Source organism: Homo sapiens, chromosome 1 (genome assembly GCF_000001405.40).
Source record: "Homo sapiens chromosome 1, GRCh38.p14 Primary Assembly".
NCBI lineage: Eukaryota > Metazoa > Chordata > Mammalia > Primates > Hominidae > Homo > Homo sapiens.
In genome coordinates this window covers 73,666,488-74,819,920 of record NC_000001.11, presented here as the reverse complement: position 1 = coordinate 74,819,920, position 1,153,433 = coordinate 73,666,488, and the positions used below count along the sequence as shown (strand labels likewise).

At 36.1% G+C, this 1,153,433-nt stretch overlaps 8 protein-coding genes, 2 long non-coding RNA genes and 2 pseudogenes across 46 annotated transcripts, besides 13 other annotated features; 5 read left to right on the top strand and 7 right to left on the bottom strand.

The window, feature by feature from the left end:
• Window positions 1–53,243: 53,243 nt before the first annotated feature.
• On the bottom strand, window positions 53,244–86,769 carry TYW3 (tRNA-yW synthesizing protein 3 homolog). Of its 4 annotated transcripts, XM_006710347.3 has the most exons (7): window positions 86,503–86,769; window positions 83,299–83,379; window positions 81,133–81,231; window positions 71,099–71,170; window positions 67,496–67,629; window positions 55,771–56,027; window positions 53,244–53,637 (listed from the first exon to the last, which is right to left on the bottom strand). In XM_006710347.3, exons 1-6 carry the CDS (start codon window positions 86,674–86,676, stop codon window positions 55,808–55,810), a joined length of 780 nt encoding a protein of 259 aa, XP_006710410.1. In that variant the 5' UTR covers window positions 86,677–86,769; the 3' UTR covers window positions 53,244–53,637; window positions 55,771–55,807. The 4 variants fall into 4 exon arrangements, 3 of the variants coding, with proteins under 3 accessions (XP_006710410.1, NP_612476.1, NP_001156388.1); NR_027962.2 differs by having other exon boundaries at window positions 53,244–56,027; window positions 86,390–86,769; NM_138467.3 differs by having other exon boundaries at window positions 53,244–56,027.
• Window positions 86,155–86,254: an enhancer, noted in NCBI's record as "active region_1201". NCBI's record gives its function as "activates an Ori minimal core promoter by ATAC-STARR-seq in GM12878 lymphoblastoid cells {active_cell/tissue: GM12878}" and the evidence as "EXISTENCE:reporter gene assay evidence [ECO:0000049][PMID:35858748]".
• Window positions 86,479–87,189: an enhancer, noted in NCBI's record as "H3K27ac hESC enhancer chr1:75198416-75199126 (GRCh37/hg19 assembly coordinates)". NCBI's record gives its function as "activates a minimal SCP1, AML or CMV promoter by ChIP-STARR-seq in primed H9 embryonic stem cells {active_cell/tissue: H9 hESC(primed)}" and the evidence as "EXISTENCE:reporter gene assay evidence [ECO:0000049][PMID:30033119]".
• Window positions 86,635–86,924: an enhancer, noted in NCBI's record as "active region_1200". NCBI's record gives its function as "activates an Ori minimal core promoter by ATAC-STARR-seq in GM12878 lymphoblastoid cells {active_cell/tissue: GM12878}" and the evidence as "EXISTENCE:reporter gene assay evidence [ECO:0000049][PMID:35858748]".
• Window positions 86,871–114,435, top strand: CRYZ (crystallin zeta). 7 transcript variants are annotated; one of them, NM_001130042.2, is made up of 10 exons: window positions 86,871–86,965; window positions 89,501–89,539; window positions 95,087–95,210; window positions 96,651–96,803; window positions 100,549–100,712; window positions 105,291–105,342; window positions 109,674–109,823; window positions 112,717–112,818; window positions 112,927–113,022; window positions 113,464–114,435. In NM_001130042.2, exons 3-10 carry the CDS (start codon window positions 95,100–95,102, stop codon window positions 113,623–113,625), a joined length of 990 nt encoding a protein of 329 aa, NP_001123514.1. In that variant the 5' UTR covers window positions 86,871–86,965; window positions 89,501–89,539; window positions 95,087–95,099; the 3' UTR covers window positions 113,626–114,435. The 7 variants fall into 7 exon arrangements, with proteins under 7 accessions (NP_001123514.1, NP_001880.2, XP_016855856.1 ...); NM_001889.4 differs by lacking the exon at window positions 89,501–89,539; XM_017000367.3 differs by lacking the exon at window positions 112,717–112,818.
• Window positions 87,785–88,074: an enhancer, noted in NCBI's record as "active region_1199". NCBI's record gives its function as "activates an Ori minimal core promoter by ATAC-STARR-seq in GM12878 lymphoblastoid cells {active_cell/tissue: GM12878}" and the evidence as "EXISTENCE:reporter gene assay evidence [ECO:0000049][PMID:35858748]".
• Window positions 97,319–97,876: an enhancer, noted in NCBI's record as "OCT4-NANOG hESC enhancer chr1:75187729-75188286 (GRCh37/hg19 assembly coordinates)". NCBI's record gives its function as "activates a minimal SCP1, AML or CMV promoter by ChIP-STARR-seq in naive H9 embryonic stem cells {active_cell/tissue: H9 hESC(naive)}" and the evidence as "EXISTENCE:reporter gene assay evidence [ECO:0000049][PMID:30033119]".
• ERICH3 (glutamate rich 3) lies at window positions 145,578–251,798 on the top strand. Of its 11 annotated transcripts, NM_001002912.5 has the most exons (15): window positions 146,129–146,424; window positions 170,606–170,699; window positions 173,129–173,254; window positions 176,823–176,894; window positions 178,462–178,590; window positions 183,483–183,641; window positions 187,993–188,208; window positions 199,007–199,187; window positions 207,112–207,298; window positions 213,019–213,320; window positions 219,990–220,226; window positions 229,841–230,290; window positions 242,985–243,026; window positions 246,430–248,822; window positions 249,482–251,798. In NM_001002912.5, the coding sequence occupies exons 1-14, from the start codon at window positions 146,402–146,404 to the stop codon at window positions 248,802–248,804; spliced, it is 4,593 nt and encodes a 1,530-aa protein (NP_001002912.4). In that variant the 5' UTR covers window positions 146,129–146,401; the 3' UTR covers window positions 248,805–248,822; window positions 249,482–251,798. The 11 variants fall into 11 exon arrangements, with proteins under 11 accessions (XP_016855764.1, NP_001002912.4, XP_016855765.1 ...); XM_017000275.2 differs by lacking the exons at window positions 146,129–146,424; window positions 249,482–251,798 and adding an exon at window positions 145,578–145,609; XM_017000276.2 differs by lacking the exons at window positions 146,129–146,424; window positions 170,606–170,699; window positions 173,129–173,254; ... (8 more) ...; window positions 229,841–230,290; window positions 249,482–251,798 and adding exons at window positions 233,485–233,537; window positions 240,407–240,517.
• On the bottom strand, window positions 193,823–242,491 carry ERICH3-AS1 (ERICH3 antisense RNA 1). Of its 2 annotated transcripts, none has more exons than NR_121671.1 (3): window positions 242,412–242,491; window positions 204,625–204,715; window positions 193,823–198,525 (listed from the first exon to the last, which is right to left on the bottom strand). It is a non-coding gene; the product is annotated as an ERICH3 antisense RNA 1 (long non-coding RNA). The 2 variants fall into 2 exon arrangements; NR_121670.1 differs by lacking the exon at window positions 242,412–242,491 and adding an exon at window positions 230,014–230,186.
• Window positions 275,493–584,534, bottom strand: TNNI3K (TNNI3 interacting kinase). The gene is made up of 25 exons (NM_015978.3): window positions 584,430–584,534; window positions 583,711–583,819; window positions 570,377–570,462; window positions 569,152–569,249; window positions 548,213–548,323; window positions 488,373–488,471; window positions 483,772–483,910; window positions 476,935–477,079; window positions 476,742–476,846; window positions 466,561–466,655; window positions 465,792–465,941; window positions 452,579–452,665; window positions 451,957–452,013; window positions 450,807–450,899; window positions 450,657–450,714; window positions 450,336–450,530; window positions 449,529–449,633; window positions 383,789–383,841; window positions 383,395–383,447; window positions 380,299–380,431; window positions 356,371–356,480; window positions 330,673–330,732; window positions 327,655–327,824; window positions 279,608–279,687; window positions 275,493–276,015 (listed from the first exon to the last, which is right to left on the bottom strand). The coding sequence occupies exons 1-25, from the start codon at window positions 584,467–584,469 to the stop codon at window positions 275,939–275,941; spliced, it is 2,508 nt and encodes an 835-aa protein (NP_057062.1). The 5' UTR covers window positions 584,470–584,534; the 3' UTR covers window positions 275,493–275,938.
• Window positions 275,493–621,679, bottom strand: FPGT-TNNI3K (FPGT-TNNI3K readthrough). 2 transcript variants are annotated; one of them, NM_001112808.3, is made up of 27 exons: window positions 621,561–621,679; window positions 620,090–620,257; window positions 618,511–618,603; window positions 583,711–583,819; window positions 570,377–570,462; window positions 569,152–569,249; window positions 548,213–548,323; window positions 488,373–488,471; window positions 483,772–483,910; window positions 476,935–477,079; window positions 476,742–476,846; window positions 466,561–466,655; window positions 465,792–465,941; window positions 452,579–452,665; window positions 451,957–452,013; window positions 450,807–450,899; window positions 450,657–450,714; window positions 450,336–450,530; window positions 449,529–449,633; window positions 383,789–383,841; window positions 383,395–383,447; window positions 380,299–380,431; window positions 356,371–356,480; window positions 330,673–330,732; window positions 327,655–327,824; window positions 279,608–279,687; window positions 275,493–276,015 (listed from the first exon to the last, which is right to left on the bottom strand). In NM_001112808.3, the coding sequence occupies exons 1-27, from the start codon at window positions 621,640–621,642 to the stop codon at window positions 275,939–275,941; spliced, it is 2,811 nt and encodes a 936-aa protein (NP_001106279.3). In that variant the 5' UTR covers window positions 621,643–621,679; the 3' UTR covers window positions 275,493–275,938. The 2 variants fall into 2 exon arrangements, with proteins under 2 accessions (NP_001106279.3, NP_001186256.3); NM_001199327.2 differs by lacking the exons at window positions 275,493–276,015; window positions 279,608–279,687; window positions 327,655–327,824; window positions 330,673–330,732 and adding an exon at window positions 354,999–355,286.
• LRRC53 (leucine rich repeat containing 53) lies at window positions 282,842–350,545 on the top strand. Of its 4 annotated transcripts, NM_001382280.1 has the most exons (5): window positions 307,310–307,395; window positions 336,546–336,659; window positions 338,953–339,768; window positions 344,111–344,626; window positions 347,720–350,545. In NM_001382280.1, the coding sequence occupies exons 2-5, from the start codon at window positions 336,572–336,574 to the stop codon at window positions 350,041–350,043; spliced, it is 3,744 nt and encodes a 1,247-aa protein (NP_001369209.1). In that variant the 5' UTR covers window positions 307,310–307,395; window positions 336,546–336,571; the 3' UTR covers window positions 350,044–350,545. The 4 variants fall into 4 exon arrangements, with proteins under 4 accessions (XP_016858570.1, XP_011540814.2, NP_001369209.1 ...); XM_017003081.2 differs by lacking the exons at window positions 307,310–307,395; window positions 336,546–336,659 and adding an exon at window positions 282,842–283,117; NM_001364666.2 differs by lacking the exon at window positions 336,546–336,659.
• Window positions 290,658–291,392: an enhancer, noted in NCBI's record as "NANOG-H3K27ac hESC enhancer chr1:74994213-74994947 (GRCh37/hg19 assembly coordinates)". NCBI's record gives its function as "activates a minimal SCP1, AML or CMV promoter by ChIP-STARR-seq in naive H9 embryonic stem cells {active_cell/tissue: H9 hESC(naive)}" and the evidence as "EXISTENCE:reporter gene assay evidence [ECO:0000049][PMID:30033119]".
• Window positions 407,362–407,656: a silencer, noted in NCBI's record as "tiled region #9784; HepG2 Repressive non-DNase unmatched - State 24:Quies". NCBI's record gives its function as "represses a minimal TATA promoter and a strong SV40 promoter by Sharpr-MPRA in HepG2 cells {active_cell/tissue: HepG2}" and the evidence as "EXISTENCE:reporter gene assay evidence [ECO:0000049][PMID:27701403]".
• Window positions 466,698–467,198: an enhancer, noted in NCBI's record as "H3K4me1 hESC enhancer chr1:74818407-74818907 (GRCh37/hg19 assembly coordinates)". NCBI's record gives its function as "activates a minimal SCP1, AML or CMV promoter by ChIP-STARR-seq in primed H9 embryonic stem cells {active_cell/tissue: H9 hESC(primed)}" and the evidence as "EXISTENCE:reporter gene assay evidence [ECO:0000049][PMID:30033119]".
• Window positions 467,199–467,699: an enhancer, noted in NCBI's record as "H3K4me1 hESC enhancer chr1:74817906-74818406 (GRCh37/hg19 assembly coordinates)". NCBI's record gives its function as "activates a minimal SCP1, AML or CMV promoter by ChIP-STARR-seq in primed H9 embryonic stem cells {active_cell/tissue: H9 hESC(primed)}" and the evidence as "EXISTENCE:reporter gene assay evidence [ECO:0000049][PMID:30033119]".
• Window positions 574,056–574,707: an enhancer, noted in NCBI's record as "OCT4-NANOG hESC enhancer chr1:74710898-74711549 (GRCh37/hg19 assembly coordinates)". NCBI's record gives its function as "activates a minimal SCP1, AML or CMV promoter by ChIP-STARR-seq in naive H9 embryonic stem cells {active_cell/tissue: H9 hESC(naive)}" and the evidence as "EXISTENCE:reporter gene assay evidence [ECO:0000049][PMID:30033119]".
• FPGT (fucose-1-phosphate guanylyltransferase) lies at window positions 611,219–621,679 on the bottom strand. Of its 3 annotated transcripts, NM_001199328.3 has the most exons (5): window positions 621,561–621,679; window positions 620,090–620,257; window positions 618,511–618,603; window positions 615,465–615,530; window positions 611,219–614,702 (listed from the first exon to the last, which is right to left on the bottom strand). In NM_001199328.3, exons 1-5 carry the CDS (start codon window positions 621,640–621,642, stop codon window positions 614,089–614,091), a joined length of 1,023 nt encoding a protein of 340 aa, NP_001186257.3. In that variant the 5' UTR covers window positions 621,643–621,679; the 3' UTR covers window positions 611,219–614,088. The 3 variants fall into 3 exon arrangements, with proteins under 3 accessions (NP_001186257.3, NP_003829.4, NP_001186258.3); NM_003838.5 differs by having other exon boundaries at window positions 611,219–615,530; NM_001199329.3 differs by lacking the exon at window positions 615,465–615,530 and having other exon boundaries at window positions 611,219–614,713.
• Window positions 621,742–621,841: a silencer, noted in NCBI's record as "silent region_994". NCBI's record gives its function as "represses an Ori minimal core promoter by ATAC-STARR-seq in GM12878 lymphoblastoid cells {active_cell/tissue: GM12878}" and the evidence as "EXISTENCE:reporter gene assay evidence [ECO:0000049][PMID:35858748]".
• On the top strand, window positions 621,745–793,906 carry LRRIQ3 (leucine rich repeats and IQ motif containing 3). 11 transcript variants are annotated; one of them, NM_001322315.2, is made up of 8 exons: window positions 621,745–621,925; window positions 636,237–636,485; window positions 637,060–637,383; window positions 664,055–664,188; window positions 710,368–710,527; window positions 745,131–745,260; window positions 777,988–778,230; window positions 792,952–793,906. In NM_001322315.2, exons 2-8 carry the CDS (start codon window positions 636,237–636,239, stop codon window positions 793,002–793,004), a joined length of 1,293 nt encoding a protein of 430 aa, NP_001309244.1. In that variant the 5' UTR covers window positions 621,745–621,925; the 3' UTR covers window positions 793,005–793,906. The 11 variants fall into 11 exon arrangements, 10 of the variants coding, with proteins under 10 accessions (NP_001309244.1, NP_001099129.1, XP_047301336.1 ...); NM_001105659.2 differs by having other exon boundaries at window positions 777,988–778,708; XR_007079570.1 differs by lacking the exon at window positions 745,131–745,260 and having other exon boundaries at window positions 792,952–793,039.
• Window positions 664,969–665,169: a silencer, noted in NCBI's record as "peak287 fragment used in MPRA reporter construct". NCBI's record gives its function as "represses an SCP1 promoter by STARR-seq MPRAs in K562 erythroleukemia cells {active_cell/tissue: K562}" and the evidence as "EXISTENCE:reporter gene assay evidence [ECO:0000049][PMID:32103011]".
• Window positions 817,165–817,666: an enhancer, noted in NCBI's record as "NANOG hESC enhancer chr1:74467939-74468440 (GRCh37/hg19 assembly coordinates)". NCBI's record gives its function as "activates a minimal SCP1, AML or CMV promoter by ChIP-STARR-seq in naive H9 embryonic stem cells {active_cell/tissue: H9 hESC(naive)}" and the evidence as "EXISTENCE:reporter gene assay evidence [ECO:0000049][PMID:30033119]".
• RNU4ATAC8P (RNA, U4atac small nuclear 8, pseudogene) lies at window positions 936,099–936,207 on the bottom strand (annotated as a pseudogene).
• On the top strand, window positions 1,070,295–1,070,385 carry RNA5SP50 (RNA, 5S ribosomal pseudogene 50; annotated as a pseudogene).
• Window positions 1,081,279–1,145,242, bottom strand: LINC02238 (long intergenic non-protein coding RNA 2238). The gene is made up of 4 exons (NR_146300.1): window positions 1,145,145–1,145,242; window positions 1,120,078–1,120,170; window positions 1,110,496–1,110,777; window positions 1,081,279–1,084,160 (listed from the first exon to the last, which is right to left on the bottom strand). It is a non-coding gene; the product is annotated as a long intergenic non-protein coding RNA 2238 (long non-coding RNA).
• Between the last annotated feature and the right edge of the window lie 8,191 nt (window positions 1,145,243–1,153,433).

Here is a 1,153,433-nt window from a genome sequence, read left to right as displayed (position 1 = left end):
TGGCTCCACTAAGCAATAGATTTTCATACATGAAACAGCCTCATACTGGAAAAAGATGCCCTCGATGCCTGAACCCAAAGTTTCAAAGGATAGGTCAACTCTCTTGTTAGTGGCTAATGCAACTGGTGAATTTAAGCTGATGCCAATGCTTATTTACCATTCTAAAAATTCTAGGGCCCTTAAGAATTTGTGCTAAATCTATTCTGCCTTTGCTCTATAAATAGAACAATTAGGTCTGGATGACAGAGCATTTATCCTGGTCTGTTGAATATGTGGCGCTCAGTGCTGAGAACTACTGCTCAGAGAAAAAGATGTCTTTTAAAATATTATTGCACATTGACATTCAGCTAGTCACCCAAAAGTTGTGATGGACACGTACAAGGAGATGAATCTTGTTTTCCTACCTGCTAATATAACATCCATTCTGCAGCCCATGGATCAAGGAGTAATTTGAAAACCTTCCGGAAAAGGATGACTTTGAGGTATTCAAGACTTCAGTGGCGGAAGTAACTGCAGATGTGGTAGAAATAGCAAAAGAACTAGAATTACAAGTGGAACCTGGAGATGTGACTGAATTACTGCAGTCTCATAAAACTTGAACTGAAAATTAGTTGCTTCTTATAGATGAGCAAAAAAAGTGGTTTTCTGAGTCATCCATGAAGGTTGGAATCAAATTCTTCCAAACTCCTGTTAATGTTTATATTTTGACTTCCTTTCATGAACCATGAATGTTCTTAATGGCATCTAGAATGATGAATCTTTCCAGAAGATTTTCAATTTACTTTGCCCAAACCCATCATCATAGGAATCACTATTTATGGCTGCTATGGTTTTATGAAACGTAGTTTTTAAGTAATAAGATTTGAAGCTCAAAATTATTCCTTGATCTATGGGCTGCAGAATGGATGTAGTGTATGCAGGCAGTCTGTTCCTGGCGAAGATGCTGTAAACATTGCTGAAATGACAACAACAAAAAAATCAGAATGTTTACATAAAATTGGTTGATAAAGCGGTGGCAGAGTTTGACTCCAATTATGAAAGTTCTATTGTGTCTAAAATGCCATCAAACAGTATCTCGTGCTACAGAGAAATCTTTCACGAAAGGGTCAACCATTGCAATAAACTTTAATGTTGTGTTATTTTAAGAAATTGGCACAGCCACACTAACCTTCAGTAGCCATCACCCTGATCAGTTAGCAGCCATCAACATTAAGACAAGACCCTCTGCCAGCAAAAGGATTGTAACTCACTGATGACTCAGATGATTGTTTGCATTTTTTTATCAATAAAGTATTTTTAAATTAAGATATGTACATTGTTTTTATATATAATGACATCACACTTAATAGACTATAGTGTAGTATAAACATAATTTTTATATGTACTATAAAACAGAAAAAGTTGTGTGACTCGCTTTATTGCAATATTTGCTTTATTTTGGTGCACTAGAATGGAAGTTGCAATATCTCCAAGGTATGCCTGTACATCCTTTCAGTTCTCTCTCAGTTTCTGTGGATCAAGAGTCCAGACACAGATGGAAACTTGGACCTCTGCTCAGCTTTTCAAAGGGTTGAAATCAGGTTGTCAGCCAGCCTGCATTGCTTCCTGAAGCCTCTGGGAAATAATATGCTTCCAAGGTTATTCAGTATATTGGTGACTTCCATTCTTTGTAGTTGTAGGATTTAGGATCCCATTCTGTTGGTGACTGTTGGCTTTGGTCTACACTCTCAGCTCCTAGAAGCTGCCCAGTTTCTTGCCATGTAGCCTCCTTCAACTACCCTCACACTTTGAGTCTCTCTGGCTTCCCTGTCTCTGATCCCTAAGCCCAGATCTAAAGGTCTCATATGATAATCTCCTTAAGACCAGTTGATTTGGGGACATCAATACATCAGCCAAATCCCTTCACAACAGCACCCCGATTAATGTTTGATTGAATAACTAGTAGAAGGTATGTTTACAATAGCTACAGGTAAGCATCATGGGTGCCATTTTAGGATTCTGCCTACCACATAAAGTGTTAAAATTTTTTTAAATAGAGAAACTATAAAGAGTAAACTCTCTCAGCATTTTCTTGTCTTAAAATTGTTGTATGGCTACACTCTTTTAAATGGTTGTTAAGTTTGACTGAGGATTCTATATTGACAGTACAGTAGTCCCCCCTTATTTGTGGGGGCAACATTCCAGGTCCTCCAGTGGATGCTTGAAACAGTGGATAGTACCAAATCCTGTACATACCATGTTTTTTCCTATACATACATACCTGTGGTAAACTTTCATTTATAAATTAGGCACACTAAGGGATTAACAACAATAACCAATAATAAAATAGAACAATTATAACAATATGCCGGCATCACTACTCTTGTGATTTGGAGCCATAAGTGAAATGAGGGTTACTTGCACACAAGCACTGAGATGCTGCAACAGTCAATCTCACAACCAATATGGCTAATCAGTGACAGGTGGATTGTGTATGTAGTGTGGATATGCTAAACAAAGGGAAGATTCACATCTCATCTGGGCAAGGCTACTCAGAAAGGTGCCCAATTTCAAATTTAACATTTTTTTTCTAAAATTTTCCATTTAGTATGTTTGAACTGCAGTTGACTGCAGGTAACAAAATGTGGAAAGCAAAACCACAGATAAGGGGGAACTACAGTAAACTCTCAGCTTTAAAATACTCCATTGTCTTCTGGCTTCTCTTGTTGTTGTCCATAAATCTGCTGTATGTTGGATTCTCATTCTTCGTATGTAGCAAATCTGTCCTTTTTACTTTGTTTTTGTTCTTTAATTTTTCTTTATTTTTGATGTCCTGCAATTTCACTAAGGTATATCTAGTGTGGATTTAGTTTTATTTATTCTGCTTGTTATACATCCTGAATCCAAGGATTTGTGTCTTAATAATTTTGCAAAATTCTCAGCCACTATTTGAAAATTACTTCTTTCCTGTTTTTCTTTTTTTTTTTTGGAAACATCTATTAAACCTATGTTGTACCTTCTCATTAGATCTTTCATGCCTTTTAATTTTGCTTTAAAAATTTCCATTTCTTTATATTGCTAGGTTAGATTCTGAATAATTTTCCAGACACATTTTCTAGTATATTAATTCTCTGTTCAGCTGCATTTAATGTATTTTTAATTCATCCATTAACTTCTGAATTTCAATGACATTGTCTATCATTTCTGGATGTTCTCTTTAGTTCTTTTACAAATCTGCCTAGTTTTGTTGTTGTTTTTTTCCTTTTATGTTGTCATTTCTTTATTTTATATTTTAATTTATTTAAAATACTAATTTAACATAATTTGGCAACTAACATAGTAATAATTGTTTCAGGTAAGAGTCATCAAGAGATCCTAAAATGAATGGGTAGAAGTTTGATAGGAAATAGAATATTTACATAGTCTCAAAGTATCTCTCCACATGAAATCTATTAATTACAAAGGAGAAATAGTAAGTTTGTGCTGAAGAAACCTGACATACATTTCTTAACCAAGTGCTCAAAGTTAATCTCCCACAGTAAAAGGGCAAATATACATAATTTGCCTTTGATATGATGCACTAAGAAGAACACAATATTATTCCTGCCAAAAATACCTAACTTGAATCTACTCATGAGGAAATTTGAGAAAACGAAATTAGGAGATACAGTACAAAATAACTTGCCTCTAATCTTCAAAAATATCAAGGTCATAAATGACAAAGACTGAAGAAGGATTTTAGATTGAAGGAGACAAAAGAGACATAGCAACTAAAAGCAATGTACGGTCCTGAATTGGACCTTAAACTAGACAAACATTTTTTTCTTTTACTTTAAAGTATGTTCAATGGACAATTGACAAAATTTAAATAAGATCTGTAGATTAGATAATAGAACTATATCATTGTTTATTTTCTGATATTATAATTATATACAGTGATTATATGAGAATAGCCTTATTTTATGAGATACATACTGAAGTATTTAGTAGTTAATAGGCATTACATCTGTAACTTACTCTCAAAAGGTTCAGAAAAATATCTGTATATCTATAATAGAATGCTTATGTTAAACATTGGGAAAATCCAGATTAAAGGTATCTAGGACTTCTTTTCATTATTTTTGCAACTTTTCTGTAAGTCTGAAAAATTTTTGAAACATTAAAAATAATCAGTCTTATAGGTTCTATCATATTATATTATCTAATCAGCTGTTTGTAGCACTCATAATGAATTGTGTACTCTTTGATTGTAGCATTTGGAACTGTGAACTGATCTTTAGTGGGGCTTTAACTATGAGACTCAGTACACCTGAACTGACAGCATTTTGTGTTGGTTTCTTCCAGGAAATCTAGGGATAATATTGGCCTGAGAACAAATTTGGAGTCATTTGTTTCAGCTTACGGTTTCCCACAATACAAAGATGGTAAAAATTTGAGACCAAAGTACACATGACTTTCAGTTCTGTGGTTATAAAGTCTTAAGGGAGACTTTGTCCACCTATAGACAAGTTCTCTGTTATCTTCTTGCCAGCGAGCAGATTTTCTTTCTTTCTTTTTTTCACCCTGTCATTCACTGATGCTGTAGCTCTTTGACTTGTATTACATTTCCCACTCCCTCCCACATGTAGGCCTAATATCTCAAATTTGTGTGTGAATGTCAAAAACACTTTCTGAAATTGTCAATATGCTGGCTCCTCCCTCCTAACCTCATCCCAGTGAGAGTTATCACAGATTGGGTTTATATTCTTACCACTCTATCTTTTAGTTACCATCTCACATCTGATCCTTGAGGATTTTGCTTACTTTCTTGAGAACTCAGGTACACATTTATTTATTATATTTTAATCAAACAGTTCTTGGCATTTCCAGAATAACTTTTAGGTAACATTTCCAGAACTGAAGCTAACACATAAAGAGATAAAAAAATATGTGTAAGCAGTTAAGAGATTTGGAGGATAGAATAAGAAAGGCCAATGTATGCCTATAGAACTTCCAGAAGGATATAATAAAAAGAATGGTGAGAGGTACTATTTGAAGAATTTTGTAGAGATTGAATAGCACATGCTAATCTAATGTATTTATTCCTTTTCATTTGAAGCTTTGTTCATTATCAATTGCTATTTCACTTTTGAGGGCAAAGTGCTATCAATCAATCATAATGTAATATATATTACCTACTGCTATGGTTTGGATGTTTGTCCTCACCAAGTCTCATAATGAAATTAAATTCCTATATGAACAGACACTTCTCAAAAGAAGATGTTTATGCAGCCAACAGACACATGAAAAAAAGCTCATCATCACTGGTCATCAGAGAAATGCAAATCAAAACCACAATGAGATACCATCTCACACCAGTTAGAATGGCAATCATTAAAAAGTTGGGAAACAACAGGTCCTGGAGAGGATGTGGAGAAATATGAAAGCTTTTACACTGTTGGTGGGAGTGTAAATAAGTTCAACCATTGTGGAAGACAGTGTGGCAATTCCTCAAGGATCTAGAACTAGAAATACCATTTGACCCAGCAATCCCATTACTGGGTATATAACCAAAGGATTATAAATCATGCTATGATAAAGACACATGCACATGTATGTTTATTGTGGCACGATTCACAATAGCAAAGACTTGGAACCAACCCACATGTCCATCAATGATAGACTGGATTAAGAAAATGTGGCACATATACACCATGGAATACTATGCAGCCATAAAAAAGGATGAGTTCACGTCCTTTGCAGGGACATGGATGAAGCTGGAAACCATCATTCTGAGCAAACTATCACAAGGACAGAAAAACAAACACCGCATGTTCTCACTTATAGATGGGAATTGAACAATGAGAACACTTGGACACAGGAAAGGGAACATCACACACCAGGGTCTGTCGTGGGTTGAGGGCATGGGGGAGGGATAGCATTAGGAGAAATACCTAATGTAAATGACGAGTTATGGGTGCAGCACACCAACATGGCACATGTATACATATGTAACAAACCTGCACGTTATGCACATGTACCCTAGAACTTAAAGTATAATAATAAAAACAACAACAAAAAAAGAAATTAAATTCCTAGTGTGGTGGTATTGGGAGGTGGGGCTTAGTGGGAGGTGTTTGGGTCATGGGAGCAGATCCTTCATGAATAGATTAATGCCCTCCCTCATGGGTAAGTGAGGACTCACTCTGTTAAGTTCCCAAAAGAGCTGATTATTTTAAAAAAGAACCTGGACCTCACCCATCCCTTGCTTTCTCTCTCACCCTGTGATCTCTGCACATATCAGCTCCTCTTTGCCTTTTATTGTAAGTGAAAGCAGCTTGAGGCCCCTACCAGATACAAGAGTGGGTTCTATGCTTCTTGCATAGTCTGCAAAACCGCAAGCCAAATAAACTTATTTTCTTTATAAATTACCCAGCCATAGGTATTTCCTTAGAGCAACACAAAACAGACCAAGACACCTACTGATTCAGAGCACAGGATTTAGAGTTACATGGACTTGATTTTGAGATCTTGAGCCATCATCCACCTTGAAAGTATAAAATGCTGAAGCTGAAATAGCTGGGAGAGAGGATTACAATGGAGAAGGCGTTTCTACTCCTGCGAGATAAAAGGGGTGCTTGTTTCCCTCCTTGAGCTAAGAAAGTAAGCTTCGAAGGAATTATTTGCAGGACTTGTCCTGTAATCCTGGATCCCTGAAGCAAGGGAAGGCAAAAGAAACTAGAGACAAATTGTCCCAAGACAATAGAGCAAGAGAAAGAGGGTTAACTTAGGAATGAAAACCTTATCCATCAATAGCATGGTGAGACAAGGATGCAATAGTTTTTTTCATAGGCTAGATAAGAGCCACGTGAGAGAGAGGTTATTGGAACTACTTTAAATTCCACCCCCCACCACCACTTCAAGAAACAGCCTGAATATGAGGTGTGACCCCAGTTAGGTAGTTGACTGCCACATGATCAGAGGCTGAGGGAAGAATTGAAAGCAGCTAGCAAGCAACAAGTAAGCATCAAAGGAGTTGTGATTAGAGGAATCCAGTTGGGATATCATTAAGAAACTCACCAAAGCATCCCACGAGAGGAAGAATCATCTTTGGAACACTGCCATACTCAGGGGCTTCCAGCATAGATTTTATCCATGCCACTCAAGTAACACTCAAGTGTTGCATACCTCTCTTCCTCACTCTCCATCTCCAAGCCTGATAGAACTCAGATAAGTCCTAAAAACAGGAACAGGAGGATGAGGAAAAATAGACGGAGAAAAGAGAGAAGTGAAATGTGCTTTTCCCTCATTCTGTATTTCCAGGCTTAAAGCAATATCAAGGTGAGAGGTGGTGGCAGTGGTAAGAATAAGGAGCAGGGATTATTACATTCTTAGCCCTGTAATAAGACTGTGGGTACACATAAAAGTGACTGGAGCACTTCTATTACCTGAGCATAATAAAAAGATTTTGAAACCTGCCAAGATTTCATTGTAACAGTGAGGAAGAAACAGGTCAAGAGTACATTTGAAGAGACATAGTGAAAAAGAATAGTTTTTGGTTTTGGTTTTTCTGCTTGTATTTGTTTCAGTTCAGATCACTCAGTGTCCAGGTTTCATCTGCAACTTGTGCAAGGTCGTGTGGTGGTTAATTGGCAGAACTGAAATTGAAATTCAGAGACTGTTTACACTATATGATAATTGCTTTCTTTTAAAAGGAGTATATTTGGTACTTATTTGCATAATTAGAAACTGAGTTTCATCTCTGGATAATTTTTGGCCCAAAAGATAAACACATGCTAAGTTCTGGATCCACAAAATGTTCTCTCCAAGGACACCCAAGTCTTGGCTGACTTGGGTATGGAGTTTCCTCGGACATGAGGCTGAGACCGAGATGTCAGGATTTCCCTGGTGAGCCAATACTCACCGAGAGAGCAGATGGTTTTCAAAGTAAAACCTAGGGAGAGAGTTCCCAAGAGACACTGGATCTGAGGTTTTTTGGCAGAGAAGAGGTTGTTTCACCAGTAGACTGGAAACAAACCACACTCCCCCGCCCCCCAATTCCCAGTCTGATTCCCTTCATACACATACTTGAAGGATATATTCTCCACAATGACAACACACAGCACAGTGTTCACCACTAAAGGATAATCATATCTTCCTGCTGAACGCAGTGGGCTTTTCAAACAGATTATGGGGAGCCTGCATTTTGTCTATAAGCCTCTAGTAAGACTCAGAAGAAAACCAGAACACAGAGTTGGGATTTGAAACCATAGCCTGGCTAGTGACAGGAACCAGGCCTGGAGCGTCACTGTGGAGGGCAAGGAAGGCGGAGTGGGAACCAGGTGCAGTACAGGAAGGGGATTTCATGCAGAATCTGCTTTCAGTTCTGCATCACTTGGAAACGTCACTGTTACTGGAAACCATGCTAATGAATGGCAATCAAAGCATATGTGGTGTACTCCTATAATACCGGAGTTGCTTTCCAGAGCCATTGGCCTAACTATTTGCATGATATTTGGGTTTTAATGTAGTATGGCTTCAGTGTGTTATGAGGGGTAGGATACCAGGCTTAAATTGGATGTGTTTCCTACAGGAAATTTGCCATCTGAGCAGTGCTCACTCTAAAGCTCTGAAAACCAGTACTTCAGCTCCCTTCAAACAACCTTTCTGAAGTAGAATAGAAAACAATATTGACAGGAGGCTTTGAAGTTGGATTTATTGTTCCTGTCTCCTTTATAATAAAAGTTACCTTTCTGCCTCATTTTTACAAAAAAGAAAACTTTGAGGAAATTTCAATTTACTTAATATTTGAGAAGGAAGAATGTAAAACTGATCATATTAGCCAGAGTTCTTAATGTTTGAAATTTTAAAATATTCTTTGAGAACACATTATAATTCTTCATTAATGGTAGCCTGTATTTCTTGAACATAAATAGGGATTCAATGGATAACTTAAAAATGAATAAAAATGTAAATATAAATTAAATTTAATAGTAATTATTAAATATGTAATTAAATATAAACACAATTACATTAATTATTATATTATATTATACAGATAATATAATATAGATATCTATGATATAATATTAATTATCTTATGCAATGTTAATTATAATATTAACTATTTATATATTAATTATTATATATTAATAATTAATGTATTACATTAGTTATTAATTTTATAATATTAATAATCATTACATATGATATGTAATAGATATAACTATATAACAATGTATAATTATTATACAATATTATTAATACAATTATATAAACATAATTATACTAAATTATATTTAATATAATTTTATATAATATATATTTTTTATATTTAATATAATTACATATAATTATTATATTATAATAATTATATATGAAATAATATATAATTTATAATATAATACTTATGTAAGTATAACAAATATAACTTATATAATTATACTATTTTATAATTACATAAAATGTATTATATAACAATATATACAATTATATATTTATTATATGTGATTATATTAAATATATTATTATATAACAATATATAATTATATTTAACATATAATTACTAATTATTATATATAACAATATATGATTATATTGAATTATCTTTAATATAAAATTATTAAATAAGTATATAATTATTAAATAATTTCATAGCATAGAGAGTATTATAGTATAATTATAAATATTTCTGTCTTTGAATAATGACCCAAAATATATAACCTTCTTAAATTCTTTATATTCTTTTATTTTCTGCATATAATATTAAGGAATCACATATAAGAAATATTGATCATATGTTCATTGCTTTTTGCATCTGTGGTTCTGACTCCATTATTAATGTTAACAGTAAATTATTTTTCAGTTTATGTAGTTTTGATGTGTTTAAAATGGGAGGCATGATGAGGAGGTAGATTAAGGAAAATTTCACTGAAGTATCTTTCCCCTTAGATCTGAATGTGGTGTAAATAGCACATAAAAATGATCATTTATGTATATAGGGTCACGAAATAATAAATGTAAAATCTGTTACTTGTCTTCCTCTCTCAGTAATTCTCTGAGGGTGTCTATTAGCCGACTGGCCTCCCGTCAAATCTAAAGAAACAATTAAGTTGCATGCTGGTCTAAGAACATAACTGATGAAAATATAAATTATTCTACTATATTGGGAGATACAAAAATGCAGTGTTTTATGGTTGGAACAATATTTTTCATTCATATATTTATATAGGATATGTTTCATTATACTAGTGTTTATCTAGTAAAAACAATACCACACTATCAAATACTTCAGGAGTAAATAATACCAGTCCCACACAAATGCTTTCAGAAAATAAAAAGGAGGGAACTGATATGAGATCCTCATTCCCCTTATTCCAAATGCAGGAATAAAAATAAAAGTACAGTAGTTCCCCCCTTATCCACAGTTTTACTTTCATGGTTTCAGTCACTCATAATCAAACATAGTCAACCGTGGTCTGAAAATAGGTGAGTGTAGTACAATAAAATATTTCATATTTGAGAGGGAAAGTGCACACATACACGTAACTTTTATTTTAATATATTGTTATAATTGTGCTATTTTATTATTGTTGATAATCTCCTACTGTGCCTAATTTATAACAAACTTTGTAATAGGTATGTATGTGTAGAAAAAAATAGTATATATAGGATTCAGTACCATCTGCAGTTTCAGGCATACACTGGGTGTACTGGAATATATTCCTTGTGGATAAGGGGGTACTACTGTATAAAGAAATATCTCTTATCAATAGAGACTCAAAAATCTGTAAGAAAATTAGCAAATTAAATATAGCAATACATAAAAATATACTATATCATGATCAAGTGGGATATACCTCAATTAGCAAAATTTAACATTTGAAATTTTATCCATGTAATTCATCATAGTAACTGAATTTAAAAAGAAAAGACATATTATCATTCTAGTAGATATAGAAAAAGCATTTGAACAAATCTAATTTCTGTGACTGATTTAAAAATTGCTCTCATCAAACTAGGAACAGAAAGGAACTTCCACAACTTGATAAAGTACCTACAGGTAATATTATACTGAAGGTTGAAAGACTGAATGCTTTCCTCAAGATTCTATTTAACATAGTACTAGAGTTCTTAGTCAGTACAATAGGCAAGTAAAAGAAAAGAAAGGCATGCAGATTTAAAAGAAGGAAATAAAACTGTCTTTATTAGTGGACACCGTGATTGAGTACATTGAAAATCCCAAGAAACCTAAAGGAAAGCTGCTAGAACATGTGAGATTTACAAGATCACGGGATTCAAAGTCAGAAATCGGTTGTATTCCCATATATTAATATAAGCAGAAAACAATCAGAAATTAAAATACTGATGCAATTGATGAAAACCTAAACTAATGAAAAAATATGCCACGTGTTTTATGAAATTTTTAAAATATGCCATGTCTTTTATGAATATGAATTCTACATTATTGTCACTTCTCCCTACATTGATCTATAAGTCAGTGCAATCCCAGTCAAAATTCTAGTAACTTTGTTGTTAAAATTGGCTGCTATAGTTTGGATATTTGACCCCTCCAAATCTCATGTTGAAATTTGATCTTCAGTGTTGGAGGTAGGGCTTAATGGGAGGTGTTTGGGTCATGGAGATGGATCCTTGATGAACAGAATAATGCCCTCCCTGGTGGTGGAGACAGGCAGTGAGTTCTCACTCTATTAGTTCCTACACAAGCTGATTGTTAAAAAAGAGCCTGGCACCTCTCTCCTTTCTCTCTTGCGTCCTCTCTCTTCATGTGATCTCTACGTACATATCACCAGCTCCCTTTCCCCTTCTGCCATGAGTGGAAGCAGCCTGAAGCCATCACTAGATGCAGATGCTGGTGCCATGCTTTTTGTACAGCCTGCAGAAACATGAGTCAAATAAACCTCTTTTCTGTATAACTTACCCAGTCTCAGATGATCCTTTATAGCAAACAAATGGATTAAGACATTGGCTATCTTATTCCAAAATTCATACAAAACTACAAAGAACCTAGGATAACCAAAGCAATTCTTAAAAAAAGAACAAACTTCTATCTAATCTCAAGACTTGCTACAGCACTGTTAAAGATAATTTTACGTGATAATAAACATGTTCTATAACTGTGTGTTGACCTATATTGTATGAGATAAAGTGGGGAATCCAGAAGTATGTCTTCATTTTTCATCTAACGAACTAGGTTTATGGTGGTACTTTTTCCCATGAAGAAGACAGGGAAAAGAATTGGTTGAGGTGGACAGCCTCTTTTTAATATGCTTGCTAGACTTCCAAGTAGAAATTTAAATATTTATATTTCAGTAGTCAGGAAGATTATGGTAGCTTGGACTGGGATGGTGTGGTGATGGCAGTAGTGAACTTGTGAGACATAAACTAACTGGAGGTGTTTTTAGATGTTCTCAAACCTTGTGATATATTAGATGGGAGTGTAAGAAATATTCAGGTATCAGAGATTACACCAGTTTCTTCTGCTTGGACTGGAATGGTGTGGTGATGGCAGTACTGAACTTGTGAGACATAAACTAACTGAAGGTGTTTTTAGATGTTCTCAAACCTTGTGATAGATGGGAGTGTAAGAAATATTCAGGTGTCAGAGATTACACCAGTTTCTTCTGGCTTGCAGAGCTAGAAGGGTGGTGGCACTTTTGAATGGAAATGGACAAGATTTGGAGGAAGATCATGAATTTCATACTGGATATTTAAAGTTTAAAATGATTTTTAGACAGCCATAATGTGCTGTCAAGCTGACAGTTGTATACGTGTCTCTGGAGATATAGATTTCAGTATCACTGGAATGTAATAGGTAACTGAATCATGGTCAAGAAAAGTAATCATCTAGGCAGTGAATATAGAGTTATATGATAAAGCAGCATAGGACTGAGTCTGGAGGGATTCCAGTGCTGAAGGACTGGGTGAAGTATGTTGAGCTTGTAAAAGAGGATGCTGAGAGTCCCAGTAAGATAATTTATGTGGAAGGTATTTTACAATTTGTAGAAGTTCAGGCAAATGATAATTTTGATAATTAAATTAAGCCCATGCTTCTCAAATAGGGATTTGAGTGCCCCCAGATGTAAGCTGATTGAATCAAGGGGCACTTAAAGCCCTGGGATAAATAATGATACATTTTCTTTGAACATGAATTTTACTCAAGAGTAAGTAATTTTAAATATTCTTTTTATATGGAAACAAACAGATATATTATGGATAAAATGGAAAAATCAAGTCAACTTAAAGGCTATTATATAAGACTTCAAGGAAATCATCTGATTATACCCCCAGAAATTCCTCCCATAGCATACTTTTTCCCTTATCTCTTGTAGTCTTCATAGGAATGTTTAGTGGGGACATTTGAGTGCACTGATCAGAGTCTTTAAGGTGATGAAAAACTCTTCCCTCACTTTCAACTCAACATGGTAGCAAACAAGGTGCTTTTGGAAAGACACTGCTTTTTCATTTATAATTTTTAAAAGTAACTTTATAAAAACATTCAAGGTAGAAAAGTGCGAAAAGCAAAAAATTCTTATCACTCAGAAATCACCAAAGTTAACATTGTACAAATATCATTTCTCACAAATCCCTTTGTAAGTATACAAATGGTAGGATAAATATTTAAAGCCAATTATTTTAAGATGATGCTATGGACTGAATTGTATCTCCCCAAAATTCATATGTTGAAATTAAATCCCCAATGTATCTGGACATAGGGTCTTCAGCAGGTAATAAGGCTGGTGCCTTAATCAGATAGGATTGTGGCCTTATAAGAAGAGGAAGATCCTGCTCTCTTTCTCTCTCTCTCTGTGTCATGTGAGGACACAAAGAGATGGTGGCCAACTGGAAGCCAGAAAGAAAGAGTCCTCACCAGAACTCATCCACACTGGCTCCTTAATATTGAACTTTCCAGACTGCAGAACTGTGAGAAAATAAATTTCTGTTGTTTAAGCATCTAGTCTATGGTATTTGGTATGGCAGTGCAAGCTAAGGCAGATGAGATGATACTAAGAAAACTTTTAATTCAAAGTATAATTTAATTCTATCTTTAAGAAGAAAAAGAGAAAGTAAAATGAGACAAAAAGGAATTACCGAAGATTCCTAGAGGAGGAATTGTTTGTTTCTTGGAAAACAAAGAGTAAATTTTTTAATGCAAACTTACGCTCTCTTCACAAGGAAATAAAAATTCACATTTTCACTACATCCTTGCCAAAACTGAGTATGTTATTTTCAAAAACAGTAATTTTTTTCCAATGAAATATGTATTGTCTTAATTTGTGTCAATTTGATTCCTGGAGAGGTAATGTTTTTCATTTGAGGATAATTTATATTTTTTTTCAAATATTACCTGTCACTACATTTTCTCTGTTTTGTTATTTTGGGGTCTTAGAGATACATAAACTAAAGTAATAAAGGAATTAGAGAATTGCTATTGAGCAGCCACAATAATAATAATTATTTTAGATAAGAATAATCAGTGGATGTGAAAATTGTCCTTTCATGAAGGGAGCTGGCTTGCCCAAGGCTATCCTCTGCTAGGTGATAGCACCAATCCACAAGCCAGGAGAGTTTATGTGGGACTGGATTCTGATGGTGCTGAATCAAAGGGATAGAATATAAAATTGGGGAAAAGAGAGTTTATCAATATAAGAGTGTTTTCCCAGGACACAGGATTTAATGCCCTGGCAGGGACCCTAGGAGACAACACTAGTATGTTCTAGAATGGCTGTTGAAAGCTTGGAAAAACTGATAGCCCACACTAAATGAAATAGAAATGCAGATTTGCCATGGGATTAAAAGACCCAAGTGGTGAGCATGCTAGATTGCCAATCAGCTATGTTCAGCTGGGGAACACTGTCAAAACAATAAAGAATGTGCTGGAGAAGGCGGCATTAGCATCATTAAGATCAATGGCTGTTCTCTGTAATCCAGGACTGTTTCAGAACTAGGCTTTCTAGTAGCAAAGGGATAAAAAGATTCTGAAATAATAGAGACAAAGTGACAACATGTAACCACCAGAAGCAAAATAGGCAGAATTATTTTAATGAGTACCAAGTTCAGAGTGGCATCCAAAAACTCTGACCTACATAGAACTATAGAGTTTGTCCATGGAACTCAGCATTCCTATGGGCAAGATGGATGGGCAGTCAACAAGCATATGCTTAACTTATTTAACCAAAAGAAATTGAGCATGGATGATCAGGAAGCTGAGGGTTCCTGCCCTAGTTTAAAAGTCATGATTCAGATCTGAACCAGGCAATTTTCAGACCTAAACCCAGTGCCTAAAAAGAGAGGCTATGTCTCCATGAGGAAGAATCTTAGAATAGCATGGCAAGTTTTATCATAATGATTCTCTGTATCTTTATCCAAAGGGACATATGGCCTTTCACTTAGGTGACCATACATTGGAGTAAGAATACCCAGACATTTCAAGGACTACTGGAAACAATTGTACAAGTTGACACTGAAGGAAGTGTCACAATGGATTCTTCTCTATTAGTGCAGCAGTCAGTGGGATCCAGGTAGTAAATGGAGTCCTAACCTTGATCTCCCGCAGTGGGTCAGTTGTGTTCACAAACCCAGTAGCCATTTTCCCAGGCCTCAAGTGTATAATTGAAATGTCCACGCTTAGTAATTGGCAGAGCCCTCCCATGGGTTCCTTGATCTGTGGGATAAGGACTAGCACAGAGGCAAACACCACACAGAAGCCTCTGAAACTGCCCCCTCCATTGGCCATGATAGAAAATCAAAAGTATTATCATATTCTGGGTTGGGTTTCTTTTATTTTTATTTTATTTTTTTTCTCTGGAGCATAGATTCAAGTTGCCCTGAATATACACACCTTGAGTTTCTTAGTGGCTTGCAAAAGTATAAGTAATGTTGGAAGAATTCTTTACAAAGAATTGACATTTTTATAGTTTTTAGCCTTCGGCTCCCAGAAGAATAAATATGACTTTCCATTTATTCAAGGTTCCTTGCATATCCCAATCAGTGTGGTTTCCTACATATAAATATTGCATGTTTCTTGAGAAAGTTGTTCCTAAATATTTTAGTTTTAATTGCCATTCTGGACGGGAAAATTCACTACATTTTCTGATTGTTCCTGCCTCTGACCAGCTCTCCAGCTACTAGTGTAATTCCTTAATTCAACATAGGAATCATCATCTCTATGATTCAAAAAAAAGATTCCTTTGAGAAACACACCTAAGGACAAAGCAACCCATTCAGTTTTGTTTTGTTTTAGGGAGAAGACTATTAATCACTTATTCAACAAATATTTATTGGAGGCTCATTGTGAATACACGTTTGAACTAGATGCTTTGTAGGTAGGTATACAAAAAGGAATATGTAGGCCCTGTCCTCAAGAAGGTTATCAGTTCATAGGAGAAATAAATCTTTGTGTCATTAATAATAAGAATGACAATAACAAGAAAGGTAAAGGATTATTAAGGTGGGGAAGGTGGGAAAGGGAAGGAGAGAAGGAATGAGGAAGAATGATGGCAGTTAGAGGAGAGAGAGTTGTCTTCTGAATAATGGGATTGCAGATAGTCTCAAGATACCGGGCAAAATGTCAGCCTTGGATAGGAAGTTCTCTTCCCTCTGTCATAAAGAGAAGAGTTGCAAGGATGGATTCAGAAAAAAAGAGAGAGACACTTAAAGAATGGAAACTGAAGAAATGTACTTTAGTTACCTTGTTATCTGTTAAGTAACAGGCAAGGTCATCTGTAGATAGTGAATACTGGGGTTTAACCCATTTATGCCTGAGGTTGCAATTTTTTGAATTTTTGCAATCAGACGTTGGTGATGACCTTGAGCAGTAGGATATAAATAACTCCCACATGCTTAGCATTCCAATAATGAAACACTAGTTAAGGAAAAGAAGAGACCCGGCATGGTGGTTCAGGTCTGCACTTTGGGAGGCTGAGGCAGGGAGGAGTTCAATACCAACCTGGTCAACATAGTGAAACATGTGTGGTGGCATATTCCTGTAATCCCAGCTACTTGGGAGGCTGAGACAGGAGAATTGCTTGGACCTGGGAGGTGAAGTCTGCAGTGAGACAAGATCCTGCACAATGTATTCTGCACTCCAGCCTGGCCACAGAGCAAGACTTCATCTCAAAAAAAAAAAAAAAAACAAACAAAAATAGAAGAAGAGATTTTAAAATTGGTAACATGGGAGAGAGTGTAGAGAACAATTAAAGATAAGAAAATGCAAAGTTTCACTAAGTGTGATCTTGGAGAGCACCCATATCTGAATCACCTATGGATATTTGGTAAAAATGAGAAGTCCCCAGTTCCACTCTAAACCTACATAATCAGAAAGGAGAGGGCAGACAAGTGCATTTTAATGTCTTCTTTAGGAGATTTTTATGTTCACATTCAAAAAAAAAAAAGAATAGAAGGAATTCTGAAGCACACCAAGTGTTCAGATGAGGTTAGGTTACTTAAATTTGTATATGAAACATTCAATTAATTTTAACTTTTATATTAAGACTGAGGAATTTTTAAAGACTGTCTTTAACACTAATGATCAGTACTAAAAATATGTTTGGTATCGTGATAAAGGCCAGTTAATGACTTTTGGGAAGGGGACAAAACAGTTGGGGGATAAGAAGATAAAGAAGTTAAAGATGGAGTGGGAGGAGAAAAAAGTGGACAAGATGGAAATATTGGAGAAAGAAGGAGAAAGGCACATGAAGGAAAATATTAGAAGCAGAAAGGGAAAAGAGATACAGTTACACAGGGAAAGATATTAAGGGATTTAATAAAACGTGAAAAGGGGCTAAGTAGATTTTGGGGTTAATATTAGCATAGCCTGCTTTTTAATTTAGGCTTCATAATAAATTATCACATTGTTTTCACCTTATCTGCAATTCTGATTAGCTAATTTGCTACTCTCTTCCACAGTTAGGAATTTCAGCCAGCAATGTTTTGGCTAACCACAGCGGTCCTGGGAAGGAAGATGTAGTATTTCTTCTACGGCGCTTTTTGCCACAGGGTGACAAAATTACACCCAGAGCTCATTCTTCTGGGGACTTCCTAGTATAACTAACCCCTAGGGCTCAAACATCAGGGAAAACTGGAAAATCTGAGATGTAGGCTGCAGACAGTTATGGTTGGTAACCTGACGTTTGGTCACATACACACCATCAGGTCATTACTTTTCCTTTTGGAAATCACTTGTTACCTAAGTAACCAATCAACTAACTCTCTCTAATCTGGATGCTAGATCCCTAAATACATCGTCACTTCTTATTTATATTCCTTTATAGAATAAGTGGAGCTTATTATAAGTCCAGCACTCCTGTGTTAGACATGAAACATAATAGTGGTTGATGCCCATCACAGAGAAGTTAGTTGCTAGTTGACCAATGGTATGGAGACTTTCCTGGAAATTCCTAAGCAAAGGTTTGAAGTGCAGAAATGAAGGCAATGTGGGAAAATTTTCTTCCAGGTAGTAAAATTTGTGTAAATTAAACTGTGTATTTACAAAATGACCTTTGATGAAGTTGAGAGGCATCACAAAGATTCGAAGAGGCACCTGTTGAAGGAGAAAGAGAAATTTCTTTCAGCAAGAGGTAGAGCAGACCTGTGGCCTTTGCATACTTCATAGCCTCACCACATTCTCACTTTTACCATCTTCATGATCAGCAAGTCACCCCCACTTCCTCTCTTCCCTCCCTCATGGGTTTGGGTGTTCTTTCATGAATTTTCTTCCTGTCATTCTTTTTGTTACCCTGATTTAATGAAGATAAAGATATTTCCTGTGGAATGGGGTGCATCTGTAGTTGTTTTTTCCCCCCAGAGATGACCTACTTAACAGCCCTGGAATGATGTAGTCTGTTGGGAATCAGTTTTTAGATAGAAGAAATTTAGACTGTTACTATAACTTCATAGAGGATACCAGCCTTGGACAGAGCTTGATTAATTTTTAAATAAGTCTTAATTGCTTATTGTTACTATTGTTGAAGACAATTGGAAATTGTACCAATATTCCCATATGACATTGTATGCAAAAATAAAGTATAAAAATAACATGGACTCTTTAAAAGTGCATATGCTTTGGCTCAGAAATTCGGATTCTAAAAAGCTATCTAAAGAAAACTGGGATACCACAAATGACTGCTATGTATTTACCAATCCTTCCTCTCTTTCTTCATGGGTACCTAGCCTATATCTCTCAGTCTCCTTTGCAGTTTGGTAGAATCAGGTGACTCTGAGATCTAGTTAATACAATGAGGGAAAAGTGATTTACATCACTTCAACACCTGGGCCATAACGAAATCTTCCATACAACTCTCCAGGCTCTCTCTTTCTCTATCCATGTGACTTTATGCTGAGGAGGAGAAAGTCCTAGAAGATGGCCGAGTCACATAAAGGAAGATGCTTAAGTCTGGGACTGATATGGTTTGAATGTGTCCTCTCCACATCTCATGCTGAAATGTTGTCTCCAGTGTTGGAGGTGGGGCCTGGTGGGAGGTGCTTAAATCATAGGGGCAGATCCCTCATGAATGGCTTAGCACCATCCTCTTGATGATAAATGAGCTCTTGCTTTGAGTTCACATGAGATCTAGTTGTCGAAAAGTGTATGACACTTCTCTTCTTCCTGCTTTTGCTAAACGACATGAAATCTCCTGCTTCACCTTCTGCCAAGAGTAAAAGCTCACAGAGGCCTCCCCAAAAGCCAAGCAGATGATGACACTGTGCTTGTACAACCTGCAGAACCGTAAGCCAATTAAACCTCTTTTCTTTACAAATTACTCAGTCTCAGAAATTTCTTTATAGCAATGCAAGAATTGCCTAATACAGAAAATTGGTACTGAGGAGTGGGGTACTGCTATAAACATACCTGAAAATGTGGAAGTAACTTTGGAACCAGGTAACAGGCAGAGGCTAGAATTGTTTGGAGGGCTCAGAAGAAGACAGGACAATGAGGGAAAGTTTGGAATATCTTAGATACTCGTTAAATACTTGTGACCAAAATACTGATAGTGATATTGACAGTAAAGTCCAGGCTGCTGAGGTCTCAGATGAAAATGAGGAAATTATTGAGAACTAGAGCAACGGTCACCCATGTTATGCCTTAGCAAGGAGCTTGGCTGCATTGTATTCATGTCCTAGGGATCTGTGGAAGTTTTAACTTCAGAGTGATGATTTAGGGTATCTGGCAGAAGAAATTTCTAAGCAGCAGAGCATTCAAGAAATTGCCTGGCTGCATCTAACAGCCTGTGTTCAGATGTAGGAGCAAATAAATGACTTAAAGTTGGAACTTATATTTAAAAGAGAAGCAGAGAGTGAAAGTTGGGAAAATTTGCAGCCTGGCCATGTGGCAGAGAAAGGAAAAGCTTTTTGATGAGAGAAATTCAAGCAATCTGTGAAACAACCACTTGCTGGAGAGATTTGCATAACTAAAAAGAGCCAGGTGCAGATAGTCAAGACAATAGGAAAAGACCTCCAAAGCATTTCAGAGATCTGTAAGGCAGCCCCTCCTTTAGACCTAGGAGGAAATAATGGTTTCCTGGGCCTGGCCTAGGGCCTTGCTGCCCTGCACAGCTTCAGAACAGCCCTCCACACACCCAGGCCCACTCTGGCTCCAGCCTCAGCTCAAAGAGGCCCAGATACAGCTCAAGCCACCACTTCAGAAAGTGCAAGCCATAAGCCTTGGTGGCTTTCATGTGGTGTTAAGCCTGCAAGTGCACAGAATGCAAGAGTGAAAGAGGTGTGGCAGCCTCTGCCTAGATTTCAGAGGATGTATGAAAAAGCCTGAGTGTCCAGGCAGAAGCCTACTGCAAGTGTGGGGCCCTTGCACAGAACCTCTACTAGGGCAGTGCCAAGAGGAAATGTGGGGTTGGAGACCCCACACAAAGTCCCTACTGGTGCACTGCCTAGTAGAGCTCTGAGAAGGGAGCCACTGTCCTCCAGACCCCAGAATGGTAGACCACTGGTAGCTTTCACCCTGCACCTGGAAAAGCCACAGGAACTCAACAACCTGTGAGAGCAGCCTCAAGGGCTGAACCCTGCAAAGACATGGAGATGCAGCTGCCCAAGGCCTTGGGAGCCCACCCCTTCATTGTGCCCCCTGGATGTGGGACATGGAGTCAAAGGAGATTATTTTGGAACTTTAAGATTTAGTGATTGTCGTGATATGTTTAGAACTTGCATGCGGCCTGCAGCCTCTTTCTTTTGTTTCACTTCTCCCTTTGGTAACAGAAAAGTTTACCCAATTCCTGTACCCCCATTGTATCTTGGAAGTAAATAACTTGTTTTTGATTTTATAGGCTCATAGGTAGAAGGGACTTGCTTTGTCTCAGATGAGACTTTTGACTTTTGAGTGATGCTGAAATCACTTGTGACTTTTGAGGGACCATTGGCAGGGGATGATTGTGTTTTGCAATGTGTGAAGAACATGAGATTCTGGGGGCCAAGGGTGGAATGATATGGTGTGAATTTGTGTCCCCTCCACATCTCATGGTGAAATGTGGTCTTCAGTGTTGGAGATGGGGCCTGGTGGGAGGTATTCAGATCATGGAGGCAGAGCCCTCATGAATGGCTTGGTGCCATCCCCTTGGTGATAAGTGAGCTCTTGCTTTGAGTTCACATGATATCTGGTTATTTAAAAAAGTGTGTGGCACCTCCCCCTGTCTCTTGCTCCAGCTTTTGCCATGTGACATGAAGCTTCTACTTTGCTGTTGCCATGAGTAAAAGCTCCCTGAGGCCTCCCCAGAGACTTCAGGGAGCTTTTGAGTAGATGCTGGTGCCATCCTTGTACAGCTGCAGAACCATGAGCCAGTTATACCTCTTGTCTTTATAAATTACCCACTCTCAGGCATTTCTTTATAGCAATGTAAGAACAGCCTAATACAGGGACTAACTGCTGAAGCAGAGTTCTCCTGCCAATATATGTTGAACTACATAATTGATAATTCAGTTTTACTAAGCCACTGAAAGCTTTCATCTATTTTTTATAGCATTTAGCTTACTTTCACAAATACACACGCTATAACACAATATACATGTTATAACACTTTAGTAGATTGAGAAGGGAGTACATAAAGATTAGAAAGTAGAAACAAAATGGTTAATATCAGCTAATATGGTCATCTAGATAGACTGTCCAAGAGAACATAAAGCATTAGAAACTATATCAGAGTTCAGTTACATTTCTGAAAATAAATATTCAAAATTTATTTATGTGGAATCTATACTCAAGCATCAAACTATAAATTAAAATTATAAAATAGGTACTGTTTATAATACCAATAAAACCTATAAATCTGTTAAAATATATGAAAAACTTATATGCAGAAAAATTAGAAAAGATGACCTGAAAATGTAATATATAAAGACATTTATCATAAGGAATCAGTTCATGTGATTATTAAGGTGGGCAAGTCATAAGATCTGCAGGGTGAATCAGCTGACTGGGGATGTAGGAGAGCCAATGGTTTAGTTCCAGACTAAAGGCTAGAAGGTTTGAGACCCAGGAAGAGCCAGTATTTAAGTTAGTGTCTGAAGGCAAGAAAAAAGCCAATGTCCCAGTTCAAAGGCAGTCAGTAAGGAAAAAATTCTGTCTTATTGGAGGGAGGGGTCAGCCTTTTCGTTCTATTCAGGCCTTCAGTTGATTGGCTCAGGCCCACCCACGTTAGGGACGACAATCTGTTTTACTCAGTCTACCACATTAAATGTTAATCTCATCCAAAAACACTCTCAGAGAAACATCCAGAATAATATTTAGCTAAATATCTAAGCACTCTATTGCCAAGTCAACTTGACATATAAAATTCGCCATCACAAGCTGGAAGCCACCATCCTCAGCAAACTAACACAGGAACAGAGAACCAAACACTGCATGTTCTCACTCATAAGTGGGAGTTGAACAATGTGAACACATGGACACAGGGAGAGGAACAACACACACTAGGGCCTGTGGAGGGTGGGGGAAAGGGAAGGGAGAGCATCAGGACAAATAGCTAATGCATGCAGGGCTTAAAACCTAGGTGATGGGTTGATAGGTGCAGCAAACCACCATGGCACACGTTTACCTACGTAACAAACCTGCACATTCTGCACATGTATCCCAGAACTTAAAATATAAATAAATAAATAAATTTGAATGAATTGTTAAAAAAATTCACCATCACACCAACTTTATGGAAAGGAAGAGTTGCTACTATAAAAACAGCCACTTCTACCAAACTGATTGGAATTTAATACAATTCTAATCAAAATTCCATTTTTTATATGATTTGATAAATTCATTCTAAAGTTCAAATAAAAGAATAAAGGTCCAGAAATAACCAGGAAGGTTAGAAAAGAAAAACAGTAGGAGATAATTCTTATTATTTATATTCATTTTCTATGGATGGTATAACAAATTGCTACAAAATTAATGGCTTACAACAATGCAAATATATTATGTTAGCATTTTGTAGATTATAATTTCAATACAATTCTTACTGGGCTAAAATCAAGGTGTCAGAAGGGCTATATTCATTTCTAGAGTCTCTTGGGGAGCTATTTCCTTTCCTTTTCCAGCTTCTAGAAGCAGCCAGCATTCCTGGCTCATGCTTCCTTCCTCCATTTTCAAAGCCAACCACCTTGCATGGTTTTCACCATTCTGCTGTAATTATATATCCCTCTAATTCTGACCTCAGCTTGGAAAAGTTCTATCCTTTTATGGACTCCTGGATGAGGTTGGGCCCACCTGAATAATCCAGGATATCCCCATCTCAAGGTCCTTAATTGAATCAAATATGCAAAGTTCCTTCTGCCATGCATGGTAACATATTCACAGAGTCCAGAGATTAGGACGTGGACATCTTTGGGGAGCCAAAGTGTGATATTGGTATAAGACTATAAAAATAGAGACCTAGGAAAATCATATATATTGGGAAGTTTAGTCTACAAAAAAAGAGAGTTGTGAATAATAGGGTGAGGGATAAATTATTCAATTCTTGACACGGGGACAAGATTAAAACAGACCCCTACATTTTATGCAAAAGTAAATTTAAAAAATAGTGGCTCACTCCTGTAATCCTAGCACTTTGGGAGGCCAAGGTGGGCAGATTGCCTGAGCTCAGGAGTTTGAGACCAGTCTGGGCAACACGATGAAACCCCATCTCTACTAAAATACAAAAGAAATTAGCTGGGTGTGGCGGCATGTGCCTGTAGTCTCAGCTACTCGGTAGGCTGAGGGAGGAGAATTGCTTGAACCTGGGAGGCTGAGGTTGCAGTGAGCCGAGATCGCACCACTTCACTGCAGCCTGAGTGACAGAGTGAGACTCCATCTCTACATAATAATAATAATGATATAAAAATAAAAGTTGTAAATCTTTTAAAAGAAAATATTAGAGAAAACTTTTATGGCATTATGTGAAGAAGCATTTCTTTAACAGAATACAAAACGCAAAAATCATAAAGGAAAATATCAATAAATTTAAGCCCATTAAAATAAAAGCAGTTTCATGAAAAAGACATTGTAAGATGAAAAGACTGACATAGAAAGATATTTTGCAACCTTTGTCTTGAAAACCAACAAGAATAAGAAGACATAAAGTCATAAAGTCAGAAGGGAAATTAGCAAAGGATATGAACAAGCAATTCATAGGAGTGTAAATAGTCAATAAAATATAAAAATATATGCTCAATAGTATTAGTAGTCAGACAAAATTAAAATATCAATGAGATATAACTTCACAACCATTAAACTGACAAAAATTAATCAGTGGGTTTACATCAAGTGTTGGTGGTGATGTGAGGAAACAGCAATTCTTATTTATTGCTGATGGTAGTATAAATTGTTACCATTTTAGAGAGGAATTTGGCAATGCATGAGAATGAAGATGATCATTCCATAGCTTCTAGCAATTTGACTCCTAGAAAAACTCTCTTACATGCATTCAAGAATATATATACAAAAATGTCATTTTCAACCTTGTTTGTAACAGTAAAAAACAAAACAAAAAATCCCACCATCCTATTTATTGGGATCAATCTAGCAGTTACTGAGAACTTGGACTGGCCCCTCAGGAAGAGAATAGGTTATGCACATAAAGGGATAAAGAAATGTTATCCTGCTGTTAAATCACATACATAAATATGAATAAATCTTATGTGTTAGAAAGTTGCAAACGGATATATAAAGCATAATACCACGTATGAAAAGTGTGAAATGAAATGATAGTGTATGGAACACATACTAATGTAGTGAAAAGTACAAACATATGTACAAAAATGATTTTAAAAAACTGCAGATAAGTTTTCACCTTTGAGGAGAACTGAGGGGAAAAGGATGATGAAGTGAGGCTATAGCTATATGACACTTATGTCTATAAAAGAGGGAGATATCAAGCATATATTTAAAAAACATTAAAGTCTGTTTAATCTTGGTGGTGGAAAACAGAGGTCTGTTATATTACATCCTGTGCTTTGCTGCATGTTTTATATTTCAAATGAAATGTTTTATTGTTTTTTAAATAAAAAAAGAAAAGCAGAGATGGGCAAGAGATGAGAGGAAAGCCAAGCAGTGAAAACATTTTCCTTGAACTGAAAATCATTCAATATTTTTTTCAACAGGCATTGATTATGGATTTGCTATGTGACTTATCTTTGTGTTAAGAATTTGAACAAAGTCCTGTTTTTTTAAAGCTGTGCCAGTAGTAATTATATTGGTGTTATTTAACAGTAGAACACTATGGCTTATGACTTCAGCCAGCTGAAGTCAAACTCAGTAGGGATGCTTTATTTTGTATAATACAGACTAGTCCAAGTCCTTAGTTTCCACTAGATTGTTCCTGTGTATTTGGATGGCTGCTGAATCTTTTAAGGACATACCCCTGTTCATTCACTCAGCTGCTTCCTCTTCAGTGAAAACTAAACCATCTGTTGTAATGAATATAAGGCTTCCTGCTCTCAATTCTGTCTTCTGATTCCCCTACTAAATGCTGGTTGTCACTTTTAATTTAGAAAAACATCACTATACTCTCCACTTCCTTCTTTAGAATTTGCCTGTGAGTATCTCAAAGCTCTTCATCCACGTGAGGGAGGTATTGCAGTTTTTCCGGGGTATTCAGTTGTGGTGTTAGCCCCATTTTATAGACTGAACAAATGGAGATTTCTAAAAGTCTCAAGGCTTTCTAGCTACTGCTTTGAAAGGTAGTTCCAGTCAAGAAGCAAAGTATTAGTTGCTACTTTGAAACCTAAAATGTCAACACCAGGCAGTGCTCTGTGGAAAAATATCAGCAAAATGTTCACAGCATTAAAATCTACCCTGACGGACTCTCTGTCAGCTGTGGCTGACAGGTTTTCAGCACTTTTCCACTTGTAGGATGTGGGTGGTCTCCAGGACCAGCCCTGGTAGAGCTGGTTGGTGAATTGGATGGGACTTGAGGAGGAGAGAGGTACTTGGAAAAGAGAGGGCGAGCTGGAGGTAGGGGAGGCTTTTACCAATGAAAGCAGACACAGCAGAATACCTGGACCCTACAAGGGAACCATTGAACAAGCTATTCATTAATCAAGGGAGCTGGGATTTAGAGTTGTAATAGAAAAGGCAGAAAAATCCTCATTTGTAAATAGGAAATGGGAAATTTCACCATAGTAACCATAAACAAGGAGTTTAAAGTGAGTTAAAGGGTTTTCCTAATATACTTCTTACCCTTCCTTTGCTTTCTTCTCCTCTTCCTTTTTTTTTTCTAGAAGTCTCTCTAATATCCATCCGTCAAAGGTGGTCCATGAGATATTGTCAAGAGACAGCTTAGCAGTTTGACCCTTTCAGATCCTGAACCATGAGATGCTCATTGATTGGATTCTGTGCCCTCAAGTAACATGATTCATTCCACTCAACTAAGAAATTTAACTTTTCACCTTCCACTCAGTTAAAAAGAAAATAAACCTCTTAGCAATGTGGGACATACCTGTATCTTGAGCACTGAAACTAACCCAGTGTTTTCAAGGAAATATAGTCTTTATATAATGTTTAGGTATTAGCCTAACAAAAATCATCTAGGAGTCATTAAGGAAGTGGCTGAACTGTGCAAGTACAAATTTCTGATTTGTTAATAAAATGAACTTTTCGTTCTAAAAGACCAAATGCCAGTTTCCTGTGTGAACACTATATTGATCTGGCTTATATTCTAAACATGGCCACTCAAAAGAAATCTTGCAAGATTCTGGCTTGCCCTTTGTATTGACAGATTCAGATCTCAACTATATCAGACCTAACTCTTAAGTCTCTTTGTTAGGGACCAGCAATAAATTACTTGAGGTCAAGTTCTGTTTATACAGTGGACTGTTCTAAGAGAATTACCTTCTTGACTTAATAGCTTCCTTTTGGGTGACATTTCTCCCTGAAAGAAGACAAATTGTCTAAGGTCAGTCTGCAGATCAGTTCCGAGTGTAGGGGGAAATTGTAGTGGATCAACAAAATTGCACCAGTTCTACCAACCAGCATTAGGCAGCATGCCGCCAGTCAGAGGCAGACCCTGAGGGACTACAGCCAGAGCTCCTTGAAAGAGCAGAGTTTTCAATTCTTTCTTTTTGGGCTGCTCTTGACTTTTATTTTCTCAGGCTCCACCAAAAAACAAAAACAAACAAACAAACAAAAACAAAAAACAACAACAAAAAGCCCAAAACAAAAAAACTCCTGCATTAACAATGAAATAAGGTCTATTAAACTCTTCATTCAGTGCTGAGTTGCTTTAAAAGTTTGTTTCCCTCCATCTACCAAGGCTAATTTGAAAGTTGAACAAAAAGAGAGGGTGAATTTCAGACTCAACTTGAGCTTGAATCTGTTCTGTTTCATCTATCGGAATGACTAAGTGAACCCCAAATTTCCATTTTAAAAAGGGAAACTTTAGAAATTAGAAGTGGACTTAAAGCAATTAACAAGCTTCAGGATACTAAAAATTGAGTAATTTATTCTTAAAGTTATATGTATTCTACATGAAGAAATTTAAAAACACAACTACCTCATTACATATTCACCTACAATGGAATTGGTAGATTTGCCTTTTTACTCCTCCTTTAGAGGAAAAACAGAGAAAGAGAGAAAAAATAGAAGCACAAGTCTCTTTTTAATTAAGCATTTTATCCTTTGAAGTTATTCTGATTTTTTTTCACATTGATGATGTAATTTATGTAAATAATCATCTATCTATGAAAGGAGTGTGTCTGTCAAAAGCTGAAATAAAAAACATCCGTCATTTTGAAGTGATTAACATTCTCCAGATGTTTAAATCATCAGATTTCAGGAGTTTCTCTTTGTTGTGATAATGATATAGTATCCAGAACAAGAATGTTTACTTTTTTCTGTGGGTCAAACGCAGATTTTTCACAATCCTATTAAGGCATGCAGCTCATTATAATTGTATGTACAGATGAAAGCATATTCAGTTATTATTATTCCCCTTAATTGTAAACTGCTGCTGGTAATTTTACTGTAAAGCTCAAACAAAAGGAGAATACTTGAAAGGACCACCACTGCCCACTTATGTAATCAATTTATATATGTCAAGTTTGTACTGGGATGGTTATCCCCTTCTGTTACCAGACATGTGACATGCTACCACCCTGCAGCTTGGGGCCATGCATGCATGTCTCTGGCTCCTTTTGCAGGCTGCTTGGAAATACAGTACATGTCGGTAATAATGTTAAATGACAGCTTCAAACTATTTCCCTTAGGCCTGTTTGACCCGTGGGTTCAAGGTAAAACAGGAATGGTTCCGCTTACCTTCAAGACCTGAGCATCCTCACCACTGGCAAATTTAACTTGGAAGCTTGGTGAGGTTCCCTGGAGATCCAATTACCCTTGTTAGGGGACCTATTGAAACATTAATGACATGTAACCACTTCATTCATAAAGTTGGGCTCAGCTCATGCCTAGCATTACCTCCCACACACCCGCTTCACATCTGAAGTGCTTGTAGGGTTTTATTAAAACCGTTTGACTAGGGCACAAGCTGACTACACGCTTATTATATGCTACCTCAACGCAGATAAGGCTGAGAGGGGGTTCTCAATCTCCATGTGCCAGTGCAGTCTTATAGAATTGCATTAATTAAGAACAAGAGATATACAGAATAATGTCTCCAGAGCTGTTCATTATTCATGCTTCTGGTGGTTTTTTTTTTTTTTTTGTCTGTTGTGCTGCTGACATATATGTTCAGGAATTTAATGTGGTACTATTCCATACATTGCCATACAATTTTTCTCTCTCAAACATACCAACAGAAGGAGGAAATGTCTTCTTTTTGTGTTCTTGTGAGAAATCAAAGCACTGAAATTGTTAGATGATGATGAGTCAGACATAGAATACCTTCTTTCTTACTGGACTGAAGCCTTGGTAATAGGCTAATAATTAATAGTTACCATCTGCTATTCCTTGTGCCCTACCTTCAGATCATTCTTCATTTGTATTTGAACACACACATTCCTTTTAATCATTCCATGGCCATTACAGTACTTTGATAAACCTTCAGTCCCTAAAATGTTTCCAAATCACCCCCATCTGACATGGACCCTTGAATTAGAACTTTATTAAAGAGGAAATGTGTCTAGTAAGTGACAAAGGGCTGGAGCATTGGGCTGGGAATCAGGTAACTGGGGCTGTCTTCATTGTTATGTCCAAGCATCAAAGCAGGCACCTCAGCCAGTCCATTGGTTCAGTGCATTAGCATTTTGTTCTTACCTTTCCTGAACAAATGTAGTGGCCTCTTCTTTCACGTAAGAATGGGTTTCAACCCTCCTGTCTATGTACCCCTCATTTTTCCTCTATCTAGAAGAATGTTGACTCTGGGATTATCATGAGACCTGAACATCATTCTTTCTCTAAATTAGAGAAACACATTTGCTTCCATGGTTTTATACATTTCAATTATGTTTCCACCGGATATTGAAAGGATCCAAAATGTCTTGGGTAAAAGAAAAAAAAAATGTGCAGGGGAATCTGGGGACATAGCAACTCTATTTTTTATTTATCACCATCATCATCACAGCTACTCTTCACTTAACATTGATAGAGCACATTTTAAATCTTCATATCAAATTAAAATGAGAATATTATTTCAAAATTTTAAAATGGTTCCAGATAGGGTAAATGACTTAACCAAGGTCTTAGATTTGTTTATTCATTGATTGAATATCTAGTTTGCTGAGCACTGTACTTTATGTTTATCATAGAGCAGGAATAAAATAACGATTTCCTGTACTAGGAAAGAAGCAGAGCCAACACTAGAAACTTAGGGTCAGACTGCTTCTGCTTCTATTTCCCATTTTTTCCCCTGACATCTGGACCCATTGTTTTTAAGCATAAAAATAATTTTCTGTTGTGATTTGTTTTTATTTGACAATTAACCTCACGAAACAAATGGTGGCCACACTTCTCCAGGGAGGATAGGCAATGGCTATAGAGGAGAAGAAAGAGCACGCAATTTATTTTCTCAAATTATTAACCCTTCACATTATGATACTTCTTTTTTCCTGAGATCCCAAACTAATGTCTTTACTGATAAACCAAATCATATCATTGGCAGAACAGAGTTCTTTTTGATAGGATAAAATTTCCTAGACCAATTTTAGACTCATTGGGAAATTTGTAGTAATCTTCAAAATGGCTAAAAATGTTAATGGTGAACCTTTCATCTTGAGCAACCTCTCACCCATGAGCTACTATCATAGATCAATGATGTTCAAGAGCATAAATATGTAAAGTTGAACAAACAATGGGGAAGGTATCAGTAGGACATTCTTAAGATTGACCAGTCCTCCCAGATCTCTAGCAAGTAATTTAGCAGGAGATGGAGAGAAGCTTTCTTATTTTTGTATTAATACCATATTAAATAGACTCCTTAATGAAGTCTGTAGATGTTCCCTTCTTTAGCTTTTAAGACTTTTGAATTAATGTACTTAAGTCTCAGGCAATTTTCTTCTGTTTCATTTCCTTGATACAAAAAAATGTGACATGCAGTTTAAGTCTGAGTATTTTTAAAATTTCAGTATGAATGGCTATAGTCTGTTGGCAGAATCAGAATAATGTGTTTTGGTAATTTGTTATGCAAATGAATCTTAAAAAAATTCTTTATCCCATTTCTCTCTCTTCGCCTTCCTCGTCTCCCTCTCCTTTCTCCTTTCCCCTTCCTACCATTTGCTTTTCTTGATATATTGGTTATAAAGACTCACTGTCTCTACCTTCTTAGTCTATATTGGATCAAATTGTTTCAACAGATATTGTATCTAGGCCCTAGCAAACATTTCTTAGCTCTTCACTTTAAGGCCATGTTTTTCATCCCCTCACTCACTGCTAGGTTAATCTTCCTCATATTTCATTTTCATGTTAGTAAATAACCACTAGCTAATATAAAATCCAAACTCCTTTGGATTTTTTAAATTTTATTTTATTATTATTATACTTTAAGTTTTAGGGTACATGTACACAATGTGCAGGTTAGTTACATATGTATACATGTGCCATGCTGGTGTGCTGCACCCATTAACTCGTCATTTAGCATTAGGGATATCTCCTAAAGCTATCCCTCCCCCCTCCCCCCACCCCACAACAGTCCCCAGACTGTGATGTTCCCCTTCCTGTGACCATGTGTTCTCATTGTTCAATTCCCACCATACTGAGAATGATGATTTCCAATTTCATCCATGTCCCTACAAAGGACATGAACTCATCATTTTTTATGGCTGCATAGTATTCCATGGTGTATATGTGCCACATTTTCTTAATCCAGTCTATCATTGTTGGACATTTGGGTTGGTTCCAAGTCTTTGCTATTGTGAATAGTGCCGCAATAAACATACGTGTGCATGTGTCTTTATAGCAGCATGATTTATAGTCCTTTGAGTATATACCCAGTAATGGGATGGCTGGGTCAAATGGTATTTCTAGTTCTAGATCCCTGAGGAATCGCCACACTGACTTCCACAATGGTTGAACTAGTTTACAGTCCCACCAACAGTGTAAAGGTGTTCCTATTTCTCCACATCCTCTCCAGCACCTGTTGTTTCCTGACTTTTTAATGATCGCCATTCTAACTGGTGTGAGATGGTATCTCATTGTGGTTTTGATTTGCATTTCTCTGATGGCCAGTGATGGTGAGCATTTTTTCATGTGTTTTTTGGCTGCATAAATGTCTTCTTTTGAGAAGTGTCTGTTCATGTCCTTCGCCCACTTTTTGATGGGGTTGTTTTTTTTTTTTTTTTGATCATTTATATGTTCTTTTTAATCATCTCACCCTCTCATAACTCATTTCTGGGTTAGCATCTTTAGTAAGTATATTATGTAACAGTTTACCATTTACAATGTAGCTACACAACTGATAGTCCATGAGAGACTCCCAAAAATCTTAGATGAAGCTTGGAGATAATAAACTACTTGTCTAACATCTCACTGGTATTCAAAGAGCATGCTTAGGCTTGAACTTTGGCTTATTGCACCCAAACCCTAGGGACAGGGATTGGCAACCTATGACTTGAGGGCCGAATATGATCTGCTGCCCATTTTTGTAAATAAACTGTTATTGAAATATAGCTAAGACCATCTGCTTTTCCTAATGGCAGAGTTGAGCAGTTGTGACAGTCATTGTATAGAGTGCAAAGCCAAAAATATTTACTATTTGGCCCTTTACAGAAAGATTGCTAACCTTTGGTCTAATGTATCAAAATCTGATCTTTAAAATTAACAAAAAACTCTTAAAAATTATAAAACTAATACACGTTTATTGTAAGAACTTTGCAAAATATCAAAAAGTCTCAATATTCATCCTATTTGTCCTTCGTTTTCCCTCCCTAAACAATTAGATCTCAGAGCCTGTAGGTGGAGCTGAGCCTTGCAGTGGGGTAACGGTTTAGGAGTTGCAATGGCCCAGAACAAGGGCACACCTTACCCATTTCCCTTAGTGATTAAGAGAAAATAGGACGGCATATTCATAGGAAGACTGCCTTGCATGGGGAGTTAGAGCCCAAGCAAGGTAAGGAGGGCATTTCTCTGTGTGGACAGCCCAACATGTCTTACACAGCTCCAATGGGATAAGAAGGGATTGGAGGGAGGGGGTCGCTGTGGGGAGTCAGATCCTGAGTAGGATAGGAGATTGCTACATACACAGGCATTAGTCAAATAAGAAATACTAAGAATCATGAGAGCTAGGTTTCTCATTGTCAAGGAAAGGATTTGCAAATATGAAAAGGATGAAAATGGGAAAGAATACTGTGAGATTTGCTTGGAATTGAAGGCATTGGTATTAATTTATAGATTTCAATAACTATAGGAATATATAAAAATAAATATAGATGTAAACATAGGTGTAAATGCATATGTTTTACAGCTCTGTATACTGAGGGCCCAAGAACAGTGACAAGCAAATAATTAGCACATTTGGCTCTAAAATGTTATCTTTTAAATGCCGTTCTGCACTAAAAGAAATCAAGACTCCTTAGAGAAATGACTTGGTCCAGGACTGGAAGAAGGAAAATACAAGATGAGCTCAGAATACTTTGCTGTGACAGAAAGCAAAAAAGTACTCAACAAATGATGAGGCATGTAAGCTTCCACTGCTCAAACAGAGGAAAAACTAAGCATCAAAATAGTGTTATTAATAGATTACAATAAAACAAAATAAGAAACCAGTTAATAAATTGAAGTTGGATGAGAAAGAATATTAGCATAGTGCCAAAGCATCTCTCTACAAAAACACTTCTTAATTACAAGTAAGAAGAGTAACTTTACATGGAGAAGCCTAGAGGACACAACTTTAATAAAATGATCAAAGTGAACATGATTTATAATGCTGACAAATCAAAACTGTGAACTACCTGATAGGATACAATGAGAATACATCATTGCTTCCTGTGATATTCATGCCTCAGATGCATAACTAGAATCTAATCACTAGGGAATTCCAGACAAACACCAATTGGGGGACACTCTAAAATTACTTGCTTGTAAACTTCAAAAATATCAAAGTTATGAAAGTCAAAGAAAGCTTGAGGAACTATAGGAACTATTCCTAGTTCTCACGTCCCTTTAATATACCATGAGACGTGAGAACTAAATACAATATGTGATCCTGAACTGGTTTTATTTTGCTACAGTGTACATTTGGGGGGACATTTAATGGAAATTTAATGGGATTGAAGATAGATAGTAGTAATGTATCAATGTTATTTTCATGATTTTGATATTTTTCATGTGGTTGGGTATCCATATGAATGTCTTCGTTTTTAGGAAATACACACTGAAGTATTCAGAGATATTGGAGGTAATATGTTGGCAACTGACTCTCAAATGGTTTATGTTATGACCATTTAAGAGCTGCAAATTAAATTTATTTGTATTATACTTACAACCTTTCTGTTAATTTGAGACTGTTTCAAAATTTAGAAAAAAATATTTCTTTTAAATTAAGAGAACAAAAGTCACTTGTCAGTTTTCTATCCAAAGATAGGTAGCCATTTTTTAAATTAACTTTGATTTATAGCTTTCCAGCTTTTGTTTCTGTGTATGTATTCTAAAATATTATTTATTATTTCTAGTGTTAGTAAATTTGATCATACCACTTTTAATATTTCATTGTTTTCTTTTTTATTGAAGATAGCATTTTCTCAATGTATTAAATGTTAAGTAATCAAATATTAGTCCTCATTTTTCAACAAGTTCACCAATAATGGCTATTATAAATCATTTTATTTTTAGCAAAGAGTCAAAACAAAATATCATTTTAACTTTAATTTTTGATTATTAAATAGTTTGTATCTTTTAGATATATTATTGGCCATTTGTGCTTATTCCTCTGTAAATTACTTTTCTCTTTTTTGCTAATTGTCTACAATGATATCCCTTTTTATTGATTTATACATTCTCTTTATATAGAATGACTTTAACTCTTTTTTTCTGCACACATATATAGTAGGTATCTTCTTTTACACTTATATTGACATTGTTTCTATTTTCATTATTTTTAGGAAACAAAAAACTTCTCAATTGTCACTGTCTTAATTTTTTTGTATTGCCAAATATATTTGTTTTCTTTAGAGTGAGGTTTAGAAAAGCATTTACCACCTGAAGTTCAGATAAATATTTATCTATTTGTGTATATTACTTTTTAAAAGTGATTTAAGTTTTTCCCAGAAGTAGCAAGTGAAGATCCATTGTGAGTCACAAAAGACCACACTACAAACCATATACTCTGCTCAGTTAGGTCTGCTCCTGGACTCCGAGGCTTTCTCCAGTCCCAGAATAATCCTTGCTTATAGGCTTGGCTTCTTGGAGCAATTGTCCACCTCCAGAAATAGAGTATGACTCTACAATTTGGGGAGCCCAATCTGATGCAATGGAGCTTTCCACATGATCATCTTTGTAGTTTTTAATGTTGTTTGTGGTTTCTATCTTGATAAAATAAAAATCTGCTTTTATGGTATATCAAAACAAATAGAATTGTAGTAAGTTACATTCTAAAAATAATACAACTATTCAATAAAATATCTGTAGTATTAAGAGGCAAACATGTCTGGGTGTAACTGACATATATTGAAACACCAGTGATTTGTTTTCTAATAATTTACATCCAAATGAGGTTTAGGATAGTCCAAGTTTAGCCTCAAACAACTTAAGACAAGAATAACTAAGATTAACCCTTTTGAGTGTGGCTGGCACCTTGTTTTCTTTCTCAAATTTAGTTTTTATTTTTATCAAAATTTGTTCATAGGTTAAAGAGTAGAACACTAACACTGATAGTAGCAAGTGTGGTAGTCTTTAGTGCTTTTTGCCAAAATTTCTGCCTCTCTATTTACTTCTGAATACATGGTAGAATTGTATGTTTTTGGTTCCCTTATATTTGTGTAGAGCCAATGTGTTGCAGGTAGAAGTGAGGTATGAGGTGTGTCACTTCCAGGCTGGAGCATTTAATTACTAATGTGAGACTCTCCAGTACTTTTTTTTTACTCTGGTGCAGTGGCTGGCAACATTCAAGACAGTATCAGCCTGGGTCTATGGGAATACAATGAATAGAGACTGTTCCTGTCAGCGGTGGACATTTAATATGAGCAAGAATAAATATTGATGCCAAAAGTCATTGAGATTTTGCAATTTTTGTTACTGCAGTATCACCTAATCTACTCTGATATGTATAATAATGGTGATATTATAATATATTGTTATTTATATTGTTTATCATAAGTATTTTATGTTTACTATTATTTTATCATTTTAAAAAGCTTAGTATTGTTTTATTAATAGGTTATATTACTTGCTACTTTATCATTATTATAATAGCAAACACTTAGTTCTTACTATGTGCTAGGCACTATTCTAATGCTTTACCTATATTAACTAATTTAGTGTTCACAATTATTCATAGAAATGCCATTATTATTCTCATTTTATATATGACAAAACTGAGGGACAAGGTGATTAAGTAACTTTTCAGGGTAGTGGAACTGAATTGTGAACCCAGGCAGTTGTTCCCAGATTCCAGCATCTTAACCACTAACGCAGTTTTAGAAAGCTTCATTAGTTTTCTATTGTATAACACATTACTCAAACTTAGTTACTCAAAACAACACTCATTTGTTATCTCACCGTTTCTGTGGATCAAGTGTCTGAGCCTAGGTTCTCTGCCTCAGGATCTAAGCAGGTAGCAATAAAGGTATTGGGTTGGAGGCTTGAATGGGGAAGAATTTACTTCCAACCTCTTTCAGATTGCTGGAAAGATTATATTTCTTGCAACTGTATTACCGAGGAATCTGCTTTTTGCTAGCTTTTGGCTAGTGTCTACTCTCAGGACTGAGAGGGCACCTGCAGTTCTTTGTCGTGTCACCCTTTCCATAGGCAGCTTATGACACGGAAGTTTGTAATGGAAAAGGTGGAAAACATTCATGAAGACATGAGAAATTTAAGCAAAGATGTGGAAACTATAAAATAGAGCTAACCTGGGATACAGGAGCAAGTCTGAGTACTGTATGGTGCTTGACACTTAGATCAACATCCAGATAATCGTCATGGAGAGAGTGCTATAAATTGAAGGAGGAGAAGAAGAAGCGGGAGGAGAAGGGGAAGGATAAATGAAAGGACAAGGAGAGAGGGAAGCGGAGGGGGAGAAGTAATGGAGGAGGTGAAGAAAGAAAGCACTGTTTTATTAAAAGTTCTGTAACACATTAGGGCAAGGGCAGATCTGAAGATGCATCAAATAGAATGTAATGCAAACAGTCGGAGACATATGTCCCTTTACCATGCTTATTTGGCGCACTGAGGAATTCAGTACGTTGGGTGTAGCCAGCACCTGGCAGAGCAGTGATAGGGCATGGAGGGAACTTCAGGTTCCTGAAAGGAGGCAGTGTTAGTTTCTGACAGGAACAGTGGTGTCTGGTATACACTTCAGTATCTAACGGAAGCACAAGTGAAGGTTAGTAAATGTGTTAGCATCCCAGTGGAAACAGTAGTAAGCACATATCTCAAAACAGTTTACTTAGTTTATACATGGTATCTTCTGGAGACTCCCGGAAAATGTACTGGGGACTTTTCAGGGACTTGATGTCTTGCATGGTATGTGGGGGCCAAAAAAAAATGACACCTGGATTAATATTCTGTTAATATTCTGTTAATAATATACTGTTAATATTCTGGCTATAAAATGGGCTGATAAGCCCTGCTTCTACTGAGATTTTGATGAATTAGAACTATTTCCCTTGTTGCAGAACTTTCATGATGAGGGAAAAGTGGTTTATTTCCTTGCTGTGTATAAAGTTGCTCAGTTGATATAACAGTCAGTTAAGAAATCAAAGAATATTCACCTTATTTTAGAATAAGTCTTGTTGATCCAAACCACAGGTGTTATTCTGTTAATGGTTTCATTTGTTCTTGAAAGACATCAACAGTCTTTTCCCCTTTCTATTTGGCATTCTTTTCTTTCCAGAGCATAGCTTATTGTGTGGGGGCTATGCCTTTTCCATTTTCGTTTATAAAAACTACTAGGCACTGCTTTAGTTACTTTACATTTATTGAGACAATTTCTTACTCTCAACTAACCTAATTTTATTTCTGGTGAAACTTGACTATCCTTAATAGGCCTTTCTGTTTTAATTCCTTGCATATTAGCACTGCTTTTCAACATCACTAGGTTGATTACAATCAAGAGCTTTAACTGCACCGTCCTTCAGTTTAGGTTTCAGTGTATGGATTTGAACAACTTATGCAACTCTGTCAAAAAAGGATTAACTCTGTCCTTAAGATTGAATTATATTCTTAGCAGAGTCTCCATTGAAAGTCACTTTTAAAAAAAGTAATCCAGGTGGCTCATAGTACCAAGTCAAGTATAAAAATAATAGAAATAATGACTTCTTTCTACTGTGTACAATGAAATTTGATGGAAATATTCAGGCCATGCAGCACTTGCCATTTTTAACATTATATTTGCAACAACATTTGCAGCTATAAGATAAAATATAATAATGATAATTACTGAATTATTAGTTATATCCACAGTTTTTGTAAAAAAAGAAACACTTTTAAGTTCACTAAGTCAAATAAGAGTACTTAATGTTTTGTGCAATTGTATGTTGTGTTTATTGGGTATTGGTGGCTAAATTCTTCCTGGTAAAAGGGTGGGAGAGAAATGAGAGGCCTCTAGAGCAACCAAACTGTGTTATAGTTATATCTTGCTTGTGATATACAACAGATACCGGATGGAAATCTGGACCTACAAAGTAATTCATTAAAAGTTGATAATTTGATTTCTAAAAGGATTCACTGCAAGGGGTTTTAAATTGTGGTCTCTAGAAAATAATGAAATGCTTATCAATTTTATTGCTAAAAGCAAGGTACATGTACCTCTGCTACTTTAGAGCTGAGCTGTGGAGATTACAAAAAAGTTCTGGGTTTTCCTTACAGGTAAGCTCCCCCCATCTGCCCTCTGACCCCCTACCAACGAACTTCAAAAACAAATGCATTAATTACCAATAGTTTTGTCCACATTTCTACCAGATTTGCCTGGTGAGCATGATTTTCAGCAATGGCTGTAAAGGTGCTGCTGCTGGTAATCACTTTTGTGAGTATAGCTGAGAAGAAAGCATTTTACAAATAACATCCTGCGGTAGGCCTGGGAGGGCAAAGCTCAGGGTCTCTTGCCTGAGAATAAGCTTTTTTACATCCTGATTTTTCCTGTCATTTACTGTTACTCAGAGGGAGAAGCACAGAGAGTGGGGTTTTGTGGCTTCAGGTTCATTTACATATGCATTGTTCAAAACCACTTGGACCTGGGCAAGGCTCAATTTTGAGATTCTGCTGACCTAGCAAGGAAAAGATTTAATGATGAACACGAAATTAGAAATGAAGATTTTAAAAAACAATAAAAACAAACTTGTTTTAGTGAAAACTTTCATGTTACTTTAAAGGAAATGTAATGCAAAACAATTTCTTTCTTCTCAAACTGACACAAATTGACTGTTGTTTTGTTTTTAACCTTTTACTTTTCTATCTTGCTCTGATTTTCTTTAAACAATTATGTTAGGAACTGATGGGATATCGTTCTCCATTAAGAGTTCAAAAGAGATTTGCTCAAAGTTAAAAACTTTTGTGCTTTAGAGACACCATCAAGAAAGTGAAGAGTCAACCCACAGACTGTGATAAAATATTTGCAAATCATATATTCAATAAGGGACTTATGTCCAGAATATATAAAGAATCCTTAAAACTCATTAATAATAATTTTAAAAAACTAAAAAATGGGCAGAGGACTTGAATAGACATTCTTCCAAAGAAATATACAAATGGCTTATAAGCACATGGAAAGGTTGTCATCATTAGTCATTAGGGAAATACAAATCAAAATCACTAGATCAAATTTTCACACACTAAAATGGCTATAACTAATAAGACAGACAATAACAAGTGTTGATAAGGTTGTGGTAAAATAGGAACTTTATACATTGTGTTGGGAATGTATAATAATGCAAACATCTGCAAAACAGGCTAGCAGTTTTTAAAAAGTTAAACAGGTTTATCTTATGACTCAGCAGTTCTGTTCCTATGTATCTACCCATGAAAATATATGTCCACACACAGATCTATACAGGAATGTCTGTAACAGTAATAATACAAACATCCCAAAAGCACAAACAATTCACATCCAAATGTCTGTCACTGGATGAATAGATAAAATGTGATGCATTCATACAATGGAATACTATTCATCACTAAAAAGGAAAAATAGGACTGTACATGCTACAGTGTGGAGGAACCTCCAAACTTTAAAAATATCTCAATGAAAGGGCCTGACAGAAAAGAACACATATCATATTATTCCATTTATATGAAATATCCCAGAAAGGCAAACATATAGAAATAGAAAATAGAATCATGGTTGCATAGGGCTGGGGGTGAGAATGGAGAGTGATTGTAAATGGGTGTAAGATTTCTTTTTAGTATGATAGAAATGATCTAGAATTAGGTTGTGATCATAGTTGTGCAATTCTAGAACTCTACAAAAGTTTATTAAATCATACATTAAATGAATGAATTTTATGGTTGGCAAATTATAACTCAAGAAAACTGGGGAAAAATTCACTATGAGTTTTGACTCAGATTTTGAGGGAATTACTACCTACCAGAATGGTATTAATCTTTGTGAACTTCCTTTTATTACACAGGTTTATTATGACCCAGACTCAAGGGTGTTTTTAAGAAAATTCATTTCATGGAAATTATTAGGACATTTTAATTTGGGGGAACAGGAGCAGAAGAGGGGTGTAGGGCACAGATTCTTACATGTGTATAGTTATTTGAAGATGATCAGCTCATTCCAACGTTGAAACTCCAGTTTCTTTGGTGATTTTCTAATAAGTTTTAAGGTGTAAAATGTGCTGAGTTTAACTCCTAATAAAAATATCCCTTACTGTTGACAAGAACAAATCTTTTTAACTTAGAGGAAGTATTAAGTAATTTTTGAACCTGATAACGTAAGTTTCTATTTTCGAGAGTTTTTAAATGCCTTCTTTCCATAGGCTTTAAATATGGTGGAAAACTTATAAAATGCCCTCCAAAATAAAGCAAACAAGAAAGCTCTTGTTTCTGTAATATTTTCTAGAGAACAAAGACTATGCTAGTGTCAAAGTTGAATGTGCCCTCTGATGTCTCAGCCCCAGCTTTTTACCACTACACCTGTTTTTTTTTTTTGAAGGGTTAGAGAAATGGGAAATATGCTCTAACAGGCTTCAAGTCGCTTTCCAAACTTATTTATTGAGTGTAGAAGTTCAAGTTCCAACATGACTGTTATTTAGAGTGAAAAACTTCTCTCTGAAAATATAAAATAGGCACATTAATGAGCCAAATGTACATTGGTTACCTGCTCCCATCCCCCACCCCCTTTTTTTAAAGAGATATGTTCTGCGTGATGGAGGCTAAAAGGTGGCTGCTGTGCCAAAGTAGTGGACCCTAAATCGCTGCGCAAAAAAGAGAGGGGGAGCCTCTGATTGCTCACAGTACAGGAGTGAATATGCGCTCTCAACCACAAATCAAGCAAGCTGAAGAAAAAAAAGGCCCAATCAAGGCAGTAATGGCCTCCACTTCACAATCAGACAAGTGCTTCTTACTTGAAAAATCCTACCATTTATAGCTGATTGCTAACCCGAGCCTCATTTCTAATCTAAAGGGCGAGTAATAATTTGGAAAAGGAATTATAACAACTTCCCAACAATTTAGCAAATTGTTATTATTTCAGGGGGAGGGAAGGGTGGAAAGGAGTTGCTTTTGTAATGTGTTTCTCTTGTGGGCTACCATTTTCATGACATCAAATCCCATTGCCACTATGATAGAATAGCAACTAATATATATTGAAAATATGCTTTTAAAAAAAAAGAAGAAAGAGAGAAAGTTGATATTGTATGCCATGTCACATGTTTCAATGTGGTCAAAATTAAGGGTCTCCAAAGAAGAAAGGAGGAAGAGGAGCTGTGAATTCTTTTGCACAATTTACCTATAATACACCCAAATAAGTTTGGGTGATTCTCTCTGAGTACCACTGTTTGGAAAGGATTTTGACCTTTCAGAGAATTGGACTTCACAAAAAATAATACCTTTAAATGCTTCACTGAGTTTGTTTTTCTTTCAGTGTTGATGAATTTGGCTCAGATAATGCTTTTGTTACTGAAAATATTGTAATATACAGTCATTATCTACAACCTTACTTTTTAGCTTCTAACTTAGAATGCGTATGTGCATATGTACATATATTTGAAAGATATATATAGCCAAGCATTTCATTAATATTTTAAAATGAGGCTCCTTTTACATAGATGCTATTTTGGGGATTCAGCCTCTTTATTATTGTACAAATGAGAAAACAGAGGCTACAGTAAGGTAGTAATTTCCTAAAAGTCACACAGCTAGCCAATGACAGAGATTAAAATAGAACTTGGTTGACCTTATCTGACTACCATACCTTTTGTATTATATGTTACTTTTTCAAAATCATTCTTTCAAATGGCTTTAAATTATGCATTTTTAGGAACGTGGCATATTAGCCTCATGTAGTAAAGGCATCAGTGATTTTTGGTAATAGAATATGCTTGACATCAACATGCAACTTTAAGCCTGAAGTGTGAGCAGTAATATTGTTCCTCGTGTTTTGCCACTTTCCGTTATCTTTATAATAAAACCTATCTGTAATTTAGAACCGTTTTGTCCTCAGATCTGAGAATGTTAAATGTCACCTATTGAAAATATGCCTCATTCTCTTTTATTTCCAAAATTAAAACAAGCTAATTAAAACTGAATAGACAATTAGCAGAACCAAAACACAGTATTGGTCATTCATTTCCCTTTTATAGGTAGGTAACCAATGACAGAATTTGGTAAGCAGAATGCAGGCCTCTGCTGCAGCTGTAGCTATACACGGGCCAATTGTCATGTCTGCAAAATCAGGCTGTAATTCTGATTCTAAGTTAGAAAAAGGGCAATTCTCTATCATTTGCATCAATGTAAGCTTAATAAACATTTTTATCACTTATTCATTTTTAGTAGAAAAAATAACTTTCTTTGGTATTTTCCATATGTTAGGATATGCTAGATATGGAAAACATATCTAGTTTTTGAATCAAAGAAAATATTTTGATTTTAGATTGAAAAGGTTAAACATAATATACCACACTTTCTGAAGCACAGCCGATTTTAAGCAGATCTAAAAAAATAGATTTAAAGAAACAAATAAAACTCTCTTTATTTATGTGTGCAACTCGAATAACAAGGCTAAATTTTTCAGATATGCAGAAATGATTTATAGCTTGCAATTACCCACTCCATTCAATATAAACAGGATCATAATTCATATTACATAATCTAGAGCTCATTTGAAAATACATAATGCTATTCTGTAAAAAATAGTTTCTTATGTCATCTTGCATGTCTAGCGCCATGCCCTTAAAGTGATTTTTTAAAAAGAAATAAGTAATTTATATTATTAAGTCCCAGAGAGGAAAATCAAAGAACTTTTAAGAAACGGCTTGAAATTTTAAAAACGTTTAAGGGTAGAAAATCTGAGCTATAATAGAATGTGTTTATTTTGTTATGGAAAGAACAAAGTTCTACTCTAACAGATGCGTGTGCTATACTTCACAGCAGTTTGAAAATTAGAGAAAAATAAGTAAGACTTCCATTGTAACTCAAGACAATCAGAATGTAAAGGCTTGAAGAAAAGGGCCAAGCAAACCCCAAAAGATGACAAAATAGTAAGTAGCAACCAGAGGCAAAATGTGAGATGAAACATGATGCCTTCAGGAGTGGAACCTGAACATTTTAGTAGAATTAACAAAAATGAGCTCAAGAAAAGAAACCCAAAGCACTTCTTGGTTTTACTTTTGAAAAGTAGACACTGTAACAGAATCTGTTCACACTTTAACTAGGGGAAAAATTAGGAATCCTAGCCCAGGAAAATGTTTCTCCAGGATAATATTTTTCTAGGAAATGTCATATTCCTACTCTCTTCTTTTATTAAAACTAAATATCATACACTGTTGCCACAAGCTGAAATGACCCCTAGTGTTAGGAAATAGATTCCTTACAGTGAATCACAGGCACCAAATATCATCGATAGATACAATAATGTTAGCACACATTTTGTCTGTGCCTGTAATATAATAGGCTGCTTTAGTCAATACAAAAAGACACAATCAAAGCGTATGACAAAGGAAATCACTGTCCTTTTGCCCATTAAATAAAAGAATATCTAATCCTCAGAGCCACTCAAGCAATTTGAGATTCTTGTCATCCAGAAAGGACTTTGTTTTCATTATACAATATATATTTATAGCCATGAGTTATAGCAGATGTAGCTACAAGAAGGAAAAAGGAAAGATTTTTTAATAAAAATTCTGATAGCATCATCAAGGATAATGTGTGGAAGAATTTCAAAACAAGTTTCTTGAGTAATAAAGTTACTTATATATGGGAAATCCTAGCTTTTATGGTTAAATGGAAAAGTACTCAAGCTGTTTTAGCTGTGCAAATCATTAGCTACATCATAAGGAGACTCTAAAACTTAAGTATTTAAAAGTACTGTCTCATTAAACCTATACAAATGAATTCTATGGTAGCCACTTAATTTTTATATCTTAAAGAGCAAACTTTGAGATAGAAATATAATATTAAGGAATACAATTCCCACAGGGTATCAAAGAAGTACAACATGTACATTGTATACAGATCTCTTTACTAAGAAAAATATTGCTGAAAGAGGATTGCATTACAATTCAATAATTAATAAATAAACTCTACTATGATTCTTTTTGTATTTGTGTCATATAACCAAAGCTAGTAAATACCAATCAGTGTGGTTTATAGAAGCAAGGAGGGATTAAGACAAAAATTAACAAAAAACCTTCACTGATTATAATTAATGCAAAATGAAACATTAAAATACAAAATACAGGCATATACTTAAGCTTTTTAGAAAGTATCAGTCATAAATGAGACATATACTTATGTTAAAAATAAGAGGTTTTCTTTGCACTGCATTATTTATAAATGAAAAATAGAAAGAAATGAGAGTAAGAACTAATAATTTATAGATTTATGATACAGGTTAAAAAATAAAAATTACTTACCTAACATCCAAGAACAATGTAATTACATTCAGAAAATAAATAATACTACATACATATGCATATTAGAAATACAGAAAGCCACTTTCAAATACATGTTTTGAACTCTGCTCTGAGATTAATTTGAAAGCTTTCCTGGAAAAAAAAAAAATACCAACCTTCTTATGTGCTTATTGCTACCGGAGTAATTATCTAAGAAGAATATGCCATGATGATAAACTTCATTACTCAATAACATTAGTAAACATTAAAATATTTAAAGAATACTGTACTGCATTATGGTTTATTCTATTTAAATCTCACAATTATAGCAGTCTTTTCTAACTTGTATTGCTCTATGGAATGAATTGCTGGGATTTGATAATCTCCTGCTAATGCAAGCTGATATTACAGTCATATGACCTAATTAAACATTAGGATTCATATTTTAAATATATAATTACCAGAGTGTCATTTTTTTAAAATGTAATTACTGGTTTCTACTTTAATCGCAAAAATTGGTGTTCGTGTCAACAGACTAAGGAAAGTTTTCTGAAAAATGTCTTTTTTCTCTGATTGTAAAGAAACAATGAAAAATCTCAGTGTCAAAAACCATTATTAATATTATTTTCATGAAATAAATTCCCTTGTTTTTTATCATTGTGGAAATTTCTACTTCCAGGATTATATTACATGTCATTTCTTATTGTCACTTAAAATTCATTCATCTTTTCTTGTGGAAGTATATTTTCATTTTTGGCATTTAAGAAATTCACCTAACAATGCTAGCATGATATATAAGTGAAGAAACAAATTTCCATTATTTTAAAACAAAACAGACTCAAAGATTTGGGGCTTTGGGGAAGAATTTTTCATTTCTGAATTGCACAAAATCATTCATAATTATATCTTAGTGATTTCAATATCACAAATCCCTTCTGATTAGCCCTCTTAAAAAAAGAGACAAACCCGCTTCAGAATTGTTTAGCCCTGTTGGAAGCCCTGTCTTAGAGAATGACAGATTATGTAATTAAATTGAATCATGTATTTTCCATAGAAAGAAGGCATGATACTGGAACTGATGCAAGCTATATGCTCATTTCTATATTTAGACGCTCAACATCAACAGGTCAGCCCACTGACCAACCAACCAAGTTAAGGGATCATATGTAGCTTTTCCATTTAAAAAATATGGAAAGGCAGAAAAAGAAAGTGACTATAGAAATAGCTGATGAAATGTAACCCTTTTAAATAACCATTCTTCATCCCTTGAGTGAAAGAATGTCCCCACAAATAATATTTTCCCATTTAGGAGATTGATTTACTAACAGTGCAATATAGAAGTCTGGGGAAGCAGTTAAGTTTAGCATCAAAAATGGAGATCCAGGCAAGAAAGCAAAAACGCTAAGTTCACGGAGGAACACATGCCAAATACCTCCAAAAGTTTGTAAGTGAAAATACAAATGCGATATTTAAGAAAAATCCTGCTTTGTTTTTCAAATAAAAAGTGCAAACTAGAGATTACAAGGATAAACCAGATGTTACTGGGACTAAATCTAACACACACTAGCAGTAGCAAGGCAACAAATCACTAAAGGTTTCTCAGCATTTGGTTATTTTTATCTTTGCATGCAGGACAAGATTTCTTATCAGACTTTACTTCCAGAGTCTCTTAATTTATTTCTACTTTTCTGCCACCAACCACAATTGTAGTCCTAAGTACTCAGCTGTGCTGTATTTCGAAATCCTCAGCAGTGTCCTCTAAACTGAAAGTGTATATTCCATTTTACTTACACAATCACAAAGAGAAATCAGTGTCACAAAATCCCTTAAAATTAAGGGATCAAAAATAATTTATCAATAGTTGTACAAAATCCAGAATAAGTTGTCATTAGGCATGAATTACTACCAATCTTAGAATGATTGTTTTAAACTGGAAGCAATGGATTATTTAGAGACTTGGTGGCTAAATGTAGGTAGTTAAATATTGTAACTATTTGTTGTTCAAGTATTGAACATTACAGTTAACATAAAGAATAAACGGGACTGCATGAGGAATGGAAATATTAAAAGTATAAATGCAAACAGTTTGACACAAAAATCTATAATCCTAATAAATTTAACTGTAATTGTTTACTTTTTTCAGACCATGGGTAGATTTAATACAGATACACTGAGAGAACAATTTCCTTAGAGACCTATACACAAATAAATAAGCCCTGTCTAGTGTGTATAGGCGTCTAAGGAAATTGGCTAGAATAGGATAAATAGGATTTATCCCTTGAATTTGTACAAAATGATGTTGATTATGAATTCCTTACATATATACATGATGTGTGAATAATGTAATTAAAGATACGAAGTTTTTTTTAATGATTTCACAATTTTAACTAAATGCAGGTTTTAGACTGAAACAGCCTAAAGATTCGAAGTAAATTCTTGTTCCCAATATTTCTTTCATTTTACTCTTTAGAAATAACATAATTTTAATGGCATACTTTAATAACAAAGGTGAAAACTTCTGGATAGCTTTTGCTATTAAAATACCGTATGACCGAATTATCCTTTGATATTAGATAATTTAATTTATTAGAAGGATAAGCAGAAATTATGTTTTCCTAATGTTATTATTTCTCAAAAATAAAACTATCAAAATATTATAGAATTGTTTTTATAAAAAAAACAACAACAAACGAAAACCTACTCTGTCTTATACGAAGCTCAAACTACTGTTTCCACTGCGTGTAGTACTCTGCCACCTGGTGGATAATTGTGAAAAATCAGACAATGTGAGCATTTGGTTTCTCCTTTTTCCTTCTTTACCCACCGTTTCATAGAACCTATGAATTAAACTTCAATTTGACAATATGCCTATTGCTGTGGGAGACAGTGGCTGTAGGAGAGACTGGTTAGTCTACATGACTTATACATTTGCTTTTGCCTCATTTCAAAGCATCATTAAAAATTAGCCACAAAGATAAACAGGTTTGAATAATTTATTGGCAATTGTTAAGTATAATGAAATTAGCCAATATTTCTTGATCTCTGCAAAGTTATTTTCTCCAAAGAGTTAAGGACAGTTTATTTAAGTCTTATGATGTCACAGAAAATAGGTGGGAGTTGATATGAAAAGCTGAGGAATAAAAAAATTCATTAAATGAATATAATGAGACAGTATTTCAGTATATTAATATGAACATTCCCGCTGCTATATCACAGAGAAATGAACTTAGTAGACAGTTTTATATGTCATTTCTGTCAACACATCTCATGGACGATGTAAACTATAAGATCTAACCTTTGAATAATGATTATTTACTGATTATTATAGACTGATGAATAATTCTGTAATTTAAAAAGAGAAAATGCTGTCATGAACACACTTATTGCTTAGGAACTTTGTTTCTAAATGCCAGTCCCCACCGAAACGAATTGGGGTTCTTTGGCTGATTCTATGACTGGGGGAGATGAATGTACAAGATGAGCCTGGAAGGCCTCCTTGTGCAAGATAATGAGGAGATGCTCAAACACTGAAAGAGATACGTTAAAAGTAGACAGGGGTCAACTTGAATGGACTCCCACTGGTCAAATCTGGAATAATATGAACATTAAAATAAATAATGATAGCAATGGATTATAACCTTTTGAATCAAACAAGAATCCATGAGTTCATATGTGGGGAGAGTGTGTGAAAGCAAAGCTGTCTTTTAAAGTTGAATGCCAATTAATAAATGTAGAAGGAATAATGGAGGTAACAAATCATTATTTTGCAATCATAGTAATAACTTATTTGGAGAGGAATAATCAACAGATGCTGAAATTAGTGGGTAAAAGTTGGATAAAAATAGGTTATTTACATATTCTCAAAGTAGAGCATCCTTAAAATTTCTTATTAATTACAAAAGGGAAAATTACCATTAAACCTAGCAGACACCACATTAGCCAAGAGATCAAAGTTAACATAACCAATAATGGGACAAACTGAAATCCTGTACCCACTGAAGTCATGCTTTGACAAGAACACATCACTTATATAATATTCTTGCTCCAAATGCATAGTTTGAACCTAGTTAAAAATGAATATTAAAAATATAAATCGATGGCTATTAAATTTTCCTGTATTCTTCAAGCCTGTCAATGTTATCAAAGGCAGAGGCTTATAACCAATTATGTACTATTAAACAAGATTAAAGAAATATGAAACAAAATGCAATTCAGTTTATCCTACAAAGAATATCATTGGGACAAATGATGACATTTGGATAAGTTTTGCAGATTATATAATTATGTTGTATAACTGTTAGATTTCCTGATTTTATAATTTTTCTGAGATTATATGAGACTTTCCTGGTTCTAAAGAAATATACATTGAAATATTTAAGAGTGAAGAGTAAAATATATTTAACTTACTCTCAAAAGTTTGTATATTTATATGAGATTATTCATATGTACTGTATGTCTGTATATGAGAGAGAGAGAGAGAATGGTCACTCTGGGTAAAGTATATTCAGGAATTCTTAGTGCTATTATAACTTATTTGTAGATCTGAAGTTATTTCAAAATAAAAAGGCTTTCAAAAGGCTTGGTGTGAAAAAAGAAAGACAAGACCTATCATGTTTAGTCACAAGGTATATCTTGGAATACTAACATCTGGAAATTTGGATATTTTGTGAGATATAAAGAATAGTATTATGCATGTGTTTAGTGGCTTCTAAGCATCTTTTTTTTAACTTCAGTCATTTAACTTTATCAATTTCAAGATTCCTTCAAGAATTGAATAGTAATATAATTTGGTTAGGGATTTTGTCATTTGCTTATAAAATAATGAATTACATAATACTCATGAACTCTCCCAGCTACAATGCATTTATAAACCAGAATAGAAAGTAGTTGTTAAAAAAACAACAACGTCCAAGATGCTGGGGATATAAAAATATTGGAAAAACAGCTTTGTCCCTCAGTTAGTCAAAGTTTAATATGATGGTGGTGATGGATAGATATATATGTATGCAATTAATAGCTACCAAGAGATTTCTTGGTTTGTGTGGTTATGTAAGTATAAACAAAATGCTATGTATATATAGTACTGGGAAAGTGCTATGGAAAAACAGGAATGTAAGAAGTTAATTATGAAATGAGCTTTTAGGAAAGCTTCTCAAAAGAGTTAACATTTGAGCTGAGCCCTGATTGATGAGTAAAATTTAAAGAGCACTAAAGATCCTAGGCAAGTGCCAATACAAACAAAATCTTTAATAATGTTACTAGAAGGAAAGCTCTATGAAGGCAGAGTCCTTGTCCTGTTGCATGTGACTGACATATAGTGGGTGCTCAAAAAATATTTGTCATGTAAATGAATAAATAATAAAAATGGCATGTAAACAATCTGGTTATTGAGAAATAGTTCACTTTCTTCTTGCATGGTTTAGATTTGGTGGTGGTGAGGACATTCTTTTCAATTATCCTTGGAATAGCTAAAGAACATAGATCATTTCTATAATATACAAGTGTATGAAAGGTTTGTGTAAATATAATTTATTGAAATATCTGGGAAAAGGTATATAGAAAGAAATAATTATTAGAACCTTTAAATAATCTGCCTCTGATTTGAAAATGAACCAAAAAGAACTAGAAATAATTAAATATAATCTTTGAAATGTAAAACTCAATGGACTATCTAGGCAGTAGATTAGACACAGTTGAAGAGGGTATGAGTTAACTAAACAATAACCCGAGTGAATGACACAGAATGACACACATAGAGATGAAGAGAAGCTGGTGAAGGGGGATGAAAAGATTAGACAATATGGAGAATAGGCCCATAAGTAGGTATAATATAGGACTAATAGACTAATAGTTACAGGAGAGAACAGAATTGAAGAGAGATGAAGAGAGGCATGAAATATGGATTTTAGTCAAGAAACATCAATCTTGGCTTATCAATTGTAACAAAAAGTCCCACACTAATGTAAGATGTAGGATATATAAGATAAAGGATATCATGTGTGGGCAGATGAAGTGGGTACATGGGAACTATCTGAACTTTTTCTCTCAATTTTTCTGTAAACCTAAAACTGTTCCAAAAAATGTTATTAAAATAGATGAATAAATAAATAAAATTTGCAATGAGTTAAAGTTATAGTTTAAATTCAACCACATTAAAGGCAAAACCAAAAAGGGCTCATAAATTCTTGCTTGGCAAGAATAGAATGCATAAAAACCCAGGACATTAAAGGACTGTTAAGTTTAAAAACATTAGCATTTGTGAATATTAAAATCCTATTGCATTAGAGAAGCGTGAATGTTGACAGAAGCCCAGTAGAGTATGGAAAGAAGAGGCTTGAAGGTCAAAGCCCATTTTTAAAAGCCAAAAATCATAACTAAAAAATAGTCACTATTATACACCTTATATGGGAGTGTAATATTTACTCCCCGCAACTCCAGTCAAATTAAAGCCTGCTCAAGGAGCCATCTATAAGAATAAAGATGGTGATCATTTTTCATGGCTCTTCAACACTTAACCCAGCAAATCATATAACTCATCTCAAAATGGAGAAAGCCCTTGTTTTCAAAACGTGGTGCTCATCACTGCCTTTGCTCACATTTGAAATCAAGTGGCTCTGAAAAGGACTACGGTTTACTCCATCTAAGGGTAGCCACTGAGATCTTTGCCCTAGCTTCCAAAACATCCACCCTTGCAGGCTTCCAAACAGCTACCCATTGTCCTGGAACCCAAGGGCGCCACATGTGAGCAGGAGTCAAGTCCTGGCACATCACAGAATCTGCAGCACTCTGCCTCTTTCTCAATGTGGGGAGGAGGGTTAAACACCCAGTTGAGTGGGAAGGCACCCATTTCCCTTAAAGCACCAAGCCTCACGTATGTGCAACCTGTGCAGCTTGCATAGGGCCCCGTGCTTAGATGTACCTGTACGTGATTTAGTGCTCCGCTGTTGCCATCTTGTAATTCTTAAACCTTTTTTAAGGGTCCCACATTTTCATTTTGCACTGTCCTTTGAAAATTATATAGCTGATCCTGCTCCCATCTCTTATTTATTATATAATATACTAACATAATAATAGACTTTAATTCTCCCCAAAGATCTAACCAAAGTTTGCCAATGCTGGTGCCCACAGGGACCAAACAATGTGTAAATGATTGAAGCAGTTGTGTCAGGGAACCAGTAGGGGGTGCTGGGTCTGGGGTGAATAGGAAAACAAGTCTTATCCAAAAGGAGGAGCTAGTACTTGAACGGCTAAGTGTTGTCCTGTGGGAATGTGAGACGGCTCCAGCCAGATCTTCCAATTAAAAAAACACACACAAAACAAACTAGAGATGCGCTTTATAGTTTTAAATATTAAATCATCATATTTTAAAATGTTGATTCAATTAGAAAAAATATACTCCATGTGGGCCAAACAAAACATATCTGCTTGGCCATAACTTGGACAAGTTACAGCTTATGACTTCTGGCCTAGAACCTCAAAAGCAAAAGCATGTTCCTTAGTTTCCCTCCTTGTTTTTCAATAAGGTTGACTTCATTTTTCCTCTCTCTTTTAGAACACAAAAGCAGTTAACTTGTAGGTGATATGAGGAATCCAGACCGTAGGAATAAATGCTTGCCTTCATCCTGAAGGAAGGAAAAAAATCATTTTATTTTGGATGGAGCCACTACAATGAAAACAAATATAATGCCATTCTCAATAGGCAGGTTATGGTGTGTATTAAATTATTACTAAACTGCTGTGTTTCAGTTATTGATATTGGTGATCAGGCATAAATAAAACACATAAATAAAATAGTTGTGTGTTGTTTAACAATAGAAACATGTTCTGAGAAATGGGTTGTAAGGTGATTTAGTCACGCAAACATCACTACTGGGCCTACATGGTGGAGCCTATTGCTTCTAGGGTACAAACCCGTACAGCATGTTAGTGTGCTGACTACTGTAGGCAATTGTAACACAATGATAAGTATTTATGTATTTAAACATATCTAAACATAGAAAAGGTACAATTAAGATATAGTATAACAGGTGAAAAATAGCACATCTGTGCAGGGCACATACCATGAATGGAGCTTGCAGTACTGGAAGTTGCTCTGGGTGAGTCACTGAGTGGTGAGTGAATGTGAAGGCCTAGGATGTTCTGTATAAACGTATTACTGTATAAACTTTATAAACACTGGACACTAAGACTACACAAAATTTCATTAAAAATGTTTTATTTCTTCAATAAATTAACCTTGGCTCACAATGAACATTTGGTTTATAAACTTTAATTTCTTAAAACTTTTTGACTCTTTGGTAATAATGCTTAGCTTATTGTACAGCTGTACAAAATATTTCTTTATATCCTTATTCTATAAGCTTTTTTATATATTTTTTTTAACATTGGAAAAACCTTTTTGTGAAAAACTAAGATATAAACACACACATTAGCCTAAGCCTACACAGGGTCAGAATCCTCAGTATCACTGTCTTCCTCCTCCACATCTTGTACCACTGGAAGGTCTTCAGGGGCAATAACACACATGAAGCTGTCACCTTCTATGATAACAATGCCTTCTTCTGGAGTACTTCCTGAAGGACCTGTCAGAAGCTGTTTTACAGTTAACATTTTAAGTAGTATACCCTAAAATAATGATAAAAAGCATAGCAAAGACACAAACCAGTAACATATTATCAAGTATTATGTATGCACTGTACATAATTATATGTACCATACTTTTATATGACTGTCACCACAAACGTGGGTAATGTGTTGTGCTACAGCTTTACAATGACCACATCACTAGCAATAGGAATTTTTCAGGTCCATTATAATCTTATGGGGCCACCATATCGTATATGGTATATGGTCCATCATTGATGATTAAAATGTTATGTAGCTCATGAATGTATATTAAGGAATGTTAAGGAGTGAATGGGATTCAATGTCTTCTTAGGTTTATGGCCAGCACCTGGTGTCTCCTCTCTACTAACCTTATATAAACAGATTATACTATACTATACCTTATATAAACAGATTAGGAAGCAGCCCCTCTCTTCTTAATTCTCATTCATATATTCAGTTTATGGAATCTTTAAAATACATAGTTTTCTTGGAGATCAATTTAAATGAATGAAGAAAAGTCAATGAGCCTCTTAGATTTTAAAACTGCAGAATGTGTTGTCATTTCACCACAGGATAGGCTCGTTCCACCTGCACTCTCTCTTTCCTACTGTTATTTATAACTTTTTTTTTTATTCATTTATCTTCTCTTTTCATTTACTGCACTGCCAGGCAGATACTTTCATATTCTGTCCACCAGACTAGAAGAAATGCTCCAGGCATTCCGACACTGTGAGTTCCCTTTCCTGCCCAAATTTCCTTCCCAGAAGGACTGCTGTATATGTTGGTAGATAAGAATGTGCACTGCACAACTTCGAGTGCCACTGACATTGTCATCTAGGGGAATGTTCCCTCCCAAGTGGTACAGAGTTCAACTTACATAGCTGAACGAGTTGCCATGCTTTCCTGGAAACTGCCTTAGACCCAATGGTAAGGACTATAACTTACCTAAGCTCTTGCTTATTCTCCTATAAAGTGTACACATGAAATCCCTGGCACAGGTACACTGCAACATCTGTTCATGTGACCCTTTTTCTTTTCATTAGAAAAATCTTCAATTCCTCCTCAAATGCTGTCTCCAGGAATAAGTCTGTTATCAGTGGGTTCTAAAAGTGCTGGACTGATTTTATCAGAACCACTTGGATGAGTTGTGTGAAAAATAAAGATTCCTAGACTCCAGGATTAAGATTCTGGTTTGGAAGATCTGCGGCAGGGCCTATTAAAGTAGCATCTCCATGCCTCGTCCTGACCTAGGTAATTCTGATATGCAGCCATATTAAGGAAACACTGTCTACCTCCATGCTAGATTAGAACGGCCCTTCACAGTTGGGCATCAACTACCTTGACTCGCATCACATGCTGTGTTTCAGCCTTTCTGGACTATTCCCCATCACTGACTATACCATGCTTTTTGATGCCTCATATCCATTATATACCCTTTGTCTGCGAGAGGTTTTCTGATTTTTCCCATCATGTGAACTTGTATCTTGTCCTTTTAGTCCTAAATGAAATGGTATCTCCTTGAACTGGAATTCCAGTACTTCCTCACCTGTAATCAATTATTCCCAAATCTTTGTTCCTATAATAATACGTATTATTGAAGTGATACTTAAAAGTTACATGTCCCTAAAAGAATGTTTAAAACTATGTATTTACATCATTAATTTAGTTTATAGCATAAGTTTAAATCACAACCAAAGATATAATTTCTGGCATATCAACTATAATGCTAATTTCCAGCATTAAAATATCCACTATTATTTAAAATAAAGGTCTTTTTACTTAAAATATTTATGCTATCCCTTTTCAAAATGTATCCAAAATAATCTAAATACCTGTCTTAGGTCAGGTTATTTCAGAATAAGACACCATTCAAACATCTTTGATTTATTAAGCAGGTGCTTCTGGGAGAAACTGGTAAAAAAGTAGGGATAACTATAGCATTTCAGGTGAAGTCGTAGGATAAGCCGGGTACTGCTGAGAGCTTAGATGACAACTGCACATCCTCTGGGCAACAAAGTTATAGTTTGAAGCTCTGCACTTGTCATTACTGGCTTATGAATGGCTGATACACTCAACAAACTAAAATACTCTTATGAAGAGCAGCTTTATAAAACCTACTAGAAACATTACGGCCAAGACACATCAGAACCAAAGCTTAGTAATCTTCAGGGAAGATGGTAACATTGATTCCTAGATCATCATCATCATCATTTTCAAGTTCTTCATCACTTTCTTTAGTAATACACTGGGCACGTGTTTTTTCTGGGTTTCTTTTTTTCTTATGAATATATGATGAGTTATTTTTCTCTTTGATCTTGGGATGTAAGTTAGTCATCGTTTCCCTTTCCAAAGCATGCTGTAGGCAGTTGTAAAACCTGTGAAGAAATAAGTACTACTATTATATCTGTGTGTACTGAAACGAAATGACTGAAATACACCAAGAGCTTATAAGTTATGTAAATTTGACTATGTCCCATATTAGCTTTATAAATATAAATCAAATAAATAATATGTTTTATTAGGGAAATAAATGCATTTCAGTTCTTTAAGAACAGCCCTGAAAACTGGATTGGAATCACCTCTTGACAACCTCTGTCCTACCTCACTTTCCAACCCAAATGTAGGGGTCAAAGAAGAGGGTAAAAAAGAATGCAATTATTATTACATAAATGTAATGGCTCATTTTAGGTAATTTGTATAATGTGTGAGGTTACAAATACAGATCACCTCTACATAACTAGAAATAACTCCTCTCAATATTTTTCTTTTCAGTTTATTAATGTAGTCTGAATTAATGTATTTATTAATTAATCCATATACCTATTTGTCACAATTAGAATATTACATATAAAGTTTTACATTGTTTTTTCAAAGTTATTATTTATTGAGAGTGGCAGTACAACATTATGTCATCTAGATTGGCCTTTATTTACATTCAAATTTTCCCTGATACAAACAAAAATGTGGTAAGCATTTTTGAAAATGATGTGATGTGAGTTTTTAGCCATTTCTTTATATAGACACCTAGAAATATCATTACATCGTTAAAAGGCATAAACATTACAAGGCTCTTGATAAATACTGCTTGTTTTCACAATAGATATTCAAAGAAATACGCTTCTAATAGCTGCACTTGAGAGAGATCACTACACCTATACACTGAATATTCCCATCAAAAAACACATTCTACCTGGATGGGTGAAAATGATATCGCATTATTTTAACTTTCATTTCTTTGTAAGTAAAATACAATGTTTCTCATTTATTAGCTATTTGAATTTTTTAGTGTAAATTATTGTTTCCCTTTATTCATTTTTCTATTGGAGTTTTAGTGTTAGTTTTGTGATACAATAAACTGTAGGCTCTCTGAAAACCAGGCCTCATTTCTTTTCTACCCTCATGTTAACACCTAACACAAAACTCTGCTTGACACAGTAGCCTGCAGCAGGCAGCATAGCATGGTGTGTTGCATGCATTTGACACCAACATTCTTTTAGGAAAGGTGATGTCAGCTAATTCCAATTAATTTCCCACAGTCTTGATTTTTCACATTTATAAAGCTGGATATTATTATCCTGTAGCTATCAGGGTTGTCACAGGATTACAGATGATATATGTAAGTACCCAGAGAGTTAGTTATCAAAAATGACTACTTTTATGGAATATAGACTTCATGAGAGCAAGGATCCTATCTACCTGTCTCCTGTTATATTCTGAGCATGTAGTAGAGTGCTGGCATACTCAGTAAGACTATATTGAATAAATGAATGAATAACCCCAGAATAAAAATGTAACTATAAATGTGTTATCCTAGGTCTCAAATCAGAATGATCTGAAAGTTAGGAAACCCCCCTGCCACTGCAGAGATCTCATCTTACTTTTATGTCCTATTATAATGGGAGACTATGGCAAGAAATTTTTGATATCTACAGAATAGATCTCTATTTGGACCAATTTTCATCTTTGTTTGATTCAATAAACAGGCTAAGTTCTACTTACGAAGCCTATAAAACTCCAAAACTCCAAATATCCACATATTCCTAAATATGTCACCTAACTCTAATACATATACAACATGATGAGTACACATCCTGTCCATTTTCAAGAACTTATGCACTCATCACTGTACACCTTGATATCTAGTGCTGTGCTTGGCAAACAACAGATGCTCAATAAATATTTTTATCAATGAATGAATTAATCTCAAAAACAGACACAGAGTTAAATTTAAAAAGACTGAGATGCGTGACATACATAACTTTTTGGGCCTTGTTCCATGGTAACATCCTTTCACTTAATGCACCCTTTACATCCTTCCGTTACTGAAACCTGGCTCCCCTGTAGACACCATCTTCCATCATTCCTCCCAAGCGGAGACTGCTTATGTTTTCCATATCCTGCTACCACAGAGCTGAGAGATGAGGTCAGAATAAAACCGGCTCATCAACATTTTCCCAAATTCCTCCATCTGCCCCTCATGTCATCTACCAATAATGTTTGGTTCCTTACATTGATGAAAACTTCTATGCTTGACTTGATCTTTCTTTCTAGGTCTTGTCACCATCTTAGGTGATGTCAATGACTGGTATCCTTCTCATGTTCCACACAGCCTGTTCAGAATGACTTACATTAACGTTATCTAAAACATAAATCTGAGCATGCCACAAGATGGTGTGGCTCATCCTGATCATAAGACGCCATCCCTGTTATACAACCTCATCTTCTACCATTCTTTATCAACCCTGCACTTTAGGCTTAGGTAACTGAGTGTTTTTTTCTGGATTATACTTTCTTCCTAGAAAATGAAAGATAAGATTAAATTGCTCCTTTATGATCACCGAGAATTAACAGCTTGTGAAAAATGCCTCATCCATCACATTAAAAAAAAGTAATTAAAAAGGAATGTATGCCTTACTTTAATCAACCATTAAAGAACCTAAGAATTCAAAGCTATGTCCTTAGGGTACCAAAACAACTGGTAAAATGGAACAAAGATCCTTTCCTGAATAAAAACTTCAAATACTAGTTTTCCTTTCCCTTTTCTAAGAGAACTTTAAAAGTCCTTTGAGAAACAGTACTCAGTAAGTCAAAAGTTATGTTCTCCCCTTATACAGTAACACTTAAGCCTGATTTTCAAAAGTGCAATTTTCTGAACTCTCACAGGCAACAAAATGAGCTCTGAGATTTAAGGAAAAAAAAAAAAAAGTATGTTCAGGCAACTGTATTTTTTCTCTCCTTGAAAGAAAAGCAAATAGCCTTCAGTTTTTCTGCCTCTGCAGTCAAGATTATCATAGCATAGGACAACTTGTACTTAGTTCTCTTCATAAGTTTTCAGGCCAAGCCTGAGAAAATGAATTCTTGTTTTTCAACGTCAGTTAGAAAACCACTTTCAACAGAAAGCTGGAATTTCTCTAACTTCTCAAACAAAAACACAGAATTGAGGAAACTGAGGCACAATTTTATTTCCTTTAGGCTTCCATCATTCACAAATATCAAAGAAGGCTATTCTAATATGTATTTAGATTTTAACTAGCATTTTCTTTAAAAAACAACATGTATGTGACAGGCCAAGTGCCCAGTACTAGAAGCCCAGAGAAGTGGTCTGTGGTCTGTGCCCTCAAGGAGCTCATGGTTTAACAGGAGCTACAGAACTGTAAAGCCACATTTAACACACCATGAAAAAGATGGGACACAGTGCTCTAACTGAAATCACAAAATGCTCTCCGTTATAAGATCCAATGCCTGGGCTGAACTGCAAGGATGAATGGAAGCTGACAATGTGCTAAGAGAGGAATTAGGAGGAAAAAAGATGGGGGCATGGGGGATGTCCCAGGAAACACTACTAGAAAATAAAATATATGTTTTCGCTTTATATTATTTACTTATTTGGTCTTAAGTATACAGTTGACCCTTGAACAATATGGTTTTGAACTACACAGGTCCACTTACATGCAGATTTTTTTTGAATAAAAGCTACACCAAATATTCCTGCTTCTCCTTCTACCTTCTCTACCTCTTCTGCCTCTGCCACCCCTGAGATAGCAGGACCAACCACTCCTCTTCCTCAGCCTACTCAAGGTGAAGACGATGAAGACAAAGGCTTTTGTGATGATCCATTTCCACTTAATGAATAATAAATATATTTTCTCTTCCTTATGATTTTCTTAATAACATTTTTCTCTAGCTTACTTTATTGTAAGAATACAGTACACAATATATATAACATACAATACATGTGCTAATCAACTGCTTATGTTATGAATAATGCTTCCAGTCAAAGGTAGGATATCAGTACCTAAGTTTCTTGGGAGTCAAGTCATATGTCAGCCAGGTGCGGTGGCTTATGCATGTAATCCCAACACTTTGGGAGGCCAAGGCGGGCAATCACTTGAGTCCAGGAGTTTGAGACCAGCCTAGGCAACATGGCAAAACCCCATCTCTACAAAAAAATACAAAAAATTATCTGGGCTTGGTGGTACATGCCTGTAGTAACAGCTACTCGGGAAGCTGAGGTGGAGGATCACTTGAGCCTGGAAGGCGAAGGTTGCAGTGAGCCAAGATCATGCCACTGTACTCCAGCCTGGGTGACAGTGAGATCCTGTCTCAAAAACAACAACAACAAAAGCCATGTGGATTTTCAACTACATAGGGGGGTGGTAACCCTAACTCCATGTTGTTCAAGGGTCAACTATACAGGGAAATGTGTGTTATTTATTTAGCTGTTTTAGACCCATTTTTAGAAATGGTAAGACTTGACCATGTGCAGTGGCTCATGCTTATAATCCCAAAACTTTGGGAGGCTAAGGTGTGACAATCACTTCTGGCCAGGCCAGGAGTTTGAAACCAACCTGGGCAACATAGAAAGACCTCATCTCTACCAAAAAAAAAAAAAAAGAAAAGAAAAGAAAGAAAGAAAAATGATAAAGACTAGCAACTATGAGGAATCTAAGACAGCTCTTATTCTTTAGTCCTCCTTCTCTGTGTTACCCCTATTTCCAACCTGCTGCCATGTCTGATGGATATTCTGCAGTCTCATTCTCATTCATCTTGTTACTCAGGGACCTATTACTTCTTCCTTAGGCTATAGAAAGAGCCTACTTGTACTCACCCCATCTCTAAACCATCTGACAGGTCTTCCAGAATAAGCATCCTAATGCTTTGAAGCCTTAAAAAAAGTAGCACTATTTATGAAAAAGTCTAGTCAACTAAATTTGTGAACATTTATTAACCACTATTCTCATTCCAGACACTCAGAATATAATGAACAAGAAACTGTTTTTGCCTTTGGAGAACTCAATATAATGTGTTAACTTTCAAGCTCCTTTATCTTTTATCATTAATTCAATAAACATTTCTTGGGCTTCTACTGTGAGCCAGATACATGTTACATTGTAGGATAAGATATCTCAAGTGTGTTTGTGTATGTGTGTAAGGTTGGGGGCTGGTGGGGGGAGTCCTATCTTCAACGTGACCATGTTGCAGTGGAAAAAAAAGATGTGCAATTAAGTAATTGTAATTCAATGTAATAGAAATACCTGTTTTGCACTGGTAAATGATGATAAGAATCAGAACCATGAAAATGGCTGGTAAATGACGATAAGAATCAGAACCATGAAAATGGCTGGTAAATGACGATAAGAATCAGAACCATGAAAATGGCTGGTAAATGACGATAAGAATCAGAACCATGAAAATGGCTGGTAAATGACGATAAGAATCAGAACCATGAAAATGGCTGGTAAATGACGATAAGAATCAGAACCATGAAAATGGCTGGTAAATGACGATAAGAATCAGAACCATGAAAATGGCTGGTAAATGATGATAAGAATCAGAACCATGAAAATGGCTGGTAAATGATGATAAGAATTGGAACCAAGAAAACGGCTGGGGGATTTAGAATAAGGTAAGAAACATATTAAGGAAAAGCTGGTGAGAGATTTTAATTAGATATGTTCAAATGGTTATTGGATATGTTGGCCCAAGACTCTAGAAAGATTTAGAAGACCTGCCAGTACATGGAAAAGTAGCAGAACTAGTTGAAGCCATGGGCCAAGGACAGAAGCTTGGAGAACAGTATTTAATGAAGAGGAAGAAGAGAAACCTACAATGAAACTAAGAAGAAACATCACAAGCAGGAAGAAAAGCAGCAAAGTGATACAACAGAAATTCTTACTCTCTCATCTTCTAGGTAAACCGAACCATTCACTGATCCCTATTTATGGCTTACATATTGCCATCTGTATTAGTCCATTTTCGTGCTGCTGATAAAGACATACCTGAGACTGGGCAATTTACAAAAGAAAGAGATTTAATGGACTTATGGTTCCATGTGGCTGGGGAGGCCTCATGGTCATGGTGGAAGGTCTCACATGGCAGCAGACAAGAAAAGTGAGCTTGTGCAGGAAGACTCCCGTTTTTAAAACCATCAGATCTCATGAGACTTACAATCATGAGAACACCACAGGAAAGACCTTGTCCCCAGGATTCAATTACCTCCCACCAGGTTGCCCCACTGGCCCCTCCCAAATCTCATGTCCTCACATTTCAAAACCAATCATCCCTTTCCAACAGTCCCCCAAAGTCTTAACTCATTTCAGCATGAACTCAAAAGTCCATAGTCCAAAGTCTCATCTGAGACAAGGCAAGTCCCTTCTGCCTATCAGCCTGTAAAATCAAAAGCAAGTTAGTTATTTCCTAGATACAATGGTGGTGTGGGCATTGGGTAAATATAGCCATTTCAAATAGGATAAATTGGCCAAAATAAAAGGGCTACAGGCCCCATGGAAGTCTAAAATCCAGCAGGGCAGTCAAACATTAAAGCTCCAAAATGATCTCCTTTGACTCCATGTCTCACATCCAGATCATGCTGATGCAAGAGGTGGGTTCCCATAGTCTTGGGCAGCTCTGCCTCTGTGGCTTTGCAGGATACAGCTTCCCTTCTGGCTACCTTCACAAGCTGGCACTGAGTGTCTGTGGCTTTTCCAGGTACACAGTACAAGCTGTCGGTGGATCTATCATTCTGGGGTCTGGAGGATGGTAGCCCGCTTCTCACAGCTCCACTAGGCATTGCCCGAGTAGGGACTCTGTGTGGGGGCTCTGACCCCACACTTCCCTTTGGCACTGCCCTAGCAGAGGTTCTCCATGAGGGCCCCGCCTCTGCACTAAACTTCCATCTGGGCATCCAGGTGTTGCCATATATCTTCTGAAATCTAGATGGAGGTCCCCAGATGCCAATTCTTGACTTTTGTCCACTCGTAGGCTCAACACCACATGGAAGCTGCCAAGGTTTGGGGCTTGCACCCTCTGAAGCCACAGCCCCAAGCTCTACATTGGTCCCTTTCAGCCATGGCTTGAGTGGCTGGGACACAGGGCACCAAGTTCCTAGGCTGCACACAGCACAGGGACCTTGGGCCCAGCCCACAAAACCACTTTTTCCTCCTAGGCCTCTGGGCCTGTGATGGGAGGGACTGCTGTGAAGACCGCTGACATGCCCTAGAGACATTTTCCCCATTGCCTTGGGGATTAACATTCAGCTCCTCATTACTTATGCAAATTTCTAGGGCTGACTTGAATTTCTCCTCAGAAAATGGAATTTTCTTTTCTATCACATTGTCATGCTGCAAGTTTTCAAAACTTTTATGCTCTGCTTCCCTTATAAAACTGAATGTGTTTAACAGCACCCAAGTCACCTCTTGAATGCTTTGCTGCTTAGAAATTCTGCCGGATACCCTAAATCATCTCTCTCAACATCAAAGTTCCACAAGTCTCGAGGGCAGGGGTAAAATGCTGCCAGTCTCTTTGCTAAAACATAACAAGAGTCACCTTTGCTCCAGTTCCCAACAAGTTCCTCATCTCCATCTGAGACTACATCAGCCTGGATTTCCTTGTCCATATCATTATCAGCATTTTGGTCAAAGCCATTAGACAAGTCTCTAGGAAGTTCCAAACTTTCCCACATTTTCCTGTCTTCTTCTGAATCCTCCAAACTGTTCCAACCTCTACCTGTTACCCAGTTCCAAAGTCGCTTCCACATTTTTGGGTATCTTTTCCGCAGTGCCCCACTATAGTGGTACCAATTTACTGTATTAGTCCATTTTCACACTGCTGATAAAGACATACCCGAGACCGGGCAATTTACAAAAGAAAGAGATTTAATGAACTTACAGTTCCATGTGGCTGGGAAGGCCTCACAATCATGGTGGAAGGTGAAAGGCATGTCTCACATGGCAGCAGGCAAGTGAAGAGAACTTGTGCAGGGCGACTCCCGTTTTTAAAACCGTCAGATCTTGTGAGACTTATGCACCATCACAAGAACAGCACAGGAAAGACCTGCCCCCATAATTCAATTACCTCCCTCCAGCTCCCTCTCACAACACATGGAAATTCAAGATGAGATTTGGGTGAGGACAAAGCCAAACCATATCACTATCTCTTTTTCCTTTGTTCATGCTCTTCTTTTTTATCTATCATGCTATTTCCCCCTCCCACAGAGCTCTTCATATAAAAACCCTGCCTGCATTTTAGGCCCTGCTCAGTGACTTCTTCCAATATGCTTTCTTTGATTACACTATACCACTTCTGAGTATATATCCAACAGAACTGAAAGCAGTGACTCAGATACTTGTACAATGATGTTCAGAGCAGCATTTATAATAGCTAAAAGGGAAAGACACCTTAAATGTCCATTGACACATCAATGAATAAACAAAATTCAGTCTATAAATACAATGGAATATTATTCACTCTTAAAGAAACTGAAATTCTGATACATGTTATAGCATGGATGAATCCTACATTAACGAAGTAAAATAGGCCAGATACTGGAGGATGCATATTGTATGATCCCACTTAGATGAATTACCTATAATAGTGGAATTCATAGAGAAAATAGAATAGTGATTACCAGGGGAATGGAGTACGAGGAATCGAGAGTTAGTGTTTAATGGGTAGAGAAGTTTAGTTTGTGATGATGAAAACGTTCTGGAGATGGACAGTGGCGACAGTTGCATAACAATGTGAATGCACTTAATGCCACTGGTTAAAATGGTAAATTTCCTATTGCGTACATTTTATCAGAAAATAGAGTTAAAAAAAAAACTATTGAAAGTGGATTCAATTACTTTTCTTCCAGATTTGCTTTATCAACAATATTAGATGACAATATATTCTGCCCCTTTATTGTACATTTTATGTAATATTTTCTCATTACACAGTTGGTGAAAAGCACATGGCTAATTTTATGCTACTCATAGCCAGATGATGGTTTCATCTGACCCATGTGCTGACTGCTTATTAATAGATTCAAAGATAGCCTTCCTCTTGTAGTCAGTCAATAGCTATCCAAATTTCTCTAGATCGTTATGTATGAATTGTCTTCCTACATCTGGTGTCAGTCCCTGTCTCTTCCAGTCTCCAAATTAGCTGTTTATAAAGCAGTCTGCTGCTTGAAGGTCTTGTCTTGCCCAGCTCCAGAAACAACAGGAACCCAATGGATAAGTCTCTTCCCATAAGAAGTGGGCTTAGGAATTGTTTCTCATGAACAAGGCCTTTTTTTTTATTAAAAATATTCTACCTCTTTAATTTTCACATTTATAGAATATTTCTTATTGCTGAAATGTTTTTCAGGATTTTTTGTTTTTGAAATTCTCTGAATTGTGAAACTTTGGTCCTATGGCAAACCAATCTTAGTACTTAATGAATGTCTGATTGCATAACTCATCACCTCAAGGATTTTTTTCTCTTTTCAACATCAGAAGAGTAACTCTTTCACTGCATTTGGTTGAACATACAGCTGTTCCCAAAGGAGCTCCTTAATTTGTTCTCACTTTCTAAATTCACATGTAATCTTCTAATCAGTATCTTAAGACATTTTTACCCTTCTTTAATTTTTCCCTGATTTTATATGATAAGCGTGGCTCTTAATGGCAGCATGCACATTATAATCTCAAAACATATTTTTGAGTCAATGGATTTAAGCATAATTTGATTTTATAGTTGGTGAACGTGGCTCAATTAACTTCACCAGGTGTACAGTTAGTTGATCTTGGGCTCTATTTATAAGCTTGTTAAAATTCAAGAAAGGAAACAGAGAAAACTGATTTGCTACCTCCTATGTTTTAGCAAACAGTCTCACTGGATTACAATTTAATAAGTGGTAAACTTATGGAATGGTACCAGTAAATACTTACATATAGTAGTCTGTAGTCTGGTGGAATGGGTTTTGCTTATTTAAAAGTATTACTTTAGTTAGAATACCTGCTCAAAGTATTTTGTGGCCAGGTTTTTGTGGTCAGTTTTTCTCAACCAGGGTGTGGCTGGAAAATTAAGCTCTAGTACCCTAAGACATCCATTGTAAGTAATGAATTGACTTTTCTCCAATGTATCTAAAATAGTACATGTTACATAAAATCCTTGGGAGAATTCAGAAAATAGTCACTCAAATAACTTTGTGAATTGTGTGGTTCAAATGAGGAACCCTAGTTGAGAAAGCCTGAATGGTGATATTTTTATGATTATAGGTTTATTCTCCATGAATCAATGAAGGAGAATGGCTATCCTGTCCTGAGAGTCCAAAACATAACAGGGTCAGGGCAGTCATTATAAATACACTATCTAATGAATATAATAATTATTCTTTAAGATAGGTATTTCCCAGAAGTTAGAGATAAGAAAATTGAAGTCTGGAAAGTTGAGCAATTTGGTGGAACCAGACTGAGTAACTCAGAACCACGATTTGAACCCAGTTCTGCCTTGGTGGCATACTTCTACCTCACTTCACCCTTTTACACTGCCACCACTAGCACTTGTTGGCCTTCAATGCTTCAAAAAAAGTTCTAAGTATTAAAGAATCTTAAGCAGGCAAGTTAAGCAACAGGAATCCTTTGCACTTTACAAACATGATTTGATAAAGAATGGCTTAGCAGAGAGGCATACCAGAAGCATCCTGAATGAGGCTATTGTGATGGTCATGAATGAGGAAAGAAGCAGTATGGATGGAGACAGAATGACTGAAGAGATATTCAGACAGCGATTGACTGAATGGAAGTAGCCAAAAGAGTGGAGAGAAGAAAAAAGAAAATTATAAACGACATCAAATTGGCTATTACTCCTTGGATAACTCAAAACTGTGCATCTAGCTGATGGTAGGTCAGTGGCATTACTTTCATATATGAAAGACAGCATAATATTTACTACTTTATATATAAACTTTATTCTTGGGAAAAAGTTGTTAAAGAAAATAATATAGAAGTTTCCTTTGCCAGGAGGTAACGATGAAGAACAAAAGAAGTATGGAGATGTGAAATGAAAGCCATACCTTCCTATTTAGAAAGTTATGGCAATTCTAGATCTAATCCATGACAAGAGTTTGGTATTAAACTAGCCTAAGCCAGAGAAGTGAAATATTTATCAGACAAAAAAAGTCAACCAGGCTGTTCCCCTCAACAGGAAAGACTAGGTAATCTCTGATAGGTCCCATCTAGGGGCAGTGTGCATCTCTTCCCTGGCTGCCTTCAAATTGATCAGTTACAGTTCCTGTGGCTGCTGGGCTGTCCTTCCAGAATAATTATGTTTCTCCCCTTTATGCCAGCTTCTGGTGGTCACGTGCCTACCATCCCCCAGAGAGCCTCTCCCGTATGCTCCATTTAGTGCCCATGGCAGCCAGACCTACTCTCATCTATTACTTTGATCATCTTTTTATTATTAATGATAATAAAAGTATTTTTAAATTATCTACAAATAGATAAGCAGTTGGCATTATAAACTGAAGATAGTAAGTATTAATGTTTTCAAGGATGATCTAGGCATATAAGAATAACATGGAAATACCCAATTAATATACCTCTCAATTCTTTTCTTGTTTTCCTCCATTTTTTGATTTGCCACATTTAACAGGAAGTCAATATATTCCTCTGTCACCATCAGTTTTCCCTTATGGCTTAATGGAACTTCTAAGCCATGTGTACTCCGGACAGCCTACAAGGAAAAAACAATTTAGATATGAAGACTTAGATACCACAGAAACTGAAAATAACTCAAGAAAAGTCCCGTCAGGGCTGTGTTTGAACATACTTTAGTTCCATTACAACAGTTAAGTTAGCGCTTTGATAGAATTTAGCTGAGCACAGTTAAAGCAAAGGAGATTAAATAAAATTTTTTCCATCATCTACAGTCATTTCTAAAGAAAGATATTCTGTACGTTACCTTTCAGAGAAACAGATGATATCAAAGAATCAAATAACTTTTAACAATTTCAATCTCACTATAGCTTAGAAAGCCATAATACACGACTTAAAGAAAGAAAGAAAACCTCAACAGAAATCTCAAGGGAAAATAAAAAAGAACTGGATGCCAAAGGGTCTCAGTGCTCTTGGAGCAGAGCACAGTTACAAGAGTAAACTATGCCTCCTCTATCATACACAGGAGCTGCTTCTCAATGCTTTAGGGTTCACAATCTTAATAGCCCTGTTGATGAAATAGTCAACATGTTCCAAGTAGAGGCAAACACTGGATAGAGGTTAAGAACAACCATACAAGGTCTATAAAAATTATTATGAGAATAAAAATTCACTCCATACATTTTCTTTTTTTTTTTTTCAGACAGAGTTTCACTCTTGTTGCCCCGGCTGGAGTGCAATGGTGCAATCTCGGCTCACAGCAACCTCCGCCTCCCAGGTTCAAGCGATTCTCCTGCCTCAGCCTCCAGAGTAGCTGGGATTACAGGCATGCGCCACGCCTGGCTAATTTTGTATTTTTCATAGAGACGGGGTTTCTCCATGTTGGTCAGGCTGGTCTTGAACTCCCAGTCTTAGGTGATCCACCCACCTCGGCCTCCCAAAGTGCTGGGATTACAGGCATAAGCCACCACGCCTGGCCATTCCATAAACTTTTGCTGAGCATCTGCAATGTTCTAGGCTCCCTATAAGGCATGAAGATACAGGGTGACTATAACATGACCTCTGGCTTTAAGACTTATGACAGAAGAAACACACATGCATGCATGTGCATGTACATACACACACATACACACACACTGGCAAGAAAATGTTGAAGAGAAGCAACTGAGTCTAAGAACTCAGCTTTATGGGAAAGGCAGCAATTGAGTTGGGATTTTAAAGGATGAGTGCAATTTCACCAGACATAAAAATTAAGAAGGGGCCGGGCATGGTGGCTCACGCCTGTAATCCCAACACTTTGGGAGGCCAAGGAAGATGGATCACCTGAGGTCAGGAGTTCGAGACCAGCCTGGCCAACATGGTGAAACCCCGTCTCTACTAAAAATAAAAAAATTAACCAGGCATAGTGGCAAGGGCCTGTGTGTAATTCCAGCTACTTGGGAGGCTGAGGCAGGAAAATCACTTGAACCTGGGAGGTGGCGGTTGCAGTGAGCTGAGACTGAGACATTGCACTACAGTCTGGGCAATAAGAGTGAAACTCTATCTCAAAAAAAAAAAAAAAAAAAAAAAAGGAGCGGGGGAGAGAAAGGGAGAGGAAGAACTCCAGCCAGAGGCACCACTTATCTGTGGGCATAGAGACATAAAAGAGCATGATACCCTTGGAAAACAACCAATAGTTCTATATAGCTGGAGCATAAGTATGTAATTGGAAGACGAACATAAACAGGTAGATGCAAAATAGTCTGGGTAAGACCCTGAATACCAAGAAAATGTTTGGAGGCCCTGAGGTTTTTTTTATTTTATTTTTGAGACAGAGTCTTGCTCTGTTGCCCAGGCTGGAGTGCAGTGGCATGATCTTGGCTCACTGCAACCTCCACCTCCCAGGTTCAAGCAATTCTCCTGCCTCAGCCTCCCAAGTAGCTGTAATTACAGGCACATGCCACCATGCCTGGCTAATTTTGGTATTTTTAGTAGAGATGGGGTTTCACCATGTTGGTCAGGCTGGTCTCGAACTCCTGACCTCAGGTGATCCACCCACCTCAGCCTCCCAAAGTGCTGGGATTACAGGCATGAGCCACCGCGCCCAGCTGAGGCCCTGAGTTTTTTAAAGGGGGATTCTGAGAGCACTGGTTGGAGGGACTCAAGGAGAAGACCTAAAGTAAGAAGACTAGTCGGGAGACAATGGTAAAGACTGAGGTTAGGGATCTTGAGGGCTGGGCAGTGCCAGAAGACCTAGGGTGGGGTCAAGTATTAGAAACGAGGGGCAGCATGGATAGGACCTATAACGAATTGAATATGGAAACAAAGAAGAAGGTGAAAGAATGGCTCTGCTTTCATCTGGGATACCAGATGGAGTAAAGAGTGAGATGGGGACATAAACCAGTACTACGGGCTTTAATTTTCTTTTCTTTGTTTTTTTGAGACAGAGTCTTGCTCTGTCCAGCCAGAGCGCAGTGGCGTGATCTCTGCTAACTGCAACTTCCACCTCCTGGGTTCAAGTGATTCTCCTGCCTCAGCCTCCTGAGTAGCTGGGACCACAGCTACGCACCACCACGCCCAGCTAATTTTTGTATTTTTAGTAGAGATGGGGTTTCACCAGGATGGTCTCGATCTCTTGACCTCGTGATTCGCCTGCCTTGGCCTCCCAAAGTGCTGGGATTACAAGCATGAGCCACCACGCCTGGCCAGGCTTTGATTTTCTATTCAGCCATGCTTTAAGGGTGTCCTCTTTTGTCATCCACCCCTATTTGGGAAATAGGTTATTGTTAAAAATAGAAAATAGGAGAATATAGGAAGGTAGAAGGAGGGTAATCTCAAATAGTTCAAAAACATGCCATGCCAAACAGTAAATATCACAGGAGATCAGAATAGGGAGAAATATCTAAGGGCTAGCTTGGCTAGAGAAGGACTCAAAAAGAAAGCAAGTCTTAAAGATCATCTAGTCGAAAGGTCAGCAAATCTTTTCTCTAAAAGGATAGATAGTAAACATTTTTGACTTTGCAAGGCATATAGTATCTGTCACAACTACTAAAGTTTGCCATTGTCTCACAAAAGCAACCTCAGACAATAAGTAATCAAATGAGTATAGTGGGATCCTGCCCCATGTGGGCTGAATGTGGCCCTACGACAGTAGTTAGCTGGACCACTGATACTGCTGAGAAAATTCAAACCCTGAGGGACTGAGGAGCTTGCCCAAATTCACACAGCTGTGATCCAGCAGGTATCAGTAAAGGGGACTTTGAACTCTCTCTGTGACTCTTTCCATGATGTCATAGTGCTTTGGGGCCTTGCCTACTTAGGATGAGGAGGGCAGAGTTAAGAATCAGGTTAAAAGTAAGTGGAGAAGAATATTATTAAATAAGACCTCAACTGTAAATCCAAACTCTGGACTTTGCCCTGTAGGAAGGAGTAAGTCACTGAGGGTTTATGAGTAAGAGAATGGCAAGAAGATTTGAGAAAGGAGACATTAAAGGCAGGAGTCTAATTAGGTTATTCAATTTCTGGATCACTTTACACTAAAAAAATTACTCTTTGACAAAATATCTTACCAACATAGTTTTTCCTCTCTTTCCCACCGTTATGCCAGAGTTCCTGAAACCAGAATCTATTGCCATGGAATGCTGTAAGAAAATAAAACTTGTTACATTTTGATACTGTGGGTAACCAGATCATCTGTTTGGCTCCACAAACTACAGAAACATATATAACCCTAAAAGCTATTAAGGTTTTTAAAAAAATTTTTCGTCTAGCCAATACGGACTATGCTTAAAAATGACTTTGATCAAACTCCTAACATCAGGAAAAATATTGAAATATGAACTATGGATGTGTCATTGAGAAAGAGTAAAAGTAGAATTCAATCACAAACAGTGACATTTGGCTAGTGATTGCTTCCAGAAAGCAGAATGTAACCAAAAAACAATCATTCTTCTAATTGTGTTGTATAAAAATAAACAAAACAAAATCTTTTAAAATGAGTACAATGTTTCTCAATATCCCTTCTATTGCTTAAAAAACTTTGTTGAAATGATATAAGAAAGCATAGCAAGCACACAAATTCTGATCTGACTGAGGTGACTTTGTAAGTTATTTTGTCAGTCTCTAAATGTCAGAGAGCCCTGGGGAGCAGACATGGGTCCCTTATTTTCTCCAGCTCAGTAGTTCTTAAGCAAGAATAATTTTGAACCCCAGGGGCCATCTGGCAATATCTGAAGCCATTTTTGGTTGTCACAACTCAAGGGAAGAGGAAGGGAGATCTCTAGCAAATAGTGGGTAGAGGCCAGGGATGCAGCTTAAACATTCTCCATTATACAGGACAGCCCCCACACAAATAATTATTTGACCTGAAATGCCAGCTGTGCCATGGTTGAAAAACCTTGCTCTAAGTACATGCTCTCCTTTTGAGATTCCCTGGTTTAAATACCATATATACACACATATATGTATATATGTATATACGTGTGTATATATGTGTGTATATGTGTATATGTGTGTGTATGTGTATGTATACATACATATGTGTATACACATATATACGCACCCATATATATACATATGTGTGTACACATATATATGTACACATGTGTATACATATACACACATATACACATACATATATACATATATGTGTGTGTATATATGTGTATACATATATATACACACACACATATGTATACATACTCACATCCAGTCTTTCTTTTCTTTTCTTTTTTTCTTTTTCTTTTTTTTTTTTTTGAGACGGAGTCTCGCTCTGTCGCCCAGGCTGGAGTGCAGTGGCGGGATCTCGGCTCACAGCAAGCTCCGCCTCCCGGGTTCACGCCATTCTCCTGCCTCAGCCTCCCAAGTAGCTGGGACTACAGGCGCCCGCCACTACGCCCAGCTAATTTTTTGTATTTTTAGTAGAGACGGGGTTTCACTGTTTTAGCCGGGATGGTCTCGATCTCCTGACCTCGTGATCCGCCCGCCTCGGCCTCCCAAAGTGCTGGGATTACAGGCGTGAGCCACCGCGCCTGGCCCGGTCTTTCTAATTACAGTAAAATGACACCATCATCTATCTAGCTGCTCAAGCTCCAAACCTAGATAGCCCCGATGCTTTCTACTTCTTCATCCCCTATACCCAATTCCCATTGATTCTACCTCTACGATTACCTCAAATTAATCCAGCTCTTGCCACATCCACTGCCCACTCTTTTTCAAGTCTCCATCACCTCTCTCCTTAACTTCTGGAGGAGTCTCCCAATTAGTCTCTTCTTTCACTCTTGCCCCTTCAAACCATTCTTACAGACTAGCTAGTGACAGAATCCAAGCTCTAAACCATGACTAATGATGTTCTATTTGCTCCAGCCCTTGCTATTTTCTCTAACCTTGAGTGGCTTCCCTTCTGTTCTTTGAATACTCCAAACCCTTTCCTGCATCAACTTCTTTATTTTTGCTGTTCCTCTGTCAGGACTACTCTTTTCCTGGCTGGTTTCTTGTCATTCATCCTGTTTCCATTCAATGCTACTACCTAAAAAGGTCCTCTTCTTTTTTGAGATGGAGTTCCACTCTTGTCACCCAGGCTGGAGTGCAATGGTGCAATCTCGGCTCACTGCAACCTTCGAATAAAGGCCTTCTTTAACCACCTCTTTAAATGCAGCTCTCCCCTGACTCTCTAGTGGAGTGCCCTTCTTATCTCCTTCACAGCACATCTCACAGTGAGAAATTCTGTTTTATTACATACTTATTGTCTGCCTCTGTCCCCTAGAATACAAATATAAGCTCCTTAGGTAAGGACCCCCCTCAAAAAGGGGCTGTGAATGAGTGAATTTCTCAGTTCCTCTAAGTCCACTTCAATTAGCTCCCTGAAATGTTAGCTTTCCAATGAGGCTTAGGCCCAAAGAAGAGCATGGCTGGGCTCAGTCAGGATTAGCACAGAGAACAGAACATGGATATAGAAACAGGAGAGTTAAAGTCTGGAGACACATCAGTGATGTGATGTGGTATAATGAGACTAAAATAAGGTTAGATAAAAGTTCAGGGTTAGAGCAGAGACTGAAGCCATGAGCCACTAAATGATTAAACACCATGTTTTGGAGACTGTCTCTAAATGCTCGTGTTCCTCAAGCCCTCTTCTCTTTTTCTTCTGTACTTTCTCCACAGGTGATTTCAACTAGGCTCATGGCTTAAAATAATAATTGTGTATTGGCATCTTCTCAATGTCTGTCCTCAGTCCACATGGCTCCCCTGAGTTCCAGACTTCTACCCAAATGTCTATTTGAAATTTTCACTTAGGTGGTGTTTTTACGGACTGAATTGTGTCTACAGGGCTTCAAAATTCATATGTTGATGCCCTAACCTCCAATGTGACTATATTTGGAGATGAGGCCTTTAAGGTGTTAATTAGGTTAAATGAAATCATAAGGATGGAGCCCTGATCCAACAGGACTGGTGTCCTTACAAGAAGTAGAAGAAACAAGTGACATGCATACACAGAGAAAGGGCCATGAGAGGACACAGGGAGAAGGCAGCTGCCTGCAAGCCAAGGACAAGGGCCTCAGAAGGAACTACCCCTGCCAGTACCTTCATCCTGGACTTTCAGCCTCCTAACTGTGAGAAAAATAAATTTCTGTTGTTTATACTACCCAGTCTGTGTTATATTGTTATGTCAACGCTAGCAGACAAAAACAGGTGTCTTAACAGACATTTCACACTTAACATATGAATCACATTCTTGATTTCCATTCCTTCTGAGAGGTGAGGCCAGCTGGACTTCCTGGGTCGAGTGGGGATTTGGAGAACTTTTCTGCCTAGCTAGAGGATTGTAAATGCACCAATCAGCACTCTGTAATAACGCACCAATCAGCGCTCTGTGTCTAGCTAAAGGATTGTAAACGCACCAATCAGCACTCTGTAAAAACGCACCAATCAGTGCTCTGTGTCTAGCTAAAGGATTGTAGATGCACCAATCAGCACTCTGTAAAATGGGCCAATCAGCACTCTGTAAAATGGACCAATCAGCTCTCTGTAAAATGGACCAATCAGCAGGATGTGGGTGGGGCCAAATAAGGGAATAAAAGCTGGCCACTCGAGCCAGCAGTGGCAACCTGCTCAGGTCCCCTTCCAAGCTGTGGAAGCTTTGTTCTTTTGCTCTTCACAATAAATCTTGCTGCTGCTCACTCTTTGGGCCCACACTACCCTTATGAGCTGTAACACTCACTGCGGAGGTCTGAGGCTTCATTCCTTTAGTCAGTGAGACCACTCGCCCACCGGGAGGAACAAACAACTCCAGATGGGCCACCTTTAAGAGCTGTAACACACTGCGAAGGCCTGTGGCTTCACTCCTAAAGTCAGTGAGACCACGAACCCACCAGGAGGAACAAACAACTCTGGACGCGCCACCTTTAAGAGCTGTAACACTCACTGTGAATGTCTGCAGTTTCACTCCTGAAGTCAGCGAGACCATGAACCCACCGGGATGAACAAACAACTCTGGACACACCACCTTTAAGAGCTGTAACACTCACTGCGAAGGTCTGTGGCTTCACTCCGGAAGTCAGCAAGACCATGAACCCACAAGAAGGAAGAAACTCCAGACACATCTGAACATCTGCAGGAACAAACTCCGGACACACCATCTTTAAGAACTGTAACACTCACCATGAGTGTCTGCAACTTCATTCTTGAAGTCAGTGAGACCAAGAACCCATCGGAAGGAACCAATTCTAGACACATTTTGGCAACCCAGATGGGACACATTTGGCGACCCAGATGGGACACATTTTGGCGACCCAGATGGGACAATCGCCTATTGCCAAGTGGTGAGTACCATTGGACCGCTTTCGCTTGCTATTCTGTCCTATTTTTCCTTAGAATTTGGGGGCTAAATACCAGACACCTGTCAGCCAAACACTCACGCATCAACAGGTTCACCCTTGAAATGCATCCTAAGCCATTGGGACCAATTTGACCCGCAAACCGTGAAAAAGAGGCGGCTCATTTTTTTTTTTCTGCATCACAGCTTGGCCCCAATATTCTCTCTCTGATGGGGAAAAATGGCCACCTGAGGGCAGTATAAATTACAATACTATCCTGCAGCTTGATCTTTTCTGTAACAGGGAAGGTAAATGGAGTGAAATATCTTATGTCCAAGCTTTCTTTTCATTGAAGGAGAATACACAACTATGCAAACTTGCAATTTACATCCTACAAGAGGACCTCTCAGCTTACCCCCACATCCTAGCATCCCTATAGCTCCCCTTCCTATTAATGATAAGCCTCCTCTAATCTCCCCCTCCCAGAAGGAAACAAGCAAAGAAATCTCCAAAGGACCACAAAAACGCCTGGGCTATCAGTTATGTCCCCTTCAAGCTGTAGCGGGAGGGGAATTTGGCCCAACTTGGGTACATGTCTCCTTCTCCCTCTCTGATTTAAAGCAGATCAAGGTACATCTGGGGAAGTTTTCAGATGATCCTGATAGGTATACAGATGTCCTACAGGCTCCAGGGCAAACCTGTGATCTCTCTTGGAGAGATGTCATGCTACTGTTAGATCAAACCCTGGCCTTTAATGAAAAGAATGTGGCTTTAGCTGCAGCCCGAGAGTTTGGAGATACCTGATATCTCAGTCAAGTAAATGATAGAATGACAGCCGAAGAAAGGGACAAATTCCCCACCAGTCAGCAAGCCATCCCCAGTATGGCTCCCCACTGGGACCTCGACTCAGATCATGGGGACTGGAGTCATAAACATCTGTTGACATGTGTTCTAGAAGGACTAAGGAGAATTAGGAAAAAGCCCATGAATTACTCAACGATGTCCACCATAACTCAGGGAAAGGAAGAAAATCATTTTGCCTTCCTCGAGCGGCTATGGGAGGCCTTAAGAAAATATACTCCCCTGTCACCCGACTCACTCGAGGGTCAACTGATCCTTAAAGATGAGTTTATTATCTAATCAGCTGCAGGTATCAGAAGAAAGCTCCAAAAGCAAGCCCTGGGCCCTGAAAAAATCTGGAGGCATTATTAAACCTGGCAACGTTGGTGTTCTATAATAGAGACCAAGAGGAACAGGCCCAAAAGGAAAAGCGAGATCCGAGAAAGGCTGCAGACTTAGTCATGGCCATCAGACAAACAAACCTTGATGGTTCAGAGAGGACATAAAATGGAGCAGGCCAATCACCCGGTGGGGCTTGTTACCAGTGTGGTTTGCAAGGACACCTTAAAAAAGATTGTCCAACGAGAAACAAGCTGCCCGCTTGTCCATGTCTGCTATGCCAGGGCAATCACTGGAAGGTGCACTGCCCCAGAGAACAAACGTTCTCTGAGCCAGAAGCCCCCAACCAGCTGACCCAACAACAGGACTCAGGGTGCCGGGGGCAAGTGCCAGCTCATGTCATCACCCTCACTGAGCCCTGGGCATGTTTAACCATTGAGGGCCAGGAAATTGACTTCCTCCTGGACACTGGTGTGGCTTTCTCAGTGTTAATCTCCTGTCTCAGGGAGTTGTCCTCAAGGTCCGTTACCATCCAAGGAATCCTGGGACAGCCTGTAACCAGGTATTTCTCCTACCTCCTCAGTTGTGATTGGGAGACTTTGTTACAGATAGTAAGTATGCTTATCTAATCCTACATGCCCATGCTGCAATATGGAAAGAAAGGGAGTTCCTAACCTCTGGGGGAACTCCCGTTAAATACCACAAGGAAATTATGGAGTTACTACACACAGTGTAAAAACCCAAGGAGGTGGCAGTCTTACATTGCCAAAGCCATCGGAAAGGTGAAGGAGAAAAGGCAGAAGGAAACCGTTGGGCAGATGCTGAGGCTAAAATTGCTGCCAGGCAGAACATCCCATTAGAAATACCTACGGAAGGACCCTTGGTATGGAACAACCCCCTCCAAGAGGTTAAGCTCCAGTATTCCCCAACCGAAACAGAGTGGGGACTTTCACGGGGGCATAGTTTTCTCCCCTCGGCGTGGTTAACGACAGAAGAAGGAAAGGTACTTATACCCAAAGCCAGCCAGTGGAAAATACTTAAAACCCTCCACGAAACTGTTCACATGGGTATTGAAAACACGCATCAAATGGCCAAATCCCTATTTACAGGGCCAAATCTCCTCCAGGCCATCCGACAGGTAGTCAAAGCCTGTGAGGGGTGTGCCAAAGGAATAATCCCTTAGTTCATCCTAAGGCCTCTTTTGGGGAACAAAGAGTAGGTCACTATCCCAGAGAGGACTGGCAATTAGACTTCACCCATATGCCTAAGTCAAAGGGATTTCAATACTTGTCGGTCTGTGTTGATACCTTTACAAATTGGATAGAAGCTTTCCCCTGCAAGACAGAGAAGGCTCAGGCAGTGATTAAAGTCCTAATTTATGAAATAATTCCTAGATTTGGGCTTCCCCAAAGCTTACAGAGCAACAATGATCTGGCTTTTAAAGCCATGATAACTCAGGGACATTTCCAGGGAGCTAGGGATACAATATCACCTTCACTGTGCCTGGAGGCCACAATCCTGAGGGAAGGTCGAGAAGGCAAATGAAACACTCAAGAGGCACTTAAGAAAACTAACACAAGAAACTCATCTCCCATGGCCTACTCTTTTGCCCATGGCCTTGTTGAGAATCCAAAATTGTCCTCACAAAATGGGGCTCAGTCCCTATGAAATGCTGTATGGAAGAACTTTTCTCACAAATGAACTCCTACTTGATCAGGAAATGGCCAACTTGGTCAAAAATATAACTTCTTTGGCAAAATATCAACGAAACCTTAAAAACCTACCTGAAGGATGTCACAGAGAAAAGGGAACAGAGTTGTTTCAACCAGGAGATCCAGTGTTAGTCAAATCTCTCCCCTCTACCTCCCCATCTATAGATTCTTTGTGGGAAGGACCATACTCGGTAATCCTCTCTACCCCCACTGCAGTTAAGATGGCAGGAGTGGAATCTTGGATTCACCACACCCCAGTTAAATTTTGGACACCCCCGGAGGAACCTGCGGGACCATCAGCTCAGGAGTCCCAAGATCAGCCAGACCAGCCTCGATACACCTGCGAACCATTGGAGGACTTGCATCTCCTATTTTGGAAGGAAACATCCCAGACTAAAAAGGCTCTTACCTCTGATCCTGAGGAAAAACCCATTCCTCCTTAAAAAATATAAGTGAAAACCTACATAATCTTTAACACCTCTCTTTACCCCTTTAATGGAATCCTTTTACTATTTCATCATATTTTCTAGCAGCATACTAACCATACTCTTTGTGATAGGACTATATACTGTAGCCAAACGAGCTCAACTAACAACTTCTACCGAGGACCCCTGGACGGACCCACTGGCCCTTTCACTGGTCTAAAGAGTTCCCCTCTGGAGGACACTACAACTGCAGGGCCCCTTCTTCACCCCTATCCAGCAGGAAGTAGCTAGAGCCGTCATCGCCAAATTCCCAGCAGCAGTTGAGGTGTCCTGTTTAGAGGGTGGATTGAGAGATGAAGCCAGCTGGACTTTCTGGGTCAAGTGGGGACTTGGAGAACTTTTCTGTCTAGCTAGAGGACTGCAAATGCACCAATCAGCACTCTGTAAAAACGCACCAATTAGCGCTCTGTGTGTAGCTAAAGGACTGTAAATGCACCAATCAGCACTCTGTAAAAATGCACCAATCAGCGCTCTGTGTCTAGCTAAAGGATTGTAAACGCACCAATCAGCACTCTGTAAAAATGCACCAATCAGCGCTCTGTGTCTAGCTAAAGGATTGTAAACGCACCAATCAGCACTCTGTAAAAACGCACCAATCAGCGCTCTATGTCTAGCTAAAGGATTGTAAATGCACCAATCTGCACTCTGTAAAATGGACCAATCAGCTGTCTGTAAAAGCGACCAATCAGCAGGATGTGGGTGGGGCCAAATAAGGGAATAAAAACTGTCCACCCGAGCCAGCAGCAGCAACCCACTTGAGTCCCCTTCCAAGCTGCAGAAGCTTTATTCTTTCACTCTTAATAAATCTTGCTGCTGCTCAGTCTTTGGGTCTGCATTACCATTATGAGCTGTTAACACTCACTGTGGAAGTCTGCGGCTTCATTTCTGAAATCAGCAAGACCACGAACCCACTGGGAGGAACAAACAACTCTGGACATGCCACCTTTAAGAGCTGTAACACTCACTGCGAAGGTCTGCAGCTTCACTCCTGAAGTCAGCAAGACCACGAACCCACTGGAAGGAAGAAACTCCGGACACATCTGAACATCTGAAGGAACAAACTCCGGACATACCATCTTTAAGAACTGTCACACTCACTGCGAGGGTCCACGGCTTCATTCTTGAAGTCAGCGAGACCAATAACCCACTGGAAGGAACCAATTCTGGACACACTTCAACTTCAGCACACCCCATCTGGATAAAGGCGACTACCATACAGCTAGGGGCTCCAGCCAGACCTAAGTAGTTATCCTTGATTCCTCTTTCTCCTCCTCCCTCTGGCTGTCCTTCCCCAGACAACCTTACAATTCTGTTGATTCAAATGCTGAAATACATATTGAATCTATTCCTTTCTCACCTGCTTTGGTGCTATCACCTTACACCAACCTATCACCACAAACTACTCCTAACTCGTATCTTTTCACTTACTGCACTCCTTTCTCTATGCTGAAGCAGAACTGAGTTTTTCAGAACAAAAACCTAGAAAGCCACTCTTTGCTTAAAACTGTCCCTTCAATAACTTTTCCCTGAACTCAGAAAGAAATTCAAACTCTTTAATCTGGTCTACAAAGCCTTAAATGACCTGGCCCCAGCCTCCTTCTGGCACCTTCTTTCCACTCTCTAGACCCACTGAAACTTTGTATATACTTTTCCATCTTCATGGAATGTTCATTTCCCAGCTACATGCCTAGCTCTTTCTGTTCCTTTAAGTCTTAGCTTAAAGAAAGCTTTTCAGAGAAGCCTATCTTCAAGTGAGCTGCTTTTTGCACTGTTCTCTATTACCAGGTTGTTTTTTCCTTCGGTAGAACATTTTGCAACTTGCAGTTTGTTTTTTGTTTTTTTGCCAGTTCACTTGTTTGTTTTTGCTGTCTCCTAACTTTGGAAGAGGAACCAAGACAGTCTTTAATCTTGTTCATCACTGTGCCCCTAGTACTTGACACACTGAGACTCAATACATTATTGTTGCTTAAAATGCAATTCAGTTTTATATATAAATATATAAAAGGTATAAAAAGGAGAATCAAGACTAAACAGATGTTTACCTCATGCATGCTCATTTAAATGGGAAAAATGAAATATTCTTTAAAACTCTTAATTTTACATGTAGTTCCACAGTATTTTTTCTTAAAGCTTGGCAAACAAAAACAAACTATAGAATGCTGAAGTAAAATTTATAAATAAAAACGTTAAGAAAGAAAACAGGAAGCATAACCTGGGACTTATATTTTCCTAGCAATGATTAGCTACTCTTTTTTTCTAATATTAAAAATTAATAGATTGAGCAGACCAATAAATAATATATACATAACTAGTTGAATAAGGTAATATCTCATTGATATTTATAGCAGGTTAAAAGCTTAAAATTACATCTACCCACATATCTATAAATTCAAGTACAATTACAACAAAATTTTACCAGAATCTGTGCATCCTGCAATTGTCGACACTGCACATGAAGAACAAATGGTTCAAATTTCAAAGTGGCATCACCATTTGCTTTCTTCAGAGCTACAATCTAAATAAATGAACAGTGGTATCAGATGCAAGTATATGGCCTGTCCTTTGGCGACCCTTTACCCCATACATAACTTCAATTTCTCTTAGAAATTTTCAGAATCACTCAGCATATTTTTTCTGCAGTAACTTTTCCCTCTGCTTTCTTGGTCCTTTTTCACCAAAAATTTATTTGCTTATTTTCTTAAAATTTCTAGTTCTCCCGTAAATCTTCTATACCATTCTTTCCACCTATTAGTGTGCTTTGAAGAAGTAAACTACTACTTTATTTAATTCCATAACGGATTTTTCATTAGGAAATGTAGTATACAAAAACTGTATTAGGATTGTTTAAATTTTTTGTTAGATTGAGATAGAGACAAATGTAATGTGAGAGAAGGGTCCAAACAAAGCCTAACTGCCACCCATGTTCCCAAGAAGCATCCTGTACCAAGCACCAGTGCTTACCAGCAGCACTAGTAAGCTCACAAATAGCAGTGCATGCAAAGAGCTCAGAGCACAGCCAGTGAGTTCCTGTTCCCTCTGTAACAGGCACAGTTGTTGTAACAATTGCAACTTGCAGTTTTTTTGTTTGTTTTTTTTTCCCTGTTCACTTGTTTGTTTTTGCTATCTCCTAACTTTGGGAGAGGAACCTTGGAACTGCTCAGCTACATGAGAACCAATGGCCCCTGAGCACGTTCCTAGCTTTCTGTATTTCAGACCCTATGGGGCAGTGTTCAGGGTCTGGGAGCTACTGCAGCACAAAGTGGGGTACATGCCATCACTCTGCCCTGATCAGCTGTGGAACCAATCTGCTAGCCATGGGGACTGACACATTGCAAAGGGCTAGATCTTGTGTAGTCTCTTCCCTCCTGCTATAAGCAAATGTTACAACACTTGAGCCTAGTATGCGTGTTTTTTGTTAGTGACCTTGAGTCAGGTACTAGTCTCTTCCCTAGGTAGCACTTGCCTGCCTTTTAACCTTGGCTGCACCCATGTTACAGTGTATCCTGCGGCGTAGTCTGACCACCTAGTGAAACATGTAATATTGTGTCTGAGCTAGAATTTATACAAGACAGTTATTATTTCTGTCTGCCCAGCATCCCCGGGCAACATCGTCCTGCCTTCACACCATTTGATTTCTGGTGGGGCTGTCAATCATTACCCTGTCACACATCACTCTCCCTATCACAATATCAGAGGTGCCAAGTGCTTGCTTATGTCTGATCAAGGATATCATCACATTCCACTAGCAAAAATAATTAACCTAAGAGGGAGAGCACCTAATCTAAGCAGGACAATTCCAAGTCCTTCTCTAAGATGGACACATGAATTGCAGGAAAAGGAGTTCTTTTTCTACTGGTGTTGCTGACAGCTACCATTTCTGCAACAAAGATTATCTGCAGCAGAAGAGAATAAAGGCACACTGCAAAGAGAACCAGTGCCTAAAGATGAAGATGAAGTGGGTACTCTGAAGACAAGATTTGAACATCTGAACCAGCAATACTTGATTCTAGCTCCATTCGCCCTTTCCAGTTAAATAAATTATCTTTTTTGCTAAAAACAGAATTGGATTTGTAAATTCACTGGGAATGAAAAGTGCCTGGCTGATAAAAACTTATGAATTCATCTAAACTCTTTACCTTAGGAAACTAAATAACCCAGCAGAGATATGAAGATTTTCAAAAAGCAATGCAGGTAAGTAATGTATTATTTATTTATATCAGTAAAGCTGGTAACACAGAGATAGTGCTAATCCCCTTCTCTTTCCATAATTTGTTCTAGGTTACAGGGTTTTCAAATAGCAGAATTAAAATTCAAAATTTGGATCCAATAGGTGTCCAATATCCATGAACTTTCTGCTGTGTCCAAGAGGATGTGTTTTGTTGAGTAGCAGTAAGTAATGCTTCCATACTTTTTATCTCCTACAACCCAAAAAGAGCCATTGTAATGAAAGCTCTCTAGGTTTTATAATCTTCAGCCATTATAACTCTGCATATAAATTACCTTGAATTTTCTATTCTTGTCATATGTATTTAAAGTAACTGAATTTAAAAGTTTATTTCCAAATTTATTTTTTAAAACTTACCACATCATCTTTTACACAAAGTTTGTGTGTAACCAGTAGCCAGCAACAGTTTTGTTTCTGAACCTCAAAACCATTTATACCCTAAAATAAAAAATAACATAATTTAAGTTTCATATAATATTTTACAAAAATAATAAGCATAATGCATAGTATATTGTAGGCTTTCTTAAATTAATAATCCCAAGTCAGGATTTTAAGTATTAATAAAAACAATTCGGTATGTTTTTGGGTAATGTTAACCCAGAATAAGAATGAGCCCAAATAACTTGAGGTAGAAAATTATGTGAAAGGTAAAACTACTTGATAAACATCTTCTGAAATATGGTCATGATTTTGCAAGAAAAAAAGGGATTAGTATAAGGGATAATACTAGCAGCACCTGAGTTGTACTCTAGCTATTTGGCTAGCACAGTATTTAAAAATGAAAAAAAAATAATTTTAATTTCTTTTGTAGGACAGCACTGTCCCAATTCCACACAAGACCTACTACCCTTTATTGTCACCTATGCCGTTTACACATTTATAATACTTCCTTGGTCTCTAGAGGCATAAATTTGTGACCTCTGAATTAGACTTTAGATGTAGTCCTGAAGGATGGAGCTAAGACTGAAAGGTCAAAGTTTCATGAAGGCAAACATTTTAATATTAACTTAAATTGAACAAATGTTTATTTGCAAAGTTCTATTAGGTACTTTGGGTATACACAGAACCTACCCCTCAAGGACACTGGAAAGGGGATGCAGGAAACCACATGAACAGAAATCACTATACTCAAAGTAACTATAATTTATACGATGGATCCACAAGAGACTCTGCTGTCTGCCCTTGGAACCGGGAATTGCTATGCATGTCCTAAATAAATATTTTGACTTCATTGTATGACTTCGGTGATGGTGACTTACGTATCTGACATTGTGCTGGCTACTCTGAATCTTAGAGCCAAATGTATGGCCCACTTCTAGCAACTTTACAGGATCTAGTGGTGGGATTGGCAACTAATGCCATCGCTGGCTTCATCTTATCTATATTTTCTTTATCCAGATTTTCCCACTTTTTATTTTTTCTTGTGTTGCCTGTTTGTAAGTTGCCCCAAATCCTTACTGAAATAAGGCAGATTTTAAAATAAACCATAATACGAGGTGTAAGATAAGAAATAAAAGTCTAACCAGTACAGAAGCAGTCATTACTTCCAAGTAGGTAGTATGTGTTTGTGGGTTCAGGTGGGAGAGGGGAGTTTTGGGAATCATGTCTCAGATATGCAGAGATAGGAAAACATTTCAGGAAAAAAACCGCCAAAAAACATGAGCAAAAGCAAGTAAATACAAGATGAAAAGAACAGTTTAGTTTCAGTAACTAGCTAAAGATGAAGAAAAGCAATGAAAAAAAGGTTGAAAGGTATACTAGAGTAAGCATTTGGATTTTCTGATGTAGAAAAATGTGTAATAAAACATAGCATAGGTGAGAGATAAGCAGAGTTGCAATTTGTCAAACATGGTTTGGAGAAGAATAGTTAAGTGGCTTGTTAGAGAACCATTGCAAAAATCAAGGCGAGACAGAGTTATGGAAATGGGGCAAGAGAGAGTTTGTGGGCAAGAATGCCATTGCTCTGAAGGTGATGGAAGTGATTTAAAAATGAACAGGCCCTGCTAACTTGAGAGATCAGCAAATAAATGATCAGTCAATAATGGACCTAAAGAATGAGCCTAACAATGTGCTGTCTTCCATGCTCTTAAGCCAATACTACGAATAAAATCAGTACACAGCCAACTTTTACAGTGCATGGGCCAGGCACAAAGCCAAATATTTCAAAAAAAATTATCCTATTTTCTCCACACAAAATCCCTATAAAGCAGATACTTTTTATTATCCTCAGTTCATAGAACAGGAAGGGGCAGAGTTGAGATAGCTTTCCTAAGGTCACATAGCCCGTGGTTTTTAATCTAAGCAGTATCACTCCCAAGCAGCCTTATCCTCAGGGGATATGTCCCAAGACCCCCTAGTGGATGCCTGAAACCTCAGATCAATTTCTTTTTCCTTCTTCACTTCACAATTTCACTGACAAGATTCATTCTTTCCGTAGATCTTAGCAACCTCAGCATATGCTGTTTTTTCTTTCCTTAAGTCTTTCCTTAAGAACTTTCACCTTTTCACTTCAAAAAAGCACTTTAAAACTTACTGTTGGCAGATCCAAATCGCCAGCATCATTACTCCCGTACTTTGGGGCCATTATTAAGTAAAATAAGAGTTACTTGAACACAAGCACTGTGATACCACCACAGTCGATCTGATAACCCAGAAGGCTACCAAGCAGCTAAAGGGCAGCAAGAATATATAGTGGAATATTCTGGACAAAGGGATGATTCACCTTCCATTCTGGAAGGAGCTGGTTGGCTCAAGATTTTATCACGCTACTCAGAACAGCATGCAATTTAAAACTTACTAATTGTTTATTTCTGGAATTTTCATTTAATATTTTCAGACTGCTGTTGACTGGGGTAACTGAACCTGCAAATAAGGAGGTATGGCTTGTACAGCTGCTTCTTGATTTATGATGGGGTTACATCCCAATAAATCCGTCATAAGTGGAAAATGTAAGTCAAAATGCATTTACTACCCCTGTAAACCCATCATAAAGTTAAAAAAAAAAGTCTAACCATCCTAAATTATATACGATCGTACTTTTCTCTGCGTAAAACTACTAGAGTTGTAATAATGGAGGGGCTCACTAGGAGGCAGTAAACTCCTTAACACTGGTGATGTTCAAGCATGCAGTAACAATGATTTGCCAGAGCTGTTGATGAGCGGATTCCGGCATTCAATACCTTAGCAAGCTACAAAGTCTTTAGATTCCCTTAGTATTCATATAATAAAATCAAATTTTCTAAACTTTGCCACACAAGATAGTTCCCAGGTCAGCAGTTTCAACATCATTTGGGCACTTGTTAGAAATGCACAGTATCAGGCCCTACCCTACACTTAAAGAATCGGGATCTGTATTTTAAAAGATGCTCAGCTGATTAATAGCCACGTTAAACTTTTAGAAGCACTGATCTAATCCCCTAAATTTCACATATAAAGAAACAGAGACCACCCCTCAGAGGAGCAAACACAGACATGCTGGATCCGGTCGTCACTGGATGGGAACAGGGCTCCTGAAGTTTCGCACTAGAAGGCAGGCGATGGACAGGCGCAAAGGGGCCTCACCCGGTCAAGGAGTAGGATGCGGCCAGCGCAGGAGCTGGTGGTGAAAAACTGATCTCGCATGTTCAGAAACTGCACAAGCTCTACCACATCCTCGTCAACACTGCCCTTCCGGCTGAGGTCCGCTTTGCTCAAACATTGCGCCTTCCATTTCCTGAACTCCGCGCTGCGATCCATGGGTGACGGACTCAGGGTCTGCGCTCGGCTCCTTCATGGTAGCCTCGTCTCTCCCTGGGGGCAGCCATATTGAAGCGAGCGGTGGCCGAAAAGGTCCAAACTTCCTCTTCGTTCTTAATTTGGGAAATTCTAGTGCCTTCGCCTAGGGGTGGAGAGAGGCGCACATCCTGGGTGGAGCGAGGCGCACATCCTGGGTGGAGCCTGCAAAAGTTGGAGAAGGTGTGGCAGTCCTCATTTCTGTGGAATCTGAAGAAGCCCACGCAGATTTTAATTCCCACTCTAGATTCTGGTAAGTGGTTTTAAAAACTCTCCTTAGTTGTTTAGACAGCGAATCTCCCCACTGCTCGTCCAAGTGGAACCGAGTTTGATTTTGGCTGCACCCCTTTCCTGCCCTCTGTCCTCCCAGAGAACTAGTGCGTAGAGCTCCAGACCGAAGCCATTCCCCTCCAGGGGCTGCAAGTTCCCATCCATAAATCAGGTAGGAAGTTTTGCCTTCTGGTCCTGGGCTCCTAGCCCTGGTCCTGCGTTTAGGCTCTGAGTTTAGGCTACCACACCATGAGGTGTCCGTTGGCACTACCCCTGCCCAGCCTCCGCCCCCCGCACTCCCTGTCCCCCAGCCCCACGCTGCACCCCCCCCCCCCCCCCCCGCCAGTCACCCGCTTGATTTTTCCCTGCAGCCAGTGCCTGGGTTTGGGGATTCCTGCAGCAGCGCCCAGCGGTCTGTCCAGGGCCCCTTCCCACAGCCCAGCTCTCAGCTGTAGAGGATTTGTCCTAGGTAGGGCCCCTTCCCACAGCCCAGCTGTAGGGGATTTCTTCTCCTAGGTAGGGCCCCTTCGCACAGCCCAGCTGTAGGGATTTGATTTCTTCTCCTAGGTAGGGCCCCTTCCCACAGCCCACCTGTCAGCTGTAGGGGATTTCTCCTAGGTAGGGCTCCTTCCCACAGCCCAGCTGTGGGGGATTTCTTCTCCTAGGTAGTGCCCCTTCGCACAGCCCAGCTGTAGGGGATTTGATTTCTTCTCCTAGGTAGGGCCCCTTCCCACAGCCCACCTGTCAGCTGTAGGGGATTTCTCCTAGGTAGGGCTCCTTCCCACAGCCCAGCTGTAGGGGATTTCTTCTCCTAGGTAGTGCCCCTTCGCACAGCCCAGCTGTAGGGGATTTGATTTCTTCTCCTAGGTAGGGCCCCTTCCCACAGCCCAGCTGTGGGGGATTTTTTGTCTTGGATTCCCACAATTACAGGTTTCCCGGAGCTTCCTCCAGCTTTGCCATCAGGATTGCAGTCTTTGAGAGAAATGTATAGTTTTATTGACCCTGTGACGCCCACCACCTAGAATAATCTTCAAAAGAAAATTACAAAACACCCTGTTAACACATCGTTGGATGTTTATACTGAGTTTCTAGAGGAGACTCAGTGACCAGGGAAGGTGTGTCAATGATTAAACCTAAAGGCTAAAGTTTGGAATGCTTGTCCGTAGCTAATGGAAATTGTTGTGCGAGTCCCTCTGAAGCCACTGTGATTACGTGTCTGGTTAGCGCAGCGAGTTCAGCAGCAAATCTCTCCAAGCTCTACTCCTCCAGCATTAGGGAACAGACTGCCCTGTTCCATACGATCATGGAACCTGGAGGAGTCCGAAATTATTAAACTCCTCCCCTCTTCTTACCCCGTCCTATCTCAAGTGAACAGAAGTGACCTGATAAGATCACACAGCCAGGAAGAGACTTTCTCTGACCACTTGTAATTCTTGCCTTTTTTACATTTCTGGGTTAATAATAAACCATATGCTTACATGAGTCATTGTGTATTAGCAGCAGAACAATTTGTAATGATTGATTTTTTTTCTAAGTTTTCAGTTTTTAAAATTCTTGCCAGAATTCTTATTTAATTTTACTTTTGCTCTTGTCTCATAATGTTCCTTTGCTCTGGCTTTGTGACTTGATCTGTTCATCCTATGTTAAAATATACTCCTAACATTTTCCCAATTCCTTTAATTTTCGTTTAAATCAAATGGATACAAGCATAGCCAGGAAAAAGATCACTGTTGGAAGAGGGATTTTAGATTTTCTATTTCCTAGATTTGTAAGGCATATTGGCAACCTTTCAGAGGTAAAATTAAACCAAAAATTAAACCAAGGGACTCTTAATTTTTAAAAGTTTATATTTGATAAACAGGAAGGCCTATTTGAAGTATAGTTTAATTAAAAAGCACAAGCAATGGAAAGGCCTGTCCTGTTCACAAGGATCCGATGCTAGGGAGTAATTTTTTTTTATACATTTTTAAAAATAGAATCATGTCCTTTGTATTTCTGCTGCATTCCCTGACTTAGTGGGCATTTGAGAAATTTCAAACTCTAAGCAGATGCCTTAGTCATAAAATATGCGATTCTACCTGCAGGTTAGTTTGATTTCACATTTTCTAGCTCAATCTGTCTCACTATCACTATTGTAAAGTTTATTTCTACGAAGTAAAGGGTCTTATATGCCAGCATCTCAAAGGGTGAGATGAAAAGGATGGTAAAGAAAAAAATCAGCTAACACCATTTAATTACAGGACTTGGGTTCTAGCTTTGCTTCTGTGTGACCCTGACCAAGTCTCTTAACCTCTTGTGATGTTTTCTCATCCATAAAATGGATGGCGATTTTATTTTTACTTCTGCATAAAATAATAGTTTAAATAACTTCTCTACCTGTTCTGAAAACAGTTAAGTCAATGGAGGTGGAAGACTTATGCTTTTTAGAAGAAATCCGGTATTACAGGATTTTAAGTATTATCCTATTTGCCATCAGTATGCCACGTTATTTTATTCTTTGTGTAATCTCCTTTGACAGGCTTCATCGTTATGAAGCATATGATGATCCCGTGGATAGGTGAGTTCAAAGGCAATGAGTGCAGGTTGGAGCCTGATGAATCAGAATGCTAAAGGCTCAGTGGGAGATAAGATCAACAGAAGCAAAGTAGGAGATAGTGTGGTCAGGCCATGCCCCATCACTTTCAAGCCTGATAGGATAATGTAGTCAGATAGTACTGGGCAAAGCAGATGAGTCTTCCAAATCCAGTAGGATGAGTCATCTTCCTTTATTCCTTTCTCCCAACTTAGCCAATGCCAAAATGTGGGGGGGGAAAGATACAGATCCTATTTCAGAGTAATTTTACTTTTATTATTACAACAGTTTTTTTATGGTAATCATGAGATGTGAGTGAAAGAAATATGTAGGAAGTAGGTAGATATCGAAAATGGAAAAAGCAAGCATCTCATAGGCTATGTGTGTAGGTGTGAGAGAGAGAGAGAGAGCACCCAGCTTACAGAAGCTAGGGGCAGGGTGGGGCATTTTCTTCTTGCTCTTTGTGTTCTCTGAGTTTAACACACCACTTCATGTACAGTTAAGGTTCAGAAAAATACGCATTGCATAACAACCAATATTTAGTATTAATGTTTTGTTTAAGTCATCTTCTAGACCGAATTCTTTGAGAATAAGAGCTTGTTTTGATAACCAGAGTTCTGTAAATATCGTTATATTAAAGATGATTATAGAACTATAGAGTATATTTTTTTCATAACATTTTAATGACTTCTCTAGTCTGCTGCTTTTTTTTTTTTTTTTGAGACAGGGTCTCACTCTGTCACCCAGGCTGGAGTGGTGCAGTGGCAGGATCATGGCTCACTGCATCCTGATCTCCTGGGCTCAAGCAATCCTCCCACCTCAGCCTTCTGAGTAGCTGGGACCACTGGTGCTTGCCACCACACCTAGATAATTTTTTTTTTTTTTTTTGTAGAGATGGCATTTCGCCATGTTGCCAAGGCTGGCCTTGATCTCCTAGGCTCAGGCAATCCTTATGATTCAGAAATTGAAAAGAAGAATAGAGGGGAAAACAATAATGATGTCTACTATATACAAGATCATGTGTTTGCTAAGTTCTGTGCTTGGTGCTTGCCACGTCTCTAGCACGTAACTCTGAGTGGGATCCCAGATTTCAGATGAGGAAACAGCATCAAGAGGTTGACTGCCTTGCCCAAGGCCATGTGGCTCCCACATGATAGAGCTGGGACTCACACCTCGAGCTGCATATTCCAAAACCTGCTCTTTCCGTAACGTCATGTTGAAAAAAAAAAAAACAAAACAAAAACAACCTCTATGTTCTTATATCCACCATGGAAAATTCTCATCTGGGCTACCTTTTTCTTTTTTATTTTCTTGATACTTTCACTTTCTTGTCTAAGGAATTCTGAGCTAGAGTGAAGACCTGAATGGAAGTAGAGTGGTGAGATTGCTGAGTAGGACTGGACTGTTTTTTTCCCAGCCCTGCCCTCTGACAGATCATCTCCCCGTCAGAGACTGCCAAGCTGTTCTAAAGTGCAGTGTTTATGCCGTAGGCCTGCTTCTGCCTCTGTTTTTCCCCGAGGACCACCCTTGAGGATATGTCATTGCTAAACAACCTTTGGAAATGTCACTTTCTCCTTTGTGCTAGACATTGTTAAATCCTTTTAAGGGTTTTAAAATGGCACAAACTTTTGATTAATTATATCAAGAACTTCCCATCAATAACACTACCAAAATACTTATGATTCCACCCCTTGCCCCAGCTGCTGTATGTGGAAATGTGGAATGACATTTTATAGCCTGTATGGGCTCTGTTCTGAGTAGTCCTGTGTGGAGTTTTGATACAGTAAAAGTCTGAATTCTTTCATATCAGGTCCTGGTTTCTGCAGCTCTTCTTAATGTTTAAGCTTCTTGTGGTTGAGGCAGATGTTTTAGGTGATGGCAGAATCTAACACTATTTGGTTGATTTCAAGAAATTATAACCCACAGATAAAATTATGGGGATATAGTCAAAACCTTTCATTACATCTTTACAGGTACAAAAATTTTTCTAAGATTATATAACTTTCTGTACAAATGTTCTTTGCTTTTTTCTAGGTTATTTGAACTCTGAGTTTTCATTTCCTTTGGTATTAACAGTGATAGGACAGAAAGGTTAGCTGTGACCTTGTAATTTATAAAAGATTGCATATGGTGCACTGTTTTTAGTTTTTTGATGTTTTTCCCCTTTTGTTAAAATGAATGAACTACATAAAGCCAAGTGTTTTGACATTGATAAATCTCAAAAACTTAATGCTGAAAGGAAATAGCGAATTGTAGAATTCTTTTTCAAATCAGAATTTTCTTTTTCCTTTCAGCACTAAGTTTCTGAGATTTTTATATTCCCTAAACTGTGTAAATAAAGTTTGAAAACATGCAAAACAATAACACATATTGTTTAATATTACATACTCATGTAGAAGTGGTATTAAATGCTTGAGAATGATGAGTACTAAATTTATGGTTATAGTCACCTCTTGAAAGGGTGGGACAGAAGCAGGTTTGGCTTCAATTATATCTATAATGGTTTAGGTTTTTTAAATGTTAAGATTTGTTAAAGCTGGGTAATATCATTTGGCTCTGTCGCCACCCAAATCTCATCTTCAATTGTAGCTCCCATAATTCCCACGTGTCATGGGAGGGACCTGGGGGAGGAATTCAATCATGGGTCAGGTCTTTTGCATGCTATTCCCATGATAGTAAGTCTCATGAGATCTGTTGGGTTTTTTTTTTTTTTTTTTTTTTTGAGACAGAGTCTCGCTGTGTTGCCCAGGCTGCAGTGCAGTGGCTGGAGTGTAGTGGCATCTCTCAGCTCACTGGAAGCTCCACCTGCCGGGTTGACGCCATTCTCCTGCCTCAGCCTCCTGAGTAGCTGGGACTACAGGCGCCTGCCACCATGCCCGGCTAATTTTTTTTTTTTTTTTTTTTTTTTGTATTTTTTAGTAGAGATGGGGTTTCACTGTTAGCCAGGATGGTCTCGGAGATCTGATGGCTTTATAAAGTGGAGTTCCTCTGCACATGCTCTCTTGTCTGCCACCATGCAAGTTGTGCCTTTGTTCTCCTTTGCCATAATTGTGAGGTCTCCCCAGCCACGTGAAACTGTGATCCCTTAAACCTCTTTCCTTTATAAATTGTACCCAGTCTCAGGTGTTTCTTCATAGCCATATGAAAATGAACTAATACGGTAAATAGGTACCATTAGAGTGGGGTACTGCTGTAAAGATACCTGCAAATGTGGAAGCGACTTTGAAACTGGGTAACAATTGGAACAGTTTGGAGGGCTCAGAAGACAGGAAGATTTGGGAAAGTTTGGAACTTCCTAGAGACTTGTTGAATGGCTTTGACCAAAATGCTGATAGTGATATGGACAATAAAGTCCAGGCTGAGGTGGTCTCAGATGGAAATGAGGAACCTGTTGGGAACTGAGCAAAGGTGACTTTTGTTGTGTTTTAGCAAAGAGACTGGTGGCATTTTGCCCCTGCCCTAGACATCTGTGGAGCATTGAACCTAAGATGATTTAGGGTATCTGGCTGAAGAAATTTCTAAGCAGTAAAGCATTCAAGAGGTGACTTGCGCATTATTAAAATCATTTAGTTTTATGTATTCACAAAGATATGGTTTGGAATTGGAACTTATGTTTAAAAGGAAAGCAGAGCATAAAATTTCAGAAAATTTGCAGCCTGAAGATGCAATAGAAAAGAAAAACCCATTTTCTGAGGAGAAATTCAAGCCAGCCGCAGAAACTTGCCTAAGTAAGGAGGAGCCAAATGTTAATCATCAAGATAATGGAATGGGGAAAATGTCTCCAGGGCATGTCAGAGGCCTTTGCGGCAGTCGCTCTCATCACAGGCCAGAGGCCTAGGAGTTAAAAAATGGTTTCCTGGGCCGGGCCCAGGGCCTCCATGCCGTGTGCAGCCTAGGGACTTGGTGCTCTGCATCCCAGCCATAGCTTAAAGGTGCCAACATACAGATCAGGCCATTTCTTCAGAGGTGCAAGCCCCAAGCCTCTGAGGCATTCATGTTGTGTTGGGCCTGCCAGTGCACAAGAGTCAAGAATTGAGGTTTGGGAACTTCCACCTAGATTTCAGAGGTTGTGTGGAAATTCCTGAATGTCCAGGCAGAGGTATGCTGCAGGGATGGAGCCCTCATGGAGAACCTACCTCTGCTAGGGCAGTGCAGAAGGGAAATGTGGGCTGGGAGCCCCCACGCAGAGTCCCTACTGGGACACTGCCTGGTGGAGCTGTGAGAAGAAGGCCACTGTCCTCCAGACCCCAGAATGGTAGATCCACTGATAGCTTACACTGTGTGCCTGGAAAGGCTGCAGACACTCAATGCCAGCCCATGAAAACAGCCAGCAGGGAGGCTTACCCTGCAAAGCCACAGGGGCAGAGCTGCCCAAGGCCATGGGAACCCACCTCTTTTATCAAAGTGACCTGGATGTGAGACATGGAGTCAAAAGAGTTCATTTTGGAGCTTTAAGATTTGACTGTCTCGCTGGATTTTGGACTTGCATGGGACCTGTAGCCCCTTTGTTTTGGCCAATTTCTCCCATTTGGAATGGCTGTATTTACCCATTTCCTGTACCTTCTTTGTATCTAGGAAGTAACTAACTTGCTTTTGATTTTACAGGCTGATAGGCAGAAGAGAGTTGCCTTGTCTCCAATTAGACTTTGGACTGTGAACCTTTGAGTTTATGCTGAAATGAGTTAAGATTTTGGGAGACTGTTGGGAAGGCATGATTGGTTTTGAAATGTGAGGACATGAGATTTGTGAGGGTCCTGGGGTAGAATGATATGATTTGGCTATGTCCCCACCCAAATCTCATCTTGAATTGTAGCTCCCATAATTCCCATGTGTCATGGGAGGGACCTGGTGGGAGGTAATTGAGTCATGGGGGAAGGGAGTTCCCATGCTGTTCTAGTGACAGTGAATAAGTCTCACAATATCTGATGGTTTTATAAAAGGGAATTCCCCTGCACAAGCTCTCTTGTTTGCCACCATGTAAGACATGCCATTGCTTCTCCTTTGCCTTCCACCATGATTGTGAGACCTCCCTAGCCATGTGGAACTGCAAGTCCATTAAACCTGTTTCCTTTATAAATTATCCAGTCACCAGTATTTCTTCATAGCAGTATGAAAATGAACCAATACACTGGGTGTCAGGTAAATGTTTGGAATGTTTCATAATCTAACAAAAGGAGGTCAGTTTACCTAATGTTAATAAAACTCAACTCATAAAATTTCTAAGGTATTGCAACTCAAGCAAGAAAACCTAAATATGGTATCATGCTATGTCTATCCAGATGTTTTTGTTTGCATGTTTGATTCCTTTGTTGAAGGCACTGAATCCCTGCAGGAAGTAGCATGAAGGATTCTGCTTTATAGCTGAGGGATTTGTAAGATGAAAGGTCCTTAAACATGAAATGAGATCAGTGGTAAGCTCATGATTTAAATTGTTATTTGAAAAAATTGTTTGATCTGCTCCCTCCAGGGGGGAAAAACATGGTGATATCCTAGATACAATGTGACAATACATTAATTTTTTTTCTTCCTTAGTATCTAGATCACCATGGCGACTGGACAGAAGTTGATGAGAGCTGTTAGAGTTTTTGAATTTGGTGGGCCAGAAGTCCTGAAATTGCGATCAGATATTGCAGTACCGATTCCAAAAGACCATCAGGTAGAAATAAAATTACTTTATTGAGGCTATAATTATACTGAGTGTGAGTCTCTTGCACATTGTATTAAAAAGAAGCAGACTCACAATTATTTTTAAAAACATTGAATTAGGATGCAGTTTACACTATGTATACATATGGACATTGATAAAGTTAACATAAACCTGATAATTAGTGAAGTAGATGTATGAAAAAGAATAACCTCTGGTTATAAGAAAATTTTTGATGTAGGGAATGATCTATGTAGTGCAATAATTGGATTTTTCTGAATGGACACATAAGGAGTTTTGAATAAGTTATTCTATTACAAACATTCATGATTTTTATTTTTTGCATGCTGGGAAAACAATTTTCTTTTGCATTCATGCTTTTTCATGTGTGATTCATGAGAATTTAAGTATATAGTTTAATCATCTCCAGTGACTTTAACAATACACTTTTGATTTTAAATTATGTATTTTTATTACTGCACCCTCCATGGCTCCCAAGTCTAATTTTCTTAGCAAGCCTATGAGAGTCTTTACAGTTTGGATATAACCTATCTTTACAAATTTATTTCTCATCACTTCCTCTCCATGTAGAGATACAGTGCTGTAACAACATCAGCTTTTGTCCAATTTCCTTAATACTTCCTTTCATTTCTCTGTCTTTGCACATGCTATTTTTTTTTACCCAACCTATCCTTTCTCTCATTCCTAAAGAATTTCTACTTATCTTTTAAACCCTAACTAAATACCACTTCCTTTATAAAGCCTTCCCTTACTTTTATACCAGAGGTAATCATTCTGTGTTAATTAAGGTAAAATTAGCTCCCACAATTGCTGTAACCTAAAAATTGCAATAGTCCAGCCATGGACAATTATTTCTTATACACTAAATTTAAAAGTTCTCAAATGTGGGTGGGTAGCTGTTCTCCAACAGTGACTTAGGGACTCAGCTTCTTCTTTCATGTGGCTCTGCCACCCAACCCGTCTTCAGGGTCTCCATGGAAGAAGAAAAGCACGATGTGGCTTGGCTGGGAAGTTTTAATGGGTCAGGTCTGCAAGTGTCTACTGTCACTTTTGCTAACATTCCATTGGCTAGAACTCAGTTACTTGGCTACTCATAACCATGAGGGAGGCGAAGAAGTACCACTCTTTCTGTGTACCCAGGAAAAGGAGAAAACGGGTTTGATGAACACGCAGAGGTCTCTGCCACATATCCCCTTAGATATTTCTTTCACTATTTTCCCCAAAATGTTTTTAATGCAGTACATAAGCCATTCTGTCATACTTATTTATGTTAGCTTGTAAAACTTGGAATGTGAGCTTGTTGAAGGCAAGCACTTATTTGTTTTGCTTTTGTCTCCCATTTTGATAGCTCCCATAATCAGCACAGTCCTAGCATAAAGTTAAATGAATGCCTAAATTCTTTCTGTGAACTAAAATACATTGTCATTGCAGGTTCTAATCAAGGTCCATGCATGTGGTGTCAACCCCGTGGAGACATACATTCGCTCTGGTACTTATAGTAGAAAACCACTCTTACCCTATACTCCTGGCTCAGATGTGGCTGGGGTGATAGAAGCTGTTGGAGATAATGCATCTGCTTTCAAGGTATTGCATTTTTAATTATTTCTATTTTGGCTGAATTTATTTCATAAAAATATTTGAACATAGCTTTCAACTGCATCTTATTTAAGGTTTTAAAAGGCCCCATTACACAATTTCTGCCACTCGGGGGACTCCTCTAGTCAAAAAAGGAATTAAGAAATTAGATTTTATCCAGAGGCCTTATTTGTTTACTACATTGTAGTGAATAGGTGCTGGGTAATTTCTGTATCTTCATGTCCCCACAGAATGAACTGTGATTTTTTTTATTTAATAGAAATATGTAAGGAAAGAAAACACACAAGGAAGTTAGACTATTTCCTAACTCTTGATGATACATAAGCTAACATAATTTTTAATTTCTCTTATAAATTTTGCTTCATAATATAAAGAGAAAGTTAATTCTTTTGAAAAATAAGTAAAACATGAAAAAATGCAAGGTCACTATACAGTTTTGGAGCCCTGACTCAGTGAAAATGTTATGCTCAGGATATATATATATACACACACACACATATATATATATATATGCCCAAAGACATATTCATAGTAAGCTCATGTCCTAGCATCTTTCCTCATAATTCCTTGACCTGCTCAACTTTGGCAGCACCTTACCAAAATTAGGTTGAGACAGAGAAGATTACTGTGCCCCTGTACAGGAAGACTGGCAAATTCATACAGCTTTCCACCCCTCAGCTTGTGGCAACCTGGCTTCTGCCCCCATCGCTCCACTGAAAGGATTCTTGCTAATGTCACTAATGGCCTCTGTATTGCTGAAGTTAATGGGCCCTTTTATGTCATTATCTTTCTTGATTTCTCTGTGACATTTGACACTCTTAGCCACTTAACTTTTTCTTTAAACTTTTTCTGCAGCTTCTGTGACATCATTTTCTTCTGTTCTCCTCTCCCCCTCCTTTCTGGGCCTCCGTTTTCAGGCCTCTCTTTTTCTCTGGATATTCCTTAAATCTTGGTGTTGTCTGGGGCTCTCAGTCTCTATTTAGACCTCTGCTTTCTGTATTCTTTACCTTTTTCATAATCTCATACACTCTTTTTGTTGCCATTATCACATGTTACATCTTTAGCATAGAATTTTCTGCTAAGCTCTGGATCTGTGCTATCCAAAACAGTAGCCACTAGCTACATGTGGCAATTTAAAATTCAACTTAAATTCATATTGAAAATTCAGTTCCTGAGTCACTCTAGCAACATTTCAAATGCTTAATAGCCTCCCGTGTCCAGTGGCTATCCTGCTGGACAGTGCAGATGTGACCATTTCCATCATTACAGAGAGTTCTGTTGGAGACACTAGACTCACATGATCAACCTCCAGAAATCTCTTACAAAACATGTCTAAAACTAGCTTATCTTTTCTCACTGCAGATAGCGCCTCTCTTGTGTGACTGTCTTGGTGACTTCTGGGATTTGAGGATTACTCCTCGCTTTCCCTTACTAGAACTGTTTTCTCTCTCCTTTCCATTTCCACTGCCAGTAGTTTAGTTCAGGCTATCTTACCTACTTAACTATACCCCTGACCTGAATTTCTATAATAGACACTTTCTCTTTTCCCTGGAATTCATCCTTACTCTAGAATGAATCACTTTATAGAATTTAATTCTGATTGTTTTACACCTCTGTTTTCATTCTTGCATCCATGTCTTGTAGACTTCAGGGAGACTCTTAAAATTCCTTATTGCTATGAAATAAGACTGTTTCATGCTCTCTCCCATCTGTCTTTCCAGTCTTAACTCCCACTCCTCCTCACAGTGTAGTTTATTCTTCAGTAATGAAGTGTTTGTCCTTCCCTGCACATCCCATGCTCTCTCATCTCTGTGTTTTTGTTCATATTGGTTCTTCTAATTGACAGAATTAAATTGAAACTTACAAACATGGATTCAAAGGATTTTACACTTTAGCTTCAATTTCTTTTCATTTTATCTCCTGAAACAGTTACATACCACACATTAGTCTGCTTACTCATTGGTAATAAATGCTGCTAATTTCATGGCATTTATTCCTGTCCCTATCGTTTGGCCAACTTTGTTTCCTTCACCCGTAATGACTCTTCCCCATTCTAGTTTTCAAAATCTTGTCCTGTTCTTCAAGATTTACCTCAATTGTTAGCTTCTCGATAAAGCTAGTCCTAATTTCCTCTACTTAGAAGTAATTTCTTTCTTTTTCTTGTACCTATCTTCAGTGGCTCATCATGTTTGCCTTGCTTTTTGTAATTATTTCTATCCTTTGCTTTTCTCTCCTCCGAGAGTCTAGGATGCTTGAGGTTAGGGACAGTGGTATTGATGTGCCTCACATAACTTGAAATAATGCTTTCTATGTAGTATATTCGCAGTAAATGTTTGAATTATATTGAAATCAATTCAACATGTTTTTTAGCTGTTAAAACTGGATTAATCTTCATCATATTTGACATTTCTGGGCAACCATATTAAGCGGTGATACTTGTCTTTGACTCTTGGATGGCTTTTGAATCTTTTTTGTCTTTATCCTATCAGATAACATTTCTACATTTTCAGATTTCAGTTAAAGTATACTGAGCAATCATTACCTTAATAATTTGCCTATTCTAAGGAATATCTACTTTTTTCTAAAAAGGAGGAGTTAAGGTAGGTGGTTACGGTGGGCAGTCTAATTTTCCCTAATGTGCAAATTACATACTGGCCCAATAATGCCTGGCCTAGGGCATTGTTTCACCCTGAGTCCTGCATCTACTTTTTAATAGTGAGGTCCAGCAGACATTTGTTGAGGCTTTACTGTGTTTCTGGTGCCGTGACAAGAAGAAGGCTGTCCTGGGTCATCCTGCTGTCAGGGTCCTAGTATGGTTTTCTGCCTTTGGGTGTTTGCATGAGAAATAACGGCAATGCAGGGGTGAGGAAACTCATGGATGGGATTTAGAGTAGGTGTTTGGTGTGCGGAAGAAACTTCATATCTTATTTGTTTCTTCTCCCTAGCATTTTGGACAAAAATAACAGTTTATATTGACTGCTATTTACTAGCTGCTTGATCTGAGGAAATTATTGAACTTCTTTGTTCCTCAGTTTACTCATCTGTGTAGTGGGGATTGCTCTAAAGTAGAGATAATACATGCCCACCTCACTAGCTGTTGTGAAGATGAAATTAGATAACACTCCAGAGACACTTAATGCAGTGCCTGGTATAGCAAGCTCTTCATGGACTGAGCCATCAACATCATTATGATGCCATTCAAGGAAGTTTATCCTTCTTTTTCTTATATGTTTTCTGTTTTCCTTAGATTTTCTTCCCATTGGTTCCCATTAATAAATATTTTTAAATGTGAAGTATTTTAAAATGATTTATGGCTGGGCATGGTGGCTCACACCTGTAATCCCAGCACTTTGGGAGGCCGAGGTGGGCACATTATGAGGTCAGGAGTTCAAGACCAGCCTGACCAACATGGTGAAACCCCGTCTCTACTAAAAATACAAAAATCAGCCGGGTGTGGTGGTGCGCGCCTGTAATCCTAGCTACTCAGGAGGCTGAGGCAGGAGAATTGCTTGAACCCAGGAGGCGGAGGTTGCAATGAGCTGAGATCATGCCATTGCACTCCAGCCTGGGTGACAGTGCAAGACTCTGTCTCAAAAAAAAAAAAATTATTTATATGAGACCCTATAGAGGACAATATATGAGTACTCACTTATTTCTTGTTATAAAGGATTATACCTATTTTGACATAATATGTTTAGTCTTCCTGCATTTATTCATTTATCTCTTCCCCTAGAAAGGTGACAGAGTTTTCACTAGCAGCACGATCTCTGGGGGTTATGCAGAGTATGCTCTTGCAGCAGACCACACTGTTTACAAACTACCTGAAAAACTGGACTTTAAACAAGGAGCTGCCATCGGCATTCCATATTTTACTGCTTATCGAGCTCTGATCCACAGGTAATAACACATTCTGTCAATTTTATGGCCAATGCCAAAAGAGGGTAGTGTTAACTGCCTGCCTTCTAGCTGTCTGTCCATCCATCTGTTCATCATATTTGGTTACCAGTTACTTACCATTAAACATTTATATAATGGAAACTGTGAATTTGGGGAATTGTGCTAATCACTAGGGATACAAAGAAGAGCAAACACTGTCTTCAAGATGCTCACAGTCTAGTAAGGGAAATGACATAAGAGTGATCATATTTATATATAATGTGGAAAGTACAGTGGTAGAGATGTGCATAGGGATATATAGACTCAGAAGGCATGTGCCTGTGGTGATGAGGTAGGGCTTCCTGGCAAGGTGTAAGACTTAGATTATTTTAAAGCCATGGTTCAAAAATCTTGTTATCCATTAGAATCATCTAGGCAGCAATTTAATAGTACACTATTGGGCCCTACCCCAGACCCTCTGGTCAGTTTCCATAGCTGGTGCCTGAGAGTCTATAGTTTAATCCCATCTACTAAGTATTTGAAAAGCATCAGAGGGAATTCACCTCAGGAAGGGTAACTAGAAGGAGAGAGGACATTCTGGACAATGGGAATAGTATGGGGAAAAACAGTATGGTGTGTGGGAACAGCTATAGAAACTTGATTTTGTTAGAGAAGAGATTTCAAGAGAAAGAGTAGCGAAGAATAAAGTTGGAACAGAGTAATCTCTCAATAAATGTTAGCTGTCATCAAATATATAGAATTCAGGTTGTAAAAGACAGATTATAGAGCTTATCCATTGCTCTGTAAAGGACTGGAAGTAATGAAATGCTTTATTCAGGAGACTGCTATTGTCATATTTATGTTTTATTGAGATGACTTATCTGCTGTGTGTAGGATGGATTTGAGGATAGGAATGAAGAGATAAGAGCGTCTTATAGGAGTCTCCACTAGACAAAATCCTTATGGGCCAGAGCAAGGGTTCTGGTAGAAGAAGTAAGTAGAGAGGAAAGAATAACTATTTAGTGGGGGTAAAATCAGGGGTATTTGGTGATTATTTTCAGGTAGAGAATGAGGAAGAACTTAAGAGTAGTCCAGCTTTCTAGCTTGGGTCATGTTTAACTGTGACAAAGAAAAGAGGGAAAAAGTTTCAAAGGGAAGCTGTATTCAGTTTTGGATTTGAAGTTGTGAGAGACACATCCTAATGGAGAAGTTCAGTAGCCTATTGGATAAAAAAGTGGGAAGCTTGAAGACTGGAGATACAAATTTGGGGATAGCAGCATGTAGGTAAGAATTGACAAGGTGAAAAGTGGTTGAAATTCCTCAGAGAGTGAGAACACTGGAGTGAGAATAGAGCCCTTGTGAACATCACCATTTAAGAATGTAGTCAGAGAAAAAGGATAGAGTTGTAAGAGACCGAAAGGATTCCATGACCGGCAGAATCTAGAGGTCATGGTATTCCTTAAGCATCCAGTGAATGCATGGACTTTGAAGACAGAACAGCCTGGGTCAATGTCTTCACATAGTACTAGTTGTGTGACCTTGGTTAAGTTACTTAAACATCTCAAGGGCAGTTTACTGATTTGAGAAACATAGATAATGACAGCACCTACCTGCTAGGGTGTGGTAAGAATTACTTGGAGGTAATGTGTATAAAGTTCTTAGTACGGGGCTGGCACAGGGTAAGTGCGCAATCACTGCTGGCAGCCTTAGGAGTGGCAATTGATATTGATACTAAGGAGGGAGGCCAGCTGTCAAATGCAACAGAGGTCTGTTCAGAAAAAAATGACAGTTGGGCCCAGCAATTAAGAGGTCATTGGTGACATTAGTCAGTTCCTTTTCAATAGAATGGTGGGAAGAGCTTGACTGAGTGGATTGAGGAAGGAAGAGGAAATCAATTCCTTGAATGGAAACTATTCTTTTAAAAATGGGGGAGACAAGGAAGAGAGAGTAGAAGGTTACTTGAGGAGAGTATGTGGAAAAAAGGGATTTTTTTTTTTAAGGATAGACAAGACTTGAACATATTTACAGATGGAATAAGATCTGCATAAGGCAAGATGGAAAGGACTTAGGACATAGGTAGAGAGATTGGCTTCCAGTATGGAAAGCACAGCTCATCTGTAAAACCTAGAAAGGGTAAAGATGATATAATTATGGAAACATTTATGGATAGGGAGATGGAGTGTTGAAGGTACTTGTGTGTGATTGCGTCACTTTTCACAATTAAGTAGGAGGCAAAAAGTGATATTTTAAGAATCAGAGCTGAAGTGGCACCAAAATGCATGGTCATGTGATTTTTTTCTGTAATACTTAGCCATTTGGATGGAGTATCAAGGAAGCTAGATTTGAACATTAATCCAGGGCTAGAATGCTGGTGGCAAAATTGAATGGTGCAAAAGAAATGAGAGCACAGGGGCTGCGGGGAGAGGAGGCTGGGCAATCTATGGAGTCCAGGCTGAGTAGGGACGGAAGGAAGGCCTGGAGCAGCAAGTGGGCAGAAATGGAGCTATTGAGAGTCAGTAATCTCTGCATAGTTGAAGAAAGATTTTGAGAGAATATGGGTTTTCAGAATTAGGATAAATTACTGTCATAATATTGGTTATTGGCATCTGATATTTCTCAGGGAGAATGGTTGCTGGTAGTTAAGCCCTGGGAGAGAGTGGCTATAAGTGGAGGAAAATTCAGGAACTGTGATGCTTGATTTTCTTTCTGGGGAATGCAGTGTCTCCTTGATTGGAGCTGGATTTGGGGTGGGAGAGAAAGCCTATGTGCCAGGTCTTAGTCTTCAGTGACTAGAAGATGGTAAAGGACAGCAGCATGGAAGGCCAGGCTGAGTGTTATGAGCACCAGGGAAGATGACTGTATTAGTCAGGGTTCTCCAGAGAAACAAACAACGGGATGTGTGTCTGTCTGTCTATCTATCAGTCAATCATCTATCTATTTGATCTTCTATTTGATCTGATCTATCATTTATCTCTATATAAATTCCTTAAGAATCAGTCACTCTGTACACATACACACACACACACACACACGCGCACACAGATTGATTGATTTTAAAGAGTTGACCCATGAAATTGTGGAGGACTGGTGAGTCTAAAATCTGTTGCGGTGGGCCAGCAGATGGGAGACACAAGGAAGAGGTGCAGTTTAAGTCCATAGAAAGTTTGCTGGCTGAATTTACTCTTGCTCATCGGAGGTCAGTCTTTGAAAACAAAAGCCTTCAACTGATTGGATGAGGCCCACCCACATTCTAGAGGGTCATCTGCTTTACTCAAAATCCAGCTATTCCATTGTTAATCTCATTCGAAAAAAAAAAAAAAACACTGTTTCTGTAACAGAGTAATGTTGGAACAAATATTGGGTTCCTTGGCCCAGTCAAGTTGACACATAAAATTAACTGTCACAGCGACTCTGTGCAAGGATTCAGGAGGGGATTTGCCTGCTTTTTCTCCCCTCACCCCAGGCCCCAGGGATTTATGAGAATGTGTCTTTAGTGTTTGAGGGGCATCTTATAAGAATTTTTGAAAAATTTCTTTGGGAGGTATTTCATATCCCATAGTTTAACACTAGTCATCCTATCCCCTTATGTTTATGTTTTACTTTAACATATTGTCCTCAGTCCCTTCAGCTCTAAGCAAGAGTGTGGGAGAAAGCTTCACTTATTGCTCATTGTTGCCACTTCTCAGCTGTTGGTGCATAGCTGGGAGCAGGACTCTGGTTACTGTTCTCTTTCCCAGGTGGAGCATAATGTTCTATAATGTCTCTGCAGTGTGGCCACCCCACATTGTTTGAGGAAGTAAGAGAGCCTTCCTGAGAGTCAGATCTGGATCTCACAGCATCTGCTGGCTTTTGACATTGGCACCGTCCATCTGGAATAGTGAGGCATCCCCTCATGCCTTGCTGCATGTCCCTTCTTTTCAGTACATACTAGAAAAGTAGTCATGTGAACTGGAAGTAAAAAGAAAATGCCATTTCACCAGAGAATCTGGACATTTCAGGGGGATGACATGGGAATCTTTGTGATAGAATTTATTGCATTTCCTACTCTCTGACCTTTGCTAACTCAGCATTCCTCCCTGAAAGAGTACAAGGCTGGTGCAACCTGATGTTCAGAGACATGGAGAAGAAAAATTTCTTTCTTTCCTTGGGCAAAAAAAATAGCTACTGTGTTTACTTGGACATTACTCTAGACCACAGAATAAAGACTGAGCTATATAATAAACCTGCTTTGAGGCCCTTTCTGTGGGGGATATATGGGAATGAGAGATTCCAGATCCTCCAGGCTCAGCAATTTTACTTCACAACCCACAAGGACTGTAGCCACTCAGAAGTAGCACCACATAGTCATCCCAGTGTCCAGCAGCATAGTGCCTGGAACATAAAGACTCCCAATAAATATTTGTTCAAGGAATAAATGAATTGAAGGCTTTGTTTATTCTGTGGAGCTTAGGGAATATTTGGGGCTGTATGTCAGGTTGCATTTGCTGTTTGTGTAAGTGTTAGCCAGACTAGGGGTAGAAATTCCTTAAGATGATGAAAACACCCGAGATTAATTAGCTTCAAAAAATAAGGTGATGTAACTTATGCTTTCCTTTGCAGTGCCTGTGTGAAAGCTGGAGAGAGTGTTCTGGTTCATGGGGCAAGTGGAGGAGTAAGTATTTTTTTTAATGTATTTTGAAACAAGCTTGGGTTTATGGGTTTCACATTATAGTTCCTTTGGTCATTTTTAAAAGTCAGATTTATAAATAGAGTCAAAGGTGCTTTTTTTCTTTATGTAGTAAAACTTTTGATTTTGGTCTTCTGAAGGTGATGTTTTGTCATTAGTTTAGCATTTCTTGGTTAATAAACTCAACAGAGCACCCCTTCAAAAATATGTTAGATTTTCCACCTGTATTGGGTGTAGACTAAGATAAACTGGCCTTGTTTTTGCCTTCAAGTAGCATATGTTATAAAAATATTTATTTAGAATTTTAAACAGTTCTTTAAGGTTGATATTAATTCCATATTCCCTTAGATAAGGAAACTAAGGCTCATTAAAGCTTACCTATGTTGCCCCAGACAGCACGGTAAAGCCACACTGTGAATTCTTAGTCCTTCTATCTCCCTTCTGCTGCTTGCCTGCTGCACTTTGATGACATCCATGGAGTGCACGTATACAGCCCTGTCCTTAACACCACAACCCATGGCTGAAAATGCTAATGTGGGGGAATGGGGGAGGAGGACTCAGAACTTAAAATAAGCCCTTCAATGAAATCACCCAATGCAGGGCTGTCAGAAACCTCTTCGAGAAACTAGCTGCCAATCTGCCTCTCAGGAGCTTAGAGGGAAAAGTTAGAGCTCTGCAGTTAGAATTTAACAAGAAATCCACATGAACTCTGTCACTGGATGCTTTGGAAATTTTGGAGATAAGATTTTGCATTTTAAAAATAAAAGGCCTGGGGCTAGATGCTTACTTTGAGGAGGCTGTTAACCATTTCAGAGCACTGTGTATTCTGGAGAGTGGATTGAAAGAAGTAACCTATTAAATGGCACATAGTCCCCTGAATAATGAGTGGTATCCTGAAAATGTGAATTTACCTTTAAAAGTGCCCAGGTAATTTCAGTCCTTTTTGTCTCTCTGTTTCTTTAGGTAGATGAATCACGAGGTTTCACACCTAGCTTCCTACACTTCAAATAGATCAATTCTAAAGGATTTCACAGATCAAACAATTTATGAAAAAACACTAGGATTGTCTTTATGGGGCTTGAGACAATATGACAGATATACCTTGTCCAAAACTCCCACTGTTTAACTTCACTGAAGAGGCTATTTTTGGGTTAAATTAAATTTAACCCTAAGTAACTAAAGGGTCTGTCAAACACATACATTTATTTAAATTACCCTGGCTTTCAGAGAGCTAACTTAGTGCTCTGTGCAGAAGGGAAAGATTTCAGTAGGAAGGGGAGAGAAGAGTTTAAAGAAAATCTCTTTATATTCCCTTTACCCTCTTGTAAAAAGCCCAGTTGCTTCACCATGATTTTTTTTTAAGGTAAAATCCACACTGTTCTCTGAGCTGGCTGAGTTTGTTAAATCCTCAGCTGGCAGGGATAGGCTGGTGACCTGGTGTGTGAAGTGCTTCTGATCCTCCCTGTCCTATCAGAGGGAAACAGTACTGGGTTTTGCCTTGCTTCTGTTTGTACTTTCTGTCCTCATTTAATTCGAATTCCTTTGGGATTATGTTGTGTGTTTAAAATGGTGTGGAATTTATGAACACAGCTATTATCCAGATATGTTGGTGAGGAGTGCCCTATTTTAGTGTTAGCAAAATAAGTAGAAGAAAAATAGTTGACACATAATGGTGCATAATCTGTTGAAGGATCATTGCTGGTATAATTGTTGACAAGAATAGAATAAACAGTGCCTTTTTAAAAGAGCTATTGAGTGCCCTTTTAAAGCAGTTAGAACACAAGGAGATGTAGTTACGTTAGCTTTTTAAAGTGTGGTTTTATTAGAGGTCTTTTATTTAAATTTGAAAATTAAAATAGAAAATTAATTGTGCCCACCCCATAGTGGGTTGTGTTTTATCTAATTGGATGTCTCTCTCCTCCATCAGACAGTGAGTTTCATGTATTTGTTTGTTTCAGTTAAACAAATTCCTGCCATAACCTGGCTGAGTCCAGCCTCGTTATTCCCATGTGCCATACAATCTTTAAGGTCCACTTCAGGCCTGGAAGTCTGTTACAGCTTTAATCTGTTTCTATCATTATTTTTCATCTTAATTCTTTTCTTGCCGAACCCGGTCCTCCCTGTAAATCACTGGTTATGAGTAGCGGGTGATTTTGCATCATTTCTCCTTCCGCTCTGGGACATTTGGCAATGTCTGAAGACATATTTGGTTGTCACAACTTGGGGAAGGGGTTCTGGCATCTAGAGAGTAGATATCCTTCAATACATGGGATAGTCTCCCACAGCAAATAATTATCTGGCCCAAAATGTTGATAGTGCCAAGTTTGGGAAACTCTGCTCTAAATGTATGTGACACTTATTTGTACCATCATTTGTCATCTAATCAGATATATTTCCTAGTATTGTTATTTAAGTAATTGCTCTTTTGTCTATATTCTTAAATTACTTTGATTTCTCTTTTATACTAAGCACATTTATCTGGTATTCTAGTGATTTCTTACAATCCCAGCATTTTGGGAGGCTGGGATTTTGCCAGGTTGCCCAGGCTGGTATCGAATTCCTGACCCCAGGTGATCCACTCACCTCAGCCTCCCAAAGTGCTGGGATTACAGGCATGAGCCACCATGTTCCACCTAATCCTTTGGCTTTAAATACCATCCGTAAGATAATGAATCTCTAATATATATCTCCAGTTGAACCCTTTTGAGTCCATACTCATATTCAACTGATTGCTGAACATCTTCGCCCGTAAGTAGATGAGCACTGTGCAGCTCAGCATGTTACAAGTGATTCTTTTATTTTTATTTTTTAGAGACAGGGTCTTGCTCCGTTGCCCAGACTGGAGTGCAGTGGCATGATCACTGCAATCCCAAACTCCTCAAATTCCTGGGCCCAAGCGATCCTCCTGCCTCAGCCTCCCACATAGCTGGGATTACAGGCATGCGCCACCACACTTGGCAAAGTGAAATCTGGAGATTTTCACAAACTTAGTGTTCTCCAGTCTTCTCACTCTACCCAGTTAATCTGGCCAAAGACATAGGAGACAGCCTGTATTTTTCTCTTTTCCTCATCTCCCGCATTCAATCTGTGAGGAAGTCCCATTAGCTTACCTCTAAACTATATCTGAATTTGTTTATTTTTTCCAGTGCCACCACCTTTGTTCAAGCCAGCTTCATCTCTTATCTAGACTGTTCTAACAGCTACAAACTGATCTTCCTCCTCCCATTTTCCTCACCGCTTTCTTTGTGCCTCACATGTAATTGGAGCAACCTTTTTAAAGCCTGAGTCAACCAGATCATTTCCTGGCTTAAGCTCTCCCGTGGTTCTGCACAGGTTTTAATATACTCGGAAGCCTCTACCCTCACCCCTCAGATTCTGTGTGACTTGGCCTTTCTGGCCTCATCTTCGACCCTTTCGTACACGCCCCTCCCTGAGACACACTGCCCCTCTTTCTGTTCTTTGACCCCAACTGCATTCCCACCTCGCCAGGTTAGCCATGGCCATTCACTATGCCCACAGCATCCTCCACGTGGCTGACCGGATGTTCTCGTGGCTTGTTCCTCACTTTTTTCAGGTCTCATTTTTTCAGAGTGGCTCTTCCTGATGACCTAAATAGCCCCTATTCCTGTCTCTTTAACCCAACAGCCAGTCTTATTTTTTCTTAGCACTTTTATTTCCTGAATTTATTTTATTCATTCATATGACTATTATCTTCCTCCACCCTTAGAATATAAGTTTATTTCTTACATTAAGTACCATGTCTAGCACATCGTAAACACTCTATAAACATTCACCATATGGATGAATTAGTTAATTTGCCCATATACCTATCTCTTCTACTTAAATGGTGGAGGCCTTACATTTGTTATTTAGAATTTCATATGCACAAAGAAGTCAGAGAGCATGTTCTGATCATCTTTAAACCCTGCAAACATCTTGATGCAGTGGTTAAAAACTCAAGTTCTGCAGTCAGACTGGTCTAACTCCTGTTTCCATCTCCGCATATGACTTGGCCAAATTACTTATAATTTGAAGCTTCAACTTTCTTATCTGTACAATAGGGACAATAATAGTATCTACTTTATAGGGTCATTGTGAGGATAGAATAAAACAATATGTAGAAATTATTTAGTATGGTTCCTGGAATATTTTAAATGCTCAATTAAAGTTAGCTGTTTTTCTTATTTCTTCATTTACACTCTTAAGTTCCTTAAAGTTAGGGTGGGTCCTATAGGAATCTTAAGTTCATTGTATGTATTTAAGTGTTTACAGGAGTGTAGAGAATATATAACTCTTGGGTTATATTTGTTTTTCAGGTTGGATTAGCAGCATGCCAAATTGCTAGAGCTTATGGCTTAAAGATTTTGGGCACTGCTGGTACTGAGGAAGGACAAAAGATTGTTTTGCAAAATGGAGCCCATGAAGTGTTCAATCACAGAGAAGTGAATTACATTGATAAAATTAAGGTAAAATTTTCCACTGTTTTACAAAAGTCAAACTTTGTTCCTTGGAGACTTGCGTGGTTTTTTAATATGTTTTTAACCAACTACTCCTTTAAAGCTGTTTGCTTCCTTTTTTCAGTGCGATGAATTTTTATGCGTGTTTTAAAACTTTATTTAAAAAACAGATGTCTAAGTTTTAAACTTTTACTATCATTTTTGTATTGTTTATGTGTATTAAATAGAATATAGCTTCTCTAGAATCTTATAGCTATAAAAATTGATTTTTTAATGCAAATAACATTCTAAGTAAAGCTGCAGCTTTGTATTTGCAGCTGTGAGGTATTCTTAATATAATTTCTACTGATGTGAATTCTCCATGGAAGGTGAGATATCTGTAAATTACAAACTGGATCTGTGTGGCCCAGGGAATAAAGTTCATTTGTTAGCTGGATGCTTTGGAGGAATAATCACTACTGCATCCAAAATGGTGAGGTGGCATTTATTTAGTTGCTGCATTTAACAGAATTCAAGCAGATTCTGAAGTTCTTCACTTGTACTATATTAGCAATTTGCTAAACACTTATTGCTTTGCTAATCCTCAACCACTTCCTCACGTTAGGGAGATTAGAATTTCCCAAATATTGAGTACTGTGTAAATTAGATCATTACAAATGAAGGAAAAAATAAGAGTGAGAGTTTATTACCTTTTTTGCAATCATCTTGCCAAAAAGCCGAACAAAAGCACTCCTTTGTTATACGTCTGGGGAACCTAAGATCTAGCACTGCTGATACCATTATCCAAGAATATTCACAAAGATGAAAAATGGCCCGTTATTTTAAGAGTATGGTTTTTGTTCAGCAATAATCTAATTTTAAGACCATGAGGTCTTGGGAGCTTCCACTGACTCCTTCTGCTTAAGTCTCTCCCATTCTCAAAAACATTCTCTTAACCTTTATCTTACTCCCCTTTCTCTTCTCCTCTTTCCCACAAAACTTCTTGAAAAAGTAGTATTTATTGCTTTTACTTCCTTACCTTCCACCACTTCTCACTGCAGTTTTGCTTATAGCCCAAGTATTTATACTGCTTCCCAGAGGTCACTGAGAAGCTCCTAATTAACAGTCTGCTGGTCTTCTTTCAGTCTTCATCTTGTTTGATTTTTCAGGAGCATATGACCCTGACCACATTTCTTTGAAACAGGTTCTCTTCTTACTTTCCTGACTTTTCACTTTCAATCTCCGCCCTCTTCATATTATTTAATATTAATATTCCTTAGGTTGTTTTTGCTTGGTCTCTCATCTTCCCTGGTGCTAGACTTTCATCCTGATCAGTCTCATATACTCTTGTGGCTCCCTTACTACCCATATACTGTTGATTTCCAAAACTGTCTTTGGCCTGAGTTCACTTCCTTCATGCCATCAACCCGCTAGACATTGCTACTCATCTGGTCGCCCAAGACAGAAACCCTCATTTTGTTTGTTTTTCCTGTCTTTTAATTATCATTCTCCCTCCCACCCAGCAAGTTGGTTACCTCATTTTATCAGTTTCATCTCTGACATGCCTTTCAAATGTATTTCCTTATCTCTATTCCACTGACCACCATAACTTAGTTTAGGCCTCAGTTTCTCCAGCCTTGACTGTTATTCATAACTGAGCTAATACACCCTTTTATCTATGCTGTCATCTCCCTCTTAAAAAAGATCTCCAGAAATAAATAAAATGGAAGCTTTATGAGGAGAGGAGTTTTGTCTCTCTGTTCCCTACTGCACTTGCACATGCAGTAATAAACCCCTGTAATAAAAAAACAAAACAAAACAACTACAAAAAAAACCCCACACAATCCAAATCCTTTAATATGGCATTCACTGTGTTTTCACTATCTGTCCCAACTTACAGTCTCCTCTCTCCTACCTCTTCCTCTCCTTGCCACTCCCCCTTACCTGATTATGTACTTCAGTTCCTCTTGTATTTCAATCCTTGTGTTCTCAGTCCCCTCCATCTTTGCTTTTCTGTTTCTTTGGTCCAGACTGACTCAGCCTCAGGTCTAGCTTCCCCTTACTCATTTTCCTTTCTTTTGGCTTGGGAAACTCCTATTCATCCCTGAGGGCCCAGTTCATCGTCTCTGTGGAACTTTATCTGACCATGGCAGGCAATCAAACCTTAACCTTTTTTCTCTGTATTCTATGATTTATTTCTGCTAATGTGTTACTTAGCCCATTACTTTATAGCTATGACTGTAGTATTTCCCATCTTTCTCACTAGTTTTGTTTTGAGCTCCCTATGTTTGTATTTGTATTCCTGGTACCTAGTGCAATCCCGGGCACAGGGATTCATTTGTGTGTGTGTGTTAAAATAAAATGAATATAATGTAGATGTGTGTAGCTTTTTGTAAGAGCCAGCGTCCAACATCCAAGAGCCCAAAAGAGTTAGTGCATCAAACAGATGATAAACCATTTAGAACAAAACCAAATGCACTAAAACAACAAAAATCATGCAAAACCGAACAGCTAATGATATCTTCTTTTGCTTTTTGTTTATTAATAAAAATGGGAGCCCCCTGGGGGTTTGGGGCTTTTGATTTATTGTTTCTTTATGAAAGTTTATTTTACAGATAGAAAATTTTCAGCTAAGTATTTTATACTCAAGTTGAGTCTAGCACCTGAAAATTCCAGACAAACTTTATTTCACTACAGCAATGTATTTAGTACAAATTTTTATCAGTTTAGATGTTCTGGCTGGTACCTTGGAATTACATCGTGATTATATAATTAGATTATTTAAAATTTTGCATTATTAGTCTCAAAGATGTAGCATTTATATATCATTTGAAACATATTTCTATAATATCTTGTACAGATAGTAGCTATTTTACAGTTTTTCACTTGCTATCTTACTCTACATTTCTCTTTTATTATATAGAAGTATGTTGGTGAGAAAGGAATTGATATAATTATTGAAATGTTAGCTAATGTAAATCTTAGTAAAGACTTGAGTCTTCTGTCACATGGAGGACGAGTGATAGTAAGTATTCCTTTTCTTTTTTTTTTTTTTACCACTTTAATGTTTTACCACAATTTAACACTATTTTACAGTAATCTTTAACTGTAGAATTGCTGTTTTTCATGTTAGGTTGTTGGCAGCAGAGGTACTATTGAAATAAACCCACGAGACACCATGGCAAAGGAGTCGAGTATAATTGGAGTTACTCTCTTTTCCTCAACCAAGGTAGGAAAAGAAGTACTTCTGATTTTGGTAACTTAAACATTGGTACAGTTTGCCTACTCAGGCAAGCTGAAAGTTTGAATAGATGTTAAACTTAGTTATATGACTAGTGGGAGTTGGTAAGGATTAGTCACCAGAAGGACAACTAGGGTGACAGTATAATTTATATCCAGGTAAGCATACCTTTTGAGATAGAAATGTGATACTAGTAATAATTTCAGGACAACAGGTATTTTGTACACTAACACTGTCTCAGGCAGATGGGATTTATGGTTACCCTGTAGATAACTACTTTTTCTATAGTTCTGGACAAGTTGACAAAAGTCACACATTTGTAAGAGACTCTTCATGGTATAACACTTAGATTCTGAAGTGTTTTTAATGCTTCTGAAAATTAAATCATACGGTTCACTACAAAAAGAAATTTGTTTTTCCTTTTCTTAGGAGGAATTTCAGCAATATGCAGCAGCCCTTCAAGCTGGAATGGAAATTGGCTGGTTGAAACCTGTGATAGGTTCTCAATATCCATTGGAGAAGGTGGCCGAGGCTCATGAAAATATCATTCATGGTAGTGGGGCTACTGGAAAAATGATTCTTCTCTTATGATGATTAATTCTTTCATGGATTTCCTATGTAATTAGAGGTACTGTCTTTCCCCCAGTTGTACTTACCCTATCTTTTCTTTAATTAACATTCGATTCCATGAGCTTCTTATGTGAAAAAATAAGATTTTTCTTTAGAGAGCAGAAGCAGAAGAGTAAAATTTATTGTATAGCTAGCAATATTTTTTTATGCCATCTGTCTCAAATCAAAGAGTCATCATAGTAGGAAATAACATGTTAGTTGTCATTTGGCATGAGTGTGCATTCCAGTAATTCTTAATTGATATTTGATTAATTCCATACCTTTGATTAAAACATGCTAGTTCAAAATAAGACTGCTCAGTTTCCAAGGGTTTTCAAGCCTACTTACCTTTATAAAGGTTCTCTAGTCTCTGATTAGCCATGACTGTATTGGACTTTGAACATTTTCTGAACTAAAAACCTCTATTCTAAACTAATCTCATTTGGATGTGTAAGTCTTTTGTAAAGGCAAGAATAAATAATATCCAGGACAATTTATTAGTTTTCTCAGTATTTTCCCAAATATTAGAATATTTACTTCATTATTGGTTGGCTGCCAATGACCCCATATGTTCTGTGAGAATAGTAGCTTTATCTTTGATATAATACATAGTCTCCAAATAGGTAATACTTCGCAATTGATTAGATTTTCAGAGTAGATTTAGAGTTATCTGTTTTTCTGGTGAGGGTCAAATATTTTTGTTAATTAAGCTCACAAATTTGATAAATTAAGAATTATCTGCATTTGTCTCGTAACATAATAATGTGTAATAAAGTCTATAGAAAATTAAAACCTGCTTTTCTAGTTTTTATATTATTTGCCTCTCATCACTTCTGCATAGCTCCTGACAGTTACTTCTTAACAGTGTTCTATGCTGGAAGCCTTTATCTAAACTAAATACAGGGATGACCTCTTAGCAATCTTGCCATCAATATTATATTCAAGAAAATAAAAGTTCGGTTATTTGTTGTTTTTGTTTTTCTTCACATAAGCACATACTTTTGTCTTGCTACATTATGTGATTGATTGTTTTGACCTGATTTTTTCTGTTGAATGACAATTTCTGGCTTGAATATGGAATCCTGCTTCAGGAATAAACAGAAAACACCGCTAATTTCTATAGTTGAAGGATATCATTGGCTTCTGGTTGTATGTGCCATGGCTGAAGTGTTTTTTGCTATTAGCATTTTCAAGTTTATCCACTGTTTCTTTTACAGGTTAACTACCCTGTAAAATTACTTAAAAAAAAAGTGTTAAGGCAATGTCATCAACATAGGCTGGCATTTTATGTGCATCCTAAAATGGAGGATTCCTTTCCATGTAAACAAGGTAAAAGAATAATTATTCTGTAAAAGTCAGTTTAATCTGTTTGTATATTTGCCTCATCTATAGAAGGAGCTAAAGCATACAGATGACTTAACACTTCAAAATACATTGATACAGTTTAATTAATTTTGAAGCCAAAACTAGCCAAACTGTGTGCATTAACTACCATATTTATGATGTAGCACTGGGTATGTTCTCTGCATAAATCTCTGTGGTTTTAGTCTTGTCCCAACTTTCAGCCAACTGCATTCACTACTTGGTTGGTGCCTGTGGCCTTAGGGCTACTACATAGTCTTCAGTGCCCATTCTTGATGAAAAGTAGAGAATAACCTGTATAATAAACAAACATTGTTTAACTCAGTCTTTTGGATTTCTGTTCCTGGTTGCTTTGACTTGTGTGACCTAGTCATGTAATGTATTAGAGACCAAATTGGTCAGCACCCTGAGCCCAAAAAGGTGAATCAACATACCAAAGGTCACATGACTAGGAGATTCAAATTCAGCTGACTTTTTTGTGGGCTGTCGATATAAAACCATAAATTTAACTTTCCAGGCCTCTGGCTTTCCTTGCTCACTGTACCTCTGGCTTCTCTAACAGATTATTCTGTGCATCCATTAGTTCAACAAGTATTTATTGAGTACCTAGAGTCTGAGAAAGCACCCTGTTGGATTTTGAAAATACAGAGATATATAAGACAGAGTGCATATCCTTGAGCTTACAGTTGAGTAAGGATGAGACCCAAGTAAAACATTTTAGAATATAAGGGAGTGTCATACAGGGTTCTCCAGACAAACAAGCAATAAAATATATTAAGAGATGCATTTGAAAGAATTTGCTCATGCAATTATGGGGACTGGCAAGTTAAAATCTGTAGGGCAGGCCAGCAGGCTAGAAATACAACTAGTTTCTATTGTTGCAGTCTTGCAGAATTCTTTCTCTGTGAAACCTTAGTTTTTGTTCTTAAGGCTTTCAACTGATTGGATGAGGCCCACCTGCATTATTGAGGGACATCTCCTTAAAGTCAACTGATAATTTTGTATAAACATGTAAGTGGCACATGTTGACTATGTTGACACAAAACTAACCATCACAAGGGTGACAGACACAGAGGAAGGGCACTTAGTGTAGCTTGGGATTTGCAGTCACACATTTCATACATTTGATGCATTTGTTAGCTGTCTCCATCCATAGTAGCTTTAACCATAGAGGTAAAAAATAGGATGCTTCTGAAAGGGGGAAAAAAAAAACTAGCATTTTTTTAATGTCCGTAACTCGCCTGTTGAGACAAGAAATTGTATGTGTGCCAAGGGGCTTCCCCAATTTGTGGTATAAAGAGCTTTCTTTTTCTGCACGATTTCCAAGAACAGCAAAACCTGTCAGGTCACTTTGACCTACCTCTTTGCGCCTCCTTGACCGTATCTCGCAAACAGAAAAACACCTCAGCTCAATGCTCAATCATTTCTAATGCTTTCATTTTTTTAGTACAGTGCTTTAAAAAGTCATTTAAAAATTGTCATATGACAATTTTGCTAATCCATAGGGCTTATACTGTGGGAACTTCCTACATCCCAGGACAAGGCCTAGGAAATGTTATAGAAAGAAACGTAAGTTCACTTTGGTCTATGTCGACCCCTAAGTCATACATGGAGACACTCCATGTGTGTCGTTAAAAGTGAGTCTAATACTGATCCCAAAATTATGTGATATGGATGTTCATTAAATGTGCTAAATATAACTACAGATCGCAGTCCCTGATTTATTCATTCCCAACTTCATGTAAAAATACCCACAAAACTCCAGTAGTACAAGACAGTGAAGAGAAAACCATGTGACAAAATCCACTGGGAATTTCTAACATAAGTGTCAATCATTTGATTCGTTGAACCAAATTATCTACAGAGTAGGCAGGAAAAAGCCACAACTCAATCACTGCCTCTAACTTGGGACACAGGAGGTACACTGCCTGGAAAACCAAGTCCCCCGCCGCACACACACACACACACACACACACACACACACACTTTTTTTTTTTTTTTAACCAGAAATCATCTGAACTAGCTAGAATTGAGGTCTAGGTCCACCCCACAGTATCCTTCAGCTCCTTGCTTTCACATGCATTTTAGAGACTACAGGTTTCAGTTTTCAGTACAGCTATAGATTAAGGAGGAAGTGGAACTTTGCACCCTCAGATGTCACCACAGAGAAAATCTTGCAAATGGATTGAGAGTGGAATTGCTGGAGAAATACAAGACTTGTGCAAACAACATTTGTCTGACTCTAGCAAAGCCAGATAATGTAAAAATTGGAGCAGAAGATGCCCGTACCTTAGTCCAGCAGGCACTGGAATTGACGCAAAATATTGAAGAGGCTATCTCACTCCAGATATTGATCTGGAAGAAACTGACCTCTCTTATGGGCAGGGAGGAAGGCCACAAGTACATCTCTGGTATAGTTGTCAAGAGCATGGGTTCTGAAGGCAAAGAAACTGGATTTAAAGCCTAGCACTGTTATTGACAAGCTATGGAATCCTAGGCAAATTAATTATTTGGAGCTTAGGGAGCTCAGAATTGTAAGAATTAAATGAGATAATGGTTGTGTAGTACTTAGCACTCTGTCTTGCACAAACACGTGTTTAAATGATTAATAATCTTTTATTTTCATTAGCCAAAAAAGAGTAAATTGAGACAGAGGAGGAATGAAGAGAGAGCATCCTGAAATATGCAAAAAGGAATCCCAAATGCAAATCCCCAGAGGAGGTGCAAATGAGCATGACTGACATTACAGAAAACTTGGTCACGTGAACAAATTTCATAACTCTCCAAAAGTATAGAGAAAAAGATGAAGAAAATAATATGATAGAACAAACAAAAAGCAAAAACAACCTTTAAATTATAGGCATGCCCCCTAACTTTCACAGAATAATGAAAGAAGTAATAATTAAAGAAAATTCCTGGCCTAAACCAAAGAGCTAAGTTTATTCACTGATAATATTAATTATGTCTGTGTAAAATTAATGAAGACCTGGTAATAAGATACATCTTTTAAATGTTTAAATTTCACATAGATTTGGAAGGGAGCATGCTGAAGGATCATTATTTACAATTATGTTATTCAAAACCTAGAATATGCAGGAGAACAAACAGAAAAACTATTGATGAGTTAAGAAAACTGGTTAATTATATAATATATAGAAATTAATATGAATCAGTAATGATTCATATTAGAAAATTATAAAATAATGAAAAAAGATCTCTTTCACAATTGCAATGCCACTACTACCACTAATTTTAAAAGCGGTGAGAAATAACTTATGTGTGTAATTGGATTGTTTGTAATTCAAGGATAAATGCTTGAGGGGATGGATACCCCATTCTCCATGATGTGCTTATTTCACATTGCATGCCTGTATCGAGACATCTCATGTACCCCATAAATACGTACATCTGCTATGTGCCCACAAAAATTTTTAAGAAAAAACAATTTTTAAGTAGTAAAATACAAGCTACCAAATTTACAAGAACACACAGGACCTTTAAAAAGAAAACTACAAAACTCTCATGGAGGACATAAAGGATTACTCAAAGAAATGATTCTTGGTCAGATTCATGTAAAGATTCTCCCTTCATATGCTAGAAATTCAAAGTTATTTATGTCAAAATAATAGGAATTTTTAGAAACTTGACAACATATTTCTAAAGGTGTTTGTTTTTTTTGGTGGGGGAGGGGGAGGGAGGGGGAGAAAAAGGAAGCCAGAAAAATTAAGAAAAGAAAATGAGCTGGAACCAGTCCCAGCAGATGTGAACATTTTTTCCCAAGTTAGAGTTACTAAGGTGGACTCGTATTAGCTCAATGATAACTAGATTAGTGGAACAAATCTAGTTGAGTCCAGGTATGCTGCTTCCCTTTGCGGATGGTAAAAATGGCTTTTGAGTGGGGTGAGAGGTTATTCAATAAGAGAACTGGCTCCCCATTTGGGAAAAAAAATAAAGCTAATATTTGACTTCACTTCTAACATCAAAAACTTTTAGATGAGCCGGGTGCAAGTGGCTCACATCTGTAATTGCAGCACTTTGTGAGACTGAGGCGGGCGGATCACCTGAGGTCAGGAGTTCGAGACCAGCCTGACCAACATGGCGAAACCCCATCTCTACTAAAAATACAAAAAAATTAGCTGGGCTTGGTGGTACATGCCTGTAATCCCAGCTACTCGGGAGGCTGAGGCACAAGAATTGCTTGACTCCGGGAGGCAGAGGTTTCGGTGAGCCGAGATTGTGCCACTGCACTCCAGTCTGGGTGACAGAGCCAAGACATGGTAGAATATTTTTATAATCATGAGGGATGAAAAGCCTTACACCATTACTCCAAATCCCAAACTATAAAAGAATAAGCAAAATAGGAAAAGTAGAAAAAGATCTCCAATAACAAATAAAAATATTAACCTTAAAAAATTATCCAAACTAATTAGTAAATGCAAAACATCCCACAAAAGAAATGGCATGAATGGATACAAGACTGAATACATATAACCAGTGAATTTATGGAAGGAGTTGTTCAACCTCACTAGTAATAGAGGAAATGGCACTCATGTACTATGGGTAGGAGTATAAAATTGTTTCTGTTCTGGAGAGCAGAAAGGAAATGTCGTTAAATTTTAAAATGTGGATTTCCTTTGATCCATTAATTCACTACAGAAATTTATCCTAAAGAGATAGACATATCTGGAAAGATGTGCCAAAATCGTTTTCATTGCAGCATTGCTTATTATAGTACAATATTGGAAATGACTTAAATTTCCATCAATTGAATGCTTAAAATGCCAATACATCCATACAGTGCAATGCAATGTAACTATTATAATGACAAAGTAGACCCATAGTTCTAGACATGCGAAAATGTTTAAGGCATAGTATTAAGAGGATTATTAATAAGTTTAAATAGCAGATATGGGATGTATGTAGTATAATTCTACTTCTATATAATTCTTTTTGTGTATGCATTTCAAGAGATGCCTAGTAGATAGTTATCAAAATGATTTGTCTTAGTGCTGGGATTATAAATATTTTCCCCAACACTTTTCAAACATTTTCAAATTTATTATTTTTAATAAAAAGTTATTTCTGACAAATCAGTAGCTAAAGTCTATTTAGGAAGGATAATTTATTAAATAATATTAACAAAATCTAAAAACTTAACATCAAAAATAAAAATAACCTACTTTGAATTTCCAAATATGTATATATTTATATTATCTTGAATCTTCTGTAATTGTATGTCTGTGCATTCAGATTAACAGTTGTCCCTCAGTATACATGAGGGATTGAATCCAGAACCCTCTGAGTACACCAAAATCCTCACATACTCAAGTCCCCCAGTCATCCCTGGGGAACTTGGGTATATAAAAAGTCAGTTCTCCATATTTGTGGGTTTCACATCCTGCAAATACACCTGCCTTTGGTTGAACAAAATCTGCATATAAGTGGACCCACACATTTGTTCAGTGGTCAACTGTATTTCTTACTTGTGCTAATAACTTAAGATTTATTCTTAAAACATGCTGAGTAAAAAATTATAGTGTGTTTGTACTGAATTTGAACTAAGTGGATCAAAATGATTTACTTATTTTTATTTTTTTTGAAATAATAAATTGTCCTTTGAAAATATTCCATTTTATTTTCAAAAGATAAAGTATCCTTCAGGTGATGAGAACTATTCTTGGGGAAAACTTTGTGTTTGCATTTCTAGAAATGAACTCTCAGACTTAACTCATAGTTAATACAAAACCCAAAATGAACTTGGGCTTATTGATTTGCTTTGGATGTTTATTTTGATTGTAGCATCACATTTGAAATCCAATTGTAAGCATCACCTCTAATCAAAGCTCTTTTAGTATGTGTGACAAATGCATTTTAACAAAATTGTACCCATGTTTTATTTGGTGAAATATTATTTTGCTTAGGAATTAACACTGTAATTCTGTTTCACAGTTTATCCATGTAATTTCAGTTTTTACATGTCTTGCAGTTTCTTTCATCCTAGAGTAGCTTTTGAGTTTATTAGCTGGTTTCACTTAGTCTTGTTTATAGGCCTATCACTATAGCTTCTAAGTGCTTCTCAGATTATGTTCCCTTTTATGTCTATCAAACTGTGTTTCCACATAAATAAAAACTCTTCAATTGCTGGAATTCTTTGCTTCTTTATTGTCAGCCTACTAGCTAACCAAATGAGGAACACTACTTTCTAGAGTTTTGTTCTACCCAATGGTAGGCAATTTATCTGGATTTTTTTTTTACAATGAAGGAAATAATCCTATTCACACTTAAAAATTTATTTGCATTCTTTTATCCCATTCTCCTGCTTCACTGAAAGTGATGGCCCTCCTTCTTACTAAGCACAGTTTCTCTAAATCTCATTGCTCTGGCCTCTGCATGAACTTTGCTTAATCAGCCCCTGGATCTTGTATCTTCATCTTCTTCCTAAAAATATAAACATCTCAATGTCTTTCCCATCCTGACTTCCAAAATATCATTCTCCTGCTACTTCTGGACCTTCTCAGCTTTATTTGCAAGCGTCACTTCTTCCACTTGCTTTTTAAATGTTGCTGTGCTTTACTTTCTGTTTTTTATTTTTCCTCTATGCATTCCCTCTGACTGGCATCTGAACCAGGCCTCAGTATCACTGGGTATTGGTGACCCTCAAGCCTTTATCTCTAGCCTGTTCTAGGCCCTAAGGTCCATATATTAGACTGACAACTGGTTATCACTCAGATGTTTTAAAAACTTCTCAAAATCGACATGTTCCAAATCAAATTATCCCCAATAACAAACCTGTTCTACTTCCTGTATTTCGTATCTCAGTGTATAAAGACACTGTGTACCTAGTTAGCCAAGCCTGGCAGTCATTCTTAATTCATCCCTCTGCCAAGAACCCCTTCCAGACTGAATGCACAGTGGAAAAGTAGCAGCACTTAGGTGCTGCTACTTGGAGAAGCAGAGGAGCAAGACTTAGCAGCTGCAAGACCAGGAAAAGTAAACTGGGTCTAGAGAGCCCTGGACCCCCAGAAATACTTGGAGAAGATTTTTCAGGGAACTCTATACCCTGAACCAGGCACTGGGGTCACTGAATAATAGAATTTGCATTATTACTATTTCTGTGGCCTCATTTGCCCTACCCGTTAACCCCCAGGTGGTGAGGACTAGAAATTAGGTTGCACACCTTTCTAAACTCATTAGAGAGGGAGGAAATCAGGTTCTAGGGCAGAGCTTCCAGAGCTTCCAGATGGTGTTTAAATTAACCTCTGAAATACATTTGTGGGTGGGGCACAGTGGCTCACACCTGTAATCCCAGCACTTCAGGAGGCTGAGGCGAGCGGATCACGGGGTCAGGAGATTGAGAACATCCTGGCTAACACAGTGAAACCCTGTCTCTACTAAAAATACAAAAAAAAAAAAAAAATTAGCCAGGCATGGTGGCATGTGCCTGTAGTCCCAGCTACTCAGGAGGCTGAGGCAGGAGAATCACTTGAACCTGGGAGAAGGAGGTTGCAGTGAGCTGAGATCATGCCACTGCACTCCAGCCTGGGTGACAGAGCGAGACTCCATCTCAAAAAAAAAAAAAAAATGTTGTGGATATTAAAATCATGTTCTTAGTCCATTTGGGCTGTTATAACAAAGTCCCTTAGACTGGGTGGCTTCTAAACAACAGAGATTTATTCCTAACAGTTCTGGAAGCTGGGAAATACGAGATCAAGGGTCCGACAGATTCAGTGTCTGGCAAGGATGTGCTTTCTGGTTCATGGATGGTGCCTTCTCATTGTGTCCTCACATGGTGGAAGGGCAGAGCTAGCTCTCTGGGTACTCATGACCTAATCACCTCCCAAAGACCCCACCTCCTAGTACCATCACCTTGGCGCTAGGTGCTTGTACCTGTAAATTTGGGGGGCATGCAAACATTCAGACTGTATCAATCATTTTCCCTCATTTCAATTTTCCCTGCTCTTTGACCTCATTCAGTCCCTCTCTTCATTTGATCTTTCATTGCCAATCTCAGTCCAAAGGCCCTAAGCAGCTCTCACATCCCACCAAGCTTAAGTTGGTCACTAAAGTACCCTCAATTATCTTGAATCACCATCCTTCTTCAAAAGTCACTCATTGAAACCTAGCCCTGGATGGAACTTGTAATCTACCTTCAACTTCCAGCTTTTTCACTACTTCGTATATTGTAGATGTAGCCAATCATAAGGAGCAGGTGCTGTTCTGCCTCCCCCTCCAATTTGCCCTTCAAACCCAGCACTCTCCTGCCTCTAGTTCTGCTCATGCCATTTATTTCCATTTATTACCTTTTCTCTGAGTAAATTTGAAAATTAATCATTTGATTAGTTTTAGGATGATCTGTGTATGTCTTTGTGTGCAGTATTTAGAAGATGAGATAGGCATCTTTCCCCTTGGAAGGTTAGTGAAATGTGGGAGCAGCTATTCATCAGATGTCACTCCAGTCATGATGGAAAGGGAATTGCTATAAACCTCACAATAGACAAAAAGATGGACTAGGTAAAACTCGTGCAGTTGCTTATCAGGAGGAATGAATATTTTCATTTTAATTTTAACTTTTTTTGCCCTAGAATTTAAGCAACTTGAGATGATGGATAAGACCTAGCATACCCCAGGCACTCAAGTTTGATGAGTGAAAGATTATAACAGGCCAGGTTTTCCTACCTGTACAATTTTCTCTCTCAGGATTAATATGTCACTGATCATTAGAGAAATCCAAAGCAAAACCACAATGAGATACCATCTCACACCAGTCAGAGGCTGACACGGGTGGATAACATGAGATCAGGAGTTCAAGACCAGCCTGGTCAACATGGTGAAACCCCGTCTCCACTAAAAATACAAAAAATTTGCTGGGCGTGGTGGCGGATGCCTGTAATCCCAGCTACTCAGGAGGCTGAGGCAGGAGAATCGCATGAACCCGAGAGGTGGAGGTTGCAGTGAGTCAAGATCACACCACTGCACTCTAGTCTGGCAACAGAGCAAGACTCCTTCCCCCACCCCCCCCCCCAAAAAAAAAGTCAAAAGATAACAGATGCTGGTGAGGTTGTGGAGAAAGGGAATGCTTATACAGTGTTGGTGGGAGTGTAGATCAGTTCAACCTTTGTGGAAGACAGTATGGTGATTCCTCAAAGACCTAAAGATAGAAATATCATTTGACCCAGCAATCCCATTACTGGGTATATACCTAAAGGAATATAAATCATTCCATTATAGACACATGCACACATATGTTTACTGCAGCACTATTCACAATAAGCAAAGATGTGGAATCAACCTAAATGCTCATCAATGATAGAATGGATAAAGAAAATGTGGTACATATACACCACAGAATACTGTGCATCTATAAAAAAGAATGAGATCATGTCCTTTGCAGGGACATGGATGGAGCTGGAGGCCATTATCCTTAGCAAACTAACATAAGATCAGAAAACCAAATACCACACGTTCTCCCTTATAAGTGGGAGTTAATAATAAGAACACATGGACACAGAGGGGAACAACACACACTGGGGCTTGTCAGAGTATGGAGGGTGGGAGGAGGGAGAGGGTCAGAAAAAATAATGGGAACTAGGCTCAATACCTGGGCAATGAAATAATCTGTACAACAAACCTGTAGGACATAAGTTTACCTATGTAACAAACCTGCACATATACCCCTGAACTTTAAATAAAAGTTAATATATTTGTGTATGTATGTGTGTGTATATATATACATACATATGTATGTATACACATTTAATCTGAAATTTAAATTGTATCACAGAAGAACACACAGAGGTGTATATATACATGTTTGTACATTAACTGTAAAGTAGAAATTTGACATTTGACATTTGGATCAAGTATGAAAAAGCTGGTTTTATGTGCAATCAAAGCTTAGCTCTGGGCACCTGCCATCTTACTTCAAAGTAAAGCTTATTTTTGATTATTCAGAGAAAAAAAGGAATTAAAAAATAAGTAAAACCAATCTATTAAAAATTATTTTTGTTTATTATTTTATTTAGGTGAAACAAGAATCTACTTCTTTTACCCTTTTTCAATTTTTTACCTTTAAAACTTTTAACAGCCTAACTCACATTCTAAATACTGAAAGTGCATAACATAGGTCAGTGTTAATTTTTTAAATGTCAATTCAACTTAGTAGAAAAAAGCAATTGATGTGTTTCAGTAATAACTTCCACTTGTTTTAACTTGTTATGTTAGCACTTGCAATTCTGTTTAATTGGCATGTAATTTAATTGCCACATAAGTTATTTAATTATATACTACAAATGGGAAAAGTTGTTTATAGGCAATCATATCTCTTTTGTTAAAATCTGGAATACTAGATGTTCGTCAGTCTTGTGCTTATAGGTAATTCCTTCATGCTGATTATTTGCATTGCCTGATTGAGTTATATCACATATTAACTCATTCTGTCATTGTTTCTAGAGGGGTGTATATTTATATTTTAGTAACAAATTCAGACAGTTAAATTTCAATCTACTTTATTATTAAAGACAAAGGCACTAAGACCTGTGTTTCTCTCTTCATGGAAATTACAATATCACAATAATTCACAGATGTTATTTCTTCAGGCCAGGATGCCTTACTCTCTCTCCTTTCTTTGCCTAATTTCAGTATATTACTTTTGAAGGTTTACCGTAGGTGTTACTTTTACTTAGAAGGCTTTTCTGACCTCACTAATGATCAGGTGGCTTTTCTCTGTGTTCCTTTCAGTACCGTAACAATATAGGATGAGACAGAACTAGGGTATAGTCTTTATTTTTCAGTAGTGTGGCAACCTTGGACTCTAGCAGGATATCCTTGGAAAGCCTCAGGTTTTTTTGGTTGTAAATCAGGGATAATAGTTACTTATTTGATTGTTATGAAAGATATATTAAACAAACCTTATTATGTTTTTGCCTGATGCCTGGCACATAGAAAAGATTTGAAAAATCTAGCCGCCTTCTACTTAATGTTCAATAAATAAAGATTGAATGAATTAATGGATTACAATTATTTATTGACATTTGACTCCCACTGTTCTGTTCATTTATTCAGGAATGGGTCTGTGATCTTTTGCCTCACATAAGATAGAAAATAGTACTTTCCTCATAGTAAGTGGTTGACAAGTTGTAAAAACCTTTTGCTTTTCCATCTGACTAAATCTTCCATAAATGTTTCAAGTAAATATTACTCATTTAACAAGTATTTGTTAAACCCTTACTCTGAGCCAGACATTGTTCTGCAGGTAGGTTATACTTCAGTGACAAATACTCTGGTTTCATGGAATTTGCATTTCAATGGAGAAAGACTGACAATAAGCAGATAGACAGGCAAGTACACTGTCCAGCGACGAGAAGAGCTACAAAGAAACATGAAATAGAGCAAGGGGTCAAGAGAATATCAGGAGCAGTTGCTATTTTTATGCAGCATAGTCAGGAAAGATGATATTTGAACAGGAGACCTAAAGGAAATGAGGAAGTCAGTCCTGTGGACAGATATCCGGATACAGAGCTTTCCAGGCAGAAGGAATAACAAGTATAAGAAATCTGCTTTGGGAGGCCGAGGCGGGCGGAACACAAGGTCAGGAGATCGAGACCATCCTGGCTAAGACGGTGAAACCCCGTCTCTACTAAAAACATAAAAAATTAGCCGGGCATGGTGGTGGGCACCTGTAGTCCCAGCTACTCGGGAGGCTGAGGCGGGAGAATGGCGTGAACCCAGGAGGCGGAGCTTGCAGTGAGCCGAGATCGCGCCACTGCACTCCAGCCTAGGCGAGAGAGTGAGACTCCATCTCAAAAAAAAAAAAAAAAGAAATCTGCACTTGTGTCTCTTAAATATATAACAATTTTTAAAAACTTTAAAAGAAACTTTGGCATTCTAGCATTCGCTATACAGGGTGGCAGGCTAAGATGCTCCAGTAGATGCTGAGACCCAGTAAGTGGCAATCCACTCAAACCACTCACTATTCATCACTGGCAGTCATAGGAGGGTATTCAGGAAATACACAATCTAAGCTGGGTTTTAACAAGACCACTCTGGCTGCTGTGTAGGGAACAGACAATGGAAGACCACTTAGAGGCCACTGCAATAATCCAGTGAAAGATGATGGGGCTTTGGTGTAATCTTGTGTTTGAAAGAAATATCATAATCTAGCCCAACTCAGTCATTAAGCTGATGACATTAATTCATTCATTCAACAGTTTATGTATCTTGTAATATAACACATTGTATCTGTAATTCTTAAGGAGATATACCTGTGTGGTCTTATTCAAAACGGAGTAAACATTTCTGTAAAACCAATAGTGAAATTTGTATGGCTATATGAAATAAAGTTTAATTTTAAACCATCTTTCCAATGATGATTACCTACATTGAAAAATTCAAATATACTTAAAATAGTTTTCTTTCATTTTTTAACATCACAAGATAAACTAGTTTATCTCATATTTTCATCCACTTGGCTACATGTAAAGCATGTCCAAACTTGTAGGAGGCTGAATTATAGACAATTACCCCTTGCAGGTTTGATATAGGACACTTGTACATTGGCAATACTGCTTATTTACATGACCCTCATGGAAGCTCATTATTTTGTAGATCAGGATGTGGTAATCATTCCAATGAAGAAATCAATATTACGTAGCCAAATCTGGTTCTTATAAGAAATTTTATTTTTATCATTTTATTTTTTCAATTCTTAAAATTTATTCAGATTGATATAAAATTCCAAAATATGAATAAATGCCACCAGATGGCATTTAAATTAGCCTCTGAAATACATGTTGCAGATTTTAAGCAGATGATTAAAAAATAGACTTTATAATAAACATAATTTTTATTTTCTGATCAAATATTTTTGTAGATAGAAATAATTCAGCTTCCTTGCTTATTGTAGGATATGTTTTCCCAGGTGATAGTTCTAATTACATTAGCTGGCAACATTAATTCACTCTATGTTTGAATTTTTATTCCTTTGTACCTCTTTTTAATATATTCAACACACACTTTGTTTTTTAAAAGAACACTGTAATAATTATTCCTGTGGAACCATGTAATGTATTGAGTGAAATGATTTTAAAATATATATGTCTTTGTACATAGTACCCATACAAGTGAATATATATGTAATATTTATAATTATTATATTATAACTTTGGTTAATTCAAGTTTCTTCTTTATTTTTATTTATTTTTTTCTTTGTTTCTGTAAATTATATTTTAACATACTTGACTAAGTGGTATTATAATTAAATACTCTGTTCTCACTATTCAGCTGTCACAGGTAAAATATGTCTAATACATAAGAAAATTTTCATTGTTTGTTTCTAGAATACTTCCTCGCACTTCATGGGTTAAAACAGATGTATACACACACTCATACACATGTGCACACACATACACACAGGAGTATGTATATATTGTATACATATATGTGATATATATACTTTAAATATATACACTTTAATGAATGGGACTATCTGTTCCTGGAAGCTGAGGGATTTATATTATTTTTAATACTTTTATCTTAGTTCATACATACAAACACTCAGTAAATATTTGTTAAATAAATGAATATAAGTGCATGCCCTTGTCTGATTCTCAATGGGAAAATGTATTCTTTTGAGTTACTTTGACAGAGAGGGAAATCATGGCCTATTTTTCACTATATTTAATTTCTCAATTTATAACTATAGCTATTGGTTTAAGAATTTTAGGATGGGTACAGTGGCTCATGCCTGTAATCATAGCACTTTGGGCGGCTGAAGCAGAAGGATCGCTTGAGCTCAGGTGTTCAAGGCTGCCAAGAGCCACGATAGCACCCCTGTACTCCAGTCTGGGTGACAGAGCAAGACTCTGTCTCTAAGTAAGTAAGTAAATAAATAAATATTTTAAACCTTCCTTTGAAAAAACATTTATTACGGTCATCCAGATTTCTCAAGGACCTTGAGTGTGTTTTTCATTGGAGCACTTAAGCACTGTTGACACAAATTGGTGTCTCTGAGTCCTTGTCTCCAAATTGCACTTATTAAGCACTGCCTTCAGGTGAGATCAATATTTTTTGAAAGTCTCCAAATTTACTTTATAAAATTATGTGCTTGTATTTGCTGAGCAATTATGCGCTCATAAGATGTGAAATATTTTAACTCTTTCCTAAGACCACACACAAAGAAAGCTATCTACACTAAAAGGCCAGACTCTCTTTTTTTTTATTTTTAAGAAAAATAAATGCTCCTTTTGTTTGTAACCATATAGACATAAAGGATCTTTTCAAAATCCTTCTTCTTTCTCAGAGTCCACACCCAAAACATGCTTTAATTTTGGCTGATGTTCTTTCCTAAGAAAATTTTCTACTTGCTACATCTCCACATTCCCTGCCCTGACTGAGGCTCTGACCTCTCCCGAGCTTTCTCAGCAGCTTCCTGTTTACCTTCCTGACCCTAACTAGTCTCTCTCCCTTCTTTCATATTGCTGTCAGGGTGATTTTTCTAAGGTGAAAATCTGATCCCTTCACTGTTACGCTTACATTCTCCAGTGGGTCCCTGGAGCCTCCTCCTTCAATATTTCAGCATTCCCTTCTCTGTGACACTGTCCCTGATTCGTGAAAGGTCATCTCTGTGGGCCCTGTGTTATCTTAGGTGTACCCAACCCAACCTGACAACCTTGACTATAAAAAATAATCTCTCTATATTTAGGTGTGTAGATAGAGATATTTCTTCCCAGAAGTCTGTGAGATTCTTGAGTGTAAGGATCAGACCTCCCCCTATCAGTCCCAGTGCCTGTCACAGCACCTGAAACATACCAGGTATTCACAAAAGATAGATTTGTAGGAATAAAATCTATCCAAGCGATCCATTGTTTCCATTTGCTTTTGCTGTTGTTGACACAATGCACTTTATTTCTTACCAGCAGGTGTCGCAATAGCTCCATGTTTTCAGCATGATTTTTGGCTTTTCTGCTTTGCTGTAACATATTAATTGGGCTGTTATGGGAAGGAGATGATAATTTAGGCACTGTTTACAGAATAAAGCTGATTTAACCTTCAGTTTCTCTGTGAACATTTTTTTTTCCAAACATAGTGTTCCAACTGAAATTGCCAAAGTAAAAGGAAGACTTCAAATTTAAAAAACGATTAGAGTGAAATAAAAATTCAAGCTAGGGCATCAAGTTAAAAACACAGGAAAAATGTGAAGCACAAAATCAACACCTCAGAATGGTAATGGCAAAATGACAGCTATAGCCACACAACTGTTTCTTTCCATCTCACAAGCGAAAAGCAAATTGTGTTTGGTATTTTAGCAGGAGAGCTCAAAGGAAAAACATGGTCCAGAGTGAAATGTGCCTTGTTTTTAGGGTTCTTTCGCTTTGAAGAGCTCGAGATACTGACAAAAAACTTTAAATCATGGACCCATGAACATTAGAAATGTAACAGTTTTACAAGCTGAGAACCAGGGAAAATGAAGAAACAAACAGAAAAAGAAACACCAGGAGATGATAAATCATCTCTAAAAGTATGAAAACATATAGTGAAGAAAATTATTTAAATAAGATATGCAGTGGTCAGGTACACATTACTGAATACTTGCAGCTGAGGGTAGTAAAGGGACAAGAAAGTCTTGGAATCAGACGATCCAGGTGATGGATTCTAAAATTACTAGTCGTGTAACCTAGGACTATATAGACCCTGGCATCTCAAATCATCTGTAATTCCAAACATAAAATAAAGCCCATTTACAAAGGGTATTGTGAGGGTCAAATATGATAAATCATGTAAACATGCTTCATGTTCTTTAAAATGCTATATTTGCATAAAGCAGTATTAGAGAAGGATGAAGGCAACACTTATTGAACATCTGTGATGTGGAGTGCTGGATACTTTACATAAAATCACATGCAATTATTTTCCAGTAGAGAAGATTCTCTCCAAAGTTTCCTAGTCCACAAGCTGCAATCACAGCTCCCTCCTCCTCACATCTCCTTTCTGTCATGGCCCTGTCACCATATTCCAATGAATACCTCTGAAATATGTAAATGATAGATATTACTGCCAGCCTAAACATTGAAGGAACTCAATGAGGGGTGAGCTTTACTAGAACTAGTAATTTTCAGCTTCCAGAGGCCTTGTGGTAGGGTTGAGTTAGAATTAGTGCTTCTAAAGAAGCTCTGGATATATTTGCCAACAAATTCTGAGTGGAAACTTTCTTTTGAAGATGTAAAGGAATTTATCATCAGACCAAGATCACATGTACCTTTTTAGACCTTTTTATGTGGATAGAAGAGACTTTTTAAAAAAAATTCAAAGGTTTCTTCTATTGCAGGTTAAAACTAGTTTTGGAAGATGACACTTTGAGACAATAGGAATAGCCTTACCCCAGATGATCTCTCAATGAATTTTTCTTAATAAATTAAGATTAAGCCATATACCAAGCAATACAGCAATCTATATTTCTAAGGTTATTAATTTCATTATATGCACACAAGTGTAAATTGTTTAGTGATTTGTAATTTCCATTCCAGAAATAATCAGACTTGGAGAGGCAAAACATATCATCTTATATGTATATACTTTTGGGTGCATTCGAGTCAATAGTGTTATTCTAGTGAACATCACATGGGCTGGGTAAGAAAAAAAGAAGCAAAAAAAAAGTGAAAGAGAGAAAGGAAACTCTAAGATTTTGTTCAGTTTAAGGTACAGAAAGTGAATCTTACAGCAGTGAATGCGCTTAATTCCATGCTAACTTTCTCTCCTTTTATTCACCTTTGATTTTAGATAAATTATGCTTCAGATATTTGCTGTTAAAAGAACCCAAATAGTGCCAGAAATTAAACTGTTCATCCTAAAATATTTGCAGAGGTTTGAATCATTATCACACAAATACTGTTAGGACATTAGCAATCTATGCAATAGATTATAATATCCATAGATTTTCTTGTGCAGTTCTGCAAAACTTCATTATTTCCATGACTGTTGAACTGGAACTATTTCCAGTTACTAAGAAGGCAGGTCGAATATTATGTCAATTGCTGATTAGTAGTTCTATTTCTTGACAATGTTACCAGTGCTGCCATTTGATGTTTTGCACTGAGTGGAATTAATGTTATTCAGGGAGGTAATGATAATGAACCAAATTTCATATCTACAAAGAAGCCTGGACAGCGGGGCAGTCTTGCACTTTGGTCTTTATCTGAAATCAGATGCCTTATCACCACAAATCCTGTCTGTCAAGCTCCCCCAAATAAGGTGGATTTATTAATACGAGTTGTTACTCTTTGTTCCAATAATGAGCTCCACTACTGGTGGTTGCTCAAAGAACCACAGAAAAGCAAAGCAGAGGACCTGTCATTAGATAGCAGACTACATAGGCAGCAGGAATTGGATATGGCTTTTAACTCCATGCCATTGATGGTAATTTTTGGTTGCTTGCCTGATTTGCCTGGGGCAACTAAAAACATCACCTTAGTTTTATTCAGACTAATTGTCAGCCTGTGCAGTGGTGCCAAATTTGAGAAATGATTGACAACTAGATATATATCCTCAGATGTATGACCCTCCAGTTCATAGTCATTAGCACTCCATTACAGGGGTGCTGTGACCCAAAGACATTAGTAGAGGCCAGTGATCTGCTAAGTCCAAAGAGCTCTGGGGAGGAGAAGCAGCACATTCCCACCCAGGTGTTCACAATATTTGTTGCATTATTGACCATCTTGCATAGGAGAAGCCGGATGGTGTAGGGCCTGTTGATGACTTTGTTTGACACCCATTTGTGTGCAGAGGCAGCTCAGGCTAGACGCCATCTGTCCTGACTTGCTGGCCATATCGTCATGTAGCTGTCTCTTTGTGTTGATGGATTTCTTTGAATAGCTGAGTGAGTCGAGCATTAGCTAAGTCCATAAAAAATCAATGTATAAACCCTGATGTTCCTTACCACATTTTTTCTCACTCTAGAAAAATCCTAAAGACTGTGTCTCTGAGACTTGTCTATAATTTAAAGAAATGCACATGATAACAAGGAGAAAGAAAGATATATAGAGATATTATATCCATCACCTTTAAAATCTAAACATATCTCAAACTCAATTCTTTTCCCCTTTGTTCTTTTTAAACACATTACCCACACAGTGAAAGAGGATTATCCTGTGCCTGTCACTTTTTTGGTGCTTCTAGTGCTTGGTTGTGTAACCAAACATATTAAAATTAAAATCCATATGAACAAGCTGTTGAAGATTACATCTAAAAACAGGGCTGATGGCAAATGTGCTATGTACTGAGGGTTGTCTTTGTCAGGGAAAGACACTTGAAATGGTGTAGTAAACATGACTTTTTCCCCAATCTGAGTAAAAAAATTCATGCAAAGAATTAAAGCTTTCACGGGTGTCTTCTGGTGGTCATCCCCACTTTCTAATCTTGCTATACTTCCTTAGGTCCCTGCTCCTTCCTAATAATGACTTTCTCTTCAAACTAGGCCTTGAGGGTCATTTACCCTTTGGGAAAAATCCACTCCCCACCTACAGGGGCTGATGTTGCCAGAGGATCCAGTGGCCTTCCCAAGTCTGAGCTATTTCTTCCAGAGAGAAATACCCAGGAGCTTCAGCAAGACAGTGAAGAGGGGCCTCTGGCCCTTCAAGTCCTGCAAAGCAATCTCATGTGGGAGGAGTCACTCTAATTGAGCCTTCTTCAGATCTTCCCACCAGTGTAGTTGTTCCTACTTTTCTTTGTCTTCATTTGCCTGATAGATACCTGCTGGTTCATATGGAGACATATATGTGTGCATGGGCTTCCCACTCGCTGTTTTCTGAAGGTCAGGCCTTCCTTTCCTGAGTAGGAAGCCTATATTCCTACTCTGTTGTCATAAACTGGAAGCCAGTGGGCAGAATTCTAACCATAAATATTATTTATTTGGCTTCCATAATGTTCTAAAACATTTTTAAAAATTCACTCAATCTATCTAGCTTTTCAGTGTCTTTGGAAAAATCAGAATCTGTGGCAACCCTAGAAGGCATTTCTAGAAGGTGACATAGCTTCTGAGTTCAGAAGCAGCCAACTATTAGGCAGACCGTGCTATAGGACTGCCTGCCATTCCCCAGTGTCTTAATATTTTTCTTCCTCCTTTGGTTTTCGATTCCTGGTTTAAGACCATAAGGAAGAAGAAAAACTTTTCAGATCAGACACCTCTCTCACAGTGGATTTGGCAGAACTTATTAATATACAGAGCAGTATTAGGTTCTTTATTTCTACTCTCACTCCTCTCTCAAATTGTGATTCTTAGGTCTTCCAGGAATAAAAAATAAAACCAGCCCTTTAATAAAACATAGAATTTCTGTGGCTGTGCTTGCTTAGCTACATGAGACCTGACAGAAACTTTGAAATGCATACACATAAGGGCTGGATCAAGCACCTTCTATAAAGCCTCAACCTCCTTCCAGGAGGAAGGTAATGGGAGTTCCTTCTTCCAGGACTGGTCAAGGTTAGTAGGTTTTGATACCATCATATAAACACAGAGTTAGTTTCCTAGAAGATGCCTTATAATTCATTAAGTTCAATAATACTCCATGGAAGGATATCCTATAGAGTATTTGATTCCTCTTCTTGATCACTTCTAGAGATAAAGTGTTTCTCTATTATAAATATTATCCATTTTTGGACTTGTCCCCTATAAAATGGGTCTAAAGTATTAAACTATGCCCTTTCTCATAGGGTTTTTGTGACAAGATTTATATTTGTTGTTTGGTTCTGGAAAGTTGTGTCTTTTCCTGAGCCAAAACTCATCTCATACCTTCTCCTAATTATCTCCCATAGATCTTCTCAGTCTCTTCCCTCTTCTGCATAGAATCCTTTCTAATATTTTATGACATTGCTACTTTCCATGGTCCCAATCATGTTTACTTTAGACATCACCAGTTATTTCAATGCTTTCTCCTATGGAATAGTTTCTAGAGTGATCATCATTTTAATAAATTTATATTTTATATTGTGTTTTAAAAGGAAGTTCTTTTGTTTTGGAACGTTGAATGTCATACCTAGCAGTAAACTAAACATGCTTTTTTCTATTTAATTTCAGGAGAGCTTGCACAGACAGAGAAAGTAATATGTGCCAGTAGGTCTGCTGAATTGCACAATCAACCATGGGGGGCATCATTCCCATCATGGTCCATGTAAACAGTATACTCTGTAGTTGTGCATGCGGTGTGCAGCCTGAGTGACCCTACATAGAAGTCCCTGACACATCCCAGAGAGAAGTACCAGACACATATGCAGAATAAGCATTAGCATATTACCAATTTCCAGGGTGTAAGAAAGAAGGCAAGCAGTTCATTGCAAGAAGGAAGAAGTTGGTGGTATGGATTTCATTGGGGTGAGCTATAAATGTTTTGAGTTCTCCCTGTTCCTACACCTACCTGCCATGCATGGGAGGGAATGCTTCCCTGCTTCCCCCTCGCATTAAACCAAATGAAGAGGGTTTTCAGAGCATAACTCAGAGAAAATGGTCCTTGCCTCTGAATTTGGAGAATGCAGTGAAAAATATGTACTTTGAGATATAAGTCTGTCATATAAGCACAGTATTCCAAACATTATCGGTTTGATGCAAAACACAAAGGAACTTTTATATCTGAGAGCATAAACCAGTACCACATTGATAGTTTTAGTTACCATGTCACAAAATTGCCTTATATTCCGTTTCCAAGCAACTAAAATATCCAGGTATTTCCAGATGAACTGAAATTTGGTCACATATATTGATACTTTATATGGGCAAATAATTTTTTGAAAATGAATCTGAAGCAACTTGCTACGGAAGCAGCATCCCTGAATGTGAGGATTTACAATGCCTTGGTTTGCATCTTACCTCGTTTACTTTGTTGGCCAATCATTGATCTCTCTGAGCTTCAATATCCTCATCTGTACCTTGAGAATAATGCCTCCCCCAAGGAATTGTGGAAGTTAAATGAGATGATTTGTGTAGGTTGTTAGCACATTGGAAGCACTAGATAAGTACAAGTTCCCTTCTGCCTTCTTTGATGACACCCACAATTTGTGATTTTGCTCATCTCCAACCACCCTCCATGGGACAATGTGACACAGGGATTGAGAATGGTTGCTAAGGAGGAGGAACTACTTATAAGCATGTGACTTCAGGAAAGTTTCAATTCCCTGCTTCTCAGAACCTTTCTTTGTAAAAAGGGGGAAACAATAGCTTTTAAGCATAAGATGAGACATGGCACTTGAAGCATTTGGGCACAGAGCCTGGCACACATCATATGTTCAGTACTTTTTAAATTGTCATTACTCCTCCCCCAGCGACCATGACTATAGTGGGGTTTATTTGCTTTGATGGCAGGGCCCAAAACTGTCCTTCAGAAATCTGACTAAAGGGTGTCTTTGAAACACTATCTTTGTTTTGTTACAACTGAAGAGCCTTTAAATTAGTTAGTCTGGAAATCAATAGCCGATTTCTAGCAGGGGAGGTAGAAGGAAGGATGGCCACAGCACTCCATTTTGAAAGTCTGATTCATTTTGACCCACATCGTCTACAAAGTCTTCTGCCAATTTCTCTGAGAGACATCCTCCCCCAAATTCTAGGTGATCTGTTCTGTTCCTCATAAATAACAAGGTAACTTTGAGTCTGTCACTTTCATTTCACCTGTCAGCTCTTCCTTTTATGGAATTGACCTGAAGAGAAGTGGCTTTCCTCTTCTTTTACCTGAATTCACTCTCTGGCTGGTTCCTCTACTAACACTACATTTTTTGCCATCCTCCCTTGGTCATCACCTACAATGTTTCCTGCTATGTTACTTCCCTGTACCTCTCAGGACTACAGGGGACAACCTGGGTTATTAGGAGCTAAGCTGCAAAGAGATGGAGAAATGAAAATTTACACTTGTACTGGCCAAAATTTAAGATTTGGGATATAGTAGTGTTTAACAACCTTTTTATAACTAATGGGCCCTTGTATAATTTTTTTGAACTACTATGAATGTAGTGTTTCGATAAAGATTACTTTTATGCAGGAAAAACAACAAATAATGTCTTCCTATGAGAAAGCCAAATGTACCACAATGAGATGACCCACTATAATTATTATAAAAAAGAAAAAAGCAATTTTTATTTGGCTTGGGCCATCTTGCCCTATGTAATTCTCATTTCTTTTAGGCTTGTGGAAATCCTGAGAATAGGTTGCAAACCCATATTATTACCTTAATAAACCCTTAGGTGTTGGTCACCCTAGGTTGGGAATGACTGAGCATGGCTTTAGCTGGAATTATGAAAGCAAAATCATTTAGTGATAAAGGTGCTTTGTCTGAAGAATATAATAATTTAAAATTCTAATTTATTTTCTTTTTATTTGTTTTTTAATGTTATGATGTTTGTCTTAATATCATAAATTCTCACTTATTTAATGACAGATTAGCTGCATTCTCTTAACAGAGGTAGCATGGGGAATAAAGCAAGAGCTTTGAATCAGAAGGATCTGATTCTTCCACCTACAAGCTGATACCTTCATCAATCTGTAAACCTCTCTGAGGCGTAGTTTCATCATCTATAAAAAAGATCAAGAACACCTACTTTATAAGATTGGTGTGAGGATGAGAGGTGATGTATGTACAGGGAAGATAGTGACTGGCACAGTGTAGGTGTCTAATAAAGTGTAGTTATCATCATGAAGATGGATAAATTACCATTTTTGAATGCTTGCTATATACTAGGCCCTCCTCATTTTCTGATTAGAAAATAGAGGCTTTGGGAAACTAGCTTTCTCGAAATCACATAGCTAATTTATGGCTGTATTCATCACCACAGGCCAGCTTTGCTGTGATAACCAGCAGCCCCCAGAACTGAATAGTTTTAATCAGCAAAGATTCATTTCTCATACATGTCATGTCCATCATGGGTTTGTGTGTGGCTCTGTGCCACATCATCCTCAGTGAGGAGGATAGGCTGAGGAAAGCACCAGCATCTGGAATGTTGCTGGTTACTGGGGCCAATAAAAGAAAGATGAAGAATTCTGCGGGATCTCTTAAAAGATTCTACCCAGAAGTGACATGCATCACTTTTCATATTTCATTGGCCAGAACAAGTCACATAGCCATCCATGCCTAACATCAAAGAGGTGGAAACATACAAGCCTTCCCTATAACCCAAAGTGATAACATCTTTAAAGTGATTGAATTCTAATTCAAACCTAGATCGCTGGTTTGCATATGGACAAAATAGGGGAACTGGAACCTCTTACTTCTTCTTAAATCCATTTTTCATAACATGGCCTTTTTGGTACATCCGAAAAAAATTCTCAGAATTTACAATATCACAAGCATAACTACTCAACTCTTAAGTGCGAAGGTATAATGCCAAGAAAACTAGATGAGATTTGTGGGTTTTCTACTTCTTGTGATTATGCATAATGAAACTATGCACCTTCCTTGTCGACTTTGCCTCTTTCTTTTTCATTTATTTGCCTTTTAAGTGAGTAAAGTTGTATATTCCCCTCTCGACTTCCTTTCCCTACTTACAAAATATTTCTCCACATCATAGCACACTCCAGTGTTAACCACTTTGCTTTTTCCCCTTTGGCTTACAGCTTAAGAAATAGCCTTGTTTGCTTTGTATGAATATGGAACACATTGGAACAATGAGCACCATAACATTTTGTGCTTCTGATTCCAATGTTGCAGAACCTTGGCTCATCAGAGCATTTTTCTCACGTCCTGTCTGACTGACCGTTTAGCTCAGGGATAAAAGCTCCCTAGGGTGACAGACTTGCACAGGTGCAGAGAATAAACCCTGTTGTCATGATTCTTCCTCCTCAACCAAAAGGTGGATTTTGATGTGGCCTTTAACTGAGAGAAAAACTTATTGAAAAAGTAGCCCAGAGGAACGAAGAAACCCCACAATTCTGATCTTGGGTCAGCTATGGGGATCATATTACAAACTGTCAATTTATCAAGGAATCCCCAGATTTTTCTTTTCAAGTGAATCTGCGGAGACTTAGGAGCATGGTTGTGCTATTTTAATATGCCTATTTATTAATTTATTTTTACTGCTTTGGGTTTTCCTGCAATTCACCAATGAATAATCCCTCTCTCCAAACTCCCACTCCAGAAATGTGTTTTTCTCTTTGTATTTTCTTTGATGTTTATTCCACAACTTCCATTGAGTTATTGTCTTTTATCATAACAAGAAATTCTCATTAGTTCTGAATTTGTTATCACTCCAACAGCAACAAAACTTTTTTTAACCTATGTGCCCTTAGGGAGGAAGTGTTGGCTAAGCAATTTACTAGTGAAAGCATGCTTGTCTGGAGAGTATTTAAGTCCTATGAGAAAAATCTATGAACTCCTTTAAGGGTGCTTATTTCCATGAAACTAATATGGTCATTACCAAAAAGAATCTTTACCTATCAATATCTATGTCTTAAAGTCCCATCAGGTGGCATTTCCTTAATCAAGTCTGAGTTACAACATGAATGCGTAAGTAATAAAGTTATGTTTATTCTTTTTTTAAAGGTAATATAGGTCACATGGTTTTTTCTATGAGCTTGAGTATCATCTACCTCTCAAATGAACAATCCTAGTCTTCTGTTCGAGACCATGAATCTACTTATAACCTAAGTTTAAGAATCATAATTTTCTTGTCTATACAATTTAATTCAAAGGTTGTGGAGAGGAACAGAATAAGGCAATTCAGCCAGCAGTTTATGATGCAGGAATACTTGAAGACCAGTGCTGCTATGCTTCCATGGAAGAGCCAACTCAAAGTCATTTAAACCAAATGAAGCTATAAAAATGTTTTGGAGATGGTGGCTCTTAAGGGTGAGAGGGCATGGAGTATACTATTTACTCTGTCAGAAAACAGATGTGTGGTAATGAATGAAATTCCTGCTCTTCAGTTTTGTTTTTCACCAGCCACATTATTGAGTCACTGTGAGTGATGAGGGTTGGGAGAAGAACAGTTGGCACAATTGAGAACAGCTTTTATTTGAGATCAGTGACCCTGCATTTATTACCTTCTCTTTGTGAGGTTATGTCTTCTTACCTCTTGGATGTGGGAAGCAATACAGCAAAGTGTTTAAGAGTGCGGGTTCTAGAAACATAGACAACGGGATTTGAATCTCAGCTGTGCCACTTAGTAGCTGGTATTTAATCTATCTGAACCTCAGCTTCCTCATTTGTAAAACAGTGATAAAAATAAAACCTACCTTACAGGTGCAAAGATTCAATGAGTACCTGATATTTAGTAAATGGTCAATGGATATTTTCTGATCTTGGGCCAGGTGGAGCCTTAGTTCTGTGAATGCCAAGTATAATGTCTATTTCTAATGGCAAACAGTAGTGTCAGCCATCTGTAGCTGTTTCAGAAACACTGGATCAAGTAAGCTAACCTATTCTTCTATTGGATCAGGCCATTGTGATGGCTCTACTAAGTTCCTCTCCCAAAATTCAATGCCTGTTGTTTAGAATGCATTTTTGGCTAATGGTGGACAATCACAGACATGCTGAGCTCCTTAATATCTCTCAAGTTCACTCATACATGGGTGGCACCAGAGCCAAAGAAATATCCTTTTATTACTCTTTTTATGTCACATTTTTCATGTCCTCTCCTCCAATTGGAGTGTCAAGGAAAACATGGATTACACTCTTTCTATCATTGTTCAAGAAATACTTGTTAAATACTTTCTAAATCATGGTAATTTCATTGATACTGAAGGAAAGAGCAGAAATTTATGCTAGGGTTGGAGAAGAGTAGACGTGAACACCAACAACACAGTGTGTGGTTAGGGGGCAAGAGTGACACAGACAATCCACAGTAGAAGAGGAGGCGACCTTGAAGCAGCAGCTTGACACACCTAAGCCCTGCTTGAATCCCATTTCCTTGATGAAGTTTTCTCCGCCTACCACTTCTCTTTCTTCTCTCCTTTCCTCAGTTCCAAATCACAGCCTCCATTCATGTTCAGATTACAGAAGCAAGGGCAGGGTCTACAGAGACTAGTTGAGTCCACCCTCATCTGGAGAGGCTTTGATGGGGAGTCTTGGCTTGGGGAAGACTTGCCTCTTTTCCCCAACTTCCATCTCCCCAGCCAACTCTTACGTATCTTTTTAGGGTCATCTTAAGCCCTGACTCTTCTGTGAGTTCTTCCTGAATTCTCTAGAGAAACATTTTGGGGTGGGGTGGGGAATGTATTTATCAGAAATATAATTATTGGAAAAAATGTAAAAATAAATGTCCCTTATTCTCCTTGGAGGTCTCTTAGTAGTTATTTCTCTCCAATGATCTTTATGTTTCTCTCTTCTTCTTTTCATCTTGTCCAGTCTCTTCCCTCTCCTCGTATAGCATCTCTGGGACAGAATGGTGAGAAATAATCAGGGTCTCAAGGATGGAAGAAATAATAATGTGGTAATTGTGGAGTGATGTTTAGCATCAGAGACAGTGGGTACATAGCTGGACCTGTTGTGGGGTGAGGGGGCAGGAACATTAGTTAGAAGACACCTTACACACATTTGCATCACAGCATTAGGCTTTTTGCTTTGTCATTCTTTGCATGTCATTTTACCCAATAGACTTCACATTTGAGGGAAGATAGGAGTTCTGTTCATCTCTGAGACCACAGGCTTAGAAAATGTCATTGATTTCCCATGGCCACTAAATAAGTCAGTTGACTGTCCCTATTCCAACTGATCAGTTTGCAGATTTGATGCAACTGAAACATAGGGATAGAAAGATCTGGAGACAGCTTGCCTATCCATGTTGTTCAGAACTCTAAATTAGGGATGCACATTTGAGTTAGTCACTCTATTCATTGAATATGCCTGCTTAGCCTTTCCTAGGTCTAATGCCATGCCTCACTAAGTGGATCACTGGAATTAAGCTTATTGTCTTAGTCTGCATGTGCTGCTATAACAGAATATTAGAGACTGGATAATTTATAAAAAATACAAATTCATTTCTCACTGTTCTAGAGGCTGGGAGTCCAAGATCAAAGTACAGGAAGGTTTGGTGTCTGGTGAGGGCTGCTCTGTGCTTCCAAGATGGCACTGGGTTGTTGTGTCCTCTGGAGAGGGGGAAAACTGGGTCTCACAAGCTAAAATGGACAGAAGGCAGTGAACCCACTCTCTCAAGCCCTTTTATAAGGGCCTTATTCCCATCCATGAGGTTTTACTCTCAGGTCTTAATCATGTCCTAAAGACTCACCTGTTAATACTATCTCATTGGTGATTAAATATCAACACATGAATTTTGGGGGACATTCAGACAATGGAAAACAACTTCAGAGCAGTGCACCCCTTATTATCAAAGGTTGGAAGTTAAATTTTGTACATTGGCACTTCATTCTTCAGCCTCTCAATGCGATAGTTTTGAGCAACCCAAGCTAACATTGGGGGATGTAAGGTATTAGGAAACTCGCTTGTAAATTTAACCTCTGCACAATGGAGCATGTCCTGAGGAAATGCTTACCTTATTCGCCTCCTACTGAGGTTTTATATAATGCTGATAAAGAAAGTAGCCCTGGATCACATCAAATCATCATGCTTTAAGGTCCTGACACTCATGGACTGAGATGGGAGTGGTAGCCTTGAAGATCTCCAAAAAGCCTTTGGGATTACATCTGGGGAGAAAGTCTTGGTAACCTGAACTCTGTCTTTCAGGAGAATAATAAACACATGGAAAACTTATTTCTTCAATCTATTCATTAATTTCTTCATTTGCCTATTTATTCAGCACCCCTCTGTGAGAGGCACAGAGCATTTGGTACTGGGAATACAAAGGTGTGGTCCTTGTTCTCAAAGTCCGTGAGGGTAAGTTACGTCTCCAATTGTGGTGATAAGTTAGGCCAGAGGTCAGCAAACTTCTTCTGTAACGGGAAAGATAGCAAGCATTTTAGGTTTCATGGGCCATAAAATCACTCTTGCAACTACTCAACTCTGCCATTGTTACATGAAAGCATAGGTCATTTGAAAAAAAAAAAAATGGGTGTGAGCATATTCTAATAAATCTTTATTTGTGGACATCAAAATGTGAATTTCATATAATTTTCGTGTATCATATAATATTATTCTTCTTTTGATTTTTTCCCAAGCATTTAAAACTGTAGCAGCCATTCTTAGTTTATAGGCTGTACAAAAACAGGCAGTGAATCAGATGTAGTTGGCAAACCATACATTGCCTACCTCTGATCTAAGACATGGTCACTGCTATGGTTTGAATTCGTCCTCCAAACTTCCTTTGTTAGAAACTTAATCTCCAAATTCATATGTTGATAGTATTTGGAAGTGGTGCCTTTGGGAGGTAATTAGGACTAGATAAAGTTATTAAAGTGGAGTCCCCAGTGATGACTCTGGTGGCTTTATAAGAAGAGGAGAGACCTGAGCTGACATGTTCTTGCCCTCTCATCGTGTGATGCTCTCCGCAATGTTATCATGCAGCAAGAAAGCCCCCACCAGATGTGGCCTCTTAACATCAGACTTCACAGCCTCCAGAACTGTAAGAAATAAATTTCTTTGTAAATCACCTTATCTGTGGTATTCTGTTATAGCAACAGAAAACAAATAAGACTGTCACTGATAGTTTAGATCTGTGATTCCTAAGTCCAGCTGCTGTTCACCCTGAATGAAGATCCAATCAACACTGTAGGTGTAATCCTTATCTCCCCGCTGCCCTTCTACTTCTCTCAATCTCCTGACCCTGACTCTCACTCCACAGGTCTTTCTATAAAACTGAAATCTTTTTATAAATTTATGATACTTCTGGGGACATCTGGGGACTTTTTTTTTCCTATGAGAAAGTGAAAAGGACTCCAGTGACTATTTGGTCTTGAAACAGTTTAATTTAGTTTTTTTCTTTATTCCCTTTCCCTATCTCCATTCTAGAAATTAACATAGAAACTCATTCTGGCTAAATTCCCAATACATTTTCACAGTGAGCATTTTCTGAAGTGAAAATTAGTAGCTTCCTTGCAGTTTTCATCAGGAATGTGAAATTGTGGAGCTCACAGGGGTGGAGAACTCAAACCCCATTTATGAATTAATACATGCTGTTGAGGGTACCTCACTGTCTGCAGAGTGCTGGCGAATCTTTTCTACAGAATCCTGAGTATCTAAATAGTATATTTTAATTTCCCTTCTCATTGAACCAGTGAGAAAATACCATTTTCTATTTGCAAAAATGAATTTTGTAACAACTAGTATCTATATAAGATTACATTATTTACACCATCCTTAGGGATTGGCAGCACCTGGGGCAAGTTACAGTGTATCTTTCTAGTTCCTCCTCCTCCTTCCCCAGTCCCGATTTTTATCCAGGTGAAATCTAGTTACAGTGAGCATTAAGGGCAACCTCAAATGGAAACCAATGTTAGTGGGGATAGACATACGGTAGGGGACACGGGGAGATGACCTCTGCCTTAGTCTAGCTCTGGCCAGTTGGGCTCTGAAGCAGCCTTGAATCCTTCAGTCTCAGGACCTAAGCTATTGGGCTAGCATCATATTTTTTTTTTTTTCTTGGAATGGCTCTGGTCACTCAGGTCCAAAACCTGTAATGGTATAGAATATCTGGCTTCTCTGGCAATTTATAGGGGCCACGGAAAAGTAAATCAACTTGTAATTGTTAAAGGCATTTGTAGGCTGAAATCAGATAGATCTGGATTTGAATCCTAGTTTTTCCCATTGGAAGCCACTGTAGATGTCAGAAAAAATAACTAATTTCTTTATGTATTAGTTTTGATAGCTATGAAATGGAGAAAAAAACCTGTCTCATAAAATGAAGATGAGGATTAAATGAGATAGTAAATGCTCAATAAAAGGCTGAGGAGAGCATTTAGTAACAACTCGTTACAAATGCCACCACTCAAGAGTTTCCTTTTTTCCCTTCACTCATGCTGCAAACATTTATTAAACTGTTGCTTCCTTCTGAGAATATAGAAAAATGGAATAGATGTACAAAATGAAATGGAGGAGCTTGCATTTGAGTAGAAAAGGCAGCATCTACTTCAGCAAGTGTTATACAGGGGGTAAGCACAAAACAGGCATATCCCAGCCGAGTGGCCCCCTGAGGCCAGAGTCATTAGCACACCTGAGGATGTCAAAGAGGAAGTGTTTAAGCTAAGTGTTACAGGATGAATAGAAGTTTTCCAAGTAGTCAAGGGTGAAAGTATGTTTCCACTAGAGGGATAGCGCAAGAGTTTGGTTTTGCTAGAGTTTAAGGTAGTGGAGAAAGTGGTCACACAGGCTCGGGAAAGACACTGGGGCCAGGTGATGAGGGCCCCTGAATGTCACACTAAGGAGTTTGAACTCTGTCATACTCAGTGGGTCTTTACCACGTGAGGAAAAGCAGAATGACGTTAATGAGGTGATGCTCTTCCCACCTCTAAATGTGGCTGACCCAGAATAGAGACCCTAGAAAGCTCAGTCACCACTGATGCGTCCAACCCTTCACTTATACATGAGGAACCTGAGGCCAGAGATCAAGTCATTCTGCAAAACACCTGACCAAGCATGAACAAAACAAGAATAGGTTATCTAAGTCTAGTGCTTAAACTTCCTCCACATTCAGATCCTCCTTTAAATCCAGGCTGCTTCATCTAAGCCCTGCATTCCATGTACTGGATTCCAATGTAAGTACTGTTTCTGGGTGCTTTACTGAATAACTGCGTCTCCCCCATCTTCTGAAAGCCAGCTCTGTCAGCCCTGCCCACTGGAAGTGGGGACCTCAGCTAGGAAGAAGGATAGGGGTTTTCCAAGGAGAAAATGAGTCGATTGTAATGCCTTACAGATGCAGAAACAAATTCAAAACCCAAAACAGATTGAGAGACGTCCTTCTTTCCCTCAAATTTGCAATCGCTGTTTTAGCACTGGAAACCACCGCATCACGCAGTAGCTGCTCCCTGCTCTTATTACCCTCAGCCGCTACCCAGTCCTTCCTTCCCCAGGGCCTAGCAGGAAGCACGCCAGCCAAAATGTGTGGGTGTGCCTGTGTGTGTGCACGAGTGTGTTTGTGTTTTCATGTTACAGATACCTGGGGAACTCGCGCCCTAGAGCAACAGAGCAGGGGCTTGCTTGGGTCTCCTCCCTATCAGGGCCCAGAAAAAGGGGTAGAAGCTGGCTTCACTTCCAGCTTCCGCAGGCTCGGTTCCAGTAGCGCCTCCGCTTCTCCAGACCCTGGGCGCTTGCCTCTCTCCTCCCTTAGCAACAGGGAAGCTGTGGATACCAACGGAGGGTGGGAGCCCGGGAGGCTGCGGGTAGCCCGGGCGCCCAGGGGCGGCGGCGGCCCAGCCCAGGTGCCCGCGCACAGGGGACCTCGGTGCGGAGCCACCCCTCGAGCGCGACTGTCGCAGCGCCAGCGCGCACGGGGCCCCACGCACCCACCCTCCGCACCTGCCGCGGGGTCCAAAAGGGATCCTGCAAAAATGAGCCATTCTCACCCCGCTGGGTAAGTGACAACTGGAGCTTTTCCACGCTGTGGCAGGTGGCGGCTTCAGCCAGCTGCCCCTCCTCCTCCCTCCTGCTGCGGAGGGAAGGGGCGAGAGGGGAGCGAGGGGGAGGGCTGGGGAGAGGAAAATATATACGAATTCTGGGTTGCAGCGAGGATGGCAGAAATCCCAGGCATCATGTCTCCTCCCTCCCCTTCTTCGTTTCTTTCACCCACGTTCGCCCCTTTTGAAATTTTCACCCTGGAAGGATTAAAAAATGGAAGTGAAAAACGCATACATTAAGCAAGGACCTTCGCTGGGATCAAGAAGATCCTGTGGTGTGGAACATGTGTGTTTAGATGCAAAAGAAGAGGTTACCAAAATAAGAATTCGTTTGGAGATTTGAGAATGAGAGATGCATTCTCACCTTAGCTTACATATAAGCGAGGTGTGAGTTCATTCAGTATTGAAAGATGTTTCATTGGGAAAAGGGGGTATTATTTCAGGGATTTTTTTCTGCCCAATCTCAAAAGGACCATAAGGGTCTTTAAAAAGTATTTTAATAAAGGAAGGTTATATGGCACAGGAAAAGAGAGGGAGGAGTTGTGTGCCTGTGTATTTACTCATGATCTTCAGTTGCTTTAGGTAGGTGAACCCCTTAGATAACCTATTTTGGCAATTTTCAATGTATTCTAGAAAGAACACCGTCATTATTGGCTGTTGCAAAAAAAAAAAGTTTCTTTTTTTATTGGAAGGGAGAATATCCAATTTCCTCCTGAATTAAACAATGTAATGCATATTAGACGATTTTTTATTATGATACATCTAGTAAGAAGATAAATATCCTAGTCAATCTTGCAATTAAATTGAAGGCACTTTCCTTTTTAATTGCATTTATTGCACATTTTTAGGAGCAGCAAATTAGCAGAGGACAACATATTTGAGATCATTTGGAGTTTGTGATGTTTGAAGTACCACATTAGTCGTTGTGTTGGAACTTATACCCAAACTTCAAGATTTTACTTTTTAATGAATTCTCTGAGTGTAATGGCGTAAATGAAAATGTTTGAAAAAACTAAAGCCATATAAGGTGCCACGTTGGAAATCAGTTTCAGAACTTTTAGAAAAGTGATATAGCTATGATTACATAAACTTTTTGTTTTATCTCAAGTTGAATTTAATTTAGGTACTTTTTAACATTTTGATGCTGAACTCCTGTGCAATTTTTAGTTATCTGTGGGTCATGTAAGATGCTACGTAAGATGCAAATAGCACTATTTTTCAGCAGCTGATGTTTGCAGTATGTTTGCATTTGGGAAAATAAATATGTCAGTCATGGTTGTCTTCCTATGTTTTTCAAGTTTTTGGCTAGTTAGAATCTGATTAGACCATTTAATAATCTATTTTAAAATGTGAGAAAAATGTAGCTATTGATTAAACTGTGCATGATTAAGATTTCAGAAACTGAAGTCAAATTTTTCTGAAGTTCCATTAGTTCCAAGCCTATGGGGAAAAGGGAAATTTGTGATTTAATGCAAGAGTATGTTTCATGGTACTCTTCAGGAAAGGTGTTAAGATGGCAACAAATACTTTGCACTTAAATGGTAAGCTCCTGAAAAGTAGGCACCATATTGTATTAATTTCTCTGATCCCTTCACTTAGGACAGTGTTCAGAACAAAATAAAACTCAACAAATGTGTGCTGAATAAATGGTATTGCCGGATGGTGCATCCAATCTAGAGATGCATGTATTCGGAAATGAAAATTGTGTTAGAACTAAATATTTATTATGTGCATACGATGTGCCAGGCTCCATTCTAGTGTTTTATATGAACTACCTTATTAAATCTTCCCACTCATGCTGGTTTTTAGTTACCCTCATTTTTACAGATAAGGAATTTGAGGACTTATTGGGGGAACCCGCCCCCAATATTTCAACATAGATTCTTTATATTTTCCATGAGTGTCGGCCAGCTGAGAAATAAAGAGAGACAGTATAAAGAGAGGAATTTTACAGCTGGGCCACCAGGGTGACATCACATATTGGTAGGACTGTGATGCCCACCTGAGTCTCAAACCAGCAAGTTTTTTATTAAGGGTTTCAAAAGGGAAGGGGGTGTAATAACAGACAGTAGGTACAAAGATCATATGCTTCAAAGGGCAAAAAGCAGAACAAAGATCAAATGCTTCTGAGGGAACAGGACAAAGGGCAAAAGCAGAACTACTGATAAGGGTCCAACAAAGATCACAAGGCAAAGGGCAAAAGCAGAACTACTGATAAAGGTCCAACAAAGATCACAAGGTAAAGGACAAAAACAGAGCTAATGATAAGGGTCCAACAAAGATCACAAGGCAAAGGGCAAAAGCAGAACTACTGATAAGGGTCTATGTTCAGTGGTGCACATATTGTCTTGATAAACGTCTTAAACAACAGAAAACAGGGTTTGAGAGCAGAGAAATGGTCTGACCACAAATTTACCAGGGCGGAGATTTTCCCCCACCCTAGTAAGCCTGAGGGTACTGCAGGAGACCAGGGCTTATATCAGTCCTTATCTCAACCGCATAAGACAGACACTCCCAGAGCAGCTGTTTATAGACCTCCTCCCAGGAATGCATTCCTTTCCCAGGGTATTAATATTAATATTCCTTGCTAGGAAAAGAATTTAGCAATCTCTCTCCTACTTGCATGTCCATTTGTAGGCTCTCTACAAGAAGAAAAATATGGCTTTTTGCCCAACCCCACAGGCAGTCAGACCTTATGGTTGTCTTCCCTTGTTCCCTAAAAATCGCTGTTATTCTGTTCTTTTTCAAGGTGCACTGATTTCATATTGTTCAAACACACATGTTTTACATCAATTTGTATAGTTAACAAAATTATCACAGTGGTCCTGACGTGATGTACATCCTCAGCTTACGAAGATAACAGGATTAAGAGATTAAAGTAAAGACAGGCATAAGAAATTATAAAAGTATTATTTGGGAACTGATAAATGTTCATGAAATCGTCACAATTTATGTTCCTCTGCTGTGGCTCCACCTAGTCTGTCTGTTCGGGGTCCCTGACTTCCTGCAACAAGGACTGAGAAGTTTCTAGAGGTAGCATTGCTAGGAAGGGTAAGGGCTGGAATACAAAGCCAGACAATATAGGATCAGAGTCATTTCTCTTCACCATCACACTATGTTGCCTCACATGGTCAACAACTGAGATGTGCAGGAGCCTAAATATATAAAAATTTGTGTTGGATCAGACCAACATCTGATAGAGGATGGCTGCATGTAAGTATCTAGTATTTTGATAGATGATTAGAGGCTAATTTCGTAATAGTGTGTGTGTATACATTTTTTGGTTGTAATTTATCAAAAGTAAATGAAAACAATAAGCACAAATACAACAAATCTAAATGTCTTAAAATTCACCCAAGAACAAAATTATTTGAATTGCTAAAGTTTTTCCTCAAATAAAAGTAGTGACTTTTTCTTGCTTATGTTACCATTTGGAAATAATAAAAGTTTCAGTAGCAAATAAAAGGTTTCATTAAAGCTGAGAAGGCTTTTCTATCATTACTGAAGCAGTTTGTACTTGTTACATTTTAAGGGTAAAATGGTAACAAAGTGCAGTTATACACTAAAACAAAAATTTTAAATCCCTCAAATGCCACCAATCAATAAATGATGTCCTGATTCCTTCTCTTAGTGCTTCCTTTGATTTCCATTGCTTACTTAATTACAGCATGAAGCACTTGATGTAAAAATTGCAAAGGGCCTGTGCCGGCTTTGTTCAGATAGAGTTAGGAGTAAATAAAAATGGTTTTTAAAACTTCTGCCAAAGATAATAGAGATTTTGAATCTGAGCTGCATCATAATTTCGTAGAAGTCAACTATAAAATACCATTTCCAGCATTGCTATCTTGAATGAAATTGTTTTAGAGTGGAAAATTACAATTGATTGTCCTTCTAGTTTGCTAAATCTCACTCATGTTGCTATTTATGTGTGTGTTTGTGGGTTGTGCATGAGTTCTAGAGGTGGAATGGTGGTTTTATATCCCTCAGTCATGCATGAGGATAAAATGATATGTCTCTTCTGGCTCAAGTTGGCTTTCTGTGTAAAAGATACACTTGGCTGTAAATAGAGATAGTTGCACTCATCTGTAAATTTTCTTTGAGGAAGGAAGAATGAGAAGCATTATAGCTCATGACAAGAAAAAAAATGCAGAAGACATATGTTTTGAAAGACTGTTCAAAGGTTTAGAAGCATTTTTTGTTAGTTTAGGCTTATTAGTTTATACCTTTTTAATGTAAAGAAGTGTTTCTGTAATGACAGAGTACACTGAAGCATGGTAAAGAAAGAATTAATACATCCTTAGTACTCCCTGATAATGCAGTCGTTTTTCATCGAAGGCAGATTAAAAACTACCGTTAGGTCAAGCTGTCAATTTTACAGAGTATGTGTATCCAGGAGAGACAGCAATGATAAACCCACCACATTATTTCCTAAAGAAAGGTCCATTGCATTCTTAAGTAGCATACGTTTCTTGCCTCCCGAGTTAGCAAACTGGGATGTACTTTGGATAGCTACAGTAACATTCTAGTCTGTTTGTTACCCACTTGCACCACCAAAATTATCTCTTTCACACAGAATTTCAGACTTTAAGTCATTAAATATTTAAATTAAACTTTGGTAGTTTCTATTCACCCTCCTGTTAAATATTAACAAATTAAGGAGTAAATTGATTGTGCTTAAATGAGTTGAATTGCACAGGCTTATTTGTTGTGGCTTCCACTGTAAAGCATTTCATGTTATAGATTCTGCTCTTTTAAATATATATATGTATATGTCTTTTCTTCTCTTACTCCTTTAACAAACATGTTCATGTAAGTAGATGGGAATGGAAAGGGGTTTGTTATGGCAATGTCATTTAATTCTTTGAATTCCTTCAGAGTTATAAGCCAAAAATCACATAGTGATCAGACACAAAAAATGTTTTTGATGATCTTTCAAATGACAGCTCAATTAGGTCCTTCTTCAACTATATTGAAATCTAAGCATTGGAAACTACAGTGTTTGACTTGCAATTAGATTTGTTGCCCAGTCATGAAAGTCATTTGTTGTATCAATACCTGTGCAATACTTCAAATTGTCTGTTTCTCAGATGTTTTTCTAAGCTCAAAGCACTACCTAATAAGACCACCAGATGAAGAGAGATGTGTCCTTCTGCTGGAAAATTCAAAGATAATTATAAAAAAGTAGGTGGAAATCAACATGACTGGAAGTGCATTTTTCAGGAAGATCAATTTTAAGGGAGTACAAAGCAAACTTGAGCAATAGAAATTGATTCCCTTAAAACAATTCTATTGGCCCATTCTTACACTGCTATAAAGATACTTCCTGACACTGGGTAATTTATAAAGAAAAAAGGTTTAATTGACTTATAGTTCTGCATGGCTGGAGAGGTCTCAAGAAACTTACAATCATGGTGGAAGGTGAAGGGGAAGCAAGGAACGTCTTACATCGCAGCAGGAGAGAAAGCAAGTGAAAGGGAAGTGCCACACTTTTAAACCATCAGATCTCATGAGAATTCCCTCACTGTCACAAGAACAGCGTGGGGGAAAGTGCTTCCATAATCCAATCACCTCCTACCAGGTCCCTCCCTCAACATGTGGGGATTAAAATTGAAGATGAGATTTGGGTGGGGACACAGAGCCAAACGATATCAACTATCCTTATCCAAGGTCCCCCAGGAAAGTCTTTGGGTTTCTCTCAGTCTCTGCTGAGAAAAAGCATCTCTAACTAGGAGGATAGGTGGAGATGTGCCTAACTTATTTTGATTATTAATAAATCCATGCTAGGTTTTTAGGGAGATGGGAAAATAAAACTTCTGATTCAATTCTGAATTTAAAAATCAGCCCCAAATATTCAGAACCTGAGGTAAAGTTTAATTATTTTTGAGATTTTTAATTTCTAGAGCTATCACTTTCAATTAAAACTTTAGCCATTGAAGGTAGTACTGAAATAATCTTCTAACCTTTAGTTATTCATTTTGGTACAGACCAAGAGAAGTGGTGTGCAGACTGAATTATTGGAATTTCCCCTGCTATGGCTTACTCGCTTCCCCACACAAATAGTTGAGAATAGTGTATGTTATGGAATGACTCCATACATGTCAGTCAGTTTAAATAAATCTGTCAAATTAGATGAGGATAAAATTTGCGAAAACAAAAAATCTAAGATTAAACATTCATATTGGTTTGTAAGTGTGTTTGTCACCTTTTTCTAAACTGGAAATCCTAAATGATATATTATGTGTATGATTCATATAAAAAAAGATAGAGGAAAATCAGCTGAGTCATAGACGAAATAAAGACCTTGGCATCACAAAAAAATAGTGAACAGATATATATTTATGCTTTTAATTAAAAAAAATTTAAGGTAAACATATTCATATACAGTTATTTCATTAATTTTACTTTTTGTTTAACTGACCAGCTACTAATCCTGATTATATTGAATAGGAAGACTTGTGCAGTGCCCTACTTGTACAATGTCTACATACTCAAGGGAGAATTATTTGAATCTGTAGGCACTGCATTTTGATGTTTCCTTTGTTTATTTCTTTGGCTTAGATCCATGGTTCTAAAACTTCAGCATACAAAAATTGCTGAATAGTACATTGAACACACAATCATGTGTTTTGCACTTCATGGGTTAAATAAGTGATTTTCAAGGATAGATTTTTTTTTAACCAGGTAGTATATTTGCATGTTGTGCTAACTAAAAAGTCGACCCAAACATAAGATAGGATTTACTATACCTCTGGGTTCCAGCACAGCAGAAGTCATTTGGTTCTTTCACTGGCCAGAAGCTCTAAAATCACTCTCTTCTTACACAAGTCCCAGTAAAGAAACACATCCTTCATTGACAACATCATTGCTGCAAATTGTCATATCAGGAAATATACTCGGATTAAAGTAATTCACCTGAGAGCTTGCCTTTTTGGATTAATGTTTTTCTGGAGGAAAGAGAAAAAGATGTGACAAGTTGAATAGTGCAGCTTGAAAAATCATACCTTACTGAGACTCTTTCAGTATTAGGATTAAAAATTTTTTTGACAATTGTAAAATCATTGCTTTCACAGTGAGCCACAAGAAGCATACTTTAAAAGTGAAGAACATTGAAGAGTGTAGATATATAGATTTCATATAGATCTGGATTCTTTAATAATTTCTTATTCTCTTATGGGTCTACTCGATCTTGCTGTCTTTATCCCCTTGTCTCTTTTGTATGGTTAACTTTTTTGGTCGATGAGCAGGTTACTGTGAAGTGCAGTTTTTTCTGACAGTAAAAGCATGGTTTCCCCATGCTCTGGGGACTTTCTTAGAGATCCTCATTATCCTCTTCTCTTTCTTCTGAGCTATCTACATGAATGTTCTGGGATGTAGAAGGTATCTATGCCCTTTTTTGATGGTCATCAATGATCTTTTTCTGTTTGCCAGCACAGATAATTCAGAATCAAGTTATGGTATTTTGGGTTTTTATGTACTCAGAAAAGATGTCCCTTATTTCTTCTGTCTAAATCCATGATATATACTTAGGTTGGTCACCTTTCTGGTTATTTCTGTGTCATGGACTTAATTGTGCCACCCTCCCTTCTGTCTGCCTCCCCCTCCCACTGTAATTTATATGTTGAAGTCCTAACCCTCAGTTCCTCAGAATGTGACTGTATTGGAGACAGGGTCTTTAAAGAGGTAATTAAGGTTAAATCAGGCCAATATCTGGACCCTAATCCAATGTGACTGGTGTCTTCATAAGAAGAGATTAGGACAAAGACATGCTCACAAACATGGCCATCTGCAAACCAAAAAGAGAGACCTGAAACAGACTCTTCTCTCATGGCCCTCAGAAGAAACCAACCCTGCTGACACCTTGATGTCAGATTTCTAGAACCATGAGAAAATAAATTTTTGTTGTTTGAGCTACCTGATGCCTTGTTATCGCAGCCCTACCAAACTAACGCAACCTGTTTGTAGCTGTTGATGCTCTTCATTACTTGGCTCTGCAAAGGCTGAAAGTGGTTTTTATGAGAAATGCAGAATCATTTAAAATAAATGATTGATTGATTGATAACATATGGGGGTCATGGGGGTCTTAGTCAATTTGGTCTGTTAAAATAGAATACCATAGACTGGGTGGCTTAGAAACAACAGAATTTTATTTCTCACGGCTCTGGAGGTTGGGGAGCCCAAGAGACATTTGCAGGGTCTGGTGAGGGCCTGCTCTCTGGTTCACAGATGGCTGTTTTTTTTTTTGAGACGGAGTCTTGCTCTGTCGCCCAGGCTGCAGATGGCCATCTTCTTGCTGGGCCCTCACATGGCAGAAGGGGTGAGAGAGCTTTCTGAGGTCTCTTTTTTAAGACACTAATTCCATTCATGAGGGTTTTTACCTTCACCTAATCAACTCCTAAAGAACCCATCTCCTAATACAATAACATTGTGGGTTAAGATTTCAACATATGAATTTTGGGGTGATACAGACGTTAAGTCTATAACATGGAGAATGGAGATTTGAAGCCAAAAGTTCAAAAGGGAGATAAAAGTCAAAGCTAACAAAAAATATAAGTAAAGACTTAGTGGGGAGAAATAATTAAGATAATAAATCAATGATCTCTACAGGTAAGTGTTGAACTGTTAAGTCTGATTAGTAATCTAATTACTTCCTACCTCTCAGTGCCTGATGCTGGTTGGAACAGAAAATTCAACATTTTAAGCTGGTGATCCATTTTTATGCGACTGTTATTATTTTTCTATAATAGTCATAAACATTTACAAATTAATGAAAATTCTCAGGGCAAAATATTGAAGCAAGGAAAGAAACAGCAGGGAACTAAACAGACAATATAAATTGCACATAGTAGTTATGAAACAGCATTAAAAACTAAGGATTTTAAATTGAATTGAATCATAGTGTTTTATAGTAGCAGTTAATTTGGCATTCTCTATATGCCATGGATTGTAATATTTTATATTTGTGAATATTATTTGGCTCTCATACAAAGAAGCTGTTTCTCTTCATTGCTTGCTCCAAGATATTTGCCATAATATTGTTTCTGTTGTTTAGATTGAAATAAAATAATCTGCTGTAAATTAGAATAATAGAGTTAGAAGGAACTTCAACTTTCTGGGTACTAGGGATACAAGTTTTTTTTTTTTTTAATCTTCCTTTTTGTATTTATCTGTATTTTGAAAATTTTTTACTTTGAGCAGAAAAATACCATGAGGAAAATCAAAATCATTTGAACTTCTACATCCATAAATAATTATAGTTTCCATTTTTATTATATTCCTATTTATTGTTCAAGTTGATTATTCTGTTTTTAAAACTATACTGATAAAGCTATACTACTTAAAGAGCTGCTTCTAAGACTATTTTGTCTTTAAAGTTATACCAACAAGTACCATACAGATACTTTCCTTGTAGCATTTGAATAGTTTTTATATCTCCCATGTAAATTGCAAACTCCATAGGGTGGAGACCATACCTGTCTACATCTTTGGGTTCTCATTGTATCCCAGGACTATGCCCCAAACTTAGCTCAATAATTCCTACCATATGTCTCTGACTTTAGTGACCTTAGGAATACATTCAGCTGAAAGTAACAGAAAGCCAAACTCCTAGTGGCTTAAATAATAATAAAAATTATTATTTATTTTATGAGTAGTCCTACAGGTAGGTGATTATATTTTTTAGTAATATCAGGACTTGGGGCAACATTTTTTTATTTTTTTCTGTGTTAGCAAGATGACTGCCCTAGATTCAGGCATTATATTCTTATCAAACCACTCCAAACCAAAAGGAAACAGATGGGTAAAAAGAAGACTTCTTTTTTTTTTTTTTTTTTTAACAAAAATCAGGAAGGACACCATTTTTAGAACCCTTCCATTAGACTTTCCTTTATTTCTCATGGACCATAACTGCAGCAATGGACATGCCTTGCTATAGGAGAGAGTAGGAAAGGGTGTATTTGACTTTCTAACTTCTTCTATGAGAGATAGGCAAGGAAGACAAGTTTGGGAATGGCTTCTAGTAGCCAGTCAACCATGTCCACTACAGAGCTTTAGTGACTGGCTGCTACTGGACTTCAGCTGAGTTTTAGATTGTCATATTTGCCAGATAGTTGTTGTGTGACCCTAAGCAAATTTTGTAATTTCTCTGATTCTTGTTTTTTCCCATCCTTGTGGGATTTATATCTGCTTTGTAGTTGTTGTTATGGTTAAATTAGATGCTGTAGTACATGTAGCACAGGGCCTGACACATAGTATATGTCAATATGTTCGCTTGGTGTCTGGTAGCTTATAATATTGATGGTACATAAGTAGGCACAGATTTCTACAGGACAACTTCCATACCTAAGTCCTGAGCTAGATGCAGAGTTGGGTTAATTGGAGAAGGCATCCTGGAGAGAGTAATTTGGGGAAAGAATGTTGAAGAAGGGGAAAGACATACAATGATATATCTGGAAACATTTTTAATTTTTTTAGAGATGTGATCTCACCATGTTGCCTAGGCTGGTCTCAAACTCCTAAGCTCAAGCAATTATCCCACCTTAGCCTCCCAAATAGCTGGGATTACAGGCGTGAGCCACCATGCCTGGTTGGGAAACATTTTTAAATAGTAAAAAGCACTCTTTAAAAACATGGTATAATTTCAGTCATCACTGCAGTAGTCTATTGTGACTTCAAATAAGTGAGAGGAGACAGCAGCATTACCTATTTAGGTGACATGTTCTTAGAAGCAGGCAAGCATGCTATAAAACCATGTGAAAGCTGGCCTGTAAGGAGAAGTTAATGCCTCTAATTAACTTTTGTTTTTAAGTTCTACTTACTGTGTCTTACTTAGTTTTTGGAACCTTGAGTAGAACACTAACTGTACATACCAAATTAGGATTTTTCCTTTTTTTTAACAAAATGATATTTGCCTTCAATTTTAAGTCATAAATTAATTTCAGATTTATTTCTGATCATCTCCTAAGCCTTTATAAAAATGAGTTTGAACATTTTTTTTTCTGTTGAAGTCAATAGTTGGGAATCTCTCTGCAACTGCAACAAATGAATATTTCACCACAACTCATAGGGATTTATGTAAGATTATGACTTTTAAAATCTTCTTTCCCATAGTTCTTCTTTCCTTTCAGTCAAGCTGGAGACATGGAACTTCAATTCATGCTGGAATCTTCCAGAATAAAACCTTAGGGAGTGAGTGAGGCTGGCCTCAGGCTGCAGTGTGTGAAGACGAATATTGAGATTCCAATCCTTGGTGAGGAGACTGGCTCAGAAAAATTAATGGAAAGTCTGATGTTTCAGGGCCACATGCAAGAGCATGGAGCAAAAATCAAACTTGAGAATGCTGTGACAGGGAGAAGGAGAACTCAGGCAGGGTGATTAAAAGACAGAGATATTCAGAAACTGTAGTCAGGAGTGTGGGCAAAAAATGGGAACACTTCAAAGAACGAATGAATAAATTCCAACTGTCTGAAACGCATCTTTCCCACTTTTTTCTCTTCCTCTAAATTAAAAGGACTGATATTCCAAAGAGAAAAAAATCAATGTCCAGTGCAAAAAACTATGAGATAAACATGCTATTTCCGAAGAGGATTTATTTTTGGAGTCAGAAGGATGTAGCTTTAAATTCCAGTTATGCTTTATGTAAACTCAGGGGAGTTAATTTCTGCTTCTTATTTTCTTCCTTCAAAAATACGGGGCTAATAAATATCGACATATAATAGGTACTCAGTGAATGGCACCTATTGTGTATTTATTTTGATCTTTGTGTAAAGTATATGTTGCTTAAGTCTTTAGGATTTAATTCTTAAGGGACATAAACCCCAAATAAATAAAATATACAGTTCTAAATAAGCAGACATGTCCCAAGCTAATTGGAAGGGAGCATAGAGAAGGTGTTTCCAGTCAATAAATCACTTTCTTGTTCAATTAAACTAATTTCTTTTAAATGGACAACCTCTTCTTAGATTCATGAATCTTTAGAAAGAAAATTAACATTGACCTACCAATTCATGACCCCTCAAAATGAGGTTGCTCCTTTAAGGAAATCATTCTCTGAACAACTGAGAATTTGAATAAAAATGGAAGCAATGACCCAGAACATTTGTACCTCTCTAGCACACTTGCTCTTTTTATCAAATTTGAGAATTCAAGACAAACTCATGAAACTGCATCATTGCTTTGACATTGACAAATGGTAGAAAGACTGGTGAAAATCTTATGGGTATTATTTTTAAATGGCTGAGCATTTAAAATTTAGTCAACCTCTTTAACCTTTGCCCAGATGTCATTACCATTTTAAATCTTACTACTGCTCATAAGAATTACATTTTAGGGCACTTAGGAGGTTTTTAACATGGTTGATTATATTTTCCTTCTCAACACACATAGTAAGTTTATTGATTTGTTCTCTTTGGTGTCTGGCTTTTCTGTTTTGGTTTTTCTTCCCTTTTTCCTTTCCTTCTTCTTTTTTTCTTTCTCATAATACCTCGCTCTGTGGGATCATTTCTGAACATTTTCCCATCGTACATTAAAATAGTACTATTCACATTGAAAAGAATATGTGAGAGTTTTTTAAAAATTTGCCAAGTTTGATTCAGATAAGCTGACCCTATGACTTGCATCACAGAAAACTAGTGGAAATCACTGACAGCCATTAGGTACCATTCATAAGCATTTGTGGAAATACCCAAAGACTAGAAAGTAACTGAAAATTATATATACATGAGTAAAAGTATTTATGTGTATATGTATATATACACACATAATATATATATTATATATATACACATATACACTTGTATACACATATATACACATATATACACATGTGTATATATATACACACTATATATATATATATATATACACTTGTGTGTCTGAATGTGTGCACACATGTATATTGAGCCTTCTTATAATCAATGGATGGTAGTTTAAAGAGTTTAAGTAGGCTATTTGTATCTATAAAAGACTGTGTTCCAAGATCAAATATAAATAAAGAGTGATCAGATTTCCAAGCCAACATAGCCCTCTAAAGTATATTTGACACACAATGGTAACTGCCTTTATCAACAATTTACAGTTTAATAATACTGTAAACTCAATTCCCTTTTATTATATTAATTTTATGTTAAATTGTATTAGTCTGTTCTCACACTACTATAAAGAACTACCTTAGACTGGGTAATTTACAAAGGAAAGAAGTTTAAAGAGGTTCCTGGTAAGGTCTCAGGAAACTTGCAATGATGGTGGAAGGGGAACCAAACATGTCCTTCCTCACATGGTGGCAGGAAGGAGAAGTGCCAAGCAAAAGGGGAAGCCCCTTATAAAGCCATCAGATCTCATGAGAATTCACTCACTATCACAAGAATAGCATGAGTAGCATGAGGGTAACCCCATGATTAAATTATCTCCCATTGGGTCCCTCCCTTGACACATGGGGTTTAAGGGAATTACAATTCAAGATGAGATTTGGGTGGGGACACAGCCAAGCCATAGCATAAATAATCAACAAATTCCTATTTGGGTGACAGAAACTTGTGATCTCTCTCTCTGGGACTTTGTGTATGATTTCCCTGCTTCTTAGAATGAATCCAGATAGTACTTCTGTCCCCACAATTACCCACCCAAGTTTTACTTCTTCCCTCAACACTTGACTTGTCATTTAGGACCCAGTTCAGATTTCAGTTCTTCTTGGATACCCTTCTTGTATGAGTATAATTTACTTATTTGTGAAATGGGATAATAATCTGATACATAGGATGTTTTGCAGATTAACAGAGATTGTGCATGCCGCACACAATAAACAGTTGCTGTTGTGATTGTAGCACACTATACTTCACTACCATTCTTTCATTGGTTGGATTGTACCTTCAGGGCAGGGACTGTGCTTATGCAGCTGTGTAGCTTTGTAACCTTGGGATAGTACGAGGCCAGGCACATAAGCACTTTGGGTTTATTGCACAAAATAAGTACTCTAATCTCCTTTGTGTCTGGCAGCAGGCATGCTGACTGACTACCCTTCTCTCAGTTTTACCCTCTGGCCTTTAAAAGACAGTGGGTGTCATCTGTTTTTCCAACGGGGGGTTTTGGAACTGTGCATGTGTGTGCACAGGCACACACACACACACACACACACATGCGCCTGTGCAACAGGGGTGGAGACAGTAGCAGGAGGTGCTTCTAGCAGGAGGACAGTGTAAAGATAGGCACCATGGTACTCTCTTATCCCTGGACCTTTGCATGTGGTAATCCCTCTTCCTGGAGCAATCCTCTTGTAAGTTCCCGCGCCTGCCCCTCAAATGGCCAGGCACTTATTCAGTTCTCTTCTACTGGCTCAGACTTCATTTTCTTCCTGATTGTTTAAATCATCCCCCTGCTCCCAAGTCTCCTTACTGCACTTCTTCTATGATTCTAAACCATGTTATATTTTCCTTTCAGAGCACAGGCAAATGTATATGTGGTTCATTTAAGAAGAAAGCACTGCTAATAACACAATAGCAACTAAGAGTGTCATGCACTGCGCTAAGCTCTTTACTTGCATTATCATACTAATGCTTAACAGAAATTCTGTGATATAAGGCACAATTATTTTCCCCTTTTACAGATGAGGAAATTGAGCTTAATAGTGAGTAAACAACTTGTTGGAACTCATAGAGTACAAGTGTCAATAGAAGATTTAAAACTGGGTATTTCAGAGGGTGGGGGTAAGTGAACAACACACTGGTAAGATGATCTCAAAAATGGTTAGAAACAGCATGACTTTTTAAAAGAACCAGCCCTTAGGAAATTAACCTAACCTTTAGTGGAAAAAAATGACAGACATTTGGATGAAGCTCTTTAGTACAATTTTATTTTTTTTCTTTGTATAATATGCTCAATAATATATTTAGAAAATATAGCCTACACAGCAGCATTTTTTTTTCCAAATGCACAATTGCTGGCAGAACCCACCTACTAGGTGTTTGTTGATTGTTCATTGACAGAGAAGCACTACTTACTACAGAGTTCTCTGATAGGTTGGCCAAGGGTTTGTTTGGTCTGTGTACGATTTGACTTCTCCCTCTGCTCAATGCTGCTTCCTCTCTTTTCCTTTCACAGGTGTTGATCACTAATAAACATCTTGTACCCAAAGCTGCATTTCAGCATGTGTTTTGAACAAATCTTGAGAATTGCTTTCCTCAAATTAGCTAAGATGGGAAAGGAGGACAAGGAATTGGGAAGTGGAGGGGAAAAGGAAGAGCAGAAGGAGGAGGAATACCTCATAGAGAACATTCAGTTTTATGGTTAAAGCAGAACAATCCTGGTTTGAATCCTGGATCTGCTTTTAACTAGTTATGGACTAGTTATCTAACCACTCTACATCTGTTAACTCATCTTTGAAGAGGGAAGATAATACTAATTCACAAGATTGTGTATATTATACAGAGTGTTTACTCTATGCACTACAAAAATTTAAGAAAGTACGCAATAAATGCTAGTGATAAAAATTCTTAGTTTCCAGAAGTTTCCATTCTGGTCACCTTTCCTCTGAACAGCCTCATTATCTCCCTTAGTTTTAATTTTTCTATTAATGCATATTTGTCAAGCTGCTACAATTTTTTTCTGTTCAAAGATGTAACATTATAAAGAGAAGAATTCATGGTATATGAAAGCATATACCATGTCTCATATGCAACTGGTCAAACTTAGTGTGTCTCCGGCCTACTGACTCCCATTCACTTCTTCCCCATTGCCTCATCTGTGAACACTGCAAAACTGTCTTGCCAGCAGTCAGCACAGTTGGAGACCAGTCTTGTTTTTACTAGTCACTTCAAACCATCATATTAAGGCTATAAATAAAATAATATTATGGTTCTCATCTGGCTTCATTGTTAGAATAAGCTGAGAAAAATTGTAAATCAATATTTAGCATAATTACTGAGATCTGGCAGGTTTGGATGCAAATAAAAAAGAATGAAGAATGTAATATAAAATCATTTATATGATATCAGTTTAATCACCCCCTATAAAGTGACAGGCTGTAGAGACTCTTGGTGTAATTGTAGTTGGCAAAGAGTTTTCTTATATAGGAATATAAAATAATTGGCCCTGATGTCAGTTGTTCTATATTTGTCTTTCATCAAGTTTCTTCAAAAGGATATACTTTTCTGCCTCCCTGGGAACTATATTTTTTTCTAATGCAATATGTAGCATGCCACAAAGGCACCATTTTTTCAAACACAAGAAAAAACAAAAACAAATAACAAAAAGAAAATTGTTAGTACGATCACTCATGTGGAGAATGCTGCATTTAAAAAAGCCAAAATACATAAAATATGCTTCTGCCATAGACTACTTCTATTTATTGTCCAGAAGCAGAAAAGAAAGGTGATTATCCTCACATGTGGATTTTAAAAAAGGATATATGTCAAGGAATTGGACCAATATGCTTTGTTTCCATTAACTGATTTGTACACTTACTCAACAAATCCTGGCTGGGTTTGTGACAGTTTACTGTGTGCATAGCTCCATACAACACCTTATAGGAGGGTGTACAAGAAGAGAATTTTACATGAGTCTGAAGACAGTGATTAAACATGGGTGAAAGAAATTCTGGTGGAAGGTGGTGAGACAAGGACCCTAGGAAAGAGATAGGTACAATTTTATGGGAACTCCTGTGACATTTTGGCATGTTCTTTATTGATTTATTGATGAACCCTCCCTACTTTTAGAACCTCAGCTTCCTGAATGTAAAATGAGGGAGTTTGCCAGATTCTATGTGGGTATTTTCACATGTGAATTTCTATATTCCAAAAATGATGAAGCTTTAAGCAAATATATTTCCAGACCAGTAAACTGAGATGTTCACTTCAGGGAGTAGTCCTAGCATTTTACTTGATGGATAATGGCTAGGTAAAGAAGATTGAATTATTGAGGGTCATGTATCTTATAAGGGGTAGAATTAGATTTGGAACTCAAGTCGAGGGCAAGGGCTCATGGGAATGGGTGTGCTTTCTTGCTCTTCCACCTTCCGCCATGCGATGACTATTTTGTGATGGAGTTGTTTCAAAAGTGATGGTAGAGGAATTCCCACAAGGGAGGGCCTCAAAATATCTTGTGATGGGGCCAGTTGGGATTCCAAAGAAAGAAACACTAAATGCCAAGGTCATCAGTCCAAAGCATTTATTAAGGCAACCTAGATGGAGAGTGCTGCAGCATATTCTCACAATGAACAGTGAGAGAAAAGGGATGTGCTATCTAGGTTGTCCATGGTGAGGGGGCCTGGGTATATGGAGATTATATGAAATTTTAGGAAATTTGGTTCACAGCCCGGGCCAGTTTCTTTCTAGGAAACCCAGATAACTTTTTCAGTGCCTGGGAATGTTCAAGTCCTCAGTTTGGGTTCAGGCCTGCTGGGCAAAACCCACAGCTGGTTGGGTCATAAAGCAGTGAAGGCATTCTGATTTTTAGTCATGATACAGAAAAAAAGTGAAGGAACTGGGAAAGCTTTCAGTGATGCAGTGAGAAGGGAGAAGGCCCTCACCAGATGATGGCATCTTGATCTTGAACTTCTCAGCCTCCAGTATTGTGAGAAATAAATTTCTATTTTTTAATAAATTACCCATTCTGTGGTATTCTGTTACAGCAGCATTAAATGGGCTAAGACACAGTCCAATCACCATCACATTCAGTGTCCAATGTTTCTGCTCCTGGCATCAGGCTTATGGGAGAGACCTTGCAGAACATAGAAGAATGGCCCTCAAAGATGTCCATATTCTAGCCTTCAGAGCATGTGGATCTGTTACTTTACATGAAAAGGAGGAATAAAAGTTGCAGATGGAATTAATATTGTAAATCATCTGACCTAAAATAAGGAAATTATTCTGGATTAATGTGGGTGGGCCCCATGTAATCACAAAGGTCCCTAAATGGGGAAGAGGGAGGCAGAAGAGCCAGAACCAGAGAGATATCATTGTGAGAAATAGTTGACCAGCCATGGCTGCATTTGGCAATGGAAAGGGCCCAGGACCCAAGGCATGTAGGCAGCCTCCAGAATATTGAAGGGAAAAATAACTGGATTCTCCTTTAGATCCTGCAGAAGGAATGCCACCTTAATTTGAGTCGTTTCTGTCTTCTGACCTCCAGAGCTGTAAGAGAATAGATTTGTATTGTTTTAAGCTACTAGTATGTGGTAATTTGTTATAGCAGCAATGGGAAACTAATGAACACTTTATTAATTTATATGGAATAAGTCACAATTTGGGTTAAATAAAACTAACCTGGTTGAACCAAAATTATTTTTAATATCTCTTCAAACAAGTATGCTTTTGAGGAAATTTTTAGTGCAAAGCAGGATGCAGGAATATATATTTAAGAGATTAGCTGAATTTAAGACTTCAGCACATTGCTTTTATGCTAAAATTATGAAGGAAAGTTATGTATTTGTTAATATAAGTCTGTAAGAATTTTTATTTAAAAGGTTTCTATCTCTGTAGTGGAGAATTGGGTGGATTATATTTCTCTGTGAATATTTCACCATTCACATTTTTCCATCATTATACTTAGCATACTGTATCCCTCACATTAGCAAGACCTGATGAGTGCTCTTCACTATGATTCGTTACATATTAGCAGGAATAAGCCTTAGGTTATATGGTCTTTGGCAAGTGATTTAAACTAAGGCTTGTTTTTCTCATCTACAAAATGGGGATGATCATATCTTCTATTATGGACTGCATGTCTGTGTCTCCCCAAAATTCATATGTTGAAACCCTAATCCCCAATGTGATAGTATTTGGAGATGAGGCCTTTGGGAGGTAATCAGATCATGAGGGATTGGTGCCCTTATAAGAAGAGACACAAGAGAGCTTGCTTCTCTCTCTGTTCTCTCCCATATGAGGACACGATGAGAAGACTGTCATCTGTAAACAAGGGAGAGGGTCTTCTTCAAGAACCTAAACATGTTGGTACCCTGATCTTAGACTTCCAGCCTCCAAAAATAGTGTTTGTTTAAGCTACCTAGGCTATGGTATTCTGTTAGAGCAGCCCCAAAGAAACTAAGAGAAACAGTAGGATATACATATCCTACTGTAGGATATACATATATACATACATATATATATATACACATATCCTACAGTAGGATATACATATATACTGTTGGTACTAACAGTAGGATATACATATCTAAAAATGTGGAAGTGGCTTTGGAACTAAATAATAGGTGGAGGCTGGAAGAGCTCTGAGGTGCATGCTAGAAAAAGCCTAGATTGCCATGAGGCAATTTTTAAAGGTGATTCTTGTGAGGACTCAGAAACGAGAGAAAACCTCCATCTTCTTAGAGACTACATAAACAATAATAAACAGAATATTGGTGGAAATACAGATGGTAAAGGTCATTTTAATGAGGTTTCAAATGGAAATGAGGAACATGTTATTTGAAATGGGAGAAAAGGCAATCTTATAATAAATTGACAAAGAATTGGCTGAACTGTGTTCGTATACTAGTGTTTTTGAAAGGCAGAAAAATTGAGGCAGAGGGTCACTTGTTCACAGTTATGGAGCCAGTAATGGTGGAGCCAGAATTGAACTGAAGCTAGAGTTGGCATTTCTCTATCTCTTTTCATCCCCAAAGGTAATGTAGACAGTGTGGGGATGGGTAGTACAGGGAGAGATGAGGGTAGAGTTACAGGGTGCTTCAGGCCAGAAGAAATAACATTATCAATGTGATCCATAAAGAAATATTGCCTTAGGTTTTCCTAAAACTGACTCACATTAAGCAATAATCTTGTTTTGGAGCTTTTCCACTTTAGTAAGATAAAAGAGCTGTAATAGTTAGATATTGTTCATATTACATGGGTCTAAAACAACTAGATGAGACTATGTATGTGAGAGTGCTTTGTAATCTGCAAAATGGAATATGGATATTACACTCCTTCCCCAGCTCAGGATTCAGTGCCTGACATGGAGATACTTGGTAATTAATTAGCTTATGATACGGGAAGAACTCTCTCTCTCTCTTTCTCCTCTCTCTCTCTTTCTCCTCTCTCTCTCTCTCTCTCGTTCTCTCTCTCTCTCACATACATACCCAGACACAGACACACACACACGTGCACACACAGTGTGTATCTAGTGTGTGCATCTCCCCACTAGATTGGGAGCTCCATGAGTGCAGTGTCTGTGCCATCTCTGTGTCCCTAATGCCTTACAGAATAACCTAAAATTAGTCATTAAACAATAAGCTTTTGTGATTTAAAAAAACTATTATAGTGCCTTTCCTTTTAGCTGGGATTTTTATATGGTAGACTATCTCTCTTTGGGATCAGGAGAAGGGATTGTTATGAATCACTGACTTTACTACAGAGCCACATTTATATATTACATGGTGGGAGGCAGGGTTAGAGGGTTAAGTGCTGAAAGGCCGCAGCTGGGAAGGTAGCACCCCGGTGACTCAGCTTTGGCTCCTCTAAACTTCAGGCCCTGAAGGATGTGGTGTGTGCACTGAAGTGAGGGAAACAGGAACCAGCATGGAGACAAGGTTGCTCTGTTTCCTCGGAGACTGTTTTCCCCAGTGCATTGAGCCAGGAAGTGGGTTTTTCCCCCACCTAGTGACCAGGGGATGGGTAGATAGTCTTGTTCATCACATAAAGAAACAAACGTGTTAGACTGGTCTGGCCAGTGACTTGTGGGTCTTGGCATGACAACATAGCCTGCGAGTAATATGGTCACAATGCCCTGGTGCTTGCTGTGACCAACGGAATCGATGAAAAGGGTGCAGTGGAGGATCACAGGCCTGAAGCAGCACGACCAGGAAGTCTAGTGTTGACACTGGATGCAGAGTGTAACATACAAGCTGCAACACAATCACCAAGCCCAGAGCAAGGTGACCTTAGTCAGCCCAGGGTTATGCCATGAGCAAGAAAGAAAAAAAAAAAAGAAAAGAAAAGTGAAGGGAGTAAGTAGCACTGAACGCAGAGGAAAAGGGTGGAATTTCAGAAAAGCTCTGCTAACCTGAGTTTGTGTTGGTCAGTGAGCTCTTGTAACTGGGTAAATGTGAAAATGGGCTACAAGCGCATATCAAGTACAGGTGAAAAGGACCAGAACAGAGAGGATCAGCCAGACCACAGTGTAGCTGACACTGGCCCACGCAGCATTTGACCATCTCCCTGGAAAGGAGTCTTGATGGTCAGAAAGATGGTCACATGTATATGCATGCAGTGGAAATGCTTGAATTGACCATTTTACCAAATCTGTATATAATTTACTTTAGAGCAATTTCTTGATATCAAACAATTTAGTAATGTAAAGTTTCAGTTAAAAAAATTCCAGCATTGTCTAAAAATGAAATAACTGAGCCGGTTATTATTCAGCTGTCCTACCAAGCTAGTCATATGGTGATAGTTGTGGAAGGAGTTGCTTACAAGTGGTATCCCAAGCAAGAACCCACATTTATTCCTAAATAGGAAAAGATGATGTGTAAAAAGGTTTCAACCCAACTGGACCTGCTTGACGATTTGTAAGCCTGGACAGGCATCGTGCACACATTTGTTAGTAGAAGCCCGAGAGAGCAGAATTAAAATCAGGTGCTACCAAAGCTGGCTAAGCAATTGTTATTAGGATCTAAATATTAAAGAAGTTACAGAGCCTGAATTAAGGAAGGGGATAATTTATCAGTCAATAGGGAAGTTGAGGTTTATGTGATCCCAACTTTTTGACCCCCACTTCATTTAATCGGGTTTTAGCACTCCCAGCTATTCCAAAATTATTGATTTTTTTAAGAAAAAACTTGAGCCTGAAAAACAGACAAAAGACTATATATGATATCACTCTAATGATTTATCTTAAGAATCTGTGAACTGTGGAATCATGATTGTTAGGACTGAGAGACACCTGCTCACCTTTCTGAAATGAGGAGCTGAAAAGATATTCTGAGATTTAGAAAGGGTAAGGTATACAATGTTGACCTTTTGGAGACAGGAAACCTTTGATGAACTATAGGACACCAAGGCAGTTCATTTAAAAGATGGTTTCAAAGCATTATCCGGAGCTGGTTTTCTATGTGCCTTACTGAAGCTCTTGGGTTGTCTTTTTACATAAACCTAGGGAAATAATGGCTTTTGCAGTTGTTCATATGTCTGCAACCCTCATGTGGCACCTTGGTTTCTAAGCTTTGTAACTGCTTTTCAGTCTCTTTTGAGGATGAAATTAAACTTTTCTTACTGTTTGGCAGCATGGAACTTTCCTGCGATGGGCTGTTAAGGAGAAAAGAGGCATGAAGGAGTCACTTATATCATCTCCATGTAATTAAGGAGTACAAACTGTTAAATAAAATTGTTGCTAATGATATTTACTTGACTCTATAATATGAGTCCCTGCTCTGATCTTTGAATAAATTAAGGATTAGTGGTTCATAAAATGTATAGATTATAAAACTTTGTTGCCAGTAATAGAGTATGCATTTTTTTAAAGACAGCTTTGCGTTTGGACTATCTTTAAGCTTTCTTGTTCTCTTTCTTTCTCTGCCTCTCCCTGACTCTGCCTCTGTCTATCTCTGTCTGTCTTCCTCTTTGTCTTTCTCTCTCTCTCTCTCTCTTTCTATGTGTATATAAGTATACACACACACACACACACACACACACACACACACAGTAGTCCCCTCTTATCCGTGATTTCACTTCCGGTGGTTTCAATTACCTGTGGTCAGCCACAGTCCAAAAATATTAAATGGAAAAATTCCAGAAATAAACAACGTATAAGTTTTAAATTGCATGCTGTTCTGAGTAGTGTTGTCAGATCCTATGCTGTCCTGCTCTGTCCTGCACAGGATGTGAATCATCCCTTTTTCCTGGGTATCCATGCAGTATATGCCACCCACCCTTCAGTCACTTACCAGCCGTATTGGATATCAGATTGAAAAAACCTAGTATACATAGGATTTGGTACTATCCACGGTTTCAGGCATCCACTGGGGGTCTTGGAATGTGGATAAGGGAGGACTACTGTATATACTAACATCTATGTATATGTCTATGTATGAATGTATATGTGCATGCACCATGTATACATACATATGTGCGTGCATGTTTTTGTAAGTTACTGAATAATTAATGAAGGATAGATTGAAACAGAAAATAGTGCTCAACTTTGACATACAGACTTAGATTGACAATTTACTAAGGTATAGCATATAATCAACAAACCAATTTATCCTCTTTTAACTCTTAAAATAAAAGACACTAAAAATCAAAAGTGATCTATGAATTATTGTTTTGGTGCTGGATGTGAAATTAATGCAAATGTCTAGATATATATAAGGAGGTTAACACTTCAAAATACTGAGCTTAAATTTAGTTAGGAACTTATAACAATAAAAATAAGTCCCAAACAAAATCATATCTTTATTTCCTGAGCACATTATTATTTCGATACATGACAAATATCATCAGTAGGGATACCAAGAATAATGATCTATCCTGGCCTGGCCTTCAAATCTAGCAGAGGACACCAAGAAATAAACAATTACATATTATGTGATGAGATAGTAACTCAGGGTCTTATGGGGTAGGAGGTGGGGAGCGGGAGTGGAAGGCAACACAGCACGCCAGGACATATCAGAGAATGTTTCCTAAGAGAAGAGAGGCTTATACACCACAGATATTATCTGCTGGCTGGCAGGTGAAGGAAGGGCCTTCACAGTTGGGAGACTACGTTGTATTCTGAAGATGAGAGACAGCAGGTAAGTTTGAGTTACCAGAGTTTAGGGTATGACATGAGACGCTGGAAGAATCTGCTGAAGGAGCCCTTGCTTTCCCATCAGGCCTCCAATGTGAAGCCCTTTTTGACAAATGGAGCTGGTGGCCTCCTTCTCTGTGCTGCCATGACTTTTTGCATATTTCTATTGTTGTACTTTCCCCATCCACTTTACTTGTTGATGTGTGATTTCCATACTTGTCTGTGGAATAATTAAAATCAGGACGATTTTCTAGATCTTATCATAAGGCTTAGAAAAGAATAGGGACTCAATACATGTTTATTAAACACATATATGAATGACTGGCAGGCTGCATGAGTGAATGATTATGCACTATTTGGGGAAACAGTAAAGAATTGCCTTGGTTATCAAACAACCCCTTGTAAAAGCTTATTGGTTTTATTTTTGTATTTTAGGTTACTTGCTGCATATAATAGCCTTATGGATAAACACCTGGCTGGGTATTTTAACAATACAAGGATAAGGCGTCATCTCTTAAGATCAGGACTGGTAAGTTTTGGTTTACTTTCCACTGACCTTCTTGTTTCATTAAGTCCAATAATTCCCTACCTTTTCAGGCTTTCTCTTTGAGTGACATCTTCCACTTGCCCTCATTTTAGAAAAATTACTTTCTTTCCAAAGTTTTGATTTATGTATTTGAGGTTGTTTGAAAAGATAGGAAGGCAGGTCACTATGACTGCTAAGAAAACTTATAAATTATTGAGGAAAAGGTCCTGAGACTTTCCAACAGCATATTTCAATGGTTTGTTTATTCATTCATTCAACACATATTTATTGAACACATTGTATGAGGTAGAAACTGTTAGGAATTGAAGATAGAGAAGATTTTACTGTCATCTTCGGAAAAAATATTGCTTTTGATATTCACAGAATATGGTGTGGAAGACATGTACATTTCAACATTTCCCCCAAATTTAAAAACAATTACTTCCTGTGATGGTTTATTGATAATATTAGTGTATTTCATTAGCTTCACAACTGTTCTTTCCACAAAATTTCTATTCTTCTAAATGTATACAATGTGAAACCTTTTCAAAATGTTATAGTATTCCATGGAAAGAAAGAGATGTGGTTATAGAAAGTGTTAGCTGTTTACCTTCTTAAAACACAATGGGTTTCCTTAACTATTGTTGCCATGGTGTTGAAAGAGCACGTATTGCATTTCTAATTGTTGTTTCTGTGCTTGGCACTCTAGCTGACAGATCTCAGAGAGCTTGCTTTTCTCCTCCTGAGGATTCGTTATCAGACAGACCTGGCTGAAACCGAGCTTGCCATTTATAAGCCATAGAATCTTGAATAAATCACTTTCTTAACTTTTTCAGCCCCAACTTCCTCAATTGTAAAATGAGAATGATGGCATGCACCTCTCAGAATTGTCGTGGCAGTTAGAGATGTGCAATAAACGGGTGTTGTAATTATTGTTACTATTAACATCACTTCTTTGGATAACAGTCTGTGAACTTTGCCTACAAATGGGAAGGACTTTGTATTTACTTATCAGCATCATTAACAAGCACTTACTGAACACTGGTTGTATGCATGGCAATTCAAATAAGAAAGATGCAGGCCTTTCTCTAGAGGTTCAAATATAGCCTCTCAGCTAGCAGTGTTCAGGGTCACCCAGAAACCCTACAGAAAATGCGAATGTGAGACCTAACTGAATCAGAAGCTCTGCTAAGGGACCTATCAGTTTTTCAACAAGCCCTGCAGGTGGTTCTGATGCATGGTCAAGTTTAAGCACCTTTGCCCTATAGGAGCTTCCACTCTAGTTGGGGAGATCAGACATAGTCACACAAAGACTGTAAGTGGGTTATTTGTAATTCCAAGCACACTTTCTATAGGTATACCTCTTTCTTCCATTGGAAAATGTATTTACAAAAAAAGATTATCAATAAGCCATCACTTGTAGCACAACTCTGGTTGATCTTAATACTCCAGTGTGTTGCAACAGTAGTGTTAAAAACTACAGTTAGCAGAATTAAGAAAAATATGTGGCTTGCATGAAAGAGGGGAGCAAAGCTTAAATAAGTGGAAAAGAAGAAGGTGAACAATCCGTATGGGTAACACTCTTCGTTTACAGGGGATAGAAAACAATACAACAAATCAACAAATATGCCCACAGGAAGAATTAAAGAAAAGAAAAATAAGTAAATCCACAACAAAAATGGCCGTTCCTAGGACTTGCAATGATGCCAGTTGAGACCAATATTGACTATCTTCTATGTATGCTAATGCATAATCTGTAAAATTCTGAATCAAAACAACAAATTAAATTACATTTTGGGCTGGAGAGTGGAAGAAAAAAAAAGCAGTAGGAAAACAAAGTAATGAAACCAAGTATTTTTAAAGCAAACTGATGAGATCCTTTGTAGCTCGCATGTTTGCCCTTCAAAGTACTTCCTACAAGATCATCAGTCCTGTGATCACTGCTCCTGGTCATTTTTTCAAAGTAGTACCCCGCCCCCTTCCTTCAGGAAAGTGTTCAAAAAAGAAATGAAAAGAACACCTGGGTTCCATCAAGGGAAAATTGTTACTGTGATGAAAATCTTGTTTTAAACGTCAAGTGTGCCACCTGTGTGTGTTTTCACAATGAAGGGTATATGAGACTGCCTTTCTCCTTTTTGCCTCATGAAATATTCATTAAAAGTGAAAGTTGATCAACCATAGTGATATATTCCTTTAGGCTTAAAAGCTACTGATGCTTTCTCTCCCTCTTTCTCCCCTCTCGTTTTTTTTTTTTTTCTCTCTCTCCCTCCCTGCCTCCCCAATGCCTCTCTCTCTCTCTTTCTCTCTCTGTGTGTGTGTGTGTGTGTGTGTGTGTCTGTCTGTCTTCTCCACCCTCCAGCCTCCCTTTTTTGGAAACTAACACCACATTTTCTATTTTATATTTCTATGTATATTTTATTTATTCATGACAGATCACAAGAAGTGGAAGAATACTTTCTGAAAAAGAATATAAACTAAATATGATGAAGCGGGATCATCAAAAATATATCCGGGAATGCTTAGCCCAGGCAATTTTTCATAAAGTTCTTGATATGGAGGTAAAAATATATACTTATTTTTTATTTTATTTTATTTTTTTCTACTTCCACATCACTGAAGATGGAGGTATAAATCTTTACTATTTTCTTTGTAATTGATTTTGTCTAATATGATAATTAATAATGCTTTTGTACCTAGAAAAAGAGAGATTCTTTCTGCATTTCATTAAAAAAGAAAATGAAAGAAATACTCAATATCTCTCTGGGTAGCCAGGAGCCAGAAGTCTAGCGTAAGCTTTTCTTCATTTCAGTTGGAGAAAAATATGGACATCATTATATATTTTGTGATATTTAATTTTCCAAATGTACATTTTTCATTTACAATGGCTACTCTAAAACATACCAGCCCTCACCATCTGTACCTCAATTTCCATTTGCTAAAAAAGGTGACATCTGTTTAAATATCAGTAATTCCATTGCCATGAATTATTTCAGATCTGTTATTCTTTTAAGGCTCTGAAGCTCAGCCGTATGTTACATTTCAAGGAATAGGCATTTTAACATCTGCTGTCCCTCCTACCGTAGGCCACTCTGGTCAACATAGATGCACAAACCAAGCATCAACAACATATTTTTTTAATCTGACAGGGTATCTTAATGGGATATCTAGCTAATTTGATAAATTATTTCAGCCTTGCTCCATGGAACTTGTAGTTTCAAGCATCAACACCATTTTAGTCTCTGAAAAAGCATGTCACTTCTTGGCTTGACCATACAAGCAGTAAATCAGAAAACTGGGCTCATAAAACCATTGACCTGTGAGTGCAGTAAACATTTATGAACAACTGTAGAATCATCAGTAAACCAATATGAAGTCTAGTGCCACTGAAAATATTTATTATTATGCTACATTAGGTAGATGAAGTGTTCACTTAAGATGTGTATGATCTGTTAATTTAGGAATTCACTTTTTGCTTCATATCATGTCCATGAATTACATAGAATTGTTGTTTTTGGCCCTAAATTCTTGCTTATAAAAGTATTAGCTGTAATTTTTCTGTGAAAAAATAAATAAAATTAATAAAACATAAAATTAATACCTTGTTTCAAATTTACTCAATAGGCACTGAGTTCTCTGTTAGCCTTAATCCTTGAAGCCTAGTTTTCCAAAATCTCACTTAACACCCTGTGACACATCATAACTGTTGAATATGCTATTATTTAAATCTTTGTGGATTCCTAGTTTTGAATAAATATTTTAGATAAATGTTAATATGTAATATATTAAATAACATAATTGTTACATAATAGAATAAATAATATATAAACATAATAGAAAAAAACAATATTTATCTTTAAATTGTCACATTTATCTCACATTTAGTTTATGCTGATGCTCCTTGCTAATACTGCTGTATTCACATTCATGCATTCACTCATGCAACAAGCCATAATTGCAGGTTTACCATGTGCCAGTATGAGGCTGTGTGTTGAAGCTGCAAGGTAGGATTAAAAAAAAATACTGTAGAATGTGACTAAGTGCTAGAAGAGAGGAACGAATAGAGTGAGTTCAGAAAAGAAGAGGAGGATGACTTTTCTCTGTGGGAGTCAGAGGAAACTGAACGGAGGTCTTGCTGTTTCAAGACGAGTGAGGGATCCTGTGAAAATGTGGGAAAGGTGTTCCAGACCTCAGAAGTTGCAGAGGTGTGAAAGGACATAGTAGATGGAAAGGAACCCTCACTGAGGCCAGACTGCACAGTGGGTTAGTTGGCAAGAGTGGCAGGAAGTGACACTCTCCAACAAGTTGGTACCCAGTCTCTGGAGAGCCTTAAATTCTCAACTAAGTTTGGGGTGTAGGTGATGAGGCGATGAAATGTTTTTCAGCAGGGGAGTAAAAGAAATGAGCAGAGCTGTTTTAGAAAGATGATGTTGCTAAAAATGTGGAAGATGGATTAATGAGCTGGAAAAGATTGGAGGTGGGAGGTCAATTAGGAAGCTATTGCCAAAGGGTGTAGGCTAATAGCAGTAGTGGTAATGCTGGGAGACGCAGCTGTCTACAGAGAAGCTGAAGTGGGAGAAAGATTTAAGCTGACTGAATGTGAAGGAGTGAGGGAGAAGAAAGAGCTCAGAAGAAAGATTTTCTCACCTGGTTGGAGGTATGTGCACTGTAGGAGATCAAGAACAACAGCATGGGCTGAAAAGGAACCTTCAAGAGGTCAAAAACATGCCTGTTAGCATGGTGTCCTGGAAGCTGGAAGGTTCTCACAAGCTGCAGAATGGTCAAATAAGATGAGCACTGGGGGAACAAAAGGAAATTAGGTTTGACCCAGAAGACAAAAACATTGGTGGACTTGGCAAAAGTAGTTTCAGCAGTAGGGAAGTGGCAAGTCAGTAGATGTGGATGACTACAGTGAGTTGGGAATAAATGGAAGGTGGAAAAAGGTTGATAGTGAATTGAACAGTTTGATGATAAGTGGGTAGGAGATCAGAGGAAGAGAGAGAGGAAAGGGAAGTGTTAAGAAGAGGATTGATGATAGGGAATTATTGAGTCTGCAGGGTTCCTAAGGCAGCAGGAGGGAACCAAGAACAGAGGGGAAACATTTTTTCAAAGGGCCAATGAATAAAACACTCTCAAATATGTCTAATTAATTTCAATTTGCCTTTTAAGCAGATTATTTTTACATGGGGCTTATTTTTAAATTATAGAATAATATATTACAAAAACTTGGGGGGAAAAGCATAAAAAAGGAAAATAATTACATACAATTCCTCCTTTCAGAGACAACGGCTGTTAACATGCATTTCTTTCTAGTCTCTTTTCTATTCATATTTTTACCTTAGTAAACTCATACTATGTTGTGACAGGGACAACAAGGTTTTGTGAAAAAACAAGCGAAAAACAGGAAGCTAGTGTCAGATAGGCCAAGGTTGAAATTACAGCTCCTCCCCTGGCTGGGTATATGACCTGGCGCAAGTTCATTATCCTCTGCTTCAGTGCCTTTGTTTGTAAAATAGGGTGGCTTGGCAATTAGAGTTGTTCAAGAAGAAATAATGTATGTGAAGCACCTTCCTAGCACAGGGACAGATACACAATATGAGCTTGATAAATTAAATTGTATTTCTGTGAAATTCTGTATCCTGCTTTTATCCTGCATTATGTGCATTGTCCATTTTTTAAACAAAATCTGTATGAACCTTATTTAAATGATCAATTATATTTTATTCCATCATATGGATGTGCCAGAAATATAGCCATTCTCTTTATAGTTCATATTGTTTCTGCATTTTTTTTTGCCTTGAAGAAAAAGGAAAAAAAATCTTTCAGATAGCATCTTTGTGCATAAGACATTTTTTAAAATTACTTAGATTTCCCACAGGTTTAGAAGTGAAATTTAAGGGTTAAAGGTTATGAACACTTTTAACTGCTTAATATATGTTCAAAATTGAATTTCCAAATAGTTGCACCAATTTACATTCCCACTTGTGCACTGATGCAGATGATTCTTCTCCATCTCAATGACAAGAGGACTAATTGAGAATATAGTTATCTGTTGGAATTATTTTCCTCTAAACTGGTCTTTGCTATAACTGATATGATTCTCTCCTTTATTCTTTCCTGTATGCTTAGCGTTACCATCAGCTTGAAATAAAAAAGAAATTGGAGACCTTAGCTAGGAAGGAGCGAATCCAGAGGTTTAAGGTAAGGAGTTATATAACTCTCTTTTACTTCATAGTATTATTTTATGATTTTAAAAAAAACAGTGAAACTATGATTCCAGTTCCCTGGGACACTTTACTTTTGGTTAAAACATAGTTGAAGTCAATGATGGTTCACCAAGCCTAAATCTTAGCCATCATCATTACAGAAGATTGTGACAAATATAGGAGCTGTTTGTACAAAATAAATTTTAATGAGGCACAAACCTTTCAAAGACAAACTTGAAAATGTTCTTGAAATTTTGCTTTTATATATTCTTGTGATAGAGGCCAAGGGATTTTTGTTTGTGTCTTAAGAAGGTAAAAATGGATGGTAGTGTTTCCAACCTGATGGAAAACAGGGCTTTTTAGGAATGATACAATGACACATTTTCATTTGAATGTGACCCTTGGAAATATACGGTGGAAAGGATCCTCTTTAGCAAAAGAAAGCATGATAAAGTGTAGATTTTGTAAAATGCATTTTAAAATTCTTTGTTTGTTTTCTATTTTTTAAATATATCTTCTTTGCAGTGAACTCAGGAAATATAAACTTGAATCAAGAGATGAGATATTCAGTTAAATTCAAGATTTCCATTTAGGTTGGCAGTTTTACTCAGTTTCTTAAGTCATTTGTAATCACATGTTGTTCTTAATTTTCTGTGTACTGTAGTATTACAAATGTGTGGCCTAAGATACGTTTCACAAACTGATGAATATTTGTAAAGCTTCTGTAGAATAATTTGCCATAAAAGACAGTAATTTTTCACCCTTGCCTGATGGACTCAGGTCTATTTTATCAGGGTGAGAAGATAATTTTGTTACAAAAATGTTTTCAAATGACAGAAGATGGGTCCAAGATCAAAGAGTTGGTGTGTAGAGATTTGTGGTTAATCCAACTTTGCCAATATTGCCCTACATCAAGGACTGAGTCATAGATTCTGTAATTTATCTGCTGAAATGTTGATGGAGAAAATGTGGTTACTGGAAAAAAAGAGTCACTCACACTGCATGAAGCAGGAAAAGTTGCTGTGTGTTATTCACCCTTGCCCAGGTAGCCAGACCCACTAAAGGAAGTACATGGGCATATTGTAGCATTGTCAGAGATTTGCTACCCTTGTGCCTCTTCATATGATTTTTATTTGAACAATTTTCACTTTATTACTGAATTTGGCACAAGATATATTTTAGCTCTCATTTTTTTAAAACATGGAACACTTTTTGCCTAATGGAATTATTTATTTTCTAAGATAGAAAAGTACTATTTCTGGTAGTCTACTGATCGCAGTAGTAAAGCTCATTATGCCTTTTGTAGTGATCTGCTTGAAGCAAATTAACAAATATTATTGCTAAAATGGAGGATACACTGCTTTTGCAGTTATTTCTTTGAGCACAACTAAAGCCGACTCAATTTCTTGCCTTACCACCACACCTAACTCCTTAACAAAAGTAACTCTTGGAAGAAATGAGAAAGAATTTCTTTAGTCATATAGTATTTCGCACATGTCATGCATAATCTAACCTAGATTACTAACTATGCATCTATTTGCTAAATTGCTTTCTTATTCTAGGGAGAGCACACAAGAAGGTCTGTTGAAAATAACATGCCAATCCTGTCTCCCCACCCACCAGTTGGCCCAAAGAGTAATCGTGGCCATAGTGTTCTGGTTGATGAAGGACATTCCAGTCCGTTAGCACTGGTGAGTAATATTAAACACTTCGTCATGCAGTATCCCAGCTAATTAATTTATTATTTCTTATTCTCAGAAGGGATACTCTCTGGGAGCATGACTCCGTAATGCTGCCAGTCCTACTGAATGAAAATATAGTCTTATATCTGTTCAACTCTGTCTCTTCTGAATATCTCACTTCTAGTCAATATCACTACTGCCAAATCAATTTTGCTTGTTAATGCTAGATTAGTTTTCTGGAAGTCCAGATTACTTATGTTATTTATACACCCAAATACTTTCCCTGGCCTGTATTCCCTACAGAAAAGCTCAGACTCTCAGGTGACATTTAAGACCCTAAACCATATGACCTCAAATTAGCTATTCCAAATTTTTTCTGCATGATTACTCTTTAGCACCCTTCAATGTAGCAAAATGGGACCACTATACATATTCTATATTTTCTGACCTCTGGATTTTTTCTTGCTGTTCCTTCTACTTCCACCTTATCTCTACATATTCAATGGTACCATGTAGCATATTGGGCTAAATACTAACATTTGAGCTTCTTTTATTAAAAGTCTGTGCACATACTCTAAAATAAAAATAATTAAATGTACAGAAATTCTATCTGAAGAAACTAAACACTGATATTTTATTCCAGGTTGATTCATTTCTAATCTAAAAGTGGTGTTTGCTTGAGGGAAGGTAAAGTACCTTGAAATAATATAGATACAGGAAAAGATTTATAAAACATTTGCTGGAGGTTGATGGTTTAAGTTGTAAATAAATTGCTTGATTATGTCTTTATTCTTGCTTTATGTAGCCTAATATATTTCCTTGTTAACATGTACTTTTTCTGATTTGCAAAATATTTATGGAGAAATTGCAATGCTTTCACAGATTGTTGAAGTAGGTTCATCACATATAGTGTTAAGCTTTGACATTTTTCAAAGGGTAAATATGTTTTGACATTTCTTGATGAACAGCTCAAATGATGAAAAGCAACCATCTTTCCTTTGTTGTCACCCTATTTCCAGGTTTGATTTGAATATATATGTATACAAATTCTTTTATTGGATGGCAAATTCACTAGACTCTCAAAAGCTTAACCTGAGTGAAACAAAAGAAACAATCAAGTGCTGTTTTCAGTCTTCCCACCTGTTTCAGAGAGGAAAAATCCTTGAAAGGCTTTCTTTTCAATTTTCCAGCTGAACACCCTCAATAAATAGTTTATGATACATCCAGCAGATCTTAATGTGGTAGGAGTGAAAAAGTAATTTTAAAATTACAGGAAACACTGAAACCAGCTTCAAAAACCTTTCTCTCTGGTAAGCCAGGATTCTTCATGTGGCCCGCCCTGATGGTGCTTTTGCACCGTAAGGGATACCTATTGTGATCTTGGAATTAAATAGGTCCCATTTTACAGAAATCCAAATCCCCCTCCCTTTTTTTTCCATCTGGATACATATTCTTTAAATTTGACTCATGATCTCCAAGTGTCCCTGAGATGAAGATAATAATCCTTTTGAGATCTTGCCATTGATTTTTTTCTTTTTTAACTTTTTTAAGTGAATAAGGAAAGCATCCAATACAATGTTAGTGCCCTTGGTAACCTAAACTTTCAAAATAGTATACAGATTTTTAGCTGTACCACTCCCATTAAAACGATGGAAAATCATTTCAGCTAATTCTGCATATGCTTGGAACATTCACCCACACTGATCTTCTACTAAGAATTAGAAATGCTCAGCTAAGCTAAGTAATCACCAGGTAGTTAATTTCAATTCATATTCTGGTATGGTTTTCAGAATGTTAAGCTACAATGCCATATTTATTCCAAGAAAATATATTACACACAATTTAAAATATAGTGAATTTAAGGTGGCTTCTGATGTGAACTACAACAATTTGTAGCTCACAGCTGTTAGTTAATGGTGCAGATTTGCTTTTAGAGATAAATGTAATCAGTTAAACATTTGACTACCACATTCATCTAACTGAATGATATCTATATGCAAATGTAGGGAAGTAAAATTTAGAGCACAACAGCCAATAGATCATGTTCTAGTTTGCAGTAAACTGTTCTCTTAAATTTCGACAACAGATTTTTCAAGTTTTTGTGTTCAGTTGGATTATTTGACAGGAGAGATCCTTGAGGCATGTTTGTTTTACAAAGTTCAAAAGAATTCTTTTGGGTGATCTGATTCCTTTTTTCAGAAACCTCAGTTCTAATTTCTCTTTGTGGGTTATAAGACCTTTTACCTTTTGGACCATATAGGCTTATTTTTTGTTTCTTTAAACCAAATCCTGCTTTAGTCAATCCACTTGGCTTCTCATATTGGTTGTGACATAGGTTTGTGTATGAAAACTGTAAATATAATAACATTGGCATAAACAAAAGGGTCTCCTCCCCATCTCAGCATATCCATGAGTCTCAGCTGGCATGCTATCTTAACTCTGTGAAGTCATCAAAAGCCCAGACTCCCTTTGTGTTGCTGATCTGCCAAACTTAGGGTGTTGCATTTATCCATAAAAGCCAAGATGGTATATCGCCGTTTGGATATTTCACCAGAGGGAAGAGGTAAAGTGAGAGCACATATCTTCTCTCTAAGCACATGACCTGGAAGTCTCATGTGTCACTTCTGCTCTCATCTTATTGGCCAAAACTGAGACATACATCTACACAGAATTACAAGGGATGCTGGGAAATGTCATCTTTATTCATAATAACCATGTTCCCAGTGAAGAAAAGAAAACAGATATTGGGGAATATTATCTTTGCTACTCTTCCCATGTCTTGCTCACAACCAGCTTTCTTCCCAGTCGGATATTCAAATTTATCCTTCTTCTCTGCTTATCCACTTTCTTCTCTTGTTTACCATTGGGATAAAATCTAACTGCTTCTGTGGAACTTTAAGTTGTATTAGCCTCTTTGGCTTACCCTAAAGATTCTAAGAACTTTTACTTCTAAGTTCTGGTCTCAGGTATTTTATTGTCTGTTTGGCAGTATTTGTGTGGTTCATTTGACACTAGTTGTTTTGTGTTGCCATTAGATGTTAAAAATTACTTTTTATGTTCTCACGGTTTCTATGGTGGGAATTCAATAAATGTTGACTTAACAAAATCAGAGATTTAGCAACATATGACATGCTTCTCAAGCCTAACTTCTAAGGCTGGTTTTTGGTAGTAGGAGCTGCCTTATCATCATTTTTTAAAGTATTTACACACACTTTTCCAGAGCTGAATATTTGTTGTTCACCATTCTTTAAAGTGTATGTATTAAACCCTTTTCATTAGTCACTTATATACCATCCTTCTCATCCTCCTTCCTAAATATATATGTACAATTCTTGATAGACTTTCTACTATTTTATTGCATTAGAACAATTGGGTCAAAAGTCTGATGTATTCTACTTTTGACACATTGCTAATCTTTTTTTTTTTTCTGAGACAGCATCCCACTCTGTGGCCCAGGCTGAAGTGCAGTGGCACAGTCCCAGTTCACTGCAGACTCGACCTGCCTGGGCTCAGGTGACCTCCCACCTCAGACTCCTGAGTAGCTGGCACACATCATCATACCCAGCTAATTTTTGCATTTTTTGTAGAGACAAGGTTTCACCATGTTGCCCAGGTCGATCTCCAACTCCTGGGCTCAAGTGTTCTACCCACCATGGCCTCCCAAAGTGTTGGGATTATAGGTGTGAGCCGCTGCACTCAGCCACATTGCTAATCTTTATACTAAACTAACAATATTCTTTCAATGCCCCAAAAGCACTTCTAATGCACTATACAAGCACTTTTGGCATTTGCTGCAGTATAGTCTTGATTAGAAAATGAATCAGTCAGTGGCTCAGCAGGAGGTAGACAGATGGCTCAAACAGTGTAATTAGAAAGTGTTTAAAAAGCTATTTGCAAAGAAGTAGGCAGGGCTAAGGAAAACCAACTAGGGATGCTAAGCATGCTAGGGTCAGCATATCAGGAGCCACAGCACCCAGGCCTAATGGGGGAACAGAGGAATTGGACACCAGAACCAGCTGCTAGTACCTGTAGCTGGGAGAGGGCTTCCCAGTAGAAGCTGTGGACTTTGGTAGAGGGACCCAGCTGGCCCATTATGACCCTGCAGGGTGAGTCAAGGAGAAGAAAGACCCTAATTTCATCTCTTGCTAGTGCCTGTCACTAGTGGACTCCAGCTGCAGTCCTGAGGTTAGTGGGTGTAGTCCCGAAAGGAGTGACCCCCAGAGTCTAGGTCAGGCCAGAAAAGGTGAATGGTAGATCTAGAGGGACAAATGGAAAATATCTAGCATAGAAAACATATCCAATTTTATATACATTTTCCAAAGTTGCCAGTTACAATTTTTTTATTTTTGTTTTCCTAGTATTTCAAGGATGCCATTGAATAAATTGTAATGAATTTCCTTTCCTCTTTTGTTTGAATTATACTGTCTGCTTTTACTTCAGCACCAGTCTTAAGGCTTAAAAGATTCAGAGTAGAGTTTATATTGAAGACATTTAGACAGAAATGAGTCCATTCCAATAATATCCTTTTAGACCCCTAAAATAGGAACATTATTCAACGTAACATTAAATTGAGCAAAGCCATTGCATGAAGAGCATAAATTAGTTATTGTCAGCAAGTTTGCAGTATGAATGAAAATACAGGAATGTAATGGAGGACATCTCCTTTGTCTAGAATACTCTATAATTGTGGCATTTAGTTATGTAGAGGACTTCAACACCATATGTTTTAACAAATACTTTGGGTCATAAGGGTATGTATAATGGAAGGACATAATTAAAGTTTAATCTGTTCAGTAAAAAGGCACCATTAATTACTCTAGGCAATTTATTGGGTTATTAATTGGTTCTGGAAACATGTCAAGATACTAATTTAAATGGAATTTTTTCCCCTAATTGTCTAGACAGCCCCTCGACCATATACTGCTCCAGGAAATATGCAGCCTCCAATTCGATTACAGCCTCTTCCCAGTAATCCTGCAGTAGAAACTGTTCCAAAGGTAACTTCAAGGTCCAGATCAAAAACCTCATTGCTGGAAAATGAAGCTCTGTTTCCCATTGGGGTAAATGTTATTTTTATCAATAAATATATTTTAATTTTTGAGTAGATTATTATAGGTTATTACAGTGGTCAAGGTATTATATTCGATTAAAATCTACACAGTGAAAATTATATTGTATATGTATGAAACACTTACTACATACTTGTGATTAATTATGTCTTACTCAAATGGGAAGGCCTGTAATTTGTGTCACTGAGCAAAAAAGTAAAGAATAGATTGGTAATAATGCATGGTGATTTCTCCTTAGTTTACAAGGCTGATTGAAAAACAAAGGGGAAAACTTTTCTGAACCAGATACAACTTCTATCAGAAAAGACCTAGTGTTGACTTCTTCCAAATTTTAAACGCATGAAACCTAGAAAATGAAACTTTCCAAGAATAGGTTTGCATTTGCATGCCGACTTACTTTCCCATCAATGTATGAAATTGCTTCAAGTTTGACTTTTAAAAGGTTGAATATAGAAAGAATAGAATGTCCATCTTTAAAAAATGCTGAGTTTATCACACATAGGAGCTTGATTCTGCTACCCTCTCAAGGTTATATCTCAGATAATTTTCCCTTATTTTAATAGAGCACAGGAAGGAGGTATGGTAACCATGAAACATGAGTTACTTAAATAGGGAGGAGGAATTAGTACATTCACTAATTAGGGAAAGTATTGTTAGTTTTTCTAAAATGAAGAAAATTTTGCCAGCTTAAGAAAAAACCTGCGACATGAGTACAATTGTCATTATGTTCAAAGGAATGATTATGTTTCATTTAAGAAACGCAAGATATATGAAATTAAGATATTTTTATTTTTAATTGACAGATAACCTTGACACTAAGAAATTAATTCAGACAAGTGATTGTGTTTCACAGTAAAAGTATAAATACAACTCTAAAAATAATAATATATTAATCTGCTTAATATGCTTTTCAGTTTCTGAAGCACTTTTCATAAATCTTATTTCAGTTAATTTAATAATAGTTTTCTAGAAACCAAGAGAAATTAATCCAAAAGTGGTGGTGCTTCATCCAGGGAAGACTGCTTACAGTTAGGCAGGAACTTCTTGAGTCTTATGTCAATTAGTTTGACACTTTCTAGGCTCTGGTCTCCACTTTGAAGACCCAGAGATTTCCTGTTTTAGCCAGGGTCCAGGAATAGTCACATCTTGTGAGACTGTCCAGGCTAACTAAACGAACTCAAAACAAGCTCATTTTTCTCTAGATAATAAACGAAAATGGGCAACTCAATGATATTCAGGGGCTATTTATTCACCAAGAGATGTCATAGTCAAGGCTTATAGAAGAAGTGCATTATCCCCTAGTAGGCAGACATATATGAGAAGCCAAATCACAATGAGAAAGTTGCCTAGTGAGCATGGAATCAGAATGAGGGGAGATAGTGTAATAGAATGTTAATCGTATAAGGCCTATATGGCCTGATACACCCATCTCATCTTGGGAATGGGCTAGCCAAAGGTACCAGAAAACTCAAAGGTCTTTGGCTAAAATCCTCTGTATCCTCCAGCAGTAACTTTGCCATTAGGACTAGAAATACTCAAAGTCCAATGAGTAGGATTTCCTCTCCCCTAGATAGTACTTGGATGGGTGCTTTCCATGCTTGCCAAGGTGATTATATTATTTTTTAAGTTCCATAATTATTAATGCTACTTTGATCAATACTTTGTTTCATTAGACATGTGAACACCATCAATCAGGTATTATTTAAGCTCTGCTGGCTGGGGAGCAATTTTTTTTTCCTTTAATGTGACTCTTCAAATCTGTTCTGAGCCACTGGATAGATTTACTAATTGAATCTTTACAGGGCCTTTTCCTGTTTCAAGTTTTTGGGGTATGTATTATTGAAAGACAGGCAGCTAATGGTAGCTGTCATGTGCTGACAAGATTGAGATAAATTCCACAATAATGTCAACTAGCTAAACTCACTTTTCATTTAGTAAATATTTATTGAGCATTTATGATGGCCTTGGTACTGCTTTAGGCATCAAGACAGACAAAAGTAACTTATTGGAGCTTATAGTGTAATGTTCACAGACAAAGTATACTGTGATTATGTCTTATCTGTAATTTTTTTCAATGGCATTGATGATGAAAATGATTTAATATAAAATCAGACAAGAAGCTCTTAAAGAAGAATAATATTCTGTACATTGCTGAGTATGTAGTGAGCACTCAAAAAACTCTTATTGCTTTTTTAAAGAGTAAAGTATATACATGTTGAAAGTACTTGAAGGTACAACAGATAGAAGTAGGTTGAACTTTGCTAAGTAGCAGGAGTGAGAGTCTTTAATTTAGGCAAAAGTGATTTGGCCAAAAACAGACGGGATGAGATGCAAATGAGGAAAAATAATGACTTGATTGAAAATGAATGATGTTAGAATGAGAGTTTCTCATATATTATTGGTAGAAGTAGAAATTAGTACAAGTATTTGTGAAGGCAATATGGAAATATCTATCACCATTTTAAATGAACATGCTCAAGCATTTTAACATGTAGGAATTTATCCTAGGAATACACAATATGTGTAAAGAAACAGATTCAAGAATATTTTGTACTGTTGTATTTGCAATAGTGAACAATTGGAAGATACCTAAGTAATAGGGTATTGTTTTAACTTGTTATGTTATATTAAAGTACATTTAAAAAGTATTATTACTTGCACTGGCATGAAAAGATGTCCAAAATGCTGTCGAACTAAAAGAAGCAAGGTAAAGAACAACATGTTAATTTTTTTGAAAAACTGGTAAACCATTTCCAAAGAAGGCATGTAATTGATTGATGCCTACTCAGAAATAATTTTGTTTTAAATCCTTAAACACAAAAAGTTCTAGATTCATTGATTTTCTTGTCATTATTTTTTACTTATTTTTATTTTTTATTACAATATAAACGTACTCCTTTACAGAAAAAATGGAAAATATAAGAAAAGAAAAATTAGAGCTTGACAAAATGCAATATCAACCATTCTAACAATTATAAACTCCTTGGTGAATATCCACTTAAATCTCTTTCGGTTCATATGCCTTTTTAAATCAAAATATGGGCTATCCATGCCCTTCATTTATAAGTTCCTTTTGCTCATTTAGCAATGAGAGATATTTGGAGAGTACTTTCCTTTCTACAAAACAATTTTTCACCAATAAGCATATTAAAATACAAACTAAGTTGATCAAAAATTAATTAGAAATTTAAAAATAAACATAAGTACAATATAAATTTATATTGTAGAAATAGAAATAAATTGGTGCAAAATAGATAAACCTACTTAAATATTCCTTAAAATTTGGGAAACTACCTCAGATACCCAAAAATTACCAATTTGTGAAAATTCAGTGACTCACTTATACCTGACAAATGTAATTATTGACTATACCTTTGGTGTTTTTTAATGATTAAAATAGTACATGCTGATTAAACTCTAAAACAATATGAAGGTATATCCCTAAAGGTAGCCACACATTCAAGTTTTTTCAGTCATTCTTATTTTTAATCAGAATTCACACGTAAATTATTTAAAAGAAATTTATGGTCATACCATATGAACCTTTTTATTTCAGGATAAATATATTCATGTTATTTTTGTTTAAGCCCGGTGAGATCTCTCATAGGAACAAAGCAAGTTTTAGTTAAACATCTTCCTATTGATGGACTTATATGATGTTACATTTTGTGCAATTAACTTCTTCATATATATGTGTGTGTGTGTGCATGTGTGTATATGTATCCTTATACACATTTATATTAGTGAACTTGTATAGTTATCTGTGTAGGATTTATTCCTACCACTAGAATTTCTAGGTCAAAGGATATATACCTTAAAATTTTGATAAATATTTTAATTTTTCCTCTGTAAATGTAATAATTTACTCTAAATAGTACATGAGTTATTTATGCTAAACAGTACATGCCAGTTTGTTTACAGCTTTGCAAACCCTGCATATTCTAATACCTAGATGCCTGAAATAAGAATATGAAAAAAGTCCTAATTTCCTATTGCTAACTGGACTAAAGCTCTGCTTTAAAGCACACTTCAAACTTCTTGATTTTAAATTGTTTAGTTGTATTGGGTTTAATGGATTGTTGAAGAAAAACCCCAAAAGTACTATAAAAGTGTCATCACTTTATGTTAGTTAAAAAATATACCACACAAGGTTAGAATTTTTAATTTGCCGCAGATACTACAAAGTGTCATTTTTCAGCAGACTGGAGTGTTTTGAGTTTGTCTATTGATATCAGTTGTGTTTGCATGCAATGTCAATCATTTAGGCTTGTCTTTAAATTTGGGTTACATTGAGTCACTGATTCTGTTTCACTGGTTCTTATGCGATGAAATATGATTACAGGGCAAGAAGGCAGTGATGAAGTTCAGGAACTCCATAGGCAATTCACAGAGAATGAATTCATATCAACTTCCAAACATTAACAGTTACATGATGCCTATTCCTCCTCCACTTCCCCCAACTGGGAAAATCACAAGAGAAAATAGATCTGAAACATGGAGAAGGAGAAGATTTCGTCCAACCACTGCTCCAAATGGCTTAGAACCTCTTTTGACAAAGGTGATTATGGAACAAATTTTTCTTTTATTAATTTATCTCAGATTACATTGCACTATTAGATTTCTAGGTTTGCAGTAAAAGAATTTGGAGGAAATTGCATGCAAAACGTTGTGTGTAAAGAAATACAATTTTATAAGTAAGCTTGAATGTATCTGAAACCACAGGCTTGAGTAATTCAGTTGCATAATGAGTTTAGCATAATTAATAATAAAAGATTTAACAATTCTTGTGGTCAAATTTAATTTGACCAATACCTATTTCCAAATCATTTATTTCCTTAAATGCACCTGTTCAGTCACATGTTGTTAGAAACATCTTTACATCTAAGTTGTAAAAATTCAGAAACCTTGATATACCTAAAAAACACAATATAGTTTATTTTGAACAATTTATGGCAAATTACTGTATCATACATAGATAAATTATTTCAGTAATTTTTTAAGAGATTACAGTTTGTTGTACTGATTTCCTCAAAATACTAATAGAAGAAACAATTTTAAGGCCTGTTGGACTTTATACACATACAAGCTAGTAAGAAGGCAAAATATCTCTTCATTTTTATTATGTTAAATATACAACCAATAGCAATTAAATGAAAGTTTTGTGATTGGCAAATAAGCTGGGTCAACATTTCACTGACTGACCATCAGGAAGTGAAGTGCCAGCATGCACATAGATTCTTAAAAACCAACTTCACTTTCAGGAACCTTATTCACCCCATGTCCACATCTCACTCCCAGCAGCTGTCCTTACCTCTAACCTTCTCAGAAGATGGGGACCATCTTCTTCCTGCTTGCTTGAATTTCCTTTTTTCAACTCTACTTTTACCAATTCTCTCCCTTGGTTGCTGTCTTTGACAGGATGTTTTCTCTCTCATCCCCAAGGCCCACCCTTGCCCTGCGTCTTTGATCAGATACTCTTTCACTGTCGGTGGTAGCTCATACTATCTGTCATTCTCTCTAATTTGGATTTGCTGGCTTCCTCTAATACTCATCTCTGTCTCTCAACATATCCAGGCCTTAGATAAAGGAGCAAATTATTTCCTCACATGCTGCAACCTTAGACTTCTGTTTTATCTTTTCTTCATTAGTAAGTTCTCTATAGAGCAGTTTACTGGAGCTTAGTCTAACAACCCCAGGCAACTCAACTTACAACAATATTCTTGCTCACAATTTTATGGTCAGCTGTAATTCTAGGACCCAGAGTGGAGGAACAGCTCAGAATGAAGGAGTCTGGAATATGTTGGCCTCATTCATGGGCAACAGAACCACAGAATGCTTTTAAGGTTCCACTCAGGAGTGGCACATGTCACTTACACTTGAATGCCATTTGGCAAGCCCTTGACCAAGACTGACCTCAATGGAGTAGGAAGTATCAGTCTCTCACAGAAAAGGGCAGCGAATATTTGGAACAATAATAGAATCTACCATATCCACTAACTTAATTTTTCACTCTGCATGCTGGCATTGGTTTCTACCTGGCCAATGAACATGCTCTCAAAAGATGTGGCTCATACTTAGCAAAAACAATGACTTACTCATCATTCTGAAACACTTGGGGGGCAGGATTTGATTTTCGGATGTTAAAATGTATTACTGGGATACATTCTACCTGTTCATGCTCTTTTAAAACACAAGTTTAAATGTCTCACAAGCCATAAGAATATATAAAGTCTTATCTATATGTACAAGTTCAACAACAATAACCAAGCAAGCACCATGCACTCACTACACCTTCACGATGAACTCTATCATATTATGCAAGAGCCCCCTTTTTCCTGCCCCATCATTCTTTAATTTTTCCAGAGCAAGCACCATGCTGACTTCCCTGTGAACTATGTCCCTGCTTTTCTTTAGAGTTCTATCGCTTATATGCATAAAACTTCAGAAATAAGCTCAAACCTAGCATTGTAATGAAAGGACGCTATTTCCGGAAGAAAATAAGCTGAATAGAATCTTTGGGTCACAGCCTGGGTTTGGTTTTTAAACAGTTTTAAAAGCCCCTTCTGGGGAAGTCAGAGTGGTCAGGTCATGAGTGTGTCAAGGTATCTGGCGAGGTCCTAGTGTGAGCCAGACACTGGATGTCCAGCAGGAAAATGACCAGGAGAATGGGCTTCTGTAGCTGGGCATGGAGGAGGGAGCAGCAGCCTCTTCATCCCAGGGTCGTGACAAGTGAAGCACAAATAAGCATCTGAGCCAGGTTCCCCTGGGATTCTGCATTCAGGTTAGAAGCACAGCATGGTGTCATCAGGCATGCTGGCTTTGACAGACCTTATCATGTCTGTCTCCTGAGTCACAGGGCTTCAGTCTGACTTACTCTTCTTTTTTTCCAAGAAAAAAAAAACCTTTTTCTCTCTTTTTGGAATCTCTATTTTGGGAATGTTAGAACTACTAGACTGATGCTCTAAGATTCTTAGCTTTTCTCTCCTACTTTCTACCTCTTTGTCTTTTTGTTCTACTTGCTGAGAGGTTTTTTTTTTCAATTTTATCTTCCACACATTCTACTGAGTTTTTTCTCCTGCCATGTTTCAATTCTAAGAACTCCTTTTGTGCTCACTGAATGCTACTTTTAAAAATGCATCTTATTCTTGATCTGTATGATTTTAACTCCGTCGTATTTGTGGAGACTTGCTTTGTGAGCTAATATATGTTCAGTTTTGGGAAAGAATAATATCCTTTAAATGTTGAAATTAAGGTTCTATAAATGTCCAATAGATAAATGTTAATTATGTTACTCATATTTTTACATTTGTAGACTTTTTATGTGTTTAGTCTCTTAATTCTTGAGTTATAATGAAAATCCATTCTCTATAATTATGGATTTGTCAATTTGTCTTTGTAATTATGCCAAGTTCTGTTTTTAAATGTTTAGAAAGTCTTATATGCTCTCAGACTTAAGATTATTTTAATCTTACTGGTGAGGAGATCCTTTTTGTCATATTACTTTTTGTCTTAAAATCTATTTTGTCTAATAATACTTCTTATTTTCTTTAGTGTGTCTGTGTGTGTGTGTGTGTGTACTGTATATGGAGAGTTGACACTTGAATAACATGGGGGGAAGGGGTGTCATTTCTCTGCACAGTCGAAAATTTGTATATAAACTTTGACTCCCCCCAAACTTAACTACTTGTAACCTACTGTTGACTGGAAGCCTTACCAATAACATAAATATTCGATTAACACATATTTTGTATGCTATTTGTATTATATACTGTATTCTTACAAAGTTAGAGAAAAGAAAATGTTATTAGGAAAACTGTAAATAAGAGAAAATACATTTATACTACTGTACTGTATTTATCAATACCATAAGTTATGTCTTCTCTTTACGAAATGAATCGTCCACCCGTGAGCAACCTCAGCTAGAGAATTCAATTCAACCTTTTCTTGTAATGTCATGACTTTGCTTCCTGGAGTGTTTCTCCAAGTGAAACTTTGTTGAGTCCCATGATGTTATTCAGTGTTTACAGTATTACGCTAAACACGATGGAAAATATGTAAGAACTTTGAGAGATTACTTTTTACTCTGATAGATGATTTACTAAAGAGATGAATTGCTCGTGTGGACATGACTAGTGTCACATGGCATTTTAAGTGGATACTCACAACACTTGAGCTCACTACAATAGCAACAGAAGGTGGCTATGAAATTATTACAGCAGTACAGTATGTACTACAGTTAATTTTATGCAGTTATGATTTAATATTGCATCTTTATATTTGTTTACATTTCTCTTGATTGTAAATGGCACCATGCATGGTCTGTTAAGAGTATGTGTAAGTTTTCATAAATCTTAACTTTTTATAACAGATTTGTGTGTATTTTATGGTAGTAAATGATAAAACAGACTAGCATCTACATATATTTTATGCATTCATAACATACATTTTTCTTATTTTTCAAAATATTTCTAGGCTATACAGTTTGTCTTCAAGTTTTTCAAATTGTTGTAAATCTCCAAAGAATTTTCCAACATACTTATTGAAAAAAATCTGCATATGTGTGGACCCATGTTGTTCAAGGGTCAACCGTATATATACACATATGTATGTGTGTATATGCATATGTGTATATATATTCCTTTCACTTTTAGTCTTTTGGTGTCTTTAGTTTTAAACTTTAGGCTTTAAATATGTTTATGTAACATAGGGGTGGATTGTGTTTGATTCAATCTGAGAATCTCTGTTCTATTAATAAATGAGTTTAGTCCAAGTATATTTACTTTGTTTAGTGATATATTTAGACTTATTTCTACCATCTTAGTTTTTTTTTAACTTACCATGACATTTCTTTGTAGAATTTTATGCTATTAATTGCCTCTTCCTTAAACCTCTCCTCTCTTGCCTTCCATGGCATTCTGTTTTCATGCTTCCTCGGGGTCTCCTTTCACCTCTTGTCCTACTCCTTTGTGATTCTTTTTCATCTTCACCCATAAATCTACCCATCCCTATAGGCTTCAGCCTTTACACTTGTTTTTCTATTCAAGATGTAGTCATCTTCACACATGATTTCATGCTAGATGTCTGTTGGAGTTGACTCTAGCCCTGATCCTTAGGCATCGAGTAAAATTGTCTCAGTGGGGAGAGTCACACATTTTACATTAATACTTGAGTTTCGTTTATTTAGATATAGAAAAGATTCATTTAAGGGGAGATGGCTCTTGTGACTAATTTACACATAAATTCATCTTTCATTTTATGACTACCATCCAGCAAAGCATCTTTTAAAGGCTCTTAAAAAAAAGGAAAGAAAGAGTAAAAAGCAATGAAATGTGGCTTGCTGGTATCCACCACCTGCTCCTCTATGAATGTGTAGAACAACATGGTCTCTGGCTTCTGTGATTCATGTCTCTGGGGATGATCAGTAGAGCCAAATGGCAAGGTGTGGTACGACTCACAGTCCAGCAAGTTGTCTCTGGACTCTGTTGCTTTGTCCTGTTTTGTTCTAGCACCTTCAGAGCTTTATACTGCATTTACAGAATCCATGAGGCTAGTTACATTTTGCACTAAGGTTTAACTCACTCACCTCCAGACTTTTGTGTTCCCACTCAGGATCGAGGTAGTCTAACCTTACCAGTCACCTACTCTATACAGCAGCCTGCTGAAAATGTGGAAAGTTTCATATATAGCTTTTATAAAAGGGAAAGTACAGGCTTCCAAATAAGAACCTACTTAATGGTTATGTTTATCTATTTTAGAAACCAATAACAAAGTTTGCTTTTATTTTTTATACATTTTTTGAAAGAGAGGGCAAAAAGTTTATGACACTAGTTTGAGACTTTTCCATGAAAGCCCCCTATCTACCTCCTAGGTACCAAATAAGCCCTGTGCAATTACAGATGCCCAATTGATAGGTCCTACTGCTCCTCAAATTCAACATGGTTACAACTTAAGCCAGTTTCTCCATTCAGTTGCCTTATTTATTTTAAAGCACAAACTTTTGTCCTGTAATTTGGCCTCAAAATCTATAATTTCTTCTTCCTTGTGCATTGCACATCCAGCTAGTTGCTAAGTTCTCTAGATCAGAGATGTCCAATAGAAATAGAAGGCAAGCCACATATGCAATTCTAAAATTTTCTAATAGTCAATTTAAAAAGATAAAGAGAAACATGAAATAAATTTTAAGACTTTAATATATTTTATTTAATCAAGTATATCTAAAATATCATTTCCACCTGTAATCAATATGAAAAATTTTAATTAAGTATGATGTATTTTCTTATACTATGTCTTTGATATTCAATGAATATTTTATACTTACAGCAAATGAGCTACCTTTCAAATGCCCAGCATCCAAATGGGAGAAGTGGCTGCTGTCCTGGATGGCACAGCTCTAGATGCCACCTGAACAGTGGCTCATGTACCTGATAATCCTTTTTCATCCTTACTGCTACATCTCTAGTTCAGGGGCTTGATAACTAATCTTTTAATGGAACTATTGCAATCATCTATATACTTGTCCTGCCTCTAAATGAGAATATAGCTCAGTCCAGTTTTTGTTGATAATGGCAAATGATATGCTAGGTCCTGAGGTTACCAAGATGGGTAAGACTAAACTGTTTCTCTCAGAAAGACTGCAGTCTAGCAAGAGAGACAGATATATATATATACAATTAACCATGATATATTGTGATGAGTACTATAATTGTGATATAAATAAAGCACAATAGAAACATAGAGGAAAGAAATATTAGTTTTGACCGAGGAGATTAGAGAATGCCTCCTAGAGAAGGTGGCATTTGAAATGGGCTTTGAATGATCAGTAGGAAGTTAGCAGATAGAACCAGGGAACTGAGATTGAAAAGCAGAAAGGGGAAAAAGGAATAAGCAAAATTCATCTCGGTTTTATTAGATTCTACATAATGGTGCTAAATTAAACTTTATGGAAAAACTCTCAACATGCTCCTCTACTGCTTGAAACCTTCACTAGTTGGCCCTTTCTTAATGAAAGTAGGTATATTGTTCTGCATGGCTATTTTAAAATGTGGGTTTTTAAAAATTATTCAGGTATGGTGAAACTTACAGATTAAGAGACAATTGCCATCAAAAAGATAGATTGTTACTCACAGTTCCCAAGAGGAGGGGACACACCACATGCATTGGTCAGGGATCCATCCAGAATAATGTTTACCAATCTGGGCATTGGAGTCCGGCTAAATTAATAGGTAAAATTAACCATCACAAGATCAGGTGCAGTGGCTCACATCTGTAATCCTAGTGACTTGAAAGGCTGAGGCAAGAGGATCACTTGAGGTCAGGAGTTTGATACCAGACTGGCCAACATACAAGACCCAATCTCTAACACCTGTAATCCCAGCTATCAAGGAGGCTGAGGCAGGAGGTTGGCTTGGGCCCAGGAGTTTAAGGCTGTAGTGATTGCACCACTATGATTGCACCACTGCACTCCAGCCTAGGCAACACAGCAAGACCCCATCTTCAATAATGTTAATAACTCTTACACCACACCATGCAGAGCTACACAAGGAAGCACCAGAGTAGGTTAGGAAGCAGAGGGAGTGGGGGAGGAAATGTGAGCAGGAACCCTTATTATCATTTCTGTGGGAAGGAACAGGTGAGAGAGATCCTGAAAATCTAGAGCTCTGATGCCTCTGTAAGGATTGAGGTGTTTCTGGGCACATTAGGAATAAGCATGAGGTAAAGTTTACACAGTAGTAAGAAAAATGGCCCAAAAGAAAATGAAAAGAGTAACTATACTAAAAGCAAACTGGGAGGCAAAACCAGAGAGAAAGAGAAGAGAAAGGGAAGAACATGTGTAATGTAGTGCTGTGAGGTTTTCATACAACCAGCTGCTTCCTAAGTCTTTGGGATATGAACACTCTTCCTCTGGCTTGTGTCAGACTTTCTCTCTCTAGGGCCACCAGCATCAACATGGGGATTGCCACTTTTTATGGTCAGGCTGGTTTTGTATCAATCTTTATCAAGGAATAGTAACCAAAATTGGTGTTTGGTTTAACAAGACACTGTGAATCAGTTTTCCTGTTCTGGTAACTATTGAGTTTCTATAAATGTAGCAAGCTTCCTATATAGGGTAGAACCAACCTACTGTAGCTTTATCAGAATATGGAAAGGACAGAATATGGAATGCCTAATTGTTCCATGTCTGTGTCCAGTTGGATCAATGTTAATTAGGTCCTTACTAAGCATCAGCACTGGCAAGTTACTGGGGGCATGAAGATCACTAGGACGTCATCCTTATCTACTGAGAGAGAGATAATACAAGGGAATAGTTCCAATATCATGTGACTCATACAGTTGTAGAGGCCTGGAGATTAAAAGTAGTTGATAGTGTTTGGGCCACTACAATCAGTTCCGTTGCCAGACATTTAAATGTAGCATGAGAAATTGCAATCACTGGGAGATAGTAGGTATTAGAAAATATAACACATTTTATGTTGCCTGGGGAATGTTGGAACTTATCCCATGGATAATGGGAATCACTGGAGGGCTTTAAGCAGGAGAGTCACATGATCTGTTTAATAACAATAGATCACTCTGATTTCCAACAGGAGGGAGATTTTGAGGGATATCAGACTAGAAGTGGGGAGACTAATTCGTAGGGCGACCATACTTCTCAGTTTTCCTGGAATAGTTCAAAATTCTGCCCCTTTCCCCCCCATTTCCTAATTTTTAGTAACACTTCTTTCACTATGTGTCCAAGTTTGGATGATAAATTTCATGGTCACCCTACTTGATGTCCAGAATTCACCAGGGCTTCGTGAAGAAGATGGAGAGGAGTTATTACCCAACACTATCAACAAGAACAGGCCCTTTGACACTATACTGTTTGTGTGGGCATGGATAAAAGAGATTTCAGTGAAAACTTAGTATATCAATTCAATGCTAAATGTTGCAAATATATAATGACTGATGGGTTAACCACTCAATGGGCTTGCTGTTTCTTTATCAGCTCAGTTGTACTTGCCTGAGAAATCTGAAAAGAAATGAGAAGGAAAGTCATAAGCAACTGGTGAAGGAAATCAGAAAGAAGAGCTTTAGTTATGCAGGGGCATGAGGCCTTGTTCCTGTTCTTCAAATGGAACTGAATTTTCATGGAAGGTTTTGATACTTACTTGAGGATAGCAGAAAGGGCCGAGAAACCTTATTAAAGTTTCATTTGTCTCTGGTCATTATATCTTTGCAAGATGGTAAGTATAGAGGCAGTTCAGTCAATTGAAAGAAACTACTGTTTGTTTCCTAGTGTGTATATTTAATCACGAGCTGTCACTTGGGCCTTCTGTTTGTTAGAAAAAATTTACTTGGTTGCAATAATTAGGGAATATTTTTTAAAAAGAGAATGAAATAATGAGACCCAAGAGAAAAGAGATTTTACCATCAGAAATAAGCTTTAGCAGAAAGAAATATGAATAAGAGGAAATGAAAAGGATAAAGGGCTGCCTTTTCCTGTATTTTTCTCTTTAAAAGTTTCTCCTTCCAGTTTCTCATTTCATACACAGGACACAGGTCTTTCCCTGACTCTAATCCCACTATTACCTAGTATTTATATAGTGCTTATCGCCTACAAACTCACAGGGCTGCCTCTAAATCCATGCTGCTTCAGAAAGTATTGCTTAACAAAAGGGGGATGCTTTTATTTAATCAGTCACTTCATTAAAGGTGCTAGGTGCAGCTTGGAGCTGGATTTGCCTGAGGTCTGCTGATTGTGCAGTGGGCTGCACACAGGCATGTCACAGCTCCACAGTTGCCCAGGCAAGAGGAAACATGGGATTATGATTTTCCAAGTAGGAGTCAGACCTGGCATCATCCCCTTTGCTTCAACTGTGATTCAGGGAGATGTTTCTAATCTGCAAGAAATTATCCAGTTTGCTGATTTACTTTCATGGCTCTTGATGCCCTGTAATATGTCTCTTGATTATCTCTTTATTTGAGAGCTCTTCCTTCCAACAGGCAAGAAAATTTGCTTGAATTTTTAAATCTTGGACTTTCTCCCTCATTTATACTTTCAGATGGTTGCTAGCAGAATTTCATTCCATCAGATTTCTTTCCTCTGGTTTTTGCTTCAGAGAATAGAATGAAATGGAAAAGAAATCATCTGAAGTGGAAGAGGATGAGTTTAGAGATGGAAATATTTTAGTAGTTCCTTCAAAAATGTTTGTTGCAGCGTTGTTATTCTTTAGAAAATGCATGCTTCTCATGCATCTATAATTTGATGGAATCAGCTCAAATTACTGCCTTGGATCCACTTAAAGTTGGTCTCTGCACATTTTTTGTCTAGCTTAAAATTGATTTTTAGGAAAGTGAAGTAGATGAGAAGGAAAGGCTGGCCTGTGTACAATTCTAGAGGCCTACAATTTTCTTACTAGCCCCCCTTAAAGTCTTTCAACCCTCTCAGCCTTTCTTATTTCTCTTCCTCTTCCTCCTTTCCTTTGTTCTGCTTCTACTTCCTCCTCTTCCTCGTAGAGGTCAGGCAAACACTGTGCTCATTCACTATTATGAAAATATTTCAAACAATTAATTAGGAGTCAATGCCTAGGACATTGATTTTCTGGCATACACATTTACTGCATATTTTATAAATAATTTAAATTGGGCAATGCCATAGGATATCAAATAGGTTTTTGTAGTAATTTTAGAGACTTTGATCGGTAGATTGTTTTGATACTATAAACAATATTGATATTGGATTTTCAATCAACTGAATGCCCCTGTGAAACTGGATAGTCCCAAGCCCAAATTATTGATGACACCGATCTTCAGAATGACCGTAGAAGAAATCATACATGTGCATCTCCCTCTCAGATGGAATAAGCCCAGGGAAGGATGTGTTGTCAGTGCTCAGCTGTAAAGATAAAGCAGCCAATTACAAAAACTATTGCTAAATCTCTAAGTCAGTTCAAACTGAAACAAAATGATGTTACTAATATTTATTTAGTTCATTTGTTTGGATTTTTATTGGAGAACCAGCTAACAGAGGCAAAAGTTTCTTCTTGGTGTCATTGAAATTTTTGCTATATATAACAAACACACTCCCACACACCTCCCCACACACTTGCACTTAAAGTAAAAAATGACAAACTCTATCCAAATCCCCATTATTTACATTAAAAGTAGAAAGCCAAAACATATATGTTATAGTTATTTAGGAGGATTTATTTTGCAATGAGTTTGACTTTTTGTGCATTTGTAAATTGACACTTTATTTAGATTTTGTTGGTAGGTACTTAAAAATAACCTTCTTTATTCTTCATATTACAATGTCAGGTAAGAACTCTCATTAGAAAGTAATTCGTTAATAAGCCTCATTTTTCTGTTTATTTCAGGATTCAAGAAGGATTCATAAAACATCCTTACATAGTAATGCAGCTATTACAATGATCTATTTGGGGAAAAATGTGCACCTATCTTCTGATAATCCTGACTTCCGGGATGAAATTAAAGTTTATCAGCAGCACTGTGGTGGGGAAAACCTTTGTGTCTACAAAGGCAAACTACTTGAAAAAGGTACACATAAAATGTGAATGTTTTTTAATTGCTTGGAGTTGATGTTATAGATAAGCTGCTGTTGATATAATATCAAAATGACTTCAATCACTTTATGAAATTATGCATATCCAGGGACTTATAAACCAGCTGCCTAAAAGTAAATCTAGATTTACTGCTCTATGATTGAAACTGAAGCAGCAATTACTCTCGCAGATTGTGGAAGAAAGGATTTGGAGTGATTTAACCTGGTAACAGATTAATTTTGGGATGGAGATATATGATCATTAAAATGTTGCACGAATAAGCTGTCCCCGAAATTCCAAGTTAACTATTTGGCTTGCCATAGTGAATTATGCCATACATTATTCTAAGAGAAAAATACCAGATTGGAAATTTGTTCTTTAGAGGTATGTTGAGATAAAATCACAAATCCAATAAACTGCAGGGTGAATCACACCTAAATAACTTGGTGGAGAATTTGGCTAAATAGCTTTTTAGTACATTTTTGCTTTCATTTGATCATAAATCCACGTTTGTCAGCATAGGATAATGTTTATATGCAATGTAGGTTTTTGCAAATTATACTGTAATGTTTTTCTTCAATATTTAGTTCAAGGGAGCAGCAGTGAAAAGAAATAGTGTTTACAGGGTTATATTGTTACTTCCTTGCTTAAGAAACTGGGTCCAAAAAGTAATAGCATTTTTACTAATTAAAAGAAATATACGTATTTGGATAATCTTGGTAGGAGTTACGGGGAGAATTGGGGACAAACATGGAATTTTTACTTTTAGTCTTTCTGATTTCCCTCATTAATTGAAGACAGTGACTATTACTTAAAATAAAATTCATGTCCTTAAAGAGAGACTATAAATTCATATTGAGGAATTACATATGTAAAACTTTCCATCACAAAAATGGTAAACACTTAAATGATAGTTTCAACTTAAAGTGAAACACAATATGATGCTCAATGATGTCAGAAACTGTTTTTTTCCATTTCCATTTTATGTATTTGGTAGGAATGCAATTTACCTTGTTTATTTTGCTGTAGCATTCCAGAGTTCATTCCTTTTGTTTTGTAGTTGAGGAAAATGAGATGATTCCAGAGGTGGAGTGGCTCCCCAAGGTAACACTCTGACCAGAGTCGAGAGCAAATCCCGAGCCCCTGGCTAGGTGCAAGGCCCTTGATCAGTTCCAGGCAGCCCCAGTGAGCTATTCTGAGTAGCATGGAGTTTCCTACATTTTCATGATATAAGTGGGATGAAACCCCTAATGATAGTGGCATAGATACATACACTTATTTTTTTAAAGTATAACTTTCAGCTATTGATTTAGGAGAATGCTGAAATTAGCTGTAAAGTCGGAATTAATGTGATGAAAACTGTCCTGGACTTTAGATCACACTTTATTCAACAAAATGCATATAAAACATCTATTTGCTGGAAAATGTGATAGATACAAATGAAAAAAGAATGAGGCTTAGCTAAATGATTCTCTGGTAGATGATGTACACTCTGTGATGAGAGTGAAAAACCAAAGGTTATGGGAAAAAGGGTGTCACTTGAGTCAGTGTTATTTTGCATACATATTGATGCTGGGATGTTTTGTTACGGCATTGGACAGTCTTGAATAATAGCATGGAATGGGGACTTAAATAATTGAATCCTGTCGATGCAATAATTTTGTCTCAGCTTGCCCTTGATTGCCAGGAAAGTAATTGTTCAAAATTGAAAAGTTGGGTGGCTCAGAGTTGACTTGTGGTTCAGCAATCTTAGCAATTTAGCTGGACTGAAAAGAATCTGCCCTTTCTACAAATCAAAGCTGTGCATGATTCAGTAAAATGTGAATAGGGTTTTAAAAGATTTCTGTTAACAAAAGTTGGAGGGGGAGCATTTAACATTGTGCTTGGAGCAGTAAACTCATTAAGATTTGGCTTTCGTTAATTCGTCTTGCCTTTTTATTAGAAGTAACAATAAAATTAATTATTTAGAAAGGTGGCAAGTGCATCCTTTATTCCCAGGTAATTCATGATGTCTTGCAATTTGATTTTAGACTTCAAGCCACAAGCTGATTGTTTATTATATACACCTATGAAGTTACTGAGTATTTCCTGCTACTTGTAGAGTACAATTTCTTCACAGGCATTTTTATTTGCCATGTTTATCTTTTCAGACAACACAAACCATGGCTTCCTGGGTTCATTTTAAGTGCAAAATAAAGTAACAATTTTTTTCTGGCTTTCTTAGAATCCCTTCCTTTTCTGCCCCATTTTCCTGTATTTCCATAACCGGATCCTGTTGCATCTATCTGTGCATTCCTCATTATGCTGTGGCAAATACAGCTGCTTCACTTGTCCCATACGCACTATTATTTTTCCTTTGCTTGTGCTATTTCCTTTGTCTATAATACTTTCTCTTTTCTCCTTTTCAAATTCAAATCTTACCCATCTTTTAGGACTCAGATTAAGGCTGTGCAGCTTTCTCACTGACTTCTACTCTGTTTTATCCCAATAGCTTTCAGTCAGCACTCAAAACTGAAGCAGTTCATTGTGCTTTGACTTATATTAACGGTTTTTAATTTTTTTCTTTTTTAAGAGACAGTCTCTCTCTCACCCAGACTAGAGTGCAGTGCCACAATCATAGTCACTATAGCCTTGAACTCCTAGGGTAAAGTGATCTTCCTATCTCAGCCATGCCCAGCTAATTTTTAAATATTTTTTATAGAGATAGGGTCTTGCTATGTTGCCCAGTCTGGTCTCAAACTCCTGGACTCCAGCAATCTCCCTGCCTTGGCCTCACAAAGCATTGGGATTACAGGCTTTAGCCACCACACTCAGCCCTGTTTCTTATTTTTCTTTTATCATTGACTTTTTTTTCAGTTTTAAAAAATAGCTTTATTGAGGTGTGAATTAAATGCCATAAAATTTATTCATTGTAAGCATATAATTCAATTTCTTTTTAGAATTGTACAGAGTTGTGCAGTCATTATCACAGACTAGGTGTAGGACATCTCCAGCACTTCAGGAAGTTCCCTTGTTCTCTTTGACAGTTGGTCCTTGTCTCATAGACAGCCCCAGGAAGACACTGATCTGCTTTCTGACTGTACAGATTTTCTTTTCTGGACATTTCCTATAAACACAATCATACCATGGGTAGTCTTTTGTCTTTTTACACTCACTTAGCGTAATGTTTTTGAGAGTCATGCATATTTGTAGTATTAGTAGTGGCTCTCTCTTTATATTGCTGAGTATATTCCATTACATGGATATACCATATTTTTAAAAATTTATTCCCCAGTTAGAGGACATTTGTATTGATACTAGTTTGGGACTATGAACATAAAAACACGTTTTTGGGTAGATACATGTTGCTCTTGATTAGATTCCTAGGTGTGGTTTTAATTGCTTTTATTTCTAGGTATATGTCATATTTTCCCTTTTTCTAACATGTCTTTTGATTGTTTGTTGAAAACTACATATTTAGGTGCTATTTTAAAGTTCCTGTGAATTCTGGATTCTGACTTTTCCCTATCAAAGGTTATTGTTGTTTCTGGTTTTTCCTTCCTTTTTTTTTTTTTGTTTGTTTTTTGTTGTTTTTTTTAGTAACTTACCAAAATTAAATCTGTGAAATTTAGCCTTCATCATCCTGGTGCAGAGCCAGCCATGTTTTGCTCAGATTAAAAAATATTATATTGCTATTTTTTAGTCTGGACTCTTGGGGTAGTCTCTGTGTTTTTATAGCTCATTGCTAACGTCCCCAAAAGTATATCTGAAAACATCAAGAATTTATTCTCTTGTGGGTTTCCAGGCCAAAAGTCAAAAATGAAGGTATTGGCAGGGACACACTCCCTGAAAAGCCCCAAGAAGCATTCTTCTTAACTCTGTCAACTGGCCTTCCTTGGCCTGTGGTTCCGTCACTTCAATATCTGCCTCTGTGTTCACATGCTATTCTTGTGTGTCTGTGTGTGTCCTCACCTCTTTTTATAAGGACATCAGCCATTGGATTGAGGGCCAAACTTAAATCCAGGATGATCTCATCTTGATCCTTCACTAATTATATCTTTGAAGACCCTATGTCCAAACAAGGTCACATTCTGAGGTTCTGGGTGGTCATGAATTATTGGAGGACACAATTCAGCCGACTACAGTGGGTTCAGGGGTACATTCAAACTGTGGGCAATTTTCAAGTATGCTCCAACTTTTATTTTCCACCAGGTTCTCTTGTGTTTCTTCTGTGCCTAAGGGAAAGCTACTGGTAGGCTGGAGATGTATGAAAAGGTTGAGCCCTCTCTGATCCATGCCACTTCCAGTTAGCCAGGGATATATAGGGAGCTTATCAAATGCTTCTATGACTGGTTTATTGCTTCTATGTTCCTTTTAAATTTTTAGTTGTCCGCTGGCCTGTTGCTTGCCCTTATTAGAACTACAGTCATGGCTGGTTGTGGTGGCTCATGCCTGTAACCCCAGCACTTTGGGAGGCCAAGACGGGCAGACTGCCTAAGGTCAGGAGTTCAAGACCAGCCTGGCCAGCAAGGCGAAACCCCGTCTCTACTAAAAATACAATATATATATGTGTATATATATATAGCTGGCCATGGTGGTGTGTGCCTGTAATCCCAGCTACTCGGGAGGCTGAGGCACGAGAATAGCTTGAACCCAGGAGGCAGAGGTTGCAGTGAGCCGAGATTGCATCACTGTACTCCAGCCTGGGCGACAGAACAAGAATCCTTCTCAAAAAAACAAAACCAAAACCAAAACAAACAAATAAAAAAACCCAAACTACAGTCACAGGCCCATAGAACCTCTGACCTTCCCTGTTAGCTTGCCTTTGAGATTCCTACTTATTACTGGTCATACCACAGGCGAAAGGTTTTTCTCCTTGCACTCTAAATCAAGTCAACCCCCACAGACAGCAAAGCGGCTGGTTATTTGTGGCCTGGCCTACCCTATTAGAACTGCTGTGATAAGGCGGTAGCAGATGTTGGGGATAAGAGTAGCCCCGGAAAAAATGCATGGATTCCCATTACCTAAAGTTCAGTAATTTTTCATGAATATATGCTTCTCAGTTTGTTTTAAGCCTTTAATTCTTCTCCAGAGATAAAATTTTAAGAAAGAGAGGATTTGGTGACCGCAATCCAGAAGACTGATATATTAATTTTGCCCCTCCTGTTTAATGATATCTTTTTGAGTCAGGAGAACACATTTGATATTTTTCAGTATTTTTGTTTATCTTTAGTGCCTAAAACAGTGCTACCAACTGTCAGTGAACAATAAATAATTAACTGTACAAATACTATAATTATAATCATATATAATGCTTTCTAATATTTTACATTCTAAAATATTTAAGACTGTGTTGTGGATAGACTAGCACATTCTACACACCCCCATCTCTGTTTTATGGGTGAAAATTCTGAAAGGCAACAAAGTTAAATGACTCACCAAGATACACTCACCTGTGCCATGGACCAAAACCTTCTAATTTCTGGACTACGTTCTTTCCACTGCTCCATGAAGAAATCATCAAGTCAGGATGGGGAGGTGTCACTGTATTTAAAATACAAAAATAAGTAACAAAGGAGTAAAGGCAAAGGGTGGCAGTTCTTGTTCTAGAACTCTGAAAAACAATGAAAAAACAAAATGGAGTAATATCTGGGCATACTCTCCAGCTACATGAGCATCCGATGGAAGGGCAGTCACTTCTAGGGGTTGATTTCCTGAGCCCTTTCTCAACATTTCCTTAAGTGCACTCTCTTCCTGAACTGGGAACTTAGGAAGTTATGGAGCATGATACTGCAGCAGAATGGTTTATATTACAGGAATGTAGACTCAAGCTTCTATAACAAAAACAATCAAACTTGCTTTCACCACCTGAGGAGTCCATTTATCATTAAGACAAAAGGATTTTTAAAAATATTGTATCCTAGTTTTCCCAGACTCTAACCTTTTTCAGCTCTCTCTTTCCTAGTTTAATTTTACATCAGAAATACTAAGGTATAAATGACTGAATTACCTTTTTAATAAGTCTGTTCTTTAGAATGAGTTGCATCTAGTGTAGAGTTTTTTTTTTTTTTTTTAGACGGAGTCTCACTCTCACTCCCAGGCTGGAGTTCAGTGGCGTGATCTCGGCTCGCTGCAAGCTCCGCCTCCCGGGTTCACGCCATTCTCCTGCCTCAGCCTCCCGAGTAGCTGGGAATACAGGTGCCCGCTACCACGCCCGGCTAATTTTTTTGTATTTTTAGTAGAGACGGGGTTTCACCGTGTTAGCCAGGATGGTCTCTATCTCCTGACCCCGTGATCCACCCGCCTCGGCCTCCCAAAGTGCTCTGGAATTACAGGCGTGAGCCACCGTGCCCGGCCGAGTTTTTTTTTTTTTTTTTTTTTTAGGGAAAAAATGTGGTACACACAGTGTTTCTAAATAACTGAAAAAATAGATTAAAATAATAATTCACTCATTATTTTGGGGGAGCCTTCTATGCCATTGTCCAGGGATTTGGAGAAAAAAGATGCATCAACTTCAGCTCTTATGGATTTCACAAACATGTAAAGCAGCTAATGTCTAGATTAGAGTTCTTAGAAGGCAGTCCCTAGACCAATAGCATCAGCATCACCTGAAACTTGTTAGAAATGCAAATTCTTGGTTCTTACCACAGACGTACTGAATCAGAAACAGAGGTAAAACCCAGCAATCTGTATTTTAACAAGCCCTCTAGGTGATGCTGATACACCATTAAAATTTGAAAACCACTGGTATAGCTACATCTTAGTCTATTGTAGTAAATGCAACAATAGGAAATGCGTACATAGTAGAGAGGTGAAAATTGTTAACTTTATTATTGGCAGATGTGGAAGGGTCCAGAGAGGCTCTATTTCTTTTCTTTTCTTTTTTCTTTTTAGGAAGTGACGTAAGAAATATTCATGAGACACAGGATTTTGAGTCACTCTGCAGAGAATAAGGTTTCCCAGACTTAGGGTTTAGGACGTCTGTGGGGATAGGGTGGCAGGCTTTGCAAATAACATTATAAAGACTTGGAATGATTAAAAACTATTAATTGTAAGCAGTGGTTCTAAATTTATTGGTGGGACTTTTGGGTGGATGGGGAAAACAAAGTGTTCTCAAATCCAAACAGAATTGAGTATAGCTTGGAGATGAAATAACTGCTTCATTCATGTATGTTTTAGAATATTTAAAGTCACAACTAAAAATAAAAGCATTTTAAAATGTATTAATGAGCTCACAGTAGCCTTTTATTATTAACTGCTTTATCAATAGATAGCATAGCAAGATAGAGGCATGGAATCTACAGAGATGTTTGGATTCAAACTCTAACTCCCCAACTCACTGTATGATCTTGAGTAAATTACTGAACTCTTCTAAGTCTTAATTTCTTGACCTAGAATCTAGTAATAGAAAAATTCCCACTTCACATGATTGAAAAATAACAAGATAATAAGGCATAATGCCTGCCACAGTAAGTGCTCATGTAACCTTAGGTATTATTATTTTATTACAAATCAAAGAATTTTTATAAAAACTTGGAGTATTTATTACAAATAAAAGTAATCAAATGCAATTTTATCACTAAAAATTGTCCTCAAATTAAAAGATGATCTAGATCTAGCTTGTCCAATCTGTGAGCCACAGGCTGCATGCAACTTTGAATGTGGCCCTACACAAATTTGAAAACTTTCTTCAAACATTATGAGATTTATACAAGAACTTTTTTTTTTGTTTTTAGCTCATCAGTTATTGTTTGTGTTAGTGTATTTTATATGTGACCCAAGACAATTCTTCTTCTTCCAGTGTGGACCAGGGAAGCCAAAAGATTGGACACCCCTGATCTAGATCATAATATTGTGTTTATCTAATAGAAAAACATGATTTAACAGATGTTAGTCCGAAGTCAGTTGCTTTCACTAATGTATTTCTATTTTAATTCCAGAGACCTTTCAGTTTATTTCCAAAAGGCATCATGGTTTCCCCTTCAGTCTCACCTTTTTCCTGAATGGGATGCAGGTGAACAGGTTAAGCTCCTGTTGTGAATACAAGCATCGGAAAGGTTCCAGGCTTGGAGGCAAACGAGGCTACTTTGGGTTTGTGTGTGTTGAGAGATCATCTCCTTGCTACAAGTATGGAAACAAATGTCCTTTGGTAGAGGGCAAGTTTTGCTACATTTTTCTTTGAATGCCTTTACTAATGCATTTCTCTTCACAATTATTAAGGAAATTCAGTATAGATGGGCCTACAATATCTAGGTTCAGGGTTGTTTATTGTAACATGGCGTGCTGAATTTGAAATTATAAGATATAAATCAGACTTACAGAGGTGTTATATAACGAAGATAAAAGCTAGTGCATTTTAAATTATTTCACTTTCTATCTCTCCTGTCTTCTCACTTTAAGAACTGTTTCTGAAGGGAAGGAGAGAGATATTTTTGTTTGCTTGTTGTTTTTGTTTGTGTGTCTGTTTTTCCTCATTCATCTTAGTAACTGGTTTTAGACTGAGCCTTAAAGTGTGTGCCAAGCATCTGATTTACATGACTGGACATTTTCGGTTATGCCTTTTAGAGGTTAGGTTTGCCTGCATTACTGTCTGACCCAATTTTCATTATCTCCCTTAGTTTCAATCTTGGGCATAACAAAATGCATGATAAAAGGTCAGTTTTGACTGTTATCAGCTTTCATACTGAACATTCTGTTTGAAATCAGGAGTCTTGCTTGTGGGCTTTCATATTTTCTAAAAGTATTGGCTAGATGCCAAGCTAGAACACAAGAGTGAATCAACTAAAGTATTTGTCTCTGTGGAACTTATTCTAATGGAGGAAAAGCTAATAACGTACCTACAAAGCAATTAATATATGTGAGATGGTCAGTATGATGAACACAAAACAGGGTAAGGGAGATACATGGAGTGAAGGGAGACAAGAGTCATGGGGAGTGTGTTATTTTATGCAGGATAGTTAGGAAGGGCCTCTCTGATAAGATGTCTTTTGAACAGAAACCAGAAAAAAAATTTCTTTCTTGAAATAGCTTTTGAGATAGAGGAAAAGCATATACAGAAGGCATGAAGCAGGCACGTGTTTGTTGTGTCTAAGGTAGCTTGGCCAGCACAAAAGGAATAGAACCATGAAATTGGAGATGGGGTCGCAGAGACCATGAGGCTAAGCCATGTAGAGTCCTATGGTCATTGCAAGGACTTTAACTTTTATCTGAGAAGGATGGGAAGCTTCTAAAGCGGGTTTTGAGCAATGACTTGTCATGATTTAATAGTAACTCTTATGGGAAAAATAAACAAGGGTGTGTGGGGAAAATATCAGAAACTGCTTTAATCCAGAGAAGAGATAATGGTGGAATGAGTTAGAAGTAATTTTAAAGGTAGAGCTTACAGAATTTACTGATGAATTGGATGCAGGGAATGAGATAAAGAGCAGAGCCAAAGACGATTCAAAATTTTTGTCTTGAATAACTGGAAAGATGTCCAGTTAACTTATTGAGACTGTGGAAGAAGCAGGTTTTTGGGGTGGAATGAAGTGGTTTTGGTCGAGGACACATTGAGTCTGAGACATGTATGAGATAAGCAAGTAGAAATGCTGAGTAGGCAGTTGGATATATGAATCTGGGGTGAGGTGAGAGGTCCAGGCTGGAGATGCAAATCTGAGAATGGTTTGCATATAGATGACATGTATAAGTTTGCTTAAGAATTGAACATAGAGAAGATGTCTGAGTGATGAGTGTCACTCCATTTAAAAGGTGAGGGAGGTAAACAGGAACTAGCCTAAGAAGGAAAGGCAGTGAATAGAAAGAGAACCTAGAGAGAGTAGTATCTTGGAAATAAAGAAAATGGTTAAGGAATAAGGGCATGATTAAGGGAGTTGAATGTGTGGATATGTGAAGTAAAATGAAGACTGAGGATTGGACATTGATTTGGTACTGTGTTGGTTACTGGTGATCATGGCACGAGTTATAGTGCAGCAGTTGGGGTGTAAGCTTTCTTGGAGTGGGTTTAAAAAATAGTTGGAGAAAAACAAAGGCTGGAGACTATAGAGAAGTTTTTAAAAGAGTTTTGCTATAAAGAATGGTAATTAGGTGGTAGCCAGGAGGAAGAATGTAGTGGTTCAAGGAAGCCTCTTTATTTTTTAAGATGGGAGATACTATAATATGTTTATATGCTAATACAAACGATTGAATACTTTAGAGAATAAGAAACATGAAGTATGACATAAAGGGTGGAAATTTCTGGAGCTAAATGATTGGGTAGACTGGAGAAGATGAGATGTAGGACTCAATTGGGGGTATAAGCCTTAAGAAGAGGAGGAACATTCTTGTATGGTAACGGGAGGAAAGAAAGAAGGCATACAAGATAGAGATGTGAGTTGCTATTAATAGATGTGCTGGGAACAACTGGAAGCTCTCTGCTGATTGTTTCTATTTTCTTAAACAATACATAAATTTATCAACTGAGGATAAGGCTGAGAGAAGAGGCATTGGGTGTTTTCAGAGAGATAAGAGTGTAAAAGAATCATCCAGAGAATGGAAGACTGAATGGCCTAGGGCAAGATAGTATCAATGCCCAGCTGTACTTAGGGGCCACCTGAACTGCCTTCCTATTCCAACTCAAATATGCTGTCTCCTGATTTGAGAGCAGGTCATTTAACACAATTCTATTTAATTCCCAGAAAAGCTAATAAACATCTACAATCAGCCATGTGCAAATATATTGCATTCTTTGGGAGTTGTGGTATAAATCCAAGCTGTAAATTATTAGCCCTGAGCACTTTCTGTGGAAGTTTAATAATCAGTACCAAAATCTGACTGATGGCATTTACTCTCCTATTCAACACCCACTAGCCTCTGTACAATTATTTCTATGATTTCAACACTTGGTACCCTCTAGATTCTTTCTTCAACCTTTTCAAATAATAATATCAAAATGGTTACAATATTAAAGAATAAGGCCTATGACTCTCAACTAAAATGCACAGTTCTTATAGAAGAATGGTTTTCAATTTTTTTTTGTTAACTTCATAACCATTTTTCCAATGAAATCTGTGAATGCCCAGAATAGAACAGTGCATTGTCATTGGATGTCTCCCTGTTGCAGGTCAGGTAAAAGTTGAGTCAGACTGGTTTAAATGGTACAGGGTTAGGTGAGTAAGTGCTAGAGCCTTGTTTGTTTGTCCTCTTCCTCACTTGAGACTTTTCTGGTTATTCTAGAGACCATAACACTGCAGAACTCCATGGAGAGTTGAGAACTACCCCAAAGGTTATTACCTTCTGTAACCTTGGCTTTGTTGTCACTCCCATAATGATACTTTTAGTTATGTTAAACAATGTACACTAATTCCTCCAATACATTCAAAATGAAATTAATTTTAATTTATTTAAAAAATACCAGTCCCAGAAACATTTGTGATGAGAAAAAGGAGGGCATGGTACAATAAAACAACAGAGAATTATATTTCTAAATGATTAGGAATTACCTGTTTAAGGTCCTCAGAAAACAAGAAAAGCTGAGCAGTGGTCACTTCCAAAGTGTAAGGTTCCACAACTGTACTCATCTCTCAATTATAGGAACTGTTTGAAGAGGCGTAGTAATTTTCAATTGCTAGCATGAAACTTGGGAAGAATTGCCTAACCATGTAGAATGCAGACTGCTTTGAGCTTTAGTAATCATAATCAACACCTCAAATTATATTCAGAAGTCAAATAGGTAGTCAGTGACGAGGAGAGCACAGATGTTACTCACTTTGTTTGTCCAATTCCCTTCAGCAGATGGGCAATAAAAAGTCTGTGCATGCAGTAGGGAGGCATCAAAGCCTTTACGCAGCCACAACATAAACTAAAAGTAACAACATATCAGAGGCTCCAAATCAATGGATTTGGTGTTGCAATTGATAAGGGAAGAACAGCTTGAACAGAAGGCAATGCTAGTAATCACATTTTGTGAAGATTCATGACACCTTTACTCCAAGGAAAGCAATGTGCTAAGCACATCATCATTATAGTCAAGAAATATTTATCATGCTTAATATGGGTGAGATAAGTATAATCTCATTATCTCATTTTTTACAGCCTGATAGTTACTTTGAGTGCAAATCCTTCTAGCTTTATTTTGTGGGGAGATATTGAAAAGTTAAGTGATATAACTCAGTTCTCATATTTGCTTGTTGGGAAAATTTATTAAGATCAATTCCTTTGCTATTTCTACGCTGCAGATGGCTGAAATTTAGTGAAATCTTCAGTTTAAGTAATTGCCATTGGATTTGTTCAGGTTGAGGCATTTTTGAGATTTTACATATTATTTCTATTCTTCTGGGACTAGCAAGTCTTGACTGCTTTCTGATCCCTTTCACCTGCCCACTATAAATTCAGTTCTCTGGTAGTTGTATCACATGCAGAGAGGGGAACGTGAGTAGTTCTAGAGAAAGAAGACTGAAGAGACTGATAACTACCAGAAACATTTTTCAGATCATGGATTTTATCCAGGTCTTGCCAGAAACTTCTCCAGATTGTATTAGTGTCTGCTGAGAGAGTGTGAGTCCTTTCTTTGGTGATAAGCTCAAAGTGTAACATTTATGTAACTAGTCATCTCTACTAGTTAAATCATAACTAGGAACTGGAGGCCTACACCTGTAATAGACTAATATGGTTGTGCTTCAGTATGATGTGATGGAGCCTAGCAGTCTTGAGCTAGAATCCAGCTCCATCACCCACGTACTGGGTGACTTTGAGCTGCTAGAACCTTTTAAGCCTCGATTTTCTCATTTGTAAAGTGGTGATGATAGTTCTTAATTTATTGGTCTATGAGGTAATGAATTCCTTAAGATAATGGATACAGAGTACCCAGAAAAGAGCTTGGCACAGAGAGAGTGCTCAATAATCTTATCATTATCATAATCATCATTTTTATTAATGTATATATTATTATCATTGGAATTCTTATTTTAATATCAACTTAAGAAATAGAAAGCTATAGAAGACAATTTATTCATATTACTTTTGTTATAATTGATTTAAAAAGTTTTAATGTCATAATGCATTCAGATTATCTGCATGGTTCACCAGATTTGACTTGGAATGACTTCATAACCTCTATAAATTACTGCCATTTTTGAGGAATAAGAACTTATTACCAGCAAAAATCACCAGAAGACTGTAGTGCAGACTTCAAAAGGCCATTCTAAAAGCAATAATGACAGTTCTATGAAAATAAGTGAACAAACTCCTGAGTTATTCACTTAAAAGATGCAGCAACATTTGACTGTATATATTTCTTTAAAAAATCAATCATATTTATTTAGAGCCAATCTTGTAAGTCTTTTGTTACTGTTGTTGTGTTGTTAAAATATAACTTATCAGACTGAATGGCATCTTGCTTCTTCTGACCATTTTTATATCAGCTTCTCTATGTTTGTAAATCTGCATGTTCTATTATCACAAAATTCTCATTTAAGGACTTGAGATATGTCTTTATGTATGAAAAATTATATACCCACCTATATTTCTGTATCTATGATATGTGTTACTGTTCAGGACCAAAAATATACTTGAAGACACAGATTTTAGTTTGAAACTATAGTTCTTGGTTGACGAGTTATTTTATTTTGTTTATTATTGTGGATAACGTTATTAAGAATTTGTTGTTTGTTTACAAGATTTTAGTATCAAAAAAGAATAGTTTATTTTTAATTAGCTTTTTTAATTGTTTATTTTTATTAGTGTGTACTGTAATCAAAACATTTTTGTGTCTTTTTTTACTGGAATAAGAGATAAGTGCTTTCAAAAGCTTTGAGGTTCCATTGTGCTGTCTACAAGGGTTAACAAACACTTCCTGCTAATATTTTTCATAGGTGCATTATTGCAATGGGCCTTGACAAAAAACCGTCTTTGCCGAAATCTAGGAAAGAAAAGAGCACTGAGAAAGGAGAGGAACTGAAGAAGGCTGAGGGGAAAGTGAGGAAAGAGAGAGAGTATGTGATACCAAAAAGAAATGAGATCAAGGAGAACAAAACCTCTGTTTCAGCCAAATTTTCAGCTCAAGAAATAAAAACAGGGCTCAAAGAAGTGGTAACTGCTGTGGAGGAAATGACAAGTAAAGGAAAACCAGGACAAGAAGTCTTGGAAGACGACCAGGAAAATACTTTAAAATATGGTAATCAACAACACAAGTTTCTTTTGTTGTAGCTGTGGCTGTTTCGTTTGTCTTTGAAATGTGATGATCAAAATTTTCAAAAATACCCATTAAATGTTACCCAGCTGTGTTACATGTGGGGTGCCCCTGACCTCCTTCCTTTGCTGTTTTGTATGGAGTCCTGTGTCACCTACCTTAGAGGAAGGCAGACCTAGCCCCAGAAAGGTTAAAGGTTCTGGCTGCAGAGATGAGGAGAGAGAATGAGTACATGTCAATGTGAGTTAGAGACTCTATTGACTTCTGCAGAGACCATTTTCACCAAATAGAATTTTACCTATTTTAAAAGTTTTTGAATGTACTGTTTTTCATGAAATTGATGAATTGCTTTGACATCAGGTAGGTACAACCTATATGATTATATGGTGATAGAGTATGCCATAACTAAAGGCAGTTGACTATAGGCTTAGGGTTGTGGAACCTATCTGTCTGCTTTTTTTCTTTTGCTTTCTTCTTTTTTCTCTGTTCTCTCCTTCCTCTCTCCTGCCTTCCACTGCTTCTCTGTCTCCCTCTCTCCATACACATACACCCACCCACCCACCCACACACACACACAGACACACGCGCATTCATATATATACATACACACATATATATGCAGGCACATCTCATTTTATTGTGCTCACTTTATTGTGCAAGCTTTGCAAATATAGCACTTTTTATAAATTAAAAGTTTGTGGCAACCCTGCACCAAAGTCTATCAGCATCATTTTTCCAACAGCATGTGCTCACTTCATCTCTGTTTCAAATTTTCTCAATATTTCTAACTTTTTCATTATTATGATATCTGTCATGGTGATCTGTGATCAGTGATCTGTGTTGTTACTATTGCAATTGTTTTGGGGTGCCATGAGCTGTACCATGTAAGAAAGTGAAGTTAATCAATTTTCTGACTGCTCCACTGACCAGCTGTTCTCCAGTCTCTCTCCCTCTGCTTGGTCTTCTCTGTTCCCTAACCCACAACAGTATTGAAATTAGGTTAATTAATAACCCTACATAATACACTCTAAATGTTCAAGTGAAAGGAAGAGTCTCATGTTTTTCACTTTAAATAAAAAAAAAACGATTAGGCTTAGTGAGGAAGGCATATCAAAAGCCAAGACAGGCTAAAAGCTAGGCCACTTGTGCCAAGCAGTTAGCCAAGTTGTGAATGCAAAAGAAAAGTTCCTGAAGGAAGTTAAGAGTGCTACTTCAAGTGAACATGTGCATGATAAAAAAGAAATCGTTATTGCTGATATATAGAGTATTTTAGCGGTCTCAATAGAAGATCTAACTAGCCACAACATTCTCATAAGCCAAAGCTTAAGTCAGAGCAAGGCCCTAATTCTCTTCAATTCTATGAAGGCTGAGAGAGGTGAAGAAGGTGCAGGAGAAAAGTATGAAGCTAGCAGAGGTTGGTTCGTGAGGGTTAAAGAAAGAAGTCATTTCCATAGCATGAAATTGCAAGGTGAAGTAGCAAGTGCTTATGTAGGAGCTGCTGCAATTTTATCCAGAAGACCTAGCGAAGATCATTTATAAATGTAGCTACATTAAACAGCAGGTCTTCAGTGTAGATGAAAAAGCCTTACATTGGAAAAAGATGCCATCTAGGACATTCATAGCTAGAAAGGAGAAGTCAACACCTGACTTCAAAGCTTCAAAGGATAGGCTGACTCTTCTTTTATGGGTTAATGCAGCTGGTGAGTTCATGATGAAGCCAATGCTCATTTAGCATTCAAAAAATCCTAGGGCCCTTAAGCCTTATGCTAAATTTTATCTGCTTCTGCTCTATAAATGAAACAAACAAAGCCTGGATGACAGCACATCTATTTACAGCATGGTTTGCAGAGTATTTTCAGCCCACTGTTGAGACCTACTGCTCAGGGAAAAAGATTTCTTTCAACATCTTACCACTCATTGACAATGTACCTGGTCACTCAAGAACTTTGATGAAGATGTGCAGTGCGATAATGTTGTTTTCACGCCTGCTAACACAACATCCATTCTGTTGTTATCCTTATGGATCAAGGAGTAATTTTAGATCTTATTCTTTAAGGAATATATTTTGTAAGGCTATAGCTGCCATATATAGTGATTCCTCTGATGGATCAGGGCAAATTCAATTGGGAACTTTCTGGAAAGGATTCACAATTCTAGATGCCATTAAGAACATTCATGATTCATGGAAGGAGGTAAAAATATCAACATGAACAGGAGTTTGAAAGAAGGTGATTTTATTCCTCACAGGTGGCTTTGAGGAGTTCAAGCCTTTGGTGGAGGAAGTAATTGCAGATGTGGTAGAAATAGCAAGAGAATTAGAAGTGGGGCCTAAGATGAGATTGAATTTTTGCAATCTCATTATAAAACTTGAATAGATAAGGAGTTGCTTCTTAGGGATGAACAGAGAAAGAAGTTTCCTGAGATGAAATCTACTCTTGCTGAAGATGCCATGAACATTGTTGAAATGACAACAAAGAATTTAGAATATGTATAAAATGTATTAGTTGATAAAGGAGTGGCAGGATTTGAGAGGATTGAGCCCAATTTTAAAAGAGGTTTTACTGTGTGTAAATGCTGTTAAACAGCATTGCATGCTACAGATAAATCTTCGTGAAAGGAAGAGTCAATAGATGTGGCAAACTTTATTGTTGTCTTATTTTAAGAAATTTCCATAGCCACCCCAGCCATCAGCAACCACCACCCCGATCAGTCAGGAGCCACTAACATCAAGGGAATATCCTCCACCAGCAAAAAGACGATGACCAGTTAAGGCTCAGATGATTGTTAGCATCTTTTATCAATAAAGTGATTTTAGTTAAGGTGTATACATTGGGTTTTTAGATATAATGCTATTGTATATTCAACAGACAGCAGCATAGTAGAAACATAATTTTGGATGCACTGGGAAACCAAAAAATTTATATCACTATCTTTATTGCAATGGCCTGGAACTGAACCTGCAATATCCCTGAGGTATACCTGTATATCGAATATATATATAGGTATACATTCACAGATCTAGGTATGCTTGTATATACTTACATGTGTATATAGGTATGCCTGTATATGCTTATACCTAAAGCAGCAATAACAACAATAATGAAAGTGCCAAGCACTGAGCACCAAACTAGGCACTGTGCACACACTGTCTCATTTTATCCTCACCATTCAACATGATAGGTATTATTACTACTTCAATTTTACAGGCTGGGAAATTGAGGCTTAGATACACAAAAAGAAAGTAGCAGAATAAGAATTTGCACCCAGGTTTGTCTAATTCCAAAGCTCAATCTTTCAAACACTATACAACCTTCTATTCTGTACAAGTTAGCCTACCCACTAAATGGTTGTGGATAGTGTGTCCAAAGTATCAGAAAGGGAGAGCTGCTTTGTGTCCCTCATACTCAAGAGACAAAGCTTGGATAGGGGGCACAATAACCATGGGTTGGGGTACCTGTGGAAGGGCTGGCTTCGGGAAAGGGACAACTTCTAGGTATCTTCTTCCCCACCTCATATTTTTGCTGCCCAAGTGTTTCAGAAATCCAAGAGAATAATTACAGGGCTGTTATAGCACTAGACTTCATGTTTGATTATTACTGACTAAAGTGAATCTTTTACAAAAGATTTCACTTAGAGCACTTTTACCAGCTCACCATTCTTCACAATCTCTTCTAGTCTTTGTCTTATCTTGGGATGAGAATTTTAATATATCTGCAGCAATAGTAATCACAGAGGTATGAACAAATAGGATGTGTTTTCATGTGTTTTAACTTTGAAGCATGGTGGTTTATGAAAGTCATGTTCAATGAAAGCTTTTCATTTTCTTTTTTTTTCTTAAACCAACATAACTAGTGCTATGAGTGATGTACTTTATACTCATGATACCTATGATAAAGCTTTTCCTGAATTCTTTCTTCTGTGTTGGCTAGTTAATGGACTTTAAATGTCCATTTCCTTTTTTAAAAATGCAGCCACAGCCGCAAGGGTTTAGCTCTCTGCATAATAGTCGCTGATGTAAGGACAGCAAGAAGTTTGAATCAAGGTCAGCAAGAGAAGGTTGTGGCTAGATTGATGTTGACCCCGTGTTGACTCACGTCCTCATTAGTGGGGATGGTAAACAACAAGCTAATTAAATTCTCTAGAAGAAGGCAAATGGGATGGGAGAACAGAAGAAATTATGTAAAAGATTTTAGAAAGCATGTCGCTGGCTTATTCGTATCAAAAACATGAGTAGATGACACAAAGGTGGTGTGCTTTGAGCTATAATGACAGTTTGGAAGGTTTGTGGTTAACAGAAAGCTAATACTTAAATGTGATGATAGCAGGGATAGAATAAAGCCAGGGCAGCCTTGACTTTCATATTTGAGAGAAAACACAAAATACGATGCTGGGACTGTTCTTGTGGTTCACTTCGTGTTCCTTCACTTTTGTGCTGTGCCTCAATTATATAACTGTAATTGTGTCCTAATTGTGGACACTTGTACTGCTCTGATTTTAATCAGGTGCCTCCACTAAAGTGTGTTGCTGTCAAAGGAGTACATATCGTGTGTGATTTCTCCTGTTCTATAATCTACTCCCTTCACTACCCAATCACAAGGACGATTACTACTAATCCATAATATTTATTATGCCCCTGATATTCATGGCACTGTGCTAAGCATGTTCCAGGGATTATTGTTCTCAATACTCACCATAGCGTTGTATTACCCATGTTACAGATGGAGAAACTGAAGCTTAAAGACAAATTGCCCACGGTCACATAGTCAGTAAGTGTTTTAACTGGGTCTTGGGCACATGAATGCCTGATTCCCAAACCTTGACATTTCACTACTATGTAACACTATGGATGGAATTGCAGCAATCCACTCATATTCTCTCTGGCCCTCTGCTTATCTTATGGTCAGTAGCAAACTCCTGTAGTGTGATATATGTATGTGTATTCTGTAGCTAACCTTACCTTCCTCTTTTGGGAAGTCTTCCATGAGTCCCTAAAATGACTTTCCATCCTCCTTTCATTACATTCTGCTTACTTGACACTACTTCACATAATTAATTATATGTCCTATCTAAAAATCTATAGCAACCCAGCCCCATTGTGTTGAAAAACATTACTGAGGATCACATATTAAAAACTACTACAAAGTGAGTACAGTATTTCTTGTGTACCTACATCTTCTTTCCTCAATAAAAATTGGAGAGTCTTTCATGGCCGGGATTGTCTTATTGTAATGTCTTCTGTCTTGCAATTTTATCCTCTTAATCATAGAAGATTCTCAAAAAATAGGCTTATTGATTGATAGTTAACAGGGTCAGGTGAGGAATTATCCTATAACTTGGCCGGCAATACTTGGATCAAAATATTTACTCGTTTTTATTAGTAGTTTCTGTTTGTGTCTAGCAACATAAAGCAAATTCTTCATCTTCTTGCTTATTTTACAATTTTGGTTTACTGATATTCATATTTTATATTTAAATGTATTAAATTTCTTTTGTGGAAACATTTTTGTGATTATCTAATTTTCTTTGTTATAGGTTTTGATTTCACTTTTCCCCTTACATCTCCCTCATCCTCTGTATTTACAGAGCTTTCTGCATATGCACAGGGTATACATTTCTAGATTAAGTTTCTTTCACTGGGTGGACAGCTCTCAAGTAAATTACCCGAGAGGCCCCCCTCCCCCACAGAGAAGCCAGAATAGCTAATAACTAAAACACACAAAATTGAGAAACATTTATTCTCTCGGTAATTTTTACTTTAAGGATAATTGTTTATTTGCTTAATTGGTTCTGCATGAGATCCTTTTGCTCTCTATCCTTGGCATGTTGTCACTTCAAGATTTTTAGTTTTTGGTGGAAGAAAAAGGGGAACAGTTAAATATGAAAGGTGAAAAATTATAACCACGAGGGACAGCTGGAGTTTATCTGATGTGACAATTTCCTTTTCCTGCTACAGATTTATAGCACCTCTGCAGGGAATAAAGCAAATATGTGGCTGTGACAGGAATATTCTATTTTGTGTAAATTTTTATCATTGAAATGTAATTATTTCATTTATTGTAGGAATGAATAATGCATATGATTTCATTTCTGGCCTACATATAGAATCCTTCATAATGCCTTTTCTTGATGTCCATTTGTTTCTTAAATAATGTGCTATTCACAGTGTTACTTCTCAGGGCTCTTGGACTTGATTAATTGAATTTTTCCACTTCACTATTCATTAAGTTGATATCCAAATATTTTGAACATTTTTCATATGAAATATGACCTCACTGGATCTCCAAATTAACTTTCATTATTATAATCCTGTTCTCTTCATTTTTAATTTATTTCTAATTTATTGTTTTATATCAAGTTCTTCTCTTTCCATTTTGGTTATTTTAGATGATGATGTTCATTTGTAAATGAACTTTTATTAGGTTTCAGCCTTGTCATTTGGAGCTTCATTTCTTTTGTGCTCTTGTGTATGTAACTGATTGGAATCTTTGATCATTTGCTGTTAGTTTTCCATGTTCACTAATTGAACGAAAAAGAAGAAGCAAAGAAAGGCTCAGAGAAGAGAGGATAATGGAGTCAAAGTTCTCATTAGAGAGAAATAGGTTAAGTATAAGGGGTTCTATTTTCATTCTTATAGTGGAGATTTTCCTATTTCAGAGTATGAAGAAGACTTTGAAGTAGATGAGGAGAAACAAGGTGAAAAATCTAATGAAGAAGGACAGGCTGATGTTCAAATGAATGGAATACCGCAGTCACCTTTGGATGATAAAAAAGATAATTTAGACCCTGAAAAAGAGAGTGAAACCTCATCACAGAAGGCACCAGATGCCCGTGACAATGTGAAAGATGAGAATGATGGATGCTCTGAGAGTGAACTGGAAGAGGATAAACAAGGCGAGTTGTTCAGCTTATCATGTAACATAGGCTGTTTACTGAGTGTGTTTACTACTTTTCTTTGTTTTCTATTTAATGAGATAATCCTCTTTTTTTTCTCTTGAATGTATGTTTTCTAACTTTTAAATAAGGGGTACATGTGAAGGTTTGTTACACAGATAAACTTATGTCATGGGGGTTCGTCGTACACGTTATTTCATCACCCAGGTATTAAACCTAGCACATTATTTATTTTTCCTGATCCTCTTTCTCCTCCCATGCTCCACCCTTCAATAGGCCCCAGTGTTTGTTGTTCCCCACTATGTGTCCATGTGTTCTCATCATTTAGCTCCCACTCATGACAGTATGAGGTAATTTGTTACCTTCACACTTTATTAATGCAGCTTCAAAAACCTAATGAAAGAGGAACATAAAACAAATGTCTCTGTAACTATTTTAGAATGTAAAGGAATCTTAAAAAGGACATTTACGACTATAGCCATATCCTATCAGTGTTCCAATTACATTGAAAATGTAACAAATTGTTTGGAAGGAAAAAGTTAAAAATTCTCCATTTCCACAGTTCAGTGTATCTTTCCATTACATAAACTTACATACAAATATTTATGTAATTTTTTACAAATATGTAAGCATATAATTCATGTTACTCTTGAAATTATTTTTTTCAGTTTAACTGTGCACATATTAAGTATCCTAAAAAGTCAATACGTGTATGAATAACTTATTATTGCTAATAGCAATATGAAAGTTTATGGTATGCCAATTTATTGTTTTGTGTACTGATATTTCTGTATCTTTAGGCTAGATTTCCTTAAGTATTTGCTTATGTTTGATTTTAGTAAATCCTGGCAGATTGCTTTCTGAAAGGGTCATATAATTCACATTCCTAACAAGGATATAAGAGAAAGCCTGTTTTGTGATACACCCACTCACCTGGATTTTATTAATCTTATTTATGTTAATCTTATGGACAAAAAAATACTAGCTTCTTGTTTTAGTTTTTATTACCCTAACTCCTGGTGGGTTGAGCATCTTTCCTTATATTCATTGTCCATTTATATTTCCTTTTCTGTGAATATTTTGCTTGCTTTACTCATTTCTCTATTGGATATTATGGCTATTGAGGGGCTCTTTATTAGGCATAGTTTATCACATGCTGTCATGCTTTCATTCAATTTTTTTTTACTTCATTAATATTTGGTCATTCAGAACTTTTTAATTTTTATTACTCTAATCTATTTATCTTGTTTGTTATTGCTTAACAGTTTCTTTTCTAATTAAAAAGCCTTCTCCTAATCCAAAGGTTAGGGACATATCCCCAAATTTTCATCTATTTTCATTATTTAATTTTAATTCAGATACTTAATCCCTATGAAATTTATGAGTTTTTTTAAACAACTTGGGGTAAAGATTCTTTTCAATGCGAGACCATAAAATCCATGTAATAAATAGTACTAAATTTCACTTTTAGCATAAGTTGAATCAATGATTTTTCACACATACCTTAGCATTTCAGAAATATAAGAAAGTATAATTTTAATAATAGGTAAGATGGGAGAAAGAGAGAAAGCTACATATAAGAAAATGTATGGAAAACAGCAGTAGGTAGACTTTCATGGTAAAAGAAAGAGAAATAAAAAAGTCCTAAGTTAGAAAAGAAAATGCAAGAGGAGTAGAGAATATTGGAGAGGATCGAAACACCAGTGGCAGACTACAGCATAAGTAAGTAATGTTCTCACTAGATGTTAGGAGTTTGGAAACTCAACAGATGTTCAGAGGATAGATACAGGAGATGAGACAAAATGTCTGATCCACATGGTTTTGGTGGATCAGACATTTTGGTTCCACGTGAATTTTAAAATAGGTTTTTCTAGTTCTGTGAACAATCTCAATGTTAGATTTAGGTTTACTTTTAAGTCTTTAATACATCTTGAGTTGATTTTTTTATATGGTGTAAGGAATCCTCTGCATATTGACATAGCTGATTTCTCAAAAGATATTTTTTAAATATTAAGCAACTACTTGAATGCTAACACCAATAATACGAAGATGTTTCGGTTAGTGCCATGATATCTAGCTACATTTATACTTTACAGTTATTGGAATTTTCAATGGGAAAAATCTATAATTAGCAACGTTGTATAGATACATAATATATAATATTTTAAATAGATATGCAATGAAAACTATAAGAACATATAGCTGGTTCACAAATATTGGGAAATTTAAGAGCCAAAATTAAATTGGCTAGCTATTTTCTTTTGTTGTTTCATTAATGATGTTATTAAGCTATGCTTTTAAAGGGCTCTTTTGCATGCTTGGTGTTTTGAAACAGTGTCATTCTGAAATCAAATCTCATTGCTGATTATGGTTTTTTTTTACTCCATCGTCAGACTTTCTTATTTTCCATTCCTTTATTTTGATAACTTGCCTTTGTGTTATTCAAGGCATAAACATGTCTTTTAGTATGTGGAGTGTCAGCATTAGAGATTTTATCCAGCGAACAAGTAGCATGTATTAAAAATGATAATGACATGATGGATTCCTTGGAATACTCTGTTGAAAAGCCAGACAGCATTTCATTTCCAAAAGTGTGAGAGGCATATGTGACCACTGAATCCCAGACACCAGTACATCCTTTTTATTGACATGATTAAGAATCTTGCTGTTAGTATTTGGATGTGTTTCATTTGAACCTGCCTACACCTGTTCCCAGAGGGCAAACAATTGCCCAGGCTGTCACTCTTGTGACAAGTCAGCCTCATTTGAACTGCCAGCTAACAATTGTGTCGGCCTGCCTTGATGAATACACTGTGCTGAGCAGCCCATGAGTGATAGAGTGCTACTGGCTGCAAGCTGACTAAGAGAGGACCCTGGTTTAGGAATGATGTGTGAGACTTCCTATCATTTAAAAAGAACGACAGCTTCCTTTTCTCTGCATTTGTGTTGGCAACCCCAGGCACTAATTCACCAGTTGAAAATATATTGTCATAGATGAATGTTATAAGGTTGAGGGGAAAAGTATCATGTCACTGAGAATATACTTTTATGGACAGTTTGGATGATAGTGTCCATGAGTAAGAGGTCAACGGGTACAAAGTTACAGTTAGACAGGAAGAATAAGTTCTAGTATTTTACTACACAGTAGGGTGACTATAGCGAATAACAGTGTAATATATATTTCAAAATAGCTAGAAGAGAAGATTTTGAATATTGTCGCCACAAAGAAATGATGAATGCTTAAAGTGATGCATATGTAATTACCCCAATTTGATCATTATACTATGTGTACATGCACTGAAACATCACATTGTGTCTCATAAATATATACAATAATTATTTGTCAATTACAAATTTAAAAATTAGTAATGAAAAAAAAGACTAACTAGCTCCTTTTGAGAAAGATTAGACAGATTGAGATTGAAGTAGAGATAAAGAGACAGAGAAGAGACTTCTCCCAGAATATGAAAAAAAGAAAGTAAGACTTGAAGTCATTTTTTTCTAGTAAGAAAGATGATTTCATTCATGCTATTTTTCAATCTGTTGAAGAAGTAAATCTTATAAACTTTTAAAGTCCCAGAATCACAGTAATATTCTACTTAATTGATTTATGATTTTAAGAATCTCACCCTTAATCTTTTGGCTTCAATATGGGTTTGAAAAGAAGTATAGGGGTGTAGGCTTCTCCTGTGTTGAAATTCTTTGTGCTGTGAGACGCACCGTTGGACTTCAGTGTAATGTATCTGCTTCTTGGATCAGAGAAGATTATGGGAATGTTATAGATGGCTTCTGACCAAAGACTATATAATATGTGTGATTTTTTGCGTGGTCAATCAAACTTAAATGTTTCTTAATGGTAATAATTCCCCAATCCATAGTCACTTTTCAATTGTCGAAGTAGGAAGGCATAACTTCAGGTGAATACTTAAATGTAGAACTATCCTTTAATTCACACAAAAATACTTTTCTATGAAGTGTTTCTCTACAGTTTGAATCTGCCTTGTAGAAAACAAAGGCATTACATAGACACTCAGTGAACTCTTGTGAATGAAGGGCTGATTGAATAGATCAACAGATGAATGAAAATAATGTATACAGCACAATGTGACACATGATTTGATTGTATTATAAATATTTTAACAGTTTATTTTAATGTTTAGAAAGTGAAATTAAAGGTAAATATGGAGAACATTTTATTTTATTCTCCTCCTGCTATATCTGCATTTACCTGTGAATATGTATTCTTACATATACTTGTCTCCCTGATGATTTGAGACATTTCATCTGATAATAATAACTATCAGTATGTGGGCATATGTTCCCTCTTAAGACTAAAAACCAGTTACTGTTCATAGTTGGAATTTGATAATTTATATTTTTATTTTCATTAAGCACAGATTCATCCTACAACATTTATTGAGTATAAAGCACTTGTCTAATTAGCTATTACTGTACATGAAGATATTGATTGAACTGACATATAATATAAACAGTTTTTCTTGAACTTGTAAGTTTCATTAAGACAGAACTATTTATACAACTAATAGTAGGATATATAAATTCATGTGTCATGGCTAATTTGAAGAAATTAAGAGCAGCATATATGCAGATTTTGCTGTGAACTCTTGGACTAAGGAATAGGAAGGAGAGAATTGGATGGTATTAGAATTGAAAAGCATATTGGATCCACTGGGTTGGGATCCACGGTTATGTCACTGAGATCATTTAAATTTTTAACTTAATTTACTCATTTTAGTTTGTGAACTTAAACTGCAATTTCTGTAGGTGCTTCCAGCTAATAAACCAAAAACAAAGTAGTTAAAATCAGGACACTAATTAAGGAAATGGTGAATTTAAACTGTGGTAAAATTATGCTCCTTGCTAGCAGGTGAGAAAATGATTGAAAACTAAGGTCAGGTCTGGTCATTGGTTTAAAACAGACAATTTGGCTACTGATTGCAATAAGAGTATGGCAATAGTTTCTGAGAGAGTTATCAGCAGTCACTGTTAGAGTGAACCAATACCTTTATGAACATGTACAGTGGATCTATTTCCCTCATGCGAACGGAGGTGGATAATTAGTCAATCTCTGTTTTGAGTGTGTATTATAGGTAGAAGCAAGGACCAAGGTTTCTGTTTTCTTGTAGAACATTGCCTGGCACATAGGAAGTTCTCGATATGTATTTAGTGGACAAATGAATCTATGTAAGTTGGAAGGAAAGTGAGGACAACTCAGAACCTCAGTTATGAGGAGGGAGAGCAGACTTTATCCTGGATTTGCTGGACTGGTGTTGACTTTGGATGTGTGTGTGGCTGGTGCCCTTGGTCAGGCGTATCAAGCTAGCAATCAGGCAGTATAAACAGTGAAGACTGCTGGCATACAAAGCATACACACACACACACACACACACACACACACACGCCCCATTTTTGTGAGTGTCCCCACAGTGTTCTGTAGTTATTTGGTAAATAACTGAATAACATGTATATTTTCATAAAATAGCATCATGATAAATGTTATAAATAAACTAGGGAAGACTTTGATCGCTACCTTTTGCTTTTGCTTTGTATTCATATTCTGTGCCTCAGAATATTTTAAGTGGACTCTGAGCTTTGGAGTGGTGGACAAAGTTAAGAATGACCAGTAGAGATAAAAAAACAAGGACAGACTACACATTTCATGAGTTCTGATTTTTGAAAGAGAACAATTTCCTGTCTGTCAGTCTCAAGTGGTAACAGTGAAAAGTCAGCTAAGAGGAGCAATGGTGGGTCCATGGCTGTGGGTACTTCCTGTCTGAAGGCCTTTTAGCAAATAGAAGGGTCTTGGTTTTATTGCAGTCTATCATTACAAAAGAAGCATTTACAAAAACTTGCTACTTACTAGGTAATGGACATTGGGTACTGTTGAACCTCTTTGGACCTCTCTTTCTGGATCTCAAAATAGAAGATAATTATTATTTCATAGGATTAAATGAGATGTTTGTAAAGTGCTATGTCATGGTTTGGTTTATAGTAGGTGCATAATCATGATTGGTTTTATCTTTATCATGGTAGCTGTGATATCACTCAATATCACAAGAAAGAAATTACAAGAGAGAAATTTATTAGAATATGCTACATGTATGATGTCATAGAGGAAAAAAGACTATAAAGAAATAGTTATTTCATTTGATTAGGTTAAATATTTTTCTCATGTAATTTCTACAATTATGTAAGGAGAACAAGTAGAATTATCCCCATTTTACAGTTAAGAAAACAGAGCCTTAAAGAAATTAAATAGCATAACCAAAGTCGAAACTATTAAGTAGCTGAGCTGTGATTGGGACACCAGGGTTTGTCGTACAGGAGAATATGTTATTTTTTCTCAATCTCATGCTGTGTCAAACAAGATTTTAATTATAGTGATGCCAAAAAAGAAAGAAAGAAGCAGTTGTCAATGACATGAAAAGGGAAGAAGGGCCTGGAGAGCTCCTGACTGTGGAAAGAGAAAAGTCAAAGACCTTGCTTAGGACATGGAACAATGGCACCAAACTTGCTGGCTTCGGCCAAGACCTCACGCAATGAGTGCAGATCTTTTCTTTGCCAAAACAAGCAAAAGCAGGTTCTTATAGCATCACTACCAGAAGGGAATACATGAACAAATGGAATTGGGTAGGAGGCATAGCTGTTTATCAACATGCTTCCAAGATAATTTTTCCCTCCTAATGACAAAGCAAATTTACATACGTGCTCTCAAAGTTTTTTTTAATATAAGCATTTGCTTTATTTCTAAGAGAATAAATAAAATTAGTTTTGAAAATCCTATTTCATAACCCTGAAGCTTTTTTAGCTTTTTTATAGGCAAAGTCTTACCCCCGTGTCTGTGTATGTAAATGAGAGAAAGAAATGAGAGTGAAACTAAATTATAGCATGAGGTTAGGGAGAAATTTGAAAACTGAAATGAGTTTGTATGGGAGGTCAGGTGCCCTGGCCACTTCGAGGCCATTCATTCTCCTGATCTTTCTCCTCTGAAGGACTGACTCAAACTTGAACCAGAGTATATTTCAGCCCTTTGAAATAAAATAATACAATTAATGGAAGCTGCTAAAGAAAGGCAGAGGAGCACTCATTTTTAAAAATTATATGACCAACTCTCAGAGCTAAAAGTAGGAGTCATTTCCATATTCAGATGGTAGATATATTTTTGGAGTTCAGAAGGAGTATAACATTGAGTCCTAGCTAACTATGTAATTAATGAAAGCCATTGATTAAACTGCTAATAAATCAGAGCTGATGTTCTTTTTTTAAAGAAGAAACATAAGACTCTGAAGGGAAAGGGGAGTTCATAGACCCTAAAGTTTCTGAACGGATACAAATAAGATGGAGAAGAACTCTCCTTGATTTGCTACATTTTCTACCAGAGAGATGGCATATCCAGATTTTATAAAATGGAGAATAAAGAATGAGTAGCTAGAGTATGTGATTTATTTGAAAAATAGTGGTCATCTGGTGTTTGTCAAGGTATCAGGAGATAAAAGCAAATGGAATTAGACTTCAGGGGCTCTGTTGCTGAAAGGCTTTTTGAGTTTGTTTTTTACTGCTGTGTAGCATCTCTCAAATCTTTGTGGAAACTCTGATATGTCTCTGAGACTATATTTAAAATGCTAAGACCTGTCATGGAGAGCCGGCAGGGCTGGAGGCATGGAGAGAAGAGGATAAGCGCAAAGACAGGTATTTTTTATCTTAAACTCTGCATTAGCTGCTACAGCCATCGGTACAGCTGCCAAATGGAACTGAAAGAAATAAAGAAACAAAAAAAAGAGTAAGGAGTACAGAGAAAACAAAAAAATAGGCAGCATTTAAATGTAGGATGTTTTATTTGGAAGTATAAAAAAAACAATTACAGACCTAGACCTATTGGTTAGAAAAGCTAGATTGTATTTCTCTGGCCTGTAGCAATGTATGCAGTGATTTTTTATGCTGTCCAGCTTCCTTATTGAGATTCAGTGTGTATGGTACTTTACTGGAAATTGTTAAAACCTTTCTAGGTATTACATAAACCAGCTGTGGCTACCGTAAGTTTCTAGACTGCGAATCTGTAGCACCCTGTCGTCACACTGCCTAGATCTCCCAGAATCTCTTGCCAACTTTGTTCACCCATTTCCCATCTTCTGCTCCCTTCACCTTTTTCAGAGGACTGCCCTGGACTACTGGTGGTGCTTCACCCTCAGACTCAAAGAGCCTGGAAATGCCAGAGAGTTTACATTCCCCCTAGGGTGGCCCATAGCTAATGTCTGACTTTTCCGAAGTATGAAAGCCCAGCTCCTGCCTAATATAAATTACATCCTAATATAGCTTACATGTCAGAAGTGCCCATGGGATCAGGTTGAGATTGAGATGGGGCTTGAAATATCTCCCTTGATTGATTTCTGCCCTTCCTTCCCTTGCTTCTGCTACTCCCTTAAGAGTTCTCCTGGAGCACATCTTAAATACTTTTCTCACACATGAATCTTCATCTCAGCTTCTGCTTCTGCAGAGCTCAAAATAAGATAAAATCTCCATCTATGTACACACACACATGCAAGTGTCACCTAAAAATATTTGTCTATGTACTGGCCAAATACACAGATCTTACTGTGTCCATATACCAAGATATACTAGGATGGTGGATAGTACAGTAGACAAAAATTTAAGTTTCATGCACACAGAATACTGTGGTGATAGAATGAAATAAATTTTTTTAAAAAAAGCTTTTGTTGAAGAGACAAAGGATTATTCATTTTTTTCTATAACAAAGTGAATATTTATAAAGCGTTTTCAATAAAAAATGGCTTTCAAAAAACAACAAAAAAACAGGGATGGTTGATAGTTAAATGTGATCTCTTGAAAATTTCTATATACTCATATATTCCATTGATTTGATAGGTTTTCCTTATCCTAACAATGATTTAGACCAGGGATCTAATCCCCGGGCCACGGACTGGTACAGGGTCCATGGCCTATTAGGAACCAGGCTGCACAGCAGGAGGTGAGTGGTGGGGAAGCCAGCGAAGTTTTATCTGTATTTACAGCCACTTCCCATCCCCTATCGCTGGCATTACTGCCTGAGGTCCATCTCCTGTTAGATCAGTGGAAACATTAGATCCTCATAGGAGCAGAAACCCTATTGTGAGCTGCACATGCCAGGGTTCTAGGTTGTGAGCTCCTTATGAGAATCTAATGCCTGATGGTCTGCCACTGTCTCGCATTATCTCCAAATCTGACCGTCCAGATGCAGGAAAACAAGCTCAGGGCTCCCACTGATTCTATATTATTGTCAGTTGTATAATTACTTCATTATATATTACAATGTAATAATAATGGAAATAACGTGCACAATAAATGTAATGCACTTGAATCATCCCAAAACCATCCCCACTCAACCCCAGTCCATGGAAAAGTTGTCTTCCATGAAACCACTCCCTGGTATAAAAAAGATTGGGGACCACTGAGTAGACTATATGGGAAAAGGATATCAGGTCTATATTAAACTATGTTTTAAAATTTTTAGTATTATTAATTGCTAACATAATTTTTACAATTAAACCAATTGCTTTACAGAACAACAACAATGTCATCACTTTTATTTTTTGTAGATATGAAAACTGCTTCATCAACCTCATCCAGAAGTCACCCTTATTCTAGTGACAGTGAGGATGAATCTGCAGTGGGGGACAGGGAAGCCCACACTGACAGCAGCACAGATGAAAGTGCCAGAAGGTCATCTTCTCAGGAACTGAGTGAAAATGATAAGCCAAGAAAGTCTCACCTTCCAATTGAGGAATCCTTAGAAATTGAAATTGAAGACCAAGAAATAACAAAAGCAGATGTGGAGACCAAGCCGATGCCAATAGACGAAAGCTTTGAGAATGTTCTTAAAGAAGGAACGGAGAAAGGAACCCAAGAGATTGCAGAGGGTTTATCTGAGAAGTCCGGGAAACATGTTTCTGCAGAAGAAAAGGAAAAGGATAAGAGTAAGCTTTGGGAAGAAAGCACTGCTCAGGTGAAGGACAAAAAGGCAGGTCTCCCTGGGTTGGAGGAAGGTGGTAAGTATGGCCGTTGAGTTGAGCTGCCATCATCCTCATGCATGGAAGCTGATTTTGGTCATTGCACTATGCCAAAGCTTGGGAAATACTACTGTGACAATGCTTTAGGGATTCAAGATTTTTTGCTGTGTCTCTCTTTGTCACATAATCATACATGTATTTTCAGTTTGCTGTTTGCCTTCTCTTGCACTTAAAAAATTACTCGATAATTTCTATCCAGCCTGTTTCCTATTTTCGGTAAATTCCCTCCTATGGGAATTCCATCTCAGGAATGAAATAAAGCACAGTATGTGTCTGAAGGCAAGGATGTGTGTGGCTTTTAGAGATTATTTAATACTAGAAATACTATTTGTTTTTAGCTATATATGGAGTTTCAGATATATAGCTAATGTTAATAGGTGCTTACTACGTTCCAGGCATGGTTCTAAACACTTAGATATATTAACTCATCACGTCCTCACAAAAATCCAGTCTCCCTCTAAGTTACATTCTATTATCATCATCTCTTTTTTACAGATGAAAAATGAAATGTAGCTTCCAAAGGTTAAATAAGTTACCAAAGATTACACAGCTAAAAGAGGCATTCCTAGGATATGAATTCAGGCAGAGTTGTTCCAGAACTTATAAATATTGCCTATTGCGTCTGTGTAATATGAATTTAGATTTAGATAATAGTGTAAAATTTTCTTACAAGATTCCAAACTTCCCTTTGAGTTCTCTGAAACTGAGTTACTTTCTGATCCCTGGGGCTCCTGGGTGTGTAAGATTGTTCATTTGACATGGAAACAGTAAGGAGTGTCAGGATAATCAGGCCCCAGACCTTAGACACATGGAAGGTCTGATGCTTTTCTCAAGTTGAGGAGCACAGTGGAAGGGCTGAGGGGTGTCCTGTGGAGAGCTGGATTGCACCTGCCCGATGCTTGCCTCTCACCTAGCCTCCTGTGCCCTGGAACTGGTTCACAGTCCTTTGGTTGCTCTCTCTCATCTGTCTCCCCTGTCAATGCAGGAGCCATTCTTGATTTTAAGATAAAATTTATTTTCACATTTTAATATTACTAAAATTCAGCTGCGTTTTAAAAGCATATGAATGCTTTTAGCGTCTATGTTACTTTTAGACCCTTAAAAACTACTGTTAAACCACTGGGGTCTACTAGGAATTGAAGATGTCGAATAGTTATCTATTACTTCAACCAATATTATTAATCTTCTACTATGCACAAGGCACCATAGTCAATAAAAAATGTGTAAGACAGAGTTTCTCTCATAACTTGCTGAGTGGAAGCCTTGGCACACCACCAGACAAAGGTTAGTAGTCCCATGTAAAATAGAGAAGGTAAAAAATGCTATGTGGCTTCAAAGGAGAGAAGTCCTGTTTGTTAAAAGACACCTTGAAAGTTTTCACGAAGAACGTATTTGAGAAACTTTAAAGGTTAAATACAATTTTGAAGGTGGGATACAGGAGGATAAAGGTGTTTTAGATAGTGGAGTATAGCAATGCATATGACCTTTGAATAAGTTACCAAAAATAACTCTAGAACAGAGTTTGACAAACTTTGGCCCAGGGGCCAAACCACTACTATTTTGTCTTGTTTTCTAAATAGCCTGCAAGCCAAGAATGATTTTTGTATTTTTAAATAGCCCACAAAATCCTAAGAATTTACAAACTGGGACTTTAGAGATAAAGTTCATAAACCTCTGCCCTAGAATAAAAATGCAAAGACCCTGAACATCTTCAAAAGGATTTTTGTCATATATAAATCAAGATTCTAGCTCAAATATATTTGAAACCCTTTTATAAAATAATTCAAATCTTTGATCTTGAATTTCATTATGAAATTTTCATACATATAAGGTATCATCTAGAAAATGTATACAAGCTGACAAGCTGCTAATCAAAAAGGTAGAGGTGTTAAAGGTCAATAGAAACACTAACATTATTTTCATTTTTTAAATTTTCACTTCAGAGAACCAGATTGTTTACCTGAATTTGTGTAAGTAGACATCTTTTTGTAAAGTAGGATATACATAATGAGGGTCATAATTAGGCTGTAGAATATCAGAGATGTAGCACTATGATCATGTCACCTGGAAGACAGTAGTTTTTTTTTCTCTGGGTTTGTAAAATGAAAAGTGTATTGGCTTATTAATTTTCTCAAATATATTGGGAAACCTATGGTCTTGACTTGATAACATCTATAATTTTAAAACATTTTGTTATCTTTTTATTAAGGTGGATTCAACACAAGATGGCAAGGTTTGGGACTGTTTATCTTTGATTTTAATTTTTTTTTTTTTTTTTTTTTTTTGAGATGGAGTCTCATTCTGTCACCCAGGCTGGAGTGCAGTGGCACAATCTCAGCTCACTGCAACCTCTGCCTCCCGGGTTCAAGCAATTCTCCTGCCTTAACCTCCCGAGTAGCTGAGACTACAGGTGCTCGCCACCACGCCTGGCTAATTTTTTGTATTTTTAGTAAAGACGGGGTTTCACCGTGTTAGCCAGGATGGTCTCGATCTCTTGACCACGTGATCCACCCGCCTCGGTCTCCCAAAGTGTTGGGATTACAGGCATGAGCCACCATGCCCAGCCTGTTTATCTTTGTTAAGCCGTAATATATGTGCGATTATTAATTTTTTATTAACAAATAATACACATGGAATAATATTTAGACAATAGAGAAAAGTAATTTTGAAAAATTACTCATAGGTTTATCACACACAAAAAGATCACTTTTAACATTTGGTCGGGCTCTTTATTTGTCAACTTAGGATTTACAAAGTTTTGTTTTCATATTTTGTAAAATATATGCTGCTTTATATCTTAACATTATAACGTGATCATTTTTCACATCTTTAATCTTTATGAACATATTTAATCTCTGTGTGTTATGCCATTCTGTGGTTTTCTCATAATTTAGCCATTTCCTTATTGTTGGACATTTATATTTTTTCTTACTTTCACTATTGTTATTAGTACTTTAGTGTCTTATTACTAAGATTATTTCAAATTTATAAACATTTTCTTAAGATAAATTTCAATAAGTATAATTTTTGTTCAAAAGTTATAGATATTTTAAGGTTTTTGATAAACTTTTTTCTCACAAAAATTTGGTTTAAATGTTTAAACATTACAGAACAGAGAAGAATAAAGTGAAAGTGAAAGTCTTTCTCGCCCAACCTTTACTCTTTTTCTCCAGGGATAACGGTGGATAGCAATTTTTTGGTGTGTGCATGATTACAGAAATTATAGGTAGGTAGATAGGTATAGATATATTAATATATATTGCTATATTACAAAGATACATATACATATGTTATTTTTATGTATAGATGGAAACATACTATACATTTTGTTCTGAGACTTGCTTTTTTCACTTAACACTGTATCTTGAATGTCTTGTCACATAAGCACACTTCTCTTTTCTTCTTATTCACCTTATCTGTTATTCTTATATTGCCACAGTATTGTATAACTGCACGTTTTCTTTAAAATATGTTGCCTTCTGTGTAAGAACTCATAGTTTTGTTCTATTGTTCATCTTCCACAAAAGAACAAAATTTGAGGGTTGTGAAAGCCAGGAAATATAGAATCAGGGAATATAAAGCATAAGACATTAACAGGTAAAACAGAACAAAGACCATGTATAATATTCAGAATGATGTGGAAGGATTAATGCTATCAAAAACCTGAGGCTGAGTAAATTATAACAGTTGGGGGGCTAATGTTTTCTAAATACAAATACTCAGGGAAATGATTCAATAAATTTGTTAATATTTTAAATAATAGATTTAAAAGTCAAAAATATTCTTGAAATTTTTTGTATGAATAACAATTTCTAAGAAAATTCCACATAAAATCACAAAATATGCACACATATATATTGTACTTAGATCCCTGACTGGAACTGTAGGTAGAAATGAAAGAGGGCTGAGAGAATGTGTAAATGACCATGTCCCACATTTGTATGGTATTTAATTATTTTTCAGTTAGAATAAAAGCTGTTATTATGTTAAAGAATAATCTATGTTACAAATAAATCTGTGGGCTAAAAATCATATACAATTAATGATGTTTTATAGACTCTAAGCTAACATGATTTAATTTGAATTGTTTTTACTTGAGATCATAGCAGTGGATAAATGAGTAAAGTACAGCCATTGCCTTCATACCTTTTAGGTTGATTGCATAAAATGATATTTTCCTTCTCACTATTTTATAGTATGTCATATTTAATTGGACTTTGTCCAGTCCATCAACAAATCAGATGAATTGAATAAAAGATGTACTGTACACAGTGAAGCAGATAAAGTAAAAGATTATAATTGCTAGCTGCAATCAGACAGTGTTCTTGGGTGTTAATCCAGTATTACAGGGCATAGTGTTATTTTAATGTTTATTTTTCTGTTATTTTCAGCTTAAGCTGTCATGCATTGTGACACAATCTTGGCAATATGTTCTAATAGTGGAATAACTCAAGTGCATTAATTTGTAAACTTAATTTAATTTATACATCATAAATATAAATGAAATAAAGAGTAGTGTATTTAATGTAAATTATAATGTCAAATGCATATGGGAATAAGCATTTTCTATTTTTGTATGTGAATCAGGAAAAGTCATAGTGCTTGACCAGGCAATTTGAACTTAAATAATAGTATAACTAAAATGAAATGCAATTTTGTCATCAGGCAGGCAGGATAAAATGGTCCTGATGAAAGAACAAGAAAGTCAAGTGTTATGAGTTGAGGTCTAAATACAATTTCTGAATGACCTGTGGAAGCATGTGGTTGTTCTAATAGACCTCTTCAGTCCCTAAATATTTGCTGAGGATCTGCTTTATGCCACACACTGTTCTCAATGTGAACATAAGAGTCCCTTTCCACATGAATTTTATATTCTAGGAGAGAGATATGCCTGCCAAGTGAAAAATAAGCATGTGATGGGGTATCTGGGCTAAGTAATAGAAGGAAAATAAAGCAGGGTAAAGGGATAATAGAGTGATGGTTTGAGGAAGGGGTAGTATTTTTGGGATGGCCTCTCTAATAATCGGACATCTGAACAGAGATGAATGAAGTGCAGGGGGAGGCCACTCTGTCATCTGCAGAAAGACCACAGGGAGCAGGGGTCCAGCAAGTGCAATGGCCCCAAATTGGGAGCATAGCTGCTGAATGAAGGAATTGGAAATGAGGCCAGTGTGACAGAGTCTAGTAAACAAGTAGAGTAGTACAAGATGAGGTCAGAGGAGGAAGCTCATAGGTCATGGGGAGGAATTTATTCTGAGTTAGGAAATCTTTCCTCTAGGAAGATGTGAGACCACAATGGCATGATCTGAATGTTTCGAAAAGATTATTCTGGCTACTATATGGAGGCTAAACTTTAGCATTCTCTGCAACTGTCTTTGAACAGCTGTGGTCTTCGGTTTGTAATTAATCCTGGTATTTTGTGGGCCATGCATCAATGTCAAAGATGACAGAAGAACATCTTCACTGTGTAGGTAGATGATGTTAATCATGAATTTTGTCATGGTGAGTTGTTGGGAAGGTAATCGACTGGCTACACAAAGAATGATGAAAGCACAGGGATACTTTTCAAGGTCACCAGGAACTTGGAATAAGTTGGGCATATCTTTATGGTGTTTTTATGGCATTCTTTCATTCTTAAAATACAGATGAAAATTCTTGACAAAACCCTCTTCTGATATTCAGTTGCTCAGGATTCTTAACATGTTTTAAGATGGGATCAATTTGGTTTGTTTAAAACAGTATAGGAGAGAGAATGAATTAGATGTCATTGAGAATACACGATAGGAAATGTAAAAGATGTAACGTATACCAAATTAGAGCATTTGTATTTTGACATTTGAGAACCTGGAAGAAAGAACCGATAATGAAGATTCAAGTAAGCATGAAATAGAATAACCAGTATTTTTGTTTCAGGGCGTAAACCATTTATTAAAGTTTTATGTATTAGTGGTTCTACTTCTCCTTACCTTTCTACTGCCCAAACCCCTCAGACACTATTGGCTAGAAAATACGTAGCACAGTTGACCTGCTTATCTGAAGTTTCAGTTACTCATGGTTAACCTCAGTCTGAAAATAGGTGAGTACAGTATAATAAGACAGACAGAGAGAGAGAGAAGGAGAGAGAGAGAGAAAGAGACCACATCAACATACCTTTTATTGTAGTATATTGTTATAATTTTCTATTTTATTATTAGTTATTGTTGTTAATCTCTTATGTACTTAATTTATAAATTAAACTTTATTATAAGGAGGCATGTATAGGAAAAAGCATAGTATATATAGAGTTTGATACTATCTACTGTTTTAAGCATCTGCTAGGGTTGTGGAATGTATATACCCTGCAGATAAGGGGAGACTCCTATACTGTAAAAACAAACAAACAAACAAAACCCCTGAAGCCCCCAAGATATACAGTACATTGAAGCTCTTGGATGATTTCTTGAACTTTCCTTCTTATGCCTCTGCATATTTTCCTCTTCATCTGCTCTGGCCGACAATGACATCTAAAGCTTTACCATGGAGAACTGGCAACTACAGGACAGAAATACTGTGGCTTTGTTCTGCCCCCGTTTACATTGTTTTAAAGGAGAAAAATGGCCTAGAGGATGTGTAAAATTGTGGGAGGGTCAGGGGAGAAAAGAGAAAGAAAGAAACAAAATAAGCACAGAATTACAAAAAAATCAGAAAAGAGAAAATGCTACCCTGCAACTATGTTTGGCCTGAAAAATTACAACTTTCATCGTCATCATTCTAAATATTTTTTTGTTAAATCAAAGTTTATGGTAAAAAATACCTGAAAAATTCCAAAATATTCATTTAAACCACATAAATAATGCTTCAAAATGATCATAAGAATGTTTTTTGTTTAGTAAATATTTAATATTTCAATTTGCATCTTGACTAGTAGATATTAAAGTATCAACTTTTACATCCCACTTGTGATGGCCTGAATTTTCATATGTTATTTGATTTGTTTCCACAAAAGCAGTTGAATTATTGCAGTGAGTTTCTAAGTTTCTACATTAACATAGCAGCAAGTGATATGAAGGCTATAAATCGACTTTTAGGGAGAATGTTAATTAGAAACACTGTGAAATTTATGTCATTTGGTAATATGAATTCAGGTACCTGATTTTTTTTCCCTGTTGTATTTTAAATGAGGAAGAAAGTATAAAAATAGCAGTTTAAATGTTTTACAAAGTTTAAAAAGTGTGTTTTTATATCTAAAGAAGGTACCATCCAGATGTCACAAAATCCAAGGAATTTGCTACATGAGGGCAAATTAGAGAAAGACATCAGGAGCTATCTTGTGTTTGTTTCCCATGAGAAAGAGGAGCATCCTCATAGAAGTTAAAAAAGAAATCATCCTAGACTTAAAGGATTAGAAGAGGCTGGAAGCAGGGGTGAGCCGTGAGGAAGTAAAAAGCCGGTGTGCTGGCCTCTAATTGTTCAGTGTTCTCCACTGTTGCCACCATCCCAGGAAAGCTTGTGAGGCAACACCAACAAAAAGTCAGCTACACTGGTGGGTAGAGAGTCTTCTCCCCTGAATTCATAGAGGCACTTCCATAACAAAGAAGATGGCAATGTCAAGACTAGAGTAGCTGTCTAACCAAGCCTGGAAGCTCTTGCAACCACAGAAAAGTAACGCAGTGAATTACATTTCTGCTAAGAGGGTTCAAAGCCCCACTTTCCTTTCCTTTCTCCTCTAGCTCTTTGGTCACTGAATTGGAATTGGAAACTATTTCAGCTTAACGTTTTTGAGGAAAATCTGCATCCCAATGGGATTTAAGAGCATTCAAGAAGCTATCCACTCTCTTAGTGGAAAATACAAAATGAATAACGCTCATTTGTATATAAATATAAACATCAGTCCTTTTCATAATACATAAGGACATAGAAAAAATGATTAATATAATTTAGAAGGTTGGTTTATCATGTAACTATTATTCTCCATGTGCCTTTTTTATAGCAGCACAGAGCAGAATTTGTTGAATCCACAGTAAATGATAACAGTGCAATAAAGCTATAAATTATTTACAAAATATAATTAACTCTCACCAGAAAAATTGAAAATTTAAAAGCAGTACTCTAAATAATTCTTGGATCTAAGAGAAAAAAATTCACTGGATAATTAATTAATTGCAATTATTAGTGCCAACAGGTGGTATTTGTAAGGTGACCAATTTCTCACTATAGCCTCAAAGAACCACCCCACTCACACTATAACAACAACAACAAAAGTAATAAACCGCAATGGAGAAATACTCATAATCAGACTTTAAGAAATGTATAAGAAGGAAAAACCTAACACATGGGCTTAATAAGAAAAATATGCTATTCCACACAAAGCAGATGAAAAAGAAATATGATAAATGGGAAATCACTCCAACTATTTGAATAGAAGACTAAAGATGATGATAATTTTTGCCAGATTAAATCCAAAATTTGTTGTAGAACATCTGCAAATCCTAACAATAATAGTTTGGGATTTGAAAAAAATTCATTAATTTGGAAGAAATAGTACTGAGTAATGTGAAATTCTTTGCAATAACAGAAATAACATACGACTATACAGGAAAACAAACTCTGGAAGAAATATTTGCCAGATGGATATGACAAAACATTTATGTTTGTATGGACATAAAGATGGCAACAATAGCCATTGGAGACTACCAGGCGGGGAAAGTGAAAGGGGGCCGTGGATTGAAAAACTACTTATTGGGTATTATGTTCACTGCATGGGTGATGGGATCATTTGCACACCAAATCTCAGTGACATGTAATTTACTCATGTAGGAAACCTGCATATGTACCCCCTGAATCTAAAATAAAGGCTGGAAAAAATGATTGATGTCTGTAATACATAAAGAGTTCTTACAAATCAATGAAAAAGCAAACATCATAACAGAAGAATGTACATTGTATAGCAGGAAATTCACAAAAGGAAAGCTTGCTACTAATATTGACAGCTCTATCCTTGCCACCACTTTTCAATTACTAAATTATCAAATAAAGAAAGAATTGGTGGAAATTGTGAAAATAGTGCAGGCACATAGGACTTTCAGTCATTATTGATGACATTGTTCATCATACCTCCTTTTTAAAAGAACATTTAGAAATATGTATAAAAAGCTTCTAAAAATTCATAGCAATTCATATTCCAGGAATGTGTCCTAAGGGAATAGTCAGAAATATGTGCAAAAATGATTATAAGTAGTGTTTAAAATAGCTTTATAATCACAATTGAAATAGCTCAATATTTAACAATAGACATTGATGAACCGAAATTTAGTAAGACTTTATTATAATGTTTTATGTGTTATTGAAGAGTCTTTTAAATTTAATGATATGGGAAAATAGTCACAATATATTGCTAAATTAATAAAGTGGGATATTAAGGGCTACCTTTAGTAAGAATCGAGTAAAAAATACTTGGAAATCTATTAAGATGTTAACTAGTAGTCTTCTCTGAGTAGTGAAACTATGATAATTATTTTCTTCTTTGTATCCTTTAGTTTTTTCAAGCTTTGGATAATCTATCTAAATACTGTCTCCATATTTAGGGAAAATACAATACATATTATTTAAAATATATTTGTTTTTATACTAAAAAGCTGACATTGTAAAATAAGAATATTTTGATATTTAAAAAAATACCTTAAAGTATCATTATATCATTTGAGTGAAAAAAAAAAAGCTGACTTTCTAAGAAATTTTCTGTGTGTGACAATTCCATTTGGCAACTAATGCTGTGAGAACTGACAATCACCTTTGCCTCCAGTGGTCACCTTTATTGATAGGTAAAAGACAGGAGCCTTAGGGGATGAAGGGCTAAATACAGAGAGGCAACAAAGTGATATGTCACATTGCTGAAATGGGAGTCTCAGCATGCACAGTCCTCTTTTACTATGGGTGGAAAACAGTTGAGGTTAGACACCAGCCAAGTTCTTGCTTTTAAGTTTCAGTTTCAGAAGAACATCTGAGAAAAAACGACCAAGTGAAGCCTTTTCTGGTTTCACACCTAGTAAGTCCTTGATACTTAGGCCAGCATCCCATTCTTGCTGAATCTGAAATAGGCAACACCTAACTATACAGGCTCTCATCTACTTCCGAAGGCTAATCCTCCAGGGGCAAGCCAGCAGACGTGGGCAAGTGGTGATAACATCCCTGAGACAGAGGGACTACAAGCTTCACTATCATTTCTGAGTGAGTTTTAATTTTCAGATGATGTTAGTATTGTTTGGCTTCTTATAGTAGTCTTTTGGTTCAGTACCTGCTAATTGCTTATTGTTTATTATTAATATTATAGACTATATTTTTATACCCTGTGGACTACTTGGAAAAAGCTTTGATGTCTTAGCACTGATGGAATGAAGCTTCATGTAATTGCCAAATAAATTTATATGCAAAACCTAAAACATTGCTTATTTGAACTGTCTAGATATACAGTATTCACATTATTATAGTAAAATGATATTTAACTCATGTATTATGTTTGTCAAGTTTCTAAAATGAAAACTTGATAGTAAATCCAACTATTACATCATTGTCTTGAGTCGATATAATCTCTAAACTCTTATTGTAAAAAACTTTTGTTATATTGGATGAATGAAGAAAACTGAGTTCAAATATTTTTAAAAGAGAATATATTTGAACTATATTATTCCCCTTTTTCATTTCTGTTTGTCGTCCTAATATTGTTAAGTCACAATTTTCCCTCCAAAACCGATTTAAGGCAGGTATTTCACTATTCGTTTCCAAATACAGAGGGGTCAGTAAGTAATTACCCCTTAGCAGTTCACTTTAAACTAAGCAAGAAACTGCATTCCAGTTCTGTTTTCTCAAAGTAAATCCGTTATATCCGTTGTAACAGAATATCGGGGGAGGAGGAAGGAAGGAAGGAAGGAAGGAAGTAAAGAAAGAAGGAAGGAAAAGGAAGGGAAGGGAAGGGAAAAAGAAGGGAAAGGAAAGGAAGGAAGGAAGGAAAAAAGGACAGAAAGGGGGGAAAAAGGAAAGAAAGGAAGAAAGGGAAGGAAAGAAGTTAGTTTCAGAAATACTATGTTCTTACCCCAGAAGACAGATCTAAGTCTAGTTTTATTTGAAATAACTTTTGTTAACAAGGAGGTGATATAATGGTAATGTCAGGTATTTATGGAATTCACGATATGGGTAATCAGATGATAAGCAAGGGATGTAGAAAGGGAATTGTCAGAAACTAAAGACAAATTTAATTGGCTTTACACTTTGGCCTAGAATCATACCACACTGGGTGATGACACTTAGAAATGCCCATCACCATCATCATCATCATCATCATCATCATCATCATTGCTGTTATTATTAAGTGCCTAGATACTTGCTAATAAGTGGAAGATGAAGATGCTCTCTCTATATTATTTCATTTAATCCTCTCAAGAACCATTGGATAGATAACTCTTTTTGACAGACAGATAAACCAAGGCGTTGGCTTAGGCCAAAGCATTTACTCAATGTGATATGGTTAGTATGTAATATGAGACTTGAATTTAGGTCTCTGTGATCCTGAAGTCTATGCTAGTAACCAACTACAGATAACAGGAATTCAGGAATTTCTACAATAGCTTTTACTGTCAAATTTATAGGAATCGTGTAATAGCTTTTTTGCTTCTGTCCCCATGGAGTGAATATTGGGGTCAAATCACTAAAATCTACTAATGGATGAAATGCTCATAGTTTAGTCAGCTCTAGTAGTTTTAGCAATTTAGAAAAGCAGTGATGATTGGTGTCATAAAAGCCATAGCACACGTTCCTAGAAGGGAAAATGCAACTAAACTGTTTTTTTCAATTATTTCATTGCATGTGCATTTGGCAAATCTGTCACTGCTCCTGGCTGCTCTCTCTCTCTTTTTTTAATGCAAGTATTTCTCTGCATGGATTTCTTTACTTCATGATCTTCTGTTGTGTATTGTGTTTTCTTTTTGAAATCATAGCTTGGGAGTTGTTTATGCTTCAGAGATTTTTAAACCAAGGCTACCTTTTAATGTAAATGCACTTAAATTGACCCCACTTATTTAAATGATGTGAAATAGCTCAGCAATGTTCCCATGACCTGTTTTTATACCTTTTGATATTTTATGTGACCTCCAATAAGCTGGACAGATAATAACAGAACCCTTGGCATTGGGCTACCACTGCCACTGTGATGCTGAGTCTGGTGTCAGCAGTGAAGATGAGGGTGGGAAGCCACCGAGGAAGCTGGAGGTTGACACAAGTGGCAGTAAGGGCACATCATTACCTAGGAAGAACCTTCAGAAATCCTCTGCAAAAGACGGCCTGTTTCCACCCTTCCTATTCTTGTTTCTTCCTTCTGCCACTTTTTTTTTTTCTTTCAACTAAGGAATAGAATGGCCAGAAGTAGTTGACAGGCCCTAAGGAGAGCTTCACAGCTAACATCAGGTATAAATTTATTATTATTTTTTGAATATATTGATGTCTAGGATTAAATAAAAGAACATTAGATTATACAATACTGGTAGGAATTTTCAGATCAGTCTTCTTTCAATAGCCTGCCTCCCAGATAGTTGAACAGCTAGGTGAATTTGCCTTAACTGACCCAACTGGAGAGATGGAGAACCATGGTACATTTCACAGTGATTCATTTGACCTTTTTTTTCTTTTTTTTTTTTTTAACTAGGAAAGGATTCATTGCCATTAGCCTATGTCCTGGCTCTTGGTGGTAAGTATTCCATCTGCAAGAGGTCCAATTAGAGTGATCCAACAGACCATGACTCATAAATCTGGTCAAACTTCCCATGTTCTTGAAATCACTAGGCTTTCTAGTATTTATTGAATGACTTTTAAGAAGTGTGCTTATTTGAATATATTTATGTGTATGGTGGCAGGAAAAGGTATTCATTTATTCATCATATGGTCACATTATCCCACCTTCAATTTTAGTAATTGTCATCAAGCACTGTGAGGCATTTGAGATTTTACCCTTCTTTCAAGCAACAACTTAGCCAGCCACAGTTTTATGGATCATGGCAGAAGACATAAGACACCTGAGTCAGAGAAAAAGGACTTTATTGTTCATAGCAAATAGCAGTAGCCAGAGTACCTGTATTTATGCTGGTTCCCTGAGCTCCATTTCTCACTTGGCAACATGAAGAGGGCCAGGTAACACTTGATTGTGCAGCGGGCTGACTTACAGGAGAGGCACCATGATCTTAGAGAACCCATATCTTTTATAATGGGCATTCAACTAGAGGAACTCAGGTGCACCTTCCCAAATATTTATTCTGCAATGCAGAGATACTGGTTGTTATTGATCAAATTGTATTCAAGCAAGAAAATCTAATTATTTGTAAGCAATGAAAGGTGTGCACAAGGAAGATTATTAGGGCTTTCTTTATGCCAGGCACTATGCTAAGCATTTTACATAAATTATCTCATTTACTGTCAAAGGATTCTGTGAGTACAGCATTGCTATTCCCATTTCATGAATAAGAAAATGAAAGATTAGAGAGGTGTTATTTCCCAGTTTATACAATTAGTAAATGGCAGAGCTGGCGTTTTTTACCCAGGTTAGTCTGACTTCCAAGTACACACTCATTCCACTTCATCAAATTGCCATTGTTTGTGAATATTGTTTGCTCTCTTATATTAAATATTTTTTCAAAAGCCCATGGGGTTACCATAAAAAAAAGTCATGTTTTTATACTAATATTTCTTAGAAAAGCTTCAATTACTCTTTCTCCCTTGCTTGAGGAACGTCATGTCTGACACCCTTATAGTGTTGTGTTCATATAACATCTCAGCTGGATGCCATTAGCACTTTCTCTCCTAGAATTTAGGCATAATATATTACTACATGGTGGCTAGGCAATTTTATTTCCCTGTTTCCCTGAATGTTCTTTAATTAATCCATAAATTTAGAAACCAGATTAGAAAAACAGAAGACTTTCTTTAAATGTTTTTATAACTGACTTTTTAGTATACTTTCATGCAGGAATTTGAATAGCAACAGATACACTATTAAAGAGACTTGACACACGTTATTGTTTCCTATTGTTTCAATTTAATTTTGTTTCAAATACGGTAATAATCTGTAATGAAATAAAATGGACCATATTCTCTCAGGTGAATTGGCTATATGTTCTGTGAACAAATATTTGATTCTACATTTTGCTTTGGAAGCTTTTAGGTAAAAGTTAGGAAATAACTGCTGTGATAAGCAGAGGATGACCTGTAAAGTCAACCTCAGCCCTATTGATAGACCTGAAATTTTTATTTTACTCCTTTGAAAGGAGACATCACAAATTACCTTCCAAACACATTTTAAGGGAAATGTAATATCAGCTATTATTGCTTTACCTCAAAATGCTTTATCATAATAGCTGGCAAGAGACTGAGGAAATGCAACAAACGATAACCGTGTTTTGTGTTAGAAGCGGTAATGAAATGGTAAGACAGTCTTGGATGGGGTATAAAGTAGAGAAGAAGTGAGTAAGATCAGGACTTCAGGCTTCTGGTAGGTTGTTGGTGATGATGTTGGGGGTAAGATGGCTAGCCAAGAAGGCAAGCAAGTAAAAAACAAATGAGGAGCATCATACTTGCCTACTTTATAAGTTTTTTTTTTTTTAAGTTAGAGTTTGACATCTTGGTATGATAACTTATTTTATAAAATCTAGTCCAGTGATTTTTTAATTAATAAAAAAGATTAAATTGATATAAATTATTAAGATGAACCTTTTCAAAGCTTCTAGCTCCCTAACCTCTATTCTGCAGTTGGGAAATTGAAATGCTTTAGGTGTTTGGCATGACATGCCTTTCTTTACTTATTTTACTTGCAACATATATATAACTTTATTTAATAGTAAAAAAATCCACTTTGTTCCATTAAAAACATATCAAACCTATATTTATTGAACTATGAACTATGATAGCTTGTGCACCCAGGTTTACCAGGAAATTATGGGTGAACACTTGTACTCTAAGAAGATTATTTATGCTGAAAACTGTCCCGGTCTGCAAAGTCCTATCTTGCTTTGTGATCCTGTCTTGCCAAAGGCAAGTTAGCTTCTGAACACAGGTGAGAGGTAATGCAAATTGGTGTCTTTGTAGCTTTGTAGCTCAAGGTAAGACTTACCTATGTAGCTCAAGGTAAGACTTTTTACTAAAGACTCAATTTGTGATGACTAAATCTAGATATAGTAGCTTATCATCTGGGAGTGAGAATCATCAGTTCACACTGTATAATGATTGTGTTGCTAAAGGCCCATGTGAGTACCAGAAACACATGCAGAAGACAGACATATTATGCTGCTACAGAAAATAATGAGTTCAGGGCCAGGTGCAGTGGCCCACACCTGTAATCCCAACACTTTGGGAGTTTGAGATCCAAGAGTTGAAACCAGCCAGGGCAACATGGAAAGACCCTGTCTCTACTAACAAAACAAAACAAAACAAAAAAATTAGCCTGGCATAGTGGCATGCATCTATGGTCCCAGCTACCCAAGAGGCTGAGGCAGGAAGATTGCTTGAGACCAGGAAATCAAGGCTGAAGTGGGCCACGTTCACACTGCTGCCCTCCAGCCTGGGTGACACAGCGAGACCCTGCCTGAAAAAAAAAAAAAAAGAGAGAAAAAGAGACAAATAAAATAATAATTTATATGAAGATTAAATGCTATTTTTCTTATTGCATAATTTTTTCCACTTATTATTATTTCTAAGAAAGGAAGCTTGTATGTATGTGAAAGAGAGAGAGAGAGAAAGAGGAAGCCAAGAGAAAGAGTGAGGTGGAGATTTTGCTGATTCCAAGACATGGGGACATGAGATTTTTTTTGCTTATTGCTGCTTATTTTAAACATCTCTGATGATCAGCTTTTCTTTAATATCAATGTGTTCCTTAAATTTGAAGACATTTCTTTTCATAATGAAAAACCATTATTAAGTCATGGTGCATGTTATAGTCAGCATCCTAGAAACAATGGAGAAAGTGTTTTATATATAATACAATGGCCTCTTGATATCACATATAAATATCTCACACTGTAAATAAGTGTGATATAAGATTATAGTGTCCCCTCCCTTGTTCGCTTGGATTAAAGTAATCTTGATTTCTAACCTTATTTTTATAGCACCAACAATGAATTTCATGGTGGATGAAACAGCAGCAATCAACTCAAACAAGGAATCCCAGCAATTGGTGCAAAAAACGTATACACTGGAGAAGAAAGAAGCAATGGAGGAAGATGAAGCGCCCCAGCACAGAGATGCTGACATAGTACAGGGAAAAGGGGAGGCAGCACTGTGGGGAGAAGCAGGAGCTGTTCATGAGGCTCCCTTGAGGGCGTGGAAGCCAACAGCAGAGCAGCCAGAATTGGCAGAAGAGTTTACAGAAAAAAGGGAGATCCCTCCAGGCATAGAAAGGGGGGCAGAGGGAGCAGCAGAAGCAGAAGGGGTCAGAAGGCTGGGTGAAGGGGGGTCAGACCCCATAGGACAAGCAGCAGCAAAAGATGCTGTGGGTCTGAGTAAAGATGAGGCTCCTGAAAAGCAAGCCTTGATGCTCACAGTGCTTGAGACAGACAAAGCAGCTTCTGAAGGGGAACAGGGTTTAGAGAAGGCAGTGCTTGCAAATGAAGCAGCAGCCCTGAACTTGGAGCATCTTCATGAAGTAGCAGCCCTGAGAGAGGCAGCGACATCGGAGGAGGGAGAGGCTGAGGGTGGGGTGGCTGTGAGTGATGTCGGAGAAAGTGAAGAGGAAGCATCCATAGACCTAGAGGACACAGGACCCATGGAGGACACAGCATCAAAGAGAGAGGACGGTTCTGAAGAGGCAATTCTTGGGGGAGAGGAACCAGCCAAAGAGAGAAAAGAGGTTATGAGAACAGAAACACGCTTGAGCCCCTTCACAGGAGAGGCAGAGGCAAGCCGGATGCAGGTTTCGGAGGGCAGCCCTGAGGAAGGAAGCCTTGCAAAGGAAGCCTTCCTTTGCAAGGAAGATGTGGAAGGGGAAGAGATGGTGACTGAGGCAGAAGCTAATAGGGAAGATGATAGGAAAGAAATTTTACCCAAGGAATTAGATTTAGCAAGAGAGCGAAGGAAAGCTGAGAGGCCAAAAACATCTCTGAGGAAAACTGACTCTGAGAGAGAAGAGGTGACAAGGGCAAATGCACTCAAGGATGAAGATGCTTTTAAAGAAGAGCAAAAACTTAAAGCGGAAGAAGGGGAAACAGAGACAGAAGTAAGAGCTGAGGAAGAGACAAAAGCTCCCCCAAATGAAATGGGATCTGATGCTGAGAACGAAGCACCTGTGGAGGCTTCTGAGTTGTCTGACAATCCAGGGCTTCTAGGAGAAGATTCACTAAAAGAGACAGTGGTTCCCATATTTGAAGCAACGCCTGGATTTGAAAAGTCGCTGGAAAACATAACAGCTCTGAGGAAAGAAGGAGGAGGGGAAAGACTGAGTGAAGCCAGAGACACAGAGCACAAAGACAGAGAAGAGCTGTCCAGCAGGGAGAATAGGGCCCTGAAGGAAGGGCACCGCCAAGATGGAGAGGGGGCCTTAGCAGCTCCTGAAGCTGAGCCAGCAGGAAAGGTGCAGGCCCCTGAGGGGCTGATCCCAGCCACAGGCCAGGCAGAGGAGCTAGCAGCCAAAGATCACGACTCCTGCGCAGGACTGGAGGGGAGAGCTGAAGGGCAAGGAGGAGTGGATGTCGTGCTAAGGACCCAGGAAGCTGTTGCTGAGGAAGATCCCATAATGGCAGAAAAGTTCAGGGAGGAAGCGGTGGATGAGGACCCAGAGGAGGAAGAGGACAAAGAGTGCACTCTGGAGACAGAAGCGATGCAGGACAGGAACTCGGAAGGGGACGGGGACATGGAAGGAGAAGGAAACACACAAAAGAATGAGGGCATGGGAGGAGGAAGGGTTGTGGCTGTGGAAGTTCTACACGGAGGTGGTGAAACGGCAGAAACAGCCGCAGAGGAGAGGGAGGTGTTGGCAGGTTCGGAGACAGCCGAGGAGAAAACAATAGCAAATAAAGCCTCCTCCTTTTCAGATGTTGCTGAGGAAGAAACCTGGCACCAACAGGATGAGTTAGTAGGAAAAACAGCAGCTGCAGGGAAGGTGGTGGTAGAGGAATTAGCACGGAGTGGGGAGGAAGTGCCAGCAGCAGAGGAGATGACAGTGACATATACAACAGAGGCTGGGGTGGGCACTCCAGGAGCCCTGGAGCGGAAGACCTCAGGGCTAGGACAGGAGCAAGAGGAAGGGTCAGAGGGCCAGGAGGCAGCCACTGGGAGTGGCGATGGGAGGCAGGAGACAGGAGCAGCTGAAAAATTCCGATTAGGATTATCACGGGAGGGAGAGAGGGAATTGAGTCCGGAGAGTCTACAGGCGATGGCAACACTTCCAGTGAAGCCTGATTTCACTGAAACCCGAGAGAAGCAACAGCATATGGTGCAAGGAGAAAGCGAGACTGCAGATGTTTCCCCCAACAACGTGCAGGTCTAGGAGACTTGCTGGCAGACAGTGAGTTTAAGCGTAATGTCTTTGTAGGACTAAATAGCAGCCCTGCGGTGGGTCTCCTCCCCTTGGGGCTGGCTTGTCCCTTTATTGGTGTCTGTGCACATATAAACACACAGGCTTCAATTCTGTGTCACTTAGCCCTAAGCCTGTCAGGAAAGGGGCTGGGAAAGACGGAGGAGGGGCCAAAGCATGCACAGGGACACACTGCTCTTCCCGGTGTGGCAAGTCATATTCAGTCTTTGCAAGGCAGCTCCCTGAAGTAGTGAGATCTGTGTCTCCCAGATAGGACCCCCAAAGAGAAAATACAGAGGAGAATGTGCCACAGAGGACAGGCCACAGAAGTAAAGAATTAAACTATATTTCACAATTCATTTCCACCTTAGTGTTTTAAAGGATGAGATGAAGGTTGTTTGTTATCATTTGCCTTTAAGTGGGCCCTATGCTTTCATTTCTGCAGTTTCGCAAAGTTTTTACATATATAAAATGTTTTACATTCTATACGTAAAATATTTAAGTATATAAATCTTGAAGAGTCGAACTAAAAACTAAAATTATTTTTTGCATATTCTGCTATTTCCTTTAGGCCCTCACATTCTTAGTCCTGTTTCTACTGTTGTGAGTGATTTTATCCTGGTACTACTATCCTTTTTATTGTTTTTCAGGATAATTTAAAGATGTCTTCTGAAGATGTAAAGAGTGGAGAAAGATTCACGCAAGCATCTCACCAGGATTCTTGATTTTCTCTCTCTCCTCTTTAGTTGCTGGTTGCGCTTGTCTGAGATGATTCCCAATCTGTCAGCCCTGGTCAGTAGCTCAGTAAGCACCTTGAGAATAGCTCAAGTAGATCTGTAGGACCCTTCTTAGAAGCAGTGGTTCCTCATGGAGAAACTTGTGAGGCTGTTACACATTCTACACACCTAACATTATTTTCAAACAAAAATGATAATTTTCAGATGCTTGACTTTTACCAAAGATCACTGGAAGGCCCAGTCCTAATGTTAGGGGTTTGTTTAAAGTCCTTTTTATTTTACAATACAGAGCCCCAGTCAATTCCACAATCTCAATTTCATACATGGGAATTTTATTTAAAAATCTGTGGTTTGGGGCTTTAATGAATTGGCCTGTGAAAATGAGCTCTAAATTTCCTCCCACGTACACTCAAAACTCAAGATTGCTCCAAATCTCTAAGTTCTTCCAGCAAAAGATTTCTTGGCATGTATATTCACTTATACTTAGAAATATTCATTCTTTTAATTTATGCCAGAATAACAAAGTGGAAATCTTATTTCAAAATGCTCTTTGTTTTTTTGTGTGTGTTTCTGTAGTTCTGCTTTCTGGGGTAGACTAGTAAAATGGTAGCTTCCAGCATTTTGTCCCTGGGGCCTTCTTTATAGGGCCACTCAAATTTAAATAAAAGTAGTAAATAATTTAGCTAAGTGGAATAAGTATAATAATTATAGTGGTAAGCATAGCACATCAGCATTATGCCAACATTCTAGACTCTTTAGTTGATGTCATTAAATGGAAAAGAAACTTGGATTAAATGAGTGTGCTGCTCACCTTCCCAAGTTCTGTTATTTCAAACCTGTGAACTAACCTTGCAGTTCATTATAAATCAACAGTAACAACTGCATTCTAAATTACTCCCTGATATTATTTTCTAGTTGTGTATCAGCCTGTCTCCTAGGGGTTTTCATTTCCCTGAAGACATACAAGTGCCCCAGAGCGCATGTATATGTCTACCATTTCTCTATATGAGAAGGTAAAAAAAATTTCCTTAAGCAGTGATTTTCCAGCCAGAATATACATTAGATTTTCATGGGACGCTTTTATAAATGACTCAACCCTTTTCCCCACCCCAGAGATTCAGACTTAATTCGTTTTAGATGGATCTACACATCAGTATATATATATTTTTAACTTTTCACTTGATTCTTCTCTGTAGCCAAGGTTGAGAACCGCTGTTCTAAATCATCATATAATCCATGCTGGCCACATTACACTCAAGGTCCCTAGGGACCAGGCATATTATCATAGTAGGTATTTTCCATTTTAATGTGTAATGGAGCCATTCAATGATCAAAAATACACTGGACCAGATAGTAGACTGGTCCCTTGATCAGAAGCATCAGCACATCAGCATCACCTGGAAATTGTTCCCAGCCTTTGTCTCCTACCTACTAAATTAGAAACTCTTGGTGGGTTCCAGTAATCCATAGCTTAACAAGCCCTGCAGTTAATACTGATGTACACTGATGTCCAAAAACTGCTGTCATGGACTATTGATTGTATTGAGGATTAGTCTCAGTTGGAAAGCCAACTACAGAGGCATTTTGAACTTTCTTTCTTTGCCTCTCTATGTCTCTCTGTCTTTTCCTGTCTTCTGATTTATCTGTCTTTCTTTCTCTAGTAAATGGCACTCAATATAAAAGTGGTGGAGTCAATCTTAAACTTATTTTTATTATGATTGTATTGATACATGCACGAAGTCCCTCTGCCCTACTCCCTATTCAAGGATATTACTCACTGCACATCATAAATCTCCATCATCTGTCTTAAAGTTTTATGAGTAGATTTCATCTACATTATATTCAAGTTCATTTATTACTGAGCTGTATTACTGTGGAGCTCTAACAGTATTTGTTTCCTGATTTCAAACTCAATGCTACAGAGCACTTTGAATACATCACACCTTATAGGAAAGATAGTAAATGTATTAATCCCATTGAAAAATTAGTTTTGTACAATGTGCTAAATAGTATTGCATTGGATTACTTTTATATTTAACACACTCCATCAAAACATCCCATAACATAATTTTACAATCTGCATGTGAATTTAACTGTGAAATTCAGTATTGTGATATTTTGAATAAGTGAATTCTTTCTCTGCAAATACTATGTTGATAAAATTACTTGTATGTTCCCCTGAAATGGTTTGTTTCCTGTTTCTTCATTATTAAAACATAAATCAATCATATGTTTACAGATACATGTGAATGGTTCTTTGTAAATAAGACTCAACTTTTAAAATCTCTGTGTTCTTCCCTTACAATATTTGAACTCCACAGAGCAGAGAAGTTTCACTGGGCTGTATTTTTGAGTACAGTATATGATGTATTTATACTGACCGTCTACACTCATATGTGTCTTTCACACACATAAGATAATTTCAGGGAGAAAAATTATTATCACCTATCACCATTTTATAGGTAACTGAACAAAAGCTCAATAAAGTTAAGTGGCTTGTCTAAAAATCAGTCAATCTCAGGTCATGTGACACAAAATTTAGAATTTTTCTTATCATATCCACTACTTCTAAGAAGAGGTATCTTAAATAGATACTAAGATATTATATGTGAACATCTACTTGTTTTTGTTTACTTGTAGAAGGGAAAAAAATTAAACTTCCTCAGTATGTCCTCTATCAGTGAGAAGGGAGTTATATTTCCAGCTAATGTCAATCAAAGAACAAAGGAGATTATTAAAATAGTTCAAAAGAAAAATAGGCAATCAAAGGAAATGTAGGTAGAATTAGGTTTTCTGCTTGTACTTCTTGAGTTAAGCCTTTTCTAAGAGTGTTGTAAATTTAAAGTACAGTTGAGTTCCTTAATCCTTCTAAGATTAATAATTTTGCCAAAATTCTTGCCTTTGGAAAAATTATTGTTTGAGAAAAGAAAAGAAAGCCTTAAGGAAGATTCATCTATTAAGTGAAATATTCCAACAGTCTCAAGGACAGCCCGGAAGAGGCCGCTCCTGACCTTGGGTAATATTTCCTCTCTGTTTTCTGTACCATTTGATTATGTCATTTAAAAAATAATTCCCTGACACCATGGGCAGCAGCAAGAGGTACAAGAGAACAGGGAATAAATACAGCTGGAATTCTTTAAAAGTTGCTCTTAAACTCACCCCTTTTTTTTTTTTCCTTTGCTTTTTTGTTCTTTATTCTAATAGCATGCCCTGTGACAGGGAAACTAAGCTCTTCAAAATAACTGAAACTAAATCTGTAAGATAAAATGCTGGAATTTGAGAAGGCACATGCCTTTTGTAGTTTTCTCCAGAAGGCTCAAGGTGTTCAATAATCTGTGGGACTCAACAATATTTTGGAAGGTTGAAATACCCTCATTTTTAATTAGGGAAAATGCAGTACACAGAAGATTCTTGGGACAGAGAAGCCGGTGTCTAAATCTTGCCGCTTTCTCATATGTTTCCTGGTCTTTATTAAATATCTACTTATAATTAAATATTATATTAGGGACCCATAAATTATGTGAGAAATCTCACAGTTGTTCAGGAGATTGGTACTAATGAGACACAGAGACTTTCAAACTGGTGTAAATGTACCTCCCAAGGAAGATGAAGCTTTTCATGGGATTCACTGGGAAGGCTAGTTTGCAGATGCTTAACCTCCGTATGCACTTTATCTTAAAATGGACTTGAGAACTAGCCTGCAGTCAATGTTTTTTGTCAGTCCCCCACTTTTCACAATAGAGGCCAACTCTTCATTCACTTACCAAGTTTACTGTGATACAATGACCCCTAGAAATACACAAATCAAAGGAACAAGGTGAAATATGGCATAGGGGAGGACTTTCCTTCCTGGAAATGACTGGGTAACAAATCTCTCTGCAAATCAGGTGGTTTTCAATTCTTTGTTTACAACAAAATTAAATGAAGACGTGATTGAATTGCCAACTGATAAGTCATTGAAATATTTTTGGTATATTATCAGCCTGTAAATTTTGGCAAATCGGAAGGAGTTCAAATAGGAGCATTGTTGTACAATATAACAAAATGACTTCCATTCCCATCCACTTATTTATGTGACATGCATAATTACTATATTTTTATATCTATGAAAATAAAACAGAAAGTGGAATAGAACTGATGTTGAACACTGTTATTCCAGCGGTAAATAATATTCGTTCGCAGACATACAAACAAATTAAAAATAGAAATCACTATCTTAGATGCATTTTTGCTTTTACTTTTTATGTGTAATATTTGCCAAAATTTATAGTATAAATGTTGTTTTGATTAAATGTGTATTACTAATAATTGCAATGATAGCCCAGTCCAGGAGAGATTTAACACATAGAGTCCTATGGTCACAAGAAATTTTTTAAATTAAAATTTAATTTACATAATAATTTAATGGCAGATAATTATGACAGATCGAGAAGTAAAAGACTTTTAAGTATAAAAATATACCGAAGTAGCATAAAAATCTGTGGGCAAAGTGGAACGGAAATGTAAGTTTAAGAAAATAAAAAACGTGAGATTTTTCTAACACCAAAGTAGAGCTTAGCAACATACTTTTGAAAATGGATGTCTTAGGTCAGGTTCACCCAGAAACACTCTGGATTAGAGGTTTGTGTGCAGAAGGTTTATTGGGGCATGCCCTGGGAACAACACTGTAGAGAACTGAAAAAGCAGAAATGGGCCAAGAAACAAGATTGATAGAGTTGTAGTTGCCACAGAGGTGCACCTCATCAAAGGGGAGCTCTCGAGGTGGGATTGCCAAATGCAGTTGAAGGACCAGGCCTCTAAGTGCCCACAACAGGACAGTCGCTTGATGTTGGCTTCCTACTCAGGAGCAAGCATAATCTTGGACTGGGTGGTCCCTTCAGTCAAAAGCAATTCCTGTGGAGAAACTTAGGTAGCATACCCCACCCCAGGCTGCTGGAGGCCGATCATATCCACTGTGAAGAGACTATCAGGGTGGCACCCCACTGCGTCCACGACATGGATAAAGGTGATATGGAATTGCTATAGCATTTTCATTTCTTTGGATACATGTAGAAAAAAGATACAACAACTTCATATTAAAGCGTCTTGTTTTATAAAATAATAGAAGTTACATCTGTAACTACTTAAATATATAAAAATGTTTACATGTCAATATAAAAATATATGAGGGCATATCGTTTTTCAAAACCCTTTCAGAGGTATGTGAACAGAAATATTGGGAGTCCACTAGTGTAAAGGACAAGATGAATAGCTGAGGGCCATGTTTCTTGTGGCCTGGCAGTCATTCTGAATCAGTAGCCAAAATTTTGATTAATGTACAAAATTTGTTTTGTCTACATACTGCTAAAGTGATGTCTGCCAGTAAAATAAATGAGTGGGTCATCCAGCTTGGTGTTGCTATAAGGAAGAAGAGTCCTAGCATAATGTCTAGCTGTTTCTAGGAAAGGAAGTATGCCCCTCTAGTGTGTCTGAGTACACCATCAGGGCATGATATGGTTTGGTTCTATGTCCCCACCCAAATCTCCTCTCTAATTGTAATCCCCACATGTTGAAGGTGGGGCCCGGTGGGAGGTTATTGGATCATGGGAGTGGTTTCTAATAGTTTAGCACCATTCCCCTAATGCTGTCTCGTAATGAGTTCTCATGAAATCTGATAGTTTAAAAGTGTGTGGCAGCTTCTCCCTTGCTCTCTCTCTCTCTCCTGCCACCATGTAATATGTGCCTTGCTTCCTCTTCACCTTCTGCCATGATTGTACGTTTCCTGAGGCTTCCCCAGTCAAGCGGAACTGTGAGTCAATTAAACCTCTTTTCCTTATAAATTACCCAGTCTCAGGTAGTTCTTTATAGCAGTGTGTAAACTTACTAATACAGGGCAGTTAACGGTTGTATTCAAACAAAATCTCACTGCTAATGAGTAGGGATTAGCTAATTTTTCCTGTAAAGAACCAGGTTGTAAATATTAAATGTTTTAGGCTTTGTGGGATATAAAGTTGCAAATATTCAACCCTGCCATTTTAGGATGAAAGTTGCCATAGACAATACTTACAAGAATTGGAATTGGTATGGGTGTGTTCCAATAAAACTTTATTTACAAAGAAAGGCAAAGTGTCAGATTTGGCCTGAGGACTGTGCTCTGCAGACCTCTTCTAAAGTGCTTTCAACTTAATAAATAGTTCTGTAACTATGAAGAATAATCCTCACTCTGCCACAGAAATTTTAATTTTCAAAAATGTGCCTTAAACACAAAGATTTGGAAATAACTGGAGTAAGGAACAAATGACCTTTAATCTTTCAGTGGAATGGATGATTTATTAGAATTTGCTTCTCCTTTTAAGACTATTATTTTAAAAGCTTCATTTTAGTCAGGTTTTCAATCCTTCCTTTCCATTCCCATCTTCTCTGTCACATCTGTTAGAATGCAAATGTGAGATGTCGTGATGAAGGGAAAAATAACTTTAGAATTCTGACAATTACATTTCATGTTAACACAGGCTGATTTGTTCTTCAATAGAACAGTATTAGCCCCACGAGAGAAGAGATGTGATCTGTTCTGGTCCACATGCAGTCCCCTGTGCCAAGAGCAGTGTCTGGCACACAGTACATGCTCAATAAATATATGGAAATGAATGAATACCTGAATTGACATACAGACTGGGGGAGCATTGTTATATGCTGTTCTAAACATTTTTAAGCCCAGATTTGAATGATGCTGATAGCATGCATGGAGTATCCGACTTTGTTGACTGAAGAGAAAAACTAATAATTTTCATAATACGTTAGAGTTGGTAGGGACATTAGATATCACACATTCTACCTGTTCCCCTTTATGTATCAGACTGAGAAAGCAGAGAACAAGGGGGTCTGAGGAGTGGGTTACACATTGATTAGGGACAAAAACAGAACTGGAACTTCTATCTTTAGTCTAGAGCTTGTTTCGCTTCAAAATGCTGTTTCTCATTAGTCAGATTTTCTTTTCAGAGACACAGAATCCTAATTTCTAATCAAACATACTCTCTAAAACTCAGTGTTTTTTTTTCTGTTTGTTTTTTTTTAGAACAGCTAATTTAGTTCTTGCTTTGCAAACATGGAAATACAAGTTTTCAAATGCAGTATAAGGTGAAACATTTTGGTTGTCTGGATCTTAGAGGTCACTGAAATTGGTCATTGACCTTTTATAATCCCCACTGAGACTTTCAAGGTCAGTTAGAGAGAGACAGTGGTTATTTTGCACACATACATACACACACCCGTGCATGCACACATACACACCTGTGTCATTAACTTAAAGAAAAGAAAATCTCTGAGAATGAATGGAAACTCTTCCCACTGAACTAATCATAATGTTAATGGCTCCCTACTTAGCACTGAACTCTCCAGTAAAATTCAACAAATTACAAACCTATCTAAGCATACACAAATTGGCTTAACAAACTCAAATCTAAATTCCTGCATATTAACGGTATTGGTTGTACATTAGAATTTTCCTGAAGAGATTTTTTTTAAATCTCTGGGGGTAGAAGTTGGGCATAAGAACAATAAAAAAAAAATCTTCCCAGGTGATTGATACGTGCAGCTAAACTTTCCCACCACTGACCTCAAGTTTGAATAGCTACTGTGATTAAAAAGTAGACCTAAATGTTATTTCACAAGCCAATGTAAATCAGTATAACACATCTTGACCCATTATGCTTTTACTCTTTTACTCTTTACTTTTCCTCTTTTTCTCCTTTCCTCTTTAAACCTCAGAATGCCATGAGGAAGGCACTATTAGCCCATTTTATAGATGATAAAATTGAAGCACAGAAAAGTGAAGTGACATATTCAAGACACAGGGCAAGGAAGTATCACAGCTGATATTCAGATCAGGCAAAGTGGCTCCATCTGGAACAGGAGTTCTCAAAGTTTGGTCTGTGTAAGACTGAAGGGCTTAGTAGGATAGAATTTTCTGGGCCTTATCCCTAGAATTTCTGATTCAATAGGGCTGCAAGCCACCTGTAATTCTGTATTTCTAACAAGTTTCCACGTGATGTTGATGTCGCTACAACAGGGACCAGATTTTGAGAACCTAGAATTCAAATTGTGTTGGTAATATGGATGTAAGCTAGAGTTTGAGAATGACTAGTCAGTGGTTCTCAGCCTAGGCTACACATGGAGTCCTGTGGGAAGCTTTAAAAATCCTGATCCTCATTCACCCCAGACAATTTGAATCTCTGGGGTAAGACCAGGACATCAATACTTTTTAAAGCAATCTGTGCAGCCCTAATAAAGAACCACTGCTTTAAAGTACACTGTATTAGCCACAACATTCTATCCCGCCCTCCACACCGCTGAAATTCATCTCTAATACATAATACTGCTACAATTACAATGTTTCCAATGCACAGTACTACTACAATTACAAGAGTCATGGTGGGATCATTGTTCTGTCATCCAAGACACAGTATTTGAGTTACACACTATTACTCTGAAAGATGCCAATAAATATCCTTCCATTCACCGCTGAGGCCTCTTCTGGAGTAGAATGTTTCTCCCATAATGGTTAGATTCTATTGGTTTTCAGATTTTCATCACCTTTTGCAAACCATAAGATCTGTGAAGCTGAGTCCTGGTGGATGCGGGGCTGATGTTGCCTCTGGACAGCCACTGCGTGTTACCTGCTGTGTCTAAGTAGAGAGCCCATATTCGTGGCAATCCCTAGCTCATGTGACCCCTGACGCTTAATGTAAGATGGTTGTGCACCCCAATCCACCCAAGTCAAGGGGACTTCTCTAAACTGAGCGCCTCTAACCTCTGTGCTTGTCCAGTCCACCCCTGAAAAACATCTGCCTCAGCTGATCCTAAGGAGGTTGGGAAGGGTCAAATCACAGTGTGTATTTATCTTGTCTCCCAAAATTCATCTCCAAGAGAAATCAGGGTATAAGAAACAAGAATGGTTTTGAGAAAAATAAGTTAGACAAGAGTAGCCCGAGGAGAAGAGTTGGAAAGAAACCACGGCAGTCTCATGGATTATACCTGTTGATATGTAATAGTGGCTTCCATTTACAGGTTATTATCACACATACCTTGCATTATTCTCATGAAGTAGAATCTAGTGGCCAAGGAAAGAAGATAGGGCAGGTATTTTAGTTCCTCACAGGTGAGGCAAAAAAGCTCTGAGATTTTTTCCTACCCTTTTGTTCTCAAACGTTGCATTCTATGTAATTTTTTCAGAGCAATCTGCCAATTTGTTTTTTTATTTATCTGTTTCTAATTTTCTGTTTAATGCATCCACTGAGCTTGTGCTTTCAACAATTTTATTTTTTGTATTTTTCCTTTTTTTCTCTCTCTTTTTTTTTTTTTTTTTTTTTTTTTTTTAAGATAGAGTCCCACGCTGTTGCCCAGGCTGGAGTGCAGTGGCACAACCTCAGCTCACTGCAACCTCCGATTCCTGGGTTCTAGCGATTCTCTTGCCTCAGCCTCCGGAGCAGCTGGGATTACAGGTGTCAGCCACCACGCCTGGTTAATTTTTTTATATTTTTAATAGAGATAGGGTTTCGCCATGTTGCCAAGGCTGGTCTCAAACTCCTGACCTCAGGTGATCCGCCTGCCTCAGCCTCCCAAAATGCTGGGATTACAGGTGTGAGCCACCATGCCTGGTCTATTTTTTTGTTTCTTTCTTAAGGTTTTATGCAGTCACTAATCCAAATCTACCTGATCATTTTTGATGGTCACAGGCTGCTTGTTACGTTTTCATACTTCATGTCATTTCATTTAAAAAATGTCTTTAAATATTTTACACTTAGCTATTTTCTGTTCTGAAATGGATTCTTCCACTATCTGGAATTCTTAGTGATCTGTTTCTGCAGTTTGTTATTTCCACTGACTTTTATTCATGATGGCTTGTTTCTTAATTTTCATGTGTATTCAGTTAATCTTAATTTGTGAATAATTTTTTGGAGTCCAGTTTAATGTGCCAGTCTTTAATAAATCTTCTTCTTCTTGTCTGAAGGCTTAATCTCCAACTTTAGTACTAATATTTCATTGTCCTCAGGGAAACCTTGATTTTCCTTTGTGCTTACCAAGATCACTGCTGGAAGCTCACTTTTTTAAGAATGAGTTTCTTTATTTCCTGCAAGTTCAGCAATAAAAAAAAAATGTTTTATGTGGGCTCTACTAGTGTTATAATGGAAAGGCCCTTCAAAGTATAGAGTCCCTATATTATAAAAGGCAGACTTTTGACACAATCTTTAAAATAACTGTATCATTTAATTGAAAAGTAAGAGAATACATATATGTTTTCCAAATATTCATAGGTACCAATATATAAATAGTTATGAGGTCCCAAGAATAAGGTTTGAATTTGATTATAAAGATACTAGCAATTGAGACAGTTTTTTTCACAACCGAAGCTTTTTACATGATGTTTTAACAGAATTGTCTTTAAATGGTTGTGAAGAGATTTTAAAATTGCAATGCTCTTGTTATTGGCATTTAACATTGTAATATTCTTTTTAGTGGCTTTCAAAATTGCAATGCTCTTGTTAGTAGTATTTCTTCTCTTATTTCGACTCCAAGGCAGGGTTCATATATGGGTCAAGGAAACAGCTAAATTGTATGAAAGTTTAGAGAAGCAAAGGACTTAAGTATTTTGAGAATCCTATTTTTTTATTTTTATTTTTTTACTCTTTTGTAACTTGTCTGCTGTAGCTGGTAAAATAAGATGGACTCAGAGCCTCTACTTAGCAGTAAGCAATAGGACCCTTTACTAGGGGAAGTGGGTTGTCTTAGTCTGTTTATGCTGCTATAACAAAACATTCTCACACATTGCTTAATGACAGGGATACATTCTGAGAAACATGTCAAGCAATTTTGTTATGTGATCATCGAAGTGTACTAACACAAACTTAAACCTTATAGCCTGGGCTAGATATATGGTGTAGCCTATTGCTCCTAGGCTACAAACCTGGGCAGCATGTTACTGTACTGAATACTGTAGTCAATTGTAACACAATGATAAGTGTTTGTGTATCTAAACCTAGCAAAGATACAGTAAAAATATGGCATGAAAGATTTTAAAAACTGGCATATGTGTATAGGGCACTTACCATGAATAGAGCTTTTAAGACTGGAAGTTGCTTCGGGTGAGTCAGTCAGAGAGCCAATGTGAAGACCTAGAACATTACTATATCCTACTGCAAACTTTAGACTACACTAAATTTATTTTAAAAACTTTTTCTTCAATAAATTAACATTACCTTACTATAATTTTTTACTTTATAAAATTTTAATTTGTTATTGACTCTTGTAATAACACTTTGCTTAAAACATAAACACATTGTATACAGTACACAAATATTTTATTTCTTTATATACTTATTCTATAAGCTTTCTTCATTTTAAAAATTTTCTATTTTTTAAACATTTTCATTAAAAACTAAGACACAAACACACACATTAGCCTAGGTCTGTGCAGAGTCAAGACCATTACACATTACTAGGCAATAGAAATTTTTCAGCTCCATTATAATCTGATGGGATCACCATCCTATATGCAGTTAGTCTTTGACCAAAACATTGCTATGAAGCACATGACTGTATCTGAGATTTGGTCATGTATAAACAACAGGGATTTTTTTTTTTTCACAGTTCTTGAGGCTGGGGAGTCCAAGATCAAATTGCTGGCAGATGCCGTGTCAGGTGAGGGCTCATTTCTCATAGGTGGCACCATCTTAGTGTCCTCACGTGGCAGAAGGGACAGAAGGGAGAAGGAAACTCTCTTTTTTTATTCTTTTTAAAAATTATTATTATACTTTAAGTTCTGGGTTACATGTGCAGAACATGCAGTTATGTTACATAGGTATACACACGTCATGGTGGTTTGCTGCACCCATCAACCTGTCACCCACATTAGGTATTTCTGCTAATGTTATCCCTCCCCTTGCCCCCAACCCCCCACAGGTCCTGGTATGTGATGATCCCCTCCCTGTGTCCATGTTTTCTCATTGTTCAACTCCCACTGATGAGTGAGAACATGCAGTGTTTCATTTTCTGATCTTGTGATAGTTTGCTGAGAATGATGGTTTCCAGCATCATCCATGTCCCTGCAAAGGACATAAACTCATCGTTTTTTATGACTGCATAGTATTCCATGGTGTATATGTGCCACATTTTCTCAATCCAGTCTATCATTGATGGATATTTGGGTTAGTTCCAAGTCTTTGCTATTGAGAATAGTGCCGCAATAAACGTACATGTGCATGTGTCTTTATTGTACAATGATTTACAATCCTTTGGGTATATGCCCAGTAATGGGATTGCTGGGTCAAATGGTATTTCTAGTTCTAGATCCTTGAGGAATTGCCACACTGTCTTCGAGGCAATGATTGAAGTAATTTACCCTCCCACCAACAGTGTAAAAGGGTTTCTATTTTTCCACAACCTCTCCAGCATCTGTTGTTTCCTGACTTTTTAATAATTGCCATTCTAACTGGTGTGAGATGGTATCTCATTGTGGTTTTGATTTGCATTTCTCTAATGATCAGTGATGATGAGCATTGTTTCATATGTCTGCTTTGCTGCATAAATATCTTCTTTTGAGAAGGGTCTGTTCATACCCTTTGCCCATTTTTTGATGGGATTGTTTGCTTTTTTCTTGTAAATTTGTTTAAGTTCTTTGTAGATTCTGGATATTAGCCCTTTGTCAGATGGATTAATTGCAAAATTTTTCTCCCATTCTGTAGGTTGCCTGTTCACTCTGATGAGAGTTTCTTTTGCTGTGCAGAAGCTCTTTAGTTTAATTAGATCCCATTTGTCAATTTTGGATTTTGTTGCCATTGCTTTTGGTGTTTTAGACATGAAGTCTTTGCCCATGCCTATGTCCTGAATGGTATTGCCTAGGTTTTCTTCTAGGATTTTTATGGTCCTAGGTCTTACATTTAAGTGTTTGATCCATCTTGAGTTGATTTTTGTATAAGGTGTAAGGAAGGGGTCCAGTTTCAGTTTTCTGCATATGGGTAGCCAATTTTCCCAATACCATTTATTAAATAGGGAATCCTTTCCCCATTGCTTGTTTTTGTCAGGTTTGTCAAAGATCAGATGGTGGTAGATGTGTAGTGTTATTTCTGAGGCCTCCGTTCTGTTCCATTGGTCTATATATCTGTTTTGGTACCAGTACCATGGTGTTTTGGTTACTGTAGCCTTGTAGTAAAGTTTGAAGTCAGGTAGCATGATGCCTCCAGCTTTATTCTTCTTGCCCAGGATTGTCTTGGCTATGCGGGCTCTTTTTTGGTTCCATATGAACTTTAAAGTAGTTTTTTTTTTTCCAACTCTGTGTAGAGTCATTGGTAGCTTGATGGGGATAGCATTGAATCTATAAATTACCTTGGGCAGTATGGCTATTTTCACGATACTGATTCTTCCTATCCATGAGCATGGAATGTTCTTCCATTTGTTTGTGTCTTCTTTTATTTCGTTGATCAGTGGTTTGTAGTTCTCCTTGAAGAGGTCCTTCACATCCCTTGTAAGTTAGATTCCTAGGTATTTTATTCTCTTAGTAGCAGTTGTGAATGGGAGTTCACTCATGATTTGGCTCTTTGTTTGTCTGTTATTAGTGTATAGGAATGCTTGTGATTTTTGCACATTGATTTTGTATCCTGAGACTTTGCTGAAGTTGCTTATCAGCTTAAGGAGATTTTGGGCTGAGACGATGGGGTTTTCTAAATATACGATCATGTCATCAGCAAACAGAGACAACTTCACTTCCTCTCTTCCTATTTGAGTATCTATTATTGCTTTCTCTTGCCTGATTGCCCTGGCCAGAACCTCCGATACTATGTTTAATAGGAGTGGTGAGAGAGGGCATCCTTGTCTTGTGCTGGTTTTCAAAGGGAATGCGTCCAGTTTTTGCCCATTCAGTATGATATTGGCTGTGGGTTTGTCATAAATAGCTCTTATTATGTTGAGATATGTTCCATTGATACCTACTTTATTGAGACTTTTTAGCATGAAACGGTATTGAATTTTGTCGAAGGCCTTTTCTACATCTATTGAGATAATTATGTGGTTTTGGTTCTGTTTATATGATGGATTATGTTTATTGATTTGTGTATGTTGAACCAGCCTTGCATCCCAGGGATGAAGCCAATTTGATCGTGGTGGATAAGCTTTTTGATGTGCTGCTGGATTCGGTTTGCCAGTATTTTATTGAGGATTTTTCACATTGATGTTTATCAGGGATATTAGCCTAAAATTCTCTTTATTTGTTGTGTCTCTGCCAGGCTTTAGTATCAGGATGATGCTGGCCTCATAAAATGAGTTAGGGAGTATTCCCTCTTTTTCTATTGATCAGAATGGTTTCAGAAGGAATGGTACCAGCTCCTCTTTGGACCTCTGGTAGAATTTGTCTGTGAATCCATCTGGTACTGGACTTTTTTTGGTTGGTAGGCTATTAACTATTGCCTCAATTTCAGAACCTGTTATTGGTCTATTCAGAGATTCAAATTCTTCCTGGTTTAGTCTTGGGAGGGTATGTGTGTCCAGGAATTTGTCCATTTCTATTTCTGTGGGATCAGTGGTGATATCCCATTTATCATGTTTTTATTGCATCTATTTGATTCTTCTCTCTTTTATTCTTTATTAGTCTTCCTGGTGGTCTATCTATTTTGTTGATCTTTTCAAAAAACCAGCTGCTGAATTCATTGATTTTTTGAAGGTTTTTTTATGACTCTATCTCCTTCAGTTCTGCTCTGATCTTAGTTATTTCTTGTCTTCTGCTAGCTTTTGAATTTGTTTGCTCTTACTTCTATAGTTCTTTTAATTGTGATGTTAGGGTGTGGATTTTAAATCTCTCCTGCTTTCTCTTGTGGGCATTTAGTGCTATAAATTTCCCTCTACACACTGCTTTAAATGTATCCCAGAGATTCTGGTACGTTTTGTCTTTATTCTCATTGGTTTCAAAGAACATCTTTATTTCTGCCTTCATTTTGTTATGTACCCAGCGGTCATTCAGGAGCAGGTTGTTCAGTTTCCATGTAGCTGTGTGGTTTTGAGTGAGATTCTTAATCCTGAGTTCTAATTTCATTGCACTGTGGTCTGAGAGACAGTTTGTTGTGATTTCTGTTCTTTTACATTTGCTGAGGAGTGCTTTACTTCCAACTATGTGGTCAATTTTAGAATAAGTGTGATGTGGTGCTGAAAAGAATGTATATTCTGTTGATTTGGGGTGGAGAGTTCTGTAGATGGCTATTAGGTCCGCTTGGTGCAGAGCTCTGTTCAAGTCCTGTATATCCTTGTTAATTTTCTGTCTCGTTGATCTGTCTGATACTGACAGTGGGGTGTTAAAGTCTCCCACTAGTATTGTGTGGGAGTCTAAGTCTCTTTGTAGGTCTCTAAGAACTTGCTTATGAATCTGGGTGCTCCTGTAGTGGATGCATATATGTTTAAAAGAGTTAGCTCTTCTTGTTGAATTGATCCCTTTACCATTATGTAATGGCCTTTGTCTCTTTTGATCTTTGTTGGTTTAAAATCTGTTCTACCAGAGACCAGGATTGCAACCCCTGCTTTTTTTTTGTTTTCCATTTGCTTGACAGATCTTCCTCCATCCCTTTATTTTGAGCCTATGTGTGTCTTTGCACATGAAATGGGTCTCCTGAATACAGCACACCGATGGGTCTTGACTCTTTATCCAATTTGCCAGTCTGTGTCTTTAAATTGGGGCATTTAGCCCATTTACATTTAAGGGTAATATTGTTATGTGTGAATTTGATCCGTCATTATGATGCTAGCTGGTTATTTCACCCGTTAATTGATGCAGCTTCTTCATAACATCAATGATCTTTACAATTTGGCATGTATTTGCAGTGGCTGGTACTGGTTGTTCCTATCCATGTTTACTGCTTCCTTCAGGAGCTCTTGTAAGGCAGGCCGGTGGTGACAAAATCTCTCAGCATTTGCTTGTCTGTAAAGGATTTTATTTCTCCTTGACTTATGAAACTTAGTTTGGCTGGATATGAAATTCTGGGTTGAAAATTCTTCTCTTTAAGAATGTTGAATATCGGCCCCCACTCTCTTCTTGCTTGTAGGGTTTCTGCAGAGACATCTGCTGTTAATATGATGGGCTTCCCTTTGTGGATAACCCGACCTTTCTCTCTGGCTGCCCTTAACATTTTTTCTTTCATTCCAACCTTGGTGAATCTGACAACTATGTGTCTTGGGGTTGCTCTTCTCAAGGAGTATCTTTGTGGTGTTCTCTGTATTTCCTGAATTTGAATGTTGTCCTGCCTTGCTAGATTGGGGAAGTTCTCCTGGATAATGTCCTGAAGAGTGTTTTCTAACTTGGTTCTGTTCTCCCCATTACTTCTCTGAAGCTTCTTTTAAAAGGGCATTAATCACGTCATCTTCCAAGGTGCCCAGTTCTTAATACCATCAACTTAGGGGTTAGGTTGCAGCCTATGAATTTTGGAGGGACACATACATTTAAACCATAGCCTGCACCACTGTCAATTTCCTGGTTTTGGAACTGTGCTATACTAACACAAAATATTCCATCTGGGGAAAGTGAGTGATGAATATCAACACCTCTCTGTACAGTATCTTGCAAATTCCTGTGAATTATTATATAAAATAAAAAATGTTTTCTAAAAAACCAAAGTGGGGGCCTAGCACAGTGGTGGTAATCCTAGCTATTTGGGAGGCTGAGGTAGGAAGATCCCTTAAGTCCAGGAGTTCAAGATTGGCCTACGCCAGATAGTGAGATCCCAGTCTCAAAAATGAAAAATAAATAATAATGTAAAAATTTTTAAAAAATCAAAGTAGAGAGTAGAGTAAGGCCTAGAGGAAGGGAGACATGAAGGAGAATGTTGTACCTGTCTCTGACTAGACCTGAAAAGAATGGAGAAACAGGAGTCTTTGTGACACATACAGTTTGCTGTAGTTCTCCAAAGGCATTGTGGGCCAAAGCTCTAATTAGTGATAACAAACATTCATTTGCCTGTTGTGTACTCTGTTATGAAATCCCTGAGTGACCTGGCAGGGTGACATGCAGCTATATAAGGGTACAGAAAACCAATCATCTTCTCCTTGGAGACATGACTAATAGCCCCTTTTAAATGAATAGTGTTATTTGGATAGTTATTAATGCCATGCTTTACAAACATACACCATAAATTAGCACCACAGGAAAAATGAACTCTATGGAATACATAAAAATAAGTGAAAACATGACTGTTAAGGCAGATTATTTAAAATTATGAGGGGATGAAAGAGGATCTTTTAACCAGAGTAAGAACATTTGTAAACACTTATAGACACTCCTATTTGTTGTGCAATGTGGTTCTGATTAATTCCAAAGAAGGCTTGTGTTATGAATAATCATTTTTGATACAGCAGTAACATTTGATGGAAAAATTGCAAACAGGGGATATCTTTCTGTGATTCTTGAGCTGTATTATATAAATCAATTAACAGCTTAATGGACAGGGTGGGGAAAGGAACATACTAATTTAGCTTAGGCAAGCAACTTGAACAGTTTCCACTACTCACTATTTTACATTATGCAGAATTTCCATTCGTATTAATAACTTATTACTTCTATTAAACATGCATTTTCCCTAAAGTTTAATGTTTCTTCAGTGGACACCAATTAACTGAGACAGTCTTTTCTTAGCTAGCAATTATTTTAATTACTAAAATTTTTAAAAATGTGCTTGCTTTGCTAGATTTGACCAGTTGAACTTGGCCATAGAATGCATTGACTTAGTATAACAAGAGGTGAAAGGTTTTTTGTGAATAAGTGAATGCTAAAAAAACCTTTTAGACAGTTGGGTTCCACCGAGCATAACAATCCTGTGTTGCTATTACTTTGCATTTTAGTATTTATCGATACCTTTAACGTGGTACCTTTCCAATCCAGCAGTTTTTTGTTTGTTTTGTTTTTTGGTTTTTGTTTTTTTTTTTTTTTTTTGAGACAGAGTCTCACTCGGTCGCCTAGGCTGGAGTGCAGGGGCAGCAAGATCTCGGGTCACTGCAACCTTCGCCTCCCAGGTTCAAACGATTCCCCTGCCTAGGCCTCCCAAGTAGCTGGGATTACAGGCACAAGCCACTAGGCCTGGCTCATTTTTTTGTATTTTTAGTAGCGATGGGATTTCACCATGTTGGCCAGGCTGGTTTAGAACTCCTGACCTCAGGCAATCCTCCCACCTCAGCCTCCCAAAGTGCTGGCATTACAGGTGTGAGCCACCGTGCCCAGACTAATCCAGCAGTCTTTCATTCTGTTTTTTATTTAGTTTCCTTGTTCTCTTTGTGCAGAACTATGGCTTGAAGGATCGGCAGGCAATTACTGTAACTAAGGAGAAACTATAAGGTGGTGGGTAGGTGCAGTTTTTCCTATAGAAAAACTTGAGTGTTTGCTTCCTGATTCTTCCTGGACTAGTGGTAAAAAACAATGCATGAGGCCCAGGTTAATGAGTATTGAAGACTTAAAAGTACAAGTAATGACAGATCATTGTACTCATTAGTCCTCTAGGGTGGTGAGGTATGCTTAAAAGGAAGGAACAAGAAGCACCATGAAGACAGAGTTTGTTTGGGGGGTTAGTATCCTCCAGACCACACCAGGAATCCAATTATTTTCAGGCAAATAACAGAAGATCCTGAAAAACAGGTAAAAAGTCCTTGCCACCTTGTGGAGACATGGATCAAGCAAATCAAGAATACTATTAATAATGTGAAGTTTAAATATTAATATTCTAATAAAGTAGGAAAGTGAGTAAGCAGATTAATAGAGTAAGAGCTACAACAAAGAGGGAGAGAGAGGAAACAAATAACTTCATGGAAATAGATAGAGCAAAGGCAGCAAATTCCTAGTAACACCCCCTAATTTTGCTGATGATAGCCGGACTGCAGTGGGGTTGATGAAGCACAGCAGTGCTGAGTACAACATGCCACATGTAAGAGACTGTGAAACAGTAAAAAAGAGACAACAGGAGATGTCACAGGGCCTGAAAGAAACAAGACTAAAAATATAATCTCATCTTAACATCCAACTAAACCCATTCATTCATTTATTGATTCATTCTTACTCTCATTTGAGCATTAATTCACTTATTCCTTCATTCCACAAACCACTCCTTACTAAGGAGGAGCTGATGGTGAAAATTTCTTTCTATACTGTCTATCCTAGTTTGGTCCCACCTGAAAGTAGAGCCTGAGGCCAAAGTTCAGAAACTGCTACTTTTTAAGGCATGCAATCCTATAAAAGTAGGATTGAAAGGAGGAAAGTCAGAGTGAGAAGGGAGAGGAGGGAGAGCACATCTTACAGTGTGTTATTGAGCTAGATGCTGTTTGGGACCCAGGGCAACTGATTGTCAGTCTCAAGGAATTGTCTTCTGAGGCTGTAAACATGACTGTGCCTCAGGACAATGGGGTGCTGTGGAGAAGGGAAAGAATTTATTTCCTGGCTTTGGTCTCCACAAGGCTGGGAAGACCTGGAATACTTCTCCTCAAGGCAACAGGAGAGCTCCAGGGAACAGAGCAAGAGGCAATAGGGACCTGCCTTGCCCTTAGGTGAACATGGTGCGGTTTTGTCCACATGAAGTTAGTTATGGTAATGGTGGGTGGCTTAACGGCCAAGGGCATAGGTGATGCCAAGATCTGAGGTGGGATCTAAAAGATGTCTACTATATATTCCATAAAGATATTAGCAATTGTTTAACTGTATTGCAAATCTAGTTATAATTGTATCCAGATAAGATTGTGCTTTTGTGTTACTTTCATATTCTTTTTGTTGTAGAGCCTCCATTGCAGCATCTTACTTTAGGGCTTATCTTACAAACACTCAAATTTTTTCAAGCCATAATGCTTTCTTAGCATCCAGGAAATAAATAATTAGCCCTCAGTGCTTGGTTGATTCCTCTCTCAGTCATGTTATATCAAGCATGGCCAATTGTTATGGAACATTTATCATGTGCCTGACCCTGTGATAAGTGATTTTCATGCATTATTTCACTTAATCCTCTCTCTGAGGTAAGAATGATTCTCTCCATTTTACAGATGAGGAATCTGAGGTGAGAAAAATGAAGTAACTTGCCCATGTTTGCACAGGTCACACAGTGATGGGGGGAGCCAGACATTCACTCAAGCCCAACTGTAAAGCTCATGCCCTTGACAACTATGCACATGCTTTGCAAGTATGGTTCCAGGACAAGCAGCATCAGCATCTTTTGGGAACTTGTTAGAAATACAATTTCTTGGGCCCCAGTCCAGAGCTTCTGATTCCACAATGCTGGCGGTGGGCCCAGCAACCTGTGTTTTAATGAGCCCTCTACAAATCCTGCTGCAGGCTAAATTTTAAGAACTGCTCTATGCTATTCCACCTTTTATAGTTCCATAACTGTATAGGGCAAACATGTGTCATCTGGCGTTCATTCACTTTTATTCTGATCACCTCAAGGTACCCTCAATATTAACATTAATTCTTATTCCTCAGATGATTTTGAGTTTCAGGAAAGGAAAAAAAATAGTCTTAAAGACAAGCCTGATATTCTTCACTGTGGACTAATTTTTGAAGTGGTGTTAAGCAGACCATGGATTATTATAAGTAAAAAACTGAAGGGCAAACCTACATTCAAATTATTTTTATTGCATATCATGGTCCTGCTTCAATCTTACCCTTCCCTGATTAGTTGAGATAAAAGAAGAGATGGAGGTCAGTGAAATTAGTGCGCTTAAAAACCTTCTTTAAAGATGGTAAAGATAACTTTTTTCTGCGTATGAGCCCATTGGTTAAAAGACAGATACTTGAGATAATATTCTTTTTATCTCACTAATTAAACATAAAGCTAGGCTGGGAGTGCTTTGGAGACATGTCCTCATCAGCAGGGCCTGGCCCCCGTGGCAGTGTTTTAATTCAAGAAGCCTAATTTAATTAGCACCCTGGCACTGGGTCAGCTGCTGTGCCGCCTTGGATCTCTGGCCTGAGGAGAAATGTGCAACCCCTGCTCTTTTTATTTCTAGTTAGCCTCACAAAAGTAGGATGTCCAAGGAGAGAGAGGAACTTTGCTTCTCCATCATGTTTTGCATATGGTGCTAATTGAGCTGACAGTCTTGGACCACAGTCTGTTATTGCTGCAGCTGAGTCTTGAGCTGATACCCAGTGAAGGGATTGCACATGTCAAATGGCTCATCTTTGCCCCTGTGGCTCTTGAAATATGGAAGCAAATTGATCAGGGGGAGCTCTTCAGTCTGCATGCTTGAGTAACTGCAAGCAAAACAAAACTAGGAAAAAATAAGGTATTCAAATCCTACTGGTAATGGCTACACCCTCTCTCCTCAATTTCCCTACCCAGTGTGCTAATGAGGAAAGGAAAATGTGAAACTCCTTGGCTTCCCTAATTGCTGTGCTTTGCCCTTATAACTTTTTTGTTCTTGCTTATCATGGTGAGAGTCTTGTTTCTGTCAATCATTTTTGGTTCTTTCTGCCTAGAAAATAACAATGCATTTTTTTTTGAGCCTTAAGATTATTCCAGCCCCTTCTCTTCCATAATTACAACAGGGAAAATAATGATTATTATTTTTTTGGTTTTACTTTGCAATAATAAGCTGTAGCAATCAGGAAAAGGTTTTTCTGGCTCCTGAAACTTCTCCTGTGATAGTTTCCAAATTTTCCTCAGGACTGTAGAACTGCAGAGTTGTTCATTTTTATCACAATTCTGGATTGTGAGTATGTGCTATTTTTCTATCTTTTCCTCCCTCACAGTGGAGGCTGTATTGTGTAATGAACAAATCATGGACATGAGTGCAAGAAAAAAGTTGTTTGAAACCTGCCTCTACTCTATGCGAGATTGGATTCATTACTTTCCTTCTCTGATTCCCCACTTGAATAATAATAATAATAATAATAATAATAATCCCCTCTTCCCAGGGCTATGCAGAAAATTAGGCCAAATACTATATTTTAAGTAATTTTAAACCATTTTTGCCACATAATAGTGCTCAACAAGTGTATACTCTTTCTATTTTCACTTAGCATCCCCCTTGCTTGGGGAATCCTTTCTGGTTCTTGTATTTGGCTGAAAGGATTTGATTTGTCTTCTAATTTAATTTTAGGATAAACAAGGCATTGCTGTCTAAGGTCTGCTGGATCTTGGCTCAAACTGCCTCAGAGGTGTAGGCTCTCCAACTTGCTGTTTGCAAAGATGAGGTTTTTAGGGACATTGATAGTTATTTTTACAATGGAGAAAAAAATCTTCACTATTTTCATGCTCTCCTTTTATAATATAGTTCTTTGGATGCATGGTCATATAACAATAACACAAACAACAACATATGCTGGTCAGGTCTGGTGGCTTGGGCCTGTAGTCCCAGCACTTTGGGAGGCCAAGGCAGGCAGATCTCTTGAGCCCAGGAATTCAAGACCGGCCTGGGCAACATGGCAAAATCCTGTCTCTACAAAAAATACAAAAATTAGCTGGGTGTGGTGGTGCATGCCTGTAGTCCCAGCTACTAGGGAGGCTGAGGCTGGAGGATTGATTGAGTCCGGGAGGTGGAGGTTGCAGTGAGCTGAGATTGCGCCACTACACTCCAGCCCAGGTGACAGAGCGAGACTCCAACTCAAAAAAAAAAGAAAGAAAATTGCTATGGCGTTTTGGGAACCATAGTACATACTTTACATCATTTGAAACCCTTACAGCAAATCTACAAGATAAATTTTTGTTTGTTTGTTTGTTTGTTTGTTTTTGAGACAGGGTCTCACTCTGTCATCTAGGTTGGAGAGCAGTCATACAATCACAGCCTTGACCTCCCAGGCTCAGGTGATTCTCCTACCTCAGCTTCCTGAGTAGCTGGTACCACAGGTGTGCACGACCACATCCAGCTAATTTTTTTTAATGTAATTTTAGTAGATACAGGGTTTTACCATGTTGCTCTGGCTGGTCTCAAACTCTTGGGCTCAAGTAATCTGCCTGCCTCGGCCTCCTAAAGTACTGAGATTGCCACCACACCGGGCCAAAAAGATACATTTTATTACAATCACCTTACAGATAATAAACTGGAGCTCAGAGTGGTTGAGTGACTTGCCCAAGGTCACACAACTACTATGACAGGTCTGAGTGACTCCAAAGCCACTGCTTATTGTTAAAGAAAGGGAGAACAAATAAATAAAATAGGGAAGGAGGGAGGAAAGGGAAAGGAAAAATAAAAAAAGAGAGAGAGACAGAGAAAGAAACAGAGAGAGAAATCAGACACTTCATTTTAGATGGACTGTCTAGCATTAGCCATTTCTCCCACCACAAGCACCCATTTTTTCTCTTTCCTAGGGAAATGTCAGCTTTGGAAATAATTTAACCCAAATAATCACTCTGTTGGAATAACTCTTTCCTGGTGCTGCTATAATTTGGCTTACAATTACAGTTAATTGAACATCTTCGGAGCGAGCTCAGTGCTGCATGCACGTAGAAAGAAATTTAATGTGCTAAGCATGCAAAAACATAATCTTAGAAGTTCATTTTTTCTGAAAGAAAAAGAAAGCAATTAGTGCGACATTTTTCAGCAAGGAAGAAAAAAACCTCATAAAACCCATGGTCTTGATACAAGCTCTGAGATGATCCCTGGGCCCCATTAAGGGTGCAGTAATGAAAAGGGTTTGTGAGCTACAGGTTGTAATCTGCGAAAAGGTTCTCCTTCTCAGGAATCAAGACACATTAGTCTCATTATTTGCAGATATTTGACAAGACAAGAGCCAGAGGGAAGCAGCAACATCAGGAAATGCAGTGTGAAGAGAAGAGGTGGCTAATTAGAGGAAGCAAAGAAAGAGATCTTGACGAATCTGTTCTAGAAAATCTCTTTCTAAAAGAGGGGCATTTCAGAAGCAAACAATCCTCCCTCTGGATATGACCTGGGAGAGCACCTGGCTGGGGTTACCTAAGCAGGTATGCCTCAATGCAGCCAGCCAGAGTTACCCCAGCACTGTCCACAGCCCTGACTATACACACATTTGGCATTATGTATACTGTGATTCTTTTGGTTAAAACTATCTTTTGAAAAAAACTCTCTAAGGTATTTCTTTCAACTCAACTCATGAAAGGATTAAGCCCCAAAGTATCCCAGGCTAAGTGCTGGTTCATTTCCTAGAGTAGCTAGAGCAAAGGAATAGGGGGAAAGCTATGGAGACAGGTGTTCTTTAATCAGCTTCTTTTTCTCCTTCTCTGTCTTTGCCAGAAGGGTTTATGCCTGAGCAGTCACTTCAGGTTCTTCGGTCCTGCTTATTATAAAGTCCTTTGGGAATCTGATTGGTGGGATAGAGTACCTGCGACTCCAGAATAATTGGGTAGGGAAATGGAAAAAGCTGGAGGCTAAAAGAGGATAAATCTAGTTGGAAGTACCAAGTTGCTTTTAATTTCTGTCTCTGAACCTACACTGGGCTATCCACAAGCTAATCAGAGCATGCTAGGATTTGTGACTTTGCAACCATAAGTCATAAAAAGAGGCTCAAAGGGATTTTAAAGGTGGTGTTCCTGTTCTGATAGAAATTGCCCTCTAGAAACATAATTTCTAACTGGCAAGGGGGAAGTGGAGGAGAGAGGAGCTTGCCACAGATATCTAAGGGAGCAATCAGCACTTCTACTATCCAATTATCCAATTCCATTTATATATGAATCCACATTACTTCAGGAGGAGGAGAAAGCACGTATGCCTAAATGCAGCCAGCCAGAGTCAGGCTCTAAATTCCTTGTTTGCTCTTTAGGCCTGTGGTTATCCTCTTTGAATTTAGAGAAGTGGGTCTCAACTTGGGGCAATTTTGTCCCCCATGGCATATGTAGAAATGTCTGAAGACACTTTTGATTGTCATAACTTGGGAGTGTGTGCATTAGGGTTCTCTGTTAGGAAGAGAACCAATCAGATATAGATATAGATATATGAAATTACGGAGGCTGGGAAGTCCCATGATCGGCTCTCTACAAACGGGAGATCCAGCATAGCCAGTGGTAGAGTTCAAACGCCTGAGAGCTAGAGAACCAATAGTATACATTCCAACCTGAGTCTGAAATCCTGAGAACCAGGAGCACCAAGGAAAGGAGAAGATGGATGCTCCAGCTCAAGCAGTCAGGCAGAGAGCAAATCCTCCCTTCCTGCACCTTTTTGCTCTATTCAGGCCTTCAATAGATAAGATGATGCTACTCACACTGGGAAGGGCTATCTGCCTTTCTCAGTCTACTGGTTCAAATGGTAATCTCTTAAGAAAACACCCAGACACACCCAGAAAGAATGTTTAACCACATATCTGGGCATCCCATGGTCCAGTCAAGTTGACACATAAAATTAACTATCATAGGGGATGTTACTGGCATCTGGCGGGTAGAGACCACAAAGCTGTTAAACATCCTACAATGCATAGGACAGCCCCCCACCCTCTCAACAAATGTCAACAGTGCCAAGGTTGAGGAACCTTGATTTAGAGGATATCCAAGATTCCTTTGCTAACCTTATTTATCTTGCCAAAATCAAAACACACAATTATCCTTCAATTTTTATAGTTTCCTCCCTGTTTTTTCCCATCTGTCTTTCAATGGAAAAACTATTTTGTCTCATAGAACCATTCCTGTCTTCCAACTAGGAACCAGTATGGAGGGCAGATTTCTCATTTCTCGAAGGCAGTAGGCACCTTAGGTATTCTCCCACCACATTGTGCAAAACTCTAGTATAAAAAAATGGCAGGTTTGCATGCATAGGCTGGTTTCACAACTGACCCGATACATCTACGACCTCTTGTTCTGAGAGCAACAGGTTACCTAAGTAGATCATGGAGCACTTGGCATGACATGGAAAGGGGACTAAATTAGTGCTATATTTTTGCAAGCTTCTTGACCTAAAAGTTGCTACTGTTTTTACCAATATGGCTGGAAAAAAAATATACTTAGTGGAAGTCTTGTTGAAATAAAATACACTCATAAATCAATTTTCTATTTCACCAAAGAATCTTTAATCACAGAGGTGAACACTAGAAGTAACATAATGAGAAAAGAAAATGAACAATGTTCTAAGAAATAAACCCATAGCTGTCAAACACAAGTCTACATAATTCAGCCCAGGAAAACATAATTATTATCTGTCCACCACAGACTTAGGCTCCATTTCCAAGTAACGATCTAAATTTTTTTTTAATTTACAAAATTAAAAACAATTCTTCATATACATTCTGTCTTGGTTCTTTTGCATATTATTCCTTAGGCACAAATCCAAAGCCTGCTAATAGTGGGGAATTAAATAGGACAAGTAAAAACAAGCCCAATTTAAGGAGACCTTTGAGAGTAAAATGTTATAGTTGGAAGCCAGCTTGCCGTGGTTGGAATCGTTGCTGTCAGTTCGGGGAAAAAACTCTCCTTAGGTATACGCCGAATGCTGTCAGCTGCTGTCCTCAAAGCTGCTACTATTTCGGCAAGAATGAAAATGCATTGAGCTCATGGGATCGGATACATAGCCTGCATCAGAAAAGAAGTTCAGTTGTTACTTACTAGTCTTTCAGTACATCCCCCAATTTTTTATAACCAGCCTGAACCAGGCAGGTCTTCCAGATCATGTGAACAGACAATCTGGACAACGGTTGCTGGTGAGTAGTTGCAAAGCACAAGCAACATTTACAATGAAAACAGAGAGCTGAGACCAGGCAAATATGAATGACTAATGTCTAATTTGGACCCAAGCTGGCCAGGTGGCATTTTGGGTTTGGAGTAAAGAGGGGTACAGCTCAGGCAGATGGCATGTCAGGGTGGCTAAAAGCACAGGCTTTCACGTCAGGCAAATCTGGGTTTAAGCACGGATTCCACTACTTGCTGACTCTGTGACTTTTGTCAACTTAACCTTTCTATGCCTCGGTGTGTTCATCTGTAAATGGGAGAAACAATAGCACTTATTCATAAGGTTGGCAATGCACCTAAGACAATTAGCACTGTCTGATACCAGTGAATGCTAAACAAAAGATGGCTATAAAAAGGAAGGTAAAGAAAAAGGAAAGAGTCCAGGTGCAGTGGCTCATGCCTGTAATCCCAGCACTTTGGGATGGCCCAGAGAGCGAATCATGAGGTCGGGAGATCGAGACCATCCTGGTCAATATGGTGAAACCCCATCTCTACTAAAATACAAAAAATAGCCGGGTGTGGTGGCATGTGCCTGTAGTCTCAGCTACTCAGGAGGCTGAGGCAGGAGAATCACTTGAACCCGAGAAGCAGAGGTTGCAGTGAGCCGAGATCGCACCACCGCACTCCAGCCTAGCAACAGAGCAAGACTCCATCTCAAAAAAAAAAAAAAAAAAAAAAAAAAAAAGGGAAAAAGAAAAAGAAAAGGAAAAGGAAAGAGCCTTTCTTTCTCAAACCAGATGGCTTTGTTTGTTTCTTCTCCCTGGTAGCCCAAATTTTAAAGGTACATAAAATTCTTAGGTCTAAATACCAGTGGCATTTGATGCCCTTTGAAGCAATAGCCTTGGATGTGTCCAGAGAATTAAACTAGTGGCTCAGGATCAGGCCACTGTCCAAGAGAACCACAGAGCTATGTACAGGGAAGCAGTTTTCTTTTCACTCTGAAGCAAGAAAGCCATTCATTGCTTCATGAAAGTGAGCACATTTGTCAATAGCTATTGCTGCTTTTGCTCCCCTTTGATAGCTGAGTTTTCATAACCAACCCAGTCATCTACATTTTCATTAAGACATCTAGCAGTATGCAGTTGGATCGAAATATTTATTTTCATAAGAAAGGTCTCTTGTCAAAATATCTTAGGTAGCACATAAACTCTCTTAAGAGAAAATGCCACTGATAGTGATACTCCTGTCAACTGGTCTCTCTCACTCACCTCTTTTGGGACTGGCTCTGGTCAGATGTGAGGAAGGTTATGATGGGGGAGGATGAGATGAGGGGCAGTAGGATACATATCAGCAGATCTAAATTCTGTGTAGACTAAAACAAAATCTACCTTCTACAGCAAAATATTTACTGTATCCAGGCTAAAAATGAGACTTCATTTCAGGCATAGGTAGATGCTTCCATAAGCTTGTAATACTTTTATGACCATAATCAGCTTTCTAACATACCACATGCAATTTTACTGGCCTGTGATGTTCCAGTGCCTCTTGCCCCACAGGACTCCAATGGAAATTTGATTGTGGACATATGTCCCCAAAGGGTGGGTGGGCTCTACCCTCAGGAATGATCAGCAAAATCAGTAAGGCATTGAGGCTAGCATTTATTATTGATGTCATTATTGCCAGAAGGTAAGAACAGATGTGTCAGATTGTGGACCCACTCAGTTTAAGAAGAACTCAACTGAAATTTGACCATAGGTTTTAGGAAAAGACTGAACCAAGTCTGAATGTTTTGTTACTTTAAGGTAAAAGGTCTCAAGTACAGAGAAAACAGCTATGTGTTTCATTTTATCTCCATTTTCGAGCTCTGCTCTTTGGCGGCAAAGCAGGGGGAGAAGAAGCTCATAAAATTGTTGTTATATTGCGATCAGTTTATGAAATAGAATAAAGGGCAATTAAAGCGTTCTTTCTTGTATGATGTGATGCTCCTAATGGGAGATATCGAATGTATCTTCTTTGTTTATAGGTACTCTCACTCCATCCAAACACCCTCCATGTTTTCTTTCATCCCTGAGACAGGTATGCATAGGAAAACCCAAATTTTGCATTATTACATCACATTTCTCTTACTTCTCCATCTTGGGGGAATTCTTCTTTAAGAAACAAATTAAGTTAAAGAAATGCTTCATCTTGAAACCTTACCACAAAAGGGAAGACTTCTGGTCAAAGCAAATGTTTCAAAGGATGCCCTATGTTTTGTGTTTATGAAGTTACATCTGTAAAGGTTTGAAGAAAAGATATTATGTCTATTAAAAAAATGTGAGGATGTGACACTTGGAGTGCATTTTCCCCCTCAAAAGGATCTGTTACTGGACTGGCCAATTATGTTGTAAAACTGATGATAAAAAGCACTCATCTGCATTCTAGATATGTATTGGGAGTCAGAAGCACAAAATTTCCCTTTTTTAAATGTGCCCAAATAGTTTGTTTGCATCTATTCAGAACATACATTTTTCTTTGTTTCTTAAAAGGTTTCTAATGCCTTAGGTAATGAGTCTCTGCAGATGAGGTGAATTGGTGAGGATCCCAAAGCCGAGGGTCTCCCAGGTCTATTGCCCCCTACCCAGGCTCACTTCATCTAATTTATTCTTTCCCAAACCCAGCTCTTATAATAAATCTGATCTCTTTAACTGACAGATACTTTTTCAGTCCTTCAAATAGTCAAAGGAAGTTGCAATGGATAAATGGGCCCATTGTGCTAAAATTCCAATTAAACATAGTGCCTCTCAGGCTTAAAGGTTGGTAAAAGGACATCCCAGCCCTAACACATTGATATCGCAGCTGATGATAAAGGCAATTGTCCATCCTCTGGCTTCCAGAGGCCTGAAAAAAACTTTGTTAATTATTTCAAAGAGCTTTATTAATTCTTTCTGAAGAAGTCCTGTGTAAAATGGTTCCCATCAAACTGTCCCCTCACTGCCTCTCCAGCTGTTTGAAGGAATGGCTGGATTTGCATTTTACCCTTGAGTGCTTGGCTAAAAGGGGAACAGCTCTCCCAACATATTAGGTAATTGTGAAAATTCATCTCTTGTTTTTCCTCTCCCTACCCACACACACTTAATGTGGGGCTTAGAAGCAACGGACTTAATAAAATGTTGACAAAGTATTCGGAATATCATGAGAGGAAGGAGTTTTTTTTTTTTTTTAAAAAAAGAGTTGTACTTTTTTCTATGTACACAAACACATACAGGCACTCACACATAATCACACATATACTTACACACTCATGCACACTCACACATGCTCACACAGACATTATTAACCTTAAAGGTAAATGAGTTATAAAAGACATATAAAATCAAATTTTATACTTTTATATTTTTAAAGCATCTGTCATTTTGGATATTACAATATGCAATGCTTTCTCCCTTTTTGTCAAATAGACATCACCTTCCTAGGGGTAGTTTTCTTAACAAACCTAAAGAATCTGCCTACTTACCATATTTGTCAATGGGTGTGTATTGAAGACTTCTTTTCATCTCCTCCAAAGACAGACCTTGAGAGGAATATTGTCCAGCACTGGAAAATTAATAAAACACAGTTTCACAGTATGGTGATCTGATAATAACATTTTTATAAACACAGAATTTTTCCACTCAACATAGATCCCAGAGAAATGGCAAAGTGATACAAAGCAGCTTTTATCTTAACAGTAACTAGTTGGGGAAGAGTTCAGAATTATTTGGTTTAAGTCATATCCAAGTGTGAGTCCTGGCTCTTAAGCATAGGTTACAATTTCTAGCGGTATAACCTTGGGTATGCCATCCTTTCTGAGCCTCAGTTTATTTACCTGTAAAATAGGAAAAGAACATAAATAATTTCCAGTTTGTGCTTGTAATCCTTACTAAAAAGAACTAAAACAAGAACATTATTATCTTAGTAATAATATAAATAAAACACATCCCAAGAAGTATTATTATTATATTATTTTTATGATAATAAGATATAGTGATAATATTCATTGCATGATTCTTTTCTGTTTTTATATATATCGCTTTACATATAATATAATATCATTTCCTTATTTTATAGATAACAAAACTGACACTGGAACAATTAAGTAACTTGTCATGCAGGTTTGCTAACAGCTCATCCAGGATTCAAATCCTCATCTTTTAGATTCCAAAGCTGATGTGTTTATCTACTATCAAATATGAATTTCCTAATGATTCCTACTCTGTATTGATCCTTCTCCTTTCTCAAACTCCTCCTTCTCTTTTGCCGATTTGGTAAATGGGGTCACTTCCTTCCCAGTTCATCTGACTCAAAACCTGAATTTATCAAAATCTTCATCCTAGCATCTAACTACATCAGTCAGTTAATTGTATATCTATAATCTCTCTAGCATCCATTCATCATTTGTCATTCTCAAAGCAACTACCCTAGTTCCCCCCAGAACTTCACCATGACTGTAGAAGAACTCTTAATTCTCCCAGCACCCAAGCCAGTTCTTTCCATTTCAGTTACCAGTATTACATCGTTCAGTTACCTTGAGCCAAAATTATTGGAGTCCTCCTTGGTAATAGCTTCTTTCCCTCACATTTCTCACTCAATTCAAGTCCTTTTAGCTCTGCCTCCAAAATATAATCCTAAACTATCCATCTCTCTCCAGCCTCAAGGCCTAGACGAATCTTTTCCTCTTTGGGCTTTTGCAGTTTGCCATCTAATTGATCTTCCTGCTTTCACTTCTGTCTCTATATAGTCCATTCTTTGTATATTATCTAGGGTGATCTTTTCAAAATATAAACAGATTACATCATTCACCTACTTAAAACTTTTCAATTGCTTCCCAGTTCATTTGGAATAAAATACAAATGCTCTACCTATAAGGTTCTGGTCCTTCCTACTTCTCAAACTTCAACCCATACCCTTCTCCACATCTTTTGCTAAATGCTTCTTCTTTTTGGCATTCTTTCTGTCTCTTGAACCCTCCAAGCTCTTTCCCAATTCAGAGCTTCTGCATTTGTTAACGCTGCTTGCAATGCTCTTCTTAATAAACGCAAATCCCCTTTTGCTGAACACTTGCCCTGCCTTCATCTATGACTGCCTCCTCTGCAATTTAGGCCTCAGTTCAGGCCTGAATGGCAGAGGAGCCAAGAATAGATCCTGACCACCATTCTGAGTGACTATTCCTCTGCCCATGGCCACTCTCTATCACATCACATCGCCTTATTTCCTTCTTTCAGAACTATAGAAAATTATCTTGTTTATTTATCTGTTTACTTATACACCCTCCATATTCTTTCCACACAATGAGGGTGGGGAATTGTTTCTCTTGTTCCCTGCTATATCTTCAACACTCAGAACAGTGCCTGGTACATAAGAGAAGCTTAAAAAAGAGTTTTTGGAGCATTTAATAGAATTAATAGATCCTTAAATGACATTCTACCCCCCAGTCATTCAATACTCCCCCCAAAGGGTCTTATTATAATAAAAGCCTTACCACAGCATTCCCCTGCAATTCCCCAAGCCGATATACCAAGTCCTCTATAGCCCTACTTGGGTCTCTGTGTCTTGTATTCTACAATTCCTCAACTATTTTTTTACCCAAGTTCAAGCCAGACTAAAAAACTGAATTTTGCAAACATTCCTCAATTTTCTTTTCTCTATGACTATGGCTGAGCACTCTCAACTGCTTGAATATGCCTATTTATCCCTGGCAGGAAGCAGTATAGTGCTACGGTTAAGAATGAGCATTTTAGTGCCAGACTCCTTGAATTTGAATCCTGACACCATCACTTACTATCTTGGCAAGTTATTTAACTATTCCATACCTCAGTGATACAACTATAAAATGGGAATTATAACAAGACTTAGCTTATAAAGTTAATCATGAGAATTAAAAGAGTTAATAAATTTAAAGCACTTTGAACATTGCTGAAATTTAGTAAGCACTCAATAAAGGTCCAACTCAAAGTTGGCATCTTCCTTGAAGCCCTCTTGAAAACTCCCAGTCAGCACTAACCTCTTCCTCTTCCATACCCCTCTAGAACGTGATAATTCTATCACAGTACCCATCAGAATCTGCCTTAGGGTAGAATTATCTGTATTTGTATGCTAGTGAACCTCATTACACAGATAGCTCCTGGAGGTCAGAGATTATGTCTGACATCTTTAGATTCCCCACAGGGGTTAGCCAGTACTCTGCAAATACTTAAAATAAAAGTATGTATGTTAAATTAAATAAAATTAAATTATTACAAAATGTTCATTTGGAGACATCAGTTTTTCCTGAAAGCTAACATCAGTTCACACTGATTAATTCTTTCTACCTGCCTTAAAAATGACTGCATCTTTGGCCTCACTTCCTTAAGCTATAGAGTAGAGATGTTGTTTTTTAGAAGAAAGCAATACTTAAGAAGAAGACAAAGTATTGGCTTAAATGGGACATAATGTTTTCTCAATCAACAATAAATATGGCAATAGAATATCACTCAAGACATTTTTCAAAATACAATTTCCCTTATTAATATACCTAACTTCTTTAGAACTCTATCTCCTTTTAAGAAATGTACTATACAAAGTAGTCTTGGCAACACAAGATAATAGGAAATAAATATTTTATCACCAAAATGGCTATCTGGTTTCTTCTGAATAAAAGCTCATATCCAAGCTGCTCTGTTTGTTCAGTTGCTAAATGCAATCCATGTCAAACGACTTAACCTTTTTGCCCAAGAGATACCACATAGGCTGGCTCCAGATGCTGTTCTAGGATGACAGACAGATGGAAGCTACCCATGCCAGGTCAAACAAAACAGAAGAAACCAGACCCTGATCAATGGAACTAGCTGTTTCCACCCATGTGCATCCAGACTTCAGCAAGCATTTCACAGATGCCCGGATTTAGAAGATTCATCAGGACCTCTATTTGCTGAAATTGTGGTCAGTGAAAATACAGTGATGCAGCTGCCTCAGGAATTCAACAAAAGTAAATGCAAGCTAATGACAGGTAAGGAAAGCACTCAATTTTGCAAGTATTTCAACATTGCTGGTCAACTAGGTAGTCTTCTTTATGCTAAAAAGATGATGATATATATCATAGATAGCCATATATATGAATTATTAGCTCCTATATGGGTAATTTTGTGGATGTAAAATGAAATTTTATTTTATGAAAAGAGAATAACATAGTCTTTAGGTTAGTTTTTGCATACTACCATGTTATATTAGTATATATTATTTTAGTGCTAATTCAAATTAGCTCCATGATGTATACATAAATATAAAAATGATCATCAGTCACCGTTTTTATAAAGGTGCATTAGGATATGAATAATTTATTAAAATTAAGAACAGAAACAAATTTTTAAAAAATATTTTTACTAATTAATTCATGCTTTAGGGGTATAGATGTCCTAGTGAACATCTGCCAATTAGACCAGTTCACACTCAAATCCACAATATGTAAACTGTATTTTGGAGTGTGCATGCCATTTAGGCCATGGCTTGTCAGAACAAACTAGCCTGTTTGCAAATGGTCACATTGTCTGTGAATGAATTAATGCACCCTAGGTAAAGACATGAACCAGGGCATTTAAAACTAATGACAGAAGAGCTAAGAAGAATGGGAAAAGTGCTAGAAGATAATATATGCAAATATAGACTCAACTCCCCAAAGCAGGAGTAAGACAGCCTACAAACTAGGCTAGTGAGTTAATGTACATTATAGGCAAAGCTTCAGAAAGGAATGATTTAAACAGAAGTTTTCTGCACTCTTAGAAAAACACTGATTACTAGGAGCTACCATGGATACATTAAGAAAAGAAAATCATTCTAGATTTACTTTATTATTTTTTTGATGAAGATAAATAATAAGGGGAAATCAATAGGCTAGAACATACAGCTGGATTCTAGCACAGTGTTGGACAGAATTACTCCTGACTGCTTTGTAAGTAAGAAGGGGAGATCTGTTCCAGATGACGAGTGGTTAGATTCAATTGTGACTGACTGAATATCGACAACTGACACAGTCTTCAAATGGTGAAGGTATTTCATATAGATGACATTCCCACAGAGTTAAGTTGAACCTTAGACATCAACAATAATTAAAACAAAATGCTGCATTTCCTAAGATTAGAACTGTCCAAAAATAGATTGAATTGTTCTAGTAGGGGATACTGTTCCATCCCTGGAAGTCTGTAAGCTAAGGACTGAAGCACCTCTTGGCTCCAGGTGCTGTAGAGGGATCCAGGAACCTACCTGGAGGTCACAAGATGTGACAAGTGACGTCCCAGATTCCTCCATTTCTTACATTCTGTGATTCTTTTTTTGTTTGTTTGATTTGAGACACGGTCCCTCTCAGTCACCCAGGCTGGATTGCAGTGATGCAATCTCGGCTCACTGCAATCTTCACCTCCCACACTCAAACAATTCTTGTGTGTCAGCATAAGAGTAGCTGGGATTACAGGCATGTGCCACCATGCCTGGCTAATTTTTTGTATTTTTAGTAGAGATGGGGCTTCATCATGTTGGTCAGGCTGGTGTCGAACTCCTGTTGATCCACCCACCTCGACCTCCCAAAGTGCTTGGATTACAGGTGTGAGCCACAGAATTCTATGATTCTTTATAAGGCATTCATGAATCATGCAGACTTTGAGAAGCTAGCTTTGGCATGTTGGAAAGGCAGAGTGAAATTACACAGTCCTCATTTAGGCAGGAGATTTTTAGCTTCCTTATCTGACGTGTCCAACATTTGGCCAGGGCTGAATGCCTGATTTTTACATACATGCCACAGCATATCTGGCTATACGTTACCACTGCTACTCAGTGTGCTGTTAGTAGCTTTTGTCTAAATACATTTCATTTGAAATGGTAACTGAAACGTGCTATATGCCTGAAGGAACCATTGCATTTAGTGCTCCATTTCAAAGGAGGAACTACATTTCCATTTAAGATGAAGCAGAGGAAACTGTAGAGAAACCACTTTCACATAAACCCATCGTTAAGGATTTGAATGACAGGTTGTATAAGGCTGGCACTAGGAAATCCAGAACTGCTAAACAAGAATTCTTATATAAAAGAAATCTGTAGAATATTCATGTTGCAATGCTTACAAGATAGAGGAGATACTCCTAAAACTCTATGTAATTTAATCCAAAGAGATATATTGTTAAGCAAGTCCCAAGAAGAAATACGAAAAATAATGTCTGAAGAGACTGGGAGATTCTGGTGCCATCTCTCTAGTGTGGTGGGACCAGGCAGTGTCATAATGAATCCAAATGGCCCCATTTAGAGCCTTAAAAACAGACAGTGTTGTGGCTTCCAAACTACAGCCTGCCAAATGTTTTTGGTATTGGAGCAATGAATCATGGTTTTGGCTTTGGGATTTCATGAATTCTCAGAATATTTGCTAGTGCCACAATTGCTTCTGACTGAATTGCATTCCAAAGAAGACTTCAGATGGGTATGCAGTCCAAAAGGAATCATTTTTTTAAAATCACATTCTTCTGAGCGTGGCTTTTGCAAACTTGGGAACTTTGATTTGGTGAATTATAACAGACGTATACTATTTTACATGGCTTGAAAGTTAAGAGTGAAATTAAAACAATTACAGAGAATTGTTTTAAATAAAGAGACCCAGAACATTACGTTCTACTATGATATAATAATAATAATTGCTTATACTTGCAGAAGGCTTTATAGCTTTCATATACTTTTCTATCGATTAGCTTGTAACATTTTTATAAAACCCCTGTGGGGTGTCTGGGAAGGAATTAATTTCACCGGCGTTTTGGGGATGCAAAGTCAGGCTCAGAAAGTTCGAATGACTTGCAGAAACTCACAGAGCTAGCCAGAGGCAGAAACTGAACTTGAACAAAAGTTTTTCAGACTTTCATTCCATACTCTTTCTACTAAAACACACTCCATTTAATAATAGCACATGTCTTCTCATTGTTCAATTCCCACCTATGAGTGAGAACATGCGGTGTTTGGTTTTTTGTCCTTGTGATAGTTTACTGAGAATGATGATTTCCAATTTCATCCATGTCCCTACAAAGGACATGAACTCATCATTTTTTATGGCTGCATAGTATTCCATGGTGTATATGTGCCACATTTTCTTAATCCAGTCTATCATTGTTGGACATTTGGGTTGGTTCCAAGTCTTTGCTATTGTGAATAGTGCCACAATAAACATATGTGTGCATGTGTCTTTATAGCAGCATGATTTATAGTCCTTTGGGTATATACCCAGTAATAGGATGGCTGGGTCAAATGGTATTTCTAGTTCTAGATCCCTGAGGAATCACCACACTGACTTCCACAATGGTTGAACTAGTTTACAGTCCCACCAACAGTGTAAAAGTGTTCCTATTTCTCCACATCCTCTCCAGCACCTGATGTTTCCTGACATTTTAATGATCGCCATTCTAACTGGTGTGAGATGGTATGTCATTGTGGTTTTGATTTGCATTTCTCTGATGGCCAGTGATGGTGAGCATTTTTTCATGTGTTTTTTGGCTGCATAAATGTCTTCTTTTGAGAAGTGTCTGTTCATGTCCTTTGCCCACTTTTTGATGGGGATGTTTGTTTTTTTCTTGTAAATTTGAGTTCATTGTAGATTCTGGATATTAGCCCTTTGTCAGATGAGTAGGTTGCGAAAATTTTCTCCCATTTTGTAGGTTGCCTGTTCACTCTGACGGTACTTTCTTTTGCTGTGCAGAAGCTCTTTAGTTTAATTAGATCCCATTTGTCAATTTTGGCTTTTGTTGCCATTGCTTTTGGTGTTTTGGACATGAAGTCCTTGCCCATGCCTATGTCCTGAATGGTAATGCCTAGGTTTTATTCTAGGGCTTTTATGGTTTTAGGTCTAGCGTTTAAGTCTTTAATCCATCTTGAATTAATTTTTGTATCAGGTGTGAGGAAGGGATCCAGTTTCAGCTTTCTACATATGGCTAGCCAGTTTTCCCAGCACCATTTATTAAATAGGGAATCCTTTCCCCATTGCTTGTTTTTCTCAGGTTTGTCAAAGATCAGATAGTTGTAGATATGCAGCATTATTTCTGAGGGCTCTGTTCTGTTCCATTGATCTATATCTCTGTTTTGGTACCAGTACCATGCTGTTTTGGACACATGGACACAGGGAGGGGAACATCACACTCTGGGGACTGCTGTGGGGTGGGGCGAGGGGGGAGGGATAGCATTAGGAGATATACCTAATGCTAAATGACGAGTTATTGGGTGCAGCACACCAGCATGGCACATGTATGCATATGTAACTAACCTGCACATTGTGCACATGTACCCTAAAACTTAAAGTATAATAATAATAAAATAAAAAGAAAAAAAAGAAAAAAATAATAATAGCACGTGTCAAACTATTGTTCAGTTACCATTTCAGGAGCTCATTGAATTACAGAGCTGATAATAAGTTAAAGGGTTTTGGATTATTTGCACATAAAGATGAACGCTAAATTCTTCTTAGAGAAACATCCCTTATAATCAGAGCAAAATCAGAATCAGCTTTCTCATGTTTGCTTCATCTTTAAAAAAATGATACTTTCCTTTATCCAACAATTGCTTGCTGTTACCTTGCTATGATGCTAAAACATGAGATACACATGCACTAAACTTTCTAAATGAGAAATTTATTATTCCTCTCAACCCTCTGATCTTGTGTAAAATTTTTTAAGCTGCATGCATGGATTCATCTTCCTAAACACAGCCTGGGCTATGTTGAGCAGAAAACCATTAGGTTATCAGTGTGATTAAAGACTTCAGGCAACATTTTCTTCCATTCAAATTGGTCCAATTAGTTTTTATGCAGCTAACAATGCCCTCAGGCTACCTGTACTCTGGATGATTTAGCCATTTGGATTTTTAATAAGGCAACACCATTTAAGGCCTCACAAGTTTGCAAACATGTTTTGTGGTTTATTGCCGTCTGTCATAACAATGTTACCTATGTGATAATATTAGCACAAGGATCAATGCCATATGCACACTTATCCCCTTCTTCAAGAGGAATATCTCTAACTTAGAAGTTATCTCTTATACTCAAAAGGAAACACATACAATAATACTTAAACAGAATTTCAGTTATTTGCCCCAATCTAAGGAACTAATACAAAGAAAAGGTGGAGAAACAGCTTGCTGAAATGCCTAATAAAGGTGTTTACACTAGGATAATAAATCTCTTGCCATAGAAAAGGCTACTAGAGTCATCTGGCTCATCCTTTTGGCATTTAGCTGAAAACAGATCTATTTAAAACAGATCTGTCAGACGGGGTAAATGCCTTTCTATGCTTTGCAGTGTCTTCCCATGCAGCCCACCTTTCCTCTTAGCCCACCTTTCCTCTGGCCTAAAGAGTAAGATGATATTTCTATTAGAGACAGGAATTTACTTGGCCTAACTTTGAAATGGTCCAGTCAGACTCTTATGAATGGCCATTTGCTAATTTATCAGTTAAGTTCAATATGTTTATTTATTCATGGTTTCATCCTGGCTGTTTTCAAAGCATTATTTTGTTTTTGTCAATATTTCCTACTTGACAATGTCCTAAATTGAAACAAATTTATTGCTCCCATTACAGAGAATGGGCAAGTGCCAAAGCATTTAATGGGGCCAGAGGTTAGTGCAAAATATCTCTTTCAGGAATATCAAACCCATCAGTTTTCTTTCAATGGCAAATGTCCCCAGGCTATAAAAGAACTGAAAGACTTGGCAACCAGGTCATGGTTCTGCTTGAGCCATTAGGCAAATATCCAAGGTCTCAGCTTCCCCCATTTTTAAAGGAAAAAGCAATTAGGCAAAGAATTATGAATAAGGAAAAATGCAGTGAGAACTTAAAGTGTGTATTAATTCCTTGATGGCTCATAAATTATTAATAGGCTCAACAGTAACCTAACAACACTACCACCTCTCAATTTACCTACTAATTTAAGCAGGTATAAATGAGTCAGCTGAGCAAACCATTAAGAGGCAGACTTTGCATGCCTTGACTGCTAAAACTGAGGAACATACTCTATAGCAAAATCTTTCATATCCCTCACCTTCTATACTATCATCCAGGAAAAAAAAAAAAAAAACTTTTTGAGTTCTTGGTAGCATGACAGTGATAAGGCCCACTCCTCACTTCCTCATTTTCCCACCTACCATCTTACCAAGAAGGAAACTGAGGCCTTGAGAATTGAAATAACCTATCCCAGTTCATATAGCAAGGTTGTAGTGAAATCAAGACTATAACCTAGAATTCTGATCTTCTAGTTCTATTTGATGATTTTTATTTTTATTTTTAAGGACAGTGGGAAAACAAAATTGTTTCATACCTGCTAAGCGCCAGGGACTCTACTCGATACTTTACAAAACTTACAAAATTTGCCCCACCTAACAACTCATTTTATATATGAGGAAACCAAGGCTCAGAGAGACTATGTCTTACCCAAGATAACCCAGTTGTAATTCAAACCTAAGCCAGGCAGTTATTAAGTCTTTCTCAACTTAAACCTGTTGGCTCTAGAAGTGATTCTCAAAGTTATGGCTATATCCCTATCTCTCTTCCTTTTTCCATGGCTTTTTATCAAGCACAATGCCAGGAGCTGTGCTATATATTAGGAATACAGACATGAGTGTGATGGATATAGACCCTACCCTCTGGGGTAAATAGAAACGTAGACACCTAACGGCTGGCACAGTGGCTCATGCTTGTAATCCCAGCACTTTGGGAGGCCAAGGCAGTAGGATCTCTTGAGGCCAGGAGGTAGAGGTTGCAGTGAGCTGTGATCCTACCACTGTTCTCCAGGCTGGGTGACAGATTAAGACCCTGCCTCAAAACAAGGAAAAAAACCCATAGGCATGTACAGGTAAACTTCAACACAGGAGAAAGGACATGCTCTAAGGACACTCTCCCTAAGCAGAGAAAATGAAGAACAAGCCCTGGTTCACAAGGGGTGGGGTCATCCAGGGAGAGAGCAAAGCAGGGGCATGTGCAAAGACTTTGGAATCAAATGGCTGAAGTGAATATATGAACTTTCTTAAAAAAACTTTTCATTTAAAAACTATCTTAAACATAAAGAAAAGTTGCCACAATTATACAGTGTTTATTCTTCTGAAGCATTTGAGATAAGTTGACAATCTAATGCCCATCATCTCCCAAATACTTTAGTGTATTTCCAAAATAAAGACATCCTCCTACATAACCAAAATACAATCATTTGATTCTTCCATCTACTCTCAGACGCCATTCAAGTTTTGCCAATTATCTCAATAACGCTTTTTATAGCAAAAGAATCTAATTCAGAATCACATGCAGCACTGAATTGTCATGTTTCTTTATTTTCTTTCTGTCTGAAATGGTCTCTCCATCTCTACTTGAATTTCCTAACCGTGACATTTTTGAGGATGACAAGCCAGTAATTTTGCAAAATGTCCTTCAATTTGGTTTTATCAGAGGTTTCCTAATGATTAGATTCAAATTATGCATCTTTGGAGGGCAGTATCACAGAAGGGATGTTGTTTCTTTCATTGTGTCCCATCACATTTTGATTTGTCCCATTATTGTGTTGTTAATTTTGATTACTTGATTGAGTGATGTCTGATAGGCTTCTACACTATAAAATTACTCTTTTTCTCTTTGTAATTAATAAGTATTTTGTGAGGAGGTATTTTGAGACTATATAAATATTCTGCATCTCAGCCAAATTTTATTTACTTCTATCATTTATTTATATCTATATGAACTTATAGTTACAATATTATTGATGTCACTGTCATCATTTATTTTATACTCAAATTAACTCATAGTTGACCACCTGGGGTGCCTTCAATGTATTCCTTTGTTATGTCACCATCTTTCTTTGTATCTTTCTCCTTTCTGGTGCAAGATGTTTCAGGCTTATTTTCTTGTTTTGTACCTTCCTTGTGTCAGCCTTAAAGTCTGTCATTTCTTCAAGTGCCTTGTTTCCTTTTGGTAAATAATAGTATTTGGAAATGAGGATCAAGGTGCCAGGTGTGTTCCTGCAGTTGAAGTGCCGCTCCTCCCAGGTGCTTTCATTTAGCAGAAACAGCTAGAGCATATGCATGAGCATACATAGGTGTGTAAACACATTAAGACTTTGCTCTGTCAAAGCATAAGTTTCCAGCAACATCTCCAGTTCCAAACCAACCAACAGAGTTGACTCTAGTTTTCATTCTCTCCATATTCACACCATTCTCTGACAGTGAGAAACCTAGCTCCCATTATCCTAAATATATTTACTTATTTGATCATTGTCCCTGAATGTACAAATCTCCCATTGCTGTTGTACCCTTTCCCCACTCCAACACACACACAAATATCCTCCTTTACCCACGGGGGCTCCAATATCCCACACCCATGCAGAAGGCTTCCTCACTCTCATGTGTTCTGACACCTACCCGCCTATTCCCCACCTGCCTGCCCCAAGTGGGTCCGCTCCTCACTTACCTGGGGATCCAGCACTCAGCACTGTACTATGTCCCTATGCCATGCCCTCCTCACCCTGCTCAGGCTCCAGCCCCTTGCACTGGGCTGCCTGCCCACACGTACACCTTCTTCACCACCCTTATGCTCCAACTTCCTTCCACCAGGCACTTTCCTGTGCCCATGTCCTTCTTAGCCTGCATGGAACCACAGTGGCACTACTCTGTAGGATGTCCTGCTTACCATTCTTGGGCTCTGGCCTTACTTGAGCCACTATTCTCTCCACCCTTCTCATACATAACGTTCTTCCTGGGCTTCGATTCTGATCTCCTCTGTCAGGGTACTCTCCCACGTGACTACCTTATTTACCATACTTAAGCACTACCACCTTGGCCGGGCAGCCCCAACCTCCTGTGGAAACCCTTTCCTTCTCCCACTTTTGTTCTGACACCCTCTGCCAGGCAGTGCCACCCACCACTCCCATCCACCACATAGACATTCTCCACACCTTACTTGGACTCTGACATTCTGCTCCATATCCATTGGGGAAGTCCACCTTACTCAGCCCTGTCCAATGGTTTTGGACTAAATCATTCATGAAGGGAAGGGAAGAGATAAAACAGTAACAATGGTGAAATTTTTAAAATGCTAATCAGATTATGTCACCTCCCTGATTCCAATCCCTCAGTGGCTGCCCAACACATGTAGATCAACACCCTAACACCCTGTCCTGGCTGATAAAGCCCTCATGACCTGGCCTCTACCTCCTTCTGGAACTTCATCTTGTCCCTGTCTGCCCTGTCTCCCCTCCCTATCCACCATAGTGGCTTTCTGGTTCTCCTTTTTTGCTCATGCCTTATAAATCCCACATCTGCTTTTTAGCTCTGCTGAATGCATTTCTCAGAGTCTCCTTACGGCAGACTTGTTTTTGTCATTTACCACTCCATCTAATCTTGTGTTTCCTATTTTCTACTATGCCTTGTTTCTCAGTAAGTATGGATTAAAGAAATGATTGATTGAATGAATGAATGATGTTTCCTCCTCTGCAATTTTATTCATGTTTATCTTTGTCTGTTTACTCTGATTCTTTTTAACAAAGTTTGTGGTCATTGGTGAACCTCCTTTCATTTCTTTAGCCACTGCTCAAGGATGAGCCTTATGAGTCTCCGTGTGCCTGGCACTTCACACAGCACCTGGCACGGGCTAGTAAAACTGTTTACAGTGACCTGAAGGTAGCCTTCATATTTTTCCACTAGGAGATGGATTTCCAATGTATACAGTTTTGGGGCTACGTGACTTGAACAAATATAGATTTTTATGCTTTTAGAGCAGGCAGGGATCAGCAAACTTTTCCTGTAAAGGACCAGACAGTAAATATTTTAGGCTTTGTGGACCATATGGTCTCTTGCAACTACTCAACTCTGCTGTTTCAGTGCAAACACAGACATAGATAATATGTAAACAAATGAGTGTGGCTGTATTCCAATAAAACTTTACAGAAACAAGCAGGCAGTTGGATTTACCCATGAGCTGTAGTTTACCAATCTCTTCTTTAGAGTGTCAGATAAGTCCTATACGTGTTGCTCTCCTAAGCTGCCTTCTCCCTTTGGGCCAAACAATGATATCTCAGTGAATGTAGGATCTCCATTCATCTTAGATTTTCATAGCTTCTCCTAGGAGAGGAATGTTAAAGACTAAAATGCATGAGCTAATGGAAAACAGAAAAAAATATCCAATTTATATTTATTTAGTGTTTACCACATATTAGACATGTAGAAATTGCATTCTCACGTCACCTTCATTGCAACCTAATGAAGAAGATGATATTCTTATTTTCATCCTATAGCTGAGAAATTTGAGACTTGGAGAGCTCAACTAACTTGGCCAAAGTCACAGGTTATAAGAACCGTAGAACTTGAATTTGAACTCAGGTCCATCTGAGCCCAAGCTTTTAATCACTACTTTATACTCAATGGCCACTGGGTAGTTACATAAATAAAAATCACAAAACCAATTTTATTGATGGAAGATAAAAGCAGCAACTAGATTGGAGCCCACAGAGCAATACATATTCTTTTCCCCTTTTGGATTGAGGAAAGTTCAAAGGCCATCTTTGTTGATTTTAGATCTCTGGGCTCCTTTGTGTGAATTCACATCCCTGCAAGAAATTCCATGTTCCTTTGTTCTTTATGACAAGCCAGTCTGCATGGGAAGGTTTTAAAACTCCCTAAACTCTTTGAACATGCAGAACATTGATCTTCACAAACCATTTGAAATACCCTAAGGAGGTTACAAAATTACAAGCACTGTTTTTTTTGTTTTGTTTTAAGCGAATGTATACCAAACCTCTGGGACCCTTTGCCTCATCACACAACACCAAAGCTTTCCTCTCCTCCTCTGTGTATTCTTTGCTGTCAGACCCTGAATAACAAAATGATATTATGTAGCTGGGGTGCCTTGCTCTCATTGAAAACCTCTTCTCTTGCCAGTAATGTGGGGGTTCTTACCCCACTCTGGTGTGATGTGCTGTGATGCCTCTTTGAATCCTGGGGCAACCCAGGTTTTGACATTTCCTGCTGGGCCAACTGCTGCTCCCGGCTTCTGTATTGACAAGACCATGACTGTGGATGCTGTAAGAAGTTCTCTGTGGCCTTGTGCACATCCAGGCCTCCATGGTCATATTTATATTGGTTATTTATTAAGCTTTGATATGTGGCACACCAGAAGCACACTCCTTCAGACTAGGAGCCATGCTTTGTTACTTATCTCTGTAGCCTTGGCATTTGGGCACAGAGTTTACTTGCAACACTTATTTTAAAAATAAATTTGGTTGAACTGAGCTCCTGGTCATTTCTTCAGCCTCATCTCTCAGATTCAATGTTCTATGCAGTTGGCCAAGTGGTCAGGGACTCAGGGTGTGAATCAGACTGAGCTAGTTTTCAGTCTGGGCACCTCTACTTCCTAGCTGCTGTCCTTAAGCAAAATTTTTTACCTTCCTGTGCCTCACATTCCTTTTTTGTACCATGAGGACAATAACAATACTTATCACACATGTAGGTATTTGTGAGAATTATATGAGATGGTATACACGCAAAGCGCTTAGAAGAATCCCTAACACACAGGAGGTGCTCAGTATTAGCTACCTTATTATTGTTATTATTCTTATTCTCATTTATGCCTGCTGCATTCTTTCCTTCCCCTCTTCCACTGAATAATGCTACTTATCTTTCAGGCCTCAGCTTCTCTCTCCCCAATACTTGGTTAAGTGCCCTCTTTAGTATGTTTTTTATCACACTGAAGAATCTCATCTTTCATTCTTTGTCTCTTTCCCCAGTGTCCAGCTCATAGCCCATGCTAAGTAAAATACTTACTATATAATTGAATGCATAGAAAGTAGGTATAAAAAAGCAAATTAATTGGCTACCTCTCTTTCCAGCCCCAAAGTACCTCAGCCAGAGCAATCCTTTTAGAAACAATCCTAATGATGTTACCTCTCTGCCCAAACCCCTGCAGTGGCATGCATCTCAATCATAGTAAATCTCCAAGTCCTACCAGTGGCCTGTCCCCCTTCATGAGGCAGCCCCTTTACTTCCTTTCTTTTTCATTTTTTTTTTTTACTTTTTTAAAAAGTTGCCTGTCACTCTTCTCACATTAGAATAAAACCTCCACGAGGGAAGAGATTATTTTCTGTGTTTTATTTGCTGCTGTATCTCCAGAACCTAAAAGTAAAAGCTTTGGGTATTTGCTAAGTGAATGAATACATTAGATTAAAGTATGCCCATTGCTCTTAGAACCAAGAAAAATGACAAATCTTTTATGAGCATCATTCCAGAAGAGATTTATGTGACTTTTTCCTAATGCATTTTCCTGTGCAATTTTTTAATAGGGAGAAGTTGTGTGGAGATTCCACAGTTAGTCACCAGTTGGCCCTACATACTCTAGCTGTGGCCACAGCCAGTGAAACTCCACAGCAGCCCTGGAGTCCGCACAGTGTCAGGTGCAGAAGACTTGCACTTTGCTATCTAATGGGCCAAGCCCCCTCTGTTTCTGGCAGGCCCACAGAGCTATTCACTTTGCATGTTACCATAACCATCTGAATGGGGCAGAGATCAGGCTGTTAAAATTCCCAACAGACTCTTCAGAATGCCTCTAAATACTTCTGATGGTAATTGCTACATGGTTACTCTGTGTTTTAAAGACTTTTCACAAAGAAGAATTCACTGGAGCCTTTGTGGGCACTGCCACAAATACTACTGGACTGTGTTTGTGGCTGGCCACAGTTAGGCTCTTGACAAATGTCAATGCTTTGCAAAAACAATTTTTGGTGAAAGCAACAACTCCACATTCAGTCATGCCTTTGGAATTGTGGCTTGATGGAATTGCCTTGTTCTCCATATGGGCACAGGGAGTGGAATATCACACACTGGGGCCTGTCGGGGGTGGGGGGAAAGGGGAGGGATAGCATTAGGAGAAATGTTTAATGTAGATGACAGATTAATGGGTGCAGCAAACCACCATGGCACATGTATACCTATGTAACAAACCTGCACGTTCTGCACATGTATCCCAGAACTTAAGTATAATTTTAAAAAAAGAAAACCACATGCCACAGGGCACTGTTTCCCCAAGACCAAAGAAAACCTCAAAGTTGTATTAGCAATTACCAACAAATAGGTATTGATCACCTACTGCATACCAGACCAGACACTGCCAACTCTCAGGGCCTGGCATACAGTAGGAGCTCAACCTCTGCAAAGCTAGACTCATGAAGAGGGCAGAGCTGAAGTCTAAATATTCACCGAAATTACTATAAGCAGCTAATGGCCAGGCATAGCCTATAACTTTGAGGCCTTTTTTTTTAAGTGAGTCTCTTTCTCTTTCTCTCTTTCTTGTTGTTGCTTTTGGGCATTTCAAAAGAAAATTAAAAAAAAGAAAAATCTTATACATCAGCCAAGTATGTTTGAATACACAAACACAATAAAGGAAAAAAAATTGCTTGTTCTCTTAGATATGTGTATAGAAAAACACAAATATCATGCTCAAAATTTGATGATACATGTCTTTAGAAATCCACTATGAGGTATCAAGTGAGATAATGTCTATAGATGTGTTTTTTGAAATCATAGGTGTTAGAAAATTTATTTCACATACAATTCCTTATTTAATCTTCCCAGCAACTGTGTGGTATCGGTATTATTATATATATTGTTTTCTTGAAGAAACTGAGGGCAAATTGGTCAGGCAACTTGCCTCAGGTCACCTGGCCTGTAAGAGGGAAGAGAGGAATCAGACAGAACCTATACTGAAGCTCACTGCTTTTCTGCTCCACAACATGGCTGTATTACAGAAACCTTGTGATCTGCTGTAGTGAATGCATGGGGTTTCCCCTCTCATTAGTAATTTGGATTCTTCAATTTCCAGTGGGCAGTTGGGCTTGGAGTTAGAAGTGTAGGCTTCTGATCATGAACCTACTGAAGCTTTGGATCACGCAGTGCTGGATTTTATGTGTTCACAGTTTAATCTTGAATTCCTTCTACAGGTAAAGTTTCCATAAAGCCAGGGGCTAAGGTAAAAAGACTACAGATTTTCAACCTAAGAAATACACCAGTTTTAATCCAGATTTGAATCAAATGATCAATATTCCAATCAGAAAATGAATCATGTTATTCTGGGATTGCTTCCTGGGGCATTTCTCTCTTTCTCTTTCTCTCTCTCTCTCTCACACACACACACACATACACCTTAGGGACCAGAAAAACAGCTACTTACATTTTGGGAATATGCAGGAAAAAGACAGATTCTCTCTTTTTCATGCTACTTTTTAAATGTATAATACCCTCAGGAGTAGGTCTTCTATACTGCGTGGGGAGAATTAGTCATGCAACTCGTACTACAAGTATTCCCCAAGCACCATTCTGGAAGTGTACTCCTTGGTCTACCTTTTAATATGAGACACCAAGCTGAAAGGAAATCCTGTCTAGGGAACGGGTAATCTGAGCTGCTGCAGGTTCCCATAGGAATGCTAGGAACTCACTGCCTTTATTTATGCACATTTGCGGCAGCTGCATCCTTTGGATTCTGGCTCTTAGCAAGTACAAGCAGCAGCTCCAAGAGCAGATCTGTCCTAAATGTCTCTCTTTGAAGCCCCTGAGTCTATAACCTTGTATTTGTGTCTGGCCCTGATTCATCAAGGGTCTGAATGCTTCACCTGCTATATTAAGTTTCCAATAGTGCCTGAACCAGATTTTTTTTAAAAAGAACAATCCCTGGCCAGCGAATCAGCATGAGAGAATTGGAAAAGTGATAAGGCAGATAGTAATTACTGTCTGTCATCTATCACTGGAAGGGATGTTGATATATCTCCCTCATCTGAATTTTTTTTACTCTACCTGGATCTCAGTTACCTGTTTAGAAGATTAACAACAGTTGGATGCAGCCCCAGAATCACTCTGGGCTTTTGAGTAGTTATGATTCATAGCAGAAATGGCATTATGAATAGACCAGCACAGGCTTTAAAGAAATTCTGACTTATTCTCAGGGATCAAAACACTTAACATTTCAGTAGAAATAGCAAGAAACATTCACTCACCCATTTATTCATTCATGTATTCATTTATGAGACCCTGTGCCCTTCTTATCATAAATTTATCACGCTTTGCTGAAATGGCTTGTTCACCAACTCTGCGAGAATAGCGACTAGGGCTGTCTTGCTGATCACTGTGACCTCCATGCTAGGAATATAGTGCGTCTTTACCAATCATTTGCTAAATAAAGGAACGCAGAAAAAGGCTTTATGGAAATAGTAGCATTTAATTTTGACTGCATATATGTATATATAGGTGTATATATATATATACACATACACACATACATAATGCGTTTACATGTGTGTGTGTGTGAGAGAGATAAGGTAAGGATTTATTGCATTAGAATACATATTTCATAAAATAGTTAACATTTATTGAACAGTAACTATGTGCCAGGTATTGTTTTAAGTGACTTACATAGTTTGTTTCATTTAATCCTCATAATAACCATGAAGTAAGTATCATTATTATGCCTGTTTTATAGATTAGGAAGCAAAGAGCAACTAGAAAGAAGTTAATGAGCTTGGGCAAGATCGCACAGAGAAAATGGCAGTGCCACAATGTGAACCCAGCCAGTCCTACTGGGAGCACATGCTCCTTATAACTACAATACACAACCTCCAAATATATCCTAATTTCAGCTCTACAAACTTCTGTGGTGATGGAGAGAGGACATTATCTAAAAATATTCTGAAGTTGAAGCTGTTGCCCAAAGGAGAAATAGCTGTAAGAACACTCTGTCCAGTCAGGGCAACCAGAGCAGAGAAGGTGGATCTGTGCTCCCACAGATAGGACCCCTACACTGCCACAGGGACCCTGTGGACTATTCAATCTTCCCTTCACCTCTGCTCCCATGTCACCACTATTCACAACTGTGCAAATTAAAGCTCCAAGCAATCCTCCCCAAGATGAGCCAGCTCCATATGTACCTTCCAGATCTAAATTTCATAAGGGGCTTCTTAGCCCTGTTACACCCACCCCAGCTGCAACCCACATGTTGCAACTCAAAGGGGACTGTTTTCTTTATCACCGCCACATAGACCAAGTCCCAAATACCACATAGTATGCCCCAGGCCTCCCTTCCTTCTCTTTTGTTCTCAGTGTCTTAAAAATGGAAGCAGACCATACAGTTAATATTTAAAGAAGGATTGATTTTTCCCATTTTTTTTTTGAAGTTGTGAGACAAAAATTTTGGTGTTTTGCCAAAAATTTTGGAAAGGGAGGAAGGAAAAGGTCAAAAGAGACAAGCAAGGACTGAGGGAAAAAGAGCCAGAGGCAGAAGAGGTAACAGGGAAACAGATGGATGGATGGGCCTCAGAAATGAGAAGGTCGATTTCTCCATCCAAGGAGAAGAGAGGAGAATCCATGGAGTCACAGAGAGACTGGAGGGGCTGAGGAAGAAAGGTGGTGGAACTCACGCGAAGTAGTCTCAAATTCTTCAGAAAAGTCGGAAGCGAGGTCACTTCAATTCTGTACGTGTATTTAAATGCCATATCTTAAAATTTCACACTCAAGATTCCAGTTGAGTCAATTTTTTGAAAAACTGAATTATCATTTATAATCAAGGTATATGAGGATGCACATGCATAAGAATGACACTATGGACTTTGTGGAATCGGGGAAAGGGTGGAAAGGGGGTATGGGATAAAAGACTACAAATTGGGTTCAGCATATACTGCTCAGGTGATGGGTGCTCCAAAATCTCACAAATCACCATTAAAGAACTTACTCATGCAACCAAATACCACCTGTTCCCCAAAAACTTATGGAAATAAAAAATTAAATACATAAATGAGCTTGGGCAAGATCCCACAGAGAAAATGGCAGTATCCAAAGGAGAAATAGCTGTAAGAACATGCTGTCCAGTCAGGGCATCCAGAGCAGAGAAGGTGGATCTGTGCTCCCACAGATAGGACACCCACACTGCCACAGGGACCCTGTGGACTATTCAATCTTCCCTTCACCTCTGAATGACACACATTATAAACTTAAAGCTTTGGCTTGACTATAACATATCTTCATTATAGGTACTTGTCCTCACATTAGAAAAATTTCATGTATAAAATGTAATTTTCTTTTAAAGATATATTCTGTGGGGTTATTTTGTAAGACTATTTACTTTATAAAAAAGATTCTTAGAAGTTTTTATCTCTATTCTGGCTTTCTTATGATTTTAGTTTAAAAATCAATTCAAAAATTACACTTTTAAAGTAAGGCAATCATTAAAAAGTCAGGAAACAACAGGTGCTGGAGAGGATGCGGAGAAATAGGAACACTTTTACACTGTTGGTGGGACTGTAAACTAGTTCAACCATTGTGGAAGTCAGTGTGGCGATTCCTCAGGGATCTAGAACTAGAAATACCATTTGACCCAGCCATCCCATTACTGGGTATATACCCAAATGAGTATAAATCATGCTGCTATAAAGACACATGCACACGTATGTTTATTGCGGCACTATTCACAATAGCAAAGACTTAGAACCAACCCAAATGTCCAACAATGATAGACTGGATTAAGAAAATGTGGCACATATACACCATGGAATACTATGCAGCCATAAAATATGATGAGTTCATATCCTTTGTAGGGACATGGATGAAATTGGAAACCATCATTCTCAGTAAACTATCACAAGAACAAAAAACCAAACACCGCATATTCTCACTCATAGGTGGGAATTGAACAATGAGATCACATGGACACAGGAAGGGGAATATCACACTCTGGGGACTGTGGTGGGGTCGGGGGAGGGGGAAGGGATAGCATTGGGAGATATACCTAATGCTAGATGACACATTAGTGGGTGCAGCGCACCAGCATGGCACATGTATACATATGTAACTAACCTGCACAATGTGCACATGTACCCTAAAACTTAGAGTATAATAAAAAAAAAAAAAAAAAAAAGGGGAAAAAAAATAAAATAAAATAAAAAATAAAGTAAGGTAATTTGTTTTAAATTGAAGACTAAATACTCCTTAAATAATCCATATTTGTAAATGTTGTTTTAAAAACACACCCTTTACTTATGGAAATAAATTATATAAAAGCAAAATATGTGTTCAAAACACTAATATAATAATTTTGAGCTTAAAAAACAGATATTGTTTTGAAAACACTATTAGCGATGCATTATGAAGCCTCTGCACTGACAGTGTGCTCCCCAGGCAGGCATCAGGTGAAACACGGGAACCATAAGCTTCGTCACGATTAGTAGAATCCACTGAGATCTGTAAGCAGTGGGAACCATAGAGCCACCCTAAAAAGAAGGCATATTGAGGTGGGAGAATCAGAGATCCTTGAGGTAAGAAAAGCATCTCAGAAGCAACCAAGAGTCTATAACTGCCCTTTAGATACATTGGTCCCTTTAGGTAAAGAAGAAGAACGAAAATGCTGTGGAAATCTCATAAATAAAAACAATGAAAGGAGTGAACAGTAAGAGGCTATGTGGAAATAGGAGATGAAAATAAATATAAAAGAAGAACTCCTTTCAATTTCTGTTAATGACCTAATGATTCTTCTAGCCATCCAGACTGAAAAGCAGACTGTCACATCTGACAACTCTTTTTTCCTCCATTGATCAGCAAACCCTCTCCATCTACTCCACTGGGCCAATATTTCTCAACATCTATTATCATTTCTTTGCTTCTTCTTGACTTACCTGGGAACCTCCTGGTCCACCATCTGTCCTCTAGTAACCTGCACACGGCTGCCCTATTAATCTCCTAAAAGTGCTATTCTGGCGAGGTCATCGCTTGCTCAAAAACTTTGAATGACTTCCCACCGTATGCTGACCACAGTCAAAGATTGTTACTTTAAGTACTAGCTAGAGCAGTGGTTCTCAAAGTGTGATGCCTGGGACATCAGCCTCCCCTGGGAACTGGTTAGAAATTCAAATGTTTCACTCTACATCAGACCTGCTGAATCAGAAACTCTGGTAGTGGGCCCAGCAGTTTTTGCCTTAAAAAATCTTCCAGGTGATTCTGGTGCATTTTCAATTTTGAGAGCCACTGGCTTTGTGATTGAGACGATGAACTAAGATGTCTTAGTTTCAAATCCTTTTTCGGTTTACCAGTCGTACTCTTTACACAAGACACTTTCTAAGCCTCAGCTTCCTCATCAATGAAATAGAACCTAATTGAGGTTGCCACTGTGAGTTGGACATAGCAGATTATACATAATGCTTAGCACACAGCCCCCACATGTGGAGTTCTCCATAAATACCATTATTACTAACAATTATTATTAAAGGCTACTCCTGCTCTGATTCTAAATGCTTTCTACATGCTGGCTCAGTTGACCCATTTACCATTTCCTGTCCAGCCTGGTACCACCAGCACAGTACCTTGCTCAAGTAAGTGTTTGAAGGTTTGACATATGAATCAGTGAGGAGCTAATGCCAGAAAATTTTTGATACTAATTAAGTTCCTTAGGGAAGAAGAAGCTTAGTTTGAAATTGGATGGAGTGAAAATTCTAATGAACGTTAATGAGGCATTGATTTACTATCTGACCTGACAGAATATAATAAACCAGTTGTCTTTTGTCCCCATCTGTAAAATTGGATTAATGTTATTAACCTTTTTTTTTAAAGAGTTACCCCTACAAGATATGTTGCATATAGAAAGTGCCCACAGGTGTTGAGAATGATTTGTGTAATACATAATAATGAACAGCATCTACCAAAATAGGGGTGGGGGAAAAGCTGAATTAAATAATCCCCATCAACAGAGCTGGGGACAAGAATGTTTCTGTTTTTATTTTTTTGAATTGCTATCAGTGTTTTCTCATAATGATGCTCATGGGAGCATGACTGTAAATATTTCTTTTAGACTTCTGTAGAGAGGTTGCTGGAGAAAATACTGTCTATCATGTAGTTAACAATTGTTGATATCATTTTTGTGAACTGGCAATAAGGGCATTTCATCTATGTAGAATATTCCAACACTGAAAAATCCCAGAAGTAAGCTGCCTTAACTTGTTATAATAAGGGTTGGGGAAATGTGGCTATATGAGGGCACATTCATTATTACTACTGGAGAAATAATGCTGGAATTAGTGATGGGGAATATACAAGCCATCCTCAACCAAGCTGTGGAAATGTCCTTCTTTTTAAACGTGGCTGACCATGCCACTTACTGTTGAGGTCCCATGGCCCATAGTAGCAAGGTCCCACGGTCCAGGTCTCAAGCAGCAGGCCTGGGTCTATTTCTCCAGCCTCATCCTCTATTGCTCCCTGCCTCATATAGGCAGGCTCTACACACAATGAACTTCTTTCTCACAGTTTTTCTCACATACTAAGCCCCACAGTAAAAGGACTTCATCTCTTTACTGTGACACCTCATGCCTTGTATTGTACGGATTTGATATTGCCTTCCTGACTCAACTATTCTCATCTTAAGTCAGAAACCATGTCTTATTTTTCCTTTATTTTCATCATTTAGCAACATATCTAGAAATTATGAATCCCTTCCCCATCCAAGTAAATAGTGATTGAGCAGATGAGTGAACAAACAAATGGATAGCAACATTCATTGAGTAGTCTTCAACATTAGTCAAAATTTTTTTTCCTGGCTAATGGGAAATTTCAGAACAGAAATAAATGACCATATTTTTAAAAATTTTGAAATACCAGAGTTATTATCAATAAGAACAGGGATGATTTGCACTTCAGACCTACATTCTCAGCCTAGTTCCAACTCAAAGATCCACAGAAGATGGCTTCACCAGTAAGTTGATTGTCCTTTCCTTCCCCTCTAGTGAGGCTCCTAAAGACATCAGTACTACTCTCTCCATTTACATTTTCTGCAAAGGCAAGTCCCTTCTTCTCAACTGAGTCAGACATCAGAACCTTGAAGGCAGCCAGGAGGTAAACTGGCACTATGGGGCATTAGGTTGGCAGGTGTAAGTATAGTCCTTTTAATAACTAATGATCTCCAGTCTAAAGAAATAGCCAATTTAGGAAGACTAGGCTTCTGAAGAGAAAAACCTCAGATTTCCCTTAGCTTTTATCATACTTATTTTTTGACCTACTTGAATGTCATTGCCAGATTCAGCTTTTAGTTATTTCCATCAGTGTTCAGTCTCCATCCCTCACCTGTTGTGTCTGCCCACCTCAAACCATGATCCCCTTAGTTTGACTACATCGGATGTCAGCCACCTGCCCACCCTGAGTTATGTCTGACCTCAATTACTTGCAATCTCTTCCTGACTTCTGCCCTAATTAGACTTGTGCCTCTTGTAAAACTGGTTGCCAACAGCAACCATCAGAGAAACTTCAGTCAAATAGCACACCCTTTCCTAGTATCATTTCTATATGTATTGGCATGATAAAACGTTAGAATTTCACCTTAACTTTGGTTAACCATATATTTATTTTCTGACAAAGCACCAAAAAATGTCTTTCAAGTCTCATACTGGGTTAGGTGTGGGTTTTCCGCATAGTCCCAAATGATGAAGGAAAAATAACATGACTATGACCCTCAGGAAGGGCACTGACCTAACATTCAGTCTGGAGTTTGTTTTCTTCCTAAGCTCTATGAAGTTATGTCATCCTCTGTATTCATTTCCTAGGGCTGCCATAAGAAAGTTCCAAACACCTGAAGGCTTCAAACAACAGAAATGTATTCTTTCACTGTTATGCAGGTTAAAAGTCCAGAGTCAAGGTGTTGGCAAGGTTGGTTCTTTCTGAAGGAATATTCTGAGGAAAATTCTGTGCCCATGTCCTAGTTTCTGGTGAGGGCTACGATCCTTATATTCCTTGGCTTCTAGGTAGAGCACTTCAGTCCCTGCCTCCATCATCTTCACATGCCATTCTTCTGCGTGTCTTTGTGCTCTTCTTATAAAGACACAAGTCATCTTGAATTAAGGGCCCACCCTACTCCAGTATAAACTCCTATGAACTTCTCACATCTGCAACAACCCTGTTTCCAAATAGGGTCACATTTTGAGGTACCAGGGTCTGAGACTTCAACATATCTTTTTGGGGGATACAATTCAACCCACAATACCCCTTCACATTTTTACCACAGTCTTGATCTTGTTTTTTATCATGAGTTCCAAACAGAATTTCTTATGGTGTCCTAAAAAGAGCACACATGGCTTTGGGATTAGATAGACTGGAGTCAATCCCAGCTTCCCCCCTTACTATCTCAGAAGATGTTTCCTGTTTTGACCAGTTTTCCCATCTTCAAAATGGAGATAATATCTACCTAGCAAATAATTGGGGATATTATATTAATAATATGTGTACTAGTACATAGTAGGTTCTCAATAAATTCTATCAAGACTTTTCTTCTTAAGTGAATAATTGTTAGATAGTAGAGAACAACAGCAATTTCTATTAAAATGGACCTTTTCATTAATGCTCCCCTTTTTACTTAAATGCTTCCTCTCGATAAGGAACTTCTGTGCAAGTGTATACACAATCACACAAATTGCCAAAAGCATCACAAAGCGCTTTCAGCTTGTCAGCTTGTAAGCCTCTGACAAATACATAGAATTGTGTGAAAACGCTTTAAAACAATTGCTCCTAGCATTTTGGTCAGAATGTATTTATTAGACCGTATCTTATACTTGATTGTGAAAATAAACAAGGACATAAATGATCTGGCTTTAAATGCTCTATAAAATCTGCATTACAAGACTCTATGATTCATAAAGGAAGCTTCTATTTTGGTGTGCCTGGGTAAATTTGGCTATGCAAACTTCGAATAGCCTTTGAATTGAAAAACGCAGTTATCGTTTACTGGCTGACAACCTTTTCAAGGGAGAGAGAGGCAGGCACTGTACAACCAAAGATAACTTTACTTAATTAGTTTTTGGAAGATTATTTACTCCCCTTAGTCTATAGAAAAACAAAGGTCTGTCAGCACCAGATGCATCTGAGCTTTGCAGATGCGGTTGTGGCTTCTTGAAATCTTTAAAGATTCATCTAAAATATGCTTTCAGGTCTCCTTTTTGTGAAACTTTGACAGGATAATAGAATTAGATTTGCTGAAATTCACTAAACTGTAAAGTAATGTGTCATCAGCTTCACTTACTTTCCAAAAAATATTTCTCTCTGGTAATGCTCATCAATCTAGCTTTTCAACCCCTAAACATGAAACTCTGAAACAAAAAGGATGACTCCATCAGTTACGCAAGTGACAAGATGTTAAACATTTAACACTCCCACATAGTAGCGCCAGCTGCCTCTGGATGAAGCAGATTTGCTTAGGTTTGGCATAGAGAAAAAAAGGAAGACAAAGAGAAGAAAAATGAAAGGAAGAGGAACTCCTCTTGCAGTGAGAATGCAAAGTTCTCTGCAGATGTGCAGGAGTCTGAAGTGGGATGTGCCTTCTGCACAAACCTTTTCTTCTGAGGGAACATTGCAAAGACAGTCATCATCAGGTTCTCAACTCCTACTACCAGTGCCCCTGCATCCCCAACATTTCATGGACTCACTCTGATAAGAACACCTAGTGCACTGGATTAAAATAATGAAAGGACAGGGACTCAGTAAATTTCCACATCCCGGTATAATTTCTCAATAAATATCAGCTGAATAAACGAACTAGGAAAGCACACGTGGACCTCTGGGTCATTCGGACTCTTTCTCCACAACCATTTCCTCATCTTAGGCACCTACCTCTGCTGTAATCTCAGGCCAGTGAAACAGTATCGACTGAGCAAGCTGTGTGCTAGGTTGATTCTAACAACAGAATCCCTTGACTTTGTTAACAGCCCCAAACTGGCATCAACTTTAAAGAGTCAAGACTATTTTCCTCTTTAAGTGTCTTATCAAGAGGAATGTTAGTGAAAGGGCAAAAGTCGTCTATAGTTTTCCACGGTGAGCCATTTACCCGGATGAGGGACAGAAAAGGCCAGCTTTAGGTGATCACATAGTGACCCCATCATAAGGCTTGTTAACAGAGAAGTTTTCCTTGTAGAGTGAGGCATGCTGCAGGGGGTGCCCATTTTGAAGAATACAGTATGAAGCTCCCAACAGTGAAGACAGAATGGTATAAATAGCAACCCGTCAGTGGTAGGTGTTTGTTCTTTCACTCAGTGGACTTCTGATGAGTAACTACCATGTGCCAGGCGTTATTCCAGGCACTAAAGGATGAAGCCAGGAGGGGGTGGTGTGGGAGTGGAGATGCATATAAAGAGGAATAAGGCATATGGCTGAGATGCTGGACAGTTAACTCAGTAGGTCTCAGATTCATCATCCACCTTTTAATGTAGAGATTCACAAACTACAAGCTGTGAGACCTTTGGGTAAGTTAATTTCTTTCTTTTGGTGTTTTTGTTATGATGGCTGGATTTTTACACCTTTATTTCTCTTTCCTCACCATTTAAAGAGACAGACTTATAAACAGATGATCATGTGGGTGATGTCATCAGTACAGGAATGTCATCAGTGCAGGAATAGTTGAGTGCCATGAGCCACCCTGCAGTGTTGCCTGTTTTGCACAGTTCTAGGGGCCAATCTTGGGTTCAAGGTGGAGCTCTACTGTGTCTATGTCACTCATGTCTCATCTAGATTACCATATTATCCCTAGCTCCATGTTTGAGTCTGTACAATCACTGACAGTAAACACAGCTGCAGAAATCATGCCCCTTTATGGTCCCTCACAGGTTCGAGTCATGCCCCAGGGCTATTTCAATAAAGACTGGTGGCTGCTATATCCAGTCCCATCCAGATCTTTTCATGCTCACTGCCTGAATGAAGAGAAGAGTCTGAGGTCTCAGTGACTGGAAGGGAAGCTGCATGAAGGAAAGCTGCCCTCTTCCTTCCGATTTTCCTTGGGTACTGAACTTACTTGACTCCATGTTCTTTTATTTCTACTTCTATTGACTTTAGATCCTCATCTATAGCTTCTGCTCTACCCACACTCAACCCTTTGCTGTTCCCAAATGTACTGTGCAGGTTCCCACTTTCCTGCCTTTGTCCCTGTTGCTTCCCTTTCCTAGTACACTCTTTCTTCCTTTCTCTGCTTGGTTAACTCTGCCAAACTCAAGTGAAACGGGATGGCTTTTGGGAAGCCTACCTTGACTCTTCTCAGGCTCACAGGGCTTCCTACACATGGCTCAGTACTTATCTTCCTGTGTGTTTCTCTGACCTCCTCCCTTAAACTGTGAATTCCCCCAGGACTGAAGAGATCTCTAATCCATCATTGGGTGTCCAATATTTACTACATGATTCAATATATAAGAGCTGCTTAATAAATGATAGATAAATGCATATCCAATGGAATTAGATCAGTGAAGAGGCTAGCGTAATAGGGAAAATGACACATACATTTGTGTTTTCCACCTGTAAGTAATATATTGTTAATTCTTTAAATAAAGAAAATAAGAGTGAATTACTTGAGGTCAGGAGTTCGAGACCAGGAGTTCGAGGCCAACATGGCAAAACCCTATCTCTACTAAAAATACAAAAATTAGCAGGGTGTAGTGACGTGTGCCTGTAGTCCCAGCTACTCGGGAGCCTGAGGCACGAGAATTGCTTGAACCCGGGAGGCAGAGGTTGTGGTGAGCCGAGATCGCACCATTGCACTCCAGCCTGGGCAATAAGAGCGAAATTCCATCTCGGAAAAAAAAAAAATAGGCCGGGCACGGTAGCTCACGCCTGTAATCCCAGCACTTTGGGAGGCCAAGGCGGATGGATCACCTGAGGTGATCACCAGGAGTTCCAGACCAGCCTGGCCAACATGGTGAAACTCTGTTTCTACTAAAGATACAAACATTAGCTGGGCATGGTGGCAGACGCCTGTAATTCCAGCTACTTGGGAGGCTGAGGCAGGAGAATCACTTGAACCTGGGAGGCAGAGGTTGCAGTGAGCCAAGATCGCACCATTGTACTCCAGCCTGGGGGACAAGAGTGAGACTTCGTCTCAAAAAAGAAAAAAAGCATATTCAGTTTGCTAAAACTCTTTATACAAGAATACAAGACTAGCTATCAAAATACTGGGCCTCTCTGGGTAGGGGCAGACACAGTGCTGTGTACCTAGAGGGAAATCAACACACATTTGTGAGCTAGTTGATTAATTCCATGAACTTTTCAATGCTAGCCATATTTAATTAAACTTTATATACTGTTCAAGATCCTATATATGTCTTTCCCAAAGAGAAACGGAAGTTTATTTAACAAAGTATAACACATAGATCTGGTAGTTGGTAGTTTTGAACAAATTATAGACAAGGTGCTGTTTAATTTAATGAGCAATAATTTTTTAAAAATTCAAGAGATTTGACAATCTCTCAATAATTTTTTTCTCATTTTATTCTTTTTTGAGACGGAGTCTCACTCTGTCACCCAGGCTAGAGTGCAGTGGCGCGATGTCGGCTCTCTGCAAGCTCCACCTCCCGGGTTCAAGCCATTCTCCTGCCTCAGCCTCCTGAGTAGCTGGGACTACAGGCGCCAGGCACCATGCCCGGCTAATATTTTTTGTATTTTTAGTAGAGACGGGGCTTCACCATGTTAGCCAGGATGGTCTCGATCTCCTGACCTCGTGATCTGCCCGCCTCGGCCTCCGAAAGTGCTGGGATTACAGGCGTGAGCCACTGCACCTGGCCTCAGATCTTTTTAAAAGGTGAGAACTGATTGCCCTCTCTACTACTGATCTCAGGAAGTAAAAATCAGGGGGTAAGAAATGTAGTTAAACATCTCTAAGTCATGTTTAAACTCAGAACTGTCTACCTTTTACAAAAGAAATAAAATACCCAAAGAATACACAAGCAATAGAAAATCTGTGACATTGAAATTCAAGCTGGGCGCATAGGCTCACACCTTGGAAAGCAAGCAGATCGCTTGAATTCAGGAATTCAAGACCAGCCTGGGTGACTTGGTGAAACCCTGTCTCTACAAAAAATACAAAAATTAGCCAAGTGCAGTGGCGTATGCCTGTAGTTCCAGCTACTTGGGGAGCTGAGGAGGGAAAATCACCTGAGCCTGGGGAAGTTGAGGCTGCAGTGAGCCATAATCGCACAACTGTACTGGGTAACAAAGTGAGACCCTGTCTCAAAAAAAAAAAAAAAAAAAAAAAAAAAAAAGAAATTCAGATCACTCAAAACCAGAAAGCAGTTCATAGGTACCTTTCAAAATCAAACACAACACTCTATTCCTTAACATATATGACATGACAAAAACAACAATCAACATTTTAATATTGGTGCTTTGTCCTCAATTTTATTTATTTCATAATTTCATAATTCATTGTCCTCTATGTTAATCTGATAAAATATTATTGAAGAAAAGAGTATACGATTTATCTTGCCCTAAACAATAAAGGACAATTTTTAAAATAAAATGAAAATCATTCATTTGTGTAAAACCAATAAATTTAGATTTGTTAGTTCTCAAGCATCTTAAATCTTTTCTATTGTTATGTAGTACTCTAGCATTCAGCAGCCACATTCACAATTGACTATCGCTTTATTTTCAGGGATTATAGAGAAAAATTGAAACCCTCAAATGTCATTTTCCTGATTTCTGTCATTGTCATAAATAGCTGCTGGGTAGAAAACATCCAGAAACCTTTAAGTTATTCCAAATGGCAACTTGACTGAGGAATGGTCAACACTGTCAAATTTGACAATCAAGTAGTGTAAATAAGTAAGGAAAAGCTGTGAGAAATTTATGGGTAAAGCTGCTATTTAATGAGGAAAAAGGAGTGCTCTACTATCTCAAAGAGAATAAGTGATAAAAAGAAGAAGAAAGTGTCTGAATAAGGATCCCGAATTTCAGATAGACACAGGCTTTCATTTCTCACCCTCAGAAAGGGGTTTATCCATCCGTGGGTAGAACTGTGAAATAGGGACATTTATCTTTAGTTTAAAACAAAACAACATAAGTTTCTCAGGGATGATATTAAGTGTTTTATATGAATTTTCTGCAGACCCTGTAAAAACCAGACAAGGTAATATTATGGTCCCTATTTTAGTTACTGAGGCCCAAGTTTACACTGTTCTTAAAGGCAGAGGTGGGATTAGAACACATACCTCTGGCTTCAAGATGCAAGCTCTTTCCCAGTATAGCACACTAACTCCCACTTATGTTATCAGCAAAGCACCCTTCCTCCTGAGCCTCCCTTCTACCAGACATATGCCCCGGGTTGGGCTCTGACCTATAGCTTGCTGTTGGTTTTCTCAGTTTGTGTGCAGTCTCCCATGCTACCGCTCTGGCAGACTGATTCGCTACTTATCCTCTGAATGCAGTCTGCCTCCTGGCCTGTGGGCTATTTTTTAACCCTTTTCTCTCTGTCTTTTGTGGAGTTTGGTGTCCAGATTCACCAGTTCTAGAACTACTCTGGCCAGGTTTAAGTCCTACATCAGGCATTTGCCACTTGTATTTTGGGGACTTTATTTTTTCTCATCTGTGAAATTGAAAAAATCATAATACCTTCTTTATTTTTATGAAGATTAAATGAGATAACACATTTAAAGTACCATAGCCTGTTATCTGGTACAAAATAAGAACTCAGTATGGTTACACTTATGATGGCTATTATTATTACTATTTTTATTATACTTTAAGTTCTAGGGTACATGTGCACAAGGTGCAGGTTTGTTACATATGTATACATGTGCCATGTTGGTGTGCTGCACCCATTAACTCATCATTTACATTAGGTATTTCTGCATCTCTTTGGCAAGGCCACCTTTTGCAAGAAGCTATCCACATGCCTGCCTCTCCTTTTTCTTAGTAATGCCTCCGTCTGTGTTAGAATACACTAGAGTCGTGTGCCCGTCATTGTATACAATCACATTGCATTATAATACATTTGGGGTCTATTTTCCATACAAACTACTTAAAGGTAGAAATATTATACTATGTTTGCTTTTCAGCATCTTTGGTTCCTGGCAAACTCCCAGCACAATATAGGGACTCTGCAAATGTTTGTTGAATGAACACCTGACTAACCAGAGAGGAAAAAATACAAACGCTGCTTCAATTTTCAGCCTTTGTAATTTCAAAGGTACTTAAGTTCCTAAGTCTCAGAGCCCATGTTCCTGGATGACGGTAGCTCATGCCATAGTACACTAAAGTACCATATTAGTAGGGAATACCAACATGGCTAAAACAAGTTCTTTGAAATTCTCACCATAGAACTGTGCATCTCCATGTTGTTGGTGTCAGTGAACCATCCTAATGTGAAGGAGAACAAGAAGTACATTAAAGCAAAAAAGAGACTTTGGGGCCAGAAAGATTTGTATTGATTGAGTCATTCATTCATTCATTCAATACACATATATCCATCACACTATATGCCAAGCATTGTGATAAATATGAACAATGCAAAAATGAAAGACACAGTTCCTGGCTTCAAGAAGCTTACTCTGTGTGTAAGTGCGTGCGCATGTGTGTGTGTATGGCAATTGACATACAAAGACATCAATAATTACAATAATGTTTCTATTCTCTGATGGGATCTGTACAGAATATAGTAACAGCAAACATGATGGGTAACTAGTTGAGGGTATTTAGGACAACTTCCTACAGGAGGAGACATTGGGATTGAACTTGGTCTTAATTGAATCCTTTATGTATTTTTGTGTTAAAAAGATGGGGGGGGGGTGAAGAAATTTAAAAACTGCTCATCATGTGTGATATTTGCAAATTTTCCTGGACCTATATTTAAAGAACTTGGATTGTGCTTGCCTTGAAATATTTGTAATGAATAATACAGGGATCTTGCGATCAGCACACTATGTAATATTTGTAACTAAATTAAGATAATAATTTGTTCAACATTCCTTTCAATATATTTTCTTTAGTTTAATGAACCTTGTCAATTGGTATTACAGATATGAAATTATTTAATATGAATGGCTCTCCCCCTCAAGAAACTTATTCAACAGAGACATGATACCAAGTAGAAAGTGGTAAATGAATTAAGATAGATAAATCTTTTCCGAGAAGACAGTGAATCTTTCCATCAAGTGTAAGAATGAGATTAGGAATGCTCATAGGGAGCAGTAAAACAACCTTGGAGAAGGAAAAAAATCTAGAAAGAGATAAGAGCAAGGTGACATTCTAAATACAGTACACTAAAACTAAAAGGTCCCCAGAGATTGGTTACTGTATATTTGCAAGTCGCCTGTTAAAATCTTGTTAAAATGCAGATTCGGCAGGTCCGGTGTGGGGCCTGAGATTGTACATTTCTAACAAGCTCCTAGGTGATGCCAGAGCTGCTGGTCTGTGAGTCACAGCTTGAATAGCAAGCATCCAATTCAAATGCCTCATTATAGATGATAATCCTAAAACCCAGGGCAGAAAGGGATTTGCTCATGTCACACAACTGATTAGTATGAGAGCAGCTCTCTTGTCTCACACTATAGCAGCTCAGCAAGTAGTAAAAAAATCATGGGCTTTGGAATCAGGCTGATCTCGGCTCAAATCTTGGCCCTGCTGTTTACTAGTTACAAAGCCTTGGGCAGGCCATTTATACTTTCTGTGCTTCAGTTTCTCATTTGTAGAATACTGATAAATAACTCTTAGCTGTAGAAGAGTTGTAATAAGTCTGTGCTACGACAGGCATACAAAAAATGCACAATAGCGTCTAGAACATACTAAGTGTCTATGTTTGAATACACATTTCTGTTCTATGTCACAGATCAAAACATGTAACGTGTCTTCTCTTTTTATCCTTTGGCCAGGTCTGTATTGCCATCAGTGCACATGGCAATATTATCTACATCATATCCCCCTAGGACCCGGGCTGTGTTAGCATCTGGTGACACTTAGTGGCATAGTTAACACTGGCTGGGCTGGCAAATAAGAGACTGATGAAGGCCAAAAAAACAAAAAGTGATTTCATTTTTTTACTTTCTCTTTGAAAGAGAAGTCAGGGTGGCAAACATATATCCACTAGTAAATTTTTTGTACTCGTTTGCAGATGAGGCCTTTAAAACATCTGCACATTAATAAAAAATGTTCAGCTAATATCACAAATATTAATGGTGAAGATTTTCATTCCACTTTGGTTAATTCAGGAGTTATTTTCTTCCTGGGTCCAGTATTTTTTCAGATTTCGTTAGTTGCCATTAACTAAATATCAAGAAAAACTCCATCTCATAGGTTCCAAGGAGATAATGAGAAATGACAACTGGTTTAATGTGTTTTTTTACAAGAAAATTCCTGCTTCAAATACGAGTAAGCAAAAGGAAGAACGATGCCATTTTTGCATTATATGAGGTTTAGATATAGTCCACATGGAAGATGTTAAAGGTGAAAAAAAGAAAAAACAATCCATGAGGAATTAAACCTGTTAAACTGTTCAGAGCCATTGTAAGAGCTGCTTCAGAAATCTATTTAGAAATCATTGCTCTTGTATCTGAATCATTACAGAGACACCAGCATCACCCACTTCTTATTGCTGCGAACATAGCAACAGTTGCCATGCTAGCAAGAGATTCAGCTTCGCAACACAAATACTGGAGTCAGGAGGGAGCAGGGCGAGGCCAGAGCTGGAGTCAGGGAGGATGAACAGAACACAGTGCTGCCTGTATAGATTTAATTAGGCCGGTTGTTCTCTTTGGTCCCTGTGCTTGTCCTGTCAGATATTTCAGGACAGCAGAAGCAGTCTCAAAAGCAGCATTTTTGGGCCAAGTCTTACTTTCAGTTGTACACACACGCAACTGCCAAAGGCGGGATCTGTGTGCTTTGATGTGCTTAAGAGTGGGCCCGGGCCCTCCTTTGTGTATGAATGGAGAGGGTTTCTCTTCATTTTCAGGAATGAAAACCTCATAGAACTCTCATCACTAGAAAGTCAGGCCATTCGTTGTCCCAATATGTCATTTCATCTAATTGAAAACTGAGAAATCTGTCACCATTTATTTAGCAGTTTGCCTCCGGCGAATCTTCGCAGGTTCTCTTCATGTGGCTGGGAATTAGTTAATTAGTATTACAAAACGCTTGAAGAGGGAAATGCACTCTGGCTCGCCCTTTGGGTTAGGAGGGAGTGCATTTTAGGTCGCTAACAAGCACTGCTGACGGATAGAAAAGAACACGAAATTACAGCATCAGAATAGCCACGGTGAGAGCTGCATCTCATTCTCTCTCTCAGGTGGATATGTTGTAACCTAAATATGTCACTCGCTCACTCTTTTCATGCAAATCTTTTATGTGTGACAATAAATCCAGGTACTTAAATTTTTTTTAAAGGTGTCAATTTTACACACGTAGGGCTCTTCTCATATCTTGACTTTTATTAATTTTCCATTTTCATCACCTCCTCTTTTGAACAGAATATTTTGTTTGATGTTCTTTCTTTTACATTTTTCATGGCGAAAGGCTGTTTCAAACTAAGGGTGGTTTTAAAAGTGAAGGAAAAGATTGACATTTTTCACATGCTCCTCAACTTTGAGGCTGCACACCTTTGTTCGGCGTGAAGTCTCCAAGCCTCTATCCTTAGTACAGCATTCAGGAGGGCTGGAGGAGGCCTCACTCGTGGTTTGGCAACTGACTGCTAGATGGCGTTAGAGAGCAAGGCAGCTAAAAACAAGCAGCTAACATGGTTACTTTAGTCCACATCAGCCGAAAAGGAGTTCTTAACATAGAGCCCTATCACCTTTCATCACAGACTATGTCCAATTCTGGTGATTTGTAAGATACCAGAAGCATGCAATGCAGAGGGCACTAGCAATCAATTTATAGCCCTCCTTTCACTTTTCGTGTATATGTGTGCATAAGGGAATTGCTTGTATATTTCACTATAGTGCTGTCTGGGTATGCACCTAGGGATGCGGTGAAGAGGTGTTATGTAAATATAGTAAATGGCTGTGTTTATTGTTTGGATCTTCATGGAGATAGTTTTAACTTTGTGAAAGACCACTCCCCACTTTCTTTAATTTTCCCATCTATATAAGATGGCATTCAGGAACATAATGAGGTATACCAAACACTTTCACACTGTCACATCAACATGCATAGTTATATATTTCCCTTTTCAGCCCCATACCACCACAACATTAGGAGATTTTCTGATTTTGTTAATTAGTAAAACCTATGGGCATTTCAAGAAGTTATGAGCTTAAAAAGAAAGAGATAAAAGGCAACTGATAGGCATCGTGGCACTTGCTTAGATTCTAGCTTCTCTCCTTTGCCTTTTATATTTTGCCACTGCAGGCCCTTAATGAGCTTGATAACTGACGTTCAGGAAGTGCATGTCATAAAAATTTTACGTCTCAGAGATGATAGCTATCCTAAAAAAAAATGGTCTTGTCCCTAGATTTAGGCAAGCAACATCTTGTTCTCCTCATTATACATACAAGATCCATAGAACTTAAGTCAACAGTGTCACTGAGTAAGAAAGACAACTCTTCCTACAAGCTCAGAAGACACTGCTGAAGTGAGGGTTAGATACTAATATAATGTTCCAATAAGCACTACAGTCTTTTGTAAATTCTATAGATATCATATTTCAAATCAGCATTCTTTGAATAAGTAAAATATAAGTTAGAAAGCCAAAGACCCTTTTTGGTTTTATTAAATTTATAAATATTAAAATTATTTCTAAGTAGAATTAGCTAAAAGATGCTGATTCCCTATTGTATTTATGCATGAGAAAGAGTGGTCTTTTTCTTCATTTCTGGCCCTGAAAAACTCTTGGACTTTCATCACCAGAAAGTCAATTGTTGCCCACAAATGTCAGCTAAAAGATTGTTGTTGTTTTTTTCATTCATTGACTGCATTTGGCTACCACAGTGGAGAGTACGTTTAATGAGGAAGTGAAAAGAAGAGCCTAATTTTACAGTGTACTCAGTTCCATAAAGAAATCATGCTGAAGTAGAGCTATCCTCAAAGCTAGTCCACAAGTGTCACTTCAGTTAAGTTCCTAGAAGGAAGAAGTTCATCCTTTTATGTGCTCTGATTGGTTGTCGCTACTTTTACAAATGTGGTCAGAGAGTGAGGCTGTTTGGGAGAGGCTGTTTTGAAGAAGATACAGAGGGAGTCCACGGCACGCCTGTGAACGAGGCAGCAGCTGTGGAGTTGTGTTCAGTTTGGGTCTGTATCAGCACAGGCAGGTGATTTATAGTGTTTCTTCAGGAGGCATAAGCTGAGGCAAAGTGGCTACTATCAGAGTTAGAGTGAGAAGGGAAATTTCCCTCCAATCAAAGGCTATTGGCCATAGACAGAGGGAAGTATGTTCCACTAGATCTGGCAGTTTAAGTGCGAGGTAGTTCAGTACTCTGGATAGCTCCCTGCTGATTCTCTTCAAAGCCCAAACTTGACATAACGTTCTGGTGTTGGCAAACATGTTGGCAAAGTTAAGTCTCCAGAGATAGCATGATGTAATGAAAACACTACCGGACAGGCCCAAATTAAATTATGAACTACCATTTTTTCTACTAAATAGTTATATGCATTGCTTACATTATTTGAGTTTCTGTTTTATCTAAAAAATAGAAACCATGAGGCATACTTCACAAGATTGTTGAATTCAATGGCATCATGTTTGTGGGAAGTCATTATGTTCATGTACATCACAAATAGGTGTTTGGCACCTACCATGTACCGGGCACTGTTCTAAGTACTGGAGAAACAGCAGCAAAAGGAGAGACATTTTATGCCTGCATGATGTTTACAATCTACTATGGGTATGAATATAAAAGAAAACGATTTTCTAAGATTATCACTCCAAGTAAATATAAGTGCTATGAAGTTCTCATACTGACTCTTGTTGACCTATAGCATGAATTTTAATAGATTATATGGTAGAGATACATCATGGGTCCAAGCAAGGTGGAGGGTCAGATAAGAAACACCTGTATAAAGCCAAAATCTTCAAAGGGCAACATCCAGATTAGGTAAATCAGAAAAAATAAAATTCACTCTACATAAAGATATGCAGAGGATAAATATCTTACATTATTCCTGGCTCCAGGTAAAGTGAGAAAAAGAAAATGTATATATATATATATAACCCTCAGAAGTCTCATCTGCCAGCCCACATACAAGCTAGTTTAAAGCAGAATTATTACTACACGTGTTCTATGAAAAACTCCAAGTTGGCCGGATGCGGTGGCTCATGCTTGTAATCCCAGCACTTTGGGAGGCCGAGGTGGACAGATCACAAGGTCAGGAATACACAACCAGCCTGACCAACATGGTGAAACCCCGTCTCTACTAAAAAAGTACAAAAATTACCCGGGCGTGGTAGTGCGTGCCTGTAATCCCAGCTACTCGGGAGGCTGAGGCAGGAGAATGGCATGAACCCAGGAGGCAGAGGTTGCAGAGAACTGAGATTGTGCCACTGCACTCTAGCCTGGGTGACAGAGCCAGTCTCAAAAAACAAACAAACAAACAAACAAACAAACAAACACAAAACAAAAAAAACCCTCCAAGTTGAAGTTTTGGTTGGTCTTGAGGTATTAATGTCTCCAGATAAAATTCGTTTGAAGAAATAAAAGAAGAAAAGTATGGAGCAGGTCTACAGCTTTTTTTAAACTCTCCTGTAAAATTGTAAATGACATGCAACTTCTAGAACTGGAATATAAATTAGAAATAAATTGAATTAGAAATGCAATGAACAAAGTAAACAACACATTAAATCCAGCTTCTGAGAGAATAAGTGAATTGGAAGACAGATCTGAAAAAATTACCCAGAAAGCAGGATAGAGAAAGTAAAGGGTGGGAAATATTTTTTAAAAAGAGATTGAGAAATGTGGAAAATAGAGTGAGAAACTTTAAAAAATATCCAACTAGAATTCCAGAAAGAGATACTAAAGAAGAAGTAATAAAGAAATGTTAGAAGAGACAACAGCTGAGGATTATCCAGAGTTTATGAAAGATGTCAATTTTCAAATTCTGGAAACATAATATATCACAAGTAAAATAAATAAACATAAATTTATATCTATACACAACATAATTAAACTGTAGGATACCAAAGATAAAGAAGACTTCTAAAAGCAGTTTTAAAAGGCAGATTAAAAACAAAAGAAATAACAATTAGATTCATAGATGAAATTTTAACAGCAACAAAGAAAGTAAAACATGGAATAGCATTTTCCCCCTGAAGGTGCAGGGAAAAAAGTAACTGAACAATTAAAATCCTCTATCTACTAAATATCTTAAAAAAGAGGGAAGATAAGTGTTTTTCATTTGTTTACTTCCAACAGAGTGAGGCTTAAATAATTTTTTTTTTTTTTTTTTTTTTTTTTTTTTTTTTTTTTTTTTTTTTTTTTTTTTTTGAGACGGAGTCTCGCTCTGTCGCCCAGGCTGGAGTGCAGTGGCGGGATCTCAGCTCACTGCAAGCTCCGCCTCCCGGGTTCACGCCATTCTCCTGCCTCAGCCTCCCAAGTAGCTGGGACTACAGGCGCCCGCCACTACGCCCGGCTAATTTTTTTGTATTTTTAGTAGAGACGGGGTTTCACCGTTTTTTAGCCGGGATGGTCTCGATCTCCTGACCTCGTGATCCGCCCGCCTCGGCCTCCCAAGGCTTAAATAATTTTTAAAGGTGCATTTATGGAAAAGAAAAATGATACTAGAAGAAAGATTTGAAATGTAACCATAACAAACAATGAAACATTAAACATGAGGTAAGCCTAAATAAAACATAGTTGTATAAAACAATGAAATCATTATGGAATTTATAAAATCTTGATGAAGATAAAATACTGGAAATTAAAATAAAGAGGTATTATAGAGGTCAGGAGAGAATGATTTTAATTAAAATGGTCTAAGATCTTTCATTTAAGAATAAGACAAACATATTAAAAATATAATTAGTTATTTTAAATAATATATTAAAGCTTCTGGGGTACTCACCAAAGAATAGAAATATAGCTCATATTCAAATAATCAAAGGAAAGGAAAAAAGATAGAAAGATAGGGTGAGAAAAAATACTAGACAGAATAAAATAATATGTTTGCAATTAGTCCAAACGATTTCAGCAGTCACAATGGATGTAACTATTTATCACACAAAAGGTATATAAGAACCCCATAAAGAAAATTGTAAACTCTTACTAAAAGATATTAAAGAACATCTAAATAAATGCAAAAATGTACTACATTCATGGTAAGGGGAACTCAATATTATAAAGATGTCAGATCTTTTCATATTGACCTATAGGCTTAAATATCTATAATCAAAATCTCATTTTTTTGGTGGGAAATACAAGCTGAGTATAAAAATTGTAGTAGCCCCCTCCCCTCTTATCTACCAGGGATATATTCCAAGACCCCCAGTGGATGCCTGAAACTGGAGATATTACTGAATCCAATATACAGTATAATATTTTCTTATACCTATATTCCTATGATAAAATTTAACTTATAAATTAGGCACAATGAGAGATTGACAATAATTAATAATAAAATAGAACAATTACAACAACATACTTTAATAAAAGTTATTGTGGGGCCTGGTGCAGTGGCTCATATTTATAATCTCAGCACTTTAGGAAGCTGAATCATTTAACCTTAGGAGACCAGCCTGGGCAACATAGTAAAACTCTGTTTCTACAAAAATAAAAATTAAAAATTAACTGGGCATGGTGGCGCATGCCTGTAGTCCCAGCTACTCAGGAGGCTCAGGCAGGAGGATTGCTTGAGCCAAGGAAAAATTCTAGGTAAAGTGTTCATCCATAATAAATAATCAGACATGGTCCCATTTGCAGGAAAAGTAAAGACCCTGAGTTCAAGGGAAATGCATGCTGGTTGTCCCTTGTAACCCAGTGTGCACGCACCTGCATTCCTGGGATGTTTCTGTCCATTGTTCTGTTGGTTTGCTTGTTTATTTATTCATTTCTCTAATGAAGATTCACATTAATAGAATATAAAATGAATGAGTCAATAATTGGTGTATTTATCAGAATATTATGTTTTGCTTTTATTTCATGCTAAAATAAGCGTCATATTAATGCTCTGCACATGAAATCTACCTTTGAAGGAACATTACCTTTTGTTATAGAAGTTTTAAATATTAAAATTTTTTTTAAAAAACACACAGGGAATGAATGTGGTAGTCACTTTTCTCCTCACACATCTTAGTCACCTATATTCTATCCTTTTAGTAATTAAAAAAGAAATATATTGACATTTAGTGTGCTAATAGTCGGGGGGAAGACTGGAAAAGTAGTGGAATATCTAGTAGTTCATTATTTTTGGATGAGAATATATTTGAACTTGACAGGAATGTAGGAGTCAAAAAAATCTGAATGCCAGAGTTTTACTCACTTAAATTGCAGAAATACAAAGCCTGGTATTTACAGCCTAACTAATAATTTTCCTAGTTTATTATAAATAAAAATATTTAATATTCACCACATGCAATTAAATAATAAATGAGATATTGTAGGCACCTGAACAAAACAAAAAAGAAGAGAATTTCTGTTTTTAACATATTTATGATCTAATAGGGAATAAGACACATAAGAAAAAATAACATGAATTATAACGTGGCACAGAGTGCTGTGGTCTTTAGTGAGGCATGAATCGAGATGGGGTAGCCCCCAGAAAATACTTCTTCATGACATAGTGATTACGCTGATTGAGATAATTACTGAAGGCTGGTTAATATTTTGACAAGATAAGGGGGATGTCAAGGTTAAAAAAACTGTTAAGATACAGTGATAGGTTGATGGTAGGATAAACATGGGGTGTTTATGGGAACTAGTGGAACTTCTAGTTTGTCTGTAGTTTTCCTCTCCAAGAATGCTATTGTCATTTTGTGTAAGATAATTTTTTGTTTTTTGAGATTGCCCAAAACATTGGAGAAACCTCAACATTCTGGTCCCAGCTCACTAAATGGTAATAGCATCTCTTTAGTCCTTGGGAATACAAAAACAAACAAACAAACAAACAAAAAAGCCTCCCACAGTTCAAAAAGCCTAGGATGCATCTGAGAAGAGAGAGAGCGACAGTATCACTCTCTGTTTAGAACCACTGGAACGTATGATGAAAACGTGTATCACTGAGGATTTCGGACTCCTGAATCAATTGGACTCCGGAATTCACTTAATTTTAGAAGCAATGGAGAATTATTGAAGGTTTTAATGCAAATAATATAATTAGAATTGGAGTTCTACATAATAAAAATTATGATGGTAGTAGGTGGGTTAGAGCATGAGGAAGCTGGAACAGGAGAGAAGTTAAAGATGTTGCAAACGCTAGGAAGCAGAGAGGTCAAGGCTGAATAAATGATCTGGGGTTCAATTGTGTGTGTGGAGGAATGTATGTGTGTGTAGATGTGTGTGTGTGCATGTGTATGTGTGTGTGTGTGTGTGCATGTATGTGGTGTGAGTTGAAGCCATGGGATTGTAGAAACAACAAGAAGACCCATGGAAAGAGGAAGCAATGTTTGAGAACATTTACAGTGGTCATGAGCAAGGTGCTGAAATTGCTGATTGTGGTGAGTTGACAAGAAGTTAGGGATGGAGAGAGGATAGAAAGATTGGAAGAAAAGGGAATATTTGAAAATTTTAGTACAAAAAAGAGTGCAAGAGAGGTGGTAGATGAAAGAGGGGAGTATTTGACCTGGGGTGATGAGGAGGAGACATGGCCACTGTTATCTGGTAAACATCTGCTATACTGAAGCAAATGGACACGGTCCCCTTGCTGCTCTCCCTTCTTCATTCTTCCTAGGAACATCAGTGTCATGGTGCTATCATCTTACACAATTGTTGTAACCCAGAAAAACTTTGAGTAAATTAAAATTTTATAAGTTATATTCAACTTTTATAAACTGCATTCCATTCTAAGTGCACTAGGCAAGCTATTTAAAGAAACCTTTGATGGACCCTTTTGTAGTGTGAAAAATTAATCCCAAATGTATCTGTTTTACAGTTCCAAACTCTGGATCCCTGGTTTTCTTCTTCTGGACAGCTAACTAGGTCAAATCATTCTATTCTTAGAGCCCAGCCCCACATAAACACTAATTGGTTTTCACATCTGAAAGGTTGTGTATCAGTTTGTCATTTCTAAATTTACATGATGTAATCCATGTACAAGATGGGATTTCATACCCTGTGGGAGGAGCAACTGCCACATGCTTAGTTTTCCAAATATATCTAGAGGCACAAAATATTTTAAAAGAGGCAGAACTTCAAGAGTGCCTTTCTCAATCTCAGATTTTATCAAGTTATGGTTTTGATAGGAATTAGGGAATTCCTATTATCTGTGGAGAAAATCTCTGACACAATTTTGCACCTCTAAATTTATTTATAAAGAATAATAATAATTAGAAACAAATATACAAACAACCAAAAACCCCATAAAATCAAGCATTACAAAACTCAAACCTATCATCTGTGAACTTCATGACCAAAAATTGAAAAGTAAATGCATCATTTCTCAAGACAGTGTTGAGGTGTCCCCACATCCATACATTAGTAGGGACTATAGGAAAAACCTTGTACTGATTTTTCAAAATCATAATGCTATACTAAAAAATTACATTTTAACTCTGTAACTTGAATTAATTAGGAAATCCAAAGATCAGAAGTTAGTGGTACATTGTAAGGAATTTTGGCAGGGATGATGCACGTAATAAGTCATCAAAATGGTCCCCTTTGGTCACAGATGGTATTTCACCTTGGCTTTCTCTTTCCTCTCTCATTAGCTGCATCCCCTTCTTACAGAATGACTGGCAGGTTAGCATCGTATCATTCTCTTTCAGCATGTTTCTTATACTTGGATGTATATTGGAATCACCTGGGGAACTTTAAAGCATTCTGATGCCTGGGTGCCAACCCCATGGGTTTTGGTTTAATTGGTCCTGGGCACTGGTACTTGTAAAAGCTTCCCAGATGATTCTAATGTGCAGCCAAAGTTGAGAACCACTGTCTCACAAGCTGTTAAACTCATGGCCCTCCTGTACTTAGTCCATCAATTTTTATATCCTTGGGCTCTCTGACTTTAAACACCTATTGATCGCTGTTCTCACTTCCTCTGCCTTCATATACACAAGCTGAAAAGGCAGGCTTGGGAGAAATAGTCGAAGTTATTCACAGATTGACTTCCAGGAGAAACTGGAAGTCCAGCAAATACAAGTATTGGCAAAATATTTCAAGCTTCTGGAACATGCATCTCCTATGCCAGAGAAACTCAGAAAGCACAGGAGAGTCCTGAGTGAGAATTCCAGCTTTGCTTACTTACTCTCCATTAACTTGGGAAAGTTGCTTACCTTTTCTATGAGCCTCAGTTTCCTCATCTATAAAAATTGGAATACCTACTTCCTAAGGCTGAATTAGATGACTATTTAAAGTGTTTAAAATAGTGCCCAGGATGTTCAATAGTGACAGGTATTTAAATGGAAAGAAAAGAGAAAATAGTTAAGGCTCATTCACTGATTACACACCAAGTGAAAAATAATTCCTGTTTATTGAGCCAATTTATCCAATTTTTTATTCTTTATCTGCCCAACAAATATTTCTTACTGACTTTATGCCAATCATACTGCTAGATAGATACTAAGGATACAGTAATGAATAGAACATACATAATTTCTATTTTGACACATTTTAAAACTTAGCTAAACGCTTTACCGATTCCTAGAGTTGATTTTAAGTAGTGCAAGGATTGAGCTTACTCGGAGGAATGGTACTAACAAACTGACCTTGAATGCACGCTCACAGCAAATCCTCAGGGAAATGCCATGCTGTTAAGAGAAACTTGCACCTAGCAGACAGATACACCCTTATCAGAGTTCCATAACAGTCAGGAAGGGCCAGAAGGCTATAAAACACTTTATGAGAATATCAAAAGGAGCATCTCAAAAAAGCTGATGGGTTTTTTCACCCAGCATGTAGGTTTTTTGAAAAATTAGTAGTGGTATACATCTCTAGATTCTTGAAGGCTAGAGAAGCTCTGTCCCCTCCACCCTTCATTTGCCTAACTGGGACTGCTGCTGTGCCTCCTATTCTGTGTAGCTCTCCGTGTATTGTAAATTCTGTGACTTGCCTACATTTTTGGACCTATATTCTTTGCTTGGTTCTGCTGGCATCTTTCAATCAAGTACTGTCACTGCTATGACAATAGTACCTCTCCTTAAAACAACTCTAAGATCTGGTATTATTATCAGTATTTTACATGTGAGATTTAAATAACTTGACAAGGTCATTGAGCTAGTACATGGCAAAGCCAAGATTTAACTTCACATCTGTCTGATTCCACAGCTCATCCTCTTAACCTCTGTCTCAAGTGGACAAACCTCAGGTGACTGTGCTTTAGAAATATCAAAATCTGGCTGTTCAGAGAAATAGCTTTAAAAGACACAAGTAGAGAATAAGAACAGAAGATAGAACTGGAAGATGATGATGTGACCAAATCTAATGTAGTCTTGGCCTATGGGTCCTTTTGAAATTATACAAGAGACTAAAATCCAATAAAAAATGGTGTCCAGTTTGTGTGGTTATCAATCAAACCTACTAATACTTAATTTCATGACATTTTATAGATTAAAGACTTCACGAATCAGAGTCCCATCTCTTCATAGCTGCAGCTGCAACTCCTTTATCAGATCAGGAATATAATAACTACAGCTAAAAAAGCAACAATTGCAATTTGTAGATTGTATAGAAACCCTTGCTAACTCCAGATAATCTTTTCCCACTTAAGAACCTTTACTCTGATAATGGAGTGTATGAGTGTGTATGTATATGCAGGTGTGGGTGTGAGTGTGCATGTGTAACTGGGCCGTGTGCAAATGCTTTGGTGCTCACGTGGACGGAGAAAGATTTTAAACTAGTCTTTTCTGGTCTTCCATGGGTTGGAAAGTATGCACTCTTCAGGGTATCTATGAAGCTCACAGTGACTGCCTTCTTTGCTCCCCATCTAGAACAGGGGCCCCTGACAACCGTATTTATATTAATGAACTATGACCCCATTCCCACTCCAGTTACCCATGCCTTTTGCCATATGGCTTTGCAATTCTTCCCACTAAAAATCAAGTATATTTTTTCTTCCTATTGATGTTGAAGTCAGCTGTGAAACTTGCCAATGGAATGTTGTCAGAGGATACAACTTGAGCAAAGGCTTTAAATGTGCATGTAAATTTGGGCTTGTCCTCTTGAGTTACTAGCCTTTGTCTGTGAGAAGAATATACCCCAGGTAGTACATTTTTCTATGTGGGTGTCCAAGGAGGTTGATAGACCCAAGGAATAGACCTGAACGCAATCTGTAGTTCAGAGTCAAGCTCATCCAAAATGAGCCCACAAACAAGTGAGCAAGAAATAAATGATTATGATTGTATATCCCTGAATTCTGGGATGGGTTATTATACGGAATTATTATAGCATTATATGACAGATATATTTCTCTTTGAAACTTAACATTTAAGCTGAGAGACAAAGAGACTATCTATTGGGAACTGGGGCATGTGAATGGCAGAGCTAGCTATGAAAGAATGTTGATTTCTTTTTCTCTTTTTTCTGACTTACCTTTTTGCTTAATCTTTTTGTTTTTGCTTCTGTTTTCATCGAGGTAAAGTTCACATAGCATAGAAATAACCATTTTAAAACTAGCAACTCAGTGGTATTTAGTACATTCACAGTTTTACAACCACCATTTTAATTCCAAAATCTTTTCATCAGCCCCAAATAAAACTGGGAGACAATTAAGCATTTACTCCCAATTTCTCCCTCCTCCCTATCCCCTAGAAGCACCCATTTGCTTTTTGTTTTTATAGATTTACCTATTGCTATGGACTGGAGTGTGACCCTCCTCAAATTCATATGTTGAAACCCTAGCCTCCCATGTGACTAAATTGGAGAGAAGGCCTTTAAGGAGATAATTAAGGTTAAATGAAGTCATAAATGTAAAGCCCTGATCCAGTAGAGTTGGTGCCCTTATAAGAAGATAAAGGGACACTAGAGCTCTCCCTGCCTTATAAGGACAGAGAAAAAAAGGTGGATTTCTAGAAAACAGGAAGAGAACCCGCACCAGAACCTCAACCATGCTGAACCTGATCTTGGACTTCCAGCTTTCAGACTGCGGAAATACATTTCTGCTGTTTTATGTACCCAGTATATGGTATTTTGTTGTGACAACCTGTTTTATCAATCTGTTCATTGGTTGATGGACTTTTGGGTTGTTTCCACCTTTTGGTTATTATAAATATTGCTCTATAAACATTTGAATACAAGTATTTGTTTAAGTACCTATTTCCAATTTTAGGGTATATTCCTAGGAATGGAATTTCTGGGTCATATGGTAATTCTTAGAACGCTGAACTTCTGTTGCTCAGATCCTCAAAGCTGTTTCCTGGTTTCCACACAGGAATTCTTGCTTGGATGCCATAAAATAGCTTCAGAATACTTTTAATAAATCCCTTTTGTTGCTCTGAAATAGACGTGTCTTACTTAAGCTAGGTTAATGCCTGTTACTTGCAACTAGAGGACCTAGGCTAACAGATAATAAAATTTCTAATTTTTAGTCATAACGTAAGAAAAATGGGCTGAAAACTCCTCTTTCAAAGTTTTTCAGGGGGTAATCAAACCCTGTTAATAGTAATCAAATCAGTTGACTGTCTTGATAAGATTCTGAAATAAGACTTTACTGTGAGATTTGCTTATATTACCACTCACCTTTGGGACAAAGCAGCATAGGACCTTGCATTTAGAGCATATTCCAATTCGAAACGACTTCTTAATGCTGCCACATGACTCCGGCCAGGTCCTCCCCGGTTCACCAGGCAATCAGAAGAAGAAGAAGGTGAGAGAGACCCACTGCTGTTACTTGATGCAGGAGACATCAGCTGAGTGGAGGAGGGGCAATTTCAATTGTTTAATACTTCCAACAGGTGTGAAGACATAACATAAAATATGGATTTAACTTTCTATTCCAAGGTTTCCCATATTTTAATTTCTATTCACTCAGCTTGCTCCTGGCTTTTCCTTTCAGGAAAAAGTCTAGTGGCAACATCTGCCTAGCTTAATTTACTTTTTTGACCCAGTTCTGTGCTGAGAGCTGGCCTGTTAAATTTATGCTCATCTTTCTAAAAACACAGTAGGCCCAACTCAGATTCATAAAATATATTTAGAAGGTTATTATTCAATGATCAAAAGATTCTTCACATTCTTCACTATGGCAATAAGATTTATGGCAGAGTTCCTTTAAATCATAGCTAAAATTATTCCCTTTACATGAAATTATTCCCTTCATGTAAAATGAATTTACACACTTTTCCAAGAATACATCAATTTTATAAGACGAAAAATGCTTTAATGTGTGGCAAGTCTTTTCCCATATTGAACAGGCCACTCCCTTTACCATGTGATAGTTTTTCAGATGTTTAAAACACCTGTTGGACTTGGCTGGGTGTGGTGGCTCACACCTGTAATCCCAGCACTTTGGGAGCCTGAGGTGAGCGGATCATGAGGTCAAGAGATCGACACCATCCTGGTCAACAGATCGACACCATCTGGTCAACATGGTGAAACCCCGTCTCTAATAAAAATACAAAAATTAGCTGGGAGTGGTGGCACGCACCTGTAGTCCCAGCTACTGGGGAGGCTGAGGCAGGAGAATCGCTTGAACCTGGGAGGCAGAGGTTGCAGTGAGCTGAGATTGCGCCACTGCACTCCAGCCTGGAGACAGAGCGAGACTCTCTCTCAAAAACAAACAAACAAACAAAAACCTGTTGGACTCACCCTAATTATCTCTTTTCTGTGATAAGCATCATTAGCTCCTTCAACCGGTTTTCATGTTACGTGATTTTCAGCTTATTCACCACTCAAATCTCTCTCTTCTAAAATGTGTATCCCAGTTTTAATTATTCCTTTAAAAGGCTCACAGACACAACTGGATACCACTTTGCCATTTCAGAACAAGACTAATCATATCTTTTATTTTGCAGCAAGACAGTCACTTTATATTTTAACTCCCAATGAGCTTATTATCCACTAGCATTCATGATGCTCCTAAGCCAGGTCTCCACCATTTGATACTTTTATTATTTTTTCTTTGGCTCTGCTGCAGGACATTATATTTATATGTATTCCTGTTAAAATTATTCTTGTTAGACATGTCCTGTTACTTCATCCTCCAAGATCTAGGGTCCTGCTTTCAAATACTTTCTGTCCCTCTTAACTTGATTATATCTGCACATGGGATGAGTAGCTCCCTCTTGGCCTTGATCTAAACCGTTGACTGAAAAGTTGAAGAATAGAGAGGATAAGGTCTTATGAAACTGCGCAAGTCAAGCCTCTTTAGGCTGACTCTCATCTGTTAATTAGTGCAACTCAGTCCAGCAAACTCTGTCAGCATATAGCCCATTCATCTTCTCCCTTGGGGAGAGAGTATAAATAAGAGGCTTGATCAATATATTACAATAAGACAAGCTAGTTTAGTAGATCCTATCATGTTTGTAGATCCTATCATGGTGGATTCCTTTTTTCTGGAATCCACCTCCAGATATATCTATCCCATTAGGCTCGAAGCAAACTCACTCAAACCCTAAGTTTCAAAATGAGAGGATATTTTAAATTCAAGTCTTGAAGGTGTCTCTTAATACCCAAGGCTTCTGGCAGATGCTTTTGTCCACAGGGGCTGCTGAAGCCCCACCAAATATATGACTACTTCTCCCCACTTTCTGTAAGTCCCAGTACTGAATAAGAGAAGGGAAAGAGGATCTTAGGTCTAAACACTGAAGCTTCTTTTTACACAAAAGTTTTCTTTAGAAATTCCAGCAAAGAGTCATGAGACAGAGCCACTCACTGCAGGCTGTAACTGCAAATCCTTTTCCAATAGACTAGGTCCAATGACTCTTAGTTGAGTTTTTTTTTTTTTTTTTTTTTTTTTTAGAAAAAAAAATCCTGCTTTTCTTGATGGTTCCACTTTGAGACTTAGTGGTGCAATCTCAGGTTGATGCTATTTCTCTCTATTGTTGCCCCTTCCCTGCATATGCAAATGCATATATGATCCTCTATGTGTGATGTATGTCTTCCTCCACCAGTAACACTTATTTCCATTTGAGAATATATTATTTTTCAAGTAGTGTGCATGTTTTAGCTCCCTCGATTATTTTGAAATGCTATCTCTTGACCAGGTGTGTAGAAAATTAAGGCAATTGTAGAGAAACTTAAAGCAAACAGCTTTAATAAGGCAAGAAAATTCCATTAGCCTGATTACCAACATATATCACATTAAGCAACATATATGTGGTGTGAAAGCAATGCATTCCAACTAATTTATGAACATATTTTATTGATAATTTTTCTTTTCGCATTGAATGTAAATGAACAATGGCTTACAAATCTCTGTATGAAGAATTTTTGCATAAAAATTGATTAAATAATTACCTTCTAATGTATTTGTTATACTTTCCAATTTTTACTTATCAATTTTTAAGCTGAGCATGACTGTGTCCATTTGCCTGCCCTATTATTTGTTGGAAGGTCTCGAATTCACTCTGACTTTGCCTTTGTCCCTGTAGATACAGCTAATTCTGCTCCACCATAGGAATTTAATGAATAGGGCAAATATGGATGGAGTTATGGGTCCTCACAGTAACTTTTCATAAGCACCAGCTCATCTACATTCCCTGACAGCCTTGGATATGCAGGGCTTTTTTATGGACATATTTCAGAAGCTAAAGCTTTTACCTCAATGTTGCAGAGACACTCTTCTAACTTCATGACAACTTCAGAAAATTCGGGTCTTCCCTGTAAATAGAAAAAAGAACTTTTTTCCCTTAAGAATAAAAGGAAGGAGACTCTCTTTGGATGTTAAAATTGGGTATTAGCATTTGTAAAGAATGAGATTAACAATAAAGTATATTTTTATTTAAAATACACTTTTATTGAAGTGTTAATTGAATGTTCATTTGCTGTTCATGGAGAGATGTTGAGTCTCCCTCTGATAAGAGTTTTAAGTCAGAATTTGCAACTACATTCAGATAATGAAATAGTGGAAAAGCTTTAATTAGCTTTGCATGTTTTTAAATGGCAGGTTTCCTCTTCAAAATGAAAGAATAATAGTGAATACTAAAAACTATTAACTATCTCAGTGCCTTGTAATACACTGCACACTGTGTATAAAAAGAACTGCTAAGGCTAGATTTATAATGAACTTCACTTTTGAAAAGATCATCTCAGATTCAAAACTAAGATGATGATAGAAACCTCAGGACTATGCCTTACTTTAGGGTTTAAGGTAAGCTTTTTACCTTCAGACAGTGCCATTAAAAATATTGCCCATTATGAACCTCTGTGTCAGACGAGTTTGGTTAAAAAAAAGTTTATTCCAAATATATTTCAAGCTTTGTTCCAGTTGCAAGGGATATAAAAATGATTATTGGAAAAATTCTTGGAATTTTAGAAAATGTTGGCCTCTTCTGAGAAAATTGTCTTCTTTTGTCAGATCCTAAAACTATACACCCTATCATTTCTCCTTTTTTGAAACTTTCACTGCCAGGAGGTGGAGAGCCCAATTTAACATTCAGGTTCAGTAACCAAATAATTTAGATTCTTAGTAGAACAATTTCTCCCTTACTATCTAGCCCACCCCTGAGAACACTGCTTCCCTTATAAGCTGTTTCCTCTCACATACTCCTTGTATCTCTAGGTTGGTGGGGGCAGTGGGAGCAGTGGGAGCAGTGGAGTGAGCAAAACCCTGTGTCTTCCTTGCTGTCACTGCTACTTCCAAATGGTTTCTCCTCTAAACACCACCAGCTTGTCAGGCTATACCACCAGAGTCTAGCCACACCCCCTCATTCTTTGGGGATTTTAAAAACTGGCTTACTTCATACTCTCTAACACTACTCTTTGTACTTTTATTATCCATGCAAATGATCATTAAAATAGCCTGACCTCTGGGTTCCTTTGCCTACTCTTCTCCAATGAGCTTGTCCTCCAAACTCCTTTAGTCACTCAGCCCCTTAGTTATACCCTAGACCCTGTCATGACCAATGCCTCCACCCCTCCATGCTCTTTAACCTCTCAATCTTTATCAGACAACTCTCTGAGCTGTCCCTTTCTCTCTACCTCACTTCCTCTAGAAACCTGACTCCAACAAGCTTTGATCACACTGGTACTTGGAAGCCATTTTACCACTTAAAACAAAACAAAATAAAACAAGAGCTTTTTATTACGAGCAGTTCCAAATATGTCCTAAAGTAGATGCTCTTCTTTCTACCTACCTACCCATCTGCCTATCTTTTTCCCTACTTGTTTTTTTGCTCACTTCATCATCTTTTCGCTGTCACTCACTTTCCCTTTACCTTATATTTCATTTACATTTATCATTAGATTCACTTCCAACTATCACTCCCTTCCACACATCCTCAACTCCCTTGCTTCATCTTGCATTTGGTACAGTACTGAAAGAATCCTAAACTTTATTGAATCCATTCTGCCTGGTCTCACTTCAAAATCTTGACCCTCTAATCTCCCATGGACCGTCAGTACTATTCAGAGAGCCTATTACATATTTCTAGTCCATTCACTCTCTCACACTTCGGATGGCTATTTTGTACCTTTTCCTCTCTCCTAAACCTCTAGCTCCCACTACTACATTGACCTACTCACCTATGACCTACATAATTTGCCCTCACTTTTGTTTCTGTGGATGAAATTTGCCTGATTCTCAGGCCAACTCCTTCACTTGTGTGCTCCAGCAATAATTCTCTCATCCATTTTTTTTTGCATCGTTCATGTTCCTTCTGTATTGTTTAATCTCCACCAGCATACAGACATACTATACATTCTCCTATCTTAAAAACAAACAGCAAAATAAAACCCTTAACGTCCTCCTTCAAGCTACTGTTCCATTGCTGTTTACTTTACAGCAAAATTGTTCTAGAGTTATCCAAATTTGCGGTCTCTAATTCCCCTTCTCCCATTTGCAATCCATCCTAATCAAGCTTTCTCCTACAACACTGCTGAAACTGCCCTTGTCAAGGTTACAAAGATCTCATTGCTAAATTCAATGGTTACATCTCAGTGGTCATTTCACTTGGCATAGCATTAAATATAAGCAACAATTCCTTTGTCCCTGAAACATGTTTTTCAATTGGCTTTGAGGACACCATTTTCTTATTTTATTTTTTTCTGCGCTCATTGGCTTCTTCTTAGTCTCCTCTTTTGGTTTCATCTCTCCTCCTTATCTTTAAGCTTTTTATTGCCCCAAGACTCAGTCTTTGAGTCTCTTTACCCTTTAAAATTAATTTGTTGAGGAGTTAATTCAGTCTTATGTCTTTAAAAAACAACTTCCAGATTATTATCTCTAGCCCAGTACTTTCTCCTGAACTCTAAACTCATACATGCAATTAATTATATTTATAGCCTTTCCCATTTCAGTAAATGGAAACTCCATCCTTCTGCTTGCAGAGGCAAAAAAAAAAAAAGCAAAAAACAAAAAACACACACAAAAAAAGTGATGATGTTTGACTACTCTATCATACTTTACTCTTATATACCAGCAAATTATATTGATACTACCATTCAGTATCTGAATGATCAAGTAGCTTATATTAGATCAACCCTCCTACAGAAAACAACGAGAAACTCTGGACAAAATGTAAATGACAGCTACCTGAAGGCACTGGAAAGTTAATAAAAGCAAGTAGATCCTGGAGGGGAGTGAGTCACTTAGAAGAAAGGAACTAGTATATTTCCCACCTCTCTCTCTCTCTCTCTCTCTCTCTCTCTCTTTATAGCATTTAGCCTGAGGGTAGACCACTTCTGCATTTTAGGAAACAATTAAAATTCTGATGGTTTGCTTGTTTGAAGGAACAGAGGACAGAATTCAGGGCAACTGGAGTGTATTAGTTATTGTTTTATAACAAATTACCATAAACCTAGTGATTTAAAACAATGTTCATTTTTTATCTCAGTTTCCACTGGTCAGGAGTCCAGTATAGATTAGCCGGGTCCTTTGCTCAGAGTTTCACTAGGCTGAAATCAAGGAGTCAGCAGGCACTGTGATTCTCATCTGAGGCTCAAGGCCTCTTTTAAGCGCATTGGTTGTTGGCAGTACTGATTTCTTTGTGGTTGTATGACACATGTCTGTTTTCTTGCCATCTGTTGCCCAGAAATGACTCTCAAATTCTAGAGGATGCCTACAGCTGCTTGCCAAATAGGCAGTTCACAACATGGCTATTTGCTTTTTTCCTAACCGGCAAGGGCACATGCCTGACTTCCACTCTGTGACCAGCTGTAAAACTTATTCTGCTTTTGAAGGGCTCACCCAGTTAGGTCAGACCCACTTGGGATAATCTTCCTTTAGTCATATGATGAAACATAATCATGGGAGTAATATCTCATCATATTCACAGGTTCTGCCCACACTGAAGGACAGGGTATTCTACATGGCATGTACACCAGGGGACAGGAATCTTGCAGGTCATGTTAGAATCCTGCTTATCACAAATACGCAGTAGAGAATGAGAGGAGATCCTGGAAAAAGCCCTGGAGTCTGTGTGTAAATTCTACCTCAATCTCTGGTTTGCCCCTGAACCACACATCCATGAGGCCGACTAACCGGCCAGGTAGGACTAAAATAAATGAACTGAGATTAGATCTGCTGCCCCATGCAGGGCATTGTTCTTACTGTTTTCTCAGACTGGAATTACCTAATGCTTATTCTCTGCCCATGGAAATTCACTGTACTCTGCAAGGCCCAACTCAAGAGCTACATCCTTCTTAAAGCATCCAAGTTATTCCACAAAGTAATTATTCACTTGCATTTAGATTTACTTCGTTTCTCCTTGTGTTATAGATAGGTATTTACATGTCTATCACTAGCTAGAAAGTTCTTTGATACAATGGTTTATTTACTCTTAGACACCTAGCACATTCCATCAGACAGGTTAAATGAGCTCAAATTTGTTAAATTAAATTGCATCATTATGATAAAAAATCATCTGGAATATGCTTACCTCTCATCCTTCTCTACACCACATCATCCCTTCCTTGTATTACTACAATTGCCTCCTATTTTTGCTACTTATGTTCTTTGCTTATCTAAAAGTAGTTCCCAACTCAGTAGTTAAAATGATCTTTAAAAATAGACATCAGACCAAGTAATGCCACTCACTATAGCCTCCAATTACTTCCCATGTTATTTGGGTTAAAACGCTATGTCTTTGCATTCATCTCTAAGGTATACAACAACCTGCTCCTATGATTCTGTGCCCTACTCTTCCTCTTACACACTCCACTCTGGTCATCACACCAACCTCCTCATGCCCTTGAGAACTTTGCATTGGATCCTCTCCACCATGACACACTAATGCCTTCACCTTCTCCAGCTTATTGTTCAAATGTTGTTTTATCAGAGAGATTTTCCTTGTTTGCCATATTTAGAGCCCTCGAGTCAATGCGATCTTCTCCTTTTCTTGTTTTATTTATTCTAGAGCATTTATCACCATATGACTTAATACATATTTTATATTATTTGTTTATTGTTTATATCCTTTTATAGAAAGTACACTTCACAAGGGCAGGTGCTTGTCAGCCCCTGCTCTATGCCCAGTACTGTGAGCAGTGCCTAGCATGCAGAAGGTGATCTACAAATGCTTGTTGAACAAATGATAGAATTAATCATTTTATGTTTTTTCTACATTTTATTTTGTTCTCAAACTATCTTATTATATAGGTAGAGGGTTTTATTATAATTTGCTCCTTGTTTTTTTTTTTTTAATCAACCAGGGAAGATATTATAAATGAATTGTCTTTTTTGAACATAAAATTCAAATGATGTTAAATATTTCACTGGGGGGTTGAGAAAGCTTTAAAATAAAGGTAAAGTTTAACATTTACTAAACACTTAGAGTACCCATTTAACTCTTATAATACTCTGTACTGTAGACATTTATTATTTCTATTTTACACATGAAAAAGCAAAAAATAAAAAGAAATATTTTTTTCTAAGATAATATAGTCAGTAAAAACAGAGCTGAATTCAAAGCTAAGTAGAGCTTGTGAGCTTAATCTTGACATCATACTCACTCCCTAGGTGTGGCATTTAAATCTATAAGGAGTAAGAATTTAGTTGTAATCATGTAAGACTCAGTGTCTGAGATTAGCTTTGCATACTAGAAGAAACACTGGATTGAAAGTTAAAAGACTTGGTTAAATACCTACCCGCTATGTGATTTAGGATGGTTTGCTAACCATCCTGAGCTGTTTCTTTAGTCTCCAATTGGGTTGCAGAATTAAAAGAACTAAGTAAGATAATGTTTGGTGAAAGCACTACAAACTATACATTGTTTTGCAAAGTAACTTAATTTTTTCAAAATACTAATAAATATGCCCTGGATGTGAGCTCTCTGAATTTATAGTCAAATGCTTTAACATTTCAGTTTAAATTCTATGCAAATTAAGGAATGTAGTTATTTACCTGGCATCTTAAGAGAACACCAAGATGCTCATTGAACAGTAGAAATTACCAAAATGCCTCATGACCTGTATGTACAGAAATAATGGACAGTGAATGCCAACATTATGATATACATTGCCCTCTACTTTCCTTTCAGGTGGATGGCTGGTACTCTTTGCCATCATGTTGCGGTTGGTGGCAGCTTGCCCTGAGTCATGTGTGGTGTGCACCAAAGATGTAACCCTCTGTCACCAGCTAACCTATATAGTAGGTAATAAAACTAATAACTCTAAAAAGCAGTGCTCAGTGTACCTGGAAAATTGGTTGCCATACCTTTCATTGTACTGACTGTTCTCTGGGCTCAGCTTAAGAGGTAACCCTTTAATGAGTACACTTCATACAATGACTAAAGAGACTGGCAATATTTTATTTTCCTGTTCCTGATGGTCTCAATCAAAACTATTTAAAGACCTTCAGAGGTAACTGAGTTATTTTGCTATTGCAAAAGAATATCACCATTTTATCCAGCTACACACTTAACAAATATATCACTTTAATATCTTTGTACATACTTTGTGCAGATTTGAACTCTACCACCAGCTGGAAGAAATATCAATGAATCAGAAACCTGAACTGCAATTGTTCAGCATTAGTAAGATTAAGTGATGTACCAGTGAAACAGATTATTATCAAAGTGCGTCTCATTTTGAAAGTCTGGTCTTTTTTTATTGGTGGTAAATGAGCTGTAGAAATGCTAACAAGATACACTGCCTGTATTCATTACATATTGCTTGCTTAAGTCAACAATTTAATAAGACACCTTATTAACAAATTTGAGGAGAATGTGATTTACATCCTGATATCCAAGAAGAGATAAACAAGCTATAAGCTCTGCCAATGGAAAATTTCCATAAACAAGCTTGAGTTACGACAGAGTGGAAGAGGATAATTTCTTCCATTTCTAATATCCCACGACTCTGATAATTAGGAGGTAGATGTTGTCACCATCCTTGACAGGACAGAGAGGTTTTCATGGATAGTTGATGTGTATATCGTTTCTAATCAGTATTGAAAATGCTTTAACACTAAACTCTCACCATCTAAAATGGATTTCTTGACTTCACTACATTTATTTTTCCTGATCAGAGACAGTTGATGTCTGTAAGAAACAAATATTTCTCATCTACATTGTTGCATCTCTATATCCCCCTTCTCATTTACAGAACACCATATTTGTGAAGTTAGATTTCATAAATACAGAGAATAAAATGGATGAATTGTGAGTGGGGTTTCTGTCTAGACCTAGACAAGAAGTAATTGACAGAAATAATAGCCTGCTCATTCAGAGTCAGTAAATCCCTAAAGGACTGGGGACCCATGAAAACAAACCTCCTTCATCCCATATCTAAAACAATGATGAGAGAAACAAAATGCCGAACTGGCCAGAATTAATAGAATCCAAATAATCAATCATAAATGCTGAAAAAATCACCAGGATTTAAGCTTGCTTGTGCTGCAGGGATGAGAACAGTTCTTCCAAAAGAAGGCACTCTGAGAATCTTTTGTCTTTTACGTATTTTTTAATCTCTTTGTTTCCGCGATGCAGTCTGAATTTCCTAAGGGATTTGTGATTTGCTTCCCTGGGGTTGACTATTCTAATATCACCTATAGACCTCCCAGTGACAATGGACTCCTCTATCCTTATGACACTGTCATTTGCAGTCAAAACAATGTTAGCATGATAAAGATGTGTTACAATGACTCCTGATTATAATACTTCTTTATTGAGTTAAAATGCTTTGATTTCTAATGACAGAGCAGTGATAGCTCTGAGGTGATTATGGTGAAGGGATTTAACAGTTGGAAGCCCTGAGTACCACCTGTCATCACATGATGGACTTCATTGGAGGGAACAGATATTAGACAGGAGGCCAAGATGGCCCAGACTATAATGAGAACCCCACTGACAGGTACTTGGGTTGTCTGGATTGAATATATATCCTTACCAAGTTGCCAACTTTTAGCCTGGGGCTAGAAAGCAGAAATCAATGCTCCTTCTCACTCTCCCCATCCCAACTCGCACCTTTACTTTTGGGAGAAAAGATGATTGACTTCACAGCATAAATACACATTGCTATGGAACACTGACTATGGGGGTCAGACACAGGCTCAGCTCTTAGTTGATTCTGTCCTGGATCTGCAGGGCTAGATCAGGTCAGTACATAGCCTCGGAGGGAGGGCCTGAAAAGACACCTTCAAAATAACATCGATGAAGATAATCCGAAACAATGAATTAACTTTGACATCTAAAGTAACAGATGGGTTTATGTTTCTCAAACAAACATGTCACAGCAGCAAAGAATATAAAAATCCATCATTTTGATATATAGCCAGCTTCCCCTCAAATTTGGAAATCAGAAAATCATTTTCATTTTTTGTATTGTTTATTGTTTTTACCCAGGTGATAAGATTGCTCAGAGGATATTGATTCTCTGCTCTCCACCATACCCCCTCCCTCCCACTCATGTGTACCCTGCATCTAGTCTGTGCTTTTTTCCCCACAGCAGCCCCTATGACCACGAGGGTTTTAATCATCACCGATGGATATCTCTCCTCTATTGAGAGCACAAACCTGTCTCTCTTGTTTAATCTTGCCCTGCTCTCCCTAAGCAGAAATGGTATCGAGGATGTTCAGGAAGATGCCCTGCATGGGCTTACGATGTTGCGGACCTTGTTGCTGGAGCACAACCAAATATCCAGCTCTTCGCTCACTGATCACACCTTCAGCAAGCTTCACAGCCTGCAGGTACTGGTGCTGAGCAATAATGCTCTCCGCACCCTACGAGGGTCTTGGTTCCGAAACACAAGCGGCCTGACCCGGCTCCAGCTGGATGGGAATCAGATTACTAATCTCACAGACAGTTCTTTCGGAGGCACGAATCTCCACAGTCTCAGGTATCTGGATTTATCCAACAATTTTATTTCCTACATTGGGAAAGATGCCTTCCGGCCCCTGCCTCAACTACAGGAAGTGGACCTTTCCCGAAATAGGTTAGCCCACATGCCGGATGTGTTTACTCCACTGAAGCAGTTAATCCTTCTGAGCTTAGATAAGAACCAGTGGAGCTGCACTTGTGATCTCCATCCCCTTGCTCGGTTTTTAAGAAACTACATTAAGTCTTCTGCTCACACGCTCAGGAATGCCAAGGACCTAAATTGCCAGCCATCTACCGCAGCTGTGGCAGCTGCACAGAGTGTGCTGAGGCTGTCTGAGACCAACTGTGATTCCAAAGCTCCCAACTTCACTCTGGTTCTAAAGGACAGAAGTCCCCTCCTCCCAGGACCAGATGTGGCCCTGCTGACTGTCCTTGGCTTCGCAGGTATGCCGGGGAGAAGTGTGCCCTCCTCTTTTCTCTTCTCTTGTCCATATTTTTGCAGCATGCTAAGTGATGCTTATCTCAGACACTTGGTTGCCAGGGCTATGGAAAGGAGAGGTTGCCAGTAGATGTGGGAGGATATTAGCTGATTTGGCACAGGTTGCAAGAATTTCCTGTTTCAGGGAAGCTGTCTAACATAGAGGAAAGGGCCCTGGACCAGAATTCAAGGGCTCCAGCCCTGGTATAAATAGCATTGGTGACCTTGAACAGGTTAACCTGCTATTTAGACTTTAGTTTCCTTGTGTATAATACAGGAATAATATCTATATTTCATCAATCATCCTTTCACCAAAGAGTACTAGTGCATTTGTTATGACACTAGGAGATAGATATTTAAAAACTGATGGGACATAGACTCTTTCCTCAAGGCACTTACATTTGTGTGCTTCTCCATGGTGTATAGTAAGAGTCAGAGGGCTTTCACAGATGGACGAAGAGATGCTATTATGGCAATCTCATATATCTTAGTCTGCAGTGTTTGTATGGCATAGTAGTTAAATAAATGAGCTCTGTAGTTGGATTACCTAGGTTTGAATCCTGGCTCTGCTATTAGCTGTGTGACTTTGGATGCATTATCTAACTTCTCTGTGCCTTGGTTTTCCTCCTGTTGGGTGGTTTTGAATTCTTCTAAGATTTCTGTTTGTCCAACTCTATGTAAACTTGGCCCATACTTCCCCAGACCAACTAAGGGGAGGATAATATGCAATTCTTTATATATTTTTTGTAATTTAAAATTTATGAAACTATGCATCAGCTATCATTACATCTCACTGGATGAATAATATAAAATGACACTTAGTGTCATTAGTTGAAGACCAAAGATGCATGAGATTTCTTAAGTTATCTAGCTCGATGTGTGTGTTTTCCTCTATGCTCTCAGTGCATGGTGAAATCCTCTGCACCTGTGGGTAACCATGGTGATGAGGGGGTGGGGAGAGAAAGAGAGAGAGACCAGAGACCAACAAATGGCATCCAAGACTGACGTATTTTAAATATGTGCTATAAATCATTATTCTGTAACAGTTATCTAGTGAATTAATTGATTGTATTTTTACTTCCTGACAATTACACTTTTAATCAGAATAGATGGAGACCAGCATCAGGTATAGACAATGGAACTACCATCAGCAGTAATCCAACTCACTTGGAAGGAAATTCAAATGTTAGGAAAATAAATTCTTTTAAAAACCATGTAACTATGTCAGTAATTGTATGTGCTAAGAAATAATTTACCATAAAAGACATAAGTGATAGGGCAGCAGAGAGGTTTCCCTTAAATGTGCTTCTTAGAATACTAGCACTGGTGGATAATTAATAGATATCCCAATAAAAACACACAGATGCACGCATAGGCAATAGATGGTGGGGTTCACATAGGTTTAGAAGGTACTAAGTTAAGCAAAGTGAAACAGGTATACTCACTGCAGCACTTCTCGTAACCTTTCATTTTCTAATAAGCACTATAAATTTCTAAGAAGAAGGTGTGATATGGAGCATTTCTTGAACTTATTTGGCCATGATCCCTTTTTTTCATAGAGGATTTCATTGAATTTGTGTTCTAGAGGACATCGTTTTGGAAATATTATAATAGAGCAATTTTTAGTATCTTTTAGTTACTTTTACATCTGTTTTCAGAAATATGTATTCAGAAATATATTTAGCTACATTAACAGTTCTTTATTAGTATTGAGATGAATACAAATTCTAGAAGATTCCAAAAGTTTTGTCAAAATGACTGGGAGCTTAATATACATGAATAAATTCTGATAAATTATAAATATGATTACATATATGTTAAGTTTTGGTGTGAATTATCATACTAATATATCTTTCATCAAATAATTGTTAAATTGTAGTGCTTTGAGAAGAGATTCTTCTTTAAAAAGACTCTGATTTTTGATGTTAATTTGCTCCATTAAGATTCCACTCTTTCTGAAGCACACGTGTGGTGAGTTATCTATACTTCTAGATTGTGGGAAAAACACTTAGAACTATAATTTTGCCTATGAGACCATTTTCTTCTTCAGCTATATCTAAGTCATAAAAATTCCAAAGAACATAAATAGCTATATTTGTAAATTTAAAACTAATAAATGGTTATTTGGCATCAAACACTAATATCTTGACACTTACACTATGAACTGGTAGATAAAAAGTTTTTATGAAGCTGTAATGTGTTTCTAATGTTTCAATAAGAACTTATCATTAATTTTCCCTTTTTCTCTTGCCAACACAGGTAGATTGTTAGAACACTTTTTAAAAATAGAAACAATGCCCATGGCAAAGAAAATTCAAACGTCTTCTTAATAGCACATTCCGCCTGCCTACAAGCTTCATTTGCTGCTTTTGCTTTCTGCACTAATGGAAAGTGACCATACCTGACTGGTAATGGGATACAGATATATACCTAGTATCAAGAGCAGGGGAGTGAGTGGGTCCCTGCCATTCAGACACAATTAGAGGAGAAACTGTATCCTATAATCAAATTATGTTTACTCTCATTTCAGTGGCTGATTCTTGTCTTAAAGAAAACTTAGCCCTTTTGTTCCTTCATTATTTGGTCTACTAACTGCACTAGTCATTTAAAATATCATCATAATGATTTATTTTTTGGATTTTTTTGTTCCTGACAGGTGAGTCTTCCAGGAACCAATAGAGCAATGCAAAACCTAAACAATGGTAGCTCAGTAATAATAATCACAAATCACAATGAACATTCACTGAATCAAAGCACTGTATTAAACATGTCACATATATTATTTAATCCCTGGGTAGTATTAGTTATCCTCATTTGTGAAAGGAGAAAAAAAATAAGTGTTAGAGGAATTAGAAAATACCCAAGAAAAGTGTCAGAATATAGCTTTGAATCTTGAGTTTTCTTACCCATATGAGTTAAAGAGTGGTTCTAATTTTTAATTTTTTAATATATTCTTTAACATTTTAAAACCAAAATCCTTGTTTGGGATAATTCAAACTCTAGAATCTATCTGTCAATAAAAGGATTATTATTTACATAATTTTGCTACAACTTTAAAAATGTGCCTTTAATAGAGATTGCTTCAATATGTTATAGCACTTTCCAAGAGTGTATTGTTGGCAAATGAATTAAAATAGATTTAAGAGTTCAAGATATGGTAAACTATACAATGGTATGAGGATTTTACCAGAAACTGCTATTCTCCATGTTTGCTCTTCATCTTTAACAGAAAAAAAAGAAACAATCATGACCTGATACCCTCCCTTTTCATTTAAGTTTTAAAAATATGTTTTCATTAATATTGTCTCCAGTGGATAAAACTAGACATGGTGTAGCCAGTCAAAGAATCTGGAATGCTGTCTTTATTTCCAGAAAAGGGCACTGTCCTCAGGCAGATGTGGGTTTAGGGCACAGATCTCTTTATTCAATCTGTACTGACACCATATCTTCCTAATCACATCTTGAGAATTTATAAGATTAGATCACCAATGATTTCATTATCAGAATTCATAAACAGAATCCCTTCTGTTGATTTAAGAATATTTAATAAATATTTCTGCCTCCTTTGTCTCAGAGTTGTGGACACTGGGGATAGAATGTTGAACAGGACTAAAAGGATGTGTTGCCTCACAGTGCTCAGTTGTAGCAGAGGAGGACAGTCTGCGAACAAGCATATGAATGAATAAACAGAATAATACACCTCATAAGGGTGAAAAAACAAGGGAAATCATTGTGATAGACAGATAATGAGGATATGACTCAGGGACATTGGTTTGAACATTTAGGTGGTTGAGGATGCCATTTGTCAAGACAGGAAAAAGTGAAATAGAAACAGGTTAGAGTCGGCACATGGGTTTGAGAAACACTGGATCTTGCAATTTTATTCAGAGGACAAACTACATAGAACATGAAATGACAGTACCAGGCAGTCTGAGATTAGAAGTCATTCACTCTATTATGAGAGTTCATAAAAGGAGGTGACGTAGACCGAAAAAATAATGTTACTGCAGGAACTGTTTTATCTTAAATGAGTTTCAGTTCATGAAACAGCCTTTTTTTCTACCAAAGAGATTCCAGATGGTGTTGTTTCTTATAATTTTTAATAGGTATAAAGATCCAAATTGGAAAGCAGAACAATGTCAATGGTAGCCTCTGTCTGGACTGATATTTTTCCAAATGGTGAAGGACTTCCTACCCATTCTGATATCTTTCAAGCCATTAACCTTTATATTTGTGGTTTTTACATTTGATGATTTATGTGTTTCTTCCCAAGATGTTATCTTTTAATGGTCTCTCTATTTGTCATAGGAGCTGTTGGTCTCACTTGCCTAGGTTTAGTTGTATTTAACTGGAAACTCCACCAAGGCAAAGCAAATGAACACACATCAGAAAACCTTTGTTGCAGAACCTTCGATGAACCCCTGTGTGCTCATGAGGCAAGAAATTACCACACTAAGGGATACTGCAACTGCCACTTAACTCAGGAAAACGAGATAAAGGTCATGTCCACTGTGGGGTCCAGAAAAGAAATGCCACTTTTACAGGAAAATAGCCATCAAGCAACATCGGCCTCTGAGTCTGCAACCCTTGACGGATCATTTAGAAACCTGAAAAAGAAAGACCGTGGGGTAGGCAGCACTTTATTTTGCCAGGATGGTAGATTGCTGCATTCGGAATGTTCAGAGCCTCCTGGAAATATGAGAGCTTTTAATGAAGCAGGCTTACTTACAACATATAATCCAAGGAAAGTTCAAAAGCTATGGAATCTTGAGCCTGGAGAAGTCCAGCCTCAAACTCTGCAACACCATATAATAAGAACAGAAGGTGAGTTTGTCTTGTTTTAGAAAATCCCACTCCGTTTAATTCTTTTTGAAGGAGGGAGCCTCCCTCCTTTAATTTCCTCAACAGGAAATACTATAAAAATCACTATAGCACTAGTCTATTCCTTTTCTAAAAATACTGTGTGTGTGTGTGTGTGTGTGTGTGTGTGTGTGTGTGTGTGGGCTGAGGTGGAGATGAAGTGTTCTTACTTTTAGGAGCTGACAGTGCATCTCCTGACTGCTAAAAGTAAATTTTGAGGCCCAACACCTAACAATGTTAAAAAAAGAAAAAAAGTAGCCTTTTAAATAGCAATAGTGCTGTTAAGATCTATGGGATAGCTAGTATCAGCTTTTATTCCAACATCCTTCGAGCTCTAATGCCAATTCTGCAGTAAGCAACCTTCCCAGAGCATGACATGTTAGAAGAATGGGCCCTCTAATGCTAGTGATTCATTTCAGGAATGATGTCAAGAAACGTACTTTGCTTGCTGAGCTGTCAGGGATGATAACTTCCCAGTCCAGGGAAAGTCAGGACTTAATTCATTGTCCCACACTGGGAGCCAAGTGAATCTGGCCGTGACATCTACCCACTGTACATGGGCGATGTCAATATTTAGGTGAAGGCAATGAATTAAACGTCTTCCTTTTTCTTCCTGAATAGTAAGGCTACGCATTCAGGCTCAGCAGTGAAAATGTTGACAGCTGCTCTGTAAAGAGGTTCCTGTCATTTATTTGAATTGGTTCACAACAAGCAGAGCTTTCTCTAAGAGTATGAATGACAGAGGTGCTGTATCAAGAAATTCTTACCACAGGGGTCTGGCCCTAAGGATGCATTTTGGGGCGACTGGATAAGAATAAAACCATATGTTATTTCACGTATGTTATAAGGTAGGATGTGAGTTTATTCCATTGCATTCCCACACTCCAGTTCTTACCAGTGTCTGGGGGTTGATGATTTCACACAACAGAGGGATGGCTGAGGAAAGAAACATATGCCATAGAAACCAGGTCAGACTGGCTTTATTTTATAAAGAAATAAGCACTTACCCTTTCATTAGAATCATACCTTAGGCAGATCTTTCATTTCATCTTTTAACTTTGTCCAATGCCTGAACTTCTCTGTGGGAAACTCCTATAACTGAAGGGGATGTGCTCTTTTAACCATTTAAAACCCAGTCTGTTGTTTTCACACTGAGAACACTGGTTTGTCAGATTAACATGAATACTTTTAAGAAATACCAGAAATTCTGCTCTATGCCAGGCATTGTACCAGAACTAGAGAGGGCAGGTATTTGAGGAGAAAACAGCCAAGGTCACATCTGCTCCAGAACAGAAATCGGTAAAGAAAAATTGCCACTCTGATTATGCCTTCTGACTTGGAAAAAGAATTATAGACTTTCCAGTGTAGAGAGGACTTTAGATCTAGACTAATAGTTCTTAATGTTTATCTTTGAGTCACAGAACTCTCTGAGACTCTGACAAAGGCTACAGATTCTTTCCCCAACATAATTTGTTTACTTACATAAAGCTCCCATCTAGTCCAACCTTCCAATACACAGCGAACAAGCAGCTTCTCCAAGGTCACCCAGAATGTTGACGGCAGATCTTAGATTGGAATTAGATGCTAGTCTGGAACTTAGTTTACCTCTTGGGGAAAATTGGAGATGGAGTATCCCCACCCTTAGGAGCTGAGAGTACATCTCCTGTCTACTAAAAGTTAATTTTGAGGCCTAACACCTAACAATGTTAAAAATGAAAAAAAAAAATAGCCTTTTAAATAGCAATAGTGCTGTTAGGATTTTTTGCGGTTAAGATGTTTTGCAGTTAAGATTTCCTTTTTTCTCATGGAATAAAAAACTTCTTCCTCTGGATGAAAAAATTTCATGAAACAATAGAAAGTATACTAATAAATAATTTTAAATTTTAGATGCATTGTGGTTAAGACAATAGGGTCGTTTAATGTCAGATAGACTTGGGTTCAATTCTTGGTTTCAACACTTAGCTGATGTGTGACTACGGGAAAGCATTCAACTTCTTTAAAGCTCATTCCTTCATCTGTAAAAGTTATAAGACAGTAGGATCTGTCCAATGGATCACGTCTCTTGTGAATATTAAAAGAGATGATGAACGTACATTATGAGCACAATGCCTAGCTCTTAGCATGTGCTCAATTAATGGTATTACTATTATTTTTGTCATTAATATTATTTAATGTGTAAAAGGAGATTAGAGGCAGACATTAAGAAGAAGCCAGTACAAGTTTCCTTCTTCCACATGTGCCTATAGGGCTGTAGATATGGTCTGTCCCCAAACAGTCAAAGGAAGCTTCCTTTCTGAATGGTTCATCATGTACTATTTTCCTTTAGTAAATGAAAGATTGTAACATGAAGAGGAATTTGCAGGCAGACATTTAAAAGAAGCTAGCAGAAGAAGTTATAAGATTAATAAGATTAAATATTATATTAATCTGTACCATTTTAAAAGTCCCAGGTAAAGACTGCTGCCACACAAACCTGGCTATATTTCAAAATACCTATTTATTTAACAAATATTTAATGAACATTTTATTAAGTTATGGGAAATAAAACAGATATGGTCTCTGCTTTCATTGAGTCAATAGTATTGCAAGTATTTCCCTTTCATTGTCAAATTATTATCTTATTATTGATTATCTGAAACCTGAACATTACTCAATATTGCACCCATGTTCTGCCCAATATTTAAGTTGCAAATGGGAAATGAATTCAGGAAAAAATTACTATAGCCATTTACAAAGGATTTACATACTATTCATATTTAAAGCTAACCTAACCAACAACTAAAGATATATGACTATAAATAACATTTATATTTCTAACTCCACAACTTTTAAGTCAGCATCGCAACTGACTGCAGTGTGACCATAAAGAGTGTCATTGCAAAACATATGGGACTGACAAATGTCCTTTGTAGGTTTGGTTACAAATTAGGAAATAGTGAAGAACTGCAATTATCAGAGGAGTCAGTTTTATACTTTTCATAAGGTTTCTACGCATCTGTTTGGTTGGGGTAATAAAACTCTGCTAAGTGCTAAATTCTTGCATTTATTGTTCCACAGATATCAGCAGTGACATATTTAGAAGAAGATATGCAACACCCGCTTCAGCCTTGGCAGGAGAAAGTCTTGAGAAGCGTTTAACAAATGAATCATGGCAGCCTCCAATAGAAAAAGAAGACAATGGCTTACACCCTCATAGGCAAAGACATTTTATTACAAGCTCATCATCCAAGCCTTGTGAGCCTGAGGAACACTATGTACAAAAGATCGTACAAAAAAATAGATCAAAATATGATGATCCTTGTGGACTGTTAAAACAGAGCAAACCTAGGTATTTTCAGCCAAACAATTCTCTTATCTGTAAATATGTGCCCTGTGAGCAATTTGAAGATTACATGAAAGAAAAGAAGCCAAATCGTAGACAACACTCAAAGCCTGAGAAAGAGCAAATCCAAATTAACAGTGCAATAGAAAAATTTCTTATGAGTGAGGACAACATAGATTTATCAGGATTATCAACAAAAACCAAGAAAGCATATTCCCCAAAGAGGGTTATCTTCCATGATCCTGATTTAGTAGAAATAAATAGGTCGATGATGTCACCCAAAATATCAACCCCTTGGAAACGACAGAAAAATCAAAGTAACCAACTGACTAAGTTGGATGTTAAAAAATTTAGCAACACTGGGGAGAGAAACAAAGGAGAAAAATGGTTTACTAATTCATGGGTTCTGAAAAGGAAGAGAACCCCTCAGTCTGACCTCAAAGGGAAAATTAAAGGACAAAACTTAAAATTAAATTTACATCCTTTTAGAAAAGTCAGAGTCCATCCAGAAAAATCCTTGTCAAGTCTCCCAAAGCAATGCAAGCAGGTATTGTTGCCTCCTAAGAAATTATCCAAAACTTCTGAGACAGAAGCCAAAATAAATACTGTGTGTTCTGCAGATTTTCTTCAACAGTCAGAGAGTAGCAACTATGTTAGACTCACTTCAAAGAGGCTGCCTCTGAAACATGACTCAAAGCAGACCCCATATTATCAACGAAACACTAAACGTGCCCCCCTGCTCAGTGCTAACAACTTGCGTGTAGTCAACCAGAGCTCTATAGAAAGCAGCTGTTACTCAGCTGGCCACATTCCTGATGGAAACACATCAAAATTGCCCCAACCTACACCCACTGATGCTGAGCACAGGCACTCACATTCTCAATTCTCAACTGAGCAAATGGAAGATGCAACTCAGCTTGAATCAAAAGTGCTTAGTTATTTAGCAACTACTTGGGAAAATACAGGAAGTGATGTTTTACCATTCCAACATTCCAGGAGGGCTACTGACCAAGGGACAACGGAGTCCACTGAGCACATGGGACAGAATGTATCAAAGACCAGTGAGTTAAATCAGTTTTCTTTGTCCCCGAGGAATCAAACACAACTTTTAGATGCTCACAAGACTGACAGCTACAACAAGGAATACACTTTAGACCAAAATGAAGCCTTACAACACAGAGAGCAAAATTCAAGTCATGCACAGCTTGAAAATAAAGAAAAAACATTAATGACAAAACCCCAAATATCACATCAAATTGTGGAAAATTGTATTATGGATAAGGAAGAAAATGATGTAGAAAAAAAACTTTCAAAAACAGAAACTTATGATTCCTCTCTCATTCCCCAAACACAATCCAAGAACAACCTATCATTTATGAAGACAAATTCAATTCCATACCAAAATAGAATAGAACTTCCCAAGGATATCAGTACTTCTCCTGTTAGTAGTCAAGCCGTTTGGCACCTAACCAATAGTAGCGAAAAAGGAATTGACAGCACAAATGCATTGCCCAGAAATGACGGCACTGAAGCACTAGAGATAAAAATAGTAGGGAAAGAAGAGAAAAATATGCTTGATGAAAGCAAGACAGATTCTAGTATGTTAACTCAGATCTCACAAATGACCTTAAAAGGCATCACAAAAGAAAGGCAGCAAACTTGGGAAAATGGAACAAGTGAAAAATATATATTACATGATGCAAGCTCTGCCGAGGAGACCATTACAGCTAAAGATTTAAGTATCACAAGTTCCCATGAAACCCAAAATAGAATACTTTGCAGTGAAGTAGATCCTGAAGTTAACAGTAATGTACATAATTTTAGAGAAGTTCAAAATATTCAACCAGATAAAGATAGTGCACATAAAGAAGGCGCAATGACAGTGGAGACACATGAAGCGCTTTCCTTCTTACCAGGGTTAAAAGACAGTTTTGAGGCAGAAAATGAGGTGTTTTTAGTTCCTAGCAGAATAAATGAAGCTGAAAACTCTGCTCCAAAACCTGTACTGTATCCACCATCTGCTGAATATGCTACTACATCACCTTTAGAAACAGAATAAAGTGAACAAAATAACTCAAATAATAATCCTTTTCTACTTTAGCTTTCTTCAAGAGGACAAACACCCACTAGCCTTTGCATGCATTAGAAGTGGATCATTTTGGAGGACAACAACGTCCTCAGTAACTCTTTGTTATCAATAAAATAAAACCAGAGTTGAATATATGACAAAAATCAAAGATGGAGTCATAGGATACGTCTGACACAATTAACTGAGTATGCTTCTCTAAGGAATGAAAAAACAAGTAAGAAAAGTTTTGCCAAGTCTTGCAAAAGCAAGCAAACATTGAAAAAAAAAAAGCCTTAAACAAATGAAAAACTACATAAGAAGAGTATTTGAGCAGATTTACATTTGATGTTTATTTCATGTAAATTATTATACATATCTCAATTAGTGGTATTACAATATTGCTTTCTACATGGATAATTATATATTCATATTTGTGTTTGATCTGTTTTCCTAATTATAGTATGAAAATAAAAATTCAGCTTTGTTAACTGTAGTGTAACTGATATGCATATTGGTATGTTTCATACATTTGCAATTGTCCTGTTGACAATCATCCCAGATTTAAGTAGAAGTCTTTAAAACTTGTTATTTCTCTAAGAGAAAAAAATTAAGGATTTCCAGGGATAGTTGGCTGTTCCCATAAAGATCTGCAAAATCCTATATATCCACTAGGTGGAGATCTCAGCTTCAATCATTTTAGAAGAACAGGGCTTGAAGATCGACACAATGGATCCTGAACAAAAGGAATTTTAATGAGCTTTATTGCCAATTGTTATTAATTTAAGATTTTGAAAACTAAATAACCTATTAGTGCATAGCTTTCAAGGTCTGATCTCTTGGGTTTCGCATGCCACTGTTGTTTGGAGTGAGAACTCCTCCTTATACACTGGAATTAAATGTGAATATAAATATTAAATTTAAAAACAGTAACAGAACAAACATGTCTCATTCAAAGCCATGCTTATTTGAAAAATATAGATATATTCAAATAATTTAATTATTGAGACCACTGTAAAAAATATTTGAAGCATACCTTCACAATTTAGAATATTATAATATTTTACATTTTTTAGTAGGGGAACAAAAATGTTAAAAGGGAAACAAACTTCCTCTTCTCCTATCTCTACACCTGTCTAGGTCTATACATCTTTATATCTGCATTTGGTAGAATAATAATAATAAATAAGCTTTATAAACCTTATAAGATTAGAACAACATAAATATTGCCTACATACCCCGCCTCTTTTGTTTCCCTTCCTATTCAGAGTTGCTAGGAAATAACTTAAGTTTCTTATTTTGAAAATTCCTAAACTTCTTACCTCTCTTCTTCATCTTTTCTCGCCAATATTCAAGACTTTATTGCTTTTAATCCTAATTCCTCTGGTATTTCTGTTCATTATCTCTGCTTGAGCTTAACTGCTATGCCACCTATCTGCCTTGCCTGACCCCACTTTATTTTTAAAGCACCTTTAAGGTGAGACGAGTATCTATGCCAACTTCTTGCATGATAAGTTTATTCCACCCTAATCGACAGTTTCTTCATCTTTGTAGACCAGGTCACTTTTTTTCTTGGTAGCTATCTTTCTTTTTCCTTTTTTTTTTTCTTCTTCTTTAAAGCGCTGTCACCTTACTTCAGCACCTTTAGCTTTGTTCTCTCTGCTCTCACTGCCAAGAATATCCCTGATATCTAGAGGCCTAATGAGTACTCTTGGTCACTAACTGACTCTCAGGAGGCAGCAATCCTAGTTCTCCTGGTCTCTTTTCTCTCTTCCATTTCTGAAATCCAGTCTTTTACCTCTTTATGATGTTTCCTTTGAAATAGTTCTCAGGTTTACCCTTGCCCTTGAATCTCCATGGTAACCATTGTAGTCTGTGTGTTGTAATCAACTGGATTACTCAAACAGCAGTCCAGCTGGCTGCTCCAACTTCATTGTCTTTTGCTTGAGTTTCAACCCATTCATTTTTTATCTTTGTTGGGCACAAATCACCTGGGGCGCTTGTTAAATTGTGGAGTTTCAGGCTCCATCTGAGAGATTTTAATTCAGTAAACTTAGATTAGGGCCCCAGAATCTTCATTTCAACAAACTTTCCAGGGTAATCTGGAATACATAGTTTGCAGCCCACATATTAAGAATCAATGCTTAGCTATTCCAATGAGCATTACAAGATAATTCAGTGTTTGCCTTACTGTAGGAACTACAATTTTTTTAAGTAAATAAATCCTTTGTATCAAACTCAGATGAACTTCCTAAAAAATTACTTTTATCTTTTCACTCCTTTAGAGAAAAAAATATAATTGCCATAATTTCACGTCCAAATTTCCTGTTCCAGTTTCCAAAATCTGTCACTATCTAGTATCAGGCTTTTTTCTACCTCTTACTGTTTTCCAACCTTCTCCCATCTTCAATAGACTATTCTTCTTACTCTCCTCAATGTTCTAGTTTATGAGTTTTGACTAAGAAGACATCCTGGAGAAAATACTGTGCTTCAAATTCAAGGAATGAAGTAAAGACAGATATGCAAGAAAAAATGAGAAGCACAGTTGATAACCTAGAAAGTAATGACCAGAATAGCATGATGTTAGTGTCCTCCATCTAAAGATGAACTTGTTTCAAATAATGCCTGATACAGAGATTTAACCTCTCCATGGCTACAATGTTGCAACTGCTACTAGTCTTTCCCTTGTATCTGTTCTCCTAATGAATTTTCGTATGTTCTGGTTGCTTAGACTGTTTTTCTTTCTCACCAAGCCGCCTTCTTTCAGAAAACTACTGTTTATGGCCTCAGCTCAAGTGTTACTCTTTTTGGGAAGCCTTCACTAACCTGCATTCTGTCTTTGTCCCCCAACTTGCGAGTAGTATTGTTTTAGTATATAGTCTCACAGAGTTTTGTCTTTCTTAACCTTGGCAGTTAACTATAGAATCATTAAAATGTTTATTCAATCAATCTCCATATAACTAGCAGGTCTTAAACTCCATTTAAGAGTTTACATCTCTATTGAATCCCTTTCCCCTATCCTAGGAGGTATACAGTAGGAACTCAACAAATAATTGTTGAAGGAAAGAATGAAAAACAGCCCACTGTTCCCTTTTCTTTGCCACTCAGCTTGCTAACATGATGAAGACCTTACTGGACAATTAAGAAAGACTCAAGTGAGTCACATACAGAAGCAGCTCAACTTCATTATCCTGAGGTGGTTACCAGAGCCAAGTCAGGCTCAACTGACTGGCAGACCCACATATCTCAAGCCAGCTGAAGACTTTGCTTTCCTAATATGCTTTTTCTTCATCTTCCCCTCTTCATCTCATCAGCAGAACAAAGACTCCGTGCTGACAAACTTCACTTCTTAACAGTACAACTTTTCTGCTAAGCAATCGATTTTTATCCTTTCTTTTTTTTAACAGTATCCTTTGGCCATATTCCAATTTCTGTTTGTCATTTCCCAACTCTTTGCTTGAGACATCCATCCTACCCAAAAAATGCTTTTAGAACCTGCCAATGACCTATCTTTACATTGATATTAGAAATTCCACATGCCTGTTATCTATAATTATGAAGAGACACTTCATCAAAGAAAAAGGGATTCCCTTGATTGTTATTTGATGGTAAACTTTGTCATAGTGTGTCCAGAATTGGTGGGTTCTTGGTCTCGCTGACTTCAAGAATGAAGCCGCACACCCACGCAGTGAGTGTTACACTTCTTAAAGATGGCGTGTCCGGAGTTTGTTCCTTCAGATGTTCAGATATGTCCGGAGTTTCTTCCTTCTGGTGGGTTCGTGGTCTTGCTGACTTCAGGAGTGAAGCTGCAGACCTTCGGGGTCAGTGTTACAGCTCATAAACACAGCGTGGACCAAAGAGTGAACATCAGCAAGACTTATCGCTAAGAGCAAAAATCATAGCTTCCACAATACAGAAGATGACCAGAGTGGCTTACTGCTGCTGCTGGCTTGGGCACCCTGCTTTTATTCCCTTATCTGGCCCCACCCACATCCTGCTGATTGGTCCATTTTACAGAGAGCTGATTGGTCCGTTTTGACAGGGTGCTGATTGGTGTGTTTACGGTCCCTGAGCTAGACACAGAGTGCTGATTGGTGCATTTACAACCCTCTAGATAGACATAAAAGTTCTCCAAGACCCCACCCCACACAGGAGCCCAGCTGGCTTTGCCTAGTGGATACCTGGCCAGGGCCGTGGGCAGAGCTGCCCACCAGTCCTGCATCATGCGCCTGCACTCCTCAGCCTTTGGGCGGTCGGTGGGACCCGGTGCCGTGAAGCAGGGGGCAGTGCCCATAGGAGAGGCTCGGGCCACGCAGGAGCCCACGGTTGGGGGGGGACTCGGGCATGGAGGGCTGCAAGTCCCAAGCCCTGCCGTGTGGGGAGGCAGCTGAGGCCTGGTGAGAATTTGAGCACGGTGCGGGCGGGCCAGCAGTGTTGCGGGACCTGGCCCACCCTCTGCAGCTGCTGGCTCAGGTGCTAAGCCCCTCAGTGCCTGGAGTGGCGCCCACCGGCCACTCCAAGTATGGGGCCTGCACCCACTGGGAACTCATGCTGGCACCCGAGCGCCAGCTGGTTACCTCCTGCGCCTCTCCCTCCACACCTCCCCGCAAGCTGAGGGAGTGGGCTCCGGCCTCGGCCAGCCCAGAGAGGGGTTCCCACGGTGCAGCTGGGGGCTGAAGAGTTCCTCATGTGTGGCCAGAGTGGACTACGAGGCCAAGGAGGCCCCGAGAGTGAGTGAGGGCTGCTAGCACGTTGTCATCTCTCAATAGCTCACATCCCACAGAGAGAAGGAAATTCTAGAATAGGTGCTTGACATACTTTTTCTGAGGTTCACACTGAAATACAAGAAAATGTTTTCCTAAACTATTTTATGTGATGTAATTTTCAAGATGAAATTTTCTGGACATCAAAATTCAGATGCAGAGATTGAAGGCACTGATAGGCAATACTGGTATTCATTCATTTACTCAACAAACATTCTTAAGCATCCAGCTTTAGATGTTAGTGTTATAGCAGTGAACAAAATAAACAAAAAGGACCGCTTTCATGGAGCTAACATTTTGGTAGTGATGGAAGATTCTAAACAAATAAACATGTAACACATCAGGTTGAATGGCCAGGATAAGAGGTTATCTTCTGAGATACTCAATCCACATCCCAAAACGATCTTCATTTTTCTTCTTAAGAGTTTCTGTGTACACAGATGAGACTGGGTAATGACTTGGTCTGGATTTTGCCTTTAGGAAAAGAATGGAAAATTTGCATTCTCTTTTCAAACATCTGGACTGGGGCCTATTTTATTTCTCCTGAGTGAGATATTTCCTGAAATAATAGCCTCACTTTATTCTCTTGTTGAAGAGCTATAAAGTGCCTAGGAAGGATCAGAAACAAAGTTATAATTTAAGAGGACAATAACTAGGATGGTTTAGGATGGAAAAATAAGAACCATTAGGTCTTTACATATGAGGTCCTCCATTGTGAAGAATGCAAACTAATACTCTCCACTCTGAGCAATGGAATCGATTGATATCAAAACACAAGGATTTTAATAGACAACAAAATATACTGGCAGAAGGATTACTAGACACTGGACTGAACTGTGTTACTAGGAAAGAAGTTGTGCAATCTCCTCGGTGACACTCTGAGAACAAAGCAGACATAACCCGTCTGCACACTTAAGAATCCCTTCTTGCAGGCGGATTGTTTGGAATTTCATTCTGTGATAATATGACTATTCCCTCTCTATTCTTTTAGACCTATGACCGTATTTAAAAATTTATTTTACTGTTTAAATATCCCTTCCATAACATTGATCACTCCATTTGAATTCGAAGTCTATGCTGTTAACCACATCATAATACTGTCAACTCAGAAAGTTAGAGAGGGATTAGGACCCAGGTCTTCTGCCTCCTACGTGAGCCAGTGCTACTGAAGACCACCTATTCTGAGGCCTGCCTCATGTTTAAAAGCCAACACAAATCCATCTTGTGCCAAATTTCTTGCTTCAGAAAATGACTAAGTGTGGCTCACGCGTAGTTAATAAAAATTGCAGCTGAGATGAGACTGTGAGTCATCTGTCATACCCTGGTCTCTCTTTTACTAATCAGTTGTGAGAAACGTTTCAAAATCAGAAAGCAGCAGCTAAGAAATATGAGATACTCAGACTTCTTGAGGCAATTAGAGACTAAAGAGCAGAAGGCAAATCAGTCTTCCCGCCTTGACAGTCTTAAAATACACACTGAAAGTAGACTTTGGAGTTATACTATTTGTGACAGATTTTGACCATAACACATTTTCTAAGAGGAAATAAAAATTACTCACTTCAGGACATGCGTTCCACCCTCGTATCAGCAGAGATGATATGGGCTTGGGAATGGAATAGCCAATGGGAGGTCTGATGTGGTGGTAAGCCATGTCTGCTGCCGCAGCCGCTGCAAACCAAATGGTCATGTCAGTTTTGAAATTCACATGTTTATTTCAAGCAACAAATGAAGACACACACACACAAAAAGGCATTAAAAATCAATCTGAGCAACATCAGCAGACATTCAAAGAGACCTCTAGGCTTTTTTCCCCCAATGGTCTAAAGAAAGTGATGGATAATTTGATACTACAAACTTATCTTTATTCATTTGGTTTCAGACTCAATAAATAGTACAGGGCATTTATAAGGAGTGAAGGAATATGCAAGGAGCAAGTAGTTTTGTTTGTCTGAAGTATAGGGTATGTACATGATATTATAAGAAGTAAAGATTGAAAGGCAGATTAAACAAGACTGTATAATGCCATAAATCCCAGGCTAAAGAGCTTATATTGTATGTAGTAAACATGGAATACCACTGAAATTTGCACTTCTCATAGCACCTGTATCACTTGAGCAAAGTAGATTTTTTTAAAGCTTAAATCCTATTACTGGTTACAAAGTTGTTGGGATTTTAATTTTTAATATTTATAAAGTAGTTATTATTTTTAAAACTCTGTTGGACACTTCACATCTTTATTTTAGCTAACAATACTCATTGATTGAAGTCTGTCGTGTTGCCTGCCTGCATGGATTTCTGAATATCGCTCATCTCAAAGTCTGCATCACTGTTTTGTGATTCTTAGAACTTCACTGTAGATTCCTGATTGCTAAATATTTCCTGTTCTGCAACTAATGATTTCTATACTCCCTTAGAAACCAAGCTTGTAGCTACTTTTACTGAATGCATTTTGTATCAGGCATCATGGTAGATAACTACATAAACTCCTTTAATCCTCCTAACCACCATGCAAAGTAGGTGTTGTTGTTGTTGTTATGTGTGGAGCTAGTTTTTAATTTATAAACATTTTACATATAACTAATGTTTGGTGCAGTCTTTTGTTTCAAAATCCATGCTCTCTTTAGCACACATTATAATAAATATACTCTGTAATCAACACATGATGCCCTGTCTATTCCTCACAAAAACTGCTCTGCATCAGTGAGAGGATAAAGTTCCAGGACATTGCTGCTGCCTGTCTTTTAGATTGTGGTATTGTAAGCATCTGTCTATATCTTAATGACTTTTGAGATATAAGCCACAACTACTACCTCTACTCTACCAAAATTTACTCCCATCAAATTCTGTTTATCCATACACTTTCAGTAGGCCTAGTGAAATTATATGCAATGTGATTTGATCAACACTTTATGGATTATTCTGAATGATTACCTAATTTTGCCAATTGTAAATTAATACTTCTTCCTTGTAGAAGTTTAAAAAATTAAGAGAATTAGAAGGAATAAATGTTATCATTTAGAAGAAACCATTGTTAAAATATTTCACATATTTCTTATACTTTACATCATTGACCTTATGTCAATATACAATTATGTAATTGTTTTTTCTAAATATTAAAGCATTAATCTAAGCAATGAAGCATTTTCTCATGTTATTAACACTTTATGTTAACATATTTTAATGACTCTGCATTTAGTTTTTAATCATTTCCGAATTTTAGGTTTTTCCAAATTTGGGTGTAAACACTTCAAAGAATATCTTTTCAACATGAGTTGCCAGATTTCATAGATTATTCATTTATGATATTTTGAGGAGAGAAGATGATGTGCCAAAGGCATAACTACTTTAAAGACTTCGGTACAACAATTATTCTAACAGTTGTACTAAATTTATACTCTCAACAGCATGTGTGTGAGGGTTATCAATACATCTGCACCAGAATTAGGTTTTCTCATTTTATAAAACATGTTACTAATTTCAGAGGTAAATATAGCCACTCATTTTTTTTGTTGTTTAGATTGTGTTCTTATCAAATATGTCACTACTTATTAAATGTGTCTTCTGTGTCACAAAAAATTAGGCATTTTGGAGTACTTTCACTGGTTACTCTTTTTTTTTTTTTTTTTCTCGAGACAGAGTCTCACTGTGTCACCCAGGCTGGAGTGCAGTGGCATGATCTGGGCTCACTGCAGCCTCTGCCTCCTGGGTTCAAGTGATTCTCCTGCCTCAGCCTCCCAAATAGCTGGGACTACAGGCACATGCCACCACCCCCAGCTAATTTTTTTGTATTTTTAGTAGAGATGGGATTTCACTGTGTTAGCAGGATGGTCTCGATCTCCTGACCTCGTGATCCTCCTGCCTTGGCCTCCCAAAGTGCTGGGATTACAGGCGTGAGGCACCATGCTGGGCCACTCTTGACTATTTTTAAATTATTTCTGGGATGAGGTAAATCAATAAGCAAACAAACTGGTGCTCAGCAATCACTGATCTTCTAACTCCACTTTGTTACCTTATGATCATTTGGATATTGTTGAGCTGGTGTAGCTGTAAGTACATAAGCCAGTATGGTGAGCACATTTAAAATAGTTGTGCATAGTCTAATGGGTGGGGAGGGACTAGTCATAAAATGAGTTAAACTCTGATGCAGGTGCCAACCATCCCCCTTTGAAATTCTTTTAGATTCTGGTATCAAAAATATAGAGTTACTTGTTTGCTTCTTGGCAGTGTGTCTGGAAAATCAGTTTAAGATGAATGATATTTAATTCTTCATTATTCAAAGTAGATTCTGCAAAGTCTTGGCATCTCCTCCCCTTTGCTTTAAGCACTCTTGGCAGTGATGCTACTCATTAGTGCCTCCACCAGAAAGTGGGCAATGTAACATGAGGGGGTCATGAAATTGAAATTTGTCACCTTGAGATTGTTTTGTCAGTCTTGCCTAAGCAGCCATGCTACACTAACATCTGGGAAATTTTCTGGTATTACAGATTCAGGAAGGAGATTGTCAGCCCATTAATCAAATTTTTACCTTGATTGCTACAAAAAATATGTTAGAGGATTTATGTAAATGTTGGTTTCTACTTTAAAGAATGAGACTTTGCCATTAAAGGAGAATAAAGCTAAATTTAAAAATATTAATAACTATTTATTGAGCAACTATTATTTCTCAACAGTCTCCTGAAATATTTATCAATAGTTTAGTAGAAATAATAACCTAGATCTAGAGTAGGAGTATCCAATAGAACTTTTTACACTGATAAAAATGTTCTTGTAATCCCAGCACTTTGGGAGGCCGAGGCGGCAGATCACGAGGTCAGGAGATTGAGACCATCCTGGCTAACACGGTGAAACCGCATCTCTACTAAAAACACAAAAAATTAGCTGGACGTGGTGGCTGGCGCCTGTAGTCCCAGCTACTCGAGGCAGGAAAATCACTTCAACCTGGGAGGCAGAGGTTGCAGTGAGTCGAGATCGTGCCACTGCACTCCAGCCTGGGCGACAGAGCAAGACTCCGTCTCAAAAAAAAAAAAAAGTTATATGTTGTTAAATATGATAGCATAAAGTTACAGAGCACTTAAAATGTGGCTAGTGTGACTGATAAATTGAGTTTTTAATTTGTTTAATTTTATTTAATATAAATTTAAATAGTCATGGTAAGTGGCTTTCATATTAAACAACATAATTCTAGAGCATAGCTTGCACTCTCATTATCCTGAAAAACAAGAGTTAAACCCAGTATTGTGAGTCAGCTGCAGAGTCTATATAACCATGGTGTCAATTTGTGGATTCAACTTCTCCCTTGTTTGTCGATACTTTATCAAGAAAAGAAAAGACATGAATGGAGATTGTGTATGTTGTTTCTCAAAAGTGATAGACCAGTGAAAAGCTACAGAACAGGCATTCAGCACAACATGTGATAACCTCATTCATGTATTCATTTGTCAAAATGTACTGACTATTTTATGTAAGTGATAATAAACCAAAAATAATCTGGTGTTATTTTTTTCAATGAAAATTGGTAAATGAATAAATAAGAAATATGTGAATGCCTAGTTTTTTTCACTGCATTTTATGGTTCAGTTGTTAATTCTAAAATGCGATTCCTTTTGCCTGGAATGTTCTCCCCTACCTCTTTTTCCTTCGTAACATCTACTGTCATTTAGCTCTTATCTTTGATTGACTTTTCCTGGGTACCCTTCCTATGTACTTCCATAACAACCTGTACTATCATAACATGTATTATACTTAATTGCCTCTTTATTTGTCTGCCTGTGCATATAGATCATAAATGCCTTGAGGTCAGGGACTGTGTCTTTTCACCATTGTATCTTCTGTGCCTAGCACAGTACTTGGCTATTAATAGGTATTCAAAAGGTATGCATTATTTCCCTTAGGATAATGGCCTCCAGCTACATCCATGTTGCTGCAATGGACATTATTTTGTTCTTTTTATGGCCATATAGTATTCTATGGTGTGTATGTACCACATTTTCTTTATCCAATCCTCTGTTGATGTGCACCTAAGTTGATTCCATGTCTTTGCTATTGTGGACAGTAGAGGTCATTATCCAAGGGGAATTAATGCAGGACCAGAAAACCAAATAACACATGTTCTCACCTATAAGTGGGAACTAAACTTTGGGTACACATGGACATAAAGATGAGAACAATAGACACTGCAGACTACTAGAGGAGGAAGGGAGAGAGAGGGGCAAGTTGAAAAACTACCTATTGGGTACTATGCTCACTGCCTGGTGATGAGATCTATAACCCAAACCTGAGCATCACAATATACCAATGAACCTGCACATGTACCCCCTGAATCTAAAATAGAAGTTGAATAACAGTAAACAATTAAAAAACATAGGCACTAAAAGTGTTATTTAACTGGAACTCATATAAATTCTGGTATATAGGACTCAGTAACATTTATTGAATAAATGAATGAAGATGATAGCTTAACAGCAATAAATATCTTATTCATTATTATGTTTAGAGAATAGGGCACAATGCCTAGCCATCAAGAAACACTGTAGAGTGAATATAATGTTTAGTTTAATTCTAGATGACAACATGAGCAGGTAAATTACTGAAATCTAGTGGCAAATTTAATCAATATAATATCTTTCATTCAAAAATATGGGAGGAGGTGCTTCAATAAATTAAAGCAGAGTGACATAATAAGAAGTACCTTTACCAAGGAAATCTGGAGGTCTAATTTTCAGTCTGGCTTTGCTGTAAACTCTCTGGGAGATACTAATTAAACCAATTTGCCTCATGAGCATTAATTTTGCTAAATGTAAGATGAAGCAGGGAAGACAGAGTATAATCGTGGCAAACATGGGCTTTGAAGACAGAGAACCTGAGTATTTAAGTCTTGACTGCCCTCTTACTAGCATGTGACATTGAGCAAATGTCTTATCCTAAAAGAACTTAACCCACAGGTTAGTAGGACTAACTGAGATAGTATACATGGAGCTCCAGGCACATTGTTGGCTCTCAACAAGTGTAGCTGCGTTGTTGTTGCTATTATCATCATCTGCACATCTAAAAGTCTTACCAATTCTTTTTGGTTTGAACCTAGAGAGCTAGATATAAAAAACATAATTGTATGTTTTCTGTTTTGTTTAGAACACCAGTCAACTTAGGTCCTTTTTAGGTTCTCTTTGGGTATGAATACCAAGTAAAATATTACATTGAGTTACTGCAAATTTTAAGGCTACAACCTATCTCACTGGTCATAAGGCTCAGCTCATAATGCAATATGACTATGCAGAGAGAATGACTGTGCAGCTCTCCATGACAGCCTTAATTATCTATACCCCACTTACGGATAAGTTAGTATTAGATTCTCAATCCCTAAAGTAACCTTTCACTGTCTTCTGTTTTATAAAATTAAATTTAGAAACTCACATTAAAAAGATTAAAAAGAGAGCAATACGCTACAATATTTTGTTAGTAAGTTTTGACCAATATAAAATTGCCAGAAGTATCTTAATTTTTCAACTTTGATTGTGTTTATGTGTGTTCTGAAAAGTATAATTGATTCTACTTCATTGTTTTTAATGGGCAGGGCTGCGGTGAGACAAAGCAAATGTGTTCTACAATCCCAGCAAGAGCTAAGACACATTCTTTGTTAAACTGACACTTTTCAATGACGTATCACCAGAGTGTATAGCATCTGAGAGAGACCATGAGATTGCAATCTTGAGATTGCACTAAGAATGGCTTAATTTTTTAAACCACATCCCATTCTCATTACATACTGTCAGAAGAATAGATTAATTTGTTCCATTGTCTGTTCTCATTGCAATCTTTGTCAGTGTAATGAAATATTGGAATGTTAATATCAGCTATATTCATAGAAATATCTCCATCTATTGGACTGATTTAATCTTTCCAGTGATCTGCGTGGTGATTGGTTGGCTCTACTCCTTTTAGTGATAAACTGATAAGGATTAGCACAATAAACATAAGATTTCAGAAATTTAGCTCACTCCTATTTTCCTGCCGCTTGTCAAAGAACAGTCCACATCATCAGTGTGTTTGTATCCTATGAAGTTATTATATCCAGAATGCTTTAGGGTCCAAATAATATGTGGAAAAGGACATAATCATCTAATATTTAAGGAGGGGTAGTAAACTCAAATGGCTACCAATATGAGACCTATTGAATATCTGTGTCTTTAAATGTACTTTAATTCATATTTTTAAATACCATATGTGACATAAAAAAGTCTGCAAGCCATATTTGGTTCCTGGACTTCCAGTTTGCAACTCTGAGTTAAAGTCTCAATATGAAGTCTCACCAAAACCTGCCTAGAAAAAATTGGCAGATGTTCTTAAATTACTGCTATATCCTAGACTACTAAGAGCCTGGCATTAAGGAATCCCAGGACACAGAGTTAAATCTCTTTGTGAACCAGCTGGCGTCACACAGGAAAACAAAAAGAAAACAAGAGACTCTCTTCTTTGGGCCCAGACTATAATTTGAAAGTGATCCACAAATCTGGGTACCTGGTTATAAGGAAATGGGAATGGATACAATACATATTGATGGATTAATTCATCTCAGCTTTCTTCTTTAGTTGATCATGATGTATCAGAGGAGACAAGCCCAGGAGAGAAATGAAATCTGGGAAGCAGGTGTTGATTTCTTTCTCTAAAATGTATTGAGGACAGCTCTTATTTGCCAGGTTGTGCCTGCTTATTTTTCATCTTGCCTGGTTCTTCTCTATCTGTTTGGCTTCACACCTTGGCTCCTTCTCCTCCTAATCTGATAATTTCCCTCATAAATCTGCTCCTTTTCTTGTATCCATCATTATCATGATGGTTAAGCCAGAAGCCTGGAAGTCTTTCTTGACCTCCTCATTTCCCTTGTGCTCCCACCTCAATCCATTCAGAAGTCCTATTAAAATCTCCCTAAACCAATATCTCCTTTCTCTTTCAAAGCTACTGCTTCAGTTAACGTAATAGATATTTCTTCTAGATGAACTGATTTCCCTGCTTCCAGTTTTGAATTTCTCCAGTCCAGCCTTTGCTTTGTTACAAGAGAAGCATTCTAAAATAATAATAAGAGTTGTTCTATATTCCTTTTTAAAACTTTGCAGTGACCTCCATTGATGACACACACAAGGCCTGTGATAGTTCATTAAATGTGTCAACTTGACTGGGCTAAGGGATACCCAGATAGCTGGTAAACTGTTATTTCTAGTGTGTCTGTGAGGGTGCTTCTTGAAGAGATTAGCATTTGAGTCATAGACTGAGTGTAAAAGATCCACCCTCACCAATGTGGGCAGGCATCATCCAATGCCTTGAGGGCCCCAACAGAATGAGGAGGCAGAGGAAGGGTGAATTAGCTCTCTTTTCTGGGGCTGTGACATGCACCTTCTCCTGACCTCAGATATCAGCACTTCAGATCCTTGGGCCTTCAGAGTCTGGAACTTACAGTGGTGACCCTCCTGATTCTCAGGACTTTGAACTCACACTGAATTACATCACTGACTTTCTGGGTTCTCTGGTTAGTGGAGAGCATATTGTGGGATTTCTTGGTCTTCATAATCATATGAGTCAATTACCACAATAAATCACCTCTTACACATATAAATAGATATATTCCACTTGTTCTGCTTCTCTAGAGAACCCTGACTTGTACAAGGACTTTCAACATCTGGTTCCAGTTTTACATTTATAGTCTGTGTTGTTTGACTGATGTCCTTGTATTCCCTGATTCATCCCTACTGAACTATATGTGGATTTCTCAGGCCTCTGGACCTTGCTGATACAGCTTTCTGCTGGATCATCTTCCTCACTTCTTCATAGTTTACCTATTTAACTAGTAGTCATCTTTTAAAAGTGCATTCAGGTATCATCTGTTCTAAGAATCCTTCCCTGATATCCTTTTACTTCCTCCAGTTTGGGTAAAAGGCCCTTCCAGGGAGCATCCTTAGTCCTCTGTGCTTCTCTCTAGTTGAGACTTACTCTGCTGATTTTGCTTCTGTCACTCATTCTCTATACTATGAGTAGTTTGATGGCCTGGTCAGCGACCTATTCCTCTTTATTTTCTGCTTACTATGGCACAGTTCCTGGCCCAGAAAGAAAGAACTCAGTGGTGGCCTAAAGATAATAATAATAATAATACCTAACATTTACTGAGTGCTTATTATTATCAACCACTGCTCTAACCTTTTGAAGTAGGTCTTATTATTATGTCCATTTAAAAAATAAATGAATGCTTGTGAGGATGCAAAGAAAGGGGAACTCTCATACACTGTTGGTGGGAATGTTAATTTGTACAGTCACTGAGATGGAGAACAGCATGGAGGTTTCTCAAAAAACTAACAATTGTACTACCATATTATCCAGCAATCCCACTGCCAGGTATATATCCAAAAGAAAAGAAATCAGTATATCTAAGAGATAGCTGCACTCCCATGTTTACTGCAGCACAATTAACAATAGTAAAGATTTTGAACCAGCCTAAATGTACATCAGTAGATAAATGGATAAAGAAAATGTGGTACATATTCACAAGGAATATTATTCAGACATAAAAAGAATGAAATCCTATCATTTGCAACAACATGGATGGAACTGGAAGCCATTATATGAAGTGAAATAAGCCAGGCACAGAAAAACAAATATCACATGTTCTCGCTCATATGTGGGAGCTTAAATAAAAATGAACTCATGGAGATAGAAAGTAGAATGATAGTTACCAGAGGCTGGGAAGGGTAGTGGGGAAGATGAGATAAAGTGGAAATGGTTAATAGATACAAAAGTACAGTTAGATAAAATGAATAAGATCTAGTATTCAGTAGCATAATGGAGTGACTATAGTTAACAATAATTTATTGTATGTTTTAAAACAACTAAAGAACAGAATTAGAATGTCCCTAATCCAAAGAAATGATAAATGCTTAAGTCAGATATCCCTATTATTCTGGTTTGATCATTACACATTTTATGCCTGAATCAAAACATCACATGTACCCCATAAATATGTACAATTATTATGTATCCATAATAACATAAAAGAAAGAATTAAGAATAAAAATAATAAACTAAGGTATAGATAGGTTAAATAAATTGCACAAGGTCGCAAGACACATGCCAATTCTCTTTAGCCCCTACGGTGTTAGCCTGAAACATATTTTCTTTAAAATGCTGAATTAATTGCCAACATTAAAAAATGTATAGATTTCTTAATTAATGAGCAGAAAGAAATTAGTTGATATGGTCAGCGTGGGTATACCTACGTTCCTGCTCAGCGCTGTTTGGCTGGAGCGTGAGTCAGAGCACGTGATTTCTTATTCATCACACTGTTCTGCCTTGAGCATCTGCATGGTCCTGTGGGCATTTGATCTTTTTGATTTGACCTTTAAGGTGGTGGATGTGATGGTTTTTCAGTTTTCCTAAACCTGAGATTACAGGTTAATTTGAACATGTGAGATGCAAAAGAGACCCTAACTTCAAGCTTTTCTGAATGTATCCCTATCACTTGTGTAGGAGTCAATGCTAATATTGGTGTTCTTTGTTTATATTTTTCCCAGGAAGTAGTATGCTGTTAAATCCAGAAGGATGAGTCCTGTATAATGCTGCTACTACCATAATTGATAATGCTGTCTCACTTTGCAGTCATGGATTCGTTCCTCGTTGTAAATGGCTAATATGTAGCTTATATTGAATCTGATGCTTCACATAATTTATTGCTGAACATATGCTAGATGGCCTAACCACTGAAATGATATTAGACATCTTGTTTCTTGATTCATGGTAACTGTCCAACTTTGAAAAATTCAGCATCTATCATAAACAAAATCTCTTTCCAATAAAGTACTATACATTTTAATATCTGGGATATTGGAACAAAGATACTCTTAGGCAAGACTTTCAACTTTTTATTAAATAATATTCTCCCTCTAAAGTGGGTAACTATTTCTGGGGTCCATGAACTAAAATCTCAGGGACATTTTTACCTTTTTTAAGTATTTAGTTTATAATTAGCAAAGTCTAATGAAGTAGAGAAAATTACAAAACTGTGAGTAAAATGTGATAAATGCAATGATAAATGGTAACTTGGGATAAGGAGGAAATTGCACTTGATATTGGAGAATTAAGAAAGATTTTTGGAAAGAAATTATATTTAGACTAAGACCTAAAAATAAATTGGAGTTGCTGTAATGAAAAGTGGAGAAGAGTGTCTCTGACAAAGAGACTAATGTGCACAAAGGCATGGAGGTGAGAGGACACATGCTGGGGATATGAAAGTTTCCTGTGGTTGGGATGACTCTGGATGACGGGCTGCATGTGGTGAGATGGAGGCCGGGGAGGCAGGCAGGGACATAATCATAAGGGGCTTTGAAGATTGTTTTAAGATGTTTTGTTTTTATCTTAAGAGCAAAAGAAAAACACTGGGAATTTTAAGTCAAAGAAGTGCTATGTTCAAATTTGCATTTTTAGAAAGCTAAATCTAGTGATTGGTGGAAAAAAGATGATAAGCAAAGCTGAAGGCAGGATACTATTTAAGATAATGTGCTGTATTTGACATGTGAAATAAGGAAGTAGCAGTGGAGATGGAGATAACTGGATGGATTTCAGAGATAAACTGTAGAACTGAAAATAGGAAAATAATTTTAAAAAGAAAGAAAGAGAGAAATAAATAAAACGAGACTAAAGAGGAGTCAAGGATGACTTTGAAGTTTCTACATGGGCCACCTAGAGAACGAGAGTGCCACTGAAGTACAGAATCAAAAGGAGCCTTGACCTTGTATTACACTTTTTCCTAATCTTGCACCTTACAGTTACAGAGAGTTTGCAATTTATAAAGTGTGGTCACAAACATAATCTCATTGAATGCTCACAGTAATTTTTTGTGGTAGTCATCATTAATTGCATTTACTGAGGAAACAGAACTTGTGAAAATGCCTAGAGGTCAGATGAAATGCAACATACTGAGAGTGCAGAAAGTGAACTGATGTTAGTAATGTGAGAGGTACAGAATCAGGGAGAGTTTTACAGGACATAAGAATTTTGAGATTTAATGCTAAGAATATGGGAAGCCATACAATAATTTTAAGCAATGGTAATATATCAGGTTTATGTTTTTAAAATATTATTTCAGTGGATGTTTAGAGATTGGAGAGGAAAAGAAAACAAAAATAAACCAAGAAAGAACAGTCAAAAACAATTTCAGAAGTTCAAATGATAAAGCTGGCAGTTTGCACTAGGGTGATGGCAGATGAAACATTTTGAGAAATAGACAAATCTGAGGTATATATCTTACCACTTCAATTCAACATTGTACTGGAGGTCCCTGACTGTTCAAAAAGGCAAAGAAAAGAAGAAAAGAAAAGAAAAGAAAAGAAAGAAAGAAAGAAAGAAAGAAAGAAAGAAAGAAAGAAAGAAAGAAAGAAAGAAAGAAAGAAAAGAAAAGAAAAGAAAAGAAAAGAAAAAAGAAAGGAAAGAAAGAAAGAAAAAGAAAAGGAAGGAAGGAAGGAAAGAAAGAAAAGAAAGGAAGGAAGGAAGAAAATTCTTTATTAACAGATGACATAATTATTTATGTAGAAATCCCAAAGAAGGTATAAAAAAGGGAACTAGGATGGAGAAGTAAATTTAGTAAGTTTGTGGGGTACTAGATTGCAATAAAATTTATTATATTTCTATATATTAATAGTAGCAAAAAATTGGACATTGATTCATTTTATTTTATTAAGTTCTCGGGAAACATGTGCAGGATGTGCAGGTTTGTTACATAAGTAAACATGTACCATGATGGTTTGCTGCACCTATCAACCTGTCACCTAGGTATTAAGCACAGTATGCATTAGCTATTTTTCCTGGTGCTCTCCCTCCCCCTGCCTTCCCCAACAGGCCCCAGTATGCATTGTTCCCCTCCCTGTGTCCATGTGTTCTCATTGTTTAGTTCCCGCTTATAAGTGAGAACATGTGGTGTTTGGTTTTCTGTTCCTGTGTTAGTTTTCTGAGGATAATGGCTTCCAGCATCCATGTCCCTGCAAAGGACATGATCTCATTCCTTTTTATGGCAGCATAATATTCCATGGTGTATATGTACCACATTTTCCTTATCCAATCTATAATTGATGGGCATTTGGGTTGATTCCATCTCTTTGCTATTGTGAATAGTGCTGCACACTGAACACAAGCATGCCTGTATCTTTATAATAGAATGATTTATATTCCTTTGGGTATATACCCAGTAATGCGATTACTGGGTCAGATGATATGTCTGGTTCTAGGCCTTTGAGGAATCACCACATTGTCTTCCATGATGGTTGAACCAATTTACATACCCACCATCAGTGTAAAAGCATTCCTATTTCTCCACAGCCTTGCCAGTATCTGTTGTTTGTTGACTTATTAATAATCGCCATTCTGACTGGCATGAAATGGTGTCTCATTGTGGTTTTGATCTGCGTTTCTCTAATGATCAGTGATGTTGGGCGTTTTTTTGTATGTTTGTTGGCCGCACAAATGTCTTCTTTTGAGACATGTCTGTTCATGTCCTTTGCCCACTTTTTAATGGGTTTTTTTTCATGTAAATTTGTTTAAGTCCATTGTAGATTGTGGGTATTAGACCTTTTTCAGATAGATAGATAATAAACATTTTCTATTTGGTAGATTGTCTGCTCACTCTGACGATAGCTTCTTTTGCTGTGCAGAAGTTCTTTAGTTTAGTTCTGCTCTGATTTTAGTTATTTCTTGCCTTCTGCTAGCTTTTGAATGTGTTTGCTCTTGCTTTTCTAGTTCTTTTCATTGTGATGTTAGGGTGTCAATTTTGGATCTTTCCTGCTTTCTCTTGTGGGCATTTAGTGCTATAAATTTCCCTCTACACACTGCTTTGAATGCGTCCCAGAGATTCTGGTATGTCGTGTCTTTGTTCTTGTTGGTTTCAAAGAACATCTTTATTTCTGCCTTCATTTCGTTATGTACCCAGTAGTCATTCAGGAGCAGGTTGTTCAGTTTCCATGTAGTTGAGCGGCTTTGAGTGAGATTCTTAATCCTGAGTTCTAGTTTGATTGCACTGTGGTCTGAGAGATAGTTTGTTATAATTTCTGTTCTTTTACATTTGCTGAGGAGAGCTTTACTTCCAACTATGTGGTCAATTTTGGAATAGGTGTGGTGTGGTGCTGAAAAAAATGTATATTCTGTTGATTTGGCGTGGAGAGTTCTGTAGATGTCTATTAGGTCCGCTTGGTGCAGAGCTGAGTTCAATTCCTGGGTATCCTTGTTGACTTTCTGTCTCGTTGATCTATCTAATGTTGACAGTGGGGTGTTAAAATCTCCCATTATTAATGTGTGGGAGTCTAAGTCTCTTTGTAGGTCACTCAGGACTTGCTTTATGAATTTGGGTGCTCCTGTATTGGGTGCATATATATTTAGGATAGTTAGCTCTTCTTGTTGAATTGATCCCTTTACCATTATGTAATGGCCTTCTTTGTCTCTTTTGATCTTTGTTGGTTTAAAGTCTGTTTTATCGAAGACTAGGATTGCAACCCCTGCCTTTTTTTGTTTTCCATTTGCTTGGTAGATCTTCCTCCATCCTTTTATTTTGAGCCTATGTGTGTCTCTGCACGTGAGATGGGTTTCCTGAATACAGCACACTGATGGGTCTTGACTCTTTTCTGAAGGAAACAGAGACACAAAAAACCATTCAAAAAATCAATGAATCCAGGAGCTGGTTTTTTGAAAGGATCAACAAAATTGATAGACCGCTAGCAAGACTAATAAAGAAAAAAAGAGAGAAGAATCAAATAGACACAATAAAAAATGATAAAGGGGATATCACCACCGATCCCACAGAAATACAAACTACCATCAGAGAATACTACAAACACCTCTACGCAAATAAACTGGAAAATCTAGAAGAAATGGATAAATTCCTCTACACATACACTCTCCAAAGACTAAACCAGGAAGAAGTTGCATCTCTGAATAGACCAATAACAGGAGCTGAAATTGTGGCAATAATCAATAGTTTACCAACCAAAAAGAGTCCAGGACCAGATGGATTCACAGCCAAATTCTACCAGAGGTACAAGGAGGAACTGGTACCATTCCTTCTGAAACTATTCCAATCAATAGAAAAAGAGGGAATCCTCCCTAACTCATTTTATGAGGCCAGCATCATTCTGATACCAAAGCCGGGCAGAGACACAACCAAAAAAGAGAATTTTAGACCAATATCCTTGATGAACATTGATGCAAAAATCCTCAATAAAATACTGGCAAACCAAATCCAGCAGCACATCAAAAAGCTTATCCACCATGATCAAGTGGGCTTCATCCCTGGGATGCAAGGCTGGTTCAATATACGCAAATCAATAAATGTAATCCAGCATATAAACAGAGCCAAAGACAAAAACCACATGATTATCTCAATAGATGCAGAAAAAGCCTTTGACAAAATTCAACAACGCTTCATGCTAAAAACTCTCAATAAATTAGGTATTGATGGGACGTATTTCAAAATGATAAGAGCTATCTATGACAAACCCACAGCCAATATCATACTGAATGGGCAAAAACTGGAAGCATTCCCTTTGAAAACCGGCACAAGACAGGGATGCCCTCTCTCACCACTCCTATTCAACATAGTGTTGGAAGTTCTGGCCAGGGCAATTAGGCAGGAGAAGGAAATAAAGGGTATTCAATTAGGAAAAGAGGAAGTCAATTGTCCCTGTTTGCAGACGACATGATTGTATATCTAGAAAACCCCATTGTCTCAGCCCAAAATCTCCTTAAGCTGATAAGCAACTTCAGCAAAGTCTCAGGATACAAAATCAATGTACAAAAATCACAAGCATTCTTTTTTTTTTTTTTTTTTTTTTTATTATACTCTAAGTTTTAGGGTACATGTGCACATTGTGCAGGTTAGTTACATATGTATACATGTGCCATGCTGGTGCGCTGCACCCACTAATGTGTCATCTAGCATTAGGTATATCTCCCAATGCTATCCCTCCCCCCTCCCCCGACCCCACCACAGTCCCCAGAGTGTGATATTCCCCTTCCTGTGTCCATGTGATCTCATTGTTCAATTCCCACCTATGAGTGAGAATATGCGGTGTTTGGTTTTTTGTTCTTGCGATAGTTTACTGAGAATGATGGTTTCCAATTTCATCCATGTCCCTACAAAGGATATGAACTCATCATTTTTTATGGCTGCATAGTATTCCATGGTGTATATGTGCCACATTTTCTTAATCCAGTCTATCATTGTTGGACATTTGGGTTGGTTCCAAGTCTTTGCTATTGTGAATAGTGCCGCAATAAACATACGTGTGCATGTGTCTTTATAGCAGCATGATTTATACTCATTTGGGTATATACCCAGTAATGGGATGGCTGGGTCAAATGGTATTTCTAGTTCTAGATCCCTGAGGAATCGCCACACTGACTTCCACAATGGTTGAACTAGTTTACAGTCCCACCAACAGTGTAAAAGTGTTCCTATTTCTCCTCATCCTCTCCAGCACCTGTTGTTTCCTGACTTTTTAATGATTGCCATTCTAACTGGTGTGAGATGATATCTCATAGTGGTTTTGATTTGCATTTCTCTGATGGCCAGTGATGATGAGCATTTCTTCATGTGTTTTTTGGCTGCATAAATGTCTTCTTTTGAGAAGTGTCTGTTCATGTCCTTCGCCCACTTTTTGATGGGGTTGTTTGTTTTTTTCTTGTAAATTTGTTTGAGTTCATTGTAGATTCTGGAAAAATCACAAGCATTCTTATACACCAACAACAGACAAACAGAGAGCCAAATCATGAGTGAACTCCCATTCACAATTGCTTCAAAGAGAATAAAATACCTAGGAATCCAACTTACAAGGGATGTGAAGGACCTCTTCAAGGAGAACTACAAACCACTGCTCAAAGAAATAAAAGAGGATACAAACAAATGGAAGAACATTCCATGCTCATGGGTAGGAAGAATCAATATCGTGAAAATGGCCATACTGCCCAAAGTAATTTACAGATTCAATGCCATTCCCATCAAGCTACCAATGACTTTCTTCACAGAATTGGAAAAAACTACTTTAAAGTTCATATGGAACCAAAAAAGAGCCCGCATCGCCAAGTCAATCCTAAGCCAAAAGAACAAAGCTGGAGGCATCACATTACCTGACTTCAAACTATACTACAAGGCTACAGTAACCAAAACAGCATGGTACTGGTACCAAAACAGAGATATAGATCAATGGAACAGAACAGAGCCCTCAGAATTAACGCCGCATACCTACAACTATCTGATCTTTGACAAATCTGAGAAAAACAAGCAATGGGGAAAGGATTCCCTATTTAATAAATGGTGCTGGGAAAACTGGCTAGCCATATGTAGAAAGCTGAAACTGGATCCCTTCCTTACACCTTATACAAAAATCAATTCAAGATGGATTAAAGATTTAAACGTTAGACCTAAAACCATAAAAACCCTAGAAGAAAACCTTGGCATTACCATTCAGGACATAGGCATGGGCAAGGATTTCATGTCCAAAGCACCAAAAGCAATGGCAACAAAAGCCAAAATTGACAAATGGGATCTAATTAAAATAAAGAGCTTCTGCACAGCAAAAGAAACTACCATCAGAGTGAACAGGCAACCTACAAAATGGGAGAAAATTTTCGCAACCTACTCATCTGACAAAGGGCTAATATCCAGAATCTACAATGAATTCAAACAAATTTACAAGAAAAAAACAAACAACCCCATCAAAAAGTGGGCGAAGGACATGAACAGACACTTCTCAAAAGAAGACATTTATGCAGCCAAAAAACACATGAAAAAATGCTCATCATCACTGGCCATCAGAGAAATGCAAATCAAAACCACTATGAGATACCATCTCACACCAGTTAGAATGGCAATCATTACAAAGTCAGGAAACAACAGGTGCTGGAGAGGATGTGGAGAAACAGGAACACTTTTACACTGTTGGTGGGACTGTAAACTAGTTAAACCATTGTGGAAGTCAGTGTGGCGATTCCTCAGGGATCTAGAACTAGAAATACCATTTGACCCAGCCATCCCATTACTGGGTATATACCCAAATGACTATAAATCATGCTGCTATAAAGACACATGCACACGTATGTTTATTGTGGCATTATTCACACTAGCAAAGACTTGGAACCAACCCAAATGTCCAACAATGATAGACTGGATTAAGAAAATGTGGAACGGCCGGGCACGGTGGCTCACGCCTGTAGTCCCAGCACTTTGGGAGGCCAAGGTGGGCGGATCACGAGGTCAGGAGATCGAGACCATCCTGGCTAAAATGGTGAAACCCCGTCTCTACTAAAAATACAAAAAGTTAGCCAGGCGTAGTGGCGGGCGCCTGTAGTCCCAGCTACTTGGGAGGCTGAGGCAGGAGAATGGCATGAACCCGGGAGGCGGAACTTGCAGTGAGCCGAGATCCCGCCACTGCACTCCAGCCTGGGCGACAGAGCGAGACTCCGTCTCAAAAAAAAGAAAAAAAGAAAAAAAAGAAAATGTGGAACATATACACCATGGAATACTATGCAGCCATAAAAAATGATGAGTTCACGTCCTTTGTAGGGACATGGATGAAATTGGAAATCATCATTCTCAGTAAACTATCGCAAGAACAAAAAACCAAACACCGCATATTCTCACTCATAGGTGGGAATTGAACAATGAGATCACATGGACACAGGAAGGGGAATATCACACTCTGGGGACTGTTGTGGGGTGGGGGGAGGGGGGAGGGATAGCATTGGGAGATATACCTAATGCTAGATGACGAGTTAGTGGGTGCAGCGCACCAGCACGGCACATGTATACATATGTAACTAACCTGCACAATGTGCACATGTACCCTAAAACTTAAAGTATAATAAAAAAAAAAAGAAAGAAAAAAAAAAAAGAAGTTCTTTAGTTTAGATCACGTTTGTCAATTTTTGCTTTTGCCACATTGCTTCTGACATTTTTGTCATAAAATCTTTGTCCATGCCTATGTCCTGAATGGTCTTGCCTAGATTTTCTTCTAGGGTTTTTATGGTTTTGGGTTTTACATTTAAGTCTTTAATCCATCTGGAGTTAATTTTTGTATAAGATATAAGGAAGGGGTCCAGCTTCAGTTTTCTGCATATGGCTAGCCAGTTCTCCCAGCACAATTTATTAAATAGGGTTCCCCATTGCTTGTTTTTGTTAGGTTTGTCAAAGATCAGATGGTTATAGATGTGTAAATGTGTGGTCTTATTTCTGAGTTCTTTGTTCTCTTCCATTGGTCTATGTGTCTTTTTTTTTTTTCCCAGTACCATGATGTTTTGGTTATGTAGTCTTGTAGTGCAGTTTGAAGTTGGGTACCATGATGCCTCCAGCTTTATTTTTTTTGCTTAGGATTGTCTTGGCTATATGGGCTCTTTTTTGGTTCCATATGAATTTAAATTTTTTTTCTAATTCTGTGAAGAACGTCAATAGTTACTTAATGGTAATAGCATTGGATCTATAAATTACTTTGGGCAGTCTGGCCATTTTCATGATGTTGATTCTTTCTCTCCATGAGTATGGAATGTTTTTCCATTTGTTTGTGTCCTCTCTTATTTCTTTGAGCAGTGGTTTGTAGTTCTCCTTGAAGAGGTCCTTCACTTTTCTTGTTAGTTGTATTCCTAGGTTTTTTTTTCTCTTTGTAGCAATTGTGAGTGAGAGGTTCATTCACAATTTGCCTCTCTTCTTGTCTATTGTTGGTGTATAGGAATGCTTGTGATTTTTGCACATTGATTTGTATCCTGAGACTTTACTGACATTGCTTAAAGCTTAATAGGTTTTTAAGGACTGAGACAATAGGTTTTTGGACTGAGACAATGTGGTCTTCTTGACATAGAATCATGTCATCTGCAAACAGAGACAGTGTGACTTTCTCTCTTCCTATTTGAATATGCTTAGCTTCTTTCACTTGTCCTGATTGTTCTGGCCAGAACTTCCAACACGATGTTGAATGGAGTAATGAGAGAAGGCATCCTTGTCTTGTGCCAGTTTTCAAGGGGAATGCTTCCAGCTTTTGCCCATTCAGTATGATATTCGCTGTGGGTATGTCATAAATGGCTCTTATTATTTTGATCTATGTTCCATCAATACCTAGTTTATTGAGAGTTTTTAACATGAAGGGATGTTGAATTGTATCAAAGACCTTTTCTGAATCTATTGAGATAATCATGAGGTTTCTGTCTTTAGTTCTGTTTATGTGATGAATTACGTTTATTGATTTGCATATGCTGAACCAGCCTTACATCGTGGGGATGAAGCCCACTTGATTGTGGTAGCTAAGCTTTTTGATGTGCCGCTGGATTTGGTTTGCCAGTATTTTATTGAGAATTTTTGCATCAATATTCATGAGGGATATTGGTCTGAAGTTTTCTTTTTTTGTTGTATCTCTGCCAGGTTTTGGTGTCAGGATGATGCTGGTCTCATAATATGAGTTAGGGAGGAGTCCTTCCTTTTCAATTGTTTGGAATAGTTTCAGAAAAAATGGTACCAGCTCCTCTTTGTACCTCAGGTAGAATTCAGTTGTAAATCCGTCTGGTCCTGGGCTTTTTTTTGTTGATAGGCTATTTATTATTGCCTCAATTTCAGAACTTATTATTGGTCTATTCATGCAAGCAACTTCTTCCTGGTTCAGTCTTGCGGGGGTGTACATATCCAGGTATTTATCCATTTCTTCTAGATTGTCTAGTTTATTTGCATAGAGGTGTTTATAGTATTCTCTGGTGGTTGTTTGTATTTCTGTGGAGTCACAATTATATCCTCTTTATCATTTTTTATTATGCCTATTTGATTATTCTCTTTTCTTCTTTATTGGTCTAGCTAGCGGTGTATCTATTTTATTAATTTTTTCAAAAAACCACCTCCTGGATTCATTGATTTTCTGAAAGGTTTTTTGTGTCTCTATATCCTTCAGTTCACTCTGATGTAGGTTATTTCTTTTCTTCTGCTAGCTTTGGTGGTTGTTTTCTCTTGGTTCTCCAGTTGTTTTTGTTGTAATTGTTAGGATGTCAATTTGAGATCTTTCTAGCTTTTTGAGGTGGGCATTTAGTGCTATAAATTTATCTCAACGCTGCTTTAGCTGCATCTCAGAGATTCTGGTATGTTGTCTCTTTGTTCTCACTGGTTTCAAATAACTTCTTGATCTCTGCCTTAATTTCATTTTTTTACTCAGGATTCATTCAGAAGCAGGTTTTGAATTTTCATGTAGTCGTGTGATTTTTAATGAGTTTCTTAATCTTAAATTCTAATTTGATTGTGCCGTGGCCATAGAGACTGTTTGTTATGATTTCAGTTGTTTTGCATTGGCTTAGGAGTGTTTTACTTCCAATTAGGACATTGATATTTTTAAGAGTAACATTTACAATATATCAAGAGACACAAAATAGATAGAGATAAGTATAATAAAAATATGCAAGGTTTGTATGCTAAAATATATAACAAATTATGTAATGTATGAAATTTAAGAAGACCTAAGTGAAGATAGAGATAAACCATGTTTATTGAGCAGAAGACTAACACGGTTAAGATGTTCATTCTTCCCAAATTGATCTAATAATTCAATACAATCGAATCAAATTCCAACAAGCTTTTTATAGGAATATAGACAAGCTGATTCTAAAATTTATATGGAAAAGCAAAAAAAATCTAGATGGCCAGAGCCTTTTTAACAAAGAAGAACAAAGTTGGAGGATTCACATTACTTAATTTCACGACTCACTATAATATAGTAAGATAGTGTGGTATTGATTTAAGGGTAGACACATGATCAGTGAAACAGAATAGAGTTGGAAATAAGTGCATACATATATGGTCAACTGATTTTTGAAAAATGTACCAAAATAATTTAATAAGAAAGGATAGTAGTTTTGAAAAATTATGAGAAAAGAATTGGACATCTGTATTAAAAAAAACAAAGGAATAAACCAAAGAATACCAAATTCAACCCAAACTGGGTACTTTAAAAAAATAAGAACTCAAAATAGATCTTATAAATATAAAACCTAAACCTGTAAGACTTCTATAAAAAAAATAGGGGGAAGTTTTTATGGCTTTGAGTAAGGCAAAAATATTTTTAGATAGGATACAAATTGATTTAAAATTTTCATAAGATGGATTTCATTGACATTAAAAACATCTGCTCTTTGAAAGACATTGCTGAGAATACAAAAAGGCAAGCCACAGATTACAGGAAAATCCTTGCAAAACATGTAGCAGATAAAGTACTTCTCCCTATAATCCCTATAATCTAAGAACTCTTACAACTAAATGATGAGACTATTTAAACAAACATTTCACAGAAGAAATATGGATATCAAACAAGCACATAAAGTGTCAATATTTCTAGTCATCAGTGAAATGTAAATATCACAATGATGTTCCATGTACCCCCACTCAAATGCCTAATATATACATATATATTTAAAAATAAACAACTCAAAGTGCTGGCAAGGACGTGAAACAACTGAAATTCTCACCGACTACTGTTGGAAATTCATAATGGTACAGACACCTTGGAAAAACTCTTATTATAACATGTAGCAATCCATCTGTTACTCATTTATTCAATGGAAACAAAAACAACCACACAAAAGCCTCAATTATTTGAGCAGATTTATTCTTAATAGCCCTAAAATGAGAAGAACTCAAATGGTCATGAACTTCTGTATGCATAAATAAATCATGGCACATCTATAATATGAAATATTACAAAGTAGTGAAAAAGAATAAATTACTGATAAATGAAGCAACATGATTCCATTTATATGACATTGGTATATAAGTAAGCTTATCCGGACAGAAATGAGGTCATTGGTTGCCAAGGGCTGGAGGTGTGAGAAGTGGATTGATCCCAGACAGGCACTGGGAACTTTTTGGAGTGATGGAAATGTTATACATCTTGATTGCCATTGTGGTTATACAGCTGTATATATTTATTAAAACTCATTGAAGTGTTAACCTAGAAAGGTAAATTTTACTGCAGGTATATTATGCCTAAATAAACCCTATTTTTAAAAAGACTATTGCAGTGGTTTAAAGGAAAGATGGCTTGGGCTACGATGGTGGTGGATGATGGTAAGTGGTAGAGAAACCCATGTATTAGAAGGTAAAATAAACAGGGCCAGGTTAATGGATTGACACAGGGGATGAAGCAAAAGGAGTTGTATTTCTTTCTTACGAAAAAACACCATAGTACATCTAAAATTATAATCAATTTTCTGTATATCCATCAATCTTATCAGGATGCACACTCTAAGAAGTGGAGAGAAGGAAAGAGATCAGAACAAGACCTTACAAATGGCAATGTTGGTACAGCTCAAAATAGAGTCCACACATCCACACTATAATAAGGGCTAAGTCTAATTTAAAACTATAGAAAATATGTAGAGAAAAATTAGGACAATTACATCATCATTACGCTTAACAAACTATGCACAGAGCACATAACCTGTGAAAAGCACTCTGCTATGCAGGGTGTAATTAAAAGACCATATGGTAGGTTGGGGAAAAAAAACTCCAAAATAGAGTATGAGATGAGATGTGGCTACCTCTCTGTACATGAGTACTCATAAATATTTTGATCTTGGTCAAGACTTTTAACTTGTTAAAAGGGATGTTTAAGTAACATCTCTTTTGACTTTATCCTTCTTATATATTGTTGTAGGGTGGCCATTAGGAGATTACAATATAATTATTTAAAATTACTTATGATTACATTTGACAACTACTTTACAAGTGTGCTAAGTTTTAGGGATGCAAAGTCCTTAAGGAGATTTGTCTAGTGTGACAAGATATGAAAGCAATCCAAATGCAATTGAGAGATAGATGCAAATGAAGTTTACTTTAAACCTAAAATATGTGTATATTTTACCTGTGATTAGATTCCTCACCTTCACTTTCTACACATGAGCAAAGCATAATGTGTATCATCAATGAAAGCCAGACTCACTGCATGCCCCATTTTTAGAATGTATCCATATATATATATATGCATATAATACAAAAACGTTAGGAAAACCCATCTTCTTTTTTATGATGTGAGATAAGCAGAGAGCAGCCTTAACAGGTTATTTCTGTGTTACTACTTTCTTATCCCTATATACATGTTAAAAGGGCAATTCTAAAATCTCACCTCAAAAAATAAATATCACATTGTCCACCTTATTTGCTCTCACATGCCACATGATCATAGTTATTTGCTTGTTTTATTAACAATCAATAAATCAAGTCCCAAACTTTAATAAAATATACCTGCATTTCTGTGTGTCTCGGTCTGAAATCACAGGTAAGTCATTAAATTTTCTGGGTTGGGCACACACCTTAAAACAATTTAAGATTGTTTGCTTACCTCCTCTTTTGCCATCTCACTGAGACTAATCATTTTGTGAAAAAAAATTTTCTTGAAGTTATAAAAATCCAGTGAACTCTGTAAAACAGGAAAACTTCAATTGCAGTGTGTCTTACCTGGCTTGAGATGAGCGAATGGAATTTCGCCAGTGAGAATTTCCCACAGACACAGAGCATAGCTGAAGACATCTGCTTTGATGGTGTACCGAGTGCACTGCGTGAACACCTCAGGAGCCATCCAACGGAGGTTCTGCACATCAAGAAACATCCACAAGCCATTTACCAAGTGTTTGGTTCTTCCACTGCAGAGTAGCATTCTTCTTAGTGAGAATTTACTGTGTTCTCCCGATGCTCTCAAAAGGCATAAATATAAATTAACATCCATACATATTGCCCTCAGTGTGTGCAATAAACATGTTTATACATACACAGTGTGTTTACTGTGGCTGTTCAGTTCCTCAAAGGGCATTTTTTAATCATTGGAAGATCATAAAGTTCATAATTCTTCCTAAAACATCACACAAGTAATTAATCATCAAGTAAGTCTGCCTCTTATACAATGAGAAGCAGCATTATTTTTTTAAATCTATAAACATCTTCCTCCCTTAGAAGCCTTACAAGGTTCAGAATAGCCAACCATGGATTCATCCAGGGACCCTATGTCTCCCTGGGAGTGAATCACACACTGTGGGAGGCACCTCCTTCAAGTCTTCAGGTTGTAATTTAGGAAGTTACTAAATTAGGCCCATAAATAGTGTGCTCATGGCTGAGGAGAGAAATGGCTCCCGAGGAGTTCCTAGAATATTCCTATGAAGTAGATTTATCACTGGCTGGATCAGGTCTGTCTTACTTTCTCTGCCCAGATGTGCTATTTATGAATGCTGTTTGTGCAATATTCCAGAAAGGAAGCCCATAAAATATTACAAGTCCCTCCGTACAAAGTTCTAGCCTCTGTTTCGATGACATTATTTACATTCTTTTCATTTGTAATTTCACATTTTTCAGTTAAAAAAATTAGTTTCCATTCTGGGATGCAAATGCATAAATTTGGTTGATTTCTAGTTTAGGGCGCAGAACACTGGATTTAGAGTTAGGAGATGAAAATTCTAGTTCTGGCTCTACCACTTACTGAACAGCTCTGGGTAGCTGTTCAGTATGTCATGTTTCCTGGACCTCAGATTCCTCAAGGACAAAACAGAGGAGCCACACCCTCCCAGTTCTAAATCCTCATTGCACTTTATTTTATTAATAAACTTTGCTACACACTTTTAAATGTCCATTGAAGGAAACCATTATTCTTTTATCACTCTTACCAAAATCTTGTGTGTAGTGTTGGTTGCTAATTCTTTTGAAATGTCCACCTTATTTTGAAACCATGCATAGTTACAGCTTTCCAATAATATCTTTATTCTTATTATGGTGCTCATATGCAATTCTTCTGCATGAGCTTCCACATTCCAAAGAGTCTACATTTTTATAGCAGATTATGCATTGTGTCACAACATTGTATATGTGGGAGCAGGTACACAGTATGCCCGTTTTTGCACAGAGGGGTCATAGACTGATTAGATAACATACATAAAGCCACATAACTAATGAGAAACAAAACAGCTTTCAAAATAAATTTCAAATTAACTCTCTTATTCTAGCAGCATAGTCTTTAAGCACAGCACTAATTTATTTATTAGCACTAATTTATTTATTTATTAGTGCTGTGCTTAAAGACTATGCGGCTAGAATAAGAGAGTTAATATTATTTGCTGTTGGTTAAATTCAATTTAATTACATTCAACAAAAGCTTATTTAGTTGGAGAGTCTCAACTAACTGCTTTTTAGAATTATGTGGGGGAATTTTTAAAAGATGCAGGAACTCAAGATCAGTCTTAGGCCAATAAAATCATAATTTCTGGGGATCAGATTCGGGCACTATGCTTAAAAAAAGTTTCTAAACTTATTTTAATGTGCAGCTAGGCTTGAGGACCACTAATTTAGTTGCCTCTATGTCCCATGTCTGGGATGAGCTTTGTGTCCTGCCAAAAGATCACTTATTGTTCCCACCTCCCTTACCTCATAAACTGCCACTTTCCTCCTTGCTCACCTCACTCCAGCCATGTTAGTTTGAACACACCAAGAACTCTCCTGCCCCAGGACCTCTGCACTTACTATTGCCCCCACCTGCATAGCTCTCCCCCCATGTAGATTACTCCCATGTCAGGCCTCTTATTAAATGTTAACGTTTTCCTTCATCCTATCTAAATGTCAACCTCATCACTCTCCATTCATTTACTCTGCTTTTATTTTTCTTCATAACACTCATCACTGCCTGAGATATATTTTGTTAATTTGTCCAGTATTTATCCCCTTCCAGTAGAATATTAGCTCCATAGGAATGAGAACTTAGTTGATGATGCAAAAAATGAACAAGAAGAGAGGACTGGAGTTAGAAGCCTATTATGACACTAGTCCAGAAAAGAAGTGACGAGAATCTGAACTGAAGCAGCAGGAAGTGAGAGGTTTAAGAGGTTAAGATGAACTTAAAGAAAAGAAAGAGACATCCAGAAAAGGTGACTGAGTGTAAGTAGAAGCAGGAAAGGGAAAGAATGAAAAATTACTCCAGCCTTAGGTAATTAGTTATCACAAGTAGTCCAGAAAGAGAAGTCTACTTTTTTTCAGGGGGAGGGATTGGGGAGAGTGAAGGAGAGGGCAGGTAATGAATTTAATTGCAGACATTTTGAGTACAATTATCCTTGCTTCAGTTATTATAATTTATATTTTACTTAAACATTAATACTTGGATATACCACTTATTACATTACAATGTTAAAGTGGAGAACGATGAATAGTTAATAGATGCTGATGAACTACTAATTTTATTGTGAGTTCCCTATTAAATGTTTACTTTACTATAAGTAGTTAGGTGATCTAAATATGAAAAGATCCATGCCCACAACGTTCTTTTCAGTTATATTTGAAACATATTCTGTATTATTTTATCCATACTGTTTTCCAAATATATATCTTATCTATTTCTCTAGTAGAGCCTTGAGATAGTTATTTTGACAGCTTACTAAAAATAAAGACATAAGCCATTATCCCAACACTGAGACAATGACATTTCTTCCAATTAAAACTGCTCTCATCTTACGTCCTCTCATGCTGAGTTTACATATTTTAATTGGTTTATAATTATAGGAAACACAAGCAGCAGCAAACCCCAGGTTGTTTTGTCATGTTGTCTTCATCCAGAGACTGTAGAAATCTTGATTCTGAGGGAAAGAGAAAATAAATCACGTCAAAGGAAATATCTTAAAACCAAGGTAAAAGATCACAGTTAAAATTTTGAAACCTCAAGAGACTTCTGTCTTATTCAAATTCTCACTTCCCTTCTCTTGGCTGGAGATAAGAAAGAAGAAAAACTAGAAATAAATGACAGAGTTTCAAAATGTAGGGTCATTGAAATTTGAATGATTTATGGTAGGATAGCTGTCAGTGTTCAGTGTAGTATAGCTGTCAGTGTTCAGTGTTCAGTTTCATGGTACAATATCAGGCACCATATTGTACCAGCTAGGAACAAAGAAAAAAAGGATGCCATTTTGGGGTATCTCACCTCCAAAATCTGCCACCACAGCATGCCCATCCTCATAGAGAAGAATATTGTGACTGTAAAAAAAAAAAAAAAAAAAAGTAGACATTGAGTAAGCTTTGCTATGTCCTAATCTAATTGGCCCCTCAAAGAAGAGGACCATAGACATCATTTGTTTGCCCTAGAGAATAAATGGGCCCCAAAGGGCTAAATCAAAATTTTTTAGTTTTGCTGATTCAAAACAGCTATTTATAAAATGTAATCATGTTTATACTTTATCTAATGTTGAATGTATAAAGAATTCCTACTTTAGACAAACCCTCTAAACTTGTCAAAAAGACCCATCAGCTGAAGATCAGTTTTTCAGCTCCTTGAGGCTCATTTGCTAACACAATTGTGGTTACAAGGAAAGAGTGAAAAGCATCATGGGCGTATTAGAGTCAGAGCAAGAGAACCAGCTTGCTGGAACCCTAGGCACAAGGACAGTTCAAGAAAAGGCCTGAAATGAATGTAGCAAAAGGATTCTCTATGGAAAATGCCATGATCAATACATTCTAGATACAATCTCAGCACAAAGGAGTGTTTTGAGATCTGTGAAATGATGCCAACTAAACCACTTTTTAAGGTTTTGAGGAGAATAGCATAAAGGTCACCAAAGTCCCCCTTCAACCAAGAATTCAAGTTAGATTAAGAAGAGTGTCAGAGTAGATCTTAAATGTTCTCACAACACACACAAAAAGGTAGCCATATGAGGTGGATAGATATGTTAATTAGCCTGATTATGGTAATCATTTCACAATGTATACATATGTCACATCACCTTGTGCCTCATACGTATAACTTTTATTTGTTAATTATACCTCAATAAGGGCAGAAAAAAGAGTGTCCTTTTTAAGAAGTAAATCAAAGCTGAGATAGTCCAAAGAGAGCTTACTCTTCCCCATAATTAGTAAATTTAATTGTGGACTATTTTACAGACATGCATATGATAGTCCAAGATTGTCTTTGAATGCTTCTTACCATATGTCTTTGATGCCCATTTTACATTTGGCTTGTAAATGAGTCATTTCAGTATTAGGAGATTGCCACTGGATTTTTTTAGTGCATATGGGCTATATTATATTTATTTTATAATAAATTACATAATGTTCCTTTACCCTTAACTATTTTGCTTCATGGTCAAAACAAGAAAAATGCCACTATTTCTTAATCTTGAGTGAGTCCAATATGATATTGAATCACTTTATATAATTGCTTTCCCGCCTTGACTTGACATTTATAAAAAAGTTACTTTTGAACTTCTCTTGTAATTGCTACTGATTTTATCTTTGGAGTATAAATAATCTTCTTTTAAATTACAGAAAATCTAAAATATGTTAAAATCATTTTTCTTGCAGTAGCGCAGTGTAGAAGTATTCCAGGATGTCAAACAAAACAGGGACCTCCAAGATGATGTCTTTAACCACAAATTACTAATTAATACACATGATGAGAATCAGACTGTCCTGTCAGAGAACTCTACAGCACCAGGAGCTCTCTGGAAGTTCAAATGCAATAAGAAAATTGCATCTACACGCTGTACTACTAGATAGAGTGGGTTAAGAAAGGGATTAGCTTTGAAGTGGGCTTTGAAGAACAGTCAGTTAGTAAGTGTATAAATATGTGCTGAGACTTTATCATGTACCAGGAAAATTTCTTTATACTGGGATATAGTGGTGAACAAGACAGGCAAAGACTGAATTTATACGGTAGTGTAAAGGAGATGAGGCTGGAAGAGACAAAGGGGAAATGAATTCTAGATTGGGGAAAGATCTTGGCAAAGGGCAAGAGTTGGGAGTGTGTGTAGTATGCAATAGGAATTATACTAAAAATGTACTTACTAAATCAGAGAGTGCATGCTAAAAAATAATGAGGGAATATTTGGGTGAAAGTGGTGTTGAATTGCTAGGGAATTTGAAATTAGAGAACAATTCTGGACTTGATGCAGGATGTAGAAGGCACTAGTACAGGTTTTTATGCATATATTTTAATGCTCTGAAATCACAGACTGGTTATTTCCAAATAATTTTAGAATGCAATTACCAAATGACTAAAGTGCGAAGGTAGAGTAGAAAAAAGAAAGCAGTAGAGTGGATCCATCAAAATATCTGAGAGCAGTTTATATCTGGGAGCCTATCTGGGAGCAGTTTAAATATTAGAGACTAAAAGACAACAACAACAACAAAAACAAAGATAACCTCCAAAACTCTAGCTTTGTCTTCTAACTAAAGAGCAATAATATACACAGTGAGAAAGAGCCATATAACCAGAAAACCTGGCAACTTTTGTGAATAAACTAGTGGCTTAGTTGGGAGTCTGTGGAACTTGAGTCAGAGTTATGCTTGGCAAGATTAGACCCACCTGATAAACAACTATAACATTTATCACATTGAGGTCACATTCAAAATGAACTCTTATAAAAAACAGTAACAAGTCAAACAAAACAAAGGATGCAGTGACAGTTTAGGAACACAGGACAATGAGAGTTCATAGCAATAATGGGTCTAAATGTCAAAAGGATGCTGTGAAAGTGACTTTGCAGAATGAGAGCAACTTAGCAAGTGCTAGAATAAAGTGAAAGTTTCTATTCACTTCAAGATAGTCTTGGATTTGTCCACTCCTTCTCTAACCACTCAGTAATAATGAAAACTAAATTGTAATACCATCTCTAAGATTCTTTCACACATTTTTTCCATTTTGAAGTAAGCCGTGCTTCCTATATGGAGTGAAGTTCATGAAGGGGGGCAGGCAGGGTTGAAGCTGGCAGAACCTGTGCTAATCAGTCACAGTGACAGCTTCAGTGGGCATCACACCCAGAGTCAAAGCCTTTAAAATCAGGGAGGTTGTGTGAAGGGTCAGCAATGTCAGGTTTGAGGATACCAGGGAAGGAGAAGAGCTTGGAGCTGAAGCTAGCTAGGACAACAGAAGTGGTACAATTATTATTAAAGGTGAGTTCAAGAGTTTATTACTGAGAGATGTCGTGAACTACAAGTGAGGAGCAGTGTAAAGATTGTGGGAATGTGGGAGCAGTGACAGAGATGGTGGCAGTGCAGAGAGAAGGGAGTAAAATTGAGTGAGGGTCTCCTGTGAGCAGGCACTGGTGTTTTCAACATTTTTCCATTCCTCATGGAGCCACTATGGAGATGGTATTAGCATACCTATTTTACAGATGGATAATTGAGGCTAAAGAGGTGAAATCAGTGTCCTGTATCATAGCTGGGAAGAGGTAGAGCCAGGATTCAGTCTCCAAAACTTTCCTGTTTTAGGAGAAGCTGACTCTCACACCAACCATACCCAAAGGACGATGCAGGACTGCTATAATTAGATGTCTGGAAAGAAATTCCAGAAATCTTGTTTAGGTGAAGTCAGGCCTACCAGCTAGTGCCCAAAATACCTGTTTTCAATATGTTACTGTAAGGTAATGAGACTGAAATCAATAAGCTAATTAGAAATAAACCCAATATACCTCTGTTCCACCAAGGTAAAGCAGGCAAAGTCTAACTTTCCTCCCTTCAAGAGATTGGATGCTATGTCATAGGCTCTTTAAAGAAATGTAGGTTAAGGAAGCATAATCACTGCAAACAAGGAAAGTGCAATTTGACCTGGGAAGTAAGCCAGGCACATGAAGAGTGTCAACACCAGGGAGACAATCATCAGGATCAGAAGAGAGAAATAGAAGGGTGACGGGAATTCTCAGACTTCTTTTCCTTCAAAAGACCACCCAAGAGGTTTATTTACATCCATTTGCTCTTCTATAAAATCTTGAGAGAAAGGCAGTCTTCTGTTATATATGATATTGCAGAGCATATTCATGAGCATTGTAACATTCGTGGAAACAGCCCCATGAGTCAGATCCTTCTGATTTGAATCTGGCAAATCAGCAAAATTTGATTTGATTTGACAGATAAGCAAACCTGCAGTTGAGCTAGCGCCTTAGCCCTTACCTTTGAGGTCAAGGAAAATGGTTAACTTATACTATACTTATACTATAATATACAAACATGTACACATAAGCTGTGCATATGCATGTGTGCACACACACACACACACATACACAGACTTGCATCTTAAACTCTCCAGAAGCATCTTCAAGGGTGAAGAGTCACTGAGGAATGCTTTTTAGATAACAGCAAGTTTGGTAAAGACCATTAAAGGAATTTAAGTAGATAAAAGTCAACTAGTCCTTTATGCTTAGAGTAATTTTTAGCATTTCTGCATTTAACATTTTGATTTCATCTAAATAAGTGTGATTTCTATACTCCATGCTGTTTGCTAACTTGCAATTTTGTTGCGTCAAGTGAGGCTTAAGTTCAGAAGCAAGTTACTTAGTTCAAGAGCGTGCCCAGCCAACCTTGCAGTGTCAGCAGCTCAGAAGGCTTTATTGCTCCTTTTGATCACGCTGCTTTATAGGAGATATGATATGCTAGAAGCGCATTTACTAATCTGGAGATCTGAACAAATCTCTACATTTTACTGTAATGTATCTCTTTTCATCTCTTGCTCCTTAGTCTCCTCAGCTCCTTGCCCCAGATGTTAGGACTTGGGCTGAGGTTCTAGCTCAACCAATTACTGACTTAGTTTACTATCTCTGCTGCGAAGGCTAAGTTCTGTGCTAGAAATTGCAGTGTATGCCTTCAGAAAGACAGTGTGGTCTGATTGGGAATGAAATGCAAACTGAAAGAAAGATCAAGGTACATAATCTAAAATTTAAAGTGGTTTTCATTCTGAGATACCTAGAAAATAATATAGTGAATGTAAGAATTTATTATAAAAAAGATCATTAACCAAGTAGAAAAAAATAGTCTTAAGAAATATGAGGAACAGGAGGTACTACATAGAAAGAGGACCTATAGTCAGAAGACTGCTTAATACCTAGTTTTTGCTGTTACTAGTCCTGTGATTTTGGCCAAATTATAATACTTTAACTTTTTGAGACTCTTTTTCTCATCTTCAAAAATTGTAAGAGGAATGAAGAAAATGAAAAAGAGATAGATGGAATTTGGCAAATTCTGAACTGCTAAATAAGTATTAGCTATTATTAATACACATAATACCTAGCTTACAGCATGTCTGTACAACTTAAGTGCAAATGCACTTTTGTAAACAATAAAGCTGTATACATTAGGTATTAAGTAATGAATCTTGGAAGCAAAGTGACTTTCTGACTCAAAACTCACAATAGAGACAGACTTTACTGTGGAATATTTCAAGTCACTCTTAGTCCTAGAGAGTCTCTTCTCCTTCCACTCTTATTGTCTATTTCTCCAAAACTATTTCTGCTTTGATTGAATGACGGTGTTTCACTTAAAGGAATCTTTGTTCCCCTGACTGCACTGATACCACAGTATTTGGATTTGGCTCTAGCTTTGTCTTTTACCATGAAGCAAATGACTTGAGTTAATTGTTTATGTAACAGAAGTGAGTATTTATCTCTTTGAAGTGTCTGTCTTTCACAGATTACTCCACAATAATGTTCTTTTAACCTTAACAATGCATGCACTTAGTGGAATACAAAATATAACTGCGGGCAAGATTTACTTCATCTGAATAAGCGATGTGAATAGAATCCATGCTCTGACCTTCAGTTCTTTCTTCCTCAGTAACACGGTTCACATTCAGACATGAATAAGCTGTTTGCAAAGTGGTGTGTGCATATGTGTGTGTGTTGTGTTTAAATCTTATGTTTTCTCCAGATTTCTTTTAACCAAAAGTGAATGGAAGTTAAATTCTGCTGGTTCCTTTCTACAAAAGAAAATTTTCCCCAACCTCAGAATTGAATTAATTTAATGAAGTCATTATGTAAGGATCATGAGTCTTTTCATTTTAATTGCCTGTATTGAAAATTTACCTAAAGTGCTCGAATGATTCATAATCAGTTGGTTATGCACTGTAGTCCAATACTAATTGTCACTATTAATCAGACTGGCCTGATTATTAGACCACTTTCCAATTCTGATTTTCTTCCAGAGCTGGACTGAAGTTCATGGTGGCCTTAGAAGGATCAAGGTGACTTGCTACTTTCACTCCACTACCATTAGGAGTTCTTTAAAGTCACTTAAAAATTCATAAATATTAATTCATTTTTTCTGTAATTGCCTATGTCAGTTGTTACTAACAAAAACTAGTGTAAGGGCACCACGGCCAACCTCTCAGCGTCCTTATTTGAAGAGATGACAGCCCCCAGAAGTGCAGGCTTAATAACACAACTGCAATGCTTCCCAGGCTTCCTATAAGCCACTGTTTTCTGATGTATCCCTGAAGGTGATTAACTCACATGATTAAAGACACATGGCTGTGAGCATGCCTGGAAGCATTCCAAGGGTTAAATCAGTGGAAGCAATTAGGCTTCATTTTCAATCTCATCACACTGTGAAAGTCATTAGTTTACAAACACATCTGCCTGACAGGCAATCATTCAAACCTGATGCTAAGGAGTCCTGGTCTTCCGATCTGCTGGCTGCCATATTTTGCCCTTAGAGCTATGTGATGGCTCAGAACTCTCTTCCTGCCACAGACCTTTCTGGGGAGTCTTACCTTGGTGACCTTCAGCATAGGCAACTACATTTTTCTCTTCTCTTGAGTCTTCCTTGAAAACCCCTCATGAACTTTTGGCAGCTGCCACTGCCAAACTCAATGGGATACCTGAACATAAGACTCCCATACACTGAACTGATTCCAATTTGTTTCAAGGAGCTGATTAGACCCTTGAGGTGCAATTCACATCCACTTACTTTGGATCTTTGTACCCTTTCCTAAAAAACTCTTCCAAGTCATCTAGATCAGTTCCTTGTAGTTGCAAATATAGTCTCATATGCTTCCTATTTTGGTCTTTTTCTTATTTGATTCTATCTATCTACCTACCTACTTATCTAATCTCTGCTTCTTACATAGCTAGGTAACAATTGTTGATCATAAAGTCATTATCTTCTTGAGGATAACTGCTGGAGGTCCTGGTTTTGAGCCCCAGGATAACAGAGACAGTACGTTTGGGCTCAGGGAGATTAGCTCCTTATTCATGTATATTATGTGGTAACTGGACTGTCAGGAACTACCTGAGGCTGTTTCACAATTTGGGCTGCAGATAGAAACATAATAACAATTGTACAGTAACATGAGATATCGCATACTTTAAGTTCATGGCCAAATAAAGCCTCACCCGACATTCTGTTTTTACAGAGACAGGGTCTCACTCTGTTGCCCAGGCTGGAGTGCTGGAGTGCAGTGGTGTGATCATAGCTCACTGTAACCTCGAACTCCTGGGCTCAAGCAATCCTCCCACCTCAGCCTCCTGAGTAGCAAGGACTACAGGCACACACCACCATGTTTGGCTAATTTTTGAACATTTTGCAGAAATGAGATCTCAATACGTTACCCAGGCTGGTCTTGAACTCCTGCCCTCATGCAATCCTCTCTCCTTGGCCTCTCAGAGCACTGGGATTACAGGCATGAGCCCCTGCTTCAGGCCACTTCATCCTACATTCTTGACACCTCCGTGTACCTTGGGGCCTAACATAAACTACTTCAGACTCCTACCATGTCCAGAAGAATTTTCTTCAAGATAAATGAAGCCTATGGAAGTCTGTTTTTTAGACGTTATTTTATCAGGGCACTCCCCTCCTTACCAAAGGCCAGAGAACCTCAAATGTAGACTTCCCCATTAATCCCTTTGAAGGCAGTTCTTCACTACAAATACAAATTGTGATGTTATTATTTTATGATCCCAGAAAACAACCCTAGTTTGACTTCATATAGATTGCCTTGAAATTCCTCGTATATACCCTTGGTTCTGTAGAGGAGGTATGCAGGTGAAGAGCTGTGTTGACCATTCAATAGCTCCCAATACTCATCCAGGAATAGCAATACACAGATCTTAAACATAATCTAGGTTAGAGAAAAGGAATTTACCAAAGCCCCTATCATGACTTCTAAACATGGAAAGCCTAATTTCAGTGAACTCTTGGAAACCATGGAAACTGAAAACTCCAATAAATGCAAAGGATTGTAGAACCTTGATTTTTCCTAAAACAAACTTCAACCTGTCAGTAGAAGTATATTTGAAGGCTTACCTCTAAAGCTAGTGGATTTGTCCCACTGCCAGTGGGATTGAAGAGGTGGATTATAAGATTTGTATTGTGGTTAAACCCATTTATTGAGGGTAACGTGAAAAAAAAAAAACCTCATACTCTTCACTTACTATTTGCTCAGCACCATAAAAAGCAAGTGGAAGAGTGATAATGACTAAATAAATCTAACCACATACATGCATGCTATTGATTCTGAGGTTTCTATGAGCAAGTGCTCTAGAATGAACAAGCAAGTATAATTTTCATTTCTATGTATGGTTACAGTCATTTCTTATTCATCTTAACATGGTATAATCTTATGAAGAATCTTAGGTATGCAAACTGCAAAATGTAACATTTTTGAATGCTGAAGTGACGATCAAGGTAACAACACAGGAGATGACAGCTATGTATTCATTATATATAATTTGTTTTTTTAAATTTAAAATTGAGAAAGGGAGGAAGGATATTGGAACAAAATTGGCAATTTTTCTTCATAAGGACTAACATTTCTCTAGTGCATTGGTACCGTGGATGAACAGAGGTTTTTGACTTCCAACAATTGGTTGTGAAACTTGGATTTGGTGGTCACAGGTGAACAATGTGGGAGATTTTTTTCCCATAAAGCATATAGTCAAAACCTTAGAGAATAAAGAAGATGGCAAAAGATATGTTACATTTAAGTATGAAAAGGTAATAATTAGCTAGTCTGATTACTAAAATAAAGTCATCAAGCCAAAAAAAAAAAAAGTTTCCAACTTTTGCTCTTTAACTATTACATAAATACTGCTTCCTAGCCACCTTTCTGAATATTCAGTTTTGAATATACTAAAAATTATAAAGTCTCTATGCAATCCCTACTCTGTACATAAAGCCCTGAAATGCACTGGACATTTACATGTGATGAGCAAACACAAGTCTTCCAGAACAAAGGACAGGCAGGAAAACAATATGAAAATCTACATAGCAGAAATGTAGCAGACAGAAAAAAGGAGATATAGCAAGCAATATTTTAGAATTGAAAGGAAAAGATCATTAAATGATCCCTTATTCTATAAAGGAAGAGCTGTTTTTCCTCCCAAGGCCACCTAATGAATCATTTGACTAACAACTATTCTTTTTCCTATATTACTTACTCTTTTTTCCCTGAACTGAGGATCTAAGCATGTCTACAGCCTATGTGAAATGTGGAGATACAGATGCTAAAGGCACTAACTACAGGGCATCTATTTGCACAGAAGTGTCACCGGATTCTTCTCACTTACATTTAAGAAACCAGATCCAAGAATAACTCTCTGGCAATGTGCCAGGGACCTTCTGAGCACCTATTCAACATCCAGACATAAAAGGTCTGTTAATACTGTCCATCTCTGCATGTTAAAATTAAATCCTAGACACTAATGGGGAGGTGAGGGAAACAAAACAAGGCCAGGGAGAGGAGAGAATAAAGGAAGAACTATACGAAAGACGAGTAAGATAGAAAAAAAGAGATGCCATTGACATTTTGTGTGCCAAGTTTCCTGTTAGAAGACCCTGGCGTAGGTGTACATGTGTCAAGCAGACGAGGGCTGAGCTTAAAAATAACAGCTGTGAGGAGAGCTGGGCTTTATCAACGAACAAGGTTTTCTGTATTAAGAAGAGAAGCCTCAGACTTGGGCAACCCCAACAGAGCAGGCAAAGCAGCTCTATCTCTGACGAGCAGAGGCTTTGCTCCTGCAGAGCTTGACCTCTAAGGAGTGTTTTCTTTTAACCTCTCAGAAGGAGCCACAAATGAGTGTTTTTAAAAGTATGACTTCAGGGGAATTTGTTTGCAGCTCCTTGCAAAGTGGGGATTTGTTGGTAACTCAGGAAAGGAAACTGCTTTTACCTACTGGACTAATCTGAAACTATAGCTTTTACTATGGTATCTCCATCTCCCCTTAGCGAACACAGGGAAACTAAATGCCCATGTCTCTGCAAAAGGGCAGGTTAAAAATGTACTTAGTCCCATATGCCTTCCATCAAGGACACTTTGAAAATTCACAAGAAATGAACATAACTATTTTTTTTTAAATTCACTGAACCTTTCAGCGTCTCTTCAGTTGCTGAGAAGCTGTTTATTTTTTTCAAGACACCAGACAGTCTATCCCTGTGAGCTAGAAGTATTAGTCACAGGAATGGAAGTTATCAACCACGATGGTTTAGGGCTATTTTAGCTCTAACCCTTCGTCAATGCTGTGTGACTGTCCCCAGAATACCCTCTAGCTCCTTCTTGCTTCTCTCCCTCCCTTTGTTCATGGTGTCTCCTCCAAGTTTGAATTTACTTACAACTTTTTCTCTAAATAAATATCCCCATATTTCAGGACGCTGCTCGATTATTTCTTCTCATCCCGGCTTTCATAGTATTTGTTTCCAGTAAGGTTAGAAGCTCCACCGAAGCAAGAACCATGCCAGGGGAGTTATTGGTAACCAACAAACTCATACTGAATTAAAATGTATTCCTGACACTGGAGGAGTAAAGGGCAAGAAAGAATGAGAAGAATGGGAGAATTTTATGTGGTGGTTATATTTAGCAGTAACTTTCCCTAGAATTGAATTCGTTAGTTATCAGACCAAATTGTTATTTCATATTTTGTATAAATATCCAATTTGTGACTCAAAATAAACTTGCTGAGACTTAAAACCTTAATTTTTCCCTTTTAGTGTTACTCCAGGAAAATTCTTATCTACAGGTTTTCTATATATTCAACATTTACTCAATAAATATTTATGAAATATTTATTTGGCTTTTACTACATTGCTGGATATTGTGCAGGACACAGCTTTCCAATAAACTCACCTTTCCAGTAAAGATGAGGAAATGAGCTGAATAAACACTCTTCACTTTATCCCTCTAATCATTGACTGCCATGCCTAAGCCAGGCCCTTCTGCCTGAAGCTCTACTCACACCAATGACTTCTGCCTTATGCCCTTCCTGACCAACATTTTCCTCGTCCTTATTTTAAAACAAGCTTGTCTTGCCTGCTGTTTGAATCTTTACCCAAATATTCTAGCCTGCACCAATTGAGACTAAATGGTTATAACTATTTTCAGTTCCATACATTTGGTACTTAGTATATGTTCTCTCTTCTTACTACTTTTTTTCTCTTTGCACAGATCTCATATTTCTCCAGGTGGATTAAAACTATTCTTAAGCCACTTTGTATCATTTGTCCCCTACAATCTGAGCAAATTATAGCAGCTCAAGAAACATTATGGTTGTGAATAATCAATATAGTTACTGATATTACATCTTGACTCTTCAAAGCAACCTTCTGAGAAACATACTATGTCTCTCTCTTTTTTTTTTTTTTTTTGAGATGGACTCACTCTGTCACCCAGGCTGGAGTGCAGTGGCAAGATCTCTCAACTCATTGCAGCCTCCGCCTCCTGGGTTCAAGGGATTCTCTTGCCTCAGCCTCTCAAGAAGTGGGAATTTCAGGTGCCTGCCACCATGCCTGGTTAATTTTTATATTTTTATTAGAGATGGGGTTTCATCATGCTGGCCAGGCTGGTCTCAAACTCCTGACCTCAAGTGGTCCACCCACCTTGGCCTCCCAAAGTGCTGGGATAACAGGTGCAAGCCTCTGTGTCCAGCCTCTATTTCTCTCTTCTTTATAATCAATATTCTTAAAGGGTTTTCTGCTTCTACATCTTCACTGACCATCCCCTCTTCAATCCACTACAGTCTCATTTTGTCTTTACTACTCCAATAAACCTTTTCAACGTAAACTATTGTGTGGTTAAATCCAGTGGAATCTTTTAGGCTTTATATCATACCACATAATGCCTTTGAGCCCTCCTTCTTTTCAACCAAAGCTTGTTTCTTTTCTCTTAGTGAAGGACATCACCATGAATTTAGTTACCCAGATAAAAACTGGGGGCTGTTCTTGATTCCTCCCTCTTTCTCAGCTCCTTCATAAAATGTCACCATGTCCTAACAATTCTATTTTCTTATCTATTCTAATGTGTCCATTATGCTTTTTAGGTATTACTCAATTCGATAGTGTGCACTTATCTCCACTTGACAAATCAATAATCTAAGACTTTGTTTTCTAATATCTCATTTGTAGAACTACAGGAGCTCTCCTTTCAATGGTAGACATGATGTTAGGTATTAAGTAATTATAATGATAAGTATTACTCTGTGCGGGGCATAGTTGTAAGCAACATATGTTAACCAGTTTAATATTCACACAACCCAATGAGATATATAATTATTATGCAATTTTACATATGAAGAAGGAGGAGATAAGCTGAAGCATGAAAGGATGAATAACTCTGATAGTGCTTAGAAAATCTTATGAGAATGTGTAAGGAGAATATGTGATGTGTGACTAAACAGTTAAACCATATGAAGAAATGTAATCAAAGAAAGGTTAAGCAACTGCGGTATGGTAACACAGCGAGATATTTTGAATGCCTCATCTCATTTAGTCTCCACAGTAACCTTATATGGTAATATTAATACTTCATCTTTACAACTGAGGTATAAGGTCACACATTTGATAAAGTGTCAGAATTATGATTAGAATCCACATTGTTCTGGTTTCTAAATTCATTTACTTTCCTCCACATATGCTTTGACAGGGTCATACAGAATGATTTAAATCAAGTTAAATTAGAAAGTATGGCCTAGATTTCTAATTTGTTGAATTAATTTGGGAACATCTGCTTTGAATATTGTTTTTAGTGGAAGTAAGGAGAATGAGTGTTAGAAGAGCGCAGTCTATAAGCTACAGAAAGTATGTGCAACAAAGGGCACAAAAAAATGATGATTAAGGAAAAGTCTGGAACATGGAGAGACAAAAGAAAGAGGGCCACATGAAGGGGAGAGGTGAGGTGTGTACCTGTGGGAGGGCTGGGAGGGGAAGTGGTGGTGGAAGCGACCTTTGGCATCTGAAGGAGGAGATAAGCTGAAGCGTGAAAGGATGAATTACCCTGAGAGTGTTTAGAAAATCTAATGAGAATGTGTTAATAGAAAATGTGATGTGTGACTAAACAGTTCAACCCTATGCATATTTCATGATGATGTCTTTATGTGATCAGGTTACTCATGAATCCACCAACTGAGACAAAGCCGAAAGTTACCCAGTGATTTTATCCAAGTTTACCAATAGCTGCTGAGACTTTGTATGCATCATGGAAGTGACACATGATTAGTATTCTAAAGATGTCTACGAGCTATCCAGCACATTGTGGATACTTTGTATTCTGTGCTTTATCCCTGCTGAAGAACATTTTGTTCCTAAAGAATTTAGTGGGTTTTTTTTTGTCTTGATTTATGTATAGCTGTTCTATTTAACTCCATGGTAATGGAAACAAGAATCTTATAAAGATTACCCACATACCCTGTATAGTCAAGAAAACAAATGCAAACATTAATTTCAGTGGCTGGTCTCCAGCAGATGATGAGTTGAAGTGGCCCTAAACTCAGGCACTTGAAGTTTGGTTAGAGAGCTCTTGTGGAATGTGGAATGAGTAAGGGACTGTGAAGTGGAGACTTGGGTTCAAATATCAGCTCTGCCATTTAGTTCACTGAGTGATCTGGGGGAAGAAATTAATTGACTGAGCTTCACATTTCTCTTCTTTAGCAATGTGAGATTTTTAATAAAGATGAAATTAAATAATACTTGTGGAAAAAATCCTCTAGCATAAACCTGACATATAGTGTTTTTTCAGTAAAGAAATAAATAATGGAAATGAAATACCTGCATTGGAGAATTAATTGGTTGCTTTCTAATAGGATATAAATAAAAAAATCAAATGAGATATTCCTCACAGAGTGATAAAAAATACACATATACCTTCACTTTATTTCCGGTAAAGGGGATGTGTGAACACTCTTAAATAGTGAGAACAAGAATACATAACCTTAGGTAGAAATCTCCTGAAGACATTAACTCTTGTAGAAGGTATTAGCACATTATGGCTCTAAAGGCTGTGAGTGAGTATATATTTATCTCCTCAATTTAAAATGCCCTTTATTATGAGGAGTAGGTTTCTAAAAAGAAGTAATTGTGCTGAAAAAATCTAAAATAAATAATAATAATAATAATAATAATAATAATAATAATAATAATAAAAGCAATCCAGGGCTCTTCTTTCCTCCCTAAGTTGCATGTGACTCTTGGTTTTTCAAATTTTAACCAACTTGGAAAAATGCATTCAGAAAGTTGAAAACCTGGGAGTTTGGTGACCAGGAGGCCATTCCATGTTAAGAGTGCTGAGGGTGGTATGCTACACAGTGGGCCTGAGAAGGCCCAGCACATCCCCTTCCTCAATGACACAGAATGGCTTATGTCTTTACCCCTGCCAGATATTCGGGTGATGTCAGTCCTCTTATCCTTAGCAATCAAGCTAAGCCACTCATCCTTGTGAAGTATCTACCATTTTCTCATTTTGCAATCATTTTTCTTTCTGGTTTAAGTTCTTACAGCATTTAATTCATATTATAGTGTAGAAAGAACAGTGAATTTAGAGAAAAAAGATTTAGACTTTACCACAGCTCTACCAATAAATAGCTTTTCTTTTTTAAAAAATTACCTCAAATTGCTTATATCTAAATATGTTACCTCAATTTCTCTTATCTCTAAGAGCTACCTTGCCAGATTATTGTAAAGATTAAGGAATAAGTCTGTAAGACCTTTTAGTAATTTGCAAAGCACTATACAAATGTAATCATTCATCACTTATGTGTACTTCTGAACGCCCACTTGGCTGTAAACACCTTTAAAACATGAATCATCCTTTCAGTTCTTTAAATCTTCGCAATTAGAAGTCAGTAAGGTTTTGATTTTGATTTTTACACACTGGACATTCAGTAAACGTTATTCATGCTGGCAGTGTTCTGGGGCTTGTCAAATATCAGGAAGAGCCTTTAAACTTCATAGAGACTCAAGACAATTCCAGTAATTGCTCTTCCACCTAAAAGCAGATAAGTAACTGATGCTGACTATGGATAGAGAAAAGATATTTTTAAACCCACTTATTCCTAGTGTTCCATTATTGGAACGCTAAGCATGTGGGAGTTATTTATATCATGCTGCTGAAGTTCATCGCCAAGGTCTGATTTTTCACTCATGCAAAAATTCAAAAAATTGCAACCTCTAGCATAAATGGGTTAAGATAAGAAAAAGAACAAAACTAATTAAAATTCCTGACAATATAGATAAGAAGCAGCCATTCTTTTCTATCTAAGGTGGCATGTAAATTTGAAATCAGTTAGTTTCAAAGATTGATAAAAGTCACATTCCCAACTTTAAAGAGTTACCATGTGATAATGTTCTCTGACACTTATTATAGCTATTGCTAAAACTGGCATCTGCGGAACATTGCATCTTAATGTCAACGTTGCCTTGTTATGGCTTGAGTGGAAGCATTGCAGTTTGAATGCAGCTGCTTAATGACATGATAAAGAATTCTGAAGGCTGTGATGCTGCTTGCAGTGTTCTCTCCTGATAAAGTAAAAGTGTAGGAGATGTATGTTGGTATTTAATAATTTTGAAAGCTTTGAGAAAGCTGTGAGAGCTTGGCAAAACATAGCTGGCCAGAGAAGCACTTTGAAGTATTTCTCAAGCCCTGTTCTCATCCTCAAAGGCAAAGTGAAATTCAAGGAAGACACTGCATGGGAGCAAATCCCAGTACCTTCCTCTGGCAGTCTTTCTAGAGTCCTACATTGTTCTTTTCTTCCTTTTCTTTGAACAAATAGGTGCATAGAATGAATTATGTGAATTCTAAAATGTTAAATTTCAAACAGCAGTTTTAAAATATATTAATTTAAACATAGCAAATGATTTATTTGCAGTTTTACTCCTCCAAATATAGGAGAACTTCTTCTAGTTAATTTTTGGCTTTTACTACGCAGATTTCTACCTCTCTTGTAGTTGCAAATGCATAAAAAATGCATCCAAATCTATTTACTCATTCATTTCATATCTATATACTAAGGAATCAAAGTGCATGTCTCCCCTAAATTATTTTGTCTTTTCTCTTATCGCTCTTCCTAACACCCATGCCATTTGAATGTATTCTCTCCTCAGATCCTTATTATTTTCTTCTTTGATGTATAGCCATTTATGTTGTATCACACCCTCTTAATACATTATGAAATCTGTGAATACAATATTTATGTATCTTAATCATTTCTATACTTAACATGATTCCTGGAACATCATAGTCATCCCAGAGATGTGTGTTTAATGCATAAATGAAAGCATATTTAGCTTTTGTCAGCAATTTTCATTTGTTATGCTACTTTGATAATATCCTGTGTAGGTTATCCAAATTTTCTGCCTGAGAGCAGAGAACTAGATGGAAACTTTTGCCTGAAAAAGAATGGATTATATAATTTCATATATATGCTGAATATCTAGTTTGTAGACACAGGCTTTTGGGTACCCTCAAACTTCCTTTTGAAGCACCAAAGAAAAACAAAACACTTACACAATGTACACACATCACAAACACACATACACACAAATTCACAGTAGCACTATGATAGGCACTCAATACACAATAGCACAAATCGGTGATTGGCTGATCTTTCAAAGAAAACACCCCTAATTGTAGCATGGATAGTGTAGTAAGTTGAATGGTGGCCTCAAAAGATAAGACCACCTCCTAATTCCCAGACTTTGTGAATATTATCTTATTTGGATAAAAGGTTTTTATAGTAATTAAGTAATTAAGTTTTTTGAGATGAGATCATCTTGGATTATCTGGATGGGTCCTAAATCCAATGACAAGTGTTCTTATAAGAGATTGAAAAGAAGAAGACACAGACACACAGAGGAGAAGGTGATGCAAAGAAGGAGGCAGACATTGGAGTGATATGACCAAGAACCACCAGAAACAAGAGGAAAGGAACAGAATTTTCCCTAGAGCCTCTAGACAGAGAACCACCCTCCTGACACCTTAACTTTGAATCTGCCCTCCAGGACAGTGAAAGAATAACTTCCTGTTGTTTTAAGCCACCAACTTTTGATAATTTGTTACGAAAGCCACAGGAAACTAATATAGATGGACTGGTTAAAAAATAATTCTTTGTTAATTTAAACCCAGAACTTTAAAACAGCAACAGCAGAAACAAGAAGGAACTATGAGAAAGCATCTAAATGCCTCTTTGTGATTACTACCCACCTGCTAAGTAGGAGCAATCAGCCACAACTAAGCATATCATAGTGAATTATAAAACATTGCAATGACCGAAGGTATCCTATAAACATCTAAGAAAGAAACTGACTTAAATAAAAGGGAGTTTATGATGATTTTTATGTGTTTTTTTTTTCTTGAACATCTAGAAGAATGGGTTAGGGAGAATTTTGTTTTGGAGGTTAAGATGGAAATTGAGTCGTTAGTTTGGACAGAATATCAGTGTAAGATTAGGTTGAGCTGTAAATGCCAACCATTTTCCGTAAATTTTTACCCAATTAGAAACGCTCTTTGCTATGTAAAATTGACTACTTTATAATATTTAATATTCAAATAAAGATAGACAATTCACATTGGACTATAATAAAATTCTTTTGACAATGCTTTTGAAATCCAGTATCACCTCAAATAAGTTTTTGAAGATTAAAATTACTACTGAGAACTCTAAAATAAATTATCACAAAAGAAAAAAAAGCATTAGAATGAGCTGTCTAAATAAATTGAAGACACCAAATAACAACTTCTTAAACTAAGAGTTTATTTCTCTTTTTTATTTCAGAGTCCTAGAGGCAGGCTTCTATGGCTGATGTGGTGACTTCATTCGTTAGGAACTGAGATGCCTTCTTTCTTGCTGCTCTGCTCTTTCTGATGCACTGCCTCATGTTCAAAGATGGCTGCTTGAGCTCTAGCAATCACATACATAGTTCAGGAAGCCCTATAGGAGAGGGTGAAAAGGAAAGACCTCCTACCTTTTAGGAAGACTTCCCACAGTCCCATATAACATGTTTACTTGTATTTCCATTGCTTGAATGTAAGAGTCAGATGATGTTTTAATTGAAATAAAATTCTAGGCTGGATGCAATGTGCCCCAAATAAAATCAGGGATTTGTTGCTGAGGAGAATAGACATTGAAATTGGAAATAGATGTCTCATCAATACACATGTTGAGCTTCATGTATCTTTTTTTGTAATTTTTAGATTTTTATTTTTTAGCAGCCACATTTTACTTAAAAACTTTCAAATCTAAAACAGAATAATGCAATGAGTACACATAGTATTCTCCTAAATGTATCAATTATTAATATTTTGAGATATTTACTTCCTTCCTTTTATTCTTTTCTCTCTCTCATCTCTCTCTCTCTCTCTCTGACACACACACACACACACACACACACACACACACACACACACACACACACAAACACGTACACTTTTCTCCTTAACTACTTGGACATCATAGCATGTAACCCTGTTAGTTCAGACCCTCTGTGAATTAGATGCCAGTATAAGTTGGGCTTACAAGAGATATATTGTGTGAGCTGTGAGAAACAAATGGTTGGGGCAGCAGAAGAAGGCTGAGAGATACTTGAGACTCCTATGAAGAACAGAGAGAAGAAGAGATTAGGGAGAAAAATTTCAGAACGCAGCACATTTCTAAGTAAGTTTTGGCCAGGCCAATGGGAAGTCTTGAGCCAAAGTCATCTGTTAATGGGGTCCCACTTCTTGAGGACATGGGCCTGCATTAGTACACCTACTGTGCACAGCCACTGACGGGAAGCAGCATGAAGGGTACCTTGGCTTGAACAGGGAAGTACATGAAATATAGCCAACACGGCAGTCAATTCTGCTCCTGTCTACAGGAGATCTGAGCAGTACATTTTCATAGTTGCTACAACACCTAATACTTCATCACATATATCCTAAGAACAAGTATATTTCCCTGAATAATCAAAATGCCATTATTACGCATTTCTCTCTCTTTCATCTTTTCTCTGAAATTTCAATTTTTAAAAGATATCTCTGTTAATATGTTACACAATTACCTTATATAACATATTAACAGAGATATCTTTTAAACATTCAGTGGAGATGACCATAGATAGCCATAGGATTCTGGAGTTCAGGTGAGAGTAAAAGCTGGAGACACCCTAGTCAAGTCTTTTGTCTATCTAAAAACAATGGGAGGAAATAATCAGATATTCAAAGGCTAAAAATATACACACACCATGGAGTCTTCCACAAAGATATATTTTGGAAGAAATAAGTAGAAAATAGAAAGACAGAAATGAAGAAAACATAGTATAAAAGAATTCCAGATAACATTACTACCAGTCAAACATTTTTCTAAAAGATTGTGGTAAATATGACAAAATTAAATCGTACGGGCAAAAATTATTCTTGAAAAAGAAGATATTTAATGTAAGAATAAGAAAAAAAATCAATTAAAATTCATGTATCTAATTTCAATTACACTGGAAAATAATGAATAGAAGAGGAAGGGGAAACAGAAGCATATTAATTTTGTTGCTTTTTATCAGGGGAATGCAAAGTTATAATTTGGTTCTTGGATTTGACTATGTAAGCCACCTTCCCACTGTCACACCTACTAGTGTAAAGCCTCTACCTTTTGGGAGAATCTACTCCAATAACTTCTAGGCACCCCAAACTATGTCACGCATGCTAACAAAGACTTCTTTTCAGTTGCTCTGTGCTAGTTCCACAGCTCCTTCTTCAGCTCTGCTCGTTACTCTCCATCATTAGTGTAGCCCGTCACTAAGGTCCCTTTTTGGTAGTGCCTACAATGACATACAAGTTTATTATCACCCGACTTTGCTATGAATCCTTCACTTGAAAATTTGACTCTGCTTTTTAAACTCCTCACGTCTTTGAATTTTGGTGCTATGCTATGCTTCATGCCAAAGCAAGAAGAGGTTTCCCCAGTCATGTGCTATATTTGGACGCTTGAGAACCAGAGATACTCTGGTGAAAAGGGTAAATGTGACTCCCACGTACAGCACCTTCCTCCAAAGATCTCAGAACTGAAATTTTGAGGTGGAGCCTGGGATCAGTCTCAGACTGGGTCATCCTAGAAGACTTCCCCTTCCCACACTGATGATTCTTTCTGTTCTTTGTGTCCACAAAACTCCTCATGACAATTATCTAAAGCATATTCCTTTCTGGAAGGCAAACCAGAATGTCTGCATACCAGTAGTAGCTGTAGCTTGGCAAAAAGCTAGGACTCTCATCTCACTCATATTATGTAGAGAAAGTAGATTTAACAATAATTTATAAAAATATAAAGATGACCATAATCTAAAACCAAGAACGGGATATATATTGTTCAAATCACTGGGGAAAAAAAAAACAAAGAAAATTTAGTCTATATAGGAAAGATATAAAAAAGAAAATATCAAAAAAGTATAAATATATAAAGCATAAAGGTCAATAAAGTAGAAAGTATAAAAATCAGAAATTAGTAACATTTAATAAGTTATAATAACAAATGTGATTCTATTAGAGACAAATATTAAAAGACAAAGATTTTTACAGAAAGATTTTTCAAAAAGTAAGAAAGATTTACCAAATAAACATAACAGGTGAAAACAATGAAAGCAGGAATAATAAATGTTAGAAAAATAGACAGCTTTTCAAGCCATAGCTGTAGCAGTGAACAAAATACATAAATCTCTATACTCACAGTATTTACATATAGTATGAGAAGACAATGAACTTTTAACAAATAAATGAATGATGGGTCAGAGAGATGTAAGCTATGTGTAGAAAAATACAACACAGTAGAAGAAAAACAGGAAAAGCTGCAAGGGTGGGGGTGGCTATTTGACCTATAATGGTCAGGGAAGGACTCACTAATAGGATAATATTTGAGTGTGGAAGGAAATGAGAAGGACAGCCATATGGGCTGGGGGAAAACTGTTTCAACCTGAGGGAGCGGCAAGTGCAAAGGCCTAAAATTGGGCATGCTTAGAGTGTTCAGGAACAAAATAGAGGCCCCGTCGTGGCTGGGATAGAGTAAACCAGAAAGAAAGAATTTGTCAGAGTTTTCACAGGGACCAGATGACATAGGGCCTTCTAGACAATTGTATTTTGACTTACATTGCAAATGATTTAGGAAGCCATTAGAAGGTTTTGAGTGTAGGAGTAACATAATCTGACTTTTATTTTTTTAATGACTTTTGTTACTTTTTTGAGGTTAGGACAAAGGGTTGGGAGGAGCCAGAATAGAAACAGAGAGATGAATCAGGAATTTACTATGATAGTCCAGGTGAGTGATTAAGAGTGATTTGGATCAAGATGGCAGTGATGCCGATAGTGAGAAACAGTCTAATTCTGCACATACATTCAAGAGAGTTGACAGAATTTCCTGAATGGTTAGATGTCTTTGGTACCTATTGATTTGCTTATCTTTCTTATAAGCTTTCAAGTTCAATGATGACAGAACAGATATATTTTTCAACGTAGATCCTTTGTACCAACATAGCATTTGCCCTAAAACAAGCAATTAATATTTTTAAACTAAGTTCAATTTATATATGCTAATATACAGGTACATCAAAATGGGCATTGCTGAATAGCAAGAGAAGCACAACAATTTAAAAGGCATCAACACTACTCAAAAATTTTCCATCCGTTGCTTGACACCAGTTCATGAGCAGAATCACAATCCCAAGTATAACTGGATGTAATAAAGGTTAAAATTAGTATGCCAGATAAATGGTCCTATGTTTATTTTATTGTTATAATTTCTTCATATGAAACTCCATGCATATTTTATTCTTTAAAATGAAACACTATTAGACTCTTACATCACAATGTCAAGGTATAAATTTTAGAGAAAATGCAGAATGATTTGTTATTAATCAAAATTGTAAACTAACCAGCATAGATTGTTATATATGGACAGAATATTTTCAAGTAAAAATTTCATAGGATTTTAAATCCGTGATTAATTCAGATGCCACAAATGCAACACTAATAAACACAATAGCTCCGTTATAAAATTGTCACTCTGTATGTATTTGATGATCCATTCATTTTTTTCAGTAGGTTTTAATGAGGTGAAAACTTGTAGAGTGCTCCTATTCTGCTATCATACAGCAAATAGCCATGGAAAATGATGTACTCGTTGTGAAATCCAATGCATGATATGTATCTTAAAGCATTCTAAATGCAATGATAAATATATCAACGTTAAATCATCTGCAATCACACCATTAAAAGAACTGATTGCAACTGATTTTACTGAAATCTATGTATTGTTCTAACTTGGCACATTGTTTTCTATTCTCTCTGAAAGACACTTGGAACATTATTAAGAAATAACATGAAATAACACAATAATTTGGATGCACACTAAAACACCAAGTCTAATGTAGAATACTACTATAATCGTAAATTTTCGGCGCTTGTATTCAAAGTATGCAACGTTCTTTATACAGAATTAAAGTGCCTCCAATCAACTTCTATGGAAGTTGCTACATTTTAGTTTTATTAAAGGTAATGGCACAGATACTGTGGATTAAATACATTTTATCAGAAGATATCAGTTAATTTCTTAAACATTAACATATCAGACTGTACAATATTCTTAAAATTTAGGAACAATATGTGGCTCTACCGTAACAACACCTTTGTAATTGATTACCACTATTTCAGAAACAATAGCTTTCTTAATATAGCTTGGGATTAAGAAGAGGTGTGAAATGTTCTTTGTAAAGTGCAATGTATTGTGTGACTGTATTGAGAAGATGCTAGAAAATTAAAATGAATAAATTATATTTAATGTTGTTCTATACTAATATCCAGGAATTTCTCATTTGTTTCAGACAAGCCTGAGTGTATCGACTTTTATTTCTATGCTTTTTAGAAGAGCCTGTCTTATTCCTTTCTCTGTTCCTACAGTGTCCAGCACATGGGAAACTTTTCATAAATGTTTAAATAAATGACTACTCTGTGAATGAAAGAATAAACACATAGATGACTGAATTAATTACCAATAATCAATTCATGAAGGTGGCATTGTTAACCTGACATCACTAATAACACCTGTTTTGTATTCTTTTCTACCCACAATGACTATCTTTCACTGAGTTACCTATATTTTCTTACCTGAACAAGAGAGAACTTATGGTGTACATTTAGAGAAGAGGGGATTAAGATTGAATGTGATGGGCTGGGCATGGTGGCTCATGCCTGCAATTTCAGCACTTTGGGAGGCCGAGGCAAACAGGTCACTTGAGGTCAGGAGTTCGACGCCAGCCTGGCTAGCATGGTGAAACCCATCTCTAATAAAAATACAAGAATTAGCCAGGCATGGTGGCATATGCCTGTAAATCCAGCTACTCAGGAGGCTGAGGGACGAGAATTGCTGGAACCCTGGAGGGGGAGGTTCCAGTGAACTGAGATCACGCCACTACACTCCAGCCTGGGAGACAGAGTGAGACTCCATCTCAAAAAGAAAAACAAGGATTGAATGTGATGAAAAAACAGTACAAAATTATGTGGCCTGATGTCATTGAGTCAACGTGAGACAATATTTAATAGGTATCTTAAAACTCCCAAATCTTTAGCAACCTCCTACTCTGGCTGCAGCCACGTCCTCCTCCTTACTCCCAGCTTGGGCTTCTCACATGGTAATAGCAGTATTCCAGAGGGCAAATTCCTATGAATGAGTATATATCAAGCCTCTGCTTGTGTCGTGTTTGCTGGTGTTTCTTTGCCTAAATTAAGTCACTTGTCTAAGTCCTCAGTCAGGGTAGGAACAGACTACAAAAGTGTGTGATAACCAGGAGGCATGATTCCTTGGAGTGGGGGAGGGGATTAATATAACAATCTACCAAAGAATAATGGAATTAATTACATAGTCTGGAAAAGTTACTCTGGATGCAAATCAGAGATTTAATTAGATGTGAGGAAGACAAATCAGAGCCCAGCTCCCCACTGTTATGACAAAGAGCCATCCAAATCTCCTTACTCAATAAGCAGGGCTCTTTTATCTAATCTGTGTTGCTACCTTCCTACCTTTTTTGTAGCTATGTTTAAATATAAAGAAGGATTCTTTATTGCTTTGATTTGCTTAACATTCCATGGATAATACTTTGAACTATGTATTGAACAATATGTAAACTATTTTATTTTATATTTCTTAATAACAAACAACTCTAATTTACCCAATTCTCTCAGCCTGGAATGCCCCTTCTCCCATGTCTACATAGCTATGTGTCTAAATTCTGTCCAGCCTTCAAGAGAAGATTCAAATTCACTGTCTCTATTTCTTCTTCCTCCTCAATGCTCACTCCTCCAACATTTAAATGTTAATATCTCCTTACCTTATCTATATCCCGTGTTATTTTCTTTGTTGTGAATTATTATTTGTTTCCATTCTTTATCTATCTTACTATCTTTTAGAAAGCAGCAATTGTTTCTTATTCATTTTTCTATCCCCTCAGTGTAAGACACATAGTAGGCAATCAAAAAATGTGAGTGAATAAATGCATTAGCAGAATTTCAGGCAGCAGTCAGGGGTCTTTAAGGCCATTATTTCTGGACAAGACCTGTGTGTCAGGGTGGGGGAGGGGGTCCTTCTTCAATGTACACCAAATAGTTTGTTACCTATTTGACCTATGTGTTAGACCCCTTTTGGCTGCATTTGTATATAAAAATTTCTAATTGAGGGTTATCTCAGGTTGATACTTACAAGAACCAACAAGTTTTACCCATGGTTATTATCCTCTCTTTTAGATAAAAAGGTTGTATCTCAGTGTATCCGCACTTAGCTGCATCCCAAATGGTTTATAATGATGATAATTAGCAGTTAAATAGAGCCTTACCTGTTCAGGGGCCTTACAGCCATGCTTATTATTTAATGAAATTGTCACACTATTATCTTTTATTGAGAAATCTTCAAATATAAAAATCTACAGTATATAGACATCATAAAAGCCTGGGAGCTGATAAAACCAGTGATGCTGTGCATTTTGCCAGCAACTTCAATTTTATGGTATAAAATTGAAATGTGGAAGATCATTAGAACTTTTTGAGCCCTGAAACTTAGCATGCAATGTATGCTTTAAGGTATGACTACACAAAGACAAAAAAAATTATTTCCACAATAATCCACCCTTTGTTAAAGAGAAAAACCTTTGCTTTTCAACAATCTCTTAATCACCACAGGACACAAGTGAACACTGAAAGAAATCAGTCTGTTTGAAACTCTTGGTGAGATCATTCAAAGCCAGTCTCAGGCTGTGATTCCTCATAAGGCACCACTGATTTTGAGAGCACCATAAGAGCATAGTTAGGCTTTCAAAGAATACATCTCAATTCAAGACCCCTACTGGCTTTTCACAGTTATCTCATCATCTTGGCTATTACATTAGTGTATCTTAGAAGGAATACCAGGCTTTAAAAAAATTCTCTTCTTAGATGCCAAGTTTCTATCTAGTCTTTCATGGTTTAGTTTTGCAGCTGATGAGCTCTTCGAGAAATATTAGACAAGGTCTGAAACCAGGTTAATGAAAGAATTGTAGTGTAACTTGAGGTAAGCAGTGAAACACAAATAAAACTAGATTATTTTATCCTTTTAGAAATTAATATCTTCTTATTTCTCAAGAGACACACATTTGTGTTATGAAAATTTGGAGATTCATATATTGAGGGAGCCTGGAGTAGTGGAAAGTGCACTGGATTAAGAATCAGAGTTAGAAAATGTTAGTTCTAATCTCAGTTTGCCATTAACTAGTTGCGTGATTTTGGAAAATTAATATAAGCTCTTTGGGACAGCTAAAGTTCCAGTTTTAAAACAAGAAATTAGGGATTAATAATACTTTAATTTTAAAATTTAAAATGGGATTCTATAAATGGCAACATATAATTAAAAAATAGAAACTTCCTTTATTGATGTGGTTAACAGCCTGGGTCCTCTTGTATATTTTATCAGAATTAATTTGTCATATAGAATTCCAGTATTATATTCATCACTCAATAATTATTTTAAAACAAAATTGTTCTTACATGTATGCTTTAAATTCTTGCAGCTTAACTATCTTTTTGTTTTAGCATATTTGGCAGAGATCAGGGGTTAAACTATTTCCTTAAGTCCCATGTTTCTTACAGATTCTAAGAGTAATCACTGAATCAGTTGGAATCTTGGTGCAACCTCACTCATTGACTTTCATAGTAAAGTCACTAACTTATCCAATTGTCAATAAAAGAATAATAATAAAAAATATAAAATCCCTACACCCCACAATTTGAGATGTGCACAAATGTAATAATAAATATAAAAGAAAAGGTGGGCGTGGTGGCTCACGCCTGTAATCCCTGCACTTTGGGTGGCCAAGGTGGGTGGATCACTTGAGGTCAGGAGTTCGAGACCAGCCTGGCCAACAAGGTGAAAACTCATCTCCACTAAAAATACAAAAAATTAGCCAGGTGTGTCGCAGACACCTGTAATCCTAGCTACTCGGGAGGTTGAGGCAGGAGAATCACTTGAACCCAGGAGGCAGAGGTTGCAGTGAGCCGAGATGGTGCCACTGCACTCCAGCCTGGGTGACAGAGTGAGACCCCATCTCAAAAAAAAAAAAAAAAAAAGAAACAAATAGAAAATAAAATAGTTTACATATTGTAGAATACACAGTTCAAAGTATTATGCATGGAATCTTAAGCAAATCAAAGCAATAAAGAACGCTTCTTTATATTTAAACATAACCTCAAAAAAAGGTAGCAAGGTAGTAACACAGATTAGATAAAAGAGCACTGCTTATTGAGTAAGGAGATTTGGATGGCTCTTTGTCATAACAGCGGGGAGTTTGGGCTCTGTCTTTATTTAGTCAGACTTAGGTTTGAATACTGGGTTCTGGACTTCCTAGTTACATGACCTTGGGCAATTAATATAACTTCTCTTAACCTCAGTGTCCTCAAGTGCAAATCAGTGATAAATGTCTTTTCTATCTTATAGGGATGTTGAGAAGATCAAATAAATAATGAATAGAAAAGTATTTATAAATTGCAAAGTGCCATGACAATGTAATTTTATTTGATAGAATAGTTAATTCTGGTACCTTTAAGAAGACTCTATTTTTTTTTTTTTTGTTATATGGAGGCATTAGATGAGTGTCATCTTTCTTGAAGTCTTCTACATTTATACATAATGAAGACAAAGCTTTTTCTAATTAAGGCATATGTGTGATGAGTTTAAATAGGTTTTCTACAAAATAGTACAACAAAATGTCTTATACAGACCTACGTTATGAAATTATCTACTTAAATGTTAAACTATAATCTTAGTCTGAAGGATTCTGACAATACATTACCATGTTGCATTTGGATTTGAAGCAGGGACTTTTGCTTTTTAAAAATCCAGGTACACTAAATAAAGAAGGATTTAACTTTCTAGGCCTATGACTTGTGACTAACTTGAGTAACTGATGATCAACAGGGAACCCAGAATTAGAATGTCTATCTTTTCTGAACTTGATTTGTGGGCAGATGAAATGTATCACACAGACTTAGATTTCTTGGAAAGAATGAATAACTGGGGAAATCAGAACACAAGCCTGACAAAAACAAGAAAGAGAGAACTGAGTGCAGGAACCACATTGTTTAGCTATCTGTTATACATTGGGCAATGTGGAAGTTATTTTGGAGATAAATCTTCATTTATTATTCACTGGAATGCTATGAAGCCAGCAATATTAACTTCAGTTTTTATAGAAGAAAGCAAGAGTGCACAAAAGGGAATGAGCTGATTTAGTCCATGGGCTAACAGGTGGTATATGTAAATGAGTTTCAGTGATCACTAAGGTCTTTTTGAAAGCCAGCACTTCATAAGGAAGCCTATCCCTACTTGAAAATTGTCATCGGTTTGGCATTCAATGTCCTACCCATGCACTGTATTTTGTCGTGGAAACAAGGTAGATTGTTTTATGTGACATAAGGGTGCTCACATCTAGCTATTAAGTATGTGGTGATATTTAGAGAAAAGCAACTTGAAGTGTTTGAGAAGGGTTCTCCAGGAGTCTTGAGATTTCTTAGGGAAAGATTGTTACTGTATGGGAGTGGTAGTGGTGTTATAAGCAGTGACCACAATAGTAGGTCAAATTCATGAGTGTGATCTATGAGGACGAGTGACATTATGGAACTTTGAAAGGAAAAATTGGTGATAACCATGGGCATATACCTGTAGGGTCTGCAAAAGGAGCAGGTGATTTTCATAATGCTAAAGTTTTATATTATTATCTAGGCATCATAAGTGGTATCCCCTTACATCACTTTGTAGAAGATCTAGACCATCTTCTTTGGCTGGGACCTAGAAAAAGGTTCTAAATTGTACCATTCTGTACAAATAGCACAGAAAGTTGATGTAGTTTAGAGACCAGGTATCTCCTCTTCACTTAAAGTCAAGTATAAGATCAGCAGCTGTCAGGCATTATCTTCACTTCAAAATGAAGGAAATATATAAGTACTTCAAAATGGAGAAGAAGTGTAAATCTGAAGATGACAGAAAGAGTCAGACCAAATTCCACTCAAATATGTATTTTCAGAAAAACAATACAACAAAATCTATGACTGTGCCAAATGCAAATCTTTAATCATAGGACCTTAAAAATTATTTCCTGAATAAAAAAACGTTTGTATAATTTAATGCTAATTTAATTTTCTATTGATAACTTCTATACTATTTCCTTTACACTTAGGCATCAGAATCACATTTCCTTGTATCTGATATGGCAGAAATCCCTGCTGCATGGCAGAGTAGCAAAACAACCAAGATAAAAGATTTTATACAATTATATCTTCCGAGGAGTTCTGAGTTAATAGCATTATTTCTCAATCTTAGAAGCCCCTGGTAGACTTCCTAGTATATATTAACCACACTATCATTAGCTGAATATTTTTTCATTTATTTTAAGTGCAGAGGAGATAGCAAAAATTTTAGCAGAATAATCTTCACTGATTGTACTATTAACTTTGGCTTTGTTGAACATCATGCCTTCAAATATACATGTTAATCCTGTGTATTCATTAGCTTAAAAATAGCTCAAATTGACAACAGATTTATTGTTGGAAGGCTTGGATGGGAATGCATTTTCACTGATACCAAAGACACTAACTTTGACAAATGGAGTGCCAGAAGAGGATAAGGAAGAAACGAGGCAAAGAGCACATCTTTAAATCATTTGCTTGATGTAGGACATTTCTGGAGGTTCTTTATGTCATTTTGGAACAGCAGCGGAGACATTCTGCAGTGATAATAGTAAATGGCATAGGCCATTCACACTTGACTGTGGTTTCTGTTTTCTTAGTAGATGTAAAGCCTTAATAGGAACTGTGGTAGGCAGGATGGCCACTCAAAGATGTGTACACTGTAATCCCTAGAACCTATAAATGTGTTAAACTGTACATGGCAAAAATAACTTTGCATAGGTAACTCAGGTTACAGGCCTTAAAATAAGGAGATTATTGTGAAATATCATGGTAGTCCCAATCTAATCACCAGAGGCCTTAAAAACATAGAACTTTCTGGAGCTGAAGGCAGAAGAGACACAGTAAAGTATGTTAGGGAGATTTAAAGTGTGAGACAGATTCAAAATGTCTTGTTGACTGTAAAATGCAGGGGCCCACATGCAAGGATTGCAACCTCTAGAGCAGGGGTGCCCAATTTTTTGGCTTCCCTGGGCCACACTGGAAGAAGAATTGTCTTGGGCCACATATAAAATACACTAACACTAATGATAGCTGATGAGCTAACAACAACAAAAAATAACAAAAAACTCGTAATGTTTTAAGAAAGTTTACACATTTTTGTTGGGCCACATTCAAAGCCATTCTGAGCCACACACAGCCTGTGGGCTGTGGGGTGGACAAGCTTACTCTAGAGGATAAGGAAAGCCTTCAGCTGATAGCCAGAAAGGAAACAGGGACTTCAGTCCTACAACCACAAGAACTGTTTCTGCCAACAACCTGAATAGTTCAGAAGTGGGTTCTTTCCAGCAAGAGCCTCCCAATAGGAGATCAACTGACCCATCTCTCAATTTTGGCCTTGTAAAACCCAGAGCAAATAAATTAGCCCAGGCTTTTTAACCTATAGAGCTGTGAGATGATAAATGTATGTTGCTTTAATGCACTAAATTTGTGGTTATTTGTTATACCAGCAAGGAAAACCTAATACGTGAATATAACTAAATGTGAACATGCTTATAGTAAGCAAAAGTCCAATGTTCACATGTAAAAGTTTCAGATTAGTATTCAACCGACTTTTTGAAAATCACAAGAGAATAATAACACCTCAGTTGGCTTATTCTAACATCACTAAAAGCTGTTTACAGGGAGCCCAGTAGTTGATCATAGGAAATCATGTTTATTTCTTTCTATTTCTAGAACATTTTCTCTAATCCTCATTTTTTCCCCCATCTAACTAGCCTCTTTAATCTTTCCTCCTGATGTGCCAGTTGGTTCTGTCATAAAGACAGTGAGATAATCCTTGGTGCTTTTCTCTGTGTCATGAAGTCTTTTAAGTGCTATTTTGTAAACAGTTTTAAAAACCTCTCTAGTTCTCCGCATATCAGTTTTCACTACTTTGGTTTATTCTCATTATCATTCACTTAGATCATTGCTTATCACCTAAGACTAGTTTATTTACCACTTTTCAATTCTAAAAATGTAAAGAGGGTCATATTATTTACCTGCTTAAAATTAATGACTCCTCATAGTTCCAAAACTCATTTGCTTGGTTTAAACCACCCTGCGTATTTTGGCACATACTTCAGCCTCATGGTTTTTTTAGACTCATATCTATATTCTTTGATCAATCACACTGAGATACCTAAGCTCTCCACAACTTTTTGTATATGCTCCCCCGTCTCTAATGCCTTGTCTTTACTCATCACCTGAATAATCCAACTGGCACCTAAGAGCTAAACTTAGCCACCATCTCTTTCTAGAAGCCTTCAGTACTATCTTCCAGGCAGGGTTAGAGCTCTCATCTCTGTGTTTCTGTAGATGCCAATGCTTAACACTGTCATAAAACACTGATTTTGTTGACATTGTCAGTTCACTCAATGGTCTTTCTTTTTTTAAACTGTAAACTTCTTAAAAATAATATTTTTAAATCTTATATAGTCAACGACTGCCACATACTAGGCATTAAGTAATATGTGTTGAATGATGAAATTAATATGAATAAATGAAGCAACCAATCATCAAATCAGTTAACAGAGCTCTGGTTGCCCCTTAGGGCTAGGAGAAGCGGAATCATAACCAGGAGTTTACTTAGCAGGATTATAGTGGTCTATAAACATAAATAAGAATCAGAGCCACAATTATAGGAGATTCATAAAGAGGATGAAGCATAGAGAAGTGAAATTAGGTAAAATGAGTCCATAGTCTGGGAGATCAGCATAGGCCAGAGGTTCTCAAAGTGTGGTTCCCAAATCAGCAGCATTAGTCTCACCTGGGAACTTGTTAGCAATACAATATTTTGGCCCCAACTAATACGTACTGAATCAGAAACTCAGGAGTGAAGTCCAGAAATCAGTGCTTTAACAATCTGTCCAGATGATTCTGATGTATGCTGAAGTGTGAGAACTACTGTCATAGGCCAAGAGAATTAGACGGGTGACTTAGATTTTAGCAAGCACAGTCAAATATTTAAGATATCAAGTTCTTGGGAGGAAGGAGACAAGTTAAGAGAAACTGGGTATGAAAAGTTAAGCTGTCAAACCTGATGAAATTAAACGGGCAAGAAGAGATAGAAGGGATAGAGCAATAGATAGAGAAACAAAAAACAACTCATACAGCAATATTGAGCCAATATTTCCTAAGGTTGTGGGTCTTGATAGGTTTGGGGATGGGGAAGATATAAATTCTGATTTACCCTTGGTGGTGATGAAAAGGATGGATGTAATAATTCATATTTAATGAAAGCTTTCTAGGTGACTCAGATACACATTACCTCTTGTTCTTAGGTGAGAGGCATTTTCTTCTTACAATCTATATCCAAATCTCCTGACTTTTTATGTATGAAGTAGTCAATCCAGCTCAAATTAAAGGACATTGGGGTGGGCAGTGGGGTCCAGGTTCTTAACTAACACACATTACTAAATAGACAACACATAAAAAGGACCGAAGAAATTTCAATTATTTACTCTAATGGTGGTAATAAGAACAGGATGCAGGCAAAATGAAGCATAAGAAGTAAAATTTAAAAACAAATACTCAGCTCTCTCTTCATTATCCATGGTAATGTGATTAGCATGGACTTCAGCCAAGTCTTTCAACTATGTTTCTCATTAACTATGTACAAGAATTCTTAACAAGGAGCAGAAGTTCCATGAGTTTGCATACATGATGCCAAAGATTCATATAAGAATGAAACTTCAGTCAATTATCTAGGTGTGTCCCCAAATACAAATATTTAGCTTATGTAAACAAAGCCACTGGTTCATTTTCATTTTTCATGTATATATTTTGGTAGCTACAGCCAGTATAGTATTGTTTTTGCCCCTCTGATTACTTGTTATGGGTTTGAATCTAATGTTAATAGTAGACAATAATAATAAATCAAATGTCTATTGAACCCCACTTTATGTTCAATGATGTCTAATTTAATTAGTATTGACATACTGAAAGTTTGGCAGTAACACGGGAGAGAACAAATGTTACTTCAGAACTAGAAAATTTGGAACAAAATATAACTCTATTTTATGAACCTCAAGCTTGATGTTTATAAGTTAAAATCACTTAAAGAGGATGTACCGTGAGATTTTTACTATTGATAATAACAGATGAAAACTACTTCTGAGAGGAACTGTATAAAATATTTTTTGAAGGTTCGAAAACAGCTAAATACAGTGAAGAATTAAGGGGCTATGATCCAGAATGAGAATGAAACCAGGAGATGTGACTCCAGAATTATGGGTCACTTTTTCTCTTTGGAAATCTTCCTATTGCATTCCTAAATAAAATACCCAGAAGCACATAGATAGAACACACCAAGAGACATGTAAAAAATGCTGAGAGTAGCATATTCTTATTACAGAAATAGTTTAAATATCTATCATCATTAGAATGAAAAAATAATGATGGAATTTCATATTATGAATATGAGTGGAATACTACAGAGTTGTTAAAATTCCATTGGAAGAAGAATTGTCTTGGGCCACACATAAAATACACTAACACTAATGATAGCTGATGAGCTAAAAAAAAATAAAAACTCATAATGTTTTAAGAAAGTTTACACATTTGTGTTAGGCCACATTCAAAGCAAAGCTGTCCTGGGCCACATGTAGCCTGTGGGCTGTGGGGTGGACAAGCTTACTCTAGAAGATAAGGGAAGCCTCCAGCTGATAGCCAGAAGGGAAACAGGGACTTCAGTCCTACAACCACAAGAACTGTTTCTGCCAGCAACCTGAATAGTTCAGAAGTGGGTTAAAATGTTAAAATTGAAGACTCTACCAAAAAAGTTTAACAAAATAAACCAGATATGAAAATTGTCTATGAATCTACATATATAGAGTTAAAAATAGGCAAGTCTAATCCATGGAATCACATATCAGTATTGGGGAAGGGGTAATAATTACACATTCGAGTTTTGATTCAACTTGCCATGGTTCAAGACTTCCGTGTAATTCCAGAATAGGAGAAAAATGAGTTTTCTCCAAATGGTCCAAACCAGAAACACATTTTTTTCAGTGGGTTTTGGAGGTAGATCCACAGCTAATAATATCTTACTATTCCTTGCTTTGTCATAGTTCTCTCTACATAACTATTCCTGAGGAACTTGTAAAAGAAGAGCAGTATAATCACCATGAAAGCAGGCATTAGGCTTCCTGGGTTGTCTACTGAAATAACTTCTTACTACCGCCCCATTCCATCCTTTTCAAAAGTCACATAATTACTGCAAGAGTTGATTCAAGAAGTCAGATCACTTGACCCCGTTGTGTTTTTGTCTGTCTACACTTGGATAATTCTTTATGGTGGAACAAAATTTAGCTATTATAAAATGAAGAAATAAACTAAAAAACTCTAAAGGATGAGAACCAGATTATTCCAACTTAAGTTTATTATTCAATATTCAAAATATATATATATAAAATTTAACTTTGTATCATTTCCATCAATACCTTTTAGGATGGCAGAAGTAAGCATACACCTGAAATTGCATTCTTCCCTGTTAAAGTAATGAGCTCCCCTCCAGATGCAAATACTATGGGTGATCCAGATCCTAGAGGTAATGGCAGACCTTTGCTTGAAGAATTAAATATTGAAACATAAAATAAGAAGAGATTTGAATTAATTACATAGCAATTTTATGGTTTGAATTTACATGGCAAAGACGAATCTGATCATATTTGACATCTTATTTCTTCTGTTATTTTCTCTGTGTTAAGCTGTTATTATCTCTCTTAACCTCCTAATGGGAGAATTATATTTGAGCAATTGCCTCTCCAGCAACATTTGTGAAAATGTTTAGTACTCTAAAAGTACTTCCCTCTGTAGCTCATTAAATATTCTTTTCTAACTTGTTCAAATGGAGTATGGATTATTTAGCTTCCCAATAACTGAACAGTAGAATTTACCAAACAATGGCAAGCTATTTATATATTTTCTTTTTTGTTACAAAATGCAGACAGGTACATGCCTTCTCACTGATAGTGTTATTAAAGATTCAATACCACTTGTAAATAACAATGGTCTGAATTATACAGTAAAGTATTGAAACCAATAAATAAAAAGTTTGAAAAACATTTTTCTTCCCACTGTGAATGCATTAAAAAAAGCTTTAGAACATTGCAAAGAACTGTACAAAGTACCAGAATTGCATGACCTAGAAAATCAACCATATATGGCATTTGATGTGTCATATGCATGCACACATATGGGCTTGAATGATTTATAGGAAGATATCTATGTTTCTACGAAAGCTTTTCTATAGGTATAGAGGCTACCCTCACTTACTTAATGCCTTTGCCAGTACAGAACAACTACCTAAAAATTGCCTTTAGTATTAGGCTCATTGTCAACTTTGAAAAGTAAGAAAGTGAATATTGAATTAAAGACTTTAAAACTTTCCAATATTCTTGACATCCCTTTTCCAAGTACTACCAAGGTCAACTTTCTCTTAGACTTAAAATTATTTGGTGGCCATGTGGATTCTCAGGAATCTTATGGAATGCCAGGGTGAATGGAATGGCCAATTGAACTAAGGCACAAATCCCAGTCCAATTGAATGGTAGTAGCTCATGGAGGTTCCTCTTTCCACAATACCACCAGACATCAGCCTGGGGTACATGAAGAGTCAAGTAGTTGCCTTTGTTTGACTCACCAGTAATGTTTAGGATGTGGGTATAAGTTGAGAGTTCTCTCATGAGCTTATTGAACTCTGCCCCCTCCCTAGAGAAGCAAGAGGAGTGGTTCATATTTCCTATGGAGAAGGAGGGAATTGCTGTAGGGTCTGATTTCTGCAAGGTGGGAAAGAGCAATGATAGACTTTTGCAAGTCTCATTTCCCCATGCATCCCTGTCCTAGTATAGAGCCAACATGCAGTGCATTTGGTTGCGATTGATATACTATCCTAGGGGAAATGGAACCACCTGTGCCTCAGGCCGCCCAGGAGATCATGCATAACAGTTGCTCTCATTAAGAGCTAGTACCGAAAATTTGGACCATTCAACCTAGGTATTTACATCCCCATATCCAGTCTAAATTTGTAAAGTCAGCCTCAAGTCAGTTACCTTAATTATTTCTACTCTCTTAGGGTCATTGTATGGTGGATTAAAGGAAGTAGTGGGATCGGTAGTTATAGTAATCCTAGGTGGGTTTGGGTGGAGTTGGTGACTAGCCTAAAAGCTAACCATCCCATGGGATCCCTTCCTCAGATGTCTATTCCTAATCCATACCTCCAAGGTTCCTGGTCTAGAGTAGCTGGATTGTTTATGGTAATTAATATAGGATTGCATTATAAATTTCTACAGTTAGGTGGCATAGGGCCCTTATACAAATGTATTTTATTCTTTAAGGGTTTGTTTTTGGAAGAATGGCTCACCCAGCCTCAAAACTGGGTGGTCCACTAGACCTCATTCCAGCCAGCACAGGGCTTTCCCCAATAGCGACCTGTTTCAGGACATAGATATTTGTTTGCTTGTGACATCTGCCTTTGGTTCCCTAAATTCCCACAATGTAAGACTTGGTAGACATCAAATTTTATGGTCTGAGGGGTGAAGGTTCTAGTTATGTTGACTATTAGTTTGATTGGATATTCTTTTTCTATTGTGCTCCATCCAATAATTGTGAACCCTCTCACTCTTGGTAGTAGAATTAATCCTAACCACATCCACCCCCAATAACAGAGCCTGCCCATAGCTTCCTTCTGGGTTTTCCTTAGGGTTAGCTTTAAGGGTTCCTTAGGTGATCTATACACTTCCCATTCATCCTTTTCCCTTCCATCTGGGGATTCTTTTACCAGTCTCTTGACTCGAGTGTAATGTGTCCACCGCCCGCCCCCCGGCCCCACCCAGCTGTTCATAAGGCTGTCTCAGTGATCAGGAGCACTTGAAAGGGACCTTCCCAGCATGGGTGGAGCTTGTCTTCTTTTTGAGTCTTAATTAACACTGAGTCACCAGGCTGAAAGTGGTGAACCATGAACTCAAGAGGTGGGGTTTGAGTCAGAAGTCCTTTCAACCTAAGGAATGACAGTGTGGAGGATAGGTCCAGTATATAATTTCTTAAAAATTGGTCTTTGGTTTCCACACTAGGAAGGTCAGTAGTCCTACCTAAATACGGGAGTTCACATAATAACTTGTAAGGGGAAAATTCCAAGTCTTTCCTTGGGGTTGTCCTAATCCTAAGGAGTGCTATTGGGAGACATTTGGTCCAAGGCATTTTAGTTTTGCTTTTGGGTGTTTTTTTTTTTTTTTTTTTTTTTAATGGGTTTTGCTCTTGTTGCCCAGGCTCGAGTGCAATGGCATGATCTGGGCGGCTCACTGCAACGTCCACCTCCCGGGTTCAAGCGATTCTCCTGCCTAAGACTCCTGAGTAGCTGGGATTACAGGCGCCCGCCACCATGCCTGGCTAATTTTTGTATTTTCAGTAGAGATGGGGTTTCAACCATGTTGGCCAGGCTGGTCTCAAACTCCTGAGTTTGATCCACCCGCCTTGGCCTCCTAAAGTGCTGGGATTACAGGGGTGAGCCACCATACTCAGCCTTTAGTTTCTAAGATTAGTTTAGTAGTATGCTTTTTGAGAGTTTGATTCATTTTCTTGACCTTTCCAGAAGAGGGGAGATAACAAGGGGTGTGGTAATCCCATCTAATATGTATACCTTCCATAATTCCTCTTAGCACCCTCAAGATAAAGTGGCTCCCATCGTCTGAATCAATATTTTCTATCAGGCCAAATCTGGGTATAATTTGTTCTAAAATTATTTTGACCACATTCCCGGCAGTGGCAGTTGGGAGGGGGAAGGCCTCCACCCAGCCTGAGAGGTGGTCTACCATTACCAGTAGATACTTTAGTCTCCCTATTTTGGGCATTTCTGTAAAATCTACTTGAATGCTTTGAAATGGCCTTAACCCAAGAGGTCTCCCTCTGGTAGTCTGTTTTCTAACTACCTTTTTGTTTATCGTCTGGCAGGTCGCACAACCCCCACACACTTATTTAGCAAGGGTATAAATCCCTATACACACATAATTCTTGGTATTGCATCACACGTGGCCTGGGGACCCCAATAACTTCTCCTATGCAGTTTGGACATCAGTTCTCTCATTATGGGTTTGCTTACTTCTCTTCCATCAAGGAGCATCCACCTCCCATCCTCAGTTTGGGTGGCCTGTATCTTGCTCAGCTCTTCCTCCTTTTTAGAAAATTAGGGTCTGAATACCATCCTAGGAATATCTGGGATTAGGCTAAACAGTTTAACTTCTTCCTCCAGGGAGGCTTGCTTAGCAGCTTTATCCCCACACCTGTTTCCTACAGCATCTATAGTGTTTCCTTTCTGATGGCCATTTACATGAACTGTGGTTACCTCTGCTGGAAGCAGGAGGCTTTCTAAAACGTTTTTAACCAGTTCTCCATGTATTAATTTTTTCCCCCTGCTATTTATTAGGCCCTGCTCTGTCCAGATCTTTCCAAAGGTGTGTAGCACTCCATAGGGAATATTTGGAATCACTATATATAGCGCCTTCTTGGCCTTCTAGGAGCTTTAGGGCCTACATAATTCAGAGGTTTGGTCTGACTAGTTATTGGGTAATCTACCTTTTTCACATAAAGATTGTTTGTTTCCATCAATGACAGCATAGCCATTGTGTTATGCTATCATAACATATGATATGCTGCATATCACTTGGGATGACCCATCCACAAACAGACTCATCCCATCATGTAGTGGAGTTTCTTTAAGGTTTGCTCTAAGGTGAGTTTGACACTCTGATATCTAAACAGTTATGGTTTGATGCCTCCTCATTTTCCTCTCCTTTTCATAAGAAACTGGCTGAATTCAAGCAAGTATCTATTGTTAAGACAAATTATCTTTTTATAATAATATGGCTTCATATTTTAAAATTTGGGAACCAGTCAAGCATCTTCCAGCTCTTTGATTTAATATATTCCTGACCTAACGTAGGGTGCTCACTACCAGGGCCCTGATGAAGGTCAGCTTTCTACTCTCCTCTACGAGCAGGGCCGTGGCAGCTACTGCTTACTTGTACTTTTGTCTCTTTGCCTCCTGTCATTTATTGCCATTCTCTCTCTTTCTCTTTCTTCCTCTTGTACTCTTCCTTTTACATTATCTCTCTCTCTCCAGTCTCACCTTCTGTGTATCTCTTTAATTTCTGTCTTTTTCAGTCTTTCTCTCACTCATTTTCTTCTTCTGTCTCTCTCTCTGTCATCATGTTTCCTTTCTCCCTCATACTCGGTTTCTTCCTCTTTCTCTCTCTGTGCCTGAGCCGAGCTGTGGTGTGCCCTGGCTCCCCCGTGTCATTTCAGCAGCAGCTTTCATCAACAACTTTCAGCAGTCAGCTCCCACACACAGCTGCATGGCTGGCTTTCCCCTGCCTTCAGGGTCAGCAGCTTAACACTTTCTCTCCTTACAAAAACCTTCTGAGCTTCCCTCAGTAATTCCTCAATCGTTTTCTCATTCCATCCATCAGTCTTTTGCAGCTTCTTAGTAATATCAGGCTAGCTTTTAGTCACAAAATTAACCTCTAAGAGGCCTTGCCCTACTGGGTCCTCTGGATCTAATCCTGAATATTTTCTCATTTGATCCCTGAGCCTCTGCAGAAGCAGGAGGAATCTCCTCTTTTTCTTGTTGGTTCTCAAATGCTTTTGGGACATTCTGTGCCCTAGGAGTGGACTCTAATCCCTCTAATTATTAGCTCCCTAAGGACTTGTATTTGAACCCATTTCCTGGGGTCATTATTATCCCATCCGGGATGTGCATTTGGGAATTTCTGCTCAGCTGGCAGGACTCCTTGCCCGGGCGGATGCTGTCTCTCCCAAATGGTCATGGCTGTCCTTCTAATCATTCCCCTCTTCCCCAGTAAACAGAATATTCATGATTGACATTATCTCAGCCCAAGTATAAAAATTGGGTCCTAACAATTAATCTAGCTGCTCTGATAAACCGAGGTGATCTTCCAAGAGTGGCCTCATTCTCTTTTTAAAATTCCTAACCTCAGTACTTTTTAGAAGTGCACTCACAAATCCAACTTCTCCCTGTCCCACAGGGACTTCTCTAAGAGGGTACCTGTTAGACATCTGCTGTTTAGAAGGAACGGGGAAATTCTCAATGTCTCTCTTACATTTTTCTAATTCTTTCCTCAAGTTTGGATAAGGGTTTAAAGGAGCATTGGGTTTAGCTCCTTCATGACCCCCAGATTACTCTTACTCTGGCCTTCCTGCTGCCCTCTGATCTCCCTGTCCTCTACTTTGTGAGATGTTTGAGATGGGGCAAGCATGTTAGGGGATCCCAGAGCTTTTCATTGAGAGAAGGCTATTTATTACGCTCTTTTTCTTCCTCTTTAAGGGGGAGCATGAGGGTTAATTCACTAATCCAACAAAGAGCATAACCCATCTCCTCTTGTGAGGATGGGGTTTTATTATTCACATAAAGAATTAAAGCTTGGCACACTCAATCCTCATCTGAGCCAAACTTAGGCCAAGAGCCCAAAGGCTGATGAATGGGCTCTTTGGGCCAGATAAAACAGCAATATTTTATCATCTTCTGCTTTTCCCTCTGGGGGAATTTCAGAGGGAGTCTCTTCAGTTCCCTCTTTCCTCTGTTCCCTAGGCCTAGAATTCTTATTTCACATTTTCAGTTAGTCTCTGTGTCTGAGCTTTTCCCTGTGTACTCAGCCCCCGCACTGGAGGTTTCCTGCATGCCCTGAGAATCACTTCATCTGTCTCCAGCTGTTTCCCTTGTGGGAGGACATAACCACGGATTGGGACTCTGCACTCGCTTCGTATCTTAGATACATCTCAGTCACACACACTCAACCTCTGAAAATGCTGAACCACCAAGGCAGTACACATAGTCCAGTTTTCCTACCTTGGCTCAAACACGAGGTTGCCCAGTTGCTGGGGTGCCAGCTTTTCTCCCTGTGTCACTTTCATCATCTCCTGAATAACAGTCTCAGGTTTGTCTATGGGTTCTGCAGGGAGACAAGACACTTGGGCAGAGCAGGCCACCTAAATCAGGTGGGATGCATCTCCCCTCTCGGCTGGAGTCCCACTCCATGCAGGCAGAGTTCCCCATATAGGCCACCAGGTCCTGAGAAATAAACTCACCTGTCCAAACCCAAAGAAGGGACTCAGAGACCTTGAGAACACTGAAAGTGAGACTTTTAATGATGGTCTTGCAAGATCAGGTGTCTGATGCTCAGGCACCCCCAGCATGGTTACAACAAGCAATTTATCCCCTAAATTGCTTGTAGTAGTCCCTGGTTCCTCATAGGCTGGGTACTATGGGGGTCACAGTCTTCCCGGATGTCACCTATCAGTTGTTGTGTAGGGGCTTTAAGTGTTTTCTCTTTTTTTTTTTTTTGAGATGGAGTCTTGCTCTGTCGCCCAGGCTGGAGTGCAGTGGCGCGATCTCGGCTCACTGCAAGCTCCACCTCCCGGGTTCACGCTATTCTCCTGCCTCAGCCTCCCGAGTAGCTGGGACTACAGGTGCCCGCCACCATGCCTGGCTAATTGTTTGTATTTTTAGTAGAGACGGGGTTTCACCATGTTAGCCAGGATGGTCTGGATCTCCTGACCTCATGATCCACCCGCCTCAGCCTCCCAAAGTGCTGGGATTACAGGCGTGAGCCACTGCGCCCGGCCTAAGTGTTTTCTTTAGGGTTGTCCTGCTGCATTTTGTTGCAGCCCACAATACATTGCAATCCTATTTAGCTCAGAGGCTTTTCAAGTATTTGACTTACGACCTAAATAGCTGGGCAGGCTGAATAGAACAGACAAAAGTGAGCTATTTTGCAGGCTAGTAAACTTTCATCTTAGACTAAACTTCTTTGGTTTGGGTGAGGGCAGCTAAGGGGGGAAAGGGGGTTGCTGACAAGCAGGCATCAGCTATCCAGCAGGGGCCTAGTATATCCTGTTTCTTCTGTAGTTTGCTGACTTAAGCCTATTCAAGGCACTTTGTCTTGGAAATGGACCACTGTATACATTATTTCCTTCATATAGTAAATAAAATATAAAAATTATTTATAAGAGTTATTCACTTTAGGGAAGCATGGTTAAGCACGCTCTAAAAGAGACAGACTCTAAAAATTCAACAGCATTCCTTGAGGTCTTCCTAATTTTTAATACTAAAAGAGATTGCAACACCTAAAAGCTTTCTAACCACTGATTTGAAACATCTGGTGCAGTCCTGAATATGGAATAAATGCATATTAATTGATTTTGATCATAAGAGGAGGTTTTCCCATTAGCTTAAAGATAGCATTACCTTGAACCAGATAATATTGTTGATTTGCAACCATTTTGATCAATATTTGACCAAAGGCAGTTTCATACGGTTTACCCTAATACAAGTCCAATAAATCAATAGAGTTTCACTATTTTTATCCCATGGCTGTATGACAGGGGTCCCAACCTGTGGCCTGTTAGAAACTGGGCTGCACAGCAGGAGATGAGTGGCAAGCAGGTCAGTATTACCACCTGAGCTCCGCCTCCTGTCAGATCAGCAGGGTCATTAGATTCTCATAGGAGCACAAACCCTATTGTGAACTATGCATGCAAGGGATCTAGGTTGTGTGATCCTTATGAGCAAATCTCTAATGATCAATGATCTGAGGTGAAATAGTTTCATCCTGAAACTATTCCCCTCCTGGCCTTGCCTCCCCTCAGGGCCCCCATCCCCCACTTCCCCACCTTCTGTGGAAAAATTGTCTTCCACAAAACTGCTCCCTGGTGCCAAAAAGTTTGGGTACTGCTGCTGTATAATACTATTCCAAAAAAAGTCAAAATAGCAATTTTGTAAATATTTGTTACTTGATCCACCTTATTTTTTGTTCAAACTGGCTTGTGTGTTTAGACATAGCACAAGAGATAGAAATTGCCTGGAAAATTAATTTCTATTTCTAGTCCTTTTGTGGTCTGTTAAAGAAACAGTGATTTCAGGTGCTTGAACACAAGTAGCCCTTTCTCCACCCCATAAAGTAAGCTCACGTTCTTTTGATAGATGTTCCAGGCCCATATAAATTTTTCTTTCTCCTTTTTTTTAAATTATATGGTATGCTGATACAAAGAAAATGCTTGAGAATAATTTGTTTCTTAAGTTTTCAAATCCTTTCTATGCTCATTTTTTTTTGTCCAGAATGCTTTTCCATCCTATCTATATCCCTAACTAACTCAATATTCCTGTCCTTCTCCACTGCTTTAATGATCTGAGATAGCATATAGAATAAAATTGAAGAAAACTGCCCTGCAATTATGAGAATAAAATAAATATAAGCCAGTGCCCGCTGCCTTTCACCTATACCTTCACTCCTCTCAGCACACTGCTTTCTGCTAATCGTCACAATGACAGCCATGCTGATTATTTGCCACCTCTATGAGTACCACATGTTCTGTGTCTTCACAGTGCCTGGGGTGCTTTTAGAACACAGGAAAACAGCTATAAGTGGCTTGTGTTTAGGCAGAAAATGTTCCCAGAAACTCTAGATGCAAAAACAGTTATTTTGTATTCCTGAAGACACTTATGATACTGCCTGAACCTTAATTATGCTTCCCAACATTTGCAAAATTAAAACCTCAAATTAAACATCTCATTAATGTAGCTCCTTTGCAATTCATTCATTCGTTTCAAAAATGATAAAGGGGAAAAATTATGCATTTCGGGAGGTACTCGGTCACAATACCAACTCTCATTTATTGGAATGTCTCAGAAAATAAAAACTGCAAAGCCTGTTGTGGGAAGAGTGTGGAAAACAGGAAGTCAACCAAGTGAGTAAACATGAAATGGAGGATTATCCTTATTTGTGAGAAATCCATTCCAGCAAGAAATTGAATCAGGGGTTTCTGCATCTAAAGCAGTAGGGTTACTGATGGAACCTGGGAGAAATGACTTTATAGATGAGAAGTAGACTGGACTAAGGGCTATGGACAGCACGGTCTAGTGACTTGAGAACTAAACTAGGAGTCAGAGACGAGGAGTTAAATCCCAGTTCTGTTACCTGCTGAGTTTAAGTAATTTATTGTAATTCAGCAGGCTCATACTGAGCTCCTACCTCTGCCAGGCCCTAAGCCAAGTGCTAGGACTTTGTTCACACAATTAGATCCTTCTATTTTGCAACATCTACTTTTCCTCTGTACCAGATTATTCCCTTATCATGGACACCGGCTCTAGTAGCTCCCATCCTTCAAATCCCTCCCTGACCCACAGCCCTCTCCAGTTACAATCCAGTTACCACTTATGACAGACTTATTATAAGTGGAAAATATCCTAAGTGGACAGTGCATTTAATATCTTGATAAACTTATTGTGAAGTCAACTTGGGAGGCTGAGGCAGGAGAATGGCGTGAACCCGGGAGGCGGAGCTTGCAGTGAGCCAAGATCCTGCCACTGCACTCCAGCCTGGGCGACAGAGCGAGACTCCGTCTCAAAAAAAAAAAAAAAAAAAAAAAAAATAATAAGCTGTACCATCCTAAATCAAGGACCATCTGAATGTTTTGCTCATCTTATTTAAATTATCATGTACATTCAGCATAGTGATAACTTCTGACTAATTGAAAAATGCTCCCCTCTCAGCTCCCATAGCACCATTTGCTGCTGGCTTTCCTTTTTCCCTTTCTCAGGCCTTCTCAGTCTTCTCTGAGAGCACCCACTCCTCTGTCTTAGGTCCTCTTCTCTTCTCTTTTCTTTCTCCATAAATGATCTCATCTACTCCATAGCTTTAAAAGACATCCATTTGCTGAAACTCTCAAATGTATAATTTAAGTATTTGTCTCTTTCTGAGCTTAGATTTGCATTTCCAACTGCTTTCTGAAGGTCTCTTCTTAAATGTCTAACAGGCACCTCAAATTTAAAATGGCCACAAAAGACCTCTTGGTTTTTATTTCCCAAAAGCTACTTCCCAACTAACGTCTCAAAAATCTCACCTGTGTCTGCCTATTTCTTCTCTTCCCCTCATCTCCTATATGTATCTAGTACACTCTACCTAAACGAACAAACAAACAAAACCCACCAAATCCATTGCTTTCTCTCCATGTCCACTGTCACCATTCTATTCCAATCTATTTTCATCTGCCACTTGGAATGTCACCATAGATTCCCAACTGCTCTCTCAGCTTTCATTTTTGCCCTTTTCTCCCTAATACATTCAGAATATTCTAGTATTAATCTAATAAAATATAACCTCCATAAAGGCAGGATCTGTTTTGGCAACTGCAGTATCTCTAGTGTCCAAATATTTGTCGAATGAACAAATAAATAAAGCAGACCATGTTTCTCTCTTGCTTAAACATCTCAATGGTGTATTATCATATTCAAAGTAAGATTTCAGCTCAAAAATGGCCCACAGGACATACATGTTGTGGCTTTTGCTAAAGTTTTATTTTATTTTACTTTCTATCACTTTCATTATCCAGTGTGTTTCAGTCACACAGTTTTTTTTTTTTTTCGGAAAAAAATATATTTTTTTCATTCCTACCTAGAGATTTTTCACTTGCTGACTCATTATTTCTCTGGGATAACCTCCCACCCATATCTTTACCAGGATGGAGCTGCTTTGGATTATTCAGATCTCAGCTCAGATGTCACCCTCTCAGAGAAGGCTTTCATAACCAACAATCAAAATTAGTCTCTCTATTCCTAATAACTTACTCTCACATCTATACATTTTACAGCACTTACCATATCTAAAATATCCTTGCTTATTTATATTATTATCTGTCTCCTCCTGCCCTACCTCTCCTACCCACTTGTAATCTGTATGCTTCATGAAAGCAGAGACCTTTGCCATCTTACTTAATCCTATAACCTCAGTACTGAGCACAGTGCCTGGTAGATAGTAGGTGCACAATAAATCTTGGTAAAATAAAAAAGAAACGTTAAAATACAGTATTATCACTACTGCTCAAAGCACTGTGATGACCTCAATGAATATATCACTTCCAAAGAGTCATCTGAACCAGAAACATTTCAGAGTTAAATACTGACAATATTCACTCCTGTACCTTTTATAATTAGAGAATATAAGCCAATTTGCTGTTACACAATCAAAGCAGAGTACCTCAAAATAAAGTCCAGGAAATATGATTTTCTCTGTATGTTAATGGGTAAGTCTAATTAATTTTCAGGATCCCTAAAAGTGAGAGATAATACTCAATCTTACCCAGACTTCTTTCATCAGAGAGTCTTTTTCCATGGCATATCTCACTTGACCAGAATTCCAGAGTTTTCCTTTAGGAAAACACTGAATTAAAGAATCCAGTGATTATAGGAGCTATGAAGATGCTCTCTACATTTTTCTCAAACTCATTCTTCCCAGTTTTGGACTAATAATGAGACCTTTTATTTTTGCTCTGCCAGTGCTATTCATTGCCCACCACCTTTCAAATGCCTCTAATATCATTATCTTCTCCCAGTGTCCTAGATTTTTTAAGGTAACTGATACTTTTGACATCTTGTACTATCTAAAATTGTCCCTTTTCTCTTATCTCCATGATTACCCCTCTCTCCTTTTCCTAATGGCTCCTAATCCTGTATTAATGTTTTACCCCCACTGCTATTTCTAATTGAACTCTCTACATGAAGCAGTCATTTAATCCCACAGCTATAACCTTTTGTTTTCCTGAAATTTACATCTAGCCCTTTCCAACTTCTAAAGGGTCTAAATGAATGGTTAATCATTCAACAGTTTTTCAACACTTTCTATTTATTAGGCTCTATGCTTGGTGTAATGGTACTAAGGTTAGCAAAATGGTCCTGGTCCTTTATCTTGCCCAGCCTACATTCTAAGTGAGGTGGCAGAATTTAAAAAGTTCCAATAAAAGGAAATAAGTGTTAAGATAAGGAAGAAAACAAGTGTGATAGGAACACAGAAAGGCAGTACCTAACCTGGTCTAAGAGGAGAGGTGTATCAAACAAAGCTTCTAAAAGATACTAAGGTTCATGAAATTTCCAAATGCCCTCTACCATATTCTTCACAGTTTCCTATAAAGACGATTATTTAGCTGGCATTTCAAACAAAATGGTTGAAATCAGTTTCAACATCTTTATGTGCATCTTATTGTGTGCATCATTATCTACCCTGACAACAAGGCTGATTGACATCTTTCCATTTTTTCTTCTTCTCACCCTTACTTGGGATCAGTTACCAGATCCAGTCAATTTCACCTCTACCATAAATCTGTAATCTTTAGATTCCTTTGCTTTCCCATGGCTTCCGTCTCAGATCCAACACTCATTACTTCCAGCTTGTGCTATTTTAATTTCCTCCTGACCTATGGCAAATGCTCCTGTACTAAGCCACTCTCCATAACACTGCCAGAGAGTCTTGTATCTGTGGTCTGTTCCCTTGCAGTTAGCTGATACTGAGGTCGGGGCATGGTCTCTTCATCCAACAAAGTACTCTCAGTTGCATGAGTGCTTTGAGGATGGTTACATATTTGTGTTAGCTGCCTGTTGCAGGCAGCACATGAATGTCACAGATGGTGCACAAGAATTCCTAGCAAGAAGTTCCTGTACTGTGCTGGACTTCCCAGCTACTTATTGCCTAATTTGAAACCTGGAGGTGGGGAGACATTCCTGAGAGATGTTACTCTGGCAGTATGGAAGGTTAGTATGAGATTCTGTACCTGTAGTTTGATGGTATATTTTTCAAGCATCAAAAAATAAAAATAAATATAAAATACCAGGAAAATATTCAAATATGAGAACCGTTTTCCTTGTTATATTTTTCAGATAAGTCAGAAAGATAAATAAATATAAAGTTAAAAGTAGGATCATGTCAATTCTCAATTTTCAACCCACAAATTATTTCTGGTGACCTAATGTTTCCTTCCTACCTAATCAGATCTCAGGTGGCTGAGAAAAGACGAAGTCCGATGTTGTGGATGAGATGAGGAGAGGGAGACTGATTAGTTGTGGTTTGACTGTTAAAAGGTATATTTTTAATATTGACCTTGGACTATTACTTTCTTTGAATTGTCACTGCATCTGCATTTTCCTCCTCCTCCTTTTCCACTGTTTCTTGCTATTTCTCGAGATGATTAATGTAAACAAAGCATATTGTGGCCATCAAGAGGAAGAATATTTGTTGGGTAGGAGAGTGGGAAGACAGAAAAAAATTATTATTATTTTTTTTGTGACGGAATCTTGCTCTGCCACCCAGGCTGGAGTGCAGTGGTGCAATCTTGGCTCACTGCAACCTCTGCCACCCAGGTTCAAGCCATTCTTCTGCCTCAGCCTCCTGAGTAGCTGGGACTACAGGCACGCGCCACCACACCTGGCTACTCTTTGTGTTTCTAGTAGAGATGGGGTTTCGCCATATTGGCCAGGCTGGTCTCGAACTCCTGACCATGTGATCTATCCACCTCAGCTTCCCAAAGTGCTGGGATTATAGGCGTGAGCTGCCATGCCCGGCCTTAAGTGTTCTTTAAAGGTATTATTTGAAACTTACTTGTAACAAAGATATGAGAGTTGATACCTTAATAAACACACATTCAAACAAGTTATTTCTAGAACCATTTAAGATAAAGGGACCAAGAACTAACATTTATTGAATATCTACTATGTGCCAGACACTGCTAGCTATTTTAAAACACTATGAGGTAGATATTGTCCCTATTTTATAATGAAAAAATTGATGTTTAGAAATAACTTGTTAATCATTGCAGTGTTTTGAAGTGGCAGAGCTGGGATTACGCCTCGATACCGCCGACTTCAAAGTGCACAGTCTTTCTGCTATATTTTGGTTACAGGTTCTCTTTTATTTTTCCACTACTGTTAAAACTGCCATCTTGATTCCTAATCTCTGTATTGTTGACCAAAGCTCATGGTAAATTCCTTTATAAGAAATGATACCGAAAGCTTTTTTGGGCAAGCCAAGCCCAGCTTTTGAGACATGGGCTTCAATTTGGGAAGTCCCTATGGTTCTCTTTTTGAAACAAATCCTAGCTATGAAGCTTAATCTTCAAAGCAGGAATTTCTTGTGTATAAAGTTGTGTATTCTTGCTGATTATACAAACATTTGACCAAAATACGATTTTCATGGCACTTCACTAATCAAATGCTGAAAATATGAATTTTTAAATGTATTCGCTTGTTTCTTTTTTAATTGCTTTTTTTGGTTTCTTTGACCCAGAGTATATTCTTTGTTCTCACCATGGTAGGTTTTACATACCAGAAGATCACACTTTTCCTTAACATATTCTAAAGAATGTGAAGCACAATAGAAAACATGTATCATAAATTGTTTGTATTGTTCAATTGTTGAGACATTTGAACAAAGGTAAGCATAGGAAATTATACAATTACAGCTTTCTTTCAGCAAAAACTATCTGTTAAATGTATTTGCCAAATAATAAGAATGAATATAGATAATATATACTGTGTAGCCTGTCTATAGAAATTTTAACATTTACAAGTAAACAAATGGCTCTCTGAAATTCCCAAATCTCCCTTGTCTTGACAATGAGTACATATCCTTAATATACAGTTAAGGTTAGCAAAGTAAGTAAACTACTGTCCAAATGAGATCAATGTAAACTATATTTCTGTGAGTCATTTATAGTCATCAAGGGATGATTTAATTTATCACAAATACCTTCATCATGTTTATTTTGAAGTTTTAACTTTCACACTACCAATTTCTTTCTGTCAACTAATTTTAAATTGTCCAACCCAATTGTCTGAATTTGGGCTAAGCTGACCTTGGATCAGAGTACAAAAGAAAATATTTTTCACAGACCAGTTATTTGATATATAATTTTCACTTGTTGAGACTATGTAAAAGTGCCCCACAATTCTAATTTTGAAGAAGTCTGATTTTATATTTATTACACATGAATTATATTATTTATATGGCTTCCTTTCTTGAACTTGATTGTAAATTAATTAATTTATTGTATTTTTTCTGAGTTACTGTATCAAATTTCATTAGATCCCATAGATGCATTTTCTCATAAATGATATTTTATAAAAGGAAAAACTTATTCTAGCTGCACTCCCATGCTCCACATTTCAGTGTTGCATATCTAGTAACACATTACTCTGAATAAATGGAATGATTTTAGGGTATTTTTTTTTTTCTTTTCAGATGTTATATCTGCCAGTTTTCAATACTGAATAGGTCTGAAGTCTTCAATCTACCAGTTGTTTGATGATGTATTAGTTTGTTCTCACACTGCTAATAAAGACGTACACAATACTGGGTAATTTATAAAGGAAAGAGGTTTAATTGACTCACGGTTCCACATGGCTGGAGGCCTCACAATCATGGTGGAAGGCAAATGAGGAGCAAAGTCACATCTTATATGGTGGCAGGCAAGAGAATGTGTACAGTGGAACTCCCTTTTGTAAAGCCATCAGATCTTATGAAACTTATTCACTATCATGCGAACAGCATGGGAAAGACTAATCCCCATCATTCAATTACCTCCCACTGGGTCCCTCCCACGACACATGGGGATTATGGGAGCTATAATTCAAGATGAGATTTGAGTGGGAACACAACCAAGCCATATCAGATGATATATAAATACTCTAGGCCTTTCCTTTGCCATCCAATTTATGCACTTTCATATTTGGCTAAGGAGTAGTTTCTGTCATTGAATATCTTTTGCATCAGACCAGAACCTACAAGAATAGAAAGTAAGTGCACAGTCTCAAAGGCACTCTCTCATCTTCATTCCTGTCAGTGTTTATGGTGCTTGGACTGAACTCTTAACCTTTGCAGACAGCTATGTTGACCTCAGTGTGATACAGGTTTGTATTCATCAATGCCATCTTAGTAAACCTTTTTTTCTTCCATTTCAGTTATGTTGATTTTTCTCCTTTAGCTGGAATTGTTTTTGATATCCTTGATGAAATTATTTGGCAGATGATTATTTCTCCCTTTTAAGGTTTTGAAAAGGACAAATACCTTTGTTCATGATTGGAAAGGTGCCAATTCACATTACTTTACATACCTCTTTCTAAGATTTTCACATTTTTGTATTTACCACCCATGTTAGGCAGTTTACTTGTATCCACATGAGAAGGAAGAACTACATCTACTTAAAGACTACAATTTGATGAGTTTTAACAGTTATATACTCCTGTGAAACCACCATCTCAATCAATACAAAAAATATTTCTGTCACCCCAAAAAGATTCATGGTCCCTCTTGCAATCAATTCCTTTCTTATACCTCAGCCCTAGGAAAACACTAATCTTTTCAACTCTATTGATTAGTTTGCATTTTCTAAAATTATATACAAGTGGGATAATATGGTATGTACTATTTTACGTGTGCTTTCTTTCACAGGGCATAAGTGGAATGTAGGCAGAGAATGTTGACCATATTTGAACCCATAATTGAGATAATTCTGATCAATTAGGAGGAGTGAGGAGTAGCTGAGAAGTGAAAAGGATGGGTTAGATAAATTAAAATAAGTTTTACTAATATGAGTAGAAGGCACAATATATCGGTGCTGTTGAAACCATAAGGAATATTTAAAAATAACAAAAATCCTTATCAGAGACCAACTTCTGGGTCAGCTAAAAATTAAAAGTTTTCCATTAAGGCAACCAATAATCACTATATTTAAGAAGCTGAACATCAACATGAAAGAAAATTGTGAAATGATTAATTTAGACATAAAAATTTAACAAGTTCAGGAAACGTTGCCACTGTTTTTTTCAGGTTCACATGAATCTGATTTTAGTTCCCACATACTCTTTTCAGAGGAATATTTAAATAATTTGACTGTGACAAGCCAAACTGTTTTGAGACCTCATTGAAAGTCAAATGAAAACACTAATCAAATGCAAAAATATTCCAGTCAGGCATAGAAATGCTGCAGGTTAGAAAATAAAATGTTGCCTGTGAGAAGGAAAATCAATTGATTTAGAAAAAGCAAGTATTGGTTCAAATTTACATGGTCAGTAGTGGCTGGAAATCACTAAAATTTCAGGAGGTTGTATTTTTCTTCAAAAGCATCAGATAGTCTTGAGCTATAGCTACATTGCAAAACGAGTTTGTTTGACTAACTTTTCACCTAAGTAAAACAGAAAATCAGATCAGTCAAACAACTGATTGTCTTTCCCTTTCTCATTGTTTTTTATAGGCAGGCTTTAGTGACTAGCATGCAAATAATTATCTACAGCACAAAATAGCCAGAGAAGTGACTTGTGGAATAGCGTGTTAATTGAGCAAAAGAATGACTTTCACACTCTTAAATGCCACAGAATTGTTCAATATTAAGTGAGAACTACCTTCTCATTTCAGCTATGAATTCTAGAAAGTACAGCTCCTATGGTAAGGTGATCTGAAAAATACATTGCATTGCTATTCAGTCAGTGCTGCTCCTGTTTTGTGGGGCCAAATGACTATACATCCCTATATTTTGGATTATCTGACTACTGTTCCTGTTTTGTGGGGCTAAATGACTATACATTCCTATATTTTGGATTACCTAACTATCTAGTGTGTGTAATAACCTTAGTCTGTCACTTACCAGCTTTATCACCTTGATGATTTGCTAAGTCTCTTTTTAGCCTTTTTCTGTCATTATGTATTCAAAACTGTCATCATATAGAGCTACGAAGATTTAATTAGATGATCTCTGTAAAGCATTGAGTTCAATACCTGGCATAAAGAACATTAATATATGTTATCCTTATGTTTCTTGATTATTATTAATTCATTCATCTGACAAATATTAATTGAATTTTTATTAGGCCCCAGTCATTGTACAAAGCACTGAGAATAAAATGGTGAAAAATCCACAGCTCCTGTACCAATTAAGCTTAGTGTGTAGTGGGAACACTCTCAAGTTCATGAGCAATTTTAATAGCATGAGAAGAGCTCTCCTGAAATAAGCAAGAGTCTGATGTGCTGTGGGAACGTGTAGGAGGGCTTCCTGCAAGAAGCATTTGGGATAGACAGGAGTTAGAAGGAAAGTTTTATGGAGAAAGTGTGAGGAGGGGCACAGAGAAGAGAGAGGTAAGGCAGGGGCGAATGTTTGTGTCTGAGGGAATAGCATGTATTAAGAGCTATAATAAATGAAGCTTTTCAGATGAAGGCTATAGAGGCAGTTCCACCAAGAAAGCCAGAAAACAAAATAAGAACAAAAAAACTATTTTTTTTCCTCTCTAGCACTTACAGTGCTGAAGAACAAGCTGGGCAAGTAACAGCTCTTTAGCCTCACTCATATTTAGGAAGCAAAAAAGAAGAAACTTTGTCAAACCCACAGAAAATTAATAAAAGTTCAATGCTAAATGTCTGCCTGCAAGGCCACCCATATCTCAACAGAAGAAGACTCAGAATGTCTTTCACATTCTTTGTATGAAAAGAAAAAAAAAAAGAAATTAAAGAAAGAGAAAGAATTCGAAGCCTGTAATCAATCCTTTCCTTTAAAAAACCCAGCAATTCAGGAGGTCTGCCAGAGGCTGTCTTTCAGAGACCATGGACAGGAAAAAGCTTATTAAAATGTGCTCCATTCCCAAAGAAAGAGGTCACTCAAGATCCCCAGACCCTTAACTCTGAATAGATTTAATGAAAGCCAACTCTATTTTAAGAATTTAGAAGGGGGATTTCCCTCCCAAAAGAAAAGAAGGCAGACATCATCAACGCTCTAACACTATTTCATCTATGGCACCAGGCATGCTTTTCACTAACTTTCTGTAGGTTGCTAAAACCATTAAATGAGGGTTTAGTGACTGAGAATACAGTTCTTCACATACAAGGGTTGAAACATAATTGATACAAAGACCATCCATCCAGGATTAAAGAGTTCTAATCATTCTGTGAAGCTTGCATGCTCTTTCCTCCATGCTGGCCAAAGAAACACTGCATCTTTCAGAAAGGGACTATGCTGTTTCCCACATCATTTAGTAACAACAAAACCTTTCACCTTCAGTTAGAGAAAGATAATCTAGACTATTCTGCAAATAGTACTGATGCAGCAGCTGGATACAAAATGAATCTTAGTCCAAGACTTTCTGGTAACCCTGCTTTATGTAATTAATATACATTGTATACAAATATCTCTTGCAGAATCTTTCTCTAAAATCCTCCATTGACTGTTGTCCTGGTACCCTTATTAATCACAAGGGTATTTCTGTGAAAAGGTAGACATGGACATCATTATTTCCATTTTGTAAATCAGAAATCTGAAGCAGAAAAACGTCAAGTGACATAACAGCAACACAGTAAGAACATGAATAGAAATGACAAAAACGATTGAGAATTGTCTCTTGGGAATCAAAAAGGTGTGATAGGATGAATTCTTCCTTTTCTTTCACTACTGAAGGAAGGATAAGGGACAACTTTCTCAATGCTAATTTTGAAAACATCCTCCCTGGTTGTTTATGGTCGGAAGGACAACTGCTGAGTTGAGTCGCTGAGTGCTACTTGAGTATGGAGAAGAAAAGGTGCCTAACCACATAGGTGCTATACACATCCTCTGCAAAAATAGAGCCTCTCTTACTTGGATTTTTTAGTCTCTGGAATGTGCCTCTGATGATACTTCCCCTTCTCTGCCATTATGTTTCCAAATAAATAATGGTTGAATGTCTAAGTGGATGGTGTTTAAATTGCACCTTTAAGTTTTGTGAAGGAGCCCTAGGAAGAAGAATCACTGAGAAGGATCTTGGATAATCAAATAACCTTGCTAACCCTCAGCTACATTTTTAATCAAATTCTATTCCAGATCTGCTTCTGTCTAATGGGAGTATCAGACTGAATCCCTGATTCAAGTTCGAACCAAGAAGGAGTGAGAGGTCTTAATGAAGGCAGTAATCTGTTATTTGAATCCCCTTGACCTTCTCTATAGAAAGAGATCTACAGTAAAACAATCCAATTATTTCCCAGATCTTTAGGGCAAGAAGAAATTATCCATCTGAGATATTATAAGCAAAGTTTGTGTAATACAATAAAAAAGGAGAGCTAGATCATTAGAAACATTTAATTCAGGAGGGCAACTAGGGCATGCAAGAAAATTTAATAGTGAAAAGATTCTTTCGAAAGAATAAAGAAGAAAAATAATGCTAATAATGCTAATGTATTTTCTCATTTAAATCCAATAAGGTAGGCATTTAAATATAACCGTCTTGGAAATTAGAAAACTGATATGTTAAATAAATTGACCAAGGACACAGGTAAAATGTGGCAGAGCTGGGATGTGAACATGCTTAGTCTGGCTTCAGAGCCCATGCCGTCAATTAGTTCTCCTGTGGTCTTCCAATAGGGTGATAGCCCACATCAACACATATCCCCAGAGGCATCCATGCTGTAGTCCCAGCCAGAGAAGATTAACATTATTTAGAAACTTTCTTCCAAATAGGGAGGATTTTGAAATAGAAAATATTAAATGAGACTTTAAAAAGGTTTATAATTATCTGTATCTCTTTTTCAAGGCCAAATTCAAAGTATAGCTAGCTCTTGGAAATTCAATTAGAAACAAATTTCCACTTATTAAGATTGTTTCTCATTTATTAGCTAGAAATTTTGTTTCTGGGTCCCTAGTCAGTTTGCACTCAATTAAACTCCAGAATCTTAAGAACACAACAACACAAATCAATCTCAGCAAGCAAGGGTTGAAAACGATCAAGTGAGAAATGCACAGATTACCACACGGCAGCATTAATATCATTATTGAAAGGTTAGCTGCTTAGGAAATCGACAAGGTGCCAAGAGGGCATTCACAGTGCCTCCCAAGAAATGAGAGCAGAGAAGAAACGAAGCCAAACAGAGAAAAGCTTTTGTTGACATTTTCAAAAGCCAACTTTATTCAGGCCATATCCCCAAAGAATAGAAAATGGCAATGTAAGAAACCAGTAACACCAGAAAATTGCAGGCCAGTGAGTTCACCACCAGTTACAGGAAAGCATTTGAAAGGTTTTAGAGGATCAGGAGGGGCGTCGCTTCTCCCTTCCACGCTCAGTCTGTGGGTGCGGGAAGGTGACATTGTTACAGGGAAGGTACAGTTACCACGCTAGCTTTGAGCATTCGCACCGTGTGAGTGTTGTATTAAGGAAAGAGGCTGCAGAGTGAACCACTTCAACCACAAGAACGCACTGGAATAAGAAATCCTGTTGCCAGGTTCCAGTGTGGAGTAGCACTATTTTTATAGCAAATAAAAAGTAAATGTTGGTATCGCAGGATTTCTAGTTTTGGTCAAATTAGTACCTTTCTGTGCTGTTATACAGATACATTTATTTGCACACACACATCGTCTTGTGTAGCATTTCAAATGGCATACAGAAGATGTGAGATTGGGGAATTTGTCTGTCTGGGCTGAATGAGGCAAAGATTCTGATGGGAGCTACTGTAAGAGATGGTAAATTTGTCCAGGTTTATGCAAGCAATATGATAGTGTGGGGAAAACGAATGACTTTTTCTGACTTAAATATACCTGTTTTCATTTAAAGGGAGTGTGTCTAAGGGAATTTACTTAATGGGGTGTTAAGTAAGAGCACTATTTTTAGAATTGGTGAATGCAGCCAAAATTAAATGAGACCTAATGAAGGCAGATGAGAGAAGAACAACATTTTAACTGGCCCTGGGAGGAAACTTTAGCTATTTCTGTAGGGAGACAAAAAGAGGACAACTCAGGACTAAAGGACATTCTAGTAGTGAAGTATAGGGGGGAGAATATTAACCAAAGTGAAATGTCATGAGAATGTTTGGGACACAGTTGGCCCTCTGGAAACTATGAGCATTAGTCGAGGAGGCAGGGATGAATCTACCCTCAGAGAAAAACCAGGAAGAGTTGGATAGTGAATCTCTGTGGAAATAATGGGTAGAAACTTGAGTCAGAGAGAACTCACTGTTTCTTCTGGAGGTTCAGGTTGCTGAGGACAGACAGACAGACTGACTTCATAATATGGAAACTGAGCATGTCAGAAATGGGGATAGAAATTATGACTGGACACCAACAACTGAGTGCAGCTCATAAATAGGATTAGAGTAATTTGTAGAACTAAGTGGTTAAGGAGCCCCTTCTGTTGGGTGTGGTACAAGGTTCTCTAAATACAGTGGCCATAGTCTTTTTATTTTAATGTTTACTCCTGAAGAAAAAAAAGTGTGTGTGTGTGTGTGTGCGCGCGTGTATGTGTGTTTACTGACATATAGTGCATGAGATTATGACAATGTTTTAAAATGTATATAGCCTATTTCATACTATTATATTTATATAGTTATATGTTTTTCCTCTTGAGCCATATTTCAATTCAGGGACATAGTCATAATGAGGTTTTTCTTCTTGGACCACATTTTGATTCATAGACATATGTTGCCACACTCCCAAAGCTATTCTCATGCTTTTAAATTAACAAAAGTGAATGAGAAGAGTTATTTCAAAATTAATTCATATATAGCATGCTTTATTAAGTAGTTTTCATTCATTTCCCAATTACTGCTATTAGTTCATAAATTGTGAAAATACATTAATAAACTAAAAATATTTAGTATGCAACTAACATTATATTTGTATAACTGATTCATGCAAATCCAGATCAGCCTTCTTAATTATAACCATTACTCAGACACCTATTACCTGTTATCACCAGTATACATAGGGTCAATGTAGCACAGACTTCTGGCTGACCACTAAAACTCATTTCCTCTTCTTCTAGGCACACAGCTAGACTACATTTCCCAGGACCTCATATGGTGCCACCAAGACAGAGCTGACTGTATCACCCAATGCCAAGCCCTCAGCGTCACTGTCAAGTCACATTGGTCATTATGAATTGTGTAAATGCCCTTGGGGATTAGCTGAGGTGATGAAATGAAATATATATATATATATATATATATATATATATATATATATATATATAAAATTAAACTGACAACAACAACAAAATGTGTGCCATGCTAATGCCTGGCCCATACAACATGTCATGTACATCTTATATATTCTTGCCTCATTAGTGCTCACTTGAATTTGGTTGACCCCCTAGAAGTCACACGTTGAAGATGGGTCCTGAGTAACATCATGGATAGGGACCGCCTCAACAACTTGTTCATCCACACAATCAAGATGCAAATTTCAATTGTATTGGAACCATTATACGTTATGGACTCTATCGTTACAGCAGATAAACTACCCTAACTAATCTGAATTTCATATTGTAAATATTAATAAATTATATAGCTTAGTTTTTTCATTACTCAAAGCAGTAATAAAATTGAATCTGATTGCAGTTGATTGCTTTTTTAAGAAAAATTTTAACTTGAAAATCTGAAATCAGATTACAATTTTGGACATAAACATTTCAGAACTACAGGTAGCCCTAATCCCTAAGGCATCCATTGTATATTATGAATTAACTTTTCTTCTATGTACTCCAAATGATAGTGATTATTTCTCATGCTGAGGAGATTTGAAAATCATCCCTGAACTCACCCTCTGTAGAGCTGACTTCTTTCTTCTAGTTTTAAAAGGCTGGAAGCATTACGAAAACATATGGAAATGTGTCTGTTTATATGGGCATTTATATATAAATATGTATACTTATATGTGCATTGATATAATAGTGAATTAAAAAGACAGAGATCCACAAACCCATGGTACCCATGGCACAGAATAGGTCCAAAGATCTAGCAGTTTCCATGGGAGTTGTGTTATCTGTGCTAGGCTCCTTGGGAGCAAATTACTTAGAATTCGTGGGTGATATCAGAAAGTTCCCAGGAGTGTAGAATCTACACAGATAGCCGAAACAGAAATAAAAGTTTTAATATCAGACAACTGCAGTGCACACTGCAGTTCATGTGGGTATTCAAGGCTATAAACCCTAGACTAATATAGAATATGTACACATATATATGAATCCTTCTCTTTATATGTGTATCTATTTATTACATATAATTCTGTATTATATGGATATATAGTACTTACATAAACCATGTGCAATATAATTGTCTGGTATTGAAACTTTTGTATCTGTTTTGGCTACTTGTGAAGATTCTACACTCTAGGGAATTTTCTAGTGTCATTCATAAATTAGAAGTTATTTTCTCTGGAGGAGCCTTGTATGGTACAACTCCCATGGAAACTGCCAAATCTTGGGACCTATTCTGTGCCATAGGTACCATGGGTGTGTGGATCTCTGTCTTTGACATTCATTACTGAGTAAGTCGATACACAAATGTACGAATGAATGAATAATTAGACTGACTTTAGGGTGATTACTTTGAAAACATTTGGAGTTACGTTGTGACTTGATTCCCTAATATTCCCACTTTACTCTGGCAGCAGAGAAGAATGAAGTTATACGGCAAATGATCAAGAGGAATAATTGACATCAGACTAAAATGTGATTCTCAACCTTGCCTAGATATTGGAATAACTTGAAGTGCTCTCTCTCCAAATATGATACGTAGGCCCCAAGACTGGAGATTCTGATGTAATCAGCATCAGGATTTTCTTAAAGTTCTCTTAGATACTGTGCAGCCAAACTGAGAACCACTGCACTAGAACAATGTTTCCTCTCCTAGGTCATAAGAATTAATTGGTAGTCTTGTTTAAAAGTGTAGATTCTCAGGCCCAACGTAAGACATGCTGAATCAGTCAGTCCCTTCAGTGTCTTTGAATCTTTTATTTTTTTTTTTAATGAAGGCCCCCAAATGATTCTTCAGGAAAGTTTGTAAATGCTTCCTTAGGCTCTATGCTCTGCTGGAAAAAGTGTTATGATCTGTCCTTCTCACCTGTACCCCTACGGCATAGCATAGACCCTAGATCATATCATGTATTCAATAAGTATTTGATATTATTTAATTAATTGACATTTTTCAAGTGCAAATGAGTAAAAATAATTGATAAAATTTAAAATGCTACTTGTGATGACTGGTTTTATACTAGAGAATCACAGATACAGGGTTGTCAAGGATTTCATAAGAGTTTTAATGGGTTCTCTTGCAGGACTTTTATAAGTATGGTAATATAATCAGTTAATTGGTCTGCATATAGGTCTTCAGAAGTCTCCTGAAGATGATATTTGCCAATGGATGCAGAATTCTTTCTGTTTAAGCACTTATTAGAAAAGTCACAAGTTAAAGAAATAGCTGGGAGAGGGACTCTATAATACATGGAATTTGAGGAACACAAATTAGAAAATTAACAATTTGTTTATTTTACTTAATTGTTGTGTTTTTTTTACATGCAGGAATTTTATATTTTGCATTCAACTGAGAGGCAAATGCATATATCAAATTAAAAGCAACTATTATAATTTTCTATCAATAATATTTTTCTTTGGCAGTTCCTAAAATCTTCACTATTTGAGTTAAATGTCATCTTCAAAATTAAGATTTTTTTAGCTCATAACAGCTCTGTCTTTTTAAATTACCTGTCATTTGTCATTGGAAAGTTGGCTATTTTAAAATTATCACTCATTATTTTCCTTTATACCCACTAGAATAAGCTGACAGTCAAAAACGGTGAGTCCTTCTCAGATCTAGACCCCAAACTAATTAGTTATATCATATAAAAAAAACCTCTGTATGTATGAGAATATCGTTGTGACCCTTCAGTGGGTTCTCCTTGCCCGGTGCCTAGATAGATTTGATTTATCAAGACGGGAATTGCAATAGAGAAAAGTTTAATTCACGCACAGCCAGCTGTACAGGAGAGAAGAGTGTTATTATTACTCAAATCAGTCTTCTCAAAAACTTGAGGATGGGGGTTTTAAGGAAAACTTGGTGGGTAGGGGTCTGAAAGTGGGGACTGCTGATTGGTTGGGTTGGAGATGATATCATAGGGTGTCAAAGTTGTCCTCTTGATGCTGAGTCAGTCTCCTGGGGCCAGGAGACCAGATGACCCAGTTTATCAGTCTGGGTGGTAGCAGCTGAGCCATCCTGTACAGCATCTGCAAAATATCTCAAGCACTGATCTTAGGTTTTGCAATAGTGATTTATCCCCAGAAGCAATCTGGGGAGGTTTCTAATCTTTCAGTCTCCAGCTATGTGATTCCTAAACCATTATTTCTAATCTTGTGGCTAATTTGTTAGTCCTATGAAGGTAGTGTAGTCCCCAGGCAGGAAAGAGGTTTGTTTTGTGAAAGGGCTATTATTGTCTTAGTTTCAAGTTCCTCCCAAAGTTATTTTGGCCTATGTCCATGAATGAACAAGAACAGCTTGCAGGTTAGAAGCAAAGTGGAGTCAAGTCAGATCTTTCAGTCATAATTTTCTCAGTTGTAGTTTTTGCAAAGGTGGTTTTAATTGTGGAGTGTTTTTCCATCCCCAATATTAAAGGGAACAAATGAGGAATTAAGAGTAATAAAAAATGCATTTTGTATGGTGCTTCACAGTTTATAAAATGATTTCATATACATATTTCATGTGAATGCCATGTGCACTTTGTGATGGAGGTTATCACTATTTAATTCCTTACAGTGTTAATATAACATATAATACTATATCTTTATAGAAGGAGAATATCATGTATTTGATCCATGTATGTTTGCAGTGATGTTTCTGCTTCAGTGTCAAACAATTTGAAAAATATACTTTTCCAAGAAAAACACACAGCTTCTAGTATTAAGTAAAAAGTTTAAATCCTTTAAGCTATAAATAATGACTAGCAAACTCCAATGCCACAAAATGAATGTATAAATTAGACCAAATATAAGTTGGTAGGTGGTGAGGTCTACAGCAAATTAGAGAGGTACATTCCTGCTTGAATTATGAACATTTTCAAAATATTTAAACACTATGGGCCAAACAAAACCTATCTGCATGCTTTCTATGCAACATCTGTTCCACACCAGCAGAACATGGAGTGTGAAAGAAGAAATAAAGCAGGAACACAGAAGCATAAGATGATATGAGAAATTGTTTGGGTCACAGGAATTGACTTTTTAAAAGATTAAAGTACAGAGAGTAAGGCTGATAAATATTGCTGATGCCCATTCAATATCATCAGTACGCTCCTTCTATCTCTCTCTTCTCACATGGTTTTGCTGTTGTTGTTGTTACAGTAGAAGATACAGAATACTACAGACTTAGTCTCTTTAGTCAGTTTCCTTATCTGTAAAATGGAAATAATAACAACTATCCCATAGAGTTGCGTGGTTAAATGAAAGCATGAAAAACTTAGCAAAGCTCCTTTCATATGGTGATAAATAAATGGTAGGTATTATCATTATCATCATTTACATTGAAAATAACTACTTTCTTACTCCTTCCTTGAACTTTTCCTTAGTATATATAGTTGGCCCTCTAAATCCATAGGTTTCACTTCTGTGGATTCAACTAACCATGGATCAAAAAATTTTTTTAAAGATTGTGTCTGTACTGAAGATGTATAGACTCTTTTTCCTTTGTCATTATTCCCTAGACAATATAGTGCAAAAACTATTTACAGAGCATTTACATTGTACTAGATATTATAGGTACTCTTTCAATGATTTAAAGTACAGGAGAGGATGTGCATAGGAAATATGCAAATGCTACAGCAATTAATACCAGGGACTTGAGCATTCTCAGACTTTGGTATCCATGAGAGGTCCTGGAACCAATCCCCTGCAGATGCCAAGGGACATTTACTGAAGATCAAAATTAACTTTCAGAACTGGATGGTACAAACCCTCAGCTGGCTTTGCTTGCCATGGGAAAAGTAGAGTTCTTTTTTTTCACTCAAACAATTGCAACAACCACAAACTCAAATATAAAAGTGCCCCATCCCGTGGGCTCAAACATCCTTTTCCCTTTAAAATTATAAAAGTTATTGGGCAAGTTGGATGCTATACACAAGTAGTCATACTTATACCAATTAGGTCATTGCTTCGTGAAATGACACTCATAGAAATCCACAATAATTTGGTTCAGTTAAAAAATATTAATTAGACATCTTCTCTGTGTAAGACACAATGCTTAGTTCAGAAAATGTGAGATGAAGAGAGCAGTCTCTGCCCCTGAAACCCTGACTTGCCCAGGCTAATGGGGAATATAAAAATATAAACACACCATGTCAATACAAATGCAAATAAGTGTATGAGTTTCCCAGTCTCTGATGTGCATCTTTCTCTCTACTTCTTTGAGTGAGACTTTCTAGGTACCATGCTAAAGCAGAGGTTAGTATGCTGTGAAAAGCCTGAGAAAAGATTAATGCCTGTTCTTCAAACTCTACGTTTAGCTCCACATAGGCTAAGAAGCATTCTACTCAACTTTCATCTTTGACTTACTTGAAATCCTCTGAAAGTTGCTCTTTCATCATTTTGACCCTTAATTATTTTCTATATAAAGTGGAACTCTAGTTGCTTTCTGGGCATATGTCTTATTTGCCAAGTAGTGCAGTAAGCTCTCTGAGGGAAAGGACCCAGGCTCTTTTGAGCCATGTAGAATGCTACATATGCATGCATCTGAAAAACAATGTTTTGCTGTTGCTACCAGATTAAAGATTGATAGAAAATAGTCTACAAATAATTGATACAATAGTTTGGGACTCTGTCATAATGAAGGCACCTACAAAATGGTGTTTCATAAGATTTAAAAACTTTTTGATGCAATTAAGCATTTAGGTTAGATTAGAGGCAGCAAAAATTGTAGATATAAACTTATATCAGCTATATAGTAAATGTTCTGTTTTTATTTTAATCAACATTTATATTTTTGGTCCTGCCTGACAACTGGTGGTAACAACTTGCACATAACTCAGGGCAACAGAATATATAATGGCCCCACAAATGAAGAGTTACAGCTAGAGAAAACTTGCAATGATTACTTATTGCAATGATTACTCATTTGTTTTAATACCATGTGCAAAAATGTTTGGGATGGAAAGATAATACTCTTAAAACTCAAAATCATCGGTTTATATTATGCTAATTTATCATCTAAATCTGTGTCTGAAATAGTTAAATGTTTGTTAACGTAAATGTTTGGTTTGAAATTAAGAAAGGTAAAGAACTAATAGCTAAAAATTAAGAAATGACTTTTATGTGAAAACTAGTAAATAATTATAAATAGATTGAGACTTATTTACATTTACTTTCAATATTTAAGATTCTACCACTCACGTATCTGATTTATCTCTCCTATCTTTCATATCTATCTGAGAAGAGAAAAATAGCTGAGGGCAGTCTGAGCTGTATGAGCAACACAAAATTTATCAGGCCCAGAGAGACATGAGCATGGGACTTTAGTCATCTCTCCAATCTCCATTTCCCTGGGGCAATAGTGTAAAGGTATTTTGTTCCTGACTAGCTGTGTTACCCATTATCTTTATGTTCCTATAATTTTTGATTAAAGAACAAGGTACAACCAATCAATAGTTTATATTATTTATGTAAATTCTTTGTAAACAACTTAAAAACTGCTTTTTTTTTTTTTTTTTTTTTTCTTAAAAACTATCTTGTAACCACTGCTAATTGGAGTATGTATTCAGGACAACTTGAGTCCATGCTCATGGGTAATGATCCTCAAGCTTTGAGCTTGAATAAACTCTGTATTTTGTTATTTAAAGTTGACATGTCTCTTCCTTTCATATCCACTGCCACCGGTGAAATTCTGCTTTTCGTTACTTCTTATCTAGATTACTGCAACAACTCCCTCACTAGTTTCTTGACTTTCCCTTCAAGTTGATATTTTACCAGATGCTGGATTCATCTTTCAATAATATAGCTCCAAATTTGTGATTTTCAGCTCAAACCTCTTTATGGTCTCCTTACAGGAAAAAAAATCTGAAATACCTTAGTAATAGCATTCACTGGTGTCTGTGCTCTTTTTCTATTTTTCTATACCTTTTTCCAGTTGTCCACTTCTTACATTATACACATTACATACATTTATACACTTTGTATACTAAAATGAAACTATAGTTCCTATATATACCTTTAACTTTCTAATCTCTATGCATTTTATTATGTCTTCCCTAAGCCTATAGGATGCTCTTCCAAACTACCCATCTTTCAGGACCAAGCTCATATGTCATCCCTTCCATAGAGTTGTTGTTAGAATCCTCAGAAGCAATTAATATTCTTGTTCCTGAAATTTTTGTACTAAATCTTGTATATAACTTATTATTTTATACCTCAAATACATTTAGGTAAATATTTTTCTCCTCTACATAGAGTGTGAAAACTCCCTGAATGTAGTCTATGAACGTCCCACTTTGTAAGCTCTACTGTGCTGAAAATAGTCTTTAAACATATATGTTCAAACATAGTTGTTGACCAAATGACTGACTAGAGTAATCAATATTTACTAGCTTCAGAACTGTAAAGCTTCTATAAAGGACTATATACACAATCTATTTGAATCTTATTGACTATCATAAAATGAAAGTGATTGATGTGGAATAATCTGACTTGCTTCATAAACTAAATCAGTGTTTGTCCAACTATTCTCTACAGCACCTTTGGGCTTCCACAGAGGTGGTGCAGGAATCTCTCTCCTTAGCAGTGGGAAATGGGAAGTAAATAGAGTTTTCTCCTCCCCACTTTACCTTCACCCAACACTGCTCCATTTTGTATATTGGCCTTTCCTATAAGACTTTACTCAGAGAAAGTTTTCACTATTTAGGAAAAGTTTTGAGGTCACTTGGGGTTCCACCACTGGAACACTCTGATTTTATATTTGTTTCACATGAAATCCTCTTTACCTGATAACTAGGTAAATAAGCTGTTGTGGTTAAGCTGAATTTACGGTAGCACAAAGTACGTTTCAGATAATTTTATATCAGGAGCTACTCCAACACTTCACTTTATAGGAGACATATCATTTTTTTAATAGCCATTTAGCTCACTGCTTGATGTGACCTTACTGACCTGGGAACTAGTTAGCTGGTGCATCTTACAGATATTACTATATTTGTGAATATTCTTCATAGATTTAAAAGATCCCTGAGAAGCAGTTATACAGCTTTCTACTCCTTAAAAGACAATGACAAAACTTTCTATCGCCTAAGCTTATGGTAGCCTGTCCTCTTAACCACAGAGTACCCTGATCTGCAATAAGTCTAAAATGTATCTTCACTGAAATCTGTCTTAAACTCCCAGTTAGTCATACCCTTCTGAGTTCATTATTTAGGAAAAAAATACCTGTTCAAGTCACGATGTATAATTGGCTGTGTCAGGTTGTGAAGGTACTCCATGCCTTTGGCAACATCTACTGCAATAATTAATTTAGACTGCAAATCAAGAATCCTAGAATTTAAAAATAGATTTAACAGAGATGAAATGGTCAAAACGAATATCAAAAAAGCAAATGATGTGTAAGAGTTGTTATTTTATATCATCTTAACCATTTTTTGTTTCTTGAAGGTTAAGCTAGAAATTCAACAAATCTGAATAGCTTTCCTACATCAGAAAATGCTTAATTATGAATCAATTAAGATATACAGCATCTCTTGTTTAAGATATTATACTTGGTTTTATAATTTATTTATAATACTATACTTAATTTCTTTGTAATATTGTAAAATGAAATCTATTTTAATCACTGTATGAAACTACATTCTAATTACTATATGCATAAACTCAGAAAGTGAATTCACATTGGATTTGTTCAAGATCACTTTTTTAAAAGTTTATTTTATTCTGAGCTTACATATATCTTCTTTATCAGTATTTCAAATTTAGCCTAATTATTTTAAGCTCCAGTTTCCAATTTAAATTCCTTAAATTTGTTATCTTCAACTGAATTTCTGCTAAGAAAGCATAAAGTATTTCTATTCATTGAAACACAGTTATTAGGCATAAATTATTAGCGATATTAAAAATGACACACTTGCTAGCAGCACTCAGATTTCAAAAGGTGAAGGCTCATCCAATGGGAAACCCTCTGAAGTATTGCAAGAGTAGTTTCTACGGAATGTCCAAGGATAAATCAGAACAAAAGACCCATACCTCTTCTGCTCATGAAGGAGGGAGAACAGAGAACCCCCTGATATGTATTGAGTGACAATGGCAAACTGGCTGGGATCATTCAAGCAAGCACCCACAAACTGAATTACGCAGGGATGATTGAGCTGGCAGAGAATGGACACCTCTCGGCAAAACATATCCACATCTGACTTGGAGCAGTAGGTATTGGCTCGATAACTGGAAATGGCAGCAACAGAAAATCTTCAGTAAACAGATGGATCCAAACAAGGGGCTTGCCATGCACATGCTTCTCAAAGGTCACAATTCCACCTGGATGTTAAATTTTTTCATTTGCTTGCTTACCGTTTTATAGCCACTATTTTATTTCTGCATCGTCCTTTATATACTTTCCCAAAAGAACCTACAATTGTTTAAAATAAATAAATAAACACATATTAACTTAAGCTCATTCAACTAAACCGGACCTTTATTTATTTATTTATTTTAGGTTACCTGAGCCAATAATCTCATGGAACTCAATTTCTGAGAGCTGAAGATGGAAATGTGAAGGCAATCCAGCTCTTAGGAGGAGAATATCTGCCTTCTCTGCAAAGAGAAATTGTCATTTTATTTTTTAAGGTAAAAACCACACACATGGATGTGTATACATGTGCATATATATATTTAACTAAAAACATAATTTCCTAATAACATTTAATTTTTAATTTTCCAACTGTAATTGACTACTTAAAGATGCTAAAACCTTAACCCAAATGATCCCTACCCCCCTGCATTAAAATCATGTTAGTTCTATGTCTTGATTACTCACTCCTTGTTACCAGGGCTAAGGGTCTATTCCTGATCTGGTTACCAGGGCTAAGGGTCTATTCCTGATCTGGTTACCAGCGCTAAGGGTCTATTCCTGATCTACTCACTCCTTGTTAGCAGGGCTGAAGGTCTATTCCTGATCTATTCCTGCATGACATGGCAACCCTGGAGTCCAGTCCGTATCACATTATGATAAAGGTTCTGATCTGGTAACTCTCTTCAGTCTATTCCAATAGGCTTAGCCAAATATCCATAAACTAACCTCAAAGGGATGCCAATTAAATGACAGGAAATAAGCGTATGAATCATTCTAAGGAAACACTCATTCTACATTCTAAGGAAACTATTTGGAATTTAAATTCCAAATAGTTAAATATATATTTACATTTGAATCAAAGTTTTTACTTTCCTGGTCCAATGTTATTCATTTCTGTGTGAAGCATACATTCAAAAATGGTCCCAAAGTATTACTTATTGGGGATATTTTGAAAAATAATATATATTTTTTCACATATGTTTTCTAGTCCCAATTCTCCTTAAAGAAATATTAATATTTATAATTCATTTTTATAAAAAACAGAAACATCTAAACAGTCCAGTGAGAATTTGATTTTTCTTTAATAGTTATGTGAAATTTTCACTGTTATTATATCTTTATGCACTGAAAGGAGATAAAGGGTAAGGTTAATTATGAAAAGAACGGTCTGTCAATAATATTTGTTGTGCTTGTAAAATAGTCATCATTTGTAATATGTAAAACAAAATTGAAAATTACATTTGAAGCAATAGTTATCCTTAGTAATTAAATATAACAATTGTCCCAGATTATAGGTACCTTTTGTCATGCTTTTAATCTTCCCCAAGGGTGATGGAACAGACACATAGGAGCCATCTAGAAATTAAATTATATAATAGAGTTGAAAGTAGCGATCATTTTTTTCTACATAAAAGTTCAACATTATAAAAATAAGCAGGTGACGAAACGAAGTAAAACTATCGCTTCAGGCCCAAATCTTTCTCTGGATACTGAAATTGTACTGCAAGTGTTTATTTAGAAAGTGCATAAAAAGATTTTTTAGAAAATCCAAGTTGTAGCAGACTCTAGCAGATTTAATTTGTCTCTGGATATGAGTATTCAGTAATAGATTACTGAAATGGAAAATGACTGCTCTCAGCTTATCCAGGCCTTCCTAGTCATGCACAAGCCTCATAAACATCCAGTCTGGGAAATGTTAAACTTGGAGGAGCTGCAGATTGGTGAGTTAGAAAATAGCTGAAATGGAGGCTTCTTTATGTTCAGCCTCTCCCAGACATAAGGTTACTTAAAATAAATCTAATCTGACATAGGCTATGCCCTCCTCCCTAACCCCTGAAAGAATGATAGTAACAGAAACACAGGTTTACCTTTAGGCACAATATATTATACAATAATGAAAACTGAATAAGAAAAGGGGTACCTCCTCCAGGCTGAGAATATTCATTACAGGGCAATTCATCTTGTGGTCTCTTATAATGCTTCAGGAGTGTGACAATGGCATCATGCCCTTTATGAAAAGATACAAAGAACAAAGAGTCCTAAATTTTGTTTAAGTTATTCAGTCTACTCTCAAATCCAAAAATTATTGGAAGTAGCTTACAACATAGGACAAATCATAAGAGGTAATGTATTGCAATAGAAATTTAGTTCATTCATTCTTTGGTTCAAAATGATTTCTTAAGACTACCATATGCGAAGCACTATGTCAGGCACTCTACTGGGAATGGGTACTGGTGATGCAGTGAACAAAGTGACTATGGTCTTACCCTTAAGAAGCTTACAATGTAGTTGAACAAATAATCAGAAAAATGATGAGGATTTCTAAATAAGGCAATACTAAGTACTATGGGAATATATAATAAGGGCACTATTAAAAGGGCAAAAAGTACATACAGTAATCAGGAAAGAGAGATGTATTTGCTGTGATTGAGCGTACATTTGATTCAGTATTGTAGTATTATGCAGCACTAAGATAATTTACATAGGTTTTTAGAGACAGCTGGCTGCCTGCCAATATTTGTACTCCTCTTTCACAGGGTGATTTTGTCACTGGGAATGGCTGCCCACCCAGTGACATTTTCCTATGTACCTTGCATCCAACTGTGGCCTTGCGACATATTTTCATGAAGGGAATATGAGCAAAAGTGAAGTAACTTCCAGGTCTGTGCCTTAAGAAACAGGTGAGCCTTCTCTACTCTTCCCATTTGCTGGCTAGATGCAGAAGGCTCTGAAGCTCTGAGGGTTGGAAGAAAGCCATCCACTGACCAGAAATGCCCACCCTGAAGTGCTATATGAGAAATACTTTTCTATTATAACACCACCAACAATCTAGTGTTTACTAGTTACACTAGGGGCTTATGATTGTGAAGGATAAAAAATGCCAAATGATCCTCTGAGTAATGCAATGTTTTTCAATAAAATTAAACTTCAATACTATTTTAATGCGTTCACTATAAAAATAATCTATGAAGCTAATTTACAAAAGAGAAAAACAGCCAACCTTAAAGATGTTGCCATAGGATTTGTGAAATACAACAGAGCTTATTGTAAAACTGGTAAATTTAAGGAATTGAAAAAGCATAAATACTTATCCATCACAAAGGATCTGTAGTTAACATGGGTTAAGCATACATCTAGCTTATGTAGAGAGTATATGCTGAGATTTGCTTGCCTTTCAAATCTTCCCTTCCGCAAAAACTTTAAATGAACAGTGCATTCAAGATCATGAGGTGGAAAAATCATGGTATTTACAAACACGAAAAGCTTTTCCAAAGGTAACAAGGCTAAGATTCTTCGAGGAAAAAAAAAAAAAGCATTGTGATTACAATTGCTAAAACTGGTAGCAAAACTTAAATCTACATAGTTAAAAACTAGTGTCTATTTTCTTATCATCTCCAGCTTTCTATTCATGACTGGTGGATCTCTAATTTTCTCAAATCATAGGAATAAGTTATAATGAAATAACGTGGGGGGCAGTCCCATTGGCATTCTTTCTTTGGACTGCAGCGAGCTCACGATCAGGGAAACCTTAAGACTAATTTAAGGACATTAGCCAACAAACTAATTTCTAGGGGAAGCACCTAATAGGCAGAGAGAATAGATAATGTAGTAGTCCCAAGATGGGAGCAAACATAACATGTTTAGAGAATGAAAAAAGGCCAGTGTGGCTACACAAGCAAGGATGAGAGTGGTATCAGATTTGGTTGGAGAGGTAGGCAAGTGTACTTCATGTGGAGTAGTGCTTCTCAAATTTTTTTACTATGTATAAGAATCACTTGAAGTGCAAGTTCAAACAGATTCCCAAGCCCTGTCCCAATAGATCACAATTGAAAAAGTCTGTAGTAGGGGCTGAGTGTTGTGTTTCTAACAAGGTCCCAGGTGATGCTCATCAGCAATCTGCACTTTGACTGCGACTGATGTAGAGCTTTACAGGTGAGGATAAGGAGATGAGATTTTCGTGTAGGGTAGGCGAGATGGGGAGCCCCTGAAGCATTTTAATTAGTTAAAGGATATGATCTGTTTTACTTTTTAAAAAGATCGTCATCTACAGGTTAGAAACGATAATCCACCCTTGTAAGATTGTTGTAAAGATTAACTAAGATGATGTATGTAATATGCCTTACAGTTCTAACACATCAGTGTGCATTTTGGGTCTTGTCACTGCTTTTACACTTTACTTTTTGCCCCAAGAATTGTAGGTGAACTTGGAAACTCCTTTTTGGAATTTCAGACGAATCTTCTAAATACCAGTGTATTCATTTTCTATTGCTGCTATTGCTAGTTATGACAAACATAGTGACTTGAGCAATACAAATTTATTATCTTATAATTCTGGAGGTCAAAAGTTCAACATGGTTTTCTCTGAGCTGAAATCAAGGTGTCAGCAGGACTGCATTTCTTTCTAGAGGCCTTAGGAGATAATTGGTTTCCTTGACTTTTCCAAGTTTTATAGGCCACCCACATTCCTTGGCTTGTAGCCCCCTTCCTATTGCTTCAAAGCCAGCAATGGTTGGCTTAGTCCTCATATCATATTGCTCTGACCTCTGCTTCTGCCCCCCTTTTCCATATTACAATGAGCCCACTGGGATAATCCAGGATAATCTATCTCTTAAAGTCAGCTAAATAACAACCTTGATTCTTCCCCATGTAAGGCAGCCTACTTACAGTTCCAACAAACAGGACCTGAACATCTTTGGGGGTGGCGGGGGGCATTACTCTACCTCCTTGATTCTTCCCCATGTAAGGCAGCCTGCTTACAGTTCCAGTGAACAGGAACTGAACATCTTTGAGGGGGCATTACTCTACCTACCACATCCAGTTTCATGAATATTTCAGTGTGCTTGTGCCTTGCTTGTGTGTTGGTGCTGCCTGCTGTTGAGCATTTTCTTTTCTAGCTTTGGTGGCCATTTTAACCTCAGGATAAAAGTAGTACTAAAGACCAAAAATTCCTTTGGAATTAAAATTTGGCTGAGTGTCTTGACTCATACCCCAGTGTTTTGTGGGGCTGAGGTGGAGGGATTGTTTGAGGCCAGGAGTTGAAGACCAGGCTGGGCAACATAGCATGACCCCTATTTCTAAAAAAAATTTTTTTTTAAATTAGTGGGGCATGGTAGCATCTGCCTGTAGTCCCAGCTACTGGGTAGCCTGAGGTGGGAGAATCACTTGAACCCAGGAGTTTAAGATTGTAGTGAGCTACAATCACACCATTGCACTCCAGCCTGGGCTAGACCTGGGTGAGACCCTGTCTCTAAAATAATAATAATAATAATAATAATAATAATAATAATAATACCCCTCATCTGTTCCTTGCTAGAGTCACAGATTCTAAGGTTTTTTTTTATTTTTTATTTATTTTTTCCTCCCTTCACACTGTCTAATCCCACATTAATAGGACCTATAGTGCTTTTGGAATCTTCCTTTTACTTAATTTGGTCTTCAAGTGTTTGGGCCCAGGAAAAACACAAAAACAAAAACTTTTTCTTATTTCTGTTTTTCCTAGGAGACACTTCTTGGGGGAATAAAAACAACCCAAACCCCTACATTTACCCAAGCACAACAAAGCTTAATTCACAGAGCCCACCTTCCAGTCTATCTCAGCCCCTATATAGAATTGACATCGGCTGACAGATGAGAGGGCCTCATGCTTTCCCCAATGAAGCAGAAAGTTGCATCCTGAATCCTGAGCGCCTGTGTGAGTTAGTGATCACACCCTTGATGTTACCTTTCATTTCAACAGCTCTCTTGGCTCCACTTGCTCTGAGCAGTTTTCATTTCCTGCCAGCACAGTGGCACAATTTGCTGGCATTTTCTTTGGGATGCTTTTCATCAAGAGCCTAATGAGTGCCTGGGTTCTGGCTGATGATAAGCATGAGGCTGCCAGGAAAATGCCAAGAGGCCCCCTCAGCTCTGGAAGGCATCTCTGCCTGATTTCCCCCCTCATGCTAACTGTGGGCTAAGGCACCCACGTATGGGAAATTTTCCATGACTACAACTGCTCTGACAAGCCACTAAAGTACATGGAAAGAAACCCAAAACCCACTAAAGCCCAGCTCCTGGACACTTGGCCACAAGGAGTTAGGCAGAAAAATAAACCTTAATGGAGCTCACTAAATGGACGTGTTAAGCCAAACTCCTGATAATGGATACACCCAGATAACCAAGGCACACTAATGGAATACCTCCAGAGATAATCAAACTTCCACTAATTAAATAAAATGTTTTCCTATATTTAAGAATTTACTATCTACACCCAAGCATTTTACCAAAATAGAAGGTCGCTATGTTATTAGCCTAATGCAACTCTAATGATGATCTGCACTTTTAGAGTATTATTCACTGGAGCACCTGAGGGTTTTGGCAAATGTGATTCTTCTCCCAGCTTGAAATCTCTTTCATTTCCTGCTCCTCACTCTTTCAGTCCTGTGTGTATTCTCCAAATTCAGTGCTTTCCCTTTAATTTGTCTATTTGTGTTCCTTTACTTCTTATATTTGGTGTGATTTCTCCCCCTGTTAAATCCTCTTTGCTTTCAACTTTCTTAATAGTTATTTTAAAACCTAGGTTTTGTTTAAGATGACAAGTCAATCCAAGAGACTGTTACAAAGACAGTTTAATATCTACATCATAGTCATATATACAATAGATGCTTTATAATTATTCAAGAAGGGAAGTACAATTTATCTCCCTATAAGGTTGTCTCTCTGTCCCCCACAATTTTAACTTAAAAACAATGAAAGCTGATTCTAATCTCTTGCTCTGAGAATATTTTAAGAACTAGATCTGGAGATTAGTGGTAAATGACACCAGTACTAAGATCTCCATGATTTGGTGACTCAGAGACCCTTTGGGTTCACGGCTGTATAGAGAACATGGAGATTTAGTCTCAGTTACAGAAGGAATTCTCATTGACCTCATGTCTCACATGCTCAGGTCATCAAAGGAACAGACTAGGCCTTACTTTATACCTGGCCCAAATAATCAAACTTTCACAGTAATGATAAATATTAGGCTTTGTTCAATATTTTAATATATCCCCTTCCCATTATGTTAAAAACTCACTTTCCAGAAGCATTGAAAAGTGGAATCAGAGGGTGGCTTTGGACAATTGCCCTTCAATGGCTCACCTTCCTCCTGACCACCCTGGTCCCATACACTGTTCATTATTAGATCAGAGGCGACAAAAATTTCTGGCTTGCTACATCTTCTCATCACTTAAATATGAAAGATGTCCTAATTTTATATCACAGAGAGGGAACTCACATCCCCTTTGACCCATTATTCTTGTTCCTTAATCAGCAGGCCCCAGTAAGGATGTCACTGGTCCTTTACCTTAAGAGAAGAATCCACAGGCATGAATGCTTTTGCCAAGATATTTTTATATCCAAACTAAATTATTTAGCTATCCTTCCTTTTTCTCTTTTTCTCATTCTGCTTTCCTTTCTCTTTCCTTTTCTTCCTCAAATATTCATTGTGCACCTATGAGGGGCCAGCTCCAATAACACCTTCCCAGAGAGACCTTCCCCTTCCATGATTACTCAATTTTAGATAGTATCCTTGAATTTTGTGTTCACCATTGCATTTCCTTCTTATTTTATTCATAGTACTTATTGTTAACCCATATTTTCTATTTGCTTTCTTGCTTGCAGCCTGTGTCTTCAAGTTAAAAATGCAAACTCCCTAAGATCAGGGAGGTATTATCTGTTTTACTGTTCCTAGCACAGTGTCTGTCACACATTAGGTTGGCAATACATTTTTGTTGAACGAATGAATGATACTAGGTATGAGTGAGAGGGTTGAAAAAGAAATATTATTTACTTTTATATTCAATGCTATCTAGTGGAAAAAATTACATAAATATAATTTCACTCAAATTTTATTTAGCCAAGCTCTAGGAAGAAAAGGTACATGATGTGAATGTGTATAATGGTGAATCTTACAACAGTCTGGAAGAGTCAGGATAGTTGAGACTGTCTTTTAAGCTCAACTTGAAAGATGAGGACAAACTCATTAAGCAAAAAGGTAGGAGAAAAGCATTCCAACCAGAAGAAAATTTTTGCAGTTCCAATGCATGGAAAGAGGAGCTTTAGAACATATTTTAAAATATTTTGCCTGTTTATTTGAATATTAGGACTGTGCAGTTAATAAGGAACCTATGATATTTACAGAAATAGTTACAGAGACAACAGAAAAGTGACAGTTAGTATTTCTTAGAATATCAACTCACCAGATGCCATGTAGCAGAACATGGAAAAGAATGTTGTCTAAAATATTTTCTTCCTGTCTCTCTTACTGATTTCAACAAGCATGAATATCTATTAGGAGTCATCCACTGAATTCAAATTTTTGGAAGACAATGAATTAAAGGCCCAAATGCTTGCTCTCAAGAAGTTTACAATTTGGTAAGAGAAGAGAGTGTTTCAGTATAAAGTGGTAAACACAGAGAAAGAGATGTGCACATAACAAAATAAAATATAAAGAAAGGATGTATGTGCTAGGCTGGAATGTCAGGGAAGACTTTCTAGAAATATTCAATAAGACTAGGAGACTTCCATAAACTAAGTCTTGAAGACCAAGTGGCAATCAGAAATTTAAAGAATGGGGTGACATGGAGAGGACAGAGAGGACATAAAGGCAGATTGGACTGCCATGTAAAAGTCTTGGAAACATGAAATAACATGACATATGTAAGGATGAATGAGCAGTTTTATACTATCCCTATTATGTGAAGTGACACGGCCTCACAGGGTTATTATGTGGATTTGATGAGTTAATATATGTGAAGTATTTAGAACAAGCATGGCAAAGAGTGAACACTGAGTGAATGTTGGTGATCTAGCGAATATGATGATGGTTGTGGCATGTGGGGTTGCCCATGTAACAGGAGTAAGAGGATATGAGGTTCAAGAGGCAAGAAGTACACAAGACAATAAAGTCTCTGTGTGTTATGATATCAAGCTGAGACTTTTTCTTATGGGTGACAGTATATCAGAGAAAGGTTTTAGACTGGGGAATAATACGGCCTTATTTGCACCTTGAATATATCTCTCAGTCTACAGTTGGAAAATTTCAAAATGCTGAGGACAAAAAAGGGCAGTTATGAGGTTATTAAAATGGATTAGAAGAAGTATTATGAGGATCTGAATTAAAATAGTGATAGTAAAAAAAAAGAAAAAAGGATGGATTAAAAATGTACTTATTAAGCAAAATAAAGAAGACTTTTTGATTGAATCGATAGGATGTGTGGTGGGAGGAGAAGTTGAGGAGGAAAAAGTAATCAAGCATCATTCAAGATTTCTGACCTAAGTGACAAAGTGGATGGTAATACCATTAAATGGCTGATTGAATAAAGGATACATAGTACAAGAAAGAGAATCATGAGGACAAAAAAAAATGTTAAGTTCAATTTTGGACTTGTTGAGTTTTGCAGGGTCCTCAGATATCCAAGCAAAGAAATCAAGCAGTCAGTTGGTATGGTGGTTTGAAAATATGATCACAAATTCTTTGACATTCCTCCTTGACTGTGGAGAAAAACCCTGCTGTAGGAAAGAGGCTTGCAAATTTGTGCTATAGTTTTAAAATATTGTTTTATGTATTTGCATGCAACTACGCACATTAGAATAATGTCTTTGGATTACTTTCATAATATTTTGATTAGTTATTTTCAAAATCTCCTTTATTTTGCTTCAGTTCTGAGGCTTAAAATTAATGGTATAACTTGAGCCATAAATAAGAAATACCAATATAACAAAACAACACACACTTTTATATATGCAGGGATTGTCCAGAGGCGTTTGGCAGGAATATAAGCCCTTCATCAGAGGGTTTATAGCGGATTCCTATTATCCTAATATATTAAAATTTCTAACTGTACATGTTATAAATTAGGAAAGACCATGAAATTTGGGAGTTATGTGGATTCGATTGAATCTCTGCTCTGCACTTACCAATAAGAGCTGCCGCCATTCTTATTGAGACTCTGTTATGTGCCAAGCACTTAAATCTTATCCTTAAACCTCGTCAGAATTCTGTAAAGTGGTTATTAATATCCTCATTTTGAATTTGAGGGTAAATGCTGAAAGAGGTTAAAGGCCTTGCACAAGGTCATTAAATAATAAGGATGGAGTTTTGGCTTAGATCTAATTTTACAGTGTGTTGGTAAGAGCTTGAATTCTACAACAAGACAGACCTCCTATTTGGTACTGCCTCTCTACTCAACAACTGCATGGATTGGGCAAGTGTGACTTAGCAGCCCTAAGTCTTAATCTCTTTATCTATAAAACAAAGATAATAAAAATTTAAAGGGTTATTTTGATTAAATTATATATACATATATATGCATCTGTAAAAGATACTCAATGAATGTAAGTTCTCTTTTACTATCCATTTTAAGTATGTGAATTCTTACGTTATTATATTTCAAAAACATTTTTGTGAGTTATCTCCCTGCAATGATGAAGGTTTTTCCATTCTAATGACAGTTGAGATTATTTTACTTACTTATTTTTTTTAAAAGAGAGCAGCTAAACATGTAAGAAGATAACCAGTATACGAAAACAAAAATTCACACATGGATTCCTTACCCCAATCCACTCTTGCACACTAAACCAGTATCACTAAACTAAGTAACTAAACTTGAAATAGATAGGAATTCAATATAGAAAAAGCCTGAGAGTTCATAATCTATTGGTGAAAATTTATCAAATAATTTAATGAATCTATCTCTTCTTACTTGTACTCCTCTCCCACCCTCATTTCTCAGTTATTTTTTTACTGTCTAAAAACTGTAGAAACTCATGACTGTAAGATTTCATTACTTTCAGAGAATACACTATAGTACATTTACTACAAATAATTCACACAATACTACACTTGTCAAAAGGAATGAACAAAGTATATATCATGGTACAGGAGCCTTGATTTTTATTGTTTTTGCTCCCTTATTCACTAATTCTCCACCTCCAGCTTCCTGTCACTGTGAATTAGGCGCCTTTGCTGTATACAAATATTGTATTCTGGGTAATTTGATATTGTGATAGGAGCCTCTGTATATTACTTTAACTGGTGTCAGTACTGAAACGAATAAGAAGTTTTTAGTTCTGTTTCTAGTTTAGGTTATTTTCTGACCCTAAACAGCCTGACATATAGGAGTGCTTTTCTTTGTCAAAGGCAGCCTTTTCAAATCTAACTGCCAGACACACTATTGAGCTATGTGTTCAATTCTAATTGGCTGAGATCTTTTCAATTCGGCAGTTTCATCTTTAATGCAATGGATGTAAGATTATGTGTAGGTCTTTTCAATGGGTTTTCCATACTGGTGATTAGGGCAGAGGATTTGAACATAAGCAGGCTGCTGGCTATTTCTTCTGACCAATTTAAATTGATTCATGCTGGTCCTTTGTACCACAGGAAAAGGGCAGAACAAATCCAAGTGAGTGAGACAGCGATCGCTACACTTTCAGATTGGAATAGTAGAAACGAAGAAGGGGAGAGATGGGGAGGGGAGACACTCTAAATATTGTAAAATTGGAGCTCTAAGCACTCTGGCAGATAAATATTGAAACTTAAACAGTGGCTTCTGTGTAGGATGACGGTCACCAGGAAAATTATTTTCAAGATTGATTTTGATATATTTAGGTTAGAAGGGCTATGCAAATAGAAAGCATTCTTTATATCTGATTCCACAGGGAACCATAGTGAGTAAACCCTTTTCTGAAAGCATTCCAAAAGAGAATATATAACTCTTCCAGAACTCCAAATCACACTTCAATGTGCCATATCAGAATAGTAGAAAGAAGGTCAGCTAAAATTTAGCTTGGGTCAGGTGAAAAATTTGGCTTAGAGCCATTCAGATAGAGACGGGTGCTGCTGAGAAAGACTGCATGGTTTTCTGTTAAGAGATTAGACTAGGATGAACTATTTAAATTGGGCGTATCCAAAAGTAGACCTATTCAAATAGACACCCTTGATTGTGAAGCTCCCTTCTTGTTTATCTCTCCCGGGATAGGATAGGGTACATGGTAAACCATGATGGGGCCATTCTTACATCAAGTAGAGTTTTAGTCCTTCCTCAGCTTTACCTCCAAATTGCTCAGGGAACTCCTTAGTATGCTATATCAATTAATATAGTGATTCCCTCTCCAAGGAGGCAGGGAAGCACTTCTTGTTTCAAAGGATACGGGGACAGGTGCACTGCTGACAATATTAACAAGGCCACTTCAGTTCTCCCTGAACACATGAAAACAATGCAACATTTTTTTAGGAAGAGAAAAATAGCAACAATTCCATTTGTCATTTGACTTGCTTTGCCCTAGAACATTTGCAAAACATCCATCTGTCTTCTGAGCAACAACATTCAATTTGTTAAAATTCATAGTAATAATGGAATGCAACACTGATGCCTGGCACATTAGTTTGAACAAATACAGTGACAAATACAGCATATGTTGAAGAGGCCAGTGGGCAAGTCCTCTAAGTTAAAGGATCTTTGTTGACATTTCATAGGAAATCTTAGAAGCTTACACAATGATTCACTGTTTCATAGAAGTGTGGAATTCCATGAAAAATAAAAGTAAAGCCAGTTTTCAACTATCACTCTCAATCAGCTAAAAACAAACAAAGCCAACCTCTGTGAAGAGATAGCTGCAGCAGCAATTTCTGAGCTGCCTTCCGGAAGACTAATGCTTTGTAAACAGTCTTACACTGAAGCTAACATTTCTTGAGAGTCACTGTCTGAGAATCACTTGAATAAATGCAATGTGTTGAGGAGGTAGAATTTAGTAAGGCCTCCTGAGATTTCAGAAAATTTAAGATTTTCCAATTGATATTAAGATATAGAGCTACCTAGATTTTTTAATACAAAGTAGAACACCTTTATATCTAATAGAAATGCAACCATATATTCAACGAAAGACATATATCTACATATATGAATGTTCATAACACAGTACTCTTAATAGCCCCAAATTGAAAATTATCCAAATGCTCGTGAACAGTAGAATGAATTAAAAAATTGTGATATAGTCACAAAACATTATACTATACAATGATAAGAATGAACAATCTACAACTGCCTGCAACAATGTGAATGAATCTCACATATTGTTGGCTGAAAAAAGCCAGACACAAAGAAGTACATAGCATAGCATTTCATTTATATAAAGTGCAGAAAGTGGCAAAACGACTATGCCACAAGAAGGCAGTGGTAACCTCTTTAGGGGAGTGATTGGAAGAGAATGTCAATGGGGCTTTTAGGGGACTTGTTATGTTCAGTTTCTTCATTTGGGTGCTGGGTGAGTTCAATCTGTGAAATTCATTGACCTATATGGTTATAATATGTGCAAAGGTATATATATGTTTGTATTTATACAATATTCAAATAAAAAGCAAAATAAGCCCACCAAAATACAGCAAGCCTATATCTAACTTATTACTTAATATTCTATGTCTGTTCACTTGTCTTTATTAAAGTAACTCCCACATCATTTTTCTACTAGCAGTCTTCAGACCTGTACATTTTTCCTTCTCCTTGTCTATACGCTTACTGCATGCTTACAACAGCTCTACATTTTCATCCATCAGACTACATTTCTCCTTTCATTGATGGACTTTCATATCCCACTTTATTTATTTATTCATTTATTTATTTATTTATTTATTTATTTTTGAGACGGAGTATCGCCCTGTTGCCAGGCTGGAGTGCAATGGCATGATCTCAGCTCACCACAACCTCTGCCTCCCGGGTTCAAATGATTCTCCTGCCTCAGCCTCCCGAGTAGCTGAGATTACAGGCATCTGCCACCACACCCAGCTACTTTTTGTATTTTTAGTAGAGACAGGGTTTCACCATGTTGGCCAGGCTGGTCTTGAACTCCTGACCTTGTGATCTGCCCACCATGGCCTCCCAAAGTGTTGGGATTACAGGCATGAGCCACCGCGCCTGGCCCATATCCCACTTTAGTCAGAAAACCTTTCGAATCAACTTGGTAGGCTAGGAAATCTTATAGCTTAATAATTGTTATTTTCAGTACAATCTTTTAGGATTTGAGTATTTAAAAAGATAACTATGTTTCTTTACACATTTTTAATATTGTAAAAAGACAATGCAGTCATCAAAAGTTAAAATAACAATTAAAATGTGACTTTAAAATCTGGCATTTTTTTATAGTATTCAATTATAACCTATAATTTCAAAGACAATATATATTCTTTCATATCACCTAAAAATCTAAACTCCTTAGGAGTGTATGTGTATATGGAGAGCTTGCTTATGAGGCAAATATATCTCAATAACAATTACAAAGATGCTTTTCACCATCTGAATGTCTTCAGTTACTTCTCCCTTGAAATGATGAATTTGTTATCAATCATCTTTATTTCTGAGCTACTAGTAGTCCCACTGTTATCACACTAAAATAGCAATTACTTAGCATTTATTTTGTGTCAGCCACTGTTCTAAGCAATTTGCGTATATTATCTCATTTAATCTTTACAATCTTATAAAGTAGAATTTATAATCCTTATTTTTCAGATGAAGAAAATGGAGTTCAGAAATATTAAATAATTTGCACAAGATCAAATAATATGGCTTGATTTAAACCCAGTTGTTTTCATACCAGATCTCAAGCTTTCACCACTTTGAGCTCAGATAATTTTATACTTAAGCAAATAAGTTTATATTCAAATAAGTTTACACTTGGGTCCCTCACATTTTCTAGCACAAGCATTGTCAGCAGGGTTAGATCTGACAAATATTTCTTTCCCCCCCCCTTGTACTTCTTTCTTATAAATTTGAAACCACATGAAAATTCCCCCATATAAGAGATAAAGACTAGCTCTGAGCCCACTCTACTATCATTATCTATCACAATTTTGTTTCTCTGGTACTTAGAAATGTGACAATTCCCTTTTCAAAGTGCCAATACTGAGAATGCCTTTGGTTCATCTGCAGCCTAGGAGTTGCCTTCTCTGATTACAGTGTATTGGACTCTTTGATCCAAGGCCCCAGAAACTCAAGTAAAATCTACAGAAGAAATGAGAGTGTTCAAGTCATGCAAGCAAAGTAATTATTGATGCACTGACATAATCTATGCACACAGTTCAATGTATCACTATAGAGACACGATGATTAAAAATATACCTTTTTCATAAGCCCACATCAAACATGTCTGCTCATCTTTTTCACCACTAGACCTGCTGGGATCACAAGCCACTAGATTCATATCAGCTCCATTATCCAGTAAGAACTGAACCAGGCGAATGTGACCGTGGTAGCAAGCAGAGTGTAATCCTGTAATAGAAAAGAATTGAAAGAACAAAAGGAGAAAAAAGAAAAACTGCTCCCCAATTTTCAAAAGACAGTCATCACCACATAATAGCATTATTTCCAAAGGTATGAAGTAAGGATTGATTTCTTTGATAAAGAACTAATTTTATTATTGACCAAACGAGACATCACTTTAAGCAAAACGGGTATTATATTGTACTCAACCTTCTACAGAGACTGTCTTTTCCTCAGTACAATTATAGTATTTCTACATCCACTGTAATTACCAAGAACAAATGTTAGCATCTTTACACAAATAAAGGAACAAAGACCCATCACAGGTTTTTTTTTTTTTTTTTGATCACCAAATCAAGGGCAGAGCAGTGTGGTCAGTCTGTCCCTAGTGCTGGCCATAAGAGGATGCACTGACTGCAAATAATTTAACACAATAATAAAATTGACCAAAAAGTCAGTCTGCTTTTTATTATTATCAGTCATTATCAATTCTAAATGCTGGCAGTTGATAAAATACCCTTTCCCACTGGAGTTGAGCACTCCCAATGCCCCCACATCCCTTTGCATACCATTATTCTTAATCATTGATAAGCATATAGAACTAGTGGTGTTTTCACCACAGTCTTACCAGTGTGCCCATCCCTTCCTTGGTGGTTGATGTTTATGACATTCTGATCAAGAAGAAATTTGACTAGGTCAATGCTCTTGCCATAGGTACAAGCACTGAAAAAAAAAACCATAAAACAAGAAAGATAGAAGGTCCTTGTTATGAACTAAATTGTGCCCTCTCCCCTACACCTCGAAAAATCATATGCTGAAGTTATAACCCCCATAACCTGACAATGAGACTGTATTTAGGGATTGTATCTTTAAAGAGGTACTTAAGAGGGGTGGAGCCAAGATGGCCGAATAGGAACAGCTCCAGTCTACAGCTCCCAGCATGAGCAATGCAGAAGATGGGTGATTTCTGCATTTCCAACTGAGGTACTGGGTTCATCTCACTGGGGAGTGCGGGACAGTGGGTGAAGCGCACCATGCCTGAGCCGAAGTAGGGCGAGGCATTGCCTCACCTGGGAAGCGCAAAGGGTCAGGGAATTCCCTTTCCTAGTCAAAGAAAGGGGTGACAGACAGCACCTGGAAAATTGGGTCACTCCCACCCTAATACTGCGCTTTTCCAACAGGCTTAACAAACGGCACACCAGGAGATTACATCCCGCACCTGGCTTGGAGGGTCCTATGCCCACGGAGCCTCGCTCATTGCTAGCACAGCAGTCTGAGATCAAACTACAAGGTGGCAGCGAGGCTGGGGGAGGGACGCCTGCCATTGCCCAGGCTTGAGTAGGTAAACAAAGCTTCTGGGAAGCTCGAACTGGGTGGAGCCGACCACAGCTCAAGGAGGCCTGCCTGCCTCTGTAGGCTCCACCTCTGGGGGCACGGCACAGACAAACAAAAGACAGCAATAACCTCTGTAGACTTAAATGTCCCTGTCTGACAGCTTTGAAGAGAGTAGTGGTTCTCCCAGCATGCAGCTTGAGATCTGAGAATGGGCAGACTGCCTCCTCAAGTGGGTCCCTGACCCCCGAGTAGCCTAACTGGGAGGCATCCCCCAGTAGGGGCAGACTGACACCTCACACGGCTGGGTACTCCTCTGAGACAAAACTTCCAGAGGAACGATCAGGCAGCAGCATTTGCGGTTCACCAATATCCACTGTTCTGCAGCCACCACTGCTGATACCCAGGCAAACAGGGTCTGGAGTGGACCTCCAGTAAACTCCAACAGACCTGCAGCTGAGGGTCCTGACTGTTAGAAGGAAAACTAACAAACAGAAAGGACATCCACACCAGAAACCCATCTGTACATCACCATCATCAAAGACCAAAGGTAGATAAAACCACAAAGATGGGGAAAAAGCAGAGCAGAACAACCAGAAACTCTAAAAAGCAGAGCACCTCTCCTCCTCCAAAGGAACACAGCTCCTCACCAGCAATGGAACAAAGCTGGACGGAAAATGACTTTGACAAGTTGAGAGGGGAAGGCTTCAGAAGATCAAACTACTCCCAGCTAAAGGAGGAAGTTCAAACCAATGACAAAGAAGTTAAAAACTTTGAAAAAAAAATTAGACAAATGGATAACTAGAATAATCAATGCAGAGAAGTCCTTAAAGGACCTGATGGAGCTGAAAACCATGGCACGAAAACTACGTGACGAATGCACAAGCCTCAGTAACCGATGCGATCAACTGGAAGAAAGGGTATCAGTGATGGAAGACAAAATCAATGAAATGAAGTGTGAAGAGAAGTTTAGAGAAAACAGAATAAAAAGAAATGAACAAAGCCTCCAAGAAATATGGGACTATGTGAAAAGACCAAATCTACGTCTCATTGGTGTACCTGAAAGTGACAGGGAGAATGGAACCAAGTTGGAAAACACTCTGCAGGATATTATCCAGGAGAACTTCCCCAATCTAGCAAGGCAGGCCAACATTCAAATTCAGGAAATACAGAGAACGCCACAAAGATACTCCCCGAGAAGAGCAACTCCAAGACACATAATTGTCAGATTCACCAAAGTTGAAATAAAGGAAAAAATGTTAAGGGCAGCCAGAGAGAAAGGTTGGGTTACCCACAAAGGGAAGCCCATCAGACTAACAGCAGATCTCTCGGCAGAAACTCTACAAGCCAGAAGAGAGTGGGGGCCAATATTCAACATTCTTAAAGAAAAGAATTTTCAACCCAGAATTTCATATCCAGCCAAACTAAGCTTCATAAGTGAAGGAGAAATAAAATACTTTACAGACAAGCAAATACTGAGAGATTTTGTCACCACCAGGCCTGCCCTAAAAGAGCTCCTGAAGGAAGCACTAAACATGGAAAGGAACAACTGGTACCAGCCACTGCAAAAACATGCCAAATTGTAAAGACCATCAAGGCTAGGAAGAAACTGCATCAACTAAGGAGCAAAATAACCAGCTAACATCATAATGACAGGATCAAGTTCACACATAACAATACTAACCTTAAATGTAAATGGGCTAAATGCTCCAATTAAAAGGCACAGACTGGCAAAATGGATAAAGAGTCAAGACACATCAGTGTGCTGTATTCAGGAAACCCATCTCACGTGCAGAGACACACATAGGCTCAAAATAAAGGGATGGAGGAAGATCTACCAAGCAAATGAAAAACAAAAAAAGGCAGGGGTTGCAATCCTACTCTTGGATAAAACAGACTTTAAACCAACAAAGATCAAAAGAGACAAAGAAGGCCATTACATAATGGTAAAGGGATCAATTCAACAAGAAGAACTAACTATCCTAAATATATATGCACCCAGTACAGGAGCACCCAGATTCATAAAGCAAGTCCTTAGTGACCTACAAAGAGACTTAGACTCCCATACAATAATAATGGGAGACTTTAACACCCCACTCAACATTAGACAGATCAACGAGACAGAAAGTTAACAAGGATATCCAGGAATTGAACTCAGCTCTGCACCAAGTGGACCTAATAGACATCTACAGAACTCTCCACCCCAAATCAACAGAATATACATTCTTTTCAGCACCACACCACACCTATTCTAAAATCAACCACATAGTTGGAAGTAAAGCAGTCCTCAGCAAATGTAAAAGAACAGAAATTATAACAAACTGACTTTCAGACCACAGTGCAAACTAGAACTCAGGATTAAGTAACTCACACAAAACTGCTCAACTACATGGAAACTGAACAACCTGCTCCTGAATGACTACTGGGTAAATAACGAAATGAAGGCAGACATAAAGATGTTCTTTGAAACCAACGAGAACAAAGACACAACATACCAGAATCTCTGGGACACATTCAAAGCAGTGTGTAGAGGGAAATTTATAGCACCGAATGCCCACAAGAGAAAGCAGGAAAGATCTAAAATTGACACCCTAACATCACAATTAAAAGAACTAGAGAAGCAAGAGCAAACACATTCAAAAGCTAGCAGAAGGCAAGAAATAACTAAGATCAGAGCAGAACTGCAGGAAATGGAGACACAAAAAACCCTTCAAAAAATCAATGAATCCAGGAGCTGGTTTTTTGAAAAGATCAACAAAATTGATAGACCGCTAGCAAGACTAATAAAGAAGGAAAGAGGGAAGAATCAAATAGACGCAATAAAAAATGACACAGGGGATATCACCACCGATCCCACAGAAATACAAACTACCATCAGAGAATACTATAAACACCTCTATGCAAATAAACTAGAAAATCTAGAAGAAATGGATAAATTCCTCGACACATACACTCTCCCAAGACTAAACCAGGAAGAAGTTGAATCCCTGAATAGACAAATAACAGGCTCTGAAATTGAGGCAATAATCAATAGCTTACCAACCAAAAAAAGTCCAGGACCAGATGGATTCACAGCCGAATTCTACCAGAGGTACAAGGAGGAGCTGGTACCATTCCTTCTGAAACTATTCCAATCAATAGAAAAAGAGGGAATCCTCCCTAACTCATTTTATGAGGCCGGCATCATCCTGATACCAAAGGCTGGCAGAGACACAACAAAAAAAGAGAATTTTAGACGAATATCCTTGATGAACATTGATGCAAAAATCCTCAATAAAATACTGGCAAACCGAATCCAGCAACACATTAAAAAGCTTATCCACCATGATCAAGTGGGCTTCATCCCTGGGATGCAACCCATGAAAATCAATAAATGTAATCCAGCATATAAACAGAACCAAAGACAAAAAACACATGATTATCTCAATAGATGCAGAAAAGTTTTTAGCTTTCATGCTAAAAACTTTCAATAAATTAGGTATTGATGGGATGTATCTCAAAATAATAAGAGCTATGCATGACAAACCCACAGCCAATATCATACTGAATGGGCAAAAACTGGAAGCATTCCCTTTGAAAACCAGCACAAGACAGGGATGCCCTCTCTCACCACTCCTATTCAACATAGCGTTGGAAGTTCTGGCCAGGGCAATCAGGCAGGAGAAGGAAATAAAGGGCATTCAATTAGGAAAAGAGGAAGTCAAATGGTCCCTGTTTGCAGATGACATGATTGTATATCTAGAAAACGCCATAGTCTCAGCCCAAAATCTCCTTAAGCTGATAAGCAACTTCAGCAAAGTCTCAGGATACAAAATCAATGTGCAAAAATCACAAGCATTCTTATACACCAATAACAGACAAACAGAGAGCCAAATCATGAGTGAACTCCCATTCACAAATGCTTCAGAGAATAAAATACCTAGGAATCCAACTTACAAGGGATGTGAAGGACCTCTTCAAGGAGAACTACAAACCACTGCTCAGTAAAATAAAAGAGGATACAAAGAAATGGAAGAATATTCCATGCTCATGGGTAGGAAGAATCAATGTCGTGAAAATGGCCATACTGCCCAAGGTAATTTATAGATTCAATAGTATCTCCATCAAGCTACCAATGACTTTCTTCACAGAATTGGAAAAAACTACTTTAAAGTTCTTATGGAACCAAGAAAGAGCCCGCATTGCCAAGTCAATCCTAAGCAAAAAGAACAAAGTTGGAGGCATCATGCTACCTGACTTCAAACTATACTACAAGGCTACAGTAACCAAAACAGCATGGTACTGCTACCAAAACAGAGATATAGACCAATGGAACAGAACAGAGCCCTCAGAAATAATGCTGCTTATCTACAACTATCTGATCTTTGACAAACCTGACAAAAACAAGCAATGGGGAAAGGATTCCCTATTTAATAAATGGTGCTGGGAAAACTGGTTAGCCACATGTAGAAAGGTGAAACTGGATCCCTTCCTTACACCTTATACAAAAATTAATTCAAGATGGATTAAAGACTTACATGTTAGACCTAAAACCATAAAAACCCTAGAAGAAAACCTAGGCAATACCATTCAGGACATAGGCATGGGCAAGGACTTCATGTCTAAAACACCAAAAGCAATGACAACAAAAGCCAAAATTGACAAATGGGATCTAATTAAACTAAAGAACTTCTGCACAGCAAAAGAAACCACCATCAGAGTGAACAGGCAACCTATAGAATGGGAGAAAATTTTTGCAACCTACTCATCTGACAAAGGGCTAATATCCAGAATCTACAATGAACTCATACAAATTTACAAGAAAAAAACAACCCCATCAAAAAGTGGGTGAAGGATATGAACAGACACTTCTCAAAAGAAGACATTTATGCAGCCAAAAAACACATGAAAAAATGCTCACCATCACTGGCCATCAGAGAGATGCAAATCAAAACCACAATGAGATACCATCTCACACCAGTTAGAATGGCAATCATTAAAATGTCAGGAAACAACAGGTGCTGGAGAGGATGTGGAGAAATAGGAACACTTTTACACTGTTGGTGGGACTGTAAACTAGTTCAACCATTGTGGAAGTCGGCGTGGTAATTCCTCAGGGATCTAGAATTAGCAATACCATTTGACCCAGCCATCCCATTACTGGGTATATACCCAGAGGATTATAAATCATGCTGCTATAAAGACACATGCACACGTATGTTTATTGCGGCACTATTCACAATAGCAAAGACTTGGAACCAACCCAAATGTCCAACAATGATAGACTAGATTAAGAAAACGTGGCACATATACACCATGGAATACTATGCAGCCATAAAAAATGATGAGTTCATGTCCTTTGTAGGGACATGGATGAAGCTGGAAACCATCATTCTCAGCAAAGTATCACAAGGATAAAAAACCAAACACTGCATGTTCTCACTCATAGGTGGGAATTGAACAATGAGAACACATGGACACACGAAGGGGAGCATCACACACCGGAGACTGTTGTGGGGTGGGGGGAGGGGGGAGGGATAGCATTAGGAGATATACGTAATGATAAATGAGGAGTTAATGGGTGCAGCTCAGCAACATGGCACATGTATACATATGTAACAAACCTGCCCGTTGTGCACATGTACCCTAAAACTTAAAGTAGAAAAATAATAATAATAATTAATAAATAAATAAATAGGTATTTAATTTAAAATGGGGTCATTAGGGTGGGCCCCAATTCAATATGACTGACATCCTTATAAGAAGAATCTGGGATTAAGACACAGGTGACATTGACAGAGAGGCAGCCATGTGAAGACACAGCAAGAAGGCAGCCATCTGCAAGCCAAGGGAAGAGGCTGCAGGAGAAGCCAAACCTGTTGACACCTTGATCTTGGACTTCTAGCCTCCAGAATTGTGAGATGATAAATTTCTGTTGCTTAAGCCACCCAGTCTGTGGTATTTCTTTATGACAGTCCTAACAAACAAATGCAGCCCTGATTATGCCAGGCATTCTAGATGCACACATGTATATAAGAGAGCCAAAGAAACAGAGAAGGGAGGAGGTGATGAAAAATAAACAAGCACCATCTACAAAGGCTAAATTAAAATGTGGATATATGGTGAGAAAATCCTAAAGATTCTCACATCTGGAACTTTAAGAAAAGAGCTGTATAAAATTTCCAGTGTTTTTTATCAACTGCTTTCAGGGATATTAGTCATTTTTCATAAAAGGAGATAAGATATAAGAGTTCCCTGCATTTTTAGCTGCAGGACCTCGGAAATATTCTGCAGGACAATCAAATTAGAAATTCAGGAGGGTTCTGAGAGTTTTAGTCAAATCCAGGTCACAGTCTGAAATGATTCCTGGTAAAACCATCTACTGTCTCTCCAAACACTTCTTGACCAGAGGATAAGATCTCAAAGCTTTCATTTTACTGAAGGAGAATTAGCTGTGGACTCAAAATCCAGAATTCTGCCACACACAAACCAGAGGATCTTGGACAAGTTCTTTGACCTCTGTGAGTTTTAGTTTTACCATCTATAAAACTATAATAGACAATACCCTATCAATGTGCCAAATTGTTGCTGAAATTTCAAGTGAATTAATGCTTATAGAATCACATTACAAATTGTAGAGGACCTTTCATTATCAGTTCTTTCCAGGTGTGAGAAAGTATTTGTGGAAAAATTAATAAATTTCAAGATGCAAGGAAATAAGATTTTTATAGACAAATTTTGCACACAGATTTGTTGAAATACTTATCTGAAATTCTGATTTCTACTGGTTACTGGGAAAGCTAAGATGCATTGAGAAAAAGATTTTGTATGAAATTAGCATGCCTAGTAATGACTACTGGATTTAACTTTTTGATTAGTAATTCTCATAAATGTTCTTTTCCTGTAGTTTCCCTCATACCTCTGCTTTTGCTATCACTTGTTAACTAACAATACTCTACATTCAAGTCATGAAGAGATATGAGGTATGTAATAACTGACTGGAAAGAACTAGCACTGGGCAAAGCCCCAACTAAATAATGGCTAAAGGAAGGGCATAGGGACTTGGTTCTAGAAAAAAAGAGGGAGTTCACTGGGTCTTAGCATTTCCTCTTCCTGGGATGGCCTTGCCTAAGCTTGCCTAAGTCATTTTTCTTTCATGAAATATCATTCATTCTTTATCCAATTAAACTGAATATGAAGTATTCTAATGAACCAAAGGCAGAATTCATTGCTGACCCCTCTGCTTCTTTGTAATTTCAATCTTACACTGCTTATCACACTGTAATATGGTATTGGATACACCTCTGTTTACTTTGATACCTTACAATAGGGCTCCTTTAAGGACTGAAAGAATCCTGTCATCTTAATGTCCCCAGTAGCACCAATACAAGGTAGGTCTTTAATGACTTTTTCTTGAATTATTGAGTGAATAAAAAAACTACCATCTCAGTGCAATATATCATATCATCATTAACTATTTGCATTATAAATACGATCCATAACAGTACACATTTAATATTGATTCATTGCTCTTTTTCAAAGAAACTACTTACAGATAATGAGTTCTGAATATATGCACATATATGTGTATATATGTGCATGTGTACACACATATATACATGCATACATACATGCACATATATACATGCACACACGTGTATGCGTGTACATATATATACATATATATTTGTATATGTGTGTGTATACATATGAAAACCACAACAGAAATGTACTGAGTGCTTACTCTGTGCAAAATACTATGTACATAAAAAATTCATATTCAGAGTGAATTCCTCACGTAAAAGGAGTTTCTTTTATAAATATTTGCTTAAAATGAATATAACAAAAACATTAATCTGTTACTCTGAGTAGCCACAGGCTTACACGAAATAAAACAATTGGGTATATACTTTCAACTCACTTTACAAATCTTCTCATATAAACAATCTTTTGGAGGTGACAGTCACCCTCTGATTACAGTTGGTTTTAATTTTAGTGCATGAAGTAGCAAAATGATTTGAAAACTAGCCTGAGGTGTCAGCTGTAACAGGCATGACCTAAACGGAAAGAGAATACCAGCAACCAGTACATATCAGTTCTGCCAACTGTCCCCTGCAGGGACAGATTCCACTGATCCATTTGACTGAAGGTATGATCTAAGGAGTTCTTGCATCTGTTCTGTTACTGAGTGTGTAGAAAACAGACAAAATATTTTGGTACTAGAACATGAAGAAATGTAAAAAGCACAGGATTTAGAATTAGGTAGCCATTTGCAACATTATTTTCTATCCATAAGAAACTTTGGCAAGTTACTTAGCTTTTCTGAGCCTCAGTTTTCTCTTCTGTAAAAGAGAGATAATAAATCCAACTTCATAAAATGTTGTAAGGATTACATGAGATAATGGATGCGAATCATCTGGCATATGGTCACTATTCCATAAATGGTGGTTTTACTTCACCCTTGTTTGACTGAGTCTTTGGTTGACAAGAAAAATCTGGAAATGTATGTGAAATTTGACAGGTTGATGCCTGATGCAGAAGCACAAGCTTAATTTTAGTTTGGTAAGAAATAAAGAGAATCTCCTCATTTTTATTATTCATCAATGCAATACAAAAACATTATGTGAACAACAAATTAGCCTCAAATACAATTTTAGAGGTTACAAACTAATGGAAACATATGTAATGTGTAGGCAAATGGACTAATTTTCAAGATCTACTAAATATAAATTACTATGCTTTTACTGTTTTAGCAAAATAGTTACTCATTAAAAATGAAAGCCTTAGATTTTATAAAACATCCACCTTCCTTTTGGGCATTTTAGGGAACTATAGCTCTGACTTATTAGCAACCTTTTCTTTCTTTTCTTTTTCTCTCTTTTTATTTTGGTTGCAACTTTTCTAATCCCAGCTGTTCCTTCAGTGTGCTTTTCTAGAGCACACCGTAAAGGGCTCTCACGAATTCCTAGAGAAGAGCTGATGCTTTCTTAGGTATCTGAGTGGCCACCCTGACTAGGCTTTTACAGGCTGACAGATGGATGTTTTAGATAGGTAGACACATTTTCACATAAGGTTTAAGTGGAAAGGAAACAAGTGTCACATTTAATGCTGATGAATTCTGGTAATGAGATTCTTGTTGGAGGAGGATTATGGGCACATCCCTTTTTGGCAGCTTTCCATGGAGTGAAGAGGAATAGAAGCAATATGCTTACAGATGTTGATATGCCTGTTGCCTTGGCAACATCAGTCCCTGTCTTTGTGGCTGCTGCCAGGAACACAGCATCTGGCTCCGGCCCCATCTGTTGTACTGACTGCAGCATCTGCCTCCACCTTTTCTTCCATGCATCTAGCTCTGGCTCTTTGTCCTCTGCCCTACCTCTGCTATTGCTCTCTGATTGCAACATCTGCCACTATTTGTTCTTGCTTTATACCCACAACTTCAGGTGCTTTAGAGTGTCAGCTAAGTTTAGTGGCTATTGCACTTAAATATTCTTTTACCTATGAAAAGCTGTTTCACTGAAGATGTTTTCCTTAGTCAGACTTTCTGTTCCTGATATTTGGATGATTTCCTTGGCAACTTCAAATTTGCCATTGTAGCATGCCCTAGATTTGAAGAAAATATCTTGTTAATATTGTAAGCAAGTACATGCAGTATACCTGGAGAACCTATGGAATGCTACATAATACTCACAGGTGTAAGGGGGTATCTCCATAGATATTAACAACATGAGGTTGAACTTCCAAATCACTTTGCAGCAGATACTTAACTATATCATGGTGTCCAAATCGAGAACAGAAATGGAGTGGGACATGGTCTTCATTATCTTGAGCATTCACTGTTATCAGCAAGAAAGAAAAAGATATGTTATCTAGAATTGTTTGTTTCTCAACCTTCATATGTATAGTATCATGGACATTTCTAAGTGCCTGAGTGATTCCTGGAAATTGCCAGTTAATGATAATCATAAAGGAAATTAAGGGCGACCAATTTTTAAAATTTTAATGTTATTCTATTGCCTACTACCACATTAAACAGGTTTCCTTCTAGCTTCCATAAATTCTATGGAACACATCAAATCAAATCTATCTTACACAGTGGAACAGTTCGGGAAACTAATAGCATCCAAAAGGTACACGTGGCCTTATTTCTACAAGGATCACATTTCAAATTGATTGTTTTTCTATCTGAATGATGTTAAGAATTACAGATCCTGGCCACAGCACCATTCCCAGAGATTTGGGTTCAGTAGGTTAGAGTGGGGCCCCACAATCTGTATGTTTACAACACTGTTGTAAACAGCTCTGATGTATATCCTTAGCTGAAAATTGCCATACTACAGTATGCAAAGCATGGTATCATGAAGGGAAAAGCAATTTAGACTTAGGCAGACCTCATTAATTCTTTTACTTTAGACAGGTTATTTAAAATTCAATTCTTCATTCAGTAGTAGACATGTGTCCTTCTCGTTGAAACACCCAGCCTTATAACCTCTTCTCACGTCTGGGTAATTCCGTATACTGCAAGTATTAATGAGAAGCCAAGACCACATTCTATCACAGAAGCAGAAAATGTGCTTTCCAAGATCTGTTTGCAGCTAGGGAACAGAAATAGCAGAGGGTGACCATATGTCCTGGTTTAGGCTTGTTATCCTGGAATAATTCTTAATAATGACACTTTTACTCTCAACAGTTCCCTGGTCTGGATACCTATCTGTAGACTCCTCCAATCAACACATCATATGAGACTCTGACTTCAGAGCTGATGACGTAAAATGCAGGGCCTAATCTATCTTGGCAATGTGGCAGTGGTGGCAGTAGCTCCATCCAATTTCCCATGGTAGCAATTCCAGCCACAGATTCAATGCCCTGCATTGTTGGCATCAGAAGCACAACAGTTTATGTGTGCCTAGCAAGGGTGGCAGTGCATCTTCACAGGACCACATTTGGGCATGATTCTGGATGTTGTTCCTCACTGTGAGAATTTCAAACATGGCTTTCTACTCTGTTCTGAGGAAGAAGATTCTGTGTGCTACATAATATCCTTTAATCTACTCCTTTTATGCCTAAATTAGCAAGAGTTAGTTTCTAATACTTGAAAGTAAAAAAAAAAAAAAACAGAAACAAAAACAAAAAAACTTGACAGATACACTCTCTTTCCTCAACAAGAATCAAGTGATCACTATGTATTAGCCATTAAGCTACTGTTGGAGGTATGGATGTCTTATCAGTAACAATGGATATAATAAGATCATTGTTCCAGGGATGCTGAAAAGAATAAAGAGGATCATGATTGGAAAGCGTCTATCTAGCATGATGCTTGTCCCATACTAGACATTTAATAAATATTACTTAACCTTTTTACTAATGTCCATCTTAGAAATTTGCTGTGTCCAAAGCTAATAACAGATAAATGCAGAGTCTATACTCTCAAATAACCTACAGTCTAGTTAAACAGTCAATAATTACAGTCCTGAAGTAAAAACAACTGAACATCAAACTGCTCAATTCCTAATCTGGCTTTAATAATTTTTAAAACTAAAATAATGGAATCAACTGCTCTAAAGCCATTTGTTTTATTGTTTGATTACTTTGTCAATCTAGACAGGGTCTTAATTAGGCCTTGTAGCTGCTATATTTGTAAACAATCATCCTCATTTTATTGTTCTGCAAGATTTTAAGCCAAAGGGAAATCTTTAACAAAGTCACTGAGTTTCTCCTCCCAAGGCTGTTATTACAAACAAACCTTTGAATCTTTTTTTATTAATGAGCAGCTCAAAAAGACGCCTTTCATTCAGAAGAATGTTGGTTCTTCTGATTATCTCCCTTTTAAAAAAGCTTTTCCTTTGTTCACATGCTGTTCTAAGCCAGGGATAGTCAATGCCACAAGTCAATGCTTGAGAACAGTTAGGGGTCCAGGGCATCTGGAGCGTGACATAAGAATTCTTAAGGTTCAGAAGGAAAAATGCAAAGCAGAATGCAGTGCAATCTTCTATTAATTTATAATTTGCCTTTGGCCATCCTTGGCCCCACCCAGTATCCCTCGCCAATTGAATTAGTAAACTTCAAATTAGGTTATTTACTTGGTGAATTATCCACAGTGGCTGAAACATTATTCCCATCAAAGAAGATGTAAATACCAACTGAAGGAACAAGCCAGGACAAATATGGAATCAGACATAGAATTTATGCGTATACATGTCTGTTTTTGCCTCAGTCATTGTGATGTATTTAGTTTTGTCTTCGACCAATTTGCAAAGACAAAAAAGAAAATATATTATTATATCTTAGAAAAATTGAATGCATGAATAACATTCTATTTGCTCTAACTTAGCATCTTATTGAGAAACATATAAAGGAGAATTTAAAACAAAAAATACATGTAAATCATTATTAGGAAAATATCTAGTTCCTGGTGCTCTGTTTTGAAGAGAGTAGGTAGATAGTGATGTCTTTTGAAAGAAATATTGAATATTGGGTGAATGGGTGCTGTTTCTTCTTTATTTCCGCTTATTGACCCTAAAAATAAAATAAAATTTTCCAGATTGACCAAGCAATGTCAGCAGGTCCTATAAGATCTTTAAAATTACTCCCAGGTCTGTCTTTAATAAGCTTTCAGTAACAGATCTGTGTAATACATCCAACAAGCTATATTTCAAAAAATAAAACACTTCCTATGGCTGGACATGTTCTAGGAATTTTTTGTGGCTTTCTGTAATATCCAGCTCTGTCCAGTTGCAAGGATTGTGTTATTTTAAAGAAATATAGCATTTATGATTAAGATGACAGAAATTATTAATTCTAAATTTAATTTTTTCAATTTTTAACATTATCAAAATGGCATATTTTGAAGGCTGTATCACCATTTTTTTTTCTTATTCAGTCCATCAATATTTTAACCTTTTCAATCTCATTTAGGGGGCATTATATTTCTCCTTTTTCATTACCCTAAGAGATACAAAGAAGCAAAACAGAGACTTAAAACATACCTAACTGAATAGGTCAGCCTCTCAAACATGCTGAACCAAAGAGGCTGCTTTCAGAATTACATTTTGGGTAATTTTGCAACCTGAATTTATTTTCATTTGTGACATTCTGTTACCATGGAAACATACTGTAAATACTGGATTTCAAATTGTACTCTCTTTGGGGTCATTTATTTAATCTTTCTCCTATGTCCATTTACCACAAGCAGGGTCCAGATCTAAAATTAATCATTTGGAGGCTTAGCTACATTTTAGAATAAGTGAACTAACTAATAATAAGTCCTGCACAGTGTCCATTGGCATAGCAGATCTTCTGGTTTATTTTTTGCAATTGGTTGAAGTACAAATGGGACTTAAATATCAAGCGTGTACTAGAAAGAAATAAAAATACTTAAAAATGTGAGTCACGCCGTCTCTTGACTTTATAAAATAATTGAATAAGAGGCATGTAATACTTGCGTGCAACAAAAAGAAAATGTTAAAAATTGTATCATATGATGCTGGTATGTAAGGGGAATATGGTTGTAGTATTACACATTTCAATGCCTTTTGCACTGAAAGAGACATGCTGATCATAAATGACATTCATTTTGACACTACTGAGCTCTGGAGTTGTGCAGAGGAATAAAAAGCTAAGGTTGGCATCAATAATGAAAGGAAAAAGTGATGTAGTTCCTGACCCCTTGGAAGAGTGAGGCAGTTTCAAAAACACGATTATGTGTTTAGTCGTTCACACAGGTGTACCTGTGCCTATTCTAGACTAACAAAATGAAACAGACTGCTTAAACAAGGTCCAAGGAACAGCATTCCTTACATCCTGACAACATAGGTTGTTTATAATAATGCTCTAAAGTAGCTGCCTGAGTTACTGCATACTGGCGTATAGAAAACAATGCAAGCTATGTTTCTTACATTTTACGAAATAAAGTGGCCCTTGTTTACAACTTGGAAACTGGAAATTACCTTAGTCTCTTGCCACGGTTGTCTCTAGGATACTTTGTATATTCCTTATGGGTAGATAAAAAACATTGATTAGCTTTATTAACTAAATATCAATCTGAATTTTGAACCAAGGAACTGGCAGTTCCAGAGATTTGACAACCATGTCCTTTTGGAAATGTGTATTGTTCCCGCTGCAAAGGCCAGCAGTTCTTACAGCTGGGCTTTTAATTAGGTCTCTTGGGGGTCGATGGAAGAATGTTGGATATGCCTGAGAGAATTTAATGGCAAGACGCAACTCTGAGTGAATTTTTGTCAAAAAATAAAGTTTGTGAGGAAAAGCGAAAAAAAGAAATTTTTCAATACCTATAGTAAACTTTCCAAAATTTATTTTATAATTAAGAAAATAAAAATGAAAGGAAATTCTATTCTATCAACTGATTCTGAAGTCCTTCTATGTATTCTAAAGCTTTCTTTTTCCCAAATGGATCACACTCAAACTCTATTAAAAAGTATAGTAATATAATATCAAATATTGGGGATGCTGTGGGAAGCAACTGAAATTCTCATATATTGTTGAAAGATTTTAAAATAGTACAAACATTTTGGAAAACTGTCTAGAAATTTCCTAAAACATTAAACATATGCATTATTACCTTTCGATTTATCAATTCTCTCATATATATATGTGTGTTTATATATATATTCAAGAGAGATGAACATATATGTCCACAAAAAGACGTGAATAAGAATGTTACTGGCAATTGTATTCATAATAGAAAAACACTAGAAATATTAAAATGTCTACTAGGAGAAGAATGGATATGCCAATTATGGTATATTCATGCAATCATAAACAATATAAAAGAACAAACTACGATCCATACAACAACATGGATATATGTCCAAATCATCTTGTTGAGCAAAAGAAGCCAGTCACAAAATTATACAAACTTCAAGAACAGACAAAACTATATATAGCAATAAAAGCCAGAATATTAATTACCTTTGGTGGTAAAGTCTATTTACCTGAGATGAGGTAAGGGAAGGGAAAGATAAGATAAGGGAAAATTTCAGAGTAATTAAATATTCTAAATCTTGATCTGGGTGGTTTTCAATGGATGTATACATACATAAATATTCATCAGGTTATATATTTAAGATTTCAGAATTTGCTAGAAGTAAATAATGTCTCAATTTATAAAAGATTAGTGAACAACAGTGAAGACATCTAATTCATCTAAGAGAACTCTTTACTTTCACTGGAGCTCCTAATAACCATAAAAACCCTAGAAGAAAACCTAGGCATTACCATTCAGGACATAGGCATGGGCAAGGACTTCATGTCTAAAACACCAAAAGCAATGGCAACAAAAGCCAAAATTGACAAATGGGATCTAATTAAACTAAAGAGCTTCTGCACAGCAAAAGAAACTACCATCAGAGTGAACAGGCAACCTACAAAATGGGAGAAAATTTTCGCAACCTACTCATCTGACAAAGGGCTAATATCCAGAATCTACAATGAACTCAAACAAATTTACAAGAAAAAAATAAACAACCCCATCACAAAGTGGGTGAAGGACATGAACAGACACTTCTCAAAAGAAGACATTTATGCAGCCAAAAAACACATGAAAAAATGCTCATCATCACTGGCCATCAGAGAAATGCAAATCAAAACCACAATGAGATACCATCTCACACCAGTTAGAATGGCAATCATTACAAAGTCAGGAAACAACAGGTGCTGGAGAGGATGTGGAGAAATAGGAACACTTTTACACTGTTGGTGGGACTGTAGACTAGTTCAACCATTGTGGAAGTCAGTGTGGCGATTCCTCAGGGATCTAGAACTAGAAATACCACTTGACCCAGCCATCCATTACTGGGTATATACCCAAAGGACTATAAATCATGCTGCTATAAAGACACATGCACACATATGTTTATTGCGGCATTATTCACAATAGCAAAGACTTGGAACCAACCCAAATGTCCAACAATGATAGACTGGATTAAGAAAATGTGGCACATATACACCATGGAATACTATGCAGCCATAAAAAATGATGAGTTCATGTCCTTTGTAGGGACATGGATGAAAATGGAAATCATCATTCTCAGTAAACTATCGCAAGAACAAAAAACCAAACACCACATATTCTCACTCATAGGTGGGAATTGAACAATGAGATCACATGGACACAGGAAGGGGAATATCACACTCTGGGGACTGTTGTGGCATGGGGGGAGGGGGGAGGGATAGCATCGGGAGATATACTTAATGCTAGATGACGAGTTAGTGGGTGCAGCGCACCAGCATGGCACATGTATACATATGTAACTAACCTGCATGTTGTGCACATGTACCCTAAAACTTAAAGTATAATTAAAAATAAAAAAGAATTGAGCTAAAACATGTTAAGAAGGATTCGCATGTAGGCCTGATAAATATATTAAAGATGAATTATGACTTGTGGAGCAAATAAGTACATGACTACAGGATTAGTCAACTTCAAGATTATTCTCTAGTAAGAGAAGTACAAGTAAAAGGTATACATAAAGCAAATGATAGCAAAGGTCTTTTAAATATATAATCTTACCATCTGCTTTGCTGCCTTCTTCCATCAAGAGTTTTGCAATATTCAAGAATCCTTTTGCAGATGCTAGGTGGAGGGGTCTATCTCCAACTTCACCACTTACATTTACATCAGCACCAAATTTCAAAAGAAGGCGAGTTACCTAAAGGATTTATTCATTTGAAATCAGTATAAAAATTCAAACAATAATGCAAAACTTTTGGCAGTATACAAGAACACAACTGGCTTAAACCACAAAAATTTATTGTTATATCACCTAGCAAGAAGTCCAAAACTGGAACAATTCTAGGGTTGATTAATACAACAGCTTAATAACTCAAGTTCTTTCTGTCATTCTGTTCTGCCATGCTCAGCAAGTAGGATAGATCAACTCATGGTAGTAAGAGAGCTGCAGCATCTCCAGCCATTACAAACTGAAGTTCACAGGGTAGAGCAGGAGATGACCTCTACCTTTTGGAACAAGCGACCATTTTTTAAATATAGAAATTCCTTCTTAAAAACTCTCCAGAAACCATCTTCCCATATCTCTTCAGTCTGGACTAGGTCATTTGCAACTTTCTAAACCAATCCCTGGGCAAGGGGAAAGATTTACTGTGAGTGGCTTCAGCTAATTAAGATCTAACACACAGTGGCTGGGGATAGGAGCATCTCTAAGCACAACCTCTAGGAGAGAGGTTGAACAGTGAAATAAAATAAGGAGTCAGCAAGGAAGAAAAAAAATATATGGCCCAAAGTGGTAATAGTTGAAATGATAGCTTTGCCTAAGCAAACAATAGTGCCTGCTACTGACCTTATGTTGTTAACGTGAGGGGTAATATCATATACTGATTAAGAGTTAAGGTGCAGTTTAAGATAGTCCTAGATTCGAATCTAGAATCTGATTTATATCAGCTCTGTGTTCTTGAGAAAAATTAGCTAATTTATCTATACCCAAGTTTTTTCATATGTGCAATGGGAATAATATTAAGACTTAACTCATGGGTTGTCATGAGGATTAGATTAGGAATTTGTTTAAAGTGCATAGCACAATGACTGACATACAGTATTTGTTCTGTAAATGTTATTTTTTATTTTTGTTGGTGAACTGAGACAATGTTGTTTACCATTTCTGTTTCAGAGTTAATGTGGGGCTAGATGAGATGCTAGGGAGCTTTGAAAACGTTTTTTAAAAATCATCTCCACATTTTTTGACCTTGAAAACCTACTTTTGTCATTTGCTCTCTTTAGTATCAACTCTCTTGTCAATTTCATAATGTAGGTCTTCACTTTACATAAATAATCCTCTCTAGAGTCATGCAGAATCTTCTCTGAATGATCTCTTCCAAAGTCTCCTTCTGGCCAGAGCCAGTGGTAGTTGACTTGATTCTTGATTTTCATGGCAGCTTCAGTCATATGGGTCTTTTTCTGGATATGTGAGTGAACTGGAGATAGAAACAGTAGCCCTGGCATCTTCTCCATTTAACTGAGACTCTACATCCATAGGGTCAGAGAGGGATAAAGTAATGAAGCATGTGGGAGTCTTCCTGCGATTGTTTCAGGTAATTTAGGAATTCCTTTGAGTCACTTATATATATACTTAAGAACTTTCCAAATAACTTCTGTAAACTTGATATTGGCTCTCCTGAGAATTTCAAAAGTCACCTCAGTGATACTAAGGTTAAGTTAGGATGCCTCTGAATCCTTAAAATAGCAGTTAGGGTTCAAATAGCAATTGACCCCTCTCAATTGTCTTGACCACTGAAGTGTCAGCACAAAAGTGAATTCAAGCTCTAAAACTATTTTTACTTCCCATGAGTCAGCAAATAACCATGTCTTGAGTATAAATCTCTCAAGAATGTGGTAGACATTTGAGAGAAATTCTAGAGAAAATATTAGCTGGGTGTGATGTGGGGAACTGAGTTCCTATTGAGTACAATAGACAAGAGCAAGGGTTTGGAAATCAGTCTTCTACTTATCAGCTATATTGCTTTGAACAAATTGTTTATAGTTTTGATACTTCAGCTTCTTCATTGCTAAAGTTGGAATAATAATATTTCTACCTCTTGGAGTTGTTGTGAGGATTAAATAAGTCATCGCATGAAAAGCACTCAGAAAAGTGCCTGGCATTCAATAACTGTTAGTAAAAGTGGTAGCCCCAACTTGGAGCATGTGCATTTTATCTCTTTGTTGGCTAATGGGCAGATCAAGACTTAATTCAGGTGAAATCAGAACAGCAGAAGTTTAGTTTCAAGAACCTTGCATGCCTAAGCAGATATTTCCACTTACACAGACTCCATATATTCTGATTATGTGACTTTATAATAGACTGATTTAAACTATCTCTGAAATCGATTGTCTATTAAGGACTATTATTACATACCTAGGAAATATTGCTCTTGGTGCAAAACATCTACTCTTCCACTTAAAAATAAGTAAATAAACAAATGACAAGGAACATGGCACATTAGGTACATTTATATATTGAATGTACCATTCTCCTTGTCAGCATATTTTAGCAAATGACAATAGCCTCCATAAATTACTTATGTGCTGCCTTCACACACAGAAAGTGAGTCCCTTATCATAAAAAGGCCATCCACATTTTAGCATAATTTTATAAGACTGTGACTATATTTTCAGGGAAAGTAAACAAATTTAGTTCTCCACCCAACATGCATACAGGCTCTTTATGTTTCTGCTGGGTGATGAGGTTAATCGTCAAAGAGGATGACTCTACAAATAATATGCATTGTATATATCCTGTCTGTGCCTGAGGTTAGGAAATGATGGGATTTTTCCATTACTTGTGCTTTTGGGCCTGTACTTCTAAAAGTATTTTCAGTGCCCAGCTCTTCATTGCACTCCAGTGCACTCTGAGCAGCACATCAATGAAATAAGCAATCTTCCTACCTATAGGTCACGCTTCACAGGTCTTAGAGTGTCCAGGCATATGCCAGCTAGCAGAGGAATAAAGGCACAATGACTATTGAGCACAGGGACACAAGTAAGTTTGATCTTCAACTTGGAACCCTCAGGTGGTGCTGTGGCATGACCTCCAGGAAGGTAAAAAGGTATAATTCTAACCTACAATTGAATGAGTCTAGAAAGACAAAGTGAGGAAGAGTGAAAATGGAGTATTCAATGAACAGTTATATTCGGTTATCCAGTTACATTTGTATTTCTCTCTGTCTCTCTCTTTTTTTTTTTTTTTTTTTTTGTTATTTTCAGTTCCTTGAGTATTCTCACTGTCAAAGGGCAGTGTTTTAAAGAAACATAGAAATTTTGTCTTTTGATATGTTAAGGTTGAAAATCAGCAGACTTTAGAGTTAGAAAATGTTGCCTTGAATTCTGGCTTCTCCATTTAGGAAAATTGTTTGGACTTGATAATTTGTCTCACTGGTTGAAGAAGAATAAGAAGAGGTACTTTGGTACAGCAAAACAATATAGGCTTTGGGATCAGACAGAACTGAGTACATATTCCAGCTCTTCTATTTATTATTAATAGCGCATGACTCTGGCATGCTACCTCACCTGACTGAGCTTCATGTATACCATTGATAAGAATGGGCAAATAGGCTGGGCATGGTGGCTCACACCTGTAATCCCAGGACTTCAGGAGGCCGAGGCAGGAGGATCACGAGGTCAGGAGATCGAGACCATCCTGGCTAACATGGTGAAACCCCGTCTCTACTAAATATACAAAAAATTAGTCAGGCGTGGTGGCAGGTGCCTGTAGTCTCAGCTACTTGGGAGGCTGAGGCAGGAGAATGGCGTGAACCCAGGAGGCGGAGCTTGCAGTGAGCCGAGATCGAGCCACTGCACTCCAGCCTGGGCGACAGAGCAATACTCCGTCTCACAAAAAAGAAAAAAAAAAAAGGGCAAATAGCCAATTTCAGGGTTGTGGAAAAATTAGAAAAAAAGATAAAGGTTCTATCATAGTGCCTATCCCATAGTATAAGCTCAGTCATGTGGCAATTCATTAATTTCATAAAGTTGTGAAGGTTAAATAAAAATCATGTATTGAACAAAAGTATGTTAAAAACTTTAAAGTTTCTATATATATTATTACAGAAAATAAAATTTTATAAATATGGACCTGTTATAGAATCACATATTTAAAGTAAATTATAAAGCACATTAGTAATTGTTTTTATAGAGCCTTTATGAGTTGTTTTATTGTTATTGCCATTAGCATCATCACAGCTATATTTACTGAGCATTTTCCAAACAATTTATATTGCATCCTAACAGCAACCCTATGAGGTTATAATTAATATCTTTCCCCATTTTATAGGTGAATAAATGAAGATCAGAGGGATTACATAACCTACACCTGGTCAAAACACTAGGAATTTTTCAAATTTAGGCTGACTGATTCCTGAGGCCACACACTTACCAATGTACTTTTCTGCCTCTTTGTGTAATAAGATCATCAGCAAAAATGAGTAACATGACAACCGTAATGCTTATATGGATCTACAAGCTCCTCAAGGATGGGTTGATGAGAATATGGCAAAAATAATTCAAATATATTTTAAATATAAACTCTTTGAAGCTAGGACAATTCAACAAAAGCCTACACTTAAGCAACACCTAACCTTTGGAAATCCTACTGTCAGACTTACCTGTTCATGTCCATAGTACGCTGCAATATGCAATGGAGTGAAAAAAACTGCATCTTGAATATTGACATTAGCTCCATGTTGCAACAGCACATCAGCAGCCTGGACAAGAAAATGATTATGGTTAAGAACTTCAGTTGAGTTATCTGCCTATTAAGATTCAGTTTACAACCACCATGCACAAATCTTCATCAGGAGTTGCCACCCTAAAACACAACTTTCTTCCATCCACCTTATCCAAGACCTCCAGTGTCCTGTTTTTTTATGAAAGATAAAGACTAAATTTCCTTAGTATGACATTCAAGGTCCCTTCAATCTGACAGTGTTTGTTTTAAATGTATTTCTCATTAGTCTCTTTCCTAAACCCAATTGTAGAGTCAAACTGCATCCAGCTTCCTGCTCCTTTGAGGCTTTGTTCACATTATTTCTTCAGCCAGAAATGTCCTTCTGCCTCATATATTCATGCTTTATCTCCAGCTAAAATGCCATCTCCTCCCAGATTTCCTCAATTTCCCTCCCTTCATTGCCATCTGCCTGGCTGAAATTAAATGTTACCTTCTCATAAATCTCATATAACTTTCACTCATATAATTTAGAACATTTTTCTATTTATATACATACCTTACCATCCTTACTAAAGAGAAATTTCTTTAAGGACAAAGTGTATGTCAGATTCATCTTTATACTCTTACTCTAGCATGTGATCATGCAAATAACAATCATACAATAAATATTTGTTGAAGAAATGAATGAACAAATGAAAAACCCTACCAGGAACTGTTGGCCAATTGTCATCATGGAAAGCCATAGATTGGTATTTGTAGGGGAGAAAAAAAATATTTTTTCTATCCATTTTAGGTTTATTGGCTGAGGCCATATAAATTAGACTGACAAAAAGGCAGATAAATAAGAGAAAAACAATCAGGAGTTTATTAACATGTGTATTGCACATAAATGGGACTACTCAGTGATGAGTAACTCCAAGTAGTAGTTAGAACTTGGTCTCATCTATAATCTTAACAAAAATTTACAATAACTTTGTAGAGCAGTAATAAGACAAAGAAAAATAACTTTGAACTTCTACTGGCAACAAATTGGGGGAAGGTAAATATATGGAGGAAACTAATGGAAAATAAAAGTTAGTTTTAGCAAAGTTTCTTATATAGATTCCTCTGGTGACTTCTCTGGGCTGATAAGTGTCTAGAGTTATCTCTTGTGATTAACTTCTATCCTTTCTGGTAGAGAAGACAGAAAGGAATCCTTCATAAATTTATGTCCCTCTTTTAGGCAAATAGAGGGAGAGCAAAGAGTTCCTATATCTGTTTCTTTTCAATTTTCTGTAGCTCAAAATAATCAATACGCCAAAGTAGCCTATTTTGGGGAAGCATATTTTGCTACCTTTCACAACAAACTTGTTAATATTTCCAATTTCTTCTCCTAAATACCTGTCTTCGAGTCTCTCTTTTCTGTTCAACACATTGAAATAATTTCCTTCAAATGTGTTCATTTTCATTGTGGACTTTGCTAATGTACTGTCTATTCTTCAGTTGGTCAAATATTACACATTTTGAAATTTTTTCAAAAGTCTATTAGAAGAGAAAACAGAAAGATGGAATTTAAGAGCTCAAGGGACTTATGTCCTATCACCTCTTCTGTTTATATGAACAAATTGCCGCTTAAGTCATGTTTTGTCAATTGTGTGAATCATAGACCTACAGAACTAGGGAGGGACTGTGGACATTACATATCAAACCCTTACATTTTAAAGATAAAAAAATGGAGAACCAGGAATTAAGAAATTTTTCCAGGTCATAGAGCAAGTCAGTGTCAATAGGAAACTAAATCTTTAGTCTCTTGCCTCAAGCTTTGTTTCTGAGTGCTTCATAGTTTGAAATAGTTAATTTTTAATCACCTATTCATCCATTAAACACAATTTATTGAGCAAATATGAGCCAAAACTATTATTTTACATGCTTACCTCATAATTTATTCACTCGGGGATAGCATTGGAGATGCTAATAGTTGTCATATAAAATCACGAATTTTTATTGAAAAATCCGAAATTTCTGATGGGTCCAAATATAAGCAGGTACATAGGCTTCTATACATTCTCACAACAATTTTCTTTGTTAATACTTGAATATTGCTGACTAATGATCAGGAGAATACACATTGTGTACAGTGAGCTGTTTTTATAATACAAAAATTAAAACCACAATGAGCTTTTATTGAGGGACTATTATGTATCAGGCCCAGAAACAAGTGTATCAGTGGTAATCAAAGTCTACTCTGTTTCATGCCAAAACACAGAAAGAGGTGCTCCTCTCCATTTTAAAGATGAAGAAACTGAACCTCTGGGGAGCAGAAGTGAAATTCAAAACCAGGTCTGTTTGACATCAAATCTTGTTTTTACCAGTCCACTCCTCTGACCTTGATTTTATTAACACTAACCTTTAAGTAAATAAAGTAACTAATTCAATCCCAGATAGGAAGAAGCCATCTGTCAGTAGAGGCTCCATAGATTTAGACTGAAAATGAATGCTGAAGCCATTTATAACAAGAGCTTGGTATCTTTAGGCTTCACATGCCTGGGAATCTCAGGAACCTTTGAAGGAGGCCCCTAGCAATCAAGGTAGATTAAGCTTTTTACAATTCCTCTTATTTTAAATATAGCATAAAGTAGACAGCATGAATTTTTATGCAAAACGGACTTTCAAATGTTAACCTATAGAGCCAATTTCTTAGGCATGCTTCCACAACTTTCATTCTAAAAGATAAGAGTTCTTAGGCTTTAATAAACAGTTTAAAGCCATTTTTTTTCCTCCTAAGTTTGCACTTCTCCAGTTATTCAGAAGGTCAACATTTGGCTGAACATTCATTAATTATGAAGTGTTGGTTTTCTGAGAAAGTGTCAAAATGTAAGTTTTAATGAAACCATACAGAGTCATTTTTGAATTGTAGGCTTTACTTAGTTTGTTTTAAAATTCAAGAAAATATTTAACCATTGAGAGCAATGCATTTTAGAATTATCTGATTTTAGCTAATGAGTAGAATTCATGTACTAATTTGTATGACCTTTGGAGTAATGATGGGGAGAGTATCTCCCAGCATTCTAACGGGAATATGGTATATTGTCCGTCACGTGGACTAAGACAAGTACACTCATACCAACATTTAGGCTTCAATATATACCTATCAAGTTATTTTACTCATGATTCATCTGCTTCAGAACCTGAAAAAGTTGGTAAATCAACTTCACACTCTTTCCACTACATGAAACTCTTGTGAAGTCACAGACTGAATCTATTTTGTTCCCTACTATGGTAGGTAGGTAATAGGCATCCAATAATTGTTAAATTGGATGTATTTCCAGTACAGTTAAAGTACAAATTTGGAAGGTATATATGCCACCAGGCATAAGGTAATATAAACATTAATAATTAGGACTTAATTATATGATAGAATTTTTAAATAATTCAATTCATCAAACATTTATTGATAATTGATTTCAAATTAACCTTCAGCAAATCTCAAGTGTTTGCTATATTCCAAGACCTGTTATTGGAGTTTTAAATATATTATTAACATTTTTGCATGGTATATATTCTGTTATTTTGAATTTTTTTGTGAGACTATATGGTCATGATTTTTTTTCTCAGAAAAAAATAACTAGTAAAATTTTAAACTAGAAACAGATTTTATGACAGCTATCTTAATATACTTTAAGGATATAAATCTTTAAACACTTTAAGGATATAAATTGTATCATACTTAGATTTATATAACTGACATAAATATACATCTTAATATTATTATTAAATATGTGTTTAATATTATTAAATGTATAGAATATATATTTATATAAATATATGATTATATTTAATAATAATAGTACTGATATATAAAAAGACATATCTGACATATAATAATACTATTAATATAATAGTAATATATAATAATACCACTGATATATATATATTAAAAAACTACTACTGAGATATATATTATATATACTCAATATATAAAATACTGAGATATATATATTAAATGCTACTACTGAAATACATATATAAGAATAATACTGAGATATATATATATCTCAGTAGCAGTATTTTATATCTCAGTATTATAAAATATATCTATATAAATATTATTAAATATATATATCAGTAGTATTATTATCAAAGAACTAAGATTTAAATATGGGCTGGTAACTTGGTACTTTTCACTGATGGAAGGATAAGGACTATAAATTGTCTCCCATTAAGTGGTTGTTTTATGAGCACAGAAAATAAGTCAGAGCTCTTTATTTTGATAGTATAACAATTACTGTATGAATTACCCTTTACAATATTTTTATTTACCAGTTGACTCTCAAAAAACATCCAAGTGAAGTTCCTCCAGTTTCTAGCTTGTAATTTAAACACGATTTGCACATTCTGCTTTTTCTTTTTCCTTTTTTTTTTTTTTTTGACACGGAGTCTTGCTCTGTCTCCAGGCTGAAGTGCAGTGGCGCAATCTCGGCTCACTGCAACCTCCACCTCCCAGGTTTAAGCAATTCTCCTGCCTCAGCCTCCTGAGTAGCTGGGACTACAGTTGTGCACCACCACGCCCAGCTAATTTTTGTATTTTTAGTAGAGACAGGTTTTCACTATGTTGGCAAGGATGGTCTAGATTTCATGATCCGCCCACCTTGGCCTCCCAAAGTACTGGGATTACAGGCATGAGCCTGCTTTTTCTTTTTAGAATGTCTTCCCTTCTCTTTCTCTGTTTGCCACACACCCAGTCTCATGACCAAGCTCAGTTCTCATGTTCTCCATGAAAAGCTTTTGAAAATAGGTCATTGTATTAATCACTTATTTTCTGAATGCCTATAAAACTTAGTGACACAATGTAATCTTTCTGGTAATTAACACTGTGGGTAAATCACTCTTTCATAAAATTTTAAACTTATGTTCCAAAGTTGTCTCTATAAAGTGTAAGAAGTTTTGACTCCAGGTAAAAGGATTTTTCACCTGAGGCCCTGAAATTTAATCCTTATAACTAAAATAGCCAGACCTTATTTAAAATCTCAGAAATTCCAAAAGTAATGCCTATAATAACAAAGGGCCTCACTGTTATTTCTTGTTAAATGTTTTTGCTACAGTATAACTTTAACTTATTTGACTTGGTTCCATTTAGCTCCCTCTCTTTTATTTTAAGGAAGTCATTGGGCAGGGTTAAAGGAGAAAAAAGAATGACCGTATAAAGAGGAACCAAATGTCCCATGGAAGAGAAAATAGAATAGGGTAAATTCTAGATGAAATAAAATGGCAATCAATCTCAGTTGAAATTGCCAAACCAAATACAGTGTCTCATACCTAGCAGACTTTCAATAAATATCTACACTTGGAAATTAAATTTTTCTTTGCTTTAAGTGGTATTTTATTTTCTATTATTTCTTTGGATCTTCTTCAAATTCATGCTTATACCAATGTTTTCCTTAAGATTTACAGTTTGCTTAAAGCTACAATTTTCTCTTCTCTATGCCTGTGTCTCACCTTTATTATTGAGATTTATAGAGAGAAGAACAATGAAGCTGTATTGGGATGACACCCATTTCCATTTAGTGGAAAAATCTGCATTAGTAAAGCTTTAGAGGAAAAATTGTTTTTCCAAAGTGATGACTTATCAATTCAAAATGATCCTAAAGACATTAGCATGAAAGTTGATTTAGGATTGATATTTTTTCCAGTTATTTTCAGTTCTGACATTCAATAACCAGTTCTCAATTATGGTCCCCTCCAACTATTGTCCTTCCTCCTAAACTTCGTAGACAATTTTTTAAAGAGTCATCTCCAACTTTCCTCTACCTTTCCTCACCTCCTATTCACTCCTCAGCCCACTACAATCTGTCTTTAGAACTCACCACTCCAGGGATATTTCTCTGGAAAATGACATCAAAGGCCCCCTAATTGCCCATTCTCATGGATGCTTTTTAGCCTGTAGTGGATTCTTATAATTTTACGTTTTCTCAGGATTCATTTTGAATATAAGTTTTCTTATACCACAAGCAGGACTTAGTCACCAGGGACACAGTTTCTAATTCTCTGCCTCTTCCCAGTTCCTCAATGTAGTTGATCCAGATACCTGCCATGTATGACAATCTCCTGGTGACCCTCTCCCTATGGGACAGCTAGACATAATCACCAGGTCCGTCCCACAGACCTGGCTGAGCGATGGATGAAAGGGGAGTACTCAGACACAGGTATGCAGTGTAAGAGCAGCTAGGGGTCTGCAGGGCTCTAGTGGCCAAAGTGCAAGCTGCTTGCTTTTATTCAGTGTAGACATAACTCCAAAAGCCTGGAGCAAACACAGTCTGTGGGTAAGTAACATTTATTGTTCCCCTTTCACAGAAACTCATGCATGCGGATGATCAAAGGTCAGTTCCTGGTCAACATAAATAAACAAGCCTGTTTAAGATTAATTCCCCCACACTTACTTGTACCTACTCCTTGCCCTCTGCCTCAGTGTCAGAGAACAGCTGACTTCAGCTTATTCTTCCCCGAAGGTATGCAGAGCCTTCTGACCTTTCAGAAGGTCTGCTCCTTTCCCTATAGTTTCTCCCACCACTCTGATCGATCTCCTACAATAATCTACTTGGCTTGCTCCTCTGATGCTCACACCTAGCACAACTGAGCAGCAGATAAGCAGCAGTGATCCCTCTCAATCACAGCAAGGCCCCACAGAGCTAGTGCCTGCTTACTCTAAAGCCATTAATTAGAACTTCCCTCAGGAAACCCACTTGTGTAACTGTTGGATCCTTATTGGAACCCAATAAAAGCTTTAGCATAATGGTCTCTCTTTCTCTCTCTTGCTCCCCACGTGCTGGTTGAGTGTATGTGTCCTGAACTGTCCCTGGCCCCACTTCCCACTGGCCCTGTAAGGTGTGCTGCCCTCTTCTTTCTGAGATCTGTAAGTTTATCTTATAAACTCAGGTTTATGGGAGCACAAAGGCACCAAAAAGCACACATGCTTCTTTTTGTCTTATGTGGTTTTATTTGGGACCAGCTAGTAATTCCTTCCCGCCGCAGAAAGTCCTATTGAGCAGATAGCTTTTCAAAGGTATTTCAGTGATCATCATATTGGCAGCATATTTGTAAAAAGGATCATGACTATGTTACTGTTTGCAGTTGACAGCTTCTGTTATTTCATGTGCTTTGTTGAGTTGCCTCCTCTGTATCTCACCTGACTGACATATTGAGCCTGTTTTCTAAGTCAGGGCTCTCCTAAAGAGTGACCCTCCTTGTAGGAAAATACTGGACACAGGTCAGATAAGAGCCACAAGGAGGTCTGTAAATATCAACAAGTTTCCTGTGAGAGAAGCAACTGGTCACAAATTGGACACTTAGGTATTTGGCTATCTGCCAAGATAAAGAAGTAGCTTTATCTTGAAGCCCTGTCAGGGCAGGACTAATATTTATAGTCCTCTTGTGAGGGAGACCTCAAGACCAAATTATGACCTTTTCCTTATTTGACTGTTTATCCAGCATTTGTTACTATTGTCTACTTCTTCCTTAAGATTTTATTCTCCCTTAGATTGCTTGACACCACAATTTTCGAGTTTTCTTTCTACCTCTCTGCCTACTTATTATTATTCCTCCATAGAAATGGCTTTTTCGGTTCATCTCTTAAGTGTTGCTTTTCCTCACTGACATTTGTGTTTCCTTTTGTTCTCCTTTGTTTCCTGTAATTCTTTTGTATTAATTAATACATGTAAAGCACTTAGCACAATGCTTAGTATATAAGAATAAATATTCCAGAAGTGATAGCTATAGATATTTTGCTCTACATATCCTTGATTGATTTCATCTAAGACTACTACTTCTACTCCTGCTACTAGAAACACACACACACAAACACACACACACACGTGTTTTTCTTAGACTTCCTCCAATACTGGATCTACCTTCTTTGGCAACTGATAGTCCTGTTTTGTATCTTTTCCCTATTTCCCAGCCACCTTTGCCCTCGGCTGATATTGTCTTTGCATTGATCAAATCTTTACCACTTGCCTTTTGATTCTTGTTATTTTGAATGAAGCATTAGAAGGCAAAAAAAAAAATGTGTGCTAGTGGGCCAAGAATATCTATTTCATTTAATGTTCACAACAATCATACTGAATTGTTATTAATAGCCGCATTTTAAAGATAAGGACAGTGAAGCTCAGAGGTTTACAGCTTGTAAGGAAAAACACTTAAGTTTAAACTCAGGTTTATGAGAGCACAAAGGCACCAAAAGGCACCCATGCTGCTTTTTGTCTTATGTGGCATTATTTGGGGCCAGCTAGTAATTCCTTCCCATTGCAGAAAGTTCTATTGTGGAGACAGCTTTTCAAAGGTTGTTCAGTGATAGTCATATTACCAGCATATTTGTAAAAAGGACCATGATTATATAATTGTTTGCACTTGACTGAAAAAAAAAGTTAAACATATTCTAAGTCATATGTTAAGGGTCTTGCAGAGTCTTATATATTAAAATGAGAATTTTAGCAATTTTTCCATATAGAGATGCACCAAGAGACTTTAAGAAAGAGTAAAACATGTTTAATTTGCATCTTAGAAGGATCTTTCTAGGAAAACTGTATGGATTGAATGGATTGAAGAAAGAACAAGACTGGAAACAGGTAATCAGTGAGTAACATCCTGCAGTAAGTTTTGTTTTGTTTTGTTTTTAAGAGATAAGAATAAAATGAGCTGAGGTAGTAGTGTTGGCCTGGAGATGGAGAATGGATTTCAGATATATTAAGATGGTAGAATCGCCCAGCAAAGTGCCTGTGATCCTAGCACTTTGGGAGGCCGAGGTGGGCAGACTGCCTGAGCTGAGGAGTTTTAGACCAGCCTGGACAACATGGTGAAACCCCATCTCTACTAAAATACAAAAAATTAGCTGGGCGTGGCGATGTGCACCTGTACTCCCAGATACTCAGGAGGTTGAAGCAGAAGAATTGCTTGAACCTGGGAGGTGGAGGTTGCCGTGAGCCGAGATGGTGCCACTGCACTCCAGCCTGGGCAACAGAGTGAGACTCCATGACAAAAAAAAAAAAAAAAAGGTAGAATTAGTCAGAATGACAACATATGGGAGGCTGGTGATAAGTAAAGATGAGAAGAAATGGTCAACAAATGACTATAAAAGAGGATGCCTACAAGGGGAGATGAACATGAAGATAAAACTTTGTTTACTTCATGAACTTACAAAGTAGGAAAATCACCTTGAATTTTTGTCTCTTAATTACTTGTAATAGCTAGTTTATTTTGGTTACCCTTGGCAGAACTGTGCTCTTATTCAACACCACAAACTGTTTCCATTGGGGTCAATCTCTCAATCAAGATTTGAACATAATTCTCAAGGTTTCAAACAAATGAACTGAAAGCTATGTCAATTAAAATTACCAGGAATTGTTTACCCATTTGTATTGAAGGCTTATATTGCTTAGAAAGCATTTTAGATGGTAACATTTGCTTTAGAGTTACCACGCCCTTTTTTGACTCTATGCTCTAATTTCTATAGGCTTTTCTATTTTTAATTTATATATTTATATAATCTCCACTCCTTGACAACCATTACAAACGTTAGCTGAGATTTCTCTATGTCATGTGATTACAGAGTTTTTCAGTTATAACATTGGTTGAATATTTTTGTAATGACTATTATTTTCTTGACATATCTCTAATTAAGTATTTGAGTACAAAAATCTATTGGAAAATAGTTTCTTCAGGCTGTCACAGAAATGAGGTCTTTTTATGTGATCTTTCTCTTATTATCACAGGTTAAAATTAAATTGGATCTTAAAATTACACAGAAGATGATTCCACAAGATAATATCATAAAAGAAATTAAAAGGAAGCTCTAAAAAGTCATGGAAATAAAACTTAGAGACACACACTAACTTATGTATATAAAATAATTTCATCAGTTATATAAATTTAGCATCACTTCTCAGGAAGTGATGAGAATACAAGCAGAAAAGCTGATGGATAGAGAGAGGGAGGAGAAGTGAGATGAGGGCAAGGCTGAAGATACAAGTGATATCATTTTATAGAGGTAATAATTGAAACTAGCAAGTAACATCCTTTCACTAAAGTAAGAGGAGATATTTGTAGGATATTTATGGTTTAAAACTGGGGAGGAAGGGAGCCAGAAAGCGAAAGAAAAGACTCATCTAAGAAGCAGAGAACAAAAGAATGCCTGTCAAGGGAGCCCACCAAAGAGATATTTGTAAGAAAAGAAAGGCAGATTTTCTGTGTTGTTCAGTTAACCATCATCTTGCTGTGCTATTTGCTTCATTAGATGTATACATTTTTCCCCCATCATTCTCTTATGTGGAGCTCTTATTTTAAAGTCCCTGGCTGAGAAAACAGGCTTTCAATGTTCATGATGCTATGACCACATCATGTTCTATGCATTTTAAAAGCCAAAATTCTGTTTTAGGGATTTATTTATATAAATTGCCACAGGCCCCACAGTTTTCACTACATTGCAACTGCTCAAACTTGGAAACTGGAGTACAAGTTAAACTCCCTCCTTCTCACATTCCTCCTCACATTGCACCTATCTTCAACCTCACATTACAGAGGAATGAAAGTAGCATCTGACAACAGTTTTTTTCATGACTTTCCTCCCCCCTACTCAACTCACCTGTTCCTCTCTTTTTTCAGAAAAAATATCTTCTGCCAAAAGTATTTTGAAAACCAAAGTGATTTGCCTCTACTTGAAAAATCAACTTCTAAATTACACTCAAAAGGTGAGTTGGAGTCATCTAATAAGACATAAGAAGGGACACAAAGATTTTGCGTCTTACACAGACTAAGTAATAAAAATTCTAAACGTTATGTCATTGGTTAATGAGTATCAAGCAGCTGGAATATAAAACAAAAAAGACAACATTAACAATTAAATCTTGGGCTCAAGGGTTAATCTTGTTGCAAGTACATGTGTAGAATATGAAGTGTGTGCCTTTTTTGGAACTCCTTCATTAATAAAACCAGAAAACTGACTATTTAATATATTGCAAGATACTTTCTTAATTTATTTTAGGACAGCAGATGTGTGTAATCAGTTGTACCTTACAGACTATTTAACAATAAAATTGAAAATGTTGGTCTGCAAAAATTTTAGAATAAGTGATTCCATGAAATTGGTGCTTCCACAGTTGTAAAAATGTTTAACTGGTTATGAAACACTATGCTTTGACAGATACAGAAATGGATTATGGATAATTTTCTTTCTGAGGAAGAGTTTATCAAAATGAAGAACACACATCATCTAGTCAGAAACCTATTATTGGGAAGGAAAATAGTAAGCATAATGGTGGTAAATGTATCAACCATTCCGTTGGTTATATTAAACCATGTTAAGGTAAATACAGGGTGGCTAAATAATAGAAGCCTACAATAAAAATAAAAAGAAGCACAATATCACACGCGCCCAAGTAGTTTTGGCTTCAGAAACAGAAATGAACAAGATATAATTGCAGATGGGACTCAAACCCAGACTTCTATAACCCAACACATGGCTAGGAAATGGCAGAACCTGTATACAAACACACTATGCAGGCTTGCTCCAGAGCTCATATGACTAAACTGCTATGCTATGCTATGGTCAAAAACCATTGCTCTTGGAGCCAAGTTTTCCAAAAGTTTCAAATATTTTCACACTTTTATTCAATGAACTCAGAACTCAACCTGAGTACTATGACAGAGTAGAGCTAGGTGGCACCTAATAGTAGGGGGCATAACCCAGCACCCGTTTCTTGTTCCCTGCATGACTTCCAAGGTACCACTGGAACCTTAGACATCAGAGAATACATATTGAAAATCATTGTTCCACAGAAAAGAGTTGTTACTTTTTGGAGAATAGCATTGCTACCATATCTACTTGCCAGGCCATGTTTGCTCCTAGATGAAGATGAGGCCAAAACATGAGTATAGCATCATGCTAAGTTTCCTGGGGTAATGGAGTCCATATCTTCGAGACATAACAAGTAATCTCTCTATGAATCCATCTCTCTATGAATCCATCTCTCTATATATTTGATATTGTCTTGGATAAAATATAAGTGGTATTGCTTCTACATGAGGCTAAGTAGTTCCCTTGAGTTTGGGGTTGACATAATTAATGACTTATTTCTAACAACTAAAATATACAAAAGTTATAAAATGTCACTTCCAAGAATAGGTTACAACAAGATTATGATTTTGTCTTATACTCTCTTGACCTCTCCCTCAGGTGCCTTGTTGTGAACTGCCCTATGGATAGAAACACATGGTAACTTTGATGCCTCTGGATAGCAGCAAGTATGCACTTAAAGCCTGCCAAAGTCCATGTGAAGAAGCATGGAAGTGGATTATCTTCCAAACACTCACTGACATGGCTACAGCCTCACCCGACACTTTTACTGCAGTCTTCTGAGAGATACTCCCTAAGCCAGGGGATCCAGCTAAGCCATTCCAAGATTCTTGACCTATAGAAACTGCAGTATAATAAATGTTTGTTTTGCTAAGCCACAAAGTTTTGGGGTGATGTTTTATATAACAATAAATAGTTTAATATACTATTGTGCCTCTCAATTCACTATTTAAAACACCCAGGTTGGAAATGACTTTTACATTGGAATAGTTACTTACGACTTACTTGTAAATATTAAAAGAGGAGCAACAGCTCAGATCAATAAATATTTTTGAGTACCTAGCTATTCTAACCACTGTGCTAGGCACTGGGGGTCAAAAATAAATTAATTACTCCAAAGCAACATACAGGTTAGTGGAAGAAACAAAATAACTATGATATAAGGTACATGTAAATTTGATGATGACAATGTGTGAACTATCACAACAAAGGCAAAAAGCTGTACATTTTACATTCTGTCTGGGGAAGAAAGAGAAAGCTATAGAGAGGTATAAACCTAAAACGTGAAATAGAAGTTTTCTAAGCAAACAGGGGAGGATCAAACAATTTATCCATTCCTCAAACATTTGCTCATCCACTGGCACCTGGCACAGAGCATGTGCCCGCCAAATTCAATCCATTCTTAAAATCTAATTCGAAGTGTACTCTCTTCATAAAGCCTTCTTAGACCTTGAACTTTATTGAATTAATTATCTAGACAAGTGATTAAATATCCTGGTAACCTAAGAGTCACACTGAGGCTTTTAAAAAGAATTTATTACAGATATCCCCTCCAGAATTACTGAATCAGAATCTCTCAATACCACAAATCTACATTTTAAAATAGCTCCTTAGGGATTTCTTCATGCATCCAATATGGAGTAACAGGGACTGGATTACTCTTACCTGAGACAATCTCAAAATGGGTTAAATGTATGAAGCATTAATTTTCAACAAATGAAATTGGACATCAGGCAATGAAGGACAATAGTTCCTAGGCGATGAGAACAAATTCGATGAGCCCTACAATTGCCCCAGTTTATTATCTTTAGAGAGTTTCCAGGCCATGATATAAAAGGGGAAATTCAGACAGACCTAGGCAAACTACCTTTCTTGAGAAGACATAGTTGAGAGTCTGGAGAAAGCGAGGTGGCTATAGTTCATAAAATAGATTAGCAAAGACAAGAAAACTGTGCAAAGAAAGAACAGCAGAGATATGCAGGGGGTTCCCCTGGATGACTCAGCAGCGCATTGATCAGCGGGTCCATCTGAAGAAACTACTACTGATTGGGAAATGGACCAACAGAGACAATTAGTGGCAACAGTGCCCAGGGCTGACACAGGTCCAGGGATAGACTCTATTCCCACTACCCAGACTGGAAAACCTCCTTTGAGAATAAAAGAGGGTTGACTTAATTACTCCAGAAAAACAGACATAAAGCAGGAGTGTCCTGAAGAATCAGGAATATGTGGTCACTCTACAAATAAGTCTCCTAGTCACCTGGTCCCTGGCCATTTTCTCTAGGCTTCCATTCCACCATATTCCCTAACTCAGTTCCTGACATACCCTCTTTTCATGTGTCCTCACTGCATTTCCTCCAGCCAGAAAGCTCTTATACCTGCTATTTCCTTACACCTAGATTTCCTCTCCCCAGAAATCTCCCTCTGTACCCCAGCTTCTTATTTCTAAAGTGGAAATAATAATTTTACCTACCTTGCAGGGCAGTTATAAAGATTGAGAGTTAATATTTGTAAGCCACTTAATCCATAGTAAGCATTATATGTAATTGTTACTACTACAGCTAATACTATAATTATTATTTCTTCCTCTCTTTACTTGACTAACACCTACTCAGATTCTCAGGTTGTAAGCCAAGTGATCAATTCCTCAGTGATTCTCTTCCAACCTCCATGACCATGGATATATACTTTCAGCAAATATTGTGTTGCCTATGTGGCAGGCAGATGCTGTGTTAGGAACTGAGAATAATGAAACGAAAAACAAAAACAAAGTTATGTGTGTTTGTTGAGCTTATATCTTAGCCAGAAGACAGGCAGTAAAGAAAAGGAAATAAAAGATAGACTGTGTTATATAATGATCAGTGCTGGAGAAAAATAAAAGAAGGAGGCTGGGCACAGTGGTTTACGCCTGTAATCCCAGCAGTTTGGGAGTCCGAGGTGGGCAGATCACGAGGTCAGGAGATCGAGACAATTCCGGCTATCATGGTGAAACCCTGTCTCTACTAAAAATACAAAAAAAAAAAAAAAATTAGCTGGGCGTGGTGGCAGGCGCCTGTAGTCCCAGCTACTCAGAAGGCTGAGGCAGGAGAATGGCGGGAACCCAGGAGGTGGAGCTTGCAGTGAGCCAAGATCGTGCCACTGCACTCCAGCCTGGGCGACAGAGAGAGACTCCGTCTCAAAAATAAATAAATAAATAAATAAAAATTAAAAAAAAAATAATAAAAGAGGGAAGCAATTAGACAGTATCAGAGCTAGGATGGTCTGGAAGGGCCTCCCTGAGAAAACTACATTTGAACCAGAACTGTATGAAGGTAAGGGAGTAAGACATTCAGTAACTGAGAAAGAAGAAAAGTCCGGGTAGAGAAAAGCAGGTCAAAGGTCCCAAGGCAGGAGCATGCCTGGCATGCTTACGAAACTTAAGGTTGAAGAGGAATGAATATAAAAAGAGTGGAGATGAAGGTTAGAAAGGAAATGAGTTCTTTTGTTCTGAATAATATGGGAAGTCTTTGGAACAGCAGAGTGGCATATCTCATAGACTTTAAAAATCTCATTCTGGCTACTATGTCAAAACAGGGTAATGGAGAAAAGGCAGAGGAAAGGAGATCAAGTTACCCTCTTTTAGGCATAGCATCATGGTGATCTTTCTCACAGCTTTTATCCTAGTGGCAGTTTTATGTTTCTTGTTGATTATTTGATTGCCAGTCTTTTTCACTAGACCATAAGCTTGGTGAGGCTAGGAATTATATGCGATTTTATTCACCATTAAATTACCAACATTGAACACAGATCTTGGAACCTATTAGTTGCTTGGTAAATATTTGTTTAATAATTGTGTAAAAGAATCAGTGAATGTATATAATTATATTTCAAATTTTGATTTCTTTAGCAGATTGTAAATTCCTAGATGGCATAAAGCTATATTTTATACTTCTTTCAATTTCTACAATTATCCTATATCCTTGTGCATAGTGGTCAATAAGTGTTGATTAACTTGATTTGCTGTTTCCCTAGTCTATTTTTATATCTCCTACAGTATAAATTTCCTTGAAGAAAAATATGTAGAACACAAAAGAAATCTTCTAGAAAGTCAAGATAAGCTTTAAAAAGTCTAAACAGATAGCATGAACTCTTAAGGTTTACATATTGCCAGAAACTATGAAACTAACACAAAGGAGAATCGATGATAGATTTTTTCCCCCTGTCTTTTGGGAAATAAGACTTGATAATAGAAGTTTATTTATAATCATAGCTGCAAAATTGCCTCTAGGAAAGCAATAATAATGGAGCAAGCTATCTTGTTTTCCTACAAATCCAGTTAAAAAAAAAAACCAAAAACTTGGTTTTATTTGTCAAAATCACACCAAGAGAACCAAACCTACAGCATTTACCAAACCAAGTCTCCATCCAGCTTACTAATTCTCTGACATTGTAATATACAAATGTAGGCATTAATTGGTTGACTGAAATACACAATAATAATACATTTTACTGCTTGGAGATACGTGATACATTTTAAATACACAATAAATATATTATTCATCCTCTAATGGTTCTTCACTGGGCTGAAAATACATAATGTGTTTAAATATCAGTCTTGGAAATAGTATTTAAACTAGACTAATAATGGAATCTTCACTGTTTCTGGTCACTTTTTCTCTTCTAAAGACACTTTTACTTGTAAAATTGCTGGTATAAGCTCTCTTTCATTATGTGACAAATTCACATTACTAAATCAAAATAAAACCTAATTTCTGTCCATGAATAACTTGTATGCAAATCACAGAGTATATGCAGCATTCACGTAACAAAGAGGTTATAATGGGTTGTATTTTCTTTCCGGTAATGTTCTTCATATGCTTGAATTTTGGTCACAATTAACAGAGGCTTCGTAGAGGCATTTCATGATTTTTTTCATAATAAAATAGGCAGGGAGTGAGGTAGAAACAAAAGTTTCAAATTGCTTTTCTTCCTTTGACCTATTTCCTAAGTATAAGATATAAATGACTCAAATCATTTTCCTAAGCTCTAGCAAAATGTAAACTATAGTTTAAGAGCCTGTGGTGTCTCTTCACTATTATCTAACTACAAACATGTTTCTACCCAAATTGTAATCAAATTAGAGGAAACAAAGACAATTACATATATATTTTTTCACTATCAGCATTTCATTTTATTATGACTTTGATCACTTCTCTATTAAGAACATTTTCAGGAATATTTATAAATGTGTTTATGACATCAAGTTGTGCAACCCAAGCAGTTGCAAAGGATGCTGTACTTAGGGTGACTTCCTGCATGACTTAATGTTCTGCTGTTGCTGTCTTGAAATTGTCCACACCCCCATTTTTAAACAAGAGACTCTACTTTCATTTTTTTCATTGAGATCTGAAAATTATGTAGCCTGTTCAGAGAAGTAAATTAGTCAAATTTTTAAGCAGATCAATAATATGCAAATGAGATAGATACAAACAAAGAAAGCGACTTTATTTGTTGTAAATATTTTGACAAAATGTTCTTTGTTAAAGAAAATTTGAGTTAAAAAAATTTCAGTGCTAATCAGAATCAACCAAGAAAACACCTTGAAAGTTTTGAAAAACAGCTATTTTCTTTTCTAGTTCTTCTGAAATATACCCTTAGCAATATTCTAAATGATCACCAAAGATGGATGAAAAAATATAGCAGGCCCTGAACTTAAAATAAAAGTTAAATATATATATATTTATATATATATGGGGAATACTGTGAATAAGTCTTTTAAATGGCCAACTTTAGAACTTGAAATCCATATATATACATATATATACATATATATATATATATATATATATATATATATATAATGAACTTTCTCCTGTCAGCTTCCCTGAGGTAATATTCTTAAAGGTTCCCTCTCTTGGGCTCTACAGAATATCGGTTAAGACTTCAGTCTTATCAGAGGTTAAAATTTAGACTCTGAAACAACAGCTGTATGATTTGGTACAATTTACCTAATCTCTGTTTTTCTCATCAATAACATTAAGTGAGGATTAAATTTGATGATATAATAATAAAGTAAGCAAAAGCCCTACCTAAAGTAAATTCTTCATAAATATTCACTCCTCAGCTCTAAGATTAAAGCATCAACACAGAGTACAGAGAATAGCTTTTCACCAGGCAGGCCCTGAGACAGCAGAGGATCCAAATCATGCTCAGCACTATGTCTGAAAGCAAGGCAAGTCTAGCTCTGTAGGGCAACTCTGAGTGCTAGATCTATGGAGGGAATGCAGTAGTTGGGAGTCCCAAGAGTACTACTATAGTCCAGCAGGCAGATGATTGTCCTCTGGACAATCTGCTAAACCTTAGTGAGGCTCTAAAAGCCAAGACTCCAGGTTTAGGAAAATGCCTGACCAAATGAAGACAGGAAAAGAGGAGCCTAAACAGAAAGCCAGACCTGGGAATTGGTGTCAGAAAATTATGAGTCTAGGGTGGCTTCAGACTGTGTCAACCTGTAATTATCTTCCAAGTGTCTAATGAATGCCTGCTCTGTGCCAAGCACAGGAGATAGACAGGCCTGGTCCCGGATTTAGGTTTACTGTATAGAGTGGATAAATAAAATATGTGATGTCAACGTGGTGAGAGAAGAACGGTAGAGATAAATCGCATGTTATGGAGCAAAGAGGAGGGACTGGATGAGGGGATGGGAAGTGAGTCCCCCAAAGAGATAATGCCTGTATTGAATTTTGCATCTTAGGAGAACATGTAGGAGCTATCCAGGAAAGAGGTAAAGGAAGTTCCAAAGATATAAACCAGAAGAATCCCAGGCTCTAGGATCCAAGACAGTGAGCCATTCTCAATTTCATTGAAAAAGACTGGATTAAAAAGTGACTGAGGCTGTTTGAATACTGTCTGCCTAGGTACAGATTGGTTCTAAAACAGAACTGAGCCTTTCCATGGGAGCTCAGGTGGCCGCATTGATGAAACAAGGAAGGCAAAGATTTAAAAATTGGGGCAAAGATAACAGGGGCAATAATAGAAGAGACAGTAGCAGTATTGTAGGAAATAAACAGCAACCCTCAACTCCCGTTTTAAGATTTCCCCTTTCTCCTATGCGGAATTTTTAATTGGTAGCTAGTGAAAAGAAGAGATGTCAGGATTTCTTCTTTTCCTAACCATCCCAGCAAGGTGATGATCAAGACAGAGGTGGCCAAAAGGATCATTGATAAGGCTTAACTTGGACAGTTTTGCCAATTAGAAAATAGTCCAGAATAATCAGAAGTCAGCCTCCTGTTTTAATCTCTCCTCATTAAATAATTTAAATTCCTCTCGGCTTTGTGTTTATTTTGATTAAAAATATACAAGATCTCATTGTCATCTTCCAGTCAGCCTGCAAAGGCAAGATCAGTCATAAATAATCTCAGTAGAAGATACCCTGTTTATCTTTTTCTTATGTTTTGTTTGCCCTTAACACTCAGCTCTGCTGCAATTTCATAAACATATTCTGTGATAAACCCTGTATCCTGAACAAAAGCATTGCCCTGGACCCAAACCAGCCAATGTCAAAGACTGTTGAACATGTATCAGAGTAGAGGATTACCAAGAAGCTAGGAGGACCTCCAGGCACTGCCCTCTTTGGCAGGTGACTGCTTTTAACAAATGAGACTGATAGTGATTTATCCTACTTTTAATAATCTCCAGAAAAGAGGTTCCACAATTTCTCTGTATTTGTATCTCCCCCCGACTTTCTTTCCATGTCCATATGCTTTATAATTTTTTAAAAAATGAATGAATAAACATAAGTGATTTTCAACCCAAGAAGTATAGTAACCAACATTCCCAGAAAAGCTGTTCATCTTCTAAAAGAGCAAGGGAGCAGAGAACTCATAGAATCTAAATACAACTTACATGAAATGGAAATCACACAGGTTATCAAACTTAAAGGCTGTTAACTTTATAATGTTAATGAGGCATAATACAAATATTCATAGTTAATATTTAAAGTACTAATGATTAGGCCAGAATGTTATAAAGTTTGTAAATTATTTCACAATACACACCAACAAAAATATACATTATAATAATCTTTTATCAAATACCTTTATATAAAAAGCAAAGGATTTTTCTGCACAAAATTTCAGTATTCAGAGGAGAGACTCAAACAGGCTAAAATTTCATTTGCAGACCTGTGGCAAGACTCACTCCCATTTACATGATAAAATGTCACCAAGAACAAAGAGACTTCAGATTCGGACCAGATAACAGACATTTCCTAAGCACACTAAAAACAATTTACTGTTCTTGATACCTTCATGAAATGTGCCCTGGGAATGTATCCTGAGAAGAAAGGCTTGAATCTATTTTTGTCATATTTCATGTTTCATATTCTTCTGTGTTAATATATTTTAAGCTATTTTCATAGAAAAATACAAGATGTTACATATGGAATCCTAGCCCTAGTTCATTAGAACCAAGGGGACTTATAATTGGAATAATGACTTTTTTCAATAAGGAGGGAACTAATTAGAGATAATAATTTTTAAAAATCTTCACTGTATATGACAGATTTTTTTTCTTGACAGCTAGAAGCCTACAAGTTCTGAATTAATTTATATGATTATGACAACTGAAAACGTATTAGTATAACTCACTCTAACTCCTAATTGCTCACATTTCTGAAAGAAGAATAATGATTAAAAGTTATGTTTTCAAATATCAAATATCTCCAAATTTGCCATGTACCATACATAGTTCAATACATAGTTCAAAAGTAATGATCCTTGCAGCCGGAGGTTAACTGCAAAAACAATAAAAACAAAAAATGAATCTATTCAACAACAAGCTGATTTACAATTTGAAACATATATCTTTAAGAGAAATAATGTTTAACTGGGGACCAACTGACTTAGGGCTTTCTTAAGGTTAGCTCTGTTTTGTCTGTAAGTACTGAGAGGAAAGTACAGTGAGGTAGTAGAGGTTATAGCACTTGGCCATCCTCTGTATAGAACGAGGTGGTCTTTCACTGAAGTTAAGTGAACAAGAAGTATCTAAAAGATAGAAGACATAGTTATAAAAAAATTTACCAAGATTCTAAATTCAGATACCTTTGCATGTATCTTTAAGTTCTTAGTTCATTAAAAAACATTAAAACAATAATCCATTACAAGTGTTGTTTAATCAACAAAGAGGAATACCCACCTGACAACTTGCATTTAAAGAAAAAAGCTTAATTGTAAGTGTATGGTTTTATTCTTTATTTCTAGGTTTTCTATTGTGTTCTGTTAATCTATATGCCTATCTTTGTACCAGTACCAAACTATTTTAGTTACTGTAGGCTTGTAGTATAGTTTGGAGTTGGGTCATGTGATGCCTCTGGCTTTGTTCTTTTTTGCTTAGGCTTCTCTGGCTATTCAGGGTATTTTTTGGTTCCATGTGAGTTTTAGAATTTTTTTCTACTTCTGTGAAAAATGACATTGGTAATTTGAAAGGAATTGCACTGAATCTGCAGATTGCTTGGAGCAGTATGGACATGTTAGTAATTGATTTCTCCAATCCATGAGCATGGAATATTTTTCCATTTGTTTGTGTCATCTATAACTTATTTCATCAGTGTTTTGTAGTTATCCTTGTAGATATCTTTCACCTTCTTGGTTAGATGTACTCCTAGGTGTTTTATTTATGTATTTATTTTGTGTGTGGCTCTTGTAAGTGGGATTGCATTCTTGATTTGATTCTCAGCTCGAACATTATTAGTATTAAGAAGTGCTACTGATTTTTGTATGTTAGTTTTGTATCCTGAAACTTTACTGAAGCCATTTATCAGGTCTAGGAGTCTTTTGGAGGAATCTTTAGGGTTTTCTAGATATGAAATCATATGGTCAGTGAACAGAGATAATTTGACTTCCTCTTTTCCCATTTAGATGCCTTTTATTTCTTTCTCTTGCCTAATTGCTCTGTCTACAACTTCCAGTATTATGTTGAATAGGAGTGGTGAGAATAGACATTCTTGTTTTGTACTAGTTCTTGGGGAAAATGTTTCCAACTTTTGCCCTTTCAGTATGATGTTGGGTAATAGTTTGTCATAGATGGCTCTTACTATTTTGAAGTAAGTTTCTTCAATGCCTCATTTGTTGAGGATTTTTATCATGAAGGGATGTTTGATTTTATCAAGTGCCTTTTCTGTGTCTATTGAGATGATAATTTGTTCTTGGTTGTCAATTCTGTTTAGGTGGTGGATCATATTTATTGGTTTCCATATGTTGAACCATCCTTGCATCCCAGGAATAAAGTCCATTTTGTTGTGGTGATTTATCCTTTTGATGTGCTGCTGGATCCAGTTTTCTAGTATATTGTTGAAGACTTTTATATATATGTTAATTAGGAATATTTGCCTGTGGTTTTACTTTTTTGTTGTGTACTTGCCAGATTTTGGTATCCAAGGTGATACTAGTTTTCTAAAATGAGTTAGGGAGGAATTACTCCTCCTTGATTTTTTTGGAATAGTTTCAGTAAGATTGATATTATCTCTTCTTTTTTTTTTTTTTTGAGACAGAGTCTCGCTGTCGCCCAGGCTGGAGTGCAGTGGCGCAATCTCGGCTCACTGCAGGCTCCGCCCCCTGGGGTTCACGCCATTCTCCTGCCTCAGCCTCCCGAGTAGCTGGGACTACAGGCGCCCGCCACCTCGCCCGGCTAATTTTTTGTATTTTTAGTAGAGACGGGGTTTCACCGTGTTAGCCAGGATGGTCTCGATCTCCTGACCTCGTGATCCGCCCACCTCGGCCTCCCAAAGTGCTGGGATTACAGGCGTGAGCCACCGCGCCCGGCCTATCTCTTCTTTTTACACCTGGAAGAATTCAGCTGTGAATCTGTCTGGTCCAGTGCTTTTTATGGTTGGTAGTTTTTCTATCACTGATTCAGTTTCATAATTTTTTATTGTTTGGTTTGAGGTTTCAATTTCTTCCTGGTTCAGTCTTAGGAGGTGGTGTGTTTCTGAGAATTTATCCATTTCCTCAAGGTTTTCTAGTTTGTGTACACAGAGATATTTATAGTGGTCCCTTAGAATCTTTTGTATTTCTGTGGAATCAGTTGTTGTTATTTTTGTCACTTCTGATTTCACTTATTTGAGTCTTCTCTCTTTTTTTCTTTGTTAATCTGGCTAGTGGCCTATCAATCTTGTTTATCCTTTCAAAAGCCAATTTTTCATTTCATTGATTATTTGTATATTGTTTTGGTCTCAATATAATTTAGTTCTGCTCTGATTTTAGTTGTTTCTTTTCTTCTTCTATCTTTAGGTTAAGTTCTTGTTTTTCTAGCTCCTCCAGTTGTGACATTAAGCTGTTAATTTGAGATCCTTCTATCTTCTTGATGTAGGCATTTACCAGTATAAAGTTTCCTCATAACAGTGCTTTTACTGAAGCCCAGAGGTTTTGATATGGTGTGAGTCTTTTCATTGTTTCAAATAATTTTTTGATTTCTGCCTTAATTCATTATTTATTCAAAAGTCATTCAGGAGTAAGTTTTTTAGTTTTCATGTATTTGTGTAGTTTTCAGAGTTTTCCTTGGTATTGATTTCTAATTTTGTTCCTCTGTGGTCTGAGAAGATGCTTGGTATAGTTTCAGTTTTTTGAAATTTATTAAGACTTGCTTTATGACTAAGCCTATGGTCAATCTTAGAGGATGTTCCCTGTGCAGAGGAGAATGTATATTCTGCGGTTGATAGGCGGCTTATTCTGTAGATGTCTATTAGGTTCATTTGGTAAAGTGTGCTACTGAAGTCCAGAATTTCTTTGTTGGTTTTCTGCCTTGATGAGCTGTCTAATGCAATTACTGGGATGTTGAAGTCCTCCACTATTATTACTATTATATATATATATTTTTAGATGGAGTCTTGCTCTGTCTCCAGGCTGGATGTTGAAGTCCTCCACTATTATTACTATTATATATATATTTTTACATGGAGTCTTGCTCTGTCCTCAGGCTGGAGTGCAGTGGCACAATCTCGGCTCACTGCAACCTCTGCCTCCCAGGTTCAAGTGATTCTCCGGCCTCAACCTTCCGAGTAGCTGGGATTACAGGCATGTGCTACCAAGGCCAGCTAATTTTTGAATTTTTAGTAGAGACTGGGTTTCACCATGTTGGCCAGGATGGTCTTGATCTCCTGACCTCGGCCTCCCAAAGTGCTGGGATTACAGGCTTAAGCCACCACGCCTGGCCGTCCTCCACTGTTACTGAATGGTTGTCTATCTCTTTTCTTAGGTCTAGTAGTAATTGTTTTACAAATAAGCATGCTCCCTCCAATGTTAGGTGAATATATATTTAGGATGGTTAAAACTTATTGTTGATTTGAACCCTTCATCATTATATAATGCCCTTATTTGTCCCTTATTACTGTTGTTGGTTTAAAATTTGTTTTATATGATACAAGAATAGCAACCCTTGCTCTTTTTTCATTTTTCATTTGCTTGACAGATCTTTCTCCATCCTGTTACTTTGAGCCTAAGGGGTCAAAGTAAACCCATCACATGCAAGATGGGTCTCTTGAATATAGCATAAAGTTGGGTCTCGATTTTTATCCAATTTGCAACTCTATGTCTTTTAAGAGAAGCAATTAGGCCTTTATGTTCAAAGTTAATATTGATATGTAAGACTTTGTTCCTGTCATAGTGTTGCAGCTAGTTGCTCTACAGTCTCAATTGTATAGTTGCTTTATAGGGTTTGTGGGCTTTGTACTTACATGTGCTTTTGTGGTAGCAAGTATTGTGTTTTCATTTCCAAAAATAAACAATGGAGAAAGGACATCCTAATCAATAAATGGTGCTGGAAAAACTGGCTAGCCATATTCAGAAGAATAAAACTGGACGTTTACCTCTCACTGCATACAAAACTTAATTCAAGATGGGTTAAAGACAAGTGTAAGACCTTAAACTATAAAAGCCCTATGAGAAGACCTGGTTAAAAACTCTTCGGGAATTGACCTAGGCAAATAATTTATGATTAAGACCTCAAAGGCAAATGGAACAAAAACAAAAATTAACAAGTGGGACTTAATCAAACTAAAGAGCTTCTACACAGCAAAAGAAACTATCAACAGAGTAAACAGACAACCTACAGAATGTGGAAAAATGTTAAAAAATTATGCATCCAACAAAAGATTAATATCTTAACTTAAATCACCACCAACAAGAAAATAACCCCATTAAAAAGTAGGCAAAGCACATGAAGAGACACTTCTTAAAAGAAGACATACAAGTGGCCAAGAAACATGAAAAAATGCCTAACATTACTAATCATCAGAGAAATGCAAATTAAAGCCACCATGAGATGCCATCTGACACCAGTCAGAATGGCTATTATTAAAAAGTCAAAAACTAACACATGTTGGCATGGACGCAGAGAAAAGGAAACACTTATAGACTGTTGGTGGGAATGTAAATTAGTTCAGCCCCTGTGGAAAGCAGTTTGGAGATTTTGCAAAAATTGAAAATAGAACTACCATTTGATCCAGCAATCCCATTACTGGGTATCTACTCAAAAGAAAATAAATTGTTCTAACAAAAGAGACACCTGCACTCATATGTTTATCATAGCACAATTCACAATAGCAAAGTCATGGAATCAATCTAGGTGCCTATCAATGATGGATTGGATAAAGAAAATGTGGTACATATGTACCATGGAATATTACATGGCCAGTTTAGATTATGTCCTCTGCAGCAACATGGATGGAGCTGGAGGCCATATCTTAAGTGAATTAAGTGTTAAGTGAATTAACACTTAGAATTAACTCAGAAACAAAAAATCAAATACTCCATGTACTCACTTATAAGAGGGATCTAAACAATTGACACACAGATATAAAGATGGAAATAGACACTGAGGTTTCCAAAAGTGAGGAATAAGGGAGGTGAACAATGGCTGAACAACTACCTACGTTCACTTTTTGGGTGATGGATTCAGTAGCCCAAACCCAAGCATTATGCAATATATTCATGTAACCTGCACATGTGCCCCCTGAAACTAAAATTTTAAAAATAGTAAGAAGAAAGAATAAGCTTTGGTTCCATATTAAAAGTATGACAATAAATGTGTATTTTATATATTAAATTAAAACAAAATATTGAACTATAATATGTATTTTTAATGAGTTCTTTCTTTTGCAAATTTTAAAAATTAACCAACTGAATCTAGGTCTTGATCAACTGAGATGGCTTTGTAATAGCTGAAGAAGGTATTCCCCAAGCTTCTGGGAATACTGTTGGGCCAAGAGCAGACAGCACAGCCCTTAGCTGTCAGCCTCACTCTGGGGATTTGCCTTGGCTGAAGACGGCTGCCTTGCTCAAAGTCATGTGCCCCTTCCACTTGGCAGAAAGAGACCAACGACTAGTTGCTTTGCAAGTATAAGAGCACAGCTCCCTCCTTACAGCTTGGAAAAGCTTCAAGGGTTTTCTAGTTTCTGAGCTCTTCATGGGATTGACTGGGCTTTCATTGAGGCTGCATCACAACCCAAATTCTTCCCAGCTCAGTACTGGTTCCTTATTTTTCTTCATGGGTATTGATCCTGAAAGCATGTTCCAAAAACCTCCTGATCCTAATGTCTGTGTGAGTCAGCTTCAAATGAGTCCTGAAGTAGGCTTCTACAGTGCGGTCACTTCAACCTGGCTCTTAGAGAACCCCTCACTACTTGCAGCCTGCCTGATAATCAACATCAAAATTGTCAATTTGACCAAAACACAATACATGAATATGGTCCCCACCTTCTCTACATCCCTTTCCTACTTGTAACTCCTCTCCCTATGCCTCTTTTTCTTACTCAAAGTCCAACAAGAATAGATATCTGATATCCTACTTTAGCTTATTTTAAATTCCATTATATCTCATTACCATATTATTATAATTAATAACTAAAATAGGGTAATACTAGCTACTGTAACTAATGAACTCACAAATACATGTCTCAAATCCAGCGTAGGCATACCTAAAAGATATTTCAGGCTTGGTTCCAGAACACAGCAATAAAATTAATTTTGCAATAAAATAAGTCACACACATTTTTTAGTTTCCCAGTGCACAAAATAGTTATGCTTACATTATTCTGTATTACATTAAGTATGAACAGTATTATTTCTCAAAACACAATGTAATACCTTGATTTAAAATATTTTATTGTCAGCTGGGTTCAGTGGCTCATGCATGTGATCCCAGCATTTTGGGAGATTGGAGCAGGAGGATCAGTTAAGGCAGGAAGTTTGAGACAAGCCCGGGAAACATAGTGAGACCCCATTTCTATAAAAAAAAAATAAAAATTAGACAGGCATGGTGGCACAAACCCATAGTCCTAGCTACTCTGGAAGCTGAGTGAGGAGGTTCATGTGAGCCTGGTAGTTCAAGATTACGGTGAGCCATGATTGTGCCACTGCACTCCAGCCTGGGTGACAGTGCAAGACCCTGTGTCTAAAGATAGTAATAATAATCATCATCACTTTATTGCTAAAAAATTTAAAAATGCTAACCATCATCCTAGTATTCAGTGAGTTGTAGTCATTTTGCCTATAAGATCCTGCCTTGATGTTGATGGCTGCTGATGTGGGTGTTGCTGAAGATTGGAATGGCTTTGGAAACTTCTTAAAATAAGACAATGTTAAGGTTTGCCACATTGATTGACTCTTTCTTTCATGAAAGATTTCTCTGTAGCAAACGATGTTCAATAGCATTTTACTCACAGTAGAACTTCTTTCAAAATTTGGGTCAATTCTCTCAAGCACTTCCACTATTTTATCAACTAAGTTGAAGAAATGTTTTGAATCTCTTGTCAATTCAGCATTGTTCACAGTATCTTCACCAGGAGTAGATTTTATCTTAGGAAACCACTTTCTTTGTTCATCCATAAGAAGAATTCCTCATCCAATCAAGTTTTGTCATGAGAGTCTGGCAATTCAATCATACCTTCAGGCTTCATTTGTAATTTTAGTTTTTCTCTTTCCACTGCATCTGTAGTTACTTCCTCCACTGAAGTCTTAAATCCCTCAAAGTCATCCTTGAGGGCTGGAATCAACTTCTGCCAAACTCCTGTTACTGTAGGTATTTTGACCTCCTCCCATGAATGGCAAATGATCTTACTGGCATCTAGAATGGTGAACCCATTCCAGAAGATTTTCAATTTCCTTGGCCCAGATCCATCAGAGGAATCACTATCTATGGCAGCTATAATCTTACAAAATGTATTTCTTAAATAATGAAACTTGAAAGTTGAAATTATTCCTTGGTCCATGGGCTACAGAATGGATATTGTTTTTGCAGGCAGGAAAGCAACATTCATCTCCTTCTTGTACATCTCCATCAGAGCTCTTAGGTGACCAGATATGTTGCCAATGAGCAGTAATATTTTGAATTGAATTTTTTTTCCCTGAGTAGTGGGTCTCAACAGTGGGCTTAAAATATTCAGTATACCGGCTGAGCACAGTGGCTCATGCCTGTAATCCCAGCACTTTGGGAGACCAAGGCGGGCAGATCACATGAGGTCAGGAGTTAGAGACCAGCCTGGCCAACATAGCGAAACCCTGTCTCTACTAAAAATAGAAAAAAAATATCTGGGCATGGTGGCAGGTGGCAGGAGAATCACTTGAACCTGGGGGTGGAGGTTGCAGTGAGCCAAGATCATGCCACTTCACTCCAGCTTGGGCAGAAGAGTGAAACTCCATATCAAAATAATAATAATAATAATAATAATTCAGTATACCATGCTGTAAACAGATGGGCTGTCATCCAGGCATTGTTGTTCCATTCATAGAGCATGGGCAAAGTGGATTTAGCACAGTTCTTAAGTGACTTAAGATTTTCAGAATAGTAAATGAGCATTCACTTCTAGGTAAAGTCACCTGCTGCATTAGTTGCTGACAAGAGAATCAGCCTGTCCTCTGAAGCTTTGAATCCAGGCATTGACTGCTCCTTTCTAGCCTGAAAGTCCTGGATGGCATCTTATTCCAATATAAGACTGTTTCATCTACATTAAAAATTGTTTTTAGTGTAGCCACCTTCATCACTTATCTTAACCAGGTCTTCAATATAATTTGCTTCAGTGTTTACATCAGCACTTGTTGCTTCACCTTGCACTTTTGTTATGGAAATAGCTTCTTTCCTTAAATTTCATGAACCAACCTCAGCTAACTTCAAACTTTTCTTATGCATTTCCTCATCTCTCTCATCCTTCATAGAATTGAAAAGAGTTAGGGCCTTGCTGTGTATTAAACTTTGGCTTAAAGTAATGTTGTGACTAGTTCGACTTTCTATCCATATTGCTAAAACTTCCTCCGTATCAGCAATAAGGCTGTTTGGCTTTCTTATCATTCATATGTGCACTGGAATAACACTTTCAATTTTCCTCAAGAATTTTTCCTTTGCATTCACAACTTGGCTGTTTGGCATAAGAGGCCTACCTTTTGGCCTATCTCAGCTTTTGACATATCTTTCTCACTGACCTTAATTATTCTAGCTTTTGATTTAAAGTGAGAGACATGTGATTTTTCCTTTCACTTGAACACTTAGAAGCCATTGTAGAGTTATTAATTAACATGATTGCAATATTATTGTGTCTCAGGGAATAGGTAGGCCCAAGGAGAGAAAGAGAGATGGGAAAATGGCCTGTCAGTGGATTAGTCTGAATACATAAAATTTGTATTAAGTTCACCGTTTTGTCTGGGCACTGTTTATGGCTCCCCAAAACAATTGCAACACATCACCATCACAGATATAATATTGACAAAGTTTGAAATATTGTGGGAATTATCAAAATGTGACACAGGGACATGAAATGAGTACAGGCTTTTAGAAATATGATGCCGACAGACTGGACTGATGCAGAGCTGCCACTAACCTTCAATTTATAAAAATGCAACATCTGTAAAGCACAATACAGCAAAGTGCAGTGAAACAAGGTATGCTATGGAAGTTCATTTCTTGCACATTTACCAATAGGCACTTGGTAAATAGGTTGGCATGTTGGCTCTCCTCCACATAGTCATTTAGAAGTCACTGCTGTCTTTACTAAAATGTTTCCAAGGTTCCTCTGACAGATAGTTTTATTCTAGTCAACCACAGGAGAAATAGCATGGAAAAGCAAGTATGGTTATTGAAGGCCACACCTGGAAATAGTGCACCCCTCCTTCATTGAGTATTCAGTTGCAAGGCCACCTCAAACTGTGAGTGGGACAGGAAAATTCAGTCTTCCTGAATGTCCAGGAGGAAGAAAAGAACATAGATTTTGGTTAGCTGCTCTGTTACATTAGGGTCACTGAGAAGCCATATCTCCCAGGACACAATGGATCAATTCTCTGCAATCAAGTCTTTTTTAGGGGACTTGTGACTAATCTATAAAGTTGAAATTCTTCAGTTATTCCTACTCTCCATGTAACTATTTGATGTGATAGCTATTGATCTTTTTTCTGTTTTTACCTTTTCTAGGATTGTCTGGGTCATTCTTAATTTCCTATATCAACCCCCTCCCCATCATTTTTTTTGAGATGGAGTCTTGCTCTGTTGCCTAGGCTAGGGTGCAGTGGCTCGATCTCGGCTCACTGCAACCTCTGCCTCCTGGGTTCCAGCAATTCTCCTGCCTCAGCCTCCCTAGTAGCTGGGACTATTGGCGTGCACCACCACGCCTGGCTAAGTTTTGTATTTTTAGTAGAGACAGGGTTTCACCATGTTGGCCAGGATGATCTCAAACTCCTGACCTCAGGTGATCCCGCCGTCTCAGCCTCCCAAAGTGCTGGGATTACAGGCATGAACCACCACACCCAGCCTTACCCTTTTTAACTAACACATATAAGAGAGAAATATGTGTATGTATTTTATACATAGTCATATCCTTAAGATAAATCTTGCATATCTCTCCATAGAAATGCACATTCACACTTTATTGACATATTTATGCTTAATTAAGGAGATAGAACCTCGTAGATCAGTATCAGTCATGGTTCTAGGCTCTTTAGTTACATTTCCCCCAAAACAACATAACAAGTCAATCCTGTTATTATGATTACGTTAGAGAGAAAGAAATGTAGAGTTTGATAAAGTAAGCACCTCATCCCCACCCAAGGCTAGCCAGATAGCAAACAACAAAACTGGCATTTAAATTTAAATTTGTTTGCCTCCAGAGCATACCTACACTTTTAACCAGTCAGTGTACTGCCTCATAACTGGTGTCTATGCACGAAATACAATGAAATAGATGTACAAGCTACAAACTGGGACAGGAATTGTGAATAATTCTGCTCAATCCTATTTCAACATTTTAGTGGGAGAATGGTCTTTACTAAACTCTGAGCTCCAAAGCTTTAGGCTTAAGATCTTTGCATTTTATATTGCTCTCTAGGCTCTCTTCTGCCTTTCACTTTGTCCTCTAGTAAATCATTTATTTGCTTCGATCTTCTAACATCAAAATGATAATTCTGTAATTCCATTCAGGGAGTTTCCCATCAGTGTCAGCAATAACATATATCTTAGTTATATTTAAATAAAACCCTAAAAATTATGTTTATGTTGAAAGAAAACCCTTAGAAAGCGAGATTCTGATACAATGACTTAAATAGACTGTAAAATATATGACTATGTGAGCACATATGTAGGTGTCTGTTTAAAGTCATTTTTTCTCACAGAAAAACAAATCGTGTGGTCCATAAACTTGATCTAATGCATCTCTGGCCAAGTAAAAGTCTTTTCAGAAGTATTTTCTCATTCTTACTATGTCCCTAAATGTCCAGTGTGTTGCTTAGATTTCTGCTTCTTGAAAATTATGACAAATGCCATTTAATCCTGCCACAAAAGTGATAAAGAAAGAAGATAATTCTAAAGCCAAAAGAGTGAATTCAAGGTAGACGCAAATATATAGGATTCTAAGTTATAAAATTAGCTAGAAAGTTTTGAAAACTTCTTGAATATGAACAAAAATGAATGAAATTTTAATGAATATGCCATTTAGTACATCTTTAACAGTATGTATTTGTTGATATGTAAATATAAACTAATAATTTAGCTAATACAATGTAGCAAATATTGGCTTATTGCTCTAGAAGATAACATACAAATATCTTCATAAAAGAGCCACTGCCTGTCTCTTCAGCATCCTCTCCAAACCCTGTTATGTTAAACTTCAAGGTCCAGCCACATAAAACTGCTAGTATTTTTCTACATACACCATGATGCTTCTTGCCTCTGTGAATTTATTTATGCTGTTTCCTTCACCTTGAATATTCTCACATTCAATAGGGTGACTTAGTTTCCTCATGTTTATAATGAAGATAATAATACCACCTATCTTTGCAGTTATGATAATATAAAGAGATAATCAATGTAAAGTGCTTAGAAAATACCTGGCATACTGAAAACGCTCAATACAGGTTGTTTTCAAAGATAGGTGGCTTCATCTGTGCTACATTTATTTCACAATAGTTCAGCCAATGATATACTGTTGGCATGGAAATTTACTGTATCAAAAAAGTCTTTCAAGATTCTAATCTACTTATTTGATATATGTTTGCAAAATGTTACGCTTACACTAACAACGTATTTAAAATAGCAAGATAAACAGGATTACACTCATGTATACTGGTAAATTCTCTAAACAAAAAATAAACTTCAATGTTCTGTCACAAAGATGCAAAAGCCAGTAACCATAAGCAGTTAAACACATATATTTGTCACCAATCAGCACGCTTCAGGGTAGAGGCTGCTACATTTACAGTGGCAAATAATTTGACATATTTCATGAAATCAATGATTCAGGAGGTTTTTAATTTCTGTTTTTCCCACTCTGAAGAACAAAACCTCACTCTGTCTCTTTCCACCTCTAATATAATTCAGGAAGAATATCAAGTCTTAATTTAAAATGAGTGATGTAGTATAGAGTTTCAGATGATATATCTTTTCAAAGCTGTCAGTTTCCTTTCACCGTGTTTCCTATATTCCAAAAACAAGTTTAAATTAAACATAGATCAACAATAAATCTGCCAACTGGTATCTTATTTATGGCACTTTTAGAAGATACATTGATGCTTTTTTATAAACCAAAATGGACACTTTCTGATTCCTTCAGAATTAAAATTAAAACAACTAAAATATTTGTTGAAAATTTATTAGCCATGAGATGTCTACATGTCTCTTATCCTCACAATATTATTCCGTGATGCAACTCCCGCATAAGGCAGGGAAGTATATTATATATAGTATGTGTGAAAGAGGCCTCAGTTTTCATCGTCCAAACTTATTAAGTATAAAGTTATTATGATTTGAGGATTGAAAAGGAGAAAAACCTACAGCAGAAGATGATTTAACCAGATACCTGGGACAAAGTCTATTGCAGATTTATGATAGCTCAAAATTTGGATGATTTAACTCTCAAATTTGAGTGACCAAAAGATCAGTGTAATTTTTATATCATGATAAAAATTTCAATTATCAATTTGCAGTTGTGCAAACATTTATACTTAAATCGGACATACACAAATGACAATTCTTTATTTTAAAATGCTTACCTATATATTCATATAAGTAACCAAGAGCTCTTACAACTTTACTGCAATCATTCATTACTATTTACACTACCTGACTATGTTGCAGTGTTTGAGTCTTTGAGAAGAAGATACTCAAACTCAGTATCAGGTTACATGTTGTGTGCCTCTAATTTTTACTTTTTGAATAAGTATATCTATGCCTACTCTACTATTGTATGCTGAGTATATGAGAGGCAAATAAATGATATCTTTAGTTAGTATTCAGAATGAGATCAACCATAGTGGAGGAAGTAAACTGTGGATCCTCATTCACACTTAGACCTGACTTATTTGATGAGATCCTGAAATCTGAGCATAGTGTGGTAATGGAATGAGATTTTGGGAGGGAAACTGAAGAGGAGAATGTATTTTGCATATGGGATTAAAGTAAATAAATTATAGTCAAATAACAGACTTTGGAGGCTAAAAAAAATAGTGACAACTTCTTTGAAACTCTCCAATTGAGAAGTTGAGTCAGTTTCTCCTCCCTCTGAAACTGGATGGGTTTATGATTGTTTTAACCATAGAGTACAATAAAAGTGATGCTATGTGACTTTCAAGGCTAGGTCATAAAAGGCCATGTAGCTTTTATTTATTTGTTGAAATACAAAAAATTATAGACCAGAGGCACCTTATAAGAAATACGACTACCCTGACATGCTATGAGAAAACCCAAATGAAAATAAATGAAATCAGTATTTGAAGAGATATCTGTATCCCCCATGCTCATTGCACATTATTCACAGTAGTCAAGATATGGAAACAACTGAAATGTCCATTGACAGGTGAATGGATAAAGAAAATATTATATTTATACACACACACACACACACACACACACACACACGCACACACACACTGGACAAGATGCCAAGCATGGATAGGTTCTGGTGAGAGCCCTCATCCTGGTTTCCTCACATGGCCAAGAGAGAGAAGAAGCAAGCTCTCTCTTACCTCTTCTTAATTCCATCATGAGGGCTCCACTACTATGATCTTACGGTCTCCCAAAAGTCCCACCACCAAATATGATCCCAAGGGGGATTCGTGTTTCAACATACGAATATCAGGGGGAATACCAGTGTTCAGCCCATAACACACTAGCTACATTTGAAGTATTCAACATGTGACTACAGTAACCAAATGAGCAGCGCAGAATTTCCACCATCACAGAAACTTCTACTGTATGGTGTTGATCTATGTTGAAGTACAGAGACAAAGAGAAAAAGAAAACACAGGGAAGGTATTATATTAGTGTAAAAAATTTCTAAAATTAAAAAAAAATCAAGTCCCAAGAGGAAAGGAAAGAGAGAATGGCACATAAAGCAATATTTTAAGAGATAATGCCTGAGATATTTTCTCAAATGAAGAAATGAAGAAATGCCTGAGGGATTTTCTCAAATGAAGAAATACATGAAGCCACATATTCAATTAATACTACAAATCTGAAGGATTCCAAATAAAAAGAAAATCATCACTGGGAATATCATGGTAAAACTGATAACACCAACGGAAAAAAATTTAAAATAGCAAGATTTTTTAAAAGACACAATACTATCAAATAAGCAACAGTAAAATTGATGATTGGTTGCTTGACACAAATAATGGAATTGTGTCTTTAAAGTATGAAAACAAAACCAAGCAAGACCAAACTCCTGTCCAACCGGAATTCAGTAACCACTAAAAATATCCTTCAAAATTGATAGTGAATAAGTCATTTTTTTTTCTAACAAGCAAAACCAGAAAATACACCCCCAGTATATGTGCATTAAAGGAAATATTCAAGAACATGTTAAAGGAAATTCTTCAAGCAGGAACAACATGACTCCAGAGAGAATAACAGACACACAGAATGGAATAAATAGCTATGGAAAGGGTAAATATATGTTTAAAGCTAAATAAATAGTCTATATTAAAAATAATAATTATGACATAGCATTTTAAATAAATACACAAAAAGGTAATATATGACAAAAATAGAATAAAAGAAAGTGAGAGGTATACTTTAAAGTATCCTAAAGCTCTTTCACTGTTTGGGAAGTAGCAAATTTAATTATACTTTAATGAACAATGTTATATCAGATTTTTTTTTTTTTTTTGACGGAGTCTTGCTCTGTCACCCAGGCTGGAGCACAGTGGCGCGATCTCCGCTCACTGCAAGCTCCACCTCCCAGGTTCACACCATTCTCCTGCCTCAGCCTCCAGAGTAGCTGGGACTACAGGCGCCCGCCGCCTCGCCCGGCTAATTTTTTGTATTTTTAGTAGTGCCGGGGTTTCAACAGTGTTAGCCAGGATGGTCTCGATCTTCTGACCTTGTGATCCGCCCGCCTTGGACTCCCAAACTGCTGGGATTACAGGAATGAGCCATGGCGCCCGGCCCAAATTTATAATGAGTAAAGAATGCACAGTATAATCTCTAAGGTGACCACTCAGAGACCAGTAAAAATACTTAACTTAAAAGAAGACAGAAAATGAACAAAAACAATAGGTGGAGCAACAAAATCAAGTAATAAAACAATATACTTGAATTCAAATATATCCAATAAATTAAATATTAAATAAACAGACGGAATATTATTAGTCTCAAATTTTAAAATACGAATATTTCTTACAAGAGACACAATTAAATATAAAGATGCAAAAAGTTTGAACATAAAAGGATCAAAAGAAAAATGTCATGCAAACACTATTCAAAAGAAAGCTGGCATAGTGATATTGCTAAAAGATAAAGTAGAAATTCAGGTGAAGAGAATTACTAAAGATGAAAAGGGACATTTTATAATTTAAAAGGAGCCATTTAATCAAGAAAATATAGCAATTCTAAATCAACAGGCATTTTATTACTATAGGCTTAAAATATATAATTTGAATATTGAGAAATAGAAGTAAAAAATAGATATCCATGATTATAGTGGGAGAGTTTAAAGCAACTCTTTTATTAACTGATAGAACAAATGCGTAAAACAGTAAGTATACAGACAATTTTTAAAATGTGATTGACAAAAATTACCTAAGTGGGAACTAAAGCAGGAACTGAAGAATGGACATATTTTTCATGTATGCAGAGAACATTTGCCAAAATCCACCATATGCTTGGTCATAAAGCAAGCCTCACCAAATTTTGAAACATTGCAATAATACAAACTATAATTTCTGAGCATAATGCAATTATACTGCAAATCAAAGTAAAAAAATAATTAGTAACTGTCAAAATGTTTGAAAATTTAGCAATGAAAAAATAAATGACCCATGAGACAAATAATAATGGAAATCTGAAAATATTTGAAGTGAATGAGTGTGTAAATATATAAAAATTCAGGTATACCACTAACCCTGTATTTAAATGAAAAACTATAGTCTTAAATGTAAATATTAAACAATAAAAAAAGGATGAAAATAAATAATCTAATAATTCATCTTAAGAAGTTAGAAAAAATTCCAAGTTATATTTTCCCCAGAAAACTAAAAGAAACAGTTAAAAAGAAGAAAACAATGAAATTGAGTAAAAAAAATAGAGAAGATAACAAAAGCACAAAAGGTTTTTAAACAAACAATAATTACAAATTGAAAAATTTCTGACCAGATACCTGAGGAAAAATATTGAGAAGGAACAAATACATAATATTAGTAATGAAAAAGATCATTATTGCAGATCATTAAATATAATGAAGCACTTATGATCAAATTTATGCCAATAAATTTGGAGATTTGGGTGAAATAATCAAATGCCTTGGAAATCACAACTTTAAAAAATGAACATAGGAAGAAGTGAAAACATTTAAGTTTTCCTTCAGCTCTCAAAAAATAAGCCACACTTTTTTTGATTTTTGTGTTGTAAATATTTCCACAATGGCTAATTTTAAGCTACTTGCATGACATCACTGAGGAGAGAGTTAGAAAGAGGTGTGCAAAATGCACCCTGAGCCAGTGTCAGTATCAACAGATTCCCACAAACCACTATCCATATCTTCTGAAAATATCAAATTCATAATTTGAACACATTTCCAGAAAGAAAACCCATATCCTAGATAAATTTACTAGATAATGTTATTAAATATTTATGGAGGAAATAACATAAATCTTCACAAACTTTTCCAAAGAATAGAACTTTCTAATTTGTTCTATGAGGCCAGGGTTTTCTAACATTATGAGAAAATAAATTATAGGACAATGTCTTTCAAATACAGTTGCAAAAATTCTAAAGAAAATATCAAGAATCTATCAAAACATCATGTTGTACACCATAAATATATATAATTTTTATTTGTAAATTAAAAAATAAAAACATCAACAATCTGAATTCAACGAGTATAAAAATGACATGTCAGAAAAAGTGCAACTTATGTTAGGAATCCAAAATTAATTTGGCATTCAAAACCAATGTAAATTAGCATATTAATGAAATAATAGAAGAAAATTACATAATGATCTCAATAGATGAGAAAATATTTGATAACAATTTAATGTTAATAGTAATTGTGGACTAAATTCTTAGCAAACAATAGAAGGAAAAAATTCTTAATGTGATAAAAATGTCTATACATACTTAGAAAATAATCACAAAATTATAGAAACTCTATAGCTAATGCTGAAATATAATTTTATCCCTAAAATCAGGAATAAAACAGGTCTATTCTTTGTCACCATTTCTGTTTGACATTGTTCTAGAGTGCCAATGAAATAAGGAAAGAAAAAGAAATAGAAAACTAAGGACAGAAGAATCTATTTGCAATCGAATCATTCCCATGGTAAATATAAATCATTAAAATGTGAATTAAACAAAATCACTAGAAACAAGGCCAGTGTACAAAAATTATATTTTTATTCATTAGCAACAAGAAACAAATGAAAATTTTAATTTAAATTTAAAAAATAGTTCTATCAAAAATCACAGAATTACCAATCTGATTTTAATATATAATAAAATGTAAAAAGCGAAAAAGTAACAAAGAAAATCTTAAAGAAGAAGATTATTACATTCATATGCTTGGATGTCAAAACTCATTGTAAAGCTTCAGCAAGGAAAACACAGTGGTACTCACATACAACAAACAAATAGAACAGTAGGTTAATATAGAGTCTAGAAACAGATCATCACATATACAGGCACTTAATATTTGACGTAAGACAAGATGGAGCAAATGGAAATACAAAATACGTTGGTAGATTCAACTCCAAATATGTAAGTAATAATATCTAATAAAAGTGAATTAATCTTTCAGGCAAAAGAATATCTGTCTAGGGTAGAATAAAATTCAATTATATGCCATTTACAAAATGCCTTTAAAGTAAAACAGTTATGAAGTCTTAAAATAACAGTATAGAAAAAGATATGTCCAATAAATTCTAAGCAATAAAGTCACATATTATTAAATTGATAAGGGAAAAATTGGACTTCATGGGTAAAGTAAACCATTGCTAGAGATAGAGAAGTTCAATCTATTGTAATGTATTCATTAATTCACCCTGGGAAACTATAAACCATGTTAAATTTTATATCAATAACACATAGCATCAAAATATATTAGGCAAAACCTTATAGAACTACAACAATAAACAGCAAGATCTACAATCATGGTGAAAAATTTTTAACACAAAATTGATAAAGCCAACAAGAAACAATAAAGATATGAAAGACATGAAGGACACAATTAAGACCTTGATCAAATTTGTACCTATAAGCTGTGTAGCAAACAACTGCAGAATGCATATTCACTTCAAGAATAAAGGGAACATTCACAAAATTGACTAAATATTGGCCCTTACAGCAGCACTCAATGCATTTCAAATACTGGAAAACTAATGACGAAGTTCTTTGCTTACAGTACAACTAACTTAAAAATCAATATCAAGGTAATTTAAAAACACTAAGTTTGTAAAGTTGGAAACCTACTTCTAAATAATTTATGGGTCCAAAAAGAATTTCTAGTAGAAGGAAAAATGTTTTAAACTGAACAGTAACAAAATATATTACAACTTAAATGTGCCAAAAACAGAACTTACAAATGTGTAGCCTAAAATGCTGTTAGAAAAAAAAGGCTAAATATTAATAAGCTAAGCTATGCATCCATCTTAAGAAATTAGAAAAACAGTAGTGAAATTATATGAAGTTAAGAAAGATAAAAGCAGAAATTGATTAAAAAAAAGACAAACATATAATACTAGAGAAATTCAACAAAGCCAGAAGTTGGTTCTTTGCAAAGACACAAAATTGCTAAACTTCTGATTTCTGATAAGACCGACAAAAAGAGAGACCAAAATAATCAGTATCAGGAATAAAAAAGAATATGCCACTATTGGTAGAAAATTAAAATTATTAAGAGACTATTCTGAACAACTTTATATAGGATGTTGCATGACTAGATAAGTAGATAAATGAACAGAACAGAGATCTAGAAACAGATTTGCAATTAAATGGACACTTGATATATGACAGAATTAGTATTGTATATTATTAATAAGGAAAATATAAGCTTTTTAATAAAAGGTGTTGAGACAATTGAACATGTCAAAAAATTAAGTTAAACCCATGCTTTGTACCATAGACTGGAATCAATATTAGGTAGGTAAAGCACTTAAATACTGAAGGCAAACCATCAAACCTTAAGATAATAATTTAAAATATCTTTATGAAATTGAGTCTTGGGGGATTCTTAATATATGAAAGCATTAACCCTAAATAAGCAGAAGGCATCTGTAGCATACTCATCTGTAACAGAAAGCAGGTTGGAACTATGGTTAAGATCACAGACTATGAAGTCAGTCAACTTAGGATAGAATATAATCTACACCACTTACTAGCTGTGTGACCTACATTAAGTTATTTAACCTTTCTGGAACTCAGTTTCCCAATCTGTAAAATGAAACGAATAATGATACCTATTCCCGACATAAAACAAGATAATCTGTATAATGTGCTTAGAACCTTCCCTTGTACATAAGACCTATGTAAACATATATTATGTGGCTATGTAACAGCCACATGCATAAAAAAATTGTTAAAATGTCATAAGTGATCACTCACAAAGAAGTCACAATAAATAATAAAGTCACAAAAATATGCCTTTGATTTCATTTACATAAAGTTCAAGAACAGAAAAAATTAAAAATATTTAATTAATGATTTTATACAGAGATACATATTCACAGAGTTACACATACATTTACATATACTTAATATCTAGGAAAGCAAAGGAATAGTTACCATAGAGAGAGAGGGATTACTCTAGAAGAAGGAGACAGATATGAAATCAGAAGTTCTCATGAAGATTCTCCGGGGAACTAGAAATTACTTCTTAAACTGGTGGTCGTTGCATGCATATCCACTTAACAATTACTCCTTAAACAGCCTCTTTCTCTCTCTTTATGTGTGTGCATATATTTAAAATACATATGTTTACAAAAGAACATGGTGCACACTTAGAAGCTGTCTGCTGTATTTTTTAAATAAGAAAAGTATGCTTCAGAAGCATTTAGTGTGATCCTACATTTGAAAAAGACATACATGAAACAACCTAGGAGAATATCCACCAAAATGTCAACAGTAGTTGTCTTTGGGCAGAAATAAGTGGGGAGAGGTGTGTAGCCATTAATTGTGTAGTCACTTCTGTAAAGGTGAATATTTAAGAAAATGCATTCATTCTAGTAATAAGAAAAACTAAAAAGAAAGAAAAAACTTGAGTGTCACAACAAAGCTTAAATAACATTATACATGTTTCACAAAGTCTTTATATGTGTCTTTTCATGTCAATGTATAATCTTGTACAATGTCATGTTTAATGATAGCATAGTGTCCCACCATATCCATGCACTGTTTTGATTTAATCAATATTTAATGCTGGGCATTTAGAGCATTTTACTTTTTTATTTTGCATGAACACCCATGCAATTCAATCTCTTATTATTTTCGTAAAATAAATTTCTAGAAGTGAATTTCCTGGGTTAAAAGGTATGCAAAAATGTGATGCAGAGTTTGCATCATAATTCTGACAGCAGTATTTCAAAGGTAAATTAATTATTTATATATTGGTGCTGGGTTTTTTTCAATTACAAATATTATAAAAGTGTAGAAAGGCTTAAAATGCTTAGTTACCTAAATTAGGCATTATTTCAACAATTCTCCAGGGAGGACTTAGACTTGCTCTCTTGAAAAAAAAAAAAGAAATATAGAATGGCAAAATACATTAAGCAAAGAATTAATTCTATACATCTCTTTAATCCCATACCTAGTTTATTCCTGCAGATGTGGTATGTGCTTAGTGTGCTTGATTAATTGGAGGTTACTAAATTTGCCTCATTCACAGGAGGTTTCCACTTTTCTGGGGATGCCCAGAAAAGTTAGAAGCAACTATTGAATAGAGACAATAAGACACCAAGCTACAAAAATTCATAGGCTTTTACTATAAAATGGTGATTGACTAGATTTTCAAGGAGCTATGTTATCACACTGCTCATGGAGCACTCCCTTCTAAACAAAGTGACTGTCTCTCATTCTAACAATTCATTTCAGCCCTTCTTAGTATTATCGGTGTCAGAGTCATGCATTTGGTTTGCCAATGTATTAGGCTAAAAGACATAAAATCAAGTTGGAGAAGGACTAGACACATATAATTTTCTAAGTATGAGGTTAGGGGGAGAAACAGCAGATATAAATAATCTGAATGAACTTATTTATCTTGACAGTTTGCAAATTTTGACAGCAGTATTTCGAAGTATTTCCATGCTATCAATGGCAAGGCTGTGTGATATAGCACAGGACTGTAATTCAGTAGCCCATTTTATGCCAGAGAGCACAATTCCCATGTTAGACTGGAGACAAGATTATTGATTAAAACAAAGATTGGGAAAAGTCATAGAGAGAGGCATGCAGACCTAAAAGACTAATGACACTACCTATGGGTGAGTTCGACTTCTTTTTTGTAGAGTGGCATAAATTTAAACCCCATTACTCTCTTTTGTTAGGGTCAAACTTCTTCATTAGATTAAGTCCAAATTCTTTTTTTATACTTTAAATGGTCAAAAGATATATTAAATGGGGAGAAGAAATGGATACGTTTTAAACAAAAATTTTTAAAGACAAAATGTGATCATCATTTTTTAATTAATTTTTAAAAATCAAAACAGCATATATCCATTTTTTAAGTCAAAAATGGTTCTACAAGGTCAACTTTGAAAAACAAAGTTCTCTGGTTTACTTCTCCTTCCATTATTATTTCCCAAAGATAAGCACTTTGACTAATTTAGCTGCTTCTTTGGATATTTATATACACAATGTAAAAATAATTGATTTTTTTAATATTTATTTTTTTTCTGTTTAACCACACTATGTGGAAGATGAAGATGTAATCCTTTTACTTGTTGCTCCAAGCCACAACATACACTCTTTCCCCATATCCCCACATATAACTTTTAGCTTTACCTATATTCAGTGTTTAAAAATTTATTTTTCCACCTTTATTGAGGTATAACTGACAAATAAAAAGTATGTATTTATTTTGTGCAACATGATGCTTTGACTGATTTATATATACATTGTGAAGTGATTACCACAACCAACCTAATGATCATATCCATCACCTCACATAGTTAAATTTTTGTGGTAAGAACATTTAAGATTTACTCTCTTAGCAAATTTAAAGTATACAACATAATATTAATAATTATAAACACTACATTGTACATTAGATCTCCAGAATTTATTCATTCTTCATAACTAAAACTTCGTATCCTTTGACCAACGCATCCCTGTTTCTTCACATCCAGCCCCCGGCAACCACCATTCTACTCTCTGCTTCTGTAATTTTAAGGCTTTAAGATTTTACATGTAAGTGAGATCATGAAGCATTTGTCTTTCTGTGCCTAGCTTATTTCACTTGGCATAATGTCCTCCCAGTTCATTCATGTTGCTGCAAATGAGAGAATTTTCTTCATTTTAAGATAAATAATATTCACATATATGATATGTATACTATTCTATACCCACATTTTCTTTATCCATTCATAAATAGATGGACACTTAGGTTGATTGGTTGATTTCACATCTTGGCTATTGTGAATAATGTTGCAATACGAATGAGAGAGCAATAGAATGAGACACCATTTTTAAAAAATGGGAATGCAGATATATCTTCAATATGCTGATTTTAATTCTTTTGAATATATACCCAGAAATGAGGTTGTTGGATCACATGGTAGTCATATTTTGAATTTTTTGAGGAATCTTTATACTCTTTTCCATAACTGCTGTACCGTTTCACTTTTCTGCATATTCTTGTCAATACTTGCTATTTTTTGCCTTTTTGATAGTAGCCATTTTATAATGGTATGGGGTAATATCTCATTGTAGTTTTAATTTGCATTTCCCTGATAATTAACGATATTAAGCATTTTTTTCATATACTTCTTGGCGATTTGTATTTCCTATTTTTGAGAAATGTCTTTTCAGGTTTTTTGCACATTTTTAGATTGGAATATTTGTTGTCCTTTTACTGAGTTGCTGAGTTGAATTCCTTATATATTTCGAGTATTAACCCCTTATCAGATGTATGGTTTGCAAATATTTCCTCCCATTTCATAAGTTGTCTCTTTATTCTGTTGATTGTTTCTTTTGCTATGCCAATGCTTTTTAGTTTGATGCAATCCTGTTAATCTCTTTTTGCTTTGTTTCTTGTGTTTTTGAGGTCATAGCCAAGAAATCATTGCCCAAACCAATTTCAAAAAGGCTTTTCTCTATGTTTTCTTCTAGTAGTTTTAAAGTTTCAGCCCTTAACATTTAAGTCTTTAGTCAATTTTGAGTTGATTTGTCTCAGTATCATTTATTGAAGAGAATGTCCTGTTCCTATTGTGTGTTCCTGCCACCTTTGTTGAATAAATATTCTTATACCCTTATATATGTGATGAGTCACTTTTCTCATGGTGCTTTCAAAATTCTTTCTCTGTCTTTGATTTCTGAGAATTTAATTATGATGTGTCTCAGTGAATATCTCTGTATCTTTGGGGTTCTTTGGGCTTCATGGATAAGGATATTCATTTCCCTTTCCAAACTTGAAAAGTTTTCTGTCATGATATCTTTCAATAAGCTTTCTTCCCCTTTCTCTTTCTCTGTTTCTTCTTGGACCTCAATAATGCATACACTGGTTTACTTGTTGATGTACCAAAAGTGCTGTAGGCTTTTCCACGTTTGTCATTCTTTTTCTCCTTTTTGTTTATCTGAGTAATTTCAAATGACCTGTTTTTTTCCTTAGTTTCTTTTTTTTCTTGCTGATTCTCTCTTCTGCTTGATCAAGTTTGTGTTGAAGTTCTCTGTGAAATTTTTTAGTTCAATCATTGTGCTCTTTAGCTTCTGAGTTTCTGATTGATTTCTTTTTATGGTTTCTACCTCTTTGTTGAACTTCTGATATCTGTGTTCTCTTGGAGCACATTGAGCCTCTTTAAGGTGATTATTTTTAATTATTTGCCAGGCAGTTCAGAAATCTTCATTTCCTTAGGGTCAGTTCCTGGTGCTTTGTTTCCTGGGTAGCATCATGTTTCCCTAATTATTTGTGATCCTTGTGGCCTTGTATTGGTATCTGTGCATTTGAAGTAGACACTTCTTCCAGTCTTTACAGACTGGCAAGGAAAGCCCTTCACCAGACAGCTTGTCCAGAGATTCTGACCAGGTTATCCATTGGGGTTTGCAGTGGGCTTGCCACGGGAGTCCTCAGGCAGGCTGGCCTGCTGCCTAGGTCAGTGGGTTCATGGGCCTAGTGCCTAAGTCCACAGGGGTCAATCTGATGTCTTTTTTTGTAGGGGCAAGCCTGGAGCCTGGGTCTACTGGGGAGGGCCTGGACATTGGGTCCATATGAATGAGCCTCGTACCTGAGTTCATGTAGGAGGGCTTACATGAACTCTAGTCCCTAGTAGCCTGGGACTACTAGGGCTGGCCTGCAGCCTGACTTATGGGGGCCTTCCTGGCACTGGGGTGGCCCAGAGCAGGCCTGGAGCTGTGAGGGCTGGTCTGATATTAGAATGAGCCTGAGGCCTGAGGCCACAGGCTACAGGGGCTAGTTTGGCAGCGACATGGGCCTGGATGCTGGGTCCATGGGGGCCAGAGAGAGGTCTGGGGACATGAGGACTGGCCTGGTTCTGGAATCCACTGGGGTAGGCATGGTGCTGGGGCCTGCAATGAAGTTAGGGACTCACTTTATTCTTTTCCTTTACATGGAGGCTATCTCTATTTGTACTGAACTGCATAGGCTTTAGGAAAGGGTGACATGCATAATGTAAAACTATTCTTGTCCTCTTCAATGTGTCTTTGCTGATTTCTCTGCTCCATTCAGATGCCATAATCTCTCATCTGAATTTCTTAGCTCTTGTGAAGGTATTTTTATGTGTGGATAGTTCTTCAAGTTGATATTTCTGTGAGATGACAAGCAATGGAAACACCTATTCTGCCATACTGCTGACATCACTTAATTGTCATCATTTTTTTAAGGCTGTGATACTTTTTATAGGTATTAAGACTAATTTGTTTGAAGTTATTCATGAAAATTGCTTGTAATTTTGTAAGCTACTTTCTTCATGAAACGTATCATTATAATCTCTTCTGCTTTTATGGAGAGTAGAAATAATTTTCCTCATTCTGTTTAATTCCTAAAACACTTGAATAATTATTAGTTTAGTCATTTGACAGAAACTTATTAAAAATCTACTGTATGCAAAAATCACAATATTGGAACCTGTGAGAAATATGATGATTTCTAGTGTGCAGTTCCTGTGCTCAAAAAAGAGTATAATAAAATAATCAAATAAAACTATGCTCATGAAACAGGTGGTGTTACATGTTATTAGAAAGGTACAAAAAAACATTGTGGTTGTTCAGAGCATAGAAAAACTTCAGGATAGATGGATCCAACAGTTTCATGAAAGTGGCATTTCATCTGGGCTTTGGGGATGGGTAGAAAAGGTGAACCATAAAGAGACTATAGTGTTGTAGAAACACGGGGCATACAAATGGGTAGCAGTTAATTTAATTTAGAGCATGTTTTGCAAGATAAAGAGCATAAAGATCCAGGGCTGAAAAGGTAGGAGAGCTAGATTATCACCACTAAATCCCTTGCTAGGTGTATTTTGAGGTCAGAAAGGTTTTTGTTCAGGAGAATGCCTTTACCAAAGCCATGTGTTAGTGAGTCCCTTGAATTTTTCAGGAGCATTTTGAATGAAGTGGACTGTAAAAGATCTGGACACGGGCCTTATAAGTCAAGGTACTATTGTAGGAAGTCCAGGAGCAGAATGACAGAATGAATTCAGAGAACAGTGAAGGAACATATTCACCTCTAACTAAGAATAATCTTTATATTTCTGAACAAAAAATGTGTATCCATTGCCCTTTATCCTATTTAACTTGGAACTTTTCTCAAGTCTCCTGAATAGCTCAATATATGTCCTTTCAGGACAAATTATGAGAAAAAAAATCTTTAACTATTGTCAGGACCTGCCCAGATGTGGAGATCTGCAGTAATTGTGAGAAACTCAGCCCAGAGCTGAAGGAGTTAGCCCATTTATGCCTAGTGTTCCATTATTGGAACGCTAAGCTTGTGGGAGTTATTTATATCCTACTTCTCAAGGTCATCGCCAAGGTCTGATTTTTCACACAAAAAAATGTGCAACCTCTGGCATAAATGGGTTAGTTAGTAACCTGAGATCTGCTTTAGGGCAGAGAAAAGAGTAAAATGGCTGCAAAATGAAAGATGCAGCAAGGGGCTACTCTGAATTGCTTCTCAGAGTGACTTTAGAAGGTTTTGTGTGCCTTGCTTAAAAGTTCCATCCTTTACAATAACTATTAGGTTTGTGCAAAAGTAATTGCAGGTTTTTTAGATTAAAAATAATGGCAAAAACCACATTTATTTTTGTACCAACCTAATATATTGGCCTAATGTATAGTTGTACATGAACAAGTGATAAGTAGCAGATGGGCCAAGTGCCTTTAAGGGTCACCGCAAAAGAGAGATTCTGTGAGAGAGGACAGTTGCTGAGAGTCAGTTATGGGGGCTTTAGCCTCTTCCTCCATCCCACCCTCAGCAAGCTTCTAAAGGGTCTTCGGAGATCCACTAAAGGGAGTCATCAAGAAGAACAACTCACACGATGTTTATAGAATATCCAATACTCAAAGGCCACTGTCTAAACACCATCCCAGGATGAATCATCCCTGAGAAAAGTAAGTAGCCCCCACTTGTTATTTTACTACTGTATTCAAAGGTCACATAGAAAATATTATTATTACAATGTATTCCTAATTAAGGGGAAGAAGAAGAAGAAGAAGAATTTCCCGTCTTCCTGAGACATAGTGAGCTCAGAGGTTTCCAAACTCTGAGGATGTGACTTTAACAAGCTATAGAAATTCTGATTTACAACTCAGTCTTCAAATTCCTTGTAAGGAGTATGGTGTGCAAAAAGAAGGCTAAGTGCAGACGAATTAAAATATATAGGCGTTTCTTACCAACTGCTGCAAATATGTAACAGAAATATTTCTGTTTAGCTAATACATGTTAATTAATAACATGAATTATACAAATATGTGTATATATTTCTATGTATATATAAAAATGTGTATATACATTATCTACATATATATGTATAGAGGACCTAGGATGTTGGAAGCAAATTCAGTGCATAGAAAGATTGACATAAGGATGCAAATTAACACAAATGGTTACAAAGGGATTTCTCATATCAGGTTGATTTGGTTAGCAATAATCGTTGAATCTAATTTTTCAGGTAATGTTTCTTCCATCATTTTCCAGGGCAGCAAGCTGATGAACATCTCATTTACATTTTTATTAGCCTATAAAGCTTTTCTTGCTTATGCTCTTCTACCTCACCCTGAAAGCAATACTTAATGTTTAATAAAGCTAACAGAGTCTATGCCAAAGACCTGAGTGACAAAAAGAAATTGACAAGCTAGCGTCCTTTTATATTACTCCTTACAATTGATACATGTTTAAAGAATTGCTCTGAGACCTTAAAATAACTGATAATAATACATGATCTATGATCTTGTGTTTATCTCCAGACCAAAAGCCTGCAGAGTAGTAGATTGCTTTTTCACCTTTAATAAGGAGTATTCTGTAACATAGGGCACACTCAGTAATGGGGTATAGAGTTTATGGTTTCAACTCCCGAGGAAACCATTTTCGAATGCCACAGAATATGCAGTGTTCTTAAATTGAGTCTTAGATATTTAAGACTATGTGTAAAAGAAAGGTTTACTTTTAGAAACTTAACTGTTTAAAATGAAGGTATATCAAGTTTTGGCATTGTGGAACTGCACATGACTACAAAAACCAAGTATGGAAACCTATAAAGTTAATGACAATGAATGGTGATTATAATACCTATCAATCATTAGTGACATTCCCTAGATTGATATTGAAACAATAATTTATAATGATGTGCATCGGCTGGCATATTTGGCCCTTGCGATGTTTTCCATATCCAAATTATGGTAGTCTGAGATGTGCATATTGGTGGTCTCCTACAGAAACAGGACTTGTTTCTCTGCCTGTGAAATTTTGGGAGACTTATCAGAGACAAGGTAATATTGATGCATTGTGTGAAATAAAAACAACATCAGGCTACATAACAGATTCAGAGAAAGAGAGAGACAGAAAGAGACAGAGAAAAGCTTCCAAATTATTTTTACAGATTCAACATGACATTTATTTCAAAATCTGACAAGGATAATTGCTATGGGGAATTGTGTCCCCTGAAATTCACGTGTTGAAGCCCTAACCCCATAATACCTCAGGATGTGACTATTTACAAATAGAGCCTTTGAAGAAGTAATTAAGTTAAAATAAGGTCATTAGGGTAGGCATTAATTAATATGACAAGTGACCTCATAAAAAGAGTAGATTAGAACACAGAGACCAAGCTGCCAGGCATGTGCACACACAGAGATATGAGCATGTTAACATACAGCGAATGCATCTGCAAACCAAGGAGAGAGGCCTCAGAGGAAATCAAATTCGCCAACACCTTGATAATGAACTTCTATTGCCCTGAACTGTGAGAAAATATATTTCTGTTGTACAGAAATGTATAGTTGTACATGAACAAGTGATAAGTAGCAGATGGGCCATGGTAGCAGTAGCAGATATGACATGGTCATATCTCTGTGTGTGCACATGTCTGGCATCTTGGTCTCTGTGTTCTAATCTAACTCTACTGTAATGTACAGTGAGATACATTTCACTCAGTCTGTGATATTTGTTATTGGCAGCCTTGGAAACTAATGCCATAATACAAAAAAGAAAACCATAGGCCAACCTCACTTATGAATATTAGCAAAACAAGTTTAGCAGCAAGCTAAGGGAATAATGTACCATGACCAATTGTGTTTCATTCCAGGAGTACAATGATAATTCAATTGAAAAATGATAATTGTTCTGAAAATATCAACCACTGCAATTAGGAAAAAGAGAAACAAGATGTTTAATTATCAGAAGGGAAGCAAAATTATCACCATATATTGGAATTTAATTGTAAACCAGGAAGTTCCAAAAGACTCATCTAAACCATATGATAAAACAAATCAGTAAGTTTAATGATTTAAACTTAAATATCAAGAACCAATGTTTCTTGATTTTTAATATGTTTTATATAGTGTGTTTATAGGATACACACACTATAACAAACTAGAAAATGTCATTCACATTGCAATGAAAAGATAAAATACCTGGGAATAAATTTTAACAAATTTATGAGAAGAATATTCTGCTGAAAGATCGAAAAAGAAACTTGAATAAATGGAAAGAATTTGCTCTGAAACAGAAGACTCAATATAATGGGGACATTAAATTTCCCTAAGTTAAATTGTACATTAATGTTTTACCCTACCTAGGATACCACATTTTTTCTTTACAACTATATAACAGTAAAATCAGAAACAAAACAGAACAAATAAAAATGAGAGCTAACTTTCCTAAAGTTTATGTGCTAGGTAGTGTCTAAGCATTTGACATATATTGACATTACACACACACACACACACACACACACATCTATTATTGTGGGTGATAGTATAATCCACTTTCTAAAACTAGAAAATTGAGGCCAAGGGAGGATAAATTACTTTCCTATAGCTGAGACTGCGCTGGGTCACACCTGAAGTCAGCATAGTACTGGGTCTTGCCCAAAGCCTGTGGTGACTATTTCTTGGCTACCACTCATGTTTATTCAAGGCCTGAGGGCTCTTTAATCAGCAAGTGGTGAATCCTTCCAGGCCTGGGTCCTTCCCTTCAGCGCACTGGGTTCCCTTCTGTCCCAGGGTGGGTCTAGAAATGCTGTTCAGTAGCCAGGGCCTGGAATCAGGAGAGGGCTTCCGGAGTCTGCTAGTTGCTTTAGTTTACTGTAGCTGAGCTGGTTACCCAAGTTGCAAGACAAAGTCCTCTATACTCTTCCTTCTCCCGTTCCCAAGCAAAAGAAGTCTCTCCCCAAGTTGCACTGCACAGAGTTGGGAGATGGGTGATGCAAGTACTCCCTTGGTCACCACCGCTGGTGTCTCACTGGGTCACGTGCACCCCAAGTCCACTGGTTGCAAGCCCAGAAGAGCATCAGTACTTGCCCAAGTACTGTAGTCCCTGAGGCCTGTCTTTCAAATTTTTTCAGGACCCCAGCACTGTAGTCAACCAATGGTAGAGCTAGCTGGAAGTCAGGTTCCTACTGCTGCAGTGGAGGGTTACCTTCTGGCTGAGGCTGGTCTAAATGCTCCCTCCATGGGGGCTGGCAGAATTCTGCCCTGTATTGTTTTTCACTATGATAGGCCATCATTGAGTTCCAATGCAAAGTCTGACAATCACTTTGCTCTCTCTCTCTCCCAGACACATGGATTCTCTCTCTGTGCCATGCTGTGCCACTAGTGGGGAGGTGGGGAAGAGTTTAGGTAATGCAGGACTGTCTTTCCCACCCTCTTCAGTGCTTCTTTCCTTTTTTATTTTATTTTATTTTTTTTTTGAGATGGAGTTTCGCTCTGTCACCTAGACTGGAGTGCAGTGGCACGATCTCTGCTCACTGCAAGCTCCGCCTCCCAGGTTCGCACCATTCTCCTGCCTCAGCCTCCTGAGTAGCTGGGACTACAGGCACCTGCCACCACGCCCAGCTAATTTTTTGTATTTTTAGTAGAGACGGGGTTTCACCGTGTTAGCCAGGATGGTCTTGATCTCCTGACCTCGTGAACAGCCCATCTCGGCCTCCCAAAGTGGTGGGATTACAGGCGTGAGCCACCGCACCCAGCCTTCAGTGCCTCTTTTCTTGATGTTAAAACCAGGCACTGTGATCATCACCTGATTTTTGGTTATTATGAAGGTGCTTTCTTGCCTGGGCAGTTGTTCAACTCGGTTATCCTGTGGGGCGTTAAGGGGACGATTGCTGGGGAGTTCATTTCAGCTATTTTGCTCTGCCTCTTTCTCAGCCCATTTTTCAATTGGGTTATTTATTACGTTATAATTATTGTGTTGTAGTTCCATTGCATTATAACTTTCTTCTTATTTTAATACTACTACTATGAAATTTTATATCTTAGAAAGGAAAAGAGAGATAACATACATTTAGAGCACCCACAATGTGTGAAGTACTAGGCATATATTGTGCACAATGAGTGATTATGATCCTGGGCTCTAGAATGAGCCCTGAATGCCACTTTAATAGTTACTAAAGCACTTAAATCAGTACCAACCAAAAGCAAATTGTAAAGCAAAACAAATGAAAGCTACATCTTTCTATTCATTCATTCATTCATTCATTGTTTCTATTTATCTTCCTCAGATATCTCTTTTAAATCTAATTTCTTCTAATACTCTTTAGGGGAGGGTTCTTAAATTTGAATATGCATATGAATCATCTGGAAATCTTAAAATGCTAATTATAGGCAGGTCTGAGGTAGTCTTGAGATTCTATTTTCAAAGAAGTTCACTGGTTATACTATATTGCTAATCAATAAATCAGACTTTGATTAGCAAAGCTTTAGCCTATGAACTGATTACTAAAATTTTAACTACAAAAAGCTAACCGCAACTGAAGCATTAGAAACTTTTGCATTTTTACAGAGTCATAACTGCCTAAGAATGCAAAGAGTGAGCCTGTGGTGGGAAGGAGGATTAATCGTCTGGAGTAGGGGCCTTGTCCAATACCCAGGTAAGAGGTGGCCTGCCCATTCAGGAAGATACCCCATTTAGCCACTTTCTCTCATGGGGGTGTTCCTAGTCTGATAATTTAGGCACATTTTTGTGACTAGAAGTGTAGTTTGGGGACTTGAAGTTTTAGTTGAAGATTTCCTTCCAGCATTGATTTATAATGAAAATAGACAGGTAGTAGAAAGAAATTGCATTTACACTATCAGTTGAATCTGTATCTTTTTCTGTTTTGCTAAATAAAGTCATATGTAATTATAACATAATTTTGATAGAAATCAACCTTACTGAAAATGAATGAACCTTGAAAACTTTACACAAAATAAAAGAAGCCAGTCACAAAAAGACCACATTACATAATTCCAATTATATAAAATGTCTGGAATAGCCAATCTGTAGGGATGGAAAGTAGATTCATGGTTGTCTTGGCAGTGAGGGCTGGGTGGGACTGACTACTTAATGGGTATTAAGTTTCCTTTTTGGGTGACAAAAATATTCTAAAATTAGATTTTGGTGATGATTACACAACTCTGCAACTATACTAAAAACCATTGAAGTGTACATTTTAAATGGATGAATTATATGGTATATGAATTTTATCTCAACAAAGCTATTAAAATGTAATGCAGAAATTTTAGAGAAAAATTATACAGCCCAAAAGAATGGGGACCATACAAAAAGGCACCAGAATATCTTAATGTGCTAAGTCTTTGAGGGGGTTCAGATCTGCAGATATGGCATGTTTTCCTGACATATTCTAAGCTTCTGTGTATCATGTCCAAAGCTTAAATTCTGGTCAGGTGAGCTGAGAGGTTACTGTTTGGATCAGGAGAGAAGCAGTACAGCACAGTGAGTGAGAGAGCTCTCAACTGAGGATCAAGTCAATTAATATGTTCAGTACAAAGTTATCTATTCAAAGCATTAACTATTATTTTGTTTCATTATTTGTTCTGATTCCAAATGGAGTTCACAAGGGACTATTGCCTATTCACAAGATTGGGGCAGACTTGCTACTGTTTAGGTAAAAAACTCATGACTACCCTCTCTCTAAAAAATTAAAAATAAGAGAGAGAGAGAAACCATATTTTATAATTCTAAGCATTCTGTCATTTGTGCCTTTGGAGAGGAAACTAAAGCGATTATTAAAAAATAACTTACACAGGGTCCGAGGCTTCTTGGTAAACAAAATTCTCTACTGAAACATTTGGATGATTTAGTAAAGAATGAACTGAAACAATACTGAGTGCATTACCTTGAAATCAGAAATAAGTTCCAAAATAACTGGGAAGCATTTCTGAAGCAGTGATTGAATAAGTGTTTACAATTTGAAAATGGGATATGGTAGGATAGAATAACTTCAACTATGAATAATACGCTCACCTTCACAAGGTGTATATGAAAGTACACTTTTCTGTAATAAGAAAACCACTCCACAACCTCTATACATTACACATTGGTTTACATGTTTGCTGCATGCCTTTCTGTTCACTGCTCAAACAGTTGTCAACGGCTGCAGAAAACTGATTTGACTTATGGCAACTGCAGAAACTACAGCACGTAACACCAGAGTAACAACTTTTTAAGGAGTTATTTAAGTATAAAGTGTTTTACACTTGAGGTGTGTGTGTGTTGTGTGCTCATATACCTACATTATACTTCCATAGGTTATGCCCATATAGTGAATGCATTATGAAATTAGTTTTGAGTCATTTAATGTTGCTTTAATCGTATATGTAGTAATGCTTGGGCTTTATATAGTAACATATTCCGTTTCTTTTTTCACTTTCCAAATACTTTTTTTGTGTCTTGTGGGTATAAGCTGTGTTATAGCAATAAACAGAAGAGTCTCTGGGGAGTAATCGCTCTTTTATGTATAAGACTACAGATGTGAAGGTAGATCCCCAGGTTGGAGTCCCATCCAGCTTATTTATTTATCATCTGAATGCCCATGTAGATGTCATTCAGCTTCTCCAGTCCTCAGTTTCCTCACTAATAAACTGAGTCTGACAGTAGTTATCTCACAAAACAACCAAATGACAAATGTATGTGAATGATAAAGTACCACCAAATGTTAGCTAATATTTTTCCTTTTCCATGCCTGGGAAAGCGTATGACTCACATTCCCCAAACCTAAAGGGAAAAAGAGGATTTAATGCATGTTTATTGATTGCTGACAGGATCTTAGGCCTTGTACAAAGAAGCATATGCAAATGTATTGATAGATGGATGTATCAGTCAAAGAGAAGTATTGAGACCTGGGACAACTAATATTTGCCTACTCTTCAAAGCACAGTAAATTTAAATCTGAGTCCCAAATTGTAGTCAGCATGTCTAGGAATCTGCAGCACATGTTCTCTTCTATTATTGAAGAAGACAGCTGCCTAGTCAATGTAAATTTTATTGTAAGATTGTTTAATAGAATTCACAATTATGGGAGGACAAACACACTTGAGACACTAATGGAAGGTCTGAATTTGATATGTGGAGACAAAGAGTCCTGTCAGACTTAGCATCAGCTATTGTTTCACAGAGAAAGGTGGGCAATAAAAGATAGTGACTAGTAATGAAACAGAACACCCACTGATCCGTTGCTATTTCTGCTAACCATGATAATAAAAAATAGGAGTGGAATAAGCACCTAAATTTTTAGCATAGTAAGGAAATACTCGATGTGTGTTTTATCCCAATGTGCTCTACTTTTCTGCACTAACTTTTTTGATACCTGGGATCCTTTAACTCTTGAAACTCTCCTAATTGCAATATTAAAATAATCTTAGTCCTTTCCATATCACTGAGCAATTCTTTGTTTCCTTCAATAATTCCTTATTTAATAATTCCTTAAGTCTCCGGGGAGATTCTCTTAGGCTCGGTCCTATGACCATCCATTATGCCCAATATACAACTTTAAGCTGTTATTATGGTTTTAAATATTACCTCTCTATATATAATTTCTAAAAATTTACGTTAAACCCAAATGTGTCCATTAAATGCCGTTTGTATGTTTCTAAATGATTAATGAACATTTCCACTTGAAAATTTGGATGTCATCAGAAAATCAACATGTGTGGAGCTAATTGATTTTTCCTCCAAATTGAATCCTTTACCCAAGCTTTTATCTTTCTTTGTTTAATCATCATGTAATCGCACTAGAATTCATGCTAAATCATGCAGTCAAAGTAAAGTAATCCTTTTAAACATGTTACTTATCAAATCTCCAATTATTCTCTTGCTGAAATATTTTCTCAATTAGTCCCTGTTTCCTATGGGGGAAAAATCACATTGGTTCTTCTAATTTTCTTTAAAGAGTGAGAAATTCTGTGTTCTACTAATCTCTTAATCTGCCATGCCATCTACTCTTGTGTGTTATATATTGTAAACCACAGAAATTGTGTTATACATTGTAAACCACAGTAATTGCTTCTTGCATTAAATTAAACGCCTTAGACTTCTACTCTCCAAGTTTCTTTAGTCTCGTCTATTCTTAACACCTAATTTTACCTAGAGGGACTCTTCACAATTTGTTTCATGTTATCATTTTACTCACTGTCCCTTACTGTGCTTATCTCATTCTTTCCTTCCTATTTTTGGGCCAGATCCCTCTTATTTTTGCTGTCTAGTTCTCATCATTCTTTAGACTAGTTCAATTTTAAATCCCCTCTCATAACTCCTTCCCTAACTCTTTGAGTCCACATTAATCTCTGATATGCTTTGGCTCTGTGTTCCCACCCAAATATCATCTTGAATTGTACTCCCATAATCCCCATGTGTTGTGGGAGGGACAAAGTGGGAGATAATTGAATCATAGGGGTGGTTTCCCCCATACTGTTCTCGTGGCAGTGAATAAGTCTCAGGAAATCTGGTGGTTTGATCAGGGGTTTCTGCTTTTTCGTCTCATTTATTCTTTCTTTGCCTGCTGCCATCCATGTAAGACGTGACTTGCTTCTCCTTGCCTTCTGCCATGACTGTGAGCCTTCTCCAGCCATGTGGAACTGTAAGTCCAGTTAAATCTCGTTCTTTTGTAAATTGCCCAGTCTCGGGTATGTCTTTATAAGCAGTGTGAAAATGGACTAATACAATCTCTATCCTCACTGAACTCTTAACTCTTCTATTTTGTGTTCTCTGACATTTTCTCTACATTATTATGTTTCTAATAATAGATAATCCCTAACTTACGATGGTTCAGCTTACAATTTTTTGACTTTACAATGGTGTGAAAGTGATACATATGAGTGGAAACTATACTTTGAGTACCCATACGACCATTCTGCTTTTTCATTTTTAGTACAGTATTCAATAAATTACATAAGATATTCAGCATTTTCTTACAAAAGAGGTATTCTGTTAGATGATTTTGCCCAGCTGTAGAATAGTGTAAGAGTTCTGAGCACATTTAATGTCAGCTAGGCTAAGCTATGATGTTCAGTAGGCTAGGTGTGTTAAATGCACTTTCCATTATGATATTTGCCACTCATGATAGATTTACTCAGATATAACCCCATCATAAGTTGAGGAACACCTGTATTCCCAATTATCAAACCTACTCTCATCCATCCTACTCCTTACTTATAACTATATTGCTGTTTTACATTTGAATTGCTTATATATTTTTTCTGCATATTTATTTTGTGTGCCCAGTTGCATTACAGAATATTTAGGGGAAAAATCTATGTCTTATTTTGTTGTATCATTCCTATATTTCTATATTCTAACCATTTATAGACAAAGTAGGGGCTGAAAAAATGTTAAATGAATTCACACGTATGGGTAAAGATATATTGACAGTGACTATTTACTACAATTATAGTTGACCCTTGAACAACACAGGTTTGAACTATGTAAGTTCACATATACATGGATTTTCTTTCATCTCTGCCTCCCCTGAGACAGCAAAACCTACCCCTCCTCTTCCTCCTCCTCCTTTGCCTATTCAATGTGAAGGCAATGGTGATGAAGACCTTTATGATTATCCACTTCCACTTAATAAATAGTAAATATATTTTCTAATCCTTATGATTTTCTTTATAACATTTTCTTTTCACTAGCTTACTTTAAGAATATAGTATATAATACATGTAACATTAAAAATACATGATAATGGACTGTTTATATTATCAATAAGGCTTCCAATCAGCAGTAGGCTATAAATAATTAAGTTTTAGGGTAGTCAAAATGTATATATAGATTTTCAACTGTACAGGGGATCAGTGCTCCTAACTCCCACATTGGTCAAAAGTCAATGGTAATAGTTTTCAAAGAAATACTCCAACAAAAATATTCATTTTGAATATAATTATTTTAGATAGTTTTGGATACCCTTTTCTTTATTATTTGATCAATAATTTAATTAGTCCCCCATATAAGAAGAGAATAAAGGCTAATGTATCTATACTTGCTTTTTGCAGTGTTAGCTATTGACTATAAAAGTCATCAAATATCAGCTAATGAGGAAAATTAGAAAACCCATGAAGAATTGCAAGGCAAGAGTAGAGATCTATTTGGAATACTTTGGTGAAGTTTGCCCTAAGTCTGGTAAAATCAATATAATACCTTCTTCCATATTATGATTTAGAAAGAAAGAAAACAGAGCTATTTGAATAGGAGATGAAGAAACTAAGCTCTTAACCACTTTGCTTTAGAAGCCATTGTAATGCTATCATCAAAACAACATTAGGAAAAAAAGGATTTTGTTTTGAAGACATAGTCTGTAATTTTCCTGGCATTAAGAGGTTGATCATGTTTTACTAGAAGTTAGTGTCTAACTCATAAATTATTTCACCCAGATCCCTTAATGTTTACCACTCATTTACTTTATCACTGGCCTCAGTTTCTTTCTTTCTTTTTTGGAAAACATTTATATTTAGGTGAATCTAATGGAATTTCCCCTTTCCTCATAAGTAACACAAACTCACCTATATTTACAATGAATCTCACTAAAAGGATTTATTTTCCAGGAAATAAGGTGATATGGAAAGGAGTGGAAATGTCAACATGAAGGAAACTATTTTGCTCTCAACGAGATATTTTAATTTGTATTGAATGTAAGAGCCCTTTGAAGTGACACTGTTAAGGGAGATGGATCACCTCTGTTTTACAGGCTTCAAGTATAATTTTATATGCAGCTCTATTTGTTCACAGTTTGTGTGCGTATATGTGTGTGTATTAGTGAAGAAGGTATAATTGAATTGCAACATGACTAAAAGGGGGAACATAACTATTTAATAATAAGGATGTCAGACTTCTCATCTTTTACATTGTTGAGCTATTGGTGTTTCCACAATTGATAGAGTGTGACAATCATGGGATTTTGAGTAAAATGATCAGGATTCCAAACATGGCTCTTTTCCTCAATAGCTTTGTAATTTGTCAAGGCAATTACTATATAAGAGCCTTAGTTTTATATCTATCAAATGGCAGCGGCAATAAAAACTATTCGATGAGGATTTGTGAAGTTAGCCAAATCATGCAAATGGAAGTCCTTCCCATAATAGGATATATAAAATTAATACTTTAAATTTAAGACAAGATCCAGAGTCCTTCCTATGACCTTTAAAACACTGTGTGATTTGGCTTGGAACCATTCATCACCAGACCTTGTCTTCATCATTCTTCCTCCGCTCACTCCACTCTAACAACTCTGGCTCAATCATGTCCCTCAAACACACCCAGCCTTTTTAGGCCTCAGGGTCCTTGCAAGTGCCATTCCTTAAGCTTGAAATTCTTTTCTCTCCTTTTACATGGCTGACATTCTCAATATATTTAAATCTCTTTTCCTATATGACCTCCTTTCAGAGATATTTACTGTACAGCTTATTTTAAATAGTGCCCCCTTCTCTCTCGTTGTTTTCATTTTACCTCACTTTATTATTTTTATGGTACTCACTACTAATTAAAATTATGTAATATTTTCTTGTCTTTATTGTCTATTTTATTCTTTACAGCTAAACTCTATAAAATGAAAATTTTGCCTGACTTTCTTGCTACTGTCATCCCAGCATCTAAAACAGTATCCGGTGCATAATAGGTGATGAATAAATATTCATTCAAGTAATACATAAGTAGATGAATGAGTGAATGATTTTTCATTTTGTCCTTACTCTGCATTAAGCAAACTACAAAGTGATTTATATAAATTATCTAACTTAATCATTATAATAGGCTTACTAATATTCCTATTTTATAAGTGAAGAAAAGAGGGAGGTCATGAGATTCAGTAACTTCCCCAAGGTTAAAATAGCAAGTTGTGGAAACTGAGCTGCTATAAAGCCTCTGTATATCTAGCTACCTTTATGTTAATTGATGATTAAATACACTGTTAGAAAATTGACTGAATTGACTATCCAAAGCTCATTTATACAGCTAAATTTTACCCCAATGTGTTCAGTAGCTAAAAAATAAACCAACTTGTAAAGTCTCAAAGACAGTATTTCAAAACAGTTAAGAACAACAACCGAAAAGGTAAATAACCTTTGTTTTCACAGGTGCCAAAGGCATGACTTACCTCTAGGTGGCCAGCTATTGTAGCAATATGGAGGGCAGTGAGGCCACCGTATCCAACCTGCTGTATATCAGCTCCACTGTGAAGCAGAGAAGTGATCAATTCTGCATTATCCTGTAAGGAAACATATCTTTAGTGTTACTTTTCTGCTAATAACAGGTTCAAAAGCTGTGCAACAGGATGTATTGATTTTCTGCCTATCAGCCAGTTCAGGTGCTCAAAGGAAACTTAAGTGTGATTTCTAGCATAAGAGCACATTAGATACCAGAGAATAGTTCTCAGATGGTGGAAAGTAGGACCAAATGACAGAGGTGTTCAGTTCTAATCAATCCTCTACCGCTTGAACAAGAAAGACAGAAAGGACATTACCTATGGTGAGACTCTTGCAACCACAAACTCAGTTTTACAGGTAGGTTACTCCAATGAATATGCTTTTCCAGCAACTAGAATTAACTCCCAGTGAGGTCAGGAATTTACAGTAACAGTTTAAAGGTTTATTTTTTTTCTTTTAGAGATGAGGATGAAATATGCCATTTAAGAAGAGAGTATGAACCAAGTACTGAACAAAGTACATGCAGCCCAGTAGGCTGTTTCATGATAGTTCAGTAATTTCTTCTTACTAATAAATAATATCATTAAATCTAGGCACAATTAATTCATAATATCTTTCTTAACTTGACTCGTTTTACCAGTGAATATGTTAGAACTATTATTTGAGCCTCCAAATTTGAAAAATTTGTGCAACAATTAAAGTAATTCTTACTTTTTTATAATATTATTTGTATTGTATTTCTGCCTTTGGAGATACATGAAATAATATTTATAATATTAATAGCAATTAACAGTCATTGAATTTTTATTTTGAAATTCAATATGTAATTTTGTTTTGTATTTAATCTTTGTTATACAAAGATTTCCATGTTTAAGCCTCAAAGTAGGAATTTAAACCACAACTTCTATAATATTTGGTCTATCAACACACCAAGTAGCAATAAAGTCAAGTCATAAGATAGGCCAGTGCATTTATGACTTACATACATATAACATCAAATACTGTTTGTTAAGAAAATTTTACCATTAAAAGGCAAAGTTTGATTTCTTAATGCTGTCACACCTGCATAAAGGCCTACAAGAAATTCTAAAAAATGAAAAAACTTTGGTAAAGAGCTACAAATAGTAAAATTAATGTTATAGTCTCCAAATCTTCCCGTTTTTCTACCTGCTCTCCCAAGAAAGTGAAATAAATATTGCATCTTCAACCTTTCTTCTTTCATTGGCTCTATATGCTTGAACTATAAACTTATGTTTTCTCCGTTTTAAAAAAAAAGTTTTGTTTTTTTTTTCCCACTGAAGCTAAGCTGATTTTATCTCTATTATTCCCTTCATTTTCCAGCCTTCTGAAAAAAGATATTGAATCTGTTGACAGTTGCAGTCTCATTTCTTTAGCAATCTTTAGGTAGGTATACCCAAGTTCCACATAAATCTCAAATGAGTTCACCATACTTATTCTACATTGAATTTTGCTTTTCTCACACTACTCCTCACTAAGGCAGATTTATTTCCCACATCTCTTTTCATCGTATTACCAGGTGAAGTCACCATGACTGTTTCTTCCACCTGAGGCATTAAGGACCTCACCAGTCTCCCGAAATCACTTCTTCAATTTCTAAAGGTAAACTATCAAATCCAGTGTCCTTGTAGTCATTCTCTCTATGATTAGATCATCTCTTTCTTCTCAAAATTCTTATCTCCTTTGCTTTCCTAAAACTATACATTCCTTGATTCCTTTTTGTTGCCTATTCTTTGTTTCTGACTGTCTTCTAAAAGTGTATGATTTGGAAATGTAGCCCTAAGCTGCTTTCCCATTCCTAAATGCCACTTTGGTAATTATTATACAATCTGATAAATGCATCTTTGGTCCTGACTTCTCTGCTAAGTCTGAGTCCCATATATTTTGCCTATCAATGGCATCTCAAATGCAAAATTTGAAATTGTTCTTATAATTATCGTTTATAATTTTCCCAGGCTGACTTGTCATCTAACATTCCTTATTTATATGAATGGCACTTTTTTATTCCAAGGGACCTAGAGTCCCTTCAGCTCAGTTTCAGAATTCTACTGGTTTTAACTGACTTATACTTCTCACATTTCTTCTTATTTCTAGCATCATCCTCTGTATTACGCAGCTTCCTAACTAGTCTCCTCAACTAATACTTTTTCCCATTGCAGTCCATCCTGCATACAATTAGATACATTTTCCTACACCCAGTTTTGATTATGCATTTCTCTTTTCAATATACCCTTTATATGCTAAACAAATATTGATTGAGCATATCTGGTGTTTCAAACTCTTTTCTGAGCAGTGGTGACACTGCAGTGAGTAAAGATAGTGAAATCGCTGCTCTCACAGAGCTTATATTTTACTATGTTTACGTGAATGGAGAGACAAAAAGTAAACAAATAAGAAATTGCTATACAGTAGCTTAAAGTACCAACTGATATGAGATAAAAATAGACAAATGATTAGATGGCTATTTTAAACTGGTTAATCAGGGAAAGCTTCACTGCAGAGGTGACTTTTGAGATAAATGGTAGATGGCAAAAAGTCACAATTTCAAGGATAAGTATTAAAATATGAAACATAGCTAGTGCAAAAGTCGAAAGACAGATATAAGCTTGTTGTGTTTGAAGACCAGCAATAAGGCCAATGTTGAGTAAATGATTAAACAAAGGAAAAGAAATTTTCAAGATGAGGTCAAAGATGTATAATCTTGCAGGGCCTTCTAGGCCATGGTATGGGGTATTTGGATTTTTTTCCAAGTGCAATAAGTAGTAGGGAAATTAATGATAGAGAGATAGGGAAGAACCAGGAAGAAGCAGATTTTGAGGCAGAAGTAAAATGTTTCGTTTTCACATGTTAAATTTGAGCTGCATATAAGGCAGGGTTAAGATGCAGGTCATAGAATTAGCCTCCCTAATTAGAATTTCAGCTCTCACAATGACTATGTGCACTGGAGCAGTTCTGTCACTCCTTTTTGCTAATTTCCTTGATTATATAAAAAAAGAGTAATTGTAACCACCTTAAAATTGTTCTGATAATACCTATAGTACCTTCCAAATAAAATATTGATTTGATTTAATCACTTAGCTTCTCTTTCTCCTTTCCCTTTACCTCTTCCTCCTAACTCCACTCCCTCTGCTTCACGAGTTAGGCACTGCAACAAACAAAGGAATAAAACATGGAAAAAGGCTGTACCAGTACTGGAAGCGAGAAAACGTCTACTAGTTTAGCCATGGATAGGCTGCCAGAAACTGAGAATTCCTCCTCCAGAGAAAACAGTTCACAGGAGTTAACTCTCACTTTACCAATAATCTTGGTGAGGGCTAAAGGCATGATTAGTCTTGAGATAAATAGGAAAAACATCGCCTTAAAACATTTTCCCTGCAGATGGTCAGAAATTTCAATGCAGAGTAGTAGGGAAGGTCTTTTTAAGCATAAAGTTATATTTTAAATAGAAAATATGATAGATTTGAGCAAATTAAAGTGTTAAAAACACAATAAGGCAAGTGACGAGTTGGAGAAATATTCACAACATATAAAACTGACAAATTGTTTACATATTTAATACATAAATAACTTGTATAAATCAGTAGAAAGATGGATACTCTTTTATTCAACAAATATTTATTAATGAATGTCTATTTTATGACAAGCACTGTACTAGGCTAAATTAAAATAAATTTTATGTAAATCACAGAGCATGTGAAACATTTATCTATTAGGCAGTTTTAGTAAACACACATTTATCCTTTCTTCAAGTATCTTTGTTTTTTCTCCTTATTCAGTCAATATTTGTGGAATTTTTTTAAAGTATATTAGGATTCCTTCAGAATGGGCAAATGGTAAGGTCAAAAGTTAAGAGTAATAATTTATCCTTTCATACCTTGGTTGGATTTCTCAAGATTGACCTCTAATTGATCTAAATACTTTTTAACTGAATACTGCCAAAATAAAACTTTTATCTTATGCAGCTATGCTAAAGATAATAAACATAAAGCAGTAATTGCTGCATATAAATTGCTTACTATGAGCCAACTTCCATGAAAAATGTTCTATCTATATCCTCTCATTTAAGCTTCACAATTTACCTATGAGAGAAAATAATTATTAACCCTATTTTATAGCCGATGTCACTCAGGCTCAAAGAATTTAAAGTGCTAACTGAACCTTACTTTGTAAGTGTTGAAGGTAGATGCAAACCCAGGTCTGTTGGACTCCAACGTCTGTACTTCACTTCTGACTTTCCATAGTGGTTTTCCTGATCGAGTCTCAAGGAAAAACTTGAGAGGACATACTTTTGCTGTATTTAACTGATAAGCCTCTTACTCTACTGGAATATTTTGTCCTAATGGAATAATTTTAAGAGTCAGCAATATGGTACACACCTCCTGGAAAAAATTTTCCTGTAAAATGCAAATATTAGGCAAATTTTGAATACTCTAAGTTTGATCTCATTTATTGCTTGCAGTTTACCATATATAAGAAATGTCTAATGGCAATGTTTTTAAAAGAAAGTCTCTTAAGACTTGTTTAGAAAAGAGTCTTGTGGAAACTGACAAGTTTCCTTTATGCACTCTCTAGCCAAATTTAAAGCATTATTATTCAATGTGACACACAGAGGCACCCTATAAGTGTGAGATAAATAAGCTCTTTGTAATGTATTTGTGTGTGTCATATTTATTATTTTTAAGCAGAAGAAAATCCATGTGTGGAAGAATGAGGCTTAGACAAAAAAGCGCTCCAGCTATATCCTTGAGAAATAGAATTTGAGGTAGAATAGATCTCCCAAAATGTATGTAAATGGATAAAAATATTTTGTAATGGTAGTAACTGCAACTCTGTACTAGCCATAAAACTCTAAAACAATGCTTACTTAATATCCTGCCTTATTGTTAGCTCTGTGATTATTGCTATGGATAAAGCCAAGATAAGCAACCACTATATCACAGAGCTCAAATCCTCTACTACCATATTACATCCATTTTTAAAATTTATTTATTAAACAAAAAAATTTCAACTCTATTTCAGTATAGAAAAGAAACTGATGTATAAAAATGTACTTTCTTCTGATTATGGACAAAATATACCTTCTGGTGGTTTTAAAACATGGTGAGCATTCATCTATACTCAACCCACAGATATTTGCTATCTATGCCCCTTCCCCTTGAACCTGGGTGGATTGTGATCAATAGCGTGGAGCAGAGTGTTTCTTTTCTAAGGCTAGGACATAGAAGACCACACAGCTTCCTTTCTGTTTGCTGAAAAACACACTCTGGGAGCCCTGATCTATAACGTAACAAATCTGACTAACCTGTGTCAGCCATGGTATAAGAAAATGCAGGCCACATGGAGAAGGTACATCGCACATGAAGGCTCTCCAATCAACTGTTCTAGCTAAGTCCAGCCTTACACTTATTCCAGTCAGTGTGTTAAGCCTCCAGAGAATTCCAAGCTACCAGCTGATGAATAAACCCATTCATTCACATTTTCTCAGCTGAGGCTCTAAATATTGTGGGACAGAATCAAGCCATCCACACGGCATCCTGTCTGAATTTTTGAACTAAGAATCCATGAGAATAATAAAATAGTTGCATTAGAAGACCAAGTTTGGGATAGTTTGTTATGCCTCAACAGACAACCAGAATACCTCAGAGAAGAAAATGTAAAAAACAAAGAAAATGAATAAATAATTCAATAACCCATAGTACTACCATATAATCACTATTATTTATGTGTGTATTTTCCCTTCCATTCTTTGTCCTATGTACATATGTTTGTGCAACCAGATGGAGCACAAGCTATCCCAGCAAAGCAAACTCGTGTTTCAATATTGATGGGCACTTCCTACATTTGCGACATGTTTCTTAACCTTTTGAGCTGTCCAGTTTTTGTCTGTAAAATGAAGATACAATTGTATCATTCTCATAGCATTGTTGTGAGGATTACATCAGATAATGCTGTAATTCATTTAGTACAATGCTTGACACATAATAATTGTTATTATGTACACTATTGATCTAATTCTACATATAGGTAATTTCCTTTTTTCATATATTATAGAATCATGAGCATTTCCTCATGTGTGGCAGAAATAGATATGCCACTGAGACCTCCCTTTATGAAGAGTGTGGCAGGATGGTAGTTCACTGGCAGCTTTCTCAGTTATTTCAGGACCCACTGCAGCATTAGAGCTGTGTTCAGTCTCTTCTCAGGGTGGACCTTACTCCCAGTCAATGACTGAGTAAGGTGGTGGTAAAAGAAGGGCCTCGACATTTCTAGCCCGTGTGGCACTCCTTTCATAGGCAATTTTTCCTCTGGAGCTCCTCAATGGGCTGGCGGAGATTTTAGCAGCTCTGTATTGGGATCTGATGGCACCTCATAACCAATTCTGTTTCATTCCTTTTCCTTTCACAGGTGTCACCTTTAAATAAACCTCTTGTACTCCTACATTCTTTTCAGAGAATGCTTTTTAGAGAACCCAATTGGCATTCCATAGCATAAAATGTGTTTCTTTAATGTAACTTTAAACTGAGGCTGAACTGGGATTTGAAATCAGGTCTTCTGATTTTTAATATTATGCTTTTCTTAATACATCATGTTATTTCTCCCTCCCCACCAATTACCCTTCAGCTGCTAATAATTTGTCTTTCATGTATCAGCCCTGACCTTATATTCCTCATTTTTATAAAAAGAAATATAATACCTACCTTACTTACCTTACAAGATTGTAATAAAGATCAAATGAAATAATGTATGTGCAAATGCTTATAAACTCAAGATACTTACAGGTGTAAGCTTATATTCATATTAAATGTATCACCCCCAAGATTGGCCTACTTCTATGAGAATATTCACCTTATGATTTAGTCCACTCTGTCCCAAGAGATGTTTAGTCATAAAATACTTCCATTTCTTTATCTGCAGGGTTACAGAGTTGGGCTAAATTTTTTTCTGTAATACCTTATTCACCTCTAATATTCCCTGAAGTGTCATACCAAACTCCAAGAAGGAGCTGAACTTTGATTGGAAAGAAAACTAAGTTTCTGGATATAAAATAGGGACATATAAATAAAAGTTTTTAAAATGTTTCTCTAAGTATATTTTTTCTTCACCAGCATAGCAATTGTTAAAGTTTATTTGTTTTTATAAAGAAAAAGGTTTTTTTAGAAAAGTAATTTTGGAGGCTTTGAAGAATATTATTAAGTTTTCCTTTAGGACAAGGAACTATTCAGGGCTTCAGTATGAAATGCACTTAGTTCTAGGCATTAAAATTTAATGGACTAGAGCTGCCTCGTGCATCATAGACATCCCCAGTGAAAGTATCCATTAATCAGTATGAAAATAACTGCTCAACTCACAAAGGTTCATACCTATATGTCTCCTGTTGAAACAATTCTGGATTTATTTTCACAAAAGATATCAGTTTTTAAGAGTTTCAGTGTGGTGGAAATACTTGACTTTGCTTGAAATTTTGGAAAAAAAAAAAGAAAAAAAGAGAAGTAACATACTCTTAGATTATCTGTACCCTTGCTTTGGACCTATTTTTTCCCCTCACCTCTGCCATCCCTCCTTCTTCTATTTTCTCATTTTCCATAATGTATTTATTCCTGCAGGCTGCCTCCAATTGGCCTTTGAACATCCTTAAATCATCTCTCATTTAATAATATAGAGATGATTTAACAGGAAGAGGATAATAAGAATCTCTACCTATTGCAGTGGGGCGGGGGAAGTAAATACATGCTACTTGAAAAGGCATAATGAATATTCTAATTTTTTAAATTTGTTTTTAGCTATAACATAATATCTATTTTAAAGTTTAAAAATAACATTTAAATAAACTCTGAACTTTTATGTTTATTTAAGGAGCAAGAGTTTAAAAAGATAGGACAATGCTGTTTCAGAAACCTTCCTGATCTGGCCATTCCTCAAATATTGCCCAATCTTATACTTTTTGGAAGAGAAATTAATGTTTATTGCCTCCATTTCCCTAACTGTATTTATTTTCAACCCATTTTTATATCCTCTTCTCCCCAAAATTTACTAAAATATCCCTTAAAGAGGTATCTGACAATTTCCTAATTTCCTATTCTAATGGCCCAAATAGGACCATTTTGCCCACTGTCAACCTCATCCTACCTCCTTTGAAACACTTTTCTTCCCCCCAGTTACCAGAGAACTATAACTTCATTCTTCACTTATAAAACATCAATTTATTAAGTATATATATCAAGCGTTGTTCTAAGCACTCAGAATAAGATGATAAGCAACTTGGATCTGGTCTCTGCCTTGATGATGCTCATAATTACTATCAGAGATTACAAACAGGCTACAAGAGGAATGGAAATATATATGGCTTAGCCTGTTGAGTATTTATGACTAAAAATCTGCATTAATGGCCAGCATTTAAATATTAGGAAACTTCACATAATTTATGATTCTCTGAAATTTTGGGAAATAATGGGTCTACATTTTTACATGACAATGATTAGCTGAAGCTGAAGAGTGACCATTCCCTTTACATGGGGCATATGTTTTCTAAGTTACCACAGTCTTTGCCACTCTCTCATATCTCAAAAATATTCAGTCTTGAGTTTTACTTCCCATTTATCATTGTCTGTCTTTCATTTATTTATGTCATCCTTAAAATATGTGAGATTGTGACCGCTAATATAGAGGAAGATATAAAGATTTAACTAAGTAATAATATACAGTAGCATACACAGCATAGTAAGTACTAGGAGCTAAGAGAGTACAATGAAGCAATACCTAACCCAAACTTGGGAGGGATCAGGGAAGGTTTTCCAGGAAATACTACTGTCTGGTGTAAGAATTGAAGCATAAATTGCAAATTACCATCTTCAGCTAGGATCCTATTAACTTTTTATTGAGAATGTGTTCATTTAGAAAGAGATTATGAAATATTTCATTACTAAAGGGAAATCTGCATATAAACAAGCTATCTTAATGATTGCTGTAATTTATGAGTAAAAATTTTCTCTAGTTTCTTAAGTGAAAATCTACTATTAAAGTGTTTAAAAGTCATCACTAACTGGAGAATTTAGTTAAATATGCAAAAAGTGGGATTCTTTTTTTTTTGAGTTTTTTTTTTCTTCAAATTATTTCTTATTACTATCTTGTCAAATTCCCATTTAGGGAAAATGCAGTCTTTAATCAGGAAACTTTATTTGTTCAAATATAAAGGTAATTAAGATTTAAAAAATCCATTTAAGTTAATGAATATTGAAATCTGTCCTCTAAATCAGTTGTTCTCAACTGGGAGTGATTTTTGCCTCTCAGGGGTGATATCTGGAGATATTATTGGTACTCACAACTGGGCATGAGGGAAGTGGCTGCTCTCATCTAGAGAACAGAGGACAGGGATGCTGCTAAACATTTTTATAACACAAAGGACAGCCTCCCACAGCAAAGAATTATCCAATCCAAATTGTCAGTAGTGCCAAGGCTGTTGAACCTTGGTCTAAATCGACAGCAGTTAGAAACTATGAAACACTTACTTTGGGTCTTTAGTTTCAGGATAGTTGAAAATTTCAACTTTGCAATCAAATATATGTGCTAAGGAGGAAAAAAAAAGTCAGGATAAAAGATATTAATACAATGATTCAGGCTACGAATCGCCACTGATAGAAAAGTCAGAGTTTTCTGATGGGCACAGTTACGTAGCAAAAAATACCTAGGTCTGGTAAGCCAGGCAACATAGGTTTAATTCGATTTTTCCCCCATTCATGTCCTTCCCTTTTGTAATACATATATAAAATGAGTTGTTTCTGAATGATAGGAATTAAATCTTGCAAGAAATATATAGGATGGGATAAATGACCATTACCATTCAATATCTGCTTTTATCATACGAAATGTTAAAAATAAGTTAATGAATCAAAATGCTACTTCTTTCTCACTAAAGAAATTTCACTAAGTGGCTTGTCTGTGTATTGAATGAGAGTTACATGTAAGGCTAAATTAGATGGTCTAATAGGATTTTGTTCATTAGCTTTCTCAATTAAGATCTTCTAAACTATATCAGAGGTCTCAATTTTTTCCCCAAAGTCTTGTGTTTCATTTTAGGAATACAATTTAGATACCACCTAAAGAAGTATGCCCTATAGAGGGATATAAATGTGACAGGAATCTTGTAATAAAATTCATTAGGGTACAAAAAGAATTAGAAAATCTGCTTATATACATTTATATATAAAGATAAATGAAGTTTCATTCATGTTTAACATGTAAATTTACACTGGCGGCTTCAGTTCATATATCAGCTAGTCATATGTCACATATAGTACCCAAAGTATAATATATACTTAAAATTCTACATGGGAAAGGACTGAGAGCTGCCTCTCACTCTTTTTTTTTTCTTAGCTTTTAGTTATTGGGGATGTGCTGTAGCTTATGTGAGCCAAAGTAAGTGGGATTATAAATTTTAATATCAAATTTTAACTGAATAGACACTTCAACTGAATAGACGAAATTGGCAGGTATCTTTAAAAGAGTCCTGTGAAGAAAATACACAACATATATATTACTAAGGTAAGAAGCAGCAAAGAAAAAGCTGGTACTTTTTTCTACCAATCTGAGCTTCATATAAATCAATTTCCTAATCTAATCATATTTGTAATAAACTTGTCAAAATATTTTATATTATCAAAAAGGCTATTTGAAATATAAATGTATAGCTACAAACTTTAACACTGGTTGTTTTCCAAAGAGTAGATTTTGTCTTAAGCTATTAACTGATGGGTTTTTTTGTTAATGTATATAATTTATGAACACATATATGTGTTTGGGAGTGCTAATTTTATAGAGGACGTGATAAAAGATGTTTGTAGTCCATTGATCTAAGTATAGATGCCATTTCTTTTATATTGTTAGGATTACCTTTTCTCATCTCTTTAGAATGTAATAATCCAGAAAATCCAATCCATTTCTTTTAATTTTTCTATGCAAAATGAAAAACATGTTAGTTTCCAATAAATGTTTGTCAAAGTTAGAGTTCAACAACAATAATGGTTAATTTTTATTAAGTATTAACTATATGCTAGGTATTTTGCTAAGTACTGCATATGATTTGTTTCCTTAAAACTCTAAACTACACAATAAAATAGATAATTCTATCTGCTTCATTTTAGAGGTTAGAAAATTGAGGAGCATAAGGAAAACTCAATTTGCCTAAATATGCATAATTAGCAAGTCTCATAACTGAGATATGAACAGAAGTATTCTAGCTTCTAAGCTGACAGTCTTTCTTAAGCTACATAATATCAACAAATGTCAAGTATTGTTCTAATGTTTGGACACTCACTAATTTCCAAACAAGTATTTCTCAAGGATCCTTTACAGGTCACATATACTGAGGAATCAAAGAAAAAGACTTAGTCCCAGTGTCCAAAGTTCACAGACCAACATTTGAAATATGCAAATAAATAAATAATTATAAGTGCTACAATAAAAGATAATGTAAACTTAATAACTGAAACCCAAAAGAGAGTGCAATAATTTCTGTCTGCGAGTTCAATAAAACTCAGTTTATCTTGGTTTTAAATAAGTAATAATTTTGCATCAGGAAAAGAAATTAAAAAATATTTAAGCAGAAGAAATTATAAAAACAAAAATAAAGACATGTGGAACTGTTTGGCCTAAAAAATGGAGTTATCTAAAATGGCAATCTTCAAACTTTAATCTACAAATACATCAGCTGAGATTTTTTTAAAAATGTACATTCTGGTTGTGATGCTTAATTTTAGGTGCCAACTTGACTGGGTTAAGGGATGCCTAGTTAGCTAGTAAAACATTATTTCTGGGTGTCTGTGAGGGTATTTCCAGAAGGCATTAGTTTTTTGTTTGTTTGTTTGTTTGTTTTTGAGACAGGGTCTTGCTCTATTGCCCAGCTGGAGTACAGTGGCACAATCTTAGCTCAATGCAATCTCCACCTCCTGACTTCAAGTGATTCTCCCACCTTAGCCTCCCAAGTAGCTGGGACTATAGGCGCACACCACCACATATGGCTAATTTTTGTATTTTTAGTAGAGACAAGGTTTCACCCTGTTAGTTTCAAACTCCGGAGCTCAAGTGATCCACCTGCCTCAGCCTCCCAAAGTGATGGGATTACAGGCATGAGCCACTATGCCCTGCCAGCATTTTCATTAGTAGACTGAAAAAGAAGATCACCCTCACCAATATGGGTGGGCATCATCTAATCTTTGGAAGGCCTGAATAGAACTAAAAGGTAGAGGGAAGGTGAATTTGTTTTTATTTCAGCTGAGACATCCATATTCTGCCCTCAGACATCACTGATCCTCGTTCTTGGGCCTTTAGACTCAGAATAGGATTTACACCATAGGCTCCCCTGGTTCTCAAGTCTTTGGACATGGACCAAATCATACTATCAGCTTTCCTGATTCTCCAGCTTATAGACGGAAGATCGTGGGACTTTTGGGCTCCATAATAGTGTGAGCCAGTTCCTATAATAAATATGTCTCTAGATTAGATAGATAGATAGATAGATAGATCCATTAATCCTATTGGTTAAATTTCTCTAGAAACGCCTGAATAGTACTGGTTGAATAGGGCTGGAAAGGAAATGAGAGCAGCATTTCTGAAATCTTTTAGTTGGGGTGGATGCTACTGATCATGTGACCATAATTTGAGTTGCCACGCTTGAACAGTAATCCACAATATGTAGACCTAGATTGTTTACATCAAAATTCCTAGGTTGTTTGTTAAAAATTTAGATTCCTAGAATACCCTAGATGTACCAATTTAAATGAGAGTAAAGTAGAAAGGGAAATATTCATTTTAAACGTATGTTACTATATGATCCTCATGCACATTACATTGAAAACCATTAGGGTTGAACAGGCAGAGACTACAGGAAAAGAGTATGGAAAGTGATTCCAGAAAAGTTATAAATTAAGGGATCTTGAGTCTCATATTTAGGAGTTTGAATGTCATTATATAGGCAATGGATGACAATAGTAAGTGTTAAAGTGAGCAATGATATCATAGATTTTTGTTTCATTCTGATCATTTTGGAAGCAATGCAAAAGTAGATATGGGCATGACAGAACAACTTATATAGACTTTCTCTACTGGCAAATAAAATCTACAAAATGGAACAAAATATATGACATAACTGTTCTCAAGCACTGAAGAGCATGAGCAAACAGCTGTGTCCTTTAAGAGAAAGATATAAAGCAAGTCACACAATATCCCATGATTGCCATGGTTTTCTGCCTGAAATACTTTTCTGCCACAAAGCATAATAGGAAGTCTCACTGAGTTAAGAGTGTAAATGAGAGTTCTGATATTATGAAGGGGCTGTATTTGTGGAGCAGGGTAACCGAGAAGAAGAAGCTGCACAGAGAGGGCACTGCAGAAATCTGCATGGAGATCCATTATGTATTGTTGAGCTGGGCTGCACAAGCACAGAGAAAGATTCTGGAAGATCTAGAAAAGATCACCTGATTTATTGCTAAAAGGTGAATGGTGGTGATACTGGAGGTCATGTAGTACGGGGGGATTTTGGAACTCCTGTCAGCTGGTATGAAGAGACTTTACTGAGAGACTTGGGAATTCAGGTGACATGCCAAAAAATCATACTTTAGGAGTAAGCACCATGTTCAGGTGTGAGAGCCACATGCTAGGAATAAGAGGTATGCCGAGAGGCGGCCGGGCACGGTGGCTCACGCCTGTAATCCCAGCACTTTAGGAGGACGAGGTGGGCGGATCACAAGGTCAGGAGATCGAGACCATCCTGGCTAACATGGTGAAACCCCGTCTCTACTAAAAATACAAAAAATTAGCCGGGCGTGGTGGCGGGCGCCTGTAGCCCCAGCTACTCCGGAGGCTGAGGCAGAAGAATGGCTTGAACCGGGAGGCGGAGCTTGCAGTGAGCCAAGATCGCACCACTGCACTCCAGCCTGGGTGACAGAGCGAGACTCCGCCTCAAAAAAAAAAAAAAAAAAAAAAAGAGGTAAGCCAAGAGGCTAAGTTCAAACTGAAATACCTTCAGCCTAACAAAAAATCAAATCAAGACTGATTTGATTGAAATGTATCCACCAGAAGTGTAACTACCCGCCAAAAATGAAAGAAAAACAAACATAAAAAAAACTCAACATTCTTTAAAGGAAGATGACATGATAAAGATTTCCTATAACACATAATACATAATTTCTAGCTTTCAATAAAAAATTAATTGATATATGAAGAAACAGAAAAATGTGCCCTGTAGTCAACATGAAATAGAAACAAATACTGAGCTAATCTAGATGTTGAAAACAGCAGATTGGACATTTAAAGTAGTCACAAATAATAGGTTCAAAACCTTGAAGGAAAATATGGAAAAATGAAATAACAGATGTGTCATCATAGCAGAGAAATTGAAATTATATCTTAATTAATCTTAATAAATAAAAATCCTAGAACGGAAAAGTAAACAACCAAAATGAATAATTCACTGGTGGATTGTTATCAGATGGGAGATGGCAGAGAAGTGGTTTGTGAACTTGAATTCAAATAAGTAGAAATAATCTAATTTGGAGAACAGAAAGAAAGAAGAAGGAAGAAAAAAAGCAGACTCAGTGATATGTGGAAAATTATCAAACAATCTAACATATGTATTTGAAAAACTAATGGTCAAAATTTCTGAATTTGATGAAACCATAAATTTACAGATATAAAAACTCAGTGAATCTCAAAGAGTTTTAAATACAGAAAACCATATGTAGGATTATTATAATCAAACTTCCGAAAAGCATATTTTCTCTCTTATTAATTTCTTTAAAAGATATAAATGTTTAACACAAAAATTCTAATAATATATTTAGGTTCTTATCATGTATAGATGCAATGTATATGGCAACAATGGCACAAAGAATGAAGATAAAATGAAACTATACTACTGGAAGGTTCTTATATTTTAAGTGAAGTAGATCAACATTTGCAGGGAGTGGACTATGAAATGTTGAGAATCTATAACTGTATGGTAATCACTACAGTCATAAGTTTAAAAATAATGCAAAAACCTTTTACTCTTCAAATGACACTGTTATGAAAATGAAAAGGCAAGTCAGACACTGAGAGAAATTTTTGCAAAAGTATATTCAAGAAAAGAATTGTATTAGAATAGATAAAGTTCCCTCACAATTCAAGAAAATAATAAACAAAATTACAAATGGCAAAAAGATTTAACAGACACTACATTAAAAAATAAAGGATGCCTAATAAGCACATAAAAACCTATTCAACCTCTTTAGTCTTCAGGGAAATGCAAATTAAAATTATAATGAAATACTAAAATTCATCCAATAGAATAGCCAAAAAAAAAAAAAAAAAAAAAAAAAAAAAAAAAGACTGACCACACCAAGTGCCGGAAAGGATGTGAAAAAACTACAGCTCTCATACCTTGCTGATGGGAATGTAGGAAGGAATTGCTAGTTTGTTAAAAAGTTTGTTAGTTTCTCATAAAATTAAGCATATACTTATTATGTGACTCAGCAATTCCACTTTTAGGTATTTCCCAGGAGAAATAAAAACATATGTTCAAACAAATACCTGTATGTGAGTGTTCAGAACAGCTTTGTTTATAATGGTCAAAATCTGGGAAAATGTCCATCAGCAGGTAAATGGTAAATTGTGGTATATCCATATAAGGGAATACAATTCTACAAGAAAAGCATTAATTACAGAATATACAACATGGGTGAATCCCAATAGCCTTATGATAAGTGCAAGAAACCATATAGAAAAGAAAACATACTGGATGTAATAAATTTATTTAAAATTCTAGAAAAGAGAAAACTATAGTGACAGAAAACACTTGTTTCCAGAGACCAGGTGAGAAGGAGACTGACTGCAAAATGGCATGAGGGAACTTTTTGGTATAGTAGAAATGTCCTATAACATGACTGTGATGATGGTTACATGATTACATACATTTTCAAAAGCTAACAATTGTAGACTTAAAATTGATAATTGTATTTGGTATATATTAAACCTCAATAAAACTAAACACTGTGAAAAACTCAACAAACTAAAACAAAAAGATGTATGAGGATTAATCATTCATGTGGTATTAAATAGCTAAATATCTGCTTCACTTTTATTAATGAAAGCAGAGATTACTCTATTGATTAGAAAATATACAGTCATGATGTCAGAGGCGTTCGAACCAGAGTGAACAACTCCATTTTGAGTGAGGGCTAGGAAAATAGGAAAATGAGGCTGAGACTTACGGGGTTACATTCTCAGAAAGTTAGGCATTTTTTTTTTTTTTTTTTTTGAGACGGAGTCTCGCTCTGTCGCCCAGGCTGGAGTGCAGTGGCGGGATCTCGGCTCACTGCAAGCTCCGCCTCCCGGGTTCACGCCATTCTCCCGCCTCAGCCTCCCAAGTAGCTGGGACTACAGGCGCCCGCCACTACGCCCGGCTAATTTTTTGTATTTTTAGTAGAGACGGGGTTTCACCATTTTAGCCGGGATGGTCTCGATCTCCTGACCTCGTGATCCGCCCGCCTCGGCCTCCCAAAAGTTAGGCATTTTTAACCTCTAGATGTTTACAGTTAAAGAACAAGTTCATAATGTTTACTGAACAGACCCAGACTTGGGAGTGTCCAGATATCCTGATATCTGTAGAACAAAGGCATTCCTAATTTTGCTTTAAAGATAATAATATCGATTCTTGCAAAATATAGCAATTAAGAAAATTAATATGTTATCACAAACCCTTGCAGCAGAACACATCTCCCCATGTATATGAGCATTGTACCTAGGGTGGATGTGCTCCTCCTCTTACTTTCAGGAACATCCTACCCTGTCTATGGAGTAGCTGTCCTTTCACCACTTTACTTTCATAATAAACTTGCTTTTACTTTGCACTGTGGACTCGCCCTGAATTCTTTCTTGCGCGAGATCCAAGAACCCTCTCCTGAGGCCTGGATCGGGACCCCTTTCCTCTAACAATGAGTCAGGCCCAGCATGCCAGGGTGTATAATTGAAAGAGCTATTTGATGTAGTGAACAAAAGGATGGGAGAGTTACATTATTCATTTTGTGAGTGTTATGAACAAAATAAAATTCGATTGCAATACCAAAAAAATTCAAAGAAATATGTATAAATAACTGGTATGCATGAAAAATATTAAGATAAAAAAATACAAGGATCGGGTGAGAAATTCTTTCAGAGTAAGGGAGATTACAGAAATAAGAAAACTGAAAATGCATGATTGTGGATTGAATCCTATCCTGGACAAGAAAATATAATCTATAAATGACACAATTGGGACAATTGATAAAACTTGAATTTGAACTATAGATTATCATATCTTATCAATGTTAATATCATCTCAATGTTCTTTTTAATTTTATAATTGCATTGGAGTTATGTAAGTGAATTTTCTTGTTCTTAGGAAATGAAGACTGAAGTGGCAACAGGGCATGTTTTATACAATTTACTGTCAAATGGTTCTAAAAAAAAATAATGGAAATGGGACAAAATGCAAACAGTTAATGAACCTGGATAAGCAGTTTCTTGTACTATTCTTGCAATTGTCTTTGTAAGTTTGAAATAATATTAAAATTAAACAGTTATTAATACTATATGGGGGAAGGGAACTGGAGCCCAAAATGAATTATATACTTACTGGAGTAGTTCTGTCAAGGGATAATTAGAAGTAGGTTTAATGCATTTAATGGTTACTAGGTTTAATGCCTGGTAGTGTGAACAACTAAGAGGTGACAGCGTGCTGGCAGCTCTTGCAGCCCTCGCTCGCTCTTGGTGCCTTCTCGGCCTTGGCGCCCACTCTGGCTGCACTTGAGGAGCCCTTCAGCCCGCTGCTGCACTGTGGGAGCCCCTTCCTGGGATGGCCGAGGCTGGAGCTGGCTCCCTCGGCCTGCGGGGAGGTGTGGAGGGAGAGGCACGGGCAGGAACTGGGGCCGCACGGCGGGGCTTGCGGCCCAGCTAGAGTTCTGGGTGGGCGTGGGCGTGGGCTTGGCGGGCCCGCACTCCGAGCGGCCGGCCAGTCCTGCCGGCTCCGGGCAGTGAGGGGATTAGCACCCGGGCCAGCAGCTGCGGAGGGTGCTCCGGGTCCCCCAGCAGTGCCGGCCCACTGGCGCTGTGCTCCATTTCTCAGCAGGCCATAGCTGCCTCCCCGTGCGGCAGGGCTCAGGACCTGCAGCCCGCCATGCCTGAGCTTCCCCCCGACCCCCTGCCATGGGCTCTTGCATGGCCGAGCTTACCCAAAGCGTGCTGCCCCCTGCTCCACAGTGCCCCATCCCATTGACTGCCCAAGGGCTGAGGAGTGCAGGCACATGGCGTGGGACTGGCAGGCAGCTCCACCTGCGGCCCCTGTGCGGGATCCACTGGGTGAAGCCAGCTGGGCTCCTGAGTCTAGTGGGGACTTGGAGAAACTTTGTGTCTAGCTGAGGGATTGTAAATATGCCAATCAGCACTCTGTATCTAGCTCAACGTTTGTAAACACACCATCAGCACCCTGTGTCTAGCTCAGGGTTTGTGGATGCACCAATTGGCACTCTGTATCTAGCTAATCTAGTGGGGATGTGGAGAACTTTTGTGTCTAGCTCAGGGATTGTAAATGCACCAATCAGCACCTTGTCAAAATGGACCAATCAGCTCTCTGTAAAACGGACCAATCAGCTCTCTGTAAAATGGACCAGTCAGCAGGATGTGGGTGGGGGCCAGATAAGAGAATAAAAGCAGGCTGCCTGAACAAGCAGTGGCAACCCACTCGGGTGCCCCTCCACACTTTGGAAGCTTTGTTGTTCAGCTCTTTGCAATAAATCTTGCTACTGCTCACTCTTTGGGTCCACACTGCCTTTATGAGCTGTAACACTCACCGCGAAGGTCTGCAGCTTCACTCCTGAAGCCAGCGAGACCACGAACCCACGGGGAGGAATGAACAACTCCAGACGTGCCGCCTTAAGAGCTGTAACACTCACTGCGAGGGTCTGCAGCTTCACTCCATAGCCAGCGAGACCACGAACCCACCAGAAAGAAGAAACTCCAAACACATCCAAACATCAGAAGGAACAAACTCTGGACATGCCGCCTTTAAGAACTGTAATACTCACCGCGAGGGTCCCTGGCTTCATTCTTGAAGTGAGTGAGACCAAGAATCCACCAATTCTGGACACACAACTACTTTATATTATTTTTGTGTTTAAAATGAAATAGTAACTTTAATTTGTTTTTCACTTTTGTTAAGAAATTTGCAAAATAACTATGCATTTTCTTATGGCCTTTTAATATTTTTGCCTGCTTTGTTTCCCAAGAATCTAAATTTTCATTTAAACTTGCTATGAAAAAGTTATAGTTTATGCACCCTTCTCTAAAATAGAAAAAAACATAAAAATAGAGCAAAGAAAACTCTAAAAGTGGAAATTTAATTATTATAAACAGAGGTTGAAGAAATATATTCTCTAAATATTGTAGGACTAAATGATTCAGAACCCATTTGTGTGCCAATGTCATGCTAAATCTTTGCAAAATGAACTAATACAGAAAAAATCTCCCAGACGGTGAGGTTCAGAATTCATGGTTTCATACAGTGCCATGACTATCATTCACTACCTTCCTGTTCCTTGGAGCTCTTCTACTTTCACCTCCTGCCTTTCAGAAGAAAAGTCAACATCAGATGCTGTTTTCTACACTGGAAACTCAGAATGTTTCATAGTTTAGCAGGATAATTAACAGGTACTAAAGACAATTTAGCACTTAACTGAGGCTTTCTCCCAGAAGGAATTAGAAGAATTGACTAGGCATTGACTGGGCATGAAAAGAGATGAAACTTTAGAGTATTTGCGCTATGAATTACAGGAATTTGTGATGCTAGATCATGGGAAAATAAGGTCCTCTTCCCTCCCAATGACAAACTCTCTAGCAGTTGGGGGAGGGAGATAGTGCAGGGGGTTCCTAATACAAGCAAAAAGTTGTCCCTCCTCCCACACGTGCACACACAAAACTGAAATAAAATTCTGTCACAGACTCGCTTGAAAATGAGAAAGAACAAAATACGCAATATACAAATAAGATTCTGGGAGTAATGAGCCAACTGTACTTGACTTTAATCACTATTCTAATATTGTCCAGGTATCTACTTTAGTCTTTAATTGCATTTTCTGTAAAGTAAATCCTAATATGCAGTTATTTTAATGACTAAAATACATTAAACTTAGTATGATATTTAGCTCATAATAAATACAAAGTAGAAATTGTTATTATAATTATAAAATGATCAATGCATAATATAATTTGTATGTTTTATAAATTTATATTTATGAAAATCTCAAGGTTCAATTCCAACACTAAGTATCCCAGTTTGTCCAATCCACTATTATATTTATTATTCTATCAGGTGCTGAGATTAGGTTGGAGCCAGGGGCTAATATAAGAAAATAAACAGCTAAAGCAAAAAGGTTTTTTAAGAAAAATTTGCAGTAAAGAAATACAGCTTCAGTGTGCTTCTTTTGTCTTTAAATACAACCTCATCTCTCTCTGCACAGAGGCATCATGGTGTTCTGATGAGGAGCTTTGGCAACAGAACTAGACTGCCTTGTCTTAAATCCTGGCTAACCCCTGGCTAACCATGTAACCTTGGGGATAATAATCATATTCACTCATGGGGTTCTTGTGAGAATTAAATGAGTTAAATACAGAAAGCATTAAAAAGAGTATGTGTCTAGTATGCAGCAGGTATCTGCTCAATAAAGAGAAAGAAGTCCTTTAGTAATGTAACGCCTCTGGTCACTGAAAATTTTCCATGATTACTAATTTGAAAAAAAAAAAAAAAAGCCTAAAGATACACACTATCCTTAGTTCCAATGCAGTGTTTATGGGAATTAAAGTGTCCTACCTTGTAAACTGCTAAATGCAAGGCTGTAAATCCATTTCTTGTCAGTCGAGATGGGCGGAGCCCTTTCAACATAAGAGTTCGAATATGTGATTTCTTGCCTTAAAGAGAAAAATGAAAAAAGGCTAAATCATTGTGGGGATGGGGTGAGTTTGAGACTCTTTTTGACCTAATGATAAATGCCATACAGCTGTATAAAAATGTCAAGCTGCGTTCTGCAGGCCATTTGTAAAGTTTTCTATTAATTGACAACCTTACTTACTAGGGGATATTTCTTTTCCATTTATAAAACTTTATTCAAATGCTGTGTATTTTGACTCTGTCTTAGATTTTTTATTTAGTACCCTCATCATCAGATGGTTTTGAAACATAAACACATAAGAGAATTCACCATAATAAACTATTAGTGAAAAAGCTTAAATTAAAAAATCTAATTGTAGAGGATTTATCTGAACATTATTAACAGTAGAGCTTATTTAGATCAAAGAAATATGAAGGATATAACCAAGGTTGGGAAGGCACGTTTGAAGTTGAGAGAACAATCTGTTAAGCAGAGTCTGTTTGGTTTGTTTGGGAGAAATGGTTAAGGAATATGGTTAGAGTTGACACTTACACATTTCTGTTCCATTTTAAGAAGTTAAGCTCAATGAATTTAGTTTGGATTAACAAAATAAATATTAATGGTTCATTCATTAATTCAATAACTTTACTGAGTGGCTATTACAGGCCAGGCACCATTCAAATTACTTGAGATACATTGATAAACAAAACAAACTAAAGTGTAGGCCAAATTAAACTCTTAATCTTCACTTCGATCAATCTTCACTTTTAGATCTTATCTTTGGCATTTATCACTTTTCCACATACTCTTGTTGAATATTGTGAAGCAACTGCTTGATGATATTTTGGGGAATCTTTAAGTGCTTCTGAATTTAAGTTAATCCCTGACTGGCATGCCCAATATTGAAAAGTGCTTTTTGATTTCCAAGCAAACTGAGGGACTTGGTTTCCGGTAGCAACACAATGAAGCTTATATTTAAAGCTAAATCAATTGGAATATTCTGCCTGATAGTTACTGCCTAAACTGAGATTATCAAGGTTGGAAAAGGCAAAGCAGAAGGGAAAATTGAGTATGAATAGAATTCTTTTGCAGACTATTAAGCAGCTCAAGTCACTGACGATATACACATATAACCAGTTTAAGAAGTACTAAGTTTCAAGTACTCACCTCCACAAATGCAACATAAATGAAGTAGAGACAGCCCATTTTCAGTGCGGTAATTTAAATTGACTTTACTGAAGGCTTCATCAGAGCTGAAAAAAACATGTTACAGATGATCACAAAATTCATCTTTTAGCATATTGTCTTTCATTTGAAAATTATAAATGCAAATCCTGTTACTATCAATTCAGAAATGTATTTTTTCTAAGATTATTTTGCACTTACAGAAAGAATCTTGAACCCTCTATATGAAGAATTAAAATTGAGAGGAAATTCTGTAGTTTTACATTGTAATGATGTCACCAGAAATAACACTATGATTCCAATAGTTGCTCCAGAATCACTGACAGCTACTAGATGTCACAATAGCGAATTTAGTGGCACTTTTTAAAGACAAGTAAAACCAAGGTCAGACATCATCTAGGAACCTGAGAGTCACTGTTAGTAGGGAATACTTACATAATACATATATAAAATTGATTATTATGTAAATCAGGAAATCAGAAATCAGAAAATTGTTGTCAAATATAAAAGGCCAAGAAAAGTCAAATATGGCATGAAATTATAGGGGCCAAGAAAGACCTTCCCCTTTGCCTCTCTGAAGGTTTGCTGAAATCAACTGACAAAAGGGACATTAATAGAAGAAAAGGCATAAAATATATTTGATCATAGTTTTAAAAGGCACAAGAGATACAAGACATAAGAGCCTTCAGAATGAAGACTCAAAGATACAGGAATAACTCTGTAAGTTCTAGTTTCTATGACCTGCCTTGAGGGGAGAGGGATTCTAGTCTCTATGGCTACCCTCTGGGGAAAATGAGGGGCCAGAGACAAGAGGACAGGAGAAGGTCAGAGAGAAAGTTTGGCTTCTAAGGCTGCTTGTAAGGCCTTCATTTTGAGGTGTAATTTTCTAAGCCTCAACAAAAATGATGCTAAAATTATCCCAAGAGTTATACTTCAAAAAGAAAGTTGTATATTCACAGTGAAGTTGGCAATGGTAACAACAGTGCAATAATCATTTTTTGATTGCATATCACATGCCAGATACTGTAGTAAGCGCTTAATCTTACTTATTCCTCACCACAGTGAGAGGTGACAACGTGCTAGCAGCCCTCGCTCGCTCTCGGCACCTCCTCAGGCCACGGTGCCAACTCTGGCTGCACTTGAGGAGCCCTTCAGCCTGACACTGCACTGTGGGAGCCCCTCTCTGGACTGGCCGAGGCCAGAGCCGGCTCCCTCTGCTTGTGGGGAGGTGTGGAGGGAGTGGAGTGGGCAGGAACTGGGGCTGTGCACAGTGCTCGCAGGCCAGCGTGAGTTCTGGGTGGGCGTGGGCTTAGTGGGTCCTACACTCTGCGCCGCAGGCTGGTGCCACCAGCCCTGGGCAGTGAGAGGCTTAGCACCTGGGCCAGAAGCTGCAGAGGGTGCACCGGGTCCCCCAGCACTGCCAGCCCACCTGCGCTGCACTTGAATTCTTGCCAGGCCTCAGCTGCCTCCCCATGGGGCAGGGCTCAGGACCTGCAGCCCGCCATGCCCAAGGCCCCTCCACCCCCCTACCCCCGTGGGCTCCCAGGCAACCTGAGCCACCCCGACGGGCACCACCCCCTGCTCCACGGTGCCCAGTCCCATCCACCACCCAAGGGCTGAGGAGTGCAGGCACGCAGCGTGGGACTGGCAGGCGGCTCCGCCTGCGGCCCCTGCGTGGGATCTACTAGGCAAAGTCAGCTGGGCTCCTGAGTTGGGTGGGGACTTGGAGAACTTTTATGTCTAGCTGGAGGATTGTAAATGCACCAATCAGCACTCTGTGTCTGTCTTGGGGTTTGTGGATGCACCAATCAGCACTCTGTATCTAGCTAATCTGGTGGGGACTTGGAGAACTTTTATGTCTAGCTAGAGGATTGTAAATGCACCAATCAGCACTCTGTGTCTAGCTCAGGGATTGTAAATGCACCAATCAGTACCCTGTCAAAACGGACCAATCAGCTCTCTGTAAAACGGACCAATCAGCAGGATGTGGGTGGGGCCAAATAAGGGAATAAAAGCAGGCTGCCCCAGCCACCATCGGCAACTTGCTTGTGTCCCCTTTCATACCGTGGGAGCTTTGTTCTTTCGCTTTTTGCAATAAATCTTGCTGCTTCTCACTCTTTGGGTCCGCACTGCCTTTATAAGCTGTAACACTCACCATGAAGGCCTGCAGCTTCACTCCTGAAGCCAGCAAGATCACAAACCCACTGGGAGGAATGAACAACTCCGGACGGGAGGAACAAACAACTCCAGATGCGCCGCGGTAAGAGCTGTAACACTCACTGCGAAGGTCGGCGGCTTCACTCCTGAAGCCAGCAGACCACAAACCCACCAGAAGGAAGAAACTCGGAACACGTCCAAACATCAGAAGGAACAAACCCCGGACACACCATCTTTAAGAACTGAACACTCACTGCGAGGGTCCGCGGCTTCATTCTTGAAGTCAGTGAGACCAAGAACCCACCAATTCCGGACACAACAGGACAAAGTCATGCATATTGTCACATATATTATTTTACTCATTTTATAATTGAAGAAATTGAAGCTTAAATAGGTTAAATAACTTGCCCAAGTTGGAAAAAAAGAACAAACTACTTAAAAGGCAGAGTCATGATAGGATTTGAATCCTGGTATAACTATAAGAATGAGGCTTTCAAGGATTACCACACTGATGAAATGATTTTTTCCACTTTGAAAACAGCAAAACATAACAGGTATTGCTATACAATATTGGACATACATATTGAAAAACTGCATTTTCTCAGGTGTTTATTGCTACAGAAGAGCTCCAAAGCTTTTTCTTCTTTCAGTATTTGCCATTAAGTTCATTATGATTAGCTCAGAAGAATGTGCATCCTTCCCTGTTTTGCTTAGGCTGCTGGTTACATAGTTTTTCTTAGGATCACAAGGCCTCTCTCTCCTCCCCCAGTCCAATACTTTGTTTTTTTTTCTTGTGGTTTTATAGTGTGTTTCATTTGCTGGACAATAGAAAGACCAGGGAAGAAAAGCCGAAGCAGCTCAGAGCTGAATCATTGTCCATCAACATTCTCAGTTTCCAGTCACAGTTTTCATTCCCTTTTTATTTATGGACACTGATTCCCTACAAACTTTAAGAGAAAAATCCAATCTACCTAGCTTGAAAGGCAGAGTTCAGCTCCGCTGAATACCTCTACTATTTGAAGTCATAACCACAAAGAAGACCTCTGTGACCTGTGATTGCATTTCCAAGTGTGTTCCAAGTACCTAGTTTACTTTCTTCCAAGACATCCATAATATATTTGGCTTTGAGGGTTTAAAAGCCAGGCTGGGCCAAAGACCACACATTTCTAAGAATCATGTTATTTTGTGAAGTTACTGCCATACCATAAATAGCTCTATCATTTATAAGTAGGCTCATTTTATTATAAGTAGACATTTAAAACAGTGGCATTTTCATCAGAAATGATTTTGATTGCAGTATTTTTTGAGCTGAGGGAAATTGCTGATAGAAGTGAGTTAAATTCTTAACTATCTTCATGAAATTCTGAACCCCCTTCTTATATTATTAACATTTATAAACACTGGAGTTTATTGTACTTCCACAAAAGGCTTTCCAAAGCAAGTTGAGGTGTGTTTCCCAGTATTAGTAAGCATGTCTATGTGTTTTGCTGCAGGGGAACACAGAAAGCAAGAAGGGTAGGAGGGTAAAAAAAGTTTGGGAATACTGCATTCCCATGGCTGTGAAAATAAACCACAAGGCTTGCCATTTCTAATTAAAGCATTTCACTGAGGTTCTTCAATGACCCTGGATTTAGAGCCTTTCTCTTTTTAGCAGTACCCTGGAGAATAGCACTTTTTCTTTTTCTATTTTAAAATTCCAATAGCTTTTGATGTTCTTAACTGGATGCCTTGATGATAATGTTCTGAATTTATAGTACCTTTCAAGTGTAAGTACTTTACAAGTGATATGAAACTTTGGCTCACTCACCAAATACTATGCTATCTCTCTAAAGCTGCTAGAGATTTAAATAGGCAGGAGGCAGCTTGAAATTGACCTGTGAAGCCAAGGATATGATCTCATTTCTACTGAAAAATGTCCTGGGAGCACCGTGGACCTCAAGAGGTCGAGAATTTTAGCTTTACATTCCTTTTGAAAGGCTACCTGTGGCTCTCAAGGGCCCTCCTGGGGCAATGGTCTTTGTTCAGACAAAGACAAGGATTTCATTAATAGAATCACTCCACTTCTCACCAGGGACTATATCAGAGTACCCTACCAGAGTTTAGACCTTTATCTGTGAAATCTGACCCAGTCAGAGTACAAGAGAACTTTGCTTCAGGCAGAAGTTGTAATACATTGGGATTATATTCTTTTTTCCAATATCTTATCAGATGCTACTTCCCCCCACCTTTCTTTTTGGAAGGATTTTCCTGAATTTCTCCGTAGATATTATGTGAGATTTTGTGTGTGAGTGAAATGAGTTTACTTTCAGATGTCTGTTTTCTATGTATACATAATTTTTATTCATCATGGTGCTCTGAAAAGTTTAAATTATACATAGAACACAGAACTGCACATGAGATTCTCTTATTTAAACTTGATCTCTCGAACTTTTAATATTACTACATTTTCAACAGTGGAGAGACTCAAAGAATGAAAAATGCAAAGGAGGGTAAAAAGTTAAAGTTGAGATGAAAATCACTTTATTTGAGAGGGTAAACTCAATTGCTTTCTTATTCTGTGATCTAAATTTGATGATCCATTCAATAAGTCTGGCACAACACCTGCTAAACACCTACTATACGCCTCACTTCTGCTCTTAAGGCTCACTTCAGGTTGTTTTCAAGAGTCTCCTTGATATAAACTACTCACTAAATCCCGGATCCTTTGAATGCATCAGTCCTGGAAATACACATACTAGATAAAATCCTGAAATTGACTGCTGTGTTCGTCCTGATATCTAATACTCTGATCAGCTTTGCAAAACAAATGAACATGGAATAAACAGAAAATACAAGATGCCAGGGTCCATTGCTTTATTTTTAAAAAAGAAAGGCACTAGATGAATGTTTATCATTTACATAAATAAAATTGAAAGCAAAATTAATGACTCTTTATTCAACAATTGTTCCTCAGCTAACTGAATCTTGAACTAGACTTTACCATCTATAAGTGACTCAGTATAGAGTCCTAAAGAGTTCCTTGCTTTAAACTGAGCCGCTGCTTGTTGCTTTTGTTCTCCTCTTGAATTATATCCTCCTTGAACTCATGCAGCTTCTCTTAATGTCAACAAAATGAATCAACAGAGAATAGACTCCTATAATATTTGGCAGTCAAGTGTGATTTTTAATAGTACAATTTTTAGCTCAACTTTAATAACTGGAATGTACATTTTTAAAATGAGAGTTACTTTGGGGGCTATATTTGAATCCTAATTCTCACTTCCCATTAACTTCTAGTCAAACGTTTCTGTTTTGAAACATGTAATTAAAATATTCAAGATATTTAAGCAATCATTCCTAGGAGAGAAATTCCATTTTCTCTTCTTTTGCCTCTTCTAAAGTAACTGTGTATGTCAAATTCACTGCCAATTGAGCATCACTTATGTATTCTAATACCCTAAGCTCAATTTATTTTTTAATTTCCCCTTACATTTTTCATCACCTGCCATGCCACACTGTAACTTAACATATCCTAAAGAGTTCATAGTGCATGCTGGGGCATGAATGAAGTTCCTAATTAAAATAAAGCCACTATTATGAATATATTTCTAATAGTAAATGCTGTTCTTAATCATTAAAAATGATAGTTCTGTACCCAAAGGTTACTTTCTTTCTTGTAGCATAATGAATTCTTTTCCTAGCCTTTACCTTTGACCTAGAAAAGTGTGCAGTTTTGTGATCCAATTAAACTTCTTTTTCATGACCTCATCCTTTCAAGAAGATATCTAACATGACCACAAGTGGGAACTTATTAAAATGTAACATTTGAACAGTTGGCCAAAAAGTAACACACTGCTCTCCAAGGTATTCAGACAGGTAGATATATTTTAAAGCTAATTCATTGGTTAAAACTTAGGGAAAAGCCAAGAATGTAGAAAGAAGGTAAGGATTTTTTATGGGTTGTCTAGTTTCCCAAATTGATCATTTAAGTTTCAAATGGCTAGTTGCAACTTCTTGCCTATTCATTGCAGATTCTTCCCTGCCCCATGCCCTCCAAACAATAGAAGCAGACTATATCAATAAGATCTGTTTCTAATATATATCTCCAAGAAATATCCAGAAATATATTTGTTTGATATCTTGCAAATAAAATCTGCAAACTAATACTGTGAAGTATATTCATTTATTCAGCCATTCATACAATAAACAATTATAGTTAGAGTGACAGATATGATAAAATTGGCATAATTATTGTTATCTTATAAGATTGTTGTGAAGTGTAAATAAGTTAGAGCTTGTAAAGCTTTTATAAATATTAGCTGCTATAATAGTTATTTCTATTAAGGCATTGATATTATTTTTACTGTTTTTGTATTGTTTTGCTCTTCAAAACAGGGATAGGAAAGAAGGAATCATGGAGGTACAGGATGGAAAAGAAGAAGAGATGAAGGGTAAGGGGGAGAGAAAATGATAGAAAGATAGCGAGCTACAGATGGAGAAGGAGAGGGAGAACAATAGGGAGAGATAGAGAGAGAGAGGCAGAGAGAGATTGAGGTCAAGTTGCTTCTCAATGATTTCACAAGATATTCCTGTAAAATTATGGTTCTTAACTAGTTTTACCTGGACAAACAAGAAAAGAATTAGAGAAATAGACTGACTTAGGGCATTATGAATTCTTTGTTTCCTTTTGGATTTGAGGGTTTTTTTTGTTGTTGACGATTCTTATTTTTTGTTTTGTGGCTAATTGGCAAAACACACTACCAAACATGCCAAATAATATTTTCATTCTATGTTAATTATAAGATGACATTTCCCCTTCAATATCCTACTTAGTAGTTTGACAGAAAGGGTCTACTCCTCTTAAATAAGATCAGCTTGAAAAGTTTCCAGTGCTATTCATCTTATAATAGCCAAATTTCATAGTTGGCTATAGTGCAATAATTTTAGAAGATATTTTGTTTTAAGGATGAGTATAGTGGAATGCAACAGGCCTCAGATGAACTTTTCAGAGAGAAAAGGTACAAAAAGGTGTATCTCAGAAAACATTTTTTTATTTCCTCTATACATTGTGACTATTTAATGGAACAGAGCATTCTTTTGACCACTTTTTTGTACATAATTAAACCTAGTCAATTTTAAAGTGAGGCACTGTAATTACTGACCAAGATGTATCTACTCAATGCCAAAAAAGTTGTTTTGGATTATGTTGATGTCATAGTGTTTAAAAATTACAACTTTTCTGGGTCAGGCGCGGTGGCTCATGCTTGTAATCCCAGCACTTTGGGAGGCCAAGGTGGGCAGATCACGAGGTCAGGAGATCGAGACCATCCTGGCTAACACAGTGAAACCCCGTCTCTACTAAAAATACAAAAAATTAGCCAGGTGTGGTGGTGGGTGCCTGTAGTCCCAGCTACTTGGGAGGCTGAGGCAGGAGAATGGCGTGAATCCAGGAGGCGGAGCTTGCAGTGAGCCTAGATCGCGCCACTGCACTCCAGCCTGGGCGACAGAGCGAGACTCCGTCTGAAAAAAAAAAAAAAAAGGAAAAGAACTTCATGTCTAAAACACCAAAAGCAATGGCAACAAAAGCCAAAATTGACAAATGGGATCTAATTAAACTAAAGAGCTTCTGCACAGCAAAACAAACTACCATCAGAGTGAACAGGCAACCTACAGAATGGGAGAAAATTTTTGCAATCTACTCATCTGACAAAGGGCTAATATCTAGAATCTACAATGAACTCAAACAAATTTACAAGAAAAAAACAACCCCATCAACAAGTGGGCAAAGGATATGAACAGATACTTCTCAAAAGAAGACATTTATGCAGCCAAAAGACACATGAAAAAATGCTCATCATCACTGGCCATCAGAGAAATGCAAATCAAAACCACAATGAGATACCATCTCACACCAGTTAGAATGGCAGTCATTAAAAAGTCAGGAAACAACAGGTGCTGGAGAGGATGTGAAGAAATAGGAACACTTTTACACCATTGGTGGGACTGTAAACTAGTTCAACCATTGTGGAAGTCAGTGTGATGATTCCTCAGGGATCTAGAACTAGAAATACCATTTGACTCAGCCATCCCATTACTGGGTATATACCCAAAGGATTATAAAACATGCTGCTATAAAGTCACATGCACATGTATGTTTATTGCAGCACTATTCACAATAGCAAAGACTTGGAACTAAGCACCAACCCAAATGTCCAACAATGATAGACTGGATTAAGAAAATGTGGCACATATACACCATGGAATACTATGCAGCCATAAAAAATGATGACTTCATGTCCTTTGTAGGGACATGGTTGAAGCTGGAAACCATCATTCTCAGCAAACTATTGCAAGGACAAAAAACCAAACACCGCATGTCCTCACTCACAGGTGGGAATTGAGTACATGGACACAGGAAGGGGAACATCACACACGGGGGCCTGTTGTGGGGTGTGGGGAGGGGGAGGGATAGCATTAGGAGATATACCTAATGTTAAATGACGAGTTAATGGGTGCAGCACACCAACATGGCACATGTATACATATGTAACTAACCTGCATGTTGTGCACATGTACCCTAAAACTTAAAGTATAATAAAAAAAAAAAGAAAAAGAAAAAGAAAAATTATAACTTTTCTGGAGTATTCTCATGGTTTTAAATTTCATATTATAGATTAAGCAGATACAAATTTGGCTTGACAATGAAATTAGCAAAACATAGTCTTAAAATTTATTATGATAAAAACTATTGAAACAAAATAATTTAATTGAAAACATTTGAAGTCACATGTGGAGAGCCATCACTTCCATAGTTTTTTCAAAAAGGTTGTATAATATTCATAACCAAGATTATGAATATGATACATTTTGAAATCAAATAAAGATGGATGCAATCCTAGGTAAATCATACAAATTGTTTAATCTAGTTCAAGCCAGTTTAATTTGATTAGCCTCATTTTCTCCAGGTATAACATGGCAATTGCAACACTTACTTCAGAGGGTTGTTAACATAAACAATAATGATTAAGTGTTAACTAACATTTTTGAGGGTTTGCCATGTGCCAGACACTGTGCTAAAGCACTTTACATATACACCATTAGGATTATATAAGCTGATGCACAAAAAGATACGTAGAAGCATTTCTGGCATATGGTAAGCCCTAAGTTATTAGTTTGTTTTACAAATAAGTACAAATATAAATAAGGCTAAATAAGAAAAAAAGCTGCCTTTAATGAACACATATACTAGTGGGGAGATAGACCTATAAATGGATAAAAACAACACCATGTAGTAAGTGCTGTTATGTTGATAAAGATTAGAGGCAGCACAGAGGAGGATATAATCAGACAATGGTACTCTAAGGTGCCCTTTCTGTCTTTCTTTCTCCTCCTGCCTTCTCTTTTTCTTCATTTCTTCCTGTCACCAATCCATTACCTAAACAAATGTCCAAAGTTATGAGTGAATGCAACTTTATAGCAGAAGATGAAAGAACATTCCATTTCCATTTCCCCTCTCTCCCACATCAAGCTCCCATTCCAAAGCTGCTATAAATTGGCATAAGCAGGATAACTATTTAGCTCTTTCTGTCTTACATTTAGCACTATATTGCTGTTTATTATGTTGTGGGTAAAAGCTATGCCAGGAAGATTGTGTATTCGAGCTGATAGAGCAATGGTGTATTATGTGGTGAAAAATCTCTTATAATGAATGAAATTAGCATCTACCGGGAATGCCATAAAGAAATTGGTTAGCAAATGAAAAACTGTTTACATCAGTGATCCTTTACGTTTCATGCTAGTTTAAATGTTCCTTTTTGGGCATTGTATACAGTCTCCTTGCTATCTAAATGTTTAGAGAAAGGCTGATGTCAGGCAACATAACATAATTGTTTATCACAGGAATGCTCTTTATAAGACAAATGAATAAGGGTGAGTAATGAGATTCTAACATTTATTTAGCACCTATAATGCTCTAGATACTCATTTAAATGTCATTTCATACAGTGTTAGGTTTGATCTTCCCAACTACCTTTAAAATTTTGTGAATGAGTGAGTAAGACAATTTACATTCTCAGCACACTATTCTTTTCTTTCTTTCATCCATCATTTTATTCCAAAGAAAAGAAAATCCTTAGAACTCTGCCCTGGAAGCAATTCACTTTTTTCTCCCAGATTATGCTCTCTACCTTGACGAAATCAGACAAAAGCAGATTATTCTGTTTTTGCTTGCTTGTTTTTGATTCTCTTGACTCTCTTTAGACCACACCAGTTGCTTACTTTCTGTTCCCATATTCCTCATCCCTTCACTAATATCACCTCAGGCAAAGAGTTCTCAGTGCAATTTGGATATCTTTCTAGAAGTATAGTTTTCAAACTTTAGAAGTATCATTTTTATTATGCATAGTTTTATCTGGGGAGCTTGTTAAACATTCAGGTTATTGGAAGACATCTCCAGAGATTCTGATTCACATGATAAAGGGTGGAGTCATGGAATCGAAAATTTTAGCAAGTACTACAGTCTCCATCTCCATTAACATAAGAGGCCCCTAGTTCTTGCAGAAACATCATTCTAGACTGGATAATCCTCTCCTCAGCTTCCTTATCATCACATTCTGTAGCTTCTTTAATGTCATCAGCATCAGGCTATTGGTCTTTCTCTCCAAAAATGTCTCACCATTATCCTCAGTAAATTTGATAGCCATTTTGATTAGCCTTCTAATACTCTAGTCTCAAAATTCTTCAAATCCCTTTCAATCAAAATCATTAAAAGCTATATTTCAGATTTCGGCATCTTCCTAAATTGTGCTAATACTTTACATTTTTAATTTTGAAATCATCCTCTTCATAAAAACTTTCACTCTTTCTAACTTTTAATAAGCTATTTGTTACTCTCACTTTATGATAAGTCTTCTATCCTTCAAACTGTCCTTATTTATCCAATCAATCATGATAATAGAAATTTCCAACTACTCAATGCTTACTATGGGTTGGGCCCTGTACTTAGTATTTAATTTACCTCATTTTGAAAATATCCTGTGAGGTGATTATTATTCACCTCATTTTATAGATGAAAATGAGGATTAAGGAGATTAAAAAACATATCCATGGATATACAGCTTATAAATAGAAGAAGCTGTATTTAAAACCATGTTTGTATGACTCCAAAATTCTTACATTGATTCACATAGCTTTCTTACTCAAGTCAGATAATATGGTGAAGACATTATTTTTTCTCACTTTTCCTAAACTTTCTATGGTACTCATTCATTCTTGCCTACACACCTTTACTTAACTATGCTTTTTATCTACAATGATTCCAAAAATCAATGAATAAATCAGGACCTAAATCTTGTTTTTGTAAGCAGGGTATGGTAGGAAGAGCGCTATCTATGGAGTCAGGCAGACCTTGACACAAATCACATTCCAGAATTTACTGACCATGTGACTTGACAACTCCCACTGCCTTGTCTCTAATCCTTAGTTTATCATCCACCGGAGTTAATATTATTCGGCACACATGAAATGACAACAATCTACATATGACTATAGATTAAATAATGTCTTGTATTTGATGTATCCAGAACAACACTTGAATACGAGCTGGCACTCAACAAATTCTGGACTGTAAGCTCCCTGACACAGATTCCTGCATCTCACCCCCAATGCTAATCAGAAAAAAGAAGGTCACATTTGTTGCATTTAGTAGAAACACAGGAAAAGTCCATTATAGCAGTTGTCAAAACAGCTTGTAGTTGTCGATGTGGTATCAGAAAGAACCTACATTTTAAATCCATTGTTAATCCTAATATTCAGGTTTGGATACATCTAGTTTAAGCTAGCCTTCACCTATGTGCTCAATACTTTCTAAATTAAAAAATAATACTAAATAACTGAGGCTTTGACCTTTAAAAGTTGAGGAAAATCTCTTCAATGTAATCATATTTCATTTAGCATATTTATTTAAGTCAATAAGAGCTAGATGTTTATGATTAATTTCTATATTCATACTTTTCCAACAAAACAAATACATATTTATAATTCTACTGTACTAACATGCCAGTCATATTTCTACAGGAATTTCAAATGTAGTTCCATATCTCAACATGTGATACTACTTGCAAAAGTCAGATCAGTGGTATCTCATCACAAGTGTCAGTGTTGAGTTCATCATCCTGGGCCAAACTATAAAGAGAACCAACTACTTTTTGAACCATAAGTTGAACACTTGTGAAAGCCTTGTTACATCCATTGACGAATTTCATATAAACTATATTATACATGGGTGATTTTATTTGCCAATTATGTGATATTTATATGTTTACTATATCTAAAATTTTATTTTAAAGATGTGTCATTTGGTCATTGCTTTACACTTGTTTTCTAAGTAAAATAGAGGGAGTTCTTTGCCATGAGTGCATTACATAACACAGCTATAAATGAACATGGCTAATTGGCCTATATGGAACTTTTCCTTAGTCAGGCAGGTAACTTTCTTGACCCTCTAATGGGCATCTAGTTTCTCAATGTCAGATTCAATTTAACCAGAAGGCTTTTTGTGTATATAAGGGTCTTGCTCCTCTTTTCTGAACATTTTGTGTCTTCCAAGGTTGTGACACTTAGATTATTTTTCTCTTGTTATCATGGAACAAAATCTACTGAAATCCTGAAGGCAATATTATATGTTGTTATATGATTGTTCAGGGGCAGAATGATACTCAGTTCCATTAAGGGACAGCCTTTCAATGTCAAGAGACCAGAGGGTTTGTTAAAATTGGACTTACCGTCATAGTTCAAAGAGAACAATGTGGCCAATATGCGACCACTATGTGGGAAGAAAAATCTTGCTTTTCATTGCCGGCATGGTTTACAAGAATGATCTAATTCCTGAGAAGATTACTGAGATCAACAATAGCTTGCATTCAAAGGCTAGCCTTTAGGTTTTTATTTTTAAACTTTAATGATGGCAGATTACAATTTATATTTTAAGGAGGTGAGATGTTATGTTTGCATTTTGAGAGCTATATGAGTGGTCAAAGAGAGATAATCTGACATCCTAAGGCTTAGAACATGACTGCTTATGTCTGAGGTTCTACGGGTTTAAAAAATATACAGATACTTTAAAAAATAAGGTGAATACTGAAGACACTTATACAAAGAAATAATGACTCTTACAACTTTACCCAAATATATTCCTTAGTTCTGTCAGTTCTTTTTCCTTGATCTGCAGGTCATCTTCTAATCTTTCTATTGTGATAACATATGATTCACTGACTTTTTTCTTCCATTCATCTAGTAAAGAAGAACAAATGAGATTGATTCATAGTTGTGTTTTGCAAAATGTAGACACAGATCATAACATACAAGTAATCAAAACTGTTTTTTATTCTAGATTCTACAATACTTAATTTAAATTACTGATTGTGTGTTTAAAATGCAGATGTTTATATTTAAAATGCAATCATATTGAATTGTAGTAATGAAGAACCCATTCGATATTGGATAATATATTTACATAGAAAAATATATTTGACTTATTTCATTTGATTTTATTGCATTTTAATTATAGCAATCTCTAGTTGCAAGACGGTTTTTAGTTTTTAAATACTAGATACTTAAGATATAATTCTAAAATCCCTACATTCAGCAATATTCCAAATTTTTTTCTGTAACATTATACCAAGGAACTAAAATAATATTTTTGTAAGAAATTTCTTGTTTCCTATAAAGATCTTCAGAAAAAAATAATTTGAGTTCAGATAGTTTTTCAAAGACTTTCACAAAACATGCTGCCTTATCTTCCGTATACAAATTAACACATATTCCAATGAGTTGTTAGTTATCAGTAACTATAATTGAACCATATTACACTTAAGGAAATAAGAATAATTAGAATAATTACCAGTACAAGTTTGGGTTGGTCTAGATTTATAATTTCCCATTTATTATAAGTTTCTTCCTTTCTCCAGGGCAGTTCTTCAAGTTATAAGATTCCAAGTTCAAGTGCAGTGACAGTCCAGTTGAAAAATACTTTGATAGTCTGGCTAAAAATAAGCCCAACTGCCAAATGGAATGTCATGCAACAATGATAAAGAACAAAATCGTGTGTGCTTTCGAGGGTGAAATCATAAAGGGAACTAATCAGTCTGTTTAAAAGAACTGTATCAAAAATAAATAGCAAATGTTTCAATAGGATTATTTGCTTCCATCAATTATCTACCCATACATACTTTCATGGACCATTTATTTAACAGATAAATCTAGAAAATGATTCAGTTACATCCGAAGTTCACAAAAGAGCTGTTAAAACTACATAGACCTGTTTTCAAGATCATTTTCTCCTAAGCCAAAATAATGGCAGTTGGTAAAGAGTGGTAATAGAATGTGTCTACATACATAAATAAATAATAAAAATTCATTACCTCTAGCATATAACTAATAGAAATGAATGCAGGTTTGGCCTGTATAAGAGCTACATAATTATGTTTGTATGAAGAAATTCTCAACATAGACCAAGATTTATACTATTGTGGATTATTCCGACCATAAGAATCATAGATCAGAATGTAAAACATTAAGTTCTACAAATAGCAATTCGTAAAATAATAAATGACAAGAACAGTAAGATTAAGAATAAGAAAATTGAGCATTTGCTATGTGTCAGACCCTAGTTTACATGCTTTACATATATCTCATTATTTAATCTCATACATACAGTGCTGCTAGGTAGATATTATTCACAAATTATGGATGAGAAAACACAAAGTTACTAGTAAGTTGGAAGTCTGGAATCAGTTCTGACCATGTGACTCTAATATCCAAGCTAGATATTATTGATTTGTCTTCCAGAATTTCTCTTTCATGCACCTTCCATTTACTTTATTAGGACATTTCTCTTTGTATGCATATTGTATGCCTATTTCTACTGATATAAAGAACCCAGTCTATGATGGAGAATAAATGGGAAACCCAGAAAGAAAACATTAAATTTTTCACTATATATTTATTTCAGATAATCTTCTTATACCTAGAAAGTATAAATTTTAATCTTCAGATTCACATCCAGAGGATATAGCTTTAACTTAACAGATACAGATTTCATATTTTCTATAGTTAAATGTTCAAACAACTCTCTTTTTGAATAAATGATTAGACAAAGTTAGGACTCACCATATATTTTTGCTCAGCAAAAGTAATAGAAGTTTCAGAGGTAAGGCTTCCAGACTGATGAGATATAGTTGGCGCATCAGGTGTCTGGCTTCATAGACACTTTTTGTCCTCATCTGGACATATTCTCCTTTTCCCTTCTTATCAGTACATGCCTACCACAGCTGTTGATACTTGCTATACTGCAGTGGCATCTGGTTACCTTGGTCCATACACTCTACATTCTCCTTGTTTGAAAACCAGACATCTTCAGTTCCACCAGCTTTCTCTAAGCACTTCTGTGACCCCCATTTTCTCAGTTTGGAAAGTCTTTGTTTTGTCCAGGGACCTTCCTGCTTAATCTCTTCTTCCTTATCTTGAAGACCATACTGGATAGCTTTCTTTAAAAGACTTGCAATCTCCCAGGGCTACACTTTAGGAAATAATGCACCAGCTCTTTCTCCTCTCAGAGTTTCTTAAAATAATCATGGTTTCTATACTCTGAATCCAGAAGGACAAAGATGGGAGCCTTCTAGAGGACAACTAAATATATTTTTCTTGATCTCTTTTCTTATTTCTAATATCTCGGATCTTCCATCCGTGTGTGTGTGTGTACATGTATGTTTTCCACATATGGAGGAAAAATTAGCTCTTACATCATCTTCCACTGTGTTTCTAATTTCCTGCTTGGGACACAAGTCTGATGTACTGCTTTTTAGAATTTTTCCTTTTGATTTTCAAGAATACTTTTATTCTCTTAAAAAGCCTAGGTTTTACAAATGAAAGCTTTGGCTTTCAAAGGTGTGATTTCTGCGATGAGTTTGAAAATCCAATCAGCAACTCAGTTGAATTCTCCCACATTCTAATGCAATACATTTTGCTGGAAATAAAATGAAACGATAGCAATATAAGAAATGCAGAAAATTACTCAAAATATTACCCAAAATATTAACCACTATTGAACTATAACAGTTTCCTGGTTTGAAAGAAACAATATTTATCTCTAAGCCCTTCTTAAGAATGTGGATCTAGGTAATGGTTTGAGGTACTAGAGTAATTTTTTCTGGGTACCTTCAGCCTGATGAAGAAATGCTGGAAATGTAAATGGTCCAGGATAATATCCTTGCATTCCTTTTCCAAAGAATGTTGGAAAGAAACAACATAGAATCAAAAAATATTTTCCCTAATACTCAGTACATTTCTGTAAAAAGTACTTCTTTCTAATAAAGAGTTGGCCACATACTCTAAGTTGAATCCTACTTTCCCCAGTCCTGAGACGTCCAAAAGTGGAGAAAGCATGTTATATCATACATTATCAAAAACACAACTTGATTACAAAAGTAGTCTGCTTTCAAAGTTTAGTGAGGGTAGGCAACATGAGGAGCTTTGTTTAAAAAAATAGAAACCTGGGCTCCATCCCCAGAAATTCTGATTCAGTACATCAAGAGTAGAGCCCAGGAATCTGAACTTTAACAAGCAACTCTGATGATTCTAATGTAGATGCTACTTGGAGCATCATTTAAGAAGCACTATTTTAAGGTTGCTTAAAGTGAGATGCTACTTAACAGAAATTTTTTTACCTTTGAATTTCATGCAAGAGAAAAGAGATAAGTAGAATAAAAACAAAAGAAAGATTACTTCAGATTATCAAAGAGTTCTATCCTGTGGTAATTCCTGGGGCAATACATGATTTGGCTATGCAAGTATAGTCTCGTATTTTAAAAGTGATTCACAAAAATTGAACCAACCAAGATATTCCTTCATAAGTGAATGGAGAGACAAACTGTGGTATATCCAGAATATGGAAGATTATTCAGCAATGAAAAGAAAGGAGCCATGAAAATTCATGGAAGAACTTTAAATGTATATCACTAAGTGAAATAAGCCAGTCTGATAAGGCTACATCCTGTGTGATTTCAACTATATGACATTTTGGAAAAGGCAAAACTATACAAACCATAAAAAGATCAGTGGTTACAGGGGTAGAGGAGAGGAAGAGATGAGTAGGTGAAGCACAGGAAATCTTTAGAGTAGAGAAATATTCTGTATGATACTCTAATGGTGGATACATGACATTATCCATTTGGCAAAAATCATAGAACTACACAACACTAACGTAAACTATGGACTTTAGTTAAAAATCATTTATCAATATTGGTTCATTCATGTTAACAAATATACTATATAAGATGTTAATAAGAAAAATTGTGTGTGTGTAGGGGGAGTATATAGTAACTCTGTACTTTCTGATCCATGTTTTTTGTAAACTGAAAACAATTCTAACAAAATATTAATTTAAAAAATTATGGAAAAATATAAAACAAATGATGCAAAAAATAATAATTCCTTAAAAAGAGCATTTGAAGTACTCAAGGAAATTTAATAATTTATAAAGAAAAGCCAACTCAAATACATGATTAATAGTAAGGTTTCTTTCTTTTATGCTTGCTCGTTTCTTCATTAGAAAATGTCAGAACACATTTATGAAATATTATTTCTTCAACTACTTTGTTTCAACTAAGTTTGATATTCTACTGAATTGCCTAAATCTAGTTTTAATGCCTCTGTCTTTTCAACTGATTTCTCAGACCACTTCTGCATACAAATAGTTATATTCTAATACTCCTTCAATAAACCCACTTATGTTCTTTCTGCATTATTTTATTTGGGGTTTATACGATTTATTTATCCCAATCTACACTTACGCATCTGCTATTTATATTTATTTTATACTGATTTCTTTATAAAGATTTAAAAGGATGCTTTCAAAATGAAAAACGTAAAAATTGACCTTGACACTTCTACCTTTATGGTTCCAACAGAGAAATGATAAAAGAAAATGTATCCCATGAAATCAAACTAATGCACTTGGAACAATTATTATCACATTTAGAAGTTGAATTAATTTATACTTTGATAATTTCTTCATTGTATATTAGTCCTTATTAATATATTTCCATGTTTTGGGGAAGCATAGAGTTTCAATGCGTTGCATCTGGTTGACAAATTAATCATTGCTTTAAACATAAGAAGGTGGAATTACTAGTTAGTTTATATTTAGGTTTTTTTCCTTTATTTTTAATAAAGATTAAATAATTTGTGTTGAAATAAAATTATTTTAAAAATAAATTGACCATTGCCTAAGATGCATACAACTATTCAAGTGCACACAATTATTTGATTAATTTTCTTTTAAATAATGTGTTTCTGCATTTAAACAAGCATAATTTGTAAGAGTCTTATTTATCAAACAATTTTCTTTCTTTTTCACTAGAATATCTAAGTTTTTAGTATGTTGGATGATGTATAAATCACCATCATCAGTCTGAACATGTTGAGGTAATATTCAGATTAATCCTCAAAAATGAGTAAGACTTGAGAATACATTATAATGAATATATATTTATAATATGATAATATAATGTCACAGTAATTTAAGTATGTGTTCTCAGTATCTTTAACTGTCAGAGTATATTTTAAAAAGGAATAAACAATATTGCTATTTCTGTGTCCAATAAAGTATAACAGCAAATGCAAAGATCATAGTTTTTCCTGTGATTTCCTTTGTTGGTGGGTAAACATGAAATAAAGTTGATTAAATAATCTAGATTAAATAGAGGTAAGAGTCACATTTCTGTAACTGGCTAAAATTTCTTTTCCAAATTTATATGACTTCTTTGAATTGTCAGTCTAGCTCAATTTACGAACTGATCAGTCCATTTATCCATTCAACAAATACGTATTGTACCAAGAAATCCACAGAGCTCATGGGGCCAGAGATGCATGAGTAAACAGGTAACCGCAATGCAGTATTTGTCCTATGATGAGATATACATGATTGGCATGAGAAAGTCCATCTATTAAAGGCTAAATTTCAATCAGAAAAAGTTTCTTTGAGGAATTAAAATAATCAGAATAATCTAAACTTCATGACTCAGGCCACTTCCGTTCCTTCTTAATTCTTTCTTCACCCATCCTAAGAGTTAATTAACCAGCTTAAAAATGATATTGTGTGATAATTATAGTTCAATTAATAACTAATTATTGTTTTGGACAAATAACATTTTTAAAAATGTTATTTAGAATCTAATGTAATCAACTTTATGTTTGTTTGTTTTAAAAATTAGAGGTTTCTCTAATTAGAGGTTTCTAAATCGTATAATAAACAAACATAAAAAATTGGGGGGAGGGAAAACAAAATAATAGTTCTACTTATTTGAGAGTTTTTTTTTCTTTTCTCAATTTTTATTTTCTTTTTTTTAATTTTTCAATTTTAATTTGTGTGGGTATATAGCAGATATATATATATTTAAGGGCCACATGAGATATATTGATAGAGACATACAGTGCGTAATAAGCACATCAGGGCAAATAGGGTATCCATCCCATCAAGCATTTATCTGTTTTGTTGCAAACAATCAAATTAGAAACTTTTAGTTATTTTCAAATGTATAATTAAATTATTTTTGACTGTAGTCACCCTGTTGTGCTAACAAACACTAGGTCTTATTCGTTCTTTTGAACTATTTTTTGTACCCCTTAACCATCCCCAACCCCACCACCTGCTACCCTTCCCAGCTTCTGGTAGCCACTCTTGTATTCTCTATCTCCTTGAGTTCAACTGCTTTTATTTTTAGCTCCCATAAATAAATGAGAACATGCAAAATTTGTCTTTCTGTGTGTGGCTTATTTCACTTCACATAATGATTTCCAATACCATCTATGTTGTTGCAAATTACAGTATCTCATTCTTTTTTATGGCTGAGTAGTACTCCATTGCATTTATGTACCACATTTTCTTTATCCATTCATCTATTGATGGACACTTAGGTTGCTTTCAAATCTTAGCTATCGTGAACAATGATGCCACAAACATAGGAGTGAAGTTATCTCTTTGATACACTTATTTCTTTTCTTTTGTATATGTAATTCAGCAGTGGGATTGCTGGATTATATGATAGCTCAATCTTTATTTTTTTGAGGAAACTACAAGCTGTTCTCCATAGTGGTTGTATTCATTTTCATTCATACTAACAGTGTACAAGAATTCCCTTTTCTGCACATTCTTGCCAGCATTTGTTATTGCCTTTTTGATATAAGCCATTTTAACTGAGGTGAGAAGATATCTCATTGTAGTATTGATTTGCATTTTCCTGATTATAAATGATGTTGAGCACCTTTTCATATGCCTGTTTGTCATTTGTATGTCTTCTTCTGAGAAATATCTTTTCAAATATTTTGCACATTTTTAAATAAGATTATTGATGTTTTTCCTGTAAACTTGTCTGAGCTCTTTATAAAATTCTGGATATTAATGAATCCCTATCAGACGGGTAGTTTGCAAATATTTTCACCCATTTCGTGTGTTGTCTTCACATTGTTGATTGTTTCTTTTCTATGCAGCAACTCTTTAACTTGATGTGATCCCATCTGTCCATTTCTGCTTTGGTTGCCTGTGCTCATGGGATACTACTTGAGAAATCTTTGCCCAGTTCAATGTCCTGGAGAGTTTCCCCAATGTTTTATTTTAGTAGTGTCATACTTTGAGGTCTTGTAGTTAAGTCTTTAATCCATTTGGATGTAATTTTTCTATATGGCAAGAGATAGAGGTCTAGTTTCTTTCTTCTGCATATAGATACCGAGTTTTCCCAGCACCATTTATTGAAGACACTGTCCTTTTCCCAATGTATGTGCTTGGCATCCTTGTCAAAAATGAGTTCATTGTAGATGTATGAATTTACCTCTGGGTTGTCTATTCTGTTCCGTTCATCTATGTGTCTGTTTTTATGCCAGTATCATGCCATTTTGGATGCTGTAGCTCTGTAGAATAATTTAAAGTCAAGTAGTGTGATTCCTCCAGTTTTGTTCTTTTTGCGTAGGATAGCTTTGGCTACTCTGGGTCTTTTGTGGTTCCATATAAATTTTAAATTTTTTTTTCTATTTCACTGAATAATGTCATTGGTATTTTGATAGGGATTGCATTGAGTCTGTAGATTGCTTTGGGTAGTATGAACATTTTAACAATATTAATTTTTTCAATTCACAAACATGGACAATTTTTTCATTTTTGTGTGTCTTCAATTTCCTTCATCAATGTTTTTTAGTTTTTATTGTAGAGGTCTTTCAATTTTTTCATTAATTCCTAGATATTTAATTTTATTTGTAGCTACTATAAGAGGGATTAATTTCTTGATTTCTTTTTCAGATTGTTTGCTGTTGGCATAGAGAAATGCTACTGATTTTTGTGTATGTTCATTTTGTATCCTGCAACTTTACTAAATTTATCAATTCAAGTCGTTTTCTTGTGGAGTCTTTAGGTTTTTCCAAATATAAGATCATATCATGTGTAAATAAGGATAATTTGACTTGCTTCTTTTCAATTTCGAAGTCCTTTTTTCCCTCTTCTCTGATTGCTCTAGCTAGGAGTTCCAGTGCTATGTTGAATAACAGTGGTGAAAAATGGGCATCCTTGTGTTCCACATCTTAGAGGAAAGCCTATCATTTACAATGATACTAGCTATGGATTTGTCATAGATGGATTTTATTGTGTTTAAGTATGTTTCTTCCATATCCAGTTTTATGATTTTTATCATGAAAAGATGTTGAATTTTAGCAAATGGTTTTTCAGCACCAATTGAAATGTCCATGTGATTTTCGTACTTAATTTGGTTGATACAATGTAGTACATTAATTGATTTGCATATGTTGAACCATTCTTGCATCCCTAAGATAAATCCCACTTGGTCATGATGGTGACCTTTTCAATGTGTTGTTGAATTTGGATTGCTCGTATTTTATTGAAGGTTTTTGCATCAATATTCATCAGTGATACTGGCATATAGTTTTCATTTTTTGACAGGTCTTTGGTTTTAGTATCAGGGTACTACTAGCCTCATGGAATAAGTTTGGAAGTATTCCTTCCTTTTCCATTATTCCAAACAGTTAGAGTAGGATTGGTATTATTTCTTTTTTAAAATGTTTGGTAGAATTAAGCAATGAAACCATTGAGTCCAGGCTTTTCTTTGCTGGGAGGTGCTTTTTATTATTGCTTTGGTCTCTTTACTTGTTATTCGTCTGTTTAGGTTTTGGATTTCCTCATGGTTAAATTTTGGTAGGTTGTATGTGTCTTGAAATTGATTCACTTCTTCTATATTTTCCAATTTATTGGCATATAGTTGCTCATAGTAGCCAATAATGATCCTCTGAATTTCTGTGACAACAGTTGTATTGTTTCCTTTTTCATTTTTTATTTAGATCATTTCTCTTTTTTTCTTAGCCTGGCTAAAGGTTTGTACATTTTGTTTATCTTTTCAAGAAAAACCCTTTTTGTTTCATTGACATTTTATTTCAAATTCATTTTTCTTGCTCTAGTCTTTATTATTTCTTTTCTATTAATTTTGGGTTTGGCTTGGTTTTGCTTCTCTAGTTCTTTAAGGTGTATCATTAGGCTGTGTATTTGAAGTTTTTCTACTTTTCTGATGTAGGCACTTATCGCTATAAACTTCCTTCTTGTTCTGCTTTCGCTGTATCCCAAAGATTTTGGTATATTTTGTTTCCACTAACATTTGTTTCAAGAAATATTTCAATTTCCTTCTTAATTTCTACATTGACCCACTGAATATTCAGGAGCATATTGTTTAATTTCCTTGTGTTTGTACAGTTTCCAGAATTTCTCATGTTGATTTCTAGTTTTATTCCATTGTGGCCAGAGAAGATCCCTGATATTATTTCAATTTTTGTGAATGTTTCAAGACATGTTTTGTAACCTAACATATGATCTGTCCTTGAGAATGACCCAAGTGCTGAGGGAAAAAATGTGTATTCCAAAGCCATTTGACGAAATGTTCTGTAAATACCTATTTCGTCTATTTGGTGCATAGTGCAGACAAAGTCCAATGTTTCTTTGTTGATTTCCTGTCTAGACTATCTATCTAGTGCTGAAAAGTCGGGTGTTGAAGTCTCCAGCTATTATTGTATTAGGGCCTATCTCTCTCTTTACTTCTAACAAAGTTTGTTTTATATACCTGAGCGCTCCAGTGTTGGGTGCATATATATTTAGAATTGTTATATCCTCTTGCTGAATTGACCCCTATACCATTATGTAATGACTTCTTTGACTCTTTTTTTAGCTTTTGTATTGAAATCTATTTTTTTCTGATATAAGTATAGCTACTCATGCTCTTTTTTGGTTTCCATTGGCATAGAATATCTTTTTTCATCCCTTTATTTTCAGCCTATATGTATCTTTATAGACAAAGTATGTTTCTTGTAGGCAACAGATTATTGAGTCTTTTTTTCCATCCATTCAGCCAGTCTATGTCTTTTAATTTGAAAGTTTATCCCATTTACATTCAATATTATTATTGATAAATAGGGACTTAGTTCCTGCTATTTTTTAATTTATTTTCTAGTTGTTCTGTGATTTTCTCTCCCTATCTTCCTTCCTGCCTCCCTTTCAGTGAAGGTGATTTTCTTTGGTGGTATGATTTGTTTTCTTGCTTTCTATTTTTTGTGTATCTACCACATGTTTTTTGATGTGAGGTTACCATGAGGCTTGCAAATACTATCTTATAACCCATTATTTTAAGCTGATAACAACTTAACACTCTTTGCATAAACAAATAAGCATAGAGAAAACAAATAAAAACTCTACACCTTAACTTGTGCCCCCACTTTTAATTTTTTGTTGTTTCCATTTATATCTTAATGTACTATCTATGTCTTAAAAATTTGTTGTTGTAGTTATTTTTGATTGGCTCGTCTTTTAGTCTTTCTACTTGAGTGGTTTACATACCACAGTTAGAGTGTTATAATATTCTGTGTTTTTACTTACTATTACCAGTGAGTTTTGTACTTTCAGATGATTTCTTACTGCTCGTTAACTCCCTTTTATTTCGGATTGAAGTACTTCCTTTAGCAGTTATTATAGGACAGGTCTGGTGTTGATGAAATTCCTCAGCCTTAGTGTGTCTGAGAAAGTATTTCTCCTTCAAGTTTGAAGAATATTTTCACCAGATATACTATGCTACGGTAACAGTTTTTTTTTCTTCAGAACTTTAAATATATTATGCCACTCTCTCCTGACCTGTAAGGTTTCCACTGAAAAGTCTTCAGCCAATGTACTGGAGCTCCATTATATGTTATTTGTTTCCTTTCTCTTGCTGCTTTTAGGATTTTTTTCTTTATCCTTGACTTTGGGTGTTTGATTGTTAAATGCCTTGAGGTAGTCTTCTTTGGGTTAAATCTGCTTGGTGTTCTATAGATTTCTTGTATTTGGACATTGATGTGTTTCTCTAGATTTGGGAAGTTCTCTGTTATGATCCCTTTGGATATTTTATCACTATCTAGCTCCTTCTCTACCTCCTCTTTAAGGCCATTAACTCCGAGATTTTTCCTTTTGAGGCTATTTTCTAGATCATGTAGGCATGCTTCATTCTTTTTTATTCTTTTGTCTCCTCTGTGTATTTTCAAATAGCCTGTCTTTAAGCTCATTAGTTCTTTTTTCTGTTTGACCAGTTCTGCTATTAAGACTCTCATGCATTCTTCAATATATGCCAATTGCATTTCTAAACTCCATAATTTCTGCTTGATTTTTAAAAAATTATTTCAATCTCTTTGTTAAATTTCTCTGAGTGAATTCTGAGTTCTCTGTGTTATCTTGAATTTCTTTGAGTTTCCTCAAAACAGCTACTTTAAATTCTCTGAAAAATTAAATATCTCTGTCTCTGCAGGATTGGTCACTCGTGTCTTATTTAGTTCATTTGGCAACATCATGTTTTCCCGAAAAGCCTTGATGTTTGTGGATATTCATCTTTGGGCATTGAAGAGTAAGGTGTTTATTGTAATCTTTGCTGTCTGGGCTTGTTCGTATTTGTTCTTCTTGGGAAGACTTTCCAGGTATTCCAAAGTACTTGGGTGTTGTTGTCTAAGCCACATCTGTATTCAGGGGCACCCCAAGCCTATTAATGCTATAACTGTTGGAGACTTGTGGAGGTATTACCTTGATAGTCTTGGATAAGATCTGGAATAATTCTCTGAATTTTTAGGCAGAGACTCTTGTTCTCTTCCCTTACTTTCTCACAAACTAACAAAATCTTTCTCTCTGTCCTGAGCTGACTGAAACTGGAAGTGGGATGACACAAGCATCCCTGTGGCCACCACCACTGGGGCTTCACACTGGGTCTCACTCAAGATCCACTATAACCTCTACCTGGCTACCGCCTATGTTCACTCAAGGCTCTGGGCTCTATAATCAGCAGGAGGAGGGGAAAGCCAATCAGGTTTGTGTCCTACTTTTCAGGATGGCAAGATTCTCCAGGTCCTGTGCAGGTCCAGAGGTGCCATCTTGGAGCCAGGTACTAAAGTCAAAACCTTGGAAGTCTACCTGGTGTTTTATTGCACTTTGGCTGAGCTGGCACCCAAACAATGAGACACAGTCTTTTCCACTCTTCCCTCCCCTTTCCATAGGCAGAGGAACGTCACACAGTGACTACCACCATCACTGGCCCATGAGGAGTACAGCCAGACTACTGCCAATGTTCCTTTAAGACCCAAGGGCTGTTAAGTCAGCTTGTGGTGAATGCCACCTGGCCCGGGACTCAACTTTCAGGGCAATGGTCTCACCTCTAGCCCAGGGCAGGTCTCAAAACGCTGTCCAAGAGCCAAGGCCTGGAATTAGGGACCTTAAGAGCTTGGTGCTCTTCCTGACTGTGGCTGAGCTGATACCTAAGCTGCAAGACAAAGTCCCCTTTATTTTCTCTCTGCTTTTCTCAAGTAGAAGGTGTCTCTCCCTGTAGCTACCACAGCTGGAAAAGTGCTGAGTCTCATCTGAATCCAGCAAGTCTCAGAGTCTCACCCAAAGTGCACAGCATACAACCTAAGTATCACTGCTGGTTATTCAGGGCCCAAAGGCTGTTTAGTCAGCAGGTGATGGGTCCTGCCAAAACTTGGTCCTTCCCTTCAGGGCAGCAGGTTCGTTTCTGGCCCAGGGTATGTTTAGAAATGTTGTCCTGAAGCTAGAGCCTAGAAGGGGCACCTCATGACTCTGACTGGTGCCATATTCTACCGTGACTGAGCTGGTATCGAAGATGGATGACCAAGTCCTCTTTACTCTTTCCTCTTCTTTTTGAGAGTTTTCTTTTCACTTGTCAATTATCTACCTGTGGCTGTTCCTCAAAGTGAAAAGAAATACATTTTGATATAGGCAGGACAAATTATTTAAAGATTTGAAAAGTGGGACTATATAATGTGGTTGTTAGAGAATCCATAGATATGTAGCTATTATGTAGCAAAATTAAATAAACAAGTTTGGGTGGTTCCCCCTTGTTGACTCAGTGACTAATTCCCTGTTGCTTACTGCAGCAGACTCCAGTGATAGAGAAAGCAGGAAGCTGCTGTGTCTGCTACACTGTGGCCACTTAAAATTAAAATCGGTCCTGGTAGTTCTTCAACTTTAAGGGAAATGCCATGCCTGAACCGAGATCGCGCCATTGCACTCCAGCCTGGGCAACAAGAGCGAAACCCTGTCTCAAAAAAAAAAAGTTGAAGGCCCTGAGACAGAAGAGCATTATCTAAGCACCATGCCTCTTGGTTTATGTAAGATCTTTGAGTTAGCATGATGAGTGATTCCATAGGACCAGTTCTTTGCTTATTCCCGCCAAGCAGAGAAAGTCTCAGTAAGCTCTCTGTCTGTAGTTACCATTATTTTTGTTACATCTTCTCCTATATCTTCTTAATGCCAGAATGGTGATTATAGTTATCATGTACTATGTTTTTTAACCCCCTTGTCACCATTCTCTATAACAGTGGCAGAAATAGCATTAGCAATTTGTGTGTACGCAAAGGTTCATGATCTTCCTTCATCGTATTGGCAAGCTCAGCACTCCACCAATAAGAACTAACTCTGATTCAATTGTATTTTGTTTCTATACATTGTATATTTAGTTGTGGAGCTAGACTGGCTCTTTTCATACTTGAAATTCCACATATATAATCTTTAACATCTTGCATAAAATTTAAAGGAGTGCTAGGAGTTAGTATAATGCTGTTGGGGTAAAAAAAAAAAAAAAAACTCAGCTTTCATTCATAACCCCATTAGTGGATCAACACATTTCATTTGGTGAATTAATAGAAAGTTGCAGTTTGTATGGTCACACAGATTTCTGATTTCTTTTTGCAGAGACTATTGTCTCTGAAGCCAATTATTTAGGGACTTGTTATAGCAAGTAATATTTGAGTGCATCCTTAATGCCAGGCAGACTTTTAATAATAAACCCAAGTTGAGTGCTTCCAATTCAACATATGTCCTCATAGATTTATATCTCATTTTATTGGCATCCAAATAATATACCCTTCCCAACCAGAATTCAAGTTTAGTATCTAAGTATATACAAAAAGATTTACATTTTAATTACAATTTGTGAAAAACTTCATGTTTTCCTTACAACTGTACTCCCCTTCTTCAACATGGATTATCAAGAGTAGACTATAATTATTATGAATTTCAAGACCACTTGTTTTCACAGAAAGCCATTTTTAGGAGTTCTTGCTACTAGTAAGCCTAAATTGTACTTCCTTGTCTGGTAATATGGAGAGTGATTGCTCTAGTATTCTTGCCTTTATCTCCAGGAAAGTCATATTCCTGCTTCAAAATGTCAGCTGTTCTGAGGAGTCTTTACCAACTTCACAGAACATTTTGGCCATGTTGTCCTTGCTGCTCCCGTTGTATCTCATACCCTTTTTTGTCTCTTAAACCCATAATTTGGTCACATGAAGTTCACACTAATGGAGAAGAAAAATTGTGAATTAATGGACTTAAGCTCAAGCTAGAAACTTTAAAAATGAAATTGTCATCAATACTAAGAGGCATGTTCTGAATTACATAAGGAAATTGTACATGCAAAGGTGTTAGAAGCACCTCTGTGTTGTCCGGGGGTCTCATTCTTCCCGTACCAGTAACTTTATAATTTAAGGTCACCCCCTCTTGAGGTCCAAAGCAAATGATGCAAAGACAATTCTAACTGTGGTGTTTCTGATGCCTGGGTTTATTAAATCATAATAGAATATACTGGATTTGATTACAAGTCTTGAGTCTATTTGTTTAAGTTGGCTCACCATGTGTTATCATTTCCTAACTGCTGGCCGGAGTTTCCCAGGTTGAGGTCTAGGTCTGAGTACACAAATAGTTACCTAAAATTATCACCCATATTTCCCTAGTTCATATATACAGCCAGAGAATAAATGATAGGGCCTATGGTAAAGGGTAACACGGCATTTGGAAAATGTGTAGGCCTTAAGCATATCAGAACGAGAGAGAAATGCATATTATCACATGAGAGTTTTCACAAATTAACTCCATCATTATCTTTCTGAAACTCTCATTGCCCATGATGCTCGGTGCAGCTATATAACAGTTAACCTATTAGTGAACTACAATAGTTATGTTCGGGTCCCCTAAAGACTATATATTCTCTCTTTGACTTATTATATAAAACTCATTTCTTCTACAGAGTCTGGACATGTACTAATTTACAAAGTCACCTTGAGATGATCTATCAGGGCTGCATCCTTTAATGTTACTGAAGATGGCTGTTAGTAACTATTTCATTTTGAAGACTAAACATATTTATATTTGGTAAGTTTATACTATAATTTTATATGTGTGCATATATACTATATATAATACAATGTATACATTACATAAATATATATACATATATACAATACATATATGTAGTTTAAGAATAGGCAAGAAATTAAACACATTTAAATCCTACTCTAAGTTGCTATCCATGCAGCATCTGCTTCTATTAAGGGATTTATTATAGAATATAGAATTAATGCTTTTATCCCTCCTCCCAGGCAATAAGTAACTTGAATGCAGGCATCTTTGCATTTGAAATAGCCCACCACAGTTCCTTATAAGTATAGACATAAATTTAATTGTTTTGGAATGAATTGAACTGAATAAAATTGAACTGAACTGAAAGGGACTGAACCAATTGAATTGCTTAGAATACATTCCTTCAGTAAGAGGAATATTGCTAAGGTCGGAAAAGAGGTAAAGTGAAACTAGAGTAGGCCATTGCAATTCTGCAGCCTAAATACTACAGGCTTTTGAAATTCTATGCAAGGAAAATTCACACAAATATTAGTCTCTTTGTTTTCCTCATCTTCCTGTATATGTAATCCTTAAGAGGTTTTTGCATTAGTTGGAGTTGCTAGCATTAGTAATTTATACAAGGGATTTGATGTTCTAGCAATAACTTACAAACCAGACTTTCAGGGAGATTTTACAAACTACAATTACAAGAACCTACTCGTGATCAACTAAATCAGAATCTGCTGAGGTTAGGTCCTTGAATTAGAAATAAAATAAAACTCCAAAAAGTGGTTTGACACAGCTTGTCTATAAGGAAGTATAAGGCAGGGCCCTTGCTTACAGAGCTTACAACCTAATTTGATATTCAAAAATCTAACTAACTTATTTTACAAAGTAGCTTTTGATGAGTATCAAAAAAAAAAAAAAAAAACTTCCACATGCTATGAAAGAGGAAGAAAGGGTTAATCGGGCTAGTAGTACAGAAGGATTTTTGAATCTGGCATGATTTGCAATAAGTCTTGCTACTTGTAGATTTTTAAAAATCTTAGACAGTGGGAAAATAAATAACAATTTAATATCTAAAATATGATAAATCAAGAGTCTGGACACAATTTAGATTATATCACATCAGAGAACTAGAAAACTTATTAAGATGATGTTCATTAAAATCTCTATTATTGTTTTACACAGTAAACAAATTAAACAAAATTGATGGGACCAAAGTAATTTAAATTTCATCTTGGATTTTTTTTGGGGACTAAAAATTGATGAGGCTAAATTAGGCAAAGTCATAAATATCAAATGACAGAGAAATTATATAAAGTAGCAGCAATGGTAGAAACTATGAACAGAAAAGATAAAAAGAGTTACAAAAAGAAACATGTAATCAAACCAAAAGAACTTAGAAAAGCTAAAAAAAAAAAACCCCACAAAAACACAATATAATTATTGGAGGAGAGAAGTACCTGAAGAGTGGTATAAGCCAGTGTTCTGTAAGTGGGAGAAATACACAAATTATATATGAATTCATAGTATGTTGAAGAAAGTGAGTGGTTTAAACAGAGGTATCATTTTATAAAGAATAACATAAAAAATTTGCTTGTTGCAAGTCTGTTGGGATTACATTTGAAATGTAATGTTCAATCCTGTACACATCTACCTCATTATCATGAAAGAAAGATCAAAGAAATAAAACTGTTCTTGGAAATGAAGAAATCAGTTATGAAATATATTTGTCCCATCTAAAGAAAGTAATTGCACATATTCTGTAAGTGCTCCTTTAATAATTCCATTAAATTTTCTTAGATATCATAACTGAATAGGAGGCTTATTTTCACCTGTCGGGAAGGTTTTTTTTTTTCTTTTCCTTTAAATTTCAAAACACTTTCTAGCACACCATTTCAGACTTGCAATGCCCAGTGGCCCTTGCTGTTCATATATTTGACTTTTGGTTTAATGAATATCACGGTGAGTTAATAGCAGTGCTAGGAACAAAGCTAAAATGTTTTTTCATTTTTATACATTTCCTTTGTTGAGCTTAATGCTTAACTAGAAAGTTATATTTTGTTTTTATGCAATAAAAATCTTTGAAGATTGTTTTATTGGTTTAGTTAATGTCTGACTATGAAATATAAAATGTGCATTTGTGTACATATTTTGGTCGTTGCTGTTGTTATTTTTCTACTAAGAGCCATGAAAAAAAAGTTTATGCAGTGTAGTTTACTCCATAAACACCTTCTTTCAGCTCTTTAAATCAGACTGATATAATAATATGTGGTGTCACTTCTATACTGTATCAATCAAAACACCAGCTGTATACTGAATTTTTAGCTCAGCACAGATAAGGATAAACTTTTGTAAAGACAAAAGTACCTACTCATGTCTAAACAAAATCATTTCCAAGAAATATGTGTTTTAACGAGAACATAAAATAAGGTTTTTATAAGGTTTTGAAATCTAATTAAATTTTTTCAGGTTCAAAGTAAATAAACTGCTGTACAATATTTGTACTATGTTAATTCATTTGTGAAGTTTCTCTTTTCCAGTTCTCTTTTGTTTCAGTTCTACACAGTTCAATAAGTGCTGCTTATCGTTAAGCAAAGCTATCACATAAATTACCATATCCTTTAATTTACAGTGTTTTATTAGGAAGTGATCTGTGGGAAGACATTAATTATTATTATTATTTGTTTCCTTATTCATTACTATTCATCAATGTCTAAACTCAATTTTGTCATTTGGTAGCCAAATACTGGGAATATCACTCCCATATTACATACACACACATAAACACATACGACTTTCTCTCTTCTTTCCTCTTCTTTGAAATAAATTGTTAATCATAATTTGGTCAGAGGTTTAATTTCTAAGGTACCTGTGTATTTATATAAATATGAAATTATCTGCATATTTATATAAAATACTATAAATTAATCAAGTGTAGACCTTTTCCCAAGCCACTCTTACACTTCCATGTGATTTCTGAAGTGACACACTACACTTTGACTGGGTTTCTTTCAGACTTTGTTATGCACCGAGCACTCTCGCGTACCAAACTAAGAGATCTTTCCTCATCATGTAGCTTTTGTTAGTCTCTTTGGCTGACTATTCAAATGCCTTACTTATGGTAGCTCTACCTAGGAATTATTGCAATTATTTTTTTTCCTATCTTATCCTCAACTAAACTGGAAGAACCCTGAGAGCAAGGGATAAAATATTCTTAGTGCTGATCAAATATCCTGGCACATAATTAACTTCAAATTGTGATAATTTGAAGTCAGAGGGGGTCTAACACTGGTCTATGTGTTCTATCTACTATAAATGGTAACTTTTTTAAAGCAAATTTTGTAGGCTTATTTCCTATTTCAAAAAGTATACATTTAACATACTTTTGTCTGCTTATGTTTATTCTGACCTGCTCTGTAAAAGATTTAACATGGTTTATCATCTCATAGCAGCATCATGCTAGGTGCTGAGCTGTCTACTCCGTCATGTGGCTTATGGGATGGGGGATAAAAGGGATAAGGGTATAAATATTTACTTTATTCCTCATTTTTTCTTCATATGTTTAGCATTTTCATAATCATTACATTCCATGACTGTAACATTCATTATAAAAATATATCATCTACTAGTACTATCCCCCCCACTAACATACCATACCCTCTACTAACTAAAATATATCACTAGTGAAAATGTTGGATAATAAGTCAATAAGATAATACAGAACTAGAGTTATGTTTCACATAAGTGAGAATAATGGACTGATTTTAAATGCTAAGTATAAAAGTCATAATCGCAAAAAACAATGAGGAACTAAAAACCATAAAGTTGTATACACAAACCATTTCAGGAAAATGCTTAAACACAGAGATATAAGTGGATATTTCTTTGTATAAGAAATGTAGGTCGTATGGAGTAAGTTTCTGCCCTGAGGAATTTTCCAAAAGCACACATTTAAACTTAGGTTCTAAGGAACCAGAGGGTAGCCAAGTGTTTCCTCAGGTCGGAAATTCTTAGAGGGTGTCTTTGACACCCTAATAATCTAAAGCCTCCCAAAAATATGCCTTTGGATAAGTATCAGCTAGAAGTAAATATGTCCTCCTTTATCCCAAACCAAAGAATTGTCAAGCAGCTTGCCTTGCTGTTAAGCAGAGCAGAAGAAATTTAAAAAAAGAAGAAGAAAGGAAAAAAGAGAAGAAAGTAAAATAAGGTTCCTGAGCAATTATTGCTACAAAAATATTCACTTTGGATTTATACAGAGCCTTCTAAGTCAGAAAAGCTCACTCTTGAACTTAATCTGAGGTTGCTCTTAAGTGGCAATGCTTCTCTGGTCTCCTGATAGAAGCAAATGCAAAGCCTCTACAGGAGAGTCCATTCATCTTAGGCCATGGGAAACCTCTGCAAATACTTTGCTAAGGACAATGACCAACAAACAAAGTCAATCAGATACACATGAAAGCATAGCAACAAAACACTGAAGAAGGATCAGAAGCATATCCATCCTGACTTCAGATAGTAGAATTGTTAGATTTGTTTTACAAAACAACATTGATTACCACATTTGAAGGAAAAAAACAGAAGATGGAAGGTGGGGACAGCAATGATGACAGATGTCCAGAGAACAGGAAACTTTAAAAAGGGACACAGCAGATTTAAATGAAAGGAAAACTCTATGAATTAAAAAAGAAAAAAATACTATTTTCATTTATTCTCTCCCCAAATATGTTGGAGAAAAAGCTTTTAATGATTAAGTTATATTTTCATTTCAAATTCACATCTGTTATTTTAACCTGAAAAAAGTACCCCTAAAAACATACTGATAGACTTGACAAAAATGGTTAATACTTTGTGTTGTACATTTGAATATTTTAGAGAACTAAGCAAATTATTAAGAAATTATGCTAGCCACATTAAATCCTCTTTTTTCCAAAATGCTAGTCATTCTTGCTGAACCTTCCTTATTTCAGATTCCTGATATTTCAGAGACTAATAGAAACTAACTATATTGAATCTGCTGTTAGTAATTCTCAAATATACATAGAATCATGGTTCAGTCCAAAATATAGTTAGCACTGGACACCTGTTATTCCTTGACTCCTTTTTGAAACAAACTTATTAAGAATCTCTACTATGACGATGGTATATTTTGTGCACTTCTTGGAATAAATAATGTACAGGAATCATTCAAATGCATATTCAGTGGGAAGCCATCTGGCTTCATGTGAATTTATGAATATTTTAGCTTGCTCAGCTAGTCAAAAGTAAAATCTGGCACTAGGGATTATCATGTAGATTTGTGACAGTATTACAAAAAAAAAGCTTCTGTAAATCAATGATTGACATATCTACTAAAGTATAGTTTCTTCTTGGATTGGGTACACTTAAAATATGTACAATATTGCATGATTAGTTTGGAAGTCATAATTCAACTTGAATTAAAACATAACAATGTTTCATTAAAATAGTTACATATAGAAATTGAATCTTGGAATTGAGTGGACTTTATAATGTTATTGTGGTGGACACTGTGATGGCACCCATATTGCTTCTTCAGTGAAGGGCTTGTTACCTCAGCTACTGCAAGTGCTGTCAGTAGACAGCTTTCATTGGTCAGCCCCCTTTCACAGATTGGCTTATTCCTAAAGAGATATCTTGTCCATTGTCTTCCTTATCAATTGGGCACCTGAGAAAAGATAATTGATGTGTGGTATAAATCCTGGCCAATCAGGTTCAACTTGGGAAACACTGAAGTGCTATTCTAATATCCAGAGCTCCTCTTGGGATTAGCCAATTAAGGCTGTCTTTGGGATTGCATCTCAGCTTCACTTTCTTCTACTCTGTTTTGCTCTCTCCCCTTCCTTGTACAAGTATTAATCCCACAGGCCCTCCTTAAAAATATTTTGCATTCTAAAGTACATCTCAGATTCTGGTTTTCAGGAAATCCAACCCACAGTCATTATCTAATCCTGTTACTGGTGGAGAGTGACCAGGTTCTTGGCATTTTGAACAAAGAACTGGACAAAACACACAAAGCAAAGAAAGAATGAAGAACTTTATTCAAAATGAAAGTACACTCTACAGTGTGGGAATGGGCCTGAGCATAGGGGCTCAAGGACACCGTTACAGAATTTGTGGGGGTTTAAATACCCTCTAGAGATTTCCACTGGTTACTTGGTGTATGCCATATGTAAATGGAGAGGAAGAAGTAAAGTTACAAAGTTATTTACTCTGCATACACCCTATGAAAAGGATATTTCCTGTCATAGCTTAAGTGTGAATTGGCCTTACGTTCCCTGCCTCCAGGCCCTATTTTCCTGCCTCAATCCTACCTCTTATCTAAAATAAGAACTTCTTGAGAAAACTCTTGCTAAATTGTCTTTTAAGCCTATTATCTCATAAGAAAATGTACTCTGTTATTGGAAAAAATTCTTTATAATGTTGTATATAAATTTTCTTCCTTGTAGCATCTGGAACAATATAAAAATCAACTTCATAATCCTGCTGGCTTCCTCACTGATTAAATTCTGACCCATGTTCACAATTTATGGATTCATATTTTAACAATTTGAGAGTTACATTTTGATAATGAGAAATACAGATTTGAGAATTGATAACACATAGATGCTATGAAAATGGATGGTATTCCAAAGGAGTGAATGTGGATAGAGAAATTCAAATACAAATATCTGTGACCTTCTAGTGATATGAGGTGAGGAAGATGAGGAGAAATCAGTTAAAGAGACTTAAAAAGTGTGACCAGAAAGTTAGAAAAAGAACCAGTAATGTGGGGTTCCTTGCATCCAGGTAAAGAATGCAAGTCAAAGAAGTAATCAATTGAGATAAATGCTGTTTAAAGGGCAAGAAGATGAGACCAAGAATGACCCCTGGATTTAGCAAAGTCGAGAGCACTGGAAATCTTCAGAACAAGTTTAATGGAGTAGTGGTAATGGAGAGGGGTGCTAAAAGCCTGAATTGGGTTGAAGAGTAAATAGGAAGACGGGAACTGAAGAATGGAAAAACAGACAATGTATTCTAAAAATTTTAGTGTAAAAGGAACAAGGAAATAAAGTAATACCTGAAGGAAGTGTAGTGAAGGGTTTTTTTTTTTTAAACTGGAAAAATCACAGAATATTAGTGTACTGATGAGAATAATTCATTGAAGGAAGAAAACTAATGACACAAGAGAAAGAAGAGATAAATGCTATATGTCTACAATGTAAACAACGTGTGCATATCTCGTAAGGGGATGGAAGAAGTTGGTCTGAGGAAGAGAAAAAAAGTTAGACATAATTTTGGATTATAAAAAAAATAGCTAGTGAAGAAAGTCTTGGAGATGAAGATGCCAAAGGATTTCTAAGAACAATTATTACTTAATGCTGTGCTCTGATATGTATCCTTCTCTTTCCTTCCAGCAACTTCCTCCCTAGCTCCAATGATTCAGAGAAATTTGCTACACACAAAATTTGTGTGAGAAGGCCTTTTTCTGGAGAGGATATGGTGATGCCCTAATTGCAGGAAAGAGGAAAAGTTTGAGACTCACATAGTGAAAAATAGGCGCTCAGCTCATAGAATTGTGAGAAAATCACATGCAAGCCCAAACAGAACTAACTCACCAGAAATGGAAGCTTACAGTCCAAAGCAATTATGGAGATATATGATCTTCAGGAATTTCACAGATATTTGAGAGAAGTTTTTGACATCATCTCTGGGGTTTAGAATAGAGGCTCAACTAATGTTGCCTACATCTAAAGGGAAAGCAGATTTCCAGCTGACATCTGATTACACATAGCAAATATGAAAAAGGTAAAAAACAACAATGTGGGTGGTAAAGAGATTGCAGACTATCACCAGGCAAAACTTCATGGAGAAAATAAAGTGTAGAATGTTAGAAAGTAGTATGAATCTTTGTCCTAAAAGGTAGTCTTCAGGGGAGCAAAATGGGATACAAAAACAGTACCAAATTAGTGAAGTAAGGTTGAGATGGCCACAGTATTCCTTTTTCTTTCAATGCCTCATACACCCCAATGCCAATCTTCTAAATCTTTCCTTTGCAGGCTTTCTGCAACTTTGCGTTCATGTGCAATTATAAAAGTCAGATCATTGTTATTACTGCACACAATAAGGCATTGTGGGATGTAAAAAAAAAAAAAAAACTATTCCATTAGTCTAGAAAACAGTGGTAGCTCAACAAGTTGAGAGAGGTTGATGGATTTTGGTTGTGTTTTTCATACATAGACTTCACTTGTTGAAAACAGGATGAAAAGGATGAGGGGAAGTACCTGAAGAGTCATGGAAAATTTCCTGGTTTGTTCCTTGAGCAATTTGGTGAATGGCTGTGTCATTTATCTAGATGAAAAAGATTACCTTAATTGATAGAAGATTAGAGCTCTCCAAATAGAGATGCCTATGTATTTTTTTCCAGTAAGGGAGGGATACGAAGCAGGGAGGTACATATCTGAATCTAGAATTCAGTGTTGGGTATGATGGCTAGTAAAACTTCGGTTTCATTGTAGATGAAACTAGGCTGACTATTCCTGATGAAATAATATGGCTAAGAGAAGTATTGTTTTTTGTTTTTGTTTATTTTTATGTTATGGAAAATTCCAGCACGTTTGTAGTCTTAGAGATACATACTCAAAGACACTAGAAACATGGCTAATTTTGTAAATTGCTTCTTCTCACTGAACTCATGGTAAATATTTAATTTTTTTATTTTATTATTATTATACTTTAAGTTTTAGGGTACATGTGCACAACGTGCAGGTTAGTTACATATGTATACATGTGCCATGCTGGTGTGCTTTACCCATTAACTCGTCATTTAGCATTAGGTATATCTCCTAATGCTAACCCTCCCCCCTCCCCCCACCCCACAACAGTCCCCAGAGTGTGATGTTCCCCTTCCTGTGTCCATGTGTTCTCATTGTTCAGTTCCCACCTATGAGTGAGAATATGCAGTGTTTGGTTTTTTGTTCTTGTGATAGTTTACTGAGAATGATGATTTCCAATTTCATCCATGTCCCTACAAAGGACGTGAACTCATCATTTTTTATGGCTGCATAGTATTCCATGGTGTATATGTGCCACATTTTCTTAATCCAGCCTATCATTGTTGGACATTTGGGTTGGTTCCAAGTCTTTGCTATTGTGAATAGAGCCCCAATAAACGTACGTGTGCATGTGTCTTTATAGCAGCATGATTTATAGTCCTTTGGGTATATACCCAGTAATGGGATGGCTGGGTCAAATGGTATTTCTAGTTCTAGATCCCTGAGGAATTGCCACACTGACTTCCACAATGGTTGAATTAGTTTACAGTCCCACCAACGGTGTAAAAGTGTTCCTATTTCTCCACATCCTCTAACTGGCTAGCCACATGTAGAAAGCTGAAACTGGATCCCTTCCTTACACCTTATACAAAAATTAATTCAAGATGGACTAAAGACTTAAACGCTAGACCTAAAACCATAAAAACCCTAGAAGAAAACCTAGGCATTACCATTCAGGACATAGGCATGGGCAAGGACTTCATGTCTAAAACACCAAAAGCAATGGCAACAAAAGCCAAAATTGACAAATGGGATCTAATTAAAGAGCTTCTGCACAGCAAAAGAAACTACCATCAGAGTGAACAGGCAACCTACAAAATGGGAGAAAATTTTCGCAACCTACTCATCTGACGAAGGGCTAATATCCAGAATCTACAATGAACTCAAACAAATTTACAAGAAAAAAACAAACAACCCCATCAAAAAGTGGGCGAAGGACATGAACAGACACTTCTCAAAAGAAGACATTTATGCAGCCAAAAAAACATGAAAAAATGCTCACCATCACTGGCCATCAGAGAAATGCAAATCAAAGTAAATATTTCTTTTGTATTGAAGAATCAGCTGTTGCAACAAGTAAAAAAGAATTACTCTAAAACTTTTTCCTTCCTTCCTCATAGGCTGGCTTCCATACACAGCTCTTTATTTGACTGGATAATGCTTAATTAGAAGCTCTATCAACTTTAACCAGTCATAAGTGATCTTTCTTATTCAATTCATTAAAGATTGATCCCAGTGATATATAATTAGTGCATTTTTAATTTATGACTTTGTCAGTGTGCCTGTACATTTAAAATCTGCACTTGGGCCACCTGATATAATCATAATTATTTCTTTGTGTAGTCCCAAGTTTTCTAGTTCTAGAAATATTTGAAACTTCTCTAAAGTACAGAAAATTGATGGACATAATTTACTTTCTCAAACCCCAAGGCTAAAAATAATAGGTAAGAAACCACTCACGTAAAACTTCATTAAGCAGTGCAACATTTCTAAACCTGCAAATGAAATGAACACTTACTTGATTTCTACATAGTTGTATTTTAAAAGATTTTTTTGCCTCAAGATGTAAATGCTTTAATTCTATTCTGGGCGATGTGACACTCTCCTACAAGGAAGTGGTAAATTAAAACTCACTTGAACCATCTGAATGTGCTACAGAGAGAAAACAGTGGATACTGGTAAGAAAAGAAATTTAAAAAAATCATTTACATGTGCAGATTACTTAGCTATGATGTGTTGGTTGTAACAAAGATTTTAAAAAGTGTTAAAGAGGCTGGAGATTCAACAAGCATATCAGTAACACATCATAAGCCAGTGGCCAAAGAATACAGACATTTTAGTTTAGATTGTTTCAGAAATGCACTGAAGCACAATTGAAGGAGTGTAATTCTGGCACAGATAGCTAGGAAATGACACTAGCAGATGGATTGCACTAGTCTACAGCAATCAGAAATGAATTGCTCTGTGTGAATGGTTGAAATTTATATGTGCAACGGCTAAGAGATCCCTGCAGCCAGAGGCTTCAAAAAGATAAGACTTTTTGTCCAAGCAGCCCAAAATAAAATGTTAACTCGTTAGTATCAATCAGTTACTTGCATGCACAATAATACTCTTGGGATGAACATCTTTAGACATAAGTGTCAACAATCAAGCTGATGTGCAGGTAGGTGATAACAGTGACTCATTTACAGGCATCTTCCCTCTACACCTCCAATCCTCCAAGTAGCAATACAGTAGGAAAATCAGCAGCTTTTATTATTCCATTTCCCCAAATATTAACCTGACCCAAAGTTGTCATCTACTAAACTACGGCCAAATTGGCAAGTTTGAATGATGTGGCAAGTTTGGTTTGTTGTGGCTCACGTAGACAGCTCTTCCAGGGACAGAATTAGTATTCTTCAACCAAACTGGTATGACTAGACTTTCTTTATATATAAAAAAAAACCTAAGCAGAAGTTTCTGTATATACAGATAAATGGGAGCATGAAAAATGCTACTATGTTACAGAATTTGGCACACTAGTATTGGAGGAAGGAAAATACGACAAAGTTAAATGCAATGAATGTTAATAATTTTACTAAGTATTAGAATTGTGTTCCTCAACCTCAATAGAAATAGGCTTTCTCTAAACAAAATTTTAGAGGCACAGAAGACTCAAGTTAACTAGATATATGGTTGCTATTATTTTTCTTGCACTAAGCAAATTAAAAAGGTCTTTAACAATTTAGTTCTTGACACAGATGAAGACTTGATTTAGATGAACAAGAAAAAGAGCATCTGAAATCCTTTAGCTTGTTTTGAGCTACTAATGAGTTTTCACTTCTCTCCATTGTAACTCTGCTAGGCTAGACTGAGGTGCCTTAATCCTGAGCCGCCAAGGTGCTCAAGTCCAGACGGCATCATGATGTATGTAAACAGCAACTCTGATTTTGTGTAGTTTACTTAACAGCTATATGTGACAGAAGGCAGTTTTGATTTTGGCTTTATTGCTGAATTTGGTAATCTTAACATTAGGAGTACTATGTAGCTACAGAAGATGACTAGATCATCACAGGTTATGGGAATTAATCCTGGATTCATGCCATTAAACTTTTGACAATTTCAGAGTATCACTTGGATTTTTAAAGCTTTATTTCAATCAGTATACACTGATACATATCCTTTATTTCTGCTTTGCTTAGAGAATAAATGCCTAAGGTAAAAGATTATTATCAAATGTTGAATTTTTCCCATGCCCTTGTTGATAGTTATTAAATCATCAATAAGTTTATGGATTATAGTTACAAATAGCAGGCTTTTACACACCTGAGTATATGATGTAAGTGCCATGATTTCATAAAAATAAAAATTATAAAATGAGACAAAATGTTTAATTTCAAACTTATCCATGTAGGTCTTATTTTTCTACTGCTGATAAAACTCAGAAAAAAATTATCTTTATTGGAAGACTAAATGAAAAGCCTAAAAAATTAAGATTGTCACAAAATTTAGTCACTTCTTATCAAAAACACACTTCTCCTCTATCATCATGTACACTGCATTATTCAGGGATTAAATTTAGGAGTGACTTACTTTTTTTTTTTTTGCCTAGATCCTTTTATTAAAACACATACTTAGGTTAGAATCATTCCTAATTCATCTTTTTTTATCCACATTTCGACACCCCAGAAAACAGAATGTGCCTTACAAATGATAGTATAATAGCTATTAGCCAGGCAGCAATAGTCATGGAGTTGTTACTTGCTCACATGTGAACTTGGTCATATCTGCGTATATGACTGTCACTTCAGTTGAATTAGGTACATTATTGGTGGTACGTTTGTGCTACTACACACCAAGCAATACATCTCAAAGCAAGAGACATTGATAAGTCCTTTGAACAGAACCATTTCAAAGCAACCAGAATCCATGCATTGTACAGGATTATGATTAAAATTCAGATTAGGTTAAAATACAGTATTGAGCACTTAATAAACATATAACATCCTCTGAACGCTCTGTAAGTAGATAAATGTTAAACAACAGCTACCATATATTTTCTTTAAAAAGAATCTTGAAAAAGAAAAAACAAACACACAAATACCACAATTGAGGGCTTCAGACAGGTCACTTCTGGTTTACCAAACAATTAATTTTCATATTGACATGTTAATATGACGTCAATTTGTGAGAAATCTCTTTCTGACTTTGAATAGAATCACAGGTCCGATCTTCTAAGGACCTGTGATTAAACTGAAAGAAAAGTGAAACTGAGTTTTGCCAAATAGAAGGGTATCAAATCTTGCAGGAGTGTGGGTCTGTAGCTGGGTAAAAAAAATCCAGACATAAGTGTGGTAGAGCACTCAGGAAATGCAGCCTTACCAATAATTCTGAAAGCAGAGAAGATGGTACTAGGTGGACATATGCATATCAATAGCTCTGAAAGTGCTGAAGAGTTTGAATGTGAAGCTGTAGAAATTTCTTGATGATATCTCAATATTTTATTTTTTTGTTATTTTATATGTATATGCAAGAGGGTTAAATAAAAATCTGTATTTAAAAACATCTAAAAGAGCTCTCCAATAAATATGAAAATTTCAAGTAACAAAAAAAGCAGTGTCATGTTTTATTGTGTTTTTCTTAATGGAACATAAAATAATGGTGATTCTTATAACTGATGGCACTTCAGATTTGGTAAAACTACAATTTTGAACATTTAATGAATGACAAAGACATAACATCCTCTGAAAAATCTGCAAGTAAATCAATCATTTTTAAACAATAGCTACCATATATTTGTATCTTCTCCTTGGGAAAAACTTTGGAAAAAAAAACACGCACATAAGTATCATAACTGAGGGTTGTGGACAAGTTACTTCTAGTTTACCAATTTTTATATTGACATAAAGTAGCACAGACTAGTTATTTCATTTAAAAAAACACACTGACAAATCTTTTCTCTATTACACTTATAAGACTTTTCACTTATATGCTTATACCAATATAGAAACACATAACTTGAGATTCTAGCCAATTTTTATTTTCTCGAAACTGTTTATCACCTGTGTATTATCTCAGTTTTTCCATTTTCCTGCCTGCTTCTTGATGTCTGCATTTGGGCCAATTATTGTTTCTCAGCATCACCAGCATGTGGACAAAAAATAAGATGAAAACTAAAGTCAGTTCATCTGGTAATTGAAGTTTTGTTAGAAGGACTGATAGGAGATAATGCAAGTAATGTCTATAGTGAAATTATATGATTATTGATGAATCTCAATTATTACTACCACTTTCCCCACAGATAACTGAGTTTTGTGTGCATATGTGTGTTTTCCTATGGAATGGAACATAAAGGAAAATTTTAAAGATATACAAACACATGTTCAAGTGTATAATACATATGTACTTTTAGTTTCATTTTGATAAAATTAATGAGATACAAATTTTATCATCAATTTCAGAGGTCTTTGTATCTAGTTCTTTATCAACGAAAATAATCACAATATATTGGGCACTGAGTGAATTTGTCAGCTATGGATTCGTTTCTGAAAAAGTATTTCTACAGTATTCCTACACTACTCTGAAGACCCTACAGTATGCCATTTTTATTATTAAAAATAGAATTACAGTTGAGGAGAGAAGTGCCAGTGAATACTTAGAACTTCACTGGACCAAAAGCCTCAAAAAAGATGGAAAAATTCCAAAGGTATGCTTAGAAAATTACCTTTAAAACTAATTATGTGAAAAAACAATGCTCCACAAATCAATCATTATTAAAAACAAAAATACTGATACACATCCAAAATAGTATCTCTTTTCTCAACTTAGTCTTGGAATATTTTTCATCAAAATGACTTATATGTACTTTTGCACTATTAATATTATGCTACAACAATTATGTTAATACAGTTTTCATTAACTGAGTTCAGTGAAACAGCCTACAAAAAATACCTATCTCTGGAATGTTACTCAAAAAGGCAAAGTGTACAATATTTAAAATATCTCTACATCAAACTGCTTTTTAAACTGATTTCTAGAAAAATTTGTTCCCTGTAAGTTATCATATCTTCTACATCTTTGTAGATAAGCATTTCTTCAATGGACAGCAACTTATAGCTATTCAGGCTGAATGCTGACTTGTTCTTAACAGCATTTAACATCTTTAGGGATGTTATAACTGAGTCACTCAAAGAAGAACAAACTGGGAAAATGCGTGCAGTCCACAAACTCAGACATGTCTTGTTACCAGAGAACAGTTCCTCTGTAACTTTAAGATTCCAAACATCTAAGCATGACAGGAAACAGACTCCAAAGAATTGAAGTAACTTTATATCTGACAATGTTTTCACACTCTTTTTCAAGTTGTCTTGCACTCCAAATGCCATAGTTGCATACTTTAAGCATCTATTCATCTTTAAGCTTAAGGAACATACAAAAGAATGTGCGGGGAGGGCAGCTTTTGTTAGGATGTAAGAACCACTAATAATGCAGTTTTCCCCAACTGAAACATCAGGCCCCAATCTGGAATACTCCACAACTGAGCCAGGTGCCACAGAACATCTTGAATCCAGTATGCTTTGAATGATACAGGATGTTTTGCCAGAGCATTCTGGTATATCTGGAAAGATACTAAAAGTTATGGACTGTAAGCCGAGCTCTGACTTTAAACTGTTATCTGAGGTAAAGTAAAACAAATATTCTTCGGTTGTTCCAATGTGATAAAATTTGGAGTTATTAAGAACAACAACATTTAGTGATGTTCCTTTAAGAAGATGAAATATTCTCTGCCTCATTTCTACCAACTCTGACTCTTCTTTAATGACATTTGATGTGTTTCTGGTGTACTCCACAGTTGCTCCAGGTCCCAAAGCCTGCAGAAAGTCACCATAGGCATCTATTTCACAGCTCAGTGTGCCTATTTTTTCATAAAAAGCAAGTAACATTTTTGCTGATTTATGATCCATATAAAATAGGCTATCTGTGTAGACATAGTCAGAGTCTAATTTAAGATCGGCAATGTCACCCCCAGCAAAGTCCTGTTGACAAAAATTTCCAGGTCTACACACAGCATTAAACTGATACATCTTTTCTATGCTGGGCTTATGAAGGAAACGATGGCAAGACCTGTATTCAAGGTCTCTATGTTTTAAATCATCAAAAGGATCTAAGACAAATACTCCATGTGTGGTACCTATCGTCAAACTAGAAGGATGAGCTAAAGCAGTAAAGCCAGGTTTGTCAAACCTAATAAACTCAAATTCTCCAATACTATAAAGTTCAATATCATCTGCACAGGTAACCAGAATTCCAGGATTCATATTTAAGGGGAAATCAATGTACATGGCTAGTTTTAATTCTAGCATCTGATAAATGGGGTTACCAAGAGGTAAAGCAGTGAAAATTTTTCCCAGAGCACTTGCATTTGGAAGTCGTTGACTGTAGCCACCTATAAAATTAAAACGAAATAACCATTTAAAAATGCAGTATTATTTATAAAATTTTCAAAACCCCAGGGTTTTATAACCCATAAGTTACAAATCAAAATATATTTAACGATATTTAATATATGCCACTTGTTACTGCAAATCAGGAAAGAATAATGAAATCCAAATTAAAAATTCGAAGAGAAATTTTCTTGTTGCCATTTGATATAAGACAATTTTAAAAACTGTAGGTCAGGAAAAAATTTAAATATACTGTAGAATCTGTGAAATGTTTTGAATTACATGTATAACAAATAAGAAGGACCACGGCCCAAAACATGATGTTGCATCTACATTTGTTTTTTTTTTTTTGAGATGAAGTCTTACTGTCACCCAGGCTGGAGTGCAGTGACGTGCGATCTTGGCTCACCACAACCTCCGTGTCCCAGGTTCAAGCGATTCTCCTGCCTCAGCCTCCCGAGTAGCTGGGATTACAGGCACCTGCCACCACGCCTGGCTAATTTTTGTATTTTTAGTAGAGACGAAGTTTCACCATGTTGGCCAGGCTGGTCTCAAACTCCTGACCTCAGGTGATTCACCCAACTCGGCCTCCCAAAGTGCTGGGATTACAGGCGTGAGCCACCACACCCAGCCTGTATCTACATTTTAAACAACAAATTTCAACCATGTTTAGACTTCTAATTAAGAATCTACTTCACAGAAGGCCAGGCGCGGTGGCTCAAGCCTGTAATACCAACACTTTGGGAGGCCGAGGCAGGCAGATCACGAGGTCAGGAGATCCAGACCATCCTGGCTAACACGGTGAAACCCCATCTCTACTAAAAATACAAAAAATTAGCTGGGCGTGGTGGCGGGCGCCTGTGGTCCCAGCTACTCTGGAGGCTGAGGCAGGAAAATGGCGTGAACCCGGGAGGCGAAGCTTGCAGCAGTGAGCGGAGATCGTGCCACTGCACTCCAGCCTGGGCGACAGAGCCAGACTCCATCTCAAAAAAAAAAAAAAATCTACTTCACAGAAAATAAAAGTTATAGAAAACTAATATACTAATGCTAAAATACTTGCTTCTTTACAACATTTCGCTCAATTATGGACAGCATATACATAGGTTGTCCCATAAGATCATAATGGAACTGAAAAATTCCTATCACCTAGTGATGTTGGAGCCATTGTAAAGTCCTAGCACGATGCACCACTCAAGTGGTGATGCTGGTATAAACAAACCTGCTGTGCTGCCAGTTTACTAAACTACAGAACATACAATTATGTATATAGTATATAATAATTGGTAATAAATGACTATTTTACTGGTTTATGTATTTACTATACTATACTTTTCATTGTTATTTTAGAATAAATTCATATGATACATACAAAAAAAAGTTAAGCATAAAATGGCCTCAGGCAGGTCCTTCAGGAGGTCTTTCAGAAGGCAGCATTGTTATCATAGGAGATGACAGCTCCTGAACTTTAGTAGGACTATAGAGGTAGTGATACTGATGATCCTGACCCAGTGTAGGCCTAAGCTAATATGTTTGTGTCTTCATTTCTAACCAAAATATTTAAAAAGTAAAAATAAAAACAACAAAATAAACCCTAACAATATAAAGAAAATATTTTTGTACAGCTGTACAGTGTTTGTGTTTTAAGCTGAATGTTATTACAAGAGAGTCAAAAAAATTAAGAAGTTTATAAAGTAAAAATGTTATAGTAAGCTAAGGTTAATTTATTACTGAAGATCAATAATACCTGTAAAGCACTTGGCAGCACACAGTACATTGTTCAACAAAAGAGAGCTAATAAGTTTCTGTTTTTTTCTTTTTTCAAAGAGCAGCCAATAGTCAAGTTTAGCACTAAGAATTATCTATTTCCAAAAAATAAAAATAAAAAAATTATCTAACTATGCATTTCCTGGTATCTAATTTAATTTTTACTAAACTGATAATAATTATTTTCTTAAATAAAATTGTAAATTAGATTGTTTTACACATTTTTAGGCTTCAAACCAGAACTTGGATGCTTTACTTTGACATCATCTTTACAAAGAATCATTGTTTTGTATGTAAATCATAAGAATGAAAAAGTGCCTTGGAAGCCATGTAGATGAATAATTCTAAAATACCTGTCCCTGGACTGGTGTCAGTTCATGACAGTTTTCATTAGCCCCTTAACATACATAGAAAAACAACAAAGGTTTTCATGTAACCAAAATTTTCACACAACTAAATGTATTCAATTTAAAAAGCTATTCTTCATTCTGAGACCATGTCCTTCCTACTTTTCTGTTTTAAAATGTCTTATTTTGTGTGTGTGATTTCTCTTTTATATATTTACTTGTCCACTCTGTATCTTGTCACATTTTCCTTTTATTTTTAAGCATTGTGGCCTCTGGCTATCAATAATCACACAAAAATGCAAGATAAAAAGTACTGGCAAAAGTCTAGTAATGACAGTGTTAAACCACCCTTCCCTCAAAGCAAGAATCCCCATTAAGGGAGAAAGAGTGTTAGGAAAAATAGCTAATGCATGCTGGCTTAATACCTAGGTGATGGGTTGACAGGTGCAGCAACCAACCATGGCACACGTTTACCTATGTAACAAACCTGCACATGGACCCTGGAACTTAAAATACAAATTAAAATTAAAAGAAAAATCCCCATTAAAGTATTCCCGAGAACTATTCATATTTGAATGAGTTGTCTTAGGAAAATAATTTTCTATATACATACCCAAAACAAAACAATATTCATAAAAGACTGACGATATACGTGATCTACAATTTTACGAGTAAAATTTGTGAAAATCACTATACTACTTACAACCTAAAAAAAGTCATGAAAATCATAAAATATTTGTTTTCAAAGCAGAATAACTTCAAAGATTCTTTTAAAAAAGAAGGAAAGTGTTTGCAAGAAAGAAAAAAGTCTCTAAAGTATTAAAGGTGGAAGACTAAAAAGAAAATGTAAATTAGTAAAGTATAACATTACCAGAGTGAATTAATAAGATGGTAAAAGAATTCCATTTATCTCCATATAGCTTTTCCAAACATTGAAGGGCACAAAGTGTTGATCCTCCATTTCCTTAAAAACAAAGTTAAAAAAGCACAATTTATTTAATAGAAACCTACTAAAACTTTGTCATGACAGTAAATTTAGGTGTTATATAACCTTAAGGATTTGCCTTTCAGGAATAAGTAAATAGATGGACATCAAAGGTATTGGCAATAGAACAAAATTAAAAACATCTCATAGCAAACAACCAATCAATAAATTAGCAATGAAACCCAGACAACAACCCTCAGTAATAAATGATGAGGTAATATTCTCCCCAAAATAGTAATTATAAGAAAGAAGAATCAATTACACAATCTGTAACACTAGAAGACTGATAAATATAAACATTCATACAGAGTTACAAATCACAAAGCCCATTTAAATAATTCTCCCAAATGACACAATCAAAAACACAAGTTAGAGTTCCTTTCGAAAAAAGATTTTTAGAACTTGGATTCCCAAAAAAAAATCTTAAATATAACTACCACACTAGTTATCTTGGGCCAGTTACTTAACTCTTGAGTACCTCAGATTCTCATCTATGGAAATAATATCACGCCTGTAATCCCAGCACTTTGGGAGGCCGAGGCAGGTGGATCACGAGGTCAGGAGATACAGACCGTCCTGGCTAACATGGTGAAACCCCGTCTCTACTAAAAAATACAAAAACAAAATTAGCCAGGCTGGTGGCAGTCACCTGTAGTCCCAGCTACTCGGGAGGCTGAGGCAGGAGAATGGCCTGAACCTGGGAGGCGGAGCTTGGAGTGAGCTAAGATCGCACCACTGCACTCCAGCCTGGGCAACAGAGCAAGACTCCTTCTCAAAAAAAAAAAAAAAAAAAAAAAAAGAAATAATAACAGTACTGACCTCATAGTTGTAAGGATTAAAATAATGTTGGCTAATTAGAATAATGCTAATGTCATATTAATGTCATATACAGATATCTTATCTCTGGTATCAGGGGGCTTCAACTTTAAGTATCACATAGAAAAGAGCATTCAGAAAAACAGCATTTATTTCTATTTGCAATGGACGGTCAAAGGGCAAAGTTGACCTAAACTAGGGTTTTCAAATATATGTATTATATTTAAGCCATGTGACAGTGTTCTTTTGCATTCTGCATTATGTCCCTAAGAGGTCAAGAGTATTTTTTCCCACTAATTGCTTTCTTCATGTAAATTGCTGGAGGAACTCTGGAGTGGAGAGGACCTCAAGGGTTCTACTGATAAGGTCCAAAGGAGTATTCCTATCTGAATAGTGTGAATTTCATTAAAACTAATAAAATTTTCTTTTAAGTAACATTCTGGAAGTTTTTCAAGGTAAGTCATAATGGGTAAGAACAGTTGCTATTCCTTTTATCTTTCTAAAAAAAGTCAATTTATGTTCAAATTTTAAAGTTTGTAAAGCTGTGGGTAGAGATATGCAGCTTATACACTGTAAGTCACAGAAACCTTTTCTTCAATGATTATTCTGCTTAGGACCTATATTATAAAACTGACCATAAAGCGCGTACCAATTTTGGCTCCAGCAGGATCCACAAAAACGTGATATTGAACTCCAAGGGGTAACTCCTTTCTTTTCAGCTTTTCTGACAGCTGTTGGTTGTAAGCAAGTTCCTGTTTTTCATCAGCCGCTGTTATTGCAACTATGTCCCAGAATTCTCCACGTGCTACAAGTTTGCCTATTTGGAAAAAGCAAGGAAATGAAAACAAAAATTATCAGAATTTTCTAGTTGCCACAGGTTTGCCTATTGAGAAAGATGATAAAGAAGGTAATATCCATTATCATCTTCCAAAATGTATCTTTGGCTTTTGAAAGTTAGGGAATAATTAGTGGTGCATTAATACGATTCAAAATAGTTATAATGAAGACTGTTCACAAGTTCCTTTTTTTTCTTTTAGATCACTCCCTCCTTTTATGGTTTGCAATCCAATTTAATTATAAATTCTGAATGACATAATGTTTCTTGATTAAGAGAGCGACTTTTAACTTGCCAAAGACTATTGCCTCAATTCTTCAATAAGAAGAGGAGATAAACATAAACAAATCTCCAGCTTTGCAAATCAATTCTTATGTATCACGGACACTTGGTGTTAGGTGACTAAGAAAGACACAACCCAAAGATCCCTTCCCTCAATGTTGCTGTTTATAAATGTGGGTACTTTATTTTCTATTACTTTAAGATGAACCATGCAAACTTACATAGGCTGTTAGAATATAACATAAAATTCTGGATAACAGAAGGTCCCAACTCTCTGATGACATCTTTAAAAGACAGTGTGCACTTTTAGTAGACAGTTGGAATCTCTTTATTGATAAACAAAATGATTTAGCATTTTAATTAGTTAACAAACAGAACTTGTCAGCTAGAATCTAATAGTCCTGAAAGTTTTACTGTTATCCAAGAATTAGTCCCAGTATTTTTTAAGCAGTCACTGCAACACAAATATAATCACTTTTATTAGACAGGTGTACAGGGATTAAGTGTCATAGCCAATTTTTTGATAACAAATTTCTTCCTTTTAATTTTTAATCCATAATTCCTCCATGTTCTGTTACTCCCTCAACAAACGGTTACATTACAGAAGTAGATGAACGTAATGTAAAGCGTGAAGTAGATAGGGGGCTGGCATCTACTCATAAAGTTCAAAATACTGTGCTTCGTATCTTTTAGATTTATTTAAAGCAACTTTTATTAATGAGCTAATCAATGCATAACTTCACTAGTAAGATTTTCTTCTTCTTCCTCCGCCCTCATTTTTAATATCTATACTACTAAGAATAAAGTAAGCAACAAGCATGTCAAGCAGGGACAGTGAAAAGAATAAAAAACTCAAAAGGATTATTAGCTAGCTACTCCTGGGGAGCGTCATAGGCCTACAGATGAGAAGTAAACGGGAAGTGACAGTCCAGCAAACCTCCTGGCACGTAAAAGCACCCTCCCTCTGCATTGCCCAGGAGAACTCCGGTGCCTTCTCTGGTACCTCTTAGCTCGGAAAACCTCCGCAATTTTCGCTGGGTGGCTTCTCGCAGCGATACTTCCGGAGGGTCCCTAGCAGCTGCCATAGCCCCACCTTCCCTGAGACCGCGCCGCACAGCACGCATGCGCCCTGGGGTGCGCCTCCGCCCGGTTGTTTCTGACCCGCCCCCTCCGTGCGTCGCCCACGTAACCACGCCCCCGGAGCGCCTTGGCTGGCGCCCGGAAAACCATGATGTGGAGAACTTGGATGTTGTCTTGTTTCTCTAGCAACGGTCTCAGGAGCAGATGGCCGCCCAGCGATTTGTCTGACTGTGTTGGGGCTGGGCCACTTGTCTCCAACTCATAAGGGCTTGCAGCCCAGTTGACCCGGTGAGTGGTTCAGTTTGGGTGACAAAATTGTTAGAACCGACCCGCTAAGGATAAGGCGAAACTACATTCTAGCTTCCCAGCTTTCACATCAAAGGCGGTTCGTCCTAACTGGTGGTTTGTTTCAGCCTGGAGCAGTTCCCCAGGATAGCCTGATAGAAGATCTCCGCCATCTCTCCTTTCCCCCGCCACCCCGGGCCATCTGCCCCCAACCCTGGGTCATGATACATACACAGTCTGAATATTTAAAATCTCTGCTCTTTCTAGGAACCTTAAGTTTGTGGTTCCTAGAGAGTGAGCCACCCCACCCCTCTGTTTTTTCTTAGTAGGCTACACACGACAGCCTCTCAAATAGTGTCTTTGAAAGTTGTATAAAATTCAGTCCGCAACCAGGCTCCAAATATTTTTGGTATTTTGGTTTCTTCTCTGGCATTCTTTTGTATATGCAGATTAATCTAGAATGTTCAATAACACTCTTAGGAATAAGTCAGCCTTTTTAGGTGTTTTTTTGGGTAGCTATATAAAGGTGTTCCTGTTATAGAACACGAGGTTTCTTGGTTTTACAGACCACTTCATCTTTACACAGAAGAAAACTGAATCAGAGAATAGTGAGTTAGTCAAGGTATCACAATTAGTAAGTAATAAAAGATTTAAGAAATATATTTCAATCCCAAACCCAGAACTTGTGGTATTTCACCATACCGTTTGATTTTTTGAGACGATTTCTCTGTATCAACGTCTTCATTAGGTACGTAGACATTCAGGGCACCATAAACTCTTGTCATAAATTTACTTAGTTTTTCTTCTCAGACTTGTTATACAATCGTGTTCTAATAGTGGAAACATTTGGATAAAATGGCAGATTAGATTACTCTTTCATAGTTTTACATTTAAAACTTCATTAATTAAAAAAACAGTATCTTATTGAAGAACATTTAGAAAATACAGAGACTTGAGTGAAAGTAACCAAAGGAGAAAGTAGCGAGAGAAGGTCAGAGAGAGAACAAAGGGCCATAGGAAGAATTTTGGTTTTTACTCTTGAGGGAAACAAAGCCATTGCAGGGTTTTGAAGTGACTTGGCTTATGTTTAAAGAGATCACTCGGAGATAGGAGAATAGATTATAATGGGGGATGAGGCAATGATAGAAGCAGGGAGACTTCTTTGGAGGTTACTGCAATATTGCAGGTGAGAGCTGGTGAAGGCTTGACCAGGATGGTAGCAGTGGGAATGGTGAGAAGTTGGTCAGATTCTGGATATATTTTTAAGACAAAAACAATAAAATGTGCTGATGGAATTAATGGGTGTGGACTGTAAGAGAAAAAGAGGAGTCAAAATGACTGCCTTGGGATGGATTGGCCATCAATTAAGATGGGTAAGTTTCCGACTGAGGAAGGTTTTTGGGGTAATAGGGTCCAGAATTTGATTTTGGACATGTGGAATAAAGAGACATGTGTATGCAGTGAATATGTAATGGAAGTTTGTGTGTGTATGTGTCTGTATGCATTATACATACGAGTCTAGAATTCAGGAGAGAGGTCTGGGCTAGAGATACAATTTTGGGAATTGTCAGCAAGAAGATAGAATTAATTTTAACTGTGGAACTAAGTGAGGTCCCAAGGGAGTGAAGGTCAGCAGAGCCTATATGTTTGGGGTCTGTATATTCTAATAAGGTGAAATAAAGAAGGAAGAAGTAACCAAATAAAAAATCCAGTGGTAACAATTGTGAGGAGACAAACAGAGTGATGTGTTAGATTCTATCATACAGAATATTAAATAGAGTATTTATTGGATCTAGGACGGTATCATACAGAATATTAGAGTATTTCTTGGATCTGGGAAGGATGGCCATAGAAATTGGATATTATTTTTTCTCAATATGACTATATCATGCAATCAAAATTTGCTGGAAATAAATATACCATATTATCAGCTATGGCTTCTGTTTTCTTTCTTTTCTCAAATTTTCATTAATATTAATTTTTAGTAAAAAAAAAATTAAAAAATACTATATATATGAGTAGGAGTAAATTTCCGTGGCAGTTGATTGTTGGAGGCAAAAAAAGTTTAGGGATTTTATTTAAGTTCATATTCACTATAATAAAACAGTGTGATATGACTGTTTAACATCTTAAGCTACCAGAGTATTATTATACTAGAGAATTCGCCACAGAGTTTTTCCAGGTATTTATCAGAATGTCATTTTACCAGAGTAAAATATATCAATCCAGCCAAGCTGTAAGCCCATTAATTCTGCACAAATCAAACACACAGGAAATAATCTGTTTAGTTTTGGATTCCACATTTTTAAAAAGATGTTGAACATACTAGACTATAATAAATTGAAAAATTATATTCTGTGGAGGCATTTGGGCTTTTTATTTCCAGGAGGAGAGTAGAGAGTATCTGAAGAGCTGCCATAAGGAAGAATGAGATAGATTTTTTAAAGCAACTTTATTGAGGTACAGGTTTAGAACATTTTCATCCCCCCATTAAAATGTCTTCCAACCCATTTACAGTTAATGCCAGTTACACTGTTTTTTTATTACTACAGGCATATAACTATGACTGTTGTGTGGAAATTATAGAGAAGAATGTTTTAATTTTCCCCCCTTCTTTATATGAGGAAGTTGAAGCCAAATGAATAGGGTCCTGGATTATATACTGTGGAGCTCGTAGTGCATGCTGTGGTCAGGCCAAGCTAGGGCTGTACTTGTTTCCAGTCCTTGTGCTTCATGGCTCTGTTTAACCACTGTTTCCTCCTGTTACCCTTCCTGACATGCAACGAAAGCAAAAATTGTCTTTTTGCAGTTTGTTTTATTTCGATTTATTTACTCAGCTAGCCTGTTCTCAATTTATTTCTTAAATATTTTTTTTCTCACTATGCCCTGTTGGAGGAACCCTCACACCCCTCAACTTTCTGTAGTGCAGAGAAACATTCTCCCACCCCTGAACTTTTATTATACTTCCTCCCTTAGTATTTTTGTAGATTTTTTTTCCAAATGGAGTTCCCCAGTAGTGTAATCATAATCTACTTTGTCCAAATACCAGGATGAGGTTTCGGGGAGGGGAAAGGGATAGGGAGAGGGCAAGTGGTTGAAGAATATAAATTAGTAGAGTCAAGAATTAAATTTTAATTAATGTAATACAATATTTATGACACTTAAGAAAAAGGTATTAATGGCTTAATTTTAGGAGATCCAAAATCTGTTCTATGAAAGCTAACCAAGGAATGTTTTGGGCTAGAAGAAATATTTGTCGTGCTAATTTCTTTATTAAGAGGTTGTGATTTCTGTGCAGATTATTTTCTGTGAATGTTTTTATTAATTTTGGCTGTTTAATATCCATCTTCTGGCTCACCACCTTTTAGTTTTTTCAGGCTTATGCTTTTGCAGTCTCCAAGTTGGAATAAAAATAAAAATTGAAAAATGAGGTCTCACAAAAGCTTTTTTTCTGAACAGAAGTATATAACCTTCTAAAATTCAAAAAGCCAATATATTTAAAGAAAAAAAGTTATAATTACAAATGAATTCTGATTCCTTGTTCTGAATGACTTTTCATGTCATTTGAAAACATATAGAATATGCCATGAAAATATAATGTTTTGTGCTACCAAGGTTATTTATATTAAGTTATAAATGCACTATATTCTGTGTTCATTTTCCAGGACACATGTACTAGTCTGACTGTTCTACTAGACTCTCCCCTTCTTAACTTTTAAAATATATTTTTTCTGTGATATAAAATTATGGCAATTCTTTTATATTTTTAGAGACAGGATTTTTATTTTTAGAGACAACCTTTCACCCATGCTGGAGTGCAATGGCAGATCATAGCTCACTCCTGGACTCAAGCATTCTCTTGCCTTGGCCTCTCAAAGTTCTGGGATTATGCAGGCATGAGTCACTGCACCGGCCCATGGCAATTCTTTATTAAAACAGTCGTTACTTAACAAATCTGTTATCCAAATAAAAAGTATTTAAAAAATATAATTTCTTTATTTTGTTAATAGAGATGCACTTAATATGTTGCAGACATTCTAAACTAAAAATAGTTTGTAATCACAATATGTATAAAATGTTACTGATTAGAATCCTTACAATTAGATTTTCTAAAAACTAAGACTTTTTATTCTTTTTTTATGATTTGATTTTATATGCAGATAACAGCTGTTGTGATAATTCTGGAGTCTAGTATTCAGATTTCCATCTAATATTATAGTTCATGCTTATAAAATAAATTACTTTCATGTAGACCATCAAATCTAATATTTTAATATATTACTTAAAATAATGATGATCTGTCTTCCAAGTATCTGAAAGCTTCAGTGAATAAGTGTTAAGTCTAAAGGTAATTAGTACACTCAGCAAAGACTTTCTTTGAAAACTTTTTTCCCAATATTTATTATGTATCACATTTGGAAAAGAAATAAATATACAAAATAAATAGTTTTTACTTCTTAATATTTAATTTAAATATTCATGAGTTATAACCTTGTATAGTTACACTTAATGTGTTTGCCATCAAAGTTGGGTGTGAAGATGAGATATAACTGATGTGCATTTTATTTTATAGACATGGTTTATATAGTGCAATTAAAATGTAGGATAATTTTTAAATTGGTACTTTAGTTGATACAAACTAAGGAAAGGTTTGCTGATAATGGTACTGATTTATTTTTAACTGCAGAATTTCTTTGAAACTGTGGTTGGAGACTTGATACGTTCTGTAACGTGTTGCTATACTTAATTTGCCTTTGAACATTATATTATTATTTGAACTTGATAATTTACAAATGTGTATATACATTTCACAAAATAGTTATAAAATTATCAAAGTCTAAAATGAATGAAAGTGACTAGATTCCTCCTCTATGTGCATATTTTAAATTTGCAACAAGTGGTAAAGGGCTTCCAACTTGGTAGAGGAGGATATATCAATTGTAGTGGTTTTTAGCTTCCCTTGGTAGGCAGTAGAATCATATGGGCCCATAGCTGCAATGATATGATTCAGGGGACATGCTCTGGGGCCTGGTCATTTGAGTTATTCCAGTTTTCAGATGTACAACATAAATAAATAATGAGAAACAAAATTGAAATGCTGCATGTGGTAGTTAAAACAAAATATGAAAAATCCCCACTTTTCCATAATGATTGGAAAGTTCGACAGAATATGTAGCTGAATAATATAAATAACTGACACATACGTTATATTCTGAATATAGAATACTAGTTTTTTCTGTAATTTATTACTCATGTTAATCTTTCCTTTTAATAGCAATAACCAGTATTATTATGTTCTGTTTTGTAATTTTTAAAAATATTAAGGTTGTTTATATACTGGCAAATACATATTGTTGGCAGAGGTGAATATTAATAGAGAAAATGAATGTAAATTAATATAGTGTATGGGGAAGACTGCTTATAAGACTAAATTATTTTAGTGTTCATATCACATCAACTAAAAAGAAACCAGTTGAGAAGATTTTAAAATATTGAATACATATGAAACAAAAATCAGTAAAGAGGAACTGAAAAATATGTTTTTAGACACATATTTCGGATAAGATTTGGTATTTGAGAGGAATACAAGAATTGGGAGAGAGGATGACAGGTAAGGGCTGAAAAGAAACTACCTGTTGGGTGCTATGCTTACTTCTTGGGTGACAAATTCATTCATACTCCAAATTGCAGCATTATGCAATATACTTTTGTAACAAACCTGCACATGTACTCCCTGATTCTAAAATAAAAGTTGGAAAAAAATTAACTCTGAATGTCCTAACAGATAAGGAAAGGATACATTTTGGAGTGAGATTTATTATTGCATGGTAAAAGTAACCACAGTGAGTATATGGAAAGACCTCCCCACTCTTCACTAAACATGTGAACTACAGGTTAATGGTTAGATGCTTTACATTGTAGAAGAACCTACATATAATCTGAGTAGAGTATTTATTTTTTATAGAGACTATAGATCTTTATGGACTCTTCTGGAATGAGATGATGATAAAATATGCCCCTCCTCCCAGAATATTTGAGAATATAATTAAGAATTACAATTTTCTTGAAAAATATGAGAAAAATTTTCTCATATTTACTTTGGATTAAATTTGCTGCTCTTTTTCAAGTTCTAGAAATGGCAGCTTATATGATTCATTTTAGATCTTTGCTCTTTTCTAATATATGTATTCAGTGCTATGAATTTCCTTTTAAGCACTGCTTGTACTATATCCCACAAATTTTGCTAAATTTTACATTTTATTTTTATTAGTTCAAAATATCTTTAAATTTTTATTGACCTATGTGTTACTTAGAAGTGTGTTTATAAATCTCCCAAGTATTTTGGAATTTTCCAGCTGTTTGCCTGTTATTGATATCTAGTTTAATTCCACTGTGGTCTGAGAGAAGATGTTGCATGGCTTCTGTTCTTTTGAATTTGATAAGGCATGTTTTATGGCCCAGAATGTGGTCTGTCTTGGTGAGTGAATGCTCCATGTGAGCTTGAAAAGAATGTATATTCTGTTGTTGTTGGATGAATTAAAATAAAACTAGTTGCTATTATTATTTTGGACAAATTATTCAACTAAGAATAAGAAAAATAAGAGATTTTTATTTTATCCTCACTTGTTCCTTTCCCAACACTCTTTCTTAACATAGATATGAGTATCTGACCTATATCATTTCTCTTCTCTCAGAACTTCTTTTAACATTTCTTACAAGGCAGGCCTACCAACAACAAATTACTTCAATATTTATCTAACAGAATTTATTTCTTTTTCACTTTTAAAGAATAATTTTGCACCATACAGTGTCCTTGATATAGTTTTTGAAGCATATATTTTATCTCGAATTGTTAATGGAACTAGGCATTCAATTAATTTTGTAGAGCTTACTGTATTAGTCTGTTTTCATGCTGCTGATAAAGACACACTCAACACTGGGTAATTTATAAAGAAAAAGAGGTTTAGTGGACTCACAGTTCCATGTGGCTGGGGAGGCCTCAGCATCATGACAGAAGGTGGAAGGCATATCTTACATGGCGGCAGACAAGAGAGAATGAGAACCAAGTGAAAGGGGTTTCCCCTTATAAATTCTAGGTCAGTGAGTTTTTTTTCTCTTAACACTTCAAATATTTCACTCCACTATCTTCTGCCTGCATGGTTTCTGATAAATCAAATGTCGTTATTATCTGTGATCCTTTATAAGTAAGATTTTTTAAAAATTCTTTGGCTTTTTCCAAGATTTTTTTTTTACCTTTGATTTTCTGAAGTTTGTATATTAATTATCTAGGTGTGAGGTTGTTTTTTTTTTATTTTCTTACATTTATCCTACATGATGTTCTCTGTTTCTTGAATCTGTGGCTTAGTGTCCGATGTTAGAGTAAATTGTCATTCATTATTGTTTTAAATACTGCTTTTATTCCTTTCTATTTTTCCTTTTTTGGCATTTTTATTACACGTATGTTACACATTTAGAAGTCCCACACTTCTGGAATGTTATGTTTTTTTTCAGTCTTTTTTTTTCTCTTTGGTTTTTAGTTTTGAATGTTTTTGTTGACATATCCTCAAAGTCAGAGATTCTTTTATCAGTCATGTCCCATCTACTAATGAGCCCTTCAAAGGTATTCTTCATTTCTGTTATAATGTTTTTGGTCTCTACCATTTCTTTTTTATTCTTTCTTAGAATATCTATCTCTCTACCTACATTATCCATTTGTTCTTGTATGTTGCCTACTTTTTCTATTAGAGCCATTAGCATATTAATCCTAGTTGTTTTCAATTCCCAGTCTGATATTTCCAACATCCCTGACATCTGTGTGTCTGTTCCTGATGAGTTTCTGTACTGCCTGTCTGTTGCTCCAATTTTGTGGTCAGCAGTTTACCCTATGACCTTACTTTGTGTAGCTAAGAAAAGTTGTTGATTTTTAGTTTGTTCAGCTTTCTAATGTGTTGTTAGGATGGAGTGACTACTCCAAGCTCCTTACATGCCATACTGGAAACTGCAGGTCCCTTGATACACTTTTTGAAGCATATATTTTATCTTGAATTGTTAATGGAACTAGGCATTCAATTAATTTTGTAGTGCTTACTGTATTAGTCTGTTTTCATGCTGCTGATAAAGACACACTCAACACCGGGTAATTTATAAAGAAAAAGAGGCTCAGTGGACTCACAGTTCCATGTGGCTGGGGAGGCCTCAGAATCGTGGTAGAAGGTGGAAGTCACATCTTACATGGCAGCAGACAAGAGAGAATGAGAACAAAGAAAAAGGGGTTTCCCCTTATAAAACCATCAGCTCTCATGAGACTTATTCACTACCACAAGAACGGTATGGAGAAAACTGCCACCATCATTCAATTATCTCCCACTGGGTCTCTCCCACAGCAAGTGGAAATTATGGGAGCTACAATTAAGATGAGATTTGGGTGGGGACACAGCCCAACCATATCATTAAGTGCCAAACACTGTTCTAAACCCTTTAGGTTGACTTATTTCGTCCTCATAAAAATTCTATGGGCTGTTATTATTATCTTCTTTTTACAGATAAGGAAACTGAGGCACAGCATACATAATTTACTTGAGATCACCAATCTCAGAACAACTTACATTTCATTTCCTTTTTCTGTACTTAGTTTATAGGGTGCTTGAAAAATAAAATGAACTTGTCGTAACCAGTAGAATGTGGCTGAGGAGACGCTTCAGTTGAACCTAAGCCTTAGGAAGTTTGGACAGGTTCTGCTTTTATGCTTTGGGAGCCCTTAAGCATGTAGAAAGTCTGGCTACCCTATTTCAGACACACATGGATAGATGACATGGAGAGGACAGGTCAACATAGAGAGGTCCTGAGACAGTATGGAAAGAAAGACTGGTTCATCTCAGCATTCCAGCTGAACCTAACCTTCCAGCAGTTCACTGGAGGAGTGAACTAACTGATGCTTCAGCCACTGTCAGTTGGAGAACTGCTTACTTCAACTGAGTCAACACACAGAATCTTCAGAGTAACAAAATGATGGTTATTTTAAGCCAATAAATTTTGGAGTGATTTGTTACACTACATAAATAATTGAAAAATAAACCTTTTTTGTTGTTTTGCAAGTGATTATTGGCTGTGGAGAATTAAAAATAAAGGAATTTACAATAGATTTCTACCGAAATGGGAGAGACTTTGTCATTTGTACTTAGAAGTCTTTTACAGGTTCCTTCCCCATAGTTTGCTGTTTCTCTGAGGAAAGGAAAAGACAGACATGTGTATGAAAGAGACATTTATTGAAACCTGACTCAGTTCTAGTTCAGGTCCTATGGAAAAATTTGAAAAACTACCTAACCATAAAACAAGTTTTCTGTTCACAGGGTACATATAATTTAGTGGAAAACAGGGCCATTAAATAATAACATATATAAATATGTAATCACTAAATTGGGGATGTGTGGATAGAATCAGAGTCTAAATAATGACTAGACAATAATTTGCCAAAGAAGGTTACACTGAGAGAGAAGTGTAACATCCTAAGATAGCAGGTTAGCACATTTCATTAACTAAGAAGCCAGGGTTCTTAATAGTTTGGATTTTTTAAATTTTTGCTTTAAGTTCAGGGATAGATGTACAGGTTTGATACATAGGTAATCTTGTTTCAGGGTAATTTGTTGTACAATTGATTTAGTCACCCAGGTGTTAAGCCTAGTGCCCATTAGTTATTTTTCTTAATCCTCTCCCTCCTCCCACTCTCCTCCCTCTAGTAGGCCCCAGTGTGTTGTTCCCCTTTATGTGTCCATGTGTTTTCATAATTTAGCTTCCACATATAAGGGAGAAAATGCAGTATTTGGTTTTCTATCCCTGCATTTTTTTGCTGAGGATAATATCCTCCAGCTTTATCCATGTTCCTGTAAAGGACATGATCTCATTCTTTTTATGGTTGTATAGTATTCCATGGTGTAAATGTACCACATTTTCTTTATCCAGTCTACCATTTATGGGCATTTAGGTTGATTCCATGTGTTTGCTATTGTGAATAGTGGTGCAGTGAACATACGTATATGTGTCTTTATAATAGAACAATTTTTATTGCTTTAGGTATATACCCAGTAATGGGATTGCTGGGTCAAATGTTGTTTCTGTTTTTAGGTCTTTGGGAAATTGCCACACTGTCTTCCACAATGGTTGAACTAATTTACACTCCCACCAACAATGTATAAGCGTTCCTTTTTCTCCACATCACCAGCATCTGTTATTTTTTGACTTTTTTTGTTGTTTTTTAATTTTTATTTCAATAGTTGTTGGGGTACAGGTGCTATTTTGTTACATGGATAGGTTCTTTAGTGATGATTTCTGAGATTTGAGTGTACCTGTCACCCAAGCAGTGTGCACTGTACCCAGTATGTAGTCTTCTATACCTCGTGACCCTCCCAACCTTCACCCTTGAGTCCTCAAAGTACATTATATCATTCTTAGGCCTTTGCATCCTCACAGCTTAGCTCACACTTATATGTGAGAACTTATGATATTTGGTTTTCCATTCCTGAGTTACTTCACTTTGAATAATAGCCTTCTGGGCTACATCCAAGTTGCTGCAGAAGACATTGTTTTGTTCCTTTTTGTGGCTGAGTGGTATTCCATGGTGTGTGTGTGTGTGTGTGTGTGTGTGTGTAAACATATACCTATATATATATATCTATATATCTCTCTCACATTTTTTTAATCCACTAATTAGTTGATGGGTACTTAGGTTTGTACCATATCTTTGCAATTGTGAGTTGTGCTGCTATAAACATGTATGTTCATGTGTCTTTTTTATATAATGAATTATTTTCCTTTGGATAGATACCCAGTAGTGGGATTTTTGGATCAAATGGTAGTTCTACCTTTAGTTCCTTAAGGAATTTCCATACTGTTTTCCATAGTGGTTATACTAGTTTACATTCCCACCAGCAGTATTCCCTTTTCACCACATCCACGACAGCATCTATTGTTTTTTGACTTTTTAATTATGGCCATTCTTGCAGGAGTAAGGTTTTAATTTACATTTCCCTGATGATTAGTGATTTTTTTTCTTGCTTATAATAGTCATTGATTAAAGCTAAAAAGTAGGCAGTTGAACAAAATGGAGGAAAAGACACTGCATTAAGTAACATCAAAAAGATCTCAAATTTGAATTTAATATATCCTTAATTACACTAGTACTTAATTCTTACAATTTTTTTTCTAATAGACATCTTTTTGATTGAAACTGAAAAGTAAACTGTTGTACAAAATGGAAAAAAAAGGCATTGAATTAAGTAATATCATGAGCATTATCCCAAATTTGGATTTGTGTGAACCAATATTTCATTTCTTCCTCAAACTCTATGTCTTATTTACAAGAAGTTTTCAAGTGAGGCAATAGTGCCAATCATACCAATTCCCTTATTATATATTACAAATTTTATGTAGAAAAATATTTGAACATATTTAAGAATTTTGGTGGGAGGGGACAATGTTATTTTATCAGGTTCATTACAACAGTATTTGTTAATGTCACAAAGCTACTAACAAGGTTATTCATCTAATAGCTAAAATTTGAATGTCTCACACAAGTGTAGAACCTCTCATTTTGGAAAATTCTCTAATATATCTGAGATCAGTAAGGAAAATAGAAAAAACTCCACTTTGGAATAATACCATTAGTAGTTCATTGGCATGTTCAAATGGCATATAGATAGCATTAATGCAGAAGGTTTAAAATAAACAATTATTCCTGGTGGATGAATCTATAGACATTACTAACTATATTTGATTAATAGCACTGTTGAGAATCCCTGAAAATAAATGCCAGGAAGAAGATAATATCTTCATAAAGAAATTTCAAAATAGACTGTTAAGAGATGGAATAATCAATGTGAGAAATAAATCCTTTGAAATAAAAATATTTATATATATTTATATAGCTATATATTAAATATAATTATATATATAATTTTGTGTACATATATATAATTTGTGTACTAATGCCATGATTAACAGTATAAAGCCACCTTTAGCATTATGTGAAGAAATGAGATCTCTGAGGTTCCATGTTGATCGGTGTTGGTTTTTCAAGGACTTTTTTTTTTGAGACGTAGTCTTGCTCTGTCGCCCAGGCTGGAGTGCACGCTCCTGGGTTCACACCATTCTCCTGCCTCAGCCTCCCGAGTAGCTGGGACCACAGGCGCCCGCCACCACGTCCGGCTAATTTTTTGTATTTTTAGTAGAGACGGGGTTTCACCGTATTAGCCAGGATGGTCTTGATCTCCTGACCTGGTAATCCGCCCGCCTCAGCCTCCCAAAGTGCTGGGATTACAGGCGTGAGCCACTGCGCCCGGCCCTTTCAAGGACTTTTTATGCATTTATGAGCTAAAAATGAAATGAAAATTAAGAAAATGAAAAGGCAAGCCACAGAATGGGAAAAAAAAACTTTGGAAAACACATATCTGACAAAGGATTGGTATCTGAAGTAATACAAAGTACTCAAACTCAACAATAACACAATACCACAATCAAAATATAATGGACAAAAGATCTGAACAGATAACTCACCAAGGAAGATATACATGTGGCTAATAAGCCACATGTATGAAAGATGCTCAACATCATATATTATTAGGGAATTGCAAATTAAAGCAATGAGATACCATTATTCACCTATTAATATGACCAAAATCAAAACATTGACAACATTATGTACTGGTGAGGTTGTGGAGCAATAAAATCTCTCATTCATTGCTGGTGGGAGTCCAAATGGTACAACCACATTGGAAGACAGTAGCAGTTTTTTACAAAATGAAATATATTATGTGATTCAGCAAACAAACTCCTTGGTATTTATCCAAGTAAGTTGAAAACATATCCACACAAAAACCTGCACATAAATTTTTATAGCACTTTTATTCATAATTGTGTAAAGTTGGAAACAGCCAAGACATTTTCAATAGGTGAATGGATAAATAAACCAAACCATAGTGCATCCATGCGATGGAATGTTATTCAGTACTTTAAAAAATGAGTTATTTTTCTAAAGACTTGGAGGAACCTTAAATTTAAGCTTTCTTTAAATGAGGAAAGACTTATATCTTTTCTATTTTGGAAGTCCAAATGATGTGTATATTATCCTACATCCCAGCACCAATAGAGCTTCATGAGTTTAATTTGTAAAGGTTTATTTATATCTGTGTATTCCATATCTGACTCTATATTTTTAAGACTGGTTTACTTGTAGTTGAGGCTAATCTTTCATAAGGTGTTCGTCGATCACCTGTTAACATTATTCCTATGCCCTTAGCCCAGAAATTCTGATACAGTAGATATGAGATGGGGCCCATGAATCTGCCTTCTAATTAATTCATTGACACTTAGAGCTGGAGGATTCTAGTTTTAGGCCTTGGTTGTGATATATAAAGTAACCAGTGTCTTGAAAGAGTACAAGAGTGTATCTGGATTTTCACATTTATTCTCATTTGAATCACACTGATTTAGTTTATCTGCACATCGTAGAAATCGATTCTTCCATTGGGGAATGTTGATCTTAAAACATACTTCCAAATAGACCACTTCAGCTCATACATTCTCTTCTCACCTATCACTGACTACCTTTTATGAAAGCTGAAATTACTCTTAATAAGTGAAAATTCACATATATGAGAAATACTGTGTAAAATTATATTAAAAACCATTTATCCAAATATTTTAGATAAATTTAAGTAGTCAAAATTTAAAGCTATTAGAATTCTGAGCCTAATTTCCTAATTGAATTGAATGTAAATATTTTGACAACAAATTTTCTCTGTAAGACACAAATATTGTTGATAACATTTGAAGGCCTGTATAGCACCTTTATTTTATCTGGCTGCATTGTTTAGCCTCTTTAACAAAGATTATCACTCTCCTGACTTGTTTATTATTCAGTGTATTTCTTTAACAGTATATTTTAACAAAAATTATCATACGAGTTATATAAAGTATGGTTTCATTTGTTTGTTGTTAGTTGTCTTGTCTAGAAGGGATGATTTTATCTCAGTTTCTTCACTGAATTTTTCAAATATTCTATGAAAATGGAAGTTTGTCTTCCTCTTGCTAATTAGTTCGTTCACTGGTGAGGGCAGTGATAACATTCTGATTGGCTGTTATTGAAATGTTAGATATTTAAGTTATTTTGGGATAGAAAGTTCTATAAGAATGAGTTTTTTTAAATTTTAACTTTAATAACACTTTTTACTTGCGCTATCTCTTGGCAAAATTTTGTTTGTTTTCAGGTAAATTTTTGAAAGTGGAAAAAAAAATCAAAGCACTTTCTTATCTTTCCTAGATGTTTCATGGAACAGTCACAGAAGAGCTAACCAGTCATGAAGAATGGAGTCACTATAATGAAAACATAAGAGAAGGTCAAAAAGATTTTGTTTTTGTGAAGTTCAATGGCCTTCATTTAAAGTCTATGGAAAATTTGCAGTCTTGCATCTCTCTTAGAGTATGCATCTTCTCAAACAATTTTATTACAGATATTCATCCACTTCAAAGTTGTATAAAATTAATCAAACTTGATCTCCATGGAAATCAGGTAAGCAATAGCCATTTCAGATATTTGCATATAAACGAAATTTCAGTCTTATAATAAGTACTTATGTTACCTATCCACAGTATTTCTTCAACATGGTCTTTTGTCTAAAATATAAACAAAAATTTAACAATAAATTAAAAGCATGTAAGATGTATATAAATACGGACACTTTGATGTAAATGAAAATACATAAATAGTGTGTAATCTGGTATGTTTCACTTCTTAAATCTATAGCCTGGATTAAGAATGCCTCATGATTCCTTAATTTTCCTTAGGTAAGGAAAGTATTTTAGAAAAGTTTAAAGAGTCAACCTATTACAAAGAAATTTTCTTTGAACAAAAAAGTATGGTTATGCATTTTACTATGCGAATAATAATAAATTATCTCAGATACCCAGTGTATTATGGTTTTCAACTGGCCATCATTGGATAATTATAAATACTCTGTTTGCTTATTAATTAGAAACTTGCTATTTGGGGAATATTGAATTTTATATGTGTAATATTTTACCATTTTCTGTGCTATTCGAAAAAAGTAATTTTGGAATTTAAAAGATTTTTAATAATATTTCAGATAAAGAGTCTACCAAATACCAAATTTTGGAATGGATTGAAGAACCTAAAACTACTCTATCTTCATGACAATGGGTTTGCAAAGTTAAAGAATATATGTGTATTATCTGCCTGTCCAACCCTCATTGCCCTCACTATGTTTGATTGTCCAGTAAGCCTTAAAAAAGGATATAGACATGTTCTTGTTAACAGTATATGGCCTCTCAAAGCGCTGGATCATCATGTGATTTCTGATGAAGAAATAATTCAGAACTGGCATCTTCCTGAAAGATTCAAAGCATGTAACCATCGACTTTTCTTTAATTTCTGCCCAGCTTTGAGAAAGGTAATTGGCTTCTTTAGGGTTTCATTTTAATTAAATGTATAAAAGGGAAATTTTAGCTTCTGAGTTCTATATCTAAATTATATAAACTTTTTAATATTTTTGCATCATTTATATAAAATAATATAAACCAATGAATATATTTGTAATGTCTTTCTATCTGAAACTTGATAAAAGTTTGCATGCCAACTACATTAAACAAAGCCTGAAATGATCAAATTGTAGAGAAACAAATTTTTGTTTTTTAAATTGAAAGTAAATCTCTAATTTATTCAGAATTTGGTATATGAAAGACTCCATTGAGAAATACTTAATGTTTTTTAAGAGCGTTAAAGGATGACTTAGATTATTATTAGAAGATAAAATATTTAATTCTTACACAATTGATTTGGTTATTTGACAAGATAAAACCATCATTATCTATTGATTTATAAAATGTTAGAAGAAGTGATTGTGAAAAGTTGATACCAAGTTAACGGATACAGACTAATTAAGTGGATTTACAAAAACATAAGGAAACGTTCTTTATAACACATGAATAAATATTAGAACAAATCATTTAAGAGTTCAAAAGAGGGGGTTAAATTAGGTACAAGATATAGTAACAATAAGTTGCAGGAAATGTTTGTAATATGTTCTAAAGATATGTGAAGTCACATATATGTGTGTAGAAATTTTGAGGAAGAATAGAACATAATTTTGAACAGTGAGTATATCTAAAAGAATATATAAACATTGAACAGTGATTATGCGTGGAAAAACTGAAAATTACAAAGTTGGAAGAATTTTATTACTGCATATAATTTTTTTAATTAGGGACATATTAGTGATTTTGTAATAGTTTTAAAAATTTAGGATTTTGGTAATAATTTTGTACTAATAGTTAAAAATATAAAAAACAAGGTAGTATTTAAGTCTGATATCTTAACCTGGGCCCTAAATAAAGAATTTCACTTAGGTACTTCAGTTGCGTAGTATGGCATAATGAAAGGTGGCAACAGGCATGACCCTTTTAAGGATAATCGAAGTGACAGATTCATTTAAGGAAGTAATGGAAAGTTGGGCAGTGGGCATTGAGAAAGAACTTGGATGACCTACTAAAGAGCTTAGACTTGATGAATATAATGAAGATTAATTGAAATTATTTGAGTAGGAAAATTAGGGTAGGTCCCTCATAGTAAGTGCTCTATGAATAAATGGTATTGACAAGGTTTTTAAAAGGTGATCAACCCAACATTTTGCTAGCAGATTAATGGAGGATAGAAGCCAAATGAGGGCAAGGGGATCAATTACTGTAGGTTCAAAATGATGTGATTAGGATTGATATAGGCAGATACCAGTAATAAAGAAGAAAGAACACAGTGTAGAGGACAGACACATATTCAGTGAATGCCATTGTGGTAGGCGCTTTATACATTTTATTTCTTCATTCTTTCACCAAGTATATACTGAGTACCTAATATATGAAAAGGACTGTCTGGGACTTGGAGATTCAGTGGTAAATAATACTGACAAAATTCTTGTCCTCATTAAGTCCAAGGGAAAGGCACAGAGAATAGACAAATCTGGAAACAAAAATAAAACTAAACAACCATAAAATGTCAGCTAGTGTTAGTTGCTAAAGAAAAGAAAGTAAGGCATTAACACAGACTGAAAGGGGTAGAGATTTGGGCTACATTAGCTAGGGTGGATGGGGAAGGCCTTTTTGAAGAATATTTATTCCTCATTGTTTCCTTGGATGTGGAAAAATGTTAGTCTTATTTTACAGGAGAAAATGAAGCATAGTGAGGTTTAGGAACTTACCCAATATTGGACAGCAAATGAGTCATGAGGTGGGATTTCAACAAGTCTGCAGTCAACATTGCATCACAAATGACAGACAGTGCAGAGATTTGAGTGTACTTTTCACACTGAGTGTGGAAAGAGGAGAAGAATAAGTGTGGAAATACTCCTCTACTATTTTGAAGCTGGATAACTGGGACAGAAAAGAACTTATTTAACAGAAATGGCAGCACTTAAAGACTTTTGGTGAAAAGATAAGTTTGGTCATACTTCTTTGAGGCAGGATATTAAAGAAGAAATAATAACTAGACATTGGAAATGAAAAACAAAAATTCAGAAATAGTGTTCTGGACTTGATTGTAAATTCAGGAGTATTTGCTTGGGGTCATAGTTAAAGCCTAGTTCTCTCAGGTAAATACAGGGATCAATAAAGGCTGAAAACTAAGGACACAACCTTGGGGCACTGTCTCATTTTGTGGGTAGAAAGCAGTGTAACCAATGAAGATAAAGGATAATTGATCTCAGCAGGTAAGAGTAAAAAAAAAATTAAATAGAAAAGAAAAAAACATATTGGAAGAATTTTTTATGGTAAAGAGGATGTCGCATCTTTAGAATTTCAATAGCTTGCAGTTGTTGGACATGAAATTGTGGTGGGTTATATATAACTGCCAAGTATAGAACCTTTACTGAGAATATTTTGGACAGAAGAAAAATAAAGCTTTAACTATAGGAAATAGAATTTATGAAAGATTTATTAAAGTGAAGTGGTACTTGCCTCACTTTAACTTACCAAATATATAATTTACCATATTTATAAACTGAGGATAAATGAGTTTTGATTAGAAAGAGAAAGAGACTGAAAATGTCATAAATGAAGAAATAATTGGAGAAAATCATTGTGAAGAAGTATGAATGGACGGTAACACAAATGGAGTAAGACTTAAAGAGATATAGGCATACCAAATGCTGACATGATTTTTATGAGTTGTGAAGATTTAAAGAAATCTGTTTGAATAACAATTTTTGAGGCCACCTATAAATTTGTGTTCATTACTTCCACTAAGCAAAGTTCTTTTGATTATTCTTTGATCATTGAAATGTTTTGTATTTTATTTAATTTACAGCAACAAAAATAACTCTTGAGAAGGAATAAATATGAACCGATGGAGATAATTATTTAGTAATGTTTGAAATATATGTTTTAGAACATTGCACTTATTAATGAGTATAAGAATATTATGAAAACAGAAAAATAATGAGCCTTGTAAGAGTTCACACAATTATTTTATATAATTGGTATTCTACATTCAAGGAGAGCTTGAATATAGAAATTAAAGAAGCATATGCTCATTTGAAAAGAGACAAATCTAATAGTGTAATTAAAGCTTGTGCCTTATAACACAATAAAAATATCCAGAAGGATTTTATCCTTAATTGTGACATAAAATGATTTCTAACCTTTATTTTTTGAGTCAGAAAAAAACGAGGAAGCATGGGTTCTTCTTTGCTATACGAAATCAAAGTAACTTTACAAATTTGAAGTGCTTAGTTATCTAAAATCATATCATAGAAGGATATATATTTATATTTTGATTGTTGTATATATGTAACTTTTTAAAGATCAGAGTGATATGGGCAAGAAACCAGTGCTATCAGCCAGTATTGCGTTTTGTTTACATGTAATAGAAATCCATCTAAACAAGGATTTTATTTTCATCATGTTACAGAAAGTTAGGATATAGGAAGTCCTTCCTTGTAGTTGCTCAAGGAAATCATGAAGGACCAAGTTTATTCTAGCTTCCTGCTCTGCCACCTTTAGCAAGTGAACAGTCCCCCTACCTCTCATAGGCAATGAACTTCACATCCAAGAATGTGCTTAGGGCAGAAAAAAGGGATTGATGAGAACAAAAATCACATGCCAGTGAAGTCCGTTCATTTTATATTAGGAAATAATAGCTCCTGCAAATGTCTTACTTGATAGACTTCTATGACTGGAACTGCCTCACATGACTACCACTAGGTAGAATGGAATCTGGTTTGATGAGTATTTTTAAGTGGACACATTTACTTCCTAAACAAAACCAATATTCTATTAATAAAAAAGAAGGAAGATTCTTGTAAGGCAACTAATATTTCTGTCACACAGAGAAAAACAAATTGATAATGCAGTACAAGGTTGATATTTTAAGGTAGAGATTTTTAGCTTGAGCATTTAGCATCCATTTGTTCTTTTAATGTAAATGTCAAACAAAATATAAAAATCATATGTATAATTACCAAAAACTATTTAAAAGTAAATTTATAATTCACTCAATAGAGTAATATAGATTAAATAATTTTTGTAAAATTTAACGTGTTTTTGCTTTCAAAAAATACAAAAGATAAAAAAGAATATACAGTTAAACAGTCTATATGAAAAAAACCATAAAAGTGTCAAAAGTAAGATTATGGCTTATGAAAATTACATGTTTACATTTATGGATGTTACCTGAATGTAAATGTAAGTAAATTGTAAGTGTATTATAAATGAATGTAAAAACTGAAATAAAGTTGTTTATTGGCAAGATTGATTCCAAAAACCAAAGTAATGGTGAACAGATGAACATAAAATGCTAAGCAAATATATATTAAGTAGAACAAAGCAAATACTTAACATTAGTTTCAAACAATGTAGAATTCAGTATATAAAGCATTAAATGGCATAGATAGGAACTCTTTCATTGATATAAAAAGTAACTGCCACAATAATGATATTTTAGTTCTGACCATTAATGTGCACAATAGTATTATGCAAAAACATATACCATAAATACTTTGATAAATATAAGAATAAATCGATAGAAAATATTATAGTGGAAGGAAAACATAACATTTTTATGTCAACAAATTATGTGTGGAAAAATAAGCACATAGGGCTTGCATTTCTAAGAAGATAGAGTAGATATTCCTCTAGCTAAGTACAATTAAATATCCTGGACATTATATAGTAGTAATTACTATGTATTATATAATTAAATTGTATGATCTGTAATAAACATATTAATTCCCTAAAACATTAAAATATATGTTCCTTAAAACATATAATGTAAAACATATAATTCCTTAAGATATTATATGTAATAAACATATTAATATCTTAAAAATTATACACAAAACAAACATCAGGAGACTAAAAAGGTAAAGAGAAGAGGCAGACTCGATAGAACAGTTGAAACGCAAGGAATGACACAGTGGTAAATTCTTCATTTTCCTGGTTTGTTTTTCTTCTTCTTTATTAGTCAGGGTTCCCCAGAGGGACAGAACTAATAGGATAGATAGATATATATATAAAGAGGAGTTTATTAAGTATTAACTTACATGATCACAAGGTCCCACAATAGGCTGTCTGCAAGCTTGAGGAGCAAGGAGATCCAGTCTGGGTCTCAAAACTGAAGAACTTGGAGTCCAATGTTTGAGGGCAGGAAGCATCCAGCACAGGAGAAAGATGTAGGCTGGGAGGCTAGGCCAGTCATTTCCCCAGTGCCAGCCTACATAATTGGCATAGACATACTTAGCAGCTGAAAGAACCCCTACACCTTCATATATCCAAAACCTGAAGCTGACAAAGTTCAGCAACACAGAAGGGACAAAGGGTGCAAACAAAAAAATACATATTAAAAAAAGTAACAGAAGCCTGCTCTCTCTATCTAAATGAACAGGAAAGGATCAACATAGCAAGACTGATAACTTTTAGAAAATAACCACTCTACTGCAGTCAAAGTACAGAAAAATCTGTGGTCTCACATTCGCCCATGCAGCAAAGTCTGGGTGGGGAGTTTAGACCTCTACCTTTTTGAGACTCAAGTGAAGCAACCCAACACCCTGTAGGGTGATGTCAAAGGAGGCCAAGTAAGGAACCAGGGATTTCATTTCTGTTGGCCAGTTATAAGCCCTTACTAACCCATTGTAGTACAACATTCCTGCCCCTCCCTGCTGAGGTGGTGTCAGACTCCTCTGACACTAATGGAGATCAAGACTTTTACCATTGCTGGGTGATAACAAGGCTACCCCTAAAGCTGTGCCAATTAAGACCACACAGGAGCTATAACCCCTACATAAACAACAGAAAAAAAAAATACTGAGAAATGAACATAGCTTCAGGTATCCATGGAATTATAATAAAAGATATAACTTTCATGTCATCAGAGTCTCGAGAAAACAGAGTGCAGCACTGAAAAGGTGCCTGATTAAGAAATAATGGCTAAAAACTTCCCAAATGTTGCAATAGACATAAATGCAGATTTAAGAAGCTGAGAAAACCCCAAATCAGCCCAAAGAAATCCAATGCCAAAAAATATCTTAATTAAACTTCTTAAAACTGAAGGCAAAGAAAAAAATCTGGAAAACAAGAAAGACAACACTTTACCTATAGGTGAAAAACAATGAGAGTGACAAAATTTTGCACCAAAAACTGTAAAGAATATAAGCAAGTTGCAAAATATTTTTCAAGCTCAGAAAGAAAATAACACTATCAAATCATAATTCTATGACAATGAAAATATTCCTCAGGAATGAAGAAGGAATTAATATATACTCAGATAGAGGAAAACTAAGAGAATCTATTACTAGCATACCTCCCCTAAAATAATAGCTAAAGGAAGCGCTCTACATAGAAAGAAAATGATAAAAGAAGGCTGTGGAATATCAGGAAGGAAGAAAGAACATGGTAAGCAAAAATATGGGTAAACGAAATACACTTTCTTTCTCTTGAGTATTATAAATACTGTGTAAGCAAAAATTATAACACTGTCTCAGGTTGTTCTAAATATATATAGAATGTATACTTAAGAATTATAAACAGGAGTGTAAAGGGATGTTAAGAGGGATAAGGTTTCCATACTTCACCTGATCTGGTAAATTAGTGACATTACATGGTTGTGACATTAGTTGACTGTGGTATGTTAAAGCATCTACTAAGAAAGCTGTACAAAGAGATATACAAAAACAATATATAGAGAGGAGTGTGATGTCAGCAAGATGGAAGAATAGGAGATTCTCAGTTCTAGCCCTCCCTCAGAAGCACCAATTTAGTAACTATTCATGGATAATAATGCCTTTGTGAGAATTCCAGAACCCAGGGGAGAGGTTACAGCACCCAGTAGAGTGCAAAATCTGGGGAAGAATGTTAAAAGGATAAAAGGAACAATTTTACTTTACTTGTGTCACCCTTTCCCCAAGCTAGCAGAGCATCACAGTGAGAAGGATCTTTTTGGCCTCCCATTTATCCAGTGGGGGAAGGAGAGTCTGAGATGAATGTTCATTTTCCTCAGCATTTCAGGGTGTTGCCTGAGAAGTGCACTTCTATCTTGCCTCAGTCAGAATATGGGAGAATTAGCACAGCTAAATCATCACGGGACAACTAGGAACAACAACAACAAAAAAAGGGGGAGGGTAGAGCTGTTAGTGGTGGGCAAACAGATATTGGCAGTAGCCCCATAGCCCCTACCATTGGCCTTGACTGACTGTAGACCTGTCATCATCTTCACCTAACAACATCTTCTTCCATTTGGCCCCAGCAGACCAGCTGGCCTCACCTGACCTTGGACCCCATCGGCCTCATCTGACTTCAGAGCCAGTAGACGCTGGTCAGCAGGCTTCACCAGCCATAGACACCAGTCAGAGCCCCAGAATCCCAGGGTGCACTGACTGGTGAAGACCTTTAATTCCTAAAGCCAGCCTATGAAGATGAGAAGATTGTTTTAGATGTAACTGCTTCTTAAAATGCACAAGCACCAACGTAAGTATTTAAGGACAATGAAGAATAAGGGAAACATTCTACCATCAAAGGAAACTAAAGGAAACTAATAAAGCTCTCTCTAGCAACCAAACCTAAAGAAATGGAAATCTGCTAACTGCCTCACAAAGAATTCAAAATAATATTCTGAAAGAATCTTAGTGAACTACAAAAGAACATTGACAAATAACTAAATGAAATCAGAAAAACAATACATAAAAAATGGGATGTTAAAGAAATAGAAACTATTAACCAACAAGAAATAGAAAACATTAACCAAAATGAAGTTGTAGGCTGGGTGCAGTGACTCATGCCTGTAATCCCAGCACTTTCAGAGGCCAAGGCAGGTGGATCACCCAAGGTCAGAAGTTCAAGGCCAGCCTGGTTAACATGGTAAAACTCTGTCTCTACTAAAAATACAAAAAAAAAAAAAAAAATAGCCAGGCATGATGGCAGGTGCCTGTAATCTCAGCTGCTTGGGAGGCTGAGGCAGGAGAATTGCTTGAACCTGGGAGGCAGAGGTTACAGTGAGCTGAGATCGCACCATTGCAGTGCAGCCTGGGCAACAAGAGTGAAACTCCTGTCAAAAACAGGAAGGAAGGAAGAGGGGAAGGGCGGAAGGGGGATTGTAGAGTTCAGTGTTATAATGAATTAACTGAAAAATTCAATAGAGAGTTTCAACAGTAGACTCAGTCAAGCAGAAGAAAGAATTAGTGAAATTAAAGACAGGTCATTTGAAAGTGTCCAGTCAGAGAGACGAAAAGAAAAGAAAAAAAAAGTGTGAAGAAACTCTATGGGACTGATGAGACACCATCAAGTAAAACAATATAACGCATTATGGATATCTTACAAAGTTAAGAGAGACAGAGAGAAAAGAGGGAAGAAAGTGTATAAAATAATGACTGAACACGTCACAAATCTGGAGAAAGAAATGGATACCTATACTTAGGCAGCCCAAAAATCTGCACGTAGATAGAAATGAAAGAAATTTACATCAAGATACATCAGAAACCTTGTGGGCTGGAAGAAAATGAGATGGTATATTCAGAACACCATATAAACAACAATAAAAAACCCAAAACGTGACAACCAAAAATACTATGCCTAGCAAAATGCTTATTCAAAAAATAAAAGAGAGATAAAGACATTTACAGATAAACAAAAATTGAAGGAGTTCATCACCACTAGGCCTACCTTACAAGAAGTGCTGAAGGAAGTTTTTTGAATTGAAACAAAATTTATTTTATTATTATTATTTTTTATTGTTTCAATTGAAACAAAATATTAAGTCTAAACAAAATTTGTTACTGAATATACAATATGAAAAGTATGATATCAGTGACAAAATATGGGAGGGGACAGTAAAAGTGCAGAAATGTACATGTGTTTGACAATAATTTATAGCAGCTTAAAATAGACTTTATTAAGAGGTTTGATACAAACCTCATGATAACAAAGAAAAAACCTATGGTAGATACACAAAAGATAAAATAGCATCAAAGCATAGCAGTATAAAAATTATCAAGCCACAGAGAAAGACTACAAGAGAAGAAGAACAAGAGAACTACAAAACAAAACAATAAAATGGTAATCATTAGCCTTACTATTAATAATTATTTTAAGTGTAAATGGATTAAACTCACCAGTTAAAAGATAAGGAGGGAGTGAATGGATTTTTTTTTTTTTTTTTTGAGATGGACTCTCACTCTTGCCCAGTCTGGAGTGCAGTGGCGTGATCTCGGCTCACTGCAAGCTCCACCTCCTGGGTTCATGCCATTCTCCTGCCTCAGCCTCCCAAGTAGCTGGAACTATAGGTGCCCGCTACCACGCCCAGCTGATTTTTTGTATTTTTAGTAGAGACGGCCAGGATGCTGGCCAGGATGGTCTCAATCTCTTGACCTCGTGGTCCACCTGCCTCGGCCTCCCAAAGTGCTGGGATTACAGGCGTGAGCCACTGTGCCTGGCCTGAATGGATTTTTAAAAAACCGAGACCCAACTATATGCTGTCTGCAAGAGATTTTCCTTGGATTTAAATCCTCACATATTGGTGAAGGGAAAGAAATGGAAAAACATATTTCTTGCTAATCATAACCAAAGGATACCAGGAGTGTCTACATTTATTAAAAAAGTAGGCTTTAATTAAAAAACTTACAAAAGACAAAGGAGGTCATCAAATAATGATAAAAGGGTTAATCCAACAAGAAGCTATAACAAATATAAATATATTTGCACTCAACATTAAATTATGTAATATATGAAGCAACGTTAGCAGTTATTAGGAGAAAACAGAAACACAATAATACAAAACTTCAATACCCCACTTTCAACAATTGATAGATCATCCAGAAAGTAAATTGATAGGGAACAGCAGACTTGAATAACACTGGGGGCCAAATATACCTAACAGACATGTACACAGAATCCAGCAGTAATATAATATACATTCCTTTCAAGCACACACAGAACCTTCTTTAGAATAAATGACATAGTCACATATAAGTATTAAGAAATTTAAAATGATTGAATTTATTCCAAGAATATTTTCTAAGCACAATGGAATAAAACTAGATATCATTAACAAAAGGAAATTGGGAAAATTCACAAATGCAAGGAAATTAAACAACTATTGAGTCAAAAGAGAAATCAAAAGAAATTATAAAACACTGATACAAGTGAAAATGAACTTACTAAAATTTGTGAAAACACAACCTACCAAAACTTATAGGATAAAGTAAAAGCAGTATGATAAGGGAGGTTTATAGTGAAATCTATTTTAAAAAAGAAAAAATGATCTCAACCAACTGTACACCTGAAGGAACTAGAAAAATTAACAAACTAAACCTAAAATTGGCAGAAATAAAGAAACAAAGATCAGGGCAAAAATAAATGAAATACGGAATAGCAAAGAAATTCAACAAAATTCAGTTGGCTTTTTAAAAAGACAAACAAGATAGACAAACTCAGCAATAATAACACAGAAAAAAAGAAGACTTAAACTCAGAAATGAAAGAAGAGACATTACAATTAATGCCACAGATATAAAAAAGATTTTGAGACTCATTTAAAACATACTCCAACAAAGTGGACAACTTAGAAGAAATGATAAATAAATTCCCAGAAACATACAACCTCCCAAGAATAAATCAAGAAAAAATAGAATGCTTGAACATACCTATAACAAATAAGGAGGTTGATTATGTAATCAAATTCCTCTCTAATGAGAAAAGTCCAGGGTCAGATGGCTTTATATATGAATTTTAAAGCATTAATACCAATTATTTTTAAATTCTGCCCCCCAAAAAGAAGAGCGAACACTTCTAAACTCATGTTATAAGTCCAGCATTACACTGCTACCAAAGCCAGGCAAAAACAACACAAGAAAACTACAGGTCAATATCTGTGATGAACATGGATACAGCAATTTTCACCAAGGTATTAAGAAACTGAATCCAACAGTACATTGAAAGGATCACACACTGTGGCTGAGAGAGATTTGTCTCTGGGAGCCATGGATGGTTCAACCTATGCAAATCAATCAATGTGATGCACCACATTAACAGAATGAATAATAAAAATCACACAATTATCTCCATAGATGCAGAAAAACATTTGACAAAAATTCAACACCTTTTATGATTAAAAAAGCTCTCAACAATTATGTATGGAAAGAGTTTCCCTCAATGCAATATAAGGACTATATATAAAAAGCCCACAGTTAACATCATACTCAACAGTGAAAAACTTTTAAGTTTTTTTTCCTAAGATATGGAACAAGGTAAAGATGCCTCTATTCAACATAGTATTGGAAGTCCAAGCCAAAGCAATGGGACTAAACAAATAAATAAATGCCATGAAAGTTAGGATGGAAGAAGTAAAATTATCTCTACTTGCAGGTGGCATGGTCTTATATGTTGAAAACCTTAAAACATGCTACAAGAATACTGTTAGAATTAATAAACGAATTTAGTAAAGTTACACATAACTCAGTTACATTTTTATACATTAATAATAAAAAATCTGAAAAGGAAATTAAGAAAGCAATCTCATTTAAAATAGCACCAGAAAGAATAAAATACATAGGAATAAACCTATCCAAGGAGGTGAAAACTTGTACACTGAAAACTATAAAACACTAATGGAAAAACTAAAGTAGACATAAATAAGTTGGAAGGTATCCTGGGTTCATGGACTAAAAAATTAGTATTGTTAAAATGTCTATCCCACCCAAAGCAATGCAGATTTGATCAATTCCTATCAAAATACCTAAGTACTTTTTTACAGAAATGGAAAAAAATCCTAAAATTAATATGGCACCACAAAAGATCCTGAATAGCCAAAACAATCTTAAGCAAAACAAACACAAAAACCAAATAAAGCTGGAGGCATCACACTTACTGGTTTCAAAATACGTTACAAATCTATAGTAATTAAAACAGTGTAGTACTGGCATACAAGTAGACATATAGAACAATAGAACGGAATACAGAACCTAGAAATAAACCCATGGATATATGTTCAACTAATTTTCAGCAAGGGTGCCAAGAATACACAGCAGAGAAAAGATATTCTCTTCAATAGATGATGTTGAGAAAACTGGATATCCATATCAAAAAGAATGAAATTGGACCTTTGTCTTACACTATACTCAAAAAAGAATTAAAATCTTAAAGGTAAGATCTGAATCTATAAAACTTCTAGAAGGAAAAAGGGGAAAACCTTCTTGACATCGGTCTTGGCAATGGTTTCTCCAATATCCCACTAAAAACACAATCAACAAAAGCAAAAACAGTCCATTAAGACTACATCAAACTAAAAAGCTGCTACACAGCAAGGGAAACAATCAACAGAGTGAAATGGCAACTTATAGACTAGGAGAAAATATTGGCAAATCATTTATTTAATGAGGGGTAAATTTCTAAATTATATAAGGAACTCTTATACCTTAATAGCAAAGACAAACAAACAAAAAATAACCCGAATAAGGAATGGTTAACAGACTTGAATAGACATTTCTCCAAAGAATACATAAAAATGAATACATAAAAAAGATATATGAAAAGATAACACTACTAATCATATGAGAAATGAAAATCAAAGAATGAGGAGATACCATTGCATACTTCCTAGGATGGCTATTATTAAAACACAACAAAGCAGCCTGTAATTCCAGTGTTTTGGGAGGCTGAGGCAGAAGGATCACTTGAGGCCAGGAGTTCAAGACTAACCTGGACAACATAACAAGACCCTGTCTCTACAAAAAATTTAAGAAATTAACCAGGTGTGGCGTGCACTTGTAGTCTCAGCTATTTGGGAGGCTAAGGTGAGAGAATTGCTTGAGTCCAGGAGTTTGAGGCTGCAATGAGCTACAATTTTGCCAGTGGCACACCAGCCTGGGTGACAGAGCAAGACCCTGTCTCTTAAAAAAAAGTGTTGGAGAAATTGAAACCTTTGTACACTGTTGGTGGCAACGTAAAATGGTACAGCTATTATGGAAACATTATGGAGGTTTCTCAACAAAGTACAAATAGAGCTATCATATGATCCAGCATTTCTACTTCTGGGTCTATATAAGAAACAATTAAAATCAGGATCTTAAACAGTATTCCATGTTGATTGTAACATTATTCATAATGGCCAAGAGACAGAAACAGCCTGCACGTTCACGGAGAGATGAATACAGAAATAAACTATACATACACAATTGAATATTGTTTAGCCTTAAAAAAAGAAGGAAATCCTACCATTTGTGACAATATGGATGGACCTGAAAGATACTCTGCAAGGTGAAACAGGTCAGTCATGGAAGGACAAATACCGGATGATTTCTCCTATGTGAAGCATCTAACATAGTCAAATTTACAGCAGTAGATAATCAAATCATGTTTACCAGGGGATAGGGAGGACACCGTGGGAAGTGTTGTTCAAGGTTTACAAATACCCAGTTATGCAAGATGAGGAAGTTCCTACAAATTGTGGTACAACATAGAGCCTAAAGCTTGCAATAATGTATTGTAAACTTAAAAGTTTATTAAGTGAGTAGATCTCATGTTAAGTGTTCTTACCACAAACAAACAAAAGAAAATAAAAATGACACAAGACAACCAAAAGAACTTTTAGAGGTGATGGATATATTTATTACCTTGATTATGGACATAGTAACACAAGTAATACATATGTCCATACATAATTATGTTTAGGCTTTTTGTGTATGCTAATTATATGTCAGGAAAACTGAGGGAGAAAACCTCACTATAGATAAATCTAAATGGAATTCCAAAAATGTTTAAGTAACCCATAGGAAATCAAGAGAAGAAAACAATGAAAGAAAAAAACAGGAATCTAACAGAAAACAAAAAATAAAATGGTAGTCCTAAGCATTAACCTGTCTATAATTACATTAAAATTTACAGTAAATGGTCTAAATATGCCAGTTATAAGAAAGAGATTGGCAAATTGGGCTTCAAAACTTTATTCAGCTATGCGTTGTTAACAATAAACTAATTTCAAATAGAATGTTATAGGCAAATTGAAAATAAAATGATGGAAAAATATGTATCATACAAAAATTAGTTAAAAGTAGGATTGAGTAGCTGTATGAATATCTGATAAAGGAAATTTCAGCACAAAGGGAATTATCAGAGGTGGAGAGAGATGTTATATCATGATAAAAGTTTCAATCTACTAATAAGGCATAGCCATTCTAAATGGGGATGCATTAAACAATAAAGCAACAAAATATATGGACAGAAAACTGAAATGAGAGATAGGCAAATCTACAAATATAGTTGGAGATGTCAATACTTCTCTCTATCAACTAGACAGGAAATTAGAACAACTAGATATGAAATTAGGATATATATAGAAAATACGAGCACCCTATTAACCAATAGTATGTAATTGACATTTATAGAACACCACCCAACAACAGCAAAATATACATTCTTTTCAAGTGTCCATGAAATTCTATACAGACTATATATATCCTTAAATCAAATATCAGCAACTATCCCTAAAACAAATATCAATAAATTTAATAGAATTTAAATCATACAGGGTGTGCTATCTGATGACAGAAAGATAAGAGGAAAATCTCCAAACACTTGGAAACTATTACACATTTCTAATAAATCCATTAGTCAAGGAGGAATTCTTTCGTGTGTGTGTGTGTGTGTTTATTTTATGTTTTTAATTGTACAATTCAGTGGTTTTAGTGTATTTTATCATTTGAATAGGTTTTTGTGGAACAGGTGCTGTTTGGTTACATGAATAAGTTCTTTAGTGGTGATTTCTGAGATTTTGGTGCTCCCATCACCAGAGCAATGTACACAATATCCAGTATGCAGTCTTTTATCTCTCACCCCCAGCCCAACCACTTCTTTCCCCAAGTCCCCAAAGTCCATTGTATCATTCTTTAAAAAAAAATATGTGGAAGTTTAGAGTGTCGTATTTTTTAATTTTTATTTTTATTTTAAGTTCTGGGGTACATGTGCAGGATGTGCAGGTTTGTTACATAGTTAAACATGTGTCACGGTGGTTTGCTGCACCTATGAACCTATCACCTTCTTATGCCTTTGAGTCCTCATAGCTTAGCTCCCACTGTGAGTGAGAACATACGATATTTGGTTTTCCATTCCTGAGTTACTTCACTTAGAATAATGGTCTCCAATTTCATCCAGGTTGCTGCAAATGCCATTATTTCATTCCTTTTTATGGCTGAGTCGTATTCCATGGTATATGTATACCACATTTTCTTTATCCTCTTGTTGATTGATGGGCATTTGGGCTGGTTCCATATTTTTGCAATTCCAAATTGTGCTGCTCTAAACATCTGTGTGCAAGTGCAAGTATCTTTTTTGTATAATGACTTCTTTTCCTCTGGATAGATAACCAGGAGTGGGATTGCTGTATCTAATGGTAGATCTACTTTTAGTTATTTAAATAATCTCCACACTGTTTTCCATAGTGGTTGTAATAGTTTACATTTTCACCAATAGTGTAAAAGTGTTCCCTTTTCACCACATCCACGCCAGCGTCTATTATTATTATTTTTTTATTATGGCCATTCTTGCAGGAGTAAGGTGATATCACCTTGTGGTTTTGATTTGTGTTTTCCTGACAATTAGTGATGTTAAGCATTTTTTTCATATGTTTGTCGGCCATTTGTATATCTTCTTTTGAGAATTGTCTATTCATGTCCTTAGCCCAAAAGAGGATGGTGTAAAAGAAATAAAGAAATGGTTAACTGAATAAAAATACAAATACAAAGTTTTAAAAGTTGTGGGACACAGCTAAGGCAATGCTTAGAGGAAAATTTATAGCACTAAATTGGAAAAGAGGGAAAATATCATATCAATGATCTATGCTTCCCACTCAAGAACTAGAAAAAGAAGAGCAAAATTAACCCAAAGCCAGCAGAAGGAACAAAATGATAAGGAGTGAATATTAGTGAAACTGAAAAACCAAAGAAGTTGAGAAAATTAGGAAAACAAGCATCTGGTTCTTTGAAAAAGTGAATAAAATTGACAAACCTGTCAAGACTGACAAAGGAAAAGGGAGAGACAAATTATCAACATCATGCATGAAACCAGGGAGATCACAGGCCTTGCAAATGTTAACAGAATAATAATACTAAATATTCTACACACGTAAACTAGACAGTCTGGATGAAATGAAACACTTCTACAGAAAAAAAAACACAAACTACAAAAACTCACCCACCATGAAATAGATAATTTGAATAATTGTATAACTATTAAGGAAATTGATTTCATAGTTTTAAAATTCACAAAAGAGAAACATACAAGACTAGATTGCTTCACTGGAGAATTATCCCAAACATGTAAAAGTAACACCAATTCTGTACAATATATTCCAAAAAATAAAAATAAAAAAGGAACACCTCCTAATTTATATTATGAAGCTAAAATTATCTGGATACCAAAATGAAAGACAGCACAAGAAAGGAAAACCACAGATCAATATTCCTTAAGAGCATAAGCATAGAAATCTTTAAAAATATTAGCGAATACAATTCAGCAGTATATAAAAATATATACTATGATCAAGTGGGACCAAGTATAGGGATTCAAGGATGGTTCAACATTCTAAACCAATAAATGCAATCCACCTTATTAAAAGACTAAAGAAGAGATGTCATACCAATTCATGCAGAAAAAAATTTGACAAATTTCAACATCTATTTGTGACAAAAACTTTCAGAAAAATATGTTTAGAAGGCAACTTCCTCAACTTGAGGAAAAACATCAAGAAAATACCTACAACTAACATTATGCTTAATGGTGAAAGAACACTTTTCCCACATTATTGGGAATAAAGCATGGATGTCCACTGTCACTTCTCTTTTCAACATAGTGCCAGAAAATAGCCAGTACAACAAGGTGAGAAAAGGAAACAAAAGGAAAAGAAATTGGAAAAGAGGAAATACAACTCTATTTGCAGATCAAATGATCACCTATGTAAAAAATCCTCAAGAATCTACAAAGAATATATTAGAACTAATAAGTAAGGTTAGCATTGTCTCAGTATGCCAGATAAACATACAAAAATTATATTTCTATATACTAGCAATGAACACATGGAAGCCAAAATTTGAAATACAATTTATCATCATTCAAAGAAATGAAATACTTAATATATAAATCTAACAATACATGCACAGTACTGCTGCGCTGAAAACTACATAACACTGATTTAAAAAATAAAAATAAAGATCTCAATTCTACCGAAATTTATATACAGCTTCAATGCAATTCTTATCAAAATTCCATAAGATTGTAGATGTAGTCAAGATTATACTGAATTTTATATGGAAATATAAACAAACTAGAATTGTTAAAAGAACTTAGAAAAACAAGAAAAAAGTGGGATGCATCAGTTACCTTATTTTTAGACACGTGTAGCTATCGTAATCAAGACTGTGGTGGTATTGATAACACATGGGCACATAGATCAATAGAACAGAAAATAAAACCTAAAAATAGGTTCATGCAATATGTCCAAATGAATTTTGGCAAAGGTACAAATGTAATTTGATGAAGTAAAAAAGTCTTTTCAATAAATGGTCCTGGAGCAATTGGGTATCCATAGCCAAAAGACCAATAACATCAAAACTCCTCAGTCTAAGTTTCATACTTTATACAAAAATTAACTCAAAATAGGTCAAGCAGTTGTGTAAGATGTAAAGTTACAGAATTTTAGAAAAGTAATACTTTTGGGCATCTAGGACTAGACAGAATTCTTAGACCTGACATCAAAAGCATACTTTGTAAAAGGAATAAATGATAAAATGCATGTAATCAAATTTTTTTTCAAAAATTTTGCTCTATGAAAGACCCTGTTAGGAGAATGAAAAGATAAGCTACAGATTTGGGGCAAGTATTTGCAAACTCTATGTATTTGTTTGCTAGGGCTGCCATAACAAAGTACCACTAGGTAGCTTAAAGAGAAATGTATTTATTTATTTACAATTCTGGAGGCTAGAAATCCAAGATTGAGGCATCAGCAAAGTTGATTTCTTCTGAAGACTCTCTCATTGGCTTGTAGATGCTCTTCTTCTCCCTGTCTTTACATGGTGTTTCCTCTGTGAAAGTGTTTGTGTCCAAATTTCTTAAAAGAACACCAGTCATATTGTATTAGAGCCCACCCATATGGTCTTATTTTAACTTATTTACCTCTTAGAACTCTATCTCCAAATACAGTCACATTCTGAGTTATTGGGGGTTAGTAATTCAGTATATGAATTTGAGGGGAAACGATTCAGCCTATAGCACCCTGTATCTGAAAAAAGACTAGTATATAGAAAATGTATACAACTCTCAAGCCTTAAAACACACACACACAGACACACATACACACACACGTCAAAAACATATGAAACAATCTAATTAAAAATTGAACAAAATCCAGAAGAGGAATTTCACCAAAGGGTATATACAGATGGCAAAGTAATCACGTGAAAAAATATTCAATATCATTAGCTGTTAGGGAAATGGAAATTGAAACCACAATGAGATATTACTACATACTATTCAGAATGGCTAAAATTAAAAAAAAAGAGTGACAATAAATTCTGGCATGTATGCAGCAAAACTGGTAGGAAAATAAAATAGTACAGCCACTCTGGAAAAGATTTTGACATTTTCTGAAAAAACTAAACATGGAATAATCATATGATTCAGCAATTGCAATACTGAGAATTTATCCCAGAGAAATGAAGGCTTATGTTCACATAAAAGCTTGTACATGAGTGTTTAAAGCAGTTTTATTGGTAATGGCCCCGAACTGGAAAATACCTAGATGTCCTTCAATGAGTGAATGGTTAAATGAATTGACACATCCCTACCATGGTATAGTACTCAACCAGAAATATTAACAGATTATTGATACACATGCAGCAATCTGTGTGAATGTCCATAGAATAATGCTACTTATATAAAATTATTTCAACAATAGAAAAATTATATTTTCACTGCCTAGCACACTTAGAGTACTCACTTTTGTTATATAACTACTATGTACTATGTTACAGTTTTGTTCTATGCCCTGGGTTTACAGTTAATAAAACACAGCCATCTTGTACCTCAGTGTTTACCAAGTGATCCTTATAAATACTGATTTAAATAATGCAAAAGATTCCATGCTAGTGTGGGAAGTTTCACACAGATTTTTTACCATTTTGTGGGACTATTAAAGTGAACATAATATTAAAAGAATAAATAAAAAGGTAAAAATGATATGATTTTTCTTTATTTGAAATAAACACTTATGGGATTGGTATGTTTTACACTTTTCAAATATGCTGAGAAAATGTGTGCCAAATTTGGATTTTTAAAAAAAATTAACTGATATAATTGTACATATTTATGGCATTCATGGTGTTTCAAAATATATAGTGTATAGTGATCCAATCAGCATAGTTAGCATATTCATCATCTCAAACATTTATCATTTCTTTGTGTTGGGAACATTCACTATCTTCCTTCTAGCTATCTAAAACTATATAATATGTTATTATTAACTATAGTCATTTTGCAGTGATATAAACACTAGAACTTATTCCTCCTATGTACATGTAATTTTCTGTCTTTTGACAAATCTTTTCCTATCTCTTCTTTCCCTCTACCCTTCCCAGCCTCTAGTATCCTCTGTTCTACATTTTACTTCTATGAGATCAAATATTCTTATGGAAAATATTCACAAATAAAATAGAAAAAGATAAACTTTATGGACTAGATCGTAGAACTAAAAACGTGGAAGTAGGGAAGATAAAAATTATATAAGTACAATATGCATTTAGAATGTCAAATTAATTGGGAAATTGTTTTGCATCATTTTATACAATGTGACTAGCATATAGTTTTAGAATTAGTTTTTAAACAACTCTTACTGTTGACATGCAAAACACTGTCATCCATATGAGTCATAATTATAAAAGTCCTTAATATTCTTTTGCATGTCTCACTCTATTTCGTTCCAGGATTAGTAATAGCCCGTTTCATTTCAGGCACGTAGTATAGAATTTCTATTATTCTACCAATCATTTTATTGATTGTTGATAGTTTTTTGCCTAAGCATCTTTTGTTCTTTGCTAAGCCTTTACTATAATTCCTTTGATTGGATTGAAAACATTTGTAGTGATTATCTTTTATAGTTAATTTGTTGATTTCATAATTTTACATTATATTAGTTTGGATAAATTAATTAGTACACGTCTCTTTTTAGATAAAATTTTGTAAGTATCAAATATAATAATGTATGTAGAAGTCCCTTATAAACCCTAAAACACTATATCATTTTAAGTATTGCTATAAAACTGTTGAAAGATAACATTGTTTGCATGCTTAAAACCTCACAACAACCCAGTGAGTTGTACCATCGTTATCTCCATTTTACAAATGATGAAAACATGATACAGATAGGTTATTTACCCTATAATACACAGCTAGCAAGTGGTAGAACTAAGATTTAAACAAATGTAGTTTTTCTTCAGAGCCGTCACTTCTTTAATGGAGGGAATGCATTATTATTATTATTATTATTTTACAAAGAGGATTCCTTCATCTTCAGACATCAAATGGTTTATGGCATTTGTAAAATTTTGCAGGGTCTTTATTGTTACTTTTCAAGATCATTGTTTTATGACATCAGAAAGCTTAAGTATTGTCTGGAGTTTACTTGTTCTCTGGAAGGGACACTCATACTACCCAGAGCTGATGAATATTCTGTTTATTTCTTTAATGAGAAGGAATTTTTCATGACTCAGTGAGAAGCAGGACTCTGATGTAAACTGCAATATGAGCTTAATGTTTCTCTACTGATGAGAACTGCTTCTGACCAGGGCTACTTGGTTCTAATCATCTAAATTCCCTCCTGTATTCTTTCTGCTTCTCCAACACTTCTACCCCCATCCCCTTGCCACCACTTATGCACTTTTACATCATTACACTCAACCCCTTTAATCCTAAGCCACAGGTGGCATCATGAGCACAAATGTAATTAACAAACATATAGATTTGTGGAAATCACATCTATACTAGAAACTAGTAAAAGATAATATTCTTACAAAATATTATTAGCTCTGGATAATTCTAGACATAGCAAAGACTTTTTGTCGGATACGATGAAGGTGAGACTGCTATGGTCTAAATGTGGCCAGTCTAAAATTTACATGCTAAAATCTAATCTCCAATATGATGGTATTTGGAGGTGGAGACTTTTGGAGGTGATTAGGTCATGAGGGTAGAACCCTCATAAATAGGATTCGTGTTCTTTGTAAAGAGGCCCCAGAGAGATCCGTCCCCTTTCCATTACGTGAGGACACAGTGGGAAGGTACCATTTATGGACCAGGAAATGGGCCTTAATCCAACACTAAAACTGCCAGTAGCTTTATCTTGGACTTCCCAGCCTCCAGAACTGATAGAAATAAGTTTCTGTTGTTTATAAGCTACCCAGACTATGTATTTTGTTGTAGCTACCCAGATGGACTAAGACATAACTGAATCAAAAGAAGAAACTAAGGCAGCCTGACTTTAAGCTATTCTTCCTGAAAAATATTATAAAATCACAGGAACTAGAGGAAATTCTGCAAAACCCTCTATGTTTTCAGGGTGACGATAGAACAAGTGACAGGATCCATTACTACAGAATAGGTTTCATGGAGAGATTCAAGTACAGTCAGGGTTACAATAAATATCAAATGGTATATGATAGGACTCGTGTGAGAGCAGTTAGGAGCTTCAGAAAAGAACTTAGACTCAGCCACATAACTGAAATAGTTGATAAGCTAAATAAAAAATTCAATATGAGAAACTGACCTTTGACAGAGTGGCTTCACCAAAATGAGAATAAATACATAAAGTTATGAGAAACAATGTAGACATTCATGTAATATTTATAAATAGGATGGAATTACGGTAGAGAAAATTAAAGCAAATAAAGGAGAAGCAATAATCAGGAAATAATGGATAAAACACCATGAATCTGAGTACTGGGAAAAATTCTGTGAGCAAAGTACATATATTTTCTTTAAAAATCTTTGAAGTTCAATTCTCTAATCACAGGAAAAAATGCAGAAGTATTTATATTTCTGATGAATTTTTTGAATGTAAGAAATTACTAGGCAAATAGAGGTGTTGGCATGAGTGAAGAGCCTGTGAGGCAGAGTGGAAAGCATTTGCAAAGGCACAGAGGTATTGATAGAGCTTGGCACATGCAAGTGACAACAAGTAGTTTCGTGTTCTTGGAGTTTAGAGGATATGTTTGGGCATGTCAAATGATGCTGGAGACAAAAACGGGATTAAAATAGCAAAGGGTGTTATATGTAATACTAAGGAGACAGGACTTTATCTTGCAAGATCTTGGGGAAACATTTCAGGCATTTATATGACCTGATTTTTATTCTAGAAAAATCATCCTGTATTCTGTAATTTTGGAGTGGAGGGAAATTGAATATAGGGGAATTAGGAGTCTATTATAATAGTTCAGGTATAGTGTATAAGGAACAGATTGAAGGGCTATTTGATAGAATTTAGTGATTTATTGAATGGAAAAAGGTGCGAGAGAAAGAGGAATATGGGTTTATTACTTGGTTGACACGACGAAGAATCGTTTTTATGACTATATAGATAATATAATATGAGTGTGGATTGATTCAAGTTAGGGAGATAATTATTTATAGTTTTGACATCAAAGTAAATAAATGGAATTGGAAGTTTATTTTATATGCCTGTAATTTAAGAAAGAATGTCTGACAGGAGATTACAGCTATGTGGATAATCTAGGTATGTGAGGCAGTAAGATATTACAAGGAAGGTTTTCACTTGAGAAGAGTTAGCCAAGAAAGATGAAAAAGAATGAAAATCTAAGTTAAATCAAATGTTTAAATGTTTGCAGAAGAAAATGAACCAGCAAAACAGACTAAGAAAAGTTTAAAAGGGAGAAAAAGAGTGTGATGTCTTTGTAGCCATGCAAAATAATTGAGTTACAAGAATAAATTGATTGACATTGTTAAGTCACGCTTGGAGGCCAACGATAATGATTACTTAGTATTTTAACAGTCAATTGATAATCAAATGCCAGTTATAGACCAGATATCTCAGTTAGTCCAGATATGTAGGATGAAGAGTTGTTAAATTTGGTGAGCTTATATGGAGAAGATACACCAATGATTGCATTAAAGAATAATTTGTCAGCTAAAAACATCAGGATTAATAAATAGAGACCTTATTCAAAAAGCTGATTGCACGTGAGGGAAAGGAACTATTGCAATAGGCAGAGTGGGATTATTACAATGTGGAGAATGTTCTGACCATAAGATCTGCAAAAGTCATAATGGTTAGGCAAAAGAATTTCTCATTTATAAGGAGGAATAAACAAGACTATAAATAAATGAATGTGGGGAAGTGGAATGAAGAAAAGTGGTATGGTCTGACCTTAGAGCACAGACTGTTTTACCCTGAGAAAAACCTATTCTTAAGAGGGGCTGTTAAAGGGAGACTGTGTGCTGGCTGGGGCTGATGGTGGGCCAAAGTTCAGGGGCCCAGGGGAAGGAAATAATCTCAACTAAAGTTGGGCTAACAAATATTTTATTCCAATTGATTGGTGGGGACAAAACCTTTCAGCTAATTGTTAAAGAAGGGAAGAATGGGAATTTGTAAGGTCTGTGTCAGGTCTTGTTATAAACAAACAAGAAAGGCATCCAAGAGTATTATTTAAGTCAGTCATAAAGAGCAGGGTGCTTCTTTTCAGTAAGCCATTTCCTGAAACAAAGGACTGAGGAGATTTCTTAACTTTCACTGTTTTCCAAGAACACAGGGGTCAGGTAAAACTCAACATTGTCGAGAGTGACAAATGAATTATTTCACACGACACAGGATAATATTGTATAAAGACACTGAATGCAGATCAACATCAAGAAAGTCTTCTTGGGGGAAGGAACTGAGTCTCCCAAAGACTAAAATTGTGAGACAAATCATTGAAAAAGGCAGTTCAAGAAATACAGATGGCAAAAAGCATTTAAGTTTGATTATCAGGTAATTCTATGTAGGATAAATTGAGATGAGATTAAGGAGCTAGGATGGGACTAGATCAAGAAGGACTTTGTGTGGCAAACCAAGACATTTGTAATTTGTCTTTCATTGGCAAGCCAATAAATATATTAATCTAGAATGTCATATGATAAGATTTACATTTTGGAATGCTCAATCTAGCAATAGTGCATTTTATGGTTTGGAGAAAGTGGGGGAACAGGAATTAATGAAGATATAAGTTAGGAGAATTTTAGTAAGTTACGGAAGTGGTGTTAAAGACATAGGAAAAGCAATGGCAGAAAATAGAAGAAAAAGAGAGGTAAGACTGATATTTGGGATGTTGAATGTACTGCATCTAGTAACATTTGCATGCCAGGAAGCATAAAAAAAGAGAGAACCTAGGATGGTTCCAGGGTTTCTGGTTTAGGCAACTGTGGGCACTGGTACCATTTACTAAGGTAGTGTATATGAGAAAGCAGGTTGGGAAAGAAAATTCATATTTGGGAAAGTTGTATTTAGTTAGATATCAGTTTGACTATATTGTTACGTAGGTCAGGCCTAAACATAGAAATCTGAGAGTCTGTAGCACAAAAGTGAGTGTTCAAGCTATGAACTTAGAAGTGGTCATTTGGAGGATGTGTAGAGATTAAAAAGCAACATGGAGAAAATTCTTTCAATGTAACAATGAAGTGATAAACATGGTATATATAGTTTTTTTTAAAGTGCAGAAGTAAACAAGATTTAGAGGAAAACTGAAAGAAGTGTAGTACAGAATCTAAGGCAAGTGTTTCAAGGAGGGAATGTCCAATGTTAACTCTAAAAAAGTGCCCTTGGATGATAGGGATAGAAGCCAGTGGAATGAGAGATAGAAAAACAAAACAAAAAAAAAGAAAGTGGGAGAAACAAACATGGAATTCTGTTTCTAGATTTTGGGCTCTTAATGAAAGTTAGATATAAAGGATTGAGAGTTAGGATTTAAGGATAGGTAAAGTTATATCATCTTTATATATGAACAGATAGTGCTAGCAGAGGGAGAGCCTTAGAAAACAGATATGAGACTCATAATAGAGTGCCAATCTTAGACAAAAAAAGAGTTACTTCTTGTTTTAAGTTTGAGTAGAAGGCACTTCTACTCAGTATAGATAGGAATATAGTTAAATTTACAGAGAATGGAGGGGAGTTAATTGATGGAGTTCAGACTTGATGGCTCTAGTTTCTCTGTGAAAAAAGAAGCAGAGTGTTTAGGAAGCTCCAGGGAATGGACTGGAAGAGTATCGAATAGTGTCAAAGGTTTTCAGTAGCTAATGTTGGGAATAGAATAAAGACAGAGCCAAGGAAATAAGTTTATAATTAGCAATGAGTGTTTGAAAGTATAAATCGGAAGCGGCACTAATCTGCAAGGTGTTGTGATTTTTTTTTTGTTTCCTGTAAACTTTTTTATTGAGTGTATATGCAGAAAAGGTGTATGTTTTAAGTGTAATAGGGTTGATAATTTTCAGAAGAGGTGCTTCATGAACAATGCAATTGTCAGTATTTTTAATGCATTATCTTACATTCAAAACATAAACAGTGACCTTATTTCTAACCAGTCAAGTTGTCAATGAAATATACTGAGCCTACGATCTCAAATCTAAAAATTTTCAGGAAAGGAGATCTTTCTCAAAGCCAATACAGGATCTTTTCCAAGATAATTTGCTGTGTTCCAATAAAAGTGTCCAACATTCTAGTTAAGCTACAACAAAATTTTTAACTACTATACATTATTTTATGAATCAAAGTATATCAATTTTATTTATGGGGGCTGACAGAGTATTTGCAGTTTCATTGGACACCTGTTTGTGCCACTACCATTTAGAGAGCAGAATGATTATGGTTAAAATTTTATACATATATTATCAGATTGGGAAAATAATCTTTAATGGAAAAAGTTATCATCAAGAATCTTATGTTTTGTGTAGAGAATTGAAATTACTTGATGCTACTAATTATTGTTCTTTTACTCTAATAATAAAAATGTATTTATTATTTTTATTACTCAGTTTCATTGCTATAAAGAAATACCTGAGGCTGGGTAATTTATAAAGAAAAGAGGTTTATTTTGGCTCATGTTTCTATAGGGTATATAGGAAGTATGGTGCTGGCATCTGTTTCTGGTAAGGGCCTCAGGAAACCTACAATCATGGTGGAAGGTGAATGGGAGGCAGGCAAGTCACATGGTGAGAGAGGGAGCAGGAGACAGAAGGGGTGGTCCCACAACCAGATCTCATGTGAACTATATGAGCAAGAAGTTCACTCATCATCAAAGGGATGACACTAAGCCATTCAGGAGGGAACAGCCCCCATGATCCAATACCTCCCACAAGCCCCTATCTCTAACATTGGGGATTGCATTTCAACATAAGATTTGGAGGGCACAAACATCCAACCATATCATAATTTAACTATAATGCCTGTAAGACCTTGTGAACATTTTGTTAGTTTATTTAAACCAATAGATTACCAAATTTAAAATATCTTTTGAAAATACTTTCATGAAAGATAAAAATTATTAATTATATTTTCTTTATACAGGGAACAACCTATGAAGAGGAAATTAATAATATTAAACATATTACTTCAAAAATTAATGCAATTCTGGCTCATAATTCACCAGTTTTGATTGTTCAAAGATGGATACGTGGTTTCTTAGTTAGAAAAAATTTGAGGTATGTTTTGTTTTCTTTACCATTTGAATATTGAAATAAGAAGGTGAAGAAATAAATGATAAGAAGTCAATTCTCCAATAATTTGCATTTTTGTATTCTCTATCATTAAAATGGTATAGTCTGTTTAACCTAACTTTAAGAAAAATACCACAGACTCTATAGTAATATAATATTTAACATAATCAACATTTGATATTTTATTTTTTCTTTTCAACTTACCATATAAATACAAATGTAAGCCATGGATTATATAATGGGATACAATAGAATATAAAACATGGAACATACATGGAAGATTTTATATTTTATTTAGATGCGAATACAATTTTGCTGTCACATCTGCTACCACGTCAATCTATATTGTCCTTTATTTAGTTGTCTTTTCCTCTTTTCTTGTTCCTTGCATTCCTTTGCAGTAGCTAAGCTTTGCAAATAAATGGAAACCTTTTTGCTAGAATTTCTCAACATTGTACTTGCAGAGATATGATAGGATACTCTGTCATCAATTTATAGTATTGGTCATACCAAATGTCAAACATATGAAAAACTAAATGAAAATATTCATATAGCTTATTCTAATTGGTAAAGTTCAGAAGATAGAAATGAAATTTGGCCCTGAAATATAGATAGGATTGACGTAGATCTGGAATAAGAAAACAGACATTTGTTGATAAAGCAAGATTAGGAAGTTTCACTGAAATGAGATTCAACATTCTGTGGTAAGATAGACACAATGAGATGTAATGCCTTCCAGCACAAGCCAATATATGCTAAATCATAGGTGGCAATAGTCCTGATAAAGAGAAACAAGTATGAGGAATAAGTAGTGAAACTGACCATAAATACAGTGCCTCCGACTTCTGAGGAAGTGGTTCCACATAATTTTCCACACTGAGGTCAAAATATGAGAGAACATAATCTCACATTGGAGACAAGTCAAATTACCTGAGTAAAGGAGGTGCAAAAGAATCAATCAGGCAGTTGCTGAAAAGTGCATACTTATTTAAAATATTAATTCTGTCTTTATTTTGCATTGGAATTTAATGTGCTTTTTATATTAAATACAGATCTAATTAAAGGGTCTTGTTTTTAGGTTATTTCCCAGGGATTTTTTTCTCTGGTAGAATGAAGGTTCTCACTGACGCTCATGTAACATGAGATAAAAACTTTGTTCATGGGAACAATCTTTAAAAACTAAGCATGTATGAATAGAGAGTTTTGCAGGAAGAGATTTCAGTAATAATATATGGCAGGGTTCAAGACAAGATGATTTGTATTTTCTCTCTCTTTAAAGCTCTGTTCCATTAGTTACATTACTTATCTATGCTGGGCTTGAATTTCTTTATCTGTAAAATTGTAAAGAACAGGGGATAAAAAAAGTACTTATTTCTATTTGTGGGAATTGAGATGATCAATATAATGCTCTTAGCACCTGACAAAAGTAGATATTACATTTTTTTTTTTTTTTTTTTTTTTTTTTTTTTTTTTTTTTGAGAAGGAGTCTCGCTCTGTCGCCCAGGCTGCAGTGCAGTGGCGCGATCTCGGCTCGCTGCAACCTCTGACTTCCGGGTTCACGCCATTCTCCTGCCTCAGCCTCCCCAGTAGCTGGGACTACAGGCACCCGCCGCCACGCCCGGCTAATTTTTTATATTTTTAGTAGAGACGGGGTTCCACCGTGTTAGCCAGGATGGTCTCAATCTCCTGACCTCGTGATCCGCACACCTCGGCCCCCCAAAGTGCTGGGATTACAAGCGTGAACTACCGCGCCCAGCCTTAAAAATTTAATTATCATTGTTGTTGTTATATTTAGTGCTCTCTGTGTTATTTGGCCCCATGGGAAATTTTCCTTGGATTTCTTGCTCCCTTCCAGCATGCAGACAGTAATCTTTCAAAAATACAAATTTAATCATTTTATTCACCAAGTTAAAGTCCTCCAGTGGCTTTCTATTTGTTTAGGACAAATGTTTGGGATATTGCCTCTTTGATGTGTTTCACATACTTTTATTATCACAAGCTCTTACCATACCGTATTATAGTCGTCTCTATAGTTACCTATATCTCCAGATTTACTATAAACTCTATGAGACTGTATCTCTGTTTTCCACTCTGTATCTTTAATATGTAACAGAATGCCTGACACATGTTAGGTGCTCAAAAATACTTTCTGAATTGATTAATACATCAACAAATGGAGAGACAGTGGGAGCTGAAATCAGATCTGGATTCATGCATGGAAAGGTGAAAGTAAGAATTAGGAAATATGAAGAGCTCCCCTGAGAGGCAACTATAGATTCCCACAACCTAGGGTCCGAGTGATTAGTCTTCTTGTGTCTCTATTTCTAGGCATGAGAAATGTCTCCTCACACCCAAATATTTTGTACTTTGAAATTTTTAACTTTAAGTACTTGAAATATATATGGCCAAAATTTATAAAATTATTATGATTAATGCTATTATCTTTTAGAGTGGTAGTATTTCTAGTACGGGTGATACAATATAAGGAAAGTATACTTTTATTCTTAGAATGAAATGTTGTAATTAGATTGATAGCCTCCTAAACCTACGTAAAGGCAGCTATACTGAGATCATGGGGAGGATTATTGGTTGTCTTGATGGGTTGTAAAAAAGGAAAAAGAATGGAAAAAATATAGGAAACAAAATTTATTGAATGTGCAATATATGTAAAGCACCATGTTAGGTACATTAATCCATTATATTATTTAATAAAACAGAGCTTTTGAGTCTTTCTGTATTTTCTGTTTTACAGATGAAACATTAAGAGTTTAAACTTGGTGGGGAGGCTAATATATGAATCAATATTAGAAAGCCATTTTGTGTTGGTCATTTGTGGTCAGTTATGAAGAGATGAAACCGCATGTAAATAAATATCAGGTTCCGGTATTAACACATTCCAAATTCCATGCTCCTTTTACTTTTCTAACAACACCCCTGAAGTCAGCTTTTCCAAACAGCTCTAGTCCTTTCAGTAAGGAATGGTATTTGGAAAGTAAGATCTAGAAACTAGATGTATTCATTGCTATTGGGGTGTCATTATTCCTAGCTCATTTTAGCAGACAGAATATGGATTATTCTTTCCATCATAATTTCATGTTAACACCCCAAATGTTAATCCAACACAGAGGGTTATTCACTGCTTTCATTCAACATTATATTTCCCTTTGAATTTTGGTTGCCAACATTATTAATTTTACTCATTAGCTTAATCCTACAATATACACAAAATAGTTTCATAGTCACTACTACACACTACTATCAACAATGTATTTAATACAATTCAAGATTTGTTGCAGGATTTTTTTAATGATTAGACTGGAGATATATTGTTGAAATAGTTTGTTGAATAGTTACTCATATTCATTTATCATAGTGATGGTAGTTCTTTTTCTACTGATTTTCTTTTTAATTTTAAAAATATTCCTTATTTTAGTCTATTTCACTTAGGAAATTTTTTGTTGTTTTCATTTATAATTATAATCCTTCTGGTTTAGTCTTTATATATAAAATTAGTTTTTAAATACTGATTTTTTTCTCATTTCTATCACTGCATTTCTAAATTTTCTCTTACATGTCTTATATAATTTTCTTGCTATCTTTTTGTTCATTTTGAAATAATAGGTGTAATTTTATTTTTATTTTTTATAAGGTTCACTTTCTGGCCTGCTTCCATTGTCTACAATGATATTGTTATGCTCTTTACTTTCTTCTTATTATAATTCTGTAAAGAACGAGATAGTGATTTTTCTGCATTGCTGTTTCTATAAAATTAGTTTTTCTGAACTTTAAGAAAAAGCTTTTCTTATTTTAGTATTTAAAACTACTCCTATTGTGTTTGTGTAGCATCCACAGTATCGTGGTTCTCTTTCTGCTGTCTCTGACTGTGGTTTCTATTACCTCCCTGTTAATGTGGATATTTTGCTCTCTCTTTTCACTGTTTTTCTCTGCCACTCAATTACTATTATTTTCCCAGGAAATTCTCCTCACTTTGGGCTTTGACCTGTAAGAGAGTTTTGGCTGGTTAGTTTTGGGGGTTTAGAGTCCCGGAATGCTTCAGATCCTTTAGATCTTACCATAGACTTTTTATTTATTGTATTCACACACTAATGCCCATCCCCCCCACCCCGGATTTAGCTTCTGTTCTATTTGTTTTGTTTCTATCCATCAAATGCCTCATTACTTTTGTCTGTTTCCTCCTGAATAATTGCTAACACAGCAGTGGGCTTACAATTGTCTATGATTTTTCCCCATTCATTCACATTTTAGATTTCCCGAGGATACCTTGTCACATAGTACTGTTGTAGATATTTAAAAAAATTTGCCTTCTAGTTGTTATGTTTGTTTCTATGAAGGAATCTGGAGAAATTAGAAAACTATGTCACTGCCATAACTATTATCCCACAGTGCCTTTAAAAAGTAGTGTTTACATGTTAAAAGCATCATTCAGGCTGAGGTGGGCAGATCACGAGGTCAAGAGATCGAGAGCATTCTGGCCAACATGGTGAAACCCCGTCTCTACTAAAAATACAAAAATTAGCTGAGCATGGTGGTGCATACCTGTTGTCCCAGCTACTCAGGAGGCTGAGGCAGGAGAATTGCTTGAACCCAGGAGGCGGAGGTTGTAGTGAGCCGAGATCGCGCCACTGCACTCCAGCCTGGTGACAGAGCAAGACTCCATCTAAAAAAAAAAAAAAAAAAAAAAAAAAGAAAGCATCATTCAATAACTATTTCTGGCAAACTAAATTTCTGTGACTTTCACATTTTAGGTGATATTTATTAAATAAATATTTATTTCTTAAAACATATAAGGTGGAGAGAAATGAAATATCCTGTAGTCATATCATGAGAGGTATGATTAGGGGAACTTGGATATATAAGTATCAGAAGAGTAAATTTAAGGCAATTCAAATAGTTGACCTCAAATTGTTGAATATTTTCTGTAAGTAAAATAGATAAAAGAATCAGGTATAGTGAGTGAAAGTTTTAGAAAGACAAATTTCAGCTTATTTTCCAGGAAAAATGTTTAACTCTGATTGTCTGATTGTATGGTTGCAAATTTCTTTTTGCAGGTAATGTTAATGTAGGAACCATCTAAATGCTAGGGCTATAATAAACTAGGTTTTAGCAGAAGCGAGAAAAGTCTAAGATACTTAGACTGCATTTTCCAGTAAATATGATTAAAATACATTAATATACATATTGGAAAATAATAGCAAAATAGTACGTTATCTTATCCAATGGGGAGCAAGATAAGGAGGCCCATAATCATCACTATATATTACAATTTCCTGAAGCTTTAGTAAATTTGATAATTAAAAAAAGAAGAAATAATATATTTGTATGTTTTACTTATTCAATTCAGTTCTATGTAAGAGGGATCCCCAATATCTTGGCTTAAACTAGGCAGAAGTTTTGTTTTTTATGTGAGAAGAGTCTGTGGTTCAAGAAGTCCAGGCCTGTGATACTGCACAAAATCAAGGATCCAACCTTCCTCTAACTTTTCAATCTACCTTTCTAATTTGTGTGTTTTATCTTCAAGGTCATTTATGGTCAAAATGGCTGCCAGAGTTCCAATCTTTACATCTGATTTTATGCTGGAAGACAGGCAATACTGAATGGCAGAAAGGGGCACATCTCCTGATTATAACAGCAATTTTAATCACCCTTACCGGATATACTGCATTTCTCTTTTCCTACATTTCGTTAGCCAGAATTCCCCTTTCCTACATTTCCTTGGCCAGAATTTAGTTGTATGGGTACACTGGCAGCTAAGAAATAGGGTCTTTTATCTGATCACTTTGTCACCTGTATGAAATTTGGCTACTGTTTTAAGGATTAAAAAGAGAATTGGAATTGAGTGGCAGTTTTTGCCACAGAATATTTGAAAGCAAAAGACAAAATAATAACTATTGCCTAGCAGCTACAAATGCATGTATGAACAAAAGAGAGAGGCTAGAATATCAAGAATCTAAGCATCTGTCTCATGAAGATAGAAAAATAGCAGAAGTTATACCCAAACAGAGTAAAGGGGAATAAGAAAAGTAGTATCAGAAATGAATGAAATGGAATACAAATATACAATAAACATGAGAAAATGCACATGAAAAAATTAATATATTTAAGAATTCATTATTTGTGGAGAGAAATTGGTAGTACTCCAGCAAGACTGATAAAGCAAAGAGTAATTACCAACGTAAAGAATTTAAAAAGGCACATTGCTGTAAGTCTACAGATATGAAAGAGAATAAGAACAACTTTATATCAAAAATTACAATTTTTTATGTGATATGAAAAAATTCTGTGAAGAAACACAATTTTCAAGCTGACAAAGGAAGAAATAAAAATACTAAATAGTTGTACATACATTAAAAAATTGAACACATTCTTGAAGTGCTTTTCACAAAGAGACATTGAGCCTGGATGAATTTACTGATGCATGATTCTATACATGTAAGGAAAATATAATGCCATCTTACGTAAATTTCCCAGAGAGTAAAAGAAAACACTTTACATATTATTTTGAGAGATCAACAAAACCTTAATATCAAAATCTTACAAAGACGTTACAAGAAAGAAAATTTCAGGTCAGTGTCATGAATACAGATGTAAAAATCATGAATACAATATTAGAAAATTAGATCCAATGATATAGAAAAAATAATACCTTATAACCATATAATTTATTCCAGGAATACAAGGTTAATTTAACATTAGAAAATCACTTATATTAACCGACTAAAAGAGGAAAATAACACCATGGGCATTCCTCCCTTTTGCCTGGAACCATGTTGACTAAAATGTGTGCCTATTATAAGCCAATTGTGTCCTCACTTGGCATGGTTTCAAGGTAACAAAGATTTGATCTTATTTAATCTCTTCTCACATGTGGTAGACAGAATTCCTAGGTGACCCACATGGCTTTTGTTCCCTGGTGTTACTCGCATGGTCATGTTATGTTGCAGGACAAATGATATTATGCAGATGTAATTAAAATGACTTACTAATCAGTTGACCTTAGGAGAGATTATCTAGATGGATCTAACGTTATCTCACGAGTACTTTAAAAACAGAATTTTCACTGAATAACTGAACAAGTGAAGGTTCCTCAAGGAAAGCTCCATGCTTCTTCCCCCACAACACACCCTATGCATCTCTTTATCTGTTTCTTTTATAATTACAACATCCTTGAGGCCCAAGGACTGGCCTAACCACAACCATAACTACTGCCACCCATGTATGCCATGTGGAGGCCTAAGGACCAGCATGTCTAGCCCACCACTGCCACAACTGGTGACTGAGGACTGGCCTGACTGGTGTCTCTGTCACCAGCAAAGTCTTGCTACAGCCTCTACCAGCAACTGCAGCCTCAGGCACTGAAGAACTCACAGATACTTCTGATGCTAATTATGGTCAAATAAATTATACTGAGACTACTCCACTACACCCACCAGATTCAAAGTCAAAGCATCCTATCCAACCAACACTGTAGATGCATCTATAACAAAAAGTACTTCCCTACAAAATTTGGAAAAAGCAACTGTTAACACCAGATGTACAGATGTCAATGTAAGGACACAAGAAACATGAAAAAGCAGGAAACATAATGCCTCCAAAGAAACAATAAATCTCTATAAACAGATTCCAAAGGAAAAAATATATTTGAAATGGCTGAAAAATTTTTTTAATGATTTTAAAGGAACTCAATGAGATATAAAGGAACACAGTTAAACAATACAAAGATATCAGAAAAGCAATTCATGACTTGTTGAATGAGAAATTTAAAGTGACCAAATTCTCACATTTTGAAAGACCCAGAAGGAGAAGAGATGGACAAAGATGAAGAAAACCTATTTAATGAAATAATAGCTGAAAACATCTTAAGTCTTGCAAAACATATAGACCCACATACAGAAAGCTTAAAAGTCCTCAAAAAGATTCAACCCCAAAAGGTCGTCTCAATGGCATGTTATAGTTAAACTGACAAAAGACAAAAGCAGAGAGAATGATAGAGACAGCAAGAGAAAGGCCTCAAGTCACATATAAGGAAATCCCCCTCAGACTAACAGTTAAAACTGTATCCAAAACATGTTTTTATCAATAATACATGCCTTTTAAATTAAATTTTTAATATTTCTGACACTTTCACTTTATTTTATGGACATTGGGTTGATATTGGAAAGCTCTTCTGAAATGATTAGCATTTTGACATAAAATCATTATTCTCTACTATGATTGTCAGGGTAGCAACCTATGTTATCAAACATCAAATTAATTGGGTTTGAAAAATACCTTAAAATGTTTTTATTTATCATGAGTTAGAATCTTTCATGGTTGACCAAAGCAAAAGAGTAGATAAAAAGAGAAAAATTTATTTATTTCATATGGAGTTTTTTTAGAATGTTCTTGTTGCCTAGAAAATTTTAGAGATTAAGTGTACCAAATTAAATTTGCTTTTTAATTTTTCTTGTTCGTAGGCAATTCTTTTCTTTTGATGCAGAGTCTTACCTGTAGTCCAGGATGGACTGCAGTGGTGTTATCTAAGCTCACTGCAACCTCCACCTTCCTGGGCTCAAGCGATTCTTCTACCTCAGCCTCCTGAGTGGCTGGGACCACAGGCACGCGTTGCCATGCCTGGCTCATTTTTGTATTTTTTATAGAGATGGAGTTTCGCAATGTTGCCCAGGCTGGTCTCCAACTCCTGGGCTCAAGCAATCTGCCTGCCTTGTCCTCCTAAAGTGCTGGGATTACAAGTATGAGCCGCCTTGGCTGACCAATCATAGGGAACTCTTATAAAGACTATTTTATTTATTATAAAACAATATTAACTATTTAGGTCTAATCAACTATCCTACTTACTGTGAATTTTTTGGTGTTATTCAAAGTTGACAGTGGATTAGAATCATCAGATAATTTATTCAAGTTCTGGCTTGGCACTGTGTGCCAGACATTTTATGTAATTTACCTCATTTGATCCTATAAACAATCCCAAATAACTTGCCTGAGGTTTCAAAACTTGTAAGTTATAGACACAGGACTCAGGCCCATATTTCATGGATCATAACCAAATAAAATAAAATAAAATAATTTGTATTATTCTGCTAGCACTTGCTAGATCTTGGGAAATATTATTTCTTAATAAAATTTTCATAGCAAAGTTATGAAATTATATACAAATGTGCACTACCTGCCTTATAGGCATGATATAATTATTAATTTTTATCGATCAGTTCATTCTACAAGTATTTATTGAGTGCCTACCATAAGTTAGGCCCTTTCTGGGTCCTGAAGACACAACAGCAGACAAAACATTTAAATTCACTGCCTTTGTGGAGTTTATATTTTAATAGAATTACTATTTTCACATATATAGTGGCATATCATGGAACATATATAATGGTACACTAACATTGTATATGATTTTACATTATAAATAACATAATTATTTTATTCCTAATAGATTATTTTTGCTGAAATACAGTCATGCATTGCTTAATGACAAGGATGCATTCTGAGAAACATGTTGTTAGGTGATTTTGTCATTGTGTGAACCCATAGAGAGTACTTTGACAAACTTAGGTTATATAGCCTACTACACTTAGACAAACTTAGGTGGTATAGCGTATTTGTAGCCTAGGCCACAAATCTGTACAGCATATTACTATACTAAATTTTATAGGCAATTGTAAGATAATGATAAATATTTGTGTATCTAAATATAGAAAAGAGAGTAAAAGTACGGTAGTATAATTTCATGGGGACCACCAGTGTATATGCAGTTTGTCATTGACTGGAACATCATTATATGGCATATAACTGTATACTTTGCTGGAAATTTTAAATGTACACTTGTCTTTATTAACTCATTTGATCCTCACAGCAGTTCTGTGAGGTAAATATAATTACTTCATAGATATGATAGAGAAAATTGAGGATTTATTTTTAAAACTAGATAAAAAGAAGAGAAAATACTACATTTAAATACTTAATACAAATATAATTAAGAAAAAAATTAGTAATTCATTATATTTTAGTGGTGGAATATTTTACAAAATTCTTTTCAAATTTGGATTGTAGGCCTAGTATACTTGTGATGTTTTTCTGATTATTTTGTTGATGAGTAGTTAATGAGTTATTTCTTTCATAATTGATTAAAGCAAGTAATTTTTTAAATCCTTCTCACATAAAATTTAGAAGATTAGATTGTGTAGTATCTAGAGTTCTTACTTGCAAACAGCGGAAGCTAACTGTAAATGACTTAGACAATAATAGAATTTGTTAGAGGTTTTTCAGGAAGCTCACGAAAAATTCAGGAAGACAGAGTAACTGGCTTTGGAAAAGGAACAGCAGTGAGAAGCATGGCAGAGCCAACTCCACCAGAGAGCATTCCTAGTTTACTGTTACTATTGGCTACTTGTCTCCCCATTATTCTGTTGCAGCTGTCATGAATACCCTTTTGTTGTCCTTGTGCATTTGGATTGTCCCTGACAAGTAAAAATCCAGGGAAAAAGCACCGAATTGGTTAAGCTAAGTCATATGACTGTGGCCTTAGCTCTTAGGAAAATGGAAAATGGAATTTGTTTTCTTAAGTCATTCATACGCTAGTGATAACAACATTAGTAGAGGTACCCAAAATGGAAGGATTTTCAGGTGTTGTATACCTCTACTAAATGTACATTAATCTATTTTTGTATGCATAGATCATATTATCATAATAAGCAAGATTGATCTGGGGTCTCTATAATATTTCTGTAGGTAAAAATATTTTAAATTTAATTTAAAATTGTATATGTATATGTGTGTATGTGCATTTATTTTTCATTTTTCCTCAAAAATTTCTAAGGCCATATGGGAGAAAAATGTGTGTGTGTGTGTGTGTGTACACATACATGTATGAATTAGGATAAAATATAGATATAAGGTTGGGAAACTATAGTCCGCAGGAAAAATCTGATATAGCCTGTGCAGAAGGAATAATGGTTTTTATAACTTAAAAGGATTGTTAGAAAAAAAAGAAAAATATGCAATAGAACATATGTACACTCCAGCGCCTACATATTTACTAATTAGCTTTATATAGAAAAAGTTTGTTAACCCTGACTGCTACAGAAGATACAATGGAGATAATTTGGTAAATGGTTTTTTTTGCTGCTTTTTTTTTTTTTTTTTTTACAGACTGTTACAGTCCTCTGAATTTAAGGATTGCTTGAAGATGTGTCCAAGAAAGCGAGAAAAAAAAAACATTTTTTTTCTAATTTTTAAGTTGATAGAAAAATATTAATCTAGTTTCCTTGAAATATAAAATCTATTGAAAATAAAGAAATGTTTCATGTTAAACTGGACTACAGAAATTTGTTCTAGATTAGGTTTCTATATGATAACTAACTTAGAAATCTGCATTGTTGATTACTTGGGGAGTATTTGATATGTGGATATCCTGGGATTATGCCAAATATGGTTGCAAATAAGACTCCTTGTCAAATGAAGGGACACTGATTATAATCTAGGAAATTAGACCAAAGGTCAGGACTAGGAAGTTAGCTAATTTGTCTTTCAAATTTAAGGGCACTTTGTTAAGGAGAAAAGAGAAAAAACAAGAGCTACTAACTGAAAGGTGCCCAAATAGGTAAAGAATAAATGGATCATAGTTGATTCTGAGGTCAAAACTTTAAACACCAACATCTATTTATGCATTTTAAATGTACATCGTTAATGCTTCACTAGTTCTTAAAGGAATATAAATTATTATAATACTCAAAATAGCATTATCACAACTTATATGAATCAGGAAATGATTAGTCTCATTTAAAATTACTCACCTTAAAGATTTAAGTATAAAACATTTATAATGTACTTAATATAATTTGTTAATGTGAAAGCATTATATGCAACTTTTTAGTAATACATCTAATATGCCAAGAGTAGTTACCTTAGCTACCTGGGTTTTGAGACTTCATTTTGGAATTATGAGATAAAAAGTTGTAATATATAATATATAAAAGATTATTATAATTTGTTATAGTAAATTATGTAATTCTGAATGCTGAGTGTGTTCAACAATGATTATATTACTTATGTATAATGAAGATTAGGTTAATTCCTACCTTAAAAGTTAGGTATATTGAAGATACCAGTAGCACAAGTTTCTTAAAGAAAATTATATTTTAAATAATAAATGTATGCCAACATTTGCGTGAAAAATGTTTCATACAGTGAATTTCCTGGATATATACAATGATTTAAAATATTGTCTAGCTTTGCATATGGTAGGGATTGTTGACCATCTGTTACGACAAAGTACAGATTCAAGGCAATACTATTTAAATTTTGCATCTTCAAAATTTACCTTACTTCTTTCAATGCTATCTTGGAACACAGATGTGCTTTCTTCTACTATTTGTCAACCAAAAACTATCTTTATTAAAATACTATTAAAGAATCAATAACATTTTATGACTGGGTAAACAATTTTCATAATTAAATATTATCCATAAAATAGTGTCTCCCGTTCATCTTACCCAGTTGAATAATGACTCTGCTGAAGTTGTCAGAATTGGACTGAATTGTTTCTTTATTTTATTTGAAGTTCACTTCAAATAATTTTAATTGCACTAATACTTTGCAAAATATTTTGACTCATTTGAAACTCAGAATAAAAAATAGATGTTTATATTAGTCTTATTAGAAAGCAGTTTTCCATTTTTCAGAAGTGGTACTAGGAGCAGAATATTTTGTGTGTTTGCTTTCTTTCAAAATGAATGGGCTTCTACATAGATACACATACAAGACAGCTTTATTGCTATCTTCTTGTCCTCATTAGACTTACTGGAAGACTGGAGTCATAAAAAGATGGGTGGGCTCATTCCAATAATCTGTGGGTCTTCCTGCACTTAAGGCAAGAATAGTACATCCATCAGCAAGTTTCAGGAGCTGCAAAAATAAGTGGCATGGCCTTGACGCATGCCCTAATGATTCAAGATGTAACAGCATGATCGCCTCTGTCTGCTTCTTTATGGGTTCAGATGAATATACCCCTGACTCTTTTAAGCAAGCATTTGTGGCCATTCCAGGAATAAGTACCCTTTAAAAATACAAAATTCATGTGAAATTGTATATAATATATGACACTGAAATTTAAGCTACTTTAACAGTCAGCCTTATATCTGTTACCTTTACATAGGCTTTGGCTACCTACTCGAAGAATGGTTTGGCCACCTAATTTGCAAAGTCAGAAAGTCACATTACAATGTAGTATTTCCTTGGTTGAAGTGGACTGGGTGTGGTGTGATTAACTCTGCTTTGGGAAAGTAGGTAAACACTATTAGGAGGAGAATATGCTAAAATTGAAGCTTTAACAATTCCTGAGTAGTATGTGGATTTCATTATCTCATTTGATGGGATAATTAATAATTTGAGAAGCAGTATTTTTAGTAAAGTGGAAGTACTGGCGATACTATGAGTGTGAATAGAGACTGGTACAGCTACTGTGGGAAAAATATGGAGGTTCCTAAAGTAACTTAAAATAGTACTACCATATGATGCAACAATTCAACCCCAGTCTTTCGAATTCAAAGGAAATGAAATCACCAACTTGTAAAGATACCTGCACTCTCACGTTCATTGCAACATTATTCACAATAGCCAAGATACAGAATCAATGCAAATGTCCATCAAGGAATAAACAGATAAATTGTTATATATGTTTGTGTAATATGTGTGTGTGTGTGTGTGTGTGTGTATAAATGGAATATTATTCAGAATAATATTATTCAGCACCTTTAAAAATAATGAGAATTCTTTAGGGGAAGAAGTGGTAACTCAGTTTAATCTCTCCAGGATTAAATTATGAAACTGCTTTTCAGTTGATACTCCAGTTATCTTTTAATAGTGGAAAACAAAAGTGGACTAGGAAAATTTTTCATGAAGCAACAAAATGAGCCCAATATTTTACCAAAATAATATTGTTTGTGTTTTTTTCTTAGTTTTATATAACTCATAATTTTGGATAAAAGTGACATAAAATTGTTGTAAAAATCAGAACATTTTTTATCAAACAAAATACGTATCTAATACATATTTAGAAATAAAAAGTATTGAGTTAAATTATCTGCATCTTAAAAATACCAGATCTTAATAAATAATTATTGAATAAGCTAATGTCTACATTGGTGTGTTCAAAACATTTAGAAATTTTAAAATTTTTAGAAACAATTCAAACAATATATCTGTCCATATTTTCTAGCTACTGTTTTTGTGGCAATACAGGCAAACTGATTTTTTTTTCTTGAAAAAGCCATAGTTATACTTTTGTGTAAAATATTAGCTCAAACCGTGTTTTATAGATGCAACATTGCCATCTATCCATGCTTATTTTTAGAATCATCAGCTTATTTGTATTTTGAATTGATAATCTATCATGTACTATTAAGAAACTGAAGTATATTTTTTAAAATTTACTATTGGAGATATAAATCAGAATAGACAACAAGAATATCTTGGCAGCCAAAGAAAACCTAGTTCCATGATGTTAGCATATTAGTTGCCTGCTGTGTCTTAAGTGCTTTAGGTGTTTTAGGTGTTGAGAATGTAAAAAGACGCAAATTATGATTCCTAATCATAAGAAGATAATAGTTCAATTATACAGACAAACAAACACAGTATTTTATCTACTATGATAAATATTACAGTAGACAAATATTCAGCCAACTTTGTGGGTATACAATTAATTCTGATTGGGTGAGGTTGTCAAGAAAGACTTCATAGACCTTATATTACATGAATTTTTTCAAAAATTTAAAAATTTCATCAAGTATGGAATGTATGTATGTTTTTATATTGGAAGGGATGTGGTGCCAGAAGAGTGGGATTAGTTGTAAAGGGTTTAATTCTAGTCAAACTGTAGGATGTGTAAAGTTATTGAGGTAGGGAAGGACATTTCACATTGATATGATAATAACTTATTTGGTGTGAATATATCTTAGGGCAGGGGAAACAAGCTTAATTTCCTTGCAGTAGGAAATCCTGTCCTATATGATTTCAGTCCTTTGACTTTGAATTTCATTGAGATTTGCATATGGCCCACGCTTTTCACGTGTGCTTAAAAAAAGTGTCCTCTATAGTTATTGGCTAAGATATTTTTTGTGTTTCTATTAGGTCACTGGTTAGGTGGTGTTCAACTATTCTATTCCTTATTAATTTTGGGATTACTAGTTTTCTCAGTCACTGGGAGAAGTGAACTTACATCTCTCACTGTGATTGTAGATGTATTATTATTATTTCATTATAGTTAGGTCAAATTTTGTTTTGCATATTTTGAACTATGTTATTAGTTGCATAAAAATTAAAAATCATTATGTCAATCAGTCAATTGAACCTTTTATCTTTATGAAATGACTCTCAATTCATCTAGTAATCTTTATGGCTTAAAGTTTACTTTATCAGATGTATTTACACTGGCTTGTTTTGTATTTAGTTTTTGCATATTTATTTTCTATCCATTTGGTTATAATATTTCTGTATATTTATCTTTATCTGTCTATCTAGCTCATAAATAACAGAGTTTGATTTTTTAAACCCAGTCTGACAATTTTTATATTAACTATCATATTTGGACTATTTACATTAAATGTTATTCCTGATGTTTGGGGTATTAAATACATTGTGTTATTTTTGCTTTTTGCTTTTCTCTCCTGTTCTGTAAATTTTCTCCCTCATATTTCCTGCCTTCTTTGGAATTTAGTTTTTATTGTTGTATGTTTTCCCCCTCTACTGTTTTGGAAGATACACTCTATATTTCCAATTTTGAAGAATCAGTAATCCTAGCAAATAAAATATGCTTATTTACTTTAATATATCTTCATTTAATTAGTACCTTTACTCTTCTTCTTGACCATATAAAAATTTTAGAACTCTATTTTCATTATATCTCCTTTTCAACTTTCATGCTATTTTGTCATATACTATAATTTTATCTATGGGTTATAATAAGACATTAATATTTTTATTTTTATATAGTCAGTATTTATATCAAGAAATGTTATCCTTTGTTATAAGTAGTGGCAAGCCATTACAAGTGTTTAAGCACAGAAGAGATGCCATGGGATGTTACTCTACAGTTATGTGGAATAAAAGTTTTAATGAGGGAAGACTAAAGCCATCAATCCTAGGTTACTAAAATAGTTTAGGTGAGTCATAAGTGCCTGGAATAAAATATAGATGTAGGGATCAGATAAAGGTATTTATGGGTACAATACAGAGGATTAGAGAATTTGGTGAGCAAATGGGTAGTGGTTGTTATGGTGAGAAAAAGAAGCATATGATGGATGACACTAAAAATTTTGGTGTATGCAATTGCATGGATAGCGGCCAGTCCTCACTACTTCCCTTCCTAGCTTCTCGCTTTTTCCTTCCCTCCCTCCCTCCCTCCTTCCTTCCTTCCTTCCTTTCTCCCTTCCTTCTTTCCACTGAAAAGTTTGAAGTCAAATTATACATTTTATTTCCCCAAAGCCATCATATTTTCATCATTTACAGCCTAACATTTTACATTTATGTATGTGTGTATATATATACACACACACATGTATATATATATATACACACACACATACATATATGTATATATATATACACACACACATACATATATGTGTATATATATATATATACACATAAATACATTTTTTGTGTTTGTGTTTTATTTCTTTATTTTTTGTAGAGACAGGGTCTTGTTATGTTGTTCGGTCTGGTCTCAAACTCCTGGCCTCAAGTGTTGGCCTCCCAAAGTGACATATTACAGGCATGAGCCACCACGCCCAGCCACTCTCCTATTTTCTATGATAAGTGGACTGGGGGCTGTATTGGAGAGGAAGGGAAGGTGCTTGGAGAGGAACAGATATATCACAGATAATTGAATTTCATATGTAACCCAGTTACATCCTGGAGCCCATGTAGTCCTGGGAGTTATGAAATGTGATTTGAGTATAAACATGATCATCTTTAAAATGAAAAATACTCCCATTACAAGTATAACTTGCAACATGTTCTGAGTCCAAAAATGTAGTTTCTCAATCCACTTGTTTCAAAATACAGTCTTCGCTGGCTGCTTTCTTGAAAGCAGCCATAAGAGAGGATTTTTGTTTAAACAAAGGCCATTTCACTCTCCTGAAGAGTTCCACTTGCAGTTTTTCTCCTTTTGTTTCTCATATTGAGACAACAGACATTCAACTTGACATGCCTAGCTGAACTCTGGGTCAGACCCTGCCCATGGGACACCAAAAAGTAAGTATGTAAGTCTGGTAATGGATTGAAGGATATTTGGAGACAGTCTGGGCATTTTGGCCCCAGTTTACTCAGAAGGAATAGCTGAAAATAGACTTTTTGTGACCTGGGATAATTATGAGCTGTGATTTGGCTATAAACATGATCGTCTTTAAAATGAAAAATGCTAAAGGTCTTTATGCTTATCTGTACTGACCTCTACCCCATACTTGTAATCATACATCCAGGTCACATTACCATGAAATGAAGTCAGGGCCTTGTTTTTTTGTTTTTTTTTTTTGTTTGTTTGTTTTTTTAAAGGAAGCAAAAGAGCCAGGATATTTATTTCTTTTCTTCTTCCTTTTTTTTTAAAATTATACTTTAAGTTCTGGGATACATGTGCAGAACATGCAGGTTTGTTATACAGGTATACACGTGCCATGGTGGTTTGCTGCACCCACCAACCCATCATCTACATTAGGTATTTCTCCTAATGCTATCCCTTCCCTACCCTCCCACCCCCTGACAGGCCCCGGTGTGTGATGTTCCCCTCCCTGTGTCCTGTGTTCTCATTGTTCAACTCCAACATATGAGTGAGAACATGCAGTGTTTTGTCTTCTGCTCTTGTGTTAGTTTCCTGAGAATGATAGTTTCCAGCTTCATCCATGTGCCTGCAAAGGACATGAACTCATCCTTTTTTATGGCTGAATAGTATTCCATGTTGTATATGTGCCACATTTTCTTTATCCAGTCTATCATTGATGGACATTTGGGTTGGTTCCAAGTCTTTGCTATTGTGAACAGTGCTGCAATAAACATACCTGTGCATTTGTCTTTATAGTAGAATGATTTCTAATCCTTTGGGTTTATACTCCATAATGGGATTGCTGGGTCAAATGGTATTTCCGGTTCTCAACCCTTGAGGAATCACCACACTGTCTTCCACAATGGTTGAACTAATTTACACTCCCACCAATGGTGTAAAAGTGTTCCTATTTCTCCACAGCCTCACCAGCATCTGTTGCTTCCTGACTTTTTAAAGATTGCCATTCTAACTGGCATGAGATGGTATCTCATTGTGGTTTTGATTTGCATTTCTCTAATGACCAGTGATGATGAGCTTTTTTTCATATGTATTTTGGCCGCATAAATGTCTTCTTTTGAGAAGTGTCTGTTCATATCTATTTTTATAGTATATAGAAAGATGTTGGTTATGTAAAATCTGCAGTAGCAATTTAGGTTGATTGTTTAATTTTAAAAAGTGTTGCAAATAAAATAGGAGTGAATTTAAAAAAATTTAAAGAGGAGATGCTTTTCCCCCTGTAATTATACTAGATATATTGTCTGTTAGGTATATATGATTTTTATTTAGATCATTGTAAAGGCATGTCTCCTGCCCCTTAGGAACCGAAAGTTGAAAACAAAAGCAATCATGAATGCAAGAAATAGACAAAAATATTATACTTGTAAAATACTTAACATGTTTTTAACAAACAGCAGTAAAATAATAAACTTAATTCAGTGCTTGAAGATATAAATAAAGAACCGTTATGAGGTTCAGCAAATAAGACTCTAAAAGTTTTCTACTTAAACTGTTTATGGTTTGAGTTGCAGTATAAAATGAATCAAAGTGGTTTTCCCTTTAGCCTTAATAATTTCTACTGAATGATAGTGAAGAGAGTGGAAGGAATGAAGAATGCTAAGGAAATTTTGCATTTACAGTTAGCAAAATAATTACTAAGAACAGTCTTCCCAATTTGCCTCTGAGAAATTGACTGGAATAACCAAAGTAATAGAAAAATTTTGAATGGTGGATAAGAAGGTAGATAAAACTCATTAATGCTCACATTAGGGAATAATTCCAACAACAAAATCAAAGTCCCTGATGATTTTTTGCTATTTCTAATATATATATAATTAGATCTATTTCTTCTTTATGGATTCTTGAACAATACTTTATTCTTGAAATTGCCGTTAAGCTGCTTAGTAGGGTTCCAGAGAGGTACCTTGGAATGATGCTCACTGCTGTGCTAAGAAACTTTCTGTGTAGCCACCATCTGGAATGATGGCGGAACACTGTGGTCTTACAGAATTAATTGGGATGTGTTTCTTTCTCTATTTCTGGAGGAGTATGTAAAAGATTGGTATTATTTCTATCTTAAATGTTTAGTAAAATTCACCAGTGAAGCCATCTGTGCCTTGGATTTTATCTATGGGAACATTTTAAATTGTGAATTCAATTTCTTTACTTGTTACAGATCTATCTAGGTTTTCTATTTCTTCTTAAGTTAGTTTTGGTAATTAGTGTCTTTTAAGGAATTCATCCATTTCATCTACATTTTCCAATTTGTTGGCATAATACTATTTCTCATATTTTCTTTTGATATTTTTAATTTCTGTAAGGTCATTAGTAATGTGGTCTCTTTTTTATTTTCGTAATATATGCCTTCTTTTGTTTTACTTAGCTTACCTAGAGGTTTGCCATTTTGTTGATATTTTCAAAGAATCAATGATTTTATTAATTTTCTCTACTATTTTTCTAGTTTTTTATTTCACTGATTTCCTCTCTCATATTTATTCCTTCAATCTTGCTTGCTATGAGATTCCTTTACCCTCCCTCCTTCCACACTCCACCTCACACTTTTCAAGAGGAAGTTTGGATTTTGATTTGAGACATTTCTTATTTTCTGATATAGGCATTTACAGCTATGTTTTCATCTAAGCACTGCTTTAGCTACATCTCATAATGTTTTATATGTTGTGTTTTCATTCAACTCAAATAATTTATAATTGCTTTGGTGATTTATTCCTGTCCCCATGGTTATGGAGAAATAATAAATTTATTTCCAGATATATTTGAATTTCCAAAATTTTCTTCTGTTGTTGATTTCTTATTTAATTTTACCATGATTACTGAACATACTTTGTTGATTTCAATTATTTTAAATTTATTGAGACTTATTTATAGCCTTGTTATGAGATATATCCTGGAGAATGTTTCATGTGATTGAGAAGAAATTTCATTCTATTGGGTGAATTGTTCCATAAACATCAGTTAAGTAAAGTTAGTTGATAGAGTTCCTATAATTTGCTATATGTTTGTTGATTTATTGTGTTGTCATTCTGTCTATTATTTAGAGTGTGGCATTAAAGTCCACAACTCTTACTGGTGAATTGTGTAATTCTTCCCTCAATTGTGCCACTTTTTACATCATATATTTTAGTCTCATTTTTGTTGGGTACATACATACTTAGAATTGTTGTGTGTACCTGATGAAGTGACATTTCCAACACTGTAAAATTTTTGTCTTTGTTTCAGTAACATATTTTATCTTAAAGTCTATTTTGTCTAATATTAGAATACCCACTCCAGCTTCTTATAGTCACTCTTATTGTGGTATTTTTGCATTATTTTACTTTTGGCTGATTCGCATCTCTGAATTTTAAAGTTTCTTTTGTAGACAGATTGTAGTTAGAAACTTACGTTTTGCTATTTTTAAGTTAATCTGAAAACATTTGTCTTTTAATTGGAATATTTAATCCATTCTCATTTAAAATTATTATTTATATAGCTGGACTTACATCCACCATTTTTCCTTTGGGTTTTTATATATCACATGTATTTCCCTGTATTTCTCCTTTACCACATTCTTTTATATTAAACAGGTATTTTCTACTGTACCATTTGATTTCTTTCTTGCTTTTTACTGTGTTTTTTGTTATTTTCTCAGTGGTTGCTCTATGTACTACAGTATGTATCTTATCACATTTTACTTCAAATTAATAGTACCTTTATTTCAGTAAAATATAGAACTTTGCTCCAGTAAAACTTAAATCCCTCTACCTTCCTTTGCCCTACTGTTGCTCTATATTACATCTATATATGGTAATTTAAACCCAAGAAAAGAGTGTTATAGTTATTGCTTTTAAAGATATTAAGAGGAGGGAATATATACTTATAGACTCTTTGAAATTAACGTATGTATTTATAATTTCTATTACTCATGTTTTCTTCCTGTGAATTGAAGTTACTGTCTGATGTCACTTCAATCTGCTCTCAGTCTGCTATGCCATAGTAGTACCTTTGCACCATGTAGGTAGAAGTGGTAGGGGTTATGGGGGGCTATTGGTAGCAGGAGCAGCACCAGGCTAAAATGCTACAAACTCCCCACTGTTCTTATTTATATTTATTATCATTTCATCAATAAAGACTTTTCATTTGGTTATATGCCTTTAGTGAATTTCTAGTCTTAAAATGGTAATTTTGGGAAATTTTGTTCAGTTTTACAATTACTCTTTGGAAAGAGGAGTTGCCAAGTCCCTCACTCAGCCATTACAGAAGACCTCTATATTTTAAGAAATAATTTTTGAAGATCAGATACTCTTACTCCAATAATGTTAGAAATGAGTAATAAAAATGTCAAAATTTCCTGGGAATCAAAAAATACTCTCATAAATAATACTTGAATCAAATAAAAATTCAAATATAAAGTTAAAAAAAGCATTGAGTGTCATTTCATATAAGACAAAATACAGCTGAAATACTTATAAGGAAGTGTAGAGATTTTTTTTGGTAGGATTATGTGCTTTGTCTTTTTTTTATTATTATACTTTAAGTTCTAGGGTACATGTGCACAATGTGCAGGTTTGTTACATATGTATACATGTGCCATGCTGGTGTGCTGCACCCATTAACTCGTCATTTACATTAGATATATCTCCCAATGCTATCCCTCCCCCTTCCCCCCACCCCACGACAGGCCCCAGTACGTGATGTTCCCTTTTTGTGTCCAAGTGTTCTCATTGTTCAATTCCCACCTATGAGTGAGAACATGCGGTGTTTGGTTTTTCGTCCTTGCAATAGTTTGCTGAGAATGATGGTTTCCAGCTTCATCCAGGTGCCTACAAAGGACATGAACTCATCATTTTTTATGGCTGCATAGTATTCCATGGTGTATATGTGCCACATTTTCTTAATCCAGTCTATCATTGTTGGACATTTGGGTTGGTTCCAAGTCTTTGCTATTGTGAATAGTGCCGCAATAAACATACATGTGCATGTGTCTTTATAGCAGCATGATTTATAATCCTTTGGGTATATACCCAGTAATGGGATGGCTGGGTCAAATGGTATTTCTAGTTCTAGATCCCTGAGGAATCGCTACACCGTCTTCCACAATGGTTGAACTTGTTTACAGTTCCACCAACAGTATAAAAGTGTTCCTATTTCTCCACATCCTCTCCAGCACCTGTTGTTTCCTGACTTTTTAATGATTGCCATTCTAACTGGTGTGAGGTGGTATCTCATTGTGTTTTTGATTTGCATTTCTCTGATGGCCAGTGATGATGAGCATTTTTTCATGTGTCCGTTGGCTGCATAAATGTCTTCTTTTGAGAAGTGTCTGTTCATATTTGCCCACTTTTTGATGGGATTGTTTGTTTTTTTCTTGTAAATTTGTTTAAGTTCTTTGTAGATTCTGGATATTAGCCCATTGTCAGATGAGTAGATTGCAAAATTTTTCTCCCATTCTGTAGGTTGCCTGTTCATTCTGATGGTAGTTTCTTTTGCTGTGCAGAAGTTCTTTAGTTTAATTAGATCCCATTTGTCAATTTTGGCTTTTGTTGCCATTGCTTTTGATGTTTTAGACATGAAGTCCTTGCCCATGTCTATGTCCTGAATGGTATTGCCTAGGTTTTCTTCTAGGGTTTTTATGGTTTTAGGTCTAACATTTAAGTCTTTAATCCATCTTGAATTAATTTTTGTATAAGGTATAAGGAAGGCATCCAGTTTCAGCTTTCTACATATGGCTAGCCAGTTTCCCCAGCACCATTTATTAAATAGGGAATCTTTCCCCATTTCTTGTTTTTGTCAGGTTTGTCAAAGATCAGATGGTTGTAGATGTGTGGTATTATTTCTGAGGGCTCTGTTCTGTTCCATTGGTCTATATCTCTGTTTTGGTACCAGTACCATGCTCTTTTGGTTACTGTAGCCTTATAGTGTAGTTTGAAGTCAGGTAGCACGACGCCTCCAGCTTTGTTCTTTTGGCTTAGCATTGACTTGGCAATGCGGGCTCATTTTTGGTTCCATATGAACTTTAAAGTAGTTTTTTCCAAGAAAGTCATTGGTAGTTTGATGGGGATGGCATTGAATCTATAAATTACCTTGGGCAATATGGCCATTTTCACAATATTGATTCATCCTATCCGTGAGAATGGAATGTTCTTCCATTTGTTTGTGTCCTCTTTTATTTCATTGATCAGTCGTTTGTAGTTCTCCTTGAAGAGGTCCTTCACATCCCTTGTAAGTTGGATTCCTAGGTATTTTATTCTCTTTGATGCAGTTGTGAATGGGAGTTCACTCATGATTTGGCTCTCTGTCTGTTATTGGTGCATAAGAACGTTTGTGATATTTGCACATTGATTTTGTATCCTGAGACTTTGCTGAAGTTGCTTATCAGCTTAAGGAGATTTTGTGCTGAGACAATGGGGTTTTCTAAATATACAGTCATTTCATCTGCAAACAGGAACAATTTGACTTCCTCTTTTCCTAATTGAATACCCTTTATTTCTTTCTCCTGCCCGATTGCTTTGGCCAGAACTTCCAACACTATGTTAAATAGGAGTGGTGAGAGAGGGCATCCCTGTCTTGTGCCAGTTTTCAAAGGGAATGCTTCCAGTTTTTGCCCATTCAGTATGATATTGGCTGTGGGTTTGTCATAAATAGCTCTTTATTATTTTGAGATACATCTCATCAATACCTAATTTATTGAGAGTTCTTAGCATGAAGGGTTGTTGAATTTTGTCAAAGGCCTTTTCTGCATCTGTTGAGATAATCATGTGGTTTTTGTCTTTGGTTCTGTTTATATGCTGGATTACATTTATTGATTTGCATATGTTGAACCAGCCTTGAATCCCAGGGTTGAAGCCCACTTGATCATGGTGGATAAGCTTTTTGATGTGCTGCTGGATTCGGTTTGCCAGTATTTTATCGAGGAATTTTGCATTGATGTTCATCAGGGATATTGGTCTAAAATTCTCTTTTTTTGTTGTGTCTCTGCCAGGCTTTGGTATCAGGATGATGCTGGCCTCATAGGATGAGTTAGGGAGGATTCCCTCTTTTTCTATTGATTGGAATATTTTCAGAAGGAATGGTACCAGCTCCTCCTTGTACGTCTAGTAGAATTCGGCTGTGAATCTGTCTGGTCCTGGACTTTTTTTGGTCTGTAGGCTATTAATTATTACCTCAATTTCAGAGCCTGTTATTGGTCTATTCAGGGATTCAGCTTCCTCCTGGTTTAGTCTTGGGAGGGTGTATGTGTCCAGGAATTTATCCATTTCTTCTAGATATCTAGTTTATTTGAGTAGAGATGTTTATAGTATTCTTTGATGGTAGTTTGTATTTCTGTGGTGGTAATATCTCCATTATCATATTTTATTGTGTCTATTTGATTCTTCTTTCTTTTCTTCTGTATTAGTCTTGCTGGTGGTCTATCAATTTTGTTGATCTTTTCAAAAAACCAGCTCCAGGATTCATTGATTCTTTGAAGGGTTTTTTGTGTCTTTATCTCCTTCAGTTCTGCTCTGATCTTAGTTATTTCTTGCCTTCTGCTATCTTTTGAATGTGTTTGCTCTTGCTTCTCTAGTTCTTTTAATTGTGATGTTAGGGTGTCAATTTTAGATCTTTCCTGCTTTCTCTTGTGGGCCTTTAGAGATTTTTATTTAAAAACAAACAACAATACCTCTTAAAAGTAGAAATACTGATTGAAAGAGGTAACGCACCGTAGAAGAATAGAAACCTCTACTGATCATCCTCCTTGCAGAAGCACCAAATTGAAGAACTATCGGCACAAAAAAAATCACATTTATAAGAACCAAAAATCAAGTGAGTGATCACTATATTTGGTTTTATCTTCATATCAATGAAGGAGCCACTCAAGAGGGTAGGAAAGCCAGTCCTTAATTGCCAACATCACCCTTCCCCCACACTCTGGCAGTGGCCACATGGCGTGGAAAGAGAATCTGCACTTGGGAGAGAGTGAGAACACAGTAATTGTGGAACTTTGCATTGAAATTTAGTGCTGCCCTGTCACAGTGGAAAGTGGCACTTGGTGGAACTCAGCCAGTGCTCATGGAATGTGCATTGAGATCAGCCATAGCCATAGGGAAGTTGCTCATCCCAGTGGTCAGAGCCTAAGTTCTAACAAGCCTCACCACCTTACCCGGGGCTAAAGTGCTCTGGGGAGGCCTACATTAACTTGAAAGGCAGTCTAGACCACAAAGTCTGCAATCTGTGGGCAAGTCCTGGTGCTGGGCTGGCTCAGAGTCAGTGGAGTTGACAGGGGAGCATAACCAAATGAGATGCCAGAGAAGCAGCCAAGGGAGGGTTTGCATCACCCCTCACCCAACACTAGACAACATAGCTTGCAACTCCAAGAGAGACTTCTGCCTTCTGTTTGAAGAGAAGAGAGAGATAAGTAAGGAGGACTTTTTTTTGGTGGGGGGGCAACTTTGATACATGTTCACCCACAGTAGAAGTGGGCATGAGGCAGAGTCCTGAGGCCCCTATTCCAGGACCTAGCTCTTGGACAACATTTCTAGACATACCCTGGGCCAGAAGAGAATCCACTGTCTTGAAGAGAAAGACCCAGTCCTGGAAGGATTCATTATCTCCTAGCTAAAGATCCCTTAGGTACTGAATAATCAGCAGTGGTACCCAGGCAGTACTCATGGTGGGCCTTGGTTGAGACTGAGAGACATACTGGCTTCAGATGTGACCCTGCACATTTCCAGCTGTGGTGGCTATAGCTAGGGACTCCTTCTTCTCGAGGAAAAATGGAGGGAGAGAAAAGGTGACTTCATCTTGCAGATTAGGTACCAGCTTGGCCCAAACAGAGTAGAGCACCAAGGGTCTCAGATTCCAGGCTTTGGTCTTGGCTCTGAGATGGCATTGCTGTACCCTCTCTGGTCCAGAGGGGAGCTCACTTCACTGAAGGGAGAGTCCTAGGCCTGGCAGCATTTACCACAAGCTAACTAAAGAGCCCTGGGTCCTTGAATAAACATCAGAGGTAACCAGGTAATACTCACTCACCACATAACTGGGGTGGTGATAGTTACAGGGAGAGACTTCTCTGCTTGTGGGTAGAGGAGGGAAGTAGGGAAGGACTTTGTTTTGTGGCTTGGGTGACAGGTAGATTCCTAAAGTAACTGACTCAAGGTGCTGGCTCTTGGATGGCATCTCTTGACCTACCTGGGACCAAGGGGAACTTGCCACACTGAAGAAAAGAAAACAAGCCTGGCTGGCTTCACCAACTGCTGATTTTAAAGCTCTGCAGGCTCGAGTGAACATAGAAAATAGCAAGGCAGTGGTTACTGAAAGACTTGGTTGAGATCCAGTTCTGTGCTGGCTTTAGATCTGACCTAGCACAGTTCCAGTGGTGGTGGCCACAGGGATGCTTATGCCACCCTTCCTCAACTATATGTAGCTCATCACAGAGAGAGACTGTTTATCCAGGGGAAAGTAGGAAGAGAACAAGCGTTTTTGCTTTGCAATCCAGATAATTCTTCCAGAACTATCCAAGAAGAATTTCGTGGAAGTACCTGTATGAATCTTTAAGAGCCACAGCATTACTGGGCTTGGGTTGCCCCCTAATGTATATATGACTACAGAGATCAAAAACTTAGATCACAACACCCAAATTCCTTTAAATATCTGAAAAACCTTCCCAAGAAGCACACATACAAACAACCTCAGACTGCAAAGAGTCCAATAAATACCCAATTCTTCAGTGGCCAGACACTGATAAACATTCACAAGCATCAAGACTATCCAGGAAAACATGACCTCACCAAACAACCTAAATAATGAACCAGGGACTAATCCTGTTGAGAGAGACATATGTGAACTTTCAGACAGATGATTTAAAATAGCCTTCTTGAGGGAACTCAAAGATATTCAAGATAACATAGAGATGGAGTCCAGAATCCTATGAGATCAATTTAGCAAACATATTGAATAATTAAAAAGAATGAAGCAAAAACTCTGGAGTTGAAAAATGCAATTGAGATACTGAAGAGTAAATCGGTCTCTTACCAGAAGAATTAATGAAGTAGAAGTAAGAATTAGTGAGCTTTAAGACATGCCATCACAAAACATACAGAGGAGACAAAAAAATGAGATAAAAACAGAGAACTTCCCAAACCTAGAGAAAGATGTCAATATCTAAGTACAAGAAAGCTATTGTACACCAAAGAGATTTAACCCAAAGAAGCCAACCTCAAGGTATTTAATAATCAAACACCTAAAAGTCAAAGATAAAGAAAAATTCCTGAAAGCAGCAAGAGAAAAGAAACAATTCACATACATGGAGCTCCAATATATCTGGCAACAGACTTTGCAGTGGAAAACTTTTAGGCCAGGAGAGAATGGCAGGATATATTTAAAGTGCTGAAGGAAAAAAAGCTGTATCCTAGAATAGTATGTCCAGTAAAAATATCCTTCATATAGGAAGAAGATATAATTTTCCATACAAACAAAAACTGAGGGATTTCATCAATACCAGACTTGCCTACCAGAACTGCTAAAAGGAGTACTTCAACCAGAAAGAAAAGGAAGTTAATGAGCAATAAGAAATCATCTGATAATACAAAACTCAGTGGTAATAGTAAGTACACAGAAAAACACAGAATATTTTAACACTGTAATTGTGGTGTCTAAACTAGTCATATCTTGAGTAAAAACAACCTAGAAGATAACTATTCAAAAATAATAACTACAACAACTTTTCAAGACATAGACAGCATACTAAGATGTAAATAGAAGCAACAAAAAGTTAAAAAGCAGAAGGATGAAGTCCAGTGTCGAATTTTTATTACAATTCTCTTTTTTTGTTTATACAATCATTATTAAGTCATCAGTTTAAAATAATGAGTTATAGAATATCATTTGCAAGGGTCATGGTATCTTCAAATAAAAAAAATACAGCAGATACACACACAAAAACCAAGAAATTAAAACATACCACTAAAAGGAAGACAGGAAAGAAAGAAGAGAAGATCACAAATCAACTAGAAAACAAATAACAAAATGGCAAGAGTAAAATCTTACCTATCAACAATAACATTGAATGTAAATAGACTAACCTCTCCAATCAAAAGCATAGAGTGGCTGAATGGATGAAAAAACAAGACTCAATGATTGGTTACCAGTAAGAAATACACTTCACCTATAAAGACACACATGGACTGAAAATAAGGAATGGAAAAAGATATTCCATGCCAATGCAAACTAAAAAGGATCAGGAATACTTATACCAGACATGATACATTTCAATACAAAAACTATAAACGGAGGCAAAGAAGGTTATTATATAATGGTACAGAGGTCAATTCAGCAAGGGGATATAACAATTTTAAATATATATGCACCCAACACTGGAGCACCCAAATATATAAAGCAAATATTATTAGAGAAAAAGAGGGAGCTAGACCACAAAACCAAAATAGCTGGAGACCTCAGCACCCCACTTTCAGTATTGGAGAGATCACTCAGACAAAAACAATCAACAAAGAAACACTGGACTTAGACTACATTATAGACCAAATAGACCTAATAGATATTTACAGAGCATTTCATCCAGTGGCTGCTGAATACACATGCTTCTTCTCAGCACATAGATCATTCTCAGGGATAGACCATATATTAGACAACAAAACAAGTCTTAAAATTTTTTTAATAATTGAAATTATATCAAGTGTCTCCTCTGATGACAATGGAATAAAACTAGAAATCAACCAGAGGAATTTTGGAAACTATACAAACACATGGAAATTAAACAATATGCTCCTGAATGACCAGTGGGTCAATGAGCAGATTATGAAGGAAATTTAAAAATTTCTTTAAACGAATGATAATGGAAGCAGAACCTACCAAATATTATAAAATACAGTGAGAGCACTACTAAGAGGTAAATTTATAGCTATAAGCACCAATATCAGATATATTAAAAAATCTTTAAACAACCTAACAATGCATCTTAAAGAACTAGAAAAGCAAAAGCAAATGGAACCCAAAATTAGTAGAAGACAAGATCGTAATAAAGATCAGAGCAGAAATAAATGAAATTGAAATGAGGTGAATAATACAAAAGACCAATGAAATGAAAAATTGGTGGTTAAAAGATAAATATAATCAACAAACCCTTAGCCAGATTATCCAAGAAAAAAAGAGAGAAGACCCAAATCAGCAAAATCAGAGATGATAGTAGAGACATCACAAGCAATACCACAGAAATCCGAAAGATTATTAGTTGATACGATGAGAAACTATATGCAAATAAATTGGAAAACCTAGAAAAAATGAATAAATCCTTATACACATACAACTTACTAAGATTGAACCGTGAAACGATCCAAAACCTAAACAGAGCAAAAACAAGTAATAAGATCGAAGCTGTAATAGGAAGTCTCCTAGCAAAGAAAACATCAGGACCTGATGGCTTCACTGATGAGTTTTACTAAACAATTAAAGAAGAACTAACACCAATCCTATTCAAACTGTTCCCAAAAATAGAGGAGTAAGGAATACTTCCAATCTCATTCTACAAGGCCAGTATTATCCTGATAAAAGAATCAGAAAAAGACAGGTCAAAAACAGAAAACTACATTCCAGAATCCCTGATAAACATTGATGCAAAAATCCTCAACAAAATAACAGCAAACCAAAATCAACAACACATTAAAAAGAGCATTCATCACCACCAAGTGGAATTTATCCCAGGAATGCAAGGATGGTTCAACGTACATAAATCAATCAATGTGGTGCATTATATTAACAGAATTGAAGGACAAAAATTATATAATTATTTTAATTGATACTGAAAAAGCATTTGACACAATCCAATATCCCTTTATGATAAAAACCTAAATAAACTAGATATAGAATGAACATACCTCAACAAAATAAAAGCTGTGTACTAAAGACCTACAGCTAGATTCAGACTGAATAGGAAAAAACTGGCTTTTCTCTAAGATCTGGAACACAACAAGGATGTCCACTTTCATCACTGTTATTCAACATAGTACTTGAAGTCCTAGCTAGAGCAATCAGGCAAAAGAAAGAAATAAAGGGCATTCAAATTGGAAAGGAATAAGTCAAATTATCTTTGTTTGCAGATGGTATAATCTTATATTTGAAAACACCCAAAAATCCCACCAAAAAAATTGAGAACAGATGAATAAATTCAGTATAGTTGCAGGATACAAAATCAACATAGAAAAACCAGTAGCATTTCTGTATGCCAACAGTGAACAATCTGAAAAATAAATCAAGAAATTAATCCCATTAACAATAGCTAGAAATAAAATTAGATACCTAGGAATTAACTTAACCAAAGAAGTGAGCAATCTCTACAATGAAAACTTAAAACATTGATGAAAGAAATTGAAGAGGATACAAAAAAAATGGAAATACATATGTTCCTGGATTAGAATAATTAATATTTTTAAAATGTCCATACTACTCAAAGCAATCTATAGATTCAATGCAATCCCTACCAAAATATCAATGACATTCTTCACAGAAATAGAGAAAACAATCCTAAAATTTTTATGGAACCACAAATGACCCAGAATAGCCAAAGTCAGCTTGACCAAGAAGAACAAAACAGGAGGAATCATATTACCTGACTTCAAATTATACTACAGAGATATAGTAACCAAAACAACATAGGACTGTTCTAAAAACAGACATATAGAACAATGGAATAGAATAGAGAACTCAGAACCAAATCTATATATCTACAGTGAACTGATTTTTGATAAAGGTGCCAAGAACATGCATTGGAGAAAGACAGTCTCTTCAGTAAGTGGTGTTGGGAAAATTGGGTATCTGCAGTCAGAGCAATGATATTGGACCACCATCTCTGACCATATAGAAAAATCACATCAAAATGGATTTGCAGCTTAACGCTAATACCTCAAACTATGAAACTACTATAAGAAAACGTTGGGGAAATTCTCCAGGACATTGGACTGTGCAACAAGCTTTGAGTAATACTCCACAAGCACAGGCAACCAAACAAAATTAGACAAATGGGATCACATAAAGTTAAAGAGCTTCTGCACAGCAAAGGAAACAATAAAATGAAGAGACAACCTGCAGAAATTGATAATATATTTGCAAAATATCCATGTGACAATGAATTAATAGCTACAATATATAAGGAGCTCAAACAACTCTATAGGAAAAAATCTAATAATTTGATTAGAAAATGGGCAAAAGTTCTGAATGAACACTTCTCAAAAGAAGACATATACATGGAAAACATATATATGAAAATGTGCTCAATATAATTTATCATCAGAAAAACATAAATCAAAGCTACATTGAGATACCATCTCACCCTATTTAAAATGGCTATTATCAGAGACAGGCAAAAACAAATGCTGGCACAGATATAGAGACATCTGTAGATGTCTGTTTTTATGACAGTACTATGTTGTTTTGGTTACTATATCTCTGTAGTATAATTTGACATTGGCATTGTTGGTAGGAATGTAGATTAGGACAACCACTATGGACAACAGCTTGGATGTTCCTCAAATATCTACAAAAACTACCATATGATCCAGCATTCCCACTGCTAAGGACATACCCAAAGTAAAGGCAATCAGTCTGTTGAAGATATATCTGTGCTCCTATGTTTATTGTGGCAATATTCACCATAGCCAAGATTTGAAAGTAACCTAAGTGTCCATCAACAAATGAATGAATGAATAAAGAAAATGTGGTACATATACACAATGAAATACTATTCAGCCACAGAAAAAGAATGAGATCCTGTCATTTGCAACAACATGGCTGGAATTGGAAGTCATTATGTTAAGTGAAATAAGGCAGACACAGAAAGACAAACTTTGCTTATTCTCACTCATTTATAGGAGCTGAAAATTAAAACAGTTGAATTCATGGAAGTAGAGATAGAATGATGGTTACCAGAAGCTGGGAAGGGTAGTAGGGTGGGTGGAATGGGGACAGTTAATGGGCATAAAAATACAGTTAGATGTAATGAATAAGATCTAGTATTTAATAGCACACCAGAGTGACTATAGTTAAGAATAATTAATTGTACATTATAAAATAACTGAAAGAATATGTGTGGATTGTTTGTAAAACAAAGAAAGGATAAATGCTTGAGGTGATGGATACCCCATTAATCCTGATGACATTGTTATGCATTATAGGCCTGTATCAAAATATCTCATGTACCCCATAACTATATACACCTCCTATGTACCTACAAAAATTAAAAATTTAAAAATAAGTAAATAAAAGTTGGAATGGAAAATTAACACAGAAGTTGAACAAAAAAACTAGAGTTAGGAAATAATGCTTTTAATTTTTAGCTCCCACAAATGAGTGGGGGCTAAATGTTTATTCTCTCAAAAGACTAATGAAATAGGCCCAGGCCAGAAAAAAATATTTTAGAAAAGTAACGAGAAGTTCATTGTAGATTCTGGATATTAGCTCTTTGTCAGATGAGTAGATTGCAAAATTTTTCTCCCATTCTGTAGGTTGCATGTTCACTCTGATGGTAGTTTCTTTTGCTGTGCAGAAGCTCTTTAGTTTAATTAGATCCCATTTGTCAATTTTGGCTTTTGTTGCCATTGCTTTTGGTGTTTTAGACATGAAGTCCTTGCCCATGCCTATGTCCTGAATGGTATTGCCTAGGTTTTCTTCTAGGGCTTTTATGGTTTTATGTCTAACATTTAAGTCTTTAATCCATCTTGAATTAATTTTTGTATAAGGTGTAAGGAAGGCATCCAGTTTCAGCTTTCTACGTATGGCTAGCCAGTTTTCCCAGCACCATTTATTAAATAGGGAAACCTTTCCCCATTTCTTGTTTTTGTCAGAGTTGTCAAAGATTAGATGATTGTAGATATGCGGCATTATTTCTGAGGGCTCTGTTCTGTTCCATTGGTCTATATCTCTGTTTTGGTACCAGTACCATGGAACTCCAACAAATTTATAAGAAAAAAACAACCCCATCAAAAAGTGGGCGAAGGATATGAACAGACACTTCTCAAAAGAAGACATTTATGCAGCCAAAAGACACATGAAAAAATGCTCATCATCACTGGCCATCAGAGAAATGTGAATCAAAACTATGAGATAACATCTCACACCAATTAGAATAGCGATCATTAAAAAGTCAGGAAACAACAGGTGCCTGAGAGGATGTGGAGAAATAGGAACACTTTTACACTGTTGATGGGACTGTACACTAGTTCAACCATTGTGGAAGTCAGTGTGGCGATTCCTCAGGGATCTAGAACTAGAAATACCATTTGACGCAGCCATCCCATTACTGGGTATATACCCAAAGGATTATAAATCATGCTGCTATAAAGACACATGCACATGTATGTTTATTGCGGCACTATTCACAATAGCAAAGACTTGGAACCAAGTCAAATGTCCAACAATGATAGACTGGATTAAGAAACCGTGACACATATACACCATGGAATACTATGCAGCCATAAAAAATGATGAGTTCATGTCCTTTGTAGGGACATGGATGAAGCTGGAAACCATCATTCTCAGCAAACTGTCGCAAGGACAAAAAACCAAAAACTGCATGTTCTCACTCATAGGTGGGAATTGAACACTGAGAACACATGGACACAGGAAGGGGAACATCACACACTGGGGCCTGTTGTGGGGTGGGGGGAGGGGGGAGGGATAGCATTTGGAGATATATGTAATGTTAAATGACAAGTTACTGGGTGCAGCACACCAACATGGCACATGTATACATATGTAACTAACCTGCACGTTGTGCACATGCACCCTAAAACTTAAAGTATAATTAAAAAAACAGAAAAGTAATGAGAAGATCTGTAACCAAAATTACTAATAAGATTAAAATTATATAGATGACTAGCCTACAAAACTATGAAATATTAAAGTCTAGAGAAAAACTTCTCACTAGCTTACTGTGCCACATAGTCTTGCCCATAAGGGGTTATGGTTCAGCAGTCAGCGCAAGCCTAGGGCAGCCGTAATCCTCTGCACCTTTTTGGCAGGTCCCTTCCAGCCACAAGTTACTTGGTTTGTTTTCAGTAATAAACAAATAATATCATTTTCTTTGTTTGCCATGACATGGAAAAGTTGGATGGCACTTATCTGCCAAAATAAGAATGATATCTAGCAAATACAAACCATCAAAATGGACTCAAGGTGAGTATAATATCTCTGTAGACCAATAAGCAAACAATAAAATAATGAATGAACATTGACAAAGACACTATTCTCAAGTAGTTTTATTTCTGAGTTCCACATAATCTTTAATGAACAAGACTATAATATTGTTTAAATTATTCCTGCACATAGGAAAAGTTTTTTAAATACCTATTCATTTTATAAGGTTGGTACAATTTTAATTCTAATACATGACAGGGTAATAAAAATGTTACTGCCCAGCATCAGGAACACAGGTAGACACAAATGTTAAATGTTAATCAATCATAATGTTCTGCAATATATGAGAGGTTTAATAAATTTGACCAAGTAAAGTTTAGTCCACGAATCGAGGGATAATAAGTGGGAAACTTATTAATACAATTAATTAATGGAGAAAATGTAATCATGTTATTGAGTGCCCGAAAAGTAACTTAATAAAATTAACACTCTTTCTAATAAAAATAATTTTAAAAGACTGAGCTATTTATTAAATATTATCATTTATTTTAAAATTTAAAGTTTTTAACATTGTTTTGGAGTTTCAAGTTAAGGCCATACATAAGATAAATCTGGCCACATGTTTAGAAAATAAGAAAGAAATTAGATTATTATATAATGTATTAATATGAATGGTAAATCAAAGAGATTAGTAGATTTAAAAAATTTGGCTGGTGGCTGGATACAAAATATGCATATATAAAAATTGATGTTTTTCTTCATACTAACAAAATTCCAATTGCATATAAATGGAAAATTTTATATTTCCCCTTGTTAATAAAACCGGAAAATATTTAAGAAACAACATAGAGGCCAGCACTGTGGCTCACACCTGTAATCTCAGCACTTTGGAAGGCCGAGGTGGGCGGATCACAAGGTCAAGAGATCAAGACCATCCTGGCCAACATAGTGAAATCCTGTCTCTACTAAAAATACAAAAACGAGCTAGGCATGGTTGCATGCACCTGTAATTCCAGCTACTCAGGAGGCTGAGGCAGGAGAATCACTTGAACCCAGGAGGCGGAGGTTGCAGTGAGCCGAGATCACGCCACTGTACTCCAGCTTGGCGACACAGCAGGACTCCATGTCAAAAAAAAAAAACAACATACAAAAAATAAATATCCTATGTGAAGAAAATAATAATTTTTATCAAATAATAAAACCTGAACATATATAAATAAATACCATATTTCTGTGTGAGAATTCAGTATAATACAAATAACCATCCTTTCTAAGTTTATGTTTAAACATAAGTGATTTCAATTACAATCTTGTTTTTGTAGAGATACTGGGAAATATGCTTTTAAAGTTCCAGAGAAGGAAAATTAAATGCTTTGTAATATCCAAGAAACATCTGAAGAAATATGCCTTTCCAAATATTAAAAATTACTTTTAGGCCACTTTATCGATATATGATTTTATTGGCACAGGGATAGAGAAATCAGATGAACAGAATAACAAGGGCCCCTAAAAAGAGCTGTGTATATAAGGGAATCTCAAAGTAGGATAGGAGTATTATTTTAATTTGGTGGGGAAAGGATGATTTATTTAATAATTGATAGTGGTAAAATTGTTTATCTTTCTAAACAAAATATTTGTTTTCTTACTGTACACCCATAAACAAAAATATATTTCAGATGAGTTAAAACATTACATATAGGACATTAGAAGACAATTAAGTTGTATATTTTTGTAACGTTGTTGTGGGGGAGACTGTAAGTGACCTATATATGGAGAAAATGTATTTAACTACTTTCAAAAGAATATGTCTATACAAATCAGAAAATGTTCACATATAAATAGCTTGTATATAAAGTAGTCGAGCAAAGAAAAATGAGTCAGAAAAAAATGGACAAAGGATGTGAATAGACAACTTACAGAAGAAGAAATATAAACTACCAACCAACATATCAAAAGATCTTTAACCTCATTAATATTCAAGAGTATGCAAATTATATCAGCAATTAGATATATTTCCCTAATTTGAAAAAAAATTTAAAGTGGGATAATAGTTCTTATAAGGATTTAAGAGAAAGGGAATTATATTGCTGGTGACAATTGCTATCACCATTTTAAAAAATAAAATGACAATTTTTACTAAAATTAATTTTTAAAGTGTTATACTATTTGTAATGTTTAATTTTATGTGTCAACATAGCTAGGCTACGGTGCTCAGTTACTTGGTCAAACACCTGCCCAGATGTTGTTATAACGGTAGAATTTTAGATGTGATTAACATTTAAATTTGTAGACTTTGAGTGAAGCATATTACCCTCCATAATGTGGGTGAGCCTCATCTAATCAATTAAAGGTCTCAAATACAAAGACCAAGATTTCTTGAAGAAGCATTTCTTCCTCAACACTGCGACATAGAAACCCTGCCTGAATTTTGAGACTGCAGAGTTGGAATTGAGATTGCAACATCAACTTTTCTCTGCAGGCCTGCCCTACAGATTTCAGACTTGCCAGCTTCCACAATTGTGTGAGCCAATTCCTTAAAATAAATCTCTCTTGCTCTCTCTCTATATATATATCTCTATATTTTTTTTCTACTGGTTCTATTTTTCTAGAGAATCCTGACTAATACACTCTTACGCCAGCAATAACCGTTCTTGAAACTTATACTACAAAAATAAAATGTGTGTGTGGGAGGTAGTGGGGTTGGGGAGAAGGCTGGGAAGAGACCGAGAGAGAAAGAGAGCAAGAGAGATACTGTCTTATTTCTGGTGGCAAAACTCTTGAAAAACTTATGTGTGTCCTTTGTTGAAAACTGGATACAAAGACAGTATAAAATATTATGCAGTTGTTAAAAAGTAATGGGTTAGTTCTAAAATTTAATTTGAGTGATTTCAGAAATGTATTAAGTTAGAAAAGCAAGTTACAAAAAAAATACATTTAACAAACTTCTTTTTTTGCAAAAAACAAGGGCAAAAGTTTATGTCCGTTTGAACAAGGGAAAAATGTGGAACCAAATGTATGGGTAGGTGCCTGTGCAATGGTCTGTAAAAGCGAGAGTGTAGTAATGATTGATAATTGTGTGTGTGTGTGTATACAATTTTAAAAATGTGTACATATACATGTGAGTGTATTTTTATTTTACAAAAAAGGGTATGTTATGCCTGCTATTTTCTAATAGGGTTGGTTCCATTTTCTATAGTATTAGATATTATTCCATAACAATTTTTAATAGCTAAATGTATTCTTTTAAATGGTTATGTTTTATTTAGGTAAATTCTCCCTTCTTGGTGGACATTATTATGGTTTCTATTTTCTCTAAATTATAAAAAGATAGGGACAAAACCCTGTAAATTTACATATGTCTATATATCCATTATAATGTCTTTATAAACAGTTTCTAGAATTTGATTTGCCAGGTCAATGGATATATAGAATTATATTTTTATTATTGTATTACTGATACTAGTAATTGCTAGTTATATGGTGTATTATTACTATTGTTTTGAGACAAACTTGCTCTGTCACCCAGACTGGAGTGCGGTGGTGCGATCTCAGCTCACTGCAACTTCTGCCTCCTGAGTTTAAGTGATTCTCCTGCCTCAGCCTCCTGAGTAGCTGGGATTACAGGTGTGCATCACCATGCCTGGCTAATTTGTGTAGTATTACTAGAGACAAGGTTTCACCACCTTGGCCAGGCTGGCCTGGAACTCCTGACCTCAAGTGATTTGCCCACCTCGGCCTCCGAAAGTTCTGGGATTACAGGCATGAGCCACCTCACTAAGCTGGTATATTATTAATCTTATCAAGACAATATTTGTTTTTCTATTATTTCTGCTAATAATTGTACTACTGTTAATACAAATAATAAGGCCTTATCTTTTCTTCATACTTTGCTTATCTTTTCTTCATACTTTTTACATGAGACTCTTGTCATTAAGTCAAGTCTTTATTTAATGAAATGAGCCACAGGAATGAAGGTGGTTGGAGGTAGCTCTTAAAGGCTATGTTGAAAGTTAATATTTCCAATTGTGATAAAATATACACATCTTTTCCATCTATCTATATTTTTACTTTCAACCATTGCCAAAGTTACCTGGAAAATCACCTTTTATCATCAGTTCTGGATAACTTCTATTTAAAATATTTTGATATACAAATGTTCTGAAAATGATAGTGACTTTTCCTTTACTGATTGTGATGATTATTGTGATGATTCTTTTTAAATAATTTAATATACCTTTCTTTGTTTTACAGTAGAAAAGAACTAAAAGGTGGCACTACATTATAACTAATCATTTCCTTTTTAGGACAAATAGAGCTGAAGACTAAGTACATAACAGGGCAGATTTACTCTTTTAAATTAATAATCGTTTGAATTATGGGTCTTTATAAGTTTGGCTCTTCATGCTTCTGCAATTTATACCTTATTAATGGTATATTACCTATTATCATAAAATCTTAATACATAATGGCTTAAATTTTTTCATTAATATGTAAATTTAAAGCTCTTTGCAGATAGCATTTTGTAGATACTTTTAAAGCATTCTAAACATATGTATCTTCTTTCTTATGTAAAAATTACTGTGATCAACATTTCCTTTGAATTTTGATGCTCACTTCCTTGTATTTTTCTACTGAACCCAGGTAATTAGCAACAAACTTTGAGGAAAACTTAAAAATTATCTAATATTTTTTAGTTAATAATACCTGTGTATTGAATTGTAAAATAATAATTAATCCAATTGTTTTTTATTTAATACCATAGAAAGAAATCTCAATTTTTTTTCTGAAATTGCTGAAGTTATTATCTCACCCTTTGACAGGTTCAGTGGGGGTGAGCCTTATATCTGATTGCCTGTATGTTGTCATTTCAGAGAACTGTTAATAGACCCTTATATTGGTTTTCTAGCCTTCAAATTTCAAGCCATGATAGTATTCTTTAATACATGACCTCATATTTCCAAAGTTACAAAAGAACACAGTGAAACTCTATTACCTTAATTTCAGTGGGCAAGGGCAAGAGCTCCAGGTATAGGGCAGTGTATGGATTTTTATTTTTTATTCTTTTGGTATTCTCTCTACACCAACACATTTCTCTAATATTGGGTACTCTGCTGTGGAAAAACGTCTATATTGGAGAATTCTTCTGTTTTATTGTTTTAAGCTGTAGTGGGGTTTTTTGTTTTCAGGTTTTTAAAATCAATATATTTTGATTTTTAAAAAGAAAGAATGTATATTTTGGACTTATTTTAATTGAATAATGTCCTCATTTATATTGTTTTAGTTCTTTGTATTGATTTTCTATTTTACATTATGCATTTTAAGCGTTTAATATTTGGTTTTTGTCATCAAGTCTTGTTTTTCTTCTCTTTTAGAACATTCTTAGTTGTTTTAACACCTGTTCCAACATTTGACTTTTTGGTGGGAGGGTTCAGATTCCTTTGGGAATCTGAAGAAAGCTATGGGTATTTTTCTCAGTATAGATTCATGACCCTGAAGCTAAACTGTAATATATAACATAACTTTAAAATTCTCCTGTTTTTTAGCCTTTATTCTTGGAAAATTAGAGTAAATCTGAGTTATTTCATGAAAGATCCAAGACCCCTGTCTTCTGGCTAGGTTACCTTGATCTTGAGATCTGGACTGTCTCACACTGTCCAGCCAGGATCTTAATGGATTAATGAAGCCACTTACTTATTGAAGGCAAAGCAAAGTTTTACAAACACCCCATTTTATTTTGAACTCTTGAGTTATTTTCTATTTTGTAATGAGAGTTTTAATTGCTAAGGCAACCAGATAATTCCTGAATTCCTCCAGCCAGTAGTTCATTAAAAAGCCACTTCCTGTTAGAATGTCATTTAGGGAGTCTCCAGTAAAAATAAGATGAGATGGAAATATTAAAGAAATGTTGAGATTAAATAATTGATGTTTTTAAAAGTTAAATTTAAATGTTTTGTCCTTATAATTCATCATAAGAGAAAAATAATCTTCCATTGAGAAGTTTTCCTAATCTAAACATCATTAGACTTTGGATTTTTAATCAATAGGTCCTTAGAGTCTAGAACAGTGTTTTTTGAATGAATGAATGATTGAGCAATTCATGAAAGAGTGAATAAATACTTCTTCTGAGATAAAAATTAGGTTTTAATATCTGTAGGTTGTGGAAATGATTTGTACCGCTTCAATTCTATGAGTTTACTTTCTTTCAGACATTATAAAAAATAAATCATTCGACAAGATAGTATATTTTAGAAAGAAAATGAAAATAAAATTAAAGATTATATTTAAAATAGGAGCCATGTAAAATTAATCATATAATTGTATAAAATATTAAGAATAAAAGGGGAATTTATTTTAAAATAAACTTAAATCTTAACATTATTCACAGATATGTCTTATATCTTTTTTGTTCCTCTCTTCTTTTACAGCTTTTATTGTTAGTGAATATTTTATAGCTTAACATTTACATTTCTTTATTGATTTTTAATTGTATGTTTTTAGTGATTTTCTTGGTGCATTTTTTTTTTTTTTTTAAGACGGAGTCTCGCTCTGTTGCCCAAGCTAGAGTTCAGTGGCTCCGTCTCTGCTCACTGAAAGCTCCGCCTCCTGGTTCATGCCATTCTCCTGCCTCAGCCTCCTGAGTAGCTGGGACTACAGGTGCCTGCCACCACGCCTGGCTAATTTTTTGTATTTTTAGTAGAGATGGGGTTTCACTGTGTTAGCCAGGATGCTCTCGATCTCCTGACCTCATGATCTACCCACCTCGGCCTCCCAAAGTGCTGGGATTACAGGCATGATCTTGGTGCTTTTATTAGGCCTTACAATATACACTTTAACTTATCTTGTCTACTTCATATTTATACTAACTTAAGTCTAGTGAGATTTGGAGACATTACTTCTATATAGCATTATTCCCTTTCCCCACTTTTTGTACTATTAAATTAGACATATTACATCTATACATGTTACAAATCCGACAGTTTGTGACTATAATTGTTACATTATAAAACTGTAAGCTTTTTAAAGAAACTAAAAGATGAATGGATATATTCATAGAGTTTGTTATATTATATTTCTATTTATCATTTTTAGTTCTCTTTATTTTTGTGGATTTGAGCTACCATTTGAGGTAGTTTCACTATTCCAACTTGCTCTCACCTGCCTCCTTGTGCTCTTATTGTCAGATATGTTTCTATATGTTATAGATCCAACAATACAATTATATATATGTGTATATATATAACAATATACACATAAAATGATACAATTATATATATAGTTGTGTGTATATATATAGAGAGAGAGATAGAGAAAGAGAGAGGGGATTTATATATATATGTTTATATAATTACTTTTTCAATTAGTTAAGAGAAAAAATATGCATTTATACCCATTAATAATTACATAATTACCTTTGCCAGCATTCTGCTTTTTTTAATCTTAAAAAGCATGGAGGTCTCTTGACTTCAGCCTAAAGAGAACTTCCTTTATTAGCTCGTAAAAAGCATGCTGCTAGAAGTAAATTATTTTAGCTTGTATTGATCTGGAAACATTGTTATTTCACCTTCAGTTTTGAAAGATCATATTTTCTGGATTTAAGATTGTTAATTGAATTTCTTTCTTCTTTTTCTTCTCTCAGAACTTTGACAATGTCATACTATTGCCTTCTGGCTTCCATTGTTTCTCATAAGAGAGCCATAGTTAATTTTATTGGGGTTCCTTTGGACATGACTCATCATTTTTCGTGAGCTCAAGAAGACATTTTCGAGATTTTCTGTCTTTAGATTTCAATAATTTTACTATGATGTGTCTGGACGTGGACCTCTTTACATTCATTGGACTTCTTGGATGTGTAGATTAATTTTTCAAAATCAAGTTTTAGAATTTTTAGCCATTATTATAATATTTATTTTCTGCCTTTTTCTCTCTGTCTCTATTATTTTCTTGTACTCCCATTATTTGTACTGGTGGACTTAATTGTATCCCTCAACTTTTTGTGGGTCTGTTCACTTGTCTTCATTTTATTTCTGTTTTTCAGCATAATCTGTTGAGCCACCATAGTAAAATTTTTTTGTTTCAGTTATTGTACTTCTCAGTTGCAAAATTTTTGGTTTTTTTTAAATTATTTTTATGTCTTCACTGATAGTCTTTATTTGAAAAGGCATTGTTGTCATGCCTTTAAATGTATTTGATTTCTTTTAAGTGTATTTACTTACTTAAGCTTGATTTTCTTTCAACATATTTATAACATCTGCTTTGAAGTCTTTGTTTCGCCTGTTGTCTGGGCCCTTTCTATGTTGGTTTCTGTTGTCTGCCCTATTTTGTATATAATTTACATTTTTGTGTTTCTTTGCCTAATAACATTTTGTTTAAAATTAGACATTTTAGGTAATGTATCGTAACAATCCGGGATACTGTAGCCCCACCCAGAGTTTCTTGTTGTGATTTGTTTATTTGTTTAATAATTTGGCTGGACTATTTTAGTGAAGTCTATTTTCCCTGCATTGTGCAAGCCTCTGATATTGCTCCTCAGAGCGTGCACCAGCTATAGTCAGCTATTTGGCCAGCTATGTTGCTCTTGGTAGGACAGTGGTATAAGCTTTCTTTGACTGTCTTCTCTGATTTCCCTGTTAGGCTGTCTGAACTTTTTTAGTATCAAACCCAGTGTCAACCTCCACTAATTGCTGGTTGATTGTTCTATTGTCTTTAACAATGCTCTGGAACATAAATTGACCCACTGTCTGATTCATTTTATGTTGGGGCCCCTTCCAGGGTAATCTTTGAGGCCAGTTTTTGCTGTTTGCTCTAATCCCGATATTCTTCTTAGCTCTTTTCCTGTTTTTCTCTGGAAAACTTCAACCTGATCTTCAGTTTACCTTTTTAGTCTCATGGAGCTACCATCCTCCTCTTAATTGCTTAACATCATAATCTCTACTGTCTTTAACAGTGCCTTTAGATTTGAAATTCTCCACACTCTGTTTCATAAAGTCAGTTCACTTTGAGAGGATGAGGAGAGCACTTCAGGTTCTATGTTCATATAGGCTACATTTATCCTTAGGCAAAATCACTGTGCCACTGTCCTAGATCAGAAGGAGGAGGCAGTGGCTCACTTTTTTCAGAGTGACATTCACAAATAGAGTGCTCAGCTGTGACAGCAGTCTCTAGTCTTCTCAACTTGCCTCACCTGTCTCAGAATCGCTATCTTACAAGTGATCTGGAGTAAGGGCTACCAGGGCTCCAGTATTCTCTCCCCGTTGCACCTTGATTAGAGCTTCTGCCTATCAGTGGGAGCTGGAGGGATGAAGAAAGCCCCAGACCTCTCAACTATTCTTTCCTGACATAATATCTCTGAAACATGGAGGTAGGATCGGGATGTGAGATAAATTTATGCATTTCTTGTGAAAATACCATAGCCCTCAACTGGGACCCAGTAGTAGAGGGATCCTATGTTCTTGGCTGTACTTATTCAGGGTCGAACTTCTGTCATACTGAACTGGGGTTGAGGGAGGAAGGGAGGAAAGAAGAGAGAAAATTGTGGTTTAAATGGCAAAGATTCACTGTTAACACTGAGATGTAATAGATTTTCTTGAATAGATGTTTATTTTGCTGTATGCCCTTTGGACAATTTCCAGAGATATATAACTTAAAAAAATAATTTCCACTAGATATTGTTTCACTGGGAAGAGATTCCACAGAATTTCTCACATCTCTATTCCAGAAAATCATCTCCCCAACATGATCCTTTTCAAAGCCACTCTTCTGCTCAAAGCTCTGCAATGACTTTCCATCTCAGTGACCTTCTTTCTGTTTTTCAGACATGCCAAATGTGGTCTTATCTCATGAAGCATACTTCTGCCTGGTTCTTTGCACTTGGTATTTGCTCTGACTGGAATTTTTTTTCTGTGATGCCCGCTATATCTTGTCTCTTCTTAGCAATATTATCCCAGACCAGACTATGTAAAAAGCAATTTACTTATTATATATTTTGTATTTTATTTATATACTATCTGTCTCTACATAGTAGAGAATATAAGCTTCATCATGGTAGAAACTTTTTTTTTTCTCTTCACAGGGCACATATTGAGCATTTGCAGAAGACTACTTTTCCCTTTAACATCCATTCTTTTCTTTTCTTTTGGCAATTGACTGAAAACTAGAGATTGTATTCACACTCTCTCGTGACTAAGTATATTCATCAGACTACAATTTTTTGTTGTTGTTATATTGGAAAGTGAGCAGAAGTAATGAGTACAACTTCGATTTTATGTGCTTAAATTGTTATTGCTCCCCCTTTGTTTTCACGTTTCCTTATTCCATGGGCTAGAGTGCATTCATCATGTAGCTGATGGCAGTGATTTTGGATATGGTAAAACAAAATCGAATGACTTTATGGAGCAGGGCTACTCCACTAGCCTAGACTGGTCAGCATGAGAAAGTAAACGGCCTTATTTAAATTATTATAAATTGTATTATCTTAGTATATTTTACCTTAACTAATTTGTATGTCATTAATACAAATATTTTGAATGAAGGAGTAAATAGGTGGAGTCTGCTTAAAACATCTTAGAAGTGAGAAGATTGCTTTCCTCAGTTATTCCTAGTTTTATTTCTCCTATTGAATAATAATGGTAATAATGGTAACCATCTACCTCATTTATCATTTTACTTCAAACGATTATTTTATCACTCAGAATGGATGTTACTGATTTTTGGTAAATCACCTCCGTGATATTGATGTGGTTTCTTTTGATCCTGTTTTACAAAGATTTTTCTATAAAATAGGCTGCTAAATTTTATCCAATGACTTTCCTGTGTGTACTTATATAATCACACTTTTTTCCTCCACTAATTTGTTGACGTAGTGAGTTTTACAATACATGATCATAGTGTTATTATTCTTTGCTTACATTACTAGATTCTTTTCACTAATATTTAGAATTTTTGTGCCTGTTTCAAAGGTGAGATTGGTCTATGGTTTTCTTTTTATTGCCTTATTAGACCAGTAGGCATTGTAGTACAATATTGAGTAGGTTTGATGAAAGATTACATCCTTTCTTTGTTTTTAATCTTAGAGGGAAAACATGTAGTTTTTGACCATTGAGTATGATGTTAGCTTGTAGATGCCATTTATTGGGTAATATTTTTGATCTATTGGGTTAAATAAAGCATAGTATTAAAATTAAGCTTACCTGTTTTTTAAACTTTTTTTTTAGTGTGGCTAATCAAAAACTTAAAATTATTTCTGGCTTATATTATGTTAGACATACTGCTCTAGAGTATATTTCCTAGTTTGTAATGAAGTACAAATATAATTTTTGTGATATAGTAATAACTGTTACCTCATTTAAAAAGTTCCTTCTTCACTAGGTTTGGAAAAAAAATAACTTCACACTGTTTACCTTATGTTTCTATAGATAATTTAGACATGTTCTCCTTCCCATTATTTATTAAAATGCTTAGCCAGATGTAAGTACAGAATTGTTTGTAGATTCATATCAGCTGAAATTTCTCAGCATTCATTTATCCTCTGATGAATGTTGATGAACAAATCTTAGTTACTAAGTAGCATTATATAACACTACTATGAAAATAAATATATTATTACATTCAATTTAACACTATGTTTTCTAAGATGTAAGTGAACTCATGACTAATTTTCATGTTTTTTAATGGCAAAAAACTAACAAATAGTTTTCCCCTCCCCTTATATTCAGCCCTGTGTTTTTCCACAAAAAAAAACAGCAGGAAAAAATTATTAGAGGATATGAAGCAAAATGGATTTACATAACCAAAGGGTATGAAGATAAGCTCCTTAAGGATCTCTTTTTCAAACCTGAAACTAATATAAAAGGAAAGCTTGCATATTGGAAACATGTAAGTATAATTAGTTTATTATTTTTATTTGAAATGTATTTAAGATATTAAAGTTATGATTTAGGTAGCGCTATTATTTCTTCAGTCTCTATTAAATGTCCTTCATTACATTGTTAATATCCTGCTTTATATTTTTTGATTGAAAAAAGTTATATAGTAATGTAATACAAATATATTTTTGTGGTGCATCTATAGTATAGTATACCACAACCATTTAATAATTTATGCTTTATATATATAATTTTTTATTTAGTTTTTACAAGTAGTAATAATAACGTAAAAACCACTTCTCAGTGATTGAAAACATAAATATTTAGTTTATTAAAGAGTGGGAACTCTATAATACAACATTCATTCATTGGTTTTATGCTATATTATAAATTGCTTTGAGGACCCAGTGGAAATTGAAAGAAATTTATTTATGTTGATTGAATGCCTACTATATCCCAGGCACTGTGCTAGACATTTTGCAAGTGGTATGTAACTTATTCTCTGTAGCACCATAGATAGATATTTTTTATCTCATTTTGACCAATATGAAAACTAAGAGACATAGAGGTTAATTAACTTACCAAAAGCTACATAATTAATAGGTAGGATCGGACTCCAGGTCTTCTGACTCTAGAATTTGTGCTTTTTTATCTTTATAATTTTATTTTGATTTGGACACTAATTAATGGTAGAAATGAATACTTAGCATTATAGTAGAATTAACTGGAGTGAACATTCTATAATTTCTAAAGCACTTAGTTTGTGATAAGCTCCTTCATGTGTGGCTCTCTGCTTGAGTAGCCTAAACTACAAATATTTCTATTACATTAGCATTGTTAGAAGGCAATACAAAAGGTCCAGACTGTCATTAGTCTTATTTCAAGGCAAATGAACACCTGTGTTCCAGATATAGCATAGTAATGTTCTCAACTCCTTAAATCGTGTGAAAGTTATTCATTGAATAAAAACATAGGATACAAAAGGCAAACATATTCTACTTAAAACTTGTCCCTCATCAGCACTCAGTGCCAACAGTATTAATTTGCTCCAGATGATAGTGTGTATTATAAAATTATAAAGTTCATCTAAATTATGTTTTGACCCTCTGTGTAGAATATAAAATCACTGGATTTCAGAGCATACCACCTGCTTTTTTACATACTTTATACAGAGTATGATTTCGGAGTATGATTAGAGAGTATGATATCAGTATACTGATAACCAATTTGTTGTGTAATTATAACTAATTTGAATATATTGACAACCAATGTGTTTGTGTATAAATATATATTTTGTGTATATATTTTGTTGTGGCAAGCAAATATATATGTGCATGAAATCAAATAAAATATTCATTTTCCAAAGATTTTTTAGTATGTATAAAGTTATATAAAATGTACCATTGTCAAGGTTTTGCAAGTATTTTGAATATTATGAAGTTTTTTCAAGATAAATTTATTATAAAGAATGTTTGAAATCTCCCTTGTATTTTGAATAATTCTGCTAAATGTGTAATTATTAATGTTACTTTTTAAGAACTATTCTTTCATAGTTGATAAATATGTACATTGTGTTGTGCATTTTTATTTTTTATAACCACCATTCATAGAATATTATAGAAGTTGTCTTCATCTCAATTTCTTAAAGTAATTAAAATTATTTTTAATTGTAAGTTTTATTTTTTGATGAATAGTTTCTTTATATAAAATTGTCCTTCAATCTTCTGCTGGCTTCATTTGTAGTTTCCTCTTCAGCTCACTTAGTTGATATATTATTCTCTTATTATTATCTTTCATTATTCTTATTTTATTATTTATATAATAATTACATATTATTCTTTTATTCATTATGTATTATTTTTATTCACTTATTATTCTTTTATCTTGTATTATTTTGAGTGGTAAAAATAATAATATCAACTAAGTGAGCTACCTGATTTCTTGTGCCTTGGAGTTTGGTTTGTAAGAAACTATAGTGATAATTGATAAATCTAAAGGAACAGTGAAAGGGTTAAGGAGTAGGGAAAGGGGTGGAGGTGAGAAAACATGAACATTTAATACTGAAAGTTCATAAAAAACAAAACAATAGCAACAACAAAACATGCCATGAGCAAAACAATACAAAGGATTAGCCAAGAATAGAATTCAAGGTTCAGTAATTAGATGAAGTAATCAGTATCTGAATCTTCTCCTGTTTGGGAATAAAACGTGCTTGACTTAAAGGGTTTAATAATTCCCATAACTATGGAACCTAAAGTGCGAAGAGACAGAGGAGTGAGTTCAAGCTACATTCACTTAGGAAATACCACGATGCAAAACTAGATATTCAAATAAACATCCAGTGTTTATGGAGCAAGAACTAACTGTAAATGAGATAGAGAACCAGAAGTCAGAAGCCGTGAGGAGTGAATTTGACAAAAGCAGCTGGGTCAGAATAGAAGAAATGGAGGATGTGGAACACTTCCTAGACACTTACTAGGGACATTACTTTTCCATGGCTTACAGGTATTAAAGCGTGGTTGTGAGTGGTACAGATTAGGCTGGCATAAATACAGAACTGTGGGAGTTCAATTAAATCCAATTGAAGGAAAACTTGTATACTATTATGATAGATTTTAGGAAAATCTGAATACTAATATGAAAGATTTTGCTAGGATGCCTAAGGATATTTAAAATCGGCTTTGGTATCGTTGATCCTTTCCCTTGGAGGTTACTGCTGTTCTAAGCAAAATATATGTTCAGGGAGTAATAGCAAACACACTAATACCCCACCGGGGCTTTGACTTCAAATTCCTTATAAACTTATAGTAAGTAACCTAGGCTGGACTGTGTGGTAATTCCTTTATTACCTATACTTTGTTGGCATAAATAGTCTTCTTTCATCTACTTCCTATATTTCAAACATGAATTTAGAAGGAATATAGTGTGAGAGATACTCACACCCATGGGAGCCAAAAGGAAATAGATGGGGGCATTTCCCAAAATATTTATGTTAGAGGCAGCCTAGCTCCCCTCCCTTCCTCCCCCCGCCATCCCCACTCCTTGCCACATACATCGGAAGCTTCCTTGTGCTGATTTAGTTCCTATGTTGTAAGGAAGGAGAGAAAGCATCTGTGAAGTAAGAAAGTGATGGCCAGAAACTTTTACTGCTTCAACCATGTGGAAAGAAAAGAATCAGTCTATATGTTGTGAATTTCTATCTTTTTTGACAGTCCACTTCCTAGGATAATGATCTAATCTTTTTCTTAGAACTTGAGCAATACCCTTTCTCCTTGAGGCATGAAAATTGGAATTTCACACCCTCTGTCTTAATCTTCTGGAGAGGGTGCCTGATTCTCCCTGGTTATCAGCAAAGGAGGAAAGCTATCTATAGGGTAACCATATACAACCTCTCTGAAAGGCATCTCTTACTCGGAACCACTTCTAACATACTGAATGTTCACATCTTGTACTCTATGGCTTTGTATACCTCCAGAAAACACCTGACATAAAATAACCTGGCATTCAGCTCTACTAAAGTAAGATTTGTTTTATAACTGCTGATTTGCTTGAATTCTAGAATATTTTTATTTACTTTTGCTTTGCTTCCAAAGATTAATTTTTCCTATAAATAAGACTCATGGAACTATATACATGCTATGTTGAGTGCCATTTTGTAAGATCAAATAAAATTAAATGTTCTCATATACAATTCTCCCTGTGAACCCTTTCCATTAATTATTATTAGATGTATTATTCTAAAGGTTAAATATATATTTTTAAATCTGATGAGCTGTTTGTATTTAAATCTATTATAATTTTAATAAGGACTCAAAAATAGCAACAAGATAACTTTTTAATTATACCACATAGGCCAGCCATGGTGGCTCACGTCTGTAATCTCAGCACTTAGGGAGGCCAAGGTGGATAGATTAATTGAGGCCAGGAGTTCAAGACCAGCCTGGCAAACATTGTGAGACCCCCATCTCTACTAAAAATACAAAAATTAGCTGAGCATGATTGTATACTCCTGAAATCCCAGCTACTTGGGAGGCTGAGGAATGAGAATCACTTGAATCCCAGAGGCGGAGGTTGCAGTGAGCAAAGATCACACCACTGCACTCCAGCCTGGGCAAAAGAGCAAGACTGTCTCAAAAAAAAAAAAAATACACACACACACACACACCACATAGATGTGAAAAAATACATTAAGGTATAGTCAGCAAGATATTAATAGTGTTCATAGTTAATACAATTTTAGATAATTATTGCTTTCTAAAGGTTTATACATCTTTTTAAAAATTCAAATATGTTTTATTTACAAAATAAAAACGTTTTTATTGTGAACAAAAAATTTACTTACTTTTTTGATAACATAAATATAGAAATATTGCCTTCAGGTACCTCTGTTTTATATTTTATGCCACATCATCAGTTCTCTTCTTTTTAATTCATAAACTTTATTTGTTAGAGCAGTATTAGTTTCATAACAAAGTTGAGTGGGAAGTACAGAGAGTTTCCCTATACCCCACAATTGGCATCCTACACCACAGTGGTAAATTTATTAAATAGATGGACCCATACTGACACATCATTATCACCTAAAGTCCGTAGTTTCCATTGCGGTTCATTGTTGGTGTTGTACACTTTATGGGTTTTGTCAAATGTATAATTGTATGTATAAACTATTGTAGTATACAGAATTGTTTCACTCTCCTAAAAATTCTTTGTACTCTGCCAATCCTTCTTACCTTACCCCTGGCAACCACTGATCTTTTCACTGTCTCCACAGTTTTGCCTTTTCTGAAATGTCGTATAGTTGAAATCATATAGTATGTAACCTTTTCAGATTGGCTTCTTTTCACTTGGTGATATGTGTTTAAGTCTCCTTTATGCCTTTTTCATGTGGCTTTGAGCACACATTTTATTTTTAGCACTGAATAATATTCCATTGTATGAAAGATCATGCGTTCACCTGTTGAAGGACGTCTTGTTTGCTTCCAAGTCTTGGCAATTATGAATAAAGCTCCTACAAATATTGTATGCAAGTTTTTGTGTGGGCATGTTTTTTATTCATTTGGGTAAATACCAAGGAATACAATTGCTGGATTGTATGACGAGAATGTCATACAAACAGCTGTAGCATTTTGCATTCCCATCAGCAATGAATAAGAGTTCCTGTTGCTACACAAGACCTCATCAGCTTTTGGTATTGTCAGTGTTTTGGATTTTGGTCATTCTAATAGGTTGGTAGTGGTACCTCATTGTTGCTTTAATTTATAATTCCCTTAATTACGTATGATGTTGAACATTTCGTATGCTTACTTACCATCTATGTATATTCTTTGGTGAGATGTAATTTTCCTTTTACTATTAGAAAGATGAGATAATTTGTCACCTGTCCTATATAAGAGAGGAAAGAGAAGGATTCACCTTACTCAGGACTATTGCATTGCGTAGCACAGGAGTGCATTTACATCACAGTCTATGTAGCTGGCTTTGACTAGAGTGTTGCAGAACAGAGCTGGCAAGTCACGGTGAGGTTGCTGTAATTTCATACATCAAGAACTAGTCTTATTTGATTGCTTTTAGTATTTTATGTCTACTTTAAATTCAGGTAAATATGGCGGGGGGGGGAAGGACAGAGGGAGAATAATTAGTTCCATAATATTACAAGCCAAAATATTGAAGCTACTACTCATCTTCTTTTTTATCTTGTTCAACAGAAAATGATACTAAGAAAATAGTGAAGGAGTTGATTCTCTATGAGATTTAGCAAATGTGGAACTGGTCACCTTCTTTTATAATATGGAATGCTAAAAAATATGTTTAAGTATTTTTATTTATTTTGGGGGTCAATTTATGTCATTGTTTTGTGAAATAGTGTGTTTCCTTATGCTGGAAAGTAAAATATTATTATTATTCAGTTTCTGGGATTTGTTCTAGCTTAACTAATGCTAAGAAATGAGCTTTGTGATGACATTCTTACATCTACTCTAAAAATTGTCCTTTGTTATTGTATAACTCTCATTTTAGGGTTCCACCAGTAATGCAATTTATTTTAAATAGATATTTACTGAATATTTACAATATTCCAGGCACTGTAGTAAAGCATAAGGCCTACAAACTTGCAATCAATCAAGTTCTATGCTGGAACTTGTAGGGGATGGGGAAGAGCTAGAAAAATCTCACTGGGCAGAGGTTGATTTTATAAAGAATGGAAATGAGGGAAATATAAACAATGAAGTACAATTTAGTCAGTCAGCCACCTGCAACTAATGGGTCTCATATAAGAAGCTGGAGTTGTTCTGAGTATTAGGAATTCTGAGAAGTAGTGGTTTTTAGTGTCTACTTAGGTAGAAGTATAAGATATTTGTCAGAAGAATCTATAGAGAAGATACTAGAGCTACCAGAGGCTAAAGATAATTGTAGTTCAGCCTTTAAGGTCCAAGGAAGCAATATTGATGGCTTAGAAGGGAGGCTATAGCCCTTTCTGGAGAAACCCATCTTTGACACCATTTATTATACCTAGCTCCATATATGTGGATAAGAAAGGTTTCAAGCCAAGTAATTGCAGAATTGGTTTTGAAAAGCAGCAAGTGGGTGCTAGATTAATACATAATCTGAGGTAAAAAGCTGTGTGAATTGCCAAAGTCAATAGAGAGATCACTGGGGAAATGAGAGAGTTGAACAGAGGGTTTATCAAATGACACAATGCATCCTAGGAAAGGGAAAGAGTAAGAGAAAGGAACTAGGAAGTGTTCATGTCTTTGAGATCTTGATATCAATTCTTTTGGATAAATATCTAGAAGTGGGATGGCTGAATCATATCATAGTTCTAATTTTAATTCTTTGAAGAACCTCCATCCTGCTTTTCGTAGCTGCTACGTCATTTTGCATTTTCAAAAACAGCGCAAAGGAGTTTCAACTTTTTCATATTCTTACCAACACTTGTCTTTTACTATTTTTTATAATAGCCATCTTAACAGATATGAGGTAATATCTTATTGCAGTTTTGATTTGCATTTTTCTGATGATTAGTTTCATTGGGCATTTTTATATACTTTTGAGGCATTTCTGTGTCTTCTTTGAAGAAATGTTTATTCAAGTTCTTAGGCAATTTTTAAATTAGTTCTTAATGAAAACATTCAACATTATACCTTTATTTACCACTCAGTGAAGATAATACTGTATCAGTATCGAATAATTTGGAGAGTAGCAGTTTCATTTTTATTCTTTTCTAAATATTATTTTCCCTCTTGATCTGCGATAAACTATGAAGAATGTTTTTTCTCATCTACTTTGTCCTCTTGATAGTCTCCAAATGCACTCTTACAAACTTGAGAATTTTCTTTTTTTTTTTTTAATTATACTTTAAGTTCTAGGGTACATGTGCACAACGTGCAGGTTTGTTACATATGTATACATGTGCCATGTTGGTGTGCTGCACCCATTAACTCATCATTTACATTAGGTATATCTTCTAATGCTATCCCTCCCCGCTCCCCCCACCATATGACAGGCCCCAGTGTGTGATGTTCCCCTTCCTGTGTCCAAGTGTTCTCATTGTTCAATTCCCATCTATGAGTGAGAACATGCGGTGTTTGGTTTTTTGTCCTTGTGATAGTTTGATGAGAATGATGGTTTCCAGCTTCATCCATGTCCCTCCAAAGGACATGAACTCATCCTTTTTTATGGCTGCATAGTATTCCATGGTGTATATGTGCCACATTTTCTTAATCTAGTCTATCATTGTTGGACATTTGGGTTGGTTCCAAGTCTTTGCTATTGTGAATAGTGCCACAATAAACATACATGTGCATGTGTCTTTATAGCAGCATGATTTATAATCCTTTGGGTATATACCCAGTAATGGGATGGCTGGATCAAATGGTATTTCTAGTTCAAGATCCCTGAGGAATCACTACACTGTCTTCCACAATGCTTGAACTGGTTTACCGTCCCATCAACATATAAAAAGTGTTCCTATTTCTCCACATCCTCTCTGGCACCTGTTGTTTCCTGACTTTTTAATGATGGCCATTCTAACTGGTGTGAGATGATATCTCATTGTGGTTTTTATTTGCATTTCTCTGATGGCCAGTGATGATGAGCATTTTTTCATGTGTCTATTGGCTGCATAAATGTCTTCTTTCGAGAAGTGTTTGTTCATATCCATTGCCCACTTTTTGATGGGGTTGTTTGTTTTTTTCTTGTAAGTTTGTTTGAGTGCTTTGTAGATTCTGGTTATTAGCCCTTTGTCAGATGAGTAGATTGCAAAAATGTTCTCCTGTTCTGTAGATTGCCTGTTCACTCTGATGGTAGTTTCTTTTGCTGTGCAGAGCTCTTTAGTTCAATTAGATCCCATTTGTCAATTTTGTCTTTTGTTGCCATTGGTTTTGGTGTTTTAGACATGAAGTCCTTGCCCATGCCTATGTCCTGAATGGTATTGCCTAGGTTTTCTTCTAGGGTTTTTATGGTTTTAGGTCTAACATTTAAGTCTTTAATCCATCTTGAATTAATTTTTGTATAAGGTGTAAGGAAGGCATCCAGTTTCAGCTTTCTACATATGGCTAGCCAGTTTTCCCAGCATCATGTATTAAATAGGGAATCCTTTCCCCATTTCTTGTTTTTGTCAGGTTTGTCAAAGATCAGATGGTTGTAGTTGTGTGGTATTATTTCTGAGGGCTCTGTTCTGTTCCATTGGCTTATAACTCTGTTTTGGTACCAGTACCATGCTGTTTTTGGTTACTGTAGCCTTGTAGTATAGTTTGAAGTCAGGTAGCATGATGCCTCCGGCTTTGTTCTTTTGGCTTAGGATTGTCTTGGCAATGCAGGCTATTTTTTGGTTCCATATGAACTTGAAAGTAGTTTTTTCCAATTCTGTGAAGAAAGTCATTAGTAGCTTTATGGGGATGGCATTGAATCTATAAATTACCTTGGGCAATATGGCCATTTTCATGATATTGATTCTTCCTATCCATGAGCATGGAACGTTCTTCCATTTGTTTGTGTCCTCTTTTATTTTGTTGAGCAGTGGTTTGTAGTTCTCCTTGAAGAGGTCCTTTACATCCCTTGTAAGTTGGATTCTTAGGTATTTTACTCTCTTTGAAGCAATTGTGAATGGGAGTTCACTCATGATTTGGCTTTCTGTTTGTCTGTTATTGGTGCATAGGAATGCTTGTGATTTTTGCACATTGATTTTGTATCCTGAGACTTTGCTGAAGTTGCTTATCAGCTTAAGGAGATTTGGGGCTGAGACGATGGGGTTTTCTAGATATACAGTCATGTCATCTGCAGACAGGGACAATTTGACTTCCTCTTTTCCTAATTGAATACCCTTTATTTCTTTCTCCTGCCTGATTGCCCTGGCCAGAACTTCCAACACTATGTTGAATAGGAGTGGTGAGAGAGGGCATCCCTGTCTTGTGCCAGTTTTCAAAGGGAATGCTTCCAATTTTTGCCCATTCAGTATGATATTGGCTGTGGGTTTGTCATAGATAGCCCTTATTATTTTGAGATACATCCCATTAATACCTAATTTATTGAGAGTTTTTCACATGAAAGGCTGTTGAATTCTGTCAAAGGCCTTTTCTGCATCTATTGAGATAATCATGTGGTTTTTGTCTTTGGTTCTGTTTATATGATGGATTACATTTATTGATTTGCATATGTTGTTCCAGCCTTGCATCCCAGGGATGAAGCACACTTGTTCATGGTGGATAAGCTTTTTGATGTGTTGCTGGATTCGGTTTGCTAGTATTTTATTGAGGAATTTTGCATCGATGTTCATCAGGGATATTGGTCTAAAATTCTCTTTTTTTGTTGTGTCTCTGCTAGGCTTTGGTATCAGGATGATGCTGGCCTTATAAAATGAGTTAGGGAGGATTCCCTCTTCTTCTATTGATTGGAATAGTTTCAGAAGGAATGGTACCAGCTCCTTCTTGTACCTCTGGTAGAATTCGGCTGTGAATCCATCTAGTCCTTGACATTTTTTGGTTGGTAGGCTATTAATTATTGCCTCAATTTCAGAGCCTGTTATTGGTCTATTCAGGGATTCAGCTTCTTCCTGGTTTAGTCTTGGGAGGGTGTATGGGTCGAGGAATTTATCCATTTCTTCTAGATTTTCTAGTTTATTTGCGTAGAGGTGTTTATAGTATTCTCTGATGGTAGTTTGTATTTCTGTGGGATTAGTGGTGATATCCCCTTTATCATTTTTTATTGTGTCTATTTGATTCTTGTCTCTTTTCTTCTTTATTAGTCTTGCTAGTGGTCTATCAATTTTATTGATCTTTTCAAAAAACCAGCTCCTGAATTCATTGATTTTTTGAAGGTTTTTTTTGTGTCTCTATCTCCTTCAATTCTGCTCTGATCTTAGTTATTTCTTGCCTTCTGCTAGCTTTTGAATGTGTTTGCTCTTGCTTCTCTAGTTCTTTTCATTGTGATGTTCGGGTGTCAATTTTAGATCTTTCCTACTTTGTCTTGTGGGCATTTGGTGCTATAAATTTCCCTCTAAACACTGCTTTAAATGTGTCCCAGAGATTCTGGTATGTTGTGTCTTTTTTCTCATTGGTTTCAAAGAACATCTTTATTTCTGCCTTCATTTCGTTATGTACCCAGTAGTCATTCAGGAGCAGGTTGTTCAATTTCCATGTAGTTGAGTGGTTTTGAGTGAGTTTCTGAATGCTGAGTTCCAGTTTGATTGCACTGTGGTCTGAGAGACAGTTTGTTATAATTTCTGTTCTTTTACATTTGCTGAGGAGTGCTTTACTTGCAACTATATGGTCAATTTTGGAATAAGTGAGATGTGGTACTGAGAAGAATGTATATTCTGTTGATCTGGGGTGGAGAGTTCTGTAGATGTCTATTAGGTCTGCTTGGTGCAGAGCTGAGTTCAATTCCTGGATATCCTTTTTAACTTTCTGTCTCGTTGATCTGCCTAATGTTGACAGTGGGGAGTTAAAGTCTCACATTATTTTTGTGTCGGAGTCTAAGTCTCTCTGTAGGTCTCTAAAGACTTGCTTTATGAATCTGGGTGCTCCTGTATTGGGTGCATATATATTTAGGATAGTTAGCTCTTCTTGTTGAATTGATCCCTTAACAATTTTGTAATGGCCTTCTTTGTCTCTTTTGATCTTTTGGTTTAAAGTCTGTTTTATCAGAGATTAGGATTGCAACCCCTGCCTTTTTTTGTTTTCTATTTGCTTGGTAAATCTTCCTCCATCCCTTTATTTTGAGCCTATGTGTGTCTCTGCATGTGAGATGAGTCTCCTGAATACAGCACACTGATGGGTCTTGACTCTTTATCCAATTTGCCAGTCTGTGTCTTTTAATTGGGGCATTTAGCCCATTTACATTTAAGGTTAATATTGTTATGTGTGAATTTGATCCTGTCATTATGATGTTAGCTGGTTATTTTGCTCATTAGTTGATGCAGTTTCTTCCTAGCATCGATGGTCTTTACAATTCGGCAAATTTTTGCAGTGGCTGGTACTGGTTGTTCCTTTCCATGTTTAGTGCTTCCTTCGGGAGCTCTTTTAGGGCAGGCCTGGTGGTGACAAAATCTCTCAACTTTTGCTTGTCTGTAAAGGATTTTATTTCTCCTTCACTTATGAAGCTTAGTTTGGCTGGATATGAAATTCTGGGTTGAAAATTCTTTTCTTTAAGAATGTTGAATATTGGCCCCTACTCTCTTCTGGCTTGTAGAGTTTCTTCTGAGAGATCCACTGTTTGTCTGATGGGCTTCCCTTTGTGGGTAACCCAACCTTTCTCTCTGGCTGCCCTCAACATTTTTTCCTTCATTTCAACTTTGTTGAATCTGACAATTATGTGTCTTGGAGTTGCTCTTCTCGAGGAGTATCTTTGTGGCATTCTCTGTATTTCCTGAATTTGAATGTTGGCCTGCCTTTCTAGGCTGGGGAAGTTCTCCTGGATAATATCCTGCAGAGTGTTTTCCAACTTGGTTCCATTCTCCTTGTCACTTTTAGGTACACCAATGAGACGTAGATTTGGTCTTTTCACATAGTCCCATATTTCTTGGAGGCTTTGTTCATTTAACGCTTTTTTCTCTAACTTCTCTTCTCGCTTCATTTCATTCATTTGATCTTCAATCACTGATACCCTTTCTTCCAGTTGATTGAATCGGCTACTGAAGCTTTTGCATTTGTCATGTAGTTCTCATGCCATGGTTTTCAGCTCCATCAGGTCATTTAAGGACTTCTCTACACTGGTTATTCTAGTAAGCCATTCATCTAATCTTTTTTCAAGGATTTTAGCTTCTTTGTGATGTGTTCAAACTTCCCCCAAAAGGCAGCAGAAACCTCGGCAGACTTAAATGTCCCTGTCTGACAGCTTTGAAGAGAGTAGTGGTTCTCCCAGCATGGAGTTTGAGATCTGAGAACAGACAGACTGCCTCCTCAAGTGGATCCCTGACCCCCGAGTAGCCTAACTGGGAGGCATCCCCCAGTAGGGGGAGACTGACACTCCACACAGCCGGGTACCCCTCTGAGACGAAGCTTCCAGAGGAACGATCAGGCAGCAACATTTGCTGTTCAGCAATATTTGCTGTTCTGCAGCCTCCTATGCTGATACCCAGGCAAATAGGGTCTGGAGTGGACCTCCAGCAAACTCCAACAGACCTGCAGCTGAGGGTCCTGATTGTTAGAAGGAAAGCTAACAAACTGAAAGGACCTCCACACCAAAACCCCATCTGTATGTCACCATCATCAAAGACCAAAGGTAGATAAAACCACAAAGATGGGGAAAAAACAGAGCAGAAAAGCTGAAAATTCCAAAAATCAGAGCGCTTCTCCCCCTCCAAAGGAATGCAGCTCCTCACCAGCAATGGAACAAAGCTGGACCGAGAATGACTTTAACGAGTTGCGAGAAGGCTTCAGACGATTATACTTCTCCAAGCCAAAGGAGGAAGTTATAACCTTGAGAATTTTCATGCCTTTTGACTGGCTTTCCTATAATTGCCTTTTGACTGGCTTTCCTATAATTGGTCCAGTTTTGTAAGATTTATCTTTGTAGTTATTCTGTATAATAGTGGTTCTCAAAGTGTAGTTCAGGGACCACCTTAGGTTCCTGAAATCTTTTTAAAGGATCCACCATACCAATATAGCTTTTATAATAATACTAAAACAGTATTTTCCTTTTTGATTCTCATTCTCCCATTACTGTATCATGGAGTTTTTCCAGAGGCTGCATGACATGATACAATAAGAGATTTAATATATAAACAGATATGAAAATCTCTGGGTTATTAAGCCAGACACTAAATCTATTCTTAAAAATATAGACCAGTTCCACTCTTAACAGTTATTTTTTTTGAAATATAGTTCTGTTTTATAATAGTGTGTAATTTCATGAAAATAAAATGGGTTTCTTATTGTTATTTTAAATAAATTAATGCATACTTTAAACTTTTTACACTTTGAATTTCTAGTATGGTAAATATTGAAAGAATATAATACACATAAATAAAAGATTTTAGGGGCCTCATAATTTTGAAGCAAATAAAGGAGTCCTCTGACCAAAAAGTTTGAGACCCTCTGCTAAACATCTCCATCAGATATAATTTTTATCATTTCTTTTTAAATATAACTATATGATTGTAAAGTAACACTTAGATTAGGAATGTTTTGGATAAACTTATAAGTTAGCAGTAATGACCTAAATGTATTTTTACATTTTTTATTTACTATGTTCCCATGTGACCATGGTTTAGTTATATATGGCTATGATTTTAGAGTACAAAAGTATCCAATATTGAATATACTGTCTACATAAAAAAGCATTCTTACTCATTAGCTAGAATTCCTGTGCTTAATGTAAGTTGCTTATGAGATTTAGGAATAATATATTTAACAAATTTCCTTCCCAATATCTTAGTTATAATAGTTCACAACACATATGCCTTTAAATAACTTCACTAATGTTACATTTTCAAAGACAAAATTTTGTTATACATGTTATGGATATGTATGTAGAGACACGAGTAAAAATTTACATGAACAGTTCTATGAGAGAAATAATAAAGAAGGAAGAGAATGCAATAGTTAGAATTGGGAGTAATCATCCCTAATAGCGATGTAAACAAAACAACTGTTCTCTCACATAAAAATCAAGAGATAGACAGTGCATTGCTGGTATAACAACTCTGCATCATAATGTTCTCAGAGTTCTTCACTCCTTCCATCCTGTTGCTCCAGCATACATGGCCTCTATTTTGCAGGTCCTCTTGTGGTCCACAATAGTTTCACCAGATCCAGTCATTATGCTTTCATTCTAACCTGCCAGAAAGAAGAGGAAATAAAGAAGAAGAGGTCACAGCTATTGTGTTTACTTTTGGAAAGTTCCTAGAAGCTGCCATGCAACACTCTGCTTATATCTGGTAGGCCCCACAAATTGGGCTCATAGCTACAAGAGGCTAAGAAATAAAGTCTCATTAAGATCATCCAAATGCCCAGCTAAAACATGAGTTTCCTTTATTATAGAATAAGATTGGAATGACTATTGAAGGACAATTTCAAACATTTGCCTGTACCTTTTCCAAAAACAGAACACAAAGCCTCTACCAAAGGGAGCAAACCTAAAAGCTTATGTCACTATAATAGTCAGAAAAAATTCCATCATTTCTGGTTGTGGCAGTAAGTGATGTTTGCCCTCTAATATCTATCATATCTCTCTTCCTCTCTAATAGCATCCCCAAATTTTAGCTGTCTGGATTAATTTGCATTTCTCAGCTTCTCTAGCAATTAAGTATTGGCATGTATATTAGTTTTCTATTACTACAAATTTGGTGGCTTAAAATGGGATAAATTCATTCCTTTATAGTTCCAGAAGACTAAAATTGGCTTTACTTGACTAAATCAAAGTGTTTACATGGCTGATGTTTTTCAAAGGGCAGAATCTGTTTTCTTGCCTAGTCTAGTTTCTGGAAGCTGCCTATATTCTGTGGCTTGTGACCCCTACCTCACATCACCCTAACCTCTTGCTTCTGTCATCTCATCTCTTACATACATCCTCTCTAATGTCCTGCCTCCCTCTTACAAAGACCCCTATTATTTTATCAGGCACACCACAATAATCAACTCATCTCAACATCCTTAATCACATCTGCAAATATCTTTTTGCCTATAAAGTGTTATGAGCTGAATGTGTCCCTTCAAAATTCATACGTTGAAATTCTAAACTTGTGTGGCTATATTTGGAGATGGGGACTCTAAAGAAGTAATTAAGGTTAAATGAGGTCATAAGGATGGGGTCCTGACCTGATAGGATTAAGAATCTCCCCCTCCCCCAACCCCATGTGCACATACTGAGGAAAGACTATATCAGGACATAGTGAGAAGGTTGTCATCGGCAAGCCAGTAACAGCCCTCATCAGAAGCTGAATCAGCTGGAACCTTTACCTTGGACTTCCAACTTTCAGACCTGTGAGAAAAAAAAGACTATGTTTTAAGCCAGTCAGTCTATGGAAGCCCTACCCAACTAATATATAAGGTGACATTCACAGGGTTCAGGGGATTAGGACATAGATGATTTGGCAGCCCTTTATTCAGCTCATCAAACCATGTCATGAAGGGAAGTATTTGGCAGATTCTGAGAAATGTCCCCAAAAGACAGTTGGCAATGGATTTTGTCTCTTCTTTCTGCCTTCCTTCATTCTGTGGCTTGGAACTTCATTTTAGACCATGAATGAGTGGAAACTTGGAAGTATCCTGGATAACAGAAAATTGCAGTTTTCATACCAGCCCTGGTCTTCTTACATTCAGATATTCATGTGAGATGGAAGTACTCCTATATTGAATAAGTCACTACTTGCAGCTAAACTTAATTCCAATCGTTATATTGGTAGATGTCCAGTCTGCTTCACTTAGACAAGATATAACTCATAGTCTAGCAACCTATAGCTAAATTATAAAATATTCACCTTATACATACCTAGCATATAAAGTGGCATAGAAACAGCATACCTATAATAAAACTCTAATTTGGAAAAGGGAAACACAGTTGTTTCTGCCCCCATAGCAGTTACCAAATCAGTCTGATAGGAATAGTAAACACTCTCTTCTTTTGAAATAGAGTAAACACATCTGGAAAAATCTCCTATATTTTCCCTGTGAAAACATCTTACCTGTTTATTCATATTTATGGCAACATCAGAATTAGGTATTAGGGAATTTGTTCCTCCTGAGTGTTGGAGTTTCATAGTCTTAATAGATTTAGGGGCCTGTGGGTTGCTATAGAGATTGAAGAACCACAGGTATTTTTAGGACAGACTTTTTTTTTTTGGTAATACATTTCATTCAAAAACTTAGTATGCTTCTGATTTATTTGATGTCAGTAGTTTCTATCCTTAAGCAAGTAGAAAGATCTTGTTTAGACATTGTTTATAATCCTGAAGCTTCTGATCTTTCACTTACTGGTTTTTGTTCTCTACTCATTTTCCTCTCTTCCAAATTAACGATAGTGACCATAGGTGAACTTTCTGAAACAATGGGTGTTGGAGGGAAGACAAAATTCTTAATCTCATCTTTCCTGCAGACATTTACACCTTTGTATATAAGTCTTATTTCTACTTTGAAGTCCCCTATTGTAACCGCTTCAATTTGAGGAACGAGATGTTGGTTTTTTCACCTACACAAGGCCCTGAATCACTAGAATCTCAGTAAGCTTAACTTGCAGACTTCAAAGAGTACCTGCCTTATCAAAAATTTTATTCTATTTCCATCTCTTATTTCAGCCTGGCTAGATATAACCCAGATTTTTTTTTCTCTCAAAAGACTTAAATAAAAGCTACAAGTAACATCTAAGACACACTCAATTACGGTATTTGTTTGAAAATTTCTGTAACACAACACACTCAGTCAGCATGTAGCCTGCCTTCCAAAGTGAAAATGTTTTGAAGCCATAATAACAAGGGTCACCAGCTCTTCAGCCTATAATATCTTGAGTCCTTATCACTGGTCACCCAATCTCCTGTACTAAGGTGGTGTCAAATGTTTTACATTTCTTTCATCTGTACCATCCCACTTCCAGCTACCATATTGCTATCAGTTTAAATTAGATTCAGCTATGTGTAATAAAGATCTAAAATGATACTAATATGTTTGTTCACCTCTCAGGTAAAACTCCAGAGGTATACAGTCTAGGACTGATATTATGGAACTATTTCACTCAGTACTTAGTGACTGACTGTTTTTATCTCATGCTTTTCTGAACATGACCTCCAGTCAAATAGTACCTCATGACCCAAAATGACTGCACTTACTCCACCCATCACATGCACACTCCAGCCATCAAGAAAGAGGAAGAGATAGAAAATAAAAGTGTGAGGGAACTTGCAGATGTGTTTTAAGTAAGGTTTCTAAATGATGCCACACAATATATCTTTGGCTAGATTTTGGTTTTATCATTACATTCAGCTGCAAGGAAGGCTGAAATATGTAGGCATTATTTTAAGCAGAAATGTGCCCAGACAAAAATCAGAGATTCTATTATGAAAACAAAGGTAAACGAATATTAAAGAACAAATATAAGTCTTTGCTGCAGAGTAGGTATGGAAAGCAATTGGCAAAGCAATAGAAAATAATCAAGAAGTAAAGAAAGTATTTAATGGAGGTAGAATGTTATAATAAAATATTATAAAATAAAATAGATACTTTCCACTTGAATTATTAAGACATTTATTTGCCTGAGACAGTTAAAGCAAAGCTAGGTTGCACTGATGTCAAAAATCTTGCTATAGGATGTTTGTTACTTTTTACTAATAAGCTTGTATTCTCTATGGTTCTTTTTCTCTTCTTTGAATTTCACTTGTTTTTGGTTTCTCTTTGATGCTTTCTGAAATTTTTTTCAATTACTCTTCCAGTTCACTAATTTTCTTGTTAGCTACGTTTAATCAATAAATTTTAATTTTTTGTTCTTTCCTGCAGATATATCAAAATTGTTCATTCTTTATTGAAAAATAATAAGCAGAGTAACTCTATAGTCTTTGTTCATGTTCATTTGATACCTCAGGTCTTGTGTACTGCTCATTGTATTTGAAATATCAATTGTGAAAATTTTAGGCCTTAGAATGAAGGTACTTTCCTCCAGATAGTGTTTCCATTTTCTACCACTAGAAACTGAATCACCACCAATATTTGACCATGACACAATTTAAATCTCGAGATTTTATGGATTATTCAGGTATCATTTTAATTTACAGCCTGTTTTATTCCATGTTTACTTGTATCATGCTGTAGCTGTGTGAGTTTCCAGCTCACTATGGACAGGACCTTCTACTTTGGTGAACATGGGATTTGATTTTTGATTCCTGATCTCCTTGAGCCACCAAAGTTATTCCTGATCTGCAAATTTTATCAGAACAAAAGCATCTTTGAGGACTTACCTTTGGGGGATCTTGCCTTCTCTTAAATTTTGACCTGATAAGTCCTAGCTTTCTTGGTAGCTCTTTCCTAATTTTCAAAAGACTTTTAATTTTTTTATTTTGATTTATGTATTTACTTATTCTTTTTGAGATAGTGTCTCACTCTGTTTGTTGCCCAGGCTGGAGTGAAGTAACACATTCATGGCTCACTCCAATCTTGACCTCCTGGACTCAAGCAGTCCTTCCACTTCAACCTCTCTAGTAGTTGGTAATACAGGCACACACTCCCACACCCAGCTAAGTTAAATTTTATTATTATACTTTTTTTTTAGAGACAAGGTTGTTGCCCAGGCTGGTCTTGAAATCCTGGGCTCAAGCAGTCCTCCTACATTGGCCTTTCAAAGTGCTGGGATTACAGATGTGAGCCACCATGCCTGGCCTAAACAAATCTTTCATAAGGCTTTTTGAAACTTGAGAATTAGTCCAAATTTATATTTTACCAGTCCTGGTTATGGATGTCTCTACTCTCCAAATTTTATTTTCATTACTAAGTATTTCTGGTACAGTCTTCTTTTGACCTGATAATCATTATCTCTTTTTAGCTGTATTTTAAATACTAAATCTGATGTACTTTGTGTTGATTTTATAATTTATTTTTAAGTTTTAAAGTTCTCTCATAGTTTTCTCATCTTCCTAGCACTTCAGTTTTAAAAAAAAAACTATTTTGTAGATTTTTTATTCCATTCTGACTAGTCTATCTTGAATCCTGATTTATTATAATTCTGTAGATGCCATCAAATAATTTATATTTGGATCCCCAAAGACAGAAAATGCATAAGATCCTATTACCAAGTTTAAATGAAAGTTCTGGAAGTGTTATAGCTAGTAATTAATGATAAATATGTTGTTTTCTGCATTTTAGTTATTTTGAGCTTCAGTTTTATCAAACAGTAAAAACATAGTAAAATTCATATTTACTTGGCTTCTTTTTACATTCTTGAGTTACCACTAGAAATAGTAAAAAGTGTTACAGTTTTTGAAAATGTGAATCCTAAATTGCCTGAAAAATTATAATAATTTTCTCAGGTCTCTTGCTATTATGTTAATTATCTTTGGTATCTCACATTGTTTACATTTTGTTATAATTTTGAGAAACACTACTGAAGCTACATTGCCAACTTCACCATTTTTAAAAACATCTTTACTGAGATGTAATTCACATACCATTAAAATAAAACATTTTAAGTGTCCAGTCCAGTTGTTTTTAGTATATTCACAAATTTGTGAAACGATCATCACTAATTAAATAAAATTTTCATTATTCCCCAGAAGAAACCCCATACCCATTAGAAATTCTCTCTACAGCCCCTGGGAACATTAATCTATTTTCTCTCTCCATTAATTTGTCTATTCTTGGCATTTAATATAAGCGGAATCATGCATATATGTTATTTTATGTCTGGCTACTTCCACTTAGTATAATGTTTTCAAGAGTCATCCATGTTGAAACACTTTTTTTCACTGCCCAAATCTCATGTCAAACATGTTGTAACATTTATCAACAATTCATTTATTTTTTATGGCTCAATAATATTCCATTGTATGGATATGCCACATTTTGTTTTTCCATTCATTCGTTGAGTTCCTTCTAATTTATGGATATTTTTAACTATGCTGCTCTAAACATCCATGTACAAATTGCTGAATGAATATATGTTTTTAGTTTTCTTGGGTATACCTAAAAGTGAAATTACTGGATGATATGGTAATTCTACACTTGACTTTTTGAGAAACTGCCGAACAGTTTTCCATAGCAGTTGTACCATTTTGCATTCACATGATAAATGCATGAGAGTTACAATTTCTCCAAAACCCAACCAATACTTGTTATTTTATGTCTTTATGATTATAACTGTTCTACAGGATACAAAGTAATCTCATGGTGGTTTTAATTTGCATTCCCCTAGCAGTTGATGATGCCAGCATCTTTTTGTGTATTTATTGTCCCTTTATATATCTTCTATGGAGAACTGTCTATTTAAATCCTTTGATCATTTTATAATAGATTATCTTTTTATTATTGAGTTGTGAGAATTCTTTACATATTCTTGATACAAATCTTTTATCACATATATAATTTGTGAGTTATTTTCTCATTATGTGGGTTGTCTTTTCACTTTCTCAATGGTATTCTTTAAATCCCAGATGCTTTTTATTTTGGTAAACTTACATTTATATTTTTTTCTTGTTGCCTTTATTTTTTGTGTCATATCTAAGAAACCATTCTTTCACTTGAGGCCTCAAAGATTTTTTTTCTATGTTTTCTTCTAAGCGTTTATAGTATTAGCTCTTATATTTAGACCTATAATCTATCATGAGCTAATTTTCATGTGGTGTGAGGTAAAGGTTTGACTTTATTATTTTACATATAGATATCCACTTGTCCCACTACCATTTGTTGAGAAAAATTTCTTATCTCTATTGAATTATCTTGGTACTGTTGTCAGAATTCAATTGACTATATTGAAGGATTTATTCCTGGACTCTAAGTTCTATTTTATTGATACGTATGTCTGTATATATAATTTTGGCATTGAATAATTTATATTATTTAAAAGGTATGCTACTACTGAAGGACAAAAAATCTTAAGAATCTTCAATGGTATAGTTTGTTATTGTTTTATGCTTAATATTTAAATCTATTATCCTAAAATGTAAGCATTTTATGTCATTATAATAAATTTCAGAAATTAACATGCAAATAATTCCTCCCATGTGTATGAATGTTGTGTTATTTTCTCTGAAAAAACTTACGAAATGTTTGTAATTTTTAGACTCATAATGGATAGAAATCTATGTGGAGAGTTAGTTTCTGAGAGTTGACATATGGAAAGAATATTCAAATATCTGAGAGACAATTGTTTTTTTTTGTTTTGTTTTTTTGTTTGTTTGTTTGATGGAGTCTCACTCTGTTGCCGAGGCTGGAGTGCAGTGGCGCAATCTCCACTCACTGTAACTTCTGCCTCCTGGGTTCAAGCAATTCTTCTGCCTCAGCCTCCCAAGTAGCTGGGACTACAGGCGCCATCACACCCAGCTAATGTTTGTATTTTTAGTAGAGACAGGGTTTCACCGTATTGGCCAGGCTGGTCTTGAACTCCTGACCTCATGATCCACCTGCCTCAGCCTCCCAAGGTGCTGAGATTACAGCTGTGAGCCACGGCCCCCAGCCTGATGACTTTTTTACCTATAGAAATACTGATTTATCCCACTGTTCGGCCACACAGTATAATGCAAATATGATGGTCTTTATAATTAAAAAATCAGTTTTGCTCATATACTTAAAGGTCCGTAGATAGGTACTCACACAAATTTATAGATATAAGTATCAATACAGATATCAACACAGATTGTTTTTACATAAGTACTAAAGATTAGCTAAAAATTTCACATTCTATGCTCTTATGTGCCTTTTTCACCTCAACATGCAATGGGATAATTAAAGAGGGTAGATTTTTTTTTATGAAATAGCATTTTAGATGAGGTAATAGAGGAATACAGATGAAATAGAGACCAATACGTTTATATAATTAAACACCAACTCTGTGGTGGATCATTGAAAAAAATGAAAGCCAAAAAGTAAAAAAAAAAAAAAAAAAAAAAAAAAGATAAAATTTTAAATAATACTATTCAGAAGAACAGAGGAAGGAAAATGCTAACTAAGAAAACTATATGATCAAAACTGTGGAAGTGAGAATTAGCTTGGCAAATGTGTTAATGGAAAGGAAATTATCTTAAACATAGAGATGTATGAGACAAAATGTGGAAACAAGTGGATAGGGCTGTTAATGAACATTTTAATTTCACCTGAGCACTCAAAATGATTATTTGGCAATAAAAGTTCTCTCTATATATTTTAATACCATATGTGGAGTTGTGGAGTTATATGCATAATATTTATCAAAATACTTTGAGTAAACAAGTTACATTTATTATTTAATCTTCCATATAAGCAACCAAATGTTAGGATTGCTATTTAATTGTAATTAAGATATGAAGGAAAGAGTAAAGAGTAAGTTCTTACACCTGTCAGCCTAAAGTTTTGTAGGTGGTGAAATGTTACAGATGACAAGATAGTGTAGAAAACTTCCTAGAGCCTAGATAAAAGAGCATAATAGGATTATAGATTACAGGAGTTTATGGGTGTTTTGGCTTACTGTTTAATTGTTTTTTGTTGTCTGTTCACCATTCTCTTTAGTCTTTTGTCCATTATTACCTGTTTGCCTCATGTTTTCCTAATGTAAATTAAGTATTATTTACTCTTTTACATCTGCCTAACTCATGTTCCCAGTTTCTTTAAGATGCTTTCCAATGAGCTCAATCTTTTGATAACTTTTAGAGCTTTTAGCCTATTACTCATATTAAAACTTAAACATACACTTTATCTTGAGATTCACAGGTGATGGTATATTAATTAAAACACAATAGGTTAAACTAAGGAAGAATTTGGACTGGGCTAGTATGACAGTACAGGAGACAGAATGGTTATAGCACTAGGAATTAGAAAAAGAGAATCAGTCTGGTATCCAGTGAGTACTGTAAGCTCTATTCATTGTCCACATGGCAAGAAAGAGTTGAGCAACTGTCATGAAGCATTTAGCAACATTGAAATTGGACCAGGTTAAGATTAAAAGTCGGTTAATGGAATCTGTCATCAGGTATCAAATCCCAGACACCATGCTGAAGTATTGTCTTAAGAAGAAAACTCGGACTAAAGACTGGATAGGTAGAATAGAGGCTTAGGAAATGGCTCAAGGCAGATGTCAAGTTTGAAGAAACTGGGAAACATTGCAAAGGCAGAAAGGGGTGATGAAGTCTCAAAATGAGGTAAAAACCTAACTACCAGCATTATATGTTAGGCTGTTCACAAAGATAAATTTATCAAGAGTTCTAAATTTTGGCCTGAAGACACTTAAATAGCTCCTGTCACAGGTACTAGAACTGGAAAGAGAGTGGGGTCTCTGTTTGTTGATTTAGTAGCTCCGAAGGATGGAGAGGGTGATTACAGAGATGGAGCATTATTTCTACCAGCAGCTTTTTTCTCAGAAGCAAACCATGGCTGCATATTGTGAGAGATTCCATTATTAGAATTGTGTGTTAGAATTAACTGTGTTTGATCTTAGTGCCTATGTATCAATCAGTCAATTATTGAGAGCAAAGTCTTTTTCACAGATAGGTCTGACATAAAAAGCATCACTATATGTCCTTCTCTGCTTCACCTCCATTCCAGCACACTGCCTTCTTTCTACAATTATGCTATCTTAAAGTAGGCACTAAAAGCCTTTGTTCATTTGCCTTAAATTAAATTCTGGGCTCCCAGGCTAAAACCTCCTTCCTGGTAACTACTTCAATTTATTTTGGAATAATTTATTCCAAGATTGTACCTCTTTATCTTTTCCCTCTTCACTTCAACTTGCAATGGTAAATAAAATAACATAGTCTCTGATGTCATCCAGAATGAAGATTCATTCTCTTTTAGTAAAGATCACTTTTAGTATTAGGGGAAATTAGTCTCTCTCTGATGTTATTCAGGTTTGTTTATGTCTTTATTTAAATTTATTTATATTCGACCTCCTTTTAAGGTGACTATTCTATATGAACATTTTTACACTAAAAATATTAGCCATTTTATGGCAGGTTGTGTTTTATTTTTTTTTTTTTTTTTGCCACCATGTACTTAGCATAGTGATACGCACATAGGATGCACTCAAAAAATATTTATTTATTTAAAATAGTATCTGTTGCATTTAAAAAGCAGAATCCAAATTCTATTTATATTGTTTTGAGTTACAACTTATAAATCACATAATCATTTTCATATATTTTGTGAAAACATTATTCTACTGCCCTAATATAAAATAATAGCTGACAGAATCTGCTTATCATTGTGATATTTGTATGTGGGTGGGAAGATTGAAGGGAATCATTGAAAGAAAATACATTAACATTATAAGATGCAAGTCAAAGAATAAAACATAAAGTTATGAGCTATAGAAATAAAACTGATTTTCTTGACAGTCCTGTTATAGTAGAACTTGGAATACCCTTCAAAGATAGATAAAGTAAGGGGGTTACCAGTACCGTGGTCATTATAATGAAATTCATTATTCTGGAAATTCTATAGGCTGATGATATTAACAGACCAAAAATAAATCACATAGATAAATTAATGAATAGTAGATTCTTAAGGGTTATTAAAGAAAATTAAAATGTTTTGGTGGATAAACAACTTTTTACGGCATATTCCTTTTTACTACTATTAAAGGTAAAATACTTGGTATATATGACAATTAGTCTGCCTCAGTATGCCAAGTCATTTTCCCCTTAATTCTTAGAATTCTGGTATTATCTTGATAATACTACTAGAGAGACAGCATTGGAGTTTTACATAAGATCTGCACTTTTTGTCTTTCTGTGGGAAATAAATATATATTCTCAACTGCTAAATATTTATCAGAAATGCATACACTCGTTTCACAAGAAAAATATTTGGGGACAGTAGAGATAGAAGAAAATAATTAAAAAGTATGTCTGTCCTTTTGAATTTTAACTTTTGAGCTCATTGAAATGTGAAAATTCACATGTTTAGGTTTCTTGCTATCATTTGGAGAGCCAAGATTATTAGAATTCATGAGCACCTAAAAGCAAATCTTGAGCTCACTGTCCTCCAGGCAAAATGTAATGTTTGCTGATTATTGTTAACTAATGGTACACCTCAAGAGTTTAACTGATTTTTTCCATCTTTAAACTTTATTACTGTATTTTTCTTCAGGATAAAAAAAAATTATGGGTCAATTTTCACTGAAGTGGGCTGGATGTGTGTATTCATCTCTCATCAGTGCCAAAAGGAATTATGCACATCATTCATTGGACAACAGGATGAAAACTTGTCTCTGATTGGACACTAGGGATATCAGCTGTACACACAAGATAAGTGTAAAGTTGAAAAGAGAAATACACTTAGTAATTCACTCAAGCTAGCATTTATTAACACTTTAAAACTTGCATTAAAATGTTCATGATATTATTTCCTTCCTCATATAAGAAAGCTAACATTACAATTCTTAAATTGAATGAAACATACCATCATAAAAATTGCTTTGCAGAGACTGCTAATGCAAAAACTTTTAAGCTGTTCATCCTTTTTTAATGAAAAAGATAATAAGATCAATAAAAGCACCATTCTTTACCACTTACTTAGAATGAATTTTTATTTGTTCAATGTAAGAGAGATTGGCTATTTCAATGTGTTTCAATATTGGTATAAGCTTTAAATGACAAAGATTTGTGTTTTATGACTTACCTATACATCAACAGCACTGAATTTTCTCAAAACTTATTTAGGCAGCATGACTTGGAAGGAAAATATTAACTATTGAATCACACTGATGCTCTCTGGTCTAGTTAAGATAGTTTTTTAGATACTCCATATAAGCCTGGGTTTTGCTGACAAAATTCACCTACAAAGCCCAGAGAGACTTACAGTCACTTGCAGGCATTTCTTTATATTAAGGCCTTTAAAAATAAAATATACAAGATTCTGACAACACTTGCCTTAATTGCTTAAGAACTTAAAATAAGCTTGTTGGTAGAAATGGTTTGCCAACTAGGGCAGTTTTGAGTCACCTTATCCAGTCCCCGGAATATTGGAGTCTTGTAAATAATTAACATTTGGGCAGTGGCTGAAATATTTCTGACCAGAGCAGTAGGCATAAAGTTATTAAGCAAGCTATGCTGAATACAATGTGGAGTGAAACAGACTAAGATTTGTACTGAGGCTGTAGAATTTTCAGGCTGCCTACCTTGGGTGAGTGATAGCAGTTTACTGAGACTGAGCCTCAGGAGATATATATGTACATACATAAGCACGTGTGTTTGTGTGTGTGTATTTTCTGCCTTGTTATATAATCCATCATTTGATAAAAAGAGTCCCTGAAGTTTTAGAGATACATGTGGCATTTGGCGGAGAAGAAACATAACTATACTTCATATGAGACAGTCATTTTAGGCTTCAGTATTGTAATAAAAACTTACATGAAGTAACACTTAAGAAATATTCTGAAATCCTAAAATGAATATATTGTTCCAAGTTGCAGGGGGATAAAACCTCAATTTTAGAAAATATTATTCAAGTAATTGTTATTGAGTCAATTTCATAATTTATCAATATGTGTTTATAAAGTACATGCAAGTAGATTGTAATATGCCTTACTTTAGAGATATAATTATATATATATAGCTACTTTGTTAATAGGAGACATTTTTCTCATGAAAAAATATAAATCCCTCCTCAGATTCAAACTCAAACTTAAAACACATAAATTCTAAATTGCTGGATTACTTAAGGTGTTTAGGTAAAGTAAGAGCAAACTAATCAGTAATAAAATATTGGCAAGTCCCCGTTTGTGGCTTTTTTCTAAATCTTTCATAAATATAGACATTGTTCAAATATACTTAGAAATATAGAGTCTTGAGCTATGTATTTTATTGTTAAGAAAAAAGAATTTCCCTCTTGAAAATTCCATTTTATTGCCCATCATTAAATTTTACATGACCCTATGAACTTTTCAGAATTGCAAATTACTTAAGCAGTGTAAACTCATATTACTCATATACGTATGTCTCTTTCATTAAAATGATTAGATTTATAAATTGAAAATATTATCGTAACTAATTGGCCTAAAACATGAGGTTTAATAAAATGCAGATTTTAATCAGGAGCTTAAGAATTTAGCCTATGCTTTCTACTATGTTTTTCTCACTTTCAATGCCTTTTTTTCTTGTTTTCACATCTACATAGGGAAATAATCAGTAAATTATGAAATATTTTGAAAAAGACATAATTTAAATATTTACTAATAATAACTTTGTGCCTATGTTTAATATTATGCCATGGATATAGCTGCCATTCAATACATAGTTGTTGAATAAACTAATCAAATTTATTATCCTTTTTTGTTGTTTGTGACTTGATAATACAACAGATTGAAGAATACAATCAAACTGGTGCGGAAATATCAAGATAAGTAAACCACAACCTCAGTCCTCAGAGAGAGTAATTTTTACTAGGGGTGAGCAATGGACATAACTATGATATAAAGTAGAATGCAACGAATGCTTTGAAGGCTATAAACAATGATATTAATTATTTAAGGGAGAGTTATACTCTGTTTAAAATGAGATCTTTAGATAAAGATATAGAATTATTTTTAATCATTACTAATAATATGTTAGCTACTAGATAATGTAATCCACGTACTAGAAAAATAGGGTTGTGAATAGAATTGTATTGAAACGTAAACAAAAATTAATCAAATACATTTTTGGAGAGATTTTCAAATAAAATGAAAACTATATATTCTGAAATTTCCCCATGTCCTTTCTTTTACTTATTCCACCTAGTATCAATTACTACAATACACAAACTAGCATTGTTTTTTTCCTCAATTTGAAACTATAACCTGCTCTAAAATCTCATGGAAGTTTGCAACATCTCTTTTTCACTGGGTTCTACAAAGGCTACTACCAAGTGCCCACTGTAGTGTAGCTAAGAGTAGGCATCATTAATTTACACATTGGTGCCTCCAATCTTAGTAAAGATAGACCTTAGACTATTAGACCATTCTTGAACTGAGGGAACATAAGCTTTCTATTATCTTTTTTGTCATGTGTTCTTAAACTGGACACTTGCAGCATAATATAATATTCAGGTGCCCTCATTTCTTGGCTAAGTTGTGTGTAGAAGAGAAATGTCACATTTCTTTTATTTATACTATATGTTTCCTGTGTTTATTTATCCAGGCTATTCTTTTTGGATTCTCTCCTGCGTATCAAGGGTATTATCACTTCTAGTTCACTCTCTTAAGATAAAGTAAGATTGATATCAAATGCAGGATAGTAGCAATTATTCAAACCTCAGTTAAACCTGCCAGTCACTTAAAGGGGTTATCTTTTTTAAGTAACTTTTTAGAGTTACTTTTTAGTAACTATTTCTGGTAAAACTTCATTTTAAACCATTTGAACCATGCTCCTTTCTCCATGGTTTTTCTTGTTAGCCAGTACTTATTATTGAAAGCAGAGTCCAAGTGCTACTCTATAGTTTACCCACTTTGAGGACAACCCTATTTACTTGCCATACATGGATTGCTGTACACGTTAACCTCCCCCTAAGGTGAAGGCTTTGCATACTATGTTAATGAGAGGCTGTGCTGCCAGACACTAGAGCTAACGATTTTCATTCAAACAAATAAAGGCGACTCTTTTTGTTTGAGTTTTAGTATAATCTCTTTGAGTATTATCTGGAAAAGGTAAGATCTGGATTAGCACTCTGATTTGTATCATTCAGAATGTGAAAACAAAATTACAATTTTTTAGAGCTCTAACTAGGCTAAGTTGGGAAACTCAAACTAGGAAGGGTTGAAAATGCACCTTGAATTTGAAAGACAGCAGAGTTCAGTGTAAAGTGTTTATTCTTGATCTAGAAAGAAGATAGAGGCAATGGTTACCACTGCTACCGCTCCTTAATTTTTAAAGATAAATCATTATCTCTCTTGGGAAAATACATATCTAGTACCATAATCCATCTGACTTTTATAACCAGGTACTTATTCAATTTGTCAATTGTGGAGAGTTCTATAGCTCCTCAGATAATCTATTCCAATTTTCAATAATGCTCTGAGAAATTCTTATTATGATTAGATGAGATTTATTAATATACTATGTCTCCCCCACTTCTATACCTATTATAGATTATCTTTTCTTAGCTTCTTCACTCTGAATTACCTAAGGATGGCTCTTTAATTGCTGTTTTGGTTTTTTTTGTGTGTGATATAGAATCAACAGAACAGGTAGATAGATGTATCTGACTAAAGATATAATTATTCTTACCACATGTTTATGTTTATGCTTTTTGTGTGTGTGACAAATTCAGAAATTGATAAGTTGATAGAAACACCAAAAAATTCAGAGAATCTAAATTCAGAGAATCGTGATAAACAGTTTATAAAGAGATGCAAGAGTTGTGAAGGGTTGCTGAGTGAGAAGCTTTGGAGTAACAAAAAGATGTGAAAGAATTCAGGAAGAAAAGAAGAGAATGTTGAATGTGTTATTGGGGCAAAGTCCTGTAGAAAATACAAGCTATACGTTTCTTTTAAAATTATTTCTGGTTGTTGGACTGTCTCCAAAGAATGGAGCTTTGTTTTACATCATATTGAACTGAAGTTTCTAAATCTCCACTCATTCCTTCTGCTATTTCTCTTTGGCTATATTCATTCAGCATTTAATGAATAATTATTGAGTATTTATTGAGTGTCAGAGAACATTCTCAGCATTGAGTAAAAAAGAAAAGAAAAGTCCTTGCCCTTGTGGATTAGATTCTAGGGAAAAAACAAAACAAAACAAATCTTAACCTACGTTAGCAAACAAAATTGTGATAAATGTTATAAATAAAACAAGTAGGATGTTGAGATAGAGAATAATAGGAGGAGGACTATTTCTCATAAGATTGTTATGGATGGTTTTTCTGAGGAGACAATATTTAAAGTTAAGTCCTGAAGGAAAAGGAGCTAGCCATGCACATTTTGGGAAGGAGAGTGTTCCAGGCAGAAGAAAGATCTTACACAAGGACCTGAGGCATGCAATAGCTTATTTTGTTTGGGGTTTGTTCAAGAGTCTGCATTAAATCTAGTATAGCAGGACTGTAATAAACCAAGTCAACAGTAGCATGAGATGAGTTTGGCTGTGTGGTGAGGAGCCATATTTTGATGATGTTCTATACCTCGTAGAAAGGACTTAGCATCTTGAACAGTAGGAGGACTTAAAGCTAAAAGAGAAACATGATTGGATTTACATTTTGACAAATGAAAATGTATATTATAAAAGCCATGGTGAAGGCAGAGTCCAATAAGAGGCATTTGTGATTGACCAGAAATAGACAATTATAGCTGTAGAATAGAGAAGTAGCTGAAAATTTAGAGAAGGAAGCATATTTAAAATATATTTTGGAAGTAGCCTTGCCAAGATTTGCTGATAGCTTAGGCATAAGGTTTCAGAAGAAGGGTTAAATAACAAATTCTAAGTATTTCTGAGTTGATCAAAAAATTATTTTTTTCTGCATTATTTTTCAAAATGAAGAAGATGGATAGTGGAGGAAATAGGGACTCTGAATCTCCCTTTATCTTTTCTCTATACTGGATTTATCTATAGCCTATTTATATAGGGCTTACGTTCACAATAATTCAGTAGGTAAGCTGCTTACTATTCATGTTCCAGGTTATCCAAAATCATCTGAAGATATGTTTTCCTGATCTGACATAGTTCTTCAGAAGTGAATATGGTAAAACTATTGCTTCTCTCTTTCTCAACGAAATGCTTAATACAGCTTAGGGTCACATCACATAACAAATTCCTAACTAATTTACTTTTAACTAAAACGTATTTTATAAATATAATATAATATGTCTTATCATGCATGTTTTAAAATCACCACCAAGTATCCCAGTGATTAAGCGTATGTTGCCCAACTGCAATATTTATTTCTATTTTACTTCATTTGCTTAATTTACTTCCAGGCTGTTGACACTATCTTAGATTTTTGTTTGGTATTAATTGATTTTGTTTTTTTTACTATCTCATTGGAAAAGGTAGCAAGCATTTCTTTTATATTTTACTTCTCATTTATATAAACGTTGACCAGAATGGAGCTGAAAACAGAACCATGTATCATGACATTAGATACCTCCCTTCAGCTTGGCATCATTTTATTAATCTTCAGTCTTTCATGGTCACTCAACGTTTCTGATCTCTATCTAAAAGTAATGAAAGATTTTATCAAACATACTGCTGAATACAGGTTTACCATGCGAAGGATATTTGAACCTGAATTAATTTTGACCTTGTTAAAAATGAAATTGTATTTGATATAATTAGTTTATTGTCAACTTATTCCTTGATTATTATTCCTTTACTAAGTGCTACCAAATATCCTTAAAATATTTTCTGCAATTATTGAGGACCAGTGTTAAGTCTAAAGTAGGGTAGTTAATCAAATATACTTTCTGTTATTGAAAGTAAGATCGTTATTAGATCATTCCCAGTCTTCTGATAACTTTTCCTTCTCTATGAGCTCAAAGATCTATCAGTAAGTGCACACATTCTCTTTCCCTTCTTGCATTACATATAACAGAAAAGCCCATTTCTTTACTTTTGCAGCTTGTGTAAGCCTCAGTTCCTTTAGAGCTTTAAACTTTTTGTTCATCTTTCTGTAGATTTGTTCCCCTGTCATATATGTACCCTTTGTCATGAATTCTTCTTTTCTAAAAACATGGAAGGAAATATTTTTATAAAATGTGGCAAGCAATGACAGCCAGATACATGAAAAAGGATAATTAGGAGAAACGAAGAAAATATATTTCTAAAAGGAGCTAACTAGCTGTCTACTTAATTTCTGACCCTTTACGTTTCATGAGTTTATAAATTAACTGTATTTGTGATAGAGTTTGGATATCTCAAATTTGACAGATTTTTTTTGGGGGGGGTTCTTGTTTTTTTCAGGGGAATCTAAAGGTGTAAGTACTAGTGGAAACAGGATCACTGAACATACTCATTATTTTATCATGGGTAGGATAAAAGTGAGATATATAGAAGAAAGAAATGACACATTTCTATGGTTCAAATGCAATTTGAGGTGATTTTCAACATGTGATGAATTGCATCGTTAGGAGGCAGAAACAGAGAGAAGTTTCCAAATAGAGCAAAATTCTTAGAAGTAGGAAAATACGAGAGTGATCATGCAACTTGAAGAGGACTTGCAGAAGAATTTGAGGTTGAAAAAGTATTTAGAGTTGTTGTTACAGACTGGAATTGCAAAATAGTGCCACACATTGTATTTTGTCATACTTCTCTAATAGAAAAACCAGGGCCTAAATGAAAATAGAAGCAGCATTACTTAAAATTGTGTCATATTTTGACAATATGTTTTGGTATTGTGACTTCTTAAATTTTAATTATCCTTGGCAACATTGAAAAATTTTTAAATGTAAAGAGAATGTATGAGCTTAAAAGTACTTATTTGTGTTTCTAGCAAAATGAGGTGATTTTATCACATAAAGAGTGAATAGAAATTGTCTTGTGTAAGAGTTGAGTGAAGAATTTTTAAATGAAAAATAAAAACAGGTTTATTCCAGGAACAGATGATACTTAACACCTATAATGAGCATTAAAAAGCCCTTACCCTATGAGTCACTGCTTGGAGACAAATTGTTTTTGATAAGTAAATTAGAGAATATCACATATAAAATTTAAATAATAGAAACTAAGAAAATTGTAAATACAGGGGACCAAGGCACATATCCAAGTGTCTTTTCTAAATCATCAAATAAAGGAGGTTTGAACAAGTGAACAGGTCGAAGTAATGGGGGAAATGTGAGGATGAATTCTCTATTTCAAAATTCTGTCAGCTGTGACATATCAGAGAGTTTACCTGACTTTCTTCTTCTTAAATGAATGTGGTGCCATTCACTGAAACTAGGACTAAGAACTAATATATTTGGAGGAAAAAAATATTGTTTTGATTCTCTTGAGTATGAGATGTCCATGTGAAAGAGCTCAGTTTATGGTTGTTTTGATTATTAAATGAGTTAATATCCATAAAGAACTTCACAATAGCAAATGATAAGCGCTATGTAAATGTTCCAGAAACAAATACACAAAACCAAAGATCTCAGAAAGATCTATGGAAACTAAATATTTGTGAGTCTTCAGAAGTCAGATCAGTGTTTCTTACCAAAGAAAGTATCATATCCCGAGAAAGTTTTTTAATATGTAAACACATACCCTCATCTAAGCTTCTGAACTTTTTCTCTGATGGACTATTGGTTGCCTACCAATATCTACTCTTTTCTTCTGTCATGGTAACGGGCCCAAATTTCATTCCAGGCAGCAAAACACCTAGCAAAATACGTTATTCTTTACCCTCCCCTTCATAGCCGGATGTGGGGCCAATGAGATATTAAACAGAAGTTATTTGAAGAACCTCTGGAAAAGCTCCTTAAGATACAGGGCCTGTGTCCTTTTGTCATTTCCCTTTTCCTCCAACTTCTGACTGAAATGGTGTTTGGAGCTCTAGTAGCTATTTTCACTCATGTGAAAAGTTTGAGGATAGTACCCATGCAGATACAGTAAGAGATGATAAAGGAATTTTGAAAGAGCCTATGTCCCTGATAACCTGATGAAAGCTCCGTAACAGTCCTGGATGAACTGTGAAGAGGAAAACAGATAACACTGTCACTAAAACATCCCAACCAGTTCACAGATATTATACAGTTTACATTTGACAATGCCTCTGTTCCCCATGAAGCTACTTGCTACTCTTCCCACACATAGCTGATCCATTTGTCCTTTTTCTTTTCTTTTTTTTTTTTTCTGAGACGGAGTCTCGCTCTGTTGCCCAGGCTGGAGTGCAATGGTGCAATCTTGGCTCACTGCAATGTCCGCCTGCTGGGTTCAAGTAATCCTCCTGCCTTGGCCTCCTGAGTAGCTGGGATTACAGGCATGCACCACCACACCTGGCTAATTTTCGTATTTTTAGTAGAGACAGGGTTTCGCCATGTTGGCCAGGCTGGGCTCGAACTCCTAACCTCAGGTGATCCACCTGCCTCGGCCTCCCAAAGTGCTAGGGTTACAGGTGTGAGCCCCTGTGCCTGGCCCATTTGTAGTTTTAACATGTGTGATAATTCTGGTCCCGTTTCTCCCTTCCTTTCTTCCTGTTATTGTCCCTCCTTTTCCTCCCCCATGTTACTGCCTTTTAGTGCTCTGTGAAATAATTTTGTACCTCCCTTTATTACTCTGAATCTTCCTTCAGGCTTTCTGGGGAACACTATCTTGCTTCTCTTTGTTTATTCCTTATTTTCCCTCTTCCCTTGTTCCTTTTGTCACAGCACTTTCCTGGCAGGTCTCTCTTTCCCTCAATCTCTCTCACAGCATTGGCCAAGGTACAATATTAGTAGAATGACAGATTGTTAAAATTATACACAATGGAGCTTTTTAAATTTTTTTCTTAACCCTGCCTACCTCACAGGTTTTTGTTTTCATGTTTTAAATGAAAATCAATCATGATAATGTAATTCATGTGAAAACCCTTGAAGAACTCTAAAACACATGAGATATTATCATTGTCATTGCTTTTATTTTATTTTCACAGAATATATATTATCCTGTTGATTTAAAAAATTCCAGTGAACACAGAAAACATGTGTCATCTATTTTATGTGAATTAAAACCAAAAGATCTAGGCATGAAATCAAAAACATCAAGACATCTCATTCAAAAAGGTTAGTTATATGAATTTTTAATTATATTTAATAAATATATTTTGATGAAGAGTAAATAATATAATTAGAAATTGGGCATGTTGATTTGCAAGTATAAATCCAAAAGTCTATGAAATATATGTTGAGACTTCTAGATAAAATATCCATATCTTGGAGCAAATGAAGCCAGACACAAAAAAGTACATGTAATCCGTGTATAAAAAGCTAAAAAATGATAATTATCTTCATAGGGGAGTAGTGACTGGAAGAAATTACAGACAGGCATCTAGGATTTTGATAATATTATTTCTTGATCTGTGTGTTGGTTACATGCTTTGGAAGAATTCATCCACCTATACACTTGTGATTTGTGCACTTTTCTCTATGTATTCTCTATTCCCATTAAAAATATTACAGCAATGTTAAAAAATCATATCTTATTCAACATTTTCTAAATATACATATTCAGAAGGTTACTTTATGGATATCAAGAACCTCATTTGGGGTAGAAGTTGGGAATTAGGAGAAATTTTTTTAGGAAGAATCATTGAACTGATAGCTTTGTTACTGTATGGCTATGTCAGCATTGTACCTCCTTCAGGAAATCTGTCAAGTATCAGAATAATTATTACAAATTAGTTAAATTTTATAAATTATTAAATTTCTTTCAGACTTTGGTCATAATCATTTTTGTTGAATAAAAATGCCTATTGTCTTATTGCTGATAAAATTTTAGTTTTAAATGTGATCTTGATTTTGTTTTACAACATTTATTCTGATAAAATTTGTCATGATTAGATAAACTTTTCTTTATCTTTCACAGAAGAATCATAAAATCACTTTTGTAAAATCATTTGAAGGTCTTATTTTTCTCAAGGGCTTCTCCTAATTCTTAAACATTCAAATCTTTCTTTTTTAATCCCATGATGGTGTCTTTATCCCATTTGATTTTCTCTTCTTTGCATATGAATTGGTCAAACTCTGTTAGATCCTCATTGCCAGTGGCTTTATTTCATCAGTTCTCCATTTTACACATGTACTAATTTAATAAAACTGTTTTTTTTTTTTTTTAAAGAATGGACTGTTCAACTGTGTTGAAGGCCAGCTGAAAAGCCTTTGTGTGTGTGGTCTTTTTATTTTGTTTGTTTGTTTGTTTGTTTGTTTGTTTGTTTTAAGACAGTCTCACTCTGTCACCTAAGTTTGAGTGCAGTGGAGTGATTATGGCTCAGTGCACCCTCGACCCCCCAGGATCAAGCGATCCTCCACCTCAGCCTCCTAAGTAGCTGGGACTACAGGCATAAGCCACCATGCACAGCTATCTTTTGGATTTTTTGTAGAGATGGAGTTTCACCATGTTGCCCAGGCTGGTCTTGAACTCCTGAGCTCAGGCAATCGCCTGCCTCGGCCTCCCAAAGTGCTGGGATTATAAGCGTGAGCCACCTTGCCTGGCCAAAAGTCTTGGAATATGAAAACTAAATAGTATTTATTGAATCTGGAACATAGATATCAACGGTGGCCTTGACAAAAGCAAATTCAGCGAAGGAGCAGAGATAGGAACCATGTTGGAGAAGGTTAAGAGTGAATGGAAGTAAAGGAGTAAAAACATTGATAATATTTAACACTTTTGAGGTATTTTAAACTTTACACTTTTTATGCTCTCAATAATCTCAAGGCATTGAAAGAAAGAAATCAACCTTCTGAGTATCAAAAATTCTAAATTAAGAGCCAAAAGCATTTTTAGTGTTATCAATATTTTGTTATATTTATACTTTGAAAATTTAATATATATGTATGAATTATAAAAGAACATTATGGTCAGAATATTCGAATAATCAAAACTTCATACACAAAGTTAATTTTGGATATAATAAATTCTAGATATTACTCCTGCCTTCTAAGGTAAAGGGAATTTGAGTGAATGACTGTGGATTAAATTTTTTTTCAAAATGGTTCAGTCTGCTAATAGGTACCTACTTCCAACTAGGCTACAGATCTCTTCATAATCAGAGCATAAATGTGAGCATAAATTGCCCCACCATATGGATCATCTCTCAGTAGACCTATTTCCTAGATACTATTACTCCTGAGCACTGATTATTTTTTCTTCTTTGTTCACAAGCCCAAATATGAAGAAATTTAAGAACGTGATAAAAACATTAATCTCTCAATTAAAAAATATATATATATATATGAGCACAAAAGCATTTTATTTATAATTTTAGGAGGTTCATGGGATCACCAAAGCCCATCTATGGTCCTTAAATTAGTTGATAAGAACAAGAATCACATAATTTAGCTAATATGCAAGATTTTATACTACCTCTAAAATTTCCAAGAGAAGCTCACCTCAGTAAGTAATGGTTCTGGTATTATCAATTACATATCTTGCACACTTTTGTATCTTCATTCCTTGAGCTATTCCTAAACATTAGACATTATATAAGACTTACTTGAGATATATGCGATGCTTAATGTTTCTGACAGAGTATAGATTAATTTGAGTGCTATTCATATCACCTATTACCATAATTCCAACTTTTAGATACCATTCTTAAATACTGATATTTGTGTGGCTAAATATAATGGTGATAATCAAACTACCCTTAAAAGTAATATATGATTTGTTAATTTTTAAATGAAAATAACATGTTATTCTATGTATTTTCTAATCCTTATATTGTTAATATAAGATCAGCCTGAATAATTAATATATTGTTGAGTATTACAAATCCCATATGGGACCATATTATTCCATTTTCTCACCTAGACTTTCAAAGTTGGCAAAACTTTTAAAATATTTATTAGATAAATACACTAATGAAAGGGACCCATGCTATTTGTACTATAACTACATGTCCCAGTTTGGCCCCAGAGAGTCTGAGTTAGTGCCTGTTGTCCTGGTGTATAACAGTGCCTTTCAGTCTTGAACATGCTCCAGTCTAAATGATATTTTATTATTATACAAAACATATGTGCCTTTCTTTTTCTTCTTCATAAGTCAGTTTAACATGATTGGCTTATCAAATTAGAATGACACAAATCAAAGATCTTATCTCAGTATGAAACTGTACTAATAACATCAAGGATACAATCAAAAGACTCAAATGAAACAAGGAGACATCTGGGACATCAAGGGTAGCTTTCTAGGTCCTCTCTTCCCTTGGAGAACATGCACTTCTGACTTGGAAAAACAAAGTCTCTAGTGAGGATTATGAGTTTACTTCCAACGGAGGCAAGTGTTTACATTACAAAATATTTTCATTTTATTTTCCAGAGGGTTGTGTAGTTTATTGACATTTTCCAGGGAACACACCTTACAGACTCTGTGTTTATTTAACAGAAGCAATCCTGGCAGGGCACAGTGGCTCATGCCTGTAATCTCAGAGTTTTGGGAGGCCAAGGTAGGAGGAACACTTGAGGTTTGCAGGTTGCAGTGAGCTATGATCATGCTATTGCACTTTAGCCTGAGTGACACAGCGAGACCCTGTCTCTAAAAGATTATATAACTATATATAACTACATAGATAGATGATAGACAATAGATAGTTATATATACATACAAACAATTTACCTAACAACCTATATATATATATAACTATAAAATTTGTATAGTTATATATATAATGTGTGTGTATGTGTGTGTGTGTGTATATATATATATGTATATATAGCAAAGACAAGGAATCAGTTATATATATATATTGATATATATAAATAATCTTTAGCCACGGACCACCCTGCTAAAGGCATGCAATAGGTAAGGTGTCTTTCTCCTGAAAAATATAATTTCTCTATTTTTTCTGGAGTTCCAGTTGACATGGAGATTAGATTACATCACAGTCTTCTTTTCTTCCTACATGCCCTCATTTTATAAACAAAATGAGTGGATTGTTGGACAGATAGTTTAACTCCTTCCTCCTGCCCCTTCAACAGATTTTGAAATTGAGAGGTATTTTATTATGCTTAGATTTCTTTTTACTAAATCATAAGTTATTACTAAACATGCACACACACACATATATACACACAATTATATATATACATATATATATCATTTTAAGTTCAGGGGTACATATGCAGGTTTATTACATGGGTAAATTATATGTCACAGGGGTTTGGTGTACAGATTATTTCCTTACTCAGGTAGTAAGCATAGTGCCCAATACATATTTTTTTAATCCTCTCCCTCTTGCCTCCCTCCACTCTCCAGTAGGGCCCAGTGTCTGTTGCTCCCTTCTTTGTATCCATATGTACTTGATGTTTAGCTCCCACTTATAAGTGAGATCCTGTGGTATTTCATTTTCTGTTCCTGTGTTAGTTCACTTAGAATAATGGCCTCCAGCTCCATCCATCTTGCTGCAAAGAACATTATCTCATTATTTTGGGGGCTGCATAGTATTCCATCTTGTGTATGTACCACGTTTTTTTATACAGTCTACCATTGATGGTCATCTAGGTTGATTACATGTCTTTGCTATTGAGAATAGTGCTGCAATGAACATGTGTGCATGTGTCTTTATGATAGAACAATTTATATTCCTTTGGGTATATGTCCAATGTCCAATAATGGAATTGCTAGGCCAAATAGTAATTCTGAAGTTTTATTTCAGAAGTCACCAAGCTGCTTCCCATAGTGGGTGAACTAATTTACATTCCCATCAGCGGTGTATAAACCTTTTCTTTTCTCCACAACCTTGTCAGTATCTGTCGTTTTTTGACTTTTTATAATAACCATTCTGACTAATGCGAGATGGCATTTCATTGTGGTTTTGATTTGCATTTCTTTAATGATTAGTGATACTACATAAATATTTTTATCAGCCCTAGGCATTCAAAATTCAACTAGGGCATATGAAATCCTACTGTCTTGGAGCTTGCATATTATTGTAAGGATGATATTACAATTTTCAGTGGAAATTTTGGAAGATTATGAAGTTCAAAGTCTCCATGCACCTACTTGTAGCTTGTGACTAAGGATAGATATTATGTTGTCTCATTTATATTATCAAATAAATGGTAATTTACTTGTATGTGACATTTTAGCTGCTGATTGATTTTGCTATAAATATTATCCAAAATTCTTGTTTTATTAATTAGCTAGTTTGTAATAATAGGTGCTTTTATCTTCTTTAACTTAAATTAAAGCTATTATTTCTCCTAGCTTCATTTTATAATGCTTATCCAATTTTTTTTATTTTTCTCTACAAAAATGATATAACACTGTAGGTCAGACATTTTTAAATAATGCTATACTTCATGAATACCTATTTCATCGGCTGCTGTAAGAAGCATTTTCAGTATTAGAAATTAACATACAAATTTCTTGATTTATACTGAAAAGATGTGGCATACAAGACTGAAATTGAAACCTTAAAAGTGTGTGTTCTGTTAGTGATTTTTAACCCTTTATAATAAGTATAGCTGCAGAATGGGCCAATCTTCTATAGCCATTTCAAGGACCATTCATATTTCAGATACAGTTGTAAAGAAGTAAATTCAAATACTTTCCAGAAAGTGCCAGCTGTTACATAAAAGATATTTCTGAGAACAAAACTGCTACTTCCTATTCAGCCAAAAAGGTCAAAAGTTTAATTATTTGAGGGTCATTGTATCAACCTGCCTGTGATCAGATTTATGCAGTCTTTAGTTATTTTACCTTCATTATATACTTTGTCTTGCTCCAAATCCACTTATATCTGAAACGAATACTCTAAAGGTGATTTTATGGTTTCCACTGAAACACATTACATTTTCTGCCTCCAACATTTTTCTTCCAAATTCATCCAATTTGTCACCTTTCTGATCTCAATCCACTTGTGCTTTATGCAATTTTAACAGTGCTTTTTTTTTTTACCATTCTCCTAAATTGTTTGCTGGAATGACTGAATTTTAGTCTAGGATATAAAATAATATCAACTAAATTACTCCAGATGAGCAATTAAGGCATACTCATGCATATAAGACTAGAAATCTTTGCCACCAGATGTTAAATTAAAAGCAAACATGCAAACAAACCAAAAATGTATTTTGTTTTTGTATCTATGTAATATTTCAAATTGCTTTTAAAATATTTTAAATACTTTTACTACTGAGAACAGAGAGGAAGAAGGTGAAATTTAAATCAGATATGTTTGAATTTATTTTGTAATTATAAGCACCGGTACCATATATTCCATGTGCTCCCCTGCATTGCCCAGCTTCCCATGCAGTTATGTAAAAATTATGTGATCAGTCTCTCCACTTGACTGTGAGCAAAAGTAAAAGTGATCATTTCAGAGTAAAAGAAATTAAGAGAATTGTTCTATTTCCCTGCTATGCAGATCTTAGAGGCCATATGTTCCATTAATATAGCTGCAAGGTCCTCCTGACCCACATTGATTCTTAGATGAGAAATAAAGAAATCTTCACTGTACTAAACTGTTGAGATTACAGGGTTTATCTGTGAAGGAAATTAGGATTAATTATGCTATTAAATACAGAAATTAGTATCATAACATAAAACCTAAAATATGGCCTTATCTTTGTGATTAGTTATAGGAGATGAAAAAATTGATATCAGGGGCTGAAATGATGGCAGTCCAAGTTATTTAGTAGCAAAGAATTTCCCCGTGATAACTTGGAAGGCAAACTATGTGCCTACTAATTTATGTCTCTAAGGCAAGAAGCTGGAAGACGGAATATTGATTCTGTGTGTTGGTTGTACTTGACTATGTTTGGCAAGTTACCTTATAGTAAAAAGAGAGCTCAGAAAAGTAGCTGGTTTTCAAGACAAAATAAAAGAAAAAGAAGACCTCCAAAATTAGGGCCTTGCACATATGGAAAGCTGTCTGCTTCTAAATAACAAATAGTAAAACAATAAATTTAACAAGTCTTTTAGACAAGGGCGCAAACTTAAGTGAAAATTATGACTCACAGCACAGTTTAGATTAAGCGTATGGGCTTCCCGTATATTATTCCAGATTTATAGTAACTTCCATTAAATTGCTAGAGAGTGAATTGTGGGAAGAAATTAAGAAAAAAAAGCAGATATGAAAACTACATATGACTCCAAAAGAATTTTTACTGTGATCAACCACATATGGAACTCACAGAAGAAAATAGATCAGATATCTATAATTTTAACAGAGAAGGATTACCAGAGAATTTTAGCCTAAAATACCTTTGAGCATTCAAGACTTAAATATACACTTGATTTCTTCATCTTCAGCACTAAAAAGTGCACTGAAAAAGCTTTTGTAGCCTCTGAGGTAGGCAATTCCGTAATTCTCCACACATTCAGAAGGCAAGAGAACTAACTCCACACGGAAAGCAGAATCAGGGATTAATTCAGGAACCACCTGTACCTTAAGGTAGGAGAAGTTCACAGAGTGTGTACTTCCACTTGTGGTTAGTCTTTCCCTCTTCCACTTTTGTATGTTTAAGTGTATAAGAATGGGTGGGGCAGAAGGCAGATGATTTGTCTTTTAATTCATAAGTCTCTGGATTAAAAACTTATCCAGACCTGATTGAGAGATACTGCACACGTAGAGATTCTGGACTTGATGGGATTTCAGTTGTCATTTTTTAGGAGTGTGTTCAATGTTTGGCGAAAAGGGATCAAAGGATCTTTGGTGACTTGTGGCAATAATTTTGTTCTTACAAAGTATTCTACTTGTTTCTCTACATTTTCTAGCTTTCCTTAAATTTAATTGGGGTGACATAATTTATTACTGGTTAATAAATTCTGACTCAAAGTAAGTGTGTCACTTCTGGGCTAAGCATACCATTCTCTTTATTTCGTTGCTTTAGCATCCCTAGAGCTAGCTTATGTTTCAGATGGTCTAGCTATACTACATACGAAGAATGCCCCATCCAGTTTAGGTTTGAATGAGCAAGAAATCAACTTTTGTTTTGTTAACCATTATGATTTTAGGTTTTGTCTGCCATGGCATCTAGTGTTAATTATCTTGAGTAATATACTAACCATGGTGATGGACTTTTATTATAATCAAATAGCTATAATAAAAACATATATTTCATAAGTAGGCTATGAAAATTAAGTGAGAGAATGCATGGATAGTACTTGACATAAAGTCTAGCACATGTGTATACTCAATTTTCCAGTAAAATATCTAGCACAGAATAATTGTTAATAAATGTTAGCTGCTGCTGCTGCTGTTATTGTTGTTATTAGACCTCATATACCCATAGAACTGAAATGTATTATGAAAAGTAGCTGTGGTTATACCAAAAAATGTGTCTATTGTATAATATTTTTTGAGAATTTAGAAAGAAAATAGATAAGAAATGGAAGCCCATAGGGGATTACTAAGTACACATTATGTCAAATAAATCTAATTTTCATTATTATTGGTGTTCAAATAATTATTTATGTAATATACAGGCTATCTTGATTTTTAGAGATCTTTGAATTTAAGAGATTTTCTTAATAATCTTAGGACAAAATAGAAAATATTAAGGTATGGGTACATTTTTACTTTTTTTTTTTTTTTTTCGAGACAGAGTTTCTCTCTTCTTGCCCAGGCTGGAGTGCAATGGCATGATCTTGGCTCACTGTTACCTCTGCCTCCCGGGTTCAAGTGATTCTCCAGCCTCAGCCTACCAAGTAGCTGGGATTACAGGCATGCACCAGCACGCCCAGCTAATTTTGTATTTTTAGTAGAGATGGGGTTTCACTATGTTGGTCAGGTTGGTCTCAAACTCCTCACCTCGGGTGATTCACTCACCTCGGCCTCCCAAAGTGCTGGGATTACAGGCATGAGCCATTGTGCCCTGCCTCAGTTTTTATGTAGTTGAATAATCTTACTTAACAACTATTATAAATGCTTCAACGTTAACCTGAACTTAGCTTTTTAAGGGGCTATCTCAGGATCATTCTGTTTATTACCATATTAGAATTAGGTACAAACAACATGATTATACATTTTATGAGGCCAGAAGAGTGAGCTAATATTTAATAAAAAATAAAATTACAAATATTTAGACTGAAAGAGCTAAACCCAGGAATATAAAATTTTTAGCAAATATAAGTGTGCCATTTAAAAAATTCTATTCAAACACAGATTAAACGATATATGATTTAAAGCAAATTCATGTGAAGACATCCAACTTTTAATTGACCTCACGTTAACTATGGAGGAACAGTGTATTTTGTACCTCTTCAATATCTGATATAACTTCAGCTTTATGAATTGATGCATCTACAGTGAGATAAAAACCTATTATTTTACTCTGATGTCAGCTCTTCTAGGATTATGATTCACCTTTGAAAATGATTATAACTAACAGAAGCTTTTAGAGAGAAGGGTAATTATGATGCTAAGGGGACTTGGAATCAAAACAAGGGGAGACTGTTCCTTAATATAAAGCTTTCTTAAAATTAGACCAGCATAAAATCAAAATGAAATACTTAAGAATTAGTCACTTCCTTCACTGAAGATATGCAAGCATAAGCTGGGATGAACATTTGTTGAGCTTTTTGAATAAGGAAGGCAATAAAAATAATTGGTTTGGTTGTACTAGAAGTCTTCTGTAGTGCCAGCTATCTTGTGATAGTCTGCAGTTCTTTGATTGTAAGTACAGTGAACAAAGTCTTGGAGAAATATATGAAAATATTAAGTAGCCAAATGTAATGGGAGAACTAGGTGAAGAAAAGAGACAAAAGGGAAAGAAAAACTATTGAAAAAATAGTTACTTTCCAAATTTGTTGAAAAACTGTATTCTACACATTTAAGGATATCAACAAACTCCAAATAAGATAAATACAAAAATATTTCCATCCAGACACATTATAATCAAAATATTAAGAACAAAATATTAAGATAGAATTTTGAAAGTAGTAAGAGAAAAACAAATCATTACATGCAAGGAACTCCAATGAGAATAATAACTTACTGCTCATCAGATATAATGAGGCCAGAGGCAGTGAGATAATATCAAAATGCTGAAAGAAAACTATCAACCAAGATTCTTAAATCCAGAAAAAGTGTCTTTCAAAAATAAAGGTGAAATAAAGACATTCCAGATGAATGAAGGTGAAATGAAACCATTCCCAGATATATGAAAGCTGAGAGATATCATTGCTAAAAGATGTGCCTTAGAAGGTGTATGAAAGAAAGTTCCATGAGTTGAAAGCAAGTGGCATCAAACAGTATTTCAAATCCACATGAAAAAACAGAGTGCTAATAAAGGTCATAAAGTCAGTAATTATAAAACACAATGTAATTGCACCTTTCTTCTCCTTTTCTCTTTTAACTTACTTTAGAAACAACTGAATAAAACAATATGTATACATAATTATATTGTTGGCCATATAACATATAGTAATGTAATATATTTGGTAATAACAGCATAAAGGAGGCAGGTGTAACAAAGCTATATTGGAGTAATGAAATGATGTAAGATAACAAGCCTACAGAAAGAAATAGGATAAAAATTGGTAAATAAAAAAGATAATAACAAGCTCTATGACTATATATACTTGCTCTCCACTTTTCATCAACTTTCTAAATATATATACAGTATAATTACAAAAATATTTTTACCATATATAGACATTATACATTATATATAGTATCTAAATATGCACAAAAGTGGGGAATGACATTTGCAAGAGTAAAGTTTTCATATTTTACTGGAATTTACTGGAAATCTGGTGTCATTTTGATAACTTAAGATATATATCTATTGCAAGCCCTAGAGTGACCCCTGAGAATATGGCTCAAAAATAAAATTAAACAATTATTAAAATAATTAAAATGGTGCCACAGAAAATGTTCACACACCATATCAAGATAAAATTAAATGTGAATTGATAAAGATCCAATCAAAAGACAGATTGCCAGATTTAATTTAAAAACAATCTACCTACATACTTTTTAAAGCAAACACACTTTAGATTTAAAGTTTCATGTAATTTGAAACTAAAATGATGGAAAATGATATCATGCAAACAGCAATCATCAGAGAACTGGAGGGACTGTATTAATGTCAGTCAAAAAAATTAAAATGAAAAAACAGTGTTGCTAGAAATAAAGAGAGGCATGTCACAATAATGAAAGAGTCAACACTTTAGGAATATATAACAAATATAAAAATATATGCACATAACAATAGAAACCCCAAATTGACAGAAAGCAAAATCTGACAGAATTGAAGAGAGAAATAGACAATGCAACAATAAGAATTGGAGACATTTATACACCACTTTGAATAAAGGATTCAATGAATGGGTAGAAGATCCAAATGGACCTAGAAGATTTGACCAACAATTTAAAGCAGCCACATTGAACAAACCACTCATCAATAGCAGAATACACATTCTTCTCAAGTGTGCTTGGAATATTTTCCAGTTTAAACCATATACAAGTATACCACGTTATGAAAAGAATCAAGAAATTTTAAAAGATGGAAATGATACAAAACATTTTCTTTATTCATTATGAGATTACATTAGAAATGATAGAAGAAAATTTTGAAATCTCACAAATATACAAATACGTGTAAATTAGGAAACACCCTTCCTCGTTTTGTTGTTGTTGTTGTTGTTGTTGTTGTTGTTTGGTTTTGGGGTTTTTTGTTTTGTTTTGTTTTGTTTTGATTTTTTTTGTTTTGTTTTGCTTTGGTAGTGGTTGTTATTTTAGGACTACTTGAGTATCTATTTTATTTAATTGTTTTTACTTTCTATTTTTAACTTCTATTTTAGGTTCAGGGGAACATATGAATGTTTACTACATATATAAATTGTATGTTATATGGGTTTGGTGTACAGATTATTTCCTCACCCAGGTAATAGGCATAGTATCCGATAGGTATTTTTTCACTCCTCACCCTCCTCACACCCACCACCTTCAAGTAGGCCCCAATGTCTGCTGTTCCCTTCATTGTATCCATATATACTTGATGTTTAGCTCCCATAAGTGATATCATGTGGTATTTGGTTTTCTGTTTCTGTGTTAATTTGCTGAGGATAATGGCCTACAGCTCCAACCATGTTACTACAAAGGACATGATCTCATTCTTTTTCATGGCTGCATGGTATTCCATGTTGTGTATATACCACATTTTCTTTATCTAGTCTACTGTTGATGGACATTAAGGTTGATTCTGTGTCTTTGCTACTGTGAATAGTGCTGTGATTTCTATTCCTTTGAGTACTCATTCTGTTTTAAGTCCTTTCAGAAATTGTCAAACTGCTTTCTGCAATGAGTGAACTAATTTACATTTCCATCAGCAGTGTATAAGCCTTCCCTTTCCTCCACAACCTTGGCAGCATCTGTCGTTTTTTGACTTTTTAGTAATAGCCATTCTGACTGGTGTGAGATGGTATCTCACTGTGGTTTTTATTTGCATTACTCTAATGATTAGTGATATTGAGCATTGTTTCATATGCTTGTTGGTCATATATATATCTTCTTTTGAAAAGTGTCTTTTCATGTCTTTTGCCCAATTTTTAATGGGGTTATTTTTCACTTGTATATTTAAGTTCCCTATAGGTTTTTGGATACTAGACCTTTGTTGGATTCACAGTTTGCAAATATTTTCTCCCATTCTGTAGGTTGTCTGTTTACTTTGTTGATAATTTATTTTGCCTTGCAGAAGAAGCTTTTTAATTTAATTAGGTCCCATTGGTCAATTTTATTTTCTTTTGAAAAAAACTCTCACTCTGTCTCCCAGGCTGGAGTGCAGTGGTATGATCTCAGCTCCCTGCAACTTCAGCCTCCCAGGCTCAAGGAATCCTGCCACCTCAGCCTCTCTAGTAGCTGTGACTACAGGCATGTGCCAGCAAGCTTGGCTATACTTGTATTATTTGTAGAGAGAGGGTCTCACTAAGTTATGCAGCCTAGTCTCCAGTTCCTGAGCTCAAGCAATTCACCGGACTAGGCCTCCCAAACTGCTGAGACTACTAGTGTAAGCCACCATGCCCAACCTGATTTGTCAAGTTTTGTTTTTGTTGCAATTGCTTTTACCATGTTGATCATGAAATCTTTGCCTGGTCCCATGTCCAGAATGGTATTTCCTAGGTTACCTTCAGGGTTTTCATGGTTTTAGGTTTTACATTTAAGTATTTAATATATCTTGAGTTGATTTTTCTATATGGTATAAGGAAGTGGTCGAGTTTTCATTTTCTGCAAATGTAGTATAGTTTGAAGTCAGGTAATGTGATGCCTCCAGCTCTGTTCTTTCTGTTTAGGATTGTCTTGGCTATTCAGTCTGTATTTTGGTTCCATACGAATTTTAAAATATTCTAATTCAATGAAGAATGTCATTGATAATTTGATAGGAATAACATTGAATCTGTTAAGTACTTTGGCCAATATGACCATTTTAACAATATTGATTAACAGTATTGATTCTTCCTATCAATGAACATGGAATGTTTTTCCATTTGTTTGTGTCATTTCTGATTTCTTTGAGCAGTGTTTTATAATTCTCATGAGAGAGATCTTTCACCACCCCAGTTAGCTGTATTCCTAGGTATTTCATTCTTTTTGTGGCTATTGTGAATGGAATTGGACTCTTGATTTGACTCTCAGCATGGATGTTGTTGGAGTATGAGGATGTTATTACTTTTGTACATTGATTTCATATCCTGAAACTTTGCTGAGGTCATATATCAGATCAAGTCCTGCCCCTCCACCTCTCTAAGCAGCTTTCCCTGCCAGCTCAAGTGTCCTTGAAAGTTGTGACATCTCCCGCTGCCAGAATTCCAGAGGTCTGTGGTGAGAGTGGGACGCTTCTTGCCTGCTAAACTCACTCCTTCCCCAGAAGTCACTGGGGGTCAAAATGAGTCCTGATGTGTGGTAGCTACATGCAGAGGTCCCAGATTCCTGCCCCTTCAACCTAGCAGTGTTTCCTCTCTGTCCACTCTCAATGCCTTCCTTCTGAAGATCTGCTTGGAGTGCACCGGTCTTCCTGATGTCCTGGTCCCTTGGTGGCAGATGTTCCTCCTACCTTTTTTTGGTGTGTGTGTGACAGGGTCTTGCTATGTTGCCCACTGTGAACTCAAACTCCTGGGCTTAAGTGATCTCTATTAGCTGGGACTACAGTCATGCACCATCACACCCAGCTATACTCTCTCCAATAACCAATGGATCAGAGAAAAAAATTACAAATGACATTAGAAAATATAGATAGGTAAGTGAAAACAAAAATAACTTATGAGTTTCAGCTAAAGCAGTGCTGAGAATGAAATTTATATCTGTAAGCACCTGTATTAAAAATGCAAAAATACTTCAAATATATAACCTAACTTTCCACCTTAAGAAAAAAAGAAGTAGAAAAGAAGAAGATGAGGAGGAGGAAGAGGATGAGGAGGAGGAGGAAGAAGAAGAAAAGGAGGAGGAGGTGGAAGAGGAGGAGGAGGAGGAAGAAGAAGAGGAAGAGGAGGAAGAGGAGGAGGAGGAAGAGAAAGAAGAGGAAGAGGAAGAAGAAGAAGAAGAAGAAGAAGAAGAAGAAGAACAAGAAGAAGAAGAAGAAGAAGAAGAAGAAGAAAAAGAAGAAGAAGAAGATGACGACGAAGAAGAAGGCGACTCAGGTTACTAGAATCAGAAATGAAACAGGGGACATTACCACAAAATTTCCAGAAATAAAAAGGATGATAAAGGAATACAATGAACAATATGCAAAGAAATTTTATGTTAGATGAAATGAACACTTTCCTAGAAGTATAAAAATACGCAAATATTTGAAAATCAATTATATAGCGAATAATTTGAAAATAATTTAAGAATACAATTTTATTTATAATAGCAACAAAAAAGAATAAAATAACTAGGAATAAATTTAATGAAGGAAGTACAGGACTTCTATACTGAAGAATTAAAGTAGATCTAAATAAATGGAAAGACACTCATTTTCTTAAAATGGGTGACTTAAAATTAAGATGATATTACTACTGAAAGCAATATAGAGATACAAGCAATCCCTATCAAAATTTCAATGCTTTTTCTTTTCAGAAATGGAAAAGATGATCCTAAAGTCCACATAGAATGTAGGGGATTTCCAACAACCAAATGATCTTTAAAAATAAAAACAAATTTGAAGAACTCACAGTTCCTGATTTGAAACTTACTGCAAAGCTACAGTAATTAAGACAATGTGAAAACTGGCATAATGAAAGACATTTAGATCAAGGCAATACAACTTTTTGACAAGTGTGCCAAGATAATTTATTGAGGAAAGAATAGTCTTTTCAAAAAATGGTGCTGGGACAACTATATATCTACATTCAAAAATTGATGTTGGATCTCTACATCACACCATGTACAAAAATTAACTTTAAATGGATCATAGATCTAAACATAGGCATTAAAATTATAAATGTCTTAAAAGAGAAGATGGGAGTAAACCTTTGTAACCTTAACTTGGGCAACGATGTTTTAGATATGCCACTAGGAGCATAAGCCAAAAATAATAAGAAAAGGAAAAAAAGGAAGCAAATAAATACAGATAGAAAATGAAAGATTGAACCACATCAAAGTTGAAAAAATAAACCACTTTGTGCTTCAAAGTATACCATCAAGAAAGTGAAAAGACACTCGCTGAGTAAGATAAAATATTTGCAAATAACATATCTGCTATGGACTTGTATCCAGAAATATTAAAAATATCTTACAACATCTTTGGCCACCAGGGCAATACAAATAAAGAATTTAATGAGATTCTATTTCACACCCATTCAGATGGCTATAATAAAAAACACAGACAGTGCAAAGGGTTGGCAAAGATAAGGAGAAATTGGAAACTTTGTGGATTACAGATGGATTTACATACATTGCTGGATGTAAAATGATACATCAATTTACTTTCTATTTTGTTTGTAATTAATACATAATAATTATACATATTTATGGGGTACAGTATGATGTTTCAACACAGATATACATTGCACAGTGATCAATAGCATAATTAGAATATTCATCGCCTCAAACATTTACCATTCCCTTGTGTTAGATACATTAAAAGTCCACTCTTCTAGCTATTTGAAAACATGCAACAAATTGTTGTTGATGATAGTCACTCCCCAGTGCTACAAAACACTAGAACTTACCTATTCCTCCTATCTATTTGTGTATCTGTTAACCAACCTCTGACTATTTCCCTTCTCCAACACTCTCCAGCCTCTGGAAACCACTGTTTTATTCTTTACTTCTATGAGACAAACTTTTTTAGCTTCCATATATGCAAGATAACATGTAATATTTGTCTTTCTGTACCTGGCTTATATCACTTAATATAACATTCTCCAAGCTCATCCATGTTGTAGCGAATGACAAGATTTCATTCCATTTTATTTCTGCATAATATTCCATTGTGTATATATACCACATTTTCATTATCCATTCATCTATTGATGAACAAAGGTTTATTCCATTTCTTGGCTATTGTGAATAGTGCTGCAACAAACATGGGAGTTCAGATGTCTCTGAATACTAATTTCATTTCCTTTGGATGAACACCCAGTAGTGGAACTGCTGGATCATATGATACTTCTATTTTTAGTTTTTTGAAGAACCTCCATACTATTTTCCATAGTCATTGTACTAATGTATGCTCCTACCAACAGTGTATAAGAGTTCTCCATTAGCTGTGTTCTCACTAGTATTTGTTTTTTGTTTTTTGTTTTTTTGATAATAGCCATTCTAAGAGGGGTGAGGCAATATCTCACTGTTTTGATTTGCATTTTCCTAATGATTGGTGATATTAAGCATTTTGTCATATACCTGCTGGCAAGTTTTATATCTTCTTTTGATAAATGTCTAGTCAGGGATTTTGACTATTTTTTAGTTGGGTTGCTTGTTTTTTTAGCTATTGAGTTTGAGTTCCCTATGTATTTTTGATATTAACCCCTTATCACATGTATAGTTTGTGAATATGTTCTCCAATTCTGCTGATTGGTTCCTTTGCTGTGCAGCAGCTTTTCAGTTTGGTGTAATCCCATTTGTCTATTTTTGCTTTTGTTACCTGTGCCTTTGAAGTCTATTTCAAAAAGTCCTTGCCCAGTCCTATGTCATGCAGCATTTCTCTTTTGTTTTCTAGTAGTTTCAAAGTTTCAAGTCTTACATATAAGTCTTTAATGCATTTTGAGTAGATTTTTTATATGGTGAGAGATAGGGGTCTAGTTTCATTCTTCTGCATGTGAATATTTAGTGTTTGCAGCACCATTTATTAAAAAGACTGTCCTTGTTGAATGAGTATTCTTGCCACCTATGTCTAAAATCAGTTGGCTGTGAATGTATGAATTTATTTATGGGCTCTCTATTATGTTCCACTGATCTATGTGTCTCCATTTATGCCAGTACCATTCTGCTTTGGTTACTATACCGTTTTAGTATATTTTAATGTCAGGTACTATGCTTCCACTACCTGACATTAAAATATACTAAAAAGCTATAGTAACTTGTATTCTTTTGGCTCAGAGTTGCTTTGGATATTCAGGATCTTATATAATTTGGGGAATTTTTTTCTATTTCTGTGAAGAATGTCGTTAGTATTTTGATAGGAATAGCAATGAATCTGTAGACCACTTTGGGTAGTATATTAGACCATTCTCACACTGCTATAAAGATATTACCTGAAACTGGGTAATCTATAAACAAAAGAGGTTTAATTGACTCACAGTTCTGCATGGCTGGGGAGGCCCCAGGAAACTTACAATCATAGCGAAGGCAAAGGGGAAGCAAGGTACATCTTACATGGTGGCAGGAGACAGAGAGTGAGTGCAGGGGAAACTGCCACTTTTAAAACATCAGATCTTGAGAGAACTTCCTCATTATCATGAGAACAGCATGGGAGAAACCACCTCCATGATCCAATTACATCCCACCAGGTCCCTCCCTCAACATGTGGGGGTAACAATTCAAGTTGAGACTTGGTTGGGGACACATATCGGGTAGTATGGACATTTTAACAATACTAATTCTGACAATCCATGAACACAGGATAGTTTTCCATTTATTTTTGTGTTCCTGAAACTATTTCATCAGTATTTTGTATTTTATGTTATATAAATATTTTCTTTTCATGGTTAAATTTATTTCTAGTTATTTTATTTTTGTAGTTATTGTAAATGGGATTGCATTCTTGATTTATTATTCAGACAGTTCACTATTGGTGTATTAAAACACTACTGATTTTTGTATGTTGATTTTGTGTCTGCAACTTTACTGAATTGATTTATTAGTTCTAAGAGTTTTTTGGTGGAGTCTTCCTAGTTTTTTATATGTATGATCATGTCATCTGCAAGGAGGGACAGTTTGACTTTCTCTATTCCAATTTGGATCCCTATTTTCCCTCTTGCCTAATTGCTCTGGCTGCAACTTCTAGTACTATGTTGAATACAAGTGGTGAGAGTGGGCATCCTTATCTTTTTCCAGATCTTACAGAAAAAGCTTTAAAATTTTTCCCATTGTGTATGATATGAGCTATGGTTTTGTCATATATGGTCTTTACTGTGTTGAAGTATGTTCCTGCTATATCTAATTTGTTGAGTTTATTTATTTATTTATTTATTTATTTATTTATTTATTTATTTTTGAGACAGATTCTCACTCTGTCACCGAGACTGGAGTGCAGTGGCATGATCTCGGCTCACTGCAACCTCCACCTCCCGACTTGGAGCAATTCTCCTGCCTCAGCCTCCTGAGTAGCTGGGACTACAGGCACCCACCACCACACCCGGCTAATTTTTTTGTATTTTTAGTAGAGACGGGCTTTCTCCGTGTTAGCCAGGATGATCTTGATCACCTGACCTCGTGATGTGCCCACCTCGGCCTCCCAAAGTGCTGGAATTACAGGCGTGAGCCAACATGCCAGGACTTTATTCAATTTTTATCAAGAAAGGGTGTTTAATTTCATGAGTGCTTTTCCTGCATCTGATACAGCCACTTTTGAAAAACAGATTGGCAGTCTTCAAACATTAAACAGTTGCCATATGAACCCCTAATTTTATTTCTAGCAGTATAGCCAAGAGAATCATAAACATATGTCCACATAAAAATTGTATATGAAAGAAGCAGTACTTAAAGCAGTTCAAAGGTGGAAACAAATAAAAAAATCAAATATCCATCAACCAGTAAGTAAAAAATGCATTGCCCAGTCCTGGGCATATAATGAATATGTATAATGAATGATACTCAATTACAAAGAGGAATGAAATACTGATAAATGTTACAACATGGATGATTCTTGCAAACATGTTAAATAAGAGAGAAGACACAAAAAACACATATTTTATGACTCCATGTATATGAATTGCCCAGAAAATACAAACCTATAGAGATATAAAATAGGTTTGTAGTTGTCAGGGGCAGAAGAGAGGGGGGAACAAGAAATGACTGCTAATAGATACCTGCTTTCTTTCTACGGTGATGAAAATGTTCTTGAATTAGGTATTCATGATAGTTGCATTATTCTGTGACAAAGTGTCAGAAAAACACTGAATCATACCCTTTATATGTATGTGTGTGTATATATATATATATATATATATATATATATAAAGTGTATATGTATGTATGTGTGTGTATGTGTATGTATGCATGTGTATGTATGTGCATACATGTCATGATGGTTGTGTTATTCTGTGATAAAAAGTGGCAAAGACCCACTGGATTACACACTTAATATGTATGTGGGTATTTATATAAGCTATATTTATATTTACATATTATTTAAAATATATTTTTAAATTTTATATAATTATATATTTATAATATTTTATATAATTATATAATTCATAATATGTAATACAATTATACATTTTATATAATTTATAGTTGTAATTCATAATTGTATTTTAAATTATATTTATAATTGCACATCAATATATACATATATACACATGCATTAAAAATGTGGATGTATGTGTGTATATGTATGTATGTATGTGTGTATTTATATGTATGTGTATGTAGATATATAGATATATATATATATATATTTGTGTTTTCTTCCTTTTTGTAATTAATAAACTTTTAGGACAGTTTTTGTTCATAGCAAAATTGAGCAGAAAATACAGAGATTTTTCCATAACAGTCTGTTTCAATATACGCAGAACCTCTTTCATTATCCACATCCCACACCACATATAATATAGTGGTACAATTGTTACAATAGATGAACTTAAACTAACACATTATTATCTGCAAAAGATCATAATTTACCTTAGGGTTTACTCTTGGTGTACATTCTATGAGTTTTGAAAAACGTACAATGATATTTATCCAACATCGCGGTATCATTTAGAATCATTTCACTGCCCTAAAAATCCTTTCTACACTCCTTATTCATCCTATCCTCCCCACCTTATCCCTGGCTACCACTGATGTTTTTACTATTATTTACAGGTTTACCTGTTCACACATATTGTATACCAGTATCTGGAATCATACAGTATGTAGCCTTTTTAGATTGGCTTCTTTCACTCAATAATATGCATTTATTTTTCGTGGTTTTTTTTTATGGCTTGATAGCACAAGTCTTTAGCACTGAATAATATTCCATGGTCTGGATATACCAAGGTTTATTTATCCATTCACCTACTAAAGTATATTTGGTAGTTTCCATATTTTGCCAATTATGAATAAAGCTGCTATTAAATATAAATATCCATGTGCAGGTTTTTGTACAGACACAAGTTTTCAAAGTTTTCAATTCATTTTGATGGGTACCAAGGAACATGACAGCTGGATTTTACAGTGAGAATATCTTTAGTTTTGTAAACACTGCCAGTCTTCCAAAGTGGTGGTACCATTTTGCATCCTACCAGCAATGAATGAGAGGTCCTGTTGTTCCATAACCTCATCAGTATTTGGTGTTGTCAATGTTTTGAATTTTGGCCATTCTAGTAGGTGTGTAGTGTTATCTTATGAAGTTACAATTCTCTAATAACATATGATGTGGAGCATCTTTTTATATACTTTCTTGCTATCTGTATATTTTCTTTAAGGAAGTCTCTTGTCCATTTGTTTATTTATTTATTTATTTGCTTTTAGAGACAAGGTCTGGCTGTGTTGCTCAGGCTGGAGTGCAGTGGTGCCATCATATCCTGTTGCAACCTGAAACTCTGGCTCAAGCAATCCTCCTGCCTTAGCCAAAGTACTGAGATTACAGGGGTGAGTCAGTGCACCCAGCCCCTTGCTCATTTTTTCATCTGGTTGTTTATTTTATTATTGTTGAGTTTTAATAACGTTCTTTATCAACTGTGTGTTTTGAAATAGTTTTCTAAGTCTGTGGCTGCTCTCTCATTCTCTGGATAGTCTCTTTTGCAGGGCAGAAATTTTAATTTTAATGAAATCCAGATTAACAGTTATTTCTTTCATGGAACTTTGGTTTTTTTAAAGAAGTTATTGTCATACTCAAAATTATATAGGATTTCTTCCATTTTCTTCTCTGAGTTTATAGTTTTGCATTTTATATTTAAATCTATGAGCCATTTCAAACTGATTTTTGTCATGGGTGTAAGGTCTATGTCTAGATTAATTTGTTTTTTTTTTTTTTTTTGGCATGTGGAGGACCGGTTATTTCATTACCGTTTGTTGAAAAGACTGTCTCACTTCATTGTTTTGCCTTTGCTCTTTTGTTAAAGATAAGTTGACTATATCACGGGACAGATCTATTTCTGGGCTCTCTACTTTGTTCCATTGATCTATTTGTCAATACTCTTGCCAATACCAAACTGTTTTGATTATTGTAATTGTACACTTTAAAAAGATACATTCTTTGGCATATGAATTGTATCTCAAAGAAGATGTTATTTTTAAAAACCAGAAAGAATAGTGAACAAGGAAATTGTTAAATCAAAATTAATTGAAGACTTAAGATCAAGTGTAAGATTCCTACAATCTAGAATTTATTTTGTTTTAAAGAAGTCAGATATAATACACATTATGAAAAAAAGGAACTGCAGATTGAATATATTCCACAGAGAGAAGAGCTCAGAGAGGGATTTGTAATTGTTATATAATAAGAGATTAAGCAAAATTTATTATATCAGATAAAGATAGTAAATCTGTATTGGCTTATAATCTTCTCCAATGAATAACCGCTCTCTGCCCAGAGTGTGAGAAAAGCAGTGTGAGAAAGGCTTTTGAGGATATTAGAGATGTCTACCATTATCGAGAACATAAGAAGTTTTAGATCAAAAAATGAAATTGAGAGCTGATATAAGAAGAACAACTAAATTTTATAATTTCTTCCTCAGTGCCAAGCAGATTTCACTCAACCCTCACAGCAAATCTATAAGGTGGGCACTTTCATTCTCCCATTTTATAGATGAAGAAACTATGGCATCGTGAATTTGAGTAACTTCCATGAAGTTACTTTCTGAAATGATAGGATGTGGCATTTCAGATATGCAAGTGATTGTGCTCCTGGTTTTTCACCCTAACTACTATCCAACAGTGGCTGTAGCTGTCCAATGGCTCAAAAAAAGAGAAAGTTAGATCCAAAGCACTGTTTCAGTGGACATCGGACTAGTAAGACTTATGTAGTCAGCGCGGTCCTGGTGGAACTCACATATTTGGGCCTAAGATATCAAGTAGAGAAATTTAGATCTTCAAATTAAGATCCTGATCTTAGAGGAAAAAAAGATTGAAGCGTCATGATCCTTAGAAGATGAAAGAAATGGTAAGCTTGGGAAAAGGGAAATAATATAATTATTAACGGACTGATTCATAGTTATTCAGGAACCTGTAGAAAGTTTGACCTTAATCCTAAGTCAAACTTGCCCAGTCTATTTTTTTCACTCTTTATGGCCAGGTATGAAATTGGTTTAAATATTTTGTTCTACCTAAAATTACCAGACAGGTAGAACTCAGAGTGGAGTGGCGAAGGCAAACTGTATAAAAGGCAAATTTTAAAAGGGAACGTATCATAAAGCTGTAATTTACTACCTTAGAATAATGAAACCCCTTATAAAAGATCACATATTGTGTGATTGCATTTATAAGAAATGTCCAGAATAGGAAAATCTGGCAGACAGAAAGTAGATTAGTGGTTGCTTAAGGTGGGGGAGATGGTAGGAGACAGGGGATGGTGAATGACTCTAATGCGTATGGGGTTTCTGTTTGGGGTGATGAAAATGCTCTAAACCTAGACTGTGGTGATAACTTATGGTTGCACAACTCTATAAATGTATTAAAACAATTACATTGTACACTTTAATGATTTAATATACCACTAATATGGAATATTAAGTATATCTCAATACGGATGTTTTTAAAATCGTATGTAGGAACTTTTAAAGCATGCCAAATGTCAACAATAGGTATGGCTATTTGAGACGTTGTCACTAACAGTCACATCATTGCAATGGATACTATTTGTAAGCAGCCTTAATAACTGATAATCAAAAAGCAATGTTTTAAGCAATTTGTACATTAGTGTGAACGGTACTTATAAATTCATGTTTTAGTGTGTTTTCCTGCTTTAATGTTTTAATGCTCTATTTTCATTTTTGGAAATCCAATAAGGGTTGGTGGTTAACATTTAATGTGTTACAATTTTCCCATGTAGAATATAAAGAAATAGGCTCCAGCATAGCACTTCTTTACAGAATGTCTAATTTTCAGAAATTGATTAAAGATGTAAAGTGAGAGGGGTAACGCCTGTGCATCTCTGTAATTTTCTATTCTATTACAATAAATCCCCAGGAGAGCTTTATTACATGTGAGATGTAAGATGTTTCATAAACTATATTCTTTATTATGGTGATCTTATACCATATCTTAGATAAGTCATTTATACCAGAGTATATGTGCGTGTGTAATGGGAGAGACTTCATTGAAAACATTTGCTACTAAGAAAATAGGAAGAAATTGCAACCATTGCTATAAGTGAACTTTTTGCATCTAGCAAATCAGGAAGAACTCAGTACGTGACAGAAGTTTATGCCACTGCTTTCTTCCTTATATTCGTTTCATTTTCCTTATTTTCCTGTTCTTTGCTTCACCTAAACTTAAAGCTTATGTATCACATAAGGCTATAAGCTTGTGCAAAGGTGTCAGGCCAGTTTGCTGAGGAAAGCAACTGCTTCAGACCCACTTGTGAGCATTCAAATCACAGCTATGCTGATTTTAAATAGGTTTGGACCATTTGTTTCTTCACAGATGGTTCATAAATCTGCAATACGTTCAGAAGAATCAAACAAGCTCTGTTGACCACAAATGGTATTGGCTTCTGTGTTGCTCTGAGTCCTAAAAGATCCAACTATCTGTTCAGAAAACTGAAAGTAAATTGGCTGATATGATCCAGTTGTTTTGCTCTTAAGTTGAGAGGTACATATAAGGTATAAATATAAGAATAATTGCTTTTTAGCAAGCTTTTCTTTAATACTATATCTAAAACAAGCCATTTTGTTGCCTTTGTGTCAAAAAATTCAGTTTGTGGAAGTTATGGCTGGAGAAAGGAGAACCTGTACTTCAAGTATTATCTGGTATTATTATTTAAAAAGTATGCAAGGTGGGTGTGGTGGCTCACTCCTGTAGTCCCAGCACTTTGGGAGGCCGAGGTGGGCAGATCATGAGGTCAGGAGTTTGAGAGCAGCCTGATCAACATGGTGAAACCCCATCTCTACTAAAAATACAAAAATTAGCCAGGTATGGTGGTGTGTGCCTGTAATCCCAGCTACTCAGGAGGCTGAGGCAGGAGAATTGCTTGAATCCGGGAGGCGGAGGTTGCAGTGAGCTGAGATCATGCCATTGCACTCTAGCCTGGGCAACAGAGTGAGACTCCGTCTCAAAAAAAAAAAAAAAAGAAAAAAAAGACACAAAGGTGTCATTTTCCTCAGTTTTAACCTGAGTATTACTAGGAATCATGTAAATGGAAATAAATGGTATTTGTTCAAAATGATTTTATTTTAAGAATAAAATACTTTAAAATGACATTACATTAGTGAAAGTTTTAAATGATTTTTTAATATAAACAATTTGAATATGACGTTGAATTAGGAAAATGTTAGTTATGTGTTTAAATATGAAAAGTATGAACTGCAAAACAGTAATACATATAAAAATATTTCTTCTAGCTCACCAAATCTGCTTTTCCTGCAGTTTTTCCCATGTCAGCAAATGGCATCACCATTCACCTGGTTTCTCAAGCCAAAATGCTACCATTCATCTTTGATTTTTTTCTTTCTCACTTCTGCTATCTAAGTTATCAGCAGCCCCTTCTGACTATACTTGTAAAACATATGCCAAATCTTTCTACTTCTCTGTGAATTTATTGCTTTCATCTAGGCCCTTCCTATCATAAAATCTTACCTGGGCCACTAGAGTAGCCTCTTAACCAGTCCCCTACTTAGAATTTTACGGTCCACATTCAAATCCATTGTCTTCATGGTAAATCACATACCATATCAGTCCCCTACTTCAACGACTTCAAATCTCAGAATGAAATCCAAAACTTTTATTCTGTGACCTACCATGCCGCATAGAATCTGGCCCCTGCCTTACCTCTGTGAGCGTCTCCAGCACCACTCTCCTCTTACTTAGTGGATTTCAGGTGGCTTTCTCTCTGTATCCCTAGCAGGCTAAATGTGCTTCTGTCTACTGCCTTTATATTAGCTTCTCTTTTCTTCTGGAATGTTCATTTTTTCTCCTTGCTTGTTCTTACTTATCTTTTCTCATCTAGGGTTAAATCAGATATCCTCTAAAAACCCATTCCTATCCACCCAATCTAATTACTAGACCCTCTCACTGCCAATTAATTTTTATCAGAGCATTTATTTCTATTTGATATTTTCTTATTTATAAATTTGTTATCCATCTTCTCCACTAGAAGTTTCATGAGCCCTGGGATAGTGCATTTCTTAGTAAATACCTCATGTATTTTGTTTAGAAAAGTGTCTTATACACAACAAACATTCAATTTTATGTATACACTGTTCACACATTATATTATTATTGGACTTCTATATTTAACAAAGAAAACATTTACGAGTAAAGACAGACTGCTAATATTCATGGAAAACAACTCTCAAACACAAAGGAAAAAAAATTTACATAAAAAGTTAAGAACTAAAGAAAGTTTGAATAATAACTTTTATATTTGTGATCCCTGAATTTCCATAGAATTTGCAAGCTACTAAAATATGAATGAATGGATGGAAGGATAGATAGATGAATTAATTGGTGAATGAATCAAAATGATTCTAGGAAGCCAGAAGCTACTTAATCGTTCACTGAGATCATATGTAATTTTAAGTAGCTGCTGGGAGGTTATGGGGGAAATTGTTATCTGTTACATTAATAACACAATGAAATTGAGATATGAGACCCAAGACTGGACAAATGGTCACATTTTGGACATTCTAGGAACATTATACTCCCCTCTCCAAATTAGAAGAATTATTGACATGCTAGGATCAATTAAAATTGAAGTAAAATGGAAATAAATAACCATCCCAGGGTGATCAATGTCTCTGAGCACTCCTATTATCCATTAATAACACACTAGTTTGCCACAGCATACCAGTTGGGCAACTTTACTTAAAAATTCAGGAGAGGGAACTTCCTTTGTGTTAGTCTGTTCAAGCTGTCATAACAAAATTCCAGACTGGGTGACTTAAGGAACAGAAATTTGTTTTCTTACAATTCTGGAGTCTGAGTCTGAGATCAGGATGCCAACATGGTAAGTTTCTAGTGAGGGCTCTCTGCCTTTTAGAAAACCACCATCTTGCTGTGTCCATATGGCCTTTCTTTGATATGTGTGCATAGTGAGAAGGGAAAGTGAGCTATCTGATATTTCTTCTCATGAGAACACTAACCTGATTCAATCAGGGTTTCACTTTATGACCAAATTTAACCTTAATCAGTTTCTGAGGGGTCCCACTACCAAATAAAGCCACACTGGGGGTTGGGGCTCTATTTGGGCTGTTATAACAAAATACCATAAACTGGGTAGCTTATAAACAACAGATTTTTTAAAATCATTCTGGAGGCTAGGAAGTCCAAGAACAAGACACCAACAAATTTGGTGTCTGTTGAAAACCCACTTTCTGGTTTATACATGGTGCCTTCTGGCTGTGTGCTCACAGATGGTAGAGGGTGAAGGACCTCTATCAGGCCTCTTTTTTATATATATATACTTTAATTTCTTTAATTTCTGGGGTACATGTGCAGAACGTGCAGGTTTGTTCCATAGGTATACACGTGCCATGGTGGTATGCTGCACCCATCAACCCATCAGATACATTAGGTATTTCTCCTAATGCTATCCGTCCCCTAGCCCATCACACCCCAACAGGTCCCAGTATGTGATGTTCCTCTCCCTGTGCCCATGTGTTCTCATTGTTCAACTCCCACTTATGAGTGAGAACATGTGGTGTTTGGTTATCTATTCTTGTGTTAGTTTGCTGAGAATGATGGTTTCCAGTGTCATCCATGTCCCCACAAAGAATATGAACTCATCCTTTTTTATGGCTGCATAGTATTCTGTGGTGTATATGTGCCACATTTTCTTTATCCAGTCTATCAGTGATGGGCATTTGGGTTGGTTCCAAGTCTTTCCTATAGTGAACAGTGCCACAATAAACATACGTGTGTATGTGTCTTTATAGTAGAATGATTTATAATCCTTTGGGCATATACCTAGTAATAGGATTGCTGGGTATTTCTGGTTCTATATCCTGGAGGAATCGCCACACTGTCTCCCACAATGGTTGAACTAATTTACACTTCCACCAACAGTGTAAAAGCATTCCTATTTCCCCACATCCTCTCCAGCATCTGTTGTTTCCTGACTTTTTAATGATTGCCATTCTTACTGGTGTGAGATGGTATCTCATTGTGGTTTTGTGTTGCATTTCTATAATGACCAAAGATGATGAGCTTTTTCTCATATGTTTTTTGGCCACATAAATGCCTTCTTTTGAGAAATGTCTGTTCATATCCTTTGCCCACTTTTTGATGGGTTTGTTTGTTTTTTTTCTTGTAAATCTGTTTAAGCTCTTTGTAGATTCTGGATATTAGGCCTACATCAGATGGACAGATTGCAAAATTTTTCTCCCATTCTATAGGTTGCCTGTTCACTCTGATGATAGTTTCTTTTGCTGTGCAGAAGCTCTTTAGTTTAATCAGATCCCATTTGTCTATTTTGGCTTTTGTTGCTGTTGCTTTTGGTGTTTTAGTCATGAAGCCTTTGCCCATTCCAATGTCCTGAATGGTATTGCCTAGGTTTTCTTCTAGGGTTTTTATGGCTTTAGGTTTAAGTCTTTAATCCATCTTGAGTTAATTTTTGTATAAGGTGTAAGGTAGGGATCCAGTTTCAGCTAGCATATGGCTAGCCAGTTTTCCTAGCACCATTTATTAATTAGGGTACCCTTTCCCCATTTCTTGTTTTTGTCAGGTTTGTTGAAGATCAGATTGTTGTAGATATGTGGCATGATTTCTGAGGCCTCTGTTCTGTTCCATTGGTCTATATATCTGTTTTGGTACCAGTACCATGCTGTTTGTGTTACTGTAGCCTTGTAGTATAGTTTGAAGTCAGGTAGCATGATGCCTCCAGCTTTGTTCTTTTTGCTTAGGATTGTCTTGGCTATGCAGGCTCTTTTTTGGTTCCATATGAACTTTAAAGTAGTTTTTTCCAATTCTGTGAAGAAAGTCAATGGTAGCCTGATCGGAATAGCATTAAATCTATAAATTGCTTTGGGCAGTGTGGCCATTTTAATGACATTCATTCTTCCTATCCATGAGGATGGAATGTTTTTCCGTTTGTTTGTGTCCTCTCTTATTTCCTTGAGCAGTGGCTTGTAGTTCTCCTTGAAGAGGTCCCTCACATCCCTTGTTAGCTGTACTCCTAGGTATTTTATTCTCTTTGCAGTGGTTGTAAATGGGAGTTCACTCATGAATTGGCTGTTTGTCTTTTATTGGTATATAGGAGTACTTGTGTATTTTGCACATTGATTTTGTACCCTGAGACTTTGCTGAAGTTGCTTATCAGTTTAAGGAGATTTTGGGCTGAGATGATGGGTTTTCCTAAATATACAATCATGTCATCTGCAAACAGAGACAATTTGACTTCCTCTTTTCCTACTTGAATACCGTTTATTTCTTTCTCTTGTCTGATTGCCCTGGCCAGAACTTCCAATACTATGTTGAATAGGAGTGGTGAGAGAGGGCAAGCTTGTCTTGTGCCGGTTTTCAAAGGGAATGCTGCCGGTTTTTGCCCATTCAGTATGATGTTGGCTGTGGGTTTGTCATAAATAGCTCTTATTATTTTGAGATACGTTCCATCAATGCCTAGTATATTGAACATTTTTAGCATGAAGCCTGCTGAATTTTGTCGAAGGCCTTTTCTGCAACTATTGAGATAATCATGTGGCTTTTATCACTGGTTCCGTTTATGTGCTAGATTATGTTTATTGATTTGCATATGTTGAACAAGGCTTGCATCTCAAGGATGAAGCTGACTTGATAGTGGTGGATAAGCTTTTTGATGTGCTGCTGGATTCAGTTCGCCAGTATTTTATTGAGGATTTTCGGATCAATGTTCATCAGGGATAGTGGCCTGAAATTTTCTTTTTTTGTTGTGTCTGTGCCAGGTCTTGGTATCAGGATGATGCTTGCCCCATAAAATGAGTTAAGGAGGATTCGCTCTTTTTCTCTTGTTTGAAATAGTTTCAGAAGGAATGGTACCAGCTCCTCTTAGTACCTCTAGTAGAATTCGGCTGTGAATCCCTCTGGTCCTGGACTTTTTTTGGTTGGTAGGCTATTAATTACTGCCTCAATTTCAGAACTAGTTATTGGTCTATTCAGGGATTCAAATTCTTCATGGTTTAGTCTTGGAAGAGTGTAGTGTCCAGGAATTTATCCATTCCTTCTAGATTTTCTAGTTTATTTGCATAGAGGTGTTTATCGTATTCTCTGATGGTAGTTTGTATTTTCTGTGGAATCGGTGGTGATATCCCCTTTATCATTTTTGATTGCATCTATTTGATTCTCCTCTCTTTTATTCTTATTAGTCTGGCTAGTGGTCTATTTTGTTGATGTTTTCAAAAATCCAGCTCCTGGATTCATTGATTTTTTGAAGGGTTTTTTGTGACTCTGTCTCCTTCAGTTCTGCTTTGATCTTAGTTATTTCTTGTCTTCTGCTAGCTTTTGAATTTGTTTGCTCTTTCTTCTCTAGTTCTTTTAATTGTGATATTAGGGTGTAAATTTTAGATCTTTTTGCTTTCTCCTGTGGGCATTTAGAGCTATAAATTTCCCTTAATATTATGGCAGAAGGTGATGTGGGAGCTGGCATATCACATGAAGACAGAGGTGCCAGACTTTTTTAAACAACTAGCTCTCATATGAACTACCATAACAGGAACTCTCTCATTATCACGAGAGGGCACCAAGCCACTCATGAGGGGTCTACCCCATGTCCCAAACACCTCTCACTAGGCCCAATATCCAACATTGGGGATTGCATTTCAACATGGGATTTGGAGGGGACACACATCTAAACTACATTGCTGCACAAACCAAACTGTGCAAAATAGTAGGCTAGGGGCTGGGAATGTAGCATCAAAGACCAAAGGAGTAGATCCTTACTCATAAGAAGGTTATATCAAGTTCGATCCTATAGCTAAAAACTACTACATAGAGCTTTAATGTAAGTGGAATATGATTAATTCTATCAGGAAAAACATATGTGATAGTTTAAAACATATGAATTCTTTTTTAAGCAATAAGGAAAATATGACGTGAAAAGACATGGAAGAATGCATAGAATATGAACAGATACAGATAAGAAAAACAGCATACTGAGCAAAACTTAAAATAATAGAAGCAAAGGCCCAATGATGATAAGATATGATGCATATGTTGGGGAAAAATATGTCGCTCTTTTCTGGTATTATATAATCCTAGGCCAAAAATGGAAACTATTCTTCAGACTATGGGTGGAAAGCCATAAAGATTTTGTCTTCCTTTGTTTGTGTATAAGGTACAATGTTGTTAGAACCCTACTTAAGAAAGATAAATATAGCAGTGAGTGATTTCTTGAAACAGAGATTCTGAAAACAGAGAAAGAAATTAGGAGACTTTTAAAAGTGTTAATGGGACTATGTTCAACCAACTAATGAGAGACTCTGACTTTTGACACTTTGGCTCCTCAGTCTCTTGCTTTGGACACACATATTTAGTGTTTATTTCTGGACACTTTGGCTTTCTATCCTGATGGACTGCCTTTTCTATTTGCTAGACTTGATTTCCTACTTTGCTGTAGAATTTACTTACTTTTCCAACGTTGATACTCCTGTAGCCTTTCGTGAAAATCTTGCCTATTCAATTATTTTCTACTGTCCGTCTAGACTACAAGCCCTGCCCTTCTTCATAGTTCACTTAACTTCCATAAAACCACCAGCATCATATTTGACATTTTTACACATAAAGACAAGGTAATTTTCTAAGGAAGATCAAACCCTTGTAGACTAGAGTTAGCAGGAATGTAATTTTAATAAGTGGAAGAAATCAAGAAACACCTTTTTCTCCTAAATTAACAAGCATAACTTTTATACTTGTATTTGTCACCTGATTCTGAATTCATTAGTAGGTTTGTCAAAAAGTAAATATGCAAACAACAATGTGATTCAATTTATTGTATTAATTAGGTTGGGTATAGTAACAAATAGACCCAGAAATGCATATTGACTGAAACATAATTACTTTTGATTTCTGGCTTCATAAATGACCCAACTTGGATGATTCTGGTCCATGAGAAGTTTTTTCAACAAGTGATTCAGGCAGGCAGGCAGCTTCTATCTTATGGTTCCACCATCTTTTGGGGTTTCATTCTCATCTCTACGTAGTGGAAAGAAGGTGCACATTGTTTCTTAAAACAATCTCTTGGACAAGGAATAACACATAACAATTGTGTTCACACTCTATTAAAAAGGACTTAGCCCATGGTCACACAAAGGAAAGCAAAGGAAGCTAAGAGTTTTAGTAATTTTGTCTGTCCAAAAAAGGGAAAAACGATTGATGGCTGCTACTATTTTCCACCAGAGTTAAGAAAAATAAGGTAAAATGGATTACAATGCCCTTTGCAAATATGACATACTAATAACTTGTTAAATGTGGCCTAAGGCTGCCTCTGTTCCTTGAGTCCTTACATAATGAATTGCAACCTAACTTAGTATGTAAACAAACTGAAAGCCTAACTTACAGGTATATTTTTGTAAAAGATAACTAAGTCATAGCCAATCACAGCAGTCAAGCTTCAGCCAATCACAGGCCACCAACTGATATGATTATGTCCAAATAAGGCAAAATTGAACCATAACCAATCAAGCTGTTTCTATATTTCTTCCATTTTCTATCTATAAATACTCCCTGCTCATTTATTACGCAGAGTTTTCTAAATTTTCACTGGTTCTCAGTGCTACCCAGTTCATGAATTATTCTTTGCTTAATTAAACTTTGTTTCTTTTAGCAAACTATATGAAAAAATAATATGTGTGGTTAAGTAGTACTAAGTATGTGATAAGTTGCTGCTATTGAGTCACTGCAAGTTAAGTAATTGTGGAAGATAATACAGAAAATATAAGAATTAGATTCAGTGCATTTCTATGTGAAAATGTTTTAATAGTGATTTTCTTCTCCAAAGTTACTATTAAATCACAAGTTGAAAAGGTACTTGGGAAAAATTCTTCTTAGTAAAGTAAATAAAAGGTTCTTATCAAGTTTATTGATATATTTGGAGAGAAAATAAAATGTACTTAGCTCTTGTATAATGTATAATATTTGCTTCTGTTTGATGTAGGTCAGGAGTCTGAAGATGAAATTGTGGATGAAAAATTGGATACCAGTTTTAGGATATCAGTTTTCAAACTACCCATATACACTTCAGGTTCATTGAAGAATAATGCAGTATTGAGAGAGAAAAAACAACATTTTTTTCCTGCATATCCTCAGCCAATCTATACTACTCATCCAAAGCCAATCATTAAAAAAGACATACGATTGGAGCGGAGTATGAAAGAGTTTTTTGCACCACAAAGAGCTGGTATGAAACTCCGAACATTTAGTGATATTGACAAATATTACACAGAACAAAAGAAGCAGGAATACCATAAAGAAAAAGTAAGAGTTGTAGCCATGGCACAAGTTGCTCGAGAAAGAGTTAGAGTAGCTGTTAATGAACATTTGAATCAGAAAAAATATGCTACACAAAAACTAATTGAAGAAAATAAAGAGACAATTCAGAACAGTTTACGACAAGTTTGGCAAAACAGATTCAACTACCTTGAAAAAGCTAGAGAGAGAAAAGCTCTGTTTCTAAAAGAAAAATCCCAAAAGGCTTCAGAGCGTTTATTAGTTCAAAACTTAAATAATGAGCGCACTCTTTTGACCAGAGGACTACTTAAAATTGACAGACTGGAGAAGAATGAGGCTGTCCTAAAAGAGAAAAGCCTGATTGTTAAGCAAAAACTAAAAGCAGAAAAATATAGAAAGAATTTACTTAAAGAAATGAAAAAAGTTAGGTAGGTACAATTTAGATATAACAGAGGCATTAAAGTCAATTACATGTGAATATTGCATGCTAAATTTTAAGACCTAATAATTAGTATGCTGTTTGTAACATAGTACATTCTACTTTGAAAAATTAAAACAAAGAACAAATAATATACTAATATATTACCAAAGATAAGGCAATAAAATAACTCTGTCTTTCCCCATCTCTCCACCTGTGCAACAAAACCTATCTACCTCTTAGTTATGAGTTGTTCTTATTATCACAAATGGCATCATCATCAGCCTCTTGACCAGTGCTATCAACCTCAGTTGGCATGAGCCAACGTGTCCGGCCTCTAGCTCTTTTAATTCTGATGTTAGGGTGTCATTTTGTGATCTTTCTCCAGCTTTCCAATGTAGGTATTTAGTGCTATAAATTTCCCTCTTAATACTGCTTTAGCTGTGTCCCAGAAATTCTGGTATGTTGTGTCTTTGTTCTCACTGGTTTCAAATAACACTGATTTCTGCCTTAATTTCATTAGTTACTCAGGAGTCATTCAGGAGCATGTTGTTCAATTTCCATGTAATTGTGTGGTTTTGAGTGAGTGTCTTAATCCTGAGCTCTACTTTGATTGCACTGTGGTGTGAGAGACTGTTTGCTATGATTTCAGTTCTTTTGCATTTGCTGAGGATGGTTTTACTTCCAATTATGTGGTCAATTTTAGAATAAGTGCCATGTGGCACTGAGAAGAATGTATATTCTGTTGATTTGGTGTAGAGAATTCTGTAGATGTCTATTAGGTCCACTTGATCCAGAGCTGTGTTAAAGTCCTGAATATCCTTGTTAATTTTATGTCTCATTAATCGGTCTAATATTGACAGTGGGGTATTAAAGTCTCCCACTATTATTGTGTGGGAGACTATGTCTCTTTGTAGGTCTCTAAGAACTTGTTTTATGGATCCAGGTGCTGCTGTATTGGGTGCGTATATATTTAGGATAGTTAGCTCTTCTTGTTGCATTGATCTCTTTACCATTATGTAATGCCCTTCTTTGTCTTTCTGATTTTTGTTGGTTTAAAGTCTGTTTTGTCAGAGACTAGGATTGCAACCCTTGCTTGTTTTTCTTTTTTCCTTTCCATTTGCTTGGTAAATGTTCCTCCATTCCTTTATTTTGAGCCTATGTGTGTCTGCACGTGAGATGGGTCTCCTGAACACAGCACACTGATGGGTCTTGGCTCTTTATACTATTTGCCAGTCTGTGTCTTTTAATTGGGGCATTTAGCCCATTTACACTTTAGGTTAATATTTTTATGTGTGAATTTGATCCTGTCATCATGATGCTATCTGGTTATTTTGCACACTAGTTGGTACAGTTTCTTCATAGTGTCATTGGTCATTATATTTTGGTGTGTTTTTGCAGTGGCTGGTACCGGTTTTTCCTTTCCATGTTTAGTGCTTCCTTCAGGAGCTCTTGCAAGGCAGGCCTGGTGGTGATGAAATCCCTCAGCATTTGCTTGTCTGGAAAGGATTTTATTTCTCCTTCACTTATGAAGCTTAGTTTGGCTGAATATGAAATTCTGTGTTGAAAATTCTTTTCTTTAAGAATGATGAATATTGGTCCCCACTCTCTTCTGGCTTGTAGAGTTTCTGCTGAGAGGTCCACTGTTAGTCTGATGTGCTTCCCTTTGTAGATTACTTGGCCTTTCTCTCTGGCTGCCCATATGTGTCTTGGGGTTGATCTTCTCATGGAGTATCTTAGTGGTGTTCTCTGTATTTCCTGAATTTGAATGTTGGCTTTTCTTGCTAGGTTTGGGAAGTTCTTCTAGATAGTATCCTGACATGTGTTTTCCAGCTTGATTCCCTTCTCCCCATCTCCTTCAGGTACTCCAGTCAGTCATAGGTTCATTTTTTTTTACATAGTCCCATATTTCTCAGAGATTTTGTTCATTCCTTTCATTCTGTTTTCTCTAATCCTGTCTTCATGACTTATTTCAGCAAGGTAGTCTTCAAACTCTGATATCGTTTCTTCTACTTGGTCGATTCACCTGTTGATACTTGTGTATGCTTCACTAAGTTCTCGTCCTATGTTTTTAGCTCCATCAGGGCATTTATGTTCCTCTCTAAACTGGTTATTCTAGTTAGCACCTTCTCTAACTTTTTATCAAGGTTCTTACCTTCTTTGCTAAGAACTTTAGCACATGCTTCTTTAGCTTAGTGGCGTTTATTATTACCCACCTTCTGAAGCCTACTTCTGTCAATCCACCCATCTCATCCTCTGTCCAGTTCTGCACCCTTGCTGGAGAGGCATTATGATCATTTGGAGGAGAGGAGGAACTCTGGCCTTTTGGTTTTGCAGCATTTTTTCATTGATTCGTTCTCATCTTCATGAATATGTCTAGTTTTGATGTTTGAGGCTGCTCACCCTTGGATAGGGCTTTAGTTGGGAACTCTTTTTTGCTGATGCTATTGTTGTTGTTTTCTGTTTGATTGTTTTTATTTCAATGGTCAAGTCCCTCTTCTGTAGGGCTGCTGAGGTTTGCCAGAGGTTCGCTTCAAGCACTATTCATCTGGTTCACTCCTGTGCCTGGAGATGTCACTTGAGGAGGTTGGAGAACAGCAGAGATGAGTGCCTGCTTCTTCTTTTGGGATCTCTGACCTCGAGAGGCACCTACCTGATCTCAGTAGGAATGCTCATGTATAGGGTGTCTGACAATCCCTGTTTAAGAGTCTCACCCAGTTGAGTGGCACAGGGAGCAGGACCTGTTTAGCGAAGCACTTTGACCATCCCTTGGTGAAAGGTGTGTTTTGCTGGGGGGGAAACCCACTTGTCTGGGCTGCCCAGATTCCTCAGAACTAGCAGGAGGAAAGGTTAAGTCTGCTGGTCTGCAGAGACTGTGGCCACCCCTCACCCTGGGGGCTCAGGCCCAGGGAGATCAGGCTTCTGTCCCTGAGCCCCTGGCTGGAGTTGTTGGAGTTCCTGCAGGGAGACCCCACCCAGTGAGGAGGGATGGGTCAGGTTCAGGCCTGAAGAGGCATTCTGGCTGCAGTCTGCCACAGCCGGTGTGTTGGGCTGTGGGGGATACCTCTTGGGACGAAGCTATCCAGACTCCCTGGCTCCATCAGGGGAAAAGCATATCCTGGAGCTATAGAGATGGCTGCTGCCCCATACCCGCCCTGGGAGCTTAATGTGTTAGGCAGCTATCAGTCTCAGTGTTGGCTGGTGCCTCTCCCCTAAGGACCTCAGGCAGCTTAGACATTAGGCAGCGGCAGCTGTGGTGCTGGTTGCCCCTCCCCTGGGAGTCTTAAGCAGATTCTAGTTGAGTGGCTGTTGAGAATCTGCATGGCTTCCCGGTGGCATGGGTTCATGAGTGGGATCCTCCAATCCTTGGGTTGCACAGTTCCATGGAAAAAGCACGGTTTCCTAGGCTGGGTAGCACACTCACCACCTCCCTTGACTGGGGTGTGGGGGCTCCCCTGCCCCGTGTGGCTCTTAGGTGGGCCACCACAGCACACTGCTCTTCCTTCCTCTCCATGGGTCATACCAGCTGCCTAGTCAGTTCTTGTTTTTTGTTGTTGTTGTTGTTTGTTTGTTTTTTGTTTTGTTTTGTTTTGAGACACAGTTTCACTCTTGTTGCCCAAGCTGGAGTGCAATGGCATGATCTTGGCTCACTGCACCCTTCACCTCCCAAATGATTCTCCTGCCTCAGCCTCCTGAGTATGGGATTACAAGCGTCCGCCACCACACCAAGCCGTTTTTTGTATTTTTAGTAGAGACAAGGTTTCACCACGTTGGCCAGACTGGTCTCCAGCTCCTGACCTCAGGTGATCCGTCCCCCTCAGCCTCCCAAATTGCTGGGATTACAGGTGTGAGTCACCTCACCTGGCCCTAGTCAGTTTTGATGAAGACCCTGCATACCTCAGTTGCCAGTGCAGGATTTGGAGGCAGTTATGGTTCTTTTTGATGACAGCCTCCAATCACTGCTGCTTCTAGTCAGCCATTTTGGCCCCACCCCCTCAAGAAAATAATCAAGTCTTTGTATTATTCACTCCATCTTTCTATTTCAATGCCCAGTATAGTACCTAGTTAACAAATTTATTCAACACACATTTCTTGAGGAAAATAGGCGAGAACCTCAATTAGTAAAGGTTGTATATAAACTCATTTAAGTCATATAACAACCACTGAGAAGAGAGTGCTTTTTACATATTTGTACTTAAGTCATTTAGAATAAGAAGCAATGTATATTTTTTCTAAATGCTTTTACAATGAAGATAATCAGAATAATATTAAACATAGAGTAAAAATGTAATTAACCAAGTTACGAAAGTAGCTTCACTAATCATTAGACTAAGTAAACTTCTTAGTACAAGTGCTTAATTCATGGCAGTAAATTTGCCCTGCACATTTTTTTCTGCCCCTCTGTGATCATTGGTGCTTCTACTAAGTAGTACCTACCTTCAATTCAAATAATTCAAGTAGTAATTCATTTCTAGCTCTTGAAGAGTTCTCTTACAGGTGATGTAGTCATGTAAAGATCATTTGGCCCAAGAAACTGAAAATTGAGGTGGGAAATATGGCAAAAAGCAATGAGATTAACAGAGTTACATAATAATACCAGCAATAACACAAACATTACGAATAGACAATTAAAATTTCGGGTACATTAATGGGTTTATGGCTGACACTTCTATAATAAAGACAGATTAGCAAGAAAAAGGCATAACAAATTTATTTCATCAAAATGTTATGTGACCTAGAAGCTTTCTAAAATGAAGACCCAGGGACAACTATTTTTATGCTTAGATTTGATGAAGAATAGACAATTTTGTAGAAGTATGATTGGAACAAAAAGAAAAGGGTATGACCTAATGGTAATAAACTGGGGATGAGGGGTACCAAGCAAGGCCTGTTTGTTCAGATTCTTCTTGGCCTTTCTATATAATATTCCTTCCCTCATGGTTTAAAGCATGGCACTTGTCACAGTGTTTAAAAGACAGGAGGCGGAAGTTGAGAGCAATCTTTCTGCTTCTGCAAGTTTCTCAGTTTCCTTCAGCTTAAAATACATAGTGTGCCAATGTGCCATATTTGGGGGCAGCATTTTTTGCTACTCCAAAATCAAAACCTTCAAAGAGAAGCCTTAACTAAACCAGAGTGTTACTTCACTTAAATTCTCCCTTGCCCTGCCATACAAAGATGAATAAGATATTCTTGATCCTCTAAGAACTCACAGTCCAGTGGCAAACATAAGCATACATTTCAATTGTTACAAAAAATAGTAGTAGGAGAAGTACAATTGTTGATTCACATTGGAAAAGCAGAGAGGTGAGAGGAGACCATTATAGTAGAGAGGTGAGGCAAGGAGAAGAGGATAAGCAAAGTTGGAAAGTTCAAAATAGGTAAAGCTAGGGGAGATCAAGGAGATCGTGAATATTCCTGTACCTATAGCAGAAAGTTTATGAAGAGTAGTTGACAGTGCAATTGCTTGAGAAACATCAACTTGATTAAAAAGAGCCTCTAAGTCTCAGTAGACAGTTGTGCAGTAAAGACCATTAGGATTCCTACCAGAAAGATATATTGCATTTTACACATGTATTTTACCATAAAACTTTCCTTTCAAGAAATATCTCAGAAAATAATTCTTAGGGCACACTTTGGACAAAACTTTCTCAAAGAATTGCAAAAATAGAAATTGTTTTATGGTGAAGGTTTTAAAGTTTTAAACCAAATTTGGTAAAGTAGGAGCTTTGTTGACTCAAAATATTTTAACTTACAGCTAGTCAATTTAAATTTTATTAATTGCCAAGGAACATTTTTAAGAACATAAAACCATGACCCATATAAATATAAAATGAGCACATGCCAAAGATATCATTTAACTCATTAAAGAATAAATCAGTTATGAGAATTCAAAGAACATTTATCTATCTATATATTATATCTATGTCTATGTCTATGTCTACTTCTATGTCTATATTGATATTGGCAATCAAAAATGCTGAACTAAATTCACAGATAGGTGCAAAACTAGTCAATATTCACTGGGCAATAATCAAACGTAACTTAGCTGAACACAATTATTTATATCTCTATAAAGAAGAATCATTTGTATTGCTCACAGTTTTTCTTAATTTAGAGTTGTAAAATTGTTCACGGAGATTGAAAGGCACAGATAGTTCTGAAGGGTGTACTAGCCAGGACTCCTAGTAATTTTATTTTACCCTTTCAAAGTCTTTCACACATTTTTTCTCTGATATTAGATTGAAACTGGTCAGCCACAGTTTTATCCTAGTGCTATTTCAAATGGCCAAATTATGTACATACATATTTAAGGCTTGTATAGAAACATTTAGAGATCTTCAGAACTGCTTATTTTATTTAAATTTTTAAACAACATTGTTTTTAAAAGCCTGTGCTAGAAAGAAGTTTTAAATAAAAAAAAGCATTTGCCTTTTCCTACTTATAAGCAATTTAAGCTATTTACTGATGTGTTTTATGTAATACTTTATTACGTATGAAAAATACTATTTATTTCCCCCTCCATATTTAAAATCATTTTCTTTAGTGTACACTTTGTGGTGTGTGTGTGTGTGTGTGTGTGTGTGTGTCTGTGTGTGCTTTGGAAATATTTCCTATAACTTATTTTAATTTAAAAAAGTATTTTGGAAAAGAAAATGAAAGCTAGTATGTATTGAAATACAAATCTAGTGCAAATCAATCTAATTTAATCAGCTTAGTTTTTTCACAGTAAAATGAATATCTGGCCATAATTAATTTTTAAAGAATACAGACTCAAACAAGCATCCTAATATATGTTAACTGAATTATCTTCTCTCATAAGCTACTGCAAAAGTATTAACCTGCAGAGCACATAAGAATAGGGCAATGTTTTGGTTATGCGAGTAGTATGTTCCAGTAGGCATCTTTGAGTTTTACTCTAAATATTTTCAAATAAAGATTAGGTATCAATATACAGAAAGAAGATGTGATCAAAAAGTGAAATCTAACTGGAGACTTCTGAAATTTTTCAATTCTGATACTTTTTCCGCTGATGATTCTTTATTCTCTTGACCTAAAAGCATTCTGATAAATTTCCATAACTAGTGAAGTCATTATTGAGAATGTAGCTCCCTAATCCTGCTATGTGGAATGAGAAAGAGTAAAAGAAAAAAGGGGAACCATAAAGCTCTAATTTAGAAAGTTAATAAAATACCCACAGGAGTATTTAAGCATTAATTAAAGATAGACTTTGAAATGAAAGAATCTATGTATCAGATAAAAGCTAGTCAGGGGTTTTTCTAAGATATTCATGTCTGTACTCTGAGAAAGTGATGATACTGTTCAAGCCAGGAGAGCAGGGTGTCCATTTTGAAGTAGGGTATCACTTAGCATGGAAGAGCTAGAAAATAAAGTGGTTTTTCAATTACATCATCTTCAACTTGTCCTTATTTGGTCATCAATTGACCTCCCATACTACCATCTTCATTTACTGTGGTCTTTACATCATTTTGACTTATGAAGCTTTTTCTCTCCATCCAATTTCTGCCATAATCATTGTTAACTTCCAAATTCATAAGAACAGCCCTCCCAATTACCTAATATCAACATTTTTGGACACCAACAATCTTTATCCTACCGGACGTTAATAAACTGATTTCCATAGACACATACAAAGATCCTCTTATCACTTGGAACTGCCCCACCTCTTAAATCTTCAACTCCTATATATTTATTTATAACTAAAATCTATCTTTTCAACTCCTTTCTTCCTCAACTCCTTTCTTCCTTTACTTCCACCACACATATCCTCCAAATATATGGTGACACCCATCCATCAAATAACCTCCTTTATACACTTTTATTTTCATTTCTAGTGTAGGCTCCGAGGTTCTTTAATTCAATTATTATTTTGTCCATTCTCTCCAGTGTCTCTAAAGTTCTTTCATTTCATTGCCTTGATTATGCTAAAATGTTCCTTACAACCCTTGGAACATTTCAACTATCTATCTTTATTTCCTGTATTTGGATAAAAATGTCTAGAAGAAATCAATGCCCCACAGATTTATGCCAATATTAATTTTATGGTCTCCAACTTGAGCTGCTCCCACAGTTGCTTGCTCTTTCTCCTGTTACCTACAAGAGCCATTTAAAATCTTCAACAGTACAGCTTTCTATTCAAACACCACTTATGGCCTCTCCTTCTCAACAAGATAATTTATCTATTTCCCAACGAAATTTTAGGACTTCAAGCTTTAATTCATTCAACTTCCTATATCCATATTTATAAAATTCTATATATTTTATATTTACCACAGTTTCCTTTTCTGCTGTCTCATGATTAGGTTTCCATTTTTCTGTAAAAAGCTAATAAACTCTCCTCTTATAATTCTTATAATCTTTAAAATCAAGTAATGTAAGGCTGCTGTGTTAGTCAGAATTATGGCTACCAAGAAGATAGATACCATGCCCTCCTTGATTCCCAGGACTATGAATATGATGAGATAGCACACCTGTGAATGTGTTGGTAAAGGGACTTTAAATATGTAATTAAGAATATTGCTTAATTAACCTTAACATAAGGAAATTATTCTGGATTATCCAGATGCGCCCAATGTATCACATGAGCCTTTCAAATACAGAGACAAAAGAGAACATCAGATTCAAAGTATAAGAAGGGTTTTACATGATATTGCTGACTTAAAAATAGAGGGAAGCACAGGGAAAGAGTGATGATAAAATTAATTCTGACAACAACCACTGATCTGGATGAGGACCCAAGACCTAAATGAGAACCATTGCTCTGGCTGACACCTTGATTTCAGCCTTGTGAGACCTAAGCAGAAAACCCAACTAGCCACAATGTGCCTGGACTTCTGACCTAATGAAACTATGAGGTATTATAAGGTGGTTGTTGTAAGCCAATACATTTATGGGTAAATTGTTATGTGGAATGAAAAATAGATTCCAACTTTGTTCTGTTTTCCCAAGATTGTATTGGTTGTTCTAGGACCTTTGCATTTTCATATAAATTTAAATTTTAATAAATTCAAAACATTTAAATTTAACACATTTAAAATAAATCTGAATTAAATTAATATATATTTAAAACAAATGTAAATGTTAATTTCTAATTTCTATCATAGAGGCTCTTGGCATATTAATTGTAATTTTATTTATCCATAGATCCACTTGGGAAAAATTGACATCATAATATTATCTTATAATCTCTGAGATGATATAACTCCCCATTAATTTAGATCTTTTTAAATTTCTTTTAGCAATATTTTATCATTTTTAGGTATAGACCTTGCCTATCTTTTATTACATTTATGTCTAAATATTTTATGCTTTTCTGGTCACAGTGTAAGTGGAATCACTTGATTTTATTTTCCAATTGTTTGACATTGGTATACATGGATATAATGATATAATTGATTATTTCATATTTCTCATTCTCTAAGACTTTTTTAAATATATTTTTTATTATACTTTAAGTTCTAGGGTACATGTGCACAACGTGCAGGTTTGTTACATATGTATACATGTGCCATGTTGGTGTGCTGCACCCAGTAACTCCTCATTTACATTAGGTATATCTCCTAATGCTATCCCTCCCCCCTCCCCTCACCCCACAACAGGCCCCAGTGTGTGATGTTCCCCTTCCTGTGTTCAAGTGTTCTCATTGTTCAATTCCCACCTATGAGTGAGAACATGCGGTGTTTGGTTTTTTGTCCTTGTGATAGTTTGCTGAGAATGATGGTTTCCAGCTTCATCCATGTCCCTACAAAGGACATGAACTCATCATTTTTTGTGGCTGCATAGTATTCCATGGTGTATATGTGCCACATTTTCTTAATCCAGTCTATCATTGTTGGACATCTGGGTTAGTTCCAAGTCTTTGCTTTTGTGAATAGTGCTGCAATAAACAAACGTGTGCATGTGTCTTTATAGCAGCATGATTTATAATCCTTTGGGTATATACCCAGTAATGGGATGGCTGGGTCAAATGGTATTTCTAGTTCTAGATCCCTGAGGAATTGCCACACTGTCTTCCACAATGGTGGAACTAGTCTACAGTCCCACCAACAATGTAAAAGTGTTCCTATTTCTCCACATCCTCTCCAGCACCTGTTGTTTCCTGACTTTTTAATGATCGCCATTCTAACTGGTGTGAGATGATATCTCACTGTGGTTTTGATTTGCATTTCTCTGATGGACAGTGATGATGAGCATTATTTCATGTGTCTGTTGGCTGCATAAATGTCTTCTTTTGAGAAGTGTCTGTTTATATCCTTTGCCCACTTTTTGATGGGGTTGTTTGTTATTTTCTTGTAAATTTGTTTGAGTTCTTTGTAGATTCTAGATATTAGCCCTTTGTCAGATGAGTAGATTGCAAAAGTTTTCTCACATTCTGTAGGTTGTCTGTTCATTCTGATGGTAGTTTCTTTTGCTGTGCAGAAGCTCTTTAGTTTAATTAGACCCCATTTGTCAATTTCGGCTTTTGTTGCCATTGCGTTTGGTGTTTTAGACATGAAGTCCTTGCCCATGCCTATGTCCTGAATGGTATTGCCTAGGTTTTCTTTTAGGGTTTTTATGGTTTTAGGTCTAACATTTAAGTCTTTAATCCATCTTGAATTAATTTTTGTATAAGGTGTAAGGAAGGGATCCAGTTTCAGCTTTCTACATATGGCTAGCCAGTTTTCCCACCACCATTTGTTAAATAGGGAATCTTTTCCCCATTTATTGTTTTTGTCAGGTTTGTCAAGGATCAGATAGTTGTAGATGTGTGGTATTATTTCTGAGGGCTCTGTTCTATTCCATTGGTCTATATCTCTGTTTTGGTACCAGTACCATGCTGTTTTGGTTACTGTAGCCTTGTAGTATAGTTTGAAGTCAGGTAGCATGATGCCTCCAGCTTTGTTCTTTTGGCTTAGGATTGACTTGGCATTGCGGGCTCTTTTTTGGTTCCATATGAACTTTAAAGTAGTTTTTTCCAAGAAAGTCATTGGTAGCTTGATGGGGATGGCACTGAATCTATAAATTACCTTGGGCAATATGACCATTTTCATGATATTGATTCTCCTATCCATGAGCATGGAATAGTCTACCATTTGTTTGTGTCCTCTTTTATTTTGTTGAGCAGTGGTTTGTAGTTCTCCTTGAAGAGGTCCTTCACATCCCTGGTAAGTTGGATCCCTAGGTATTTTATTCTCTTTGAAACGATTGTGAATGGGAGTTCACTCATGATTTGGCTCTCTGAGCAAATAAACTAGAAAATCTAGAAGAAATGGATAAATTCCTTGACACATACACCCTCCCAAGACTAAACTAGGAAGAAGTTGAATCTCTTAATAGACCAATAACAGGCTCTGAAATTGAGGCAATAGTTTATAGCTTACCAACCAAAAAAAGTCCAGGACCAGATGGATTCACAGCCGAATTCTACCAGAGGTACAAGAAGGAGCTGGTACCATTTCTTCCGAAATTATTCCAATCAATAGAAAAAGAAGGAATCCTCCCTAACTCAATTTATGAGACCAGCATCATCCTGATGCCAAAGCCTAGCAGAGACACACACAAAAAAGAGAATTTTAGACCAATATCCCTGGTGAACATCGATGCAAAAATCCTCAATAAAATACTGGCATACCAAGTCCAGCAGTAGATCAAAAATCTTATCCACCATGATCAAGTGGGCTTCATCCCTGGGATGCAAGGCTGGTTCAACATACTCAAATCAATAAACGTAATCCAGCATATAAACAGAACCAAAGACAAAAACCACATGATTATCTCAATAGATGCAGAAAAGGCCTTTGACAAAATTCAAGAGCTGTTCATGCTAAAAACTCTCAATAAATTACCTCAAAATAAGAAGAGCTATTTATGACAAACCCACAGCCAATGTCATACTGAATGGGCAAAAACTGGAAGCATTCCCTTTGAAAACTGGCACAAGACAGGGATGCCCTCTCTCGCCACTCCTATTCAACATAGTGTTGGAAGTTCTGGCCAGGGCAAGCAGGCAGGAGAAAGAAATAAAGGGTATTCAATTAGGAAAAGAGGAAGTCAAATTGTCCCTGTTTGCAGATGACGTGATTGTATATCTAGAAAACCCCATTGTCTCAGCCCAAAATCTCCTTAAGCTGATAAGCAACTTCAGCAAAGTCTCAGGATACAAAATCAATGTGCAAAAATCTTTAAGACTTTTAAATAGTTATTTTACTTACATTTTCTTCACAGCTTATAATGTTTATCTGTAAGAGGGCTATTTTAGTACATTTATTGACTTAATTACTATCCTTAATTACATGTGCAAGATTCCTTTGCTATGATTTCTACTCTGCTACACGTCCAGACCTGACTACTCTCCTGATTTCTAGGCTTATAGTACTAGTAGCTAACTTTTAGCTACTACTAAAATGATTATTAAATGCTAGGCACTCCTTTAAGGATTTTAAATGTGTTAGTTTATTTACTTCCTACTAAACCCTGTGAGTTGAAATGTCCTCTTTATAAAGATGAAAAAAAATAATACAGAGACAACTTAAATAACCTATCTAAAATCACACCAACAATACATTTCAGAGCCAAGCAGAATGGCTTTACTACCTGTACTCTTAACTATAAGCCTTCACTTCTCTATATTCAACACCCTGGGCATCACCACATGAATAAGCAGGCTCTTAACACTAACCATTTCCAGTCAGAACTCTAATCTTTCTTCCCGTCTTGTTGCTCTACCTACATTTCTTTCTGTTGAAGGCCACTATTATCCATCCAGTAAAATTAATTATTTAATATTAGGCATTCACCTAAGAATTTTTAATGTATCAACCCACTTAGTCCTTTACTAACCCTATGAGTTAGGTTATCTCCTTAACAATGAAGAAAATGAGAGAGAAAGAACATGAATATCTTGTCTAAAATCACATCATCAATAAGCTGCAGGCTTTTTAGACTTCACCCTCTCTTTTTCTCCTCAACTTCAGATTTCTGAGTATACCTACACATAAATAAAGTATTTTATGATCTGGCCTAAATTTGTTTCTCCAGCCTTGCCTGCTGCCTTGTTCTCCTTCCCAGACTGTAAGACCCAGACAATTAGATTGATGCCAGTTCTTGGAGCATTCCAAGCTGTGCTACCCTCTCTACCTTTGTTTTGACCATGTTCGTGATATAAAAATAGTTTGAACAAAATTCTCTTCCACTTTCTGACTGGAAAATACACATCTTTCAAGATTCAGTTCAAAGGTTATTTTAACTTTAAACTTTTTTTTATCTTCCCCTCCTTGCTCTTTAGTTTATATTTACCAAGTTTTTACTCAAGTTTTTCCTCACTCTGACTTGTTACATAATGTTTTCACGATGAACCATAATATCTCATTTGTATATTTATATACATTTATTTCTCTTAACTTTTGATAAGCTTCATGTAGTTACATCATGTCATATTTATGTCTCCAGCATCTAAGGTTAGTGCCATGCATCACAATACATAATTGTTGAATAAATAAGGATGAATGAATGAAATCTCCTAAGACCTGTGACATTTCCCCGGTTTGGCAGGGTATTAGTCTACTAGGACTGCCATAACAAAATATCACAGGCTGGGTGGCTTAAACAGTAATTTATTTTCTCCCAGTTCTGGAGGTTGGAAGTCCAAGAACAAAGTGTCAGCAGGTGTGGTTTCTATTGAGCCCTCTCTCCTTGGCTTGCAGATGGCCACCTTTGCCTTGTGTCCTCCCATGGCCTTTCTTCTGTACACTCACATCTCTGCTCTTGCTTCCTCTTCTTATAAGTACACAAATTATATTGGATTAGGACCTACCCATATAATGTCATTTAGCCTTAACTACTTCTTAAAGGCCTTATCTCCAAATAGTCACATTCAAAGACACTGGGAGTTAGGACTTTGACATATGAATATGGTGGAATGCATTCAGACCATAACAGAGTCGAAGAAGTAGCTTGGGTTTAGTGAGGCTTAAGGAGATGTATTTTAGGTGATGACATAGGGTAGTTTAGATGCCTCTTTGGAAATCTAAGCCATAGTTTGTGAGAATTTTTAATTATAGCTTATAGATATCTCATAAATACTTGTCTGAGTATTGTTTAATGATATAACCAAGTTATATAAATGGAGTTGTGTCTTTCTCACTTGTATATGCCTATTTCGAAGACATCTAATTATTATCATTAATAGTCTAATAGATTGCCATGGTTTCAGTATTTAAAAGTATCTCATTCTATTACCTTTCTTTCTCCTCTTAGATCTCAAGAAATATATAAAAGACATTGTGAAGAAAAATTTGTTATGGATATGATTGCCTTTGAAAAAGCCTGTGAAAGACTTCAAGATGCTAAAACAAAAGTAGCAATTGTGAAAACAAATTTAGACTTTAAAGTTCCCAATGGACTGATAAAATGAATCAATGCCAGATCACATCCTATGATCATCTTAAATTATAGTCATTATTTTTAGTTGAAGGAATTTGAAATAATACTCTAAAGCAAGAAATACTCTACATCACAAGATGGATTTATATATAAGTCTTCTAAAAATATAAAGATTAGTTAAAATGTTTCTCTTATTGGTCATAATTTAACTTAAAGTTGACTTAGCACCTCTGAAAAATTTCTTAGATCAGATGCCTAAGGAACAATTAAACTGATTTAATGTATTGCAGACAATGTTGCAATGACATTGCTGATATTCTGTTTCATATTCTTTCTAAATATAGCAATTCATAAGCTAATTTAGGTTTTTCTGGAAACCTTAGAATAGTAATTTCTACTCCAACTGCTGACTTTTATTAAGACACTGTGTACGTTGATGACTTTTATTACCTGCTTTTATATATTTCCTGCTTATTTTGTTAAAACAATTTCTGAATTTATTTTTTAAAGTATGGTTTCAATATTTTGTCAGTGATATATGCTGTTATAAAAATTCAGAAAATATGAACTATGAAAAGTAAATTAAACATTCTTATCACCTTCCTTGAAGACTGTAAGATTTTTGTATATTTACTTTTGATGGGTTTGCCCTGTTTGGTATACATGTGAAGACAGGGAAAAGACAGAGGAGAGAAGCAAGAGACAACCCATATAATTATATATTGGAATCATAAAATATACAGAAATGGTATATATTAACCATAAGTCTGTTTAATACATACCAATGGTAGAAAATTTGAAAAATAAACTGTTAAAAAAGACAGAAAAATCCTTTGTAAAATTTGCATCCATTTTCAATAGTGATTTCATATATCTAGAAGGATGAGTGTCTCACTATAATTATGACATTGTTCACTAAATACGATGTAGCTAATGCTATTCAAAATTTCTCTTTAATACTCACTGGTTATATATGTAAGCCTTTAAAACATTATTGCTTAAAAAATTCCCTAGATAGAAAGAACCTGGCCTCCTAAATCCCTGTTTGGAGTATGATAGAGAATACCTGTTTTGTACTTTACATCATCCAAAAGAAAATTCAGTTATATTAAGGGCTTTGCAACCACATCAACTATATTAGGCCAGCATCTATGAGTGATTTAATCAGTAGAGAACTTGTTACCAAAATAGGAGTGCTACTATCACAAAAACCCAACGTATCGTACTGGCTTTGTGGGGTAGTAAGAAAACCAATATTGAAGACAGAAATATGGAGACCGAGGTCTACTCATACTATAGCCCATGTAAAGTTTTAAATGTTATGGGTTCTGGGTGTTAGTGTCCTATACTGCCTTTAACTTCATTATTCAGATCACTTATGTCTAAAAAAATTTTTTTAGTTAAATCTAGAAAGCAATATGTATATTGTTGGTTAATTTGTTTTCCTATTCCTACCCTTTCAGCCAGCACTTTTTAAAAGATTTCTTAGAATTCTGTTGCACTCTTTCATAGAGTAACTCTTACCTTCAGTGCAAATTACAGACTTAAGCAGAATGATTTTTTTTAAATTTCACACACCCACACAGACACAGATCACACATATGTACAGACACATACATAATAAAAGAAAGTCTAAAGAACAATATATTATTTCTACCTCAAATACTCTCTTTAGAAGCGCTACCATATTTCTTGATTTGTTTCTGGTATTTATCTTCTACAGATTGAGCATCCCTTATCCAAGTTGCTTGGGACCAGAATTGTTTCAGATTTCAGATTTTTTTTTAAATTCTGGAATATTTGCATATACATAATGAGGTATATTATGGATAGGACCAAAATTTAAACATGAAATTCATTTGTGTCTTATATACATTTGTACACATAGCTTGAATGTAATTTTATAAAACATTTTCAATAATTTGGTGCATGAAACAAAGTTTTGACCACATTTTTACTGTGACCCATCACATGAGGTCAGGTGTGGAATTTCCCACTTGTGTCATGTCAGGTATCAAAAAGTTTTGGACTTCGGAACATTTTGATTTCAGATTTTCAGATTAGGGATGCTTGACCTATAATAGCACGTCCCATCCCATTCAAATTAGAACATTAATGGTTCTTGAAAACCATGATTATATGACTTCTTCCTTGACTCCAGTTATTTTTCACTCCTGGCCGATACGCTCCATATCACAAATGTCACCTGCATAATTTTTAATGAAATCTAATACCCCAACACTGTGATCCATAGAAATTTGTCTAATCCTTCCAATTAGATGTATTTTACACTTTCTTCTGAGTCACTATAACAATTTAAAATATTGTATTTCAATTATAATAGCAGCATTATTTTTGAAAAGTAGAAAATGTATTTAAATTATAAAATGAAAGTAATAGCCTATGACCCACAGATAACCACTGTTAATATTTTGGGTTGTTTTTCTAGGTTTAGGGGTATATGTATGTATGCATGTTGTTCTGTTTACTGATCTCTTTTTCTTGCTTCTCACCCAACTCCTTCACCCTACCCTGTCACTTTCTGGGTCACTGACACTTAAACAATTGTTGGCTGAGCTCTTCCTGTCTTTGTCTTCATCCATAATCCTATGATAACTTTCGCACATAAAGCAAATGAGACATACGAGCACCACCCTATACATTCAAACATATACATTTTCTGACCAACAGTTTTATTGTAATTAATATATCATAATGGTTGAGTCTATACAGAGTGATTCAGCAGACTCTAGCTAGCATAAGTAGCAGCAAACACATTCATACTGGGGAAGAGATCCCATTTTTATACTGGTACAGATACAGGGTTTGAACTAGGATGCAGCAGTGGAAAGGGAGTAACCTATCTCCCTATCTTATTTTAGGCAAGTGAGGCTTCTCGGTTTTATGAGGCAAAGTATTAGTAGGCTTTGTGGGTTTTTAAGGAGGAAACTTGCTTGTCATTCACAATGGGGCTAAAGGTATCAGACATTCCCTCCCCCTACACTCAGCTACAGTGAGGGCACCTGATTGATTATTTATTCTTGCCCATGATTCTGGATCTTGAAATATTGCTAAGACAGAGGTAATTTATAAATTATTCACTGCCATTGCAGCTCAACATTCCAGGAGAGAAACTACTAGTTTCCTATGGCTGTATTACCAGAAGTTCTTCCAGATTCTTTCTGTGTTCTAACATGACTTTGTTTTGTGCCACTGGATTTGCTAAGTTCCTGCCCATACTTTAACCAGGGAATTTCTAGGCTTACTTTTCCCAGTAAGTGTCTGATTATCAATGGGAAACAGAGTTTTCACACAATAAAACTATGAAGGAGTACAGATAGAGCTCCAGCTATCCCTTGGAACATCTCCATATACTTCCATGTCTAGAGCTAAAGTTAATGGAACGCTGCCTCAACACTTTACAAGCAAGGGCTTGTATTTCTCAGGAAAGAATATTTGGGTAAGCCTACCAGGTAAAGCCTGTTATAGTGAATTGTTGGCTGAAGGCAAAAGTACCTTGAAGAGATGGTGGAGGTGGAAAGTAATGCATTTTAACTATGGCTTCATAAATATATACAGAAATAAAGATCACAACCTCTACTCATATTGCCTTCATGTTTTATCACGAATGCATTTGTATACTTTATATTTTTTCTTCCTCTCCATTTCCTCTATTCCATATAATATTAATGAAGTATCATAATAGAACTGGAGCATAATGGCCATTGCACAGTGATCCTGGGCTCCAAGCTGAATGTAGTAACTAATGAGACTTTGAGTTATTTCCCTTAGAGAAGTGGATAGAGAAAATGTATATGTTTAAATGTATGCTTTTGTAGTTGTATAAAGAATACTTATATTAGGATTGAGCCACCTTATGGGAGTAGTGAGAGGTGTTGGTATCATAAGAAAAATGTAGATGTACATTTGTCAGATTCTTTTGTTTACTTTTGCCTATAAATCATCTAAATGTTCTTTTTCTGGGGAAATACCCTTTGGCCTGTTTTGAGTTATTAACCATGTCTTAACACAAATTTAGAGGGATCAAAAAGTTTTCACTTCAACTCCTGGGATATAGAGCCAGTCGTTTGATGTTCATGTTAGCACTTCTAAAGTGATACCAGGACAAAAGACAAGAAGTCATTCCCAGTGGTGTTGAGTCCAAGAGTGGCAGCGAAAATTTCCAGTGATAGCAATGTCAAAGATGGCCATATATGTGGCATTGTCTACTGAGCTTCTGCTACCTAGCCTGCTTTGGTATCTACCCATTTTCTGAGCTTAGTCCCAGATTTCTTCATTTAGATTCATGAGTTACCAACAATCCTTCCAGTGAGTATCTTTGTTGTTCTTACTAGCAATGGTCTCAGTCGTACACCAGAATAAGAAGAATTCCAATACGTTTATTTTGTCTCAGTAAATCTCACTTTACAAATGTAAGAGATTTTTTTTTTTTTTTTTTTTTTTTTTTTTTTTTTTTTTTTGAGACAGAGTCTCACTCTGTTACCGAGGCTGGAGTGCAATGGTACAGCCTTGGTTCACTGCAACCTCCAACTTCTGTCTCCCGGATTCAAGCTATTCTCCTCCGTCCCAAGTAGCTGGGACTGCAGGCATGCACCACTATGCCCAGCTAATTTCTGGTATTTTTAGTAGAGACGGGGTTTCACTATATTGGCCAGGCTGGTCTCAAACTCCTGACCTCGTGATCCACCCACATCGGCCTCCCAAAGTGCTGGGATTACAGACATGCGCCACCGCACCCGGCTGTAAGAGATCTTTTTAAAGCGCAAAAAGTAGGCTTTTTGTCTTAATAATCTGTCAAATGGATATAATATTTATCTATCATGAAAGTTTTAAACATAAGTGAATGTGATATACCCAGAACAGTGCCTGGGCCATAGTAAGTGTTAGATAAGTGTTTGCTGTTATTATTCATTATTTTCCATGCTGGGAATTTTCCGCTTTGGGGAAAACTGGAAGGGAATGCTTCAGAGGCTGCTAATCAGAAGGCACAATAAATTGAAGTTCAGGCATGATACTTTGCCTGTACAGCCCTATGGCACTCATCTTACCCTATCTTTTGTTCCGGTCATTTGCCTATTTGTTTAATTGCCTCACTTAGGTTATAAAGTCTTTACAGTCAGAAAATGTGTTACCATCTTTCTATTGACAGCCTTCTCTAGCAGTGTCCTACACATTGCAATGGTCCTTAATAATCATTCACAGATATCTTCCTTGGCTATGATTTAGTGTGTAACAAAGTTGAAGATTTTTAAAGCCTACATTCAAAAAGAACAAAGAATCTCTTTATATATATTTTTACTTTTATTGTAAATATGTATATTGAAATGATTAAACAACTATTTGCTCTTTTCTGTAGTTTCCTATCTGCCCCACTTGTCACATTTATTGATTCCTTCTCTGCTAAATATACACTTTCTCAGGCCATTCAAATCTTACCAAAATACATAAACATCCTGTCTTGTGTTTTACATATCAATTCTATAAAATCAGACTTCCATTTCATCTTTTGACCCTGTAATGAAAACATCAACAAAATCACCAATAACCTCCTTCTTGCTAAGTCAAATCAACATCTTTTAGCCTGTATTTTGCTGGAACTTTCAGAAGCATTCACTACTATTAATTTTGCCCTCTTTGACACATCTTTTTCCATCTCAATTTCCATGACACCACATGCTGCTCTTTATATCCTTTCTTACCCTTCTGACTTTTTTTCCTGCTGTTATTTTTTCCTTAAATTTTGGTGCTATCACGTTCGTAAACTGAATGTTTGTGTCTCCCTAAAAGTTATATGTTGAAACCTAATCCCTCAAGTGATCATATTTAAAGGTGGGGCCTTTAGGAGATGATTAGGTCATAAGGGCAGAGCCCTAATGAATGGGATTAATGCTCATAAAAGAGGCCCCAGAGCATTCCCTCACCCCTTCTGCCATGTGAAGACATAGCAAGAAGACAGCCATCTATGAACCAGGAAGCAGGTCCTCATAGACAGTGAGTCTGCCAGTGTCTTAATATTGGACTCCCAAGCCTCTAGGGATATGAGAAATAAATTTCTGTTATTCGTATGCCACCAAGTCTATGGTATTTATAGCATCCTGAACAGACTACTGCATCATTCTCCCATATATAGCTTTCTTCTCAATTTGTATGTTTCCTGGTTCACGGCATGCAAGGCCATGTTTTTTGACATTGCCCATAATCACATTGCCCATGTTCTAACAGGTCCTAACAGCATCTCTCTTGAGTTCCAGGCATATTTCTAATCATCCACTGAACATGTTCACTTGGATGACCCACATGGCATTCAAACTCAACATGCTACAGACTAAAATCATAGATCTTCCCTTTCAGAACCTATCCTGCAGGTCATCCTTAACATAATTCTCCACCACATGTCATATATAACCAACTCTTTTGCATCCTCTTATCTCATTGCTCTTAAAACTCTCCTCTGAATCTCCAATGACAATGTTTAGTTCTTGCTATTTCTTTCTTCAAATCTATTCTGCATATCCTGAAGTGGAAATCAACTCTTTGGTCATATCCCAACTGCAATAGGATAAAGTTAAAAAAAAAAAAACAAAAAAACCCTTTCCAAGTAGCAGGAAAGAAGAAAATCTTAATGGCCTTGACAGTTCCTACCTTTCCAGCTTCTCCTGCCATCAGAAGTCTCAAGCCCCATGTTCCACCTATCAGATTATTCAATTCTCTATCTCCTCTACCTCAAGTGCCCTTACGCTTTTGTCTGCTTAGAGAATTTCTGATTGATCTTCTAGAGTCAAGGGGCATGCTCTGAAAGTCTTTTATCCAGTGCTTCTGTGTATGCCTTTATTATATTATTGTATTATTATATTACTTATTTACATGGCATTACAACAAATTGATTATATGCTGTTCCACACATTTGACTGTGGATTCCCTGTATCTTAATTTGTTTATCCCCAGTGCTTAATAAAACAAGAAAGAGGGATATCTTTTAATTTCCTGTGTGTACTGTTTAGCCCTTGGAATGACATCAAGAACAAATAATACCCTTTAAATATTTTAATTGTTTATACTAAAATTTTCTGTCCTATGTAGAGGTCAAAGATTGATAAATATATCCTATAGATTGACAAAATTGAGATACGAGCATTCAGTGCCACTAATATTTCAAGAAAAAAACTCTAATCTGCTTCATTATTTGCATTAACTATCTAAACTATTCTGCTGAGGAATCAACTTTTAGGTTAAAAGCCCTATTTATAGTAATTTCAAAAACCTCCTATTTTCCCTTCTTTCCTACATTTAGAGAAAAAAAATACAAGGTTGAAAGCTGACTTTTTTTAGAATTTTACTTCTAAAAATGTGGTTCTTCAGATAAAGAAGAAGACTGATTATGAGAGTTAAATAAAGAATGGAGTACTTTATCATTGCTTTAGAAAGAGAGTTTCTAACACGCTACCTGCATGTGTAATTGTTAACCACTCTTTTCCTGGCCACCCCTTTTGCCTCCTCCTACCATCCTTCTAGCCAGAATGGATCCATATAAAAATGGCAGCTGCTCTCATGATTTACACGATAAAGTACTTTTGAGAAGAAGAAAGTCACCTGGTAATCATACAGATGTTGTTTTTTCATTTTTGTTTTTGTTTGTTCATTTGATAGGCTAACTCCAAAAACTCATCAGCATAGGTTAATATGGTTTAACTAATTTGCCTAAGAGTACACTATGTGGCCTCTGAGATGAGCTGGACCTTGTGAAAATGACAGACCTCTGCAGTAGAAATCTTTAGACAGTGGCCTTGTTCACCTGATATTGATATGTGGTAAAGGTCTCTATTACAAGGTGATCTTATTATATGAAATAAACACATCACAAAATGTGTTTTCCATGTGTGTTCATAAGTCTGTGGGTGTGTATATGTGTTTCCATGTATATGTGAATATGTAGGTGCCAGTCTCCATATGCAAATGAGAGCTATTGAAGATGACTGAAGCTCACAACATCAGTGGCTTAAACACCCAGGCAAAGGAAACATCTTTTTGGCCCAGTAACCTAAAGAGGGAAATATGCATAGTCAGTGCCCAGGCCACAAGGGGAGAAGGTTTTTTTTATTGTTTACTTCTGGAGAACTAGATAAATAACTGGTAAAACACAAAAATAAAGCCGAGTGCCAGGTAAATGTAGTAATGTAAAAGATCAGTTAGAGCTAGATCTAGGTTTTTATGGGGCCTGAAGCTTATTCAACTTGAGAGGATGCTCTTTTGGGAAAATAATACAAAATTATCAAGTTAAGTATAGGGCCTTGGAAGGGGACCATAATATGAGGGGTACTGAAGGTTAAGCCTCATTATCTTCACTGTAAATCTGCCTGTATAGTCTGAGAATCTAAAAGTCTCTTCAAGATGAAGGAAATAATTCATGAGAAAGTGGATTGTCAGAGGTGTAGAACCTTCTTTTATCTTCTCATGAATAGAGGTCATTACCAACCAGGCAGAAACTAAATGGTTATATCTGTATAATATGCAATACTTTTCAATTGATACACACAGTTCCTAGAAGTCAAGAAATGTATGATTTGATATATTATAATCCCTACTCTTCATATCAACACTTCCTCTATCATTTCAGGATAATTCCATCATGTTTAACAGCCTGACACTGTCAGACTAGGGTAACAGACCCTTTACTCTCAGTGACTTAGCCTAGTTTAGTTCATTTCTCACTGATACTCCATGTCCAGTGTGACTAAGGAAGACATCACTGTTTAATAGTGTCAGTGTCTTACAGATGGCCTGTGATGCTGCTATGGCAAAGAAAGAACATGGTAGAAAGGAGGGGGCCCAACCCTTAAATGGTTTGGCTCCAAAATGACATGTCAAGTCTGCTCAGAGTCCTTGGCCAGAACTTTACACATGGCTTCACCTAATACAAGAGCTTTTGGAAATGCTGGGGAGCAGATAAATGTTTTAGGGAGGAAGGACAGCCAAGTTCATCTCTAATACAGAGAATATTTACGGGGGCATTATCTTTGACCAGCCATCACAAGGGAACTTCATTTCAAATGCACACACACACACACACACACACACACACACACAAAGAACAGGTCCTCAAATAATATCGCTTCATTCAACAGAATTTCCTTACAAAATTGATGAGAAAAAAAAATTGATCCCTGGCTGGGGCCACTGTCTGTGGGGTGTTTGCATGTTCTGCCCATGGATTTGTGGATTTTCTCCATTTTGGTGTCCTATCACATCCCAAAACTGTGCACATTAGGTGAATTGCCTGTCTTTATGGTCTCAGTTTGAGTGAGTGTGGATGTGTGTGTGCATGCCCTTTGATGGGATAGCAGCTTGTCCAGGGTGGGTTCCCAGGATAGGCTCCAGCTACCCACTAGAATAAATGGGTTGGATAATGACTGAATGAATACAAATTATTGTCAAAAAAATTTGTAAAGTATACAATAATCATACAAATGTATAACAATAAATGACTCTGTACAAAAGCACTCAGTGAACTTGCCATATTTGTCATTGTTTTTGAACCGTGTGGTGATAGGAAGTACTCTTTAAAGTTTTCACTTTGCAAACATCTTGATTTAACCCACCACCACGATGACCACCGTCATTCACTTATTCACCAAAGTTGAGTAAATAATGATCTTACTTGTTTTAGTTAGTCTTTCTTATATGTATGTATAACTCACTGTTATTTCAATATTTAATATTAGAAGTCTTTTGTCTTTATTTAGAAGTTTGGTGATGCTTTTGTGACCAGAGATATGCCATAAGAACTTAACTCTTTTTAAAAATATATATTATTTATTTTATTATTTATTTATTTATTTATTTATTTATTTTTGAGATGGAGTTTCACTCTGTTGCCCAGGCTGGAGTGCAGTGGCTTTAACTATTATTGTGTGGGAGTCTAAGTCTCTTTGTAGGTCTCTAAGAACTTGCTTTATGAATCTGGGTGCTTCTGTATTGGGTCCATATATATTTAGGATAGTTAGCTCTTCTTGTTGCATTGATTCCTATACCATTATGTAATACCCTTCTCTGTCTCTTCTGATCATTGTTGGTTTAAAGTCTGTTTTATCAGAGACTAGGATTGCAACCCCTGCTTTTTTTTTTTTTTTTTTTTGCTTTCCATTTGTTTGGTAAATATTTCTCCCTCCCTTTATTTTGAGCCTATGTGTATCTTTGCATGTGAGATGAATCTGTTGAATACAGCACATTGATGGGTCTTGACTGTTTATCCAATTTGTGAGTCTGTGTCTTTTAATTGGAGCATTTAGCCCATTTACATTGAGGTTAATATTGTTATGTGTGCATTTGATCCTGTCATTATGATGCTAGCTGGTTCTTTCGCCCATTAGTTGATTTAGTTTCTTCACAATGTTGATGGTCTTTACAATTTGGCATGTTTTTGCAGTGGCTGGTACCAGTTGTTCCTTTCCATGTTTAGTGCTTCCTTCAGGAGCTCTTGTAAGACAGGCCTGGTGGTGACAAAATCTTTCAGCATTTGCTTGTCTATAAAGGCTTTTATTTCTCCTTCACTTATGAAGCTTAGTTTGACTGGTTATGAAATTCTGGGTTGAAAATTCTTTTCTTTAAGAACTTTGAATATTGGCTCCCACTCTCTTCTGGCTTGTAGGGTTTCTGCTGAGAGATCCACTGTTAGTCTGATAGGCTTCCTTTTGTGGGTAACCCGACTTTTCTCTCTGGCTGCCCTTAACGTTTTTTCTTTCATTTCAACCTTGGTGAATCTGATGGTTATGTGTCTTGGGGTTGCTCTTCTCAAGGAATATCTTTGTGGTGTTCTCTGTATTTCCTGAATTTGAATGTTGGCCTGCCTTGCTAGGTTGGGGAAGTTCTCCTGGATGATATCCTGAAGAGTGTTTTCCAACTTGGTTCCATTCTCCCCATCACTTTCAGGTACACCAGTCAAACGTAGATTTGGTCTTTTCACATAGTCCCATATTTCTTGGAGTCTTTGTTCATTTCTTTTCACTCTTTTTTCTCTTGTCTTTTCGCTTTATTTCATTAAGTTGATCTTCAATCACTGATATCCTTTCTTCTGCATGATTGATTCAGCTATTGAATCTTGTGTATGCTTCACTAAGTTCTCGTGCTGTGTTTTTCAGCTCCATCAGGTCATTTATGTTCATCTCTACACTTGTTATTCTAGTTAGCAATTCATCTAACTTTTTTCAAGGTTCTTAGCTTCCTTGCGTTGGGTTAGAACATGCTCCTTTACCTCGGAGGAGTTTCTTATTACCCACCTCCTGAAGCCTACTTCTGTCAATTCGCCAAACTAATTCTCCATCCAGTTTTGTTCCCTTGCTGGTGAGGAGTTGTGATCCTTTGGAGGAGAAGAGGCGTTCTGGTTTTGGAATTTTTCAGCCTTTCTGCACTGGTTTCTCCCCATCTTTGTGGTTTTATCTACCTTTGGTTTTTGATGTTGGCGACCTACAGATGGGGTCTTGGTGTTCACATCCTTTTTGTTGATGTTGATGCTATTCCTTTCTGTTTGTTAGTTTTCCTTCTAACAGTCAGGACCCTCAGCTGCAGGTCTGATGGAGTTTGCTGGACGGTCACTCCAGACCCTGTTTGCCTGGGTATCACCAGCAGAGGCTACAGAACAGCAAATATTGCTGCCTGATCCTTCCTCTGGAAGCTTAGTCCCAGAGGGACACCCATCAGGTGCCAGCCAGAGCTCTCCTGTATGAGGTGTCTGTCAGCCCCTACTGGGAGGTATCTCCCAGTCAGGCTACATGGGGGTCAGGGATCCACTTAAGGAGGCAGTCTGTCCATTATCAGAGCTCGAACACTGTGCTGGGAGAACCACTGCTCTCTTCAGAACTGTCAGGCAAGGACATTTAAGTCTGCTGAAGCTGTGCCCACAGTTGCCCCTTCTCCAAGGTGGCTCTGTCCCAGGGAGACTGGGGCTGCTGCCTTTTGTTCAGAGATGCCCTGCCCTCAGAGGTGGAATCTAGAGAGGCAGTCAGCCTTGCTGAGCTGTGGTGGGCTCTGCCCAGTTCGAATTTCCCTGTGGCTTTGTTTACACTGTGAGCATAATACTGCCTACTCAAGCCTCAGCAATGGCGGACGCCCCTCCCCCTGCCAAGCTCCAGATTTTTCAGGTCGATCTCAGACTGCTGTGCTAGCAGCGAGAATTTCAAGCCAGTGGATCTTAGCTTGCTGGGCTCTGTGGGCGTGTGACCCATGGTATAGTCTCTCACGGCTTCCCTTGGCTAAGAAAGGGAAATCCCCCAACCCCTTGTGCTTCCTGGGTGAGGCAATGCCCTGCCCTGCTTTGGCTTGCCCTCCATGGACTGCACTCACTGTCAAACCAGTCCCAATGAGATGAACCAGGTACCTCAGCTGGAAATGCAGAAGTCACCCAGCTTCTGTGTCGATCTTGCTGGGAGCTGCAGACCGGAGGTGTTCCTATTCGGCCATCTTGCCAGAAATCCTCTCCATAACTCTGTTCTAGTATCAATTAACCTTTGGTAAAATTGATTTTATTACACTGTTTTCCTTAAAGTCACAGTTTCTAAGAATCTATTGACAGTGTTAAGTGAGGACTTCATGTATGTATGTATATATATATGTGTGTGTGTGTACGTGTGTGTACATATATATGTGTAAATTTAAGATCAGTGCCATCTACATTTAGAAATTTGAATAGTGATTGGCATATATGAGAACTTAAGAATGTTTGTTGAATAAGTGAAAGATTAATGAGTGAATAGAGAATATTCATGATGACTGTAATTCTTGGAAGATGAAAAAAGAAGGCATGTGTTCCTAAAGTTCCAGCAAGAAAGCCCCAGTACTATAATATAATTCTGCCTTTTTTCCCCATATCTCTTTTCAGGTCTGGCCTGCTTGTGGCTCTAACTAACTAAAATTTCAAAAGTATTATATTCTGTCAAGTGAACCAAATTTAGCAAATAATTTGAACTCAGGATTCTTACTAGGACTGTTATTTTTAAACAAACAAAAGAATTAACCTTGAGAAGTTAAATGTAAAAAAAAAATAATGTTAGGCCAAGGGAGAAATTGAGGTGAACTACAGATCTACATGGCACTTGACTCACCAGGAGCTGAGAGGGAAAGCTAAGCAAACAGAAACTAAAAAATTAGTATTTACATTTTCTTGGCTGCAACCACCTAAAGTTTTCTTTAGAAAAGGGAATTATATAATTCTAATGAGTAAGTTTCCATAATTATTTTATTAAGAATATTTGTTTGGGTGGTATACAGATATATTCACTGCTTTAGCTGCTTTTAAAATATATTGAAAGCCATTATTCTTAGCAAACTAATGTAGGAACAGAAAACCAAATACTGCATGTTCTCACTAATAAGTGGAAGCTAAAAGATGAGAACTCATGGACACAAGGAAGGGAACTACAGTCACTGGAACCTATTGGAGGGTGAAGGGTGGAAGTAGGGAGAGGATCAGGAAAAATGACTAATGGGTCCTAGGCGTAATACCTGAGTGATGAAATAATCTGTACAACAAACCCCCATGACATGAGTTTACCTATGTAATAAACTTGCACATGTACCCCTGAACTTAAAATAAAAGTTAAAATAAATAAATAAATAACATTTTTCTCATTGTGTATTTTTTCATTTGTAATGTTATCAACACTATTTCTTTGTCATGCAAATGTATGTTATCAACATTTAAAATGAATTTATTTCTACTAGAATACACTTCATAATGGTGAGTTGTATAATGTAGCTTATTGCATTACAACACTGTTTGAGGAACTTTTCATCTTTTATCTCTCACTAGCTGACATCTGGCACTGTCCTAAACTGTCGTGCATGAGTTTTTTCCCCTCCATTTTCACTACTGCTTTCCAAAGAATTGCAAGTCCAGCAGAGTTCACCTGATTTTGCCTTTCTTTTCCTCCTATAAATTACAGGCAATATCTTTGTTCTTAAGTACTGGCTTTCTTTTGGAAAGACTAGCTTGCACCCTTATTTCATGGTCTGTGAGCCTATCACCACATAAGAGCCATGGGGAACCATTTCCACTAATGGACTTTGTACTCCCCAGTGCAGTTAATTTCACCCTTGTGGTCAGAAAGAGTTAATTTCCTTTGCCACCAGGGTGTTAACACAGACACTAAGGAGAAGATGATACCCTGTGTTTTTCCGGCATGGATGTCTTACAAGTCATTAACAATTTTATCTCCCAGAAATTTTCTTAGGTTTTTTTTCTTTTTTGTCTCTAGAAACTTTAAACATATACAACATGCAACCATTGCTCTTTAAAGGGCATCTCAACAGATTTAATTTTCTTATATATTTTTTGCCTTTCAAACAACTTGATGAGTTGCTTCATTAATCTCTTGGTCTTCCTGCCTCTCCTCCATCTGGCATCACTAGCAGATGGAGGCAGAGCTGCTCAGATATAAAGGGACAGACTCCAACTACAAATATATCATAAAGATAACAAACAAAGATACTTTGTGATTATTGGACAGTAAAAATTACATAAATTCCATCTATTATTTTCATATAGCTATTATTAAATATTGAATTTTACAGTGTAATTTGGTACATAAACTGTGAACTAGTGATTCTGGTTCATGCATTTATTCCACACATATTTGTTGAATACCTACTATGTGCCATGAAAGTAGCTTGGGATAAAATGAGGGTAAAATAAGACATAATCTTTGTTCTCAAAATGTATGTAAGTAATAGTTTCTAAGATACTGAGTATTGAGGGTACACATTAAAAAACTAATGGCAGAAAGATTTTCATAAATGCACCATGCTACTGTCCTTCTACCCTTCACACAGAAATCCTTTGTAAAGCCCTCTCAAGTAAACTGTATCCAACTTAACTTAGTATGTATCAGAGTCATTCTATTGCAATTAAACAATGCATTTATTGAGAAACAAATCCTTACTGAGCAACCACTATAAGCAATGGATTGTGCTTGGCCTGTGATGAATGCAAAGGACTATGAGGCAATTCTCCTTCTTCTTTCAAGGAATTAAAAAAGAAAAAAAACTTGATTAGATTAAAAACATGCACAAAAATAGTAAATTACAGTTAAAGAGAATATGTGGTAGATCTCAACCAACTCAGGGAGAAATATCTTCTGGGTGTCTCCATTTGAAAGGTTGGTAGGCACCTTAAGCTATAACCAAATGTACTCTCACCTTCTCCTTCACCCCACTGGGACTGCTTTCCTCTAAGGTCCCATCATCCAAGGCAGATACCAAGGCATCATCCTAGATCCCACTGTTCCACTATCCTGTTTATCTAAACAATCTATAACCCATTTCCAGTTAAAATATTTAAAATCAATTTCTTTGGTACTTCTCTCCATCACGAGTTCAGACCTTCATCATCTTTCACCTGGATGTACTGCAATGCAGCCCATTAACCCTTCTCCTTCCAGCTTTTCTGGCCCCACACCTCAGATTCATCATCTGTCTAAAATATAAATCTGTACCTACACTCCTTAGCTAAAAAATAAACCCTTAATGCCTCCCCCATTGCTTTCAAGTTAAAAACCCAAGCAACTTAGCATCTGAGAGAAAGCCCTTTAAAATTTATTTTCTTCGTCTGCCTTCAGTCGCATCTCCACCAGGTATTTACTTTTTGTTCTAGTCACATACAGCCACTCTGAACATGGTGCTGCATTAGCCTGGAGTATTCTGCACTCACAAGCTACTGGTTTTGGCGTACCTATATTCATAATTAAGAGGCTGCCTCCATATAACAAACTTGGAAATTTTTCTGTCTCACTCCACCTTCCTACTTCCATTTGAGCCTGGTGTCCCTCCCACGTATGCATAGGGCCCTCTACATCTCTGTCATTATTTTTTATCATATAGTAATATATTTTCCCATTGACTTTCTTTTCACAGACTTTAAGGTTCTTGAGGGTACAGACCTGCCTTCTTATCATTTTCTCATCAGTAAGCAACGCAGTACTTGATATATAATGAGAACTTGGTAAGCATTTGTTGAATCAGTAAATAGCAATGATGCTCAGGAGAGTGAGAAGTGACTTTAGATATAAAGACTTACTGAATATAAAATCAGGTATGATGCAAACAACTTAGCACACATCGTCAGACACAGAAGCTGCTCAGTAAACGCTAGTTCTCTTTCCCTTGAATTGCCTTCTAAAAATTGGTTGCAATTACATAGATGAAGGTGAGAAAGGGGGGCTTTATAGATTGAAGAGAGTGTGTCAGTCTTAGCTTGGTAAGGTATTTTGGGAATAAAGGTTGTTTATTAGAAAATTTAGGGTTTAAAGAATGTGTGAGGAGTTGAAGGGGAAATGCCTGAGAGACAGCTGGAGGACTGGGCAACCATCACTCACTACTGCAGACTGAAGCACAGGTGGAGACACTGGAGCACAAGCACTCCAGGAAGCCTGAGCACCCCGCGCGGGAGAACAACGGAGTTTCAGTTTCACTTTCACCTTCCAAATGGTGTTAATGTTCCCCCAAAGGCCAACTGTACCAGCACTCCTGGAAAAGCGCATCCAGGAAAATGTAGTTCGCAGCGCTCAGGAAGTTGTGCTCTGCCACTGGTGCTGGTGGTGGCACTGGTGATACTTGTGTTGCACAGTTGATAACAGCCTAAAACAGGGAGAAAGGTGCAAAAAAAAAGGATAATAGTGTGCTGAGGTCAGAGGGTAAATATAGGCAGTATAACAGAAAAAAAAATAATTATTCAGAATAGATTAGCCAGGTGAAGCAATTCCAGAGCTTGTGTGGGAAAATGGGAAAAACTTGGACTTTGGACTTGGAATAATTTGTTCTTAATCCATACTCTACCACTATCAGCTATATACCCTGACCAAACACTTAATTTGTCTAAGCCTGAGTTACCTCATGCCGAAAACAGGGCCCAACCCTGCATGCAGGGTTGTCAGGAGGAATAAGTGAGACTGCATGTAAAACTCCAGGGTTTGGCATGCACTAGGCATTCTGTAAAATTAACTACCATGTTATTGTTATAGCTGCTTGGGTCTTTCATGACCCTTTTGAAATTTATTGTGCCTAATATTATTAGCAATGGAATCCTAATGAATGTTTTTTGAACAAAGAAATGAACACATTTCTCTATAATTAATTTGGTCCTTGAGCCTGTTAAATATGCAAAAAGTGTTTCTCTAGTGTACCATATGTTTCCATGGGTGTGTATTATATAAATCTCATTAGATTGCATGTGCATTGAAGGCAGAAGCAAATGCCCCTCTTCTTATATCCTTTTACAGTGTCTAATGCAATCTGATACTGTGTACACAGTTGATAATTGATGAGTGTTGTTAACAGCACCAACTGTATCAATCTCTGTCTCATATCAGCTGTAATAAGTTTCCCAAGCTGGAAATGAGAAAAAATAGAGAAAGAATAACATTTTCTGTATTTGAAATGAATTGGCCTACTATGAAAAATGGCTAAAACACGACTGGTGTGGTGGCTCAAGCCTGTAATCCCAGCACTCTGTGAGGCCGAGGCAGGTGGATCACAAGGTCAGGAGATCAAGACCATCCTAGCCAACATGGTGAAACCCCGTCTCTACTAATACAAAATTTTGCTAAATACAAAAATTTGCTGGGCATGGTGGTGGGCACCTGTAGTTCCAGCTACTCAGGAGGCTGAGGAAGGAGAATCACTTGAACTTGGAAGGTGGAGGTTGCAGTGGGCTGAGATTGCGCCACTGCACTCCAGGCTACGTGACAGAGTGAGACACTGTCTCAAAAAAAAGAAAAGAAAAATAGCTAAAACAGGTACAGGTAAGTACAGGTAAAAAATATGAAATGAATCGAAAAGGCAAAACTCGAGTAAACATAAAAATAACTTGTATTCTTTGCATTTAACCTTAGCTAAATCGGGAGGCTAAAAATTATCACAAGAACATTATTTCAGCTGACCTTGTCATACTGGAAATTGTAAAAGTATCTATGAAAATTTTCATTTTTAGGTCACAGCAGTATATTTTTCATACACTTAAAAAAATCTATACTCTTCTTCTTCTTCTTCTTCTTGTTTCTTGCTCTTGTCACCCAGGCTAAAGTGGAATGGCAAGATCTCGGCTCACTGCAACATCTGCCTCCTGGGTTCAAGCAATTCTACTGCCTCAGCCTCCCGAGTAGCTGGAATTACATAATTACATAATTACAGGCACCAGCCACCATGCCTGGCTAAGTTTTTGCATTTTTAGTAGGGACAGGGGTTACACCATGTTGGCCAGGCTGCTCTTGAACTCCTGACCTCAGGTGCTCCGCCTGCCTCAGCCTCCCAAAGTGCTGGGATTACAGGCGTGAGCCACCAAGCTCGGCCAAAAATCAACAATCTTATTGTTAAAAGTAAATCTGTAAGACTCAGATAATGATCTGTTTTACAATCAATTGTTTTCTCTCTATTGTCTACAAAACTAGATCATTCAGAGGGGTCATATTTGTCTTGACTGTTTGGCATAATTGCCCAAATATCCAGAGACATTTGCTCAGCATTCTAAGTAATTTTCTAATAAAATATGAAGGCATATTTAAAATGGAAAAACCAACAACATCATGATATACTGGTTTAAGACTTTTAATTTTAATGATACGGAAAAAGCTTTTTATGAATAAGGAATTGATTTGTTTGAAAATTGTGCAAAAATGGAGAAAGGAAAAGATGGGAATCTGGAGCTACTAATCCTAAGAGTGACTAAATCTAAGATTAGTCACTACTACAATGCACTGCATTTTTTTATTCCTTCATCAAGTGTGTAAAGATGGATATATGTCAAAGATTCTGCTTCATTCATTTCCAGTATCTTCAGCCATAGTTGATTTACTTTAATCTTGGCACATCGTCATCGAACCAGTAGACTAATAGCTCTTACGGATTTAATTGACTTATTTAGGTGATAGGTCCATCTATATCAGAGCTACAGAAATAAAGAAGGCATAGGATTACTTCCCAGCAAAGCAGAAAAGAGGAGATACAACATAAAAACATATATTTTTAAAATGTCCACTGAATCAGATGCATGGCCTAAAAAACCTTAAAAATACTTATTAATTTTACTTTTAATATTTAGTCACTTTAAAAATCCTGTGTGAATTTAAAAGAAACAGCACATGCAGATCAAAGCTTTCATGGAATCTGCTCTGCACAGCAGGTGATGGATAGAGGGGCCCACTGAGGCAGGTGAGGCTCTCTGCAGTTATAAGAAATGTAATTTGGAAAGCAACAAACATATTCCTCCTCAATAGATCTATTTTCTCCCTTGATCTATGAAGTTTGCAACTCATTGATTACAAACAAAATTTCAATTAAGATTTGAAGATTGACTGCCATTAACTGCTGAAGAAAATAACATGGTAGATGCAATTATGGGTTCAACTCCTAGTCCACTACTTGTTGAGTGTAGCTCCCAGCACTTTTCAATAAACTTTCTAGGCTGCATACTCAGAGTATGGAAAATATGTCTGGTATAAAATATGTTTTTTTGAATGACAATAAGTGAAGAAGCTCCTCATGTGTAAGGTGACTATTGCATTCCTCATGGATTTATTGAGGGAGTTAAAGTAGGTCATGTTTACTACAGGTTTTAATCACGGTGTGCCTCATAGTTAGCACTTAGTAAATGGTGGTTATTTTCATGATTAGGGTGGTGATCTTCTTCATCCAGGAATTCTCTCAAATTTTTCTTTAAAAAAACACGATCAAACTAATGTGTTCACTGAATTCGTCTGACAAATTACAAATACTGCTTTACATGGATACCCATTACCAGTTCAGCCATCATCTAAGTACTTACTCTTACATGTAATATTGTCAGATTTATGGAGCGCAGGATTTCTGTTGATATAAAGGCTAATAAAAAGCCTGACAGGTTTCTACCATTTTTCCCAAATGAAAAATTGACCTAAGGGTGTTACTAATTCACCCTATCAACAAAAAATAATAAGAGAAATAAAATGGAAGCTTTTGGAACCAGTGGAACTTGAGCTTCACATTCCCAAATTAACAACCCAATAACTATGTATGGCTTACTAAAAAGTCCAGCTCCAGAGAATCCTTAAGACCATTGTTTTCATTTTATTTTAGGATTTGATACTTAAAGATGTGTCATGAGGACGCTGTCTCTCTCTGGTATTATCATGTCCAGCATGCAAGCTGTTCATTCAGCCTTTGTCACCCCTGCCAGGTCTTTGGAAGCCATTGAGAAGTGTGTCTTTTGCCATTGTTTCTCAAATAATCTGATCGGTGTCTTCTTTCTATTTAATTTAACTAATCTTATCAAGAAAATGAAGCAGTAGCAATTTTTTCTTCTCTGATATTCCAAAAACTTATTAAGACAAGTTTTGGTGGCAATACATTCTGCTTCCTATTATAGTTATTTGTGAATGACTTAACATTCCTTCATTGTATAACCACATCTTATTATCAAAAAATGTAGTTCTATACACATGCGAAAATATGTGCAGTGTGGTATAGTTTGCTGTATATATGTGGTATATATACAGTAAAGGCTCAATAAGGTTTTTTAATTGAATTACCACCTGATGATCTTCAGATTGCACTTCCCTGGAGGATATTTCCCTCTCAGACTCAGTCAGTTCCTTGTTTTGTTATTTCATAACACCCTTTATTTCCTCATAGGTTTTTCATAATGTTAACAAATAATTAATTAATTATAATAATTCACTTAATAACTGTTTAAATAAATTCTTGAAAGAAATATCTGTACCTGTCTTAATGATCACTATTCCTACAGCTAACATAGAACTTGTAAGGCACTTAGGGGATATTTTATAAATGGCTAAGAATGCTTAACCAATTACTTCCTTGTTTCACAGTTACAGAGACTAAATTTTTACTCTACTACACCATAAGATCTACTCGTTTATTCTCTCATATCTCATAACATATTAGAGAATATATCTCATAATATATAAGACCTTTGTAGATATGTTTGGCTTACATCCAAAAATAACAAACTTTGGCCTGCATTTTATTCAATGAAATAATCCTCCTCCACTTCCCTGCTGCCTCATAAAGGTGTATTTTAGAGTCAATAAAGCAGCTAACAAATTTTCCAGAGCCCTTGTTTCTGTTTCTTTTCTGTTTTGCTACTCACTCTCCGGTTTCCTGCTCATTAACATATCGACTTGAGATGAAGTTGTTCTGTTAAACTTGTTAGAAGAAGTTTAGACAAGGAAGGGATTTGTAGATTTAGTAATCTTTGCTATTTCCTACGCTCTGCTCTCTTAGATCATCAAGAAGTGAGTATACATTTGGGAGAACAATTCCAAACAAATCTCATGAAATTTTCTAATGACAAACTTAGTTTAAATAAAACAGCTGGTAAATGCAACCACAAGAGATATTTGATTTATTTCATTAGATCAATATTTTTCTGGCTGTTACTGTCCTATATCACAGTTGGAAACCAAAATGTAAAAAACTCTATTTTCTGGTAGGCCAATATTTTACTATAGTAGTGTATAAAGTGGAAATAGCAGGCCGGGCGCGGTGGCTCACGCCTGTAATTGCAGCACTTTGGAAAGCCGAGGTGGGCGGATCGCGAGGTCAGGAGATCAAGACCTTCCTGGCTAACACGGTGAAACCCCGTCTCTACTAAAAAATACAAAAAATTAGCCGGGCGTGGTGACGGGCGCCTGTAGTCCCAGCTGCTCCGGAGGCTGAGGCAGGAGAATGGTGTGAACCGAGGAGGCAGAGCTTGCAGTGAGCCCAGATCCCTCCACTGCACTCCAGCCTGGGAGACAGCAAGACTCTCTCTCAAAAAGAAAATAAAAATAAAAAAGGAAATAGTAAATAATACATTACTCAGAATGCTACCAAAATGTACATACAGCTTATTTATAGAATAAAAATGTGTTCTATTAATTATGTTACCTTAAATGAAATCTTCCCTCCATCCACATGGTCGAACAGGATTTTTTCTCATTTACTGAGGAGAGTGAGAAAGAGAAATGTATCCCCTTGGAGCTGCGTTCCTCCAAAGTGGAGTGTCTTTATCTTCGTTATCTTTCTACATGATGCAAACAATTGGCTTGTCCCTAAGCAATCATGCTGTAATTAGTCAATAATGACAGTAAACAGGGGTCCCAGTCTCTCTCCAATAGTTCACTCCTCCAACAAAATTATTTGCAGAGTTAGTTTAATGGAGTGCTGTCAGCAGATTAACGGCCTCACTTTGAAACAGTGTCAACCTCTTGACTGGACATGTTTTTGATAGGTGTCCTGGCACATAGCTACAAGTAAGAAACTATTAGCTTGTAACAATGTTTTATTTCTCTGAAGCCTTCAGATTGTGTACTTTGTTTGCAGAAATACACCAAATAATCAAATTTATGTTTCTTTATTTTACAAAAATAAAAAAATGTGCTTTTTGTTTTGTTTTCATTTTTGAAAGGTGACATAAAAGTGTTCTAAAGGGCTACATAGTTTCATATTCCAGTTGTGAAAGGCAGGGAGAAAAGATCCTATAAAATACTGTATTTATTTCTCCCAAGAAAAAAACAAAACAAACAAACAAAAAAAACACTTTTCTATCCAGTGAGTGGAGGATAGTTGTGTTTGTGAACACAAGTTGGTTTACAAAACAAAACAGCTTTTGTTCAAAGACTCACTTCTATACCATTTTTTTTAAAAAAAAAATCTCAAAATACCTGTTGTATTTCACACATTTTTCTTGCATGTCATGCACTTCTGTGTTCTGAAGCAAAGCACAGTAGAATTTATTGTGCTGGAAAAGCTTACTCTCTGAGAGAGACATCTGTTTTAGATATGCATTTTTGGTGTCTAAGCCTTTTAAATCTGGCCAACTTATAATGAAGTGCTCTGGGGACATTAGCAACTAACCCTATTTGGATGAAATCAAATATGAGATTATTCTACATAAAATATTACTTCTTTGTATCTGACAGCTTTAGAGCAATATTCCATTGTATTAAAATTAGTGAAACTGATCATCTAAAAATGAGTTTGGGGGCACTTTTATTCACAGAAAGAAATATTGGCAGCAAAAAATATATTTTTTCCTGAATAATCTGATTATTTTACTATTTTATTAAATTGGTAAAATTAAAATAAATCAGTAAAATTAGATACATTAGACAGCTTTACTGAGTACTTACTATGTGGAGGGGGCACTGCTGGGTGTTAAGAAGAGAAGGATGAACAAGATAACATAAGATGCTGGCCTTGAAGGAATTTAGGCAATAGTTGGGGAAACGGAGAGGTGCTCAGGTAATTATCACAATAGACAGTGATAAAAGCTGTAATAAGATTTAAGTACTGGTACTGAGTGCTTAGTGGCAGTACTTAATGGTAGTGGAAGGTAACACCTAATCTATCCTTTGGAGATGCAGGAAAGATTTATGCAAAGATGAAAGGCTCAAATGAGTTAGCTGCTTGCAATGAGTGACAGTGGTGAAAGAGAGTTCCAGGCAGAAACAAAAGCAAGAGCAATTTCCTAAGAGACAGAGAGTGTAAGGTGAATTTAAAGAATTGAACTTCATTTAAATAAGCGCCTGAAAAAGCATTATAAGAATTTGGTACGTTATCCTGAGAGCAGTTTTGAGCTAAGATAGGATTTTAAGGAGGGGAGTGGGTGACTTAAAAAGATCATTCTGGGTCTAATGTGGAGAATGGATTAGAGGTGGACAAGATTGGAGATAGGAAGCCCATTAGGAGGTTATTAAAATAATCCAGGCAGAAGATGGTAAGGCTTGAATTTACGTAATGGAACTGGGGATAAAGGAGGTCAACAGTTCAAGGGATGTTAGCATTTCTCTTTCTCCCTCTCCACCTCCATTTGTGTAATGTGCATTAACCAGTGGTTTTGCTTATATCTGCACTATGACAGAATGCCTGGAGATCTAGATTCCTTAAGATCTTTGATATTACAAAGTGATAATTTGATAGGAATTTTATGAGTAATTGCTGAAACAACTGCTAGGTACTTGAAGAGGAGAATGGACAGGTCATGTATTTGTGGATATGAATGATGCAATCTCAATCTGTCCACAAAAGATAGCACAAAGTGTCAGGCTTCTGAGCCCAAGCTAAGCCATCATATCCCCTGTGACCTGCACTTATACATCCAGATGGCCTGAAGCAACTGAAGAATCACAAAAGAAGTGAAAATGGCTGGTTCCTGCCTTAACTGATGGCATTACCTTGTGAAATTCCTTCTCCTGGCTCAGAAGCTCCCCCACTGAGCACCTTGTGACCCCCGCCCCTGCCCGCCAGAGAACAACCCCCTTTGACTAATTTTTCACTACCTACCCAAATCCTATAAAACGGCCCCACCGCTATCTCCCTTCATTGACTCTCTTTTTGGACTCAGCCTGCCTGCACCCTGGTGATTAAAAAGCTTTATTGCTCACACAAAGCCTGGTTGGTGGTCTCTTCACTCGGACATGCATGACACAAAGGAGATTCTAGGAAGGAAGACTTGGTCTTGGCCACTTAATTAAGGTAAAATTTCAAGGACATTGCAGTGTCAGTATTAAGACAGAGGACTAGTGTTATGTGTTGAATTGTATCCCCAAAAAAGATGCTGAAATCTTTACTCCCAATAACTGTTAAGTGTGACCTTATTTGGAAAAAGGGTGTTTGATGATTATCAACTTAAGACTAGGTTATTAGGGTAGACTCTGGTCCATTATGTCTGTGTCCATATAGAAAGGAAAAATGTGGACACTGAAACAAATGCGCACAGGAAAAATGCCATGTGAATATTGGAATTATGTTGCCCCAAGCCAGGAAACTACCAGAAACTAGGAGAGAGGTCTCAATCAGATTTTCCCCAGTGCTGTCAGAGAGAGCATGGCCCTGCTGACACCTGATTTTCAATTTCTGACCTCCACAACTGTGATACAAAGCATTTCTGTTGTTTAAGTGACTTTGTGGTATTTTGCTATGGCAGCCCTAGAAACCTAATACAACTGGAGAAAGGAAGACTTCAACTGGACACATGAGAGAATTTGCTAGATTCAGGAGAAGGAGGACATGTTGATATGCCAGTCAACTATTTCCCTATAACTGGACCATACTACCATGTGAGATGCAGCCAAATGTTCAATGGTGTATCTGTCAGTTCGGTGTGACTTTCTCACATTACTTCACTGACTTGTGGGAATAAAAACTATACTAGTTATCTAGCTAGGCCCATGATTCTGAAGCAGAACATTGATTCCATAGCCCTCCTAACTTTCTAGCCAGTACTCCTGTATTCAACCTATCTCCTTCTTTTATGCCTTATTCTTTTTCTTATCCCTCTTTTTCAACCTAAGCACTGAGATGTCTCTGTTCAACTATATTAACTTTGGGTAATAATATCAATATCCTTCCTCTGTTCTGGGCTCATTCCCTATTTCTCCACATTCTCCAATACCCTGTCTAGTAGGCAGTATTACTTCTATCAGTGAATTGAAACCAGCTGCAAGCAGATTTTGAAGAGTGAAACTAGAATATGAGGCTGTCCTGAAAGCGAATGTCTTTTTTTATTCATGTTTTCAAAATTATTTTATTGAGATATAACATACATAGAAATGCATATATCTTAAATGTATGGCTTGATAATTTCTACTTATATACATGTTACAGATGAATTTATATTCCCATGTTACCACAGCTTAGATGAAGATTATGATTATTTTGTATTATTAGTTTTTTAAAGTTTGCCTCTACTGGTGAGTGCATAGTGGTGTTTCATTGTGGTTTTAATTTGCACTTATTTGATGACGTGTCCATATCATTTATGTTTGGCTCTTGTAAATAACAAGAATTATTTTATTCCAATAAGACAAATTTTAATAATGAGTTTCGTATATTTATATTTACTGTGATTACAGAAATATTTGGATTTTTTTACCATTTACTTTATACTTTGTGGGTCATTCATAATGAAAAGAAAGCTAGGGTGGCAATATTAGTACTTGTGTGGTGAAGAACTAACTTTACCAAAAGAGAAGTCTGGCCTTTGTCTTGGCTCCAGGAGGTAGCCTCTAAACCCTTTGAATTTTCCAAGTAATTGGAGTGTCTTTGTTATGGTGGGCCTGTTAGAACCCACTTGATAGAGAGTTATGCTGATTAGGTGACTGATGGTTAGCTCCTAGATAGTTTATGCTGAGGAGTTGACTAGGTTGGATTTGGCCATACTGGAAAGATCAACCTTATATTTTTATATCACCCTAACCCCAGTGGAAGCGAGAGCTAACTGGAGACTGAGTCAGTGGACAATGATTCAATCAATTGTGTCTACAGAGTTAGAGTCCGATTTAAAAAAAACAAAAACAAAACTCTTAACACTGAAGCTCAGTGAGCTTTCCCTGGTTGGCAATACTCTTGAGTATCGTCGCACTTTGACACTGAGAAGATGATGAAAACTGTGTTTTGAACTCTCTGAGTCTTCACTCTATGCATCTCTTCTAATTTGGGAATATATATATTATATATGCTATATAATATATATATTAAAACTATAACTTTAAGTATTAGACTTTCTTCTAGTGAGTCCTGTGAATTTTTCTCTTGAAAAATCAAACTTGAGAGTGGTTGTTGAAACACTCTAATTTGTCACCAACTGGTCAAAAGTAAAAGTGGCCCTGGGGACTCCTGACTCTTAACCTGTGAAGTTTAGCCTACATCGGGTAGTATTAAATTATACAGAATTTAAGATGAATGTTATTAAGAATAAAGAGGGACACGATATATTATAAAGTAATAAATTTCTTAGGAAAATATAAACAGTCTAGTTAAACAGTCATAAAATATGGAAAGCAAAATCTGCTGGAACAGAAAAAAATAATTTATCCCTATAAGGGGAGATATTAATGTACTTTTATTAATCAATCAGTTAGGCAGTGAAATAAATTAATAATGATATAGACAATATGGACAGCATAATTAACAATTAACAAGTTTGATTTATCTATCTATTTAGCACCTAAGAAGTAGAAAATGCACATTTTCAAGCTCACATGAAACATTTTTAAAAAAATGACTGTGTGCTAATCATAATGAAAGTCTCAATAAATCCAAAGACAATGATAATATATACAACTTACATTAAAAAAAAAAGAAAACTGTGCCCTTTTGCTGAATGTACACTTTTATCTGTGTTTCTTTTTCAAGTAAGAGGCCTCTGGCACACTAAATAAGATCACTTGAGCGATGGAGTCTCTTTCTAATAAAAGTGATTGTAGGAGCTGTGGAGAGCCAGCGAGCCTTGAAATTTTGGCTCCTGCGGTCTGCCAACTTGATATTGGGAGATCACTCTCAGTGTGTGTGTGTGTGTGTGTGTGTGTGTGTGTGTGTGTGTGTGTGCATCTGTATATGTGTATGCATTTGCATGAAATTTAGCACCCCTCATTGACTTTACTCTTAACTCCAACTCCTTACTTTGTATCTTTTCTTCGACTATTTCTTGACTTTCTTGGGAGGCTGCTGGCATAGCTGTCTCAGTAATTAATGTTATGGAAAGTCTCATCAAGGATGCTGAACAGAAAAATGAATTCCAATATGCACAAATGTATAATATTAACATTTAGCTCTAGGGTATTGTTCTTAATTGTCTTGCATTATAATTTGTTTCATAACTGCTTCAATTGATCTTACAGTGATTCAAAATATTTTAATTGCAGGATGAAGTCCATTTAAAAGATTGAAAAATAAAAAATGATTCCAGGACCATGAGTTCCTTTGTTCTTTGTTTTTGATTTTTAATATTTCAGACTAGTGATTTTGCCTATGCAGTGCTATACTTTACTTTGTGCCAGGGCTCCCCAAACTCTAATGTGAAAACCATTTGCCTAATCATCTTGTTAAAGTGCAGATTCTAAGAGGGTCTGGGAAGAGGACTGAGATTCTGAATTCCTAACGAGCTCCCAGATGTTTCTTGTACCTAAAGTGTGGTCAGCAGACTGCACCTTTGCACATCAAAGCTCTGTATTGTTCTGAACTGTACTATCCTATTCAACATAGTACAATAATTGGACTTGTTCAGATATTTAACCCTGAATCAGTTAAAAATATTTTATAAACCAAAAAACATTTTTAAGAAAATATAAGATAAAACAGTATTTAAACATGGTGAGTTAATAAATAAATTATGTATATAGAACATAAACATTTGTTGTTAGGTCTGTTGAGAGGACCTTTTTTTCAACAAATGTGTTCACATACTTATTGCAAGAAAGAAGTGCCATTTGTTTTAATTTGATTTTGTAGTATTTACCAGTAGATGGCAGTACATATTCAAGCTTATGGCAAGACAGTTACTGTAACTAAAACAGTGTCCCCTAACATTCAAGAAGGCAGTCTTTCTGTAAGTGCTCCTCAAGCCCCAAGACAGAGTCATGGAACTCTTATTTGCAACGCATTTTTATTTGATATAGGCTCTAAACATCCTTTTTTATTCAACTTGAATGTTAATAAATATTTTCACTTTAGAAAATCAGAAAAACACTCTAAGAGGTCAAATGAGAAAAAATGAAGTTAGGACTATAGCAGATGGAGATTTAGTTTACATTTGTACATTGGGTGTGTGTAGGGGGGGAAATAATCCTCTTTCAAAGCATGTATCAAATAAAACACAAATCTGGAATTAGGGTAAAGAAAATATTTTTTAAAATTATCGCAAGGAGGAAAGAGAATAGAAGGAGGGGAATTGTAATAGAAGGAGGGGGACTACTGTAATAGATCGTGAGACCTGCCAGTATTCAAAGATTAAACAAAAAGAGTTTTCCTTTTATAATAAGAAGTAAACAAGGCTAGAAAAAAATTAGGTGTGGAGAAATGGGATGAAAGAGTGGACAGCAGATTGGACAGTAAATAAGAAACTGTGTTACTGAGATTATTCGCAGGAGTTGCTGTTAAGGGGCTGTCTGCTGGTTTAGTCTGAAGGTGGTTCAAAGTTCAGGGACCTAGGGGAAGCAGAGATGCTTTAACAAAGCTTGCTTAACAAGCATTTTGTTCTCATTGATCCGTGGGGACCAGCAGTTCAGTTAACTATTAATGAAGCAAAGAATGGGAGTTTGGAGGGTTTTGTCTGGATTGGTCATAGGTAAACCAAGGAAAGCATCCCTAAATAAGTCATAGGGAAGGCTGTTTCTTTGTAGTAAGGTATCTTTGGGGACACAAAAGGATGGGGATATTTCTTTAACACCTTTGTTTTCCAAGATCCCTGGGTTCTAGTAAAATTCTACATTGTCATAGCTAAAAAGTCTAAATAAGGGATTTAAATGAATTTTTATAGTTATGGTTGCATTTATTCCATAAATGTTTATTGGAATTCAAGCAATGTGTAGGAATGGGCTCTGGTCATTTAATGGTCCAAATGTTATGGCTAAAAATGCTCCCCAAGGATCTTACTACATATCCAGTCCAAAGCATTCTATAGTTACATAGGTAATTTGAAAAACATGGTTTGATTTTTTCCTAAATAATGTAAGTTAATAAGCCAAAGTAAATGCTTAATAAATGTTGGTTTGATAAATGAATGAATACATGTTCTGCATTAAACATATTATTACATGTTTATATATTTGACTGAACTGAATAAGACTTAAAGTTAAATTTCTCAAAATATTTCCTTGCTGCTCGTGGACAAAATCTTCCCAGGTATTTCCTATGAAGTCTAAGTGCTGCTTTTCAGGGTGCACTTATGTCTTTACTTGTAAGTTTACAAAATCGAATTTTTCTGTCTTTCTAGAAGTAGTATTGTGACTTATACCTTTCTGAATAAAACAGCAGCAACAACAACAACAACGTTTATGGACATAAACTGAGGGAATAAGGGCATATTTCAATTCCTATACCTAACATTAGGATTTCAAAAATAGGCCTTCTCTCCATCTCCTACTTACGAAGGGGATGTGATTTCAGGTGGAGAGTGAGGGTCTGGGAAACATCATTTATATTTAAACCCTTAATATATGTTTCTCATCTAATGCCCTCAATAGTATTGCAGGGTACATGTTTTAATAATGTTCTTATAGATTAAAATATTTTCCCAAATACACAGAAATAAAACACAAAAGTGACAGAGAGGGCTCTGAATAAATTCATTATATGTGTATATATATATATGTGTGTGTGTGTGTGTGTATATATGTGTGTATATATATGTGTGTGTATATATATGTGTGTGTATATATATATGTGTGTGTGTGTGTGCATATATATATATATATATATATATTTATTTATTTATTTTAACAAAATAATTACTCTATCCTGGAGCAGGGCAACATGCTGGAAGGTACAAGGCTAAAATAAAAATTGTCTCTGCTGTTAAATTTTTGCCACCTAAAGAAACCAACTAATGTAGATCTCAGGATAGCATTCTGTCTGAGTGTAGGGGAAGCAGCAGAGAGAAGTGATAAATTCTTCAATGGACAAAGTTGATGGTCAAGAAAGACTTGAGAATATGTGCCACGGGTTAGATGTTCTCCAAAACTTTGAGTCTCTACTTCCACAGTGTGAAGTTGGTGCTGGTAGAGGAATCTCCAGACAGGAACTATGTTTCTCCAGCCTCCTTTGTATACAGTTGCAGTAATGTGTTCTCATCTATGAGAAATTCTCCCCAAAAAAAGCTAAGCAGAAGTGATGTGTGCCACTTATGGTCTAGGTTTTTCCACTCTCCTTCCTTTTTTTCACCAGAAGCAGAGGACTCTGAGGCTCCAGTGAATGAATGATAGAGCAAATAGGTGGAGAAGCCTGTGAATGAATCACCATGTGGAAAAACAGGAACATGGTTATGTGGATGAAAAATATAATTATATTATTTTATGGGATTGAAATTTTGAGGAGTAGTTACTATAGCAATTACTGCAACTATAACTATTATAGAAGTTACTCCTAATCTGAGTTATGACAAGTTAACTCACGTAGCTCACATAATTTTAAATTGTAAGGAATCTTATACATTATTCCAGATTTTCATTTTATACAGCAAGACATATGCCTACAGGAGAGTCGAGGTTACATTGCTAATAGGTAATGAATTTAGGTCTAGAATTTTGGGCTTTCCTGCCCCAAAGCCCTGTCTAGGGGAGGAAGGTGTCATGCTGCTTTTATATAGCACTTAACGAAAATCACCCCATTTAACTTTTTATTGACCTTTAAGTTTATTTCTCTGTATTCAACAATCTGCAAAGAATTAGTCATGGTTTTTCTTATTATCACCTACTGTGTAGCTAAAGACAGCTATTTTCCATAAAAAATAATCACAATTATTTCTTGTTCTTAAGCTAAGATGTATAATTCCTTGAACAGTTTCACATTTATTGTATCTGAATTATCTTAAAATAAAAATGCCCACATCCTTGGTATTTTTCTTAAATAAGTGTATCTCATAACTGCCTAGTAGAAAGAATACTGGGCTAGAAATAAAAATTATATTCAACTTAGCAAATATCTCTGATATACTTATTATATGTAAGTCTTGGTACTAGTCTTGACCAACTTGCATTTTTAAGGAAAATGATTGCTAACCAAATATCATCTCCAGTTCAAACATGGTAGAATTATACTTTCCAATCTTTTTGTTGTTGGCTGGGGATTCTGTGATGAGTAATGGGGGGAAGTAACATCTTCCGGACCAGAGAAGTTATTTGCTGGTGGACAGTCTTCAGAATATTTTTTTCCCTGTGGCATAAATGCAATCAGGGTTCAAGACTGTGGCTGCTCCATCAGCCTGTGTCTCTCAATGGCAGTATCGATATCCTCTTCTTACCTATGATGGACCTGTAGCAGGAGCAATCAGCAAACCTTCATTGTTTCAGTATGTAGGAATTTGGAGAGTATTACTGCAGCATAACCTAATCTATGCTGACTGAAATAATGATGTTTCTGACATTATAAATGTGATCTTGAAAAATTCATTAAACTTCTTGGATGTCTAGCCTGCAATTTGGGAATTAACTGCTGTTTAGAGACCAAGTTATATAATTATGGAAAATACTAGACTAGGAGTCATAAATCCTTAGTTTTGTTATCTACCTGGTCACTAATTTGTATAACTTTGGGAATGTATTCCTTCTCTAATTTATTCCCAAATATCTATTGAACATTTATTGTGACTAAGTACCAGAAAACACAGATGAATAGAATCTTATTTATTGCCCCCACAGGAGCTCACAGGTGACACAGAGAGACAGAGAGATGTAAGTAAATATGATGAGATGTGGTGAGTTATAGTAAAGCGCAGATTTTTATGAGAAGTGTAGGAGGGACAATCAGGTAAAGGCACAGGGGAGTAAGGAAGGGATCACAGAGAAGACATTTCAACTTGAACCTTTTTATTAGAAGAAGTAGCATCTTTAGCAAGAGAAAGAGTATATGAAAAGATGTAAAACTGTATGTTTTAAAAGAGTAATCTCCTTTCTTTCTTCTCTAAAACTCATATGTCCAATTATTTGAGTGGGTTTTTATTTTCTGGACAGGAGCAAGATGTAGATGGTTCTGATGTTTGTCAAGGTATTTTAATGGCCCACTTAAAAAAAAGCCAATAATCTTTTGTGTATTTTCTGGAACCTACAAAAATAAAGTAAATTTTCTCTTCATTAGAATATTCAGCTCTACGTACATTGTGGCCAGGGATAACAGTACAAGCATTTTTGCATATAGAAAGAAAATTTCTTAAGGTGTTTCAGACTATTAATTTTTAATGTCCTTATAAATGGAATGGCTTGTATATTTGTATATGTGCATGTGTGTGTTTTAATAGTTACTCATTCCAAAACTACAGGAAAAATTAAGAGGTACATGGGTACCTCGCCTTGTCATGGCAATCTTAAAGAATATAAATGATGTCCCAAAGCATTTCTTAGAGTTTTCTATTATTAAGACTAAGAAAAAGGGCATTAATTATTATTTATTTTTTCTTTGAATACTAGGAACAATCGTAGTAGCATCTAAAGTTGTTTGTTTTACATTTATTTTAATTTCTTTAGTTATCAACAGTGTAATAAAATGTGTTACATACATAAAATCTTATTTTTTTATAATGATTTTTATGGAGAATTAACGGATGGGTCCAAAAAGGAAAAAGTGATGCTCCTCGTATCACCTTTCACTGTAGCTAGTACTGCTGCCGCAGTGCTATACTGAAGAACCAAGCATCCTGGAGTATCAGGTAGTGCCCAGCTGTAGGGTAAATAAAGACCAGAGTTAGAGCTGAAAGCAGGGGAGAAAACATATCTCATGTGGTAGCAACAGCAAAGGAGATGACTCACGATCAGACATGTGATATGCTCACTTTCCCCCAAATAAGCTAGAGAAAGGGAGGCTAACATTCTATGTTTACAGTATGAATGTGCCTGTCATAGTTCGATAAAAGTTAGTACCTCTGTGTGGCACATGGGTCTGTAGAATGGTAGACCCAAAGCTTGAATATGAGCAAGAAAAGTTCCCCAAATAAAGGGAAGGATCACTCTGAGAAAGACCAATGGACTTGATGTTAATCTCACATGGTAACAGAAAGCTACTGAAGAATTTTGAATAAGGGAAATCATAATACGATTTGTGTTCTGTAAAACACTCTCCAATAGATGTGTTGAAGATCGATCAAAATTAGGGGGAAGTGGGAACCCAAGGCAGCCACAGACAGACTATTACTGTCATATTTTCAGTATTTGGTGCAATATGTGGCTGGCAGAAGATGCAGAAGAATATTTGGGGTATGAAAGAGTGGAGGCAATGATGAGGACCTGAACTACCTTAGTGTCTCTGGGTTAGTGAGATATGTAGGATATAAAACTAAATAGCATGCGGATCACTGATTGGATATGAGATAAAAAGAATAATTTCAAAATGACTCAGATTTTTAGCTTGAATGAGTTCTGATGGCTTCACCTGAGGAAGGGAAATCAGAGGGAAAATAATTTCACCTAATTAAAGATCAATTTAGCCTACCTGGAGCTTAACTTCTTTATTTTTTAAATGAGGAAGGCAAACTAGGAAATCTCTAAGTTATCAGCCAGCTCCAACAATGTATGATTAGATAATTCTAAATATGTGATAAAAGAAAATACACTGCCATAAAAAAAAAGTTGGTGCAAAAGTAATTATGCTTTCAGGCTGTGAATGTTAAATCATTATAACTAGGCTCAAACACATCTTTATTAATGAAAATAGAAACCATTACAATCAACATATTTTTGCCAATGAAAAATAAGTTTGTTTATTCCTGTAGCATAAAAATCCATGCTTCAAGATTCTACAAACTCTTAGATAGCATTTTTTGCATCTTGCTCATTGTAGAAACATTTTCCCTGCAAAAAGTTGTTGAGATGCTTGAAGAAGTGGTAGTTGGTTGGCGAGAGGTCAGGTGAATATGGCAGATGAGGCAAAACTTCATAGCCCAATTTGTTCACCTTTTGAAGTGTTGGTTGTGTGACATGTGGTTGGGCATTGTCATGGAGAAGAATTGGGTCTTTTCTGTTGACCAATGCCAGCTGCAGGTATTGCAGTTTTCGATGCATCTCATGGACTTGCTGAGCATACGTCTTAGATGTAATGATTTCATCAGGATTCACAAAGCTGTAGTGGATCCGACCGGCAGCAGACCACCAAACAGTGACCATGCCCATTTTTTGGTGCAAGTGTGGCTTTGGGAACTGCTTTGGAGCTTCTTCTTGTTCCATCCACTGAGCTGGTGGTCGATGGTTGTCATATAAAATCCACTTTTTGTTGCACATCACAATCTGATTGAGAAATGGTTCATCGTTATTGCATAGAAGAAGAGAAGACGACACTTCAAAATGATGACTTTTTTCAATTTTTGCTCACCTCATGAGGCGCCCAGTTATCAAGCTTTTTCACCTTTCCAATTTGCTTCAAATGCCGAGTGACCATAGAATGTTCGACTTTGAGTTCTTCAGCAACTTCTCATGTAGTTGTAAGAGGATCAGCTTCGATGATTGCTCTCAACTGATCATTGGCAACTTCTGCTGGCCAGCCACTATGCTCCTCATCTCGTCACCTTTGCAAAACTTCTTGAATGATCACTGCACTGTAGGTTTGTTAGCAGTTCCTGGGTCAAACGCATTGTTGATGTTGTGAGTTGTCTCTGCTACTTTACGACGCATTTTGAACTCGAATAAGAAGATTGCTTGAATTTGCTTTTTGTCCAACATCATTTCCATAGTCCAAAATAACTATAAAATAAATGGGAAGTAATAAGTCATTAGCAAAATAAAAAAACATAAAGTGAGAAATGTTCATTAAAGTGATTTATAACCACATTTATTTAAGATTGTATTCCAGTATCAAATGGCAAACTTCAGCAATGCAAAAACTTTTGCACAAACCTAATATTAATTATTATTGGTAGAAACATTGGCTTCCAACAATGCAGTATTATTACAAGGGCCCAATTAGCACTGAATAAAGAAAGACAATTATTCACAGACTCTTCCTTGTCCTTTTTTTTTTTTAACATAATCTGCTATCTTATGCATTGTTTTCTTCTCAGACAGCTTTATATAGCTTACACATCTGCTTAGTTTGTGAAATATAGGTGCTCCTTGACTTAAAATGGTATTACATCCAGATAAACCCATTGTAAGTTGGAAATAACATAAATCAAAGATGCATTTAATACACCTAAACTACCGAACATCATAGCTTAGTCTAGCTTATGTTGAATGTGCTTAGAATACTTACATTAGCCGCAATTGAGTGAAATTATCTGGCAACACAGTCCACTATAGAATCTCTGTGTTTATCCTCATGATCCTGTGGCTGACGGGGGGCTGTGGCTCACTGCTACTGCCCAGCAGTGCCAGAGAGTATTATATTGTATATTGCTAGCCTGGGGGGAAAAAAATCACCATTCAAAATTCAAAGTATAGTTGCTACTGAATGCATCTAGGTTTTGTACCATCATAAACTCAGAAAATCATAAGTTAAACAATCGTTAAGTTGGGAAGCATCTGTACTATGATCTCAGTTTATTTATTTATTTTTATTCCTCATAATGTATTTTCTAATACACTCCCATTTTTTTACTCATCGTTAGGTGCCTGCTTGTGTTTTGATCTCGATTTTATTTCCATTCACTTTTTGTTAATTTTGAATTACTTATTCTTAAGATGTTAACAATTCTAATTTTCTTGGCATTATTTGAAAGACAATGTTTTTACTCTTAATCGTACTCTTGAGGGAGGGAGAGCACCAGGATAAATAGCTAATATATGGAGGGCTTAATACCTAGGTGATGAATTGATAGGTGCAGCAAGGGCATGTTTATGTAACAAATCTGCACGTCCTGCACATATACCCTGGAACTTAAAATAAAATTAAATTAAAAATAAAAAATATACTCTTGAAATTATTTATAAAGATAAATAATCAGAAAGTAAAACAATAATAAAAAATACTTTCACATTAACAACCAATGTGAAACAGGAATAATTTTAATAAGAAATGCATGTGATATTTTAGGGACATATAAGAATGCTTGAGTAAATGAAGCAATGCACTATATTTCTGGATGAGAAGACTGAATATTGTTAAAATGTCAGTTTGTCTAAACTTATATTGTAGGTTTATTGTAATTAAAATAGAATTCCAATTAGGATATTTTTCACCTGATAAAATTATGTTAACATTCTTCAGAACAATGCTCTGAAACAAATAATTAAAAGGAAAAAGTGATTTATTAAGAGTGCTCTCAGAAGAAACCTATGAGGGAGGGAGGTAAGCAGGATAAGGAAAGGAAATAAATTAAGCAACGATATAATTCAGATCATATACTTTCAGTGGGGCAATCTCACCCCCAAGGGAGTGAAAATTGATTGTTGGGAAGTGAAAGATATTATAATGGTGTGTAGCCCTCCAAAACACCACCATACACAAATAAATACATAGATGGTCTCTCTTGACATTAAAATTTCATGGCAGTGGATGATTAGGGGAAAAAAACTGTCTATGAAGTTTCTTTAGGGGACAATAGTGGAAAAAAGGGGGCTGAGAAACACAATTTTATGTGAAATGCAACCTCAGGATGATCTTAAGAAGATTTCTGGAGTATCAATTGCCCAAAGTTTATTTTGTCTTTAGGTAAGTGAGGCTCATATCATCAGTCATGAGATATGCGCCATCCTTGAGTGAGAGGGCATAATTCCCAGGCACTTCCTTATGCAGCAGCTCTAATCACTGAAGAGCCATTCTATGGAGGAGGTTGCCTGTATGAGCCATTAGCAGTGACATTCATAGCAACTGAGGGATGGCCACACTGAGCAGTGTATTCTATAGAAGGAAGAGATTTAGTAGTCACTGTTTTCACATACTATAATGTTTTGCATAGAAACCTGTGAAATTCAACAAACTATTAGAACTAAAAGGAGAGTTCTCAAGGTTGCTGGCTATAAGATTAACATGTAGAAACAACTGTTCCTCTATACTGGTATGAAACTACTAGAAACCAAACAGAAATTAAGATATTATTTTCAAAGAACAACAGAATTCTGAAGTATTTAAAAAGAAATCTAACAAATATACACTATTTGGGGATAAACCCTATCAAAGAACATTTAGAAAGACATAGATAAAATATATTTATGGACAGTATGAGTTAACAACCCAACCAATCAAAATTATGGAGGGTTTTAAGAAAATAATTAACAAATTTCCAAATGTCAGTTGTAGCACTACTTGAAATAGTGAAAATGTAAGAAATACTTAAGTGTCCATAAATAAGTGAAGACACAGCCACATAATGGAATATAAAAAATAGTGATCCAGACCTATGTTACTTGCTATGGTGAGATGTCTAATGTATATTAAGTGGGAAAAGCCAGTTGTAGAACACACTTGTGTGTGGAAGTGGCTTTGAAATTAAGTAATGAGTAGAGGCTAGAGGAATTTTGAGAAGTAAGTTAGAAAAAACCTAGATTGCCTCAAATAGACTTTTTGTAGAAATATGGATGTTAAATTCCACTGGCAAGGGCTCAGAAAGACACGAGGAACGTATGTAACATAGTTTTTCTGCTTTCTTTTCTGTGTTTATCCAGAGTTTAAGTTTTATTTTTAATTTACAAACAATAATCACATATATTTGTGGAGTATAAAGTGATACTTTTATATGTATCCACTGTGGAACAATGCCCTGGCTAGAGGCTGGTTAGTTCCCCTTCTTGAGCAGCTGCCTAAGGCCACACTGTAACCACATCCCTTATCAAGCTCTCATATTATGGGCCATTATGCATCAACTTTAATCACCCCAGAGCCAGGTACCAGCCAACTAGGGATAAATAATTCAAATTAGCCAATCAACAAGGAGACCTTGAAATCTAGCACACTTCACTCCATTTGAGATACAGAAACTTTCCCCTAAAGCTCCAGCTTCCTATTACCCTGTCTCCAGTTGCAACTCCCCATGTGGCTCTGCCTGCAGCCTTCTGTCATTTCAAGCCATAAAGAACAAAAAGTTATGCCTTTTATCTGAGTATTCCTGTATTGCATCTTGCCATCAAAAGAATCTTTAAATTTTACAAAACAACATACTATTGGAAACAGAAATAAAGATAATCTTTTTTTATATATGCAGAAAGCTTACCTTCATTGTGTCCTACACTTGTAAGGGATGGACTTGGATATATAGCTGAGATTTCCAAGCAAAGTGTTGAAGCCAAGGCTTAGTTTCTTTTTTGCTACTTATGGTAAAATGTGAGAGGAAGAGATAAATTGAGGAAACAACTATTAAGCAAAGAGGAATCAGAAATTGATGATTTTGGACATTCTCAGTTTATCTAGACTTTAAAAGATGCTATAATGAGGAGATTCACTGTCAGAAAAGCATGCTCTGAGGAAAAGCCAAGAATTTAGCTGGACAACCTTTTGCTAATTTCTTAGAAGTAACAAAAGCTCACAGTCAGTATTCAGTCACACAGAGGACTCTTTGAGGAGCTTAGTTGTCTGACTCATGGATCCTCTCAGCTATCTCTGGAAAAGCCAAAATTAGAGGAAGAATAATCCAGAAAAACCTGTGGAGGACCCACTTGTCTAATGGAGTGAATTCCTGTGACATACACAAAAGAATCACTCACTGATACTTGAGAATGTTAGATCAGAAGAAACATGGTTAATTTTGCTCTAAAAGGACAGAGGAGATGAAATGAAATAAAGCTGTTGGACTTCCAAAATTCTATAGGCAGGAAGCAGGCTGATAAAACCATTTAGTTGCAAACACATGCTATCCTGTAACATAAAGGAAAAATGACTCTGATGGTGGAACCGCTGGCATAGAGGGATGAGCCTAAAGTCACAGAAGATTATTCCAGGCCTTAAAACATAATGGAGTTGGCCTTGCTGGATTTTAAAATTGCTTGAGAGAACCAACTCTTTTTTTCTTTTTCTTGATTTTTGAATGGAATTGTCCATAATTCTTCTACTATGACTATCCTACCATTATATTTTGGAAGCAGTGAACTTGTTTTCTAGGAACTTGCTAAGAGAGTAACTTGGATATTTAGCTAAGGAACTTTCTGAGCAAAGTTTTAAAGGTATGGCTTGATTTCTGTTTGCTGCTTGCAGTAAAATGCAAAAGGAAGCAATTATGATGGGAGTAAAGAGAAATTTGAAGAAGTACATTTTGAAGACAGAGAAAATTGCCACAAGCCAAAAAATAAGGACAGCACGTAGAAACTGAAAAAGGCAAGGAAACAGATTCTCTCCTCAGAACCTCCACGAGGAACCAGTCCTGACAACACTTTGACTTTAGCTTACTGTGACTACTTGTGGACTTCTGACCACCAGAAATGATAAAGAGTAAACTTGTACTGTTAAAGAAGATACGTTTGTGGTAATTTGTTATTGTAACAATAAGAAATGTGTGTATGTATCTATAGGAATACTACTTAAGTAAAAATACATTTATATGATGCTTATTATAGCCCACACATTTTACTAAATGTTTTGTACAAATATTCTTATCTGATTCTAGAAAGAATCTTATTTACTTTGCATTTCTATGTGTCTATATATGGATGTGTGTATTATGTATGTGTGTATATATATATATTTCTTAAGTAAAAAACCTAAAACTTAGGTTAAGTAACTGGAAAAAGGTCAAATAGCCAGGAAACTTTGTATCCAGAAACTTTGCTGAATTCATTTATTGGTTCTAGGAGCTTCTTTAGAGCTGTGCTTTTAACGATAAAGTAAAATTGTGATCTGGATAATCTTTTAAATACAGGAAGAAAAAACGAAACCTGGAAATAAATATAACAAAATGTTTATTTGCAGGTTGAACATTATGAATATGTTTTTCCTTCTTTTTACCTTTCTGTATTTCTTTTGTATCAGGTGTATATTATTTTCATCATGTGAAAATCAAACAAACATAATACAAAACTTTACTTCTGTGTAGAATTGGATTTTCTAGATATTAATGATTTGTACTCTTCTTCAGACAATCACTTTATACTAGCTCTATTTTTTTTTTTTGAGACAGAGTCTCACTATGTTGCCCAGGCTGGAGTGCAGTGGTACAATCTTGGCTCGCTGCAGCCTCTGCCTCCCAGGTTCAAGCAATTCTCCTGCTGTAGTTTCCCGAGTAGCTGGGATTACAGGCATGTGCCACCACACATGGCTAATTTTTATACTTTTAGTAGAGATGGGGTTTTGCCATGTTGGCCAGGCTGGTCTTGAACGCCTGACCTCAGGTGATCCACCTGCCTCAGTCTCCCAAAGTGCTGAGATGACAGGTATGAAACATAGCACATGTCCTATGCTAGCTCTTTAAAGTAATTTTTCACATAACTACATGGTCTGGCTAGTGATTGTTTTTCAGAATAACAAATAATTAGAAATTGTTGTCTAAGATTCTTTGAATCAGATTGTGAAAGATAATACACATAGAAGAATATGGCAACACCTGATTTGTTGACTTAAAAAATATCACTTTTTTTTTGACATGGAAAAGCAGATTATTTTGGTTCAAAATGAGTTTCTAGAGTAAAATAGACAGAATTATGAGATGGTCCCCAGACTCCTACCTTCCGGTACAGATTCCCTGTATAAACCCCTCCTCTTGAATGTGGGCAGGACCTGAGAATATAATGGGGGAGTTATTCTCTTGATTAGATTGTTTTATATACAACTACATGCTTTGAAGAAGTAAGGGGAAATGCTAACAAAAAAAGTCCAGGACCAGATGGATTCACAGTTGAATTCTGTCAGACATTCAAAGAAGAATTGGTACCAATTCTATTCACAAGATAGAGAAAGAGATGGAATCCTCCCTATATAATTCTATGAAGCCAATAGCACCCTAATACCAAAACCAGAAAAGGACATAACAAAAAAAGAAAACTATAAACCACTATCCCTGATGAACATAGATGTAAAAATCCTCAACAAAATACTAGCTAACCGAATCAAATGGCATATCAAAAAGATAACCCACCATGATCAAGTGGGTTTCATTCCAGGGATGCAGGGATGGTTTACCATCCGTAACTCAATAAATGTTATACACCACATAAACAGAATTAAAAAGGAAAATCACATGATCATCTCAATAGATGCAGAAAAAACACTTGACAGAATCCAACATCTCTTTATGATTAAAACCCTCAGCAAAATGTGCATAGAAGGGACATACCTCAATGTAATAAAAGCCATTTATGACAAATCCACAATCAACATTACGCTGAATGGGGAAAAGATGAAAGAATTCCCCCTGAGAACTGGAACAGATAAGGATGCTCACTTTCACCACTTCTATTCAACCTAGTACTGGAAGTTCCAGCCAGAGCACTCAGACAAGAGAAGGAAATAAAGGACATCCAAATCAGTAAAGAAGAAGTCAAACTGTCACTGTTTGTTGATGATATGATCATGTACCTAGAAAACCCTAAAGACTCATTTAAAAGCTCCCAGAACTGATAAATGAATTCAGCAAAGTTTCTGGATACAAAATTAATGTACACAAATCAATAGCACAGTCACACATCCACAATGACAAGATGAGAATCAAATCAATAACTCAAACGTTTTTACAATAGCTGGAAAAAAAAAACCATAGGAATGAAAGACCTCTAGGAGGAAAACTACAAAACACTGCTGAAAGAAATCATAGATGACACAAATGAATGGAAACACATCCCATGCTCATTGATGGGTAGAATCAATATTATGAAAATTAGCATACCACCTGATATGGTTTGAATGTGTTCCCACCCAAATCTCATCTTGAATTGTAGCTTCCATAATTCCCATGTGTTGTGGGAGGGACCCAGTGGGAAATAACTGAATCAAGGGTGCAAATTCCCCCATACTGTTCTCATGGTGGTGAATAAGTGTCATGAGATCTAATGGTTTTGTAAGGGGAAACCCCTTTTGCTTGGCTCTCATTATTCCTTTGCTTTTTCTTCATCTTCTACCATGATTGTTAGGCTTCTTTAGCCATGTGGAACTGTGAGTCCATTAAACCTCTTTCCTTTATATATTACCCAGTCTCAGGTATGTCTTTGTCAGCAGTGTGGAAATAGGCTAATACAGTAAATTGGTACTGGTAGAGTGGGGCACTGCTATAAAGATACCCAAAAATATGGGAGTGACTTTAGAACTGGGTAACAGGCAGAGGTTAGAATAGTTTGGAGGGCTCAGAAGAAAACAGGAAAATATGGGAAAGTTTAGAACTTCCTAGAGACTTGTTGAATGGTTTTAACCAAAATGCTGATAGTGATATGGACAATGAAATCCAGGCTAAAGTGGTCTCAGATGGAGATGAGGAGCTTGTTGGGAACTGGAGTAAAGGTAGCTCTTGCTATGTTTTAGCAGAGACTAGCAGCATTTTGCCACTGCCCTAGAGATTTGTGTAACTTTGATCTTAGGGGAAGTGATTCAGGGTACCTGGCAGAAGAAATTTCTAAGCAGCAAAGCATTCAAGATGTGACTTGGGTGCTGTTAAAAGCATTCCTGCAGAAATTTGCATAAGTAACAAGGAGTCAAATGTTAATCACCAAGACGATGGGGAAAATGTCTCTAGGACATGTCAGAGACCTTTGCAGTAGCCCTTCCCATCACAGGCCTGAAGGCATAGGAGGAAAAAATAGTTTAATTCACTGGGCCCAGGACATCCCTGCTCTGTGCAGCCTAGGGACTTAGTGCCCTGTGTCCCAGCTGCTCTAGCCATAGCTAAAAGGGGCCAAGGTAAAGCTCAGATTGGGGCTTCAGAGGGTACTTCAGAGGGCAGCTTCCACATAGTGTAGAGCCTGCAGGTACAGAGAAGTCAATAATTGAGGGGGTTTAGAACCTCAATTATTTTAAACCATGTGTGTAGATTTCAAACCATGTATGTATATGCCTAGATGTCCAGGCAGAAACTTGCTGCAGGTACAAGGCCCTCATAGAAAACCTCTGCTAGGTCAGTGCAGAAGGGAAATGGGGGGTTGAATTCCCTACACAGACTCCCCACTGGGGCACTGCCTAGTGGAGAAGTGAGAAGAAGCCACCATTTTCCAGACCCCAGAATGGTAGATCCCTGAAGAGGCTGCACTGTGCACCTGGAAAAGCCACAGACACTCAATGCCAGCAAATGAAAGCAGCTGGGAGCGAGGCTGTACCCTGCAAAGCCACAGGGGTGGAGCTGTTCAAGACTATGGGAATCCAACTCTTGGATCAGTGTGACCTGGATGTGAGGCATGGAGTCAAAGGAGATAATTTTGGAGCTTTAAGATTTGACTGCCCCAGTGGTTTTCAGGCTTGCATGGGGCCTTTAGCCCCTCTGTTTTGGCCAATTTCCCCCATTTGGAATGGGTATAACATTCAATGCCTGTGCCCCCATTGTATCTGGGAAGTAACTAACTTGCTTTTGATTTTACAGGCTCATAGGTGGAAGGAACTTGGCTTGTCTCAGATGAGACTTTGAACTGTGGACTTTTGAGCTAATGCTGAAATGAGTTAAGACTTTGGGGCACTGTTTAGAAGGCACGATTGGTATTGAAATGTGAGGATCTGAGATTGGTATTGAAATGTGATGTCAGGGGTGGAATGATATGGTCTGGCTGTGTCCCCACTGAAATCTCATCTTGAATTGTAGCTCCCATAATTCGCGTGTGTGGTGGAAGGAACTGATGGGAGGTAATTGAATCATGGGGGTGGTTTTACCCATACTGTTCTCATGGTAGTAAATATCTCTCATGAAATCTGATGATTTTATAAGGGTAAACCCCTTTTGCTTGGCTCTCATTGTCTCTTTGCTGGCTGCCAATGTAAGATGTGCCTTTTCCCTGCACCATGATTGTGAGGCCTCCCCAGCCATGTGGAACTGTGAGTCCATTAAACCTCTTTTTCTTTATAATTTATCCCAGTCTCAGGTATGCCTTTACCAGCAACATGAAAATGGACTAATACACTTCCTAAAGCAATCTACAAATTCATGCAATTCCCATCAAAATACCACCATAATTCTTCACAGAACTAGAAAAAAAATCCTAAAATTCTCATGGAACCAAGAAAGGGCCCACATAGCTAAAGCAAGACTAAGCAAAAAGAACAAATCTGGAGGCACCACGCCTCCTGACTTCAAACCACACTATAATGCCATAGTCACCAAAACATCATGGTACTGGTTTAAAAAATTAAGCACATAGACCAATGGAACAGAATAGAGAACCAAGAAGTAATGCCAAATACGTACAGCCAACTGATCTTTGGCAAAGCATACCAAAACATAAAGTGGGGAAAAGACACCCTATTCAACAAATGGTTCTGGGATAATAGTCAAGCCATATGTAGAAGAATGAAACTGTATCTTCATATATCATATTAAACAAAAATCAACTGAAGATGGATCTAAGACTTAATCTAAGACCTGAAGACATAAAAATTTTGGAATATAACATTGGAGAAACCCTTCTAGATACTGGCTTAGGAAAGACTTCATAACCAAGAACCTAAAAGCAGAGACCCCCACTGAATAGCCAACAAGAAATAGGGGTCCTAGTGCTACAACTGCAGGAAATGGAATTATTCCAACAACCTGCAAGAGAACCATGAGCTACAGATGAGAATACAGCCTGAGCTGGAACCTTGATTTTAACCTGGTAAGACCCTGAGCAGAAAACCCATTTAAGCTAGACTTTGACCTCTGACCCACAGAAACTAAAAGGTAACAAATCTGTGTTATTTTAAACCACTAAATTTGTGGTTATTTGATATACAGCAAGAGAAAACTAATATATATAAACTTAGGTATAATATTATCCTTTATAGAGAAATATTACCGGGAAGAAGCTTGGCAAAAGATATGAGTTCTATTCCACCCTCTGAAGTTTCATATAGTTGAGGCTGGTGATGAATTTGTACCCAGGGAATGTCTCACTCTCTAAATATTTTCCTTCCAAGCTTGTCTTAACTTATAAAGGCTAAGATAAGAGTGTGTAGAGGGAGTAAGAGGAAACCATAATTGGGTGCCCACTAGGTTACTAGAACCATGGTATATGTTACTACCTTTTTCTCATTATATTCTCAAAAATCCATGGAGAGGTAGATACTAGAATCCCCATATCTTAGATGAGAAAACAGGGTCAGAGATATAAAATAACTTTTTCAAATGCAATATAGGTAGCCAAAGGCTCATCTTCCAGGGAGCTATTGACTTTTATTGTCTGTTCTCTGCTTGTTAATGTTATTTCTACCCCTCCTAGGCATCTTCTTTTAATTCCTTTTGCTCAGCCATCCCTAGAACAAATAACAAATTTAACAAATATCTAGCTATGGTAGATAAATTCACAACCCAGTTTATTCACAATCATTTTCTGTTTCAAGAATAAAGTGAAAAAGTAGCACCTTTATTAATATATAGAAAAAAATTGTGTAGTTATACACTTCGAAATACCTGAGAGAAATTCATTATTTATTTATCTTTGCAGGAGGAGGGTTATATTGTTAGTCATACTGTGGGTTCAAAGTCCTTCCAACTATTCAAGTAAAACCTGATATGAAACTCTGCCTCACAGCACAATGAAAGATGGTTTATCAGCCATCATTTGCATTCCCAGTTGCCCTGGGATATTGTACTATTCAAATTGTCTTTGATTGTACTCTATGAACACATGTGTTTTCTAAGGGTTACTTTGTTAAGTAATGTTTTAAATTTTTAAAAATAATGCCTAAAATTGTGTCAGTTAACTGTTTCAAAGAGGCTCAGAGCCATAGAAACAATTGAAGTTAAGACAAACGTTATCAGCCAGCATGAAAAAGGCTAAGGGGTCACAGACATTGGCTGCATTCTTTCCTGAGAGGATTTCATCAGAACAATGACCACATTGCTGCCAAGATTAATAAAACTGCTAAATCTGGAACATGACAAAGACTTTGAATGCCATTTAGTGAAGGGGATGGAGAAAAATACAGCTATTAGAATGGGCAAATGCTATTTATTGCTTGATTTGGTATTGCCAGTAACTTATTGTTTTATGAATGCACACGTTAGATATAAACTTTTTCAATAAATTATTTAGTTACTCTTCATATTTATGTTGTATGTGTAATGAACAAGCCTGAATTTTTTTGGGATTCTACTGGAACATGACTTGCTTTTTCTTTATCATGATACATTTCATTTTCTGTTAGAATTATCTACCACTTTTCAGGAATTTGCGTACATAATGATACACATTTTTTTAACCCCAGATTTTTTATACACAAAGACTTAAAGTGTTATATAAGTCTGCCTCATGCACTGCTGTTAAGTCCCTCACCTTCATAATTATCAGCCTGAACTATGCCTTTTCACCCTCCAACCAGGCTTGCTATGTCTCTCCAATCTCAGCCTCTTACAGAACTTTTGAAGAACACAAGAGAAGAATAATGAACCAGATACCAGAGGATATTAGAGTACTGAATGAGAAGGAACCTGGAACAATAGGCCCATGATTAGTGGCAGTGTTTGAAACTAAAGACACACATGAATAAGGAGAAACAAAAGGCGACAAGAAGTGCTGCACTGGGAGTGAATGGGCCTGGATTTTACTTCTGATTCTACAGGAGCATTATCAAGCTCCGCTGCCATAATGAATAAACCATAAAATACAGTGGCTTGAATAAGATATAATTGTTTTCCTCTTTTACTTAATAGGTCAGAAATGAATGGTTTGGGTTTGGGAGGGTGGAGTTGCCATTTTCAACACATGGCTTCCTAGATTGTTCATATTACTGCTATTTTAAACTTAATTTAAAGGGAGAAAGGAAAGAAACATGGGAAGAGACTTTGGGTTTAATAAAATAATCTAAAATGTACACATTATTTCAATTTACCTCTTATTTGCTAAAACCTAGCTGTATAGCACAGTTCTCTCACACTACACACCTCCATGGGATGTAATTTAATTATATTTTCAGGTTCATGACACTCTGTGGCTTGTGCCGGAGAATGGTGGCCCTAACATAGCTGCTTCTTGTGCAAGAGAGTGGTAGGCAGCATGTTGTACCCCATGAACTTTCCCCAGTGTTATGCCAATGAGTATGTTTCATTATATGGCAAAAGGGATATAATTAATGTTACTAGTCCACTCACTGTAAAATTACCCTAGATTATCTGGTTGGTCCTAATGTAACCACAGGAGCCCTTAATAGCAGAGTTCTTTCTCTGGTGGTAGCAGAAGTGGAAGTCAGGGTTCCAAAACATGAAAAGGATTCATCATGCCATTGTCAGATTGAAAGTGAAGAGTCCGCATATCAAGATAACAGAGACCTCAGTTTTAACAGCCAAAAGGAGCTAAATTCTGCCCACAATCTGAATAAGACTGGCTCTTCCTCAGAGGCTCTCAGTAAGATCCCAGCTCACCCACCAGTTTAATTTTGGCATTGTGAGGCCCTGAGTCAATATACAAACAAATGAAATGACATCTCATGCTCATGGATTGGAAGAATTAATATTTTTAATGACCATACATACTACACAAAGCAATCTATAGAGTCAATGCAGTCTCTATCCTAATACCAATAACATTCTTCAGAGAAATAAAAAAAATTAAAATTTGTATGGAATCACAAAAGGTCCCAAATAGCCAAAACAATCCCGAGCAAAAATAACAGAACTATAGATATCACATTACCTAACATCGAAATATACTACAAAGCTATAGTAACCAAAGTAGCATAAAAACAGACATATAGAAAAAGGGAACAGAATAGAGAACCCAGAAATGAATCCATATATCTACAGTCAATTGATTTTTGACAAAGATGCCAAGAACACTCACTGGGGAAATTATAGTCTTTTCAATTAGGAGTGCTGGGAAAACTGGATATCCATCTGCAAAAGAATGAAATTAGACCCCATCCCCACCTCTCGCTCTTTATAAAAATCACCTCAAAATGATCAAAGGTCTAAATGTAAGGCCTGAAACTATAAAATGACTAGAAAAAAAAACATAGGAAAAATGCTTCAGGACATTGTTCTGGATAAAGATTTTTGAATAGGATCTCAAAAGCAGAAACAACAAAAGCAAAAATAAATAAATGGGATCATATTAAATAGAAAAGCTTCTGCAAAGCTCAGAGTAAAACAATCAACAGAGTGAAAAGGTGACCTACGTAATAGGAGAAAATATTTGTAAACTATTCATTTAACAGGGAATTCATATCCAGAAAAAATAGACAAATCATCTGAATGGACATTTCTCAAAAGAAAACAAAAAAATTGCCAACAAATAAATAAAAAATACTCAACATCGCTAATCACCAGGGAAACGCAAAGAAAACCCACAATGAGCAATTATCTCACAGCAATTAGGATGGCTATTATCAAAAAGACAAAAAATAGCAAATGCTGACCAGGAACTAGAGAAAAGTGAATTCTTATACACTGTTGTGGAAATATAAAGTAGTGCAACCACTATGGAGTACAGTATGGAGATTCCTCAAAAACTACCAGTAGAATAACATATGATCCAACAATCCCACTACTGAGCATTTATCCAAAAAAAAAAAAAGGAAATCAGTATATTGAAAAGACATCTGCACTCCCATGTTTATTGTCGTACTAGTCATAATAGCCAAGATATGGAATCGTCCTAAGAGTCCAACAACAAATGAATGGATAAAGACAATGTGGTATATACACAAAATGGAATAGTATTCAGCAATAAAAGAGAATGAAATGCTGTAGTTTGTAGTAGCATGGATGGAACCAGAGAATATTATGTTAAGTGAAATAAGCCAGAAACAGAAAGTTAAACACAACATGTTCTGATTTATATATGAGAGCTAAAGAAAGTTAATCTCATAGAAGTAAAACATAGAATAGAGAATACAAGAGGCTGGGAAGGGTAGGGAGAAGTGAGAAATAGAGAGAGATTTGTTAACTGATTACAACTAGATAAGAATAAGTTATAATGTTCTATAGCACAGTAGGATGACTATCGTTAACAATGACATATAATTTCAAATAGCAACAAGGAGGATATTGAATGTTCTCAACATAAAGAAATGATAACTGTTTAAGTGATGGATATGGTAATTACCTTGATCTGATCACTATACATTACATGTATGAAAATATCAGTATGTGACACCATAAATATGTACAATTATTATATGTTCATTAAAAAATTAAAAATCCAGCTGAGTCCACCTGGACTTCTTATCTATAGAACTATGAGATAATACATGTGTGTTATTTTAAGCCAATATATTTGTGATAATTTATTATGGCAAAAATAGAAAACTAATTAAAGAAGTTTTGAAATGTAGACTATAGCTATGAAGTCAAATGCCAAGCCAAAATTTGGAAGCTTCTGTTGCTAAAAGGTAGTAGGAGAGAAAGTGTACTGGTGGTAATCAGTGGACCCTCAACAGCCACTGTTTGCAAGATTGTGACCTCAGGTTATTCATCTGTGGAGCTTTGACCTAAACAGAGGATCTCTATATATCCTTTTCTTGTGATCTGATGTTATGTTTACACTAAGGCTATACCAGGACTATCTTCCTATTGCAACTGCCCTACAAAGAATATCTGAGCAGTCATGCCACCTTCTACTTGCTTCATAGAGAAACCTGCTCACTTTGGCTGGCTTGATTATCTTTCTCCCTTTACTTTAACACTCTACAAACATGCTTAAGGAAAAGAATAAAAAATTTAACAAAGATAAAAATAGCAGCCTTTATAATGATAACTAAAACAATAGGATGTCTTTCCTAAGCTGAGTGAGTTGGCATAATTTCTGTAGACTTAAGCGTGTTCTATTTTCAAAGATGAGGGTGGAATCCAGGATGATATTTTTAATATGCAGGTGATTCCAGTAAGGATACGCTTTATGGCTGATTGTAGCTCCTGTGGCAAGGTCATTAGATACAGTAGTGGAAGAGGGAGGTAAAGCCAGAGGAGAATGCAAGAGAGGAAAGGAGAAAGAGAGAAGCTGTTTTAGGCTTTCATCCAATCAGTCTTTTCATGAAAACAGAGAAAAGCTAAAATGTTTTGCCTGCATACAGAAGAAAAGAGTAGAATTACAGTTACTAAGAAGACAAATGGACTTTGTCTTCCTTCCAAGTTCATTCCTTCTTTCTTCTCTTTTCCTCAAGCCTAGATTACAATGTTCATCTCTTTCAAAGGCACCTCCACCCCCCTACCAAAGAAAAAAAAAACAAAAAACAGATGAAAAGAAACAAGAAAAGAAAAAAGAGATAAAAAGTTTAAATTAAGAGCAACAGAATGAAAAAGAATATAAAGGACAATATATTTCTCATTAGATTGTATATAGATTAATATTTTATTCCAAGGCATTATAAATAATTGATTATTTTTAGAAGTAGGTAAGTCTGCTCTCAAAAGCTGCAACCAGAGGTATAATGGATCTCCAGCATATGGTAACAAATTATTAAGTGATAATGTTTAAGGCTGTGAACTTTACCAACACTAGCTTTTGATTTTGCTTTTGTTCCATTTAAAATCTTGTAAGATGTTAATTTCCTCTGATAAAGGTTTACTTAAGAAATAAAACTCATTAAGCTCTAAAAGACTCATAAAAATTCACGTTTACCTTCCCCCTGAAATGCTAACTAAATTTCAAGTAATGCAATAAGGTAAAATTAAGCTTTTTTATTTTCAAGTATCTTGGCAATTGACAGGTTTGGAGTTAATTTTGTCTGTTTAATTTTTCTCCCCAAGAATTAGATGAGTCAGAAATTTATTTAAGAAAACATGACCGTCTATAATTTTATGTTGAACCTACCATTTAAGAATTGTGAAGAGCCTCAGACTTATGAAAGTTAACTTTTTATCATTTTAGATATCTTTTTAAAACAAATCACATGGGTCTTTTAGTTACAAGGTGGTAGAGTTAGAAAAGGTTTTAAAAAATAACTTGCCATGTTTTTATTAGAATTAGGACGGGATATTTGTGTAAAATCCACTGAGGAGACCTGTTGTGGGTTGAATTGTGTGCCCCCAAAGATGCTGAAGTCTTAATCTGTAGTACCCATGAAGGTAGTCTTTGGAAACTGGGTCTTTGCACATGATCAAGTTAAGATAAGGTCATTAGGATGTGCTTTAACCAATATGTCTGTGTTCTTATATAAAAGGATAAATTTGGACCCAGAAACAGACATGTATGGAGGGAAAATCATGTGAAGACATGGAGAGAATGCCATCCATAGCTGAAAAAATCCTGAGACTACCAGGAGGTAGGAGAGAGGCATGAAACAGACGTATCCTCACAGCGCTCAGAAGAAACCAACGCTGCTGCACCTTGAATTTAGATTTCTAGACTCTAGGTGTGTAAGACAATAACTTTCTGTTGTTTAACCCATCCATTAGAAAGCTCTTGGAGACAGTGACAAGGCCCAAGGCAACGAGCATACAGTTAGGTGGTCTGTCACTCTTTACACATGCTTTTGGAAATTGTGGCAATGGCCTTTCTCTATGCCCCAGAGAGTCTCCTGAATTTGAGAACACCAGTGGAGTTCCTCCCAAAACATTTGTAGCTGGATTGGCTCCATTATTGGTATTCAAAAGGAACCTCCTGTGAAATAACTGAAATCCTCACCCTTCTTTCCACTATTCTTCCCTATTCCCTTCATTTTTCCTTCATTTTTTTTCCTCTTTCATATGCACACACAAAACATCCTCACAAGACACCATCCACATTTCATTGGAAGAAGATGGTACTTTGACCTATCTCCTTGTGTAGAGTTGAAAACTCAACTATCTCCTGGAAAGAAACTTATGTTAAATAATTGGGAATCCACCTTACCTCACAGATATTTTCCTCTGTTCAATAAAAGTAGATGTAAAAAATAGGCAGAATTAATATGTTCTTAAATTAGAAATGCTCAAAATAAAAAAGACATCAGTTGTTCCTAAGTTAATTAAAAATATATCACAAGTTTCATTTTTCTGGAGCTATAAAAATTGATTCTAAAAAGCTTATTGAAAAAATCTAAGCAAGTAAGAATATCCAGGGAAATGGAAAAAGAGGAGCCATATATTCAAATTACCACAAACTTAATGGCTTAAGGCAACACAAGTTCATTATCTCACAGTTTTTATAGGGCAGAATTCCAGGCATAACTAGATTTTCTGCTTATGTGTCATAGGTTGAAATCAATGTGTTGGCTGGGCTGTGTCATCTGGAGCTTGGGGTCTTCATCAAAGCACCTTCAGGATGTTGGCAGAATTCACTTTTTTGCAGTTGTAGGACTAAGGTCTCCATTTTCTTGGGAGTTGTGAGCTGGTGGTTGCTCTCAGCAAGTAACGATTGTCTACTTTCCTTGTCCTGTGTCCTTCTATCTTTAAAACCAGCCATGGAGAATCTCCTCTTTCAAGGGCTTACCTGGTTAGATCAGGCCTACCTAGGATAATTCTTGAGGCAAATGTGCCTTATAATGTAACCTAATCAGAAGAGTGATATTCTATCACAATCACCAGTTCCTGCCACACTCAAAGGCTAAGGAATTATAAAAAGGCATGGGTCATTGGTGGTCATTTTAGAATTCTGCCTACCACAAAGCAAAAGGTTATTGATTACAAGACAGTTTATGATGGCAGAAATATAGCCACAAATAAATAATACCATGCAGCTACAACAGAGTACAAAGATGTTCTCAATGTATTGATATAGAAAGACACATTATTAAATGAAAAAACTGTCAAGAGCAAAACAGTATATCGGCTGTTTATTTTTGTGTAAGACTTGAATAAAAGAGTTTAAGGTTATTTATTTTAATTTGGATACATTAGCATGAAGAAACACTTAAAATATATCCAAGAAAGTCATTAACTACTGGGCATAGTTGGGGGAACAGGTGGGCATTGAAGGGATAGAGTCAGGGATGGGAGTAAGGGCTTTCAATGTGTACTTTTTTTAATTTTAGTTATTGAACAATTTAAATGTATTGTCTATTAAAGCTAGAATTTAAGGAACAAGGCAAATATTTATTTATACTTAATGTGCTGGGTGAGAAGTAAAACAATTATTAGAGCTCAGCTCCTGTTCTAAAGTAGCAGACAGTGCGGTATGGTCAAAAGTCAAATCCAAAATTGACTACCATTCAAATAAGAGAAATGTCATAACCGAAAGAAAGCAAACCACTTAGTGGATTTTAAAAGAGAAAGCAGTTCTACCAAGTGCCTGTAAACCCAGTTCTTTAGTTGGATATATTCTTCTGCTCAGTCAGGCTGCCTGCCAGAAAGGGCAGTTTGGATCATTGTCTATCGATCCATGTAATTCAAGCTTTCTCATTTAAAGAACTAAGAGAAGCATTACATCCCTCAAATTTCATTAGACATCATTGGATCATTGATTTCCACATATTGATTAGAAGGCAATAGATAGTCTGCATGATTTAAAAAATAACTTCTTGTAAACCATTAGTCTGTGTGAAAGTCAAAAAATTGAATGCATGTTCTTTATTCTTGTTCTGATTGCTACATAAAGAAGGGTTGCTGATGAAATGTAAACAAGGCATGCTTACCAGACAATTAGACTACCCAAACTCTTTTTTTCTACTTTTTCAACTATCATTACTATAGCTTGAAATTCTTCTTTTGTTATTTTAAAGTCTGTGTATTCATTTCTGTTTTGATAAAAAGCAAAATAAGCCCACTGGATTTTTATGTGGCTTGCCTCTCTACATTTCACTGGAAACTCTGCTCAAATATCAGTTCCACAGTGAGGGCTTCTCTAAAATAACTCCATCCCCCATCCTGCCCCATTACCCTGTTTTGTTGTGTTGTGTTTTGTTTTCTTCCTTTTTTTTCCTTTATAGCAACCACCTTTAAAACCATGACATTTATGTGCTCCCATGCTTATTGTCCATCTCCTCCACAACGTACAGTATACTGCCTGAACAGAACAGGGACTTTCTTCTGCTTTCAGTTGTGTCCAGCATGACTAGAAGAGTGTTTGGCTTAATAGGCATTATATATATATATATATATATATATATATATTTTACATATATTATTAATTATATATAATTAATAGCCAATTTATTGAAGAATAAACTATGTTCACTGCCATCAAATGAGGTCTTATTAATTCCTATTTTCCCTTTCCTCAGGGAAGGGAACAAAAGCTCAGTGCTTCCTCTCTGTCTTACCAGAAGTGCTCCTTTCTGGAAGTGTCATGAGGGCAAGTCATCAGGTCACTGCCTGGCAAATGTGCAAAGCAAAATAAAACGCCAGTTTTCTTTTCTTGCAGAGTGATATACTAAAATATATATATTTATATATATTTAATATATATTTATATATATTTATATATATTTAATATATTTATATATATTTATATATATTTAATATATATTTATATGTATTTATATATATTTAATATATATTTATATATATTTAATATATATATTTATATATATTAAATATATTTTATATATATTTATATATATTTAATATATATTTATATATATTAAATATATATAAATATATATTTATATATATATTATATATATTTAATACATATTTATATATATTTATATATATTTAATATATATTTATATATATTTATATATATTTAATATATATTTATATATTTTATATATATTTTATATATATTTTATATATGTATATATATTTTTTATATATATATATATATTTGGTCTGTGTCCCCAGTTCCTGGCACAAAACTCTTTAAAACCTTAGAGCTTACTGTTTGTGTATAGTAATGAAACAACTCTTGAGGGCCCTAGATAGCTTCAGAACAGGGGCTGCTCTCCAGAAAAACCAACCATGTGATAAGAGGGTTAGAACTTTCAGGCCTATTCTCAACCTCCAGGGATGAGAGAGGGATGGCGATTGAGTTCAATTGCCATTGATTGATGATTTAATTAATCATGGCTAAGTAATGAGAACTTTATTTATTCTTAACAATGGCAGGAATAGAGAGCTTCCAGGTTGGTGAACACATCAATGTGCTTGGAGGGTGGTGTGCCTGGAGAGGCATGGAACCTCTGTACCCCTTTCCCAATACCTTGCCCTACACAGCTCTTCCATTTGGCTGTTCCTGAGTTGTATCCTTTAAAAAAATTAGTAGTCATAGATAAAGTGCTTTCCTGAGCTCTGTAAGTTGTTCTAGTGAATTGTTGATCCTGAGGAGAGCATAGGGGGAACCCCCAAATTTGTAGTCGGTGGATGTAGTGTGGATAGCCTGAGCAATCCCTTTGCAGCTGGCATCTGAAGAGGGGGTAGTTCTCTGGAACCGACCCCTTAACCTGTGCGGTCTGCTCTAGTTCTGGGTAGATAGTGTCAAAATTGAATTGAGTTGTGGAATGCTCAGTTGGTATTGGAAGATTGGAGAATTGGTTGTTTTTGGAAACACACAGCATTTCGTGTCACAAAAAGTGCACTTGTAGGCAACCCAGTCTCTGTGAGCAGTTTTTCCTGGAGGGGCTCATTACCTGCCTGTGGAAGTACCCCCTTCCCATTGCATTCTTTCTCTAATTAGGTAACTCTTACTTGTAGAAATTCCTCAAAATTCTCCCTAGGCTTCTACATGAATAGGTCAGACAGGGTGGTTTTATAAGGATATTGGTTAGGTAGTCCTGGAGGTATATGTTTGACTAGTTTCTTTTGAGTGAACTTTAAGGTTTTAGCTGCAATTCCAAGTTAACATAAAAGGTTCCAATCTCCAATCAGAAATGAACAAGCAAATGTTGAGAATTCTTATTGTGTATATATCGGTCAAAGCTGGTTGACCAACTTTGTAAGGTCCTGAAAGATATTTACTCAGGAGAAGGTCAAAATTCATTCTAGGATCCACTAGACTTCTGACTGACATATGAAAGATCATCTCTTCCATTCTCTAATTTTCATCTTTGGAATCTTGGAACTAAATATAAATTTTAATTAACCCGCAATAAAGGACAAATATTATTTTGTTTTTAAAAACAGTTACAAAAGTAAAACCCATTGACAGGGTAGAGATTTAAACCAAAAGTTGGGATTATATATTAATTCTAACTGAATATTAAATTATCACTTTGGAAGCAAATGTAAAATAGGTACAGATACTGTTACTTCAGTCTTTTTGTCTTAATAAGAGGAGACCTGCCCTGTTTCAACAGAGTTGATAAATACCTTAAAGGAGTTTGTGGTCTGATTTCTTTTATAAGAGACACTAAAGATAAGGATGAAAAGATTATAAGGGATACAACTCAGTTTTAATAGCAGTTTCACAGAGGGTAAAAAGGAGAATGTTAAAACAGGGCACAAGGCCATGACAGGCAAGGGTTAATTTGCATACCACTTCACTTAAAGAATAAGCTGTGTTCTAACTACAAGATTTTTTTTTCCTCTGGCAGTGAGATAAACAATATTAAAACAATTGCAGCTCACCAAATGTGACACTGACTAACTGACAAGCCATAACTAGTTCCGCAAGACATAATTACAACTTTGATTGGACAAGAGACTGATTTCAGTAACTTTCTCCTGATAAACCACTGGCCATGGACTGGTTCTGGCCGGTTTACAGAGGCTGTGCACTTGAGTGCCTTCATGTTCCTGCTTCATCTTCTGATATATAGGGCCTAATTGTAATGCATTAAAGTGTTAGATCTCCACCCCGAAGTGAGCATGAGACATACGTAACATGCATGTTTGCGTACTACACCTGTGCACATCCCCCCTCTTTGTGAATACTCATAGCTTCTACTATAATCTGCTGAAAATTTATACTTGGCCAACTCATTCAACATAAATTATTTTTCCACTCCCCATCCTCAAAGTGCTCGCTTTTGGTCTCTGCCACTTCCCAGCCTGTCAAGATGGCCAACTTACAGGCTGGAACACTTCATAAGAATTAAAGTCTCCTCTCCAAATTTATGAACCTCATGATTTTAAGTCAATCATCATAACAAATGATATCATAAAAGAGTGTTTGATATACTCCAGGCATTATATGAGGCACTTTACATATGTGATCAAATTTGATATTCATAGAATGTTGTGTGGTAGTAGTTATTGCAATGTATAGATGAAATACCTTATTGAAATGTATGGATAAGATACCTCATTTTGCAGAGGTTCACAAAAATTATGCAATTTCTCCAAGATCACATAGGTGATAGCTGTCAGAACCAGGACCTAGGATTATGTCTTTCTGATTCTGTATCTATAGTGTACACCTGTGATTGCCAAGTAATTGTCAGTGACATTGTACTGGTCCGTGAATAATTTCTACTCATCAATAATATAATAAGAACAATATTTTGAGTGTTCTAGAAAACTAAGTTTATTTAATTAAATTTAATTTGAAAGGCTGCCTTTTATCCTGAAGTTGTGTCCTCCCTAGTCTTTGGTCTTTATTTTGAAATATGAAATGATCATGATGATAATAAATTGAGTTTTTTGTTTTTTTAGAGGATCTTAGGGAGAAAAAACAGAACCCTTTGTGAGTTTCCAATATGAAAAATAAAGTTACTTGTAAAATCTAAATATTTGGAAATTAAAGCTTTATATACTCCCTTGTTAATGGAAAGTCTTTATATCTTCTATTGACCCCCCAATTATGACACACTACCTTATGAACATCTTTAATCCTCCTACTTGTCCCTTTTATACTTGGCCAGCAAAAGTCCAGTCCTTGTTAAATCATCTGTCTATATAGTGCCTGCTCCAGAGGCACTGAAATTTGCTCAAAAAAGATTTAAAAATCCCACAAGTATTACACTTTAAATTCATATTCACATAATTCAAATAGACTCCCAGTACTGCTTGGCAGCCATTATGCATTCCCTTTCCCTCTCTCCAAGTGAAGGTTTCATAGCATCAGCTCTTCCCTAAAACATCTCACACCCTTCCCCCACTCTCAGTTTTAAGGAATGACTCCTCGTCATAATTCTTGGAGAAAAATATCAGAAAGAAACACCCTCTCAGGACCAATCTTTTTTTAAAAAAATTTTACTTCAAGTTCCAGGATACATGAGCAGAATGTGCAGGTTTGTTACATATGTATACATGTGCCATGGTGGTTTGCTGCACCTATCAATCCATCATCTAGGTATTAATCCCCACATGCATTAGGTATTCATCCTAAAGCTCTCCCTCCCCTTGCTCCCCACCCCCTGCCAGGAACCAGTGCGTGTTGTTCCCCTCCCTGTGTCCACATGTTCTCATTGTTCCACTCTCACTTAGGAGTGAGAACATGTGGTGTTTGGTTTTCTGTTCCTGTGTTAGTTTGCTGACAATTATGTCAGCTTCATCCATGTCCCTGCAAAGGACAGGATTTTATCATTTTTTATGGCTTCATAGTATTCCATGGTGTATATGTATCATGTTTTCTTTATCCAGTCTATTATTGCTGGGCATTTGGGTTGGTTCCAAGTCTTTGCTGTTGTGAACAGTTCCACAATAAACATACATGTGCATGTGTTTTTATAGTGGAATGATTTATAATCCTTTGAGTATATACTCAGTAGTGGGATTACTGGGTCAAATGGTATTTCTGATTCTAGATCCTTAAGGAATCGCCACACTGTCTTCCACAATAGTTGAACTAATTTACACTCTCACCAATGGTGTAAAAGTGTTCCTATTTCTCCACAGCCTTGCCAGCACCTATTGTTTCCTGACTTTTTAATAATTGCCATTCTGACTGGCATGAGATGGTATCTCATAGTGGTTTTGATTTGCATTTCTTTAATGATCAATGATGATGAGCTTTTTTTCATATGTTTTCGTTGGCTGCATAAATGTTTTTTTTGAGAAGTGTCAGTTCATATCCTTTGCCCACTTTTGGATGAGGTTGTTTGCTTTTTTCTTATAAATTTATTTAAGTTTCTTGTAGATTCTGGATATTAGACTTTTGTCACCTGGGTAGATTGCAAAAGTTTTCTCCCATTGTGTAGGTTGCCTGTTCACTCTAAAGATAATTTCTTTTGCTGTGTAGAAGCTCTTTAGTTTACTTAGATTCCATTTGTCAATTTTGGCTTTTGTTGCAAAGGCTTTTGCTGTTTTAGTCATAAAATCTTTGCCCATGACTATGTCCTGAGTGGTATTGCCTAGGTTTTCTTCTAGAGTTTTTATGGTTTGGGGTTTACATTTAAGCCTTTAATCCATCTTGAGTTAATTTTTGTATTAGGTGTAAGGAAGAGGTCCAGTTTCAGTTTGTGGCATATGGCTAGCCAGTTTTCCCAGCACCATTTATTACAGGAAATCCTTTCCCCCTTGCTTGTTTTTGTCAGATTTGTCAAAGATTAGATAGTGGTTTTTTGAAAAAATTAACAAAATATATAGACCGCTAGCTAGATTAATAAAGAAGGGAAGAGAGAAGAATCAAATAGACGAAATAAAAAATGATAAAGGGGATAGCACCACTGATTCCACAGAAATACCAACTACCATCAGAGAATACTATAAACACCTCTATGCAAATAAACTAGAAAATTTAGAAGAAATGGATAAATTCCTAGACATATGCATGCTCCCAAGACTAAACCAAGAAGAAGTCGAATCCCTGAACAGACCAATAACAAGTTCTGAAATTGAAGTGGCAATTAATAGCCTACCAACCAAAAAAAAAAAAAGCACAGGACCAGATGGTACCATTCCTTCTGAAACCTTTCCAAACAATTGAAAAAGAGGGACTCCTCCTTAACTCATTTTATGAGGACAGCATCATCCTGATTCCAAAACCTGGAAAAAAAAGAAAACTTCAGACCAATATCCCTGACGAACATCAGTGTGAAAATCCTCAATAAAATACTGGCAAACTGAATCCAGCAGCACATCAAACAGCTTATCCACCACGGTCAAATCCACTTCATCCCTGGGATTCAAAGCTGGTTCAGCATACACAGGTCAATTAATGTAATCCATCACATAAACAGAACCAATGACAAAAACCACATGATGATCTCAATAGATGCAGAAAAGGCCTTCGATAAAATTCAACATCCCTTCGTGCTAAAAACACTCAATAAACTAGGTTTGATGGAACATATCTCAAAACAATAAGAGCTATTTATGACAAACCCATAGCCAATATCATACTGAATGGGCAAAAGCTGGAAGCGTTCCCTTTGAAAACCAGCACAAGACAAGGATGCCCTCTCTCACCACACCAGTCCTTTTCAACATAGTATTGTAAGTTCTGGCCAGAGCAATCAGGCAAAATAAAGAAATAAAACAGTATTCAGATAGGAAGAGAGGAAGTCAGATTGTCTCTGTTTGCAGTTGACGTGATTGTATATTTAGAAAACCCAACAGTTTGAGCTCAAAAATTCCTTAAGCTGATAAGCAACTTCAGCAAACTCTCAAGATCCAAAATCAATGTGTAAAAATCACAAGCATTCCTAAACACCAATAATAGAGAGGCAGAAAGCCAAATCATTAGTGAACTCCCATTCACAATTGCTACAAAGAGAATTAAATACCTAGGAATACAACTTACAAAGGATGTTAAGGATCTCTTCAAGGAGAACTACAAACCACTGCTCAAGGAAATAAGAGAGGACACAAACAAATGGAGAAACATTCCATGCTCATGGATAGGAAGAATTAATATCATGAAAATGGCCATACTGCCCAAAGTAATTTATAGATTCAATGCTATTCCTGTCACACTTCCATTGACTTTCTTTGCAGAATTAGAAAAAACTACTTTATATTTCATATGGAACCCAAAAGGATCCCATATGGCCAAGACAATCCTAAGCAGAAATAACAAAGCTGGAGGCATCATGCTATCTGACTTTGCAAACTATACTTCAAGGCTACAGGAACCAGAACAGCATGGTACTGGTACCAAAACAGATATATAGACCAATGGAATAGAACAGAGAACTCAGAAATAGTACTACACATCAGTGCCAATCTTACTAGCTCATCTGTCTGCTTCATACTCTTTGTTTTCCTTTTGTTAAAATGGATGACATAGCCCTGCTCCAATCACAGTCCACCCCTTCCATAAACACCCTGGTTCCTTTTGCCCCTAACTTTCTCAAAAATTCCAGTCTTTAAATTATCATATTTCTCTCATATTACCAACATCAGTATATAAATGCAACATTATCATTGGCATTCAAATATGCCTTAATATCATGATTCTTGATGTGATCTTTCTTTGAGGTCATGTCCCACTTCAGCTGTATCCTCCTTTTGCTGCTCATCTTTCATAGCAAAAATTTTTGAAAGAGTTATCCATGTAAGTGCTCTCTATTCTACCATTTTTTAATCCTCACCTCAACTCACTTTAATCAAACTTCCTTGGTTACTACTCTACTGAAACTGTTCATACCATCGTCTCTAATAATCACTAGTTTGCCAAAGTCTGAGGTTCATTTTTCTCTTTTATTTTACTAGATTTCAGCAACTTTGACAGAGTAAATGATTCCCTTGCCCTTGAAACCTTATCTTATGTATTCTATAATACTAAGTTCTTTTGGCTTTATTTTCCCTAACTAGTTACTTCTGCTTCTCTTTTTGCTATCTTCAATACCTTTTCTTAATCTCTAAATATTGATGTTATGACAATCTTGTTTCTGGAAATTTTTTTTAATTGCTACTCTTTTCTTGGATAATTTTACCCAGATTTATGCCTTGAAATTTAGTCTCTGCGGGGGCACACTAAACCCATTAGTTTCATCTCGATTTTTACTCTGAACTCCAGCCTCTTGGACCCAACACTATGTGACTTATCCATTTGAAAGAAGTATCTCAATTATTAAGTGTTTAAAACAGAGTTCTTGATCCTCCAATCCAACATTAATGTTTCCCTGTCTTTTCCATCTAAGTGAATGTCATTACAATTTAGTAGCTCAACCTCAAAACATGACAGTTAATCTTTATTCCTCTTTCTTCTACCTCCAATATGACATATAGAATGTCACTATGTTCTGTAGACCTAAAATTGTGCACTCTTTTCCTCTGTAATCCTACCATCTAGTCTTCTGTTGACAACTGAAATGACTTTTAAATGGCTTTAGCATTTTCTTTCTGTTCCTATTCTCCCAGCCTGTGCCCAGTCTCTATATGATATGCACAGGAACTTCTGAAATCACATTCTATTTCTCACCTGCTTGAAAATCTTCAATTATACACAATAACCCTCAGAATAAAATCCTAACTCTTATTTACAAAGGCCTGTCTGCTCAAATTCCTGCTGATGTCTCTGACCTCATCTCATTTTATGATCCACTGTCCTCACTAAGTAGGATCTTGGACTATTTTTTCTGAAATACTTTTCCTAGATTTTCAAGAAGTTGACTCAAACTCAGTCTTGGTTCAAATGCCTCTTCCTTAGAATTTTTTTTTTCTGACTATACAACCTGAAATAACTCCATAACACATCACACCATTTTATTTTTATCATAGCACTTGTCATTTCCTCATTTACTCTGTTCATTTGTTTATTTTTGTTTCTACGGTGGAACGTAAGCTCCATGAAAAAAAAATTGATCATGTCTGTTCGTCTTTTGCTATTTTCATAACTCTCAAAACACATGGACACATAGAGGGGAACAACAGACACTGGGGCCTGTTGGAGGATGGAAGGTGGGAGGAGGAATAGGATCAGGAAAAATAAATGGTGAGTACTAAGTTTAATAGCTGGGTGAAGAAATAATCTATACAACAAACCCCATGACACAAGTTTACCTATATAGCAAACCTGCACATGTACTTCTGAACTTAAAAGGTTTTTTGTTGTTGTTGTTTGGTTTTGTTTTTAAGGGGCAGGACTTGAAAATCAGTAGGCTTTCTATAAATTCTCATGGAGTAAATAAGTGGTTTTGTTTTTAAGGGGCAGGACTTGAAAATCAGCAGGCTTTCTATAAATTCTCATGGAGTAAATAAGTGAATGATCAGGTGAATGATTATCATTCACGTATGTTACAGTAAAAATATTGAGAACACCTTGAAATAAATGGAAGTGTAATGTCAACTATAAGCATACCTCAGAGATACTATAGGTTTTGTTTCAGACCACCATAATTAAGCAAAAATCTCAACAAAGTGAGTCACACCCATTTTTTGGTTTCTATGAGCATATAGAATGTGTGTTTACACCACAGTGTGGTCTATTAAGTGTGCAATAGCATTATTTCTAAAAATATAATGTACATACCTTAATTTAAAAAATTGATTGCTAAAATGCTAATGATCACTGAGCCTTCAGTAAGTTATAATCCTTTTGCTGGTGGGGGGTCTTGCCTCAGTGTTTATGATTGCTGACTGATCAGAGGGATTGTTGCTAAAGGTTGGGGTAGCTGTGGCAATTTCTTAAAATAAGACAATAATAAAGGTAACCACATTAATTGACTTTTCCTTTCATGAAAGATTTATCCATAGCATGCAGTGCTGTTTGATACCATTTTACCAACAGTAGATGTGTTTTCAAAAGTTGAAGGCAATTATTTGAAACCCTGCCTCTGCTTTATCAACTAAGATTATGTAATATTCTAAATCCCTTGTTTTCATTTCAACAATGTGCGTAGCATCCTCACAAAGAGTAGATTCCATCTCAAGAAACAACTGTTTTTGCTCAACTGTAAGAACTCCTCATGTTTTCAAGTTTGATCATGACATTGCAGCGATTCAGGAGCATCTTCGTGCTCCACTTCTAATTCTAGTTTTCTTCCTGTTTCCATAAATCTGAAGTTACTTTATACAAAGAAGTCTTGATTTCCTGAAAGTCATCCATGAGGATAGGAATCACTTTCTTCCAAACTCCTGTTAATGTTGATATTTTGCTTTCCTCTCATTAATCACAAATGTTCTTAATGACATCTAGAGTGATAAATCGTTTCCAGAAGATTTTCAATTTACCTTGCCCAGATCCATAAGAGAAATTACTATCTATGGCAGGTACAGCTTAGGATGTGAAAGAAAATTACTCCTTGATCCATGGATGGGCTACAGAATAGATGTGTTAGCAGGCATCAAAACAACATTTATATCCTTGTACATCTTCATAGAGCTCTTAGGTGACAAGGTGAATTGTCAATGAGCAGTAATATTTTGAATGCAGTGTTTTTTCTTAGCAGTAGGTCTTAAGAGTGGGCTTAAAATATTCAGTAAACCGTACTCTAAACAGATGGGCTGTCATCCAGGCTTTGTTGTTCCATTGTTAGAGTACTGGCAGAGTAGATTTAGCATAATTCTCAAGAGCCCTAGGATTTTCAAAATAACAAATGAGCATTGGCTTTAACTTAAAGTCACCATCTGCTTTAGTCCCTAACAAGAGAGTCGGCCTGTCCTTTGAAGCTTTGAAGCTTGGCATTCACTTCTCCTCTGTAGCTATGAATGTCCTAGATGGCATCTTCTTCCAATAGAAGGCTATTTTTCTACATTGTTGTCTACATTTGTTTTTTAGTATAACCCTTTTCATCAATGATCTTAGCTATATCTTCTGGATAACTTACTGCAACTTCTACATTAGCACTTGCTGCTTCACCTTGCACTTTTATGTGATGGAGATGGCTTCTTTCCTTAAACTTCAGGAACCAAACTCTTGGTAGCTTCCAACTTTTCTTCTGCAGATTTCTGATCTCTCTTAGCCTTCGTAGAATTGAAGAGAGTTAGGGCTTTGTTTTGGTTTTGGATTAAGAAAATGTTGTGACTAGTTTCATCTTCTATCCAGTCCACTAAAAGTTTCTCCATATTGGCAATAAGGCTGTTTCCCTTTTCTGTGATTTATTTGTTCACTGGAGTAGCAATTTTAGCTTTTTTAAAGAACTTTTTATTTGCATTCACAACTTGGCTAACTATTTGGCACAAGACACCTAACTTTTGGCCTTTCTCAGCTTTCAACATACCTTCATCACTAAGCCTAATCATTTCTAGCTTTTGATTTAAAGTGAGAGGTGTGCAACTCTTCCTAACACTTGAACACTTAGAGGTCATTATAGCATTATTAATTGGCTTAATGTCAATTTTGTTGTGTCTCGGGGAATAAGGCCAGAGTAGAAGAAGAGAAACAGGAGAGTTGCCCATCCTCAGTGGATTAGTCAGAACACATACAACATTCATTAAGTTACCATTGTGGGTGTGGTTTTGGCTCCTCAAAACACTTAACAATAGTAACATCAAAGATCACTGATCACAGATCACTATAACAAATATAATAATAATGGAAACGTTTGAAATGTGAGAATTACCAAAATATGACAGAGACATGAAGTGATTACATGCTGATGGGAAAAATAGTTCCTATAGACTTGCTCACCACAGGGTTGCCACAAACCCTCAGTTTGTAAAAAACAAACAAACAAACAACAAATACACCCTACGTGTAAAACTCCATAAAGTTAAGCACAAGCAAACAAAATATGTTTGTAATTAAAAGTTAAAATTATATGCTTAAAAATATACTTTATTGTCTTCAGGTAAACTAACTCAGGTTAACCAAAAAAAAAAAAAAAAAATTACGTAGAAAACCTGTTAAGAAGCCTGCTTTAAGAAACCGAAGACAGTAAAATTACAATTATAGTATTGATTACTTTGAGGTAGCAACATTTTTCTAAGAGCTTTAAGTAATTATATTAAATCAGATAAATATTTCCTCTGCAATCCCTTTTAATACTCTTCTTTAGCTTTAAAAGCTTGATTTTTCTTTGAAATTCACAAGGTAAATTTCACCCTAATCTATGACTGAATAATTATACATTTTTAATGAGTGGAGCCTGAAATAATGTGACTCATGTAGTGAAACTAAATTTTTAAAATACTTGGTATATAAAAATTTCTCTATGAAAGTTCTAGCTCATTTTCTAGCGTGTTTCTCTTAAAATTTTAAGTGTATTAATTATGGGATGATAAAAATAGATTTTCAATTGATCTTGAAATAGGGCAAGTCTTTAAGATCCAGGGCATGAATATATATTTGGTACCATCATGGCATTCTTTTAGTTATAATCTCTTGGCGACACAATAATTCTTCTATTTCTAGAAAAGATTAATTAAAATCCTCTGAATGTCTTCATTTCTGATTTTCTTTCCTAAATATATATTGAGGACAAATCATGTGCCAGGCACTATGTTTGATGCTGTATATGTGATGATGAGCTCTATAGTTCCTGAGCTTAAAGAATACCTGCTTGAGTTGAGACAGGAGGATAAATAAATAGACAATAACTAGTATTATGAAAGGTATAAAAGGCCAATGTGAAGGTGCTATTAAAGGGGCTTCTAATCTGAGTGGGAGGGAAGTCATAAGGCACAGACATCTTCCAAAGAAGAAATGATGCCTGTTTTGAAACTTGAAGTCTATAGAATATATGTTTGCCAGGTAATATGGAAGGGAAAGGGAAGGATATTTTTGATAGGTTCAAATTCAGAGACTTCGAAGTTCGGAAAGAGTGAGAGAATGTCGAACATATGAGAAACTCAAGGCAGTTTATCATACAGTTTAGAATATCAGTGAGGTTTTGGCAATAGATGGGACCGTAGTTCTGAGCAGAGTCCAAATCATTGAGACCTTAAGACGTATCTCAGGGCTGGATATACCATGGATTAATGTGGGGACCAAGGTTATGAAAGGTTCTGTCATCTGTTGGCTATTACTTTTTGCAGTTTATATAATATGCCGGTGCATTTTCATCGTCTTTATAATGTTTAAAAGCACAGTAAAAGCTCTTTTAAAAAGTTTGTCAAAGTGGATAATCATAAAAAGTGATGTACATATCCTAAACGTGATTATAACTTAAAGATAAGCATTTGCCAATATTTTGATGAAGAGTAAAAAACATTTCTTTTAGTATTAGTCTGCTGATTGGACTTCCTTGTTGTATTCCATAAACCGCATCCATTATGTATCATCTGTGATTTTTCATATTAGTTTCTTTAAAATGAATGAGAACTTAAATACTTGTGAAGCAATCTGTCTACACAATCTTCCTTAATTTATCTATGGTTCCCAACACTTTATAGTGGCTGCACAAACTTGTAATACAAGATAAATTCTTTTTATTGACCCATCTTTATTAGATTCCAAAAATGATTTACTTAATGTTTATAAAAAAAAACATTATTTAGAAATTTCCAATTATTGGTTTATAAGTTATTTTAAAAAATTACAAATTTTAAAACAGTCACACCTGAATTTGACAAGTTTGGGATCTGTCTGAACTCATTCTTGGTAGCATTAAAGTGAAACTTTGAATGGAGAAATTAAAACTCTTCAGCAATCTTCAGTGTTAAAGATTAATTTCATGATTTTAAGTGTTCAGTGCTCATTATGTTTCATGGAAGAGGGTAGAGAATGTCTTTTATCTACAGAGTCTTTTAGATAAAAGATGTTTAAGAGGGTTCTTTGTAATAGCATCTATCTTATAAAGTTTATGGAAAAGTTTAATGAGATTGCATTAAGTCTGATGCATAGTACATTTTAAAGACATTATTTTTAGTTCATATCTAACATCATTTACCCTTAACAGCAGAGTCTAAATAATTTTCTTTGGTGTTTACTTCTAGGTCAACACTAGCCCATACTATGCTGTTGTGGGAATTAGTGAAAACACCTTATTGAAAGAGGTGGAGTCTTTAGGACCCATGACTTATGAGACAACTAAGCTTGCATATGAACTAGAAAAAAAGTGTTCCTTATTCCAAAAGCAGGGGCTGGATGTCATTCCCCTCTCGTCCTCTTAGCTGAGTGCCTTTATTTGGAGAACAATCAGAAAAACCATACATTGCAGGTCTGGATCACAACCAAGTCTTGCTGAAATGACAACATTCATGTTTCAGTGCATCTCAGAGTTTGAGAACTGACATGTTGTGGTCAGGGTTCTGACCTCTCCTGTTTCCAGAAAAAAAAAAAGTCTGCTTCCTTTAGGTGATCAAATCATTTTTCTGTTTTCATTTCTGTGTAACTAGTTTGTGAATTTCCATCAGTATATCCACAAGAATTGTACATTGTTGAGGGAGGCTCTTTTGTATTTTTGCCTGAGATGAAAGAGATAGGGATTGAGTGTTTATGAGGGAAGACTTTCTAGTTAACAAAAAACGACATCCATATGCATGATATTTCTCCTTCAAACAGGATGACAGAAGAAAAAAATTGTGGACTAAATATAATTTTCGCATATTTATCTTACTTGGATAGAGAATTGAATCACTTAATCCTACAATCTCTATTGCAATGAGTTTACGTATAGACCAAGGCAGAATTTTCTTCAGCTTAGAGGGAACTACCCTTTCTTTTGGTCCTTCTCAAATGTCACAGATTTCATGAGGCAAAAAGCATATAATTTTACATAACTTAAACTTGGAGATTCAGCCGTCTTCCTTCTTGGATTTCCTGCTGATACTGAATGCAAACTTGTAAAATATCAAGTGGCATATTTTTATCACTTGGAAACAATATATACATGAAATGACAGTTTAGTTGAATTCTTACTTGTGGTTAATTTTATTTCTGATACTTTGAGTATAAACAAACGTCCTTCAATAGAAGACATTCTTTGTTTTTTTCTTGAGCCCATCTTCTGCAGAATACATTTTGATTCATAATAGGGGTTTATTTATTGGGCGTATTCATGATCAGATTATATGAAGAAGAAGCAGTTGTTTACTTTGCAGAATTATCAAGAAATTGGAAGGTCTAGCAACAGGTCCTATAAGCCTGGGAAAAAGAATGAGATATGTTGACTCTTCACTGACTGTGAAAAGATTTTTGATCAGATTAGGGAAGCCTATAAAAAAGGGTAAAATAACATAGGGTTTGCTAATAAGTGTTGGATTACTGTAAGAATGGAAGCAATCAGTAAAAACAAAAGTGATGTATATTTTAGCTGAAGTTAAAAGAAAATATTTGTTATTTTAATTTTTAAAGTACCAAGAAAATAAATAATCTGCACACCATTTTTCAGTTTTCACCTTTGTATTAGTCCATTTTCATACTGCTGTAAAGAAATGCCCAAGTCTGGGTAATTTATAAAGAAAAATAGATTTAATGGACTCACACTTCCACATGGCTGGGAAAACCTGACAATCATAGTAGAAGGCAAAGGAGGAGCAAAGGCACGTCTTACATGGTGGCAGGCAAGAGAGCCTGTGCAGGGCAACTGCCCTTGATAAAACCATCAGATCTGATGAGACTTATTCACTATCATGAGAACAGCATGGGAAAACCCACTCCCATTATTGAATTACCTCCCACTTGTTCCCTCCCACAACACATGGGGACTATGGGAACTATAATTCAAGATGAGATTTGGGTGGGGACACAGCGAAATCATATCAACCTTTATCATGATTCCAATTTTATTATTTCTCAAAACATTTCCTAGTCTGCTTATCCAGAAGCAAAACTATCTTGATCCTTTGGATGCTCTCTCTTAAAGTACTTATGTTTTCTAGCTTATTTTGATTCATTTATATACATGGCTTTCCTGAATTGTAAGATTCTTGAAACCCAGGATAATGCCTCTCAAAAGTCTTGCCTTCAGATGATTTTCCACAAAAGTTTAAAGTATAAATGAATCAACGAATATGTGCTGTGGAACAAGATCTCAGCATTTTAGACATTAGCTCCTGAGTGCTGTGAAGATAAAACACTCCAGGGCAAGTGTGTCAAATCTGCCATAAAATTTTAGGAAACCTTAAAAATGTCACCGAAAAAAACAACGATAAATAGAACATAGATTTATGTTTTAAAACGTGATGACAGCTGAAACTCATTAAGTTCAATGTCAGTGTAAAATGACAAACCTTGGGATAGTTCTTTGTTAAAGCCTTTAAGGTATTATAGCCTCTGGCAGGAGGTAGAGCCAAGTGGTTAGACTGTAGGAAAAAATATAAAACATATATCTCAGACACCTACAAAGGAGTTTTACTTGCAGTGCGCTGAAATAAAGTGTTGACAAAGTTATTAATGTTTTCTTCTAAGGAGTATATATTTTCTTTAAAAATGAAGAGGAGACAGAGTGCCTAAGTCAGTTTGACCGTTTATGATAATAAATAGTCTTACTCCTCATAAGGTTAAAATATTATACTTCAGTAATATACATATCACCATTGTTCATCAGATAAGTTTTACAGGAAGTCAAATAAATTCTCTCCTGCCAGCCTTATGGCAGTAGCTCAACTGTCTCACCCAGGGCACTAACAAATGGTGGAAAGGTCTAACTGCGTTTTATCTCAGTGAAGGCTAGTTAGTGAATAAATAAAAATAATATAAAAAGAGGTGGGATGCCTGTTAACCTATACAGGTATGTCCCATGGAACCCAATGGCAAAAAGCACACTTGAGACTCCAGAAAGAAGGCGATATGAATTGGCAGGTTCCCAGGTAGCCACTGTGTGTGTGTGTGTGTGTGTGTGTGTGTGTGTGTGTGTGTGTGTGTGTTTAAGTCATGGTCTCTCATCTTGGCTTCTCCCTTCAGCTCTGCTTGATTTTGCTCTTTCTGTTTCTCCGGGCATATGATGGAAGTTGGGTTTCTTGCAGCTACCAAATTAAGATGTTCTCAATTCAACTTAAACAGCTGAAACCAGCATCTATCTCCCATTCACCCAAACTTCTGGAAGAGAGAATATTCATGATCTAGCTTGGTGCATACCTTGTCCAATCAAATTCGGTTACAGGATTGGTGTCAGATATTTTAATAGAATATTTGACATAAATTTGATAGAATATTCCTCAATTTGCAAGATCTTCAGTCTCACTAGCCTCTCATCACTCAGGTGAAAACTGTGCCAAAGGAAGTTGTCAGAGAAATTGAGAATCAAAGTATGAATGTGGCCGTCTCAGGAGCGTAAAATGATACAGTAGGTGATGGTTTTCCTTTTACACCCTCTCAACTGCCACCATCCAATCATCCAATCTTAAAATTGTCTGTTCGCTTTATTTCTTCAGGTGCTTATTGAGTCAGCATCAACAAATCAGCTTCCTCACTACAGCGTCTCCCAAGGAAAAACTTGGACACTTGCCATAGCCCCACTTAGATAAATCAATGCCTGATTATCAACTATGGAATAATCAATATTTAAATTTTATACACGTTAGTCAATGAAAAGCCAAACTTCTTGACTACTCTTGAAACATCTGGATGAAAATAGGAAAAATAATGTTGAATATGATGATGTAATATAAGTGATCCTCTTAAATTGTTAAAGAATAGTCTTCCTTTTGATTACCTTGCATTTTGATTAATTTATTATCTTCTCAATATTTTTAGGCAAACACTAGCCAAACTGCATATGCATATATAGAGACATACATGCACACATACATACACACAAATGCACTTACAGGTGCATATTAATGCTAACATTATTACTACATTTCTAACATTTCTTACTGCAGCTCTAGGAAACTAATATAATCTGAAATAAAAAAGACCATAATCTCAGAGATATTGCTGGCTCTGTATAATCATTTGCTAGATATATATCTAACATTATTAGCATGAACATACACCTGTAAGTGCATTTGTGTGTATGTATATGTGCATTACATTATTAATGGCACCATTTATTAGGCTCTAACTAAATGCCAGGTATTGTCTAAGTGGCTCATATATATTATCTATTATGATCCTCAAAGCTAGTTTTGAAGACTGAACAATTTAGGAAGACTGAACAATTTTCCAAGAGTCACATTGCAGAGTTGTGATTACAACTGTAATAGAAAGAGAAAAGGTGCTGGCTTGGTGCAGTGACTCACGCCTATAATCTCAGCACTTCAGGAGGCCAAGGTGGGCAGATTGCTTGAGGCCAGGAGTTCGAAACCAGCCTGGCCAACATGGCAAAACCCTGTCTCTACTAAAAATGCCAAAATTAGCTGCTGTGGTGATGGTGCACACCTGTAATCCCAGCTACTCAGGAGGCTGAGGCATGAGAATTGCTTGAACCCGGGAGGCAGAGATTGTAGTGAGCCGAGATGGCACCACTGCACCAGCCTGGCAACAGAGTGAGACTCTGTTGAAAGAGAGAAATAGAGAAGGGAAGGAAGGAAGGAAGGAAGGAAGGAAGGAAGGAAGGAAGGAAGGAAGGAAGGGAGGAAGGAGGAAGGAAGGAAGGAAGGAAGGAAGAAGGAAGGAAGGGAGAGAGAGGAAGGGAGGAAGGAGGAAAGGAAGGAAGGATGGACGGGAGACAGAGGAAGGAAGGAAGGAAGAAAGGAAGGAAGGAGAAAGAAAGAGAGGGAGAAAGAAAGAAGAAAGGAAAGGGAAAGAAAGAAAAGAAAGAAAGAAAGAGAGAAAAGAAAAGAAGAGAAAAGAAAAGAAAGGGAAAAATGGTGCTATTGAAAACCACACCTGCTACTTTTACTGCTGCTGCTATTGAAGCTACTGTAATATTTGTTATGGAATGAATTGTGGTCCCAAAAATATATATTGAAGTCCTAACCCCTAGTACATCAGCACGTTCCCTTATTTGGAAACATGGTTGTTGCAGATATAATTAGTTAAGATGAGGCCACACTTAGTAGGTTAGGTCCTTAATCCAATATAACTGGTGTCCTTAAAAGAAATGAAGAGACACAAAGGTACAGATACACACAGGGAAAATGCCATGTGGCAATGTAGGCAGAGACTGCAACGCTGTGCCTGCATGCCAAGGAACAAGGATTGCCAGCAAACCACCAGACATTAGGAAGACACACGGAAAAATTCTCCTCTACAGGTTTGAGACGGAGCATGACAGTGACAACACCTTGATTTTGGACTTGTAGCCTCTAGCCATATAACACAATGAATTTGTATTGCTCTGAGCCAACAAGTTTGCTGTACTTTCTTACTGCAGCTCTAGGAAACTAACATAATCTGAAATAAAAAAGACGATAATCACAGAGACATTGCTGGCTCTGTATAATCATTTGCTAGATATATATCTTTAATGGTGGCTTTGAACATATTACTTCTCATAGTAGAAAGATAAGAATTTGGATCAGAGATGGCAATCTGGAAAAATGATATAATAAAATAAGATGGGAAATTGAAGGGAATAAAATAAACCAGCAGATGGTAAGAGGTTGAGGCAGTTGGGGATGGGGTTGGGGGAAAGCCAGCAAGAGGGTGCTGTTGGCAATCGTACTAACAGAGTGTCTAATACTGTCGATCGCTTAGTAAAGGCGGATTCTGCATTTAAAAACTTGCCCACTTACTAAAATGTATCTGTAACCCCAAAATCCATACGAGTGGTACTTTTTCAGTCATTCATAGATATGTGCAAAATGGCAAACAAAAAAAAATTTGAGTCTTTGGATGGGCACAGCTTGAGGTCAACGGACAAAGCAATGCTCTGTCATCCTGTTTCAGCCTTTATATGGTGAAAAAGTATTCCTTTTGCAATACACTTAGTGACACTTTTAGACATTTTTTTTGGTGTCCTTTTTGTTTGTAATTTTTCTGTTTAAAACAGCCCCCAAGCATAGTGCTGAAGTGCTGTCTACTGCTGTTAAGTGAAAGAAGGCTGTGGTATGCCTTACAGAAAAAAAAAAAAAAAGTCTTAGATAAATTTAAATCAGTCATGAATTACAGTGCTGTTGGTTGTGAGTTTCATGTTCATGAATCACCAATATATATTTTTAAAAGGTGTTTTTAAACAGAAACACACATAAAACAAATTTATTTATTAATTTGGTGATGGAATGTTGTCACCGGAGTTTCACAGGAGACTAACCTTTCTTCCCCCCAGGACCAATGTTTCAGTATTGCTAATTCAGGATTTGTACAGACTTTATTGAACAAAGCTGTAACAAGAATCCACTGTATATGATTTACATTTGTATTCTTTGTGTTTCAATGGTGTAAACTCTTCACCATGATCCACAAATCTCCAGTAAAATTTCTGCTGCAGACTTTTATCTGTGGTTTACTTTCTGTTGATGGGTGAAAGAGGAGGCTGGGGACAAGGCAAAGAGTCCCAGGTTTTGTCAGATGTCGGAACTGCACTAAGATAAGGAAATAGTCTCAAGAAAAAAAGCAGAGAATTAAGGAAAGCAGGAATTCTAAGCTGCAGGTTGACCATGCAAGGCTCCCAGTAGTTCACAGCTATTTTGAAGAGCATACAGTCTTTTACAAGACACTGATTGAGGATTTAAGATATTTGCCCTTAGATGTTACATGGCTGGTATTTGGGTAACATAGTCCAGATATGTCTGATTCCCTTTGCCTTGGCTTTTAACCAAGAAGAAATTGGTTCAAGTTTTAAGATGGATTTATCTTGAATGTTTAGCCCAGACATTAATTATACCAAAAATCTTACTTTGACCTGGACTACTTTAATTTGGACCATACACACCTCACCAGTATTATAACATGTACACTGTATAATAATTATTTTGTGTAGGTCTAATTCCTTTTTTAAACCATGAGTAACTTGAGGCAAGAACTATGACAGTTCATCTTTTTATCTGTTTCACCTAGCCCAGTAGTAGACACAAAGGAACCCAGCTCAATAAAATCTTATTTTTGTTCTTTTTGGTGTCAAGTCCTTATACAAAGGATCTCTTAAGACTGTATTTATAATTGTGAAGGAAATGAGTGTAGCAATTAAGAGCTCAGATTCTGGAGTCAAGAAGACCTGGATTTCATTTCTAAATTATACAACCTCAGACAGAAAAGTCTAAGTTTCAGTTTCCTCATCTTTAAAAACATGAACAACAATAATATCTATCTCGTAAGGTTGTGAATATTAAATAAAACATATACATAACTCCCCTGGCATGGTGTACAACTTGTAGTATTATATTAGTCAAAAAACAATGACAATAGTAGTGGTATTACTTGCACAAATGCTGAGAGATCAGTATTAGTTGGGGTTGTGTTGAGTTATGCCATCTGCAAAGTGGAGCTTGAAATAGGATTCAGAATAATAGAGCAAGCCTTATAGAGAATATAAATTTATATATAATCCAAAGCATCCTCGGGAACTCTTTTGTAACTACCTTTAGTAACTACTCCTTTTGCCTCCAGAAATAGCCACATCGCTTGACATTCTAGAGCATATTGTTGACACACAGGTTTCCATGGAACCTTTTAATACTACTGAACATCCTGCCACTCATGCACAACGGGGAGACAAGGAGAGAGACTGACGCAATAGTCCTATTAGAAGGTCCTGGCTAGTTTGGACTACCTGCTGTTGGAAGATTTGACCAAAACGAGTTTCAGTACAAATGACATTTTTTTTTCATTTATTTATCTAGGAAACATTTTATGAGTGCCTACTTTGTGTCAATCACTTTTCTAGGCACTGAAAACACATCAGTGAATAAGATGACAAGGTTCCTGCACTCTTGGAGCTTACATTACAATGAGTAGTCTGATTTACAAAAACACACATAAACAAGATAGATAAGGTAACAGTGATGGGGAGGGATGGGTGTGGTGATGATCGGAGAAGCCTTCTCTGAGATGAGTTTTGAACTAGGATCTGAAAGATGAGCTAGCACCTATAAGGAGACCTACACATTAAAGCAATCTAGGTAGTGAGATCAATAAGGATCATTCTTTGAAGAAGAGTCAACTTGGTATGTTCCAGAGACAAAGTGAAAGCCAATGTGGCTAGACTGTAATAATGAACAAGCAGGATAGTGTAGGAGTTGAATTCAAAGAAATAGGCAGAAGCCAGATAATATAAGACACTCTAGGCTATGACGAAGAGCTTTATTTTGCTATAATCACAATAGGAAAACATTGAAATAAAATGTGAAGAGATCTGAGTTGATATTAAAAACTTAGAATTTGGTTTTGTTTTATAGAGAATGGATTATGGGGATAAGAGTGTTGAGAAAACATGGAATGAGAGAAATTATTGGGAAGTTACTGCAGAAATCCAGACTATACATGCTGGTGACTTGGATTAGATATATAGCAACAAGAAATGGGAGGGGGCAATCATGGTATAATATATTTTAAAAATAGAACTAACATACATTTCTAATGGATTGAATCAAGAGTTGAGAGAAATTATGGGTGTAGTAAAAGATCATGGTCATGAAAAAGACATTTTTGTAGGTGCTGTCAGAATGAGCAGGTAGGCATGTAGGAATCTAACAGCTTGTCTGGGAAACTCCCAGAGTCAGCCCAAAATGGCTACAGTCAGGGTCCCTGAATGGAAGGAGCACAATGTAAGTCACAAGAGAAAATATTTCTTAGATCATATGGTATATTATTTGACTCCAAATACATCCTTTTATCTGATTACCACACTGAACATGGGCTGTAGTAGTAGGCAGGATTTATTTGACTCTAAGTGATTCAGAGTAACTATATAAATTTCTGGTGTTATTCAGCTATATGGGGGACATCTAACCCTGTAGATGGTCAATCCACAGAAGAAGTCTGTATGTTGCATGTTAGAGATGTGTAACTCTAAGATCCTTTCTTCACATTATCCTTGTTAGTCTGCTCCCACTTGTAAATTAACCTTTTTACTGGATAATTATAGCTACAGGGTAGAAGTATTTTCTTCAGCCTCAGTAGTGTTCCAAAACCTCAATAGTGTTAATGAACTTCAGGACTGAGCTTTCCCAGGGTGAAAGGACCCATAACATTCCTGGAAATAAAAACTTTTTTTCCCAGTGTTCCAAATGCTCAATTACCAAAACATCTACACTTACTTCTAAATTGAAACTATAAAAATTTTCACAGTAGGCTTGCTTTGAGTTATCTTTTTCTTTTTGTCAGCTACTTCCTTGTCTCCTCCTCAACCCCTTATCCTGTATTTTCTTCCTCATCCTTTTCCTCCACCTTTTTTCTTCTTTTAGTGTCATCATCTCTATTAATGTGCTAAATGACTCCAGCTGTGGGCTCCAAGTGTGGGAGCCAGTACTTCAATTAATCACATATTCTTTTGTTCTCTTACTTTCCCATGAGCAAATCACGTATTTCTGTTTTCTAATGGAGCTGCTGCAGCATGTACATTCTATATTTCTCAGGCTTTAAGGCAGACTTTGAAACTGACCTGATGAATTTGCTTGTTTCTGAGTTATGATATGCTAGTGGGTCTGGTGGGATGGCTGCTGTTTGTACAGGAAGTCACCTAGAAGGCATTAACCCTGAAAGGTATCTCACTGATTATCAGACACCCAATATCTTTGAGGAAGAGCACCATCTGCTCTCCTAATTCTTCATGGTAACATTTTCCAAAGCATGTTCCGCAAGACATATTCTATGAGGAGGGATTGCATGGTCAATGTGTTTGGGAGATCTTGTGTTAAATGAGTTTCTTTACTGTATCAAAGAATTATCAAAGCTTTTAATAGACTAACACACTTCTACAATTTCCAAGTTTTTAGAATCCCCATATTATAAGGAAGATGACCATGAAACTCCTTTAAGAAATATCTCCTGGGGCAAATATTCTATTCCCTGCTGTTTCACAATTACTGAGCTGCCTATGCCTTATGGGAGAGCTAACTTTGAGGATACTCAAAGGAGCAGTAGTCAGGTCAATGGAAGCAACTTAGCTCACTGATTGCTGTCTCCACTGTGGATAAGCAAGATGTGTTCAAAATGAAAGTCTCTCCCTAGAGTTACATTCTGTTACTTAAGTCAATTTTTGAAAGAAGTTTAATAAGAAGTTTCCCCAATGGAAAACTTTGACCTTGAGTGAGGACAAGGTTTATGGGCAGTTGATAATTGTCCAAGGTTTAAGCTCTGACTATGGTTCTCTTTGATTTCAGCCCTGCTATTCTCATATTGCAAGGAAAATGGCTTAATTTCTTTAAGCTCTTCGGATCCTTAATAAATTTACGGTGAGAATAGTGAAAATTGTTCTCTCTTTAAGATGTGTTGAGAATTAAATTGTGTCATCAAAAAAGATTGTCCAGAAGCAACAAACTCAACGTTTATTAAGTTGCTACTGCTAGTGTCCCACAGGCCCTGGCTTATTCTGGTCACTATTTATTGTACTATGCTACAAAATTCTTGTGCCTGAGGACCAAGGGCTGATAAATTATGGGAATAAAGCCAAACATGTGCTATGGCCGTGTAAAGGAAATAAAAAGAAGCAATAATCTTATTGGATTTTCAAAAAGAATTCTTTCCTGAATAAAGCCTTAGGCAAAGGGAAATATAATAATAAGGGATAAAACTGTCATGCAATTGACTTTACAATGATTGCTTGCTCTACAGATCAGTATCTTAGCCTGTGACTCAAGACTCCTGTTGGATCTTGGAAGATACTCTGACTTCCCCTTAGTTGATATGCTTTCTCATCCAGAAGCACTTAGATTCCTGTATGTAATTACAAGCTTTATTTGATTTTGTGCCAGCCATTATGAGGTTGTCTCAAGAGAGTTGTATTTACTATCTACAATGTCCAGTCAGAAAGACTGCTGTATTTTAGATATCACTAGAAGTTGAGAGTTCCCAGAGGAAACATGTATTCATTTTTAAAATTATCCAGCAAACATTTAGTAAGTCCTCCACGGGTAGCATTTTTCTAGGTGTTTGGAACCCATAGAAGCCAGGTATCTTCTTAATGCCATTTTCTGACCTCATAATGCTACTATACAAATAGCTTAAACTTATGCCATAGACTAGCTTTATTCAGAAACTCATTAAAGCAAACACTGACCTCAAAAAGACAAGGAGGTAAGGGAAATCTACTGGTTTAATTTCAGTCATCCAGTAGGTTTTGTGCTGATATAATAGCCACGTTGCTTAGTTTCATACTTGGATGTGGCTGTAGCCTACAACCAAATGTTACTCTCACATCTGTATTTAACCGCTAACTGCGAGAAAATATAGAAACCATCTCTCGGATGATTTAGCTCACACTGATTTTCCTTCTTCTGGATTACATGACCTGGGCCTACTGACCATAGTTTATTGATACAGGGGAAGACACTTGACCCTGGAGCTGTGTCTACAGTAAAGGTCTATGAATCCTTGCTACAGTGGTCTTTGGGCCTGTCTGCTGCCTTTTTATCTCAAGTCATAGTTATTCGTTTGATTATATTAGCTACTTCGGTGTTCTTGTAATAAATTCTTTTTTTCTTTTTATACCAGAGGTTTTTCCTTTATACAACAAAAGGAATATATACTAGATCAATAAATGTTTAGAAGTTATGCACTTCTAAACATTTACTGTGTGTAGCGTTAAATATACTCTAACAGTAAGCACGATGTTAATGTCATTACAATTCCACTTAAGACAGTCCAGAATGTTTCCTGTGCTGCTTCTAACCTCTGTGGTTTCTCATCACTGCTGGCAAACTTACTGCTGTTTCAGTCTTCTTGTTTGGACCCTGAAACTGACCTTTGGACTTGTTGACTGATCCTGCGTTTCTGGCTTGGGTCTCATACTCTGGGACTTTAGTTCAGACTCACTACTATGATTCTACCCACTAGAATTTTGATCATCCCACATAAGGCTAATTTCTCCAGCTTTGATCTTGCTTTGGTTGGGGCAATAAATAGATCCATCCTGTTTCTCCACAGCTGGATCTGGATAAATAGTTCTGGTAGTAGTAAAGTATCAATAACTAAATATAATATTTGTGATTTACAATCGTGATATCACTTTTCTCTTCTTCCAATATACTCAAATCAGTTTAAATATAAATCAATATGTTTAAATGTATGTTCAAATTTTTGAACACAGCAAAGCAATTAGACTTGAAATGTGGAGCAGTGAAATATCCAAGAATAGAGATCCTTATGGGATTCCATTTTAATTATAGAAGGCAAATGTAAACAAGTACCTTTGTGGAACAGGATGATTAATATTTAGTCCTATTTCTGCTAGAGTTTAAAGTTTTCAAAGAGCGAACATCTGTTCTTTTTTTTAAAATTTTTTTTTTTTTTTTTTTGAGACAGGGTCTACTGTGTTGCTCAGGCTGGAGTGCAGTGGTGCTATCACGGCTGACTCCTGGGGTCAGGTGATTCTTCCACCTTAGCCTCCCGAGTAGGTGCACTCATGCCCTGCTAATTTTTTGCATTTTTTTGTAGAGATGGGATATTGCAATGTTGCCCTGGCTAGCCTCAAACTCCTAAACTCAAGGGATCTGTCTGTCTTGGCCTCCCAAAGTACTGAGATTACAGGCATGAGCCACTGCATCCAACCTGTTCATTTCGAAAAACTCTTCTTATGTCATCTTCTGTGAAGCTTTTTCTGACCACTTAGGTAGAATTGACCATTCCATTTGTGGCCCCACTGTACTTAGAGCCCAGACTCTGCCACACAACTGAATAGAATTATTAACACATTGGCCATTCATCCCACCTAGGGAACATATTTCCTGAAGCAGTGGCCATATCATGTGTTTCTCTATGCAAAGGGTCTGATACAAAAAAAAATCACTTAATAAATTTTGAAAAATAAATTTTTGAGTATGTTGGAAGACAAGTCAGAAAAATATTTTCAGATTGAATCGGCTTTTTACTGACCAACAATAACATCCTGGTTAACCATTAATTTAATTCACCATTATAAAATTTCTGATTTTACTATTGTTCTTCCACTTTTATCTGTTCTATAACTATGCTCCTTTTGGTCTGATAAGATTTAGAATCTATATTGAATCTCTTAATTATCTAAATGTAACCTAGAAATTAAGCTCAAGTCTTATTTGCATACTTAGCATTTTCAAGAAACTTGGTATTGTGAGACTAATCATGAAAAAGATGTTTCTAGAGCTTAGAACTGAGATTAAAGTGGTTGAAATATTGACTTTAATGCTTGAAAGAACTTTAAACTAATTTGGTTCAGAAGAATAATTTCCTTTCTGTCAAGTTTTTAAAAATGTACTCCACATATACCAACAAATACTATTAAGAACATGACCCAAAGCTGGAAATATAGTTTATATAATATATGTTTCATACACTTAAATCACTAATGCAAAAAAGATCAAGAAAATACCTTTTAGGAATAAATATAGCCCTACAGTTTTCACAAGTGCAGTTTGAGGAATAAATTATTTCAGATGAGTCTGTTAAAATAACAAAGAATCTGTGTTAACATATATTTGTGAGAAGATAAAAAATATGTGATATAACCCTAAGCTTGAATTAGATAATAAAATGTAGTCTTATTTGACAACCAAGCATTTAGTTGCCAACAGAGATCCCCCATAACTCTGTCTTCTACATTGATAATTCACGTCTCAAATAGTTGTTGCTCCGTTAGCCTGAGTCTCACAGGGAGGGTGACGTGGAGGCAGAACTGCAGCTTATCATTTATTTACATGATGTATGAGTGAAAAATTAACATTTGTTGCTTTAATCACTGAAATGTAGGAGTTGTTTGTTACTACAACATGGCCTGTTCTGACTAATACTATAAGACTGTGTTAGAGGAAGATTTTTGGTAGAAATGAGGGGTTTTGTTCTGAATAATTTAAGTCAAAATTATTGATATATGGTGGCTTCATCAAGTTATAATCTTCAGTAAAACTGGCACCAATTGTAAATGTAATGGGATTCATTCATTTTTCATTTTAGATGCTTGAACTAAACCTTGTTACTAGGAAGAATCTGAAGTTGCTTGTCCATGTAAATGTAAGGTGGGAAGACACTCAGAAACTATTTGATATTGACAATGAGCATTTCAATTTTACATTTTAGCTGCATGTCTCCATTCTATAATTTCATCATGCACATTATTCACATGTGTAAAAACATACTGTCCTCATGGAAAATTTCTAAGGAATCCTTTAATGACTTTTAGGCAGTTGGCTTTTGGAAAACGTGTTCAACTTCAGTTCTTTAATATTCTCTTCACAAGTAATTTTTTGGTTGATACTTATTTGTTTTGTTGGGTGACAGAGCATGAAGAGAACCTTTTCTTGAGCTCAGTGGCAATTTGATCAAAGTAATATCTAATTTGGGTTCCGTGGCTCTGAACATTTTCTAGGAGACGGAGAAGTGCCAAACATCCCTAAAGCTGCTCAGATGTAAAGTTTGATAAAAGGGATTTAATGTGGAAAGACTGGTCTCTAGAATTCAAATATTCGGACCGAAGTATTGTCATTTTGCTGGTCTGACTGGCAAGTGAACATAAAATCATATTAGGAGCCTCTAACCTTGCCCTAATGTATCAAACTTTTCACTCTATTCCCCTCTTGCATCCAACGTCTTAGTGTTTCTCTTCTTCATCCTCCCAGTGTACTATCCAATCATACTTCTATCCCTTTGCTTATGCTGTTATCTTAATGAATGTGGTTGGTTCCTCTGTGCTTTCTCCTCTTCTCAAGCTCTTATTCATCTTTCAGACTCTGCTAAAAAATTCTCCTTCTCTCTGCTTGTGCAAATGTCTTAGAGAATTTCCAGTTGTACAGTGTTTCTTTCATTTAGTTTTCAGTTTTTCTTTGTATACAAGAGGCCCAACTAATCACCTATATTCCCAGTAGTAGTCATCATAATGTTCTATACACACATGTAGGTTCTCAATGCATGTTTATTAATTTTAAGTGGAGTAATAACAAAATTTTAAGCTTCTTTTCCCTCAGAAAATCCCTGATCAGGGGAATCAGGACCTCAGCTACCCTTGCATATCTTTCATCCTGAATGTCATTCATTAGTTTATGGGTAGGGATGGAAACAGAAAACTATGATTTTCATATTTGTATTCAATTTTACATTTTCCTTCATATTATTATCTATGTGATCCCTTTTGATGCTCAGAAGAGTCCTTTGAGATGTGAAGGTAAAAAATGTTACTACTTCTAGATGTGGGATGGAAAAATGGAGAAACTTGGCTATGTCAAGACAAATGCAGGTGGGGCAGTGTATTTTACCCTTCCCCTATCACACATCATTTTCCTACAAGAATTTCTTGCAATTTCAGCACATTACCAGGTCAGGAAAAGCCTCTCAAGCCCCATAGATTTACTGAGCAGAGTGAATGTCCTTCATCTGATCTGTGTCTGCAGAGGTCTTCTTACTGTTCTGCTTAGGTAGCACATTCCCACTTTAAAAAGCATGGCTTTCTTGCTTGATTTTGCATGACAATGCACAGAGGTCACCAGATAGATGGTTTAACGTGACCAACAGCTCACTTTACTTGATTCAGTCACTTTAATCTTTGCAAGTAAATGACTCATCCTAATGTTACTTGAATCATTGCAAGTAAATAAATAACCACTTGTTTGCATCAACTAACCCAAATGAATGGAGAGTTTGTAGAAGAACATATTAAGTTGGAGTACTAGGTAAAGTAGTATCTGGCAAAAAGTAGCACAGGTAAATAAGTATTTGGTAAATTCAAGCATGAATGCTATATTTTTAAAAGAAGAAAATAGTAGAAATAATTTGGAAGTAGAAATCTAGTTAATAAAGTACCAGGTTCCCAGAGTATCCTGAAAATTGGTAAACATTAGTCACATCTATAATAAACTTTACATGTATAAAATTAAATTAGAAGAGGATATATTTAATTCAAAAGAATTAAAATTATCTTCAGCATAATTTATAAACTAGTGCATTATATTTACTCCATTACCAATATTAAACAAAAGCATATTAAAATGAATCATAGTAGCATCCCACCACTCTGTGAACATTTTAGTTAATTATCCATAGATAGTGGAATTACTGAATTTTTAATCAGAGCTAGCCAGACTAGGGTAGCTTCTTTGATCAAGAGTTGAATTTTGCTGCTGGAAAACAAAAGTGCTCAATTAACCAAATTTTTTTCTAGTCTTTGTAATATTTTTTAGTTGGGCCATTCCTAAAAGTTGATCAGAAACAGGCAGAGAAAGAAAGTCAGGTTTACTCTATAAATTAGATTAAATTATTGTGCATAATAGAGCATCAGCTTTGATATGGGATGTATGAATTGTGGATCAATCGATGTATTGATGCATGGATTACCTTCAACACATAAATAAATTGTTGACTGTCTAAAGAAGCAGTAAAAGTTGAAGAAAGGTTGACACAGAGTTGCACCACAATTGCAGAAGGAACACAGTGTTTTAGAATGCACTTGTACATACATTGCTTCATTGGACTGTCAGAACTAAGTATCATAATTAATATAGTTTTCCCAATCAAAAATGTGAAAATTTAAGTTCAGAAAAGTTGACTATACCTCAACTTGCTCATCTAGTGAGTCTGAGCCCAGAGAATAGGTTTTCTATTTCCCTGTCCAGGGCTCTTTGAACGACATCATACAATCTTAAGTGGGTGCCTATTATTTATTTAAAGTATACTGGGGATACCAAGCATATAATTTTTCATAGGACTGAGAAATTGTAATCTAAGTAGTTTGACAGGATAAAGAACAAACACATATGTTTACAAAATCATTGGCACGTAAGAGGCACAGAAAAAATGTGTGACTAAACGAAAGAACTAAACGTCCAAATGATAAAAAGCAATACATGCTATATGAATGAAGGAAAGAAAAGTAACCACCAAGGCAAGGCTATCAGAACAATCTTGAAGATAGGAATGAGAAAGCAGGATATAAACAATTTGGGTGTGTATGAGGAGGGGGAAAGTGGGAAATATAAAAATTTGGGTGTGTATGAGGAGGTGGAAGGTGGTTTCTCATGGCCAAGTCTAACATGAACCAAAGTACAGAGACCTCCTTTTGATTCAGGGAATGTATAGTTGTATAGTTTGGATGTAGCAGAGTTTATGCAGAAAAGGAATGGAGGTAGGAATAGGAAGTGGAAATAGGTGTAAGAGTTGGAATCAGACTACAAAAGTAATATGGAATTTAATTGTGAAAAACTTTTGAGTTAGTTTAAATTCAATGTTGTAGAAAATATACAATTGGAAGTACTTTTTATTTTGTTTGATTTTTGATAAAGTCCAAAATGAAACAGATAGATTTTAATTCTAGCACTGTTAAAGTTAATAACAGTAGATCTGTTTTTTAAACTAAACTTATTAAAATATTATTTATGTATAATTTGTTTTGGATGAAGCACATCTATTAAAACATGCAATTTGATTACTTTTGACAAATTTACATGCTTGTAAAACTACTGAAACAATAAAGATGCAGAACATTTCCATAACACCTCCGTGCTCATAAAATAAACTATAAATTCTTGTTTTGACTCCATCACTACTTAACTAGTTGATCCTTCTTTGGTCCCTTAATTTTTCCAAAATGGTAAAAGTCTACTTTTACTAAACTATATACCATCCCTGCCTAATTTAGGATTGTTGTGAAGGAAAAATTAGAGAGTGAAAGTATAAATTATTTGAAAAAATCAGATAAAATATGAGGCCTTATTATTCTAAGTTATATATAGTTACAGGAAGACTGATAGGACCATGGGATGTAGGACAGGCTCAAAGAGCAATTAAGAATATAAAAAATCAGCAAAATTATTACATTATTACAGGTATGATGTGATTTGGGAAAGTGCTAATACTAGGGACTTAGATCCTTGATACGAGGATACAGAGTTGGACCATAGTTACTAACAGACCCCAGGCTTTCTCAATAGTTCTTTCCATTCCGGCCTCATATGGCATGGGGTTCAGGTTCATGCCTCAGCAAAATCCCAAAATATTTCAAGTCAGGAATCATTGAGGCTGCTCAAATTTGACAACAATAAGTGTATAATCTATGAATGCAGAGAGCTGGCAGTACAATTTCTGTAAGATTTTTCTCAAACATAGCCTGATCTTTTTATTCCCCAGATTAGATACTATTAATGTCCCCCATTATATTTAGATTAAACCAAAACTCCTTAGCATGATGGACAAGATACTTGAAGAAAATCTGAAACCTGCCTAATCATATTCCTCTCTCATCATGCCTCACCTATTCTAAGTAGAGCAGGGAGGGCATCATGGCTTTTATTCCTTCTCCATGATACTTGAAAAACTTTAATAATATGCAATATTACTTCTTATTAAGACTAAGCTCAGCATGGTTCAAAGGTCATCAGTATATACCATCAGACTAATCAGAGTGCATTAGTTTGGTGTCTTAGTTCAGGTTGGTATAACAAAGTACCATAGATTGGGTGGATTAAAAGCTACAGAAATTTATTTTTCACATTCCTAGAGGCTGAAAGTCTGAGATCAGAGTGCCAGCATATTTCTGTTTTGGTGAGGGCCCTCATCTGGGTTGCAGACATCAAACTTCTTGTAATTTCTCATGACAGAAAGAGGTCAAGCTAGCTCTTTGGCCTCCTCTTATAATTATAATTATAATTATAATTATAATTATAATATAATGAGCTGTATGATCTTGGGAAAGTTACTTAACTTTGCTGTACCTTGGTTTCCTCATATGTAAAAGGGGGTACAATAGAATCTACTTCACAGGATTGTTTTCAGGATTTGAAGTGCTTAGAAAAACTAAACCACTAAGAAGAATGCCCAATGCAAAGTGCTCAGTAGGTATAATCTGTCATCATCACTGTTGAAATTTATTGTAATGGGAATAAAAGTATTAATGTTCAAATAATTATAATCTCTCTCTTCCGTTTCTATCCCCATGCCACCTACAAAGGAGTAAGCATTCTGTATATATATATATATATATATATATATATATATATATATGTGTGTGTATATATGTATATATATATACGTATATATATACATATATACACGTATATATATACATATATACATATATACATATATACACATATATACACATATATATACATGTATATATGTATATATACATGTATATATATATATATATATATATATATAGTCAAGAGTTCATTCTCGCTATGCAGAATTTAGGTAGTGGATTGCTGTTCCCCAGAAGAGCAGAGTAAGAGTAAGGGCTCAGCTTGTTTTCTCAGCAAGAAGAAAGGATCCTTCACAAGGACTGTGTTTGTCATGAAGTCCTGCAGTGCTTTTGGAGGGTCTGCATCAGCAGACAGGAAAGGGAGATTTCCAGAGGACTAATTTTACTGCAGGCATCCTGGATCTAAATGACACAGGGAGTGAGGAAATGGAGAAAGGAACAGCATGGTTCTGAGACAGCAGCAGAGACAGAAAGAGGAGCATTTTAGTAGCTTCCTAGATTGGGAATCTTTTGGGAGAGAACCACCTACAAAGGCTTGTAAAAAGTTTCTTCTATAAGGTACTACGTAAGAGTCTTATGCTATTCCTTTAAAGAAATAGTTAAGAAATATTTGAATCGGTCTTCAGAATTCTGGAGTCAGATTATTATTTCTTAGATGGGGATTTGGTATAGGAACTGGATCATGTTGAATTGTTGAGAAAAGTTTAATACAGTTCTTCCTATAAAGTAGGCACTTGACAAATGATAGCAATCACTATTGTTGATAGACACATTACATTATATGTGGTCTCCTGAAATTCCCCATTGTTTCCTAGGTACTTTTGAACACTTCATCCCCTTTTCCTATCATGCTCTTCTGCATGTATATCTCCGACATTCATAAATATTCAACTTATTGTTTAAGACCTATGGGAAGTACTTTCACATCTTTGGAACTGATTGTTTCCTGCTTTGTCCCATCACACTGTCTCCTCTAAAGCATTACAATTCCTTGCAGCTGCAAATACCAGTATTTCCCAACTACATGCAATGCCTGTGTCCATTATGGTAAGAACAGTCTCTAACCGGGTGACAAGCTGTTCTTCCTATATGTACAAATAATTTCCACTTACATCCTCAGATCCACAAGAGTTGAACCCTGGGAGTGACTGGACTTCCCTTTCAAAGTTTTCTAGGGTTCCTTCCTGCAGAACCCATGACCAATCTCTGACCTGTAGAGTGTATATAGTAGTAATGACTCCATGACGTTGCTTGTGATCTCATTCCTGGGAGGAAGGTAACCAGGACAATAGAAAATCTGTCACCTATCCCAGGCCAAAACACCAAAGATGTTATGTGAGCTTTATAGGCAGCAGATTAGCCTTGGCTTTTTGGCTAGGATAATTTTAAACAATTAAGTCTGTTGGCCAGCCAAGGAGTAATCTGCTCCATGAGCAAACATGTTGTATGTAGGTAGAGTGACCACATATTTTTGTTTTTCTGGAACAATTCCAGCTTATAGCTATTGAGCAAGATTGAAATTCTGACTAAGCATCTTCTTCAACTCTTAAATATCATGTGGCTTGGATAATAAATTCTATGGTCACCCTATATAAGGATCAATATCAGTGATAAGAGAAATCAATTAGTCCCCCAAATGTGGCAGAATGATGGTTTAAGAGTTCCTGAGATCTCTTCTGCTGTCTAGATCTAGGCCTCTTTGGCTTCTGGACTAGTAGAGAGTCATGGGTGTTACTCACATACTTCCTTTTCCTGTTCATTGACTTGATTGTCTTCAAGGGTCTTCCAAGCATGACCAGTGATTAGTATCATGGGCCTGATAAACAAAAATTGTATCAGTGGCTGAAAGAGTGGAGTATAATACTTAGAGGCCACATTTTGGGATCATAAGTGTAGCCTGAGATATGGACGTAATTGTGTATAAGATCAATTTTCTTTGGTCTGGCTTCCCATAGAGGCAGATGGTCTTCTGCAAAGCCGACAGGTAAAGCAATCGGTCCTCTTTCGACTTGAAAGTGGCTGTGTAAAGCTGGAAGCCCAAGGTATGTCATACAGTTTATGTGTTGTTGAAGGGAAGTTCCCTAAATCCCTTGGTAATATAGGAGAAGGGGTTGGTACTCTCTCAGCAATTAGGTAGCGGGGTAGAGTGGAAAGTCAAGATTCTACCCTGTCATATACTTCTCTAACAATAAGATTTGATCATTATCATGGTCATAACAAAAAAGGAAATTGTTTATGACTACTCATGAAGTTTAACAGCCCCATAGCCCAAACACCGGTTTCCTTTTCCCAGACTCTGATGCCTGAACTTTTAGATTCCTGGTTTTCAACAATAACCTTGACATACATTTAATTCATATGGCTTCTTAAATTTTAGTTAGCAAAAGAAAATCTAATCTATTATCTTCTATCTTCTGCTACACCACAGTCTAAAAGACTGTATATCCCTGTTTCTGATAGCACTCCTTTACAACTCTCAAAAGCATTGTCCTATTTCTTCTGCAACTCACAGAGATCTTCAGAGAAATCCCTCTGTCTTCACCCTCTTGCTCTATCTGAAATCTACTTCTCACATGAGGACACTGCTTCTCTTGAAGCCATTTCATGTGGTGGCTGTTTTCTTTCCCACTCATCTTGTACCACATTTGCCGGAGGAAGGCAAAGAGAGTGGTTGTCCATTTTCTCTTAGTTGCTTCCATTTTATTCTTCCTCCCTCTTACCTAAGCCTCCCACTTTTGACTCTCATGCATAAAACTATATCAACTACAATACCTCCTTGGTATAGTCAACTTCTAATCCTCTTTCTTGAAGATATTATTCACAGGCAAAGAGTTACTTTCTTCTACACCACCTCTGTCATAATTTAGGGTATTTCATTATCTTTGTAGATTATCCTAATAGTACTTTGGGCCTGCATTTCATTGAACTTTCATTCTCTAATTATTTTAATTTCCGCCTACCTCAGCTACTTTCTCTAATGGGCAGAACCTAAACATTGTTGAAACATAACCTTAATTTCAAGCATTTGACTCTCTCTTCATCATTTCCAATCTTTTCAACTTAATTATTTTAGGACCCTAACTCCAGCAATCATTTTATATCACTAGGACCTACAATTCATTGATTTTTATGATCTTTTCTGTCTCTTATCCCCTCATTTCTTGACTATCCTCTGTTTCAAGTTTCAATATTATGAACAATTACTATAATCATTCTCTTGCATATACTCCTAAAGCTCTTGCCCCTTTCTTACTTCATTGTATTCACTTACCAAAATTATAACCTTCCTTAATTGCAAATTGCTACTCTGTAACTGAATGTTACTAGAGAAAAACACACAGCCATGCTGAATGGTTTCACTTTAAATTCAGGATCACTAACCTAAAATGAGCCCTTAATGCTGCCTAACAATTATACTAGATTTTTCTTGTTCATTTATCCTTCAGCTCTCATATAATTATTTTATATAATTTCCTCTTTTCTAAAACTGTTAACATATTCCTTTATCTACAATATCAGATTAAGGTCTTGTTTTCTATTTAATTGGGAAAAATTTAATCAATCAGAAAATAATTTCATCAAACTCCTACCATCACATCTAACCTTCCATCCGTAATAAACTTCTATTACTATAGTTGAATTGTCTGTGATCTGAAGAAAGGCCAATCCTTTCCCTTATTGAGTAGGCTTCCTCTTAACCCCTTTGGTCTCATTAAGATTGCTCCAGCATTTTTTCTCTCACCTGAATATTTATTTCTTCTCATCTCCTTTGCTCCCCTTTACTGGATTTTTCTTATGTGTACAAAGAATCTGTTATTTCTCCAATCTTAAACCTCTCTTTTCTAACCCTATTTTAATCTCCAGCTATTTCCCTATTACTCACCTTTCCTTTATAGTACAAGAGTTGTGTGTACTCACTCTCCTGTGTTACTTTCCAGCAATTATCCCTTGAACTCCTTTAACAAAGCTTTTACTTATGTTCCTCCACTGAAACTCTCTTGTCAAGGTCAACAATGATCCCCAGATTGCTAAACCCAGTGGTTAGTTCTCAGTCTTCATCTCATTTGATGCATTAGCAGCATCTGGCACCACTGATATACTCCTTTTTCCATTAAACACATGACTTCCAGGATCACACACACCACCAGTTTTCCTTCTACTTCATTAGTTGTTTCTTCTTAGTCTTCTTTGTTGTCTACTTTTCATTTTCTGGTCTTTACATCGTAATGTTCAGCCCTTCAATATTTTTATTAAAATCAATATATACACTCGTTGGTGATATCATTGCTCTAAGTGTTAATGTACTATAAGGTATTATATTTATAGGGCATCATAAGTTCCTGTCCCAGTTAATCACATTCAGAGGAGCCAGAGTGGTCCTATTAAACTGTAAAATTGTATTATCTTTCTACTCGAAACACTCCAGTTGGCCTCTGTCTTAGTTTTGTGCTATTGTAACAGAATACCACAGACTAAGGAATTTATAATGAACAGAAATTTATTGGCTCACAATTCTGGATGCTGAGAAGTGTAAAATCAATGGACCTACTTGCTACATCATAATGTGGTGAAAGGCATCACATGGTGAAAGGATGAAAGAGCAAATGGAGAGACAGCATGAGGCAGTAAATACACTTCCTCAATAATGAACCTGCTCCCTTGAAAGCAGAATTTGTCCATTCATGAGGTCAGAACCTCATGACCTAAAGGCTTCATAAAGGTCTCACCTCTTAATGCTGTTTTAATGACAGTTAAATGTCAATGTAAGTTTTGGAGGGTATAAACATTCTATCCAAGTGTGGTAGCCCATTCTCAGGCTGTTATGAAGAAATACCTGAGACTAGGTAATTTATACGGGGAAGAGGTTGAATTGACTCACAGTTCTGCATGGCTGGGGAAGCCTCAGGAAACTTAGAATCATGGTAGAAGAAACAAACACACCCTTCTTCACATGGCAGCTAGAGAGAGAAGTGCAGACCAAAGCGGGGAAAAGCCCCTTATAAAACCATCAGATCTCATGAGAACTCACTCACTGTCATGAAAACAGCATGGGGGAACCAACCCCATGATCTAATCACTTCCCACAAGGTCCCTCCCTCAAGACGTAGGGATTATAATTTGGATTACAATTCAAAATGAGATTTGGGTGGTGACAGAGAGCCAAACCATATCACCCAGTATCTTCCCATTTCCCTCAGACTAAACCTTTCTACGGAAGCTTCTGCACTCTTATTATTTATCTAATCTTCATTTCTACTCTTCCACCCCTCCTTCATTCTCTTTGCCTTTATTTTTCTCTCTACTAGAAAAAGCTTCTTCCAGATAGCCATATGATTTGCTATTTATGTCCTTCCAGTCTTTACTCAAATGTCACCTGTATAATGAGGCAACTCCATCAACACTTCTTATTCCCCTTCCTATTAACATCTTATGTATTTTACATATATTATTCATTATAATTTTTTTCCTCCACTGGAACATAAAGTTGATACATTACAAGACCATTCAAAATTTACCTAAAAGAACATAAGAATCAAGAGGGCAGGAGTATCTATTTTCTCACAGTTGTATGCCCAGTACTTATATACATTTTTGATGAACAGATGAACAAATGGACTGCATATAAACCAGAGACTAGTGGTTTTAAGTAAGATTATTCTGAAGTTGTTTTTAGTCTTAACAGTTTTGATTCAAGGTAGATAAGAGAATCACTTGTGGTCCTTTTATATTGATATAAACTTGTTTTAGGTTTACAGAGTAGCTTGTGATTCTACAGAGTGATGGAAATTGTGCAAGGTGATAACATTACAAAATATTGTCGTTGGAGTAGCTAGGGAATTCAGAGTAGAGGGATTTAAGAAGCAATTTGGATGTTTCTGTGAATGTCGAGGAAGCAAAAAAATTTAAATGCTCTTTATACCTGGAAGTATGAATGGCTGTAAGACATATTGGGAGACAGTTCCATGGGCCTGTTCTCATCACAACCTTTCCAACACTATCCTGAGAAACTTTGGTATGTAATTTAATTTTGATTTGGGTGTACATAATCTACGGTTATAAAGCCTATGTAAAAATATATACTCTGAATCACATGGATTTGTATTTTAACTGAATATCAGTATAATTGATTTTAACTTTAAATGTTTTAGTCTAGTTTGTGTGTGTGTGTGTGTGTGTGTGTGTGTGTGTATGTTCATGTGTGTAGCATGGGTAAAAATTAGGGGGTCATTTGGTTTTAAATGTATACCTTTTTTAAAAGCAAGAGTGGTAGTTAAAGACTAAACTTCTAGGCTCTAAATAGTGATTTCTAACAGAAAATGTGCTATTCAGATTGGATCCAAATGACTAGTAAGAAAATGGATATACTTTATAAAACATAAGGTGAATTTCTTGAATATTGTCTAAGCCACTGTAAAACTTGAATGAAAAATAAACACCTATTAATAAAATATATGACACTGACGGAAGATAGATGAAGCATAAGTAGACACGAGAGCAAAGTTGATACATTAAAAGACCATTCAAAAGTTTACCTAAAAGATGAGTGGGGGCTGGGCATGGTGGCTCACGCCTGTAATCCCAGCACTTTGGGAGGCTGAGGCTGGTAAATCACAAGGTCAGGAGATTGAGACCATCCTGGCTAACATGGTGAAAACCCGTCTCTACTAAAAATACAAAAAATTAGCTGGGTGTGGTGATGCACACCTGTAGTCCCAGCTACTCAGGAGGCTGAGGCAGGAGAATCGCTTGAACCTGGGAGGTGGAGGTTGCAGTGAGCTGAGATTGTGCTGGCTGCACTCCAGCCTGGGTGACAGAGTGAGACTCTGTCTAAAAAAAAAAAAAAAATGGGTTCAAGGTTACTAACGACTTATGGGCAGATTAAATGTAATGCCTTTTAACAGAACAATAGGCACCACAAAAACTTCATGATCATGAGTTATATTTTAGATTCTGTGAATGTTTAAAGGCATGTTTTATAGCTGCTAACAGTTTTGTTTTAAATTTGTCATAATTTACTAATTGATAATATAATTAATATTTTCATCATTATTGTGTGGATACAGTGTATATAATGATATATGTAAGAATAATAAAATAACTATCCCTCCTTTTATATGACAATCTTAGGAATGTTTGTGTTTGTTTCAGGAAGGAAGGCAAGGTCTGTTCTCTATTCTGGAAGAGAGGGCTATGCAAGGATGTCAGCTAACACCCAGTCTGTAGTTTGCCAAGGGCTAATGAATAAACAGGGATCTTTAGGGCACACTAGATCACGTGTGTTCCTTTCTCTCTTTTACTTTTAGCTTCCTGTGAACAGTCTAACCAAATCCTCCTACGTTTCAGGCATCTGCTTAGATAAACTCTGTTGCTTTCCTCTTCTTTTCTGGTCAAAAGTTTTCCCCCTTTCCATGATTGCACAGCAACCGGCTTATCCTCCATCACTTTTCACACTCCACCTGTATTTTCTTTCTTTTCTGTATCTCCCCAGATGATTAACTTTTTGAAGTAACAACTTGTTCATGTTTGGATTCCTAGAGAGAATTGTGGTATCTAAATTATTTAAACATGTAACTTTCTTCTACTCTGTTTCTGGCATAGCACTAGAATAAGAGTTTTACACGCAGTATTTCATTTTCTCACTATATCCTAAATTATTAGTATGTCCTTTTTTTCTTTTTCATTTGAAACATAAGAAAATTGAGGAGTAAAGAGTTTGAATGACTAGCCAAATGTCACTCAAAACCAGCACCAGAGTTGAAGTATATCAAAAAGTCTGAGGAAATTCTTGATCACTTTGCTATATCCAAAGGCTTATTGAATGAGGGTTTCTATTGTAAGATAGGAGTGAGTTGGGACCCATGAACTATAGATCTTATTCCCATGTATCTCTAAACCAAGGTCACCACTACCCCAAGAATATATTAATGTTATGCATTTAATGGGTATGGTTGGAAGGATTCTTAATAATGAAAAAAGTCATTATATTTAATGACTATAACCTGGAGTGTGGAGTGAGGGAGAGAGGAGTCCCAGTAAAGTTACTTACTCCAAAGTATTCAGAAGAAAAATATTTTCCCTTTTGAATTGAAGGCATCAGTTACAAAGCAAGAGGGAACAAGAACTTGTATCTACACAAGTTTGAACTTCAGCTTTCTAACTACTTTTCTGGTGCATTAAAAAAACATGAAAGATAAAGCTATATCTCATGTTTTCAAGTCTTGTGTTTAATAAAAATCAAATGAAACTCTGCCAAATGGGTGAGTGGGAGTCAGATGTATAATTAAATCTCCTTCTGGAAGATATGCCACTCAGAGATCAAATGTTAGCATCAAATTGGTCTTTCCAAATATGATCTATTGTCTCATGGAAAGCTGTCAATAGTTTTTGCCATGGAAATTTAAAAGGAATAGATTTTTTAAAGGAAGGGTTCTGACTCATTTAAGAATCTAAGCACAAATTTAGAGAAAGAGAAAATGACTAAAAATATAAATCATGCTTAGAACAAGTTATGTCTCTCTTTCTATGTAGATTGCATGTTAGGTTTCTTTTAGATTTAAGGCCACAAATGAGTTATCTCTAGGTTTTCCTTTTAAGACCTCTCCCAATAATGATTTTCAATAAATGGATGGCTATAGCCATGTGATGAATGACATTTTATATGAAAACACTGGATATTTGAGTTTGCCCTTTCATGACATCTAAGAAAAAAGAGGGAGGCATCAGGAGATATTCACAGCCAGAATAGAACAGATGAAAATCCAGCATTACCTTTAAATACCACTCTATACAGACGGCTCGCTCTGTTAGGAAGAGGTAAATAACATTTCAATTACAGAAAAAAAAAAAAAGGTTTGTACAAACACTCCCTTTTACTCCAAAGCCTAAATAAATGCTGTATTATGAGATTGTGTCTATAGTAATAATTGCAATTCATTAAATATCATTAAATAACTGTTCTCAAAATCGATGTACTAAGAATACAATATTTTAAATGCCATACATGTCTGTGGCATTTCCTATTCAAAATTTTTTTTAAAAAAGAAGACTTGCTTGAGTGCAACGAACAGTTACTTCTTCTATCAAAGCGACAGGTTGCAATTGATCTTTCTCAGTGCGGTTAATAAGCAAAAGCAGTTCCCATGGGTGCAATGAGGGGAGAAGAAGCAGTTCCATTGATTGAAATCATCTTTGGATGCTTGAAATTTTCTGTTTCTCTTCATACTTAACAAAGCACATAGACACTACTTTATTCTGAATCTGGTTACTGATCTTTGTTGTTTGCTCTTTTTCTAGAAAGTGAAATCTCATTGTAACCTTGTACCCTGCATAAAAATAGCCTGGCTCAATAGGTGGTACTAATCTACAGAAATGGTAAAGGAATCCCCCCATGCTAAAGGAACAACAGTTAAGTTCATTGTTCCTTAGGAGTGAGAATGAACCTCTCTCCTGTGTTTCTGGGGTCATAAAAACTTTATCCCCTTTTTCAGTGAGTGGTGCTACCCTATACTAGCACACTCTCTATACTAATGTAACAAGAGCTTGGCCTCCCTTTGAGCTTTCAACTGGGAGAAGGATTATATCTCCTCCTTCATGGCCCAATACAGGATTACCGCATGCTGAGCACATTTGCTATAGTTTTCTCCTTGAGGTCAATTGTGGTTGAAGAGATGTACAGGCAGAACTTAAACCTCAGTTTGAGTATGGAGGTCTTTGGGTGTCTTCAGGTTAATGGGTTTTGTATTAGAGAAAGGGTATTACCTCTACTAAGCAATGGTCATTAGGGGTGTCATAGGGAGAGTTCATGTGTCTCTGCTCCCTGAATCTTGCCTGTGGATAAAGGAAAGATACAGAGTATGGGGCTGGGAATTCATATGCTTCATTTCCACCATTACCATGATTAGGCCAGCCACTAAACTTTTCTTAATTAGAATGTAAATATTCAGAGTCTTTTATTAAAGAAAATATTGTTTAATTTTCTTTCTTTAGTGTTCGTGTCTTTATAATCACAAACTTTGGATTTTCTGCAGTAATGTTAACATTCATATGGAAGCAAGTGTAGGATTATTAAAGAAGTCATTGTTGCAATGCTAGTTTTATGTAAAGCCACCAGTGTGGTTGAAAAAGTGTAGTTTATATTTTGTAATTAAAGGGGCATATATTTGGTTCACATTTAAAAACAATAAGAACAATAACTACCTAAATAATAAAAGCAACAACAGTCATTGTCAGGAGTTCAACACAGACATCAACTACAAATGGATGTTTCTACCCAGTCAATTTTTAAAAACTGGGATGTTTGGCACAATGTTTGGAGTTGTGACACAGTTGCAAAAAAGTTAATTCTTTTTGACTTCTGCCAGTTAGTGTTAAACTTATGAGGCATGAAATCATCTAACTCTCAATAATAGGTTTTCTATAGAGTTCCCAGTAGAAAACATTTATGCTTGAAACATATGTGCCTAGATCTCACAAACCACAGGCACATTTATTTACAAAAATACAGACAGTCTTCCCTTTTCAGTGCTCAAAAACAAAATAATTTTTTAGAAAGACAGGAGAAAAATGGGCCATAAATTTGCCCATATCTTTTGTGAAGGCCCAACAAATCAACTGAGTTAAAGCCTGGGATATGTTACATTTGCATATTTATATATCCAAACTTTCGGCAATTGCTACTTTTCCTCCATCTCTATTTTATTTCAGTTTTCTTCATTTTTTTTTCCATCGGAGTGGTATGTTTTATTTTTTATCATCAAGTGGAGAGGTACAGGATGCCTGATAAGATCAAACTGAGATGAAAAATTATCCCATTTCATGGTATGAAAGGATCAATTTTAACCTATCAAGTTTCATGAAAGGCAGAGAAGAAAAATGCATATTGGACACTGAACTGTCACTAACTTATTCTCAATCTTATTTTCACCTGATATTTCAGAGTATAGTCAGACCCTTATGACAAAATTCTGGGTTGAAATAGTTTAGATTCAAATAAAAGTATATCACTACATTTTAGCCCTCATCATGATCTTTTAGAACATGCTGACCACTTATAGGAAATAGTTGGCTCTCAGTTTTTTCTTTTCCTTCAGATATTCAATAATTTTCACATCTTCATTCTGGAAGACTATTCTCTGTTTTTGTGAATTATTAATATTTTGCAGTTTTGACCCTGGGCATCTAATTTAGTCTGAATTTTTACTTATTAATGTTGATTTATTATCTCAGAGTTTAGAAGTCATACATTCCATTGCAGAAAATTTAAAAATGTAAAAAAGTATAAATAATAAAATCATAAGCATTTTCAAACCCATCATTCAGAGGTAAACATGATGTTTGTATCTCTCTCTTTTCCCTTGTAACGTGTGTGTATACATATACATATTTGCATATATATTACATATACATATACATGTAATACCACATGTACATGCATATACATAAAATTAAAACTATGCTATACTGTGACTATTTTTCTAACATCCCTTGCAAAGTGGAGACTGTTTACTTCTGTAAAACCCTTCCTGCATATTACAGTCCCTTGAGGAATTGTAAAAATTTTTTTTTAAAGTTTGCCTTTCAGCCTCAGTACATTTGATTTAATTGATCTGGTTTCAAGCATAGGTATTTTTACAAATCTCCTCAGGTATTTATATTTCTCTGTAGAATAGAGGAGAGAATATATGCTACAAGAAATTCTCATTTCCCCTAAACCTTTATACTTGGAAATGAGTGAGTTATTACAAAAACCGTAGACTCCGCTCTATCTGGCTCTTCCCTTAATTGATCCTTGACAGTTGACCACATTATTCTGTTACAGATTGGATTGGATTACAGTTTTTATTTCTTCACTCTGTCCATATTATAGAATTATAAACCTGTGCTCTTTTCCAGGTGACTTTGCAAAGCCTCTATTACTAGTGTATGTGGAGTATATACTGCTGATCCTTTGACATGTGATTTGCTTGGACCCATAGACTATTAACGGATACGACATGAGCCAGGGCTCTAATATGCTTGGCTTCTCATGCTCTTTCCATGTTGCTTGAGAACATTTCCAGCTAGTGGTGGTCTGGAGAGAACAAGGAGACACATGGTGGACACCTGAACCCAACCTATAACTGTAGCCAGGCCTGGCACTGCCCAAAACATGAAGCAGAGCTGCCCTTGCTGACTCATAGATCAATATGCCAGAAAATAAATGCTTTGTTGTAAGCACTGATATCTTGTGGGTTTTTTTATACAGTATCAATGCAGAAAAATAAAAGAAAAACCGTGGGTGATTTAATCTTCTTGTGATATATATATTTTTCAGGGTGGGGAGGAAGTTTCCATGATACCACTTTCTGCTTCTTTTTGTACTTCTGACCATTGCCACTTAAGATACTTTGCTGGCCTCTTTCCTTCTTTTCATCATTCAAGCATAAATGTTGCCCCAGAACCTCATTCTCAGCCTTATCTATTCTTACTCAATATATTCTCCCTGGCCAACCTTTTTGATTCCCCTCAATGGTATTAACTGTTTCATAATCAATATCTCTAGAACTTAGCAAGTTCTTACGCTACATATCTGAAGTGCCATCAAGACTCAAATTTGATCACATAGAAATTGAATTAATTACTTTCTCTTCCCAAGCTTCTACTTCTCATGAATTGCCCATATTGAGCACAGTACCATCAATGATATCAATTCAATTTTTAAAAAAGAAAAAAAAGAAAGAAAAATTCTAGACTCTTTTTTTCTCACAAATTCCCATAGCCAATTAGTCATCTGGTAAACTTCTTGAAATACATTCTTGTGATCCATTTTATAGTTTCCAGGCAAATCCTATTCTCTTGGTAGTTTGGTGATTTTGAACTTTACTTTGCAACATGCATTTATAATTTTCTCTCACTTCTTTCTCTCAACTCATTTATGTCACAGCCTATGTTGTCTTCATGGTGGATAATGGCCAATACAGTGTTGATACATGGTAGGTATCCAGTAAATGTTTGTTGAATTAATTGTGTCTGAAGTTACCGGAGGCTACATAAATAACATAGCCTTTTTAGAAATTGCCACGGATAAATTACTTGGCATTTATCTTCAGTTTCCATGTCTATCAATTGAGAATGTGTTGTATTATTCATCTTCATGAAAGAGATGTAGAAAGATTAACAAATAGAGTCATTTAAAACAAAACTGAAGTGCTAGAGAAATTATAATGAATTATATTAATAATGAAATTTGGCTCATTGTATTATTAGTATTCTTTTTGTCTATTGAAATCACATTACCAAATGATGACCTAATTATAACTCATTTGCCAGATGGTTAATTGTGGTGAAAAAAAAAAAAAAAGATTTGCCGTTATTGTAAAAGTTGTGTTTTTATAGTAAAACATTTTTCAGAATTACTAATTTATCTTTTAGTATGATAATTTTCACCTTGCAAATTTAAAGGCCTATTTCTGACTTTAATAAAATTATTCTAAAAATACAGAAAGACGATCATGCTTCAAAAAGGCCTAGGCTCTAAAATAACCAGTGCAATGTAATTTAAAACAATGTGTTTTTCTTTAAAATTTTGGTTAAATTTTGTTCCGAGAAACAGGACAATATCATATGAACCATCAGGTGTCTTCTAAACTGTGCCTTCTGTTCTCTACTCTTAAAGCCTCAGTCTCTAAAACAGGGGCAGTATATGTCCAAACCCCAGTAAACACTTCCGTCAACCTTGTGAAAAAAAGACGGTGTCATTCAGGTACTATTTCCTCATCCTCATGTGTGGAGTTTAATTTATTCTTCAGAGGCTAAGGCAGCTTTTTATATTTATCTAAAGGCTGGGCCTTATTAAGACTTTTATATCACCCTATAATTTATGTTACCTTCCAGCCTCCACTCAGCTTAATGTAATTCAATACAAAATAATACAAAATCATCAAATAAATTTAGGACAGTACAACACAGTCTTAACAGTTCTTGTTATAACTAGTACTGTGCATTTTATTTTTAAAAAATCTTTCCAAAAATGATTTTTATGGTCTTCTTTGCTCATTCCTTCAGCAAATATTTGGCCTGACTGTTGGGCAATCCAGATGTGATACAAAGACTTCTTGATTTATTATTATCCATGTGTTTCATTCTTGGACCTGCTGTTGATTATTACTTGAGTCAAATGTGAAAATAAAAGACCTTAGATTTTTACATATCTGACAAAATTAGTTTTAAAAGGACTATTTATTTATTAAAGTATTTATTGCTACAAGGAATGTTAAGAAAGGAACAAACAAACAAAAGAATAAAAACAACTTAATAACATATATTCATTGGATCCACACCATGTGCAATGTATTGGGTTTTAATATAATTTTACTTTCTGAAAATGTTGGCTATATTTCATTTTATTATTTATTTATTAGTGTCAGGCAAATGAATTGGCAATCAAGTCACAGCTTACAAATACTAATGCTCCATGATGTTCATTTCTTGCTCCTCTCACAGATCAATAAATTAAAAAAAAAAGCATTTACCATTTTACACTCATTACGGTCCAACATTGATCTCATCTGTGCCATATTACAGTGTTTGCTACCAATCACTTTCATTGTCAAATGAATTGCTTAGTCACATATTTAATAATGAGTAGAATTGGCCTTCATAATCACTTCTTTATTGTTATCAATCAGCTATTTACATAGTCACAGGGGAAACGTATCATTATTCACTGTGAGACACAGTAACAAACATCAAATTTAATTGCCCTACTAGGCACTGGAGTCATAATCTTTACACAACACTTAATGTTTTCATTACTTATCAATTCACTTATAATTATGCTACACTCACAAAAGTTAAGTAGCTAGCAAACAGTAGATCTTTCACTTCTGTTTATGCAGCAATAAACAAATAGATGCAAAATAGGTTAGAGTGAATATATTAACTGAAATGATTATGTAGAACGTCAGTTGTTCCAGTCTAGCTTTACTAACATTGCTGAAACAGATCATGTCAGAAGTGCTTACCTTTTGTAGATAAAGCTTTTATATCTTTTCATTTACTTTAATTTTTGAATGGCCTTTCCTGAGAATTGTTCATGGTTTGTGCTGCCACCTATTAACTCCTTTTTTTCTAAAGAAGTGATTCTCAAAGACATAAAATGGCTACAATACATAATATAATTCATGTATTCATCCACTCATTTATTCAGTTCTTATTTTTTTAACTGTGCTAGGCTTGGAGAATATAAAGATGACTAAAAGCAAAAGTTATGCCATCCCAATGTCTAAAATCTTGAAGATATACAAGTAAATTCTGAATTAAAGTGCACACAGCGCTTCTGAAATTTCCCTAATGAAGAGAGAATGGGGACCAGGGAAGATAGCCTGAATGCTTGGCATTTATAACTCTTCTTTTTAAAGAATGCTGTTTGGAGTTTTTTTCAAATGGCTTTCAGACCCCTTTTATTCACTATTTATATTTTTGATAGAAAATTCAATCCAAAGTAGACAGATAAACATATAAAATACTTGGGAATATACACCCCACACACTCATTACAGAGATGGCTCTGCTGCAGACTGAGGTTTCTTAGAACCATCTTGAAAACTATGGCTCTTTTCCACCTGTGTTTGTTATGTATACAAATATTTCAAGTATGTAATTAAATTGCTTAACTTTATTGTAAAACTATTTACCCAAATGCCTCTGAAGCCTGGGCCACAGTTATTTCATGTCTGTGTTCACCCAGATGGCATAGCTGAATACACCCACAGGTGACTGCCTTGCCTGAGAAGCACTGTGCTTTCAATGCAATAGGAACCATAGTGTGTTTAAGGACAGAATACTGAGAGGCACAAGGGGCAGATGTTGAAATCAGAATAGAAAAGAGTAAGGAAGGACATATCAAGAGGACCTCCCAGAATTGTTGATAAATCAACATACATTTATCAAAAACTGTGTGCTGGAATATAAGAGCAACTAAAATAACAGATATAAATCCCATTTTTATAAAGTTTATAGTCTATCAAAGGAGACAGGGGAAATGGCTAATAACGTTTTTTAAAAAATGAAAAACATCAATTTACTCACTGGAGAAGCCCTATGAACTCCAGGAAAAATAAATCCTCACTTGGATAAACCATAGAAAATCAACTGTAAGCAAGAAAATTAAGAGAAAATTATGAAAAGGGAGAAGAAAAAGAAGATATATTATCATTATAGTATCATTATAGAGGTGATAATTAGAATAAGAACTGATATAATAATAAGTACAAGAGAAAGTGGAAAATGAAGACATAAAAAATTATGAATTTCTGAGAGATAATATTTGCTAAACCAAAATTCTAAACCTAAACTCACAGTTAAGAAAATAATAGAGAATGTTCTCCAGAAAAGAAATCATTCTAGATGTGTATTAGTAAGCTTGGGCTGCTATAACAAGACCACAGGCTGCATGTCAAACAATAGAAATTTATTTCTCACAGTCCCGCAGGCTAACTCTGAGATCAAGCTGCCAACCAATTCAGTTTCTGGTGAGGGGCTGTTTTCGTGGCTCACAGATGACTTCCTTCTTGCTCTGTGCTCATGTGACTTTCTCTGGGGTAGAGGAAGCTGGAGAGAGAGAGAGAGAGAGCTCCTCTATGGTGTCTCTTCTGATAAGGACAGCAGTTCTCTCATGAGGGCCCTACCCTCATGAACTTATCTCACCCTAATTACTTCCAAAAGGTTTCACATCCATATGCCCAAATGCTATCACATTGATGAGTAGGCCTTCAACATATGAATTTTGTGGGGGACACGATCATTCATTACAAGACAGAAGATCAGGAATATAGGCAAGAATAAAAAGTTGTGAAAATGTTAAACATCTAAGTATTGACCTTGTCCTTACGGTATGATAATAATAATAATTTGAGCATTCTAAAATTTATGTAGAATTAAAATATATGACATGCATGGCATAAATGTCAGGAAAGAAGTAAAAGTAAAGTGTTTAAAAGTCCATGCATTGTCTGGATAAAATGTAAAAATATCAGTTAATATTAGACATTGGTGAAAAAAATATGTTCTAATCTCTAGGGTAATTATTAAGGGCATAGTGAAGGAATGCATAACTTGCAAGAGGCAGAAGAGGGGAATGGAATAGCAAGTAATGCTGAATCAAGGAAAAAAGCAAGAAAGAAGAGACAAAAATATAGAACAGGTATGGCAAATAGAAAGCACATAGTAGGATGATAGATTTAAATACAAATCTAACAGTAGTTATATTAAATGTAAACTGATTAAATTCCATTTAAAATACAAAGTTCAGACCAAATAAAAACAAATCCTAACAATGTTATTTTTAGAAGGTTCAAGTAAAACATAAGGATTCAGAAAAATGCAAGTAAAATGTGAGAAAAAAACACTATCATCAACATTCAAACATTATTCAAGTGAAAAAGTGTAGCTACATTAATAGCAGACCAAATAAGAAGGATGCCTAAGTAGGGCCAAAGAGGAAAACAATAATAATAAAGGAACTAAGATATCTGTATTTATCTGTATTCAGTAGCATGGCTTTAAAACATATAGTACATAGACCCACGATGAAAAGTAGGCAAATCTGCAATTTTTAGTGGCATATTTTAATACTTCCAATTTGTAACTAATAGAAGAATCAATGATGATATGGAATATTTGAACAACAGAAATACCAAACTTGATTTAATTAACATATTAGTATAGAGTACGCAAGAAATGAAGAATACACATTCCTTTCAAATGAATGTAAAACCTTTGAAAAAATTAACCATTGAGTCTCCATACATTTCAAAGGATCAAAATTTTTCAGTACATATTCTCTGTTAAAAAATACATTTATCTAGAAATCAAAAAATTTACACCACGAATATTTTTATTGCCAGAGAAGAAATAATACTATAATAAAATGATAATAAAATAAAATAAGAAATTATTTTCAGAAGAATGATGATAAAATTAAAATACATAAAAACCTGTGAAATTAGAATCAATCAGTACTTGAGGTAGTTAATAATCAATGACCTAATAATATTAAAATTTTAGAAAAAGAACAAAAATAATATTAACAAAACATAAAAAGAAGGAAATAAGAAAGGTGAGCACAAAATTAACCTAGAAAATAAACATATAATAGAGGAGATCAAAATATAGAAGGGATCAATAACATTTAATAACATGTATTACAATTAACAAATGGCATCTACATAAACCATTTTTACTTACGTAAAAGGTATCACAAAAACCCTACAGTAAACATTATACCTTGTTTTGAAATGTTGAAAGTTTTCCCTTTGAGACAGGAACAAGATGTAAATGTTCATTTCTTTTTATCTATGTTGTATTGTATTAAATGCTCTAGCCATAACAGTAAGTTAGGAAAATAAAAATAGAAACTGTAAGTATGTATTGAAAGTATGAAATAAAAATGTCATTATGCACAGGTAACATTATTGTGTATGCAGAAAATCCAAAATGATCCACAAAAATGATTAAATATAATAACTGAATTTATTATATAAAGGATCCCAGATACAAGGAACTGAACAAAATTAATTACATTTTTATATTCTAGAAACAAATAGAAAATGACATTTAAAAACTGATACAACTTAGAATGAAAAAGCACACCTAGAAATAAATCCAACTAAAAATGTGCAAGTTGTCTATACTGGAGACTATAAGACAATGTAGAGATCAATTAAATAAGAGTTACACAAATGGAGGACTGTATCGTGTACATAAATTGGAAAACTATTTTTGCCAATATATCTCTTTTTTTATGTTTATCAACAGATTTAATGAAATTCCAGTAAGGCATTTTCATTTTTGTTTTGGAGAAAATTGAAAATTTAATTCAAAAGTTTATTTTGAAATGCTAACAACCAAAAATTATGTAGGCAGTTTTGAGTACAAATAATAAAGCTGAAAGACCTACATTATCAACAATCAAAACAAAGAATAGTTAGTTTTTGATTTCATTTCTATCATGCTCAAAAGAAAAAAATGCAAACAAATCCATGCTTTTTGTGTTTGTGATATATGCTTAGATAGTAAAATTCTTCGGGTTTTCAACAGACAAGTCATAACAATGCTTCCGTTTGGAGGAGTGTTGAGAATGTGCATTCATTGAGTATAGGCATGAATTGGGCATGGATAATGCATGCAAAATTCTACCTCCTGTGTGGTGGGTACATCATTTATTTTTTAATGATAAATCATTGAGCAGGTCTTTTTTGTTTTGTGCACTTTCCTGTATTCTATATTTTTTTGTGAAAAACTTTTTAACACTTAGAATTAACACATATAAATATATTCTGACATGGGTACATTGGAATAAAGCAATACCAATCTGTGACGGAATTTAAAAACTAAACAAAGTAAAGCTTGAACTGAGTTTTAAATGGGAGACTAGGAAGTAAGTAAGCTAATGGAGAATGGGGAGAATGGAAAAAGCATTCTAGACTAAGAAAGAGCCTATGCAAAGGCTTGAGGGCATGCAAGAGATGCAAAGAATTGAATAAAACCTAGGGTGCCTGCAGCATGGAGAAGTGTAAGTTATACAAAACATATAGGCAGATTTATAGATAGATCAGGTTCATCTTATGAGCAATGGGTAGCTATTAGCAGGTTTTGAGTGGAGTATTTTGCTGTGTGACACAGATTTGCATTAGGAAAAGTTAACTCTGGTTGCAGCATGGAGAATGGATAGAAAGACCATGTAAAATATTGTAGGGGTCCAGTTACTGAGAAGGTCTGCATGAACATTGACAGGATATTCATCTATGATGGAAACAGTGGAGATGGTGAAAATGGATAGATACGTGGCATTTCTAAACTTGGAGACAAACAAAAAGCTATTGAAACTTTGTTGTTTTATTCTCAAATTAAGTCTGGTATAATACGAACTGCTAAATCCATTTTGTTTCAGAGGATCACAAGCATCAATTAAGGAAATAATAATAATACTTCTAATAGCCAGTTGCATTTCTATCATGAAGAGAAACCAGAACAGTATATATGTATCTCTGCTGCCTGGTACAAATTGGAACACAGAGTCTCTACTTCTTAGATGATATCAAGCAAATCAATTTCTTGCCAGTAAATGCAGTGTGGTCACTATTTCTTCAACATGATTGTATCTAAGTAGGCATTTTTTGCTATGTGACTTACAACAGTTAAAAATGCATATAACCCTGTACACTGCACTGACTCCACCTTTTTTCACATTTTCTTCCTAAGTTACTTAACATAAAGCTTCCTGGCACTTAATACCAAAGGGTCTACTTAATCAATTGTTCATTGTATTGTGCAATGAGTGATCCCAGCTACATTGGTTAGTGAAATTTCATTTTAAAAATTATAACTTTTGAGTAAAAACTGGCTCAGCAATTGTCTTGGTATCAAATGTTTTGTGTTCTACTTTCAATAACATAGTTTCCCTACTGAGAATTTGGATTATTCATTTCACTCCCTTTTGACTTCATTTTACTCCTTTCATCATTTATATTGTACAGTGATCGGCTTCTCAGAAAGGACTATAAAATGAGATATATTATGCAATGTCAATGCTTCCTGATCATAATATTTGATTACTAGAAATCCAAGATCTCTGTAATAGCATGCCATCGAGGTACAAGTGAAGAAAGCGATGCATAGCAAATAGATTTTAGATGATTCATCAGCCATCTAAAATCAAGTCAGTAAAGGCTTTACTAGATTCCAACTCCTAACTGCAGAGTTTTCATCACAGTATCCTCTTGATCATTTGCATAAAAGGCTTTTGTTTGTTGCCCATAGAAAAAGGAATCAGATTAAAGTGGATATATTAAGGTAATTTAGCACTGCAAAATACTCCTCAAACCAGGAACAAAATCTTTCTGGTTTGATATCCACGTCTCACACTATTTTTTTTGAACTGCAGTTAGCTATTTGTTCTTAAGATGTACGTTAATATATGAAGCAGTGAACAATTTATTTTGAACTCTAACTCTTTCGTTTAAGTTATTGCCTAATCATTATTCACTAGATAAATAAATAAGGAAAGGTTAAATAATTCATAAGTATTGCTTTGAGAAATGCATTGTTCAAGAAGAGCAGAACTACTTTTTTCATTTCATGTAAGGGATTTCTGAAGTATATTTTTTAGGGAAAATAAAATACTAACAAGAAATATTGTAGGTTACTGGACACTTATATTCTATTTCTGCTGATATTTCTCTCCAGAGCAATTTAAGAGTTACTTTTAACACTTTGACACCTCTGTTCTTTTAGTTTTCTTAACCATTCTCTATGAGCAAATTTCTCTGGTCAAAATGAAAAATATCTTCCTCTCCTACTTTTACTTGTCCAGCTAATTCATATAGATGCTTTGATTTTCCCCTTTTCTTCTATATTTGAGTTGTCATAAATGGATTTTGAGAATTTTTGTGTGTGTGTTAGTTTAGTGAATATAGTATGCCTGATCAAGGCAAAAACTTGCTTCCAGTAAGAGGCATGGAGCATAGCCCATTTTTTTCCTTTCCTATAACTCATACAATCAGAGAAATACACGTCTATAAATTGTCCATTATTGGCTGCACAGTGTTATGCAATCTTTTTTGATCTGGATACTTCTTCTCACGGGATAGTTTAAAATCCACAATGTATTTATAGAGGTGATCCATGTCTATATTTCAATTCAAATCTATATTTCATCACAAGTCTTTTATTATTTTTGATGCACATTTACTGATCTATCATTATTTTAGTAGTGTTTTGTGCCTACTATTCCTTTAGCAAAACCATTCTTCAAAGATAAATTTATATGCAAGCTAGTTTAAACACTATTTGTTTAGACTTTAATGTAGCTACGTATTTTTAATACAAGGCATAACATCAAATTGTCATTATACTTATGATGCTATAAAACCATAACAAATTATCAACCTCATTTACTTTGTGACATTGTTTAATTTGTAATTACAGAATGACGGCAGAGGGTGGCTTGTGGGTAACCCATTTCCATCTTGGGAATTTTAAGTGTCATTCAATTGAAATTTAAAATTCAGTCATTTATAAAAAACGTGAAGTGTGGTTTTATCTTTTCTTTAAACTTTCTGTTGTATGGCAATTGTTACATTGTTCTGTTTTCTTTTTCTTCTCACTTCTTCTCTATAACTATACCTAATTTTACACCAATACCATTATATTAATACCATTATATGAATACCTTATATGAATAATTTGCAAAGAGGTCCAGTTCCCTTTCAATTCACAATTACCATTTCCATAGCTGGGGCAACTGTACTTGTGTGTATTGTGTATTTCTGAGTATGACTTTATTTGAAAAATTGTAATTTTAAATACAATTACAATACCAATTGTAATTTTAAATACAATTACAATGCCAATTGTAATTTTAAATACAATTACAATACCAAGTGTAATTTTAAATACAATTACAATACCAAGTGTAATTTTAAATACAATTACAATACCAAGGGTAATTTTAAATACAATTACAATACAAAGTGTAATTTTAAATACAATTACAATACCAATTGTAATTGTGTGTATTGTGTGTTTATAAGTATGACTTTATTTGAAAAATATAAATTTATATTAAGCATATAGTTCTACCACTTCCAACTTTGTGCATAATTTGTGAACAACAATGTGCAATGAGCCAAAAGAACTGCAGGAAATGCTGTTATGAAGCTTCAGATTTTCCCATAGCATTCTTTCTTTAAAATTTCAGCCTTAAATTTAGACAGAATTTAGGCTGTCTAAATTTTGGTTAAAAGTACAAATTTTGGTTAAACAGAAGTATATAAAGGATGAAAAGTCATTATGATTACCACTTTAATAACTTTGATTTAAACAATTCATTTTCAAATAAGAGTAATAGTGACAATTTTGAGTCTCAAATTAGAATTCTAAAGTTAGTCCCTTAGGCTTCTGTTTCAATGGGACAAACACAATCCCCACTAATCATTTTGTTCATTTATTTAACACCGATTTTCTTAGTTAACATTTGAATGTGAATAATAAGAGCAATGACTCCTCTTCTTTTCTTGACTATCCACGGAAGCAAAAGAAATCTGGGGCATGAGGCAAGAGTGATTTCAGCCGTGTAGCCATAGGACATGCACTTTCTTTAAAGATGAATTTCAGCCAGGAAGTTAGATTTGTGCTTTTATGCTTCAATTTCAGTTTTCTTATTGGAGTCAGTCACTGCCTTAAACTCTCAGCAGTATTTCTATTTTTGCCTTCTTTAAATGTAAGGTTCATGGAAAAAGACACTACATATGGATGATTTATTATGGTCTGGGAAAGGTCACTTTGGGAATAAATTACTAAAACTTGTTATTCCTGAGCATGCACCATTTAAGCTGTTTCAACTAATGTTCAGATAGCCACTTAAGAATCTGATTTTGTCAGCCTTTTAAGGAGTACTTATTTCAAGAAGAATGTTCTTTAACTTCTACTGATTTGCATACAAATATTTTGTATTCAAGAATTCTCATTTTGTTTCCTAGTTTTGAATCATATTTTTGTTCTTTCAAAACACTACTTTTTTGTTTCCTGACTAATTGGACTTGAACTTTTCACAAGCAAGGTACATGCTTCTGCTGGTTCCTCTGATTTTTATTTTATACCTCCCACCATTTTGTTCTGCTGGAGACATCTGGATCCAGCCACAGCCATTCATAGAATTTCTGTAAGAAGGATTTACCCACCCTCCTTGAAGAGGAGAGGCTAATTTAAATAGATGCTTTTGTTTATTGTTATCTCCATTTGAGACAATATCCCTTATATGAATAATTTGCAAAGAGGTCCAGTTCCCTCTCAATTCACAACTATCATTTCCATAGCTGAGACAATTGTACTTTTTCCTTCAAATTCACTTGAATTCTCTTCGTTAATAACTATTCTTTTACTATCCTATTGCCAATGATTTAATAGTCATCAAACAAATTAAATTTAACATAAGAATAATTTATTATTATTATTAAACACTGTTTAGACTTCAATATATCTACATATTTTTAATACAAGGCATTAAATTGATACCAATGCATTTTGTAGCCAAAATTGGCTGCAAAATGCATTGGTATCAATTAAGCAGACAAGGCCACAAACACACATAGTAGGACAAAAATTTTGAGGGAAAATGTGAGTGGCAAGTAGTAATTTAATTCTTCCTTTGCCTTTGTGTTGTAAAGCATTTATGTGTGAACTCAAAAATGGCAGAGAAAAGAGTTTTATAATATTTAAACAGCATTATTCAGAGTCAAGATTCTTATTAAGGTGTTAAAAAAATCACACATTCTGGATGTTAAAAGTTCTTTTGAGTTCTTTCTGTTCGGCAGTTGTTCAAATGGGTTGCCTTGTTCCCCAAATCTTAACCTCTGAACAAGGGATAGTAAAGGTCATCTCTCACTCATATTAGACTCACTCAAGTGTTACTTTTTTGATTTTTGACCACAAATCATCATTCCTGGTACTGTCAGTTCCGTGCTTGCATAAGTCTGACCTAATAAGAGAAAAGGCTTTCAATGTGTCCCAGATAATATGTCTTAAATTTGGTTTCAGGTGACTAGAGAAACATTGAACAAATTTCCCCCACTTTGCAAATAACAATTTGTGGTTACTGTGCTCTAATGCATTGGAGGAGAGAGCCCTTTATTCAGACCTAAATCACAGACAAGATGGTCCTGTGCTTCTGCAGTCAAGTAAAAGTGGAATCTCTGTCAATGTGAATCAGAATCACTTCTCAGCAACACAGCAGCCTTCAGTCCTTGCTGACAGATTCCTTCTAAGCTGCACGGGGGCAACCATGCAGAAAAAGCAAAATCCTACCTTCAGCCAGGGAGTTTGTGAGTATAACACGGCCAATCTCTGTGCATTCATATGGGTGATACAACCCAGGAAAGAATGCTTGCTGTTGATGGGCATTCTCCTTTAGGGGCCTTGCTTTTCCTGTGCTTATAATCTTTGCAGAGTATGAATCCAGGCGTCCTCTGGATGCAAATGATTTATGAAGGTTAATTCTTAGGAGGAGGGCTGATTTTACAATCTGTTTTGTGCGAGGTCACCCCATATCCTTTGAATTCTATGTGTGTGTTAATTGCAGCAATTTGAATTATTTTATTTAAATTGCCAGTGAAATTGTAGCAATTATAACAGCATGAACTGTTTCTGTTTCTTTTTTTTTCTCTGCTGCATATGCCATTTTGGACTCTACCAGGTTAACTTTATTAGTGCTATAATTTACTCCTCAACATTTATATCTGCAGATTTTACAGAGGATTGTTGTCAGCAACATGAGATTGACTTCTTTTGCACATAATTTAGGTGATGCTACATAAAGACACAGCTATCTTCAAATGGCACAGACAGTTTTCTTTCAATGGTCATGTGTTAAAATTTCTATGTATTATATTATAAATGTTAATGCCTGGTGAGAGACACAAGTGGTTAATCCACGGATTCCAAATCTGAGTCTTCATGATAAACAGGCACTCCCACTTTAAGTTCTGCATACAAAGATAAATGGAAAGAGCTCTTCAGAAGTTCACAATTTGATTTTTGTTGTTGTTATAGTGTTTGAGACAGGGTCTCATCCTGTTAGCTAGGCTGGAGTGCAGTAGTGCAATCACAGCTCACTGCAGCCTTGACCTCCTGAGCTCAAACAATCCTCCTGCCTCAGCCTCCAGAATAGCAGGGGCCACAGGTGTGTACTAGCATGACCAGCTGATTTTTGTATTTTTTGTAGAGACAGGGCCTTGCCCCTGATTTTAACTGATGTCACCCAGGCTGATTTTAACTCCTGGGCTCAAGCAATCCTGCTGCCTGAGCCTCCCAAAGTGCTGGTATCACAGGTATGAGCTACTATGTCCAGCTGGGAATTCACAATCTGTAATACAAAATTATAGTAGGGAATTTTTACAGATAGGCGTCATCCTGGTAACAGACATTTTAAAATGGAAGCTAATACAACTGTGTCTCTCCTTCACCCTTCCTGTGCACATTAAACCCCATTACCCTAACCATGGACTTGAGAATAAACTACCTCAAGCTATGTATACCTGTCTGAGGAGAGAGGAAGTAAGAAAGATCTCTCTCAAATGTTTCTCCCTCTTTACTTGAAGGTCTCATTTTTCTTTCTCAAATATAGAAGTTATCTTTTGGGTCTGATGATCTAAAGTTGATGACTAAAGGAAGCTCAGAGACAATTTCGTCTTTAATATGTTCTTGTTCATAGTAGCAGAGAAAAATCTAAATACACTTCCACTAAATTATAGAAAGACACATACACAGTCAATAACACAAACTGCATTCTTAAGAGATGCAAAAGCATTTATAATGTCACTTACCTTGGCTTACATATGTATCCTGATATGGTTTGGCTGTCTCCCCATCCAAAATCTCATCTTGAATTGTAATCCAAATTATAATCCCCACATGTTGGGGCAGGAACATAGTGGGAGGTGATTAGATCATGGGGGGTGGTTCCCTCATGTGGTCCTCGTGATAGTGAGTGAGTTCTTATGATATTTGATGGTTTTATCCACCCTTGGCTCTGCAGTTTTCTCTCCTGCCACCAGTTGAAGAAGGATGTATTTGCTTCCCCTTCCACCATGATTACAAGCTTCCTGAGACATCCTGAGCCATGCAGAATTGTGAGTCAATTAAACCTTCTTGCTTGATAAATTACCCAGTCTCAGGCAGTTCTTTATAGCAGCATGAAAATGGGCCAATACAGTAAATCAGTACCAGGAGTGGGGTGCTACAGTGAAGATACCCCAAAATGTGGAAGTGACATTGGAACTGGGTAACAGGCAGAAGCTGGAACAGTTTGGAGGGCTCAGAAGAAGATAGGAAAATGTGGGAAAGTCTGGAATGTCCTAGAGACTTGGAAGGCTCAGAAAACAGGAGTATATGGAAAAATGTGGAACTTCCTAGAGACTTGTTAAATGGTTTTGACCCAAATGCTGGTAGTGATATGGACAATGAAGTCCAGGCTGAGGTGGTCTCAGATGGAGAAGAGGAACTTCTTTGGAACTAGAGCAAAGGTGACTCTTGCTATGTTTTAGCAAAGAGACTGGTGGTATTTTGCCCCTGCCCTGGAGATCTGTGGAAATTTGAACTTGAGAGAGATGATTTAGGATATCTGGTGGAAGAAATTTCTAAGCAGCGAAATATTCAAGAGGAAGCAGAGCATAAATGTTTGAAAAATTTGCAGCCTAGCAATGCAATAGAAAAGAAAAACCCATTTTCTGGGGAGAAATTCAAGCCTGCTGCAGAAAATTGCATAAGTAATGAGCTGAATGCTAATCACCAAGACAATGGGGAAAATGTCTACATGGCATGTCAAAGACCTTTGCTGCAGCCCCTCCCATCACAGGATGAAACATAGGAAGAAAACATAGTTTCCTGGGTCAGGTCCAGGGTTCCCTGCTGTGTATGGACTTGGGACTTGGTGCACTGTATCCCAGCCACTCCAGCCATGGCTAAAAGGGGCCAAGGTACAACTCAGGCCATGGCTTCAGAGGGTGCAAGCCCCAAGCCTTGGCAGCTTCCATGTGATGTTGATCCTGCTGGTGTGCAGAAGACAAGAATTGAGGTTTGGGAACCTTCACTTAGATTTCAGAGGATGTATGGAAATGCCTGGATGTCCAGGCAGAGGTATGCTGCAGAAGCAAAGCCTTCATAGAAAACCACTGCTAGGGCAGTGCAGAAGGGAATTGTGGCGTTGGAACCACCACACAGAGTCCCCCACAGTGCACTGCCTAGTAGAGCTGTGAGAAGAGGGCAACCCTACTCCAGACCCCAGAGTATTAGATCCACTGACAGCTTGCATCATGTCCCTGGAAAAGTGTCAGACACTCAATATCAGCCTGTGTAGCCAGGAGGGGGGCTTTACCCTACAAAGCCACAGAGATGAAGCTGCTCAAGGCCATGGGAGACTACCTCTTGCATCAGTATGACCTGGATATGAGACATGGAGTCAAAACCGATCATTTTGAAACTTTAAGGTTTAATGATTGCCCCATTGGGTTTCAGACTTGCATGGGGTCTGTAGTCTCTTTGTTTTGGCCAATTTCTCCCATTTGAAACATGTATTTACCCAATGCCTGTACCCCCATTGTATCTAGGAAGTAATTAACTTGCTTTCGAATTTACAGGCTCATAGGTGGAAGAGACTTGCCTTGTCTCAGATGAGACTTTAGACTTGGTCTTTGGGGTTAATGCTGGTGAGTTAAGACTTTGGGTGACTAGAAGACATGATTGTGTTTTGAAAATGTGAGGACATGAGATTTGGGAGGGGCCAGAGGGGAATTATATGGTTTGGGTGTGTTCTCACCCAAAATCACATCTTGAATTGTAATTTGAATTATAATCCTCACATGTTGGGGGAGGAACTTCATAGGAAGTTATTATATCATGGGGTTCATTCCCCCACCCTATTCTCACTGTTCTCATGGTAGTGAGTAAGTTCTTATGAGATCTGATGGTTTTATAAGGGGCTTTTCTACCCTTCACTCTGCACTTCTCTCCCCTGCCACCATGTGAAGATGAATGTGTTCATTTCCCCGTCTACCATGATTGTAAGTTTCCTGAGTCCTCCAAAGCCATGCAGAACTGTGAGTCAATTAAACCTCTTTCCTTTATAAATTACTCAGTCTTGGGCAGTTCTTTATAGCACTGTGAGAACAGACTAATACATATTCTTTCTGACGTCTCAAATCTTCCAAATTCTTTCTCAAATCTTCTTTTATCTGTTACACTTTTTGGTAAATGATATCCGTAGAAAATGTGTTGCCATTTTTAAAGTTGAGAATGTTTTAAGAATATTCAGAGCATTTTGATATTTAAACCTAATAGGATAGGAACCTCTTCTTACATTGTGAGCTTTCAAACACTTTTCTAAACTGTAAATGTCATTAATTGACAAACATGCAAATATAAGTTAACCTGTTGGGAAGACAGTTTCACCTCCTTCTCCTCTCATGTTTGTTGGTCCAATTTATTACAATGTATTTAATCATACAATGTTGTTAAGAGTAATTTGGCTATAATCTTAGTCCAATTTTGTTTTGTAAGGACAAATCAAGATTATTAACACTAAGATCTCTACCAAACTTTTTATAGCAACATGGTAGGCACAGCTCTGAGAACCCAATCTGTAAAATGTGTCACTGTTGCTAATCACTGTGTGACACTATAAAGACTAGTTTACTATAAAAATGACTCTCAGGAGACTAGACAAAACAGCAAATGATTCATGGTTGCAAAATGAAATGCTACATTGTTTCAAGGATTATAATTAACTTTTCTGTGGTGCCAACTAGCTACAGCATTTGAGGTCACATGGTAGTGGTTATCTCCTTCATTCATCAATTACAGTTAGAGGAGAAGAGACTCACTAGTTTCTCATAGACCACACATATGACTAATTCAGGGAATTTGGAGATAACTTCTTGTGAACGTGGAAGTTTGAAATTGGATTTTCTGAAAGATTAGTTTTTTGTTTTGTTTTGTTTTTCCAAATTCATGGCTTTCAGCCATAGAAATGATCACCTTTGTTTCTTGTTAGTGACTTTTGTTTACAGCTCTGCTCATTTGTTTTCTAAGGGAAACCTGGTTGCACACATAATTACAAAGCAGAAATAAAACCGACCCATGTGAGATACTCTTGCTGCTGCAGATCTCTGAGTAATTAACGAAGGTAATTAAGTATGCTGTGGCCATTTTTCATATGGTGCTGTTGCTAGATATGATCCAGTGTGAGCACAGGAGACCAGCAGAGACATTGCCTGAAAAAAATTCTAATAAAGGAAACTGGTGGTTTCTGTACTTCAATTTATGATATCCTACTTATTTTAATGGGATCATATCAGTGATATTTTCTTCTTTCTACTTGTCTCCCAGCTGAAAATTTTTTCCTTAAAATGAGAAATTACAGTGCATCCCAGGAAAAAATAACTTTTCGCAGTACACATATACAGACAATTAAATCTAACAGGGATGCTGTATCTCTTTACCTTTATAATGATAAAGTTTATTCCTTAATCTGTCCTTTAAATTCTGAAAGGTTTTATAATCCATGCTACACACATTACCACTTGATTACATACTGCATGCTTTCATAGTTTATATGCTGATGCATAAAACGGGGACTGGGCCAGAAGATTCTTTTCTATGCTCTGAAGCAAATGGACTTCTTCCTGGCCCCCTGGTATGTTCTTGAATAATACATTGATTTTCAACACAAACTCTACTTGTTATTTCTCTGGTTGAAACATAGGTCAGAAAATAATAACATTTATTATTTATACTACAGGAACACTTAAAAGTATAATTAAAAGAATAAAAAACATTTTTATTTTACATAAGTATTTATATTATAAGATTAATAAGTATCTCATAATTATGTATTATTAGATAAACTGCACGGCCTATTACATGAGAAAAGAAAATAATGATGCCACTTTTCATTTGGAAGGAGCTTCTGACAGCAGTTCCAGTTTCCACTACATAAAGATACTATTTTCATTACTACTTGAAAAACCAGTCAACCGAAAGGCAAATCCCTTAAGTAATAGGTTTTGAAGTTAGGCAGAACTGAGTTTAAGTCCCTGGTCAGTTGCTTCCTATGTTTGTGACCTTGGGTAAGTTGCTCATTTATTCTTTGGTTAAGCCTCACTCTCTTTCTGTGTAAAGAGGAGAAAATACTCCTTGTTGAGGTTGCTAAGAAGGTTCAGTGACATATGTGAAAATGTCTCATACAGTACATGACTTCTGACAGCAGCTCAGTTAGCTTCCTTTTTAAGTAGAAAACCTCAGGGACACAGAGAAAGAGGATATTGTTTCATACATTTCATCAATTTATATACTGTAAAGAGAGTTTGCAATTTTGATGTTGTTAAATTTTTATTTGCACTGTGATAATAGCTTATTTCTTAATTTTCTTCACACATGTGGAGTGCAGCAAGCAGAGAATGTGTATAAAGTTTTGCATAAAAAAATTTCCAAGACAACTTTCAATTAAACAGAAGACTGCAGTATTAAACGGTGACCTTTTTGGGGCAGGCTGGGGGGAAGAAAGAAGAAAAACACAGAGAAAAAAAGAAACATTAATTACCCTGTCACCTTCTATTTTAATTGTAAACTTATATGAATTTAATGCATTAAAGTTTCAGTGCTTAATTATATTAAAAATTGGGTAAATTCCTGGCATCTCATGAACAAATATTATGTAATGACTAGTCGCAAGGGTTCATACTCCATAATCTATTGAATTTCTTAGCATGATAACTATACTGTCTCATAAAATAAATTTTATAAAATTATTTTTCATTAGAAGCTCTTTGACTTCATTCTTGTTTTAATGAATTTATTTTTTTTTCTCTTTACTGAGACACAGTGGAGGGATGCCATAGCAATGTCTATGACCATATGTTTTATAGGGAGATGTGACAAACAAATGATTTAATAACAGTCATCTTCCCTCATTCCCTAGACTCAGAAACTATAAGGGGGAAAAATACGGTAGAATTACGGTTTAATTACATAATTCTTCAGGCTGAAAAGATCTTAAATCAGTATCTTCCACTTCTTCCACATTTTTCCCAGAAATCCTCAGTTCTGTAGTCATCGCAATGATCTAGCCTCATGTCAGACCCACGACTACTACAAGGAAAGAAGTTGTATTCTGATGCAAATAAATGACTAAAGAATACAATTTTATATATGCATATAAACCAAAAGATATAAACTTAGATTTAAATAAATACATGTTATTGTTTAATTTATTTTCACATTTTATCAATATGTTTTTAGCTGTTTTGTTGAAATACTGCTGACATCTGCCGAAATTGAGGTCATTCTCATTGTTTTGCTATAAGGAAGAGGTTCCAAACTGGCATGATTTCATCACAAAATCGCATGATTCTATCACTAAAATGTGGTTGGTTTGAAGAGATCAAAGAGACCTGCAAACAAATAAATTCTAGTAATAAAATTTTAGTAAATGGAGTTGAACAATGTGTTTCTTTAGTTTTGAATTTTCTATATGCTTTATTTTGTGTGGATCATATTTGCTAAGTGAATGGCTAATCTCCTACCAAAAGTTAACTTTTGTTAAACTGTACCATTTCTCAATAATTGATCTAGCATTATTTTTTATATAAGAAATGTAATAATAATTAAAACACTCTTGTATATTTTCCAAATTCAAGAGGAAAAGAAAGAAAAATAAAAGAGAAATTTAGGTAGCTTCATAGGAAAAAATCACTAATGGCATTTTTTGTATTCCATAGCAATATATTTATATCTCTGAAAACTTTCATTTCAAATTTTGAAAAGTTAAGATAGTGTTTAATATATTGTTGCTGCTGCATGAATCTTTCAATAATATCAAATTTCTGTGTGCTTATCTACATTTGCTCTTCAAATATTCATTTAAGAATTTTTCTTGAATACTTTCCTGGATATTAAACATAAAAATCATATTAAGACACAATCCCTGACTTGGAATTATTTGCAGTCAACTGGGAGAAACAGAGAGGAAAACAAAGACAATAAAGAGAATTTTTTTGGTTTCACATGACCACATTCTAACTCAAATAGGCTTTAAAATCAAAGAAAATGAGTTGTTCCATAAAACTAATAGTCCAGGTCCATCTTCAGAAAAGGCTGATGCACACTCATATAGTCAGGAATTCATCTTTCCACAAGTCTCAGCTCGAGTTGTCTTTGTGTTAACTTGTTTATCTGATTCAGGAGGATTCTAACTTCATAGGGGCAAGATGGCCTCCAGAAGCTGTAGACTTCACAGGAAAAAGATAACTCCTCTTTCCACATAACTCTAAGAAAAATCCCAGAAAGTACTATCACTGTCCTAGAGAATGAGACACTGTCAGTGGGAAGCCTTGACAGGACTCATCTACACGTCCAGAGCACGAGGGACTTAACATTGCTACAACACATGGGCAAAGACATACAGAGAGCATTCTTCAGAGCAAAATCAGAGTGCTGTTTTACACTGGAGAGGAACCTGAGTGCCAGGATGGGCAGATAAAGATTGTAGACTGAAATACTCTAGTAACAACCATGCAGATGGCATGTCTATCACATCATTGAAAATGGTCTCTATGTCACTATGGAAATGGTCCTGGGTCTCAATAAGAAAAAAAAAAAAATATGGCCGGGTATGGTGGCTCACCCCTGTAATCCCAGCACTTTGGGAGGCCGAGGCGGGTGGATCATTTGAGGTCAGGAGTTCAAGACAAGCCTGGCCAACATGGTTAAAACCCTGTCTCTACTAAAAATACAAAAATTAGCCAGGTGTAGTGGTGCGTGCCTGTAATCCCAGCTACTCAGGAGGCCAAGGCAGGAGAATTGCTTGAACCCAGGATGCAGAGATTGCAGTGAGCCAAGATTGTGCCACTGTACTCCAGCCTGGGTGACAGAGTGAGACTCTGTCTCAAAAAAAACAAAAAATACTAAAGAAAGAAGAAAGAGAAAGAAAGAAAGAGAGAGAGAGAGAGAGAAAGAAAGAAAGAAAGAAAGAAGGAAAGGAAGAAAGAAAGAAAGAAAGAAAGAAGGAAAGGAAGAAAGAAAGAAAGAAAGAAAGAAAGAAAGAAAGAAAGAGAGAGAGAGAGAGAAAGAAAGAAAGAGAGAGAGAGAGAGAGAGAGAAAGAAAGAAAAAAAGAAAGAAGGAAAGAAAGAAAAAAATATTATTTTAGCTTCAGATAAAGGGCAGCTATATAATTTTACTCCTGTTCACCCTGTTCTGCCTCATGCCCACTTGCTGGGCAAACTGAAGTTGCAATTTCAAGTGGCCAACTCCAGGGTAATCTTGTTGTCTGAAGATTGAATGCAATTTCCTGTATTCAGTTAGTAAAATGAGCACAGCACATGTGTGAGTAGGTCTCCAGGGATTCTTAAGAATCATAGTCATAATATTTCTCTTCCCATCAACCAGGCTGGCTACCTCATATTCATCTTGATAAAGATGTCTCCAAGAGCATTTGTAGCAAGATTTGAGTCCTGACCCTTCTTTACACAGGTAGAATAAATATTCCTTTACCTGGAAGTTTGTGTGGAGGGAGGAAGAGAGAAGAGGGAGGGAAAGGGGAGGAGAAGACAAGATTACCTGCTCTAGAGGAATTAAAAAGGAATTATGGAGATGTTGAAATTATATAGAATAGAGCACTGAGTGAGGGAAGACAGGAACAAAATTATAATGACTATTTGAAATTATCATTTCACAGTAGCATTAATATTCTTTGTTTCTTCATTATATATTATCATAAGATAGCAGAAATATGTGTAAGATAGTTGTCACAAATATATGTATAGGTAATATAAAATTATTTGATTACTCACTATGGAACTACTAGAGATAGAGTCTCTCTATAAATTGAATATAGTAAGTACTAACACTACAGAAAACAATCATGGCAGTCAGGCATTTTATATTATTGCACCCACCTGAATAAATATGTTTTCCTCTTGCTGACATTAGCAATAGAGATGTTTTATTTTTAATCCCTGTAAGCATCAAAACATTTATTTGACACTTTTTAAAATCAAAAGTTTCCAAAATCAGTGTGATTATACAGTTGACCCTTGAATGACACGGGTTTGAACTTCAGGTCCAATTACACATGGATTTTCTTTGGCCTCTGTCACCCCTGAGACAGCAAGACCAACCCTTCCTCTTTCTCCTCTTCAGTCTATGTAGCATGATGATGATGAAGACCTTTATGATTAGCCATTTCTACACTTAATAAATAGTACATATACTTTCTCTTCTCTATGATTTTCTTAATAATATTTTGTCTTCTCTGGCTTACTTTCCTATAAGAATACAGTGTATAATACATATAACACATAAAATGTGCTGATTGTCTGCTTATGTTATCGGCAAGGATTCCAGTCAACAGTAGGCTATAAGTAGTTAAGATCTGGGGGAGTCAAAAGTTACACATGTATTTTCTACTGTGCAGGGGGTTGTCTCTGTTAATCCTTCAAGAGTGAGTTGTACTTTCTACCTTCTCAAGCAAACATATTGAAGATTAGAAAGGAAACAAACGAAAAAAAAACTTTGTTCTTTTTCCAAGGTCATATACATCTTTTAATATTTTTTATTTTATTTTTAATTTTTGTTGGTACATAGTAGGGATATATATTTATGAGGTACATGAAATGTTTTGATTCAGGAACGCAGTGCATGATAATCACATAAAGAAGAATGGGATATCCATCCCTCAAGCATTTATCCTTTGTATTATAAACAATCCGGTTACACTCTTAGATATTTTAAAATGTACAGTTCAGTTATTATTGACTATAGTCACCCTGTTTTGCCATCAAATATTAGGTCTTATTCATTCTGTCTATTTTTTGTACCCATTAATCATCCCCTCCTTCCTCTCCTGCTCCCTACTACCCTTCTCAGCCTTTGGTAACCATCCTTCTACTCTCTAAATCTGTGAGTTCAACTGATTTGATTTTTAGATCCTACAAATAAGTGAGAACATTTAATGTTTGCCTTTCTTTGGCTGCTTACTTCACTTAACATAATGATCTCCAAATCCATCCATGTTGTTGCAAATGACTGGATCTCATTCTTTTTTATGGGTAAATAGTAATTCATTGTATATATGTACCACATTTTCTTTATCCATTCATCTGTTGATGGATAGTTAGGTTGCTTTCAAATCTTAGCTACTGTGAACACTGCTGCAACAAACAGAGTGCAGATATCTCCTTAATATACTGATTTCTTTTCTTTTGGATATATAATCCAGCAATGGGATTGCTGGACCACATGATAGCTCAATTTTTAGTTTTTTGAGGAACCTCTAAACTGTTCTCCATAGTGGTTGTACTAATTTACATTCCTACAAATAGAGTACAAGGGTTCCCTTTTCCACACATCCTTGCCAGCATTTGTTATTACCTGCCTTTTGGATATAAGCCATTTTAACTGGAGGTGAGATATCTCATTGTAGTTTCGATTTGCATTTCTCTGATGATCAATGATGTTGAGCACCTTTTCATATGCCAGTTTGCGTTTAGTATGTCTTTTGAGAAATGTCTATTCAAATCTTTTGCACATTTTTTTGTATAGGATTCTTAGAATTTTTGCCTATAGAGTTGTTTGAGCACCTTATATATTCTAATTATTAATTCCTTGACAGATGGGGAATTTGCAAATATTTTCACAAATTTTGTGGGTTGTCTCTTCAGTTTGTTGATCATGTCCTTTGCTGTGCAGAAGCTTTTTAACTTGATATGATCCCACTTGTCCATTTTTGCTTTGGTTTCCTGTGCTTATGGGGTACTGCTCAAGAAATTTTTGACCAGATCAATGTCCTAGAGATTTCCCTCAAAGTTTACTTTTAGTAGTTTTATAGTTTGACATCTTAGATTTAAGTTTTTAATTTATTTTAATTTTATTTTTGTACTTGTGAAGGATAGAGATCTTGTTTCATTCTTCTGTATATGGATATACTGTTCTCCTAGCACCATTTGTTGAGAAATGATTTTTTCTCCAGTGTATGTTCTTGGCAACTTTGTCAAAATGGGTTTATTATAGGGGTGTGATAGGTGATCACTGGCAGAGCTGAAACTGAAACCTATCTTCTTATTCCAAATCTATTTTTACTTTCATTACTAGCTACTGTGGCCAGTCTTGTGGCGATCTGAAATACCATACTGTATGAATTCTAGCTAGATGAGCTGTGTTTTACTCAAATATGCAAAGGCCAAATGGCAATCTGCTAGCCAATCTGAGGATGGTTTCACTAAACTTTCGCCTCTATTCCTATTCCACTTGTTAAGATGGTTACGATATTCTTTCTCAGGGCAAAAGAATGTGTTTGCTTCATTGCCATCCTTTGTCATTCTTTGTTATTGACAACACGTTTGCTCACTCTGTGGGAACTCAAAGGAGAAACTGAGGAAATAGTCTCCCAGAGGAAACTCTACTTATAATGGCAACAAGCGTTCAATCTTTCAGTAAACCAATGGAGAAATCTGGGCCCTATTCCAACCCCCACTTCTCTTTAGACTAGCGGTGTCTAAGACAACATACAGGGCTTAGATTTTTTTAAATGGGAAACTGAGAAGCCAGCTATAATTTCTGGTTTTCATCCACCATATTAGAAGTAATATGACTCTCTTGATAAATTTTAAAGTAGTGGTCACTGTGTAAAGTTGAGATGAACCCTCTACCCAAAATATGGTTAAGTGTTGAGACTGATGACATATATGCAACATGGTACAAACATATTTTCTACTTAAATAATGAAACTTTCTGGGAAGAGTTGGAAAGGCCCATTAAGCAGTCCAAAATGGGCTTGATGAGCAGGGGGTAGCAACCAGCTTAGAGTTTTATGGAAGTTAGAAGGTGGGCCTGGGATGACGGTCACTCTTATCAGCTGAGCATTGTGTAATTTTAACTTCCCACTAGTCCCAAAGGAAGGAACACCAGACTTCTTATTAGCTTTCCCAAATGTGGGACATAAGGGGAAGGGAGAGTTATGGGGCATGAAATCTGTCAGTAATCAAATACCAAAAATGGTATCAGTCTGTTTATTATACCTAATAAATATTTAAGCAGTTGATAGAAAGAAACACTCTTTTCATCAAGCTTTATTTGTAAGTCCTGTCTTTACAATATGCCCACTCCCTTAAGGATGATCAATTCAGATTCTTGGGGTATTGGTGGCCTTCAAATGGGAATACTCGCTTTCCCAAGATGTCTTTATGCATAAAATAAAGCTAGCAAACAAACAGAACAAATGGTTAGGCAAATATGAACCTACCTCCCAGGAAGGGCTCCACCATCACAATTACGTATCTCTTTTGCATATCAGCTCTTTACAAAGGCTTTGACTGCCCACAGGGACTTGTACACTACACTGCGTGCTGTTCATACTTCCTGAAAATTAAACAATAGTGGTAAACTGGCAATCTACAGGCAAGGCACATAGCAGAGCAATCTGGCTGCTTCTGAACGACCATCAACAGGATTTGCTTCCTTTCATCTCATTCGGCTATGTAACAGAGTGCTTGAAGTACCCCCAGGAAGTTCCTTTATCCTTGGCAAAAGGGGTTTGTGAGTCTTGATTTCAATGCCCTTTTATGCTACTGACTGTCAAAGGGGTTGCTGTGCAAGTAGTGAATCTGTAACAGAAATGACAGCCATGACAGCCTCATAGAGCCAGCGTCAAAAATATTAGTGAGCAATTTAGTAGGCCATCAAGCACATGAATAGACTGGGCCTTTTGCCATGTATGATCCATCTAGGTGGGAAAATATTGCAGCAGGATCAGAGAAAAGAGGTGAGTGGAAATGGCACTCTCTGATGTTGGAGGGACCTTTTCGTTTTCTCAAAATGCTGATTACCATCAGGCCTGACCCATGGTCATTTTTTTCTATCTAAGAACATGCTAGGGGATCTGTAGGGGCCTCTGTAGGGAGCTCAAAGGAATTATTCCTCTGGTCTCTATTGCAGCTTTCACCATGAGTTTTACTACAGCTTTCTCAATTAAATGTATCACCTAATCTCAGATGCGCAATCTCAGCCCATTTTAACTCTGAAAGTCCATTCTAATTCCCCCTTTTAACATTAAGCTTGCCTATCTATAATGATACTTGTTCATGATTATCATTACTGTTCTAATGGAGTAATAGTTATAAAATGTTTTACATTACCGAAGTTCAGTTCTGTTTTCTAGCTCCTGCATCTCCTTTAAAGTTAGATCAGTTTATTTATTTATTTTGACTTAATGTACACTGTTATTTTTGCTTGCCAGGTTAGGTGTTTGAAAGAGCACGGACCACACAGTATATTAACATTTCCACTCTGCATGTTTCTGTGTGTGTGTGAGTGTCCACCCTCTATATTATATTTTCTTTATTTAACTACAGCTATTTTCTAATTCTTGGATGATGAAAGAAGATTGCTGGAAACATTCTGTAAAGTGTCTGACTAGACCATAAGCTCCGTGAGAGCAAGAGCTTCTATTTTCCTTATGAGGCCTCAGTGCTTAGCATACTACTGAGTTTAGAATAGTGCTCAGCTAATAGTTATTCAATGAATAAATAAGTGAATGCTAGAGAATAACTTTTTCTCGTACTCATTTACCAGAATTGTCTGCACTGCCTGCCACTCTTGTGCTTTTTAACCTTTCCTTTTACCTCTATTTTTGGACAATATTTTAACTCATTGGTACTTATAAATCATGGGCAGTGTAGATTGGTGGATGACATGATATGCCCTGACATTTCTTCAGGTGCTAACCTTATCTCCATTGCCACTCTTCCGTCTTCCATGCTTAAATTACTAAACATTGATCAATATTCACATCTGATCTGGAAATTATCTAGCAATGGCAACTGAGTGCTCCTCCCTGTTCTTTCTAGGAATATCTTTCCATCATGGTGCTTTTCCCCTTATTTCTTGGTATATCATGTGTCCTGGGACTAATAGTTACAAGTTATTTTACACAGGAAAACCATATCTCTGCCTTTTAAGCTAGAAGTCCTGTATTTAACTGTATGATTATTTAGCCTGCTGCTTCTGTGACCTCTCAGTTTATAGATTGCATACTAGCTAATATTTAATTTGCCCTAAACCTAGAGTACTACTTGACCTTAGTTTATTTTTCACTGACACAGAAGTCCCTACCAATCCTACCACTATGCTCAAGCTTTCTTGTCCGGCAAAAACTACATTTGGAACTTCCTAGAGTACTGAGAATGAGCACAAACACCAAAATTTCCATGTTTTCTTTCTGGAAAAAAAAAATCTGGAGCAGATGTTGACTATTCAAATACCTATGGGGGAACCATGTAATGTGCATATGGAAATTAAGTCAGTTGTAAGAAAATAGAAAGTGGTCAGTGCTATTGATAAAACAAAACATGCTTTCCCTGACTAAAGATTATCAAATTCTATTTTTGTAAAAAGTGGTCTAATAAAACCGTAACAAAAAAAGTCTAATACAACAAAATGCGTCTTTAGGCCATATTTAGATTGCAGTTTACACCCACTGATCTCAACACTCCTTGGCAGCTTACTTCTTTCACAAATTTAGTAAGTGGTATTTGACTTTGCATAGAAAAAGATGGATGGGAGAAACATTCAAGCTTCCTAGTCTTTTGGCTTCAAGGTTAAGTTTGAATATCTGTTTTGTCCTTTGTTAAGAGTAAATACAGACCATTGCTTCCACATTTGGGCATTTAATCCTTCTACAATCTGTTAGAGTGTGCAGATAGCTAGACATGAGCAGGAGGGGAAGCCCTTGAGAAAGGAAGTTCTGGAACATTTCCTGTCTCAGAGACTACCTGAAACTTGCACGAAACATACATGCTAAGAGCAGAGGGGAGGGGAAAAACCTATGCAGAAAGGAATGCCTGCAAACACCTCTTAAGATGCCCAGTAACTGCTGACTTTGCAGTTAACCTGTCAGACTATAGCCAGCTACCTGATGATAAGAAGAGAAAAGGGACAAAGGGGAAATTCCTAAGAGATGTGCAGACACAGTAAGTACAGATTTGACCACTATACGACCTTCCTAGGCTGGCAGTAATGAGCAACGCTGCCATCAGGCAGAATTTGTATTGACTGACCACCTGGCCCACAGGTGATCATCAACTGAGTGTAAGGAAGAATCCCACAAACTTAGGGCAGTAACTAGCTGAGGGATAAGACAGAGACTTAAGAGAGAGGCAGGAACTTAAAAAATGAGTCTGACATAAAAACCGCAATGCAGAACTCTCAGGGCTGCTGGCTTATTCTCTTTTGAGGAGCCCACTCTGTCTGATCTTTCAGAGCATACTGTCTCTTTAAATAAACTCTGCTACTACTTAATCCTTGCAGCTACTGCTGCTGTTTTCCAGCCAGACCATCCTGCTCCTCTCTTAGAGTGTACACTATTTCCTTAGTAAAACTCTCTGCTCTCTTTATTAAGTTATCTCTTGGCCAAATTCTTTCTCCCAAGAAAGACAAGAACTGAGAACCCGCACACTTCCCAATAACAAATCTACCTTTCTGTTTCCTGTCAATGCTGACTACCTGATCATTCCACTTTACTCATGGAAGCTTTTGATACCCAGTTAAAATGTTTACTTTCCACTGAAATATCTTATGATCATCCTGAGTGTCTTCGACAAATGTTGTGAAAAGCAAGCTTTTGAACTCTGGGCTCTTGGCCGCTGACTTCCTCATTTTTAGGCATCATTACTTCCACACCATTTCATCTACTCATTCATATGATCACACTCTGAACCTTCTTCTCATCTGCAGATGTTACTCTTTTAAAATCCTGAACTCAAACATTCCATTCGCTTCCCTAATTTCCTAACTTTAAAGTAGTCTAATAAGTTACTGCTGATCATCCCCCTCATTTAGTTATTCAATCCTTTGGTCTACCTACTTTTTCTCTATCAGCCTCCTCACCCAATCCCTATCCTTATTTCATTTCTTATTCATACTAGACTTCAAGTTACCATTACTTTCATGACTCTCTTAGCAATATTTTCAACTCCATCACCTATTTTTGCTGTTGAGCTTGCACAGGGAACACATGTTGATTAATTTGATACCCTTGCCTTTACATCTGAGGTGCTTAACACAGCTGAAGAATTCACAGAATGGTGCAGTTTGGTTCACTGTGCATTTGAAACTGCTTCTCAATCTTCCCATGTTTTTATAACCATGTTTTTCTAATCTTTCTTTCCAATTTTACACCGCTCAGAAGACACAATTTACTGAAATTGTTTACCCTTTTTTACCCTAAATTTTTTACCCTGAAGAGCATCAGAAATTTTTTACCCTAAAGAGCATCAGAAATTTACTGATGTTCTTTCCTCTCTCACATAGTACACCTCTGCTTCTCTGCTGATTCCTTTCCACAAGCAGTTGAGCATTCTCTTATTGCTACATGAGAAAACACACATACACACACACACATACACACACACACACCCCACTTCTCCATCTCATATCCCTTCTAGATGCAGTAGTGTCTTTCTCCATTCACAGAGTTCTTGATATAGGTACTGTACTTTTTCTGCTTCATTGTCACTCATTCCTCTCTCAGCGCTTGATTCTTACTCTTTTTGCCAAGGTTATCCTTGTTGATAAATATCAGTTTCAGTCAATGTCTTCCCAGATCTTTTAGCCATATTTGGCACCATTGACCTTCCTGTTTCGTGGAGGGTATTTCTTTTGCTCTTTTTTAGATACCAGCTCTCTTGGGTTTTCTCTTACTGTTGTGGCTGCTGCTTCTCAGTTCCATTTATTTTCCTATACCTAGACCTTAAATTCTAGTTTCAGTGTTATACTCTCCTCTCTTCTTCCTCTACGCAATCTTCTTTGGAGATCTCAATCAATTTATTTATCATCTATAGAATGAGCACTCTGAAATCTGTACCAATCTATATTTTACATTTTTTGCTTCCCACTTTGTATGCCACTGTGAGGTGTACATCTCATATGGAGGTCCTTGAGACACTAAAGCCTAAACATGCCTAAAATTGAACTCATTACCTCTCGTAGTCTTAATTTTGTTTCTGTCATACTCTTCCTTTTCCCCATGAATGGCACCTTCCTTCATCCAGTTGCTTAATCGGAAAGTCGAAAATGTTCTTCCTCTACCATTTTTCACAGTGAACTATTAATGCTACCAATTATACTACTAAACATCTAATCATTAAATCTATTCAAAATTTTGTAAAAAATTTTAAAAAGAAGCAGGGTATAATAAGAGTGTATTAAAGGGAAATCTGATTTATATTATAAAGTTTATAAAGAAAAATGACATACAAATTGATATCTAAAGAGGGACTGGAATTATGCAGATGTGGAGAATGAGAGTGGCAATGGGATGGAGAGCCCTCTAGTAGAAAGGAATAGCATGTACAAAGAAGGACTAAGGCACAGTTAAGGAACAGAAGACCAAGTATATAAAAAGTACCAAAGTAAAGGAGAGAATACAGGAAGATAAGCGGATAGGAAAAGCCATGGCTAATTCACCCAGGGCTTTGTGTCTTCTATTAAGAATTTTAAACTGTATCTTGAGAAAAAAAGAAAGCTATCAATGGGTTGTAAGCAGGAGAAATTGCCTGATAATTTGTCATATAGTATCTATATAATTAGAAGTGACTAATTTCATGGTGTTATTTTCATATGTATGTGTGTATATATGTATATTGACACACACACATACACACAAACACAAAATAATTCAGAAATTTGAATTCCCTCTTACTTTGCTCTTATACTGTTCCTCTATGTTTCACTATGTTGACCCAAATAACCAGCCTGCTTAACCAAAGAGTAGAACCTTGATGAAAGGAATATTTCTAATAACCCAATCACTTCTTTCTTAGAAAGATAATTTTGATGTATTCTGTAAAACACATTATTCAGGAGGTTATTAACTATCTATATATTTCACATAGATTTGGTGGATGTCTTCCAAAGGACCATTTGTTTTTTTCAACCCACAATATGTGGCACAAGTGGTGGCTATTTTATGAACTGATCACCTTTATTTCAAAAGTTATAAGAAAAATCCTATTAGTGGTTTGGGGATTTTATTCTGATTTGACAAACAATGAATAGCTTTTTCTGATAGCACTTTTAGGATGCAGCTGGGTGAAAAAATCAACCACAAAGGGAGCTCTATTTTATTTATCATTAGTTTTGACATGCTGCCACAGATGTTTTCTGGGAACCATTTAACCTGCTTAATTTGTCTCTGTATAATGGGAAGCAGATAGCCTCAATTAATGCACTGATTAATAAATTCTTTAATGAATTTCTGTAGTTTTACTCATTATTGCTGATATAGTACATTGAATCCTAGAAGCTGGGATTTCAGCATTATTAGAACGTAAAACCCGAACCATTGCAGAATTGCTTTTCTATGGCATATTTGTTGTTTACTGGTGACTTCTCTTTTGTGTATATGTGTAAGCAGGGAAGACGTTGAAACACAGGAAAATGAATTCATAGACTTGTGGAGTTTGCAAATTTGTTGATGAGTCCATGTAAGCCACATATAATAAGAAACTGGCTGTGGCAATCCCTTGGCAACTAGGAATATGATTATTCCTATGAATGTGTCTGATACCAGGAACTAAAGCAGAGTGCAGCCTCATTATGTGGTTTTGATGCATACATCAAGAAATATATTTATTATGTATATTACATATTATAAATATATGTAAGGAGAGTTCATTTGGTGCTACTTCCTATAAGTAGGAAATAAAATATCTATCCCTGGGAACAGGATTAACTCTTTCAAAAGGTAGCTTAACCATAGCAGCAGGATTTATGGAAAAGCATTAGAAAGTTACATTTGCCCTGAAAAGGGAGTAGTAAACATCTACTATTTATGCATTACTAAAATAATAGATGAATCCTCTTCTCTGGCTTAGTATCTTAGTCTTCTAAACAAGAGAATTTAAGACCTGTGGGATCTTCTAAATAGCATAGGTACTTGGATAGCATTGGCATTTTTTGTTAGAAAAGGAATATAGAAACTGTGGTCAAAGCATCAGGCTTTCTCCTATGAAAGTTTACGGCCAATTTTTCTTCTGCTTCTATTAGGGGCATTTATTCTTATAGCTGCAATGTGCCAGATCAAGCAAAGACCAAAGTATCCTGCAAAGGCCTGTTAGAGAACTTCTCTTCCACAGAAAGGTTCTTCCTTGTTGTCATATTTTGTGATAACATAAAGTTTCATGACATTTATGGAAGTGTGTGTCACGAAGCAGATGGCTTGTTAGCCCATTTTATTAAGCTCACTCATATACATACAATATTAAAACTTTTTCAAGTTCATGAATTATAAAAGAACACTAGATGCTGTGTAGTCCAAAGAGTCCTTTAATTATTAAAATTAGATATGTCAAAGAATTCAAACCTGAGTGGAAATTAAAGATGGGCTTTGAATCAAGATAAGGATGCTGAATTTGTTTCTTGCAAAATTACTTCTCTTCAGGAGGTAGTGGATTTCTACTAGTATTACAAGTACTAATTCAGCTTTATCTCTTATTACTTCCTGACATAAAGCCTTTGTTAGAGTTAAACTTATATTACAAGGACTGTTCACTTCTCTAAGAGGGTGAAACATGCTCTCTTAACTGGGAGTTTTTGTACATCCTCCCCTCATGTCTGAAAGCCTTACCTGAACTCCCATGTGTCCAAATTTCATAAACCTACTTAAATGTCAAGGCCTATCTCAAACAAAATTTATTTTAAGAATACTTTCATGATCTTTGCAATCATGTGTGATTTCCTTCGTCTCTGAATCACATCATACTTCTTAAGGATATATTCCATCTTGCCCTGCATTATTTTCATGTATGTGTTTGTTATGTGTCATACATTAGATAGCCTTTGTAAGGCTGATGACTCTATTTTCTTTATCTCTGTACAGCCCCACATTGCCTAATGAAGTGGCTTCAAAATATTAGATGCTTAATGGATATTTATTGAATTTTATTTTTCAAAGTTTCTTGTAAACTTAAAATATGATTTTAATATATATTTTTCCACCAATTTAAATGTTGAAACATTTAACACTGTTGAATGTTGAAATGTTGAAATATTAACCTTTTAAGCAATTCTTTTTACTTTGGCTCTTGAGAAGTTCTGAGCTGTTTTCTGCTCATTTGTAATACCTTCTCTTAGCCTTTGCTTCTGATGTAATTTTTCTTTCCTCTTCTTTAGCATCTGGATCAATATTTTTTACTCTTATTTCCATGGTTATAGATTTTATTGTTACTGCTAGCTACCTCAGATTCTTACTCATTTACCTTTCCAACATTTATTGTCTTTTAGGTTGTAGGCATTATGCTGAACAATAATGATATAAAGATTAATAAAAACATAGGCGACACTCTCAAGCAACTCACAGCCTAATAAAACTGAAGTTGGAGTACTTAAACAATTACAACAAGGAAAATAAAAACAAAATCATAGCTTTCAGTTCTTTACCCTTTTGTAGAGGTGGAAAATCATTTATGCCCCAAGGCAAATAGTGCTTTTTAGTGGCTTATTTTCCAGATTTCTGTGAAAAACTAGATAACCTTTTCTTTTCATTTATCAATCATCTTTTTTTTTTTTTTTTGAAGCAAATATATCTTCATGCAGATAGGATGCCAGGGAAAATACCTGGTAGTAGCAATACCTATTAACCTTTTTGGTACTGCAAATGTTTTACTTACTTTGGTGGAAATGATTAATATTTTAACCTATTTCCTTTTTTTTTGAAACGGAGTCTCTCTCTGTTGCCCAGGCTGGAGGGTAATGGTGCGGTTTTGGCTCACTGCAAACTCCACCTCCTGGGTTCAAGTGATTCTCCTGCCTCAGCCTCCCGAGTGGCTGGGATTACAGGCATGTGCCACCACATCTGGCTAATTTTTGTATTTATTTATTTATTTATTTTTTTAGCAGAGATGGGGTTTCACTATGTTGGCCAGCCTGGTCTTGAACTCCTGACCTCGTAATCCACCAGCCTCTGCCTCCCAAAGTGCTGGGATTACAGGCATGAGCCACTGTGGCCAGCCTATTTTAACCTATTTCTAAGGTAATGTTGAACCACATTACCAGAAAAATGTTGTTTTAGTGTCAAACTCAAAAGAAAGCCATTCGATTTGACAATGAGTATCCTAATCTGACACTTTCTTTCTTGAAGTGTATCTACAGAAGATTCATAGCATGATGTTTATCAGTGAAGGGTAGAGGTTGGATATAATATGAAAATGTTATTTTTCACAATATCTTACAACATGTTCTTATTTTTCAAGGTGAGATAGGTTTAAGTCATGTTTCTGAAATAATTCAACATATAATTTTATTTCCCTAGTTACTATTGTGAAAAGAATATTAACACACGGGACACTTGAGTTCAAATTCTAAAAAGTCAAATACAGTCATGCACTGCATAATGATGTTTTCGTCAGTGACAGATCAGATATATGAGGTGGTCCCATAAGATTATAAGGAAGCTGAAAAATTTCTATCCCCCAAGTAATGTCGTAGCCATCACAATGGCAGAGTGCAATTACTTTTTTTGTTTTTAGAAATTTAGTGTAGCCTAAGTGGATAGTGTTTGTAAAGGCTACAGTATTGTGCAGTGATGTCCTAGGCATTCATGCTCACTCACCACTCACTCACTGACTCACCCAGAGAAATTTCAAGCTCTACAAGCTCCATCATGGTAAGTGTCCTATATAGGTGTGTACCATTTTTAATTTTTTATTCCACATTTTTACTATACCTTTCATATGTGTAGATATGTTTAGATACACAAATACTTACCATTATGTTACAATGGCCTACAGTATTCAGCACAGTCACATGCTATACAGGTTTGTAACCTAGGAGCAATAGTCTATACCATATAGTTTAGGTGTGTAGTAGGCTTTAAGTTTGTGTAAGTACCCTCTACAATGTCAACACAATGATGAAATTGTCTAACGATTCATTTCTCAGAATATATCCCCGTTAAAAGTGCACATAAAAACAGAGAAGAAAAGGTCGGTTACCAGGAGCTGGGGTGTAGGGCGGGGAAATATAGGTCAAAGGGTAAAAATTTTCAAATGTCTAGGATGAATGTTTAGAGATATAAGGTACACCATGGAAGCTATAGTTTTAATATTGTATTGTATACCGGACATTTGCTTAGAGTTGATTTCAGGTGCTCTTACCACACACACAAAAAAGCAAGTACTGTGTGAAACAATGGATATGTTAACTTGATTGAACATAGTAAATATTTCACTATGTATATCAAAACATCACGCTGTACACCTTAAATATACACAATAATAAATAAATAAATAACTCCAAGTACTTAGCTCCAAAAAAAAATTGATCATGGAAAGAAACCTCTCTTGAAACCTCTTCAGCCTTGATTGTCTCATCTACAAAATTAAGAGACTGGACTAGTGCAGTCACTAAGGTTCTTTTCAATGCTAACATTTTATACTGTTACCGGTTTGATTCAAGGGGTCCTGCAAAACGAAAATTAATATACTTTTATTTATTCAGATAACTTCTTTTATGTTCTTTTGCTTCTCCTAGTTAAGATGAGAACTTTATTTCATTAAGTTTACTGCATTAAAAAAGTTATTCTGAGTATAAATGTTCTGCTCCTACAAACCTTAGGACTATGAAAAAGAGAAAACCGCGTTTGATCTCTGCATCTTGGCAGACAGTAATTGGACTGATCGCTTTGAAAATTCACTGTTGGTCAATTAGCTATAGCTAGTCCTTTTAAAGTATGCATTCAGGGTGACTAATTTTACGTAAAATTATGTACAAAGAGTCACATAATTAAAGTGAGATCCCCATTTGTTTGTAAAAGGATGATTTTTTCCCCAATTAAAAGCAAGCAAAATGAAGCATGAGATTTTTTCTCTCTTAAATCATTACTAAAACCAGTATCTGATTATATATCAACAAAGTAGTAGTTTAAAAACAGACAGACAACCAAAGCAGGGTCATACATGCATGTATAGTATTTAGGGACTGTCATGGGTCCTTCTCATTTCCATTATAATAAAACTCCCGTATCTACCTGTCAAAATTGTAGCCTACTCCTAGGTGATCTGGCTTAATTAGCAGTCATGAAGATTATCATGGCACATTTACGAAAATTTTTTAAATGTCCTTCAGAAACTTGACTGGGATAACTACATTGTTTTTACTGTAAAATCAAAAGGTTATGCAGTCCCCTTCACATCCTGACCTCTCTGAGTCAAACCAATTACGGGCCAATTTTTGATAATGAGCAATCATATAATCATAAGATTGGAAGAGACCTTGAGAGGGCATCTGGTTCACTCTCCCCTACCAAAGTGGGGTGGGCTGCACTAAAATCATCTTGGAAAGAAATCCCTACCCTATTCTTTGACATTTTTAAAGCAAAGGATCCACTGTCTCCGAGCTCTGGCTGCCCACAGTAGTAACTCCCTTGATCCTGCACCCTGTATTGGCTTTCTCCTCTTCCCTGTCTTATCCCCCACTCCCATGTTCATGTTTCCTGGGCTCAGGTCACAGAGAAACTGCTTTTCCCCTAATCCTCATCTCGGGGTCCACTTTGGGGGAACTTATTTAAGACACTCTACATATAGCCTTTAATGAAGCAGAAAGAAAGAAAGAAACCATTAGATTGGTCACATTAATATTAACCCAAACAAAATCTTCTGATTGGTGTATTGTTACAAAAAACAGGTTGCAAAATATTAACCCAAACAAAATCTTCTGATTGGTGTATTGTTACAAAAAACAGGTTGGAAAATATCCTTTGCGAAAAATAGCTCTTTCCTGCATGACTTACTACTGCTGTTTCTAAATCTTAATCTGCTTTTTGCTTAACTTTCATGATGGTAATAGAGGTATCCATATCAATAATTATGCACTTAAACCATTATCCACAATGCAGCCATTTCATCCAGGAATAGGTGGAACCCAATCCTTGTAATATTTCTGGGATGTTGAAAAGCTTTTAAGGGAACATTTGAGGACATCTCTCCAAAAAGATTTGAGAGTCTCATCCTACCCTTATTTTTCACAGATGTAGGTAAATATGGGTTTGAAAAGAAATCACCTCAGCTAAATCTGTTAGAGCTATATTTTGTTTAAATAATGTGTACAGGGTCCTAAAATGTCAGTTTTTCAGTTTAGTTCATTAAAGTTAACATAGATCTAGAGCTATTGATAGTTTAAAATGCCATTTAGAGATAGAGCATGTTGAATAAACTTGTCCATAGCATAGCTAAGGGGCCACATATACTCAGCCTCCACTCCTGCTTTCTATTCTGTGTCATGTGGGAGATTTTAAAGGGTAAATGAAGGTCATCCAATTGATCGCCATAAATAGTATTCTGTCACCACCTCCCTAAGAGCAAGAGGGTGAATCTTTGTGGAAGGCAAATGACAATGATCAAATTCTAAATTTTCTCTCTTTAATTCATTTTTCCTTTTCATCATTTTATAGAAATAGTGAATGGGAAATAAAATGATTTTTTTTCTCTCTTTTTTGAGTGATAAAATGCATCTTGGTATACCACTAGCTTTGGGGTATCCCTGAGCTCTGACAGCTTAATTTTCAGTTGGGGTAAGTACAAAGCCAGGCCTTGAGGGCTGCTGTCTCTGGTCCCATTCTAGTAGAACATCAGAAGGAAGGCTGGGCATGCTGGCTCATGCCTGTAATCTCAGCACTTTGGGAGGCCGCAGTGGGTGGATGACCTGAGGTCAGGAGTTGGAGACCAGCTTGGCCAACATGGTGAAACCCCGTCTCTACTAAAAATACAAAAATTAGCTGGGTGCCTGTAATCCCAGCTACTCGGGAGGCTGAGGCAGGAGAATTGCTTGAACCTGGGAGGTGGAGGTTGCAGTGAGCCGAGAGCGTGCCATTGCACTCCAGCCCAGGCGACAAGAGCGAAACTCCGTCTCAAAAAAAAAAAAAAAAAGGATTCAGATTTGCAGAAAAGCCTCCCTGCTTCCTGTCTTTGTTGTCTCAAGCCTGCTGCATATGGCACCTTTCCTTTCAAACCCTCACTGGGAATGACAAGTCAATTGGACTTCGTTATCTGATTATGTGCTCATTCTCCAACAGGAGAGTAAACCTATGTTGTATTCAACCTGCTGGACTCTGGTAGGTATTTTTTCTATCTCCTCTTCATTCCAGTGTTGAGGGAGATTTCCCCCAACTAAGATTATGAGGATGTCTGAACACACAGCACCCAGTACTGGACACATGAGGCTGACAAAAGTTTCTAAGTCATGGATAGTCACAGACGCCGGGAGTAGGACACTACACAATGCAGGGCCGCACAGGGCTTGTGCATGAGAGCAGAGTGAATAAGCATGGGTTGTGAGAGATAGGATCTATAGTAACAAGAGGATGCTGTGATCCCCGGTTCCTGTGGGAGTATGGTATTAATTTTGTTGACTACCTTAATGTGATGATAAGGAGGTGAATCCTGTTAGATTCACTTCTGACAGAACGGGGTGGAGTGTAGCTGCTCTAGCTGACAAGGGAAGCAGCTGGGTGGGGAGCCTTCCCATTTCTGTGAGGGCCACATCTGGTGAGAGCAAGGAAACTCATAGTTCGTTCTTTGGGGTCCTGTGAGGTTTGAAGATGGCAAGGCAACTCATGAAATTTTAGGCCTTATAATATAGTAGATTAGGTTTTATTCTGGGAATTGGAGACCAATTAGGTGTGTCCCTATTATCCTAGTCACTGTCTGTGGTTCTCTGAGTAGGATTATCCTTGCTATTTGGAGAACTTTCTATCTATTTCAAGTTCATCCAGTTTGGGCTAAACTTGGGATATTAATTTAATCTAGTTGATTATTATATAGAATCAGTTTAGATTAAATATAGGCTCAACACATTACATGTAAACTTGTGGATTTCATAATTTGCTTTTAGGCACAATAAGCCTCCAAACCTACTTTTCTTTAACCTTATCCCTGTATGTTCCTGATCTTCTGAAGCCTCATTATACATTATGACTGGTTTTTAAATCTCCTATGCCAGGTGAATCAGTGATCTCTAAGAATAATTTTAAAATCAGTGTCTTCACACCAATCTTACTCCAATTTCTATTCACTTATTTATTAGAGACAGAGTCTCACTCTGTCACCCAAGCTGGAGTGCAGTGATGTGAGTATATCTCATTGCAGCCTCAAACTCCTGAGCTCAAGTGATCCACTTGCCTCAGCAGCTGGGACTACAGGCATGCACCACTACACTCAGCTATATATATATATATATATATATATTTTTTTTTTTTTTTTTGTAAAAATGAGATCTCACTATATTGCCCAGGCTGATCTTGAACTGGGCTCAAGGGATCCTTTCACTTCAGCCTCCCAAAGTGCTGGAATTATAGGTGTGAGCCACTGCACCCAGTCTTCAACTTCTAATAGCAAATAAAATAATAATAATGAAAAATATTAATAGATATGGTTATTTGTTTATTATTATGTGCTAGCTGCTTGGCTGAGTTCTTTATATATATGTTCTCAGTGAATCCTCACAATCCTAGTTTCAGAAGTGAGGAAAGTTAGACTCAGTGATCCAAGGCAACTTTTTCATAATCAGGCAGCTAGGTAATGGCAAAGTCAGAATTTAAATCTGAGTCTACCTTGACTCTAGGGATTTGCTACACCTATTATAAAACTCATAAAAATTTAAGTGATGTGATTAAGCATTTCAGAATTTGCAAATGAAGATTATGAGTTCATGGAGATTTGGGAAAGCTTGACACATGTAGAAACCCCTGAGCCTGACCAGGACAAGTGCCCAGTGCACTGTTCCTGGATGTCCTGCCAGCACTAGACCTCTGCTGCCAGCCATTATCTCACCGGATAACACCTACGATGCAAGGCAGAGGGCAGAGATCCTCTGGGAGTCACATTTTAGTGTGGGAAGGTAGCTTTTAATGCAAGAGTAACATCTTTGTGTGAGAGGGCAGCAGACATTAAAATGAGTCTATTAGAGCTGTACATTTTGGGAACAATGCCATGGGTCGAAGAGTAGAAGGGAATGTGCCTATAGTGGCAGTGAAATATTTCAAGTCCTTTGGGAAATTATACCAATAATTTTTAGTGTTCAGTGGCAGTGTCTTCCTCCATTCCCATTTACTATTGTGGCTAACGCAATTGTATAAAGAGAAGTTTGATATTCCTTAAAATTATAATTTTTCTCTCGCCTTTTTGCTGGATGTCAACTTCAAGGGAAGAAAAATAAGACAGACTGATTTTCTGAAGGATTTATAGCTTTGGCGTCACCATCTGGGTGGGACCTTGGTACCCTATAGGCATCAGAGTAATGGAAATTTTCCATGCTCAGGGTTGATTTGAGTTTGCCTATCTGGTCAGTGCCAACTTATTCTGTGGGCAGCATGTGTGAATCCCAAGATATTTTAGTTTTGTTAATCTGATCAGTGCCAGTCCATTTCTGGCTTTCCTGTCCACCTGCTGACTCCCTGGTGCTGGCTTCCTGCTGGTTTGTCCATCTGTTAAGAATTTATTTACAAAATACACTAAAATGCAAACTGCACCAGTGTGGGACTTAGCTTCCCCTTGCCGAGAAAATGGCGTCATGCCAGAGAATAATTTTCAATTGTTACTAAGCTTGAATACAAGAAATTGGAAGATTCAAGGGACTCTTACTTCCACTTGAAATCCCTCAGGCAAAATGTTAATGAAAATCATCTTTATTTCCATCCAGGGTAGGCAATGATTATACTACATGAAAGTATAGAGTCTAATTTCAGAGTGGTTTGTAGAAAGAGCATTATATTGATAATCAAAAATTCATAATTATAATCCGGGATCTCTCATTACCAGTTCATATGATTTTAGTCAGAGTTTCAATTTTGAAAAAGGTTGCATCTGTCAATGTCCAAAATTCACTCCAGCAGAAAATCAGGATGTTTTTCATTTGCATGTAGATATTCACATGCATGTACATTAAGCACATGGATGCAACACATATGGAAGTCAATATAAAACACCTGGAGATTATTCTGGCTTGACTGTTGCCCCACACTGAGCGGAGGATGCTGTGGTGATTTATAGGTTGCCATGGTGGCAGGGGAGGGGCAAGATTTTGGTAGATGAAGTAATAAAATCCTTCAAGGGAGCAAAAAAATAAAAATAAAACAAATTCAAATAATTCAAGAACTATTAAAGGAAAAAGTAGAATATTTATGGAGGTGAAAAGAAAGCAAAAAAGAGAGAAATAATCTGTAGTTTTTCAATTTTTTTTTCTTTAAGGTTATGTGTATGAGTGGCAGAAATGAGATATTATTCACAGCTGGGCACAGAGTTGGTGATTAGATCAAGATGATAAAACAAAGATTTAGAGGAAATTTTCACAGATATGGTTTTGGGGCCAGTAAGGGAATTCTGTTAGAAGGCTCCACATCACTTACACCCATTAAAAATAAGATTCTCAAAATTGGAGCTCAGTAACTTGTGAAATTTTCAGCTTTCATATGCCATTATACACTGACTTAATGGTCATTACATACAACCTTTTGTTAAATATCTTCATTGATTACCTTGAGGTAAGACGTAGAAGTAGTTTGGCAAGATTACATTTTTCTGTGTGTCAGGTATTCCCAGAAATACTCAAAAATGATAAAGGTGAGAGCATCCCAGTTGCCTTTGTTCAAGTTGCTATAATAAAACACCATAGACTGGGTAATTTATAAACAACAGAAATTTATTGCTCACAGTTCTAAAGGCCGGGAATCTAAGATTAAGATGTCAGATGATTCAGAATCTGGAGAAGTCTCACTCTGCTTCAGTGATGACCCCTTCTTATGGAGTCTTCACATGGCAGAAGGACAAACAAATTTTCCCCAGGACTATTTTGTAAAAGCACTAATCCTATTTATGAGGGTGTAGCCTTCATGACCTAATCACGTCCCAAATGCCCCACTTCTTAATATTGTTTCATTGGGGATTAGGTATCAATCAACATATTAATTTGGGGGGAGCAAAAATATTCAGATCATAGCACCAGAAAAGGTAATATTTCATGAACTCTTTTTTGGGGTTCCACAGATAGGCTAGATTATATTGATATTACATGTTGAATTTTAATTAATTTATTTAACAAATATTTATCTAGAAACTACTGGCCGGGCATGGAGGCTCACGCCTGTAATCCCAGCACTTTGGGAGGCCCATGCAGGCAGATCACTTCAGGTCAGGAGTTCGAGACCAGTCTTGTCAACATGGTGAAGGCCCATCTCTACCAAAACTACAAAAATTAGCCAGTCATGGTGGCTGGGGCCTGTAATCCCAGCTACTCAGGAAGCTCAGGCAGGAGAATTGCTTGAACCCAGGAAGCAGAGGTTGCAGTGAGCCCAGATCGCGCCACTGCACTCTAGCCTGGGCGGCAAGAGTGAGACTCCGTCTCAAAAAATAAAGAAACTACTGAGTTCTGATTCTTATAAAGTTTACAGCATAGAACGGAGAAGAGAGAGACATTAAACAAATCATGTTAACACATATTTTGTTATAATTTAAGAATATATTTTATTTTTAGAGCAATTTTAAGTTTGAATAAAAATTGTGCAGAAAGTAGAGAGAGTTCCCATATACTTCTTCTTTCTCCTCCTCTGCCCCCAAAATTTCCCCTATTACTAACACCTCACATTAATGTGGTGTATTTATTAATGAACTAATATTAATACATTAACTAAAGTCTATAGTTTACATTAGAGTTAACTCTTTATGTTGTGCACTTCTGTGGGTTTTGAAAAACATGTAATGTCATGTTTCCAACATTGTAGTGTCTTACAGAATAATTTCACTCTCCTAAAGATGTCCTGTGCTTTGCCTATTTATCACTTCTCTCTCCACCTTCAAACCCTGACAACCATCAATATTTTTACTGTGTTTATGCTTTTACTTTTTCCGGAATGTCATGCAGTTGAAATTATGCAGTATGTAGCCTTTTCAGTCTGGCTTCTTTCAGTAAGCAATATGCGTTTAAGCTTCCTTCGTGTCTTTTAATGGCTTGATTGCTTACTTCTTTTTAGTGCTGAATAATAGTCCGTTGTCTAGATGTTGATCGTATAAAATTCTCATACATATAAATAGTTTATTTATCCATTCACCTGTTGAAGAATACCTTAGTTGCTTTCATTTTTGACAATTATAAACCAAACTAATATAAACTTTTGTGTGCAGGTTTTTATGTGGTCATAAATTTTCAACTGATTTGGATACATACCTAGCAGCACTAAAGCTGATTCATTTACCACGCCTGTGTTTGACTTTGCACAAAACTGCAAAACTATCTTCCAAAGTGGTTGTATTCTCACCAGTCATGAATGAGAATTCCTGTTGGTCCATATCCTTGCCAGCATGTGGCATTGTCAGTACTTTGGATTTTGCCACTCAAATAGGAGTTTAGTCATATCCCACTGTCGTTGTTTTGCAACCCCCTAATAATATGTGGTGTTGAACATGTTTTCATATGCTATTTGTCATTGATATGTTTTCTTTGGCGAAGTGTTGGTTCAGAGCTTTAGCCCGTTTTTTATTGAGTTGTTTGTTTTCTCATTGTTGAGATTTTGTGTTTGTGGAAAATGGGTTTTTCTTTTTTTCAAAAATTGCACCAGAGTAAAGCAGAGCTCTAGTTAATGTCATTAGCAGTGTTACTCTCACTATGATTTCACTGGACAGTAGTGTAATCCCAAGAAAAATGTGTTTCATTGTCAAATTTTAGGAATGCTTTGTATAATTTGGATATGAGTCTATCAGATACATGCTTGTGAAGTGATTTTTTTGTGGAAAACATTCTATCAGGTCTTGCTTTTTTTTAAATCCACTTTGATAGTCTCTTTTAACTGATAGACCATTTACGTTTAAAGTGATATTGATATTATTGATTGGATAGCTACCTTAATTATAACAGCTTTTTGTCATGGGTTTTTTCTTTTTTTTTCTTCTACTATTTTTCTGACTTTTCTGGTTTTAATTGAGCATTTTATGTAACTCCATTGTGTCTCCTTTCTTAGTATATTAATTATACTTATTTTAAAAATATTTTTAGCCACATCCCTAAAGTTTGCAATATGTATTTACAAGTAATCTAAGTCTACCTTAAAGTAACACTCTATACCTTCGTGGGTAATATAGGTACCTTATATTTAATTATGATTTTATTAAGTGGTAAATTAGAACACACATATATTGGTTGAACTCTAAAATTAGCACAATATATAATCCCTCACATATTTTAATATTATGGATTACTCATAAAGATTTAAATCTAATGGAAATATTAGGCAGAGTATGGTATATTGAATTATTCATCTCAATGTTTTACTCTTTTGTAATAGTATTATTACACCTCATGACTCTGTGGTGAATGGTGTTGAAAGATAATTCTGTATGGATTTTTTTTTTACATTTCTTTATAGTATGGATCTTCTTAGCTGTTTAAGTAGAAAACAACTTAGGAAGGTAAAGATAACATATCCCTGCAGAGAGATTTAGAATCACACCTTCTTCCGGCTGGATCCTGTCTCCCTATGATCCCTCCAGTTCATGGCTACTGTCCCACTTTGAATGGGCTGAGAATTTGAAATCTGTCCAGAGTCATACCTCCTCACAGGTATTCCAAGAGCGTAACCATAAACCCTAAAAGCAGCATATATGAATAACTTAGAGTCAATAATTTTGAATTATTTTAATTTATATAGATTTATATATAAATCTATATAAATTCTTTTAATTTATATTTATTAATAAAATGTATTAAGTTCTTTTAGTTTATATTTATTTATATATAACATTAAATATATATATATATAGCAAAATGAATCTCTAGTTTATGGAATTTCAAGCACTGTGGAAAAGGAAATGAAAAACATTTAGGCAAACAGTGTCCAAGGCCTCTGCTAGCACATAAAGGATCTTTGGACATCAGAAGTACCCATTCCTTAAGACACCTTACTTTCATCTGTTGGAAAATTGTGATATGCTGACTTTGCTGCAACAGACCACTGCCATCTGCCAGGAAATTGTTGTTCTAAATAAACGAATTGATGAGGTCTACAATGTGAATGGTCCCCTTTCAGATATGTTATTGTCTTTGGGGCACAGCCTGTAGAACCATATGGGGCATCCCTGAGTGGGAGAAAACTTTTCTCAAAATTTTCACCCTTTAGAAAGAGATCCTAGCCTGGAAGTCTGCACCAAACTTCAGGTCTCTTAGAACTTCTCTGCTTTCTACAGACTGCTGAAGCCTCAAGTAATTTTCATGAGAGGGAGATTAGCAAGGAAAAGGAAGTCATGTTTGTTGAATGTCTACCTACTAGTTACCATATGTAGCCCTAGACACTTTATAATGTCTCATTTAATCCTCCTCCTAACACTTTGAGTCAGGTTAAATTATATGTGTTACAAGGAGGAGGAAACTAAGGCTGGCAAGTGCAAATGATGTTCCCTGCTAGTAAATCGTTGACCCAGGTTATAAGCCCAAGGTTGGCTCTTCCAAAGCTGAAGACTTTCAATGACAAAATTCTACCATCACACATGAATTCTTGACAGTATAGGTGCAAGAAGACTGAAAAGAAAGAGTTCTATACAAGTATGTATCCTATGCCCATGTCTCATCACCTTGGGAGTACAAATTATTACCTTTCCAGGAAACTAAAAATCTTGCATTAACTACTAAACCAGTGTTTTTCTGACTTTACTTTCACCACTACCATACCCTGGGACCCCCTGGGAGAAGGTGTCAGTAACGAGGGCCCACAATGTGGTGAGGTCTATAGGACATTCCAATTTCATATGCTGTCACCTCTGGGGATTTGGGATTTGCAACAGTGGTAGAAATCACAACTGTAGCTGCTTTCACTGTTCTGTATGTGTGGCTTTAACATTGTTTTCTATTTATTGTTTATTATCTTAAGAAGTAGTAGTTTTTTAGGGTGTCTTTCATAAGTTAGGGTACCTGATGTTACTTCATGGCTCTGCTGTGGGATATTAAAAAAGTCACAAAAATTTTCTATCCGTGGATTTTCGCAAGTGAAAAACAAAGGTAATAAACGTGGTATGCATATAGCAAGATTAAATATATTAATATATATAAGGGAATTTTAGATTCATTGTCTTTGTTGTTTTGAAGGCAGTAGCAGCAGAGGCTGTATTTTTTTAAATGCTTGTCTAAAGCTGACTAATTATTAGAATTTATTTATAAACTTCCTGTGATGATTTCACTTGCCAATCAGCCCCTGCCTTCTTTCAGCAATTCTCTGCTGGTGCTGCTAATGCCTTCCACCTGTACATTGAGGTTCACTCAGTTTCTGAACAACATTGATCTTGGTAAGCTACCTATTAAGAACATCAGCACCTCAACCTATGGGACATGGAGCTAGTTTTGCTGCCTTTGACTGGATTCTGTCCTAGGCACCTATAGGCTCTTCAAATTGCAGCCTGCCCTTTATCTCTTTCTGCACCTGGGAAAAGTCCGCTTTGCCAAAGTCATTTAACCTCACATCTGTTTGCTTACTGATCACTTTGCTTAATGAACGCTTTATTTAAAATTTAACCCACTTTGCCAATTCTCTCATGCCCTTTCTTGTCTTGCTTCTTTTCTTTGTTGAGGTGTCATCATTGGGCTTTTGGCTTGATTTTGGAATGTGGTACCTAAGCTTTCCTCTAGTACTGAAGCTTTTTTTCTCTTCTGCAGTCCACTTGCTGGAGTTAGACACCCTCCATAGCTTCTTCTAGCTGGATCCTATCTCCCTATGATCCCTCCAGTTCGTGGCTACTATCTCACTTTGAATGTGCTGAGAATTTGAAATCTGTCCAGAGCTGCACATCTGAGGCTAATGTTACCCGCTACTTGGACTTTCCTTGATGCAGCTCACCTAATGCAATAAATCTTCTGAGTTTTCCAAACTAGGCTATATTGACCACATCTCTTATGACTGCACCCAATATTTTAAGCTTCTACTTTCCATCCAGAGGCAAACTTTTAGGAAGCTGTCTTTCTTAGCCTGTACCCTTTCTTCCTAAGTTGCTAAAGCTCTATTATAACTCATGCTTCAGTTCATGTCAAGTGTCCATACTAATGAATTTCATCCCCCAAAACTGTTTTCCTACATTGGCTCATACCTTACATCCTGCCTTTTACTATTTTCTGTCTTTCATAACAAAACAGAGTGAGTAGAGACACTTTGTAGTCATGTTTGAGTAGGGAGCCAAGAGCCTATGACTCCTAGAGGCGAGCTTGCCTCTCCTAGCACAGACAGTTAAATAATGCTAGGCAGTCATGCATTTCTGCCAGAGTTCAACAAAACAAATTTTCAGAAGTTCCTGTCAGTAAAGAGGCAAGCAAGCACACAAATAGAAGTGGACTTATGGCAAAGCAGTGCTGTTGTAAAGAGAAAGTGGTAAATTTAACTATGGGCCTTTTGACTCCACAACGTATGCAGCTATCTCTACAGACAGAAAAAAAAAGCCTCTAAGCATGTTCCACTGAATTTTATTAAACATTGTATTTGAAATCAGCTCTGACTGAATCACACTTTAGGGTTTGTTCAATGCGATCTGTAGAGACACATTATTAAAGTGCCCTGTTCCAGGATAAAAAGTCAGATCCTCATTAGCTGGGACAAAGAATGTTAGCATCCAAGCTCAAGAACGGAAGGAAAATCCCTATCTCTGTGTGACAGATGTGGGAGTTAGTGGTATTGTCGCATAACCCTGGGAATTCATTAAAAGTGTCAGGCTGTGTCACAGGGGCATGTTGCATTGACAGCCCAAGTGGAAAAAAAACAGTGATAATTGCTTTCATTCCGTGCTTACCTTTTACCTTAGCAAGGAAATACAATTGTAAATAACCTGATACTGACACATTGCAAAGTTCTGAGCAGAAAACTGCTTTGTGAAATGTACATCTCAAGGACTGCAGGGCACTTTTCGTAAGAGAACTAATAGAGTTTATCCAGCTTCCTTTACTTATGTGTACACTAAACCCCCTTATTCTTAACTAAAGCCAGGTTATGTAGTAACTCTTGACTTCTTGAGACAAAAGACAGAGTAATCAATAGTGAACAGCAAAATATAGTAAAAAGAAAGAAAGAAAGAAAGAAAGAAGCATAGAGAGAAGAGAGAGAAAGAATCATATGTTTTAGAGGCAGACATGCATGTATTGAAAATCTACTAAAGTTCTTACCGGTGGGAGAGAGTAGTTACACTTCTTACTATTTGACATTCTTGTTGTTAGCTGGCAAAGCACACAAAAAATCGGGAAGAATGTACAAAATAGTCCTTTATCTGATGTGGGGTGTATCTTTCTATTTATAAGAAGTCCTCAGGGAGCTTGGGCTTCCGAAATGGCCTTTCTAATCTATTTAGCTTTTCATCTTCCATCCTCAGAAGTCTTTCAGTCTCCAAGATTAGTACACACCCATCACCACACCCTAGAGCAGTTCAATCAATTTGATCTCTTCATGTGTTTCCTTTATTTCCTCTGCTCTACTTTTCTAGGGTATCTCTGTTATTTGCTTCGACCTCCAGCTCCAGTTTTTTCCAGCTCTTTCCAATCTGTGTGGGCCCTAAATTGAAGGTAAAGTTGAGAATATTTAGGACACCTTCAGTTTTTGTAGATAGCCCATCCATAAGCTAACTTTATCTTTAATCCTGCCAAGATGCATCTTCTTTAACCTGTTGCTGTGCACTATTATGCTAAATAGTTTTAAGGCAATGTAATCATCCAACAGGTTCTTCCTGCCCACTGCACAGGCAAATTTACTGAGACCATGGTGTTGCAGTAAAGAAAAAGTTTAATTAACTCAAGGCTGGCCACGTGACAGAACTGGAGTTATCACTCAAATCAGCCTCCCTTAAAATTCAAAGCCTAGGGTTTTCGTGAATAATCTGATAGGCAGAGGCCTAGCGAATGGGTACTCTTGCTTGGTTGAGGATGAAATCATAGGGGTGAGGAAAATGGTACACATGTGCTGAGTCTGCCACTGGCTGGGCAACTACAGGACCTGCTGAGTCATGAGTCATGGGTCCGGGTGAAGTCAGTAGGTCGACAGAATGCAAAATTCTAAAAAAAATCTCAGAAGACCAATCTTGGGTTCTACAATAGTGATATTGTCTATCGGATCAATTGGGAAGTCACAAATCTTGTGATTTCTGGTCACATGACTCCTGAGCTGTAAGGGATTATAGAAACTACACCTGCATTTTAGCAGAATTCAGGCCCCTCCCATAACCCTCATCTCATGGCCTTTCATTAGTTTTTGGTCCCTGAGCAAGGAGGGATTTAGTTTTGGAGAGGGCCTAGTATCCTCCTTGTTTCCAAGTTAAACTGTCAACTAAATTCCTTCCATAGTCAGCTCTGCCTGCACCCAGGAATGAGTGAAGATAGCCAGAATGTGAGGTTAGAAGCAAGACAGAGTCAGCCATGTTAGATTTCTCTTGCTGTTGTCATAATCTTTGCAAATGTGGTTCCAGTGATATATTGAAAGTAACTCAGTCTTTTCCCCTAATGAATCTTAGAGCCAACTGACTCTTTGTTAATCTTAGCCTTGTTATGAACTAGCTCTTTGTAAGAGAGAATGTGTTTATATTAACATCAAGTTTTAAAAAGAAGTGGCACTAGAAAAATAATCCTTAGTCCTTTCAATTTGATAAAAAGTATATATTAATGCCTATTTTTTAAAAATAAAATAAAGTAGAAAATGCTCTAAAATGTTTAAAAGTTAATGCACATTTAATAAACAGTGACTTCTAGTTCTTAGGGCTAAACTACTGAAGAGGATCTGATAATTGACAGGGATACATTGGACCCTGTCAAATGTATACTTCTTTGTCATTATTATTAAATGTTATACTTAAGGAAGAGGACATTTGTATAAATGAGATATTGTAGCAAGCGAATTCTAGAAAAAAAAATTTATTTGTGGGAAAATTTTTGCATCTGCTACCCAATGCAACTTTAGAGTCATGTAAATAGCATTCAGAACTGGATTTTGATCTTGACCTTCTGACTACAAGCTATATATAATGAACCAGGCAATTAAGGAGGTGATTTTATTCAGGTTGGTACAATAAGGCTAACTTTCATAATGAGAAAGATTACAAGGAAAAGATAGGACTGAGGTCTTATGGGGCCAGTCAACAAAGGAATTTTGAAGAAACATGGAGATAGGCCTTGTCTGAGTCATTGAGAAGGGGTGAAGGTGGGTCTTATCCAGGACCATTCCAGTTCAATGTAATCTTTTGCAGTTAGCTGGTTAGGTGGTGAGCCTTTCTGGAATATGGAAAGGTTGGGGGATGGGGGAGTTGGTTCCAACAGTCCCTAATTTCTTGGAGTATACAGTCAGGTAATGTTCAAAGTTGACAGTCTCTTCTTTAATTTAAGGCAAATATTGCTCATTAATTTTGTGGTGATATTTTTTATATATATAACAAATATATACATATATGAGTGGTTTCTGAGTGGGTTATAACAAGGTCAAAAAATAGGCCTCTGGAGGCCTTTTCTGGGACTTGATCCTGCAAAACCAGTTGAACCATTTATAGAGAGGTAGTGAAAAAAAAGTCATTTGTTTTGATGAGTTCAGTCATTTTTAGAAGTGGGACACCTAAAATGAAAAAGAGAAACATTAATATTAGAGATTATATTGAAAAGCCAATAGCTTAACTCTGAAGTTAACCAGTCCAGTGAATTTCAAGACATTGAAGGAGGAAAATCTGTCAATTATGCAGCATGGATCATTGAATTTTTTCCAGTACTCTAGATAGTATGTCAATGCTTTCATTGAAATTGTCCAGTCTTAAACCTCCTATATAATGACATGGATGATCTGAGCATTTCATTCAAGCTTTCTTAGTGAATCAAATAATAATTTGTCTAGCGAGAAATCCAGTCCATATATGGCCCAGTCCATATATGAGGTCTTCCATATCACTGAGCTTTGGTTCTCAAGGCTTCTTAAGATCCTGAGGAAAAGGTCAAGCTGGAAGGGAACAGAGTCTGGATGGGGATCTGGGTTTTAAGGTTTTAGCTGTCAGTGACCTTAGGTCAGGTGGGAGGGAGAAAAATTGGAAAAGTTAGTTTGGAGGATTGTAGCCAAATACTAAAAGAAACGGAAAGAATTCAAAGTTTAGCAAAGATGAACAATTTGCAGGTAGGTAAGCAAATTATCTTTTTAAAGGGTGGGAGAAGGAGGAGGAAATAAATGAAATCTCTACCAGATAAGAGAAGATGAGTCATTGAAACAAAGAATTCCTCAATAACTTTACCTCGAAAATAAAATGAAATACCTAGAAATATATAATTAATATTTTTTTTGGAAACTCTTTATTAGTGTTACATCACTTATATTGCATGAAAATATTTAAACCAAATAAAGCACAATATATTGTTATTTATAATAGTAGTTGGATTAGTAAATGAAATTTTTTAGGATATCATTACAAGCACCAAATATTGCTAGAGAAAATTAATACATTTACCTAATTCTCTCTTTGGAAGTTATAAAAGTGAAATTTTGAGAAGAGAGAAAACATCATGCACAGTTTAAACTAACTTTTGCCACTTACATACACACGTATACAGACATTTACAGACACATATGCATAGGTGGGTTACATTTATATGCTAATAAGTTACTATGATTTTTTTCTGGATATTAGTGCTATCAGTGAATTAGGATTTTTATCTTTGCACTATTGTATTTCCTACAAAAGAACATGTATTAGTTAAATTTAAAAAGTAATTAAATACCTGGAGCAAAATAGATCACATTAGTAATGGCGCTTAACAACACCTGAGGAGTCACATGAAGACTATAACAACAAAGAGAAATGAATCAAATCTTAAAAAATAAAATGTGGGCTCACAGTAAATCCTTCAGACTGCTATTTAGTTAATAATAAGTGAGAACAGCATTTAATTTATATTCAGAATAAAAAACATCAGTGGAGAATTTCCTAAATTTCCTAGAAAATAAATATTAAAAGATGTAGTATAATTTTTTATTCTTATAGTCAAATGAATATAAGTTGGTTTTCAGAGTTTACTTTTTATTATTAAAATACTCCTATGATAATCTATCAGCAAATTGCCACAGGCTTTGATATTGACTTTTGATTGCTAAAATAATCTTTTTAATTTATTTTTTTACTCTTTGGACCAAATATAGGTCTCTATATTCTTTTAAAGATTGAAAAGTGGCAGAATATACCACTCCAAAATATGCCACTGTGGCATAAAGATTATTTTGAGCTGAAGGCAGCTGAGAAACAGCAGATAAAAGCAGAGCTCTATCTTCCCCCATTTGCCTGAAAAGCAGGACAAATATTTAAAAAAGCATCTCTCTTCCCCTCTCTTACCAGAAGCACAAAGGTTGATCACTGAAGATGACATCAGCCTGGAGTCAGCACCAGAGGAGCCTATGTCACAAGCTTTACTAGCTGGAATGTATTTAGTTCCCCATATATTTGCCTTCCCACAGTTTTCTGCCCCTGGAGACTCTAGGCCCTTTTCCCTTTGTTCTGTCATTTCTTTACAAATTTATTGTTCTTCAGTGATGATGCTGCTTAAAAAAGAGTTGTAAACCACTTCGTTGAGAGGTACATTTTCCCTGACTTTTCTCCCATATGTATGAGGTATACATGTTAATAAACTTGTTCGTTTTTCTCTTGTTAATCAGCTTTAGTTACATGGGTCCCAACTAAGAACTTAGAAGGGCAGAGGGAAAATTATTTTTCCTTTCTACAAGATGGACATGTGATTAAAATGGCCATTAGTATATCAGTAAATTTCATGTTCTTATAAAGCAAAATTTATCAGGGGAGAATAAAACCTCTCTTAATAGAAGGAGACTAATGCAAATTTTGTAGAATTAAAATAAACTGTTCCCAGAAACAACATAGTAACTAATAGAATATATCTTTAATATTAAAATGTCAGGATAAAGCAAAATTAGATTGAATGTGTAATGAGAATTATCTTAAAAACCATCAGAAACATCTAAAAGCACTGACAGTTTTGCATATGACACAAAATATTTGTCTTAAAAATAAAAAGCATATTTAAATGAGTTATTTGGCATTGGGGGAGGCTTTTGTGTGAAGAGTCTAGCAATACACTTCTGTCTCTGGAATAGGGAATGGAAGCCAAATCCAACACAATATAAGGACTACTGTGTTATTTTGAGAAGCACAATAGTGAAAATATAATATGGTTTCAAGGGTGACAATGGCAGCAACTAGAATACCACTGGGCAGAATCACTAGGCTCTTGGGGGCTGTCTCTGTCCCACCCTCCCTTGCCTGTGAGTCTCAATTCTCTCATACTCAATTTTGGGGTTCTTAGAGATGTTTTGAACCACCACACTGGGCAGTATTTAGCTGAGGCTTATTTCATCAGTTGAGGCACAGCAAATTTTGGGCCCAGCCACTGTCATCTCTCCTAAATGATCATAGAAAACACTAGACAGCTATTGACAGGTGCACTCTCAGACAATAGCATAGCAAGAATGACAGGCCTTTGACTAAGTACAAGAGTGGTTGGAAATTTGGTTTGATTCCCAATCTAATCTATTGTTGCTACAACAAAAACTTTTTTTTTTCTTCTTAAAGACAGAGTCTCACACTGTTGCCCAGGCTGGAGAATAGCAGCATGATTATAGCTCACTGCAGCCTAGAATTCCTGGGCTCAAGCAGTCTTCCCACCTCAGCCTCATGAGTAACTGGGAGTTTAGGCATGTGCCATCATGCCCAGCTAATTTTTTAAAATGATTTCTTGTAGAGATGGGGATCATGCTATGTTGCTTAGGCTGATCTTGAACTCCTGGCCTCAAGCGATCTCTATGCCTTGACCTCCTGAAGTTCTAGGATTACAGGCTTGAGCCACCATGCCAGCCAAATTCCATTCTTGACTTCCTACTTGGCTATTCCTATCGGATTCCAAGGCCTTATTTGGAAATTAAAAAAAAAAATTGACTTCCTTCTTTCCTTCCTTCCTTCTTTTCTCTCTGTCTGTCTTTGTCTCCCTCTCTCTTTTTTTTTTTTTTTCCAATATCAGTCCTTCTTATTTCCTAGGTAATGTGAATAGAGTCCTGACTAGCAAAAGGGTCAGAGTTAAGAAAGGACCAAACATTCAAAGATTTCTGCTTTAAGAGATTATTTTGCCATATGGATGATATTTTGCCATTTGTTGAATGCCTAGTATATACTAGGTATTTGGATGCATTTCATATAAACCTTCAAAGCAAAGCTTCAAGATCAGTGATTTATAGATGAGGAAAAGATTAAGGGGGCAGCCCTGCTATAAATTCTTAAAAAGGATCTCTGGATTTTAGAGAACACCCTCTTCAGCAAGCAATAGCAAAGGGGCAAAAGAGAAAGATGATGCTCAAATATGAAGTCAACAAAATATAGTATTTTCTGTGTTCTACCAATGGATACATTTTACCTTCAACCCAGTTCCATGCTTTCAAGCCTTTTCTTCAGGTTAGTAAAGATCACTAATCCCCAATTTTATCTGTGCTTTCCTTTTCAGTGCAATGCGATTTACCAGAATGCTCTGAAAGACATAGATATATTTAAAGCTAGATAAGGGAGTACATTATATAACTCTCCACTATTTCACTACAGAAAACATGGCTGCTTTGATAACCTCAGTGAAAATAAGATATTTTCAGAGTTTCCTCCAATGACAGAGGAATACCTAATCTCATAGGCATGACAAGGTCTTATACCTTATATAATTTGATGCTGAATGGTATAAAAAAAACTATCAGTGACCTCAGGCAACATGTGCATATATTTCAAAACACTTCTTCAATATCACTAACAACTGATCAACCAGATTTTGCACAAACGCATTCAAACAGAAATCCTCCACACTAGTCATATGGACTTGAGTTCAAATAAAAAGGCTCAACTCTCAGCACTGTCACTGACTAAATATATGAATTTTCAGCAAGACATTAACCTTTCTGAACCTCAATTTCTTTGTAAAATAAAGAGCCTAATACTTTCATTGTAGAATTATTATGAAGATTAAATTAATAAAGGAAAAAGTAAACTTTAAACATTTCAACTGAGTTCTACTTTGTAGATGGCATACATAAAATCATGCAGTATATAATGGTTGCTATCAAAGGCTGGGTTTCTTTAAAAGGTTTGAGTACAGGTAGTTTATTTGTGGGGTCGTCCAGGAAACACTGGTAAGAAAGTAAGGAAGTAAAGAATGGAGAGAAATTTAATAAAGTGTGTTATTGAGCAGGTTTCTACAGTGGGCAATCTATGTTCAGTTATGCTAGAGAACTCCAGGAAGCAATACAGAATACTCCTTAGCAATGTTGCATTCAAAAAGTAGAAAAAATTGGTGCTTATCTTCAATTGCCTGAGTCATAGTCCTAGGAAATTTAATGCCATGGCACTCCTACTCCTGGCTCCCCTGTGCAGAAAGAGTAACAGGTGATTGCAGTTAAAAGGTGTTGGTGTGTATCCACAGCATTTATTATAGATGATTAATAACAAAAACTGGTAATTAATAATAATTTAAATATCAATGCTATAATAGTTTTAGATTTTCTAAATCTTTTGCAAAGGTAACAATATGACTTGGTCTTCCTACAATCTTTTTTTTTTTTTTTTTTAAGAATGAATGTTGCTCTTGCTGGGATGTTCAGTAGTGATTCCATGAAACTGAAGTCTGTATTATGATTTGGTCTTGAGCAATAATTATTTTTACTCCAAAAGAAATTATTTTCTAATTGCCATTACTCTTAATTATTAATAATAACTGAGGGTAACTGAAAGAGCTGCATTAAAATATAAACTATGCTTCATATGTGATTTATAGATATGTGATTTACAAAATATAGAAATTACAGAAAGATGTATATGCGATATCTTTTGGAATGCAGTATGACATCTCTTTTTGTTAATGAGTGTACCACTTTGTGTTGTTATACAAGGTTAAAAGTTGCCACTTCGGTTTGAACGTGATTGAGGTAATGAAAAGAAACCTCATTTGTACAACCTTCTTCCCATGTGAATTATACCATTTTCTTAGAATTACATAAAATTTTAATTGGTACTATGTATGAAATTTTCTTCTGAAAGCAACATATTGATCATTTCTGCAAAACACTATTAGAATGATCTCACAAATAAAATTTTGTAGACTGTTTTCACATGAATATTTGTACTATATGATGGAGAAGATATGTAACTACTATAATTGGAGAAATACTGCTTTTTATAGTTTCTTTTAAGAAGTCAGGCCAAATGCAGTGGCTAATGCCTGTAATCTCAACACTTTGGGAAGCTGAGGCAGGAAGGTTGCTTGAGGCCAGGAGTTCAAGGCCAGACTCTGCAACATAGCAAGACTCCGTGTCTCCAAAAAAAAAAAAAAAAAAAAAAAAGCTGGTTATTGCTGGTTATGGTGATACACCTGTAGCCCTAGCTACTTGGAAGGCTAAGGCCAGAGGATCTCTTGAGCCTATGAATTTGAGGCTGCAGTGAGCTATGATAGCCTTACTGCACTCCATCCTGGGCAAAAGAGCAAGACCTTGTCACACACACACAAAAGTCAGACACTTACATTTCTTTATTATTTTACTTGCTTGCTAAATTCTCTTCCAGAATAGTTGAGACTTGTCTCATATTTATCTTGAGCACAATGATAAAAACATGATAGGAGGTGTTTAAAACTGTTAATTTTGACAGGTTTACAGGTAACATAGTAATAAATATTAAATTTAAAATATTTTTCTATCAGTTTTTTGGTTGAATCTTTAAAATGTTGAGGACAAAATGATAGTAGCAAGTTGTATTTCTACATTCCTTAGTGAGAACTTACATGATGAAACCCCTAAAGTGTTATGGATTATCTTCTTTTAGTGAGGTATAGTGGTTAAGAATATTTCTTTTTCCTGTGGCATCATTCAAGTCTCACTATGTGAACTTTATAGTTATGGTATGAAATCCCTCTCATATCAAAGTGAAGCAGAAATGAACAGATTGGTGCAAGTAGACAACAACCGATACCAGTCTCTAAGGTGCCAAGGACTTCTTGCTCTTACCTGCTCTTGGCCAGGTAGTGAATTGGGTGTGGAAGTTTTCTGTCCTAGGAAGGAGGCTTGAAACCATATTTGGGACTCACTGGCAATTCTGTTTGTTAATGAGGCAACAGACCTAAGAATGCAGGGAAATGTGTGCACCTAGGCCAGCTACCACCTCTCTACTCCACTGCGATCAAGTTTAGCTGTTTGGTATTATTCCTCAGAGTTGTCAGAAAAATCATAATGAACAAATAAATTATAGCCACAATAGGTACATTTAGAATCTCCTTCCAGACACTGGGCCCTGTGCTTTACAAACATCATTTGAAGGAACTTCCTTTTCCTTTCTCTTTCCTGTGAAGAAAGCTTCATTAGAATACTTTTTTGTCTCTTGCTATACCCCTATAGTCAGTACTCCCTTGAGATGAGGCAGGCAAAAGAGGTATGCTCTTCCCTGCTCTTGACCAGGTAGTAAATTGGGTGTGGAAGTTTTGGTCCCAGTAAGTAGGCTATTGTACAATGCTGTTAACAATTCAGAGGGTCAGTTTAGGTCTGGGATAGAGTATAATCAGCAAGCCATGGTCATCACTATAGATTTATCATAAATATAGGTAATCTTTTTACCTTTATTTGCCTAAATTTTAATTTGTCCTCAATCTAGGGTTGAAAAACAAAGGAGAGTTTTTTTTAACAAATACTTTCAAACATTAACACACAGCATTTTATTTAATCTCCCCCCACTCCCCATCAACATTCCTAGTGCTTACATGTTACCACTTTCGATCTGACAGATGTGAGAACTAAGGGATTAAAAGGTTAACTTGCAAATTTCCAATATAAGAATCATAAATATAACAGCAATAAGGTTTCTCTGTGCATATTACTAAAGAAGACTTATGCCATTTTTATGATCTAGTTCTAAATTGTTTCATTCTTATAATACATTTGTTTAAAAGATAAATATTTTTAAAAATGTATAGTAATGGAATAATTCTACTGTAACCCGAGTGAAAGCTAAGTTTTTTTTGTGCTGTACCCACTGTACCTGGATGTAAGTGCCCTGAGAATAGATAAAAAGAGGTTTGTATTGCATATAGATAACATACAGAGGACACAGGTACTGCTGATAATAAATTTGTGAAATTTATCATGGGGACACCCAAGCCTGTTAAGACCTACTAAATGTAACTTTAAAGTAATGCTAATTCAGAGAGGGGAAAAAATTATGCATCATCTGTCGACAATTTGATAGCCTGTGATATGTGTAACCAATTGTTCTTATTTACATTAATTTGCATTGTGAAAAGCAATTTTACAGTTTCAGTCAGACTTAATAGGCAATTTGCAGTGAGTGCCTAATGGCATAGTTACTTAAGCCTGCCCCAGGGGGGCTTTCTAGAACTGATATGAGACTAAACCTTTTAAATGTTCAATTGAACATCTTAAAAGTCAAAAAGTCTTTAGCTATTAGACCCAGTTTGCATTTGCTTTGTCATATTGAGTGCCACTGCTGAAGACTCCCTTGCATTCAAAGACCATTTCTCTCTGTAGGCGAGAGATTAGATTCTACAAAATATTGTAGCATACACCAGATGACTTTTTCTCCCAGACAATATTTAAAACAATACAGACTCCAGGTAGGTCATAAGTGTTTGATAAGATGCCTTTGGTTCCTAAGACTTGAAATATTTTCTTTTTCTAGAATAAAGCATATGTTAATATGCCTAACATTATATCCCTTTTCAGACTTAAGAAAATAAAGCTTTTACAGAAATATCTTATGTTTCCATACCTTTCTCATTTACAGAATCTTTTCACATACTCCATCTGATTTAGTAATTTTTATGTCTTCTTTTATGATTGTTGCCTCCTTTCTTCTTCCTGGGCCTAGCACATTTTCTGACACATAGTAGGCATTTAATAAATATTTACTGAAGTTTGGAATTACTGAGAATTAGAACAGGTATTATACCTAGCTAATGTCTTGAAGAGTGGAAAATTCAGTTAAATATTGACTGTGTTTACATTCCATGATATTAAATCAATTTAATTGGTGGTTTACCCTCAATGGGGAAAGTCAGTTTTATGGAGGAGACTACACTCCACTCCCATTGCAGCTGATTGTGCCAGGGAGATGCAAACAGTGAAGGTCACTAAGGACTTTCTGTGCTTAGCTCTTCTGTGGGAAGCAGAAGGTGGAGCATTAGATAGGTAAAGCTAGCACAGTATTTTTAAAAGCTACAGAAAGCGACATCATATTTTTAGAAAATTCTTATAAATGGACTTATAAAAGGCAACTTGTATTGGTTCGCTCAACTTTGCACTATGTAATAGAACACCCACGAGAGAGAGGAGAAAATCACACACCTGAGTAGGATTTGCTAGCAAAAATATTAATATGCTCCAAAGAGCAGGTATTATCTTGTCTATAATGTATTCCTCTATGTTTTATTATTATTATTATTTATTTAATTTTTTTTTGAGATGGACTCTTACTCTGTCACCCAGGCTGGAGTGCAATGGCACAATCTCAGCTCACTGCAACCTCCGCCTCTTGGGTTCAAGTGATTCTCCTGCTTCAGCCTCCTAAGTAGCTGGGATTACAGGTGCGTGCCAACATGCCCAGCTATTTTTTGTATTTTTTGTAGAGATGGGGTTTCACCATGTTGGCCAGGCTGGTCTCGAATTCCTGACCTCAGGTGATCCACCCACCTCAGCCTCCCAAAGTGCTGGGATTACAGGCGTGAGCCACCACACCTGGCCATATTCCTCTGTTTTATGCCAAATGCAGAGAATGCATAGTCCCTGGATTTGTGTTTGGTGGCACAGCTCCAAGAAAAAGTGGACTGTTTCAGACTGCTAGTAGCACATGCTGCTTGGAGTTCTCAGACACTTTCCTGCATACCTATAGAAGTAACAGAGAAAAATCTTTTTGGCAAAAGTTGTCATAGATGCCATAATTGTACCAAATCCTAAAATTGAGTGTGTGAAATGGAAAGTGTATATGGCTTAAGAACAAAGATCTGGTTTAGAAGATTCAGGTAGGATTTCACACTCTGCTACTGTGGAGAGATTGACTTTTTAAAATTTGAGACCGGGTCTAGCTCTACGGCCCAGGCTGGAATGTCGTGGTGTGATCATAGCTCACTGCAGCCTTGATCTCCTGGGCTACAGGGATCCTTCTACCTCAGCCTCCCAAGTAGCTGGAGCTACAGGCTCACACCTATGCCTAGCTAATTTTTAAAATGTTTTTGTACAGATATTGTCCTGCTTTGTTGCCTAGACTGGTCTCGAACTCCTGGCCTTAATTAATCATCCCATCTCGGTTTCTCAAAGTCCTGGGGTTGCAGGTGTGAGCCACTACACCCGGCCGAGAAATTGATCTTAAGAAAGTCACTTTCCTTGATAAACCTGTACCTTATCTGCCACATGAAGATATTCACTTCTATACCATGATTATATATGAGGATTACATGAGATGTATATCCTAGGACATAGTGAATAATGAAAAACAATACATGTTTTCTAGTACCTAGCACATTGCCTTGTGTATAATCTATGTTCAGAAAGAATTTGTTAAAAAGGACAGGAAAAGGAAGTTTTCTCCTGTGCTTTACACAAATACACACAGGTTACTGTGGTATCAGGAGTTTGTAAGAGGTCAATTTAGAGAAAGCTGATAGCAATAGCATTAGAATTATAACTCAAAGAGCAGGTAGGAGTTACTTCAGGAATAATGTTGGAATAATACTAAAGTTATGTGTTGAATGGCAGTTTTACACTGAAAAAGATTTTTTTTTTTTTAAGACAAGTCTCACTCTGTCACCCAGGCTGCAGTGCAGTGTCTCAATCTCATCTCACTGCAACCTCCGCGTCCCAGGTTCAAGCAATTTTCCTGCCTCAGCCTTCTGAGTAGCTGGGATTACAGGCACGTGCCACCATGCCCATTGAATTTTTGTATTTTCAGTAGAGACAGGGTTTCACCATGTTGACCAGGCTGGTCTTGAACTCCTGACCTCAGGTGATCCACCCACCTAGGCCTCCCAAAGTGCTGGGGTTATAGGCATGAGCCACCATGCCCTGCCTAAAAGAGACTTTTATAAATAATTAATTGTATGCTTTTATAACTGCACTTTAGCTAGAAGAAATTTGGAAAACTATCATCTATCTATATAATTGTAAAATGGTGACTCTTAATTTATCAAGAGAACTATTAATAATTTGATGTCTTTCCTAAATAATATTTATGGGAATAAGCTTTTGTTGGGACATAGAAGTGGTTGGGTAAGAGTTAAATGTGTATGACATGGAGACTTGGCTTTGAGTCTTCTGCTGGAATGGCCTCTAGAACATCTTCCATTGTTCACAGGAGTCTGGTAGGCCTGCATCTTTAATTACCACCATTACTTCTGGGGAGGGCATTTTTTCTAAGCCCTGAATGTCTGTAGGCCACCAGAACATTTCTGCTTCCTTGTGTTTTCTTCTACATGTGTTTTAAAAACCTTTGTTTCTGAGTGAGATGGCTGTTCTAGGTCTTCAAAACATAGCAATGATACAACTGAGGTGTGGATGACAGCAATGTTGTTGGAGTCCCCTAGTTTATTCTTTTAGGCAGAAGTCCTGAGAGATATCACTATTAGAAGACTTGGGTTTGAATCCAGATTTGTCGTAGGATTGCTCTGCTACCAATTTCATCATCTGTCGATATATACTAAAGGTACACACATGGCACGTGATATTCAATACATATCAGTTTTGTTCTTTATCAAGGGCAAAGGAGTTTTAGAAAGAGGGAGAAATTGTTTGACACTGAGGACAATTAAAAGTCACAAAGAATACAATAATTTTAAAGTGAATTATTTCCCCCAACAGTAATATTGGAAGAAGTTCTCCTATTTATTTACATGTCATCTTTAAATTAGATGGTGTAATGAAATCAACAATTTTTTTAATGATTCTCTCTATTCAAATGTGCTTCACAAATCAGCAACATCAACATCACCCCAAAAGACTGCTAAAAATGCAGAATCCTAAAGCTATCCTCATCCAAGATCTATTGAATCAGAAACTGCATTTTAACAAGATTCCTAGAGAATTATATACACGTCGAAGTTAACTGACTCCTACTGCAGACCAACCCTCTTAATTTATAGGCAAGGAAACTGAGACCTAGAGAACTTCACATAGCCTGAAGATCATGGCCAGTTGGCACCAGCAGTAGAACCAGCTGGGGCCCAGATGTTTTTTCCTTTAGACTCAGCAATCTAGTGGATGTGCACCATTTTTCTGTTGTGTTGCATAGGTCTGTGTCAGAAGTCATTGTATAGGGCAGTGATTGGAGTGACAACGCAGAAACAAATTACTCCTTTTTAAAAATATTTAATCTAATTTATTAATTAGTTATGTTTACTAATTATAAATTATATATTATTTATAAAATATATCTGTTTAGAAGTATGCCTTTTCTTTCTTTTCATATATCACAAAACAACTTTGCTCAAACTCTCCAAAATTATCTTTGACATCAGTCTCTTTGTTTATACTGGAACTATTTTTTTTAACTTTCTAAAATTAAAAAAATAGTCTTGCTTCTTTTATTTTAGGTTCAGAGGGTATATTTGCGGGTTTGTTACACGAGTAAATTGCATGTTGTTGGGTTGGTGTACAGAGGATTTCGTCACCCAGGTAGTAACATAGCACCTGCTAGGTAGTTTGTCAATCTTCACCTTCCTTTCACCCTCCACCCTCCTGTCACCCTCCAGCCTCAAGTAAGCCCTGGTGTCTATTGCTCCTGCTTTGTGTTTATGCGTACTCAATGTTTAGCTACCAATAAGTGAGATCATTCAGTATTTGGTTTTCTGTTCCTGTGTTAATTCACTTAGGATAATGGTCTCCAGCTGCATTCATGTTGCTGCAAAGGACATAATTTGATTCTTTTTTATGGCTGCATAGTATTCCATGGTATATATGTACCACACTGTCTTTATCTAGTTCAACACTAATGGACATCTAGGTCAATCCCATGTCTTTGCTATTGAGAAAAGTACTGTGATGAACATACTTGTGCATGTGCAGTGACAATTTAATTCCTGGAAACAGAAGAGAGGGTTTTTCTTTTGAGATGGAGTCTCACTCTGTCACCCAGGCTGGAGTGCAGTGGTGGGATCTTGGCTCACTGCAAGCTTCACCTTCCGGGTTCACGCCATTCTCCTGCCTCAGCCTCCTGAGTAGCTGGGACTACAGGCGCCCACCACCACGCCCGGCTAATATTTCGTATTTTTTTTTTTTTTTTTTAGTAGAGACGGGGTTTCACCGTGTTAGCCAGGATGGTCTCAGTCTCCTGACCTCGTGATCCGCCCGCCTCGGCCTCCCAAAGTGCTGGGATTACAGGCGTGAGCCACCGCGCCCGGCCAGAAGAGAGGGTTTTTCTATTCTGATCAGCCAAGACACATTGCTTCATAGAAAATCAGTAGCAAGTACAAACAACATGCAACAGAAAGATTTAAGGAAAGTGTAGGTGGTTGCCAGGTAAACACCATGAATGTTAAGTTCAAGGCAGAGCTTCCTTAGTTGGATGAAGAAACAGCAAATCTCTCAAAGAGGCTTGCCTTGGTTGGCAATGCTTGCTCTGCCCAGTATTTCTATTTCCAGTGAATTACACTAGGAGGAACAAGGATTTCAGTCTGTGCCTGCACAGCTAAACCCTCTTCTCTGTTGAGTGATTAGAGAGCGGTGTGGGATTGCTTACTTTAAATGCCTTAATAGAATGAAATCAGGGATGTCATTCCTCTTTTTAAAACGCTGATATCCATAGAGAGATGTAAGTCTAATATTTTGACATATTGAAATTAACAGCTACAATGGTTATTTGCATATGACTATTTCATGTCCTGGGACCTTTTTAAAAGCTCAGAATATTTTCTGATTAAAACTGGAAACCAGAGGAAATAGGATTTGGGAAATAGATGAGTTTGTCCATGTGGTTTGGTTCTTTTCACTACAGAATGAGAGCATTTAATTATTGAAAATTATTTTGCATTTATAATTGATTAATTAATTAATAGATGTATTAATTTAAAAAATTTACAGTTGTTCTCCAAATAATTTTAGGCATTTTCCAGGGATACATTTATTAGGAGATAAAAAAATTGATAATGAATTGGGGTTGCAAAGAAAAATGAAGGTCGCAATATGAAGCTGATGAGTCAATATTCAAAACATTTACTATAAAGTATTACAAATTTAATAGATTTGAGAAGCAATTGTGTGTTTCACATCCTTATAATTGGGGGAAAAGAAATGAATGTAAAAGAATTTATGATGTCTGTAGCAAAGAAGTTGCTTTAAACTCAAAACAACTTTTACTGATCTGTGGCTAGAATGGTCTGTGTTTTTTTTTTTTAATTTTTTCTATAAAGGAAACATTTTGAGATCAAGTGCTTTGTCTATTTCATAGAACTCTGAATAGATAGGTTTTCACATAATTAATCTTCATTTTAAAATTCACCATAAACAAAATTTAGACATGAGATGTTATATGTAACATCTCAAAATACATGTTATATGTAAGAAGATGTTATAATAATTATTGAAGTGCTAGGAATTTTAATTGGTATAGGTAAGATTCTTACTACTAAACATAAAAAAATGTTAATTTACAAAGTAGCTATGAGGAGCTACTGACACATAGTTAGCAGTCTATATAATAGGAACAGATATGCAGAAGACACACAGCAATGAACAAAACACTGTAAACAAATGCATGAGTCCTCACTACCTGAGCGCTGTGAACACACATTCTTCAGGGCACTTAGGTGACATGCAGCCATTAGCTAGTTGGCTTTCACATGCTGTCAATTAATCTTTAAAACCATTAAGGCCTGGCATGGTACTGGAGGAAAGCAATCACAGTAATCTTTCAAACTGGGAAACAAAGATTATTCTACTAATTAGTTTCCTCTCTTTGCTGAAAGCAATTGAAGTCAATGTTGGCATAAGCATACAACTTTTAGCAATTCTCCAAAGGCCTCCCTTTTATTTTTTTTATTCCCCTTTCTCTTTTACATTCTCCTGTTCTTTGATCTTTTTGTAAATCTTTTTTTAAAGTTTCCAGTGCAAAACATAGTCATTTTTTTCATCTGAAAAGGAATTTAATGATTACCAGAGATTCTTATTGAAAAGTGTCTAGATACTAGGAATTGTAAACCTCCTGTAATTTTAATAAAATTATTTAGTGTATGTACATTTACTACTTTATTCTGTAAACATTTATTGCATGACTACTATGTGCAAAGCATGAAGGTAAATAGAAACAGACACGTTCAATACCCTCAGCTTAATTTCTAGCTGAGGAGATTAACATGAAACTAGTGATTATTTAACTATAAGCATAGTAGTGTAGTGAGGGCAACATTCTTTGGGTCTGGGTCCTTGCCCAAATCTCACGTAAATTTCATTGTAATCCTTAATGTTGGAGGAGGGACCTGGTGGGAGATGATTGGATCATGGGGGCCAATTTCCATTTTGGTGCTATTCTCGTGATAGTGAGTGAGTTATCACAAGATCTAGTTGTTTGAAAGTGTGTAGCACCACCCCCTTTTCTCTGTTCCTCCTGCTCTGGCCATGGAAGTTGTGCTTGCTTTCTCTTCATGTTCTGCCATGACTGCAGGTTTCCTGAGGCCTCCCTAGCCATGCTTCCTGTACAGGCTGTGAAACCATGAGCCAATTAAACTTCTTTTCTTTATAAATTACCCAGCCTCGGGTAGTTCTTTCTAGCGGTGCAAGAATGAACTAATACAGAGGGTAAAGGGTAAGGTACTATGAGAGCATGTAGCTTAGGCAGGTAGGGAAATGATGAGGAAATAGTTTTGAACTGAGTTCTGAAGGATGAGTAGGAATTAACTGCGACAGGGATTGTGTGAGGGACTAGGGGAGAGAGGAGTTTGGGGACAGCATCAGTTAGATGAAGCAGCATCTCTGAAAGCTCTGAGCATTTCATGTCAAGGAACTGAAGGAAGGCCAATTAGGCTGAAGCCACAGTGCCTCTAAAAAAAGTAAAGAGACTCAGACTGAATTATACCAGTGGCTTTCCTGGTTCTCCAGCTTGCAGATGGCATACCGTGTCATATAAAGACTTTTGGCCTGCGCAATCACACGAGCCATTTTCCATAATAAATCTCCTCATATACATATATACATACATATATCCTATTTATTAGGTTTTCTTTTTCTGGAGAACCCTGATTAATACAGCTGTGTACTGCTCAATTTTATACAGTCTACTTATAGCTGCTCTTTGAATTTCCCCAAACCTCTTTTTTTTTTTCCCTCACCACACACAGAACATCATTAGTTATTGCAAAATTATAATTAGAGAAGTAGTACCTGCCTCAAGGAACATGAAACACACTTTGCTCAGTAAAAAGTCTGTGAAGAGATAAGTGCTTCACTTCATGCAGCATATTCTGCTTCTGTCAATATAGTGACGGTGGAGGAGGGGCAGAAAAAGGAACAAAGAACCAAAAGCTCTGTCCTGTTTACAATAATGATAGCTGATATGATAGCCTGTAAAACCTCAACAAGATGAGGCAGGGAGAAAGCGAATCAATTTTATCAGTGGGCCTAATGGGACCTTGTTCTGTATCCAAGATTAGCAAGATTAACTCTTCAATAGCAGAGATCTGGAATTCTGTGTATTCAAGCCACTAAGTCACACTGGCCACTGGCACATAAGATAGTCTGGAACTGGTCCTGAACTGGCAGAAGGTTAGTGCAGCTCTTTAATGCCTGTCATTTCTGAAACAGCAGTGCCTAGGTGTATACTTATAAGTACAGTGTTTACAAACTATAGGGCTTTCATTGAGGAGAACCCATTAAAAGACATACCAAGCTATTTAAATCTGAAGCCACATATCAGCAAATAGAGATTGCAAAAGTAACTCCTTTTTCTAACAAAAGACAATCTAATGTTAAAAATCGCTGAAGAGTTTAGAAATTGATTTGTTTTCCCCTTATTGTTGTTGTTATTTTCAATGAAAGAGAGACACAATGAATGCCTTCATTCCACCTTAGTTTTTGTGGGAATATTTTTATGGATAGTGAAAATATGAGTCTTGCTCACATAACTGTTGAGAGAATCAGGTACTACCTCATTAAAAGACCTTATTCAAGGATGTGTTTCACATTGAAATATTGAAGTTACTAAGGGTGATTTACAGATCTTAATGAAAATTTTAGGGGAACCGTGTCAAAAAATAAATAGTAAGGTGAAATGGAGTCACACATTGGAATATTATATAGCAGTTGAAATGAATGAATTACAGGGATGTACAGTTACATATAGACAAATGCTAGTAGGAAAATACTCAATGGGAAAAGTTCTGAAAGATTGAAAACCACATGGTAAACCTGCAAAAATTAAAAACAACCAAAAAGTAACTTTTATATATGCAATACAAATATGTAAAAATAAACGCAAGTGAATGATGATCATGTGATTCAGATGATGGTTTGAGTTGGGAAGAAGGGCAGTGATATGATGAGGAAAGTATATTATTACATTTAAGTGTTGCCAAAGGTCTAGTTGTTCCTTTAGGTGGTGGATTCTCATGTATTTATTTTCTTTTTAAAAATGATTAAGTAACTCTGATAAATTGACTGTCAAAATGGCTTCAATTTGTTCTCTCTTTGTATTCATGCCCCTTGCAATGTGACTTTGAAGTTCCTCCCATGAGAAGGTGGAGTCTGTCTATCTATGCCTTGAATCTGGGCAGGCCTTGAGACTTGCTTTGTACAATAAAAGTGGAGAAGTGATGTTATGTCAGTTCTGTTACAGGCCATAAGATGACTGACATTATTCATTATTCTACTTTCTTTTTAAATCCTTGCTACAACCATGAAAGCAAGTCCAAACTGGCCCCAAAATGTATTAGAGCCCAAACAAACATAATAAAGCCACCTACCAGCTTTCAGCTGACTCATGAGTCAGCCTGAACCAGACCAGAAAAATTGTGAAGCCAATCTGTAGGCTATTGAGTAAAATTAAATGACTATTGCTGAAAGCCACAGAGTGTGAGCTAGTTTGTTATATAGCAATGGGTGGCAAATACAATAACTAACAAATAAGAGCGTCATGTATGGACACCCAATATGCAACAAGAACAAGAAAGAAAGGAAGGAAGGAGGGAGGGAAGGAAAAAAGGAAGAATAAAGGCATCCAAACAGATAAATTTTTAAATTGGGATATAAGATCTCCACCAGAGGCTGGGCACGGTGGCTCAAGCCTGTAATCCCAGCACTTTGGGAGGCCAAGGCAGGCGGATCACGAGGTCAGGAGATTGAGACCATCCTGGCTAACACGGTGAAACCCTGTCTCACTACAAATGCAAAAAAATTAGCCAGGCATGGTGGCGGGTGCCTGTAGTCCCAGCTACTCAGGAGGCTGAGGCAGGAGAATGGCGTGAGCCCAGGAGGCAGAGCTTGCAGTGAGCCAAGATCGCACCACTGCACTCCAACCTGGGCGACAGAGCAAGACTCCATCTCAAAAAAAAAAAAAAAAAAAGATCTCCACCAGAATAATAGTAAAAATATAATTAATAATATTCCATAATGCTCAATGCAAGTTAACATCCAAGAGTTTATTCTTCTAACAGCAAATTTGTCTCTTCAAAGACAACCACCAGTGCTTGACCCATTTCAGTGCACTTCCTCTGGCTTCAGCTTGCCAAAATGAATCTTTAAAACATACAACGTAGGTATGACATGGCCAGAGAGTCAGATGAATTTTGGAACAAAATATTTGGGAAATTAATAGAGTTGTTTGAGATCATTAAGTCTATGACCCTTACAGATGTGGAAGCTGAATTATAGACAATGTAAGCAATTTGTTCAATGCCAATCCACTTGGTAGCTTCTAAACTCAAGAAAGCATAAACTTAAGATTTCTGTAGGTATTTTTTTTCCCTCAGGGAAAAGATATAAACTTACAGCCCGTAGATATGAAAGTGGATACGTTCCAATAGAAAGTTCCTGTATTCTCTTCCAACACCCTACTTCTTATCTATTTAAAGAAGTCTGGAGAGTAAAGGAAGGAAGAGAATTGAAGAGTTTGTGGGTAAGAACACTCTTTACTCCCGCCTTCTTGCTTGGGTGACTCTTGGATAAAGAGAAGAAAAAGAGGATCCATTTAGGAGTTTGGGGGTAAGTCTGAATCTTGGTGGTGGCACTCATCATCTGCAATATACTAAGCAGCAGAATGTTTAGATTTCTCATGCTCTGCAAAGCCAAGGGAGAAAGATCCAAGAGATCACAGAATGCCATTCTTGATCCTAACTGTTTATTTTAATCGTGCCTTTGGAAGCAGAGGAGGCAAACAAGCATGGTCTCTTCCCTTCAAGGGTAACATCTATCATTTTGGGAAAGCTATAGAGCCTCAGCACTACTTAATTTCAAGTTAAGAAATGTCACTGTGGGAATAAAGAGAACATAGTATCTCCAAATTATGAAGTTTTCTTGAATTACTTGCTTTGTCTTCCAAAGCTGTGTGGCACTTTAAATAATTAGGATTTATTAGGTGAGAATGATACATGGTATTAGAAGAGGCTTCTTAATGGAGGCATGATTTTAATTTGCGTGCATGTGTATCATTTCCTAGGTTATCAATCAGTTGATCCTGATAGCTCAGTTGATATTAAATATTTTTTTCATCATAGCTAACCCTGACTGGTTAACTGGGGAACTTTTCTGGGAGGGGTGAGGGAAATGACATATGGTGAATATCCAAGATCTAATAAATAATAATACAAGATGGGGTGGCATTTGGTTATTTGTGTTTTTGAAAAGATCTCTGGACCCCATGTATATATCCAGTTAGAGCTAGTTCAAGATCTTCTCACAGAAGATCAGTCACTGCTTTTACCATTAGTACCTTCTTTCTTTAGCAGTGATCATAGAATTTTGAAGCATGAAGACCCTTATCTTAAAAGAGTGTCATTCCTAGGAATATGTGTATCTTACAAAAACCTTAAACAATTTCCCCTGTCAATATACCTTTTAATAATGAAATATCAGAGATATTGGTAGGTATGAGAGGTGATAGTTTGAACAGAAGTATCTACCTGGTATTCTTGACTTACACTGCATGTGAAAGTATACACTGTTTATCTTTGAGGTCAACCTATAAACTGGCTTGGGATGTAATGTTCCAGTTGGAGTGCTTAAAAGTCATATGGTTGCTATTATTATTAAACAGTATTAAGGAGTCACTTCTGAAGTGAACTATGGAATTTGTATTTTGTTATCCAAAACAGCCTCAGAGCTGCATTGTTCAATAGGGAGGCAGGAGATCAGTTCATTGTTTTGGCAAGTATCGGAGAGATAGATTATAATTCATTCTGTTAGGTCCCTGCTTCTGGTTCAACCAAACATGAAGTCAGCTCAATTACCTATGCTGATGAAAGGAAACAGTGGCCTAAGTGATTGAAAAATGAAAAAAGAAAAAAAATGAATGGCTTGTCTTGATAACACAATTAACAAAAAAATTAAAAATTACCTTAGTCAATTCTTCCAGAATTAAACTCTGTTTTCATCTCCCTTTTAGCCAGTTGGATGAGGAATCAAGCGTTACTTTATATAATGCAAAATGTATAATAATATTAATGGTGAAGACACAACTATTATTTAGCAGCTATTGAACACCTACTTTGTGTCAGATATAGCTAGAAAGATCTGGTTATTTTTACTTTATTTCTTTAATGTTTATGTGGATTTCTTGTTAGTTCTTACTCTAGTAAGGACTAAAAAAATTATCAAAACTAAGAGTTTAAACACAGTCATTTCATGGAATAACTACATTTTCTGTAGTAAATAAACATCCATTTACTATTAAATCACACATCTAGTTTTCATTAAAATGAACATTAAAAAATTATAGTAGTAGTTTATAAAAAAGAATTCTAACAAAAAATCATAGCCATCTGCTTCTTCTGTCCACAGATGTAGAATCTCCTCTACAGATAACACTTTGTTATCTTTTAGATATTTCCTTTGATATTTACACTAACGAAATTTTTAAAATTAAAAAATAAAGCTTATACTGCTCTTTTTGACTATTACAGAACACTGAGATGTTGCACTGTTATCTTTTATATTAGTTATCTATTACTTAGTAACAAATTATGCCAAAATGTAGTGGCTTCACACAACACACATTTATTATCTCTCTGTTTCGGAGGGTCAGTAATCTGGGACCCACATCATTGGCTGGTTTTGTCTCAGGTTGTCTCAGGAAGTTTCACTTGAACTGGGATTGTATCATGTGAAGCTTTGACTGGGGCTGGATAATCTGATTCCAAGAGAGGCTGTTGGCACGTGGACCACTCCAAGGGAGACTCTGAGTGTTTTCAAGGCATGGCAGCTGGCTTCCCCAGGGCGTGCACATTGTGATGTTGGGTAATAAAAGATACCATGACTTTGTATCACCTAATCTTGGATGTGACTTTTTATCTTCCCTATCATACTCTGTTGGTCATCCATGCAAACTCTAGTGCAATGCCAGAGGAGCATACACACAGGAGTTAATACAGGGAGGCAGGGACATTAGGTTCCCTCATAGGAGCTAAATACCACATTTTCCAGCACTGTCTCTGAGCTTCCTGCCACCTTCCTTTTCTCTAACTTACTTCAGTCTAGCCAAGTGGTTGTATTATAATTTTATTTCAGTCAATGTCCAACTTATACCACTATGGCTACAGGAGTAAATGTTTTGAGACATCACATGTCTGAGAATATCCAAACTAACTCAGTGTGCCTGGGTATAGAATTCTAAGATGAAATTTTTACCCCCAGAATTTTAAAGGCATTGCTCAATTTTTGTGTATCTTTTTTGTAGTTGCTTTTGGAAAGCCAGATGTCATTCCTATATCTGATTCTTTTAATTTTTTTCTGTAAGATTTTAAGATCTCTTTATCTTGAGTATTTTGAAATTTTTTTCAATGATGTATCTCACAGAGTTCCATATACAATATGCAACACAATTAACTCTGTGTTCTCTCTCTTTTTTTAATTTTAGAGATAGTATCTTGCTCTGTTGCTCAGGCTGGAGTGCAGTGGCATGTTCATAGCTCACTGTAACCTTGAATTTGGGGGCTCAGGTGATTCTCCTGCCCCAGCCTCCACAGTAGCTGGTACTATAGGGATATACCATCATGCTGGGCTTAAATTTGAATTTTAGATAAATAACAAATATATTTTTACTTGAAGTATGCTCTAAATATTGCATGGAACATATATATGAAAAGATTGTTTGTTGTTTATTTGAAATTCAAATTTTACTGAGTATCCTGTATTTTATTTGCTAAATCTGCCAATCCTAGTGCCTCAGAGTGCTTTTTTTCTTTCTTTCTTTCTTTCCTTCCTTCCTTCCTTTCTTCTTTCCTTCCTCCCTCTCTCCCTCCCGCTCTCACTCTGCCTCTGTCTCTCTTATCTAGAAAGTCTTTTTCTTAGTCAGTTTGGGCTGCTATAATGGAAGACCATAGATTGTGTGGGTTGAGCCACAGAAATTTATTTCTTAGAGTTCTGGAGGCTTGGAAGTCCAAGATCAAGGTGCAGGCAGATCCAGTGCCTGGTTGGGCATCTTCCCACTTTGCTGAAGACTGTCTTGTCCTGTATCTGCAGGTGGTGGTGGGCGGGGTGATGAGCAAGCACTAGCTCTCAGATCTCTCTTATAAGGGCTCCACCTCATGATCTAATTCCCTCCCCAAAGCTCCACCTGCTAGTACCATTACATTGGTAATTAGGATTTCAATGTATGAATTTTTGGATGGGGGGACCAGGTCACAAACACTCAGTCCATAACAATCTTGTCATTCAGTGTGGGGAGATTAAATAAAGATATTTCTAAAATATCTTTACCCTTTCATTTTTAGTTCAGTGTCACACCCACACACTCTCCTCTGGGGAGAGGAAGGGCTGTCTTCTGGCTGTAAGAAGTGGAGGTGAACCTGGTTGTTCAGTCTCCTTATTTAGACTTCCAATCAATGTTCCTGCATCAGACATATCCAAAACACCATCTTCTGTAATACTTCATGCTTCTAATTTATGCACATTTCTATGGTTTTTGTGCTGTGAACCTGTTTATTTCTTTTTGTCATTCCTATGCAGGCTTTTGGGTTTTAGCTTTTTAAAAAAAAATTTTGCTAAGTATGTTAACACTCTGTATCCTTTCCCTTTTCCAAAAATTTCTGAACTTTCTTACTGCTTGTGCTAGTTTGAGGTCATCTGAACAGAAGACACCAAGATAGATTTAGACATATCAGAAACATATTATTTCTTATAGGAAATGCCTGTGAGGAAAAATTAGGAGGAACCTGAAGGAAGCTGGGAGGGCTGTTAGACCATTATGCTGGTCTGATACTTTTGAAGGAGAGAGGAAAAGCAAGGAAGAAAGAAGTATTAAGTGGAAGAGTCTTACACAGCAATGCATTTTTTTAAGAGTTCAGCAAACTTGATGGGATGGATCTAGCCAAAGTCAACCCTCAGGGGAGTACCACATCTCCCAGGACCTGACGTTAGCATTCCTATAGAGATCACTCTTTGACCAGGAGCAGCTTAGCTGCTTATGGGAAATGTGGCCTCTGGATGAATGCAATGATGGATTTCAGAATGAAGCAGCTGAGCTGTTCATCATTTATGCTTCCCACAGTAGGAGATCAGAGAGGTACATTTTCATGGCCACTATACTGCTACTTTCCCATTCTATCTATCCTTATGAGGTATGTATGTATAATGTCGTTTCAATGGAACTTCAGTAAAGGGTGTAAACAGATGCAAGTGTTCTATCAATGGTGTTTAGACAGGAATCCTGTGTTAATTGCTTTGTCACCCAGGCTGGAGTGTTGTGGAGCAATTATGGTTCACTGCCTCCTTGAACTCCTGTGCTCAAGTGATTCTTCTACCTCAGCCTCCCTAGTAGCTGGGACTACAGGCACACGCCACCATGCCCAGCTAAATTTTAAAACATTTTTATGTAGAGATGGGGTCTGATTGTGTTGCTCAGACTGGTCTTAAGGATAGAAAAATCTGCCCCCTCTTAATCGAGATACGTCAACATTGAATTGTATGAAGAGCATATTGGATGGGCTATCACTATCTATCTATCTATCTTTGTATGGTAATCCTTGAAAAATAAATTCTCATATATATCCTCAAATGAAAACTGGAAGAGATATAATTTGTACTTGCTGGAGAGTGCAATGTAAATTTCTTAATCTACTCTCCACTTTTAGTTACATTTTATACATCACCCTAAAAGTATTGCTGCTTTAAAATAGAAAAGACATCAAGGAAAAATAATAGTCTGTTAAGACTTGACTACTCAGAGGCAGTTTCTCTTGATTTAAGGTAGCTTTGTCTTGTCTTACAAGATGCCATCTCCATAGTATATAGTGTGATGGTAAGAGCATAGGTTTTAGAGCCATACACAATGAGTTTTAGGGCTCAAATCATTACACTGACTAGCTTTTAAGCTTGGGCAAGTTATTTAATTCTGTTCTCTTCTTTGTGGAAAGGATAATAATAGCTAACTTATAAACAGATTGTATGGGTTAAATAAAATAAGACATGTTGAATACATAATACAGAATTAGTCATTGTATTTCCCTCCTTCATTCGGAAACAGGTCTTTGGAAGAACATTCCTTTTTTAATCCGTCCATGAAATAAGCAAGTCTCTTCAAACTAAAATTCTTTTGTCATATAGATTGCAAGTAGGTTATGCTTAAAAATCTAATTTGAAAGACATAAATATATATTGGCTTGCATTGCATTTATATAACTTGAGATATAAAAATTTGAGAACAGCCCAGAAATAATACCCAGAACACTGGATTGTGGAACATTCACTCATTCATTAAAATATCTTCATTAAGTCCCCATTATATGCCTGGCATCAGGCTAGGATCTGGGCACAAAATATTTAACAAAGTAGATAAGTCCTAATAAACAAACACACAACAAAATAACATTTACAGAATATTTTGTTATATTAAATGTTATTTTTCCTGCCCTCCTTTTCAACATTTTTAGGAAATTTTCCATAGACACCACTTCTTTTCATTGCTTTATTACTTCACATATTCATGCCACATAATGATCATCTAGGCCTTGTTTTTTCTTTAGTTTATTTTAGAACTCTGGAGGGATTCAGAGAATGGCTGCCTCACTGGAAGCCACAGAAAGTTTGTGCAATACATAACAGCTGTCTGTTTAGCCTTTATTACATTTCAAACATACTGGGCTCTAAAGGGTGTCTGGAATAAATTTGAAGCAGAGAGACATTGTTTCCATCAAAACTCAAATACTGTTCTTCTTACTTAACTTTTCAGCTAGTCTCCTGCTTTTCTGAATCAAAAAACAAAGTATACAAGAGTTCTACAGTAATGCCAGGTGAAGATGTAGATAGCAGTTCCACTTCTGGTGTGCCAAGGTGTGCCTGAGGTCTGATTTCTACTACATTTCTTAAATCTAGGTGCTTGGAGTAGTGAGAGACAGTGTTGATATCAGAGATTTCTTGGGCTTTAATTGTATATTACTAGGTCAAAATACTAAAATTAGACACAGTGTTCACATTTTACATGCCTCCTCTGTATATATTTTTTGCACTCCATCTCAAAGTCCACTTTTATCAATAATCTATAATCATCAAATGAGCCTATGGTGGTCTTTTTTAAAAGTATATGTTTCTAAAGGGACTACAGAGATAAACTGCTAGAAATCCTACCACGTAAAAGAACATCTTTTTCTGTTATGGTCACAGTACATGTACTCTATGATTTAGGTGTTTTGTGGAAGAGGGGATATATGTTTAGTTTATATTTTAGGATATGACAGTTTTCAGTGTACTTTATACTGGCTTTTAAGTGCTGATAAATTTGATTATATTTAGTCTTTTATTACTTCTTATTTGTTCTTTACTTTGGTAAAATTTATTTTTATTGAGATAACAAAAGAAGAGATAGGTAGTACTCACATTCATGAGCTAATATTAATTAAGTCAATAACTACGTATCAAGAAGATTTGCTTTCCTCATCCATATATTTCCCATTTCTAGGTGTATTTTATCAAACACAATAGAATTGAAAATTAAGGGGTCACTTCAATTAAAATAAAACAGAGATTTGGTTGCAGCAGTTTTTTCAAGTGGAGAAACATTAATAACATTTACTAATTTTTATCTTTTTGAGTGATTCTTAATTATCTGATAATTTCCACTATTGAATTCTGGTTCAAATGTCCATGGCAACATTTTTGATGGCAGGCTTGTGTTGTAGAAAATGAAGAAGGAGGAGGAGAAAGAGGAGTAGGACAAGAAGGAGGAAACAAAAAACAAAGACAAAACTCATGGATTTTGAGCTCTATAGATCTGTGTCATTTGCCAAGTTATCTATTTATTAGCTATGTGATGCTGGGTAGGTTACTTAACCTCTCTTTTGATTTTTTTTTTTAATTTGTAAAACAAAGGTTGTTATGAGTAAAATGTAGAATAATATGCCTGGCATAGAGTAAGTGCTCAAATAAGCTTCGTCATTCTTCCTTGCATCACATCACTTTGGTAATTACACACTGATGAAATTCAACACATATTAAAAGGCCAAAATATGGTACATTGAACTAATTGGTTTTGGTACAACTAGTTTTCATTAAGTTTACCGATAGATTTGATGTACACATCAAAAATTCAGCATATTTATTTTAAAACATTTATTGAGAATTATGGCATTTAAAACACCACAGGGAGGAGAGGTTAAAGAAATGGATAAAAAACAAAGAAATAAGGTCAACTAGAAAGTGACCACAGGGGAACAAATAAGCATAATGTAAATCAGGATCAATTTAGTGCTATTAGAAAGATGCACAATGTTATGGGGGCTCCATGAAAGGAGAGAATATGTTAAATCAGGTGGGAATAAATTTCAAGTTGCATTTGATTCAGGTATTAATGATTTAAATTGGTGGAAATGGCAGCATCCAAGGCAGTGAAGACAGCATGAACAATATCCAGCAGCTAATAACTATGGGAAAGGCTTATGCAGCGGTGGATAGTTTTATGTGAGATTTTTGAAACATCAGCTTGCAAACCAGTGTTCCATTCTTTTTGCTTATGTTAAATTTCAGCATTTGAAATTAAACTGTAATCTATAGGGAGATAGTGAGGATTTGTGAGCAAGGGAGAATGAATACCTCTTGAAGGCAAAAAATACTGCAATTGTTTCATCTTTGAGTCTGTTATTGAATGACTTTTCAGAATTTGCATTAATTTACTTAAGACAGTAAGCTACTTGAAAACAGGGGCTATTTTGGTCCATTGTTCTTCTCTGTATTAACAAAATATCTAATGGGCTTTAAGTACCTCATATGTTCCAGGCAATGTTCTAAGGCTTTATAGATGGAAACCTCATCACAACCCTGTGAGATGGGGACTTCTACTTTTTCCATTGTAAAGACGAGAAGAAAACAGAAGCAGAGAGTGGCTCAGGATCTTTCTGTACATCATATAATTGGTAAATTTTGAGGCTTTAAGCCTGTGTGGTTCAGCTTGCTTTTAATGTCCCAAATTTGGTGTTTCAATGAATTCCATTTACAGTATCATAAAAAAGCTTAGAAATGAACTTAACAAAGGGAGAGAAAAACTTGTACAATGAAAACATAAATACATTGCAGAAATAAATTTAAAAACACAAAAATAAATGGAACTACCTCTCATGTTCATTAATTGGAAGGCAATATTGTTAGGATATCAGTATTACCCAAAGCAATCTATAGCTTCAATGCAATCCCATTAAAACCCCAATAATATTTTTTGCAGAAATAGAAAACCCCACTCCAAAATTCATATGGACTCTCAGGAGATCCTAAATAGCCACAACAGCCTTGAAAAAGAATAAAGTTGGAGGACTCACACTTTCTGATTTCAAACTTACTACAATGCTAAATTAGTCAAATAGTGTGGTATTGACATAATGACAGATGTATAGAACAATGGAATAGAATAGATAGCACAGAAATAAACCTTCACATACATGAAAATGATTTTTGACAGGGGTACCAAGACCACTCATTGGTAAAGAACAGTCTTATCAGCAAATGGTACTGGGAAAACTAGATATCTGTATGAAAAATAATGAAGTTAGATTATTAAGACCATATATAAAAATTAACTTAATGGATCAAAGGCCTAAATGTAAGACTTAAAGCTATAAAACTCTTAGAAGAAGACATAGAACAAGAGCTTCAGAACACTGGATTTGGCATTAATTTCTTACATATGATACAAAGCATATGCAACCAAGTAAAAAAACAGAAAAATTTGACTTAATGGAAATTTAAAAAAATATGCAGCAAGAGACACTATTAACACAGTTAATAGGGAACTCACAAAATGGGAGAAAAGATTTGCAAGTTATATTTTTGATGAAGGACTAATATTCAGAATATATTACGAATTTCTAAAACTCAATGACAGGAAAACAACAAACAACTAAATTAAGAAATGGGCAAGGAACTTGAATAGACATTTCTCCGAAGAAAATATATGAATAGCGAATAAGCACCTGAAAGGATGCTCAACATGACTAATCAATTGGGAAATGCAAACCAAAACTACAATGAGATACCACGTGACATTTCAGGATGGCCATTAAAAACAAAACAAAAAATCAAAAAAAAAAAAAAACAAAAAGAAACAAACAAACAAAAAGTGTCGATGATGATATGGAGAAATTGGAACCCTTTTTCACCATTAGTGAGAATGTAAAATGGTACAGCTGCTGTGGAAATCAGTATGACAATTTCTTAAAAAATTAAAAATAGAATTACCATATGATCCAACAATTCCACTTTTGGGTATATACCCAAAATAACTAAAAGCAGAATCTCAAAGAGATATTTGTATACATGTTTATGGCAGCATTATCCACAATAGCTAAAAACTGTAAGCAGCACAAGTGTCAATTCACAGATAAAATGTGGATATGTAGTCACTCCCTGCATCACGATGTTTCAGTCAACGATGGACCATATGTACGACAGTGGTCCTATAAAACTATAATGGAGTTGAAAGATTTCTATCACACAGATACTTACCATTATGTTCTTACTTCTTTACACTATTCAGTACAGTAACATGCTGTACAGATTTGTAGCCTAGGAGCAATAGGCCTTACAACATAGCCTATGTGTGTAGTAGGCCATACCATTGTGAATACACACATCAGGGGTCCCCAAACCCTGAGCCGTAGACCAGTACTGGTCCCTGGCCTGTTAGGATTCAGACCACACAGCAGGAGGTGAGTGGTGGGCTATCCAGCATTACTGCCTGAGCTCCGCCTCCTGTCAGGTCAGGGGAGGCATTAGATTCTCATAAGAGCACGAGTCTTATTATGAACTGCGCATGTGAGGGATCTAGGTTGCACCCCGCTTGTGAGAATCTAACTAACGCCTGATGATCAGAAGTGGAGCAGTTTCATCCTGGAACCATCTCCCCTAATCCTCAATCCATGGAAAAATTGTCTTCCATGAAACTGATCCTTAGTGCCAAAAGTGCTGGGGACCACTGCATTAAAGGATGTTCGCCTAATAATGGAAACTCCTGACCAGCCATTTCTCAGAATGTATCTCTGTTGTTAAGCAAGGCATGACACACGTTCACATACACACACACACATGCACATATACAATGGAATATTACACAGCCTCAAAAGGAAAGGAAATTCTGACACATGCTATAACATGGATTAAGCTCAAGGAAATTAACAAGAAATGAAAAGACAAACACTGTATGATTCCACTTATATGAAGCAATTAGAGTAATTAAAATCATAGAAACAGAAACAGTGGTTGCCAGGGGCTGGGAGGAGGGAGGCATGGGGAATTATTGTTTAATGAGGAGAGTTTCAGTTTTACAAGATGAAAAGAGTCATGGAGATGAGTGGTGGTGTTGGTTGCAAATTATGAATGTACCTAATACCACTGAACCATACACTGAAAAAGGGGTAAGATGGTAAGTTTTATGTTATATGTATGCTACAACAATTTAAAAAAGATTTTAAAAACTGGCAGTGAACCCAAAAGACAAAGTATAAGCAATCCAGAATATGTTTTTTAAAATTTTTGGGGTATATTAATAAAATGAATATAAGTTTGTTGTTATTGAGTTTGTTGTTTGTGTTTGATGTTGAGGGAAGAGGAAGAAGGAGTAGGGGGATCAAAGTACTTGCTTAATTCATCATGTGATTCTTAATTCCTCCTTGCATTCAGTGCCAACAATTGTGTTGCTTGAAAATTGACTAAAACCAGTGCTGAAACGTAACATGTGAATACATAAGTAGAACACAGTGTGATTGCTTAGGATTCAGTAGGTGTTTTTGACAGATTTGATAAATTAATGAATAATAAGATGTTATAATAATATAGGAAAAAGAAGAAACCCCTCACTAACATTATTTTAATGCCTTAACTGTAGACGTAGACATTCCACAAAAGAGATTCAGAATGATGTTGTATATTACTCAAAGGTCTATAAAGAGTTCTTGTTTTCCAGACCAGAAGTTTATGAAAATGATTCACACAAGGATTAAGCCGCAGCTCGAGTAATTGGATCCAATGAAGGAATAGAACTGTTTAGTGGTTAAGAACTTAAATCATGCTTGGTAATTAGATAATGTGTGTTTCATTCCAGGGATGTGAATTGTGAGACTGCCTCATGTAAAGGGCATAATGATTTATCAAAACCAGAAGAGGAACCTATTTATCTCTTACTCTGGTAAGAAAAGTAGGCTTAGCCGAGCATGATGATGTGTCTGTAGTCCCAGCTACTTGGGAGGCTGAGGCAGGAGAATCCTTGAGCCCGGAAGTTGGAAGCTGCATGAGCTAAGACCCTACCACTGCACTCCAGCCTAGGTGGCAGAATTAGACCCTATCTCGAAAAAAAGTTTAAAAAGGAAAGAAAAATAGCCTTGGATGTCTACAACAACCAATGCATCTAACCTAAATCTCTGTTGACATGCAGCCTCAGCTAGTTGAGAAGCAAACCCCAAAATTGTTCCGGTAAAAAACCCCAAATCGCATTGGATGATAAACCTGAATTATCAGGTTTTGAATTGCTGAAAAACACATAATTGTGTCTTTTATGAATGACTATGTTTAATCTTGGGAATATTTAAAATTAAGTTTTAAATGATGAGATAAATCAAATCCATAGTATTCGTAGTTTTGTGTTATATTTGGAAATAATCTGTGCATATTTAGTATTTTGAGTATTTGTAGCATTGAAGGGGATTTGGCATTTTAGGGGTACAATTTGGCAATTTAAAGTTTTTAGCAGATTAGACTTGTAATTTTAATTTAAAATTTGTCACTAATTGTGATTTTTTATACCAAGATTTTCTTAAATTTGTGAAAAATTATTAGTATTTTAAAGAGACATTAAAATTATTAGTTAAATTTTTAACTTACAAGAACCACATAAGAACTTATTAGACAATCAATGTACCTGAAAAATAAGATCGAAATACTAAATTTGTGTGTAGATTAAAATGTTTAAAAATTTTTAATAAATAAAACTTCTCATAAAAGTAATTATTGACATGCTGGATTTATCAGCAGAATAACATGATATATTTAAATTAGAAGTATAGCTAAAAATTAGGTTTTTAAATTTTTCCATTAATAAAATATTAATAATATAGATATTGAATAGCATTTATTTTGTATGAAAGCTACCTTCAAAGACACCAAAAATCTCATATTGATACTATTTTTGACTCGATTAAATTACACAAGGAGGTAAGGGGTAAAAGAATAATTGTTGACACATAATTTTAGTTATTTCAAAGGTTTATTACTTATTTAAATGTGTTATTTATGTAATCAAAATAAGTATATATCTTTTTTTTTTTTTTAAGGCAGGGTCTCACTCTGTCACCCAGGCTGGAATGCAGTGGGCTGATCTCGGCTCACTGCAACCTCTGCCTCCGGGGCTCAAGCAATCCTCCTACCTCAGTCTCCTGATTAGTTGGGACTACAAGCACCCACCATCACACGAGACATTTTTTTTTTTTGTATTTTTCATACAGACAGGTTTTCACCATGTTGCCCAGCTGATCTTGAACTCCTGAGTTCAAGCGATCCACCAGCCTCAGCTTCCCAAAGTGTTGGGATTAGAGGAAATACATATCTTCTTCTTCTTCTTTTTTTTTTTGAGATGGCGACTCCCTCTGTCACCCAGGCTGGAGTGCAGTGGCATGATGTCGGCTCACTGCAACCTCCACCTCCAGGGTTCAAGCAATTCTCCTGCTTCAGCCTCCTGAGTATCTGGGACTACAGGTGCCCACCACCATGCCCGGTGAATTTTTGTATTTTTAGTAGAGATGGGGTTTCACCATGTTGGCCAGGCTGGTCTTGAACTCCTGACCTCAGGTGATCTGCCCGCCTCGGCCTCCAAAAGTGTTGGGATTACAGGCATGAGCCACCGTGCCTAGCTGGAAATATATATCTTTTTAATGAAGAGCTTTTCTCCTGCTTCTAAGAAGTAATAAGCCCAGTTTCACATAGATTTTCATATATTTTTTGATTTCTCAATGTGTTTTCATTCCATTCACAGAAACTCTTTTCGATGTTTAATTAGATACATTAATTGAGTTTAGACTTAGAAACTATACTTCTGAGTAAACAGTTTTTCAATAGTAGTTTCTGAATTCTATTGAGGTTTTATTTTTCTTGAAATTTTTATGTGCCTTTCTTTTTCTCCAAACACCCTTCAATTAATACTATGAATACATATTCAGCTAAGAGAATTTGAAGGCAAGACAAAAGGTAATTCAACAAACACAAAACATTGTGTTATGAAGGGACATCTGTGGAAGCTCTTGGAGGTAATGCCCCAGACCTCTAGCTCATAACTAGTAATGAAGATATGTTTGAAAACAAAAGTGTTCCATCCATAAATTCATCTGTAATTCAAACATTGATTCTTAGACATTTTGTTAAATTATACAGTGCAATTTTCAAACAGACTGTGATGGTTAATATTGAGATGGTTAATATTGAGATTAACAGTTGAGTCAATGGGCTGGGGAAGGCAGATCCACCCTTAATCTGGTGGGCACAATCTAAACAGCTACCAGCGAATATAAAGCAGGTGGAAAAACGTGAAAAGGAGAGATGGGCCTAGCCTCCAAGCCTAAAGCTTTCTCCTGTGCTGGATGCTTCCTGCCCTGGAAAATCTGACTCGGACTGGCTCTCCTTGCTCCTCAGCTTGCAAACAGCCTATTGTGGGACCTAGTGATTGTGTAAGTTAATACTAAATAAACTCCCCTTTATTGTTGTTTGTTGATTGTTGAAAAAGCCCACCATAGGGATACTGTTCTGAACACACTGAAAATGTCAAATTCCCAGTTCAGAAGGCACCTCCTCATTGATCTTAGTTATCCCTGTGGTTTTGACTATTAAAGTGCTGGAAGATAATCTTGCTATGGCATATATTTCCTTGAGAGAATAACAAGTTTGGTTTTTCAAAGCATAATATACTTATTGAGATATAATTTATATGGCCTACCATTCACTCATTTTAAGATTACAATTCAATGTTTTTTAGTATATTCACATATTGTATAACAGTCACCACAATCAAATTTAGGACTTTTTGAATCACCCAAAAAAGAAATCCAGCATCTGTTAGCAATCGCTCACCATTTTTCCCAGTTCCCTGCCTCTATCAATATTACAAAGCAACCAATAATCTACTTCCTGTCTGGAGACATTTGCGTACTCTGGATATTTCATGTAAATGCAATCATACAAAATGTGCACCTTTATGACTGACCTTTCAATTAGCATAATGTTTTTAGGTTCATCCATATTATAGAATGTATCAGGACTTCATTCCTTTGTTTATTTGTTTGTGGTTTTTTTCTTGCTGACTTGAACAGTTTGAAAATTGATTTTTAAAGATTAAGATATCATTACACACACAAAAATGCTCAGATCTTAAGTGGAGAGTTTAGTGAGTTTTGACAAAGTATATGCCCATGTAACCAACACATAAGTTGAAACACAGAGCATTGTTATCACCTTAAAATACCCCCAAATGACCCTTTTCATTCTTTGCCTCTCCCCATAAAAAGTAAATATTATTCTAATTTAAATTGCATAGATTAGTTTTGGCCACTGTTGGACTTTATAAAAATAAAATCATACAGTGCATACTCTTTTGTTCTGGATTCTTTTCCTAAACATAGTGCTTTTGAAATTCATTTATGTGGTAGGATGTATCAGAAGTTTCTTCCTCTTTATTGCTGAGTAGTATTCCATTGTACAGATAATATCACAATTTGTTTATTCTTGTATTGTTGGGCACTTGGTTTGTTTCTGTTTTTCTCCCAGATTTATGAAGGAATCATGGACAAATAAAAATTGTACATATTTATGAAGTACAGTGTGATGTTTTAACATATGTATATATTGTGAAATATATCAAATGAATTAGCATATCCATCATATATACTTTTTGTGGTGAGAATATTTAAGATTTAATCTCTTTTTTGAGTATATAATACATTATTATTGTTAACTATAGTGATGCTGCTGTGCAGTACATCTTCAGAATCTATTCATTCTAACTGAGACTTTGTGCACTTTAACCAGCATCTCCCCAAGCCTTCTCTGCTACACTCTCCACCCATGTCAGCCCCAGGCAAACACCATTCTATTCTTCATGAATTTAACTTTCTTATATTCCACATATAAGTGAGAACATATGGCATTTGCCTTATCTCACTTAGCATAATGTCTTTCAGGTTTTCCATGTTGTCCCAAGACAAGATTTCCTCCTTATTTTTAAGGCTGAATAGAACTCAGTTTTGTGTCTGTCTGTCTGTCTATACATCTATCTATCTATCTATCTATCTATCTATCTATCTATCATCTTTTATCTATAGCACATTTTCTTTATTCAATTTTTTTGTTGATAGACATGTAAGTTGATTTCATATTTAGGATATTGTGAATAATGCAACAATGGATATGAAAGTACATATATCACTTTGACATATGTAGTTATTAAGTTTTTTTGAATATCTACCCAAAAGAGGGATTACTGGATCATATGGTAGTTCTGTTTTTAATTTTTTGAGGAATCTTCATGCTATTGTTCATAATGGCTGCACTAATTTACATCCCCATTAACTTTATACAAGGGTTCCCTTTTTTTCCACATCCCTGTCAATGTCTGTTTTCATTTGCCTTTTTGATAGTAGCCGTTCTAACAGGTGTGAGATGATATTTCATTATGGTTTTTATTGGCATTTCTCTGATGGCAAGTGACATTGAGTACTTTTTCTTATGCCTGTTTGCCATTTGTGTCTTCCTTTGATAAATGTCAATTCAGGTCTTTTGCCCAATTTTTAATCATAATATTTGTTCTCTTGTTATTGAATTGAATTCCTTATATATTTTGAATATTAACTTCTTATTGTATGTATGGTTTGCATTCCATAATTTTTGGAATTTTGTGTCTTCATTTTCATGCTTCTCAAAGTATTTTATAATTTATCTTGTGATACCTTCTCTGACTCATTGGTTCTAGGAGTGTCTTAATTTTGACATATTCATGAATTTTCATTTTTTAATTATTGATTTCTAATTTCATTTAATTATAGTCAGAAATCACACTCTGTATGGTTTCAATTCTACCTTTTTTCATTATTTTTGAGTGGAGTATTCCATATGTGTTGGTTAGATCTAGTTGGTATATAAAATTTTTTAAATTTTAAATTTCATTTTATTTTCCACATAGTTGATCTAATTTTTATTACAATTAGGTATGGTAATTTCCAGTTTTTATTATGAGTTGTCTCTTTGCCTTTCAATTTTGTAAGTTTCTTCTTCATGTGCTTTAGGGTTCTGTTAATTGGATATATTTTTATAATTATTATAACTTCCTGATGAATTATTACATCATTGTTAATATGTCATCCGTTATGTCTAGTAACTTTCTTTAGTCTATTTTATATTATATTAGTTAGTTCAGCCACACCAGTTTTCTTATGGTTGCTCTTTGGATGACATATATTTTCATCCCTCCACTTTTAACCTATTTCTATGTTTGAATCTAAAGTATGTCCCCTGTGGACCATATGTAGGTGGATTTAAAAAAAAATCAAATTTGACAATCTCTATCATTTGATTAACTTTTAAAATCTATTTATATTTAATACTATTATTGATATAGCTGGATTTATATCTGCTATTTTACTTTTGTTTTCAATATGTTTCATGTCTTTTTTATTCTTCTTTAGTGCTTTCTTTAGTATCAACTGAATATTTTCTAGTGTGTAAAATTTTGATTTCATTGAAATGTTTGCTAATATTTCTTTAATGTTACAGTATAATGTTACCAGTTCTATACGAGTTTATCTTCTAGTGGATGCTTTAGGACTTACTATATACTGCTTTCTTATGAGTGTCTACTTCTGGTTTATACTAATTCCGGTGATACACAGAAACTCATTCCTATATTGCCCTATTCTCTTTCCCATTTTTGAACTATTACTGCTGTATATTTTACATATATACATGTTAACAACCCAACAGTCTATTGATATAATTATTACTACATATAATTTAATTTTTAAAGAAACTAGGAGAAAAAAAGAGTAAGTATATATTTCTAGAGATCCTTATTTTAATCTTTTTATTTATTGCTTCTGGTTCTCTTTATTTGTTCCTGTGCATTCAAGTTATTATCTCACAGCATTCTCCTACCACTTTGCTCTCTCTTTTCTCCTTTTCTTTATTGTTATCCAGTATATTCTATATTTCTATATGCTTTAATCCCAAGAAGCATTTATATGTAAATATATTCTTTATAAAATTACTTTTAAAGTAACTTATGAAGGAAATGAAGAAATATGCACATATGTTGTATTTAATAATTTCATAATTATTTTTACCTATGTCTGTGTTTGCATGTGTATTCTAATTCCTGTCTGTGCCACTTGCTTTTGGCCTTAAACTTTCTTTAGTATTTATTGTAAGGCAAATTTGTTATAGATGAATTATCATAGTTTTCGTTTATTTGGGAAAGCCCTTACATTGTCTTCATCTTGAAACATACCTTAGCTGAATACAAGATTCTTGATTAACTTTTTAAAAATTTATTTCAACCCTTTGAACATGCCGTCCCACTGCCACCTGGCGGCCAGTGTTTCTGATGAGAAATTAGCTGTTAGCTCTATTAAAGTTCCCTTGTATATTACAAGTACTTTTCTCTTGCTGCTTTCAAGATTTTTGTCTTGTCTTTGGCTTTCTATGTTTTTAATATGATGTGTCGTCTGTGAATCTTTTTGTATTTACCTTTTTTGTTACTCTCTTTGCTGATGTGATTTGCTTATTTACTCAGAGACTTGGCTGAACTATTTTACTGAAGTTCATTTTTCCCACAGTGAAGCCTCTGATGTCACTTCTTAGAGGAGAAAACCTTGCACATGCCAACAGTCACATTGGAATGATGGTTCTTTAGCAGGACTCTCTTTGTCTCTTTCCCTGATCACTGTTAAGCTAGCTGCCTCTCTTAGTGTCATACTCAGCATTAGGCTTTCCTAATTGCTATCTGATTGTGTTGTTGTTTTCATCAATGTCATGGGACATACATTTTTTTATACTCTGATCGAATTGAATTCAAGTTCCTTTGCAGGTCTAGTTTTTAAAGCCAGTATCTGAGGTTGGTTATGACTCAAGAAGACTCTTCTCAGCTGTCTGTTTTCCTGCTTCTCTCTGGTAAACTAGCTGCCCTATGTTTTAGGAGGAGCTAACAGCCTTTTCATAATTGCTTAACAATATAATCTATATTGTTTTCCCAAATACTCTTAGCCTTAAAAATTTCCACACCCTGTTCCAAATAAAGTCAGTTCCTTTGGGGAGAACTTCAGAGTTCTCTCTTATTATGGCCTGCCTCTTTCTCCAGGCTAAATGTCTGAATCACTACTCCAGAACTGAGGATGGTGATAGTGTCCTACTTTTCCCAGAGTGACAACACTGCTTTATCAGCAGCACCCTGGAAAAATGTGGTAGCATCAGGTTTTCTTGGCTTGCCTTTCCTGGCATTGAACATCTGCCCTACTAGCAGCTAAGGTAAGAGTAATTGAGGCCCCCGTATTCTCTGTGTGCCACACATGGAGTACAGACTTTACCCTCTGAGAACTGATTGGATGGAGAAGGGAAATGCTCAAATTCTTGTTGGCACTTGCCTGGAATTGAACATCAGTAACACAAGGCTGGGGATTGTGAAAAATACTGACAGCCTGAACATACCATGAAGTTACTTTAGCCTTTCACTGTGAGCTTGGGCAAAAGGGAGCACCATCTTCTTAGCCACAACTTCCTGGAGCAGAGTGTCCATCACACTGGAACAGGAGAAGGAGGAAACTGGTAATGGCTCAAGTACAATAGACTCTCACCGTTCTGACAGAACATTAGCATATTTTCTTGAACACATTTCTTAATTGTTATATGCCTTTGGTAAAATTTTCAGAGACCTTAAATGGTTATTTTTAAAATATACGATCTTCACTAATTATGGTTGTTTTACTGGATAACAGGTCCATTGAGTGCCTCATACAACCATTATGAAAGTGAACAATAACAGTGATTTTGAATTTCCCTGAAGAATTAATGCTAAACCAGAGCCACAAAAAAATAGAAAGACCAGAAATTTCTTTCTTTAGTGCGTATGCTTCTACAATTTCAGCAAGTGCCCAAATGCCTATCTATTTTGGCTCCATCTGTGACCCTTCCAGGGTGGTCTGTCTCTCGTCAATACTGGATGACAAATTTGCTACATTACCAGACACAAAGATCATTTAATCAACTAAATTGTCTAACAGAGTATAATACTGATAGATCTCAGGACATATCCAAATTTTCTTTTTGAATGGAAGTATTCATTAATTTTATAACCTAATCAGAGTGTTGGTGGTTGAATAGAAATTCTTCAGGGAAGTTTGGGGGTTAAGTGTGGGGGAGATGAAGAGAAGCAAGTCATCGTAACTGCTACCTGGGAGGCATAAGAATCACTTGAACCTAGGAGGTGGAGGTTGCAGTGAACTGAGATCGCACCACTGCATTTCAGTGGATAGAGGGAGACTCTGTCTCAAAAAAAAAAAAAAAAAGAGAAAGAAAGCAGAAGGAGTAACAGTGTGTCTAAGAGAACATGTGAACTTGAATTAAAAGAAACTTTATGTGGCTGGGGTAAAAGATAGGAGGTAAAATATGGCAAGATATTTAATTTTGTACTTACAAAGGGCTATAGCAAAAGGTCCTTAATGTCAGGCTCAGCAGTTTTGATTAAACAGGAAAGTGGCATTGTGCCTCAGTTACTAGAAGAGTTAGATTGGAGTACATTTTTAAAACCTTTCTTTTGTGAGCCACTCTTTAGTTTTATTTGAATTGAACTTTCTCAATTCTTCAAGAAACATTCTTAGAACTTGGATAAAGTAGAATATCATGTTCCTCAGAGTGATAAAGAGTTTATAAAGTAGAGCTAGTGGGCATAAATGGATTGCAAGGCATCTTTTATTTCCCTGGAATCATAAAAACAGAGAAAATTATTACCAAACCATGGAGAACTCTGCATATAAATCATAGATGGAACTGAATAACTGGAACCTAGCAGAGAAATGACATTGTCAAAACAGCTACAGCTCTATTATGCTGTCCACTTTAGCCAGGTCACACACTCAATTGGATTAGTAACACTGCTAGGTTAGCTGAGTTAAAATTGGATAGAACCAAAACAGATTCATAAGGCTTTGGGTCTTTGGTTATGACAGAAAAGCACCCTGGGGAAATCATAATATCCACAGTTTATATTCCATTGGGCTGTTTACTATCAGACCAAATGGGTTTCAGAAAATTGCTTATTCATGTTTAATTTGGTGAATTGTTCCCTTAGCCTTTAACTCTTGCATTTATATAATTATAATTACAACATAGTTATTACTAATTAAGAAAATGGAAGATGTTTCCCCCTGCGCCCAGGCCAAACACCACAGGATTGTGATTCAGTAGAGTCTTTATTTATTTATTTATTTATTTATTTATTTATTTAAGACAGAGTCTCTCTTGTTGCCCAGCTGGAGTGCAGTGGCACCATCTGGGCTCACCACAACTTCCTCCTCCCGGGTTCAACCAGTTTTCCTGCCTCAGCCTCCCGTGTTGCTGGGATCATAGGCATGCGCCACCACACCCGGCTAATTTTGTGTTTTTAGTAGAGACGGGGTTTCTCCATGTTGGTCAGGCTGGTCTCGAATTCCCGACCTCAGGTGATCCGCCTGCCTTAGTCGCCCAAAGTTCTGGGATTACAGGCGTTAGCCACCGTGCCCAGCCCTTTTTTTTTTTTTTTTTTTTTTTTTTTTTAATTGAGACGGAGTCTCACTGTCGACCAGGCTGGAGTGCAAAGGTGCAATCTCTGCTCACTGCAAGCTCCGCCTTCCAGGTTCGAGCGATTCTCCCACCTCAGCCTCCCAGTAGCTGGGATTACAGGCACGTGCCACCAAGCCCGGCTATTTTTTTTTAAAAAAATTATTGTTATTACTTATTTTTAGTAAAGACGGGGTTTCACCATGTTGACCAGGCTGATCTGGAACTCCTGACCTCCATTATCCTCCTGTCTCAGCCCCCCAAAGTGCTGGGATTACAGGCTTGAGCCACCCGGTCCGGCCGCATCAGAGTCCTTCTTAGGGTGTCTCCTTTAAACAATGAAGTCTGGCACAGATTTTGCCACATAATAAGACTCAACAATGCGTGTTTTAAATTACACTGAAAGTAGATGACTTTTAGTGCTGGGTGCTGTGGCTCACGTCTGTAATCCCAGCACTTCGGGAGGCCGAGTCAGTCACATTGCCTGAGGTCAGGAGTTCGATACCAGCCTGGCCAACATGGTGAAACCCCCGTCTCTACTAAAAATACAAAAATTAGCTAGGTGCGGTGGCAGGCGCCTGTAATCCCAGCTACTTGGGAGGCTGAGGCGGGAAAATTGCTTGAACCTGGAAGGCGGAGGTTGCAATGAGCCAAGATCGGGCCACTGCACTCCAGCCTGGGCGACAGAGTGAGACTCCGTCTCAAAACAAACAAACAAAAAAAGACTTTTGTGCCTATTCTGTACCTAACATGTTTTATGAAGAACACAACTCCAAAGAATACAGAATTTCCCATTTCCTTCTCTCTTCTTCTCCTTAGGGTCAGTAGTTCACCCCCTCTTCTAAGGGTAGTGTCCTTAATCCCACATTGCTCCTGGGTGAATTTATGCTTCTTAAAAATTGGAAAGCTGAATTGATTACTTATGAAATAATTGGGAAATAAATACAGGAAACTCTGGAATTTCTTTTCACAGAGAAGTATATCTGAGGATTAGTCTGGCTATACTTAGATTAGAGAATATTAGATAAAATGGCGCTTCTATTTAGGAAGAAAGCAATTCCTCTCTTAGGAAGATTTTAAACTTTTAAAAATGTGTCTTTTATTACAAATAGTTTTGAAGCATTTGTAAAGTATGGAAAGGTACAAATAACAAAATTAAATTACTTATATTCTCATTATTCAATCCTAAATTCTGTGAAGTTGAAGTAGTTCTTAACACTCTTTCCTCTATATAATTTTAAAACGATTAGATCATATAGTTTTTTCTTTTAATATTATTATTTGTACCTTTTCCTATTATTAAATAATCTTTAAAATAATTTTATTTGTTCTCAGTCTGTTAGACATTTAGATTGTTTCTACTTTTCTACTTGAATAGTAGCACGGTAATGATGTTTATGTATCCATATTTGTTTGCCCTTTTATTATTATTTCCTATATCATTGTTAGAAAGTAATTAATAACAAGATCTGAAGTAAACTAAGGATGCTAAATAATCAGCACTCAAATGACTGTATATTATTAGTTGATCATGACCTTTGTATTTTCTACTGAGTCTGGTCAAGACTTCAAAATACTTCATTTTTCATATATATAGTATATATTATATATATTTATATATTTCATATATGTATATATAATATATATAGATTTTATTATAAATATATATGTGTTCAAGATATTCCTTCAGTTTGAACCTTTTCATCTAAAAATTTATCCCTGTATTTAACGAATTCAATTTCTACTTTTGAATTCTTGACTTCTAAAATTACTATATAGGTAGCTTAATTTATTAGTATGATTTTTGTACTCTCTTTTTTTTTTACTCAATCTCCTTAACTTAACTCCTCCAGATTTTCTTCACTCTCTGAATGTCTTGCTCCACTGCCAGACTAGCCTTTTTTTTTTTTTTTTTTTGCATCCTTTCTTGCTGGTGAACTTTAGTAGAGGAAGAAAAATACATTTTGTTTTCTACTCTTTTAGATTATCAGCTGATACTGTGTAACGAAAGAAAGATTAACAAAAGGAAATAACACAAATGTATTTAATATGTTTAACATGGCATGGGAGCCTTCCTAAGGAAATAAAGATCACAGGATATAGTTAATCGAGCATTTTTATATGAAGACTGAAGAATAGCAAGTTATAGAAAAATATGATAGGAGAAAAGGGTATGAGCTAGGGGTAGGAAGCTAAGGGAAATCTTAGCAAAGCCTGTTGGTTCAGAGTTTTATTGGCTTCCCTCTGTCTTTGGAGATAGAGATGCTCTTTTCCTCTGGATGAGAAGAGCACCTCTCACATGAGGGTCTGATGAACTAATTTAGGAGAATTTCAGAGAATCCTTCCTATACCTGCCATTTCTCAAATTTCTTTAAAAATATTCAATATGTCATGGAGCCATATTTTGGGGTTGCATGTCCTCAATCCTGTCATTTTCAATATACCTCCTTGCTGATAAAATTAAATATCAACTCTTAATTCCAGCAATTGAGGCTTTTTTCCCCACTGCACACTCCACCCCATCTAGTCTGATGTCCTTAAAATTGTATCACTCATATGAAACTCCAATAAAACCAGGCTACTTGCTCATCATGGCCCTTCCTTGCATAATATCCATGGCCTTCCCATGACTACCTACCAAATCCTTCTTATTCAGGTTCCATCCTCTACTTAATGACACTTTACATTCACTATCCATATATTATTTTTGCTCATTTAAAATCACATAACAATTTTATCTTAATAATGGCAACTATTATATTATTACATTGTATTATAGGTGGTTACATATTTTCCTTGAACTTCTTCTGTCAGACAGAGGACACCTTGCAGAAAGGGTGTCCTTAAATCCTTAGAACCCCTTCACTCTGATTCAGTGGCTTGCATAGGACTCAAACACATTAACTGAATAAACTCACTCAATAGAGATCAGTGATTTTTACAACTATAAAATAGCATTTTTATGACCCTTCTCCAATGACAGATTTTTGAAGCTAATGTAACCAAGTTTTGAGCTCTTTGAATTTTTAGTGATTAAAGAGGAAACATATCCCTAATGATAGGGAAAGTAGGTTTTAAAATTATAATTTTATAGGAAAATTGAACAAAGAAATAAATGCAAGTCAATTACAGTGAAATGATTTCGGCAACGATGGCTTAGCTTTCTTTCTCTACCACAAAATAAAAAACACTTCCTATTCAAGAAAATATTTAATTATCTTTGACTAGCTGGAGAAAGAGAAAAGTCCAACCAGTAAGAAATCCAATGACATATTAGAAGTTTGGATTTCATATCAGTATGGATATTGTATGTTTATTTTGTACAGTTTGCATTGAAGTCACTGCTTTGATTTCAGTGTTTAACTTCCTGGACTTTATTTGTTAGTGTCTCAACTTCATCAATATTGGTATGTAGTGCTTTAATAATGTATATTTAGTAGCATCTCTTAAAGGAAATCAGTGATTAGTTACAGTACTTTTTAATTTTACTTCACATGTAACATTCATGTTTGATGGTACTGCACGTACTTATTACCAGCATTTTCATGGAGATCAGCACTATAACTAAAACATAACTTTTAATGATAGTGTTATCAGTCTAAATTGGAGAATGCTAGCATAACTAGGCTTACTAGAGTATAATAGGAAGTAGTGACATTTCTGTAGTAATCAAATGTGCAATGCCAGGAAATTAAGAAAATATTTGTTTCCGCAGAAAAATGGAAGAAGACCCCTTGAATTTACCATATATTATAAAAAGCTTGAAAGCAGAGTTCCCTTATGGAAGACCTTTGTCTGCACATCAAAAAATGCAGCTGTTGTCATTTGCAATGTTTTATGGTCTTCAAACTATACTGCGAAGATCAGTGCATTCTTTTAATGCCATCATTATTAGCTCATGTAATCTTAGAATCTTCCATTAAAAGTTCTCCAGTAGCCTTAGCTGTTCAATTAGTCGGTGCCATACTCTAATGTTCACATGTTGTATTTATGTAGGATAATTAGATCAGCTTTCTGAGGTTATTTTTAGTCTTTTTAAAGAGTTGAGAATGCAATACATTTGCTTCATGCTGTTATTTATGGGGAAAATGACTTGTATTTGATGATAGTTTACTCTGCTGGTATTTGGAGAAAATTGGCAAAGTTTTGACTTTTTTTTTTTTTTTTTCATCAATGGCTTCTGTTTCTGGCACTTGCTTTTAAAAAGTGCCATGCCTGCTGCTGTACATAATAAATTCATCACACCACGATCCAGCGCCAAGTCAACTTGGGAAAAAATAGCCTGGGCTCTGTGTCTGGGCTATGCATTCTGGAAATGATGGACTTATGCATCTTAAACCTAAAGTCTCATTATAAGACTGGTGAGAACCATATGGCCTAAAAAGCCTGAGGAAAATGAATAGAGAAGTACATCTGGCTCTTTTGGCATATACCACCACATTCTAGTTTGAGTCACTGTGGAAATGTGAATAGGTCTTCGGGAGTGAGAGAGTGATCTGGTATTTCAAGCTAGGTTAATAAGCTGTCATTTCAGTTTGGGATGATGTTTGCTATCAGCAAGAAGGATTGTTTCTGTTTAGTTCAACCATCACATGGTTAGAGCTTATTAGGTATCACAGTGGCATATAGGTGCTGTGGAATGTGATTCCCTGCCCCGTTGAAGCCTGCAGGGTAGTGGGAAAACAGTTATATAAATGAATAAGTACAATATCATGTGATAAACGCTATCTATGAGATAAATAGACCATGCAAGCTGGAAGAAATGAATATTTGAAAACCGTACCCTCACCTACCTAGGTTGAACCCATCAGCTGTTTCTGTGCTGGGGTAAGAATGGGGGCTCTGTACTGCTAACCAGAGCCTCTCAAACTCATCCATGGCACCCAGGGTCTCTTACTAGGAAACATGTTTCAAAAGTGTGGTTATACTTACTCCAGAAATTTCCCTACCTTTCCAAAACAAAAAGTACCTTGTTAAAAAGGTTATAGTTATGTGACAAGCATATACTTCATTTTTACCTTGACATTTAAGTGGTTAAACAATTCATCTTGAAGATGAATCACTAGGATTAATGCACGGAAAGAATTCTGTCTGATATGTAAGGGACATTATATATTATATCACATTTTTTGTGTGCTCTTTAATTTGTCTGTCAAACTTATTTAAACTTCAAATGACATCTGCTCAGGTGTCAACATTTTTTGTTGTTTTTTAAGTTTTCCTTAACCCTTGCTTTAAATAAGAGATATACATGTCTAACTCTATTTCTTCTATCTTGACATGTATCACATTATATCCAGGCTTTACAATTTATTTGCTGTGTGATTATGGACAAGTGATTTAACTTCTCTTTCCTCAGTTTCCTTATTTATAAAACAGACATAATGACCTTTAATTTTAACTTTCTCTGAGGGTTAATTGGACTTTGTATGTAAAGAGTCAGGCACAGTATCTGGCACACAGAGATTTATGATCACTGTATTTGGCTTGTCTATGAGAGTATGCACTTCTTAATGCCAGGGACGGCTCCTTGCATATGGTCATATCTCTATAAATCTTGGCTTTACCTAATTATGTCCCAGTCCTTCTAGATTATAATACCTTTTAGGTAAAAACGGTTGTAAAATGTTTTATTGTTTAACCTGTCAGAGGAAGCATCTCATTTTAAGTCACGGAAATCCCTTAACTTGGAAGATCCTTCAGGCATGATAATCAAGTAGGGTTGTATAATCTTGTTCCAGGGCAGTGGAGGTCTTGGGAACTTGGGGTGTTACATAACTCTAAACTTACATCATGCCCTCAACTACATATTCACTTATAATTCTGGAGGCAGAATTATTAGCAAAATGGATTGAAGATATTCTATAAGGCCCTTTTTGGAGACAAAATCCAAAAGAACGATTTTATAAATTATATATCCTGTACCAGAACAGAAAGATGGCACAGAAAACAGTATATATTATAGGCCACATTAAATGAGAACAAGTTCAACTTTATGTGAGGAGTCAGGATGAATCTAAATTCCACTTACCAGGTGGTCTGGGCAAGTTATTTACTCTAAGGTTCAAGTTTACTGTTAATAAAATAAGGTTAATACTTTTTGTCCTAGGGATTAGCATTAAAATTAAATGTATTGCAGATGAAAGTACAGTACACAATGTTTTCTTGGTGTTGGAGACTTTGATGATTGCTAACAAGTTTTTGGTGTTGGATCTTTCTAAAATTCTGGCTTTATGACATATATATTCCTGATGAAGACTGTTTCTTGTGGCCTTTGCCTCTGTCCTTGCAATGGTTGCTCCTGTGAACTCCCCAGCCAGATAGTCTGTCAATTCTCATGCCAAAGTTAGGCCTGCATGAAGTTCTGTGCTTTGTTTTACTCCATGCTAATCATGAAGTTCTGTGCTTTGTGTTAGTCCACCCAGGAACCAGGAAAACTGAGCTCAGACCCTCGGACTGCCTAACTGCAATGCTGTTTGCTTAGGTATATCCTCTTCTAGGCTTAGGTAGAGGCACTGTCCTCTAGAGTTCTCAATGGCAACCACAGCAAAAGCCCTCTCTTGGCATTTACCAGGTCAGGGCAATAGCCTGACTATCTACTTCCCTTCCCCTCTCTCCTTTTTCTGCCTCTAGTCATTCAGTTCCATCTGTAAGATGTGAGCACCCTTTTATAAAAGTCTATCATCAGTTGGGCCTGCCTCCTTGACATGCTAAAGGAAGTGACACAGTAATTTTGAAACCCCCCTTTTTTTAATCAACAAATATTGGTTTTTAAACTTATGGTTAAAAGTTATTTTGGATTCAGATGATAAGCTTTTACATTTCTTCTTTGACAGACAACCATAAAGTACATGGCTTAATATGTTTAAGAATACTGTTGCCAGGCTGGGCAATAGAGCTACCGCTTGAGCGTGGAGACGCCTACATCCCAGGCAAGAGAAACTACACCAATTATCAGCTTACCCCAACCCTCACTATGTTTGGGACAAAACAACATTCAAAAGCTTGTAGGAAAGAAATATCCACCTATCTCAGCCTCAACTGAGAATAGCCCTTCCAATTATTACATAATGCTATCTTTTTATCTTTATTTTACTACTCATTTTAAGCCAAATATGATCAAACTAAGGTACTATTAGAAGTTTTATTTATCTATTCCAAGTTTAGTACTTGTATCTATTTATCGTTAGAGACTTTTATAATGCTAATACCTATGGACAAGAGCATCCAAGCTCCTTGTAACGGGAGCAGTCCTTTCACACTACTATATACACAGGATAGTCCATCATCTGCTGCATAACTAAATCTGTCATTAAAGAAGTTCTTTATAGCAAAGTCTTAGGGCTACATTTTTATGTTACTTGTAACTTGCTTTTTTAACCCAGTTATGACTGAGGTTGCAATATTTTGAATTTTTGCATTCAGACCGTGGTGATGACCTTGAGGAGTAGGATATAAATAACACCCACATGCTTAGTGTTCCAATAATGGAACACTAGGCACAGCAAATGACTCCCAAACATTAAAAAAACTTTATGGCAGATAAGTCTGTTGAAGGTAAAATGAGTAGATGTCCTTATATAGTTTGACATTTTCTCTAATTTCCATCCCAGTCATAACAAAGTAGGATTTGGGAATCTAGGAGGAGGGAATTCTGGCTCTCTGGAAAGGCACTGTATCACAACGACTAGGCCATATTCCATTTCATCATCTCAGTGGTCACCAATGGCTGTGCTCTCCTCTTCCTGGACTCACAAATTAGCTCCATTTTCCCACCTCCCTATAGTTAAATATAGCCATAGAACTGAGGTATGGACAAGTACATGTGAACCAGTTCCAGGCATGGCCCATAGTGTATCACTCCCATTCTTTTTCAATGCTAGTGGAAGACAGAAGATTTTGAGGACCTGGAGGGAGAAAACCATAGCATGGAAACTTACAGTTCCTTTCATTTTTTAAGTCAAAAAAGTTACGAGGTAGGGAGTAAAATAACTAAAAATATTTTTGTAGTAAAATAACTATGAAAATGTTCTTGAAAACAGGAAATATACACACCTTTCAGCATATTGACTCCACTGTTTTATGATCCTATGAGGACAGATATATAGTGCCTGATTTTTAGTCTATGCTCTTTCTTAAATTTCTGATAGTGCATCTCTATATACTAATTATGTTTCTTTCTCTTCAACGTTTTTAATGGCATTAAAGAGGTGTACCAGCGATTTAATTGGGGTCTTAAAAGTCACCATATTGGCTGGGTGCAGTGGCTCACACCTGTAATCCCAGCACTTTGGGAGGCCTAGGTGTGTGGATCACCTAAGGTCAGGAGTTCAAGACCTGCCTGGCCAACATGGTGAAACCCCATCTCTATGAAAAATACAAAAGTTAGCCGGGTGTGGTCGCGTGCACCTGTAGTTCCAGCTACTCGGGAGGCTGAGGCGGGAGAATTGCTTAAACCCAGGAGGCAAGGTTGCAGTGAGCAGAGATTGCACAACTGCACTCCAGCCTGGGTGACAGAGAGAGACTCTGTCTCAAAAAAAAAAAAAAAAAAAAAAAAAGTCACCGTATCAGAAATCATTTAGTCATTTTCTGTTCCCATTTTAAATTTCTTAGGAATGTTTGTCCGTCAGTTCCTGTGTCCATATTGGGTATTCCAAATTGCATTCCCTTTTTTCCTTCCATATATGAAACATAACTTTTTAAATTTGATTATCTAAGCTCATTTAAAAGAAGTATAAAATTTTCCAAATGTATTATAAAAGTGTATTTAAACAATATAAAACATATTATATATGAAAAGTATATAATCATGTAAATATAAAAAGTATATTTGAAAAGTGAAAACAGCAACCTCTGGCCCTTTTCCACTCTTATTCTTTCATGTTGGGCATGTATTACTCAAAATGTTTTCCATTCACATACATGTAAGTGCTCAATTTTAAGAGTAAAGGTTTAAATTCCCACAATATAAAGTGCAATTTTTAAAACTTACAACTATAATATTAGCCAAAGTTTATTTTAAATAAGCCCTAATATTTTTGATATATCTTGAAATTAAAATAATTATAAATTTACTAAACAATGTGAATTTCATAAGCAGGGGTTATGAAAAATGTATATGACTCTATGTGTAATTTCTGATGGCCCCACATGACTCAGAGGAATCAGTGAAATCTGAATTAGATTCACAAACTTGACCATGTCACGATACTAAAAAAGAAAACAATTCCGATTTTTATGGTTAAATTGATGGTATTTCAATTAGTAAAATATTTGTTTAACCTTTAATGTGGTTTTCCTTTTTTTTTTTTGCTGTCTCTACTAATAATTATTAAATCAATGATCCTTCTTGGTCTTGGCCTCAGGAAATTAAGGGATTATGCACATAAAATTTAAAGTTGTTTAAATTGAATTACGTCATTACTAAAATATTTTATTATGCATATTATCAATTTTGTCAGTTTATTTGTTTGTTTGTTTGTTTGTTTATTTTGAGACAGAGCCTCACTCTGTTGCCCAGGCTGGAGTGCAGTGGCATGATCTCGGCTCACTGCAACCTCTGCCTCCCAGGTTCAAGTGATTCTCCTGCTTCAGCCTCCAGAGTAGCTGGGACTACAGGAGCATGCCACCATACGAGGCTAATTTTTGTATTTTTAATAGAGACAGTGTTTTGCCATGTTAGCCAGCCTGGTTTCAAACTCCTGAGCTCAGGTGATCCACCCGCCTCAGCCTCCCAAAGTCCTGGGATTACAGATGTGAGCCACCGTGCCCAGCCAGTTTCTTTTTTATACTCAGAAACACAAGCATCTTTTTATATAGTACAGGTCTTTCTCAAGACATTTCTAATAGATGAACATGTACACGTTCCTTTCCTTTTCCCTTCCCTCTCCTCCCCTCCCCTCCCTTTCTTCCTTTCCTCCCTCCCCCATTCCTTTTCCCTCCTCTTCTGTTTCCCTCCCTTCCCCTACCCTCCCTTCTTCCCCTCCCCCTACCCACTCCCTTTTCCCTCCCCTTTGGTGTTCCTCTCCTCCCCTCCCTATTATTTGTTTTAAGCTCAAATTCAAGAGGTGCAGAAATAGATCCCAACTCTTGATAAGAGGTATTTCAAAAAATTGAAGCCAATTTCAGTATACTACAGAATCCATCTGTATCATAACTTCCAGAGAGTTCTCAGTGATCTACTCTATCCTATGCTGCAATGTGTGTGTGTGTGTGTGTGTGTGTGTATCTCTGTGTATGTGAGAGAGTGATAACAAGAGAGAGACCCAAATTCATTGAAGATTTGGATTTAGAGATAGAAGAGAAAAATGTATTTATTCATTCGTAGGATGTTCCAGTTAGCTATTTTTGAAAAAAATAAACTTTAATTTTATTAATGAAAGGACTAAGTACAAATAATTTGTGTAATATAATTTTTTAAATCAGTTAGTTCTTTAAAAAGCTTACAACAAAAAAAATTTCATGATTCCTCAATCCTGACTTCATTATTTATACATTGTCTTAGCATATTTATATCTTAAATTTTATTAAAAGCATAATCAGCATATTATTTCCTCCCTGTGTAATTTTCTTACACAGGGAGGAAAAGTGTATCAATTATTATTGCTTCATAATAAAACACTCCAAACTTTGTGCCATAAAGCCACAACAATTTTTGTATCTTCAGAGGATCTGTAGGTTGTTTAACTGGAGATTTGTCAGGAAAAGATATCCTCTGCTCCACAGTATCTGGGACCTCAGTCTGGGGTGAGCAGTGTGGGGGGCTAAAACAGCTGACACTAGAGGATCTATTTCTAAAATGACCGTTTCAGTTACATGGCTGGTACCTGGACTGGGTTGATTCACGCTAGGATCATACTGTTGCCTGGAGGACTTACAATGTGGCCTGTCCATGCTGTCTGGTCTTCTTATGGCATATCAGCTGGATTCCAAGAGGAAGTATTCTGAGAGGGATTATTGTCAAGAGAACCAGGCAGAAACTGCATGGCCTTTTCTGACTTAATGTCAGAAGTCCTGTGGCATCACTTTCACCACATTCTTTTGGTTACAAGCAAGTCATAAGGCTAGATTGGGGAAAACAGGAGAGAACTTACTCTCTACCACTCTTTTGAAATGTGTCAATGTCACACTGTAGAAGAAAGTGTAGAATTGAGTGTATTGTGTGACCATCACTAGAAAAAAAAAGCATTTCCACTAAAAGATAATACATTCGGGCAAATAACAAGTAAACTCAACCACAACATACATTTAAAACATGTAAGCAGAATACATAACATAAAGCCAATTGAAAATAACTAGCCAATGCATCAGAAGCTCAAGCAAGTTAAAACATATTATTCTTCCTTGTAATCTACATTTTGTTTGCAAAACTAACTCCTCCTCCTGGCTTTCCAAAAATAACATGCACTCTCAACGTTCCTTACCTTTACTCATGCTGTCTCTCTCAGCTTGAAATCATCTTCCCTACATTATTTATTGAAATCCTTCAAAAGAGACTGAAATACCATCTCCTCAGAGAGGCTGTCACTGACACTGATCTTCCAAATTACAATTAATCATTCCCTCTCTGATTGCTACAGTACAGTATTTCTGCTTCTACTTAGCACTTACTCTATTCTGCTTTTATTATGATTAGATATTTATAGATGCACTTTCTTTACTAGTCTGTATGCCCCTCCAGAGGCAGATAACTTACCTGGGTTCATTTTTGTTTCCTCACAAGACTTTAATAACGACACACTACTTTATTGATCATCATATATTTAATTAAGATACAAATGATTCTATGTTTAAAGTGTATGTATTTTACACATTAGTCCACTAAGATTTCTAGCTGTCATTTATGCATTATCTATATGAACAGAGTAGGTTAGAGGTGAAAAGAATAAAGCAAACAGGGAAATTTTGGAAAATGGAGGGGATTTTGGTCTAGATATGATAAAATATTCTAAGGAGAGGAAGTATGGTTTCCCTCTAGGCCCAGTCAGTCCCAGTATGAGTAAGAACAGTATTCTATAAAAGCATCTGTATTAGCTTTGTTCAATTATGCCTTCTTAGTTATTAGCAACTTAGAATCTTCTTAGATATATGTGGAAATTCAGAATGAATTAAATCTTGATCCCCATTAGATTCTTATGCTTCCAGATGCTATAGAGTTTCCCGATAGTTTTGCTTCTGGATTGAAATATTTTTAACAATCCACCTTCTACTAGTATCCCTTCCCTCTGGAACCCCCACTGAGGATTTTCTTGTTTTGTGAATCATAACTCAAATGTTCATTCTTTGCTTCAGGTTGATTTAACATATCTTCCTCAACTATTAGCTACTGGGCTGTGGCTACAGTTGGCTACAATGGAGCTTTAGAAACTTCTGGTTAATGCCACCCTCAATCAGGATGAACCAAACTCATATAAGCAACAAGCTTCTTTTTCGTTTTTGTCTACTTTTATCTCTACCAACCTCTATCTTATTCGGTAATGAAGATAGCTCATTACCGAATCCCTTTTTCCTGCAGAAGCTAGAGATAAATGCATTGATCCGTTTCTCAGGGTGTTGAATGGTTTAACTAGGACTATAAAGGCTATAAAAATGTAATTCGATGCTGTATTAGGTGCTATTAGCAACACATTACTAATTCCATGAGTGATCATATTCCTCCACAGATCTTAAATATTCTTTACCTTAATATTTTTTCATACCCATATAAAGTTTGGTTTTAGAATTTTCATGCCTATTCACCACTACTGAGCAAATAGTGATCATGTATCATGTTTTGTCTTAATTTTTAAAAAATAGGTGATTTCTTTAAAAGAAATCATTTAAAAATTATTTATCCCAGCTATGCTTTAAGATGCAGTTTTTCAATGAAATTTTTGACAGAAAAGAACTACTGATCTTAGAGAAAATATCTATAAAATTTCTGCCCATGTAGAGTTCAATTTTAGAATTCTCATGCCTATTCACTACTACTGCTTATTATTTTTAAAATAAAAAGATACATGATATTTCCCTGGCAGCATATAAGTTATAAGCGTAGAATAAAATAGCTAAATATTGGAAATATGTTCTGGGTTCTGATAAACACTTAAATAGATGTCATTATTTTCTATCTATTAAAAACAAACATTCTCCGTAGAAAATTCTGTGTTTGATTCTTTTTTCTTTAATTTCTGTTCTTTTCACTTGCCCACAAATTGATGTGGTACATCAGTAAATGTGATCATATTTTATTGGTACCAAGAAGCACATCTATTAATAAAATTGGGATGCATCCTAAAATATTTGCCATACCACAGTTGCTGTTGATCAGGCAACAACTTTGACATGGTGTGTGAACTTGATCATATTTGTTCATACTGCCATTACATAAGTTGAGTTTGTACATTTTTAACACTAGAGAGTTTAGAATTTAATAGCCATTTAAAATAATTTGAAGAAATTTACACTATGATTCAGCACTTAAGCAAAAAGTTGCTGTGTATACTGAAAGTTCCAGGAAAAGTGCGGTGATATTAATTTGACATGATAGAAGAAAATATTTGTCTTGAGAGAAATGAACCGAATTCTTGCAAAGCAACACATAAGAAAAGGAAAGTACTCAAAAAAAGAACCTTATAAAGAGGTGAGGCTAAATGTTGTTACTGAGATACATGCATAAGGCTTGTCTAACAAATATTAAACAAAGCAACAGAAAGGCAGGTAAACTGACATGAGAAGTAAAAAATTTCAAAGCAGCAAGAGCCTCATATGATCCATTTATGCATTGTGCAGAACTATCTTTATAGGGTATCAAATATAATTTGTCAGAAACTTTGTGCTTACTTTAAACAGAAGCTACTTCCAGTGATATTCAGTTCAAATGAGAAAAAAAAAGAAAGAAATATTGCTGTGTCATAGTTTAATGGAATGTTTTTCTGTCTTAGAGGTATATAAAAATTACAAAATTTCTTACATTAGACGCCATCTATATTTAATGAACTATGGTAATAAAATCACAGTTAAATATAGAAAAAATATATTAAAGCAAGATTTTATAAGACATTTACTAAGCTACCACTTTTATTTTCTTCTTTTCTAGTTTCCAATAATGTTATAAGCCACCATTATTGTTACAATCAGTTGAGGCATTGTAGTAATATCTTTATATTCATTACCTCTTTTATCATTTGTACCTGTTTGGTAAGGCAAATGTTATTAACCACAATTTACAGATTAAAAATTTAAGGCTGCGAGAAGGTTTATTATAACTTGGAAGTGACAGAGCCAGGGTGGAAACCTAAAACCTGTGCTGTTGCTATACTGCCTCTCAATTAAATCATTAATGGTTTTAAGGAAGCATTCCTTGTACCCTCCTGCTTAGAAGCCTACCAGTAGTAGGCATATTTAGAACAAGCTAGGTTCTAGGCTTTAATGCATTTGTTGCTTTATATCTTTAATCATTACAGTCTAACTAGATTACTATGCTGGTCAACTCCCTGTTTGCTCTCAGATCCATGACCCAGCCTTCCACTGCTTTTCTTTAGATTGCAAGAGGCTACATTTGCCATTCTCATGTTCTCTTTGATTTTCAGAGAGGCTATGGCAGAGAATTGAGGGAGGACGTAGGAAAAACGCCTGAGAAAGCTTCATCAGAGATCCTGCTCCACCACAAACAATGCTCTTGCTCAATTTTTCCATGAATTTTTTTGAAGTCTCCTCGTATAACTTAGCTTCTCCCCTACCAAATGCATTCACTAATTTCAATCTACTCTATTGTAGGAAGATATTCAATTATAATTAGTATTCATTTCATTTTTTCCTACTTATTATACCTTTGCATTATCTTTATCTCATTTGATTCTCAAAATATTTTTGCCTTACAATTGAGGAAGTTTAGGCTTATAGGATCACAGTGACATTCCTATACAAATGTTGATAGGAGATGGCAGAACGAAGGCTCACTTCCTCTGTCAACTTACTTTGAATTTTATCATTTTTCAATCCTATCCTTATGGATCCTACATACAGGTCAGTAGATCTCTTATACCAAAGTACCTGGAGTGTTTGATAAAAACTTTCCTAGACTCTACCCTAAAAACTATTAAACAAAACTTCCAGGATGAAGTGCTAGAAACTACACTTCTAACAGTCCTTGAGTGAGTCTGACCAATTTGAAAACCACAACTAAACCTATCTGCCCTCAGAGTCATAAAAGGACTCTGTCTTTTTCTTGTAAATGAAACAGAAAACATGTGTTCTTAACACCTTAAAGTATTGTGTGCTTTAGACCAGTATTCTACAAAAGAGAAACATTTTGTTCTAAAGTTCACTTGAAAAAATAATAAATTGATAAAAACACTTTCAACAAAACTCCACACTTAGGAGTTTAGTTATTTTGTGTACCAATTTTTATACAGTTTTATGAAGTTATATTATTTAGACAAAAACATGTGAGTACTTTCCTTAGACACATTCTTATCATGATAATAGATTCTCATACATTTATTGGTGTTATAGTCAGGAAGAGTGTTATGTTTGCAGATGTGAAAATTATCTTAAATTTTCTTCATTCAGACTTAAGGAGGTTTGCCAGTTGACTTTTCCCTCCTAGAATGTATGTAGTTGTTTTTAATTTTTCACAAAGGAGAACTTTTGGAATGTAACACATTAAAAGTGATATCAAGTTGCTCTCTTTGAAAAACTGTCCCGCTTTTTATTTTATTTATTTTATGATATTAAAATCTCACTACAGTTTCAATATTTCAAATGCATCTATTGTTAGTATAATTTTAAAACATTAAAAGGTATTAGTGTAGTCATTTTTTTAGAAAACAGAAGTGAGACTATTCATATAATTATGTGGTGAGGACAGTTTCTTAAAATACCTTCAGGAAAAAGTAGTTAGCAAGTACTTAAGTTTATATGATCTTCAAGCTCTTAACATTAGAGTGATGTAAGTGAAGAAATAATGAAGATCAGAAAGAATGTAATTTTCTAAGTAAAATAAGATATATATATACATATACACACATTACAGAAATGTCTCCCAACATATCATACCAAAAATAAATATACATTAAAATTTTAAAATATTAATGACCAGAAAGACATATTAAAGATTCAATACATAGTCTATGTGCTAATATTAGGACTTGGGTACAAGGTATGTATTTATAGACTTTGAAAAAAAATCAGAAGCCCCATAATGAATTCATTACTCTAGTCAATACTGCATGTGCTATTATAGCAGGAAAGAACATTTTAACAAAGGCTTTTAAGATTTAAAATTACATATAAATGATAATTATTTTCATGGTCATGCTAATCAAGACTAGATTAGCATGATCATTACAGTAAAATCTGTCCTGGCCAGATCAGAAAATTATTCTAAAAGTCATCATTTGAACCTGGGTACTTTTTTCCTTTCTCTTAGTTCTTGCTGTCTCCCAGGTGAAGGACTGTGCTAATGTCATCCTGGAGATCATTTATTCCTGAAGTCTGAGCATTACTAGTAGGTATTTTTTCCCTTGACCCCAAGTACTTCATTTTCAGCAGAACTTGAAGGATAATAGGAAGGCTTTCCCAAGGTTAGAATCAATAATAGAGTAAGAAAGCTGACTTCTGGAGAGGCGGCTGTATCACATATGAAGACCATTTTGCTACGTTTGTGACAGTTCTTCGGTCATTTTAAAGAACTCTGTAAATACAAAAACATATAACATATTAATTCAGGGATAAAAAACTCTTTCATGATCTGTGACTTTGTACAAAATGCTGAGATTGGAATAGATAGTTTTGAAGGTTCTTTCTGGCTCTGGAAAGCTAAGATTTGTAACTTACTCTCAAAGTGTGCAAGTAACCCCAGAAAACATCTCAGAGGAAAACTTTGAGAGTAAGACTGACCTGTTAGGATCTTCCAAAAGTGATTGGAATATTAAAATAAAGTGAAAATCTTCTTGGGCTCTTATTGACTTTTCAAAAAATTGAAGACTCCCCTTGGGGCTGCATATCTGCTTCATGAGACATAGAACCACGTGTTTTCCACTGGCTCTCATAGTTATAGATTCATCAACTGCTCTTTTCCTCCTTCCTTTCATCCTTTTGTTTCTCTCTTTAATTCCATCAATAGCTATCATTTTTTAAGTAATATGTTAGAAAAATCTATCTGAGAATTTCCAGTATATTTTCAAAGCTAGTTCTTTATTGCAGAAGAACATGAATTCTTTCTTAGATGCAGACTTAAATTTACATCTTTCTTATCTCCAGATGCTTAGGTTGTTGCCCCTAGTACAAGGTAAGTTACTCTCATGTAGCACTCAATTAAGAAGGTACAAAACACTTGCCAATAAAACACAGTGTCATTTGTTGTGAGGTTGGCTGACAATGTGAAACTGCCTAAGTCACTTACATACACTGTGCACCTTGTTTTGGCCATGATTTGATTCCAATGCCAGATTTCTGACAAATGCCAGACCTATATGCTTATACTTACCTGGCAATTGGTCTATTGTTTTCCTTAAAAATTGTAGATTTTCCAATCATACTATGCTTGTGGGAACTTTGAAAACCTTCTTGGCAGCACTGCCTGACACATATTTTGACTTATTTCATGTTGTTAGAGATTTTCGATCTAAACTTGGGATTTATCAGTTTAATTTATCTAATCTTGACAATAGCATCCATGCTAACTGAAATGATTTCTAACAATGTTTTGCTGATCTCTGTTATTGCTGAATGAGGATAAAGATGCTTAGTACATAGCAGCATTCCTTATCTGTGAGGCTTACATTTTGAGTTTGAGATACCCGCAATACCCCTTCACCAGTGCAATTTTTATTGGAGCTATATTTTGCTTTTCTCATAAGATCAGTTTTCCATGTTCATTTCTTGACATGACCATGTTTAGGAGATTCAGAGAAATCATTATTTGTTATTATAGAGTGCTGTAGAATACAGCTTTCCATTTTAAAACTAATAATGAGACTCATAATACTTGAACATGATAGGCTGTGGTTGATCTTGATCCAAGGGAATCTCCTTAGTAAGTTCAGATGATCTTGTAGTTAAGGTCTAGAGGCTCGAAGCCCAGTGATGATAAATCCATTTTTCACAGAATACTAGGCTAAAATCATGTAGTGCTGAAGCTCAGGAAACAAGCATCATAGTCCCCTTATAAGCCTTCTGTCTTGTTTTCTTTGCAGGACTTCCAATTATGTAGACAAGAAAATGAATTTCTCCATGGTGTTTTTCCCTCTTTTCAATAAAAAAGTGACATTCCTTTCGTGTGACCTGTTTGATGTTACTGCATTGCTACAAAATATCACTACTTTCTGTCCAGAGAAAATGTCAATTACTCAAAACATCCCTCTATCTTTAAAATGTCTTTCAGACTTTGTTTATACAGCAAAAATTCAAGTGGTGATTCAGTTTACATGTTCTATTGAATTGATATTTAGACAGCCAAATAAGATAATTCACAGCCTAAATTTGCTAATTGAATTAACTTTGTTTGTTAACTGTCATTTATTTTAGTTATTATTTTACTATTCACATGAATTTTAGGAATTCTGCTCACAAATTATCTTTAAGTTTTTTCTGCCCTTTTCCAATTCATTTTTCAGGTTTTCATGTGTGGGTCTGTTTCTGCATGAGATCTTTCAGTCTGGTAGTCTATTTGTGATTACAGTGCTGATACCACAATTTGTAATAGATTTATAAAAAGTCTTTATACCTTATGTACAAAGATCCTCTACACTGCCCTTCTTTAGCAGTACCTTGCCTTTCTTGACCCTTTGCTTTTCATATAAATATTGAAATCAATATGTCAAGTTCCCCAAACCTTCTGTTGAGATATTTATTGATATTATATTTACTTTGAAGGTTATTATATTTTGGAACAATTGAGATATTCATAATATTGAATGTTTTAATAAGTAAGCATGTCATAGCTATTCATCTATTTAGATCTTCTAAAATTTTCATCTAATTTGGATATCTTTTTTCTATAATGGTCTTATATATTCTTATTTATTTTTCTCTGTTACTGTCTTTGTGGTTGAGGGATTTTTTTTTTCTAGCAGATATTTTGATTTTGTGCTATAAATTTTTGTGTATCTATTACAGGTTTTTGCTTTTTGGTTACTATGAGGCTTACAAAAAATATCTTATAGTTACAACAGGCTATTTTATACTAACAACGTAGCATTGATTGCAAAGAAAGCATCAAAAACAAACTCTACACTTTAACACCATCCCTCCCTACACTTGGACTTTTGATGTTTCAGATTGCATATATCTCAATCAATTATTATAGTTTTGTTGTTTTTAATAGTTTTGTCTTTTAGTCCTTTTTTTTAGAGATGGGGTTCCTGTCAGTTGCACATGCTGGAGTACAGTGGTGCCATGACAGCTCACTGCAGCCTTGAACTCCTGGGCTCAAAAAACCCTCCCACAACCTTCCAAGTAGATAAGAGTACAGGTGCATGGCAGCATGCCTTGCTACTTATTTTATTTTTTCATAGAGATGGTGTCTTACTATGCTGCCCAGACTGGTCACCAACTCCTAGACTCAAGCAATCCTCCTGTCTTGGCCTACCAAATCATTGGGATAACAGGTGTGGGCCATCATGCATGGTGTCTTTTAGTTTTAATATTTAAAATAAAACTGGTTTATTTATCATAATTACATTATTAGAGTATTCTGAACTTGTCTGTTTTCTTTCATCGGTGAGGTTTTTACCATTAGATTTTTTGTTTGTTATGTGTCAGCATCCATTTATTTCTGACTGAAAAACTCTCTTTAGTATTTCCTCTAAGACAGGTCTGCTGTTGATGAATTATCTCAGCTTTTGTTTGTCTGGGAAAGTCTTTATCTCTTTGTGTTTAAATAATTGGTTTTTTGGGTAGAGTATTCTTTGTTGTGAGTTTTTTGTTTTGTTTTGTTTTCCCTTTCAGCACTTTAAATGTAGCATCTCTCACTCTCTTGGCCTACAGGGTTTCTACTGACAGATTTAGTGAAAGCTGTATTGGGATTCTGTTGAATGTGATGTGTTTATTTTGTCTTGCTTCTTTGAGTATTCTTTCTTGGTCTTTGATTTTTGCTAATTTGATTATGATGTGTCTTGGGAAGTTCCTTTTGTGTTGAGTTTCATTGGAGACCCCTGAACTTTCTGTGCTTTGATGGTGTTGTCTATCTCAAAATCTGGCTAATTTTTAGCCATTTTTATTAAATATGTTTTGTAGGCCAATTTTACCCCTTGTCTACTTTGGGAATTTCAATTATGTAGAGATTAATGTGCTTGATGGTGTCCCATGATTTTTGTAGGTCTTCTTTACTCTTTTTTTATGCTTTTTTTCTTTTTGATCTTCTGTTGTGTAATTTCATATGTTTTGTTTTCAATCTCATTAATTATTTTCTCTGATCAGGTTTGCTTTTGAAGGTCTCTAATGAGTTTTTTAGTTCAGGTTCTAGGCTTTCTATGTTTTAAATTGTTGTCAATGTTTTTATTGGTTGTTAAGTTTCTCATTTTGTTTCTGAATTGTGTTCCAAATTTTATTTAGTTTTCTACCCCTATTTTTCTGTTATCCCCTGAACTTCTCTAAGAAAATTATTCTGAATTCTTCAACAGATATTCCAGAGATTTGCAATTATTTTGGATCCATTGCTGGAGCTTCATTGGCTTCTTTTCGTGGTGTCATGTTTCTCTGAGTTCTAAAATTCTTGTGTCTTTACATTGATGCCTGTACATTTAAAAACACAGCCACCGCTTCCAGCTTTTGCAGGTGTTCTTTAATGGTGTTAGACCATTACTTCTTAGTATCAGAACCTAAACACTGTCCTGTTGTTGCTTCTCATTCTGGAATGGACTTATAGTGAGCACAAGAATTAATGCACTACACTAGACATAACTTGTTGCCCTGCCATTGTTTCATGGTGTGGGGAAACTTACAGTGAACCCTGGAGCTTAAATACTGTCCTGAAATGATATTGCTGTCCTGCTGTTGTTTCCCAATGGCCATCTTCCGGGAAAGCAGGCACTGGAATGTAATATCAACATTTTAGTTGTTTACAGGCCAAAAGAAGGCTTCACCTAAGCTCCTGGGCATTGTGAAAAAACTTGCTAGGGATTCAAGTCTTGTCATGAACTGTGTCCTCTTTTATGATTACGGCACTGAACATTCCCTTCAACATGGTGTTCCCACTAGTCTGAGCACTTAATAGCCACTGAGATCTGCACACTGGTCACTAAGATCAGCACCTACTTTTTGTCCCCAGTTTAACTCAGGTGGTTAAAGTCCTCCTGGCACTCCCAGTATTTCCCATGGGACAGGACAAGAGTCAGATTCCCATGAAGATTCCCAAGCCAGTGGGGAGATCAAATGTGTACCTCCAATTCTCTCCTCCCCCATTGGCAACCATGGGTTTAGAGAAATTCCTGTGAGTGGCAGTATGCCAGCTTGCAGGGGGGTGTCATCTAAAGTGAATATTTCTTTTACTCATTGCAGCTTCTCTGAATTCTGTGGGTCTAGGAATTTCCTCCACTTCTCTTTCAAGTTCTGGTGTTTCCAGGGTGGTATTCTTATCTTTTAATACTTTCTAGTTGTATTTTTGTAGAGGGAGTGATGCCTGGGGATTTTCTATTTTGCTATCTTGCTCATGCCACTCTCTCATTTAATATTTATAACATCTATTAAATAGGTACTATTACCCTCTGATTTTACAGAAAACTGATAAATGGAAAAGAAGTGATTTGTTCTAGGTCACTCAGCTACTATATGATGGAGCCAAGACTTTCACCAAGGAAATATGACTTCAGTGTCTTACCGGTCTTAGGTTACACAAGAACTATTAGAACATGGCTGATAAAGATAAATTCCTCTTCTGTAATTCACAGGTCACTCAGTTAAACTTAGCTTCCTGAAAAAGCAAATTCTACTTAAGATGCCAAATCTCATGATGACAAATATCAGTCACACCAATCTTCAATCACACTTAGGTAAAATAGTTAATTCAAGGACATATAATTACATGAAAATAAAATTCCTATTTTGTTCTGGAAATATAAACATTTACAAACAAAATATGTAAATAAAATTGATTTTAAATGAGATAAACTTAATTTATAGTGAAGTGTTTTGTTTCCTGGATGTTGAATAATTCCTCAGTCTTTTCTTTAAAGCCAACCATAAGACTCATTCTCCAATGCTGACATGACTGATAGATTCTCTAAAATCTATCTATTTTTTTGCAAATTGGTGTTAAAGGTCACTAGTGAGCAAGTTTTCAATACCTCTCTCTGGAAATCAAGGCCATTCAACCCAGACAAACTCCATCTAGAGAAGGGGATCATTGCTAGACCTAATAGACTAATTGTAACTTGACTGTCGGAACTAACATTCTATGTATTCACATTGAAGCTCTGTAATGCTTGATAGAAAAACACAGGAACAGCCATCCCCTCACTTGGTGCTGGATATAAAATATTTTCTATCTTAGAGAATATTGACAGTGTAATTTTTACTTGTTTGATGAATTAATTACTTTGTTAACACATTTTTGTTAGAGGGTGTGATGGCACATACTTGTAGTCCCAGCTACTTGGGAGGCTGAGACAAGAGGATTGCTTGAGCCCATGATTTGGAAGCTGCAGTGAGCTATGATTGTGTCACTGCACTTCAGCATGGGCAACAGAGAGAGACCCTTCCCTAAAAGTAAAATAAAATAAAATACATATTTGTAACGGTTTCCTTTTTTTAAGGTACATATCTGGACACAATATCTGAAAGGGATTCTGCTATTTTAGTGGTTTCTGAGTTCCCAGTGCCTCCTTCAAAACATACATAGCTCTACCTTTATTTCATATATTTATTTTTCTAAACTTGGAAAAGTTAAAGGAAAAAAGGCCAACTGCAGTTTAAGTACACATGGCACAGACACTTGTAGAAAATCTGTGGTTGCTTGGCAACCAAAGGGTGCCTTATTTGGAGAGCTCAGAGAGGTGTACAATGTGACTTCAGGATGGATGAAGGGCAGCAGGAGGCGCTGAGTTGACTGAAATGATTCAGAACATGGAAGCAATATTCAAATAATATACATCTGTATGTGATTATTCCCAAAGGATAAGAACTGTTGCTGCTAAGCTCCCGTCTGCAGATATAATAAGGAGAGGGTTTCAGAGGCAATATAATATTAGTTTTTGAATTTTACTTCTACAAACATGCCTTGTGCAGTTAGGGTGCTGTGGTAACTGCTGAAATAGCATGTTAATAACCAGAGTAGCTATCAGCACCTCCTTGGTCAATTGACATGTCAGTGAAAGAGATTTGATTTTTAAAATCTCGCCATCCTTAATAAAGATCAGCAATCATTAAAATTAACCACATGCTGATTCAATCAGCATATAGCTTTGTTAATTACTAGTTCTTTCTTCATGTCCATCTGTTTTTAAGATTTTAGTGAACCTGCACCAGATGTTCATGTAAATATAATAAGCTGGTTGCCATGTAAATATAACATTTTCAAGTTTGTTGTGTAACAGTCTTTCAATTTATGCATACTGTTGTCTGTGGTTTTCTTTTAGCAGCTTAAATACAAAACTGATAACTTTGTTAAACGCCCCAATGGGGACTGTTTCTATTTACTTCTTTGTGTGTGTGTGTATGGAGGGGGAGGTTGGTTGCTATTTATTTGTCATATATTGTGCTAAGTGTTCAAATCCATAAGATGTAGCAAAGTATCTCAGGGTTTTCTAGGAATGGCAGCAGAGAAATTAGATAAAACTATTCCATTTCTCTTAGTTCAATAGTAGAAAAAACCATCAAATTCACAGTAAATATGATCTATTAAAAAGGAATGATAAAACAGTAATGTGATTCTTGCACATAGGTGCTTCAGTTTTGTGACTGTCATTACCATCCCAGCCTTGAGTCTATTTGGAAAATTCACTTGACTAATTAGAGGGCTGACACATGGCATTTTCACATGTTTTACATAAGGAATTGCTGAAATTGATCAAACTGAAGGATTATGGGATTGGTCAGAAGAAAGATCGTAAGAATCAAATTAGGGCAAATTTGGGCTTTTTGAAGAAGAAAGTGCATTTTAAAATGCTGCCCTGTACAATAGGCTTAAAAGAGTATTTCAGTAACAGTTTTATACCAACTAAAATGTTTGAACCCAGCTGGTTATGGATATAGCAATCAAGTAGAATCCACAATGTAATATTGAAGAGATATCAATATAAAGAGCTGAGATCTAAGACAAATTGTAAAATGAGTATTAATTTCCAAGACTGATCACATTTTACCTAAACTTAAGGGATTAGTAAATTGAACTCACTAACAAAGATTAGAGGTGGAATATTTTCTGGATAATCAAAGAAAATAGGCCTGTGAAAATTGAAAAAAAAGGTTTGAATAAAATAAAAACATAATTTAAAAATAAATAAGATATATTGTGTGAAAAGAGGGAGAGTGTCCCTTTGTGACATTATAGAAAGAAAGAATTCCCATCACTTTCCGTTTCTTGCCAGTGACTCTAAAGCAAACAATATATCAGAACACTCAGAATCATAGGCCTAGAATGAGAATTTTATTACACAGACTTAGGGAGAGAGGGTGAAAACTCTTTAATGAATGTGTGTTTACATAGTTTTGACTTTTATTAGGCATTCATTTACTTTTTATTTAATTTTAAAAGAAGTAGAACATTCACATGGTTTCAAAAATCTGTAAAAATATACATAGTGTAAATTATCCCATCCCGTTTTTATTTTCATCTCATTTGCCTAGTTCCAAGAAACTCCTCTTTACATGTCATCACTGTCCTTATTTTCTTAAGTATCTTTCCAGAGTATTGTTGTGCTTATAACAAAAAAACTGAATTCTTTTTTCTTTCATTATTTCTTTTCATTTAATTTTTTAATTATTATATTTAATTCTTTTTTAAATTTAATTTTATTTTAAGTCCTGGGATACATGTGCAGGACATGCAGGTTTGCTTCACAGGTAAACGTATGCCATGGTGGTTTTCTGCACCTATCAATGCATTACCTAGGTATTAAGCTCAGCAAGCATTAGCTATTTATCCTGATGCTCTCCCTCCCGCTGCTCCCTGGACAGGCCCCACCTTGTGTTGTTCTCCCTGTGTCCATGTGTTCTCATTGTTCAGCTCCCACTTATAAGTGAGAACATGTGGTGTTTGGTTTTCTGTTCCTGTGTTAATTTGCTTTTGATAATGGCTTCCAGCTTCATCCATGTCCCTGCAAAGGACATGATCTCATTCCTTTTATGGCTGCATAGTATTCTATGGTGTATATGTACCACATTTTCTTTTTCCAGTCTGTCATCGATGGGCATTTGGGTTGATTCTGTATCTTTGGTATTGTGACTAGTGCTGCAGTGAACACAAGAGTGCGTGTATCTTCATAACAGAATGATTTGTATTCTTCTGTGTATATACCCAGTAATGAGATTGCTGGGTCAAATTGCATTTCTGGTTCTATGTCTTTGAGGAATCGCCACGCTGACTTCCACAATGGTTGGACTAATTTACATTCCCAACAACAGTGTAAAGCATTTCTATTTCTCCACAGCCTCATCACATCTGTTGTTTCTTGACTTTTTAATAATAGCCATTCTGACTGGCTTGAGGTGATATCTCACTGTGGTTTTGATTTGCATTTCTCTAATGATCAGTGATGTTGAGCTTTTTTTCATGTTTGTTGGCTGCATAAATGACTTCTTTTGAGAAGTGTCTGTTCAGGTCCTTTGCCCACTTTTTGATGGGGTGGTTTGTTTTTTTCTTGTAAATTTGTTTAAGTTCTTTGTAGATTCTGGATATTAGACCTTTGTCAGATGGATAAATTGCAAATTGTTTCTCTCATTCTCTAGGTTGCCTGTTCACTCTGATGATAGTTTCTTTTGCTGTGCAAAAGCTCTTTAGTTTAATTGGATCTCATTTGTCAATTTTGGCTTTTGTTACAATTGCTTTTGGTGTTTTCTTCATGAACTCTTTGCCCATGCCTATGTCCTGAATGGCATTGCCTAGATTTTCTTCCAGGGATTTTATAGTTTTGAGTTTTCTGTTTAAGTCTTTAATCTATCTTGAGTTAATTTTTGCCTAAGGTGTAAAGAAGGGATACAGTTTCAATTTTCTGCATATTAGACAGATCATGGAGACAGAAAATTAGCAAGGGTATTCAGGACCTAAACTCAGCTCAGGATCAAGTGGACCTGATAAATATCTACAGAACTCTGTACCCAAAAAGCTAGAATATACATTCTTCTTGGTGCCACATGGCACTTACTCTAAAGTAGATCACATAATTTGAAGTAAAAAACTCCTCAGTAAATGCAAAATAACTGAAATCATAATAACAGTCTCTCAGACCACAGCACAGTCAAATTCAAACTCAACATTAAGAAACCCACTGAAAACCACACACAACTACTTGGAAATTGAGCAACCTGCTTTTGAATAACTCTTGGGTAAATAATGAAATTAAGGCAGAAATCAAGAAGTTTTTTGAAGCCAATGAGAACAAAGAAACAACAGACAAGAATCTCTGGGACACAACTAAAGCAGTGTAAAGAGGGAAATTTATAGTACTAAGCGCCCACATCAAAAAGCTAGAAAGATCTCAATCTGACACCCTAACATCACAACAAAAAGAACTACAGAACCAAGAGCAGACAAACCCCAAATGGTAGCAGAAGACAAGAAATAGCCAAGATCAGAGTGGAATTGAAGAAGATAGAGACATGAAAAACCCTTCAAAAAATCAATGAATCCAGGAGCTGGTTTTTTGAAAAACAATTGTTAAAATAGATAGATTACTAGCTAGACTAATAAAGAGGAAAGAGAGAATAATCAAATAGATACAATAAAAAACGATAAAGGGGCTATCACCAGTGACCCCATAGAAATATAAACAATCATCAGAACATACTATTTAATACTTCTATGCAACCACCTAGAAAATCTAGAAGAAATGGACAAATTCCTGGACACATACATCCTTTCAAGGCTGAACTAGGAAGAAGTTGAATCCCTGAATAGATCAATAATAAGTTCTGAAATTGAGGCAGTAATAAATAGCCTATCAACCAAAAAAAAAAAAAGCCCAGGACTAGAGGATTTACAGCTGAATTCTACCAGAGGTACAAAAAGGATCTGGTACCATTTTTTCAGAAGCTATTCCAGACAACTGAAAAGGAGGGACTTCTCCCTAACTCATTTTATGAGGCCAATATCACCCTGATACCAAAATCTGGCAGAGATGCAACAAAAAAGGAAAACTTTAGGCCAATATCTCTGATGAGCATCGATGAAAAAATCCTCAATAATAAACTGGCAAAGCAAATCCAGAAGCACATTGAAAAGCTTATCCATCATGATCTAGTCGGCTTCATCTCTGGTCTGCAGGGTTGGTTCAACATACACAAATCAATAAGTGTAATTCATCATGTAAACAGAACTAAAGACAAAAACCACATGATTATCTCAAAGATGCAGAAAAGGGCATCGGTAAAAGTCAACATCCCTTCATGTTAAAAACTCTCAATAAATTAGGCATTGATGGAGCATATCTCAAAATAATAAGAGCCATTTATGGCAAACTCACAGCCAATATCATACTGAATGGGCAAAAACTGGAAGCATTCCCCATTAAAACCGGCACAAGACAAGGATGCCCTTTCTCACCACTCCTATTCAACATAGTATTGGAAGTTCTGGCCAGGGCACTCAGACAAGAGAAAGAAATAAAGCGTATTCAAATAGGAAGTGAGGAAGTCAAATTGTCTTTGTTTGCAGACGACATGCATTTTTCAATATTTACAACTTTCACATCTTGGTACAAAATCTACAAATTCAATAAATTTATGTGTAATTAAAATACTCTGTGGTTTCTCCCTTTTTTCCTGTCTCTTCAGCCACTTTTACTTGATCTATTCAAGAAGCCATAGGGATATAATCTCCAGGATAGACTTTAAAAACTATATTGTTTTACTTGTGTTTATATATAAAAATGACTTTCAGTTTTGGTTTATAAGAGCATACTTTTCTTTCCAAAGTTCCTAATATTATTTCTGCAGAAAGCTGAACCTGTATTAGTCCTTGCCTTACTGTTCAGCTATGGATAGTGCTTTTAACCTAGTGGGCATTTAAGATTTGTTTCTGAATAATGTGTGATGTTGTTAATTAGCCAGTCCTTTTCAGAGAAATGTAGTCAATAAAAATGGCGTATTATCCAATTTACATTCTTGGACTGCAGAGACTTAGATTACTAGAGCCAAGGTGAAAAAGTAGCATCCTAGGAGTTTGAATGAGCTGAATGCTACCCTTAATGGGTTTCGGAGATGGAGACAATAAAGTACAATGCAGACTTGTGTGAGAGGTTTGGAATAAAGAGTGGGGAGATGAGTTAAAGTGGCTCATCTTCTGATTTTTGGTGTCAAAATTCATAAGTCTACAGCAAGAATTTTGGTTATACTCTACCATGTGTATAAAGTACTTGCCCTCTCACTCAATTAAACTCTAGACAAATTTTAAATGACTTTCCCTTTTATTTTGATGACAATCTTTACAACCTTTTTAATTTATTCCTGATAATTACCCTCTAAGCAATTGGATGGCTTAATTATTAAAACAATAAAAACATGAGCAATGATAACAAAAATAACAAGAAGAGCAAAAATAACAATATTACAACGTATAAAAAAGAGACCAGGGTTAAAACAGACTACAATAAGACAAGTCAAACTGGCTTATTTTTCCTTTTGTAATCACAAAATATTAGAGTAAAATAATTTCACAAGTATGCTTTTACTGAAGAACTGGATTAGGAAGCTATGCCAAACCTGTCTGGTGGTAAAGTCAACATAGCTGAGACAGTCAGGATGGCAGAGGGCTTTGCTTCCAATAAGAAGTTTATTTTATGGAAGCAAGCAAAAGGGAATCAGTGAAATCTCTGGAACTTACAGTCTCCTTATATCATCTTCAATGAAAAATGACAGAATACTAAAAATTGAAACATTTTACTGACTTTATCTTAGTTCTTTTAAAATGCTTGATTTGAGATGATTTCAGGCAACTTTAATTGAATCAATTGGATAACAGCAAGTCTATTTCCCTGTCTTCTTGTCATATTTAGGATCTTAGGGTTTTTTTTTTTTTCTGGATGTTTTGCTCCAGGGGAGAAAGGTATACATCATTAACTCTTTTCTTTTACTATTATACTTTAAGTTTTAGGGTACATGTGCACAACATGCAGGTTAGTTACATATGTATACATGTGCCATGTTGGTGTGCTGCACTCATTAACTCATCATTTAACATTAGGTGTGTCTCCCAATGCTATCCCTCCCCCCTACCCCTACCCCACAACAAGCCCCGGTGTGTGATGTTCCCCTTCCTGTGTCCATGTGTTCTCATTGTTCAATTCCCACCTATGAGTGAGAACATGCGGTGTTTGGTTTTTTGTCCTTGCGATAGTTTGCTGAGAATGATGGTTTCCAGTTTCATTAATGTCCTACAAAGGACATGAACTCATCATTTTTTATGGCTGCATAGTATTCCATGGTGTATATGTGCCACATTTTCTTAATCCAGTCTATCGTTGTTGGACATTTGGGTTGGTTCCAAGTCTTTGCTATTGTGAATAGTGCCCAAATAAACATACAGGTGCATGTGTCTTGTTAGCAGCACGATTTATAATCCTTTGGGTATATACCCAGTAATGGGATTGCTGGGTCAAATGGTATTTCTAGTTCTACATCCCTGAGGAATCACCACACTGACTTCCACAATGGTTGAACTAGTTTACAGTCCCACCAACAGTGTAAAAGTGTTCCTATTTCTCCACATCCTCTCCAGCACCTGTTGTTTTCTGACTTTTTAATGATCACCATTCTAACTGGTGTGAGATGATATCTAGTTGTTTCCATAGTGTAGTGGTTATCACATTCGCCTCACATCATTAACTGTTATCTAAACTCTTAGAGCATACAAGTTTTGTTTTTTTTTCCTCCAAAATATTTATTCTGTTCCACTTCTTTTTTTTTTTCTTTGAGACAGAGTCTCGCTCTGTCACCCAGGCTGGAGTGCAGTGATGTGATCTCGGCTCACTGCAACCTCTGCCTCCTGGGTTTAAGCTATTCTCCTGTCTCAGCCTCCTGAGTAGCTGGGACTACAGGCATGTGCCACCACGCCTGGCTAATTTTTTGTATTTTTAGTAGAAATGGGGTTTCACCGTGTTAGCCAAGATGGTCTCGATCTCCTGACCTCATGATCCGCCCGCCTCGGCCTCCCAAAGTGCTGGGATTACAGCCATGAGCCACTGCGCCTGGCCTGTTCCACTTCATTTTATGTTGAGTTGAGCTGGCCAAAAATGAAGAAGCAATCTAGTAAACACGTGGATGTTAATTTCTTGTCATGTTCACAGTAAACATAAAGATTGATTTTTTTTATTTTCAAAATTTACGTTTTAAGAAAGGAGTATTTTGGGTGCAATTTGTGCATCTGTAGAGCCTGGAAGTAATCCTAAATTAGTTAAACACCAAGCTCACATGGAGGAGGCAACTGTTTACCTGATAAGACAACAGAAATAATAAATCAAATCCTAAGCAAGAATTATTATTTTAAAATTCAGTTTATCATATTGAAATCTTTGAGAAAGAATTACTTCTTCAACCTTTTCTAACCAGTAATAAGAACATAACTTGCTATGCCAAAATTTATAGCCTCTTCTCCAGCTGTTTGATAATTAATGAACAAGCACAATAAGGAAACTTACTCAAACCAATGAACAAGTTAGACGGATTTTGACATCCTAGAAGAGAACCTGGAGTATATGAGTTGACATTATGCTGAGCGTTCACTTTAAAATTATGAAAGTCATGAATTTTGCGTGCACAAGAAATGTTAAGGCAGGTCTGCCTGAACTGTTTCCTGTGTAAACAATAGTTTTAATACCTGAATATCCAAATATAGTACACTGTGTTTATACAAAATAGGTTAAGCTAGGATTTGTTCAGGAGTTCTGAAAGACTAGGGATATTCCTGGAGCAACAATCTTAAAGAAGCTGTGAACTTTAGGATTTCCTGAGGCCACAGAAATAATCTGTTGCAAGTCAGTAATCATCAGGAAAATATGACCATGACCGACACACGTATTATTCAGAGGCCATCATTCTATTTAAGTTGAGGAGTACCTTATGTCTTCATTGATCTGTGTATTCCTTACCATTCAACAACTCTGCCTTTGCTTATGCTTCTTAAGACTTACTCAGCTGCAAGAAATGATCAGTAGAAAATCCCAACAGCTATAGCTGACTTTTTATGCTCTTTGTCACTTATAATTGTTCTTAAATCCATGCTCATTCTGTAATTTCATGTTAGGGAATAAAGCTAGATAATGTAGACCAGGGGTCAGAAATTAGCGACTAAAGGAGATTTACCCTTTGGAGTGTTTAATATATTTTTTAATTTGAATACTTTTACAGAGGGCATGTCCTCTCCTCTTCAAAACAGGGCCCACTTTTCTGGATTCTACATTTGCGTTTTCTGTCAGGCACCTGAAATAATTTGAATTTGCTATCTCTTCATTAGACAAATGGAATCGTAAACTTATATGTGATGTTTGTAATAATCATCAATTAAAATAATAAATGCACAGCGTTCAGGATCTCTCTAGCCTAATATAGAAAAGAGTTTATTTTGGGTACATTTGCACTTACAGTTCTATTCATTGGCAAATCCTTAGAAAGTGTGACAGATGTCAAAGGAAGTGACATGTGGGTTCTGTGTCTTGTAATTGTTTTCCTACATAAGGTCTTTATTTGGGCTAGAGGAAAAAGATGTATCAGTGAAAGCTGAATTTAAATTAGTATTCCGGATTTTATTTTGTATTTCCTAGCTTTCACTCCCTTATTTACCATGGGTACTATGAGTACAGATTGGATATGCTAATTTTTTTAAAGAGTAGTATTATTCACTGAAATTTATCCACTAACTTTCAACTTCTATGGATAGGATTATAAGTATTTGGTATTTTAAATTATATATTTACTTGTGCTCTTAGATGAGTAAGAGGGACACTCAGGTCAGCTTCAATCATAACCATTTTAGTAACGGTAAATTATCTGGAATTGAAAAATTAAATAGTAATCATAAATAATATAGGATTTTATCTGAAGCAGCCTTCTTTGATTGTCTATATATAGCTGTGTCTTAACATTATCTAGCAATCTGTGCTTGCATTTTATTAACATTTATTCTGAATAAATTCTTCCCTCACATATGAATTCATTGAGCACCAGCAAAGGTTCCATTTTTTTTTTTGCTGTCACGTTGAGATGAAGCCTACTGTGATGAATTATTAGGACAATGAAAATTAAGCAAGAGTGAAGGCTGTAATTTGAAAAGGAAATAAATCTGCAACTTGCAGAAAGGATAGTAGCTTAGAAGATTTATTCTCTCTTTTAAAGTTGCCTGTCACAATATGGTAACACTAGACATCAGGATTTGAAAGACAGCTTCAAAATTTTCTCATTGACAACATTTCTAAGTGGCCAACTTTTCAGGTGTCACTGAGGGGGACCTTTGTGCCTATCTTTTATCTTTGCCATGATTAGAAGGCACCACTTGAGATAATTACAACAGGGAAGGTACAAATAGGCTATTTTGCAAGACACATGACCATACAGTCAGGTAGGAAAGGTAAAATAAGCAACAGACACACACTATTGTGAGCTGGTGTTGACATATAGAGCAATGATGGGCCATGATAGGAAGAAATTCCAGGATCCCCATAATGGGACACTGTGCATTCTTCTGACCTACTTTGTCCTACCAAAATTAACTAATTTATAGTTCATGCTTATGTCTCAGATTAGGATTAAGAGAGTAATGCCCAATAATATTTAAAATTTCAAAGTGAAATGAACAGAAATGTGCATGTTTCAGTAAATGTCTCCTTGCTTATTCTTTGTTTTCTGATGTATTAACTCACAGTTATGGAATTTCTGCCATGTTTTTCTCCATGGGCAATGCAAAGAATATGAGACCAGGACTCAGTTTCTTTGTAAGTAGAAGAGAAGAGCATTAAAATTTATAGGGTACCTACTTAGTGCTCAATAATGGCCTAACAATTAATTGTAACACAACTATTATTATCCTCATTTTACAAAATATAGGCCTTGAGAACTTCGATACTATGACGAAGGTCAGGCAACTAGGGCAAGGTGGTGTCATGATTTGAACACAACCTTGTCTAACCAGTTTTTCTTCAAATGTTACTTATCATTTTGCCACCCTAGAAAACAATGTTTACTTTGGGAATTTATGAGTATCAGAATGCCTAAGTTCTTATGTTCAAAGGCTAGACCCTCACATGAACACGCCCTTAAGCCTTTCTGAGCCATATTTTTCTTGTGTAAATAGGCCATAGACAGCTATACAGACAGCATAATGGGGGACATGCAGAGGGTCAGGTTATACGTGTGAGTTATTTGGTAAATCTGAGGGGAGCAAGTACAAAATCTTTGTGAAATCTGAAGTCAAATTATCTGTTAAGAGTAGTAGAGCTACAGTGAGCCAAGATTGTGCCACTGCACTCCAGCTTGGGCAAGACCCTGTCTCAAAAAAAAAAAAAAATTCTACTGTGGCCAAATATACTTAGGTACATTGTAGGCATTCAATAAATATTTAATTAATAAATATGTATGCATATGCGGACAAAATAAAAAAGAATAATAGAGCCAGACTGCTCAGTATAGCACTTCTGCTCCACTAGTGATTCAAGGATATAGCTCAGAACAGAGAGTGTTTCTCTGCAGCCACTTTCACCTGCTGAGGCAGGAGTAGAATGTGAGGAGAGTTGGGTTTAACGAGGGTTGGATTTTAGCCTGGCTTGGAAGATGGAGTGAGTTGAGGATGTATGCAAAGCAGAAATATAATGATAAATCATAGATGCCAAGCTCAGCGAGGAAGAGAAGGAGAGTGTGGAGAGTTGGTGGGTGGTCGGGGGGAAGAGTGAACAAGTGATGGTGCAATTAATTCAGTGTTTCATTGAGATCTAAGAAATGTTGGTTACAGCAGCAGACAAAACAGTGAGGATACGGCAGCAGACAAAACAGTGTTAGAGATTCCTGATATTATTGATACTGAAAAGAGATTCTTATTTGCCAAAAAAGTTGATAACCACTGGTCTAGACAGGGTTAGAAAAAGCTTAATTAGCAATTTAATTGAGGAGTAGTAAAGAAAACAATCTACTGTGGCTTTCTAGTTAGGCTACAGAAAAGAAAAAAAAAATGTTTCCAGAGCTTTTGTGTTCCTTGCAAGAAATTTCAAATAAAGGACATCTCATCAGAAAATATCCATTAAAAGCCTATATTCATGAACAATATCTCAGAGTTCATTCACTACTGGGAATAATTGTGAAGCTGGGGAGAAACATATTTCAACAATAAGAGCCAAACACGTATTTTCATTTTTTTTCTATCCATTTTGAGCAAACATTTGCAATTAAATTAAATTCACCCAATGTTTACTAAGGTGTCATCTCTGGCCTAAATGTTTTACAGTCTAGTCGGGAAGAAAAATATGTTTCAAAATTACCATAACAAAAAGCATGAAGTGACAAGTGTCAAAAGTTAAGTATAAACACATTACTAGGGAGCCCAGAGGAAGATGTGATTCATTCCTGCTTGTGGTGACTGAAGACTTCAGAGTGGAAGTGTCATTTTAGCTGTATTTAGAAGAATGAGTAACATTTATAAAGGCCTGATGGAGATGCAGGAAAAGAAGAGTTTTTGGAAAATATTCCAGGCTCAGGAAAAGCAGGAATAGAAGCCAGAGGCAGGCAAGGACATAATATGTTCAGAGACTCACAAATAGATGTGCAATTGTCCCAACATTATCCTTGAAGAGGAGTAAGAGTGTAAAGCAGTGACCTGGATTTAGATTACTGTTTAATGTACACAACACTGGAAGAGGAGAGATATGGTGAGCATAAAAGTATAAGCTTTTCTCCACCATTGAAGGAATGTGATAATGCCATTTTCTTAATAAACACATTTTCTGGGTATTTCAAGTCTGACATTAGAAACCCTGGCTTTGATATAAACATGGGTTTAACTCAATAACAGAATGGCTTTTTTTTTTTTGGCGTAAGTCTCTCACTACATCTTACTCTTGACTGACTCTTTTGGAGGATGTTGTGAGACTTACGTTTGAGAAAAACTCAAGATGCCTGCTAAAAATATAGGTCACTTTAAAAAATTATTATCAATTGTTCTTCAATATTCATTACAGTTCTTATGAATTTTCTATGGTGAAATAAATAGGCTTTGAGTCTTTTTTTGGTAAACATGAAAGATAAATTAATTATACATGCATATATATTAATTTCAGAATACTTATTATAAGTATTCTTATAAGTATATTATAAGTATTATACTTATAATAATAAGAATACTTATTATTACTTGGCATTTGTCATAAGTAGCTAATATTTTAATATATTTAATATTTTTCTATGCTATGAAAGATAAAAAATTCTTAATTTAATTCTGAAGTTCATATATATAGTGATGTTTATTATGCTTATCAAATCTTACAAGCTTTGTCTAATGGATTGTTACAGTTTTAATTACGAGCTATATAGAAATGAATGGCTTTATCATTAAAATTGTAGGAATATAACCAGAAATGGGAACTTCAAGTTTACTCAATAAAATGAATATACCATTGACTCCTTTGATCTGTATTTTGAATTCTGCATACTCACTAATCTCAGTAAGTTTCAAAAAAGTGGAAAAATATTTTGTCTTAAATTTTCATTTAAAAATACGCAAAATATTGGACCCTTAGTAAATCTAAGTAAAAGAAGCAATCAAGAATATTTTCCTTGTTTTCATAGTGGGACCGAGGCCTGAAAGATTTGGAATATTAATACCTGCATTGGTGTTAGTGTGAGAGCAGTTTTATATAGCCCAATCATATTTTCCCTTTCTGGTGTAAAATTAAATATCGGATCTTTTCTGACTGTGCAATTTTCAGAGGTAGTAAGGATGCACAAAAGAAACAGTGCATGGACCATAACTCCCTCTGCTCCCAGAGACTATTTCCCTTGGTGGAGGTGTTCAGTGTGTATTTAGAGCAGAACACTCATGACATAGAAGTGGATGGTTCTGTGCTTTCATAATGTGTTATTCCATGTTACCAATCCAAGGGAGTCAGACCAAACCAAACCAAACCAACGTGTTTTATGTAAACATAAAGCACTAGCTGAGACTGTAGTATATTAAATTCCTACTTCCATTCTCTCGTATAGCTATTAAGAAAAAGATTTTTCCCTGAGTCAGAGCTTTGTTATTTTTACCATCTTGCCCTCTGTATTGTGCAATTACAGCTGATGAGAAATTGTGATGTTATTAGTCCCACTTGGAGAAATTTTCTCCAGGGAATAGCCTGTTCTTTATGACATTTACTATTGTAAAGTAATCCTCTTTTGACTTTTATTGATAATGAATCCTCACTCTAGGGGTTAAAACCCAGCCGTTCTTGAACTAATCAAATGGAAACAGATATGAAGAACTGAAAAAACATACAAACAGTAAAATCAAAGTATTTATACAGCTTCACTCTCCTTTGATTAAAGTTCCCCAGAAATATATGAGAGAGACTAAATTACTATAATTAGTGCTAAGATCTGCTAAGAAATTTTACCTGACTAAACTAAGAACTTCAAGCCTTTAAGTGATTGTAATTTTTTTCTTACTCATGGAAAAAGATATTTACTGGCTACACAATTTCCTTTTTCTAGCCATGACCAATTCTTTTGTGGGTTACAAATGGATGTGATTAAACTCAAAATATATGTTTGAATCTATGCAGTCTGCATAGACTTGCTCTGTTCCATGGCCCAAATCTTAGCTCTAACTCAAGTTGCCTCTTGCCCATGTGATCAGTAAAATCATTGGCCTGAATGATAGAACTTAGATAGTGGGTCTCAGTGGTCACCACCAGGACCAGAAAGACAAGAGCATCTTCTTTGAAAGCAAATCTGCGGAGTATGTTCTGGCTTTCATAGCCAAAAACAACAGGCCAAGTTTCAGCTAGCAATGGAGCTCCTATTTACTGAATGCTTATTATGTACCATGCATTTTATATTTATTGTTTCTAATCCTTATACCAAAACTGCAAGGTAGTTAAGGGTATTGCCATTTTTATACATGAGAAAACTGAGGCTCAGTAAAATTAAGGGACTTGACCAAAATGGAATAGTCAGTACTGATGAATCTGGACTCTTACTGTGGGTGTATCTGGCTCTGTCCTGTCAGTTCAGGGAAAATTTATTAGATTTACCAGGCTAAACTGCAGTAGACCAGAGCAATATTAGTTTTCTATTGCTGTGTAACAAATTATCACAAACTTAGTGACTTAAAACAAGACATTATTATTATTCTAGGGTTTCCATGATATAATAAATATTTATAAGTATAATTTATATATAAATTATTTGCATTGTATTTATACATGTTATAATTATACATATTTATATGTATAAATAAAACACAATGTAAGGATGGGAGTGACACTTCATCAACTTTATCGATTTCGTTGTTTAGAATTGTCACAGTCAATGGGAGGGGATTATATGAAGACATGGACAATTGGTGGTCACTCTAGGAGTGTCTGGTCTACTATAGTGCCTATAATCAGAGTAGAACACAGCTATTAGGATATTTTTCCATGAATTCCTTACTTTGTCCTGTTCAGTTTATTTTAAAGACAGTTTATTATTCCTCATTTGCCTGAATGTTCTTAAAGGCCTTGCTGCTTATACAGACGCTTAGGAAAAGTAAAAGCAACATTAGTGTTCTTGTCTTTATTTCAATGTTCTGAATGACATTTCCAAAAAGTACATTATTTAAGCTTGTTTGTATATTTCTATTTGTGTAAAATATTGAGAAAAATGATATTCCAGTCCCAATCATTCAAAAACATTAAAATAAAAGCCGAAGAGGGACAGAAAATCATGAGTGTTCTGACCATGGAAATTTCATTTTGTTCTTTGTCTTAATAAGACATGTGGGAAAAGTTTTATTCCAAATATTTGGCCAGAATTTCATTTATTTTCTTCCTTCCCCTTCCCTTTCTTGCTTTTCCTTTTTTCTTTTCATTTATCTCTTCTTTTTTTTCCCTCTCACCTTTGCCCCCTCTCCCTCCATTTTTGTCTTTCTGCCAATTATACAATGTTATACTTGAAAATAACAAGCCTGGAAGACCTCTGCTTTATTTCTAACTCTACTGCTAATTGTCTTTACACATGTTAGCTTTATTTTCTTTTTCCATAAAATGAGGAAGCTAGTCGAAGTAACATACTGCTGCAAAGAAACATATACAGAGAGGGGTAACCCAGTTGCTTCAGGCAGCATCTCACAGGTGTGAGTGGTTTGTTAGAATCACAATAAAACATCATGCGATTCCATCCTCACAGAGTTCATCTATCCCTAATAAACTGCCTAGAGGTACTGACACGTACATATGCCATGAAAATCAGGATGCCAACAGACTCACTTGACATTTAAGCAATATTTGACTAATCCAAAGTCTGCTGCTGGTCTCCTCTGGTGGGTAAATACATTCAGTTAGTATTAAAGAGCCTTAATTAAGAGAGAAGGAGATACTACAAAGGGCTCTTTTCATCAGCATAGGGAAGTTTGATGCCATGACCGCCCACAGGCCAGAAACACAGTCACTATATATTAGTATTAGATTGACACCCAGTGCTCCTTATCCTTTGACATCCACTTTCAATCCTTCATATAGACCACAGACCTTCTGTCAGGTTGGCATATTTACTGCATGTTAAGTTGTTATATTGTACAGCTTGTTTTGTTTTGTTTTGTTTTGAGAGACATCCATTCTTGTTTGGATTCAGAAGACATTCTATTTACATAATTATGATATATATCATATCATTGTAATACATAATATATTTAGCACATATACAATCTCATGGCTTCAGACTTCTCTAAAACAAAAGGCTGATTTGATTTTTTATCATTTTATTTGTTTTGGAAAAGGGGCTTGTCTTAGACCATTTGTGCTTCTATAAGAAAATACCACAAACTGGGTAATTTATAAAGAAGTTTATTGGCTCACAGTTCTGGAAGCTGGGAAGTCCAAGATCAAGATGTTAGCATCTAACCGGGCCTTCTTGCTGCATCATCACATGATGGAAGGTAGAAGAGTAAGAATTTAAGACAGGAAACCCACTCCCATGAGCCCTTTGCAAGATGGCATTAATCTATTTCTGTGACCTCTGCCCTCGTGACCAAAATACCTCCCACTAGAACCCACCTCCCAAAACTGTCCCACTGGGGATTAAGTTTCTAGCACTTGATTCTGGGTGATGCATTCAAACTATAGCAAGGCTTTTACCTGAGTTTGCTACCAAATGCTGTAGATACACCAGTATTGCTATAGCAGCCTTTTACTTCTTATTCTGGAAAGGGTATGATTCATTTTAAGGCTTACACTAGTCTGTTTTGGCAAGAGTTCATACTTAGTAGGCAATAAGTTCAGAGAATCCTACCTTATGCTTTTTTGTGGCATGTATTTCTTCTTTGTTCTTCTTAACTGTAATTTTTTTTTGTCTCTGTTATATAGGAGGTAATTTACACCAGGGATAAGTCTCTTTGTTTACTTTTAATACTTCACTATTATAATCACAAAATACTTTTTAAAAATGGTATTTCATATTTTACAGAGTTTTATATATATATTATCTCATTCGATCCTAATTGCACTTTAGCAATAAAAACATAGATTATTTGTAACTTATAGATAAAATAATTATCCTGGGACAGGTTCAGCAGTTTATAAAATAATAGCCAATATCTTGTGAATGCTTAATATGTTTCAGACACTGTCCTGAGCATTTTATATGCATAATTTTTATTACACACACACACACACCCCTATTGTTCCCATTTTGTAGAAGAGGAAACTGAGGCTTAGGAAAATTAAGTGACAGGTCTGGAGACACAGTGTGCATAAGTGCAGAACTGGGATGCAAGCCCATCCAACTGACTCCAAAGATCATACTCTTCTTCAATATTGTGTTTCCTGAGATGAAAATATGGGTTAGCACTAACAACATTCTGCTAAATTGGAGGAGTAAAGTGTTGGTCTCTGGGAACTGTAATAACTATGGTGTTGCTTAGTGTATTCAAAAAAAATCTTCACATTTTAAATACAAGAGGAAAAATAGTGTGTTTTGTAGAAAACCAAAATTAGCTGTACCCTTGAAAAGCAATTTAATATGATCAACTTACCCTTCCAACAATACTATCTAAGATACAACGTCTCACTGTACAATTAACAGGCAGTTAGCAGAATGCTGTTGCTTGGATTCAAATAGCAAACCGAGTGGTTATGCTGGGATTCTACTTTGGGTTTCCTACCTGTTGTCAAGCAGGTCCTCGAATTGTTTATTTTTTTTTACCAGTGGAAATTGCTAATGGAATTCCTTCACTGCAGTTTATTCTATGGTCATACAACTTTTTTCTAAGTACTTGAAGAGACCTTTTTCTTTTAGTAGAGCAATTGGACTTGGAAGCAGAAAACATAAGAGTTCGTACCCTATTTCTGCCAATACAAGTGAAGTAATAGGAGAGCTCTCTCATCTTTCTTTAGGTCACAGTTTCTGCCATGATCACAATTGAACAAACCACAGGTAGCTCAACCAGGCAGAAAAAAGTCAAGCCACAGCAAGATGCTATTAGTGATCTTGTTTACCTGGTTTATCTATGTTGGGCATCAGAATTTTGATTGTACTAGGTAGTGGTATATACCAAATACAGAATTTTTTTTTTTTTTTTTTTTTGGTGGAGTCTTGCTCTGTCACCAGGCTGGAGTGCAGTGGCTCAATCTCAGCTCACTGCAACCTCTGCCTCCTGGGTTCGGGCCATTCCCCTGCCTTAGCCCTCCGAGTAGCTGGGACTACAGATGCTCGCCACCACACCCGGTTACTTTTTTGTATTTTTAGTAGAGACAGGGTTTCACCGTGTTAGCCAGGATGGTCTCAATCTCCCGACCTCGTGATCTGCCAGCATCGGCCTCCCAAACTGCTGGGATTACAGGCGTGAGCCACTGCACCTGACCTAGAAATATTTTTTAAAATGCTCGGAGAAGATCCTTTGCCATGTGACATTATGAAGCTAATACAGATTGCTCCAGAATGAATTTCTAACTTGTTCTCACCAGTTAGTAAAATTATTTTCCCCTTTTTATTTTTCTTGCCAACAGAATAATTCTGTTCCACTTTAGACATCTTAAATTATCCTAGTTTTCTTATTTTGTTCCTATCTAAGTCTGTTCTGAAGTATGTTGTGGACATTGGTTGGTTTGCATTTTCGACATCTCTTCCTCTTCCTATTGATAGCATGGAGGTGATTTTGCTTTAAGGAGCCTATCCCATTGGATATGATGCAAAGTAACCATTCATCAAGGGCCCTGCCCTTCTCAAGGCAAAGGGCCAATGATCCAAGTTAAGCCAGCTAGATTTTCTCATCTTAGAATTAGATTCCTAAGCTGAGAACCAAAAGAATAAACATGGTGACAGCTGATTGCTTCTGTTTTTAAAGAGACTGTTCAGCAGTTTCTGATTCCAGATTCCTGTAGCTGCTTTTCCAAAACTGTTTGAGATGATTTTTAAAAAATTATTTTCTTTAATTGTATGTTCTATCCTGTATTCATCTTTCAAATGCCTTTAGCCAGCTCTGGCTTCAGTTGCCTGCCAAAGATTCTAACTGATATAAGAACGTAATTGAATTGTTCATCCATATGTTATCTACACTTGTGTAGGTCCTAAATGTAGCTAACAAGAGCGTTCTTTCCATATGTATATCTACCTGTTCCTCTCTCTGTGTTCTGTTGTTTGTTCTGTCCCTACTGCTACTTTTAGAAAGAAAAGTATGTATATCAAATTGTTGCTGGATGTGTTTTGAAAACTAATTCTTCCACTGGACAGAAATAATGGATATAGTTTATTTTCTATTAATAACCTTGCCTTGAACTCATCGAGGTTAATTGTCTATTTGTTTCCCTCTTATAGCTATGTAGCCTTCAAAATACTTAACATAGTACTAGTCAAATTATCTTAAATGTACATTAACTCTGTCACATTGAGAGTTCTAATAAATTGTTAAGGTATTGAAGCAAAGCCTAAAAGACAACAAAGAGTTCCCTAAAGAGGCAGCAAATTTGACAGTGCGACCTTAAACTGTTAAAACTTTGAGCACCTTTGAGGCCATATTATCTTTGTTGTTAATGGATAAATAGTATCAGATGGAAGGATGGATGCCTGGAGCAAGGCTGTGCACAGGCTGTGCAAGCAGGGGACACTGAATGAGGAGATTCTGTTCAGAAAAAAAAAATGAGATGGTTATGTACTGAGGAGGAACCTTAATCTGAAAAATAACAGTAGGAAGCAGATCTCTGAGAAAAATGTATGTCAGAGTTCATTATTACATCAGAGATCAAAAGAGAACTCTCCAATTCCAAACAGAATGCTAAAACATGCATGAAAAAGGGGTGGAAATGACTATCATTAAAACACTTTTCTTTTAGCTATACTCACCCAGAAAACCTCAGTAGTCTTGGGCTAACACTTGAGCAAGAATAATATGAATTTCAGCACTCATATATATCCAACACCTTCTAAGAATACGCTTAGTTATTATTTAAACGGTCTAATGTTAATCTGCCATATCTTTCCCACTAACTCCAAAATGCACCTTATCATTGATATATTAGGTAATAAATGTAATGGCATTACTTACTTCTTGGCATGCTTCAAACATTAGGAGGCTTAAGACAAAAAAATCATGTTTTAGAAATACAAATTTCTTTACTACAGAACATCTTTTGTTCTGAAATGAGATGCTTAGGCTTTCTTTGTGTTTTCCTATTTTAAATTTTCATGATGTTCTCTGGAAAGGTGAATAGTAGATAATCTCTAATTGGTTGAATTTCTGAATTCCTCCAGGAGCTTGCAGAAACATTCTCTTGTATTTAGAATTACATGTAACAAGTTATTAGGGAGATAAAGACAGGGCTACAACTAGAATTCTTACCATAGATATCATGATAGATACGTACATACATACACACGAGGTCCTTGTCGTACAAGGTAACTTAGCATAAAATAATAGACATAAGAAAATCTCCTAAAATAAGGTCAAAATTTTATACCAAATGCTGGGAGATGTGGGGGTTGAGTGAGACTTTATTTTGAAAAATTAATAATAAAAGTAATTTTATCTTATGCTTTAAAATTCTGGACTACAGGCCAGGCGCAGTGGCTCAGGCCTGTAATCCCAGCACTTTGCGAGGCCGAGGTGGGCAGATCACCTGAGGTCAGGAGTTTGAGACCAGTCTGGTCAATATGGTGAAACCCCATCTCTACTAAAAATACAAAAATTAGCAGGGCGTGGTTGTGGGCACCTGTAATCCCAGCTACTCAGGAGGCCGAGGCAGGAGAATCTCTTGAACCTGGGAGGCGGAGGTTGCAGCGAGCCGAAATTGTGCCCTTTCATGCCAGCCTAGGCAACAGAGCAAGACTCCATCTCAAAGAAAAAAAATCTGTGCTACGATCTTAATTTGTTATTAATTTTTAAAACAGACTGACTTAAGCATTATATATATATATATAGTATTTTTACATTTAGATAAAATAGTGGTATGATAGCACCACATTATATTCTAAATACAGTTTTGACTTATGCAGCAAAATCACAAAAAGAATCAATTTTACAAAATATACTAGAGCTTCATCAATTTTTCCAAGAGCCATTTTTTAGACTTTAAAACTCAAAGCATTATCATTTGAAGCACCTTGTTAATTTTCTCTTCTTCAATTGTTAACAGGTTTAAATCAGCCTAATCGTCACATACCAGTGGCTTTGCCTATGATTCTAGCAGTTGTTCAAGATCACTTATTCCCATACCATGAAATGTTATTTTTGCAATATTTAACATTTTGCCTGTATATTTAGATGTTTTCAGTCTTTTACAAGGCAGGAGGTGATAATGTCAACATTAAGAAAAGATCTGTGCTAATAATTAGAAGGATAGATGCTTGAATGCTGTTTCTTCCTGTGGGTACTGGAAACTATACAGACTAAGTAAAAACAGACTATACTTTGCCTAACACACTGAAAACACATTTAGGATTTAATATGAAATTACCTTGAATTATCAAGTAGTGTCTGAAATTTGTCAAAATCGTTAGGAGATCTTGGGCTTAAGCTTCCAGTCATTCTTTGCTATCATTGATAAATCTGGGTACTAGTGAAAGCACAAATATCTAGAACACCTTTATCACACTATAGAACTAAAAAATGATAGTCAAACCCTTCCTAATTTCTGCTTCCAGCTTCCAGTGGAATATTTATTTTACTGCATGATTGTTCTTTGGATGCCTTAGCTGTCACTGAAGACCTCTGGCTATGTAACCTTATGTTCCAGCTTTTCTCCCATGGACTTTGATGGTGTGGATTGATTTCTAACCAATATATTATATAGAATGAAAGAAGAAATAAATGAGCCATCTCTCAAAACGTGTGATATAGCTCAGAAACAATAGCTTTTCTTTATATTGATTGTTGGCAAATCCTATGCCTAGTAATAACCATTAAATTGTCCACTCGACGGCTGGGGAAAAGAATAATTTATCTTATATTTTGAGTGTTAGTGGTTAGTTACACAATAAATTATGTTATGCATTTAGTCTAATAATATTGAATTTTGGCTTAATTAGAGCATTGTGTCTAAAATGCTAGGTAGTCAGAATCTGTTTATGTAAATTCTAATGGAGAACACTGGAGAACAGGATGAGTGTAATATGTCATTGATATTGCCATCATTTTTTTTACATCCTCAAAGGAACATTATTTTTTTTTCTCTGTATATTTTAGCTACTTTAACCTAAATTTCAACTTCTGTCTTTTCTCCTTTCTGCATTTTCTCTTTCACTTTTTTCATTGTCTCCTCCACATTTGAATTCTCATTTCCTCAGTTGTTATTGTTACCTTAATGATTATCAATATTCTCTCCAGAGTGGGGCCATGTACAGTTCTGTCATTTGTAGTAAGGCCTAGCACTGCCAAGCATTCTGCTAAGTATTTTTACATTTGCTCTTTCTAACAACCTGCAGGACAGTTTTCTGATTAGCCTGCTCCCTTTTCTCACTTGTAGTTCTCAAGAACAGCTGTAGATCGTGCTGTATAGTATATTGTGCTGGGAATGCAACAACCTGAGGTGAGGAGGGACTGACAGGAACAGACTGGATCAGTTCTAATCCTCCCCTAAAAACAGATGTCCATCAGCATTTCTGTCCAACATGTCAGTGACCCCAGGGAATATAAATCCCAGGCATGCCTGCTTTCCAGGGTTCCTGAGCTGTGGTGCAAGTGAGGCACACACAGATGAGACTTCATCTGCCCCAGCAGCTTACTTGAGCTTGGGGGACATATCTCACATTGAAAAATTCTAGGCTTCTGTTTTCCCTTGATGCCTATCTACAAGTAATAAGCCTGCTTCATGTAACTTGTTGTGTGTGCAGGTGTTCTGTCTTACCAAACATAGACATGCTGGTAACCAGTGCACAGTGAACCTGCTTTACAAAATTGGCTTAGCAAGCAGGGTCCAGTCTGACAGAACCATGGGTTATTGGCAAACCAGGAAGAGTGATACCTCCCAGGACCCAGCCTAGGACAGAAACATCAGCCTGGGGGTGCAGGGGTTGGACATGCAATCAGATGTTTTAAGGTGAAGAATGGGTAGTAAGGGGAATATAAGATAAGTCACCCTTCCCCCCAACAGATGTGAATGAGCTGGCTGCATAGATCGAGGCACAAAAAGAATTGTGGAAACAGGAGAGCAGTGCACCATCTCCTGTTTTATGGGGGCATGTAAGTGATTGTTCATTTCCAGGGCTGGGGAGCTCTAGAAATGAGTGCTCAGGTAGATTCTGAGGCATCTGAGCAGAAATTAACACTTGGTTTAGAGGTCTTTAAAAAAGAAAGGGAGCACTGAAAAACAGATAAAAAGAAAAGCCAGGGAAACCTTCTGTAGTCTAGCTGATGTGTTTGTCTGATAAAGTGACATTGCAGAACCAAGTGTCTCAGACCAAACGGTGCATTTAAGAATGGGGCCAAAGTCTCCAGATCCCCATCAGAGGCCAGTGACCCTATACTCCTGTGAAGATGAAAAAAGAAAGAAAGGACTTTTCTGGGGTTTTTGGATACTTGAGCCCACATGACAATGTTTCTAGGGCTTCTTAGGAGAAAAATTAAACTGATGACATCAGGAGGTTTTTGAGACAAATGTGATGATTCATTGTGCTTACTTGCTTATGATGCTTATCTGTTTGTGGGTGGGACTCTGTGGGCCATTTTGGGTGCCAATGACCATGGTTCCCACTGCTGAATTACTTTAAGCATTGTTATTTCGGCTGCTTGTGACACAGAACATCACCACCACCCTAGGGGATGTGTTCCCTCACAGCTAAGAATTTGAGCCTTAGCTATTCAATAAAAGCTGTGATGCTTACTAAGTGGAGGAGAGGATACTACTTGGTTAATTCAAAACTTGCTACAGGTAAAAATGTTACAACCCACCTTGTCACAGTGTAATACCTCAGTTTGGCTCATCAAAAAGGTATTCAGAGGAATGGAGACTAACAATGAACTATTGCAGGCTGAATGCCAAAGCTACTTGGGTGAGCAACAAAAGAAGTATCCCAGATATAGTCAAGTGATAATTTTGACCTTGGCAGTATCCACTCAGGAAAAGGAGGCCCAACAGCCAGTAGGTGTCTTTTGTACTGGAGGCATCATGTAACTCACCTGCATATTCTTTTGGCCCCCCTTAGACAAGTTGACCAGCAAAGCTGCCAAGTTTAAATGAGGCCCTTTGCAGCAGCAGATCTTGGAAGCCATTCAACAAGTCAAGACCCAGGCACCACCTTGAAAACCTTGAGTCTGCTACCTTGATGGAATTACTGGTGTGTGCAATGTTTATGCATGCAGATTGAAGTCTGTGACAACAGAAAACTGCTACCAGGGCATACCAGTCTCTCAAATTTGGGACTTATAAGTTGTCTGAGGCAGATATATCCCCTTTCGAATAGCAACTCCTTGTTTGCTATTGGGCACAGGTGGAGACTGAGCATCTTACAGGTGGAGTGCCACATGGGATGCTGTGACCTGAACTGCTCATTCTCTCTCTTGGGCCTCACAAACTGAACCAGTAATGTTAGACAGGCTCCACAGAGCTCAATTATCAAATGGAAATCGTACATTTGATATCAGGCCCAGCCAGGACTCCAAGTTACTAGTAGATTCCATAAGCAAATGGCTAGCTTATCAGAAGGGACCAAATGACCCATAAGGGATCCTCCAGTTCCTTTCATAGGTACTTGCAACCCAAGATTCAGAGATATGCATGCCAACAGCATAGCATGGTTTACTGATGGCTCTGTGAAATAAGCAGACAGGGTCCACAGGGGTATGGCCACCGTCCAGCCAGTGGATGGCCTTGTTTTGACTGAGACTGTACATGAATATTCTAGCCAATGTTAGAAGGGTGGTGCCCCCATCTAACAAGGTAGTATGTACACTAAAAACTGGACTCAATGCAAGGGAAAAATGGCACACAGTGCATGTTAGAAAACACTGAGCATGGTGGGAGTGGAGGTCAACCAGGCAGCCTCCTGATTAAGCTGTGCCTGCAGAATATCAATTTCAGTGTTCCCAACATTTTTCCCCTTTTCCCATTACAGTGCACATCCTGGGGGTGGTTTGCATTTCAGATTGTCGTAGTACCCCAGACAAGGACCCCTGACTCTAATCTGGAGGCACTTCTTCCCCCAGGTGCCTCCCTTTTATGAGCTCCCACAGTGGTGAGGAACAGAACCAAGGAATACCAAGGTGCTAAGGTCCCTCTAGTAGCTTCTGGGGCATGTAATCCTTCCATTTGGGTGAACGAGTATGGGACATGACCTCTTCTTAACCTGAAGGTTGAAAGTTATTGGTCAAACAACGTAAGGCAATGGATGCCTTATACAGGCGGTAGTCTTGAGACTGAAACAGGACTGGGTCACTACACCAACTCAGCCCAATCCCCATGTGATAGATGGGGAACATCTGGGACCCCAGGAGGGAAGTGGGTTGAGGTACTAACTGTCAGTCTGCTTTTTTCACAAGGATGTGACAGCAGAGACCTGGAAGAAAAATGCCTTGATTTGGCTGTGTAAGCTGCAGCCACTGCAGGTAACCTGAAGAAATGCTGAATCTGCTGTCCTGGACGTCATTCTGTCCCAGATCACAGACACCTTTACATCCTGCCAGTGGTGAACTACACCAGCATTCCCAATACTACAGTGCGCGTCTATAGAAGCTGAGCCCTGGATTATCAAGTGAAGACCTGATACTTGCCACATGGGAGGGAGCCAGAGGGACCCTGTTTTAATTTAGCTGGTCTAAGGTGGCACAATGTCACAACCACAACTAACAAAACCTTGGCGGGATGGTATTTTGACACAGCCAGTCTTCTTTTGTCCCTTGCTACCTATCAGTAGGCAATAAAACCACTTCATGTAATGTTGTGTGTACAGGTATACTGCCTCACCAGATTCAGACAGGTCAGTAACCAGTGCACAGTGAACCTGCTTCACACAGCCCTAGGACAATGGGTACTATGATCAGCATTACCACTTTATAGATGAGGAACTGAGGCACAGAGAAGTAAATCATATAGCTAGTAAGTGGCAGAATCAGAATGTGATCCCAGGCAATCTGGCCTGTAGAGTCTGTAATATTAACGACTATGCTATGGAGTCTTTGATGGATTAGGGAAAAAAATTACCGTTGCTCTTCCCAAAAACCTTATAATTAAATGACTCTAATGATCAGATGTGAGCACAACCTTGGAAAATGTAATTTTCCATAAATTTTAGATCATTTGGAAATATTGTCCATTTTCTTTCTTGGCTAACTTTGATCATTGAGAACAGCAGCATAGGATTTTAATATTTATTTATTTATCTGATAGTAAGCATTTATCTAAACTCTTTATGGAAATCTTCAAATCAGTCATTTCATTTATGTAGACAAAAATGCAGGTGAAAAATCTAAGTATGTATTTAAATTTACTGAAAATCATATTTTTTCCTTAAGTAAGCCTTTCATTATTCCTCTGGAATTTCTCTTTTCCATGTAATGGCTCTTTTGTTGGTAAGATTTTTCTATGTTATTCATTGACAGCTGCAAAACTGCTTTGCCAAGTTAAAAATGCAATCGTATTTTGAAAGATACTTGTTTGTTAAACATAAAATGATTTATTTAGTTGCCTGTTTATAATAGTTTTAGAGAAATATTACTCTAGGAATATATTTTTATGTGAAATGACTATTAAGAGTTCATTATATTTTTCCATGTTTAGGATTCTATTCTCTCATTTCTTTAATATCCTCTGCAATTAAACACTGACAAAAATGGACTCACTTCTACTTTTTTGGTTTTATTCTTCTCATATCCTTCCTTGTGAATATCCTCACATAACTTTCCACTGTCTACTAGATATATAATCAAATGAAAATTATCTGTTTAACCCCAATTAAGAGCTCAACACAACTGTTCAACCCCTCGATCTGGCATTCATCAAGCCCTTAGCCTTGCACTATCTTGCCTCATTCAACCCATTTTCTATTTCTTCTCAAACGAATTAATGAAATACTCAACTACTGACCTCACTGCTTTCTACAAAGGCATTTGTCCCTTGGAAAGGCTTTTGGTTTTGGTTTTGTTTATTTAAGCTACTTTCTATACCAGGAGTCTCTTTCCAATTCTCTCTCTCTCTTTCACCCTTCAAAATGTAACTTGAATAATCTTTATACAGTATAAAATCTGTACATTGAGCATTTTTAATAGTTGTCACTAATATATTAGCACATTTCGTTCAATTTTTTATAGTCTTAAAAACTTCAAATACGACATCAAATCGATATAATGACAGCATTCTTGAAAGAGAAATGTATATTTGCCAAAGATAAAGGCAGGTTAGAGGATGTTTTAGATAATCTGGTTCAACATTTGCTTCCATGGCAGGATCAGAGGTGTGCACAACCTTAAGTAGGGAAGGAAATCTCAAAAATAGTTACTACCTTCTTGCCACATGTCCCTGTCAAGATGTAGTGTAGTTCTCACAGATGTTTTGTGTTTTTAGCTTGATGTGTGTATGAGAAAACCACACCAAACTGAAATGTAGCAAAATTTCAGCCTTGAACTAGAATCACTGAGTAGTCTCAGCCTTCTCTGCCCTTTATGTGTAACCCAAGGCAGCCAAGGTACTGAGGGCAGATGTTTTCCTGGGTGCCAAGGGGAGGGTCGGGGAAAGGTCAAATATGGTGGTATACTGCGTTTTCTGTCTGCCTTAGCTCACTGATTTTAGACGGTCAGAGGCTTTGAGGTGATCAGTGACTCTAAACTGCCTTAATTGTGTGTGTTAAGGTTTGTTGAGACAGTGTTCCGGAGCACCCCGAGTATCTAGACCATCCTTGTAAGCAGAATGGCTGGTCTCTTAGAGTCTTCAATACATCTGAGAAGGTCCAAGCTATGTGCCCGGTCCCATAGTCTGATTAGATTTGCTTAGTCTATCTGTAAAGGTTGTTAGTCTGGCCAGTCTTTCTGGACTGATTGATGTATTTACCATACCAAGATTTTTCTTACAGTCTTCTTGATACTTGACTGAAACTTTGCTGTTCTGGTTAGCTGGAAAGTTTAGGATAGCCATGGCCTGGGTGGAGGTAGAGGTTGAGGTTATGTATGGCAGGATACCCAGTCCGGCTTCCAGTTGGATCAAGGCATCTGGGTTTCTTGACCCATCCCACTTGACTCTTTCATTTAGCCCTTCCATCAATGCAATAGAGGGAAATCTGACACCTATCTATTTGACCCCTCCACATGAAGTTGGGGATATGAAACAGGTTCGAGCAAAAGGCAACCACAGCCATTCTCTGGTTATCCATGTAGTGAGACCTCATTCACCATTTTTTTCTTTTTTTTTTTTTGAGACAGAGTCTCACTCTGTAACCCAGGCAGGAGTGCAATGGCATGATCTCGGCTCACTGCAACCTCTGCCTCCCGGGTGCAAGGGATTCTCCTGCCTCAGCCTCCCAAGTAGCTGGGACTACAGGCGTGCACCACTACACCCAGCTAATTTTTGTATTTTTATTAGAGACTGGGTTTCACCAGGTTGGCCAGGCTGGTCTTGCACTCCTGACCTCAAGTGATCCTCCTGCCTTGGCCTCCCAAAGTGCTGGGATTACAGGCATGAACCACTGCTCCTGGCTCATTCACCCTTCTTAAGTACTCCTCCCCCATCTCAGATCCTATGGCAATCGTATATAGAGATGTGATCAACTTGCTTTTGTGATTCCAACATCTGTCTTTCTCCTCTGTCCTGCTCTTGACACTGAAGCTGATGTGACTCAGTAGAACCTGTCAGATACAGGTACCTTAGAAGCTGTAGTCAGCTAACCTTGGTTCTGTTCCCTGTTCTACATTTTACAGCTTAATTAATATAGTACAAAGGAAATGAAATGCATTAAGCCGAGTTTTCTGTAAAGGATGGAGAGAAATCCTGATAAATAATAGTTTGGATGCTTCCTAGATGTACTGTATTCCTGGATATCTTTAGGTTGCTGAGCAGCTGCCCGAGAAGAGGTAATGCAAATGAGACCAGTCTCTGTCTTTTCCTGATAGAAAGAGCTCATTCAGTCATTTGTTGCTCCAGGGGAGAAGAGCCTGGGGACAGCACTTAAGAGCCCTGGGAGTAAGCATTGGAACATAGAAGATTATAAAGATAAACCAGCCAGAGAGATCTCAAATTATCTGAGGTGGTTGACATTAATGTGTGTTTATAGTCTCTATGGTTCATAAAGAACTAAAGAGAAACTTAAAAGATGGGCTGAGTTTAATCTTCTTCTGAAGCACTGGGGCTGGGAGGAACTGAGGGCTTTCTGCTAGGTGACGACCAGAGACTGACCTCTTTGATGGCTAATACCTGCTGGTTCACAAGAGCAAAGACATGGGCACTTGCATAAGTCATTGGCAGCCCCATACGTAAGCTGTCCGGGAAGCTGGACCTGAGCCCCAATAAGCAGATAAATGAAAATAACAGGCCATCAAATAGGGATCTAATAGCCAGTGAGAGGAAAAAATGCACAAGAACCCCAAAACAGGTGACCCCTGATGAATTTGAGCTGCTATAGGAGAAATATGAAAACTTGAACCAAATAAAATATAATTATAAAAGCATTTAGGAAGATTGAAGCAGAGCTCACTAAATATTTATGCTTTTCACTATTTAACTAGTTCTGTCTGGTGGTTCACAAACAGGTATAATATCTGTCCCTTATAGGCTAAGGCAATGAAGAGCTAGTGAGCCCCTTTAATTTTTCTTTTTTTTCCTGCCATGGTGACGTTGGAGGCCACTTGTTCCAGATGGTAAAGCTATAACATGCAGAAGATCACCTGACTTATATTGAGTTATAACATGTGTGAGGGAAAACAAAAATCTAAAACCAAAACCTTCTATCGTATTGTGAGATTTCTGAGTTGTCTATTTCCATAACATATGGTAGTGCTTCCCTGGCAAATGCTAATATTCTGTGTTTGTATTCAGGCAGTCTTAGCACATAGTCTATTCTCTTACTCCAAGTCCTGGGAGCTGTAGGCAATAATAACCATAAGTGCTTGAAGGACAGTAATATTTAGGATGATATGCAGGTTCTCTCACTCTGGAAGGCAGAATTTAGGGCATTGATTCTCAGACCTTAATGTACATATGACTAAACTAGGGATTTTGTTAGAATTCAAATTCTGATTCAATACATTTTGGGTAATCTTAGATATTTGCTGCATTTCTAGCAATCTTCCAGCAATGCTAATGCTGTTGGATAATGGGCGACTCTTTCAGCAGCAAAGTTTCAGGAGGTATGTAGAAAGGTACTCTCTTCTGGCCTTTCAAGAGCTTGACAAGTAGTCGAGACTTTGAACTGTTATAATAACACCTCAGGTGGCAAGGCTTGGTCTTGTACCACTGAAATTGACCTATCTGTGTGTGTGATTGCCCTCGTTATGGAGGAAATCAATTACTTCTTCCTCTCCTCTGCTTTGTGTATGTGTAAACAGCTTTGGTGGCTGGAAGAAGTCAGGAGCAGGATGTTAGTGCTGTCTGCTGTCTGAGCTTGGAGCAGAGCACGCCACTTAACTTGCCCTGCCTACATACTGACCGTAATGTAGTTAAGGCAAACTTCCTGAGTCTGACTTTCTCCAGAGCAACACCCAGTGAGTCAAATATTTGATATAAAGTATGATTTACTTGAAATTCCAGGAACATATTCCAATATTCTCAGCTGTTTTGTCAATGACGTATTGTTAAGTCAGTGAATGTAAACGGCTACAAAATATGGGAAAACACGAAATTCTATCAATTGTGACTGTATCCTAGCCTAGAGAATCACCATTGCTACAGCACTGAGATTGCATCTTACTTAATAGTCAATGTACTCTTCTTCTTTGGGAGCCATTTTATTCCTAAAACGCATCCTTATTTGGGAGTACTTTTCTTAAATAGGCAAAACAATTTTTTTTTACCACCTATCCAAAATATGGTGATAAGTACAGCATTAGGGAAACAAGGGCATTCTTTAAACTAGAATGAGTCACAACTAAGTATTTCGTGCCTCTAAGGATGATTCAGGATGTTTAGATCCATAGTCTGAAACATGAAGGTGAAAGATCACTTTTAATCTCCTTGCTTTATAGGGAATTGTGCAGATATTAATCTTGTCAAAAAATTCTAGCAAGGAAACAATTCACACCCTTCTTCTTTTTGAAAGTCCTTTTGCCTTGTCACCCTGTATCTTCTCAAGGGTTTTAAAGCATTTTGACATAATTTTGCAAACTCAGACTCCTAACAGTCTACACATATTTACAAAGTCACCAGTAACTTTTGAGAGTTCACAGTTACTTTTATGCACTAGATTTATCCCAGATCATGGCTGTTTTTAAAGTCAGCTCCAATTCTAGAGTTTGTATTCTCTCTGAGGTGTCATTATCTGATGCATACAAATTTTTAATAATCTTGGAAATTTTTTCATATATGTACCAAGTATGAATTTTCAGTCACTACATCTGAGTTCAGAACTGTCACATTGGCTTATTATTTCTAAATCAAATAAAATGTGACTATGAAATTATATTTATCAATATGGGAAGAACTTCAAAGTTGATCTTGAAGTGATCTCTCCTACTTAGAATTATATAAGGATCAGAAGACTACTAAAGTGATGAGAAAAGTCAGAGAAGAATAATTACTTTTCTGTTTCTCATAGTTACTACTGAGATACTTATTTTCTAAGATTGCAATGTATTTTACAGAGAAAACTTTAAAACGTTCATGTCAGTTTTGAGCATGGATATTCTTGAGTAACTTTAAAGCCCTGATACTACCACTCCACAGAAATTTTGATCTGAAGTTAACTCTCCAAAGTTCTATAAAAAATGATGATAGTACACCTTATTTAGGAAACCTAACCCTCAAAAAACATATGCTCTTTTAAGTCTTGGGGAATTTTTTTCTCTTTAAGGATAAGTGGCCTCTGCCTTTATCTCTTTAAAAAGTTCTCTTTATCTTCATTCTCACTCAGAAAAAAGAGAAGTTAAGGGAAGTAATAGCTGAGGGGATGTGATGCAAAAAACAAAGAATGGACTGGCTATTTTCGGAGTCTGGCCCTATGTGTGAGCTCAGGTGAAGAGGCAGCATATATGGGTAAGAATTCTGGTAGGTAGGTGATGTGATAATGGGCACCTGAAGAAGTTCTTCAGATAAATTTATTAGTGAAATTGCTTCCAAAAGTCTTACCTGAGAGTTGGGATGGGAGAAAAATGTTAAAATGTGAGGAAAGAAAAAAGATTGTAAATATTCACTTAGAAGAGTTCTAGAGTAAATGAATTAGAAATGTATAGAATGTTTTTCTTACAGCACTGATGTTGGTGATTGCTACCCAACATGACACTGATTATTGTTTTTGTATCCTTTTTTCTTCTACATTCATCTTCAAAGAAGAGGTTCTGAGAAGGCAGAGAGACAGAGCATTCAGAGTATAATGAAGAGAGAAGCAAGAGACTTTAGCCTAATTATAATAATTGACTATTTCAAGGCTTTTCAGAGTAACAAAATGAATAAGATAGATAGATTGATACTCAAATGTACAGAGAGAGACAGAGAGAGGGAGAGATTGGGACTTACTATAAGGAATTGACTCATATGATTATGGAGGCCAGCAAGTCCAAAGATCTGCAGAATGAGTCAGCAAGTTGGAGACAAAGGAAAGCCAATGTTTCAGTTTGAGTCTAAAGGAAGGAAAAATGCTGATGTCTCAGTCCAAAGGTTGTCAGGCAGGAAGGATTCTCTCTACCCATGGATTGAACTGATAGGATGAGAGTTACCCACATGAAAGAGGACAATCTGCTTCAATCAGTCGACAAATTTAAATGTTAATTTCATTCAAAATCACTCTCGTAGAAACTGAGCACCCCATGAACTAGTAAAATTGACACATAAAATTAACCACTACGTTATGGAATGTAAGATGGATTCTGTGAAAAGGTGTTAGGATTAATAAATTCAAAGGGATAAAGGATAGTTTGGATCATGGCACTGAAAGAAATGACCTGGATAAAAAGAGATGATGGTCAAACTGGGTGCATAGCATTATTGGTGATGGTAAGATTCAGCAATAAAAATGGTTTTTTTCTAAAGAAAACTATAGATATAATGGATGATCTAACACTACATTGTCTAATATGATAGTCATTACTCACATGTAGCTGTTTTAATTGAATGTGCAATTAAAGAGCTTTTTGAACTAAACCTGGACTAAATCTACTAAAACCTAATCCTAGTTCTATGTGAGTCTCCTAGTTCACAGTCTTTAGAATCTTTACCCCATATTGATTATGCTTTTGAGTGGCTTTTCACTTGATTTGACTTTCATTTGCAATACCAGTACCTAAAGTCCATGTATCTCTTAGTGTATAAAACAAACAAAAACTAATGCATTACTACTTTTTTTAAACCTCCTAAACGTTTTACTTTTAAATTGTACACTGTGTTAACTTAGAATGGCATTATAATGAAAGAATCCATTTATTTTCTCTAAATCAAAGAGCTTTTTCTCTGGCTACTGTTCAGAAAGATCTTTTCCTGACAAAATAACACTAACAGGTCCTCACAGATTTCCAGGATCTCTAATAGGCTTTCACAAGAATAGAGCTTAGAAAAGTGCATACAGCAGGTAAAGACTCCACTGCTGCATTAAATTAAAAATACCAACTTTTTCTTATAGCTCATTTAGAAAAATAACAACTAGATTTTTAGCTGTTCTAAGAAAAAACATTCACTTTTTTTATATTCCACCAAAGTGATTCATGTTATTTACATCTTCATCAAAATAACTTATTTTATTTTGTCTATTTCTGGAAAAGTAACGCAGAAATGTTAATCATCTCAACTCTTCTTGTCATTCTTCATAATTTATCAACTATTTTGTCCATAAATTTTAAGCTGTATTTCACTCTAAATGATTGGTTTGAAAATTGTTGAGAATAAATAGCTAAGACCTGTATTAATTCCATATTAATGATGACAGAATAAATGCTTTGAAAATGGTAAACACCTGACCTAGAAATGGATGTAGAATGCTGAAAGAGGCAGAAGAGTTAAGTGTATTAAAATGTTATGAGAGAACATTCAATTTATAGGAAGACAACAGTTGATTTTTAAAGAGGCAATTAAATCATATTCTGCTAGGAAAACTAAGATGTATTTTACATTTTTATAATATATGCATTTAAAATGTAGCTTCTCTTATCAACCTCCAAGTATTTCCTTTTGTTATTTACATGACTTTAGTTTTAGAGAACAGCATTATGTTCAAACATAAATATATCCCTCTGATAGATAATTTAAATTTTAAAATGCTGGTATTCACATACATGATGTAAGGTATATATTATTTTGCTTCTGTATATTACTGATATATAGTCAGTCATGCTGAAGAAACTATTACATATTTTGTTTTATATGTTAATCTCTCAATACATTTTTCTGTCATATTAGACTTGAACAACAGTCTGAAAAAGTGAAAAACTACTCTTCAATTTGGAAAACCTTTGTTCTGCCTTGTTCTACGGACTCATTGTCAGATGCATAACCTGGTTTTTGTAAGTGTACCTGTGATATCCTCAATACCCAATCTCTGTATTGATTACTGTTCCAGAGGCAGTGATTCCTGCAACTGTGGCTACCCACATGGGTCATGAGATTTAATATGACTCAGAACTAGACTGGTCAAATTTCAGAGAGTTATGATGGCCTTTCCGCTTGAACCATCAGTTCTTACAGAAAGAAGGTGCATTTAATCTAGGTGGCACATGCCGAGGGAAATGTTTAAACTTGTCCAAGTTTGGAAGGCAGATAGATGTAGAGAAGGCAGGGCTTCTAATTCTCTTTTAACCAGTATGCTTCCTCATGCATACAAGTATTTTTGTGTGATTTAGTTTAACTGAGATTAAAATGTCTATTATTGGCTATTCTTGGAGCCTTGGTTTTAATTTTTGTACAATCCAACAGTTCTCAGTCCAATGCTCTGGTTCTTCTCCTTGGTACTCAGAGTACGAAGTACAAATTCCTACTGAACCTCTTTCCTTGTCCTTCCATTTCTCTTTCTTCCAAGTGCCCTTTCAATAGTGTAAGTGTCTCCTGTCAACTCATGAATTTCTATCATTGTCAAAGGCCAGATTAGAGTCTTCTTTAATATTGATAGGAAATAGTGGGGTTTTCCATGGATTTAAACAGGAATCTAGTTATAATCAACTTTCTGCTTTATCCTTTCTAGACAAGGGTTAAGTACTGGTCTGATTAATTCCATTTCTTTGCAAATTTGGATTTCTGTCTTAAATGTGCGCACAATAGCTTGGACTCTGATATCTGTTTCCCTTATGTTGACCATATGTTTTGCTACACAATTTTTCCATCCTGGCTTCCATATCCTCACACTCTGTTGTCCTGTAGAGAAATCTGTTACTTTCTGTCCTTGGAAATAACTGATTTCCCACGTAACCACTTGGCATATGTCAACATTTTCCTTTTGATGAACTATCTGCGTTCACACTAAACTTTCCCAGCTGCTGGCTTGCTCTGTTCCCCAGGATCTGTCTCCTGAGGGGTTCTAATTCATCCTACTAAGTGAAAAAGTTGTCAGAACATTCTCTAATTCCATATGGAAACAAGACAGTATCTTTAGAAGAATGCGGTATTTTGAAATTACAGTCTTGACATTACTTTTTTGTCAAAACCCTGAAAAATCAAGTACATTACAACCTGGTCATTAATGTGTTCTACAAAATACTGGAAACTTACCTTTCTGTCTCTGTCTTTATTTTCCACTATAATTCTGTATGTCCCCTAAACTCCATATACTCTACTGACTTTGTATACTGTAGTCTTTCTTTATGTACATTTTCTAATCAATACTTATCCAAAAACAAGTGATCACTCAAGGTCCAATTCAAATGACAACTCTTACTTAAAACTTTCCTTGATCCAATAGTTGCAAAGAGAAGATATTTTCTCTTCTATAAATTCTAGTAACACTTTAAACCCTTCCTGTAGGAAACAACTCTTTCTATTGAATCATTATTATTTATATACATATTTGTAGCTCTTTCTAGAAAATAAACTATACCTAATTCATTAATGTATCCTCCAGCTAGTGGTACAGAGTAGATATCTGATAAATATTTGCTGACTATATATGTATTTCTAATTCGTTTTCTAACTGAGTAAATAAGAGGACTGAAAAAATATAGCAGAATACTTTCAATATTAGATTGATAGAGTCTATGTTAGGTTCAATCTAGTAATTTTCACTGAACCACTTAAATTAAAATAGGTTTATGCATGAAATAATGTATATAAAATCTTTTAATTTTGTATTAATTTTAATTCACATAAAAGCTGCAAATGTTGTACAGATAATTTCTGTATACTCAAACCAAATTTCAGTTTGTATTATTGTGCTATATTTGTCAAAACTAAGAGCCCAACATTGATATATAAATATAAACTAAGCTTCAACTTTTTTTTTTTTTTTTTTTTTTTTTTTTTTTTTTTTTTTTTTTTTTTTTGAGATGGAGTCTCGCTGTGTCGCCAGGCTGGAGTGCAGTGGGTGCAATCTCGGCTCACTGCAACCTCCACCTCCCTGGTTCAGGTGATTCTCCTGCCTCAGCCTCCCGAGTAGCTGGGATTACAGGCGTGTACCACCACATCCGGCTAATTTCTTTGTATTTTTAGTAGAGATGGGGTTTCACCATGTTGGTCAGGCTGGTCTCGAACTAAGCTTCAACTTTTATTCAGATTTCATCAATTCTTTCACTAATGTCCTGTTTCTGTTCCAGGGTTACATGCACAGTGATTTTGAATTTGGAATTTCCATTTAAACAGGAGGAAACATAGCAAGCCTATCAGGAATATTATGGTTTCAGAATCATTCAAGACTGGCAAACATGTGGAAGAGAGATTGGATTACCAGTATTTAATATTTAGACTTGGTTTCTATAGCTAGATTATTTGTGAAATAGAGTACTGAAACTCTAATAGTAAAATAATTTTCATTAAGTGTAAATCTTCCATGTTCTGTTATACATGAAACAGAACATTTGGGGTTTTCCTGTACAGAGGAGTAGCATAGCTTCTTTTATTTTTTAAATTTTAACTCCAAATAATAATAATAATAGTATTTATTGTGTACTTACTAAATTTTATAATCTTATATAAACACACATATATACATTTATGTGTATTTATACAGTGTTTATATGTATATGTTTGTATATATGTATATGTTTATACAGAGTGAAAGTTCTTATCTAATTCTTTTCAATCTATTCTTTCAAAAATGTATATAAGTATATATACATATATATGTAGATATACATATATGCATGTATACATATAAATGTATATGTATATATGTATGTACGTATATATATGTGTGGCTATATAAGAATATAAAATTTTTACGTGTCCTTCCAAAAATAGTCTTCTCGTAATATATGCACCTGTGCTTATCTCTTTCTTGGACAAATGATACAATGCTTTATATAATGTTCAATACCTTTTTGCATTTATTTGTTGAGAGACCTTTCCATCTCAATTTGTTCAGTTCCAGATTTTGCTATTACAGACAAGCCTGCTATATGCATACATATATATTTACAGTGCATACACATGTATTTACAGTTGACCCTTAAACAACATAAGGGTAGGAGTACTGACCCTGTGGCATCAAAAAAATCCACATCTAACTTTTGACTTCCCCCAAACTTAACTACTAGTAGCCTACTGTTAACCAGAAAAGTTACTGATAACATAATCTATTAACACATATTTTGTAAATGATATGCATTATATGCAATATTCTTAAAATACACTAAGTTGGAAAAAAAGTTGAGAAAATCATAAGAAAGAGGAAATGCCTTTACACTACTGTATTGTATTTATCAATACTGTAAATTTCCATCATCTGTTTACAGGATGGACCATCTGTCTGAAATGGCAGGGAACCATAGCAGCAGACCTCAATCTACAGTACATATCAAGCAATTCAGCTTTTTCTTGTAATGTCATGACTTTCTCTGCTTCTTGGGAGCACTTCCAGCATCACCAGTGCCATTTCATATGTGTTTCATGGTGTTATCCAAGGTTTATGGTATTGCACTAAACATGAGAAAAAATATGCTGGAACATGGAGGAATAACTGTTCTCTGTGATAATGCAATTTCCTGGAAAGACAAACTCCTCACACAGAGTAAGCATTACACGGGATCCTGGCAACACATGAACTCACCTCAATAGCAACAGGAGGTGGCTACAAAATTATGACAGTGATACACTTAAGATTGAATACTGCATCTTTACATTTGTTTACATCTATCTTGACTTTGAATGGTGCAAGGTACAATCTGTAAGCATTTGTGTGCATAGGCTTTGATAAATTTTAGCTTTTGATAATTGATTTGTGTGTATTTTAGGGCAATAAATGATAAAATAGACTAATATATACATGTATTTTATGTATTATTCATGTATTTTATGTATATATACGTGTATTTCATGACATACTTTTTTGATATTTCTGGGATACATCGTTCATATTGTCGTGAATCCCTAAAAATTTTTAAAAAGATATTCGTTGAAAAAAAATCCATGTATAAATGGACCGATGCAGTTCAATATCATATTGTTTCAAGGGTCAGCTGTATGTGGTTACATGTGGAGGATGAGTTATAAATGAAATTGGAAAATACTTTTAATTTTCATCTGGTTTTCTACTTTTATGCTTTCTTTTTGTCTTATACAAGTTTACTTTTGAAGTAAAATATTAATTTAAATTTTTAGAAAATGTAAATAATATATTGTATTTAAAATTATGTATAAATACACAAAAATTATATGTGACCATATATATGCACACATTAAAGAAAGAAACTGGATTATATGTCCATATATATTGGGAAGCATTCTACCAGATATTGATGTAGTTACAGCAAGATGACTTCTTAGAACATTTCAATCTCAAATCATAAGTATTCTAAACATAAATGTGAAAATTAAGCCAGGCGTAGTGGCTCATGTCTGTAATCTTAACACATTGGGTGGCCAAGGCAGGCAGATCACTTGAGGTCAGGAGTTCATGACCAGCCTGGCCAACATGGTGAAACCTCATCTCTACTAAAAATACAAAAATTAGCCGGGCGTGGTGATGGGTGCATGTAATTCCGGCTACTGGGGAGGCTGAGGCAGGAGAAGTGCTGGAACCTGGGAGGCAGAGGTTGCAGTGAGCTGAGATCATGCCATTGCACTCCAGCCTGGGCAACAAAGCGAGACTCTGTCTCTAAATAAATAAATATATATATAAATAAAATAAAATAAAATAACTGTGAAAATTAGGAAGGCAGTGATCTTAGCTGGGTAGCCAAACCCCACATAAAGAAGGTAACAGTAATATAGCTAGAATTTTCTCAGATTGGAAGGAGACTTTGCTGTGGAAATGTTCCAGATCCAAGGCAGCTCTAGCAATTTAGATCTGTGTGGTTCGCTCAACAGCTGCAGTGTAATAATTTCTAATGGCCACTCTTGAGATTTATCTACTTTCTCCCTATGGTTGTTTTGGGTACTTACGCTATTAGAGACCACTTCATAGACCTCTCTGTATAATATGTAATTTGACATTTACTCACATCCCTGACTCCGGCCCACAACTCCTGTGGCCAGAGAATTGACCCAGAGTGGGAGATCACATGAAAACAAACTAGGTTCTATGACTTGACTGTCCATGGAGTATAATCGTGAAAAAATAAAAATTTTCCGATCTTGAAAACTCCTCAATGAGTGCAAACCTATCAGTTCTTACTATACCATTTGTTGACTATTTGTTCTGTGAATTTTGAATACTGAGTTAATTTTTTATCATATTCAGAACACACATAAGTAATTCATTTAAATAAGCTATCATATTCTTTTTAAAAAACAATGCATGATAATAATGTAATATTTGATATATACATATAGCTATGTATTTATGACATACATACAAAACTCTAAAATAAGTAATTATACAAAAACTTATATATACAAAATCTTTATATATGAGTTTTGAAGTATAATAATGAAAACAAATAGATATGGTTGTAACGTTCTACTTAAGGAATAGATCAAAACAATATTGTTACTAGTACACCCCTTTCTCAATGCATCTTCATTCCTCACAGAAATAACCTTTATTCTGAATTTTTAGTGTATCATATCCTTGCTTATAGATTTTAATCTCATGCATCGAATTTCACTAGATAATATATTTTTCAATATTGGCTGCATGTATTTTTCTTTCAGCAATACTGAAACAATATATTTTTCAGTATTGCTTTGAACTTCGTTAAAATGTTATCATAATAACAACAGCCTTTTGTGACTTATTTTTTATTAACTCAATATTATCACCCTTCAAAATTCATCTATATTGGTTCATAAACTATAGCTCATTAATTTTTCATTCTTATGGACTATTTTATTGTATTCAATTTCCTTTTTTTTTTTTTTTTTGAGTCTTGCTCTGTTGCCCAGGCTAGAGTGCAGTGGCACGATCTCGGCTCACTGCAAACTCCGCCTCCTGGGTTCAAGTGAGTCTCCTGCCTCAGCCTCCCGAGTAGCTTGGATTACAGGCATGCACCACCTCGCCTGGCTAAATTTTATACTTTTAATAGAGATGGAGTTTCACCATGTTGGCCAGGGTGGTCTTGAACTCCTGACCTCAAGTGATCCACTTGCCTTGGCCTCCCAAAACGCTGGGATTACAGGTGTGAGGCATCGTGTCCAGCCCCAATTTCCTTTTGACAGATATGTGTGTTGATTCTAAGATTTTGCTATTTTGAATAATGCTATTACAAACATTCTGCTAATTACCTAGTAATTCAAAATTCAAAAATTTCTCTAGAGTATATGCCGAGGAGCGTAATCACTGGTTATAGCATATGTCATAGTAACAAATTGTGCCAAACTCTTTTCAAAAGTTGTTTAAACAAATTATACGTCTGCCAGCAGTGTTCCCCTTCCTCCAGTCTTACAAATACTTGATTTTGTGAAATTTTTTCACCAATCTAGTAAGTATAAAAGCTATCTAATTGCAATCTTAACTTTTGATTTTGTCACCTTAAAACCTTTACCTTAAAGGTGTAGAGCCTGTTTTGAAGTTTCAATGTTTCCTTTTATATTTTCTATTTAGGTATTTTACCTACTTTTACTGTATTATTTATCATTTTCTTAAGAGTTGTTAAGTACAACGGATACTAATATTTTATCAAGTTTTACATGCTGCAAATATCTCTTCCCAATATGTGGCTTATCTTTTTATGAATAAAAGTTAATGAAGAGCTGTTGAAAAAATAAATGCTATTCCAATGAAATATGTCAATCTCTATGAAACTGCAATATACATCATTATTTGATATGTGCCATTATGTTTTGTCTTTTAAATTCTAATTATTGTGCTATATATATTTGGAGTCATTTGTGTATAACACAAGAATAACATGCCATTAAAAATTAGATATTTATATAAGTTTTGAAAATAAAAGATATTCACCAAAGTGGATTTAGGCTTGTTTTTTGTATGTGTGTGTTTTCTTTTTATTTGTTTGTTGCTTTAGGATCATGGGTAAATTTTTGGTGTTATAGTGGCTTAGAAGAAATATGTTTTTGTTTATAGATCCTTTAAAAATAAATTTAAAATGATTATCATTAGCTTGTTTAGATGTGCTTTATTACATCTATCAAACCATTTCCACATATTATTTGTAAAAATAAAAATAATGTCTGTTATCAGCAGGAGTCTACATGTCTGTCATTGCTATTTCAAGGGAGCACAAAAGTAACAATAATGTATCAGTTCATCAATTTATGCGAATACATTTTTAAAAACCCCTGTGAACATATCCCATAAAAGGACCAAAATATATGTTTACAAAAAGTGTAAAAGTTAATTTCTCACTATTACATAAAATAGAGCAAGAAATATTTTTTAAGGACACCCTTAAAAGATAATGTCAAGAATATATGTCTCTTTCTTTATGGAAAGTACAGTAAATTATGGTGGGGAAGAGTAGAAAACTGCTATAAAAATCAATTTATGATTTTACCCCAGAATCTGAGGGCTGAGAACGAGCAAGGAGACTAGGATGGTTGAAAGATCATGCACGCACTCCTTAAGGCTATATTCATTCCCTTTACTGCTGATAAATAGCACCTTCATGGCTAGAACTAGAAGAGATGTTCAGCAGAGCCACTATTTTCTTAAGCCTATGGCAAGGTGCCATTATGGGATCTTTGGGGTGTTGTTTTTCTGTCTAGAAATCTTTGGCTGGTGATACCTTTGTCCACTGGGCTTGTTCCACTCATTCGGCCTGGCAGACCGTGCTCAGCTCATGCTACCAGCCTGGATCCCATGCATCCAAGGGTGACTGGAACCAGGCATGGAGTGGCAAGAGTTGTGTGTGAGCGAGCATGGGGTCCAGCCACTGCGTAGTCAGACATGCCGGCTGCTGACATGGGGCAGGCAGCTCCAGGTGCTGGCATGAGTGCCAGCTCTCTGTGAGGTTGTGGCTGCGGCTGAACCAGGCGCACTGCAAGCAGCTTCCCTGGCTGGCACCGGGGAATGCAGTGGTGCCTGGAAGCTTGGAGATGCCAGGAACCACAGGTCTCCAAAGAGGGAGTCACAGTCCTGGCTTGGGGAGCTCCCAGGTCTAGGATCCCCAAAGGGCCACAGCTCTTCTCTCCTTCTCTTCACCTGCAACATGGTGAGCAAGGGGCATGTTTCAGCCCTGTTTGTGTTATAGTGACTCTTTTACCCTCATCTTTCAGTTTGTAGCAAGTTCTTGTCCTGCGACCAGGAAGAATGAGGTAGACAGACAAGTGGAGGGTGAGCAAGATAAAGAGGAGTTTTATTGAACAATAGAACAGCTCAGAGAAAACCCTCAGTGGGCAGCACCTCTCCATAGCCAGGGTGCCCCAACAGGTATTCAGCTCCTAGCAGAGAGGGTAGCTCCTCTCTGTAGCTGATCAATCTAACAATTGTTCAGCTGTCAGGAGAGAGGGCAACTCCTCTCTGCAGCTGGTTATCCCATTGTCTGCAGCTCTCAGCAGAGAGTGTAGCTGCTCTCTGCAGCTGGTCCTCCTATCATCTCCCCATCCTCTACTATTCTCTTGCTGAGCCCAGGGCTTTTATAGGCCTCAGAGGGAAGGAAGTGTGAACCAATTGGTTCATGGGCAGCCATGGGTGGGCCTGGAAAAGGAACCACAAGTGCCCACGCAGGTCAGCAAGACTGGCAGCCCAGGTCCCAGCCTTCAGGCCCTCCCTGGCTTGAAGGTGGGGCCTAACCCAGGACCCACTCCGTTCCACCCAAGATCCTGTCTGCCTCCCATTGCTGTTCATAGTGCCCAGGCTGTTCATGCGGAGGGGCACCTGCAGGCCAGTGCCGAGATGCCCTCAGCCCACCCTTGGCTTGTCCACCCACACTCACTGTCACCTAAATTCCAAAGGGTGTTGAGGCAGCAGGCGACTGGCATGTCAGCACTACCTCAAGTGTGTGTACCCCTGGCTTGGCTGTGACAGCACCAGAGCTCGGCCCCACAGTGCTCTGAGATTGGAATGGGCATGACAACTCTGAGTCAGATAGCTGTAGCCACACCTGGGAGGGTGGGGCTGCCACATGCTCCCAGATCTTGCCAGCTCCGTGGAGCATGCAGCCCCAGCAGTGCCCCCTTGCAGCCTGGGGTGGGGTCTCCAGGTCCTCGCTGGGCCTGGGCTGGTGTCTGGGGCAGGGGTGACATTGTTAAGAGCTTCCCCTTTACCCCAGTGCTCAGGGGCAACCCAGGACAGAGCAGATCATCCCTGGGCCCAGCCATAGGGAGTGTGAGGCTTGGCGGTCACCCCCGATGTGGGTTGACCCCAGGGGTATGGCCTCTGGTGGCTCCATGCAGAGCCTCCTCCCAAGGCAGAGGATCCCAGCAGCCTTGGCTGGGTGGGCACAGTGGCTGTACTACTGGCCAGGTCCCTAAAGCATCGCAGCTCCCACTTTCCACCCCAGGCCAGAAGCATGGCTCCAGCTCCACTTTCCCTGGGCAGTACCAGATCTCTGTGTACAAGCACAGCACTGCCAGGGCCCAGCTCTACCTCAGAGCTCCTCTCTGTCTGATGGTGCTGCTTCCCTGCCAGAGGGTGACATGACTTAGCCCTATCTTGGCAGTCAGCAAGGTGGCGGGCTGCAGGGGGGTTTGCTTCCTCCCCACACCCTCCCTGCAGTGGTTTGGTGATGGCAGTGGCTGCTCCAGACAGTCTGCTGCTGCCATCAGTACTAGAGACAGGACAAATCTCTTCAGAGCAATTTTCTTGGCCAAAAATGACAGTGGCAAACGAAAAAGGCAGCTAGGTGGGAATACAAAAATGTAGGAACTTAGTGTAACAGTAAAATCCAAGAATCATGAGAACATGTAACTAAAATGGCAGACTTGCTTCCAAATAAGTAGAACAAACCAATACTAAAAGAACATACCTTTAGGGGTACAGCCATTCTTTTTCTTCCATAACTGAGCAGACCTGGATGCTGTGCAAGTGTTTCAACAAATGTATGTAGAAAGAGATCAAAGCCTTCTCTACTACCCTCAGGTAATTGATGGTCAGGGATTGTTACATGGGTAAAAGTAAACAGCAGCAGGTCAAAAGTGTGAACAGGAGGGAAGTCTCAGTGGTACAGTATGAAGTTATGTTTTAATGGGTTCTCTACTGACTTTTCAGGGAAGACTTTTAATTGTAGATCATTTGGGAACAGCATCATGCTCTTGTGAATGCTGTTTTTTAAGAACTTGATCCATTTTGTGTGTTCCCAGCCACGAAGTAAAATTCTTATTGGAACTGGACGTGCATCCCCTACAATCATTTATACCAACTCTCAAATTAAGATTTGTGAGAAACCTGCCTCATTGACAGTCATACAGTTTCTGGTGGATTCTTAAACCTCAGACACCAATGCCTTCAGTAATCCATATACATTTTCTCACCCTCTTTATAAAGTGTTTATTGTCTAAATCTAACTCAGCAACTTTAAGAGCCAGTTTGTTTTCCAATCTAATAGGCCCTAACTTCTACCTTCTCTGTAAATAACTCATAATTATAGCTAAAATTTAGAACACTTACAAATTTCTAGATGCTTTTATAAGCATGGTACATATATTAGCTAATTTAATCTTACCAAAAACCCTATGACATAGTCTTCATTGGTAGCTATTTCAAAATAATCTATGTTTTTTCCTTCCTTCACTTACTTATTACATTCTCTTTTTACTCGTTCATTTAATAAGCATTTACTGCACATCTTTTTACATGCCTGGCATGTGAGTGGTACTAGAATTTATCAGTAACCAAAAAGGACATAACTTCTCTTCTGGAATTTTAATTTAGCTGGAGTCCTGGCATGTCTTACTTGAATGTATTTCTATTTCATCAAGTCACTTATGATGGTGTGGTGTTATTTTAATTTATGTTAGTCATATATAGTAAAGAATTGTGTATATATAAGTTTGGGGAAAACAACTGTGCAAATATAACTCCGTCTCCCAAGTATAGAACTTTTTGAAGTCTTCAGTATTATGATTATACTGAATGAATCCAAAATCTTGAGCACTCACTCCACATTAATGACAACTTCAATGTGTCAACACTTTCTTGGTTAAAACAGAACTAAACAAAATATGACTCATTTAAATATTTTATCCTCTCTCTATCATGCTTAATATGGCTTTTTCTCTTGCATACCATTTTAGGGTCTTTCTTATATTGCTATCGTTCTGCTTAAAAGCAGTTCTCAAATGGTTTTATCTGCTTTTGGTTCAAGTTCCTATCTTTGGGGAGAACCATTTGACCTAACAGCCATGCCCTTTACTACTTGCCTCTATTTACATACTGATTCTAAAATTATTAGGGTTTTAGCTTGATTGCAGTTTTTAAATTTCAAATTCAGTGACCTTGGAAAAACCCTGATAGTTTCTATTTATCAGAAGTTTGTAATGTAATTGAACTGAAAATTTATCATGTCAACGAAAAGTAATACATGCCACTGACATACATGTAAAATATAAATTATTTTATATTTTAAATAATTTACAACAATGATAGACTGGATTAAGAAAATGTGGCACATATACACCATGGAATACTATGGAGCCATAAAAATGATGAGTTCATGTTCTTTGTAGGGACATGGATGAAATTGGAAACCATCATTCTCAGCAAACTATCGCAAGGACAAAAAACCAAACACCGCATGTTCTCACTCATAGGTGGGAATTGAACAATGAGAACACATGGACACAGGAAGGGGAACATCACACTCCTGGGACTGTTGTGGGGAGGGGGGAAGGGGGAGGGATAGCATTAGGAGATATACCTAATGTTAAATGACGAGTTAATGGGTGCAGCACACCAACATGTCACATGTATACATATGTAAAAAACCTGCACATTGTGCACATGTACCCTAAAACTTGAAGTGTAATAATAATAAAATTTAAAATAATAATAATAATAATTTATACATATATGTAAAATATCAATTAAAATATCTAAAGAAAGCTTACATGCATAAACATTGGTGAAATGGGAAAAAAGGAAGATATGCACAGACTTGCAAATTTCTTATACATAAAAGAATAATTACTATACTTTTATCTCTCCAGATAAGAACTATTAAGGATTAAACTCCATCAGTATTTTAGAAAAAGTGGTTTGTTAGAAAAGTGGTTTGTCTTTGCTTTTATCCTTAAGTCCTCTTTTATAAAATAGTGTGCATTTTTATCACTTGTGGTTTTTACAAACCTTTCCTGAGTGCCAAAAATTATAGGTTAAATTGAAACATAATAAATCAGAATTGATCCACATGGAATCTTTGTTCCTCAACACTGTGTCTACAAGAAGAAAATGCCCTCTGCCAAGATGAGACTATGTCCAGAATTGCAGCTGTGCAGCTCAGCACTGGACTACTCTTTGTGTACAAGTTCTTTTGTAGTAGGGCTCATGTGTCCTTTGCTTCTAAGTCTCATCACCCTTTATGGATGATCTCATGCTAATTGAAGTGTAAGCGAACTGGAAATCTATGTATTTAATTCATCTTTTAAAAATGAACAATTTCTAAAAGTTAGAAAAATTGGGGTATGAAAGGTTACACTTAGAAAATAAAGTCAAAGTCCACAACAAAATGAGTCATAGAACTTTTTGCGCCAATTCATAATAATTACAATACCGTAAGCTCATAGAATGCTTTTGTCTGGAGACTCAAAGTTTCCTACATCTATTCAGTCATTTCTGTACAAATAGTTGTTTCATTTATTTAGTGGTATTTTCATAGCAATAAGGAAAAGGCAAAAAGTTATATTGAGAGGAAGTGGTTAGAAAGTGAAATTATTAAATAAGAGATTTTGGCTTATTTATCTTTCTGTTCACAATACTTAGGAAGTGTCTAGCATATATTAAGTTCTTAAAAAGCTTATGCTGTTAAAGAAGATATTTTGGAAAAGAGTTATTAAAAACCTAATGTGGTTTACTATTAAACAACATGTATTCTGATGCTAGACAGTAGTGGGTTTGAACCGTAATCCGACTGCTTACTGTCTTGATGGTCTTTAACTTGGTTGTCTTTTACAAGTAAAATGAGAGAGTAATTTGTATACTTATCTGTAAAATAAGTATACAAATTACTTATTTTTAAAATGAAGGAGCACTCTCTAAGGATATTTGTGAAGATTATATGAAATAATACATAGAAAAATCTCAAGCTTATTTCCCATCACACCAAAATCACCATTAATCATTACTGTGAAAATACCACATTGGTGTAAAGATAAGAGTCAACTTTTTTCTTCAAATTATGGCTTGCTCAATTCCACTTCATGTTACCCTCATTTTGAGATTGTCTCTTTCTCAACAATGCTCACAATTTGAATGAGCACCATAACTCCCATAGTGTTGAATCAGTTGAGAATTAAGACAAAATGTGAGACTGATACTAATAGAGAATAAATTGGAGTATGTAGTCTACTGTGAGAAATTAGAGAATTTCACCCGTCAAAGGCTTATGTAATGTGGTGAGAGAGAGAGAGAGAGAGAAAGAGAAAGAAAGAGTATGTGTGTGTGTGTCTTCACAGAATAAAAGACTGGAAGAAATGATTATATCAGGTCATTGTTAGATGGGAAAACTACTTTTGAAACCTAAAAACCATAAAGCAATTCTCATTGTTAAAAGAATGAATGCATTATTATCAAAATGTTGAATATGCTGAGCTGCAGGCTGCACTTAGCACTGTGCCAAATGGACTGGGGTAAGCAAACATTGACATGTTTTCTGTCTTTGAGCAGCCACTCTAGTTAAGAGAGAAGAATAAGTGCATTTAAAACTACTAAACCAATTCAAACCATTGTCAAATATGAGGGAATGGTATGTGCTACCTAAACTCACAGGAGAGATGACTGTTGATTTTCAGGCGGAATGCTCAAGATTAGTTTATTCATGTCATTGAAAAATGCTGAGCTCCCAGTCTCTATTTGTTGTTGGTAAGTCCTGGAAATATGAAATGTAAAATAGAGTTCCTGACCTCAAGGATCTCAAAAGGAAGATAGACGAGTATACGAAGAAGGACTACACATCAAAATACACACAATAATATAAGTAAGCTCTAGAGCAACTTATATGATTGGATGCATTATGTAGTGAGAATGCTCAGCTCAGCACATCCCTTTAACTTTTTGGGAACAGACTGTTTACCGTCTCACTGATAAGGCCCTGTGTACACACACACACACACACACACACACACACACACACACACACACACACACACGTGTATAATGTAATTGGATTGAAAATTTATCATGTCAGCAATAAGTAATACATGCCAATGACATACATGTAAAATACGAATTATTTTCTATTTTAAATAATTTATACATACATGTAAAATATCAATGAAAATATCTAAAGAAAGCTTACAGTGTATGCATAGACATTGATTAAATGGAAAAAAATGGAAGACATGCATAGGCTTGGCAATTTCTTATATATAAAGGAATAATTACTATATTTTTACCTCTATATACTTTAATCTCTGTGTGTGTGTGTGCACATGCACAAACAACTATTACAAAAAATGGAATAATTCAATGCAGAGACTTTTGAAACTCATGTTTTCTATTTATAATGAATCATTGACATCTATTCATACCAATATATATAGTTAATATGATTTCCAATGGCCGCAGAGAGTATTACAGCATGGACACTAGCAATTTCTAATTATGATGTCTTGTAGGTAAACCATGTTTCACTGATATTTAAAATTTTATTTTTCTATGTATAGGACATGTGTTTTTTTGGGAATTGGCAATTTATATCATTTGCTCATTTTTAGAAATCATTTTTATAGATGTATAAGAACTTTTAATATGCTTTTTATATACAGATAAGCCTGTATCTTTAACATATATTCCAAATATTTCCCCAGGTCTCATTTGTCTTTACAAAATGTAGATCTTATTATGTCAACCTCCCAAAATACAATTTTCAATAGCTTCTCATTGCTCTACGGATGCAAAATTATACTCTTAAAATATGGCCATTTCCTTGCCCCTACTTACCATTGCAAATATTTCAGTCTTTTGTATTCCCACATATAACGTTTTTGTTTTTTCCTAGTCAGTCACCAACACTCCATCTGATTTTCGTCTGCTTTTATCTTCTTTGCCATTCTCTTTGTTGTTGTGCATTTATATTTTTATTATTCCTTTACTGTCATCTGAAGAATTGTCATAAATCAGAGATATCATTCTGCTCTTCAGAGTCAGAAGCCCATTTCATATTTGAAAAGTGTTTTAATAGATATATGATAAGGGAACTGTATTCAAGACTATGTGACACCTTATAAAATCTCCTTTTCTTTATTTATTAGAATAGGGATAAAATAATTTATCGTATCTAGAGTCTTTTTGAACATCTAGTATTTGACAAGGAACTAAATAACAAAATGATATAATCCTTGTTCTCAAAATCCTTGTTCAGTGTCAAAAGAGAAAATAAGTTACCTCCACTTGGATAAAACAAGAAACTTCATGGAAAAGATAGCATTTGCTAGATGTTTACATATGAATAAGATTTGAATATTTGAAATAGGAGAAAAAGAGCATTCCAAGCTTCACAGTGTCAGCAAGTACACAAAGAAGGGGAAGGAAATGGCCTGTTGCCACCTACAAAAGGATATAATCTATCTATCTCTCTATCATCTATCTATCTATCTATCTATCTATCTATCTATCTATCATCTATCTATCTATCTATCATCTAACTATCATCTATCTTTCTTATATCTATTTTTTATTCCACATAGCACTGATGAATTTGAACTAACTTATATGGCATAAATTTTTATTCTTTTTTTTTTTATAGATAGGGTCGCCCTCTGTCATCCAGGCTGGAGTGCAGTGGTGCAATCAAGCTCATTTTAGCCTCAAACTCCTGCCCTCAGGTGATCCTCCCACCTCAGCCTCCCAAGTAGTTTGGATTACAGTCATAAGCCACCACACCTGGCAACATATTAATTCTTTATAGGAGCAATAACAATCTTTATGTTTTGTAAATATGGTTACAAATATATACACATTTCAAGGTACAGAACATAGTCTACTGGTTTAAATGTGGTCCACACTTAGTGCTATGGCCAGTGACTTGTGTCTCATTAACTCCATAAAGGTACCACCTGAGCTAGCTGTAATAAGAAGGTTGCATTACTTAGAAAGCTGTTAAGGTGAAGATGCTTTATAAATGCTGATTTTGTTATTCATTATATGCATGGAAAAAAATTCTATTTAAAAACAAAAATCTTCGAATACCTAAAAATGACTTTGACTAGGGTATTATTAGAGGAAAGAAATGAATACTATAATCCCCTGTAGATCCTAACACAGAATTGTAGAAAAGATATGTTTAAACTACCATTTCTGCCCCCTGGGAATTGTCTCATCAGCTCTTTTATTTCTCTAATATAATTGCATGACAGAACAAACACAAATTAATGCTACCAGGCCCCCATGGAATCCATTTTGCAGTGTTTATATGCACTACTGGACAACAAAAAGAGTAGCAGATGCCTCTATCAAAGAAGTATTGGTGATATACTGTTCTGTTTCTGTGAGCACAACACACAGTGAAAGTGCTTGTCAGTCATGAGAAGGCTTGGACTTCATTGAGATGGCTATAAGCTGCTTCTGAAACTACAGAACCAACGAGTACAGCTGGAGAACAAGTATTTGGTGCTTAAAAATATTGTGCCTCTAGGACTAATTATGCTTTTGCAAACTTAGTAAAACATTGCTGTTTATTTAAACTTCGGCTGTACAAGATCTCCCTCAAATGAATGGTAGCTATTCTGAAGCCTGCACATAAACATCTATTTTGTAGAGAAACTGGCAATTAAGAACTTGTAATGAATTCTAGCCTTTTTCAATCTCTTTAAAAGAACACCATGGAATCAGAGAAAACAAGATATGAGGATTCTTTAAAAATCTGCCCTGTCTTTTTCTGATGACGTTAAATATCAAAAAACCTATTTTTCTATGTGTTGTACATTTATATATTCATTTCCTATTACAAATCTTATATAAGTTATAATTCATGATTCTCTAGAAGGACTCCACATATAGTTAAACATTTTTAAATATCTGTGAGACTATTTGGGGCAGGTGTAATTCTAGAGATATTTATTTGTTGACACTAATTACATGATAGAGATTTTTTTATAGGTTAATTGGTTTTAAATTTACTTTAAACCCTTTAAAATATTCAGGGTGTATAATAGGACCATGTGAAGACATTTTATAAATACTGGATTTGTTTTATTGCATGTAAATGTATACTCAAAGTATAAACTCCTATATATTTAAGGCTTTTGAGAAGCATAACAAATGATTAAACCCTGTTGAGATTACAGGTAAATTATTCTCCTGAAAGCTAGTCGGGCAAATACAAAGGATATATATCTACCTGGATTTCAAGATTCGTATTTTATAAGTAACGAAATTCACAGCCAAATACAAAGTAAAAAGCGAAATATTTTAGATAGATATTTGATAATTGGATCAAAAGTTTAACCTTGAGAGGGCCAGATATTTAAGAGAAGAGGTGCTTTGTGATGATACTGAAACCACTACTATGAAATCCTTACTTCCTGCAAGGAGTGAATATTCTGGAAAAGGTCAGAGTGCTCCTTTGGTCTCCAATGGCGTTCTCCCCATGGATTGCACATGGTGGAGAGTCTTTTATCTACTGCAACTGTTGGTGCATTTTTGATATCCTGAGTCATAAAGTATTCATAGAGCAAGGAAAAGCAAACAATTACAAAACTAGAGAGGGCTAAAGCCTAAGTATTGCCTCACGCTAGATCCTTCTGCTTTAAATTTCATGAGCATTTAAGATTGAATTGGAATGCCATGCAAGTTTCAAGACAATTATTTGGACTTCACCTGCATCAGCCCATGCCCATAGTGCTTCTCTTTCTATAAATACAAAACAATTGAACAAAAACAACAATAAAAGGAAAATACTTATCATCTTTTTAGAAAGCAACATTAACAACAACAAACACATGCTGTCCCTGTAGAATCAACCATGGAATTATTCCTCAGAGACAGTATGCTATTATTAGTGAATATGCATGGCTTTCTATGTTTGGCTAAGATAACAATGAATTAATGACATTATACTCTGTCATCTCTTATATAGACAGGACCCTGGTATTTGTGTTATTTTCCCAATTGTCATGGTCAAGCTCTAAGGAGCTGCGGGATTCATTTATAAGATAAGTTCTCTCACCCATAAAAGAGAAGGTTGTGGGAAGGATTAAATGTCATTTTGAAAATCTCTAGCCTAGTACCTGTCACAGAGTAAATGTTCCGTAAATATTTGTTAAATTAAAACATGATTCCCTTTAGGATACTTTCAATCCAAATAGGGTCTCCTACCCCAACTCTGCTTTTAGTACTTGGCAATAATACCATTGATGCATTAATAAATGAAGTAAAGTGGATAAAAAAAGCACTTGCCTTTTCTCTTTCAATGACGAAATTAAGGTTCTATTCTATTTTAGCTGATGTTAAGATTGATCCTAAGCAGAATAAGACTAGGTGGCCACAATGTGAGATTTGAGGATCAGCAAAAAGAAACGTATTCACTCCCCTTTCAAAACAATTTCCTTTGTCCCCAGTACCTTGCATTTCCAAAAATTATCCTTTACATCAAGGTGTACTTTCTGGTTATATTTAGCTCTGTATTGTTAGCACACATCTTGGTGCTTAGCACATAAGGATTAATCCGTACATTTTTCTTGAAAGGTATTACTGTTGATTATAGTGTAGGAATGAGCAAAATGTTGTGGGAGGGAAGAGACGTAGTTGTTTGATACTAACTCAGATGGTGGCTAAAGGAGAAAGTTTAATGGAATATGTTCATTTGAGCTGGGCCTTGAGGATCTACTTATAGGGAAGGGTAGTAAAGAGTGAGGAAATTAAATGAAAAAGAGGAGTCAGGTGACTTAAGAATACATAAAAGGAGAGTAATAAAAAGAGGATGAAGAAGTGTGAAACATAAGTTTCACCTTCTTCACAGCTTTGCCAGCAGCAAACACTGCTGAGGCTGTTGGTCAGTGTGCCACTGGTACTTTGGGGTTAGTCCTCAGGCCCAAACAGTTCCATGCTCTAACTTCATTTTGTCAGTGCTGTCTCAAAGGGCACCTGTTTTCTGTAAAGGCATGTGGAAATCTAGCAGCTGAAAAACAAAACTGTGTTGGAAACAGCACAACAAAGCCAGAAGAACAGGTCAAACTGAGAAGAGGTCTCCAAAGAAAGGTAGTTGACAGGGTCGAAACTGAGGAGGCAAATTCTCAGGCCAACTGTGGAAGTGGGCAGTAGGTCATGAGTTAAGAATGAATGAGTTAAGAATATTTTTGTGCCAGAAAATTATAGTTGCAGTAAGTGCTGGGTCCTGGAGCAGTATATTACCAGGGAAATCACAAGTGCAGAGAAATACACCGAAGAAGTTTGAGTTAAATGTGAGTAGCTTGTGCCAACAGGGAACTCTTTCTTTGAACTTCCGAGACATCTCTGTAGCCACATTTTTTAAAGTATCTTTCTTAAATATTACTGTTACTGCTACATATTCCAGTCCTTAGTAGCAGTGTGACTTCGAGGTAGTAACTAACCTAATGGTAAGCTGGAGATAACTAGTACTAGATTGCAAGTGTCTATTTTTTAATTTTCAGGAAAATTGCAAGCCAATCATGAAATACAGCCTTTATTAAAAATTAAGTTACATAAACATAAAATAAAATATCCAGTGCTAAACAAAGGTAATTATTATTTTTATATTATGTGTGCAATACATACTTTATTTCAGTAATATATTAAAATAAAATTTTATAAATACATACTTTTTTTTTCAGAGGGCTGTTTGCTGGTTGTTAAATACTTACCAGCATGATACCAAAATAACTACTGTAAAATTTAGTTTTCTCATCTGATAAACATAAAAAGTAATGCTGCATATACATACCTCTTAGGTAGAAAAAAATTAGATAATACAATAATTAACAAATTAGAGACGTTACCATTATCACCTATTACTTTGTAAAATAAAAACTAAGATTTTGATAAATATTTGTAGCTAACTCTCAAATGTGCAATAAAATATTTTAAATATTTAAGCTACAAGATTAGTTTTCTAGTCAGAAATGATGTTTTTGCATATTTATTAAAAAGAGCTATTGGTTCCATTAGAAAGCCTGTCTGAAGACTCTCTCCAGAAAAAGCAAGTTTTGAGAGTTGCAGCCTATTAAAGAGTTGCTAAGGCAACCATTGCTTGCTACTAATGTAGTGATTAGAAAAGAAAAGGCAATTTGAGGAACAATGCTTCTCAAAATTCAGAAGAGAAATATAGCTGAACAAACCTCCAATTGAAAAAAAAAGTAGCCATGGGCAGCTTTGTTTCTTGAAATAGCAGAGAGAGAGAGATGGCATTCAGCACGATGGAAAGCAATAGAGGCCAGCACATGTTTGACCTCTTTTTAATTCCATTGCATTGATTTTTCATCATTAGTTTCTCATGATTTTAAAAGCAAAGAAATTAGAGACCCACCATAATAATCTTAACACCAGATTCTTGCATTTTGGTAATGATATTAAAGTATCTATTGCCATATGGTTGTAGCATACCCCAATGATCAGTTTATTTCTTTTAATGAATCAATAAATACTTAGAGGTTGGATTTAAAAACCGAAACTTGTACCCTGACAATAGCAAATGTTACATGTTCATGTGATACTACACCTTCAGAGGCATAGCAGTTTTTTCAGTTTATTGCCTTTTGAATTTTATCAGTATAACAAGAGTTGATTAATAAATTTGAATACTAAATTGAAGAATTTAAGTGAAATGTAGTAAATACATTGACACCTCTCAAATACTATAGTTACTTTAAATTCTTCATTAATTTTGTGATTTAGGTGATATTACCACTTTTCTTAATAATATGATTGAAATTTCTTGAGATTAAGTGCTGCAAATTGGTAAATGCCAACAGCTGGATTTTAATCTAAGCCAATTCTAATCTTAGATTTTTTCCTCACTGTCCTTAATAATAATAATGGTTATTCATACACATATTTAAAACAATTTTGTTGTATTCTCCTTTTTTCCATATATTGTTTTTCTGATAAAAAATACCTCATTATCCCAGTTGGATCTGATTAAAAGAGCCATTTTCCTTAAACACAATTATTTTAATTTTGTCTGTTGACCTGCTACAAATCACCTTGCAAATAAGTAGGAAACACAAAATCACATGCAGATATTAGGATTTAGATCAAACAGATATGTTCTTTGTGAATTCCTTAATTCTTAGGTTTGCATCTGGAAATCCTGGACACAAAAGTAAAGAAAAGAAAAGGCTCCCACTTATGAATTTGACTGTACCACATTACGATTTGACATGGACACATATTGAGGTTGCAAACAGCTGAAGCAGCAGCAGTAGCAGCAGCAAACAATGATTAGAACGTCTTTAAATCAAATCTAGAAAATGATCACCCCAAAGAAAGAAACTTCATATATTCAAGTAATAGATTGGCAATTTAAGACTTCATTCTATGCAGCCTTTTTTTTCTTTTTATCCTGTTGGCTATTTATTCTACATTTAATCTTCTCTGACTCATAATCTCCACGTTATATTTACACATTTACAATTGCCAAGTTATGCATTTTTTACAATAATAAATATATTTCAAAACATATACACACATAAATCGTCAATGCAAAAAATCAATGCTTCTTGCCATTTCATCAAAAACAAGAAGAAATTAATGGGTACTATGATATCAGTGTTCTTTAGGGCTGTTTAAATTGGAAACATGCTTAAAGGGCAAAGGCAAAAAAAATTGATTAAAAAAATCCTAATTCCCAGAGACTTCACTGAATAATGAGCTCTAACTAGGCATGGAAATTTGCTCACATATTATGCAGCTAATTTAGGAGATAATGAAGAATGGACTGTTGTAAAGGACACACATTATTTCCTCTGAAAAAGCTTTAAACAGTTTGCTAAGTCAAATTTAAAATGCTTTTAATTGCAGTTCTTTATTGTTGCCATGTAAGAACGTGGTTGAAGTCTGTTGAGCAGATTAGATCTCAGAGGAGATGAATACCAGTTAATACAAAAAGAGGCCTTGGAACTTACATTTTTAATGCATACGTTTTCTCAGTAAATCTTTTGTCTACAGTTGTAAGACGACCACTTATAAATGAATTTCTGCATCTCCTTTGCCTGTCTTATTACATATCAAATAGACATAGACAATTAGTTCTAATGGGAAGTCACCCATCATAGCATTGCTACCTATTTTTTTTTGATTTCTGGATATTTACTACTGTGTCTCAAAATTACCATCCTGTTCACTCATGTAAAACATTACTAGTCACATTTTCTCTGTTTCACATAATAATAATTAAATTTTATGTTTCTTCAGGAAACAAGCTTTTTCAACAGTTTTACTAAGTCAGCATTTTGTTTGTATTCAATTTATTTGAAAAGAGAAAGAAGGATGGATCTGTTATTTAACCAGCCTCTTCGGTTTACATAGTGCAATTTGAAAGCTCTGAACTCTTTCATTTGTAGTACACAGGAATCTCAATCTATGTCAAATTCCTGCAAACCGTCTCTGCATTTCTTAGGGATAATTTCCTTTTGAGAAATAAAACATACAGACCTAATCCATATCACTCAAAAATGCATACACACTACACCATAAGGTAGAATATAGCTTTCTATCACCAAAATTTGCTAAATTTTGAAGATGTAATTTAAAAGTTATCTGATATTCTATTAATTTTTGCAATATACATTTGGAATTTAAACAATTTAGGCAAAGTCATGAGATCAAGCCTTGCCATTAAGAATTTATTTTCCCCACTTATGTAAGTTTGCCAAAGTTATACTTTACATATTTGTTTGTTTATTTAACCACATGACCTATGTGAGATTAGGAAATATACATTTGGTCTTTGTCCCAGGTTCCTGACATAAAGCTCCTAAAATCATTGGAATCCCTAATGATTAGTGTATTTTGCACATTTATATGCTAATGAGATGACTGCTGGCTGGGGCCCCTTGATAGCTTTAGGATAAGGGCTGGTCACCAAAAAGACCAAAGCATGTTTTTTTTTTTTGTTTTGTTTTGTATTTTGGCATTATTGATTGGACCGAAGCCAATCAACTTAATGTTGGCATGATTGGACCAAAGCCACCCCAACCTCCAGGTAGGGAGAGAGGCTGAATGTTGAGGTGCTCACCACTGGCGAATGATTTAATTAATCATACCTATGTAATGAAGCTTCCACAAAACCCCAAAAGAATTGGTTTCAGAGAGCTTCTAGATAGCTGACGAATGTGAAGATTCCTGGAGAGTGACATGCCTGGGGACGGCATGGAAGCTCCGTGCCCCTTCTCCCATACCTTGCCCTATGCATCTCTTCCATATGACTGTTCAACTGTATCTTTTGGAGTACTCTTTATAAGAATTGAGTAACGTAAGTAAAGTGTTTCCTTAAGCTCTGTAAGATGCTCTAGCAAATTAATAAACCTGAGAAGAGGTTTATGGGAGCGCCCAGTTTATAGCCAGGGAGGTCAGAAGTACTGTATAAGTGACAATCAACTACTCTCAAGTGGCATCTGAAGTGGAGAGCAGTCTTGTGGGACTGAGCCTTCAACCTGTGGCACTGATGCTGTCTCCAGGTAGACAGTATCAGAATTGAATTGAATAAGAGGGCACCCAGCTGGGGCCAGCTGGAGAATTGCATGGTTAGTGCATGGGGAAACTCCCCAACATCTAATGTCAGAAGTGTTGTGTTGAGTGGAGAGTAGTGTAGGAAAGAGCACTTTTTTCTCCCTATATCTTTAGAGAACCTGTTTTACCAAATGTAACACAAACAGAGTCACATCTATCCCCCTTCTCCAGCAACCCATCTCCTGTAAGAAACTTGTAGTACATGCCCTTATTATTATAGTGTTTTCCTTTTGAAGTCCCTTCATTTCAACCTTAAAACTAATTGATGGCAAATCTAAACTCATATCCAAATTTTGTTACTTCAGGTCTTGTTTTCTTCCTTTCACAAGAGTTTTAATTTGTTGGAAATTAGAATCAAGATTTTTTTATTCAAAGTACATGAAAGTGGAGAGGCAGCCACATACTCACTCATACAACACTAGGACTTCATACATCTCCTCTTTCTAGAAGTCCTACTTATTTTCTGAGCCCCAGTTGCAACGTAATTATCTACTAAGCATCTCTACCAGAATATTCCAAAGTGAGTTCTGAGTCAGTAAATACAGCACAAGCCACACTTAAAATTTTCACTCCTAACCAGTCTTTTTTCCCAAATTCCCTAGCTGGTTAAATGCTATCACCATTTAACCAGCCATTCAAATATATATTTTACTGATCTTTTCAAGTATTCTCTATCCCTAGATTAACATATTTACTGAATTTCCAAGTCTGTACTTTAATTAAAAATTAAAGTGATGTCACTAATATACATCTATCCTTCCTATTTCCTATTGCCATTGTTGGAGCACTAGTTCATCTTTCACCTAAACTTTCACCATCACGCTTCACTCTCCACGTAATACAATTGAACTTCCATGCTGTTGTTATAATTAATTTACAAGACACCTGTGATCATCATGCACTTTCCTTTACTCAGAAAAACCTTACTCATTCCTTTTAACATATAAAGTTCCAACTCTTTTGCATAATACGCAAGATTGTATCAAATGCTGTAAGTCCTTTGCCATATTAATCTGATTTTAACTATTTCAGGATACTCTTCCTGATAATATTGATTTCTCTGCAATTTGCAGATGCATATAGGAAGTTGCATATAGGAAGATTCATATAGGAAGATGCGTATAGCTGGAGAATTAACACTCTCCAGGAACCGCTCTCAAATAATGCCACTTGGGAGCTGATAAGATCATACCTCAAATCTCATGCACACTTTGGGAAGGACAATCCTAGTGAGTGTTTTACACCATTTCTTATGTTTCTCATGAGATTAAGCTCCAGACACCCAGTCACTCTTGCCGTGGTAATTAGCTTGATAATGCAAACCCATTGGCTGCATTCTCTTATTTGATCACTTCTCCACTCCTCTACTGGTGCCCACCCCTTCCAAGTAACTACTTGTATTCAAATTATTGTCTCATCGTCTGATTCTGGGAGCACAAATTAAGAAAAATATCTTTCCCAGTGAGCATTCCAACTTCATCTAGGCCACTTTAAGCCATATACCTATAATCTAGTTCAATCAAAGCTATCTATCTTTCTTAAAGTAAACAAATTCCCAATCTGTGTACATTTATTTATACATTCCTCTTTATCTCTAATGTCTTACTTCTCTCCTTTTGGGGGAAAAATTCATATTTCAAGATCTATTAATAATGTGTCTCTTCTTTGAAATATTTTCTAAATCCCAACTCAAAACTATTGTTTCTTCCCTCCTTCCATAGTAGAGTATTAGAACTTCATTATTCATCATATTATGTCACAGTTAATTGGTGTCTGCATGTTGCTCCTCCTGAACTCTTTATGAGCTCCTTGATGGAGGTGTCAAATTAAAATTATGAGCTGATTTTCCCACAAAGCATTACAAGAAATGATGGTTATATTCTAAAGCAGAAATTTACAAGAAAATATGATATGCTTTTTACCACCTTCTACTTTTAGCTCGTATGTATTAGTCTGCCCAGGCTGCCACAACAAAACACCATTGACTAGGTGATGTAACAGTAGAATTTTATTCACATTTCTGGAGGTTGTAAGTCTGAGATCAGGGTGCCAGAATGGTTATGTTCTGGTAACAACATCTCTCTTCCTGGCTAGCAGACAGCCACTTTCTTGGTCTGTCCTCACATGGCAGAGAAAATAAGCTAGGTCTCCAGAGTTTCTTCTTATAAGTGCAATGATCCCATCGGGAGGGCTCCACTCTCTTGACCTAATTACCTCCCAAGGGCCCCATCTTCAAATACCATCAGTTCTGAGGTTAGGGCATCTTAGGGGAACACAAACATTAGGTCCATAAGAACATGGCAGACAACTGGATGACCTCAGCATCTGTTATTGTTAAACTCAGATCAGGTTCCTAGTTTTACTCTAAACAGAACTTCGATCAATGCATAGCTGCCATGTACAACTGTGCAAACTGTGCTATTTATAAACCCAAGGGTGCTATTTATATTAAGTTAGGATATGAAGAAGGCTTCTGGAGTTGGAGGAGCCTTGAGCTTTTCCATCTCTCCATGTATTTCTCTTTTCTCTGTCCTTACAAACAGTCTGTATTCTCCTTATGCACACTCCTTAGAACTCATAATAGTATATGAGCCTGTATTTTCAAACATATAAATATGGTTTTTAAAATTAGGTTTCATTTACCCAATTTTAATCATATAATTTATCCTTTCTGAATTTTGTTTTTTCTTCTTCAAAACTACGTAACGGAAATAAGAACTAATATTCTTCTGTAGCTCTAATCATGCTTAATAGCTCCATAATAGTTCATAGGTGTCTGTGCCATATTTTATTCAGAAAGTAATGGCCATTTATTTGCTTCCTGGGTTTTGCCTCCACAAACATTTGCCCCCACAAGGTTTCTTCCCCCACAAACAATAGATCTATTTCTACCTATATCTTTATATGTATTTTTATTTGTATGGGGTATATTTCCTGAAATAGAATTGCTAGATTGACTAATGTATCAGGTTTTAACTCAAGGGGCTAAAAGTCTGCTTCCCCCAAGTGGTAAACAATTCACTTTTCTACCATCAATGTATGAGGGAATCCCTTTCACCACATACCTGTCAACAATACATTTTAAAACAATTTTCAAATATTTTGCCAGTCTAATGGGAGTAAAATAATTTCTCATTGTTAATTTTCTTTTGCATGCCTGCTACTGAATTTTAGTATTTCTTCATATTTCTCTTGGCCATTTAAATTTACTCTGCTAAAAAACTTCTGTTAATATCTTTTGTTCATTGTTTTTTCCTAGATGATTTTATTTCAGATCACTTAGTTCCAAATAGATATTAACTCCTTCATTTATCATCTGAATTGCAAATTTTTTAGACTCATTTTATTTTCACTGAAGTTTTGGTATCTTTAATGATGTAAAGTTTTAAAATTGTTATGTCATAGTGTCTATTATTTGTGGCTTCTTTGTTTTCAGTCTTGACTGAGCAAAATATCATATTGTTTATACATGCAACTTTTCTATTTTATTTGCAAGATTTTCATTTCTTCTCTACTTTTCATTAATTCAATTGAAATTATTTCTTTATTGAATTATTTTATTTTTTCTTCCAGATGGAAGTCTATTGTCACAGTACTGTTCAAATTCTTTCATGTTTTTCCTAATGTATTGAATTAGCTCTGTCAATATTATATTCTCATACATGTCTTATTTCTTTTTTATATTTAATTAGCTTTTGTATTTTATTAATTCATTTTTATGATTTTCTTTGGTTTATTTAGTGAAAAGAAAAACTTCATTCCCTGAGAAGGACACTGAATTTATTATTTTGTTCTTTTTTGATAAGCATGACAATTAAAATTATACTTTTATCCTCTAAATACAGGTCTTGCTTATTCTTTAGATTTCTTGCAAATAATTCTCCTTTCATTTCTTACTAGATAGTTTAGAATTTTTATTTTTTGTGTGTATCTTTTACCTAAGTATTATCCGGGAGCTGTTCATTAATTTTACGGAATATTTTGGTAATTAAAAAATAATTCCAATTTTATTGACAACATTAGAGAAAGTGGCCTTTCAAATCTCTATATTTTTCACTAACACTAGAGCTTCTTAAATTGTGTCTTCATCATTAGTTCACTATCTCCTATTTATTATTTTCAAACTTAAATATCACCATGTCTGATATTAATATTGCCATTCTGTTATTTTTAGATAGTACCTGTGTTTTATCTTTTTGCTTTTCTTTATTTTCAATATGTACCAATTAGCCATTGATACAAAATAATCCAATCTATCCCCAAAATTAGTGGCTTAAAATAACGACTGTATATTCTTAAAGAGGCAGCTGGTTGTTGTCTTACTTTGGCTGTTCTACTCATGGATCTGTTGTAAACTGCAGTCTCAGTAGGTGGTTCTGCTGATCTATGACCAGTTTTCTGAAATATTTGGGAATTGGCTATAGGCTTATCTAGGATGGTCTCAGATGGGAAAACTGGACTTTCATTCCGTGTGGATTTTTACCCTCCAGCAAGCTAGCATAGGCTTTTCCATGATGGTGGTAAGGTTTCAATATAGGTCAGAAACATGCAAGATTGTCGATTTTATCAAATTCATTTGGCCAGAGCAAGTCCCAGGAACAGCTCTCCCCTTGATTCTGAGTCCCAGAAACAGCTCAGAATGAAGGAGTGAGGTGATAGACTCCACATCTAGTTCAGAGGAGTTACATAGGAAAAGGGTATAGAAATAACATGGTTGGAAAACTGGAGTTATTTTTGCAGTTATCTCTCAATAGATCTCACTTTACTGATTTGTTTTCTAAGTGTCCTTATGATAAACAGCATTTGTATAGGTTTTAGTTTTTAATTCAATTTGATAGCCTCTGTATTTGTAAACAAATTTAGATTATCGATTCGTTTTTTTCAATTCCCCATTTTTGATGGCTGGATCTAATTGGTTTGTTCTTTCTTTCATTTGCTTTTTTGAAGTTCTCTGACACTTTTTCTTGCTAATGACTGCTTTTGCTTTCTTTATTTTAATGGAACACATAGCATTCTACTATATTTTTAAAGATAGTATCAGTCGTTTCATCTTCGAGATGCATTGTTTTTCCTACTACAATGTTATAGTCCTAAACACCACTCTCAATTAAGAGAAGATAATTAGAATAATTTTACTCCTTCCCTTCTTCCCTTTTATGTCCAGTGAGCTGATTGGCTTGCTTTCCTTCTTTCCATTATTTAGAAATGGTTAAGATTTTTCTGGTAGTAATATTTCCATTTTCTTTTCATATTTTGGTTCGCATGAAAAAATCATCACATCAGATTGGCTAGGTTCAAGATGCTACTTGTGATTGTGCAACTTATGTTTTGCACAACTCTAGAGAACACATTCACCTCACATTCATCCTAGATTTGTACAGTTATAACAGTAAAATTTGGGCAGATATTATTAAAGTGTCTTGAGACAGTGGCATCTTTTTTAAAATTTTATTCTACATTACCATATGGACTAGGGTTGTGCTGGCACAATAGGATAAGGCAATCAGTACAACCAGCCTTAGGTGGTCTGATTACCACAGGACTTTTGGCACTGCAACTACTGAGATGAGTTGGAAGTATAATGAAAGAGAAGAATGTGTAAAATCATTCTTTAGGATAGTGGAAGACTGAATGGATAGCTATGTAGAAGAGATAACCCAACTGAGATTAGGAGTTGTAAATTTAAAATTTAATCAGTCAGCATGGGTATGAGTTTTTCTTCTTCTTTTTTTTTAATCCTCCAGCTATTTTTAGCTGCAGAAGAGCACGCCAGAAGTGAGAAGAGAATTAGATTTAATCAGGGTTGGAATTTTCCAGGGGAGGACAAAGAATTAAAGAGAGGCAAGGGAGCTGAAGATATATGCAAATGAATGATTGTAATGAAGTCGCATGCTAAATTTATATTAAAGCGGATATGGGCATAATTGATAGTAGAAGCCAAATGTTGCATAAATTTTTAAATAAAATACAAACTTCAAGAGAAAATTTTTCTTTTGGTCTTGCTTAGCCTATTATATTGCGGAACTAATAGAGAGCTGTTCACCGTAATGGGATCAAAAGGACTATGGAAAGGAAAGTTTGAGAATTGTGTGAGAAAATCTGTTCAGTCTATGGCCATACCACCCTGAAATGCACTAGATGTCATCTGATCTCGGAAGCTAAGCAGGGTCGGGCCTAGTTAATACTTGGATGGGAGAAAATATGTTCAAACTAAAACTATTAATATAAATTTAATATATTATTGTTATCTGTGATTTTAATAATAATCCAGATAATACTATTTCAAATTTGATCAATTTCAGTGGGTGCATGAAAATATTTTGACCAATTGAAAATTGTGAAACATTTTTACAGCTATAAACTTTCATTGCAGAACATATATTAGTCAAAATGTTTAACTGTTACTAATAAAACAGATGCTTATAATAAATAACAACTAAAATAGTTCTACATTTGAAAGTCATGATTATACAGATAAAGGAAAAGAAAAATTCAGCTACAACTTTTTTAATAAGTTGAAAACATACTACATTTTTTTCCTTTGAAGATTTATAGTTTTCTTACATAGATTTATTTTTAAATTTAGAAATGACTTTATAAAGCAAAATTTAAAATATGGCATGCATAATTCCTACATAGTAAGTGATTTTTTTAAACACATTCTGAATTTGTTTCAATCTAATGAAGTTTTACAGTGCAGACTTGTTCAATGACTATTTAACTTGGACTTATGTCCTTTTTCATCATCTAACATTTATAAAGACAGAGCCTGCCTGAAAAAAAAAATTTAGTCTTCATAGTACTAGAAAGGTATTTTAAAATATATACTCAAACATTTAGTGTATTCACTAGAGCTGATTGCTATAAATATTTTACAGATTTAAAATACAGAATTCACAGAAATAATTTTGAATCTTGGAGAAATTATTAGGAAGTACTACCAATTTATGGTAATTAAATAATTTGTTTAAGTAACCATCAGTAACGGACTATGGATAAAAATGCAGAATGATGGGCACAAAGTAGAAAAACACATGCCAAAGGTAACCAGAAGTTCTGAGAGAGCTAGAGAACTTGTTAAAAAATTTTATTTTCAAAGCGATAAAGAAGGCTTATGTTGTTTCTAATGGATCTGAAAATATAATAATCTTGAGAAATGCTGACCCCGAGGGAAGCTTAGACAGTTCAACTTCTTTTATCTCACCTTTATAGGTGAGAGCCATACTTCCTGTCAAATGGGTTTCTTGTAGAAAAAATGGAGCCACTTTTCTTGGTACATTTCAAATCTCAGTAACAAAAACATGTCAACTAAGTTAGGCTACTCTCTCCTAAGATGTCACATTATTGCTGTATCACTTTTTGTCTTAAATAATGCTCATACTTAATATTGTATTTTCTTGTTTATTGTGAATTATATTAAATGTATAAATAGGTCAGTTGTGGTGGCTCATGCCTGTAATCCAAGCACTTTGGGAGGCAAAGGTGGGTGGATCATTTGAGGTCAGGAGTTTGAGACAAGCCCGGCCAACACGGTGAAACCTCGTCTTTACTAAAAATACAAAAATTAGCCGGACGTGGTGGCAAGCACCTGTAATGCCAGCTACTTGGGAGGCTGAGGCGGGAGAATCACCTTAACCTGGGAGGCAGAGGTTTTTGTGAGCCAAGATCGTGCCACTGCACTCCAGCCTGGGAGCAAGACTCTGTCTTTAAAACAAAATAAATAAAATAAAATAAAATAAAATAAAATAAAATGAAATAAAATAAAATAAAAGTGTACAAAGTATGTAAACATACCTTTACAATCTAAGTAATAGTATAACAATGATTGTTTGCATTGAGATAGGCAAATTAACCTTCATTCTTAAATTGTTTTATATCACTGGTTATTTCCCTGTGTAATTAAAAAAAATTTTTTACAATATCTTTATAATAACCAAAGTAATTTCTTATTTTGTATGCTTTTATCTCAGTTTTTCTTTTAAAACAACTGTTTGTCTATTTTGTTGAAATTGTTAAGGTACAGGATTTTGATTTATTAATTTAATCTATTATTTTTACTTTATCTTATTTTATATTTTTATCTTTATTATATTATTCCATGTACTTACTTTGGGTTTACAGTAGTCTTTATTGTCAAGCACTTTGACTTAGAAATATAAGCATTTATGTATAATTATTTACTTTATATTGATATAGATGTTTAGAGCTAGAAAATGTCCAATTATTGTTGAATGCACTTGTTAAATTCTAACATGTAGTATTTTATTTGTTATTATTTTCAGATACTCTATAATTTCTGTCTGCATTTCTCCTTTCACCAGAGTTGTTTAATAGAATATATTCTAAGTTTCCAGTTGGAAGGGATTTTTTTGTGTGGGGACAAAGAATAGGAATAGGAATTCTTAATTTTCAGTTTTATGAATGGCAGTCACACAGAATGGTTATAATATTTTTATTTTATAGATGGTCATTTTTTGTGGATGCTCCATATAAACTTGAGGAGATGTATTCTTTACTATCTGAATGTAATATATGTTTGGATCTACCTACTTATTTTTTGTCCACTTGATATATCACATATTGAGTGTGGTGTATTAAAGGCTACTATTGTTATTCTGTTTCTTTCTATTTCTCTTTACCATTTTTAAACTTTTGTTTTATGTAAATCATTATTGTGTCATTTGGTGCATATATATTCATATTTTTACTGTGGGTGATATAGTTTAGACATTCGTCCCCATTCAAATATCACGTTGAAATGTAATTCCCAATGTTGGAGCTGAGGCCCAGTGGGAGGTGTTTGAATCATGGGGATGGATTCCTCATGAATGACTTAGGCCATCCCCTTGATGATAAGTGAGCTCTCTTTCTGAGCTTCCAGGAGATCTGGTCATTTAAAAGTGTGTGGCACCTTACCCCGCCCCACCCACTCTCTCTCTCTTTCTCTTCCTCTACCATGTGGGATGTCTGGTCTCTCTTAACCTTTCGCCATGAGTAAAAGCTCCCTGAGACCTCCCCAGAAGCTGAGCAGATGAAGGTGCCATGTTTCCCTTAAAGCCTGCAGAACCATGAACCTATTAAACTTATTTTCTTTGTAAATTACCCAGTCTCTGGTACTTCTTTGTAGCCATGAAAAAACAAGCTAATACAGTGGGACATGGCTTTTAACTTCAGAGTGTTCTTTGGTTCATTTAATGCTTTTGATTAGATTTTGCTTTGTTATGTGTCAGGATTTCAGCCCTTACTTTTTTGTTCTTCCCATTCACCTGGCAAATCTTTGTCCCTCACTATTAGGTCATTTGTATAGATTATAAAATAGGTTTTGCTTTACTCAGCAAATTGCAATTATATTTGGTCTCAATTCTATCATATTATCTTATTTGTATATATTCTGTGTGATTTATATTTGAGTTTATTTCTGTATTTTATATGCCTATTTTGTTTTTAAATGTATTTCTACTATTTAGGAAGGTTTTTAAAAATATGCTAGTAGTTACTTTTGTGTGAATACTACCTTTAGTACCCTTAATTCCCTCTATCTAACCTAACTGTAACCTTAACCATTTGATATGCCAGTTATAAATGGCATTCTTTTGACTCCAACCTAGTTCCTATTAAAAAACTATGATCTTATCCTACTTCTCCCTTTTTCTTCTCTTTTTAAATAATTCTGAATCATTTCTACCTTTTTCAAAACATGTTGTGTTTACATATGTATTTATTAATGACACTAACATTGTTTTAGTCTTAACCGTCTAAATAAATGTTTTAAATAAGAAAAGTATTCATTATTAGTAACTTTAAGAAAGCTTTTCCAGTCACTGTTTTGTTGGATAAAGCTTATCCTTTAGTATAGGTTGACAAACTAAGGCTAACAGGTCAAATTAAGCTTGCTTCTTGTTTTTATAATTAAAAAGTTTTATTGTAATGCATTAATGATTTCATTATGTAATATGTATGTACTATCTGTGTCTGCTTTTGTACTGCAATACCATAGTTGAGTGGTTTTGATAGAGACCAAATGATCCCCAAAGCCTTAAATATTTACTATCAAACGTGTCATAGAATAGTGTGCTAATCTCTGCTTTAATATTCTTCAGGAAGGACACATGTCTACAGTATTCACTGAGTTCTGGCTCCTCTTAACACTGTTTTTCCTATTGCCTTTGCACTTGCTAACAGCCTAGGTGGTTTGTACTGATTTGCTTAAGGTTCTTGAAATTACATTTCCATTGTTGCCTTGTACATTGCTTGTGAGAAATCTAATGCCAGTATAATTATGTTGCTTTGAAAGTTTCATCTCTTGCTTGTTGAATTTTTTTAAATCTTTAAATTCTAGTCATTTTACTGCAATATATATTAGAGATTATTATTCTGGGTCAACATTTGTCAATACCCAGTTGAACTAGTGGGATCTTTCAATGTATAAATTCAGATCTTATTCTTGGAAGTTTTCTTTAAAAGTTTTAATTATTACCTCTGTTATGTTGTTTTGATTTTGTTCTTTAGGGATATCAATTATACATATGATTTACCTTCTTTGCTGGCCTTCCATTTCAGCTATTTTCTTTCTAATGCTTTTTATTTCCTCATTATAATCCTTTTGGTTTTTGTTCTTTTCTATTTTGGCCTTAATTAAATTTTTGTTTAATCTTTTCTCCCTATGGTGGCTTATAATTTAGTTTGTGTTTCTAGTTATTTACTTAATATATCTCATACTGAGAGTATGATCAATATGTTATCTTTCTTTTCTATTTATTTGCTAAATTTAATTCTTGTTTTATTCCTTCCAGCTTTTTCTGTTGTTTTTGTTGTTGTTGTTGTTGTTGTTGTTGTTCTTTGCTTTTGATTTTCAGATTCAAAGTATTTCTTCACATACCTAAAGGCTTGTTTGAGGATATTTAATTCAGTTGGGGTATTGTTTTTCAGTTTTCTTCAATTTTGTGTTTTTTGGGGTAATGAGACTTTGTTAATAGGAAAGTTTTTCCATGTATTTTCTAATTTTTTTGTATTACTTTTGTATGGATGTGGTCTACTTTCCCTTTTCCAATTAATTTCCCATAATGAATTCTTAGTTTGAGAGCCCCACTCAGCAGTTTCTATTACAGATAGTGACGGTGCTTGGGAGGTGGTTGAAGTGAAGTATTAATGATTCTTGTTTCACTCTTTTTTTGTCTCTTAGTTTCTTTGTTCCATTTATTTCCATACCTTTTTCTTCCATATATATTCCTCTCTTTCAAAATTAACATTTCTTGAGCTGCCACTTCTTGTTCTATACACTTTCAAGTCCTTTTTCTAAAAGGAAATTTCATCTGTGTTTAGTACTTTGGGATTTATTTCAATTAATCTTATGGGGAAATCTTAATATGTCTTTTGTTTAATCCATTCCTCTCTGCTCTTTACATGGAATCTCTTAAGCACTTCCCACCCAACCCAACATATCCCACATTCTCAGAGATAGTAGGGAACTTATTTATAGGCTATTTGAAAGTTGATATGTACTCTGTTAGTAACACTAAAATTGTGAGACCTATCCAGTTCAATTTGCTTGCATTGTTCCCATTCCTTGGGAAATATTAGGGTATTTGTTAAAAAGGCAGATCAACTGAATGAGATGGGTTGCATAATTCTGAATTTTAATAAACTCTCCAGTAATCAAACTGAAGTTTTAGATTCATTAATACTTGAACTAACTTGTATCATAATACTATGACATACTGATATGTTTTGGCTGTGTCTCCACCCAAATCTCATCTTGAATTTTAGCTCCCACAATCCCCTGTGTCATAGGAGGGAACAGAGGAATGTAATTGAATCATAGGAGTGAGTTTTTCCCATGCTGTTCTCATGATAGTGAATAAGTTTCTTGAAGTCTTATGATTTTATAAAAGGCAGTTCCTCTGCACATGCTGCCTTGCCTGCTGCCATGTAAGATGTGCCTTTGCTCCTCTTTCTCCTTGGTCCATGATTGTGAGGCCTCCCTAGCCATGTGAAACTGTGAATGCATTAAACCTATTTTCTTTGTAAATTACACTGTCTTAGGTATTTCTTAATAGCAGTATGAAAATTGACTAAAACACATACTCTGTGTAGCAATGCACCACTATGTAGGTGATTATGGATGAATAATAAATTTCATCTAACAAAACTTTTCTATTTGTTATTACACATTTCCTCTCATAAATCTGAGATCTAAAATACATACAAAACATCCATTTTAAGTCGAGGGTACAAATTATTTTCACTGTGGTCACTACTGGAATCAAGTCAATTTAAGGAAACCAAAGAAGAGGAATAAATGAACAATGCCTTCAGAACACTGCCAGTGGCCGTAAAGTGTTTTTTCTCCCTATGTTACTTTGCTTAATAAATAAATCCCTAAAAAGAGAATTTGAATAGAGTATCTTGATTTGTGTGCCTGTCCTTGAAAAAGTGAAGGTAATTGGAATAGATGAATAAAATTTGACAATCCCAGTAGAACCACAGAAATAGTAAAACAGAGTTCTCCAGTGAGAAAGCAGAATGTTGCTACTGAAAAAGGAGAAGAGATGTTGGCTAGACATAAATGATGAATGTCTATTATACAGATTTACTATTCAGTACAATCAACACTTCAGGAATATATGGTTTAACATTGAGTTATCTTGGCAACTATGAACATATATCACACTGTATATCATCTTTAACTTATCGAAATGATTGGATTCTGAAGTCAAATTCTCAAGATTCACACTTAGTAAGGTTTTTACTCCGTGAAGAGTTTCAAAGATTTTTATCTAGCAAAAATATTATTAGGTATTACATATAAATTTATTTTTACTTTTAAACTTTATTTTATACATGGTCTTACTATGTTGCCCAGGCTGATCTTGAACCTCTCCTGTCAAGCATTCCTCCTGTCTCACCCTCCCAAATTGTTGGAATTACAGGCTTGAGCCACTGTGCTTGGCAGTATCAAATTCTAAGAGTAATTTCAAGGATACAAGAAATCAAGAGGCTAGAAGAAGCATGGAATGTTTTTGGAGATTGAGGGCTATTCTGAATATTTCTTTTCTGCATGGAGGCACCCTGTTGTCTCAGAGTAGATAAGGCCTCCAAGTGAGGTACTAATTTTATTACCTCACATAGCAAGAAGTGTTCAGTCTTTTTATAACAGAGAAGTGATGACATTTTCCGGAGATCCACATCTTATAATGCATAAATTCTAAGTGTATTCGTCCATCCTTGCATTGTTATACAAAAATAATGGAGACTGGGTAATTTATAGAGAAAAGAGATTTAATTGGCTCCCACTTCCACAAGCTGTATAGGAAGCATGGTTGGGAGACCTCAGGAAATGTACAGTCATGGCAGAAGGGGAAGGATAAGCAGGCATGTCTTACATAGCCCAAGAAGGAGGAAGACAGTGAAGGGGGAGGTGCTACATACTTTTGAACAACCAGATCTTGTGAGAACTCACTCACTCTCAGGAGATCAGCAAGGGGGATGTCCGTCCCCATGATTCAATTACCTCCCACCAGGCCCCTGTTCCATATTTGGGGATTACAATTAAACATGAGATTTGGGCAAGGACACAGGTCCAAACTTTTAGTTTATCACGAAACTGTTTCTATAAGCAATTGCCAACCAGGCATGTTATGTTAGGAACGTTTCTCAGATATACCTCCAAGTAAACCCCCCTACTACTAAATATAGCTATTCTATATACTCGGAGGTCTAATAATTATGTTAACAAGAAGATAAATTAGAGCATCTGCCTTCTTTTCTTTGTCTCAGGGATGTTCCTCTGATAAGAAGGAAAGAACAGCCTAAAAATCAGATCCTTTAAGTTCTTTTTTTTGGTAAATTGACAATATGTAATTGTATAAAGTTATGGGGTACAAAGTAGTGTCATGTTTATGAATACATTGTAAGTAATTAAATCAAGCTAAGGAAGATATCTATCACCTTAAATATTTAAAAATTTTGTTCTGAGAACATGGGAAATTTATTCTCTTAGCAATTTTGAAATGTACAATTGTCTATTATTAACTATATTCACCATGCTGTGCAATGGATCCGAAAACAAACATATTCCTTTTCTCTGAGATTTTGTACCCCTTGATTATCATCTCCCAAATCCTTTAAATTATTTTCTGCATATTTTAAATAGCTTCTGAAAATGATTGAGTTAGAAATGTAGAGATATACTTTTCTATAACGATGCTTTAAACTCTTGGAAGACATTTCTGCTTGGACTGCCCTGTCTCCAAATGGCCACTTGGCACTTTCACTCATTTATTCTAATTATTCAAATGTTACCTTCTTAGTGAGGTCCCCAGTACTACTCTATTTAAAATGATAAACCCCAAGATATTCATTTCCTCCTTTCCTGTTTTATTTTTCTCCAAAGTACTCATATCATTATTTAAAGTACTACATATTTTACTAGTTTATTTTGGTTTTCCTTATTTCTCATTCTTAACCCCACCATTAGCTTGTAAGTTACATGAGAATAGGTTTTTTGTTTTGTTTTTTGAAATCTGCTATAAAACTAGTGCATGGGCTGTAGTTGGAATGCAGAAAATATTTGTTGATTATAATGAAATGAATAAATTTTTCTAAAATCTATTTACTCTTCAATTCATTAGAAAGTAGGTGTAAAATGAGCTCCCCATTATATATTAAATTTTAGTGTTTGGCACCTTTTTTGAGGAATTTACTTCCATCTATTATTTTATAATAGGAACATACTTCCTTTTAAGATAATCATTCCTTATTATAAAGGCAACTAAAACTTCGATGACTTTGTTTACATATTTGGAATATGTAGATTACATAGCGTTTCTTTTGTCTAATATGTTTTTGAGATTCATCCATGTTGTTGAATGTAGCAGCAGTCTGTTCCTTGTTTTTATTGTGGAGTGGTGTTCAATTGTATATATAAACCATAATTAGGTTATCTGTTCGCTTGTTGAGAAGCATCTTTATTGTTTCCAATTTGGGGCTTTCATGAACATTGACTTAGAAATTTTTTTGTGAACATATATTATTGTGTCTGTCAAGTAAATGAATTTCTGGGCTATTTAATTATTAAATGCTTAAATGTATAATAAATTGCCAAAAAATTTTCCAAAGTGCTTATACCATTTTATGTTTCCACCACTAAATATTGAGCATTCTAGTTGCTCCATATGCTTGTCAACACTTTGTATTTCTAGTTGTTTAAGTTTTCCTTATTTAGTGGGTGTGTATTGCTATCTTATTGTTAATTTAATTTGCATTTCCGTGAATACTAGAGGTGTTAAGCATTTATTCATATCCTCATTGGTTATATGTATTTTTTACTAAGCATTCGTTCATATTAATACCCTGTTTTTATTTAATTCTGATTTTTTTCTGAGATACATTCTCATGCTGTTGCCCCAGCTGGAATGCACTGATGCAATGATGGCTCACTGCAGCCTTGAAATACCATACTCAGGTGATTCTCCCACTTCACCCTCTCCAGTAACTGGGACCATAGGCACATGCCACCATGCCCTGCTAATTTTTAATATTTTATTGCACACACAGGGTTCTCTCATGTTGCCTAGGCTGGTCTCAAACTCCTGGACTCAAGCAACCTGCCCACGTCAGCCTCCCAAAGTGCTCTTATTATGGGATTGAGCCACCATGACAGTCCTAGCTTATTTTTAAATTGTTATCCTCTTAATGAAAATTCTTTATATATTCTATTTACAAATCCTTTGTTATGCTGTGAATATTTTCTCCCAGCGTGTGACTTGATTTTTAATTTTTAGAAGTGTCCTTGGAAGTTCAGAAGTTTTGCATTTTGATGAGGTCCAATTTATCATTTTTTTCTTGTATTAATTTTGGTGACTTACCAAAATGGGTTTTGCCTAGCACAAGACTCTAGGGATTTTTTCCCACGTTACCACTAAAAGTTTTATAGTTTTGTTGTTTATGCTTAGGTATATAATCCACTCTGAGTTTTGTTTTGTGTTTTTTTTTTTAAGGTGTGAGATTACAATAAAGATTTAATTTGTTTCCTAATGTAAGGGTGGTTTTTCCTGTATGATTTGAATTAATTGACCATAAATTGGTAAATTAATTTGGAAAGTTAATTGACCATAAATTTGTACATTTATTTCTAGATTCTAGCCTTTTCCACTGATCTATGTATATCTTTATGCCAACACTTCACTGCCTTAATTACTATGGACTTAAATTGTGAAATTACATAGTGCTTTTTATCCTTTTCTTTCTTACTTTAAAGATTGATTCTGCTATTCTATTATGTTTATATTACCATATAAATTGTAGAATAAATTAATCAATTTTAACAAAAATTCTGCAGAGATCTTGATTGAAATTGCATTAGATCTATGTATCTGTTTAGAAAAAAAGTCAGGTATTAAAAATATTGAGTCTTCCAAATCATGAACTTGACCTACTTCTTCATTTATAAGATTTTCTTGAGTTACTCTCATTAATATTTTGTTGTTTTTATTGTACAGATTTTGTACACATTTTTAAAATGTATGACTAAGTATTTTATTGTTGATGTCACTTTAAATGACATTGTTTAATTTTCAAATTATTTATTGCTAATATATACAAATACTGTCTATGTTTGTATATTGAACTTATATACTAGTAAATAACTACATTTACTTTGTTTCAACAATTTTGTTTTGTAGATTCATAGTTTTTATGCACAAGATCATGTTTTTTGATGTGAGTGATGGTTTTTCTTATTTTGCCATCTATATAATTTTTATTTATTTTTAATGCTTTATTAATCTGGTTAGATCTTCCAGTATAACGTTGAGTAGATATCTTAAGATTGGAAGTCCTTGCCTTATTACTGATCTTAAGAAGATTTGAACAATACTATTAACATATTTGGAACAATTTGCATTTATAGAATACTACATTTAATGTCAGAATTCATATTGTTTTAATTGCACTTGAAAATATATATGCCAAAAGCATAAATCTCAATCTCAATATATTTCACAATATTGAAACCACACAGGATATACTTTCTCACCACAATGTAATCAAAGAGAAATAAAAATCTCCAAAATTAGGTCATAAGCAAATATTTATTTTAATAAGTAGAGAAACAAAATTTGACAAACAAAACCTATCCATAATAAAACTCTCATCAACATCAAAACAAACCCAAAGAGCCTATTAAGAAAGTGAAAGCACATGCTACAGATTGGGAGAAAATTACTTGCAATACATATATCCAAAAAGGGACTAATATCAGAATAAAAACAATCTACACAAATCAATAAATAAAATCAGACACTCTAATTAAACATGAGAGAAAACTATCATGAAAAGTACACTTCACAATCAAGATATGCTAACCATAGGGTGCTAACCATAGAGAGATGCTCAGCATCATTAATTCTCAGGAAAATGGATAAAAATGAGAAGAATGACAATATGGCATAATGAGGAGGAGGCAGAGCAACTGGAACCTTCATACATTGTTGGCAGGACTGCAAAATGCTAAACCCTTTGAATAATTTCCAATATAGTTAACACTCTAGGTCCTAGTATTCCTACTCCTAAGTGTTTACCCACGAGAAAGACATTCAGTTAAAGACTTGTGAACAAGAACGTTGGTAGCCCCCAAATGTTTATCAACAGTACAAAAGATGAGCAAACTCTGTACATTTATACAATGGAATACTATCGGCAATAAAAGAAAATGAGCGACTAATGTAATCATACCTATCCCTCACATTCTACGTAAAGCTAAAGAAGCTAGACAGCAGAAAGTATATACTCTATGAACACATGTACAGAATGTTCAAGAACATAAATAACTAATCTGTGGTGATAGAAATTATAGTATTGGTTGCCTGGCTGGGGGGAATTGAGTCAAAAGAGGCACAAGAAACTTTCTGGGATGAGAGGCAAGTTCTTAAACTTGATCTGGCTCACGGTTACACAGGACTATTCATTTGTCAATATTCATTGAGCTGTATACTTAAAGTTTGTGTACTTTATTGAATGTGAAAAAGCCAAAGTCTTCACAATGACTTACATGGCCTATTGAAGTCTAGCCTCACTCTATTCGTTTGCACCTCATCTAATACTTGCCTGCACATGCAATTGCATCCAAGACACACAACCGTCCATGCTTTTACTAAATGTTAAAGTATGATCTGACCTCGGGCTTTTTACTTTACTACTCTTACTTCCATATTTTTGTTTTTGTTTTTTAATATCTACTGAGATTGGCTTTTATGTCTCCTTCAGGTCTTTGCACAGATACCACTTCTCAGTGAGGACTCCCATGACAACACCACTTAAAATTGCCACATTCCTCATTCTTCACTGTCTTCTTTTGTTTTTTACTCTCCTCCAGAATGCTTATGAAATTCTGCTATTTTGTAAATTGTCTATATATATGTATATATGTATTTTATCTCCCACCAAACTTCATGAGATCAGAGATTTTCATCTGTTTTCTGTTCACTGCTGGTTTTTTTTTCTAGTGCCTAGAATAGTGCCTGGCACATGATTAGGATTTAATTATTACTTCTGAATAAAGGTATTTATGTTTTAGACTTTCTTCTAATGCCTGGGTAAACTTCTATACCTTAAAATGAGTCAGTTGAACACCTTTATTATTCCATATATCAGTGAAAGAGTTGTAGACCTGAAGGCTTGACCTTGTTGTTGGTAGGCAGGGCACTGGAAAATGTGCCCTGTGGCCCTGAGGAGCCAGCATCTGCTGGGCTTTGCTCTGGTGTGCTAGTGCTTGTTCTTCCCAGAGTTTCTAGACAGTGTTTCTTTAAGAAAATAAATAAGTAAATAAATAAATATATGTAAATAAAAAATAAAATAAAAATTTAAAAAACCTTATATTGCTTTTGCTGAGGAGTAAATGCCTCCTTGTTGTATTATGTAGTCACAAGTTGATGACGTTTGGGAAAGTGCCTTTTCACCTGTACTGCCCTGAATCCTCCCAATTCCAGTTCTCTTTCTCTGGCTCTGAAATACTTGAGGTGTCTTGTGTCTGAACCTCTTTACAGTACTGAAGGCAATAGATTTATTTCTTGGCTGCAGCTCCCTTCTTACGTATCCTTGGATAAAGTGTTTTCCCTCAGCTTCTTAAGTCAGAAATTATTTGTATTCTATTTTATAATAATTGTTTGAAACATTACCACTCTCCTTTTTCTTTGTTGTTATTATTTTTTCCCTTACCATTATTTCACTGAAGTCTTAAGTGGAATATCTGATAACCATATGTGCTTAATCCATCATCTTAAACTAGAAATCTTTGCTATATTTTTTTAGTCAGGAACCAGTCCTAGTCTAATCTTTACAACTATGAAATCCAGTCAATAGCTGACATCACTTCCTTTTCCTCTTCTGTCAAAAATTAGAAGACTGATTGCATCATATGTTCAAACTACAGGGGAAAGGAAAAATTCTCGTTTGCAGTGACAGCTCAATGTTTTCAAGAACTAGGCAAACTTATTGTAGAGTACTATAATCAGAGTACTAAACTCCTCATATCTTCAAACCAGCAAAGTACTGATGTCTCGTTTCTTACCTGTTAGTCCAGAGAATGAGAAACCTGGATTTAACATAAATTTGTAATTGTGAATCATTAAGGGATTCTTAGAGATACCAGGAAATCTGTTCAAACAACCTGACTATAATTGTCATTGGATATCCTCACTTTAATTGTATCCTGTTCCGATCAATCAAATTAAATCCTATTTTGTTTGGTGGCAAGAAATGATTTTTGTGTGTGTTTTGAAGAAACATAAAAAAAGAAAAGAAAATCAACCCATAAAATCTAAGGGAGAATATGTTTTACAACAGAAATCTTTCAGTTGGTCAATTGGCTAGGATAGAAGTTTGTTAGGCAATGGATCTGATAACTTTGACAGGACATTTTTCCTGGGAATAGTAGAGATTTCCATCACATCACATGCTGTCATCTGAAGTATACCTGCAAATACAGATGGGCCGTTAATAAACTTCTTTATAGGAAGTTATTGGACTGTTTACATTCTTGATTTAGCTAAAGTACCATTAATTTTGCCACCTTTGACCTCACAATAGGTAAACTTGAATTTGAATCCTGGCTTTATCCCTTATTAGTTTGTGACTATAGACAAGTTACATAAATATATAAAGACTCAATTATATAATGTGTAAAATTATGGAACGTTATATTCAAAAGTACATGGCAAATGTTAAAATGATACAAGGTAGGCAAATCAATTATTTGTTATAAAATACATGTTCTATAAATTATAACATTATTATCATTGCTATTATTTCAATAATTACATCCCACTACATGGATAAAGTTATACTCTTTTTGTGTTAGGTATCCTATTCTTAATCAGAAAAGGTGCTATTTATTCCCCAATTTTTCTTCCAGACCTCTGACTAAGGAAAATTTATACTTAATCTCTTCAAAAGGAACACATCAGTTTCCAGCAGGCTATGACCCTGGGGATACATCTATTTTTCTATACATTGTGATCTCTTTGCCTTTACTTTTCAGGTATCTTTAGAAAGCAACAATCATGTTCATATTGATAGTACGAGTGAATCAACAGAACAAAGCATTTAGCCAAATAGGATAAAAGGCAAGTTAGCAAAATCCCAGTAGAAAAAAAAAATCAAAGCCCCAAAATATCCTGTAATAATTTCTGAGTGACTGACATTCTCTCTCTGCCTGCCCTAAGAAATCTTGGCACGTGTGTACAGTCAGCCTTATAATAGCCAATAGGTAAGTGCAAACTGTGTTTGTACTCTGGGCTGTTCCTATTCACACACTTGTAGCAGACATCTTATAAGATTCTGTTTTCAGAGCATCAGGGAATAAATATGGCCATCATCAAACCCTGGAAGTAAAGTAATACTTTTTTCATAGAATAAAGCAACAGGCTAATTAAAAGAGTCACAGTATTCTATTCACTAATATGAATCCCTGCTTGGACAGAATAGAACTCTCTGAGGGCTCAGTCTCCTAATATTGATCTCAGAATTAAAGAACAAAGAAACAAAAACCATAGTTAACATGAGCAAAATAGTGCATTTATTTAGTTCTACTAAAGAACACCAGAATTTTATAATTTAGAAAACTCATCACAGAAACCCACAAGCCTGAGATGCTTAAAAATCAGAAAGCCTCTTTTTAAACAAATTAATATAGTTTATTTTTGAGTAGTTTTGGGTTTGTAGAAAAATTGAGCAGAAAATACAGAGAGTTCCCATATAGTCCCTCACCCCCCACCTGCTTTCTCCTATTATTAACATCTTACAATTTGTGTGGTATATGTGCTGCAACTAATAAGCAAATATTGATACATCATTACTAACTAAATCCATAGTCTATATTACAGTTAACTCCATATTGTATATTTCATAAATTTTGACAAATGTACGGCATGTATGCACCATTACAATATCATGCAGAGTAGTTTTACTGCCCCAACAACCTCTTGTTTCTCACCAAATCTTTTCTCCCCACTCCATTACTGCTACACTGAACACTTGGATACCACTAATTTTTGTATTGCCTCATTAGTTTTGCCTCTTCCAGAATGTCATATAATTTGATTCATACAGTATGTTGACTTTGTAGATTGATTTCTTTCACCTAGAGATATGCTTTTAAGGTTTGTCCAGGTCTTTTTTACATTAATAGCTGATTTCTTTTAATATCTGAATGTATCATATATCATACAAATGTATTACAATTTGTTTATCCATTCACCTGTTAGAGAATGCATTAATTACTTTCATTTTGGTAATTATTAATAAAGTTTCCATAAACATTTATATACAGGTTTTTGTATGGCTATAAGTTTTCCAACTCAGTTGAGTAAATGTCAAGAAGCATAATTGCTGGACTATATGGTGTATTAGTCTGTTTTCACACTGTTGTAAAGAACTACCTGAGACTAGGTATTTATAAGAAAAAGAGGTTTAATTGACTCACAGTTCTGCATGCTTGGGGAGGCCTCAGGAAACTTATAATCATGGCAGAAGGCAAAGGAGAAGCAAACACCTTCTTCATAAGGCTCCAGAAGAGAAGGTGAGGGGGGAATGCTGCACTTTTAAACCATTATATCTCATGAGAACTCACTATTATGAAAACAGCATAGGAGAAATCCGCCTCCATGATTCAATCATCTCCCACCAAGTCCCTCCCCTGACACGTGGGGATTACAATTCGACATGAAATTTCGGTGGGGACACAGAACCAAATGATATCATATAGTAAGGGTATATTTAGTTTTGTAAGGAACTATGAAACTATCTTTCAAAGTGGCTGTACCATTCTGCATTCCTACCAGTAGTGAATAAGAATTCTTGTTGCTTCACACTCTCCATAATATTTGTTATTGTCAGTGATTTTGATTTTGGCCATTCTAGTAGGTATATAGTGATATTTCATTGTTGTTTAATTTGAAATTCCCTAATGACATTCAATGTTGATTATTTTTTCATATGTGTATTTCTCATTGGTTGATTTCCTTTGGTGAGGTGTCTGTTGAGATGTATTGCCAATTTATTAATGGGGTTGTTTGCCTTCTTATTATTTAGCATTAAACATTCTTTGCAGATTTTGAATACCAGGGTTTTTTAAATGTCAGATATGTGTTTTGCAAATATTTTCTCACAGCTCATGGTTTGTGTTTTCATTCTCCTAACAGTGACTATTACAGAGAAGTTTCTAACTTTAATGATGTTTAATCTATCTTTTTTTCATAGATTTTAATTGTGGTGGTACATCTAAAGTAATCACAAAACCCAAAATGACATAGATTGTCTCTTGTTATTTTATATTATTTATAATGATATTATATAGCATATAATTTAAAACTATGAACAAAGATAGCTTTCTTTCTTTATAATCTGCATGCTTTATTTTATTTTCCTGCCTGATGGCACTAGCTAGAAATTCCAGTACAATGTTGAATACAAGTAGTGAGAATAACAGTCTTTGCCTTGTTTCTGATCTTAGTGAGAGAGTATCTAATTTATCACCATTATATGTGATGTTAGCTGTAGGATTTTTGGTAGATGTTCTTTATCAAGTTGAAGTTCCCCTCTATTTTTATTTTGCTGAGTTCCTACCGTGGATGGCTGATGAATTTTCTCAAATGCTTTTCTGCATCTGTTGATATGATCATATGATTTTTCTTTTTTAGTTTATCGATGTAATGGATTACATTAATTGATTTTTGAATGTTCATCCAGTCTTGCATACCTGAAATAAATCCCACTTGATTGTGGTGTGTAATTATCTTTACAAACTATTGGGGTTGATTTGCTAATATTTTGTTGACAATTGTTATACATATGTTCATGAGAGATATTGGTCTGTAGTTTTTCTTTCTTGAAATATATTTATTTGATTTGGGTATTAAGATAATGCTGGCCACATATAATGAGTTAGGAAGTATTTCTCCAACCTATATTTCCTGGGAGATATTGTAGAGAATTGTATATTTCTTTCTTAAATGTTTGGTAGAATTTACCAGTGAACCCATCTAAGCCTAGTGCTTTCATTTTGGGAAAGTTATTAACTATTGATCCAATGGATATAGACCTGTTTAAATTGTCAGTTTCTCCTGGTATGAGTTTGAGTAGAGGGTGTCTTTCAAGGAACTAGTTCATTTCACCTGGGTTATCAAGTTTACAGGCAAAGAGTTGTTCATGATAGTTCTTTATTATTCTTTTAATGTATTCTTGATACAGATATCATACAGATATTAGTTTAAAAGTTGAATTTTGTCAGGGAGTGGTGGCTCACGCCTGTAATCCTAGCACTTTGGGAAGCCAAGGTGGGCAGATCTCTTAAAATCAGGAGTTTAAAACCAGCCTGGCCAACGTGGTGAAACCCGTCTCTACTAAAAATACAAAAAAATTAGCCAGGCATAGTGGCGGGTGCCTGTAATCCCAGCAACTTGGGAGGCTGAGGCAGGAGTATTGCTTGAACCCGGGAGGTGGAGGTTGCCGTGAGCCAAGATCACACCACTGAACTCCAGCCAGGGTGGCAGAGCAAGACTCCATCACAAATAAATAAATATATAAATAAATGTTGCATTGCAAGCCTGTTCTTTGAGTAAGTGCACAACTTGACTTTGTTCGAAATTCATGTATTGTGAGGTGCACAGAGACTGGGTTACTATTTAAACTGATATTATGGTAAGAGGGGGTTGGTACAGAAAAGGGGTTTGTTTAATTTTTGTAACATGGTAATATTTCATATATTTAAAATAACATTCAATAAAGAAGATTATAAACATAAACTTTAAAGTTAAAAGGCAAACAAAAATATAACTACATTAAATGAGCATAACTAAACTGAAAATAATTGATTCAAGAAAATTTTGAACATGTTGCTCTGGTTGTATATATTGATATACAATATAAAATCAAAAAGAACTACGAGTTTATCTTGAATTTTTCTGAGTAAGTTTTCTTTTGGATATATTGAGCTTCTTGGATATTTATTTCCTTTTACCAATGTGGGGAAGTTTTCAGCCATTAGTATTTCAAATACTTTTGTGCTTTCTTCTCCCTCTTGTATCTTCCTGCTACTTCTAATATACATATTTAAATAACTTGGTAATACCCCACAGCACATTAAGCCTTTTTCTGTTTTTTTTTTTTTTTCAACTTTACTCTCTCTTTTTTTCAGTTGAATTTTTTTATTGCCCTATCTTTAAATTTACTGACTCTTTTTTTTTTTTTTTTTGAGACAGAGTTTCACTCTTGTTGCCCAGGCTGGAGTGCGGTGGCACGATCTTGGCTCACTGCCATCTTTGCCTCCCAGCTTCAAGCGATTCTTCTGCCTCAGCTTCCTGAGTAGCTGGGACTACAGGCACACAGCACTGTGCCACCACATCTGGCTAATTTTTGTATTTTTAGTAGAGACGGGGTTTCACCATGTTGGCCAGGCTTGTCTTGAACTCCTGACCCCAGATGATCTGCCTGCCTTGGCCTCCCAGAGTGCTGGGATTACAGGAATGAGCCACCGCGCCTGGCCTAAATTCACTGACTTTCTTTTGCGATCTCTGGTCTACTCTGAGACCAATCAAGTAAATTTTTTATGTCAGTGATTATCCATTTCAGCTGTAGAGTTTCCATTTGTTTGTTATTTATAGCTTCTACTTCTCTACTGAGATTCCCCATGTGTTTTCTTTTATTATTAATATATTTTATACTTTTTGAAATATTAATATATTCGGCCCTCTATATCCATGGATTCTGCACCTGAGGAGTCAACTAAGTGTGGATCAAAAATATTTGAAAAAATAAAAGTTGGTTGCATCTGTACTGAACACGTGCAGACTTTTTTCTTGTCATTATTCCCTAAACAATAGAGTAGAACAACCGTTTACATTGCATTTGCATTTGTATTAGGTATTATAAGTGGAAATAGTGTGTGCTATTCTCATCAGGTTATATAACAACTTCCTTTTTTTTTTAATCTTCCCAATATTTTCTCAGTTTATGGCTGAAGGCATAGAACTCCAAAAACCTAAAATTGAATGTAGCTACAAGAGTGAAAGTATCCTGAGGAGAATTCAAGCAGGAGGCTTTTTGTCAATCAGAAGCACCCACAATGGAATATTATGTAAATAAGAATTAAACTCTTAGTGAATTAAGCAGTATAAATTATAGGATTCCTTTCTGTTAGCAGCTAGGATTACCCTGATACTTGAATTAATACACATATATTAATTCTGGATAAAATATAAGTAAACGAAAAAGCCAAGAAAGAGGAAAAATTAAGATTATAAAGCAGGGAGTCTTTTCAAAGAGGACAGTAAGGGAAAACACAGTTGTACGGAAGAGTTTAATGGATATGTACTTTTTGTTTTCTTCAAATAGTAATAAAAATTATAAATAGTTTTATATATTTTTCTCCACTCAACCATGGAGAAATCTCCAAGGATTCACAAAGTTATTGCCACAAAGAAGATACTCAGCAACACTTTGTTAAATGAATCAATAAATGAAAGATTTTACTAAATCATGGTTATTTTATATCTTTGGTATTTCTTGAACCTAAACCCTCCCTTCTTCATACTATCACTCACTTTTTTCCAATTTAGTACTAATAATTCTGACATGGAATTCTGAATAGTATTCCGGAATTCTGAATAGGGCTTTCACCTCCAGCTTCTTCTCCTTTTATCTAGCACCCATTTACTTCCAGAGTGATATTTCTAAGATCAATAGACATAATGCAACTCTCCGGCTTAAAATTCTTCAGTGGCTTATCATTGTCTATGACTCCAAGTCCAAGTTCGTAATCATGTCATGTTAGGTTATTTTTCTTTCCTACCCATCCCTACTTCTCTCATGTCCTCACACTATATGCTCTTGGCATAGAAAACTGTCTTCAAATATCTGAATATACCATACTTTCTTGTTACTGACATATACAGCCTATGTTTCTTTACTTTGCCCTTAAAGTGTCTCTTTATATGTCACTTGTATTGGGATGTGCCCCTGACATACATGGCTCACAGAGCTTGGAGATGCAGTTGCATGCATAAATAAAAAAAATTAAAACCAGCGTTTGTTAAGTTTGCCCAATTACAAGAGTTTATAAAGCAAATCAGATCTTCTTATTGCAAATCTTCTCATTTTACAATAAAAAGAAAACAAACTGTCATATAAAATCTTGGGTTCTTTACAGTTGATTTTTGTGACTTTGTGCAAGTATTTCTAAATTAATCTAAATCTCAGTTTCCTGTCCTGCAAAATAAAATGTATATCACACCAGCATTATAAAGTTATTATAAGATGAGATGATATTATTATTCAAAAACGTTTGTTCCCGCTCCAAGGGGAAAGAAATATATTATAGCAGAAATACCTTCCACATAAATTTTTATAAATTTTAAAAGTTTTTAAAACTCTTACTTGAATTTTATTAGAAGGACAAATTTGACTAATATTTATCGAGCCCCAGCCTTATGCCAAGAAATAGGTTGATCAAATTTAATCATTACAGCAGTATTTTGAAAAAAAATTGTCACCATTTCCACCATTGTAGAAGTTGTAATACAGTACCCAGAATCTTCACATCTTCTGGGAATGCTGTCCAGAAATATACCCTGCAGCTCCCAGCCCCTGTAGAGCATTGCCCCAGCTGAAGAGAGCTGCTTCACCCAAGCTCACTAGCCCTTCACTGTTCAAAATGAATGGCTAGTTAATTTAATGTTATAAAGACCTATATCTCTCCACCCAACTCCATATAACTCTGAAGCATCACCTTATCTTCAGAGACCACTGCAGGGTCACTTAAGGTTCTGTTGCATCACAGTTTAACTTCTTTTTCTTTCCATTTGTGTTTCTTTCCCTTCTTTTCATAAATAACGATGCAAAAATCACTCATTAATAAACTTCCTGCATGGTTTTATCAGTCTTGGAGTCTGTTTCTCTCCAACAGTCATGACTCAGATGGGAAGAGCAAAAACATCCTAGGGGCTACAGAGATGTTTCACGTAGCCTCAAAAACCAAGACATTCTGGTGGCGTCCTTTTATTCTGCCCTTTTTATTGATAGCTCCACATAGAGTCCAATTTACTACACTAAAGTAATTGACAAAATGTGAGTATATCATGTAAATAACCATTTAGAAATGTATACCTCTTTGAATGTAAGCATGTGCACATTGTGATTTCTGACACATGCTCACTCTTGTGTATTCTTCTTTACAAGTTGAAAGGTTGGAAACTGTCTGCCCCTCAAATCAGGACACAATCCATCAAAGAGCAGTATTGTTTAACTCCTTTAGGACTAGGACAGAGTGCATAGAAACAGGACTGGAAGACAAACTACAAGTTATATGTAAAGGTATACTCAACCCCATCTGTTTTGTCCTTAGAACATCATTGACTCTCCTAATATGGGGGGGTTACTTTTTCTGTTTCTTAGTTTCTGCCATTGTTCCATACCTATGACCATCTAGACACAACAACTTGCTTGAATTTCTTAATATACCTATATCATATTTATTATAACATCCCTTTGGTCATTTGCTTCATATTCCCATCCCTGCTAGCTAATATTTAGTAAGACATCTCCAATGAAAGGCCAATACATACATATTTACTGTGTATTTGAACAAATTATATGGTGATAAAACATCACTCAATAAAGGTATTCAAAGGATCAGACTAAGTTAAATGCAGATAGGTGTGTATCATGAGGGACACAGGGCCATTTTTCTCTGCTACTATAATGTAATAAATGATAGAAAAATCATCCAGCCAGAGGCCCTCTTTATTCCCCATAAAAACATTCCTAAATTGTCCTTTAACCAGAACTAATGTATATAATAAAAAATGCAGTGGCAATGAACTTGGCAACTGTGTCTTAATGAATATGTGCTGGGGAAAAATATGCTTAATTGACAGCCTTGGAAACATAAGCACCATTGCTCCAGGAACAGATACAGCATAAAATGTTCCTGTACAAGCTTCTCTTATTGTGTCCCTCTGGACAGGCTGGTTTTGACATATGAAAAGGCAATTAAATCTGTTTAGCTTGTGCATGGCTGAAAACAAGGCAAGTGCAGAGTCCCCATAAAAACAGGCATTAGGTTTATTTTGTTTCATTTTATTTTTTCAAACAGTTTTTTTCCTCTTGGCAATAGAATCTTTGAACTGAGATATTGGTTTTCCTAAAGGTGTCACTCAACCGGAGAATGTTTTTCAGGCTTGCAAGAAAATTTAAAGTGCACTTGTTGATGGAATAAGTAAGAATATAGGGCAAGTGGTCTCACCTATTTAAATTGGCATAATAGTCTTAGCTTCAAAAATCATAACCACTCTATTCCCTCTCACAGGTTCTTTTGACAAGTAATCTGGTTTATAATCCAGACAAGCAGATTGCTGCTAGAGTTCAGCTTGAGTCTTTATTTCTTTAGGAGCTGGAAATCAAGCCAAGGGAGTATATGTTAAATGGAAGAATTATTTAGCACACTGACCAGTAAGAGGGTTTGGGAAGTTATTATAAAGGAAACATTGAAACTCAGTTCAGTGCACAGTAGTAGTCAAGGAAGGTAAAGATGATAGGTTATGTTAGTAACAAGAGAGAAAGGAACAATCCGATATAATTCCTTTTTACTACAGCTAATTCCTATTTTCCATAGTAAACTCAGAAATCTGTGGTTTCTGTATTGCAGACAAAAATTATTACCATGTGGTGGACAGGTAATAAGACATCTATGGCCAAAATAACTTATAAGGTTCTGAGAGCAAAGAAATAGGTTTTCCTAACAGAAAAGAGTCAATTAGAAAAGGAGAGGAATAATAATAATAGCGAAGATTATGTGTTGTGTCCATGCACCAGAAAATACATCAGCACATGGCATGGTAAAATACATTGATAAGTTTAATAATTGCTACACCAAAAAAGGGTAAACATTATATTTCCATTTTGAAGATGAGAAAATCAGCTCAAAGAGATTAAGTTGCTTGACGGGGTCAAGGAGTTAGTCAATGGAGGAGCTGAATCCAAAACTACTGTTGCACTCCAAAGTCTCTGCTGTTTAATGATACTCCAGTAATAGTTTTCTCACTACTTTTCATTAGCATATTTTTGAGATTTTTTCAATAAACATTAACTTGTAAAGTTTTTTTGCGGGGGTGGGGTGGGGGGACATAGTCTTGCTCTGTCGCCCAGGCTGGAGTGCAGTGGTGCGATCTTGGCTCACTGCAACCTCTGCCTCCTGGGTTCAAGCAATTCTCCTGCCTCAGCCTCCCAAGTAGCTGGGACTACAGGCGCCCGCCACTACACCCGGCTAAATTTTGTATTTTTAGTACAGACGGGGTTTCACCATATCGGACAGGCTGGTCTTGAACTCCTAACCTTGCCTGCCTCGGACTCCCAAAGTTCTGCCTTGGCCTCCCAAAGTGCTGGGATTACAGACAGAAGCCTGCTTTGGCCTCCCAAAGTACTGGGATTACAGACATGAGCCACTGCGCCCGGTCGACTTGTAAATTTCATACATCATATGCATGGAAAAATTAAGTAGATATAGATATAGATGTGATGAAATGTGAGTGACATGGAAAGACATTATTTTAATTGTCGTGAGAACTGTGCTCTTCTGTGCTTAAAGAAATGGCTGACTTCAGATTTGGAAATATGCAAGATGAGCCTGGACATCTGAACATACCACGGAGTAAAATATTTTCAAAGATTCTTGAGCCCTATCAAGAGGATTCAGGAGTCAGTTTGAAGAGATCCTACTGAAAATATAAGGGAAAACTTCGCATTAACAAAAATTAATAACTGTAATGAGTTGAAATGAATAAAGCATATTTAAATCCATGAGTATATAAAGATAATAATATTAACAAAAGAAACCTGGCCTATCACCATTGGAAGATTCTGCTGAAATTGGTTATTATTATGAAAAGCAGCCATAAGGTGAAATAATTTAGCTTTTATCCTCTTCTTTCTATACACTTTCCACCCCTGAGTAGTCCAATAGTAGTTGTGAGAAAATTCTATTTAGAGAAATACCCCAGCTAATAAATGAAAGAAGGAATAATAGAATTAGAATAGCAGTTTTTCAACCTTTAATGGATTAAAGTACCCAAACATTGAGTATCAATCACTTTTAGCATTATATAAAGAAAGACATTCAGACATCATGTACCTTCTATTGGAGGGACACAAAACCTTGTGATGTCATCTGTATTAGTCAGAGTTCTCCAGATAAACAGAGCCAATAGAATATATATACATATGTGTGTGTGTGTGTGTGTGTATATATATATTCCATATATTATATATGGGATTAGCTCACATGGCCATGTAAACTGAGAAGTTCCACTACATGCTCTATGAAAGCTGGAGAACAAGAAAATGCAGTGATGCAAGTAAGTCCAAGTCCTGTGGTTTTAGAACCAGGAATGCTCATATATAAAGCCAGGAGAAGATGTCTTTATTCAAACAGAAGGTAATTTGCTTTTGTTCTCCCAACTTTTTATTCTCTTTGGGCTCCTAGTGGATTGGATAGAGCCCATCCACATTGGGGAGGGTGATCTTCTTCACTCAGTCTGAAAATTCAAATGCTAAGCTTTTTCAGAAACACCTTCAGAGACACATCCAGAAATAATGTTTTATGAGCTCTCGGGGCATCCCTTAGCCTGGTCAAGTTGACACATAAAATTAACTATTATAAGTCTATCACTTGTCATCATGGCACCCATATAGATCTCCTTAAACCATACCTAAACTCCAAATAAAGACACTGACAAAGTCATAATTCTACCTAACATAAAACAAACTGTTTTGAGCACAACCAAAACGCATTAGTCCCTTCCCCAGAAAGGGAGTTAATATCTTTGAATGATGTTTACTCGTCACTTATTATCCTGTAACTTAAAAATATAATAAAAATATTATACTTAAATATTGATATAATGTCAATACATCTTATGGTGCATGATAAATAACAGGAAAAAAGATACTTGCTTAATGTATATAATATATGTGTAAACACAAATGAATTCATAACGAAAAAGGAGGAAATTCTCATGACAATTACAGTTATCATTTATGTAAGTTATTATGTAGTTGCATGTGGCATTTATAAGCACCTTCTACTACCCATTCTGTATTTTCTTTTTTGCTTTCAGCTGGTTGTAGTCCTTCACTTGGCAAGGTTATCCGACCTTTTATTTCTAAAGGATCTTGGCTATCAGTAGTTCAGCCTGGAGTGTGTCATTGTAATTTTTTAATGACCTTAATTAAGAGCCTGACAATACTAAGACATATCTTAAGGGATCTTCTGCCTTCCAGACATACTCTTTATCACTTCCATTTTAAAGTAGTCGTCCAATTCCCCTTGGTAGTACATTTCAATCACCCTAGACAACACTCTAACTCCCTTCTCTGCATGTTGATTCTGAGGCATGAGGAGCCCAAAGTGGTTGTGTGGCTATCTTAGCTTCCACTATTAGTGGAATCAGCATTGTTTCTTCTGGTGAAAACATTCCTCCTGCTCAAATTAAGGCTTCTAGGCCAAAAGAGCATAAATTCATGGAAAAAGAAGCAAATATTTTGCGAGAGGTTCACTAGGAGTAATAGTGAATGAAGACATTCTCATTTCTACCCTTTGAATCCTGGGCCCATGAATTCTGGCTATCAAAGAAATAGCAGCATAAATTGGATGATGATTCAGAGCATATACAACCAACTGGAAAACTTTTCCCCAGCCATCAGAAGTATTGCCACTAGCTGGTACTGTAAGTTCATCTTCAAAGGCCCTTACACCATTCTGTCAAGTCAGCTGCTTCAGGATGGTGGGAAACATGATAGGAACAGTAAATTCCATGAGAATAAGCTCATTGCTTCACATATTTTACTGCAAAGTTGAGTTCCTGAATCAGAAGCAATGCTATGTGGACTACCAAGATGGTGGATTAAGCATTCTATGGGTCCACAGATGGTAGTTTTAGCAGAAGCAATGAGTCTAGGGAAGGCAAATTCAAATTCAGAATAAGTGTCTGTTCTAGTAAGGACAAAACACTGTCTCTTCCATGATGGACGTGGTCTAATGTCATCAACCTGCACCAGGAAGCTGGTTGATCACCCAGGTTAATAAAGCCATATCAGAGACTCAGTATTGGTCATTGCTGATGATAAGATGGGCACTCTACGGGAACCATAGCCATATCTGCCTTAGTGAATGGGAGTTCATGTTATTGGACCCATGCATAACCTCCATTCTTGCCACCAAGGCCACTTGGTTAATGAGCCCATTGAACAATGACAAAGGGGGCTAGGAAAAGAACCTGGAATCCACAGGGTTGGTTATCCTATCCACTTGGTTATTAAAGTTTTCTGCAGAGGTCATTCTTTGCTAAGCATTCACATGAGACAGAATTATCTTAGTGTTTTGCCCATTCAGACCAGTCAATCTACAGACTTATTCTTCAAATATTTTTGTCACCTATTTTTCAACTGTGCTCCTTCAAAGACCCTAATTATCCATCAAACCATTGGCTCCAGCCCATGAATTGGTTTATAATTCTAAATCTGGTCATATATACTTCCAAACAAAGTACTCAGCCAGTTGCATTCCCCAAAGTTCTGCCCAGTGGGAGGGTTTCCCTTCATCACTGTCCTTCAGGGATGTCCCAGAAAGGGTTTGTAGTGCTGCTGCTGTCCATTTGCCACGGCTGCAGCATGCTATGCAGAACTATCTGTAAACTAGGCCTGAGTCTTCTCTTCCTTTGTCAACTGATCATAGGGGACTCTCCATGAGGCTGTAAGTGCGGGCTGGAAAAGAGAAGACAGTGTAGCTGGAATGGGGACCATGAACATTTGAGCCACTTCTTCTTGTAACTTACTTGTGCCTTCAGGGCCTGCTCAGGTCTGCTCACATAGATATCACTTCCATCTGAGGAGGAAGTACTGCTATTTATGCCCAATTATGGCTTGGGTGGGTGAAATATTACCCAGTTTATGATGGGCATGGTAACTTGTTAACCCATAGTCAAGTGCTCAGTTTCTGTTAAGGCCTAGTAACAGACCAAGAGCTGACTCTCAAAAGGAAAGTAGTTATCTATAATTAGTGGTAGGATCTTACTTCAAAATCCCAAAGGCTTGCACTGGGATTCACCTCTGGGAACCTGCCAAAGCTCCACACAACATATCTATCTGCCACTGACACCTAAAATTCCATTGGATCTGTTGGTTCATGTGACCCAAGTGGCAGAGAAGCTTGCACAGTAAGCTGGACTTGTTACAATGAGCTTTCTCCTTTGGATTCCCCTTAAAACTAGCAGCTTTGCAGATCACTCTGTAAATGGCCTAAGGTAACATCCCTAAATGAGAACTATGTTGTATCCAAAGTCCAAAGAGGCTCAGTAAACATTGTGCTTCTTTTTCAGTTGAGGGAGAAGTCAACTGCAACAAGTTATCATTCAGCTTAGAAGGGATATTTCAAGATGCTCCATACCACTGGACGCCTAGAACTTTCACGAGGTAGAAGACCCCTGAATTTTAGTTGGATTTATTTCCCACCCTCTGACATACAGTGCCTTATCAATAAGTCTACAGTAGTTACTTCTTGCTCTCTAGGTTCAGTCAGCATAATAGCATCAATGAAATGAACCAGTGTTTGATATTTTATGAAAGAAAAAGGTAATCAAGATCCCTGTGAACAAAATTATGACATAAAACTAGAGAGTTGACGTACCCCTCAAATAGGACAGTGAAGATGTATTGCTAGACTTGCCATCTTAACACAAACTGCTTCTGGTGAACTTTAGGGGATAGATATGGAGAAAAAGGCATTTGCCAGATTAATAGCTCTATACTAGGTACCAGGCAATGTGTTAATTTTCTCAAGCAATGAAACTATTTATGGTACAGCAGCTGCATTTGGAAGCACCACATGGTCAAGCTTGTAACAATCCACTGTTATTCATCAATATTAATCTGTCTTCAGCACAGGCCAAATCAGAGAGTTGAACAAAGATATGGTAGAAATTGCCCACCCTGCATCTTTTAAGTCCTTGAAGGTGGCACTAATCTCAGCAATCTCTCCAGGAATTTAATATTGCTTTTGATTTACTATTTTCTTAGGTAGAGTCAGTTCTAATGGCTTTTACTTGACCTTCCACACCATAATAGCCCTCACTCCACAGATCAGGGAACTGATGTGAGAATTCTGCCTCTTGCTAAGTATTTCTATTCCAATTATACTTATGAAACTGGGGAAATAACTACATGATGGATTTTCAAACCCACTTTACCCAGTATGTGATGAACATGAGGTAAAGCTTCATAAGCCTATATTCTGACTGAATGGCCACAATAATGTTTTTGTTATTCTAGAATCAGTGTCAGTTCAGAGCCAACGTTAAGTAGTCTCCCAAAGGCCCAATTATTTCTTTTTCTCCAATATACAGTTATGCTTATAAAAGGCCATAGATCCTTTTTGATTCCTTCGGAAAAGCCTGGTAGAAAGATTAACAGTATACATTTTGTGTAGTATACCAGGGTCTTTCCTCAAGGGAACTTGACCTCCCCTGTACTCAAAGGGTTCTGGGTCTGTAATCTGACTCAAGTCTGGACATTGATGGAGGATCAAGTAAGAATTTAGTAGATTTCCTATCAATTTCACTTCTGGAAACACTATGATCAATTAGTCTGCATGAGCCATACCATTCTGATTGCTTCATTGACTCTGCAGTCTATAATGGTAACCACCTCCGCATTGCCTTCGGCAGTTGAATGCTGCCTTTTGGCTGCTGCCACCCTGAGGTCCAATTACTCCTGTTGCATTCAGGTTTCCCAATTGAGTGGCTGCAGTTCTCACTGAAAGGTCTGGCCTGCAGAGAATAATGATCATGAAGCTCTTCAAGGATGCAGGGCTTCTATCATAATGTTATTTCTCAAAATATTCATAATAAATATGTCTTCTAGACCTTCCCACTGTGAGCAAGTATCTTAAATGACAAATCTACTCTAACATTCCAGTTTCCTAAAGGCTTTGAACTTTGAATCCTTTCCCCTCTACATTAAACTAAGGAAGATTAGGCTCGCTCTTTTCTTTCTGTCTTTCTTCTTTCTTTCTTTCTTTTTCTTTTCTTTCTTTCTTTCTTTCTTTCTTTCTTTCTTTCTTTCTTTCCTTTCTTTCTTTCTTTCTTTCTTTCTTTCTTTCTTTCTTTCTTTCTTCCTTCCTTCCTTCCTTCCTTCCTTCCTTCCTTCCTTCCTTCCTTTCCATCTTCCTTTTTTTTTTTTTCCATAGTCTCACTCTGTTGCTAGGCTGGAGTGCAGTGGCAAGACCTAGGCTCACTGCAACCTGCGACTCCCTGATTCAAGCGATTCTCCTGCCTCAGACTCCTGAGTAGCTGGGATTACAGGCACATGCCACCATGCCCAGCTAATTTTTGTATTTTTAGTAGAGACAGCGTTTCACCATGTTGGCCAGGATCTCCTGACCTCGTGATCAGCCCGCCTCGACCTCCCAAAGTGCTGGGATTACAGGCGTGAGCCACCATGCCCGGCTAAGATTAGACATTTCTAATTCACTCATTGGAGATCATCTTTTGATCCATGTTTCAGCCCACAAACCAAATAAACTATTACAGCCCTTTTTAAATTCTCTGAGCTACGTCGTTAAATGTAAAATCTCTGCATAGTGAGCCAATATAAGTAAATTCAGCACGATTCAACTTTATGTTCCTTTCATCATTATTCTAAATCCTTCGCTTACATTCCCATACAGGTACCCTGGATTTCTATCTGTATAAATTGGAAAAATCTAGAGCTTCTGGAGTGTCACAAACCTTCTCATGGCTCACACTTGCACCTCACCTTGAGGGGTCTGCTGGGTCTTGAGTTTAGTTATAAGTCCAGAAGCAAAAATTTGTGGTGGACATAGGTACTGAGGAGGAGCTGTAAGTTTTGATTGGCAGTTGCCTCAAGGGAGGCCATTTCTGTTTCCTTGGGAAATAAAGGGTTAATCCCCTCAGATGGATGTGCAAAGACTTCCATTTGGATTCAAATGCCAGGAAATACCAAGAAAAACAGAGCCATCTACACTATGGGGGTACAATTAGAAAATCAAGTCTTTGTGAAATTCTATAGGAAAAATGAAGCAGTTTCTTTAATATATAACTCCCTAGGAACATCAAGAGAATGATAATGAAACCATAAAGATTTTAAAAGACTTAAATCTAATTATATTATATTTACTTTGTACTCTAATTCAAACTATCCACATGCACCCACTCATACCCACACTCACACAAATATATGTGTATTCTTTGTCTGTGTGCGTGTGAGTATGTACTTATCTTTCCAGAGATAAGCGTATGTACCTACATGTCTGTCTATCTGTCTATCTATCTATCTATCTATCTATCATCTATCTATCTATCTTTTAACATTTATCTATCTAGAGATTGAAAAAGAGAGGAGACAGAATGTAACACACAAAAATAGACTGCAGAAAGAAAAATGTGTTATATATGAGTGAATTGGAATTTGGAGAAGATTCTGGCTATTTAATGATATTGAGCAATTGTTGTTACATATTTGTAGCTGTGGTGAAGGTGTTGTGATTGTTTATAAGTCTTTAGATAGATAGATAAATAGATAGATAGATGGATGACTGGAGAATATATGGATTAGATCATATATCTGGAAAGTAAGGGAGTGGTGGATGGCCTTTGCAGTAGTTCTTAAGCAGGATCAATTTTGTCCTTCAGAGCAGCGATCCCCAATCTTTTTGGCACCAGACACCAGTTTTGTGGAAGATAATTTTTCCACAGATGGGGTTGGAGGTGATGGGTTTGGGATGAAACTGTTTCACCTCAGATCATCATGCATGAGATTCTCATAAAGACTGTGCATCCTAGATCCCTCATATGTGCAGTTCACAATAGGGTTTGCCATCTTGTGAGAATGTAATGGCATCATTGTTTCTGACAGGAGGCAGAGCTCAGGCAGTTATGCTGGCTTGCCCACTGCTCACCTCCTGCTGTGCTGCCCAGTTTCTGACAGGCCATGGACTGGTACCAGGCCATGGCTCGGGGGTTGAGAAGCTCTGTTTCAGAGAACATATGGCAAGATCTGGATATATTTTTTATTGTGATGGCTGGGAGTCAGATGCCACTGACATCTAGAAAAAGAAGCCAAGGATACTGCTAAATTTTCTAAAATATTCCTAAATGCACAGGACTGCACTTCCCCAAAATAACTATTTGGTCTAAAATGTCAACACTGCTGAAGTGCAGAAACAAGTGGTTATAAGTAAAAATAATTTTGTTTACTTTTACGTATGCTTAAATTATTACATAATGAATTGTAAAAATGAATAAAAATAAAAAGAGGTGACTTTTTTAGTTTAATTATGTCAGATAACAGTGATTGGAAGGATGTTCAAATGTGACCAAGAGGATTAACCCTCAGTAGAATTAAGACAGGGAAATGTGTCAGTTTTGAAGTCAGTTTAAGATACATACTAATCAAATAGTAAAACAATGTTTTTATTACTAAGAGAAAAACCAAGCCAAAAATATTTTTAAGCTAGAGAACTTTGGAGATAGAGGGGCTCCTATGATAAGTAAACCTTATAAATGCAAATCTGAATTTTAAAATGAGATGTTTTAGAGAGTGATGATTCACTTAATAAAAAAAAGTCTTTAAAAAGGACTCACTGTACAATTTCCTTAAATAAATCTTTCTCCTGAATTAATTTGAATTGATTTACACATATTTGACCAAAATGCAAATTTTCTAGAACTTGCATGGAGTGTGAATAGAGTGTAACCAAAACACTAGTTTTAAAATATGTTTAGTTATGTGCTTAAAATGTTCGGTAAGAAAACACTTGGATACCTTTAATAAGATCTTTAGTTAGAAGCTGCTTTATAGTTGATCTTATAGTAATGTAATGCTTTTAAAATGCAAAATTTAGTCAATTAAATTCCTTTTATGTTAACTAAAGGCCCTAGAAAGGAGGAGTAACTTACAAAATTTAGGAAGATAGGAGCAATATGAAAAAAAATTCAACAGTTACTTATTGCCAGAGTCTTAGGAGAAATGCAAGTGGCAGCATGAATCATATTTCTCTGTTCTGTTCTGATAAAGAGTGATATAGAGGAGGAAAAAGGCTGGGCGAGAAAAAAGGAAATTTGCCATTCTGCTCCGTAAAGAATGTACATGAATGGGGGCAAAATTTGCAGCTCAGTGCTGCAGTCAAAAGAAGACAGGATGGTGCCATGGACCAGGACAGTGGTAACGTCGGATCAAGAAATGGTGATTCAGCGCGTATTTTAAAAGTTATTACGTTAGTGCTGGCTTATGAATTGAGTAAGGAGTTTAGAAGAAAAAGAAGAGCTATGGAAGACTCTAAGTTTTGGGGCCTGACTACCTGAAGAAATGGTTCAATTTATTGGAAACCTGAGGGAAGAAAAATTTACACGGAGAAAAAGTATTCTGTTCTGGCCAAATAACATGTGAGATGCCTTTTAGATATGAGATGGAGATGTGAGAACACAATTGGACACATGGGTATATGAGTATGCAGCTCAGAATAAAGATTCAGACTAGACATAGAAATTTAGAAATCATCAGAGCAGAAGTAGTATTTTTTAATCGGATTGGATGAGTTTATTTAGGTATCTGTACATGAGAAGACAGGAATTGAGAGAAGTGAAACACTCTCTGAGAAGTTTGCAAGAGGAGCAGAAGCTGGTAATGAGACATTGAATAGGCTGCTCTTGAGGTAAAAAGCTGTTGTTAGATATATTGTGTCCTAGAGTCAAGTGAAGAGAATACTTTAAGAAGGAAAGAATGATCATTTCCATCACCTGTGTACGATAGTTCCAGATAGGATGTCAGACCATCAACAGAGTATTGTGGAAAACACTAGTCAGTATTGCATTAGCCGTAATAGTGGTGCTGTGGAGTCACCTCCATTTAGATTGAATTGGATTGGTTTCAAGACAGAATGCAGTAAAAAGAGAGAGAAAGAATGAGGTACTTATTTTTGTAGTGATATCTCATGGCATGCTACATATGCTTTTAAAAATAGAACTACTAAGTAAATGGGTAAAATACAAAGAACAAAATAATAAAACATTTTGATGAGTTTATACAAAAGGAATTTTTAAAATATATATATGCAATCAGGAATATTAGGAAATAGGTAAATGCCAAAATCCTATTTATTTTTTGTTTCCTTAATGATATTATTATTCAGAAATTTAGGCGTTTCATAAACACAAGCTGTAAGTATAATTGTGATTGGCCTATGCGCTGAGTGTTTCTATAATTTTAGAAGAATTCTACAGGGAAACTAACAAGGACTGCTCTAGTCAGTGTCTTCCATTAAGAATATTTTCCATTGGAAAGTCTGTCACAGGTATGTGTTTTATTTACTATCTTACTCTGTTGTCAGGACAAGAATATATACTATACAATTCCTCAAGGATCTAGAACCAGAAATACCATTTGACCCAGCAATACCATTACTGGTATATACCCAAAGGATTATAAATCATTCTGCTATAAAGACACATGCACACGTATGTTTATTGCAGCACTATTCACAATAGCAAAGACTTGGAACCAACCCAAATGCCCATCAACGATAGACTGGATAAAGAAAATGTGGCACATATATACCGTGGAATACTATGCAGCCATAAAAGAGGATGAGTTCATGTCCTTTGCAGGTACTTGGATGAAAGTGGAAACCATCATTCTCAGCAAACTAACACAGGAACAGAAAACCAAACACCACATGTTCACACTCCCAAGTGGGAGTTGAACTATGAGAACACATAGACACAGAGAGGGGAACATCACACAATGGGACCTGTCAGGGATGGGAGACTAGGGGAGGGATAGCATTAGGAGAAATACCTAATGTAGACGATGGTTTGATGGGTGCAGCAATCCACCATGGCACATTTATACCTATGTAACAAACCTGCACATTCTGCACATATATCCCAGGACTTAAAGTATAATAAAAAAGATACATGTTTATTAAAATATATCTCATCTTTAGAGCTTACTGTTGAAAACAACACTGATTTGGTTGATTACTCCTATTCCAGTTCAAATAGGCTGGAATTACACATAGATTTTAGAATGAATGACCCTAGAAAGGGGCGCCTGTCTTGGGAAAGAGGACTTTGAAGAGAGAGGTGTAAAGTTGTAACTCCAGATGGATTCAAGCGTAGATATATTCCTCCATCATCTTCAGAGATTGAACTTGTACCTCCTGTTTCACAGAAGAAGTTATAACATTTTGTTATTATTTCTCTTGTTACCACAAAGCCAGGTATCATGGGAGTATGTATGTGAATCTCAGAGACTCAATTTATGATGTTCCCCAGATTCACTTTGTTTCACAGTTAATTGCTAAATAGTTAAGTTCCTGGCCCCAAACCTCTTGCCCAACGGAAAGTCATGTTCCATCATATAATACTGCCACTTGTCTCTGCTAGCCTCAAGATTATGATTAATGTCTTGCTTCCCTTGGCCCCAACATAATGAGGAGCTTTAGGACTTAGGAGCCCAGGCCAGGAATAAACAGATCTCAAGAGGCTCTGGCTCCTTCCACCACTCTGGACTTAGGTAAAGCCTCACACGTCAGAGCATGGTTATGCCTTCCAGAGCACCTTGCTGGAGTGTCTGGTTGACACAACCTGAAAGGTTTTTTTTTTGTAGGCTTTGTTAATGCATGTGGTCAATTTTTGGCCACTGAGAAAGAGGAGACAAGGTCAGGAAATCTGAAGATAAATTATTTTCCTTTCTTTCCCCAGGAAACTTTTGCAAAGCAGCATGGCTCTGAACAACTTTACCTGTTTCATGTGATTAAGGCACTGTTATATTTTCTTGTGGAGGTTTGAATAGTTTCGAAATATATATCCTGTATTTGATTTACCTTCTTCCCTCTCTCACCTTTGCTGCCTTGGTAATGTACCTCCCAATAAATCTCAAACTCTATATGAAATCATTTTTAGTCTATCTTTTATAAGAAAAATATACTGAGACAAAGGCCTTGATAAAGACCTGAAAAATGCTTTGGCCACACTTAAAAAAATTCAAAAGTATTTCATTATGGTAAATGATTTTAATTGCCAAAATGGAAAAAAGGTAAATATGTTTTATATTCATTTTTATTTTAAAAAGACTTATTGAACTTTTGCTGAAATAGAAGGTTAAATATCCAAAAATATATCCTAACGTGAATCCTTTATTCTTGGAACTTTCAGTCTAATGACCAGAGGTTAGTTAGGATCTATTGAAAATGTAATCCATCTCCCCAGAGAAACCACACATTGAACGACACAATATAGAAGGGTGAGAAGTTATAACTACAATGACATAAACATTCTGGATGATGGAAATATACTGTGAGACTACACATCTTTCTAAACTGTAGAAAGCTTGGTAATAATTAGAAATTAATGATGTAGTAGCATTAAGAAGCATTTGAAAATACATATACAAGAGCTGTCAATTTTAGAAGTTGTCAATTTGTAAATTGTAATTTTGCTAGAATACCCCTAGCAGAAGGGCAGAGTCCCTGAGTTCAGCAAAAGGTCTTGGAGCTGGGTGAATGAAGGATCAGTCTAAGCTTGTTATGTTATTTTCCTATGAACTTAAAGGTTACTTAATAATAGTCGGTGGAGCTCAACTGGAAACTAGATGTATTCACGAATTCTGTTTGGACATTCAGATCTACTCTTTAACCTTCTCTGACTTGCTGTGTACCCCAAGAGGATAATCTGTAAGAATTACCTCCATGACCTTTCTTGTTCTCTCTCTGGATTCCAGTTATATTAAATTACTCCAGAGTACTGGCTGGAGACTGGAGGAAAGGAGTAAACCTACTCCCTGTGGATATGCCATAAATAGGCTGGATCTTTTGAGGAAAGATCGCTCCACACATCTCTCTCTCTTTCTGTCTACAGATTTTGGTAATCTTTCCCTCTTGGTGTTCTACTATTACTAACTTTAGGCACCACACTAGCCCTATGTTGTGGTTATGAATGCACTTTTATAAACAGTACATTAAATAACCTCTTCTCATATTACTCGATTTGAATGTCCCATCTATCTGCTTTTGTGACTCTCATACACAGAATTATGGAGGACAGGTACTGGTCTTTTCTTTATGAAGTGCATTTTCTCTCCCTTTTGCAAAAATTACATCAAAAGAAAAGAATTTCTTTTTCCAAATGAATTGTCCAATCAATAACATAGTTAGCAAACCTATTTGTTTCTTCCTGTATGTAAAATGGGTTACTAATCACAGTGAGTCAGCAGGCAGACATTGCTCTTTTCATCAAGTGAAGTAGAAGTCACAATCTAGAAGATGATGCCAGAAAGATAACAACTAATTACAATTCTCAAAGAGGCAAATAAGTACTCTATTTTTATAAAACGATTATAAGTGTATTAAATGAGAAAATTATGTAGTTTAAGAAGTAGAAGTGAATCCACTGAGAGCAATGATTTGGATAGGCCTGAACTTAAACCAAGTTGTCACCTCTATTCAAATCTCATTCAGATTGCTCAGACAGAGCTCTATATAGAGGCTAACGTCAGAGGAAGAAGATATGACAAAAAGAGTAAAGAGACTCTAAAAAAATAGATAAATGGATAAAATAATGATGAAAGATATAAATTCATTGAGCACCATTGTAATTATATAACATTGTGAAATGTCCCAAATTTTAGGTTAGTAAAAGGAGTTGATATTTACTGATACAATTGTTTTATCTAATAACTACTTTTCAACTCCCTTCATCAGTAGTAAAGGTAAAATAATTAATTCAATAGTCAATATTTTCTTAAGCATTTACTATGAAGGTCTGATACTGTGCTAAGTGCTAATAAAATAAAGCTGAATACAACATTGCACTTGCTCTCAAAGAGTTTATAATATAATGGAGAATACAGATCAATAGTAAGTCGATTTCAATACTAAGGGTCAAGTACTAAATGGAGAATTATAGTATATATGGGAATACATAGGAAAGTCATCTACTTTTAATTTAGAGAACTGAATTAAGAAAGATGTTCCAAAAGAAATGTTTAAATAGAAGTCCAAGGATGAAGAGTGATTAACTGAGCAATAGAATTGCAAAAAGCTCTGGACATGAGCAGGGATTTAGGAAAAATTAGAAGTAACTAGAGCATAGTGTATGGATTTTTAAGTGAAGTTGAATATGACTAGAGTTAGGTGTAAAGCTGGAGAATTAGCCAGGAATTGAACATCAAGGGCTATATTTTCCCTAGTTGGGACTTTACATTCCAGACAAGCCACTGGAGGATTTTAATCTGTGGAGCGTTATTTTGCTTTGCTTCTTAAGCCAGACTAGACCCAATTTTTAGGAATGTACAGTGGAAGACAACAGAATTAATAGATCACACATTTGTTCCTTCATCAGTTGATCGCTTTTTACATCAAATCTATGTGTATGTATACAATAATAAGAAAATTTGATATGTAATATTTATATTTTTCAATTCTACCAAAATTTCAGAAACTAATTTTTAAAATGCAACAGTGTCTTTTCTGGTAGCCAAAAGGTTGCATTAAACAAATTTTATTCTTAAAACAAATATTAAAAGTTGTCACATATAATATCTGCATGAATTTTTATGCAGAAAAACAAGACTTGAAGGAAATGTCTCCCTCATTAGAAGAGTAATAACTTTTATTTCAGATCAGCAGTTGAGAGCAAAGTCTCTGGTTTCTGGATTTAAACTTCACTCTGCAACTTACTGTTTATATGTTTGTGGGCAAGTTATTTATCCTCCCTGGTTCTTATCTTCTTATCCACAAGAGGGGAAAATAACATCATCCACATCAGATTTGGTGAGAATTAAGTGAGATAATACATATAAAATACTTGGCTCAATGCCAGTAACATTGTAAGGACTCTATAAATATGAGTGAAGACTTTTGAGCCCACTTGACTATAGTCACATATTTTTTGTCTTCTGCCTTTACGGATTCTTGTTTAGTGAAGTTGAGAATCAATCAGAAGAACTTGAGGAGATAGAAAGAACTTATATATTCCAAGGTTAATGCACCTATATACTCCAAGTTTAGTATTATCAACCTGTTTCTCTTACAAGATTAAGTTAATTCAATATTACCTTTAGTTTTGAAAAATTTGGAAGTTGGTATGACTAAGGAACCTGATAACTTGGATAAGCTCTAGAATTAATGGAGGAAAATGACTTTCTTATTTTTCTCCTATACTCTGATCCCAGATCCCTAGAGCCATTCTCAGGACAGAAATCCATACATAACTAATACTGGGTATTTTTTTTTCTGTAGGATGCTATATGTTGCATTTCTTGGAAACCTGACTATGGCATGAGAGTTAAAAGAAGATGAGGAATCCCAGTGCAGACCATTAGTTCTTGGTGAGGAAACAGATAATTCACAGTGGACTGCTAGTGGCCTTTTCTTGACATCTTTCACCTCCCTTATTAGAGAAGGTAAGATTTTGAAGGACGTTGGACCTTTTCCTGAAACTTCTAACATTCACTTTAGGAGAGGGCAGGTTCTCTCAGCACGCCATCTTTGAAGCACCAACACACACAGCAATGGAGTACAAAGCTTGTTATTTTATCATCTGGGCAGAGAGAATGAATAATGGGCAGCTGACTGTGGGGTGTAACAGTGCGAACTATGAAGAGACCAAAATGTTTCTCTCCAGAAACCTGAAAGCTTCACTTTGAGTTCTACCTGAGAGGAAAAATGCCAATACATTTACACTATCATTAAAATAGCATACGATTATTATGGTGATCTTTCTGTTCAGTGTAGATGAAAAAAGAATAAAAAGAAAACCAGTAATCCTGAGAGGCATAATATTTTTAGTTGTACTGAAAGGTGAACTTCCTGTCATTAAATATCAATAGATACAGCCAAGAAGATAAAAATAGATTTACCTTTACATTACTAGGGCAGGAACTAAAAACACTAATGAAAAAGAGCTGCCTGGTCCAATTAGCCACAGCACAATGCCAGGCAAGGGGCAGAGCCAGACAAGCTGTCTCTGCAAAATCACTGACTGTTAGACACACCAGTGAAGTCTTTCTTTATGTCTAACTTGTAACAATATAAAAGGATTTACATTTCATCTTCTCATTGCCACATCCACACTGTCTTCTCACAAGGCAAGCTGTCTCTTTGTTTTCTTTCATGTAAGTTGGGAAATAATATACGAACATTGCCAAGGGAGACATATCGAAGTTTTAATAATCCTCCTTACCGAAGAGGACTCCCTGGGTCAAGGAAATAAATTTTCTGCAGACGCTGAGCCTAAATTTCTTTGGAGGCCAGCTTTCTAGGCTCCTTTCATTCTTAGCCATCCTCCCTCCTTCATAGTTCTGTCCTTTCATTCCTTCATCTCCCTTTCATTTTCTCTTCCTTCTTGCTTCCTTCCCCCAAGAGGACCTTCCTTGTTCTCTCTCTGGATTCTAGTTATGTTAATGCCTGGGCCTAATATTTTCTGTGACACTTTAACCATTATTGTTACTAGGGGTTCCCAGTTACCGTAAAAGGTGGGGTCTTTTATGTTTGGTGTTGTGAAGTCAGTATATGAAATGGGAAAGGAGCATTGAGAAGTGCAGGCTTTATTTGATGGTCATAAAATGGAGAAGTGGGAGAGTGGCCCACCAATCAACTTCTTGGCTCCTGAGAACCAGGAAGTTACAGATGTAGGATAGCTTTAATGAAGGGGTTGGGAATTGAAAGCAAAGGCAGGAATACTTACGCTTTTCTTAGGAAGGGATAAAGATTTTCCTGGAATCAAGGAGGGTTGAAGATTTCCCTGGAATCAAGGAGCCCCTTTTCTGCCCTTTTTTGGTCTCTTCTTGTCATTGTCATGGTGATTTTCAACTTTCATGGTACTGGCTGGACTGTCATTTAATATGGAAATTGGATTACAAAGAAGCCAGTGTTTCTTCAGAGTTCAAGCAAGCTTCCATCATGGATTTTCCCATCTTTCACTGGTTTAGTCCTAAGAGGCAACTTCTGACCACAGATATCCTGTTTCCTAAAAATAAGCAGAGTTGACACCGAGTAAGAATTCAGCTATATCACACAGATATTGATTGGGCAAAAACAAGCAGCGTAGGAGTCAGCTAAGTCACATAGGCACTCCAATGGGTAACAGTGTGAGGCACATGCTGCATATTACATACATGTGAACAGATGGGCACGTGGGCAGAGCATAATGACCTATGATTTACAGAAAGAAAAGATAAAGACATTTCCAAAGTCAAAGCACAGGGTATTGGCTTTGTCTTTCAAAATAAATATTTGTTATAACAGCACAGTGTCCACTAAAGAATGACAAAGTTCATAAATTTGGAAAGGAGAGCTTTATTTCTTACAAGAGGGTGCAGCCTGCAGGATGGCCATTCTGACAGGCTGAGAACCATAGCCTGTGGCCAGAAGCCAGAAACATACTTTGAGGGAGAGGTAAAGGGAATAGAAATTTATACTGAGCAGGAAAGCCAAATACACATATTTAATAAGCTACAGGAGGAGTCCTGATATTTATGAGAGGAGAAATGTGCACAATTGAGCTTCATGCCTCTTCAGGGGTTCCATGTACAAAAAATCAGTGGCATTGGCATGATTCAAGGGTGGAATTTTCAACTCCCTGACATGAAAAGGTGAAACAGAAGACACGAAAACCCTTGGCCAGAACAACCAATGGTTAATGGTCTCTCATCAGGAAGAAATGGTGGTCACTAGCTTTGTTGAAACTCCAAAAGGGAAGGCCGGCAGTCAGGCGGTTGGTTGATGGCAGGGATGGAGTCTTTTGAAAGGGCTGTTTTCTGTTTGGCCCTTAGGGAAGAAAGCCTAATGGTAGTTAGCAAGGGAGAGGTTATAACAGGCATGTCTGACCTTTCATCCTGTCATGGCTGAGAACTTAGTTTCCAAAGTTTTCCTGGTGATCCCTTGGCCAAGAGGGGAGATTTCAGTCAGTTGAGGGGCTTAGGATTTTGTTTTTATTTCTAAATAGTATAACTTCAACTAAACATCAGGGATTTTAAAACATTTCAAAGACTTCCTGAACTCTTTATGGTTTTGCTACACAGTCACATGCTGCATAACATTTTAGCCAATGAGGGACCACACGTTTGATGGTGGTCCCATAATATTATAATGGAGCTGAAAAATTTCTACTGCCTGGTGACATCAGAGTCATTGTAGTGTTTTAGTACAATGCATTTCTCACATGTTTGCCTGTCTGTGATGATTTTGGTGTCAACAAACCTATTATGCTATCAGTCTTATAAAAGTATAGCACTTATGATTATGTACAGTACATAATACTTGACAATAGTAATAAACAACTAAGTTAAAGGTTTATGTATTTACTATACTATACTTTATATCATTATTTAAGAGTGTATTCCTTCTATTCATTAAAAAATAAGTTAACTGTTAAACAGCTTCAGGCAGGTCCTTCAGGAGACATTTCAAAAGAAGGAATTGTTATAATAGGAGATAACAACTCCATGTGTATTAATGCCCCTAAAGATCTACCTAAAGATGTGTAGGTAGAAGACAGTGATACCGATAATCCTGACCCTGTGTAGGCCTAGGCTACTGTGTGTGTTTGTGCCTTAGTTTTCAACAAAAAATCTAAACAGTAAAAAATAAAAATAAGAAAACTTAAAATAAAAACATTTAGAATAAGGATGTAAAGAAAGAAAATACTTTTGGACAGCTGTACAATGTATGTGTTTTAAAATGTATTATTACAGAAAAGGTAATAGGTTAAAAATAATTAAAAATTGTATAAAGTAAAAAAGTTAAAATAAGCTAGGGCTCATTTATTATTTAACTCCAATAACTGGGGACTTCAACATCAATAATTGGGGATTTCAGCATTGGACAGATGATCTAGACAGAAAAATAAACAAAGAAATATCTGTTTTAATCTGCAATATAGACCAAATGGACGTAACAGACATTTACAGAACATTTCATCCAACAGCTGCAGAATACACATTCTTCTCAACAGTACATGGAACATTTTCCGGGATAGACTATATGTTAGGCCATAAAACAAGTCTTCAGCAAATTCAAAAAAAATGAAATCATAGTAAGTGTCTTTTCTGACTATAATAGAATATAATCAGAAATCAAAAACAAGAGGAACTTTGGAAATTATACAAATATATGAAAATAAAACAATATGCTCCTGATTTACTGATGGGTCAATTAAAATATTAAGAAGAAAATCTAAAAAAAATGGAAACAAATGAAAATGGAAACATAGCATACCCAAACCTGTGGGATACAGCAAAAACAGTACTGAGAGGGATGCGTATAGTAATAAATGACCACATCCAAAAAATTGAGTCTTTAATGATGCATCTTAAAGAACTAGAAAAGCAAGAACAAATCAAACCCAAAATTAAATAAGGTAAGAAATAATAAATATCAAAGAAGAAATAAATAAAATTGAGGCTAAAAAAAGTACAAAAGATCGGTGAAATGGAAAGTTTGTTTTTTAAGAGAGAAACAAAATCACAAGCCTTTAACTAAACTAAGAAAAACAGACATAAGACCAAATAAATAAAATCAGAAATGAAAAAGTAGACATTATGACTGATACCAGAAAAATGCAAACTATCATCAGAGACTACTGTGATCAATTATATGTCAATAAATTGGAAGACCTGGAAGAAACGGATAAATTTCTGGACACATACAACCTAATACGATTGAACCATGACAAAATAGAAAACCTGAACAGATAAATAACAAGGAATGAGATAGAAGCAGTAATGAAAAAGCCTCCCACCAAAGAAAAACCCAAGATCAGATGGCTACACTGCTGAATTATACCAACATTTAAAGAAGAACTAATACCAATTCTACTCAAGGTATTTTAACAAATTAAGTGAAGGCAATACTTCCAAACTCATTCTACAAGGCCACAATTACCCTGATAACAAAACCAAACAGAGACACAACTTACAAAGCAAACTACAGGTCAATATCGCTGATGAACATAAATGCAAAAATTCTCAACAAAATACCAGCAGACTGAATTAAACAATATATTAAAAAGATAATTGACTGTGGTTAAGTAGGATTCTTCCCAGTGACATAAAGATGGTTCAAAGTACATAAATCAATAACACACATAACATTATTACTGAAGAGATAAAATTATAAAAAATAAATTTAGTGTAGTCTAAGTGTACAGTGTTTACAAAGTCTACAGTAGTGTACAGTAATGTCCTTGGCCTTCACAGTCATTCAGTCATTAACTCACTGACTCACCCAGAGCAACTTTGAGTCCTGTAAACTCTATTCATTGTAAATGCCCTATTCAGGTTTATCATTTTTTCTTTTATACCATATTTTTACTGTACCTCTTCTATATTTAAATATGTTGAGATACATAAATACTTACCATTGTATTACAATTGTCTATACTATTCAGTACAGTAACATGCTGTACAGATTTGTAGCCTAGAAGCAATAGACTATACAATACATTCTAGGTGTAGAGTAGTCTACACCCTTTAGCTTTGTATGAGTACACTCTATGATGTTCACATAGAGATGAATTTGCCTGATGATGCATTTCTCTCTACAACATTGGAAATATGACTTTAATTTTGAAAGTTTACATATTTATACATTCACCTATGAGCGGCTCCTTACCTTGGAAAAAAAGAGGAGTCTGACATTTTGCTGGGGTGAGACGTGGGGGAAAAATAAGCGATGACCTGAAATTTCCAGAGTCACTTATATTTGAAAGCTCACAAATAATACAGAATAGAATCCCTTCTCCATTCCATCCCCCAAACCAGAAAGGTTTAATAATTTAGAAGTTCTAGGTTAATTTAATTATATTAGATAAATGCTTGGGGAGTCATATGTGTCCATTTGTGACTTGGCTATTACTTTATTTCTTGTTTCTTAGATGTAAGGTCTAGGGCAGAAATCTTTGCACATGTGACTCATTGAAGGAGGGCTCTCAAGAGAAACTCAAGTGATAGGGCAGGAGAAGAAGCTATGCAAAGATATGGTTTCAGGAGAAATGTAGCCCAGGTCTGATTATTTGGGGAGCTCTGGTAACTGAATTACACCACAGAGCTAAAGGTGCTAGACTCTTAAGGGCTTCACAAGTCAGGCATTGACTACTAGTAACTCTTGGAAGGGGATGGGGTCTAACCTGCTTCTCCCTGCAAGGTCATTCTCATCTGCCAAGGGCAAGTCTCCAGAGAATAGTGAAGACAGAAACAATGCAAAGGCTGAAGGATGTGCAAACCTGGCTTGCAAAGATCTGCGTGGGCATCAACTGCATTTTCTATAGGAATACTTTCCTATTCTCTTTAACTCAACAATGATTGCACATTTAATATATTCAAGAAATAGTCTTAGCTGAAATTATTAAATAATATATGACTTCTAGCTTTGAGAAATCCCCAGTCTAGTAAATGAGACAAATATATACTCAACTATTCGACTCTAATCTGTGTTCCTTGAGGTCCTAATTTGTCTGTAAGTGAAATAAATCGTGTTCACATTAACAGTCTAAATTGCACTGACTTATGTGGTATCTGCACAGCCTCATCTATGTTTGTTCTGAGACATGTCAAGGGCTAAGTCACAAATAAGTCAGATCTACCCCTCTGGTCCCTTACTCAAGAGGGCATTTCATCAAATCTCACTGCTTTAAAACCCATTTAATGGCTTCCAAGTCTCTATTTTCAATTTGAACATCTCCCTTCAAATATAGACTCATACATCTTCTTTTGGATATAAAATAGGTTTCTAAAACTTAACTTTAAAGTGTAATCCCATTTGTGTTTCCACAGCTGCTTTTTCTGCAGTTTTCTCAATCTCAGTAAATGACAACTCCAAATTTCTAGATACTTGGATGAAAAAAATTATATTAATCCTTGATTACTCTCTTTTTGTAATATTCACATCAGCAAAACATGTCTGTTCAAACTTCTGTCCTAACTGCTCTCTTCTTGCTTTCTTGAGGCTGCCCATTCCCCACCCCCACCCCTGACCCCAAAACACATATTTTTTTACAGTCACCATTTCATTTGAAGGTGAAAACAAATTCTTACAACAGCTTACATGGTGCTCTATGACTCTGTTAAACTAAAATATCTGCCAGAGTGAGCCATGGAGAATTCTTTGGAAAATAGCCTTTGGATTTAAAAAAAAAAATAGTTTTGAACCCATTCTGCAGTCAGGTTGAACCTCATAAATTAGTGAGCAAGTGTTACAGCTAGAAAATTGGCAATGATTGAAGTATGGCCACGTAATTAAAGTTATGGGGGTGACTATGATTACATTTGTAGAAAATAAAGTCAGGAGATAAGGGGCCTAGCAAGAAATCTGAGAAACTTTAATTTGTGATGATTAAGTGAGGTTGGAAAGACTAGCTCAAGAAATGAAGAAGTAAATGACAGAGATCAAAAGAGTATAGTGTCATGAGAGCTCTGGGTTATGTAGATGAATCATATTTTTTTAACCCCAGGAAGCCAGTATTAGACTTACATATGTGTAAATTAATTCAATGACTGATCCTGCACTGGATGTGTTCTACAATCATTGAAGTTTTTAAATATAGTTATAAAAGTTAGAATATTAATATCCCATGTTCTATGGCAATTATAAGGTTAAATATTTATAATAATAATAGTGATTATTAGTGTCTTATCACATTTTATATCAATTTTGGAAGCTCTTATTTCTATGTTTCATCACTGTTTCTGTGAGAAATGTTTTAAACATGTCTAGTTATATGGCAATAATACTTATTTTCAAATAATCATGACTATTTTAGAATCCTTACATTTGCTATTAGGCAGAAAACAATGGTCATGCTATTTGGTCCATACAGCCTCTGATTTCTTGACCACTGAGTTGCATATTTTTACAATTTTTACTATTTAAGAAATCTTTGGAAATTTTTGATATACTATTTGGTATGAATAACCAATGAAATTCTAGTAAAATCTTTAAAATAAGGCTAATTGTACATATCTTATAGTTGCAATGAGGATTAAAAGAGATAATATATTATAACATATTTGATCAATAATAATTTGTTATATTAGTGTAAATATTGCAAAGCTCATTATGTACTCTGTGATGAGCAAAGAGGTATCCAAGAATAAATAAATTGATATCTCCTTACTTAAGATGCTTTCATTTTAGTATTCTAAGACCAGAGAAATTTTAACATAAATTGGAATGCATTAAGTGAAAAACCCAGATAGTAAGCTCCTTAAGGACAAAACTCTCTCATATTTGCTATAACTTCTTCAGTGCCTAAAAATGGTACTCATCATGTACAATGCGCATAATTAATGCTTACTGAATACTTTATGGAGTATCAAATAAATGATAGATGAATCAACAAAATAGGTAGGTGAAAACAGATTGCACAATATAAAAACACGTTTGAATGTAAATAAAAACATACCATGAATTTTCAAAGGAAGGAAAAATGACTTCTGAATAAGGAGAATCAATTAAGCATCAAGAAGTGGTATTTGGCCAGATTTTATAAATGAAATAAATTTTAACAAGTGAAGATTAAGATTAACTTTTAGAATAGAGGAATGATGAAAGCAAAGGTCAAATGGATTGTCAAATGCAAATATTCTAAAGTTTTACATGTATTACTAGTATACAATTTGATAGCTTTAATAGAGTTATTTTGGTGTAGATTTGGACCAGAACATGGTAGTCAATAATGTTTGCTAAATTCACAATTTAAAGGAGAGTTGTTTCTGAACAGTTGAGTAGGCTGAGAACTATAAAACTATGCATTTGAAAAAGTAGCCATGCTGGTGCAGAAAGATGATTTGATTAAAAGTTAAGACATTTTAAATTAGTCATATTGGATAATTAGAAAAATAACATTAACTAAATGTTGACTAAATAGGAGCTCTCACTCCCACTGGAAAACCTATTAAGAAAAAGGTTGTAAACTATGGAGAAATGTTGGCTATTTGTCACTGTTTAAAGAACTACTGCATGACTGAAATGTTTAAAGAACTAAATATTTTTCCACAGTTGCAGCCACCTGGTGAGTTGCTAGCAGTCAGACAAAGGCAACCTTAAGGAAACGTATTTATCATGACACCCCATGCAGTTTTAGCCATAAAGAGTTCAACTCCAAAATGGATATTTCCCCAGGCTGTGAAATTTTGTTTCAGAAAAAGCTCCCTAGGGGAATTAACTTTCTTTCTCTATTTAATTGACTTGATTTTATAGTTTTAGAGTTATTCAATGATTTTGGTGTTCAATAAACATTTATTAAATCTACATGTGCCTAATATAAGCCCAGACACTGTGGGAATAAGCAAGATGGGTTTTCACACTATTATAATAAATACTTAAAATACAAACATTACAACTACTCTTGACAGAGAACTCCAGAGGGACACTTTCTGATGATTTATACAGAAGGTATAAACATTTTCTTCATTATGTCCATTTTAATTGCAGTGAGAGAAACATATATAGGTGGCAATTAAACACAAAATTATGGCCTACATTACAGTCTATTTACTTTCAAGATGAATTGAGTAGAAGATAAAATAATAGCATACTCTGCTCTAGCAATCATCTTCATTGCTTTTCCAGGCTTTGCCAAGAAAGATTCTTACATAACTTTTATTTAATATATATGCTTATTGCAGGAAAGTGAAAAATACAGCAGAATATAAGTAGTAAGATAAATTACCTTCAATCTAACTTCACTAAAATAGCACTGCTAATACTTTATCTGGTTTCCTCTTTCAAAATGTATTGCTTAAGCTATTTGAACAATAGAAATAACAAAATATGAGAAACTACCCTTGGTTCCAATTTTTTTTGCATGATATAAAGAAATGAACAAAAGTCTTTTCCACCAACTCCAGTTCACCTTCAGAAGTAACCCCTCTTTAGAGATGGCTACAGCATTCCTGTGTTTTAATTGGATTTCTTCATATCTTTCTCACTGTCTCTCTCATTCTCTGTCTTCTCTTGACCTATGTGCAAGTGTACATTTTGTTTCTTAATAATCATAATCATGGGATAATGGTATACATAAGAATCTGTAACTTGCTATTTTTTAAATATGTGAATGATACATTATTTCAATGTATAAAATGTATATAGGTCCAACATCTTCTTTGCTGTGGCTGCATGGTTTTCTACAACAGAGATGCCTCACAATTTATTAACCAATTCTTTCACTGTTCAATATTTAGTTACCAATTTTTGTTATTACGAACAATAGTGCAATCAGTATACAAATGCACATTTTCTGGACTTGACAGTGAGATTGCTGAGCCTTAGTTTCTCTCTATTGATGATTTGAAACTATCCTGCAAAGATTTTATTTTTCTAGGTTTCTTTTATTCATTTATTCTACACTGTTAAGATCAATTATGTGCAAGGTCCTATGCTAAAAGCTGCCGATGCACTATTGATTAAAACATAATCTAAGCCAGTAAAGACTAGGGTAGGGAACTTGGGAATCTATGTAGGCAATTTTATATATTATGGAAGATACTTTCTGGAAGAAAGTAGAAAAGCAACTAACTTAGTCAAGAGGGATGAAAGAACTTCTGGTGGAGATACTTATAATTAGAAATAGTGGGAGTTAGCCAAGTGAGACTGGACTGGGAGAAAAATAGTCTTACAAGAGTAAAAATATTTATAAAAGTGATGAAAGTTCAGGATTCCACCCTGACAATTTCTGGGCATGATGGGTACTTCTTTCCCTCTAATGGAAACCCTAGGCAGGCATAGCTGATGCACCCTCCAAGTGGCAATTCAGCCAAAAGAGGGGATTCAAATTTAATTGTGGCTGAGTTTTATAATAATGCTCTTGCCTCTCTTGCAATTGACTCTTATGGACAAATGTTCTAGGTGTGAATAGGAAATTATTGGAAAAACAGTGATCTTATAGCTACTGGAGAGGAACAGATTGATTTTGAGCTAGTGGAGTAGAGTAACCCTAGTATCTGAGGAGAGAATGAAAATACCTTAGACCCTGGGAGGTATGGAAGAGAAAGAACCATTAATGATAATTTGTCTTTCAGAAGCTCTTTTGCCTTCACCCTTTCTAATAAAGGAAAATGCCCTGTGTGGCTCTCCCACACTGTGGCAAGCACCTTAAATGTAACTGACTGCTGGGTTGACTGCCATCCCCTCCCTACCCTCTCACCATGACATCATGACTCTGGTCTGACCATAATTTGATTGCCATTTCTCTTAATCTTACTAAGAAGTGTATTGGAAACAGTAGGTTGACTCCAGCACCTCCCAAGAAAAATACCACTGGATATAGTACCTGGTCCCATCACTGTAGTCTTCTCTTCTCTCCATTTTTCCACAAAGTAGCCATCCCATCTGGTGACATGAAGAAAGAGGACATACCACCCATCTGGTGACATGAACAAACAGGACAGGTTGAACCAACTGTCTTCAAACATTCCCTCCAAAACAAGAACTAGAGTAAAATATTCAAACTGAACTGGCAACTCTAAGGCATATCAGTTGGTTGAGAGGACTGTTGGAAGAAATGTCAACCTGTCACCCAACTCATATCATTGCTATTTAGGGTGTCCCAACAACTGTAAACAACAATTTCCTCCCATATGTAACTCCAGGACTGTGCTTCTTGTGTGGAAGCCAGACATTATCTTGCCATCTTCCCCAAAACACAGAAATTGGCACTTTAGGAATTGTCCCAGAGGCCTTCACTTATTTAAGGGAATGTCACCAGTAAACTTATATCCCTCCCATGACTGTGGAGGTCTCTCTAAAATGAAGTTGCCATTAGTTACTTGGGAGAAAACTTATAGGAAGAATAATTAGCTTATTATTTACATACTATAGTCAGTTATCTATACAATGAGAGCTCTCCCATTAGGAAAATATGTTGTAAAATTTGTCTCTGACTGTAGCTGAATTAATCCATGTACACTTTTATCCCTACATGGCATTCAATTCAGCATCAAAACACTGGCCAGGATTATGATGAACAATAGACTTTCCCCAGAATTATTTCTTGCTGGTCAATGCAGAGTCTGTGCAACTGCTAACACATTCTGCTCTACCTTGGGCCGAGTGAAGGGGATAACACAAAAACCATAGAAAACTCAACACACAAACTGAAGAAAGAAAAAATGAAGCTAGATTCCTAAGTTAGATCCTGATGATTTGTGGAATGTATTAATCTTGTGGTGTCTGGGGACTTGGAAGGCCTGTTTGGAGCCAGTCCTACAGGTAGGCCTCATCCTGATGCTTGGAGCTCTGTTAATAGTTATCTATTAAGACAAATTAAGTTATCTATGAGACAAATACAGCAGGTTGAGTTCCAGTCTTTATTGGTCAGGTTAATCTAAGTGGACAATGGATTAGTGCACTTACAGGAAAATTCACTAGAAGCCAACAAAGTGGCTGGTTTCCTGAATAACATTGTTAGACTGTCTGGCATGACCCAAGGCCTCCAGGCATATAAAAATAATCCTATCATCCATGACATTCCAAAGGCTTATAGTTTACCTCCCAGAAATCAAGGGCAAGGCCCATACTATTTTGGGGGCAAGATTAAATTCTTTACTACACAATATCCCACCTTACTCTGTGATCGATTCTTCTTCCTCATATGTAATACTCAGAAAAATTCATCATGTACTAATTAGTCATCTTTCCCATGTATGATACTTCTGGTGATGGGAAACTACTTCTAACGTGGATCCCTTTTATCTTTGGAAAATTTATTATTATTTATATTGAGACTTCATATAATACACGATACACATCCTTTTACATCCACTAAAAGTTTTGCATGTAATGGTTGTTCATTGAAATTATGTTAAATGAATTAGATCATATATTGTATTTTACTGTACCATGATCCAAAGCCAAGTCTCACAAGTGATTGCAACCAGACATGTATTACAACAGGGAAATGTTTCAAAAGGGATGCTTCTGAAGTAAGCAAATGAGAAATGGAAGAATTTTTCTTATGAAGAAGAGAGAGAAATCTTAGAAACTAGAATGTTTTGCTGGCAGATGTATATCACAGCTTATGTGAACAACATGCTATAAGCTGTGTTCCACTGATAGCTGGAGAAGTGATAAATCTGAAGCAAGCCAAGTAAAATAAGATTGTGTAATCTCATACTGCTTTCAAGGCAAAAAAGAATATATGACAGACAGCTGACCTTTCAAATATAAGGTAAAGAGTATATATTTCTTCTTATTGGTACTTGGTTAATGATTAAAGTTTACTGAAAAAGAATATTTTTTCTCTGTGAACCTGATTTAGAAAAAATAAAATTAAGTGAGATTATAAAAAGTGTCTTTGGCTTAACTAATATATTCACCTCTATTCACAGGCCAGTTGAAAAGCTATAAAGCATTTTAAGCTTTGAAATGATAAACTTGTAGCCTGACATTCAGGAACTTGAACAATGCACTTCATTTTCTCACTTCAGTTCACTTAGCAGATTTGATTTTGAAGCTAAGGAGCACATTTACAAAACACTTGCAGAAATATCCCAACATTAAAATGATTCTGTCTTTGAGGTTTCCATTATCTTTCAGAAGTTAACTTCGTTCCATATTTTAAATGTCCTAGTCTTTCTAGAATTGCCATGCTTTATTTTCTTGTTATTTGAGTGAGAGGGTTAAATTTGCAACTCATTCTAAGTCAAATCTAAGTTATAACCATGCAAAACTTACTTGTAAATCATCCCCTTAAACAGCCAAAGAATTACAAACCCATTTGTACTATGTAAGAGCCATATGAACTACACGTATTGTAATCAAGACAAATTTTGCATAAATTAGACTGGTATGGTTCCAGTAATATGTTTTAATAAACATTAAATGAGTTATTTGTGCCATAGCTTCGGAGAGAATTATGATTAAATAAATGGATCCTTTTTTTTTTTTTCAGACGGAGTCTTGTTCTGTCACACAGGCTGGAGTGTAGTGGCGCGATCTCAGCTCACTGCAAACTCCGCCTCCCGGGTTCACGCCATTCTCCTGCTTCAGCCTCCCTAGTAGCTGGGACTACAGGCGCCCGCCACCACGCCCGGCTAATTTTTTTTTTGTATTTTTTAGGAGAGACGGGGTTTCACCGTGTTAGCCAGGATGTTCTCGATCTTCTGACATCGTGATCGGCCCGCCTCGGCCTCCCAAAGTGCTGGGATTACAGGCGTGAGACACTGCGCCCGGCCAGTGGATCCATTTTTAATACAAATTGGCTAAACTAGTTTGTCAGTGCTCTGGACCTCTAAATGAAAAAGGGGCTTAAATTATTTAGTGGTTTTGATTCATTGGTGTTAACCTAAAGCTTATGACCATGACAAGGAAGAATAGTTCACAAAATGATGAATAACATTTTAAAATATTTATACATTTATTTTTAAGATAAATCCAAGTTACTGATGGATACAGTTTTAAAAATTATTTTTATATCTCACTATTAAAAAAAGTTTTCATCACCCAAATTCCCAAATTTCTACCCACTAGAAAAAAAAAACTTTGCCACTTTTTTTTTCTTTGAGATGGAGTCTCACTCTGTCACTCAGGCTGGAGTGCAATGGCCCAATCTTGGCTCACTGCAACCTCTGCCTCCCAGGTTCAGGCAATTCTCTGGCCTCAGCCTCCCGAGTAGATGGGATTATAGGCACCTGCAACCAGGCCCAGCTAATTTTTGTATTTTTGGTAGAGATGGAGTTTCACCATGTTGGCCAGGCTGGTCTCAAACTCCTGACCTCAAGTGATCCATCCACCTCAGCCTCCCAAAGTGCTGGGGTAACAGGCATGAGCCACCACACCCAGCCCTTTGCCACTATTTTTTATTAAAATTGTTCTCGCAATTTTTGTAATTGTGATATTTTAGTTAGATATATACTTTTATTTCCTAGAATTATAGGAAGACCTAGGTTTTTTTTTACTTATTACACACATACACACTATTCCTTCAACCTTTCTCTTAAGTTTATATCACCAATTTTGTTTATAGTAATATAAACAAAGCTTTTATTATATAATATATAATATAATATAAGCAAGGCTTGTATTATAAATACTGTGTAAATATTTCCACAGCTGAGTGAGGTAGTAGACTATGAGCTTATTTTATTTTTTGTACAAATATTATTTTTTTAGAATTAATAACTGGAGCATTTTTTCTTTTGTTTAATACATATTGTTTGCTACTTCATCCTCAAAATCTGGCACAGAAACAATTCTCTGAGAAATATTTACTGAGTGCCTTTAAATTGCTAGGTACTTCTCTGAGAATCTGGAACCTAACAGTATCCTCATAAACAGCTCTCTGACTATTTGGAGCTCACAATCTGGCCAGTGAGACATATAGTAAACTATATTGTAACAAGGCACATACTATCTACAACATTAGAAGTGCTAGAAGTTATGGGGGCAAAAGGTAGGGTAGGCTATGATGAATAGAAAGCAGAGTTCATAGGTCTCCTTGAAAAGCTGACATTAGAGAAGAGGTTTAAAGGACCTCCTTTACATCCTTGAAAGTAGTCAGAGCAAAGGACCCAATCTAGAAGCATGCCTGGCATGTTGGAGAAAAGTGTGGTAGGAACTGACAGAATGAGGAGTTGAGGAGTAGGAGATAAAGTTAGGAAATGGGGTTTACATATGTGGGGACTTGTAAGTCACTGTTCAAACTTCGATTTTATTTTATGGGAAATAAGTTTTCAGGGTTTGAGCAGAGAAGTGATATTATTTGAGTTTTAAAAGAATTTAAAAGAATGTGTTTCTAAAAGTCTTTTAAAAGCATTTTAAGAGGATTTGCTTGGCAGCTGGGTTGAGAATAGTGGGGACTATATTGGGAGGCAAACAGGGTGGAACAGAGAGAAGAGTTAGGAGGCAATTACAGGGAATCAGGTGAGATATTTGTTTTTTCTGTTGTTTACACATATCAGGAACTCTAAGGTTTTTGGACTTTTTAAAAATCATTATTGCCAGGGCTCTTGCCCTCATATAGCAGTCTGAATGGAAGTCCTAACGAATGTGCTTATCCTGGAATCTCCCTTCACCATCATCTGCAGGATGCCCTTTGCCTGTAATAAATATCCTGTATGTTATCCAAAGTCTTCCTCTTTATTCATGACTCTCTCCTTTTGGTGAAGCAAATTTTTAAATAAATTATTGAAAAACAACACAACAAAATTACTTTTTTGGGTATATGCAAGTCTGAAAATGTATGTATTGAAGCCTCACAATGAATGGATACATTGGCTGGGGCGTGCTGGATCACGCCTGTAATTCCAGCCCTTTAGGAGGCCAAGGCAGGAGAATCACCTGAGTTCAGGAGTTTGAGACCAGACTGGCCAACATGGCGAAACCCCGTCTCAACTAAAGATACAAAAAAATTAGCCAGGCATGTTGGCGGGCGCCTGTAATCCCAGCTACTCGGGAGGCTGTTGTGGGAGAATTACTTGAACCTGGGAGGCAGAGGTTGCAGTGAGCTGAGATTGCACCATTGCACTCCAGCCTGGGCAACAAGAGGGAGACTCCATCTCAAAAAAAAAAAAAAAAAAAAAAAAAAAAAAAATATATATATATATATATATATATATATATATATATATATATGAATTGAGAATTAACTCCTCTTGTAAGTTTGAAGACATTATTGTTTTGCCCTGAGCCTTCCTGTATTAAATTTTCATATCATGTCAATGGGGCTTTGGTGTGAATCTTTTTCTTCCTTCTTATCTGTTGTGCTTCTTTCCTGTTTGGGAGTAATTTTTAAATCTTTTCTAATCTTGAGATCTTGAAAATTATCTCAGTAATTTTCATGAATTTTTCACTCTTTTATAATCCTGTACGTTTTATTTTTTATTTATTTATAAAACTTCTATTATTTAGATATTATGCTCCCCTATATTTGAAATTTTCTCCCTATTTTATAACCACTTACTTCTTTACTTCTTATTCTAGGATATTTCCTCAAATTTTTTTCTAGATTTTCAATTGAAGTTTGCATTTTTGCTATCATAAGTTAATTTCTATGAATTCTTTTTTCTCTAAATATTTCTTTTCTAATGCCTTCTATTTATTACAGATCCTTAATACTGCTGTACAATCACACTAGATACCCCAGTCCATTCAATTTTTCTAATAGATGATGAATTTCTTCTTCAACCCCTGAATACAAATTTACAAGACCTTCTCTCCTATGCTCAAGACATTGCTTCCTAGTTCACTGAGAAAGATAGAAAATATTGTATAAAAAAAAGGTTTTACAGACTTTTAGAATGACATTTACCCAGATACCACCACCTGGACATATTTATTCTGCCTCCTACCTATTACTATAGATGAATTAGCCCTGCTTCTTTCAAAGGCTCCATATCCTCTCACATACTGAAAGACATCCCTCCAGGAATTTTCAAACCTTTTGTCTATATCATTTTTTCATTTTATACAGGCTTATTCTTATCAACGTATCATCATACAATAAGTTATCCCATCTTAAACACTCTTGGCCCTGCTCTGTCCTTCAGCTAACCAGTCATTTTTTTCTATCTTTACAGCAAAACTTATTGAAAAGTGTATTTATACCCACTGTCTCTATTTTTTCTCATCTCATTTTCCCTTAAACTCATGTGAAACATATCTTTATTGCTAGTAGGTTAGTTTTTTGTTCTTATTGGAACTTCTTTTGTCAAGCTCCTAATGGCCTAATTTTTGCTAATTTAAATAGCCAGTTCTCAGCCCTCATGTTAATTAACCTGTCATCAGTATTTGTCAAAAGCTTATTCCCTCCTCATTGATAATCTTGCTTTATTTGGCTTCTAGGATGTCACTCTCTAGTATTTCCACCTAAGTAACTGGCAGATTCTCATGAATCTTCTTTAATGGATTTGTCTCATCTCCCTAAGCCTCTTAATGTAGTGGTATCTCAAGACCCAACTCTTGGTTCTCTTCTCTGTTTGTACTAACTCAATAGGTAACCTAATTTAGCAATATGGTTTTAAATATTCTACATTTTGTTGCTTTCTGAACACATATATCAGACATGGACCTGTAACTTGAACTCCAAAGTTTTGTTTTTTGTTTGTTTGTTTGTTTGTTTTTGCTTCTCTCTTTAAAGTTTCATTAGAATGTCTGTTAGATATCTCAAATGTAACAAGGCAAAAATTTAAATTCAGGCCTGTTCTTTAACCCTTAAACATGTACTACCCAAAGCCTTTCCCTATTTAGTTAGTATTGATGGCTCTTCCAGGCAATTAAACCAAATACCCTGAAGTTAAGCTTTACTCTTCTCTTTTTCTCACAACTCACAATATCATCACAAAATATGTTTCACTTTATCTTCAACATAAACAGGGCTCACTTCTTCCGGCAAATCAGGTGCTGTTGCTCTGATCCCAGGCATTACCTTTTCTTTCTCAGATTTTTACAACAGTCCCTTACCTGACCTCTTGCTTATAACCTTCTTTTTCTATAGTCTATTTTAATATATTAATGAAAATATTTTTAATATATTAATGAAAATATTTTAATATATTGATGAATATAATATTTTAAAGATGAAATCAGATAATATTATTTCTCTACTTACAACCCTCTAATGATTCTCCATCTTTTTAAGAGTAAAAACCAAAGTCCTTAAAGTGGCCTACAAGCCAATACATAATTTGGCATCCTCACTACTTATCTATACCTGCTTCAAATGCACTTTCCCCTTGCCCATTTCATTCTAAGCAAACAAGCCTGGTTGATGGTGTTTAAGCACACCATTCATGCTTTTTCCTAATGGCATTTTCACTTTTTGTTCATTGAGCCTCAAGCCTTCATCTTAGCTATTTGAACTGAATGTCTTGTTCCCTCATCATCCTCAAATATTTGCCCCAATCATGTTCAGTGATGTCTTCTCTAATTGTCGCATTTAAAATTATCTGTTTATTGTTCACTTTTGTAGTAATTACTGTCTTTTAATATGTAATATAATTTACTTGTTTATTGTCTGCCTTCTCTTACTAGAATGTAAATTCCACAAGGAAAGATTATGGGTTTGTTTTGTTCATTGACTGAGAACAGTACTTCATACAAAAGATAATCAATAGAAACCAACAGAAAGATGCAAAATTTGAGAGAAAAGTCATTTAAAACAGCTATTATAGCTATGTTCAATAATATAAATAAAAATATGGTTAAAATAAATGAACAATTTGGAAATATCAGCAGAAGAATACAAACCACAAAGAATCAAATTGAAATTTGAAAATTGAGAATTAGAATATATAAAATAAAAATACCTGGTTGGGCTTAAAAAAAGAAATATAGGTACTATGTAAATAGTCAGTATACTTAAAGATAAATCAGTACAAATTATAGAATTTGAAGAACACAGAGGACAAAAATGGTCCCATAAACAAACAGAGCCTAAAGAATTTGTGATATTAAAAGTTCTAATGCACAAGCTATTAAAGTCTCAGAAATGAAGGGGAAGAAAGAAAAGCAGAAAAAAATATTTTAACAAATAATTGCCAAAAACTTCCCAAATTTAGTAAAAGTCACAAATCTATTGATTCAAAAGTCATTAGCCCCAAAGCAGAATAAATACAAAGTAAATTACATCATAGTTATACTGAGATAATTAAGGATAAAGACAAAATTTTAAAAAGAGCTAGAAAAATATTACATTAAAACAGGAGGATGTGAAATAACTATGCAGCCATAAAAAGAATGAGATTTTGTTCTTTGCAGGAGCATGGGTGGAGCTGGAGGCCATTATCCTTAGCAAACTAATACAGGAACAGAAACCATATACCGCATGTTCTCACTTATAAGTGAGAGCTAACTGTAGAGGGGAATAACACACACTGGGGCCTTTGAGAGGGTGGAGGGTGGGAGGAAGGAGAGAATTAGGAAAAATAACTAATGGGTACTGGGCTTAATACCTAAGTGAGGAAATAAGCTGTACAACAAACCCCCATGACACAAGTTTACCTATGTAACAAACATGCACTTGTACTGCTGGATTTAAAGTAAAAGTTAAAAAAAAAAAGCTTGAAAAAATAATAATAAACAATTTCAAAAGTGGGTATTTCTCATTAGAAACATTGGAATTCAGAAGATCATGAAACTACTTCTTGAGGACTAAAAGAAAGAAAAAAACTATATATTGGGAAATACATCCTTCAAATGTAAAAGCAAAATAAGGCATTTTTAAATAAATCAAAACTAAGAAAATTGATTGCCAGCAGACCTGTACTAAAAGATTCTTAAGCTGGGTATGATGGCTCACACCTATAATCCCAGCACTTATAGTGCCCAGGCCTGGAGGATCACTTGAGGCCAGGATTTTGAGACCAGCCTGGGTAACCCAGTGAGACCCTGTCTCTACAAAAATTAATAAATTAGTGGCCGGGCATGGTGGCTCACGCCTTTAATCCCAGCACTTTGGGAGGCTGAGGCAGGAGGATCACAAGGTTAGGAGATCAAGACCATCCTGGCTAACACAGTGAAACCCCGTCTCTACTAAAAATACAAAAAAATCAGCTGGGCATGGTGGCGGGCGCCTGTAGTCCCAGCTACTTGGGAGGCTGAGGCAGAAGAATGGTGTGAACCTGGGAGGCAGAGCTTGCAGTGAGCCGAAATCGCCACTGCACTTCAGCCTGGGTGACAGAGCGAGACTCCGTCTCAAAAAAAAAAAAAAAATTAGCTGGATGTAATGGTGCAACCCTGTAGTCTTAGCTACAGGAAGCTGAGGTGATTGGGAGAATCATTTGAGCCTAGGAGGTCCAGGCGGCAGTGAGCCAAGATTGCACCACTGCACTCCAGCCTGGGTTACAGAGTGAGACCTCATCTCAAAAAATAAATAAATTGGGAGAAACTTCCAGAGGAAGGAGCAGGCAGCAATCTTTGCTGTTCTGCAGCCTCCACTGATGATACCCAGGTGAAGTGGGTCTGTAGTGGACCTCCAGAAAACTCCAGCAGACATGCAGAAGAGGTGAAGATGAGGAAAAACCAGTGCAAAATGCTGAAAATTCCCAAAACCAGAGTGCCTCTTCTCCAAATGATCACAACTTCTTTCTAGCAAGGGCACAAAACTGGATGGAGAATGAGATTGACGAACTGACAAAAGCAGCCTTCAGAAGGTGGGTAATAACCAACTCCTCTGAGCTAAAGGAGCATGTTCTAACCCAAAGCAAAGAAGCTATGAGCCTTGATAAAAATCTTGGTAAAAGAACAGCTTACTGGAATAACCTGTTTAGAGAGGAACATAAATGACCTGATGGAGCTGAAAAACACAGCATGAGAACATTGTGAAGCATAAACAAGTATCAACAGCTGAATCAATCAAGCAGAAGAAAGGATATCAGATTGAAGACCAACTTATTTCAAATAAGGTATGAAGACAAGATTAGAGAAAAAAAATGAAAAAGAACGAAGAAAGCCTCCAAGAAATATGGGACTATATGAAAAGACCAAACCTACAATTGATTGGTGTACCTGAAAGTGATGGGGAGAATGGAACCAAGTTGGAAAACATACTTCAGGGTATTATCCAGGAGAACTTCCCTAACCTGGCAAGACAGGCCAACATTCAAATTCAGGAAATACAGAGGACACCACAAACATATTCCTTGAGAAGAGCAACCCCAAGACACATAATCGTCAGATTCTCCAAAGTTGAAATGAAGGAAAAAATGTTAAGGGCAGCCAGCGAGAAAGGTCGGGTTACCCACAAAGGGAAGCCCATCAGACTAACAGTGGATCTCTCTGCAGAAACCCTATAAGACAGAAGAGAGTGGAGGCCAATATTCAACATTCTTAAAGAAAAGAATTTTCAACCCAGAATTTCATATCCAGCCAAACTAAGCCTCATAAGAGAAGGAGAAATACAATCTTTACTAGCAAATGCTGAGGGATTTTGTCACCATCAGGCCTGCCTCATAAGAGCACATGAAGGGAGCCCTAAATATGGAAAATAAAAACTGATACCAGCCACTGCAAAAACACATCAAAATATAAAGACCAATGGCACTATGAAGAAACTGTATCCACTAGTGTGCAAAATAGCCAGGTAGCAGCATGATGACAGGATCACATTCACACATAACAATAGTAACCCTAAATGTAAATGAGCTAAATGCCCCAATTAAAAGCCACAGACTGGCAAACTGGATAAAGAGTCAAGCCCTATCAGTGTGCTGTATTCAGGAGACCCATCTCATGTGCAAAGACACACATAGGCTCAAAATAAAGGAATCAAGGAATATTTACCAAGCAAATTGCAAGCAAAAAAAAAAAAAAAAAAAAAAAACAGCAAGAATTGCAATGCTAGTCTCAGATAAAGGGACTTTAAACCAGCAAAGACAAAAAAAGACAAAGGGCATCACATAATATTAAAGGGATCAATGCAACAAGAAGAGCTAACTATCCTAAATATATATGCACTCAATAGTGGAGCACCCAGATTCATAAAACAAGTTCTTAGAGACCTACAAAGAGACTTAGACTCCCACACAATAGTAGTGGGAGACTTTAACACCCCACTGTTAATATTAGACAGATCAACAAGACAGAAAATTAACAAGGATGTTCGGGACTTGAACTCAGCTCTGGACCAAGCAGACTTAATAGACATCTGTAAAATCCTCCACCCTAAATCAAGAGAATATACATTCTTTTCAATGCCACATAGCACATATTCTAATATTGACCACAAAATTGGAAGCAAAACACTCCTCAGCAAATGCAAAATAATGGAAATCATAACGAACAATCTCTCAGACCAAATGCAATCAAATTACAACTCAGGATCAAGAAACTCACTCAAAACCACACAACTACATTGAAATTGGACAACCGCATGATTATCTCAGTAGATGCAGAAAAGGTCTTCGATAAAATTCAGCATCCTTTTACGGTAAAAACTCTCAACAAGCTAGGTATTGATGGAACATATCTCAAAATAATAAGAGCTATTTATGACAAACCCATAGCCAATATTAGACTGAATGGGCAAAAGCTGGAAGCATTACCTTTGAAAACTGGCACAAGACAAGGATGCCCTCTCTCACCACTCCTATTCAAAATAGTATTGGAAGTCCTGTCCAGGGCAATCAGGCAAGAGAAAGAAATTAATGGTATTCAGATAGGAAGAGAGGAAGTCAAATTGTCTCTGTTTGCAGATGACAGGATTGTATATTTAGAAAACCTCATCATCTCACCCCCGAAACACCTTAAGCTGATAAGCAATTTCAGCAAAGTCTCAGGATACAAAGTCAATGTGCAAAAAGCACAAGCATTCCCATACACCTACAATACACAATCAGAGAGCCAAATCATGAGTGAACTCCCATTCACAATTGCTACAAAGAGAATAAAATACCTAAGAATACAACTCACAAGGAATGTGAAGGACCTCTTCAAGGAGAACTACAAACCACTGCTCAAGAAAACAAGAGAGGACACAAACAAATGGAAAACCATTCCATGCTCATGGATAGGAAGAATCAATATCGTGAAAATGACCATACTGCTTAAAGCAATTTATAGATTCAATGCTATTCCCATCAAGCTACCCATGACTTTCTTTGCAGAATAATAATAAAAGAAAAAAACTACTTTAAATTTAATTTCATAGGTAACCAAAAAAGAGCCCATGTAGCCAAGACAATTCTTGGCAAAAACAAACAAACAACAACAACAGCAACAACAACAAAAAAAGAAAAAAAAGAAAAAAAAAAGCTGGAGGCATCACACTACCTGACTTCAAACTATCCTACAAGGCTAGAGTAACCAAAACAGCATGGTAGTGGTATCAAAAGAGATATACAGACCAATGGAATGGAACAGAGACCTCAGAAATATCATCATACATCTAAAATGATCTGATCTTTGACAAACTTGACAAAAACAAGCAATGGAGAAAGGATTCCCTTTTTAATAAATTGTGTTGGGAAAACTGGCTAGCCATATGCCAAAAACTGAAACTGGACCCCTACCTTATACCTTATACAAAAATTAACTCAAGATGGATTAAAGACTTAAATGTAATACCCAAAAGTATAAAAACCCTAGAACAAAACTTAGGCAATACCATTCAGTACTTAGGTATGGGCAAAGACTTCATAACTAAAACACCAAAAGCAATTGCAACAAAAGCCAAAATTGACAAATTGGATCTAATCAAACTAAAGAGCTTCTGCACTACAAAAGAAGCTATTATCAGAGTGAACAGGCAACCTACAGAATGGGAGAAAATTTTTGCAATCTACCCATCTGACAAAGGTCTAATATCCAGAATCTATAAAGAACTTAAACAAATTTAAAAGAAAAAACAATCAACTCCATCAAAACGTGCACAAAGTCTATGAACAGACACTTCTCCAAAGAAGACATTTATGCAGCCAACAAACATATGAAAAAAAGCTCATCATCACTGGTCATTAGAGAAATGCAAATCAAAACCACAATGAGATACCATCTCATACCAGTTAGCACGGTGACCATTAAAAAGTCAGGAAACAACAGATGCTGGTGAGGCTGTGGAGAAATAGGAACACTTTTACACTGTTGGTGAGAGTGTAATTTAATTCAACCATTGTGGAAGACAGTGTGGCAATTCCTCAAGGATCTAGAACCAGAAATACCATTTGACCCAGCAATCCGATTACTGGGTATATACTCAAAGGATTATAAATCATTCTACTATAAAGACACATGCACACATATGTTTATTGCAGCACTATTTACTATGGCAAAGACTTGGAGCCAACCCAAATGCCCATCAATGATAGACTGGATAAAGAAAATGTGGCACATATACACCATGGAATATATGCAGCCATAAAACAGAGTGAGTTCGTGTTTTTTGCAGGGACATGGATGAACCTGGAAGCCATCATTCTCAACAAACTAACACAGGAACAGAAAACCAAACACCGCATGTTCTCAGTCAAAAGTGGGATTTGAACAATGAGAACACATGGCCAGCACACACTGGGGCCTGTCAGTGGATGGGGGGCAAAGGGATGGAGACCATTAGGACAAATATCTAATGCATGCGGAGTTTAAAACCTAGATGACGGGTTGATAGGTGAAGCAAACCAGCATGGCACATGTATACTTATGTAACAAACCTGCAGGTACTGCACATTTATCTCAGAACTGAAAGTATAATAAAAATAAATAAATACATAAATAAATAAGAAATGAAAAGAGATTCTTCATTCTGTAGGGATCTGATACCAGGTGGAAACATCCTCAGGAAAGAATGAAGATAACCAGAAATTGTAATTATATAAATAGATATAAAATACTTTTTCCTCTTAATTTATTTAAAATGCATATGATTAAAGAAAAAACTATTTGTTTTATGAGGTTTACAACAAATATAGATATAATACAAATAAAAACTAGATCATAAATGATGGTGGTGGTGGTAAATATACTTACTGATTTGTGAAATTCTTACAATTTATTTTCAATAATGTAATAGCAACACTAAGTGGGCTATAAAAGCTATACATTATAATCCTACAGCAAACACTAAAGAAAAAAGTCTGCAGAAAGTTGCAGCAAAAAGCCAATACATAAATTATAATGAAATTACTTAAAAAGAATAGTTATTTAACCTGAAGATAGCAAAAGAACAAAAAAGAAAGTCTAAACAAGAAACAAACAATAAGCCTAAATCCAATCATAACAACATGTTAAACTTAAATAGCTTAAAGGAGATTGTCAGAATAAGTAAAAACCTAACGGGAATCTAGGTTTATATTGGCTGGACTTGTTGAGTCATGAAGTTCATTACAGAATGAAATGGCTGTAGGCCTTTACTCTTGGTTCTCCATTTTCCTACATAGGCACCAACCTTCTATATAAAAGGGAGAAGCCTGGCTTGCTGTGCATTGAATGAAGTTAAAATGCTAGAGATTTCTTTATTTAATATGTAGTCTTTTATTTAATACTACTACTTTTCATATGATATTTCTACCTCAACTGTGTCTTGGGCCCTTGGGTCCAAGTTCTCTCTGATTGAATCTCTTCAAATAATAAACCTCTTATTTTCTGCAAGAAAAGAAGTAGGTATAATGATCAGTCTGCCAACTTAAAAAATGACAATTTATCTTGCAAAGGCTTATCTTTATCAAAAGTGTACACATAAGAACGTACTTTGATAATGCAAAGAGCAGTTGTTTAAATAATGCTGTATTATGAAGAAGTAGCCCTTTTAGGAAATTATAGGAGGAAGAAATTTCTCTGGCTTTGTGTAGCCGTGTGGTGAGACTTCATGTATGCTAGTACTCCCAATACTCCCAGAAAATTTTTCCACTCTCTACTCTCTCCACTTCTTTGTAATTATCCAATTGTTACTCTTGGAAGAAGTAAAGAGTATGCTGAGCCCATTCCTTTTTGTTTTTTGTTTTATTTCTTGTTCTTGTTCAGGGCCTGCTGAAAAAGTATCCTGAAGTGAGAATGTATTTAATCAGCTTTCTTTCAGGCAGAGAGGTGGGCAGATTCTGTCTCTTAGAGAGATATGTGATCATCTACATCAATGGGCATAACTGTCTAAATATGGTGAGGGATGTGGTTGCAAATCTAGAGCCATAGTGTTCAAATAGCTTTAGCCATATGATAAAATGACAATTACTTTTTTAATTGTCTGTATCTTGGATTTTATTTCTCAAGCAGTTTCAAACAAGGAGTACAAAAGGGGTAGTAGTACATTTATGTGACCAACAAACATATGAAAAAAAGCCCATTGTCACTGGTCATTAGAGAAATGCAAATCAAAACCACAATGAGATACCATCTCATGCCAGTTAGAATGACGATCATTAAAAAGTCAGGAAACAATAGATGCTGGAGAGAATGTGGAGAAACAAAAATGCTTTTACACTGTTGGTGAGAGTGTAAATTAGTTCAACCATTGTGGAAGTCAGTGTGATGATTCCTCAAGGATCTAGAACCAGAAATACCATTTGACCCAGTAATCCCATTACTGGGTATATACCCAAAGGATTATAAATCATTCTACTATAAAGACACATGCACACGTATGTTTATTGTGGCACTATTCACAATAGCAAAGACTTGGAACCAACCCAAATGTCCATCAATGATAGAATGGATAAAGAAAATGTGGCACATATATACCATGGACTACTATGCAGCCATAAAAAAGAATGAGTTCACGTCCTTTGCAGGGACATGGGTGAAGCTGGAAACCATCATTCCCAGCAAACTGACACAGGAACAGAAAACCAAACGCCACATGTTCTCACTCATAAGTGAGAGTTGAACAATGAGAACACATGGACAGAAGGAGGGGAACATCACATACCAGGGCCTGTCAGGGTTGGGGGGCTAGGGGAGGGATAGCATTAGGAGAAATACCTAATGTAGATGACAGGTTGATGGGTACAGCAAACCACCATGGCACATGTAAACTTATGTAACAAACCTGTACATTCTGCACATGTATCCCAGAACTTAAAGTATAATAAAAAAAAAACTCAATAGAAAATATTTTGTTTTTGCATTCAAAATATAAATAATATGTATAGTTTATGATTTTGCTGCCTACACTCTTTGGGATATTTTAAAACAATTATGATATTATAAAAACATAAATTGTCATTTTTCTCAGATTACTTTTTTTTTCCTGAGGCTTACTTTTCCTGTGTAAAAATAATTGTCAACGAAATACCAGTATACAATTAGAAGAAACTGGACTCCGTTTTTACACCATATAAAAAAATCAACTCCAGATGGATTAAAGACCTAAATGTCGATCTTAAAACTATAAAAACCTTGGAAGATAACCTAGGAATAACATCTTGGATGTACAAATTGGCCAAGATTGCATTATGAAAATGCCAAAAGCAATTGCAACAAAAGCCAAAATTGGCGAATGGTACTGAATTAAACTGAAGAACTTCTGCATAGCAAAAGAAGCTGTCAACAGAGTAAACAGGCAACCTGCAGAATGGGAGAGAATATTTGCAGATTATACATCTGAGAAAGGCTTAATATTCAGAATCTATAAGGAATTTAAACAAATGTACAAGCAGAAAACAAACAACTCTATTAAAAAGTGGTCAAATTACATGAACAGACACTTTTTAAAAGAGGACAAAAATGTAGCCAACAAGCATATGAAAAAAAGCTCAATATCGCTGATCATTGGAGAGTTGCAAATCAAAACCACAACAGGATACCATCTCAAGCAAGTCAGAATGGCTATTATTGAAAAGTCAACAAATAACAGATGCTGACAAGGTTGCAGAGAAAAGGGAACGTGTATACACTGTGGCGGAAGTTTAAATTAGTCAACCATTAGTGAAAGCTCTGTGGCGATTCTTTAAAGAACTAAAAACAGAACTACCATTTGACCCAGCAGTCCCACTACTGAGCATATACCCAAAGAACTATAAATCATTATACCATAAAGACACATGCATACACATGTTTATTGCAGCACTATTGACAATAGCGAAGACATGGAATTAACATAAATGCCTATCAGTGGTAGAATAGATAAACAAAATGTGGTATGTCTACAACATGGAATACTATGTAGCCATAAAAATGAATGAGATTATGTCCTTTGCAGGAACATGGATGGAACTGGAGGCCATTATTCTTAGCAAACTAATGCAGGAAGAGAAAACCAAATACCCTATGATGTCACTCATAAATGGAAGCTAAACAATGACAACACATGGCACAAAGGTGAACAGAACAACAGACACTGAGGCCTACCAGAGGGTGGAGAGTGGGAGGAGATAGTGGTTCAGGAAAAAAACAAACAAGAAGTAAAAACTATTGGGTACTATACTTAGTACCTGGATGACAAAATAATTTGTACACCAAATCCCTAAGTCACAAATTTACCTAAATAAGAAACCTGCACATGTACTCTTAAACCTAAAATAAAAGTTAAAATTTTTTTTAAAATGAGATTAATAATAGCAAGAAATAACAAGAGGATGGTATAAGTGGAACTTTTATATATAGGTGGTGAGAGTATAAATTGGCGAAACTACTTTGGAAAATCACTTCATAGTACCTAAAACTTGATCATAGGTTTATGTTATGAACTGACCCAGGAATTGTACTGCCTGGCGTATTTTTAACAGAAATAAGTGTATATCTTCATCAAAAATATGTACAAGAGGCCAGGGACAGTGACTTGCACCTATAATTTCAAATCTTTAGGAGGACAAGGCAGAAGGATGACCTGAGGCCGGGAGTTCAATGTCAGCCTGGACAACATGGTGAGAACCCACCTCTACAAAAAACATAGATAAATTAACCAGACATGGTGATGAGCTGTGATCATTTTTTTGTACTCCCAACTGGGTGACAAAGTAAAATTCTGTCTATAAAAAAAAAAGTGCGAGAATACGCATGACTACTTTTTTTCGTAATAGCTAAAGACAAATTGCAAATAGCAAATGCCTGATGTCAGCAAACTTGACAAATAAAATGTGACATATTAACAAAACAGAAAATTATGGAACAATGACATGAATAAATTACTACCATATGCAACAACAAGAGAAATCCCATAAACATTATGTTGAAAAAAAGAAGCCAGATACAAGAGTACATATCACATAAATTCATGTACATGAAGTTCAAGAATAAGCAAAACTAATATATCGTAAAAATAAATCAGAATAGTAGCTACCTTTGTAGGTAATTAATGAGTAGGACACCAGGGGACACCAGAAAATATTCTGAGGTGCTGAATATGTTCAAAATCTTGATCTAGATGATTGTATAAATATATGCTAAATCTAAAAAAGGTTTTAAAAGTTGCCACTTGCTTTATATCTTCTTTTTTAACATAAAAAAAATTTAAATATTTGATTCCTATAACACAATCAAATATAGTGAATCTCACCATATTTTAGTATGCTGTTCATTTGTCTATAAATATATTATCATTTTCTGCACAGCGCATGAAAATTTAGCCATGTTTATGAAATAATCATAAAATGAAATACATTTATCTGCCAATTTATTATTTCCATATATTTTAATAAATTTTTTGTAAATACTTAGTAAGTACTTATTTAATAAGAGTTAATGAATAAAACTGACACTCAAAAATATAGGAACTACTTATATTCTACAAATAGTAATAATAATTTATCAAATCTAAAATCTCTGAATCAACATTTAATTAGGCAGTTAAATTGTAATTGTTCCTTTCTTAGAAACAAGATTCAGTCCTATATAATTGCTGAACTATAGGAGTAAATGTAAAAATAATAAAATGATAAAATAATTTAATCATTTGTCTATTACTTATTATTTAAGGCAGAAACTTACATTTGTTGGCACTATATCATAAGAATTAACATAATTTCTATTTTTGAGGGGGAAATTAGTTTATTGATTTAATAATTACATGGTGATATCTATTGTGGCACATTTAGATAGGATTATAGTCTTGTAGATGGTGAGTTGGCCACATGACAATCTAATTTAAATGATCTCATTGCAGCCTTTAAAAGAGAGAGAATCTATGGCTACTTTCACTTATAACAAAACACTATCAATTCCATAATATTGTCAGTTGTTATCATACAATTTTATTATAATCTGCCATAAATTATTTCTAATCTGCTTAATCAGAGTTTTTTTGCCTTTGTTTAAGATTCTTATATAAACCTTTTAGCCATGTATTGTAAATTAATAATATAGAAACTGGACACTGTCTCTTTTATTTATCTTTTTTTTTTTGGATTGACAGTGCAGTGAAACCAAGTACTTGATTAGAAGAGGCAAAGCTGTCAGTTCTGAAAAGACATGGCTAAATTCACAATTAATTCTCTTATTAATCATGCTATCTCGAATTTTGAATTTAAGAGCCTTTGCAATACAGGAAAATGCACTTTTCATAATATTAGTTGATTATAAGAACTTCATGTCTTAAATTTTCAAAAGAAATATATACTTCATCAGCATCTTTCTAACATCATGGGAAAAAAAGAATCTATCATTGCTGATGTCAAAAAAATTGGTCAATTGAATTATCTGGTTGACTTATCATTCCCCTGTACTTTAGAAAAAATGCAGCAGGTGTTTCATTTCATGGTGATTATTTCATAAACATGGCTAAATTTTCAAGCACTGTACAGAAAATGATAATATATTTATAGACAAATGAACAAGGAATCTTTTTAAAAAATTATTTCAAATTTCCATTTCAATAAAATTAATTGAAATACTTCAATTTTTTAATCTCCATTGTATAAATGACACAGAGACTTGAAGCAAGTGTGAGTTTACTTTTTAATCATAACTTTTCTTAATATCAGTAATCCTAAGGAATCAACTTTCATTATTCATGTGAAAAGTAGGTAATGGTGAGTGAAGTACATGCCTTGTCTTCAAAGGGCCTCATGTTTAATGGTGAAGACATAGTAGTCACATTGTGGTGTGCAAGTGTGCTAGCATAACCACAGAGATAAAGTGAAACATTGATCTTCCAGAATCACACAAAACAATAAAACAATATACATAATGGAGGATCATGTACCGAATCCGTCTTCAATTAAGTTTTCAAAGTTTCCACACTGATCAAGGGTGACATTTGATGTAATATGTTATGCAGTTGGTTTCAAAATGATTTATTCTTGAAAAGTCAAGAAGTGTTGCTAGAATATGCTCATTGCCATTGGATCGAACTTTATCACTCCCTGTACTTTGCTTTAACTCCTTGTACTGTCCTTTAACTAACATTTTCCACTGTATCCTCCGGAATTCCTGTCCTATTTACAAGAGTTTCTCTCACATATCATTCTTTTCCTAGAACACTCATCTAGCCTGTGACCTCAAAAAGTCCACAGAACCTCTCTTCACTTTTAACTAGCAGTTAGGAGTTGGCCATCCTCCTCTTCCTTCCAATCTGCCCTTTCTTCTCCCAACATTTCCTGGTACAATAGGAAAAGCAGTTGTCTTCCAGTGCTCCACTGAAATTTTGTGGTTTGTATTTATTTTTTCCTAAAATAGCCTTTCCTCTGTAAATATATTTTATGACCATGTTCCCTCCTACTTTCCATCATCTTAGGTCATGTAGATAGGCCTCTAGTGTTTTCACCTTCTTTTGAAGAGGACTTGGGTACATATTTGAACAGTTTTCCCTCTTTTCCAACTCCTATAATCACTTAGACTATTTCAAAATCCAGTTGTATGACACATCAAATCCATTTTTTGAAGAAATAGTTATTCAACATTTTTAATCTACTGAGCAACTAAGCATTGTGTGTATCATTATGAATACACAAGTGATAATTTCAGAGCCTTTAATGTGAATTATCTCATATTGGAAGACAGACAAATGGACCAAGTAGCTACAGAAGTACCTTTCATGAACTATAAAAGAAACTTATATAAGGTCTGTGGAAATAAATTTTTTAGTAAGACTTATGCCATCTTACAACCCTGACTCCAATCTAGCCAGTTAATTTGATAACCATACCTTCACTTCTCTACCTCTCTATTTCCCCTCCCCAGTACTACCCACCAGAACTCCAGACTTTATCCTTATTGAACTTATCTCCATGCCATTCCTTTTCTAATTTTCTGTCATTTTTCATATGGTTCCATCTGTCTGAAATATCTATCACTCCTCTTGGCCATCTGTCAAACTCCTGTTCATAGATTTTAGCTTAAAAATTAACTATCAGATGAAAACTTCCCTGATACACCAAAGAAGGTTGAAATTTCAACTCTTCTGTTCTTCTATGCCCTTTGTGTGTACTTCCAGCATCTCTTTAACATGTCTCTGAGCTCCTAAAAGATAGAGTCTGAATATATATACTTAGTAACGAAGACATAAATTTTCAAAACTTTTATGAAATGAAGCCTGACATACAGAGGAAAGATGCTAGAGAAATTCATATCAAAGAACAGGTCTTTTATTCCTATGATGTTCCTTAGGAACAACTTTCTTGTTAATAATTGATCAATTTTATAGTGTAATGAAAATTGACTCCAAAGTCTCCAAATTGTCTAGACATCTTTATTATTCAGGTAGACTAACTTTTTTAAAGAAGCAAGCTGCAAATTAAAGTGTTTACCATGATAAATTTTATTTTTTGTTTATATAAATTCCAATGCTGATGTTCTTATCAAGTAGCTCAACAGGGTGGCTCTCTTTCACATGATGTCTCTCACTAATTCAGGCTTCATTCATTTTGTGAACCTACCATCTGTAAAACTAGGTTTTTAAATTGATTAAAAATGAGAGCAGAGCACGTATACTTAATAATGACAGTCTGTAATTGACACTTATCACTTCTGATCATGTTTCATTAACCAGAATTAGTCACATAGCACCATCTAGATACGAGAGAGACAGCAAATGTTATACTGTAGAAGACCATGAATATTGGTGGTCTGTTAGCCTTCTGTGTCGAACAAGTGAACTGGCATAAATGTCTGCAAATACTAAGTATTGTCTAAAATCAAGGATCTGATAACTGAAAAGAATTGAAATTTTCCAAAATACTCATCTGTAGATGACTAGAGAAGAGACTTAACTATGGATTAATAAACTATTTTTTCTGAAATGCTCTTTTTAATTTGGATTACTCTTTTAAGTTACAACTTGACAGTTTTAAAAATGCACAACTATGCCTGGCTCCCTGCCTTTTATTATTGTTTCAGAGGAAATATTTTTGGAGGAAATATGCTTTGGAAGAAATATTCATGGCCCAGTATAAAAAATTGGTTTTATTTAAAGTTCAGAAAATTGGTACCAGGTATTAGAATTTTGTTTTGTCCTTGATCTAAGTGATCTCTGTGAAATGCTTATTTCATTTACAATTACTCTTCCTATCTGACTTTTGTTTTTGTTCTGTGAAAAATGGGCTCACAATTCTAGCTCAATCATAATAAAATTGAGTATTGGTACTTTTTGTTATTGAACTCATATATGCACTTATATGGTATCTAGATTCTAAGAGAACTAGCTCATGCTATTTTCTTGACAAATTGCTTCTTGATTGGTATCTACATGTGAAGTAAACTACAAGGCCCATGACTTTTGTAAAATTTCAGTTAGATTAAATTGAGTAAGTTTATTTTCTGTAGAATATACCAAAAATATTTTATATGCTACTTTTATCCTATTGGAATTAGCTAATAATGATACCTCACATCATTGGTCTTACTTAATCTTTAGAGCAATCCCATAAGACAGATATATTTTTATTATCTTAATTTTATGAGCCTGTGAAAATGCAAAATGGTAATGCTAAGGTCACAATATTAACAAGTGCTAGAACTGGGGCAGCCTGATTCTAGTCTGCATGCTTAACCACAATGACTTAGTGCTACTACTACTGTAGCAGCTTATTTAGCATTACAAAGATGTATCACTAAGGGCATAATAAAAGCAAATGAAGACTTTTAGTCTTATTTGATAGATATATATTTATTAATTACTTATTAATGATGATATATATTTGAATGAACAGATTTATGAGTTCCAGGAATAAGAAAGACTCCTATTTTCAGAAGGGCCAGATGGTATAAATGATAAAGTATTATAACATTTTAGAGGGTACTGAGTTTTAGATTATGGGCTTTGCTTCAAAATCAAGAGTTGAATTTCAAGAAATAAATTTATATAAAACAGTTTTACTTATACTACATTAAATGAGTTGGGTTGCTCTGTTTCACGTGGCTCAATCTGTGACATTATATTTCTGAAACCATTGCTTTGCCATCGTTTCTTACTATCCCCTCCTAGACTTGCTAGTAAGTTGATGTGCTTCCAACATGACAGCTGCAACAAAATGGCTATTTTGGGAGCGAACTATTATAAATGTATAGAAAGAAAGATGGGTATTTTACTTGCTACTTCATGCAGGTTGCAACACTAGTATATATGATGTGATTAGATATTTTCAAGAACAGAGAAAATATTTTCTATTAAATGAGTTTAATTTTTCACTTCTTTCTATTCCACTGTTTTAACAGAGCCAATTATGTAGCTTAGAAATACAAATGTACTTTAAGAAATAACTCTTGCCTTAAGAAAAAGAAGGTATTATTTACTTTGAGACACGTGATATTAATATAAATCATTGCTGTGGTGCTAGCATAGGATACATTAAAGTCATTTACATTTGTTTATAAAGCTCCTCCCCTTTACAAAATAACTACTAGTAAATCTCTAAGCAGTAATTAAAGGAATTGAAGGTAGTATTGAAATATTTAATAGTACCCCCAAAATTCGATACTCTATAATTGAGACTTTAACCATTCTTAATAAATGCTCTAATTTGCCAAAAATTTGACTAAACTTTTTATGTGTACTTCATGTAGACATCAAATCTTTACTATTTATACCAAAAAACAAAAATAACAATAACAACAGTAACAAAACATCACACATGCTTACCTAGTATATAATTCTTGTAAGATTTTTCTGCCTTCTTAAGTAAATATTCCAGGATATTAAGATAAAGAAAGATTTAGCATTTTTATGGTCAATATTTTTTCCATGTTGCAGGTAAATTCTAAATATTAAATTTACTTTAGACCCTTAACATTTACTTGGATTTTGATATCATTTAAATACATATATATATAGAATGCTTCTCCTCAATTTATTTTGCAAAACATGGGTATATTTTACACAGCACAGGTATATTTTACTTAGTTTATATGGAGGCTTTGCAAATCTCTTAGTCTTTGCCTGTCTTAATTTTCTCAGTGTGAATGAAAGAAGATATATGTTAAAGATTAGAAATAATTTGAAAATAGTACCTAGAATATATTAAGCACTCAGTAAGTAGTAGCTAAATTTAAAATGGTAAAAATATGTATTTGAAACAGATTTTAGTGATTATATGAATTATAGTAAATTCTTAGAATATATGGCAACAATTTTGATCCTTCCACACACCCACAGTCATTTAGTGATTATGTCAAAATTGGTTTCTCGAGCACGTCCTCAGTACTGTCTGCTTTCTACTTTCACCTGTTGTTATTTAGTCACCACTAGATGGTGTCCTTTTATGTTAGTAGCTTTTAACTCAGTTTTCACCAGGAAAGAGGTTTCATTATTCCTTCCTTCTTTCTTTTCTTCATTCACTCATTTATTTCTTCATTTATTCATTCATCCCATCCATCCATTCATCCATCCATCCATCCATCCCTCCACCCACTCAGCTATCCATCCATTCACTCATGCTACCATTCATTTAATAGAACTTAATTGAAAAACAATCATGTGCTGGGCAGTGAAAATTTAAAAATAAAACAAAACTAAAACCAATTAAAAAAACCTTGGAATTTTACGTTGCCTCTGTCCTTAAAGAGCTCATAGACTATTTAAAGTACTTTTATTCAGAAAGCACTTACTGGGCACATACCTGTGTCATCTTCTGTTCTAGGTATTGTGAGCATAGATGAAGAAAAACAGGGAAAGCATCCTACCCTCTTGGAACTTGTATTGGCATAGAGAACAAGCAAACCAACCAATAGCTGTACAGAAAAAAATAGAAGGTAATTTCATACAAGTGATAAAAGGTAGCTTAGGGGATAGTTACCCCGACTGAACAAAACCTTTTCTCGTGCTCAGAGATACATAACTTATAGAATCCATTTTTATAAATAGGATTTTTTTCAGTGTTTCTGTTTTGATTACACTGCTTGCCATTGTCCCACTGTGCTTTAGTTTGTCCTAAAGCTAAATGTCCAGGAATTATAATTGATTTTTATTTTCAGCTAATTAATACTTCTCTAAAGTAGTTTATTTTGCCAGTTTGGGAAATGAGAACAAATATCTCTCTGGTCTCTTCTCTTTCTTCATAGTATTAGGCTAAAATGGAAATTGGGGCTATTCTTTTTCTTTGTCCACTTGAGTGTGTCTGGTGAAGGAAACCTCCCAGCTGGAATCAGATACTTGTACAGGAAAAGAACTGCTGAATGCCTAAGGCATGTCTGAGCAAGCTTTACTGCCCTATTTATAAGACAACAGGGTGCTTTGCTTAGAAAGCCCAGCTTCTTCTGGGAGCCCACAGGCAAATCTGTTACCAGGCAACAGATTTCTTATGAAAGCCAAATATAAAAGCCTACATCATTAATTAAACAGATAAGAATACAGTCTTCCCACAGTTACTAACCTGCAAACAATATAGTTCTGCATCTAATATGTATCAATCGCCATTTTGGTTTTAAAAGGATGCTATTGTTTTCAGTCATATACAGCGGGTAATTGCTGTGAGGGTAAGAAGGGAAATGGCCTGTATTAAAAGTTCACTTAGTAATTACAGTGAATGAATAATTTTTATCTATTAAAAATACAGTATAGCCATGAGGTCTATATTTAAACTTCAGGAAAGGTGCACATACTGATGTTATCAGTTTAGCATAAGAGGTGTCGTTTCAGTCTTAAGTGACAGGCAGAGGACAGACAGAGAACAAACAAGTCATAATATAATAGACCCAGAGAGAGCCAAAGAAGCAGAAAAAAAATTACACAACCCCAAATCTCAGCAGGTCATAGTCAGTATTTAAATCCCCCAAATCATATAGGAAGGGGGTATTGTACAACTGACCAGTGACCAGACTCACAATGCAGTTTTCATTATAAATATAAAACAGAGGTAATCTGCATTCTATTATTTTCTTAAGCGCTACCAAACCACGACAAATAAGTGTGACAGGTACAGAAAGATAGAAGGACCCAGGATCTAACATTGTACTAAGAGGTGAGTGATAGGTACCGGGAGGTAGGAGGACTCAGGACTAATTTTCCTCCTAATGAAAGATGAGAATAAGCTATTTGTAGGAAGATGTTAGTTTAATAATCTTAGAAAGTATGAGCTGACTTGAATATTAACTCAGAGTATTTGGTGAGAACTGATTCTCCACTTCCAACGGTAATCTCTATAACTGGTTTAAATAGTGATCTCAGTACAGTTTACAGTCCTCTGACAGGTAAGCAGGTGTTCAATAAATACACAAGAATGTTGATTTGGAAAGATATACTTTTATTTTCAAAATAATTTTAGTGATATTCTCCTTTCAAGTGCATAAGACTATGATATACTTGAAGGGGAGAATATAGTTAACCACTCTCTGCATTGCATGTTTGTTTTAATTTGCATGGCAGAGTGTCGTTTTACTTATGAATTTGACAGACGGGTAGAATCATATACATTCTCCATCTATACAACATGCTGCTTGAGCAAATTTTGGTTGAAATTTTTGTCTCTGGAACAATTATTAATGAGAAAATGGCTAGCAATATATGCCTATTTTTAGGAACTATTAATTTCCTATTTTCTAGTTTACGTTCTCCAAGTTGAGGAAAAGGCCTACAAGTCACAGACCTTGAGTATTATAAGCAACTACCACTCTGATTCCTTAAAGAATTCTTCCAGAGCTCAGTCATAATCTGCATCCAGCGTGATGCTAAATGCTTGCCAGTCTGGGGCAAAAGAAAAGTCAAATTCTTCTCTGGAAAGTGTCTCTGGTGCTAGGCCTAGAAAATAGGATGATAACAGCTGAATTGATGTTGCTACAAGTTTCTTTTAAAAAATAAATGATTTAATATTATTTCATGATTAAGTTTGATTTATGCTTCCCAGTAGAAATACCACAAAAACTTTGTTGTGTCCTTTTTTTAGGGTACTTTATCTGGAGGTATGTGATGTCTGTCTGGTAATGTCAATTTTGCTCAATTTGCTTGACTTTTTTCCCCATGTGATTATCAAATTTCTGTTTAAATTCTTGCCCATATCAATTATTACTATGTTGGTTGCAAAGTGTTGCTTATCTAATTCTACAATTTATCCACATTCCTTTCTTCATTGTTAATTAACTACTTTAGTTAGTTGGTTATGCATTTATTTATTATTACCTGTGCTCATGGAGACTTATTCAGTTAATCTAAAGAAGTTATTGAGAAAATTAGAATGTGGGTTATAGATAAGGTAAACATATCAATGTTAAATTAATTTATTTTGAAATACAAAACATACCTTTCTTCCTTGGAAATATATACTACAGTATTAATGGATAAGGTTACACGACGTTTGTAATCTATTCTCAAGCGGCGCAAAAATAAAAAATAAACTTGAACAACTATTTATATATATAGATAAATAAAATGGTCATACATTGACGTGTTTATGTATAAGTGTGATGTATATATATTTATATGAATTATAAAGCAAATGTAGTAAAATAAAAATAGGTGTATCTGAGTGTATGGTATATGGAATTTCTCCCTAATATTTTTTGTGACTTTTCAGTAAACCCAACATTATTTCAAACTGAACAGCTGAAGAAGAAGAATGGCATAATTATTATTGGCGTTTAGTACATATTCAACAACATATTTCCAGTGATACTTGTGGTCTTAGTATAGAATTATGGAAACCATCTCTTGAGCTTATTAAAACTAATGAGGTCATTCTTTTGGTGTTGCTGTTGTTTTTGTTTGTTTATTTTAATTTTGCTTTGTGTTTCCATGTTTGTTTTAAATATGATCACACAGAAGGCTGAGCATGGTGGCTCACACCTGTAATCCCAGCATTTTGGGGGCTGAGGTGGGTGGATCACTTGAGGTCAGGAGTTTGAGACCAGCCTGGCCAACATGGTGAAACCCAGTCTCTACTAATAATACAAAAAATTAGCTGAGCATCTTGGCATGCACCTGTAAGTCCAGTTACTCAGGAGTCTGAGGCAGGAGAATCACTTGAACCTGAGAGGCAGAGGTTGCAGTAAGCCAGGATTGCACCACTGTACTCCAGCTTGGGCAACAGAGTGAAACTGCATCTCAAAAAACAAACAAACAAACAAAAAACCCATAGTCACACAGATGATTTTGTATTAGCCTGTTCTCACACTAATGATAAAGGCATACCTGAAACTGGGTAATTTATAAAGAAAAATAGGTTTAATGTAGTCACAGTTCCACGTAGGTGGGGAGGCCTCACAATCATGGCAGAAAGCAAAAGGCATGTCTTACATGGTGGCAGGTGAAAAGAGAGAGCCGAGTGAAAGGGATTTCCCCTTAATAAAACCATTAGATTTCATGAGATTTATTCACTACCGTGAGAACAACATGAAGGAAACCGCCTCCATGATTCAATTATCTCCCACAGGGTCTCTCTCCCAACAGGTGGGAATTATGAGAGCTACAATTCAAAATGAGATTTGCACGGGCACACAGTCGAACCGTATCAGATTCATTCTGATTATGTTAATAGTAAATATTCAATATTAATGGCTACATTATTGACAAGTTAATTCAGACCTATGTTTTTGTAATGTTTTATTTTAATTTAGAGGGCACGGATTTGGGTTTTTTTTTTTTTTTGAGACCGAGTTTTGCTCTTGTTGCCCAGGCTGGAGTGCAATGGTGCAATCTTGGCTCACTGCAACCTCCACCTCCCAGGTTCAAGTGATTCTCCTGCCTCAGCCTCCCAAGTAGCTGGGATTACAGGTGTGTGCCACCACATCTGGCACAGATTTTTTCTAAGTGTTTTTTATGTGTGATATCTAAGCTAATCCTTCCAAGAACCCAATGACAATGAGTTATATTGTACTATCCTAGCATTTTAAATGAAGAAAATGACTTTCAATACATATTTTTTCAAGGTCACATAACTCTAGTAAAAAAGCCAGCACTGGAATCCAGAGCTATCCGACTTCAAGCCAGTGATCTTTTCAGCACATCAGTGTCTTCTCATAATTAAATTTCTTCTTTGCAATTGTTAATATGCATACTCTATGACCAAAATTGTATGAATGTGATAAGGGAACATTTGAAAAAACAGGTTTTCAATTTCATTTTTTAAATGAACATTTCTCAAGTCCCCAAGATGTGTAGAGCAATATATTCATAGTACCAACTGATCAGCAAATTTATAGTCAGATCATATTTTTTTCCTATCTTTGCCATATGTTCCAAATTCAGAAGTTGACTAGATCATTAAAACACACACTCATATCTCTACTTTGCATGATGAATACACATCATTTTGTTATATTTTATTTGTTATTGTTATAATACTTTAATTTCCAGCTGGAGGTGAGGAAGAGAAATACAGACAAATATCACCACTCATCGCCTCCTACTCCACAGCCCCTCATGGTATAACAAAATCTGGGCATAATTTAGAACTTGTGTATTTTTTAAATCTTCCCTTTATAATTCTTATAATATCACTAAGTTGCTAGGAGAAAAGTTATATTCTGAGAGCTACTATTTCATAATTCACAAGGGCAAATCAGAGGAATCATTTATGCTTTAGTAACATTACTAATTACTGCTGTGTTTGATCTAGTCTATGTGAAATTCTAACATTTGAGAGGTTTAAAACATCTCAGATGAAACTATTTTGCCATCAATACACTTGATTTTAATAATTTTTCAATAATAAGAAATTCTAGTTTGACAAATTAGAATCTCTAGAGTCATCTTTTTGTTGTTGTTGTTCATGATCATCTATATCCATTTTGTCACCAAATAATTGCACTTCTACTTTGAGATTTAAAAATATATATATACCCTCTTCTTTCAGTTCTTATGGCTAGTGCTTTAATTCTGGATTATATTACTATATATTTGGAATGTTGCAATATAACGAATTGTCATCTCCAAATACAAATTTGTGTGTATGCATCCACAGTTGCAGAGTCTCCCTGTTCCATTTAAGATCAAGTTTAAACTTCTGACCCCTATGTTTTTTTCAGCCTCAGGTCCATTTTTTACTTTATCTGATATACCCCTATTTTCCATGTTTTTGTCCCTGGAAAAAAAAAAAAGAAACCCTCCAAAAAGATTTTTTTATCATATCTCCACAGGCAGAAATATTCTTTTGTACTTCCAGATCTGATTTTTAACACCTATTTTCACCTAGAAAGTGCTTAACACATTGCTCCAAATTAAGTAAGAGCTCAACAATTGTCACATATTATTTTATTTTTGGTGACAGATTATCTGAATATTGGAAGGTTATTTCTAAACCATCCATTTCTTATTATCAGTTTTTTAAAGCTATTCTGACTCTCCCTTTGGTCGAAAGGAATAATGAAATTTTCTAAATAATGACATGAAATGTATTAAAGGATTGAGTATATAATATCCATGTACTAAGATAGAGAAATGCTTTTTATTGGGTATTTTGGATGAATAATTTTAAATTTATTACTTGTCTTTTCAGAAATAAAATAATAAAATACATCATTTTATATTAACTTAAGAAAAAGCTTGCATTTCCAACCCCCAAACATACAGTAGTTAACTTTGCTCATTATCTTTCTTTTTAGCCTTTTCCTACAGTCTTTGTGCAAATAAATAAAATAACACCTAGTGTAAAGAACTCATGGCTTAAAATCATCAATGGTATTAATAATAAATGACTGTAGAGGAAAAGGTGCCAAATTCATCATTTTAAAATCACTTATATAAAAAACTGTACAAATGCTTATAAAAAGACATACAAATACCACTTCTTTAGAAAAAACACTTGGCAGGTTCCAAGATGGCCAAATAGGAACAGCTCCAGTCTACAGCTCTCAGTGTGAGTGACGCAGAAGACATGTGATTTCTGCATTTCCAACTGAGGTACCGGGTTCATCTCACTGGGGCTTGTTGGACAGTGGGTGCAGGACAGTGGGTGCAGTGAACCGAGCATGAGCTGAAGCAATGTGAGCTATCACCTCACCCAGGAAGTGCAAGGGATCGGGGAATTCCCTTTCATAGCCAAGCAAAGCAGTGACAGATGGCACCTGGAAAATTGGGTCACTCCCACCCTAATACTGCACTTTTCCAATGGTCTTAGCAAATGGCACACCAGGAGATTATATCCTGTGCCTGGCTTGGAGGGTCCCAAACCCACAGAGCCCTGCTCACTGCTAGCACAGCAGTCTGAGATCAAACTGCAAGGTGGCAGTGAGGCTGGGGGAGGGGCACCCTCCATTGCCGAGGCTTGAGTAGGTAAACAAAGCGGTCAGGAAGCTGGAACTGGGTGGAGCCCACCACAGCTCAAGGAGGCCTGCCTGCCTTGGGGCAAGGCATAGCCGAACAAAAGGCAGCAGAAACCTCTGCAGACTTAAATGTCCCTGTCTGACAGCTTTGAAGAGAGTAGTGGTTCTCCCAGCATGGAGTTTGAGATCTGAGAACGGACAGACTGCCTCCTCAAGTGAGTCCCTGACCCCCAAGTAGCCTATCTTGGAGGCACCCCCAAGTAGGGGCAGACTGACACCTCACAAGGCCGGGTACCCCACTGGGATGAAACCTCCAGAGGAACCATCAGACAGCAACATATGCTGTTCAGCAAAATATTCACTGTTCTGCAGCCTCTGCTGCTGATACCTAAGCAAGCAGGGTCTGGAGTGGACCTCCAGCAAACTCCAACAGACCTGCAGCTGAGGGTCCTGGCCGTTAAAAAGAAAACTAACAAACAGAAAGGACATCCACACCAAAACCCCATCTGTATGTCACCATCATCAAAGACCAAAGGTAGATAAAACCACAAAGATGGGGAAAAAACAGAACAGAAAAACTGAAAATTCTCAAAATCAGAGTGCCTCTCCTCCTCCAAAGGAACGCAGCTCCTCACCAGCAATGGAACAAAGCTGGATGGAGAATGACTTTGACGAGTTGAGAGAAGAAGGCTTCAGAAGATCAAACTTCTCCGAGCTAACGGAAGTTCGAACCCATCGCAAAGAAGTTAAAAACCTTGAAAAAAGATTAGATGAATGGTTAACTAGAATAACCAATGCAGAGAGTCCTTAAAGGACCTGATGGAGCTGAAAACTATGGCACGAGAACTATGTGACGAATGCACAAGCTTCAGTAGCCAATTCGATCAACTGGAAGAAAGGGCATCAGTGATTGAAGTTCAAATGAATGAAATGAAGTGAGATTCCACAATTCCACATGGCTGGGGAGGCCTCAGAAACATGGGCAGAAGGCGAAAGTCACTTCTTGCATGGTGGCAGCAAGAGAAAAATGAGAAAGAAGCAAAAGCGAAATCCCTCATAAACCCATCAGATCTCACGAGATTTATTCACTATCATGAGAATAGCACAGGAAAGACCAGCCCTCATGATTTAATTGCCTCCCTCTGAGTCCCTCTCACAATACGTGGGAATTCTGGGAGATACAATTCAAGTTGAGATTTCGTGGGGACACCGCCAAACCATATCCTTCCACCCCTGGCCCCTCCAAATCTCATGTCCTCACATTTCAATACCAATCATGCCTTCCCAAAAGTCTCGAAAGTCTTAACTCATTTCAGCATTAACCCAAAAGTCCACGATCCAAAGTCTCATCTGAGACAAGGCAAGTCCCTTTTGCCTATGAGCCTGTAAAATCAAAAGCAACCTTGTTACTTCCTAGATACAATGGGGGTACAGGTATTGGGTAAATACAGCCATTCCAAATGGGAGAAATTGGCCAAAACAAAAGGGTTACAGGGCCCATGCAAGTCTGAAATCCAGCGGGGCAAATTTTAAAACTCCAAAATGATCTCTTTTGACTCCAGGTCTCACGTCCAGGTCACACTGATGCAAGAGCTGGGTTCCCATGGACTTGGGCAGCTCTGACCCTGTGGCTTTGCAGGGGACAGCCTCCCTCTTGGCTGCTTTCATGGGATGGCATTGAGTGCCTGCAGCTTTTCCAGGCAC

What these genes read in the sequence shown, in the direction of transcription:
- FPGT-TNNI3K (NM_001112808.3), bottom strand. Translation starts at nt 621,642, where the DNA reads ATGGCAGCTGCTAGGGACCCTCCGGAAGTATCGCTGCGAGAAGCCACC. An exon ending in CTCCTTCATGAGCAGAAGAG is followed by an intron (nt 449,634 to 450,335) that starts GTATGGGTCTTT and finishes TTTAAATTCTAG; the next exon opens with GATTCTTGATTTGCAGTCTA. An exon ending in ATACATCGTGACTTGAACAG is followed by an intron (nt 383,842 to 449,528) that starts GTATTTTTTTCC and finishes TTTTTTTTACAG; the next exon opens with TCACAATATTCTTCTCTATG.
- TNNI3K (NM_015978.3), bottom strand. Translation starts at nt 584,469, where the DNA reads ATGGGAAATTATAAATCTAGACCAACCCAAACTTGTACTG. An exon ending in GGAGATACCCCCTTACACCT is followed by an intron (nt 476,847 to 476,934) that starts GTGAGTATTATG and finishes CTTCAAATCTAG; the next exon opens with GGCATGCTACAATGGCAAAT. An exon ending in ATACATCGTGACTTGAACAG is followed by an intron (nt 383,842 to 449,528) that starts GTATTTTTTTCC and finishes TTTTTTTTACAG; the next exon opens with TCACAATATTCTTCTCTATG.
- TYW3 (NM_138467.3), bottom strand. Translation starts at nt 86,676, where the DNA reads ATGGATCGCAGCGCGGAGTTCAGGAAATGGAAGGCGCAATGTTTGAGC. An exon ending in TTTGTGTAAAAGATGATGTG is followed by an intron (nt 81,232 to 83,298) that starts GTAAGTTTTAAA and finishes TCATTTATTTAG; the next exon opens with ATTGTAGCTCTGAAGAAAGC. An exon ending in AGAGAGGAAAAACTATGTTG is followed by an intron (nt 67,630 to 71,098) that starts GTAAGATATTTT and finishes TTTTCCTTGTAG; the next exon opens with GCTGTCCGGAGTACACATGG.
- LRRC53 (NM_001382280.1), top strand. Translation starts at nt 336,572, where the DNA reads ATGTTGCGGTTGGTGGCAGCTTGCCCTGAGTCATGTGTGGTGTGCACC. An exon ending in CCAGCTAACCTATATAGTAG is followed by an intron (nt 336,660 to 338,952) that starts GTAATAAAACTA and finishes TTTTCCCCACAG; the next exon opens with CAGCCCCTATGACCACGAGG. An exon ending in CCATATAATAAGAACAGAAG is followed by an intron (nt 344,627 to 347,719) that starts GTGAGTTTGTCT and finishes ATTGTTCCACAG; the next exon opens with ATATCAGCAGTGACATATTT.
- LRRIQ3 (NM_001105659.2), top strand. Translation starts at nt 636,237, where the DNA reads ATGTTTCATGGAACAGTCACAGAAGAGCTAACCAGTCATGAAGAATGG. An exon ending in TTGATCTCCATGGAAATCAG is followed by an intron (nt 636,486 to 637,059) that starts GTAAGCAATAGC and finishes ATAATATTTCAG; the next exon opens with ATAAAGAGTCTACCAAATAC. An exon ending in TTAGTTAGAAAAAATTTGAG is followed by an intron (nt 664,189 to 710,367) that starts GTATGTTTTGTT and finishes CCTTATATTCAG; the next exon opens with CCCTGTGTTTTTCCACAAAA.
- CRYZ (NM_001889.4), top strand. Translation starts at nt 95,100, where the DNA reads ATGGCGACTGGACAGAAGTTGATGAGAGCTGTTAGAGTTTTTGAATTT. An exon ending in CGATTCCAAAAGACCATCAG is followed by an intron (nt 95,211 to 96,650) that starts GTAGAAATAAAA and finishes TTGTCATTGCAG; the next exon opens with GTTCTAATCAAGGTCCATGC. An exon ending in ATTACATTGATAAAATTAAG is followed by an intron (nt 109,824 to 112,716) that starts GTAAAATTTTCC and finishes TTTATTATATAG; the next exon opens with AAGTATGTTGGTGAGAAAGG.
- FPGT (NM_003838.5), bottom strand. Translation starts at nt 621,642, where the DNA reads ATGGCAGCTGCTAGGGACCCTCCGGAAGTATCGCTGCGAGAAGCCACC. An exon ending in GAGGTTTTCCGAGCTAAGAG is followed by an intron (nt 620,258 to 621,560) that starts GTACCAGAGAAG and finishes TTTTCCAAATAG; the next exon opens with GCAAACTTGTAGCACGTGGA. An exon ending in CATCTTATTAATTCACTCTG is followed by an intron (nt 615,531 to 618,510) that starts GTAATGTTATAC and finishes TTAATTTTATAG; the next exon opens with GTGGCTACAGTCAACGACTT.
- ERICH3 (NM_001002912.5), top strand. Translation starts at nt 146,402, where the DNA reads ATGAGCCATTCTCACCCCGCTGG. An exon ending in AAGCTCTGTTTCCCATTGGG is followed by an intron (nt 183,642 to 187,992) that starts GTAAATGTTATT and finishes ATATGATTACAG; the next exon opens with GGCAAGAAGGCAGTGATGAA. An exon ending in AGGCAAACTACTTGAAAAAG is followed by an intron (nt 199,188 to 207,111) that starts GTACACATAAAA and finishes TTTTAATTCCAG; the next exon opens with AGACCTTTCAGTTTATTTCC.